General features: G+C 38.9%; 2 protein-coding genes across 5 annotated transcripts; one reads left to right on the top strand and one right to left on the bottom strand.

Moving 5' to 3' along the window:
* Positions 1-196136: 196136 nt before the first annotated feature.
* Positions 196137-1149156, bottom strand: CTNNA2 (catenin alpha 2). 4 transcript variants are annotated; one of them, XM_044379734.1, is made up of 19 exons: positions 1149055-1149156; positions 1053723-1053918; positions 946778-946944; positions 930307-930426; positions 926538-926804; positions 895084-895291; positions 888016-888055; positions 468488-468560; positions 441318-441470; positions 323464-323556; positions 322722-322878; positions 316192-316392; positions 288499-288650; positions 279145-279258; positions 271256-271437; positions 240242-240347; positions 236413-236547; positions 225611-225754; positions 196137-196424 (listed from the first exon to the last, which is right to left on the bottom strand). In XM_044379734.1, exons 1-19 carry the CDS (start codon positions 1149154-1149156, stop codon positions 196137-196139), a joined length of 2898 nt encoding a protein of 965 aa, XP_044235669.1. The 4 variants fall into 4 exon arrangements, with proteins under 4 accessions (XP_044235669.1, XP_044235675.1, XP_026337674.2 ...); XM_044379740.1 differs by lacking the exon at positions 888016-888055 and having other exon boundaries at positions 468488-468568; positions 895088-895291; XM_026481889.2 differs by lacking the exons at positions 225611-225754; positions 888016-888055 and having other exon boundaries at positions 468488-468568; positions 895088-895291.
* Positions 555662-557478, top strand: LRRTM1 (leucine rich repeat transmembrane neuronal 1). Its single transcript, XM_026481877.4, has one exon. It carries the CDS (start codon positions 555705-555707, stop codon positions 557271-557273), a length of 1569 nt encoding a protein of 522 aa, XP_026337662.1. The 5' UTR covers positions 555662-555704; the 3' UTR covers positions 557274-557478.
* Positions 1149157-1153433: the final 4277 nt, after the last annotated feature.

The following is a 1153433-nucleotide window of genomic DNA, read 5'->3' as shown; positions in this document are numbered from 1 at the left end:
AGAAAACAGAAAGAAGTATGGTGGATGAGAGATTCCATTGGAAATGGAGGAATAAGGCAAAGAGGAAGAAGATGAAGAGAAGAACAACCATGATAAATTTATGAGGAACTAATTTCTAATCTGGGACTAGAAAGATGAGTATTTGGGTGGGAATTTAGGAAAGTAAGTATGCTCTAGGGAGTCGGAAGGAAGGTTTTTTAAAGCCCCAAAGTAACTGAAAGTATGGAACTGATAGGGGAACTTGTATAATATAGCCAAAAAATGGGAAGATATAAGGAAATAATCCCCCCAAAACACGCATAGTCAGAACATCATTTCTATTTATAATTTAATTGGTATTCTCTCTAATATACAGGGCTGATATATCTTTTTTCTTGTTTTTTTTTTGTTTTGTTTAGTTTTTAGTTTTTAGGACTTTACTTTTTTAGAACAGTTTTTGAGAAAGAAATACAGAGATTTTTCATATACTCCCTGCCATAACACATGCATAGCCTTCCCTGTTATCAATGTCACTCACCAGAGTGGTACATTTTTTACCAAGGATGAATCTACATTGACATGTTATAATTACCGAAACTCAACAGGATTCATTCTTGGTGTTATAGATTCTATGGGTTTGGGAAAATGTACAGTGATGTATATCTATGATTATAGTATCATACAGAGTATTTTCACATCCTAAAAATCCTCTGTGTACTGCCTATTTGTATCCCCTTGCCCACCCCAGAAACCATTGATTTTTTTAAAAAGATTTTATTTATTTATTTGAGAGAGAGAGAGAGAGAGCATGAGCAGGGGGAAGGATAGAGGGAGAAGGAGAAGCAGGCTCCCCGCTGAGCAGGGAGACCAACATGGGGCTGGGTCCCAGGACGCTGGGGTCATGACCTGAGCCAAAGGCAGACACTTTATAGACTGAGCCACCCAGGAGCCTCAACCATTGATTTTTTATTATCTTTGTACTTTTGCCTTTTCCAGAATGTTATATAGTTGTAATCATATGGCGTCCTTTGCTTAATAATCATTTAAGATTCCTCTGTGTCTTTCCATGACTTAGTAGTTCATTTTATTTTCATGCTGAATAACATTCCATTATCTGGATATACCACATTTTTTATCCACTTACCTAATAAGGATATTTTGGTTCATCAAAGTTTTGGCAATATGAATAAAGTTTCCATAAACATCCATGTGCAGTTTTTTTTTTTTTTTTTTGTGGACGTAAGTTTTCCACACCATTAGGTAAGTACCCAGGGTTCCTGGATCTCATGGTAAGAATATGTTTAATTTTGTAGGAAACTTCCAAATTGTCTTCCAAAATGGCTATACCAATTTTGCATTTCCAACAGCAATGTATGAGATTCGTGTTTCCCCATATCCTTGCCAGCATTTGGTGTTCCAGATTTGGGCCATTGTAATAGGTGTGTAGTCGTATCTCATTGTTGTTTTAATTTGCATTTTCTTGATAACATATGATGGGGAACATCTTCCATATGCTATTTACACTTTATATATCTTCTTTGGTGAGGTGTCTGTTAAGGTCTTTGGCTCACTTTTAATTTTTTTTTTTATTGTTGAATTTTAAGAGTTTTTTGTGTATTTTGGATAATAGTCCTGTATAAGTGGTTTCTTTTGTGAATATTTTCTCCCAGTCAGTGGCTTGTCTTCTAATTCTCTTGACTTTGTCTTTCATGAGCAGAAGTCATTTTAATTTTAATGAGGCCTAGCTTATCAATGATTTCTATCATGGTTTATATCTTTGATGTTATTTCTACAAATGTATCACCATACCCAAAGTCATTTAGATTAGGCTTGATATTAAGAGACATCTTTGTGGGGGAAGAATTATGAAGAGATGAAGGGAATCACTGTCATTGAGCTTCTAAGTGATCCAAAAATAAGCAGTTAATGTTGCAATTCAATAATACCATTGGACAACTGACAAACAGAACTTGGCTTGTTATGTTTGTAGTAGAATGAAACCCTTAAGTATTTGCCTGGAATTTAAGTAAAGATTTAAAAAATCATGTTTAGACTTAATATTTTTCTGCAGTCAACAATTGTAAGATTTTTTTTTATAAAAAAGAAAACTGAAGTCCTTAGGGGAACTAATTTATGCAAAGTCATATACCTGGATGGTAGGATAATAGTTACTGACTAGGCCTATAATCTGAAACACCCATTATAAACCATCTCTGCTTTCTGAGAAAACACTGCACCAAAGAAGTTTGATGTTTTTGTAGGGGATCTCATAGTTTTTGTTATGTTCATGTGACTGTATATTTCTAAATCAAGAAGTGCTGTGAAGTATTTCCTCAGTGCTTTTCCTATTGAGCAAATAGAGTGCCTAACTCTATTTGATTGTTGAACACACGAAGGAAAATGTTTTGTGCCATGTTGCCTTCCTTATGCAATCATATTTGTCCTTAATCTCTTTCCTTGTGTACACTTAATACAAGTTATCGTCTACAAAGATCGTAAGAAGTACTAATTAATAAACGAGCAGTAGTGGTGGTAGACTAGTATTCCAAAGAATATAGAAAATAGTAGTAGTATACAAATCAGCAGGGCTTTTTTTGTGAGTTAATCCAAGCTAAGCAAACAGATAGGCCTGAGTCCTGAGCAATGGCTGATTAAAGATAAAGAACAGAGATTATGGCAAAGGAACATAGGATGCTTCCCCCTCGTCAATTTGTAAAATCAACACATGTCTATCCACATCTTCATTCTGATTGCTTTGTGCTCTTTAACAATAAGAACATTGAACATAACTGAAATTATGAAGAATTTATTACGTGCCTGGCAAAATTTAGAGCACTTTCCCTGCAATAGAACAACTTTATGAATTTAAGTGCATATGTTATCATCTGTATTATATAAATGAGGAACCTGAGGCTGAAGTAAATTGTCAGCTATGGACACAAGATTTAAAGACTGAGCCTTGTCCCTATGTCTAATAGTCTTGTTCCCAATGAAGCCGTTTCCAAACATGTTTTCCCTATCAAGCCTCCAGAAGAGCAAGCTAAATCTCATTTACATTGAAGCTTAGGGGATTGTCAATGACATGAGGTTGGAGGTCAAAACCTTAAAGCCATGACAGAGTGAGAAGGCAAAATCAGTCCTCAGAAACACAAAACAAAGAAAGGGTTTTCTCATTGTGGGGAGGTCTGGTGGTCTGCAAAACTAAGATGCTGGGTTGGAGAGGAGTTAGAGGGGAATTTTGCCCTTTAAATAAAATTGTAAATAACGGAGTTAGAATAAAGGTCCTTTGCCCGTTAAAAAGAAGGATACAAGTTTTACAGGAATTCCGGCTCTCTTTAACACCACTAAGCTAACCAAAAAACTCGGTTTCACTGTTTTGTTGTAACAGGAAAGCCGAGACACTGCCCTCTTCCCAAAGCCAGCAGGAAATGAGAGCTCAGCGTTTCCACTTTCCACACCTAATCACAATGCTGAGGCTGACAGCCAAAGTGCCAGGTTCTGTCAGTTGTGATCACAGTCACCAGGACTGGAGGAAGGGATCTGAGACCCCTGACACTGACCAAACTTGAGACAGCAGCTGCTTCACATCTTTACCATGTGGACATGGTTGCAAAGCAGTGCTTGCGAGCAAAAGGCAGTCATGCTCCTCTGGTTCATGTCCAATCCTATGTTGTCCAGATTGAACCCCTGTCCCTTCCCATTTATCACGCCAGTCTTGACAAAGCTCAGTGCTGTTTTCGTCTTGCTTAACCTGTTTCAGAAATGCTGACCTTGTTAAAGCAAGTCCTTCTCACATCTTTTTTTGACATTTAATTTTTTTATTCCAGTTGACAGAGCAAAGTGTTAGGTACAGACTTATTAGATACTCAAATTAGTCATTCCCAAAATAATTTCTTTCTAATTGGGCAATTATTTTATTTTATACTGATGGGGGAGAAGGGATAAATGCACTTCAATTACAGGGTGAAAGAAAAAAAAAAGTCGGGTCAATTAATACCTGACTTCACTATTCATTGATGAAATAACCAGGGCTGAGTGGCCCCTTCATCCCTCATTCATACCTACTAGGCAATGGAAAAGAGGTGAAAGGGGGATGTGTTCAGTCTCTGGTAAGGATGTACAACTGGGGGCTAGAATCGGAAATCAATGATCTTGGAAAGAGTATATCTATGATGGATGGAACAGGCAAACTCTCACTTGGTTAAAGTGTATTCTTTCCCCTAGATTGCAAACACATTTTTTCTTTGCCTTTGTTTTCTAGGATTTTTAAAAATAACTTTTATACTATTACTAAATGTATTGGTTTTCCATTGCTGCTGTAACAGATTACCACACAGCATGTGGCTCAAAACAACACAAATTCTTAAATGGGTCTTATAAGCTAAAATCAAGGTATCAGCAGAGCTACATTCCCTCAAGAGGATCTAGGGGAAAATCTGTTTCTTTTTCTCTTCCAGTTTCTAGAGGTCACTTACATCCCTTTGACTGTGGTTCTTTCCTCTGTCTCTAAACCCCATCACACCAATCTTTGCCTCCATCCTCAGATCGCTTCTCTGACTCAAATCTCATGCCTTCCTCTGAAAAGGACACTTGTGATTCCATTGAGCCCACCTAGATAATCCAGGGTAATCTCGCCATCTCAAAATCCTTAATTTACTCACATCTGCAAAGTCCCTTTTGCCATTTTAAGGTGGCAAGTTGACAGGTTCTGGGGAGTAGGACATAGACATCTTTGGGGGACCATTATTTTGTTTACCACAGTGACCTTCTTCCAATTTTCACCAAGAAATTGCTCACTTACTTTATACGTTGTGCCAGTATGCTCTTCTAGCTATCCCTCCATCCCCCTGCTCAGCTCTGTCACAGGAAATTATACTTCAAACCCCTTACCCTTCTAGTTTCTCAGTAGATTTAATTATGGAATGGGAGGCAAGGGTGCAAGATTAAAGGGCTTGGGAAAGGGAGAAGCCAGGGTATTTCTCCCCACCCTCTGTTTTGTGTGATGTGTTCTGGTATTGACTACATCTCCTCCGTCTGCGGTGACTGTAGTCAGATTACCTCATCACACTTCAGCCCTTACCAGATAACCCTGTTGTCCCTCACTTTAGGATTATTGGCAATTTCTTGACAACTGATAATGTTTGAGTTTTATCCCATCCCCAGGACAGTTTCTTAGCTCTGTTGTATTTACAGTAAGCTTGAGTTAAATTCCGATCTGTCTAAAAGATCTAGAGTGGTTTCTGTCTTACTAACCAAACCCTAACATATATGCCAACCTACGGAGAGGCTAAATTGGTGAATTTACTCAGGGATTAATCAGCCCTGAGAATGGGGAGCCATGGAGCCTCTATACTCCAAGCTGGGAAGCACCACTCTGCCATGCACAGAAGCAGCATGTGGCGAGACTCAGATTCCATTGCATTTATACTTAGTCTTTCCTTGCTTATCTCCACAGTGATGCTTATGGACAACCCATGAAATAAAAATGCTGTATTTTGATCTTTATGCCACGGTCTCTGAATTCTGCAAGGTGGCTCTGAATAACCTGGTTTGGCAGTTTAAATGAGAGCACTTGGTCTGGTGGTCATATGGAAGGAGCTGGTTTCCTTGTTCATATCCCTGAGATCTGAATGGGTCCATCTACTTTCCCAGCATTGCTTCAATTGTAAAGGACACTGCAATTATTTTGAAGGAGGGAAAAAAGGCCCACTGGAAGCTAAAGGCATCTTTTTCATTAGAATTAATGCCAAAGTTCTCCAAGGAAGGCTAAAGTAACCACTGAGGAACATGATTAGATAACATTCTCAACATGAAGAGAGAGACATCTCTAAATTAATTGTGACTTTTTGGCCCAATTTCCCTTTCTTCTGGCACACAAACTGCTACTTTGAAGCCCTGTAATAAGATATTTTATAGAGCTAGACTTTAAGGAGAATGGATTTCTCCAGTAAATGAATCTTGCTGCAGCCAGACAGTCAGATGTGGCACATGCTAGGATTAGGAGGTCTGAGCTTTCCACAACCCCTTCTACATTGTTGGCATAATTAAGGACCGTGGTAGAAATACCCCTGTCTCCCAAAGTACCATCTAAGGATGTTATCCTTCCACTAGGAAGTTGAAAACCTGCCTAAAATTTTCATTTGCCAAATGCACTTTGGTAAGTAGCATAAATATCTCCTGTCAAAATAGTAAAACCCTCAGTGAGTATATCACATGAATTATAAGCAAGATATTTCAGAGACAAAGACTCACACCACTTGCAAGTTCTTAGAAACATGGCCAGAGTGGAGGAGAAAGATGAGGAAGATGAGGAGGAGTGAGGTACACTTTAACAAAAGTGGTCACCCACTTGGGATTCATAAAATTGCTTTACTCTTCTCCCTGCCCCACAGCATATAAATAATAATTATGGTAGAATTTTTTTCCTCTCTCTGAAGGATCACACTTTATATTTAGGATTAAAAAGCCTTTTTAATGATTTTTAAAAATTAAAAATGAACAAACCAGAAATAACCAGAAATTGGCTTTATTTACAGAACTTTATTAATATTAGTATTAGTGGTGGAAATGATCGTAAAGATTTCTCTTTGAACACTTTCATCCTAGAGATGAGGAAACTGGACCCAGCAAAGTGCTCTGAATGGCTCAGGGTTACCTAATACACACTGCAGAGCTTGGACTCATACTGCACTCATCTGAGTCCTCTTGCTATAGCCCCTTCACTGTATGAGCCTTACAGTACAATCCTGTATACAAATTTCAACTTTCAAATAAGAGAAGTAGAAAAACTTTGTTGTAGCTGTCCCAGATAAAATAGACAACCTGGATGGATTTGGGAGGCACAAAAGAAAACCAAGTTACCTGTGAATTTGTGACAGATTAAACTTCATTTCCTCTAGTCACAGTAATGAATCCTCCAACTTAACTTCACACTTGGGCAATTACCTACCAGCATCACAATTTTGAACAGAATAGTGTTAAGGAAACTTGAGCAGAGAATATTGCCTTTGCTGATTGATTTAAAGTGGAGCCATACAACTGGAGCTGAGGGACTAAAGGGCCCCTGCGCTGCCAGAACACTGTAAACCATTCTCAGCCAGGTGTTTTCAAAACTGACTCAAGCATGTAGCAACTGGAGAAATATTGATCTTATATTTGAGAATAAGAAGCTAGAGAGTTACTGTGTGTCTAGAACATAGCAGACACTTAAAAATTCTGTTGAATTAATTTACAAAACTGCTTATCATCTTATGACAATTTATTAGAACTTTTCATTGCTATGGAAATCATTTTATTTCATTGGTCTATATATTTTTCATTTCTATCATTTGTACTAAATAAAACATTTTGATTGCAGAAATATTGTAATGATATAACTAAATAAAAGGAAAAAGGAAATGACTCATAAACCTACTATCCTAACTATCTTGTTAACATTTTGTTATATTACCTTTCTAGGTTCTGTTCTCTTTTGGTACCACTATTTCTTTTAGTTGTATATTAAATGTATATTATATTTGAAGGTCTCATAGGAAATCAATTAGACAATCAAAGCAAATTCTTTCACATTGTTTCTCTTCTTCAAGAATTCCTAATTATTCTTATTATTTGGTTTTTCAGTCAAATTTGTAATAATTTATCCAAGTTCCAAAATAACATTAGGATGTAGCTGAGAATTGTGCTTGACTTATAAATTAATTTATAAATTAACAAATGAAGTTTTATAATATGGAACACTCCTTGAGGGAATGTGTTATGGAAGCAAAAGATGCAGCTTTTGGTTTGTCCATATTTCTAGTGTTTCTTAGAAAAAAGGCAAAGATGGCATGTATTTTGTATGTCACTCATACATTGATTTATTTATATACTTGATTTATAGTAATTCATATACATATAAAACCATATGTACTTATATATATATAAATATTCATATATATATATATATATATATATATATATATATATATATATAAATTTTGCTTCTCAGCAACCTTGTTTGTGTAATGACCAAGAGCCCAGCCTGGTTGGTCCTACTCTGACAGACCAACAGAAGAATTGTCCATGTTGGACTTGCTGCCCCCCACAGAGCATATGCCATGACAATATTCCGCTTAATATTCAGCCCTTTTTTGCCACCATGTTGATTAAGAAGCACCAAGTCATTCATTAAAGACACATGCTAGCTATTAGGTTACCCAAAACTCCTATCACCACAAAAGTGATGAGAGACTCAGTATCTTCTGGTTTTTCAGTCTATAATGTTTAATGATGCATCTATTGGACATGTAATGTAAACTAGAAAGTCACATTTTGTCAATCAGTGGTTGAAAGAAAGCAGAAGCAGCATCAAAGGTTATCAAGATAATGAAAAACTGTGAACTGTGTACTTTGGGACATGGGTATGTAAATCCTGTTAACCTTCAAAATAAAGCTTCCAGTTATTTTACCAGCAAAACTAGGTTTATTCAGGAATAGTAGGGAATTGCAGTCCAGGACGAGCAAGCTGCACCAAAACCATAGGCAAGTCCACAGAGCAAATGAGAGAAATGCTCTTTTATAGAGGAAATGGGGGGCATTGGGAAGGCAGTTATTAAAAAAAAAAAAAAAAAAAAAAGTTTGTTGGAGTAAACCAGGAGTATGAAGTATAGTGCCTTTTCATCATGTATGTTGTGAATGTCTCTCATTGGCTAGGCTGTTGCCAGGGGAGGAGGAAGCCTTCTTTCCTCCTGCTGCTGTATTAAAGTAGTATCCACATACAAGGTCTGTCTCTTCCTCTTGGGTCGGCATTTGATGAGGAGTGGTAGGGAGTGAGAGCTCCCCCTGCTGGCCTCTCAACTCCATTCTAAATGGGGTTTCCTTCTATCGTCAAAATCTCACACCCAGACCATCATCACAGTAATATGCCCATTATACATCTGTCCTTGCTTGGGTCAGAGCCTGACTACTAGGGAATCCAGTCCAAATTAAGTATTTTGTCAATTATTTTTTTTCACATCATATTTTTATTCCTCCTCTTATATGTTTTTGAAAAGAGTAATAATCCAAAGCCTGTATACATAACTAAATAAGAATGTAATATTTGTAACCAAAAAAAGTTTGTTATTCCCAAAATGTGACAGTTTTTGACTGTTTACCCTTATAGCACCCTCTTCCCGCCATTTGCCCTATAGTTGTAGATAAATCATGCATCTGGCCCAGAATGCACTCAAAAGTGTGTTATTGCTTAACTCATGCTGTGATAAGGACAAAATACTTGAATCTATGATTCCCGACTCGGATGACTCAAACAGTTTCTTTGTTTAGGTCAGCAATACATGGAACTAGAAAAATGTCGTTTGAAAAGAAATCTGGCTTGGGGTGTGTGTGTGTCTGTGTGTGTGTCTGTGTGTGTGTCTGTGTGTGTGTCTGTGTGTGCGTGTGTTTAAATAAGTAGTTGAAATACGCCTCTAATTACTTGGAAACGAGGAAGATGAGATCAGGTCAATTGGTTGAATTTCAAACTGTAGGAAAATTCTAGAATTGTCTGTTGGCTTTTCAATAATGATGGGCATCCAAAGAGAGTATGGCGGTCTATGAGTTAAAATCATCAAATAATGCAGAAATTTTAGGATAAAAATAGATCTAGTTTCTTCTTGCTAAGCCATTTGTCCTACATATCCTTAGACTGGGGACCAACCGAGACATTTTTCTAATTAGAAAAGTAGGGTGGAAGTACGAAGGAAGCCTATTTTTCCTTCCAGTTTCCATAAGGGTCCTCCCAAATATATCTCTGTTCACTTACATGTGTTGCCACTGAGAAGGTGGGGGATATTTCTGAGTGGTAAAATTGGTGAGTATACTGGGCATTCTTGAGTCAGTTCAGCCCTTCCTGTTGGGAAGAGTCGCCCTCAGAAAGGGAATATTTTGGCTGCTTCTCCAGGGGCAGGCTCTTCTGTAGGCTTTGGGTGCCTATGTCTCCTTCTATAAATCCGCCTACCCCGGACTTCAGGTTCAAGTAAATGGCCCATTTGGCTTCCACACCAAGAGGTTTCTTAGCATTTTTAAAAGAGTAAAACCAATATTTAATCTCTTAGCTGCTTTACTTTTCTCAACATGTTCAGAACCCAGAAAGGGAAGGGGAAAAGGAACCCAGGTTATTTTTGAACTCCAACAATAGATGTGCTATACCAGTCATTTACAAAGCTAATATCAAGGATTACTATGAGGAGGACATTAAATCTTGTGCCCCTGGGCAAGTGAGCATGCATATGCTGAGTGTATGAAATAAGTATTGCCAAGAGCTAAATACACAAACCCCATAATTTCCTCTGGTGCTTATATAGTCTCATTTCTCAACATCTCAACAGTTAGAAAATTTCTTTGTCACCCTCCATACAGTATGACTCCAAGGGAGAATAAAGAGTTTAGACAACTTATTTTCTAACCAGCTTATCTATCAGCTAATGACCAGATCAATGCTTGAGAATGCCAGAAAGCTATTTAGAACCATTGCCAAATATTAGAGTTTAGCTCTAATTTGAGATGAGCAGATTATATAAATCATTATTTTATTTAGAGGTGTTTCTACTCTCTGTGCCATCCATGCTCAAATAGCATTAATCCAAGCTAAAAAAAGCCAACAGAAATCCTCAAACATGTTCTTTTTTAGGGATTCACAATTTTACAAGTCCAGTGTCTAAGATGATCAACCATCCCTTGATTGTTTTGTTTTTAATGATTTAATTTGACCTTTATACATGAATTTTTCAGAATTGGGTTTTTTATTATAGATAAGTCTTTCTGTATAAGTGAGTTTCTACCCATATTCTACCCCTAGAAAATAATTTATTGGTTAAGTAGCTGGCATATAAGGGTAAAAAAGAAACCATGAAGGGTGCCAGGATGGCGCAGTCAGTTAAGCCTCTAACTCTTAATCTCAGATCAGGTTTTGATCTCAGGGTCATGAGTTTAAGACGCATGTTGGGCTCCACACAGGGCATGGAGCTTACAAAAAAAAATTAAAAACATGAAAACAAGACCAGAGGGAACCTGGGTGGCTTAGTCGGTTAAGCATCTGACTCTTGATTTCAGCTCTGGTCAATCTCAGGCTCATGAGATCAAGCCCCAGGTGAGGCTCTGCACTCAGTGTGGTGTCTGCTTGGTATTCTCTCCCTCTCCCCCCCCCACACTCCCTAAATAAATAAATAAATAAATAAATAAATAAATAAATAAAATCTTAAAAAAAAAAAAAGAAAGATAAAGAAAACAGTACCTGGGTTAAAAACAAACTCTAATCGAAGAAATAATGATAGACAAAATAACTCCACTATAATAATTGTTAGTACAAACACTTACACAATCATGTTATAGGTCAGGCTTATAAAGATTTATGCAAAATCCAAATGATGCTTATATTTTTCATAATTTGCTGTTTAGGAGATTATGAAAATTTCATTACCTGACATTCTATGTTCTTGGATAAAAAGACTCAACAACCCAAATGTGTCAGTCATCACTAAATTCTAGAAATTTACGTAATTCAAACAAATACTAATACATTTTTTGTAACTGGAAAGCAATCCTGAAGTTCATATGAAAATATGCAAACATAACTTAGAAAATTAACATATGAATATATATAATTCAGATCTAAAATAATCAAGACAGTATAATACTTGTGCAAAAATAGACCTACTAATCAATGCAACTAGCAAATCTAGAAGTAATGCCTCCAAATATGTTGGATTTTAGTGAAGAAGATTTGGATAATTTCTTATTTCTTTTTGAGAAAATTTGGTAGCCATCTGGAAAAATGTATTATTACCTCACATCAAAAACCAAAATAAATTCCAGGTAAATTTTTGAGTTTAACAAATAAAAACACCAAAAACAAAACAACACAAAATACAATAATAAAGGAAACAATATATATAGTTTATATAGCAAATAAGCTATAAATGAAAGATGTTTAATCTCTTAATAAAAGTAATGAGAAAACTATCATGAGATTTTTTTAATACCTATTACATTGACAAAATTCAAAATTATCATTCATGGTGAAGGTATAAAAAACACTCCTAAAATGAAGACGGAGATGTGGGACTATAACTTGATCCATGTTAGTCTGTCATGCTAATGGAGAACAATTCAGCAATATATTGATATTTACAATGCACATCTTCTTTGATCTATAATTATTTTATGCTACATCCTACAAACAGAGAATATAACAAATAACATTTGAATCAGATCATTTATTATCTTGTTTATAATATCAAAAGACAACATATGCTAAAGGTTGGGCGCTGTGGTATTTTTATGGTGCGACTAAGTTCTATAAACCTGGTTTGCCAAGGAATAAGTACATTATGTTTTTGAGCATTGGTAAAGGAATAATGTGCTTTAATATTTTAAACTTTTACCTTGGTGCAGAAACATATTATTTCATAATATCATGTGATACTTAAGATACTCAGAACTTCTTGATGCTCTTAAACTAATTTTTACCTCACGGACTGCTCTTTTGCATGAAAAGTCATCATTACCTATTCCCACCATCTAAAGAAACTTAGCATCCATTTAATTATGTGTTCTTGAATACGCTGAGCTATTTACATGCTGGTAACCTAAAGGTTCCAAAATACATTCTATGGAATTTTATTTTTTTAAATTTATACATGCTTCTTTTTTTTATTATTATTTCATTTATTTGAGAGAGAGGGAGAGCACAGGGGGAGAGTGAGAGGGAGAAGCAGACTCCCCGTTGAGCAGAGAGCCCAATGTGGGACTGGGTCCCAGGACCCTGAGATCATGACCTGAGCCAAAGGCAGACACTAAACTAACTGAGCCAGCCAGGTACCCTATTCTATGGAATTTTAGTACTATAGGATATTATGAGAAAAGAAGACTTCAAAGTAAAATAAAATATGAGGTCTATTGCACAAACCTCCTCCCAAAATTTAATTGAACACATTTACACATAAAGACTCTGAGTAGTTCTATAATAAAGAAACTAATGCAATCGTGTTTTATTTAGTCCTGGCTAAAGTTATCTGGTGAAAGAACCCTGTGTTCTTGGTAAAAACAATCTTAACAATAATTAACAATCTGTATGACATACTATTTGGAAAACCTGATTAATCTATCAGATTTTGTTTCAGAGTCCTGAGGGAATAATAGATGAGATGAACGTGTAGATTCAGAAGCATTGGTGTTTAGGCCATTGGTAAGCAGGAGAGGTGAAGCACCTGGGGTAAAATCTAGGCATCAGTGACATTGGACTGGGGATGGAGTGGGAAAAGGAGCACCCAGAGCATGAAAAGGATATCAGAGAACCATGGGATATTCAGAGAGGAGAGAGAAAGTGCAAAGGAAAACAAAAACTAATTCCTATCTTCACATTTTATCTATGTAGCTAGTTCAGTAATAAACTGATGGGGACAAGAGCCACACAGAAACAGTAGGCAAAATTCTTTAAGGTAGTCGAAGGGTTTCCAAACAGTTCTTTACAACTCTCCCATACCACTGTGGAGGTGCTAACCAGATGCTGAGTTTGTGCTGGACACGGTGCTTACCTGGCCTTGACCCCAGCTGTGGGTGGAACACTGCATTCCTTTTATCTACTTCTTAATGATCACATAATCACAGACTGTCAGGGCTGGAAGGAGCAGTAAAGATCATCAAATTCAGGGCCACATTTTTATAAAAGCAGGGAAACCAAAAAGGGAAAATAAGGAGCATTTTGTCCAAGAGCACCCAGTGAGTTAATGTTGGAGCCACAACTGGTTAAGAATGCAAAATTTGAAATCAGAAGATGATAGATTCAAATATAAGGTTTGCCTTTTATTAGTCATGTAAGCTTAGGCAAGTTATTATTCACTCACCTTTGGTTTTTTTCCTCAAAAGTTTTTCAAAAACAATGAATGATATAAAGTGCATAAAATGGATAGTACATCGTTGGCAGATAGCGAATAATAAATGGCAGCTAGTAGTAGTGGTAATTATTATAATAGTGGTATCAAAGAAGAAAGGAAGCATACAAATTGCAAGTTCAAGTTGAAAAGCCAGGAGATGCTCTATCTCTATTTGTCTCCTCGCTTCATTTATTTGAGTCACTATCTTTATTAGAGTTCTGCAGAGAAACAGAACCGATAGATATGTGCAATATAATGTGTGTACATGTAAATACACACACACACACAGAAAGACAGACAGAGGCAGAGAGACAGAGAGAGAGAGACAGATAATAAAGAATTATCACACAAGATAATGGAGGCTAATAAATCCCATGGTCTGCAGAGTGAATTGGCAAGATAGAGACCCAGGAGTATCAATGGTGTAGTTCCAGGCTGAGTTTGAAAGCCTGAGAAACAGCCAACCAATGGTATAGTTACCATCCAAAGGTCAGCAGCCTCGACACACAGGAGAGCCAGTATTCCGTTCAAGTCCAAAAGAAGGAAAAAAACCGATGTCCCAGTTCTAAAGCAGTCAGGCAGAAGGAATTCTTTCTTACTTGGGGAAGGGTTGGCATTTTGTTCTATTCAAATCTTCAACTGATTGGATGAGGCCCACCCACTTAGGGGAAGGCAATCTGTTTTACTCAGTCTAATGATTTAAATGTTAATCTCATGCAAAAACACCCTCCCAGAAATGATCAGAGTAATGTTTAATTAAATATCTGGGCACTCTATCTGTGCCCCAGTCAAGTTGATACATAAGATTAACCATCACAAAATCTCTCAATTTATAAGTGAAAAATAGTAGCAGTTCTCATATGCTTCACAAAGAATCATGAAAAGTGCTTTATACTTATTCATTCTTTCATCCACCTCATCCTTCCATCCAGCCACTATCCATTCATGCATGCACTCACACATCAGTTAACAAAATTTACTGACCGTCTATCAATTTTAGGTATTGTTCTGTCCCCTTGATTCAGAAACAACCATCAAAATAGTGAAATGGGTTTTTCAAGAATAGAGGTAACCAGGGAGAGGAACTGCTTGGGAGCATTTCTGATATGCCATAAGGTATAGAAAACAATTACTGGATTTGACGAAAGCCTAAAAAGTCACTTCATCTCTACTCCTCTCGCCAAGGCAGCTTATATCACAAATCCAAAGAAATTCAATATAACACTATGTGTGAAAGCAAACCTATGCAGAATGTCTTTGAAATCAGCCCTGACTTCCATATTCTCTCCCAGGTATTTTCCTGAACATTTATACCATGGCAAAATTAATAAATGCAATTTTAGTGTTGCAGGACTTACTATAAACTATGCAAATTTTAATCTTTTGTGCATATGGATGGCTATTTCTTGAGTTCACCTTGAATCTCAAGCAGATCTGTGAATAATATTTTATTTTGAAAAACAAATGAGAGTATGGAAACCTGATGTTAACAATCTAAAAACCTATGCCTTAATTAGGGTCCTATCATTTTTATATCCTGCTATGTATTTCATCAGGTCTTGGTCAACTGAACTGTGGGAACGGAGGAAGCTCTGGCATCAATTCCTGTAAGTCAATTATGGTAAGAGATGGCCTTTGTTATCTGTGACCACATCTCTGCTTTGACAGAGATGCTTTTCTCTGTTACGCTTTCCCAACAGTGGAGATAGAAAGAGGCTCAGGGCTGAAAAGGTAGAACGAATTTGCTTCTTCCCACTTCTCTTTCTTTGTTTTCTGTCCCTCCCAGTTCAACCCAGCAATGCTTCTTCACCCAGACAGCAGCAGTTCCTTCCCATTACAACAAATGACCTCAGTCTCAGGGGTTTTTAAAACTTTTTTTCATTTATTTATATATTTTTAATAAAAATATTATATATTTAAGTTGTACAAAATGATGATTTGCTATACATATATATAGCGAAATGATTACTACAGTCAAGCTAATTAACATATCATCACCTTCTATAGATACTGCTTTTTGTTGATAAGTGCACCTGAAATTATTCTCATACATTTCCAGTGTTCGATACAGTATTATTAAATAGAGTCATCAATCTGGAAAATTATATCTCTAGGGTTATTCATCCTACATAACTGCAACTTTGTTTCCTTTGACCAACATCTCCCCATACCCACACCCCTAGATCTTGGTTACCACCATTCTATTTTCTCCTTCTATGAATCAACTGATTGAGTTAGTTAGATTCTGCATATAATGATACCATGTGGCATTTGTCTTTCTCTGTTTGGCATAGTGTCCTCTAGATTCATCCATGTTGTCACAGAAGGAAAAATTTCCTTCTTTCTCATAGCTGAATAATATTCCATTGTATATGTGTGTATGTGCATAAAAGTATATGTGTGTGTATATACATATATTTTATATATACACATATAAAGCATCTTTATCCATTCATCTGTCAACAGACACCTGGATTGTTTCCACATGTTGGCTGTTATGAATAACACTGTAATGAATATGAGAGTGTAGATATCTTTTCAAGATCCTGATTTCATTTTCCTTGGGTGTATACCCAGAAGTGGGATCGCTGGATCATATGGTAGTTCTATTTTTAATTTTTTGAGGAAACTTCATATTGTTTTCCACAATGGCTGTACCAATTTACATCCCTTCCAACAATGTACAAGGGTTTCTTTTACTCCACATCCTTACCAAAACTTACCTTTTATCTTTTTGATACTAGCCATTTGAATAGTTGTGAGGTAAAACAAACAAACAAACAAACAAAAAAACAGGTGTGAAGTGATTTCTCATTGTAGTTTTAAAAGATTTGCATTTCTGTGATAATTAGTGATGTTGAACACCTTCCATGTACCTGTGGGTCATTTGTATGTCTTCGGAAAAATGTCTATTCAGGTCCTTTGCCCACTTTTTAGTTGGGTTATTTGTTTTCTTGCTGTTGAGTTGTTTGAGTTCCTTTTATATTTTGGATATTATCTCATTATCAGATGTATGGTTTGCAGATATGTTCTTCCATTGCACAGGGTGTCTCTTCAATCTGTTGATTGCTTCCTTTTCTGTGCAGAAGCTTTTTAGTTTGATGCAATTCTATTTGTCTGTTTTTGCTTTTGTTGCCTATACTTTTGGGGTTAGCAAAAAGATCATTGCTGAGACCAATGTCAAGAAACTTCCTACATTTCCTTCAAATAATTTTGTAGTTTCAGGTCTTACATTTAAGCCTTTAATCCATTTTGAGTTGATTTTTATATATGGAGTGATATAAGGGTTCAATTTCATTCTTCTGCATAAGGTAGACCAGTTTTCCCAGTAACATTTATTGAAAAGGTTGTCTTTTTCCCATTATATGTTCTTGACTCCTCTGTCAAAGACCAATTGACCATAAATTCATGGATTTATTTCTGGGCCCTTGATTCTGTTCCATTGGTATATATGTCTGTTTTAATGCCAGTGCCATGCTGTTTTGATTACTCTATATTTTGTAGCATATTTTGTAGCATATGTTGGAATCAGGTGCTGTGATACCTCCAATTTTGTTCTTTTTGCTCAAGATATTTTTGGCTATTCAGGTCTCATAAGCATTTCAGTATTGTTTTTCTATTTCTGTGAAAAATGCCATTAGCATTTTGGTAAGCATCACATTTAATATATTGATTGCTTTGGGTACTATGAACATTTTAATAATATTAAATCTTCTAATCCGTGAGTATGGAAGATCTTTCCGTTTATTTGTGTCTTCTTCAGTTTCTTCCACTAATATCCTATAGTTTTCAGTGTGCAAACTATTTATTCTTAAGGTTTTGTTTTGTTGTTGCTATTTTAAGTAGGCTAGTTTTTATCTCTTTTTCAGATAGTTTGTTGTTAGTGCATAGAAATGTAGGGGCACCTGGGTGGCACAGCGGTTAAGCGTCTGCCTTCGGCTCAGGGCGTGATCCCAGCATTCTGGGATCGAGCCCCACATCAGGCTCCTCTGCTGTGAGCCTGCTTCTTCCTCTCCCACTCCCCCTGCTTCTGTTCCCTCTCTCACTGGCTGTCTCTCTTTCTGTCAAATAAATAAATAAAGTCTTTAAAAAAAAAAAAAAGAAATGCAAATGATTTTTGAATGTTGATTTCATATCCTGCAGTTTTACTGAATTGGATTATTAGTTCTAACAGTTTTTTGGTCAAATCTTTAGAGTTTTCTCTGTAAAAGAGCATGTCATCTGCAAACAGAGACAGTTGTCCATTTCTTTTCTTTAATTTTCTTTAAGTTTCTTTCTTTCCTTCATTCCTTCCTTCCTTTTTTTTTTTTTTACTTCTTCTTTTCTTATTCAGATGGCTTTTATTGCTTATTCTTGCCTAATCACTCTCATTAGGACTTCTAGTACTATAATGAATAGAAGTAGCAAGAGTGGGCATCCTTGTTTTGTACCTGATCTTTGAGAAAAAGTTTTCAGCTTTTCATTGTCAAGTATAACGTTAGCTCTGGGCTTCTCATATATGGCCTTTATTATGTTGAGATATATTCTTTATAACTAATTTTTGAAAGTTTTTATCATAAAAGGGTGTTCAATTTTTTCATCTGACATATTTAGATCATAGATTTTTTTTTTTTTACCATTCATTCTGTCACTGTGGTGAATTATATTTATTGATTTGCATATTTTGAACATTCTTGCATTGAGGGATAAAACCCACTTGATTATGGTATATGATGCTTTTAATTAGCTGTTAAATTCGGTTTCCTAGTATTTTGTTGAGGGTTTTTGCATCTATGTTCATTAGGGTTATTGGCCTGTAATTTTCTTTTCTTGTAGTATACTTGGTTTGGCTTTGGTATGGTGATAATGTTGGTCCCATATAATTACTTTGAGAGTGTTCCTTTCTCTTACTTTTTTCTAAGAATTTGAGAAAGTCTTCTTTACATGTTTGGTAGACCATTTGACAAAATACAACATCCATTCCTGATTAAAACTCTTCAGGGTTATAGCGGTAGAGGGAACATTCCTCAATATCATAAAAACCATCAATGAAAAGCCCACAGCAAATATCATTATCAGTGGGGAAAAGCTGTAGGTTTTCCCTTAAGGTCAGGAACATAACAGGGATGCCCACTCTCAGCACTATTGTTCAACATACTAGAAGTCCTAGCTTCAGCAATCGGACAATGCAAAGAAATAAAATGCAACCAAATTGGCAAAAAAGAAGTCAAACTCTCCCTCTCCGCAGATGACATGATACTTTATGTGGAAAACCCAAAAGACTCCACCTGCAAATTACTAGAACTCATACAGCAATTCAGCAACATGGCAGGATATAAAATCAATGCACAGAAATCACTTGCTTTTCTATACACTAACAATGTAACTGTAGAAAGAGAAATTAAGGGATCGATTCCATTTACAATAGCAACAAAAACCATAGGTTACCTAGGAATAAACCTAACCAAAGAGGTAAAGGATCTATACTCTAGAAACTACAGAACACTTATGAAAGAAATTGAGGAAGACACAAAAAGATGGAAAAACATTCCATGCTCATGGACTGGAAGAATAAACATTGTTAAAATGTCTGTCCTGCCCAGAGCAATCTACACTTTCAATGCCATCCCTATCAAAATATCATTGACATTTTTCAAGGAGCTGGAACAAACCATCCTAAAATTTGTATGGAACCAGAAAAGACCCCAAATTAACAAGGAAATGTTGAAAAAGAAAAACAAAGCTGGGGGCATCACATTGCCTGATTTCATGCTATATTACAAAGCTGTGATCACCAAGACAGCATGGTACCAGCACAAAAACAGACACTTAGATCAATGGAACAGAATAGAGAGCCCAGAAATGGACCCTCATTTCTATGGTCAACTAATCTTTGACAAAGCAGGAAAAAACATCCAGTGGAAAAAAGACAGTCTCTTCAATAAATGGTGCTGGGAAAATTGGACAGCTATATACAGAAGAATAAAACTCGACCATTCTCTTATACCATACACAAAGATAAACTCAAAATGGATGAAAGACCTCAGTGTGAGACAGGAATCCATCAAAATTCTGGAGGAGAACATAGGCAGTAACCTCTTCAGCATCAGCTACAGCAATTTCTTTCAAGACATGTCTCCAAAGGCAAGGGAAACAAAGGCATAAATGAAATTTTGGGACTTCATCAAGATAAAAAGCTTCTGCACAGCAAAGGAAACAGTCAACAAAACTAAGAGGCAGCCCACGGAATGGGAGAAGATATTTGCAAATGACATTACAGATAAAGGGCTGATATCCAAGATCTATAAAGAACTTCTCAAACTCAACACTCAAAACACAAATAACCCAGTCAAAAAATGGGCAAAACATGAACAGACACTTCTCCAAAGAAGATGCACAAATGGCTAACAGACACATGAAAAAAATGCTCAACATCACTAGCCGTCAACTGAAATACAAATCAAAACCACAATGAGATACCACCTTATACCAGTTAGAATGGCAAAAATTAACAAAACAGGAAACAACAAATATTGGCGAGGTTGTGGAGAAAGGGGAACCCTCTTACAGTGTTGGTGAGAGTGCAAGCTGGTACAGCCACTCTGGAAAACAGTATGGAAGTTCCTCAAGATGTTAAAAATAGAGCTACCCTATGACCCAGCAATTGCACTACTAGGTATTTACCCCAAAGATACAGAGGTAGTAAAAAGAAGGGGCATGTGCACCCCAGTGTTCATAGCAGCAATGTCTTCAATAGTCAAACTGTGAAAGGAGCCAAGGCGCCCTTCAACAGATGAATGGATAAAGAAGATGTGGTACATGTATACAATGAAATATTATTCAGACATTGGAAAGGATGAATACCCACCATTTTCGTCAACATGGATGGAACTGGAGGGGATTATGTTAAGTGAAGTAAGTCAAACAGAGAAAGACAATTATCATATGGTTTCACTCATATGTGGGACAAAAGCAATAGTACGGAGGAATATAGGGGAAGGGAGGAAAATCTGAAGGGGGAGAAATCAGAGACGGAGACGAACCATGAAAGACTATGAACACCAGGAAACAAACTGAGGGTTTCAGAGGGGATGGGGTAACAGGGTGATAGGTATTAAGGAGAGCATGTGTTGTGATGAGCACTGGGTGTTATATGCAACTAATGAATCATTGAACTCTACATCAAAAACTAAGGATGTACTATACAGTGGCTAACTGAACATAATTAAAAAAAAAAAAGGAAAAAAAAAAAGTTGGGTGGAATTCACCAGCAAAGCCATCAGGTCCTGGGCTTTTATTTGTTGAAACGTCAGTTTGCATTTTTTGCAACACCTTTAGAACCAGCCATTGTGCTCACCTCAGAGACACTACTAGTACCAACAGGCCAATAACCCTTACTCGGAAATCTGGATCTCAGGCTTATGAGGGTTCCTTTTCCAAGATGTGAGATGCCAGCCCCAGCTGAATAGCACTCCCTCCTCAATGGTCTGAGTTTCAGCTATTTTAAGCTTCTGAGTTTAAATAATTCTAGGATTTCCCCTTTTTATCTCACCCTTAGTGATGGAAGCTGTTTCCTATAGCTACTATCTCCTTAATACTTTAAGTGTCTTCTTGTTGCCTTTTCAGTTACCTAGTTAATAACTATCTACCTAGTTAGTAATTCCTGTCATTAAATCCTCTCACTTAAAATAATATTTGTGGTTTCTTTCTCCTGAATGGATTCTGACTAATGTTCGAATCATTTGGCAGAACTAAACCTGGCATTAGAACTCAAAATGATCAGTCTTGATTCTTAAATGGAAAAAGTCAGGAACCTGTATAGCTCTACCAGAGGGGCATCCACAGGGAAGCATCGAGTCAACAAAAGAAAGGAGAGTAAGAATACTTTGGTGAATATTTTGGCATCTTTACTGAGATGGTGCCAGTCAGTAGTACTGCCATAAACTCTCCCTTACTCGCATTAGAGTTTCTCTAACTTAATAAGTCCCCAACTTGGCACATGGGTAAATAGTGCCATTTTCCCTTGGACTATGAAGACAATTTGACCATCCAAATGATGAAATAGGCCCAGTTTATCTTCAGCAGTCCCATTCCTTCCTGCCCTAGTAACCTTTCTGCTCATATAAGATGTCCAACATTCTTATGCTCTTTTCTCCCTGCCTATCTTTACCTGCTTTCAACTAGACATGAGATAGGAGAGCACAGGAGCAATTTGTTCACAGACCAGAAAGAGATGCTAATGGTATAAACATTATGCTACTCCTTTCAGTATTATATGAAATCTGAAAGGAAGAAAGCCTTTATTGGAAGAAATATATTCCAAGAAATTAATTTGATATATAAATAATAGATCTATGATCAAGTGGAGTAGGGTGTATATTTTAGATAGGAGTATGGGGAAAGGGCCTTCTAGCCTTCTGAAATCACATCACAATGGAGAGAAATTCTTCGACCTATAGCTAACATTAGCCTTGGGTGCCATTCCCTCTTAAATAGTTTTCATTTATCTAATCTTTGACACTCTTTGATAGTGCCTTAGCTACTGGAACAGGCTGTCAAAGCACTGAATATTTAATAAATATTTATTCTGGACAATGATCAACAGCTAGGTCACAAAATAATTGTTTTCTCATTATGAGTAGAAACTATCACCTCACTTTCTGTTCTGTTCTCATCTATATAAGGTCTACTCCAGGAGCACCTGGGTGGCTCAGTAGGTTAAGTCTGCCTTTGGCTGCCTTCGGCTCAGGTCATGATCTAGGCTCCTGGGATCAAGCCCTGTGTCGGGCTTCCTGCTCAGTAGGGGGTCTGCTTCTCCTTCTCCTCTGCCCCTACTCTCAACTCGTGTTCTCTCTCTTATGTTCTCTCTCTCTCAAATAAAGAAATAAAATCATAAAAAAATAAAATAAAATACAAGATCTACCCTGAATTTTCCAAAACTTTGGAAGAAATTGTGGAATAGAGACTGCTTAGGAAGCCACTAGCAAATAAGGCATTAAACAACCTGATTTCTTGCCTTGGGTTTCATCCATCACACCCATATTGAACCAGTCAACATTGAGAAGGAAGGTCTATGGATTTTAATCTAGATGCAGAATAAAACTAGCTGGGCATGTGCCAAGAAAGATGAAAATCTTGGTCCTGAAGACTGTCAGTGAAGGTGAAAGAGCTAATGAATTTAAGTCAGATATTATTTTTTCCTCCGGTTGAGGTACACTGTTCTATTCTGAAGAAAGAGGAGAAGTCCTAAAGAAGCCAGGAGACCCTGGATTGCTACAGAATTATCTCACAGTCCAGGAGCAGTCCATAAGTGGTATATAGCTACAGAACAGCATGACTATGGAAAGACCATGAGCCATCCCACATGATGAATAAAGTGGCTAGGCTGGTACACAGGTGAGAGAACAAAAAACAAAGGACAATATGAAGAAAAAAGTGTGTGGGTATAAATTATGGGATGAAGCTGATGTCAGAATCCAAAGCAACTAACCAAACTTGAAGGCATAAAAACTAGTATCCAATCAGGCTGGCCAAACTAGGTATCAAGGACTCCCAGCTAAGCAGGACAATGAGTTTTAGAACCTGAAAGTAAAAGTTTCAGAATAAGCACTTTAAAATTTAGGCCTGAAAAGAAGAAATTGGTAAAAAGTAAAGAAAAAAAAAGTATATGCAAAAACACAGCTCTAACATAGTATTAGTAATAAGACTAGTCAGGTGTCATAAAATACAGTCTCATTTGAAGACAACAACCTTATAAGATCAGCACTGATTTATTCAAGTAATTTTCCCAAAATTAAACTTTTATTAAGTGGCATAGCATAAAAGTGAAACCTGGGCCTGTTTAATACTAAAGATCACATGTTTAACCACTATACTGTAGTGTCCCCAAAACACAGTTGGAGTACGACTATGATTACCACGCCAGTTATTAGCTATCCTCTGTTATGCACAAAGCTTATCTTTCAGGTGGACAGTGTCAAATGCTGTACTTTGTGTTGATTTCCTGATTACTGTCTATGGCAAGGGTTTCTAGAAGAGCCCACCAAATTCTCATACTTGAGAAGGCCCACCAATGCGCAGAGAAGCACAGTCCGAATTAAACAGGTTGCACTTAGAAAATAAACACTGTTTTAATTCAGAACTTTGAAAGTAGAGCTCATCTGAAAAATGGAAGAAAATAGGCAAAGAATAAGAGAATACACTTTTTCTGTTCATCTCAGCATCCCAAGTGATGGGAAGTGGTTTCTAGACAATATTAACATAAAGGAACATCGTCAAAAAATAATAGTAAATCCTTGTAAAGGTGGTTTGAAATGGATAGAATGGTATAACTTGATATTATAAGAGAACTAAGCCGAATTTCCAACATTGACTTTCTGGAGGATTGAGCCACTGAAGACACCTTCAGAATTTGAGAAAGGATAATTACAGGCACCCAAAAAGAATGTCTTATAATACCGGTCACAAATGGATGAGAAGGCTTGACCCAACTTGACCAGGATGATGTGTACAGTGGTTTATTATATCTCTATATGGAGTCCACAACCCTTAACCCATGATCCCAAATCCACTACTAATTAACCTGTATGTTCTCACTGTTCCACACTATTCAACTCAAGGAACCACATATTAACATGGCCTTCAGACGACTGGAGGGAGCAAATCTAAACTGAATACTCATAGGCCTAATAATCAGATAGTTGACTAAAACAGGGATTCTCAAGTTCTTCCAACAAATAATTCATAAGAGGAGCAGAGAGTTGATTTGTCACCTAAGATTCCTAGGAAGAAAGATGAAACAGCCAGTACAAATATACAATTTCTATGTACTCTGATATTTTGTTTCAAAATACATACTATTTTAACTTTTTACTCCATATTGTATCTGGACTTTAATGAAAAATGAATATTTAAAATTACCTAACATTTAGAAAAGTATGCTTGTCCTTTGGATTAACATTTTACTCTGGTACTTCTTTATATACCCCCAGGGGTATATGTACCTGGGCATAGAGCCAAGAATTAAGGTTCCCTTTTTAATGCAAAGAGAATGTTAGAAATAAGACAGAGATTAGGGTTTGCTTCTGAGTTCAGGGATAATACAAAATTCATGGCCATATAGATGAGATTCACCACCCTAATCAGGTGATGTACAAACATGCTGACTTAATCTCCAGAAAGAGGTGAGAGAATGTGAATGGTTTGGTACAAATCCTCTTCCACTATAAGAAAAAAAGTCATATCACATAAGCCTCTTTAAAACAGATCATACATCTTTCACAACTTTATGTACTAACTTCCTGTAAGTGCCTTGCTCATAGCAGATAGTGTTTATGCAATGATTGGTAGTGATGAATGCTTATTTGTAATGGATTATCAGCATTATTCCCTCATTTCCCATTTTAAAAAGCCAGATTTTGTTCAACTCACGACCCTGAGATCAAGACCTGAGCTGAGACAAGAGTCAGACATTTAGCTGACTGAGCCACTCAGGTGTCCCAGAACCAGATTATTTTTAATATCACCTCTTGGTTCTTTCTATTCTTGTTACATCCATATCTTCCACCTAAATAACTCTTATCCTTCAAAAGTCAACTCAGGTCAACTCAAGTTCCACAAACTCAAGGAAATATCTTGGTGAGAACTCTAAAACTTATTTTGTACTTTAGAAAATAAAAAGCAGTCTAAAAACTTATTTTTCACTTTAGAAAATAAAAAACAGTCTAAAAATAACTCTAATTCAAGCTAAGAAATGAGAATATCCCCAGTGTTAACAAATAAAATGTCAATGGTAAACAGTGGATGGCGAGTTCAGATGAGAGAATCTGGGAAGGCTTGAAGGGTGAGGTGGCTGAAGTGGTTTCCGAGAATGACAGGTAGAATAGATTTGTGGTAAACTTTGAAATGTGAAATGAGATCACTCTAGGAGAAGAAAACAGCAAGGGCAAAACACAGAGGCAAGAAAAACTCAAAATTTTAGTCTAAAAGAGAGAAATAGAGCCATTACTTTCTTGACTTTCTTTATGTGTCAAGCTCTATACATGCAGAATTCAGTTATTTCTTAAAACGGACCAGAGTGGTAGGTATTAGTGACATATTTTAAGTATTCTTGTGATTAGAATACTAATATTTAGAATAAATAAACAATGTATGTATTGTATCACAGTAAGAAAATTTTAAAAATCTGTTCGACTAAAATATTGATAAATGTCCATTTTATACATTATTTTGTATATCCTGAATCTTTAAAGCTTCTCATCAGGAATTAGGAAAATCTTTTCTGGACCATTCATTCTGCTGGTTAACACTAGTCTCAATAACCCCATACCCATTCCACAAAGGTTTAACTTTCTGGGCAAAAGGGATTGGAATGGACTGCTGACCAATGACCTCTTAAAATTTTTTCAGTGATCATAACTAAGAAGATAGCTATCCACAAAAATTCATCCTGATTTTTTTCTTGGCTACATGGCTGAACTTCATTTCTTTGTCCCCTTGAAGTTTGCACTGGCTTTATTGGTAAGTTCTAGCCCAAGTAATGAAAATTGAAGTGATACGTGTCTCTTGTGGGACAACCACCTGTTAAACAAGCTGGATATTAAAGATGTCAGAGCTTCCATCGGGGCTATCCATTGACTAAGTAGAAATATCTGCTAATTTGCAACACATACCCTATGCTGTTAAATGAACAAGAAATTAACTCTATTTCTTAGGCCAATGAGTTTTTAAGTCTTTCATTACCATATATTGGCCTTTAACTAATAAAACCATAGTACTTGAAGACAGACAAAAACATTCTGCCACTTTTTTTTTCTAAATGTTTTTTTCTAAACCCATTTTTAGACTAGTCAAGGAGAAGTAAAGTAGCAAATTGTGATGCTTTCCTGTATAGCCATATCTACCTTATTTCCAAGTTAAGTATTGGGTAGATACAAATTATCAACCTAAAGTTTCAATTTCTCCCCACTGTAATCTGGGATATGGGCACTATTAAGTACTACCTTGCTTTCAGTAAAGAAAAAATGACATAAAATAATTTTATAGAAACAGATTGACAGTATTGAAAGGGGCTTTAAAGTTGTTTTAATCTTCTCATGCTTTTAATTTGGCATCATCTCTTCAAATATTCCTGGCTGGAAATTTTTTAGCTACTGTTTACTCTCCACTGGTGATTCTTCAGTGATCAGCGAAGACTTACCATTAAAAAGTATTATATGTTTCCCTGGTCTGTTGAATTGTCTTCTGGAAAGCTACATCACATGCTTTTAGAGACATCATTTTAAGAAATATTCTTAGGTATATTTAAGGATAATTTTTTTCCCTTGAAATATATAATCATCACCCTCTCTCCCAGCATTTGGATGATCTTCATTAATAAATCTATTCCGAGAATCATCTCAGAAATAACTGTTCTAATTTCCTATCATTTCAGCTTACATTACAATAAGTAATATCTCCCTTTCTTTGTACCTTTCAAATTTGCTAAGGTGGGGTAGTCTATCTTTCTTCCTCTTTTTAAATACCGTTTCACTTGAAAAAATTGCTTAAATTTATTTATTTATTTTATAAATCAAGCGTGTGTCTCTAATTATTGTGATCTGTTTTCCTGTCACTTCCCTCATTAGAGCTGATCCCCAATGGAACAGTGACAAAGTTGGTCAATAGAGCTCTGCTTCCTCTCTAGTTTTTTGTTTCCCTTTGTAGCTTCCTGGAATATTTCTGAACCTGTCCCTTACAGTAGGGGTGAAAGATGAGTTGAGCTTTTAAAGAATACCACATTTGGGACACCTGAGTGGCTCGGTCGGTTAAGTATCTGCCTTTGGTTCAGGTCATGATCCCGGGGTCCTGGAATTGAGCCCTGCTTCAGGCTCCTTGCTTGGTGGGAAGCCTGCTTCTTCCTCTCTGCCTGCTGTTCCCCCAGCTTGGTGCAGTCTCTCTCTGTCAAATACATAAATTTTTAAAAATAAAGAAAGAATACCATATTGGAGTTATTCAGTGCCGGGAACGGCCAGCAATCCCTGTACTGACGGATACTGACGGATGAAAGATTACTCCAAATTTTGCTGTGAAAGAGAGGAGAAGGCAAGGGGCACAATGCTCAGAGGTGAAGACCCTTTGCTCTTCTTTGCTCCTGCTTTTATTGGTCCTTCAGGATAATTACAAATCCTTATCACTGTTTCTCAAGCGTAGGATATTGACAAGGGGTCTCACTGAAAACTGGAAGGATCTGTTTACAGGAAAGATAGGATATGCTAATTTGGGCGTGTTCTACGAGTATTGCTAAACATAGCCTAAGGAACAATGCCTGCATCTCTTAGATCACAGGGTGACTGGGCTAGGAAAGTTTCAGAAGGCAACTCCCTGCGGCATTCCAAAGGCAGTGTGGTCATGTAGGCCTTGGCATTCCAAAGGCCTGCGCCCTTCTCCGAAATGTTCCCTGCCCTCAGCGGCCTCTGTTACGTTTTAGCAAGCCAGATATTAGGGCTAATTTCATGCTCTATATTAACCCCAACAATTCAGGAGCCGTGATGCTACGAAGCAGGCAAGATCTGGATCAAAGTTAGATATTTAGAGGAGAGTTTTAAAAGGTACTGTTATAGGTAACTAATGAATCATCGAACACTTCAACAATAACTAATGATGTACTATATAGTGGCTAACTGAACATAATTAAAAAAAAGAAAAGGTACCATTTAGGGGAACCTGAGTGGCTTAGTTAAAGCTCTGACTCTTAGTTTTAGCTCAGGTCATGATGAGATGGAGCGCTGCAGGGGGCTCAGCACGGAGTCTGTTTGAGGGTTCTCTCCATCTGCCCCTCCCCCAACTCACCCGCTCCCACATGTACTTGTGTACTCTATCGCTCTCTCTCTCAAATATATAAATTTTCAAAAAAATAAAGTCAAAGGTACTGTTAAAAAAATATGGGCAAGATTTAAAATGATAACATTGAGAAGACATAGTTCAGTATTCCAGCTACTCACTGTAACCTGTCAAGGAAGGAGCTAAGGAAAATACCCTGACCTCATTCATCCCAATCTCCAGTCTCCTACTAGAGACTCCCACTGAACAAACTCAACATATAGTAAAAGGGTAAAGTGACTCAGTAATGAACACCCCAGGGCTGGTGGGAGAAGCAGGTGGGATAAGTGTAGAAATTGGTCTGGAAAAGCAAATACAAGATGATTAGGAGAAGGTATAGAAGCACAGCACCAGAAACACAAAGATGGTCTATGAATATAAAAAGATCCGGGGCGCCTGGTTGGCGCAGTCCTTAAGTGTCTGCCTTCGGCTCAGGGCGTGATCCCGGCGTTATGGGATCGAGCCCCACATCAATCTCCTCCGCTATAAGCCTGCTTCTTCCTCTCCCACTCCCCCTGCTTGTGTTCCCTCTCTCACAGGCTGTCTCTCTCTCTGTCAAATAAATAAATAAAATCTTTAAAAAAAAAAGATCCAAGACGAGGAGCCAGAGAGAAGCATCTAGAGGGCCTACTCTGTGTCAGCAGATGGCATCCTTATTTAAGTAAACCTTCAAGGAAACTTTATGAAATATTACTATCCTATTTTATACTATTTCAATAACATATATATATGTTCAATATTATATAAGTTATTGAAATAAATCTAATCCAAGTTTATAACAGCTATGCCACAATTTGAACCAAGGTTTATCAGACTTTGAAGTCACCCTGTCTTCAAATTGAAGGGAGTGAGCCAGGCTCACAGAGAGCCAAGAAGCTGGCAGTTAAGACAAGATTGAAAATCAGATATCCGTAGGACAGCTTAGATGCGTAGAACACACAGACTCTGGACAAAAAACAAAAGTAGATAAGACAACAGAAATTATATAGCATTATCCTCCTGTAAGAAAGCAACTAGCAATATTGAATGAAAACTTATTCACAGACAGTTCTCAGGAGTACAGAGGTTGTACTGCTATTTAGAAGACAAGGTTATGGCAATAGGCTATCGCCCTTTTTTCAAATCCCCATATGTAAATGGCGGACTATCTTTTCTATGCCTGATGAAGGTCACTTGGAGTTCAATGTGCTAGAGTATTCCATACTTTATAAGGTAAAATCTGCACTTTCTACTGACAGTGTGTAAGCTGTAGTGATTTTAGCTAAGAAATCTATTAAAATCTGCATTTATAATGCTAATTATACTAAAGTGTGTTAGAAGCATAACTAGAGCATTGCTGTTTCCTAAGAGGGTTTCTTAGGCGCATCAGCATTAGAATTAAAATGTAGCATTCCTGAAGTGGTAGGTGGCAAATACAAGACCAGAAAGAAATACTAGGGTGCAATGACACCACCATGATTTACAGGCCTTTGATTTTAAATTTAGCTACTTCATGACAGAGAGACAGGAATTTGAAGGCAGAATCTCAGCTCCAGCTCCCCACTCATATTATACACTAGGGAAATTATTTCACCTCTCCAGGACTCACTTTCCTCGCTTGTAAAATAAATTATTTGGATTGCGTAATCCCTAATAATAGTTTCTTGATTATGGCTACATTGCCTATATTATGGTTAAGTGCAATTAAAGGAGTTTAATTATAGTAAGATTATCCCTAAGCACTCTCTACATCACCTATATATAGTCTCCATTAAATAATGCCAAGCTCTCATATTAATCCCATAAATTTGTAAAGATTGAATTCAAATTCTACCACTTCCATGAAGCCATTTTTTTCTTCCGTTTTTCCGTTTGCATCCTTAGTTTTTTAAAGGTATAATTTACGCACAGTAATGTTTACCCTTTTTAGTGCACAATTCTACAAGTTTGACAAGTGCATACAGCCATGCAGTCACCACCATAGTTAATACATATACCAGTTCCATTACTCAACACAAATTCCCTACTGCCCTTCTCCAGTCAATACCATTGCACCTGGAAACCACTGTTATGTTTTCGGTACTTGCAATAGTTGCATAGATTTGAAAATGCCATATAAATAGAATTACACAGTATGTAGCCATTTGAGTCTGGCTTCTTTCACTTGGAAAAATGCATTTGAAACCCATCTAAATTACAGAATGGATTCATAATTCATTCTTATTTTCTCTGACTTTATCTTTAATTTTCATCAATTTGAATATTATGTGACGGATGTGAGTTTTTCTGGGTTTTATTCAGTTTGATGTTGTCAGATCTCGGATATGTGGTTTAGAGTGTCTCTGTAGTTTTGGAAAATTCATTGCTATTATTTCTTCACATATTTATTCTGCACCCCCCTCCCCTTTTTTTCTCTTTCTCATAAGGGAGTCAAAGTACATGTATCTTAGGTAATTTTATATTATTTCATGGCTCTGGAACGCTCTGATCTCTTCCCTCCCTAATGTTTTGTTCTCTTCAAGTTTTAGTTTTATATAATTTCTATTGACATATTTTCAAGTTCATTGATTCCTTCTTCATCTGTGTCAAGTCTACTGATAGATCTTGAAAAGATTTTTCTGTTCTTTTTTTTTCTGCTCTTTTTAATTGAGGTATAATTGGTGCATAGTATTTTATTAGTTTCAGATGTACAATATAATGATTCGATATTTGGATTACCACAAAGTGATTACATGTCTAGTTTTTCCATATAAAGTTATGTAATTTGCAATACAACATTATTGACTATAGTCACCAATACTATATATTAAATCCTCATGACTTATTTATTTTTTTTATTTTAAAGATTTATTTATTTATTTTAGAGAGAGAGTGCGCATGTGCACATGAGTGGGGGAGGGTCAGCAGGAGAGGGAGAGAAGCCTCAGGCAGACTCCCTGCTGAGTGCAGAGCCTGACATGGGACCCTGAGATCATAACCTGAGCCAAAATCAAGAACTGGATGCTTAACCAACTGAGCCACCCAGGCGCCCCATGACTTATTTATTTTTTAACTGGCAGTTTGTAACTCTTGACTCCATTCTCCCATTTTGCCAATCCCCCATGTCCCTCCCATCTGACAACCACCAATCTGTTCTCTGTATCTATGAGTTTTGTTTGTTTTGTTTTTTAGATTTATAAGTGAGGTCATGTGGTATTTGTGTTTTTCCATTGGACTTATTTTACTTAAAATAATACTTTCAAGGTCTGTCCATGGTGTTGCAAATGGCAAGATTTCATTTGTAGTGGCTGAATAGTACTCCATTGTGTGTGTGTATATATATTCACATTTACCATATATATAAATATAATATGTATATAATATATACCATCTACCATATAGGTAAATATATAAAAATCACATTTTCATTTATCAGTGGTTCTTAGGTTTTTTCCATATCTAGGCTATAATGTTGCAATGAACATGAGGGTGCATATATCTTTTTGAATTAGTGTTTTCATTTTCTTCAGATACTCAGAAGTGGAATTGCTGGATCATATGGGTAGTTCTATTTTTAATTTTTTGACAAACTTCCATACTGTTTTCCATAGTGACTGTACCAGTTTACATTCCTACAGTGCACAAGTGTTCCCTTTTCTCTACATCCTCACCAACACTTGTTATTTTGTCTTTTTGATAATAGCCGATTTTGACAGGTGTAAGATGATATCTCATTGTGGTTTTGATTTTCATTGCCCTGTTGACTAGTGATGTTGAGCACTTTTTTATTTTCCTGTTGGCCGTCTGTATGGCTTCTTTAAAAAAAAATTCTGTTCAGATCATCTGTCCATTTTTTTAATTGGATGGTTTGTTTTCATGTTATCAAGTTGCATGGGTTTTTTTAGTAGATTTTGTATATTAACCCCTATTGGATATACAACTTGCAAGTATCTTTTCACATTCAGTAGGTTGCCTTTTTGTTTTGTTGACCATTTCCTTTGGTGTGTAGAACCTTTTTAATGACATAATCACTTTTGTTTATATTTTCTTATTGCCTTGTCTTTGGAGTCAGAGCCAAAAAAATATTGCCAAAAGCAATGTCAAGGAACTTATTGCCTATGTTTTCTTCTAGGAGTTTTATGGTTTCTGATTTTATATTCAAGTTTTTAATCCATTTTTACTTAATTTTTTGTGTGTGGCATAAGATGTGAGTGTTTCATTCTTTTGCATGTGGCTGTCAAGTTTTTCTAACACCATTTATTGTGAAGAGACTGTCCTTTCCCCATTGTATATTATTGCCTCCCTTGTTGTAAATTAATTGACCATATATGTGTGGGTTTATTTCTGGGCTATTTGGTTACATTGATATGTGTCTGTTTTTATGCCAGTACCATACTGTTTTGATTACTATAGCTTTATAGTGTAGTTTGAAATCAGGGATTGTGATACTTCTGCCTTTGTTGTTTCTCAAGATTGCTCTGGCTTTTCAGGGTTTTTTGTAGTTCCATACCAATTTTAGAATTATTTGTTCTCCTTCTGTGAAAAATGCCACTGAAATTTTTAATAAGGATTATGTTGAATCTGTAGATTGCTTTGGGTAGTGGGGACATTTTAACAATATTAATTCTTCCAATCCATGAGCTTGGGATATTTTTCTGTTTGTGTCATTCTCAGTTTCTTTCATCATCTCCTTATAGTTTTCAGCTTACAGGTTTTTCACCTCCTTGATTAAGTTTATTCCTAGGTATTTTACTCTGTTTGATGCAATAATAAATGGGATTGTTTTCTGAATTTGTCCTTCTAACATCTTGGCATTAGTGTACAGAAATGCAATACATTTCTGTATGTGAATTTTTATCCTGTGACTTTATTGAATTCATTTGTTAGTTCTAATAGTTTTTTTGGTTGAGTCTTAAGGGTTTTCAATGTACAATATAATGTCATCTGCAAATAATGACAGTTTTACTTCTTCCTTACCAATTTAGATGCCCTTTATTTCTGTTTCTTGTCTGATTGCTGTGGCTAGGACTTCCAGTATTATGTTGAATAAAAGTGGGAAGAGTGGGTATCCTTGTCTTATTTCTGATCTTAGATGAAAGCTTTCCTTTTTTCAACATTGAGTATAATACTAGCTGGAGGTTTGTCTTTTATGGTCTTTATTATGTTGAGGTACAGTCCCTCTAAACCCAGTATATTAAGAGTTTTTATCATAAATGGGTATTATGTTTTGTCATGCTCATTCATTGAGATGATCATATGATTATTATCTTTAATTTTGTTAATGTGGTGTATTTATAATTTAATACATATTTAAAACTTCTTATTTTACTTTCATTGGGCAAATGATATCCATATCCCTCTCTTCCATGCTTTTTCCCTGCGTTGGATTTCTTTTGTGATTTTTATTTTATGGATATGAATAGATTCCATTAAAGTACATCTACGTCAATCCCTGCTTTCTTAATGGAAAAGGGAGAATTGAACTTGGAATTACAGACAACCTTGGGAATGTAACAGAGTGGCCCAGATCCCATGAGTGTCATCAGTCATGTGTGACAAAGAGGGACAGAGGTTGGAAACCATTGCTCTAATCAAAGTAATTTGAGGAAGTTATCTTGTATTCAGTCTTATTGCTAAAGCACAGTAGATGATGAGGCAGATAGAAAAAAAGCAAAACCCTTATTGTTCCATGCCTTGGAAGACTTGCCAGCACACAGGCGTCCGTCCAGCTAGACATGCCAACATCCATAACTTCAAACAGAGATAACCAAATAATCTCTCTAGCAATTCTTGTTCTAGGTAATTTCCTTCATTAGTTCTAATCTTACTCAGTGCTAACCTGGTAATCCATAAACAGGAACCAAACATATATATCTCTCCTGACATTGCCCTTCGTCATAGGAAAGAGAAATGCCTCTTTGATTAACATTATGTTGCTGAATTTCATCACAAAGCAATCTCATCGTTCACAGACTCTATCGAGCCAAAATAAAGGGCTTGAATTTTTTTCTTTGGTACTCTATTACATCAATGGATAAAGGTGTAGAGGAAGGAAAGGAAGTTTCTAATGTGAAGCCAAAGAAACAATGAATGTAAAGAAAAAGAAACAATATCTAAATAGTGGGGCAATTTCATGCTGAAGAAAAATTCTAGAATTTCCACATACATGTTAGTAAAAGCTTTATAATAGCGTGTGAGTACATTTAGGTCAGTAAGGAAACACTTAAGGGAGAAAATTAGTGAGGAAATAACTGTTTAGTGCACTAAACATTGCCCTGCTGACCTGAAAGAGTTAATGCTAACTTTACAATCTTAAATTATTCCCAGGGAGATTATTTTAAGCAAATATTCTCTGAAAATGCAATACCATATACTCTCCACCTTCATTTCTGATGCAGTTTATGTAGAGTAATTTTAAAATGAACTCCACAAGACAACCAAATTGTTTGGTTGCATCATAATTTTGTGATAATGTATTTGCTCCTAGACATTACATTTTCAGTATTCTAGAACTATAGATAAAATCCAGCTAATGCAAGTGCTTCTATAGTGAATATTCAAGCTAAAAGAAGTGTTTAAAGGAGAAACAGAAATGTGACAGGCACAAGCCACTGTCACCCATTGTCTAGATTTCTCGAGTTCTTTGACTTGGTTATTTTATTCAGAGTTTTATTCAGGTTAGTGACTAGGCTGCTGGAAGGTTAGAAATGTATAATGGAGAGGAAAGTTTAATAATAAGTGCAGTTTAATAATAAGTGCAACCTGGTGCCAGGGAAAAGCTGTGAAAGAGCTCGTTCTCCCCCCCTGCTCACACTGAGATCCACACAAACAATATTGTTTATAGTACTCTATTACATAGGCGAGGACAAGAGAAAGTACTTACATTATGGGGAATTTACCATGTGTAAGGCACTGTAACTAGATATCATTACCATATATTGCCAACGGAAAATTTTCTAACATAATCTGCCTATAAAATGAAAACATAGTGGCTATAACTAATATTCTAAAAAGCAAAACGTCCTAATGCAGATTAAAAGGAGCTGTCATTAAGACTCTTATGGGTCTGGTGAAACAAATATATTTTAACTGCAGTTTAATTGCTGCAGTGAGTTTCATTTTAGATAGATGCTGATCTCCTAGTCACCTCTTAATGTGAACATTCCCATACCGCCACCCCCACCCCTTCTACACTCCGTGCACTAAATTACTTCCCCTATTTTCCTGTTTTACTGTGTTCCTATGTATTCATATAGCTACTATTGCATTTGCCCAATTCTATTACTTTTTTATGTATACGTATCTCAGCGTTGTGAGCAAGTGGACTACAAATATTAGTTTTATAAATTATTGCATTTCCCATCAGCCTAAATGATGTCAAGGGTTAAACCAAACTCTGAATGGAGACAAGGAGCTTGCAGCCTATTGAAGGAGAAACATAAAGGACATAAAAAGAAGTGCTAAAGGAAATGAGAATGATAACTTTGGGTATTATGGGATAAGCAACATCAGCTTGCCTCCGAGAGTCAAAGAAGTTTTCCTGGAGAAGAGAATTATTTGCCTATAAACTAGTAGGTAAGTCTAACTAGATTGCTAGTTAGTGAGATGAAGAGATAGAGAAAATTATTCTGGACAGAAGAGAAAGCACAACAATGTGTACACCATGAGATAAAAATTTCAATAATTCTAGATTATACTGAAGACCAAATGACAAGAAAGGAAGCCATGAATCATCAGATAGGAGGCATGGAATGGAAGTTGCTGTAGAAGTTGTTAAAAGAACTTAGACTTTATTCTTTCTCGATGGGTAGTCAGGGAGAGATTTTTTTTTTTTTTTAAAGGTAGAGAAAGGGCAGATATCTATCGCTACTGTGCAGTTGTGGAAAGGATAAATTTGAAATGAATAATATTGGAAACCAGGAAACTAACTGGTCTTAATGGTTCTAGTAATCCATGTGAGAAATTGCGGCAACCTGAAGTAAGGTGATAATGGAAGTGAAGAGATGGACGGGACAGTGCTTGGTTCTCCACTTTGGCTTCACATTAGAACACCTAAGGATCTTGTAAAAGTCCTGATGTCTAGTGCACCTCCCTCACCCTGCCCCAAACCATTTAAATCAAAATTTAAACTGAAGCATCAGTATTTTTAAAAGCTGTGCAACCAAGGTTGTCAATTCCTGGACTAGCAGGTATTGGTAAAACTAGGAGGTAAAATTAGCAGGTCTTGGTGATGGATTGATAAAGGAATGAAAAAAGAGATAGGTGTTAAGTATAAAACCCAGATTTCTAGTTGGGGAGACTAGGTAGATGCTAGTACTGGATAGCCCAATCTATTTTTTCTAGCCTAGGCCGTGGCCACATATTAAGTGGAGATAGAAGTTAGGAACCCCAAGACAGGAACAGTCCTACAAGAAACCTCCAGAGTTCTAGAAACTTGTCCCTATTGACCGCTGCTGTGCCAAAAAAAACAAAAACAAAAACAAAAAAAGATCAAACCCTGAACTACCCATGGCTCCATAGCTTATCTTGCTAGCTGTAGGAGAATCCTTGCTACCAACACCAAATATCTATTTATCTTTATCGTTACTTAATTTTTTTTTCTCATTGAAACAAAGATTTTCAAGCTGTATTCAGTGAAATAAAGGTTGGTGGGCTGCTGAGAGTGGTGTTTGAATAAGGGAGTTTGAGCAGATGGACTGGTGGGCCTCTACCTCACTTAAGCAGAACAGCTTCATTTTATTTATATAGATATTAAGATGCCGCACAATGTTTTATTTTAAAAGAAGGTATGCTAAAATTAGTTTGAAAACATCTGTGCCAGTAGATGGTGAGTGGGAACGGATTAATCAGATACAGTAAATGCTATTGATTTTATTGCTTGAAGGTTTAAGGGGATTATTAAAATGATTTTCAAATTGCCAAGGCAGGCTGAGTCACACCCTGGAGACAGCCATATATGTTGCCTAAAATAAGGTTGGCTGATGCTGGAGCAGACAGTTGGTATTTTTTGATTTAGCTCTTAAACTTCCTTTTTGTTCAGTTCTCTGGCTCTACTCGTGATTGGTGGTTACCTAAGCTAGATACCCTGTTTCTCTAGACTTCAAATCCCCATCTTTCCTTTGGCATCTTATTTCCATGAGAGAAAGTCTGATGAATCTGCACATATTCTTTTGAAATATTTAAAATAAGTTTTAATTTTCTTTGGATAGATATATAATAAGAGCAAAAGGTACAAGAAGGTATAAAATAAAAAGTAAATCTTTCCTCAAATGAATCTTCTGGCAAATGAGTTTCCTTCTCCAGGAGCCAGTAGATTCTTATGTCCATGTTCAAAGACATTCACTGCATGTAGACAAGTGTTCATATGTGTTCTATTTTTTTCCCTTTTAACAAATAAACAACATGCTTTGCTTTTGTCTGTACTTTGCTTTTGTCACTTAGCATATATTCTGGGGATGATTCTATATCCATACATGATGATCTCCTTTGTTTTTTAAAGCAAATTCTTCTATTATGTAGATATACAATAACTGAGTTAATCAGAGGTAGTATTTAGTATGTTTTTTATATTGTGCTATTATAAACAATGTTGCAGTGAATATATGCATATACTTATACAAGCAGGCCTATGGAACAAATTCCTGGAAGTGGAATTGCTGCTTCTGCATCAAATTTCCATAGATATTGCCAAATAATTTCCATAAATATAGCACCATTTTACATTCCCGGCAAAATATACAAAAGTGCCTTTTTCCCTACCCTCATCAACACAGTGTATGTGTAAACATTTTAATCTTTCCTAATTTAAGAAATTATCTTATAATTTTAACTTATATTTATCTCATGAATAAGTTTGAGCATATTTTCACATGCTTAGGGGCCTGTTTGTATTTGCATTTCTCAGACCTGTCTAAATCTTTTGCCCCTTTTAACTTGAGTTGCTGTTATTTGTTCTTATTGCTTTATGGAAAACTTTTAACTATTAAGAAAATCAATTTCCTTTTGGAAACTGGAATTGGAAATTTTTTTCTTACTTTTTTGTGGTTTTGCTATATAGGATAGTTTTAGAATTACATAGTCAAAATCATAATTTTTTTCTTTTGTGATCTCTTTTATTCCATAATTAAAAATAACTTTCCCATTCCAACATCAAACTTTTCCAAAGTTTCTTCTTCTATTTTAAGTTTATTTTTCACATTTAATTTCTTACTGTACTTGGAATTTATTTTTGTATAAATTGGTAAGAAAGGATACATCTACTTAGTTAACCAGCTGTCCCAATTAAATTTATTAATCATCTATTTTTCCACCTATGATTTCAAATATTAAGTTTATCATATACAAAAATTCCTTCTCTATTTCTATTTCTATTTCTATTTCTAAACTTTCAGGTCATTCCATTGATCTGTCTATTAATGTGGTAATACATCACTGTTTCATTTATAAGATAGAGTTAAATATCTAATAGGACTATCCCCCATTATACTTCTTTATGAAAATTTTTCTGGATTTATTTTTTTTCTTTTTTAAATATAATGATTAAAATCATCTTGTCTAAATGCCATTGGTATGTTTATTGAAATCGTAATTATTTCATAGGTTGATTTCATGATATTTAACATTCCTAATCAAGAACAAGATACACTTTTAAGTCTCCTTGTAAATCCTTCAGCAACATTTAAAGTTTTTCTTTATCTAGAACTTGTCTGCTTCTTAACAAGTAAATTCTTGGGCAGTGTGTTCATTTTAATTTTAGTTTTTTAAATTGGTTGGTAAATGGGGTCTTTTCTTCTATTACACATAGTCTGTCTAGCTGTTCATATCTATCTCTCATATGGTTATTTGATAATTTTCCTTTAGTGTATTCAAGTAGAAACAGTGTGATGCACTTGGGTGTGTGTATGTGTGTGTGTTTGTGCATTTGGTGTATGTTAATTTTTATCTCTATCCTATGACAGTTTTATAGCATTTATAGTATGATTATCACAAATATATACCAAAGGTATTACTTGATCACTTCAAATATTGTTATGGAAATGGCCAAAAAATTTATTGATTAGTAAAAGAGATATCAGAAATATATATTACCTACTTAAACAAATGGTATTTAAGGTATGTGATAAGGCTGAAAAGCTTTAAGGAACCCCAGTGCCTTAGCATGAATGAGGTAAGAGAATCCCAAGGAAAAGAAGCCCAGCTTTGTAGCAGCACATGAGATGTAGAGTCTTGTTCACTTTGTATTCCTTAATGGAGCTCCCCGTGGAATGACCCAACTGACTGGCCCTTCCACCAGAATGCCATTATGTCCAATTCAGAGTGGGCCTTTTGAGTGAGATATTGTTCAGAGTGTATCTTGCTTTGAGAATTGTCATGTAACTGACCATTCTTTGAGTGATCGCTGGTAACTGCTTTTACCTTTGTCAGAACTTCTTTTGAGATATAATTTCCTTGTGATATACCATGGGGCGATAGAAATTGATCCAGGCTGGTGCCCTGATGATTTTGCACAAATCGACAGAGACTACACGAGGAAGGCTTAACCATAGCAAATCTTGGCAGAATTTGGTCCTCCCGGAACATGAGAGCATACGAGTCTTTTGAGGTGTTGCTACAAGGCCCTTATCATGGATGGATAGGTATATCCATCTCACAGAAACAATCTTTGAGATAGTTTCTCATCCTCTCCCAGATTCTGACAAGGCATGGGTATTTTGGCCTTGCTCTCATCCTTCTGTTACAGCGGCAAACCATACAATGTGCTAGCTACTGCCTTCAACCAGTTCCTCAGCAACAAGGTGTCCAACCCTCATGTTGAATTGTCATCTGTCCACTTTTGTTTTGGTGTTGTCCTGTGGAAGAAGAGATGTAGTGAGATGTGATCCGTGTTATTCTTGTTTTGATTGTCCAGGTAAATAATACAATATCTGAATCTGAAAAGTTTGAGGGGAGTGAAGGTCTAACTTCCAAATAACTTTAATGATTGGAGGCTACTGCTATTTCCTGAAATAATCTAACAATTGTTGAATCAATAAAATAGTTTTAGAACATAACATTGATAAACACGAAAAGTATTGGTTTTTTATACACTATTTTTTTTTTTTATTCAGCCACCTTACTGAATTCTCTTAACATCGATAATAGATTTAAGTTTTTATCTTGGGTTTTCTAGTCTGTATTGCTCTGAGAGATAAAGGACTGTCTGTTAAAAATTGCCTGTATTGGTTTTGATTGGACTCAGCCTCTATACAGTTGATTCTCATTGTTTGTGGTGGTCATGTTCTGTAAAATTACTGTGAACAAAGAAGTAGTGAATGCTAAACCACTGTTCACAAAGGGAATCTCTATCATTTTATCATATTTTATGGATTCTACAAAAGAGAAAATAAGTCTCAGGAGTGTTAAGTGAGTTACCTAAAGCCACCCCCCAACAGGCACCAGAGTGGGAATTCAAACCCTATTCAACTGGCCCAGAGGTAGAATTGCGTAAACTACACTGCAGTGCTTCCTACTATCTCCACAGTTGGTTATCTCTGTATGAGGAAGGACTGAAAAAAAAAGGCAATGTTGCCTTGTTCAACCTCAGTTGGGAATGTGTGGGTCAGGCAACTTAATTTTTTTGCTATTTTGTGCATGTCTGCAAATGACTAGGGAAGTGCCGGTCATATTCATTTTGTGGTTATGAATAAATTTTAGTGAGTAGGCCCATTCACAAATATACACATGCGTTCTAATTCCAAGTAACGTGTTAGTCTTCATATTTGGGGAGGAGATTAAGGGCTAAAGGCTATCGGAAGGAGAGACCCAATTCTGAATTTGGTCAGACATTCTTGGATATAGGGTCTGGGAAAACTTTAGCTCCAGAATATTAGTAGCTGATTGCTGAACTAATAAGATAAAAGTCTGGAACCAAAGAAAAGTGGTCCACTAAGTAGTGTTATGACTTACAGAAATTAACCAGGGAAAAGAAAAGGTATTCTATAGGACAAAGACCAGATATTGTGCAGTAATGTGATTCATACTAGAAAAATATCTAAATTAATATGGACATGAAAAGAATGTTAAAATTCAAGGGGAGGAAACAAAATGATAAATGTGTATTGTCAATAAAACAGATTTAAAAACTCAGAACATTTTCATTCAGTATTTCAAATGAATAAAAGTAACTAAGTAGGAAAATTGTAATTATCAACTTCTGATAAAGATTTCCAGTTGCCCAACTCCCCAATCCAAACATGGTGGGATTCAGTCTGCCATTCACAAGCAGCAAAATAATCTCCCATGAGTTATCAAGTTTATGCTTATAGGCCTCCTATGGGGCATTGAGATAATATTTTTAATGGTTTAAACCCTGTACTTTCTTGGAGGGGTAACTCCATAGCAAGCAGTAATATGAATTTATTTGACTAATTTATTTAGTCCCCATTTTATGTTACAGAGAGTACAATCTTATGTTGGAGGAATATAATTAGTATGAGTGGGTTTAGTGCAATTGAGAAGATAGTATTTAGCCATAATCAACAACTCAGCTGAAGCTTTAGTGACCAAAAGGTCACACGAAAATACTTTGACAATATTATGACAAATTCAAGAAATTTTTTTCCTTACTTCATAATATTCCCTAGGACTATATTATGGTAAATGGTATCAGAAATGCCGTAGTTTCTAGGCTCCCAGGTGGTTCACCTTTGGCAATTATTCTCTATTCAGGTCCTAAGAGAAACCCTGCATCCTTGCATTTTAGGATTTTAAAATAGTGATGAAGACACATAAAGATAATAAGATGACCAACAGTATGCTTTAAGGCCTAATAAGAGATACAGGTATAACGCTTTCAAATTGAAGACAAAATCTTGTACAGAAATGTTGTAGGGTTGGGATGGGAATTATTTCCTGGAAAAACAAGAAGTTGGGTTTTAAAATGGATCTTAAAGGATTCAGCTTTAGCATAATAACCACCCATTACTACTAGCCAAATCTGCAGTTATAGGTAAATTCAGACTTCCTTTAAGAAGTTCCCATTATCCTCTCTTCCTCAGGTTCACCTTCTTAGAGTCTACTTTTATAGCCAGAAAATGCTTCTCTCTGGCTAAACAAATAAAAATAAGATCTACTCTGATTGCAGAAGGCACTACATCATTACTGGGGGCATGTTTTTGTATTTAAACACAAAATGTAAGTTAGCACTGCCTTCCAAGAAGAACTCTAGATCAGATGAACTGGATTGTACTGATGGTGTGGTTGAAAGCAACAGTAAATCACAGGTAGCATAAATCCAAAATGGAAGTACTGACTAGTCTGTCAAATGTCTGGAGACCAACATTGGTGCTTCTGTGGTTCACGTAAGGACCCAAAAGAATCAGAAGATGAGTTAGAGAAAGCTCCAAGGAGCAAGCTATCCTGGCTTCCAAGGAGACAATATGGAATATTTAATCATTAAAAATTAAAGACTAAGGAAACACTAAACATAGTATCCCTGTCTATTGCCAACAAAATATTTTGAAGTCCCTGAAATTCTGTTTCCTAGATAAAGAAATGACAACTCAGATGTTTCTATATAGGTCAGACAAATTTATTAAGAAACACTGCCTAACTTAAAATTTGAAATATTACACAAGCAGAAGAAACCATGTTAACATAAAATAAAATGGGGAATAAAGTTTCTATCTTGAATATGATCTTGATCTTTCTCTCTCTCCCTCCCAGCCCACTACCTCTCTCTTCTCCAGTTGTTTTCTCCAGAAAGCAATCTGGAATTCACTACATTCAGGCAAACCAGAATTCCTCTGTGACTGTGATGATTTGGTTCTCCTAAAAAGATTTCTAAAAATAGAGAAATCTGAGAAGGAAGCTTGGTGGATTCTTAAATAGGTTTTAAGAAAAAGTATATAAAACTTGGAAATAAGCAAAAAAGAATATTAGATGTTCTTTCAGTGCAGTGTGGGCTTGTATTTGATTGACCCTCTCTTGACTGCATTTTTATACAACTGTAAAGGCCAAGCTAAAATTGCAGTTTTTAGCTCAGTAAAGCTGCAGATAATTTCTGTCTTGTGGAAAACAAAACCTCAACTGTTGCAGTTTATTATTTTCTAGGTCTTAAACTATGTCCAATTGTCTTTCCTAACATTTCTTTATTAAACTGCTTATGAATATCAAGTTCCTCAAGTTCTCATTTAACTGGTCTCAGTAGCCTACTGATTATCTCTTTCATTTCATGTGTTCATCTTATATTTGCATGAGGGTCATAATTTTACATTTTTGAAAGTTATACTTTAACAAGATCCTTATAGGTGTTTATTAAGTTGGTGAAACCACCTCACTCAGGGATCGTGTCTTTAGTTTAAAAACAGTACCCGGAGGTGACCAAGCTCTTTAGAAGTGATTCATGCTCACCAGTCTTCAAAAACAGGCTAACAAATGAGCCAGTTACAAATATATTTATTGACAACAGGAGATAGGTTTTACTTGTGACTAAAAGACTGGGATTGGGTAAATAGACTCCTTACCCCTGGCTATCAAGAAGCCAAGAATAATATTAAAATATTGCTTGGGGAGAAAAAAATTAGAACAGTAGGAATTGAGAGATCTTGAATGAAATATCTTTTGTTCTGTTGAAAAGCCAGCCAGTATTTTTTTCTCAGTCTGTTGTGCTTGCTAATCTCCATTTGCCATTGAGCCTATACCTTCGCTAATTTGTTCTATGCCCCAGGAGGCTGATCCCTATGGGAGATCAGCCCTTCCAGTTAGTTTCAAGTTGCATTCAGCCAATGAAAGTCACCAACAGGAAACTGGAGTATGGGAAGAGAGAAAGGTTGGGGCATTTTTCTCCTGTTCCCTCCCTGCTACTGTGCCAAATCTCACCATCACTACCACTGCTACCATAAAATCTTCCCTCTTTGGCTTCCTCATTCATTAAGGTCCTATAATTATTTTTTTCCTCTTTCCACTTCCTGTGTGCAGTAAATGATAGTCTTCGGGTGCCTCAACATCTCTTGTCCATTCCTTTAATCTGGGAATGGTTCTAAACACTATGTAAAATTTTGCTGCATTAAAGTCTCTTTATTTGAACCATCTCCTCCTTAACCAGCCCACCACAGAGATGCCAGAGTCAGTTCTTCATTCACCATCTGCTTCTATTAGTTCTCTCTTTATAACATTTGCAACCCACCTTAGTTCTATTTTTGCTGCATGCATTGTCTCCTGCCATCCCAAATTACGAAGCAGTATTTCAAATCACATACTCAATTGAAATAGGTATCTCCAAAAACATTCCATATTCTCTCATACACATTCTATTCTGTGTTCCTTAAATACCCCTTTCCCTATTTTTCCCACCTGTAAAAAAGACTAATTATCATTTCATATCAATCTGCCAAACCCTGATTTTCAAAGACTGTCATGGTTTATAATGCAATAAATTTGGAGGGGAGGAATATTAATATCCTATATACCTCTTTGCACCACAGGAACCCCTAAATATCAATTCATAAAATTCAACAGCAAATTATATAGCTCTCAGCACAGTACTATGGATATCTCTTACCCCTTTCCACACATTGATTGTTCCCTGATCAATGATACTTCTAGTACACCTGCTACATTTCGTTTGCATTATGCAAAAATAGCACTTTTATATTCAAACTAGGCCTGTTTTGCCATGGCAACCTTCTTTGTAGTTCTTTAACCTTAATCTTGTGCCACATGTCCCAGCATACCCAAGTATTCCTCAGACCCAGATTAGAACTCACCTTTCTGTGGTTACTTTTGATTAAATGTATTTTTCCTACCTAATCAATACCTCTGAGGCCTCTCACCTGCTTGAAGAACAGTACCTGCTCTTAATTATTCATATCCTGTTAAAAATGAGTAAGGTCTAGAAATTTAGTGTTATAAGCCATTTTCAATATCCCTGACCATTACGGTGGGACTCCTGTTAGAGATCCTGACCACATTAAGTGTTGAAGAACCAGCTCAGACTGAACCCCGTCTGTAAGTCCCATCTTGACTACCTTTGGTTCTGGACAGTGTTTGTTTCCTTTTCTGTGTTACACACACTTTTTAAATGCCTCTGTTATGACACTTCTCACATGGCACTGTCTTTGTATGTTGATGTATAAGTATCTCTTACTGTTGTGAATCCTTAAAGCCTAGACCATTTCTGAGTCATCTCTATATCACCAGCCCCTAATATTGCAATGCCTGTTGCTTAAAATGTGATCAATAATAAATTTGAATTAATGAAGGAAGTAAAGGCTTCAATGGTATTGATTAGGTTAGCACTTGCTTCAGTGGGATTCAGTTTGAATATATATCCTAATAACATTAATTGGACTTGGATATGTTCCCTGTCTCCTAGCCACAGGGATACTTCCATCTGATTGATTTTTCCCCATTTGGAGCTTATACTTGGTTGTTTCACTCTTAGAGAGTAATTTAATCATTTGCTTTGAGGGCATATATTTGTATCCACTAAGACTTAGCTTGTCAGTGGGGCTGACAAGGAGCTGAGCATGTTGATAGCTTAACTTTGTGAAGTGGGAATCCTCAGTGAATCAAACATCACATTACAACCACTTGTCACCATAGGCCAACTCAGTTCTCAGTTGAGGGACACAGCTGATAAGTCTTATTTGTCTAAACCAGACCTACATTCCCAAGTCCTTGACTGGGAGACCCTATACCTGAATCCACAGAGATCATAGAAGTATTTCCTTATGATGACCATTAGTAGCATCTATAGTGCTTTGTAAACTATGAAGTACTATGTCAAGACAAAAATCAATATTATCATTCCGCATGATACATGTGTTACTTGAATTATTTAAAAAGGCCATCTAAAGATTGTACATCAGTGTGATACTCTTCAGAATAAGGTTGCATGCCTTCTGGGCTGCATGCATCCCTCTTAGTTTATACAGATCATCTCACTGGCGTTTTGTGGATAACTATTAATAAAATGGTCTTGCCTTCCAGTGAAGATGTGAAAAAAATAACTAATCAAGGAAAAATGTAGAAAAATGTGAAGAACAACAAAATTATTACTTGTGGACATTGTTGAAGTGTCAAAGAAAATGCTGTGTTAACAGCTTCCAATTCTCCCCCAGGAAACAGCCAAACTTACTTCTATATATTAGGTTCTAGCATTTTATCTCTTGGATAGGCAATATATATATATATATATACACACATATATATACGTATATATATATATTTATATTCTTTTTTAAAATTATTTGAGAGAGAGAGAAAGTGGGGTGGGGGGAGTTGGAAGAGGGAGAGAGAGTCTTAAGCAGACTCTTGCACTGAACGTGGAGCCTGACATGGGGCTAAATCTCAGGACCCTGAAATCACAACCTGAGTCAAAACCAAGAGTCAGATTCTTAACCAACTGTGACACCCAGGCACCCCTATATTTATATTTTTTATATTATTTAGAATCACTTGTCTTGTTTTGCTTCCACTGGACTTGTTAATTCTTTTTTTTTTTTTTTTTAATTCTTATCAAAGTCAACACAGAGTACTGGCACCCAACTCTCCCTCATATCTGACATGTTGAGGTAATTTGAAATTCCTCTAACCAGAAACCCCGGTACTGTACTAGGCTCTGCCATACACCATTGAGTATGACATGAAGTCTGTCGTTAGTCAGTATACAGTCCAGTATAAAATTACAAGTTTTTTTTAAGGAATGCTAATAATATATGGGCTGCTTATGATTATAAATCAATTTTTAGGTCTATATAAGTATTTGAGGGGGAAAATCCATGAGTACTCTTTATTATGTAGCCAGAACTGAGCTAGATTTCTTCCCTTTCTCCCTCCCTCCCTCTTTTCCTCCTTCCCTCCTCTTCCTCCTCTCCCTCCTCTCCCTCTCTCTCTTTTTCTTTCTCCTGACTCTCTACTCCAGCTGATGCAATCAACTTACTGCACTCCCTAAATGATCACTAGTTCCAACTTGGAGGAATTGGTCAGGTCTGATGCTAGAAGTGATTCTTCTAAGAAATGAGTGTCATGAAATCTCAGGATAAGAGGTATTCCTAAGATTTACTTGACCATCCCTCTCACACAGTGTAATCGAAAGCAGGTATTGATTGAACAACCTGAATCATCCAAAAGGCAGTAGCCTTCTTATCAGTTAGATTGCTAGGGTAAATAAAATTTAAAAAATAAAACAGTGCAAAAGCAGATGTAGCTTCAACTTTTTTTTTCATCTTTAAATCTTGGCTCAACATTTGCTCAACACAGAATCCATTCTCAGGCAGAGTTATGAAATTGAGGATATAGCCCTGCATTTCAAGTATTAGTCCTAAAGTTCACTCAAGTTAAATGTTCTAGCTCACCTGATCAATGAGCCATGAAGACATAGACTGGTTTTTCACGGTTATATACCCATAACTACAGATGGAAAGATTAAGAGAGGAATGGATGCTTCTAAAACAACAAAGATACAGAGACACAAAGTGCCCGATTGTAGTGGCTACTTATCAGGCCTCAGTGGAGGCAGTTATTATTGTCTTTACACATAAAGAACTCTCCTCTAAATTTTAAGGGCTTCTTTGACAATATATCTGGTTTTACTGTTCTTCATGCTACATTACTTTGCCATTTTGCCTTCCTGATTAAGTTACCCCTATCCATTCCACAAGACTTTGAGTTCCATAGCAGAATATGTTCCTTTGTATTCTCCTAAATGCATTGTATGGGGCTAGATACACAATAAATAGGTGGTAAATAGACAGTGAATTGGTGTAAATTACTATCCATTAGATTATTTTCCTCTATCAGGAGGCAGTATATCTTTTTCAGTTTATTCTTCCTGTACTAAGCAGAGATATCCAAGATCTGTGATGATTTAGAGCCTGTTCCAACTGCTTGACTTCGAATTTATCATTTAGTTTTGGATTTTTGCTTTTTTAAGGGGAAAAAAATCACATTTGGAACACATTTTTGTTCTGCATGCATAATTAAAATTTAAGTAGTAGTCATTTTCATTTGGACTATGTCAACTCAATTAAAATATTAATTTGTGTGATTCTGTTTGTATGCCTAATGCAGACTGAATTTGCAGGTAAGATCATAGATTCCATTAATGATGTAGAAGCCATCAGAGTAATAACATTAGGAATTATAGATGCTCAGGAAGGGAAAATGAACTTGTTTTAGAAAAATAAGTTCCTGAATCTCTATCTTTGAAATATTTTTCTTCCCTTCCTGCCCACACACACCTGTCGGTGGCTATGGGAACACACTTAACAAAAAGGAAGAAACTGCAGAATCTCTTTGAGCATTTGTATATTGCCAGCAACATTAAGCCACACCATAATTCTGTTGCATGGATACAACCTTTGAGTGAACTTTCAATATTTGGATGAAATGGGGAATATTCACACAATAATAACAATGTTGCCCAGCCTGACTCTCCGAGATCTTCCATAGTTCATACTCCCTGGACCCCTATGCTCCAGCTACATTGAACACATCATGGGGTTACCCCATGTGCTGTTGCCTCTGTCTGGAATGTTCTTTCCTTTTCTTTTTAGATGGCTAACTTCAACCCAGACTTCAGCTCCCAACACAAATATCACTTGCTCAGATGCTTTTCCTGACCCATCATACCCAGTTAAGCCATTGTGCTTTAGCGTACTGTAGTTTTCCTGCATAACACTTGCCCAGGTTTATAATTAAATGTTTACCTGCATATCTATTTAGTTGATGATCTCATTTTCATACTACCATAAGTCAGAAAACAACATCTATTTTGTTTACAACTGTATACCCATAGCATAGAGCAGTTCTTCTCTAACAGCTGCCTAAAAACATGTAAATTTCAGTTTCTTACTGAGTAATCACAGTAGCCATCTAAGGCTAAGTGTGGTATAGTTTCCGAAGATGAGTGCCATAATATCTTCCCTTCCTGTATGTGCCTCCTACTCCACCCATCAAGAGATGGAATCAATTTTCTCTTCCTTTAAATCTGGGCTGACCTGGAGACTTGGCTTGACCAATACAATTGGTCAATACAATATATAGGAAGTTACGTGTGCCCATTTTAGGCCTAGCTTTTAAGAAGTCTGACATCTTCCTCTTCCTCTCCCTTGGAAACTAACCACATGATGAAAGAGAGACCAGTAAAGACTATCAGATTATGAGACATTACACAGAGAAAGACTAAGAGACAGAGAGAGACAGAGGCAAAGACTGCATGAAGGAGTATTAAGGTGCCAGACATGTTCGGGAAACTTTCTTGGACCTTCTAGTCCAACCCAGCTGCTAACTCAATGCAGCCAAGATAATGTCCACAGCCATGCCAAGTGTGACAGAAAACCTCCCTGCTGAACTCTCCTTGAATCCCTAACAGCAGAATCATAAGAAAATAATAAATTGTTCTTTTAAGTTCGAAGTGTTCTGTTATTATCAATAGAAAACTGAAACTGTGGTCCACCAGGAATCTTCAGCATCTCTTTTAAAGAAGAGAAAAGCAAATTTCTGAAAAGTTTAGTCAACCTTCCCAAGGTCATGTAGTTAGTAGAAGGTAGAACCAGATAGTATTGTGCACTTAAAAAAATTATTAATCTAGGGCTGTATCGTTAATATCACATGCACTTCGTGGCCAGTCAAATATATTCTCCCATGTTCCTAAACAACTGCAGTGTTGTAAATATGTATAGTATTTTGTAGCATACAGACCATAATAGCAGGATGATTGAGTGATTTGTGAAATGGCAAAATCAATAGGCTAGGAGGCAGAACGCCTGGTTAAGGACCAAAGTTACTGTCCTCAGCTTTGAGCACAGTTACTTCATCTGTAAAATAAAGGTGCTAGCACTCATCTCCAAGGACTGTGATATACTTTAAATAAGATCATGACTTTAAAGCTCTTTGCAATTTGTAAAGAGCCATAGGGATGTTAGCAAATAATTATCCTGAAATTTTATATTTTTGTTAAAAATTTTTTAATTATTTAAATTCAATTAGCCAACATATAGTGCATCATTAGTTTCAGATGTAGTGTTCAATAATTTATCAGTTGTGTGTAACACCCAATGCTCATCATGTCACGTGCCCTCCTTTATGCCCATCACCCAGTTACCCCAAACCCCCGCCCACCTCCCCTCCAATAACCTTGTTTGTAGACTATAGTTAAGAGTCTCTCATGGTTTTTCTCCCTCTTTGATGACTTCCCATTCAGTTTCCTGTCCCTTCCCCAACGATCCTCTGTGCCTTTTCTTATACTCCACGTATGAATGAAATCATATGCTAATTGTCTTTCTATGATTGACTTATTTTGCTCAGCATATTACCCTCCAGTTCCATCCATGTTGATGTAAATGGTAAGTATTCATCCTTTCTGATCACTGAGTAATATTCTATTGTGTATATATATATATATATATATATATATATATATATATATATATAACACATCTTCTTTATCGATTCATCTGTTGATGGACATCTTGGCTCTTTCCACAGTTTGGCTATTGTGGACATTGCTCCTATGAACACTGGGATACAGGTGCCCCTTTGGATCACTATATTTGTATCTATGGGGTAAATACCTAGTAGTGCAGTTGCTGGGTCATAAGGTAGCTCTATTTTTACCTTCTTGAGGAACCTCCATACTATTTTCCAAAGTGGCTGTACCAGCTTGCATTCCCACCAACACTGTAAGAGGGTTCCCCTTTCTCTGCATCCTTGCCAACAATTTGTTGTTTCCTGTCTCGTTAATTTTAGCTGTTCTGACTGGTGTGATGTGGTATCTCATTGTGGTTTTGATTTGTATTTCCCTGATGCCAAGGGATGTGGAACATTTTCTTTTTCATGTGTTTGTTGGCCATTTGTATGTCTTCTTGGGAGAAATGTCTGTTCATGTCTTCTGCCCATTTCTTGACTGGATTGTTTGTTTTTTGGGTGTTGAGTTTAATAAGTTCTTTATAGATCTTGGATACCAGCACTTTATCTGTAATGTCATTTGCACATATCTTCTCCCATTCCGTAGGTTGCCTTTTAGTTTTACTGATGGTTTCCTTTGCTCTGCAGAAGATTTTTATCTTAATGAAGTCCCAGTAGTTCATTTTTGCTTTTGTTTCCCTTGCCTTTGAAGATGTGTCTAGCAAGAAGTTGCTGCAGCCAAGGTTGAAGAGGTTGCTGCCTGTGTTCTCCTCTAGGACTTACCTGAAATTTTAGAATCTGATTCAGAAGCATTGAGTTATTTAAAGGGTTACCCATTTTGCAATTACCATTAACCTTTGGGGTATGATGTTTATGCAGATTCATTAGAATGAGAATAACACTGTTTCAGTTGTGATTCTGGAGGGAATTTTATACTCCAAAGAAGAAACAAATTATTTGTCTGAATTTTAGTAATAATTAAACAAAATAGCCTGAATTTTGATAAGGCACAGTCCAACTGACAGAATTCTGAAAGTTGCCCAGCACTAGGACAGTCTTCCATTCTCTAAATGCCATAGGCTCAGGGATGAAATTCATAGAAAATGTTAGGAAACACTCATATTTAGAATTATATTCTGCTAACTGATTGATATTAAGGTACAGGGCCACCCATTAACCAACAGCTGATAATGGAGATTTTTGCTTACAATTAAAGTAAGAAGAGCAAGTTCGAAGTACTAGACATTTAAAAAAAAGGACCAATCTCCCAGTCCTTGGTTGTTAGGAGGAAATGAAGAGAAAACAAAGATAGTTGGAAGGAGAAACATTTTTTTTAACCAATATTATATTTGGACCAGGCATCAGAGTATCTCAAATGTCAATTATGTGAAAATAATCAGTGTTATATTTTCTCTAGTCACTGGCTTCACCTCACTTAGTTTGACTCCTCAAATACTTCTGCATAATCATTCGATTATCTCTGCTTCCCTTAAATATACCACCCAAGGTGGAAAGCAGTACTAATCATTTTTGCTGATAAAAAAAACAACCAGAGAATTCAAAAATAGTTGTAGTTGACCTTGATGCTTTTCCTGTAGATTTGTAGACTGGAAAATAATGGCAGCAGCCATGATAGACTAACTAGTCTTCCAGGATATGAATCTCTGTAGATTTTATACCCTGCAGCCATATATCATTTCCAAAACCAAACTAATCCTACTACTCTTCACCTGTCAACTCAATGAGTAGTTCATCTTCCTCTATAGCATTAAGGGAGAGAAATCTTCTAGATGGGCAGAAAACAATTTAAACTCAGTGACACCTAAAAAAAGAAAAACAAATTGACTCTAAGCCATCCAGACTGCAACCCAGAGATGAGGATGGAGTAGAAATTAAAAGAAACCTCTAGCCATCATTTATTTTATAAATAAGAAGTTTCAAAGAAGGTTTGCAGAAAGGAATGGGATCTTTGAAGACAGGATCAAACCTAAGCCCAGATTTTGTTTATTCTACTCTGCTATGGATTGAAACATAATCGAATACTGTCCTCTTGCCAATGAGGCCATTCAGGTACCTGAAAAGTAAGACCAACTCATTGGTTTCCAAAACTATCTATTCACCAAAACCACCAAAGGGCTTTTTGAAAAATATGGAGTTATGGTCTTGGACCTAGGTATTTTAATTTGTAGCCAGGTAAGCCACTATACTAGAAGATCTTGAAGTTCCCTGGGTAGTCCCAAGGTCTGTGAGTTATACTCATCGTCTACAGAGCCTATACTCCTACACAGAAAACCAAAATTTTATAAAATCTAGGGGTAAGATCAGAAAAAAAAAATCTCATCACCCTTTTCTTTTATACCTTCCATTCTCTCTGGGAGAGAGGCAGTAATTAAGAGTCACAGTGGCTTTTTAAAATTCAGTATTTATTAATATATTGTCTTCTGTCTTTTCACAGTATGGTTTATACTTGAAAAGCACTGCCTGCAGATTGTGAATCCAAGATCTGCTAGGTCCATATTCCTTTTCAGCAAAGGACTGTCTTGCTTTGAAGCAGTCCTATAACACTAAACATCTTAAGATGTTAAGAGAACATTGATTAGAATTTTTCTGCTTCCAAATACAACTTTTATTTAAATGTCATTTTCCCATATACTACTGCCCTGACGAATCTTCAAAAGGTCATTACTACTGCCATTTCTATGGCTACTGCTTTTTATAGCTAGACATCTGTTTGAGGAAACAATGTGAAAGAATAGTTTCCATTTTCTACTCAAAACTATGGGGGAGAGGGGCACCTGGGTGGCATAGTCAGCTAAGCATCTGGCTCTTACTTTCGGCTCAGGTCATGATCTTGGGGTCCTGGATTGAGCCCCGCATCAGGTTCCATGCACAGCATAGAGTCCGCTTAGGATTCTCTCTCCCCTCTTCTCCTGCCCTTCCCCTCTGTGTGCTCTCTTTCTCTCTCTCAAATCAATCAATCAATCAATCAATAAATCAATCTTTTAAAAAAACTATGGGGGAGAGGAAGCAGAACGGAAGGGGAGAGAGTAGCCCCAAATACAGTATAATTGGCCTTGGGTGTGCTTGCTGTTTTTGTTCATGTGTTTGTGTCTTATAAACTGCCACCAGTGTATTTGTATATTGCTCTTCTTCCTCACCCCCACTTCAGTTCTGCCTGCATCTACTCCCACCCATGAAACCCCACTGCTTTTAGGTTCTCTTGATTTAGATTAAAGCATTATGGAGTTAAAGTCAGCCAAATTCTTGAAGTAATTTCTGTTGAAAAAAGAAGCCAGTGGGCAAAGTGCTTAACCCAAAGGAAAAGTATCGACTGATCAATTTTAGGCTTCAGTAGATGAGATATTTTGGGAAGGGTTGCCACACAATATGGGTAAATATGTTGTTGGTTTTTTTTACTATGTACCATGCAAGGAAAGTCTTCCATGGTTCATCTGAGATAATATATGTAGCAGAGTTGTAAATTTTTAATCTCATATGCAAACAATGTCAATCTCATACACAGAAAAATGTCTTGCAGAATACAATTCCTAATTTGCCTCTTAGAAACTTCCTGAAATGGTCAATGGAAAAAAAAATAGGAAAAAAAACCCACTTTGAGTTATCAAATTAGATGATAATGAACTATATATTGTAAAATGGGCATTTATACAAGCCATATATCTGATGAACAAATTGACGAGGAAGTCACAAAGGACCAACTTAAAAGATTGTACTAATGGCTATACAAATGGCAAACAAATCAGAAAAACTATTTCTATTTTTCTTCAACTGGTGCCCTTGATTTCTCCTATTACCTTACCTTTCTCTGTCCCTTGGTAATACCACAAGGAATTCTGATTTCTGACTGATACTGTCAGGTTTAAAACAAATTAAAGTGCAACAAAGTTAAAATGGCTAGCTCTCATAAAGATAATTTCTTTTCAGCCCCATTAGTAACTTACACAGGGATAAGGGTATTTCTGTGGAGAAGAAAGCCACGACCTATTTGCCTTTCCTTCATCTTGTCCTGCTGCTGGATCTCCCAGGGTCAAATTGGTGGAAGAAGTTTTCATAGGAAAAGACAGAAAGTCCTTTAATAACTGGCACTGTGATATTATGATTTACAATAAGAAATATATATGTGGTCTTGGCCCCATTTCTGGCACAGAGCTCCTAAAACCGTTGGAATTTCCTAAGTGATGAGAGCAATAAAGGTGTCTTTTGCTACATTAATGAGTGATTTTTGGAGGCACCTAAGAATGGGGGCTGGTAGCCAGGAGAATAAAACTCTTGGGAGGGAGGAGGACAGAGCAGCTGGAGATTGAGATCAATTGCCAGTGGCTAATGATTTAATCAACCAACCCTGCCTGTTTGACCCTCCATAGAAACCAAAGAACACAGGATTTGGAGAGCCTCCGGGTCGGTTAACACATGTAGGTGCTGGGAAAGTGGCATTCCTGGAGAAGGCATGGAAGGTCTGTGTCCTTCCCTCGTACCTGGCCCTATGCATCTTTTCTATCTGGCTGTTTCTGAGTTCTATCCTTTCATAATAAGTCAGTAATCTCATCAGTAAATGGGTTTCCTGAGTTCTGTGAGCCACTCTAGAAAATTAATTGAACCCAAGGAGGGGGTTGTTGGAACCTGATTTATAGCCAGTTGGTCAGAAGTACAGGCAGCAACATGGACATTTAATCCCTCAATCTATAGCCAGTCTATCAGAAGCAGAGATAATCTAGGTGTATTACTGGCATCTGAAGTAGGGGAGTAGGGGTCAGCCTTTTAGGATTAAACCTTTAACCTGAGTCCATAGTCTCTCATGGTTCAGGAAACGAACAGGGTTTTAGAGGCGAGGGGTGTGGGGGTGGGGGTGGGCTAGCCCGGTGAAGGGTATTTAAAGAGCGCACGTATTGCATGGAGCACTGGGTGTTATACACAAACAGTGAGTCATGGAACACTACATCAAAAGCTCATGATGTACTAACATATCATAATAAAAAGACAAAGCAAACAAACAAACAAAAAAAAAACCTTTAACCTGTGGAATCTGATGCTATCTCCAGGTAAATAGTGTCAGAATTGAGTTAAATTGCAGGACATCCAGCTGGTGTCCAGAGAATTGCTTGTTGGTGTGGGCGAAAACCCTTCCCCACATCAGAATTGGGTCCAAGAACCCAAAAGAAGTATTGATGTAATATTGTCAGTGTCCTCAGTGGCAGCCACTCAATTCCTGGCTGAGACTCTTTTGTGTGATGCATTTATGGGCTTATTTGGAAGCACCATATGGATTTCTATACTGTAGAGTTTCCTAACTCGGGGGATAAGTTTTCTGAGTCACCCTTCACAGTCCTCATATTAGTTCCGCTCCTAATAGTGTAACCTACAACCTTTTGCCATTCAGTATCTTTCATCCTGGTCCATCACCATCTTGGGTTGGGTAATCCTCAAGATGACTAATAATGGATAGCCTCTGTGGAAAACTTAAGAGATTTTTGCTTTGCCAAGTGGTTGGCAAGCAGTGTGGTGCTGCTGCCTCCTCTTTCAAATCCCTTCTTCCTGAGCTGTTGTAGCCAGAAGCCAGACTTTTACAAGCAAGGACAAGAACAGTATCTTCATTCATATATCTCTCCAAATTCCAGGAACACATGAAAGGCTATTCTAAAATGTCTCTTACCTCAGAATGGGTCAGTTAGCTTCAGCTTTTCAGCAAGTGTGTAGGCAAGAGATGCCAGTACTCCATTATTCCAGAAATCCTCAATTTCTATAAGTAACTTTCTTGGATCACTTGATTTGGTTGGGGTTGCAACAATTCTTCTCCCTTCCACCATAATGAGGGGAAAGATAAAACCAAAATTTACTCCCACTAACTAGGGCTATATCATACTATGTCAATATCTTTTTGTAGTGTTTAGTCTCTCCTTTAGATGAATAATTGGGTAACTGACATAAAACTATTAATAGCTGTATTATTTTTGTATTACTGAGTAACAAATCACCACAAATGTAACAGCTTAAAACAATATGTTTTTGTTATCTCACAATTTTCTGTGGATCAGGTATCCAGTTATGGCTTGACAAGGTGCTTGGCTCAGGGATTACAAAGCTAAAATCAAGGTATTCGGTTGTGTTCTACTCTGGAGGTTCAACTAGAAAACAGTCTTCCGTGTTCACACAGACAGTTGGAAGAATTCATTTCCTTCTGGCTGTGGGATCCAGGGCCCCAGCTTCTTACTGGCTATAGATTAGAGGCTGTTATTAGGTACTAGAGACTACACACATTTCCCTGCCACGTGGTCCTCAATATAGCAATTTCCCTCTTTAACACCAGCAGAAGAGTCACTGTAGTTGGCTAACATGGAGACTTAGAAATAGAGTCTTATGGACTTATATATATATATATATATGAGTGACATTCAGCCACTTTGATATACAGCATAACCTAATTGATGGAGTGATATCTCATCACCTCTGCCATATCGTACTGATAAGAAGCAAGTCACAGGTTCCACCCAAACTTAAGGGCAGGGAAATATACAAGGATGTAACACATTAGGGATCACCTTAAGCTATGTCTGCCAAAATAGTTAAACCAACCCTGTAGAGATGTATCTAGAAACCCCATTTAGAATGTGCTAGTGCTTATCTATTTAAGGCAGCTTTGAAGTTATATCTATAATTCAAAGCAAAAGGAAAAGTCTCAGCCAACATTCTGTTACAAAAAAAAAAAATCAAAACTTAAGATTCTATGAAATGAAAGAAAGATTTAAACAAGGCATGGAAGAGATATGGGAATTGCATGTGTTTGAAAAAAGATTTAGTCCATGTATCAGAAGTACATTTTAGACATCAATTTTTGTAATCATAGAGAAATTAAAATGCAGCTAATGTAAAGCAAGGAAAAATAGGAGATAAGAGGGTACACTACAATAACAAATAAAAATGACCTAGTTAAAGACTTTAAGGACAGAAAAAATGCCACAGCAAAATTTCAATGTTATTAGTAATAAAAGGGAAATCAACTTTGTAAAAAATATAACAAGTGAAGTGGAGGGCAAGCTTATTAATGGCAATTAAAAGAAAATAAAAGTGTGCATAATATGTTCATCATTTCCATGTAATCAGATGATAATTTCATTCTCAATGTTGATAAGTTGAGAAATATAGACTTAAATGTTTTATAAAGAATTGAACATAACCATAAGAAGAATGAAAATCCATCTATATCACTTTACCAGAGGAACAATATTCCTGATTTATACAATACATAGTAAGGAAATTGAAGTAAAAAATAGAAAATAAAATAATATCACTGAAATAAGAGTAATAAGCCTACTATGTTAATAAGTTTAGCATGATTAACTTTCCTATTTAAAGAAAAAAATATTCCTTAGATAGTGCTAAAGCTAATCATGACTAAACATGGATCCAAAACGTTTAATGATATTAATAAGGCTGTCCCTTTTCAAGGCTAAATTAGATGCCCTTTTTTGGTAGGAGGAATGTGAAATAATTTGCAGATATGTTTTAATACTGCCACAACTTTCTCATGTTCCCATTGTTGTTTCTTTCAGGATCATATCACAGAGGGGAGGAATTAGAATAAATAGAAAGTCATTATAATCTGGCTATTGGTGTCATGAGGCAACCATCTATCATGAGAGCATTTGTTTATCTTGGAAATTTCTTCTGAAAATTTCTTCTGAAGCCACCTTCCACACTACCCTAGTTCCTTGAAGAAGTATTGCAGTTTTTGGCTAAACTCTTAAAAGCTTCGTCTCCAAGTTCTGACTATATTTGTACCACCGCCTACAGGGTCGTACTATAAATCTCTACCCATACAGGCAAGCCACTATGTTGGTAGGCACACTAGTGCTCTACAGTAATTACTTCCCCACCGGTAAAAAAAAATGCCTGTCTGCCTGGCAAATGGTAGAACTGATGCTTGCCCAATGCTATCTGGTCTTTCCGTGTCCTGCCATACCAGGCAGCAACAGCCTTATTCTTGGCTTTAGTATTCTGTGTGTGTGAAGTGGATGTTGGTTTCTTTGTTCAGGTATACACTCAAAATTCGAAGGACACATAGACGTTTTTTCCAAATCTCTTTCACCATGCTTTACTCTCTCTCTTGTGTCTGCTTGGGGTGGGGAATACAGCAGGAAGCCAAATATATCTATACTTGTACAAACTCCTTTCAAACAATCTTCTTTAACATTTTTAGTGTTTTACATAGTCCAGAGATACATGATCATGACGCAGCAAAGAGAAAAGTTCTGGTATCTTTTTATGTTCTGCGTAGATGAATCTAGTACTTATCTTTAAAATACATAAGAATTTCTCGGCTTACAAAACTAATCCTGAGTTTTATGGATTTAGCCAAAAGCCTGTGTATTTTTTAATATCTTTTTATACATCTTATTATATATCTTTTTAAACATCTTATTGTAAAATAATGACTAGCATTTATTAAGTGTTTATGTTATAAATGCTGTATATCTAAAACCTCATTGTATGTTCACAACAGCTGTAAGAGGTAGGTGTTATTATGCCAGTTTTACTGTTTATTTTTTGGGGGGTGAGGGGTGGTGGGAGGTAAGCCAGGAAACCTATTCTGAGAAGATTTGCCTGCAAGAAGCTTGCTGGTATGTGCTCTTAGGAACTTTGCCCATGCGAGAGTGAAGGTCACAAGACTGGTCAGAGGGAGAGGCTGAACGTCAAGGCATTTGCAACATAAGCCTCAGCTGATCCTAGAGGATGCTCCAAGCTAGAGTTACTCTTCAGATTTGACCTGAATTAAGTTAATTAAGCCTGGACTTTTTATGTGCATACTGATCACTCCCTGGGCCAGGGATTTCCCTGGCTTGAAGGCAATTTCTGCAAGGTACTCAGCTATGAGTCATCATCATACAGGGAAAGGAATGCCTAAGTCCAAAAAGCATGGTCTGGGTGCTAATCCACTAATGACAAAATTGAGATAGATTATAGTTTCCATTTTTACACAGCCCAGTTTGTAAATAGATAATTATGCCCATTCTAAAATCTGGTTATGAGGAAGAAGGAGAAATCATGAAGACATACATAATAAAGTAGTATAGAACATGAAAATGAAAAAAAAAAAAAAGGAACAGAACAAGAAATTTTATCCTAGAAAAAAATTAAATAGACCACTGCCATTGAAGATAATTGAGAAGTGACTAAAGATTTCTTATGGAAAAAAGCACAATGACCAGATGGGTTTAAAGATGAAGTTTACCTAACTTTAAAGACTAGATAATTTGGGGGCGCCTGGGTGGCTCAGTCCTTAAGCGTCTGCCTTCAGCTGAGGGCGTGATCCCAGCGTTCTGGGATCGAGCCCCCCATCAGGCTCCTCCAATGGGAGCCTGCTTCTTCCTCTCCCACTCCCCCTGCCTGTGTTCCCTCTCTCGCTGGCTGTCTCTCTCTGTCAAATAAATAAATAAAATCTTTAAAAAAATAAATAAAAATAAAGACTAGATAATTTCAAATTTATTTAAAATCTACCAGAACATTGAGGGGCCTGTGTTTTTCAGTCGGTTAAGCATCTGACTCTTGATTTTGGCTCAGGTCATGATCTCAGGGTCATAGATCAGGCCCCATATCAGGCTCTGCACTCCATGGGGAGTCTTCTCAGGATTCTCTCCCTCTCTCCCTCCTTCTGTCCCGCCCCCCACTCATGCTCTAAATAAATAAATAAATAAATAAATAAATAAATAAATAAATAAATTTTAAAAGGTAAAATCTACTAGAATGTTGTAAAGTTGAAGAGCTTAATTCATATTTTGAAACCAACATAATTTTAATACCAAAACCTAACAAAACAGCAATACAAAAAAGAAAACTATAAATCAGTTGCACTAATAAATATATATGTAAATAAGTCCAATTACATTTTCAAAAATACAATCTAATAATTCATAAGGAGTAAAATACATTATAGACAAGTATAGCTTATTTCACAGATTCAAGAATAGTTAAAATATCAGGAAGGTATTATTGTTGAGACTTGAGACCATCTGTGTCAGAATGACTTAGATAAAACTAGACCAACTATGCCAACATCACTTCACTGTGTGATGCAAGAGGAAACTTTGCCCAGTGGAAAGAAAGCTATAAACCAGTAAATTATTTGCCTCAGAAAATTTCATCAGAATTACTTAGTGAAGACAGGGTCTGCTAACCTGGGCAGTTTACCTTTAAATATTTTACTTATCAGACTTGCCTCAAAGCCCTTAATTTGCTGTCTACCAATCCAAAATGATCATGTCTAAAACGTGCCTGATCCCAATCAGCTCTCTAGCTTGAAAGATCTACCTTAAACTAATTGAGCCCAGATATCAACACCTTATAATTTGGCACTTCTGACTTCCTCTTTCTGAGGCATTGCTCAATCTCTGTTAAGTGATTTTCCCCCTTACTACAGTGAGCTTAAATAGTTTTGCTTTCTTAACAAGTTGTCTTGTGATACTTTGGCAACTTCAACAATATAAACAGATAGTGTAAGTTACAACAATATACATGAAAATGTAACATCTTTTGCCATTAAAGGAATACAAATTTGAAATCATAATGATGTATCGCCACACACCTTTTAAAAGAGGTAAAATAGAAAATGTTGATAGTGTCAAGTGCTGGGGAGGATGTAGAGAGACTGGATCTTTCATATATTCTTTATGGGAATGTAAAACGGTACTGCTACTCTGGAATGTAAAACGGTACTGCTACTCTGGAAAGTGATTTGGAAATTTCTTATAAAACAAAACATGTATTTCTCATCTACCTTAGCAATCATACTCCTGGGGCATTTATTACAGGATAATGAAAATTTATGGCCACACAAAAACCTGTAAACATACCAACTTAGTTGTAAAGCCTTATATGTAAAATTGTCAAAACTTGGAAACAATCCAAATGCCCTCGGTAGGGAAATAGTTAAAAAAAAAAAAAACAACAACTGTGGCAAATCTGTACAATGGAATGCTACTCAACAAAATAAAAGAATAAACTATTGATATACTATAACTACTTGGATGGAACTCAAGGGCATTATTCTGCATGAAAAGAAAAAGCCAATCTCAAAAGATTACATATTGTCTGCTTCCATTTATATAATATTCTTGAAATGACAAAATTATACAGATGGAGAACAGATTAGTAATCACCAGGGAGACAGGAGTAGGGGTGGGTGCAACTATACAGGAGTAGCACAAGAGAGATCTTTGTGGTGACAGAACAGTTCTGTATCTTGATTGTGGTGATGATTTCATGAATCTGAGTCCACATATGTGATAAAATTATTTAAACACATGCAAACACAGACATGCACACACACACTCCATTGATAGACACTTAAAGGGCATTTGATAAATGCAACAGTAGTAATTCCTAAGAAAAACTCTGAGCAAGTACAATGTAAAAAAAATACCTAATACTATCCAGTGAAAACCAGTAACAAATCTTACTCAAAATGACAAAATAGACTATTTCCATTAAACGAATTTTTGCAAAATTTAGTAGTAATTAGACAATATATAACTTTCTGTTAAAATTGTTTTTATTACAATGATATATTTTGGTACACAAGAACATTGATTTAATGAAAATGATGGATTAGTGGCTAAAAATAAAACAATTGCTAATTTGAAAAGTAACAATAATAATAATGAAGATAGTTTAATTGCTGGTCCACTATGCTCTAAATCCAAATAGTCAAGTAAGTCCCAAGTGAAACATAGGATATGCAAATACATTTCTATTAGTAAATTAAAGATTGCCAATTTAGTTTTAGGAAAATAATTTCATCCATCATATTAATACAGTTTATTTAAATTTTAATGCATTTGAAATGTTATTTTGAATTTTATCATTTGCTTTGATTTTGTGGTCATGGGGATGCATACTTAAGACTTTTCTGGAATTACATATTTAAGTGAAATTATTATGAATAATATTTGCATCCATGAGGATTTTCTAAAAGTTCCCTTTTCTATACAAGTTTGATGAATATTATTTTTCTGGCATATACTCCTGGGAACTTTCCATCACACAACCAGAAAGGGTTGAAACTTTCATGTAGGATTATGGTGTAATAAATCATTATAGGTCCAATTTTGCATCATAAAACTACAACAAATATTTAAATGCTAATTTGATAAGCATGCCATAAACACACCACAAAATAATTTTATATCAAATGATTGCAGCCAAGAAATAAAATTAGTTACCAATAGATTTGCAAAAGGAAGGAGACACATAATCAGCATAATTTATTGTAGGACTGTGAAACTCCATGGTTATAAAAGCTCTAAAGTGGGAAGCAGTATACTGAATGATATTTTTTTTGTAACAATGCCATTAAAATACAAGCTTTTGTAAATTGAGTCCTTTTCTGCTTTTTTTTATGAGATTACTGAGACTAAGAATTAAATTACACAGCTTTTAGTTTAAAGCTACATCAAAAAAGAGTAAATTTAAAATAAACATTGCTTCTGGGAGGCAAGAGGGATTCAAGGTCCATAATAGGCCATGAAATAGAAAGGAAGTGTTATCCATTTTCATTTAATTTACATTTCCAAAGCAGAAAAGTTATGTTTGGTTACTGAAGTAATTGCCAAGCCTAAAATCACTATAGATAATCTTCAAGCTATCATGCATATTGGGGAAGGTAAAAAGAAAAAAAAAATTAATGTGAAAAATTTATATCCTGATTTTGATAGAATAAATTTAGTTTCTGGAAACCACAATTTAGTAAACTTGACATTAATTAACAGCAAAATTATGAATTTTGAAGAGAGAAATTGACAATATTAAAAATATCGATATAGTACACACACATACACATCCGTATTATATTCCTAGAACTCCTTAACAAATTACCACAAACTTGGGGGCTTAAAATAACAGAAATTTATTCTTTCTTAGTTCTGGAGGCCAAAAGTCTGCAGTTGAGGTATTGGCAGGGCTTTTCCTTGTGGGGTCTCTGGGGAAATATCTGTTCCATAACTTTCTTTTAGCTTCTGGAAGTGGTTAGCAATTCTAGGCATTCTTTGCTTTGTAGACCCATGACTCCAAACTCTGACTGAGATGAGCTTCTTTTTTCTGTATCTGTCTCAAATCTCCCTCTCCTTTCTCTTATAAGGATACAAAGCATTGGATTTGTAGACCCTAAGTCCAGGATGATGTCATCTCAAAATCTTTAGTTAATTACATCTGAAAAGACCATATTTCCAAATAAGTTCACATTCACTAGTACAGGGAGTTAAGACTTGGACTTACCATTTTCCGGGACACAATTCAACCCACAGCAATTTCCATTAAGAACCTTGATGGTTTGGGGTCACTCAATGAAATGAAAACTTGAAGAAACCAAGAATATCAATCTGAAAAAGAAATGCTAGTCCGAGATCACACATTGATGTTTGAAGCACATTTGTCCTTCCTGTCAGCTGACCTTGGGTGTATCTGTTTTTGATGAGATGACTATATGTTAATATTTCTAGTGTCCCTCCTGAGTTTAAGATTTCATAATACAGTCTAATCCAGTGCCAGATTTATATGAACTTTTGCTCACTCCTCAGTCCTGCTCATCAGAATTGTAAGTTAAAGTAGGCAAAACCTTTTAGGACTCAATTTTTTACAGTTCCTGAGAGGTCTTGGAAAGGGATAGAAAGTAGGATCCTGTGCCTGTTACCATAGAACAGTTTTCCAGGCCACCCAAGTTAAAACACTGTCCTTCTATATGATAAACTACTGGAGAGCTGACATCATATAAAACAGTGCAGGAGAATGAGGAAGGTCATATGAATGAGTTCCCTGGTCCCTTGTCCAGATTGGGAGCATAATTATCTCCAGTGGAAAATATTAGATATTGCAGGGCTAAAGTTGGTCTGGATAAAGTTCCAGGGAGGTAGTGTGGGAGGACAGAGTATAAGAAACACTATGTGAAGAACGCTGGAGGAAATTCACGAGAGTGAATTTAAGTTCCAATTCTTAAGATTATTTCATTCTCATTGGAATAAGGAAACCAAGAAACATGTAACTTTTAAAGATTTATTTTATTCCTTATCCCCACAATATACTGCTTAGTGGTTTAAACATCATATAAAGCCAAAAAATTATTGTGAAGACCCAAGACAGGGTTCAAAATTAACATACCAACCAATACAAAATAATAGATTGATTTTTCAATCTAATATACCCTACCAGGTACCTCCCCCATATTTCTTTGCTTTCATAGTCAACACTCAGGAGAGCTATTTCATAGTTTCTGTTTTCATTTCTTTATATTCTATAAACTCTTCAACTAACTCTTACCTGAATTCTGTATTATCATTCTAAAACAGTTGTTGTCGTCAGGATCATTAATGATCTTTACATGATTAAATCCAACAGGTACTTTTCATCCTTATATTTGCTTAACAATATTTGACATTATGCACCATGTCATCTTTCTAGAAAAACTCTCCTCCCTCTGGTTCTGACACCCACTACTCCTGATTTTCTTCCTACCTCTATAAATGCACATTTAATCCAGTTAGTGAGTTTTTCTCTTCCACTCAATCTCACTGAGGCCCTATCTTAGAAATTCTGTAATATTCCACTCGTTTCATCTCTCTCCTGGCCTCAGTTACCATCTATTTTCTGAAGACTGAAGAGTTTCATATCAACATAGTTCAGACGTCTGTCCTGTGAACCAAACCCACATAATATCAACTATCTACATGACATCTCAGATGCATAGTAGGCATCTTACATATGTTCAAGCTGAACTTATCATCCCCCCACTCCCAAAATGTATTTCCCTCTGGTGGTTTATAATTTGAATGATTTATAATCAAATTTATAATTTGATTTATAATTTGATAATTTGATATAATTTGATAAATAGTGCAAACCACTCTCAGGTTGCTTGAGCTAGAAACTCAAAAATCATATTTGATCTCTCTCCCTTATTCTTTTTACCCCACATGTGTTTTCTCAACTCCAATCGCCTGGACATATTGTGTGTGTGCGTGTGTGTGTATGTAGTGAATAAATGAAACTTTGATATATATCTCAAGAGACTAGTTGATACAGTTTCACAAGTTCAGAGATCTTTCATATTTAGATAAAACCAGATTAGCCAACATGAGGATGTATATTACACATGTTTGTGTGTTGAAAGACTGTGTTGAAGCTTAGAATTCCACCATTACAGAAGCCCCTATAATCTAGGATAAGAACAGTTTTAGAGTACTCATTTGAATGTAGTGTTAACAAGGCCTACAAGTTCAGTTTGTGCTCCCTTGTCATAGACTTGTAGGCTTGAGTCCAAACCAATTTTTAAGAAATACATGTGGAAACAGAATGAGAAATGTACGGACAGCTGGATGAATTTCTTCTCTATTGTTTGAGAACAGGTAGAGACTGTTTTCTATATAGTGTGAGTATAGGCTGTACAAATGTGTCAGGGTCAATTTATTTTCCCTGTCAGTTATATTGTAATATATTTGTAAAGAGCAATGGCTGAATAGGTGAATTGTTTTTTGTATGGTGCTAAGCCATTTGCTTAAAGACAGCTATATGGGTGGTGGCATTTTCTTCCCATGGGTGTCTCTACTTTGCCTGATGGCTGGTGACAGCATGCATTCACAAATTACAGTTATCCTCAGCACGTTCCTGTTACCTTCAAAAGAGCACTTCCCATTAAAAAAATGAAGAATAAAAATTATATGATCATCTCAATAGATGCAGAAAAAGCCTTCAATAAAATTTAACATCAGTTCATGATAAAAACTTCCAAAAAAGTTGATTAAGAGAGAACAGATCTGATGGCATAACAAAGGCCGTAGATGACAATCCCACACTAACTTCATACTCAACGGTGAAAATAACAAAGTAGCAGAAAGAGAAACAAAGAAAATAATTGCATTTACAATCCATCCCAAAAGAATAAATACCTAGAAATAAACTTAACCAATGATATAAAAATCTGTATTCTGAAAACTATAAAACTATAAAACACTGATGAAGAGACACAAACATATGGAAAGATATTCTATCCTCATGGATTGTAAGAACAAATATTGTTAAAATATCCATACTATTCAAAGTAATCTAAAGATTCAATGTAATCTCTTTCAATTGTACCAATACCATTTTTCACGGAAATAAAGCAAATAACACTAAAATTTGTACAGAACCACAAAAGACCCTGAATAGCCAAAGTAATCTTGAGAAAGAACAAAGCTGAAGGTGTTGCAATTTTAGATTTCAAGATATACTACAAAGCTGTAGTAATCAAAACAGTATGGTACTGGCACAAAAATAGAAACACATATCAATGAAACAAGAGAGCCCCCCAAATAAACATATGCTTATATGGTCAATTAATCTACAAAAAATGAGGCAAGAATACATAATGGGGAAAATATAGTCTCTTCAATATATGGTGCTGGTGCAGGGAAAACTGGATAGTTACATGCAAAAGAATGAAACTGGACTACGTTTCCACACCATACACAAAAATAAACTCAAAATGAATTTAAGACCTAAATGTGACACCTGAATCCATAAAACTCCTAGAAGAAAATACAGGCAGTACTTTCTTGGATGTCAGCTATACCAACATTTTCTCTAGCTATGTCTCCTCAGGCAAGGGAAACAAAAGCAAAAATAAGCTCTTGGTGCTACAACAAAATAAAAACCTTCTGCACAGCAAAGGAAACCATCAACAAAACAAAAAGGCAACCTACTGAATGGGAGAAGATATTTGCAAATAATATATCCAATAAGGAGTTACTATCCAAAATAAAAAAAGAGCTTATATAACTCAATACCAGGAAAACAAATAATCCAATTGGAAGATGGGTAGAAGGCCTGAATAGACATTTTTTTTTTCCCAAATAAGACATACAAAAGGCCAATAGACACATGAAAAGATGTTGAACACTACTTATCATTAGGGAAATGCAAATCAAAACCACAATGAGATATTTCCTTATACCTGTCAGAATGGATAAAATAAAATAAAAATAATAATAACAAGTGCTAACAAGGACATGAAGAAAAAGGAACCCTTGTGTACCATTGATAGGAATGTAAATTGGTGCAGCCACTGTGGTGAGCATAGCATAACATATAGAGTTTTTGGATCGGTATGTTGTACACTTGAAACTAATGTAACATTACGTGTCAACTGTACTTCAATTACAAAAACAAAAAGCAAGCACTTCACAGCAATACCACACAGCAATACCACACAATTTTATTTGTGCAGCTATAAAATTTGTGAGAAAATCTAAAGGAAAATATAAAAGAAAATATGGAGGCTTCAGAATACCCTTTAAATACACACAAAAAATTTGTAGGATATATCTTAGAATCTGGTTTCATCGAAGTAACATAAATGATTTTCGAATTTGTGAAACTACATCATCTGTTCCCTTGAGAAATAGTTCGTTTCCATTTATTCATTACATATACACATATAAATATATACGCTATTATGCTCAGGCATGAGATTTGAATACTTTGTGGGCAGTAAGGATGAGGAAGGGGTCAAGCATGGTTCTCGTGTTTCTGGATTAAGCAACATGAAGATTATTTGTACTGTCTATTGAATTACTTTTTATTACGGCTCAAAGTCTAGGGTTGATGAGCTCATCAGGAGGATTCTCACTTGGTGTCCTTCATATGTTCGTAGTCACATGGTGGCTGAGACTGGAGTCACCTGAAATGTTCTTCAGTCGTATGTGTGGCATCTGGGCTAGTATGGCTGCAATAGCTGGAGTTTCATATAGCATTTCTACACATGGCTAGCTTGAGCTTCTTCACAAATCAGAATCTCAATTCAGTTTTCTTACAGGTCAGCTTCTCCTGTATCAAGGATTCCAAGAGACAAAGAGGAAGCTGCCAGTCACTTAAGCTCTAGATCTAACGCTCGACACAGGACCACATCCGTAATATTTTATAGGTAAGAGCATCACAGGGATCACCAGACTCAAAAGGAGAAACTGTGGATCCCATATCTCAGTGGGAGGAGGGTTAAAAATTTGTGGCCTTTACTCTGCCACAGTTTCCAATAATACAAACCATTTGTAAAGTATATCAAAATGGGTTCAACTTGGTTTTTAAATTTTCTACTCTGTCCTTAGTTAGGCATGCAAATTTCCACACATAAATCTCTAACCATTTGTCAGAAAATTCTATTCCTTACCCAAAATTCTTGATTTTGTTCTATGATCCATCATCTTCTCCTAAAAGTACATTTCCTCTAGTTTAAGCCACCCAGTCTGAGATAAATCCTTAGAAGCTCCAGCAAGACAATTCAGAGTGGAATTTGGTGCTCCAAGTCCTCTAAAACAAGATGATTTCAAAATGTCCTCACCATCATAACTTGCTGATTGATCAAGAAAGATACTTTCAGTTCAGGCCCCTTACCCCACCCCTCCCCTCCATACATACACCTCCCATCACCCAAGAGAAAACATTTTTAAAACTAGTAAAATCAAACTTTGGTTGATAAATTTAATGACATTAGAGTCAGGAATGAAACAAAGGATTATGATGGCCCAGTCTAGGAAATAGGGAAGGTATATTATAGAAAATAAGATAGTTCATTTCTCTTCTAAAAGAAAGTCTTTGAAGGGCACCTGGGTGACTCCGTCAGTTAGGCGTCGAACTTGGGTCATGATCTCAGGGTTGTGAGATAGAGCCCCACGTCAGATTCTGTGCTGGGCATGGAGCTTGCTTGAGATTCTCTCTCCCTCTTCCTCTGCACTGCCCCCACTCCCCCGCCAACCTCTCTCTCTCAAAAAAAAAAAAAAAATTTTAAAAGAAGGTATTTGATAGGACCAATTGTGGCATGGTGAAATACAGGACTAGCATCATCAAAGATTCCATGTTGCTAAGAATAGAAGATTGTCCTTAATGAGTCATGTACTATTTCTCTTAGATAAAATATGGCCCCCAATATTTGTTTATTTTCCTACATAAAACTTTTTTGTCCATTATTTTCATCCATGTCTCTTACAGTTTATATACTCAAGGTGGTAAAGAGTGGTTAAAAATCTTAGACATGGATGAAAATATGTACTGTCAATGAAAGTCTATGCCAGTGTCTATAATGATTAATTTATTAATATAGTTATGTATACTATTTAAAATCACACATTACGTACAAGAATATATGAATTTAGAAATAGTTTTTACTCACATTTCATGAAAAATATTCTATTTCTTACACATGTATCTTCAACATTAGTATAGAGTCAATTTTTGAATCATCCAATGCAGATTTTCAAATTATAACATATTCTCTGCTTTCTAAGTTGTTTGAGATGTAGAATTTTTTTGTAATCTGAGCTGGGTTTATTTTACACTAAAAAATGTTCTAAGTGAGAAGTAACTGCTTAATGATATACAATTGTTGCTATTTATCTCTTTAATTTTGTGGGTGTATCTTCTTAATTTTTGCAAAATTATCAATAGTATATTGCTGTTTATAGTAGTCTTTAAAATCTTCCAGAACACCAGTTTACAATGATATCTAACATCTACAATAGTGACTTCACATCCCTAGGAACAATTGCTAAGTTTATGTTAATTTTATGTGCCTCCTTTTAAATCAATTCCCTGAAGAGAAACTTCAGGACATCCCAAATTAGCCTTGTTTGATTAAATAAATTTTTAACACTAAATAGTAGCTGTTCTTTCAAATTGAGTAATTAAAGCAGCACTCTGTAAATGAGAACATTGATAAACACTTGTATATAGGGTAATTTTGTATCAGTCAATTTTTCCTAGGTTTTGCTGCAGTGACAAACAACATTATAATCCCAATGGTTTACAACAACAGGGTGTATTTCTTATTCACATTATATGTCAGTTACATGCAATTCTGTTCCATGTTTTTTTTCTTTATTCTGACATTCAGGCAGGAGGCGTAGTCCCTGCCAATGACCTGCCTTTCCATGGATGATTTGTTCGATAGCCCTTAGAGCTTTCGCTTAGATGTTGAACAATCGCATTACTTATATTCTGTGGATCAAAGAAAGTCACGTTGCCGTGCCCAACATCATTGGGGTAGGATGTGTACTCATCCCATAGTGAAGCACTGAAAATCACACAGCAACTGCTGGAGATATATATTCTTTCCCTGGAAGGGTACTGGGTAACTGGGAACAAAAAATCTAACACAAACTTTTCTTAGAAATAATTTGAGGGGCAACCTTGACTTGTATTGGGGCATTTATGCAGTCTCTTAATGTCTGCTTTTAAGAATTCAGCTAAAAAACTGATCTCAGCTGGTTTAGCAATTACCTACATTCTCAGTCAAAATGCTATACTCTTCCCTAATCTGGCTGGAGGTGGGAGAGTGTGTTGATGAGGGCACAGCAGCTTAGGTTTCCCAGATATAAACACAAAGAACACTATGCTATCATTTCTATAGCTATAAACTTATTTCTCCACTCCCAAACTTGCCATTCTCAATTGAATCCTATGCTTACTGATGTTAGAAATTAATTACATTTATTATCTTTTGGGAGTTTAGTTGCAATTTTGCCAGAGTAAAAGATTGCAAAGTCTACTCTTGGGAAATGTTTTTACTATTTTCTTATGATTAATTCTATGTCGATCCCATAACATTTATTATTTAACCATAACAATCATAGAAAACAATGTAATTGCTTAGGTGCTGGTCATCAATCTTTTATGGAACTTTAAATGAGAAAACATAAAAAGGCATAGAACTTAAGTGGTGGTTCACAGCATTTTTTTCCTCATTAACACAACCCTTAAGGTTTAGCTCTAGTATGGTAATTTAAAATACTAGTTTTGTTTTACACCGTCTGGATTGGGATCACTAATCAGGTGATATTGGGACATCCATTTAACTTTTATGCCTCAGTTTCATCATGGCAAAAATAGTTTATTTCATTCATTTATTATAGGATTAAAAGAAGCACTGCGGGTAGAAAACCACAAAATAAATATCTGATAATTGATAGCAATTTCTGTAGTTGCAATTATTACTAATACTATATGAATGATTTTGAAGATTAAATGAGTTCATATATATGTGTAAATCACTTAGAGCAGTGTCTTGTACGTAAAGTAAATACTATTAAAGTGTTAGCTATATCATCACATATTATTACCATCAAGATGTACACTCCTCTTTCCTGGAATTTTCCACCTCATTGGTTACTAAAGATAGCTGGGAAAAGATACAATCACCATCACATTTTACCTCTAACATATTAAGATATAAAATATTAATGTACTCAATGTTTGCTTTCCCAAACTTATTTACCATTTTCTTTTTGTCTTTTTCCAGTACTTTTTAGTCTGGCATAGTGAGAATGAGATTGTTTGTATATTTATTTTAGTATTAGATAATATTAGGTCAAATCCCATCCCTACCATTTAAAACTTGTAAAATCTTGAAAAGTGACTTAACTTTTTGTAACCTCAACTTGCTCATATGTAAAATAAATCTGTTATTTATATCACAGGGGTTGTTGCATGATTCAGAGAAAATTATGAACTAAAGGGAACTAACATCTCTTGAACACATACTATTTGGGAAGCAATGCCAATGCCTATTCATAAATGTTATTCAATTAAAAAAAATAATATCACCTACATTCACTCGATACTCCCACTTCCCAAAGTTTTGTAAACTAAAAATAGCACTTTATATATTTAAGGGATATTTTGGCCCTTGCTATTTTTCATGGTAGCCTAGTCCACAAACTGATGTATAGACTGTGACTAAGAATAGGTTTCCCAAAGCTTTTCCCCAGTCTCCTTGTCCTTTAAGGCATGTTATGGATAAAGATTCCCTGGTCATTCAAGTTTGAAAAAGTGTACACTATATACACCTTATCACAATTCAAAATAGTGTTTTAAAAGCTCTGAGAAATCCTGCCAGAGAAATTTGTTACATGTAGGAAAAATCAGGTAATAATTTCATTATGACTCTAAAGACATTTTACATGTAACAATTATTAACATTCTGGAGTTCTGCAAAATACAATTGGTTATAGGCCTTTTCTCCCAATATTACTTGAAGTCATTAGTGTACAATGAAAGAGAAATGAGACTGGGAAACACAGGAGATAAAAGTTGTCTCTCCTTACTCAGGAGAAATGGCACAAGAGAAATTCCTGTTTTTTAAAGTATCAAAAATTATGCAAAAAACATATGAGAATATGCTAAAAAGCCAGAGTATTTCAGCTTGTAATTGAAAGACATACCCTTGGTTACAGTAATTGGACACCTGAGAAATGAGCACTTGTTTCTTACCTCCTTTTGAAAACCATATTTCCAAATTTCATGAGGAGGTTTCTGTGTTGGCTATAATGCAGAAGCTTACAGCAAGCCAATTATCCACTCAAAATCAACCAGATAAGCCAAATTAAATTGGAGAGAAATTTGTTCGGAGGCCTCAGAGAGTTTCTAAGGCGGCCAGGACTTGAGGGACTGGAACTTGGGGAGAAGGAAATGTTATCAAAGTGGACCTAACTTTCTGGGTGTTGTTCTTTTTCTTAGTCCCTAAAAGGGCCTTTTCCATCCTTGGCATAAGGAAAAAGGCTTAAGAGCCAGGCAGAAAGCAGCTATTAATCAAATATATAAATAAAATCTTAAAAAAAAAAAAAAAGAAAGAAAGAAAGCAGCTACTGAGATACAAAGAAGTCCTCAGAGCTTTAGGAAGCTATGCAGGGCTAAGGAGTATATACTGGAGTTCAAGGTTGCTAATGCAGGCAGGACTGAGGGATTCAAGTCCTCGGAAAAGGGAGACACAAAGAAGTGAGCCTGACACTAGGCACTGGTTTCTACAAGCACAAGGCATTTGCTTGTAGGATTATGCAGAGTAAGAGGATATGAATCTAAGGAGAAAGTGGCTGACTATCAGAGCAGAGATTTTATTGTTTTTTAGTCCTAAGGAGATAAAAAAGGAAGCTCAGGACTTGCAAAGAAGGAGAACCCTGGATAACAATGAAGGCTTTTAGTTCACATCTCTGCAGGGCTGTCCCTGAGGAATGCCATTGAACAAATATTATAACAAGTCTTACAACAACTACAAAGCTGCCTCATGTCCCTGACTACATTGAGGTAGTCCGTCTCTTAGCTGCCTGCCAGAGAATGGGATGAATTCCTTTTGGGGAGACAAATATCATTTTGAGGTGTTACAGTTTTTCAAATACATAATTCAACATTCCATAAAATTCATTACCAAAATTAGGACCAGGAGAGGAAAACAAAAATAAACAATAGAAACAGAGCCATAGATGATGCAGATATTAATGTTATTAGACATGGACTTTAAATTGTGATTAAATTGTGATTAATATGTTGAAAATAATAGAGGACCAAATGGAGGCTTTCTTCTAAGAACTGAAATCTATAAAAAATAATGGGATGGAAATTGATTCTATTCCATAAATGAAAAACAATAACTTTAAGAACTCAATAGATGGGCTTAATAACAGATTGGATAAAGCTGAAGAGAGCATGAGTTAACCAGAAGATAAGTATGTTGAAACTGAGAAGGATGGAGAGAGTCTCATGAGGTAAACATTTACTGTGAGGAGAAACTCAGATCCTTGGGCCTTAAAACACTATGATACAGAAGATGGGTTATCCTACAAGTCTTTAAATGCAGCTTGAGAGCATTTACTTTCCAGAATGCATCCCAGTGTGTCACATCGTTTTTGTGCATGTGTATTTGCTTCTACCTTCTCCTATTGTTCCTTCCTTTGGAGTTGCAAGTAATTTGGGGTTGTAAAAGGATCCCCTTCCCAAAGCATTGAAAATTGCCTAGAGTCACCAATTATACTAAAAAGATAAGATAAACATGGTTAGACAAAATGGGTTACAACTGGTTATAGATAAACTCTATGGTTACTGCTTAACACTAGTAAACAATTAGTGGGAAATGAAGCTAACTCACTTATGTATTATATTTCTCAATGTTCTTTATTCAGTTCTAGGAATGAAGATTATAAAGAGTGACACTCTTGCTTTTTCAAGTTATTCTTGACTTAAGTAAAACTAACCTCTGTTGTAACACCCCCTTAAAGTCAGGAGGAATTTCTCCCAATTATTACTTTATTTTTACAGGTGAAATATAAACTCAATGAAATATAAACTCAATTATTACTTTCTTTTTACAGGTGAAATATAAACTCAATGAAATATAAACTCAATTATTACTTTCTTTTTACAGGTGAAATATAAACTCAATGGCATTACATATACCCTCCTCTAGGTCTCCATATGTTTTTCATCCCCTTCACTCTATCTTCTTTTTTTTTTTTTTTTAAGATTTTATTTTATTTATTTGACAGAGATAGAGACAGCCAGCGAGAGAGGGAACACAAGCAGGGGGAGTTGGAGAGGAAGAAGCAGGCTCATAGCAGAGGAGCCTGATGTGGGGCTCGATCCCATAACGCCAGGATCACGCCCTGAGCCGAAGGCAGACGCTTAACTGCTGTGCCACCCAGGTGCCCCACCTTTCAATCTATCTTCTAATTGGGAAAAGTGGGTAAATAATACGATTTACTATAGTTCTCATATCCGTGGAAAACTACTGTCTAAAGTAATCCAGGAGTTTTACTCTGTTTATTTCCAAGCAATTAAAATTCTTTCATAGAGTTGGATTGTAGAATGTAATTTGGGAGAAGTGGGGAGAAATAAGACCAAGAGATTTGGTAAGGTGTTCTCCAAAAGAAACATTAAATTAGGGGCAACTGGGTGGCTCAGTTGGTCAAGTGTCTGCCTTTGGCTCAGGTCCTGATCCTGGGGTGGTCAGATTGAGCCCCATATCAGGCCCCCTGTTCAGTGGGGAGCCTGCTTCTCCCTCTCTCCCTGCCCCCCCCGCCCCACTTGTGCTTGCTCTCTCTCAAATAAATAAATAAAATCTTTAAAAAAAAGAAACATTAAATTAGTTAATTACCTAATTCCCAGGTATGGATAGGTAATATTCTTTCATTGGAGAACAAAAGGTCTGCCCTGTTATGAATTCCCGGGATTTTGGATTAAGATGAATTAATAGATAGGTAAAGGATCCCAATAGGATATTTGAGTCAAAGAAGCAATAGTCAAGAGGAGTGGAGTATATATGACTTCCATATTATGAACTGAAATAGTAACCACATGTATCCTTTTTAACCTGCAACTCTGTGCCCTAAGACTGGCACAGATTGTGTCCTGGAAGCCTCACTTGGCCAAGCAACTGGGAAATAAGATAAAGTAACTGGAGAGGAAACTGGAGTGGAGCCTGGAGGCAAAAACTCCAAATGGCAGTAAGCAGTGATGTACCCAGAAAGTGACTGGGCATTTACTCACCCAGTGAACTGAAAAGAACAAAAATTACTTTTCTTATGGTCATGGAACCAGGGAATTAGAAAATCTGATTAAATAGTTCATAATCAACAGAATGCAGCTGGTCAGTTCAAAAGAAATCATTGGAATTGAAAGAAAAACATCTTTTTAAGATTCATGACTCAGAATAGAACTGAAACATTCAAGATGTATAAGGTCTGTTTTCATTCCTGTGATCTGAGTTCAAGACAAAGTCCCATCAGTGTATTAGTGTTATTCAAACAATTCATAAAGGTATATTCACTCAGTTACAGAAAAACTGCTGGAGAAATTAGTTATTTATGTTCAGGGAATATCTATAGTCTATATTCTAGGGGATAGAATAAAGTTTATTTATAGCTCTACACATTTTTCCCCAAGAATTTCAAGCACTTTATGAGCTCTAAAGTTGGAGTCGAGTAGCTCCCAGTCCTTAGTGTCTGTCATTTCTAGATGCCGTTTGACTGAGCCCCTGTGGCCTAATGAGCACTGCTAAAGGGCAGGTTCACCACAGGTGTATGGGTGCCTTACCAACATCAAGCTTCCCAAAGAAACTCCCACCACTGCTGTTAAGATGCAGGGGTCTTGCCATAATTCCTTATTTGGAAGAGAAACTGTATTTAAGAAGGATTTTTATCCTGTCTTGTACAGAAAATCCATTTTAGCATTGTAATTATCCAAGTAATCCTCCTCACTCATCTGAAACAACAACTGTTCCTCCCTAGAGATGGGGTATGAGGACTGTCAGGTCTTCCCTCGGTAGGAGCAGAACCAGCTGTGCTACAAACTTCTATGGTTGGGTTGTGAGTGTTGGTTTGTTTCTTCCTTGGCCCATTATTCCTTCCTTGGGAGTTGCAAGTAGTTTGTGGTTGAAGTTTGTATGTTTGCAGATCAGCATGACTGGGAAAAGCAGGGAACAGGGTCATTGGAAAACAGAGGAGCTGTGAATGAAGCTTAAGAACTTACCAGTGTATAACCAGCACCCTCAGGGAAAAGCTTAGCCTGCTTCAGCAATTTTGGGGTCAACTTAGAGCACACAGGGTGGGGAAGGCAATTCAGGTGTCCGTTGCTAACAGATTACTCTCAGTGCCTTTGAGGCAGGCAAAGTCCCAAACAAATCTATGTTGTCAAGCAGAGGACCACAAACATTCTCAAGAAATCTGTCTCAGTCCTGGAGATTTCAATTTGAAAATGCTGCCTTTTCTAACCCAGAGAGAAACAGCAGCTTTTTCCCATCAAAGATTAGCTTTTTCTCCTATTGGAATCCTTCCCTCAGGCCTTATGTTAGCCAATTATTCTTCTCATCCTTTCACTACAGACCAGCACCCAAACAATCCTACACAGCTGGGAGCACAACCAAATGCACTTTTTGAAAAGAGGAGAATACATAAGGGAGGAAGAAATGATTGCAAGGAATCCTTGTTTAAAATATTGCAACTACTGCTGGAAAGCTAACAAGGACCATTGGGGTGTGGGGAAAAGGCTGCAGCCTCTTCCATTTGTAAGAGCAGAAAGACAGGGGAGAGATTATTGCATTTATCGAATGAGAGATGGATTTTTAAGAAATTGCAAAGTATACTTTAGACTTCTTCCCTAGCAATATGAGTGAGTATGAGATCAGAGGTGTCAAAGGACTTACAGGAGGTAATTAACTCAGCTGTAGGTTAAGGAAGATCACTAATAGGTGACAAAGAGGAAATTTTTGTAGAGGAGGATGAGAAAGAAGATCCAAACACAGGTTTGTATAAGAATGCAGAAGACTTTGGGATGCCTGGGTGGCTCAGTTGTTAAGCGTCTGCCTTTGGCTCAGGGCGTGATCCCAGAGTCCTGGGATCGAGCCCCACATCAGGCTCCTCCGCTAGGAGCCTGCTTCTTCCTCTCCCACTCCCCCTGCTGTGTTCCGTCTCTCGCTGGCTGTCTCTGTCTCTTAAATAAATAAATAAAATCTTTAAAAAATTTATATTAAAAAAAAAGAATGCAGAAGACTTTGAATGAAAGGTTTATACATTTGGGCAGTAACTTCAGCAGGTGAAGAGCAGGGTCTGGGCTAACACTGGGACCCTGGAAAAGACAGAGAGCACATTTGTTGTGCAGTTGAATTACTTAGGACTCCTTTGGGTACTAGTGGCAAAATCCCAGCTCAAACTGCCCTAAGCCGAAAAAGAAATTATATTGGCTCACATAACTGAAAAGTATAGAGGATCCAGAATCTGAAATATCTCTTGAAAAGACAGTGTAGTATACTGGTTAAAGGCAAGGACTTTGAAGCCAGATAGTCTGGGATTAAATCCGGTACTGGGAGGTACCCACTGGCTGTGTAACTTGGAGCAAGTTATTACCCCTTTCAGTGAATGACTCCATTTCCTTTTCTCTAAAATGGAGATATTAATAATAACTCTCTCATAGAATTTTTGAAAGGATTAAGTAAAGTTGATATCCAAAGCACTTAGAACAGTGCCTGGCACAGTTGCTGTATTCATATCAGGACTCTCTCTCTCCTCTAGCAGGTTCTTCTCATTAATTAGCAGCTCAGCTTTCTCCCTGTCTTCACAGCAACCCCAGCAGAAAGATAGCTTCTTTTCTCTTGGTAGTTGTAAGACATTTGACATGCTCTAAGTGGACTGATTGGTGAGTCACATTCCAGTCCCTGGGGTGGGGAGTGGTGTGGAGGAATGGCCATGAGGATGGACAATTCTGACTTGTTATGCCTGAATCAACTGCCCACCCTGCTGCGAAGAGTTACGTTCAATGCCACACAAATTCTGTGCATTCGGAATAGAGTGGGATGCTTCCTCCAAGGATAGTTGAAGTGCAGTTACCAGAAAAAGAGGAAATGGACTCTAGGTGGATGAAAAACAACAGATGTATCCCATAGCTACAAGAAGGACATCCTGATACGATTCCATACTGGTTGGGAGGCATTGGGTGAAGAACAAGAAGAGATTTTTAATAATTTCTCAACTAAACCTCAATTCTTCTTTTATCAGCACTGAAGTTGTCAGAATTGTCAAGTTGCTAAAGTTCCTCTGTGATTTTCCCATATTTTTCTTTAAATTAATAATTATTACGATTTATTCAGTGCCTGCTGCAGCCAGGCATTGTGCCAGATGTTTTACTTACACGCTCTCTGATTCTCTTACGTAAATTTTGCCATCTTTATTTGAAAGCTGAGCTCTTGCTCCTCCCCAAAAGTTGGCAGTCAGGATTTAAAGTCAAGTGTATTTAAACCTCATAGGCTTGCTCTTTCTACCACATTGTGAGGCCTGTATTTGTGTGCCATTTCTTACTGTACACCCCTCCCATCTCGAAAATGTGTCACTTCTTCTGTCATTTCCAGCCAGTCCCACCACTGACCAAACTGTCTTCTCGGTAAAACCTTGGCCATCAGTCACTTACCATTCAGTAATTGTCTGTCTGCATCCCCTCTTCTAAGGTTCTTGGCACTTGAATCATTCCTCACACTGGAAGGGAAGACTTTGTTTCTGGCCAAATAACCTCAAGAGGTCATCAGGCAGATGAAGGGACAGATTAGGGCCAAGTATTCTACCCAGCTGGTTTCCTACTTCAGCCAGGTCATAAGCCCTATTTCCTCTAGCCGAGAGAGGGATATTATGCTTATTGTTAAGTCAGGCTAAAGACCTTCAGAAAGCCTGTAGCCGCTGTGTCTTTGCGTGACTAGCATTTGTGGCCATCTACTACCAACATTTTAATGCAGACCTCCCGCTTTAGGCTAATGGGTCTCCTGAGTGACCCTTCCATTGTTCCTGCCCAGCTATGTCATACTGGCCTCATTTCCTGAGACCTCACCCCTTCCCCACTTCTCTCCATTTTCTGAGGTTTCCTCTCAATATCTATCTTGAGCAAAAAACTTCCCCAGATTCCTCTAACCCATGGCCTTTCCCTTCTTCACAGTCCTGTAATCCATTTGAGCCACACAGCCTAGTCTTTGATTCTAAACATCTTTCCTGTTTTCCAAACTAAATTACACATAATACAGAACCAATCCTTTTCTGTTTAATTGTCATTTTTATTTAATGACCCAAAGCACCTTGCCCGGGGATGGGCACATGGCTGACAGTGAATGGATGAAAATCCTGTTGATTTTTCTAACACATAAAATGCTAGTTTCCTTCTCTTTTGTTTTTCTGTAACTAAGTTGGTTTGGGGCTGTAACACCATCATTCCACTTTTCCTCTATGCTTTGCTGTTGCTTTCCACCAGCAGAAAATCAATTAAGTCTCAGTACTGAGTCTTATCTAAAATATTCTGGTGTCATAAAGCAAGGACCTCTTTTATTGCCCTGTCATTTTTCTATAGAGAACAAACTAAACCTACTATTAGAAAGAAAATGCAATCTGTTCTAGAAGTTTTCCTGGTATATATATTTTAAAAATCATAAATTCTTAGCTTTCAGATCACAATGCAATTGCAGGAGTCCTAAATTTATGCCTCTGAACAGAAGTACAATTCCCATTCTCATTGCCGCCTGCCTTCTCTGTTGCCCTGCTTAATTTACAGTTATTCAATAACAATTAAAACAATACTCTCATCCCAGTCAGTTGCAACTGGAAATCATTATGAGCTGACAGCTTCTGGGTGATGATGTTGGGAGGAAGAGTAGCTGTAATCTCTAGGCCACAGAAGGGTGATTACCCAGACATGGAGACTGAAGAGCACATGGGACCTAAGTCCTCAGAGTTGAAGAGGCCAGGACAAGGAATTCAGTACAGGGGTAGAGGAGAAGGAACAGATTTGAATGGCCATCACTACCCAGGCCACTTCTCTTCGGTGGAGATGAAACTGTCATTGATTTTTGGAGCAGTCCTTTTACGTTTGCCCCAAACATTCCAAAGCCTGCCTGAGATTGCTTCATTGTCTCACTCACCTGGGAAAAGGGGAAAAGCAGCAGAAGCAGTGGGAGGGGTGCCAACGACTAGAGCAATAGACTAGACTCATTCTGAAAATGTCATTCTGAATAACCCAAGAGAGCTGTCTGGGAATTGACTCACTCTCCATCATGATACAGGCAGGTGCTAACAGCCCTGATGTGAGTGTGCTGCACTGAGGGAAAGGGATCTCTGGAGCTGGTCCTGCCTGTGCTCCTATTCAGCAGTGAAACAGGTAAATCCCTTAACCTCTTATCCTGTTTCTCCATCTGTAAAACCAGGAAATGTGCAGGAGTTGCAAACCGGAAGGCTTTCAGGAAAGCATTTCAGGAAACTCAATGGCTCAAGAATACAAGCAGTGCTTAGAACAAGGGCAGCTGGAGTGTGCATACCTGGTCTAAAGGCTTTTAGCATTCAAATTCAAGTTTTATAAATAAACAGTGCGTATCTCAGAACTTCAGTTTTTTGCCTCTAGACTGGATAATTTCTTAATCCCTTCCCACTAGATATTCTTTGAACTTGAATTCCTGGAAAAGCAGGATATCATGGTCTGATCAACTCTCACCATGTTCATTCCATCATCTGACCAAGTGCCTGGGACATAGTCATCTCAAGTTAACAATTTGTTGTTGAGTGGCTGGCCATTCTCTTTTAACCTTTGCCTTTACAGAGTGAAGTCTTGCCTTGTTATTTTTAGGCTGTTCCCTCATTTGATAGTTCTTGGCTTCCATCTATTGACTTATTTTACCATCAATCTAGCTGGCCCTCAGCTAAACCTTTCCTGAGCTGTGAAGGGTGCCATTGCTTGTGGTTTTATGTGGAATGTCTGAGACAATCTCAATGACAACAATCCTTCCCTAAGCAAAGACAGCACAGCAAAGAAGCCTGCAGTGACACAGCAGCCTCGGTGGAAGGAGCATCTTTACCCTTGCTGCGAGATGTCCTGTTCCTTCTTTTAAGAAACAACTGTTCTGTCTTGTCCCCTCTCTTTTTGAATTCCTTCTTCAATAATCCTTTCAGCACAGTGGTTGTTTCTCTTTCTGTCTGCCCTCCCTACAGAGCTGACCCAAACTCTGAACTGCTTCCAAGTTATTTCGAGATAGCTCTCTAGATCAGCTCCTTGGAGATGCTGCACAGCAGAGCGGGAGTTCTCCTAAAATTGGGCCAGACTCACATCCTAAACAGCTCTGGGGAAATTTCCCTTATTTACACTCCAACTACACAAAATGCTCACTCTCTCCTTTGGCCTCAAATGCTTGCGAGACAATTACAATATCCTTTTCCTATAAAGCCACGAATGTCTTCTATAGAATCCATCTCAATGGAAAATCTCAAACTCAATCCCAGAAATGTACAGGTGACTCTCACACTGCAGGTGAAGAATAGATATTATGTACTTTGGGGGTGAGTTCTCAAATTTTTCTGTGGTTGAAATACATAGTACATTTTAAATTGGGGTCACTGGAGGAATTTTTTTAGCACTTTCATTCACTTAAGGCCCAGAGTGAGGAACAGAGTTGGTTAATCATCTGCTAGATAAAGAAACAAAGTCTCAGAATTATAAGGTTGTTCCTCCACTTTGGAGCTTCTCCTCATTGTTTTGCCTATCAATAACAGGTGTATTTTGTGCAATCACATAGTGTTTAGGATGCTGTTAAGGATTTGGGAAACCTTGTTGCTGTCCGTAAATTGATTGAAAACCAAAATATATGGGAAACATTTTAGGAAAGGAAGGTGGTTCTGAGGGTGGGAGCAGTGGGAATCTTTTGGTGCAGAGCAAAGGGAATGTCAGGGGGACCATCAAGAGTGGGTAGGAATTGAATGAAGGAGGCAAGCACTGGTTGAGCAGAAAGAAGGGTTTTCATTTTGACAGTAAGAGAATTAGTCCGAGTCTAGGAAGGATGTGTGTTGAAACTAAGTGGCAATACAGTAAGTTCTAACAGGCAGAAGGAAGTATGTTTAAGATAACTTCGAAGGCCAGGCAAAGCAGTTAAGATCTGATGCAGTAGACAGACTGTGATGAGATATCCTGAAGACAGCAGTAATGTGAGGAGAGAAGAGTTGTTTACAGTTGGAAATGGGTCTACTTTTGATACTTAAAACATGAACAATTAGATCCACATTAAGGTCCTTCCCCTCCTTTCCCCAACCCTTGCTTTTTAAAATAGAGGAGAAGGGAGATTATATAATCACCACTCTATTGAAACTCAGAAAAAAAATTGTTAATTTTTTTTCTTAAGACAGGATGACATAAAGCAGTCATCATACTAACGAAAATAAGGTGTCCCCTGGGATTTTCACTTTTTAGGTAACCACGTCTTATTTTGAATAGTGTCCAGTACTGTCCACTGACTTTGAAGTTAGAGGGACCCTTACTGATATGGCTTTCCATAGTCCATGTCATAGTTGGGTTTTTATAGTCCTTTAATCTGGGTCTTAATATTTACATCTATAAATTGGATTAAATATGCTAACCTTCCAAAGTATTATGAAGAATCAATGAGATAAGCATATGAACATATTCCGCCCAATGCAAAAGATCATACTATTAGGTAATTTCCAACCTTGCCTCAGAAAGCTAAAGAGAAGTCTCCCTTGTATGTATCTCTATGTCTTGTACAGTGAGAAATGTAAGAAGGCAAGTAAACAGCTGAATCATAGTCTAGTGCTCTCCGGGATGACATTCAGCTCTGTAGTGTAAGTGCACAGAATCAGGTAAGCACAGATGGTGTTCCCCCCACCCCATGCCTATCCTGATAAATTGACAGGTGTGCTAGGTGGTTTATTTGTGATATGATCCCAAGAAGCACAAGTGAGGTAGTAGGGAACGAAAATCAAGAGAAAAAAAAAATCAATAAAATGTATGCTAATGAGCAAGTCCCCATTGTGGACAGGTAAGGTTCTTTCTTCCTGGGCTCCTCTCAAGGTGTCTTTAAATGTGTTTCAGTATTACCATATGACAGATGGGAACCTGGGACATTTATTCAATAACTCTAGTCCCTCATTTGTTGACAGTTAGTCCTGGAGATGTTGGATATCTAGTCATTCTGGGTAGCTGCGATTGCTGACCATCTCTCATTCATAGTTCGAGAGCAAAGCCCTCAAAAAGACACAGGCCTTGTAGGGGAAGCTGTCCACATATATAGACATTGTCAGCTCAGGTGTAGGTGAAATTTAGAGATGGGATGAGGGAACATGAGCCATCAATAGCTTCTGCTACAGAAAGTATGTTTTGTTTAAGCATAGGAGACAGCATTATCATAGAAAATAAAAAAGTTAATTAAATTTAATTCATAAAGAAGTTAATTAAAGGAAGGTTCTCACAAGCGATGGGAATGGATGGTGAGATTAAGAAATAATATTTTGACTATGGAACCTGGGAACTACTGACATATTGACTTCAGCTTGTTTAGGGTCCCACTGGGAACAAGGACAGGATAAAGAACACTCTTTAATGCTAAAAGTTTAAGTTTCTGTCAAAAACAAAACAGATTAACTCTGAAAATTAGAGTTTAGCAATTCCTATCAGCTAGAATTTATAATCTCACACAGTAAGAGACTTGTGCATATTCCAAATTGTATTAAAACCTTAAACAGACTCCTTATAGATGATCAGCAGTAAGACAAGGGGGAAAGCCAGAATGGTTCCCAAATATTTCACATATGTTTTTCAAAGACCTGGGAGAAAGGTCAAAGTATTTACATTTTCAAGGGCATGAAAACCAAAAGTGCCTCATATCTGGAGGAAAAATCAGAAGAATTCTTTCACAAAGTCATAGGGCACAATAACTCATCAGATTGTGGACTCCTTTACATAATAACCAAAGACGATGTGTGAACCTTAATTACATCCTGGATTATAAACGATACGGGACATTCAGAAGGAAGGAAGAAGGAAGGACGGGAGGAAGAGAGCCAAACAGATAATAAGAGAAAGCTCTTAGAGGGCAGTGACTACATTTTTTTATGACTATGTCATCCTTAGGAGCATCTCTGTTTCACATTTTTAAGCATCAAGTTAATTAAATGACTTGAGGAGTGATAGAATGTCTGATTAATTAGTTAATTACTTGACCTAACCATCCATTCAGACAAAATAATCATGGTAACAGTTCTGTCTAAACTGCCTGATTTTGTCAAGGTCATTGTCTAGAAGTCATCTCAAATCAAATTCCCAAGTGCACATTGCAGAGTTCACAGTGGCCCTGAAGATAAAAGAATCACTTGGACATTTCTCAGTTCGCATTCTTTCCCAGTAGACATTGGGCTTGCTTCGTGGCCACAGTTTTCCAAAGTCATGTTGAACTTACAACACTGGGAAAGAACTTTCCTGTTAATAATTTGCTGATGCATCTGGAACTAACTCTAATAAGCATGTGTGCCCATGCATCCACACCTTCACTGGGGGCATGATGAAAATGTCAAAGTCTGTCTTCAAGCCAGAACATGAAGAAGTCCATGCTTACAGACGATATACTGATTTCAAAGTCCACTGTAGTTTGTGTCTGCTCTCCTCCCACCCTTCTAGTTAGAACGATTTGTGAATCTAGGAAGGCCTGCTTTTGTCACATCTTTTGGATGCTAAAACTAAAGTGATAAGAAAGAGGATGTGCTATGGTGTAAATATTCTTTATAGGAAGCTCTTATAAAAAGGAAGTAAAATATACTAAAATGTTCTATTTTTTCCCTTAATATCATGACTACATTAATATTTTAAGTACTCTAAATGATCTGTTTATCAGTGAATCTCTTCAGACTTTGTGAACTTTTGATCTATTTGATATTCAACAAAAAGAGGTAAAGCTGACAGAATTCCATTGGCATTTGAAAGGATACTCTTCAGGACAAACAAATTTAAAGAAATGCAAAAGCTGCCTTTTATTTTTTTTTAAGATCTTGTTTATTTGTTTGAGAGAGAGAGAAAGAAAGAGATTGCGCCTGTGCATGGGAGCAAGAGTGGGGGGAGAGGCAGAGGGAGACAGAGAAATAGACTGCCCACTGAGCAGGGACCCCAATGTGGGACTCAATCCCAGGACCCTAGGACGATGACCGAGCCGAAGGCAGACGCTTAAGGGACTGAGCCACCCAGGTGCCCAAGAGCTGTCTTTAATCATAGTATTATGGAGCCAGAAAATTTCTTCAATTCTTTTATAGTATGGGTTGACAAATAATAGCTGACTAGACAAATCTGATTTTATAACTAAAGTTTTATTGGAAGATAGCCACACCCATTTGTTTATATATTGCCTATGGCTGCTTCTTGGTTATAGCAATAAAGTGGAGTAGTTGCAGCAGAAATCATATCAAGTAGAAAGCCTAAAATATTTAAGAAATTGACCCTTTACCGAAAAAGTTTGCCAATACTTGCTCTAAATTATTATGATAACCACTAACCACCTGTGACTACTGAGCACTTAAAATGTAGTTGGGGCACCTAAGGAACTGAAAGAGTTAATTGCATTGAGATGTGCTGAAAGTATAAAATGTAAAGGTTCTCCAGGAGAAACAGAATCAACAGTAGATAGATTAGATAGATAGATAGATAGATAGATAGATAATAGATATAGATAGACAATTGATTCTGCTTTCTGAAGAACCTTTATATTTAAGATTCATTTTATATTGAATTTATATAGATATAGATAGATCTATCTATATATGTATGTATGTGTATATGTGTGTATATACATATATATATTTAAATCTCAATCTATATCTGCTACCTATGTATATCTATAAAGAGAGAGAGATTAAGAGAAAGATTTATTATAAGGAATTAGCTCACATGATTATGTAGCTGGCAGGCTGAAGACCCAGAGAGCCAATGCAATACCAGTATGAAGACTGGTAACCTGGAGACAGGAGAACTAATGACGTAGATAAAGTTCAAAGGCAGTCTGCTGAAGAATGCCCTCTTGAGAAGCCTCATTTTCTTTTCTTCTATCCGGGCCTTGAACCAGTGGAATGAGGCCCACCCACAATATGAAGATTAATCATCATGCTTACTTTTTAAATTTTATTTTATTTAAATTTATTTAATTAACATACAGAGTGTTATTAGTTTCAGAGGTACGGTTCAGTGATTCATCAGTTTCATGTAACACCCAGTGCTCATTACATCACGTGCCCTCTTTAATGTCCATCACCCAGTTACCCCTTTTCCCTACCTACCTCCCCTCCAGCAACCCTCAGTTTGTTTCCTGGAGTTAAGAGTCTCTATGGTTTGTCTCCCTTTCTGATTCTGTGTATTATAAAGACATAGAATTGCAAATACTTATTTTTTAAATGTAAAATACATTGGTTACATGTTGAAATTATAATATTTTGGATATATTAAATAAAAAAACATTAAAATTAATTTCGTCTGTCTTTTCTAACTTTATAACGTGGCTATAAATGTTTAAAATCATTTATGTAACTTACGTTATGTATCTATTGAACAGTACTGCTCTAGAAACTATTCTGAGCCTGTGAAAAGCCTTGTTCCCCCCCCCCCCCACCGTATTTCAAAAGGACTGATCTAGTCAGTTTGAATGGCATCTGTATTTATTTATACAAGCTTATGAAGAACTGGCATAAATTACTCAAGAAGGATGTGAGATACAGTTTGTTTCTAATCTGGCTATTCTTGCTGCTTTTGTGTGTGTGTGTGTGTCTTTCTCAAATCAGGTAAAAGTTTTCTAAGAGTCATCTGAGAAACAACTGAATTAACATCTTAATCAGTTAATTGAATGTAAATGTGTATGTGCACATGTGTGTGTCTTAAATGCACCACACTTTATTAAAGACATATAAATATGGTCTTTCATTTTTTCTAAAGCATAGCACATGCCTTTCTTCTATATTTCCATTCACCACAATAAATGTTCTGTAGATTTTTTTTATATTTTAAATCAAATTTACTAAGGTCTGTCATATGTAATGAAATGAATCCATTTTAAGTGAACAGTCTGAAGCACATTGGCAAATGAATACACCTGTATAACCACTACCCCAATCAAGATGTGTGTTAGGCAGAATTCTAAAGAGTCCCTCCACCCCAAGATTCTAGCTCCTGGTTATTCAGTCAAACACTAGGGAGATACTTCTGTGAAGGGACTTGGCCGAGAGTATGTAATTAAGGTTACCAGTCAGCTGAGGGAGATTATCCCGGATTATCAGGTGCGCCCAGTCGCGTCACCCAAGCCCTTAAAAGCGTAAGAGGAAGGCGGAAGAGTAAGAGACGTGAGGCACAAGGGAAAGTCAGAGAGACTCGAAGTATGAGAAGGACTCAACTTGCATTTGTTGTTTTTAAGTTGGAGGAAAGGGGCCATGAGGCAAGGAATGCTTTTAGAAGCTGAGAATGACCTTTGCTGACAGCCAGAAAGGACATGGGACTTCATTCCTACAGATGCATGGGAGTGAATTTTTCTGAAAGCTTAAATGAGCTTGAAAGTGAATTCATCCTCAGAGCCTCCAGAAAAGAACACATCACTGATGAAAACTTGATTTCAACCTTGTGAAACCTGGAATAGAAAACCAGTAAGCCTTTTTGTACCTGGACCCAAGACCTACGATTGTGGGATCAGAAGTAAGTGTTGCTTTACTGCTATATTTGTGCAGGTATGTTGTCAGCAGTTGGGACAAACTAATACAATATAGAAAGCGGCTTTCTCCCTCTTGCCAGGTGTTAATGATTACAATTCACCCCTCCCTGAGAAAACCACTGTTTTTGCCTTTTGTCACTTTAGGTTAGTTTTCATTTTAATAGAATTTTATATAGATGAAGTTAAATAGTATGCATCCTTCACTGTGTGTCTTCTATTGCTCAGCATTTAAAAATAATTCATCCATTTATCACACAACAGTAAATAATTTATTTTTATTGCTGAGTAGTATCTTATGGTATTATCACAATTTGTATACCTATTGCACCTACTGCTGAATATCTGGGTTGTTTTCAGTTTTTGATTCTTTTGAATGAGTTATAATGAGCATTCACGTATAAATCTTTCTGTGGACATGGGCTATGTATCTCTTGGGGAAATTAACTGCGGGTAGAAGTGCTCTGTCATATACTTAACTTTTAAGTGCCAACCTGATTTTCACAAGGGTGGTTTCATTTTACACTCCCACCAGCAATGTATTGAGAGTTCCATTTGTTCTATATCCTTGCCAACACCTGGTATATTTGATATTATTTTTAGTTTTAGCTGTCTAGTGGGAATTATAAAAATATAAATATGATTATAATTTGCATTTTCTTGATGATTAATGATGTTAAGTAGCTCTTTTGTGCACATTAGCCTCTGTTATATGTTCTTTTACAAAATGTCTTTCAAATCTTGTGCCACTTGGCAATGGTTTCTCATTATTGAGGTTAGGAGTTCCTGATATTTTTGAAACAGTCTTTCGCTGGTTATATCTATTACAAGTATTTTCTTCCAGTCTGTTTTGTTGCCTTATTTTTCATAACGATGTTCTTGATGAGCAGATTTCTTAGAAAATTGGTGCCATTTATTGTGTTTCTTTGTTTATTGTTAATGCTTTTTGTGACTAAGAAATGTTTGTACTAAGAAATGCCAATTTTGCAAAGATTTTCAACTATATTTACTTACAGAGATTGGATAACTTTAGATTGTACATTTAGTTCCATGATCTATTTCTATATTAATTTTGTGATTGGGGGAGATTAATGTCAAGGTTCATTTGTTCTCCCCCCCTCCCTGTGGGACCACTTGTTCCTTCTCCTCTTGTTGAAAAGACTATCTTTTTCCCATTTAAGTGACGTGGCATATTTGTTAAAAATCACCATATAAGTGCGATTTTATTTCTGCGTTCTCTATTTGTTCCATTGATTTGCATGTCTATCCTTATAATAGTCCAACATTGCTTTGATTACTGTACCATTACATAAATCTTGAAGCTAAGTATTGTAAGTCCTACTTTTTTCACCTTTGCAAGATTATTTTGTCCACTTTACATCCCTTTTTCCATATGTATTTTATAATCCTACTTCTAATTTCTACAAAAAACATGCTGGGATTTTGATGGGGATAGTGCTGAATCTATAGATTAATTGGGGAAGATTTAATATTTTTAAAACCTCGGGTCTAATCCATGAATGTGTCTATTTATTTAGAACTTTAATTTTGTTCAGTATTTTGAAGGATTTTTTTTTTGTACAGGTATTGCACATATTTTAATTCATCCATAAAAGTATATTTTGGGACTTTTTAATCCAGTTTTCCAAATAATCATTTATGGCACATAGAAAGTTAATTTCTTTTTGTGTATAAGCCAAATATCCTTTTAATTTATTAAATTTACTTATATCTAGTACCTTTTGGAGGTTGCTTAGAATTTCCTATATACATAATCATGTTAACTGCAAACAGAGAACATTTAATTACTTCCATTCAAAAATGATTGTATGGCTGTAATTTCTTTTGGCACTGACCAGGACATAGAGTATAATGTTGAATAAAAGTGGTGACATAGAAATCCTTGCATTTTTCCCGATTGTAGAGGAAAGCATTTAGGTTTGTTTGTTTGTTTGTTTGTTTTTTTTTTTTTTTTTTTTTTTTGCCATTGGCTATGATGGTAGCTGTAAATTCTTACAGATAAGCTTTATCAGAGGAATTTTTCTTTTGTTCCCAGGTTTCAGAAAGATTGTGTCATGAGCAGAAACTAATTTTTTGTCAAATGCCTCTCAGTCACATGGGCTTTTTTCTCCTTTGTTGTATTTTATGGTGAATTGCATTAATGGAATTTCCAAATATTAACCAGACTTTGCATTCCTGAGGTAAACCCTGGCTTACAATGTATCCTCCTTTCTTAGATATTTGCTGGTTTTGATTGTTACTGAAGATTTTTGTGTTCATGTTGAAGATACTGGTTTGCAGTTTTCTTTGTTATTTATAGTTTTCATTACGCATGTAATGCTGGCCTCCTAAAATGATTTAGAAAGTATTCTCTTCTATTTCCTTAAAGAATGTGTGTAGGATTGGTAATGTTTTATCCTTAACTGTTCATTGGAATTCATCAGTGAAGCTTTCTGAACTTGGTGTATTCTTTGTGGAAAGTGTTTGTTTACTTACAAATTTAGGTTCTTTAGGTAATGCAGTAGCTTCTGACTTTTGTAATTATTTTTCCTATGTTAGCTTCAGTAACTGGTCTTTTTCAGGAAATCTTTGTTAGCGAAATTGGTGATCGAATAGCATAAAAATGTTTATAATGACATATCATTTTAATATTTGTGAGATCCGTAATGGTGCCTCTCTTTTGTTACAGCCAGTAGTCATTTGTTTTTTATTTGCTTTAGAAGTCTAGCTACAGTGTTATATTAGGGTTTTTTTTCCCTAAATAACCAGTTTTGGGGTTTCTTTTTTTTACTGTTATTTGTGTGTGTGCTAAATTTCATTGATACCTGATTTTTTTTTTTACTCCTGCTTACTTTGAGTTTAATCTACTCTTTTTCTACCACCTTAAAATGGATACATTTTCTTCTGTGAATGGTTTGAACAGCATCACACAAAATTTTATATTTAGCATTCAATAGAAAAATATTTTTATTTCCTTTTAATTTTTTTCTATAGCCCATAAGTTATTTGGAAATACATTGTTTAGTTTCCTATTTGTTAGTTTTCCACGTAGCTTCTTGTCACTCATTTTTAGTTTACTTTGCGTGTGGTAAGTAATCATACTACATGTAATTTCTTTTAACTTTATGGACTTTTTTTTATAACCCTAACTATGCTCTACTTTGGTAAAAATACTCCATGTGCACTTGAAAAGAATGAAAGTTCTACAGATTTTTAGTGGGATGTTCCATAAATGTCAATTAGGTCAAGTTGGCTGTTAGTGTTGTTCAAAACTTCTGTATTCTTACTGACTTTCCACTTATTTTTTCTATCAATTACTGAAAGAAGTATTGAATTATCTACAGTGGTGGGTTTCCCAGTTTCTTGTTTTTGTTCCATGTATTTGAAAGTTCTTTAAGAACGTATACATTAGGTTTTTTGTTTTGGGGTTTTTGTTTTTGTTTTTTGGGGGTTATTTTTTGTTTTTTGTTTTTGTTTTGCTGAATTAATTCTTCGGTTATTACGAAATGTTCTTTTTTTAAATCCTTGGTAACATTCTTTATACCGAAATCTACTTTTTCTCATATTAATAGAGCCTGTTTGGCTTTCTTTTTATTAGGGTTAGCATAATATATAAATATTTGTCTTAATCCTTTTACTTTTCACCTATCTGCAAATTTATATCTAAAAGTGGATTTAGTTGTGTTTTCCTCTTTTTTCTGGTCTGGTTTGTCACTTACTTGGAATATGTAGACTGCATTTAATGTAATTGATAAGCTTTCATCTAAGCCTGCCATCTTTGGTATTTTTATTCTATTTGTCTCCTCTGTTTTTTGTTACATTCTGTCTTACCTTTTTTTTTAAATTAAGCATTTTTATATTCCATTTTGTCTCCTTTTTAAGATTTTTCAGTGATTGCTCTGGATTTACAAAATTAACCTTTAACTTATTACAGTCTTCCATGACTGTTACTCCACTTTTCACGTAGTTTGAGAAACACATTAAGTATACTTTTACTTTTTACTACTTAGTCCTATTACATATATAATAAACCCCCAATACATTATTTTTGCTTTACAGTCAGTTATATTTCACTATTTATTGAATGATAGAAAAAAGTATCCTAGAATTAACTCGCACTTAACCACTTAATGATGTTCTTCCTTCCTTAGTTAGGATCTGAATTGCTGTTGTCTAACATTTTCTTCAATGTGGGTAAAACATTTTTTAGCATTCTTAACAGTCCAGAATTACTGGTAATAGATTCTCTCAGATTTTTTTGGTGCATTATTCAGCAAAGATGCAATGTGAAATCTTTTTTTATCTGTGTAGTCCTATTTTTCAATACTGTACCTTGTGAAAACTAGTTGCTTCAGGAACCCCAAACTTGGACCTTTTTCTCCTAAATTCAACAAAATCACTATGCTCTAATTGGCTTACCCCTCCCTGTACTAAAAACGAAGAAGTCCCTCCAGGCATAAAACCAGGGCTCACCTCTTTTGTTTTCCTTTACTCAAGGATTAGGATACTGAGCTGCCTATTGTCCAATATCTACGTTTATTTGTCCAGTTTTATACTCGTTTCCCGTAGGTGGGCAAGTTCTATACAAGTAACTCTACCACCGACAGAAATGGAAATTTCTGTAGATCACTTTCAATATTCTGGGAAACAAACTGAGGGCTTCAGGGGGGAGGGGGGAGGGGAATGGGATAGGCTGGTGATTGGTATTAAGGAGGGCACGTATTGCATGGTGCACTGGGTGTTATACACAAGTAATGAATCATGGAATTTAACATCAAAAACCAGGGATGTACTATATGGTGACTAACATAATATAATAAAAAATAGTTCTTATTTTTTTTTTCATTTTTAATAATATCTTAAGTAAGTGTCATGGGATACACAAAATAATACAGAATAAACTAAACAGATTATTAGTATCCATATTCCCAGTCATGGTACTTGATGGAGATCACTTAAGCTTCATTTCCATCACTGACTTTCCTCAAGTGTCACAGTCACTTTAACCTCCAATATATCCATGGATATATTTCTTCAGCTCAAGAAAATACCTTACCTGATATTTGATTCAGCAACTGTAACTACCTGTGATGATCTTCCTCAACTCCATACATTTGCATTTGCTAATTTACACATACAATCTTAGAATAACACTTACTTCTCATTTACATTGGAAGTTGGATTGGGGTTCTAGCTATTCCAAGTCAGTATCTATTCTGGCGTGCAAAATCCCAAAACCTTACATTTCCTTTAGGATTATTGCACATCCATCTTTACCTTAGTTCTAATCCTCAGGCTTCTTACCTACTAACTATAAATTATGTCCAAGTTTTTCCTTCATAAAAACCTTCCTTCCTGTTGACCAATCTTGTACTCTCATTCTGCTCTGATTGTGAAGTCTCGGAAAAGTTGTCCATACTTATTTACTCCCCTCATATTCACCCTTCAATCCCCTGTTGCCTGGCTTTCATTTTCAATACTCTAATAGATAATGCTACCTGAGTATTATTAGTATGTTGAAAAGAATAGAGGTCCAAGAGCCATGCATAAGATAATTTCAAGATGGTGCAATTTCTAAAGTGATTACTAGATTTGAAAACTAGAAGATAATTAGTAATTACATTTACACATTCTTCTTAACACTAAAAAATATTCTCTTCTTAAAGATGGAAAGAAATCCATCAATTTTGGACATCATCAAGATAAGCTATTGTCAAAAACATATTAGGACTTCTACTTCTGAGAAGATGGAGTAGGTCTGTTTTTCTCTATTCTTTACAGTAAGTATAAATAAAAACCCTGGTCATTATATGTAAACTTTATAAATATGGCTCTAAAAGAGGAGAAGGCAGGCTAAGACGTGGGACCAGAGAAATTGAGGAGACCAATTCCCTGGGTTTTCCTTTTGCCTTATATAGCCCACATTTGGAGTTGAAGTAGCTGCCAAGCTATAAATGCCAATAAGCACAGACAAAACAAACAAAACTAACACAAGCTTTATTCCCCCTAGCCAAAGGACCAGGGAAGGGCAGCATAGAAAGACAGAAAATCAATAGATAATTAACACTGTACTTCAGCCAAACACCACAGAAAATAGTTGCAGCCACTGTACATCAACAAAGGTCAAGTGGGGAGCATAGTTTTCTACCCTTGAGAGAGTAAAAAAGTGTACCCAAACAACAATACTGAAGTGGTATAAGGGAAGTATGAGTAGGGAACCAAGACCTTCATTCACCACAGCTAATTACAAGTACCCCTTTTCCACCAGCAGTGTCAGTGGAACCATGTGAGAAGCCTGGACATTCACCTCCACTTGGTAGTAGAGAAGCATCTCCTCTTGTACCACAAAAGTGGTATGAGGGGAAGTCTAGAGAGCTAGGACTTTATACCATCACTGAGTGGCAATGAAGCTATCCACACTGTACTACCACTAGAGACTGTATGCAGAACCTGAGGTCCCATCCCCTTCTAGAAGTAATGAGGAGCCTCCTCCTTCAGGTGTCAACAGTAGCCAAGTGTGAACCCTAGACTAACATCTACACATGGCCATTACAGGGAAATGCTCTATCTTCTTGTTTCTGCCAGGGTGAAAAGAGAAAACTGGCAAAAAAAAAAAATGTGTAGAGTCATATATAATACAAAAATGCCCAATTTTCAATAAAAAATTTTTGCCATGCCAGTTACCAGGAAGATCTCAAACTGAAGGGGGAGGAGGGAGGAATAGACAAATAATAGATGCCAACATCAAAAGGAAAACAGCTCAGAACTATTTGATAACAATTTTAAAGTTGCTATTATAAAAATACTTGGAATAATTACAAGTTGGCTTAACAAATGGAAAAGTAGAAAGTCTCAGAAAAGAGGACGTACAAAGACCAAATTGAAAGTTTAGAGCTAAAAATTCTATCAAAATTAAAAGCTCAGCAAATATATACCAACCTAGACCATATTTTAAGTCATAAAATAAATTTCAACAAGTATAAAGTACTTTAAAGCTTGCAGTGTGTTCTGTAACCACAATGGAAGCAAACCAGAAATAAGAAGAGAAAAATCTCGAAATACTTAAAAACTAAACACACTAAATCCATAGATCAAAAAAAGCTCTCAAGGGAAATTAAAAAATTACATTGAAATGAATTAAAATGAATAGAGATCATAATAGAATCTGTATAGCAAAACAAAAGGCTGTGTTGAGAGGGAGATTTATAGCACTAAATGCACACATTAGAAAAGCGTAAAGATTTTTAAATCAATAATCTAGGACCCTACCTCAAAACCCTAGACAAATCCAAAATAACTCCAAAGCAAGCAGAAAGAATAAATAATAAAGAGCGGAAATTAATGAAATTAAAAATAGAATCATTTCTCACCATCTGCAAATCACTGAGGAGCCGGAACCTTGATTGGATTATTTTAGACTATGATGAGTGGGTGGGGGATTATGTAAAGCTTTGAGCCCTCTGTGCCGTGCAGAAGTTCAGGCTGGACAAATCTGTATTTGATAAGGAAACTCAGGTGCTGCTGACTGTGGTGGAAGAGAAAATTTCTCACCTGATCATTTCACGTCAACCTTGCGTTGACAGTAAGTACAAGAGCAAGGGTGTGCTCATCTGATGGGGAGCACCCTAACGTAATCTTCTGACAAAGGCTTTTTCTTGGTCACAATGGGATTTTCTCCTCCTGGCACACTCTGTCTTGTAAATTGTACATCATGACAATGGGGGCTGTGATTTTAGAGCTACTCCACAGTTCTAGCAATATGGTTTTAGAATGTGTGTAGTGTGTTTGTGCTTGTTGGTGCTTCAGTCCTCTATTCCTGTCATTAAAATTTCCATCCTATCTTGGAATATTTAGAAGAACAAATACATTAAATGGGTAGTCTTGGCAAAAAAGGGGGAGGGGTAAGTACAGAAAAATCAATGATACCAAAAAGCTAGTTCTTTGAAACCATCAATAATTTCAAAATCTCTAGGATGACTGACCAAAAAAATGAGAAAATATAAAAACTACCAATTTTATTGAGATATTACCATAGACCCTGCAGACATCAAATGAATGATAAGGAAATAAATCAGGAAAATCCCTACAGATATAGTTGACAACTTAAGACAACTAACTAGAAAACCAAAAAATACAAGTCACTCAATGTGCAGTAAATAATTTGCATAGTTATGTAACTATTTAGGAAATCAAATTAATAATTTAGAAATTTTCAAAAAAGAAATTTCCAGGCCCAGTTAGAATCACTGGAGAAAACTAAATGTTTAAAGATGTATTAACACCAATTTTAAGCACTTTTCAGAAAATGGGAGAAGTACTTCCCAATTCATTTTATTAATCTGAGATAGCCTTGATACCAAAATAGAAAAGACAGTACCAAAACAAAACACTCCCCCACACAAAACCAAAGAACAATATCACTCATAAATGAGGCAGATATTCTGAAAAATATATTAGCAAATAGAATCCAGCAATATATAAAAATATTTTAAAACTATGATCAAGTTGTATTTGTTGCAGGGTGCAAGGCTGGCTAAATGTTCAAAAAATCAATCCGTACAAACCACTATATTAACAAGTTAAAGAGAAAATATTATATTTTCATATCAATTGTTGAAAAATAAGAATTTAACAGAATTCACTACCCATTCATTATACTAACTTGACAGAAATAGAGGAAAATTCAGCTTGATAAAGGGCATCTACAAAATACCTACAGCTAATGTTATACTTATTCCTGAATGACTAAATGCTTTCCCCTAAGATAGTGAACAAAATGAGGATTTTTGCTCTCACCACTCTTATTTAATATAGTGCTAAGAGTTTTAATACAATAAGTAAGGAAAGGAAATAAAAGATATCCAGGTCAGAAAGGAGGAAATAAACCTGTTGTCATATGCAGTTGGCATACTTGTCTTCATAAAAAATCCCAAGTAATCTATGAAACTATTTCTGGAGATAATAAGTTAGTTTACCAGGGTTGCAGGATAAAGAATAAAAAAGAAAAGATAAAAGGAACAGATTTGAAAAATCATATTTCTACATACTAGCAAAAAACCCCACAGACAATAAAATTCAAAATATAATACCATTTAAAGTAGCTCCCCAAAATGAAATTCTTTGGTATAAATCTAAAAACAAAACAAAACACTTGTAAAGGATTTGTATGCTGAAAATTATCTAAGGCTGATGAAAAAAAAAATCAAAGAAGGTATATAAATAAATGGAGAGACATGCCATGTTCACAGATTGGGGAAAATCAACATAGTAAATATGTGAATTCTCCCCCAATACTGATTTGACACAATTCCTATAAAAATTCCAGAAAGTTTCCTCTTTTTCTTTCCTCTTATCTCCTCTCCCCCTCTCCTTCTTTCTTTTTGGAGAGTAGGTTATCTTAAAATTTATATGGAAAAGCCACAAAACTTAAAGCTAAAATAATTTTGAAAAACAGTCTACCCATTGCAAAACTTGCTTTACAGCTATTATGATCAAGAATACATGGAATTGGCAGAGAGATGGATCAATGGAAAAGAATAGAGAACTCAGAAATAGACCCATACAAATACGTCTGACTGACATTCGACGAAAGTGCAAAAACTAAAAAGAGCAAAAACTAGTGATAGTCTTTTCACAAATGGTACTGGAGCAAGTGGACATTGATAGGCCAAACAAATAATAAAATATGACCCAAATCTATAAAAATTAAAAATGTATTATGGACTTAAATATAAAAGTTAAAGCTGTAAAACTTTTAGAGAAAGAACAGGAGAAAATCTTTGAGATATTGGTGTAGAGTTTATAGACTTGGCACCATATAAGCATGGTCTATAAGAGGAAAAACTGATTAACTGGACTTCATTAAAATTTAAAAAAATCTTCTCTGAAAGATTCTATTACGGGATTAAAAAGACAACTAACTAGAGTGGGAGAAAATATTTGTAAACCACATAGCTAGCAAAGAAGGAATATCAAGAATGTATAATTCAGATCTAATCAGCAAAAAATGGGATTATAAAATTGGGCAAAAGACAGGAAGATAAATTCTATCCAGCAGGACTTACAGATGGCACCTAAGCACATGAAAATTTACTCAACATCATTAGGTACAAGGGAAACACAAATGAAAACCTCAATAAGGTGTCACTATATGTCTATCAGAATGGCTAAAGTAAAAAATAGTGACAACACCAAATGCCAGCAAGGATTCGCAGAAACTGGATCATATACTGCATTGCTGAGGGGACTGTGAAATTGTATACGCACTCTCAAAAACCACTGTGGCAGTCAAAGAAACTAAACATGTAACTACCATAGAACTCCGCGGTTGTACTCCTGATCATTTATCCCCCAAAATTAAAACCTATATTCACACAAAAAGCTATATACATACATTTGTAGGAGCTTTATTTCGACTAGTGAGGAGGAAAAAAGCCCCTCAAAGGGTGACTAGTTAAACCAACCTTAGTACATCCATACCAGGGAGTACTACTCTGCAGTAAAAAGAAATAAAGTAATGATACTCGTAACAACCTGGATCTGGAATCTCCAGAAAATTTCATCGTGTGAAATAAGCCAAGCCCAAAGTTATGTATTGTGTGATTCTATTTACATAACATCCTTGAAATGATAAAATCCTAAAGAGAACCTGTTGGTACTTGCCAACAGTTAAGGAGGGGTTGAAGGCTAAGGAAAAGAGGATTTGGTTGCAAAAGGCCATGAGGAATCCTTGTAGTAAAGGCAGTGTTGTGTAACTTGACTGTTATCAATGCCAATATCCTTTCTGTCATAGTCTGCAAAATTTTACCAATAGGGGTAACTTGGTAAAGAGCACACAGGGGTTTTGTATTATTTCATTCACCTGCAAGTGAATCCATAATTATCTCTAAATGGAAAGTCTAATTAAAAAAAACAAAAAGGGAGTTGGGAGGCAGAGGCCAGTTTGCAGTGGGTTATAGAGTTAAGAGGTGGTAGGGATTTGAATGTGGGGAAATATTATGTTGTCACCTAAGAAACGTCTGATAATGATCGGTTAAATTGATAGGCTTTTCTTCCCTTCCACTACTTAAATATACTTATTCATCCTGATTCAGTCCTCAGTTTTGTGTTCTCCAGACATTCTCCCTGAGCAAGCTCATATATTCTCATGGTTTTAACTACCTATATGCTAATGATTTCCAAATTGACATTGTCAGCTTTTTCTCCTCAAATTTCAAATTCATGCAGTCCATTACCTAGTGCACAGATTTATGTGGATATTCTGCAGACACCTTACTCAGAGCAGAATTCCTCACTTTCCCTCTCTTGCAGGTTCTTTTTCAATTAGTGTCACCACCATCCAACTGTTCAGCCTAATTAGTAACCTGGGAATTATTCTTGACTCCAGTATAACTTTCAGACCCTTTGCCATTCAAGCACCAAGTTTAGACACTTCATTTTCACATCTATTTTTGCCTTGTTCAGGTTTTCCTATCTTCCTCCTCTAGATTACTGGCTTGTTTTTCTAACTGGTTTCCCTGCCTTGGGAATTGCCCATATCAACTAATCATTTGCACATCTTCCAGAGTTTTCTAAGTTGCTAATTACCTATGTCCTTCCTCACTGCCCATAGAACAACATTTAGGATCCTTATCAGAATGTAAAGCCCTCTGTGATCTGGTCCTTTTCACCTCTCCTGTCCCATTCAGGTCTTCTCTGTCTGGAACTTTATGCGCCAGTAACAGATAAATTGCAAGTAATTGTCCTCTATCATACTTCTTGACTTTTATTGTAATAACCCTCTGTTAGAAAGGCTCTATATCTTTCCATACCCCCTTCTCCCACAGAAACCAATCCCCATTCTTCTTCATTTGCTTACTTACTGCTCAGTATTTAAAGATCACATTAGATAGCCTTTCCTTTTCTTCACCCTAACGGATTGCACAGTTGTTCCCTCATCTTCCTACAGGATCTGTATAAATCTTCACCAGCCCCTCATAGATACCATGTGTGTATCTGTTTTCCCCACTAGACGGGAAGATTTTGAAGGGCAAGAAACGTCCACAACTCCAGGATAAAGATGCAAAGTGGAACTTTGAACTTTGAAAAGCTATTACAGCTTTCATTTTATAAAGACAAATTCTTATAAACTCTTGTTTAAGGCAGATGTGATCTTGTCATTCATTCATTCAACCAACATGTACTGACTACTGACTACTGTGTCAAGGACTGGGAATAAAATGATGAGAAATCATGCCTTCTGTTCTCAAGCTTTATAGCTAAGTGTAATGTTACTCTGCAAGAGATGGTGCAATGGAAAAGATAATTCTAGAATAAGTTTTATAAAATCAGTACAATGATTGAAGGTACTACAGAAAGCCAAAGACTCAAAAATCATAGTTAGGCCCAGAGTCAGAACCACCAAGAGAATGATCCTGATGTAGATACAATAATTAAGTTTAGAAGAAAGTGTCTGAGACCAGTGTGATGGTATGAATTGAAAAAGGTGAGTTCAGAGCAAAGGGAAACAGGGTGAATAGCTAAAAAATAAGTTTGACATATATGGCTTGATTTTATGAATGAGCTGAAATGTTGGACGTAGGTGGTGCTAATTCCAAAGAACCAGCAAAGGACTTGCCACTGTGTCCTCAGACAATCTTACCTGCACCCGACATCAGTTAGACTTTGTGCCACTGAGTATAGGAGAGTGTGGTCCAAATTGTTTGAAGTATTTTTTCCTCTGGAATGTAGCTTTCCTTCAAATACCAGATGACCATACTCTAGACGCTGACAATCATGACTCTCTACATTGTTAAAAAAAAAATCTTTGGTCATTTTATTCTAGTACTGAGCCACCAGCAGGTTATATAGTTCTTTCTATAGAATTTCAGGAACCTCCTCTTTCCTAGGCTGAGGTACTATTGAGTCTCCTGGTTAGGAGTGGGACTGGTTGCACCAAGAGGGTAGAGTGGAGGAATCACGTTCAAGGTACCTGAGTTTCCTCAAGAAAGATACACACTCACCCACTCAAGTCCTTTCCTGTTTCAGTATAGTTAGGAATTCTTGTAGTGACTCCTGTCTCACCCTAGCCCCCAAGTAAACTCTAACTCTCTTTACAAGACTTTTTACATTCTGTTCTTGTCTTATTGTCTTTGGAGAAGCTATTCTTTCCCAGAATTCATAATGTTTCCCTGCCTCTGTTGGAGCTAGCAAGTTTGAGCCTCATGAGATATATATTTACTATAACACAATAAAGTGGTAAGAAAAAGAATCAGGAAATAATAAAGAACCAGCCAATGAATCATAAATCCTGACCCCACTCCTATATTTAGAGAGCTTGGGAATTCTACAATTGACAGAATTCACTAGCAGTCATTTTATTAATTAGTCCATTCATTTTTATTCAACAAATATGCAAGAAACCCTCACTATGTGGCAAACCGTGTTAGGTTCTTGGCCTTCCTTTGTAGACCTTTTAATCTAATGGTTTCTAACTGTCTGGCTATGAACTGCCTCTTATTTCCAAGTCATTCACACTGACAAGGGTGCACAAAGAGGGCCACAGTGTAACCTACCATTATCTAAGGAATCTACAATTATCTATGTGCACTTCTGAGTTTATTGCTTCTGACTCTTGCCTTGATGCCCCAAATTTATGCTTTTCCTATTAAGACCCTCAACACCTGCCTCAATCCAAACATTCAGTATATGAGATAATTCAAATTGAGACAAATCGTGTGGCAATAGCATTACCTACCAATATACTATATAAGTAGAGTTGATCATTGCACTGCTAGGATCCCAGTATCTGTTATGTTTCAGGGTGAAATAGAACACCAAAATATCCAAAAGGTCTTAACTCTTCCCTAACACCTACCTATATTGGGCTAGCACATTTCCTCTTGGTTTTCTGCCTTATACTTCAGTTCATCCTTAAAGCAGGAGTGCTTTCCTGAATTCCCTCCCATTTGTTTGGGGCCCTAATACTCTTTCGAGCTCTTGTCAACTTCATCCCCAAGAGAGCTATTGACCTTTCCTCACTTCTGTCACTTACTAGAGCTCTCCTTTCAGTGGGCCAGTCCCCTGAAACACCACTATTATGCTCACCACCTGCTTTCACCCACTTGATTTCAGGTACTCCCACCATCTGTAGCCCTGCTGTTATGCCCAGCCATGAGCTCTGTATTTTGCCAAGCCCCGGCATATCTCCAATAACAATTATGATGCACAGATGGTTCAAGGGTGGGTTGAGACTGCCATTTTGTTTGTGATACTACTTTCCATAGGACAGCAGAAAAATTCACAATTAAGCGGTGGTACAATGAATTGAAATAATTTACAGATATTTTTAATGCTGGAGAAAAAAATGATCCGATTAAGTCTTCCCCTAAGAAATCATTATTCTATTGAGTTCATCCAAATAGCAGGGTGTGATTTTAATTATTATAATGGAACATAATTGTCACTAAACTGAGGAGTTAATTATTCTGAAAATAATTGTGCCATTCTTCTACAAATAAAATGATACAAAAAAATGTATTTTGTGGCTCTGAGTGTTGAATAATACCAACACAGCCAATATATTTACTCATGTGAAACTTAAGCAATACTCACTTGTGATTCACCCAATTTTCTCCCAAGAGTTGGATTTGCAATTTTAAACTTGCAAATTAGATGGAGGCTGCATTATTTCTCTAATGGGAAACACAAAATCCTTACAGAAGGGCCTCAGCATTGGCATTTGCCATCTATCTTAAATGCCACCATCCGGTTGGAGCATTGTTATGGGTCTCATTGAAGCTGTCTAGTTGTTTATCTTTTCTATTTCATAACTCTTGATCCATGGTATGATTTTGAGACAATTAACTAGAGATCGAGTGAAATTATTAGATAATCAATTACCCTCAAACAAAGGCCAAATTTGTATTTCTAGAGAAAAAAAATGATGTGTATTTCCTAGGGTTAAGATTGAATTAATGGCTCTCAAAATAATCTAAGAGTCTAGGAAAAAATAATGGAGTAGAAAAATTTGGTAGCTTAACTCTACCTTTCTCTCTGGGACTTATTTCAATTTAAGCATCATTTCATAAGTTATTTCTAGGTTTCTTTGCATTGTTACATTTTCTCTGCCACAACCACCACCACAAAACCACCCTTCCCACAGCCCGTATGCTGAGGGCCTTGGACCCCTTTGCATCCAAAATTAATAGTTAAATAAGAGTCCTATTCTCTCATTGGACCTCATCTCTGAACACTTGAAGCCACTGGCATGACTTGATCATGAAAGTCTTTGACTTAAAATTATTCTTCAATTGTCAGTTAAGTGTCATAAAGAAATGATAAGGGGAAGGGAGCTGTATAATGTGGAACTAGTCCCAATAAATGTGTCAGAAGCCAGAGGGACAGATGAACCGAGTGAGATTCAAGCTTTAGGTGAGGAAAGAGTCAGGTAAATATTAAGTGAATGTAAAGTTCTCATTGGACTCCACTGATACCAGTATTTTACTATTACTGAAAAAAAGACTCAATTTTAAAACAAGATGCTGGTTTGTTTTGTTTTTTTTAAGATTTATTTAGTTTAGAGACAGAGACAGAGCGAGCGAGCATGTGGTGGGAAGGGAGAGAGGGAGAAAGAATTCAAAGCAGACTCCGCGCTGAGCATGGAGCTTGACACAAGTCTCAATTTCACGACACTGAGATCAGGGTCTGAGCTGAAACTAAGAGTCAGATGCTTAACCTACAGTGTTGCCCAGGCGCCCCGATGCTACTGTTATTAAGAACTGCAGTGCAGGAAGGAATAGGGGCTTGGGACTATTACATACCACTTGTTTAACATATCACAGTTAGACATTTCTTTTATACCTGATTATATTCTAAGATTTGCCTGGCGGTTAGCATGAAGTAGGAACCTCATGACACTGACCTGGTAAAGATGAGAAAACACAGCACTGAACAGGACAGTGCAAGTGGCCAGAGAGAGGAGCAAAATCAGGAAGAGGTTTGTCATGGAAGCCTGGAAAGTAGTGTATTTTAAGGAAGAGGGAGAGGTCAACTTAATCAAATGTTCAGATTCAAGGTAACTGAGGAGAGAAAAATGCTCATTGAATTCAACAATCATTAAGTCAGGGATGTTCTTTAACAAGACTTGATTTAGTAGAAAGATGAGGCTAGAAACCAGTTTAGAAGGGCTGAGGGGAAAGTGGCATGAAATGGAGACAACTGGTATAGATAAAAAGAATAAAAGCTATGGAAAAAAGAGACGAAAAGTTTGTTTGTTTTGGTTTTTGTTATTACTTGGGAGAAATTTAGATGTGTTTAAAAATAACAATTCATCTGAGAGAAAGTGGTTGGACGTATGAGAGAGAGAAGCAGCATTAAGCTATAGGGCAGGGTCTCTGAACAGGTTAACATTCATGGTACCAGAGCAGAGATAAAAGGATTGGTGGTGATTAGAGGAGTGGCACTTCCTGGCTCTGTTACTAACTCTTAAGAAGAGCCCCAGAGGTCAGTAATTGTCTCAGTTATGACCAGCTTCTCTTTTCCTGAAATACCAGCAGCATATTCAAGGTTTATTCCTGGGAGCCCTTTTCCAATTTGAGATGGGGATTACATTATTTTTATGGTGATGAGAAACCTGAGACTCCACCTGCTGCCAGATTGAAAGGCAAACTTGAGTAAACCCTGCAAGTGTGCAGCACACTCCCTGCAGGGTGTCCCTAACCACCAGTGACAGCTTGTGGTTAAGTTGTTTACATATCCTTATCCTGGGAGCAGGAGCCTGACTTATTAATGAAGAATGGATAAAAACAAGGTGGAGATACATTCTAAATGTTGCTTTTGAGATTCATGGCAAAAAAAGATAAAAGGTAGAAATGAAATGGTCCATGTTGCACCTTTGGCAAAATTATTGTCCCTGGGTGGGTTACCCTAGAGATTGTTAGAGTCCCACAAGATTAAGCTAAAAGAAGTGCCTGCTAAGGGCCTAGAGCAGAGGTCCAGAAATAAAACTAAGAACATAAGCAAATCCTGCATACCCCTTTTTTGTAAATCAAGTTTTATTGGAATGCAACCAAGCCCATACATTCGTGTATTCTTCATGGCTGCATTTGTGATACAGTGGCAGAGTTGAGCAGTTATGATAGAGACCATATGACTCTCCTAAACTAGAATAGTTATCCAACCCTTTCCAGAAGAGAATGGGAGACCCTGGCCTTGAGGGAGGAGGAAACTATGCAACACCCAAGGCTATTAACAGAAAACAAGAAACAGACTCTGAGTGTTCAAATAGCTAATGCTTCTCTCTTCTCTTAGAGGACTCAGTTTCTGAGAAGGATCTGGATTATGGGAACAAGGCAAATCCAAGACTTAATAAAGAATTGCAGGGCTAAATTAGAAGCAACATAAGGTTGCAGTAGAGTCACTTAGAGAAAAGAGTCTGGTGGCACTGAAGCTAAGACAGAAGAGGCTGGACAAAGGGAAATGGTCACTATGTTGAACCAGAGGCACGCATCCAAAACCTTAGGAGCTGTAAGCTCTTCACATATAAAAAATGATAAAACAAGGTCTTGGCTTGATTAAAGTCAGTGATAATAATAGTTAACATTTGTTACCATGGGAGTACAAATATTTCTTCAAGATTGTGATTTCATTTCCTCTAGATAATTACCCAGAAGTGGGATTGCTGGATCATATATAGTAGTTGAGTTTTTATTTTCCTGAGGAAACCTTATACTATTTTCCATAGTGGCTATCTCAGCTTATATTACCATTAAGAGTGTAAAAGAATTTCCTTTTCTTCACATCCTCCTGAGCACTTACTCTCTTTTCTTCTTGATAATTGGCATCCTAACAAATGTGTCATGGTATCTCATTGTGATATCATTGCATCCCAGTATTATTCTCCTTTCATTTCCCTGATGATTAGTAATGTTGAGCACCTTCTCATGCCTGTCTCTTCTTTGGAAAAAATGTTTTTTCAGGTCTTCTGTTCATATTTTACCTGGGTTGTTTGTTTGTTTGCTATTGAGTTTTGCTCATATTTTAACTGGGTTGTTTGTTTTTTGCTATGAGTTATTTTGAATTTGTATTGTGTATTTGGAATCTTTAATTTCAACATTATTTATTGAAAAGACTGTTCTTTCTGCATTATATATTCTTGGCTCCTTCAAAAATTAATTCTAATTTATTCCATTGTTCTATGTGTCTTTTTTTTTTTTTTTATGCCAGCAGCACACTATTTTGATTACTGCAGGTTTGCAATACAGCTTAAAATTAGGAAGTGTGATGTCTCCAGTTTTGTTCTCCTTTCTTAAGATTGTTTTGACTATTTACAGTCTTTTGTGATTATGAATTTTAGGATTATTTATGACTGTGAAAGATGCAGTTGCATTTTTGACAGGGTTTTCTGTATATCGCTTTGGGCAATATGGACATTCTAACAGTACCACTTCTTCCAGTCTATGAATATGGAATACCCTTACATTTATTTCTATTTTCCTCAATTCCTTTCATCAGTGTTTCATAGTTTTCAGTGTACAGATCTCTTACCTCCTTGGTTAAGTATAGTCTGAAGTATTTTATTCTTTTTGATGCTATTGTAATCAGGATTGTTTCCTTCATTTCTCTTTCCAGTGTTTTCCTGTTAGTATGCATAAATACCACTCTTACGTACTGATTTTGTATCCTGCAATTTTACTTAATTTGTTTATTCTAACACTGGTAGAATCTTTAGGATTTTCTATATGTAAAATCATGTCATCTGCAAATGGAGATAATTTAACTTTAAATTTAGATTACTTCTATTTCTTTTTCTTGACCAATTGCTCTGGCTAAGACTTCGAGTATTATTTTGAATAAAAGTGGAGAGAGTAGGCATCCTTGTCTTGTTCCTGATCTCTGAAAGCTTTTCCTTTAAGTTTGATGTTAGCCCTGGACTTGTCATATAAGGCTTTTATTATGTTGAGATATGTTCTTTTTATACCCAGGTTGTGGAGAGTTTTTATCCTGAAAGGATGTTGAATTTCGTCAAATTCTGTTTGTATGTATTGAGGTAATTGCATGATCTTTATCCTTCATTTTATTAAGATTTGTTTTGTGGACTAACATATGATCTGTCCCAGATAATGTTCCACGTGTACTTGAGAAAAATGTATATTCTGCTGCTGTTGAATGGAACGTTCTGTAAATGTCTATTAGATCCGTCTGGTCTAATGTATAATTAAGTCCAGTGTTTCCATATTTATTTTCCATCAAAATGTTGTAACTTGTTGAAGATGGGATATTGAACTCCTTTACTATTACTGTATTGTTATTTCTCCCTTAAAATCTGTTAATATTTGCTTTATATACTTAGGTGCTCCAATGTTGGGTGCAGAAGTATTTATAATTGTTATATCCTCTTGTCGGATTGACCCCTTTATTGTTATATAATGACTTTGTCTCTTGTTACAGTTTTGGCTTAATGTCTATTTTATCCGATATAAGTATAATTACTCCTTTATTTTATTTTACTTTATTTTATTTTATTTTTTATTTTATTTTATTATTATTATTTTTTTTTTTTGGCTTCCATCTTTTTCCTTCCCTCCATTTGATATGTGTTCCTAAAGCTCAAGTAAGCCTCTTGTAAACTGCATATAGTTGGGTCTTGGTCTTGGTTTGGTTTTTTTAATCTTTTCAGGTCCTCGCCCCCCCCTTTTTTACTTTTGCAGATTTCACTTATGCCTTTACACAATATCAAATACGTTGAGTAGCTGTAATCCCAATTCCATACAAACTCATAATCCACTGCTTTAACTGACTTTTAGAATGTAGTTTCCCATGCTTCTAAATGATTATCATAGTCACTCAATTGAAAGCTGAATAATTTTCCATTAAGTTGATGTAACATAATTTACCTTTATGTTGTGAAAACTAAGCCTATTTCTGTTTTTTGCTACTAAATACAATGCTTCAATGAACATTTGGCACATGGAGCTTTAGCCTATTTTTTAATTATTTCTGTAGAATTCAGTATCAGTTTAGTAAAGCATTTCAGACAAACATATGGACATTTTTATATCTCTCAATTATTATCATTTTCTCCTATTATATATACTTTCCAAAATTCTTATGGCAATTATAATAATTTAAACCATTTTTTAATATTATATTTGACATACAATGCCATGTTAATTCAGGAGTATGACATAGTAATTAGACAGTTCAATACGTTACTCAGTGCTCACCATGATAAATGTAGTCATCATCTGTTACCATACAACAATTTTACAATATTATTAACTATATTCCCTATGCTGTACTTTCCATATCTGTGACTTCTTTTTTTACTGAAAGCTGTACCTCTTAATCCCTTTCCCTTTCACCTATTTTGCCCATCCCATCCACCCTCCTCCCCTCTGGCAACCACCAGTTCTCCGTATTAATGACTCTTTCTGTTTGATTGTTTTGTTTTTTAGATTCCATATGTAAGTGAAATCACACGGTATTTGTCTCTCTCCATCCGATTTCTTTCATCTCTGGGTCCATCCATGTTGTTACAAATGGCATGAACTCATCTTTTTATCCATTCATTTATCAATGGGCACTTAGGTTGCTTCCGTATCTTGGCTATTATAAATAATGCTACAGTAGTAAGCATGGGGTGCATATATCTTTTCAAATTAGTGTTTTTGTTTTCTTCGTGTAAATACCCAGAAGTGAATTACTAGATCATATATTTATATTTTTAATTTTTTTGAGGAAACTCCATACTGTTTTCTGTAACCATTGCACCAATTTATATCCCACCAAAGTGTGCACAAAGATTCTCTTTTTTTTCCATATCCTTGCCAACACTTGTTATTTCTTATATTTTTGATATTAGACATTCTGACTGCTGTGAGATGATATTTCATTGGTTTTGATTTGAATTTTGATTTGCATTTGATTTGGAGTCACTCTGTCTTTTGATTGAAGAATTCAGTCCATTTACATTTAAAATAATTATTGACAGGTATGGATTCATTTCCGGCCATTTTATAATTCCTGTTCTCTCTTCCTCTCTTCTTTTGTGATTTGATGATCTTCTGTTGTGGTATGCTAGGAGTCCCTTTCTTTTGTGTATCTACTATAGGTTTTGGTTTATGGTTACCATGAGGCTTATGTAAAACATCTTATACAAAATAGTAGTCTGTTTTATGCTGATAACAACACCAAATACATAGGAAGGTTCTACATTTTAACATTCCCACATTTTGTTTTTGATGTCACCATTTACATCTTTTTAGTGTTTCCATTAAGAAATTATTGTACTTATACTTTTTTATGTTTTTTTAGTTCGCTTTTATACTAGAGTCACAAATGATTTACCTACCACCAGTACAATATTAAAGTATTCTGAATTCAATAAAGATATTTACCTTTGCAGTAAGTTTTATATATTTTGATATGTTTTCCTGCTACTAGTTAACATTCTTTTGTTTCAGTTTAAAGAACTTTTTTCTATTCTTTTCTTTTCTTTTCTTTTCTTTTCTTTTCTTTTAAGGTGTCTTATAAAGCCAATCTAGTGGTGATTAACGTCTTCAGCTTTTGCTATCTGGAAAACTATCTTTCAGTTCTGAATAATATCTTTGCCAGATAGCGTATTCTTGAGTGGCATTTTTCCCCCCAACACTTTGAATATAGTATTCTATTCCTTTTGCTTGAAGTACCTGCTGAAAAAACTACTGATAGTCTCATTGGGCATTCCCTGTACATAATAAGGTATTTTTCTCTTGCTGCTTTTAACATTCTTTCCTTACCTTTAACTTTTGGAAATTACAATATATCTCCTTATGGGCCTCATTGAATTTATCTTCTTTGCAACTCTCTGGGATTTCTGGATCTGGATGTCTGTTTCTTTCCCAGGTGGGAAAGTTTTCAGTCATTCCTTTGAATAAGCTCCCTTATCCTTTTCTTTCTTTTTTTCTGGGACCCTAATAATGTATACATTGGTCTGCTTGATGGTATCCCATAAGTTCCTTAAATTATCTTCACTCTTTTATAAATTAAATTAAATTATTTTTATTTTATTTTATTCTGTTTATTTTTGCTGATTAGATGAATTCCACTGCCCTATCTTTAGGTTCACTAATCTTTTTTCTATTTGATCTAGTCTGTTGTTGACCCCCTCTATTGAGTGTTTGTTTGTTTAGTTCAACTGTTCTTCAGCTCTGTGATTTCTCTTTGGTACATATTTTTTGTTGTCTGTGTCTGTTAAAATTCTCATTTTCTTCATTAATTGCCTGTGGTGAACTTTGTTATGACAATTTCGCATTCTCTATTGGGTAAATTGCTTATCTTTTTTTTCACTGGGATCAGTTTGTGGAGATTTGTGTCATTCTTTTTCTTGGAACATATTTACCTGTTTCACTTTCTTTGACTCTCTGGTTGGTTTCTGCATGTTAGGTAAAACAGCCACCTTTTCCAGTCCTGACAGATTGATCTTGTATAGATGAATCTTGGCAATCAACCTGTGCTAAACACTGGTTGTTTTTCAAAACTTTGTGATTGTCCAAGCCACCATATTTGTTCTTAGTGGCTTCCAGTAGTTGAACTTTCAAGACAGACCCACCAAAGTCCCAAACTGGAGGATCATAGTCAGCACCCAGAAGCAGGCTGATTAGAAGCCAGACTCTCAGGCAGCAGCTGAGAAAGTATGTAGTTAAGCCTCTTCCAGGAAAAAATTGGAAGATGGGCATTTTTGCCTGTTTCCTCTGTGCTAATCCTAAGTGTATAGCCCATGGGGAGTGCTGTTGCACCTGTTTAAAAACTGTTTCTTTGTTTTTCTATAGTCCTATGGCACTTGTGAATGTAAACTCAATTGGAACCAGAGCCAGGCAATCCAGGGGCCATCCTTTGGGTAGCAGTCACAAAAACTGTGGTGCCATACACGTGTACAAGCTCCTTCCAGAAAGATGCTGGTTTTACTGCTGAAGTGAGCATCAGTGGAGGGAGAAGGCAGTAGAAGTGCTCATCAACTTCCCCTGGTTCTGGAAGGAATTGCAGCCAGTCCCTAGATGTGTGTTAAGTTAGAAGCCAGACACTTAGGAAACAGTGTGTAAAGTATGCAGTCAAACCCCTTTCAGGGAAAGATTTGAAGATTGGTGTTTTTGTCTGTTTTCTTTGTTCTGAGCCCTGGGGGATAGCCACAGCAAGTGCTCATTCATGTGCTTATTAAGTTTGCTATAGTGCAGTGGGCCTCATGGACACAAACCATTTTGGCTTTCAGAACTAGGTGTTTTGGGGGCCCATCCCTTGGGTGGGAGTGTTACAAGTTGAGGCACTATGTGTGATCCAAACTCTTCACTCCTCAGGGAGAAGCCTGGAGTTGGAGATTGCCTCTTGATTATATGCTGCTGTGTTAGAGGTAGCGTTTATGGAGAGGATGTCAGCCTTTTCTCTCATTTCCATCTAGGTATTTTCTTACCCAGTGTGTAGGAGTCACTCACCTAGTTGCTGGATTTCTTTCAGAGAGAACTGCTCTATGTGTAGCTGTATGTTTGTAGCATCTTTGGGAGGAAGAAAGATCAGGAGCCTCCTCTATTGATGTCTCGACCTCTCCCTCCTGAAGATAATTTTATACTTTACTTTTGAACAATCATCAATGCACTGACTTCCAAATACCCTCCTTAAAAATATGAATTCCTGGAGTGCTGGGGTGGCCACAACTCTTGATTTTGGCTCAAGTCATGATCTCAGGGTCCTGAGATTGAGCCCAGAGTCAGGCTCTGCGCTCGGCAGGGAGTGTGCTTCAGGATTCTTTCTCCGCCCCCCCCCAACTTGCTTGCCCTCCCTTTCTCTAAAATAAATAAATCTTAAAAGAAATACAAATTCCTCTCCTGGCTTTTAATACCATATCCCAAAATACCTCATTTTTTTTTTAAATGAGCTACATTATTCTTTACTTCTTATGATTCAAACATAAATCTCTCCCTTTTCGTATTTTCTGTGTTCTCTCTCCCCTGGACAGTCATTTTTCTCTTCACATCTTTGTAGGCATATTACACCCAGTGGAATTCTCCATGAAAACCTTCCTGACCCCTTTTTCTTAGTGTTCAAAATTACTAATGTAAGTATGATTATTTGACCAATACATTTTCCCCTAAATTATACTCTGTTGAGTTTTTTAAAAACATAAGTACTGTTTTATTAGTGAGATTATTATTTCCATCAGATTACAGAATTTTCTATTTTCCGCCATATTTTGCCCCTAACCACATCCTGAATAACAGGCTTATCTCTAACTTTATATCAAATGATCATGAGTTTGAATTATGGCATGTTTAAATTCAGCTATGTGAGTCTTAGATTAAGTTTTTAACTGTTGTAATCCTTAATCATCATTTGTAGTAGAATGGTAAACGTATTTTTTATAGGGTTGTTATAGGCATCCTCAAAGTAAAAACATTGTCCATCTAGCTCATGGCTGCATATCAGCATGCACAAAGAATAGTACTTGGTAAATAGATATCAGCAAATACTTTTAAAAAGGTCAATATAGTATAAGATGTTTATCAAATTTATAGCTGGTACATAGTAGGAACGCAATAAATGCCCAATCTTAGAACTATTCATTTGTCATTTATTCCTTTTAAGTGAAAAAAAAAACTATCATTAATTTAGCTGAGATTCAGTGATTTAGCTCTCTTTCACTGCAAAAGGAATAACAACAGCTTCCTCACTGAGCATCACAAGGCAAATGGAAAGTGAGAGCAATGATGGGACTCATAATAGAGGTGCTAGATTGGGCCTAGTGGCATTCTACAAAAAGATATGTGACTCTTGTCTTATCTATAAATATAAAGATGATGTGGATTACGATGTCATGTGTCACTTCACCCCCAGGAACTCATGATTTATGGAGTTCTCACATTTAAGAAGAGTATTTAACAACTTCTTTTTAAATCAATGGAGTTTTGTCTTGATTTCTGCTTTTTTCAGTTTAAAAGTTTTACAATGTTCTCATTGGCCTCGGTGCCATGGTGGAATCCTAGCTAGTCCTCTGGAGTGCAGAAAGCAGCATAACCAGACTTCCTGGACTTTGTCCAAGGGAAGTTATTAATAAAGTTTAGGGAAATATTTTTCCCTAAGATATTTTTCTCATTATCCTTTGATCCTTAAATGCTTTACTGACACCACAGGCCATAAATGGTCCCCCAGAAGTTTCATGTTCATTGTAGGTTGAGAAAGAGATTGTTGGGAGTAGCGATAATATTGTAGGCTCTTTAGAGGTCCTGAAACATGTTTGTTTGTTTTTTTTTTTTTAAGTGACATAATATAAAAAGCCTGAGCTTTGGCACTAGATCAGATTGTATTTGAATACTGGTCTTTCATTCATTAACTATGTAATTTTGAAAAACCACTTAACTTTTTTATCCTCCTTGTCTTCATCTGTAGATTAAAGATAAACAGTAACTGCGTTTCAGGTTTGTTGTCAAAATTACATAGAATGAAAGTGATTGCAATATTTCACTGCTTTGTATTTCAAAATCTCTCTCAATTGAGGTCAAGTGGCTCCAACTAGAAAAAGAAGAGGGTTACAGAAGAGGGAACAATGAAATCATAGAAAGCATCCTGGAGAGTAATGGGTAATAGTGTTAAGTGGTATATAAATTAGGGTAACGCCAGCTGCTGTAACAGACCAATCTCTAGAAATCTTAATAAATAATAAATAACGTTCAATTTCTTGCTCATTGCTAGTGTCTGCAAGGGTTGAGCCAACTCAGAGCTGCAAGTTCACAAAAATGAGCCTTCCATGTGGTGATTTAGGGACCCAATTTCCTTCCATTTCATGATCTCACCATCTTTCAGGGCATCTAAGTCCTTGGGCAGGAAAGATTAAGGATAATATGGGAGATCTCTATAGACCAGATTTGAAAGGGACACCCATCATTCCCACCGCTTTTCACTGGTTTCTGTCATATGTTTGCACTAAACAGGGAGTGACTGGGAAATGCAGCCTACCTCTATACCCAGGAAAGAAGAGCAATAGGTGTGGTAAGCGGTGAATTTCCACCCACAGTGGTAAATACTGGTGCACAAAGGAATTTGGTGCATGTAAGAATGGTGCCAAATTAAATACTTATTGAATTAAGGGAAAACTGTGCTGGTAATTGGGATCTTAAGAGAAAGACTTTGTGAAGGAAAAGAGAAAATGGGATAAAACTTGAAATGTGCATTCTTTGAACCACAAGAGTGAAAGTAACCAAGAATCTAGAAGACATTTGATCAATTAGGATCAATTAGAATTTAAGGTTTTATTCAAAGCTTTAATTTATATTAGCATTCTAATAAAAATGCACCCATGCAACTAAAAATTAACTAGTTGCAAGGCCTAATGTTACCTAGTTAATTCCACCTGAAAGGAGTTCTGAATAGAAAGATAGGAATTTAGAAAGAGTTTATTCCACAAATAAAAAAAAAAAAAAGATTGTCATAATGAGGAAAACTAAAATGCAAGGTTTAAAGATTATTAAAGGTTAAATGACTATCAGATGCCTCAGGGAATTTTTGGTACTGCTGACTTTGAGCCTGACAAATGTTCAGTGATGAGACATATGACCTGCATATCCACCTTGTTTTACCTGGTCTACTCTGGCATAGCTCTTGGAAAGGAAAGGCATTATAACAAGAATTTTGACCCAGAGGACTCATGTTCAATCTCCTTGTGTTTCCAAGCAGTCTAGGCAGTCCGCCTATTGAATTGCTTTTCCTACCTTACTGCTGTCCCCGAAGGTCAGGCCAGCTCAGAGCAGCAAGTGCACAAAAATGAGAAGGAAATTACATGTTATCACCTCTTCCTCAGCTGACTTCCTTCTTGCTCAGAGGGTTTTACTTTTCCCCTGATGTTAAAAGTTCAGGGGGCATTGAATTGGCTCTTTTGCTTATTTCTTTTTTATGTCAGTGGTTATTTTGTCCATAATGAATAAGAAAGTTTGCATTGTGTTAGAAAGTACCTGGGTTTCGCCCAAGTCTCTCTGCATCCCAAAGAAAGAATTAGAAGATTTTATTTGGTAGATGCACCCCCCTTCCTCGGTATCCCATTTCTCTCGTCACAGTGCCCTGAATCAAACATCCCATTTTGTTCCTCTTTTTTAGACTCCAATCTCTCTCCCCTGCCTCTTTCAGTGTTAATATCAAATAAGTCTATACCTTTGCCAAGGGAAAAAAATTCAGTGAGGAATTCAAGTAAGATAGAGACAAATATGGAAGAATTCCTGGATGGAGAAAGCTTTGGAGTCTGCAAATAATCTAGATCAGCAAAGAGCCAATTCTAGCCCGTTTTGTGTTTTATACACCTGTGAACACAGCCACACCCATCCATCTATGTAGTGTCCGTGGCTGCTTTCCCACTACAATGACAGGGTTGAGTAGTTCTAATAGAGACCATATGTGGCCTCCTGGACAAAATATTTACTGTCTAGCCCTTTGGAGAAAAACATTGCTGGTGCTGACCTAGATTGTCATAAATTGATGAATATCCAGGTATAAAGAGATAAAAGCTCTATGGCAGAGAGGCCCATAGAAGTATGTCATGAACAGTAAACAGCAAGTAGACTACAAACTGTTGTAAGTAAGCAATAAAAATACACATATGTGTAATATACACATGTATATATGTATATGTTTGTGCTTCCCTTCACTTATTTCATGTATATATGCCTATATAAAATATACATATTTTTAAAATATGTATTCATATATTTAAACATATTCATACATATTTTTATTTCCTATATTTACACATGTATATGTATGTATATGCATGTATACATATATATATATACATATATACATATCTGCTCTTTAAGAATAGTAATCGTATGTTTGACTTTTTTTTTTTTTTTTTACCCTTTCCAATACTTAAAGCAGGTCTTGGAATATAGGACGTAACGTTTTCTGGCTAGTCAACTGCATATAACTTTTAAAAACTTCATGACTCCCTATGTCTCTATCTCTAGGCACTTATCTCTGTTTTCAGTTTGGGCAAATATTGACTGTTTTAAAATGGAAATTCCTAGAGGAACTTGCATTAATCCCTGTTCAGTTAATGAATAGAGGACATTCTCTATTCTTCTTCAGGGTCACTAAACTGGAACTTGTCTTGAGAATTAAATGTACTTTAATTAAAGCTTAAATATAACAAGAATGTTTGCCACTTTTCATATTTTTCTTGTGGCCAGGCTTCAGTGATAATGAGACTAAGGTCATGGACTTGATCCCCACGTGGGCCACTTAGCTCTCATCTATTCCAAGTTAAAGAAACATCTTGAAGTTTCTACAATGTGCCAGGCACTGTGCAAGTCATTAAGACTGTAAAATTCAATAAGGCACAGCTACTTTCTTCAAGGACCCTAGAGCCTGGTGGAAAAGATTGAGTAATCTGGTGCATAAATGACTGAAGTTGCAAGTAATGTTACAAGAGATAGAGACAAACTGCTATAAATATTCAAAAAGGAGAGAGTAGGAAGGATTATGAAAATTTTTATGAAAGCGCCTGTATTTGCAGTGTGCCTCAAAGGTATATATTACTTTTTTCTTTTTTTAGGTAGGAAGATGGAGGCAGGGAATTTTGTACGTGGAGAGAAGAGCAAAAACACAGAACTGAAAAAAAAATACGTGATGTAGTTAATAACACCACCAGATTCCAATTTGCTCAGAATACAGGGTACACATACGGGAGTAATGAGATTAAATGTTTATGGAAGGCCTGGAAAGTCAAATTGAAAATGTGGGTTTCACTTGGTAAACCAAGAAGAGCCCTGGTGGATTTTAAGCAGTGAATAATTGGAGAGTGGCTAAGAAGAGCTGTCTGGCAGTTTTCATGGACTCATTTGGAGTTTGAAAATGCAGGAGGCAGAGAGAAAAGTTAAATGTCTTGCAGCAGTCCTAGGAGAGAAGTACATGAGCCTTAACTGGGGTGCTGGAGGTGAAAATGGAAGAGAGAGATTTGAACAATGCTGAGATGAATTCTGGACTTGGATTATGACTTGCATGTTAATAGGTAGAGAGAACGCTCACAAAAAGCAAGCTGTTCTATTACATGGAAAATAAAGAAGTCAAAGGAAAGCTTTGTGGGGATGTTTGGGGAATTGTGGGGAATTCCATATTTGGCATGTTGATTTTTAAGATGCAGGTAACATCTCCAATAAAGTTACCTAGCAGGATTGAAATTGGGGGAGAGATAAAGGATGGATAGACAGACCTGAAAGCCTTCTACACAAAAGTTGTTAACACAGATGTTACTGTGAGGGGTGCAATTTCAGAAGATACATGTATGAAAAGAAAAGTGTCAAAACTTTGCAAATAGAACCTTGAGTCATAAATGTGTCTAAGAAAAAGTGAAGTCATCTATGGGGAAAAAAGTGAAGGGGCCCAAGAAATACATGGATTACTAGGGTAGTTCAGTATCCAGACTGGAAAGCCACATTTCAGGCAATCTTATCGCAAATAACAATCAAGAAGTCTGGGAAAATGCATGAAAGCTTCTATTGTAAGACATGCATCCAAGATAACAAGGTAAATGATAGTAAAATTAGGGTGTAAAGGTGCGTAACAAAAATGTGGAAATGTCACCCTACAGACTAGCCAGAAATCAAACGGGGGAATTTTAGGAGCATCCAGAGCCATTTCAGTGTTCTTGGTTTTGTTTCAAGAGAACATATTTGTATCAATCATTCTAATGCAGTCATAGCAAATGGGAAAAGCTAACCTAATCATAATTAGTTGTTGAACACCCTGTCTGGAAAAAGACTGTTAACTAAAGGTAGTGGGCAGCATAAAACCTTGAGAAAGAGATCAGATGGCTTGATTTTCTTAATGCATGTTCAGCACTGTCCAGAAACAGAAAGGGTTTTCATAGAAGTTGGTATGTATATTCTCCCTTCCTTATCAGGCTTATCCTACTTAGGAGCCTCAGATTATCCTGGTTTTGTGATTTCTGCCATTAAGAGCATAGGGCTACCTCTTCCTATTGGGTTCCATGCTCACCATGCAACGTTTTGATCATAAACTGACCGTTCACCTAGCTTGTGAACAGACAATGAATGTGCTGACTAGAATATTCCCATTCACTCAGTATAACATATTATTAAATTGCCATTCTGATTTATGCAGACTATTAATCTCTGGATATATTGACAAATTTGAGTGTCTAGATCTGCCTTCATGAGAACCGTACATGAAATATAAGACCCTTCTGTTTTCCTGTTTTCCATCTCATCTCACCTCTTAGCTGTATCTTATCTGTAGCACTCGTTATGAAGCCTGAGAACTTCATGACTAGAGACATTACTCTTGTGCTACTGATGCTGAGGTAATAGCATTGTTTCAGTTACCCGCTGTTGTTTAACAAACCACCCCTAAACTTATGTAGCTTTAAACAATTTATGATTTGTCACAAATCTGCAATCTGGGCTGGACTTAGCTGGGCAGTTTTAGGCAGCCGAAGGGTTAGCAATGTAGGATTGCTTCTTCTTTCACATGTCTGGGATGGTTAGTACTAGTAGGGACTGGATGAGCCTATCTCTGTTCTTCATGTAGCTTCTCTGCATGTCTGGCTTAGGCTTTTTCAGAGTACACTGAGTCTCAGCTTAGCTCAACATCTTACATAGAAGCGGGCTCCCGAAAGAGAGGAAGCAGAAGCTGCCAGTTGCTTTAAAAGCTAAGAGAAACTGGTGCAACATATCTTCTGCATTTTATTTGTGAGAGCGATATCAGTCAGATTCAAAGAGAGGGAAGAGTAGACTCCAGCTTTTGATGTGAGGAGTGATGTACAGAGAGGGAGAGAAGCAATTGACGGCTGTCATATATACAGGGTAACAGGCATAATAGACAATAAATGTTGAATAAATATGAATAAATGAGTGAATGGATTGCAACAGAAGAACTCTTCTACTTAGAAGAAGTTCCAATATTATTACCTTGAATTAATACTTGTCTCAAAGAGCTTTATTTTGGTATTAAATAGAGTTAAAAATCTAATTTTTCTTGATGCCAGTGTATGTTTGGCTATTTATGAAGAAAAAAATTCAAGACAGACCTTCAGAATAATTCAGAAAATAATAATATATCTAGGATTTTCTATATGCTAGCGGTTATTATAACTCTTTTACATTTAAGAATCTCAAAATCCTATTTTATGGATGGGGAAATTAAGGCACAGAACAGTTAAGTATCTTGTCAAAAATCACATTGCTGGTAAGTTGCAGAGCCTACACATTCAAACCTAAGTCTTAACCACTACCTTGCACCACCTCTTCTGCCTAAAGGAAATAATAGGCCTTAAGTTGGAATAAATTGTTTTCCTTTCCATTCATCCTCATTATCTTTCTATCCTTGCCTTCTATCTTCTCTGTCCCCAGTAAAAGTAGAATTTAATTATTGTAGTGAGAGTAGTGATACATTTTTTTCACATGGTACTTTCAAATATATGAATAAATGCTTACTAATCATATCTCTCAATATACCTGAGAGTATTTAATTAGGGAATAGGACCCAATTGGTTGATTAGCATATGCCAGCCCTCATCACACCCACCTTAGGGAGAAAAAAGGAAGACCGGAACAGTTTAATAAGAAACAGGAATTAGGTAGTAAAATAAGTTTACAGTGAGATTGGTGTTAATATATTTCATTTAGATCTTCTGATGCTCATTTCAACAAGCAACACACAGGAAATCTAAAGAGACTCATGCCCAGAAAACCCCTGGGAACCTTTTAATTTGTTAGATTTCTTCCTCAATTTTGAACTCCGTTCATAATTATACAGGTATTTATTTTAACTAACATGTCCAGTTAAATCAAGGAGCTCCTTTGCTAGATTTCTTGTTTGTACATGTAAGGAAACTTTAGGAAACAAATGTTCAGATTTGATTATGAAACATGGATATTAACTTCATAACATAGCTTTGAATCCTCACTTCTCTCTAACCCTTTAAGTGAATTTGAGAGTACTAGTAAATATTGCAAAGACTTTCTCCCCATCTATAAAATGAATGAGCAAAACTATATTTACCTCATCATATACTTACCTTCTTACAGAAGATGAAGTAAGATAATTCATTTAAATATATATTCCTCTGCCAGGCATATGGTGTCAGTATTTCATAAATGGCTATTTTCTTAATTTAATTTCAAATTGTTACTCATAAAATTTTTGCTACTAAAATTTTTAAAATATCTTTTGAAATCTTTTGTATTAGATTTTTAAAGAAATTACATAGCTAATTATAATGACGGTAATCTATTTTAAATAGGTTTTGAAGTTTAAAATATCTTATATTTCTGGGAATTTTTACAACATACATTTAAAAAGCAGTAATTGGTATCCTGATTTTCAAATGACAAATATAGAAGCCACCAAGGTTTAGTTATTTGTGCAGAATTCAGGTCTTTCTCCAGGATACAACCATGTATAAGGCACACATAGCCTTTAAGAATGCTTTGAAAGGAAAACAGTGTTTTAAATCTTCAAAATAGTCTTTATTCTACATTTTTAGTATAAGAATTCCACAGTTTAAGTGCAACACAGTGTAGAGAGAGACATATAATGCTGAATTCCCATAACAGTCAATGGTACAGTCAAACATCACATGCAGAGAATGCAAAATTTAGATGAACTGAAATTATAAGAAAATAAAATCAATTTCAGAAAACAAAAATCAAAATATTAAGGATCCCTGAAATATTCTTAACCCTAATGAGATTTCACTGGACTCAAGTCATTTTGTAGTGTGGGATTCCTAACATGACCCCATTAACCCAGCTTAGGAATTCTTGGGAGCCATGAGTGCCTGCATCAGATACTCAGAACAATAAATGGTAACCAATTTTTGGATAGAAAGCTTCCCCTAATTTGCACTAAAGTCATCAGGCTTTTGAAATTCATCTTCCTCCTTGAACCCACATTTTGAACAAACTTGTTTACAGTACACATTGCATTGATACCCTTTGTTCGAATAGACTGCTCAATTTTTCTGGCAGTGATGCAAATTTGGATTTGGTTCATGGATGAAGAGAGTCTGAGATGCACCATCCACTTTTGACTGAGGAGATGCAAAAGAAGAAGTAACGGGGGTCTGTGTTTGGGGCACAGAGGGGGTTTCAGAGGATCCTTGTGAAAGACTGGTTAAAAGATGGCAAGTGGGGAGAAGTGCAAAGAGAGAAGGAAGTTTGGCTAGCTGGCTTTCTGTCCTGAACCATTGATTCAATGGAAATTGGCAGGAAGGAATTGGAAGGCTAGGGTTGAGGGTGGGATGTGGGACAAATGATAGAAAGGGAAAGGCAGACAACTAACTAATGCATTTCATTTAAAACAAATAATAGAAATCAAAGACTTAAAGGAGATTAAAGACCAATCAGAATAATTTCGCAACTTTAAGTCTTAGGAAGATCAAAGTTCCCTCCAAACCTAATTTGATGTTTTATTTCAAAGAACAAAGACCGGTAGAGTACTGCTTTAAAGAGGTACTGTTGCTACCATTAAATGGTTCCTTATTGAAAGGAAAACGATGTATGATGACTATTACTGAGAAATTTTACCAAAGGAGTGGTATGAATCCCAGATCAGCCTTCAAGCTATTGTCCCATCTGTTTCCTTTTTGCAAATACTAAAATTCTCAAGAATTCTCTCTACTCAGCTACCTCCCCTGCTTCCTTCTCATTCTCTCCTCACTTTATGTGACTCTGATCCTATCTCCACCATGGTAACAAGCCTCTGATACAAAATTTAATTTCCAATTATTCCACTCCAGCAGGAATTTCCTCACTCTCAATGTTCCTTGATTTTTCTATTGTACTTAACACATATGATCACCCGCATTTTAAAACTTTCTCCCTGTGCTTACTTTCTTTGTGACTACTCTTTCCCTGCTTTAATTTTCCTTTCTGGTGAAAGACATATGGATAGTTCTGATAGCTTTTTCTCCACTTACTATATTCTCTCTTGACTGAACTCATGCATGCTTTGCTTCTACTCTGACTCTTATGTTGATGACACAAAAAGTTACGTCTTTAGTCCAAACTGTTCTGTGTACATTTATTTTCATAGTTTCAAGTATTTCTTGCTCACCTCTACCAGGATAGTCAACTGAGAGACTTAAAAACTATTCAGAAACTTTTAGGGATTCTGTAAGGACAGTACTTGAGGCCTAAGGAGATGTGAGCATGTGTGAAAGGCACAGTAGTACATGACCTATTTTGGCTGGAGAATGAACATCATGAAGGCAAGAATTTACAGATAAACTTGCCAGGGTAGCTGGAGTGAGATTATGATGCCAATCTAAAAACTTTGGACTCATTTCTACAGGAAACCAATAGAACCTTCCCTTTTCCCTTTCTGTCCTACTTTCTAATCTGGATCTATGCTTTTAAATTCATCAAATTAGCTCTATCTGTGGTGGCAGTACCCGATGAGTCTGTAACACCTTACTTTTGTTCTTTAATTACATTCCAAATTTTAGAATTTAGAATTATTCTACATTATACCACATAGTCTGATCTCATCTCTTTTCCTGCAGTACTTTGCCTCTAGCATTGGCGTTGGACAAGACGTGCTCAGACACAAATTGTTATTAGGCCATTAGATCACAATTTATTGACCTCTGTGTACATAAAAACTAAATATCACCTATGTTTCCCCTAATTCCTGTGAACAAATGCCTTTGGGTCATGTGAATATGACAATCCAAAGCATCTTGCTGAACTAAAAAGGTTCTGTTTCCTACATAAGTGAGCACAATATCTCATGAAAATCACTTCTTGAATAAGGCCAAAGAACATTTCACTTGCAAATCTATCAGGTCTCTAGTCAAAAATGTGTGCTGTGCATATTCTGGAATCAGCCTCTGTGAGATTCTGCGTTTGACCAGACTTTAGCTTCATCTCATTCAGATGCAAACAAACAAAAAACCTGTAATGAGAGAACTCATTTGCAAGGAGCTCTGTGATCCAGAGGTGTCAGGGCAAGGGGAGAACTGAATGTTATTACTGATTCTAAACCCAATCCTTTCTCCCTCCCAATCCTTTGAATCCAGTGCTAATCTGCAGCAGCAAACTTAGAACTTTAAGCCTCATTATCTATGCAGGCAAACTTTTCACCTGGCTATCATCCATTTGAGGTCCTGACATGCCTTTATTGAATGAGATATTTTGCTTTGGGCAAATAAAAATACCTGAACGATTTAAATAGAACATTAAATTAGTTTCACCTGCTTTCTTCAATGCCACTGGAGTCTTGGAGAAAACAGAGTGAAACGACAGATCTATTTCTGCCTTTTGCAAAATGCATCTGTGTATACAGACCATTCTGATTATCATCCTGATGAATTAACCATCTAGGTTACTAAGCTTCCTTGTTCTAAAGCTGAACAGAAGCAGTTCTTGCCTCTTGTTGCCCTCCTATCAATTCTCCTCATTAATAGGAAAAGTTAGTACTGTAACAAGTATTTGCTGAACAATTATTCGGGAAATGGCCACTACCATATAGCTATCACTCTGCTAGGCTTGAGGGAAGATGCTCTGTTGAAAAAGATAATTTGTGATCAGAGAGAAATGCTAAATATTGCGGAGACAAAAAATACAGAGAAACCATCAGCTTACATCCAAGGCCAAAAGAGGCTGATGTTAAACAGAGATGCAGCTGGGTGTTGTGCTAAGTACTTAGGAAGGAATAATCAGTTCTGCATAGGGGCCATGGAAAGCCTTCATGGAGGAAGAGCATTTGAGTTCATCTATGAAGGCCAAATGGAATCTCGATGGTAGGCAGATGGGATAAGTGTCCTGATTGAGGAAAGAAAAATCTAGAAGCCTGAAAAAACCCATCATGTTCAAGAATTCCCCCACTGTGTCCAGAATATCATTCACTGAGGGAAGCAGAGAGGAATTAAGCAGCAAAGATGGACTCCCAGACTGATCTGTTCCTGTAGATGATGAATAGGTGCAGATCAGGGACTTAAATATCAGACAGAGCAACTCTGAAACTTTTATCTGCCAAAATCCTGACAATGGCTGATTTCACTGGAGATGAGAGAAAACAAAAATAATGCCATCCCATTTGATATTCTTCCCAAAGGGAGTGCGTATTCATTGGGAGTCAAATTACTGGCCTGAATTAAAGTCTGTTAGGGCATGCACATATTTTGGCTGGCCTCACTTCTGGTTTGAAATCCAGAACAACTTGAGTCACTATAATAGTTGTTATATATGGTGCTATATGTACATATTTTTAGAAAGTACTTCCAAAGTGGTAATAATAATAGTATCATTTATTGAAGTGTTACTGTGTGCCAGGTATATTGTTCTTATTTGAATACTAATGATCACTCTGCAAATTAAAGATTATTATCCCAATTTACAGGAAAGAACTCTGAGTTAGTGTTGAGAAAGGTTAAGTATGTTGCCCAGGACACATAGCCCTTTTGTGATAGAGATACAGTTTAAACAAGAATGCTTGTGATAAGGAAGTCTTTCTGTTACAACATGCTGCTTGAGGGTATAAGCAGTGCTGAATAGTTCAGATGTTCGGGATGCTAAGTTGTAAGTCTGTAAATGTCAGAGCTTTCTAAATTTTTAATATTCTCAAGAAAATTCTTTGAAATACACTATGATTTTGAGTTCTATAGCAGAGTTCTGAACAAAAAAAATTTTTTTTCATGAACTCTCAGGAAACTTTTAATAGATAAGTAAGTCAAACAATAGCTACTCTTCTTTGACATCTTTAAAGAATCAGCACCCTTGACTACATTTTCTTTCTCAAAAACCTCTCCTCCTTTGGTCTTGTGTATAGTTATGCCCTGATCTCATGGTTCCCTCCAACCTTCCTTAGTGCTCTTTCATATGATCCTCTAATTAAGGCCTCTTTCTTCTGTTGCTCATTAAAGACCATTGTTGCTCGTGTCATTGTCTTCTTTGTATTTTCTTATTAGTCTACGCATACTCCTTGTTCAGTCTAATAGTTCCATAGTTTCAATTCCCTGCTATGATAGACTGAATAATGGCCTCCCAAAGATGGCCATATGCTAATGTCCAGAACCTGTTCATATGTTACCTTACAGAGCAAAAGGACTTTTCAGGATGAGTGAGTTAAAGATCTTGAAATGAAGATATTATCCGGCATTCTCTGAGCAGGACCAATGTAATCACAAGTGCCTTATGGGAGGTAGGAGGGTCAGAGAAAGGAAGAATGTAAGGACAGAATCAGAGATTGGAAAGGAGAGTAGATGTCACGCTGCTGGCTTTGCAGATGATGAAAGGGGCCACAAGCTGAGGAATGCGGGAGCCCCTAGAAGCTGGAAAATGGGAGGAAACTGATTCTCCTCCAGAAAGGATGGAGGCCTGCCAATACCTTGATTTTAGCCCAGCGAAACTGATCTCCAACTTCTGACCTCCAGAACTAGAAAATAATAAATTCACATTATTTTCATCCCTTAAGTCAGTGGTGATTTGTTACAGCAGCAATAGGAAATGAATATATCTCTTATCCACTGACAGCTTTCAAGTTTGAGTCTGATAGTTTACATTTCTCCTGAACTTCAGAATTAAATATAATCTCAACCCAAACATCTCACAATATACAGTTACATTACGCAGAGTCCAACCGTCACTATCACCCACCCACTGAATTAGCAAGAAACCCTAGGAATCATCTTTGACATCTCCTTTGCCAATTCTCAGAGCCAGGCTTTGACCCAAAAGATGGTCCTGATCTACCTCAACATGAACAAATGACAGACTAAGCCAAACTTTGCATTACAGAATATATCATAATTTTAACATGACATTCATTCAAAGCTTGTCTTGCCATTTATCTACCAAAATGTTAAAATATCTCAATAAGGCACAGATAGTCTCTAGCTGTAAGACATGTAACTTATTGGTGAACTTTGAAATATGAGCTGGCTCCCATGGGAAAAACTTAGAGATACAGACCAAATGTACAGAAAGGGAAAATAAAAACGTGGCAAATGTGATTTTCTAAAAGAGTTCTAACACATGGTGAATAAAGGAATGTAGATTCAAGAAATGTCAGTCAAATCCACACATCACTGTTCATCTCATACCTTGGGAATTATAGTCAGTTCTTGACGACACGTTTTTTTCAAGTGATATTAACTGGGACTGATTCAGAATGGAAAGACCAGAAAGGATGAGGAAAAAGATCAAAAAGTTTTATATGAGGAAGGAGAGAAAAAGTAAAAAGATTCAGTGAACCTGAAGTATTAAAGTGCTGACAACCTGGTATGAACTCAGAATTTTAACTCACCAGTAGTTGAGGAAAGAAGAATGACAAATAGTAAGTTAATACTGAATATATTATCATCCACATGGAATGACTTATCTGAAAAAACAGGAAGCCAGTCATTTTTATTAGCAGTTAAGAATAAGCTGAGTAAACATCTGGTACCAAAGCTGTAGGGAGGAAATACCATGCAAGAGGAACAAATGATCTCTGAAGTGTTAAAAAAAAAAAAAAAAAAAAAAGTCTTGATTTGCATTCTGATTTAGCAGTTCCTTCCTTGGCATATGTAAACATGTGCAAGTTATTTTACCTCTCAGAGCCTCATTTTTCCTATGAATTATAAATAATTTTTTTAAAATTCTTGAGTTTTTTTGTTATAATAAGTGAAATAATGCATGAAAACACTTAGCAAACTGCCTAGAACACACCAAGTTTCAACAAATGGTGGTATTACTAGAAGTTGGAGAATCCAAACACTGTATATGGGTCTAGTTGACCTTTAAGACATTTCTAAAAATCTGTTTCCAACAAAATAACAAAATAGATCATTAGAAAAAAAATTTTTGCTCTAATAATAATTGCAAACTGCTGAAGAAATATAAATTTTACATACTTCAAAATGTGGATATGAGGAAATTGAAAAACTAGGGTAATCTCCAAGGGAAATTTAAAGGAGAATGGAAACCAAAATAGTTAAGCTAAGGCTTTGGCTGCCCTAAAAGCACATGCCCATCTCATTAATCAAGAGGTTTAGTTTAAATGGCCTCAAAATGACAGAAGATAAATATTGGGCCCATGTAGAATGGCGAAATAGAAATAGGATTCTGACAGAAAGCCAGAGTCCTTGATGCTCAGAATGAAAAATAGAGTCTGAACGTAGACTTTTTCTCCAGAGAATTTATAAACTCAGGCCTGACCTCACTCAGGCAAGTTTATGATTCAGGACCCACCATGCTGAGTAGTCACATGAAAAGAGGCCTAAGCAACCTAAGCAGAAACAAAGACAAGTATCAGGCGACGTTTAGTCTAGAACACTTAAAATTGTCCCAGGCAGATACCACCAGAGGTCAAAGCACAAAATTAACCCGTAAACAAATCACCATAAATGAGTAGACAGAAACTATAGTGAGTAAACTTAATTATGTTATCAGTGATTTTTTTTTCAAATTTGTCAGATACAAAATATAAAATAATTGGGTTTGCAATGCTTTAATACATGAAAGAAGGAAATAAAATATGCTTTAATAAATGAAAGAAGGAAATAAAATATGAGGGAAGAAATCTATTGAATAGATAGAAATACTGAAAAAATACTAGAATTTCTAGAAATAAAAACTAAAGTCTTTGAAATTTTAAATTAACAGTGGATTCTTTAAATATTGCGATAACACAGCTGAAGATAGATTTAGTAAACTGGATATTAAATTTTAAAAATGTACCCAGAATAAGTCACAGAAAGTTAAAAGTGATGAAAATAAACAATATTAAGAGATACAGAGACAATAAAGAAAGGTGTAAAAAGGCTAACTTTCAGAAAGAAAGAGTAAGGATAAATTCATAGAGGAAAGAATAAGAATGAATTCATTTTCCTATAGAAAAATTTTCAGAATTTATGGAAAATAAAAATCAGGTTCAGGAAGCACAATATGTTTCCAATAAAATAAATATAACACATTTAGGTACATGGTGATGAAACTGCAGAACATCATGGAACATGCATGAATCATGGAACATTACATTAAAAACTAAGGATATACTGTATGGTGACATAACATAATAAAAAATTATTATAAAAAAATTTTTATAGAGATTTTCAGGGGCACCTGGGTGTCTCAGTTGGTTAAGCGTCTGACTCTTGATTTTGGCTCAGGTCATAATCTCAGGGTCCTGAGATAGCCCTACATGAGGAGCCTGCTTAAGAATCTTTCTATCCCTCTCCCTTTTCTCCTTCCCCACCTGCTTGAGTGAGTGCCCGCTCTCTCTCTCTCTCTCTCTCTCTCTCTCTCTCTCAGGAAAAAAAAAATCAAAGGTAGAAGAAAGAAAATGCAATGTATTATTATTATTTTTTTTTTTTTTTGCTGTGTAACAAATGATCAGAAACTTAATGACTTAAGAGAAGACACTATCTCACAGTTTCCAATTTCTAGACAAAGAATAACTGTATCCTTTGGTCAGATCTCAGAAGGATGCATTAAGTTGTCAGCCAGCCATTTTTCTCACTTGGATCTTGGGGTCCTCTTTCAAGCTCATTCATGTTGTTGGGAGAATTCAGTTCCATACCATTGTAGGACAGAAGCCCTCATCTCCTAGAGGACTGTCCTCACCATAGGCAGTTCCTAAGTGGCTTTTTGCTTCTTCAAGGATAACAGAGTATCTCTCTCTTCAGAAAGGTCCCAGTACCTCTTACGAGTTTTTGCCTCATTAGATCTCTCACACAGGGTACTATCCCTTTTGTTTACCTTAAAATCAGCACACTTGACACCTTGTCATACTTGTGAAATCCCTTCAACTTTGCCTTATAATATATCCTAATCATCAGAGTATTACCCCATCATATTCATAGAATGTCCCTGCTCAAGGGGAAGGGATTATATGAGATTCATATATCACAGTTGGAAATCTTGGAGGACATCTTAGAATTCTGTCTACTGCATATAGAATTTTCTGGAATGGAGTTAAATTATACTGATAGTGGCTCAGCAAACCACTGAACCCATAAGACAATGAAATATTATTTCAAAATAATGAGAGAAATAACTCTCAAATTTACCAGGGAGAAAACTAGCCTAATAATTTTTACTAAAGTAACTTATAAAAACTGTGTTTTGAGAAGGAAATTAAACACTGAAGGAAGACTAAAGTACTAGAATTGAAGAGGAGCAATGGAATTATAAAATGTATGGATAAACCTTAAAAAACCCTGTTGATTAGACAGTAACACATAAGATAGGTTGTAGATTATTAATATAAAATCCAGATTTCTGAGTTCAGAGCAAAAGAAGTTGTATTGATTAACTTTTATATCCTTAAAACTACTTATGCATGTTAAAACTGTATTCACCAAAATAATAGAATTTGATTGCAATACTTGTAAATAAGTAAAGAGCAAAAATAAGTGAGAGAACATAAATAATCCTAATGATGGCATTAAATTGAAGGTATAGGAAAAAAATGTCCTGGAAAAAGCCATGTAAGCAGAACCTACAAAATAATATCTAAGGCTTAGGAGCAGCTTACTGACTGATACAGGAGCTCTATAAAAAACAAAGGTAAGCAGATGTAGATTCTTAGACAGGTGCGGGTCTAAATGTTTTGGTAAAGCTCTATCCTGTAAGAATAATCATCAGATGCTTGAGGGGAAAAAAGCAGTAACAAAGAGAAAAGTGAGCTTGGGAGTCCACTGAGATCATGAGACCTTGATAATACATGAGGGGGATTTTCCTTCAGCGGGACTACCCAAAGAGTCCTAAAATCAAACATGTATGAGGAATTGGTTTCTCTACTGTAGGACTTCTTAATACCTCTAGTGAGATAGAGGACATTTTAAATCCTCAAGAGTGAGGGAGAATAATAATAATATGCAGTGCTTCCCACTATTACTTGCACATGTATTTCATTTTTGGTGGGTTTTTTGTGTGTATTTCTGCCAAGCATGCCATGAGCTTATTACACCATTAAACACTTGTCTAGATACATTCAAGGACCAGTCAGAAACTGAGTTATCTTTGGAAATGCACTGACACTTTTATGAGATGAAACCAGAGAAGGAATTCATGTCATTTGTAGCCCCAGGAAAACATAATCCTGAAGAAGCCCTTCAGAAGCAAAGAACTGTTTGGGTACCATATAGTTTTCGTTCACCAGTAATGACCTTTTTTTTTTTTTTTAAGATTTTATTTATTTATTTGAGAGAGAGTGAGAGAGAGAGCTTGAAATAGGGGAGGGCCAGAGGGAGAAGCAGCCTCCCTGCTGAGCAAGGAGCCCAACGTGGGACTCGATCCTGAGACTCTGGGATCATGACCTGAGCCGAAGGCAAACGCTTAACCAAATGAGCCACCCAGGCACCCCAGTAATGGCCTTCTATGAATACATACACTGAACAACTAACTGAAGATTCATAATTATTTGTTGGTTTTTTAAAAAATAAGCAATCAAACTTACCTGTTAATTTTATATTTCTTTCTTTTTATCTTGGAATGATTGCATCTTAGTTTACTTCTCCTTCAATCAAACATGTGTGTCCCATATGGCCCTCCCCTCCGGTAGACATTTTGGGAAACTGATCACGGCTAATGATGTATTAGCAAGGATTTTTTTTTTTCCATGAATAAAATACATGCATTTCCACATGGGCCTTCAGAGAACAATGCTTTAATCTACTTACCAGAGCTGGCTCTGGTATCATCCCTCTCATGGTTTGATAATACGAAGTTAGCATCGGGTCTAGCATATAGCCTTCACAAAGTATTTGCTTTCATTTATATTCATCTCACCATCTGAATTAATGTGGAGACTCTGGACCTTCACTCCTACATCTATAAAAGGGGGTTAATAGCAACTCCCTGACTTGGCTGCTGTGATGATTAAATAAGATATGTAAAAGCTCCTAGTGTGCTGTATGCACAGAGATTATCCCTTCCTCTCTGTGCAGAGGCTTAGCTTAACTTCAGCTACACTTGATGAGTAGTCTTGGGATCAGCCTGTGATCACAGAATCTGTTTGAAAGGAAATAGAGAAAAGAAAAGTCATGGACTTGGAAATTAACAGACTTGGGTTCAAATGTTAGTTATAACATTCTTAGGGTGACCCTGGACAATCACTAATCCTCAGGATCTTCACCTGTAAAATCAGATAATGCAACTCATTATTCAAGGTTTTTCTGAAGATTGGAATTATATATATGTATGTATACACACAGATGTGTACATATAAAGTATTTAATAAGTGAGAATTATAATTATCATTACTGTTACTATGAGTATATCCTCAGGAATTATTCCATTTGGATGTCTCTCTGTCACCTGTGGCCAGGGCTTCTTTCAATGATGTTATTGACTGAAATTTCAACTCTTGTAGACCACTTTCTAAAAAGAACAAGTGGGACAGATTATCCTTCCCTATGTAGTCAATCCTAAACCACATCACCTTTAAGATAGGGGCCATGTCTCCTGTTTCTCTCTTTTGCCCAAGAACTAACATGGTGTGGAGCACAGTGCAGAAGTGTAGGGGAGATGGGGGCCTGGGTGGCACAGCAGTTAAGTGTCTGCCTTCGGCTCAGGGTGTGATCCCGGCGTTCTGGGATCAAGCCCCACATCAGGCTCCTCCGCTGTGAGCCTGCTTCTTCCTCTCCCACTCCCCCTGCTTGTGTTCCCTCTCTCACTGGCTGTCTCTATCTCTGTCGAATAAATAAATAAAATCTTTAAAAAAAAAAAAAGTGTAGGGGAGGTGCCTATGGCTGACAGGGAGCAGTCCCATGTCCTTGATCTTAGGCAGTTCTCTTGTCTGTGTGACTATGGACAAGCCACTCTTTTACCTAAGTGGTGGGAGTTAATGTGCAGGGGTCACTCCTTTCTCCTACTCATTTTGTCCTCCTGAGGACCTCCTCCAATACTGGTTATCTTGTTCCTTTGTGCCACTTTTTAGAGAAGAAGAAAGAGACTAGGCCAGCCCTTGGTGCAGACAGAGAAAGTGCTGTAATCATATTGCAATGAAGAGGGCTCTAAACGTCCACCAGTCATATATGCCACCCTTGTACTCTGCCAGGAAGTGGATATGAAGGCAGGTAAGCATAGACATTGTTTATTTAAGGTACATGAGGAAGGTAAATGAACATGGTACATATCATCAAAATTGGTATGATTTATAGGGTTCTTAAAAGTCTCTTACCTGAAAGTATCTCCTTTACCAGAAATAAATGCTGCCTAAAATTCCATAAAGGGTCAGTCCTTTGGCTTAAAATAAGTAGCATGCAAGTTCCCAGGTGGGGTGCAGATAGGGGAGAGAAAGCATATTACAATTAGCATTCACTAATGTTCTAAGCATATTAGATATTAAACCTATTTTGAAGTTACAGATAAACTTCAGAATCAGAACACTAATTGTAAAATAATGCATTTGAGGGAGAAATAGAGTGTGGCAAGAGAATCATAACCATGAGACCTTGGATATGCCAGTCAGATGAGAGAATGCTAGAAGGATAGATGCCATGATCAATCAGTTATATTTATAAAAACTGGTCTTGGAAAGAAAGGAAAGTGAAGAAGAGCCTCAAGTGTTTGTAATCACTGGGAAATTGGAGGTGAAAAGAACCATGAAAAACAAAGCCAGGTGAAGATGAACTGGAGCCCTCTGGGGTATGATTGTAGTATTCTCCCCACAGCTGTGACCTTCCTAGAACACTATTATGCACATCAATTTTAACAACCATACTATGTTTTCTATACCTTCTTCTAAGCTACAGGCCCTAAGACAAATTCCAGAAAGAAAGAAGTGATGGTATGTCATACCAGGTGTGTCCACACACCCCCCTCTCTGCTTAGAAGTCAGATAGCGATTATCACCAATAATAGCAGTAAGGACGACATTCTAGACATTTAGAAGTTCTCCCACCTTGCACTACTGACTCTGCTCTACTAGGGAAAGCCATGGAAGGAATACTCACCACTGATACGAAGTGGGTGACTTTACTGGGCTAAAAGTATGTTCTGAAGTCTTTGAACTTTTTTTAGGTATAGCTCTGTGGGTGGCCTTCTATTCTTTCTTGAGTAGACAGATTATGGTAGATTATTGGTTTAGTGGTTAGACCACTAATGATGGTATATGACCATTTCTCACCTCTCTGGGCACTGATTTCTATATCTTTCAAGCAATTGTTATATAATTCACCTACTACAACTTACTCTTAAAATTCCTCAAATAAAACGCATACCCTACCCTCAGAACACAGATAAACCTGCCCCAGACCAATACCTGGGATCTTACTTCTTTCTCTAGTTCTGGATAAATTTATATTTGTATTTATATCTATATCCATATTTATATATCCATATATATACCTATATTCATATTTATATATGTATATAAATTCTTTCTCTTCCTATTTTTGCACTCAAACCAGAATCATTGATTTGCTTGCAGGGCCCATTTAACTAAATATCTTTCTGTTTTGTCTGTTTGCAACCTTTTGTCCCTTCCTTAAAGGCAGGACAGTGTTTGCCCAAGGCTTAAACTGATAATTTTCTCTTTAGCAGAGGAACCTGGAGAGTCAGTTGTCTCACAATGTGATTAGCTATTAAAGGGTTAGGTGTCCCCTTTTGATCACAGGAGTTTATATCTTGGTACCTGACACCTCCAAGGGACCATTAGATAAGTTTCCTCAGTAATTGCTATAGGGGCTATAGGATTTCAAGGGAGATGAAACTATTTACCTGATGATAAATCAATACCCTTCTCAAAAGGGTTTCTTAGAATCAGCAAAGCAAAGGTGACTTTTTCTTTCATGTTTCTATTTTCTTTTCAAATCTTTGCTCACAGCTAACTTGATTTTTAAAAATACATAGAGGTGTATATCTGAACATGTGTATGTGTGTGTGTGTATGACTGTGTGCATATGTATAATTGTGTGTGAATGAGGGATACTGTGTATGCTGTTGTGTTTCTGAACATGTGAATATATTTTCTGGCTCAGAAATATATCCCAGATGTGCCATTGCTTCCTTACTCTCTACACAGCCAGCTGAAGTTTTTTCAAATATTTTTGCATGTCATCAGCCCCCAGTGTACATATGCAAAGCAAATCTTTGCCTTCCAACAGATTGTTGGCAAAGGCAAGTCATGAGTGGGTAGTGTAGGTTTCTGTGCTTATATGGCATCACAATGCAAGGTCATGTCATGAAAGATCATAAAAGCCTCACTCTGTGTCTCTAAGCTGACCTGCCTGTCAAATAACCTGAACTTGGAGGGCATTATATAATGATGCTTACCTACCCCAATTGAATCCCCCCAACCTTTTTTAGAATAAAAAGGAAAAGAGAGTCCACATTTTGTTTCCCATTTTTTGTGTAAGATCTTTAACTCTTCCGTTTTTGAAGATGTTCAAATTCCCACCACCACACTAATTTAGGTCCACTTTATTTGTCTGATTCTTAATAACCTCCCTTTCCTCTAATCCATCATTCCTGGGTTGACCATGTAATAACATCATGTTCTAAAATACACATAAAACAACATACAGATTCCTTTGCCTGAAGTTCAAGGGCCTCTACAATCTAGCGCCAAGACTGCTTATTTAGATTTATCAGTACAGCAGTGACCCTCAGCTCTGGCTGCCCGTTAGAGTCACTGGTGTATGTGTGGAGGGATGGGTAGTCCCAAACAAGTAGATTAGAGTTTTTGCGGGAGATAAGGGAACGGATATCCCTCTCTTCCAAGGACTGAAGGTCTTCCTGGGATGTGGGATTTTTGGTGCTAAAATCAGGAAAGCCTTGGGAAAACTGATGAGTTGATCAAAATGTTTCCCTGTTATTTCTGAGACTCCTTAAAAGGATGCTAACATGAAGCCTGTGTTCAGCTAGTCTCTTGTTACCTTCATCCGTTGACTCTACCCTAAATTACTATTTTCTCAAGTCTGCTGCACATTGTTCATCTTCCCATGACTTGGCTATTACAGTGTTATCTCTCTACATGGCTTACTTGCAAGGTTTCTACACAGTTAATGACAGAGCACACAGGCCCTCAACTTCATGTTTGAGGCCTCTGGTTTGCTATCATATTGCCTCCATAGGAGAGATAAAAGCCCTGTTTTCCAGCACCCATGTAGAGAATCAAAAATCCTCCCCATATGCAGGGGTTCAGCGTTCGTCATTGAGAAGTCCTTTACAAAAAGAATAGTTAATATTCCAGTTAAAGTATTTACACTTGGTATCAATCTACCATGTAGAGCCTTCACTGTGAACAATGAATAAAATATTTTCCCTATACTTGAATAACTATACAGTTATCCTGGTGACTGTTCCAAAATAAAACATAACAAAAGAGATATGTCAAAATGACTTGCTTTCTTCATCCATAGAAACTATTAGAAGCATTTAAATTTAGTCATTTTTTTAAATTTAGTCATCTTGAAAAGTCTATTTCTAGGTACCTCCCTGCAAATACTTACTGTATATGGATATATATTTCTATTTATGCATTCACGTTTTGACATCTATCTACATATCATGGAAATAATGGATATTTTATGAGTATGTGTATTTGTATGCGTGTTTTCTCCCCATTTTTTCTTATTCTACCTTTCCCCATTTTTCTTGTCAGTTTTCCAACTAAATGTCTAAGCTAAGAGAGGACACAAAGCAAGAGAACAAAATTAATTTTTTACTTTCGAAGTTTCAAAACAGATACTTGAAACTCACAAAATGTAAAGCATTTGAAGTGTCTAGACTTTTTGAATTTGAAGAGTTTAACACTTGAAGGGGCACTGAAGTCTTGTATTATGCTGTTAGAGCAAAAAGAAAAAAAAACAATGAAATATAAATTAGTACTAATGATGTAACTTCATTGGTATTCATAACATGATGAAACTTTTCGGTTCCACAAATACATATTATGTACAAGAAGGGAGTGAGAATAAAGAGAAGAAATCTATATACTGGACCAAATTTACAGAGTTTATTTTTCAGTTTGTGGATAAAAATCACAATGCATCAAATGAATTAAGCGCTTAATTAATATGTGTGGACAATAAAAGCAATAATGAGACCCATATAGAAAAAAATCTCTGCAGTTTCTAGAATATTAAGAGGGTGAACACTTTTAACTTGTTCTGTTTTAAATTACTAAAAATTACCTCTATTGTTAAAACTTAAGACCTGTATTTTATTTAACTCTCACAACAATCCTGTGACTTATTATTTACGTATCTTCAGAGAGGCAGCCTCAAGCCTGCAGGGGTTCTGTAATTTGTAAGTATCAAAGACTAAGAAAATTACAGAAATATGACACGTACTCACATTCTTGGGCTCTGGGACTCAGGTTTTTTTCTACCACACCACACTATCTCTTCCAACCCTTCTTAGACTCCTAGATCTCCAGCTCTGTCTTCTCCAGATTCCAGTAAGAGCAGATCTCAAAATCCCTGATAGGTTGTAAAATGGTTTGTTGGTTAGAAACAGTATTGTGGGGAATTCCATGACTCTGAATAGAGCACCTGGTAAATCCACAGGGGAAACCAATACATAAAGCATGCAAGGAAGGCAAATCCATATTCTTGTGTAGTGCAAAATTTAATATCTATTCTAGTGAAAATAAATCACTTTCTTGTCCATGAAAAAAAGAGGTCTCATATAATTGACCTGCCGTGAGTTGCCAGTTAGTGCCTTGGGATATGAGACTCTATTGTGATATAACATTAATTTTTGCTGCAAGCTGATAAAATACTCAGCAGTGGCAGTTACCTGATCAGCCTAGTGAGAAATTCATGTTTTTGAGGCTATGCTTAACTTTCCTCACTGTCACCATAGTCACCTTTATTCATGAGTCCATTGATTAAATGTGGAGTGACAGAGAATAGAGGCTGAATAATATTAACAGAGACAATTATCTTGTTCACGATTATTGAAAGCCATGATAATCATGGGAAGCATCCACCTGAGGCAAAAATATCCTTTCATTCTGGACAACTTTAAGAAACCCATCCATGAATCAATCTCTTAGCAAAAACTTATCAGCAGTCTTCCAATATTTTCTTGAATTCCAAGTCTCTGACCATCTTTCCGAACCATTGTCCACCCCTACCTACAGAAATGATGTATGTCCATATCACAACATTCTCTTCTTTCAAAGAAAGGTGATAATCATGATTAGCTCTTAGGTTTATATGCAGAAATATCATATCTACAATAGTTCAAGGGTATTTCCGAGAGTGAAACATTTGGGGACTATAAGGGTGACACAGTTGGTTAAGCATCTGCCTTTGACTCAGGTCATGGTCTCAAGGTCCTGGGATCCAGCCCTGTGTCAAGCTCCCTGCTCAACAGGGTGTCTGCTTCTTCCTCTCCCTTTGCTCCTCCCCTCTGCTCATGCTTTCTGTCGCTCTCAAATAAATTTTTTTTAAAAAAAGTGAAACAGTCCACCTTTGGCTCATACCAACATATTAGACTGAATCATCTGTAAATTTTATCAGCCAGGGCAGGGAAAGTGGCTGCTAATGCTGTCTGGGGACACTAAGTAAAGTTTGAGAGTTCAGAATATTCAAACTAAATCATCTCATGTACTCACATTAAAATTTCTTAGGCTGGTATTCCCTATCAATACTCATTACTCAAGACCTAGCAAAGCCCTGAATTCTGCCTAGGTTAGTTACATCATCACTTCTCACCACCTTTGGAATCGAATTTTAATTGTTATACCCAGTCCCTAAAAGGAATAGAAGATATTTTTGAGGTAGTTGAAGAAATTTCCTGATTATTTGGCCAGGACTTGAATCAAGATTTTATAATTTGCCTCTTTCATTTTCTTGTTTTATGCTTTCCAGTTCAGTTGGAAGTAGCAGCCCATCTCATTGTCATTATATTCTTCATACGCTTCAACATGGCCCATCTAAGCATGGTCTTTGCCTTCAATAGATATCTTTCCCAGTAACAAAGGCCATCATTTAATAACTCTTAAACCATTAACTGTTACAGAATACGAGCATTCCAGACTCTTCTGCCAAGTAAACCATTCCTACCTTCCACTCGACCAAGTCACATAAATAACCCCAATTCCTATTACCTGGCTTTAAACCATTCTGGTATCAGTGTTGTACCTTGAAAAGGTACAGCAGATGCCATAATCTCCTGTATCTCTACTAGGCAGAAGGGGGTTTATTACAGAAATCTTACAGAATTTCTAGTACAGATGCTATGTAATAAAGGCAGGAAAAAAAAAGACTGAGCAAAATAGGACTCTTAACAAAAACCCATAGTCATTTCTGTTCTATGATGACACCCATGCCACCTAATTGACTCAAAAGAGGCAGTCTCCATGATTATGACTGCCCCTTCATATAGACAACTTCCTCTTTCCACGTCTTATGTGGTGCATTTGCTTGGTGGAATTTAGGTCACACACAGAAGCCATGTTGAAAATTTTTAACTTTCTAGCCTTTAAAGGATAGGAAGATCACTGGGAGCGATTGGGGGGGGGTAGTTAAAGTTAGCATTGATTAAACCAATCTGCCATGTAAAATGCTTTGCAGGCAGAATTCTTTTAGTCAATCATACTATATTAATACAATATTGAGTTGAATTGACTTTTATGAAGCCCTCCCAACATCTTAGACCCTTAGTTAAATTTAATTTATTATCGTTCTATGTGCTGTCCTTCATTATTTTCTAACACCTTTATATTTTTAAGTCTGGCAATTTCCTTACCATTAATGCAGACTCTTTAAAGACTCTTTACATACTTTTATCCCCAATGGCACTCTTGAGGGCACATTCAGTAACATGATAGGAAAAGCATAGCAATGACCTTTAAGCTGTGACCTCTAAATTGAAATCCTGATTCATCCATGTTACTAAATGAGTCATTTTGAGTAAGTACTCCTTTGATTTTATTTTATTTTATTTTTTAAAGTTTTTTTATTATATTATGTTAGTCACCATACAGTTAATCCCTGGTTTTCGATGTAAAGTTCGATGATTCATTAGTTGCGTATAACACCCAGTGCACCATGCAATACGTGACCTCCTTACTACCCATCTCCAAGCTATCCCATTCCCCCACCCCTCTCCCCTCTGAAGCCCTCAGTTTGTTTCTCATAGCCCATAGTCTCTCATGGTTCATTCCCCCTTCTGATTACTCCCTCTTTCTTTATCCCTTTCTTTCCCTACCAATCTTCCTAGTTCTTATGTTCCAATAGATGAGAGAAATCATATAATAATTGTCTTTCTCTGCTTCACTTATTTCACTTAGCATTATCTCCTCCAGTGCCATCCATGTTGCAGCAAATGTTGAGAACTCGTTCTTTCTGATAGCTGAGTAATATTCCATTGTATATATGGACCACAACTTCTTAATCCAGTCATCTGTTGAAGGGCATCTCAGCTCCTTCCACGATTTAGCTATTGTGGACAGAGCTGCTATGAACATTGGGGTGCATATGGCCCTTCTCTTCACTACGTCTGTATCTTTGGGGTTAATACCCAGTAGTGCAATGGCTGGATCATAGGGTAGCTCAATTATTAACTTTTTAAGGGACCTCCACACTTTTCCAGAGTGGCTGTACCAACTTGCATTCCCACCAACAATGTAGGAGGGACCCCCTTTCTCCACATCCTCTCCAGCAATTGTTGTTTCTTGCCTTGTCTATTTTTGCCATTCTAACTGGCGTAAGGTGGTATCTCAGTGTGGTTTTGATTTGAATTTCCCTGATGGCTAATGATTTTGAACATTTTTTCATGTGTCTGTTAGCCATTTGTATGTCATCATTGGAAAAGTGTCTGTTCGTATCTTCTGCCCATTTTATGATTTATTTGTTTCTCACGTATTGAGTTTGAGAAGTTCTTTGTAGATCTTGGATACCAGTCTTTTATCTGTAGCATCATTTGCAAATATATTCTACCATTCCATGGGCTGCCTCTTCGTTTGTTTGACTGTTTCCTTGGCTGTGCAGAAGCTTTTTATCTTGATAAAGTCCCACAAGTGCATTTTATCTTTTGTTTCTCTTGCCTTTGGGAATGTGTCATGAAAAATGTTGCTTTGGCCGATGTCGTAGAGGTTGCTGCCTATGTTCTCCTCTAGGATTTAGATGGATTCCTGTCTCACATCGAGGTCTTTCATCCATTTGGAGTTTATCTTTGTGTATGGTGTGAGAGAGTGGCCAAGTTTCATTCTTTTGCATGTAGCTGTCCAATTTTCCTAGCACCATTTATTGAAGAGACTGTCTTTTTTCCACCGGATGTTTTTTCCTGCTTTATCAAAGATTAGTTGCCCAAAGAGCCGAGGGTCCATATCTGGGTTCTCTATTCTGTTCCATTGTTCTATGTGTCTGTTTTTGTGCCAGTACCATGCTGTCTTTGTGATCACAGCTTTGTAGTACAGCTCGAAATCTGATATTGTGATGCCCCCAGCTTTGTTTTTCCTTTTCAACAGTTCTTCAGCGATTCGGGGCCTTTTCTGGTTCCATACAAATTTAAGGACTATTTGTTCCAGTTCTTTGAAAAATGTCATTGGTATTTTGATCAGGATAGCTTTGAAAGTGTAGATTGCTCTGGGTAGCATGGACATTTTAACTATGTTAATTCTTCCGATCCATGAGCATGGAATATTTTCCCATCTTTTTGTGTCTTCCTCAATGTCTTTCAAGAGTGATTTATAGTTTCTAGAATATAGATCCTTTATGTCTCTAGTTAAGTTGATTCCAAGGTAACGTATGGTTTTTGGTGCTATTGTAAATGGGATAGATTCCCTAATTTGTCTTTCTTCAGTCTCATTATTCGTGTATAGAAATGCAACTGATTTCTGAGCGTTGATTTTGTATCCTGCCAAATTACTGAATTGCTCTATAACTTCTAATAGTTTGGGAGTGGATTCTTTTGGGTTTTCCATATAGAGTATCATGTCATCTGCGAAGAGAGACAGTTTGACTTCTTCTTTGACGATTTAGATACCTTTTATCCCTTTTTGTTGTCTGATTGCTGTTGCAAGGACATCTAGTACTATGTTGAATAATAGTGACGAGAGTGGGCATCCTTGTCGTGTTCCTGATCTTAAGGGAAAGGATTCCAGCTTTTCCCCATTGAGAATGATATTTGCTGTAGGGTTTTCATAGATGGTTTTTATGAGATTGAGGACTGTACCCTCTATCCCTACACTCTGAAGGGTTTTAATCAGGAAAGGATGCTGTATTTTGTCAAATGCTTTTTCTGCATCTGTTGAGAGAATTATATGATTTTTGAATTTTTCTTTCTGGATAAAATCTATGACATTGATTGAATTGCGAATGTTGAACCACCCTTGCATCCCAGGGATGAATCCCACTTGATCATGATGGATAATCCTTTTAATGTACTGTTGTTTTCTATTAGCCAGGATCTTGTTGAGGATTTTGGCATCCATATTCATTAGGGAAATCGGTCTGTAATTCTCCTTTTTGATGGGGTCTTTGCCTGGTTTGGGGATCAAGGTAATATTGGCCTCATAGAATGAGTTTGGTAGCTTTCCTTCTGTTTCTATTTTTTGAAATAGCTTTAGGAGAATAGGTATTATTTCTTCTTTGAATGTTTAAAAAATCAGTTTCTTCCTGTTTCAGCCTTGGTAGTTTATAGGTTTCCAGGAAGTCCTCCATCTCTTCCAGATTGCTTAATTTATTGGCATAAAGCTGCTGATAAAAGTTTCTAATAATCCTTCCAATTTCATTGGTGTTGGTTGTGACCTCTTCTTTTTCATTCATAATTTTATTAATTTGGGTCCTTTCTCTATTCTTTTGGATAAGTCTTGCCAGTGGTCTGTCAATTTTATTGATTCTTTCAAAGAACCAGTTTCTAGTTCTGTTGATCTGCTCTACTGTACTCCTGGTTTCTAATTCATTGATTTCTGCTCTAATCTTGATCAACTGCTTTCTCGTGCATGGATTAGGCCTGTCCCTCTGTTGCTGTTCCAGCTTCTTCAGGTGAGAATATAAAAACTGCAATTAGAATTTTCTATTCTTTTGAGTGAGGCTTGGATGGCTATGTATTTTCCCCTTAGGACTGCCTTTGCAGTTTCCCATAGGTTTTGGACCATTGTGTTTTCATTCTCGTTGGTCTCCATAAATTGTTTAAATTGATTTTTGATTTCCTGGTTTATCGAATCATTCCTGAGCAGGATGGTTCTTAGTCTCCAAGTGTTTGAGTTTCTTCCAAATTTTTCCTTGTGGTTGAGTTTCAATTTCAAAGTGTTGTGGTCTGAGAATATGCAGGGAATAATTTCAGTCTTCTGGTATCGGCTGAGACCTATTTTGTGACCCAGAACATGGTCTATTCTTGAGAATGTTCCATGGGCATTAGAATAGAATGAGTATTCTTTGGTTCTGGGGTCTAGTGTTCTATATATATCTATGATGTCCAACTCGTCGAGTATAGCTTTCAAAGCCCTTGTTTCTTTGTCAGTTTTCTGCATGGGTGCTCTATTTCTGATAGTGGAGTGTTGAGGTCCCCTACTATTAACGTAGTTTTATCTATATGTCTCTTTATTCTGGTTAAGAGTTGGCTTGTGTATCTTGCTGCTCCCCTGTTGGGGGCATAGATATTTATAATTGTCATATCCACTTGTTGGATACAGCCTTTAAGAATAATATAGTGCCCTTCTGTGTCTCTAACTATAGTCTTTAGCTGAAAATCCAATCTGTCTGATATGAGAATTGTTACCCCAGCTTTCTTTTGAGGTCCATTGGTGTGAAAGATGGTATTCCATCCCTTTACTTTCAGTCTGAATGTATCTTTAGGTTCAAAATGAGTCTCTTGTAGACAGCAAATGAATGGGTCATGTCTTTTTATCCAATCTGCAACCCTGTGTCATTTTATGGGAGCATTTAGGCCATTTATGTTGAGACTGATTATTGAGAGATATGATTTTAATGATGCCATGTTGCCAGTAATGTCTTTGTTTCTATAGATTGTGACTTTCTGTTCTGTATCACTCTTGGGGCCTTTTTACCTTTATAGAACCCCCCTTAATATCTCCTGTAGGGCTTGTTTCGTGGTTACAAAATTGGTCAATGACTGGCGATTCTGGAATGTCTTTATTTCTCCATCAATTCTGAATGACAGCCTTGCTGGATAAAGGATCCTTGTCTGCATGTTTTTCTCTGAAAGAGCTTTAAAAATGCCCCCCCCCCCAACCCTTTCTCTTATTCCAGGTCTGTGTAGACAGGTCTGACGTAATTCTGATAACTTTGCCTTGGTACATGAGAAATTTATTTGCCCTGGATGCTTTCAATACTGTATCCTTGGATCTAATATTTTCGAATTGCACTATGACGTGACGTGGCATAGGTTTGTCGTGGTTGAGCTTGGGAGGGATCCTCTCTGCCTCTTGTACACAAATGCTTGTTTCCTTTGCTAGATTAGGGAAGTTTTCAGCTACAATTTGTTCAAATATCTCTTCTAGACCTCTGTTTTTCTCCACCCCCTCAGGGATGCCGATGATTCTGACATTGGAACGTTTCATTGAGTCAGTAATCTCCCATAACCTACATTCTTGAGATTGGATTTTTTTGAGCCCAGTTTCTATTTTAGCTTTCTTTTCTACTAAACCATCCTCCAATTTGCCGATACGTTCTTCTGCCTCATTCACCCTGCCGTCAGAGCCTCTAGTTTTGACTGCATTTGGTTCATAGAATTTTTAATTTCTGCCAGATTCACTCTCATTTCCGCCCTTAGAGATTCCATATTCTCATTAACATTTTCGTTAATACTTTTTTCAAGTCTACACATCATCTTGACCATTGTTACTCTGAATTCCATTTCTGATAATTTGGTTATATCCATATCCATTAGTTCTGTGGCAGAGGCCACAGACTCATTGTCTTTTCTTTGCTGGGGGGGATTTCTCCTTCTCGTCATTCCGATGAGGAGAGGTTGCAGGGTTGTCCAGAGCCGAAATTATTGACCGGGACCCAGGCAGTGCACCTTGTTTTATAGGGATCTTAGGGATGTGGGCTTCTTGATTTTTCAGCCTGCCTTCTGGGGGAGGGGCCTGCCGCACCGATACTCAGGCAACCCTGTTTGGGTAGAGTCTCCGTGTCCCCTGTGAGGGGGGATGGGGATGGGCACGCTGTGAGCCGATATTTCCAGGCTTTTGTTCTCTGGTGGCTTTCCCTGGCAGTTTGCTGTGCCTCTTCTGAGAGTCAGAGCAGCAGTGGCCGAATCTCAGCCTCTGTCTCAGAGCAGAGGGATCGTGGACCGTTCTCCACTGATGTTCTGGCCACTTTAACTCTGTTACTGTTGGTGCTGCTCAAACCTGCAGCTTCCCGGGATGTGCGCCCCACAGCTGGCATCCCAGCCCTCACTTCCAGGGCCGGTGCGTCTCTGTCCTTTGTGTTTCTAACACCACTAGCCACCAGCTGCCCCCGCGTGCTCCCGGAGCTCCCGGTCTCAGTCTGGTTCCAGTGAGCACACCAGAGCTCGGAGCTCCGTTTCAGTCTGGTCCCGTGGGTCCTGGGCTCCCGGTCTCAGTCTGCTCTCTCGCGGGTGCTGACTGCGAGTCCGCTCGCTCCCCCGTGCAGGTGGCTACTGCTTCCTGGTGCCCTAATGCGGTGGCTCCCTCCCCCTTCCGTTTATCTTCCGATATCTGTGCACGGTTTCACGGCTCCCTGCTTCGTACCTCGATACTCAGTGCTGGAGATGTTCATTTGTAGAGACCCAGATGTATCTTCCTGTGTCTCAGGCTGGTTCCGTGGATGTTCAGGATGGTCTGGTACTTATGCAGCTCGACTCAGGGGACCGGCTGAAAAAGGGGTCCCCTACTCCTCCGCCATCTTAACTCCTCCCTCCTTTGATTTTAGATTTTGTTCCTTATAAAGTGGCAACTTTTAAATAAGATAATATTTCTAAAGCAATTAATACTGTCAAATTACAATATGTTACATGATTAGCTGCCTTACCAGAAAATGTATTGTTAAAGAAAAACATTTTGCTTTAGGTTGTTATTCCTTTTCCCCTCTTCTCTTTCTAGAGAAATGCCATATTTTTCATATTATAATCTTATATATATTACTTGGAACTTTTGAGAGGTGTCCCCCTAAACTGATAGATTTTGTTTGAGTAAACCCTAAATAGTCCCATTGTTCATAGACAGAAATGTAACAAAACCCTTTGGTATGTGAGAATTTAAAGAATACAGACCATAACCCTGGGAGACTTAGTCACTAGAGGAAAAGCAGATGCTTTTTTCCAGGTATTAAGGGATGCAGACACAGGTATGAGTCCTGATCCAGTAGTTTGAGGCTGGGGCTGGGTATATGAACTTAAATGACTGATTGTTATAAGTTGTGACCCAGGAACCCACAGAAAGATGACCCTTACCCAGGGGATGGGTGGATCCTCCTCCTTTAAATTCTGTGGCCTCCACAGACAGTAAGATGCAGTAACACCACTGGAGCAGTGGGTTGACATAATCCATCAGACTAAATTAACACTCATCAGTTGTGACACAATATAGCATGAGAAACTGGCAACCTGGACTCGACTGTGCTAAAACTCCCTTAGACTGAAAAATTTGCTAGGATTCTTGGACAATTAAGTAGAAAAGGTGGAAGATACTGAAATTCCTGATATTAAACAGGTGGGAGATTGAGCAGTGTATATGAAAAATTAGAGATGTGGCTAATACTGATACTCTTAAGCCTGTGGTGCAATTCAGCTCATTCACTTATTTATTTTTTTTAGATTTTATTTACTTATTGAGAGAGAGAGAGAACAGGGGGAGGGACAGAGGGAGAGGGAGAGAGAAAATCTCAAGCAGATCCCTGCTGAGCACAGAGCCCAATGCAGGGCTTGATCTCAGGACCTGGAGATCATGACCTGAGCCAAAATTAAGAGTCGGACTCTCAACAGACTGGGCCACTCAGGCACCCCCACTTACATTCAATATGCCTTTCTTTCTGTTCGAGGTTTTCTGTCTTAACTTTTCCAATAAATACCTGAGCTTCAGAAGTGTCATCAAAATTGAGGGGTAGTGCTGAGGAATATGTTACAATTCTCCAACGTCTGCAATGCTTTCTGCCTTTTTTTTTTTCCTTTGGGGGGATTTGGGATAAATTCACTTATATTGGGAAAAGCCATTTATTTTGCAATTGTTCTTTAACATCTTCGTAGCTCAAGCCTATGGTTATTTCTCTGTGTATTACAGGTATTTGAAACATTTTAGAAATATCAGCAAAATAAAAACACCATGGACTTTCAAGGCTGATTGTATTTTACCTCATATTGTGCTCAGCATCTAGCACTTTGGGGTTATTGATGGAATTGGGTGGTTAAAAAAAAAAAAGGCTCTTGGCAGTTTTCATAGTCTATATAAGCAAGCCAGGGGAGCCTTCAAACCAAGAGAGATCAGAAGACCTTAATGAATTTTATGTACAAAATTAGGACATTGTCTCCTTCTCAGACTAAATGGATTGTCCAGTGGATTTACATATATAGATAAGTCATTTATAAATGCCTATTTGTTCAGTGATCTCTCTCCCCTGTCTGATCTTATAGAGCTTATTGCTTGCACTGTTCATTAGGTGAAAAAGTATTCCAAGTGCCTTGAGACACTGTGTTATAAAACCTTGATTGTTTCTCTCCTAATATAGTAAATTCTGCAAAGACTGGTCTCTGAATAAGAAGGCTTAATTTGGGGAAAACAATAAACAGTGTATTGTCCACTGCAATAGCCCACCACAATGGTAGTGTCTTAAAGGTGATGCCAAAATTCTGCAGTAGTCAAACCGCAGATGCAATTAATATCCCCTGCCTTGCCCAGTGATCTATCCATCTCTAGTTCTTTCCTCTTGTGTGACTCATCTTCTAGCTAGGACTAACTCCAGCCCTCTTCCTGCTTAGGTTTATTGCATGGCAGCTTTCTTTATTGCCATTCCATGGCTTCACATTGATTCCAAACCATGACCATACAGTGACCTTTATCATTTAGATACTGCTATTAGAGCAATTAGAGCCGATATGCTAGAATCACTCTCTGGATCCTATATACAAAACAAGAATTGTGACTCCCCTCTTCTATCTCCCACATGTGGCAATTAAGGGAGGTTAGAGTTAGATGTGAGAATTAGCCAAACCGTGGGATTTGTGAAAGGCCCACTACACAGATGCTTCTTTTATTCTAATTAACCTACTTACTTAGAGGAAGTGTCCTCGTCTCAATATATAAAAATCATCCTGTCTCTCCATCCTAAATATTTTCTTTCCATTTTGGCCCCTATTCAAATTAAAACCTTCTTTTCCTTCATTTTCTTTCACAGCTAAATATCTCAAGTGAGTAGCCTGTATTTGCTATCCCTACTCTCTATGTCCCACTGACTCCTAAAATCCTTCTTCCTCTCTGATTTCCAGTAAGAAACAGAGGCACTCTCAAGTTAGGATTATTTAAGAAAATGTTATTTACAAAGGGAATTTACAAGAGACGGTGGAATAACTTAGGGATGGTATTAGAGGAGCAACAAGGAGTCACCAGTAATTCCAAGGAAGGGACAGTTAATAGAACCCAGGAGGAGAGAGTCATGTAGAGAGACCACCTTGAGAAAGTGATGATTTCAGGTCCATGGCTGCCCACAGTGGCCTCATACTGGGGAAGCAGGGAAACAAATACCCTCACCTCTCTCTCTCCCCTCTTTCCAGTTTCCTGTTGGTCTCTCATTGGACAAACCCAACAGAAGCCAGACAGCAAGATAACACATTGATGACATACACAGGTCATTTTTTGAGGTAAAGAAGTGTGGTAGAAAGTGAAGATGAAGGTGGGAAGATGCTAGGCATACATACCTCAACATTGCATGGAACTACACCCACAACAAGTCAACTCCTCTAATTTTCAAACTCAGTGACCTACTTTCATTACCTATTTGCCTCTTTTCACCTGGACCCCATGAAACTCTCACTTCTGATCTTTCTTTAAATCTTGGTTGATTTTTATTTTCATGTAACTATGTGTCCTTTCCCTGGCACTGTTGCCCACCATCCATTTTCCACATGCCCCTTAGTTCTTCATCTCCGTTTCCATGTCATGCTCTCTGACATGCCTCTTGAGCAATACTCCATCCACCAAGTCTTCCACTACACTAAGACCAGGCTCATTGTACTAAGATACAACCCTTACCATGGCATTTTTCCTCCCCAAATAATTCAGTAGCTCCTTTTTGCCTATAGGATAAACTCCAAACAGAGACCTTCCTTAGTCCAGTTCCTGCTGAGTTTCCCACGCTTATCTTCTGCTCTCTTCTCCCACACACTGTGTTCAGTCAGACTGTTTCAAATTCTCTAAGCATGTTCACGCCATTAAGATTTGAAAATACTGCCCACTCTGTTGAATTACATTTGCCCTCTTACTGCCTAATGCACTATTTTATCCTTCCAGACCCAACTCAAATGTGTTGTGATCTGTTAATTCTTTGCCTCTCCCCAGGAAGAATTGATCCTTCTTTTGAGCTCCAGGAGAATTTCTGTAGCCCTTTGCCCTAATTTCTATTTTGGCACTGAACATTTAAGTTATAATCATTTCTTCCACACAGCCCGAGGTGGGAACACTGCTTCACTTATCTTTGTATCACCAAAGCATATCAGAGTGTATGGCACGTGAAAAGTTTCCCAAAATACTTGCTAAATGAATGTCAGGTGGCTGGTTTGGTACACTATCCTCTGCCTGGTGCCTGAAGATCTTTCCTTCTGTGGGTCAGTAGGTATTTTCTCTTGTGATGCAAACTGCGGCCAGAGTCCTGGAAGAGCTGTGTGACCGAGCTAGGCAGTCCTCCTAGATAACAGATAAGGTGCAAATTTTCAGTTACATTGAGAAGAGTACCTGCTGTGTCAGGCTGGTGGACTGAACACGGGAAGTTCTTTTCCCTCCCTCCCTCCATCTTTCTCTCTCCCTCCCTCCCTCTTTCTCTCTCCCTCCCTCCCTTCCCCTTTCCTTTTTCCTTCCCCTTCCTTCCTTCCTTCCTTCCTTCCTTCCTTCCTTCCTTCCCTCCCTCCCTCCCTCCCTCCCTCCCCCTTTTTAATAAAAGCTGGCCAACCAACTGACAGAGACTTCTTTCTTTATAAAGCTTCTAGAAATTAAGCCAGTCCCCCACCCCATGCCTGTCAACAGGTCTACTCACCTCTCGCTTACATAGGAAGGGACTCTTTTCCCTTGGACTCATACCAGCAGCCTGTCTGCTTTCTGGGCCCCCTCTGGTGACCCCACTGAATTATTACTCTACCCTCCCAGGTGTCTATCCTTCTTTCTCCTTTTATTCCCTCTCTTCTTCCCAATTCCCAAATACAATTTTCCTTTTTTTCTTTCACGATAAACTTTGGAAGTCCATTAAACACAGCACTGAAAAAAACAGCAAATGGAAAACTGATTCCATTTTCCTCTACATTATATCTAGATGACTTATTTTCAAAAAAGTACCAATGGGAATAATTTTCCTTCTTTTTAACGGAGCAAGTACAAGGAATAAAACCAAAGGTTTGTGTGGGGTTTTTTTATGATTATTATTGAACTTGTTGAATGGTTTTTATCATAATATGACAGTGTTACCTAAGGTGAGTCATGAATGCAGAGTTCCTTTCTGAACTCCTGTCATTGAGCTACCCTCTGCACACCTACAAAACTGAGTTTCCTTTCAAACAAATGAAACTCAATATATACCATTATAGAGTCCTTATTTAAGTCTTAAAAACTCTCCAAAGCCCAAGATTATATGCAAATACTTCTAGAGTGACAGTGACCTTATTTGGGTAATACCTTAATGGGTAGTTGACACTTTAATTCACAGCCCTCCGAATGTGAAATCTATTTTTAAAAATGGCATCTACTGGGCATTTGGACCTGGGAAAGAGTGCTGTTAAGTTGGGTTAAACAGTTTTAGAAAATTTGACAGCTTCACTATTTTACTAAAGGACATGATCAGACATAAATTTATTCTTTTGTTAAGTCATAATTGCTAAATGTGTTTTTCTCTTCTCCTTCCCCTTTCCCTACATTTCCCATTTGATGAAAACTTAGAAGTCCAAGAAATCTTATTTATGTTGCTCCAAGCATTGGATGATTATTTGGGCCAATTCTGTTCATGAGGGGATTAAAATACTCTAGGCAGTGACACAGATTCTGGTTAGTGTATAAATGCTGGAAAAATTTCTCATTATTTCAAAATAGCTAGTATTTTCTGTTTCTCAATTCCAAACTAATTTGAACATGTATCAATTAGGAAGTTCCCATGGGTATAGCAGGGAAGGTCTCAATTGAACAGAATGGTTGTCCTAATTCTTTATATTTTTGTAGGTCAGCTGTAGACTGCCAGGCTCTCTGAGTCTGGATATATTACAGAAAATAAACAATCTACCAAAGGAAAAAATTTCTTGAGAGACTGTAGAATGATTCTTCCCCTATTTGTCTTAAGCCAGGACAAAAAGCACATCATCCAAATAATGTCTCAGTTCTCTTTTTCTCTAAAAACATAGCTGCCACAACCTCATCTTTTTGAGAACACACTGGACACCGAGACATATTAGACTATTTATAGAGGAAATCAACAAAATGGTCAATATTAACATGTCAGAAGGATAGGGTAGTCCATTTTGTTTCTAACTACATTTCAAAAATGCTGAAAGTAGAAAGGAAAATGTCTCACTGATGAATTATGTGCATTTACTCAAATTTCACAAAACATCCAAGAAGAGCAATAAACTTGGAGGAAACCTAAACCCAGTTCTATCACTTACTAGAATTTAAATGTAAAGAATTAAATAGATATTTGAACCTGAGTTTTCTGAGTTGCATTGTGTGATACTAATAGTGTGGCCGGTTCGTGAAAAGTAACTGCAGGGAATTTCTCAGAGCTTGGAGATGAGTAAATCCAATGAGAATCTAACAAGGAAGTAGCAAAAGCGAGACCCAAATAATAATTAACTGATTGATTGTAGGGATCGCACTAAATCTTTCTTATACATATTTATAAAAATGGCAGTATAACACTAAATGGTTTTGTGTGAGTTAAAGCACTTGATTCCTCACAGAGCCTGATTTTCTAGATGCTCAACAAAGTTTAGTTTCATTCTCTTTCCTTCCTGTGTGGTGGTCCTAGGAAATCATGACAGCATTAAGACATCAACAGTGCACTGGCATTTGAGTATGAAAAGATAGAGAAGAGAAAGTGGTGAGTGGTTTTGGCAACAGTCCTGAAGAGGAAATCCCCAGTGCCTTACCAGCCTCAGGCAATTGTAGCCAAAGTATTTGACAAACATTCTACCATGCCTGACTGTATATTTACGGCACAAAGTTTTTATTATAATTTTGCTTTCTGTGTAGATCTTCTCTAAAGGAATGATAGCATCGATCTTCAATATTCTAAGCTTTTTGGCAGTTGTATTTCATATGCGAAAATAATAGTTTGGATTTCAAGCCAGTTCTTTAGACTTTTTGATTTTGGTTAACATGGGACAAACCACAAAACAATAATCACTTGTGTATATTCTTATAGTATGAAGCATTGGAAATTACTCCCCTCAAGACTAAACCTGTACCGTGGTCTCCTAATTAAAACACTTCTTGTCACCTCAATATCATGACTTTCAAAGTATAGCAGCTATGCCTCATCAAGATTTTTTAGTTAAAAGTTTTATTTTTAGGGGCACCTGGGTGGCTCAGTAGGTTAAGCATCTGCCTTCAGCTTGGGTCATGATCCCGGGGTCCTGGGATGAAACCCCATGTCAGTTTCCCTGCTCAGCAGGGAGTCTGCTTCTCCCTCTCCCTCTGTTGTTCCCCCTGCTTGTGCTCTCAATCTCTCTCTGTCAAATGAATAAATAAAATCTTTTTTAAAAAGTTTTATTTTTTTAGATAATTATAGATTCACATGTAGTTATAAGAAATAATAGAGATCTGGTATACCCTTTAAACAGTGCGCCCCAGTGGTAATATTTTAAAAATTACTATATATTGGGGTGCCTGGGTAGCTCAGTTGGTTAAGCATCTTGACTCTCAATTTCAGCTCAGGTCATGACTGAAGGGTTGTGAGATCAAGACCCATGTAGGGCTCTGTGCTAAGCATGGAGCCTGCTTAAGATTCTCTCTCTCCCTCTGCCCTTTCCCTGCCTCAAAAACAAAACCAAGTATAATATATCAAATGGGATACTGACATTGATACAATCAAGATATGAAATATTCCCATTAACACAAGAATCCCTATTGTCCTTTTATAGTCATGCATACTATCATCTTCACTCCTTCTTTAACCCTTGGCAACTATGAATCTACTCTCCATTTCTATAGTTTTGGCATTTTAACTATGTTATATAAATGGAATCATATAGACCTATGACATCCACTGACAAGGAAGGGGATCCTCATTACTGCTCAGGTGGGGTGGGAGTTCTGGATCCTTACTAGATCTCTACTCTTATCTCCTTGGTGGAGAAAGGATGGAATGTCCCTTAATTGCTCCCCTCATGGCCTCTACTGACACTGTAGCAGGAGGGTGATGGTGGTATACCTGAATACCACTGGCAGTGGTGGAAGCCCTGACTCTCCCCTAGGGCTCCTCTCATCCTCTGACACCACTCCAGAGGAGTAGAGAGGTGTTGCCTTATTACTGATGTTTAGAGGTGAAAGTCCTGGCTCACTATGTGGTCTCCACTGACATCATCAGGAGTGCCTTACTTTTACCCAGTGATGATGAAAGTTCTGAGTCCCTATTCTACTTCTTTGCCAGCAATTGAGTGGAAGTTCTGAGGTGCCTCATTATAGTCTCACAGAAGTGGAAGTCTAGGCTCCCTACTTTGCCTTTTCTGGTGTGGATGTGACCACAGTTTTATCTGTGGTGTTTGATTGGAGTAAAGTAATTATTGTCTATAAGGTTTATATGTGCTAGGCTGCCATACTCCTGGATCAGCCTTTGTTTGGGCTTTTTTTTTTTTTTTTTTGGTCAATGCCAATGAACATTTCTGGGTTGCCAGCTTCATCAGCTCCAGTTTGGGATATAAGAGACAAAAAGAAAACCCATCAACTCAACACCATGTTCTTCCTTGGATCCTGAGGTCTTGAGCTTGTCATTTTTCTTCTTCTCTCCGTCTCTTATAGTTGCCTTAAATGTAAGAAAACAAACGTGTTTTATAAATAATCACTGGTGTCTTGTCTCATCAAGTATTTTGTTTGCTTGTTTTAATAAGTGTGTGAGAATATCCAGCACAATTCTCCCACCGCAGAGTAAAGCACCAGTGAACATTAGTATAGTTAGTATTTGGATATAGGTAAATCCTACAACTATATATCCCGATACTTTTCTAGGCACAGTTCAGTTCCCACAATTGAATAAAGGCTTTCCTACATACTCAAAACCACTGTAATTTATCGCTTCTCAAGTTCACAACACATAATTCCTATTCTCCTTGTTCAGCAATACCTGTATTTGTTGAGGTATAACATGCTATGGTAGAAATAAACCACCACTTACTTACCAACTATGTTATTTTGGGTAAGCTGTTGAAACTTCACAGGCCTCAGGTTCTTCATCTATAAATTATTGATAACAACTACTAGTCAGTAACAGGAATAAGACTCTACCCCTGCCTGAGTGTAAAACTCTATTATAAAACATCTCAGAGAATTGATAGGTTGGACCCAAAGTAGGAGGTTAGTTCTTTTCGTATGGCTAATTTAGTATATAGATAGTTTTAGAATGTACTTTTTTATTGTAGCTATTGATGATGTTGTTTGTAAGCATTACGTGTTACGGTAGAGTTGTTCTAAGGTCATTATCCCCTTGAGAGGCAGTAGAGCATAGTGACTAACAATACAGATGTTGGAGCTGTGGTAGATAGAATGATGGCTACCCAAAAGATGTCCACATCCTAATGTCTGGAATGTGTGAATATGTTACCTTACAGAGCAAAAGGGATATTGCAGATATAATTAAGAATCCTGAGATGGGGATTATTCTGGATTATATAACAGGCCCAATGTAATCATAAGGGTCCCTATAAGTAGAGGAGTGAGAAAGAAGAGTGACAAATTTGAGGATGTTTTCCTGGCTGGGTTTGAAGATAGAGGAACAGCCCACAAGCCAAGGAATACAAATGGCTTCTAAAACCTGCAAAAGACAAGGAAATGGATTCTCCCTGAGAAAATCTAAGAAAGAATTCAGCCCTACTGACACTTTGATTTTAGCCCAGTAAGACCCATTTTGAACTTGTGATCTCCTGACCTGTAAGATAACAAATTTCTGTTGTTTGAAGCCACCAAGTTTGTGGTAATTTTTTTTTTTTATGGTTGCCTTAGGAATCTAATACAGGAGCCAAATGTTCACAGTCCATATTCCAGCTTGGCTATTTATAATATATCTCACATTGGATAAAGAATTTAATTTCTGTGCCTTAGTTTCATGGGAGTAAGCATAGTTCCTACCTCATAGAAGAAACTAATACATATAAAGCTATTAAAACAATATTAGGCAAATAGTAAGTGTTCAGTGTCAGCTGTTAGTAGTATATAGTAGTAACCATTTATACAAAGAGTGTGATTTAAAAGGCAATGAGTACTTTACAGAAATGATATCATCTATATCTGCATCTTGTTTTGCTGTTATATATATAAATATACATATGTGTATATGTGTATAAATTTATGTATGTGAGATATATATATCTATCTCAAGAATCTGGGCAATAGTAAACAAAGAATAATGCAGGACAGTAGTTATATCTAGGGAGGAGGCTAGATGTTGGGATGTAGGAGGAAGATAAGGTTTCCATCAATATAAGAATGTTCTAGTGGTAAATGTTCTTGAGTGGTAAATTCTTGGGTGTTTGCTTGAATTTTATGCTTAGTAATACACAATTCATGTATATGTCTTTTGTATCAAATACTAAGTAATGTATTTTTAAGGTTATGAATAAAATTTGGAAAACTTCTCAAATCTTTGCTCACTGTAATTCAGTTAGGATAGTTCTATTATGCTGTGGGAACAAACAACTCCAAAAACTTGACAAAGGAGATATTTTTATTCATACTGTATGTTCAACATACATCAGTGGGCAGCTCTGCTCATGTCAGTTCCTCACTTCCCCAAACTGACCAAGGTTTCATCTCGCCAAGTTTTTCTGAATCACTGAAGCTGTGGGAGAAAGAAGAGGCAAATTGTACACTGGCTTTTCGTGCTCACTACAGAAATAATACATGTCACTTCTGCTGTCTCATTGGCCAAAGCAAATAATGTGGCCACATCCACAATAAAAGAAAGTACAGATGTATAATCATTGCGTGTGACTATAAAGTAAAGAACAACAAATATTATGTGAAGAGCAAAATATTATGTGAAGTTCTAATAATCATCCCTTCCAGGCACCAAATATTGGACACTTTCTGCATCAGTACATAGACTTAAACACAAACCCTAATACATACTGTATGTGGATGTTTTTCTGTATAGACAAGCAACCAGAATTCCCATGAAATTCAAGTAACAATTCTATGAAATATACTATGAGATGTTAAATTTATGCTTAATAACCCTACCTTGAAAATTAAGATCGTTGGGAGGAGAGGTATGGCTTCTTGTATCAAAGGTGAAAAAAAGGGTAATATGTTATCTTTATGGGGCCTGAAAAAGATATTTATGAAAATTCTATGGTGAAGAACTATTTGATAGAGTAAATGTGTAAATTGGTACGAGGGGAAAAAAAAGAAACTTGATTCAGTTCAAAACTGATAAAATTATACATCATTTATGCCCAAGAGCCTCTATTCTAAATTATATTCAATTAAGTTTGTACATGGAAGTAGAATTTGTCACTGCAAATACCATACAACAGGACAAAGGCCCACATTTTAAAATATTTTCTAACTTAAAATGATTCATGCCCCCTTCAGTAGACAGTTACAATATTAAAAGAAGAATATTTATAACAATATGTAATACAATGCAACTATCTGGAAACCTAGCCTGACAAATTCCTGTAGTTGAGGATACCCAGCCATAGAGATTTTCTCCCTGTCCTTACTCCTCTGCTGGCAGCTTTGTACATGTTTTGATACATCACAATACAAAACTGCTCTAAAAGCTAGACAGAGGTGTCCTTCCTGGCATTTCTCCCCGATATAACTGATTAGTCTCAGGTGGTTCTTGTGAAGCTACATATTAGCTTGCTGTATGGAGCAGAGGGGATGACAGAAAATTTAACTATGTGCAAAGCTACGTGAGTCAGTATTGAAGTCATGAAAGAAATTTGTGGTAGACTTGTCACCCTCATACCCTTTTACTATCGCTCTCTCTCATCTTTTTGTCCACACTCTTTGGTTGAACTACCATCTTAGGCTTCTGGAAAATGCCCTGTATAATGTGAATCAAGAAAGGTAGTACGTCTCTCATCTAGGTTGTCTTGATTTCATGGGACTACTATGCTTCAAGACAATCTGATTGCTTTATTTATTATAATTCTTTTCATATGCACAGTATTTGTGTTGTAAAAACAATGTAACATTAGAGAACATTTTGAAGGGAAGAAATAATCCATAATTCTATCACACTGAAACAACTATTTTGATTTTCATGTATTCTCATGCATACTTTGTCCAAATGTATACCTACTTTTTATAGCTAGAATTCTAGCATAGAATTTTGCTTACTGTTTTTTCTTGATGCTATATCCTAAACAAAGTTTTGCATTGTTCTATATCTTTCATATGTATTTTAACAGCTGCATAAATTTCCATCAACTCGATGTACTATAATTTATCTTTCCTTAGATTGAGGATTTTGCTTGACGTTTGTTTTCCCTACTGTACGTAACAGAAATGAACATTTGTACATTGTTAACTTTTTCTAAACATTGCTACATTTTCTCATTATCTTGTTTAATATAACACTGCAAGAGAACAGGAACTTGGTTGACCACATACAAATACATATTCTCTTATTACGCAAACACTTCCTTTATCAGCAAGCTTTCCTAGAGCTAGAATTTGCATTAGAGACCATCAGCTCCTGTTTAGCAACATCCATGAAGCCATTGGTGTTAACTGCTGTCATCTGGTATGACTAACCTCATTTAAGAGTGAGGAAAATGAAATACAGAAGTCATTTGGTATACACGAGACACATCAATAAATTAGAAGAAAAACTGGTTTTGCCCTATCTTTAAACTCTTTGACCCTTTAGCCTTCTATTTCTAGGTCATTAGTAACCAAATTATTGTTTTAAAGTCTAAAACTATGAATTATTAATGAATATTCATTGTATTTGGGGATGAAAGCTACTTAATGAATGCTCTTATTAGCTAGGTAAATATGTTCCCTGGATCTAGGCATCTTAGCCAATTCTTTTCCAGATAATACCCCCAAACATAATGACATGGAACTATGGTTGATTAATTTGATATGTGAGTTGAATTATTGATTTGCCGGTACATCTTTTTTGAGCACCAAACAGATATCATGTTCAACAGAAAGGGGATGCCAAATATGCATTTGATTTCACACAAATCACATGCTGCTATGCACTGAGAGAAGGGTCAAACGGTTGCTGTGGGAGAAAACCACGTACTTCATCACAAGGTACGAGACAGTCACACACTTTCTAGGAACTTACATTCTACCTGTAGATACCCCAGAGGGAACAGTAAAAAGAAGATACAGAAATAAGGGTGTCACGGACTAAATGCCTTTAGAATAGTGCAAGTGATAAAAAACGAGTGAAGCTGATGAGTACAAGACAATATGGAGTAGTGGGATTCATCATGAACTGGATCATACATATCACAGTTAAATAATTTAAATCTGAAATTTCATAAAATTATATTCAAGCAAATAAAAGCAAATTTGAGGGCCAAATGCACCTGGCAGGCCATGGGTATGCAACCTTGAAATATATATTAAATGATATTCTAAGGACAACTATTATCATAGAAGGTAAAATGTGAACTGGGCGGAGTCATGCAAGATGACTCAGGAAATTCAGGACTTAAACTGGGTTTTGCTGAAGGCTAGGTTCCCCAAAAGCCAACTTTGAGATGGGGGTTAGCATTCAAGAATTTTATTATGAAGTGTTTTGGGATTAATGCCTAAGGAATCAAGGTAGGAGAAGCAGGATTAGACAGAGGGAGAAGTTCAGCTGTAAAGATTCTCCATCAACCCTTAGGGCACTATGGAGCTGGGATGGCCCTTTAGAGTTGTCATAAGTTGAGGTAAGAAAGCTGTACTTTATAGCCACAAGTCAGTCCCTGGATGTAAGCCATCCCAGGAAGAGGGCATGACCTTGGGTGACATGGCTTTCTTCAGCTGAGATAATCCATGAGGGGCATAACACCTGAGAACTGTCTTAGTGGAGTGCTGACCTTCTAGAATACTAATGTCTTTATTCCTGAAAGGAGATCCTGACAGCATATCATAGCAACTGCAACTCTTCAGGAAAAATAAAATCCCAAGCTACTAATCACTTGGTCCAATGCAATGTACTGCTTTATTAGTTATGATTCTCCAGAGACACAGATCCAAGAGGAGATAGAGAGATGATAGATATATAGATAGATAGACAGACTATATACATATGGTACATACATATATATAGTACATTACATATGTATGTATATATGTGCATACACACACACACATACATACACACAGAGCAAGAGAGCATAAGAAGTCAACTTTTTTTTTTTAAGATTTTATTTATTTCTTTGACAGAGAGACAGCCAGCAAGAGGGAGCACAAGCAGGGGGAGTGGGAGAGGAAGAAGCAGGCTCCCAGCAGAGGAGCCTGATGTGGGGCTCAATCCCAGGACTCTGGAATCACGCCCTGAGCCGAAGGCAGACGCTTAACGACTGAGCCACCCAGGCGCCCCCATAAGAAATCAACTTATGCAATTATGGAGGCTGAGAAGTCCCAAGACCTGCAGTTGGCATGGTGGAAACCCAAGATAGCCAACAGTGTAGTTCTAATCTGGGTCCAAGGGCCTGAGAATGAGGAGAGCCAATGCTATATGTTACAGTCTAAAATCTAGCAGACTCAGGGCCCAAGAAGAGCCAATACGTTAGTCTAAGTCTGAAGGTCAGAATAAGATCAATGTCCCTGCTCAAGAAGTCAGGCAAGAGGAGTTCCCCCTTACTCAGCCTTTTTGTTCCATTCAGGTCATCAATTGTTTGTATGGGGCCCACCCATGTGGGGGAGGGCAATCTGCTTTAGTTGGTCTACTGATTCAAATTTTAATCTTATCCAGAAACACCCTCACAGACATTGCCAGAACAATGTTTGTCCAAATATCTGAGTACCCCATGGCTCAGGTGACACAGAAAATTAAAAATCACAGCTATGCACCTTTCCATGAACTAGGAGATTCAAGACAATGATGATTATCCAAGGAATTATATTTATAGACCCAGTCCCAGTGTTATTTGAGATGGTGAACTTCTCAATTTCATTTGGGAAACAGAGAGACAGCTTTTAGAATTATTTTGCCCAAGATACTTACCATATCATCCCATGCAAACTTGATTTTTTTAAGGCCTGAATTCTTAGTTATGCCAGCTTGTATTGATCACAAATATCATACTCATAACCTTTTGCACTTCAAAGCATGAAGCCCAGTTAAAAGGTCTTATATTTCTGGGCTATTTTTCTAAATGGAATCACATTTTCACATCCTAATTATAGCCATTGACCCCCTAATCTCAGTCTCAGTCTGACTCATTTAGCTTCAGATTGACCCCCTAAATATCAACCATGGACTAATCCTATAAAATGAATAGGTTAATGGCTTTTTTCCAACTTTTTCACAAATTTATCTCATGAGCATATTCATTCCTTCCCCATTGTTTGAAACAAGACTCAGCTCCTACTAAGAAGCCTATTTTGATTAGAGAAGAACAAAATATATGCTTTTTAATTAACCTGTGATAATAGCCAGTTCCTACACATAATCTCAAACCACCTATCCATTCCCCGCTGCCCATTTCCATCCCAGCATTGTGGAAAACATGATATCTAATATGGTTCATTCCAGGATACCTGAAATGGGAGGGAAAGAAAAACACTGAACTCAATGTGCCCTCATATCAGACATTTTCCATGTATGTTATTTCAAATCCTGCAAAGGTGGTGTTATGTTAATAACTTTAGAAATAAGGCAGCTTGTGTGCAGAGAAGGTACGTAACTTCCCTGAGGATACTCAGCTAATTAGTAGCACAAACTTGCTCTAAATTTAGATCTCTGTGACAGCAAAGCCTGTGTTCTTACTGAGCTCTAATTTCTATACCTCATTAAGCCTTAAGACATTTGGAATGTTAAAGTGTAATTGAGTATATTAGAATGGCCCTAACTGCCAGGAATCCCTTTACTTCCAGGTTATATGTGAATTTCCTTTCCCCAATGGACCATTTTCCAAAAGTGGATAAATGGAGAATTCCCAGATCTAAGACATGATACAAATATCAAATGAAAATAGATGCCATTTAAAGTTACCATCAATCCTCATTATTCACTGATTCTGTATCTGCCAATTTGCCTACTTGCTAAAATTTATTTGTAATCCTTAATACTTGTGCACTTTTTTAGTCATTCACAGACATGCACAGACATGCACAGACATGCACTTTTTTAGTCATTCACAGACATGCACATTTACAAAGCGGTGAAAAATGTGAGTTACCAAAGGCGTGTTCCCAGCTGAGGTTCAATAAGTCAACCCTCTGTTGTCTTGTTTCAGCTTGCATACTGTAAACAAATGTTATTTTCACAATCTAGTGCCTCGTTTTTCACATTTTTGTGCCTCTTTGAGTGATTTTGCTGTTTAACATGACCCCCAAGTGTAGTGCTCAAGTGATACGCACTGATCCTAAGCACAAGAAGGCTTGGATGTGCTTTATGGAGAAAATACATGCATTAGATGAACTTCACTCAGGCATGATTACACTGCCGTTGGCCATGAATTCAATGCTAATGAATCAACTGTATAAAATAAGGCATCTAAAAAGAAATACCCATTAAACAACGTTGTATATTAATCAGTTGAAGAAAATGTTGTGACTAGCAGCTCTCAGGAACCTAACTTTATATCTCCTCTAGGAGCAGTCATCAGTATTCACTAATTAAATGTTTCTATTGAATTTATGGAATTTATATAACTACCATGAATAATGTATACTGTATCTTTCAGTATGCTGCCAGATAAAACATTTGATTTCTAGGCTATATCTAGGAATAAGAAAAGATGGTATAGAAAATTGTAGTTAGCAGCATTATCAGGGAAGGTAGGTAGTGGCAGATGGTGTCTATCCATGAGCTCACAGACTCTGTGGCATTGGCTGAGGATATATAGCCTGATCATTAGGGTCCCTATATTGTAACAATTGCTACAATCTTCTCTAATGACTGACCAATTAAAAGCTAAGTGATTTTTCTGTGGAGCTAAAACCACCGGCATTTTTCACAGAACTAGAACAAATAATATTAAAATCTGTATGTAACCCCAAAAGACCTGACTAACCAAAGCAATCTTGAAGAAGATAAGCAAAGTCAGAGGCTTCACAATTGTGAATTTCAAGCTGTATTACAAAGGTGTGATCATCAATACAGTATGGTACTGGCACAAAAACAGACACATATATCAGTGGAACAGAATAGAAAACAATAGAATCAATTGATTGGATGGGGCCTACCCACATGAGGAAGGGTAACCTGCTTTACTTGGTCTGATTCAGATTTTAATCTTATCAAGAAACACCCTCACAGGCATTTCCAGAATAATATTTGTTGAAATGTGCATCCAGACATGGATCCATAACTGTATGGTCAACTAATCCTCAACAAAGTAGGGAAAAATATCCAATGGAAAAAAAGACATTTCTCTTCAACAAATGGTGTTAGGAAAACTGGACAGCAACATGCAGAAGAATGAAACTGGGCCACTTTCTTACACCATACACGAAAATAAATTCAAAATGGATGAAAGATCTAAATGTGAGACAGGAAATAATCAAAATCCTAGAGGAAAACACAGGCAGCAACCTCATTGACCTTGGCTGCAGCAACTTCTTACTAGACACGTCTATGGAGGCAAGGGAAACAAAAGCAAAAATGAACTATTGGGACTTCCTCAAAATAAAGAAGTTCTGCACAGTGAAGGAAACAGTCAACAAAACTGAAAGACAACCTACAGAATGGGAGAAGATATTTGCAAATGACAATTTGGTAAAGTGTTAGTATCCAAAATCTATAAAGTCATTGTCTTCATATTGTTCTGAAGGGTTTTGACAGGTGGGATGGGTAGGCAGGGGCATAAATGTTTTATATCTAGGAGTTTTCTAGCTAGGGGTCCTAGCTTCACTGTCAGCCAACCTGCTTGCTACCAACCGCAATAGAGAAGGTAGAACTAAAAGTGTTCTGAAAAGTTAAAAGCAACTCACAACTGTACTTAGAAAGCTAGAGCTATTCTCATTCCTACAAATATCTCCTTTCTGATCTATTGCCCAGCATTTCCCTTCCCAGCTTCCTTCACCCTGTTTAGGCTGGAGCTGTAATAAGTAAGATTTGAAAGCACAAATGTGAAGGAGCAAAGCTCTCAGTATGGTGGAATTTAATAATGCAGCAAGTCCTTTTTGAATAGGAAATAGCTCTTAAAAGATTTCTTTTCATGTAATTCCAGGCTCAGTTCAGTGAGATCCTCTTATAATCTCTTGAATTCATAGCCTGCTAGGCTTGTGTTATTTGGGCTCCCGCAGCATGGCTGGGAAAATTCAATCCTCCATGTCCCCACAAAATATATATGGCCAGTAGATAACCTGAAGAGCAGAGAGAATACATTTAACAACAACAATGAAACTATATACTTAATGGCTTATTTACTTAGTGGCTATATTTTAATAGCTAAGTTAATTCAGTATTTTGGGCCAGATACTAATTACATAAATTACCCATTTAATTCTGTTTTACCATGAGAAAGCTATTACCCTAATTTTACAGATGAGGAAACTGAGGCTTATAGTGGTTTAACAACTTGCTCATTTTCTTACGGTGGTAAATGGTGGAGCAATGATTAAAGCAAAGCCAGAGTCAAAGGCATACTCTGTTCCCTCCCTTAAGTGGGAGCAAAAGGAGCCTCCTACATAGGTGTTTGGCAGAAGAAAATCTTATTTTTATTACATATTTTTACTCAAATAGGGGATTACTTACAGTTACTGCGGAAAGGAACTGCACTGGACTTCTGTCCCATGTGTCACCTCTGAGTAAATAACAAACCAGATTCTATCCAGATGCCAAGTTTTATTATAAGAATAGTAGGGAATTAAAACAAAAAAACAAACCATAGCCTATGGCTTTGTGGATGGGGAAAGGAATAGTGCCAGATATCCCCTGGGAGTACAAAAATTGGTTTTTTGATAACATTTACCAGGAGCAAATCCTAATGTTAAACATGACCATGGAATATTGTAAGGCTAAGCATTCATTTCTTCATATCCCTGTAGCATTTTTGGCATACCCCCATTTAAACATATCAAACCATGTTTTACTGAACTAATAAATAAAGGATGAGCAAGATCTCTCCAGGTCATCTGTGAGAGGCGTACTGGCTGAGGGCCCAAAGAACCATAGCTCACCATAGCTCAAAGGGCAATTCCTGCATGGGAAAGGAAACTAGATCAAACATGTTCTAAAGCTCCCTGTGATTAAGATAGTTTACCCTTCTATAAATGCCTTGGTCTAGAAATAAGCCAACCCTCTAGGTAATATAGATGGACTGTAGATCCAGGGTATTTTGCTGGAAATTGTGCTTGAATCCCATTCCTCTTGTTCTTTATATTTAGCTGAGATAATCCTACCTTTGCTTAGCCTGTGTAATCTACATTTCTCATACTGTCAAAATAAGAGTAAGCATCATACAGTGGACACCTGCTTTGTTCCAGATCATTTTCATACCCTAATCCTCACAATACTCCTTCATTAATCCTATTTTTCAGATGAAGAAACCAAGGCACATAACCTTATGGTGGAAATCATTTTGCAATACATACATGTATCAAATCGTCACATATATACCTTAAACTTACACAGTGTTATATGTCACTTAAATCTCAACAAGTTGGAAGGAAAATTAAAAGTCACTTAAAACATTAAAAAAACCTGAGGCACAAAAATAATTATTGTAGTAATGTTTTGCATAACACTGGCAGTGGTTCTCAACTTCTGGTGTACGTGTGTACGTGTGTGTATATGTGTATCACTTAGGAATCTTTTCCTGCAGGACATTTTTTTAAGTGTGGCAATGGTTCTTAAGCTTTGAAATATGTGTGTGTGATACTCACACACACACACACACACATCTACATATATATACACACATTTATAGCCTAGAGATAGTTTTTAAAATATACATATATAAGTCCCTTGACTAATATATCCTGGGGTGAGGAAGAAGTAGAAAAGTATGCATATTTTGAAAACAACAACAAATAGCACAAATTAATGCTGATCAAGAGCAGAGATGAGATTCCCTGTACTCTGCCATGACATCTCTAACTGAATAGATGTGAAGGAGATTTTCTTTTTCAGAGATGAAATTGTAGGTAGTCATAAAAGATGGCTGTGAGAGATGTGGTAAGTGTTTTGGGGTAGGCTCTAACTGAGGATTCAGTGACAGGTTAGATCACTGAACACTGCATGGAGGAAGCATGCATTGAATGACTGTCTAAAGGTGGGATCCTTAGGCCACTATGTAGCTTGAGGGTTGTTCACTCTTGAAATGAGAGAAGAAAACTGGATCACTTTGGAGGGCCTGAGGATTGTCCCCAAGCTCACTGATAGACCCTTATCCCTAAGTAGAGACTGATGCAAAATTCTAGCCATAGACTCTCAACCTCAAAAATCTACCTTATAAACTTAAACCAAATCACAAGAGAAACCTGGCTGAGGAGCGCAAACCCAACCACACTTGCTCATCCCCCGAACAAAGATCCTGGTGGTTCATACCTTACTCTATGGTCTGTTTGTTAGTGAATCTCACAAATGATTTTATTTAAATGTTCACAGTTTCCCATGTTTAAAGGAAGTCATAAAATGTACAACAATGCAAATTGTTTTCTTCCACAAATAGTTCTGCTATCTTTAAAATGTTTTTACTTAGAGGTATGGAGCTGGAGGGAAATCCATGGATTCTTATCTAGATGCTTCCACACAGGACCAGGGGTTCTGTGTCTAGCTGTCCCTTTATTCCCCTCTCTTTAAACCATTCACTAGACAGGAATAGGAAGGCTGGACCAGCATCTTTACAGCAATTCAACCAGCCTTGCATGTCCAAGAAATCCTACAGCTCCTTACTGTGCTTAAAAGCTTACATGACATTCTCCATATCTCATCTACTGGCCCCCCTCAGAATCCACATACTATTACTGAATGTCTGCTGTGCTGAAATTTCTAACAAACATTATATAATTGAATTTTTCACAGCAATACTCTAAGGTACCTATTATTATTCCCATATTTTATGAGAAAAGACGTTTGAGGGTGAAATGCCTTCCCCCTAATTGCAGTGCTCATTTGAGGCAGAAACAAGAATTCAAACCAGGCTGTTGGTCATTACCTCCTACCTAAAAAATTATTTCTCTTCCCTACTCTATCTGAATTTCTGATGTTAACAGTTTATCTTCACAAGAACACAATTATTCAGTACGTCTGCTGAGAAAAGTAGTAAGAGATCACAAGAAAAACAGGCATTTTGTTAAAATGCTTAAGAAAAGATTTTCTCCCTGAGTTTTGGGGCACTCTAGAAAGAGTCTGGAGCTCTTTAAGCCCTGAAGCTCCACAGGGTTTGTGTTCATCAATACATCTTCTCCTTTCCCATGACTGATGAGTGGAAAGAGTGTATAAAATCACCATATATGAATGGCTAGAAGGGATTTAAAAATAATCTGGAGAAGAAAATTGAAACCCAGGGATATATGTGACATGCCTTCTGGGAAACAGGGTTAATGTAGACTAACTAGAGGACCTTAACAGTGAACTTATTTTTCAGTCAAAATCCATCATCTCAGCTTGTTTGGACATCTTTTGTTCTTTCTTCATCAGAAGGGTACCAGGGGAAATGGAGAGTGAAGTCAACTCTATTATAATTTCTAGTAATTGAAATTTTATCATAGATAAAATGTTCCTTCCACAAGTGTGTCTCTTAGTGTATGGTTGACTGATTCTGGCCATACCTGTTATTTCATCTCAAGTGTAAATAACATATGATATCCTTTTTATATGTCCTTGTGGGGATTTCAAATATATCCAGAAGTTATAATGAAAGAATGCTCTGATTTACTAAATTTAAATGAGTTAAAGGCAAGGATATATTTGGGGCTTTGAAGGATAGGCTTAAAATTTCTACATACCAAGCTATTTGAAGAAGAAATTTCTTGCAGTCATCCAGAGTATAGCCTGACTAAAGAAGAACTTCCTTCTCCTTTAACAACTGCCTAATGTATGATACTAAGTGATAATAAAATTAGAAATTTTTCACTTAGTCTACTATTTATGGTTATCTAGTATCTAGTGTTATTTCAGGCATTACAAATATATCATACAATTTAAAAAACTTATTTCCCCCTTTTGCTTCTTATTAGAAAAAAAAATTGTTTACTAAGGATCTACAAAGTTTCATAGTTGGTGGACCAAATCCTTCTGAACACACTTGTTGGAAGAGACAACAGTTCACTTAGGCTTTGTCAGGGACAACTCCATCACAGTTTGTCTAATTTTAAAGATACTAGTTAAGAGTGAGTGAAATATACTACAGTGAAAACAAAGTGTATCTACAAGAAACCACGTGGATGAACCATAGTTATATGGTACTATGTGAAAACAGTAGGCTCTGGGAACTACATAAGGCATTGTGCCCTTTTCATGGAGTTCAAGATTAAGAAAATTAACATTATTTTATTTAGAATATATATATATATATATATATTATTTTGGATAGAATATATATATATATTATTTTGGATAGAATTAACATAAAATTAAGCATGGTAGGGTGAGAAGAGAAGGAGAGGAGCATATAGATCTATTTAGGGTATTGTCAATATTTTTATTAGATTGGGGAATAGGTTCACTGTGTTAAGTATATTATTGAAGATAAACCAATGAATAAAAGGAAAGAAAATTATAAGCAGAGAACCATGATGAGAATCTGTCATAAACTGAGGATTATGATTTATTTAATATCATGTACTAGAGGTCCACTTAGAAATGAGAGTGAGTGGGGGAGGAAAGAAGAAAAGGGTGAGGAGGGAGAAAAGGAGTTGAGAACAGTGAAAATCAGGTAATAGGTTGAGGTGGTTGGGGAGAAAAAGGATTCTCAATAAGGAAGAATGAGAGTTGCAAAATTTTATTTTGCTAACTTTACATTCAATATCTGGCCTTTGTTAAGCAACCCCAGATCATCTCACCTGCCCTTCCTTGACCTTTACTCATTCAATAAATATTTATTGAGTACCTGCTTACTTCCAGACACCATGTTGGAGATATTTCCTGCATTTGTGGAGATGTCAGATCATCTGTGGCAAAAAATAGTTACTTAAACAAATACTTAGGAATATTTAATTACAGTAATAAAAAATAGCTATGTGGGAGTAGAAGACAACAAAAATCATAAATACCTAACCACTGATTGCACCTTTAGAGGGCTTCATGGGGGATTTCTATTTTAGATTCTTTCTCTCTTTTAGACATGTTTAGCATACAACCTCTTTGTATAAAATTTGGAAAATATTTTTTTTAAAAAGGTGGGGAAATGTAAGTACCCCAAATTCTATGCTAGATAAACACTATTAGAATTTTGATATATTTTCTTCCAATCTTTTCTTTTTCCTATGGATATGTGTTAGAAAATTGTGAACATAGTGCATATTCAGTTCTGTGTCCTAAATGCAAGAGGCCTTGTAATGTACATTGAGTTGACCTGTATCCTTGACATATGTTGGCAATGTCTTTCACTGCCAGCACTGAGGATGGAATGCAGTGATCCTTCTGTATCCCCATGTCCTCAGAACTCCTGGATGATTTTATTGTTCTCCTGATGCCTAGCCAGTAGCACTGTGATAGGCAGGCTTTATCCTGACAGAATTTTACTCAGAGAAAGAAAGATTCATAAAAATGTTACGATCAAGACCTTGCCCAGTCTCCTTCTGATTTTTCCCCCTCAATTGTACTAACACGAAGTTCCATATCTCATAAAGACTTTATTTAGTCAGAAGGGAGGGTGTCTGAGGGTGGATAAAATAGGTGAAGGGGAGTGGAGTTACAGGTTTCCAATTATGGAATGAATAAGTCACGGGAATGAAAAGTAGAGCAGAGAGAATATAGTCAGTGGTATTGTAATAGCATTATACAATGACAGATGGTAGCCACACTTGTGGTGAGCATAGTATAATATATAGAATTGTTGAATCACTATGTTGTACACCTAAAATGAATTTAACATTGTGTCCCAACTGTACTTCAATAAAAAAAAGATTATATCTAAAGAGCCTGAATAGAAAAGTCCTAGTGTTTATTTTGAATTTGAATTTTTATGTTCCGTAGACATGACTTATTATTGGACCATTCCTATATTTCACATACCAGATTGATGTCTTGCTAAGCACTAAGTAAATGATATCTAGTTGTCTTAGTCTGCGTGGGCTGTTATAATAAAAATAGCATGAACTATGTGTCTTATAAACAACAGAAATATATTTTTCACCATTCTGGAGGCTGGATGTCCAAGATCAAGGTACCTGCAGGTTGGGTGTTTGGTGAAAGCCCACTTTCTGCTTCATAGATGTCCATCCTGCTGTGCGCTCCTCAAATGGAAGGGATGAATAGGAAATTCTGTGGGTCTCTGTAAAAAAGGCACTAATCCTTTTCATGAGGACTCCATCCTGAGGGCCTAATCACCTTCCATCACACTGAATGAATGAATTCTGGGGCAGAAAAAGCATTCAATCTACAGCACCAGTCAACTAGAACTGAGAAAAGATGCTATGCTCAGAGAGAAAATTGACTTCACCTCTCTGGAAGAGAGTCAGGCCAGGGATAACCTCAAAGGTTTGTCTTGTTTTGTCAAGTTGATATTCTACTCAGCCCTTTCCTGACCAAGCTTCAGTGGCATGCTAGCACTAACTCAGATCAACTCACAAGGGCCAATCGTTTCTTTGTCTTCTCAAACTGCATTCAATGATGTTAATGTAGTAACTTGAAATCAACCCTGATGAAAGTATTTGTGCCAAAAACTGGGCAAACACTATAAACTATATTTTTGTCTTTTCCAGACAATTAGTTGCTATACTAGCATACCACTTCCCAGTTTCACTTCCTTTCACTCATCAGCAGAAGCCATGAGTTCTTTGCCTCCTCAGTGCAAGCCATTGCCATTACCAAACCCAGATCCAGTGATGTTGGGCATATAGACTCATCTTCTAAGAATAAAACAGTAGATCACTGTTCACGACACACGTGTCTAAACATACTCCAATGCCCAATCTAATAATCTGAAGAATATCTTGCTCTGCGTAGAATTCTTTTTTAAATTTTTCGCTGTAATATTTTCCTTCCAAAGTATCAGAATTTTCTCAGGTTCCATTTCTTTCCTCAGATAGTAAATGCATGAGATATCTTCATGGCTTGACAGTTGTATGGAGGTGGGAGTGGGACGAATTATGGTACTTTCTGCCCTAAGATTCAAGCCTAATATGAACAAGCTTTTTAAACTTTGTTTTAGGAAATAGATGTATTGACTTAAAAATTCTTCTTTTTGCTGATTTGGAAGCTATCAAGGGTATGATAAGGAGTTCTTTTGTTTGATAGAGGGTGGTGAATTCCACATAGGAAAGTTATAGATACAAAAACCCAAAGTGTGAAAGGACTTTTATATTTTTAAATTCAAGAAACTTACCTATGCATCATTTTACACACACACACACACACACACACACACACACACTCAATTTTAAGGTATAGTTTTACCATGGGCTGCATGGTACGGCTGATGTAGCTACATAGATTTCTTCCATCGGCAAGATAATTGGGGATTAAGAGAGAGTGTGTGTGTGCATGCGTGCGTGTGTGTGTAAATATATCAGTATACATGTGTGTGTATATATGTGTGTATGTTATGCTTTTGTATGGTTGTGTAGATGTGTAGCATATAGTTTTGTTTTTTGTTACTGTGGTTTTACCCAAAAAATTTCAATCAGGGCAGAATTTCCCACTTGGTTTTTGTCAAGGCAAAAGAGACTAAGTGAAATAGTGTTCTATTTTTTTTTTCTGCCTGACTACTTTATTTCAAGCACTGGCAATGTTGCAGCTTCTTTTTCCCCCGTAGGGTCTGTGCAGAAAAAAGGAAAAAAATTACCTGTTGACCGACACGGAGGCAGAAATTGACTTACAAATGGAAACAAGTTCAGAAACCCACATTGTTGTGAGGCCACAATGAAAAGGCCACTAATGATCAGGCATTGATGCTGGCAGGATCCCTGAGCTGAGCAAACACGACTTCAAACGATACTTTAAGGGCCAAATTAAATAAAAATCTAGTGAAGGATACCAGAGTAGCAGTTTCTGGATCAAAATGAACAGAGCATATTCTCTGCCAGGGGCATTCCTTCTGTTTTTGAAACTTTGGGTTTTTAGAGGTAGAATCTTTATAGTTCTTGAGAAAGTTCACATTTGGAATGCATCATGTCTGTGGTCTGTACTCTGTACAGATAGGAAGTAATGCTGCTTACAGTGACAAAGCTTTGATAACTGCTGTCTTGGTGTGGCTGTTAGGCAGCAATAGAAACCTTGACCGTGACAACCGTACAAATGATTATATATTGGAGGCATTCTGCCTGCATTAGAGCATATTTTATTAGCATATAGAATACCCAGAAAGATGAAAAATCTATAGAAAAGGAGAAACCAAAAAGTATGAGTATTACTCACAAAATTTGAGTAAGTGGGAATTTTGTGTTTTTCAACGAAAAAAAAATTCCTAATATTGTAAATAATATCCAAAAAAAAATTCTTTCAAGGAACGGTGAGGAAAGAAGAAAGAAAAAGGAAAATTAACGTTCTATCATCCAACTGGCTATTTCTTCCTGACTTTCCATTTCCTACAAAAGGACTTTTTTGTTGTCCACTTTCCCTGATTCTCCACACCAGGAACAAAGTACTGTTGTACATACTTGAGTAATATTGTCATCATAGGAACAATTTCAATCACATTCTAATTACACAGCTTCTTCAGAGGAAGGACTATCTTAGGTCAAACTTTTCTTAATTAAACATTACAACTTGTTCCATAACTAACAAATAAATGTCAATAGATGATTGTACCTGAGTAGTACACCCTTCTCAGTAATTTACGTCCTCTCTCCAAAACACCAAGAGCAGGTTTAATGATTCCGGAGCAGCTTTGGCTATGTCACTTACCTCTCAAACTCTCAGTAGTTCTTCATTACCCTTAAAGTGATTACTAATGTTTGGGGAGTCTGATCAGTTTGAAAATGTGAGCAAACCCATAAATTCACCAGAAAAAGTCATGAAATTACCATTCGACATTATTACCACCACAAATGTGGCATCATCATTATTACCACATGAGCATTATGGGTTGTGACTATTGACACATTTGGTACTATAGCAACCTAATAAGGTGAACGTCTTACATTTTACGAAAGGAATATCTAAGCCCTCGAAAGAAAAAGATCAAGTTGGAAGTCACAAAACTAGACATATGGGTAATCAGAATTTGAAAACATGTCTATGTGAGAGCTGATATTTTTAAAGTGGAAAAAAGTCCATTTTATAAAATAATCATTTTATCAGTTTATAAATATCATATTTATTCATTACATATAAGGTTCAAGCCCTATGTCGAGCTCCAGTGTGGAATCTACTTAAAACATACACACACACACACACACACACACACACACGTGCACACACACACACACAAACACATATATATATACAGTTTCCTTACTGATTTTCTGCTTGGGTGATCTATCCATTGATTTTAGTGTTGTATTAAAGTCCCCTACTATTGTATTATTTTTGATTCCTCTCTTTATGTCTGTTAATATTTGCTTTATTTATTTGGATGCTCCTATGTTGGGTTCATAGGTATTTACAATTATTATATCCTCTTGTTGGATTGACCCTTATTCATCATTATTGAAAGCCTTTCTTTGTCTCCTGTTGCAGTTTTGTTTTAAAGCCTATCCTATCTGATACAAGTATTGATACCCAGACTTTTTAATTTTTTTTTTTTTTTTCATTTGCGTGGAACACCTTTTTCCATCTCTTAACTTTCAGTCTGTGTGTTTAGATTTGAATTAAGTCTCTGGTAGGCAACATATACATAGATCTTATTATTTTTTATTCAGTCACCATGTTTTTTTATTAGAGCATTTAGTTCATTTACATTTACAGTGATTATTGATAGGTATGTATTCATCACCATTTTGTTAATTTTTTATGTTTTTATAGTACTTCTCTGTTCCTTCTTTTCTTGCTCTCCTTCTGATTGATGATTTTCTTTACTGTTATACTTGGCTTTCTTTCTCTTTATTTTTTTGCGTATCTATTACAGGATTTTTGTTTGTGGTTACCATGAGGTTCATAAATAGCATCCTAACTATATAGCAGTCTATATTAAGTTGATGGTCACTTAAGTCCGAACACATTCTAAAAAAACCTCCCTTTTCTCCACTCTAGACATATTATGTATATGTTGTCGTAATTTACGTCTTTGTGTGCATGATTTCTGTTTATGTCCTTTTCTTTTCCACTGAAAGAAGTCCCTTTAACATTTGTTGTGAGGCTAATTTAGTGACAATGCAGTCCTTTAACTTTTGTTTGTTTAGGAAAGTATTTACCCGTTCTTCAGTTCTGAATGATATTTTTGCCAGGTAGAGTATTCTTGTTTGTAGGTTACTTGTTTTTGCTTTTGTTTTTTGTTTTTTCTGGCTCTTAGAATACATCATACCACCCTCTTCCGGCCTGCAAAGTTTCTGCTAAAAAATCAGCCTTATGGGGTTTCCCTTGTTTGTAACTTTTTGCCTCTCTCTTGCAGCTTGAAAAATTCTCTCATTATCTTTAAACTTCGACACTTTAATGTGTTATATTGTGGACATCTTTGGGTTCATCTTGTTTGGAACTCTTTATGGAACTCTTTATGGAACTCTTTATGATTCTTAAATCTAAATGTCTGTTTCCCTTCCCAGGTTAAGGAATTTTTCAGCTGTAATTTCTTCAAGTAAGTTTTCTGTTGCTTTCTCTTTCTTTCTCCTTCTGGGGCCCTATAATGTTAATGTTGATTCACTTGATGTCCAAGAGATCCTTTAACCTATCCTCATTTTTTAAAATTCTTTTTTTTTCTTTTCATTCTTCAGCTTGGGTGCTTCCCATTACCCTGTCTTGCAGATTGCTGGTACATTCTTCTGCATCCACTAATCTGTTGATTTCCTCTAATGTATTTTTCATTTCTTTTATTACTCAACTCTGGTTCTTTTCTATATTTTCTGCCTCTTTGTTGAAATTCTGAGTTCTTCCACTCTTGTCTCCAGTCCAGTAAGCATCTTTGTTGTCATTACTTTAAAATTCTTTATCAGACATATTGTTTATCTCCTTTTTTTAAAGTCCTTTTTCTGGGGTTGTCTTGTTTTTTATATTGGAGCATATTCTTTGTCTCCCATTTTGCTTGACATCTGTGTGTGCTTCTGCAATTTGGGGTGAACCACTACTTCACCTAAACTTGAAGGAATGGTCTTGTTTATGGTCATCCTCTGTGTAGACCTTGTGTGCCTGGTACTTTGGCTGGCTTGCTTGAGCTTTTCTGGTATGAGCTGTGTCTCCTGGTATGCTCTGTGCTGGGGTTGCCCCGGTGGAATGGCTGGATCTGAACTTGGGCATGAGCCTGGATAGTCCCAGGGCTCTCCATGCAAAGGGAACCTTGGAATGAAAGCTAAAGTTGACATGGGTTCAAAAATTCGACTGTTGCAGGTCTCTCCATGCAGAAGGTGCCCTGACAGGACAGTTGTAGCTGAAGTGGCCATAGGCAGGGGCAGGCCCAGGATTAAGCACTGATATTCTTTTTTTTTTTTTTTTTTTAAAGATTTTATTTATTTATTTGACAGAGATAGAGATAGCCAGCGAGAGAGGGAACACAAGCAGGGGGAGTGGGAGAGGAAGAAACAGGCTCATAGCGGAAGAGCCTGACGTGGGGCTCGATCCCATAACGCCGGGACCACGCCCTGAGCCAAAGGCAGACGCTTAACTGCTGTGCCACCCAGGCGCCCCATAAGCACTGATATTCTTAATCAGTATGTCCAGTATAAATCACATCCATAGATTTTACATTATAATAAACTTCACAATATATTATACATTATACAATACATTATTATACAATATACAATACATTATAATAAACCTTACAATAAACTCTAATAAATAACTTATTTAAAGTTTAAACTTGTTAATTACTCAATGATTGTTGCTTAGCCCCATACCAACCTTTCTACACTCTGCTCTGAATAAGTAGGACTGAGGTATTGAAAACTACATTTCCCAGACTCTTTTAACTCCAAGCTTCTTGTTAAGTTCTGCCAATTGGAAGCACTGTTAGGATATTAGAAGGGAAAAGGAATGGAGAAATCCTCTGTTTTTGACTCCCACAGTCTTATTATATTACAGCAGGAGGGACAAAGTGACTACACATTCCAGAAATGATGAGCTCGTCAGCAGCATTTCCGTAACTCTTGAAAGTACAGAGTAATAGAACCTCCAAAAATGCAGACCTATAGGCAACAACCCAGGCATGAACTGTATCACTTGATCTAGGGGTGACACACAGAAATTTTTTCTCCTAATGTTTCATCATTTTGCATCTCCAGTCCTTCCAACATAGTTGTAAACAGTTATTTATATAAATGAGTCTCTTTGTAATAACCAATTTGTATGTTTTCCTGATTGGATCCAAATTGAAACAGGACTGATTCCAGATCACTGGCTATGAAATATTGGAAAATTGGATATTTATCTCATCTCATTGATTTGTATGTAGAGGTAACCTCGTTGACATTGCTGAATGAGTTTTTGATGATCTGTGGAAAGTAGTGGCATTCTAAGTATTTGAGTTATCATCAATGGTGGCTTGAAATAAAGCACATTTTAAAAGTAAGAGTGAGGTGATAGATGTGTGAATTAATTTGATTGTGGTAATCATTTCACAGTGTATATGTATATCAGACTATAATGTTGTACATTATACATTACATTTAATGTACGTTGTACATTGTACATTATACATTACATTTAATGTACGTTGTACATTAAACATATACGTTTTGTCAAGTTTACCTCAATAAAACTAGACAGAATTTAAAATAATAAAGGTATTCAGAAATTAAGTGCTAATGCACTTGGCCGTTATAATAATAATGATTACAATAAGAGCCATGTGACTAACTGGCTTTTTCTTACCACATTGGAGACATTATGGGAAGAACAGGCTCAGGGCCCTATATTTTCAACTCAAGACATAGAATTGGATATAATTTATGAAGGATCCAAAATAACAATTTTTCTTTTATAGGCATAGGACAAATATAGTTGAAAGTAAGAACCAAATTTGATGCTGCAGTTGAAGTTGAATTGACATCTTTACCAAGACTCTTATTTTTAGTTCAGGGCATTGAATGACCATGAATGGGACCTGACATTTTGGGTGGAGACATTTAGTTGCACTTAGATTAACATAATAACCTTGAATTCTGAAATCCCCTTGAATCTCTCCTTCCAGGGCAGTTCACACCTTTTCTTTCTGAGACTACCATCCTCCCTTTTTTAAAGACCTGTAATTACTTCACCTGAAACAATTGTCTCTTAAGGGAATGCTGAGTCCCTTCAAAAGGACTCCTTATCATATTTAGACTGAATATTAAAGTCAGAATCCATTGTGCTTCGAGATGAAAAAGACAAAGTCTGATCCAAGAAGAAATGGTTCATATGCTTAAAGAATTGCAGGGTTTTAGTAAGTTATGTGAAGAAAAATGAATGGTATATATGTGGAAATTAATTCTAAGAACAGTATCCAGAGAGGACAGAAATAATGTTAGATTCGAGCTTGTAATGTTGATACGGGCTCAGATGCTTACTGTAGGTTGTGGGTCCAATATATTAGATGGACAGTTGGAAGTAGTTCTAACACTTGTCTTGATTGGTTGAAAGAAGCATAAAGTCAAAGGCTATTTACAGACTATGAAATTTAGTTGCCAGAACTTCCCTCATAGAAGGAAGGAATCCCAAAATTTAAGGAGTCAGAAATATTGGAGTTGGAATTTCATGGAGCAACCTACTCACTCTCTCCCCATTCTCCAGTATGTCTCCTCATAGACCGAAAAGGGTATGCATTTTGATAGGGACACTGAAAAGTATATTAATGAGAAAAATACACCAGCATCCTTACAAAGCCTAGTAGTGGCTTCTCTCTTTAGGCTGGGATGATGGTAGGAGATGGTGATACTGAAATGGGCTTTGTGATTTAGATTGGAATAATGGAATCTTACATGGCAGAGACCATGGCTCCTTGCTTAACTGTCTGATATAAGATTAAGGCAATTATTGTAAGGTAGAACAGGACCTTTTAAATAATCGTCACTTTTAGTGATATTTTGTGTTAACTAACTTAATATGGTGTAATTAGGAATAAAATACATAAACATCCTACCAAAGAGTTATCCCATCTATAAAACTAAAAAAAAAAAAAAATGAATTTGGTGAGTAGACACAAGACTTGAAGTCTACAACGGAGTGTCACACCTCTTATCTAGCTCCCAATGCTAAGTTATTTCAGCCTTGACTCCCTCAATGAAGATGAAGCTGAGCCCCTTAATAAGTGAACTTGTGACACAGCCACAATTATATACTGTAAGTCATCCTCAAAAGTCTCTTTAAAGGGACCTGTGTCATAAGCAGGATGTCTGAGCACTGGCTAAAGAGAAATTACCAGATATTTTAAGAATTATCAGACATGGGATTTGGTTGATGCTAATCCTGGAGATCTGAAATGACAATATGCTCCTCTGGTCAGAGTGGAAGCTAATGAAGGTCTTAGTAAAGAATAGATATTGTCCAAAAACTAATTCTCAGTGGGTCCAGTCGTTCTGCAGACCTAGCCTATTATTTTTTCCCTCCGGTTGCTTAATGCATATTTGGAGTAAACACATCCTGAAATTGACTAAATTCTCACATATATTCACTGACCCATGGGTATGGGACATATTGGAGTAGGAAAAAAGACCAAGTAGGAACTCTAGGAACTTTGTTCATTCCAAAACGGTAAATCAAAGGCAATAGTGCAACCCTGGGAAAATAAAAGAAAATAGTAACACCATTAAAAACAAAAGATGCAGGGATGGACTTTTTTAACTTACCTATTTGACGTTTGCAGAAGGTGTTTCGGCCTTGGAGAATGATATTAAGTTGTAAATTGAATCAGGTGATGACTCCAGTTTTATAGAGGTGGAAACATGCTCAAAAAGGATGGAACTCATAGTGAATAATGTCGTGAGGATTGAAACACACATCTGTCTAAATGAGAGACTATGTTTCCAGTCAGAATAGTATGTCTGTATCCCACTCATGGATTCCGAGGAATCCCCAAAATACATTCTAACTCATTATACCTCATATTTAAGACCCGGTGAAAACAGAGTTACAGAATGATATCTCTTCGTGTGTGTGTGTGTGTGTGTGTGTGTGTGTGTGTGTGTGTGTGTACACATGCATACACTCAAACCACTCTTCTATGACACAGTTTAAATCCACCCTCTCTTGTGTTTTCCTACCTTCCGGGAATGGCCAGCAATCCCTGTACCAACGGATGAAAGGTTACTCCAAACTTTTCTGTGAAAGAGAGGAGAAGGCAAGGGGGCCAATGCTCAGAGGTGAAGACCCTTTGCTCTTCTTTGCTCCCGCTTTTACTGGTCCTTCAAGATAATCACAACTCTTTCATCACTGTTCCTCTGTTTAGGGGGAAGATACGATGTGCTAATTTGGGTGTATTCTGTGAGGTCTGCTAAACATGGCCTACATCTCTTAGATCACAAGGCGACTGTTTGGGCTAGGAAAGCTTCCAGAAGGTGACTCCCTGCGGCACTCCAGTGGCAGAGTGGTCACGTAGGCCTCGGCATTCCAAAGGCCTACGCCCTTTTCCGAAAGCTTCCCTGCCCTTAGTGGCCTCCGTGTTACATTTTAGCGAGCCAGGTGTTATGGCTGATTTCGCGGTCTGCATTAACCCCAGCACCTCCAAACAGCCCGCTGATATCTCACCTCCTTTGTTTTCTGTAATGTTTTTTTCCCAGTTAAATGTGAACATCTTTGTGACATCTTTTGCATTATTATTTAGTTCTTATTATTTATTCATAAATTTATGACTTAGACTCTGAACACAGTATATGTCTGGATGTTACGAACCTGAGGGGATAAGAGGCATGTGGGAAGAAGGTAGGGTTCCAAAATATCACAGACCTAAATTTGAATCTTGGCTGACAGTTATTAGCGAAATTGTTTAATCTCAGAGACTTGGCTTCATCTTCTGTAAAATGGATTTACTAATAATTCCTCTTAGGGTTGTGGTGGAGTTTGTGTGTGACGTTGGAAGCAAAAGTGCCTCATGTGTGGAATGCATTTCATAAAATTCTGTTCCTATCTGGCTCTTTCTCCTAATCTGCAAATCCTTTCTTTGTGTACCCCTTTAGCTTTCAAAAGTTGTCTTTTCAAAGTGTCAAATAACAAAGCTCAAAGAGATTTAGAGACTTATCTCAGGTTATGTGGCACAGGAAAATAGGATTCCAGGTAACCTGATACTAACCGTCACTTGAAACTTCAAAGAGAAATCCATCTCCAAGATTGCGATTCCCTTGAACAGAGCCAGAGAAGGAATCTGGAGGATTCTAAGAGCAAGCATCCTTCCAAAATGCACCACAATTGCTCCCCCACAAGTGAAAGGAGCAGGTACCAGATTTAGAGCCATTCTTGGGCCTTCTGAAAGATTGGAAATATGGCTCTCCATAGCACACGTGAACCTCCACCCCATCCTGTCATCCAACTAACTCCTCCAGCACAGGATTTCTGCAGGGCTTTGCTAGAAGCGTACTGTCACTATTGAATCCTGAGCAATTCTCTCTCATGAGCACATTGTAATTTAATTTTCTGTGTACCTGTCTGTCATCAAACAACTATGAGTTTCTAGAGAACCAGCAGTGAATGTTTAATCTCTATTTTGCCAGTGCTTAGACTAGTTCTTGGCACAAATGTGGCACTTGATAAATAATTGCTCAATTAATTAACGGTGCTAAGTTTAGAATAGAATACATTTGTTTCCTTTCAGGAGTTACTTCATATTACTAATGGGACATCAGAGGAGAGAAAACTCCCAAATTAAAAAAATAATAATAACAATAAAATCACTAATTGTGGAGTGTCAAATCAGAAGAGTTTGTGAGAGGAAGAAAGAAAGCAGGGTTGGCAGACTATGGCCTGTATACCAAATCTAGCCTGCTAACTGTTTTTGTAAATAAAGTTTTACTGGAAAACATCTGTGCTTATTTGTTTATGTATTGCCTATTGGCTTCTTTTGAGCCACAGTGGAGTTGAACAGTTTAGACAGAATTTATAAGGCCAAGAAAGCTGGAAATATTGAATACCTGGCTTTTACAGAAAAAGTTTGCTAGCTTCTGCTTTAGATCATGTAAGCTGACTTCATGTATTTTTATCTCATATGAGGTATTAAAATCCCTACATTCTCTTTGAGGTAATTATAGAATATAATTGTTTGTCGAAGCTGTGCCTGAAAATTATTGCTGGAACACATGAGATTCTAAATAAATATTTCAGGAAGAACAAAAGTTTCTAAGTACTGTTAATAAATTGAGGGATGATATATTCTAGTCTGATATGAATAATGGATTCAGGCTAAAAAGATAATAACATCCTGTTAAATCTTACTTCCATGTCTTGAGAATAAATGTTAATATGGTGATGGATAATCTCTTTCCCACCCACTCCTATGTACAATCATTGCAGGGGGCCCTTGGCTTGTTCTTCCCACATGCACATCACTCCTTTTCTGTATCACACAACATGGTAAACACTTAACCAGTCACCTTCTCGCTGCTCAACACAGAACCATGATGGTATCCCAGATTCAGATACATTTTATTTTAGTAGCTATTTTGTCCTTTATGTTCATCTCTGGGATAAGGCTGACCTTCTTTTGCATCTTCTCAGTGCATCATCAATGCTGGATTGATTTGTGATGCTAGGTGGTCTTAAATACTTTTTAAACCTTTTTATTGAGGTATAATTAACATGCAAAAAGTTGCACATATTTAATGTACAAAACTAAGTGACGTTGGAGTGAGTATGTATATATCTGTGAAACATCACCATCAAAGCCATAAACATATCTGTCACCACCCAGTTTCCTTCTGGTCTCTGTTATAATTTATATATTAAGTGTGTGTGTGTTAAGAACACGTAACATAAGATTTACTCTCTTAGGAAATTTTATGTATATAGTTTAGTATTGGTAGCTAAGGCACTATGCCATATAAAGGATCTCCAGAACTTATTTATCTTGTATACTGAAATTTTGTAACCATTTATCACCTCCCCAATTCTGGATCTCCCTAGCTTCTGGCAACCACCATTCTACTCTCTGCTTCTATGAGTTTGACTCTTTTTAATTCCACATATAAGTGAGATTATGCACTACTTGTCTTTCTGTGTCTGGTTTATTTCATTTAGCATAATGTTCTCCAGGTCCCTGGCTGCACCTTACATTTCCCTAAAATCTATTACATAAACACAAGTTTAATGTTCCTTTCCACAAGTACTCCACATAATTAGTTTTTTAGGATTACTGTCTTTGCTAGCGTAATCCCATCTTCTGGCCCTCTTGGGATGATCACTAATCAAGAAGAGGCATGGTCTGTCCCACCTTCTTGGTAGGACTCTTAAAACAAGCATTTGGAAAGCATGCTTATAAAAATGCCTGACAATACTGTATATTTCCTGTGAGCTCATGACTGTGTATAAATGTAAAGAAAAATCCATCACTTAAAAACTCACATGACTGGGGTACCTCTGTGGATGAAAGGAGCAGACATGGACCAGATCAGGAGTGAAAGAAACAGGAACTTGAGCTTTATTTGTAATGGTCTGGTTATGGTGTTGTTTTTTTTTTTTTAATAAAAAAGAATTATATACGACTTGCATAACTGACAGCTATTTAACCATCTCCACCGAAGAATTCTAATGAACACTAAGCAACACGTGAGAAATATTTAATCAGGTGCATAGGAAGTTAGACAAGGTTACCTTCCCTGTGCCACCAGATCCCAAACTCTGGGGTGCCTTTTACCTCATTCTCCATGACAGGCAAAGCTGTGTATGCGGTAGTAGTATAGGGGGTAACTTCATTTCTGAACTCCCACATGAGCCTGAGCTCCTTACGTTCTTTCTTATACTTGAGATCTTAAATTTAGTCCTTGAACAAGACCCACAGTTGATTCTACCACTTCATCCATGTTCTTGTGCAGATGCTCAGGCACCCATAAATTTTAGTTGTTTGGAAAAAGAGAGTATCAGTTAAACCACTTTTCTATCTCTGACCACATTCTCTGAGGACAAACATTTACCCAGCTGTGATTCTGTGACCTTGTAAGTTTTCTCTACCTCCCTTAAGTATCCAGACTCCTTTATATGTCATTGCCCTTTTCAATAGCACTGTGTCTACTCCTATGACAGAGCCTCCAGAGTAGGCATCTTTAAACCCCATAGCATATTCATTCAGCCTTTGTCTGAGTTAATCCACAGCTTGATGGATGGTTTTATACAAGTTGAGACTCAGTTCCTGCTGACAAATCCATTTCAAGTGTGTGCCATGCATTTATCTTCTTTCTCTTTAGGATCTTCCCCAATTCCTCTGAAACCCTGTTAGCTTAACATACAAGCTAAGCCCAGAAGTGTGGGACAGTTAATGTCCCTGGGGATTATTCCAGTCTGCTGTCCTTCTGGTAGAGAATTGTAAGAGGAATACTGATTTTTTGTTGTTAGAATGGAGTCTAACACTGTTAACATTATATTTACTAAGGTAATAAATGGAGGTGTGGGAGCAGGATACCTTTAGCTCAGTCAGTGATGACTTACCTCTGTAGGTAAGATTTGATGGAAGGAGATGCTACTATGTAACCAGGCTCCCTAAAGTCAATGGTGATGATAAGATTCCAGAATGGCACAAGCCAGGTGGGAACACATAACAGCCAGAGACAAGATGAATTCAATTATAATAATGAGCAGCTGGAATGGTAATTAGAGAATTCCAGCTACAGGGATCTGTGGCAATGCCTAAAAATGTGTTAGTAGAGACAAGATAGATGGGGTGAAAACAAATGTATTGTTTGACTTCTATATTCAACAGGATTAAGAACAGATAAACAGAACATTGAGGTCAGCACCATAATGGAAAATCGTGATTCTTCATCGAGTTTCTAGACATAATCAGTTCTCATTCCCAGATACATTGTACACTAGTTAAGAGAAATGATCAAGACTTATTGTACTGACACTGATACCCAGGAATCACATGGCATCATTCTCCCATCCCCATTCTCATCTTTGAGTGGAGATACATGAAGGCAGGTCAAGACATGGAATCCTGGCTCAAGTTTAGTCAGTGTGTCTAGTGGGTCTGTTGAACACCAGATGTTATTTCCTTAGTCCTTTGGTGCATAATTAGGGTGAATATTTTTAGTAGCTGACAGAAACCAGTTGAAATCCCTGAATTTGCAACTTGATCTGTGATAGTAAAATGGAAGAAACATCCCATCCCAAGTGGAATCATGGAGTAATTTAGCACAACCCTCCAAGTCTTAAAAGATGCAGAGGAAGTCATCTTTATTTTATCCCCAGTCAATTAATAAATACGTTCCCTGAAAAATCCCTAGTTGGATATTCTAATTTTAATGAATAAGATTACCAGAATCTGACACTTGATATAAGGCTTTTTATCTAGGTATGAAATTATTTTCATTCCAGTATAGTTAACATACAGTGTTACATTAGATATAAAATTATTTTCAATCTTCATGAAGAGGGTGGAAGGCAAGTTGCATTTATGTTGTTATAGTGGCAATTTATAACTATTCATTTAGGGCTGTAATTCATCTCTTAATATTTGAGAAAATATAGCATAGAGAGACCTTAATTGTTTTGACATCCACAGAACATAGTTTTGGTGCACCATATTAATCATTTCATGGCCTGGTAACCAGGAAATGAGAAGTACATTAGATGTTCTAATAAAACACATGAGTGTCAGAATTGTGAGGTAAATCCTACAAACATTCAGAAGATGGCCTTATGGTGAAGTGTTGAGGGGTTCAGTGGTCTGAGCATGCCAGAACATCCCCTCTTAGTGTACCCCTTGACACTAAGAAAGTTGCACAGTGCTCAGTGGGCATCTTGGAATTTTGAAGGCAGCATGTACTCCATTTGGGAATAATATGCAGATCAATTTATGGGGTGACTCAGAAGACTGCCCAGTTTCAAACAGGATCCAAAAGGGGGCTCTAAAACAGGTGAAGGCTGTGGCACAAATTTCTCTACCACTATCAAATATAATGGTGGTAGAGAATCTGTGGCAGATATGGATGCTTGGCTTAGACTTTGGCAAGACCAAATTGGGGAGTTTCAATAGAGACCCCTAATATTCTAGAGCAAGTTCATTCCTACTGTAGCAAAGAACAGCTTGCCATTTGAAAAATCGTTCTCGGCATGCAACTGGGCTCTGGTAGAAAGTGAGCAGAACTGCTCATTACAAACTGGGTATGTCAGATCCACTAACTCTTAGGATCAGTAGGTGCAGCAGCAATCCAAGGCACAATGAAAATTCTTCATAGGGGTCAGAGAAGCGTTTCCACTAGTCACCAGCTACAGCTCACATGTAATCACTTTGGGTTCTGTATGCAGGTTGAACAGAAGGCAAAGAAAGGGGTTCTCCACTGACTTAACCCCAACTATAATTAGGAGATTGGATTGCTGCTACATATTGGGTATAGGGAGGCATTTGTGTAAAGTCAAGATATTCATTTTGGTATCTGTTGGTGCATCCATTCCTGGAGATAAGATGACTGGGCAATTGCAGCAACCATGGCTTAATAAAGCTGTCAGGGTTTAGATCCTTCAGGGATGAAGATCTGGGCCATACACTGGGCAATGAAAGACAGAAATAATAAATATCAGTGTGGAATTGACAATGTTACAGCAATTGAGATTGTAGCTATTATTATGTTAAATTATATTAATTATGTTAAATTATATTAAATTTTTGTAAATATTTTGGGATCACTTCAAATGATTCCCGGGTAATAAAATGTATTTTTTTTTTAATTTTTAAAGATTTGTATTTGAGAGAAAGACAGAGATAGCGACAGAGATAGCAGCAGAGAGCATGAGTGGGGAGAGGGAAAACTGCCCCCCCCAGCAGGGAGCCTGAGGCGGGGCTCGATCCCAAGACCCCAGGATCGTGACCTGAGCCGAAGGCAGATGCTAAACCGAATGAGCCACCCAGGTGCCCTGGTAATGAAATGTATTTAAGAGTCATAAGTTTCTCTAAGCTGTGTAAAGGGTGGACTATAGTAAAAGCTCTGGTGCTTATTTTCACATCTTCTTGGACTGCTTATGCTTTAGCCACAAAGCTGGGGCTTTTTATTAGTTCATATTCCTTTTATGCTGATTGAGTCCTGCTTTAAGCACACATACCTTTCCCTTGATCCAAGGCCTTCCCTGACACGATGGGAGATCGATTAGTTCAAGTAGAAATGCTGTATAGGAGGTCTCAGCAGAATAGAATTCCCCTGCCCACATGAGTGTGAATGAGGAAGCACCCTATGTTTAATTTTTATTTTTCCTTGATCCTATTTTACCTTTCCTCCTCTCGCTCCTAATTCTTGAGACCACTACCCAAGTAAATTATGTGCATCCAAATCTTTTGTCTCAGATTCTGTTTTCAGGGTTATCCAAACTAAGAGAGCTTCTGATCTAAAACTCTGGGTCTGTTCTTTCATGCCTCAAATGCTCATTGCTATTGTACTTCTTGACCTCATTTGATGTTTCTTACTTCACTGTTTACAAATCAGACCATTTCAGATCTTCAAATAATTAACTGGATACCTAGTTGATGATTTTTATTTAGGCTTGATTTGGTAAACTATTTTGTGTTCTGGTTTCTGCCTGTTTTTGATTCCTGGCTCTGAATATAATTTTTCATATACATTTCTGAATATGATGAAGCAGTAAACTTAATATAGGTTTGAATATTCTCCCATAATATGCTCATTTACTAAAGAAGAGTTACAGTTAATTACTCTGAAATGACCTTCATTTCCTAATCCCTCCACAAATTTATGAGATTTGACTTAGGCCACTACTTCTTTGAAGTGTTTCTTCCATAAGTACCAGCATAAGTAGTTTTGTTTGTTACCTCATTTGAAAATTATGAACAATTTATAAAACACAGATTTAATCCTTATGGTCTTCTGAATTTTACTGCTCTGATTTGATAGGTATGAATCCAAACTAGAGATGAGAAATGGTTCTTATGAGAGAGGGCATAAGACTTCAAACATCTGGCACTGCTAGGAGCACCAAAAACAGTAGTATTTTTTTTAATGGTGGTAAAATATATATAGCATAAATTTTACCCTTTTAACAATTTTTTAGTTTTGTTATTTTTAATGAATTATAATTAACAAAAAATGTGTGTTTCAGGTGTGCAATATATTGATTTAACAGTTCCGCACTTTGCACAGTGCTCACCATGCTAAGTGTAGTCACCATCTGTCACCGTGTGACTTATTTATTTTATAACTAGAAGTTTGTACCTCTAATCCCTGTAACTGTTTCACCCATCCCCCCACCCATCTTTCCTCTGGCATCCACCAGGTTGTTCTCTCTTTTTAAGACTTTTTGTTTGTTCATTTTATTTTTTAGATTCCATGTATAAGTGAAATCATATAGTACTAGTCTTTCTGTGACTTATTTTGCTTAGCATAACATGCTCTAGTTCCATCCATGTTGTCACAAATGGCAAGATCTCATTCTTCTTTATGGCTGAGTAATACTCCAATACATATCTATCACTCCTATATATACACAGACATACACACACACACACACGTATCTAAACATATATATATGTGTATATATATATATATGTATGTATGTATGTATATATATCTCACATCATCTTCTTTTTTAAAGATTTTATTTATTTATTTGAGAGAGACAGAAAGAGCACAAGCAGGGGGAGAGGCAGAGGGAAAGGGAGAAGCAGACTCCCTGCTGAGCTGGGAACCTGACATGGTGCTCGATCCGAGGACTTGAAGATCATGACTTGAACTGAAGGCAGATGCTTAACCATCTGAGCCACCCAGGCACCCCATATATACCACATCATCTTTATCCACTCATCTACCGATGGACATTTGGGCTGCTTCCATATCTTGTCTATTGTAAATAATGCTGCTATAAACATAGGGGTGCATGTATTTTTTCAAATTTGAGTTTTTGTTTTCTTTGGGTAAATGCCAGTAGTAGGATTACTGAATCATGGTATTTCTATTTTGAATTTTTGAGGAACCTGCGTACTCTTTTCCACAGTGGCTGCACCAGTTTACATTTCCTACCTTCTTCATTGTGGCCTCTTCTCTACTTTTAGTTGTGGAGTTAATTCTGCTAGTCTTCAGATTGTTTTCTGGGTTGTTTATGCTGATGTGAGTGTTACCTAGTTGTATCCATGGGACAAGGCAGGTTTAGGGTCCTTCTAATCTGCCATCTTCCCAGCCAATCTTCTGGGCTTTTTCTTGTAATTGATTTCTAGTTTCATGTCATTGTGGTTGTAAAAAAATGGTTGATATGAGCTCGGTCTTCATAAATTTATTAAGACTTGTTTTGTGGCCTAAAATGCAGTCTGTTCTGGAAAATGTTCCATGTGCAGTGGGAAGAATGTGTATTCCACGGTTTCTGGATGGAATGTTCTGAATATATGTAAGGTCCATCAGGTCTAATGTGTCATTCAAAGATACTGTTTTCTTGTTGATTTTCTGCCTGAATAATCTATCCATTCATTTAAATGGGATGGTAAAGTCCCTTGCTATTATTGTATTACTCTTGATTTCCACCTTTATGTCTGTTAATGCTTACTTTATGTATTACAGTGCTTCCATGCTGGGTGTGTAGATATTTACAATTGTTACATTCTCTTGTTGAATTGTTTGCCTTATCATTATGTAGTGTCCTTCTTTGTCTCTTGTTACAGTCTTTGTTTTAAAGTCTATTTTGTCTGATATAAGTATTGCAACCCCAGCTTTCTTTTCTCTTCCATTTGCATGGTAAATGTTTTTGTATCCCTTCACTTTCAGTCGGCATGTGTTTTTAGATTTGAAGTGAGTCTCTTGTAGGCAGGATAAAGATGGTTCTTGCTGTTCCATTCAGTCACCCTATGTCTTTTGGTTGGATATATAAATAGGTATATATTTATTACCATTTGGTTACTTGTTTTATGATTAGTTTTGTAGTTCTCTGTTCCTTTTTTTGTCTCTTGTTTTCTTCCTTTGGGTTTAACGGGTTTCTTTAGTGTTATGCTTATATTCCTTTCTCTTTATTTTTTTGTGTACCTATTATAGTTTTTGTTTAAAATTTGCAATTATCATTAGGTTCATATATAACATCTTATTCATATAGCAGTCTGTATAAATTGATAGCCACTTAAGTTTGAACCCGTTCTATAAGCACTAAATTTTTACCCACCCCCCCCAACACACACACATACACACACACACATATTTTATGTTGAATATCTTTTCCTGTGTTGAGTGACCATTGTATCACATCTTTGGATAAATGTTTATTCAAGTTTTTTGCCCATTCTTTAATCAAGTTGATTGATTTTTAGTGTTGAGTTGAAAGAGTTTTGTGTAGTCTATTTTTTTTAATTTAAATTCAGTTAGCCAACATATAGTACATCATTAGTTTTTGATGTAGTGTTCAATGATTCATCAGTTGCATATAACACCCATTGCTCATCAGATTATTAACCACTTATTAGATATATAATTTGCAAATATTTTCTCCCATTGCGTGGGGTGCCCTTTTAGTTTGTGTCCTTTAATGCACGCAATTTTTTGGGTGCTTTTTTTTTTTTTAAGTTTGATGTCCAACTTATCTGTTTTCTTTTGCTTCCTGTGCTCTTGGTGTCAGATTCACAAAGTCATTGTAAAAGGTAATGTCATTAAAATTTTCCCATATGCTTTCTTCTAAGATTTTATAGTTTAGCTTTTATGTTAAGATCTTCAATCCATTTAATTTTTATATATGGTATATGACAAAATTCCCACTTCATTCTTTTCATAGGAATATCCATTTTTTTTCCAGCACCATTTGTTGGAAAAACTACCTTTCTCCCACTTAATAATCTTGGCACTCTTGTCAAAAATCATTTAACCATATGTGTGAGGGTTTATATCTGAGCTCTGTGTTCTATTCCATTGGTTTATGTGTCTGTCTTTATGCCGGTATGACACTGTTTTTGTTGCTATAGCTTTGTAATAACTTTAAAAATCAGGGAGTGTGAAGCCTCTAACTTTGTTCTTTTCAAAAATATTTTGGCTACTTGAGGGTCCTTTGAGATTCTATATAAATTTTAGGGAGGGTTTCTCTCTTTCTGCAAAAAGGCTGTTGGGATTTTGCATTGAATCTGTAGATCACCTTTGGTAGTATCAACATCTTAACAACAGTAAGTCCTCTAAGCCATGAACATTAGATGTCTTTCCAGGTATTTATGTCTTCTTTGATTACTTTCAGTGATATGTAGTTTTCTCTGTACAGTCCTTTGTCTCCTTGGTTAAATTTATTCATAAACAGTTTATTCTTTTTTGATATCATTGTAAATGAGATTATTTTTAATTTCCTTTTTTAAAATTGTTCTTCTCTAGTATCTATAAAAGCAACTAAATTTTGTTGATTTTGTATTATGCAACTTTGCTAAGTTTATTTAATAGTTGCAAAAGATTTGTAGTATTTAGGACTTTCTACATATAAGAACATGTCATCTGCAAAAACAGGTAATTTTACTGTTTCATTTCTAATTTGGATGCTTTTTATTTTTCTTTCCTAATTGCTCTGGCTAAGACCTCAAGTACTATGTTTAAAAGAAATGGTTAAAATGGACATCCTTGTCGTTTTTCCTGATCTTAGAGGAAAAGCTTTCAGTCTTTCATTATTGGTAAGATGTTAGCTATGGGCTTTTCATACCAGCTGTTTAATAATTTGAGGTGATTTCCTTCTATTCCTAGTTCTTTTATTGTTTCTATTATGAAAGAGTATTGAATTTTGTCAGCTGCTTTTTTTCCCCCATTAACTGAGATAATTGATTTTTTTCCCCTTCATTCTGTTAATGTAGTATATCACGATCATTATTTTTGTATGCCGAAACATCCTTGCATTCGTAGAATAAATTATACTTGGTCATCGTATGTAACCCTTTTAGTGTGCTATTGAACTCCCTTTCGTGGAATTGTTGATAATTTTGGCATCAACGTTCATCAAGGATATTGGTCTGTAGTTTTCTTGTAGTATCTTTGTGTGGCTTTGGTATCAGGACAATTCTGGCCTCATAGAAGGAGTATGAAAGTGTTCCCTCCTTTTAAATTTTTTTGGTAAGAGTTTGAAGAGGATTGGTTTTACATCTTTGAATGTTTGTTAGAATTCACCGGTGAAGCCATCTGACTCTGAGCTTTACTTTGTTGGGAGAGTTTTGATTATTGATTCAATCTCCTTACTAGTTATGGGTCTGTTCATATTATTTTTTTCTTCATGATTCAGTATTTTTAGGTTGTGTGTTTCTATGAACTCAACCATTTCATCTAGGTTATGCATTTTGTTGGTGAACAGTTCTTAGTACTTCCTTATAATTCTTTTTATTTCTGTAAAATCAGTAGAAATGATCCCTCTTTCACTTATGATTTAGTTATTTTTTTTTGTCAACCTAGCTAAAAGTTTAACAATTTGATTTTTTGTTTTGAAGAACGGACTCTTGGTTTTCATTTTTCTCCTTATATCTGATCTAGTCTTTAGTATTTCCTTTCTTCTATTAGCTTTGGGTTTAGCTCTCCCCACCCCAGTTCCTTGAGATGTAAATTTAGGTTGTTGATATAAGACTTTCTTATTTTACTGAAATTATTTTCAACTATAAATTTGTACTTTAGCACTATATTCACTTCATGCCATAAGTTTTGGTAAGTTACTTTTTTATCTCAAGATGCTTTTGAATTTCCCTTGTGATATTTTTTCTTTGAGAAATTGGTTGTTTTTTAATTTCCACATATTTGAGGATTTTTTGTTTTCTTGCTGCCATTCTAGTTTCATTCCATTGTGATCAGAAAAGCTATTTTGTATAATTTCAGTCTTTTAAAATTGATTAAAACTTATTTGCCAAACATATGGTCTATCCTGGAGAATGTTCCATGTGCATTTGAGAAAAACATGTATTCTGGGGTTGGGTGGGTGTTCTGCAAATGTCTGTTAGGTCCAAGTGGTCTATAGTGTTCTCCTAGTTGTCTATTTCCTTATTGATCTTCTCTCTGTTCTACCCATTCTTAACTGAGGTTTCCTATTATTCTAAAGCTATTTCTTCAATCTAGTCAATTCTTGCTATTTAGGACCTTTGATGTTTGGTGCATAGGTGTTTGTAATTATATCTCTCTGGTACATTGACCTTTTCATTATCATGTAGTGTCTTTTGTATCTAGTAATAGCTTTGACTTAATGTATATTTTGTTTGATATTAGAATGGCCATCCTGTAGTCTTTGGGTTATTACTTATGTGTATTTTCCCCCCGTCTTTTCACTTTCAACCTATGTGTTTGCTTAGATCTAATGTGAATCATTCATAGACAATATATAGATGGTAATTTGAAAAAAAAAAAAAACATATAAACAGGGCCTTTGCCAACCTTTATTGACTGGCTCTGTGAAGGAAAACACCTTCACTAATTAACCTGGAATGACAGCTTGTGGTCTTCTCAAGCCTATCTAAGCATACCTGTTCCCTGGGCCTGTGTGTGTGCTTTCCCCACAACCCATCTCCAATCCCTCCCTCTACATGGCTGCCCTCAAGGTCTTAGATGTCTGTTGTATTCCTCTGTCCATAATCTCTCACCTCCAGGAACCCACAGGTCTACAGCCTCCCTGCAGCTCTTAAATGCAATAGTGACTGCCATTGCATTCAGTGGCCTCCAGCCTAATATCCAAACTATGACACCATTTCCACCAGAGCTCCAAGTGAGGCAAAACAGAAATCAGTCCTTCAGGAAGACCCAAATGGGCCAGAACACTTCAAAGGAGTTTCAGTCTTTCCCTTCCATTGTATAGGGAGAACCAAGACCTGCACAGCTTTCTGCTGATCATGCTGTGCCTGGGAAGAGGCAGGGCATGGGTGAGCAATAAGACCCCAAAATTTCTTTCCATACTGAGTATGACTTCATCTTGTTTAGACATTTGCTTATTGCTACAAATCTGTAACTTGTTTCTAGGGTTCCCATAAAGATACTGTGGTCAGTGTGTTATTTACTTTGTGTTTCCATGGGGGAACAAGGGCCTGGAGTATCCTAGTCTGCCATCTTGCTAATGGCACTCCTTAGCACTATTTTTTAAAATGTTATTATTAACAGCCTTCTGTAGTTAATTCACTTCCTCTCATTACCTTTAAAAATCTTCAAATGAAGGGTAAGTTACCAACCCCTTTGACTTGGTTAATATGTAATGACACAGCAATAAAAATCAAATGACTTATTACCAGCAAATTTAGGGACTACAATTTATCAAGCACAATATTTCTGAATGCATCTTTTTGCTGGATGATTCAGCTATAGACAGTATTTTATAGATCTTTATAACTTAAGTGTCTGGAAGTTGCCATATTACTGAAGCTCAAAAATTGATGACCATCATGATGACACTTATATAAAGAATTTCTCCATGAGCTAAAACTATGACCCAAAAGTTGACTTATAAAAGTTGACTTCTAAAACTAAAGTTGACTTCATATTCTTGAATATTTAATGAGGAAACTACAGATCTGTAGATAACTATGTTTCCCTGGATAGTTTAGGTCCTTAGAGAATATAAAGATTTTGTCTTTTGAACCATCAATCTTAGCACAGAGAGTCAAAGGAAATTGAGATTTATTTAGTTTCCTCCCATCAGGAACATTCGTCCTCATGCAACCCAAAATTCTACTGCTGTAGGAAATAACCCAGATAACTCCATTTGCTTGAGATTAATTACCAACTGTGTTTTCTCAAATATACCATATATTCAGTTTTTTGTGCTAACCCATGTTTATCCTTTGTAGATAATTTTCAGTTTTCTCTTTAATCTTCCTGAATAAATGATATACTTTAATCATCTCTTACCTCACATCTAGTTATTCAAGAAGTAACTGCAAGTCCTACTTATAGTTCTACCACATTTGTCCCATCTAACTAACCTCAATCCCTTTCAGCCTTCATATTCCCACATAATATCAGCTGTATCTTATGAAGGCACTGCTTTGTCTGTATCACCATCCTATTTAAAACTCCGTATTACCTACTGGATAATGGTCACATTCTTTCGTGACCCTCTACAGTTTAGCCTCATACCACATCGCCACATTGATTTCCCACTAGTTTCCATCATGAAACTCATGTTCCCTGCAACTGCACTTGTTGCCAGATCTTGAAGTACGCTGTTCTTTTTCCTTGAATGCCCACCTTAGTCATCCCCCTTACCAAATTTATTCATATATATCTTTCACTCATTTAGAATATATTTATTGTTTACTCATTTCCAAATCCTATCTCTTCTATTAATCCTCCCCCAAATATTCAGTCCTTAATGTGTTCTGACTTCTTTAGTCTTTCAGGGTAGTTATCACCTTATCCCATTCATTTGGCACATTGTGCTTTCTTGGCATATTTACTTATCTCTTTTCTGTCTATATCATCTCAACTAGACTTATGTTATGTTTCTTAAGGAGAGGAAACAAACAATAAGCCTTTTCATTGCTGTAGTGCTCTCAGCAGAGTGTATTTTTAATTATCTTTCTGAGTTGTTTGTTATTCTCTTTGAGCACAAGAATAATAGTGGATAGTGATAAAAAGCAAGGACTGATTTCCAGAAAACACACACATAAACGTTGTTCATAAGCATGTACTAAAACATTTTAAATTTATAGAGCAAAGTCAAAGGCATTCTCTACATGCTCCTCTGATGCCTGCTGAATATGTTTTAGGATTTGTCAAGGAGTTTTTAAAATTCTTGGCTGGGCTGAAGAATACTTCATTCCTTCAACCCATTAAATCATAGAATAATGCACAAAGCCAGAGATTTATGCCATACTCAAGTGTTAAGAAGGAAGGTTGCCAATAAGTTCAGTGGGTGGTATGTTCAGCTTAGGACCTGGCTCCAAGAGGTCATTCCATAAATATCTGAAAGAATAATGAGTGTCAGTGAATGCTTCTCTCAATGTGTATGCAAATTAAGGGGGGCAGTCTAATTGAAATAGTTGTATAATAGTGTTGAAAATTCATCTACAGCATTGATGGTGAGTGAGTCCTCTATTGATCATTCTGACTCCAGATGAGGAGTAGAACCATATCTAAATACAATGTTGACTAGGCTTCTCTCCTTCCTTGACTCCTAGGTCTCTTCTCTTTGGGACCTTTCACCTAAACTAACATAGCCTCAGGGTCCATTGACTCCTAATGCATTATCATTTGCTAAGAAACACACCTTATTTTACCAGAAGTCTTTTGGAGACATACTACATAACATGCTAACCTGTAGGGATAAATCAAATGATAGAGTTTGGGGCACACAGATGAACATTTGTGGACTTCTCCTTAAGCCATAGCTGAAAGACTACAGTCCACTTCTTCTGAGAAAGGCTGAGTAAGGAATAGAGGCCTTCTTTTCACAATTTGAAGAGAAAATATTTTGAAATTAATGAGCCTCCTCAGAAATTTTTTTATTCAGTTTCTGAAAACACATTATCGTTCTTAAGTCTAGCCCAGGGCATGGCCCACTTAAGTCTAACACATAACTTCATTTTAGATTGTTTGAAAGTGAGTAAAAACAAATGGAAAACCATGAAATAAATCAAAACCAACATTTCTAGACTCCAAAGATGACCTAGAGACCTATCACAAATTTTGTCTCCAATTTCTAAAAACAGAAGGTATTTTTAACCAGTTTTCAAGATGCTCTAATCTTTTATTAAGTATGCATTTAAAAAAAAGAAGCATTTGTCAGATTTTCAGATTATATGTGTTTATTTTGAGTTAGTGGATACAATGGCATACTAGATACCAGCACTCCGAGCTACACCTATGTATTTGCCTCTAAACCTTCACACACCATCAGTTTCCATTCTTCTATCATTCCACCACTGGGTCTCCTATTTATTTCTAGCAAAATCATAGTTCAGATTTTTTTAAAGTAAAATATGGATCACCATATTGTGCTTCCAGTGCCCCCAGAAGGATTATAATTGTCTCAAATAAGTGTTTATTTTCAGCAAAGGGGGAAGAATTGAAAATATGAGCACTAGTAATGGCACTACTACAAGAGAAAGAATAGAATACAGATTAAAAGGAACATTTTGGCTGGACGAGTTAGTTTCTCCTTAGTAAAAAATCTACTTAATATCATGGATAGGACTTCCAAGTTAAATTGTTCAATTTGTGGGCCACACACTTCAGCGTATTGGCTAGTACATTTTTGCACTGAAACAGAAGCAATACAAGCTTTATGTTCTACCATTACACTTCCAGATTTTTCACTTAAGATACCTGCCAACCTAATGATTCTTGCATGCATTAGAGTTTGCTTTTGTAGAATTGAGTTTATTTTCCCCATCCCTCCCACTCCCATAAACATTGCGATGCGAACTCTTTGCCCAATTTTATGAGAATGTTGCAAAGGACAGTTCTGTGCCACCTCAGGACAGGAACTCCCTGTTCCCTCCCCAGCTACTGATGAATCAGTAGTATTGATCACATCTCATCTCACATGCAAACAGACACTGCTCCCTTAAGTTCCCCATGCCAGAGGCATACGAGTCGGCAGGTATGCATACAAAAATGGAATTAAAAAGAAAAGGAAAACGGGAAAAAAAGCTTTCTTATTAAAGCCTATCGTCCTAGAATGAATCCATTGCTTTGAATTCACTTAAAGCCTGTACAGGCGAAATGTGTTTCTTCTGGGAACCTCGTCTAACTCGTGTCTGGAATTCTTCAGGCTTTTCTCTCTTCACAAGGGGCTTCTTCTCCGGAGCCTTCATCTTCCAAGACACAACCGGCGAGTTGACAGCCGCCGTCCCATAGACCTTCTGGTATTTGGTTGAGGCCACATAGGATGCTTTCACCGTGAGGACAACAGCATTCATCAGGTTTTTAGCTGCCTGGATGAGTGACGTGGCACTGTCCAGCTAGAGCAGAAGGAGGAGAGAGAGACAGCTGGGTTAGTTGCGGCACAGCATTCACAAGATGGTGGTGTAACTTCACAGTTCAACAGTGTTGTGCCTGTGCATGTATACAATATTGACAAAAAGCAAATTATTACATGATAAAGTAAACAATTTACATAGCAGTCACTCTCTTCTATCCTTAATCCCAAGGTAAAAGTAAAAAAAGAGAGGGTACTCTGTAAGGCATAGCTTTCTAAAACTCCAATACCTCTAAAGACCAAGCTCTTTTTAGCATGTAAGAATTCCAATGTAACACAAGTTTTCCAAAGTGGAACATCTCATGTTATTACATTAGGCTGTTTGTTGAGGGTGAGAATTACTCAAATGCTTAAAAGGCATTTGGCAGGCACTGTACAATAAAAAGGTACACAGAGTTATATCTCAATTTTACAGCTCTACCCATGGAAATATAGACTATTTATCCATCCTGAGCTCAGGTATGTAGGAATGCAGGCAGCTAAGCAGAGAAACACACCCATGGTGCACTGCCTTTTATCGAGGTGTTTATTGGACTTGAATATCTATTCTCAGGTCTTGAATATACCTCTTACAAAAATAATTATATAGGCCTTGTAGGTGAGAGAGCATTCAGTGAGACCCCCATATTCACATGTTAATGAAATATTGATTTCTTACTCTGTGGCAAACACTATTTAAGAGCTTTGTATTTCCCCATTTAACTCACAAGCACCCTAGGAGATAGATAGCTATTATTGTCACTGCATTTTATGATGCGAGAGCTGGTGCTTTACACAGCTTAGGTGATGAAGTCCTTAAAGACTGTATCATACTGCCACACTGTTGGGTAGGATAGCTAAAATACTGGAACAAGTCACAACTTAGAGTAAGTTTAGAAGCTCATCCTTAGGCTCTAAAGCCAGGGATGTTTTTAGTTCACTTCTTTTCTGCTTTTAACCAGTTTGACACTGTGGTATATGTTGTATATGAAACCATTCAGTATCTGTTTCAACCTGCTTCACTTCCTGGACTACACATGCTGGAAAAGTTCAAAACTGCTGCATTTCCCAGACTCCCTTTCAGCCAGGATTCTGCAAGTGACCTAGTAAAAGGGAAGAATTAACAGCTGACTGCAAATATTATTCTAGCCTCTTGGGTACTTGAGCATAGTTTGATTATTCATCAAACTTTTTATAATATCAGCAAAGGAAATACATTCATTGCAGTTAAATGAGGAATCCAAGAATGTTTCTCATTGTTGACATTGGGCTCTAGCTGCATTAGTGAATGGGAATTAGATATACACCCCCTGGGTGCAAGGTGATTAGCAAACTTTTTAAACTAAGGGACCCCAAAGACTGTGGCTGCCCTCTGTGATGTGACTTGCCCTCACTTTGTGACCAAAGCAAGTCCCAAGGAGTGACTGGGGACATCAGAAGTTACATCTAAGGTCTCAGTGATGCTGTTGTTCAGGCTGGTCTCTGTTCCATATACTTCATTAGAGCTAAGTAAATGTGATGTTAAATTAAAATTATGACAAATGAGCTCTCAGTTCTCCCACCATCAGAAAAGCTCATAAAGTCAGGTTATTGGGGAAACAATGGACGATGCTTTCTATGTATGAATTCTTTGCAATACCATAAAATCGAGGCCTCACTGTTTAAAATATAGACTGAAGGCCAGTATTACATTGACCCCACAATAACACCGAAGCAAAGAGATTTGTGGATTAGAGCCATGATTCAGCTAATAGATAATTAACTGCTTTGTGAGTTAAATCAACCAAATGTATAGAGTAAGTACTTTACCACTTCTATTACACTGTACAGGGTGCACATATACCAAAATAACTGCCTAAACCATAATGTTTAATTTATAGAGCATACATTTTGAAAGCTAGCTAAGGAAAAGCAAATTCTAGATTATTCATGTTAATAGAAGAAAAGCCAAGCATGGATTAGTGCAGTGATTTTCAGAGTCTGTGAACCAGCAGTATCAGTATCACCTGGGAACCTGTCAGAAATGCAATTTCATAGGCTACTCTCAAACTTTCTGAATCAAAAATTTGCAATCCAGGGGATGCTGATGCATGCTAGAGATTGAGAACCACTGGATTAATGAAACCCAAGGACTATCTCACAGTTTATTTCATCTAATGAAAGATTTCAGAACTTTGATCATACATGTGTTTGGTGACATCAGGGCCAGTTATTTGGCTGAATTTCACTTTTACGTCTTTTCTGTTCTACTCCCAGGTAGAAGTGTAAATGATGAAAGAGATAGCAAATGTTGGGACAATTGGATCAGTCATGGTTTCTTTAGAAGCTAGCTACCATAGCCCGTGGCCAATCGACAGCTCCCTGTAAGTCTGTCAGGTTTCAAAAATGAGCAGTATTTATTCATAAAGTGAGTTAATTCTGTTGTTTATCATGGGTAAAGAGAGGGGAGAATGGTATCAGGGACAGTTCTGTGGATTTGCTTCTGGGCAATAGAATTAGTAGAGTAAGACAAGATGCATCTATTGCATTATTAAATGGTTCTCTTGGGAGAATTGAGTGGATCCAAAGAGAAGAATTATAAGTAATTTGGAAATTTTTACCACAGATTCCATTTTCAGATAGATGGTGTCTAATTCTGCAGCAAAAATATGATAGCCTGTCTCTTCTTCAGAACCCCTTTGCTCTCCCAGACTGATGCAGGAATCCTGTGAATAAACCTAATACATTGGTTGAGAGTGAGACAGCTCTGAAATATAAAGCCAGTGATTTCATTCAAGGCACCTGGTAAGGCAGATATGAATTTGTGGCAAGGTGTGAAGCTAGTAGGTGAGGAACCTGGCCAACTAAACCTGAACAAGTATACTACTAGACAATATGCCCAATCTAAAATTAAAAGAAATTTGACTTTTTCTTAAAACTTGAACTCCCAAAGGATAACTTTTGCCATTCCCCTATATCCAATGATTTAGGTCACTGATGCCACAAGCAGAATTTCTTTTATTTAAAAATGACTCTCCTTTATGCTTGTCCAAAATAGCACAAAGACCTGGCATGTTTCATTAAAAATTCACTCCTAAAGAAAATACACTAAAAAGACTAAGGCTACATGGCAAGAAGATCTTTTAATACAAGGTCTAGGAAAACCTATTTAATAGAATTGTATTCTGTTTTGCAATTTATACTGTAACTATGGCATTTTCAGACAAGATATGTAAATGAATACATACAAATGAATAACCAGTATTAATTGAGCACTTAGGAGTTGCTTAGACATTGCCTTTGTCCTTTTAATTAAACTGCATGGCTTAAGTTCCAAAAATCCTTGAACTTAGGTAATAGAACTTGCCTCTGAAATAATGGGCAACAGTAGGGATCAAGATCTGTACTGTTTTTCTCCAAAGACTACCACATGAACCACATTTTAATCTCTGGGGCCTTGTTTTTCAGTGACTAGCATCATTCAGAATGAACCTATCTCAGTGTTTAACTCTGTTGGGGTAGACACCTGTTCTTAAACTTGGTACCATTCTATACACATCATGACTGAGTTTGGTGAAAGCCATCATCTCACCTCTGACTCAGTGTCATCCATGGAGCCTGAATTCTTTGTACCGAGATCTCCTGGCCTCAGGTGTGTTCCTGCCCAGTGCACAAGCCCTTCCTGGCTTGGATTTACCTTCATTGCAGCAGTGACTGGAATATCCCTGCAGATTTCTCTTGTACTTGTTCAGCTTCTCTGAAGCACTAATGACTGCTTGTGCCCTTATGTGGGGCTCAGCTACTTTAGTGCTCTAAACTTTTATCAGGGCTGGTGTTCCTAGCTTTATAACAACCTTAAAGTGGACTGTATCTCCGCCATTCCTCCAGCTAGCCTGTGTATGTACTGATTAAACTGGGAGTAGAAAGAGAATTGTATCTTTCCCTGCTTAAGAGCCTTTCTGTTCCTATTGGACATTCCGTTCAGTCCCTATATCTACTCTAAGAGAAGTGACCCAATTTTCAGTTAATTGGAAAAAAAAAAAAAAGCCTACATTTAGCAAATGCTACCATGTGCCGGTCTCTGCATTAACTCCCCAAGTTTTGTTTCTTTCATTCAGTCTCACAACCATGCCTGAGGCAGGTAACACAATTATGCCCACTTGGGACAAAGAAGGGCTATGCAGCTTGCTAAATATCACAGTGCAGGTAGGTGGTGAAGCCAAGACTTAAACCCAGGCAGCCTAACTCCAGAGCCCCTGGACTAACCGTTAAGTTGGTGCTGTTTCCCAGAGCCATGCATGGCAGATGAAGCCACAGCGCACCAATCTATCAACTTATGCTAGACTAATTAATTCTCCCTATTTCATTCCATAGGTGTCTGCTGTCCCTAACTACAGAAATCAGGCTTCTCCTAATTCTGTCACTATTTTTTTTTAAATATCAAAGTACTATTTTAAAAAGGTAGCAGATGTTTCCTCACGTCTTGTTCTGTTACGATCCATGAAAAGCAAATAAGGGTGGGAGAGCTGTTTCATAGTCATTTCTATAGGACTTTTCTAGCTCTTTTTCTGCCTCTGTACTAGTTTCTTAATCTCAAATCCCAATAGACAGATTTCTCTTTTCCTATACCATCCTTATTTTGTGTTTTGAATGGAGAGAAATATTAGAGGGTTGATGTTCCTTAATTTGATTCTTCCATTAATTGATATTTGTGCTAATTCCTTATGTTAAAGATGAAGATTGTCATGAAAAGTGCTTAAAATGACTCTTAAAATTTACAGAATCTGAAGAATTCAGAAACCTCATGTCGTAAATTTTATGCTATTTAATGAACATGGGGGTTACCTTGCAAGAGGTGTTCAGTTTCAATAGAAACAGACTTTGACACAAATATAACTGCATGACTCAATCAAATTCTCAAATGAAAAGTGCACCTACATTTCTGGAAATGCTCAATTCTCATATACTATTTCAGTCTATCCATCCTTCTACTTACAGTGATTCATCCAGGTATTTCTTCAGATATTTACTATACAAATACTGGTAAGTTGTTTAGTAGGATGGAAGGTACTAAGGAAACAGAAACAATACAGGACCTACCTTGAGTCGGGTAGGGTAGGAAAATAAAGCATCATGGTGGGAGTGATAGTCTAAACTCACTTTAATGGATGAAGTAGTTGGTTATTGCTGACTAAGTGGTTGAGTGATAAAAAAGGACAAATCTGGAGTTCCCAGCTAGTATAGCTGGGTATAAGTTGATGCTTTTAACCCAGATGATGGCAAGAAGAGGTGCTACAATATTGAGTTTAACTCTGGACATTCTGAATTTGAGGTATCTGTGTTACATGTCAGTGAAGTTATCATCAAAGGGTCGGTTGAAATGATGGGACTGAAAGTCTGGGGGCCAGTTTTAAGAAACCACGTGTTTTGCTTATATTGGTTTTGCCAGTTACTTCATGAACAGTGCTCTGCATACTAAGTCAATTTCTGATTTCTCTTCCCTTCATATTCCTTATTTAGTGTTTTCACAAAGAGAATAAAAGTCTGAATGCATATTTTCTTTGGTCAAAAAGTTCAATAGATCTACTAAAATTTTTCTCAGCATTATACTTTCAGGATCAAAATCAATATTTTAATAATCTAAGGCATAACATCATCAAGAAATATCTTAACTATTCCCTTGACAACCAAGGCTACTTCCTGTTAAGTAATTAGCAATCCTTCACCCTTGAAAATAATGGTGAACTTCCTGGAATCCCCCAGCAATAAAACGAATGCAGTTTAACAGCTGCCTTTAAATATGCACACCATTGTCAGTAGTGCAAAGTAATGTAAAAGAGGTGGAGGGAAACACACTGGGTTAAACATCTGGGACAGTAAATGTCTTAGGTTGTTAATTTGTAAGAGCCCGGTATATAATTATAGAAGAAAATTAGGGTTTCACTATGTGTTCTACATTAATCCTCTTTCAGATTGCAGAGACAGACAGAAATATGACCTGGAAACAAATCTATTTTCAAAACTGATTTTTACTGAAAAATAATAAACCATAAATGGTAGTTCATGGAAATCCCCAGTACAAAGCTATCTGTCCTTGGATTAATAATAATGCAAATGGCATTGGACTACTAGCTAAACTAAACAGATTAAATTAACGAAATTTATTTCAAGGTAATTTTGATGTATAAAACAGGAGTTTTAGTTGCCTCAAAAAACTTAGAAATGCCTGGGGGAGGGAACCCAGTCCCATTTGGGTGTAGGCTATTTAATTTTCTCAAGTCAGAGCTGATAGTGCTAATGATTTTGAGAATACTAAAAGGGCTCTACAAATACATAGAGTCCAATTTAGCCTCTTGCAAGATCTTTTAGTGGGAATAACTTAGTCTTTCACATCTAAGAAATATTTTAATGCTACTATTCTATACATATTCAGGTCTGGGTTAGTGTTTTACAGGGAGTTAGTTGTAATGGGAGAACTGACAATAAGTTGAAAGTAAACACCTCGAGAAAACTGGAATCCTTCCACTGGAGCTGGTCATTTAAACAGTTACCTCCCCAAAAGGAGTCACAAATTGCTTGCAGGAGGAAAAAAAAAAAACAAAACCTTGCTACAAGTTAGCTTTGCTGTTAATGAATGGGAGGTTAGAAACCCAGAGCATTGGAGCCTATTATCCACCAAGAAGAACATTTCATGTTTTAAAAATCCTTAAGGCTTTGAAAAGAAAGATATTTGATATCCTTAGAAACTGCGATACATTTGAAATATCTGCCTACTTCTTCCATAGTCTGTATCAATAGCACTTTTTAAAAGCTCTAGCAAGTCCAGGGTAATAAATAAGCAAACCAAGACATGGTGAAAAGGTTCAGCCTAACTGAATCTTTCCCTACTTTATGGATGTTTACACATTTGCAAATAAGACCATTCCTTTGCGGTAAGCCCTCATTTCAGTGTTCTAGTCCACTCATTCTTCATCAAACAACAATGTAGTGAGTTAGGAAAACTGCATTCCTTCTGGATAATAGGGCAGGAATTTGCCACTCCTCTTTATGGTGGCCCTGGCTGGCATTATTAATCAGTCATGGCACTTTGCTCCCTCAAAAGCTGCTGAGGGGCATGGAAACGGAAACATCTTTACTTCCTTTGTCACATTTTGACAGATTCATCATCTACTGTACCTCTACTTCTATATTTAAATTGACTTAATACCTTACGTTTCTACCGGTCAGATTGTTGACAAGTATGACGCTGTATTTACCCTTGTTCCTATAGCTGATAGGAAGTTGTTTAATTAATGAACTCATTAAACAGAAGACGTAAGTATTAAAGGAAATTCAAAGTACTTGGGGGATTATTTTAAATCAGGTGATAAAAATTAGCTGAATATATTAATGAGTAGGATGTCTGACGTGAAATGACCATCACAGGTATGCTGCAATTATTGTTACCAAAAAAAAAAAAAAAAAACCTGCATAAACTCTGGTACCATTAGAACATGTAATAATCCTTCATAAATGACAGCTGAAGTACTGTGGGACAACTCCTGAAGGGTTGGCTTAATCCCAGGCGGATTCCCATTTTGTTTTGGTATCTTGAAGAGCAAATGTTTTGTATCTTTAGTGGATCCATCCCAACATAAGGGAGGATAAGAGGTCTGTTATTTTTTCCTGCAGGGCTACCTTGAGCGATGCCAGGGAGGCAGCTGGTGCTCTACCAACGCTGAAGGCCAGTTGTGAGGAAATCTGTATGTAATGGCTCAAGATTAAGTTGGCAAAGGCCTCAGCAGAAAAGCACTGCCATCTAAGAAAAAAATCTCCACAGCATTGCTGAGAAATTTACCAATTGGCTCTCAGGTAACTTTTTCAACTGGACAAATTCGTGCCTTTGTTTTTAATTCATTTGGGTAGGTAGTAGCGCTTCAGAGTCAGCCAGTCCACTGATTAACTGTCTTCATTTGCATTTTTTCAATTATAGGTAAGTAAACCTTGGGGACTCCCATGAAGGCTTAATTACAGTCAACAAATTTCCGAAATAATGGCTTAGAGCCAATTTTTCTCACTATTAAAGGCAGAACAGTTTTTGCTCAACCCAAAACAAGGCATTCTTGGTAAACTTGGGAATGTCAAGGGGTGTTGGAAGGTTAGGAACAGACATGTGTGTTCATCTAGAACTCCCTAGCTCCTTTTTAAATACTTCAACATTTCCTGACCCAGAGGCCTTCTCTGGATTGTTCTCACATAACAGAACCAGACGCAACAGTGGTACCAATGGATTTTTAGGCACCCACCATGACTGAGAGATACTCCTGGAAAAAACAATCTTTACATCACATAAATATAGCATGCGTTGACTGTTGATCTTGTCATCTGTAATAATGAGCATGTCCTCACCATCCACGGTTCATACCATGTTATAACTCTTTAAAGCTCCTTTTTACTTTCCTTATAGGAGAGAGAGCCAGCTAGCAGAAGATCACTACTCTTGACCGATATTCCCAGTATCATCATTACTGGGAGACGAATCTCAAACAAGCCTTTGTCTAAGATTCCAAGAACACTGTCTTTTTAAAATGTATGAGTCACCAAAGGACTCCATACTATCAGAAATGCCTAACTTTGTATGGATGTGGGATCTGCTGATACATGAGGAAGGCTACTTAACACCTTATAAAATATCTCCAAGGCTCCAGCATGCAATGTGCAACCATTAAGAAAGGAGTAGAGAAGAGTCAAGGACCTCAAAGTTTGGATGCAGAGGATTGTTCCTGGCAAGTGAGCATAATCAGAAGGCCCTGGATTATTATTTTCTTTCACTTCTTCACATTCAACCACTAGGAATTGTGTTACAGGGCATTCTTCATATATTGGAGAAAGGAAACTCTTATCCAGTTCCTGACCCTCTCCTTATCAGGTGGGTGGAAAGAACTGGTTGAAGCCTCTGTTGCTACCTGAATTGTGGTGGAGGCTCCTCTCCCAGGTCTCAGGACCCTAGACCCTTTTTCAATACATTCTTACATATCATGCTCTACCCACCTGCCTGCCCCCTTTCTATTTTTTCTTCCTTATAGTAAATGAAAGCTTGTGCTCTACAATTCCAACCCTGCTTGGGCTAATCAATCACTGACTACATGATTTTGAGAGAGCTACTTAACCTAGATCTACCTCAAAATCTTTAAAGTAAAAATGAAATGAGCACTTCCTAGTATTGTATTAAATGAGATAGTGTCCTCAAAGCTGAATGCCTGGCAAATGATAGGCCCTTAACAAATTTTAAGCTTTTATTATTACTTGACCCATGTTTCCCTAAATCACCATTTGAGTCCAAAAGGGTCTTTATATTTTAGATTCTACCTCTTCCCCTTTCTCCATCCCTCTTCTTACTGAAGATACTTGCTCTCAATGTCTGTATATCGTAGTTTTTTTGTTTTTTAAATAGGCCCCATGACCATCACAGAGCAGAACATGGGGCCTGAACTCACAACCCTGAGAGAGATCAAGAGTTGAATGCTTAACTAACTGAGCTACCCAGGTACCCCAATGCCTGTGTATCATAGTTTTAATGTGATAGGGACAAAGGCATGGAGAAATTCACAAGGGCCATAGAAAAGCATCAAAAGATGAGTATCTTTTCTAACACTACTGAAATCTTTCTTTGGAAGAAGGAAATTCGAGATGATTCACTACAAGAAAGCGTGGGGATTTTACGTAGATGTATGATACCCATAATATCTATGAACATTTGGGGCTAAATTGGAGATGGAGTAACTGACACAAGAAAATAAAAATGGCCACGGTAAGAGCTAGAGGGAAGACGATCTAGTCTCTGAAAGTGAGGTTTAAACCTCTAATGTGAGAGGCAGGAAAATAAATAGTATAAAATATTTTACCCGACCACTTATAGGACCTAAATCCCAGTTCTTCATTTGAGTTAATATATTCTAAATATTCCTTACTAAAACACAAATTATGCTACCTTGAAAGTGTAACTTCTAAAATTCATTCACCTAAAAAATGGAACCCCTTCCCTAAAATCAAAATACAAGAAATAACAATTATTGGTGAAGGTGTGGAGAAAAAGTAACCATCATCCACTATGTAAAAATAGAAGTACCAAATGATCCAGTAATTCCACTATTGGGTATTAATCCAAATAAGAACACCAATTTAAGAAACAAAGCAAGTGATCAAAGAAAAAAAGGCAAACAAAAAAAACAGATTCTTAGAGAACAAACTGGTGAGTGCCAGAAGGCCACTGAGTGGAAGGATGAGTGAAACAGATGAAGGGGATTGAGGCATACACTTATTGTGGGGAGCACTGAGTAACATATAGAATTGTTAATTCATTATATTGTACACCTAAAATCTAATAACACTGTTAATGGAGCCCCTTCTGGCCTAGTGAACATCTACCTCCCAATCCTGGTGCTTCATCTCCATCAAAACACAAATAATGGGGTTCCCTAGACTTGTTTTCTAAACTTTTAAATCTCTTTTCCTACAGAATGGGCTATTTTTTAGTCCATTGAACCTAGCACCTGCCATCTCAAAAGTGGCCTATCTCATCATCTAAATCCAGCAAAACTCTCATACTGTTGGATCTATGCATTCTTTAGGGGTACTTTAAAGTCCCATCCAACAAGCTTCCAAGAACATGAGCAAACAAACCTACCTTTGGTTGGACTGCTCCCATTTATCAGACAAATAAATTAGCAAAGGGCAGATTTTGAGACTAGAGCTTCTTATGAAAAAAATCTGGGATGATTAAAAGTCAAAATCTAAGAGAAGGACAGTGTCAGGGCTGTGGCCTGGAAATAGCAAGTAGTAGTACAGGTACAAAACAACACAATGGGAAACCTCACGATTGGCCCTATTTGTCAATGCTCCAAGCCTCTTTCAAAACCAATAAAGCAAGGAGGGCTGATGTGTATCACACTTGCTGCCACTTCTTTCTTCATTGGTACATGTAGTAGGCATGGCCAGTCAATAATAGTCCTTTGTCTTAGACATGGTCTCAGAATTCTCAAAGCATAGCCCAATTAATCACTAACAATTGATGACAGTAATCAAGATGGAACCCATTTAAAGAAAAGGGCATAATTAGAAGAAAACTTATGAAAGAAAAACATTTTATGAGTAAAAGCAAACACACACTAAAGGCAGTAGGCAAACACTCATATCCTAAATTAGTTAAGGGGACTCACAAAAACATGTAAAATGTGCATAGGGGAGTAAAAACAAAGTGTTTTTAGAAGGTGTATGAACTTTAGTGACCATCAACTTAATCTAGGCTGCTATATATTTATATATGAACCTCATTTAAAACCTATAATAAAGTCAAACAGAACACTAGAGAAAATCATCAATTACAAGGAAAGTAATAGAGAACTACAAAAACAGCCAAAAAACAATGGCAATCAGTACATGACTATCAATAATTCTTCAAATGTAAATGATCTAAATTCTCCAATCAAGACATAAGGTGATGGAATACATCCAAAAAAAAAAAAAAAAGCACCCACCTATATACTGCCTAGATATAACTGGCTGCAGACCTAAAGACACACACAAAATGTAAAGAAGAGATGGGAAAAGATACTCCATGCAAATGGAACAACAAAAACCCAGGATAGCAATATTTATCAGACAAAATAGACTAAAACAAGAGACAAAGAGGGCATTCCATACTGATAAAGGGTCAATCCACCAAGGGAATATAACAAACATCTATGCACCCAACATTGGAACACCTAAATACATAAGGCAGATATTAACAGACATAAACAATAACTGTAGCGGATGTGAACACTCTAGTTACATCAATGGATAGATCATCCAGGAAGAAAATCAATAAGGAAGCAGTGTCTTTGACACACCACACCAGTTTAATTTTACAGATATGTACAGAACATTCCATCCAAAAATAATACACATTGTTCTCAAGTACACATGGAACACTCTCCAGGATAGATCACATATTATTCCCCAAAACAAGTATCAATAAATTCAAGAAGACTGAAGTCCTAGCCTGCATCTTTTACAAGAAAAATTGAAAAAACAGAAATGTGGAGGCTAAACAACATGGTACTAACAACCAACATATTGACAAATTTATTAAATATGAAAGAAAAAATAGATGGAGAAAAATGAAAACAGGCCAGAGTCATTGGGACACAGCAAAAGCAGTTCAAAGAGGAAATTTATAGCAATGCAGGACTACCTTGAGGAACAAGAGCAATCTCATAGAACAAAGACCAAACTTAGTAGAAGGAAGGAAATAATAAGGGTGACTGGGTGCCTCAGTCGGTTAAGCGTCTAAGGACCTTCTGCTCCGGTCATGATCCCGGGATCGAGCCCCACATCAGGCTCCCTGCTCAGGGGGGATCCTGCTTCTCCCTCTTCCTTTGCTGCTCCCTCTGCTTGTGCCCTCTCTCTCTCTCAAATAAATATATATTTAAAAAAAGGAAGAAAGGATAAAAGAAAGATCAGAGCAGAAATAGAGACCAAAAAAAACCCAAAAGATCAATGGAATCAAGAGCTAGTTCTTTGAAAAGATAAAGTTGATAAACATGTAGACAGTCTCATCCAGCAAAAAAAGAGAGGACCCAAATAAGATCAGAAATGAAAGCGAAGTACCAACCAACACCACAGTAATACAAATGATTATAAAAGACTACTACAAAAAAATTATATGCCAACAAATTGGACAACACAGAAGAAATGGATAAATTCCTAGATACATATAATCTTCCAAAATTGAGCCAGGAGGAAAGAGATAATCTGAACAGTAATAAAATTGGATTGGCAATCAAAAAATTCCTACTAAGCAAAAGTCCAGGAACAGATGAATTCTACCAAAAATTTAAGGTATTATTACATATTCCCAAAAAACAGAAGAGGAAGGAAAGCTTCCAAACAAGGTCAGCATTTCCTAATACCAAAACCAAAGACACAACAAAACAACAACAAAAAACTACAGGATGATGACCATAGATGCAAAAATCCTCAATAAAATGTTAGTAAACTGCATTTAATAATGCATTAAAAAGATCATTCACCACCATCAAATTGGATTTATGCGAGAGAAGCAAGGATGGTTCAATATTCACAGATCAATGAGCCTGATAACACATCAACACAATAAAACACTTGACAAAATTCAACATCCACTCATGATAAAAGCTCTCAAAAAGTGGGTTTAGTGGGAACATACCTGAACATAATAAATGACATATATCACAAACTCACAACTAACATCATACTCAATGGTGAAAAACCGAGAGCTTTTCATCTGCAATCAGGAACACAACAAGGATGTCCACTCTTGCCACTTTTATTCAGCATAATACTGGAAGTCCTAGCCACAACAATCAGATAAGTAATTTAAAAAAAATTGGCAAGGAAGAAGTAAAACTGTCACTATTACAGACGTACTGTTGATGGTATTATATGTAGAAAACACTGAAGATTTCAGCAAAAAAACTATTAGAATAAATGACTTCAGTAAAGTCACAGGATACAAAAGTCGAGAAATCCGTTGCATTTCTATACACTAATAAAGAGAAGAGAATTAAGAAAACAGTTGCATTTATAATTATACCAAAAAGAATAAAATAACTAGAAATAAACCTAACCAAGGGGGTGAAAGACCTGTACACTGAAAACTATAAAACAGGGGTGAAAGAAATTGAAGAGGACACATACAAATGCAAAGCTATATCATGCTCATGCATCAGAAGAATATTGTTAAAATGTCCCTACTACCCAAAATGTTCATACTACCCAAGGCAATCTACAGATTCAATGTAATACTTACATTAGCATTGTCACAGAACTAGAATAAATAATTTTAAAATTTGTGTGGAATCACAAAAGACCCTGAACAGCCAAAGCAGTATTGAGAAAGAACAAAACTAGAGGTACCAAAATTCCAGACTTCAAGGATTACTACAAAGCTTTAGGAATCAAAACAGTATGATACTGACATAATAATAGACACGCAGATCAATGGAAAAGAATAGAGAGTCCAGAAATAAACCCACACTTATATGGTCAATTAATGACAAAGGAGACAAGAATATATTAGGAAACATATCGGGGAATATATTGGGGAAAAGATGATCTCAATAAATGGTACTGGGAAAACTGGACAGATATATACAAAAAGAATGTAACTGGGCCACTTTCTTACACCATACAGAAAAATAAACTCAAAATGGATTAAGGGACTAAATGTGAGACATGAAGCCATAAAAAGCATAGAAATATAAGGGGTAATCTCTTTGACATCGCCTTAGCAACATTTTTCTAGATAGGTCTCCTCAGGCAAAAGAAACAAAAGCAAAATTAAACTATTGAGACTACACCAAAATAGAAAACTTTTGCACAGCAAAAGAAACCATCAAAAAAAAAAAAAAAAAAAAGGTAACTTACTGAATGAGAGAATTTGCAAATATAGATTTTCAATATTAACCCCTTATCAGATATATTAAAGAACTTATACAAGTCCACACCAAAAAAACAAAAACATTGATTTAAAAATGGGCAGAGGACCTAAACAGACATTTTTCCACAGAAGACATACCGATGGCCAACAGACATGAAAAGATGTTTAATGTCACTTATCAGGGAAATGCAAATCAAAACCACAATGAGATATTAGCTTACGCATGTCAAAATAGCTCAAATCAAAGAGACAAGAAATAACAAGTATTAGCAAGGATGTTGGAGAAAAGGGAAACTTCATGTACTGTTGATGGAAATGTAAATCAGTGCGGCCAATTTGGAAACAGCATGGAGATTCCTCAAAAAATATACAAATATGATTTGATATTTCTACTATAGGGCATTTATCCCCCCCAAAAAAACGCCCCCGAAACACTAATTCATATGTTTATCACAGCATTATTTACAACAGACCTAAGATATGGAAGCAACCAGAGTGTCCATGGATTAATGGATTAAGATGATATATATACATACAATGGAATATTAGTCATAACAATGGATGGGATTTTGCATTTGCAACAACATCCACAGAGCTAGAGAGCATTAGGTGAAGTGAAATTAGTTGGAGGACAAACACGATATGACTTCACTTACAAATGAATACATAAAAAAAGTAGGAGCAGACCCAAAAATACAGAGAAAAATCTGGTATTTTCCAGAGGGGCATAGTTAGGAGGAAGGATGGGTGAAATGGGTGAAGGGGGGTGGGAGGTACAGGCTTCTAGTTATGGAGTGAATAAGTCATTTGGATGAATGGTACAGCATAGGGAATATAGTCAGTGATATGATAATACCATTTTTGTATGGTGATAGATGGTGGCTATACTTGTAATAAGCATAGTATAACAGAGTTGTCCAATCACTATGTTGTACCCCTGAAACTAATGTAACAGTACGCATCAATTATTCATCAATTGAAATAAATAAATCAATTTTAAAAAACAGATTAAACACACTTACCATACCAACTATGGGCCTTCTAAACCACGCCCTCCCATAAAAGGCTGTGTTTTAAGAACAGTATATTAATATCACTTCTCTCTTATTATCATAATTTCTCCTCACATAATTCATAAAGGATGATAAATATAATGCAGAAAACTGTTAGACACATATGTAACTGGATAAAATAATTCACTATACAACCTAAAATTAACTCTTCTTTCATTAGAGAAATGAGAATTACAAGAAGAAGAAATGGATATCATTATTCAAGAGCTCATAAAAGGTCTTCAGTATAATGCGTAGTAAAACCAGTAATTTTAATTAAACTAGTTTTAAATTTGAGCAGTTATTCCCTAGCTTTTTATAATTGAATACATTTTTCTGCCTACTCTGAAGCATTTTTTGAGTAGACATAGAGCAATACCCTCCAAATCTTTTTCTTTCTTCCTGGTCACTTATTTTCCCATTGTGAGATGTAAACCCACTACAATTTTATCACATATTCAAATAATTTCCAACACTGTCACAGATTTAGGTAGAGGTTTCCTATCTTTAGTTCAGAACACAACTCAGTTAGTTGTAACCATTAAATCTTTAACTTTCACCTAGATACCACTTCGGGTTCTTGCAAGAGTTGTTACTTTCACAAAGATGATTCGTGACATTTAGAGAATGATCTAAGCTGATCTGCAGTTTTCTTATTGACTCTTCCCAACATTCCGAGATAGCAAGGGCTCTATGATTAACTCCACCTCTCCCTAAAACCTGCTCCTCCTATAGTCATTGGCAACACAGTTTTTCCACCTGTTGAGGTTAAAAACCCAGAATCTTACGTTCCATATCTTATTCTCTTAGATCTAGCCTCCAATCTGCCATCATATCTTGGCAACAGCATTTTTGAAATCTATCCTTTTGACCTCACCTACTCTACTGTTACCACAAGGCCCAGTCATCAGGATCTCTTGCTGCATTGTTGCAGTATCTTCCTCTAACTAACTTTCTTGCTTCTCATTCCCTTTCACTTCTTTGGTCGTGTGTGTGTGTGTGCATGCACAGTTTGCCAACATAGAGGAGCACATCATCAGTTTTTGCTGTAGTGTTCAACGATTCACTAGTTGAGTATAACACCCAGTGCTCATCACAACACGTGCTGCTTGGGCTATTCTTAGAAGCCAGAATGATCCTATTAAATGAACTCAAATAATGTCCCTTTTCTTCTTAACACTGTCCTGCAGTCCCCCATTTCAATACGGGTAGAATCCACAGCTAGTAAAGTGGTCTTCAAGGTCATATAATCCTATCCCCAATTGTTCTGATTTTTCCTTTGTTCACTCCACTCCTAAATACTGATCCCTTGCCCGTTGCTTAGACAGACCAGTCATGCCCAGACTTGATATTGTCTCTGCCTAAATGCTCTTCCCACAGACACTACAAGGCTTGGTCCCTCATCTCCATCAGATCTTTGATGAAATACCTACATCTTACTGAAAACTTTCCTTTTCAAATTGCATCTCCATTCCCACCCTATTCTCTTACTTTGCTATTCTTTCCCTGTTTTATTATTTTTTCATATAGTCATCACCATCTAACAAATATTTTCTTCTGGGTTTGCTATCCCCCACCCCATGCTACATCCCAAACACCTGCAACTGTGTCTGCCAAATGGGTATTCCCTAAATATTCGCTAAATATTATTGAATAATTGCAACTTTACAGATGAGGAAATAAGAGATGACAAAGCTTGTCGTAAGACAAACTAGGGCACAGTGTCTATTATAGTACAGCCAACTCTCCATACCTTCCACTTATTCATTCTTCCATGGAAGAGTACCCAAATAATGATATTGGCAGGAGAGTGGAATTTAGGGACATAATGGACCTTAGCTAAACTGCTACACAAATCTTAAGACCTCTTCCTCTTACTGTGCTTCACTGGTACAATCAGGATCATCCTTTGCTCAGAAAACATCCACAATCTAATTCTTTGTGTTTATTGCTTTCTGTGTGCAAAGTACTGAGTTTTCATTAAAGATCATCTCCCTCATTAATAGTACCAGCATCTGTGAGGCATGACTTGTGTTTGGTACATATAACCCTGGTGTTTTAATACATAATCTCTAAGCCACAAAAAAATATGAATGTATATGGTACAAACCACCATCCATTATGTATGAGGAAACAAATACAGAAAATTATTTTGTGACCTTGGGTTCACAAAATTCATATCTGATAGAAACGGGCTTCAGTCCATGTGACATACAACATCCAGTCTTCTTTGACCAGGTGAATCTACCATAGTGTGTTCCTGCTCTGAACTCTGTTCCTGGCTATTGGTGACATCATAGGGCTAAGCATGAGTTATGATGTGTTCTAATTATTTTCAAGTGTGAGTCATGTGACCAAGCAGTAATGAGGTGAATTTCCCTAAGCCAAAAAGGGAAAAAAAAAATCACACTAACTTCTAATCTTGCAATTATGATTCACATGAGATATGAACTAGGCAAGAAGCAGGGACATCATCCAGTTACTCATTTTCTTGCCAGCTTCTAAAGTCATCTACATGTTCAAAGAAAACTTGATTAAATACAACCTATAATTCTCCTTTCCCCTAGCCACCATATATACCACTTGCTATTTATTCATAGAATATGAAAAGACTTTATTCAAAAGTTCTACAACTTAGCTTTTTACTTCACCATATCATGAGTACTGATATGATGTCCGTCTGACTGATACAAATTTTAAGAACCTAATATGTGTTAGTTGCTACCATCATCTACACCACCTGACACACACTATTTCCTGTTATCTCCTGCTCAACAACTAGTTCAACTACTAGAAGCAGCAACATCTTACGTTGCAAAAAGCACAAGACTGCCCATCAGAGAAACTGGCTCCAACCTTGCCTGTGCTAACCACTGACTGTCAAAGTTTTGGACACTACAGTAACCTCTCTGAGCTTCTATTTCTTCAGCTATAGAGATATAATACTTTCGCCAGTCATTGAGGTCCAAGTGAGAAAATAAACTTACAACACTTTTTTAAATTTTAAAAAATGTCAGTATAAAGTATTACTAATAACATGATACCTTTTGGGAATCCTTTTAGAGTATTTATCATAAGTTATTGGATCACCTGGGTAACTTAGGCCTAAGGAACTCTGCACAGGTAAAAGTATTTTAATAAATGCCCACGGTAGTGTGAGAGCATCATAAGCCCAAGGGAGACAAGAACAAAGTACTTCCAAAAGGAGGTAAGCTTTCTTCTTCCATCTGACAGTGGACATTGCTAGGGATAAAGCATGGCTGGGGCAGTCTAGTTAAAATTCCACTTTTCCCATGTGTGGGGAATGGTCAGGGAATAGGATTCTCAAAAGAAATATAACACAGGGACCTTCTGTTTGGGATCCAAAAACTGGCTGTGGAATGCAGTCCAAAAAGATATACAGATTAGCCAAAAAATAAAGGTAAACTATTCTTGCAATAGGACGGCTAACTCATTCCTAGAGCCGTCCTTAGTGATTCCAGCTCAATTTTGGTTACATTCCTTGCTAGCATCAGATAGTTAGTTACTTATTTGCTACTTTGTCTTCAAAAGCTTTGTATTATGTGTGAAAGTATTATCTCCAGAGCTAGGCTTCTGGATATATATAAACAAGTACTTCCTGGCCCTTTACTGGTCATGTCCTCCACAGAGCTAGTACTACATAAGCCGTATTGGGATTTGGTATACATATCCCAGTGTTTAGTCAGTTGAATGACAGATTCGTAGTTCAGGCTGCCTCTTAAATTGACCTATAAAAGGCCAGCCTACTGATAAAAGTTGATTGATAACTTCTGTTTACTGGGTTAATATAATCTGGATATTTTCCAGATTCAATACATATTGAGCATCCAAACCAATTAGATCTTTCCTGTATGTTACACCACTTAATCCTCACGCACACAAAAAGATTTTTATTACTTTATTCCCACTACCTAATAGATGAGGGAACTGAGGCTTAAATGCTAGCTAATAAGACAGTTACCGGAAATACAAGGGCGTGACTTCTGCTCCCGGTGGATTTAGGAATATACTACAGCTCCAACGGCTTTCGAATAAGAATAAAAGCCATTTAAAGTAGTTCCCCTGAGAAGCCGGGATGCTTCCCCTTACATACGCCTGCCAGGGAGTGGCCTGCTTTGGAACCTTATCATCTGTTTCTCCTGGAATGACTGTACTTTAGGGGAAATGCAGCAAAAGCACCAGAGGATTCCCCTTCAATCTAAAACTGGAAATATGATTTGGTTAAAAAAGAACATCTATGGATGGACAACATATTGTATGTTTCCTTGCAAAAGAGGTTGAACTATGCAAGAAACTTTCAAAAACCACAGATTAAAGAACAAAGCATCCTCAAAAGACTGGAAATGCATAACAGTATTGCCAAAAATCACAGAAAAATATTAGTGGTTCCTTTGAAAGAAAGCTTCAAATCTATGAAATTGGAAAACTTCTCGGAAAAAAAAAGGACTCCACAAACTTTCACGAAAATGACAACTTTTAACCACTGAACAAAGATAAACCTTAAAGGGTTAGAGAGAGTCTGATACAGTATCTTGCCCCTACCAAAAACCATACTTAATATTAAGATGAAAGCTTCCTCAAGGCACAATCCCTATCTTAGAGTCCCTGTGAATCTAGCCTTTGACAAAGTTAAATCACCTCCATATTTATTATAAGATGTAAAGGCTACCTCATTATTTCTTTACCTGATAGACTAAAAACTGCCAAGGCAAATTCTTCAAATGCACCACAGCTACACCTTTGAAAGAAGGAGTGATCTCTGTTATATCTGGAGTCGCCACCTATTAGAGCTCTCCAAACTTCTTTTAAAAAAATTAATGCTAAGCTATGAAACTGTTTCTACCTACAACTTGCTTGGTTTCAAAGGCTCACCCGCTAATTTCAGCATTGCCAGATTTACTCATTATAAATATTACCTCAAAAACACCTGCATAAGTCATTTGAATTTCAAGACCATTGGCCTGATGCACATCTTAATACTATTTTGTTAAGGAAAAAATACAAACTATTGCTTTTTTTCATATTTTAAAAAATGCACTTGTTATAAGGATTAAAAATATATATAAAGAATGGCTAAATATATAATGATATGTGAAAAGGATTTGTTAAAAAAGTGCTGTAAAAACAACTGAATTATTTTAACCTCAAGACCCTTGTTTATAAAAAGCAAAAAACTGAAGAAATTTTGCCTTGTTTAAAATTTCTTTCGAGCAACATTCTCATCAAAGCCCTTAATTGCCTTTCATAATAGAAATGCCTGCATCTCTAAGACAGGAAGGTTTGGGGTAAACAAAAAGAGAGGTGGATAGAGACCTTTAAAACGTGTATGAAGGCTATGGCCAGAGGAGGATTGTGATGGATTCTCAGGAATCTTGTCTCTAGGAAAGTGCATATCCACACCCTGCTGCCATGCTGGGAATGGGCATTTGGCAGATGAGGCTGGACCATGTTATCGGTCATCTTCTACCCTTCCAGAAAGGAAGAAATAAAAGACTCCATTTCAAATAGTATGTACACTCTAGGTGAAAGGTCAAGATCAACTAGATCTAGAGTTCTCATCCAGGGGCAATTGTCCCTGTACCCCAGGATACATTTGGCAAGGTCTGGAGACATTTGATCGTCACTATTGGAGAAGGAAAGTTGCTACAAGAATCTATAGAGGAGATGCCAGAGATGTTGCTGAATATCCTGCAATGGACAACTGCAACCAGCTCTCCACAGCTGGGAATTAGCCAGGCTAGGCTAGACTAAAACAGCTAATGCAGCAAGCCAAAAAGGGTTTTCTAGGCAAGGGTCCAAACAGACGTCAAGTACCGGAAATGTTTCACCATAGCTCATAAGGATCTCTTCCCTCCACTTCCTAGACCAGTATTTTTCAAGGTGTGATCCGTGAGTCCTCTGCATCAGAAACATTTAGGAATAGAATTACATGTTCCTGATCTCAGATGTGGTATCAGAACTGTGGAGGTAGAGCCCAGAATTCTCAGAAAATTTTTATTTGCTTCCCATGTGATTCTTCTATAGATTGTAACGTAAGACTCACTACTTCATTTCTCTTTAAGGTCATTCCCTTCTGTACTGTGAATTATCACCCCTCTGTGAGTGATTTCTCCAGGACTCCCAATGACAAACTAATGGAATCTCAATGAGGGTACAGACCTTGGCTGGTTATTCACTACTGTACATCCAGCTGTTAACTGGAGTAGACATGATGAAATAAAACAGGTAGCACCTACATCATCAAAAAGAATATCATCTTTTGGCAGAGACAAGATAAGGAAAAATTAAGTTAGCTACCTATTTATTCAGTACTTCTCCATTCTGTACACCGCGCTAAATGTGTGACACACATCAACGTATTTAACCCTAACAACAACACACTGAAGTAGATACTAATATCATTCTCACTTTGCAACTAAGAAAAATGGGGCTCAGTGAAGTCAAATAACTTGCCCAAGATCACAAAGCAATGGTGGAAGTCAGAATTCTATGTGTTCCATTTAATGGAGGGTATACATGGGCAAGAACGACCACTCCATGCCTAACTCTCCCATTTTTTCAGGTTCCTCGTATGATGTAAACAGAAACTGTTGGGGTAGGGGGACAGATGTTCCTGGGAAGTCCCCCTGAAGGGTGCTAACACAGCTTGGAAGCACACCATTTTGCCCTTACATTTATTTTCTTCTTCCTGTATGGAAAACAGGAGCACAAGCAGTCATCTTGGACCGAAAGATGCACTTGAGAGTAGAGGCCTCACACTAAGTAGAGCAGACCATAAATCAGAGGTACTCTGAGTCCCTGATGATTCTGAGCTGCCTATATTGGCCCTGAACCACATATAGACTTAGTCTATATGACAGAGAAATAACTCTCTCTTTGGAGGTTTTATCATATGAAGCTGAATCTATATCTAATTAAAACATGTGAAAGACTGTACAGATTGTTAATACTATTATTGGGCGTTAATAATTTAAGATAATTAAAACACAATATTTCACATCTAGATATAATTAACATTTTAATGTATCATAACCTTTATGTGGGAAAGCAAATGAAATGAAATCTGTCACTGAGGCCCTTACTCTCAAATTCCTTTTTTAAAATACATTATTAATTTAATTCAGCTATTCTGTAAGAAATTTTGTATGTTTCTATGCCATAATCTTAAAGAACGGTCTATGTAATGTACTAGAAAATTTAACAAAGTTACAAAGGAATTAAGTAAGCTAGAAAAAAAAATCAGGAAGCTGATTTATTAAGCACACATTATGTGCTTATTGCGCAAGGAAACAGGGAAAAAGTCAACATTCAGACACATTCCCCACCCTTACGGAGTTTGCAGAGAAGTTGGGAGAGATATAATTAGATAAGTTCTTACATTGCAGAGTCCTACTAGGAATAACAGAACACATCATGCTGTGGGAGAATGTCAAGGGAGGCTTCTTGGAAAGAACTATAGTATGTCAGCCACTAACTTTGTGACCTCCAGGAAGTTACTTCAATTCTCTGAAATTCATTTTCCTAATATCTTTAATGGGGATGACAGTGTTTCCTCCAAAGGATAACTGTTAAAAACATTGCATACTGCACTTAAAATACTTAGCACAGCGCCTGGGACATACTGAGCCCTCACTGCATCTTAGCTAGTATAATAATGTCATTTACTACAGGCGGTTGTCCTATTGTCCCTCTAAATGTATTGCTATTCTAATTTATAAAGCAAAAACAAAAGCCCAGAGATTAGGAATGTTGCCTAATATCACCCAAATTGTAAAAGAGTTAGTTTCCAACTTCACATCTAACAGCAATACATTGCTTATAATTTTACCATCTACCTTAAGAGAACACAGTGTACTCTACCTTATTTTTCACATATCTGACATCAAAACCATGTGGCTGTTACTGTTCTAAGCTTGACTTTTATTCATGTAAAATGGAAGGCCTTATTCAGGTAAATAATTTTGCCTGGCACATCTTCTAAGAACCACTCAAGATTATGTTTGCCTGGGTTGGTGTGATACGGGCAGTAACAGAGCTACACATCCTTAGTAAAAAAATACCTAAGAATTTTTTAAAAAAAGATCTTTAGGTCACCGTGCCAAAATCAATTTGCCCAATCAATGGCAGGCACTGGCATTCTACCAGTCAACTGCTTCTAGTATGTGACAGGATCACCATCTCTGCCACAGCAATCACTGCAATTATATGCACAGAGGTGAGTATGGGGAGAAAAGCAAGGTTCCCTATCACTGCTTGACTTCTAAACAAAGTTCTCAAAAAACAAATACAGGAGATTCTGGCAATCTGAAACAGGAGAACTGCGTGCAAAACAGTTAGTTAGAGGGTTGAATCCAAAATGGACTTTCCTTGCTGTGATCTGAGGGCTACCTTCTTCCAGATCAGGGTTCATTCTCATGTCTTAGTCAAATGTAAAATAACTCTCTAGTGCCTTTCTCTTCTGGCATCTTTGAACACTTGTGTAACTTTTACATAGACTGATGGGTAGAAGCTAATAGTTGTTGTCCCTGAAGAAAAGGAGAGGAAAAAAGTCACTTCCAAATGATTGTTGATTTAGACATATAGTTAGATAATTCATATTTTTCAACATAGACCATCTAGATCAGGCTCTATATTGGCATGAATGTTTGATTTTTCCAGTCATGATGGTAATGCTAATATATACATTTATTTCTCTTTCAAAAAGTTCCCCTAATTAAAATGTAAAAGTAGCCAAATAGTTCTACCAAAAATACACCCAGGAATAAATACTGCTCTGGACTGTTGGAAAACAACTTAGTCCTGAACTTCATTAACTCCTTGTATTGGAGCATAAAAATTAAAGATGCAAGACGGTCCCTTAAATGTTTGTAGTCTCATGCCTTTCCTTCAAGGAGATGTTAATAACATCACTTGGCAATTCTTTACACATAATAATCACCATTCTTATAAAGGTTTTTATGCTTAGTCAAAATTTAAGCCAATTTTCTCAAGAACGTTCTTATATTACCTTTAAATCCCATTTTTCCCAAGCCTTTTATTCTTAATATTTAATTCTTTTTTTTCCTGAAGCTTTTTCTAAGAACACAGAAACATAATGAGTCAGTTTTGTTGCCTTGTAGAGATTCTAAAGCCTGGGGGTAGGATGGGGTAGTGAGTTACAGATTTTAAGAACGTACTCTCCACAATCCTGATTTTAACAGGTCTGCATTTTAGCCACAGTTCTGCATTTTAGCCACAGTCTCCTCCCACCACTTGATGGGTTTGGCATGCAGATGATCCTTCGATCATTTTGAGAAACACTCATTAAAAATCAGAATGGGTCAGAAAAATTTCTTTAATATCCAGACCCCACTTTTTACTTGTCAAACTTCCAACTCCACTTTTTACTTTTCTCCATCTTTCCACGCATCTCTGACATTTTCAGGTCCAACCAGCACAGTACACATCTACACCTCAAAATTATGGGCATTCTGTTCCTCTCCTGAGCTAATCCTTTCTCTCCTCTTCTACCTGGAAAACTCTCATCTACTTATTCATGAAGGTTTAAAAAAATATCACCCCCTTTATGAAGTTTCCCCTTCCCCCTTCTCTTCAGGAATGCCCATATCACCTTGTATATGTTTCTGTTACAGTGATTATTATAACTTATAATTACTGTTATAGTTATTGATCATGGGTCTGTTTTCCATGCTAATTCCATGTCCATTCAGAGGACAGTGAATATCACATATTATTTACCCAACAAACACTTGTTGAATTATAATCTGATACTAGAGTCACCCCTAGAAGTGCCAGCATTTGTCATTGTTCTTTGGAGACAGACATGATTCTAATATCTCCAACTTCCTTTAATAATTTATACTGTTTGACAAAATTTTATCTAAGTTCTACTTGAACTTTTTTGGGAAAAATTATTTCTAAGAGAACACAGACTGATCATGCTATTTCATCATTCCCATATATACAAATTTTGCTTTTTGAAAGTGATTTCCTGAGATGGTATATTCTATATTTCCTGAGATGGTATATTCAGGTATATCCTGAGCAGGAGCGAGGCCCTGAGATGGTATTTCCTGAGATGGTATATTCCTGAGATGGTCATGATAGGAAATTAAGAAACATTTTGCTGGATGATGTAAACTAAGTCTTTAGAATCTGGGATTCTAACGGTGAAAAAGCAGTTCGACTCATGGAATTCCAGTCTATTAGAAAAGCCAAAGTAATAACTTAGAAGGAATATAGATGGCAAGAAATACAACAAATAGTGCTGTCTAAGTGATGCAAAGTATATACTGCAAATCATCTATGAACCTACAGCACCAAAGCAGCTTTCAATCATAAGTGTGCTTTGTTGTCAATGTGGGCAAATCATGCCCAAATGAATACCCTCTTCCCAAGTGCACTGGGGAAGGAGACTTACATAATCATGTGAGCTTTTAGTGTTTAAACCTTCTCAACATTGGCTGTTTGAGAGCAAAGTCTGACGTTATTCCTGCTCAGTACACAAAGAACCTTCCATTTGCTTTGGAAAATTGTCCTGCTTACATGGATTCTCTAGCTTATGTACATTTCTTCACAGTCATCAATATTTCTAAATATGTCAGTGGTAACATAATCCCTTTCCACTTTTGTCAGAAAATCAGAATGTCTCACAGCTAGAGTCTCCTGTCCCTAATTCCTTCCCTTTATTTCTCTTCTGCTGTTGTGGTTGCAAGTGATGATATGACCTTTTGTATGACTGAGAAAATGGCTGCCTGATTACATCTTAATAAATAATCTTTGAATTTCACTCACTTGCAGCAGGCTCCTCAACTCTTGTAAACAGGAATATCATCTATTGTAGTCAGCAAATGATTAAAGGGAAGGGCTCAGGAAAGGTATGGGGCTGGATTATACGCAAATATTTTGATGTGTGGCTTTGACACATGGCATATCTAAACACAAGAGCTCCTCTGCAAGATTTACAGTTCCATGATCTTGATGACCTGAAATGCTCCCCTGCTCTCCTTATGTGCAATGACACAAATTTAAACCACTGTATTCCAAGTGAGCTGAAGCTCTCAGATTCTCAAAAAGCCTTCCCAGAGCAATCCAATGTACCCAACACCACAGGGATATATCTCAGTTCTTAGACATGTACTGTCTTCACCCTTAAGTTGACACCTGGCATGTGTCTAGACACCCAAAAAGGTTGCATACTCCCCAAGAGCAGGAGCGAGGCCCTATATGTGTTCTATTCCCTGTAACACATACCTTAATACCCACCAAGTCCCTATTTATCAACTCTTACCAACACCACAAAAGAATTCCTATAATACTGCAAAGTAGTTTTTAATTTTTCATTCCCAGTGATATCCAGATCCATCCATTACCTAGTAGTTAAGGATTTCTTTTAATCTCAAAATATTAGAACAACAAAATTACAGAGTTAAAAAAGCAAATCAATCTTCCAAATCAACACGCAGCTAACTATCACAGGTTTGATACTGTCCATTTAAAAGAACAGAGCCCACTTGTTAACCAAATAACACTACATCAAATACAGGGTACATTCTAAAACCTACTTTGGACTGAAATTTTCTTTCCAGTCTATAGAATGCTATGTCTCATACAAAAACAACGCCTCATCAACTATTCAGTCTTTTTCCCATAAACAATTTCTTAAAAAATATATTATAAAACCATACAATTTCAGAGCAGGGTACCTTAGGATTTCTCTTGTATATCATCAATCACCATTTTACAATGAGAAAACTGAGGCCCAAGAGATCTAATTTTCTTTCAGTTACCTAATTAGTCAATGACAGAAATGGAACTACTATTACCAATGTGGAGACCCCAAATTAATTCAACTTCTATTACACTTCATGGTTTTATTTATAGCACAATATAGAGTACTTTTAAATTAGAATTTTAATACATACAAATGAATTAAAAAAATGAACGCCACTATAAATGAAACATGCACATGAAGATAAACAAGTGCATGCACAATGCATTCCATGATAGACTCTCTGAATTTGCACAAGTGCACAACACAGCTGTTCTTAACTCACGAAGTTAAAGATGATTGTATTCCAAGGGTTTGTAAAATATGAGCATTTCTTACCTGGCAGCTGTATGAGAGGTTGATAAAAGACATTAAACACTTGAGCTATAGTTAGACATCAGAGTTTTCAGGCACTCAAGGTTTCCTTCTATCTGGGTTTGAGGGGTCTAGAATTTTTAAAAGAAGGTAGGCCAAAGACTTGAGAGAGATCACCCAATACGTAAGACTTTGGCATTGTTACCCACATTGTAATATTAAGTCGACTATAGGTGATTTTCACCTAAGTCTTCCTATTGGCCAGTTATGGCTCTATTTTTCATTATTGTACTTGAAATCTCTACCATTACAGTCACTTCTTAAATTAGAAAGTGTAGGTGGGAAAGTCACTTCAGAACTTGCCATGCTGCTCCACCAGGTAATGAAAAGAACAGGATTAGCTCTAGCGCTTTTGAGCTCATAAGAATGGGTAACTTGGCAGGGCAGGAGGGAGAGAGGTTTCCACAAGTAATAGAAAAGCTAATGATTAGAAAGGACTCTTCCTTTCAAACTGCCTCTGATTTTCCAACACCAGTATCCACACATAGTTAGTTAAATAGGAATGCACACTTTGAAGAAAATGAATGATATTTTCTTAACATATTTCCTAATACCCATGATCCACACCAAGAAGCTTGTTTTCCTACCCTATGAAAACTAACAGGGCCTCACATTCTGATGGTCAAACCCTTTTAAAAACATCCACCCTGATGGTTCAACATCCTTTAAAGATTTAACCACCTCCATGAACTTCCTTTGCCCTTTTATATAAAAGCTGACATCTTGACAGTTTTAATAGGTACCCTGGAGAGAATAAGGAAAGTGGAGGAAAAATGCTCACTCCAGTAGATTTTTTCTTTCTAAATACTAAGGCATACAAAAGAATTAATCAGTATTATAGAAACCCAAATGAAACAAAGAACAGTGACATCTCACAGCTCTTAACTACGAAGAAATCCTACAAAACAGCATCAGTGTTATGACATACAACATCAACAAAAAAGTTAGCATATTTGGTTGCGACATTTTGAAATGGCTGCACCCTTAATCTTGCAAGAGTGGTGACTCCTTTGTTTTAAATATTTTTTTCTTTACGTTAGAATGTTTTCATTTGTTTACATCAAAACCAAGTTTATTAATTCTTTATGTATCAGTTTCTTCACAATTTTACCCCACAGTTTTAAAAGAGCAGACCGATTCTCTGGGCCAACACCAGTAAAGGATATTTTGTGACCCTGTAATCTTTCTAATGAAGAAGAACACATTCTCTTAACTAGCCTTCCTTAAAGAAGCTCATCAAAGGACTACAGAATGGGTTCATTCCACATATGCAATGACTTTCAGTCCCAATGGGAAGAAAGACTAAGAAATAAAGGAATGAAATACCATTTCTACATCTCAAGTTCAGATCATGCTTGAAGAATATATCTGTGCTCTGGAATTCTCAAATCATACTAAGAATAAATAAGTAGATCCTTTGCCCAAAGTTGGTTAATAGTAAGTAAAGAAGACTTTGAATGGTCACATCTTTACTTCTTTGAATCCCCATACACCTGCTTTCAAAATTAATGTTTACAATGAGACAGATTACATTAGAAAGCAAAGTTACTCACCATGGAGGAATCACTGCTTCCACTCCCGATCGGAGCTCCCTCAGCACAGGTTGGGAGGTGGGTAGAAAGTTGACTAGCCCTGCCCCCATCTATGACATCACAATCTACCTCATAAAAGGTAGTGAAAGTGCTCTGAACTCCTGTCTGATTTCCGAGAGATACAGAAAAGAGTGAGTGAGAGAGAGAGCAAGAGAAAAAAAAAAAAAAAAACGTACCCTATTGGGAAGGGATTAGGGAAGTGGAAGAGGGAGTGGGTCATTGGGAGAAAGAGGCATATGAAGGAATTAGGTGCTGAAAGAGATATGGGTGGGCATCAGTGATATTAAGCAGCCCGGCCATATGAAATCCTCATTGGCTCTCTTGAACAGATAAATGGACCATCTGGGAGAAGCAGAATGAAGAAGCACCCTGCCTTGTCAGGCATTGTCAGGGACAATCATAGTGGGGTTCAAAGGGGATGAAACCCCTATTTAAATCTTTGAAGATCACCAAGAGAGAAAGCAAGGGCTGCAGCTCTTAAAGCCTGGAACAGTATGTGGGGAATCTCAGATGTCTTTCTTGGAAGTTCCATTGCCCTGCTGTGTGACCTTCATCAAGTTCTTGGCCTCTGCATCTCCAGCCAGTACATGGTACTAAAAGGATACGTACCTCTTTTATTGGAACCACTGAAGAACTAATGCATTCATTGTTGCTACAACTGCAACTCTTTTTACTCTTCCTTTTTGTACCCAAGGAGGGGCTGTGTGACAGGCACATTTTAAAAAGATAAGCCAATAACCAATGCCTATTTCTACTTCTTATAATGTTACCTTCAGCATAAAATATGTCAATCGTGACTAGGTTTTCTGTGTGTACTGAATATAACATATATCTAAATGGGGTTATTAAACCCCACTTTCAAAACTGGAGAAAAATCAAATGGGAAGATTTCTATAACCTTATGGTACCTACACTGCCACTGTCAGAGGTCAAGTTTAAGTGACCCAGTGATGCTAACTGACCAAACATTTGTGTCACATGCAGTAAAGCTATAAAGCTATAGTCATATAGCTTTATTTAACCTCTGAGTCCATTTGGGGGATGGGGGTGTAAAACAGACAAGATGGGAGAATAATATGGAGAACACAAAGGTCTTTTTTTTAAATGGAGATTTAGAAGTTAAAAACTATGAACTACTCAAAGTTGTTGAGTGGGTAGTATGACAAAACAAAAAAGGGTGATATTGAAGAGCAGGGAGATCCTGAAACCATCCACACAGAAGCCAGATTTTTATCTGCCTGGTGGGATATATGAGAAGTGAAACCCACTCTTTCCACAGAAAATATTTTAGTAAAAGTAACAGCTTATAATTCATGGCACCATAAATGGGTAAAGCCCAAAGCTTGTAGAAACAAGCAAATAAACCATATTATTTATTGAAAAATTTCTTTCTTATGTTTCAAGCAAATATTATTCTATTTTTAGTCCTGCCATTCTTAGCTCACTACATATGTAAGTGTATTAAATAATCACAATTTAAAAATTAAGCAAAATAGTCAGGTTAGGGAGCATTTTGAAACACAGATGCTACTAAATTCAAACTGATAATGGATTTGGCAACATTACTCCCATCCTTTACTCAAAATAAATGTTAGAGACATTTAAAGAACGTCTTTGGAGAATTAGACAATGGAAAAGAAAAAAAATCTGGCATTTATGAAGAAAAAATAGAATTTTTTATACTTGATGTTTTCTGTACTTATTATAGGAAGCAGTGATACTCTGCATGTTTCCCTGTCTGTATTATTGTATTTCTATTTTCAGTAATTCCAAATCTAAATTCAAATTCTGTATTCAACAGCTTTTTTTCTGTGAGTTTTCACAATTAATGGGTCTATGAAGCCTAATTTTCTTCCTATTTTTACTTTTTGGATCATTGACTCGTTGGCTTATCCTTGCTTTTTTATGCTTTATCATGATCCCATTTGTTTTAGAAATTAGGCATCTCCTGACTTTCCCATTATAGGGAATGTGCTATTCATTTACCATAATTTCTCAGTTTCAAAAATGATTCTTATGTATAGGAAACTTATTTGTGTCATCTCACCTTTCATACAAAATTTAAAGGTCATTATTTTAAGATTACTGATGGCAACTGTCCATTCTTCCAATAAACACCTTAAAAATTTTACTACCCAACAAAGAATGTACACATTTGCCAATGTTAAGGTATCAGAATAAAAATGGAGTTAAACACTTTTTAAATGTTTGAATAAAACTAACTTATAATCTATTGATATTTCTTATTATCTACTGCTTATTTGGAAATGGAGCATGACTTCAGGAACCCAATGCAAAACTAGGCTGCATCGAAAGGATGCAGAATGGTGAACTGTGCTGACTTTTTAGGTGAATTTAGTACGATTGATTGCAATAATGTCTTTAGTTATATTAGTTAAAAAAAATTTCTTTGACACAGAATGCAATGCCAGGATCAGATAATTTACAACTCTTCTTAGGATCTAGCCTCTTGACATTTTTATGAAAACTGTCACTACAATTATGGAGTTGATGCATACTTTCTATGATATCACATAAATGGATGAGTTAGCCTTTCAAGACAAGATATGAAGTGATTGTAAGATTTCACTCAAGAGACCCCATTATTGAAGTCATGGTTATAACTTTATTGTGATCGGAGATGTAGGATTGGTTTCAAAATTTTGCTTGTTGAAAAAAATGTTATTTGACTTAGTGTAAAAGATAAAGAAAAGTTAGGTGGAATAATCTGTACATTCCAAAAGAATAATCTGGAGGTGTATCTATAAAGTAATTAATCGTGGAAGATGTGATCAGGCAGTTGGCAGGCTGACCACAATGTTATTATTGAAGAGAAACATCTCAGCAAGACAGAATCCAAATAATTCTGATAGCAACTGATTTGAACTGGGAATTCCTAGATAAAGAGATTCTATTTTGAGTTTGTTTTATGATAGTGTCTCACATACAGAACACTGGACTTAAAAGAGTACGTGATTCTCATAAGATGATGCTGACTGGAACTTCTCCAGGAACTTCTCTAAGTTGAGAAATAGATATTCAGAAGGATATGGATGAAAGAGGTCAAGATACAGATTGTGCAGATTTGACAGAAGAGCTAGCCAGAGTTCCAGTCAAGTTCATTATCAGCAAGGCATCTGCACAGATGAAGGTATTCAGAGAAAAGCAATAAAATAAGATATGGCATTGATGATGAAAGAAAAGATTAAAGTCTAAGTTAAGTAAGCTTGCCTTCAAGAAAATTGGATTAGGATGAAATATTTGAAATATATTTATTGCCCACGAAGAAAATGACTGTTCGAGATAGAGTAAGACAATATGTTCTGAAGCAGTACAAGAAATCTGAACTAAGAAAACTACACACCGCCCATCCAGAAGTCTTTCCTATTTGTAATATACATGGGCCAGAACATGGAACATATTTCTCTCCTAAGGGCTACAATAAAAGCCATATTTTATAAATCATTTAAATTAAGCTGGAGAAAGCATTCGACAAAATAATCTGTAGGAACAGAATGCAGAAGAAAGTTAAACGCACTTTTATTTCTAGAATATAGTAAACCAAGAACAACAGTGAATACACAGAGATAGCCATCAACAGACACCCTGCTATTCTTGCTGAGAATGCTAAACAGGAAGATGAGAAACTAAATGGAAAAAAGAAAACCCAATGGACTACACAATCTAACAAAAGCACAATGGACAGAAAAATTTATCCTCTTCATGGACATTATTTGCTATTAGAGATAAAGGACTTTGAATACCCTCACCCAACCAATATTCATCACCGTGCCTTTTAAGTAGTTGGAACACCCTAAAAATGTTCAGTGAATGAGAAAATATCCTGATGTGAACAGGAAGCATAACTCTTTGAAGCTCTGATTGCTGGTTTGTCATTAGAAATTAGGAACAACATAAAGAAATGCTAATCTTTTTCTAGAAAAATAGGATTGTCAAAATTTTATTAAATCTAGTACCAAACATAAAATCCTGTCTCAGTTTTGCTATGGAGTCTCTTAATTTCCTTTATTTTGAGTCATCAGAGGTAATGGAAAATTGTGCGAAATCAGTGATGAGATTCCCCAGATAATATTTAGTATGAGATTTTAATATTCATCTTCTCTTATTTATTTTTGTATTTTTGTATCAACTTATTCACATTTTAGCTTCTTTTTCTTCCAACTGCCTTCAGTCCAGGAATTCTTGAGGTATATCCATGTAGGAACAAGAAAAAAAATCACAATGGATTTAGGTAATCAATTCAAAGTAATGTATTTCTTGACTAGAGCTCACAAATCCAAGTGTACACAGGAAAACCAGAAAGCATAAACTAAATGACAGACACTGTAATAAAGGTATTCTATCCAACACTGTGGCTTCCCATAATTATTCAGTTCAATTTAAGGGAACAGTTATTATCTGGATTTGTTCTCACATATTCAAAACTAGTTAAAAATGAGGAGACTGCTCCTACGACACTACTATAGGCATTAGTTATTTAAAATATATTAACAAAGAAAGAACATCTCAGAATGAAATCAGTTATAATAGACAGTATCTCAAAATCAGAATATATCTCATGGGAAAATGTAAGAAACCAGTACTTCTTCCATAGGTTTGCCTGTGTTGCACAGATATCACAAGATATGTATAATTGGTATCCCTCATCCAGGTACCTCCCATGTGTATAATTTCCAAGTTTTCATAAAATATTACTCATCATTGGCTGCCAAACAGTGGTCTGAATATTAACTAAAGTCTAAAACGTTACTTGCTAATAGATTAAGGTATGAATTATTTGCCTTCTTTTTAATTTGAGGCTTTCAAAACTTGAATAGTTTCTAAAACCTAAAGGAATGAAAGTTCACTGACTGAAGAACAAAGTAATGGCACTGACATTTCTGAGGCAGAGACATTCTTCATAAAGCCACTAGCCCCTTCTACTCTGATAAGCAGTCATGAATGCCCTCAAACCAAAATAGAAATGTCTCCGTTTACAAGCTCAGGTGATGCAATCAAATCAATCCATTGAGTAGATACAAGTTAGGTCAACCCATGTCTCCACTTAAGGTAAAAACATTTCTTTGCTTGGTTCATGTTCCAGCTTTGCCACAAAAGAGTCTGTCTTCTTTAAAATGAGACCATTAGAATATAAAGTATTTTTTTCTATGCATAAAGCAAATTGGATAACCAACTGGTTTAATTTCATCAGTGAAAAACTGCTTTTTTTAATGAATAGCTGAATTGATAAGTTTAGGGTCACAGTCACCGAGTATGTAACTAAAGAGCTACTTTTTATAGCAGAGCAATATACCGTCCTCCTTTGCACAAGACTATTTAAATTCAGGGAGACACCTGACAGGTGTGGTACACTAGACTCAAAACTTCCTATGATGCCTGGCACTCAAGGAGATTTTCACTTTTCTTATAAAAATCCCCATTTCCCATTTCTTCCACATGCAATACCTTGAGTTTTTTAAATGTCACTTTTCTAACACTGGGAGAATGAATGTGCACTGAAAAATCACTTCAGGGTTATTTTTCCCTGAAGGTTTGCATAATTAGGGTTGTATAAAAATCAATGACCATGTACACTGATGTAAATGTAACTAAGGAAAACATAATGCAGGAATCTGAACTTAAATGGTTATAGTTTTACTATCATGACAGATTGGGAGGGTTAGGCTTTTTGGAGAAAGACTGAATTATTCAGCAACTCATCTTACTAGTAAAGTATATGCAAAGAACTATGGCCATTCTGCCAATGAAAAATACTTGTTTAATTTTCTTACTGCTACAGATTATTTCCACCATCCTTCCATCCAGATTTATAATCTGAAATTTGTTTTACTCTTACTCTCTTCAGATGTGGACTCTCCTACTGTTCCATAGTTCAGGAAAAGTCTGTTAAACCCAAATACTTAATGGTCTCCCCTCCGGAAAATCTGGAGAAAATTATTTGGAACTGCTATTAATTTCCTGAATACATATCCTTTTTTTTCTTTTTTCTTTTTTTTCAAATGAAGCATAGAAATGCATTTCAGACCCCAAACTGAAATAGCTAGCAATTTAGATCTGTTTCCATTACTACTATACTCTGATCAGTAGAGATAATCAAGAATTGACAACAGACAGAATCGGAATATATATAAAAAAAGACTCTTTCCCCAAATAAGGGTACAAGTTGTACAAAAGTACAAGGCTACACAAATAAGTACAATGCTTGTTCCAATGACTGCTTGAGCCCATTACAAAATACTGACACTATTTTTTATAGATGAAATACAGAATTTTTCAAATAAAATGCAGTTCTCATCTCAATAAATCACATTTTTAAAATATGGAATATAAGTGTATAAAAGTACAATCTATAATATATATTTTAAAATATATAATACATATAGCATTGCACAAATAATTCCCATGTTTTCTTTTCTCTAAACTGTCTTGGATCAGATATGTCACAGTTGTCAACCACTAGTTCAGTTCCTGATTACTGCTTACTCAGGGGGTAAGGGAGTAAATATCAAATCATGAGTATTTGTTGCATGTGTATGTTTGTGCACATGCACATATGTATCTTTGATTATATGCCACAGTCAGGTAGGACTGATTTGACCATTATCAGTTTCTAGTATTGTATGAATGGTTTTCATTTATTACCATGAATACTCATGTTGATTTTAATTGAGTCCAATTTTTTTAATGATGTGAAACATAGGCAATAAAGACTATAACTGACTGCTTATTCTCTAATTTCTTCTTTACCAGTTCAAATCCTACCAGTATCACAAATTATATTGCTCATCTTGTCAAGCTTCTCTCCATAACCCAATTGAGAGGGATTCAGATTTGGAAGGAAAGATTTAAATGGCAAAGAACAATAGTGCCCATTAAGGCAAGTCACTCAATCCCTCAGGAATAGGGTAGGGCTCCATTCCATCAGGCCGAGGACATAGGAAATTAACATTACTCGCCTCCAAACTCTGCTCCTATACTTTGTTAGGTATAAGAAAAAGACATTTATATGCAATATAATCTATTAAAATTGGTAGCATTTTCATATGGAGTCAACAAGAACTTATAATCTGTGTCCTTCTATCTCTAACCTAAACACTGAATTCCTGTCCAAAGTAGGGTTAGTTCCTCTTGCATTCTGGCTTCATTGTTATAGTGATGTATTTGAACTTCAAAAAAAAAAAAATTAGGTGAAACTTTTCAGATTGATCAGAATGCTTGATGTTTACCATCCTACATTCTAAAATTCCACATTAGTGTTTCCAGTCTCATTCAGAAAAATTCAGAAATACAAATGTTAGGGTAGCTAAAGATATCAATGGTTATGGAATGGTTTTTATTTCTCCAGATCCATATGTACATCTTCGTTTTAAAATTTAAAAGAACCCATTAAATCCTCTGAAACCTAGTGAATAAAAATTAAAAACATAACAGATATACAGGTAATATCCACATCATAGCATTGGAATGAACTTGTATTCAAAATATGTTTACATACTTGAAAAAAAGATTGGCTCAACCTCTTTGCCATGACGAATATAATGCTGTCACGTTTAATGGATATTACCTGCACTAAAAATAGTACGCTATGGTTAAGTTTCTCTTTCCTTTGTTTTTTTCCTTCTTTCATGACTCTCCCCTCCTTCCCTTCCCTCCTTTCCTTTCTTTCTTTCCCTTTCCTCCCTCCCTTCTTTTCTCTTCTCTTTTTCTTTTCCTTCCGTCTTTCCTTCCTCTCTTTCTTTCTCTCCTCCTTCCTTCCTTTTTTCTTTTCTTCTTTGAACATTTCTTTTTCCAAAAAGCATGTAAACTAACTTAAGAGATAAACAAACACTAAGCAAATAAAGCCAGTTCATAAACTAATGGATGTTTAATCTTATGGACTTTGGTTTCCTCCACTTTCCCCTTAGCATTTAGCACTGTTAGTTTTTGTTTTTTAATTTTCTCTTCCCCGTTGACCCCCTTAGTAACCATACGAGTGGCATAAGCTGAACTGGCTCACAAACGCATCTTCTACTTTGAGATTTAGTAAGAACAGCACTTTTTTGGCTGGTGAGAAAGACTGAAGCCAGTAACTTTAAAAACAGATCTCCAGCCAGAAAATTAACGGTGCTTCTTAGCAGTTGTGTGAATGAGCACATCACGTATCCGGGATTGCATTATTTTTCTAGCTTGCCCTCAGGATTCAAGGGCTTTTGTACCCACTGTCCTCTTGCCCACGACCTACTGAATTTCCTGCCCCACCCACTCAAGCCAAATGCGATACAACGGAAGCCTTTCCCAGCTTGTACACACAGAATCACATAAAACATACACATGCTAACATGGTACATAACTGTGCACATGTGCGTTTTGCTCCTCATGCTAGCATAAGGCTCTAAAAACACGGTTTTCAGCAATGAAATTCAAATATTTTTTTCTTGGAAAAAATGGGATCTATCCAAATCCCTTATTTTAGGGGAAATTTTGACTACTAACACATATACCTTCCTGGGGGCTTTCATATGTTTCAAAGAAGAAGGCACAACCTTGAATCCCAAGTACATAAGCACATAGGGAAAAAGGAAGGAACATTCAAACATTTTTCTTTTTTTTATTGAATGGTATATTCTAGTAGTTTTTCCTTAAAAATAGCAACTTTGTCATGCCAGACAATAAAATAAATGGGGCCCAAAGCATGGGCACATTTTCTTGGCAAAATCATTGAAAAGTTTGTGTGTATGGGGGTCTTACATTCTTGACTCTTTCAGAACTTTGAAGGCAGTCATTTGTGGCTATTTTGCAAAACGCTGATTTTTTTTTTCTCCGTTGGCCATCAGTGAAGCAGAATGAAGAATAAGATGGAGGCAGAAGTGGCAAAGACAGCAGACTACAGATGCAGGTATGGCACCAAATAGCAATCAAGCTTTGAAAAAATGAGGAGGCCAAGAGCAGGTCCATAACTGAGCAATATATAGCAAACCTTTATAATGCATTTGACTCAGAATTATTATAAAGTTGTATAACATTCCTCTAAAAGAAGCCTTCTCCCATGCAAGGATTTTTGAACTTTGCCAGTAAGACTCAAAGAAGGAAACAGGCTTCTTGATGGTGTTCTCAATCTCAAACACCTCTACAAATGCCAACAGTGCAAGTGATAAAAGCCAGTGATGGTTTGGACTACATCTAAATGAGGAAAGGCAATGGAAATGAGGCTCTGGAAGCAGTGATGAACAATGGGTACTGGGAGGATAATGGAGAGCAACTCTGCCAATCAAATATCGCCTAGATGAGGTTGTGGAGTCTGAGATCCACAAAGATGCTTTGCGCATCCACGTAAATAATAAGATTTGGAAAGTGACAAATGAAAGCACACAAGGCAAGCTAAACAAAAAGCACTCAGTTCCACAGGTGCTATATACAGATGGACATGAAAGCTGAATGGTATGGGAGACTATACCATCGGAGTCTGAAGATAAGAAAGGAAGCAAGGGATATGCAATGTTTTGATCACTTCTTGGCAGAGAGAATCTTGGTAATTACCAACTCAGCAGAAAGGACACATTGCAAGACAGATTGCTCTTGGCTGTTGAAGAATGTTGAAGCAGGATCATTTTGGAAATGCAAAGAGGTGACTATGCTTTGGGAAGAGGCACAAAATAGCCAATTTACTGGACTCTAGGTGAGACTGCATGGAACAGGCTTTCCAGATGGCATCTCCATGCAAGCCAGATCAGCTCTTTTCCCAGCTGTTTTCTGCAAGCCAAACAACATAGAACCTGAAACCTTTGGGTTCAAGAATGATTTTTCCATATATTTTTATCAAATGGTCAAACTGCTGAATTTCTGAAAGGGTCTCAGTAAAGAACTGAGCTTCATGGCTAGTCTGATTCTCATAAGGCATTCACCATGTTGATCACGTTATGTTCCTGGTAATGCCACGCTTAAGAGGCAGCATCATGGTTGACTGGGAAAAGAACTAAAGGTGGCAGAGCCACACTTTGGAATTCGCAAATAGTTTACAATAGATGGCACCTCATGTTCAAAGAAAGGGACAGAGGGAGGAGAAGCCAAGGTGAAGAACCTCAACACATACATTTGGAAATCTTGCCAAGAAATCATAATGCTTCTGTTAATCGAACTTATTTCTTTACATTTGATGAAAGTGGACCAGATACTAAAGGAAACACTGGAGTGACTAAGCAAAGAATACATAATTGTTAGTGTTTGACAACTATGTTAGTTTTTGGCAACAGCACATCAACCTGTATTAAATTTGAATATTTTCTGGCTTTCAAGGGTTACTGATGACCTAGTATGCATTGGAACCTGATGAATGAATTCCTATTGTTTTCATCATCTCTAACATGTGAACACAATCCACACATAGAGAGGCTGGCTCCTGAACAGAAAGTGAAAATTACTAGGACTAACAAAGGGAAATAAACTCACAATGAGTAAATGTACAAAAGCTCCAAATAATTATAATAGTCACAGCTTGGCAATGAGTTTCCAGACTATGAAATTAGTTTTCTTGTGAAGAATGGAGATTTTACAAGGCTAGTATAAACACGGGGTAATTGGAAAATCAAATTGCTCTTTGCGAGTTATTGTAAGGTCTGGAATAATGGTGATAACATTTATTTAAAAAAAAAACCTCCCTATGAATCACTGTAGTTTGGTGTTTTTAGCAGTACTGTTGCCAAGAATGTTTGCCTTGGAAGTACAACAGTGGGAACTTTAATTGTGAAGCCCAAGCCCCGGCTTACCCCTGACACAATGAGCTCTCCTCCCAGATTCTGTACTTCTGCCTTCACCTTGCTGCAGATATTAAGCTGATGGCAATACAAGGCAATTCGTTGAAGGTAGGCTAATAAATCCTGCTTACATGCTGAATCAGGACACTATAAAACATTAAAAAAAAAGTGATCTCAATTAGTAAGTACCCTTCAGTTTCTAATACTTACTATATAAAAGCTGTGAGAAGAAAAGGTTTTAGTGTCATATACCTTCATTACATCCATTTAACTGCACTTCTCTATAGCACATTTTAGGAAGGCCACAGCCAGTAGTTTAGAGTGGTCAGCTCTACTTTGATATAATTCTGTAAAAAGAATACTGAAGATCTTCCAGAAAGTCTTATTGGAACTTCTGTACATGTTTATGAGTAATTTTACCAGTTATCTTCTGAACTGTTAAGGAAACTAAATATTCTCCAGGTTTTTTCCTAGTAGCCCATCCAACATTCACCATGTGTAGTTATTTTAATATGGACAACCAAAGCAATGGAAGCTAGAACGAAATCACTCTGGGTAGCAGTCTCTCTGACACAGCATAGGATAAAATTTCAATTCAATTAGTTGGGGGGAAAATCACTTGTTTCCTTTGGCTTTTTCAGAAAAGTATCATTCACTAAAGGAAGCCTATTTCACTTTTTGGACTTGTATATTTATCAAAACTTTAGCAACATTATAAACTTTCTTTAAATAAGAGACTCCGAGAAGGATAATGACCACTGTTAGAACAATAGATTTAAGTAAAATGAGTTTGAAGCCAATTGAAACAAACTCCTAAGAGTAAAAAGAGAACTCTTCGAGGTTGTTCCAGAGTCAACTAGGACCAAGATTTTGAACTCTCTTCTTTTAGTGGGTAGATGTCTATCGAATACAGCTGAGCTTAGCTGAACACTTCCACAGACATTTACATGACTCCCTAAAGCATTTCTGAGGCTTCAATACTAATGGCTATTCAGTCATTGAAATATATTTCTACTGCTATCAAAAGTTCAGTTCAAGATTCTGCAGGCCATCCCATTGTTCTGCCTCAGTTTGGCACCTGTAAGGGACATATACTCACCAGATCCTTGAGATGAAACACTGTAAGAAATAAGTACCTAGAGCCCAAACTGAAGTATCTTATTTAGAATAAGAGTATGAAAAAAAGATTCCAGCTAGGTTTCCTTCAAGCTGAAGAAAGGCAATTCTGAAGGAAGGAAGGAAGGAAGGAAGGAAGGAAGGAAGGAAGGAAGGAAGGAAGGAAGGGAAAGAAAGAAAAAAGGAAAGGAAAGAAGAAAGAAAAGAAAGGAAGGGAGAGAGGGAAGGAAGGAAGGGGAAGGAGAGAGGAAGGAAGAAAAGGAAAAAGAGGAAAGGAAAGGAAGGAAGAAAGAAAAAGAAAGAAAAGGAAAGAAAGAAAAAAGAAAGAGAAAGAAAGGCAGTTGTTTCATTAATAATGTGAAGGTGGTTGTGACATAACCATTTCTTTAATAAATGACATAGGGGTCTCTTTTATATATAACACAATTATGGTAATTTTTCCACTAACTGCATTTATCAAGAAAGAATCCCACAGAGACTGTTTTTAGCTTTCTACAAGTACTTAATACTGTAATATTTATCCTACTCCAGAGACTCATATACTGAAAGGAATTAACTTTAAAATGATATCTCCCTAGAGGGCTGACAAGGCTTTCGATACAAATACCTTGCAGCAAATTAAACTGGAAGTTCTATCTCAATGCAACAGTAATTAAAAATGCAACAGTCCGTAAAAAGTTTATATTGCTTGTGTATCTCAAATCTTCATAAAAATATTTTCAGGCAAAATAAAGACAACAAATCCACTCCTTACTAATGCTCATTCTATTCTATTATTTAAAACACACATAAAAGCATGATGGACCAAGAAAAATAATTCTCGTATCACGGAAAGAGGTGCAGATTTTGAGAAAGAAATGTCCTATTCAGACAAAACATTAGCAAAATTGCAAGGTGCTTCACAGCTGCTGACAGTGAGAATGCCACAAAGAGAGGGTTATATTTAACCCTCATCTGTTTATTTTAAAAGTCATCATAGAATAGCATTTAAATACTTTGTCATTTAATTTCAAAATACATCTAGAATCCTGGGATTTGTTTGCATGCACGTGTGGTGTGCTTTCCAGATAGCAAAACTGTTTTAGGGCTAGGATTCAAGTTGCATAATTATTGGAAATAAGGGACTAAAAATGCAAACGCAAAAAACAAAAATCACAATAAAAAATATTGAACTCAAGGAACCTAAACATACTAAGAAACAGTTTCAGTGACTGAGATTCAGAGTTTAATGGAAAAAGCCATTCAAACTCCGTCCACTTTCCCTTCTGGGAAGAAGTCCTTCCTCACAAAACTCTTTTCAGGACCACCATCAATCTCTTCTCACTCCACTCGTCCCAAGTGCCCTCAACATTTGCAGGGGAAAAAATGTGGCATTCTTTCCTGGCTGGTGTATTTTTGTTTGTTTGCATACATGCATGCGTATTTCGAAGTACATTCACTGTCTCCGTGAACTTTCTGGGATATATATGGAGCTCTGTATAAAGCAGTTCAGTTTATGCTGCAAACTGCAGGAAGCCTGGCACTTGATAGTGCCCCGAAGTTAGCAACTTAGTAATTAATGATTCGGTCTTCAACCTGCACAAATTTTAGGGGATAGTCAAATGACAGTAATATTTAATGAATTATCTTTACTATTGTTTCTCAAACATTTTAAAGCAAGCAAAATATATTCTCTTGGATTAGTCATTGCATATGTAAAAAAATTAAAACGAGAGAATCTGTTGGCTTATTTTAAATGTAGACTTAATAGTTGAATCATGTGTTTTTCTTTTCAGTGTTTAGAAGATGAGCGAATTTGGTATTGACCCAAAGGACTCTAGAATCTGGGAGGTTGAAGACAGCAAGTATTTATGGCAACAGCCAAATATTAAGGAATGAAGGAAGAAAATGATGAGAAGCAAGTCAAAAATCATAGGAGATCAGGGTCATCAATGGAGAATGAACAATCCTGTCTCTTAGTGTCTCCAGAGAGCATTGCTGCATTGCAGTCTAGTAAGCAAATTCATGCTTGTAATAAGAATAAGATAAGAATTAGTTACCTGTAAAAGTCTACTGCTTAAAGTACCCTTATAAGGCATGGGACATTATTGCAACGAGACATATTTAGAACAGGTTTTTAGAGTTCCAATTTAAGCCACGTAACATGAAAAGTGTGGAGATAAACTCAAACATTCAAGGTGAGATTGAGAACTACATTAACATGTATCCAATTTCAGTCTGAAAAGATACTCCGCGAATTTCATTCATCTGGGATACCTTTAAATCCAGATGAAAACGAGATCTGGAGGTTCTCTCTCATGTGCATTAATCCCATTTATGCTACCGCATTAATTATTATGAATTATAAAGAGCCTCAATACAGTAAGATCAATATGAAATAACCAAAGTTAAAGTTCTTCTTTCTCTTCCTCCTTTTGTAGTGCACTCGGCTTGCTGAATGAGGGCAGCCAGCATAACCCATGCTTTGGGAGTTACGTCTCTTAAGTAGCGGGTACTCTTCTTTCTCAAGAAGTTGTGGTCATGGGCTTTAATGAGTCCCTCCCGAACTGAACCTACCTTTGCCATCAGCTCAGTCTCAGCAGCGTTAGAGGCCTGTTTGTAAAATGTTAGTGATTACAATTCATCCTTCGGAAGCATTTTGTAGGGTACCTAAAATCCATTACAGAACCCAAGCGCTAATTAATGATACCGCGCAGCCTGTGCTCGCTCTTCCCTCTAATATTACCTGATCAGCCACAGCGCGCGCTAATTTGTCCATTCGAGAACCTGCTTCGGCAATTTTCTTGGCGGCATTAATAACATCAGATGTATTTTTCAATGGGCCTTTGCCTCTGAAACAAGATAACAACATAATTAGAAGTTCACTATTGAGAAGAAATAAACAAACCCACCATATTGTTTGTCCAGGACTTTGCTTTTATATTTGATTTTGCTCTGGCCACATGAGAGGACTTTTGAATGTATTCTGGGTTCATTTCAATTTCCGTGTTAGTGGTCCACTTACTTCCATTCACTTTTAGGGAAAATTTTCCCCTAGTTTGATGTGCATGCTTATATTTTATTCTTTACATTATTTTTAAACATTGGTTCATTAAAAAAAGATGATCACCACAGGGCAATAGGAATTTAATATTTAAATACTTATGTGTGCCTGTGCTATTCTATATACTACCTCATTTGTGTTTATTACAACCCTAGCAAGTAAGCATCATTATTCCCATTTTAGAGTAGAGGAAAGCGAATGAAAAATTATTAACTCATCGAAGCTTTATAAGGGTCATAGTGTAAATTCTACATTTAAATCAGAATCTAACCAAAATAAGTGCACATGCACTGTCTTTCATACCATGTCCAGCACTATATTATATGAATTATATTTTTAAGTCTACTTCCACACTTTGAAAAGGAATGGTCTCTTGTACATAACTGGGAGCTGTTTGGCCAGAATTTCAGAAATCTTTTGAGCTCTCACTCTCATTGGCTTGTATGTTTCTGGCACTGACTTGTGAAGGAACACACAAAACATGGTGTGACAGCAGATGTCTTTATGCTTCCAAACCATTGTCCCATATTTTCATGTTGAGGTTTTCAATTTGGTGGAATGTTTAATATTATATGTATTTTAAATATTTATTATAAAAGAAAAGGAAACTATGCTGCATCATAAATCCTTAAACAAAATGTAGCATGTATCTTTTCTTTCTCTTTTCTTGAGAGGTAAATAAAACAATAAATTTATTCTTTTTTTTAAGCATGGTTACTTATTCTGCTCTCTGTATGTCCACCTAAAAATCAATGTGTTTTTTTAAGGCTACAAAATTACATTCCCATAGTTAGAGATGTGGTGAGATGTGGAGAAAAACTACTCAGAAGCCATTTATTTAGAACATGAAGGGAGATATAGAGTGGGCAATGACTGCCATTGTTATATAATAACATTTTATAAAATGGGAGACTTCAAATGGCTTCAGAAAATAAATGTAAATGAAGGGCATTTTGTTCAGTTTCTCTCCCAATTTTCCTTCTGGCATTTTTTACATTCATAGCAAAAACAAAAATATATTGTGTGCATGTCAATGCTTAAATTACACACACCCTGGTAAATTCAAAACTTAAGATATTTCATTTTGCTAGGGTAACATCAATTCTTCCACAAAGGACATTGATTTTTTTAAATTACTGCTTAGATTTTTAAATATGACAGGGATTTTACATGAGAATATTATGTAATATGGGTAAGATTCTGTGACAATCTGGCTTCCATTTTCTAACATTTTTTTTGTTGTTGTTACTATCCCTAAATAAATTTTTCCTTGTTTTTGCTTTATATTTCTTAAGGAAGGTTTAGATGAAGAGTCTGTCAATGTTTAATACTGTTGTCATTATTACACATTTTTCCATAACTTTCAGACCTTAGAATCTCTCTTTTTTTTTTTTTACAGTTTTACTCTGTTATCTGTTACTTTTTGCCTCGTCTTAACCCATTCACAAAGAGGTACATGCTGCTTATTTTTTTATTAGAAACAATCATGTGTGTTTATTTCAAGAATTTCAAAGGATTTGGGAAAACAATTCCTCATCAACTTTATATAACTTGCAACAATTGATTGACTATGACAAAATACGCTAAATTAGTAAGGAACACTTAACAGAGTGATTTGCCTGAGGCTCAGACTCCCATTTTGCAGCCAAAGAATGATTAGAAGTGTGCCTTTTGTGATTACACAGAAGACTAGAGTTTTTGGACAAACCAGAATATCGTTATTTAAGAAGTTTGAGACTTAGTTCATTCTGTAGACTCAGTTTAAATTCCTGAAGTGGCAAGCTGGTGATAGGAACATATTTCATTAAATGAAACAGCAAGATAGAAGTTTTGAGATCATCAACTATTTCCTTATTTTCTAGTTGAGAAACTAGAAACTGAAGGAGGAAGGCTAAGTGACATGCCTAAGATGACTCTGGCAGAGAGACTGACACACAAGAAGAGAATTAGGTTCGGGACCTGTGTGTCCTGAATCACAATTCAGTACTCTTTACTCTTTTTACTATATATGTTTCATTCTTATAGGAATGCTAAAGTAGTGATCTCAGAGGAAAACTAATAGCCTTCATCACAAACATGAATGTACTAGAAATAAGGAAAACAATAATGATCTGACTCAGGAATTTAGAAAGAAGTAGGAAAAACTAATGATTTGGAGAATAATGAAACACTGGAAACAAATCTAGAGCAGGCTCAAAAAAAAAAAAAAAGACAAAACTGATATAAAGAAATATACCTAGATTGCTATCAAGAAAAAAACAGGAGAAAACAAATATTTAAACGTGAAAATGGAAGAGCAAAATAACCTTAGAAAGCAGAAAATTAAAAGTATTGTAAAACTACTTTCCTCCATACATGTGAATAAATTTGTGGACCTGGAAGATGTAACTTTCTAGGAAAATATAATTTACCAATGCTGACCAGAAAGGAGATTTTGAAAAACCTATAGAGTCTGATTTCCATGGAAGAAATAAGGCTGTTAAAGAGAAAGCTGGTAAAAAAAACAATCAGTAAATCCAGGCAGTATCTCAGAGGAAATCACTAAACCTTTAAAAAGAAGATAATCCCAATGCTATTTAAACTCTTCCAGAATACAGGAAGCCTTCAAAAACAATTAAGTAAAATAATATTGATGTTATGAGAAGTTGCTAATACAAACTATTTGAGGATGCTTATTTAGGTAGTAAAACTTTTTTTAGAAAAAGGAAGAAAAAGGAGAAAAAGCAAAGAAGTAAAGGTTTAAGTGGCACTTGAATGCTAGAGTGGGTTTGCACATGCTCGTAAGAGCTACTGTTAAATTTTCAAGAATTTGGTGAGTCAGTTGACTTGCTGGTTGCTTGAAATCTGCCATGATAAGAGTACTTATTCCGTGGAAATCAGCAAATGCTGCGTAAATGAGGGTTACCGCCCCCCCCATCCACCCACCCCCGCCCAGAAAATCAGCACACCACTGCCAAAACTCAAAGTAGTAGTTACAACCAGTGGAAAGCAAGGTTACTGTGATCTGTGAGAGGTATATGGGGGCATCTGGAGCTGGGTGATGGTTATACAGGTTACTTTTACAACAATGTTCAGGTTGTACAGTCATATTTCATGAATTTTTCTGTACATATGTCAATTTAAATAATATTTACTTGCTTATGTTTCCATCAATCTGATGGGATATGAAAATATTTAATTTCCATTACCTTGATGACAGAGGAGACTGGGTCTGTTTTTATCATTTATTGATCATTATTATCTCTGAGTTGTTAATACAAGCTTTTGCATATTTTTCGAATGACTTGCTTGTTTTTACCTAAACTGGTATCTAAGCTCCTTAGGTATTTTGGATTCTAATCTTTTGTTATTTATTCATGTTTCAAATTACTTCTAGTCTTAGCCTGTATATTTACTTTCATTACAGTTTAACATAAATTGTAATTTTATTGGACCAGATATATAAATCATTTCTACTAGAGTTTGTGCTTCGCATATGGTGTTTAAGAAGTTCTTCCTTGCTGGAGGTATTAACACTATGGTAGTAATAATTTTGCAATATATATGTGTATCAAATCAATACATTGGACACCTTAAACTTACACAACGATGTATATCAATTATATCTCAATAAAGTTGGAAAATAAAAGTTCATCCTTACCCCAAGATCATACATATAGTCTCCCATTTTATTCTAAAGTTTTAAAGTTTCCTTTTCATATTTAGATATTAAATCCACATGCAGTTTCTTTTTTGTGTATAAGATGAGATAGGAATCACACTCCTAATTTTTCATACCAGTAACCAAATGTACCTGGATCATTGATTGAAAAGTGAATTTTTTCTTCTGTAGTCTTTGTTATGATTAAATTATGTGCCCTCTTTATTTTTAAATTCTGCATGAGTAAATGTATTACTTTAAAATGTAAATATAAACCCACATATACACGGTCAGTTCACTTATAACAAAGCAGTCAATACTATCCAGTGGGGAACAGTCTCTTCAATAAATGGCATTGGAAAAACTGGGCTATTATCTTACACTGTACATAAAAATCAACTCAAAATTGATCAAAGACTTGAACATAAGACATAAAACCATAAAAACCCTAAAAGAAAACACGGCAATAAGCAACTCGACACTGGTCTTGAAGATTTTTTGGATTTGACACCAAAAGCAAAGACAACAAAAGAAAAAACAAACAGGTGGGATGACCTCAAACTAAAAAGCTTCTGTACAATAAAGGAAATCATTAACAAAATGAAAAGATAACCTACCAAATGGGAGAAAATTTTTGCAAATCATTTATCTGATTAAAATAGTTATATCCAAAATATATAAAGAACTCATACAACTCAATAGCAATAAAGGCAAATAATCCAATTTAAAAATGAGCAAAGCACCTGAATAGACATTTTTCCAGAGAAGATATACACATAGCCAACAAGAGCCTGAAAAGGTGCTCAACATCACCAATCATCAGGGAAATGTAAATCAAAACCACAATGAGAGATAAGCTTACACCTGTTAGAATTGCTTTTATCAAAAAGAAAGGAAATAACAGTGTTGGTGAAGAGGTGAAGAAAAGGCAACTCTGATGCACTGTAGGTGGGAATGTAAATTGGTATATAGCCATTATGGAAAACAGTATGAAGGCTCCTTAAAAAATTAAAAATAGAACTATCATATGATCCAGCAATACCACTTATGGGTATTTATCCAAAGAAAATGAAAACACTGACTCAAAGAGATACATGCACCTTCATGTTCACTGCATGCTTATTTACAATAGCCAAGATATGAAAATCTAAATGTCTTTGATGGAATAATGGATAAAGTGATATGTCTATATATCTGTAGGCATATGTCTATATATCTGTATATCTATATCTATATGTGCTGTGCGTACATGTTGAGTTCAGGGTCTGTTCCTTTAAAAATACTGGTTATTACCCCAGTGTGTGTGTATACATATACAGACTTCATTCTTTTGGGGATGAGTAAAATTCCATATATATATTTGTGACAATGTGGATGGACCTTGAGGGTATTATGCTAAGTGAAATAAGTCAGACAGAGAAAGACATATACCATATGAGCTCACTTATGAGTAATCTAAACCAAAACAAAACAAAAAAACCCCAAACAAAACCAACCAACCTCACAGAAATACTCAAATTCATGGATACTCGAGAACAAATTAGTGGTTACCAGATGCCTGGAGTGGAAGGGATGGTGGAGGCTGTAAGAGGAGGGCAGGCAGTAAAATGGGAGAAGGAAATTAAAAAGTACAAACTCCCAGCAGTAAAATAAGTAAGTCGTGGGGATATAATAATAATAATAATAATTAATAATAATAATAATAATAATAAATTGTATACTTGAAAGTTACTAAGAGTAGATCTTAAAAGTTTTCTTCATCAAAGGAAAAAAAATTGTAACTATGTATGGTGATGGATGTTAACAAGACTTACTGTGATCATTTCACCATATATATGAATATCAAATTTTAAAATGTAAATATAAAAACAGAAAGCATTACTATTATCCAGAAAAAATAGCACAAGAAAAACATTCAGCTACTAAATGAATGTCTAGATATTCGTAAGTACTTTAGGTACTAAAGTGAAGTTAAAGCCATGTTCATCCTCATTACTTCATGAAAATGAATTAAGAAAATTCTCTGAAACATCTGGAAAACCCTGACTATCTGGTATAGGATTCTGAACATCATGCAAGTTTCAAGAAAGCTTCAAAGTACAGATTTCTTTGAGTACAGAATCAGTGACATGACCCACTTTCCCCACATCATAAACAGAAGAGGAAGGGGATTGAAAAGATAGTTGTGTCACTTGAGGGGCTTAGGGGAATAAAAGTTACTAGCTTCTTTATGCTATTTGCATGGTTGTGTGGCTGCTCTTACTGGAAGCCGGGTAGTAACTGTGGGGTAATAACCAGTATCTTTAAAAGAAGAGACACTGAACTCAACATATGTACAAGGGTAGCATTTTCTTTTAATGTTATCATTACATAGGCTGGGAGCGAATTCTGAAACTCCTTCAAACATCAAAGTATCTCTCTAGCAGTGCTGTCCAAGAGAGTTTTGTAATGATGGACATGTTCTATAATTCTACACTGTCCAATACAGCAGCACCTAGACACATGTGACTATAAAACACTTCAAGTGTGGCTAGTATGACTGAGGGACTGAGTTTAATTCGATTTAATTATTTCTTCTATTTTTAACTTTTCATTTTGAAGTAATTATAGATTCCCAGGAACTTACAAGGATATATATGAGGATATTCTATGCACCCTTAATCCAGCCTCCCCCAGTGTTAACATCTGGCAAAACTATATAATACAATAATAAAAGCAGGACTCTGATATTAATAAGATTCATAGAGATTATTCAGATTTCAGCAGTTACACATGCAGTTGTGTGTATATAAGTTATAGGCCATTTTATCATATGTGTAACTTCATGTAACTATTACCACAATTGAGGCACAGAAATGTACTATTAACACAAGGTTCTCTTATACTAACTCTGTATCACCTGCCCTCCGTTCCTAATTGTAATCACCCATAGTTGACCCATAGATGATAATAATCTGTTCTCCATCTCTTTGTTTTTATTTCAAGAATGTTATCTTAGGGGTGTCTGGGTGGCTCAGTGGTTAAAGCACCTGCCTTTGGCTCAGATCATGATCCGAGGGTCCTGGGATTAAGTCCTGCATTGGGCTCCCTGCTCCACGGGGAGCCTGCTTCTTCTCTCCCACTCCCCCCACTTGTGTTCCCTCTCTCACTGTCTCTCTCTGTCAAATAAAAATTAAAAAAAAATAATGTTATCTTAATGGAATCTTATAGTATCCATCATTTGACATAGGTATTTTTCACTCTGTGTAAGGTCCATGAAATTCATCCAATTTGCGACATCTATGTATTGCTAAGTAGTCTTCTGTTGTATGAATGCACCAGAGTTTATTTGACCATTATCCAAATGAAATACATATGGGTGGTTTTCATTTTTAGGCTATCACAAATATATCTGGTATAAATATTTGTGTACAGGTTTTTGGGTACAGATGTTCGAACTTTGTGATAAATGCCCAAGAGCAAAATTACTGAGGTCTATGATTACTCCATTTTCAGTTTTAAAATTAAATGTCAAATTGTTTTCCAATTTTATCTCATCTTAAATAAAATGTAAAAACCTAGAGCTTACATCCTTCACTTAATGGTGAAAGAATGAAAGCTTTTACTCTGAAAGCAGAAACAGAGGTGCCCCTTTAGCCACTTCTACTCAACAAAATACTAGAAGTCCTAGCCAGGGCAATTAAGCAAGAAAAGGAAATGAAAGGTATCCAGACTGGAAAGGAAGAAGTAAAGTTATCTTTGTTCACAGACACATGATCTTTTATGTAGGAAACCCTAAATATTCTAAAACAAACAAACAAACTTGGAATAAATGAATTCAGCAAAATTGTGAGATATAAAACCAACACACAAAAATCTATGAGGCAACATACAAAAATCTATCAGCATTACCCTGATACCAAAATCAGATAAAGACTTCACTGAAAAAGAGAACTGCAGACCAATATCCCTGCAAACATGGATGCAAGAATTCCCAATAAAATACTAGCAACCTGAATCCAACAATACATTTAAAAAAATCATTTACCACAATCAAGTGGGATTTATTCCTGGGTTGCAAGCGTGGTTCAATATTCACAAAACAATCAATGTGATACACCACATTAATAAAGTAAAGGATAAGAACTATATGATCATTTCAATAGAAGCAGAAAAAGCATTTGACAAAGTACAACATCCACTCATGATAAAAACCCTCAGAAAAGTAGATTTAGAGGGAACATATCTCAACATAATAAAGGGTATATGTGAAAAACCCACAGCTAATATCATCCTCAATGGGGAAAAACAGAGACCTTTTTCTCTACAGTCAGGAATAAGACATGGATGTCCACTCTCACTACTGTTATTTATCATAGTCTGGAAGTCCTAGCCACAGCAAAAAGAAATAAATGGCATTCAAAACAGCAAGGGAGAAGTAAAACTTCTATTTGCAGATGACATGATGCTGTATATAGAAAATCTGAAAGACTCCACCAAGAAGCTACTAGAACTGTTAAACAAATTCAGTAAAGTCACAGGCTACATCAACATAGAGAAATCCATTGCATTTCTATACACCAATGATGCAGCAGCAGAAAGGGAAATTAAGGAATCAGGACCATTTACAACTGCGGCAAAAATAATAAGATACCTAGGAATAAACCTTACCAAAGAGATGAAAGACCTATACTCTGAAAACTATAAAACACTGATGAAAGAAATTAGAGATGACATAAAGAAATGCAAACACATTCAATGCTCATCAGTTGGAAGAACAAATACTGTTGAAATGTCTAAACTACTCACAGCAATCTACACATTTAATGCAATCCCTATTGAAATGTCAACAGCATTTTTCACAGAGCTAGAACCAACAATCCTAAAATTTGTATGGAATCACAAAAAATACAGAATAGCCAAAGCATCCTTGAAAAAGAAAAGCAAAGCTGGAGGCATCACAGTTCTGGACTTCAAGTTATATAACAAAACTGCAGTAATCAAAACAGTATGGTACCGGCACAGAAATAGACACATAAATCAATACAACAGAACAGAAAACCCATAAATGAATCCATAGCTATATGGTCAAGGAATCTTTCATAAAGCAGGAAAGAATATCTAATGGGGAAAAGACAGTCTTTTCAACAAATGGTGTTGGGGAAACTGGACAGGAACATGCAAAAGAATAAAAGTGGACCACTTTCTTACTCCATACACAAAAATAAATTAAAAATGGATTAAAGACCTAAATGTGAGACCTTAAACCATAAAAATCCTAGAGGAGTGGGGTGCTTGGGTGGCTCAGTTGGTGAAGCGTCTGCCTTTGGCTCAGGTCATGATCTCAGGGTCCTAGGATTGAGCCTTTCATCAAGCTCTCAGTTCAGCAGGGTGTCTGCTTCTTCTTCTGCCCCTTTCCCCACTCATTGTACTCTCTCTCTCCCCCCTTTCTTCTCTAATATATATATATATATATATATATATATATATATATATATATATATATTTTTTTTTTAATCCTAAAGGAGAACATAGAAGTAACCTTTTTGACATGGGCCATAGCAACTTCTTGCTAGATATGTCTCTTGAGGCAAGGGAAACAAAAGCAAAAATAAACTATTGGGACTTCAACAAAATAAAAAGCTTCTGCCCAGTGAACAATCAACAAAACAATCAACGAAACTAGAAAGCAACCTATGGAATGGGAGAAGATATTTGCAAATGACATATCTGATAAAGGGTTAGTATCCAAAATATAAAAAGACCTTATCAAACTGAACACCCCAAAATCAAATAATCCAATTAATAAATGGGCAGAAGACATGAATAGACATTTTCTTCCAAAGAAGACATACAGATGGCCAACAGATGCATAAAAAGGTACTCAACAGCACTCATCATCAGGGAAATGCAAATCAAAACTACAGTGAGATAGCACCTCGCACCTGTTAGAAAGACTAAAATAAAAAAACACAAGAAGCAGGTGTTGGTGAGGATGTAGAGAAAGGGGAACCTTCTGGCACTGCTGGTGGGAATGCAAACTGGTGCAGCCACTCTGGAAAACAGTATGGAGTGTCCTCAAAAAGTTAAAAAGAGAATTACTCTATGATTCAGCAATTGCACTACTAGGTATTTACCCAAAGAATACAAAAATACTATCAAAGGGATACATATATCCCAATGTCTATAGCAACATTATCTACAAAAGCCAAGTTATGGAAACAGCCCAAGTGTCCAACTGATGCAAAGATAAAGAAGATGTGGTACACACACACACACACACACACACACACACACACAGAGGAATATTACTCAGCCATAAAAAAGAATGAAATCTTGCCATTTATAATGACACGGATGGACCTAGACAGTATTATGCTAAGCAAAATAACATAAAAAATAAATTAAAAATGGGCAGAGGGTCTAAATAAACATTTTTCCAAAGGAGACATACAGATGGCCAACAGACACATGAAAAGATACTCAACATCACTAATCATCAAGGAAATGCAAATCAAAACCACAATGAGATATCAGCTTCCCCTGTCAGAATGACCAAAATAAAAAAGACAAGAAATAACAAGTGTTGGCAAAGATGTGGAACAAAAGGAACCCTTATGCACTGTTGTTGGGAACGCAAACTGGTACAGTTACTGTGGAAAAGAATATGGTCCCTCAAAAAATTAAAACAAAAAATCAACAACGAAAAAGACATAGGATCCACTAATTCCAGTACTGGAATTACCCAAAGAAAATGAAAACATTAATTGGAAAAGATACATGCACCCATATGTTTATTGCATTATTTATAATAGCTGAGATATAGAAGCAATGTAACTGTTTATCAATAGATGAATGAATAAAGAAGATGTGGTGTACACACATACATACACACACACACACACACACACACACACACACACACACATGATGGACTGTTATTCATCCATAAAAAATGAGATCTTGCTATTTGCAACAACCTGGAGGGACTCGAGGGTACTATGCTAAGTGAAATAAGTCAGAGAGAGAAAGATAAATACCATATGATTTCACTTATATGTGTAATCTAACAAACAAAACAAGCAAGCAAAACAAAACGCAGACTCATAGAATCCGGAAACAAACTGTTGATTATCAGAGTGGGGATGTCTTGGCAGGGTTTGGGGGTGGGGGACGGGGGCATGAGTGAAGGGGATTAAGAGTCGCAAACTTCCAGTTAAGTCAAAGGGATGCAATAATATTGCAATAACTTCGTATAGTGACAAGTAGTAACTACCCTCAACATGGTAAGAATTTTGTAACATATATAGTCGTCAAATCACCATGTTGTACACCTGAAACTATGTTATTATATGTCAACTATACTTCAATTAAAAATAAACTTCTTTTTCAAAAAAGTGTAATGCTGGTGTAAAGACAGACCAATAGAACAGAACAGAGACTAGAGAGGAGAGAAATAAACCCTCATGCATATGGCAAAATGATTTTTCAACAGGGGTGTCACAAGACCATTTAACAGGAAAAGGACAGTGTTTTCAACAAATAGTGTTTAGAAAACTTGATATCCACATGCAAAAAAAAAAAAAAGGATGTGGGACCCTTATCCTATACTATATACAAAAATTAACTCAAAATTGATCAAAGACCTTAAATAAGAGCTAAACTATAAAAATATTACAAGAAAACACAGAAACTTCCTGATATCGGATTTGGCAATGATTTCTTATATATGATACCAAGAACACAGGTAACAAAAGAAAAACTGATAAATCTGACTACAGCAAAATTTTAAAAACTTTTGTGCATAAAAGGACATGACAGAGTAAGAAGGAAACCCTCAGAATCAGGAAAAAGATTTACAAATTATACACCTAACAAGGAGTAAATATCTGTAATACATAAAAAAAAAATCTTACAACTCAACATTAAAAATAAATGAACCTGATTAAAAAAGGAGCAAAGGCCTTGAATATACATACCTGTAAAAAAAAAAAATATATATATATATATATATATATATACAATGACTAATCAATACATGAAAAGATGTTCAACGTCACCAATTATAAGGGAATGCAAATCAAAACCAATGCGATACCATCTCACACTCATTAAGATGGCTATTAGAAAAACAAAACAAAGGCAGAAAATAAGAAGTGTGGCCAAGAATGTAGAGAAGTTAGAACATTTGCGCACTGCTGATGGGAATGTAAATGGTGCAGCTGCTATGCAAAACAGTGGTTCCTCAAAAAATTAAAATCAAACATCATATTATCCGGCAATTCTACTCCTTAGTATGTACTCCAAAGAACTAAAAAGCAGGGTCTCAAGAAGATATCTGTACACCCATGTTTATAGCATTATTCACAATAGCCAAAAGGTGGAATCAATCCAAGTGTCTGACATGGATGAATGGATAAACAAAATATGATATATACATACAATAGGATATTATTTAGTCTTAAAAAGGAATGAAAGTCTGACATAAGCTACAACATGGATAAACCCCGAGAACATTATGCCAAGTGAAACAAGGCAGTCACAAAAAGACAAATGCACTGTTTCCACTTATCTGAGATACTTAAGAGTAGAAAAATTCATACAGACAGGAAGGAGAATGGTGGTTGCCAGAGGTGGAGATGAGAGAGGAATGGGGAGTTAGTGTTCCATGGTACAGAGTTTCTGTTGGAGAAAATGAAAAATTTCTTGAGATTGATGGTGGTGATGGTTACACAATATAAATGTATTTAATGCCACAGAACTGTATACTTAAAAATGGTTAAAATGGTGAATTTTATTATATATATATTTTATACAATAAAAAGTAATTAAATAGCCACATGGCTACTGTATTTGACAGCACAGGTCTAAATGAACCACAGCCATCTGAATAATGCAAAGTGGGACAGAAACCATAAACAAACAGCCAACAGAAAAAAAAAAAAAAAAAAAAACAACAAAAAAACAACCAAAACTCAGGCCTGGAAAAGAGAAGATAATGTTTGAGTCTTGTGTCAGTGAAAGGAAATGTTGACAAAGGAATTGATCCCATTGGCTGTCTACCTTCTAGTCTCAAAATGATGTGTTTCCCTATCTTAAACCAGATTCACTATTTTAGGCATGTTAAAAGGTGCTTTGAGGAATCTTGTGATCTTAAAGATAGAAACCATAATATTGTTCCACCTGGAATGTGTTTTTAGTTGTTTTTTTCTTCTTTTTGAAAGAACATCAAATCATAGAATTGGCTCTATTATAAAGGCTCACATAACCATTTCTCTTTTGGTAATAGGTCATTCTTATATAAGGCTCAATATTTGGAAACTTTCCCAGGAAGTAATCACTCAAAAAAAGAAAGTCATGGAAAACTATAACTATATATGCTATCCACATTTAACAATGAATTCACATTTATTTCATGGAAAGGTAATAAGTATTAATGGGACAAATTAATGTATGAGTACATTCTGTTATTGTACTCAGTACCCAGAATTCTGAAATTCTGAGTTATTCCAAATTAAAAGGTTTATTTGCTATAGCATTCTCAATACCTCTAACTTGTCAATACACTGTGACTCTCCAGTAATGATATAAAGTATATAGGAATGTATCTGCAAATGTACTGAATCATAGAAGCTTCTTTTCAGAAACAGATTTCCATAAAACATGCTTGGAAAATACCACTTTCACCAGTTAGCTGATGCAGTATGATGTACAAAAACACCACAGTAGAAAGTATGGGGAATAATAACGAGTCTATGGGACTGCAAGACCATGACTTCAACCATTCAAGGAAGTCACATTTCTGTTATGGCCTTGAAGTTAAAGTAAAAATATGTACAAAGCTGAGAAATAAGCCTAAGGGTAAATAAAGGCAGGGCCTGAGTTCTGGTCCAAGATCACATTGAGGAAAAACCTTGAACTCACCTCCTCCATGGAGATACCAAATCTACCCCTATTTATAGAGCAGTTTCTCCTAAAGAAGAACTGAGGTCTGAGTGAACAGGTTCTGCACACTACAAGATGAGAGCCCACAGAAAGAACAGCAAGAGAGGCAGAGACACAGTAACAAAGGTAACCCCTACCCTCGACACTGGGAACTACAGTGGATAGAAACAGCACTGCAGGACTATGAGCAGATTCATCTGCCCTGGGGCACCAAGAAAAAAGCCATGGTTTCAAAGAGCAACTAGAATATAACAGAACCCTGCCAAATGGTGAGAGAGTGGCTGGAACTCTCTTCAGGTTGGAGGCACTGACAAACACCATGGTTTATGTCCCCCGTCCACCTTAATAACAGAGATGGAGCAGGGTCTAGGCACCATAGCTGGCCTGCCACTTCAGGGAGCCCTGAGTCCCTTGGCCTACACAAGCCTGGGATGATCTGGGGCACCATAAAAAGCTGTAGTTTAAAAGAGCAACTAGAATATAAAAGATCCAGCCCTAGACCTCTGTCAAATGGTGGAGGAGCTGCTGAGACTTTCTGGCTCAGATGGCCTAATGAGTGCCATGGTTTACATTTCCCCTCCACTCTTCCATAGCATGGATGGGAGCAGTGTCTGCGTGCTCTGGCTGGCTTATGACCTCAGAGAACTTTGGGCCCTTAGCTCACACTGGTCCAAGGTGTCTCACCAAGGTGGCCCTAGTGTGGTGCATACCAAGACACCCTTGGTAAGTGTGCACTATTTGCCAATGTGACACAGGTGCAAGTACCCTGGAACACTACAGTCTTGCACTACTTCATCTCCAGATAACTTGTCAGGACACCCTTGACACAGAACACTCTGGGGCCTCACAGCTCAAGACCACTTCAGCTCCAGCTACTCCACCAGGGAACCACCCTACAAAGATAATCCTGGGAACCCCTGGCCCATGCACACCTCAGCAATAGCTGCCCTATCAGGGCACCCCCTGCACCAAGCACCCTGAGATACCTCAGCTGCATCCACTTTAGTGTCAGTTGTCCTACTTGGATGCTCTCTACACAGAGAGCCCCAGGACCTTCCAGCTTGCACCCACTTCAGCTCCAGCTCTCCTGCCTGTATGCCTTCTCTGTGGAGAGTCCTAGGGCCACCGAAACCCACACCTACTTCCACTCTGGCTATTAAACCAGGGGAGCCCCAGCATGGAGTTCCCCAAGACCCTCATCCCTCACCAGCCACAGCTTCAGCCTAACAGCCAGAGTCACCAGGCACACACTGTGAACATAGGGGACAACCATACACAATATCATTCCTTAAAGTTTGGGAGAAGTAGCTACTCTGTCAAATTCATAGAAACAAACACAGACAGTTAAGCGAAATGAGGAGACAGAAGACTCTCCAAATGAAAGAATAAGGAAAATGCAAAAAAGTCTAAATGAAAAGGAGATAACCAAAGTAATGGTCATAAAGATGCTCACTGGACTGGAGAGAAGAGTGAAGGAACTTAGTGAGAACTTAAAAAAATATTATATATATAAAAGAACCAGAGTTGAAGAATACAAAATGAAAAATACACTAGAGGGAATCAAGAGTAGATCAGAGGATACAGAAGAATGGACGAGCAACCTGAAAGACAGAGTAGTGGAAAGCACTTAAGCTGAACAGGAAAAAAATAAAATTAAAATTAAAAAATCTGAAATTATGTTAAGGGATCTCTTAAATAGTACCAAGTGAACAAACATTTGCATTATAGAGGTCCCAGAAAGAGAAGAGAGAAACCAAAAGGGGCAGAAAACTTATTTGAAGACCTACAACTGAAAACTTTTCTAACCTTGAGAAAGAAACAGACATCCCAGGTTCAGAAAGCACAGAGCATTGCTAACAAGATGAACCCAAGGTGGCCCACACCATGACATATAGTAATTAAAATACTGAAGAATAAAGATAAAAATAAAATTTTAAATGCAGCAAGAGAGAAGAAACTAATAACATACAAGGGAAACCCCTGAAGACTATCAGCTGATTTTCAGCAGAAACTTTGCAGGCCAGAAGGCTGTGTCATGATTTATTCAAAGTGCTGAAAGGAAAAAAAAACCTACAACCAAGAATACTCTAACAGGCAAGGTTATTATTCAGAATTGAAAGAGAGATAAAAAAATGTCCCACACAAAAGTTAAAAGAATCCATCACCACGAAACCAGCCTTACAAGAAATGTTAAAGAAACTTCTTTAAATGGAAAAGAAAAAGCCATAATTGGAATTATGAAAAAAAAAATCATGAGCAAAAGCAAACATACAGTAGAGATAGTAGATCAATCACTTATAAGGCTAGTATGAAGGTTAAAAGATAAAAGTAGTGAAATCAATTTCATGTTAAAAATTACTTAAGGGTATGTCAAGCACAAGAAAAAAAATCTGGAAAGACCACAAATACATGGAGGTTAAGTAACATACTACTAAACAATGAATGGGCCAACCAGAAACTAAAAGAAGAAATTTTAAAAAGTACATGGAAACAAATGAAAATGAAAACACAGTCGTCCAAAACCTCTGGAATGCAGCAAAAGCAGTGTTAAGAGGGAAGTTTATAGCAGTACAGGCTGACCTCAAGAAACAGGAAAAATATCAAATAAACAACTTAACCTTACACCTAAAGGAGCTAGAAAAAGAACAAATAGAACCTAAAACCAGCACAAGGAAGCAAATAATAAAGATTAGAGCAAGAAAAAAAAAAAAAAGATATAGAAACTAAAACAATAGAACAGATCAATGAAACCAAGAGCTGGTTCCTTGAAAAAAACAGTAAAATTTATCTCTAGCCAGACTTATCAAGAAAAAAATAGAATGGACAGATGCATGAAAAAATAAAATCACAAATGAGAGAGGACAAATAACAACCAACACCACAGAAATACATACAATTATAAGAGAATATTATGAAATATTATATGTCAACAAATTGGACAACCTACAAGAAATGGATAAATACATAGAAACATATAAACTACCAAACCTGAAACAGGAAGAAAAGGAAAATTTGAACAAACTGATAACCAGGAAAGATGTTGAATCAATAATCAAAAAACTCCCCCCAAAAACAAAAGTCCAGGAGCAGAGAGCTTCCCAGGCAAATTCTACAGAACATTCAAAGAAGAGTTAATACCTCTTCTTCTCAAACTATACCAAAAATAGAATGTGAAGGAAAGCTTCCAAATTCATTCTAAGAGGCCAGCATTACCCTGATACAAAAACCAGATAAAGCCACCACTAAAAAATAAAACCACCGGCCAATATCCCTGAAGAACACAGATTTAAAAATCCTGAACATAATACTGCAAACTGAATCCAACAATACATTAAAAAAATCATTCACCACAGTCAAGTGGGATTTTTTTTTAATTAACATATAATGTATTATTTGTTTCAGGGGTACAAATCTGTGATTCATGAATCTTACACAACACCCAGTGCTCACCACAACACATACCCTCTCCAATGTCCATCAGCCAACGACCCCATCCCCCTGCCCCCAGCAACCCTCAGTTTGTCTCCTAACATTAAGAGTCTCTTACAGTTTGTCTCCCTCTCTGGTTTCATCTTGTTTCATTTTTTCCTCTCTTCCCCTGTGATCCTCTGCCTTGTTCCTTAAATTCTGCATATCAGTGAGATCATATGACAAGACAGTCAAGTGGGATTTTTCCTAAGTTACAAGGGTAGATCAATATTAGTAAGTCAATCAGTGTGATACAACACATCAATAAGAGAAAGGGTAAGAACCATACTATCATTTCAATAGGTGCAGAAAAAGCATTTGACAAAGTACAATATCCATTCATGAAAAAACCCCTCAACAAAGTAGGTTTAGAGGGAACATACCTCAACATAATAAAGGCCATATATGAAGAAGCCACAGCTAACCTCATCCTCAATGGGGAAAAACTGAGAGTATTTTCCCTAAGGTCAGAACAGGACAAGAATGTCCAGTCTCACCACTTTTATTCAACAAAGTACTAGAAGTCCTAGCCACAGCAATCAGACAAGAAAAAGAAATAAAAGGCATTCAAATCAGCAAGGAAGAAGTAGGACTTTCACTATTTTCAGAAAACACGATACTCTATATAGAAAACCCAAAAGAGTTCACCAGAAAACTACTAGAACCAATGAATGAACTCAATAAGGTCACAGGATATATTGACATAGAAAAAAACTGTTGCATTTCCATTCATCAATAATGAAGCAGCAGAAAGTGAAATTAAGAGAATAAATCCATTTACAATTGCATCAAAAAATAGTAAGATACCTAGGAATAAACCTAACCAAAGAAGTGAAAGGTCTGTACTCTGAAAACTAAAACACTGATAAAAGAAAAAGAAGACAGCAAAAAGAAGTGGAAAGATATTCCATGGTCATGGGTTGGAGAACAAATATTGTTAAAATGTCTATACTACCCAAAGCAATCTACGTATTTAATGCAATCCCTATCAGAATACCAACAGTATTTTTCACAGAGCTAGAACTAACAATCCTAAAACTTCTGTGGAATCACAAAAGACCCCCAAATAGCCAAAGCAACCTTGAAAAAGACAACGCTGGAGGCATCACAATTGTGGACTGCAAGTTATATTACAAGACTGTAGTAATCAAAACAGTATGGTACTGGCATAAAAATAGACGCGTAAATCAATGAAACAGAAGAGAAAACCCAGAAATAAACCCACATTATATGGTCAATTAATCTTCCACAAAGCAGGAAAGAATGGGAAAAAGAGTCTCTTCAACAAATGGTGTTGGGAAAACTGGACAGCCATACACAAAGGAATGAAACTACCACTTTCTTACACCATACACAAAAATTATTTCAAAATGGATTAAAGACCTAAATGTGAGACAAGAAGTCATCAAAATCCTGGAAGAGAACACAGGCAGTAACTTCTCTGATATTGGCCATAACAACTTTTTTCTAGATAGGATCCCTAAAGCAAGGGAAACAAAAGCAAAAATAAACTACTGGGACTTCACCAAAATACAAAGCTTCTGCACAGCAAAGGGAACCGTCAACAAAACTAAAAGGAAACCTACAGAATAGGAGAACATATTTGTAAATGACATATCTGACAAACAGTTAGTATCTAAAATATATTAAGTACTTATCAAACTCAACACCCAAAAAACAAATAATCCAATTTTAAACATGGGCAGAAGACATGAATAAACATTTTTCCGAAGAAGACATACAGATGGCCAACAGACACATGAAAAGATGCTTATCAGTCTTCATCAAAGATATGCAAATCAAAATGAGATTATCACCTCACACTTGTCACAACGGCTAAAATCAACAAAACAACAGGTGTTGGCAAGGATGTAAAGAAAGGGGAACCCTCTTGCACTGTTGATGGCAATGCAAACTGGTGCAGCTACTGTGCAAGACAGTATGAAGATTCCTCAAAAGTCAAAAATAGAACTACCATACAATGCACCAATCACAGTACTGGGTATTTACCCAAAGAACAGAAAAACACTAATCAAAAGTGATACATGCACCCCTACGTTTATGCAAGAAACAAAACAAATGAGCAAAGGCAAGAGAGAGAGAGAGAGAAGAGAGAGAGAAACCAAGAATCAGACTCTTAAGAACAAACTGATGGTTACCAGAGAGGAGGTTGGTGGGGGGATAGGTTAAATCAGTGTTGGGGATTAAGGAGTACACTTGTGATGAGCACCAGGTGATGTATGGAATTGTTTCATCAGTATATTGTATACCTGACACTAACACAACAATGTATGTTAACTAACTGGAATTAAAATAAAATATTAAGGAAAATTAGTCAAGGGGACTTCCAAAATAAATAAAAATGTAAAATATAACATACACACAAAATATGGAAAGGGGAATAAAAATGAAGTTGTTCAGAAAGTGTTTGAACTTAAGTAACTATCAACTTAATATGGGCTGTTAAATACTTAGGATATTATATATGAAACTCATGGTAACCAAACATCAAAACCTAGACTAGATACACAAAAAATAAAGAGAAAGAAAGCCAATCGTAACACTACAGAAAGTCACCAATCACAAGGAAAGAAAACAAGAAGGAACAGAGAATTATAAAAACAACCAGAAAACAATGAACAAAATAGCAATAAGTACATACCAATCGATAATTACTTTAAGTGTAAATGGTCTACATGTTCCAATCAAAAAACATAAGGTGATGGTATGGACAAGAAAACAAGACCCATCTATATGCTGCCTACAAGAGAGTCACTTCAGATCTAAAAAAACATGCATACTGAAAGTAAAGGGATGGAAAAAGGTGTACCATGCAAATGGAAGGAAAAGAAAAGCTGTGATAGGAATACTTCTATCAGACAAAGACTTTTAAAACAAAGAGTGTAACAAGAGACAAATAAAGGCATTACTAATGATAAAGGGACCAATCAAACAAGAGGGTATAAAAATTATAAATATCTATACACCCAAAGTGGTGCACCTAAATACATAAAACAAATATTAATAACATAACAAAATAAATGGACAGTAATATACTAATGATAGGAGACTTTAACATCCTACTTACATCACTGGATAGATCACCAAGGCAGAAAATCAATAAGGAAATAGTGCCTTGGAATAGCAAACTACACCAAATGGCCTTAACAGATATATACAAAACATTCTATCTAAAAACAAGAGAACACCCATTCTTTTCAAGGGTACATGGGACATTCTCTAAGGAAGATTACATGTTAGCTCATAAAACAAGTCTCAGTAAATTTAGTAAGACTGATATCATATCCTGCATCTTTTCCAAACACAACAAAATCAATTATAACAACAAACACAAATACGTGGAGGCTAAACAACATGCTACTAAAAACTCAATGGGTCAAAAAATCAAAAAGGCAATTAAAAAAAATACATGGAGACAAATGAAAATGAAAACACAATAGTCCAAAATATTTCCAATGCAGCTAAAGCAGTTTTAGGAGGTAAGTTTTTAGCACTACAGGACCACCTCAAGAAATTAGAAAAACATCAGTCTAAACTAAAGGAACTAGACAAAGAAGAACAAACAAAGCTCAAAATTAATAGAAGAAAGAAGTAATAAAGATCAAAGAAAAAATAAATGAAAAGAAACTAAAAATAATAGAAAAATATCAATGAAACCAAGAGCTGCTTCTTCAAAAGATAAACAAAATCAGTAAGCCTTTGGCTAGACTGGAGGGAAAAAGAGGACCCAAATGAATAAAATCAGAATTGAAGGGGAAGTAACAACTGACACCACAGAAATACAAATGATTTTAAGAGTGTAGTACAAGAAATTATATGCCAACAAATTGGATAACACAAAAGAATGAGATAAATTCCTAGAAAACATACAATCTTCCAAAACGGAATCAGGAAGACATAGAAAATCTGAATGGTAATGAAAATGGATTTGTAATAAAAAAATCTCCCAACAAACAAAAGTCCAGGATTGGATTCACAGATGGATTCTGTCAAACATTTAAGGAAGAATTAACACGTATTCTCTGCAAACTATTGCAAAAATAAAGAGAAAGGAAAACTTCCAAATACATTCTACAAGGCCAGCATTACCCTGATACCAAAACCAGATGAAGATACCACAGGTAAAGAAAGCTATTGGCCAATATCCCTGATGAATGCAGGTGCAAAAATCCCCAACAAATATTATCAAACCACACTGAACAATACATTAAACCGATCATTCGCCACCATCAAGTGGGATTTATTCCAGGGATGCAAGGATGGTTCGATATTTGCAAATTAATCAGTGTGATACATCACATTAATGTAATGAAAGATAAAAATCACATGATCATCTCAAGACATACAGAAAAATTATTTGACAAAATTCAACATCTGTTCATGATTAAAAAAAAAAAACTCTCAACAAAGTGAGTTTAGAGGGAACGTATCTCAACGTAATTAAGGTCATACAGGAGAAATGCACAGCTAACCTCATACTCAATGGTGAAAAAGCGAGAGCTTTTCTTCTAAGATCAGGAACATGACAAAGTTATCCATTCTCTTTTATTCAACATAGTATTGGAAGTCATAGCCACAGCAATCAGACAAGAAATAAAAGGCATCTAAATTGGTAAGGAAGAAGTAAAACTTTCGTTATTTGTAGATGATGTGATACTATACATAGAAAACACTAAAGACTACCAAAAAACTACTAGATGTAATAAATGAATTCAGTAAAGTTTCAGGATACAAAATTAATATACAGAGAACTATTGCATTTCTATACACTAATAATGAAGTAGGAGAAAGAAACACTAAGAAAACAATTCTATTTGTAATTGTACCGAAAAGCATAAAATATCTAGAAATAAAAATAACCAAGTTGCTGAAAGATTTGTACTTTGAAAACTAGAAAAGAAAATGAAGATGACACATACAGATGGAAACACAGACCGTGCTCATGGATTGCAAGGATTAATGTGTTAAAATGTCCCCACTAGCCAAAGCAATAGGCAGATTCAATGCAATCACTATAAAAACACCAATATTATTTTTCACAGAACTAGAACAAATAATTCTAAAATTTTTAGGTGACCAAAAAGGACACTGAATATCCAAGCTATGTTGAGAAAGACAAACAATGCTAGAGGTGACACAAAGATTTCCAGCTATACTACAAAGGTATAGTAACCAAAACAGTATGGTATTGGCACAAAAATGGACTCATAGATCAACTGAACAGAGGGTCCAGAAATAGACCCATGCTTATATGGTCAATTAATATGACAAAGGTGGCAAGAATATATTGGGGAATATACTGGAGAGAACACTGTCTTCAGTACATGGTGCTGGGAAAAGTGGATATCTATGTACAAAAATTATGAAACTGGACCACTTTCATACACCACACACAAAAATAAACTTAAAATGGATTAAGAGCTAAATGTGAGACCTGAAACCATAAAACTCCTAGATGAGAATATAGACAGCAATTTCTCTGAAAGGCAAACATAAAGTACTGGGACCACACACACACACACACACACACACACACACACTCTTTTGCACAGTGAAGGAAACCATCAACAAAACAAAAAGACAACCTACTGAATAGGAGTATGTATTTGCAGATGATATAACCAATAAGGGGTTACTATCCAATATATATAAAGAACTTATACAATTCAACACTAAAACAAACAATCCAATTCAATATTGGGCAGAAGACCTGAACAGACATTTTAAAAAGAAATGACCCATTCATTTGCTGTCTACAAGAGACTCATTTTGAACCTAAAGATACATTCAGACTGAAAGTAAAGGGATGGAATATCATCTTTCATGCCAATGGACCTCAAAAGAAAGCTGGGGTAGCAATTCTCTTATCAGATTGGATTTTAAACTGAAGACTATAGTTAGAGACACAGAAGGGCACTATATTATTCTTAAAGGATGTATCCAACAAGTGGATATGACAATTATAAATATATATGCCCCCAACAGGGGAGCAGCAAGATACACAAGCCAACTCTTAACCAGAATAAAGAGACATATAGATAAAAATACGTTAATAGTAGGGGACCTCAACACTCCACTATCAGAAATAGACAGAGCACCCATGCAGAAAACTGACAAAGAAACAAGGGCTTTGAATACCATACTCGATGAGTTGGACATCATAGACATATATAGAACACTACACCCCAGAACTTAAGAAAAATCATTCTATTCTAATGCCCATGGAACATTCTCAAGAATAGACCATGTTCTGGGACACAAAACAGGTCTCAACTGATACCAAAAGACTGAAATTATTCCCTGCATATTCTCAGACCACAACACTTTGAAATTGGAACTCAACCACAAGGAAAAATTTGGAAGAAACTCAAACACTTGGAGACTAAGAACCATACTGCTCAGGAATGATTCGATAAACCAGGAAATCAAAAATCAATTTAAACAATTTATGGAGACCAACGAGAATGAAAACACAACGGTCCAAAACCTATGGGATACTGCAAAGGCAGTCCTAAGGGGAAAATACATAGCCATCCAAGCCTCACTCAAAAGAATAGAAAAATCTAAAAGGCAGTTTTTATATTCTCACCTCAAGAAGCTGGGACAGCAACAAAGGGACAGGCCTAATCCATGCATGAGAAAGCAGTTGATCAAGATTAGAGCAGAAATCAATGAATTAGAAACCAGGAGTACAGTAGAGCAGATCAACAGAACTAGAAGCTGGTTCTTTGAAAGAATCAATAAAATTGACAGACCACTGGCAAGACTTATCCAAAAGAATAGAGAAAGGACCCAAATTAATAAAATTATGAATGAAAAAGAAGAGATCACAACCAACACCAATGAAATTGGAAGGATTATTAGAAACTTTTATCAGCAGCTTTATGCCAATAAATTAAGCAATCTGGAAGAGATGGAGGACTTCCTGGAAACCTATAAACTACCGAGACTGAAACAGGAAGAAATTGATTATTTAAACAGACCAATTAATTATGGAGAGATTGAAACAGTGATAAAAAACCTTCCAAAAAACAAAACTCCAGGACAGGATGGTTTTCGTGGGGAATTCTACCAAACATTCAAAGAAGAAATAATACCTATTCTCCTAAAGCTATTTCAAAAAATAGAAACAGAAGGAAAGCTACCAAACTCATTCTATGAGGCCAATATTACCTTGATCCCCAAACCAGGCAAAGACCCCCTCAAAAAGGAGAATTACAGACCGATTTCCCTAATGAATATGGATGCCAAAATCCTCAACAAGATCCTGGCTAATAGAATCCAACAGTACATTAAAAGCCTAATCCATCATGACCAAGTGGGATTCATCCCTGGGATGCAAGCGTGGTTCAACATTCGCAAATCGATCAGCGTGACATATCATATCAACAAGCAAAGACTCAGGAACCATATGATCCTCTCAATTGATGCAGAAAAAGCATTTGACAAAAACAGCATCCTTTCCTGATTAAAACCCTTCAGAGTGTAGGGATAGAGGGTACATTCCTCAATCTCATAAAAACCATCTATGAAAAGCCTACAGCAAATATCATTCTCAATGGGGAAAAGCTGGAAGCCTTTCCCTTAAGATCAGGAACATGACAAGGATGCCCACTCTCGCCACTATTATTCAACATAGTACTAGAAGTCCTTGCAACAGCAATCAGATAACAAGAAGGGATAAAAGGTATCCAAATCGGCAAAGAAGTCGTCAAACTGTCTCTCTTCACAGATGACATGATACTCTATATGGAAAACCCAAAAGAATCCACTCCCAAATTATTAGAAGTTATAGAGCAATTCAGTAATGTGGCAGGATACAAAATCAATGCTCAGAAATCAGTTGCATTTCTATACACAAATAATAAGACTGAAGAAAGACAAATTAGGGAAACCATCCCATTTACAATAGCACCAAAAATCATACGTTACCTTGGAATTAACTTAACCAGAGATGTAAAGGATCTATATTCTAGAAACTATAAATCACTCTTGAAGGACATTGAAGAAGACACAAAAAGATGGAAAAATATTCCATGCTCATGGATCGGAAGAATTAACATAGTTAAAATGTCCATGCTACCCAGAGCGATCTACACTTTCAATGCTATCCCGATCAAAATACCAATGACATTTTTCAAAAAACTGGAACAAATAGTCCTTAAATTTGTATGGAACCAGAAAAGGCCCCGAATCGCCAAGGAACTGTTGAAAAGGAAAAACAAAGCCGGGGGCATCACAATGCCGGATTTCGAGCTGTACTACAAAGCTGTGATCACAAAGACAGCATGGTACTGGCACAAAAATAGACACATAGACCAATGGAACAGAATAGAGAACCCAGAAATGGACCCTCGGCTCTTTGGGCAACTAATCTTTGATAAAACAGGAAAAAACATCCGGTGGAAAAAAGACAGTCTCTTCAATAAATGGTGCTGGGAAAATTGGACTGCTACAGGCAAAAGAATGAAACTTGACCACTCTCTCACACCATATACAAAGATAAACTCCAAATGGATGAAAGACCTCGATGTGAGACAGGAATCCACCAAAATCCTAGAGGAGAACATAGGCAGCAACCTCTACGACATCGGCCAAAGTAACCTTTTTCATGACACATCTCCAAAGGCAAGAGAAACAAAAGATAAAATGCACTTGTGGGACTTTATCAAGATAAAAAGCTTCTGCATAGCCAAGGAAACAGTCAAAAAAACTAAGAGGCAGCCCACAGAATGGGAGAAAATATTTGCAAATGATACTACAGATAAAAGACTGGTATCCAAGATCTAAAAAGAACTTCTCAAACTCAATACGCGAGAAACAAATAAACAAATCATAAAATGGGCAGAAGATATGAACAGACACTTTTCCAATGATGACATACCAATGGCTAACAGACACATGAAAAAATGTTCAAAATCATTAGCCATCAGGGAAATTCAAATCAAAACCACACTAAGATACCACCTTACGCCAGTTAGAATGGCAAAAATTGACAAGGCAAGAAACAACAATTGTTGGAGAGGATGTGGAGAAAGGGGATCCCTCCTACATTGTTGGTGGGAATGCAAGTTGGCCACTTGCATTTCCAGCCACTCTGGAAAACAGTGTGGAGGTCCCTTAAAAAGTTAAGAATTGAGATACCCTATGACCCAGCCATTGCACTACTGGGTATTTACCCCAAAGATACAGACGTAGTGAAGAGAAGGGCCATATGCACCCCAATGTTCATAGCAGCATTGTCCACAATAGCTAAATCGTGGAAGGAACTGAGATGCCCTTCAACAGATGACTGGATTAAGAAGTTGTGGTCCATATATACAATGGAATATTACTCAGCTATCGAACGATTTCTCAACATTTGCTGCAACATGGACGGCCCTGGAGGAGATAATGCTAAGTGAAATAAGTCAAGCAGAGAAAGAAAATTATCATATGGTTTTTCTCATCTATGGAACATAAGAACTAGGAAGATCGGTAGGGGAAGAAAGGGATAAAGAAAGGGGGGATAATCAGAAGGGGGAATGAAGCATGAGAGACTATGGACTCTGAGAAACAAACTGAGGGCTTCAGAGGGGAGGAAGGTGGGGGAATGGGATAGGCTGGTGATTGGTATTAAGGAGGGCACGTATTGCATGGTGCTCTGGGTGTTATATGCAACTAATGAATCATTGAACTTTACATCAAAAACCAGGGATGTACTGTATGGTGACTAACATAATAAAAAAACATTAAAAAAAATAAAATAAAAAGACATACAAATGGCCAACAGACATATGAATACATGCTCTATATTGCTAATCATCACAATAATGGAAACCAAAACCACAGTAAGATATAACCTTACACTTACCAGAAGGCTTGAATCAAAAACACTAGAAATAACTAGTGCTGGTTTGGATGTGCACTGTTGGTGGGAATGTAAATTGGTGCAGCCACTACAGAAAACAGTATGGAAGCTTCTAAAAAAAAATTAAAAATATAAATACCCTATAGTCCTATAATTTTCCTACTGGGTATTTACTCAAAGAAAAATGAAAATACTTATTCAAAAAGATATATGCACCCCTATATTTATTGCAACATTATACACAATAGCCAAGATATGGAAGCAAACCAAGTGTCCATCAATAGATGAATGAATAATGTCTCTTTCTCTCTCTCTGTCTCACACACACACACACACACACACACACACACACACACTGAAGTACTACTGAGTCATAAAAATGAATGAGATCTTGCCATTTGCTAGAGCATGGATGGACCTTGAGGGTATCATGCTATGTGAAGTCAGAGAAAGCCAAACATCTTATGATTTTCCTTATAGATGGAATCTAAACACACACACACACACACACACACACACACACACACACACACACACACACACATCAGAAGGAGATACATAAATAATATAGTGATGGTTGCCAGAGAGGAGAGGGGATGGGGGTACCGGTAAAATGGATGAAGATGAGATGGAGATACAGGCTTCCAGTTACGGAATAAATAAAGCATGGGGATGAAAGGCACAGTATAGGGAATAGAGACAGTGGTACCGTAACACCATCGTACGGTGATAGATGGTAGCTACACTTGTGGTGAGCATAACAGTATATAGAATTGTCAAATCATCATGTTGTACAATTGAAACTAATGTAGTACGATGTGTCAACTATATTTCAATAAAGAATTTTTTAAAAGGTAGGCATTGTATAGCAAACTCAATATTTTTATTTTTTTCTATGAACAGAAGAACTAATGAGGGTGTTGGTGTAAAGGGAGGCAGATGGTTGCCCTTTAATGACCAGACATGACTTGGAATGAACAGAAAGTGTCAAGAACTGGAACTGAAAGGCCAGTCAGATGACGCCTTGGCTGAGGTACCGAGCATCAGCACTAAGGCAGAAACTAAGTTTGGGAAGAGTGGGGTGATTACGTGTTTTTTGAGCCCAGTGCTCAGTATTTTACATCAACTGTACCCTGAAAAGTCACTTTTCTTAGCCTAAATCCCTTTCCTTAAAGATCAGAAGTTACAGTTGGTCTCAAAAGACAGCTTTGTTCCTCGCTATACAATTAAACTTGGATTTCTTTTCTGAGCTGTGGCCATCTGCACACCTTATGTTATTGGGACGGAAGACTGGTACATGCTATTTCTTCCCAAGAATGACATCAGAAACATGGATTCACCCTCTGCAGGACAGTGCTTCTGCCCCTGCCCATGAGATAGAAGTCAAGAACTGAAGAGGAAAGAGACATGAGGCATAATCAACTTTATCCTCCATGAAGAAGTTATTTCACAAATAATGAGGCAGAACCTCTCCAATTTTAATAATAATGGAGTGCATATCATTGAGATTACTGAATCAAATTAATGAGTTAGCTACTGATAAGAATGAAACAACAAGATAATAAATGCAAGGGTATTTTTTTGCCCCCAGATGCCATTTAAACACATGATTTGAGAAGAAGAATCAAGTTTCGATTCCTAACCAGCTATCTCCTTTCCTTTAAATAGAGAATATAGTACATAGGGCTCCTTAGAGGTGTACAGCTGAAATTATTCCTCCTTGAAGCAGAAAATGCAAGAGCAATAATAATGCATATGGTTAAATGGAGGGAACTCATATGACAGTCCACAAAAAAAAAAAAAAAAAAAAAAGGCTGAAGTTGACTTCCTCTTTGCCAAGGAAGAGGCTCTGCAGATATAGGCAGTAGGGCAGCAGCACAAGCTCAGCCTCCCGTGTTCTATTTCCAATGCATGCCCTCTTCTGTTTCTCTCGTCATTAATTACTGTGCTCCTCCCTTTGCCCTCGCAAAGAGGCACGAAACTACTCATGAGGCTGTGGGAAAAAATGATAACCAGTAGCGTTCTAGACATTTCATTTCTCAAATCAGCATAAAGTGATTATACAAAATCCCTAGGAAATTGAAGTGGCCTTCTTTTCACTTTTAAAACTGTACTTTGACTAATAGAAAGTCTGTTTTATTTAACATCATCTAACAAGACCCCCGCATATCTATCTCTCTTCCTTGACCACAGTTATATATAATCTGGAGCATTATAAAACGTCCTTTTGATCTAAACTAGCAACTTGACTAGATTCATTATTCACTTTAAACTAATGAGATTATTTGTTCAAGTGATGTTATTAATGGATTGCATAATATCCATCAGATAAAATACTAATACAATGTTGAAAGCAAGCAAATTAAGTCATCACAGGCCTAGAAAAAAGCAATGACTGAGGCTGCCAGGATAGTCTGATTCGTGGTAAGTTCAGACTTAAATAATGGCTCAGGCTGTTTTTTCCTACTATTATTTTTTGTGTGTGAAATAAATCTGTGAAGCCAACAAAGACTAACCAAATGTATAAATTTGAACTTCTAATGAATACAATGACATTTAAAAGTCTCAAAGGTCACCCTCATAACACTAAAGTAATTCTGCTGAAGTCAAAAACAATTTAAAAATATTTAGAGAAAGGGCCCAGCAATGTCATTAGTATATATTGGCCAGAGGCAAAGGATAAGGGGGATGAAGCAGAAATATTCTATATTTTATTATAGCCTAAAATCAATTGTAGCCTTCTCTTATTATAAGCATTCAATAATCATTAACACTACTGTCACCCATGAGGTGATATTCTGACATTGCCATATATCTTACATAGTCTTATTAACCAATATCATGTTTAATCATTAAAACATTTCTGCTCATGTGTATTTGTGTTTGGGGAGGATTACAGTAAAGTGATAGCTTACATCTGTATAGCAACATAATTTACAACTGCATTACCCCTTTGGATTTCAGTACTTTCCTGTGAAGTTGATAAGAAAAGTATTATTTCCCTGTTTTGCAAAATAAACAAAGACAGTAAGAGGCTGGTCCAAAATCACCTGGCATTCAGCTTCAAAATCCAGGGATTTTTTTTTCATTGAGCTTTGCTCTCCCTTGATTTGCCCTTTGTGTAGTAGGAAGGGCAGAAATGTCACCTCCCTTTAAGAAGGAGATTAAAATTGCAGTGGCAGAAACAGAAATGACCCCTGGTAAAGAAAAGGCTCCTGATAAAATCCTGACTGGTCTCTTGATTTATTAAAAGCAGCGCTTAGAGCAAAAGGGAATAAAAATTATACAATTTTTAATTTGCCTGTCAAAATTATGGAATCAGATTATTGAACCTGATTCTTTATATGCAAAGGTAAAACATGAGTTGAAATTAATGCTAGATCATGACCTATCATTCAGACTATTACATGTATAGATGCACACACACACACATGTCTCGACACACTGTTTTCCCAAAGGGATACGAACAAATCCTTCCCCCTATCTTCAAAACGGTATTTAAATACATTGCAAAACAGCACAGAACAGAAATGAGTCACTAAACCCCCAGGGGTTAGATTTTGTGACTGACTTCGGATAATTAAAACAATAATAATCACAAAAATGAATCTGTCCTCCTCGACGATCTGCTAATTAGGTCCAGATCGTTTTGACTTACACATGTAAATTTTATAATACCACCACCTTGCTTTGACGTAGCATTTCAATTTTTCAGCAGGCTTTCACAGGCTAACATACACTGTTACACTTCTGGGTTTAATGAGAAAATCATCTTCCTGTCCCTGGGCCTCACCTGGTGAAGTCTGTCATTTCCATCATGATCATACACATCTGCTTGGCCAGCACAATGATATCATTGCCGCTGTCATCCCATTTGGCCACTTCGGCATCCAGCTTGCTTTTCTCTTGGTGGAATATCTCCACCTGCTCAGCTATTTTTGCCTTCTCCTCCTGCGGTAGCTGCGCCATGATGGCCTGTGTGGGTTACAGAAACAGTGTGACTAACGGTGACAAAGTAAATACAGTCAGTAGGTTGACTCTGCCTCAAGCTAATAGCAAAGCCAGACCCTGGCAAGGTTTACAGGCTGCCCACCATTCCAGAAAGTACGTTTTCTCCATTCCTAGGAAGGCAAAAGCGCAGCCTGGTAAAGTCCCCTAAATCCCTGTCCCTATTCCTATACACAGAAAATAGAGAGATCCAAAAGGTACGTGCACACTGACAGTAACAGAACTTCTGTGTCGCTTTGATGACATATGTTTGTTCAAAAGAATCTATTCTTGACAATTTTTATATTTGGTCTCAGGAAACTTTTACCAGATGAAAGAATGCACCTCTTTCAACACTGAAATCTGTTCAGAGAAGGAAAAAAAATAAAAAATAAAAAAGGCTTTCTGTCTCTGGGAAGAAGAGGAATTTTAAATAATATCTGAGCATCCAAGTGGGGTGGGGTGGGGAGACTTTCCATGAGTACTAATGAAGGAATCCATGGTTAGACACCAAACAATCCCGTGACCCAGGGCATTTCAGGGATGGCATACCTATTCTCAGCCCTCTTCCACCTCCTCTGTGGAAATCCTGAGATAACCATAGCTCCCCGCAGAGCCTAGAAGTACGTAGAAGAAGTTGTGTTGGGATAAAATGTAGGCTTAGGAAGCAAATGTTGACTTTCAACAGTTGCCAGGTAAGGGAATGTAGAAAAGCAAGAACTACAGCTGATTCTTGTCATTCATGGACTCTTTATTTACAAATTCTCCTACTCTCTAAAATTTATTGGCAACCCTAACATCGATACTGGTGGTGCTTTTGGTCATTCACAGACAGGCACAGAGTTGCAGAAAAACAGAGTCACCGGACAAGCCTGTTCCCAGATGTGGTTGAACAATGAATTCCCTGCCTTCTTGTTTCAGCACTAAACAAGTGTCCTTTCTGTGGTCTGTTTGGTGCCACATTTTCCACATCTTTGTGCTCTTTATTGGTAATTTTGCTGTTTAACCTAGCCCCCAACCAAAGTGCTCAAGCGCTGCCTAGTGTCCCTAAGCAGAGAGGCTGTGATGGGCCTTATGGAAAAACATACATGCATAAGCTTCATGCAGGCAGGAGCTATAGTGCTCTTGGCCATGAGTTCAACAATAATGAATCAAAACTATAAAATAAAGTATCTGTAAAGAAATATTCATTAAGCAAGATTATTTATTGATTGGTTGAAACAAAATGTTGAGACTAGCAGCTCTCAGGAACCTAACCCTCTATTTCCTCTGGAAGCAATGACTCCACAGTTGCTAATTAAGTGTTCATGGTGACTTTACAGAATGTAAGTACCACAAATAAAGACAATCAATTGTATTTGTTAAACACCAGGTATGTAGCAAGCCCTGAATGCCATGTTTGGCGTCACATCATTGCATCGTCTTAGAACCATGTGCAACCTGATTCAGAGAGAGGAGCATGTGGATAAATATGACAGCACTAGTAGCCCTCTGGTTCTGGGATATGTGTACTCACCAAAGAGAGCATGATTTGGGGAACTTACAGCTTTTGCAAAGGACAAGTAAAGTGACTCATACAAGAAAACTCTGCTTTCTTAATTAGAAAGCTCCTCCCAATGTAAATGAATTGTTGGAAGGAAAGGTAGTTGATTTCCTTTTTTTTTGTTTTGTTTTTTTTTTTAAATTCAAGTTAGTTAACATATAGTTTTGGGGTAGAATTTAGTGATTCATCAGTTGCATATTACACCCAGTGCTCATTACATCAAGTGCCCTCCTTAATGCCCATCACCCAATTACTCCATCCCCCTACCCAAGATAGTTGATTTCTAATAAAAATATCAATGGACATAAGCTCGAAAAAACTGGGCTCAATGGGCTCTGTCACTGACTTAGGGTAAGACCTACTTGCTACTGGATCATATTCTTAACTTCTTCAGATGTAAAAATAGTAAGCAATTACCTCTAAGTGTTTTGGTGGACATCAAATGAAATAATGAATGTGTTTTGTCAAAAAAAATGAAAGCATATATGGGATTACTGCTAATATATTATCATTATGTCTGTATTAGTTTTCCTTTCCAGCTACCTCTCTAGCTTATTACCTAGTTGCCCAGGTCTGTGTAGGCCCAGAGTCTATGTGCCAATGCATAAACAGAAGATTGACAGAGTACAGAAATATATACCAGGTAGTGTGCTAAGAGGCTTATGTATATAAAAAACTTAATTAATCACTCTACAAGAGGAATACTATTATAACCCCTATCTTATTAAGGATGATACTAAGGCCCAGAGAAATTACATTCTCAATATTACACAACTAATAAGTTGTAGGAATAAGATTCAAACCCAGGTCAGCTAACACCGTAATTAACTATCGAGCACAACTAGATCACCATCACAACCGCACAGGTTAGACACTGCACAATGATCCCATCCCAGTGGGGCAAGGGTTGCTGAAATCACAAGCATTGTTCACCAGGCTGAGCAACCCAGAGATGAGGCTTTATCTGCCAGAGTAAGGGGTGTCTTTGATTTGTATGAAGGTGTCCCTGAGCTATTAACTGCACGGATACATCTTACTACTACACAGCCATGTTTACTAACTTCCATGCATGTATGTGTGTGACTTTGTATAACTAGCTCGTGAGTCTCTGTGTATGTGTATGTATATGTATGTGTGTGAATGTGTATATACAGAAATTACGATCCATATTTAAAAAGCCAGACTGGTACAAACACTATAGTTTAAGCATTTAAAACACAGTAGAGTGGAAAATATTTTAAAGTATTTTAAAAACTACATCAAAAAAGGTGGTTAATATGTAACCAAAGAGTTGGTTACAAACTCACCTGTACAATATTGTACTAATAACTAGACAGCTATTCCAATGCATTTGAGATAGGTTTGGATTTGCAGAAGTTAAATATGGACTTTTTTCCTGAAGCATCCTTGTCTGATAATCTTATGCTATCCTACATTAATCTGTCCTCCTCACGAAAAGCTGATGATCATGTTTTACTTAGACCTCACAAGTCCTCACCACCATCATTTAAGCCATTCACTAGGTACTTCTCTGTAGAAGAATCTGGGAAACTACCTTGCAGACCTCCAGACTCTACATTCAATACCCAGTCGGAAAGCAATAAGCTTTCATTGTCTCAAAAGAGTTAATTTGTGCATTGAAGGGTGTACACTTATCTTTCAACTAGATCACGTTGAGCTTCAACTGTATAATTTAGGATTTGAGTACTAATTGCCTTGCTCTACTCTCTAATTCCTACCAATGCCCTACTTCTGACTTCTGAGCTTCCTTAGGGTGGAGGCTTCAGCATCCTGCAAAGAATAGAAGCTCAATAAATATCTTTTGATTGACTGTGTAACCATTTTTCCACTCACTGCATCAACACAGTTCAAGAGAATTTACCAGAACTGACAAACATTTTCTAAGGGCACAATTCTGAAGAAAAAAATGGCCCTTTCAAAGCAGATTTGCAAAAGAAGATGTTATTTTGACTCTAGGGGTGCTCGACCCGCGTAATGCACTTAATGGTGTGTGACTTGGGTGCAAGTGTCATTACATTTGTTTCTGCTTATGTAGCTATCGATGAGCCAAAGTCTTTTCCTAAAAATTCTTAAAATGCTCCTGACTTTTAAAAATTCATAATTGACCTTATCTGAAACTGGAATTTTTAAAAAAAAGGTTATCTATAAACAGCAGATCACAAACTGAGAAATTTGCAAGTTAATCAAATTAAAATTCAACACATGAGTTTTAATTAGGTCTTATCAATGTAACTCAGCAGTTTGAAATGTTAACACATTAAAGTCGTTCTAGCTAGAAAAAAAAATAGAGGCTGGCTACATTCACATCAAGTTAAATACAAAATATGTAACATGCAATCGTTCCTTCCCTCAAACTAAGCGAACATGAGAAAAGTGATTTTCATGGCCAAGAGGAAAGGGAACAAATCAGCTTTTCTGTTTCTCTGATGATGATCACCTGGGGTGGTCTGAGAGTTTCTGCTGCTTCTATGCACAGTAGTCAAGCACAGCTCTACAGATTGTTGATCTGGCTGATCTGGGGCCCCAAATTGTTGCATCAGAGACTTGAATCCACAAAATTTCCTGCGCCCCACCCCAGGCTCCCAGCCTTTCCTCTGAACAGCCAACCATTCTTGTGTGTGTGTGATTGAAGTTATAAACTCTGCTCATTAAATGAAAGTATAAATCACTGAAACAAGCCAATAATTTCTTAGTCTGGAATCTTTTCTTCAATCTAAATCTCAGGAGCTTTTGATATGATTATTTTTCCAATCTCAAAGAGAAAAATGACATTTGAAGTCTACAGGCTTCCAAACTGACAAGTGTTAGTTCCTTAAACTAGAGCAAGAGTCTAACATTTAGGCTTCAAGTACATGAATGTTTATAAATAATGATTAAAAGGGCTCAAACTCACAGTGTCCATTTCTATTCACTTGGTTTTAAAGCAGAATAATAAATGTAAGTAGTTAAAGTGTGGGTATTTTGACTTTTACCAGTCTCAGAACATGAAGTAAATAGGAAACTTGAGGTAATTGTTCCATTAAGCCAAGTAAAAACTACCATGGTTTCCTAAATTGTCCATGCTCTTGCAGGTTAAATTATTTGACCGGCCTTGTAATGAAGAACTACCTTATGCTATAAGCCTCATCATCATCTTCTTTGTCAACTTGACAGTATGTTATACATCTTGTGATACGTTTCACCATGTAGCTCTCCTAACGACATCATGAGGTAGAATGTTGTGCATACACACACACACACACACACACACACACACAAACACACACACACGGGATAAGGCATGGGGAGGTTAAGAAGGTTGCCCAAAATCATACTGCCTGGCCAAGCCCATATTTAAAATCAGGTCTGTGTGACTCCAAATAACATATTCTATCACCAAGGTTAAGTGTCCAAGAGCTGTCGCTGACCAATTTTAACGACATCAACCTGTGAAGGAACAGTTTATAAAATGTCATGTCTAGGATCATAAGGTCTGATTACTTCTATGTTTTATCAGATCAGGGTATGACCACTCTCTGCCTCTCCCTCTCCCATAAAGCGCTGTAGAGAAGCAGCAGATAGGGACACAGAAAGGAAATAAGCACTCTAATTTCAGAGTTTGGGAGAAATGCTGGAGTGGATACTAAAAGCTTTTGTCCTACTTTAACCTCCTTTTAGATTAATTTACCCTTTTCAGAGAGGAAGAATTTATCTGAATGAGAACACAAAGTGAGTCCATTAACATAAGGGAAGGACTGGCTGCTGCAAAGAGCGACCACCTCTGTCAAAGACAACTTTCGCCTCCTTCACAATTTTGACCAAGTTAACATACTTCTCTGGTCAAAAGTTCGACCATCTGTCATCTCAGCAATTCAATGCACCCTCTTATTTCCAACTTACAGCCATAATTCTAGGTCTCTGATTTGTCATCATATAATTACAGGCTAAAATAGGCTGACTCAATAACTAATGCTGTCTGCTGCAAGTTAATCACACTGACCACATGATGGATCTCAAAGACAAATCAGCAAGTGCTGGATTATAGGGGTACTGTGTTCTTACTATCCTGGACCATGTGCATAATTCATGCTGAAAAATCTTTCCAAAAAGACTATAGTCTTTTCACCTATCGGGTGAAAAAATAATAGATGATATAGCCAGGTTCTACCTGATTTTTGTTCCCACCCATATTAATTGACTTCATATCTATCGTAAGATGCATGGAATGGAAGTACAATGGGACTGCATTCTTCCTGGTAAGAGGTGGGACTGATCATGCCATTCTGACAAGATGGTGATTATAAAGTACGATAAGGATTGTACAATACGTCTTGGTCTTTGAGAAAACAAGTCAACGGATACTGGGCTGTATCAATACCGAGTTGCAGTCAGTCAATCAAATTGACTTTGAAATGATTAATGTTTGGGTGAAGTACTCAAATTTGCCCGTTATCATTGACATAAAAATGCTGGTTTTACTTAATTTTGAAGATGAACTGACTTGATGGATGAATTGATTTAGTGTTATGCCAATACAGGCTCAAAAGCCTCTCAACTTAATGAACTTCTTAGTTTTCAATGGCGGGGGGGGGTGGTAGAGTCTACGAAAGATTTTCCAAGTGGGGGGCTTCATATTCTTTTGTGTACTTTTCTACTGTGACCAATCTGTGATCCAAAATAATTAATCTTCCAAGGGATGACAATTTTCAGTCACCCTTTATTGAGCATTTAATGTATGTCAGGTATTGTGTTCATTATTTTACAAATATTAAGTAATTAAACCTCAAAAGAATCCTATCAAGTAAGTCTATTATTCACATTTTACAGATAATAGGACTGAAGCCCAGAGAAATTAAGCAACATGTAATGGAGCATGGTCCTCACTCCACTCCTGACAATTCAAAACCAAGTCTGTCTGAAATCAAAGCCGGTGCATCTTTAATATTCTGGCTTTTACCCTCACATTTTCCCTATCAACGTCCACCTGTATCTTGTGAATCATTTCATTGTTGCATGAGACTATCAGGACATAAAGCATGAAAGATAAATTAGGTTTTAGCACAAAGATTTTCTTGACTCAACATAAGGCTTAGTCTTTGAGTTCTCTTTATTTTAACCTCTGACTGGCTCTTCCTACTCTTCTTTCACAATTCCTAAACCAGTAGGAGTTTTCTGGGGTTTCCTAGCCACTATTCTAAATTACCATCTCTTTCTCAAATTCATGCTTCCTCTACATTATTTTCTCTTAAGTAAAACTTAATAGAGAATTAGAAAGTAATTCTAATGAGAATATAATAAGACCACAATCTATAATGGGATTGTTTTTACCCTATAAAAACTGAAACTTTAAAGGGAGGAGAATCTCACCTCCTTTTGTAATCCCCAGGGATTTAATCTCCCGACACCTACCTTGATTACCTGCATCTACCCTCAAGGAGATACAGTTAATAGAACTGGTCAGAATCCTCTTTGAAACACTTGTGTTGGCAGAGTGTGTCATGGAGTGTTCTGCTGCTTCCTGCTCCATGCCTTAAGCTGGCATATTTCTAGTATATCTCAATAATTTCTTTTTCTATCATATGGCAGACAGATCTAGGGCTACTGCCCTTGCCATAGTAGGCATTGTGGAGGGGGTGGGGGAGTTCTGCTTCTATTTTGAAGTCCTTGAACCAATTTCAAAGATGTGGTCTTATTCATCAGAGTATGGAATAGTAACTGCCCAGCTATTAACAAAGTAGTACTCTAAGTTTCCACTTGTCATTGCCTCTTGTGTTAACAAGCTTGGTGACTTCAAGCGGCACTATGGTGTCTGTGCCAAAGCAAGATCTGAGCATTCCTGTGCCCTCTAGCTGTTGAACCATCTAGTCATGATCCCAAACCAAACAAAATCCACTATACTCCTAAGCTGTTTGCATTATGTGGCTGCTAAGTTTCAAGTGATGGAGAGAGAATGGAGTTAACAGAAATCATTAGCAGTGGTGGTTATTTCCACTGTATAAAATATGAATTGCTAAGAACAACCACAAATGAAAGCACAGATTTCTGAGCTATAAATCTCTGGGATTCCAAGACCCTGGATCAGAAATCCCCTCAAACCAATCTGGTGTACATAGCCCCAGTGCATGAAACCCAAGTCCTAGATGTCCACTCACCCGCGCACTCTGCCCCGCAATGAGCTGGTCGTCCTCAGTCTGAACACTTGTCCGGCTACGCACATCATAATCTTCCTGCTCAAAGTCAGAATCATCTTCTAGTTCTTCTGGGGTCTAAAGGTATAAAGGAAAAGAGAAGAATCAGCATATTTTAAATTGATAATCTTCAACCCCACCCATACACTTTGTGGCTGCAAAAGCTAAGTAGGTCCCAGGAAAGAGAGCTTGTGGGCAGTTACATGAAGGATGGTATTGGCTGTAATGGAGTCAGAAAAACCAAGCTACTCCAATTTATCTTTTAAAAAAATACACTCTATTACTTCCTCCTGTAGGTATAAAAAGTCTGTTTAGCTCTTGACATGACACGCTAATTTTAAGAAAAATATATTTGTGTGTTTTTCCACCCAAAGAAATCTATTGTAAGATAGAAAATCACCATTAACAACAGAAGTTGTACCTATACTTGGTCCATAATACCCTTTTTGCTCTATTCCCAGTCTTTTCTGGTCTTAATAAGCAAAAAGAATTGATCATCTCCAAGTCAATGTTTAGTCCAGATGAAATATCTGATGTGGTCACCAAACCGTATAGTGTACAGGTTGCGACTACAGGCTCCAGAGTCAGGACTGCCTGAATATGAATCCCTGTGTGACCACTAGCAAAATCCTCTTAGCTCTGGTTTCCTCCCCTGTGAACTGGTGTTCATAAAAGTTCCTCTATGATTTTTGTGAAGAAGTAACGTACTTTGTGTCAAGTGTCTGGCAAATAATCGGCATTTAAGAAATGTTTGCCATCATCATTACTTAGGATTTTGAAATCAACTCATTCAAACACTTTTAAAGAGTGAAGCTACCAATCACTACACAACCACCAAGGATTAAATAGCTCTTCATACATAGTATCAATTTAGCTAAAACCAGCACAGTGAAATAAAGATCATTCTCTTTTTAGAGATAAGAAAACCAAGGTTCTGAGAAACAGCATGCCCAGTGTCTCTAAACTAGTTAATGACAGAATTAGAATTTAGATCCAAATACCCAAACGTGTATATCTTTTTCACATTATAAGTCAGGTAAGAACTGGAGCTACGGAACGGCTTTCAAGTGAGTAGTTACATGAAGATCCTGTCCCTTCTGTGTCAGAGAAAATATGTGAATTAGTCCATAAACCCAGAAATAAAAGTACTCCCTATCTTTAATGACTATAGTAAGTAACACACATTAAGTGCTTCTCATGTGCCAATCACAGTTTTCTCAAGGACTTTACAAATACTAATTCATACAGTTTTCTTCACAGTTCTATGATGTAGACACCATTTTCTCCACTTAACAGATAAGAAAACAGGCACAAGAGGGTACACCTTGCTCAAAGCCTTCCAAATCACACAGCATGTACTGCAGACTATCATCCTCTGTTAATTCTAAGAAGATGAATCAGAGTTGGTGAGGATGGTGCATGAAGGGGAGGCCATGCACTAGTGTGACCTTCTCAGATCAATGGTCATTAGACTGAAAGCTGACAGTCACCCACAAACTGCCCCTTGATACAAGGAGCACCACCTCCCAGGGCTCTGTATTTCAAAAAAGCAAGAAGACGACCACAGCAATACTGATGATGCAGTTGCCCATTCCCCATTCCCCATCCAAAAGGGCACACATTTATTCTCCTGGTTCCTTTGGCTACCTCCATGTAATTAATCAGGTGTGGTTATTGATGAAGCCTTGAGATTGGTCAGACAGGCATAAAATGGGGTCTTCATGCCAATATCACATTACACATAGTAATTTCCAAGCTTTGGCATATCCTTCTTGTTTCCCTTCTCTCTCTCCATCAACCTTATTAATATTCGCTCAGTCATCTACAGATGTTCAATTTTCTTTCACAGAATTATTAAAAGAAAGAGGGAAGAAAGAGGTTTTGTTCCCATACTTTATTAACTAAAGCAGGGGTGGGGTGGGCAGAACCTGGTTCAAATAACTGCTTGTATTTTCATTGTGGACAGAGACAATAATCTCTGCTCATTTTTCACTCCTCTGGAATGTACTGCCGAACAATTACAGCAAGTTGGTAAATTCTGCTGACAGATGAGATGACAAGATTGCAAGCGCTTTTCATCATTAGTTTTTGAAAAGAAGAAAGAAAAGTAAAATGAAAAACCTCACTCAATAGAAAAAAGGAAAATATGACAGTGCCTATAGTACTGTGTCCAAACATTTCAATGATCTGTGGGTTGAGCGGATGAGTCAATGACAGACACAACCCGGTAACATAAGGTTAATGATGATGAGCTTTCATTCAAGTGACTAGGGCTCAGAAACCAAAACAAAGTTTAAAAATGAAAAAAATAAATAAATAACCTGGATGTGGACCCGGGGAATCTGAGTGTTTTTGGCCTAACGCTGTCATTCATAAAATGTGTGTCTTTAGTAAGTTGCTTACAGTTTTTCTGCTTCTCTCTCACCTCACTCATAAAATGGAAATAATTCCTATTTGCCCTGTCTGAGGATTCTAGGATAAAATATATATGGAAATGCTTTGTAAATGATAAAAGTGAACTCAATAGTAAGTAATATATACCTCATAACAACTGCAATAATCATAATAATAGAAATAATTTTTACCAACCACATTGGGCCAGGCATTCAGCTAAAGGATTTAATCCTTGTAACAACCTAATGAAATGAATATAATGCCTAGGGTGCCTGGGTGGCCCAGCCAGTTAAGTGTCCAACTCTTGATTTCAGCTCAGGTTATGATCTCGGGGTTGTGGGATCAAGCCCCACGTCAGGCTCCACGCTGGGCACGGAGCCTGCTTAACATTCTCTCTCTCCCTCTCCCTTTGCCCCTCCCCCCCAAAAAAATTTAATGCCCATTTTACAGTTGTATAAACAGGCTCAGAGTTGTTAAGTCAGTTTTCCAGGGTGTTACACCTAGCAAGCTGAGGGAGTTTCCAGAGCCTATGCTTTCAACCATCACAAGTAACACCAGGCAAATGCATGAGCTTAAAATATTTTCTTGTGCCTTAATCATTCAGCAAACCCATCCAAGCCACCCATATAAATAGTTCTGTGCATGTGCAGTTTGCTAATTGCATGTAAATGTGTCTACTTCTCATGCTGTTATTTTTTGAATTATTCATTTTAACAAGTAGCAGTGTTATGTTTTGGTTGGTCAAGTCAAGGACCTCCATACATTAAAGGAGGCATGGAAAAATACTGAAGGTCCGCAAATGGGCCCAGAGATAATAAGACCTGTATCATTAGGTAATGTTTATAGAGTAAAAAAGAATCACCAAAATGTATAATTCACTGGATTGGAAGCTGGAAACTGAGGGTCAAGCCTCAATTCTGCCTTTCTGTGCTCCCAGGGAAGGCCTTTTTACAACCATCAAAAACCACTTTGGGTCTATTCTTGGTTCCCTGGGTCTATTATCTAACTGTTAGGTTGCAAAAGTAGGTTTTATTTGTAAAATGGCACAATTAAAGTATTTGGCTTCTAAAAATCTCCCCCTGTATGAGATTAACTTGTGCCTATTACAGAGGCCCAAGAACATCATGTGCTTGTCCAGGGTCACACCACACATCAGTGACAGAACAGGAACAATCTCCCTCCTCTGGCTCCCAGTCAAATGCTCAGTCTTCTCTACAACAGTTTCTGGAAGGAAGCAAAATGAGAAAAGACTGAAGGATTTAGAGTTGTTTCACTAGGACACCTGAAAAATATATTAATGACCATTTAAAAGAAAGGCTCAAACGTATATGACAGTTTCATTGGGAACAGAAAGATGAGGACATGGAGAGGCAACAGGAGAGTTTGGGTGATGCATGAAGAAGGATTTCCCAAACAGGAAGCTATACCACTGCAATTACATTTTCCTAAAGTCAACATAGAAGAAAATCCCCTCACAGTCAGGACCGATTGGCCACTGGCCAATAGAGATGCTATCCTGGATTATTCTGGAAGCCTCCTGATTGATCTCCTTACTTCTGTTTTTCTCCCCATACATTCTACTCTCTCCAGCAGAGCCAGGGTAACGATCCCTGTACAAGCTAAGTCAGCTTAGAACACAGCAATGGCTACCATCTCATTCAATGAGATCCTTAGACTGCACCTGCCATTCCCTCTGCCTGGAACACATTTTTCCTCATATTTTTATGGCTTCTTTCCTCCTCCTTCTCCAAGTCTGTTCTCAAATACCATCTAATCAATGACCATCCTTCATGAAACTCATACCCACCTTATGATCTATCCCCTTATACTGCCTCGATTTTCTCCATGGCACAATAACTGGCATGTTCTATCTCCTTGTGTATTATATTTTCTGTCTCCTACCACAGGAATATAAATTTCTTGAAGATAGGATGCTATATTTTGTTTATCCTTCCATTCAGGGCCCTCCAACTGTGTGGGGAATCTAGTAAGCATTCAACAAATACTTAATAAATGAATGACTAAGACTAAATTACTGAATTTTTCTGAAAAATCATATGAAGTTATTTCTAATTACTTGAGTTACAGGAAAACAAAACTAGGAACCTTATAGGACCTTGTTAATTAACTGGATAATAGCAATCTATAAGAGGAAAATCAGTTTTGTCACAAAAGTCTTTTCAACTCTTCATTTTCCAGCCCTGATGAGTAACTGCAATCCCTGCAGTTTTAATAATATTATTAATGTATTTAACAAATTATATTTCATTAATTGATCGTAATAAGAAATTTCATCTCAGCAGGATAAGAAAAGAAAAATACTTCTTGGGAACCTACCAAATGCCAGGTCTAGGCTAGTACTTTATAGCTAAGGCAGTATCTGTCCTCACTTGCAGATACGGAAACTGAAACACGGAGATAAAAACAAGCATGCCAATGGCCAAAACACCCTTAAGCCATAGGTTCCCAAACGCTATTGCTTCAAATGCACCTCAGCAATTATTTCAAGGTGCCTCTTAGCTAAAAACAAAACAAAAGAAAAACGAACAAAACATCCACAAACCTAAAAGTTGTGTTGATTAAGCAGTTAGATCACAAAAATGGATAAAGTTGATTAAACTTAACAACCAAGTGCCTGGTGCCTGTTGCACATTGCATGACTTCTCAGATCTTGGAATACAACCAAACATCCATTGAGCTTTCTTTTTATCATGGCAACCACCAAAAACCCAGCTTCACAACTATAGGATGTTATTAAAGGAATACACCAACCTAATATTTAAAGCGTGGCTGCTTTCAGCTATTATTTCACATAATATCTGAGAGACATCTGTGTGTTTCCCTTGAAATTTTAAAACATCTTGCAATGCTCCAAGGAATCTTTCAGGCACAGTTTGGGATTTATGAAGTTAAACTTTAGACTTTTATCAGGCCTTAACTCTTTCCACGACCTGCTTTCAAAAGTATCATGTGCAACTAAATTAATGCGTTCCAATTATATTATAAAAGAATATAGATATCATAGATTGTCTTCAAGGTTATTCTTATGAGAAGCAACTATTGTTTTTTTTTTATGTTTTTTTTTTAATATAAATATCCTAACACCAAGACATTACCTCCTTCTACCCTACCCAGTTTTCTTAATTTCCAATATTAAATGTCTAACTTTGTGTCCTAAATGTACACTTGGCCCTCATTATTTGCAGATACCTTATTTGCAGATACCCATGCCCAAAAGCTTCTTTGTAATACCCAAATCAATGCTTGTGTAGTTTTTTGCAGACATGTACAATGTGGCAAAAAATTTGAGTCACCTAACCTGTGTGTTTCCTCCTAAGGTCAAACAGCACAATGTTCTTCCCTTTTGTTTCAGCTCTTATACTGTATGTAAGTAAAATTCTGCATTCATTCAGTGCCACGTATTTTGCCTTTTTGTGCCCTTTTTTGGTGATTTCTCTGTTTGCAATGGCTTCCGATACAGTGCTGAAGTACTGTTTAGTGGTCCTAAGTGTAAGAAAGCTGTGATGTGCCTTATAGAGAAAAGGCATGTGATAGATGAGCTTCCTTCAGGAATGAGTTATAGTGAGGTTGGTTGTGAGTTCGATGTTAATGAGTCAATAATATATACTAAATAAAGTGTCTTTAAACAAAAACATGCATAAAACATAGTTATATATTGATCAGTGGATGAAAATGTAGCCAGAGGCTCGCAGGAACCTAAGGATGTTCCCCCGGGAACAGTGTTTCAGTACTCTCTAACTCAATGTTCACAGCAACTTGAGAGGCTATAACTACTGCAAATAATGAGATTCAATGGTATGGTGGTGTGCCAAATTTGTCTGTTTATTTTTTAAATTACCATGCTGGTGTAATTAGAAAATTCCTTCATAGCTGATAGATTACCAAGGACAAGTCTCACCAAGAAGCAAACAAAAAACAGTCTCATGGCAGAGGGGCAGAGTAGACCTGGTCCAAGGGAGAAGTGGGGTTCTGAAAGGTGAGGATAGGATACAGGAAAGATAATTTTGTCTACTTCAGAGGGTTGCCTGGAGCTGCCCTAAAATGCCTGGATACCAACAGCACATTAAATATGTATTGATCACTGGGAGGCAAGGTGGTGGAAAACTTAACCCTTCAGGGTCTGTTCTGCATTTATTTTTTGGGGGAAAAAGATATCTTATTTTTACAAAGTATAATCAACACTTTGGAGGGAAGGAGGCATGGCCAGGTTTGCTGGGAAAGAAACAGCTCTACTTGTCTGTCTTTCTTTTGAACTTAGCGCAGTGGATTTTTTTTTAAGTAGACTTAATCATTATACTCAAAAAGCAAACCAAGAAATTAAGTACAAAATGAAGCCATGGGGGTGCTGAATGGAGAAGGATTTTAAAAATAACAATTTGTACATACTGTACATTTCTTTCTTAAGTTTTAAGTGGTGTGAAATCCATCTGATCAAATCATTTGAAATGTCGAGATGTAGGAATGACACTTCATGCAACAAGGATATGGCATTTTATCTAAAATTATGTTTTTTTACAGCTCATGAATGAATAAAGGAATGATGGCTATAAACTTCCTCAGCCTCCCAGATGAATGGTTGTCACAAAAATGTGAAGGCTAACAAAGCAGAAAAATGGCAAAAGAGGGAATACGTCTTGAGGATGATAGTGGGATTTAGTGTCAAATGCTTTGAAAACATAATTCTCATGGTCTATTACCTTATTTCACAAGTTAGTATGTAATGGAAAAAAAATGATCTAGTTTGTTACAGGTTTAAAAGCCTGACTCTCTTTCTTTTCCTTCTCCTCCAATTCTCATCCCTTTACGGTCACCTTCCTTATCTCCCCACGTATCTGTTTACACCACCACACACACACACACTATTAACCACTGTGCCAGACAATGCACCACAGTGAAGGGAAAATAAAAACACAGCCTTTGCTTTCCAAAATTTCAGTCTAAAGAAGGTAATAGACACAAAAGGGAATAATGTAATAAATACTATCATAAGCAGAAACAGTTACACATAAAGGAGAGGGTCAATATTTTTGATGGAGAAAATCTGAAGGTTTCAGCCAAGTCTTGCAAGGTGGCAAGAGTTTGACAGATCTAAAATGGGCAAGTTAGAAGAACAGGAAATACATCTGATAGCCTCCAAATTCCAAATATGACCTCCACATTTGAAGTATAATGAGAATCGTCTGATATTACTTATGCAATGATCTGAACACTGTGAATTGATCATGAAATTATGATGAAAGACAGACATATTTAACGAGAAAACAATCAAGCTCAATTTAAAGACAAGAAAATTCGAAGATGCTTTTTGCGCTCCCAAGTGAAGGAGTTTAGTAATGTTTCAGGGGAAGCATGGATACCAACAAAGAGGGAAGAGAGACTCTTCCTGGTCATACTCTACTCCACCTGCTCAGATCACCATGGAAGCATCATGTTGCACTCTGGATACCACAGTCGAAGAGGATCACTCATGAATTTAATGACCTCAAAGATACCAAGATTCGGGGGAGAATTAATGCCATAGATGAAATACTCAAAGGACTACATATATATTGTCCAGAGAGAATAAAATATGACAGATATTATTTGGTTATTATTGTTTTGCTGTATTTGAGGGTATATTGGTTTAGATGTTCCATGGTCACCCTGAGAGAAAGTTTTTCAGAATGCAGTCAGCAGATACTTTGTGGTTTTACTGAGCAGCCTCGGAGACAACTGTGGAGGATGAAGGTGGGAATGCACTCCAGTGCTATCTCATCCAATATGGTAGACATAAGCTACAATGAACTATTGGGAACTTTAAAAGTAGCTAATGCCACATTTCAAAAATGACAACATTTTGAATACATCTAAGTTAAATGTATTATTAAAAATAGTTTCACCTGTTTTTTTTCCAATGTGTCTACTATAAAATTTGAAATTACGATTGTGGCTCACATTATATTGCTATCAGACAACATGTTCTCATGTTCTTATAATTGTCACTGCAAAAGCCCTATCTCTGCTTCAGTCGTAATAGACACAAACGTATTTGTGTCATCAATTATTCCTTTGAATATTTAAATTTACTCTAAAAAAGAGTTCTATGGGTAAGAAAATTATTTGAAAACCATGCCAAACTGGTAAGAAAAGAAAAAAAAAATCTCATCTTACAAAGAAATATTATGTAGCAGTTAAATGGAACCGGGGAAGCTATGTGTCTTAATATAAATAAATGAAGGTATGTTGTGGGTGAACAAATCAAGTTGCAAATGATACTTATGTTGAGTTTTAAAACCTACTGCATTATACGTTTTTCTAGCATATGTCTCTATATAATCACTTGGACAATCATTTGGAAGGCTCACAGCTGACAACAGAAGACTGAGGATGGGAAGATAGTAGGGTGAGTGATGGAAAGAGGTTTGCTGCAAAGTTATACAGCCTTATTTATAAGATTGTAATTATTTGTTATAAAGATAATGTAACTATGTATCAGATCATTATTATCGTTATTATTATTAGTAGTAGTAGTAGTAGTAATAGTAGCAGTAGTAGTAGTAATGCTACTAAGCTGGGTACTCTTCCTTTCCTTCCATCTCATGGCTTTCTGATCCTGATGGGAAAATAATGTTAGCCAGAAGAGCACATGGATAATAGCAGGGGCACCCGGAAGTTAGTATCAAATTGAGACAACAATTCATGCAAGAAATAGGCAGAGCATCACTCTTCAGGTTATTCAGTGTGAATCTAGGCTTGTTGGGATCACTTGTCCCTTTTGTATGAATAAACAGTTCCCCTTATCTGACTAAATGATGAGCCAAACAGTGTAACAAGCTAACTAAGTAATTAAAAGAACAAAAGTAAATTATTTGGGGTCCGTTCCAGAAGCTCTGATCAGCTCCAAACTAGAGAGGCCTTACATACCCTGATCATCAGCACAGCTTTTCTGATGTCTCGAACACCATCATACACCAGGCGAGAGGCATCAATGAACTCATTCTCTTCGAATGGTTGAGGGACGTTGGCACTCAGGGCTTCAATAGCAACCTCTACTTGCTCGGCAAAGCGTGGCATCACTGCATTAAACAAAGTGAGAAACAATGGATTAGGCGACCTTTCTTTCATGCTCCCTGTTCCAGCCCTTGGGGAAGGCGGCATGCTGCACGTATTCCAACAGCTCAGTGGAGCTGTGTGCCTACCTGTCCAGTTTGGGGTGGATCTTCAGTGGTCTTTGTACCATTTACTTTCAGCAGAGGAAGTAAACCATTACTCCATGAATGGTGATGGTATGCAACGGCAAGTTTTTGAAACCTGCTCAGGATTGTGTGGTATAGTGCATATGCATACGTATTTTGTGTTATTCTAATCTGAGTTGAATTTCATTTCTGCTATTACTAGCTATGAAAACCTTAGCAAAGTTTTCTTAACTCCTTTTAAAGCTGCTTCTTTGTCTATAAAATAAAAGATCCACACACCGCTCCTGTTCGTGCTCTCACTCTCTCAAACAAAAATCTTTAAAAAGTCATTAAAAAAAGATCCTATCATAAGTTTCAATGAAATAATGCATACACATTTATTGGATGGTATTTGGCCCACAAAAAGCCTTGGTAAATATTTAACTAATATCACATGCTAAAGTCATACGTAATGAGTAATAGATCTTAACCTCTATGACTTCATAGTAACTTGTGAATGAAGTGATCCAATGTATTCCACTTCTGTTGAGACAGGACTTGAGATTGAAGGTAGGGGGATGGCAGTGGAGAGAGGCTCATAGAAGGACCTTACAAGAAGGGAGAGGGAATCCCAGGGCGCTCCAGCACAAAGCCTAGGGTTAGAGACCAGTAGGCTCAAAGCTGAATTCAGTTTTGTTTCATTTTACCAAGACCACTTTGATGTGAAAGAAGATACACATATAAATTCCTAAAATGTTAGTACCTCTTTCTTAAAACATAAAGACACCTACATACATAGAGGAGGTTTGTGGAAAGTAAATTCAGGGGAATGTCTGGAACACTTCCACTGGCTACTTAAAAAATGCTGATTCACTGATTCTTGAAAATTATAATTCAATTTTTTCAGGTTTTATCTTGTAACAATCAATTCATATGGCAAATGAAAGCCAAAAGCACAATTCATTTTATTTACAAGGACAATAAAATAGAAACATCATTCATCTATTTTCCATTTCTGAACTTTCATGCCTGATTCATCTTTATACTCATTTTCATCCTCTGTGGATACTTAAACATCCATTTTAATCCCTAGTGTGAGAAACTCTGCTAAATTACTTTACCGTCTAGGGTCAAAGTATTCAAGATAAAACCTTCCTAGAAAAATGTATTTCTACTAGGAAAAGTCCAACATTAAAAAGTATATTAAAAAAGAGAGAGAGAGAGAGAGAGAGAGAAGAGGGTTACGGGAAAACAGAGTAGCCATTCTTTCAATAGAAATGATCAAAACCAAAGCATGCATGGGGTGAATTTCCTTCTGTGAGTGAATTACTAGGATTGGTTCTCTATACCATTTGAATTTTTCATTTGTGCCTTTGAAATACTTTTACATAAAAGGAATTTGGTGGACATTGAATTGTACTGCTGCAAAAATCAAACAAAAATATACTTCTAAAAACCACCACATTAAACTAAGGCCATTCCTGCTATTCATTTGTGTTGGGAATAAACTGTTTTGCACGACTAAATAATCTAGATCATTGAAACTGACCTCCCTAGGCATGAAAATATTGCTACATGTATTTGTCATTTTCCATGAGTATCTTTCTTAAATGAAATTACAAATTCCCTTCCCTTCCTAAACTGAAAATTCTGAATATTAATTTCATTCTATTTGATGTCTAAGCTGCCATCATGACCATCAACAATATTACAAATTTGTATGGTACCATCAGTAGCAGTTAGCGGTCTGAAGTTTTGTCCCTATTGTTTCATTGAAAATTAGTAGTCCTACATGTACATAAAATAACTATTCCTACAAATGAAAGGTGAAAAACAGAAAAATAGACCAAGGATTAGAACAGGTAATTTACAAAATGCTAAATCCCATATTATTGATAAATACATGATGCTTTACTTCACTAATAATTGGAAAACTTACAGTGTAAACAATGAGAGATCATTTCATACCTCTTGGAATGGGCAAACAAACTAAAGCTTAATAACACCCATCTTACTGAGCATGTGGAAAAAAGGGAACCCTTCTACTGTATATGGGAGTCGAATTGGCACACATCACTCTGGAGAACACTTTGACAAAATCTAATAAAATGAAGCCTTCTAGTTCTGACCAGTGAGCTGAGAGATTGTTTTTAGGGCATGGCCAAATATTGACCTCTAAAGAGGTACTGTTAGGAGGGCTGAGTACACTGGAGTCATAGGAACATCTTTTTGTCTCTAGGGTTATAGCTGTTGCTTATTAGGTTGAATATCCCAATGTTAATAAGAAGAGTTATATTAAACCTAGGAATAAAAGAGCTTTAAGGGATCCCTTCCATCAGGTGCTATTCCAGGGCTGTTGAGCCCACTAAGTGGTACGTTGGGGAAACAGGGAGCTGTTCACTCCAGGTTCATAGGCAGTACATCAGGACGGAACAAAATGGACTTCGGGATAGAAGTCAGGAGACAGACAATACAGTCAAGTGAGTAAGTCCTAAGGTCAAAGTGTTGACTGGGAAAAGCAAACTGAAAAGAGATATCATTTGTGAGAAATTTAAAAAATTCACAAACGAGTACTGTGCATAATTTAAAAATATATACATTTTATTACACATGTTTTGAAAGGATGTATACCACCTTAAGTATAATGGTTGCCTTTGAGGGGGAAAGAGGGGCATGGGATGAGGCAGAGGTCTTAAGGAGGCTTCAAGTATATCTTAATTCTTAAGAAAATAATAATGTGAATCAGATATTGCAAAATGTTAATATTTGTTACACCTCAGAGTAGAAGCAGGGTCTCAGTTATATTACTCTCTATTCCTTCTTTACTTTAAATCTTCTCATGATTCAAATATTTAAAAGATCAACACATTATCCTCATGGCTGTACTTTTTACAGAATAAGGCTCTGAAAAAATAAAGTTCTAGCTTTTGGACCAGAATATAAAAGAAACCACTTTGATCAACAGTATTATGTGAGGAAGTCACTCAGAAATTATGACCGTGATCAAATGTCTAATATTCGACCTTAATTAATAACTTCCCACTGCAGAGTTGAGTTAGGTAGGGATGCCCAGGGGGAGCTCAGCCAGTTGAGCATCCCACTCTTGATTTCGGCTCAGGTCATGATCTCAGGGTTGTGAGATCGAGTCCCCCTTCAGGCTCCACGCTCAGTGGGGAGTCTGCTTGGGATTCTCTCTCCTCTTCCCCCTCCCCTCACCACCTATCTCTCTCTCTCTCTCTCTCTCAAATCAAACAATCAATGACTCTTTGAAAAAAAAAAAGTTGTTAGTTAGTACCCACCCACTGGACCCTGGCTCTTGGGCACACACCTCTATTTTCATAAAGACCTTTGATGGAATATAAAAGGGTGATCAGTTTTGTTGTGTGGCTTTGTTCTGTTTGTGCAAGATTGCCCTGAAGGAGAGCTGAGGAAGAGGAGAACGCAGAAGGTGACCTGTTATCTTTGTCCACCAGCTTCCAGGTCTGATTCTGTGGCCAAGGGAGAGAGAGGAAGGCGAAAACCTAAAAAGGGACCACTTTCATAAGGGATACTCTGGGTCCTAAAAAATGCCTAGGGCTCTGAAACCCCAAGTTTGGAGAAAGGCATTCTGTTTGCTCCAACACGGAGTACAGAATCTTTCTGGGGAGACTGAGGGGGTGACATGTTGATATGAACAACACTGTTGTGGATGTGGCATTGTCAGGAGAGGCAGAAAAAACAAAGTTATTTAATAAAAAGTTTGGAACAGAACATAACATCAACCTTCTAAAGGGGAAAAATGGTGGGAGAGGAGGTACAGAATCCTCAGTACAAATGGGGGCTCAGAGTTCAATTTATCCTTAATATTCCAATGATTTTATTATATTCCTCAACTTGATAAAACCCACAACTTGAACTAATTCAATTTTATTTACTTTAACTGAGAAGACATTCATTTCTGTTACCTTAAGTCAGTGTTTCTCTGGGTCTGACCCTTAAGAACATCCTTCTCCATGCTCTGCTCTTAAGCACATTCAATACTTATTTATTTAGGGCTTGGTCAACTGCTAGCACTCTTTAACCAATATACCTTTGCTCTCCATGCTGCTGTACTCTTTCCTGTTTTAGTTTTATCCTGTTTTGTTTTTTAAAGTGATAAGACAGAAAAACAAAAGCTCATAGAACAATGATCCATCTTGACAGAACCTAAGATGTTAAAGTATGAATTCTTCTAATGCCTCTGGTAATGTCTGAATAATTAAATATCCCCAAAGTAATACTGAGATAGAAAAAGTCTGAAACTACTTCAAATATGATGCTGCTTCTGCTTCCCACTAATTAGGACAGAACACAGCATTGCCTTTGTGATTCACACATTATATATTAACAGAGTTTTTGATATAGGATTATATAAATAGAAGTTTCCTTCTCATTTCTGAATTACATCCAAAAATGTAGATACCACTTTACTGTTATTTATCAGAAATACTGAATTGCTCTTAAAAGCTTATATCCTGAAAGGGTGATCAAAGTTGGAAATAAACTTGTAAGTTCTTGTTATACTTTTGTATGCTAAGTGCACAGTAGGCCACAGAATGATGACATTCCAGGAGTAATGAAATCAGAGTTCAGCATGCATTATAAAAATCAAGGTCACCTCATTCTAGTGTCTATTGAGATCCTAAAACAGAGGTAAGGAAGATCTAGACTGAATCCTCCAGAGAGACATCTGAGGTGATGTTTCAGAGCACAGGGTGAATCAGTAAAATGAACAAGAAGTCGCACTAAAGATGCAAATAGGACTGCTGACAACCATTAAGAGCAAAATCCAAGGTTAACTGGAGGTAGCGGAAATGAATGGCCAACCAACTCCACTGCCCCTGAGTAAACATCTAAAAGTTCCACATCTAGCTTTAAACACTCCAATGATTCCCTTTAATACAGAGGGACTCTAAAATCTTTACAAGATACAAACACAAACACCAGACACCTGCCATTATTTTTTATCTATGTCTCTCCACCTATTTCTACATATATTTAAATGTTCCAATTAGACTGAATTATTTAATGTCTTCCAAGATGACATGAAAACATGCCATGTCATACCACCATGTCCATGATGAATTTATTCTCATACTTCAATATACCTCTTTCTCTTAGGCCCAGGTGAATTCTTCCTCAATCTCTGGTATCTTATTTAGAATAAACTGCCATTGTTAAACCTTCCTTAATTCACAAAGTTGTCAATTCTCTATAATTTTATAGCATCCTAATTATGCATGTACTCATTATAGTGCTTAGTATAATGTATTAAAATTGTTTGACATTTCTATATGTCAACTGTTTTACATTAGGAGTCACTTTTACAAAGAGACTGGCTCTTGTCTTCTTTGCATCTTAAGCCCTTATCATGCTTCTGGCACAGGTAATCTATCCAAGCGGGAGAAGGATGAGAAGTGAAAGCATAGAGTGTAGAAGAGAACTCCCTTGTCATTCAGTATTTCAGGGACCAAATGAGCAATACCACATTTCACTTACCAAGTCTCTTTCTGCCCATCATTTCATATTAGTTCAATAATTTTATTAGTTTCATGAGTCATTAACCAAGTTACTAGTGGGCATTCTAGGTTTGATCACTAGGGACCTTTCAGCAACCTGAGTTCAGAATCCTTTCAGGGCTGCTTGAGTAGGAGTATCACCACTGAGCAAGGAGAAAAATTCATTACTGTATCCTTGACTAGCTCACCAGGGCCAAACTAGGATATCTGCATGAATATAGATTGCTCAATTGCGGTGGTGTAGTCAACCACACACCTCATGAGTGTGTTCCTTGCACAAACTTCAGTACCAAGAGAAGAGAAAATGGACAAGGATCATCTGCTTTAGAGAAAGAACCAGTCTAATAAGCGTTAACATAAAATAAAAATAAGAATGAGAACATTTGAAAAAATCTAGAAAGAGAATAAAATCTCAAAAGTGGGATGAAATTGTGGCCAATTGCAGTGGAGGAATACATTATACTGTCCCATTGTCCCACCAATCAAAAATAGTTATTATGCCTCCATTTTAACAGTTGGAGTTAGAGAATTAGATATGATCAGAATAACTGGAGCCAGAAGGTATTATTTTGGGGAAACTCTGTGGGGGCAATATCAGCATCCCCTTATAGCAGAAAAGTACTGCTTCATTTGCTTTCTGTAGGTAATACATTCTTTCCCCAAAATGGTTTTTATCAAGGGATTTTATTCAAGTGGCGCCCAATTAGATGTTAAGAGGAGAAGAGAGTATATAGGAGAGTAGATCTAAACAACTAGGGGCCCAAATTTGCCCAAAGAAAAGACTTATTGGCATTTAAAAGGCTCTGGGTGTACCTTGACAGTTCAGCACATACATGAAGCATGATCATTTAGTGAGGAGACCATCAGAGTCTGAAGCTCCAAGTCATACTTACTGTAGGAGGAGGGTCCAATGCAAACTGAAGCTGATACTTTTGTAGCTTTGGCACCACTCAAAAATAATGAACGACAACCAAAGAAGCCAGCCATCATTATATACCAGTTTTAGTAAAGAATATCATAATTATTAATTATTAATTATTAATTAAGTTATTAGAGGATGTTCTAGGTTCTCCCCATCCAAACAGGGATCTTTCAAAAATCTGAACTTAGGATCTTTTTTTTTTTGAGCTGCTTGCCAAATAGATCTGTATGTGCACCTCATGAATACTCGCTATTTCATTTCTGTAAGTATTTATAGAAGCATATACTACCACTAGACACAGATGCTTTCCTTTAAGATACAAGAATGGCCAGAATCTTGAAGCACTTGGCTAGGATTTCCTGCATTATCCAGACCTTTCACTTCTGACTCTGATTTTGTATCCTCTCACTAATCCTGGTTACGACCTTAGTCACTACTGGCAACACAGCTTGAGATTCTGAGATTAATGTTTGAATATCAGAGCCTAAGTCAAATGGAATTTTCCCTAATGAGGTAACTTTTTTCTTGTGTTTGACATGCACATTGTTATCTTTCAATTATATACTAGCTTCATCTTGTTTCTCTGTAGTTTCTCAGATCTGTCCTCTGCTCCAAATCCCTTCTCCAATCACCTTGAGCCAGTCTTGGCCTTCCTTTCCCCACTGTTTGGTTCCATTAGTCTCCTGTCCTATTCTCCTGCCCTCCTGGCCATATACTGCATAGCTCTATCTCGATTCAGTGGAACTTTTGTGTTCTGGAAGCCACTGTATAAGCAAGTGGTGGGATCTGTCTACATGTCCTAATATTCTATCCTAATTATGCTAGTCATCACCCATAATTATGCTAGTCATCACCCATATTGTCTGTTCCATCTTGATGCATTTGCAAATATGTATATGGGATAGTCTCTGAGATGGGCCCCAACGATCCCTCTTTTGGTATTTATGCTACTGTGTGATCCTCTCACTCTGAACGTGAGCTGAGACTAGCGACTTGCTTCTAACCAATAAAATATAGCAAGGAGGATGGGATGTCATTTCTGAGATTAGGTTACAAGAAGATGCTGGCTTCCCATTTTGCTTCCCGTTTGTTTTCTCACTTGCTAACTCTGATGATAGACAATTGATCTATGGAAAAGTCTCTATGGAAAGTAAGAGAGAAACCTCTATACAATAGCCAGTAAGGAATTGAGGCCCTAAGTCCAACAACAAATGAGGAACTGAGGCTTTCCAACAACCACATGGGTGAGTTTAGAGATGGCTCTTTCACCAATTGATCCTTAAGATGACTGCATCCTTGTGAGAGATCTGGAGGCAATTGCACACAGCTAAACAGTACCCAGCCTCCTGGCCCATGGAAACTATGAGATAGTAAAATGTTTATAATGTTAATCCAACAAGCCTTGGGGTGATTTTTTACATAGCAATAGTTAGCTAATAAAGTGTGCTATGCCAGAAGTAGAAATACCAGTAAAAAGAGATAGCAGGACATATTAAATTTCTGTTCAATTGCAGCAACTATGCTTGGTCTAGGTTTCTGGATATTTATTGGGTCCAAGAAGATGCATAAATGAATCTTGATATTTGATTTTTCACAAGTTAACCAATTTGAGCCTCAGTTTACTCAAGTTTAAACAGGGATAATAGCTGCCCTTCAGGTTTTATATAAGATTTTAAAATAATACAGTCAACAAATTTTGTACAGTTTTATATATAAACATAGACAGTACTTAGCCACTGGGAATAAAGTGACAAATAAAACAAGTATGATCTTGCCTTCAAGGCACAAAAAAAGTGGAATATATGCAAGATACCATCATACCTGGCACATAAGATTCATAGTAAACGGCTCTTACCGTTATCATCTTCACACTATGAGCCTCTGTATCAACAAAGACACACACCTTTTTCTTTATTTATAAACAGGCAAAATCATCCGGTCTCCTTTGAATAGAGGTACAACTAACTAATTCATCACCAAAAAGTGGGCTTTGTGAGAGCAAAGTAAACTGAAAATAATACTCAAATTAGTGCTAAAATCTCTAATTGGGAAGTTTGTACAACTTATCTTGAAAACTTAGTTTCCCTTCTTCTATGCCCTTCTCTCTCCTTGGCAGGACATCATCTTTCTGATGGTTTTACAATTTTAATAGTGAATTTCCTATGAAATCTGCCCTCAGAATAAGATTTGACAGAAGATTTAACAGAAGGGGGAATGAGCCATGAGAGACTATGGACTCTGGGAAACAAACTGAGGGTTTCAGAGAGGAGGGGAGGTGGGGGAATGGGATAGGCTGGTGATTGGTATTAAGGAGGGCACGTATTGCATGGTGCACTGGGTGTTATACGCAACTAATGAATCATCGAACTTTACATCAGAAACCAGGGATGTACTGTATGGTGACTAACATAATATAATAAAAAATATTATATAAAAAAATAAAAAAATAAAGTCACCCAACTTCATCAATGTTACCCATTTCATAGGGCTATTATGGGGCAAAATTGAGAAAAATGCATGTGTAGCACTTAATACAGTGCCTAGTATAGAAAAAGAAATCAACAAACATTAATAACTACATTGAAATCATACTGTTTTATAATCTGTTTTATATTCACTTAATAGATAATAAACATTTTTTGTGCCATTAAAAAAAAAAGAATAAGATTTGATACACTCACTCCTAGAACTTTCCGTTTTATCTTGATTGCCAAGGAGGCCAGTGTTAAACATTGTATCCATTATGACTTCATCAGATCTATGAGGAAAGGGAATCTTTAAAAGTTATGAGACTTAATCAAAAAGTTCATAACTGGAAAAAAATCAAAACCAGCTTCTCTACCTCATTTTTTCCCCCAAAAATCTCTGAATCTAATATTCTTGTGAAAGTGTTTTTCTTCTATCTCAAACTTATGTCACTATTTTATGTTAGTTGATTAAATGAATTTGAATTTTGAGTGAAGTATCCTTCAATGCCTTTCGAAATGAGGTACAGGGAATAGTAGCAATATACAAGTACTCTCTAAATTTAAATCTTACCCTGTCCAGACCAGTGATACACTTACTAGCTTTTAACATGTTTTATCTTGATAACTCATAATCAAGTTAGAAGATGTTGAACACTGGAAACTAGAAGCAAAGACAAAAGTAGCCTAGTTTAATCTGCTCCTTATTCCCTGGTGACTATTGGTCACCTGTTTCTACTCTCCAGACAACCATAAGCATCACCCTGGTTAGTCCTAATTCTTCCATTCTATGTGTATTCTGTCCCCCATCCTGTGTGTATTCCTGGACTTTCTTTCGTCAGAGTCAGTCATCTGTTCCTTCTGTGGGAGTTCCTAAAGGCTTCCATTTTCATAAATTCATGTTTGGAAAATTATAATGTACATTTCAAACATCAAAATCAAATTCGAGTTCCAGAAGGCCATACATAACCCATGAGCTGAATTGTTTGATGAAAGATGAAAAAGGACTGCCTAGAAGGAGGAGGGAAAAAAAAAAAAAAACACCCTCTAAATTTCATTCATGATAACTACCCTAAGAGAATCAGGGAGCATCCATCTGCTCTTGTCTAGACACAAGTTCCTTTCCCTAGGGAAAGAAAATGCTTGCTTGGAAAGTTCTTATATTTTAAAATAAGCATTTCAAAAATAATCACAAATGGTTTATAAGTTAAAAGGATGGCACATATTGAATGCTGAAACTTAAGGAATGAATAAAGACTTGAACATGATGCTTATTGAGCTTATAGTGTTTGTGAAAACCAAACTTGATAACTACAGTTAAATTTGGCGTTAGTGAGCTTTAAAGGATTAAGATGTTATAAAATAATTGCTAAGATTCTGACCTTGATCATTAAGCATGTAATTTTTAAAAAAGGTACAACACCCAAAATAAGATAGTATACAGTGTTTTTTTTTTTTAATAATGATTTTTTATTATATTATGTTAGTCACCATACAGTACATCCCCGGTTTTCGATGTAAGGCTTGATGATTCATTAGTTGTGTATAACACCCAGTGCACCATGCAATATGTGCCCTCCTTACTACCCATCACCGGTCTATCCCATTCCCCCAACCCCTCCCCTCTGTAGCCCTCAGTTTGTTTCTCATAGTCCATAGTCTCTCATGTTTCATTCCCCCTTCTGATTACCCCCCCCTTTCTTTATCCCTTTCTTCCCCTACTGATCATTCTAGTTCTTATGTTCCATAGATGAGAGAAATCATATGATAGTTGTCTTTCTCTGCTTGACTTATTTCACTAAGCATTATCTCCTCCAGTGCCGTCCATGTTGTAGCAAATGTTGAGAACTCATTCTTTCTGATTGCTGAGTAATATTCCATTGTATATATGGACCACAACTTCTTAATCCAGTCATCTGTTGAAGGGCATCTCGGCTCCTTCCACGATTTAGCTATTGTGGACATTGCTGCTATGAACATTGGGGTGCATATGGCCCTTCTCTTCACTACGTCTGTATCTTTGGGGTAAATACCCAGTAGTGCAATGGCTGGATCATAGGGTAGCTCAATTTTTAACTTTTTAAGGGACCTCCACACTGCTTTCCAGAGTGGCTGTACCAACTTGCAATCCCACCAACAATGTAGGAGGGATCCCCTTTCTCCACATCCTCTCCAACAATTGTTGTTTCTTGCCTTGTCTATTTTTGCCATTCTAACTGGCGTAAGGTGGTATCTCAGTGTGGTTTTGATTTGAATTTCCTTGATGGCTAATGATTTTGAACATTTTTTCATGTGTCTGTTAGTCATTTGTATGTCTTCATTGGAAAAGTGTCTGTTCATATCTTCTGCCCATTTTTTGATTTGTTTATTTGTTTCTCGTGTATTGAGTTTGAGAAGTTCTTTGTAGATCTTGGATACCAGTCCTTTATCTGTAGTGTCATTTGCAAATATCTTCTCCCATTCCGTGGGCTGCCTCTTAGTTTTTCTGACTGTTTCCTTGGCTGTGCAGAAACTTTTAATCTTGATGAAGTCCCATAAATTCATTTTATCTTTTGTTTCTCTTGCCTTTGGGGATGTATCATGAAAAAGGTTGCTTTGGCCGATGTCGTAGAGGTTGCTGCCTATGTTCTCCTCTAGAATTCTGATGGATTCCTGTCTCACATCAAGGTCTTTCATCCATTTGGAGTTCATTTTTGTGTATGGTGTGAGAGAGTGGTCAAGTTTCATTCTTTTGCATGTAGCTGTCCAATTTTCCCAGCACCATTTATTGAAGAGACTGTCTTTTTCCCACCGGATGTTTTTTCCTGCTTTATCAAATATTAGTTGCCCAAAGAGCTGAGGGTCCATTTCTGGGCTCTCTATTCTGTTCCATTGGTCTATGTGTCTGTTTTTGTGCCAGTACCATGCTGTCTTTGTGATCACAGCTTTGTAGTACAGCTCGAAATCCGGCATTGTGATGCCCCCAGCTTTGTTTTTCCTTTTCAACAGTTCCTTGGAGATTCGGGGTCTTTTCTGGTTCCATACAAATTTAAGGACTATTTGTTCCAGTTCTTTGAAAAACGTTCTCGGTATTTTGATCGGGATAGCATTGAAAGTGTAGATTGCTCTGGGTAGCATGGACATTTTAACTATGTTAATTCTTCCGATCCATGAGCATGGAATATCTTTCCATCTTTTTATGTCTTCCTCAATGTCTTTTAAGAGTGATTTATAGTTTCTAGAATAAAGGTCCTTTACGTCTCTGGTTAATTCCAAGGTAACATATGGTTTTTGGTGCTATTGTAAATGGGATGGATTCCCTAATTTCTCTTTCTTCGTTCTCGTTATTCGTGTACAGAAATGCAACTGATTTCTGAGCATTGATTTTGTATCCCGCCACGTTACTGAATTGCTCTATAACTTCTAATAGTTTGGGAGTGGTTTCTTTTGGGTTTTCCATATAGAGTATCATGTCATCTGCGAAGAGAGACATTTTGACTTCTTCTTTGCCGATTTGAATACCTTTGATCCCTTTTTGTTGTCTGATTGCTGTTGCAAGGACTTCTAGTACTATGTTGAATAATAGTGGCGAGAGTGGGCATCCTTGTCGTGTTCCTGATCTTAAGGGAAAGGCTTCCAGCTTTTCCCCATTGAGAATAATATTTGCAGTAGGCTTTTCATAAATGGCTTTTATGAGATTGAGAAATGTACCTTCTATTCCTACACTCTGAAGGGTTTTAATCAGGAAAGGATGCTGTATTTTGTCAAATGCTTTTTCGGCATCGATTGAGAGGATCATATGGTTCTTGAGTCTTTTCTTGTTGATATGATGTATCACGCTGATTGATTTGCGAATATTGAACCACGCTTGCATCCCAGGTATGAATCCCACTTGATCGTGGTGGATAATCCTTTTAATGAACTGTTGGATTCTATTAGCAAGTATCTTGTTGAGGATTTTGGCGTCCATATTCATTAGGGAAATCGGTCTGTAATTCTCCTTTTTGAGGGGGTCTTTGCCTGGTTTGGGGATCAAGGTTATATTGGCCTCATAGAATGAGTTTGGTAGCTTTCCTTCTGTTTCTATTTTTTGAAATAGCTTTAGGAGAATAGGTATTATTTCTTCTTTGAATGTTTGGTAGAATTCCCCAGGAAAACCGTCCGGGCCTGGAGTTTTGTTAATTGGAAGGTTGTTTATCACTGACTCAATTTCTTCATAATTAATTGGCCTGTTTAAGAAATCAATTTCTTCCTGTTTCAATCTTGGTAGTTTATAGGTTTCCAGGAAGGATTCCATCTCTTCCAGATTGCTTAGTTTATTGGCATATAGCTGTTGATAAAAATTTCTAATAATCCTTCCAATTTCAATGGTGTTCATCGTGACCTCTCCTTTTTCATTCATAATTTTAATAATCTGGGTCCTTTCTCTTTTCTTTTGGATAAGTCTTGCCAGTGGTCTGTCAATTTTATTGATTCTCTCCAAGAACCAGCTTCTAGTCCTGTTGATCTGCTCTACTGTACTTCTGGTTTCTGCTTGATTGATTTCAGCTTTAATTTTGGTCAACTGCTTCCTTGTGCGTGGATTAGGCCTGTCCCTCTGTTGCTGTTCCAGCTTCTTGAGGTGAGAATATAAAAACTGAATTTTAGATTTTTCTATTCTTTTGAGTGAGGCTTGGATGGCTATGTATTTCCCCCTTAGGACTGCCTTTGCAGTATCCCATAGGTTTTGGACTGTTGTATTTTCATTCTCATTGGTCTCCATAAATTGTTTAATTTGATTTTTGATTTCCTGGTTTATCGAGTCATTCCTGAGCAGGATGGTTCTTAGTCTCCAAGTGTTTGAGTTTCTTCCAAATTTTTCCTTGTGGTTGAGTTCCAATTTCAGAGCGTTGTGGTCTGAGAATATGCAGGGGATAATTTCAATCTTTTGGTATAGGCTGAGACCTGTTTTGTGACCCAGAACATGGTCTATTCTTGAAAATGTTCCATGGGCATTAGAATAGAATGAGTATTCTTTGGTTCTGGGGTGTAGTGTTCTATATATATCTAAGAGGTCCAACTCGTCGAGTATGGCATTCAAAGCCTTTGATTCTTTGCTTAGTTTTTGCCAGGGTGTTCTATTTCTGAGAGTGGAGTGTTGAGGTCCCCTACTATTAATGTATTTTTATCTATATGTCTCTTTATTCTGGTTAAGAGTTGGCTTGTGTATCTTGCTGCTCCCCTGTTGGGGGCCTATGTATTTATAATTGTCATATCCACTTGTTGAATACTTCCTTTAAGAATAATATAGTGCCCTTCTGCATCTCTAACTATAGTCTGTAGTTTAAAATCCAGTTTATCTGATATGAGAATTGCTACCCCAGCTTTCTTTTGAGGTCCATTTGCGTGAAAGATGGTACTCCATCCCCTTACTCTCAGTCTGAATGCATCTTTGGGTTCGAAATGAGTCTCTTGTAGACAGCAAATGGATGGGTCATTTCTTTTTATCCAATCTGCAACCCTGTGGCGTTTAAAGCAAGAATTTAAGCCATTAATGTTAAGGCTGAGTACTGAGAGATATGCTTTTAATTCTGCCATGTTGTCAGTAAAGTCTTTGTTTGTATTGGCTGTGACTTTCTGTTTTGTATCACTCTTGGGGCCTTTTTACTTTTATAGAACCCCCCGTAATACCTCCTGTAGGGCTGGTTTCGTGGTTACGAAATTGGCTAGTGACTGTCGATTCTGAAATGTCTTTATTTCTCCATCAATTCTGAATGACAGCCTTGCTGGATAAAGGATCCTTGGCTGCATGTTTTTCTCTGAAAGAGCTTTAAAAATGCTCCCCCAACCCTTTCTCTCATTCCAGGTCCGTGTAGACAGGTCTGACGTAATTCTGATGCCTTTGCCTTGGTACGTGAGAAATTTCTTTGCCCTGGCCGCTTTCCATACTGTATCCTTGGATCTCATATTTGCGAGTTGCACTATGACGTGACGTGGTGTAGGTCTGTCATGGTTGAGCTTGGGAGGGGTCCTCTCTGCCTCTTGGACACGAATGTTTGTTTCCCTTGCTAGATTAGGGAAGTTTTCAGCTACAATTTGTTCAAATATCTCTTCTAGACCTCTGTTTTTCTCCACCCCCTCGGGGATGCCGATGATTCTAACATTGGATCGTTTCGTTGAGTCAGTAATCTCCCGTAGCCAACATTCGTGGGCGTGGATTTTTTTAAGACCATCTTCTATTTTTATTTTTTCCTCTATTAACCCATCCTCCAATTCACTAACCCTTTCCTCCGCTTCCGTGACCCTGGCCGTCAGAGCCTCTAGTTTTGCCTGCATTTGGCTCATAGAATTTTTAATTTCTGTCAAATTCGCTCTCATTTCCGCCCTTAGGGATTCTATATTCTCAGTAACATTTTCCTGAATACTTTTTTCAAGTCTACTCATTATCTTGACCATTGTTACTCTGAATTCCATTTCTGATAATTTGGTTACATCCATATCCGTTACTTCTGTGGCAGAGACCACTGACTCACTGTCTTTTCTTTGCTGGGGGGGGGCTTCTCCTTCTTGTCATTCTGATGAGGGGAGGTTGCGGGGTTGTCCAGAGCCCAAAATTATTGACTGGGTCCCAGGCCGTGCCCCTTGTTTTATAGGGATCTTAGAGATGTGGGCTTCTTCTTTAAAGATTTTATTTATTTACTTATCTGAGAGAAGGAGACAGACAGTCAGCAAGAATGGAACAGAAGCAGGGGAGTGAGAGAGGAAGAAGCAGGCTCCCAGCTGAGGAGCCCGATGAGGGACTCCTTTCCGGAATGCTGGGATCACGCCCTAAGCCGGAGACAGGCGCTCAATGACTGCGCCACCAAGGCGCCTCCGGTTGTGGGCTTCTTGATTTTTCAGCCTGCCTTCTGGGGGGGGGGGGCCTTCCGCGCCGATACTCAGGCAGCCCTGTTTGGGTAGAGTCTCCGAGTCCCCTGCGAGGGAGGATGGGGATGGTCACTCTCTGGGCCAGTATTTCCAGGCTTTTGTTCTCTGGCGGCTTTCCCTGGCGGCCGGCTATGCCTCTTCTGAGAGTCAGAGCAGCAGAGGCTGCATTGTCACAGAACAGAGGGATTGCGGCCCGTTCTCCACTGATGTTCTGGCCACTTTAACTCTATTACTGTTGGTGCTGCTCAACCCTGCAGCGTCCCGGGATGTGCACCCCACACCCGGCGTCCCAGCCCTCACTTCCAGGGCCGGCGCGTCTCTGTCCTTTGTGTTTCTAATGCCGCCAGCCGCCCCGCGTGCTCCCGGGTCTCCCGGTCTCAGTCTATGCCCGGTGAGCACACCTCGATTCCGGAGTTTCGTGAGAAGCCTGGTGGCGCGCGCACCCGGTTCAGGGTCTCAGTCTGCTGTTTCGCGGGTGCCGACCGCGAGTCCGCCCGCTCCCCCGTGCAGGTGGCCCGCCAGCCGCCAGCCGCCCCGTGCGCGCTCCGGGAGTTCCCGGTCTCAGTCTGGATCCCGTGAGCACACCGGGATTCCGGTGTTCCGGGAGATGCCTGGTGGCTCACTGGTCTCAGTCCGCTCTCTCGCGGGTGTCCTCCGTGAGTCCGCCTGCTCCCCCGTGCAGGTGGCTGCCGCTTCCCGGCGCCCAAACGCGGCGGCTCCCTCCCCCTTCCGTTTATCTTCCGATATCTGTGCACGGTTTACAGCTCCCTCTTCGTACCTCAATACTCAGGGCTGGAGATGTTCATTTGTAGAGATCCAGATGCATCATCCTGCGTCTCAGGCTGATTCCGTGGTTATTTAGGCTGGTCTGGTACCTATCCAGCTCGACTCAGGGGACGGGCTGAAAAAGGGGTCCCCTACTCCTCCGCCATCTTAACTCTCAGATAGTATACAGTGTTAATTATATTTTTCATTTACGTTAAAAAACATTTTGGAGCTTCAACTCTAATCAGCCTGGAGGAAATGAAGAGGTGGTCTCAGTTCTCAAGGGCTTAAAATTTAATTCGGAAGCAATACACACATACATTTATCTAGATAGAAAGGCAGACAGAGGGGAGATAGTAACATTAAGAGACAAATGGGGAAACAGAGTTTGCAACACAGGGTGGTAAGGGGTAGATGCCTAATAAGTGATACAGATAATATCAGCAATGAGAGCACAGAGAGGTAGGATTTGCTGGTATGGTTAGAGAGAAGAATTCACTGACAAGGAAGAATCCAGCTAGTGCTAGAGAATAGGTAAAACATAGAGCTTTGGTTCTTGTGTCCTTCTGTTACTTCCTGTCCTCCAGCCACAAGCAAAGCTTCCCATTTTTCAAATCAAACTATTTCTTGGATATTCCAATGATATATCATGTGTGCTCCCAAACAAGTGACTGTCAGCATATTCCTCTTTTCTAAGATTCAAACAACTATTACTGATGTGGCAGAGAATCTTGGTGAAGCGAACTTCCTACTGCCTCAGTTGTGCACAATAAACATATCCTGGCCACCAATCCCTATGAACACCAACCCTAGCCCTGCTAGACAATGTACACAGGCCCCCTGCCACCCCACTGCTCCTACCATGGATACCCCTGATGCCCTTCAAGTGACAAGTACCATGCTGTTGGTAGTTTCTAGGATTCTAAACCCATAATGTGAGTCATACAGAATTAAATAAAGATCTTTCCTTTTGGTTTCACCTTGACACACAAGCACTGGAATAGTGCTATTTGTTCCACTATGCTGCTCCACACTTACGGCACATGAATGTGTATTCACTGGCCTTTCTACAACCACCCTACCCCATTTCCACTTCCATATTAGAGGCTTATGATCAGCCTCAAATTGTATCTCTTATTTTCTTAAGTTGTATCCTCTCCGATGGCTCTTCAGCCCCTCATGCTAAGAGAGCTGGACATGTTTGGATTCTAGCAGAACACATTATTTACCAACAAGCCAGTGAGGGGTAGGTATTCTCATGTGTCTGCTTGGCTCAGGATTTTCTGAGCTAAAATGACTGGTAACCTGGTTCAAAGCATGACTCAGTGGCAGTTCTAAAATAGTTAAACGACTGGTAGAGAGATTTACATGTTTATCTCCCCAGAAATGTGTGTTTACATTTCAAAGGGGAATAAAACCAGGCAACATTCATTTATATCCCAAAGGGTTATAATAAGTAGGTGACCTTTCCTGGAGGGAATTTATTAACATTAAAGAGCAAAGGTTTCTCTCCTCTTTTCAGGAGGGGAATGAGGCTGCTGAACAATTCCTAGATGAGTTCCCAGAGGCATAATTTTGTGGTTCCTCTCCTCTACCATGGACCTCCTTTGCGTGCGTGGAATTCACCTGCCTTCATCACATCGCCTTAAGAGGGACAATGAGGCATGGGAAACTGGCATGGTAAGTACTAAGTTTGTCCTCTCAGCCAGAAACTTTGCATTTGCTTTCAGGATAAAGTAAATATAGATATTAAAACACATCAGCCAGATTCCCTAAAACATCTACAGTATGTAGGTTTCAGTCATACAGAAAAGGCACTGAGACAAACTATACACTGGCTACTGAAGGACTATTAAGTAGATGAGATTTCCTTCTCATTTCTCCTATACTTCTGATTTCCCACCACGATGAATACCACAACCACCAAATAAGTTATTTCCTGCATATCCTAATCACTTTGACCTTTCAGAGAGAAATAAGATACTTTATACCAATAGTCAGGGTTATCTTAAAATGCATTTAAAAGATATTAAGATGTCTAGGGTGAATAGTTTTGGTCATTATAGCTTCTGCTGAAATTCATTACTTTCATAATCTAATTGCAAAGTCAGTCATGGAGAAGTGACTTAGACTATAATGGCCTTTCCTATCCATAATATCTAATATTTTGTCTTCCCAAGAAGCTGTCTCTACCACCTCATTCTGATGTTGATGTTACCTCTCTCTACACCCTCCACAATGCAGCCAATGGGATAAGCAGGTCCTCCAGACCTGTCCAGTCATAAAACCTAATCCCAGTAGCATACCAGAGATCAGTCCAAGTAGAGTAAGCATACCCCCAGATGGCCAAGCAGATTGCTCTCTTTTGCTATATACAAAGTGGGGGAAAAGGAAGTCTCTCTTTGTTATAGAATCTTGAGCTGAAAGCTGGAGGCTGCTAGTGGAATTATTCTCTACCGAAAATTAATGAAACGTAATGTCCCTTTTTATATTCATTTTATAATGCATGTATATTAAATGCTAATTATGTGGTAACACTGCTCTAGATCCTAGATAGTTGGAGAAACACCTGGCTCTAGGAACAGACAACCTAGTTGTGGACAACTGAGGCAGACATTGAAGATGACACACTAAACATCGAAAGACTGATATGGTTCCCTGTTGTCTTCGACTGAGAATAAGCCATGTCCTAAAGTATAAGGTCAATACACAAAGGGGGAGGAAGACATGGAGAATATCATGGTTTTGATTTGTATTTCTTTGATGCTGAGTGATATTGCACACTTTTTCACATGTCTGTTGGCCATTTGGATGTCTTCTTTGCAGAAATGTCTGTTCATATCTTCTGCCCTTTTCTTGACTGGATTATTTGTTCTTTGGGTGTTGAGTTTGAAAAGTTCTTTATAGATTTTGGATATTAGCCCTTTCTCTGATATGTCATTTGCAAATATCTGCTCCTATTCTGTCCATTGTCTTTTGGTTTTGTTGACTATGTCCTTTGCTGTGCAAAAGCTTTTTATCTTGATGAAGTCCCAATAGTTCATTTTTTCCTTTGCTTCCCTTGCCTTTGGAGAAGTTTCTAGCAGGAAGTTGCTGTGGCTGAGGTCACAGAGGTTGCTGCCTGGGCTCTCCTCTGGAATTTTGATGGAGTCCTGTCTCACATTCAGGTCTTTCATCCATTTCGAGTCTGTTTTTGTGTGTGGTGTAAGGAAATGGTCCAGTTTCATCCTTCTGCGTGTGGCTGTCCAATTTCCCTAACACCATTTGTTGAAGAGACTTTTATCCCCCCACTGGATATTCTTTCCTCCTTTGTTGAAGATTAGTTGACCACAGAGTCGAGGGTCTATTTCTGGGTTCTCTATTCTGTTCCATTGATCTAGGTGTCTGGGTTTGTGCCACTACCATACTGTCTTGATGATGAAAGCTTTGTAATAGAGCTTGAAGTACAGAATTGTGATGCCACCAGCTCTGGTTTTCTTTTCCAACATTCCTTTGGCTATTCAGGGTCTTCTCTGGTTCCATACAAATTTTAAGATTATTTGTTATAGTTCTGTGAAAAAAGTTGATGCTATTTTGATAGGGATTGCATTGAATGTGTACATTGCTCTAGGTAGCATAGACATTTTAACAATATTTGTTTTTGCAATCTATGAGCATGGAATGTTTTTCCATTTTCTTTGTGTCTTCCTCAGTTTCTTTCATGAGTATTCTATAGTTTTCTAAGTACAGATCCTTTGCCTCTTTGGTTAGATTTATTCCTAGGTATCTTATCATTTTGGGTGCAGTTGTAAAACAGTATGGAGGTTCCTCAAAATGTTGAAAATAGAGCTACACTATGGCCCAGCAATTGCACTACTGGGTATTTACCCCAAAGATACAAATGTAGTGATCCGAAGGGGCACCTGCACCCCAGTATTTATAGCAACAATATCCACAATAGCCAAGCTATGGATAGAGCCCAGATGTCCATCAACAGATGAATGGATAAAGAAGATGTGGTATACACACACATACACACACACACACACACACACACACACACACACACAGGAATATTATGCAGCCATCAAAAAAGAAATTTTGCCATTTGCAATGACATGGATGGAACTAGAAGGTATTATGCTAAGCAAAATAAGTCAATCAGAGAAAGACAATTATCATATGATCTCACTGATATGCGGAATTTAAGAAATAAGGCATAGGATCATAGGGAAGAGAGGAAAAAATGAAACGATTAAACCAGAGAGGGAGATAAAACATAAGAGACTCTTAATCTTAGGAAATCTTAGAGAAGGGGGGTAGGGGTATGGAGTGGCTGGGTGATGGAAATTGGGGAGGGTATGCCTTGTAGTGGGTATTGTTTAAAACTGATGAATTGTGGACCTATACCTCTGGAACAAATAATACATTATACGTTAAAAAAAAAAAAAAAAGAAATGGAGAACATCATAGGAAGGACAGTGGAGGCAGCAAGGATGTATTTTGCCTGGAAAATAATAACCATGCCTCTCTGTATAAAGCAAAGGGTTCAGACAGAGGATTCATGGGCAACAACTATCCATGTTAGGTGCAGTCACCAGAAAGCCAGGAAACGGTGACACATTTATTCCAAAATCAATGATATTGACCATCCTTGGATGACAAAACATCAGGCCACATAGGAGAAGCTGTGGCCCAGAGGCATCAACTAGTTTAAAGTTATAGTTAGTTGCCAGAAGTCAAAAAATGGAGTTCTAATTCCAAATCTGGATTTGTTCAACTACATTGTACCGACACAGCTTTACCGCTCATTATTCCAATTTTGGTACTTTCTATTTGATGATCCTCTTATATTTTCTAGGCAAAATATATAGAAATGGTGTAAAAAGTTCTCCTTCATTCTTATGAAAACTTTACAAAAGCACAGAAGTAAAAATTATACCATCTCTACTTAGTGAAGGAAGGAAACTAAGAAGGTGATATACTATATAATTCCAACTATATGACGGTCTGGAATTGATAATACTGCGGAAGCAGTAAAAAGATCAGTGGCGCCAGGGGTGAGGGGTTGTGGGGGGGATAAATAGGTGGAGGACAGATGACTTTTAGGGCATTGAAAATATACTGTATGATACCATAGTGATGGATACAGGTTATTATACATTAGTCTAAAACCACAGAAAGTATAACATGAGTGAACAGTAAACTATGGACGTTGGGCCATTATGATGGGTCAGTGCAGCTTCTTTAATTGTAACAAATGTACTACTCTGGTAGGGCATCTTGATTATAGGGGAGTCTATGCATGTGTGGGGTCAAGGGCTGCATGGGAAATCTCTGTACCTTCCCCTCAGTTTTGCTGTGGACATTAAAGTGCTCTAAAAGTCTCAATTTAAAAAATAAAAGAGGAAGGAAAGGAAAGGAAAGGAAAGGAAAGGAAAGGAAAGGAAAGGAAAGGAAACATCCCATCTGTTTGGACCACACATTTTCCAAAATACTGGAATTTTAATCCCCACGTATATAGTGCCCAATAACATGGAGTCCTCATTTAAAATACTTTTCCCCCCTACTTCCTCTTTTTTCGCCCTCTTTTTATTTGTGCCCTCTGAAGAGGGAGCTACTGGCAGAATCTCAAAGATCTCTCAACCCAACCACATTCACATTGCCACAAACTTGTATCATATCAGATTTATAAAAATGACATTTCAATATCACCCATTCAGTGAAGATGAGCTACTCTTTATACAACTAAATACGCTATGACTGAATGCACTTCCACCCCCCTCAACCTCCTGCAGCAATCTGAGTTTGTAAACGAGATCTCTGAAGATGGGTCTGGTCAACCACGCATGTGCTTACTACCAAGTTGTTGGTAATTTGTTATAATTCAGGTTTTCTTGAAGAGCCTATCAAATATGCTATGTAAGTATTTAATGGGTCTGATGTAGACCAGGTTTGTGTTTTCATTACCCTAGATAGTTTTATTTAAAAAAAAAAAAAAAAGGTAAATTTTTATATAATGTTGCCCTAGAGTTTTAGCATACTAATAATCCACAAAACCATTTTCTCAAATTTAATTCAGCATTCATAAAAAAACAAAAAGCACTCTTCAACAAAACACTGTCTTTACTGACAAAGTAAAGTAATTCATGGAAAGTCAGCTACAGACTGTTATGTCACTCTTTGGATCCCTTTCAATTTCTAGCCACTCAGAGAAGGCAGCCAGGTGGTAAAATGGGAGTCCTTCTGCAGAGGCCCTCCCTGGCAACATTTCCATGTCTAAATGGGGGCTGGCCTGTGTTTGCAAACCCCTTCAGCAGCAAAGTCTGGTCTAGTCAAGACTTGGAATGTTCAGCCCTTTTTTAGATTCTTCTTTGTAATATACATGTAATTCTTTTTTAAAAAATATATTTGCTCCTTTAATGTTATCTTTATAACAATAATTTCGATAGAATATTCCAAGAGAGGTCTACACTTAGAACTTAAACTTTTTCTATACATTTTAATTTGGTTTCTAGGCTGTTTCTTTTATTCTGTCCTGCTCCTCAGCATTAAGCCATGTGATCAAACTTGTTCAACCACCTCACAGTGGTCTCTCTGTAAGTTGCTTTTTTTTATTATTATTATGTTAGTCACCATACAGTACATCCCTGGTTTTTGATGTAAAGTTCGATGATTCATTAGTTGCGTATAACACCCAGTGCACCATGCAACACGTGCCCTCCTTACTACCCATCACCAGCCTATCCCATTCCCCCACCTCCCTCCCCTCTGAAGCCCTCAGTTTGCTTCTCAGAGTCCATAGTCTCTCATGCTTCATTTCCCCTTCTGATTACCCCCCTTTCTTTATCCCTTTCTTCTCCTGCCGATCTTCCTAGTTCTCATGTTCCATAGATGAGAGAAACCATATGATAATTATCTTTCTCTGCTTGACTTATTTCACTTAGCATTATCTCCTCCAGGGCCGTCCATGTTGCAGCAAATGTTGAGAAATCGTTCGATAGCTGAGTAATATTCCATTGTATATATGGACCACAATTTCTTAATCCAGTCATCTGTTGAAGGGCATCTTGGCTCCTTCCACGATTTAGCTATTGTGGACAGAGCTGCTATGAACATTGGGGTGCATATGGCCCTTCTCTTCACTACGTCTCTATCTTTGGGGTAAATACCCAGTAGTGCAATGGCTGGGTCATAGGGTAGCTCAATTTTTAACTTTTTAAGGGACCACCACACTGTTTTCCAGAGTGGCTGTACCAACTTGCATTCCCACCAACAATGTAGGAGGGATCCCCTTTCTCCATATCCTCTCCAACAATTGTTGTTTCTTGCCTTGTCAATTTTTGCCATTCTAACTGGCGTAAGGTGGTATCTTAGTGTGGTTTTGATTTGAATTTCCCTGATGGCTAATGATTTTGAACATTTTTTCATGTGTCTGTTAGCCATTGGCATGTCATCATTGGAAAAGTGTCTGTTCATATCTTCTGCCCATTTTCTGATTTATTTGTTTCTCGCGTATTGAGTTTGAGAAGTTCTTTGTAGATCTTGGATACCAGTCTTTTATCTTTAGTATCATTTGCAAATATATTCTCCCATTCCATGGGCTGCCTCTTAGTTTTTCTCTTACCCCACCCTCTTCACTTCTTTTATCCTATGGTCACAGTACATAAGCTCCATTTTACCTTGTTTAAATTTGTCACTATTTGGGGATATTTCTTCTCCTTAGAGCAGCTATCCTCAATGGAAGTTATTTTGCCCACCCTTCAAGCACATCTGGCAATGTCTAGAGATACTTTTGATGAAGATAACTAGGAATGGAGAAAGAAAAGAGGTCCTCTAAGCACCTAATGGGTAGAGTCCAGGGGTGCTAGGTATCCAATAATGCATAGGACAGTTTCCCTCCCTCAAGAAATAATTACCTCGACTAAAATGTCAGTGGTACAGAGACTGATAACTTCTACTTTAAGGTCTTGGAGGTATCAACTCAGGCATGAAACTGGATAGAATCCTAGGTGGTGGTAGGCAGAAGAAAACATGACATTTTGTCTTCTGGATTCTGGACTCTTCTTCTTTTTCTTCACCCTTCCTATTGACAGCTCTTCCTCCTTGCCCACTACCCCTGTGTTCTACTCCCAAAATAAAATGTATTCTCAGAACAAAGTTTGATAAGCTCATATATATAAAGAAGAAGAAGAAGAAGAAGAACAACAACAACAACAACAACAACAACTCAATGTGTCTCTCATTTAAAAAAAAAAAATCAGAGACAAAGCAGTAGCCCAAAGGTAGAAATCTGGGTATTAATGATAGGCATAACAATTTTTATTTTGAGGACATAGGTCTCCATAGCACAGCCAGACAGTGACAAAAAGACTAATTCAACAAAACTGCACAACTATAATTGCAGAACTGCTCCTACTGTCATCCTCCAACTCCAAGGGTCTACAATAGTCCTAACAATTCTCATTAGCACGAGTGAGTTAACAGCTCAAGCTTTTGCATTAATTTCTTTGACAACATCTCTAGCTACTCATAAGAAGCAATATGGTTTCTGTTTAGGAAAGAGAAAACTGAGAAAAGAAGCAAAAGAATGAATATAAATTGTATAGTCTAGTTCTGAGCCCATCAACATCTACTTTTCCTTGACACATATTCCTGTATTTTCAATTACAGTTGTGTAGAAACTATTTCAATCTCTTCTACCTGATGACTTTCCCCGTTATCATCAATAGTTCTCGAAAAATATAAAGAGCCTTGCGCATCTTCTCCGTTCAATTAAGAAACATATGTGAGCATCAGAATCACGGAGGTATCTTTACCTAAGTCCCCAGAGTATTCAGTCACTGCAAGGAAAGCTCTAACAGTGAACAAATAAGAGCAAAATTTTGATGAGCAAAAAAAATCCTGGATGGGTTGCTCTGTTTCATATTTCATTGATTTTGTTGTTTAAAAAAAAAAAAACAAAGAAGCAACCAGAAAATTATTTACACTTCAAGAGTTGAGTGAAAATTAGGTAAAAATAGTTCAATCAACTAAGCATGCTGCCCTTGCCTTTAAGCAGATTTTGACCTAATGGGCATTGTACCTTTTGTTCATTAAAGCAGTCCAAAATACAATATGAAAACAACTCCAGAATGTCTCTTGAACAATGCCTGAGTTCTTGGTGTGCACAAAGTCACATGTAAATTGGCAATATGCTCTGTGTCTTTCATCTGTCACAATGAGCATTCCACCCAGTCATGAGCAGGCATGCCCTAAGAGCCCTGTCTTCATGCCTTCCACCCTTCTCTGCTACTCTTTCCCCAGTGTCAGACCCAAGCGAGTGCTGCTATGTGGCCAATACACCATGTAAAGTGGAGACATTGTAACAGAATACAGTTATCGGGCCAGAAAATGAAAGCCACAGAAATGTGAAAGGGTCCTCTAAAAGGTGAAGAAAATATATTGGAGAGTAAAATGTCTGTTTCTAATTCTTCCAAATGATGGAAGAAACTGTAGGGCTTGCTTTGTGCTGCTTTATTGAATGCAAAGGACAAGCCTATTTGAAAGAAAACCGTGCTAAATTTCAACTAGTTAAATGCAGATATATCTTATTATCATTATTGTGATTATTTCTAACTCTCAGTCTGTGATGATTCGCAAGAGCAACAATGCCTGGGTGTGCTCTTTGTGATGTGATGTTACCCTATTTCCTTTCTGCTTATATTTCAAAGAGAACAACCAAGGTCCATGTCTATTGCTGTCTTTCCTTGCTATTTCAGACTAACAAACATCTACAGAAGACTTTGTAAATAACCTTTTCCCTGTAGAAGGAAACTTGTTTCAACTAATATGTTGTATCACATAGAACTTGGAACACTGCTTTATCTGACCTTTCAGAAACACATTTTTTTTTTTTTTAAATCCTAATAGCTTCCACCATCCATCTTCAGACCAGGAAAGGCCCCTACTGAAGATTGAAGAGAGGTCTTTGTGTGCCTACATAGGACTCAGTTCATTACCTATTCACAACCCTGTCCAAAATAAGCTTAAATTCTCTTTTTCTATCCCTTTGTGTTCCCTCCTTCCCTGAAATTTCTAAACACTGCTCCCCCCACACACGCACACAATATTAGGGAGTTGAGAAAGGGTCTGAAGCCCAGTGACGCTAGTCAAGAGCAAACATTACTATAAATCAGTCTTTGACACAACTATTCAAAGGGATGGGTTTTCTGCTAACTCAAAGTAAGCCTTTTTTCTCCATCCCAATGCACCAGAGAGCTAGGACAGACTCCCATGAGTAACCGAGTCTTACCGCAGCAGTGATCCCCTAGTGGGCAGCATATGCTCTAGAAGAGGGCACGGAAGGCTTTCCTAGAGGGGCAAGGCACATATTCAAACTCTGACCCTTTGTTGCAGCTACCATCCCCTTTCTGTGTGCATTTCATCTCCAGATACTATGTAGAGCCTTTACACTTTATCCTTCCTCAAGGTCCTATCTTCTCAAGAAATAGACGGAGAAATGGTTTCAAGTTCAAGATTCCAAGTCCCCATCACATCTCCACTGTTTTCTAGACTTGTGACCTTTTTCCAGTCTCTTGAGTCATTTAAACCTCCACTTTCACACACATAGTTGGAGATAATAAAAAGCTGCCTACTTCATAAGGCCCTTGTGAGAATCAAGGGAGATTATAGGTGAAAACTATAAAGTAATATATACATGCAAAGCAATAAAGTTGTTATTTTTAAAGTTATTCAAATTCAAACTCAAGAAACCAAGAGTATCCCTGTTGGGATCAGATGTAACTTAGAAGCACAGAGGCCTATAAAAGACAATGAAAAAGATTAATTCAAATATGGAAATTAATCATGGCATTGACATTTTGGTTGAATCTAATATCCATATTTACCTGTCTCAGACAGCAATTTTGTAGCTTCCAGAACCTTCTCAGTATAAACACCAGCTTCATAGTTCTCCATCTCAGCATTAATGATGTGTATCACTCGAGCTGCCCGGCCCCTGATGGCTCCTGCAGTCCGGTCCAAGGTGTCCACGTCCCCTTCTTGGAGGGCTATCACACACTTATTCACATCCTCCAAGATGTGATTCTCTGAGGAGAAAACACATACACATATCTTTTTATACCACTCACACATTTAATAAGCAACCTAAGAGAGATTCATCAACTTCATGAGCCATCGCCTCGGACATCTCAATACATACCTTGTAACACTGAAATAACATTTAAAGGAGAGAGTTCATAATTACAATAGCAGCTCTCAAACTTGAGCACCAGCCACAGGGCTCACAGCATCATACAGAATGCCAAGGTGTCACTCCTACGGGAGTTTCTGACTCAGCAGGTCTGGGGTGAGCCCAAGAAACTGCATTTCAGGTGATGCAAATGCTGTGGGTTTGGGGACCATGCTTTCAACACCATACTTTGAGCATCCCTTTCAATATTTGAGATTTATTGCATTTTAAGAGTGGTTGTGGCAGGAGCGCCTTGGTGGCTCAGTCAGTTAAGCATCTGACTCTTGGTTTCAGCTCAGGTCATGATCTCGGGGTCCTGCGATCCAGCTCTGTGTCAGGCTCCCTACTCAGCCCCTCCTCCTCACCCCCTCCCCCTGCTCTCACTCACACTTGCATTCTCACTCTTTCTCTCTTAAATAAGTAAATAAATCTTAAAAAAAAAAAAAAAAAGAAAGAGTGGTGTGGCAGGGAACTTGAAGCCAACCTATCAGGCAGAAACATTTCCAAACACGACCAGAATCAAGCTCAGGGTGCATGTTTGTTTGATCATGTTTTTATTAAGGAGACATTTAAGGGAAACTCTAAAATGACCAATACCACCTAAACAGTTTTTTAATGTCATGTTATGCACCAGGTATATACAATAGGAAAACTGACCAGATGAAGAGGATAACAGTATTCTCCATAGTTAAAATATAATCCAATCTTGTGGCTGGTTCCCTCAGATTAGAGTCAAGGTCAGTGATCACTCTCCCTCATTGCCCAAAGTAGAATCCAGGTAGGCAGGCCGGGGAGTTTCACTCTCTAGTAGCATAGAGAAAACACGTGATTTGGTCCCTTATGGTCTTGCACGTATGCAATTTTGTATTTCTTATTCCCAAAGTGAGGTCTGTAATTATGTCCCTTGAACAGTCTTTAGAAACAGAATTCTAAGGAAATGTTGAAAAAGTTTAGTGCTGTGTGGACAGAAAAGAACTTAAGCCAAAAATACACACACATACACACACACACACACACACACACTCACTATAAATAAAGAGAACAAGTGAGAAATAATCATAAGTAATCTGGTAACTTCTAAAAAATTACAACTGCCAAATTCAATAAATAGTTAATAAAGGATTAAAATTAATTATTACCTCCTTGAGAATTTTCTCACGCTAACTCTGAATTAAAAATCCCTAAATAGGGAAAGAGGGGAAGGTACTGGGCCAACACCAGTCTCCCCCAGGGATCTCTCCTTTCATTAAGCCTGTCACTCAGAAGGAATATCTGTTCCTTCAGAACCCTAGGCAGAAACTTGCGAAGTATAACTTACTTTTCATAATGGAACCTCTGTTTTGACCTCATACAATAGGATTTCCTCATTCAAACCATTACGAATTTCTGATTTTTACATTCTCTAGTTCTTGAATTTCAAATAGAAATTAAAATAGAAAAAAGACATTTTAATATTTTTTAAACTCACAAAAAGTAGTACTTCCTGAATGCTGACACTTTCCTGAGTAAAAGAGAAACAACTGTGAAAATACAGATTTTAAGAAGTTTTCAGTTTGGTTAACTTTCTAAGATCCTGGTTTGTGTCATGCAAACTCACTTAAAAGGACACCTGAGAAAGAAGTCTACTCAAATGAAACTTGGTACAGAGTTTCAAATACAAAAGTTTGATTTTAAAAGGCCTCTCTTACTGCCCAGCTTAGCACCCTGCTAGATCTCTCCAGACTATTCAAATGTACCCTTGCCCCCAAAAGTAAGCAACTGGCAGGGGCTGCATGTCAAAAACAAGCGTCCATCTGCTATTTTCTTTGACTGAAACAACAGAAGAACAGTAACACTACTGCTTTTCCATACGTAGTTTAGATTGAACTTTAGATTTTATCTCTATTCTGAAAGCAGAACAGAGATGGAATGTGTTAATTATATTAGACTCTAATAATCTCTCTGGAGTTGATTACAAAATTTTTAATTCTAAGAAGCCCACTCATAACCTAATATCTTAAAATGAAATGATATTTTTTTTTCTTTAAAACCTATTTCCCAAACTAGAAATGTACAACTAATTTAATTAGGACACCAGAAAAAAAATACGCTTTAATAGATCTAAACGATACATATTTGAAGGAGGCTAGCAGAAGCTGGAAATCCAAGATACCAAAAGCATTGCTTTTAATTAGTCAAATCATCAACTAATATTTTCAACGGTTAGTTTAGTTAATCATGCTGTATGAATAAAATGTAAATTTTATAATTTATTGACTAATTTTTCTTAATCAGCTTTTTTTTTTTTTTTTAATGCTAAGATAGTTTACTCAGCATTTCCCAGCATTTTCTATCTAGGGGAAACCCTTTTATGGAAAAATGAATCACAATTCCCTCCTGATAGTAGTTTTATCGGCACATGGTGTACATGTAAAAGCTAGGATTTGGAATGTTTCAAAATAGATTTGCATTTTATTAAGCTCAGTACGAACAATGTATTTGAGAAAGAATAGGACCTGTTCATATAGACAATTGACCAAGAGATCCTACACAGTGTATATATGGAGTCCCAAACCCCTTGTAATAACTTCTCCCCTCCTTTCCTCCTCCTCCACCCTCAGGTCTGGGGCCCACAAGTCTGGAAGCAGACCGGTCTAGGATCTATCAAGAGAGACAGTGAATTATTTGAAGGCGGACTGCATACTTCATTCATATTTGCATTCCTGACAGTGCCTTACACACAGCAGGTAATCAAAGAAAAAGCACTGAATACATATGTCCTTTGAAAGGAGACCATTATGTATTTTTATCCTAAGGTATTTTCAAGAGAAAGAACTCAAGAAGTAAACACAGGAATGCTGTCCCAACTAGAAAAGAATACAGTAGAAAAAGTAATAATAAAAAGTGTAGGTATTCCAGAGAGGGCTCCATGGCTGGGAAAAACCCCTCAGGTTCTTTGGATGTTACACCTGGATAGGAAGTATGGTTTTTAAACATATCATAAAGTACTTGACTGCAATCTACTTTGCAATAAACTTGCTTGAATTTTTGCAAACTTACTATTTCAGAAAAGATGTAATTTTGTTACAAAAAATCACTGATTACCAAAATATTATAAGCCTCCAAGGTATAGATTCTAAATCCAAAACCAAAGTTCACTGTTTCCTTTTACAAATTCACACAAACTCAAGACCCTGGAGCCAAAAGAAAAATAAGAACAGGCAAATACAAGATACTTGGACATTACAGGATTGCGTTAATCTCTTCTTCAGATCTTAGATGCCTGCTATTATGTGAGCCAAACCCAAGAATTAAACTGCCACATAGTTAATGCTAAGACACTCATTTTAAAACACTATTAAAAATTGTAGTTTTTACCCAGTGGGAAAAACTTAAGTGTTCTAACACAGCTATTTCACTTTTTTACGAGCCCAGGCCACATCTGAAAATTGGTTTTGCTCCTGTAATGTTAATAGCTAACATCATTGCTCCTCAAACTTGTTGCATTTCATATGGACAAATTAAGCACTCAGGTACACAGCTTCAGGTAGTATGAACAAAACAAAACTGTAGTCTTTAAAAAAAGAAAAAAAAAAACTTTTTGTTTTTTTTAAATAGAGTTTCCTGCCAGAACAGATATTCCCTTAAGAAGAAACTGATACATAAAATGTCATTAATGCCATTCCAAAAGATCTCCTGGGCCAAGCTTGAAATTTACTGATGCAAATGTTTTGGATTCAGCTCTGAGTGGAGAGGAGAAGTAGTTTCCCCAACAATTGGGCTGTATCCATAGCCTACCAGCAGGACAGAGTAGGCTGTGTCATTATTTGTCAAGCCCGGCTGTGGAAAGGTACCTGCCACCTCCAATTGTCAACTCCAAAGGCATGCTCCAGCAGGCTCTGCCAAAGCTGGCTCCCTGACAGCGCCTGCTCATTTTCCTGTCATGGCAGGCCGCGGCACTTGTACCACTGGGGTTGGACTGCACAGTGTTATCAGAAGCCTTTTCTTGTTGCTGGTAATAATGAGATGCACAAAGGAATGGCAGGGAGAAAGGTGGCGAAGAGGCAGGGCTGGGGGAAGAAAATTAAGAAAAAGCTTTGCAGAATTGAAACAGTCTGAGATAAGACCTCCTCACCTTGCTTTTCCCTACCTTCAGAAAAATTTTTACATGTATTTAAAGAGAAGGAGAATTTGGGAAGTTTTTAAGTTCTGAAACGATTCCTCTTTGAAAAAGGTAGTCCACGCATATTTTCTACTCATTTGCAGGCAAAAGGGGATACAGAAGCACATTTCCAGGGGCTATGAGGATTGCTGTGAGATCTGAGGCTGGTGAGGGAGAGCCCCTGCCCTGTCTGGGGGCTACTAGAGTCATCCTGGCAAAGACTGACTAGATACAAGCCTGAGGTGGCCACCTGTTTATTCCACAGCACCCAAATCCCCAACATGCCTATCTCAACAATTTCTAAGCATTGTACAAAAGATGTATTTTTCAGATATCTTTTACATGGTTAGGACTCAGCCATCACCAAAGCCAATCTCAGAAATGGCAACATATTGCATTTTTTATCAGCTAGCCCCCAGATACGGGTATATTTAAATGAATAGCTGCTTTGGGAAGTCACTGAAACATAGCACCCTGGGAACGAAAAACAAGAAAGGTTTCTGAAAGGAATGAGAGAGTGGAATGAAGGTACCAGAAGTGGGGAGAGGAGAACTGCAATGAAAGCTGGACTGGCCATACGAAATTTCCTGCTATCTTGACTTACTGAGAACTACAGAGCTTCTGAAAAAGAGGATTGTCTGGATTTTCATACAGTCTCTGCCCAGTTACCTACCCCTCAGTGACTTAGTTTACTCAAAGGAAGACTTGGAATACTAATACCCATCTTACAGAATTTTGGTGAGAATTAAAGCAAACAGCACAGACTCAGGTAAATTACAGACACTGAACACATGTTCACTTGTTTTTTTTCCCTTCTGCCTACTCTTGCTTTCCATGGTTTCAAAGTTGGGTTTTTGCTGACCCATCAGACCTACAGATTTGACTCTGCTTCTCTCAGACAAGATTCAAACACAAGCCACCAGTAGGAACCCATTGTCTGTTTCTTCCAGAAAAGCAAAGACTGCACCTAGACAAAAATCTCCAAATGTGATAAGACTCCCCCAGAAATTCCATCTAAATTATCGCAGCCAGAAGCCCCTTTTTCCCAGATCCCATCAGCACAGCTGAGACCTCTTCTGTCTCCAGCCTCAGGTGGCCAACGACAGACAGGCCCTGGTCAAGGTTAGGTCTACCTGTGGGTAGAGTCAACATTTGGTCAATATGAATTTTCAAGGGTCACTTGATTATTTTGATGCCTCACAAAGGAGGCTGATGTTTTCAGCAACCTCCTCTTCCATTCCTCCCACAGAGACTCTTCTAGGTGAACTGTGCCAAATGTGTTTGGACAAATGTGTTTGGAAAAAGGCCCATTTGCTGGCTGGTAGCCCAATTTTGAAACAGCATTGATGAGTACCATTAAAGGTCAAATCGACTACATGGTTATTCAAATATACTAACATCCTTCAGTCTGGCTTCATCTACAAAGAAAAAAGTTACAATTTCAAGTGATGACTGGTTCTATTTGCTTTCTCTCACTTCCTTACACATCCTTATAGGTAAGTATTCAAAACCTCCATGGCTCCCAAGCATCTCCTAATGGGTACATTCGGTGACTAGTATTTCTACCTGCCTTATCGCAAACCTGCGGGACTTCATTGATTGGAAGAAGTGACCCCCTTAAACATGGCCAAATTGGGCTAGCTGATTCCTTTTCTGATTTTTAAATATAAACCACAAGGATTAACCAATCTCATATACCATACCCTTCTCTAAGATGAGTAATCCAGATGTATGCAAGGCCAACGTGCTTTAAAAATTCTAGGACCTAAAAAGGAATGCATGTCTCCTTAAATACTCTTTTCGGGTTTCTGATCTCTTTATCAGAAAGTTGTGTTTTCCCCTCAAATGCTTTGACTCAGTGTTTTGAAATAATGTGCACACAAAAGAAGAATTTCCAAGAGGGTGTTCCAATCACATTTGCAGAGATGAGTGAAAGCTCAAAGGGCCAAGAAGAGCACTCGAAACAGAGACCCATGACCTTTGTAAGATACTCCTATCCTGTTCTTCTCCTCCAGCTGCCTTGGAAGGGGCCTATTTGTGATTACCTGAGACAGAAAGGAAGTCATCCACTGAGGTGATGTCATCCACGGCCTCTGTCAGCACTCGGACCTGCTTCTCCCACTGGTCTTTGAAGACATCCATGTTGTCCTGAGCAACTTTGCTCTGTGGTCGGGCAGCCAGTGTAAGAGCAGCATTGATGACCTATTTGTTAGAAACAATCCAGAAACATACTGACTACACTATTCAAAAAAGAAACAAGATGGTCAAAGGCCACATTGAAACCCTGGACCCTGTAGCTTCTACAGGTAAGTGGGTTCTCAGTGTTCAAAAGACAATTAAAAACATGAAAGATAAAGTACATTATCACTCCCATTAGTTTTTGTTTGGTGTGTGTGTGTGTGTTTTAAGATATAGTCATCAGACTCAAGTTTCAAAAAGTGGTTCTTGGACAAGCTGTATTTACTTAGCACAGATGTAGTAGAAAGCTAACTCCTGTCCTACATGCACAAGGTTAGAATTTAGTTGAGACAAGGTAAATAGATACGGAGCATTTAAATAACAGCCCCAAACAAACAGAACAAAGTCAATAGGAGTGGAAAACATAATAATTACCACAGTAATTTCAAAGACTGTGGAAGTTAGAATTTATTTTTGAGAAAGACAGACCTTGAAACAGCCCAGGAATGATGGCACGGCAAGGCAGGGAGAGACAGGAATGCCTGACTGGACAGGACCCTGAGTGTTAGGCCACCGATGGGCTTTTGAAACAAAGTGAATGAGGCTTACCTGGGGACACAGGCTGTCAATCTGGGTGGCTGCCATCCGGACTAATTTTACCCCTTCCTCATTGTTGGAAATGGAACAGGCCAAGTTGGCAACCTGGATGGAAGAGGATTGGAGTGAAAGTCATGTTGGGGCAAAGGGGAAGTAAACTGTTGCATGACCTTGCACCTTCTCTGGAGTCCTGATTCCAGGGGAATCCTGTCACGAATAAAGGCACCTATCAGTGATTTACCAAATATTACTAGTTCTTATGTTACATTAGACATGTATGCCAGAAAAGCAGAGTGCTAATAGCAAATCATTGCTTCAAGCACACACAATAATGCATTTTAACTGGGTTGCTTTGATTCATTTTCCCCTATGGACTGCTCTCATGACCTACACTCTCACTTGAGCCCTCTGACACTCCCCATGGAGTGTGGAACACTATGATTTTGGCCACATGAGTGCTAAACTCTGACCAATGAGGGAGACACTACAGTGCACTTTGGATTTAAAAGAGACTCACAGGAAACTGAAAATGAGAGAGTTCTCCCCAAAGGAACTGTTATCTGCCTGTCGGAGTCTGTCAGGAAAATGCTAGTCCACCAGTAGCCCACTCAAGGCCTTTCAGGGGCCAAGCAGTTCTGAGAAACCCATAGAAAAGGCCAATTTAATCCAGGAGGCAATGACAGAGTGTACAACAAATTGGACTATGTGGGTCTAATATAAAGGCATTCAATTTTGATTTTTAAAAACACTATACAAGCCAAAACAGCTGCACTGAATTCAAGCTCCCTGGTCGGACATTTCAATTTGTGTCATTCCTCCTCTTCAAGGAGGGAGAGCTGGTAATACAAGGTCAGATTGATTGGCCAAGGTCAACAGCACACAAGCCACCATCAAAACACTGATCAGTCCCATCAGGCTAGTGCCAAGAGGACAAGAGGATGGGGATTAGAAAGGGCAAAGGAGAAGAGAAGGGCCACCAGGGCTAGGAGCAGTAGGGCAAGTAGGGCAAGTAGAACAAGTGATTAGCAGAGCAAGAGTCCCCTGAGCCTTGTGGCCACCTGCCCTTTTGTATCCTGCCACCTCGGCTCTCTAAAACCGGGCTGCCTCCCTACCATGCCTTAATGCTCTGGGAGATCAAAATGCACTACACATGCGGGTAGTTTCAAATGCAAAAGAAAGCTTTGTCAGACAGTGTGGAGAACACAGAACTGGAGGTCAGGAGACTTAACCACTAGCTAGTGATATCGTCACTTCACTTCTGGAGGACTGTTTTCTTATCAGCAAAAGAAGATGATAGATGGTGATACTAGGAATACTTTCAAAGATTATTTTAATAAATCATTAGTGTTAAGATTCCCATTTTGAAGCTTTTAAGGAAGAACACTTGAAGTCTGTTGTAGTGAGAATATGTACTACGAGAAACCACAGGTAGAATTCCAAACATTATCAATTCCTTACATTTTATAGTTTACTTCTTATTCTTCAGATATTTTGAAAACTAAGTAAAATGGTGAAAATTAAGTCTATGTTTAAAGACAAATTTTCCTTGCTGTACCCATTTATAGGATACTAAATGCCCAGAGGCATGAGGCTTCTTGGAGGCAGAGCAAGAATAACGCCGGTTCTCGCTTTCTTGTTCTATTGTCTCCACATCACATTTTTATTAGTCTTTGCTCTATTTGTATCCAGGTGCATTTTATATTCCAAGAGCCACATTAAATATGTGATATAGAATTGGTGCTCAATATGTGTGTATTGAATTAAAGAAGAGGTTTTTTTTTATTATATTATGTTAGTCACCATACAGTATATCCCCGGTTTCCGATATAAAGTTCGATGATTCATTAGTTGCGTATAACACCCAGTGCACCATGCAATATGTGCCCTCCATACTACCCATGACCAGCCTATCCCATTCCCCCACCCCCCTCCCCTCTGAGGCCCTCAGTTTGTTTCTCAGAGTCCAGAGTCTCTCATGTTTCATTCCCCCTTCTGATTACCCCCCCTTTCTTTGTCCCTTTCTTCCCCTACTGATCTTCCTAGTTCTTATGTTCCATAGATGAGAGAAATCATATAATATTTGTCTTTCTCTGCTTGACTTATTTCACTTAGCATTATCTCCTCCAGTGCTGTCCATGTTGCAGCAAATGTTGAGAATTCGTTCTTTCTGATAGCCGAGTAATATTCCATTGTATATATGGACCACAACGTCTTAACCCAGTCATCTGTTGAAGGGCATCTCGGCTCCTTCCACGATTTAGCTATTGTGGACAATGCTGCTATGAACATTGGGGTGCATATGGCCCTTCTCTTCACTACGTCTGTATCTTTGGAGTAAACACCCAGTAGTGCAATGGCTGGGTCATAGGGTAGCTCAATTTTTAACTTTTTAAGGGACCTCCACACTGTTTTCCCAGAGTGGCTGTACCAACTTGCATTCCCACCAACAATGTAGGAGGGATCCCCTTTAAAGAAGAGCTTTTAATAGCTTTTTTATTACATATATTATGTGGAATACATCATAAAGATACTCTCAAAGATTTAGCTGAGCTACCCCTTTAATCCGGCTAAACAAAGTTTGTATTACCTTCCAGCAGATATTTACACTCTGGTACTAAACAATGATTCCTATGTTTTGGTCCATTGTCTGAGTCCAGAATGTAGTGTTCCTGTTCACAGTGGCATGAAAAGAGTCAGGATGCGGGTCAATTTTCTAGAAAGATATATGTATTTAATTTATAGTTCTTTTAATCTTCAATTAAATTCTTCCTGTTTCTGCTGTTGGACAGCTTTCCATTTTATGAATTTCAGATGGTTTTGCTTGCTCTCTATCATCCTTGCTTGGTGTGCGAGACGTAAGGTCATACTTCTGCACAGCCCTGGACTTAAGCTCAAGACTTTGGCATGGAGCTCTGTATATGACAACAAGGGAGGCTGAGGGCTGAGAAAAAGGGGATCGGATCCTGAGTGAAGGTGATGCCAACCAGTAATTTCTGCATGGTGATAATGAACTTTTTTTCATGTATCTTTTGAAATGTGTCTTCATTCTTTGTTTAAATAAACTCTATTATGGCTTAGATCTAATGTGGGAACCTCATTGCCCAGTAGAATCTAATTAGGGGGAAACAGTGCTAATAACACCTAGAAAAAATTAAGAGCTGGCGACTCCTGATAGCCCTTTAATCATTCTCTTTAATTTACTGATCCATAGATCCTCAAGTCTGGCAGCCTCCACTCTGCAATGTACTCCTGCTGTTTAAATCCACTTAAAATCAGAATTTTATTTACCTTGTATTGTATTCTGAAACACTCTGAAAATATTTCCAACATGACGCTCAGGATTTCAATATCTCCAACGGCAGTCAGGTTTACATATCTTAAAATTGCCATGGACTCCATCCAAATTCCTATCTTCCTTAAGCTTGCCTTTCTGCTTCTCACTGGCCCCTTTGCATCATGGTGACTCTGAACATGGTTTTAATATATTGTGATTTCTACAATTCTGGCATCAAATGCTAAGTTTTGGTCTTTGAGGCAGTTCTCAATCATTATTGTAGCTTGAAATGCCAACTAATATTCCAGCACCATTCCAAGACTACCGCACATAGTAAGTACTTTATGATTTATTTTACAATTCTGATGCTAGGATACTAGAAACTTGGATAAAATAAAATGTCCTATTTTTCAAGTCACATTATTCCCTCCGTACACCTTGTTTTTTAACCAATTTAGCATGATGATCTATGAGGGAGGTAGGGGGGCAGGTAGAAGTCGGTGGACTAGAATCATGAGACATTTGTAAAAGATTCATGTGAGTAAAAAAATGGACAATAGATCATTAATTGATTTGCAGCCTAGTAACACTACCCAAAAGATGTTGACCAGTATGATTAAATTTAATGAAACTTTGAAACCTGTTTGAGTCAACCAAGCAGGTAACATTCATGGGCTGCCTGTGGCCTCTGCTTTCTCTGTTCTTGATTTGTTTACAACTTAGCTGAGGCAACAAGAGTCATCTCCCATCCCGGAAGCTTAGACAACAATAAAGCATATCAGTAACGATTAGATGTTAGGCTACTTAGATTGATTTGGGATTTCTGAAAGAGACTCGGTCAAGAGTAAAAGTGGCATTGCTCCTTGGTTTCACTAACCATACTAAATTCCCAGCAATCTCTTAGGAAAGGAAATCCTCCTCTATACCTTCTGAGAACAATAGATTTGGGGAAGCAAAAGCTAGGAAGACTGAGCCAAGTCTTCTATCTCTCACTCAGTGTCTCAAAACCAGTCATCTTGAGGAAAAGGAGGAAGCTTAGCAGCGAACTGCAAGAGCTTTAGGAGTCCTGGGAAAGGAACAATCAGTACTCCCCGGTGGGAGTCAGTCAACACATCATGGAGAGATAGGGTATCCATCTTACAATGCCTTTTTTCTGATGGTCTGATTAACACAATTGTCAGGAGGCTCAAAGATGATGACGTTTTGCTCTTCTGAAGGCATACTGTGTAAAGAGGGGAAACAAAGGACAAGATCACCAGCAAGATTCGAAAGACAATAAGCCATCAAGAATGGATACAGAGTCTGTGAAGAAAGTAACCTGCTCCTTGAACTGAATCTGTACAATTGGCATCCATTCCCTAACCTTTCAATAATCACCACACTGCAGATATTCCAGAGACCGTGATGGCAGAGTTAAAACTGACAAAATCACAAATGCATGGAGCCCTCACGAAAATATACTGTGATCATTTAAAATGCAAGATGTTTTTAATCACCAGACAACAAAACAAAACAAAACCCACACAGTTCAAAGCTCCAGATGAACAGCCTCTCCTGGCCGTGAAATTTGGTTTTTGTGGACATCACTACTGAAAGTAGCTCTGTCTTAAAAATGCCATAGACCTGTTTGAACACTTACAAGAAAAGCCAAAATGCCTGGAAGGCTGAGCTTTAATTAAACATTAAAAACCTCTGCTAATAAAGTATTTAGGCATTTAACTCCAAAGTGATATAAGGTGCATCAGAAAAACAAGAACATTTTCTTCTGTTCTGGTAATCAAATTAGATTTTTTAATATTCGCAATTCTGTTCAATTCCAAACACCAGCACATATTCAGTGCATTCAACCCCCCAAACACTTCATCATTTCATTAATTTTTACAGCTTCAGGTATCATAGTGGTGTTTTAAGAAGAGCATACTATTGAAGTAAAGCAGGATAACAGTTTGGAGGTTTATAAAGCACTTGTTTCTTGTGTTAATAGTGTATCATTATCATAAACTTGAGAATAGAATGAACTTATTTACTATTAAAAGGAAATTTATGGAATGTCTAGCCACCACAGTCACCTAGCCATATAAAACCATAAAGAGAAGAGATGGCGGCACAAATTCCACACCGACTGCTGTTCTAACAATCAGGCCAATGAAGTGTGCTACGGTCTCCATCTGCCGATTTACTCAGTTGTCTGCACCGATAAGAGCAGCATATAAATGGCATGAATACGTACGTGCCTATCTTGTGTAGAATCTGTAGACGTCTACAGAACATGCCTATGTTACAGATGGGATTTTTTAATTCAGTAAGAGACCAAATGATACACTTCCCTGAAATCTCTGAGAGGCAAAACAGAGGGGCTGACGTTAAGACAGAGGGATGTGACCTTAAGATGATGATGGCCTGCCACGGAAATGGACGTTTGGGTAGACTTCATGGCCACCTTCACAACTTGGTTTGAGAAGAGCCTGAATGGTCTGGATGTCCCAGAACGTGTTTGTAGCCATGTGTCTCACACGGAGATATTATGGAATCCTTTTAAAATGCAGCTGCCTCAAACTGAGAGGAATTTATCAACCTGACTGCTAGTAACTGAAGTTCTGAAGGCTACAGGACACAGACAAGAGGTATCATTTAATTGGGGAAGGATGGCTCAGCAGAGGTTGGCAGCTGGGGGCAGTAAGAAGACACTGGCTGGGGCGAGGGGCGGCAGGGGGGCGGGGAGAGGGAATTGAGAAACACTTTTATGCTCTTGTTTTAAACGACTTCTCTAAAGCATCTGAAACTCTTCATTTATTCTATATATTTTAATTTTCAAAAATCACAAAATGGTCAGGATCTTGGGTATGGAGTTCAGTAGCCTGAGGTTTACATCTTGACTCTTACTCTCTCTAGCTGAGCAGGGTACTTTGCCTCTGTAAAGCCTCAATTTCCTCGACGATAAAATAGAACTATAAAATAAGAACAAAGTGGTGAAAAGGTTGAAATGCAACATGACTAGAGTACTTAACCTAGAACTCAGTAAGGAGTTGACAAATGTTATTCTCATAGTGTGCGTTTCATTGAAAAGTCACTATAAAAGTAAAGAAATATTTTAATAACAATATCCAATCCCTGATGTATTCAACCAAATATTGAGTGCCTAATATGTACCATACATTGAAGACACAGAGGTGAACTAGTTAAGTATGATTCATATTTCCTAGAGAAGCTTGTATTTTGGTAGCATTAAACATGCACTTTTAAAGTTCATATTGTGGATATTACTTCAAAGGAAGTCAAAAGAGGCAGTGATAGAAAATAAAGGGCGGTCCATGCTCTATATAATCGTTCATATCATTTATCCTTCAATCATGTATAATTTTTATAAAGATGCAATTTCAGTTTGCATCTTTGTCACCGCCTATTATATCACAAATATTTTCCAGATTCTCTATATAGATGTAATCATTTTTTAATGATTAAGATCCCTGAGTGTTGTTGCTTCATTATTTGATAAGCCAATTCCTTATTGTCATACATTTAAAGGAGATTCCAATATTTGCTATTATCAAAAACAAAGTAGCATACATCTTTAGGCATCCAGGTTTGCTTGTGTCAGAAGTGGGCTTTCTGATCGGAAACCGGGGATGTACTGTATGGTGACTAACATAATATAATAAAAAATCATTAAAAAAAAAAAAAAAAGAAGTGGGCTTTCTGGGACAGGGAAACTGTTACAGCACTTGCTTACATACGGCCACAGTGCTGGCCGAAAGCCCCCAGCAACAAATGAATTGCTAATTCTCCAATGTCACTAGCATCAAATCCCAGAGTCTGACACCGTTTCTCCTTGCCTTCTCGGCCATAACCACATCATCTGAATGCCTTTCCAACCTTCATTCTGGAAACCAATTACACTGTACAAATGTAAATCAGAACTGCTTAAAAAGTCACTTCACGTTTCCCCAGCGAGACTGTGAATTCTTGCAGGACAGAAGTCTTCACTACACCTAGCACATAGCTGGGATCACAGATACTCAATTCCAATTTTTTAATTTACTAAATCCCACAAGTTCCCTCCACTCTGTATAAAGCAGGGCACCATTCAACTTGTTATGGCCAGTCATACCTAGGAGGGCCCTGAGTTCTAGGATGTGAAATTGGGAGTGGGTGCACGTTCTCTGTGCCATCCCTTTTGCAGTTTATCATCCAATCAGCATTGAGAAGTTAATACTTAATGAAATTTATACAAAATCCTGCCACACGATGCTAGGCAGCAATTTCTTCCTGATCCCACCGCGCTTCACACCCTGGCCTATACTTACAACCTATCAGAACACAAATCTGCATTCCTAGGGCTCCTCAGGGATGCAGAACAGCTCTTTTGCCTGTGTTCTTAGGTACATATGCCACTAGCAAATGCTGTTTGCATGCCTCTGCCCAAATTAAAGTGATCAGTCTGCCCTGTTGACTTTAATGGAGGTAATCACCAGTTCACATTCATGAACAAATTGATGTGCTTGCTTCATAGCTGAATCATCAGCATAAATCTATACCCTTCATATATAAAAACCTCTGTGGCTTAAAATAATGCAATAAAATATCACCTAATGCTTTCTTGATGCCTGTTCATCAATAATGTGTGGTTATGTGAAAAGGATAGGAGAGACTTAGAATATGTTATCTAGAATCATGCAGTGAATATAATGCCATTTTAATTACTGAAGGCCTCCTGAGATTCTGTTTTCTCCAACCTTTCATTGAGGAAATGAATTATTATGGTCCACTATTATTTGGTTTCTCAGAGTCCCATGTAATAAACGTAATTTTCACTGACTTTCAGTGAATAGAATCCGTTCACCTTCATATATGTGAGATGAATGTCTCACTGTGTACCAGGGGGCCTGGAGCTCCAGGATCTAGATCTGGTGGTGGAGAAGGCTGCACTGGAAGCATCCAGTGCTTGGCTTTTAGCAGAAGTCAAGGAACTTTCACAGAAGATGCAGATGAATAAATGAGTGCATCTACTCTGCGTAGTTTGGTCATCAGTCAAGATGACAGGTGGACATGTGGAATCAAGGCCATAACCAGAGTGCAGAGGGATCTAACTATCTAAACCAATACTGAATCTGTGACTTCAGCCACCTGTGCACAGAATTCCATCTTGATATGAGGGAAGTCCCTATTTCCTCTACTTTATGGCTCTGGGTTTTTTTGCGGGGGGTGGGGGGCAGTGAAGTTGCCTCCATCAATTAAATCGTTAGTAACTGGCCAAGGTTTAATTTAGGGTGCACAAGTTCCTGAGGACCTCGCATTCACACTGGCCAATAGGAATAGATCTCTCTTCTAAATCTCTTCAGGCTTACCGCCTATACCACTAGTGACTACTTACCACATGCTGCTATTTGTGATGTGTGCAGACAGATGAATACATACCTGCACAATTAGATATACAGAAAAATAGTTATCATGCATCTTCAATTAAATTTCAACCTTCTTGAGAATGGTTGTGTTTTATTCATCCTTATGGCTCCTACAGCTTCCTGTACAAGATCTTGTATTCCCAGGTAGCCTCCCTATCCTGTTTTCCTACCTTCGGCCCCACCTGCATTTATCTCTAATGAGTCCTACTCCCTTAGTGCAGTTTACCCAGAAAAAGGACGCTAATTGATTAATCAAAGTAACTATCCACAAAGGTAGTTATTTTCTTCTCCTAGAAAAAATGTAATATTCTCTAATATATTCCTCCTACTATAAGACCTTAACCCAATTAAGATGTTCTAGTCCTTAAGAATTTTAAGGAAAAATGTACACTGTAGAAACTTCAGGCCCCCCACGCAAGCTATTGGAGAAATACGTAAGGACAAGGGGCTTTCTTTAAGCTCTGTCATCTTATCTAAAATTTCTTCTTTCCTTTCTCTGGCCACCTGTTTTGGTGAATAAAGTAGTATGGGAGCACATCTTTGCCCATTCACTTGCATGTTGCCTGTGACTGCTTTTGCACTATAAGGGCAGACTGGAGTAGCTGCAACAGGGTTCACACACCCACAGACTATGAATATTTCCTATCTAGCCCTTTACAGAAGAAGATTGCAAACTCCTGACTTAGATGAAAACTTGGGTAGAATCAACCAGTCAATTTTGTCAGACTGGTTGAATATGCCAAGGCATCTCCGTAGCAGGAAATAGGAAAGGTATTGTATTTATGACACAAGTGCAATCAACAAAATCAAGTAGATCAGAGAGGGACTCACATTCTTAGCCTACAAAAACATGTGCCCCTCCCAGGTCTACTTAACAGTAAGTTCTGAAACCAAAAAAAAAAAAAAAAAAGAAGAAGAAGAAGTTGGCCTAGGGGGAGACAGGAGAGCTGAGAGAGGGACAGTGATGGGACACCTGGAAGGGCCTCAAGGATGTTCTCCACTGCCCCAAGCATTTACAAGAGACGTTTGCTGGTGAATAGGGTCAAGAGAAGCAAAGAGAAGTCAATAATGCCCTGTGGCTAATCTCACAGTATAGCCCCATCAACCACCCCTTCCTGAAACAGAAGGGTCACTCTCCACTCTCTGGGCTTCTTTGGATAAGCCGACATGGTCAATTTTTGCAGCCTTCCATTTGTACTCATGTCCTTTCTGGATATACACTTTATCTTTCATTACTCCCTACTCTATACCTAACCCACCTGAAACTCTATCTCCCCTGGCCTTTAGCAATCCGCACAGGGAGCTCAAGACAAAGACCTAGAGTATAACTCACAGAAGGTACTGGTCCCCCAATGGCTCTTTGGCAGAAGTGTGTGCCTAGTCACTGCAATGGGCATTGTTCTGAGGAAGAATCCTGGAAACCTGTCTCATTACAGCTTTGGAGGGCTCTAAGTAGACCAGAGCAAGGGGGTATGGGAGGCAACTCAACTTTGGTCCTAGGACACACAAGGGAAGAAACTGAAGAAATGACCTTCAAACAAGCTCCATCCCTTAACACCCACCTTCCCAGCCCTCAGGCACCTATACGTTCTTTCTTTCTCTTCACTACCTCTTGGAATCTTTCCAGGCTTGGTCCCTCAGACCTGCTTGCTCCATCTCATCTGTACTTGATTGTTAGCTATTCCTTTGTTTATTTCAGATGTCTCATTTAATTCTTCCCCCAGGTCTCTCATCAAATTTCAGTTCTCCCCTTAGTCTGAATCCAACCTTGTGTGAGTGCGGAGCACAGCCCCTTCTCTAGGGCTTTCCCCTAGGGGCAAACCCACCCATTCCCACACTCAGAGGGGGCGGTAGTCCAGGTCCCTCAGTGACAAGGAAGGGGACGGAGCTGTCAGTATCTGCTGCATCACAGGCTTATGAAACAATGCCAACAAAGCCATCCACGTGTAGCAACATCAATACTCTCCAATTCTCTGTCACATGTGTTCATTCTCAGCCCAGTTCTGCTCTGGACCTGCCTTGATATTCTCACTCCTGCTTCAAGTTCTCCTTTGTTTAATACATAGGATGGCTTTTGCCTAGCTATCTAGCATCATCATACTAGTGGGCACCGTCTCCCTCACTTCTATCATTTCCTGTGGCTATTATAGCCCTTTTCAGAAAGAACACAGCCAGCCAAAGCCTCCTGATTTCACTGATAACTAATGCTTTTACAAACCTCTCCCAAGCTAGAAACTCCCTTGTTAACTTCCCCTCCTCCCTTCCCACTATGGGCCACAAGCCCCTAGTGATGCCTGCAAATGTACCAGAGCCTTGCTCATCTCTGAAATCTGACACATTTCTATGCTGCTCAAAGAGCAGGGCAGAGCTCTGCCAGAGAGTATGCAGCAGAGTTAGTCCAAGTCACCTGGGAGCCATGTCAAAATGGGCTCTGTCACTTGGAACTCCTGTTCTTCTTAGGTGACCTTCAAGTAGCCACTTCCACCCTGTTGGGCAACAGATGTGGCCATCACAGTCCAGAGCCATGACCACGTCTGGACCCAGATGCATCCTGGTTTCATCAACAGGCCCTCAGGAGACCATGGCCAGGTCTAGACAGAAGGAACAGCTGTGCCTGCAAAAACTCATGTCAACTCCCCACCACTATTACGTTCATAACCGATGCTCATAGGAATAGGCCGAGCCCCACAATGCCCTTCAAATGTGCCTCAGCTTAGCAACTGTCTACAACAGAACCTTTCTGGGGTCATTCTCAGTGGGTCATTTTTTCCCTCCTAGCTGAATCAGTCGTCTGAGTGAATGGCCAGTCAGCTTGACCTTTCAATCTGCTATGTGAAATAAAGCTAAAGACGGTGTTCTAATAGTCCCAGAGAGAAGCATGTAATGAGAAATTCTATACATCTTGCTTCTGTTTAGCTTTGTGCTCTCCAGACTAGCTGTTTAACTGTGGCCTTTTGCCTGGAATAAGCTCTGCATTTTTTTTTCCTCCATGGGACCCAGGCGTAGCAAGTACACTTGTTGTGGGAACACCAGTAATATTGTGTGTACACAGAGAGGAGGGGAGAGAAAGAGGCCTATAAAGATATTCAAGGGTCTCTGTCAACATAAATGCTCTTAGCTAAAAAAGACAGAATTACAATTATCAACATTCCCCTGAAGCCTGAGTAAACTAACTTTCATGGGGCTTCATACCTATTATTTCACAACAGAATATTATGCAGACACAGAGGTCTCTTTTTTGGTTGGCACCGTTTACTGATGAAATAGGGGTAACAAACTATGTCCACGAGCCCAGTGTAACTAGTGGCTTGTTTCTGTATGACCTTCAATCTAAGAATGGTTTTAACATTTACAAAGGATAGTTAAAACGTACACATACACCTCAACACCAAACAATCTGATTAAAAAACTAGGCAGAGAACTTGGACATTTTCCAAAGCAGACATACAGATGGCCAACAGACACATGAAAAGATGGTCAACATCACTCTTCATCAGGGTAATGCAATCAAAACAATGAGATATCACCTCACACCAGTCAGAACGGCTAGTATCAAGAAGACAAAAAATAGGTTTTCGCAAGAATGTGGAGTAAAGGGAACCCTCACGCACTGTTTGTGGGAATGCAAACTTGTGCAGCCTCTCCAGAAAACAGTAAGGAGGTTCCTCAAAATATTAAAAATAGAAATGCCATATAACCCAGTAATCCCACTACTGGGTATTTACCCTACGAAAATGAAAATACCATTTCAGAAAGATGTATGTACCCTATGTTCATTGCAACATTATTTATAATAGCCAAATATGGAAGCAACCAAAGTGTCCACCAATAGATGAATGGATAGTGATTAGATAGATAGATCTAATAGTAATTATATTATATAATCACTATCCATTCGTCTATTGTGTATATATCACATCTTTACATGCACATGCACACACACACAATCACATACAACAAAATATTAGTCAGCCATAAAAAAAAAAAAAAGAGATCTTGCCATTTGTGATATGGACAGACCTAGAGGGAAATAAGTCAGCCAGAGAAAGACATATACTGTATGATTTCACACGTATGTGGAATCGAAAAAACAAAACGAATGGACAGACACTTAAATACAGAGAGCTGCTGTTTGTCAGAGGTGGGTGGGCGATGGGTAAAATAGATAAAGGAGATTAAGAGGTACAAACTTCCAGTTACAAAATAAGTAAGTCATGGAGATGAAAAGTACAGCATAGGAAATATAGTCAGTAATATTGTAATAACATTGTGTGGTGACAGATGGTGACTATACTTATCGTGGTGAACATTGACTAATGTGCAAAATTGTTGAATCACTATGTTGTACACCTGAAACTAAAATAACATTGTATGTCAATTATACTTCAATAAAACACATACAGAAAAAATATGCGAGACCCTATGTGACCCACAAAGCCTAAAATATTTAGTACTTTGAACAATAAAAGTCTGGTAACCTGTTGAGTATGGTATGCTTATAAATATGAAGACTTCTCTGTTGGCTGTCTGCATATAGACCAGGGTAGGAATTGTTCCAAATGCTTCAGTCCTGGATGTCCTTTGCCTCTGTTCAATGAAGCCCTCTGTGCTTATGCCATACCAGAAAAGAGCTTGGGGAAATGTTCTTCAAAGGCAAAGATCTTTTTATTCCTCATTCCTTTATATTTATTATCTAAACCCTATTACATCATTCATCAATTCACCAGATTTAGGTTCCCTAAAAATCTGATATATCCTCAGGGACTAAAAGCTGCCAAGTTTAAGAATGTTGTGAAGAGGGGAGTCTGGGCTCAGCTGGTTAAGCGTCTTACTTCGGCTCAGGTCATAATCTCAGGGTCCTGGGATTGAGCCTGGCATCTAGCTCTCTGCTCAGTTGGAAGTCCCCTTTTCCCTCTGCCCCTCCACCTGTTCATGCTCTCTTGTGCTCCCCTGTGCATTCTCTAGTAAACAAAATCTGAAAGAAAGAAAGAAAGAAAGAAAGAAAGAAAGAAAGAAAGAAAGAAAGAAAGAAAGAAAGAAAGAAAGAAAGAAAGAAAGAAAAGAAAAGAAATGTTGCAAAGAGTCTAAGACTTCTAAGAGAAATCACAAAGATTCAGTACAAAAATCATGTTGGAGGGAGTATCTCTAGAAAATGGGCAAAACTTACAAAGTGCTTGGGTGGCTCAGTCAGTGAAGTGTCTACTTTTAGCTCAGGTCATGATCTCAGGGTCCTGGAAGAGAACACCACGTGGGGCTCCCTGCTCAGTGGGGAGTCTGCTTCTCCCTCTCCCTTTGCCTCTGCCCCTTCCCCCCTACCCTGCTCTCTCTCAAGTAAATAAATAAAATCTTTAAAAAAAAAATTACAATTTACAAAGGGTCCACTTTGAAGAAAACAGCACTCATTTGGATGAATATGTTGTATGTAGAGGCTGTTCCTTGTAGACACCAGACACATTAGATCCATAATAATGCCAAAGACGGGAGTCTGGCTCACTGTTTCACAGCAATAATATATGGAGAAGAACTTTGCTACTCAAAGTATTGTCCACAGGCTAGTAGAAGAGCCATATTCTGTAGGATAGTTAGAAACCCAGAATTTTGAGTCTGTCCTAGATCAGCTGAATCACAGTCCAAATTTTATAAACTCCTCAGGTAATCCCCAGGCACACGGTAGCTCAAAGTATCGGCATATAATCTAACCAGCATCAGATGTGAAACTGGAGAGCTCTTCCGGGTGGGCAAGTCAGTTGTTCTCTTTAAGTTGGCATGTCCTCCTCTACAAAATAGATAGAATGCCGAACTTCCATCACAAGGCTAAAGGTTACCAAGGTGTCAAACAGTGTTCCACAAAAGGGTAAACCCTGTTAAATGATTAAGTGAGCTACTACAAGGCAGTAAATATGAAAGCGTGGTGGGAAGAGTGACTCCATAGAAGATGTTGAACTCAGAAATTGAGCCTCTACTCTCTTCGCGGCAAGAGACTGGACACTGGCTAGAGGAAGTCAATGACCAACTCACATAGGAATATATGATGTAAGACTCAGAAGGGACTTAACGAATCTTCTAATCCAAGGTTCTAGCCTTAGATGGACATTCTAATCATCTAGAGTTAAAAAAAAAAAAATTCCAACGCACAGGCCTTACCACAGAGGTTCTGGAGTGGAGCTTACACATCAGGTTTTCATTTTTAATCCCCTAGATGATTCAAGTGTACAGCTAAGGTTGAAAATTACTGATTTGGCCAAACAAACTCTTATTCCCTTTCCCACGTGCCCCGCCTCCAGCCATTTTACCAAAAAGAAAATTTATTCTAAAGGTCTTAGAAAACTTTGCCCTGGTCATGCACCTGGTTTGCTGTCAAACGGACGCCAGGATTCAGGTCGTTTGATTTCTGTCATTTTTAACTTTGGATGCACATTGAAAACTCCCAAGAAGCATTAACAACAACAAAAAAATGTGATGCCTGGGATTTACTCTCACAGATTCGGATATACTTCTTGGGTGTGGACTAAACATTTCATCAAAGGAGATTCTGATTCTGGAGGTCTGTAAGGGGCCTGACAGTTCCTGCTTCTAAAAGACTCCCAAGGCAGTGCCTAAGATAAGGCAAATTTCAGATAAAGCTGATCTAAACCAGGGCTCCTATCAGTACCCCTGGGAATTCATTAGAAATGCAAATTCTCAATGCCTCCTATCCCCCAGACCTGCTAACTCAGAAACTCAGAGGGGGGCCCAGCTATGACCAGTCTTCTCATCTCTAGACAGTAGGAGTTTCCTCCCCACTGTACCTGTTCTACTTTATGAAAAAAAAAATTTATATATATATATATAAAATATCCAAATCATTTTTTAATCTATAAAAGGAAGCTATTTGAGAGTTTTTTTTTAACACTTTTAATTAGAGAGGCCTAATTATTAGGCCTCTAATTATTCATGAATATTCTGGGTAGGAGTGAAACCCTGTGATGTGACACAAAGCACTGTCCTGGCATTCAGGGTGGTGAAGTCAACTGGGTCATATTGCTTAGATTTTTTTCCACTGAAATGTAGATGTGTGCACACACAAAGACCACCTTTTGTTACCCACGCCCCACACCCCTCCCCCAATGTTATAAGAATGGCAAGAGCAGGATAAAAATCCATGTAGTTCTTTATCTCCAGGATTCTTAGAGAAGTTTAAGTTCAAGGGATTCCTGGATACATATACCCCGTGCTTAAGACTCTCAGACTCGCTTTTTCACTCAATGCTCACAACACTTGAAATAAGAAGACTTGGAATGTGTAGTAATTATGCACTTTCTGAGGAAGCTTCATGTATATTTTCTCATTATATAAAACTCTATGAGGTAAGTACTATTATCATCATTCCCATATTGTAGATGAGCAAATTGAGGCAAAGTGGTTAGTAGCTTCTCAAGGTCACACAACAATAAGCAGAAAGGTTAGGTTTGAACTGCACACTAACTCCAAAGCATATTCTCCAAATTCCTACGTGATCCTCATTTATTACTCACCACAACCTTGAAAACAGGCTGTAATTTATATTTTACAGATAACAAAGTAGAAGCTAAGAGAGGGTATGTAGCTTGCCGGGAATCATACAAGGTAGTAAGGGGCAGAGCCAGGATTTGAACCCAGAGTCTGTTTCCAGGCCCCCTGTGTGTATGTAATACATATACATGTAATGTATCTATTACTGTATATAGCACTCTTGCACCTCCTGTAATCCTGCCAGTGGGGAAGGCAGTCATTGTCTTTATAGATAGTTAAGAGCCAATGAGGCTGCCTCTCGCCTTTAACTTAAAGTCACTTTCTTAAGAAGAATTTAGGAAGAGCTGATATGGTAAGGAAGATGAATGCCCCTCTAGAGTAAGACCTTTGACAGAAAATACAGTTTCCAAGGAACAGGCTAGAATAGGAGAGCGAACGCAAAGGCATGAAGGAGGCAATCTGATATTGACAGTGGAGAGCAGATTAGAGAAAGAGATTGGAGAGTTAGGCTTAGTTGCTACAGTTGTTTTGTTTTAGTTTTTAACTTGACGCTAGTCTTGCTCCCGAGGTTTACCCAGACACAAGGGCTGTCAGATTCAGATTGCCCTAACCTGACCATTTATTATTTTCCCCTTATCTCAGAAACATGAGGGAAGGGGTTTCCATCGAATGGAGGGGTTGCCATGAATGCAGCTCATTCAGAATCGAAATGGCATTGACCAATCCGGTCCTCAAAAGAAGGCTGCAGGCACCAGCCTTACTGGATTCCCACTCCCAGGCAAGGACAGTCTTGTGGCACACTGAGCTCATCTTACCAAGACAGCAGGAGAGGGTTCCTGAGTGGGGGTTCCAAAGTAAAATGCAGCCTAAGACCATGTCTTGGGCTAGCTTCCTGCCTCCTGCCTCTCTAAGCGACAAGAAAGAAGATAGCAAAAGTTGCCCTAAAAGAAGATCCAGCTGTGTAATTCTATCCCAGGCTAACCAGGGGCCACCAGAGAAGGAGAGTTCATGAGAGGACACTGCTTGGTTTGGGCTTCATTCATTCACTCACTCACTCAACACAATCTCCATGGTAGGCTCTGTGAGGTCAAGCAAAAGAAAGCAACATCATCTCTGCTTTCACAGAGTCTCCGATGCCATTGGGTGAGCCAGCGCAGAAAGGAGCGAATGCAGGGAGACCTAAAATAATGCTGCAGTAGAAGTCTACGTTGGCTTGAGTGGAAGGGAGCAGGAGGCTTGTAGGGCAGGGGTTATTCAAGGGTTACTTCAATGATATAAGTCCCAAGGCAGGCATATGGCAGACCCTAAGGTGGGGAAGAAGGTTAAGGTCAAGAGTGGAGGCTGGGAGCATAGGGAGGGCATTTGAGGGAGAAAAAAAATTATGTGAGCCAGGTCCAAAGAGCCTAGGGTATCTGGAGATTGGAAGCAGGCCTTTAAGACTGAGTGTGTAGGAAAGGACAGCAGGTAATACTACTGGGGATAGAAGTCAGCGCTAAAGGGGCGCCTGGGTGGCACAGCAGTTAAGCGTCTGCCTTCGGCTCAGGGCGTGATCCTAGCGTTCTGGGATCGAGCCCCCACATCAGGCTCTTCTGCTATGAGCCTGCTTCTTCCTCTCCCACTTCCCCTGCTTGTGTTCCCTCTCTCGCTGGCTGTCTCTCTCTCTGTCAAATAAATAAAATCTTAAAAAAAAAAAAAAAAAAAAAAAAAAAAAAGTCAGCGCTAAAGATGGTAGAACTCTCACTTTCCACATAGGCAATGGTGAGAGATTTAAGCAGGTGAGTGACGATTGGACAGATGTATTAGGAAAAGCACTTGGGCACCTGTTTGGAAGTGGAAGAGAATGAGATAGAGCAGGGTCATGCCTATAAAGTCAGATTCCCATGGAAAGAAACATGCACCTACTGCAGAGGAGAAAACAAGGTGCATGGAGGCCAACTCACAGGATAGTTTTCAGAAGGTACCCCTTCTGACCCCTATTATACAGATGAGGACATTGTGACTCAGAGTTTACGTACATCTCGCATAATCACACAGTTGGTCAGATTCAGAGCCAGGGCTAATCCATGGTCTGTCTCCCAGACCTGTGCTCGCCCCACTGTGTACCCCTTCTCCACAGCTGTTCCCCTGCAGTTCCATCTCCCCAGCTGAGACAGGGATTGGCAACTCCTGGGGGGCCAAGACCAAAAGGTTCTATGCTTTTGCTTACTCCTATCCCCAGCCAGAGGTCAAGTCCAAGCCCCACATAATCCAGAAAGTCTTCCCTGACCAACCCCACAGAGGCTAATACATACAATCTTCCTGGGACTCTGAAATCTTACCATATTAGTTTAAAAATTCTCAGATTTGATTATCTTAAAGCTGTTCTTCTCTGTGAAGAGCTTGCCTTCCCAATTAGATCACCTGCTTCTGAAAGGCAGGGACTGTCCCCCTCCACTAATCTCAGCATGACATATGTTGAGAACACAACAGATACCAAACCCGCCTGCACGCAAGCTTCCACCGTGGATACCTGTGCCTCTCACTCCTCACGACAGGGGAGAGAAATTCACCTTGGAGCCTAGCCCCCTTCACATGCTCACAACTGCAATATAAAAAGCCCCGCTGTGACATAAATACTGTCATTGAAGTTTAATTTCAGCAATAGGAATTGACATAGCCTATCTTCCTCGCTCCATCTTCTACCTTATAACTTTCTCTTCACACAGGCCTGCCATTATCAGCAAATCACTAACATTTTCCTCCTTTTGCTTCCCTTTCCCATGCTCCAGTCATTCACATTGAGTTTCTTCTCTCAATTTACAGCTCAGATTTATACATCTTTTTTGATTCTGTTAAAAGTTGCTTCTCTCCACTCACCGGGACCAACCTAATATTTACTCAGCCTTTGTCACGTTTACACCTCAGCTTTCATTTCTGCTCACCAATTTCTCTCAATTCTGTTCTCCTATTCAGCCTGCTTGAGATGTTCAAGATTGCTATAAATGGTTTTTTCATTAAAAAGCTCTTCCTGCTTCTGCACTGGTATGCTATCCAGATGATTCTCAACACTCTCTTAGGTGATCTCATTCACTCCTGTGACCTTCACTATTTTCACCTTTGAGTTGAAAATACCCAAATCATCATCGCAATCTTTGAATTCCTTCTTACACTCTTGATGTTATTTTCTGAGTTGGTTGGATTCCTCCAAAAAGGTGACCCACATTCACCCCAAAGGTATGATTCCACCAAAAACTATGCTCCCCTCCCATTTTATCCTGCTTAGTTTCAGTAAGGACATGCCTGGTGTCTTAATTACACAGGATAGAAAACTAAGAGTCTTATTCAATTTAAATGCAGACGCTATCACCATTTTTTAAAAATTATTTTTAAGACCTTATTTGAAAGAGAGCCCACGCGTGCATGAGCGGGGGTGGGGGGGAGGGGTGGGTGGGCAGAGGAAGAAAGAGAAGCAGACTCCCCACTGAGCAGGGAGCCCGATACAGGGCTCAATCCCAGGGCCCCAGGATCATGACCTGAGCTGAAGGCAGACGCTTAACCGACTGAGCCACCTAGGAGCCCCCAAACACTGTCACCTTTATCTGCAAACTGTCTACAGTCCGCTTCCTTCGTAATCCCCTTGACACTGCCCTAGTTCAAATCTTCATCAACTCTCACTCTGATTACTGGGATAAAAATGCAATCTATATTTTATAGTATCTGAAGCCTTTCAAGCTGGCCCCAACCTGCCAGCTTGATCTCCAGCTTCAACCCTCACTACATCCATTTGCAGCTCAATTCTCTCACCACAGAGAATACAGCCTTCATTGAGACCTGGCCTTCTCAGCCCTCTGTTTCAAGGACGCCTGCAAAATAGCAGAGGCTCACATTAACAACCAAATCACCTGATGGAACTATTTTTGCAATTGAAGAAATCCCCACAAAAAAACATCTCCGGATTTGGACTTTAGACATGACCTCCATTCAGAGCCAGAGTCTGCATGGCTCCCTTGACAGAAACACAGGACCCAGGTTCCAGGTCTGCCTCGTAGGGAACTTCCAGAAAGACCAACAGATAACACAACTTAGTAATGTAATTGTTATGGCAAGTGATCACGTTGTGGGGCATATATTTTTAAAGCAACTTTATTTTTTGGTTTCCCTCTCTTCATTTAATTTATTTCCTAGGGCTAGTTCTGCCCTCTCCATGACTTCTCTAGCCATTCTGAAGCAATACAGTCACAATTCAGTTATTCAGTATATTACTTTTCTACAGCTGCTATAGCTAATTACCACAAAATTAGTGGCTTAAAACAGCACAAATTGATTATCTTACATTTCTGAAGGTCAAAAGTCTGAAGTGGGTCTCGCTGGGCTCAAATCAAGGAGTCAGCAGGGCTGTGTTCTTTTCTGGGGGTTCCAAGGGAGAATCCCCTTCCTTGCCTTCTCTACCCTCTAGAGTCTGTGCGTCCACCGGCTCGTGCTTCCTTTCCATCCTTAAAACCAGCACCGTCCAGCGGGGTCTTCCTCCTGGTGCCTCACTCCGCCTCTCCCGCCTGCCTCTTCCACTGGTAAAGACGCTTGTGATTACATTGGGCCCACCTGGACTCTCCAGGAGACTCTCCTTACCTTAGAGTCAGCTGATGAGCAACCTCTTTTCCAGCCACAACCTTAAGGGCCTTTTGCCATGGAAACTAATGTTCACAGGTGCCTGGGATTAGGATGTTGTCCTCTTTGCAGGGTGGGGGCAGGAGTCTGCCTACCACATACAATCGTGGGTAAAAGTTAAGGCTTAAATCTTGCTTTAAAGTTCCTCTCCTTCCCCTGACGGTACTGCAATAAGTATCAGGAGGCACTCGGTTAGCTTCTCTTCTGTTTCCTCACTTGGCAGCTTCAACTCCTGCTCCTCCAACCCGCAAGAGTTTTCAAGGGCTCCGGGGTGGGGCAGGTGATGGGAGAAGAGAAAGGGGAAACAGGAATGCCTTTTCTCACTGCACAGTAATGCTGCCCCAACACAGGTTCTGTCTGGGCTTGGCAGGCATTCACAACGGCTCTGTCATCGTGGCTTCCCTTGCTAAGGGCTAATGCATCTTCTCTCCGCTGGCCCTTTACCTGGCCTCAGTCCCTAGGAATCTAGAATACCTTCTGTATTCCCACTGACGTTTATCCCCTCTCCAAGTGGCCATCTTGAATAGGAGCTTGGATCACTCCACACCAAATCTCAAACCCACAGGAAATACCAGTTCTTTTCATGGACAAACTCTGGGAGTGTAGGCCAATTTCAGTGCAACTGACCTTTTATTGCTTCACTGCAGAAGCAGCTGCAGCCTGATTCTTACTCTTTAGAGTCTCCCAACTTGACGAGACCCCATTCACCTGTGTTCTCCACTGGCACATGCAGGACTTATCAGGCTCTCCAGTGCTTTTGTCCAAATCCATTTTCCTTTGCTAAAGATAGGGACTGACACAGCATACCAACAGACCTCTCCGAAAGTATCTTCCCTCTAATATCTAGTATGCATCCCTTTATACCTCTAGAGTGGGTGAGGGTACTAGGAGTTTGCTAACTAGCTTTCAGCAAGGTGCTCAGAAAAACACACCTCTCGATCTTACACCTCAATTTGGAAAGTGACAGTTGGAATTTCTATTCCATTAGCATTGCTGGTGGAGGAGGAATAAGGGAATCAGGGAAACACAGGAGACAGTCCCCCTCTGTGGGGTGAAAGAGAAAGGGCCTCTAAGCAATAGTAGATCAATAATGAGACTCCACCCTAGAGACAATGTGGTCAGTGAAAGACATGGCCAATATCCTGGAGTGGTCTAGTATGTGTTATTCCATAGGGTGGGCTCATGGGTGTCACCTGTCCTTTATGTGACTGGTCTGATGAGCAGCTGGGCCTTTTGGGACTCAGTTATTTCAACAAATCCATGAGAACTATTCTGAGACTACTGTGCCATGGGACTACTGTGCTATTTCGGCAGGGCAGGAAATATACCAGCATGTAGTTGTTTCCTATAATTTAAAGGAAACATTACCAAACAGACATGTCACCCTTTGAATACGTATAAAAATTTCTGGGACACAGAATCCAGAGGAGGTCAGAACAGACCAGGTCAAGAGATCAGTTCCAACCTATTATTATCTATGGCTCAGAGCTGTGGTCAGGCCACATGCTGGGGAGTGACAATGCTGTTCCCAATACTTGTGCAATATGGAAACACTTTTTAAATGACTCATGATGTTAAAGCTAGAATGGGATTTAGAGAGCATCTAATCCCTACCTCTTGTGTTAAGATGAAGAAACAGAGTCCTAGAGAGAGTGTGATTTTCTCAAAGATGCTCTATTAGTTAGTGACCAAGCCAGGACTTAAAAGCAGGCACCCCAACTACTAATCTAATGATCTTGCTACTCTTTTAGTCTGGATTTGGCAATGGGTTTCTGTGTTTCACTGTTTCATCAGCACAAAGCATGATGCATGGCAGTGTTCAAAAAGTGTTTCTAGAACTTGCCAATGCTAATTTGTTTTCCTTCTGCATGTTTCTTTCCTGAGCCTTCTCAGCTACACATTCTTTTCCATCTTGGGTGCTCCCCAATTTTGTAAATGTTGTAATGTGCACACAAACATATTGCTATTTTTTAAATCCCTCCTTGACTCAACCTTCAGACATTTCTTTCATATTTTCCACTGCTCCAGTTGAACCTAATAATTATGAGTTCCCTTCTTTCTCTGTGACAATAATGCTTATGGGTTCAAGAGGAAAAAAAAAATTCCTATGTATACTAGTAAGTAAATTATCTTACTCTCTCAATTACCTAGGGCCAGAAAGAAACAAAAACCCAGATGAGCAAGTTCACACATAAGTCTATCACCTATATTGGGTACCAAATTCAGATGTAGTTTCTTGAGAACTAAGGCCAAACAGACAAACATTGGGTTGCATAAGTTCTGAATTTTTTTTAAGATTTATTTATTTGAGAGAGAGTGTGTGTGTGCATGAGTAGGGGGCAAGAGCAGAGGCAGAGAAAATCCTCAAGAAACTCCCTGCTGAGTGTGGAGCCCAACGAGGGGCTTGAGCCCAGGACCCTGAAATCATGACCTGAGCCAAAATCAAGAGTCGGATGCTTAACCACAGAGCTACCCAGGAACCACAGTTTTGGGGTTTTTAATCAACAAAAAGATGCTTACAGATTCAGCTTTGGAAAACAAATTTTTTCTGAAATTAAATGGCATTTATTCACTTTGATAGTCAAGGCAAGGATGTTTAAGAATCTAATAGAAAAACCCCACTGTGTTTTTATGATTGATTAAAACATTCCACTCCAGATAATTACTACTGTTATTATTATCACCAACAATAAGAACAAAAGGCTTGGCACTTTATACCATCCAAAGACTAAGGAGTAATTACAACCAGGAAGTAGAATTAACAGAGGCCCAGGTTTAGACAGAAACTCAACTGAGAATAGTTTCCATATATTTCAATATGCCTAATATTTGGGGCACCTGACTGCCTCAGTCAGTAGAGCATGCAACTCTTGATCTCAGCGTTGCAAGTTCAAGCTCCACATTGGGTGTAGAGATTACTTAAAAATAAAATCTTTAGATTATATATATATGCGCCCAATATTCATGGTGTGTGTGTGTGTGTTAGGGCAGGAGTATTATTCTCTATCCAGAGAGACAAGAAGGCATGGAATGTTCTTGGACAGTTGAAGACTTCCCTGTGTCATAACCAAAATCTGTGTTTCTGTGGGTGTAGGAAGAGGGGGGAATTTGACAGATTGGGCAAATGATGTTCCAAAACCAGAAGACCAGACTGATCCAATTATTCCATCATGACATTCCACACCTACCGAGAGATCACCAGCTCACTCTGCTTTTAACTAAAAAATATTTCATCATTAAAGTAAATGTACAAGATATTCTTCAAGAGTCACTACAGTAATCCACTGGGATCTTAAACTATCAAACCATAGGTCAGAATCAATGCTTTTAATACAAACAGCTTTAAGCAAAGTGTAGCACTTTAAGTCCCACTGTCTCAACCATTCTCTAATGCCTTGCTTTAGAACCAATTCACTCATTGACTACGTGTCACCTGACGGTATTTTACATGTAATCCCTAGAAATGACCTACTTTAGGGAAGTGAATTCTGGCAAATATCTGGTTAGCATGATCCATATAGACAGGCCAAATTTTGAAATACACACTGATCATAAAATAGTTCAGTTTTCTGCATCAGTAGAGTAGCAATCCAGAACCAATTTAAGGCAACAAAGAATAAACAAAATATTGTCCAGAAAGTGACTCCATTAACGCAATGCATAAAACTTTAAGTGGTATGAATGATTTGGGGTTATATGGCCCAAGGCTTAACTTGAGCACCCTTTTGTGGTAGAATTCCCCAATGCTACCTTCAGCTTTAGAAATTTTCTCAACATAACTTAACTTGACATTACTCATCCCCTAGGAGTCTTTTCTTTGCCTGGTGATTGAGCAGTTAGAGAATGGATAGGTGCCTGGGTGGTCCTGTCATTCTTTAACTCAAAGAAGTAACTCCTACTGAAATTCCAAGGACTAGGGTGGCAGGCTAGCAAGCAGGTGGGCCTCGGGGCATTTTACCCACTCTCACCTGGCAGCAGTGGATGACTGTGATTAAAGACAAAGCAAATCCATGGTGGGAATGTGAAAAAAACAATGTGCCCTGCCGAGCCATCACTGGTGAGCAAATCCAAAGGTGGGTCCCCACCTTTCCCAATCATTGCAAGTTAACTGCTCCTTTGCCTGATGTGGCTGATGGGAAATGAGCCTCCAGGGCTGACAGCTAGAAATTAATTTGATTGATTGATTTTGTGTGTTTCACATTTCGGGTGCAAATGCTTTCTCCATCCTGGTGGAGCACATTTATGCTCTCCCATTTTTAGAAAACAAATTTATAGTGCCTAACTAACAGAATTCTTCTGCTGAAGGTCAGAAACAAATGTTCCCATCCATCTCCCTTTACCATTCTGAGCAGCACCAAATGGTTTTCCTTTTTAATTTCAGACTAAAGGGAGGATTGGTTTCTGGGGAGGGGCTAGAGTGACAGAGAGCCACTGGAAGTTAAGAGTTTTCTACTGAAAACTAAACTTAGCATGCCCCCCAGGAGAGGGATGAAGCAAAGACCTAAGAATCTCTTCTGTTTTTACATGGAAGAGAAAATTTCAGTTATGCCTTAACTCAAGTAAAAAGAACACCATTAGGTAAGGACTATTAATTTACCATTTTTAGAAAAGTGGAATCTGGCACCTAATTTGTCTGTATTTCTTGCTCACTTGAGACTAAATTCTGTCCTTGGCAGGTAACTTCCAAAAACTGCAGAGGAGACTAAACATGCATGATCAGAACTAAAAATGGTTAATCCTATTTTCTGAGAGTATAAACAAACTCTTCATTAAAGATGAATATTTTTCAGCTTTTACTTCAACACTAAAAAAGTTCACACGTCCCTGAGAAAGAAAAGCTGATGTTCACTCAGTGCCCTCGACTTGCTCAACCGTGTGTGACAAACGACCAACTCCTGTCAGCTGGAGTTAATCACGGACGTAGCTAAGGAGCTATTAGGTCCAGAGGGGTGGCTTTAATAGGAAGGGGCAGATCTTTGTGGGGTGAGGCAAGCAGGCAGTTCATTGCAGAGAGCCACCCTGCCCTTGCCACAAGTGCAAAACCAAGACAACATCGCAATGGAAACCAAGTCTGTGTTTCGTTCACTGAGCGCTTGCTTCTTTTACCTAAATGGCATCTTTCAAACAGGTGTCCAACACCTTTCTGGTATCGTCCACTCTCTCTGCTCTTGCCCTGAGAAAATATTCTAATGTTGTCCAGATATTCATGGTATGAAGTGGCCCAAAGGGGCTCCATATTAGCCAATCAGCTGAATGTGGATTGAGCGGGCTCTGTCAGGGGAAGAAGGGCAGGCCCCCTCCTGCCCCAGGCAGGTTATACTCAGTGGCTCTGCACTCTGCCTTAGGGCGACACACTGTGCTTAATAATGAACTCCATTGGCTGTCTCCTATGAGAAAGTCATCTAAACACCTAAGGGGAAAGGCATAGAGTGAGAAAAAAGAGGGGAGAAAAGATACAGGAAAGTGGAAAGAGAGGCAACAAGGAAGAAAGCAGTCAGACCTTAGAAAAAACAAACAAACAAACGAAAAACACGTCAGACCTGGTTCCTTTCATCTGGACTTGGGGATGTTTTTGCACATAACTATAAAGATGAAATAGAGGTGCATTTCAGCAATACCAAGGCTTTTGCCATTCATACAGAATCTGAAGCCCCGATTGATTTCCGCGGAAGCCACAGACCTTGGCTATTATCCTTTTCTGTTTTGTTTTCCACAAAGCAGAACAAAGAGTAAATTAGGTCTTCGGTTTCTATGTTTCTTTACAAATCTGAGCTCATGTGGTGAATAATGGAAAACACATTTCAAATTTCTAGAATACATAACGGAAGTTTCTTTTAAGCATTAGAGAAGGATAAATGCTTTCTCATCCTAATGGAGCTCAAGAGAAAAGATTCCAAAGTCAGCCCCTGGCAATTGAAATAATCAATTTCTAGAGAAATGCAGAGGCAACAATATCATCGAGGTGTCAAAAAGTTATCTAAGGCCCCAGTACTTCTTTTTGAGTCTCAGCTTTAGCTTCTGAGTCAGAAGTACTATTATACTTTTCTGACCCATTCAAAGGTATAGAAGAGGCGACTGTCAAATCTTCCTTTTGTTCTGTCCCATTAGCAATTAATTTATCATCTTATCTCCTTTTTCACATTGGAAGCCCTGAGACACAGGAAGAGAAATTTCTATCAAAGTAGAACTGAGCATTCTCTTGCTGATGGGGAAGCAGTGGGTAGAACTCTGGGGAGGGTAAATCTTATGAAACTCATAAGAATGGGCCAGAAAATGAACAATTTCCAAGTGGAAACAGCAAAAAGAAGGCAGTTCACCTAGAAATGATAGGTACCATGAGATTCATTTCATATAGTTGAAGGCTTTTAGTTTCCCTAAGAATGTAGGCTACAAATCTCCCTGTGGAAGGAGAAACCAAAGGTCTTGAGGCACCTCTTCTTATAAACCAGCTTACCTTACGGAGTGTGGATACAGGCTAGAAATACACAAATCTAGCTGGAAAATCAAGTTTAAATTCACAAAAACAAACAAGGCAGAAATACAGATTATGAAAACAAGAGGCCAGGAGTTGATGAAAAAAAGAATGTGTGATTCAGAAGAGAAAGAAAAGGAGGCTTTGTGTTATGGAATAATTATAAATAATGTATAAATACTGAAGAGTGAGCACCTATCTATTTATGGAAGGGAAAATACAAAAAAGAGAGAGAGAGAGAGAATCCTAGTACTAGCCTAGGGTACTCATTAGTTCTGATCACTGAGATCTTCTGAGTCCCTCTTGTTTCAGGGCACACTAGGGTTGCATTTCCTTCTTCCTTATGGTTGGATGGAGCCATGTGACTAGTTCTAGCTAATGAGTTGTGAGTGGAAGTTATAAGTACCACTTCTGTGCTAAAAGTGAGACCCTCTAGAGCTTTCTTTCCCTCTGGGATATAACCAGCAATATTGGACATGATGGTGCTGAGTTTTTGGAGGGTGTTTTGTTAATGCAGCATAACTTAATTTATCCTGACTGATATACAACCACAACTTTCATTAAATAAATACAAAGCTGTACAGTGGCCCCAAAAAATCTTCCTTGAGGAAAATGAAAGAAATCATGTAAAACTGATACAGGAGTCCTTGTCTTCCTGGAGTATACACCTGAGGTGGTACGAAGACTCTGCCAAGAATGAGCTCACCAGCATTTGCGGAAACACAGCTAAGTAACTGTCATCATCAGAGAAATAAAGAAAGCTGGCTGTATCTCTAAGACTTAAGTCTTGAGAAGAAAACTGAAAGAAAAGAAGAAGCCAGGCAGTATTTTTTTTCCTCTCCAATTTACATTTATGTTTCTGAAAGAGGAGCAAAGGGGAATTTCATAGTTATGCAGATGGTATCACGGTTTCTGTTAAGAGAACCACAGGATCCTGTAAAGCAAGGGATGCATCTGCAACTGACTGAAAAAGGAGCACATGTCTCTTATGTAGACAAGGGAGTTACAAAGCAAAATGTTAAGGGAAAGAGAAAAATGTCAAAAAAAATATGCTGTCTACAGAAGAAAACAGTTGTAGCATAAACCATGCATTCTCAGAGGGACAAAAATTAGTTCCTGGAAGGTGGGAGCAAAACAATCTTAGATACTACAATGGTACGCGGCCTTCCAAAAGACCACAGTGCATGAACAGATATACAGTGTAAATGTGGTATTAACATTTTATGTAAAAGGTGATTAGAAAAAAAGTTTAAAAAAATTCCTTAGAGGGAGAGTAATAAAAAATAAGATTAAGAAACACTGGCATAGGTGCACAACTGTAATTTTTAGAGGAAAAACATATAAAGGGGAAAAGATGAAGATACATATTTATAGCCATTTATATACACAAAAACAGAAAATGTTTTTATAAGAAATCAGGTCACTCTGAAATGTTTTCCAGAATTAAGGATGACTTTAAAATGTACTCTGAGTCTTGGTGGAAAAGAACCAAGAGTCCCTTCTTCCATCTTCTGTACATGCCCTAGAAGCTCAGCAGAGAATGCCCACCCCATATCCCCACAAGGTCTTTGCAGCAATGCAGTCCAAACATTTATATTCTAAATCTACAGAGCCTCAGCCACAGATTTATTACCATTTTTTTCCTTTGAACTTTTATTTTTAAACTTGCTTTTGTGAACTCTCTGGTATGTATGGTTCTGTGCCCTATTTTCTTTTCCTTCACTATTATGAACTCTAAGAGGTTACGGTCAGATTTTTTCCAAGGCCCTTTATTTATATTTAATTTCCACATTATCTAACAGATGAGAATTAAATCCTTCCTACATATTCTCAACAAAGACATTTTGGCAAAATCATTCTAGACTGTGATAGATTCTATATCTCTGAAAGATATGGATATACAGTCAATATAGGAGAAGTTGAAATATCCTAACACTATTAAATTTAACCTTGGTTACAATTCTGTAACTTGTATTAGGAATACAGGGCTCTATCCTCTACCAGGTTTATCAAACTATAGACACCAACTGACTTCAACTCTCTTTTTAATCCTTACTCGGATTTTATTCAGTATGTTTCCATCTTGAGATTCAGGGAGTGTGACAATGATACATATTTTGTCAATATATAATGCCACAAGCTCATGTTATAAAATAGAGAGCCTTGACCCCTGAATGTGTTAAGAAAGTGGTAGGAGTACCATCTGTTTGAAGAAGTGCTCCCTGTACTGGAAAGAAGTTGTGTAAGAAACAGCAGGTGTGCTTTGCACTCACCTATGACTATGGCAGACAATGACATTTTGGCTAGGGTGCCTAGTCATGGCTTCACAATTATTCTGGACAAAAGACTTCAACTCCCTAAAGCTAATGTTAGTAGACAAGGTAAAATTTATCACGGAAGAGAGATCTCTAATATCTTTCCATCTCTGAAACTGTGATTATACATTACATTTTTGCCCTACACTGGCCCAAATAGATGCACACTGAGGATATACACAGCTCAGCAGGCATAAAAAGAGGAATGAATATGACAGGTGTTTATGAGTTTATTTCCTAGCAAATGTCTGGATAGCCAAAGCAAAAATGGTGGCTTTCCATATTAACTTCCATGCTTGCTCCCTGATTCTTTGCAATTTATTTTATGAGTAGCCACCAAAGCCTTTCTTTCCTTGAAGAGGGATGATACTAAAATGCAAATATCCTGGGAAAGACAACACAGTGGCTCTTTGCTAACAATAATACAACCAACTATGATAAGATTCATTTCTCTGAGTAGATCTGATAAAGAACACACAGTCCAGATTCCTCTGCTATGTAGTGAGGAACCAGGTGGCCTGCTCCAGACAACTGTTTTATTTTATAACTCTAATTCCATAATAACCCTATGCTCTTGCCCTGAACCCTAAAAGTTATGCCTTCTCACGTTTCTTGCCTGAAAGTTAATTTATTTTTTAATGATTTGAATGCCATTATAACTGGTGAACATCAATAAATTGAGAGTATATGACCAATTTTACAGCAGACATCCAGAAGCAAAAACTAAAGCCAGAACTCCTCCTGGGAGGTGACCTAGAAAACCACTCATAAGTGTGGTATACAACAAGGTGCTTTGATTGTTGAGTCTTGAGGAATGAATGGGAAGACTTCTTCAGATGTCTTTAGGGTCTGAGAGGTAGGTCATAAGGGTAGGATACAAGGTGGAAGATGGGGTCAGTTGGAACAGGGAGAAATAAATCAATAAGGAGACTTCAGATAGTAGTATAATATCTCAAAGGGCAGATGATGAGGTCTGAAGCAAGAGGGAATGTAGAGAAGAGAATAGCTTCCTGAGGTAATTGGAAGGGCATCTCAATAGGTCTTAATCATCAACAAGATGTATCCAGCTTGGTGTTTTGTAACGAAGATCAATGGGTAACTGGACACATGCAAAAAATTGAAGCATACCAAGAAATTTACTTTAAAAAGTTAACAAGGAGTTATTAAATTCATATGCCAGATAATCTTTTTCTTAAGCGTCTATTGTGTGCCATAAACTATAGTAAACTCTGCAGGCTAGTAAATTTAGTAGAACATAGACATTGCCCTATAGAGACCCACAATAGAGTCGTCAGGAATGAATGGGGGAAGAAGCACAGGTGGGTCAACAAATCTAATAAAGGATTAAGTGCAAGGAGCAAAACAGAGGAAGCCATTATTTGTGTCCTGAGAAACTGCACAAGGGATACTGCTTTTGATGGCTGCATTCCCCAGCCTTATAACCAAACCAATGTGATAGTGGAGAGAATCATAGATCTGAGGTCAGAAGGCCTAACTTCCAGTCCAGGCTCTGCAAGCCTATTACCCATATGTAGGACAAGAGGACTATCCACTAATTGACCTAGTATGTCCTTTGGTGTTGCCCTTCAATGAGCTAGCTGGGCCTGATGGCACTCATTTTCCCAGGAGAAAGGACCACATCTTCCCCGGGGCCTGGGTTCCACTTCCCCGCATTGGCAGTACTGTGAAAAACTTGACATCAAACACCTGGGGGGCCCGGGGTCTTTAGGTGCCAAGGAGCTGGCTGGCATTTCCTAGCACTTCTTAAACAGAAGAGACTTGTCTGCTGTTTTTCCTGAGCCCAATTTGGTGATGCCCTACAGAAGACTGTCCTCACACCTATCCCATAAAAGAAGCATCAGTAGGACGGTTTCTCACCCTGAGGGTACTTCTGCATGGTGTCAGTATTGCCCTGGCCTCAGCACACCTCTCTGAGCGACAATGAGGGAATAGGGGACTGTGACCCTCCTGTTGCTGAACCTTGGCTGGCAAATGTGCCCACTTAAGCTTGTTCCTAAATCCAGACCTCACACCCTTGCCAGATGGAGCATCATGCAGCAAATCACTTGACCTCACCAGGCCTCGGGTTTTACACCTAAAAATGAGGAAAATAAAGATCTTCCCCACCCACTTCACAGGTGATAATGAAAATTCAAGTGCTTTCTAAATTGGTAAGTGCTATACCCACGTGAGGGGTTACTTTTGTCATGGAAGAGTGAACAGTGTCCCCAGCCCAGACTCTGCTGTTGGTACCTGAAACTCCTGTTTACTATGTTGCTGCTTAGTTTGATTCACAGATAATTAAAGGTGGATTAGATGCATATACACAATAACATGGAAAAATAACAAAAGTAAAAATAAAAATCAGATAAATGAACGTAACCAGGAGCATTAAAATGGGGATGTAGCAGTCCCCAGACTGGCCCGGATCTTCCCGGCCTGCAAAGTCAAGGGGAAGGATGTCTGATACACACTTGCTATTGGCAGTAGGGAAGAAATGTATCAGTCCCTTAAGGGAAATGGGCTCTCATGGTGGGAACTCTGTGAACAGATCAATGGTTTCCTTCACCCAAATCCACCATAAATGTAACCTTGAGTTTCTCAGCATAACCCCCATAGCTCAGTTCATGGAACTCTATTCCATAGGGGACCTAGCAATCACGGTCTGATCAGAGTTGATCCAGAGCTAAAATACAGGACAAGGAAAGTTCATATTTTGTAGGGTGGAGATATGAATCCTCATACAGACACACAAACAAATCTTCACATCCTGAAGTCTTACTTCTTCAGAAATCTTCTAGAAAATTCCCAGCTCACACTTAACCAGCATGTGAAAAGCTGGGTATCATTTAGGGCCACCCCCATTTTACTGAAAATAAAACTGAAGCCACCACATGGGAAACGTCTTTTCTGAAGTGGCAAAAGCCTTCACTGCCAGGACTGATTACAGGGCCAGCCCTCTCGAGGGTACAGGAAACTGCTTGTCTCCCTCCCTCTGAGCAATCATAGCGCTTAGCCTCTCTGCCATCACTCACAGGACATAATGCCCATTCAGCACCCTGTCCCTGCCAGTTGGGTCTCCCGACCTAGAGAGCATATTCATTTCCATCTTCACACGAAGCTCAGAGCTGGCAACACAGTAGGTGCTTAATACTGCCTGAGTGATGGATATATATGAGTAGAAATAAATTGAGCACTTTCCATTAATATTTGAAGACCCAGCTCAAGTGCCAAATTCCAGTCTGTCCCTCAGTTCCTGGCAGTGAGCAACCCTACTGGAGAGCAGCAATGATATTTCCTACAAAATAGATTATGTAAATACCAGAGCCAGGTGATATTTTTCAATACACTTGCAGCCAGAATTAAGAAAACATTAGCACTTTAACTTTCACCTTCATCTCTTATGGGTCAAAGGTGCTGCCCAAATACAAAATTATAAGATTAGCAAACTTGGAATACATTTTTTTTTCTTTAAGCATTACAGTTAATTTAGCAGGCTAAGTAGTTTTATATTATGAGAAATTTAAATACATACAAAAAAATCAAAGTATGTGGGGAACATTTCATTTTACATATAACTAATAAACATCAATTCTCAATTTACCACCTGCAAAGAAAAATAAAAGGCAGAAATGAGTTACCCAGATGCTGCTGATGATGACGGTTTAAAAAAAAGTCATTGGCATTTATCACACGCTAGGAACTTGCTAAGTGCTTTACACTTATTTCCAAGTTTAAGCCTTACAGCAACCCAAGGAGGTAAACATTACTGTTATTTACGTTTGTAGAGGGAGAGACTGAGGCACGGAATGGTTAACCTAACAAGGATATGATCCAGGATGCCAACTCACGGAGTCTGACTGGAAACTATACGTTCCCAGGCTAATCTCTTTCATGACAACAATCACGAACATACACTGGACATGTAAAATGTGCCACTCTCAATTCTCAGTGTGTTTATGTGTATTAACAGGGGCGATTTGACATTCTCATCTCCGTTTACAGAGGAGGAAACTAAAGCACTGAGAGGGTGAGAAGTTTGCACAGGTCACACAGGAATGGAGCTAGGACGCACACTGAGCAGTCTGGTTTCTCATCCATCCTTGTAACTGGTATGTTCTAGTCTTCTCCAGGACAGAGCAACAAGTGAAAAAGCTGCGTTAACTCTTGTCCATCTCTTCTACTTTAGATCTCCCGAGGACTTCCTCCTCTCCAGTCTGAATTCCCTCAGCTGCCTCCTAACCGGCCTCCTGCTTCCAGCCTTGTCCCTCCCAAACCCTCCCCTTCCCCACAGGATACGCAAGCTGGACTCTGATCAGGACCCATCTTAAAAGCAGTTCTACTTTTAACACTACCCTGACTAAAACCCTTTAGTCATTTCCCACTGCCATGGCTAAGACCAAATTCCTAATGTTGCCCACTAGGCCGGTGAGGATCTATCCAGCCCCTTCCTTCTTTGGCTTCACTTCCCCACACTCTTTTCTCACCTCCTCACAGTTCTGCCTCCAACAACTCTGAACTGCTGGAAGTTCCCCCTAAGGCTCTACTTGCCTGGTCACCTGTGTTCACACTGGTCCTTCCTGTGTGGAATGAATTTCCCCAGGATCATCTTCCATTTTGCCTGGTTTCTACCCATCCTTTAAAGAATCAGCTCAAGCTCTGTCTCCTCCAGGAAGCCCCCACCCCACCCCAGCACTTTTAACCAGTCACTGTTGCTAATAGTTGTCTGATTGACTCCACTAGTCACTCAGGGGAGACAAAGTCCACGAGTGACCACTGGTGCTTTGATGCTAACTCTTCCACAGCAATGGTTCATGCATTGTGCCTATAAAATCCCACTGAAAGTCTTTCGATGGCTCTTTGTTTCCACAATGTTTTCAGTTGTGCACTAATAATAAGGCTGAAGCTGACGCTACTGTCACTTTTTTGGGAATACGTGACATCTAGCAGGAACCAAACAGAACTATAAATTACCTAGCTGATGAAAATCCTCCATATATCCCTTGAGACTGCTTTACAGATCTTTTATAACTGGCTCAAACAGCTGCAGCATTCTCAAAAAAGGTATAGCACTTACAGTTAACTTTTTAACTAACTTTAATAGCACAAACAACTAAAGAAAGAAAGCACCTGGAAATTCCCACATCCAGGAACATTTGTGGGGCAGGAAGTGAGTTAGCAGGATATCTGCAAAGTTGTGCAGTTGCATTTGGTGCAACAAATGGAAATGTACCTGACTCACCGGACTTCAGGAACAACGTGAATTGTCTTCCTCTACATTTGAAATATGCACATGCCCACCATTAAGTGGCTTCAGGGATCACGCCCCATTATTATCACCCTTCATTCTCTCTGCTGAATTAACCCACAGCCTTCGAATTAGTGTAAGACATATACCTTCAGTGTCAGGAAAGGAGGTGATAGTCATTGATATGCTTGGTCTCCATTTACACTTTAACTATGGTGCACACACATTAGAGACCATGGGAAGATTTAAAGGATATTCAAATTAGACAATCAGGTTTTAATTAATTTTAAAAGAATATTAGATCTTAACACAATATATGTTAGTTACTTTCTACCTTGGCATGAGAGGAAGAAAATAAGCCATGAGCAGTGCATGAGAGGCCAAGTGCTGGTACTTTTCATCAGTTATCAAGAAAACCTTCTGCCTGCCTCTCTGACAATCCAAATCCTACCCACCTTCAGGTCTCAACCCGAACCTCCTACCATCAGGAAACTCCAGCTAACTCTGATGTTCCCTTTTGGGCTTGGCGCTGAGACTTAATCTTTTGCTCTGCATCTAACCTCCATAAGGTATCCACTCAGGACGCCATCTGATGAGGACTCAGTGCATCCTGTCGAGAATTTGTTGGGAATTAGGAATGACAGTCCTGGCAGTCATATCCTCTCAGTTAGGTTCTGAGCTGCTTTGTGACCTCCTATTTCTGCCCTGATCCTGGACTGTTTAGCCAATACAGGCACCAGAGCACCAATGGCTCTCAGAAGGTGAGCCGTGGGCCACCTGTTTAAAAAGCTGGGATTCATTAAGCATTGGCCCTAGGCCAGGCACTGATCTAAGGGCTTTTGTGCATAATTCCACTGAATATGCACTATAATCCTCAGACATAAGCATGATTACTAGTCCTATCTTACTGGTACAAAATAAAGGAGATCTAGAGAGAGTTCCCTAAACAAGGCCTTATAGATTCTATTTTGACAGCCTGGATTTGAAGTAAAAATCTGCACTTAACTTTCCCTTGCTTCATTCTTGTTATGGGCAGAATTCTAAGATGGCCACACCCTGTATAATCCCATCCCCTTGAGAGTGGGAGAGATCTGTGAATATGATGAGTTTGCTACTCCCATGTTAATCAGTCCACTCTGATTTAATCAAAAAGAGACTTCCTAGGTGAGCCTGACCTAATCAGTGCAGTCTTTTCATAGAAGGTAGAACATCAAAGACCTGCTCCTCTGGTGACCTCAAGGAAGAAGAAAACTGTCATGTTGTAGAGAGGATCATGTGGCAGGAGGCAGCAAGTGACTTCTAGTAGCTGAGAGTGACCCGTGGAGATGGCTAGCAAGAAAGAAGAAACATCAATTCTACAACCACAAAGTACTGAATTCTTCCAGCAACCCATGGGCTAGGAAGAGAACCCTGAGCTCAAGAAAGTAGCTCAACCTGGGCAATGCCTGGATTTAAGCCTCATGAAGCCCTGAACAGAGAACCTAGCTCAACCATGCTTAGACTTTGTACCTACAGAAACTTTGATAGGATTAACTCATATCGTTTTAAGCCACGAAGATTATAGCAATTTGAATAATTATAGTAATTTCAACAAAAAACAGCACTGAAAACTAATACAATCCCTCTACTTTTCCTTCCATTCAGTTCCAACCCAGCTCCTCACCTTTGTTCCATCATCCTGATTTCAGGTCAGCCACCTCCACCTGGCCTTGTAAACTACTCCCTGGACTCCAACTTCTAGGTTTGGCAGAACTGGGCTCAAATCAGTCACTAGTTGGGTCTTTTTCCTGCTTCTTTTATCCTCCCAGCAGGCTCTGAACCCAACTCTGGCACTCACCTATGTGACCAGGGCTTCCCTTTCTGAAGGAACATTCCACGCTGGAAATGTGTTAAGTGCAGGGCGTTCTAAACAATATTAAGATATGTAGAGCTCTGGATAAGGTCTCTACAAGCCACCAAATGGTTTTGTTTGGAGGTGGGGTGGGCACAGAGCTGCAAAAAAGAGAAAACGATGCAGACAGGGTTCCAATCTCCCCCGTCCCCAACTTCATACATGTCAGCTCCCACAGTATATCAAGGTCTTGTTCCAAACAAAGGTTATAGTGCAAATAAATAAGCAAAAGTTTGGCAACCACTGGTGTCATGGGAGAGTGGTTCCAGTACTGTGTACTATGTGTTCATGGGAAAGACGTTTAGGCTCTATGGGCTTCAGGCCATTTCTCTCTGAAATGAGTAGATTGGGAAAGATAATATCTAAAGCCCCTTCCAGCTATAATATCTTACGAGTAAAGAGTGTTATGTTTAACATTTTGCAGTTGGCAGAATCTCTTGACCTGCTGACCTAATGTCTGACTCAGGAGTAAGAGTCTCAACCCATCCAAGACCAAGAAGGGCCATACCCTTCCACCTGGCTTCTGGTTCCCAGAGGGACATTTATCTTCCCTCTAAAACCACCAGGTTACGTATGGAGGGCTTTAGCAGAGAGGTCCAGGGCTTACCTGGATTCTGACCCAAATGGCCAGCTGACTAACTGCCAAATATCCTGGGATCAGGGAAAACAAATTCAGCTTCGTGGGAGGAGAAAAATAAAAATAACAATATTAATAATTGTAGGTCAGGAGCCTAATTAGAAAAACAATGAAAATAAATGCAATGTCTTCTTATAATTTGTCTTTGAGTTTAGGCGAATTTTCTTCCAAGGGGGTGTGAAAATGGGGCCAGCATTGTGGGCAGGCTGAGTGGGCAGATGCATCTGCAGAGAGGATTCTGGGAAGACGAAGGACATTCTGTTTCCACAAATAAGCATGCCGTAACCATTTCCCTGATGCCAGGAATCCTTTTAAATTGGGTTAAATCCCATCATTTTGCAATGAGAAATAAGTTTGAAAATTAAAACATGCCTGGAGGAGAGAAGTCAAAAACTAAGGTTTAAATGACTTCTGGTGGAAAAGTTCCAAATGTCAACCTTTAGTGGAAGCAGCTGTGCATGAGAAGGGGCATTATGCATTTGCCTGTGTGTGTATTTGGGGGCAGTGCAATTTCCTCGAGGCCAGGCATTTCCTCTTTGCTAGTAAATAACGGGGTTAGGATTAGAACCTAGGTGTCTCTGACGCCACAGACATATTTTCTTTTGTACTACTATCATAAAGGGCCCCAGAAAAAAAAAAGAGCTGTGACAAAAGTGGACAATTTCACAGGAACCAACCTCGAACAAAGCTCTCTAGTCTCGAGTTCAGTATTTGAGCGCAGTGGACACTGGTGATACCCTACCCAAGTCACCGCAGATCCCTTCCCAAGCTTGATGTGTTCGTCACCTATCTTCTGTATGCTTGGCACCTACAACTCTCTAGGGATGATCTGGTGGAACTTAGGCTTCAGAGGTTTCTTTCGGGGTCAGGCTCTTGGGGGCAAATTACACCCTTGCTTGGCCTTTTCCCCTTTCTTGTTTTGCTTTCCCCACTCCTTTAGGGGTTCCTCCTGAAAGCACTTTCAGAATAAATCCCTTACACCCAAACTCTTGACTTAGGGCTGCTTTCTTGGAGACACCAAGATACAACTTTTTGGGAGCATTTTAAATGAATGTTATTGCAGTTTCCCCTCCCCCACTATTTTACCTTATTTAATGAATTTCTCTTCCATCAACTCTTTGGGGAATTTCTAGCCCCAGTTCATATTGTTTATGTTCTTGAGCTGGCAGAGAGCTGAAGCAGTTCTCTAACCACGTCTTTCAATGTGTCATACTTAATTCTATAGCAAATGCCTAGGGGATTGGTTAATAATACAATGTCAGCTTTTCTCATTTCAGTTATCTGGTCAAAAGAATATGGCTCTATCTTTCAGAAGGGAAGAGTAACAATGACATATTTTTGATTGTGCAGAACCAAGTTATTCTCTTTCTGAGGTGGTGAAAGCATTCTGATTGCTTCAAATAATGGGACTGATATTGACCTAAGCAATCAAGTGTATAAGGGATATAATAATCAAGATGTAATTGATCTTTATATCGGCATTACTCCAAATAAAGCAGGAATTGCAATCTTTGGACCTATTCAGTTTTCCATTAAGTAGAAGACTAAACTGAAATGGAGGATGTGATATTTAACAAGAATCCCTGTCTGGCTTATGAGATTCATTACATTTGAATTCATCTTAGAAAGAAGGAATCGAAGTGACTCTGACTCAGAATAGAGACATTCACTCCTCTTATCTATAAATAAATAAATAAATAAGAGAAAGAGAGAAAAATTATCTAACCTTGTTAGAAAATGAGCCTCTTGGAGCAGAGAATAAACTAACTTTTTAATGGAAAATAGCTTATGAAGGGAAAAGAAACAAACAGAAATTTATATTTTAAGACAAAGCTCCTAAAGTCTGTAGGACTATCACACTGCATACCTTGAGGCTACAGCCTGTGCACTGTGCCCATGAGCACTGAGTCTGGGACCCTTTCAGTATTCTATGAGGAAATAAGGAGTGGGAGGCCCAATTGCAAAAGCTGTTTTCAAAGGTTCGGGTGGTATTCAGCTGCTTGTCAGTCTCCAATCTCTAAATGACAGACAATGGCCAAGTTTTAATAGTTCTCCTTCACTCTGTTCCACTTAGGTATTCTGTAAAGAAATTCACAATGGCTACTGAATCACTCATTAATGCTTGGCAAATGACAGACACTTAACCAGTGTTTGCTGAATCGATGGATATATACAGGAAGGGATGATTGGATAGTTGGGTGGGTGGATGGGCGAGTGGAGAGATTGTGGATGGATGATGAATGGATGGTTAAATAATGAATGGATGGATGGAAGAGTGGGTGGACAACGGTGGAAAGATGATGAATGAAGTAGGAGGAGAGAGAATTCTCAACAAATAGGTAAAGAAAGTAAACTTTTCTCTTCTTCCTATACCTTCTCCTGGAGTCCATACCAAGGTATCCTCTGTCATTTACATGTTTACACTCTTTCTGATCAAACATGTTCTCAAGAGATGAACTGATAAGATCATTTCCATGAAAACATAGATAGAACTCAGTTGAATTACATAATTTTTTTTTTAAACTAGAGTATTATGCAAGCTACTTTAAAGTGGAAAAAAAGCAGAATCTTGAGAATACATCCATTAATTTCATTGCAGCATAGATAGGGTACAGCACCAGGGGGCACTAGTCACATAGAATAATGTCAGAACTGTGCCCTTTATAGTTGTAAAATATGGTGACCTGGTTTACAGTTTCTCAAACTGGGTTTATATTGTTACACCTTTCCCAGGCTTACTTCCATTTTTATAGGGGTCAGAGGAATCATTATATAATTATGGAATACTGGGCACCAGTAAAGAGAGAGAGTTGGGGAATATTAGGGAGGCAGTTCTCAGCTCTCTTGAAAAATTGCCCCACATAGACCGGTCTCGATCTACAGAAAGGGCAATTAAGAAATCACATAACTTACTGCTTGATGGACACCTTTATTTTAAGAGCATTTGGCTTATGTCTGAATTTAAACTGACTGAGTGGCCTGAAAGACTGGAAAGTTGTTCTTTTAAGGTGTGAATTTATACACCTCACAGAGCTATAAATACAGGTCCATAAGTCATAAACCAACTCCCCCCACCTTCCGCCGCCCGGAGAAACAAAACAAAACGAAGCACACACACACACAAACACCAAAACAAACCAAAAAAATCAAAACAACAACAACAACCCTTGCTATTTAGCAAGAAAAATGTTAATATACATAAAACTCACACCCACAAACCTATCAGACATATCTGGAATGCTGTGGAAAACCTTAATTCAAATACGTTAAGAGAGGCACCTCGGTGGCTCAGTCAGTTAAGCATCGGACTCTTGGTTTTGGCTCAGGTCATGATCTCAGGGTTGTGAGATCAAGCCCTGCTTCAGACTCCATGCCCAGTATGCGGGTGTGCAGCCTATTAAGATTCCTCTCTCTTTTTCCCTCTGCCTCCCTGCCCCCTGTTCCCATGCTCTCTCTCTGTCTCCCTCTCAAAAAAACAAAACAAAACAAATACCCAAGAAACAACAAATATATTAAGAAATTAGTGAAAACATTTTCCCAATTAAGAGACAGATGAGGCATCGGGCATGGGATGCTGAAATGTCAGCAGACATCCAGAGTGTCCTCAGTGATGTCCATTTGTCTGAGTAAGATCCACTTAGGCTGGAAATCAAGAGGAAATTTCTACCAGATGATCTTCTCTTTCATTCCCCACACATACAAAAGCATCTTCACACATTCACTCCAAATAAGTAATATACTGAAAGAATCCTTTAGAATACACATTTCAGAGAAAGGTGGGAGCAGCATGAGAAAGGAGAAGCTTCAAGATCAAGATATTTTTTTGAGGGGGAAAAATATGAGATTGTCATTTGTTTTAAGAAAATAACTAATTTAGGACATATAAGTCGGGAACAATAGAGATTTAGTCAGTCACAAGTTACTACACAAAATAATTGCTCTGGTAAGTTAGCAAAAGCTCAGGTAGACTAATCTATAAAGTCACGTGGACCACAGCAACGTTCAACCTATAAAGGCTGCTACTGCTTTATGAATAGCTACGTTAATGGAAAGTGGAGGAACATTTTATGAATTAGCGGAACAAAGATAATTTGGTAATAGGGTTGTGTACAGAGCATTTTTCTTGCTTATCAGTTTGCTCAGAGACTGGATATCCCGTACCTGGAAATCAGAATTGTATTACTTTTTTATTGCTGCATAACAAAGAAACACAAACATGGTGGCTTAAAGCAACATATAATTATTATCTCAGTTTCCATAGGTTAGGAGTTCAGCATAGAGTAGGTGGGCTCTCTGCTCAGGGTTTCACCAGGCTGAAATTAGAGTATCAGTTGGGGTTTGATCCTATCTGAGGCCTCTTCCACACTCACTGATTTTTGGCAGAATTCCATTCCTTGCAGTTGTAAAGCTAAGCTTCTACACTTGAAAGAGTATACACTTTCTATTCTTTTTTTCACTTTTTTGTTGGCTGTCAGTCAGGGGCCATTCTTAGCTCTTAGAGGCCTCCCACTATTTTCTGTTCTATGGCCCTCTCCATACATGCTCCTTTAAGACCAGCAAGAGAGTCTCTCTTTGTCTTCCTTTCTCTCTCTTTTTCTCTGCTATGATGGAGTTTAATATGACATAGCATAACATAATCAAAGGAGTGACTATCCCATCATATTCATAAGTCCTGTCCACACACAATGGGAGGATATTATACAGGGTGTACATACCAGGGAACAGAAATTTTTCATGCCATCTCAGAATTCTGTCTACAACCAGCAGTTTCAGCCTATGACGAGTAAGCAGAAGAAGGCTCATCTTTTGCCATGGCTAATTCTACACGATCTCTTCCCATTAGCACAGCCGCACTGGTAGGTACAGAGCTGAAGAAAGAGGAAATATTGATCTTGACCATGAGAAAGATTCTCTTGGAGATTTCTGGAGCTAAGAAGGGAACTAGCTTCTTGTCTTCCTATCCTCATCACAGGTAGATTTCTCTCCCTTGCATAGCCACTCAGAAACGTGGCCAATACAGTATTTCAGAAAATCAGTCTCAAAGGAGAATTTCCTTACTATCCTCAACTCTCCTGTGCCTCACATAGTTTAGCTGCTCAGTGAGTGCCGGTGGAGTGATAAAGTCATGTTCCATAGTCCTCAGTACTGCACATGTACACACATGCATAAAAGAATACCTAAGTGGGTACATACATGTAAGTACACCCCCAGCCATGAATTCTCTTCATTTTGCTCTCTATGCACACGGTGAATCAGTAGTGAGTAATTCCCTGTGGCCTTCTGTCTTCCCACCCCACTCTTTAAGTGCTTAAAGAGAGAAATTACCTCTAGAGCTTACTACCCAGCCCCATTCTTTAGACTGCTCCAGCTCTAGAATTTGCTATCTGAAGGTATGGGTCAACTGTCAGCCCATGTCTGCCTTATGAGGGAATAAGATGGTGGAAAGGAGGTAGCAAATGACATTCCTGTGGATCCTCCTTAGTCCCTGTGGGCACTCTTATATAAGAGTGGGGCACAGGTAAGACGGATTGCATTCGCATGCATGTTTCTGATAATTAAAATTAACTGCTTTGGGTGTTCACATTTTAAAAGGAAAATAGCGTATTATTAAAATAATTCCTAAACTGCATTACCTCTTACAGAGTCTATAGAATGCATTGTTTTCTGGATGACCTGGGATCATCTTCATGCACTTAAGCAAATACATTTGGTTAGGATGGAGGTAAATAAGACTGCTTTCACTCCACGTGCCCATAGTCAGTGATTTTTTTCAAAATCTACTTTTTAAATTGCCCTTTTTGTAACTCCTGTCACTGGCTCAGAGGCTTTTGCCATGAATGCCTCTGTAATCTGGTAAAGTTCTCAGCTAGGCTAATTTCCAGAACTATTTGTACCATCTCTGATAGATACATATATAGGATTAACTGTTTAGATACAGATGGAAGGTAGAGAGAAAAGCTAAATCGAAAGCAATTAAGGCCAGGGCACTATTGTTTGGCATTCTTGCTGGTGGATCCTGTGATCGTAAAACAAGGAAAGGTTGCAAAACCAAGTTTAAAATACACTGAAAATTAATGAATCAAATTCCAAACACACGCACAAATATCTTTATCTTCAGCAAAACTGTTCAGCCTCCACTTCTCAGAAGAAAAATAAACCTAAACATTCTTCCTCCACCTCCAACACAATCATCTCCTCACCCCCAAGTGCTCTAAGGTGTTTGGTTCATGTTTCTCCTGAGTCACATATTGCTTTAAAAGGCATCGTGTTGATGATGAATTGGTGAGTCATAAACATGGGGGATTAATAGTCCTCTAAAATTAGTAACAATTTTAAAATAAAAGTGGAAAGTGCTAATTTTTCAAGTCTCAAAATGTCTAAGATATAAAGAGAATTTTAAAGGAAGTCAGATTTTTCTTTGTCATTTATATGCAACGATCATCAATTCAATTGTTTGAGCAAATATCACAATTAAAAACTCCGGCAGCAATGAAAGTCATGAAGAACTAATATAATAAGAATAATCACGCAAGAAGAATAAAATTATGAGTCACTAATAAATGATCTGTAGCTATGGTTTCTGATCTTTACTCTGAGCAGAAAGATGGTTTTATCATCCAGTCTGTACACGTGAAGATGAAAGCTCAGAGAGAAAAACTAGCTAGTAGTGGAAATGGGATTTAAACTCAGCTGTGAGTCCAATTCATGCTCTTCCATAATATGGTACTAGAGTCATTCATTTGTGAATTAAAGGTACTAAAATTAAAGAAAAGATGGCGAGGGGGAACTGATATTTATTGAGTGCCTTAGACTTGCCAGGTAACGTATGTGTACAACACATTATGCTGGGCTCTTTACATTTAGAAAGACGCACAAAGCCAGCCTATGGCAGGGGAGTTTGTCTGTCCCTGTATTCGTTTCCTGGGGCAGCTGTAGCAAAGCATCACAAACTGCATGGCTTAAAAAACCAGAAATCTGTTTTACAGTGCTGGAGGCTAGAAGTCCAACATCCTGTTCATAGGACCATGGTCTCCTGCAAGGGAATCCTTCTCCTGTGTTTCCGGTGGTTTGCCCACAGTCTTTGGTGATCCCTGGTGTGTAGCTGCATTACTCCAATCTCTGCCTTCATTTCCACATGGTATTCTCCTTGTGTGTCACTGTCTTCACGTGGCCATCTTCTTATACGAACATCAGTCATATCGGATTAGGTGCCCACCCTACTCCTCTACAACCTTGTGTAACTAATTACACATTATTTCCAAATAAGGTCATATTCTGAAGAACTGGGACATTTCTTTTTTTTTTCCCCTCAACTTTTCTTTTTCTGTGGGGGTGGGGTGGGGAAGATACATTACCCATAACAGTCCACATACCGTTATTTTCTACACTTGTTTTTTCTGGGTCAAAAATGCTAAGACAGGAAAAGATTTTAGTTGGTAAAAGTCAGACCAAAAATGATAGATCTAGAATCCAAAGCCCAGGTAGACAATCAAGGCATGGTGTGAAACACAGGAAAAATTGCATTAGTTGGGAAGAGCAGTTGGATTGTATTATAGAGAACTTGACTTTGTAAAAGGACCTAGCTGTATGATTCTGACTCAGGATCTGGCTCCCTAGGTGGTGAGGTAAAATCTTAGGAATTTAGGGTCCTTAGCTATCTTAACAGTCACCTGGACAAAGCAACTATCCTACGAATAAATGGTTTCTATTATATCCCCAGCGTGTAATCATTCAGGTACTCCTAGATCATCTCTAGTGGTAAACACTACCCATGACCAGGAAGCCCCACATTCCATGAGTGCTGATCAAGAATAAGCTTTCTTTGACATTATGTTTAATCAAAAAAGAAGACTCTAGGGAAAATTTTGTGGTTCAGGGGGAAATTACGCCTTACCAGATCCTGACTCTAAGGGAGCTATTTTACGAATCTAAATTTGTTTGTTCTTTGGATTTGCCTTTGAACTGGTTGTAACATCACACCAGTTCCCTCATTAATGCATTAAGATGATTTTAAACACATGTTCACTTTTACTGTGTGAGATTCACGAATTTGCCTTTTATTAGAAAGTATCTTTTAACACTACAGAACCATAATATACACTTACTATGAGCTAGAATGCATTTTCCTCTAGCTTTTCCTTAAGTGATCGTAACTAAGCCCTACAGAATAATTCTAATCTCTTTTCCACATCATGACCCAATAAATATTAGAGAAAAACTCTACCAACTGCTCCCCTACCCCTAAGTCGTCTTCACACAAGAATTCCCTGTTCTTTCTGTTTTTAATGAAGAGAAATAAGTCTATGCATAGTTTCCCCACCATACATCTAATGTTACATTGTTATTGGAGAATTTGAACAAACCATCAGGAAACATCTCCCATCATCAGGGATGGCTGCTGTTAACCTTTTGGTGGACGTCTTTGGAGTCAGTTTCCAGTTGGCACTCATTTGTTCTGCACTCCACAACCACCCCAGAGCTCCTGATATGGACTGTGTGCCTTCTGTTCCAGTGACTTCCCCTTTTGTTCTCACTTAATCTTGTTGGCGGCACTTTAAGTTGAACTCTCTGTAGACATCATTTGTTATCACTGCCCCAGTTTTTTAAATTGCACTTAGATTTTTCCAAGACGGTCACCCTCCCAGACATTCTTCTCTAAAAAACTTCCTACTTTTCAGTGTTCCTCTTAACATGTGATATGATGGATTCAATACAACCCTCCTGTTCTGGTCCTTTTGGGGCAGAATTAAATAGGTCTAAAGCCCCTCTGACTATAAACTTCACTTCTGTGAACATTGTCTTGGATCAGAAAACTTTTTTGATGGCCATATTCTACTTTCGACTCATTTTGACTTTTTTTTTCCCCTTCACACGTTCATCAGTCTATTCATTCAGCAACTTCTCTGTGATCACAATGTGCCAGATTCTGTGTTAGAAACCAAGAATTCAAATGTATATAAAACTATTTGCCTAATGGAGGCGACAGCTGTGTGAACAGACAATAAACTAGATGTTCTTTCTAAGGAGAGATTACACTACAAATAGATTTGCATGGTCCAAATGATTCCCATGAGAGAGGTGATCATGAAGAACTCAATGGATCCACTATACACTCACAAATAATCAACTCCATAATCCTTTTTAGAATCGTGATAGTTAGCATCTACCTCAAAAGCCCATAGGTTGGGAAATTCACCTTCTTACTATTTTTAAAATTCAGAACATCATTTAACTATATTAATTTTCCTGGACTACATAAGCCATCTACAATTAGTCAATGATCACTAATTTCTGTAAGTTTTCTAGGTACTCTGAGTTGTACTCAATTGGACTAAGAGGGTTCCTAGAGAAACCGGAGGTGCTGACCATTGTGGTAACACCTGTACTCAGAAAATGAGAAATGTCCATTGATGACAACAAGGTAAGAAACTTCTTTGCTGGCTAAAGAAAATCCTTCCTTCTTTTCACCATGGTGGAATACGCAGCTGTCACTGAAACATAAAGACTCACACTGATTTCTCCCCATATAAATTTAGGTAAAATTAGAATGTGTTCTATATAGTTTTCTATGTATTACTAAAATCCTGATTGCCATTATCTGCATGTTTATGTTTTTTTTTCTTCCAGCGATAACCCTCCTTTCTCATGTAAACTTATTTATCCATCCTACTACCACTTAGCTGCTATAGGCTATTCTACTTTTGCAGAGGTAATTATGGTCTCTGTCTCCAAGAAGCCAGTAACCTAGTGAGGGAGTCAGACAGAAAAGGTATTGAATAAAATTCAGGGACCTAAATTTTAGGATTGAAATGTATTTAGGGAATTAAAGGAGCAAGGTGAAAGAATAACTAACCTGGAAGAAAAAGGAGGGCTGGAGGAGGAAGCCAACCTATGCTCTGCTTCTGGAAGGAAAATTCAGCCCAATGCTGGTATAGCAAAACATTCTGGGCAGAGGAAACAGTACGTGCCCAGCCACAAAAGGGTGAGTGTCTGGCATAGCGGAAGGACTGCAAGTAGCTGAATCAACAGGAAGGGTACATGGGGGGCTGTGAGGAAAGATAAAGATAAAAAGACAGGAGCTAGGTCATTAAGGGTTTTGTATGCCAAGCTAAATTTTATTTTCCCTCTAACTAAATGGGCAGTCAAAGGGGACTTTAGAGAGAAACGTGTTTCAGAAAACCATCTCCAGTTACAGCATGGAGATTTAACCTAGGAAAGTAAACTCTGGAGAGTGAGAGACCAAGGAGTGTCAGGGATAGTGGCAAATGTTGAAATACTATGGAACTATCCTAACTGCCTTCCCAGACTAACAAGAGCATAATGACCTGAATGAGACCTGAAATCTCTTCACTCCTAGTGAATGGTTCAACCAGAACCTACGAGGTAGCTCTGGAACAATCTAGAATTGATACTGAAGTACAAGGATTGGTTTGGGACACAGTGGAAAACAAAACAAAACACGTTTTGAAGTGTTTAAGGAAGAGCAAGACCAACTATCAGCATAAGTGATATTAAACTGCTGCATCCTTTAAGGTGACAAATGTAATTTGCCTTGTAAACAAAGCCACTTTCAAGAGTGAAAAGGGAGCTTTGAATAACTATGTCAATACGGTGGGTAGGTGGGTATAAACCAGCTCTCTCCCAAGCAGATTGAGAATGGATGGCTCCTTATTCACAGCATCAGCCCTGGAATGGTGATTGCCCATCTATTTCTCTGGTTTCTGTCTTCCTTCAACCAGGTATTTTAATATTTCCTTTGTTTCTATATGCCTTCCAGTAGCCATCTACTATATCCTTTTTGGATTATATTAGCCATTGTCTCTGGCTTACAACCAAAGAACGATAAATGATCTCCCCTCATTTTTCAGACAAGGAAACTTAATTCAGTAATTAGCCCAACCATTAACAGTCAAAATTTAAACCCACGTCGTCTGTCTTCAAAGATGTTGATAATGCCATCCTACCACCTTGAGTTCCATAGAGTTGGATATGCAAGGGAATGCAGGCCATTCTGGTCACCATACAAGACAAGCCAGATTCTCAATGTACTTCTCCCTTCACGATTAGAAGCATGCTCAGAAGACCACGGTATCCAGACCGACATACAACCAGTTTGACTTCATGCTGCATTTCTCAGCCTGTGGTGCATCCAGACCTCCAGGGTATGCTGATGCAATGAGAAGTTCAGGAGTACTGGATAATTATTCAAAGGTTGTGGATAGAGGAAGTAAATTGGTTAGTTTGTGTACTTTAAAATAAACAGAGATATGTAGTGAAGTAGAATGCAGAAAAAACATCACATTTTAAGAGAAAACACTAGATTTCAGAGAAAATTTATCTGTCAGCCGCCAGTCTGAAGCTATGCCGCTAGATTCCCAAGGTGTATATTCTTTCTACTGTACCTTTAGTGGTAGTTCATTGGAAAACATAGTATCTGCATTTTAACATGAAACCAAATAAATATCTTTCTAGTACTAAAATTTCAAAAGAGAACATAGCACAGAGTAGTAGCATGTACTCCCTGACAAATCTGGCTGGTGGCAAGGAAAGAAAGACTTGTCAGTGGCCAATTATTTTGGGGGGATAACATCCTGTCCCCTAAAAACACACACACACTATTTTTTACAAATTATTTTTAGGGGGCACCTGGGTAGCGCAGTCGTTAAGCGTCTGCCTTCTGCTCAGGGTGTGATCCCAGCGTTCTGGGATCGAGCCCCGCATCAGGCTCCTCCGCTGGGAGCCTGCTTCTTCCTCTCCCACTCCCCCTGCTTCTGTTTCCTCTCTCACTGGCTGTCTCTCTGTCAAATAAATAAATAAAATCTTTAAAAAAAAAAAAGAAATTATTTTTAAAAGGAACTATAGGAAAACCTTTACACCAATGTGGAAAACAGCTTGAATTAGTAATTATCTTGAATTATCTAACACAATGCTCGGCAAATTACTGCTGGCTGATCAAAGTCTGTTTTTGTATGATCTTGAAAACTAAGAGCAGTTTTACATTCTTAAATAGTTGGAAAAAATCTAAAGAAGAAGAAGATTTTGTGACACATAAAAATTATATGAAATCTAAATTTCAGTGTCCACAAATAACGTGCTATTGGAACACGGCCACACTCAATAGTTTACATATTGTCTGTGGCTGTTTTTGTACTAAAACAGTGAAGTTGAGTACCCACGGCAGAGATCTGCACAGCCCACAAGGCTTAAAATATTTGTTATCTGATGCTTCATAGACGGCATTTGCCAGCCGCAAATCTAAAGATTCACTTTAATTACTTTCAAATAACTTACATAATTCCTCCATGGTCTGATCCCGTGAAAAGATGAGAATGATTTGTAATTGACATTTGAATTCTTATCTCTGGAAATGACTATGGCGTGAGGATCTCAAAGCAGTTGATTCACTTAGGTAAAGGCAGCATTTTATGTTGTTGTTCACATGATTGTTTTGCTTAGTAACTTCTCATAGGTATCAAAAAGGCTAACTTGAACCTGGGCCTCATTCATATTTTCTCTCCTGTCTCCCAGCACCTGTTCCCTGTCACTTGAAGTGAGTCATAAGTTCTACGAAGACATCAGGACTTGTGTGACCTCACATTTGGTCTCCACTGATACCCTATATTCCATTACTACTAATTTGTCTCCCAAAACAGATAACCTTTTTTAAATTTTTTAACATAAAAACACAGGATACACTTCTCTCACTGCCAGACCAAGCCCTTAGGTTGAATTCCTACACTGTCTTTCTACGATCAGCATGTTAGAACATTAAAATAAAATTCATTTCAATGGGAATACGTTCTGAACTGAGGCTACTGGGAAGGTTTACAACCAAGGAGTGGAACTGTGGCAACTACCGCAGAGATACTTTTATTTTCTCCTAGATAGAATCCAGCTCTATTAAAATATTCAAAACACATTCAAAACCAACCTACCAACATTCACTTTCAGAAACAAGAAGTGAAGTATTCATTTAAATATCAGAACATCCTTATATAACATGGTCCCTTAACAATCACCATGCCATTATTTTGATTTCCAGCAACCTGGGGCTAATATGTTCAGGATGATTGACTGAAAAAGAAAGAACCTACAATACATTATTCAGCTCGGCATCTATAAGGTAGTTTATGTAGACTTTTTTTTTCCAGACTCAATACACCAGGTCTTCTTAGAATTTAATGATGGTTTATCTTTTTTGATTGCCAATCATTAAAATGAACTGATTTTTATTTTCTCTCCAAAGATTTCTATCAAATGTAGTTTATAAACCCCCTGGATTATATCCCCTTTCCTTGAAAAAGCAGTAATTTTAAGCGTCATTGTGAACATGATTTAAAAGATCTCTGCAGGAAATGTACAGAAAAGAACTGCAGAAATGTTCATCTCAGGGACTTATAACTTGGTGGATGTTGCTACCTTATCCAGAGGGGAGATCGGACTCACATAAAATTACCAGATACTTGTCTTCAAGGCACATGCAAAGACATAAGTAAATGACATTCTCTGGGGTCCAGGGCTCCAAAACCCTACAACCAAGTCTGCATAAATGTCCCCCAAAGAAAAACAAACCCAAAACATGAATCCAGCAAAGAAAACGAATAATGTATCACTCCAACAGGGGGCGAGGAGGGGCAGAAGGTATGTGAGCTGGACTGTTCCCGTTCGTTCCTACTTTTATTCCACTAAGATATGGGGATTTCCCAGTTGAGTTATTTTGAATTCCTTGTACCCATCCTCGGCAGGCATTTGTATGGATACAAACTAGGACTTAGTTCTATGACTACAAACTGGGATTTATTTAGTTATCTGGGGTCAGTGGACATGTAACATGCTTTTATAAACTGATACTGAGCAGGGAAGAAACTGTATTAGAATGGAAGCTGAATGACAACAAGCCAAACGGAGAGGTGGCTATGTCAGCTTCCTGCTCTGTTTGTGTGTCCAAGGGGGAATGGTGCCGATTTTAACCCTTTGCCTACCCTCGACTTCACAGTGGATATCAGACACAGTCATAGCTCATGCAGAAATGTTTTCTTTCTCTCAGCTTTTAATCTAACTCATTGTATTGACAGCACCTGTCATAAAATGATTCCTAAAAGACTTCACAGATTGCAGCAAATTGAGAGACACGGGGAATCGTTCCTGTGCAGACACAGGTGCTAACAACCAGCCACACACCCAATTTCCAGGCCAGGCAGAAAAACAAAACAAAACAAATAAACAAAAAACCCATCATCGCTTTTGGAAATTTACGGATTTACATAATAAAATAGGCTTTGAGAAACAGCATCCTGATTTACGATCCTGTACTGTATTCATGGGAGGTAAAGCCATCTTCTGATGGCTCATTTTTCGACCCTCGTCCAAGAACAAGTTCAGTCATCAGTAGAGGGTCACTGCCATTTTTAGTCAACAACAGGAAAACCACAAATAAGGAACAGGATTCCACATGCGTGTGTTAGCCATTAAAACTGGGTTATTCAAATAATTCTCTCAGCTTAAAAGCAATAAAGGTGATCACAAATAAAAAGATCTACAGATTTGATTATTCAAAAAGTAAACACTTCAATGCAATGAAAACGAACACAACTAAAATTTGAAGAGATCCACTGTCAGAGGAAAAATACATCAAAAATAATTAATTGGCATTTATTATACAGGGAACAACGGAAGGATTGATGAAAGAACCTTAGTGCGGGATCCTGGAGATACGGATCATGGTAAGTCAGATAATACAGAGAGAGTCCTGACACATGTGAGTTCCATTTAAGATTCATATGAAAAACATCAACACTCAATGGCGGGGGTAAATAAATTACTGTATATGGACTATATTGATTAAAACTGTGCACTTACTGCAAACAATGTGGCAGAACACCCTGTACCGGCATGAAAAGATGTCAAAACACTTTGTTAGCTACAACCAGACCAGCACTAAATGCAAAATGAAATCCTGGATTGTATCCTCAATCACAAGAAAGACATTAGTGGAAGAACTGGTGAAATCCAAATAAAGTCTGGAATTTATTTAATACGAATGTACTAATGTTAAATTCTTTGCTTTGGTAAATGTACAAGGTGATACATGATGGTAATATTAGAAGAACTGGACAAAGGGTAAATGGGATTCTGCATAATTTTTGCAACTTTTATGTAAATCTAAAATCATACAGAAGTTTATTTTAAAAACAAGCATATTCCTCAATAGTATGAATAACAAAAAACTGAAATTTACTCAAAAATTAATAGTATATAACTATATACCTAGGAAAAATTTCTTGAAATATATATGCCAAACCTCACAGTGGTTATTTCAGGATTGGAGATAAGATAGCAGTGAACCTTCTCTTTTTATTTTATTATATTATTTTATTTTATATATTTCAGTCATAATTGAATTTTAAATAATGAACATGTATGGCTTTTATAATCTGAAATATATAGTATAATAATGTGTTTCTATGACTATTATTGTTCCCATTAGAGGAGAAGAATATTACATCTTACAGAAGTCACAGGGCTTGTAGGTAGTAAAACAAAACAAGATTTGAACATGAGCCCTAATTGCAGAGTCTGAACTATTAGTCATTACATAATACTGCCTTCTGGATCCTTAGCTCCCTGGGGGAGGATGGTATTTTATTTATTGCTGTATTCCCACAATGTCTAGTGCAGCACTTTGCATGTCCTAAGTAATCGATAGTGTCTATCAACTACAATTGAATTCCAGTATGAACATTCTGTTTCTAACACAAATGTAATAGACTTTCCATTTATAAGAGCTTAACTATGTACAGCTGATTTCTAATATGCTTCGTGATTGCACTTAGGAACAAATGCATCTTTACAGAGTCTGAGGGTGTAATTAGAAGCTGGAAAAAGAATAGGACTGAATTCAACATGAATAATACCACACAAACACAAAATATATTGAAATCAAATTTTAAACTCCTAAAGCTTAACTTGCTTTGCAAAATACCATCATGAAACTCAAGATAAAACACCATTAAAGCAAAACCCAAACCCACTGTTCTAAATAATAGATAGTGATTGAATGTACATTGACTGATGTATGTTTAAATTGCTTTTATCCAATTCTGTGAAACTAGAAAATGGCCTAGCTGATTTTTTCTTTTTAGTTGTTGTTTTCGGTTCATTGGTTAAAGTATCAAAATGTTTCTATTTTTTTACTGGAAAATATTTATTAAAATTAAAGGTTAAAACCTTGCTTTCATTCTTGCTCTCCTGAAACATATATGGATTCTGTCACAATACTATGGCATCTTGAAATTTGAAAAATGTTATTACTTAAATAGATCGTCTGACCTTTTCATTCATTATTCCCATTTACAAAATGCTTAACGGGGCTGTCAGGATAGAGGTCCTGGTCCAGGCTCCAGGGTGAATAAAATTTGGCCACTAAATAGAATCTCAAATTGTTAGGGATACAAATAAACAGAAAGGTTCAGAAAAACCCTGCATGGAACTATCAGAAGGGTAGTTCCTGGAAGAGTCAATGCAATGGTAAAGGTATTTTTGATTCCTTCCTGGCATGGAGGAGTGATTGTAGTTAGGTCAAAAAGATGAATGATGTCAGTTACTTTCCAAAAACATATATGCTAATAAAAGATTCCTAGGGTATTTTACAGAAGCTATGTTGACAGTGGATGAAAATAAAAACAGAATCTACATACACATTCTTTTTCTACTTTAAGAACTTGGGAAAGTACAAACACACACACACACACACACACAATTATACGATACCATCCAAAAAAAAATTTATAAAGCATTTTCAGGAATCATTCATGTATCTGTTCTTCTGTCAGCTTCTGTCTTTATAATATAGATTATTACAGAACAAGGAGATTCATGTTTATTATATAGTAGCAAAATAGTAATTCCTTAAATCTATCCTACAGCAATTCTCCAGGGTTCCATTTCTCTCCTACTCTCTCCCCTTCCTCCCATTCCTATGCAATGGACCAAAGTAAGCGGTGTTTTCTGATCCATAAGCATTAGGGTTTCACATATGTCATCCATACCTTATTTTAGCCTAACCACCTATGAGTCATGCATTATTCTTATTATTTTTACTACTAATTTTGCTTTTTTTTAAGATCTATTTATTTGGGGGGGGGACACAGGGAGAGAACCTCAAGCAGAGTCCCTGCTGAGCAAGGCGCCCAATGAGGGGCTTGATCCCATGACCTGAGCCAAAGTCAAAAGTCAGACGCTTAACCAACTGAGCCACCAGCTCCCCCTATTATTACTAATTTAAAAGAACTAGTAATGTCTCTTTGTTCTTGCTCTTCCCTGATGATTTTCAGTTCCATTCTGCTCATATTCATTTCTTCAACAGCTCTCAAATGTTCACCTACCATGTGTCACAAACTTACTCAACTGTTCTTTAGTGAGCATCTGATTATTACAGCTGTACTTATAAAGCAATATCACAAATTTTGCTTGAGGTGTATTGACAAGTACGTCAGAATTCCAAACTTAAGTGAGTATAATTTTAATGAAAATGAAAACCTTAAAAGCAAATATCTGTTTTTCTATAGATTTCTTTGGAACCTAATGGGCTAATGTCTTTCAATGAGCATGCCTCAGAGACTCTTTATATTGCATTACTGACAGCCTATTGGACACCTTCTCATAATGGTTTGTTTTTCCTTCAAGTAGCCACTTTCCATTGGCCTGTGTGATAAAGTTCATTTCTTGCCTTACATCTCCCATTAAGGTTTTTTTTTTTTTTTTTTTAGTCAATTTTTATCTCCTCAGCACCTGGCTATCCTGTATAAGCCTGCGTAGGACTTGAAAAGATACTGAAGTCTCATTATCCATTCTCAAGCATAGATTAGTTTTGCACATGTTAAATAAAACACCACTGGCTCCACTTATCAAACCATAGAATTTTCCACTTATCCCAAAGCTTTGTTTCCTAGACTAAAATAAACACTATTCATTTGAAAAAAAAGTTTTTGATAGCTCTTTGTGTTTTCCATTGTTCTTAGTTCATGTATGTCCAAAGATCTCTGTGAAATAAGATTCTCCATTTGGAAGTCATGCTTGCCTTCTCTCCTCCTCCATGACAGACACTGACATTTCAAAGCCTGGCACAGTGCCTGGTACATAGCAAGTACTAAATAATGGAATGAAATGAATTAAATCATGTAATCAATAATCCCACCTCCAGTGCAGATCTGAGCATTATTGATGCACAGTAAATAAGCTATTTTTATAAAAAAAAATAATACAGTACAATAAACAGGATTCTTAAGATGGACAAGGAGACTGAACACTCATGATCAAATGTGTAAAATACTGAAGGTCATGAATAGGGACGCATATACTCTTTCTGGTTCATTGCATGGGGATGAGAGAAAGAGGAGAGAAGAGAACCTTGAACCATAGGAGTTATTTTAGGAGGGAAATAAAAAATAAGCAGAAGTTTACTACTTCTGAATCTCAGGTCTGCTGCTTTCCCAGAGACACTCATCATGTTGTACATCCATGTATCAGTTTGCAAAGGTACCCTTGGCCCTCAGCCTTCGTGAGCCAAAATGAAAGTGCTTTCAGGAATGGAGAATAGGGTGCCTGGGTGGCTCAGCCGGTTAGGTGGCTGCCTTCGGCTCAGGTCATGACCACAGGGTCTTGGGATCAAGCCCTGCATCTGGCTCCCTGCTCAGCAGGGAGTCTGCTTCTCCCTCTGCCTCTGCTCTTCCCCATCCCACTTGCTTGTACTCAATCTCTCTCTCTCAAATAAATAAATAGAACTAAAAAAAAAAAAAAAAAGGAATGGAGAATAAAAGAGGAAGAGAGATAGGTCTATTAAATAAAGTGTTCACAGGATCCAGTTCTTCAAGGAGTAGAGAAAGGATAAGACACAGAAATTAAATAAGGGAAGCAAGCCTGACTTTCTGGAAGGCAACAGAGAATGGTGAGTACTGGGGTAAACAAGCAACAGAATGTCTGTTCTGAAGGGGGCGCTTCTACTGTTGCCAAGGTAGAAGACAGAAGAGTGTTATCAGATCTTTGTTTTTCAGATGTCAGGTTCCATATTTGTATATAAAAAAATCTCCTAATTTTTAAATATTGTTAACTAATAGAAAAGAAGGGCATCATGCAGACAAATACTGTGCTGTTAAAAAAAAAAGTCTTTTAGCTGAATTTGGCTAATGGCTGCCAATTGGTGGCCTCTGAACTAGCAACCATTCCTTCCTCTAAGTGAGGGGTCAGGAAATTATCACCCTTGGATTAAAGCCAGTCCACTGCCTCTTTTTATAAATACAGTTCTCTTGGAACATAGCCATTCTCATTCTTTTACATATTGTCTATAGTCGTTTTTGCATTACAATGGCAAAGTTGAGTAGTTGTGGCAGAGGCTGCCGGCCCACAAAGCCTGAAATATTTATGATATGCCCCTTTACAGAAAGTTGGCTGACCCCTGCTCTAAATATCCCTTTTCCAGCCACCACCTACCAGTGCCAGGAAGTGTTCTTCTGTAACTACCATACAGAGCAAAAGACCCTCTCTAAGTTAGAGATTCCTTATTGGAGGGATTATATGAAGCCCATACCCCGATATTTAGATTTCAGTGTGATCCTGAAATAATTCTGTTCCAGACTGATGTTCCATAGACCTGTGTGAGAAACAGTAGGATCTCATCCAACAAAATGATAGAAGACTATGGCCTTTATTTCTAAAAACATATTATTTGATTGAATTAAAGAAAATTAAGAAAAGATCTTGGCAAATGTAATTCTAAGTCTTAATAGTTTATATATGTTGTTATTAAATGTCCATAGTTCATAGCAAGTAAGGTCTACTGGTGAGGAGTGGATAATATTCCCCATATTGCTATTGCTATTGCTATCCAAAGTTGGTTCTCCATCTAGACATGTACCTTAGAATTTACAGTTGCTTTTCCAACAAGTAAACACCTCTTTGCCTCCTGGGTCTATGGAAGGCACAAAGTCCTTTAAGAGTATCATTTATTTCTTACCCCCCCCCCATATAACACATACTTAACAGGGGGCCTTTTAACCCAGGTCCTTAATTATAGTCCCTGGCCCACGGCATCTGTGAAGCAAAAGCTCAACAAGTATGTAGCAGTTAATAATAGGTCACTGCTGTGTGTCCGTCTGAAAGAGGATGTCCTCTCTACCAGGAAGGAGAACAAGAGGGAGAGCTCGGAGGGTCTTTGTTTGGTGGGGGCCAACAGGAAGGTCAACCTTAACAACCTTCTAGTTTCGACCCAGTCTATCTTTACCAAGTGATTGTACCACTCAGTATGAAGTGCTAGAATACGCTGAGTGGCCAGGCACTTCTGTTAAAATGAGCATTACTACTACTACTACTACTACTACTACTACTACTACTACTACTACTACCTGTCATTTATTGAGCCCTTATTTTGTGCCACACACTTTTAAGTGCCTAACTGAATTATCTAATTAATTCTTTAACAACAACCCTATGAAGCAGATATTATGATTATCCTTATGTTACAAACAAGGGACTCGAGGAAAGGGTGTTAAGTGAAAGCACATAATATACCAAAGAAATGAGAAGAGACAGCTTTGCCCCATGGCTTCTCCTCTACCAGGCATTGACCATGATTTGACTATAAGGAAGCATACAAGAATAGAGATGATTTCCACACCTTAACTGTTCCTTTGGTTTAACGCAGCCATCAGAGTTACTTTCATTCTTGCAGACTGCCAGAATACAATTTAGCATTTTAACTACATTAGTTATGAAAAGGAATATCTAGGCAACCCAATGAGGATCAGTTTTCAACTAATTAGTGGCTTGGATGAACACCGCATTTTTGCTTGAAAATCTCAGAGGTAGCTCAAAAGGCATTTAGGTTTAGAGCTAGGAAACATCTTGAACATAAATACATTCCTGAGTATAGGACTCATTCATATGTCATAACTACCTTATCAAAGTGCTTTCCTCTTCATGATAGCTCTAGGTATAAGAACCTTGTAAAGGAAGGATGGAAGATGCTTTTATGCCCATTTGGCAGATAGGAAAACTAGATACAGAAGGAATAAGTGAAAAGCTTGCTGTCATGTAATAACTAGGGTAAAAGCTAGCAGTGGAAGCGCAGATGTCTAATTCCAGCTCAAGCATCCTATTTTTAGATGGGAAAGGTTCTGAATTATTAAAGATAACACACACAAGCCCTGGATGGAAAATTCAAGATATCAATCTAAGATTATGGGATTTTTCATCAGTAGGTTGATGTTACTTAACAGTTCTGCCCTCAGTTTTCTTATGGGCAACAATAACCATTTCTCATGGTTATTTTTAAAAGTGCATTCAAACAGTGGCCTGCAGATGAGGGTCAGTCTGCAAACTGTCACCAATTAACAATGAGACAAACAGAAACTCAGAGTAAGTATTTAGAAACTCTTATAGAAACTTGGGAGGGTAATTTTATGTCTGGTAAAGTTAAAATTTGGACTTGTATTTTGTTTGTAGGTTTTTAAAAAATGTATTTTACTATTCATTTGAATTTTACAATGAATTGCATTTTTTTAAATTTGAAAAATAAAACAACGGTCCTTCACTTCTCAGAGGTGAGAAGCATTAACTTAGAGCCATTGGTTCAGTTCCATGTAGGAAAATATATAAAATTTTCCTTTTTACCATCTTTTAAAATTTCCATTTGTGATAAAATAAATTTTAAATTACATAAATATGCAAATTATGGGTAAGGATTAAAAAAACGACTGATTGATTATACAATCAATCAAATTTGGAGGTTGCTAATCTAGGAAATTATATAAGGCAAGACGTGAAAATGTTACATCTATTCCTAAAAACTTACAGAAGTAAAAGGTTTGTCGAAACAAGTCTATATATCTTTCTTAAATGCTACCTATGTACATTTATAATGCCGTATATGGAGCCAAGCTTTCTCCACAATTATCAAGAATGGACTCATTCAAGTTTTGCATTTGGAAATGGTAGCTTAGATTCTTTTTAAATTGCCTCTGTAATACTGGACTCTGAATCCCTAGTACATTATCTGGAATAAAATTATTTTCAATAAACTAATTTTGCATAATAATTAGATACTGGACATCTCTCTCTAGTGACAGGCAAATTTATGTTTTAGTTACCTATGGATGAGAAATTTACCAGTTCTCAAGGAGGTACATTCCAGCCTCACAGATAATCCATTAGAAGACTTTTCTCTGTATCTGCCTCTATCGTTTCCATCCATTGGCCCAAGTGCCTAACAAAGAATAGGCAAAGCAATTGTTACCCTTCTTACACACAATGCCCTCCATGAACTTGGAAGCAGCATCAGGTTTCTCCTTTATCTTTTCTCTCATGCTAAAGATCCCATCCTTTTAACTGTTCCCTGCATGGTTTGTCAGCCTAGGAATTATTGACATTTTAGGCCAGATAATTGTTTTGAGAGGCTGTCCTGTGCATCCAAGAGCACTTATCAACATCCTTGGCCTCTACTCAATTAACACCAGTAGCATCTCCTTCCATCCCTACTCACAACAACTAAATATTTCCCCCAGATATTTCAATTTTAAGGGGTTAAAATAGCTTCTGATTGATAACCATTGTTCTAAGGGATCCTAAGAGTACATACGATAAAATGGATTCTAATAATGGTCAGAAAAAGAATATCTTTTAATAAATAATAAAATGTTTCCCAAACTAAAAGTAACTTCTATTTACTAAGGATAGCAATCAAGCCTTATTCACAATTACTAAAACCACTTAAAAGAACCAGAATCAAAAACAAGCATCATGCATATAAGTTTCCTCCATATCTTTTCATGACTTGATAGCTCATTGTTTTTAGCACTGTTATTCCATTGTCAGGATGTACCACAGCTTATTGTCCATTCATCTACTGAAGGACATCTTGGTGGCTTCAACATTTTGGCAATTATGAAAAAGTTTCTATAAACATCCATATGCAGGTTTTTGGGTGGATATAAGTTTTAAACTCTTTTGGGTACCAACAAATGCAATTGCTGGATCGTATGGTAAGAGTATGTTTAGTTTTGAATCTGAAAAGTGTATGTACTGTATGATTCCAACTACATGATAGTTTGGAAAAGGCAAAACTATGGAGACAGTAAAAAGATTACTTGCCAGGAAATGGGGGAAGAGAGTGATGAATAGGCTGAGCATAGAGCATTTTTAGGGCAGTGAAAATACTCTATGATGCTGCAACAGTGGAATCATGTCATTATACAGCTGTCCAAATCCATGTAATGTACAACACTATGAGTTGAACCATAATGCAACCTATGGACTCTGGGCGATTGTGTGGGTCAATGCAGGTTCATCAGTTGTAACAAATATACCACTCTGGTGGGGCATGCAGTTAGTGGGGGAGGGTGTGCATGTGTGGGAGCATGGGTTTATGAGAAATCTCTGTACTTCCCTCTCATTTTGCCTGAACCTAAAATTTCTCTAAAGAAATGGTCTTAAAAAAAATGTTGTCTTTCCAAAGCCTGTTTTCTTCCTAAAAAGTATGTGTGCACATGCACATGAACGTAGGCTACATGGATACGGATATATTCTCTTCCTTATCAATATCATGACATCTACATATTCCTTATCTGGATTTTTCCACATTGGTAATGATATCTACAAACGCTAGAATAGTCATTTTACAAGCCCAACCTGATATGGTCTAAATAGTAATTATTCCATCAAAACAAAGAACTTTTTCTGTGTGTGAAAAATGCATGATTTCTGCTTCTTTTCTGCCTGGTGGCAAAAGGCCTCTTTACTCCAAAATTAACAGATAATCATCTTCCTCTTATGAATCCTGATAGCACGGCCACTGCTATCAAGCAATTTTCTTCTTGAACAAGCACAAATCACAAGTCCACCCTCTGAAGCTAAGCAGGTGAATAACATATAATTAGCTGACTTTCATTTTTGGAGCGCATTTTTTTTTCATTCCATGGTACCCCACTTGATTCCTGAAGAGGCTCTGTCCCTTATATGTGAGGCCAGAAAGTAAGAGGGAAAGAGGACTGTTGCAGGACTGTCAGTAAACCCATTTGCAGGTCTATCTGCCTGGTAGGCATCTAACTGAGTTTCCCTTCTTATTTATGGGAGAAATGCAAAGAATTGAGGCAAGGGGGAAGTACATTTAATAATTCCTAAACCCCTCAATACATGTAAATAATTTACTTGTAAAAACAATTAGCTGGAAAAATGGTCTTTTTACTTCCTGATGCAAAATTACTTCTTTGACTTTTTGTTTTCTTGGAATTGACTGATTATCACACTCAGAGTCAAAGCCCCGTTTCCTGATAGCTAGTGTATTCAATCATTATTTCACCTTTTTACCTAGAGGAGTAAGTTGAGGAAGGGAAGAAATTGGTAATTTCGTAAAGCTCACTCAATACCTAGGGCGTAAGGAGTGCATGAAATGTGTTTCTGACAAGACATATTCCAACTGACATGATTATGAGACAGCATTCTATTCCCAAGTGAAAAAGTTTCAGCCTGACTTCTCAGCTATTTCAACACATTTGCTTCTGCCTCCTTAGGGGTGAGTGGCCACTGGTTTGGTAATTAAAGGAGATAAGTACTAATCTCAAGAACAGCATTTAGCTCACTTCCCACATAGCAGGTAATGTACATCAGTGAAGAGGAAAGTGACAACCCACATGGCCTACAGTATCAGGAGGACTGGTGACTGGATATCAGAACTGGTGACTCAGTATCAGAAGGGCTGGTGACAAGAAGGACACATGTCCCATGCTTCCTAGAGGTGGCTCCATTTCTGCCCTAACAGTATTGTTTGGGTCTATAGGATTGCCAGGGCTGATTTTTTAAAGACAATTACAAAAAACGATTTTAACTATTAGTTACACTATTTCCAACAAGCTCCACTTTTTATTTTTTCCCCGTAATAGCATACAGGACAATACTTTGTAAACTAATATATTTCCTCAACAGGCCTCATGTAATCCATAGTTTGGCAGTTTGAGACCTCTCCCAGAAGGCTGACAATCAGTAAATTAGATTATTATCTTAAGCTTAAGCCAGATCTGTAAATACATATCTGGACAAAGTCATTACATCAGAGAATGGCAGAGCCTGAAATGATTTTGAAGATACCTCATCTCCCACCTTCACTTTACAAGGTTTCATAGGCATTTGGTTACAAAACAGAGAATTTCCTGACTCTCACACAGGAAGGCTTTATATTTCATCACTTTACCTTGAATTTGTAGGTAAGAGTTCCAGTCCTTTTCTTATGAAAAATAAGAAAATAAATAACTGTGTGACTACTATGCTTTTTAAAATAAATTAAAAATGTCTCTTAAATTTTCCCCTCTTTCTGCACTACCTCTTCACTTCTTAAGTCTGCAGCTGTCCACATATTTATATTACATGATCAAGAAATATTACCATAGAAGGAAGGAAGGAAGGAAGGAAGGAAGGAAGGAAGGAAGGAAGGAAGGCCAGCCAAAAAGAATTCCGACATGCACCAATTCTTGTTAGCTCAATATGCACTTAAAATTTAAACATCCCAGGGGAGGGAACAAAATTGTTAATTGATTTGAGAAAACATTCTATTTGCTTAGAAAATGGTGCTAATATTCCACAGTGACTTCACACAATAAAAAACTGAGAGCATCATTTCTAAAAACCTCAAAAAGAAAATAAAAACCAACATACTGAGTGAAAAATTTCTAACTGAGAGATACCTCATCTGCTTAGCCTTCTATGTCTCTGAGATTTGGGCCGCTCAGATGATTTTTGGTCTTTACAATGAACATCTTGCTAAGTCATCTGAGGTTTGGCCTTCTGATAAATGACAAACGCGCACTCTTCAATTCTACATCACTAGGGAAGAGTGATACAAAAATCTCAATATTCAATTTCCTTGTTTTTGTCTCTGTATACAGAAATTCTACCATGGTTTTACTCCTGTTTTGCAAATTTAATTTCCTGCTGATACTTCCAAGTAGCTATCTAACCAGTCTGTCTTCCATTGATATTTACCCTAATAACAGGGAATTCATGGTTCCTCAGAAAATTTCAATAAAGAGCACTGGGGAAGGCCCTCTGGTTTTCCACCCAGTCGCTGTCTAGAAAATACAAGGACTATGCATTTTACTGGCTTACATGAGCACTGGAAGGAAACAGCCCAATTTGGGCTGGAAAATGTAGGCACAGTACAAGCTAGGTCAGAATCAGTAGGCAATCTCAAACCTTATCTCTCAGCATTCCAAACCAGGAATTGCCCAGTTCTTATTTTATTGCTCTTTTGTTGTTTTGGAGGGGGGATGAGGCATGGTGGAAGTAGACGTGGTCTTCAAATGGAGAAATATGCTTTGAATATGGAACACCCACCCTCATTCTCTCTTTAAGGTGTTCTTTGTAAGCACTCTAGCCACAGCGAGGAAGATCTTAAGGCTTAAGGCAAGACTCAAAAACTCAAATGTCAACAGAAGCCAACCATGCCACATAGGTGTCTCTATGGTATCTGAATAGTTTTCGCTTCCAGGAAGAAATATGCTATCTCATTTTTTCTTGATATATATGGCCCTTCTGATATACCTTTTTATTTTTTACCTTTGATAGAAACATAGATAAATAAGACTTTGGCACTAAAAAAGAAAAAAAAAAACAAGATAAATGGTTTCAACTGCCTTTGGCTTGAGCATTGGGCAACAAGAGGGTGTTGTGGATTCCATAGAGAACTGATTACCCATGCCTATACTGGAGCTGAGCATAGCCATGGAAGAATGTGAGCGCAGTAGTATGAAATACCTAGGTTTTTAAAGAGAAGACAGGGATCCAAATATGTATATACAACCTCTTGATTTTTAACCTTAGCTTATTTTTTAAAAGTTTCACAATGGCCAGACACCAAAGCAAATAAAAACTTAAGTCCACATATGTGAACCACCGATCAGGGACCTCCAGATTAGAAGAATTGAAGGCACTTCCCTGCCGCATCTGACCTGCTATTTAGAAATATTTTTGATCACAGGATTTTCAGGCACCCATGGTCATGATTCTGAACATTTTCTGCTGTTGGAGTTCAGGAATGGAGATTGATAAGATTTAGTAAAAGTTTAAACTCACAGCTGAGCAGCCTTAGACATACCTGGCCTGCAGCTGACTTTCAGAAACAACTACCACATTTTTATACCCAAACCTCTATACTTATGATATTGCTGCCTTGATTTCTTATAATCGGCTTTATCTCCCCAAAGTGGAGAAATCACTCCCCCCTCAACCTACATATCGAAACATAATCCTTTATCCTCATACTGCTATATTCATTATAAAGTATGCTTTGGCTGGTTAAGTAGGTTCCAGAGAGTATGGCATTTATGACCTCTTTGAAATGCCCGGACTTTCACCTCAACAAGAGCGGATGAAGCGCCCGTATTTTGTAAAGCATATTACAAAATTATATATTCATTTTAGGAAAATTACAAAGGTAAGGATAAAGAAAAGGAAAAAAAAAACTAGAAATCACCATTAACTAAACACCCTAAAAAAACCAACACTTTGGAGAAAGTCCTTCCATATATGTTTCTTACAGACGTGAGCGCATACCGTTCCATACTGTAACTCACTCAGCAATGCACCAGTGACTGGGGGCACCATAACCTGATATCTAGTTTTTTGCTCCTGTGTTCCCACCATCTGGAATAATCTGCCACCCAGCTCAATAGCTGAGGAGCCTGAGGCCTGAGGAGTCATTGAATCTACGCTAAGTGTCCCCACTCTGAGCAGCGTAGCCTTCTCTAGAATTCAGATAAGGGCTCAGTTGCTTCCTATCTTTATTGTTCTCAAATAGTACTAAGTGCTTAAATTCTAACTACTTAAATTGAAAGCAGAAATTGTGTTCGTCAACTTGATGGCTATGTGGTGCCTTTAAGAGGTTCAGCAGAGGCATAGGCACTCAGTTGGCATTTAATACATTTTTACTGACATACTGAATAAGAAGATAGAGTGGAGTGAGTCAGATCTCATCCTCTCCTAGCCCAATAATATGCATATGTCAATAACCGGAGGCCTGCCCATTAAAAATATAAAACCTATGTTGAAAAATGTGTCCGCTAATCCCCTTCCCACTTAGCCCACAACCCTTCTTTTATTTTGACATACACTTGACTAGTCTTGCCTGGGCTCCATCCCTCCTCACCTTAGTTAGAGATGAAAAATGTGCCTTCTTGGCTCCCACCTCCCCTTGAGCATTCTAGCCCATGTCATAGCTCCTTCCTCCAAGAGGTATGGGATCCATCCCCAATAATGTACATAAGAAACTGGTATCTAAAGGACCACACTTCAGTTTGAATCAAAATCTAAACTAAAATTGTGGGAAATCATCCTTTCTTTCAAGAAATTTGGCACTAAATATTCGGAGAATGGGAACAGAAGTTGCTTTCTTAGCTCTCGTCTGTGGGTGCAGAGATTTCCTCTTCTCACTAGAATTGATTCAGATTGAATGCACTGCAACAATCAGGAGGAAGTGAAGTGGCATCCTTCTCTCTGGTCTCCCTCCAAATCAGTCTCCACTTAAGGGTGGTTTGACAGTGAGACATCGCTACTCCTTCTTTGGCCATGGCAGTCCATGGAATGTGTGATATTCCTAGAGCCACTGCAGCTGCTAGGGTCCTCATAATAATCCCATCCCCAGCCATTCATGGCCACTCTCTTTCCATCCATTCACCTCTCCCAAATCCCACTCTTATCTGCAGTTCCCCTAGCTTTCCAGTTCTGGATCTTTTCTCTCCATCTTGATATATTTTAAAATATACTTAAGGAGGAAGGAGTGCACTTCCCCCAAAGGAATGCTTCAGTTGTCATCTGCCCTCTCCTTTTCATCCATTCACTACAGGAGAGCTAAGTAAATAATTAACCTTTTAAAATCACTCACAGAGCAGCAATGCAGTAACTGGCTACTGTGAGGCCATATCACAGGGCCCTAGCCAGCTGGAAAATCAGATAAACCTTTGTTTTGATACCACTGTCCTCAGTAATAACTATCTCATCTTGGTTCCTTCCCTAACTCCTGCTGCCCTTCCCCTGCCCTTGACTCCTGCCTCGACAGCATGGGTCTCTCCAGGTATTCCAAAAGTAGGGACCATGCCTCTTTCACTTCCATATCCCCAGCCCTAAAGTGGCACTTAAAACATAGTCTGTGTTTAATAAGCATGTATGGGATGAGTGAATAAAGGGAGTATTAAAAGAATGCAGCTCTTCCTCCCAAACAGAGGTAAGAGTTCCAGCCTTTAAGATTTAATGAGTTCTATCTCAGGAAAAGGAAGATATCTTGGTGTGGGAGCATCTAGGCTTTCTAATGGATAGGACTCAGCACCATCATCTCTTGGCCTGAATTCTTACAAATCCCTCCCTATTTAGTCTTCCTGTTTCCATTCTTCCAGACATTTTCCACATAGGAGTCAGAATGATCTTTAAAATATGTAAATCACATTACACTTAAGACCTCCATGGCTTCCCCTGTAATTAGGATAAAATGCCAACTCTTTATCATAGGCTGCTTGCAAGGTCCTTTATGATCTGACTTTGCACATGATTCTAAGTTCTTTCCTGCCTCACAACTTTTCTACCTGTTGTCCCCTGGGCTGGAACCCTCCCCTCCACTCTACTCTTGCATGGCTGGATTCTTCTCTCCCATCAGGGCTCTGCTTAAATGTCACTTGCTCAGACAGACTCAACTTAAACAGCTCATCTCAATTAGTTCTTCCCTCATTTTTTCCCTACCCTCTGTTTCATGTTCTTATCATAATTGCAGAGTAGTTATTATTTTTCTTCTGTTTACTTGTAGATCTTGTATATTTACTCTATCGACATGTCTTATGAGATAGGGAATATGTCTGTCTGGGTCAGTGTCTCCCAATGTCCATTACAGAACCTGGTATACAGTAGGTATTCAATGGATGTTTGGTAAATGAATGAACCAACAGTGATTAACTGCTCTTCTACCTACCTATCCTCATTGGCAAGTTGTTCAGCTAGCTGTGTTATGGAGGGACACCCTGGGCAAGAGGAGAGCTAGGAGTAGGGGACATTCTTCCTTTCCCCAAGCCAATGTATAACATTTTAGGATCTGGAGCAAGACTCTTAATTTAGAATTCAATTTTGGAATTCTCTGACTCCTTGGAGTTCTGTGCCAGAATATGAGGGTAGGAAACACTTGGCCCATGGCCTCCAAATCTTGGTTGAGCCCTTTTCTCTCCCTTCCACCCTCAGCTCTATCTTGCCCAATAAAAGGACACCTCAAACCTCTTCCCAACAACCTCCCCTGACCACCCTTCTGCCTAGAGGTGTGTACATCAGCAGCTCAAGCTGCCCTCGAAAGAATGGACTAGGAAGCAGGCCCAACTAGGTCCTAGAACTGGGTCTGGGCTCTGTGGCAGGGATTTCTGTGTGGTCTAAATGGCAGGGGGCATGAGCACCTGCACAGGCATGCTCCTTTGTCTGCACTGACCCTTCTCCTTGTGGGTAGGGGAATGCTGGGGGAGGGCCACAGTGGAAGCTTCTAAGTGCAGACCTCAGGTTAGGTGCTGCTATTACCCATGTCTAAGGGTTGTATTGTCTCTTTCTAAAACTGTATTGACATGGCCATTGCCAAGGATATGATGAAAAGATATTTTGAATGCCAAAAATAAGGCACTGAGATATGTAGGAAAGTTAGAGAAAACATGATGTCTCTTTTTGATAAAAGTCTTCCCACAAAACAATGTCACAGGTCCCTCACCCACCTCCTACTTCTTTTTTTTTTTTTTTTAAAGATTTTATTTATTTATTCGACAGGATAGAGACAGCCAGCGAGAGAGGGAACACAAGCAGGGGGAGTGGGAGAGGAAGAAGCAGGCTCATAGCGGAGGAGCCTGATGTGGGGCTCGATCCTGTAACGCCAGGATCACGCCCTGAGCCGAAGGCAGACGCTTAACCGCTGTGCCACCCAGGCGCCCCCCACCTCCTACTTCTTCATCACCTCACACCTGCTCCTGTGTGTAAGCTTATACCCAATGAGGTACAAACTTATCTATGCCCATGTCTAAAGCTCCACTGGCAAACCTGCTGAATTCTGCAAAGAAACCCAGGCTCTGCCTTTAAAAGCTACATCTCAGAAGAACCTAGGAGCTAAATTCTATTAGCTCAGGGCTTGTCAGTCTTTCATTGTACACCAAGGAAGCTACTAGTGTAGACTTTCCAGACGCTGCTCTTTCCAGATGATATTTTTTTCAACTGAAGGATTAGTGTCAGATATCACCAACCAAATGCAATGAACTCTCTAATATCTGGACTTTTTTTTTTTTTTTTCCCAGCTGGAAAAGTCTGTCTATCTTTCAAGCAACTGATATTCAGCAGTCACTGGCCTGCCAAAAACATGGCAGTTACACTGGGAGACACAAGTCTATTTATCAAACAATTATCAATTACCTGGTGGTTCTGGCTGTTCAGGCACATAATGAACTCCTTGGATATTTTTTTCTACAATGTTTCTTAGTCAGAATATATGTCAGTGCAGCCTGGAGATGTTAGCAAAATGATCAAAACCCCAGAATCTAAAGAAAAGAAAAAAAGGTCTTGCTCTGAGATAAATCGAGGGGAAGAATCGAAACTCAGTGCCAGATACAGGACTCATCTTAGCTGTCACACCACCTCAAAAACAACAGATTTGCTCAGTCTCACCTGTACTCTCCAAACCTTCACCCTGCCTCCTGACACCTGACCCAGAGCGCAAGTCTCTAAGTCACTGAATGGCAAAGGTGCAAAATTTAGCTCTCATTTTGTTCAATCCATCTGTTTGTGGATGACAAAAAAAAAAAAAAAGGAAAGCTCAGAAAAGGAAAAGCATTTGTCTACGGGCAAGATTCATCATCATAATCATCATCATTCCCATTGTGATTAAAGCTGCTAAATTTTAACAGAGCACTTATTACCCATCAGGCATGTGCTGAGCACTTCACGCTCGTCATCACAACATGATGTTGAACTCTGAGTCTGCGGAGATGACTTCTCATCTTAAAATAGCGCATGAGGAGTAAAATCCATCCCTATAGCCTCAGTTTTCAGGCCTTCCATAGGGCTACTGCCATGTCTACAAGGGTGAATACTGTGGTCTTTAACATGGATTTCGTTGCTGTTGTTTTGTTTTTAAATGGACCCAAATTTTAAGTTATGTGGACACTAAATTCCACTTGGTTTATTTTACTTTATTTACAAGTAAAATTCACCTGTTTCAGATGGTTCCTTGGCTTTTCCCAGAGCCAAACTTGTATTCAAAGTATAAAATTGTATTTACTGGGAATATGGAAAAGAACAGGCTACAAGCTTTTCTGGCAATTCCTCACAGGAAGCCCCATGGACACTGGAAACAGTGGAACAGGGAATAGGAAAAGTGTCAACATTTCCATGGGGAATCTATAACACTTATTTGGATGAATATATTCGAGTATGTTTATCTTAAAATAAGGAAAAGGAACGTTAGCATTGCATTGTAGTTTCAACTTCTATATGTCAGGAAACTGATTACTTGGACATCAGAAAGAGTGCCCTAGATTACAGTTAAAAAAACAAAACCAAAACCAAACCACAAACTTTTGTTTTGAATTAATTATAGACCCACAGAAGTTGCAAAAATAGTTCATACAAGTCTTACGTAACTATCACTCAGCTTCCTTCAGCGGTGCCATCTTATAGGACTAACAGTATACGGGTACGATACAATCTGCTAACCTACAGATCTGACCTGGTTTTCATCAATTTTTGCATATACTCTTTCCTTCCTTATTTCCACCTCTTCTCTCCTTTCCTCTCCTTCCCTTCCTTCCTACCTTCCTTCCTTCCTTCCTTCCTTCCTTCCTTCCTTCCTTCCTTCCTTCCTTCCTTTTTCCCTTTTGAGCATGCCTCTGTGTAGGGAGGTAGAGGGTTTCAGAGTGGGAAAGTGTACTGGGTGTGAAGTAAGTAAGACTAAGTTTAGATCAAAGCTCTACCACTGACTTACTGTGGGACTTATAAACTCTCTGAGACTTTCCATTTCTCCCTGTAAGATGTTTCTTTGCGTTAGGTAGCATATTTGAAGGCATTAATGATGAGGTAATGAATGCACATGAAGTGCCTGGTCACAGGTGAAGCTCCTTAGCTAAATGGTGTTTTATGAGACCTAGAATTTTCCATCACATTGGCTTGCAGGTATAACTACATCTTGTGGTGCAGCCCCATGAATATCATTTACTTAAAAGATTTTTGCTGATGATACTAGGAGGAGAGAAGTGCAATATATCCATTACACCAATTGCAACCTTCTCCTTCTTACCTAAAATATGTCCTTCCTTGGGGAAACCCAAATTTATAATCTTATATTCATTGAGCTCTTTGATGGAAATCCTGCTGAGACCTAAGCAAGATAACATCAAATACAAATAACATCCTGGCTGAACTCTTAGACAAATGCTATGGGAACTGGGAGCACTTTTCATGTATCAATCAAATGCACTTTTTCCATCTTTATCTGAGTGTTGCAAGTCAAGTAAGACTTTCTGGAAAACTATGTGGTAGAACAAATAAAAAGGGAATGGTTTCTTTGAAAAAGTTTTCTTCCTTTCACAAAAAAATGTTGTTCCTGCCATTTTTAAGAGGATTTCCTAGTAAATTTTAAGTTATTTGACTGTTAAAGAAATGGACTTTGCCAGGTGTATACCATCCATAACTTTCTAGAACCCCGGATATGGTGCACATTTACTTACTTCATTAACATTACTCATACATAAAACTAAGGAAAGACGAAACAACAAAAAAGAGTAAATCTCTGTATTCTTGTTGCTGCTTAGGAGACAGTCATGATTTCCTTTCAGTACATCTCCCCTTTTTCTCTGAGCTTCTTATCTGGATGAAAAGCTCTCTATAAATCACCTCAATAAAGACTAAATGACTCCCTCCAGCAGGATTCAGATTTCTATTACTTTAGACACTGGAACGCCGATGAGTTTTCCAAATCAATATTACAACAGAAATGTGACAATTACAATAGAAGGTACAAAGGAAGAACACAGAAGAAGTTGCTTTCTTATTCTATTTTTGGAGGAAAAGGGCAGGCAGGAGTAACAAAGGAAAAATCCACAAATGAAGGCAGAAGAGCTACAGATGACCCCGTGGCTTACATGCCGATGATTAAAACATAGCACTAAATAACCACATGAGATGCATTATTAATATTTCATATTAGAAGGAAGATGTTTGCTTCATTTTTAGATAAAGAAAATAAAGGCCATCACACCATATTGGAAAAGAATATAACATTTAGGAAAACATTAGTGAAGGTTTGGGCTTTTTAAACAAATGAAGAGTTCATTTCAGCTGTACCATAAAATGAAAATTAAATTATAAAAATGAAATTATTTGGTTTAACAGTTTTTCTAATCCCTTTTTTTAAAAAGAAGTAAAGAAGTTAGGAGAGAAGGGAGAGAGACCCAGAGAGAGAGAAGGAGGGATGGAAAAAAGACACCTTTTGCTTCCTAGAATTGGCCTCTGCAAATAGCTGCTTTGACTTCCAAATACATCAGCTAATCTGAAAGCTTGGGAGCAATATCTGAAGGGAGTGGAGGACCCTCTGTGTCAGCCTTCTTCAAGATTCCAAGGTACCCAAAGAGATACTTGCTCCTGGCAGCATTTGCTAAACTTCCTCAATCTAGAGTAATTTATGTCTTTGTCATCCAATCCCCCATTTGTAATGGTTCTATAATTGAGGATACCATAGGAGGGAATTACACTCACTACGGAGTCATTAAATTCTGACAATGCAATAAATATTATTATAATTCATATTTGGGGATTATGTGAGAACACTGTGTCAAGATCGTAACCTTCCACCACCAAATTTATTTAACATCCATAGGGCCTATCACATGTGAGTCACTATGACTGGTGCTATGGCTGAAAAGATTAATTCATCCAACCAATATTTACTGAGAATCTATTTTTTTAAAGATTTATTTATTTATTTGTGAGAGAGAGAACATGTGCCATGGGAGAGGTAAAGGGAGAGGGAGAGGAACAAGCAGACTCCGAGCTGAGCCTAAAGCCGGACCCCACAACCCTGAGATCATGACCTGAGCCGAAATGACAAATCCTACACTTAACCATCTGAGCCCCCTTAATAAGCGTCCCTGCTGACAATCTATTTGATTGTAGGCACCAGATTTCAACAGTAAACAAGTCAAAACAAAGTTCCTTTGGGAGCATATGAATAACTCAAAACTGCTTTTAAGTAGTTCTCATCCCAGGGCGGCAGGGTGGAGGAAGACACACCTTTATACAAATAAAATGCAGTGAAATGCATTTTTAAGAAGGTCTATGCCATGAATGTAGGGGGAAAATACAGTAGTTAAGAGTGAAGATTCTGGCACCAGAATGCCTGAGTACTAACCTCAGCTCAGCTATTTACTAGAACAATGGCTCAGTGTCTTAATCTCTCTGTGTCTCAATTTCTTCATTTATACTAGTGCCTTTTTCACATGATTCAATGAACTAATGTTAGTAAAGTCCTTAAAACGGTGTCTGGAATGCTGGAAACACTGCATAAGTGTTTGCTCCATAAATAAGGTGTCATACTAAGGTGATTTAGGAGTACATGCCAGAGTAGGCATGGGTGTTTTTGAGGAAGGGGAAAAAAATCATAAAGTATAAATTTCTAGCAAAGATTGGAATTTTAGCCATCATTACAGACACCACTTGTTCTACCCATTTTTAAGTCCAGATCTACTTGTCCTCACTTTACAGCAAGAAAACAAGCACAGAGAGCTTAAAAGATGAGATTCAATCATCAGAGCAAGATAATCTCCCAGAAAAAGAGAATTACTTGAAACACCTTACCACAGCTTGAATTTATCCACCCCATTCTTTGAACCACTTTTAGCCCAGTGTCCAATACTCCAAGGATAACCTGTTGCCATGATGAAAAGTTCAAGAAGCTATCAATGCTTTAGATGTCACATTATTGTCAAAACACATTCTTGGGGCCCCAAATGTTGAAGATTCCTTCTTATGGTTCACATAAGACAGAACCTTCTCTCCTCGAGGTTCCAGCTGAAGCTGCTGGGGTGAGACGGACAGAAGTCTCAGAGGCTGCAGTGACGCATGAAGGCTTGGAGGAGGGAGGAAAGGCTCCAATGCCAGGCCAAGGACAGAACAAGAGTAAGCCCCCTGGCCTGGAAAGACAGACATACAAAGGAGGCTCCCAGAATTATGAAGGGGAGAGTCAGGGGGAGGAGAGAGGAATGAGGAAGAGGAAGAGGAAATGGGAGAACAGGGCTTGATCTCTAAACCCTGGAGTACATGAGTTTCCAGTCCCTAAACGTATGACTCAATGGCACTGGAAGGCAGTGGGAGAAACAACGAATTTCAGCTCCTCCCCTTACAAGCAATGTGTTTTGGGGCAAATCATTTATCTTTTAGGCAAAGTGCCTAGAAAATATATAGTGGATATATACTGTATATGCATTAATTTTCTTTCTTCTTTCTGAGCTTGGTTTATTGACTATAAAATAGGCATATTGAGATCTACTTCACAAGGCTATTAATGTAATGAAATTCAGTAACATATTGGAAAGCTCCATAACAAACTTCTTGTGTAGAATCAGAACTCATTCCTCTTATTATCCTAAGTTGTGAGTATCCACCTGCAGGGACTGTTGCTCCTAAGAGCAGCATGAACACGAAAAACCCCTAAAAATTCCAAGGAACCAGGCCTAGTAACTTTATATAAAATGAGAAAAAAGAAATTAGATTTAACTCTAGTCTAAAGGCTTCCCTGTACTCTGTAATCCATCTAAGAAATATTCAATCCCCACCTCAACTAGTAAACTAGTTGAAAAATTACCAACACCTCAGAATGCATAAAGCTCTATAATAACAATGGAATTTAGACCCGGTGCTGGTGAGTCTTAAGTGAGTTGTTTTATTTTTCTTTTCTCCAGCTCACAAGTCTATGTTTTCTTTACTCCTATACAAGTCTATATTTTTCTTTTCTCCAGCTCACAAGTCTATGTTTTCTTTACTCCTACACAAGTCTATATTTTTCTTTACTCCAGCTCACAAGTCATGTGAACATGAACATGAAAGGAACAGATGATAAAGCAAAAGTTGAGGGTACCATGAGAAAGATGGTGGACTGAATAGGAGGTTTGTCAGAGGGTCCTTAGTAAGTGGTGGTTTGAGAGGGCATCGGTAAGGTGCCAGGGATGGAAGTATAAACCATCAGGTAAGCATCACTTTACAGCACTAACTCACAGAGAGCCAGATAAAAGATGAGAAAGCCTGAGAGGCTCTGGAACAGAAGCCACAGAATTTGGAATAATTAGTATGCCAGTTAAGTGGGAAGGAAAAATAGAAAGATGATTTCAGAGCAGAGGTCAAACACTTTACCAGAAAATTAGCTATAAAAGATCAAAGGGAAACTAGGCTAGAGAGGGTGAGGTGGGGATTTATAAAACTGTGACTCCAGGACAAAAAAGGAAACAATATAAAAGAGATAATTTGAGGATAAAATCTAAATAATGTGTATGCTCTAATTCCTGGACTCTTGTCACTTGTGTCTACATGTCCTTTCAACCCGGAAAACTGCTTTCAAGATTAACAGTGAATTTAAGCTGAAAATTGATAACCCAGCAATTCTTTATTCAGAAAGAAATGGAGAAAGAGAGAGAGAGGGAGGGAGGGAAGGAAAGATAACTGTAGCTAGATGTAATCGGCATTAACTGGAAAACCAAACGACTAATCTAGTTATGATTATTCCCAAAAATTGAGTAAGAAATTGATGTTGACTATAACAGATATGATTCAAGAAACAAAGGCTTTAAAAAGAAGAATTTGAAATCTATCAATACCTCGACAATCTCCAACTCAATCGTTACGGCCAAATAGACACTCCGTTTGCAACTCCTAAGTCCTGCGGCACTGTTTCAAGAAAAGATAAATCTGAAGCCAGGAAGTTCTGAGTTCAAATCTCAAGTCGGGCACATAATAGCATGTGCAGGCTTAGAAAAGTAACTGTGCCAGCCTGAGACTCATTTTCCTCAATAACGAGACAAAACGAACTTGTGAAGATTCCGGCCTCCCAGTCTTGCTTGCGTAGTGCAATGAGATTTTATTTTTAAAGTGTCTGGGATGCATCAGGGGCTCAGTTAACAATGTTCACTCCTCAGACTTCTGAGGCTGGCCTCAAGGCACCGTAGTGAGTTGCAAATATAAAATCAGTTGACTGACTTTTAAACAACAATGAAACATAGCCAAACCTTTTATTGCTCAGTAGATGATGTTCTTGCAAAGCAGATCCCCAGGAAGGCTATGCACAAAACTCAACCAACCCGCCCTTGCTGACAACACGCGCTGCTGGAGCCCCCCTTCTGGAACTGTTGTAGGGGCTCATTCGTTTAATTATCCACAAAGGTGGAACATATCATTCTTCTGATGGGGGGAACTGATTTCCGGAAAAAGTCACTGTCACTTGGATGTAAGTCTGGCGAATAAGATCTAGCTGAAGTGTGACCACAAAGCAATGAGACCGATTTTCTCCTGTGACTCATAATGTAGTTCAGAAGACAGTTTCAAAAAGTTCTGGATCCTATCAAAATAAAAGTGCCAGTACATGACAATAGGGATTTAAGAACACTTATTGCAGCACTGAATGTGAACGCAAAAATTATTGCACGTGTGTCAACAGGGGAATGACTGAAAAGCTTGTGTTTTAACTCTATCTTTAAAGATTAGGTAGCTGCCAAACAGAATGATTTAGAGAAGTCTTTCTCAAACTGTGTCCCTGGAACAGTAGCATCAATATTGCCTGGGGACATGTTAGAAATGCAAATTACCTGGCCTCACCCCAGATCTACCCAGTCAAGACTTCAGGGGAATAAGGCTCCACAATCTGCATTTAACAAGTGTTTCATGTGATTCTAATGCATGCTAAAGTTTGAGACCCAGCGAGTTAAGGGATGCCCTGCATTTACCTACAATAGGAATGTTTGAGATATGTTACGTAAGAAAAGCTAGTTGCAAACCAGTAAGGAACCCTTATTGTTGAACTAGATCGTGTGTGCATATGTGTGCATGTGTGTAGAATAAATTACATGGTGGGTTTTTACCAGACTTTTTAAATGGATAGAACTGATGATGGTGGAGTGGAGGATAGATGGAGAAAGGTGATGTGGTGGGGGGGGGGTACATAGATATATACTTTGTATACAGCATATAGAGGGATAGGTTTATTAATTGCTCTTCTCATATTCTGGCTTTTATTTAAAGCCAACCTTGCATTCCTTTTATGTCTTTATTCTTCTGTGAAAGCTAACAGTTTCTTTTTCTTCTGGAAATCTCATGTTAGAATCTAAAAAGTACTGTCTGCGAGTGAACAGCATATAGGCATACTTAATATGTGTTATAATTCTCCAAAGACTCATGCAAATGTCTGTTGGCTAAATGGCTGTCACTCAAGATTAGTAAGACATAGGTTGGTTTCTACATTTTGAAAGAAAGGAAGGCTTTGGATTGACAGCAGTTTTCTAGGAGGACAAATTCACAAAGACAATTTTTTTTCTTCTATGGAGAAAATATAAAGAAGTTAACTAAGACCAAATTATCCTTCATGGGGAGATACCTGACTTTTGCATAGTCTTAACCAGATTAAGTTGTGGGGGGAAATGTAGTTTATTTTCAAAGCCTTCATATTTTCATAGATGTCTGAAAAGTTTAAGGATTTTCCAAGTAAGCTCTGGGTAAAGGGAATCCTTGTGAGTTTTGGAGCACCCTACAAGCTACCTAATCTTCCAGTGCATCGTGGCCCCATGAGAATGCCCCGAGTCTTTGCCTGATCAGCAGGTCTCACTCATTGACCCACCATGTTCAGTCCGATCTACAAAGACTCGAGTACCCTCATGTAGGACTGAGTGGTCTCTCTCATGGGAATCAAAGCAAAGTGGCAAAGGGAAGCATAACATACCCATGGCAGACTCTGTTGGTAAAAAAAAAAAAAAAAAAGAAAGGGATTGTCAAAAGCACAGGAAAGCAATCGGGAAAAGAAGCAAGTTCAAGTATATCTCTGACACAGACTGGGTACTTTCCTGGTTAGGATCTCAAGTACTAATCAAGGCAATAAGGAGAAGCTGCCACTTTCAACAAACTTCTCTGGCTCCTGCCTGGGCCCACATTCTCAGTGAGATCTACTTATGATATGCAAGGACTATCCCTTTCTTACTGAATTTAAAAATCTATTCTGGTTCCTTTAACACCTCAGATCTGAACATCTCATGCATGTCTTTTCAGATAATCAAATGTCAGAGGGGTCTGTGGTCCTTTTGGCTTGCCAGTCCTCTTCCATCAGCTCGTGATATGACAGGTCAGCTTGTACGCTGCTGCTTGGTCTGGTGTGGTGCCACATTGGAAGCACATAGGAAGCTTTTTTTTTTTAATGCCAGTGCCAGACCCCGCCTTAGACCAATTCCATCAAAACTGTTGGGAGGCAGGCAGAGGGGGCAGGTCTGGGCATTTGTAATTTTTTGAGTTTCCAGGAGTCTAATATAAACCTAAGGTAGACAACTACTGAACTAGCTGTTATCTAAGTTGCTAGAGGCAAGATTAGAGTTCTGGTGTGTGGTTGAAAGAGGCGAACTTCAAGGTCCTTTCCAAACAGAAGGGTCAGTAAGTTTCAGAAAGCAGTCTGCTACAGAAATGATTTTTCACAAATAGCAGTGGAAGGGCTTCTTCAAGGTTAAAGAGAAAGACTTTTGCAAAATGAATCGGAAAATCGAGCCCTCTAGCTAGACAATTCCAACCAACCAAACATAAACATAAATATGTATTTTGTAGTTGTGCCAATAATCTTCTAGAGAATCTTAATTTGTTTTTTTACATAATTTTTTATTGGTCTCAAGAGTCTAGAAGATCAACTTTATAATTCGACACAGTCCACTTCTTCTTAAACTTTACCTAACTCCTGTAACTATGAATAAATTAAGCGTCAGTAGTCTCCATCTGATTAATAGACACTGAGCCATATTAACTACAAAACAGATCAACTATATGAATAATTGAAACATCCAAGTTTTTCAGACAGTCCTTAAGTTCTAACAGAGGTAACTTATCAACTGGCCTAAATAGAATTACCCTAAATATTTCTAAGAAAAAAAAAATCGAAGCCTTATTTATTTCTTCAAAGAGCTGGAACGAAGTTAGACATAATGCACAGCTTCTTTCTGCAGCCGCAGTTACCGAGTCTCCTGGTGCTTATGCAAGGATACAAAAATAGACAGAGATTCCTTCTTACCCTCCTCACACGCAGCCTAACTTGAACTTTAGAAGGAAGTAGCAGGGGTGAGGGAGGCAGGAGAGGATAGGAACCGAAATTTCAAGGAAGTCACTTTTCACATTTTCAAAAGTAGATCACCCTTTAGATCTCTTTGGCAGGAGGCAAGGGAGTTTGGAGAGTGTCTGACTTTTAAACAAAATATTAAACAAAAAATCTTAAAGAGCAGAAAGACTAGCAGAGGGACACAAGGAGAGCAAGTGCGTGTTAAATGCTCTGAAAAAAGAAAACTCAGAGCATCATCATACGAAGGTTTATTCTCAAGAGAAAAGAACATGAAGAAGAATGCGAATCCATCCATCAATCCACTCTGAATCTATTATGTGCTGAGCCTTGAGAGGTGCAATGATGAATCTGGAAAGGGAATTCTGGGGGCAAATGACGGTCTTAGTTAGCCAAGGGAGTAGTTGGTATTTTTTTCTTGCATTGGTGACAGTCATACTAATGTTACTAGTAAATACAACGTGTTCCGTATTTACTATGTGCCAGTGCTGTACTAAAAAGCTTCTGCACACATTTTCTCACCAAATTCCTGCAGGCATACGGTCAGATTTATTCCCATTTTATAACTAAGGACACGGAGACTCAAAGTGTTTAAGTACTTTGTCCACGGCCATCGGCTAGAATTAATTACTGGGTTTTCAAAAGCAGATCTAACCTTCTCTAAACCCCGAGTCTTTAACATTTAGTGCATTTAATTGTAAGACACTGAGAAACACTGAGAAATTTTGTAGTGGTGACATCAATCCCTTTGATAAATCACACAATATATATTCTGGTGGAACATTACGCAAAGAGGCCTTGCATTGGGATTTAACTACCCCAGCCTGCTCCCTCGATGTTCTAAAAGCACTACTACCTCACCCCTCACGTACTGGGGCTACATGAGTCTGAGATTCCTGGTGACTCCCAGGATGTCATTAGGGCTGCTGCAGAGCACGAAGAATCCACAGCCACGCTGGACAATCCAAAGTGCGGGGGGGGGGGGGGGGGGGACGACGCCTGGGTGGCTCAGTTGGTTAAGCATCTGCCTTTGGCTCAGATCATGATCCCAGGGTCCTGGGATCGAGTCCCGAGTTGGGCTCCTTGCTCAGCGGGGAGTCGGCTTCTCCCTCTGCCTGCCACTCCCCCTGCTTGTGCGCACGCACTCTCTCTCTCTGACAAATAAATAAATAAAATCTTAAAAAAAAAAAAAAAAAAGTCAGGGGGTACTAAAGCCACCACAGCAAAAAGAGAGGCTTCAAAAAAAACAAAACATAACATAACAAAACCCCCAAAACTAATTAACTAAATGACTTATTCCATATAGAAACATTAGTCTACGACCCAGAGCAGGGCAGGGCAGAATGTCTCAATTGGCTCAGGTGTCCAGCTTCTGGCCAATGGTATAAATTAGAAACCCAGTCCCAATAACTGTCCTTAGACATAAGGAACTCTCTCTTCAAATCAAAATCTTCATGGCCCTCAGGAAAACTATGTTGTAAATAAGGAAAGAAAGTGACTGTTCACATATGTACTGTATGGTAAAAGGGCCAGTAAGAACTTCTTGAGCCAGCCTGTTTGGGTTTAGTTCCAAACTTCTCTTTCTAGGCATGTGACCTTCCTCACATCACACAGCCACTCTGTGCTTTAGATAATGACAGGCTTCGTGATAATAAAATGCATCAGTGCACTTAGAACAAAAATCAGCACGTAGTATGTGTCTAGCCACACAATTCCTCCTCCCCTTGTCCGATATTCTGCCCTTAGAGATTTGCTGCTCAATGGGAAGTACTGGCCTTTCCCTTAATCTCTATTTAAAATTCAAAGATCACATGGACAGCACACGTAGACACCACCACTTTAGTGTGAATTCATATGCCATATTCTTCCCCCACTTTAATGAAGACAGCATCGGCCAGAGTATACTTCTTCCCAGGAAGATATGGAAGAGGGGCTACAAGGCACGAAAGAGTGAGGGAGCTAAGGGCTTGCGGTTTTGCAGAGACACAATTCCCTACAAACTCAGATGCTGGTTTCCAATCGCCGTCTCCTAAGCTCCCCAGCAAAATAATTTTTGCTTAATCTGCTTCCTTGGCCTCTCACACTGGTTCCACAAAGTCCTTCCCAACCATCTTGATGGAGATGGCTCTTATATGACCCTGCAATTACTAACTGGCTAACACCTTCCCTTGATGTCTTTCTTACTGCCTTGACTTCAGGGGTCCCACCCCAGACTTACACGGTAAGTTTACCTTTTTGATGGAAGCATAGTGAATATACCAATCGTAGTACTCTGATTTCATCTACAGGTATAAGGCGGCTGCCTCGTAAAACCTCGCCACCTCAACACTCCACCTAACCGTTTTGACTGTCCGTTTGCCAGGCATGACAGCCAGTGAGCTGAAACAGAGCGATGGCTAATCTGGAAGAAAGCCTTGTCTTTTGGACCAGGCTCTCCGCTCACCAGGGATGCGGCCTCTGCCCATGCTCCCTGTTCTGAGCTTCTGGCTCCTCATCTGTGAAAAGAGGAAGCTGAGCTCCAATGGACCCCTTCCAGCATGAACATCCTCTGATTAGATTTCCCAGCTTCCCTCTTTTCCTTCTGACCTTTGGCTCCAGGCCGTCCAACAGCTAGCCCATCATCAGAGAGGAAAGTACCAACTGCCCGCCTACCAATTTGTGCTCGGGGCAAAGACTCTGCTGGGAGGCTGACAATGATCAAACGCCCAGGGCTGGCCTCATATCATATGTCAGCTCAGCACACTGTCTGAGAGGCTGCAGATGAGGACCTGGGGAGACCAACTGTGCCGCATGCTGCCCTGCACAACTCATAAGCGGGGGCCCCTGCCCGGGGAGCTCGCCCGCAGTCAGCCTCAGCGGTTCTGCTCATCTGTCTCCTCAGCTCCCCGGCAGAACTGAAAGACCCAATCTCTGAATTGAAGAGGGCTTTAAAAAACCCCAAACATTTGAACATCTCCAACGACAAGGTACTCGTGAATAATAATATTCAACAGCTGACTATTACCACGTGCCAGGCACAATATTGTCTCCTGCGATCTGCAAAGCCACACTTGAAGCGTGGCCCTGGTTTCCCTGCTCTGCACACACGGAAGATGTGGAGTGGTTCGGGACCTGCTAAGGGCCATCCTGACAGTCCGACCCCAGGGCTCCCCAAGGTGAGCTCTGCATGGTCTCTACTGCCTCTCAGGATGGCCAGAGCAGCTCCTACTCCCTTCCAAGGGAAGCTCTTCCCTACACTGAGGCAAAAATCTGTCTTCCTCTGGCAGCCTCCTCAGCTCCCCTTTTCGTTTATTTGATCCTCTCCCAACATGGATACAAATACTCGATCCAGTCAATTGTAATATTTTAAGATAAAGAACAATTAGACCAGATAACAGTAAACTACGTGGCTTCACCTTTGTTCTCACACAGCCTCCCTGGCCAATTCAAAGGTGGCTGGATATGTTTTTCTCTCTCCCTCCTTGCCCTTTCTTTTTTCTCCAGCAGCATGTTAATAGAAGCCAGCGCTTTGACAATTGTGCAGCTAATTTCTAAATGATTGAAATGATTTATTATTATTCCAGTCAAGGAAAGTTCCTACAGGAGCTAGGACAGCTGGTAACAGTGCCCACAGAATGGGTATTATTTCATTACACAAAAGCTCGGCATTCAGGGGAAATCACCGTCAAGGAAAATATGGGGGTGAAGAATAGAAACATATCTTTTGGTCAGAGGTCAGAGGATTAAACCGTTCTGACTGAAATTACATTCTGTTAAGTTACCCTGTCTGTCCTCACATTCTCCTACACAACTCCTGTTTTGTGAGACCTTGTGATGCCCCCCAACAGAGATATGTTCTGGAGTGCTTCTTATTTAAGCAAGTTGCTAGCTCTGTGATGGTTTTTCTTCTCTGTCTTGTTTTCCTGTTTTGTTTGTTTGTTTGTTTAACAACCTCTGTGTACCAAAACAGAATTAACTGAGCACAGCTCACACATAGGAAACTTGTTCACCCTGAAACCACTGCTACAGTCAGCAGAGAAGGCCTGTTTTAAAGGCACATATTAGAGCCACCCACTGACTGCCTCCACAGTGAAGACGTGCACCCATACTGCAAATCGATGCGCTGCTTTCTGACACACATTCCTGACCCGCCCTCCCGTCCCCACACCCCCCACGCTATGTCCCTCCAGGGGCTGGGATCAAGGTGGGAGGTTACTATCAAGCCCTACCGGCTTTGGACATATCTAACTAAGGCCAGTGATGACATGGGTTCGGCCTTCTCAACCTTGCACAGACCTTGAGCCAGGAAAAGCTGGGCGAAGGGTATGCTAGGAAATCCAACCTCACCAGTATTGGAATGGGAAATCCATTTGATACCCCTGTGCTTACTATCCTGTGAATGTAGCCCACAGGGCCCACAGGAACATTAGGCCACAACCCCTTTCTAATACTCATCGACTGTAGCCAGTCTGCCTTCTTGGCCTTTAAATAGATCCCCTGTGCTCAGTTTCAATTCCAGCTCTATAAGGAATAGGACCAACCTCGCACCTTCACGTCATCATTTCCTGGACTCTGATGCTCTGGTCTCATTCCAGCTTATGCATTCCCAAGAGATTGGATGGGCTTTTTTTTTATCCCAAGAACAAATCTCCCTGATCTGAAAGACAGATTCTTCCCATATTCCAGGATGTTGGGTTGCCACAACTCATTAATTCCACCATCCAGAGATAAATTCAAATCCCTTCAATGCAAACCCAAATCTGCTCTGATCAAACTTGATGGTTTGAACATTTGACCCTTTCAGAATCTTTTGCCTAAGTCAGTTTTCCCCAGCCCACTCTGCAAGGATGACCCAGTACCACCAGTGCCCTTCCTTTCTCTGTGCACTTGTGAGGAAGGCAGCCCAGATCCGAGGTAAAGTCTATGACTCAGGATGCTCTGCGTCAGTTTTGCCTGAGATGTTAATATGGTGAGAGCTGCCTAGAGAACCCCTCCCATTTTGGCAATCATCCCTATGAGACCTGAATGATTTGGGAAACAGATGGAATTTTATTGACCAGTGGGTTTAAAGCCATTGAGTGCATAGCTGACTGGATGATAGCCAGTACCTCAAAAGCAGGGATCATCTGTTTTACTCAGCAATGTTTATAGCACCTAGCACAAAGCCGGGCAAACAGGAGACACTTGACAGATACTTGCTGATTAAATGAATGGATGGATGAGCTGTGGTCCAGAGCACATCACAATGGCTGTGAGCAGGCTCCAAATTAAATAAACCTAGTTCTAAATCCTGATTGTATTATGTACTTGCTGCATGACAATGGGCAAGGAATATAACCAAAGTTTAGCTATATCAACTATAAAAATGGAAATAATGGCATTTGTTATGAGCAGGAGTGTATTGCCCCAAAATTTGTGTGTTGAATCTCTAACCTGCAAAACCTCAGAATGTAACTATTTTTAGAGATAGGGACATTGAAAAAGTAATTAATGTAAAATGGACTCTGATCTAATTTGACTGGTTTCCTCTGTTAGTAGGGGAGATTAGGACACCGACACACCCAGAGGGAAGACCATATGAAGATAAAACGAGAGGATGGCCATCTACAAGCCAAGGACAGAGGCCTAAGAATAAACCAGCTCTGTTGACACCTTGCCCTTAGAATCTAGCCTCCGGAACTGTGAGAAAATAAATTTCTGCTATTTAAGCCACCCATTCTGTGGTAATCGTTACAGTAGTCCTAGCAAACTAATACAAGTATCTGTGATATCTGATGGGATGGTTGTTGCATTCTTAACATAGTACCTGGAACATAGTAAGTACCAAATACAGTGTAAATATTGTTATAATTAGCCATATATTGAATATGCTTTGGTGTATAACTACCCTCATATTCTGGATCTTGGGAATTTGTCCATACCCGAATTCCATTTTTTGCCATCCTAATCTTTATGCTTAACTTAAATCTAATCTGGTACATGTTGATTTACATATACATGGAAACCTGTTTTTTTTTCCATCTAAGAATAATTGTTGGACTGAGGAAACTAACATTAGCATGAAGGAATACATAATTCCTAAATTTGAAAAAAAAAAACTGATTTTGTCTAGATTTTACTTAATTCACAAATAAGATCCCAAACATTTTCCCACACCCTGAAATTATATCAGATACTTTACTCCAATAGAATTTGGTACTGCCCAATCCAAGAGAGCAGGAGTTCCAAATTTAAGGGCTGGATCATATAGGAAGGGCTGGGATCATATATGAGTCCTGTGCAGTGATTCTCAGAACTCAGTGTCTTCAGAGGGAGCTAGGTCCAGGCAAATAAGACATGGGAGCAACTTCTGTGCATTGTGGGTGTGAGGTCAGGCCTTCTACACATCTATTCACAGTGACACTAAATAACACAGGAGGGTGAGAAGTCCATGCAAAGGACAATGCCCCAAATGTTTTCAGAGAAAGATAAGCAGGATGCGTATATTTCTTCCAGAGTGGGAAAGGGGAAAATACTTTTTTTTTTTTTTAAACATTGACACTTTAATGGTCAGGAGGCTATTAATGAAGACTTGGGTAGGACAAATAGACACAAAGACTATAAAACAGAAATAGAAATGCTCCTCTCAAGTTCCGTTGCTGCAAATTACCATCCAATCCTGTGATTCTATTGATTTACCTGTGCTATATCAAATTTTAATCACCATAAACCACAGACTAATACAGATCTGCCACCAACAAGTGCCCTGAGCAGAAGACTTTGATTACTTTGGACACCTCTGAAAATTTTTTAAGACTGTCTAGCCTGGAAATCTGGAGATACAAGGAAGCATCTGAAAAATGTCTCTTCTGTTGGCTTTTCAAAAAAAAGTAGGTATGACATCCTGCTTTTTAAAAGTTAGGACTTTCAGGAAAGATATGTATAAAATAAAAAGGATGCAGTTGGAGGGTTAAGAGGAGTAACTCCAAACAAGGATAATTACCCTAAGAAGAATCCCCTGAGAAGAAATGCTTTTGTTCCCTAAATTACTATACATTAACCCTATGGTACCAGCACATCTTAATCCTTTAGATGTTCTCTTGATGGTCCCTTGTTCCCAATATACAAAGCCTAACTACATGAAGCCAGCATGTTCTAAACTGTGCGCCATAATAGTAGTTTATCAAGATGTTAATACATGTGCCCTTAAGGAAAAAAAAAATGTTCTTGATACAACTAGGAAATTTGCTTACTCTGTCTCTCATAAAGATTTATAATACCCATAAAAATATTGAATAGATTCCTATAATTATGGAATCTGTTTAAAATGGTTTAATCCAGGGTTTTCTATAAAATATCTATTAATATCTCACAAAACAGTGCTCTGCAAATCAAGGTTTGTGACATGTTGGCTTAAATACTATTGTTTCTGTGACTAATGTCTATGTACATTTCCAACAGCAAAGCTCTGCATTAAGAGAAGATAAGACATAATACCTCATGCATACCTGAATAATCAATCTATTTTTCCTCCAAAATATCCAGGAAATTCAGCCACAGACACTTTATTTCTCAGCTCAAGCCAATAATTTAGTGAACCCTAAGCCATTTCTCCTACCACGTGTAGATACAATCATAAATACTTTTAGAAGCATCATTTACCATTAGCAGAACTGGATAAAACTGACGACCTTTTACTTAATTGCACATCAAGGTCATAGTGTGGGGTAGGGCACATGGCCCCTAGAACTGAGTGACCCTGGATTTTATATCTAGATCTGTCTCTGACCAGTCCTGTGTTAAGCTCCTAATCTCTCTGAGACAATCTTTACTGATCACCAGAGAAATTCTACAGTCATCCTAATGTCTGAAGTTCCAAGAAACTATGAGCTTTGAATGCAAAATACAAAGGTAGTCAAAAATCTTGTATGTTCCTGCCTTAGTTAGAGGCTTTAAGTATAGGAAGATATTTGGAAACAAAGAACAGAGATAAGGGAGGTCAGAGATAACTCCAAGTAAATGGCCACATGGAAGGATCACAGGTGATTTCTGGTTTGTTCTTTATAACTTATCTGTAGTTTCTAATGTTTTTGCAACGAACAGATATTACTGTTGCAATACAAAAAAGACCTGCAAGAGTGTTATTTTGTTTTTAAGTCTTCTGAGTCCTTAAGCAGGTTTGTAGTGACTTGAAAACCTTATTGTGGGTGGCTAATCAAACTTAATGTTCAAATGTTCGATTCCAGACTCAATGTTCAAACGAAAATCATCAATGTTGGGATAAGCAGGACTAAGCCTTAGAAAAGCATGAGGCCTAGCCTCAGCTCTATAGGTAGATGATCAAACACATGGTAGGAATTTGGGACTTTGAGTGTAAAGCCCTTAAGAATTGCTTTTAAAAATCAATGGAAGGAAAGAAGTCACAGAGGAAAAGAGGGAGGGAAGGAAAGAGGATGGGAAATGAAAGCACTGCTGCCTCATCAATTCACAATTTTAGCATCATTATTCAGGTTCTTGGTTTTTTGGAGACCCTCTTAATGCGAAGGCCCCTGGGACTCAATGATCCTTTTCAGCGCCTTGCCTACTAAGAGCATGACCCTACCAGAATTAGTCCCAGGACAGGCAAGTAGGGAAAAAAAAAAAAAAAAAAAGAGCAAAAAGGGGATATATGCAAATATTTCAGCTACGCTTCTCAATCCCGGCTGCGTTAGCATTACCTGGAGATCTATGACCTGGCTCATGTTCAGGCCCCATCCCAGAGCAGCTGAGTTAGAATCTCTAGATATGGGGCCGGGGCTTGGAATCTTTGAAGTTCTCTGGGTGATGGTGATGTGTAGTCAGGATTCAGTAACACACAGGCTAGGTGAAACATAGGAATTAGAAGCAAACCTTACTGACTTCAATTTTGCTGAAAGCTTCTCAGAAAGGGTAACAGTTTCGTTTTCTGGACTATTTGAAAAATTTCAGATTGTAGGTGAATGAGGGTGAAACTGAGAACAGAGTGAATTTACTCTTATTGCTGAATATCAACCTAAAACAATAAAATGGCACAAGGTACAGAAATAAGATACACCATTTAACTGGAAGAACACTTATCTTCTTCCTATTTTCAGCAAAGTCTTTGATTTTGATCGTGAACAAATTCATGATGGTCACAATTCTCATCATAATTAGGGGGGAAAAAGCCAGAGATTTCTGAGTGCATGTTAAGGAAGTTGGTGCAATTAGAATACATTTGCCTTTTTTTCTTAAATAACTGAAAAGAACCTCCCCTGAACGAATCCTGAGAAGGAAATCATTTACTATTCAAAAATTTTTATTTTCACCAAAAAAATAGGAATAAAGACAAAATGAAAATGTATATTGACAGGGCTTCAGAATTTCATATGACTGGATTCTTGCTTGTTAAGGAATCTGTGCTGCCTTTAGAATTTCTAAAAAATAATTTTCTCAAGTTCAAATACCAACTCGTTGGAATGTCCTGCTGGAAAGGCTTTACAGCTAGACAGTCTCCTTTCCAATGTGTCTTCTTCCTTCCCTTTTCAAAGTCCTCACATACTTTCTTTTCAGACCCCAATTAATTTGGTAAAAATTTCCAAGTAAATCAAAGAAAACTACAAAGAAAGGAATGCTTGGTAAGTATTAAAAGAAAACAAAACAAAAACCATACTATGTTTTGTAAACATGACTATATGAGGCATTCACTGGAAAACAGCCTTAAAGATTGTGTCTCCGAATATGTTCTATCACACCGAGTAGGTCAATGAAGTGAATAAGTCGAATTTGTACATAGTACAAACTATTCCCTCCAAGACAATGTGTTTGTTTCCAACTGGCCTTTGCGTTGGTTGCATCATACCTACCTGAATAGCTTTATAGAAATGCAGATTCCTACACCTCATTTAAAACCTACTGAATTAGACTGTCTTGGTTGGGGTAGGGGTGCCATGGAGCATGCATTTTGCAAACTTCCCAAGTGACTCTTAGGAGGTCTAAAGTTAGAAAATCCTGTTCTAAGTGCAACACAGATTCCAAGAAAAGGTCAAGAATGCCCTAGCAATGCTGCAATGGCATCATTCCACACTTCTTAGTTTTAATTAACCTTTGTCACTACCTCTAAACATTTATTGGACACTTTGTGCAGGAACAATTACAAGAGTCTTTTCATGTATCCACTCACATATAATGCCAACTTACAAGGCAGGTGCTAACAATATTCCCCATTTTACGATGAGGAAGCACAGGCACAGAAATGATGAGTGATTCATCCAAGGCTACCCATCCTGCAAGTTTGAGAAAGCCAGGCTTTGAAACCAGGGCATCCAACTTCACCAGATCACTATAAAATCCCAAGAAAATAAAGAAGTAAAGGTTTAAGTTTGCAATTACTGGTTCCTAAGGCTTTCTACCATACCAACAGGGACAAGGTTGACTCTGCTGATAACAACTGGGTCAGTGTTTTTCAAAATGGGGTCTCTGGACTAGATCAGATCACCTGGGGTAGAGACAAGTGTTGGTTAAAAATCAAATTCTTAGGTTCTAATGCAGAACTACTGCACCAAGTTTTCAACTGAGGGGGAAAAAATCCATAGTTTACCATGCTCCCCCAGGTGCTTCTTTTTTTTTTTTTTTTTAAGATTTTTTTAAAATTTTATTTATTTGACAGAGATAGAGACAGCCAGCGAGAGAGGGAACACAAGCAGGGGGAGTGGGAGAGGAAGAAGCAGGCTCTCAGTGGAGGAGCCTGATGTGGGGCTCGATCCCAGGACTCTGGGATCACGCCCTGAGCTAAAGGCAGACGCTTAACGACTGAGCCACCCAGGCACGCCCCCCCCCCCGGTGATTCTTATACACAGTAAAGTTTGAGAGCCACTGTATTAGGTAAATATAAGCACACAGTAGCAAATTAAACTCACAGATGATGGAAGTTAATTTCGTTCCTCTGATAATGACCTAAAGGATAAGGTTAAGGCAATGGTTCTCAATCAGGGGTGATTCCCCCCTCCCACAGACACTGGACACTGTCTAGATGCACTTTTGGTTGTCAAAACTGGGGCAGGGCAGAGTGCTACTGGTATCTAGTGAGTATAGGTTAGGGGTGCTGCTAAAGATCCCATAAAGGATAGCCTAAGATGGAGAACAGCCTTGTCTCCTATTTTTCCCAGTAGCAGCAAGTAGGGACAACTTTTTCATTGTCCCTTCCTATCACTGTTACCATTCCACCGCTGTTCCAGTATGTATGCCTCCCTAAAATACTCTCTCCTCTTTTCCACACAGCCAAATTTTACTGTTTCTTCAGGTACTACCACCTCCAAAAAATGTCTCTGTGAATTCTCCCATTCGAATCCCCCTTAACCTAAAATCAAGTTTCATTAAAAAGTCAGATGACTAGGAATCATAAAATTTAGAGCTGAACTCAGGGACCTTCTAATTCACTCAAAAGTTTTCTGACAAGGGGAAGCTGAGGCTCAGAATGGTTTTGGGGTGGTAGAAAGTGGATAGGCTTTGGGTTGAGACATCAGAGTTTGAACCCCAGCTTTGTCCTTCACCAAATAGGAGACCTTATGAAGTTATTTTAACATTTTCAAATCTCCCTTACCAACTTCACAAGGCGTTTGTGAGGATGTATAAAAACGCATATGTGATGTGCCCCCATGTGGTGTTGGAGGCACAGGAAGCACACAGCACATTTCAGGTCCCTTTCCTTTCCTAGAGACTTTCAAAGCTTTCAAATATCAAACTAATAATATCTCCTACTCAGCATGTCCTAAATGTGATGCTAGTCAAGTTTTAACTCTAAGGCCTCAACCACTCTTTGAGTTGGGCTCTACTATTAACTTCATTGTCACAGATGAGAAAACTAGTAAGAAGTGTGGAATTTTTCTAAGGTTCCACTGCTGGTTAATGACAATGCCTCATTTTATAGCTCTGAGAGCCCGATTTCAGGATACTCTCATTTAACCACATATTATACTACTCAACAAACTATGACAAGACCACAAGTCTGATACCAAGTTAAGAGTTCTTTCTATGACACAATGGATGCTGGCTTTGTTTCTCCAAGTAAATAGTAAATGGTAAAAGCAAGATCATCACTTATGCTTATTCTCTTCCCTTTTCAATGGGAAGCTCATAGATGGTGCTCAATAAATATTTGTTGATTGACTGATAGAGAAATGAATGGCAACCTGAAAAATTAATTTCCTCACACTGTCAGTTTGAATTAATCCTATTAAGCATAGAAAATTACACCTTGTGCTCCATTCTAAAACCAGCCTACACACTGGGCTGAAGGAGGCTTGTTCAGTTTCCATTGTTGTCTTGTGATCTTATAAAAGCAGGTGATGTTTCTCTGAATCGACACTAACAAACATGACTTATGTACACACGTGCCCAAGGCACGACTAAGTGAACTTTGTTTCCTTGGAAAGGCTGTCGTTATTCCATGTGTTTAATAATGTTTCTGGGCTACAAATTCATCTTTCCCCCAACTGCAGATCCCAAAGGAAGATTAAAACAGGTAAACAGGTAAAAGAAACAGTGTAAGTTTCAGTCCCTTACTGTGGGCCTCTCTCACTGCCAGCCTCAGGTGGCTATTACAGGAGGTGCCAGGGATCGAGAGAAATGGAAAATTTTAACTCTGTCAGAGCTAAGGTCACTCTTTTTTCTGTTCTGAGATTTCTGGAGACAAATTAATAGGAGAAAATAAGATGTGGATGATGGCAAAGATGATGTGAGCCCTTTTCTGGCTCTTTCTCTGAAGCCACTCACTGTTGTGTTTTATTTGGCAAGGGGATAGATTCAAAGACTTAAATTCATTAAATTCTTCTCTTGTCTTCCAGAGGAGTTGAAGGTGTTACGATCTCCATTTAACAGACAGAAAAGGGAGAGGAAAAAAAGAAAAGAGAGAGAGGATTCATGGCCTGAAATTCTAACACCAACCAATCATCCTTGTATCCCAAGACGATGGTACATATGAGCTCTTTGGAAACAGAAGTATAGATATTAAGACGCAAAAACAAGATGTAGTCAGGTTCCACAGTGTGGTGGGACTTAGTGTGTGTGCTGAAGGACAGCAAGTTATGAGAAGTCACTACATGGTTCATGGCTGGTTTGAAATATTTTGCATTTATACTATAGTCCTATAATTCTGACAGAGGCTTCCTGTGTGGTCAAATTGCTAGGTGAAAAAACAAACAAGACACTAAACTCTATTGCCCCAGCCCTCTGCCCTACTCCAGAAAAGTGCACATCAATTAATTGGGAGCTGTGATAGATGAGCTCATTAATACCCATGGACCACGTCACCATACTGTTCCCCAAAGGGGGCCTCCAGAAGCATGACAAGAGAGGCTAAGGCTTGGGATGTGGGTGCATGAAGGGAAGACATATGCAAGGATGGACCACATAGACATGTGTATTTATTTTAGAAAAGTAAACAAGTAACTTTTGTCATATTTGTAAATCTGTAACAAAGGTACACAAATTTCTTCTGCACGTTACTAGTCTCTCCCTATAGTCTGTTTGCTGAGGTCTTCAGGCAGAAGAATGCAGGAGAGGATAATGGCATCTTCCTACCTGAAGACTGCTGGCAAGACTGGTGTCCCTCTTTTATCTTTAATCAGCAACAGTATTTATGCTTGCTGGCCCTGGCTCATTCTCTGGCTGGTGATATAACTAAGACATACGTAACTCCAAGTTACAGCTTTGAGATTAACAACAATATTAAGAAGAATAAGAGAAATAGTAATAGCAATGATGATGGTGATGATGACAGTGGTAACATTTATAGCACAGTTACTACTCACCAAAAATAGTTCTGTGAATTTACATGATATTCTCCACTTACTCCTCACAAAAACCTATGAAACCAATATACTTATCCCCATATTTCAGGTAGGAACCAGAGGCACAAAGAGATAAAATAGCTTGCCCAAAGTCACACAACCAGTAAGAGATGGCTTTGATCATTGAATTCAGGCAGTTCAATGGTATTGCTCAGAAATTAAAATAGTGTCCACACGTCTCCTCACTAGGAAAATGTGTTTTCAGTTTCAACTCCACATAAGAGAAAACTTTGCCTGTCAAAGAGAGATGAAGTCCACCACTTGCCACACTGCCATGCAGAGAACACTGACTTCACAGCATGGTAGCTATCAGGGAAAACTTAGGATAGAGAATCAAGATGCTGGAGTAACATTCAACCATTTCCTTACTTTGTAAAGAAACACAAAGAGACATGTTGGAAGCAATTTCCAATTCAAGTATTTGGGTTTAAAATTTGGGGTGTCTGGGTGGTGCAGTCAGTTAAGTGTCCGACTCTTGGTTTTGGCTCAGGTCGTGATCTCAGGGTTGTGAGATCAAGTCCTGCTTTGGGCTCTGCGCTCCGCACAGAGACTGAGATTCTCTTTCCCTCTCCCTCTGCCCCTCCCACTTGTGCTCTCTCTCGTGCTCTCTCTCAAATAAATAAATGTTTAAAAATAAATAATAAAATAAAATAAAATCTGATTCCACTACTTAGTGGATATGTAACTTTAGATGAGTTACTTGACCTATCATGGTCTTGGTTTCCCTATTCCTGGGGAACTACTACCTATATCATAGGGTTTATTACAAAGATTAAGTGCAATAACTGTGTGAAAAACACCAAGCATAAGATCTACCATGTACTCAAAACTCAATAATTGACTGTTAATTATCATTAGCATCGTACTGAAAGGGAGCCAATGGTATATCAAATAAGGTAAAGAAAACTGATTGAGCACAAGTTTCGACTACAACTTCTCAATGATTATTAATTAGAACCCTGAATGAAGAATTGAGAATTCCAACATTGATAGGTGGCCTAAGGGAGATTTCATGGGCTTGTCAAAATCCTGGGTAGATAGAACGTTAGATACACTGAATGAGGCTATTAGTAGTTACACTTACTAGTTAAGAAGGAAATGTAAATTGGTCATATAGGTCACCAATTGCCTTTAGAGTGTACTGGATGTTTAATCGAGACAAAGCAAGACATTAAATATAGCTATTTACTGTCTTTCCCACTCCTCCATCTCCTAAGGAGGCAAGTTGCTTCAATATGGAGATGTACTGATAGGCAAAGATGAAGAATTGAAGAAGCCTTGGATAAGTAGAAGGTGGAAATAAAGATACAGAGGGTTAGAAGAGAGAAGGAGGGGAAGTGGGGAAGAAGGTTGTAAGGGCTAGGGTTCTGAATATAATAGGAGCTAATACTTCATGAGAACTTGGTATGTGCCAGGTCCTTCTCTATGTTTGTCACATATAAGCTACTCACCCTCACAAGCACTCCAATATTATTTTTATTCTACAGATGAGCAAACTGCTTTGCAGAGTTTAAGTAACTTAGGGACAGCCCAACTAACAAGTGTTAGAACCAATATTCAAACTAGGCAATTGGAATTCCACATCTGCCACTGGTCACTCAATATGCCATATTAGCAGAGACTGGAGTGGTAGCACAAAAGAAGGAAATGTGAGGAAAGCAAGAGTTTACTAAAGAGAATTTTTAAAGCAAATTTGGCTATATAAGCCCTTTTTCTCCCTTATATATCCTCAGTTAAAACTTCAGTATAGATCCATGCTTGTCTCCAAAGCTTTTTGAGCCAGACCTATGCTTCTTTTGGGGTATGTGACCCATATAGAGACTGGTCTTAGAGCTAGATCAAGACAGTTCACTCATATTCAGGTTACAAATACAAATATAAACCACTTGTCATTGTTTTTGCAGATTGAGGATTCAGTCATTTTCAAAAAATATTTATTTTTGGAACTTCCCTAACAGCCTGAGTTTATTTATTTTTAAAGATTTTATTTATTTATTGAGAGAGAGAGAGAGAGAGCACAAGCAGGGGGGAGGAGCAGAGATAGAGGGAGAAGCAGACTCCCTGTTGAGCAGGGAGCCCAATGTGGGGCTCCATCCCAGGAATCTGGGATCTTGACCTGAACCAAAGGCAGATGCTTAACTGAGTGAGCCACCCAGGTGCCCCCAAGGCCTGAATTTAAACATAGATATCTAGTACAGCCACTCTGGAAAAGAGTATGGAGGTTCCTCATAAAGTTAAAAATACAGCTACCTTATGACCCAGCAATTGCACTACTGGGTATTGATCCAAAGGATACAAATATAGTGATTCAAAGGGGCACATGCACCCCAATATTTATAGCAGCAAGGTCCACAATAGCCAAAATATGGAAAGAGCCCAGATGTCTATTGATGGATGAATCGATGAAAAAGATGTGGTATATATATGGAGTAATGGAACATTACTCAGCCATCAGAAAATTAAAACTTATCATTTGCAACAACGTGGATGGAACTAGAGGCTATTATGCCTAGGGAAATAAGTCAGTCAGAGAAAGACAAATATCATATGATTTCACTCATATGTGGAATTTGAGAAACAAAACATACGAACATAGGGAAGGGAGGGAAAATAATTATAATATAAATAATATAATATATAATATAATATAATATAATATAATATAATATATAATATAATAAGAATTTGTTTTATGACGAAATCAGAGAGGGAGACAAACCATAACAGACTCTTAACCACAAGAAACAAACTTAGGGTTGCTGGAGGGGATGTGGGTGGGGGGATGGGGTTACTGGATGATGGGCATTAAGGAGGGTACTTGATGTAATAAGCACTGGGTGCAACTGATGAATCACTAAACTCTACCTCTGGAACTATCAATTAATCAATCATCAATCAATCAAGGATCCCCCATCCCTACTGTGACTACAGACAGGTAAGCAGCCTCATTGTAAAAAAGGCAGAACTAGCTAAGTCCATGTCTGCCTGATCTACCATCCGCAAGGTCTGATCTTTAGTTTTTGCCCTAGGGAAAGAGCTCACATGGGCATCTCTAGCTCCTGACTGAGTTCTCTATCTCTTGCTTCTCCTCTTTCATCTTTTCCTTTCTTTTCTTTTCTTTTCTTTTTTTTTAGAGAGAGAGAGAGAATGAGCAGGGGGAGGGGGAGGGACAGAGGCAGAGAGAGAGGCAGGCTCCCTTATACATGGGGATCCCCATGCAGGGTTCGATCCCAGGACCCTGGGATCATGACCTGATCCAAGGGCAGATGCTTAACTAACTGAGCCACCTAGGGGCCCCCTCTTTCATCTTTTCTGATCCTTAGACTCAACTTATTTCTTGTGTGATCTTTGCCATCCATTTGGCCTTCCAGTTCTGTCTCCATTTCTTAACTAAGCTCATCACTCAGCTAACCTGTAGTATTTGTCAGATTTTTCTACCCACACGAGCCCTTCTTAGGAGCTACAGATCCCAATATCTTGGAATTACATCACAGAAGTCATGTAGACAAGGGAACAGAGTGTTGTCTATGGTACAGAATTGTAATTTTTTTAAAGTTTTATCACTGAAACATAAAACTCTTTTTTTTCAAACAAACATGAGCTTCTGAGAAAAATCAGTTCATCATTAATGCACATTCAGTGTACTCTCAACAAAACTGTCTTTCCCATCTGTGTCGACCTTCAATTTCATCTCTTAATTTCAAATCTTGGAACAAATTGGTCTTCCCTTCTCTTTCCTGAAAAATGGAGAACTTCACAAGAATGAGGTATCCAGCCAGAGCAGCCAAAAGAACACCTCACCAAAAAGCAAAAAAGCAACTTCTCCAATAGATTTTTTTTTAAGTCTCAGGATATATAGAAGTTTCAAAATGGTACCCATTGTGCTAATTCCTATACAAGTTACAAATATTCTGGCCCTTTCTCCTTCCAGTTACAGGAGAGGATTTAATTCTGTAAGTACTTAAAAATAGGTCAGTTCAGATAAACTTTCTCTAGTCAACAGACTGCTAGGGGAAGCAAGTGCTACTTCCAAGTGGAAGCATTACTTTCCCCTCAGCTACAAATACTGGCATGTATCAGCCACAAATATTGGCCACTCCATCAGTCTGAGTCCTGGAGTAAGTATGACAAGAAGGAACAAGGGTGGCCAAATAACCCTAGAACTCTTGATGGACATGTAGGAGGAAGGAAAATTAGACCTATGCTCTTCTAAGGCACTGACAATGAGGGTTATTTATTACCACAAGATTACCCAGCCTGTTCTACCCTACTGAACTAATTTGAGATCACAAGATAGAATGTGAAATCACAGGCTAAAAGGCTCTCCTCTAAGGGATATCAGATATGGTTTTCTAGCATTTAGGCCACAAATTCATCAAAATGTTCTTTTTGCTGCTCAGAGTAGACACCTAACTCCCCTTTTGAAGTTCTGTTTTCCCTTCTTTATCCTTCACCAACAGTAAGGAGCTAGGTGTTCAATGTATAATAAAGCCCTTAAGGAATAAACTTAGGGACAAAGAGAAGTACTAACTTTCTATCAGTATGTGAGCAGTCTTATGCCCAAATATTCATGTGGGCATCTTATAAGGAATGTCAATCAGGCCATGACGGCCATGATTTCAGTATTGATAGAAACATTCCTTATTTCTTTAAATCTAAGATCTCCATAAAAAGTTGGAAAGTGCCTATCCTAAAAAGGCAATGATAAAATGGAATTCATCCCTGGGATGCAAGGGAGGTTCAACATATGCGAATCAATAAATGTGATACACATTGACAGAATGAAGGATAAAATCATATGACTTTATAGCTTTTCAATAAAAGCAAAAAAAAAAGTGTCTTACAAAACTGAACACCTTTTCATGATAAAAACATTCTACAGATTAGGTATAAAAGGAATGTACCATCATGGTAAAGCCATATTTGACAAGCCCACAGCTAACATGATACTCAATGGTAAAGATTTAAAAGCCTTTCCTTTAAGATCAGGAACAAGAGAAATCTGCCTACTTATACCAGTTCTATTCAACATAGCACTGGACCTCCTAGCCATAGCAATTAGTCAAGAAAAGAAATGAAAGGCATACAGATTTGAAAGGAAGAAGTAAAATTGTCTGCAGATGATATGATCTTATATACAGAAAATCCTAAAGACTTCACACATACTCAAAACTGTTAGAACTACTAAATGAATTCAGTAAAGCTGCAGAATACAAAATCAACCTACAAAAATCAGTTGCATTTCTATATACTCTATCAGGGAGCTAACAGAAAATGAAATCAATAATCTCAATTACAAGAGCACCAAAAACAATAAAGTACTAAGAAATAAGTTTAACCAAGGAAGTGAAAAACCGATACACTGAAAACTATAACACATTGACAGAAAAAAACTGAAGACAAATAAATAGAAAGACATCCTGTGTTCATGGGCTGAAAGAGTTAATATTGTGAAGATGCCCATACTACCCAAAGCAATCTACAGAATCAAAACAATTTCTATCAAAATCCCAAAGGCATTTTTTCACATAAAAATATCCTAAAACTTGAACTATAAAAGACCCTAAATAGCCAAAGCAATCTTGAGATAGAAGAAAAATGGAGGCATCATACTTTCTGATTTCAAGCCACATTACAAAGCTATAGGAATCAAAACAGTCGGTATTAGCATAAAACAGACACATGGACCAGTGCAACAGAACAGAGAGCCCAGAAATAAACATCAATCCATGCATATAACATCAACTAATTTTTTACAAGGGTGCCAAAAACACACAATAGGAAAAGGATAGTCACTTTAATAAATGGTGTTGGGAAAACTAGATATCCACATGCAAAACAATGAAACTTGAACCCTTATCTTACAACGGTCACAAAAACTAACTTGAAGTGGATTGAAGACTTCATTGTGAGACCTGAAACCATATAACTCCCAGAAGAAAACAGGAAAAAGTTCCTTGACATTGGTCTTGGCAATGATTCCTTTAATAAGACACCAAATGTGCAGGCAACAAAGGCTGAAAGAAACAACTGGAACTGCATTAAGCTGAAAAGCTTTTGCACTGCAAAGGAAACAAACAGTAAATTGAAAAGGCAACCTATAGAATGGGAAAAAACATTTGTAACCATGGTGAGGGGTGAACATCCAAAATATATGAAGGAACTCATACAACTCAATAGAAGAAAACAAATAATCAAAAAAAATTTTTTTAATGAGTTAAGGACCTGAACAAATATTTTTCCAAAGAAAATATAAAGATGACCAACAGGTAAATGCAAAGGTGCTCAATATTACTCATCATCAGGGAAATGCAAATCAAATCCACAATGAGATATAATCCCTCACCTGTTAGAATGGTTATTATCAAAAAGGCAAGACATAAGTGCTGGAGAGGATGTGGAGAAAAGGGAACATTTGTACACTGCTAGTGTGAGTGTAAACTGATATAGCCACTATAGAAAACACTACTGAGCTTCCCCCAAAAGTTAAAAATATAACTAACATATGACCTAGTAATCCCACTCTGGGTATATCTGAGAGAAATGAAATCAGTATCTCAAAAGACATAGCTGCACCTCAATGTTCATTGCATCATTATTCATAATAGCCAAGGCATAGAAACAACTTAAGTGTCTTTTGATGAATGAATAAAGAAAATGTATGTATTTATAAGTGAATATATATATATATATATATATATACACATACACATAATATATAGAAAAATGTATATATGTGATTCAGCTACAAAAGAGAAGGGAATTCTCCCATTTGCAATAACATGGGTAAAACTAGAAGATATCATACTAAAAGAAAAAAAAACAATCAGGGAAAGACAAAAACTACATGGCATCACTTACCTGTGGAATCTAAAAAAGGCCAATTTCATAGAAACAGAGAATAGAATGGTAATTGCTAGTGACTGGGGGAGGGGAAGATGGGGCACAAAGTTTCAGTTACAGGATAAGTTCTGAGGATCTAATGTACAACATGATGACTATACTTAATAGTATATAGTATTGTATACTTGAAAGTTGCCGGGAGTAGGTTTTAAGGATTCTCGCCCCTCCCCCCCCCAAAAAGTTAACTGTGTGAGCTGATGGATGTGTTCATTATGTTGACCTTATCATTCCACAATGTGTATGTATATCCATTGCACTGTAGATTTTAAATACACTCAATTCCATTTGTCAATTATTCCTCAATAAAGTTGGACCAAAAAAAAAAAAAAAAAAGACATTGCCATTTCCTGTTTACCAGGACTCTGAGAGAAGAGGATTGGTTTTCTGCTAGCTCCATGTTGCCATGTTTTACAGGTACCGAGGCCCATTGTTCTTTTTAATCACTCTGTGATTATTAAGGTTTCTAAGAAAATATTTTCAGGCTGTTTGGGTTAGTATGATATGACCAATGTCCACATGGAAGGAAGGCACAGTGGATACATTACTAAACACCAAACTCACTCTTTTCCAGACTTTGCTCAACTGTCACTTTCTCACCTTAGTCTCTTTTGACAACTCAAATTAAAATTGCAACCCCCATCCCTAATCTCCATTAGTTCTCTACATCTGCTCCTTCCTTCCCTACATTGCCACCTTCTAATTAGTAAGTCAGTCACATATTTATTTTGTCAATCATTTATTGTCTGTCTTCTGTAGTTAGAATTAAGTTCCCCAAGGGTAGAGATTTCTGTTTTGTTCATGGACACATCTCACATGTTCAGAACAGTATCTGGTATGTTGTAGGTACTCAGTTAATACTGGCTGAGTGGAAATAAAATTGGGATGGTGGAAATTTGACTATACAATCACGTCTCTTACCAACTAGCAATATGGCATCTCTTGGGAAAGCAATTTGCCTTATCTTATCAGTGGACTGTTCCAAGAATTAAATGCATAGTGATGAAAGTGTTTTTGAAAAATATAAAAACATAAAATATTAAAATATTAAAATGCCATACAAACACTAGATGTTATTGTCAAGCACAGCTGCATACAATGCTTCATTTATTCACATAATTTCCACCTTTTTTGCAAATATCTTAACATTAAAATGCATTGGTAGAAAGAAAAATAAATTGATGATGAATTTTTCCTGACTGCCTTTGTTGCTAGGGTAAATCACTAGTTTATAATAAGATACCCTGGCTGCAGTTGATGCAGCTGGCAACAGGCTCTAAGTAGTCAAGGAATTATTTAGACTTGGAAGAGTCTAGCTTATAATTACATGATATATTCAATATCATTATTGTCCTCACTTCCCACCCCTACTGTGTTCACTCATATACTTTTCAGTGAATATTTTACTATCAAAAACAGAAAGGGATTTTTAAAAATACAAATCCTCAAACAGCAGTGGCAACAGGCTGGATCAGAGGATGGTAGTTGCTCAGGCTAGGAAGTGATCTTCCCAGACGGAGGACAGGAAGCTGTGGTCAGTACAACACCCACCCTTCACCCCTCTGTGAGCCCTTTCAGCTAACAGGGTCTTGTGTAGGTTTGTCGCTGTTTAGAACACACCTTCAGAGGGGATCTTTCAGATTGCAGGTTGAGTACCTTAGCATGGATGGGTAAGAAGTGTGTGATGGCAGGGGGAGCACATAGTGCCTTCATGGGTTAGCATTAGTGATGAATCCTGGGAGGAAAAGACACAGGTGTTGGCGAATAAATTATAGAAGAGTGAAGACCTCACACAAGTCTCTTTCCAATACATTGGAAATGGACAGTATGAAGAATACCAAGAATATGATGACAGACCATAGTAGTCCGAATCAGACTTAAGTGCTGCAGGAACTTCTTAAGGCAGTCAGGCATGCTCTAAAGGTTAAGGACTTTTTTTTTAATGTGTAAAAATATCTTTCAGAGAAAAAGAATTAGTGACAACTGAGAGCACTAGAAAATTCACCTTTGAGGTAGGCAATTATTGGCTTAAACAGCAAGTAAAACCTGAAACATAAATCCTTCAAAACACATCTGAAAGTAAATATTTCTGCCCATTTTTCTCATAAAGAAAGCCAAGTGGTATCTTTTATGCACTGAATTATGTCCCCCAAATTCATATGTTGAAGCCCTAACTTCTAGTACCTCAGACTGTGGCTGTATTGGGGGATAGGGCCCTTAAATACATGATTAAGTTACTGGCAGAGTGAGCCCTAAACCAATCTGACTGGTGTCCTTATAAGAAGAGGAAATTTAGACACACAAGGAAACACCAGGGATGTGCACACACAGAGGAAAGACTATCTGAGGACACGAACAGGTAGCCATCTGCAAGCCCAGGAGAGATGCCTCAGGAGAAACCAAACCTGCCAGCACCTTCCTCTTGGACCTCCAGCCCCCAGAACTGGGAGAAAATAAATTTCTGTTGTTTAAACCACTCAAGTTGTGGTATTTTATTATGGCGGCCCTAGCAAATGAATACAATGCCTACACCTTAGGATTGTCCATTTTATCAAACAGATTTGGAATAAATGCCAGGAAAAAAATTGCCAACTAAATAAATAGACTTGGCAAATAAGCACTGACTTATTACTAATTATGCACCTACTGGACTGCCTTTGACAGGGTAATTTGGAGGCAAATAGTTTTTAGGAAGTTGAATGCCGTGACATTTGAAACTTTATCCATATTTTAGCATTAAAAAAGAATAAAGTTGATTCACAGTAACCACCCAAAACATTACTTTCATCATGTCAGCCCCTTTGGTTGTTTTCTATAACCAAATATTTGCCTGAGCAAATAGCAGGAGTGACGGCTCAGAGATAGCAAATTTGTGATACGTCAGAGCACTAAGGAAAGCTATTAATTGCGCTAGAGCTTGTGGAGGGTTTTCTTTCCCTTTTAAAGAAAGTAATAGAAAGACAATAAAGACCAGGCCAGTCTGGGGAATTCCAACCCAAATTTAACTCTCAAATAACAAGCGTTTATTGAGCATGTGTGATGTCTGCCCCATAGTCTTATTTAATAACTGGTCCTGAAGCTTACTGGTGACGTGAAAGAGGGTGGCCCTTGTCATCTCCCATAATCTTCTCTGTGGGCGTCTCTCCAAGCATGTTACCATCTACCCACCTTCTCCTCTAATACCAGTACCTGTCCTTTTTCATTAGAGCCTTAGTTTTTAGCCAGCTGCCTTAGTGAAAAGAAATCGGTGAGAGAATCCTAATGTGGTATTTCTATTTGAACAACAGTTAAGTGTCCTCTTCTGGAAGTAGTTTCAGGCTATTAAGACATTCTTTAGGTGGTGAGATTTTCGGAAACATTGAATATCATAGGGAAATCGTCTGGGGACAATTATGGGGAGAGAAATTAGTGAGAGTTTTGAGTAACAGCGATTTCAGAGGTAATCTTAATTAAGAAATAGACCTTCAACCTATTCTGTCATCCAGTCATTTTATCCAGATAAAATAATGTGTATTACAAAGTAACCAGTGCAGGTAAGGAGCACTGAATGTGCACAATTATATTTACGATATACATATTTATTTTACTTCAAGATGATAGAGAAGTGATCTTGACTAGGGACTATTTTGTCCCTCAGGGGATGTATGGTGATTTCTGTAGCATTTTTGGTGGTCAGAACTGGAGGACAAGGTACCAGATGCCCACCTGGCATCTGGTGGGCAGAGTCCAGGGTTGCTGCTGAGCATCCTACCAGGCACAGGACAGCCTCTCACAACAAAGATTTATGAGCATAAAATGTCAATACTGAAGAAGTTGAGAAACCCTACTGGAATTATATTTTCTTCACCAAACACTTTGATTTTCATAATCTCTACTCATGTATAACATTTCACTCAGAGGAGATTAGCTCTTTTAAAATCATGATCACCCACGTGTTAGTCCAGAATGTTATGCAATCCCAAGTATACCACTGTAACAGCTACTAATGCATGAAGTTTCTGCAAAATCGTAAATTCCTTTGAACAAAGAGTTGAGTCCTTTGAAAGCTATTGTGGGAGATAACTTAATAAGTTACTGTGGCTAGGAGATGACAAGCGACTTTGTGAAAATGAAAACCTCACTTAACTGACTTCCTCCTTTGAGAAAAACTTGTGATGGAAATAGTCACTTCACAGGGAAGTTCTCCAAGACAGGCTGAAGAAATTAAGTTTCAATACTCTCCTTGTGAATTTATACTTGGACTTTTCAGGGCTAGAAAATCACTTGTACAAACGTCATCGGTACTTGTTGACCGTGAGAAACTATTCAGAATTCTGCGGCAGCCATTTATGGATGGTATTTGAGCAAAAGCTCTTCTTCCAAAACTCTAGTGAAGCAACTGGGACAAAGACTGAATTGTTCTCATTTTGAGAAAAGCAATTGTTACTCTCCAAATTCCAGGCAAAAATCAAACAAAGAGAATTCACTGGATATTAGATTCCTCCCTCCCTCAAAAAAAGAAAAAAAAATCGGGGGAAGTAATGGGCAATAATATAACCAGTATTTGTAGAAATGCAAGGCACTAAAATCTACAGATATATTTAATGCCTATTTAAAGGGTTTCTGGTGATAGGAGGACCATGGGGATAAATAACAGAGGTCAAACAGAGTGTATGAAGTCAAAGAGAGGGGGAAATGATCCTCAAGGCAAAATTCAAGGGCAAAGAAATAGCAAGACTCCAATTTATGAATCTGAGCTGCGTCTGGTAGAGCAGTTAGTGGAGGCAACCAGATTCCCTGTCTTCCTGCCCATTAAATCTTCCTCTTCCCAATTTCCTCCAATATAAACGCTTCCAGTCTCCCTTCTGCCTCCCTGAGCTTCTGACCTTGCCATGGCAGCCTGAACCTCACCTCTTGCACTGTCCCTAACTGTATTCCCAGTTTCCTCTGCAAGAACATGACTTGTCCCCAATCCCTGACTGCCCCTTAAATGAGAGTCTGGCTACGTCTTTGTCAGCTCTGTTTAGGAACAGGGATGATTAGGAATGATTCACCCTCCATAGGGGGCCCACCCAAGCTTCTTCCCCAGATGGGTATAAGGCTAACATGGTAGAGGTCCTCTGATGGGGACAAAGGCCTGCCTGGAGTCATGTTTCTAGAATGGGCATGTGAAAAGTATACCAATTTGAATGTAAATTGCAATTTTTTTTTTTTTTTTAAGCTCCATGTAACAGATACTTGAAGGTGCCTACTTGAAAAGACTTGACTTTTTGAGCTACTTGATTATGGGATCAAAACAGTCTCCTTAGCTGGGTGTTGCAGTGGGGTAGGTCAAATCACTGCCTATTTTTAGCTTGCAAAACTACTGATCCATAGGAAATTCTGCTGCTCCCCTGCCATTAACAACCTTCAAGCTTCTGTCTCCACGTGGAAACCGTCATAACATTTTACAGAAAATCTGCAACGCCATTCCTCATACAGGCAGTCTGCAGTGCATTTTTGCCCATACATACAGGCTTCAACATCAAAGCATCTTGTGTTTTGAAATTAAGTTACAAACCAGCCTTTTTAGGAAATTTAAAATAAGAAAACAAAAAATAAGAAAAACTACGTGGGTGGGTGAGGGGAGCTGGTGGGACTGATGCCTTGGATCCTTCCACATAAACCTGGTAAGGGAATCATTCGCTCAGGACATTTTAGAGATTTGGAAAAATGTTTGTGTTTTCAGTCTTCCAAGAAAACATTTAGGAAAGATAAATCATGGGCTCCTATTGCTTTAGCATAGGAAAGAGCAACTTGTCAGTCTAAGTAAGAAACTATATTTTGGTGGCAACTGGCATCAAATGAAAATATTGACTCAATTCCCAGGTACTTTGGATATGTGAAATTCACACTCTGTGGCAACTCTAGAATATCTAAATAGGAGGGCAGCAATCTGGTTGGAAAAAGCAGTGGGCATGTTTCTGGAAGGTACATTTGTATTACAGGCAGTTTTTACTTTGCTTTTGTATTAAAGGTCAATTAAAACATCTTTTTTTCCCCTAAAGATGTTCATATTCTATCTTGCATATGATGGGAAAAAATATTTGTTCTTTAGATCAAAGAATGCATGTCTATGTCTAATATGCATACCCACATACTCATACATGATAGAGTGGCTCTGCAGGGCAGAGAATACCTTTTGGAGATTGGAGTGGGATATGCTATAGAATGCCATACCACCTGGTATTCCTTGGCACCATTCACGACTATTGGCTTTCACCAGCAGGCACTAATAAGCTTGCAGAAGGAGAAAAAAAAAATACAAGCTTTTAATTCATATAAATAACTTATCTCATAAACAATTTAGCTAATATGTAGATTTTTCTCTGTGGCAGGAATTGACCTGCAGCCTCTCTTTGGTCCCTGCCTATATAACCACCAAGTTGATTAATAGCCTTTCAAACCTATCTTTCAGACACTGGGTCAGTCACAGATAAAAGCCATGGGAGTATGATAAGTAGTGATGGAATCCATATTTTTGGTTACTTTATGCTCCAAGACAGCTTAGTCACCTACTACACCCCAAGCTTCAGTGGTGTGTTTGAGTCAAGAGGGCACCAGTAAACTATTGCAGTGACGTGGTCTTCTCGTAATCCCCAAATTTCAGTTTCAATCACGAATGCATTCTAGAACAGGACACTTATTTGGGTCTTCCTTTTTCTTAGAATCTGAAATCACGAAAGGTCCTTAGAATACAGAATGTTAGAGATGGACAGGATCTAAATGATGAGGTGCCAGATTCAGTGCAAGGGTCAGAGGATTACAGTGATTTGATCATTCTCACAGCCATAGGGTAGATCAGTACACTGTCAGAGAAATCCCAGTCAGCAGATGCAAAGGACCCAGTGTTGATTTTTAAGGTAAATGTTGAAAGTACATATATGCTGAGCCTCAGGCTGGCCACAGGGCTCTGTAAAGTTAAACTCCACAACCTTCTAAAGCTAATGGAGTAACAGTAATCTGAAAACTTTTTAGTTCAAAAGAGCAATGCCCCAACATACCATCCCTCTCAAACTATGGCTCCAGGCTGGCCAGGGGGCATTGTGATATAAAAAGCCCTTAGAGCTAACAAAGACTGAACACATGAGCATTGAAGTGTTTTTTTCCTGGGCAATTAAAAACTTTTGTATTAAAAAAACCACATCATTTTTAATGGGGCTCAATTTTTCATTTTTTGCACTGAAGGGGTCTGACCTTAATAATGTAAGGTTATACTGCACAGCGAAGTCTCTGAGTTAGCTGGACTAAATAGACATACCTTTAAACAGCTGCAGAAAACACAGCTAAGGAGAATACACAAATACTTACAGAGAACAGTCACTCCCTACATGGATGATGAAACAAGAAAACTCATTATTTAGTAGAACAAAAGACCAAATATCTCCAACCCATCTGCAGCAGTGACACCGAAGGTCACCCTCCAAAGCCTGATTCGGCAGCATCACCATCACAGCCCAGACCCAGGTTCTTCAGAATCTTTCTGATATACAATATTACTACTCTTTCTCAACTTTGGAGAGTAGACGAAAAGAATACTAATATGGTGCTGGGTTATGATTTTATTGTGGTGAGGACAAACCCTTAACAAATGTAAAAGGCTAATGACTATAACTACGAATACATACGCATGTACAGAAAAGGAGAGGGGTGGGAGGACGGAATTCTGTCTCTGTCACTCACTCATCAGCTGGTGATTTGGGTGACTTTGGTCGGGCTGCTTTAAGTTTCCTTGGGCCTCAGTTTTCTAATCTGCAAAACTGTGATATCGATGATTAAAGCACCCACTTGTTAAGAGGACTACAGAGATAATGTGTGGAAATTATAATAATACCTAGCATAGAGAAGCTAAGTGTTGATTATTTTTCCTCTTCTCCTTAGGTAAGGGCAATATAGTTAACCGGCCTCTCTTTTCTGGACATTTCTTCTAAGTGTACTTAACTCACCTTTTGGATGAATTTTAAGGGTAGGTCATGGTGGAACAAGTTTCTACCTAGATGCCAGGAAACCAAGTTTTGGTGGAAATGAACAGTTCATCTTAGATCTGAAAAATAACTGACTTCCAAATATGGCCTTGCACTTTGCATATTGACTGTGTTGTAAAGATAGAAATGTAACCTGGAAGTGTTTACGTTATGTGCGTAGTTAACCCAAGCAACGCAGTAGACCTTTGCCGTGAAATATTTAAAATCTTTAGAATCTACGATTTGGAAGCAACCTTGAAAGTCCATGGCATTTAGTAATTTAAGCAGGCATAAATGATGCATGCTGTGGAGACGAAGATTCATGAAGCTAGTAAGTAAGCTTAACTTATGCCCAATACCAGTACCAAAAAGCAGCTTGGATGATCCTCTACACTAGGGTGTAGAGGAATCCACTTGTAGTAGTATGTGTTACCCCCAGGAATGTGGGCAGTCAAGTGCGGCTCCTCTCTGCAATGTGATTGGAGAGATATGGAACCTATACAGAAGTAGCTAACATCTCCAAGCGATTACTTTGGGGCCAGGCACTGTACTAAATATTTACCTGAAGGACTGGACTCTATTCTGTATGTACACCTTGGACAAAAGCCTAGGGGCAGTGCTGCACAGTGGTTAACAGCATGGTCTCTGGAGTCTGGGGTACCTGGACTGGTGCATGAATTCTGCCTCTATCTGTATGACATTGGTCAAGTTATTAAGCTTCTTGAAATCTCAGTTATCTCATCTGTAAAATGGAGTGGAAAAATAGCAGCTTTTTCATTAGGTTGTCGAAAGCATTAAATAAGGTAATGAGAGCTTACAAAGGAAACCCTAGCCCTATATTTAAATAATTATTAAGAGTTTAAGGTGAATGCTTGAACTTTTTGGTAATGCTTTACTGTGTGCTATAGGAAAAATTATATAATATGGCAGAGTTTAGGAATCAGGGAATTTGGAAAGGGATGGAATTAACTACACACTTCTTCGAAGACAGAAAAAAAACACTAAGTTTAACATGTGCTTAAGCTGAACAAAATAGCTCTTCATAAAGTATTATGATTTGCAGATTTGTTATGGCTCAATTATTTGAGAAATTCCACTAATTCAGTTCAAACGTACTAATTGGATTGGGGAGGGCAGCATTGAGAAAAAGATGAGAATACTCAGTTTGTACTTTAAAAAAAACATGGACATCCAGTTCTATCAATGTAGTTTCTGATGCAGCTTTTCTTTATTTTCTTTTTGGTTCACAGTTTGAATGAAGACCCTATACTTTGCAAAGCTCTACTGTATTTATTTAAACCCAAGATATTTGTGTAGGGTTTTCGGGATCACGCCTGTCAAGAAGCTGCAGGCAGAGCCAATCAAGAACCAGTCCGAGAGTGTAGGCTGTGTTTTTTAAGAGTTCCAGGTGATTTCACTGCTGCAGCATGTCCAAAGGTCACCCCAGACTCCTGTGTGTCTCGCAGCCTCACACCCAATACATTGGCTCAACCTTGTAAATATAACCCAAATCTAAGCACTTCTGCCCACACCTCCACGGCCTCTCCTCTAGTCAGAGCACCAACCCCTTGCTGGATGATTGGATCCTTTTATCTATTCTCCCTTCTACTTTTGTCACTCTGCTGTATATTTCCCAGATAGGAGCACAATAATTCTCAAAATGGAAGTCAGATCATGTCATACCTTTGTTCAAAGCCTTCAAGAGATTAAAATATCTGAGCAAAGACAGTCTTTACACCCAGCCCTCAATCTCATCTCTGAAATGTCTCCCTTCCGTCTGAGCTGCAAGCACACTGGTCTCTTTGTTCTTGATCAAACATGCCAAGCACACTGCTGCCTTGGGGGTCTTGGCCCTTTCTGTTGCCACAATCCGGAATGGTCTTCCACTTCCTTCAGGTCCCTGCTCAATAGCCATCTTAGGAGACAAGGCTCTCCTGCCCTCACATGCCCTCCTTCGTCATTCTCTATCCCTCCACTCGGTGTTATTTTGATCTTCGGCACTGAGTTCCACCTTACTTATTGTACATTTATCTCACTTGTTCTCTGTCTTCACCGGAAGAACGTATGCCCCATGAAAGTGGGAAGTTTAGCTGGTTTGTTCACGGTTAGACGGCCAGCAACTGTCAGCACACGGGGGCCACTCCGTACATTTGTTGCTGAATGAATTTTTCTGAATGAAGTGGAAAGACTGATTGAGAAAAGCAATTTACTCAGGGCTGAAACAGGCAGTCTGTGCTTTCCTGATGATCACATTAGTGATACTAGGATTTGTCCCTTGTTTCAAACCTTCCACTTGCTACAGATACAAGTCTTGCCCTGCAGGGGGTGCTGCCATCAGTTGTAACTAAGAGAACGAAGCGAAGACTTGAGATTCCCTTGTGTAACTCATCACTGTTATGGCCCCAATTGTGTTTTACTGGCCAGAACTCGCTCCTTCTCCCACATCCTCAGGAACCAAGCATCAGGACAACTGCATGCTTGTGAGGTGGTGAGCAGGAGAGAAATGACAGCAGAGTTAGGGGCCTACCTCAGGAGAATCATGACAGAGTCCGTTCAACTCCTCCCAAGCCTGCAAACAGCAAGGCCTTTGTACTCAGTAGAAATGGGAGTTCTCCACATTATTCCTTCTAGATTTGAAATTCCTCCTTTGTAGTAAATTAGGGAACTAAATAAGCACAATGCCTCTTTAGTAACCCCAGAGGCACCTGTTTAGGGACCTGCAGCCGTGCTATTAAAATATATTACCTCAGGGGCCAAAAAGTTGGCAGTATCCCTGGCTGCATTTATTATTTTATTCATTCTTTAGGCAACATCCGTTTGCTGAATACCTGCTATGTGCTAGCCGCGCAGCCACGTGCTGCAGCGCGGTTAGGAATCAATTAGACATGGCCCCTTCCAAAGGAATTGCTAATCTAGCAGGAGAAATACCATACAGTCGTACAGCTGGATGTGCGCAGATCAAAAGTAACTAAAGTGCCACAAGAGCGAAAAACACAGGGAACTGATCCCATTTAGGGATATGATGTTCCAGCTGAAAGCTGAAAAATGATTAGAAATGAGGGGAAGAGGAAGAATGGGGGAGGGGGGTCTGTCAGGAAAGAGACAACACAAACCCAGGCCTGGGGAGGAGGGAGCACCGCCCACCTGACAAGTGAAAGATGGCTCGTGTCAGGCTGATACGTTTTGGGGAGCGGGACAGGACAGCAAGACTAGCCTGGAGACTGAAGAAGGGGCCAGATCATGCAAGCCTTGCACAGATCTTTAATAGGTTGGTCTTTTGCCTGAGAATAGGAGGAAGTCTCTGAATGGTCTCAGGCAGGGACACTGAATGACTGATTTACATTTTTAAAAGTTCAGCCTGGCTGCTGCTGTGTGCAGAAGGGACTGAAGGAGGGCCAGGCAGATGAGAGAGGACTGCCGGGAGGACACTGCAGTCCATCAGACAATAGCATGTGTAGCCTGCATACATAATTTTTTGGTGCTTATGGTCGAGATGTAGGAGGAGAAAGAAGAGAGGCACATTGTATAGGAAAGCAATGGAAAGGATAAAACCAGTTTGGAGGTTCTGAAAACAGCTGTATTGATTCTGTATCTCATTTTCCAGATTAGTCTTTATTTCCTTTGCAACAATGCTTCTTTTGCCCTCATTTGCTACTGCTACCCAGACCACATTACTTTGATATAAAGTTGCCATACTTTGCATTCCATTTCTCCAAAGATCTTGGAAAGGAGGTACAACAGGGGTCCTCTGATCAGCTCCACACACCCTCAGAGTCAGCTCTGCCTTGAAGCCCTTAGCCAAACCTCAGAGGGGATGAGTTAGCTGGCTTCTGGAGATGAGGGAAAAGAGCTACATTTAAAAAAATATTCATTTCTACTGGTCATACTTCCTATAGTGGCTGATACTATAGGACACGAAGCATCACAGCAGACCTGTTAAATTCTCTTAATCAACAAACTCTAGTGTAAGTTCACCTCGTCTTTATGAAATGTTACCAACACTGTGGGAAAGAAAACCGTACAATTTTACTTGTTAAGGCAATCACGAAAAGCTAAATTAAGTTTTTCTGATTCATATTTTGCTAATATTTTATTTGCACTAAAACTGTCCTTGTTACAGATTTTCTAAGGACTACAACATTGTGTTATAGGTTGTGACACCCTCCATTCGTTTCATCGCATCAATCTCTGTGAACAACAAATACTGAACTGGGAGAAACTGGCCCACAGATATGAGAAAAAAAACATAAAAACTGATGGAAAGTTGAATATACTATCATGAAACTCAATAACAAAAAAAATGTTGAAGAGCTAAAATTGTCACCATTGATTCATAGATTATCTCATGTATTCATTCATTCTCCATTCAAAATGATCTGATATATAATTCTTACATAATTTTCATTAATGGCAACTCAGAGCTCCATCAGAAGTTCTCCAACAGGGATCCAATGTGCCTGGGGAGGATTGTGAGGTGGGGCTTGGCAGAAGAAGGCACTAAGTGAAGGAACTGCAGGAAGTGGACGAGGCACAAAGATCGTTACTTCAATTCAGTAAGAACTGTTCTTATTGATTAACGTATTTCTTTGAAGTACGGAAGCTCAATATTTCCATTGAAAAAGAGATCTCGGACCAAAAATATTAATGAAACAAACAAATAAAAAGTCCCCACAAACCTATCTAAACCAGCTCTCTCGGGGATTTCTACTTCTAGCCCCGAAGGAATAGCCAGTAAGAGACCCACTCTCCTACTAGTACAACTAGAAATGCAGAATAAAAGTCATTTCCTTGAAAGTATGGAACAGCTGCCAAAGGGCTCAAAACCTAGACTAGCTCAAAGAAGAAATGCTCATTTAGGGGAGCCCAACTTTGTGCATTTCACTTTTCTTCCCAGGAATTTGCTAATTCTTAGTGTTGAAAGAGAAACTGAGACACCAGATAGAAGGCAGCTGCTAAGAAGAAGAGAATTTAGAGTTTCCAGCAATCTCATAGGGCTGGAGAGGCAAAAACTGGAGTCTGGGACAGCCAAGGAACCAAAGGTCTCATGGAGAAGGGGTGTTAAGGCACTTGATCACGGGATTTTTCTATCAAGGTCTTTTCCATTAAGTTACACATACCAACAAATTAGGCACATCTGGGTGGCTCAGTTGCTTAAGCGTCTGACTCTTGATTTCAACTCAGATCATGACCTCAGGGTTGTGAAATCCAGCTCTGCATAAGCTCTGAGCTGGACTGCTTACGACTCTCTTTCTCTCTCTGCCCCCCTCCCACTCCCTGTCCCTACCTCCCCGGGTTGGGGGGTTGGCACGGAGAGAGAAGCAAATTAAAAGAATCCAAAAAGCCAAACAAAATTTTCAACCATATCATGATGGTGGGAAAACAAAAACTGGAGAAACTGCTTCATAAATGAGGTAAGATACTTAGTAACAATCCGGTTCTCCAGTTGCACTCCTGGAAGACTATCCCATAGGGCTAAGGTAAAAGAAAGGTAGATTCACCTGTCAAAGACTACAAACTAGCCTCAAGTCATTTCGGTCTTTGGATTGAAATGGTCTATGTCTCTGCTGCCCTTTATTTTTTTAATTTTTATTTAAATTCCAGTTAGTTAACATACAGTGTAATATTAGTTTCAGGTGTATAATTTAGTGATTCAACACCCGATGCTCATCACAACTGCTGCCCTTTGGAGAACAGTGAATCCTTTCTGGAAAGAGAAAATACTATCCAGACCCTATCGTCTAAATGTGGTGTCTGTCCTCCAAAATTCATATGTTGAAATCCTAATATCCAATATGATGGTACTAGGAGGTGGAGCCATGGAGGCTCTAAGGTCATAAGGATGGTGCCCTCATGAATGGGATTAATGTTCTCAGAAAAGAGACTCCACAGAGATCCCTTACACCTTCCACTACATAAGGACACAGTGAGAAGGCACCGGCTATCAACCAGGAAGAGAGCCTTCACCCGAATTCACCCATTCTGGTGCCTTGATCTTGGACCTCCCAGCCTCCAGAATGGTAAGAAATAAATTTCCGTTGTTTATAAACTACCCAGTCTGTGGTGTTTTCTTACAGCAGCCCAAACAGACTACAACACAGACCCTTTTTACTTCTCCATACAAATGTTGGCCATTTAATAAAAAATTAGCTGACATATAAAAAGTCCATAATCAAGATAAAAATCAAGTACCAAAAACAGATGCCATAATAAATCTGTCTCCATTTTGGAAGCCTCACAGAGCTCCATAATAGCTTGCTTAAACAAATTCAAATTCAATTAAATGAAACATGGCATATTCCAGTCATCAATCAAATACCAGGGGTGAATCATAATGAAGATTTTTACTCCATTTTGAATGTTTGATGGCAGACAGCTTTTAAGACCCAGGCTTCCCCTCTTTCCATCTTGCCCCACAACTGAGCAAGCAGGTAAGAAAGCCCACGTTTTTTTCCAATACCAGTAGGGAAGTTTGAACCATTCAAATCCCAGCTCCCACATGGAGGTCTCAACTCCAACATGATAAAAACCAAACCTACTTTTTCTTCTTTGTGTTGAAGCTACTATGGACTATCTTGGGTGCCTGCTCTGTTCTTCCTCAAAAGTCCCTTTTTGTGACTAATCAATCTGTTCATACCCAATTCACAGATGTGTTACATCACCAGTCTCAAAATACAAACCATTTTTTGTGTGTGGCTGGGGAAGAGTTGCCCTCTCTGGGGCAACCACAAAATGGAAACAAAACTGACCCAAATATTGGAGTTTTTTGATTTGGACTTTAAAAATAACTATGATTAACATATCTCTTTAAAAGAGAGGACCTAATAATGAATTTACTAGAGAACCAGACTCAATGAAAAAAAAATTAACTAGAGATTAAAAAAATAATTGAATCCAATAGATCAGTTTCAAGCATATTGGACACAGATGGAAGCAGGATGAGTGAGCTGAAAACTAGGTCAATAGAAAATAACCAGATAAAAGCATAGCTTAGGGAAAAATTAAGCCTTAAATGCATACATTACTAAATTAAGAAAGGCTAAAAATCAATGATGTGATTATTTATTTTAGAAAGTCAGAAAAATAGTAATATATACCAGAAAAAAGCAGAAAAAGTATAAAGATAACAGCATAAATAGATAAAATAGAGAACAAAGAAAATCTGCAAGCCTTAAAGCTGTGTTATTGAATATATTATTAAATTTATAAATCTCTTGCAAAAGTAATTGAGAAAAAAGAGAGAAGGTACCAGTTAGCACTATAAGGAATAAAAACTTTTTGTTAAATACTAGTGCAGATACAGATTATTTTTAAAAGGAGAATATTACGGATAATTTTATGTCAAACAATTAGAAAATTAAATAAAAATAACAAAATCCCAAAATGCAACTTATGAAAGCTGACCCAAAAAGAAATAGAAAATTTAAATGGTCTTATGTTTAGTAAAAATAATTGAAAATGCAATTTGAAACCTTTCCTCAAATAAACACCTAGGCTTAGGTTGCTGTTTTGGTGAATTCCTCCAACTATTAAAAAGAAATAATAATAAGTAATGGCAATTTACCCATTCACTTCCAAAAACTAAAAAGAAATAATAATTTCCTATTCATTTTTTCAGAGAAAGCATAATTTAGATGCCAACACTTCTGAAGGAGATTAAAGGAGACAAAAGACATATACTTGTCTCAAAATGCGCAGAAAAAATTGTTTGAAACAATTCTATACTCTCAGTGAATGAGTAACAAGAGAACTAAATTAAGCAAATAAAAATATCTGTAAGAAGCCCGTAACAAACAATAGAATAAATGGTAACATATCAAAATGTTCCCATAGAGATCTAGAAGTAACAAAATCAATTTCCACAATATTGTACTGAAGGTCCTTGCTAGTGTAATAATGAGAGGAAAAAAACAAGGTAAAAGAATTGGAAAAGAACTACAACTGTCATAATTTGCAGACAGCATGATTGTATATACTGAACAGCCAAAAGTAAACCGTCAAACTCCTGGAATTAGTAGGTGAATTATCAAGGTCAATGGACATAAAATCAATATATTAACCAAATATTTCACATTACAGACACAAACACTAAGGCCCAGAAAGATGCCCACTTCTATACAAATACTTTCAAAATGGTGACTCTCAGCCCAGTGCTCCACCTTTTTTTTACATGTATGCATCAGTAGTCTAGCACTTGTTTGAAGGACATAAGCTACAGAAATTTTTTGATTCCAGTCCTCTCCAATCAAACAGAGGCCAATTCCACATCTCAGTCCCTATATCTCCTAGGCACCAAGATATTCCAAAATGCTGCTGGCTGCAGTGGCCACCCAGGGGTAATGAAGGGAGTAACTGAGGGAAGCAAAACAATGATTTTCTGAAACATGGAGTTCTGACTGACCTGAGCTTCTGCTTCTGCCACAAGTTTAGGGTCAAGATCATTCACAGTGACTGGATACCCCCACAGTGAATCCTATAGATGGGATGAGGGGATATGGTAAATGGGTCCAGGGTCTATCACAGGAGAAGGGAGAATGAGTAGACATGAGGGCTATCTGGACTCACACTTACACAGGGCATCAAGTTTGAACCATAACTATTATCTCAAATGAGGTTAGGTACAGGATTACAGAATGACACAAACAAGACTGGAAGTAGGGTATGTTTATCACGGAACTTTAAACACATGTCCCTTTTTCTGTTCACCATGCCTACAACACACCATTAATTAATGCTTTTTTCATAAATTCTGGAATTATCTTATAAACATTGAAGTTACATAAATGCCATGATCTATCTCAATGTTAATACTACTATTTTGTTACATATGAATATTTAAAACTTTTGTAGCATTCATTCAGCATTATTTCTTTTCTTCTTTCTTCTCCCCTTCCCCTTCCAACCTTACCCCTCCCCTTTTTATACCTTCTCTTTCTCAAAACAAGGAAGTAGCCAGGGCTTCCAAGATCAATCTTGGGAAGACTCTGGATTCCTCAATGGCCAAGTGAACTGGAACATGTAGGTGGAATGTGAGGAGTGATGCAGGGCTTGCCGTGTAGGTGGAGACAGAGCAAGAGACTGCCTTTAAGTAGGTCTTAAGAGACTGTCTTAATTAAGTAGGTCTATTTTTAGCTCCAGACTGGTGTTGCCTCAAGACATTGGGGTTATGAAGGGAAGTTCAAAGGTTCCATTATTGTGGCCTAGGGTTCTGCACACTCAACTGGATGACTGCTGTCATTAGTGACAATGGCTCAGCTGTGTCCTAGAGGACCAGGGGTTCCCCCTGGGCTTGATGGAGGACTTCCTGCTGGCCTGGTGTTTTTAGCCCCAGAGGCAACAACAGTGTTGGAGTAGCCAAAGAGCAAGCTAAGTCGGTGCTTAGGTCTCAGTTAAATCGCCAACACAGCCCTATCACTCACTCCAAGAAAAATGGAGAGGATTTCACATTTGATGAACTTATTCAGTGTTTAATTGTGCTATCTGAAGAAAACGAGAAATAATCTATTTTACTCTTAGCTGCATTTAAGTTGCCTGTCATTTTGAGTAATTTCTTTCATCCTAAATTAAAGTGGGGATATACCAGAGTTTTGTTGTTGTGTTTAAGCACTCAGAGCCTAGCCCTGATAACTACTCCCTAAATTTGCCGGGATCTTTTCCCCTTCTAGACTCTTCTTCCGGCACACACACAAACACTTCCTATTTAACATCTCTAAGTTTCTGTTCAGTCCCACATCACTAAATCCAACCTTTGCCAAGCTGTTGGTTTTCAGCTCCTAGCTTATAAGCAGTTTGGTTACCATTTCACTTTTATTTTCTTTGCCTTAAATAAATATTTTTTCAATATTACATAGCACAATTCTGCATTTATAAAACAACTCCCACAGGTTTATCTAACGCATAGAATATACTTAGGACTCTGAACTTGGACTGATCCTATTGTCCCAAAATCCTTCACCAGGAATCCCAGTATCTCTTTGGGAAAAGTGAGATGCTTTTTTCACTAATTCATAACGTGGCCAGCTAATCTAGGTTCGAGGGAATGGAGTGGAGAGGGGGATAAGGAAGAAGAAAAGGGAAGAGTGTTTAAACCTCCATTTAGCAATTTTAATTCTATTCCCTCAAAACAAAGCTGGCATTTAGCACTTTGGAGCATCCCTTCTACCTCTCCTTTCTCAGCCTCTACCTATTGTCCAGGAAAATAACCACACATGTTCCAGAACACGTTTAGAATTGTGGGATAGAGAAAGGAGAGAATACTGATAACCTGCCTCCTCTGCAAGTGATAGAAGCATCAGCAGGTAAACGAAAGATAGGTTCCAAGACTTTATCTCTTCAGAGAACCAGAGAACGTTATCTACTGAAATTCCAAGAGCCATTTGTGGAGATTAAACCCAACAACAAATTCTACTCTTCAGGCTTCTCCTGACTCACCTCCACCAGCTTGTTGGCGTGCTCACGGAAAACCTGGGCATACTCCTTCACTTCCTTTTCATTCCCACTCTTCGCGGCCTCAATGAGAACTAGCAAAGGGACATTGGTTTCCAAGAAAGAGTCAGATATATGATCCATCACTGCTTTCCGAAGCTGCAATAAAAACAAAAACAAAACACACACAATTAAGGAAGAGAAGAATGGTACATTTATGACTCTATTACTCATTTAGCAATATGGATTAAATTACTGCCTGGGAATAAAAAATTTTTCTAAACTATGCCCAGTTCTCATTATCCATGGAAATAATGTTTCAACTCTTTAATTTTCCCAGTGCTTATCATATCAAGGGAAAACAAAGAGAGATGACTGATAGATGCTTCTGAATTAACTGTATTATATGCCAATTTCAAAGTTACATATATGCCCTCTAGCTTAATACATTATAGGCCCTCTCCTATCAAAAGTCTATTTTTCCTCCTTCACTGGCTCAAATGTCCCCCTTCAGGAAGTTTTGAATCACAATACAGCTCAAGGACGCAGGACTCAGTTCAAGGTTCTTTAGAAAAAGGAGAAATCTAGGTATCAACCAGCAAGTACGGAGAGCTTTAGATGAAGAGATGGGCCTTGAAGTCACCCCTAAAACCTCACCTTTTTGCAATAGCCTGCCCTTTCTACACCCACTGTTTGAATCTGATGGAGGTAGAAACATGAAACCTCTCATAATCTCAAAGTGCTATGATGATATGCTTGCAGTGCTCCAGAAAGAAGTACTTAGAATTAGTCTTTAAGGTAAGTAAAAATAAACATACCCAAACATCTAACAATGCATAATTACACATCACTTCCACATTGTTAAAATGGGAAGCAGGGAAACAGCTGCATGAAGAAAAAATGAAACTGTACCTGGAAAATCACCTCAGGGCTGCTTCACTCATAATTGTTAGGATGTATACAGGGAGAAAACACCCAAATAAATGCAAGAGAAGATGGTAAATACTGTGTATGTTTTCCAAACAAGTATACCTGATAATCAGAAGTATGCAGGCAAATCTTTTGGTAGGGTGATACATACATATCTATTATTGGTCAGAAGAAGGAAAACTTAGAACAAATCTCAGTTCCTTTTTGTGTTAATTACCATAAGGCATGGATGTGTGTATATGTAACTTAGTTTGGTTTACCTCTGCATTGGGCTTGATATTTCACGAGATCAAATAGATAAAGCCTATGCAAAGTTAGCATTAATCAGCTACTTATTCGGCAGGGTGTGTTAAACTACAGCTCGGGAATAATGTGGGCTATTGGCGAGCTCATCTATTTCAAATACACACAATGCACCAGATACCCATGTAAGATCTTTACATATGATTATCATTTAACCCCCAAAACAACATCATAAAATAGGCACAATTCTTATGCCAGTTTTTCAAATAAAGAAAATGGGACTGAGAAATGTTAAATAACTTGTCTGCAATCATAAGGTAGCAAGTGGCAGTGCCCATGGTAAGAAGGTCTGAAGGGGACAGTGTGTAAACACTTGAAAGTGATCTGCCATGGCTGTCTCCCAGGACAGAGTCCCACATGAAGGAGAAACTATTGGGAATATAATCCAAATTGAATTTGACAAGGACAATAGGGGTAAAAGAAAAAGAAGGCCCAGATGAAGTGGGGGAGATGAGCAGAGAGCCAGGCTATCTCACCAATCAAGCCACCATATTTCTTAACATCACACAAAATAACAGAAGTGAGAGCTCTGTGAAGCTAGAATAGCTGAGTGCATCAAGCCTCTTTCTAAACTTTCAAGGAGAGTGAGTTCATATAAAAATGAGCAACTTAAAATTATCACGGTCAAAACTCATATAAAGTTATTACAAGAAAAATGAGAATAAGGAATATAGTATCAACCCTACACACACTGAAATCATGCCAGAAACATATACCTATAAAACAGATTAAAATTGTAAACTACTATCTCAAATAAATTAAAATACACTAAAAATGATATAAGATATGAAAAAAGACATAAATTAGAAAAAGAAAAGATTATAGAATGAGGTCATGAAACTTTTTTTTAAAGACTTTATTTATTCATATGAGATTGAGAGAGAGAAAGAGTAAGCATGAGTGGGTGAGGAGGATGGGACAGAGGGAAAGAGTAGACACCCCACTGAGCAGGAACCCTGACCTGGGGCTGGATCTCAGGACCCCTAGATCATGACCTGAGCCGAAGTCAGACGCTTAACCAACTGAGCAACCCAGGTGCCCCTAGATCATGAAACTTAAGAAAGAGTTATAAATAAAAGTAAAATCCTTCAAGAAAAAAGACTAAAGAATGAATAAACACAATAGCAAATGCCTTAAGAGAAATAGAAAGAGAAAAGAAGGAAAACATTTTAAAATCCAAAAGAGGTGTGTCTGGGTGGCGCTGTCAGTTAGGCATCAGACTCCTCCTTTCTGCTCAGGTCCTGGGCTCAGGTTGTGATCTCCCGGTCATGAGACCCAGCTCTGAGTCAGACTCCACTTGAGTTTCTCTCTCCCTCCCTCTCTGCCCCGCCCCTGCTCTCTCTCTCTCTCTCTCTCTCTCTATCTCTAAAATAAATAAATAAATAAATAAATAAATAAATAAATAAATATTTAAAATAAATAAAATCCAAAAGAAATTCTTTAAAAGATTTTTAAAAATTTGAGAATAAGTGACAAATATTGAAGATAGATTAAAAAAAAAAACTAATATATGGGTACCAGAGGTCCCTAAAGAAGAAAATCAAAACAAGAAAACAGGAAAGATACTAAGAACTATAACTCATAAAAACTTTCATATACATATAAACTACATTCTGAAAGGACATATCATGTACCTGAAAAGACTGATGCATAATGTCAAGCAAAATAACTGGATTCCATAAAATAAACAGGAGAGGAAATTCTTGTGCATTTAGGCAAATAGAACACATGACTTATAAAGGAAAGAAAATTAGATGATCTTCAGGTTTTTCAATAGCAAAGCTTTATGCCAGAAGAAAATGAAATACTATAATTTAAGATACTCAAGGAAAGAAAATGTGAGCTAAGAATTTTATAGCCAGCAAAACTGACTTTGAAGAATAGAAGGCACAGACAAAATTTGATCAATGTGCAAGAACTCAGAAAATATTGTTCCCATGAGACTTTGTCAGGGAATCTCTTGAGAAGGAACTTTAACAATCAAAATAACTCAAAAAATATCAATATGAAACTGACAGTGAGCAGTCAGTGATGGCTGAATGAGAGAGATTATCATGTGAAGTAGTTACATGCTCTGGCAGTGAAGACATAATACAACACTGTAAAAATGAGAAAAAAAAGGGAAGATGATATACAAAAATATTTTAAACGTTTTATGTAATTTTAATTATAGTGGTAATATAAATATTATTGTTCCTACACTATTATATTGAAAGGTAGAATAAAGCAAATGATTAGTCATGAGAATTTATCTCTTATCTCCTTTGTCCTTGTTAATAAGGAGTATTGGTGTAGAAGAAAGAAGATAAATACAGAAGAGGTTTAGGAAAAACCCTATAATCCTAGATCTGAAGAAGAAATATCAATATGAACGCAAGATTTTAAACTAAACACACACTATTTCCCAGTTCTGTCCAATGAAAAGGCCTAAAAACAATGGCCAGCCCAGTAACAATGGACATTTTGAAATACAGTTTTCCACTAAAACAGACCAGGGCTTCTTGGAGAAATGGTTAGTAGTTTGAGGCTGAAATACAGCAAGAGGCCTGAAATATCCTGTTATGCCAAATAGCAAAGAGCTATTAAAGATTACTAGGATCATGTAAAAATAACTCAGGAGCCACCCACTTGGCCAAAGATTAGAAAATTTGAACTTCACAAAAAATTAAAAATCCAGTGGACTGAAACCCATCAAGTATATTTAAATATATGAGTTTATAATGACTAAAAAAAAAAAAGAAAGAAAAATTATCTGGTCACCTTTAGAGGATGACAAGGAACCAAATTCATTTCTCTTGAAAGAATCAAGACTGTATCTTGCCTTTCCTATATACACTGAAATTCTTTAAGAAGAAACTGCTTATAAACTTCTTCCACTTAAATGAAAACAAAATGATAGAATACCACCATTTTGCAACTTTTAATGAATAAAAAAAATCTAGGCAACGAATACCAGTGGTTGAAAATGTTACACACACACAAAAGACACCCAGACACTATGCACCTTCTGAAGAAATGGCACAATCCCAACTACCGTGTTGCCAAAGGGATCAAACCTGAAATGGGTAGAGGCTCTGGATCCCCCTAGTAATTTCTAGAAAATACAGAACAGCATATGAAACTGCACCACACGTATCTTACAGTACAAGCCATCCGGGTTCTTCAACAGATGGATTATAAACAAAAGAAAGGGATGAAAGGCGATGCAATAGATGAAGAGACTAAAGAGATATATCCCCAAATGGGGGAAAAACTAAACTGTATCATCTGATGATATGCATAAGGTGATTAAACCGCAAAGAAATATAAGGAAGTCAACACTCCAAAAGTCAGGATAATAGGTTACTTTTGGAGGGAGACAGGAGGCATAGAAAGGAGTTTTAAGGAGGCTGGCAGAATTCTACTTCTTGACCTGAGTAGTGGTCGTAAGAGTGTTTGCATAATAATAATTTAATAAATTATATATTCGTAGTGTGTGGATTTCTATATCTCTGTCTTATTTTATAACAAAAAAGAAAAAAAGAGAAACAAACATTTCTAACGTATACTCCTTCATGTTCTTTTCCATTTCTATCAGATGTGACACCCAAGGTGGCCTGGAAAGCCATAACTGAAGAAGATGGACAATCCCCCCTCCAACAATCAATCTGACCCCCTGAATGCATGAAGGACAGTTTCCCACTGTCCTGTCACTGGCCCAGTATTGTTACGTGATCAAGAATCCAATTCTATTGCGGTCGAGCCTTTGCACATTTTGAAGTTTATTAGTTTGTCTGCCCTAACTTAACTAGAACACATTTTAAAAGATTTCCCTTTTTTTTCCCCCTTTTCTTCTTTCCTGCCCACTCTGCCTTCTTTAAGGCTGCCTTTCCTTCCTCAGATCCTTCCTACTTAAAGGGTGAACCACAGGCCCGCATAACTGCCAATTCCTGGGAGAAATGCAAACCTCACGCCCCATCCCAGACATGCATTTCAATCCGAATCTGCATTTTAATAAGATGCGTAGGTGACTGCACAATAAAGTTTGAGGAGCACTGCCTTAGAAGACCTATTGCATCAGTCAAGTTCTTAGTTGCAAACATTAGAAACTAATTCTGGCACATTTTAGTGGAAAGCCTATTCTGCCAGTTCAAAGAAGGGACAGAATTCAGAAATGTTAGAACACCTTGTGCTTTTGTGACATTAGCTTTTGATTCAAAGTCTTAGGCAAATGCACTTGATTTTTATCTGGGTGAAAGAGAGACTCAAATCCTGGATCATGTGCCAACAATGCCAGTTGCAAGGGTGAAGAAAGAAGGTATTGGGGGAAAGCATTTGTGAAAACAAATACACTGGCCATTCGACTTCTTACACCAAAATTCATATAATGAGGAGTTCCCCAAACACAGGAAGGGAATTCAGAGGCTGACTCAAAAACAAAAGGATGGCCACTAAAGAATAGATCTGGTAGAAAAATGATTCAGTTACTCAAGCACAGGCAGAAGGTGGACAAAATAGATACTGGAAATAATTAAAGATGAAGCATTGTTTATAAGGAACGAGATCAGAAATTATGAACTAGGACAGGAATGGAAAGTAAGCTACATTTCCCTTCTATGCCTACGCCAGACATGATTAATCAATCACAGCATTCTTTTATGCTGAGCTCAAATACTATTTCACAATCCTTCTCTGCACAGGTAGCTAATACTAATCAATCCTATTTTTCCTGCAATGTGAAAGCTTTCCTTGTTGAAACTTCCCTGAGAGTTAAGTCTTTTTGCATTCCAGTCTTTAGGCAGACTCATCTGCGTATGTCTGAGCAATCCACTGCCATCCTGACTTTTAGAAATAAAAGTTAACACCCAAGTGTCTAGGCTGGGCTGATGACATTTAACAAATGTCTGACTGTTTAACATCTGTCTTGTCATTTACACAGATGTTTAGAAAAATTCTGTTAACTGTATTAACTTCTTTACTAGAATTTCGTAAGCCATACCAACCAAGGTCAAATTTGGGGTAGAGGGTGGTTTTAAATGGGTTCAAAACTTTGAAACCTTAAATCTTTCCATGGATGTGGCTACTTCAGTGCTCTTCACAATTACTGACATATTTTACCATATTTCCTCAAGCTTTGGGGTGTATTGTTATTAAAAATGAAAAATCAAAGCAACAAAGTGTCTGGGCCAGGAGCCATCCAGCCTAGGGGGCTTGAGAAAAATTGAGCCTCATTAAGTCAGGCAAATTTTAGCCAGGCTGAAGGTCAATTAAGGTAATCAGTCAGTGCAATAATCCGCAGAAAGCCGCTTTACTAAGCTAAGGTGCCATCCGTGCACACAGTCCGCTGGTAATGATGCCACTGTTCATTGTTTGGGCTGAGGGAGGGGGCAGATAGAACAGAAGAGGCATATCTATGATGCTGTGGAAGAGCACTTAGAGAATAATCACTGGTTTTGCTTGATTTTGTTTCCGTTATAAGAGAAACACAAAATTCTTTGGTCATTCTATTCATTATCCTGATGGCACTATCTTCTATGAAGCAAAATCATTTTAATTGGGATACTAGCTTCTTTACTTAATGGAACCAATTACTTCTAAAAAGAAAAAAACAAAACAGTTATCAGGCTTCATGCTTTTCTCCATGCCCCCCTCTCCCATTCGGGCTCTAGGGGATTAATTCAAAATGCAGCTGTCATCATCAGCAATACCTATGTGTGTGGCCCCAATGGCAAACGTGATGGTTTAGTTTAGCCTGATAAACAGTCCTTGCCCTCTAGATTTTTCCTCTAGAAGTGCTAATACAGCCAGGATAAAAGTTGGAACATGTCTTGATGGAATAAGAAGCACTGAGGCCAACTTATAAAATTGTAGTGGATTTGTTGTATTGATGACCCCAGTTCTTCACTTCTCCTCATATGCATGCCCATTGCCCCATATAACTCTGCAGTGCCCGCCCTCTCTGGCTCTGGGCTGGGCCATGTGACATGCTTAGGGCCACCACATGCTGGTCATCATGATGCATACAGGGGGCTGGAAAGCCCATTCACCAAGGGGCTTGCTTGGTCTTGTTCGCTGCCATGTCCTTGAGAAGGACATGCCCGGGCTAGACACCTGTCTCCCAAGAAAGAAAACAAAAGTGTTGACTTGAACTGAGTCACCTTGATCATCCCCGTGAAGGCCATCTTACGTCAGTCAAGAGCAACTGAGCCCAGACACATGAGAGGGCCCAACCAAGGTGACCATCCCAGACTAGTGAGAAACAAATGTTATTGTTGTGTGCCACTGAAATATTACATGGCACTATCGTGACAATAGATAACTGATAAAATAATATACATGTTTAATTAGAATACGTTTTTGTGGTCACTTAATCATCTTTTTGGTCAGACATCATCAAAATACATTTCTGATCAATCAGTTAACCAGTTTGGTGTCATTCTAATTCAGTTATTTTACCAAAATCACTGGATTAACATTAGTCTGCTCTACATGTTCCATTATACAGCCATGGGCCATGTTTAAAATAGCACAGCTGCAATTTCTTATTTGTATAGATTTAACAAATCCCTTAATCCAAAAGTTGTACTTAAGAGAAAAGTCATAGGAACTGAGATAAGGAAGGGTTGGTCGGGGCTCATCCTGAAGAATAGTAGCAGGCACTTGGCTCCTTCTGTTGGTTCCATTTTCTGCCCAGGACACACAGGACTGTGTCAGGGTCCGCTTCTCCCGCCATGTTAGGCAAGGGCAATTGCTTTCATTGGAAGAAGCAGTGAAATGTTGCTTTAGGATCCAAGGGAGTGCTGGGATTATTGTGGATCTTCAGGGGGTCTCAAGCCAGCATGTACACAACTTGCCTTGGGGCTGGTAAAAATGTTGGGGGAACATGGAGCCCGCAGTTGCTGAGTGGTACAAGGAAGCAAAGGAGAGGCTGGCAGAATGGAGGGTGTACAGAGAAGGCAGAAGTAAACTGCAGCAGTGAGGCATGGAGGAAAGGTGGTGAGGAGAAGAGCAGTAAAGGATTGGGGAAAATTAATATTTCATATTAACAAACTTTATTTAATGCTTACTTTGTGCTAGACACTGTTCTGAATGCTTAGAATAACTTGTTTATTTCTCTGAAAAGAGCTGGCAATGATTTTCTCCATTTTACAGGTGAGGAAATTGAGGCAATAGAATTCAGTCACTTGCCCACATTCACACGGCCAATAAATAGTGGCAGTGGCAGAATTTGAACCTAGGCTGGCCCCAAAATCTATGCTCTAAATTAATACACACAGTGTGTGTCTACATTGTGCCAGCTTTGGATACGTTATTAACCAAAAGCAATGGTATATATGATAGTGGTGCAAAAAATCGCAGGCACATACGTGATCCAGCTTCCTGATTAATGAAGGAAGTGCATAAAGAATTCTGGAAGCCTTCCCCAACATAATAAGACCACAAAGAAGAAAACCACAGTGGAGAGAACGAAAGGACAGACCCAGTGGCAGATGGACACCACAAGAGGGAATCAGTGGTCCCTCCAGAGGCAGATGTGATGTTGAGTCCTAACGAATCCCCACTCCAGGAGCTGAAAGGGACCTGCTGGATACTCACTATGAGACTCTGTGACTTCCTGGGGCTTTAGGAGTCTGTAAAAAAAAAAAAAAAATGGAGGACTCATGGTTCAAGATATATCTACCGCAAAAACATATTGATGGGTTATACTTGCTCTTATGTAGCTATCTTAACATAACTTACTGGCCAAAGTGTTTTAAAATGGTAAATTGTAAGATTCTCATCAAAGGCTCAAGCCAAGGGAAGCAAGACTCCTCCCAGAAATGACTGGGATCCACTTTGCATGCTTGGAGATGGTAATCATGGTACGTATGAACATCTATAAGAAAGGTGGCATCAGAGGTTAGCGGAGATCTGCCTTATTACTGAGAGATTGCTGAGATCTTCAGATGAAATTTAGTACTGTAACAATCTAGCGTTCTACTCTTTATTCTCATTCTTAAGAGTTTTAGAATTAAACCCTATTTATGCCAAATCTATCTATTTATTGCATAGTCCATAAGCAAAGGGACACCCAAAATTGGGAGCCCTCAGCAGCCAAAACCAGGGGCACCTTGAGCTTGGTATCACACGGCAAATGCAGGGACTCATAAATACTGCCTTCATTAGCTCATGGGCCCTGTGATTTGTGTCCCTGATGAACAGGGCACATTTTTTGACCCCTCCAGTAAACAGGCAATGTAATTCCTCTGTAAATTGACTATTAGAATGGTTTAAATGCCCTTGCCTACAAGCTGAAAGGCATAGTTAACACTTTTTACATAAGCTAGAAGACCAAAATTTAGCTATCGATCAACCGGGGCAGAAAGGAATGACTTGACAAAATCATTTAAGTCTGACAGGAGTCAAGAACACAAGGCTTTCTTCCAACTGTTTAAATGTATGTGTGACAAGGGAATATTAATTGCATAAGACAAGACATTTAAAGGTATTAGCTCAGCACTACCAGTCTATTTTACCCAATTAAGGCTATTCATCAATGTAAATAACTGCATTTTCCTCAGCAAACCAAAAGAACGCAGTCGATGGGTGGTACCTGACCTAACAGTCCACTTCCTTATTTCACAGGAGGGTACGGTGATGAAAGGGTAGACACAGTTTAACTCACAAACTTAAAAAGAAAAATAGACTGTCTCAAATGACCAGAAATTGTCTGCCTACAGGGTGGGACATGAGGAGTGTATGATGTATATTGAGCCACCTTCAAATAGATACTGCAAAGTGTTTTGCACAAAGTCTAAAAACCCACAACCATTTGATGAATATGAAACAGTTCCCTGAAAAAGACAGAACAAGAAAAAATGGCTCTCCCCAGCCAACTAGAATCATAGAAGCTTAAACTTAGATGAGACTTTGAAGACTACATGTCCAACTTTAATCTCCAATGACAGGATATCTCTGTGATTCTTTTTAATGGATACATGTTAAATCTTTTTTTCAGCTTTACTGAGGTATAGCTGACAAATACAATTGTAAGAAAGTGTACAGCATGGTGATTTGATATACATATGCATAGTGAAAGGACTCTCTCCCATCTAGTTTATTAACTAAATCCCACCCATTACAGTGCTTTTTTTTTTTTTTTTTGGTGAGAACATTTAAGTTCTACTCTCTTAGCAAATTTCAATTTTACAATACAGTGTTATCCACTATAGTCATGTTTTACATTAGATCCTTAGACCTTATTCATCTTATAGTGAAAGTTTGTACACTTTTTCACCAATCGTTCCCTATATCCCCCAACCCCCAGCCCCTTGCAACCACTTTTCTATTTTGTTTTTATGAGTTTCTTTTTTTTTAAGATTCCACATATAATTGATAACATGAAGTATTTGTCTTTCTCTGTTCAGCTTACTTCACTTAGTATAGTGCCCTCAAAGCCCATCCATGTCCCAAATGGCAGGATTTCCTTTTTTCTCATGTCTGAATAATATTTCATCATATATGAAATTTTATATATATACATATATATGTATATATATATGTATATATCAACTAATTCATCAGTTGATAAACACTTAGGTTGTTTCCACATCTTGGCTACTATGAATAATGCTGCAATGAACATGGGAGTGCAGATATCTCCCATGAACAATGTGGGGAGTTAGCGGTGCCAACACTCCACACAGTCAAAAATCCACATATAACTTATCAATGGAATATTATTCAGCCATAAAAAAGAATGAAATCTTGCCATTTGCAATGACATGGATGGAGCGAGAGGGTATTATGCTAAGTGAAATAAGACAGCCTGAGAAGGATAAATACCATATGATTTCACTCATAAGTGGAATTTAAGAAACAAAACAAACAAGCAAAGAGAAAAAGAGAGAGGCAAACCAAGAAACAGACTCTTAACTACAGAGAATAAACATGGTTACCAGAAGGAAGGAGTGGGGGGCGGGGAGGGAGAAATAGGTGATGGAGATTAAGGAGTGCGCTTGTCGTGATGAGCAAGGGTGATGTATGGAAGTGTTGAATGATTATATTGTACACGTGAAACTAATATAACACTGTATGTTAACTAATTAGAATTAAAACAAAAACTTCAAAAAAATCGAGTATAATTTTTGACTCCCACAAAACTTAATCACTAATAACCTACTATACCTGGGAGCCTTTAATACAACAGTTGATTAACACATATTTTGTACATTATATGCATTATATTCTGTATTTTCACAATCAAGTAAGGTAAAAAAAAAGAAAATGTTATTAAGAAAAAAGACTGGTATCCAAGATCTACAAAGAACTTCTCAAACTCAATACGCGAGAAACAAATAAACAAATCATAAAATGGGCAGATGATACGAACGGACACTTTTCTAATGAAGACATACAAATGGCTAACAGACGCATGAAAAAATGTTCAAAATCATTAGCCATCAGGGAAATTCAAATCAAAACCACACTAAGATACCACCTTACGCCAGTTAGAATGGCAAAAATTGACAAGGCAAGAAACAACAATTGTTGGAGAGGATATGGAGAAAGGGGATCCCTCCTACATTGTTGGTGGGAATGCAAGTTGGTACAGCCACTCTGGAAAACAGTGTGGAGGTCCCTTAAAAAGTTAAAAATTGAGCTACCCTATGACCCAGCCATTGCGCTACTGGGTATTTACTCCAAAGATACAGACGTAGTGAAGAGAAGGGCCATATGCACCCCAATGTTCATAGCAGCTTTGTCCACAATAGCTAAATCGTGGAAGGAGCCAAGATGCCCTTCAACAGATGACTGGATTAAGAAGTTGTGGTCCATATATACAATGGAATATTACTCAGCTATCAAAAAGAACGGGTTCTCAACATTTGCTGCAACGTGGACGGCACTGGAGGAGACAATGCTAAGTGAAATAAGTCAAGCAGAGAAAGATAATTATCATATGGTTTCTCTCATCTATGGAACATAAGAACTAGGAAGATCGGTAGGAGAAGAAAGGGATAAAGAAAGGGGGGTAGTCAGAAGGGGGAATGAAGCATGAGAGACTATAGACTCTGAGAAACAAACTGAGGGCTTCAGAGGGGAGGGGGGTGGGGGAACAGGATAGGCTGGTGATGGGTAGTAAGGAGGGCACATATTGCATGGTGCACTGGGTGTTATACGCAACTAATGAATCATCGAACTTTACATCAAAAACCAGGGATGTACTGTATGGTGACTAACATAATATAATAAAAAAATATTTAAAAAAACAAAAATAAAAACAAAAAACATAAGGATGAGAAAATACATTTACAGTATGGTGCTGTACTGTATTATTTAAAAAAATTCACATATAAGTAGACCTGTACAGTTCAAACCCATGTTGGTCAAGGGTCAATAATGTCCGGAAGTGAAATTGCTAGATCATATGGCGATTCTGTCTTTAATTTTTTGAGGAAGCTCCAAACTGTTTTCCGAAGTGGGCACACTAATTTTATATTCCCACCAACAGCGTACAAGGGTTCCTTTTTCTCCCTATACTCACCAGCATTTGCCATCTCTTATCTTATTGATGATAGCCATCCTAACAGGTGTGAAGTTGTATCTTACTGTGGCTTTCGTTTGCATTTCCCTGGTGATTAGTGATGTTGAGCACGTTTTCATGTACTTGTTTGTCATTTGCATGTTTTCTTTTGAAAAATGACTATTCAGGTCCTCTGCCCATTTAAACAAAGTTTTGTATATGTGCTATTGAGTTGTATTCATTCTTTATATATTTTGGCTATTAACCCATTATCAGATATATGATTCGCAAATATTTTCTCCCAGTCAGTAGATTGCCTTTTCATTTCGTTGATGGTTTCCTTTGCTGTGTAGAAGCTTTTTAGTTTGATGTAGCCCCACTTTTTTTATTTTTGCTTTTGCTGTCTTTGTTCGTGGTGTCTTATCTAAGGAATCATTGCCAAGACTGATTTCAGATCTCATGTTCAAGTCTTTACTTCATTTTGAGTTGTTTTTTGTAGAGGTGTAAGATAGGAGTCTAGTTTCATTTCTTCTGCATGTGGCTGTCCACTTTTCCTAACACTGAAAACTATCCTTTATTGAAGATGCTATCCTTTCCCATTGCGTATTGTTGGCTCTAAATGCTTATTTTTGAAAAACTAATAAAAATGACTTAATTATTTGTCTTCAATTGTGCATTTCAAATCTCATGTTATACCAACTCAAAAGGAGTAAGACAATTTCTGATCTCAAAGAAGGAAGAAAATGGATCCATAAAGAAAAATCTACATAAATGTTACACTATTATTAAAGATATTTAAATGTTATGCCAAAGGGGGGAAAATGAAAATAAATTCACAAAAATATAATGGGGTAGATAGTAATACAATTAGCTCTAGGAGGCAGAAATGCTACTATAAGAGTAATAAGTTCACAGAAAGGAAAAACATGCTTTATCTCTTTCTTACTTTATTCCACTCTCTCTACTCAGTGATTGATGTTAACTCATCCATTCCTGCTCCTAGCATTGGAGGAGCTCCTGGTTTACCAAGCACGATGTATGACCGGGGACCCAGAGAAAAATAAGAAAAGCCACCTACTCTCACTACTGAAAACTTCTCTACTGTCTCAATTCCCATTTACTAATAAAGCTACAATGATCAACTTGACCATATATATACTTGACTGGCCTCATAAATGATGCTGCTTAGGGGTAAGCATGAGTTCTTTTGATTAAATGTGTTGGAGGCTGGCCTAAGAAACACTTTTTAAAGGTCCAAATTTGTTACATTTCCTTCACATCATATTAAGATTTTTTTTCTCTCAGGTTTCTCTCCAATTTTTTTTCTCTCGGGATTTCTCCACACCTCCAACATGACAGACATACTTTCAAATACCCAGTTTGTTAGCCCAGGAGATTTGGCATTTGTCAAAAGGGTGGAATTTTAGGTAACACAGGTAAAGGTGGAAAAGACATTTCTGGTATAACTATTTTGCTCAGATCCCTTAGCCCACACTAAAAAGCAGAATGATTCTCCTGTATATTTGGAAGTCTACTCAGTTTCTGGGTGCTCATTACCTTTAATAATAATCTTGTGCATGTTTGTTTTTATAGTTTGCTGAGAACTTTTCTAGACATTATTTCATTTGCTCTTCCTTACAATGTCATGGTGAGGGTGAGAGGTATGGTTTGCAGGGAGAATATAATTTTATTTGTTGTATAGATGAGGAAAGGAAATGGTCCACTGATTGTACACAGTAAATGCCAGAGTCAGGTCTTCAGATTCCAAGGCTAGTGCTCTTTTACTTAAGGCCCATGTGCTTATGAACCTGGCTATTCAAATTCACAAATCCCAACTGGACAAAGGTCATCTTTTTTTCTATCCTTTACTCCCACACCTATTCAACCACCTTCCATCATTTTCACCCCCTCATTCACTGCTTACCCCAAATTTGGATCTAAATTTAGATGCCTGGCTATTTCATTCTGAGCATGTAATATCTGTCATTGATTAGCTGGCATTGAATGGGCGTAAGCTGCTTGAATCCAATGTGAGACCGTCAACAGTTGCATCAGGTAAGCTCATCCGGCAAGCACCCTTAGGAGGCTTATAAAAGGCTGCTTAATCCCCCACAACTGCCTTGCAGAAACAATCACTGACTGGGTGGATCTGATGGCAAATTAACAGCAGAAGCCTATAAAAGGTATGTGGTTAACGAGTTTGAAGGGAGGTACAGAAAACGACTCTCCAAAACCATATTTCCCTCTGATGGGGTCGATCCTACATACCTGCCACAGTGGAGCAGAATTTGTACCAGGTAAGATCATCTGGCCCCACACTTCCAGATGTCCTGCCATTCTACCTTACAGCAGAAGTTCTGTGGGTGTCAGAGAATCCCCATTGTAACTACAAGAGCCCCTGGGAGGAACCCCGCCAAAACACACCATTTCCCACTCCAGGTATCAGATGGCTGCCACTTCAGTTCACTTGAGCAGGATGGGAAACGAGGGGAAATAAGATGCTGTTGGGTAAAGGAAGAGGAATGATAGGCCCTTACTTGTTGGTTCAGACGTTACTTATAAATGAACCTCTGAAGCTTCTGACCATTTGTGGTCATTAAGGAGCCCATGACATTTTCTAAAACGGAAAACCATTCACCATGCTCCTTTGCTCTGTTCCAATTATAGATAACTGTGTGCCTCTGAGCTAACTTCGCTCTCCAGAGTTCTGCCACCATATGCTATACTTCTTTGCTTCTTGTCTTTAACTATTGCACAGCATTGCATTTCCAACAGCTGCTGAATTTTTCCCTAGAGGGACTTCATTTCAGACAGAGCCCAATGATTACTCCACATTTCCAAGTGTGTAGAAATCCTATAAAATGACGCTGGTGCTAAAGATGTTTCAGGGAAAGGCAGGAGACTGAGTTATACTTAAGGTCCCTCAGTTTTTCAGGAGGATCTGGGCTCTTACACCATATTTGTCTTATCTCAACTTCTAGAGCAAAGGTTGGCCTGCTTTCCTGTGAAGGGGCAGGTAGTATATATTTTAGTCTTTGCAGCCAGTTGATCTCTTCTGTGGCTACTCAACTCTGCCATTGCAACACAAGAGCTGACAATACAACTTGATTTACATAAAGTCTGGCAGAGAGCCAGATCGCGGCCACAGGTAGTAGTTTGCAGGCACCTGTTGTATATGGTTTCATCAGGATTTTAGTCTGATATTATTCCACTCAATGTCACTCTGTTGCAGTGCTACTGCAATTCCCCGGCTGTTTCAGGCTCCATTCACGCATTGCTTCCTTATGGCTGAGCATCTGCTGGACCCACCTGCTTAAGAAACTGAGGAAGTTAGAGATGGCCACAAAGAGCTCCCAAGTGGCCAGTATGACTGGTATTATTTGACCAAGCTGACTTCTCCCTTTGCCTCTTGCTCTGCTAGAAAACACAGGTTATCTCAATGGTCTCTAAGCAATTCCTTTTGTAGCAGAAGCTTTGAGGCAGGGAGTTAAGAGGAAAGGTTAGATGGAAGTGTAAAAGTTGTTGGCTTTTCTCCCAAATTTTGGGAATTAGGAGGATATCTGGCTAGGTTGCCTGACCTGTTTGACATAGGTGCTCTAAACTAAACCCCAAATCTTGGTATTTCTCCCTAATTTGGCAAAAACAAACAAACAAGCAAACAACAACAAAAAACAAAACAGAAAAACAAAACAAAAACAAACAAAAAAATTGAGGGTACTTCCACCGACAGCTAAACACACAGAGAATGTACCCAAAGAGCACCAGGCAAGCACGTTGCTATGGTGATATGCAGACACAATGACTAGTTGATCAGTCACAAGCGATCCACTTTCAACCCATAGTTATTATGGCATCTATGGATACAGCCTCAGGGCCACATTGATCTAAGCCTGCAGATTTCAAAGGAGGGGCTGAGGGAAATCTGCTCAGTGAGGCGTGCTTCATTAGTGCTGACTTCTTCCTGCCCCTGCAGCTCTTTGCCCCCCCACCCCCAGCTCAACTGCCCAGCCCTCCTGGCTTGCCATGACCAGAGGTGCTTTTCAGCTTTTCAGTCACCCTCTTTACACAGTTGTAATTTAGAGCACAGCTATTTAAGGCAGCCTAATCCTTGCTAAAATTAAAGGAATCTTAAAAATATAGAAGTCCCGCCCTTAACAGTTAAGGTGACAAACTAGGGAACTGTGGAATGCTGAAGGAGGGGCTGAGAGCGGTTATCCACCCAAACTTCTCACAAGCACCTGCGTTTGGGTCAGATGGAAAATCCCCTCTGAACACCAAAGTCTTCAGGGCAAATAGTTCTCCTTTAAACCTGGAACACTCCGGCATAATCCATTCAACTGTTTCCCACTGAATATTCCAGGCAGGTCTGCTAGTCTCCTGATATGCACTTAATCAGATATCCCCAAGCTAAAATGAAAGTCCTTTACTTTTTTGCCCCTTATAATTAATTAGGAAAATAATTATCAGAATCTCATGCATGGTTCAGTGTCTTGCATTTGCCTGGACACAAATATAGATGGCTAAAGGAAGGAATAAAATGGTGATTATATTAAACAGGAAGCCTATTATTATGATTATTATTGAGAATCTCAAGACTCATTATTAATTAATATTTACCTGACACTTGTCCTATTAGGGGAATTTTAATAAAAGCTATAAACTAAGACCGAAGTGTATCAACTTCAACAACGGCAGTCATTAAAAGGACAGGCTTCAGAGTCAGCCCACTTAGGTTTTCTAACTTAGGAATTCTGTATCAGTAAGAAATTTAATTTTAATGCTGGGACTTCAATACGCTACTCCGAAGGAAAAAAAATATTTTGCTAGTGATGCCCCCTCCACAGAACTGTTGTAGGAACAGCAGGTTAAGTGTTAAGGAAAGAATGGACACTAAACAAATAAACAGTTTCAGTGGGCAGCTTTGGTTTTTTTATCTCTGTACATAACCATGTACAAATGAGAGCAATGGCTCAGTTGACCACGAGAGTTGGTAATTTCAGGTATCTCAGTGACAACACAGCATCAGCTGCTCAGGTCCTAAGCCTCTCCACGCAGCACGCAGAGCTATGGGAAGGCAAGCCAACTGACAGTGAAGCTAGGAATTCATACGCAGTAATATTCACTCTGTAAATCTTTGGAACTCTAAATAGAGTTCTTTCCTGAACTTTTATCTGGGTCTTAAACATAGGCAAAGTAAAAACAAACAAAACAAAACCTATCAGTTTTGCCAAAAAAACAAAAACAAAAACAAAAAAACCCCACCAATATCAATAATCGATAATTACAAAATCACTGATCTTAATTTCTTTTTTTTTTTTTTTTTTTTTAAAGATTTTATTTATTTATTCAACAGAGAGAGAGAGACAGCCAGCGAGAGAGGGAACACAAGCAGGGGGAGTGGGAGAGGAAGAAGCAGGCTCACAGCGGAAGAGCCTGATGTGGGGCTCGATCCCGGATCGCCGGGATCACGCCCTGAGCTGAAGGCAGACGCTTAACCGCTGTGCCACCCAGGCGCCCCACTGATCTTAATTTCTAACAACTAAAATTACTGGGTGAAGGGATGAGTTCCAATCTCTAAATTGGAGGCTGATGGAGGGGTCTTAAGGAAGTTGAGTAAAAACCTTTTGCCCTGGGGTAAAAATCTCTGAGGTACCTTTTACCTCTAAGAGTCTATGAACCATAACTACTGAATCCATATTTCCTTTTTCAGAGATAGTTAAGAAGCAAGTTCATAAAATATTACTGCTTTTCTTTCCAGTCTCTCCTTCTCCCCAATTCCTACCTCACAATTTTTGGGGTAACTGGCAATCTTTGTACACATGTAATATAAAATCATTATTCAACTTTTAAAATAAACATTTAAAGATACTGTATCTTTTTTCATGAAGTTAAAGATGTGACTTTTTTCTCCCTGTGTTTGGGGGACATTCCTTGTTGAGACGATTACATTTCTTAGCATTTTTTTTTTTTCCTGTATATGAAAGAAATTTTCCATTCCCCAGCCTGACAAAAATACCTGTTCTGGGTACAGTTTCCTGAAATGTGGCACCATATGTGCATCAGTAAACATTATGTGTAGAGTAAATTAAACTGAGCCTTATAATTAGGCAGTAAGGAAATTACCGTAGACCTGAAAGAGTAAATCAGCAGTATTAAAATGCTCTCCATTTTCTCTGAAGCACTTCAGAGTGCCATAAAAAGCCCATGTCACTGTGATAAATATTGCGAAGAAACGCATTTGGAGCAAGACAACCTAAAAGACACCACAATTCAAATAGGTCTTCAAATCTGGAGTCTAAGGTGTCATCTCATAAAATTTAAAAGTCAGCCCTTTTGCCACTAATGCAGGGGGAAAAAAAGAAAGCCACCTGACGTTGAGACTTTCGGGGGGAACTTTCTCATACAGCAGGTGCAGTAAGACTTTAATAGATAGAAACTCTGGAGCAGAGCCAAGACTGAGGAAAGACTCACCCATCATAAACAAAATAGCAACACTGTAAATAAAGACAGGATCGGTGCTGCTGTTTTCTTCCAGCTTCTGGTAACTGCCCTGTTACTGATCCCATTTTTATTTACAGTATTGATAATTTGCTCATAATGGATTTTTTTTGCATTAATTTCTATTTTCTAAAATACTATAAGAATAATATTTATCTTGATTACCAAGTTTTTTGGTGTTCCCTAAAATTTTGTACCTGAGGCTAGTGCCTCACTTGCCCTGGCTTTGTCTTGGCCCTGCGCATGGCACAGTGAGCAATCGGACGGACCATCCATCTCTAATCTTGGTCCATGAGGAGAGGGCTCAAGCATGGATTCTCTTTCTCTCTTAACAGGTATTGTATCTGTGAAGTGGGGAGGTCTAGCAGAGGCTCTAGTAGAGGATTAGAAAGAAGTTGGAGGGCTTCACAGTCCTCAGCTACATCCCCCAACAGACTGCAATGAGGTCTGAAAGTTATCACTCTCAGAAACAAAGGCAGTGGAATTCAAACCTGCTAGAACATCACGGATTATCTGGAAAGCTTATTACGATGCAGACTTTAACGTGCCACCAGATGTACGTGAAATCAAAATCTCCGAAGACGGAGCCCTATATCTGCCTTTCAGCCAGTTCTTGAGCTGGCTTTTCTACAGCCAGCCCAGCAACAGGAAACTTCTGGACTGAGGCATAAATGCAAATAGCTACTTTATTACAGTTTAAGTGGACTTTTTAAATAAATCTAGTTGTAAAAACAATGGAACCAGAGACATGAGAATTTAGAATGGAGGGAAATTGATGACTGTGACATTTCTTGGGTGCCAAGGCTGCATACGGGGGATTCTTCCTTCTTTCAACCCCTAGTGGTATAGGCTTACTTCATTTTGGCAACTAGGATAAGTCCTGAAGAAACAAAAAATAATAACACTTGGCAATAGGCAAAGTCACATAAATAACTTAAATCTACTGCACAAAGTGTCATAATAAGGGTATTTTAAAATGCTCCAGAGCCTACTGGATAAACCCTGTTTATAGGAATTGGATAAGGTCGTGATGATAAGGTGACATTTAAACTAAGCCTTGTAGGAAAAATTGTGAATTTTCCTGGGGGGAAAAAAAGAGGGAGAGAGAGCATTCGGAAAAATTGTGAATTTTCTTGGTGAAAAAAAAAAAGAAGAAGGGAGATAGGGCATTCTAGGCAGAAGCAAGTGCAAAAGCATAAGGATGTGTGAATGCTGACTTAAATTGCTGGAGCTAGAGTGAGCTGAAAGCAGGAAGGCTGGGGTAGAGGAGAGTGGTTGTGAGACTGTGACCACCATTTTTTATGAAAAGCAATTAAGCAGTGCCAATGGGAGTGGAGAGGAAGGAAGGGACTGGACACACCTGTAGGAGTTGAAATCCCCTGGACTGAATGACTGATGGGGATTTAAACGATGATAATGGGAGGAGCTGTACAGGGCTGCAATCCTCTTGGAAAGTTAATTACAGTGGGAAGCACACAACTGTTTAGGGTGGGGGTGGGGTAAGGATTTGGCTTTCAGGTATACTGGAAATTTCATTCAGCCAAAAAAGACAAAGATTGGTCAAGGGCATAGAAAGTAAATAGATGGACATTATAAGCAGCATCCTCTTCTTCACAATCTTCTACCCAAGCAAAGAGCACTGTTGAATTCCCTCAGCCATCTTTAGTGACATTCACCGGAGCCAGGAAGGCACACAGTGATGAGATCCTAGGGCCAACGGACTGCCACCAGGGCTGGTGGCCACAGCAGGAAAGGCAGAGCCTGTAGGAAAATGACTCACTTTCTAAATTTCAGATGTATCCAGCCTCCTTGGGAAATGCGGAGATAAAGAAATATCAGCTGCCCTGATGGAAATTTCCCCTGGGAAAACTGATGGCAGCAGCCATTTCAGGTAATAAAAGATAACCTCGGCAAGGAGGGGTCAAATGGAACAGATATATTTGACCACAAGCTGGCTTCAATGATCCACTGAGTATGTTCAGTCAGAATCAAGGCAATTAGCTGCTATCATCAACTCCAGAAATACTTCAATTCAGGCCATAGTGGCGAACTCTTGTACGACACACTTTAAAATTATCTCCCTTGCAGTGACAGGTTTGGAGAAGAAATCCCAGCCTAAACATAGCCTCCAACAATGAATATGGGCCAACTTCATTTAATCAAGATAAGTGTTCTGAAATGAGTGTACTGGTAAGCTAAAACAGCATTCTTTAAAAAAAAAAAAAAATCCTTGTTTTTTAAATCATCATTGTTGAAAATCTTCCAAAATTTCCCGCTGAGGAATTTCATCCTAGACAATATGACAGAATTTTTTTTTTTTATAATCCTATAGTGGATTGTCCAGTGTCAGGGTCAAGACTCTTAATAGTATTCTCATTGCCTAGAACAGGAGAAGGTGTCAGAGATTAGACCAAATACAGATATTCTCTTCAATGTGTTTTGGGACTCAGTCATTGCTATTTATCCTTCCCCTTCCCACTTTTCCTTGACTTCCAGGGCCTGGAGAAATTAGCAGAAGAGAACAAATCAGTAGCTAAACTGCCTGATTGAGCATTTTCCTATTCACACATATGTTATAGACCCCTCAGCTCCATATAATGTGTTATTTGATCATTCAATGTTGATCAAGTAGGACTGTGATCTAGACCTGCTAGTGAGGGAGAGGTCAAGCTTGGTGGCCTACACAAGACTGTGTTAATGTGTGAGTAATCAACTATATGCTGGCTCGTAGGAATAAATTAAATCACTTCATGACTTGAACAGGTCTACTTAAGGGAGGAGCTTGTCCATGGTGATATTTTAAGAACTGTTTCCAACTGATGAAATTGTGTACTTTGAACTTCTCCTAATGAGTATTTTGCAGGAGATAAGTAAGTATGTGGTGCTCTGACATTCAGGGCAGTCATATCAGGATTTTCCTAAGGTAGGGATGGCTTGGATATATAACCCATTTTCAAGAGGCATGTCCAAAGGATGGCCTTTCACAGTGCTCTTGAGCCCTCTGCTAACTCTGTCCTTCTCCTCCTTGTCTTTTTGATTCTGATCTCTGGTGCTTCTGACACAATTTGTCTCTGTCTCTGAGTTGTCTCTGAGTCTGTATTTCAAATCCCAATTGCTGTATGATCATTCCCTGGTCTCCATATTTCTACAGCAGCAAGGCAATCTGACCTAGGGAACAACCTCTAGGGATTATGATTAGCTCTGACATAGGTTTTCAGTGTGAAGCACACAAACCTTAATACTTGGAAGAAATCAATATTTTATTTTATTTTATTTTTATTGTAGCCATATAGATAGATTCATGTCCTTATGAGGAAGAGCAGATTTAAGTCTGGAAATAAATGATTTTAAAATGTTATCTTACAATGACTCTAAAAATAATTGGCCCTGTCATGAGCAGATGTGAGAAAAAGAGTTGAATGCCTTAAAATTCCTTTTTTCTGTAAATGTTTTTGCAAAATCTATAATTCACACTTTGAGAAGCCAGCTACCTAAACATAATAGCACTTTTTAAAAAGAGGACCCAGTGAACCATAACAGCTGGAAACCTGAGAGACAATATCATAACACAACTAAGAACCATTTTTCTGATATTCACTACAGACTTTATTTTCTGTCTGTAGTATGTACATGTCACCCATCCCAAACCGTGAAGTAGTAAAAGTGCTGTTGGAAATCATAAAGCACCTCTGTGTATTTATGTGAACCTTCCTTCTTTCCCAACTGCATCCCCCAGAGTAGATTGGTATATGGGTGACCCAGTTGCATACGCTGGTTCGATGGAGGGGCAGGATGGGGAAGAGTTATGAGCAAAGACCCTATAGCCAGACTGCCTGGGTTGAAACCGTTATGTAGCCATACTCTATGTGGCCATGGGTGCGTTACTTCACTTCATATCCTCATCTGTAAAATGGGCATGATGACACCTCTTCTATCTCTTAGAGCTGGTATGAGGATTAAATGTGGTCCATTCATGGAGAGAACTTAGAAAAGTGCCTGGCATGTTTTAAAGACTCAATACATGTCACCTATAATTTAGTTTTCATTTTGTGCACAGTGATTTCAGGAGCTGCTGCTGATTACTGCCCACCTTTAGTCATATTCCTTATGTAAGTTGTCTATGGACACAGAGTCTTGATAAATACACCTTTAAACATACCATCCAACAACATTTTTTGCTTGTTTGTTTTTAAATCCTTTGTTACATAATCTATTCTATTAAGTGTTTATCCCAATGTAAAAGCATTCCATACATGATTTTTGTTGTTAGTTGAAAGTGTTTTGATTGTAATAGCAAAATTGACACTTTTGTCGAGTTGACACTTACTGAATCTCATTGCTGGAATTATTGTGATGGCTATTAAGGGTGAAGGGATAAGAATTAGCCCCTTGATTAGTCTGGGGAATGAGAGAGTTGCTAAGTTTAGCAACACCCTAACATGTTATGATTATTATTTATTAGCTTCTCATAGGGAAACATTTGGGTCCCCATTTGCTTATCAACTTGGGGAAAAAAAGACTAATAACAGGACCAAAATAATAACCAGGATAGACCAGCATCCCTATAAGCTTAGAGAAAGTCAAGAGGCCATCCCAGAATAGTTCACAGGTGGCGCACAGAAGGAGGACATTGAAGAGCAGCTGGAAGACACAGACTGGGTCCTCTCTAAGGGATGGGTAGACCATGTGGGCTACTAGGTACCCAGGCGGGAAGCAGCCAAAAGCTTTTGTTTTTATAATGGTATGATTCCTGAATCACAGCAGTGACAATAGCTCAGACATGGGCATACTGTGCCTGCAGCTCTAAAATTAAAACATAATGCTTAAAGCTGGCAGTTATGTTCCCCTAAATCCATTTTTAATTCCAAACAAAATACTCTTAAGAGGATTCTGCTCTACCACTGCCCACTCTCATGGGTTTAATTGGTAAGATGGTTCCAAGCCAATCAATTTTAAATAACACCCTGGGGTTGCTGCAACCTTTTTCATAATTTATGGCTCCCCATTTCTTTGGGATATACTGTCTAAAGAGAGGGGATCCACTTACTTGAAAATCCTACTTAAACAGAAATCCTTTTTATTCAATTACTCTTGATTTTTTTCAAGTACCTACAAATTTAAGTCTACTTTTTTTTTTCAATTAGAGAAATCCAGGATAATGGTCACGATTGACTATTTCTTTTTAATTTGGTGACTAGAACTTCACAAGACTCCAGGGTCACCCTTCTGAAGGACACTCCCCAACCTTAGGGCTACGAGGAAGAAACAAGAAACTGAGAGTGGAAACTTACGGAAAGTCACTAGAAATGTTTTTCTTGGCTTTCAGCTTTTTTTTTCCCATTGTGATTTGATTGCTCTAAATATTGTGTATAGGATTACATGGGTACAGGGAAGTGGACATGGACACTGGAGGGTTCCCAATTAAAATCTCTTCCAATAAGGCTTGTCAGTAATGGAAAGAACAGAAAGTGTTTCAGCCACAGGAAAACATTCACATTCATATTTCAGCCACAGGAAAGCGTTCACGGGGCCACATTACCTTGCTGCTATCAGATACTCAGACAAAACTTTCTTAATCCAATTAACTAGCTACCCAAACCTAAGATGAAGGTCGACCTGAGCCAAGTTCATCAGAGTTGTTGCTTGTTCCATTTGCATAAGTGCTAGGTAGCTTCTGTTTAGATCAGAGAAGCTTTTGTACCACTACAGGTGTACATGGAGAAACAGAAGAGATGGAAAGAAAGACAAAAATATCCCAACATATGGATAGGGATGGAACTGACAGATGGGAACCATCTTAGTTCTAGAAAGGCAAATTGGGAAAGAGAAAGATGTTTGAACCAAATTTGGGGATGTGGTGTGAAATTATGCCATAACTTTTGGATCTTAATATCATGAAACAATTCTCTTTTTCCTTATTCCTCTCAATCTTTGGGAAAGGTGAGCAGAAAAATAATTCTTTTATGCATGGAAAGATTTCAAAGGATGACATACTCCTTCCACTGCCATCCTAAAAGAAGCTCTCCAAGGAACTTGTCACCAAAACATTTCAACTTTTACCATAAATTCCATCTACAAATTTCACCACTATCCTCAGTTAAAAAGAGTAAACCCTTTTCTGAGAATTTTAACACCAGAGTAAAAGTAACTTTATCCATTCCTTCTTAGTAAGACATAAAAAGTTGCTATGATAGGTCCATAAGCTCAGAGAGCTGAGGTTGCCGGCTCCTAAATGTAACAGAATGGTCTCTACTAAAACCAAGAGATTGAGGAGGTGAGAAGACTCAGTTCACAAATTTTGCCTGGTTGACAATCTAGCCAAAGAAAGGGCCTAAAGAAGATGTACTCCCGTTCCTTCAAAATCTGCAATTATCAAGCGTTAGAACCTGTGGCGTAGGAAATAAATGCAGATTTCTTTTGCACTCATTCAATCTTCTACAGCTTACAGATAGCTTACAGATTTGATTTGGCTCCCTACTGTTATATATAAGAAATGAAGACCAAGAGATGGCAGATTCATAGTTAGTCACACAGCCAGTTCAGTGGCAAAGCTGGAATTAAAACCCTGGACTCCGGACACCTGATTCAATGTTTCCCATTAACCCCAGTCCCAGTTCCTACTACCCATATTATTTCGTATCAGATGGGGATTTGAATGAAGAGATGGTCTAAGAGGGCAAAGAGCTAGATCTGGCCAAATATCTGTTTAGTATAGGAGAATGTTTTATTCTCCCTCATTTTAAGGTAAGATAAAAAGCAAATGCTTCCCCCACAAAGACTTGTTAGCTATGTAAACTTGAGTCTTCATATTCCAGAACTAACTGCGATTTTTCTGGAGGACATTAGCTCAAACATGCCTACAACCTACAGGTGATAGCCTGAAGGAAGCCCAGAAGCTTCCCAGTAGTAATTAGAAGGGGTGTCTTCCTCTCATTCAAACTACTTCTAACATGCTCCTTGGTCATTCTTCCCTAGGCACCTTGCTAGTCCTGTCTGTATTTGACATGTAAGAGTAGCGAGTGCTAGATGCAGTCATGCCAGTCTAGCTGTTCCAGCTGCACAAAGTAAGGCTGTTTCTGCCTCAGAGAAGTGGTCGGTTCTAGCTGACTAACGTAATCAACACTTAATGAATGAGATGGATATATGCAAAAGCTACCGGTAGGAGACAGGATGCCTCTCAGGCAGAAATCAAGAGGGGATTTTATTGTAACTTAATGGATGGTATAACTCTTCTAGAAAGAACACTACCAAAGAAAGTGGAGCTCACCACGGAAACAAATAAAATAAGGGTTACAAGACAATAGGGTTACCAGTGTTGATATAGCACTTTCAAGATAAAATGGCGCCCCGGCCGGAGATTTATTTTTCATCCCCAAGAATAGACCTGTCAAACTAATGATACCATGAGCCATTCAAATCATCCAACTAACTTGCCTTGTTTCGGTCCCCAGTTTCTCAAAGAACCATCTGATAAGCAAACATTCCCCTGGTGACTTGGATCCCCAAAAGGAATACACAGGGTCAGAGACATCAATTAGCCCATCAGATTAAGAGTTGTGTTTCTCATTAGCCATCAGCATTCTCATTTATTCATTTCAGGCCTTTGGAGTTGTGGTAAGTAAGAACCAGCAGAAATCAGAGATTGGTTCTTTGTATACCTGGATCTGGAAAACCGAAAAACAGGTACAGAAGGTAGTGAATTCATCAAGTCTCTATCTGGGCAGATTGTTTCTGGGCAGTGAGCGTGCTGCCTCTTCACAGGGTGTTACCACACCCCCTGAGGCTGGCGCAACTGTCTGCTCAGCAGACTCTCCCTTGTTGATGAAATGCTTCTGTGTATTTGCAGACGCTCTGAGGAACAGCAATCTGAACGTCAGCTCTTAGAAGGCACCCTGCGAAAGGACATTCTTCGAAACCACCACTCAGTACCATGCACTTAAAACAGAAACAAAAACAGTACCTGTCTCCTTAGGTCTCTTGTTTTCTTGGTCATCTTATCAATTGCAATGTTTAAAGGATCTCCTTTTTCTTTTCTTCCAGTCTATTAAGAGAAGAGAAACAATCTCTGGTTTAGAAAATTCAATGTTAGAGACATTAAAATTAAAAAAAAAAAAATTCAGAAACACACTTGACTGGTAGAATCCAAGCAAGAGAGAAAGAGAGAGGGAGAGAGAGGAAATTCTTTTTAATACACAGCTATTATGTGTTGGTTTTCTAAACTCTAAAGTTGGTTTTCTCTGAAATAAAAATTTAAATTGCTGAAAAACAATACATTCTCAGGATAGTTTACACATATGTCCATACTCAACTTCATGCAAGTATGTTTTCTTCCCGCTCCAGACATTCGCCAATTAAGTAACCACAGGATGTTTGCTTTTGCCTTCAAATACAAATGTTTTTTGCTGTTCTCTCATGTAAGCACAGTTCTAAATAGAAAATGATTGAGATGATAAAAACTAAATTAGAAAAAAAAATTAAAATAAATCACCAGAATTCAAAATTTCATACCAATATATCCTAGGCCATATTGTAACTTCTATATCAAAGTCAAAAGAGATGCTTTACTACAAAATACAGCGTTTGTAATCTCTGTTCTGGCATGCACTGGGATGTTAAACATGATAATAAGGAACCCACAGCTTGAAATCATAAGGAAAATGTCTCTTATGACTCTAAGAGGCAGAGGTAAAGGCAAAACAAACAAACAAATCTCTTCTTTAATAAATTATTCGCTTAGAAGTTTGGAAGTTTCATTGAATAGTTTCTTTTTCTCTTTTCCTTGTTTTTTCCTTCTTTTCTTCCTTCCTTCCTTTTTTTTTTAAGGTTATAGTAAAACAATTAAACCAAATAAAATAGAATCTCCATTATCTTTTTAAAACTACAACAGGAACAACAAAATTCCCATGGATGGAAAGCTCTACATAACTTTATGGATGGCATTATCTTCCCTTTAAGAGAAAATTCTTTCCAAAGGCTTTGTCAAATCTATTAAATTATCTATCCTTTAGTGAAACACCCTACAGATTTATTATTTATGGTCCCAGTGGCAAGTCAATTCTTGTTCCATACTCAAATCTCTGTAGAGTCATACAGATCTCTATAGCAATTTGTGTATATGATGAAATGATAACAAGATAGTGTGTTTTGAGGATCCATAGAAATTGCCATTCAAGAGATTTCTAAATATTCTCTTCCAATGACAAAATCCTGTATACGTAAAGCTGATATATACACATCAGGTCCACTTACAACTAGATTTAAAGCAGTCATTTTTTCTGCAACTTGCTTAATTATTTTTTTTTCTGAACAAATGTCAGATGTATAACCCTATACAGTTTTTATTAAAAAGCCAAAACCAGAGTATATGTCTGTATATTTTTAACCATCTAAAATCTTATAAATCCCCACATCTTCTCTACTCTCTAAACTCATATTCTGACCCTTTCACATGTATATACTGACGTTTATAAATAGAAGGAGCTTAAAATAAAGTGGTACATTTTACAAAGTTAAAGTATCAGTGTACAAATAGCTCCAAGAAAAGAAAACTGTATGGAGAAGAACAATGTGCTGCATTATCTGTGGAGGGAAGCTGGTTACACAGCAAGTGTGACTTGGGTGCCCTGTCTCCATATTCAGGTATGCCGTAAGTGTAGCAGCCAAAACTGCTGCTTTTCTCTTTAGCTTTCTCCTTGCAAACAGGATGTCTGCCATTAAAATATGAGAAGGTCTAGGCTATGATCATTCTGAGAACCAGATTTCCTATGTCCTTTCCATTTATGACAGTAATAAAACCTTACTTTGAAAAAACTAACAGTTACGAGTTTGGTTTAAAATGTGGCTATGAGAGAAGGAAACTGGATCACTGAACTTTTCAATGTAAAAAAACAAAAAAATCAAGACAGTGTGAATACACAAAATGATTACTAAAAAAAGAAAAAAAACAAAAAACTAAGTGTTAGACACTGGGATCTTTTCTTCCTGCCAGTGGCATCTCATTATTGCCATTTGAGAAATGAAAAAATAAAACCAGAACAGGCCTGTGATTAGGGAGAGGGCTATAAGGCACTGGCCTCAGATATGACATTTATGGGGGTACCAAAGAACTCAGTAATCAAGATATATATTATTTTAATGCAGTATTTTCAAAAATCAAATTAATGCAAATAAATCCATGTTCAACAAGATACCAACATTTTAAACAAAAACAGGATGCCACAGGGCAAGGATTAGGGTAAGGCAAGTGAAGTGACTCATGTAGGTCAGATATTTCTTAATTTTAAATTTAAGAAAATCGGGGATGGGGATGAAGGAGCGCACTTGTCATCAGGTATTGTATGGAAGTGCTGAATCACTACATTGTACACTTGAAACTAATATTACAGTGTATGCTAACTACCTGGTATTTAAATAAAAACTAAAAAAAAAAGAAAACTGAGGAATGCATGTATACTAAAAAGAGATTAAATCACGGTTTACCTACAATTCAAATTTAACTGAGTTCCTGTATTATCCTGCGCTAGATCAGGCAACTTTACCCGCAGGGGTAATAGTGACGCTCAAGATTGTAACTGGGGCTGTTAACGGACACAGGTGGGAAGGCTCCATTGTCTCATTCTGTGAAAAGAAGGGCAACATGGGATTCTTTATCCCATTTGGGATCAATAATCTGTAACTGCAAAGCATATGTTCATTAGATGGGAAGCATAATTTTGGTCACTTTGAGAAGCTCACAAAAAGTGAGATCTATGACCCTCATGCTCAAGGAGCTCCTAATTCAGGTGAGTAAACCAGAACATGAAATTAAGACCACTAACAACTATGCAGAGAGACTAACACTCTAACAGGCTAAATTAGTTGCTCAGAAGAGGGAGATGTTGCATTTGGGAAGTCAAGTAATCTCACAGAAGAGTGGGCGAATTTAGCGACACAGGAAGTCCTGGGTAAGATCTGAATAGGAAAGAGGGAGGTACTTGAAGGGCGGGCAGGGTGGAAAAAGGAAGACACCCAGGCAAGAAGCAGCAAGGCGGGTTCTAGGAGGACAGTGAGTGGAACGGTACAGGCTTTTCTCTAGGATGTGAAGGGACAGGTTTGACAAATTGGAGAGACAAGCTACTGTTATAAGAGCTTCTCTATTGTGTGGTTACTGCCGACTATATTTTGATCTGCAAACTCAGAGGATCTTTGGTGACATTAGCATTCCATGTCACTGTGTTGTCAGGATTCTGCTTATGTAATATTTGCAATCCTGGGTTTCTTCAGCTTCTCAGTTTTTGGCTAAAGACAACCAAAAAAATGCAGATGACTTAGGTGCCATATTTGTTCTATTTAGAAAGGCTGGATAATGGTAAAGCAAGGACTAGAACTTTGGAAATTTTGGCTACCAGCTGAAGTTGTTAATGCATTGGCCCTTTGTTGGCTCTAATTTCTTTAAATAAGGTATGTATGCAGGAATAATGGTGGTAGATCCTTAATGCTCAGATTAACACAGCAAATGGGGACTAGCAAACCATCACTTCATGCTTTTCTGGGCTCTAATTAGGTTGGCATTTGGACATACTTTTAAAATTATCAGCTTAAATTGAACAGGAAGCCAATCACTGAGACAAAAAAAAAAAAAAAAAAAAGTATCGCCTCCTAGTGGCAATCATCCATTAGTAGGCTCTGTGATCTTGGACTACCAATTTGCCCATTTTTTATGTCTGAGTTTTCTCATGAACACAATGGATAGTATAATATATGCCCTGTCTTTTCACCAGGGACAATCAATCGTGATGTCAATGTGCTGGAAAAAAAAAACACATTAACAGTATTCAGAGTAATTAGGAAAGCATTTTTGCAGTGGAAAAAAATGAGAGAATTGATTTGGAAGCTATGTAGAAACTATTTTTGGGTTACCCGGAGTTCTGCTTTCTCTACTCATGCAGACAATATATGAATGAAAATTTTGCTAAAAACGAGAAGCCCTACAGGAAAAGTTCTCTTTAAGGAAGGAATATTTGGGACAGTTCATTTTAAATAGAGAACTAATATGAGATATTTCTAAGAGATGAAATAAGGGGCAGAAACTCCAGATAAATGTCTTTTCCATAACAGGTTCTTAGATATATTTGTTAAATAACTAAGGATTTGATCGTCTAAAGCAAATTCTAGTTCGTAGGGAATCAACTAGAAGCCTCACCCAGCTCTCCCTCCCTCACCCTCCAAGCTCTATAAACTAAAAATAGTTTAACAAACTGAAGTGAAAGGAGACCTAAGTGTTCATTTTGACAGCATCGCCTAATAATAAAACAAAAGTGTGTTGTCTTAAGTCAGTCATTCACTTACTCCCTGCCTTTGCTAAAGAGAAGAAAACAAAACCAATCATAACCACTCTCTGCCAATAGCTATCTAAATAATCTGGCAAGTTCTCTAGACCCTTCACCTATCATCTGTCCAACAGAGGGGCCAGAGACAAGTTACAGAACCAGGAAATGTGAGAGCCCGAGAAACCATAAAGAATATATCCCTCGTTACTGGGAAGCTCTCATTGCCCTGCAGAGGGCTGGAGCGGGGGGGGGGGGGGGGGGGGGTGACAAGCAGCTGGGGCTTTCTGATCTCTAAAATGTGACTAATGCTTTCTCTGTGGTATTGCCGTGAACAGTAAGAGAAATAGAATTTTTTAGAGTTAGCACAGCCCCTAACCCAGCAGAGGTAACTCGATCAGTGTTAGTTTCCTCTCCTCCCTCACCCCATGGGTCCCCTCAAAGCTGAGGACAACAACGTCCAAAGAGATGAACTGATTCCAATCACCTCACTACTTAGTGTCTGACTAGAACCTCTCTCCTCCAAGTCCAGGGATTTTCCATTCCATGTCTAAACCATCTTCCATCTCTAAAATTCTAGGATTCTGTGATTCTATAGAGTTTCACATGTTTCCGTTCAAAGGTTATCAAAAACACTAAAAATAGAAAAATCACAGTTTGAGTTATATTTCCTTTGTCACGTTTTGTCCACGGATCTTGTGTGCCTTTCTCAGACATGCTCCCCACTTGCCTTCTTTATCTTCACAGAGAGATGTGAGTGAGTCTGCAACAGAGATAGCCGTTTAATAAATATTGTTATTAAAAAAAAAGAAGACGACAGGCGGGAGTCTTCTTTCACATTGCTGCAGGCGACTTTCCTAGTTGCCATCTGTTATGCTAGGGAGGTGCATGATTATTAAACTTTGTTTTAGAATTTGGGCTCTATTTTACAAAACACATTTGGAGTAGATCCAGGGTTTGAACTGATGGGAGGAAAAGAGAATGAATTTCCTGATTTGGATTTTTATAGGGAATCCTTTATTCTCCCATTCTCTGGCTCTGAACTCAAGTCCAGTTTGCCAAGTATCAGATGCTGTCAAGGAGATGTTCATGTTTCCATTTAATCCTACATAAAAGGATTGGGGACATTAATAGAAATTTTGATTTTTCACAATTAGTCTTCAGGAACAAGTCAATATTTTAGTTCAATAACTTGTTTATATTTGCACCTTTGGGAAATAAAAGCCTCTCTCTTTTAGATAAGGATCCTCTTTTTCCTTCTTTCTCTCTTTTTTACTATATTAATATCCATCACCACTTCTGAAATACTGAAAAGGTATGCAATATATTTATATTATATGCCAAATATTATACAACTGATACCAGCTCCCTAATTTATAAAACAAACAAACAAAAAAAAAGGAATATTGATTTAAAATGTCTGAAATTGAATATTTACTTAAAGGCCCTTTCTGATCCCACCCTAAACACATAATTCAGCACAAGTGTCCCTCATGGAGGCCCTGGGAATATAAATCATTTCAGTGCTACCATTTCAGTGCTTCCCCCAGACCCATGGTTTTCTGTGAGTTTCGGGACACGATATTAATGTGGGAAAGGCTGTGAGGAGCCAGATGTCGATCACTCTTTTCCTTTTTCTAAAGGTATCTGCCAACTTGATTGAATGTATGAGAAATCTTCAAAATATCATATAGCTGTGATTCTAATATATTGAATGTGTAGGGAGCTAATCAAATGCCCAGTCTTCAAGTTGTTGTTATTTGAAAGAAGTGGCAGTCAAAATCATCAGAATGGCAGAAAGCAATAATGTGCCACGCACTTTATCTCCAACACATTTTCCTGTCATTTAAACCTATAATTTAGACAACAGGAGGGAGGAGAAAAAATTATCTATTGATCCAGCAGTCATCCCATCATATTTGGAAGGTTGCCCATATACCCTCAAACCCTGAATATAGGAATCATATTCTTATTTCGAATGGTACCATTATTTATGGAACCTTGAACATTTCATAATACCTTCATATTATGTGTAAATAACAGTCTTGAGAATGTGGATCTTTCTAAACATTTCCTTTTCACTAGCTATGGACATTTCTCTTGGAAAAGAAATGGGTGATATCTCTCTAAAATGGATAAAAATTTAGCAGTGGCCACAAATCAAACCCATGATCAGGATACTTTGACCATGTCACAATCCAGCTTTCCTGGAACCTGGGATGAATGGGGTTGGGTGGAGGGGTAGATACAGGTAGAAAGAGAAAAAACGAATGACAACATGTCAGGGCAAAAATGTATCTGACACTTCTCTGAGATCTTGTCAATACTCAAGGAAAGAATCATCAATATATAAGATAAGAGGGGTGCCTGGGTGATTCAGTCAGTTAAGTGTCTGCCTTTGGCTCAGGTCATGATCCTGGGGTCCTGGGATCGAGCCCCACATCAGGCTCTCTGCTTAGCAGGGAGCCTGCTTCTCCCTCTCCCTCCTGCTCTACCTGCTTGTGTGTTCTCTCTGTCAAATAAGAAATAAAATCTTTATATATATAATACATATATGTGTGTGTGTGTGTGTGTGTGTGTGTGTGTGTGTGTATAAGAACATCAAGGGGGCATTATTGGTAAGGCTCCCAGACCCTATTTATTGGCCCAGCATTATCAGTACACGCATTGGACATATTCTCCATTACATACATTTATACTTTCCATTATACACTAAGTTGTAAAGTAACACTTCATGAGGATGGTCTTTACTTTGTTTATCATTATATCCTTGGCACCTATGCCTGGCACATAATTGGCATCTGATAAACCATATTAAATCCACGAATGAAACACACGGGCTTCTGAATCCAGGTGCACCTAAAGCCAAAGTATCTATCAATGGATTTCCTGCTGAGATGAGTGAATCAATTCCCCTTATGCTTCTTTATGTTGGGTTTCTCTCAGACAACAAACAAAAAAGTCCTGACTAAATCAGAGACCTTAAAATACCAGACCAAAATAATTTGAAGGCAGGATGGTAGAAGGGGGTAAGACCCTGGCAAGGTCTGCTATGGACATAGCCCACAGCACTATCTGCGACCTCAGGCCTTTGCTTCACTCATAGGATTTTCCCTAGCACTAATTCCTGCCCAAGCTCTAAATCCTAATAAAAACCAATTAGTCACTAGACTTGAGAATTTTTCCATCAATAAATCTCCAAGACTTCTGCTTTCCTTCAAATCCTTCTGCTCATGGAACCACCTATCCCAGTGTAGCTCTCTAACACCACATTAACACCTTTGTTGATTGCCCTCCCTCATAATCCTCAGTACGGACTGCCAAAACCAAGCTTTTACTTCTCAGGCTCAATCCCTCAGTTTCTACTTAATTTTTACTGGATCCTTAATTTCTACTAAACTATTGGGCCTGTAGTTTAAATTTTCATAGTCAGATTTCCTTTTTGTAATTGCCCGCCTCTCTAATTAATTTGTTTTTTTCAACAATTTACAAACTTTTTGTCTTGTGTTAGTGCCTGGAAGAAAGGGGCCATTCTCTCTTCAACCATTTGCCTAATTAAATGTTACCCATTCTTCCAGAAACAGCTCAAAATCCTCCTCCTCTAGGAAGTATTTTTAAATTGATCTAGCCCTTAAAGATCTTTCCCTCTTTTGACCGTATTTTCCAACCAGGTACTGTGCCAAAGGATGCAGACGTTAACAATTTACCATCCTGCATTATTTATTAAGTTTTCATGTGGCTGTAGAGTAGAATCTGAGCTTTTTGTCAGTGGTGAATGTCTGAGTTTTCTCCCAGAAAACTTAGTATGAAACTCCTAAGAAGTGCCCCGGAAATACCTGCTCATATATAGAGAAACGGACGCTCCAAGTAGCACCTGTGGCTAGGAAGAAGGTGTGCGAGGGATGAATGATTTGGAAAATGTCGGGTCCTAAAAATAAATGTCACCTATTTCACAATTTTCTGCTCAAAACCATAGGAAGTGGTTGGCACCTGTGTAATGTTACAATTCTTGCTCCTTTACTTACTTTATCAACACAGGTGTAGTCCTCAATGATTATCTGCCAGACAACCCTGCACAGAAGTTATTTTTCATGAAAGCCCCACTCTACCCCCCAGCTCCCAACCTTGGTTTAATTAACCACACATTCCTTCAAAGCCTGAGAGGGACCATGAACTGGGAAAACTGCTAAAAAATGCCATTTTATCTTTACAGTTGAGATGAAAGTAGCGAAGGCAAAGTGCAAATTTCCATTGATTTTATAGACACACAAAAACACATACATACCCACACTAAATAAATCATTTAAATTTCAGTGGAATTTAAACTTCCACTTCGGTTTTAAGTGCATATCCCCCCAACCACTCAGTTACAGTTAAAGCTATCAGCACCCAAAGGATCCCTAGAGTCTGGCGTTTTTTAACTTCTCAAAAAGAGGTCAGTAACTGCATCCATGTTGTTGAGAGTTCACAGAAATCAGAAAACACTGAGGAAGAGGGTTACCTTAGTTTATGTAAAGTCTATCTGTACAGCCCCCTTGCCTTAGCCTCCCTGTGCCTCATCTAACAATCTATCAGGGGCCGGTTCATGTTGTAATTCCTTCATCACACATTCCTGACCTCTCAGTTCACAGGAGCCCGTCCTCCTCTGAGTGCTTGCAACCATCTATATCATTATCTTTATCATCAAAATAGCTATTTATTTGGTGTTTTATGAACAATTTCCACTCAGGTAACACTCATATATTATGCAAGTCTCTTACATTGTTAATTAAATTTCAGATATCTAAAGCAAATCCCTTGCATTAATTGAATTTCAGATATCACACTCTGAAGGTAAAATACAAATATACAGATGCATCATTATGATATTGTCTTGTTCAGAAACTTGTCATGATATAATCATATATCTGTTCCTTCTTCCCAGTTGGAGGCACAGGAGCTTAAGGGCAGTGTATGAGTCAACTCAGGCTGCCATAACAAAATACTATGGACTGGGCGGTTAAGGAACAAATTTTTTTTTTTTTTTCTCACAGTTCTGGAAGCTGAGGAGTCCAAGACCAATTTTCAGTAGGTTTGGTTTCTTTGAGGGCTCTCCCCATGGATCATAGACATCTACCTTTTCACTATGTCCTCACGTGGTAGAGAGAGATCAAGCAAGCTCTCTGGTGTCTCTATTTTTAATCTTCTCATGAAGTCCTTACTCTAATACCTCACTTAAACCTAATTACTTCCCAAAAGCCCCATTTCCAAATACCATCACACTGGGGTATTCATCAACATATGAATTTTGGAGAGACATAATAGTCCATAGCAGACAGGAAGTTGTCAGCCAATTATATATCCTTGAAACCCTAAAACTTCTTACACAGTGCCTTATGCAGAATGGGTGTTGAGCAAATTAGAAATATGTATAGATATGTACATACAAATATGTATTGAATATAAATGAAGTAATTTATATTCTGGCTGCTTGTCATAACTTCATGATATGGATCTTTGGCAGTAAGGCTACTTCTGGGCAGAGGTAGAGTGAAAAGGAAGTTGTATTGGTAGCTTCACCAATGGCAGAGTAATATTGCTGCCAACTCTCTTTCCACACTCATTCTCCTCCTTCCCTGTTCAAAAATCTCACGTAACCAGGAAGAAGATGGAAATCGAAGCCTATAATCACATGTACAGAATTAAGATACATGACAAGAAACATACAAAGAGTAAATACCTTTTATCAAATCCTTCTCTCAGAATAGTGCGAGGTGAGGGTAGATAAGCTTGAGGACACTAGATACCAAAAGAGAATAGGTTTAATGAAATGGTGCTTCTAAGAGAGGAGCAGAACCCTGACTGGGACAAATAAGCAGGCCATGCTAGAGAACACCTGGGATCCTTCTGTTGGCCAACCCTACAGCAAAGGAAAGGGAAGAAGTTTCCTGGGGAACACTGGGAAGAGGAAACTCACAGTTTAGGAGTACTGAGCACTTTTTGCATACCCAGAAGACCCTCAAAGAGATTTCCCTGCACACTTCAGAACCAAGCCTATTTCCCCTGCCCAAATCAAATCTGACTTCTTTTGGTCTTTGCCAAAGCCCATGAAGACTGCTCCTCCTATTCTCTCCAGCATCACCACCAACCAATCTTGGCATAAGCCTTCCTCTCATGCTCTCTCGAAAAGCCCAGCACTATCTGGAAAGCAACCTCATAGATCCTGATACCTTTAAGCCTTAGCACTATGAGGGACTAAAAGAAAATAATACTTGGACAATCAAAATAACTGAAGAACTATTTTATTTATACATTAGCAAGCCCAAATCTAAAGCTATTCACTTCATTTTTAATCCTTTGGTGTCGTCTTTTATTTTCTAGGAGCAGAGCTTATGAAGCCTTGGGCTCTCTCTCCACTTCACAAATCCATCCCCAAGCCAGAATGGAAGTAGACTGCTCCCCACCTCCAGCCCCACCCAGGAGGCCACTGGCACGTGACCAAGGGGCAAGCAGGGGCATTTCCTGAGGCCTCTCTGATGCCCTTCTCCCTGAGAATGCTTGCAATCTGCCCCATAACATAATCATCTCTTGGGGCATTTGCTCACACTTGGAACTGATGAAAACTTTATGAGGCAAATAGCATGTTTGCTGCATGATAGTTAAAAACTAAACTAAGTAGAAAGCAGGCCGAAACCCTGGAACACATGTCTCACATCGTCCCAAATATTCCTCACTATGTGGCTCCTATAAACACCATCTGCTGTGTTAATTTGTAAAGAATTACAAGGTTCTTAAAATTACACTTTGCTCTCTGTAGCGTACACTGCGTCTATTAAGGGGGGGGGAGGGCATTGAGAATGTGTATCACATCTAGGCAGACGCTGAGATCTTTCTCCTTCTAGGCTGGGATCTTGCTGAAAGTTTGCTAGGGCTGCATAGAATTTTAAGAAGTGTATCATATTCTCCCCAACCAGCTGTAGGAAAATAAAATAAAATAAAAAAATAAAATAAAATAAAATAAATACAACAAAGCCTTTGCCCTAGATTATAATTCCAGCATCTTAAACATTTTCAAGTTGTGTGCACATCTCCCACTTCGTTGGATGCTCATGACAATACGAAATCCTTAGCTGTAAAGTCAAAGAGGGTGAATAACCAAAACTGAGAGAACTTCTTGGGTGAGACTTAATTCTCCATTGCTGACGCTTCACTTTCAGGGTCTCCTCAGAGCCCTCAGCTGGTAAATGGGAGTGTTTCTCAATTGCTTATCCCTGTCTTCTCACAAAGCCAGAAGAGGAACATCTTTGTTCCCAAACACACATCTCTGAGAGCACAGGGTTATGGTAGCAGGCTGCTAAATGTACATTGTAGGTAAATTAAGTCCCCAGAGGAGGTGCTGGTTAAACGGTAATACATGGTGGCTAGAAATGAGAAGGTAAATAGGAGAGTTTGGGGCTCAATAATCTTTCAGCTAGAAACTGTCAACGTGACAAAGCTGTTGCAAACACAGGTTCCTAGGCTCCTCTATTCAGTACCCCTGGAGTAGGCTGCAAATCTTCATTTTTTAATAAGTATTTAATAATTATGGACAAGCTCTGGAAACACAGGGATAGTTCAGAGGGTACCAACCTGAATAATCATTTGTTTAGTCAAAATCTTTCCAATTGTGGCCCAGGAATCTGCATTTTCAGATTTCCATGAAGTTCTACTGATCAGTCAATTTTGGAAGCCAAGAGGTTTGGTAAACCTAAAATAGGTGGTAAACCTAAACAGGACCAAGGATTACAATTACAAGGCAATTCTGCTTAATTCTTGATCAATTAGTTACTCTAGCTCGAAAGCATACGTTTCTGAACCAAAACAAAACTGTACTGCCTGAGAAATCAAAACTAGACACAGCCTGCCACATCATTTCATAAAAAGTCCCCACATAAAGACATAGAAAGTTAAATCAGCTTCCCAAATTCCTTGTCTGTCATTATTACATCTATGCATAGACATCAAAATAAGACTAGCTAGATGCAATGAACATAGAAATAAAGAAGGATGCTGATCTCACCAAAACATAGAGTGTTTAAGAAAATTTTGCAACTTCACACACAAACTATAAAACAGGATCCTGATCCAGGCTGATCCTGATTTCAGAGCTTCTACTGGTAAACCCAAGTCTACACTCCGCTAATTTCCCAACATTTTCTGAAAATGTACTCCCAATCTTTTCTTTCCATGGTCACAATCTCTGTAATCCCTTAAAAGAACATCCTGGTCCTCAGAGAAGAGTTCCTTTGAGCACCCCATAATAACCTTCTATCTGCCATCTTTACCTTCTTTTCTCCAGCCTGAAGCAACATCCTTAGGCCAGATCAGGCCCTGCCGCTCCCTGACCACACAGCCCACATAGAATTCTCCTTTCTCTCAACCACAATAGCAATTAGCATAGTCCTTTTCCGATGTTCAGCCATAGCATCCCCTCAGACAAATCCCTGCATAGCCTTCTTTGGGCAAGCTGGCACTGAGTGGTCTCACCCCACATCCCTCATAGTCAGACATCTGGCTATAGATACCTCCTGACTTCCAAGCTCTGGTGAAAAAGGCAGGGCTCAGGCTAAAGGTTGTTGCTTGAATTTTCTCTGTTCACTCTAAGCAAGCTGAACTGAATGAACTACTGATGTTTCCAATTAAATCATCAATCCCATGACAAACTGGATTCTTAACACTGATTGTAAGAAAATAAATTATTTGAACAGGTTGGTAATAACCCCCGAATTGTTCGGTGATACAACTACCAATTGCATTTATAATGCAGTAGAGTAAAATAAAAATATTGTAATCATATTTTGCATTTCAATGTATGTCTATATGAATGTGTGTGTGTTAGTAGTTCAACTGCCATTATCACTTAACTGTATGGGTACCCTCTCCACTAGCAAAGTGTAAGCTGTATGAGAGAAAGATCAGGGGCGCCTGGGTGGCTTAGTCGTTAAGCGTCTGCCTTCGGCTCAGGGCGTGATCCCAGTGTTCTGGGATCGAGCCCCGAATCGGGCTCCACGCTCCACTGGGAGTCTGCTTCTTCCTCTCCCACTCCCCCTGCTTGTGTTCCCTCTCTCGCTGGCTGTCTCTCACTCTGTGTCAAATAAATAAATAAAATCTTAAAAAAAAAAAAAAAAGAAAGATCACATTTCCCTGTATTAGGTACAATGTCCACAAAAGGAGTTTCTTTTGTACACAATAAAGCCTTGTACAGTTGACCTGTGAACAATGTGGGGGTTAAAGGCATTAAACCCCCACACAGTTGAAAATCCATATACAACTTCTGATTCTCTAAAAATTTAACTACTAATAGCCCCTACTCCTGACCAGAAGCCTCACTGGTAACATAAACAGCCAATCAACACATATTTTGTATGTTATATATAAAAATACTGTATTCTTACAATAGAGTAAGCTAGAGAAAAGAAAACATTAGGAAAATCACAAGGAAGATAAAATATATTTACAGTACTGTATGTATTCATCAAAAAAATCCACATATAAGTGGACCCATATAGTTCAAACTGTATTTTTCAAAGGTCAACTGCAGTTAGTGACAAGATAACTCACTCCTACAGGGTAGAGAGAATCAAAGTACTTTCTTGCCAAGCTTTCTGGGTGAATGAACTGAGAAAGGTAAATCCCAAATCTTAGTCTTTCCAGAATCTAATCCTAACCTGTTCATTTGCATCCATGACTATCTATTTGGCCATGTTCAGCCATGGAAATACACATGCCAGCTCCAAGGGTCATCTTAGTCTCCCCACTGCTTGTGACATTAACACTTAGAGCAAGGAGAGATGGATCCTCTGATAAAGAAATCAGTGTTATCTCATTCTTACGTAAAATTGAAATGCTAATGTAATTGCCAGTCTGAACCACCATCTGCCCTTCCTTCATGCCCTCCCCCATGCCTTCCCTTCCTTGAAAGAATTTATGAAGTAGACAGAAATAGTATTAAGTTATACCTTGGCTCTGATACCTATGAGCTGTGTAACCCTTGGCGATTTACCTAAACTCAGTGAATCTCAGTTTTCATCTGTAAAGTAGTGGAAATGATACCTAACCCAAGATTGCTATGAGATAATGCATGCAAAATATCAGTCTCTGAGTTTAGCATGGAAATGGTATTGCTGGTAATGGAAATGGTCAAAAACAAAACAAAACAAAACAAAACCAAAAAACCTGATTTTTTTCCCTCTCTTGATAGCAAACTTAGGGAAAACACAGTGCTCAGCATCTGAACCATGAAAAGATGCAAGATAGATGGATTGACTGTCTAGGGAAAATAAGTTGATTTATAGGCTGGATCTGAGTTTACCACAACTTGCCATTTGAAAATCTTTTAACATCTGAGTGGTATTTAACATTCATGAAATTTTTACCATTTTAAAGTCCATATGACACAATTCAAGTATAAGGCAAATGAAAAAGGATAACCAGACACGGACCCTGAAATTTCACTAAAAACATAATGAAGAATATAAAATTTGATGGCTGTTGTTTCTTGTGCTAGTGAGGGACGGGGAACAAATGTTGGGGACTGATTCCTCCTTTTCAGTCCTATGCAGAGGTAAGAAATGAGCAATGAACACACTTTAGTGATGATTTTAGTCACACTGAGCACCTGTACCTAGCTGCCAGCAGGAGGGAGATTCTCCAAGCAGCATGAGTGGACTCTATCTCAGTCACCCTCTTTGGCACAAGGAAGGGAGGGCCTTGCTGAAATGATGCCACAGGCCTATCATGTCTGCCCCTGTTGATGCGGAGTCAGTGAGAAGAACTACTAACAACTTACATATACCACAGTAAGTGGGGGCTGCCAGAGATGGATCTGAGCAGCGAGGACACACTTCTTTTTCAAGTATGGCTTTCACCAGGATGCAAAGTCTAGAGATCTACCATTACAGAATGATTTTACTTTGTTTATAAGGACTCTTGTAGTTCCCTGGTAAAATACTAACAAAATTGAGAAAGAATTTACTTAAGTAGATAATTTGCTTACTGGCTTTTCACCTGTTTCTCCCATTAGACTATAAACTTCATGGGATTAATGACATCATCTGTCTAGTTTACCTATATGTGTATTTCACTAAGTCCAGTCCCTGGCACAAAGGTTCTCATTGGATCAGTGACATAAAATAGTTATCATTTTGGGAAATAGAAAGATGATCTCTAAAGAGAACAGAAGAGTAGAAGGCAAGAAACTCCTGTGTGGGGGCTGGGTGAGGGAAGTCTAAAATACATTCTGGTTCTGTAGGAAAGGTGCTGATCAAGGTATTTAGGTTTTAAAAATTAGACATATCCACAACACTAACCAAAACAACCACAAAACACTAATGGGAAAAAAGAAATCAAATAATTGTAGGGATATGAGGAACACAATAATAAGAAGGAGGAAGAAGAGGAGGAGGAGAAAAAGAAGAAAAATAAGATAGTTATGGAGATTAAGGCAAAAGGTGGCTGAGACTTTACCCTGAAGCTGGGGAACTCCAGTATTGTGGTGAATCCAAAGTAGGAACTACAAAGAAAGGAAAAGAAAAGGAAAGGAAAGGAAAGGAAAGGAAAGGAAAGGAAAGGAAAGGAAAGAAAAGAAAAGAAAAAAGAAAAGAAAAGAAAAAGGAAGGAAGGAAGGAAGGAAGGAAGGAAGGAAGGAAGGAAGGAAGGAAAGAAGAAAGAAAGAAAGAAAGAAAGAAAGAAAGAAAGAAAGAAAGAAAGAAAGAAAGAAAGAAAGAAAGAAAAAGGAAAAAGGAGGAACTACCAGGAGAACAGCCAGTTACTATTACTGAGACAGAAAGCACTAAAAGGTAGTCAAAAAAGAAGTTAGAAATCAGGAACTAGAAGGGATGCTCAAGTCTGGAGTAAAATCAGCATTAAGTCTGACTTGAGAAGGAATCACCATGTTATGGGTACAAGTTCTTTCATTCCCTGTGCAGAAGCCAGACTGGTCCAAACTCAAAATGCCTGGGCAATCTACCTTCTCTCCCCAACCTACATGTGAACAAGCACAAGCCCAGGCTTACCACCACCCCGCTATGCACCTTCCTACCCCCTTCCCTTCTTCCCTATCCAGAGAGCTCTACAGAAAGCCTCATCCACAGAAGAGCCCTCCCACCTGAGTCCCTTCTCCAGGACTATCCCAACCCAGTCATTGCCTTCTTTCCCTTGTAATAAATCCTGCTAAGTGGAAAATATACAAACAGAAGAACTCCCAAACCAATCCACATTAAATATAGTCTCAGTATCCCAACTTTGGGTTCCAAACTCAGTGACTCCGGGGATAGGACCATCAAGCACTGGAGCAGGTTTCCATCTGCAGTGGTCTGGGCCAGTATAGACTTTGTATGCTGTGAATCACACCAGTTAGGTTGACCTCTGTCTCTATGTGGCCTGTGTGCTCTATGTGGTCAGCCACCACATTCTACTTCAAATAAAATATAACTCTGGCAAAGAATTAAGTATTTATTGAGCATTTACTTGATATCGAGCCCTGTGGGGTGTGATATGGGCTGAACTATGTCTCCCCAGAATTCATGAGTTGAGGTTCTATCCCAACCCTTCACCTCCCCTTACCTCAGAATGGGATTGCATTTGGAGATAGGTCACTAAAGAGATAATTAAGGTTACATGAGATCATTAGAGTGGCCCTAATATAATAGGATTTGTGTCTTTAAAGTGGAGGAGATTAAACACATAAAAACACAGGAAAAGACTATGAGGTAGAGGATGGTCAGTTACAAGCCAAGGAGAGAAGCCTCAGAACAAGCCCACCCTGCAGAAACCTTGATCTCGGACTTCTAATTTCCAGAACTGTGAGAAAATAAATTTCCAGGGCTACAAATCCCAGGCTGTGGTACTTTGTTATGGTAGCCATAGCAAACTAATGCAGTGTGTGACAGGAAACACTAGAGTAACAATTTGCTGAGGTTTTGCTTCCTGTTAAAATACATTACTGACTCAGGCTAGTAAGGAGTCTAAGAGGGCTGAGGTGGGGTCAGGGAGGGAAGGTGTGACTGTCTCCAGCAATCCTAACTGATTTCTCAGAAAGCTCTTCAGTTTTTCACAGCATGAGGGCTATATCAATCAATTTGTCCAATTAAGGAAGAAGCCCCATCTCATCCAACAATTGGAAAATGGGTTTCTCAAGTCCCAGAACACATTTCTTGCTCCAAATGCCAGAAGGCTTCCTCAGTCTTTCTCAAGCACCTCTAAGAGTCCTGCAGCTCTTATTGAAAACCCGTAGCTATCAGATACAAGATAGATAAATAGAGGATAGATGATAGACAGAGCCATTTAAAGTAATTTTCCTAAAAGACCCTCAGATATTTCTCATCGCACAGAACAGCCAAAAACAATTTAATCTCATGTTTCCTCACAATTTAATTGCAATGAAAACGTGACTGCTGTTCCCTGTGTGTAAGCTTGCAAGTGCTTTTGATTAAGAAACCTGAATGGGGGGGGGTGCACATGGGTGATTCAGTCCATTAATCCTCCAACGCTTGATTTCTGCTCAGGTCTTAAGATCGACCCCGCATCAGGCTCCATGCCCAGCCTGCAGTCTGCTGGAGATTCTCTCTCCCTCTGCCCCTCCCCCAGCTTGCTCACACACACTCTCTCTCTCTTGCTCTCTCTCAAAATAAATAAGTAAAATCTTTAAAAAAGAAAGAAAGAAAGAAAGAAAGAAAGAAAGAAAGAAAGAAAGAAAGAAAGAAAAGAAAGAAAGAAAGAGGAAGAAAGAAAGAAACCTGAATGCAGTATTAAGTAGCAATATGATGCCTATTTTCCTTATTGGTGACTTTTTGCTCTGCTGTCCCTTTCAGAATTTCAGTTTAACATACCTGGTACTTCAGGCTTATAGCTGATAGCAGAGTACTTGAGACACCACAGCAACCACATATTGACTAAAAGGAGTGATGAAATCTTTGGGAAGCTGGATCATGGCTAAATTTTTGGTCCCGATTCACTCATTCTACCTAATGAGATTCATCACAGTGCTAGGTAGGGGGTACATAGCAAGACAGTCACAGCTTCTACCAGCACAGAGTTAGTCTAAAGCATGGTTTGCTACCCTCAACACTACTGACATTTTGGGCCAGATAATTATTTATCGTGGGGGCTGCCCTGTGCAATGTAGTATATGTAACAGCACCTCTGGCCTCTACCAACTAGATGCCAGCAGCACTCCTTCCCTCAGGACAACCAAAAGTATTTCTAGATGTACCCTGGGGAGGGGACAAAATTACCCCCGCTTGAGAACCACTGGCCTAATGAATGAGAAAGATAATTTCTTTTTTTTTTTTTTAAGATTTTATTTATTTATTTGACACAGAGAGAGACAGCCAGCGAGAGAGGGAACACAAGCAGGGGGAGTGGCAGAGGAAGAAGCAGACTCCCAGCAGAGGAGCCTGATGTGGGGCTCAATCCTAGGACTCCGGGATCACGCCCCGAGCCGAAGGCAGAAGCTTAATGACTGAGCCACCCAGGTGCCCTGAGAAAGATAATTTAAACAACAATTATAATGCAGTAAGATAAGTAATGTGATACAGATACAAGGCACATAAAGGGAATGAAATAAACTGAGAGTTGTGGTGGTGGTTAAAAAAAAAAAAAAAGCTGCTTCCCTATGAAGAGATATAAAATAAAAACACACAATAGCTACTTATTGGGTATTTACTGCGTGTTAAACACTAGACTTTGATTGCTTATTTAATCTTTACAAAATGCCCATATGTTAATCACTTTACAGGTGTGCTCAAAGACAGAAATAAGCTTGTTCAACATTCAAAGAGTGAGGGATGAACCCAGGATCTAAGCTGGGTTCTAAACTCAAGTTTGGCTAATTCTTTAGGAATAGAGAAATTTTAAGAAAGAGAAACTTTTGCTACATGAGAATTAAAGTAGCTCACAGATTAAAGAAAAAAAAACTTCTCTAAATACAGGGTTTTCTTTGGAGTTTGAGACACTAAATAAACGTATCATTGAAAGAATTTAAATTGAAAATTGATTTATTTTATTTTAGAGAGAAAGAGAGAGAGAGCGTGCGCACAAGCACACAGGAGCAAGGCAGAGGGAGGAGAGAATCTCAGGCAGAGTCTGATGCAGAGCTCCTCTCATGACCCTGAGATCATGATTGAAGCCAAAATCAAGAGTCCGACACCAACTGAGCTTCCCAGGTGCCCCAAATTGCAATGAGTAGAGGTTACACTGAAGATGCTCTGGGGTTCCATATCATCCATCCCATGTCCATGAGAGTTCATGGATTGGTCTTAGTCTCCAGGAGTCCCCAAACACCCACCTGTCAACAAATTACCATCCAGGGGTGCCTGGGTGGCACAGTGGTTAAGCGTCTGCCTTCGGCTCAGGGCGTGATCCTGGCATTATGGGATCGAGCCCCACATCAGGCTCCTCCGCTATGAGCCTGCTTCTTCCTCTCCCACTCCCCCTGCTTGTGTTCCCTCTCTCGCTGGCTGTCTCTATCTCTGTCAAATAAATAAATAAAATCTTTAAAAAAAAAACAACAACAACAAATTACCAGCCGTAGAATCAATCATCTCTCATAGGTAGGGCAATAATACCTTCCAATTTGCTTCCATTGTTCCAGCATAATAAGTAAAAATGCCTCCCTTCAATCTCAAAGGTGTCCCAATTTGGATGACAAGTTTTATGATTACCTTATCATTTGTCTAATTAAGTCTTAAGCTAAAAAATTACTAGATTGGATTCATTGTTTGAGAATCCAATCCATTATTTGATTTATATCTTTACTACAAACACATACATTACTTCACTCACCTGCCTAAAATCCTCTAATGCCAACCGAACACCTCCAAGAAGGTCCTGGCCAATTTGGCTTCAGTTTGCCCCCCCCCATCTTACCTCCCAGTCATACCCCAACCCCATGTATTACTTACTATTCCTTGAACAGATGGTACTTTCATGCCTCTAGGCTCTTCCAAATGGATTCTGAATGCCTGTATTCCCTCCACATGTTGTTCAATAATATTGACCACTGTGTTAGATCCTGCAGTGTCCTCCCCTTCACTCCTCACCTGCCTATTGAAGATCTCATTCAAATGTCATCTCTGTAAAGAATCCCTGATTTCCTCAGACATTAGTTGCTCCTTTCTGTGTGTACGTGCACTATACTTCACCCATCCTTCCATTATGGGTCTTCTCATCCTCTAATCACAGGTTCATGGGTCTGTGCCATTCACATTACTAGAATGCACTGTGATCTAGTCGCTGATGACTTGAATGTCACCGTTGTCTTTGTATCATTAATACCTTGCACTACCAGGTACTCAATTGATATTTGATACATGTTTGCTGATTAATGATTGCCACGTGGCTGTTAAGATCAGAATAGGGGTGCCTGGTGGCTCAGTCATTTCTTGGTTTCAGCTTGGGTCTTGATCTCAGGGTCATGAGACAGAGCCCTGTGTCAGGCTCTGTGCTCATCATGGAGTCTGCTTCAGGTTGTTTCCCCCTGCCTCTGCCCCTCCCCCTGCTCACTTGCTCTCCTTCTCTAAAATAAATAAAATCTTTAATTAACTAAATAACTAAAAAAATAAATAGAATAAAAAATGGCCAAATTTGGACAATAACTAGAAATTTACTGAGTGCCTACCATGTGGTAGGCATGTGGCTTTTGCTTTGTAATACACATAACTAAGGGGCTATGAGGTGTAGTGAAGAGCCAGAATCTCTGCATCTTATTTCCCATTTTGCTTCTTCATCTTTCTGCAAGACTAGGCAAGTCACTGAATATGAATATATATATATATATATATATATCATCCCCTAAATCTGGCAAACCTATCAGACAGTCACAAATTCAAAATAGGCTAAGTAAAGTTCATGATATTTGGAATATGCCCCTAAATTTGGAGTTAGGTGTCACAAAGGGAGAATCTGACATCTCCCAAACCATCTGTATCATGTAAGTGCCTTAAGAATAAATCCGTGCCTGAAATAGACCATCAGGCTAACCGGATACTGTCAAAAGCCTTTTCAAGTTTACTTTTTGTACCTCAATTAGCCTACTTTCTAAATTGAAACAAAATGGTTGAAGATGTATAATCTGTGAATAGTGTTGTTAATTCTTCAATCTTAACACATTTATCTGAAATTTTATAGGAAGGTTATATGCTATGGATTAGCCTTACAGTGCAAACCTCCTGTCCTCTAAATGTACCCTATTGCTAATACTGATTTAAAATCATACTAGCTGTGTACAGCATTTCAGTTTATGAAGTATTTTTACATGCTTTATTTTAATCCTCATAACAAACTGTAACTTTGGTACTATTTATAATCTCTATTTGCAGATGCTAGAGGTCCCAACAGGTAAAGAGTATGCAGACAGGATGATGTGGGACATGCAAGGTTGAAATACAAATATATGCCAAAACAGCCCATGACATTGGCATGGTCTCTGAGGTTGAATCAAACTCTATACTGGTATTATGTGGTATCTGTCCACTCGAATGTGGCTTTCTATGAATGTGTCAAGTCTTTAGAAGCCAAATTTGCTGGCAGTTATTTGGGAACATGGATTTCCAAGCTATGATGATGACAGTCTGTGCAAATTGATAAATACCTTGGATCTCAACTCCTAAAAGTCACATCTAAATACAATCCCCACTCAAATTAACACGTTGTTAAGAGGCTCAACAGAACAGACACGAGTTTCCGATATCTTACTCAGCTGAATGATGAAAAACATCACAGAGAGGAAGAGAACATGATTCCCATTAGTTGAAAGAGCTGATTGACACTGAATATTTACATATTTAAAAAAAAAAACTGTATCATTCCAACATCCTAAAACCTTTTTCACACTATGCCAAGTGGGATACGACAGTGAGAAAAAAAATCCAGTTAATCATGCTGGTTTTTACCAAGCATAAAGCTATTTGCAAACAGCTGAATGCTCAACCAACTTTTTCAATTTGAATCTAGATATTGGTCAGAGTGGAGTAGCTGGAAAAAGAAATCTAAATGAAGTTTTAAAAGTCTTCAGATAATAATATCTGCTACTATTAAATGTGTCTGCTACAGTCCACGTGACATGTGAGCTATCCACCAGCTCCATAAAAACTCTGAACCAGAGTACTTTCAGTTCCTTTTATTGATGCACAAAATGGAGGTTAAGACGTTTGCCAACATTCATAAAACTAGTCAGTTGAAGGTTCTAAACCCAGGTGAACTTATGCACTCTCCCATTCAACACGGTGGCATTCTCTAGCACAGCAACGCCGGGAACAGAAAGGAAGACTAATGTGACAATGAAGTGATTCTCTACCTTTTTGTTTTTCCATGTAACATACCTGAGGGATATGACTCCACCAGCAATAGTGGAGAAAGAAAGAAGGGACAATGAAAGAAACTTGAGGAGGTGTTTTTAGATAAAGTGGTCCAACATTATATGGATGCACCACCACCCACCACCAGGTTGAGAGCCCCTTCACCAAATAACCATACAATGGTCCTCACTGGCTAGATCCACAAGTCTCAAAAAGTCATCTGCAGGATACCAAGCCTTGCATTCGCCTCCAAAAATTTTTTCTAATATGTTCATGAAATATTGCACACTATCCACCCCCCCATACATACACATATACCACATGGCACCTTTGTTTGAAGTCCACAATCCAAGTATGACGTCACTGATGGTTACAAAGAAAAGAAACCTGTTTAACTTGATTTAACCCTGCTTTTCCAACATCTACTGAGCCATAAAAACATTTTCCCCCCAGCACATCCATTAAAATTTTGAGAAACAGCTGTTCAGGGGAGCACACTGGAACCCATCCATGAACAGGATATTTCCTGTGACCTTTCTAACTCGGGCATTCCATTGCCCAGGAGATGGAGCCAGAAATACAGAAGTCCTTGGGCCTTCCCTGCAGGGCTAACAGTCTTCTGGGCAATGGGGTATTTGGGGTGTTAAGTGCTCTGTGCACAAAATACTACAGTCTGACCCTGTCACCTTTCAGATAAATGAGGTAAGTGACAGCAATTCCAGTTCCCTGTCAGCTTAATTGGAGGAAGTGAAACACTATTATAGGCATTAGTGCAAGACTGGTGCAGAGCAGCAGAAGACCCTAAGGGGCAGGCCGTCACAGCCGACCACAGGGAACAGAACACTCCTCTCCGTTGACAATTTCATTGAAAGTCTTAATTACAATGCTACTGTAGGGGGGAAATTGTTTTATAAATGCCATTACAAACACAGTCTGATTGCAGAAGTCTTTTCATCTAAAAACTAATTAAACCATTATTTCCTCCCAGATTACAATAGTAAACGTAAGTTTTTCACTTAGGAAAATAGTTACTCAATCTTGTGTTCCCTATATTTAGGAAGCATCTTTTTTTAAAAAGTATTTGCAGGCCGAAAGGTTCTTAGAAATTAGAAATGCTCTGAAGAAGAAAACAGAGATTTCTTTAAAAACATTCTATCGTGATGCAGCCAAATGATTCAATGAAATGTTTTTACCCACTCAATCATTTTGATTGAGCAAACTTTTTATAAATCATGTAAAAAACTCATGAAAAGAAAAACCACTACTGCCAAATTTGACAAAAATGAGATTATCTTGTGACCACTGAAATGTAAGCTGTAAGACGGCGAGGGGTCCTACTTCATTCACAGACATGTTCGCAGCACGGGAACAGTGGGTGCTTACTACCTACATGTTGATGGAAAGAAAACTGCTCTCCAACTGGCTGCAAAGGGATCCCTTAAATTTCCTATGTTAAATGTTGAAAAGAAAACCACAGGCCCAAAATGGGATCACTTAGGCCAAGTCACAAAGTGGAGCTTAACATCGAATTTAGTTCCAAACTCCCACAGATAGGTAGTCTAAACCAGTCCGGAATTTTCTGATCAGTATGAATAATCTGTCACCCTGGTCCTCTCCATCCCCCAAAGCAAAGTGAGGTAATACAAAGGATAAGACCTCCTGCCCTTTCCCCTAAGGGAAGGTGACCTTGCCAGAACCAATTCTTTTGTTTCTTTTGCTAATCACTTCTTGCCCCACCCTCCTTCCTATAAGAAAGCTCCCATTTTGTACAATTCCTCCAAACATCTCTCTACTTGCTAGAGCGGATACTGCCCAATTTTTGGATCTCCTCATAAAGCCAATTAGATCTTCAAATTCACTTGGTTGAATTTTGTTTTTTAACATCAGAAACAATGGGATAGTTGACTGTGTTGAAATTTCATAGGTTTTCCTCAAACTGCTTTCTGTCTGTAGATAAAACAGAGTATTAGCTCTTGAAAACAAATGGTAAAGATAAGAACAACCCAAAGGGCCGTCCTTTCCAACTGTAGGGGAACGGGAAGAGACAAAAGGCTAAGTATGCAGATCAAAGGGAGGAGAGGATGCCAAAAGGAGGCTAAAACCCACAATGAGGCGGGATCACTGTGTGTTAGCGCCTGCTCAAGCCAACCCCTTGAAATCAAACCAGAACTATTGCACTTAACCCCATGACTAATCACAAACCCAAGTTCTTCCCAGCTCTCCCTTCGGAGCCCCTCTTTATTACATCAGGGGAGTCTTTCACTTGCTTCCAAAGAAAACACTTTCTGCTTTAAGAAAAGGCTGAGAGAATAAAATCTGAGTTGATGAAACAGAGGTAATTATAAAAGGATTATTTGCTTCACAAAAGGATTCTCTATGGGCTTATTTTAAATAGTGAGCTCCTGCTAACAAGTGTAAGTGTTTATTTATAGATCATCAATTATGTTAAGGTGGGGGAGGGTGGAATGGGTAGGAAATGTCAGGGAGAGGATACTTAATCAAGTAAATTATTAGAAGCTACTGACAGTCATAGGATCAATCAGAAAACAGAAGATTGGTTTCTTTTCTCTCAATAAGATAGAAGTTCAAGGGAAGTTAAGGGTTCAGATACAAACGCTGAATTTACACCTGTTTCTTCAGGGTACAACCGAAACAAGGCAGAGTTTATATTTAATATTTGTAGGCTTTACCATCTCCTTTTTCGCAAATTGTTTAAAAAAAGAGAAAAAGAAAAAGAAGAGAGGGGAGCATCATGTAACAAGCTTCAATTAAAAAAAATTAAATTGATTCTCCCTATTGAACTCGAAGTAATCAGGTAGGTACAACTTATAAAACACGCCATCAAAAGTTGAGTTTTCCAAAGCTGCTTCTCCCAGAGAGTCATAGGTAAAACAGCAAGCCAGGACGACCGTTATTTTTAGCGATCTCAGTGGTACAGCTTTCTCCTGAGGCAAAACTTAAATCAGATAAGGGTCTCAAAGGACCTGAAAGGAAGGAAATCAGCCACTTAACTGTATCCAACTCAATCCGCCCCCACCCCCAATTCAGTTTTAGAAACAGAACGAGAAAACATGTTACAGAATATTTAAGGATGACACACTGCAATAAGTGCTAGGAACCACATTTCAACAACTGTTAGAGGCTATTACCACTCCCGTTGCACGCAAGAAAATTAGCTGTAATTGGGTAAGCGACACAAGCAGAGCACAGGAATGGGAATTGAGCAGACACTTAATTAATGGTGTTGGGAGAAGGGAAATGGGATTAATGAAGGGTTGATATAAATTCCATTTTGCTATTGGGTTAATCACTGGTCTCATGAAAATTTATTTCCTGGCTAAGATTTATAACAGGGTTTTTAAATATTTTATTCCGTTCTGAATAATTTCTAACTTGCATTGTAATTGCCAGAATCATACCAGCCACATAATTTATTGGTGGGCGTACCTACCCATTTGGCTGCACCACCGTAAGAAATGTGGCAGTACAGAACTCCCCAAATAAATGGGAGAAGGTAACTTTGATCTGGCATAGCTTTTCTTTATATAATTTTGGTCTCGCCAATGATTAAATAACCAGATGATGAGTTTGGTGTCAGAAGAAATTCCCATCCAAAGTGCTGTGTTTGTTGGAGTATTTCCCCAGCCTGACTTCACTTGAGAGCCAGAGAGTAAATAAAAGCCCGTGACCTGCCTGAGACTCTGACAATCCAACATAATTCTTTACTTAGCATGATCGCGGAGCTATTGTTAGGCATTTTGCTTTGCTCGTATTTGATCCCATGATATGTCAAATATGTCAAACTGAAGTAACTCCGGGTTCAAGTAATGGCATGAGGGTTTTTTTTTTTATGTTTTTTAAAAGCACTTACCAAGAAATAAAACATATCTTTGCTTGCTCTTCATCATATCTAACTCTTTTCTTCTACTTTTATTAAATGTTGTATTGAAATGTATCTTGCGGTGTTTTTAAAGCAAACATAATTATTTGGGGTATGTATTTTTAAACATATTTCCTTAGAAATATACATTTATCTTAGTGACTAGCTTAATAGAGGTTAAACCAGCTTTGGATTTACTGGGACATTTATTTTTAACAATAAAATGGAACCTGAACACACTGGTAACGGGAACTGGTAGACAAAATTTATAAAAACTCATTTTATGGGTAAGACACAAAGAGAGAGATTAAATGCTCAAAACCACCGATAAATGTGGAGCTGGCATATTTTTGTTACAAAAGGAGAGACTCTTTTAAAAATGTATGCTCCCATTTAAATATTAGATAAACCGCTTGCATGTCGATCTAATACTATAATTTCTACTAATTTTGGCATTGAAAATGACAAATTTTGTACAGTTCCTTCATGGAAGCCAATTGGTGTTGGTGTTATTACTCCCCTCTTCTAGATAGGTTACAGACACAGGGAGGTTGAGTTACCCCTAAAGTGTGTAAATGTAAACACAATCTGAAATGGAAAAAAAAAAAATCTCCCTGTTGAAAATAAGAAAGAGACTCCTCCTCACCACCTTCCTTTTTTTAATTAGAGCATTTACTTTAGAAAACCCATAATTGCGATTTCTTTTTCTGTGTTTTTGAAATGTATATAAATCTTTTTAAAAGTTAAAAGAGCCTCCCTGTCAGCTTTATAGTTCAGGAGGCCATCCTCACCGACCTGGGAACTACCTTTTGGTATCGTAATCATCACAAAAGATTCAGGCTTTCCCTCCCAGTTTCTGTGACATAGGAGCCTTGCTGCAGCTGGCTCCTCTCTCCAAACTGCAAGACTACCTCATGTCATAAAGATATGACTTTATTTTCTCTTTGGTAAAAGCCAGTGTGTTAACACAGATGGTTATCCCAATTACCAGGTGACTCCAGGATGAACCATGTGTGACAAATGGGGCTGTCCAGTCGTCTTACTGGAGAACTAGTCTTGCTTATCCTGAGAACATGGATGGACTGGGTGGTACGAGCATGGACACAGGAAAGGGTGAGAGTTCTTTCTGTTTCAGCAAGCTCTTGGAGGAATGCCTACCACGAGCAGCATGGTAGATTTAATGCGTATTCAATAATAAAACTATTTTATTTCTCTTCTACCTTCTTGGAGAGATTTTCTGGGTTGGGAGAAGATCTGGTTTTTAATTATGTTTCCCCAACAAGTGACACATATAATAAATAAGAGTTGGGATTCAGGCCAGCCCTCCCGAATCTATCGGCTGCATTTCCCTGTACCTCACAGCTACTTATCCTGGGGTATCCTTCTGGTTGTGCCCATGCCATGTCATTACTTTAAAAATGACTTTCTTTGAGCACTGGCGGTCTCGAGTCAACTGAATGGAAGTCAAACACTTAGTGTGTGTGTGTGTGTGTGTGTGTGTGTGTGTGTGTGTGTGCGTGCGCACGCGCGCCTTTGGAATAAGAATAAACCTTTCAGAAATTGCATTTAGTTTATGAACCTTTAATCATACTCCTCCTCCTTGTGTTATGAAGCTGAACTACCTCCACTTGTAGGTACATATTCAGAAATGAGTGAGCCATAATCTCTTGTGAATCCATGCTAAATTCCAAGATAATGAAACAGCCCAAATTAGGAACAAGCAGAACCACGATTCCTGCTATTGTATATTTCAACCACTTATTACTATTAAGAAATACACTTCTGTTTCTTCACAGAGACTCAGATAATACTCAGGAGTTACTGGGAAGGCCTAGATATCGGCCCCAATTTTCATTAATAAACACTCATTAATTCCTCAGGTTGATATCCCATCTGGTAGAAAATCAATTCGGAGCCCACACAAATTGGTATCACACAAGTCTTAATAGGGGTACAAAATAAAGGGCATTGATGTAATGTGAGCCAGCTGGGATACATGATATCCATGTGCACCATCCATTTCAAGGTATGCTCAACTTTTGGCAAGCCACCTATTTTTTAAAATCACTACAAGAAGTTCAATAGTTAATAAAAAACAATAAATATCAATTAATAATAATCAATAGCAATATATCAATAGAATATTAACATGTACTGGTGGCATATTACAATAGTGACTCAGATAGATAGACAGGAAGTTATGCATAGATCCCCGACATAAATAATCACATCAGAAAACAAATAAGTGGGAATGCCATTATTATAGAGAAACTCTTAACCTCATTTTTTAAAGCAAAGCATTTGCAAACATTGGCACTTTAATTCACTGTCCTAGAGAAGAGGTTTTTCAAGCAGGGACAAGAACATGGGTCCCTAACATACAGAGCCGATCAAGGAGTACACAAACAGGACAATTTTAAAGGAAAAACTTCCAGATACCTTGTCCTCCATATATATCCTTATTTAAACTTAGTCTGTTAGAGATGTTCCCATGGTTTAAATTCTCCTTTTTCTCCTTCACGTGCACGCTTAAACCATTTCCTCATTTTAGAAAATAAAGGCACAATTCTCACCCATTCTGAATCTTAGTAAAGTACATTGTTCTGAGGTGTAAAAACTTTTGGTGTGTTATAAAAAGGGGATATTTATTTCAAACAAACTGTCATAATTGCCACCTCCTTCTCTCTATTATATATATTTTCAAGAAATATATTTTGTGTCATGATTATTCATCAAAAGTTATGCTTTTCTTATCCTTTCTTTTATTAATGGGGTGTATCACATGGATTGATTTGTGAATATTGAACCCCCCTGGCAACCCAGAATAAATCCACATGACCGTGGTGAATGATTTTTTTTTAATGTATTGTTGGATTCAGTTTGCTAGTATTTTATTGAGAATTTTTGCATCCATATTCATCAAGGATACTGGCCTGTCATTCTCTTTTTTAGTGGAGGTTTTATCTGGTTTTGGTATCAGGGTAATGTTGGCCTTATAGAATGAATTTGAAAGTTATCCTACCTTTACTGTTTTTTGAAATAGTTTGAGAAGAATAGGTATTAATTCTTTAAGTGTTTGGTAGAATTTGCCTGTGAAGCCATCTGGTACTAGAGTTCTGTTTTTTGGGAGTTTTTGTGATTACCGATTCAATTTCTTTCCTGGTTATCAGTCTGTTCAAGTTTTCTATTTCTTCCTATTTCAGTTTTGGTAGTGTATATGTTTTTAGGAATTTATCCATTTCTTCTAGGCTGTCCAATTTGTTGGCATATATTTTTGCATAATATTCTCTTATAATTGTTTGTATTTCTGTGGTGTTGGTTGTTATTTCTCCTCTCTCATTGGTGATTTATTTGGGTCCTTCCTCTTTTTCCTTTTGATAAGTCTGGGTAGGCGTTTATCAGTCTTATTAATTTTTTTTCAAAGAACAAGTTGCTGGATTCCTTGACCTGTCCTTTTGCTGTTTTTTTTTTCTTAATTTCTATATCATTTATTTCTGCTCTAATCTTTATTATTTCCTTCCTTCTGCTGGCTTTAGGCTTCCTTTGTTGTTCTTTTCCTAGTGCCTTTAGGTGTAAGGTTAGGCTGTTTATTTGAGATTTTTCTTGCTTCTTAAGGTAGGTCTGCATTGCTTTCCCCTTAGGACTGCTAATCTGCATCTCAAAGGTTTTGGACCTTTGTGTTTTCATTTTCATTTATTTCCATGTTTTGTTTTGTTTTTTTAATTTATTCTTAGATTTCCTGGTTGACCCATTCATTGCTCAGTAGCATGTTGTTTAACCTCCATGTATTTGTGGTCTTTCCAATTTTTTTCTTGTGATTGACTTCTAGTTTCAGAGCGTTGTGGTCAGAAAAGGTGCATTTTATGATTTCAGTCTTTTTGTATTTGTTGAAGCCTGACTTGTGACCTAATATGTGATCTGTTCTGGAGAATATCCCAGATGCACTTGAAAACAATATGTTTGATCATTTCAATAGATGCAGAAAAAGCATCTGACAAAGTACAATATCCATTCATGATAAAAACCCTCAACAAAGTAGGTTTAGAGGGAACATACCTCAACATAATAAAGGTCATCTATGAAAAACCCACAGCTAGCATCATCCTCAAAAGGGAACAACTGTGAGTTTTCCCTCTATGGTCAGGAATAAGACAGGGATGTCCACTCACACCACTGTTATTTAACATAGTACTGGAAGTCCTAGCCACAGCAATCAGACAACAAAAAGAAATAAAAGGCATCTGAGTTGGCAAGGAAGAAGTAAAACTTTCACTATTTGCAGATGACATGACACTATAGAAAACCCAAAACACTCTACCAAAAAACTGCTAGGACTGATAAACAAATTCAGTGAAGTCACAGGATATAAGATCAATGTACAGAAATCTGTTGCATTTCTACATACCAATGATGAAGGAGCAGAAAGAGAAATTAAGCAATCATTCCCATTTATAACTATACCAAAAACAATAAGATACCTAGGAATAAACCTAACCAAAGAGGAGAAAGACCTGTACTCTGAAGACTATAAAACATTTATGAAAAACAAACTGGAGAATGACATAAAGAAATGGAAAGACATTCTGTGCTCATGGATTAGAAAAACAAATTATGTTAACATGTCTACACTACCCAAAGCAATCTACACATTTAATGCAATCCCTATCAAAATACCGACAGCATTTTTCACAGTGCTGGAACAAACAATCCTAAAATGTTTATGGAACCACAGAAGACTCCAAATAGCCAAAGTATCCTTGAAAAAGAAAAGCAAAGCTGGAGACATCACAATTCTGGACTTCAAGTTATATTACAAAGCTATAGTGATCGAAACAGTATGGTACTGGCATAAAAATAGACACATAGATCAATGGAACAGAACAGAAAACCCAGAAATGAACCAGCTATATGGTCAACGAATCGTCGACAAAGCAGGAAAGAATATCCAGTGGGAAAAAGTCTCTTCCCAACAAATGATGTTGGGAAAACTGGACAGCCATAGGCAAAATAATGAAACTGGACCACTGTCTTACACTATACACAAAAATAAATTCAACATAGATGGAAAACCTAAATGTGAGACAGGAAACCATCAAAATCCTAGATGAGAGCACAGGCAGTAACCTCTTTGACATCATCCCTCGCAACTTCTTGCTAGGTATATCTCCTGAGGCAAGGGAAACTAAAGCAAAAAGAAACTATTGGAACTTCAAAATAAAAAGCTTCTGCACAGTGAAGGAAACAATCAACAAAACTAAAAGGCAACCTATGGAATGGAAAAATATATTTGCAAAGGACATATCTGATAAGGGGTCAGTATCCAAAATATATAAAGAACTTATAAACCTCAACACCCAAAACCCAAATAATCTAATTAAAAATGGGCAGAAGACACAAATAGACATTTTTCCAAAGAAGGCCAACAGGCACATGGAAAGATGTTCAACATTACTGATCATCAAGGAAATGCAAATCAAAAGTATAATAAGATATCACCTCACCCCTGTCAGAATGGCTCAAATCAACAATACAAGAAACAACAGGTATTGGCGAGGAAGTGAAAATAGGGGAACCCTCATGCACTGTTGGTGGGAATGCAAACTGTGTAGCCACTAGAAAATAGTATGGAGGTTTCTCAAAAAGTTAAAAATAGAACTACCCTACAATCCAGCAATTTCACTATTAGGTATTTACCCAAAGAATATAAAAATACTAATTTAAAGGGGTACATGTACTCCTATGTTTATAGCAGCATTATCTACAATAGCCGAATTATGGAAATAGCCCAAGTGTCCATTGACTGATGAATGGATAAAGATGTGGGGTGTGTGTGTGTGTGTGTGTGTGTGTGTGTGTGTGTAATATTACTCAGCCATAAAAAGAATGAAATCTTGCCATTTGCCATGACATGTATGGAGGTAGAGAGTATTAAGTGAAATAAGTCAGAGAAAGACAAATAACATACGATTTCACTCATATGTGGAATTTAAGAGACAAAACAATTGAGCAAATGTTTAAAAAAAAAAGAGAGAGATGGAGTGAGAGAGAGGCAAACCAAGAAAGAAATTCTTAACAACAAAGAACAAATTGATGGTTACCAGAGGGGATGTGGGTAGGGGTATGGGTAAAATAGGTGATGGGGATTGATGAAGACACTTGTTGTGATGAGCACTGTGTGTTGTATGGAATTGCTGAATCACTATATTGTACACCTGAAACTAATATTACATTGTATGTTAACAAACTGGAATTTAAATAAAAACTTTAAAAAGTTATTCTATTTGTTGTTTTGATAAATTATGTGTTAATAACTGTTGTAATAATAACTCCATCTGGGATAAGTATTTTAGAAAAAAAAGTAAGTATATTTTATTCTACTACCTTTTGCAATAGCTTCAAAAACATCAAATACTTAGGAATAAATTTAATGAAAAACATTTAAGACTATTACATTAATAACTACAAAACTTGTAGAGATAAATGACTTCATAGATGTCAGTTCTCCCTAATTTACCTACAGATGGAATGCGATCCCAGTCAAATCACAGCTGCTTTTTTTTTGCAGAAATTGATCATCTGATTCTAAACTTATATGCCAATACAAAAAAATGGAAGAGCCAAGATTATCCTAAAGAATAAAGTATACTCTATCAGATTTAAAACTTACTGTAGAGCTATACTAATCAAGATAGTGTGATATTGGCATAAATATAGATAAAAAGATCAATAAAACCAAGTAGAGTGTAGAAATCAACTTTCACATATATGGTCACTTTATTTTTAATACTGATATCAAAGCAATTTTACACAGAAAGAAAGGTCTTTTCAGTAAGTGGTCCTAGAGTAACTGTGGGTTAAAAAAATCAGTAAAAAATTGTCATGCCTAAATATAAAATGTTTTTGTATGAATTTCTATGCGAGGAGAGAATAGGAATCCCAATCCAAAGAGGAAAAGAAATGACCCAGCATGTGAAAATGTAATAAAATAGCCTATTCATATTTTTAACAGATGATAGTATTATTTCTGTTCCATTAGATAATTTAAAAAATGATGTAAGAGTTTTATTTTAAAATGTCAACATGTACAAAATACTAGAAGCTGCATCCTTTGCAGTTGATTAGACTTAGGACGAAAACAATTTAGATATATACTTAAAGATGTATAAGGAAACACATGCTTTTCCAAAAATGTTTTAAGGGATCACAAACTAAACAAAAATATTTTTGCATATCTAATATGTGGCAGACACAGTATAAGCCTGAAATAATAGTTAATGATAACAGCAAACAATGGTTAATGTTTATTGAATACTTACTATGTACCAGGCACTGTATTACATATTTTGTAAGCATTAACTGAATTCCTTCTCATCTCACCTCTGTGAAATAGGTGCTAATCGTGTCCACATTTCATGGATGATAAAAGTTAGACATGGAAAAGTTTAAGGATGTTGCCTCAGTTCACACAGCTAAGGAATGAACAAGGACACAGTTTCTGCTCTCACAGAGCCTACATCCATAAAGACTAGGGATTAGGCAGCCCTATTTATCAGTGGGTGTCACGTACAAAGAAAAGTTTCACTTCTGGCCTCTCATGTCCTAAAAGTACCCTGTATTACCACGTGTCAATAAGAAAATCAACTTTAGTGATGGCATCTCTTAGCAGAGTCCTGGGTTAGGCAGTAGCTGTCGGCAATCTGTGAAGGCATTTAATGGCATTATCCATATGAATCTAATAAATTAAGAACTGGTCCCAAGGTTTGGAGCCAGGAGTTGCTGAATCCTGCCTTTTGTTCTCATTGCTTGAGTACAAAATGGGTGGATTTGACTAGAAGAATCATACTGGCTGTTCTGTCTTCGGTATATAAGCATCAAGAAATAAAACCCTGAGACCCTCCTTTTCCCTATATTCTGCCACCTCATCTTCTGGTTCCACTTGGAGTCTGGGAGACAGGAAGAGGCATTGGTTCGATTCCTCTGTCAGTTCAGTCCTAGTCATGCCTCTATGACATGACATGCCAAAACAGTCCTGTTTGTGCCCAGCTCTATAATAGGTACTATGAGAAGTAAAGATAGAAGTAATAGAAGTAAGACTTCCTGCCCTCTGAAGACTCACAAAGAGGGGTCAACGTGAACATAAATATCAATTACAGAAAGACTGTGATATTGTCAAAACCTATCTACAGAATATCATGCTATCTTCATCCATCCCTTCCCTTCCCCTTTCTTACTCTTTTCCTTCCTTTCTTGTCAAAAACTAGCTACTCCAAATGCCCTCTTTGTAAAGCAACTTTAAGGTGAATCTTCTGTGATCTGTGGAGAAAATGCATGCTGTGGATTAAGTAAATGAAAACCACTGTTTCCAGATAGCCCTTAATTGACCTTTCACGTTGCCACAATTTGGACTCCCCAAGGGGTTCACATAACTTCTGGTGGTTTCGGGTAGTTAGCCTGTCTGACGTTAACACTCCTAGCTAACTTTCATCATTCCTACCTTCCTGTGATCTCTACTCATTCCATAAATATTAAATACCTTTTGTGACTTCTTGCTGTGCCTCTAGCTTTTTGAAGAGCTCCAAAGCACTTGCCTGGTTTATTTAATACTTTATCCACAAAAGTACTTTGATGCAGCTTTACAGAAGTATGTGATCTGTAAGTGTTCTCAACCTAGTTGAGAAGACAAGAAAATGCTCAGAAAGAGATTTCCTAATACATTGACTGATAAGTGCTGAAAAATGATGCTGACAGAAATGCTTCGGGATTCTCTGGAAGGTAAGCTCAGTGAAGAGTGCGGTGGTCCAAGAAGTCTTCATTGAAGGCATGGAAGCTAGGCACATTTTAATAACACTTCTATTTTCCCTTTTGTTCTCCTCCTTTCCCCTCATGACAGTCTGCTTTCTGTTCTCTCCTATTCCCTGGACTCTTTAAACTTTGGTGCCTTCTTCTTTCTGTACTATTCACTGTTTCATCTCTATCATTAGGATAATCCTTGACCCATCATGGGGGTACAAAAAGTGTTTATGGAAAGAGAATAGTGCAGGATGTCTGAGCTAGAAGAAATCTTAGAGGCCATTCCTTTTATGAATGAGGCCCACAGAGACTAAGAAATTGGCCCAGGACCACATCACTTAATAGGGTTAACATGTGGAGTCAGCAGGCTGGAGTCCCTGGTCATCTGACTCTGGGTATAGTGATGTCTTCACCAAGTCCTGCTGCCCCCTGTTTATACTCAAACCAAATACAGACTCGACTTTCTGTGCAAAAGTCACCTTTGCACCAATGTGGGGCTAAATCCACTTACCTGGCTTTTAGCTTCTGCAATGAGCCGACTCCTTTTATCACTACCCAGTGGCCAAAGCTATTTTAGAGAAGAAAATCAGGCCCAGCAGGCATGTTCCCTATCTTATTGCTCTGCAGGCGCTTTGCGGAGGGAAAAGAAACAAAGAGAAACAAAAGCCAAAAAGGGCCAAACTATTACATAATTGACATAAGAGAGTTACTAGGGATAAAGAGGGCTCCAGTGGAGGACAGTGATTATTTTGAAGAGTGAAATGGATAGACTAAGAAATGAAATCCTTTTGGTGAACAATGTGACTGTACTATTTACCCAGTATTATAGACCATGGAAGGCAAATATTCACTTTTCATGGATGTCATTTTTTTTTTTTTTAACTTCAGGACAGTACCGATTGTTCGGCCTAATTAGAAATGTCAGTTTAATGCTCATTGAAAACAAGACTTTTTTAAAAAATCATAGAAGAGTTCAAAGAAGAAAGAAAAATAAGTCCAATGTGAAAAAAATTAAAAATGAGTCTATCATCATATGTAACAGAGTATCTCTGCTGCTGATAACTTAGGACGTTGAGTTGTTCAAACTCAAATGACAGTAAGTTACCTGCCTGGAGCACGGCAATTGCAAGGCTATCAGACAGGAGGACATATGGCAGCATGCAGCGGAAATCCACCAAAGAGCGGCTTAAACGGTATGATGTTTATTCTTCTCACATAGCAAGAAGTTGTTTAGGAGACTGTTCAGCGTTAGTACAGAAGCTCACAGAAGTCAGAGTTTCCAAAATTCTCCGAAAGTAGCTCCAGTCCTCATCATCACCAGGGAGATGCTGAACTTCCAGACACGGTGTCCATATTCCAGGCATGAAAGGGACAAGAAAAGAGCAAGACGAACATGCTGGCTTTTGAATGAGAAAAGCAGTATCTCTCCCAGAAGCTTCCGCTTACTTTTCATTGGCCAGAACACGATCATGGGGCCATTCCTAGCAGCAAAGAAATCTAGAAAGTCAACATTTTTTTGAGCCAAGCAGATTGACAACCTGGATAGTGTTATCAGTAAGGACAAAAAAGAGAATGAACTTGCGGTAGGCAAATAGGAGTGTCCACTACAATTAAGAAGGGCCTTAGCGAAATGTAGAAGCCAGAATGTCCTAAACCAAATAGCACAGGTCTTCTCTCACAACTTAAACGAGTCCTTACACTGTCCATATCTGTGCCCTGGACACCTGGATATAGACAAAGAAACGACAAACAACACCAACCTTCCCACTAAATGTACTCCTTGTGTACTAAGGAAAATTAGGACCACCATCAACAGGAAAGACTTGCTGAGGATTTAGGTAACATAGGGAGTGGCCAACTGATCAATATACAGAAAGCTTCAGGTTAATAGAGCTAGAGAGGTTTCATGTTGAAACAGACACCTGAGCCTCTCTGTGTACCTTCCCATCCAGTGCAGCAATGCCTGACTCCTATCCTTGGCAGCTCATCCTCATGCATGTAACTAGGTCCTCTCGTGAGTAACAAGGACTATCCAGACCCTCAAGGCCATCTTCAGACCAGCAGCATCAGTTCCTGACTTTGAGAAACACTGATCTAGACTTTATCACTTCCAGAGAACAGCTCTGTTCATTAGAAAAAATCAACCACATGTTGCCTCGGAAACGTATTTCCCTATACTTGTACCCATGCTCAAACGATGAGTTCAAATATTTGAACTATGGAAATTCTATCTTCCCTAAGACTTCTCTTCTAAAATTTCCTCCAAATACTCCTTTTTCCATTTACTTTCACAGCCCTCACAACACTGGTGATTCTGTTTGTACTTTGTTATACCTTTGCCCTCTCAAAAGTCTGCCCCCGGAAATCCATACGCACTGCAGATGCATCTATTTACAACAGTGGACGAGGGAGTCATGTGACTCACTGCTTTTTCTAGTTCTGCACACAGTGGATGTGTGCTTTGGTCATGATAACAATGGTCAAAAAGCTTTTCAAATCAAGTACCATAATTATATCTTCTCCTCTCCTCTGTAATGTACCTCTATCTTCACTCATCCCTCTCTCGTCCCTCCTCCGTATACCCTCCATACATAATTCTATCCACTACATACTCCAGTCATGGCATTTTCATTTCCCTTTCTTTCAGTGAAGTGTTTTGGTATAAATACTTCTGAAGCTAGGTTGCCACAACTGAAGAGGTGCGAAAGACTCATTCATCAAAGGTTAAGAAGACGAAGCTCCAAATGTGGCCCAGGTGTGGTTAACTGCTCTAACCAAATTCTCCGGGGCTGCTCTTGGCAAAAGAAACCCTTTCTCTCATTTGCCTCCATTTACCCTGCCAACCAGCTCCCTCCTTTCTTGCTATGAAGATATCTCCTGGAGCACAGAAAGACAGTCAGTGAACACTGCGTGGGGAATGAAATTCTCTCATGTTTAAGCAATTTCCTAAATTAGGCTCTTTTGGAAACTGTATTAATTCAAGCCACTGAGATATTATTTAGTACCTTGCTGCTCCAGGACACTAAATAACGTCACATTTTCAAAGCACAATGCCATTAGAGTTTATAAAGCACTTTCATCGAGGTTATCTCATTCAATCTTGACAACAGCTCAGTGCACTAGGTAGAACTGGTGCGTAATCGTTTTGTAATGATATGGATGCCTCTCTTCTGAGGTCACCTGGTAACTATGTTAGGCAGAGGTAGGCCTGGAAAATTGTCCCCTAACTTACTTATTCAGAATTTTTCCCACAGTGACACAAAGGAATAAAGAGCTCGAATCAGGAGGACCTGTGGTCTTCGATTGCATTGTAGGTATTTTCATTTAAATCCATTCAGTGTAACTGGGCAAACTATAGCCCAGGACATAGCTAGGCTATACAAGAAAGGAGAGAAGAGTTAACAAGGCTCTAACCCAGGTGGTACGTCAAATTTTTGAAAAAGGAAGATGGTTGTACTTTTATCACACCTATGGCAAATTATCCCATAATTCCCTTAAGACAGAAAACAGTAATAGCTTTCTGGGTGTTCTGTTCAGTCTTACACTGTCATGACTAAATTTTGTCCTTTACTGCTTAAAAATAAAACCACCTCCCCCAACTTCTTATTTTGCTATTTATCAGAGGCTTGGAGAATCTAAATGGAGAATGAGGGAAATGCTACTGATTGATGAGGAAGATAATTCTGGCTATGATAAAGATACTTCAGGACCTCAGCATTTTGGTAGGGCAAGATTAAGTAGATTCCTTTGGGAAAGACATAATCACATTTAAACCTCTTGAACACTCACTTAGTAGAGACTGTCTTCTGAAGCACTGATGCACGTACAATCCTAATAGAAGTAATGAACTTACCTTTCCAAAGGGAACACATCTGCTGAAATCTTAAAAAAAAAAAAAAATCAGCTCTAGATCTGATATCATTTGTGGTGAATTATAGTGGGGTAACATATATGGTAAGGAAGAAGTTAAAAATATCCCTGTTGCCTGATATTCTGGGCAATAAAATCAACCGAAGATACATGTCTCATAATAAACTCAAAACAGCTTAATTAGATGAAGCACATAGCTCTCCTGAGGTTCTTTACAGTACTTACTATCATCTCAAGAAATGGCATATTTCCATAAGCTATTAAATAATAAATCATGCCAGCATCCACTAAACATGCAAAGTGATAAACTAAGAGGATCTTTGGGGGGCCAAGCAAGCATCCCTTTACAATTATTATAAGAAAAGTATCTACTGAAAGATCCCAGTGAAGGAATATCTACCATTGAAGGAGTGGCCTATTAAAACATTTACTGCAAGCACAATTACATTTAATTCAAGTTTTCAAAGCCTGGAATTACCCAACATCAAACCCACTGTATAAATCAACTGCTACTGGTCGGCGTTCCAATGGCCAAATAGAGGTGAGTTTACAATGAGATGTAAACCCTGACCAGTGGAAATTATTTGGGCACTTACAGATTACTGAGCAGGGAAGACCTCTAGCTTAGACATCTTCAATATTCATTACATTTCACTAGCCTCAAGCATATAAAATGGCTTATTCATTCAGCTCTCTATGTAGGTTCAAGACATTGATTCATCGGCAACACTTTATTGTTGTGGTTGTTGCTATCAGCCTACACATTTTCAGCTTAGCTCAGCCTTAATTTATAAATAACTGTAAAGGGACAGGACTCTGAGGACCAACATAATATCTTGAAAGCTGGATCCCTACATTGCAAAAATTTTCAAAAACAGTCCCTGATCCTAAAATTCTCCCTTGCAACTAGGCTTATTCTACCTGCATCAGGATTCGAATCAAGGGTAATTTGGAAGGCAGACAGGAGAGAAAAAGATGAAGAACCCTGATAGAGGAGCTGTCCCCCATAACCCTGCAAATAGAGGAAAGGTAAGGAGGGAAGGACCAGGAGATGTCCACTTTCCTCAAATATAAAACTAGAAGCTAAAAGTGCTGAATATTAATTAGATGATGAATTAAATAAGTGCCTAGCATGTGGTAAGTACTCAAGTAATATTAATATCGAGGTGAGAAAAAATGGGAATCACAGAGAAAAGAAAAATTTGCTCAGACAAGTAGACTAGAGAACTGAGTTTGGATAGAGAATCATACTTGTTTTGAAGAAGGAAAATGAAAGTAAACTCTTACACCAAGACCATAGTTACTTTATACAACAACTCTCAAATGTGAAATTCATGCCCCTCTGCTTACCCCCATGCATGTTAAAGCAAATTAAATTTCATGCCAAATCACCCAGGCAGTCAGTAAGCAGCACAATTTCAATCTCTAGGATTTAAGCTGATTGCTCTAAAAATATAATTCACCAATTGGGCAGCATTGAAGTCAAGCATGGCTCTCTAATAATTTTTCTTGACAAGTTGTTTTCCCAGGAATGTGGCCACTGTGAACTATAGGTTAACTCATCTCATGGAAGTGAGGGGGTTTATTCCCACCTGCAACCCAGACACACAGCAGGGAATCAAAAGTTGACCTGGTGAGGGCATGGATGCCTTCCCCTGGTTAGAGGCAAGCATCACATTTAGGCTCTATTCACCTGACAACAAAATGCTTCCTAGTTCAGAGCCAATCTCATCTACATAGAGAAAGAAAACAAATTGGTTCCTGTTTTCATCATATTTAACCACATTTACAGCCGGATTGTGTGTGTGTGTGTGTGTGTGTGTTTCATTTTTAATCTGAATCCTACTTGCTATAATAAGAATCAATTTCGTTTCATTCTTTTAGTCTCTTTTATTCTTTTAATTCTCTTATATAACGGTTGTATAAGTTCTAACAAAATGCATATAAATAATTGTTGGAGTTCATCACAAGAAAGGCTAATGATCAGACTCATGCATTTCTTCAGGTTAGGCTTCAGGTCATCTGAAATATGAGTTTAAATCCTGCATTATGCCTTATTTGGAGATGTTTCCAGAAGCACTGCCACAAGTGAGTTCTGACTGAATTTAAGTCCCTGTTTTGGAATGCAAAGTGTTGCAATCCAACATCTACAAGAACTTTGTCATGCTTGAGGCTGACACTGATGTTCGGAGGGTCCCAAATTCCTACAGGCATGAATGTAGTCATTGAGACGTGGTTGCTGGTGTGCTGGGAATGGGGTAGACAGTTCTCTTCTATACCATTGAGACAACTCCAGTAGTCAAATTGTTCTCAAGTTCTTTAACTCATTCATGTACTTAATTGTCATTAAAACTATAAAGCAGAAAAATATTCTTCACATTGTATATTACTCCAGGGTAGGAACTACTGGGCTTGCTTAGAGGATTGGATGGAAAATGGGAGGATAACATCTAAGTAATCAAGACAACTTCTTTTGCTTTTAAGTAGAATGTTTTATATGCCATTTCTTGAAGCAACAGCCTGGCACTTGATCTTCAACACTGACATGTTCATATATATGCATACATGTATAATTATTTTATAGTGACTAAGAAATATGAACGAATTATATGGGATATCTATCTAAACACTGGTACAGTTTTAAAGAACTTAATGAATATGAATGCTACAATATAATAAGCCTTTCCATTACATTTGGAAATCTGTGTGAATGTCTTTGGTTGCCAAATGACTCAGTTGGCACCACTGGCATTTAGTGGGTAGGGCCAAAGATTCAAAACTTCCCTCAAAGCCTCAGCAGTCCTTCATACTGAAAATTTACCCACTTAAAATGCCAAAAGCACATTCCCACTCCCAAAGCACTGCTAGTTCAAGGAGTACCCTCCTCTTACTCTGCAATTATATTTATATCCAAAGGATGCTTCTGTGGAACTGAAGATCCATCTATGATACTTTAAATATCCTCCTGGAATTCATTGTTGTTAATTAAGTATCCTAGCAGATCTTTTATAAATATAGACTGTATGAAAATAAACTTCTATTTAGCCCCTGGCCTCGTCATCACAGTTTTAAATATATAAAGTTGAAAGAAAACTTTTTTTTTTTTTTTTTTTTTTTTTGTGAGAGAGAGAGAACACAAAGGGGGCCAGGAGGTGGCCCAAAGGAAATAGAGAGAATCCCAAGCAAACTCTATGCCCAACAAGGGGCCTGATGTGGGATTCAATCTCATGACCCTGAGATCACGATCTGAGCCAAAATCAAGAGTCAGACACAAGCTACTGAGCCACCCAGGCACCCCTGAAAGAAAACTTCTTAATCAAAAAACAAAATGAGGACTAGGGGCAAGTCACAGGAAGGAGAAATGGGAGAAGAAAAAATGACCAGGAGAAAGTATAGTATTTACGGATTTAATTAAGATAAACAATGCGGATAAAGTAGAAGGCAATGGGCATTAGGGAGATAAAGGAATATTGAAGGGGGACATGGGAAGCCAGAGGATGTGGAGAGGTAGGGAGATCGCTGCTTCTGTAGATTTTAGGTAATCATAGTGATTGAGAAGAGAAATGGTGATTAGAACATGGGGCAAGAACTCACCTGCCAGGATCCCCCCCCCCTTTTTTTTTCTTTTTCAGGATTTCTGTACAATGTTTAGAATCCTATATGATGCCAGAAGATACCCTTTCTCTATAAAGGAATGAATCAACAAATCCACAAAGCTGCCTCTTTGCTAACAATCTCTCTATGATGCTGTGGAGACATATGAAACCATTGAGAGCAGAAATGTTTTGAAGACAAGGTCCTTCTCAGATATACACAAATTCCATCTCTGAAAATAATTCAAAGGAATAAGAAAAACAACCAGATGAAAGAATTTGCTTTTTCAGGCAGAGCAATTCCAGTCTTCATCAGGCAATAAGAACAGGCAGAAACCACAGATGGCATGTTCTGGAAGCTATCATTTAACAAAGTCGATGCTTTCCCAATTGATCCAAGTGCCTTTTACTGTTGGCCATGAAGTGGACACCAAACATCGCAGCAAGTTAATCCATTTGTCCTTTACATTGTGCCATCTGCTGCTCTATGTAATCTGAAAGAATTTTAGTGTTTTCCATAGCCGCCCTATTCCCTTTCTTTTCTTAGGGCTCGTCTTTCCTCTCTCCCTTCCTTCCATCTGACCAGAGCAACAGCTTTGGGTGAAGCATCTGCCTCTTGCAAATTTTCCCAAGCTACTATACCCAGCAAGCATCTCAAAACCCTGTGCTCTTCAAATCATCCTCAGTTCCCCTAACTTGTTTGTTTGCTTATTACTATTTTAAATCAGCACCCTAGGACATACGCTATCTTTACTCAGTGATGGTTAGTGGAATGGCTTACACGAATTTTTAAACATTACATAGAAAAAAGAGTACACGAAAACAAATCATAATTGTTTTTTTTTAAAGTTGCTATTAATTATATACAGCTAAGTTTTTTGGGAAACAATGTGGGGGAGTGGGAAAGTGTGAGCTTTAAGAATCAAAGAAAGCCTATTCAAGTGCCAAATCCAAACACTGGCTTTTCCCGTAGCCAGCTGTGCAACTTGGGCTATTATTTACCCTTTTGGAATCTTCGCTTTTGCTGCTTTAAGAGAGGTAGGAACAAGCACTGCATAGCACGGGGGGTAGCTTAGATGGCAATCTTTTCAACTATACCTTTCTCTTTAAAAGCATATTAGAAAATGAGATTCCAATTAAACAAATCTTTTGACTCTTCTAGAATACCCATATGAAGTAAAAGTAATCTGCCCATTTTTGAATAGGTAGATAAGATAGATACGGTGGCAACTAAAGCGATCATAACTTCCCTTTCGTGATTCAGAAGTCAGCTAATACCATACAGATAGATAAAACTCAAAGGGAAACTTGCGGCTGACAGAATGCCAGGTAAGCAACTGAGAGTCTGTTGTAAATCTCACCAACTCTGAAATGCGCTCTAGTTCTGTTCTAAACCAGGGGCTCTCCAACTGCTACACATTACAGTTACCCAGAGGGCTCGGAATCACCCTATCATACCGAATTGAACCCTATATCAATAGAATCGGGTTCTCTGACAGTAGCACCCAGGAGATTCCAAAGTATAGCCATGTTTGGAAACCAGAGCTTTAACCAAGACTTCTCAGAAAAGTCAACGTGAAAATGAATCACCTGAAGATCTTGTTAAAATGTAGATTCTGATTCATTAGGTGTGGGGCAGGATTCTAGAATCAACCTCCCAAAAAGCTCTTAGGGAATGCTGATGCTACTACTCCAGGACCCCACAGTGAGTAGCAAGATCTAAATTGAACAGCGGTTACTGCTCAGCATCCACATGGATTGTTCAGACACAGTTAATTTATATCCATTATGCAATATGAGCCCAAAGAACATATATCTCTCTTACAATTAGCCTTCACACATTCCCCAAAAAATTTACCATAAAAAATTAGCAAGAATCTGAAGCACATGATGCATTTCAAAGTCAAATATAAGTGAATTAGGTTGGATTATTCCTGTGACTGCCCCTCTCCTGTGGTGCTGGCATTTGCAGGTACATACATTGAACTCAAACACTCTCTTTGCCAGGGCAAAGTTTCTGCCAAGCTAGTTTTCTTAGGGATCTGCACACTTCTCCCGGAACTTTAGCTGGATTTCCAGATAAATGGCATTGATGAGGGCTCAGAGAAATAAAACCGTACAAGTTTGTTTTATACTGGGATATGGGGAAAGTGACCAGGTGTTTACATGAAGGAACTAATCCAACTTCGATTCAACTCCTCCCATGTCCTGCATCTTCAAAGTGAACAACATTTATGATCTTGAGGCCATTTCCAATAGAAGGTGCCAGCACAGTAGAGGGCAGAGTGCTGAATCAGCCACTGCAATGCTCACTGATTGCTTTATAGTACAAGGCTTGGTTTATCTCTAGCAGGAAATATGAGTCCACCGATAGCAGACTATTTACTGTATCAGCTTCTCCACAGCTTTTAATCAAGCCAGGATCCCAGCATGTAAGTCTAGATCTTCAAATCTTGCTAGTGGAAACATGGTCATCCATAAATCCTTAATTCATAGAGGCCGTTTTCCTTGGGAAGTGCTGAGGGCAAGATTCTGCTCTTACAGAACTTCTCGGCCACAAAGGCATCATTTGCTGTTTAATCCATGAGGGCACCTACTTGAGGATGAATGTGGAGCTTAAAATGGGAAAGGCAGGAAGTAAAATTGGTTCACTCCTGGCCCATTTACCTAAGCCTCCTGCAATTATGATCTTGCAGTCATTTCCTCTTTAAGGTTTATGAAAGTTAAGAGAAATGCCTTGGGAAGAGAAGAGAGAAAGGGAAATGAGCTCTTAGGGTGGGTGGGGAGGGGTGGTACAGGGAAAAAGCTGCATAGGTTTCTCAAAAACATGATTTCCACCTTTCTAAAACTCAATATTAAGGGCATAATAGCAAAATGAACAACAACAACAAAAACCTCGTGTAGTAGGAATCGCATCAAACCGACAATAGTAAAGTTGGTTTTGCATTTTACCCCCTTTTCTGGGCCAGAGATGATTAACTGGGAGCTCCTGGGCAGGGAAAGGGTCCCTGGATGGATTTCAAGGAATATATTGACCTCAGAATGTAGGTACCAAATTATGTACATATAGCATTTATTTTTCCTGGGGAAGTTTCCATAAGTTTCATCGAATCTTCAAATAGTTCACAGATCTATGAACCAGAAAAGGTTAAGAACTATACATTCATTCATCCAGAAAGTTTTTACTTACTCCCTAATCTATTTCACTCCCTGTTCCAGGCACTGAGAATATAGCAGTAAACAAAACAAATATCCCTATCTCCTAGAAGCTTACATTCTTCTGGGAGGGTAGGAACAATTAATAAAATAAGTAAAAGAGACAGCATATTTGATGGCAATGAGTGCTACAGAGAAGAATAAAGCAGAGAGGAGGAGCAGCAGAAGCCAGCACTTGTAAGTGGTAACTTAAAATCATACAGGTAGGGTGGGTCTTACCTAGTAGGTGCCATTTGAGCAAAGACCCAAGGGATCAGGGGAATAAGCCATGAACATGGCTTTCCAGACAAAGATAACTGCTGATATCAAAGGCCCTGAGACAGGAGCATACCTGACAAGTTCTAAGAGTGGCAAAGAGGCCAGTGTTCCTTGAGCTCAGGGAGGGAGACAGCGGGGAATAATATCAGGGAAATAAGGAGAAGGGGCCACAGGTGTGGCAGCTATAGGCCATTGTAATGACTTTGGCTTTTACTGTGGATAAGACAGAAAATCGGGGCGCCTGGGTGGCACAGAGGTTAGGCGTCTGCCTTTGGCTCAGGGCGTGATCCCGGCGTTACGGGATCGAGCCCCACATCAGGCTCTTCCGCTATGAGCCTGCTTCTTCCTTTCCCACTCCCCCTGCTTGTGTTCCCTCTCTCGCTGGCTGTCTCTATCTCTGTCGAATAAATAAATAAAATCTTTTAAAAAAAAAAAAGACAGAAAATCATTGGAGGGGTTACTCTGACTTATACTTTTTAAGGATCCCTGTGGCTTCTGTGTTGAGACTAGCTCTGGAGAAGAGACAGCAAAAGCAGAAGCAGGGAGAGCCATTTGGAAGTTTAGATGAGAAATGATGGAAACAATAGTGATGGGAGATGGTGGGAAACAGTTACATCCTACATATATTTTCAGTTTGGAGCCATCAGGATTTGCTAACAGATCACATATGGAATGTAAGAGGGGCAAAAACTCCAAGATTTTTGAAATAAAGCACTAAATGGGATGGAGTTGCCTGTGCTGGATGTGGACACATTAGGAAGGAAGAACTGGTTGAGATTTCAGTTTGGGCTATGTTAAGCTTGAGATGCCAATGAAATATCTAAGTGTTGACGTTCAGTAGGTAGTTGGACATAGGTGTATGGCATTCAAGGGAAGGTCTAGGCTGAAGATATAAATTTGGGAGTTGACAGCACACAGGTAATATTTTAGGCCTGATCCTGGATAAGATCATTCGGGGAGTGGGTGTAGACACAAGTCAAATTCAAAGACTGAGGCTTGGAACACTTCAGAGTTGAGAGGTCAGGGAGATGAGGAGGACCCCACAAAGACTGGAAGGAGTGATCAGTGAAGAAAGAGAATACCAGGAACTAGTGGAGTTCTGGAAGCCAAGCAAAGAAAGGGTTTTGAGGAAGGGAAAGTGATCACATGTGCCCAAGTTCTGACGAGTAAGAGGTGAACTAGCAGGGTCTGCTGAATTTGGGAATGTGGCAGTTGTTGCTGACCTTCACAAAAGTGGGTTGGGGTAGAAGCCTGCTGGAGAGGCTTCAAGAGAAAATGAGGGAGGGAAAAACCAACCAACCAACCAAACACAAAACTAAACTGGAAATAATTTCTCCTTTAGGGAATTTTGGCAGCAAAAGGACAAAGAAATGGGAGAATAGCTAGAGGATAACTAAGGTCGAGTTATATGTACGTATCACATGTTTGCATGTGTATGTGAGAGAGAATGGAGAACGTGTTAATGCACTAATGGGAATGATCCAGTCCAACAAAGAATATCTTTTAGATTTCTTCACAGACCTTACTTACCTTCTTCTCTTTCTGATTTTTGACTGATTTATTTTTAGCCAAAGTACCAACTGCTAAAGAAAAACATCACTGCCTACACTTTCAGTAATTCATTTCACTGGTTCAAAACACTTGTGATCAGAAGTGGCTTGAAGTTCTCTCTCTCTTTTAAGTAAGTATGTGAATATGGTAAATTTGCTTTATCCTTGTACTCTTTATCTTCAATCTACATGCTGAGTAGATCTAATAAATAGTAACATACACATATTTCTTGGCAATCCATAAAAGCAACATTCTGGAGACAAGTGACACAGAACCAGAGGATGATCAAACTTCCTAATTATATAATCATTTTCATCATTTTTCTCGGCAGACTTAGAACACTGAGGATTTTTCATGTGGTTTTTATTGAAAGTCACCATATGTAAAATGACAATGTCAATCAAAGGGTAAACACAAAGTTCACTTAATACATGGATGATCCTAAGAGAGCATCCCTCTTGCCCCATTCCAGTGGATATCATTCACGAAAATTATAAATTCAGCTAGGCCAAAAGGATATAAAAAAATATAAATCCTAGGACATGACTTAGTGTTATGGGTTGAATTGTGCTCCCACAAAAGATGATGAAGTCCTGACCCTCAGTACTTGTGAATGTGACTTTATCTGGAAATAGAGTCTTTTCAGATGACCAATTGAAGATCATTAGAATGGGACCTAATGAATATGATTGTGCCCTTATAAGAAGGGTGAAATTGGACACAGAGGCAAACATGCATAGATGGAAGATGCTGTGGAGACACAGAGAGAAGGCCATCTATATGCCAAGGAACATTGAGGCTATCAGAAGCTATAAGAGAAAAATAGAACGCAAAATAGAAGCTATAAGAGAAATAGAAGCTATAAGAGAAATAGAAGCTATAAGAGAAAAACAGAACTTACATCCCTCAGAAGGAGCCAGCTGTCGTGCCAACAGCTTGATCTCCTATGTCTAGCCTTCAGAACAGTGAGACAATAAACTTCTGTTATTCAGACCATACAGTTTGTAGTACTTTTTCATGGCAGCCCTAGAAACCTAATATACTAGGAAATAGGATTTATTATGTTTTTATTAATGTTAAGCATTAAACAGGTAAACAAAAACGTACAAACAAAATCATGGTGCTCTGCATTTTCTTTTCTTCTTTTTTTTTTTTTTAAAGATTTTATTTATTTATTCGACAGAGATAGAGACAGCCAGCGAGAGAGGGAACACAAGCAGGGGGAGTGGGAGAGGAAGAAGCAGGCTCATAGCAGAAGAGCCTGATGTGGGGCTCGATCCCGTAATGCCGGGATCACGTCCTGAGCCGAAGGCAGACGCTTAACCGCTGTGCCACCCAGGCGCCCCTCTGCATTTTTTTTCTTAATTTGAAATTTTGTACAAAAGGCAAAAGTTGCAGTTGTCTTTTCCAGGTGTATTAAGCATTTTATTTGCTTGCAAATAAGCTACGTATACAAGCAGAAGGGGGGGGGGAACCTCAAATAAAATTTTTCAATATATTTTGGCTGTTAATTTCAGAATCACCATGACTTCTTGTTTCCTGGCAAAGCCAATAATGGCAATACTGCCAATTAGCTCTTAGAGAAGCAGTTTTGTTTATTTATAAGGGGAGCTGACTTCACGTTCTAGTTGACCAAATTCATCAGAAGGAATTACAGTGCTTGGAGACTTAATTCTATATCCCTAATCTTTGTAGGGATGGCCCAACTCTGGAAGGTACCATTTGTTGATTTTTTTAAAAATATTTTTATAGAGAGGTAATTCACATATCATAAAATTTATCCAAAGTGTACAATTCAATGGTTTTTAGTATTTTCACAGAGTTGTGCACCATCCTTACAATCTTAAATTTAGAATATTTTATCATCCCAGGAGGAAACCTCTTACCCAAAAACAGTCACTCACCATTTCTCCCCTGGCCCCAGCCACAGACAATTGCTCATCTACTTTCTGTCTATAGACATTACTCTTCTGGATATTTCATTTAAGTGGAGTCATACCACATGTGGTCCTTTCTGATCAGCTTATTTCATCTACCATAATGTTTTTAAGATTTGTCTATGTTATAGCATGCATCAGTTCATTCTGTTTTATTGCCAAATAATAATCCATTGCATGAATATATAACATTTATTTACCTATTCATCAGGTTATGGACATCTGTGTTCTTTTCATATTTTGGTTATTGTTAATAATGCCATTTTGTACATCTGTGTAGAAGTCTTTTGCGTGGACATATGTTTTTATTTCTCTTGGATTATACCTAGGAATGGAATTACTGGGTCATATGGAAACTATATTTAGCAATTTGAGGAACTACCAAACTGTTTTCCGAAGTATCTGCACCATTTTACATTCCCATCAGCAATGAATGAGGGTCCCAATTTCTTCACATCCTTTCCAACACTGATTATTGTCAATCATTTTATTATAGCCATTCTAATGGGTATGAAGTAGTATCTCATTCTGGTTTATATTTACATTTTCCTAAAGACTAGTGATGTTGAGCATCTTTCATGCACCTATTTGTCATTTGCAAGTCTTCTTGGACAAACATCTATTTAAATTTGCAGTCTTAAAAAAAAAAAAAGTCTTCATCCTTGCTCTTGGCACAAGCTACTAAAACCCTTGGAAATGCCAAAGTGATAAGTATCTTTTATATGCTAATGAGAAGACTGGTAGCTGGGAGCCCCTAAATAGCCTGAGGATCAGAACTGATCCCTAGAAAGACCAAGGCATGATTAGAAGGTTGGAATTTTCAGCCTCATTCCATTCCTGACCTCCCAGGAGGGTAGAGAGGCTAGAGGTTGAATTACCAATGATTTAACTAATCATATCTATGTTATGTAGCCTCCATAAAAAGCCCTAAACGGTGGAGTTCAGAGAGCTCCTGAGTTGGTGAACCCAGTCATGTGCTAGGAGGATGGTGTACCCCAATTCCACAAAAAGAGAGAAGCTGCTTTTTTCAGGACCCTTTGGGATCTTTTCCTGTGAACCTCTTCATCTGGCTGTTCCTTTATATCCTTCATAATAAACCAGTAAACGTAAGTAAAGTGCCTTCTTAAATTCTAAGCCAACATTCTACCAAATTATCAAATCTCGGGGGGGGGGGGGTTGTGGGAATCCCCAATTTATAGCTGATTGGTCAGAAACATGGGTAACTTGAGACTCACAATTGGTGTGTGAAGTGGAGGCAGTCTTGTGGGACTGAGTCCTTTAACTTGTGGGTTCTGATGCTATCTCCAGGAAGACAGTGTCAAAATTGAATTAAGTTGGTGGATACCCAGTTGGTGTCAGGGAGTGGAGAACTGGTTGTCGGTGTTGGAAAAGACCCCAAAGTCTTTGCCAATTTTACAACTGTGTTATTTATCTTGTCATGGTTAAGTTTGTAACAGTTCTTTATATATGCTACATATAAGCCTATTATCAGATATATGGCATGATATGTAAATTTTTCTCCCATCGTGTGGGTTGTCTTCACTGTCTTGATGGCATCATTTGAAGCTTAGAAGCTTTTAATTTTGATGAAGTCCAATTTATGTAATTTTTGTCACCTATGCTTTTGGTATATCCAAGAAACCATTTCTTAACCCAAAGTCACAAAAGTTTATTGCTGTGCTTTTTTCTATGAGTTCTATAGTTTTAACTCCTACTTTGAAGCCTATGATTCATTTTGACTTAATTTTGCATATAATGTAAGGTAAAGGTCTATTGATCATTTTTAAAATATTCCATTTAGCTTCTAAATCATTGCTAACCAAAAAGACAAATATGTGTGACTTGGCCCCCAAATCCTATATGCAATTGTCAGCAAGAGCAATCACATAAGCCAGTTTTACGTCTTGTACCAGAGATAGCATGAGAATCTAAGCTTGAGGTCAGGAAATTGTGAGTGATCACCATTGCATGGCTAAAGGTCTATACATCACCTTGATACATTCAACTGTTCTTGTTGGTTCTCTTTTATGAGATGTAAAATGGGAAAAGATCTAGTTCTCCATCCCCCTTCCAGTGGAGAATTAGGAAAATCAAAGAAAATTATGAATAGGAAAGCCCTTTGAAAGGTGGACTATTCTAAGAGGGTATTCACAACAATCATAATGCTGTAGACAACAAAAGGCCACACACAGGAGGCCCAACTGAAAATTGTTCATTCACTGATCCTTCTCTACATGGCCTACACCGACAGGGAGGTTCAAGAAATTCCTTCCCTAGGAAATGCTGATGAAGAACCAGGCTTGGGAATTACAGGTTGTATTGACCTAACAACAGGACTGCTCTGTGAATTGCAGTTATTATTTACATCCCAAAAGAATAGCAAAACACTGACAGGTGTAGCCTGGCTTTAAATGATAAAGATTGCGTGAAACAGATTAACCTTGTCAGTCAAAAGACAGAAGAAAAGAAAGAAGAAAAAGACAAAACAAACAAACAAAAAAACTTGCTCACCTTCCCTTAAATTACCTGTGTGTTTGATGAAAAAACATCATACACTTTGTAAACACAATAGCTGACACTGACAAGAAGCTATATTAATAGGGGCGCCTGGGTAGCTCAGTCGTTAAGTGTCTGCCTTTGGCTCAGGGAGTGATCCCCGCATTATGAGATTGAGCCCCACATCAGGCTCCTCCGCTGGGAGTCTGCTTCTTCCTCTCCCACTCCCCCTGCTTGTGTTCCCTCTCTCGCTGACTGTCTCTCTCTCTGTCAAATAAATAAATAAAATCTTAAAAAAAAAAAGAAGCTATATTAATAAACTGGTGGTACCCCAATGTAAAGATATCATCCTTAATTAATAATGTCTTGGAAATTAGCACCCCAAGGATACTAAAGAGTCACCAAAGATCATGGTGATAGAAAGCATCAAGCTCAAACATCTAAGAACTGTTCTAACACAAATAATCCCTGGGGTCAAATTCATACCTTGTCTCATTATTGATTCTTATTGAATGGTTTGTTTCTTATCCTTTCTTCTGATATCTTTATTAAGATTGTCAACCCCTTGAAGACAGAATCTAGCTTTACTCTTCTTTTGTGTTTCCAGTAGCACCTAGCCCATGGCAGGCATTTGATCAGCAGGACCCAACTAGCTGAAGCAGCAGGTACAAATGTAGCTCATTGTCCAGCCCACCAGGTTATAAAGGGGACTATACAACTTATTTTGGGGGGAAATTATGACTTCTAAGTATATATTGGAAGAGGAAATTCCAGTTTTTGCTGCGGAGGGGGGGTAAAACTTGCCAAAGTATCCAGGTCACCTGATGTAGAATACATCTACAGAGCTGGGTTATGGTATTTTGTTTTTTCGTAATTACATGATTGAGTCTGTAAAGATACCCCTGCGCCATGCAAATCCATTCCAATAAAAATCAAATGTTCTGTCTTTTGAAACCTGTGACATAGGCCCTATTCATTAATACACAAGCTAGCTCAGTGTCATAATCCATCCAGCTGCACCTCAGTTTCTAAACCATGATTTGGGGATTGCTATCTAGCCATAAAACGTTCTATTCCTTGCATTTGGAAAACAGAGTTGATTAGCACACGCAAGCACACACACACACACACACACAAACACACATATTATTAGTGAAAGTGGTTTGTTTTTCGTAGATGTGGGAGAATCTACCATAGGTCAGCCTCAGCACTCCCTGTATACACACTTCCATGGAAGTGTACCTCTTCAGCTACTGGCCAATAGAGAACAAATACCACTCACTGTACCATTCTGGTATAAAGGACAGTGAAGCAGACTCATCAGAAATACACTAAAAATAGCCAGCTCTGATTGTAATCAGGGATAGACTGTTCATATTAATGTTCTGTTTCACTCTGAAATTTTTCCCTCAGTTTTTCTTATGCCTTTGGACCCTGCTCTTGCCAAAAACTATGGAGTTCCCTATCCTGCCCGGTGATTTGAATTCTAACCACAAGCTTAGCTCTCTCAAGTCATTAGGCAAACCACCAAGACTGCAGTAAGTTGGCACCACTCACTTTCTTCTGTATGTTGATCATTTAGAGTTTTCATTAGGGCATTTGGACCTCTTCGGCAAAAAAAGAGCAGCTTCCATGCCAGCCCGTGGTACATGCAGGTCTCTGGAGCTGGCCAGGCTCAGATGCCAAGAGAGAAGACCTAAATGTGTGCTTTTTAAATGCAGGGTCAGCACTGATAGACTTGCACCCAACACAACCACGGCACATTCATTCGGCGCTGCCATAGCCAGCAACTTGATTTTATTTGCACTGCTCTCCCATTCCTCATTTTGGACCATCTGCCTTGGCTGAAGGCCCAGCTGTTTGAAATGTTCTGTTTTCTCTAAAATGGTTTTCTGGATCACCCACAGAAAGACTTCCAGAATATTCCTGTTCCATTCTTTCTCCCTTCCCCTGCTCTGCTTTAAAAACAAGCTATCATACCATTCCAATTTTATTGCTGCCCATAAATTCTGCTCTAGGAAGCCAGCTGAGGTGTGGGCCTTTGACTGCCTTGGGCCTGCTACTGTCCCCTGCTCTGACCAACAGACCTCCCATGGTGGGGCGAATCTGGTTACTAGAAGGGGCTGCACCAAGTGCTCCTGTGATTTATCTTTACCTTCTGGCATGAGGGATTGGCAGTTAAAATGCTTCAAGGTTCTCACTGCTATTGGTACAGAGTTCCCCATCATACCTGGACAGTGATGAGCCACTAGCTACCCACAGCTTCAGTCACCAAAACTTCCCAATCATCTTTGTCTCCTTGGTACAAGCAGGTGTGTGTGTGTGTGTGTACACGTGCAGACGCGCATGTGTGTACTTGCACGTGTGGGAGCAGGAGCTCCTCATAGACTCTGCAGGATGTGGGAAGGAAGCTGGGGAAGAGAGTATGGAATATCATTTTTTAGCATCTGTCTCTCAAAACTGCTCTAGTTTTTTTTTTTTTTTTTTTTTTTATAATTTGTTTCCATAGAAGCAAAAGGGGTGTGTGTGGGGGGGGGGCAGGGAGACTGTAGTCAAATAGAATATTCCTACAGGAGAAGCAAAGAACTTGTGACTTTTCTGTCCCTTTTTCTTATGTCACTCCCCACTCGGTTTGAAATTTCCAGGTAATTTGCCTTTTTGAGATGCAGAGTGGGGTTGAGGAGAGGCAGGCGGGGTGCTGTGCACCGGTAGGTATACACTGAGCTGGGAAGGACACTAAAATTTCTACAAGACTCTGACCTTTGTGTATTCCATTGGAGTATCTCTATTCCTCTCCCACTCCAGTGCATTTTCTTGACTTCAAGACTTCATCTGTCATGAAATTAAAGAATGTGCATAGAATCTCCTCTTAGCAACCACTTGAACACAGCGCCTTATAAAAGCTACTTTCAAAACTATAGCTTGATGTTATGCAAATCCATTTCCTGTAAAAAATGTTTCTAAATAAGCAAGTACACCTCCTAGCATGAATGATTTAAAAATGATTATTTAAGCAAAATGTAATATGTTTTACAGTCTTTGAAATGGAAAAAGCAAAGCACTATAGGGGTTTAAGATACACAGGTGTACATATTTATAAAACTCGTGTTCATTTCACTGTGTATAAATTTTACATTAAAAATAATGATAAACAAATATCAAACTCTAGGTAAAGATCTGCATGCAGAAGTAGTCAGGGGTGAGGTGCATTGATGTCTGCAACTTACTTTGAAATACTTCAAAAATAGGATGGATAGATATGTGATACAGCAAATATAGTAAAATAGCTCATTGTAAAATTAAGGTAGTGGGTATATGGGCGATCACTGTACAATTTCTTCAACTTTTCTGTATGTCAATAAGTTTTCATAATAAAGTGCAGGTGTGGCGTTAGGGCGGCACAACACTTAGAATTAGGAGATTTGGATCCAACTCCCAGTGTGGTATGAATGTGCCATAAAATGTGGTCAAGACCTTAACTACGATGAACCTCAGTTTCCCCATCTACAAAATGAGAATCTCAGATGTGGTTTTTTTTGTGCCTAATAACCTATTATTTTATGAAACAAGCACGGATTGAATGGTCAGAAGCCTTCAATTCATAGGTATCTTGGGCTCTCATTTATTGAATTTATGTTGTCCAAAGGAAACACTGAAAATCCTATTATCCAACATTTTACCAATTGGAAAGCTCTACTGTGCCTTTCTGATCATCTCATCTCTCCCAGTGCAAACTTCTCATCGGCTGCCAAGTGCAGATGCCAAAAACACGGTGGGTGGGAATAACCTCTCCAAAACTGGGGATAGGAAAGATTGGTCTGGATAATTTGAGAGAAAACAATTAGACCGCTGGCCCATGGTGCGCTACCTAAACTATTTTGATGTGATTGTAGCTCATTGCCCTTTCAGAGCCCATAGGCCTGGAGTCTAACATCCAGGCAGAGCAGGCAGCCCCCTACAGGGTGTATTTGGGGCGGGCCGTCTGAAGGTGGTCTTCCTCCACACTCCCGTTTGTAACCCCCAAACCTCATCCTGTATTCCCAGGTCAAAATAGCTGTCATTATGAGTTAATAATATGAATGAAGGTTGGGTTTCTTATTAAAAATACAATTGCTCCTAGAGTGGGTAACACATTAAACTACAGTAGCCAGTCATACCGTATTATTAATGACTATCTCAGCCCATTTGAGCTGCTACAGCAGAACAACATAGACTGGGTGGCCTATAAACAACAGAAATTTATTTCTCACAATTCTGAAATCTGGGAAGTCCAAGATCAAGGCACTGGTATATTCAATGTCTAGTGAGACCTGCTTCCTGGTTCATAGATGGTCATCTTTTCCCAGTTTCCTCACAGTATGGAAGTGATAAGGGAGCTCTCTGGGGTCTCTTTTAGAAGAGCACTAATCTCATTCCTGAGGGCTCCATCCTCATGACCTAGTCACCTCCCAGAGGCCCTACCACTGAATACCATCACATTAGACATCACGATTTAACATATGAATTTTGGGGCCATACAAACATTCATTCATAGCAATAACCTTAAAATCCTTTCCAGATATTACTTAATAGTGGAAAGAGAGCAAGTGCTATTATGAGAGTTTTCCCACCTCCTGCACTACTCTTGTAACCTCAGACCACAGCCAGAACTTGCCTTGCAGCCTGAAATGGAACCAATATACCAGGCATCCTTAATAAGCCCACCTGGAAGGCATTTCACTTATCTTTGATTTTATTCCCTTCTTCCTTAATTCATTCAACCACCTGAAGGTTATTAAACATCTCTAACTTACAAGGAACTACGCTAGCTTCAGAAGATACAGTGGGGAACAAGACAAATACGGCCCTTGCCATTGAGGAAATGACATTCGCACATGGTGACCTGGAACCTACCTGGTTTCAGCACTGAAAATCTCATGTCCTGGGAACCCCTCAGTCCTGGGCAGATCAAGACGGTTGGTCACCTTACTCTTCTGTATCAACTATACTATGAGTTATAATGCAATTATGACTGAGGGTTGCAAAGGTGCTCTGAGTGTCTATTCCTTAACCTGTGGAGTCCTAGAAAGCTCCTCGGAGCTGTGGGCATGTGAGCTATGATGTAAAGAATGAGACTCTGAGAGAATTCCAGGTAAAGAAAAGTCAACCTCAAAAGCTTGAGGTCAAAAGGAGTGTGGCACGTTAAGAAACATAGGGTGACTTTATGCCTTCGTTTGTCCGGGCCTGCCCTGGTTATAGCCTGTTGCCCCAGCCTAATTCTAAACAATGCCCCCTGTTCACTTTCACAAGTGTCTTGGTTTGGAAAATGACTACAGGTTCACCCCAGAGAAATTGCAAGACGTCCACATGACCAGAACAAAGAGATTGAGGGGAGCAAATAAGGCCGCTGAGCTGGCAGAAAACCAATTGTTCAGAGTCTCAGGGGAGACCTGAAAGGTTTGGGACACGACTGTAAGAAATACGAGAACAGTGTGAAGAGTCATACACAGAGAAGTAGCAATGATCACGAGTGAATGTGAATTTTATTTTATTTTATTTTTTTAAAGATTTTTATTTATTTATTTGACAGAGATAGAGAGACAGCCAGCAAGAGAGGGAACACAAGCAGGGGGAGTGGGAGAGGAAGAAGCAGGCTCTCAGCGGAAGAGCCTGATGTGGGGCTCGATCCCACAACGCTGGGATCACGCCCTGAGCCGAAGGCAGACGCTCAACCGCTGTGCCACCCAGGCGCCCCTGAATGTGAATTTTAAACCGAGCAAATGCAAGAGTGGATGCGAGAGATCCATTCGGCAGAGCTTCTGCTGTGATCCAGGCCCAGGATGACGGTGGCCTGGATGAAGGTGGAAGCATCAAAAAGGGAGCTAAGTAGATAATTCACAAAGATATTTAGAAGGACTAACTGATAGAATTCAGCCTGAAGGCCATAAGGTCCAGGCAGTGGGCCAGCTACGATTGGCCACTCAGGGTGGACAGGTGGGAAGACAGGTAAGGGGATTAGCTTCTGCAAAGAGAACACTAGACACAGAAGAGCCAGAAGGGTTTAAAGACCATATAAATGAATTACCAGTTGGTCTGAATGCACACACCAGTACAAAGTTCTGCCAACTGTTTCTATAAAGGGCCGATAGTAAAGACGAGGCTTTGTAGGCCATACACTATCTATAGCAACTTGTCTTCTCCATCATTTTAATGAATAAGCAACCACAGACAATGTGTAAACATATGGGTGTGGCTGAATGCCAAGGAAACTTTATTTATGGACACTGAAATTTGAATTTCATGTAATTTTCACATGTCACAAAATATTTTTCTTTTGATTTTTTTTTTTTCAACCCTTTTAAGACATAAAATCATTCTGGGCGCCTGGGTAGTGCAGTCGTTAAGCGTCTGCCTTTGGCTCAGGGCGTGATCCCGGCATTCCGGGATCGAGTCCCATATCGGGCTCCTCTGCTGGGAGCCTGCTTCTTCCTCTCCCACTCCCCCTGCTTGTGTTCCCTCTCTCGCTGGCTGTCTCTCTGTCACATAAATAAATAAAATCTTAAAAAAAAAAAAAAGACATAAAATCATTCTTACTTGCAGGCTCTATAAAAACAGGCAGTGCCTAAATTTGGCTTTGGATTGTGGTTGACTAAACCCTGGCCCAATATCTCCATTTCCCTAACATGGAATATAGCATTGCTTCCCTCCTTTCTCCTTGTCTAGAACAAGGAAGACATTTACAGTCCCATCATGCCTAATCTCTAATTCATCTTTTTAAAAAGGCTTTGATTTTTTCTTAATGTTTTCTCTTTCTTCAGTCTTTTTTGGGGGACTTCCTTCTCTCTCTGCTTTCCCCACTAAAGCCTCCTTTTTTTATTGGGCAAATTTGTTTTCTTACTAATAAATTTTGCTTTTACTACCAGAAGCATGACCGGGTTTACATTTTGTGAGGATGCTGAGATTGCTCCTGTTTTTGTGTATCATTTGCCTTTTCATACTCATAGACAGCCTCAGACCTTCCTAAATGAAGGATTGATGCCTACACAGCATGACCTACGCCTGGCAATCTATTAGCAATTAACAGCCGGTACAAATACACAACCCAAGATCCAGAGGCTGCCAGCTTCATGGGAGGTAGGGACCACCTCACATTGTTAATGATACGCATAGCATTTTTTTTTTTATTATTGACGAATAATTGACATACACTATTGTATTAGTTTCAGTACAACCTCGTGATTCAATATTTATATACATTACGGATGGTGGCCACGATAAGTCTAATTACCATCTGTCACTATACAAAGTCATTCCTTGCAGGCAGCTGGGCCAGGCCCGCGCTGCCCCCGCCCACCAGTGCGTCTGCAGCACCGATTTACTATCTCAGTGCCTGTCCAGTGGCATCTGAAACTCTGCACTAGTCGTAAATACTGTTTGTTTAAAGAGAAATACTGTGCTATATGCATGGTAACTTCTAAAACTCGACTAAGACACATCTTGAGAAGGACAGTGACTGTCATTCCTGTTTGTTTCATCATAGAGCAGTTAGACCCAGGCTGGAAGTCCTCTCTCAATAAAGTGCACCTCACCAAAAATGTGTGTGTGCAGAACAGGCTGGTGCCCAGCAGCGCCCTCACTCCTGTCCGGTGCATCTCTGTACGGGACTACACCTCCGATCAAGGCCAACATCTGCCCAAACGCGCAGCTTACTAAGTGAAAGAAAATTTGACTCAGCAAGAAGAACTGGAATAGTATCAATAGAACCTTTTTTTTTTTTTTGTCCTCCCAGAGCTAGACTAGGTGTAACTTACGACAACTTGGCCAAGATTTGAGAGGCAAGCAAAATATTGATGCTATGAATGTAACGGAGTAGGAGGCAAAGGAGGGACATTCACGCAATGGTCAAGCCAGTTTCGATGCAGCCTGTCATAGGGTAGGGATGTCCCCGCCCTTTCCGTCTTTCACGTCAAAATAACAGTCACCCTTCCTCTAGAATACAATCTTTTATCTGGGAGGCAGCAGAAGCGGTGTGGGGCGCTGAGAGGGCATGTGGGCATAGCGATCATCAAGCAGGACGCTTCCCCCCGCCTTTCCACCACAGGCAACACCTGTGAGGATAACCAGCCACTGAGGTCCTATCCAACAATCTAGAACTTCTGGGATCTTGACTATCTGAAAACTAGTGCTTTGATGTGCCGCCATGTTTCCTCATAGACCCATCTCTGCAATTGGCTTCTTTGCAACATTGCAGGACCAATTGGAGAGTATTTAAATCCACAAGTCTCAATGGGATTAAAATAAGTCCTGGCAAAGACTGAGGCATGAAGATTTAAAAGACAGCAAGCGCACTTCCTGCCACAGGAGTGTGTCTGGAGAGGTACTGGTGCCCGGGTGGGGATGCATGCCTCCTGGGTGGTGCATTCCGGGCAGTTCTGCATTTGGTTCACTGCCGTTGTCACAGGTCAGCCTTGCCAGATAAAAGGGCTGCCCTTCTTTGGTGCGCCCTTCACTGGCCGGTGGAAATGGACCGCGTTCACAAACTGCTAATTCCAAAGCCTTCAGTGGATGGAGCCAGGGGAAGAAAAAAAAGTACAGTTTAAAGCATGCTCTGAATTTGCTAATAGGCATGCACGGTCCTTTCGGAACCAAAATAGAATTTCTGATGAAGTACCTTGTGGCAAATTTGAAATATTAGCCCGGGGGCCCCAACAAGACATAATTCACTCCACTGGTGAGAACAAATCTCATTTCCACAGCCATTCCTCTAAACTCATTACTGACCCGAGGGAAAACGCTAGCCTGGAGCAAGTTTTAATAAAGACACTGGTGGAGTCGTTGCTATAGAACTAAATGCAATAATGAGCAACAAGCCACTGGCGGCAATGGACCCCTGGACCTGGAGAGACCCCAGAAGGCAGCTCTGAAGCAGCTGAAAACTCCATCCAGAGCAGAACATGACATCTCAAAAAGATTTCCTTACTTTAGGTGATAATTTGTCATAGAAGATTCACTCTGGCTTAAATGGTCTGATCGTCTGCTTGCCTTCAAATGAAAAATTGCTGAGAATAATTGATTTCAAATTAATTTTGATTTAAAATATAAAAAAAGAACCAGGCAGTTGCAGTCGGGGAATTAAAAATAATAATAACTTTGGGGACAGAAAGACCTAGATTCACATTTAAATCCAGGACAAATTTTATTCCCTCCTCTGGACTCAATCTCTGCCACTAAAGTATGGGTTTAGCCAAACATTAAGTTATCTGTGGGCAGAGTCCATGTCTTTACTCACTGCTTGCTGGTACATTCCTGCAGGCCTTGTCATGCAACATGCTCAATAAACATACATTAAACGATTCTGCTTTCAACGACCGTTACAGAAGTTAGGAGAGCTCAGATTTCTACCACTTTTGGCACCTGGCTTGGCACAAGGTGGTTCCACAACAAATTCAGAACAATTCACTGCTGCTGTGAGACCGCTGGTGGAAAGGCCACGAGAACCGCTTCTAATGAGAAACCCAACCAAACTGAAGAAGTCTGCCAGCCACTACGGTGCTGGCAGGAAGGGGCCAGGTGCGGGGAGGTCTAGGCAGCGTAACGCTGTAGAACATGGGCGGGAAAGGGGAGGCAGGACACCTTGCAAATGCAAGGGGGTATTTTAAAAGGACCAGAGCCGGTAATGACAATTAAGGAGCCAAGCTTGCTAATCAATCCTCAACTTTAACAAGCAGAGTGGAAGGTCTCTCTGGGTTGCCAGAGTATGTCTATGTCTAGGCAGGTATAGTCAAAGAGAAAATCAAAGCAGGTGTCTAGAGAATCCACTTTATCAGCTCTTAGGAAAGAGGCGCGCAGTGCCTGGAGAGGCAACCTACCTTACCTCTCCTTCCGTCTCACCACATCCTAACACATGCACTCTTTTTGGTCCGGCCAATCTGTCCCCAACCATATGATGACTTCCCATTCTCTTGGGCCTGCTCTGCAAGCTCGTCTTTGCCAAGCAAATTTCTATAGAAAGAATCGATACAACTCTCCCATCATTATGAGGGGCTGGGGAAAGAGAACGGAGGAGATGAGCACATTCTAGCACAATGGGACCACTCTGCATCTCCTCTCAATCTTTACCACAGCCTTTCATTTGTTTCTATTATGTAAGCACTTTTCCCTTATTGTTTATAATGCATATATTTTGTTTCCTCAAACAAAACATTCATTCTCCAAAGCAGGAACCGTGGGCTGGTTATTCACCCTGTATGACCCAAAGAAGACCTATCAAATAAAGGGTGACAGGATGTCAGCAGGTACATGCTTCACATGGTATAGACGGGAGCAAATGGTCTTTCGCAATCCTCAGTAACTTTCTGCAAACATTTATAGTAACTATGATATGCAAGGTAATCTGAAGGAATATCAACAACATTGCACAAACATACGCGTAAGCAGGTAACATTCAACACACACACACACACACACACACACATTATGAGGGGTATCTCCACTTAGCCAGTCTCAGATATGGGATTTCTAAGCAGGCTCTGGTTCAAATTCTGGCTACAAGCAACTCTTGAGAGCCAGGGCCGCCCACGCCAGAAAAGCATGGGAAAGAGCCTAGAGCTCAGCACTAGGATCTTGGCTGAGCCACTGTGGCCACTAATGCTGATTCTCTGGGCTACGTGCCTCTCCAGTTGATAGCTCCAACCCATCCCCTTCTGCCCTGTCCTTCCTGCTCAGTGAGTCTTTCATTTTGGCCCCTCAACTCGGCCAACTCCCACCAACAGGCACATCCCTGCAATACAACCCATCCACCCTCCTTTAACATCACACAACTTGAAGTCAGCACATTAAAGTTTCCAACATGGCCTCCTCTTTCAAAAGGAAGAAAAGACAGAATCATTATTAGTGCTTTAATAAAAAACTGATCGTCCTTCCCTGAGAAAAGGGAGAGTGAAAGCAATCTCTCTGCTTTCTGACTGCTGGGATGGTAATGTAGGTGAGCCAGGGCACAGGGACAGCTGAGAGTCTGCTGTTACAAAGAGCAAAATGGAGAGCCCAGGGAGTTCTACTCATAACTGCAGAATTACCAATCGATCACTTCCCATTTCATAGTAACTGTGAAATACTTCCAACAGTGGACGCCAGATAAGCTATCCATACCAATAAGTAAACATTTCCAGGCATCAGAATTGGCAGAAAACAGAGGAAGTAACAAAAGAATGAAACCATATATACACATAAGAGGGAGGGAGACTTCCGGGGCAGACGGCTGCCCGCACTGAGCACATGGATAAGTGATTATCACAAAGCGGAAAGAAGCAAGTCTTGTGCATATGTTATAGCTAAAGTCGAAGCAGGGGTGCAGATGATAGAGCAGGACAGACAATTAGGGAATTAATTAATTAAGGCTCTGTTTATACTTCTATTGTCAGTGCTAATTATTTGTTGGTTTGAAGTAAGCTCCCCTGTCTTCATTAGTGGCTGTCAGTCAATGATAACATACTTGGATTTCAACAAGTATCGGTTGTTTCCAAGGACTGTATTTACAGCATCAGTTTATATTTTCACATGATGACAGTAATAACCAAAGAACCCATACTCGATGGAGCTAAAAATGCTTTGTGTTTTTTTTCTCCCAACAAGAGGTATGTTACTATTACTATTACTATGTTATTACTCTTACTTCCTTTAGACTTTAGTCTCTGTCTCCTCTTTAGTGTATCAAGGTAGCAGTTTTCCTTCAACTTTGAAGGGAAAAAAATGATTAGGTTCTTTGGAAGAGGATGAGTTAGCAAAAGTTCCCTCCACGAAGCATTTATAGACCACTGAATCCAGTTTACAAATGATTCCACTCCTGTATCCCTTCTCTGCCCCCTCTCAGGCATTCTTAATGTAAGCAAGCATGTCTAGGACACCTGGTTTAGAAAACTGTAGACAGCTTTTCAATGAGGAATTGGCGACAGGCTTGACTTGCTCATGCCTGTGATCATTAATTTCTACCTTTCAAAAAAAGAGTAGCTGCTATTCTTTTTGGTGATTTCTGACGGCTGCGCTCAGACTTAGAGTGAGACCCCAGCCTGTGTTCTAACTTCTGCAATCCTGTATGAGTCCTCAGGGGCTAGGTGATAGGGGCAGCACTTGGGGGAAGACACTGGAAGGAGACAAATGAAGGTCTTTATCACCACTGGTTTAGGAATACACCTGGAGAGAGAAACGGGGTTTCTAAAAAAGGAAAGAAAGAAGGATGCTAGATTCAGGAGTTTTTAATCACTGAGAGCAAGGGTTTGTGTAAACGGGAGGGGAAAATGGAAGAGAGGAGACTACAGGAGACCAAAAAATGTAGTCATGACAAATTTGACATGATTTCACTCTGGGATGTTATTTTGGAGACATTTATGACTTTTTAACCAATAACTAAGGAGTATCTAATCAAACCTATTCTCCTTTAAAAGCTAGACCTGAAGACATTGACTTTTTATTTCTTTTCAAGAAACTACTTTGTTGCCTTAAATGGAAAGTTCCCTGTGGTACGTCTTATTTTAGAATCTCTAACTTTACTTTCCCTTTTTCCTATTTTTTAAAAATTAGAATCGTTGGCTTATTTGTGATTTTGTTATTTCTGGGCACATTTAGAGTGGCCGTTCCTGTCAGATGCTAAAGGTGGTGATTCCAAAGGCAAAGGAATGGAGTCACATGTGCGTATAACCCTTAGTAGTGCAGAAAGACACACTTCTGAAAGAGAGGCAAGGGGGCGGGGGTGGAGGACAAAATCTGAGCGTAGAAATAGATACAATGACAAGAAGACTAGAGTTGCCATCTGCTGGAGGATGGCAAGAATGACATTTGACACTCACTATTTGCAAGAGCAAAGCTAAACTCATCAGTCAAAATAATACATCTCCACGTACTGTGTACTACCAGTTAAAGGATAAAAAACTGGGAAGGGGTGTTATTATTTCAGCATGCAGCTTTTGGATAACACAGAAAATATATGGGGGAGGTAAAACAATGGCATCCTCTTTCCCTAACTTGCACCCTGCATACTCTTCAAAGAGATGATAAAAACTGCTTTATACCCTTTCAAATGCCAGCGTGTTCCCTCAACATGTATTTCTCACTTTCACCACTGCGACTTTGAAACTGAAATTGATGATGGGGCTTCTTCTATAAGTATGCCTAGTCATTGCTCACAGATTTTCTTTCGGCTTATGTAACATGGGCAAGTACATGAGGCTCACTGAGGTTTGATATAGAAAGCACTGGGCTCAGGGTCAGGAAAGCCAGGTGAATAATCTCAGTTTGCTTGCCAGCTCCTAATGTAACCATAAGCCAATCACTTTGTTACTCTGGGCCTCTGTATTTTAAGTTTTAAAATTATAAATGACATGGAGGAGGGGCTGCAGAGTTTAAATGATCTCTAAGGTCCTTTTTAGCTCTCAAATTCTGTGAATCTATAAGCATTCCGAACTCATGTAGCACTTATAACGTGAATACTCAAGCTAAATTCTCATCATTGGCTTCTACTGAATGCAGCAAAACAATATCTAATGGCTTGATTAATCAGCCACAACCATCTCCTTTGCCAATGAAGGGAAAACATGTTTTCCCCCTTCTCATACTGTAGAGAAAGAGCCAGTTATTTAAACCTGATTTCTCTGATGTTGTTCCTATGGCAGCAACTGCCATCCCAAAGTTCCCTGATGAGGAAAACAAAACAAAACAAAACAAAACAAAACAACAGCTTTAAGAATCACAGAGTTATAACAGCAAGCAACCTTGAAGATTAGAAGTGGAAACTAAGGTTAAGACACTCATCCACACTCAAATAACTTGTTTGGGGCAAAAATGGACTAGATCATTTAATCGGCAAATTCCTCCTTACCTGAAGCAAACCCATCTTTCTTTCTGTAGCTCTAAACCCTGCGTGCCTACAGCATCCAAGTCAGGGGTCCCTTCTTTTCTAATCAATTTTTGTCTAGCCCAGAGTGATACCTTCCTCCTCTGAAAACACTAATGTTTAATATCGGAACCCTCACTTTGCAATTAACACAGACAGCCTATCATTCATTTATTCACTCAACAAATATTTAATAAACACCGTTTTGATTCCTTGTATTCCTATAGGTGGAACCAAACAGTTAAGACACTTGTTCTCATGTAGGTTATATTTTAATGGGAGAGGAAGGGAAACATAAACTGAAAAATGTCCAGTAGTAGCAAGTGCCATGGCAGAACATTAAAACAGGGTGGCAAGAAGAAGATGGCTACTCCTAAAAGGAACAGATTGGCAAATGGGGGGGGGGGCACATCAAAAGTAGAAGTGAGGCTGGAAAACAATCAACAAGTGGGGTAGTGACGAAAGATGAGGTAAGGAAGGAAGGCAAAATGATTTGGGCCTCATGGTCATGCTAAGAAATGTGCTTTTCTTTCAAGCCTTCTGAGAAATTAAGCAAAGAATTTAGTTCTCTTTTCAAGGAATCAGTCTTCCAGATCTCCAAAGGTTAACATCATACTTTTTTGTCCTTAAATTTCTCTCAACTCCTACACCGCCCAAATTTTTGTACATAGAAGACTTTTTAATAAATAGCTGCTGATTAGCTGACTGAGTAGTGCCTGACACCTTTAAGTGAGTCAAGATTTTAAGGAGGGGCTTCACCCCAGGGCAGTCATAGGTCATAATGACCGCTGCCTTCAACCTAAAATCCACATGAAGACTGAGGGAATGAGCTCAGCGTGGAGGCAGCATGCCCTCCAGCCTATGACTCTCAGCTGAGATGTGGGACAGTGCCTCATGCCTAGCGGCAACTCTTAACAAACAAAAGGAGCAAAGTGAATCTCCTAACTTTGGAGAGAGGTTCTCATGGCCTTTGTACTCAGGTGTCACACAGATATAATGGAAACTTTGGAACAGGTGAATCTGTAACAATGCATGGCGTTCCTGCTCAAAAGAGTATAACAGCCTGAAGAACGGCCAGAATTAATTCAGAGAGGTTATTCTGTATTTCTCCTTAGTGCCCGTTCCATTTTTACATGTTTTTCTTTTGACTGGAGAGCAATCTTTAATTGCAGCTGTAAGAGAAGCAAGTATAATGAAGAAGTTGTTAAACATTATGAAAACTATAATGTTTCCAATGTTAGCTGAGAGTAACCTGACTTATTTTTCACCCTGAGTTTTAGAAAAGGCAAATTCCATGTAATTAGCAAAGAATTGGATGTGTGTATCATCTTCTTTCTTCTGCCTGGCTCCTTTTGGTCTAAAGAGGTACCCTAAGCTCCTATGGGAGGAGCCTGCACCTTCCTGGAAACCCAGGTAGATGCCAGCACCTTTTTAATCTTACATAATATCTGGGGTGCTCAGTGATACACATGGATTTACTAATAGCAAAAAGGAAGGAAGGAAGGAAGGAAGGAAGGAAGGAAGGAAGGAAGGAAGGAAGGAAGGAAGGAAGAGAAAGATCCGGGGGGAAAAACAGGATAAGAGTATAGAGAGAAAGAGAAGAGGAGCCAGCAAGGTATGGAGAAAGTAAAGAGAGAAGGTCAATGATGAGAGAACACCAACGCTATATGGAAGCAGAGATCAAAACCTACCAAGCATCTAGAACAATGCCTGGAACACAACAGATGCTGTAGAGATAGCTGATAGACAGACAGGAGTTGGATGGGAGGGGGGAGGGACAGGACGGTGGAGGGAGGGAGAGAGGAGGAGGGAGGGACAGAAGGAAGAACGTGGGAAGAGAAAAGAGGAGTTGAATCTGAGAGATAGCAGGCAAGCAAGAAGGAAGGAGAGATCAGAGGAAAAGCTGGAAATGAAGAGGAAGAAAGGAAGGAGATTATTTTCAAATTTGGATCAGAATCACCCAGGGGAATCTGCCTCATGCAGATTCCCAGGTCTGTTCCCAGCCGTGTTAAATCAAAAGCTGCGGGTGGGGGTGGGTTGTAGCCTAGGAATCTAACAAAAGTCAAAACCAGAAGCTTTCCCCACATGATGTTGCTGTGCAGTCAGATTTGAGAACCCGTGAGCTACATGCAAAGGAGAAGAAAGGAAAGATGGGACTAGTGGGCAGTAACAGGGCTGATGCCTGCACTGAGCCTGGAGGCGGCAGCTGTGGTGCTGCCCCAGGGCTCCTATTTTTCTTCAAGAAGATGGCTCATCTTCAAGAACGAGAGCTCTTCCGTCAGAAGCCGTCCGCAATTTTGCCTGTTCCCAAACTACATGCCTTTCAGCGGCATCAGGAATGGCAGGTGGCAGACTGTAGGGAACTACGTTGGAAGGCAGCGCTCTCCTTTGTCTGTGGCTCCGGCGCGCGGCAGGGAAATAGACTTGGCTCGCCCGCACTCCCTTGGATTGCGAGGCGGCCCAGGCTGGTTTTGGAGTTTGGCCCCCGATTGGCACCGAGTGGTAAGAGAATCTCTCCCACATGCTGAGGAACTAGCAAAAGTGACTCGGTTTCCGAAAACCGACAAGGCGGCGCTGGCACCCATCTAGCCTGACACGCGTTTCCCATCGCCATGGCAACACAGGCAGCGCCGGGCGCAGCCGGGGGAAGCGCGTGTGCGCCTGGGCCAGGCGGGCGCGTGGGGCCACCCGAGCTGCGGGAGCCTGGGGGCGGCAGCCAGCCCTGCCGGGAGCGCAGCCGCCCAGGCAAGGGAACAGTTGCCTCTCGGGATTAAGTCTCCGTGGGCCCAAATTGTGTGTTACTATGACAATGGTAAATAGGTTCACTGGCTTTCAGGGAAGTGGTGACGTGCTGAGTGTGAGCTGCAGAAGGCACAGTCTCTCTCCAGTTTCAGAACACACGTACCCATTCATGGGTCTGCTTTTACACCGCATAAAATGAGGGGCTTAGGGAAGCCACTGCATTGCTTAGTTTTTGTCACTGAGCATTTTACTGACAATGACCTATACTGAGTTTCATTTAGTGGCTCTAAAAAAAAAAAAAAAAAAAAAACTGGTGGTAGAAAGAAGAGAATGAAGCATGCTTATCAGATGGTAATTAATTTGATCTCTAGAAAGAAAGAAAAAAAAAATAAATGAGCTAAGTGTTCTGATGAAGTACTTCTGTGAAATTCTGCACACACCAAGACTGTCTTGAATATCATCTTTAAAAATACAACCATATATAAAATCATGTTTTGTTCTGTTGTTGCTTCCTGAGCAAGAGGAATATCCACTGTTCTCTGAAGCTTATTACACCTTTTAAAAAATAAAATACAGAGCACCTTCAGAAAGGCTATAGCTTTTCCTAGAGTATAGATTACATACCATGCCAGAGACAGCCTTGAAAAACATGTTAGCAGAAATAAAGTATCGATTAAATACAGTCACAGTAAACACTGAACTTACATTAATATTTCCCACCACTGGTAATTTAGCATTTTATTATCCGTCAGAACCTGTGAGTATAGACGCATTCATAAAAACTAAACCTTGCCACAATTAACAGAATTTAGAATATATAGCCTTTTTTATATATTAGAAAAGACATATATTTACAGCCCACTCTTCTATGCTTTAAAAAAGATATACTCTGGGGCGCTTGGGTGGCGCAGTCCTTAAGCGTCTGCCTTCGGCTCAGGGCGTGATCCCAGCGTTCTGGGATGGAGCCCCTCATCAGGCTCCTCCGCTAGGAGCCTGCTTCTTCCTCTCCCACTCCCCCTGCTTGTGCTCCCTCTCTCGCTGGCTGTTTCTCTCTCTCTCTGTCAAATACATAAATAAAATCTTTAAAAAAAATAAATAAAATAAATAAAAAAGATATACTCCACAATTATTCTTCGCTATAGTTGCATACAATTTATGAATTCATTATATGTCACAAATTATTTTAAAAAATGCCATTCAATAAAGAAATGACACACATAAGACAAATCACTGGTTGGTTCTAACACACTTCTGTCATATGAGTTCTATGTGCACTTTCCCCAGCATCTGTACTTTGTCCAGTGAATACTCCCCTGAGAGAATGTCTGTTCCCACCAGTCAGTCTTGGTCCAGGACCTCATCACCTCCAGTCCTGCTTGAAAAACCATCATGATATGTTTTCCATAGTGCCATCTTTTCCCAACCCCATGTGAAAACACAAAACCCTCTCAAAGTCAAGTTTCCTTGTTTCTTCAGGAGGCCTTTCCATTTTACTCTAACCATGGTAAATATCTACTTGGTAGGTTATCAAGTTTTTCCATGTTATTTCAGTCTATGGACTTTTCTTATATTCTTTTTAGTCATTTTTATATGTGAGCATGTCACACTTATCTTTATACCTGCCACAGTGTCTAATACATAAAACAAATAAATACTTGAGTGAGTGAATGAACGATGGCTGATGTTGGCATACTCTGGTGGCCACAGCTGCCTAGGGGAATTCTGGGAGTTATTCTCCCCCCTCTGTCCCCTTGTAGATATCACCTCCCTAATAAAATGAAATATGGAGACATGGTTTGGATCCTGATTCAAACATAACTTCAAAACAAGAAAAAGAAAAAGAAAACAAACTCGAGGGATAATGGGAGACATCTGAATATCGACTGTACACTAGATAATATTAAGGAATTGTCAGTAATTTGCTAAAGTATGATAATGATATTGTGTTTATGTAAATAATACAGTATTTTTTACAGAGCACTGGTGGTTGCCAGAGGATAGGGGGTTGGGAGAGGATGGGCTAAATAGGTTGAAGGGGATTAAGAGTTACAGACTTTAGTTATAAAATAAATAAGTCACAGGGATGCAAAGTACAGCATAGGGAATAGAGTCAATAATATTGTAATAACTCTGCATGGTCACAGATGGTACACTTTATCATAGTGAACACTGCATAATGTGTGGAGTTGTCGAATCACTATGTTATACACCTGAAACTAATATAACATTGTATGTCCACTATACTTCAACAAAAAATTTTAGAGATATACACTAAATATTTAGGAGTAAAATGTTACGAGATCTATAATTTACTTTGAAATGTAAAATATTAATGATACAAAAGTTGCAAGGTTTTAATAACTAAGTTTAATATTAATAATTAAGTCTAAGCTTCATCAAGTAAATTCTTCATCACCTCTCTTCATACCACAGTTGATAAAGGATAAAATAATAATAAAGAAAAAAAGTAAGAACTATACCTCCACATGGCAATCACCTGGGAGTGATTTCAAATATTCTCTCTACTCCTTAGTTAACCATGCTGGAGACAAGTGGCTGCCTGCATCATAATTCAGAAAAGGTAAACCCTGGTTCAATCCTAGAGGTAGGTACAAGGGCTGCTGGACCCAAACGAGAAAAACAACTAGGAAAACAAAGCTTTCTTCGAATACAGATCCCCACTTTGCTGGAAAATGTAGCTACTTGGCCAAAGAGAAAGGAAATGACAAAGCTAAATGTAGGTCTACTATTTTAGTAGACCTACGAAAATGGCAATAATAATGAAAATACCCCACAGCTGTAGAATGCAACATGAAAACCTACTGTATGTGTATCAGCTCATGTTTATTTTTTTTAAAGTTGTTCTATAAAGCAAGAACATTTCATAGATATAGATCCCATTTTATAGATGAAGAAAGTTAGGTCTTGATAGTTAACTTCACACTTATCCTTAAGTTGTTTGAAATTACTAAATGGGTGAAAAGTAATTCCCAAGATTAAGGCAGTAGCTGAATCTCAGAATCGGAGCAGAACTATTCCCTGACATTCTGATTATTACTTTATAACACGCAATTCTCCCTTATCTGCTCCCAAAATAGTTGGGTGGAAAACCTTGCCTCATTTCCTACCAGCAGGCTACAGGAAGAGACTCTCCTTTGTGCAGAAGAGCTCCAGTTTATGAGTTGTTACTGTCTTCATACAGAACATCAAATATTTCTGGAGAGCTTTTGAATGTGTCTCATTTTAACCCTCCTGACATCACTGCAGTGAGGTGGGTGGTAAATGCCATTTAGTTTACTTTATACATCAAGAATTCTTATGACAGCTGGAATGGTGTTCTATGTGGCAATGGCATCAGAGTAGAAAGAATTCTGGAACCGGAGACCCAGATACAGTCTTACTATATCCACATCACCAAAGTTATACAGTATTGCTTTTCTTTTTCAGCTCTCAGGGATTCTGAAAGAGCAAAACCATCAAAGTAAACAGTACTTTCCCTTCCACAGTGGTTGAATAATAACCTAAGTGGTAGGGACACTCGGATTTCAGAAAGATTTCTGAAGCCTTTGCAATGTTCGCAAATGAGAGAGGTACTATACACCACATTATGTAATGAAACCAACTTTGTTTAGGTTTGAAGAGATGTGGCCAGTTAGGCAACATGCCAATTTCATTTTGTCAAACAACTATTTAGTTTTGTACAACAAAAATACTGGTTGGTATCCATCAGCCCTTGTTAGGCAATCATTGAAAGGAAGTAGCTGATTCCATTAAACAATATTCTGAATTTATAGACATATTGAAATCAAATAGATGGATTTAAGTCCTTTTAGAGAACTATTTATTTTTAAAATGAGTACTTATAGATTATTACTATCTGAACATAGTTAACCTATGCATATGGATGGCCAAGGGAACTCAAGGTGACCATTTGAGTAGAGAGGGCTGCAACCAAGCCAGGCTACCATCTGTGACAGTTTGATAAAGGATGGGATTCTCCCTATCCAAATGCCTAGCTTCACAAGAAAGGTCCAATCTGATTTTTTATACTGTTTTTATATTTACTGTGTTTCATTATATAAGGCATTAGCAAATTTACATTACAGGTAGAAAACAATCCAAGCTCTCAGCACTGTTACAGTGAGCGTCCCCTTCCACTCTCCCGCCCCTGTTGGGTACTTCAGAATGTCAAAATCGAAAGAGATCTTAGAAATCCTCCCATCCAACTTCCATTCTCTATATAAAGAAGGAAGGTATCCAAAACAATCACAGAGCTAGTAAGTGGCAAAATCAGAATTTAAACATGGATATCCCAACTCTATGTTCAGGTTACTCCACTACACCAGAAATATGATCGGGATTTTGCTCTTGAGAAACTTCAACCTAGCAGATATAAGGGGTGGAGGGAGGAGGAGAGAGGAAGTTCAGAAGCAACTAGAGAGCAATTTAAGACAGTATTTAACAAAACACTTAATTTTTAGAGGAGTAAGCATTCAAAGAAGGGATGGATTAATATGGACTTCTGGGAGTATGATTCCCCACTAGGAAACAGACTCTCTGAAGAATGGAATACTACCTCAAATATTTTGTATGCCCTAGCACTTAGTATAAGTAATGAAACAGAGTAAGTATCCACTATATGGTTTTTGAACAGATGGGTGACTATATGGATTGTGGATGGGTAAGCGAACAGTCTAGAGAATGAAAGCCCTTGTAAAGGAAGTGGAATGTACTAGGGGCCAGAATCAGGAGGACAGTGTGGAGGTTATAGAACAGTAAAATGAGCACCATTTACTTAGAGGCTGTTGAAAACACAACCCGCCTGAAGCAGAAGCCATTTACTAGGACGTAGCTGATGATGTATTTGAACATTGACATCTCAGCAAAATGCAGCTGATCATTGCCTATTCCCATGACTTCACTAGGTTATGTTTAGATTGGTGTTGTAAATGCAGGGAGAGTTTGAGGAACTTGTTAATGAATCCAGACTCCCACATACAAAATGAGATTTCTGAATGTGTGTGGTCGTTGGTACTCTGTTCTGTTCTTTTTCTATGCAAACAGCAACAGATGGAAGGAATGGGGCGGGAGGAGTGGGAATCCAGGAGGAAAGTTTAAGTTGCCCCATCTTCTCTCTTGCTGGGTCTACTATGGATGAACTCTGGGGAGAAAGAAGACTGTCAAAAACTCAGGTTTGGTGTTTACAGTCAAAAGGCTTAATGACATCCAGCTCTTTTAGTGGCCCCAACAGGGAATCTAAGGAATATAGAAAAAATTACTGGTGACCAATACCAGCTGTGTTAATGTTAGTGGCTTAGGTTTTCTGTGCCCTGATTTCCTCACATATGCTGGGAAAATGGTACAATCCCAGAGAACTTTAACAAATGAATGGAATTAATATATTAATGTGCTTTACTTTAGCGCCTGAGATAGAACTGTCACTCTATAAGATTTGGTGGAGCTATGAGGATGCTGTTGAACATTTGTGCAGATTTATAAAAAGTGCATTGACCTTTGAAGAAAGCATAGTTTATGTTCAAAATCCTCCTCATATTTTCAACCCCACCTCACTCAATGCAGCATAATAGCCATTTACAATCCGTTGAAAATAGGCTTGCTTTGGCTTTAGGACCTTGACACCTGTTGTTCCCTCAGCTTGGAATGCATATCTCATGGAATTTGAAATGGCTGACTGTTATCATTCAGGTTTCAACTCAAATGTCACCTCCTCAAAGAAGCCTTGCCTACCTTAGATGAAAGCAGGCCCCTTCCCTCAATTTCTCTCTTCCACCTGGTTCCATTTTAATTTTCCCTAGGGTATTAGTACCTGAAAATTGTCTGATTTGTCTGTTTGCTTACAAGGTTACTCACTTGGTCATTCACCACTGTAGCCCTATACTTAGAATATGCCTATAGGTTCAGTGCTCAACAGATATTTAACTAGTGACTGGTGGACTGATAGACAAGAACAGGACCCCAAAGCGCACATATATATATATATATATATATATATATATATATATATACACACACACACACACATATATACGTATACATATATATGTATATGTGTGTGTGTGTATATATATATATATATATATATATATTTGAGACAGCATTAATCACAGCTTCAAAGAAAATGTTATCCCATTCCAAAAAGAGAATGCTCAAAGCAAATTTCACATAGAATGACAGCATTATGCCTTCATGCAAAATGTCTTCTTGTTGTTGCTTTCCTCCCCCCCCTTTTTTTTTCTTTTTCTTTTTTTCCCCAGTCTTGAGGTGAAAGTAAACCAGAAGAGGGCACCGGAAGTTGCAACCAGGTTCTTCCTCTTAGAAGAAAGTTAACAGTTGAGAAAAGCTAAAAGTCTTTTAGATGTTACTTGTTTGTCCTCAGCCTGGTAAAATACACTTTTATCGTTGAAAGTTTAGGCTCTCCTTCTCCTGTCCCCCCTCACTTCTGGGGCTGAAGTGAACAGAACCCAACAAGCTATGGTATACTTGTATTTTCTGTAAGTTGAGACCAGTGGTCTGCACATGCTAGATGTTTCGTAAGTTCTGCTGGTCTCATTACTTGTATAAAGGCTGAAAGAGGACCTAAGGACTCACGCACATTCTAGAGATATTCAGCTTGTGGTGTAATGGTTGGAAAGTCAATCTTTCAACCTTTAGAAAACCAACGGTTAGTTAGCAACTGTTCAGGAATGTAGAAGTTTGGCATAAGTAAGTATGTGGCTTGCAGTTTCTACTTTACAACTTGTTGTAACATCTAAATGGTGCTTCTTAGTTAAATACAATATTCTTTAATATTTATGTACTGTTATTTTAATTTTAAATTTCTATTTTTATAGGCAAAGGACAATTGAGCAGAAAAAATGTTATACCCCCTCTCTAGCTATTCATGCTGTGAAGCAACCTGTTTTACTGTTTAAACCTATGTTTGTTCTGTTTCAATTGTGCAGAACGAAACCGTTCTGCACCTTTAAAAATCAAAGATCTATCACTCAACGGGAGAACCTAGCAACTAGCAAAGGGAATTATGAGGAATAGTGAACAGATACCATGCTCCTAAAACCCTATCAGACTTATGACTCACCTGGGGTTCTTGCAAAATTGTCAGTTCTGAATCAGCATATCTAAGGTGGAACCTGCAATTCTGCATTTCTAACAAGCTCTATGTGATGTCTATGCTTCTGGTCCTTGGTGCTTATGGACCGTAGTGTTTGGGCCACATGGCTTGAGAAAGAAAAATTGTTTTAGAGCATTTCATACTTACAGACAGAGTAAACATTAATCCACTGATGCTTTATTTAACCTGAGAAAGCCATCATAAGTTCTTCCCCTGCTATCCAGAAATGGAGCCGGATCCCCCCCTCCTTGAGTCAGGCTGACCATGCGATGAGCTTTAGTCAACAGACAACAGCAATTTGCCAGAAGGCGAGACTTGAAGGGTGGGGGTCCCATGGCATAGTGGTTAGCACCCTGGACTCTGAAACATACTTGCACACTGGGACTTGCTCTTTCTTGCCCCTCCTGAAATCCTGTAGTTACCACATAACTGCACCTGAGCTAGCCTCCTGGAGCACGAAAGGCCACGTGGAAGAGAACTGAGGGGTCCCTGCTTCAGTGAGTGAGTGAGTGAGTGAGTGAGTGAGTGAGTCAGTGGGGCCCCAGCCAACAGCCTGCCAATCGCCATCCCTGTGACTGAAGCCATCCTAGATTGCCTAGTCTCCAGCTAATTCTCCATCTGATCATGGACATTGGAGTGAGCACCGTCAAGCTGTCCCATACAGAAGGTCTCCGGAGCCAACACACAGAACCAGGAACTAAATAAAATAATTGTTGGTTTAACCACCAAGCTTTTTGTTTGTTGTTTCTGTTTTTATGCAGCCTCTGAATCAGGAACAGGTATTTAAAGAAGGAGCAGTAAGAGTTTAAGTTAGAGATGCATGATACAATTGTGCTTAAGATTCTTTTTCCTTCTTGTCTTCAATCTCAGTGATATAACTTTGGCCTTATATAACAGAAACTGAGATAAGTAATTATTGTAATAGGATTTGTACTACTTCTCTATTTTTATAATTCAATTTTTTATTTTCTGAATTGTACTATGTCAAATACTTCTACGTAGAAGTTAAGTCACTTGATACAGGTCATATCGCTTATAAATGGCAGAATACTTTTCAGCCTAACATAACATCAGAAATTTCAAGTTTTTTCACTAAATTATTCAGTGTCTCAGATTCTTCTCCTAAAATGCAAATATAGGACTGCATGCTGAAGGACATGATCTCCAGTCATCACCCTGTTTCATGTTTGCGAAGGTAATATAAGGTCTATCCACAAAGGAACAATCTTACACTGATGTGAGATGTCAATGACAAACTCTCTTGGGAGAAGGGTACACTCCACGTCAGCCAGTCATTGACACAGTCCCTAGACAGACAGCCCACGGCTGCACTTTTCCTTTGCAGGTTTACTCATCGTTGGGCACTCTCCCCTAGCGTCAGTAATCCTTGACCATCTGGGCTCCTCTCAAAACCTGTCAGTGTCAGCCATATTTTTTTCTTTTTCATAGCCACGTGAAATACATATTAATGACACTGTCATGGCCATGCCTGTATATCAAAGGCTGCATACTATGGACTATATAGCATTTCTCAATTTTTTAAACTATCCCTCCTGTTAGAGAAATGTCTACCTCTTCTGCTCCCTCTCATTCTTTTATGTCAAGAACATCATTTTAAAAGAAGCTTTGCAAACTGGTATTCCACAAGCTGAATACAGTCTGCAATATCACTAGCTTACTAATGTAATCTCATTTTTAAAAATTAGAATTTGATAGCCTTAAAGCAAAACATGCACTTTGCAGGTAGCCTGGGCCCTGCCATTCCCTGTCATCCAGCTGCTTCCCACATTCACATTGCCTTTCTAGATGGCAAAGACGTCTCATGGTGCACCAGCTGTAGGCTAATCTCTCTCCCTGGGGATATGTACCTACTACCGCCACTCTACCGCCACGCAACTCCCAGAGATGCCGTGATCTCTATGTCCAGCTGTAACCTCTGTTTCTATTTTCAACTGCTTACTCTTAGCTCCAAATGTTAGTTTGTGTCCACATCTTACTCTTCCTTGCTTTCCACTTACCCTAGATTAACCCATTCTATTGAAATCATCTTAAATTAATTGTCTGAAAAAGTACCATTTACACAATTACCAATCCCACTACAAAACTATTATTGTACCTGGCCTGCCCCAACCATCTCTAATGTTAGCAGAGTAAGTCCCACTTGGGCTCGCAACATCTCACTTGGGCAGATGTGGGAGCCTCCCAACTGTTCTCCTTCCTTGCAGTATCCGTTTCCCTGTCCTTCACATTCAAGGCCATCACTTACTGTACCCGCATTCTGGAAATCATAATCAGGTTTAAAGTCTTCCCAGTCTGGCTCTAAGCTAACACTCCAGTCTCATTTCTGCTCATTCGTGTGCTCCCGATACCCTATGCATCTCAGAAGCCCTTGTGGTTTTTGATACATTTTTGCCTACTAACTGGAGTGGCCTCCATCCTTCTATCTAGTCAACTCCTCCTCCTTTTCTCCCAGCTCCTCTGATCTTGCTCAACTAGCTGGAGAAATCTCTCCAACCACAGCTCTTGTTTACATCTCTGCCACAGCACGAACCAAATTGCTTCACTAACCATCACCTGCAATCCAGATCTGAGAACACTGGAGGCAGGGACTACATTTTATCAACTTCTGTATCTCATCAGCTAGACCTCCATTGGACTTAAAAGAAAAACAAATAAGAACAGCAATAGACATTTATGTTAAATAATTAAAAGGCATTCTCAAGGTGTCTGTGGGAGATTAAGAGGTAGTTTCAGAGAATGGGAGATGATTTAAATAAAGACATAAAAGCATCCAACTGAGCAGGTAAATTTAGCACAGGAAGCTCACCACTTACGGAGGGTGGGGATTTCCTGCACAAAATAGATCTTTGTAAGGATGCCATGTGTAAACGGCATTAATTAATCTGTGTGAATTCAGTACAAAAGTTGGGTTATTATTTTGTGCCTATATGTCAGTGTACTATAGAGGCTAGCTATATTTAGCTCAGATTTCATCAGCTATTGATTAGGCAAGAACTTCGACCAGTTAATAAACTCTTTTCACCAAGAATCTCTACGAACCCAGAACTGTGCCAGACTATATTCAGAAGAGAATGTGCATGTGTACCAGTGCAAGGTGGTATTTCTCTGCTCTTTACATATTGTCTCTCATATCTGATCTTCTTCTGTTCCTTTGGAGATAGATACTAGAGAGTCCTAAAAGCAGGAACATAACAAGTCTGTTCTTAGGAAGTTTCATTTTATCTGCAAGGACAAAATTAGAAACATCTGGAAAATTCTATAAAACAAGATAATTAAATGTCAAGATGCATCAGAGACAGAACTTACTACAGAATTAAATTGGTTTCATTATTTGTGGCCAGGATGAGGAGGTAAGACTTGCTAATACCAAGCAGAAGAACTGTGTTGTCCAGCTATCTTCATAAATTCCGGGGACTAGGAAAAAAAAACAAAAACAAAAACACAACAACAAGTTCTTGCACCAGTGTCCTACCATAGGGCTTGAAATCCAAACCTTAGAATCACTCTTTTGTAGGGTGAGAGCCAAGTTAGAGTCAGATGGTCTGTGGACTGCAATTAAATAGATGTTTCCAAAGCTGTCCTGGCACATACGTTTGGTGTTAATAGGTGTCCTAAATAATTGGGTGAAACCAAGAAAAACAAGATTTCTTGTGATTGAAATAAAGAGTGCATTCTGAATCTCCCAGAACAGAGCACAGTCTGGTGCATTTCAAAAATACATTTAAACATTCTTATCCCAACAGAGCGTTTTAAGTAACATTGCAGTAAACTATTTTCAGACATTAACACCTTTATGAAAATAATTTGGCTGGCCTGCTACTTAATGAGATATGAGAATGAAATGCTCATGAACTCGCAAAAGAAACGCCCAAGCCCCCAAAGCCCAACCCTCCATGTGAAGTGGGAATAGACTCTACAGGAAGGAATGGAGAAATGAGAATGGGGAGGAAGGATAGTTCCAAGGCAGGGAGAACATTCAGGTAGGGATCTCAGTCGGTGCCTGAGCAAGATGAAGGAGAGGGGACTAAAAGATGTTTCTGTTTGTGGTTTGTGGAGTTTCTCAAGGAGAAAAGAAAGCAGCAAAAGAGCTATTGAGGATGAAATGTGTACAGACTTTCAGGGAGACAATTTGGCATTATGTATGGGAAGTCTTTTAAAAGTCTCTGCTCTTTGAACACCAATTTTAGAATTAAAATTTAAGGACACAGTTGTCCAAACAAGCAAAGGAATACGTCCTAGTTTGTTCAGGCCGCTATATAACAAACTACCTTAGACCAGGTGGCTTAAACAATGAACATTTATTTCTCACAGTTTGGAGGTTTGGAAGTCTAAAATCAAGGTGCGTGCAGATTCAGTTTCTGGCGAGAGCCTGCTTTCTAGTTCAGAGATAATCTTCTTGCTGTCCTCATTCGGCAGAAGAGGCCAGAGAACTCTCTGGGGTCTCTTTGATCAGGGCTCTAATCCCATTCATGAGGGCTCCACCCTCGTGACCTAGTCTCCCCCCCACAGATCTACCTCCAAATAGCATTACCTCTGGGATTGGGTTTCAACATATGAATTTTAGGGGGATATAAGCATTCAATCTATAGCAGTATATGTATGAGAATGTTCATCAGGGCCATTTTACAATAGCTAAAAACCAAAAATACCAAGTAATTGGTAAACGAGAGGGGATGGATAAGAGAAATAAAATGGAATGTTTTATAGCATTGAAGATGATCCTATTGATTTGTATTCTTGACATAGAAAAAAAAATCACAGTGAAAAAAACAGTTATAAGGAATATGTATAATGTTATCAGATTATTAGAAAATATACATGAAATAATTCCAAAAGCTTACATATCCAAAACTTATTAGTTGATTTCTGGGTGTTGAAATTTAGGTGACAATCTTTGTTTTAATTTTCAGTTTTTCTTGTGGGTTTTTTTTTTTTTTGATTTTCAGTTTTCTATAATAAAAAGATAAAACTAAAATGTCCATGAGAAATACATGCAGACTGGCAGTGACCAGAAAACTGAGGAGTCAAGCAAGCTGGAAGATGCCTAAAGCTAGCACATACAAGGGCTCTATACTTCCTATTGTACTGATGATAAAACCAAACCTTAATAAGAACCTACTAAGTACCAGGTATGATAGACTTTGCATTCTATGTGTTTGAAATCTAACATGACAGAGAATGAGATTCAGAAGGGGGTTTTTGTCCAAATTCCACCAACAGTCATGGGCAATCAGTTAACATTGCTGACCCTTCAATTCCGCAGTTCTAAAACTAGGGAACTGGTGACCCCTGGGTTCCTTTTTCAGGTTGGAATTTGTGAGTGCTTCAATAGAATGCTTCTCAAAATTTAATTTTAATCTACAGCCTATGGTAAAATGCAGATGTGATTCAGTGGCCTCGGAAGACATCTGATTCCACCTGTCTAACAGGCTCCAAGGCTGCAAGTCCCAGGTTCACACTTTTGAGTTGCAAGACACTAATATACATGATCTCTCAGAATTTCCCCAAGATGCCTTTAAAATAGCCATCCTTAGTTCTATTTCACTGATAATGGAGTGACCTATGTGGGATCAAATGGATAGAAAATGGCAAAGCAGAGACACCAATCAAGATCCTTTTACTCTAGTCTCCAAGATCTTTAATGCCCCATTTAGTTCTAAAATACTATAATTAGAAATCACTGCCACATTCATACCAAGGGAAGAGGACCAGGCACAGGACTAGTAAAGACAAGCTGCTAATGGAGTTCAGAAGAATGAAAAGATCACTTTACAGGGGAATCTGTTAAGAACTCATAGAAGAAATTTCACATCAACCTTGAAGGATGGTTAGAATGAAGGTAGGCAGAGATTGAGAGAGGATACAACAGTTAGGTATAATAAGACACGATCAGAACATATGGCAGTGCAGAGGAAACCTGCAGAGAAGGGCCCCACATAGCAGAACAGGCCTCTTGAACTAAGGCAGATATTTATTGCAAGATTCAAAGATGACTCTAAAGTGTTGGACCTTAGAGACTAAAAGAATAGAGCAAACTCAAATTTTCAGTATGGCATTGGAAGCCCTTTACCAACTTCCTTCCTCTTCCCAACACAGAGGTTCCACCTGTCCCTGTTTACCTTTTTCCCCTCCCCCCCCCAAGAAACTGAGCCACTCAAAAAGATTTAAGCATTCTTGTTACCATACTTGCACTTATGCCTTTATGATGCCTACCCCTCCTGTTGGTGCACCTATATCTTGAGTCCATAAACTCCTTTCATAAGCTTTACTTCCATCAATGAAGTCTTCAGGCACTGGTCCCATTTGATCTCTCAGTTCTCATTTGTATGTTCTAGAGACATTTACTCTCAAGCAGTGGGCAATATATAAATATTATTGGCAAAGTCCCTCAGTGTCTGCTTTTCCTTCCTACCTAAAGTTCCTGGAGGAAAGCACTGAGTCACTGCATTTCTTGGGTTTACCCCATAACTCACATCATGCACTGAACATGGTAGGTACTTCCTCAGTTCTATCTGTACTACTATAGGTTTAAGAGGAAGACGGAGTTTGATAAGAAAAAAAAGTTACCTCCCCTCTTTAATTTGTTTCTCCTAAGTAGAACTCCTGAGAGAAGCCTTAATACCCTCACCTTTGGCCCCATACGCATCTTCAGAGGTATTCTGTAAAATGCCAGCTGTACGCTGTGTGCCCACAGAAACAACAGAGTTAATTCTCTCCTTTTGAAATTGTGACTCCCACCCTCCTCCCCTTCCTCTAAATGTTTCCTTTTAAAGAAAGCCATGGTTCACTGCTACTGAAAATTAAAGACAACAGCATAAAGATCAAGGTCCAAGCTGGTCCCGGCGATGACAGAACATTAAAATCACCTCTCAAAGTTCTCTTTCCTTGAACACTGCCAAAGACTACTAATGGAAAGCCGATCCCCAGAACTCATGCTCATTTCAGATGTTCTTCACTGGCACCTCTTGTTTCACAAACTATTTTGACTACAATGAACAAATTGGAGGTGACCTCCAGTTGAGATGAAACCGGAAAGATATAGCCCTTCAAAATTGTATGTGACTACCTCCCACCGCCATCATAGCATGAAGTACCAAGAAAAAGCAGGGGGGTTTATTATGCAAAGGTTAGTTTGTAAGGTTTAGAAGAGGAGAAATAAATCACCTCTTCCTCCTCCAAGCTATACTTGGGCCTCTCTCCAGCTGTCTCAAGCTTCCTCTTCTACCTCTTAATTCCAGATTGTGTTTTGGCAATCAGATTGGACCCCAGAGTTCCTTCCATTTTCTGAATCCACATTTTCAAGATCCTCATCCTTTCTTACTTCAGTTCCCAATCACACATTGGCGTGATGGCTTGGGGTGATTTTCTTGATGTCTGACTACTGCACTCTCGTGGTTCAGCAAAACAGGGTAAGCTCATTCCCCATATAAACATGGAAAATGCTAAGGTGTTTTCAGAGCATGTAAAGTATCTCTCATCAGCATCCATCACTGAGGGAGATGACATTTGCCAACAGAAACCTGTGGTTCGCCCAAAAGAAGAGACTGACCAAGTATACACATATAGCCACATTATAACCAGAATCAGATGTTCTTACCAGACAGGTAAAGAGAGAGAAAAGATCAAACATGAGGAAAGAGAGAACTTTAGGGGAGTTCTTTTCATTTTTACTTTTTAGTGTGTTGGACCCTGAGAAGCATGAAATTAAAACTCGTGAAAAACAGCCTATATCAACTTGCTGTGGTGACTCAAAAGTTGTCGTTTCTCAACTCAACTTTGCTGAAACACTTGATTCATGTTGTTCTTATTTAACCTAATTTGCATTGATTTAATCAGTGCTGGTATGCTTTAAATACATAATAAATTGGGATTCTGCAACTTAGATGACTTAGAATAGCTAAATTTCAATAAAGCTCATTTCAATCTGTTAATGTATACAGTTCTGCCAAGGGGTTTAAAAGCGTAGAAAAGATGCAAACTTGCCACATTAGAGGTGGGAAAGGTTTAAAGATACCATCCAGATGAAATGATTTGCAGGATAATAATGTGAAAAGCAATATATATATATATATATATATATATATATATATATATATACACACACACACACATATTTATCTTAATTACAACCTAGACACATCTTCTACATTTTGAGTAGCATACTTAGAAGAAAACTCACATATAAATGCAGTGAATTTAATTTTATTCTCTTTCCTCCTTGCCAACACTCAACTCTTTTCTGCCTCTCTGTACCAGCTCTACAAATCAAGTGACATCCAAAGTGGGACCTCTTCTTGCCCATTTGGCAGGCTCCATCACCACTTTGCCAAGCCGCCTGCATTAGGAGGATTTTCTTCCTAGCAGCCGTGGGGACTGGGTGGCTTAGACTCACAGTGCTTGCTGAATGGTTGGCCAATGTTTACTCCTGCCTGCCCCCACCTCCCCCACCACCCTTTAGAGTTTATGGCTCAATCAGCCAGCCTGCTGTCAGGAATAATTGTGTTGGCAAGAGGTGAAAACACTTGATGGTGAGATTGTTTGTCTGTTAAAGTGTTCTGCAGCACCTTGCAGGTGCCAGGATGAAAACTGCAGGTGTCCAGTCCAGAGTCTGGAGTAGGAGGCTAGAATGACAACAAGGCAACCGTCAGGAATGGCAAGGGAAGAACACCACTTGGGTGTGGGACAGCAAAAAAACCCATCTGTGGGGTAGTGAGCTGTAAGACCTTGGGTAATGGCCCAATGTCTCTGTACCTCAGTCTCATCGTGTGCAAAATTAAAGGGGTTGATTTTCTAACGTCTCTTCTAGTTCCTAAGACGACATGTGATATCTAGGATGTCTCGCATTTGTTTTTCTTCCAATTAAATAAGACATCTCGGAGATAAATAACCAGGGCAGAGCTCGGATGAATAAAAAATGTAATGATTGATGGCCCTGTTCATAGGACTTTTCCTGAAAAGTACCACCAGTCTTTGGTGACTTTGACTCAACCGTCTGACGCCTTCAGCTTGGATGCTAAGGACCAACCCACTACTTGTCCAAAGCCAATCCAGCCTGGGAGCTTTGGTAATCCGCCTCATTGTTATCAAAGTGAGTACCACCTCAGATAATGCCTACTTACTTTCAATTCCTGGGAGGCAGAGATGATGGGAATTCAAAGAGAGGAGCTGGAGATTCACACTTGATTCCTCCATCACCTCCTTGGGCATCTCTGTCAAGAAGCTAGGCTTGCCCACACTCACTTCCAGAAGGGTTTCCCTCTGCCATTTCTGAGGATTTTTTTTTTTTTTTTTTTAACAAATGACCAACAGGTTCCTGATAATAGCTGTACAGACCCTCTCCAAGCTGGTTGGTTGGAACAAGAGAGAGAGAAAGAGACAGCTCATTATAAGAACCCCATCTACAGATGATTGTGAATGAAAATGATCAGGCAAAGACTTCATACTTAGAAGACACAATTTATCGACAGTCTCAAAGTTTAATTAGGGTTATCTGTATGGAAGGGAGTAGGCTTCATTATAGTTTAAACTACCCCTTCTCTGCTTATTCTCTAGCATATTCTCCTAGAGGGTAACACAGGGTGCTGTAATCACCATATTCAGCATGTTGGGGTCAGCCCTCCTGGGTGTCATACAGCAGAATCTTTCTTTAATTCACCTGGGACCTTATAGACATCTCCGGGGAATGGTCAAGTCCCTGCAGGATCTCAGGCAAGACTCCCTGTACACAGACATACATTTCTGCCACACTGGGTCTCATACCACCAAATCCCGATGGCTTTCCAAACCCACTGGGTTTAGAAACCATTTCCTCATCTACCACTAAAAAGGTCTGGCTGACTGCAGAACTCCAGTGCCTGCAAGGAAAGGGGAAAAAAAATCTTAGCCAAGCCCCCACAATCATTGCTTTACTCTATCTTCTCTCAAGTTGCTTTTCTAAAGCAAAGGACCAAATGTTGATTTCTCTACAGATTCCTACGTGTCCCTTACACGTAGACAGCTTTAAAGGGGGAGGGGGAACATCCCCAAAAGGAAAGGGGGAGAGAACAGAATCTTTCAGTTTCCTGCTTGAAAATATCTTGTCGTTGATGATGCTAGCCCATATCTCCATCCCCTTTCCCACCTTTTTGAAATATGTACAAAAAAGCTGAAAGTGTTTTCCGTTTCATCAAAGAACATATATTACTTTAGTGGCTCGGTAAAATGTTGGTTTTATGCCCACCCCTTTTCAATCTGCCCATGTCTGAGGTGCTCCGGGAAGACGCACAATCGTGAGCAGCTTACGACACTCAGTGAGCAGTAGGTGCCTGTGCAAGCTCGCGCCGCACACTGCCTGGCGGAGGGAAGGAGCCCGGGCGCCGCTCCCCGCTCCCCGCGCCGCCGCCCGCGCCGCCCGCCACCCGCCGCCCGCACTTCCCCGCCGCCCGCAAAGCATGAGCGAGCCCGCTCTCTGCAGCCGCCCCGGGCGCGAATGGCAGGCGGTCTCCGCGGAGTAAAAGGTGGCGCCGGTCAGTGGTCCTTTCCAATGACGGACATTAACCAGACTGTCAAATCCAGGGGAGTCGTGAGCCCCGAGTTTGGAGTTTTTTTCCCCACAACGTCACAGTCCGAACTGCAGAGGGAAAGGACAGCGGCAGGAAGGCGAAGCCCGGCGCCGGCACGTAGTTGGGAAACTTGCGGGTCCTAGAAGTCGCCTCCCCGCCTCACCAGCCGCCCTTGCAGCCCAGAGCCGAGCAGCAAAGTGAGACATTGTGCGCCTGCCAGATCCGCCGGCCGCGGACCGGGGCTGCCTCGGAAACACAGAGGGGTCTTCTCTCGCCCTGCATATAATTAGCCTGCACACAAAGGGAGCAGCTGAATGGAGGTTGTCACTCTCTGGAAAAGGGTGGGTAAGACACTTTTTAATTAAATTCTTTCCCGAAGATTTTTTTTTTCCTCCCTTTTCTTTGCTGCAGCATCTAACATGGACCAAATCACCATCTCTTTGATCTTTCCGTGGCTGTGAACTTTCTATGCTGCCCAGCTTTCTGCATGCTTAGAGGTGAATGTGTGGCTTTGGGGAGGGGGGTCCTTCTTTATTTCAATATATTTATTTGATTTTGCCCTTTTCTCCCCCTCCCCCGCTCCCCCTCCCTTGGAATAAAATATGATGTAGATTTCTGACCGAGCGCTTCCAATGGACATTCTCCAGCCTCTCTGGAAAGATTCTCGCTAATGGATTTCCTGCTGCTCGGTCTCTGTCTATACTGGCTGCTGAGGAGGCCCTCGGGGGTGGTCTTGTGTCTGCTGGGGGCCTGCTTTCAGATGCTGCCCGCCGCCCCCAGCGGGTGCCCGCAGCTGTGCCGGTGCGAGGGGCGGCTGCTGTACTGCGAGGCGCTCAACCTCACCGAGGCGCCCCACAACCTGTCCGGCCTGCTGGGCTTGTCCCTGCGCTACAACAGCCTCTCGGAGCTGCGCGCCGGCCAGTTCACGGGGTTAATGCAGCTCACGTGGCTCTATCTGGATCACAATCACATCTGCTCGGTGCAGGGGGACGCCTTTCAGAAACTGCGCCGAGTTAAGGAACTCACACTGAGTTCCAACCAGATCACCCAACTGGCCAACACCACCTTCCGGCCCATGCCCAACCTGCGCAGCGTGGACCTCTCGTACAACAAGCTGCAGGCGCTGGCGCCCGACCTCTTCCATGGGCTGCGGAAGCTCACCACGCTGCACATGCGATCCAACGCTATCCAGTTCGTGCCGGTGCGCATCTTCCAGGACTGCCGCAGCCTCAAGTTTCTTGACATCGGATACAATCAGCTCAAGAGTCTGGCGCGCAACTCTTTCGCCGGCTTGTTCAAGCTCACCGAGCTGCACCTGGAGCACAACGACTTGGTCAAGGTGAACTTCGCCCACTTCCCGCGCCTCATCTCCCTGCACTCTCTCTGTCTGAAGAGGAACAAGGTGGCCATTGTGGTTAGCTCGCTGGACTGGGTTTGGAATCTGGAGAAAATGGACCTGTCGGGCAACGAGATCGAGTACATGGAGCCCCATGTGTTTGAGACCGTGCCGCACCTGCAGTCTCTGCAGCTGGACTCTAACCGCCTCACCTACATTGAGCCCCGGATCCTCAACTCCTGGAAATCGCTGACGAGCATCACCCTGGCCGGGAACCTATGGGACTGTGGGCGCAACGTGTGCGCCCTCGCCTCATGGCTCAGCAGCTTCCAGGGGCGCTACGATGGCAACTTGCAGTGCGCCAGCCCGGAGTACGCGCAGGGCGAGGACGTCCTAGACGCCGTGTACGCCTTTCACCTGTGCGAGGATGGGGCCGAGCCCACCAGCGGCCACCTGCTCTCAGCTGTCACCAACCACAGTGACCTGGGGCTCCCGGCCAGCCCAGCCACCACGCTCGCTGACGGCGGGGAGGGGCAGCTCGACGGCACCCGCGAGCCAGCTACCGTGGCTCTCCCCGGCGGCGAGCACGCCGAGAACGCCGTGCAGATCCACAAGGTGGTCACAGGCACCATGGCCCTCATCTTCTCCTTCCTCATCGTGGTCCTGGTGCTCTATGTCTCCTGGAAGTGTTTCCCAGCCAGCCTCAGGCAGCTCAGACAGTGCTTTGTCACGCAGCGCAGGAAGCAAAAGCAGAAACAGACCATGCATCAGATGGCTGCCATGTCTGCCCAGGAATACTACGTTGATTACAAACCGAACCACATTGAGGGAGCCCTGGTGATCATCAACGAGTATGGATCCTGTACCTGCCACCAGCAGCCCGCAAGGGAATGCGAGGTGTGATTGTCCCAGTGGCTCTCAACCCGTGCGCTACCAAAAACGCCTGGGCAGCTGGGGCGGCCGGCCAGCGCCAGGCTGGGGTCTCCTTGTCTGTGCTCTGATATGCTCCTTGACTGAAACTGTAAGGGGATATCTCCCAGAGACTTGACATTTTAGCTTTATTGTGTCTTAAAAACAAAAAACGAAATAAAACACAACAAAAACCCCGCCCCACAACCTTCAGGACAGTCTATCTTAAATTTCATACGAGAATTCCTTCCTTCCTTTGAAGATCTGTCCATATTCAGGAATCTGAGAGTGTAAAAAGGTACCAATCATTGATTTTTTTTTTTGTAAACTAAAATGTTTAAAATAAAATAGCATTTACAGTTTTTACAGACTGGTGTAACCTAAATGAATTGTTACCTGTGTTAAAAGAGAAGCAACAGTTAAAATGTCCTTCCCTGTGTATGTGTTTGGGGGGAGTGGGAGGGTGCAGTGGCCAGAGGGAAAATCCAGAAATTCAGGAGCACGGTAGTCAGACTCAATTTGAAATATTAAGAAGGACACATAAAGCTCAGCAGGTTGACTAGACTGGGGGGAAAAGCAAGACCTTTCATATTATTTTTAGGGGAGTGCAGTGCAATCACAGTAGTGCAAGTGAAAGGGGAACTGAGGACTGAGCATCACTGCCTAGCCTTGGAGGCAGAGATCATTACAAACAGCTTTTAAAAGGCAGTGTCAGACAGTTTGTTCTATGAACAAGAAACATTTTTGCACTTAATACAACCATCTTTCAAATGAATTCAAAATCTCACCCCCAAATGCCACTGGCTCATAATTCTCCTATGCCTTTGATTCAGCAGAGTGGTAGCATTTGTGCCCTTTTCTGTACTCTGCCAAGTGAAAGAGAGACCCTCAGCTCCTGTTCACTGAGATCTGACTGAGGGGAAGAAGGGGAAGAAGGCCGACTCCAAAGGTTGGCAGATGAAAGCTGCGCTTTCTGGAGCACATTGCTAAGACTGCGGCGAGCTTAGGCTCTCAGCAGGGATAGCACACTCCTAGTTCCTTTGGGGAACAGTGAGAAAAATCCTACCTCAGGTTGAATGCCTACTGGGTAATGACTGATAGCAGGAGACTTTAGGGGCAGACTTGATACAGAAGCAATGAGGGTGGGGTGGGATAGGGGAAAATCACCATTTGATTCTGTGTTCAGATATTACTGAAATGGGAATAATTTGTTAGCCCGGAATAGAAAAGCTGCCTCTTTTCAGATTGCCCTTTTGTATAATGCCTGCTTTCCCTGTGTTTTACTTTTTTCTGTGTTGGGATCAATGATTGCTTCTTCCCACCCTTCACAGGTTTCCAGGTCCATCATTGAGATTTAGGTTGTTACTGAACTAGAACTAAATTAAAGAGTAGTAGCAGTTGGTGGGTGCGGGGAAGGGAAAGAGGGAGGAGTACTGTGTGTTGGATGGGAGGGGTCCTTCACTCACTAACACTTTAAGCAAATGTATGATGGAAATAAATGGAGATGGAGAGCAGATGGTGAATACTGAACCAATACCCATGGCCAGAAGTCTTTTTCAAACTCAGGTGCTCACCCTTCTGAAAGATCCTACAACCTGGCATCTATCTTTTCTTTTCTTTTCTTTTCTTTTCTTTTCTTTTCTTTTCTTTTCTTTTCTTTTCTTTTCCTTTTTCTTTTTTTTAAGAGAGACATTCAAATAATAGGAGAGGGAAGGGGAAAACACACACACCCCACTATCTCCCAAATTCAAATGCCTCTAGCCACCTACCTAAAAAGGAAAAATCGGCTGTCTGAAATGCAGAATGTCATCACCAGGAGGTTTACTTAGGCTGAGGACTGGTAGTAGGTTTCTCTTCCACCTATGGAGAAACCCATTTGCCTAATAATACTGCATGTTAAGGGGCCCTTTCAAGAGAAATACTTTGCAAATGTCTCTAAGATGTTAAACCTTGAGAGCAGAGTTTAACATTTCTCTCTCTCTCTCTCTCTCTCTCTCTCTCACACACACACACACACACACACACACACGCACGCACACACATGCACCCCAGCTCATTTTTCCTGACCAGAAAACTTCATCTTCTTTGTTCCTAATTAAAACATGACGTTATGACATACACCGTGCTCATATCACCTATTTAGGCAGGAAGAGATGTGCTTTACTTGATAACTTTGAGAAGGTTTTGGATTCAGCCTGTGAATGATAATTCAGTGCTGCCGTTTTAAATAGCATTATCACTCAGGGGGCAGGGGCAGTAGGAACGAGGTTGGCTTAGGGGTGTGCCATCTGTAATTAAACTCCAATAATGAGATCTCCTCTAGAAGACAACATACCCTTTTTTGGAAAAAAAAAATTCCCAAATTGTGGCAATTGAAGGAAAGTTCCTTGGATTCCATTGATTTAATCTCACAGGAAGGCTACTGGAATCCAGTACCAAAGGCTACTTCTAGCTTGGTGCATTAAGGACTGTGTTGGTGTACTTATAAGGAAAGCTTCCAGAAGCAAATCCTTTCTGGTAGACATGAGAACCACAGGACCCCTTACCCCCAGAAATATAGATAATTGGAGACTGTAGAGTTTATCTCCTATACCCAAGACCTCTTTTTTTCATTCTTCTTTTTTCAGTGTGGTCATGAGAGAAAGCCAGAGAATAACTGTGCTTTGTTTTATGCTGCTGGTACACCCCCGCCCTCACCAAATGATTACATATCACATATGCAGAACCTAAGTCTCCGTACATCTAATGAAAGATCATTGTAAAGAGGAACCTGCAATCCAGTTAACTGGAGCGCAAATGCTGGCCATAGAAAACTTGTTCTTACTTTGTGTGTCTGTGTATCTCTGCATTGTGTGTCTTTGTAGCAAATATGTTTTCTACACCAACAGGAATGTAGCTCACACCTTTTGATGCTCATGCACGTCTTGCTTTCCAGAAGGACAGGAGGCGGGGAAAGGCAAGAATGAGGGAAATCAGTAGTTCTAACTAAGGTTTTATGACACTGGAAATCTTTTCTTTCACCAATCAATTAATCTTTAAGCTTCAAGAAACTTGCTCTGACCCCTCTAAGCAAACTACTGAGCATTTAAAAGAGAATCTAATTTTTAAAGGTGTAGCACCTTTTTTTATGTGTTCTCCCCACAGAGGGTGCTAGCATCATTATCCTGTGCTATCTGAAAAGAATTTAAGGCCACAATTCAAGTCTCTTCCTGGGCATTGTGATGGATTAACCCCCCATCTGCAGTACCTTCCCGGATGATTAAAGTTCAGCCATGGCATAGAGGTTTTTCGAATATTTATATAGAAAAAAGTCCTTTCCGATGACAAATGACACTCTCACACCAGTCTTAGCCCCGGTAGTTTTTTAGGTTGTGCCAGAGGGAACAGGTTAAATAATACCCATCCTTTGGCCTTCATTTAGAGAAAAAGCAGCCCCTGATGCTCAGACTCCAGCCATGATGGTTGAGAACGCCAGTCACAAGCACAACCCACGCTCCCAAGACTGCAAGTTGCCATCACAAAGAAAAGATGATTCCAGTAAAAGGAAACCTTTTTTAAGATCTGTTTTTTATATTCTCCCAAGCTCCTCAAAGTATGAGAGTGCCTTACCTTTCCTCCCTGACTGCAGGAAGGCAGACATGTGGTATGACTTAGCATCAACAACACATTTATGACTATGTGTAAGTAATCAGAGGGGCAAACGCCACTTGTTATTCCTCTCCAGTTTCATAGGCAACTGTGCACAGATCATGGGAGGGTTCAGGGGCCGCCTGTGTTTTGGGGTTACGTTAATCAACTTGTCATCAAGTTTGGTGCCTAGTCTATCTGGCATAGCCACACAGAAGGGGACACTGGTGGGTCACATATTCGGGTAAAATAAAAGGCATCAGATACCTCTCTCACAGAGAACATTATCAAAAGACCAGAATGCATATATTTTTTTGGAGAATAGGTATTATAATGTTTCACAGTAGTCAAAATAGGCATCAATTATCTCCTCTAGATAGGCCATTATGTTGGTTGATTTGGGTTTTGTCATCAATGGAATGACAAATAACAAGGAGTTCACAGGAATATGACTATTAAACAGGTGTCTGAAATATATTTTAAGATAAGTTTAGGGACATGCACACACATTTTACATACATAATACAGATACAACCATACACACATGCATATAGTGCTATATTCATATAACCACATATGAAGCCACACACACAATTACATTACATAACTACTTTCCAGCATTAATTACCCTCCTACGTTCTTCCTCCATGATCAAATTGTTACTCAAGAAAGGATGAAATCAATCACAAATAAAGTGTGAAGGTGGCTGATGGTATTTTCAGGCATCAGTTAATGAACTGATAGATGCGTTGCAGACTGGGGGAACTTTCGAGCTCCTCATGCTCTAGGAGAGCGTAAGCCTGCTACCTACTGGTAAGAGCCAGCAAATGACAATGCACTCTTTGGAGAGTACCTTCCTAACTAATGAGTTCCATCTCAAGGTTAGGAAACATATTTCTCATTAAAAATATTATACTCTGATTTTTTTCCAGCAGCAAAATTCTTAACTTGTGACTGGGCACCATCTTCTGGCCTTCCTCAGTAGACCCAGTTTCTGAAGGTCTTTGGTGTTTTGCTCACAGGCTAAGTCCTGGCCACTATATCCTCAAGGTTTAGTCAGAGATACAAATGAGATGGAGGGAATAAAATGTATTGAGTATGGTAGCTTTTCCTAGATTTTAATATTGAGAGATACAGGAGGAACCTGAGGTGTAGAGACATTCAGTGCTCTGTGGGAAATCACCCAGCTCGTAAAGGGGAGCACTGGTATTCAGGTCCGGTGGCCTTTTCACTATACCCTATTTCTTGGTTCCTTGAACAGTTGCCCCCTCCACCGCTCCACCCAGCAAAGCCTTGGACGAGCCTGGGCACAGGGCACACGGTCACATGTTCTTGTTGGATGAGGTAGACACAATGTTTGCATGTAGGAATTTTCACAATGACCTCACTTGCCGTGGCCTCTATTAGCCAGCTCTGCAGGACTCTGCCAACAGAGGGTACCTCTCATACACTTCCAGAAAGAGAACTGTCCAGTTAATCATCCAGTCCAACCTCTATCCAGAGGATTTTAGACCCAGAGAGAATAAGGTATAGGCATCCATCCATATATTTTTGTTGAGGATGTGTTCACCTTTCTTTCTTGGTCATTAAAAGGACTATGTCTCTATGGTTATCAACCAGGGGCAGATCTCACTCAACAAATGCTAATGTCTGGAAACTTTTTTTTTTTTTTTTTTTTCATGCATGGTGGTGGGGCCTACTGCCATCTAGTGGGTAGAGGTCACGCGTCCTGCTGCACATCCTACAATGACGAAGAAAGCCCCCTCACAATTAATGATTTGTTCCAAACTGACAAGAGTGCTGACGTTAAGAATCTCAGCTCCATGGTACAAAGTAAGGAGGTTGTCTAAACCAACATATTATGCTCTAGCTTTGCTTGGAGTAGCCTTTCTGATGAGTTAAGTTCACCCAGATCTATCCTCTTTTAATCCTCCTCTCTTTTGCCAGAAAACTGAAAGTCTAAATTAAAAACCCTCAGGTTGGTTGCTAATCAGCAAGAGGACCTGTAGTTAGCACATGCTTCTCAGAGAACATATGGCAAAACTTAAATTAACTGGGACAAAACTTGTCAGAACCCTCAATTGACCCACTTTTTCTTAGCAATACCTCATTTAAGAAACAGAAAAAAAAAATCAAGTTAACCGTGGATATTTACTTAACAAGAAGGAAAATGAGAAACATGATATTCCTTCCAGAAGGTGCTCTGAAGTCTGAACAAATTCAGCCGACCTGCCCGTACCTTCTCCTTCTCCAACCAAGCTCGGAATGTTTCTGAGGTGGGAATGGGTTTCCCTATTAAAAAAAAAAAATCAATGTCCTCTGTCTAGTAAGTAGGGTGGACATATTCTTAATCAGGGAAATGATCACAGACCTTAGAAACAGGATGGTCTAGAGATGCAGGCATCACAAACTGAAATGCATTTGGGGGCCAGGCAAAGCAACACAGGTAAATGAAGTTATAGGCATATGACATTATGAGGGAATTGAAGAGTTCCCTTAAAAACAAGGCAATTCACACTTGACGGGCCCTGGTTAATCACAGCATTTCTGCAGGCCAGGTCAAGCGACTGCTCTCGAAGTTCAGGGTCCAGAACTCAGGAGCTGTGCTCTTTAAACCTGGTGTTGTTACTCACATGCCCTGGGCTCATCTGGTGATCATCTTACTGTGCTAAGCCTCTGTCTCTTTGCCTTGAGGTGGATTCATCCAGGTATTCGCTAAGAACCCTTCCAGTTCTGGGCTTCTAGGCTACCACATTCCCCAACATAAAACATGAAACAAAAGTTGCTCTCAAGCTTGTGTCACTTAATCAGAAAATGAAAATTCCCCCAAACTCCCATTTCCCAGATATTTTGATTCAGCAGGCTTGCCTACATATGAATGGGAAAAGGTAGATAAAAAAATCACAGAGACAAGGGCTTCAGAGAGGAGGTGGGGATGCTGGAAAACAGATGAGAAAGCACAAGCATGTGTGGGTGGGAAAATAGGGTTTTCAGAATGTGCAGTAAGAGATAAAAGGAAATCCTAGCAAGGACTCGCTCACACTCACCCACACGTGAGACCAGAGGCATAGGGATGTACTCTGAAGCAGGCCCAATAAAAAAAAAAAAAAAGATGATGAATGCCACTGGGTAGGGGTGGGGTGAAGTGGGGTGGCGTGGGGGCGGGTAGGGAAGAAGCACAGAAAAATATTTGTACAGGACTCCTAAAATAACTTACTATATTATATGCAGTTATAATGAATGTTGGAGTTCAGAGCCCTTTTCTAACAAGGAAAGAGGCGGGAGGGAAAGAAGGAGAGAAGGGAATAAAGTAAAGGCCAGGTGAGCAGAGGTGGGGGAGGGGAGTGAGGGGAGAAAGAGAGCAAGAGGGAATTATATTGCTCAAATAATGATCCTAAGTAGCTGTAATGTACCAACTCATCTCCTTAGTCATTTCTTTATGCTGGTCTACACATTGACTATTCTCTTCTTCCTAATGTAATGTGGGGAAGCCATTTCTCCCCTACTTGATGAGAAAAAATAAGTCACTGCCTAGCTGTGTCCTCCTTTCTCTTGCGCAGCCAGGAGAAAGCTGCACACTGGAATCACCAGGGAGCTTGAATGAACTCAGATGCCTTGGGTCCCTCCCCAAGAGATTCTGATTTAATTGATCTGCAGTGTGGCTTTGGTGAGGAGATTTTTTAAAGCTTCCCAGGTGATTCCAAAGTTCAGCCAAGGTTGACAAGCACCAAGCTAGACAGTCACAAGACTCACAACAGGTGCAGCCCAGTGACCGACCCTACCCACAGGTCTGACTGCAGCTCCACACACGGTAGCTGGGGGCGGGGCTGGACAGGGTCAATGCCCAGGGAGGAGTCCATGCCTGACTCCACCTGGTGGGGCTGATGTTAGGAGGAAGATGTGTAAGCATAGATGGGCTTGTAATTTGTCCCGGAGCACTCCACAATTTACAAAGTGCCATTTATAATTAATTATTTTATTTGCTTACTTCCCCCAACAATCTCACAAGGCAGATACAAACATGTCCTGTTTTTTGTTTTGTTTTAAGACAAGAAGACTCCAATGGGAAGAGGTTAAGTCGCTTGCACAAGGTCAAGGCTACTGCTAGGCCTGACACCCAGAATCGCCTCTTCTAAATTCTGTACCCTTCCCCTTCCAACGCTTCCCTTTCGTTCCCTGATTATCAGTCAGTAAGTCTTCCAGGAAGAGTCCTGGAGAACATAATTGCACGCATGCTTCTGCAACCACTTCTCGTACTGGAGTCTGGCAATGATAAGGTTTGGCATCATAGTCGCACCACTGCCCCTTTGGTGTCCCCACCCCTGCCCCATGCCTGACATTCTTTTCTTTGCCCTAGGAGCCTCTATGATCCCTCAGAGACATCCAAATAGATGCCAACAACTCTTTCCAAATACCCCAACACTAGAAGTTCCCTTTCCACTCGACCCCTGCTGTCTACTCCTTTGCTACCAACTATTTACAGAATGTGAAAACTAAGTCCCAGTAGAAATTTGATGGGTGGATGGATGGTGATAATTGTGTGCGTGCGTGTGCACATGCTTAAAAATAGGATCTTTGGGGGCAATAACAAAGAAATTGTTCCAATGCTAGAACTTCAGGTACTAAAGCCACTGGGTGATGTATATTTGGACAAGAGATCCTCCCTTGTTCCCCTCCAATGAAACAACACAGACCATCGCTCATGTTGTAGGACCAGATCTGCCAATAGTTTAAGGGCTTAAAATAAAGCCAGGATAAAGATTGAATCTTGCAGCATACTTTATCTCCTTAAAACAGTGTTTTCTTTAAAAATCATGTATTATTAGGTGTTCACCATCAGTGTGTTTATCTTCAGTGAAGAATTCTCAGTATTGCAAACTACGTGTGGCAGGGACCGCTATCTCAGAGATACTGTAGGCAGCCCTGGAGAAAAGGGAGAAGGCTCAGTCAGTGGCACATGAGAGCTGCATTAATCTGCCACAGAAAGGTCCGAAAACGTCAAGTTATACACAATTAATGGAACAGTGCAACAATGTGTCCCCAAATGGCCAAGGCAATCCTGTCACTTGTCTCTCAGCTGCAGAACAACCACGTACTGTATGATTTTGTCTCTCTGTCTTTGCTCCACAGTGATTGCATTTGTGGTAAAATCCATATTCCCCTGCAATTGAGTGTGTGTGTGTGAGTGTGTGTGTGTGTGTGTGTGTGTGTGTGTGTGTGTTTTATTCTAAAAATAATGGTCCTTTTTGGAATTCAGCCTCTCTCCTTTGCTTGCCGTCCAGGTCATTTTTATCTGAGTTTCTCATATTGATCCTATTTTGCACTCTATTTCAAAAATCATAAAGGTACAAAAAGAAAAGAATAAACATGCTCTAGGGGAAAAGAGTCTTGAGAAACCACACTGTAACTGAGATGGAACTAAAGGTAACATATCACTCAGATTTTTAAATTCTAACTATATTGGTCAACTCATTCAATCAAAGGAGCACCATGTTCCTTGTTTAGTGATTAAGTAAATATATATTGAGTGAACAACAGAACAATTTAACTTGAAGAAGGGGCCTTAGCAAGAGGACTGTGCTAGGAGTTTAGACCCACCAAACGCACCATGAATGTGTGCAGAAGAGACCTCCACTTCATCCTGTTCCATATATAGGAAAGGCGACCACCCCCCTGGGAAGTGCTTATTAAATGTTGTCCTTACTAGGTGCCTGGCAACCTGCTACACCCTTAACTAACATCTTCTCAGTTAAATCCTGAAATAAACCTTCACCCCTCCTTGTCCAGAGAAGTATTAATATCCTCATTTTACAGATGGATAAACTGAGGTTTAGAGAGGGTCGATGACTTGCCCAAGGTCACTTACCATAGCAGGGCGTGTCAAGCACTTGATTCTGGACACAAAATGCTTTGGGTTCAAATTCGACTGAGTTTAGCAAGTTACTTAACCTTTCTGATCCTCAGTTCCTTCATCTAGAAAATGGAAATAGGATTATTATGGGAATTAAGTAAATTCGTATCGAGAATTAAATGAGTTATTCTTTGTAAAGTGCTTAGAACAGTGCCTGGTAGGTGCTAGATAAGGATTGTTTTGTTTTCTGTGTGTGTAGGTTTTTTTTTTTTTGTTTTTTTTTTTGCTTTATATTATTTTATACTGTTAATAAAAGATAAAGAAAACAAGGTGACATGGCCAGGGAGGACTGTTATACTCCAAAGCCATGCTACCCACTTTTTCTTCTGTGATAAGATGATATATAAAAATATGAGTTCCTGAAAGCATTGGATTTGAAAGGAAAAGATAAGGAGGCAGAAGATGGAGTCCGAAAGCCTTCTTTCATAGCTTTGCAACTGGCTCAGGCCTTGGCCTCTAGACTCATGTTTGACTTTGTTCTGGTTGTGAACTGGCTTCGCTTTACCACTGGGGTTAGGCAGCCTGGTGAACATACCCGCCTCTGCAAGATGTGCGTGCCCCTCTGTGTACCCGTGCAGGCGTGGTAACATCTTCCAGTTCCTACAGGAGCTGAAGGCCGAGGGCCCCCATTGTTCTTAGGAGTCTTTGACGATACAGCAAAACTCATTTCTACATCAGAGCTATTTGTTCTGTATACTCAATTCCGGAAGGTGGAAAGCTACTACACAGCTTGCAATTGTTATCCAGCTCCCCAACTCTTATTCAATACCAGCAATATTAAATCATACTGGCCCCCGGGACACTAAGCATACATCTTCAGCGGTAACAGATTTGCTGGTGTTTATTTAAAGATGTTTTTTCTCTGTGTACTAACAGCTACAGTTTGCTGTTGCTCAAGCAAATATAACGAAAGGAGACACATCGGAGGTGGACTCTCTCTTCGGGGAGAGGAGCTCATGTGCCAAGAGGCTGAATGTAAGTTCAGTTTTGATCACTGGCTGCTGGCCCCGGGGAAAGTCCGTGCTACCTGTCCAGGCCTTTCTTTTCGCAAGGGTAGTAGTGATTTTTTTTTGGCTTTCCTTTTAGTTGTTCCATTTCGTTAAGGAGAGGGAGGAAAGTAGGAGTCGTCTCCAATACATTCTCCTTTCCTGTTGCTTGTCAGCAGGTGAAACTGTGAATTCATCAGACGTCCCCCCCTCCTCCCCAAGGAAAGGTTCCACCCTTCTTAGAGACCTACTCTGTCACTGACACAGCCTAGGTTTGGTCCGAGGGGGTGTGCTATCTTGTACCTTGGGAATTTATACCGAGAGGTGACTCTGTTCTAAACCACTGCCTGCCTGTTGCTTGTGTTTCATTCACAGAATGGTTCAAGAATGCTCTGCCCCTGCTTTGGACAGGCATATTGGGGATACTTTGGCCAAAGTGAAACCCCAACACATGAATCTATGTTCCCAAGGAAAGGGATAGCTACTGGGAAACTGAGGACCACCTTCTGTTTGCTGACTTGTTTTCTTTCTTCTCATCTCCCTCCCTCCCTGCCAGTCTCCCTTCCTTCCTTCCCTTCCTTCTTCTTTTCCTTCTCCACATTCACTTCTTTCTTTTCCATCTTCTTCTTCTGTTTTTGTTTTTTTTTAAACTGAATTCATAGTTATGAGTTACACTATGCATTCCCAATGGGGGCAATATTGACCCAAGGTGGTAAAGACTGGTTCTTGAGAGGGTTAAAAAAATCCTACCTGTATTTATAGAACACAGGTGTGTATATCATACAGAGAACATAAACAGATACACGATATGCATGTGGTATTAAAATTTCAGAGAGGGCAACAGGGAAAAAAATGTGTAAAAAATCTCTTTAGTGGAAGATAATGAAAAAAAAAGTTTAAGAAACACTGAGACAGACAATGATTAATGTGGGGAAGAGACAACAGTAAAAGGTTAAAGCATTTTGGCGGGTCACCATTTGAAGACTTTGAGACGGTCAAAGGAGGTCTGGGTTCTTTGACAGTAAAAACTAGAAATCAGCAATTATTTGAACAGCAGCATTTAATTTGGGGAAGTTGGTCTTATCAGCCCCTCCTGCACTCAACACCTCCCAGAGTTATCTTTATTTGGAGGCTTTATAATATATTAGGGGGAAAAAATGGGTATGGAATTAACAGAATCCTGGGCCTGGCTCTACCATTCACTGACGTAGATAAATCACCATATTTTCTGAACTTCAATTCCCTTGTCTATAAAATTCAGAAAATAATCCATGCTCAGCCTGTTTCACCAGGATCTGGTAAGGATTAAAGGAGATAATGTAAGTAACAACTTCAAACGTTTTGAGGTACTATGCAAAGATAAAAGCAGTGGACAGAGGAGAGGGGTGGTGACATGTGGGTGGCCACCCACACAGCGTGACTTTAGAGGGCCACGTTTCAAACTCTCCTCCAGAGACACCAACATGCCTGCTAGTCACTGCTCTGCATTACATCCCTCCTGACTCCTCTGTCCAGAGCCTATGCAGCAGGGAGGCAACTACACTGTTTACTCCTTGAGGGACGGGCCCTCGTTTTCCTTGACCGTGTCCCTCCTCATGTGGCACAGAGTCTGACAAAATGGCCTTTGGGCAGGTCATTTGTTTCCCCTCTGTGAACCTTGGTGTCTACACCAATGGTGTCTACATTTGGTTACCGTGCAGGTTTTTGGGAAGAGTGTCAGGGATCATGTGTGTTGTCTGCACCACATGCTGGCAGATAGTGAATTCTCAAGTACTGTTCGTTCCCACTCTATGTCACCGACATACAGTTACACATGGGGTTTATGCAAATAGACTTGGGGAGGACTGAAAGGCATTAGGAACAACTAGTTTCTGTAAATGGATTCTGAACAGTGGTTATACGAGGTTAATTTAAAGAGGACATTACCTTAGTAATTGTAAAAATTTTCTCCATAGAGGGGAAGCCTGGGGTATAAATTAGCAACTATAATAAGCAGGCAGAAGGAGAGACAACACCTTCTCTATTAAAATCAGCTGGAATACTTAAGAAGGAGGTTACAAAGATCCCTGTCACAGTGGTGCTCCAAGACTTGTCTCAGGGGATTTCCTTTTGTGTGTGTGTGCGCGTGTGTTTCTATACAATGGTTCTTCCCAGATCTGTCAACAGATTGAATCCCCAGTCCTCTTTTTCTGAGCGTGCCTCTCCTCAGCAGCATAAACCTGCTCCATCTCCGGAGAGCTTAGATTGAGACTTCCGCTAGAAGGTGGAGGCGAAGTCCACCCTGGTTCAGTTCTAATCACTTCCTGCCTCCTATGACTGGCATCAAAAGAGCACGTGCTGCTTCTCCCAGCCCTCATGCACAGGCCACATGCATGGTCCCGTATCTGCGGGCTGGGGAGACTCAGGGTTCCTGGACCCCAGGCCAAGCAGCCCTGAACTGCAGAAAATTCCAGCAACACATTCAGCAGCCAGCAGCCTGCTGGGCTCTGCCGGTTCACCCAGGGCTACCAACCCTGAAGAACTGGGATGAAAGCAGATGGGAAAGAGGGAAAGGGTCTGTTTGTGTTTTTATTTTTTACCAGGCTCAGCTCTTTGGGAAAAAGAAAAGAAGAATCGTGCTCGGAGCTGGTGCCCTGCCAAGCTCCCTCCCCTCCCTTGCTGGTCCAAGCACTCCACCGTCTGTGCAGACGGCATAACAGCAATTTCTCGAAACAGTGAAAAGTCTGGACCAGTCCAGAGCCTGTGGATTCCTTATATCTGTTTGGTGGCATTTTAGGGCTTTTATTTTTTCACCTTAATTCTTTTAAAAACTGCCAGCTTTTTGAAGCACATCTGTTATCAACAGCTTCTGTTTGTAAAATGAGACTGAGGTATCCTCTCTAGAGAAATTTCTGAATCTTCTCTGTAGTTCAGTGCTTCCACTGACAGTTTGGCTCACAGAGTACGACTGTGGTAAATATTACAGAATGTTAATAAAAATGAGATAAAACACCTAGGGATCTTTTTTCCCCCAAATTTTGCTTTGCTTACTACTAAAGTTTATCTTGACAGAAAATTTACTTCTCTGATCCACATCATTTCCCAAAGCAATTTTCCAACAGCAAACATAAATTTCTGGGGATCGCTAAGAGGTTTTCAATCCCTATGCTAAGGAGGCCACGAGGTTTCAACTATTTGTCTCACCTTCAGGTAAATACCCCTCATTCCTGACCCTGTCACGGGGGTACCCTGGGCAACAACTAGGGGCAAAAGCCTGAAGAGGGGCTTGTAGGTTTCCAATGTAAACAGGTGTGGTGGAGGAGATGCTTTGAGTATCAAGATTGAATCCTGAGAAGGTGATTAAGTCATTAACTAAGAAAATAATTGCCGAAACCCACACAGCAGTGTTCTCAAATGGGCTGATGCATTAAGTAAATGCAATGAATGCCTTTATGGTGCACTGAACTTTGACCCGGTTAACACAGATTACATTTATACCTTATCAAAGGTGTGAGTTGAGCATACATCACAAGATAGAATTTGTGCCCTTCTTTAAGCAGCATTTGTGCCATCTTCAGCCTTCAGGACTCTGGGGATCAGTCTCCTCCTCCTTCTCCACTCCCTCCTCCTCCTCCGCATTACTTTCAGGTACACAGATGCAGTACCACTGGAGTGGGTTTTCACTGTGTACACCATGAGTCTCCTTCGCAATGCTGTTCACAAAAAAGTAGAATTCGGTCTCTGGACCTTACTAGACGGAATCACCTAAAATAATATAGGTGACAGCAATTTATAAGTTGTAAGCTTTGGTGAAAACATAAGGCACTGTTAGGGGGTCTTCCTGGTTTGTCTGAACCAGTCCGAACCAGTCCACAGGGGACTGAAGTCGTTTCTGTCTTCCTCCCTATGCCCCTGCCTTCTCTCTCCTCTCCTTCCTCTTCTACCTTTTCAAATTTTCACCATGATGTAACGTCCAATTCAAATTCTAAAGACATCTCTGAAGCCTTTCCCAAGGGCTTCAGCTCACTGTGGTCCTTCCTCTTGCCACCAGAAGGTGTTAGAACACTCATTGACCTTAGCACCCACGTTTGCCGGTGGGGACTGCCCCAGGATATCTTCTTTTCATTGTGTATATTAAGTTACTTATGTACCAGGCATACATTTCTTCCCTTATGCACCATTCTTGGTCAGGGGACAACTCACCTGCATCAGTTCCTTTCAGTTAGTTTCTAGGCAACATCAGTGAAGCAAACACAGCAAGACATGGCCCTGCTCTCAAAGAGTTTACAGACCAATAGCACAGGTACCACGTCCACACATATGATGACGACCAAAGGCAGAAAAGGATGCATACTGCAGCACAGGCATACAAAAGTCCTCTGAGGACACAGCAAAAAGGAAGGGCTTTCTAGATTCAGGGAAATGGGGAGAGGGCTTGAAAAAGGAGGTGAACTATGTACTCGGTATAGGTAGGTGGGTGGGATTTGACAGGCAGAATGGAAAGAGTCTCTCAAGAGAACAATACACAACATGCAATAGCACAGAGGCAGACAAGTGAACGGGAAGCATTAGCCAAATGCACTGGCAAGGTGCTCAACAGCCTGTCATGATTTGATTTGTTATAAGTAGATACTTAATCAGCAAAACAATCTAGGATGCAATTTTGTAATGTTGTGATGTTCCATTTCAATAAGGAACGTACCCTATTTAAAAACAGGATGGGTTAGTGAGAAAACAACTAAGGACTCTTCTATTCTTCCTTTCTACTAATTGTTAGAAGGAGAAGAGAGTGCAAGGGAGTGTTTTCTAAGGCCTCCTGAGGGGAGGTTTTGCACAATCAAGTCGTCTCATAGGTTATTAAAGAGAAGGAAGTACTTGAAAGGGGTCACCTGGCAGCATTGTACCATTTAAAGTTAGGCCTCCCTAACTCTCTAATAAGACAGCTCATTATTTTTCACTCAATTGTTAATTCTCTACTCTCGTCTCCTAAAAAAAAAAAAAAAAAAACACCAGAATTCTTTATTTTTTATTTTTTTAAGATTTCATTTATTTATTTGACAGAGCACAAGCAGGGGGAGCAGCAGACAGAGGGAGAGGGAGAAGCAGGCCTACCAATGAGCAGGGAGCCCTACCATGCAGGACTCAATCCCAGGACCCACGATCATGACCTGAGCCGAAGGCAGACGCTTAACCAACTGAGCCACCCAGGTGCCCCAGAACTCTTTATGAAGACATTAAAATCATGGAACGAGGGTAGTCCCACTGAATTTACAACGCCCCTTGCTATGACTGCTGTGGAAGCAGGAAGGCAGAATGTGTTGTCATGAATAAAATTATTCTGCTCACACTAACTGTGCCATGGGCAGGGAAACTGAGATAATGCAAGCACAAATACCTGGCATGATGCCTGGAATCAATCACTCCACGGTTATTAATGGCCCACCATTTTTCCTCCCCTACCTTGTCCCCTTCTCTTTCGTTCTTAATCCTTCCTTTCCCTCCCCTCTCCTTTGCCTTCCCTCTTCTGTTCTTTCTTCTCACTAAATATTCAGCATATGCAGTGGCTAGAGAAATGGCTAGCTGCTTCTCCAGCTCTAAGAGGGCACAAGGACACAGTTCCCAGCTTCCCCCAGCTGCAGCGGAGGGGGTGGTCAAGGGGACCACCTGTCATCATCTGCTGTAACTTGCGCCATTCCCATGGCGCAATTAATGCCATAAAAGTGAGTACTTCCCTAGCCTATCAAACAATATTCAGTGAAAACAACTCAAATACTTACAAGTTTCACTTCTCAGATTACATTTGTAAGGTTATTCCCTTTGCCAAGTCTATCTCATACTTGCTCTTTGATTCTTTATGCCCACAGACACTAATGTACACTCCTTAGACAATGACTTCTTAAAACCCTTTAAGGACACATTTCAGTAATTTCACCCCTACTCTCAAGCTCTCCTGCTTAAAGCTAACCTGTGTATTTCAGATTAAAACCATTTGTAAGATGCTTATTCCTGCTCTCTCTCATCCTTTATATGCCCAAAGACTGATTTGGAAGATCACTTAGGCTTGATTCCCATAGGTTCAGAAGCTACCCTTATTATGAGCTCCAATGACTTCACTTCCAGAAGTGAATCACTTAATAGTCTTGCATCCAACATGCTGGATGGACTTAGTCTTTGAATTTCTGATGAGCTCATAACCCTGGCCTGAGCCTTAACAAAGTACTGTCTTAACAATGCAGATCCCGCGCAAGCACCCAGGGACATTTCTGAATATAGCTTGTGTATAACTAATCTCTGGTCACCCTGGGGATCCCACATCCCTTCAGATCAATGGAGCCAAGAGGCAGCATTTCAGCTAATAGCCAACAGCATTTTACGGCTCTCTTGAGAAGGCAAAGAGAAGTGACGGTACTTCCATGCAGCATAACAAAGGGAACCCTTTCAAGAGGGAAAATCAACTTCGCCAAAGGAAATAAACAACATTTGGTGTTCACCGGATGCCTTTCAGATATATATGAGAATCCTTTGCCAATAGCCAATAAAAAACTTGCTCTCTGTTTCAAAGGGTAAAAGATAAAAGAAAGGGAGAAGGTCAGCACGAAATTATGCAAGACCCAGGGTTAGGTACTCCACTGGTAGGTGAAGTAACCCTGCCCTGAAATATTTTATCCGAATGTATGCATCCCTGCAGGGCTCAAATCAAGGGCAGGTCGTTATGTTTTGGTTGTGTTACCTAAGGCTCTAGAACTTAAGGTGATATGTATACCCCCACCTACACGCTGACCTCCCCAGGGTGCTGGGTAGATGACTGAGCAGCAGAAAGTCGCAGTGGACAAGGCTCTTCACTGCAGGCGAAGACCTAGGACTATCCCCAGTGCTGCCTCTAACACGGCTGGGTATCTCTGAGCAGTGAAAAAACCTGGTACTTCCAGCTTCCTGGAGCACAGACTGGTGCCAGTGATCATAACCCACGATTTGTTTTGTACTTTAGAGTTACAAAGTGCTGCAGCTAGCACATATGATCCCATTTGATCAGCTCAGCAAAGATGTGAAGAGAGGAAAAGAAAACAAATATTGTTTGAAATCATACAAGGAGACAGGTCCTAATCTTGGCATTTATAGATCCTTATGTCATTTACTCCTTATAGCAACACCACTTAGGGAGGTATTGTTGAATTGGTGAGAAAACTGAGGTGTAGAGAGGGTAAGTAACGCCCAATACCCAGAGCTAATGCCGTTCTTCTATTCCAAATCTAACAAACGTCTCCACTGTAGAACGGGAACAGGTAGAAAAGAAAGCTTGATCCCTACCTTAAAGTGGAACCACCTCGCATTTTCTTCAGGTGGCCGCTCAGGAGGTCTGGTCATGACAGAAGTCTCAGGGCATTGACCACGATATCTCATTTGGGCAAAGAAAAGTAAAAGGGTACAAGGCTCCCTTTGTGATAGGATATAAAGGATCATGAAAAGCCTTCTGCCCATAGATATCAATTCTATTGGTCCAGTTTTTGTTTTTGTCAGTATTCCACTCCACCCATTGGTGGGTGCCATCAAAACAAGCTAAGAGCTAAAAAGCCAGGGCAGAAGATGCATATATTTAATAAAAATAACTAGTATTGTCAAGTTGTATAGTATCCCAGCTGGAAGATACCTTCAAAATCCCAAAGTCTAACCTTCTCATTAAATAGATGAAAAAGCTGAAGATAGGCAAGATGGTTTGTCTATGATGACTGGGGGAAAGAGTAACTGTGCCAGCACGGGACTGTACTCAAGCCGATACCTTTCTTAGAGAGAGTAGTCAACACACTTTTGCAGCATGAAGAGACAAATGGAAGAAACCTAACTCTCAGGGAAAAGTCTGGTACCCTTGATCTCCATTACATCATCAGGACATGGAATGCTATAGAGGTGGCTGCCTGAGCTAGAGAGTGTTCTCTGTTCCTCTTGCCCAGATGGGGCATGAGGCTACCAAGGCTGTTTGACTCCGTAATCTCTTCTCTGAGTTAACCATCTTAGTCACTCATCAATCTGCCATCTCCTTCCTCTCTTCATCTTGTTCTCTCTCTCTCTCTCTCTCTCTCTCTCTCATACACACAAATACACCACACACCCCCAACATGCACATATATATGCATAGGGAAGTACAAAATGACATATGTCATGGGAGAGAAATGCAAATTCAGACTCCAACAGAGTAATCTATCCTTTACTATTGCCTGTAAAATACTTTTTTTAGAAAAAAAAATCAGGCTGGGGTAAATTAGAAGATTAGCCATAATTCTTCCCTCTCCCTGCATCAGTGACATTTGGTGTTGCTGTGCTATACCACTTCTGGACTTTGTTTGGCCAATGGGAAAGTAGTGGAATACGACATCAGTGGAGATTTAGAAAATGCGTACAATAGAACACGTCCTTCTGCTGCCCCTGGGGACCCTGAGCCCTGCACCATATGAACTAGCCTAAGCAACCTGATGGATGATGCCAACATCTGGCCAGAACCACAGCCTGCATGCAGCCACCCAACTACCAGACACATGAGACCTTCGACCACCCACAGATGGCAAACACATGAAAGATCCATCCAAGATCATCAGAACTTTCAAGCTGAGCACAGCCCAAGTGAGCACACAGAATCATGAGCTATTCATTTTTTTTTGTTTTAAATTATTAAATTTAAGTCTGTTTTTTATAGCATTTATATAAATGCTAACGGATATAGTTCCTAATAATACATCACATAAAGTGAATACTTACTCTATTTGCAGCACTGTCTTATTTCACATAATTTTCACTATTTCCAAGGCAGTTATAGAGGAAGAAACTGAGGTTTAAGGCAGTTACACTTACACACCTGGTAAATGGCAGGTAGCACTTCAAATCCCAATCTCTCTGATGTCACAATAGACTTAAGTTTGTTTTTGTTTTTTTTTTTTTAACGTAATCTCTACACTGAACATGGGGCTTGAACTCACAATCCCAAGATCAAGTCAGGTTCTCCATCAACTGAGCCAGTCAGACACCCCACAACAGACTTCATTAAGTACCATCCAACCCAGGAAGACAATTTCAGTGACAGATGATCTCAGAATCATGTGGTCTAAGAATGTGGTCAAGGACTGGGTTGGTTTAACCTGCAGGAAGCAGACTTTTGGGCCAGTAGAAAAATTTTCACTGTCCTGGTAACTGTCTTATAAAGGACAGAACTGAGAGCTCTGAGGAGAAGCTGTCTGATAGCTGAGATGGCTTGTGGCAAGGAGGAATCTTCTGTTAAAGTGTGATGCAGAATGGAACAGAGGCACTCAAGGGAAAGTGAGTTCCCTACAACTGGAGATACTCAAGGAAAGAAATTTAATCCATCCATGAATACCTCATATTGATTTCTGCCTCACATGTACTCATTTTGTTCATCTCATAGGAAGGGCCTTCTCTTTTCTCCTCTTAGGGTCCATTTTCTACACAGTCTTCAAGTTCCAAAGTCCAATCATCTCCACAAGGCCTTCCCAGATTCTCCCAACCACCACCAAACTTCCCTTCTCTGAACTTGTACCAACAATACCAGGGCCCCTCTACCTCTCAGTGTAACTCAATTCCATTCTATATTACCATGTAGACTAGTGGAAAAGTGTAGCTTTGGAAGTGCACAGACCTACATTTGAGTCTAATAGTGTGTTTTACTTATCTTTCTGGACTACTTCATGAGGCGGTTATGAAGATACATTGAAAACATAAATAGAAAGTGCTTGGTTGGCATGGGCGGCTCTTAGTGTTACCGTGGTCCACACGTTCATCTGGTCTCCCGAAATAAACCTCTAGGCAGGAAACATAACTTATACTTTCAGACTCTACCGCCTCCCAAAACAGGTAATCAGCACACAGAAAATACCTTAAAACTATTACTTGAACTGATTTAATAACTCCTCAAAAAGCCAAATCCAAAACCTTTTTATAAAAGAAGTCTGTGGTAAAATTAAAAAAAAAAAAAATCTGGTCTTTGTCCCTGGTTCCTGGCAAAGAGCTTCAGAAACCCCTGGAATTTCCTGAGTGACAGGAGGGTCTTTATTTTGTTAACAGACCACTCCTGGTGGGGCTCTGAGGTAGCTTCAGGATGGAGGCTGGCAATCAGAAAGACAAATTGCAGTGGGTTGGAACTTTGGGTCAGCCTGACTTCTAAGGAAGGAAGGGGGACTGGAGATTAAGTTCAATCACATGGTCAATGACTCAATAAATCATATCTGTATAATAAAATCACAATAAAATCTCTGGACACCAAGAGCTTCCTGACTGGTGAACACATTGAACGTGTTGGGAAAGTTACGTGCCAGATTCCATAAGAAGGCATCGAAGCTCTGTGTCCAGACGCCCCCTCTACCCACAGACCTTGTCCTATATGTTTTTTCCATTTTGTTGCTCCTGAGAAGCATCGTTTAAAATAAAACTGTAATCTTAAGTAGAGCCCTTTCAGTGAATTCTGTGAGCTCTAGAAAATTACTGAACCTGAGGGGTTCAGATGACCCTGAGATTTGCAGCTTGTGTCTGAAAGTGGGGGCAGTCTTGGGAAGGACTTGGTCCTTAACTTGTAGACTTTCAGGTAGTGTCAGAATTGAACTGAATTGTAGGATACTACGTTCAGAGAATTGGTGTCAGAACCTAAAGTCAAATAACCGAGCCTTTCTTGGTTTTTAGACTATCTCTTCCTGAATCAGAAAAACAAAAAAATCCAATAAGCTGTATTAAAAATATACACACTTAGAATATTTTATTTTTAAAAAAATATTTTATCTATCTATCTATCTATCTATCTATCTATCTATCTATCTATCTATCATCTATCTGAATGAGAGAGAGAACACACAAGCAGGGCGAGCAGCAGGCAGACGGAGAAGCAGGCTCCCCGCTGAACAAGGAGCCCAGTGCAGGACTGACGATCCCAGGACCCTGGGATCATGACCTGAGCCAAAGGCAGATGCTTAACCGCCTGAGCCACCCAGGCTTCCCTGGAATACTTTTCTTTAAAAAAGAATCCCATTATTAATTGTCTAAAATTTTTTCCTCTATTACCAAGTTAGTATTTAGCAACCCAAAGGATGTCACTGATGGGAATGGAAAAGAAATCTCCTAATGAAATTCACAAGTAAGAAAATATTATGACATACAACTTAAAGTATCAATTCTTAACTTAAAAAAAGAGAGAAAATATATGCTATTAAGTAAATTCTGATATTTCTAAAACATGCAGTTATGTAGACCATGTATTTTCTTTAACCAATTAGTTTTGCTTGAGTGCTAAACTACAATTTAAAATTTTTACTTTAAAAGCTTACCCATTTTTATTCCTCCCTCCCCCTCCCCCCATCTCTTGCTCTCTCAAGGAAAAATTTTGTAAAGAGTGACAGACTAATATTCTCTGTAATTTCCCAGGGGGTAGTGTTACTGGGGTAAATGAGGTGTCAGGTTACACTAATTCATCACTTATTAATTAACAATATCAACAACTCCTTTTTCATTCCTGATAACACATTTTATTGACTACCAGAAGGATTTTTTATTACAAAACTTATCTCAAAGGCTCTGTCCTGTTATCTACTGCAATAATTTAAAAAAAAAATCATTCAATCATCATTTTAATGACTGATTATTTTTCCCCCTCACTAAAATTATATCATAAAAGCCACTTAATTAAATTGAATGGTAATTGAATGACTTTAATCATGCAAAGAATTAGAATGAAGGACGCTTTCTCTCAGTCTGACAACATGTAATGATGTGTTTTGACCAATGTGGTAAATTCTAAGAGCAAGCAGAAGGTCGATGATTATCTTGCCTTTTGGTATTAAAAACAAAAGAGCTACCATAGAAAAAACTTTTGCTCCTTACAAGCTGTGGGACCGGTTCAACCAACACATCTGTAGATGAAGTTGTAGGGTCTGACTTGAGGAAGGTTCTTATGAAGGACCAAGAAAAGCAAAGCAAGTAGCTAGAGAGAACTTCATGTTCAGGAGCAAGACCAGATTTCTCTGAAGTTTCCGAAACAGTCTTTCGAAGAAGCACTTATTATACACCTTCTATATATATACCACACTTTGTGGAAGAGATACAAAGATGCCCTCCCAGGTATGTGCAAGGGGCTGGGAGATCCTAAGTGAAAAAGGAATGGATGCTTTCAGGAGAAATTTTAAAAATTCACCGAGGAAGTGATATATGAATTCTGAAAGCTGAGGAGTTCTGCAGGCAACAAAGGTCACTCTCGAATCAAAAAAGAATATGCCAACTGAGCAGAAGCTCAGTGCAGCTCACCTACAGGCAGGACCGAAGGGAAATAAGGATGGGGAAGCAGGGTGAGGCCAACTTTATGCCCAATAGGGAAAGAGACGTAACTGAACTAATGAGAGTTTGCTCCTTGGTGAGTTCCAGACAGAGACTACCCCAGGTGGAACTGTCACACAAAGTAACCTTACAGCAAATAAGGAGATCACCGGGAATTAACTTCCAAACCCTCCTCCACCCAAAGCCACGGTTGCCCAAGCAGCAGTGCACCAGTTCTTTTTATTTAGGATTTGGGATGAATATTCAGGTGGAAGAACTTTATCGACACATGTAAAGGTAGGCTCTGGTGGACATAGAAAACATGCCCACATGCCCCCTACTTATGTTATGAAGCTTGTGCTCTTGCTAGGACAGAAACTAACATGATAAAGAAAGCAGAGGTAACTGACAAGGGGCAGGGGTTATGGGCGTGTTCTGGGAGACAGTAGAAACTGGATGGGGTCTTGGGCTCTCTCTCACGTAAGGAAACAAGGCCTTGCTTGTTCCTCGGCTGGAACCCTGTCAGTTAACCTTGAGTCAAGACTTCTACAGAAATAGTTAGTGGGTTTGTTAGTGTGGTTTGAAGAGAAACAATAGCTGATTAGGGAGAAACAGTTTGCTGAAAAAATAAGCTTTACATTTTCTGCTAGTTTTAGCTTCATTAACCCAACCCTATGGGGCATGGTTTCAATCCTGCAAAAACAATTCAAGAATGTGAGTTAGGTCAATCTTTGCTTTTGAAACAGCACTAGGAGTTTCTCCATTGATTTAGTGTCTCTGATATGGTTAGGTGGTTTCCTCGCCCGGTAGAGACTGCTCATTTTTGCATTCCCTTTGTTCCCATACAATCCTTAACTACTGAGGTTTTTGCATTTCTTTGTAATTTTAATACTTCCTAGAAAGTTCAGCAGGAAGCATCCAAGGAGAAGGAGAGCTGGTGGGGCAGAGATCACCAAAAATAGCTGGGGTCCTAAAATGACTTCTTTTGTGTCACACAAGCTCTGTTTCTTCTTCCTTTTGGGGGGAACCCTAATTCTTTCTGCTTATAATGTCAATTTCAAAGCTGGACAAGGACATGGCTTGATTTGTTTCTTAGGCGGATATTCCTTGAAGCAATGTTGTAAGGGACTTGGGAATTGGAAATTAAGGAGCACAGAGAACAGAAGATCTTCAAGAGACTGGTCGCCATAGCACAATGCAGAAAGGACCCCCATAAACCCAGAGAAAGTTCGCCTTTTAATGCTCTTACTGATAGCTGTGAGACAAATGTGTACTTTGTAATCTGAGCTCGTGGAAGGTCATTCCTTGACCAAATTGTAAGGTGCGCCTAATGCTTCCTCAGGCATCCGAAGTCCTCATATTGACCTGCATATCCAACTGTCCCCTTACTGTCCTGGCCCTTTCCATCTCCTGCCACCATGCTTTAGATTTTCTGCGGAACGTGACCTGCCAACATAACGTAAGAGTCCCACATCTCATTCTCCCATGATTCTGTTAATGTGCAGACAGTTATCTAATACATAAAACAAATTTGTTAAAAACTGTTAATGGTCCATTCATTCATTCAACAAATATTGATGGGGCACTTTCCACGTGCCAGGCATTATGCCCTGGGATATGGCAATAGCAGAAATAAATAAGAGCAAAAACACAAAATCTAGCATTTTCACGGAGCTTACATTCTAGTGGGAAAAACACGCAATTAGAGACAAACAAGGAAAAGATGGAGGACAGGCAATGGTCCATACTGTGAAGAAAAGTGTAAATAAGGAAAGTGGGGTAGAGAAGAGTTGCAATCATTGAGAACAAGACATTTGAATGAAACCTTGAAGGAGCCAAGGGAACAAACCATGCAGACACCTGCTGCAAGAAGACACACAACTGCAAAGTTTCTTGGCAGGGGTGTGTGATACGGTGGACAACTAGCAAGGGGACCAGTGTGGCAGGAAAAGAGTGATGGGGAGGCATTACATAAGAGCTCAGAGAGGTACAGCGGAGGGGCATGGGGCTGGTCTTACAGGCTACTGTTAGGACTTCCCTTGAGTGAGATGGAAGCCATGGAAGGGTTCGAAGTGACATCTCAGATTTGGATTTTTTTTTTTTTTTTTTTTTTTTTTTTTTAGATTTTATTTATTTATTTGACAGAGCTAGAGAAGGCCAGTGAGAGAGGGAACACAAGCAGGGAGAGTGGGAGAGGAGAAGAAGAAGCAGGCTCCCAGCGGAGGAGCCTGATGCGGGGCTCGATCCCAGGAATCCGGGATCATGCTCTGAGCCGAAGGCAGCTGCTTAACAACTGAGCCACCCAGGCGCCCCTCAGATTTGGGTTTCAACAAGATCAGTTATGATTATGGGTGTGACTAAACAGAAAAGGGCAATGGTGGAAGGAGAGAAGAGCCAAGGCTGGAGGCTGTTGCAATAATTCAGGTGAGAAATGATGGCATCCTGGACCAGGCTGTTAGCAGCAGATGTTGTAGGAAGTGGGCACATGGTAGCTCTGTTTTGAAGGTAGAATTGACAACCTTTATTGTTGGGTTGGATTTGGGATGTGAGAGAAAGAGAGGAGTCAAGTGAATTTTGGGTTGTGTAACGGAAAAGATGAATTGGAAAGTTCACCTTCTTCCCTCTCCACCCATATTTAATAATTATAATTAAAAATAGGAAATAAAATAAAATGCAACAGTTACTGTGTCTTAGTCTTACTCCCTCCTTCTTTCCCTCTACTAGGCTTGTGAATGCAATGAATTGATGCCTCTGACATATTCTAAACTTAGGTACAACAGAAAGGCTTTTCCAACTGAACTCTTTCTAAATCACCTTTCAAATGTGCCCAGAATTCCACCAAAAGAGATTCCTTTTTGGAGATCCTGAAAAGTTTGGTCATTAGGACTTCCCAATAAAAGCAGCTATGCCTTTGCAGAGAATAACTGTGATACTATTTTTTTAAACAAACAAGTTGACAAAATAGTTGTCTTGTGGGTTGGGTTGCTGGATTGAGTAAATGTAAATACAAAAACAACCAGTTAAATGTGAGTTTCAGATATAGAATAAATTATTTTTAGTTGTCTCAAGTATCGCTTTTTTTCTTACCTGAAATTCACATTTAACTGAATGTCCTGTATTCTGCCTGATAGTCTATTTGTACATGAACATATGTGGAGTTGTTCATTCCTAGTCCAGGACAGAAGAAAGAATATAGAAAAGGCGGGGGGAAGAGGGAGACCACAGTTTTTTCCACTTCTCTCTTTACCCTGGATTTACTCTTAACCCTTGGGTCTTTAACAGCCAGCGGTTTTGAAACTGCAATTTGCAACCACCAGTGATGATCCTTGGAGAAAATAAACATGGAGAGATTTAAATAAAACTTATAGCCTTTGGAAATCACATTTTGAAAATGTAGCCAACTCTGTAATTAAGTTCCAAATTATTTGGTGCAGTTGGTTTGGCTAACAGATGGAATGGTATTTTTGTTCATCCTTCATCCCCCGAGTTAGTTTCCAGAAATCCTGTGGTGTGTTTCAAGATTATTGCCTGAGTGACAGTTACATGTGTCTAATAATTTACTAGAATCAATGGATTTCTTTAAATGAATTCAGTGAACTGTTATTTATATAGATATGAATAATACATTTATAAGGGGGAAAAGAAGCAGTTGGGAAATACTTTCCAAAATGATGTATTGCGGTAATGATAAGTAATTATACACCAACATACTAGTTTCTGATAAGATGTAACCAGTGCTATTTCAAACAGTCTTTTCCCCAGTGGTCCTCTGTGATTCGTATTACAGTGGGAAGTGATCTAAAGGGGGTAGCCTTCCATCTAACAGGCAGAGGCATTCACAAAAAGACTCTCTTACAGATCAACCTGATATAAAACCTCGCCAGATGAGACCCTCCAAGTCTTTAAACTGTTAATCTGATCCTTATATGGGATTTTCTCCCAGATATTTAGTATTTACTGTATACACCTGTGTTGTGTACCACTCAAAACAACCTTCCAAGTTAGTTATTCCTCATATCTTCATTTTATGAAAAAGGAAAGTGATACTTTGAGGATAAAGAAACTTGCCCAATGTCATATAATTTATGCTTGGAAGAACTTTCTCATCACTACATTACATGGATCGATTTAACTGCCTGGGGATATTTCCCAATCTCAGTGTAGACATACACACGCATATACCCCATCAATACCATCACCACTGCGTACTCTACAAATGTATTTCTCAATTTTACATGGGCAAAGAAGGAAGACAGAGAGGCTCGCTTTCTTGCTTTCCCTAGATTTATATCTTCCCATCATACTGAAGCCTCTGCCTTTCACTAATAGCCAACCTGGTCCATGTCTACTAAAAGGGCATCTCACATTTGGGGGGGGGGTTATATTTTCAGAGAGTACTCTTCTTGGCAGGCGCTTCCAAACACACTTTTTTGCCCTACGCTTACCCACTCACTCTAATTCTCAAACTGCCAAATTCTCATAAAACAATCATCTAAAAATCCCAGGGTAGCTAGCATCTAATTAGTAAATCCTTGGGTAAGGTGAAGTTAACTGTTATCATGTAAATATCCCCTCCATACTTTGTTTGATTTTGTGTGTGTGTGTGTGTGTGTGTGTGTGTGTATTTTCTTAAGAAGCTCCTCTTTGAAGGGACACCTGGGCAGCTCAGTTGGTTAAGCATCTGCCTTCCGCTCAGGTCATGATCCCCGGGCCCTGGGATCAAGCCCCATGTCAGGTTCCCTGCTCAGTGGGGAGTCTGCTTCTCCCCCTCCCTCTCCCTCTGTTGCTTCCCCTGCTTGTGCTCTGTCAAATAAACAAAATCTTAAAAAAAAAGAAAAAAAACTCCTCTTTGAAGCCTCCATATTTATCTGATAGGCTATGTAAAATTGTCTATGACTGGAATTATTTGAGTTAAAAAGTTTATTACCCAAGGCAATGATAGTACTACCTCTGGTATGCTAATTCTTTCCAGACTCAAAAAGAGTGGTTTGAAGAGACTGTTACACAAGTCAGCCCAAGCCATCAAGAGCTCTATGAAAACATTAGCTGAAGTACAAATTCTGTCCAAACAATTTCTTCACTAAGAGACTGTGGTTTGGGTTTGAACCAGTTATTTTACATGCTGTAAGTCCATAGTCCATTATACATAGGGCAATCACTTCCTTGCTGGAATAAGAGAAATGTTAAGTTCTGCACTTTACCGATGGCAAGGAAAGGCTTGTAGTACTGGAAGAAATCTCTAAGTCTTCCTGTTTCTATCTCCCTAGGCAGTTTTTAAGTTATAGAATGTTGGAAAGAAATTTTATTTTTTTATTTTTTAAAGATTTTACTTATTTGAGAGAGAGAGAGCACAAGAGTGAGATTGAGAGAATGAGTGGGGGGAGAGGCAGAGGGAGAAAAAAGCAGACTTCCTACTGAACAGGGAGCTCGACGTGGGACTGGATCCCAGGACCCTGTGATCATGACTTGAGCCAAAGGCATCTGCTTAACAAACTGAGCCACCCAGGCACCCCTGTTGGAAAGAAATTTAAATAAATAAATAAATAAATAAATAAATAAATAAATAAATAAAACAAAACCACCACAGGATTTAATATAGTCTGGAGTGAGGAAAAAAAAAAAAAAAAAAAAGCACCAACTTGGTTGCTCATCAGGGCTGGCAGGAAGCATAAATGAATGAAAAGGGCCAAGTGAACAATAGAGAAGAGTGGAGCCTGTGGCAAAACATAATATTTTTCTCCATCTGAAATAATTCACCTTCATATTTAAATGAAAATTATGTTAGCCAAATAAACACACCTGGATTTGACCTGCTTACAGTCAGTTTTACAACCTCTGCCTATGGCCCCAGTTCCAGCCTATTGTTCACAACCCCAGATTTCTTAGGTGGGGACCCTTGTTAAGATGTTCAGAGCTGCCTTGGTTGTTGGCAAGTTTGACTCAGATGAAGCTCACAGCACTCTAAGGAAATTCCAGGGGAATCCTGATTCTAAGTTGATAATTTATAAAGAACATTGTAATTAAAGTACCTTACTTATAATAAATGAATACATAGAAGAATGGGTGGGAAAAACTACCCATATGTGCCACATTGCTCGATGAGAGAGTACTCAGAATTTTCAGTTCAAAGTAGAAGGACCATTTAATAGTCAGATTGTATGATTCTTATAAATAAACTTATTTCTGATATTGAAAAAAATAAATTTCAAGTTAAATCTGCTGGGCTTGGGTATGATGGAAACATACCACTTTATTTATATGAATGATACAGAATAATACTCACACTGTCTCAAGAAATAACTCAATTGTAGGAGCAGTGATGAAATTAAAATTCAGATAGCCCTTTGATATAAAAATTCAAGTTCTAACAGCAAACAAGATGATACAATCTAAACCTTTATTGTAGATTAGAGTCATAAAAACTTGCATGCTGTCGTTAGGAGACAGCTATTTCTCTCACTGTTGCATGGAAATACATAGACCTCTCACTTGTGTATACGTTCCTACTCAAACACGTTCTCGAATAAGTTTCAGCAGAGGGCTGCAGGCTCATCAAGGAGCCCCCAGCCTGTCCAACATCCAGACTGTGTGTGGATGTGTTGATCACTTTCTGGTGCTGGACTAGTAGAGTGGTCACCAGTTTATACAAAAGAGCTGAAAAATGAATTTTTCTTGTTATTGTGATAGTCTAGCCTCCTAAGAGTTGTCATATGTATCCCATACCAATGATTCAGAGTACAATAAAATACACTTAATGGGACTGAACTAAATTAAATCTTTCTTCGATGATTTATAAGACAGTGCCGGATTATTCCTGAGAATATAAATTTTCACTACATAGGAGCTGAGGTGGTAGAGTACAGGTAAGAAATTAGACCAAGTCTTGTCCTAGATTTGTCTTTCTAGATATTCTGATTTCAATTTTCTCGCCATATTTCTCTAAATGGAAGATCTGGATCCTAACTAGAGGATTACCAAGGAAGAAACAATGAGGAAGACTAGAAGGAATACAGTCTGTGAACTTGGTTAAGTCATTTAATCTCTCTGTTACATGGTTTTGTCATCGGTACAAGGGATATGGCATGTGGATATCAAATAAAATAAAAATAGATGCAGAACAGTTTTGCCAATTTAAAAACACTGCAAAAGGAAGCAGAGATCTCTCTAGAACTGACAGATAGCTTTCTACACCTGTATACTGCTTTCCATCATCAGGCGCTAGTTTTGCTTTAAAGCTGTGCCAGTCTGTGCTTGCATTTGGGGCTCAAGACTATGAGTAAAACTATGCCTTGGCCATGGGCACAATCTTTAGGGCAGCAGCTGCCACTCCAACTCTCAGTATGGTACACACTTCCAGAAAAGCAAGAGCTGAGCTCTGTGGGCTTCCAGCTTCCGCACAGACCCTCGCCTGCTGCCCATTTTGTGGAGCAGACGGCAGCCACTTCAAAGCGCAAGCAGTTCCACATCTGCCTGGCTTTCCGAGGAAGTCCTGAGGCAGCCCACTTTGGTCAATTCCTTCTGGCCACAAAAGAAAACACAGGATGAAGCAATCCTGCCCTCCCTCCTACTCCGCTCGGACTCTCACTGAAAACATCCACTTATGCAGGCTTCTGCTCACTCCCCTGGGAACACTCTGGCATCCCTCTTGGCCCTCATTGCTTAGTGCATACCTACTCATCCTTCAATTCTCTCCTCAAATGCACCTTCCTCAGGGAAGCTTCTCCAGGTTCCCCAGACTGACCCAATTCCCTCGTTTAGCACATAATGTCATTTGTAATTATGCCCTCGGGTGGTAATTTGATTCAGTCTGTTTCCCTAGGTGACTGTAAGCTCCCTGAGGGCGTGGACAGTGTCTGTCTGCCCCTTTCTTATAGCCTCAGATCCCAGCCGTGCCTCCAGCATGAGCGTGGTGCGAGGCAAAATCCAATTAGGTTTTCGGTTAGGAGGCATGTCATGTACTGGGGTCCAAAATTTAGCTCCCTGTCAGCATAAGCCAGATTTATTTGCCACTCTTCCCAATCCCTTCTCTCAGTTTTTTGTCCTTCTTTCTACTCTCCACCTGCTATATTTACCTTTGACTATGACTGCTGTTGATAGAGTTTAACATATTTGTTAAAGGTCTTCCCCTCCTCACACTGCACATCTCTGAGAACTTGTGGGAAGGTGTTGTGAGTTCAGTGAGAATGTGGGGAGAAGGGAGAAAGAAGGGAGAGGGCGCCACCAGGAGGACCAGCCCGTAAGTGTGAAAGAGGGCATGAAGATAGCCCTCAGGAAATAATGACCTACGGTGGTGTCCTCAGGGCACTGGGAGCCAGACAGTGGCCTTCCTCAGGAGGTTCCTCCTTGATCCTTAGAACACATAAAATGATTTGAGTGATTTTTTCAATTCTCCCAGGGAAGGTACATAACTAATGCCATTCTAAGATTTATAAGAAAGAAGTTAATCCTTACATATTATGGATGCCCAAGGCAGTAGGGCTTAACCTGCTTGCAGAATCCCAGGTGAGAGCCACCACTCAGGAGATAGGACATCCAGAGGGAAGTAGGAAGATGCTCTATGCTGGGAGCAGGTGGTAGGCACTGATCAGGAAGTTTGGCCTCTGGGTCCATCATTCTGGAAAAGTGGCTTACCCTTGGTTCACTTTGCAGTCCAGTTTAGCATTGATGGATCCATAAGCAATTTCTTCCCAGGAAGTACAGCCAGGAAAGTAAAATAGAAAAAATGTAGACATATTTTTTTTAAATACTGGGCATCAATTATTCTTAATCCATAGTGGTTCAGTGAGAAGAAGCTGGCTGTCAAGCTAGCATAGGAAAATTCCTACTAGCTCCCCGGTGAGAAGAAGGCAGAGCAAAATGTGTAACAAATCACCAAGCTTGCAGCACACCTGAGGTGTGGCTCAAGAACCAAGGAAGATTCGTAGGCGAAAAGCTGGCAAGACGCAGGGGCACAGCTGACAGTGGCCCACGGGCTTCTGAAGAGAGCCCCCCCCACACACCCTTAGCCACCTACCACCATCTGTGCTCCACATACGACTCTCAACCACGCTCGCCCACATAGCACTGTCAACCACGCTTGTCTGTGGGCGATGGCATCAGCCATTAGTTCTCTCTGATTGTGTGCCCACCCACCCCCCTCACAGGGAGAATCCCCAGGCAAAAGGACCCCTCTGGGAGGAGTGACGAGTATGAGGGACTGCAAGGCAATACATTCAGGGAAAAATAATACACACTCTACTCCCAGGATGAGGAATTAATTAAGACACAGGAAGCAGCCTCATCTAGGCGAATCCCATGAGTGAAGCGATCCCAGTACCATCTACTCCAACACTGTAATTCCTCAAATGGGGCAATTTGAGACCATGCAAGTTCAGCGCCTTAAGACCACAGAGTCAAACAAGATCCAAGGGAGAGTTAGAAACCCTGCCCATCGTTTAACACACCTAGCTGGCCATCAGAATCCGCTTTAAAAAAAAAAAAAAAAAGTTAAACATCTGGATCTCACCCTAGAGCTACTTAGTCTGAAGTTCCACAGCTGGGACCAGAGTCTTCACTTCTCAAAAGCTCCCAGGTGATTTGGCAGATTTGGGAAACACCCTCTCAGCTTCCTCTCATCCCAGTTGTTACTTGTGTCCATTGAGGATGATAAAGGAGGGTAAGAAAGGTCTCCTCCGACTTCCAGAAGCTCATGCGTTAGCTGAGGAGATGAGGCACATGAAGGAGATACGTGAGGGAGGACACAGATTGCTATGAGATGCCTGGGCCATCGAGGGAGGCGGAGTAGCAGTAAATCAAGTGCTGGAAGCAGAGTGGGGGTGCTCGGTGTCACTTCTCAGGTTTGGGAAAGCTCTCGAGAACTGGACTCTGACTTCTCTATATTGTAATAGGTGAAGGAGGGAAGCTTGGGTAATTTCTAAATGTCTCCTGAATCCTGGGCACTTTTCTATTCCCAGGGCCACTGTCACCACCTTTGTCCTGACAGCTGAATTCCCTTGCTTTAGTTTCACCCACAAATGCCTAACTGGTATGCCTTCTTCAAGTACCCCTCTTCTCCCATCTATCCTTCATATCATTGTTGGAGAAACTTTTCACAAGTACAAAGCTTTTGTGGTGTTCTGCCAAAAACTCTTCCTAAGCCCTTCCCGTTTATAAAGTCCAAAAGCCTTCTAAATGCCACCAAGACCCTTCTTAATTTGGGTTTTGGTTATATCTTTAACTTCATTTTCAATGCTGTCCTTTACACAACTTGAGCTCCATGTAAAAAAAAAAAAAAAAAATGTTGTCCCTCAAAGATATCACTACGTCTTTGCACATGTTTTTCTTCTATAACAAACGTTCTCATCACACCTCTGTCCTCTCTTCCCAATTTCTTTTTTTTTTTTTTTTAAAGATTTTATTTTATTCGACAGAGATAGAGACAGCCAGCGAGAGAGGGAACACAAGCAGGGGGAGTGGGAAAGGAAGAAACAGGCTCATAGCGGAAGAGCCTGATGTGGGGCTCGATCCCACAACGCCAGGATCACGCCCTGAGCCGAAGGCAGACGCTTAACCGCTGTGCCACCCAGGCGCCCCTCTCTTCCCAATTTCTACTTAGAAAATCAGCACATATCCTTCAAGTCCTAGCTGAACTCTCATCTCCGATTAATAATATTACCTTACCCCAGAGATATTTTCATTTTAATAGGAAGAAAAGTTAAAGAAGTTGAACTCTTAACAATGGAATTCCAGGCATCAACCGATAACGATGGCACTGATGGGCATTCAAGGCCCTGAAATCACAATCTCTAGACAAATGTCTCCTTTGCCAATGCATAAAGTCAAAATCAAATGGAAAAAGATGTGAATCTCAGGGCATGAAACAACTTCTGATACATTTTTACCTGAAACAAAGGCAAACACCTTCTTGTGAGACTGGTAAAGATACAAATATATTGTTGGGGCTGATATCCAAATCCAGATTAAATTTTTGGACTCATTTATGGAAATAGGTAAGCCGGGAAATGCAATTACTATTTGTAAATCATTTTGCTATAACCTTCTCCTCCAATATCGTTAAATAGCAAAATGCAACTGATGCTATTTTAGCTACGAGCAGAAGAAAATAAATCCTTGTAGCAACAAGCATCTGTCAAGGGATTTGACGTTCTCCAAAATACTCCTTGGTATTAAGCAAGCAATCTTTCACTTCTAAAAGGGATTCTCATTGATATGTATGAGCTAAGCACGCTATTATTTATGGTTAAGTGCAAATTGATATGTTTAAGAAAAATGCAAAATTAAGAGACGTGTATATTAAAAGACCTAAGGTGGTAATTATGCATCCAGTGTGGATAATTTAAATATAGTGACATTACAATATGCTTTAATAAACCTAGGGATGGCTCTGGAATGTAATAATGAACCACTTTTAAAAGGTCTGCACACAAAGTTACAAATAAGCAGGGCTGCTCTAGAATGCATTCTGTGGCTGTGAAAAATGTTTCAATAGAGAGTGCAGTGGAACAGTGGAACCAGTATTAGACTGGAGGTTAATAAGCAGGGCTGTTCGGTACTGCTGGTAGAATTTTCTGGGATAATACAGAAATGTTCTACATTTCTGTAGCAGTTCCTTTAACAATATAGTAGCCGTTAGCCATATCTACTTATCAAACACTTATGCTGTAGCTACAGTGATTTAAGAACTGAATTTTAAATTTCATTTAATTTAAATTATAAATTTAAATCTAGTCTCCTATGACTAGTGGATACCACACCGAAGACTGAACTTGAGGCACAATCCTTCCTGTGAAATTCACCACACAAAAGTCTCCTAACCCTTGCAGTTCTTAGGTTTTTTTGTGCACAAAACAGTTTTAACAAAATAATATCTAACATTCTGTGGATTTATAGACTTTTAATTCTTCTTGCCACTGCCCCCACCTCATCAAGTGAAACAGAAAACAAATGAAAATCAATAAGGACATCCTACTGGGACCAAGAACCCAATTAAGCAATTATGTACCCCCACTCCACCCCCAGTCAAAGAGTGTTCTGAAATCAATTTCTAAGGAAACTTCTTTTCTGGGGTTATGTTAGACAATGCAAGTTTGGCACAGCAGAGTTTTTGTAGCTATTATTATGTTTGTTATTTTTAACAACAGAACAGACAGTCTTTTTGTTGGGATTTGAAAATTTTGTAGATGGTCCTGACTTTTAGCTCTTAAGAACGAATCTTTTGAAGGTTTGAGCTGAGGGCATGCTGATAATTAGTAGGGATAACATATAAACTAGCTAACAAGAGAGAAGGTATGACACTGATATTTCTATGATTAAGACACGACTAATTCTACCTGTTAAACTATCCAGAGTCCTCCCTCACAAAGAAAGAAGCAGCCCAAGGCAATGGGACATGCGATGAGGATGTGTAGATGGTGGAAGAAAAGGTAAAGAGAGGCCAGAAGGACCACACTGTAGGTCTCAGGCGCTGACACGGAGCAGTCACACAGGCAATCCTCAGAGAGTCAGGATCGAAAGAAGCACCAGAATTGCACCCAGCAATTCCATTTTTAAGAAATTCCCATTAGGAAACACTGCAAAACTAGTGTGGAAAATATATACACAAAGTTGCATATAACACAAGCATTGTTATAATCAATGAAAGCCTGGAAAGTATCTATATGCCCAACAGTAGGGAACGATGGGTAGTTAATCTACAGAACACCCTTGCCAATACAATGTATATTTAGGAAGAATAAAAAGTGGAAATATTCTCAAATTTACTCTAAACTTAGTGTAAAATAAGTGGAAATACGTATTGAGGAATAGGATATCTCTGTCCGTATTTGTCTATGTATTCTAAAGCTAGAAAAAAAATTTAAAAAAAAATTGAATCATTCATGTTCCTATCACCTGGAGAGTACCATTATTAATGTATCTTCCTAGTCATAGATACACCTTCATGCATATTTTTCAAAATTACCATGTATTTATAATTAAAAGAAAAACTATAAATCCTATTTTAAACCACCTTTTAAAATGTTAAAGACTCTAATGCATTAACAGAAGAGTAAGCAGTTAGCTCAGTAGATGTCACCATATTATGTACAGTTCATTAGTTATGTATAATAACATGTCTTAGGGAACCATAAAAGGGTTAATAGTCTTTCTAAAACACCCTATTTAGGCATAGGGAGAAAAATCGAGCTCATTTGATGATAGATACATACTAATAAATGGCTATAAATATTCATCAACATCTATTGCCTTTGGTTTTATGTAAACCATAAATATAATTTTCAAATGGCTATGAGCAATCGCTATTTATTCGCCCTTAGAAAAAGCAATGACTAATACACTGATCTCTTTATAGCACTAGAGTTAGCTGCTACAGTATTCAAATTATTATCTCTAACCATATTACCAGCAAAGGTCCCCAACCACCTGGACACTACAGAGGAAACCCATTTAAGGGACTTTTTTTTTTTTTTTTAATCTTGGCCATTTAAATGAGACAATCCGCCTCCCCTACTACACAGAAATAGCTCATGATAGCTACAAACCGGTGTTAAAAAATATATTAGGAAGTGCTTGAGAGCACGCAAACTGCTCTGTAATGAAGTCATTAAACTGGGTGAAGCTAATTTCTGAGGTACATTCTAACCTACAACCTAAGCCAGCACGCAGGAGTCAATAAACTTTTATGGGGTTCTGTAACCACACCATTCCTAGGAGTTAAATTACCAAAGCCCATTACAAGGTGTGTTTGACCAGCAAAACCTGAACTGACACTCGGAGCACGTACACAAATAATCTGAGCAAATGGACATCTACGTTTTCTCCTAACTCTACAGGCGCGTGTGCATCTGAGGAGAGCTGCATTTAAGTGTGACCTCGGAGGCAAATACTGCATCCTGCTTTGAACAATTACCCTAAAGTCAAGCAATTCCAACAAGGTTTAGAAAGCAAACACTGCAAATGTCCAGAACGGTGCACAGTCTGACCGCGGCCGTGGTGCTACCAGGGGCATGGGTGGGCCACCAGTTAGCACGCTGTTAAGAGTAGAGACAGCGTCTGTTCTTCAGCAGTTGGTCCCCCGCACCTGCCCCGGGCCATAAGGTAACAAATGTCACCTAAACATTTTGGAAGGGATGCGTGAACAGACATCAGGAAAAGGTGCAACTCAAAAAAGTGAACTGCGTCTTTAAATGCTTAATTTAGTCACCAGTTCAATGAAGACTTTTTTTCTCAACCACTGGGATTCCCACTAAACAGACAAAATGGAGCTTATCAATTGTGATGTAGGCTGGCTCTGCTTTTTACTGCCCTTCACACTTAACTTACTGCCTTTCCTGCTCGGAGAACCTCATAATGATTTCCCAACCTCTGGACTATCTCTGTCTGAGTCTTGGTTTCCTTGAGGTGCTCCATTGGCGGATGTGAGGGAGGTCACAGCTATAATTTTAAAATGCCATCCCGAAAACAAAACAAAACAACCAACCAAAGAAGCGAAGATCTTCATTAACAAACAGATGAAGCTTCTGCTTTGTGCAAAAACACCTACCAGGAATCACAAGACTAGGAAAGATGTAATAGCGTCCGCCAATCTGTTCTAGAGCTTCCAGACAGAGACAGAGCAGTGGACACCACTAAATGAGATAATCTTTGGATAGAACAGCCGTGAGAAACAGTGCCACCATTCCATGAACAACTTCTACAAAATATGCCCTGACAGCTGACCCTCCATCATTTTCCCTCATTGCCACAATAACAGAGGCACACCCATCCTTCAGATAGTTGTTTTGTTATTAATTGTAACATTGTTGCAAAATAGCTTAGTGTGATCATTGAGAGGGTGGGTTTAGGAGGGTGCCAAGATTTGAATACTGGCTCTGTCAGAGGATTTTAAGACTAGGAAAAAGTTTAACTATTGGAAGTCTGTATAATAATGTGGGATAATAACGTAATAATAATAGCTTCTGAATAAAGCTTCTGATGTGCAGAAATAACTGGAAGATTCTCCCCGGAAAATTTTTACAACAAGTTTTGCTTACTTCAGTCTAAAAGGATGGACTGTCACTTTGTTCAAGGTAGGAAGAGCTCACATACAAGGCTCACATGAAGAGCAATAAAACTCTTTAAGAGAAATGTGTTCCTTTAGCTATCCCATTCAACACCTTACTTTATTTCCATCTATTAGAAACATATTGTAAAATGCTGGACTGTTCGAGAAAGCCACTTTAGGAAAGTTGTCACAATAAATAAATACATCTGTGATGTTTATGGTGTACACGATGCACGCTAACCTTGTGCAGTGTGCAACCTCTACAACTGTATGTGGCAATGGTGAATTTAACCATGGATAGAATTACTGACTCTAGGGACTCCACTCTTACCTTCTGGGTGCAAATAAATTTTAAAATGCAAGTTGCAGTTTAATTGACTGCACTGGAAATTGCCAGAATGAGAACTTCACCATAATCATCTCTGTATTCATCGACACAAACCCTCTGGTCTCCTTGTTAGTTAATTGCTTATCCTTGACAGAATGCCAAAGGCAGAGTTGTAACACACCTAGGAGAATGAATGCTAGAGGAAAAGATAGCTCTATATACGATTCATTCAGGACCAAGTTGCACAATAACTCACTGTCCAGAAACTGGATGGCTGGGTTAGGGTAGACATGGGCTTCACACTGGATCCTCTCCATACATTCAAATCTGGGGATGTTCCCTGGCAGCTGGTGGAGATGCCTCATATACTCATTGGAACTCCTCTCCGAAGATCTATGGCTCAGCATCCTCAGGTACTGCATTCATCAGGTGGCTACATCCAGGCCTCAAATTGTGATGAATGGCCCTCTTTTCTTTCTGCCCCCTCCTTCAGCAACAAGGCAATCATTAACATTTGCAAGGTTCTTTATAATTTAAAAAGTCCTTTCATCATGTGTATCATCTCCAAACTGGCTCCCCATGGTGATGCTCTGAGGTAGGTTTCACGATTATTCCCACTTTAAAAATTAGTTAATGACTTGCTGACAATAATGTAGCTAATACAGGAGAGCTTTAGGTACAACAATTAAGAGTCTCACTCCAAATTATCGTATGTGCGTGTGTGCACGTGCGTGTGCATATCTTTAGGTATTTTACATATATATGTGTATATATATATATATATATATATATATTTGTTGTTTTGGCTTTTTTTCCAGTTATAATATATATACATACATATATATAGGTATTTTACATATATATATTGTATATATATTTTGTATATACAATATATATACATACATATATACATATATATAGGTATTTTACATACCTATATATATTTGTATATACAATATATACATATACATATATATACATATATATAGGTATTTTACATACATATGTGTGTGTGTGTGTGTGTATATATATATATATATGTTGTTTTGGCTTTTTTTCCAGTTATAACCACCCATCTCTGAAGAGGCAGAAAGTTTAGGTAAGAGGGAAGTAGATGCATAGAGTCAAGACAAGGCTGTGATGATGAATCAAATGCCCTCTTACTGGAACACAGGACTCCTTAGGACTTTCCAGAACGCATAAATGTCTCTAAATATGATATGCCTTAGGAAATACTGGGTCATATTCATAGGGTTATTTAAGTGAGGTCATCCTTGGCACAAAAAGCCTCAATAAAATGATTGTTGACAGAACCCTTCTTGAACAAACTGGGCATTCTAGAAAAATCTCTTCTCCTAAGCATCCAGGAGAGACCAACCAATGGTGCTATTAATTCGGAGGCTGGTTTCCTACAGTTATGTTGTTCAACTCATAGAACACCCACAACGATGCAGCAACTATCCTACATCTGGCTGCAGCAAAGTTTTAAGTTTCTGCTTAACAGAGGAGCATGCTTATAACATTTGGAGCTCCCCAGTGATGGACTTCCTTCCTCAGGATCAGGGTGATTTGCTTTGTTGAAGTTGTTTAAGTCAGAGGCTGAATGGCCACTTCGTAGGGATGACTTAAAGGAGTCACTTCCTCACCTGAAAGTTAAACGGATACTTGAACAGGTAGCCAGTTTCTATCTAGAAGTAGGGGTTTCTGGTAGTTGGAGTAACAATACACCAAAAACAAAGTTCCAAGGAGTTCCTTGAAGGACCCTGAATGCTTTCTGGGAAAGAGTCTCTATTTCTTGCTATGTTCTCTTAGTTTTCTAATGATTTTGGATATGCCATAGCTGTCTCAACTTGTGGGGAGATGAAAAGCAGACTATAGGAGCCATTAGAACATCCAGAAGCAAATGGACTTGGGTGCAAGATTTAAAATACAGAGTGTGTGAGGGAGTGGTGCTGGCTAGATAGAACCCACACATGTATTCCTGAGAAGAATCTCCCTCGACACAGAAGATGAAAACTGAATTCACACCCTATGGCTGGAGGCAGCGACAATAGGCTGTGCCTTTTAATGGGTTTCTGAAAACACTGTATTCCATCCATTGGCAAAGGAAGCCTATTAATAAAGGGAGAGTGGCTGGTAACCAGCCACAGATAGTGGGGCTGTGCCGGCTCGCTGTGATTAGAAAGCTTGCTGAACTTAATATATCCCCTATCCACACTGAAATGGCTTCATTTGATAAAGCAGTATTACTGCTGACACAAATGTATTAAAAAGTGGGCGCAAGCAGGAGTCTAAAGCTCCTGGGAACATTCCTCTTGCTGTGACCTTTGCCAAGTCAATTTCTTCCTTTGAAAAACAAAGGGATTTTCCCAAACCTAGTAATTTGTATAACACCATCATGATTTTTGCTCAATCTGTAGACTACATCCTATGATTTAATTAATACATTTTAAAATTTAATAAGAAAACTCTATTTTTTCTGTAAATGGGAAATCAGTACTTCTCTAACACAATTAAAATACACAAAAACATTTCCTACACATAATAATATACCCAGCCATTACAATGAAAAGGTCTATCACTTTGGCTCCCCATTTTGGGAAACATTGGGAAACACATTAAAATGATCACTCGCTCAACTCTGGAGATCTGGATTGTACTCTGGAGTCAAGGGGCCAGATCAGTGTAGGTCCCCGCTACCTCATACCTTGGCTTCTTTCTTACAGTGGCTTCTTAATCTGTTTCAAATACCTTTTTCTCCATTCTCTCCTTATTTTTCTCCAGTCTTCTCAACTCTTAACTTAGCCATCTTCAATGCAAATTTTTACTGAGAATCAATGTGGGCAGAAACATGTGGTAGGTGTTATCAGGGCTTATAAAATGAATAATGCATGCCCATAATATATATGAGTCAAGAGTCAAGATAGATGAAGCAGTTCAAAACTTACAAAGAAACATAATAGCACACATACAATAATACATTCTAGCAGAGACACACACAGTTAGAATTGAACAGATATTCAAAGACCTACTCTTAGAATTGAAAGGCACCACAGAGGCCACTTAATTCAGAGCCTGCATACTGGTGGCCTGGTGCTTGAATTCAACTGTCAAGCATGTTTGGTTTGGCCCACAAATTACTTAAAAAAGGAAATAATGCAACACCTGTCCTACTGACCTCAGTCTTCAGCTCTTTCTGCAATCTTACCCTAGGCCTGCTTCACGGATTTACATTCTCTATCTGCTCACAAAGATGTTTGTAAGTATATTCTCTGATGTATTTCAACCCCCACCCTATCAAAAAGCATTATACAAAAGTAGACGAGAGAGGCTCAAGGTGGCTAGTACCCTTGCCTTGATAGCAGGGCAAGAACTAGAATCCTAAGCTCTCGATTATCAGCAAAGTTTTTTATGAAGTTCAATCTACAGTGGTGCTTCTGGAATGTATCACTCTTATGTAGGGTCTTTTTTTTTTAAGATTTTATTTATCTATTTGATAGAGAGAGCGACAGAGAGAGAGAGAGAGCATGAGTGGGCAGGAGGCACAGTGAATGAGAAGGAGACTCCCTGCTGAGCAGGGAGCTGAGCAGGGAGCCTGATGTGGGGCTCGACCCCAGGACCCTGAGATCATGGCCTGAGCTGAAACCAAGAGTCAGACACTTAACCAACTGAGCCACCCAGGCTCCCCTCTTACATATGGTCTTGAAAGAAATGTTCAATGAATCAAATTTTGAGAAGAGATATTAGTTGAGGAAGGTTGCAAAGAAAAGAGGCTGAGGAAAGAGGATTGATTGAGAAATCTGCAATATGGGGAAGGTGACACATTAAAATCAAGCAAGTGTGAAACAACAGCAAAGAGGTGAATATACAGACTCAACGTTTTCCCAGGGCCTAGAAGGTAACGAAGATGAGGGACGTGCAAGGTGAAAGAGTGTGGAACGGACTCTACCCAAAAGGATTCACAAGTTAGTTAAAGAGGTATCAGGCAGGTACAAAATGATCTGTACACACTCTCTTTAGAACTAACAGGAAACCAGGCTAGAAAAGCAGGGTGGTCAAGAGGAATAGCAGTGCTTGAAAACTAATCGAGGTGTCTTGAGTGAATTTTAGAGGTGGAAGTGATCTTAAGGATCATGTATAAACCTTTTTCTTTTCAAGGGGAGAAAATGGCCCAAGAATAGCTGTGTAACTTGCTCAAGTTCATGTGCCCAGATAGACACAGAGGGAAACCAGCCTTTTCATTTCCAATTTGGTGAAATATGCCAGAAGCTCTTGCTTTCAGGTATTATTTGAAGGCCGGGCTTCTTTAGAGTTACCGATAATCACTATCCCTCTCCCAAGAACCTGGTAAATAAAACTTAAAATCAAGTCTCTTCTTTGCAAAAGTTACCAACTTACCTTCCCCACCCACCCTACCCATTATGCCTCCTGCAGATACATCACTTTGCAAACAAGGTGCCTCCTACAAGGCCTCTTGTAACCTCGGGAGCTTGCATAAGTTCTATTAAAATATCATAGAGTGAAGGCAAAGTCAACCACGAGTCATAATAAAAAGTACCTAGGACATAATTCTGAGCAACTTCAGAGCAATTTATTTTCTATCTGCCCAGATATGTGTCAACAGTTCACTTTCTGACTTTTGAAATCAGAAAGAGTTTCTGTTGACCAGAATTTATCGAGCTCTTTTAGAAAACACCTAATGTCAGCAAAGGGAACTATTTTTATCACTGTATGTTGTTTAACAGCCCTTGATGGTGATCAAATTTATAGTGCCTATAAAAGGCAGAACAACCCAAGAGGCTGAGCCAGGAACTTTGATTTCCAAAGAACAAAGCATTACAAAGCAAGGATTCTAGCTCACACCTCACAAACCAGGGGGACAGGGGTCCCACTAAATGGAAAAGTAAAGGCACAAAGAATTAGGAATATAGCCAAATGGGCATTTAAATCATCATCTTCATTTCTTCTTCAGAGTTTAGTCATCTAGCAAATATTTACTGAGCGGTTCCAATATACAAGCTTCTATTGTAGATATTAAGAGGGTCAAAAAATAAATAAGTCTTAGTACTTTATCTTTAAGAGTTCCCAAGATAGGAGAAGATAGAGAGGTGTAAATAAATTACTGTCATGGACAATGGGATATTTTAAGTATTGCAGTGACTCAAACAGCATACTGAAGGTGCCCAAAGGAACTGATTCAAGAAAGTTTAAATCTGATTGTTCTATAAATAAAATCTTATGAATTGTAAGCAATGATGTGGACTAAATAAACTTCTTCTGACTGAAAATTAAAAGGATAAAACTGGAGTCGTTTATAACTTTGGCATTTTATCTATATGTTTGTTAAGAGAATAGCACTTGAAAAATGTGGAGGTGATTTTTTTTGGTGAATATTGGCTATTCTCAACCAGAAAGAGAAAAAGCTATTGTCTTTAATGACTTGTAAATGTCGCCTGGTAACGTGGACTTTCCCAGGTGAATTGATGCAGGACCCAAGGCAGATTTTGCTACCTGGCATTTCCTTTTTTTCTTAGCCTTCTAAGCATTCAGAAATAAACAGTCATTCAGTAACATAAGAGAGAGCCAACTGGATTTGAAGATCTTAGGGAACTCGGGGAAAGTGCATCACCTGTAGAAAATTGGCTTTGGTTTGGTTGGCTTTCTTTAGAATCTAATGGGGTGAGTAGTTCATCTATTTGCTTCAACAAGATCCATTTGAGTGTTCCCAGTTTTTTATGACACAGTCTTGTGGGGTTCACTTGAGATTCTTTTCTCTGCATGGATTGCTATACCTCAAACTGGGGAAGTTGCAGTGCTTCTGAAAGAGTAACAGTGACTGGAGTGGTAGCACACCAAATAAAAATGGGGTCAAGGCTTTGAACTCTGTCAGTGAACTTTGCCTGAGTTACCAACTGGACTATTGTTACAATCATTTATAGTTAACAAATTGCATTGGAAAGATGAATAAACCAAGATACAGAGTTTAAGGAATGTGTCGGGTGTCATGAATAATTGGTACCTAATCAAGATGGATACCAAGTTGTAGGTTCTAATAACCCTTACATCAATTCTTCTGAGAACTTGCTTAAATGTTTCCATAAATGGCTGGGAAGAAACTTTGGATGAGATATTAAAAGACTATATCACATAGACCATTTACTAATCTTTCATGACCAAGATTAAGGCATAAACATTGTCAGGATATCAACAGCAATATTCAGAAGCCCAGCTATGACTTCCCTTAAGGTTTGATTGGCTCACAAGGTGAGAATCACTTTAGGGTTAATGTTTCCCCTTGAAGTATTTGTCTTGGGTAGTGGGAGAAAAGATTAATACTTACTAGTATCATAGTACACACACTATTAGAATTGGAGTGCATTTTAGACATTACGTATAAACTGCACAGCTTAGAAAATGGAGGCTCAGAAAGATTAAGTGCTAGCCAAGATCACTTGCTGGAACCAGTACCAGAAGCCCAGCCTACTGGATGTCACAGAGAGGAGCAGGCTGCCTCTAAACCTTTATTTGGTCTCTAGCTACAATCCTGTCCTGTAGGCTAATTACCCCTATGCAATTGCACTTCCAAAAGTCCCCACTGGCCTACAACATCAGATCCAAGGGGAAACTCTCCAGGCACATTCTCCAAAGTACTCCACCTTCCTGAAACTCTGCTCTACTGAATGGCGTGACTCCTTTTCCTTAATCTGCCTCCAATTCTTCAATCACTTTTTCTCATTCTCTGTCACTGCCATTTAAAATATCCATGTTAACTAGAATCCCATCCTCAGTCAGCTTCTCTTCTATCTTCATAGTCACTCCCTGGAAAATCTCCACAATCCCCACAGCCTTCCACTGTGGGTTATGTGCTAATGATTGTCAAAGGAATATCTACAAGCTAGACTTGACTCCTAAGCTGCTAGTCTCTCTATCCTGCACTTCCTAGGCATCCCTACATGGATTCCCTACAGTCATTTAACATTTCACAAACTTTTTATAAGACACACACACACACACAAACACACACATTTGTAGGTAGATACATAGATGGAGGAGGGGAGAGGAAGGGACACAGAGATTGGGAGGGACAAGGAGAGACAGGGAGGGAGGGAGAGAGAGAGGTTGAATTGTAGGATGTAAATGATAGTTGTTTAAAAAAAAATTAAGCCTCAGGTTAAATACATAAGAGGCTAAGAACGGGAAAAGATATAAGGAAGCAGACTATTCATTTTACATACCAGGGAAGTGGGACTGGAACACTGTTCAATTTCTACCACTGATAATTATATATGTTTAAGGAGGCCTTTGAAAAATCCTAAGTTAACAACTAGTAATGATAAAACCAAGATGTCTAATTGCAAATAGCTTCAGAAAAGAAATAGAATATGTAGAGAAAAAAAAAAAAAGAATAGAAGGAAAAGATTAAGGAAATAGGAAAAAAGGCAACATGAAGCAAGATGACAGAAGGTTATAAAGCTATTAATAGGGTGATTATGAAAATTTTTTAATAACAAGGATGCTTAAGGGGTTTAATAACAAGGAATGTTTAGTTTAAAAAGCAGGACACAAAACTGCACGTAAAAATGATCACAGCTATGTACAGGATGAAAGGATTTTTACAGGCAGCAGAGTACAATAGTTAAGAATAAATATTTTAGAATCCATAGACCCAGATTTGAATTCCTAATCCGTAACTTACCAGGCGACCTTGAGCCAGCTATCAAACTCACCAAACTTCAATTTCCTCTACTGTTTGTGGTTCTTCTTTTTTGTTTTTAATCAGGCTGATAATAACACCTACCTAAGAGTTTGTGGGTGAGGATTAAATGCAAGCTTTAGGCAAGTGCCAGGCACATAAGGCACGCTCAGTAAGTGGTAACAATGATTATACTATTAACTCCTTGATAAAGAATATTCTAGTGACTTTGTCTCAATCCCCAAGAGCTTTCTTTGCTTAGCCATATGGAGGGAGCTTGGATAGAAATCAGGAGGCCTGAATTCTGGCCCTGAACTTGCCCATAATTAGCTGTGATCTTGAGTAATGCACATGGATGCCCCCCATGCAAAGAAGAGTTAGCCTCAGTGCTTTTTTAGGTTCTTTAAAACTCTATATGGTGGTCAGAGGAAGGACACATGAACAAAGAGAACTGTCACGCCAAGTGTGGACTTTGACACGTTCTCTGTGGGTGTATGTAGGTTTGCCTCACAGGCCATGTGTAGCAAAAAGAACATGCCATGGAAATGAAACCCACGTCATCACCATTTCTGCCCAAGAAGCTTACCAACGATATAGAAGAAAAAGGTAGTGGAAGTGCTTCCTATTAAGATCCTGATCAGAAAAGAAAATCAGGCCCTGCCCCTTGATGGAGCAATCACAATGTTGAGCATGGTAAACTAGATGGACTTCTACTTTATCCAACAATCTCCTTGCATCTCTGTTACTTCTTCAAGTATCAATGCTAGTAAGATACAAAATTCAGACTTTTTAGTTATTTAACAAATTTTAAAGTACTTAAATATAACTCGTTGCTTTACTACAGAAACTGGGCCCAATATAGCTTTTAGTCATCTTTCTTCATTGGGGCGGGGGGTTAATATCCTATGCTAGAGGCATATTCACCACCATTGGAAGTGTGATGAGAGAGCCAATTACAACCACCTCCACCCAAAAACATGGTACCTTCCCTGGGACAAGTCATCAAGGGTCCAACCAGTAGCTGGTGAGGGACACCCCACCCCGACCTGGCCACCTTGCCCAGGGAAGCACACAGTGTTTAGACACTAACTAGGTTACAATGTGGCTGTGTTTGTTTTTGAAACATATGGCTAAATGGGACAGTCATGGAATAAAAAATTGTTAAGGCAAAAGTCTTAAGAAATGAAAGAATAATCTGCAAACCCTTAGTCGGATTTTGGATGCAAACACAAAGAAAGAGGAGCAATTAGGGGTCTGACCTCCAGAACTTTTCCTACTCCAAAAATCAAATAACAATTCTTAATTTCCTCCAGCAGGAGATTGATGATCACATCTGAAACAAGAAGAATTTGTGAGCTGTTTCCAAAGCAGATGGAGAAGGGCGCATTTCAGAACAAGTCTAAAATTCCATCTACCTTGACAAGAACTTGCTAACTGAGTGAAGAATGAACCTTTGCTCATGAGACCTGGCAACGGCAGGAACAGTGAGATGCTCTGAAATAATAAAGGCAGACAGAGACACCAACTAGTTAGCGCACACTCTAAGAGATAAAGAGGCCACAGGCACAGCCACAATTCCCAATGCAACATTTAAAGTGCAGAAAAAATCAACCAAAAAAAATTACATGAGTGTCAGTTTTAAGGGACTTTCACAATTCTAACAACATGTAGATTGCTTCAGCAAGAAATCCCAGATTTCAATAACCTGGAGAGTAAGACCGCTTGGGATATTTATTCTGAGCTTCTGGTATCCAACCAATATAGGAATCAATTTAGTTCCTCTAATTTTATTTTCCTCTAGACTTCAGGCCTTATTAAATCTTGGATATCCCCCTCCATAATATGTCAGAAGTCTATGGGTGAGTGCTTTGTACATGCCAAAGAAAAGCCTGCCAGATGGATTAGAAAGATGGACATAACTCAGGAAAGATGGCACAGAGAACTCGGAAAAGGAGGGGTGGGGGTAGGTAGGGCTCGAGAAGCCAGTAAGTATGATTAGGAAAAGTGAATTTGAGAACAGTCAAAAGACACTGAGCTATCTCCCTAGTCACATGAAGGTAGATTTGCTCAAGATAGGTTGCTGGACACACTAACCAGCATAGTCCAAGGTATGGAAGGGAGGGACAGATCCACAATCAGTCAGATAGGGGAAGTTTGCAGGAGGAGCTCTAGGACATGACTGAGTACAGAGAATGGTGGGGTTTCAAGGTGTCTGAGATGTCGAGTCACTAGTCTTCCCATTTAATAGGTGAGAAAACTGAGGTCCCGATACATTGGCCAATGTTACATAGCAAACACAGTTACTACAATTGCTAAAGACGACAGAGAATGCACACTTTAACAATTTAATGCTCTGTTTCCTACTGAAGATGCCGGACATCAGCATCTGTACCTCGGTCTCATCCTCATATAATTTGAGCTGTCTGCAGCTTGTAACAGTTTTATAACCTCATGGATATCTTAAAGCTTTCTCCATCCTTCCCTTTCAATGGGCTCCTCCACTTGCTGGTCGTCCTGCTAACTTTGACCTCTTCTTCTTCACTGCCTCCTTCTCCTCCTAAACCTATCCCTTAAAACGTGCATGTTTTCTAGGCTCCCATTCTTGGTCTTCCACCTTGAAATACATACCATATATAACCTAATAATTTTAAAAATCTGTATTTCTTGCCCACAGAGCACAGATAGATTTCACATTCCAAATCTAGACAGCAGTAGTGGGCATCTAGGTGGTTGTGTGGCCTGGCTGACATCACTTTTCACTTCCTAATGTTATTTCCCTTGTGGTAATTCTTCATCCCATTCACAGATTCACACACCTGTAGACAAGTGACATTCTGTCTACAGAAAATATAAATATAAATAAATAAATAAACACATTAACCTGCTTACTTATATTTTTTTGATATTATGATGTTTTGATGACTTAAAAAATCCCTTCTAGTTGGGGAAAGACTTCTCCATGGAGAGTCAGTCAATTCCTAGAGATAGCAAAAGATTCAGCTGGGAGCATTCCTTTGATATGCAAACTAACCATTTCAGAGCCATACCTCTTTTATCTGGCCCATGCACCCTGGGTGGCAATGTTCCTCTGCTATAATCATTCCAGGACCAGATACTGGTCAATTAGAGACCATTCCTATAGCTCGAAGCCACTCCAAATTATTCAAACTAGCAATCCTAAACTGCCCTGCCTTGCCTTTCCCAAAGAAAGTGCCACCCCAACCCTGCAAAAAGTTCTGGCCTAAACCTTTCCCTTGGTCCTGTCCTCTGCCTCCTCACCACCCTCGTGGCTCTCCCACATGGTCCTATGGCCCATGCAGTGCCTTCTGGTTCTAAGATCTGTGAGTCTAATAAACTTTGTTTACCTCAGCCTTTCCATCTGTCTCCTCTTGTGGACACACTTGACTAACCATCTTATAAAAGAATACAAAATACAGTCAATATGTTTTGTGTTTTCTCCTGTCCTTTATTAAACTGATAACGCTTATTAGAGTAGTTCTCACACTAGTTTTGTAAGAATCATTGAGATTCTCGGTTAAAATATAGATTCCGGATCTCTAACTTCTCCACCTCCAGAGACTGTACTGATTCGATAGAGTGGGGAGGTGCCGAAGCCTGTATTCTAATATGCACTTCCAGGAGATTCACATTTGGGAGGATTTATAGATTTCAGTAGAAGGTATATTTTAAGCACCATGTGGAGTATGAATGTGCCATGGGTAAAGGCTCTGCCTTAGGTTTCTTTGCCCCTCCTGGTACGGGAGCCCCACACAGTGTAGAGCACAGTAAGAGATGCTCAAAGAAGACATGCTCACCAAAGCATCTGATATCCAATGAAATATTTTCCATTTGGAATGTAAGATCCTGTGTAGAAGTAAATAGAATTGTGCTTCAAAGCCTATACTAAGGTTCCAGAAGCCTTGGTTGCTAGCTTAGATAACTTGGTATCTTAGAGTCTCAGAGCTCCTATCATGAACCAGTTAGTGTCAGTGGTCTGGTGGTAAGGCTGGAAAATATGTTCACATGCCCAGAAATAGTACCTGAGCAACCCTTGTCTTTACATGGTGCTTCCTGTGTGTAAAGGGATGCCGCATGTAGCATCATGCCTAGCGCACCCAAGCGGATTCCTCACGGCTCGAGATCAATAGGTTCATGCTTAGCCTTTGTAGTGAGTTTACAAGGGCCTTACAGCCAATGCTCTGTTTATCTGCTATTTTAAAATTATACTCAATTCATTTGTTCAGTCTTTATTAAACAAGTTATTTCTGTACTGGCAAAAGGTCAATTTAATTGCACCGATAACTTTGAAAAAGACAGTCCAATCAATACAATTGTATTATATATGTGCACTAAAATTTACCTTGCTACTTCCAGTAGCAAACTGCAAACAACAGCAGTTAACAGCGATTTATTCCTGCTTTTCAGGAACTCCCTCACTTCCTGGCTCCACTAAATGAACTCTTGTGAAACTATTCATAAACCAGGGCTTGGAATCAGCCCTCTGGCCACCATCTCCTTTCAGTTGTGAAAAAGCTGCTGAGAAAAGAAAATACATGAGTTCAAGTGTATTCCTCACCTTCAGCCATTGATTATTCAATAGCACATTTTTATCAATTAATTGATTCATCAACTCAAGAAATCCTTTCATGAAGTCCATCTAGTAGGAAGGGAAGTGCTTGGTGCTGTGACAAATAGCACACAGGAGAATATATAACCCCTCAATTAAAGAAGTGCCTGGTCTACTCAGAGAGGCAAGGTATAAATAGGAAAAAAGGTAAATAATTATAACCATTTTTTAAGATTTATTTATTTATTTGAGAGAGAGAGCACGCAAGAGAGTGGGATAGGAGGGGCTGAGACGGAGAGGGAGAGAGAATCCCAAGCAGACTCCCCACTGAGTGTGGACCCCGAGGTGGGGGGGGGCTCAATTCCAGGATCCCCAGACCACAACCTGAGCCAAAACCAAGAGTCTCCATCGCTTAACTGACTGAGCCACCCAGGTGCCCCAATGGTAACAATTTTAAATTGTTATTCAAGATTTAAAAAAAAAAAAAAAGAAGAAGCGATTTCTAAAGCATCTGATTAGCTGTCAGATACACAGAACAGAAAGTAACTGACGAGAGTTAGAGGAAAGAGAGGAGGACAGGGATTTAAATGCTGAATAACAAGTAGGATCGGGATAGAGAAAAGAAAGAATATGTGAGTAAAGGCACAGGAGCTCGAAGGGACATGACATGCTCGTGGGACTATGAGGCAAATAACCCAATAGAACAATGGTCATGCATGAATTCTTTGTGGGTGTGATCTAGATATTCACCCATGATTCAGCCTTCAAATTAAAGAACATACAAAATGCAAGTGACGCAAGTATAGGAAAAGTACTAATAAACACTTTCAGATAAAGTGAGCTTTCCAAATACACAAGATACTAAAACAAGTGGTCAAGACTGGGCCCTAAATTAATATCTTATATAGAGCTGCACATTCAGAATAAGAGGCAGAGTATGTTGACCAAGAATTTGCAGAGAGCAAAGCTGGCTCCAAACACCGCAGACTTTGCAGGCTATCCCCACCAACCTCAAGTAATAAGAAGACACATTTTCAGCTCAGCTGCCCTGACTTTCCAAGCCTAATGCTGCCTGAGATAATGAATTCAAAAAGAGGAATTCAAGTGTGAACACTTTGCAAAGCTCAGCAATGTGGAAAATCCTTTTGTGCACTGTATAATTTTCTGTTTGTTTTAGTCCTGCACAGTAAAAACACCCACTTTGTCACGTGCACATGAGCTGGTTTTTGGCCCAGGTCAAATCTCCCACCTGGCTCCCACCTGTACGGAACAAGATTCTCCATGAAGATTTCCTCATTTTTCTTCTGAGATGTATGATATGGTGAGGAAGTGACAAGAACTCTGTGACCACTATGCTGAAAGTAGTTGGCTCTTCATTTTCTGGAATAAGTAAGGCACAGAGCTAAGAACCCAACAGCCCTTGGGCCTTCTTGGGTCCAACTCCCTTTACAACCACCAATACCCCATCTGGTCTAGCCCTGAAGATTCAGGACAACAAGTTCAAGGACGGTTCTCATGGGGACAGCTCACCAAAGAGCCAGAATCAGTGTTTTACATATAGAACTCTGACCTCCCCATTCTGTCATGAGTTCCCCAAACATTAATACCAAATATCTAAAATTGTTATCATGGGTCCAAGAAAGAGTACGCACCTTGAAGTTAGACCTAGGTCAAAATCTTAATCTAAGTTTGAGACCTTGGGAAAGTTATTTATTTGTCTGCAGAATGGAGATAATCATACATATGGCACAGAATTGAGCAAATTAAACGAGATAAGTTACAAAATAAATTTATCTAGTTGAGTGCTGACAAAAAAATATTTAATCCTTCTCTCTATTCCCTTCCCTGCAGATATTTATTTAAAGTGAGTTTGTATGCCTGTTGTCTGAACTTCATCTTAGAACTTTAAAAGACATATAATTGTAACGATGACCTCACTTAATAGTTAATAAGATATGCACATTAAATAATATATAAATATCTTAATGCTTGGTTAGAGTTAGAAATTCTGCAAAAAGTTATACCTAGTGTTTTGCTCATATCTTGGCCAAACTTGTTCAAAGAAATGTAGGAGTGATAGTAAATAAATCACTGGGGAATAAATGAGGAGGTGCCCATGGGACGCCTATAGGGCTATTTCTATTCTCTGAAGTCACTGGCAAATCCTTTGGCACTACATCTTGGCTATGGTGCATGCTCTAGAGGCAGCCGAAGGGCTCAGATGTCTCACCAGTTACAGCCCACTTAGCTTCTGTGCCATTTAAAGGCTATGTCCTGCTCTGCCTCTGTACCATGATATTCCAACTTAAGTGGAATGATGGTTTGTCAACTATATCATTCTGATCTTTCAAAGATCTTTTCCACACTCCCTGCAGGGAACAAACAGAAGACCTCCAAGCACCCTAAAATCACACACACACACACACACACACACACACACACACACACTCTCTCTCTCTCTCTCTCTCTCTCTCTCTCTCTTTCTCTCTCTCTCCTTGAACTGCTCTAATCACCACAGAGCACAGAGGGCCTGGTCGTAAGTCTCACTATTTATTCTGATTTGGGTTTCTCTACTCAGCAAGAGACATCAGAAGAAAGCATAGATAGATAGACAAAAATGACATAAATATCTCAGAGCAGATGGTTTGGATTAGTGCTCTGGTGTTATATTTGTTTTTGTTTTATATAGATATTTTTCTGTTGTGGTGACTTTGAAGGTCTGGAGAGGGACTAATGCATATCACAGAAGTGACAGAATAGCACATGTTTTAGATTTAACCGTGCATGGTCTTCTCCACCTAGTTTTCTAACCTTGACATTAATAAGACAAAGTATGGTCATATGAAGGTAGCACCAACCTCGATTCTAGAAGCTCTGTGTTTCAGCCCCAGCTCTATTACAAATAGTATGACCCCAAGCAGGAGCAAAGCATATCTGCTCTTGAGGTTTCATTCTTCCCACCTGATATATGAGAGTTAGATGCAATCAATGGTTTTCTTTCTTTTTCTTTTCTTCTCCTTCCTTCCTTCCTTCCTTCCTTCCTTCTTCTCTTTTGAAATGGTGGGATCCTTACAAACTCCTACATATAAGTTCTACTTGTAAAACATATGGACAAAGAACAACACTGTTTTCTCCACTTTCTCATTTTCTCCCTTCTTATTCTAAACCTGGTTGCCAGGAACATAATTTGAGAGTTACTGGACCAGATGATCTCTAAGATACTACCTGGCTGTATGAGTCTAAGATGTGTAAAATAAGAGAAGTAGAAGGAATGCTATTTTCTGAAACCTAATTTGGCTTCCTCACACTTCACCATCAACCTACTTTAACTGAGCAGTACTATGTGGACTGTGATTCTCAATCATTTCACGTGCCCAGGCCAGTAGTCACTAATACCTTAGGTAAAAAATCTGCTCCATGAACAAAACTTTTGACTACAGAAATAGGAATCCCTGGCAGGTAGTAAGCTTGTGGTCACTTGTGTTCAAAAAGGATATAAGAGGGATTTCTGTTCAGGGCATTTAGGCTAATACACAGAAACATGTTTCTCTTAGTGAATAATAATCTAAAGTACATTTTTCTATCTCTGGGCATCATGTTCTAGTCAATATGTGAGCAACGCTTACTGGATTCCATAAAATAAAAGTCAAAATATATTTCCTTTCCTTCCTTTTTATGGAATAATGACCAGAACTTTTAATCCATAATAATCTATTATTCCATGATTATGACTAGTGTCATAGAACAAAAGTTCTTTAGTTATCTGGAATCTCACAAAATAGTTTCTGTCTATGTTAGGTCACAAATATCCCTGTCTAGTGTCTTCCTTCTTTGTCCAGCTCAACCCTTGACTCTTTCATGTGTGGCCAAGACAGGTGGTCATGTTTGAGGCAGATGGGCATGCAAGCTAGAAAGCCACCTCACAGAAGGGATTACAACAACAGGTCAACCAGGATACGGAGGAACTGGGACTCTCGGCTGGTGGGAATATAAATGGTACAGCGTCTGTAGAAAAGAGTTTGGCAGTTTCTTAAAAAGTTATACATATACCTTTAAATGACCCAGTTACTCTATCCCTAGATATTTTCCCAAGAGAAATGAAAGCATAGAAAAACTTGTATGCAAATGTTCAGCTTTATTAATAATAGTCCCAAACTGGAAACAACCCAAATGTCCATCCACAGGTGAATGGATAAATGGACTGTGGCATACCCACACAATGAATGCTCTTCAGCAACAAAACAGAATGGACTGTGGATCCATGATCCATATGGATGAATCTCAAAATACTTATGCTGAGGGAAAGGCATTAAATGGAAAGAGCACATAGCGTTTGATGCCACTTATATAGAAGTCTAGAAAATAAAGACTAATTTGTAGTGACAGCAAACAGGCTAGTAGCTGCCCAGAGACTGGGGCAGGGGGTAGGAAAGAGGAAGTATAAAGGGCACAAGGAAACGGAAGGGGAAATGGATGTACTCCTTAGCTTGGTCACGGTGATAGTTTCCGTGGGTGAATACCTATGACAAACTTAAGCTGTATACTTTAAACATGCAGTCTATTGGATGTCAATTATACCTCAATAAAGCTGGTTTTATAAACCATCAGGTCAAGAGCTTAGAAGAAAACAGAAGAGAGGCAGAAGTCCCGCACAATATCCGCAGGATGACTACCATAAAGCTTTTCTCTAATCACCGCTGAAATAAAAATCCAAACAAAACCCTATTCTCATGTTAGAAGAAACCCATTAGAATCCATTGCTCTTTGCTCTCAACAACCTGGCGAATATGCGTGGGGTCACTCTCTAGTTTAGAGTCCAGTTGTGCTCTGCTCTTGGGCCTCTCCTGAAACTGTTTCTCTTCTGCACCTTCAGAAACTATTCCCTGCTCTTTGTGCTTGCTCGGCCTCTCTCCCTAGGTCCGGGTGAAAGCCCTGTGCCCAGGTTTGGTGACAGCACAGTGAGTCTGCTCCATCTAGTGGGATCCCTGCAGAATGAGGAAGACACACCAACCTGAAGTCATCATGGAGAGAAGGGAACAGATGCAGGCTGGCACAGGGACAGCTCAGCCCAGGCTGCCACTCAGTTTCGAGATCCAGATAAGGGAGGCATCTGGGGAGAGGAAGCCAAACTCTGAATGGGAAATACTGTCGTTGGACTTGACACTCAAGACAGGGAGTGCCAGGACAGATGTAAATGTTCCCTGCTGCAGCGTGACATGGAAAGGCCACGGGAGGCTGGCACCTTTGATTTGGCTCTCATGGCACTAGGAGAAAAGCCAGCAATGCTGGGCTATTTTTAATGTTCAAAGAGCCTAGCAAAAGATTTATGACTACAAATATGTAGTATGGGAGAGATAAATTGGAGCAGGGCTCCCCAGCTCCAACAGAAGAGTCAGCCTGCCAGCCTGGTCAATAAAGTATTTAAGCCCTGAGTGCTATGTGGGTTGTCATAGATTAAAGTTTGAAAATCTTTTACGGTGTAACAAGGTCCTTAATTATAACTCTGGGCTTTGGAACATTTGCAGGTTGTGCAAACAGCAAGAGTTATGCCATGGAGAACATCCTTGGATACAATAGCCTTTAAATCCAACGTCCAAGAGAGAAAATACTCCATTCTCAAGTTCAGAATTTTGTCCCAGGATAAAGGAGTCTGATGGATTTCTACCATAAAACCCTATCTTGTCTCAACTACACTTCATATTATTTCTCTCTCACACGGAATTCATAGAAACTAATGAGATGGCTGAAGTTCCAAGGTGATTTTGCTTTCAAACCTTTTTTTTCTTTTGTCACTCAGTGTTGCTAAAACATTCTCACGCTTTCTGAAATTGAAGATGCACGATAATTTCACTTGCTGTGAATTCAGCTGCTGATGAACCTCTTTGACTGGCGGTTACTAGATCAACAACCTCTCCTGGAACAAAGGAGTCTTGAATCTGCAGCTAATAGGACTTGATTAACAAAATATTTATCATCAATAAATCATGTTAAAGTCATTTTGATTCCTGAAGAACTGACGTTAATCTAGAGCAAAGTTCACCTTATCTTTAGGCGCCATGCTTGGGACTCACTTTTAATTCCAACTGCCTCATAATCAAGTAAACTCAGAACATCACTAACCACTAACCCAGTACTTTAGGCCTGCATAAATGGATCTGACTTTATAAAATAGAAACTAGATAGGAAGTCCTTAATGATTACACAGCCCCACACGAGCTCATCTGGCATCTGTATCTATAAATTACACAACAGTGGTAAGGACATTAGTAATAATGATGAGGGAACAGGAAGAAATAAAATCATGGGTGTAATATGGAGAAGACATGTTTTTCGTGAGATATTATGCTGTGTGGGAGAGAAAGAGGAACAAGGATCTGGGCATGGAATGAGTAAGAATATATGTTCATGGGCTGTGTGAGCCAGAGAGAGTACTAGCTTGTACAGGACCACACTCAAGAGATAAGCTGAACAGGTAATGTGGGAAGGAGTTGGACCGGGATACACACATCTGTGGGGATGGCTAGAGGCAGGAATGGTAAGCAGTGTGAGTGGAAAACATCAATGACAGAGTGCTGCTGGGGAGAAGCAAAGCATTGGTACTGACAATACCTATGTTCTCTTTCTTTAATTTAAATTCGATTATTTAACATACAGTGCATTAGTGGTTTCAGAGCCAGAGTTTAGTGATTCATCAGTAGCATATAACACCCAATGTTCATTACATCAAGTGCTCTCCTTAATGCCCATGGTACATATGTTCTTACATATGGTTTAGATTCAAGTCATTTTGTGTATTCTCTAAGATATCCTAAAAACCAAGGCCATTTGATGATTTCTATTTTTGATCATTATCTCATATGTGACTTAGATTCCCCATTTAGATTGGACAGGGGCTTTGTTTATCCTTCTCTAATAACCCTCATTGAGATGGACCAGAACTCAGTTCACTGAGGGTGTTCAATAAATACTTATTATCAGGTACCCTCAATACATCCTGAGAGATACTTAAGAATGTTCATAATTGGTTTAATTTCAGATACATATTTAGGCATATGCCCACACACTACATACACACAAACATCCCTGCACAATAAATAAATCACTTTCTGATAACCACCTAGTTTTTGCATTAACTAAGCTGGATGGTTGGTCACCCAAGTCTTAATTCCTAGCTGTAATTTATTTTCAGTACACTGATAATCTTCCTGGCATGAGAGCACTCTTTTCAGATTACATCAAAAGCAGATCTCATGGAAGAGCCATTATCCCGAACAGGCATTTGAAAGACAGCATAATACTTGTAATCTCCGTATATACATGGACTGAAGATGTAGGAGTTAATTGTATTCAATTATGCTCATCGTCAAGATCATCTAATCCTGAGATGGCTGAGTTTTTAAGTGCAAAATTATATTTCTCTTATGCAAAAATCTTCCTCTGATGTGATACATCTTAAGCCCCCTCTTACACATTTTTATAACAATTAGCTTCTATTGTAAATATGACTTTATTACAGAAAACAGGGCCCATAAATTAGTATGCTGCTCCTCCTTCTGCCACTAGGTGGCCAAAACTAATTAACAGCTTTGATTCATCACGGAGAGGTGAATTCCACTGAGGGGGCCTTGGAGATTTTGGATATTTCTTCTGTTTGATGTTTTATGGTCTCGGAGGCTAGTTTTACTTACCCTGATGACTGTGTTCCTTCCCCCAATTCCAGCTCTCTACTTCTCTTTCAGAGCAAAGTACTTCTTAATCCAAATGCCAGTCCCTGGACATGTTTCATAAATCAAGAGGCTCATTTTCTTAAAGCTAAACCAAGTGACTTGTCAGGAAGTTCTTATTTCTCAAGAGCTCAGGACTCATGGGAGTCTTGGAATTTTCCCTTAGTGAGCTATCATTATGCAGGGATTTCTCTCCCCACACTGCCTACAAAGTCTCTTCTGCATCTGCCTGTAAAACATTCTCCATGCTTTCCCTCCTCAGTCCTTTCCCCAGCATCATAATGAAAAGGCACAGCAGCCTGTAACGAATGCTTATCGAGACTCAAGGACTTCTAATTAATTCACTGTAATGCTATTTCTTATATCAATTAAGTCCTGGGGAACCCGCAGCTCCCTGTCAAGGCCAGCTCTTTGCATCTGCAGAGTGGGAGACTTCCATGCAGGAAGTGGTTATATATAGGGTCTTGACTGCTCAGACCTCAATCAGCCCCTGCCTTGCCTAGCATGTGGCCATTATCCCTTGCTCTGGGGCCTTAAATGATCTTGAGTAAAGTGATTCCCTGAGGTCACACAATCAAGAATGGGATTTTGTTTCCAGACGCTCTTTGTGAGAATGTACTATCATACCCCACATCTCTGGATGTGGCTACGCTGATCAGATGCAGTACGTCCTTGAGAGGCACACACACCCAGATGTGGGTTTAAGAGACCAGGCAAGTAGTCAAAGAGGAGCAAGAATGAGAGTCAAATTAGAAAGAAGGCAATGGGGGCGCCTGGGTGGCTCAGTCAGTTAAGTGTCCAACTCTTTGATTTCTGCTCAGGTCATGATCCAGGGTTGTGAGATCAAACCCCATGTTGGGCTCTGCAGTCAGCGTGGAGCCTGCTTAAGATTCTCTCTCTCCCTCTGTCCCCTCAACCACTCTGTCAAGGGAGGGAGGGAAGGAGGGAGGGAGGAAGGAAGGAAGGAAGGAAACAAACAAACAAGCCCAGAGAAGTCATAATAGATACTGAGAACAGGCTCCTAGGGAGAAGGGCAAGCTAATCCTATAAGGGGCACATAAGGGACCAACTCAATCCACTACCATTTTGCCCAGGATACAGAAGCTTCACAAGACTATTCCTTCTTTATCTCACTTCATTTCCCAATCCCCAGTTCCATATTCAGAACAGCATTCTAAGAACTCATCCCCCCTATGATAAATCCACACAGATACTTAGGACCTCTTGGCTGGAAGTGCTTCTCAAAATCTTCATGCTTAGGGCTGGGCTGTGTAGGTGCAAAGTCCACCCAGTCTAACTTTACCCCTAAAAAAACATCCACTGTGAAGGGCAGGCCTAATTTGGAGTTGACAACCACAACAGCAAAAAGGAAGAAAGGTATCCCTCCCTCTAGTATCACTCAGCACTGCCAGGGAGAAAACACAACCACTGGCCTTTAGGTTTCTCTAAATGATATATTTTAAACAATCACACTCAAATTCAAGGCAAAAATGCAGACATAAACATATGCAAGATTACCAAACTGGATAATAGCAAGGCTAGGATCGGGTTCTCCATGCTCTTGACTCAATCATATAGGATGTTAATTATCTCCTATGAATTGTAAGAAACTTATTCAGAACTCACATTTTTGTGGCCATATTTTTTGATTCAAGGATTAGGATACATGGGCAGAAAATGGGATGGGGTCCTTGAAAATCCAAGACAATTTTAGCTGTTGGGATGACAGAAAAGCAAACTGTCATTTCTTTCTATATGCTCCTGCTGTTACTCTTAAAACAGGTTCAAGAAAAGTTCCTTTCCCCTGTGTAGTGATAAACATTTCAGGGTATACAACTGGTGCTGGCTCACATCTGGTAGTGGGAAGAATCCTACCATTTTGGATTTCCCATCTCTGATTAGCAACAAATTTTTTTTTTTTTTTAGGAATGAGCCCAGGAAAACTATATTTCACTTTTCCTAGGGATTTTACAGACCTAAGGCTCTTTGAAAACAAATTCAAGCAAGTTCAGAGGCACTTGTGCAAATAGAGACAGTAATCTTTGGGCTTGCTTTCTGTGTTTTAAAGACCAACTAGTTCATCTAATTCATTTCCCTTTCTTCCTGCACATGCAGGTAGATTGCATTTCCCAGTATCCCTTGCAATTAAGTGCAGCCAAGTAGCTGAGTTTTCATTTGCAAGCAAGACAGAGAGGACTATAAAATGCTAAGGAGTGAGAAGACACAAGATGGGAGAAAAGGCTGTCTAACAGTATGGCTGTGTGGGAGAGACCACCCACCATCCACACTGTAGTCCACCACTGATTAGACTACTCACGGTAACTTCCTTGAGAATTTGAAAGAAAGGTACAGAAAAGGTATTTGTTATTTAGCAATGAGAGTAAAAGCAGAGACACAGGAAACCACTGCTTAGCATTTATGGTACAACTCTAAGACAGGAGGAGTGACCAAGAGACCACCCATCCAGGTGTCTTGATCCTTGACTGTGGTTCTAGTTCTTTCCTGAGGTAGTCCGGACTCCTTCTGTGTTCTCACAAAGTTCAGGCAAATGGTAGTGATCCCAATATTCTTACAATAAGCCTCCATTAACCTGAGTTAACCTGAGTGAGTATCTGCTTCCTACAACCAAAGGACTCTGATGAACGCAAATAAGCTAGCAGCCACCTGCTGCTGTGTCTGCTCCACTCATTGGCCACAGGGCTGCACATTTGTCTTTGGCAGGCGTCCACTGTGTTAATAGGAATGGACAGTTCCTCAAGAGCAGACATATCAGCCCCAGCACTTTGAAAAATCTCCTATAGTGGTTAATACAGTGTTGGGTTCTCCACTTACAGAGAACTGCATTGTTGTTTTCAGGGTTAACGATTTCCAGGGTTAATTATTACAATCCTTCTTTTATAGGAAAAAGTGTGCTGAGCTTAATTCTATGTACCAAACAAATTTGTTTCCACATGTGCAGATTTGGACACTTATAATATTGTTAAAATGACCAGAGCACATATGAACTTTGAAAAATATTGCTAAACTCAAAAGGGAGTTAATAATCTTCAGAATCCTAGGGCTCCTTGAATTTTAATAAAACTAAGAACTGAATTTAGAATCCAACATACCATGTAGCAACTAATCTAGTATTTTATTTTTAACAACAGATTATTATAAACAAGTAACTACATGGACCTTGGGCCAAATAAATTACCATCTTTTTATAATTAAAGTTTTACTAGAACACAGCCATACCCACTTATATATCATTGTCTATTTTTATGTTTATGGAAGAGTAGTTGTGGCAGAAAGTGTCTGGCCCCCAAAGCTTGAAGCTATTTACTATTTAACCCTTTCCAGAAAAAAAAAATCTGCCAACTCTTGAATGGAAAGAAATTATATTAACCATTTTCCCTATCTTCATCATGTTTTCCATCACTGTGTCCTCTTCTTTCATTCCTGGTGTGCCCACTACGGTCCAGATACTCAGTCCCCATCCTCTAGCCTGTGGCGGCAGCCCTCAACACATCTCTTATCATCCATTTTTCAACCCCTTGTCTGAGCCACTGCTATAAGAATCTCCTCCATAAGACTAATCAGCTAAGATACCCTCAATAGCATCAACCCAAGTTTCAAAATGACATAATCTCTGCCTTTAACTTTGAGAGGTCATGAGAAAAAGAAAGAACCCTTCCCAGGGGAAGATTACAAAAGTATAATGGAAGATAGGTTAGTGACATATTGACTAAAGCATTTTCTGTGGAAGCTTGAAGCGAAAGGATGAAGGTGGAGGGGTGGGGGAAGGAAGGTAGTGCAGAAAACTGATGCCTTCTGACATTTATGCTTCCTCTATATGCAATATTTCCTTCGCAGCACAGTCAGACATTTAATATCCTTTGTTTGGGCATGGAGGTGGAGGAAGATTGCAAAAATCCACTTATTCAGGGTAGTGGTACTATGCAACAAATGTTTTATTACTTCTATAGCAACTTAAAAGCCCAAAAGGACTAGATGCAGCCTTCTGTAAGCACAGTACTATTATTAGAAATCTTTCCTTGTTCTAACATGCAATCAAACACTTCTTAAAGCCATTAACCCAAAGTCTAGTTGTGATTACCTGGGTGAATGAGGATGATAGTCAGTCCCTGACCAGATGGGTGTCCTAAAGGTATGGGTGCCATTTGGCTGCACAGATATTTCTCCATGGCTGCATTTCCCCAGTCTGACTGCTAATTGTAATCACTCCTAAAGAGATGCCTTTTCTAGCAAAATATGATAGCATTAGCTCAAATCCATGTCAATATAATTAAGTTTCAGTCTGTCATATCACAGATAATGGCTGAGTGGATTTTCATTAAACTTGAAGGCTATGTGTCATATGATAAAATTAATTTGAGGGACTAGTTGGGGGGTGTCACTGCAAAAATGAAATGCAGTTTTTCTCCAGAGCAGCTGCATTAAAATGGGAGGTCTAGAAACTTCTTGGTCAGAAGAGACAGGCCACAAGTACTGTGAAAACAAGGAGTGGCTTCAAATAAGTCTCACATTGAAACTCGCAGCAACAGACACTCTTATGGGCAGCAGCTGCTTTTCAATGGGGTTGCTTCTCACAGGGGCAACTCTATGCACGAGTGTCCTGGCATGCAAATCAGCAGATATTTATTTAAAGGTAATTAACAATTGTAGCAACACTGCCAAGGTTGGTGAGTTCTTGATCACTTAAGAAAGAAATTGTGTGGATCAATATTGAAGTAAAAGGGCCTATAGTGATTGTGACCCAGTTTTTTACTGAGTTTTTAGTTTGGCAGTTTGCAACCCATTCAATTTTTTCAAGGACATTCCAGAGCAGCTGAACAGTGATTCTCTTTTCTATGATATATGATGGGCAATGGTCACAAAATGTTTTAGATGAATTGGTCTCTCCTGGTCACTTAACCAGCAAGTGAAATGGAAAAAACAAAAAACAAAAAACACAAAGGTTATAATGTTAGGAAAGTGAGGCTGACACCCAGCTTGCTACAAAACAGCTTTGGTTAACTTTCTCACCTTCAGTCACATCATCGATTAATTGAGGTGAAAACAACCATTTCTTCTCTTAGCCAAGGCTCTCTGGTCACTGGAAAAAGAAGTCCTTCAGAGCTATTCAAGGAAGAAGGAAGATTTGAACTCAAGGGCAGGACCTGAACCAGGCATGGGAAGGCCTGTCTTCCTGGGATGCTTCTTTCCACGTCTGTTTCTTTACCACCTCGCTTCTTCCAACCAGCTTTCTTTGCTTCACTTTGCTATGCACATGGTGTGAGAATAGCCACTCCATGTTTGTGATCCATGCCATTCCCCAGTTCAAGTACTTGATAACAATAAGCAATTTCTATATTGGGTTCACAAGACAGAACACTTGATTGCTCAGCCCAGCTTACTTCTTTTTTTTTTTTTAAAGATTTTATTTATTTATTTGACAGAGATAGAGACAGCCAGTGAGAGAGGGAACACAAGCAGGGAGAGTGGGAGAGGAAGAAGCAGGCTCATAGCGGAGGAGCCTGATGTGGGGCTCGATCCCAGAACGCCGGGATCACGCCCTGAGCCGAAGGCAGGCGCTTAACCGCTGTGCCACCCAGGCGCCCCAGCCCAGCTTACTTCTGAATCAGCCACTCACTCCTGGCGCAGTGAGGCTCGGGTGTAGGGGATGAAGGGGAGGTAGGAGGCTGGGGAAGGGGCTTCTCATTATATAAGCAGAAGAGCCAAGACTGGACAGGATGGACCGCCTGGTCAGGGGAGATATGAGGCCTATTCGGATGGGTGCTGTACCAGCAGAGGCAGTCACAGAGGTCAGGCTCCTGTGAGCCAGCTGGTGCTCAGAGTAGACCCAAACACCAGGGATACACTCATTTCATGCCTATTTCCGCAATCTGTTAGCTGAGAGGAATTTGGCTTAAGGTAAGAAAAAGTCCAATTCAACTTGGCTTAAAGAATAAGGATTTTTATTGGCTCTAGAACTGGAAGTGCAAAGGTACATAAACTCTATGCGTGGCTCTAGTTCTGTGTCCCTGTAATTCTCTGCTACCTCCATGTGTAAGCTTCATTTTCAGGCTAACAACAAAATACCACATTTGGCAATATCCAGCAAAAGACAGAAACATCTTTTCTTCTTTGTCCTAAGAGGGAGAACATTTTACCTAAGCACTAGAAAACTATCCCTTCTCTGTGTGATTTTCCTGATTAGAACAGGTGCTCATTCATGAATCATTCCTTATGATCAGAAACTGATGAATGCCAGAAACTGATTAGCTTATACTTGGATTTCTAGACCAATCCAGGGCACAAGAGCATGGGAATGGATGAGGAAACACCCACAGTGCCCATGACATCCACATGGTGGGGAGAAACCACCCACGATCCTCATCCTTCTGACTCCTCTCATAACTGTGATACAGAAAAATCCATTTAAGAAAGAATGGAGTTGTCTTTTGGGGCGCCTGGGTGGCTTGGCTGGTTAAGCACCCAAGCCCTTGATTTCAGCTCAGGTCATGATCTCAGGTCATGGGATTGGGCCCTACCTTGGGGGCTCCTTGCTCAGTAGGGAGTCTACTTGTCCCTCTCCCTCTGCTCCTCCCCACTGCTAGCTTGTATGTTCTCTCTCTCTCTTAAATAAAATCTTTTTCAAAATTGAAAAAAAAAAAAAAGAAAGAAAGAAGAGAGCTATCTGTTAAAAATAATCCTTTTCTGGGACACCTGGGTGGCTCAGTGGGTTAAGTGTCTGCCTTTGGCTCAGGTCATGATCCTGGCATTGGGCTCCCTGGCTCAGGGGGAGCCTGCTTCTCCCTCTGCCCCTCCCTGCTGCTCATATTCACTCTCTCTCTCTCAATTAAATAAATAAAATCTTAAAAAAATAAAATTAAAAAATAAAAATAATCCTTTCCCATCATTTATATGTCTGAAATTCCTTTAGCATGGAATAATATTCCACTTTCAGTAAACAGGGGATTTCCATTTAAAATGTGTACACATAAGATATGAATGGGGGCGTGTGGGTGGCTTAGTCAATTAAGCACCTGCCTTCAGCTTAGGTCATGATCCTGGAGTCCCAGGACTGAGCCCCATATCCGGTCAGGCTCCCTGTTCTGCTCAGCGGGGAGCTTGCTTCTCCCTCTCCTGCCGCCCTTCCCCCTGCTCCTTCTCTCTCTCTCTCAAATAAATAAAAAATCTTAAAAAAAAAAAAAAGATACGAATGACTAACATAAAATTTAGGCATTTAGATTTGCTTTGACATCATGAGAAAGAACATGAAAGAGGAATAAAATACTGTATTTACGACCAATCCAATCACAAGTGACTAAGCAGTATACAAGCCTTCAATAGTAACATTATCTAAGCAATCTAGCTCTTGTCTTCCATATGTTCTTGCTGCCACCAGCTTTGTCCCTATATTTTGGCTCATGGGTCCACTTCTCCTAACAGTCATTGAGGTGCAGTGAACAATGATTCTGTCAGTGACTGACTTCAGAATCCCTGTAATGAGTCTTCCCCAACTTGGGGAATCTGCTTCTTGGGACACCAAAGCAAGGCAACACCTCAATGCAAGTTAAAAGGGTAATAGGAGAGGGGTCAGGCCCACTGGACCAAGACCTGAGGGATATAATGGACAATTTTACCAATGACATCATCTCACTGAACACTGGTCCTGACCATGTGCATTCATGGAAAGATCGGCCTACTTTAGTTCTGAATGGCAGGAAAGCTCGTTTAAGCCTACTCTGGACTCAAATGCATGATGCTCTGTGCACTATTCGCTGAACCACCAGCTACATATCAAAGAGTGTATTTGGGGAAAAAAAAAAAAACCTGAGCAGGGGCGCCTAGGTGGCACAGCGGTTAAGTGTCTGCCTTCGGCTCAGGGCGTGATCCCGGCGTTCTGGGATCGAGCCCCACGTCAGGCTCCTCCGCTATGAGTCTGCTTCTTCCTCTCCCACTCCCCCTGCTTGTGTTCCCTCTCTCGCTGGCTGTCTCTATCTCTATCAAGTAAATAAATAAATAAATCTTAAAAAAAAACAAAAACAAAAACAAAAACAAAAAAACAAAACCTGAGCAACTTCTCTTTCTCAAAGTTTTCCAAGATCACCAATATCCAGAGCACACGATAACAAAGCTTGCAGTCATTCTCCATGGGGGTTCTGGAATAGATGTGATATCGTTGGGATTTTGTCTTTATACATCAGTAAACTGCCAAACACCCAAGTTTTTTCTGGGTTTCTCAGACAAGTCATAAATGTCATCTTCACTATGTTTCTTCATCAATCAATCCTGTCCACATCTGTAGCCCAGTGAAGCGGAAGCACAGTGGGAGAGCTGGAAGCCGGAGAGGCTGCCCTGAGCATGCGAGGACTGCCCAAGCCCCTTTCAAGGATAATCAGCACTGAAGGCACAACTTGAGCTCATGGCCATGGGCAGGAAGAGCCACCAGCAAAGGCAAGAATCAGCTCCTGCACGTGTTTTTGCTGTGAAGGATAATTATCTGATAGTGTGAATCAATGCCTGGGAATGTCATTTTAGGGGAGTGTCTCCACATGAGAGGAAATCTCATAAACTCAGGAGTCAGACCAAATTCAGACAAGCTTCCAGTGTTTTGTTTATAAAATGAAGACAATATCATTCCCCTGATAGTAGTGTGCGAGGAAAAAAAAATAAGTCAGAAAATAAATAGAAAATTCATCATTCAGCCCAACACCTGGTAAGCCATCAGAAAAGCAGCCGTACTTACTATTTTGGTAAATAATGCCTAACATGTTCCTTCTTGGAAACACAGGCCCATGAAAATTCGTTCATACTTGTGGAATTAAACTAACACACCAATAAGCAGTAAGAAATAACAGATCCTTAAGAGTAGGCTTCGGGTGGAGGATTCCCATCTGCAAATGCTTGATGTCTTCCCAAAAAGGGGGTGACCCAGGACAACACCTGTGCCCATGTAACCCTGTGGATGAATATTATATGTATATCTTAAAGCTGTTCGTGACCCAGGTTTGCATCCGTGATAATATATACACTTCTATAAGCAAGTTTCCAGGGCTGATTTTATAGACATGAAATAAAGGTGAAGTGGTGGGGTATGTGGCATAGAGCAGATCGAACGCACTTCATCCCGGAGATGAACCGGGAAGTGACACATCCAGAGTATAGCTGTGAGGTGGGAGGAGAGAGTGAATTACACATTTCACATCAAATATTTTAGTCCCTTACCTGAATTTCAAGTCACTGTGGTCACTAGTGTCACAATATCTCTTTGGGGAATTTGTCCCTCAGGACTGGACACCAAACCTTCCTATCCACACAGCTTCCAAATTCAACCCCAAGAAAGCAGAGTGAAGACATGAAGAAAAATGAGGCAGGGGAAGGCATGGCTGCTGTTTGCAGGTGCCCAGGCTGTGCACTGCATCATGCCAGGAGGACCATTCTAATCAGAGCATATGTGAACAGCACCTCCACTGAGTTGGATCTGGCAGGATACACAAAATTACAACCAGAGGTCCTGTAAATTTTAACATCGCAAGTCACCCGTGCCAACCCGCCACCTGCCACTAACGAACACATCTGAACAGCCAGCACCTCAAGCTTCAGGCCTGCTATGTGACTTTGAACCTCTAGGAAGTACTCTCAAGATCCAGCCAGCATAAGGAAGGGCCTCCAGCCCCTCACACGAGTTCTGATCTAACCAGGCCCTTATCCCTTTGCCATGAAGTTACAGCTTTGTATATATCTAACTGGACACTGAGTGAAGTCACAGACCCATCAAGAGAGACCAGCTGTAATTACCCAAGGGAGCTGTTTGTCTTAAACCCCAATATCTAGGCATGTTCCATGAAACAGATAGTCCCATTAGCTGAAGCCACTGAAGGTCATTACAAGGATGGAATATCTCGATCTTCATCTGATAATGGATGCCAAAGGAAAAAAAAAAATTAAACTTTTTTTTTTTTTTTTTTTTTTTTTTTTTTTTGAGAGAGAGAGAGAGAGAGAAGGTGAAGGGGGAAAGGGAGAGAGAGAATCTTAAGCAGCCTCCATGACCAGTCTGGACCGTGACATGGGGCCTTGATCTTATGACCCTGATGATCTTCACCAAAATCAAGAGTCGGACGCTTTACTTAACTGACTGAGACACCCACATTCCCCCTAGCATATATTAAACTTTTTGAGGGACTCAATGTTGGGAATGATCAATTAAAAACCAGGACACAGAAAAAATTCATTATTCAGGAAAAGGATAATGTACACACTTTCTGAATTGACATCAAGAAAGATTCTTAGAATCTCATCAGTATTTTTTTTTTTTTTTGGTTGTTGTTATAGCTATCACTTAAAAACAAAAGGAATCCACCATCAGATAAACACTAATAGTACAACCAAAGGAAATTGAAATTGATTCTGCCCTAGCTTGCACTAGGATCAACAAATTTCATTTATATAGAATCCCATCGCTTTGACTCAAGGCTGGATGGGATACAAAGTAACTATTTTAATAAAATGTAATTCTGCAGGGAAAAAAATCATCATCCTAGATTTATGCCTCAGTTAGTGTGAGAATAAGTCTGACAGAGCCATTATATGTTATTCTATATACATAGCTGTTTTCACTGAAGTTACTTCAAGATGTTTCCCTACCATAGCAATGGAATTTTTTTTTCAAAAAAAATTTAAAATAGGGAATTGCTGCTATAAAACATACACATCGCAAAGGACTCATATTCTGCATTTTTCTTAAACCACTTACCATAAAACCTTCATTTTTTACGGCCAACTCGGTGCTGATTTCATGATTTGCAGCCAGAAACAACTGATTTCACAACATCAGTCAGTCATCAATCTTAAGAACCTAAGTTCCGAATCCCAAAGCAGTGCCCTGAGACACAAATGAGATTTCTTCCCACAAAGCGTGACTTTTGTTTGCCTCTTTGATTAAAAGGAACAAAGTTGAGAAAAATGGCAAGCGTGTCCCGCTTTTCAAATATTTAGGAAAACCTTTAAACATTTTTTTCCAAATGTAAATCATGACTAGGGTGGAGCTCTGGGAGTGGACCTGCTCAAAGGCTGTCACCGGGGACAGTGACACATATTCCAAAGGAGGAGGGTAGCTATGCCCTCTGTGGTGTCTGTCAAGCCCCTCATGGGAGCCAATACTTATTTTATCTTGTGGCTCCCTTTAAGAAAGACACTAACATCTGGCTGGCTCGGTCGGTAAGCACACGCGACCCTTGATTTTAGGGTGGTGAGTTTGAGCCCCATAATGGGCACAGAGATTACTTAAAAAAAAAAAAAAAGTCAGACAGCGATATGCCAGAAAGGGTCCACATGAGAGTGATCAGGACCATGAAGGGTGTGGGGATTATGGTGCAGGGAGATGGCTGAGTTAACTTAGGCCTCTTGCCCTGTGTTAGAGTGGGTGGGTGGGGGTAGCCGGGTAGGGTGTTGGGAGATAAGAATGATCTGTGTTAAAAGTTCTCACTTTAAAAGGAGGATTAGGTTTCATCTGTGGCAGCCAGAAAAGTGTGGGGAAGAGGAAAGAGCTTTATAATTGAGGATATGATGATAGAGAGTCTAGGAGTTCAGCAATTAAGAGATAGGTCACTGGTAGTGTTAGTAATACACACATGGTGGACTGAATGGGGAGAGGACAGATGTGAGTACAGGGGGAAACGCGAGAACCTGCGAGTATGCAAATATTGTTCCAGACTCTCAGACTGAAGTGGAGAGAGTCTTGCCAGAGGAAGAGAACAAGGGTGAGCATAAATGCAAACAATGTGGTTGGTATAAACTGGGCGGTGATGAGGAGGGTGGGGTCTCTGAGGCAGCAGGAAGTAGAGCCTGCCATCTATATTATTCACTATGCAGGCACAGGGACACAGACATGTCATCTATATTCTTCACTATGCAGACATAGGCAGACCTCTAAGAACACAAGACACAGAAATTTTATAGTAAGAGCATTGGGACAAATCATAGGACGTGAGAAGGATATGTTGGTACTCTGACTCGAGGGCTGGGGCTACCAAGGGGCTGGCCGTCTAAGGCACTGGGTGCCTACAGTAGACCAGGAACTGCGCTAGCAGATTTTGTTCTGCTTAGTTCTTTTGAGTCCACTTTCTCATCCAGTAATGCCAATGAGCAGGTGCAATATCTATGATTACCTTGAGTCTGGAAAACCACAGAACTAGGAAAGCTAGGATAATGTCTCTTTCTAAGATTATCAGTCACCTCTGAATCCACAGGGATGGGCACTGATTCAAAGTCCTAATTGTTTACAATGAGATCAGATTCCCCAAACCAGATGCGGGTTCAGCTCATTCTTTGGAAAGCAGATTTGCTCACAGGAGAGATCCTAAGTAAAGGACACTTTTTCCTTCCAACCGACAGCTTGAACAGTTATTAGTTTACTTGGAGCATTCTGTAACATGGCTGTTCAAGGAAGGGCTGTACGTGAGAAAAGTATGCATGTAAATAACAGATGGCAAGTCATCTCACCAATATTTCTCTCACCATCCTTCCTCTCTTGACTTTCTGATGCTTTCTTCTATCCTGTGTCTTGACCAGTGCCCTTCCCCCAAACCAACCAACCAAAAACACACAAATTTAGAAATAGAGACCCCTCAAAAAAAACCCCTCAGTTATATCTTGAGAAGCACTTCAAACCAACCTGCCCGATCTTCCCACTGAAGAGAAAACAGAACTAATAAATTCAAGGGCCAGAGAGTAAAATGGCTATGGGGAATATCTGAAACCTGGGATTTGGAAAAACAGAAATTAAGAATAGCTGCATGATTTTTCAGCCTACCTTCTGGGGGAGGGGCATGCCACACTGATACTGGGGCAACCCTGTTTGGATAGAATTGCCCTGTCGCCTGCCGGGGGGAATGGGGATGGGTCCAATGTGAACCGGTATTTGCGGGCTTTTGTTCTCTGGCAGCTTTCCCTGGCGGTTTTCTGTGACTCTTCTGAGTCAGAGCAGCAGTGGCCGAATCTCAGCCTCTGTCTCAGAACAGAGAGATCACAGAAGGGGGAATGAAGCATGAGAGACTGTGGACTCTGGGAAACAAACTGAGGGCTTCAGAAGGGAGGGGGGTGGGAGACTGGGATAGGCTGGTGATGGGTAGTAAGGAGGGCACATATTGCATGGTGCACTGGGTGTTATATGCAAATAATGAATCATGGAACATTACATCAAAAACTAAGGATACACTGTATGGTGACTAACATAACATAATAAAAAATATTATAAAAAAAAAAAAAAAGAATGGCTGCATGAGTATGAAAAACCACTGGGTCTTTTTCTGAATACAGTTCCACATTTAAGCCAGGCTAAAATAACCCGAAAGTATTGAGAGGAGTCAGTTTAGATGGAATCACCAAAGAAATACAATCCCATTCTCTTTTTTTCAAATGTCAGTATCCTTTGACTTCCCAAACAAGGACAACAAAAACCCCCCACTGAGACATGATACTTTGTTACTTGATAAGATTTGAGATTCTGGTCATAGTTACCTAGGCATAGAGTCACCATGGCCTGATAGAGAATACAGCAGAGGTACTAAGGAATGGCATACACTCTCTCTTGAGTTTTTGCACACACTTAATCTAGCTAGCTTCCTAGGGCTTACCCTCCAGATAAAGAATTTACTCATTGTGACAGCAGAGTGAAGCAGTAGGAAGAGTTTAGGCCTGGGTTTTGGAAGACTGAGCTCTAGTTCCTTCTCTACCACTAATGGCGGGGGGGGGGGGGGGGGGGGTGTTGTGTTACTTACTGCATTCCCTTGGGGTTTAGGTTGCTTAATCTTAATATTTAGGATCTGAGTCTCCAGAAGTAAGATCCAAGTTATGACCTTGTCTTTGTATTTAGAGATAAGATTTGCAAATATAATAACACATTTATATTTAAATAATATAGAAAGAAACTATGTTTGGTACAGGACAATATAAATGACTAATGAATGGTAAAGATATAATTTGAAGGCAGAGAGACTAAGATCACTATGAGTTATATTTCTTGTCAAGGTGAGATTTGCTTTGCATATGAATAGAATTTGAGGCCCTGGAAGGTGGAAGTGAAATTAATGGAGGAAGAGGGGGGAGGAGGAGGGCAGAGGAGGGTGAAGGGTGGAGGGGGGAGTGGGGGGAGGAGGAGAAGAAAGCCAGGTCAAGATGATAAGATGACGGATCGGGGAGGTTGCACCTGTGGGTGATTTTCTAATCTGGCTTTTGTCATCAAAGCTTTTTTCCTGCCTCATTTCTCACCATATATTGTCCAAGTGGCAAACGTTCCTAGTGTTTGGATTTATGCAAAAGGGGTTGCCACTGGTTTGCTCTCCAGGATCATGGAGGCTGGCTGACAATGAAGGGAATGGCAAAGACTTCCAGGAGTCTGAGCACTGCAGAGAGAAGTAAGCCTTCTCAAAAGCACTGATTTTATTATAAGGCAATTTGGATAAAAAGCAAACTGTCTTCAATTTAAAGCCATACAAGTGGAGGTGATTAAACCTGCATGATTAAATTTCAGAAATTAAAAACCTATAAAAGCAGTCTAGCAAAAGGATCAGTTTTGCACACCTTTTGGCCATTAATCTGAATGCTCTTGAGCTATCCAATACCACTTCGCTCTTTACTTCATCTTTTTGGTTGCTCAGGAGGTTTAGATATCGAGGACAAGGAGAATCAAACCAGAGCAGTGTAGTATCTGATCCATTTCTCCTCTTCTTTCATGAAATTTTTTAATGATTCAGGAGAAGAGGTACAGATGGAAGAAAGGAAGCTGAATGTCAGGAGACTAGCCTAGCAGGAATGAGTCGCTTATGGGAGAGACCCACACTCAGACTGCGTTTTCTAACTCAGTCACTGAACTGGTAAACAGTCATCTCTAAATCATCCAGCCCTGTGATATAGTGAGCCCATGAGGGTGAGCAGAATTTTAAGTCCCAACTTGGGAGGAGCACTGTGAGAAATTCCTTTTCAACCTGTAAGCTGGCCTGCGGTCACCAGAGCAGCTCTGCTACACAAGCCTCAGTGGCAGAAGAAAGCGGACTGGAGCCTTGGGGCAAACAGCCCAAAGTCCGTCAGTTCCTCCTACAGGATGAGAGATGGGAAAGTGTGCATGGTAGACCAAACCTCTGATGGACCACCCAAGAGCAACCCATTCCTACAGGTCACAAAGCCTTAAAACATGAAAAGTAAGGGAGAAAACTCAATTGTGGGAGAGAATAAAGAGAAATTACTCTATAGTCGTTTGTGTCTTACAATAATAATAGGCAATATTTTAGTCTTTTTTCATAATAATAAAAAAAACACAGCATTTTACAATTGGTGTCCTCTTATATTGGATGAAATGCAGTATAATTCTATGTTTGAAGCCATCAAGGTATCTTGTTTGTTTTTAAGGCTGAGGAAACTCCAGATTTTCCCCTATAGGGCTTATAGGTACCAGTTGAGCTGGAGGGGTGGAAGTTTGGGAGGGGGTGGTTTCCAAGTAATCTGTCCTGAAACAATGTTTGCACAGCAAGCTCACAGTTTTAACTTAGATTTTCCATTTGAGGAGCTTTGTGGGAAGACAAATGCTATCAGCAGCCTTGTCTTGAAAGTGCACTGGCACAGCAAAGCTGCTAATATTTTACTTTATGTTTGTCTGGGGGAGTTGAGGCATCAAGGGGCCTTTGTTTCCCTAAGTATTCCTTCCATGAAGGGGTTACAGGGAGTGGTAAGAGAGGAAGGCTTGGATCTAGAAATGTCATGCCTAGTTTGAAAAACCATTTCCAACAAGAAGACTCAACCTCACTATTAAGATGGTCATAATATTAAATTGTATTAAAGGGAAAGGACATATTTACTTTTATTTTACTTTCAATAAAAAAGAGGTGTTAAAAAATAAGTAAGAAAACACAGGCTGATAGAATACAGTTCAAACTCTGTGGCCACTGAGGGCTTTCAGGATGTACGTCCTACCCAAGTGACCAACTTTTCTTTGATCTCTCTTTTTTCAGGACCCAGAATGGCATTCAAACATAACTTTTTGTTAATGCTACTCTCTTTAACAGGGATATTCATCTCTTCATCAAACCCTACCGATCTTTTAAAGTCCACTTTGCCTGTCACCTTCTCAATGACAATCCCTCTGCTCCTCCAAGATGGCCAGATCTCTGTCTGCCACCTTTCAAAATCAACAGAGAAATGACACACCTCTCCAACTCTCCTATAGCATTTGTTATCTATTTCGTGTGTAAAAACTTACAGACCTATTCTTTCCCCTACTAGACTGTAACAGCCTGAGACAAAGGATATTTTTATGACTTCTTGTAAGGAAGTCATTACAATCTAGTGAAAGTTGGTAGAATTCAATCATACCTGCACATTTCTGATAGAGTGGTGGGGCAGGGTCCTCCAGCAGTCTTTCTGCAAAATGAGCTGAGAAGAGACTCCTTAGAGAGAACTCAGTCGGAGGGAAAAACTTCCAGTAGAGTAACGTGTCCCAAAAAGCAAGACTTAGTCCTTGAAAAGAGCAGTTCTATACTTGGTAAGCTTTCGGACCCATGAACTTGATTCATGGTCACATGGACCTGGTGGGCTTTTATAAAAACAGAAAGAAAGACTGCTGCTAATACGCCTTAACGTCCCAGTATTTAGATCATCATATGGAAAATGTATGACCTAAAAGCCTCGAAAAGCATTCTCCATTCTTCCAACTTCTTTTTTTTTTAATTTTTTAAAAAATAATTTTTATTGTATTATATTAGTCATTCTTCCAACTTCTGATGTGAGAACGCACAGCTGGGTTTTAGCACACAGTAGTTTCCAACAATTAGTAGCAAGAGGACCAAGACACATAGCAAACGTGGTAGAAAGCACCAGAAGTTGTGCCAGCACCACCCAGAACCCTGGGTCACATTCCAAGGAGGGGAAAAAAGGTGGGTGCCATGTGAATGCTGATGAATCTTTTACTATTTGTGAGCCTCTGTGGTAAACCTCTTGAGTGTGTCAAAAGTATTTAATATGATGATTCCAGGAGGTTGGAGAGGCAGGAACATTGTGAATCTTCCTTTCTGGTCAGGCATAGACTGATGCCTCAGTATCCTGATGCTAAAATAAGAGGGCAAAGGAATTTATCTAAATGGTTAAATCTTACAAATATTTTAACCAGAAGGACTGCAGCACGTACCCTCAGCATCACTGCAGTCTAAGCAAAGGCAAAGCAGTAGACCGATGCAATTTGGGAGGCTGGTTTTGTTTGTTTGGGGCTCTCTCTCTCTCTCTCTCTCTTTTTTTTTTTTTTTGGTTTCTACTTAATGTACTGTGAGGCAAGGGATAAACATACATCTGTTATGTCATAAAAATGTAAACAGATGATATAAAACACAGAGTAATTAAAAATAAAGTTGCAAAGAGAAACTTATTTGGTGTGGTTCAGTTAAATGGAGAGAAAATGGAGGGGTTTAATGAACACAGTGCTGAGTAAGAAAGTAGAGGGCCAGAAGTAAGATCTAGGGTGAGACACACTTAAAAGATTGAGGTTTTGTTGTAAACTTGATGTTTATTATTATGCATAGATATTTTCTGTTAATCAAACCTCGTTCTAAATCCAGGCATTACAAACACAGGGTGCGAGGGTTAAGAAAGTATAGGCCAATGCCTAGAATCTTCTGTGTAATAGGCATTACCAAGAACATGGGTGGGTAGGTGGGTGAGTCGATTGACTCAGACTAGTACCTCGGACTTCACGTTAAGTGGTACATGCTTAAAATGAAAGTAACATAAAAGAGAAATGCTGATCCTTGCCTTACTAACTCACAGAGATTAACTGAGGTTGCATCAATGATAAAACTTCTTTAAAAATTACTAAATGCCATAGGCCTATTTTATATTAAGACATTAGTAATACCTAAAAGTGCCTCAAACCCAGGAAGTTCTCAATAATTTGGCTGCATTCAGTGGATATAGCTAAATCTTTTCTCACTGTGCAGAATCCTGGGGACATTGAACAAAGTTTATTGCACAGAATTATTACAATCAAAGATGGCATTGTAGAAAATATATACTCAAAATTCTATCATAGCAAAAGACAATGGGATAGGTTGCTTTGTCAATCACTCAAGGCCCAGTCTGGTGATAGGTATTTTTTAGCTCCTGGAAATGGATTTCACCATCTCCACTCCTAATTACCACCATAGCCAAGTAAGCTAAATGCAGTATACATCGGTGATCGTATTTCTGATTGTGGATCCTTAGCATATGAATCTACATAATATTAAATTGAGGTTTTAATATGTGTAATCATCCATTATGAAATGATACAATTAAATAGTTCTTCTACTAAGTATTATCCTATACCTCAGATGATTCTAAGCATTAAAGAAATTGTAGTATTAATTCAATAACACTAAGTACTCTTAAATATATTTTTACCTTTTCGAAAGGACAGAAAGTTGAGTATATAAAGAGGCCACAAAGAATACTAACAGCTATATTTATTGAGTCCTTACTATGTGTCAGGCTCTGCACTAAGGGCTTTGCATACATTATGTCTTTTAAATCTCACAACAACCCTGTGAGTAAATACTATTACCCTCATTTTACAGTCCAGAGGACTGAGCCTAATAGAGGGTAAGGAGTATGCTTAAGGTAACACAACTAATGATACCAGAGCTCAGTTCTAAGCCCTTCTGCTTCCAGAGCTCTTGCCCTCAACTATTTTGTTATATTGCCTATCTACTCAACTTTTAACACCTTGGTTCATAAATGCTGTGTACTCCAGGTGGACCCCTTTAAATACAGATTACCTGGTCTTCACATTAATCCCCAAACTACTGTCAATGAACACAGAATGTCCTGAAGTCCCACCCACTTCCAGGACCTGTAACAGCTTTCTTGCCTTATTGACAGAACCTCCTTTAGCATCTTCCCATAAGATCTGGCACAGGTAGAGACCTTCAGCCTTTTTCTTTTCTTCTTTCCTTTGAAGCCCAAAGCAGCTCACCATTCTCTGGTAGAGCCAAATGGACGGGTGGACAGAACACAGGGTTTTCCACAGTTGGTGAAAGGAATGATCCTGGGAAGTACTCAAAGCCTCAACCTCCCCGGACCTTTCCAAGTCCATCCCAAGATCAGTAACAAGAAATAATCTCTAGCTGACTGGTGCTGTCCATATGTGAACATCCCTATCGCATTTTTTTTTCTGAATTTGTCATTTTTACAGGGCAAATTCAAACACTTGGAGAGGATAGGTTATAATGGGTTATTAACCTCTTTTATGGCCTCATTAATAAATGAGATCTTTTTGCATTTATTCTATAAGAAGCTCAATGTCCTGTGCAGAGGTTTTCTGACTGTTCTCAGAACTGTTGTGCTTGGCAGAAGGGGCTCAGGTATGCAGGAGGTCAAGCGGTCAGCTCTCATCACTTCCCCATTTCAGCCACACCCGCTTTTTGTCTGCTCATAGCTTAAGCTGTGTATTTCATTTCGGCAAAAACAGACAACAACAAAAGTATTTCACAGTTTAAAAACATGAAATCACAAGTTTAGTGGAAGAGTGTGAAATGTGTATTCAGCAAGGTCTAGTACAGTGTCTAAATTAAAAAACAGTCATTATTTCTCCCTCAGAAGAGGTTTGGACGTGGGAAGTTAGAAAGTAACTTTTTTTTTAAAAGATTTTATTTACTTATTTATTTGTGAGAGAGAGAGAGCATGAGCCAGGGGGAGGGGCAGAGGGAGAGAGAGGAGCAGATTCCCAGCTGAGTGGGGAGCCCCATGAGGGGCTCGATGTGGGGCTCGGGACCCTGGGATCACGACCCAAGCTGAAGGCAGACACTTAACCAACTGAGCCACCCAGGGGCCCCAAAAGTAACAATTCTTAAAATCTAGTAGGGCTCAGGCTCTGGGCAAGGTCTTTTATTTTTAGTACTTCATTTAATCCTCTCTGAGGTAGGCATTAGACCCATTTTACAGATGACAAAGAAGCTCAGGGAGGTTAAATAACTTACACACAGTTACAAAGCTGATGAGTGGCCAACTGGGAACCAACCTAAGGTATCCCTGGTCCCTGGGACACTGATCTCATGAGGATTTGGACGCAGTTACTGGGTTGGAGACTAAGACATATGTGGGTACGTGAGGGTAGTAATCTAAGTGTTGCCTTCTTGGCAATGTATATGACAAATAGCCCTGTTGTGTTTCCTTAAAAAATCCACACAGAAACTGTTTATCTGGGTCATTATCATTTGGTGGGGTCAGTAAACAGTGGAAAGAGCTCAGGCTAAGCCAGGCCTCCTAGAATTGTTTCTTCTATGATGCATGTGAAGGTTTTCACTATTACTGTTATTTTCCTCATTATTTAAACTGCTCTGCCTGCCACAGAGAATGTGTTCAGAACAGCAATGAAGAGGATGGCTTTAATTTGACACTGGAAATGGAAAACTCTATGGTTACTTTAAAAATGATCTCCACATACTGATGAGAAGATACGTCCAGGATGTACTGTTTAAAAAACTGTAAAGCCAATTATGTGGTTAAGATCCTACTGAAAAATATTTATTTACATATGTTTATTCTTACATGGGGAAAAATACTGCCAAAAACCATACCAAGTAGTCAGCAGAAACTATCTCTGGAGATAGGTTTACTGGGGAATATTTATTTCCTGGGTTACACTTTTCTGTAATGTTTTAATTCTTTATAATATGTATACTGATATTTTTGTGACCAGAAACACAACAAAGACATAAATATTAAACATCCATGCTAACATTCTGATTTTTCAGTGTTTTTCTTTATCATGTGGGTTGTTATCAAGCTTCATCTGGGTTGTTAGCTGAGGAAACTAACAGATTAAAATAATTTGCAGGTGCACCAGAGCATTAGAACATTTCTCTTTGTGCAACCATGGATGTGAAATATTTTGATGGTATACTACAGGCAATTTGACAATCACACTCTTTTTATATTGGTGGGTGGACTGTGATAAAATGGCTCATATGAGAATGAGATCTGAATACTGGCTACAGAGTGGGTTCTAAAAAATTGTGGGCACAATAAATATACCCAGACAGGCTAGTTTTCATTAAACAGCTAGTATTTCCAAATGGTATTTTCATTCATCACAAAGATGTTGTTGGTGTTTCATGATGATGTCTCAGGCTTCCTTACTCTTTGTTATAATGTTTGCCACTGACTTTAAAGTTCTCTTCAGCAAAGATCATGAGATTTTGCATGCATCCTTTAGTTAAAGCTGCAGTCATGGGGCAGTGTTGACTTATTCAGGAACCCAACTGATCAGGGTGGCCATGAGTGCTCCCAAAAGAAGTCACACACCAGAGGTGGCCTTGGCAAGTGCTTTTCCTAGTCATATTTCAGTCAGCATCAGGGGCTTTACATAATAAATATGTAAAATGGGCTTTCACTGGTGAAATTTTTGTTAGTTAACATGAACAATTCATTCATGAAAATACTGGGGTTCAACCCCGTGGACTGGCTAACATGGTTTATGGACATGGTCCACAGCTGTAAGAACAACAAAGCCAGGCCCTGGGCCTGGATCTGTAGGAACGGCACCAGAGGCTAGAGCCCTAAAGGCTTTTGGGCCCAGAAAGGGGGATGCAGAATTTTTATTTGCCTGAAGACTTCTACAAGGTCACAACCCTGACTCTCAAAGGTTGTTATGTTTACCTCAAGTGAACCCTTCAGGCAAGGTGTTGTTTAGAGTATCTACCTGGATAGGAAACTGGGAACTCATCAATAGATTTATTCTGAGAAATGCTTTCATTGAAATCGTTAGCAGTATGGGGTGTGGGGTAGCTAAAGCCCCTCCTCAATAGTTTGGTCGATACTGTTCATCTATCTAACGATCTATGTATTTATGTATCTACCCACCCACCCATCTATCCATTTATCTATCTATAAAACTCAACAGTTTTTACACAATCAAATTGCCTTATTAGGTTAATTTTCAATGTTCCTATTAAAAAAATAAAGTGGATTAGAATAGAGGTCATAATGATTTTGGCAGAGAGAGGAATGGATTGGCTGACATGTGTGTGTTTGTAGAGGTATAATCTTTCTCAGGCTCCCTTTCTTCTTTGCTCCCTAAATTCTGCCGCTTCCCAGAGGTCTACCCTCCGCTTCTTCTTTTCCTTCCTCGGACAGTCTCGTTAATCCAGTGGCCCAAGCATCCTTACTTCTATCCAGTGTGTTACTGAGTTCCAGGTCTACAGCTACACCCCTAAACCCTCTCTCATGCTTCCAGCACTTAAACAAAATTGTTCACTCTGCCAGTGTGCTCTCAAACTCAACTTGTCTCAGACAGAAATTAGCATCTTTTCTTGGCTTCTTCACCTCCCACATCAATTGGCAAGGCACACCAATTCTACACTTCAGTTATTCCTTATACGTCCCCTTGCCGCCTCCTCCTTAATGCCATAGCCCTAGTTCAGGCACGTACTGTCTCTTCACTGGATTATTATGGAGTGTCCCACCAGAATTCCCCGATTCCATTTCTCCTTTCTCTACTCCATTCTCTGCACTGCCTCAGTTAAACCCTTAAAGCATGTAAGTTCTGACCTTCCTACTGCCTTTAGCATCAATTCCAAACTTCTTCATAAAGAGGCTATTGTCACCTGCATTTTCTTTCATCTGAAATTCCTCCCCATTCTAATAAATCTCTCATAAATCTTTCTTCAGTGAAAAAATGAATAATAAAAACTTACTCGAGAGAATTAAAAAATATATTAAAATTCCCCTTTGGGATTTTCCCCATTGATTTTCCACAGCCATTTCAGAAATACTCCTGGGGTTGGGGTGGGGGGAGGTTACTCACTTAACAAGTGATAAAACTGAGTCTCCGAAACAATAAATGGCTTGGCCACACATGCACGTGACGGGTGAGCAGCAGATTTCCAAATCTCCAACCCAGACCACGGAGGCCTCCGTGGCAGACACTGCCTCTTTGGGTGGTTCATCAAATTGTACTAGAAAAACACTTCAGGAGGAAGCCCCGACCTTTCCCCAGGCCACCTTCTGTATCAGATGGCAAAGAAAGAATGAGTTCTGCATTTAAAGTAATCTATCATGACCAAATAAGTCTTTAGTGATTAATAAAAAACAAATTGGTCTATCGATTCCAATGTTTTCAGGCAAAAATCATATCAAGTAAATGTGACAGACTCTTACGGTCATTCAAAGACACCACCTCGGGGTGGGAGATGTGGGGGAGGGAGGGACAACTAAAATCAAAATGAGTATAAGGTGCATGTAACGCAGATGATTTTAAACGTGGACTTAAAAGGTGTTTGCTTGTCCCTGCCCCTCACTGTATACAGATTCCTCTTCTCTCTCTTCACCATGCAAAACTGCACACTTTTGCTCCCTCTCCATGGAAGCATATCAAACATTTGAATTTCAAAACTGATGTTTTATTAAAAAAAAACAAACATTGAATGGCATGTGATAGCATTTTACAAATCCAGAGATCTCCCCTCCATGTTCAATATGGCATAGTCTGTTTAGCCCATACTAATGCACAGGCTTCAAACTGTTCTAAATCCCAGTGTGGGACTATCTCTCCGTAGTAAGGCCGTGAATGAAATCAAAGATTCCTTGGGGTCTATAATAATGATACTTAGATCAGGATTGAGAACACAGTAAATTCCTAAGAATACACATTCTATTATGAAGAATCCATCTCTACATCTGTAATGATATGGTTGGAAGTCTTCAGATCCTTACGCCTCTACATTCTGTAATGCTGTGAGCACAAAAATAATAGATTTCAGTATTACTAAGAAGAGTATGCTGATAATTTTTGGAAAAGGCAATAGTGAGTCAGATTATTATGGTAATTATGAAAAGGAAACACTTAAATGGATTACCATGACAAAAAAATAAACAAAATACATTTCATTGTGATGTGAAAGGCTATACTAAAGCCCCTTGATGATCTATATAAAGTACTTTATAACATATTTTAAATTCATCCTCTTGAATCAATGATAAAACCTCCTAGTGCTTGCTGTTATTCATAATCAAGATGTCAGAACTTTGGATTTTGAAAATAAGCATTTCTCCTTTCTTAAAATGATGCATATATATATATATATAAGCTTTAATGTTAAGGAAATACTACTGACACAGGAAACTGCCTTTTGAAACAATCAGGGTCACCTTGCATTTGAGAAGTTCCTTAAGAAATCTAGGAGGATCTCAGGTGTGAAGGTTTGTCTTTCTGGGAAAATTTAAGAGTACAGTTAACACACACACACACACACACACACACACACACGCACGCACACACACCAAAGAAAATCATGAGCATCCAGTGTCCAACAGTGGGATATATATTGTTGAACCTGTGTGTTCATTTGCTGATTGAAATTTATTTGTGCTAAGAGAAGAATTATGTTCCAGTTTTTGTGAAAATTTTTCCGCCATGAATTATCCAACTTTCTCACATTCTGAAATGCAGCTCCTTGGATGTAAATAAACCTTTATTTGCTGACTTGGGTCCATCACTATTAACACCAATTATTGTGCTCTTTAGCATTCAGGGATAACACTGGGAGTCACTGAGCTAAATATCTGCTTCTATTTTTATTCTCTGTGTGTGTCGGTTTTCACAGACTTTGTTAATTTGTTTTATAGTTTTCGTTTGTTTTCTTTTTCATCATTCAAGTACTGGGGATCACTTAACCCTGGGGTAAAGCTATGTTCCTTCAAAGAATTCTCAACCCTTCAGGTTTGGTTATTTTTAATTTGATGGTAGTCTAAGATATCAGAAAGACAAGAATATCAGAATTGCATGTAAAAAGCTCTAAGAAGAGAGGTTTTAAAAACTCTTTAAAAACCAATACAATAGGCTTAGGGCTTGAAACTACCCTTGCTACCCACCCCCCTTTTTTTTTCGAAGTCACTTAGCAGCCAAGTTCTTTGCTTTAGAGCTTATGTCTGGGTTCATTAATTGTGCCTTGCTCTATCTTAATTAATACGCTAATTTTAATATGGGTATTTCAAAGTACCTTATAACATTTTCTTAATAGAAATCTTACTGAGTTGTAGAAAGGAGATGTAAGGGAAGTCAATATCACTAATTATCAGGTTCGCTATGAATGCAAATGAACGATGGGATTCTTTCCATTCGTTCACCTATCAGATATCCAGTCATTTCAAACGTCAACCATTCCAAGAAGCCTCTGGGCCCCCCAGGCTGGAGTGGGAGCGCCTCCTTTGCTTTCCCACACACCTTTTTCTAATCTATATTGTTACGTGTATTGCATTTTATTTTTTGTACTGTTTCTGTTTTTTGTTTTTTTGTTTTGTTTTTGTAGGTCTCCCCTTTCAGACTGAGTTCCTAGAGATCAAGACTGATGTTTCAATGTCTTTATCTCAGGGTAGACCTTATGTCTGGCTGATTAATCTGTCAATTGATCCCAGGCATGTAGAGGATTAGAGATGGGGAGAAGGAAGTAGTAGAGAACAGATCAGGTAGGGACGGAGGGGAGAAGGCTATTAAAGCAATATGCATATCTTGCTGATGGTGAAAACTAAACAACGCTATGCAGAATCAGTTGTGGGAGGGAAAATAAAATACAAAAAGGCAGCAGAGTTGATGAGCAGGGTGAAAGGGATGAGAATATTTTTTTCACTTAGTTGGGATAGCGAAAGCAGTAGATAATAGGGATAAATTAGGCCCATTAAAATGTAGAGAGGGCAGGAGATTAATGTTGTCTCCAAAAAGGTGGCAGTCCTGGGCTCATTCTTTAATTAGTGTTTAACAGAGAAAAGAAAATTGGGCAATTAGAAAAACAACAATGACTAGGCAAAAACATCTCCTGAAGAAAAGCTCAAGAAGAGAATGAATATCCATTAACCACAAGATTGGTCTTGCTGGTTGGGATATTAGGAAACTTGGCATGTTTGCTGAATACTTTTCTATGATTAGGAAAAGGCATATAGTGGGCCTGGTAAAACATGCCCAAATAGTCTTAAATGCAAAGGCCGAACAATTCTATGTTTGAGGTGGAAATACCTCCCTTCTTTTTCTTCTCTGGGAGAATAATCTTTGTCATTTCTTCAGGTGTCATGGCTCCCATTCAAGAGTACACTGGGGAAGGTACAGGAGAGAAAGCCAAGACTGGTGAAAACAATCACTCACGTCAGTGTGTCCATGTGTAGGTTTACAACAACACATGTGTACACATACACGCTATCCCCATACTAAGTGCAAATTAGCTATGATCTTTCATGAAATACAGATATCAATATGGAATGGCATAATGTTAATGGGGGGGGCATAGATTTAGGAATTAAATAGCTTGGATTCACATTTGGCTTCACCCCTTTTGAGCCTCATCAACTTGCATTAGTCATCATATACCAATTTGGAGACTCCATTTCTCATCTGCAGAAAGGGAGGAACAGCCGGCTGTAACGGTGTTGAGAGAGATTGTGGATAAAGTACCTGGCACACTGTCTGGCACATGGCAGACTGCTCAATAACTGCAGATTCCCTTTCTTTCTCAAAGGTCAAAATGGGAAAGTAGTGCTGAATGAATTTTCTTCTGGAGCATTTTTATCTCTCAAAACAGTGGTAGCCAGGGATAACAAATTGGCACTCTCTTTGCTTAAAACATTCAAACTGTCCTCAAGATAGGGACTTCACTTTCTGGATATATCTAAGGAAAGTCAGAAATGCTAGAGTTTGGCTGAGTTACTGACCAGGGGAGAGGTCAGGCGAGTTCCTGGTGAAATCTCCTGCCTTCTGCTTAGAGTGAAATGAAAGATCTGCTCAGATTTCACCTTTGCCTTGGTTCCACTTTGGCTATACTTGTTTTTAGAGAGAGAGAGCACACATGGATGGGGGGCGTGGCAGAGGGGAGAGGGAGAGAGAGAATCTTAAGCAGGTTCCACACTCAATATGCAGAGCCTGACCTGATCTCAGGACCCTGAGACCATGACCTGAGCCAAAATCAAGAGCTGGATGTTTAACTGTCTGAGCCACCCAGGTGTCCCTGGTTATACCTTTTCTTTTCCCTTTCTTTCTTTCTTTCTTTCTTTCTTTCTTTCTTTCTTTCTTTCTCTTCCCTCCTTCCTTCAAGATTTTATTTATTTATTTGACACAGAGAGAGAGAGTGAGAGAGGGAACACAAGCAGGGGGAGTGGGAGAGGAAGAAGCAGGCTCCCAGCGGAGGAGCCCAATATGGGTCTCTATCCCAGGACTCTGGGACCACGCCGAGCTGAAGGCAGATGCTTAACGACTGAGCCATCCAGGCACCCTTTTTTGGTTTTACCTTTTCTAAGTAAGTTGAAGAGTCAATAGCCCTCTCTCCTTCTGTTGATGGACCTGTTTAAATGAACCATATCTAACCACATTCAACCTCCCATTACTATCCTGACAAGCACACTGTTTCAGGAAGGGCCAAGGCTAAATAAATCTCCAACTTGAGATTCCAAAGACCCAATCATAATACCTAAGATTGGCCAGTGAAGTGTTCCAAGTTGTATCTCATTCTTCAGATGTTTTCCTTTGCCCTTCTCCTTATTCCACTCTCACTTTCCAAGTGCAACTACTGCTGATACACTTATCTGGAAAGTTCTATGATCACTGATGTATTAACAGGTTACTGTTCTCAAAATCTTTGCATTTCTTGAAATGTTCCAGATAGAGATGATCTTAGAATTGGCAGCAAAATTGTCTTAATAATGAGGATGTTTCATGGAGCAGACAACCATGTAGTCCCTCCACATTCTCTTAGTCCTAACTCTTGCCAAATTCAAGGATCATCTTTCCACATTGCTAATCACATGGCTAGCTTAGACAGTTGAAAACACACAGCAGCAATGCCTTGACTTCTCCAAATTAAAGAGTTTAGCACTGTTCTTGTGAACCATGTAGCTCTAAAGGACAGATTCACTCACTGAAGGGAAAAAAAAAAAAACAACAACTGATGTTGGGCATACAAGAAATAAATCAGTAAACATAATAATGAGCAATGACATCATGGGCAATAAGCCTCATGGATATAGTCAACATAAATCTTCTTCCAAGCACTTTAGGATGGGGTCATAAAATTAGTGATTTCGGCAATGAAAGATGTTTCATTTTTCAACTTCAGGAGAGAATATACTGCTCTATCTTGTGGCATTTCACTTGCAAATTTGATTCTAATTTGATTGGTTAAAAACAGTTTCACACATTGGAAATTGAAAAATGCAATGTTAAAAAAAGTGGAAATCTCATAAAATGAAGAGAGGTGAACATTATGGCTTATTAAGCACAGGTTCGATCTACCCAACAAAGACATATTCTCTAGATAATAAAGAGTATTTTATCAGAGCTCAGCTTTCATTCATTTCACTAAATTAGCCTCATTGATACTAACTTCTTTCACCTCCTCTTGGACATTATTGTCCAGAATTTAATCAGTTTGAAAGCAATCCCCTTTCTGAAGTCCCCATGTTCCTATAAATCTGAAAGAGCAAAGACCTCAAGCAAGGGTATAAGCAGAACATGGCCATGATGTAACTGGCGAGCTCACTTCCTGAGGTGTCGTAGATGCTCTGGTGTCATGATTGAATTTTAACGATGGTGATTCTATCATGGACTCACACCAGCAACGCTTTCATTAGCTTGTTTTTACACAGCTTATTCCATGCACACGAGTGGTGGTAAGAGGGCAGAGAAATTACTCTACAAAATCCCAAATTGTGTAGTATGAAATATCACTATTCTCTAAATGTTTTCTCATAGGGTGAGATCTGCTAGTATTTCAGAGTGACTATTGCCATAGTCATAACTGTTCATCAGGTAAAATGAATGTAGGGGTGGCTTGGCCTTAAGCCCAGTCACATTACAGACTGGAAACTTATTTTCCCTCAGACCCCACACCAAATAATTTAGGTAGGAGCTACCACCAGAATAGGAAAGGCCTAACCAAACAAAATGGTGGCACGTCCCTGGGTTGCAAAAAGTATACTACCTTCTGATTCAATTACGGAGAATTTATCCAGAAAAAGATTATTCCATGTCAGAGTGAGACACTGGGGGGGGGGGGCAGATTGGACCCAGAAAGGCTAATAAACATATCAAGGGTCAGGCAAATAATTATAATGGTTTAGTAAAAGACATCTGTTAAGAGGATAAAGTATGGGCAATAAATGATGAATTTTCTAAGGGGAAGCCAGTTGTCATGGGGAGAAGAGCAACTCAGAGTAGAATTCTGATTTCATCATAACTATTTTTGTAATATAAGAAGGAATTACTATCTGTTTCCAGAGTCAATTCGCATTTTCTAATATGAGAATCATAAACTCTACCTTATCCTGGGACTGTGAACATTCAAGGTAATACTGAATGCTGATTTCTTGGTACATAAGAAACTCACTGCAACAAATTAACAGAAGAGGAAAGAACAGGAGCCAGACATTATGATCCAAGCAGATAATCTGTTCATTTAATCATTTAACATGAAGTCTACAAACTAAGCTACTCCATAGGTGAAGTAATTTGCCAAGATTAGGGTATCTGGTAGTGAAGCAAGTTGGCTTGGGCCCTGCCTTCACACATTCTACAATCTGGATGGCCATTAAGCAAGAAACATACATCTAAACAATTAATTACAGGTTGTGCTAAGTGCCGTGAATAGAAAGCTCAGAGAGACAATAACAGTGTATACCAAGGAAATCATATGTTCACAGAGACGTGAAAGATGAGTAGGCATTAACTCAAAGTGTTCAGAAGGGAGAGCTCTTCAGAGATGGGAAGTCATATGTGCGAGGGATATACAGCAAGGCAAAGGCCAGTGAGTGTGAGGACTGAAAGCAGTCAAGGAGTAAGGGAGAGAAGGACCTGGGAGAATTAGTCACCGGAGAGACTGTGTAGGCCTTAAGCAGCATATTAAAGAACTGTTAACTGCACCAGGAAGCCAAAGGAGTGGTTTTGAGTACAGAAGTCACTTGATGCAACGTACTGTTCTAAGTGATCTTTCTACAAGCTGGAGAATGTATTGGGCAGATGCAAACAGACAAAGCAGGGAGAGATGACTGTAGTAGTTCAGAGAGACATCATGGTGACTTGGCCTGAGGTGATGGCAGGTGGTTTCCAAGAAGTTCGGGAAGGAAGGCGTAGTCAGTGGCTGTTCCAGCAGCTGGGTGAAACTTTTCGACAGGAAGCTCCAAAGTCAGGCAATAAAAAAGGAAATCAAAGTGAGATAGTAGGCATAGAGGGTGTTGGAAAATTGATATTAGTGCCAAAGCCGAGTTAGTGTGGGGAAGGGCAGAGTGGGGTTCCATTTCAACTAAGTCTGTGGTAGCGCCAAGAGATCAAAATAGGGACTCACTTGTGAAGTGCAAGTTGCTGGAATTACGTGTAAGGTGATGCACAGTCTGGAAGGTACTAGAGTGGGACACAAGTTCAAAGGAAATAGCATGGCTACCTTATGCTGAGCTGCCTGAAATGATGGCTTAGACTTCATTTAATATCCTGTCACAAGGAATAGGATTAGTCTCAGACACCAGGAAGAGCTAAACCAGCAGATGAAAGCTATGAGACCCAACTCCAGGAAAACAGAGGACCCAACTGACCCAAGGCAGACACAAGGGCACATAATTATTCTTCATTAACTTAATCTGGGTGTATGTTTTTAATACTCTCTCGGGAAGATTTATAATTACACACATCTTACAAAAAAGGATGCAAGATCAGGTCAAATAAACAGAAAGACATGCACAAAGATGTAATTTCATTATCTTGCCAAGCAGACCAAAATAATATATCTATTAGTATTCAATATAATGTTTTTTCATCCACTGTTTTATAATGAAGCAAATCCAATTTCTCAAAACTGTAGAGAGCTCTGGGTATTAAAATGTCTGGACCTTGTCTTCTACACAGTTTCAAGGCAGCTTATTCTCAACACAGTGTTACTCCTAAGCATCTAGCAAAATAATGAGCAATATCTTTCTTTTTTTTAATAATTTTTTATTATGTCATGTTAGTCACCATACAGTACATCTCAAGTTTTTGATGTAAAGTTCGATGATTCATTACTTGCGTATAATACCCAGTGCACCATGCAATACGTGCCCTCCTTAATACCCATCACTGGCCTATCCCATTCCCTCACCCCCCTCCCCTCTAAAGCCTTCAGTTTGTGTCATTATATTGATGTCCAGGGAAAAGAAAAATACTTAGGTTTCCTTTTTTTGTCTGCTTTCAAAAGCAGTGAACTTCTTTCTTATCTGTTTTGTATTTTTGATTTTCTAAGTTATATTCTGATTCTAAGAAGAGATATTTTTCTGGCTTTCCACTATGGACTTAGATGAGCCATTACACTTAATTATCTCTAGAAGTCATTGATGGCTAATCAGAAGGACTAAGGCTGTACATTTTAACTTGATTTATTAGAATTAACAAATTCTATCCTTGTTCAAATGGAATCTTTAAGTTTACCTTTCAAATTTGTTAGATCAAATTTCACAAACTGAAATATCACATGAATATATTTATACTGTTAGATTTTCCCCCCCTAGGGCATAAAAGTCAAATTTACAATGCTAATATTTCTGTAAGAAAGTTCTAAGTGGTACACTTATCTTCAAATAGGCAACAGATTTGTCTGTCTGTAAATATGCTTATACTCCTATTGGAGTAGTGAAAAGCAGCAGACATACCAAATTCAATATACAGACTATACAACTGGGAGAACATTCATACATTAGAAAGCTATTGTCAAGAATAGTCAACTGTTCCTTTACATAGTTGAGTTCAACAAACATTTACTAAGAATCTGTAAGTCTGCTAGTTACCACAAGGCATGCAAAGATGGTAAAGACTGGGATATCAAGATAACCCAGATAACTGATAAAGACTGGGTTATCAAGAAACGTAAAATATAAAAAGTAAGATAAAATGTAGATTTCTTCATTGAAGCCATTAGTAAGTACCATGAAAGAGAAATAGTTTTGAATTTATGTTTGATTTTGAATATAGCTCACTCTTCAAAGCAGGAATCTGAAGCTAAACACACACACATACACACACACACACACACACACACTGATATGTCAGTTATAAGTATACATCATTAATCTACATGATTAATATTAATAAAATGTGTGTGTATATGTGTGTATGTGTATGTATGTGTATATGTGTATGTATGTGTGCGTGTGTATTTATATTCATATATATATATATATATATATATGAGTTTTTTCATCACCTCAAATAAACAAAAGGTTACCTGTCATCTCAATAGTATAAATAGAACCTTACCACGTGAATTTCCTAATCTTTTTTTTTTTTAAACCACCTGCAAATATTTGCCTGGCTCTGATTTTAAGCTATAATATGAACGTATACAGACATGCAGGCACACACCCACCCATCACCCCCTCCACCATCACAACCTGCATACTTTAGTGTGAAAACGACATCTGTCATATAATAAGAAATATGATTTTTAAATCAAATTATGCTAAACTTGTCTCCAATTAAAAATACTTTAAAGCACTGCTAAACTTAGCATATTTGCTATAACAACAACATTTCAAGTTAATTTTTCTCTGTATAAAAACAGTGAGAGTCCACATTGGCCATACATGGTACCAATACTCCCTTGGACATGAGGATGGAAGGCCTCCGAATCTGAAGCATCAGCATGCACAGGGAGTATCTGTTGATGTATGCCACCTTTAATAATTTAGTATGTTGACTTATACTTTCCACACGAGTAGTCTTGTCTTAAACAGCAGTAAATACAGCTACAAAGCGGTGAGGAATGGCAATTGGCTGAGGGCACTAATTACACTGTCTTGACTTGAATTAAAATTGCTAAACAGCAAACGAGATTACCAGCCTAAAGATAACCTTAATTTAAATGCGAGGCTGCATTTATCTCATCTACAATGTAATTTTCTAGAGGTGTAGAAAAATACAATTTTAATGAAAATCCATTGTTTAAAAATATAATGAAAGTCCCTGGTCCCTCCCTCAGTCCCTCCCCCTGCCCCACACCCCACCCTTTGATTTTGTTCTACAGGCAAGATGTGCAGACTGATTTAGAGGTCAGAATGAAAACATTCAGATCATGTTCTCATGGCCAGACATTACTTTCAGTACCATCTTCATTTTTAATGATTAAGCGCTGGCGATGGGACAGATACTTGCCAAAAGAGTGGAGGAGTAGGGGGAGAAAAGGGAAAATGACCTTATCCAATCCCTGGGGCTAAAAGGAACCTTAGAAATGAAAAGAACTCAATTCTACCATTTGATTAATGAGGTAGTCCAAGTCCCAGAAAAGCCGAGTGATTTTTCCAAGAACACAGAGCAAGAAGTCAGTGCTATCCAGGGGGGATATGTCGGCCTGGCATTTGGAGTCAGAAAATCTATGTTTGAATTCTGTCTTCTTTACTTACTAGTTCTGTGACAGGCCACTTCTTACACTGAGGCTCAATTTGTGCATTTCTAAAATGCAGACTGAAAGAATTTTGACCTGACAGGTCAATGAGAATACATGCACAGCTACCTGCTTTATACAAGAGTTCAATAAAGATGTTTTTCTCAGGGACTTTTCAAGACCAGAACCCAGCGGTCCAGATTCCAGCCCAAATATACTCTATTATAATACTTTCCCTTTTCACCAACCCTGAGGTTATAACCATGTTCTAATTAATCACTCTGGATGTTTGGTGTATATGTGAGCAGAAGGGGAAAAAAGAACATGTGAATTGATATTACTTGTGAATCGATATTTCTTATTGGTTGAATTGAATCAAAACTCAGTTTGCTACCTACCAATGTACTATTACTACTAACAACATTAAGACTTATAGGATAAAGGTCAAATCGTTTTGTTTTTTTGATTTTTAAATGAATTCTAAAGCACTCACAACAAAACAAAGCTGAAGATTGATCCCTGAGAATTGAGGAAGACAGTAATTTTGAGATGAAGTTTGTCCTCATCAAGGACTTAAAGTCCTAGGTACACTTTAGACACTGCAAACACACTCACATATCACTGTATACATACTCCCTCCTACAAACATATCCATAGTAGTTCAGTCATTCCCATCACTATAGGACATGGAAGTAGCAAGTAGAGGTGGATTCCTAGAAAAGTTCTACACATGAGCCAATTAAAATTTTTTTTTCTATTCTTCTCATTAATGAGACAGAAGAGAAATAAATAACAAAAGGAAAGAAAGAAAAATAAAAAGGAAGAAAAACAGAAAGAAATTAAATCATGACGATCATTTGGCAAGAGGATCGCTTTTACAGATGAAAATAAGGTAGCCTTGGTTAACGTAGAGCTTGTGCTCGAGTGGAAATAACCTTGAATTAGGAGTCCAAGTTTTTAACTTCCATGTTTCCAGTGTATAGTTGTATGACCTTTGATAGACATTTAAAATTTCAAATACTTATCTGTAAAATGAGGTCATTTCTTTATCTGGGTGAAAATGAGACAGATCAGATTACCTGCAAAGTACCTTTTGAAATTCCTTGAATTCCGTGAGTATTCGCAATTGTAGGCAACAGAGATAAATTTCTTCTGAAAATAAGAAAGCCCATGTTCTCAAGGTATAAGTTTAGGAAAGATTCACTAATCAAACTGAATTATGGTAGAGACTTACAGGTCCTAATGCTCTGTATAGTTCTACTTTCTAGAAGGGGTCTTGACTAGCCAATTAATCTTGTTTTCCTCGTGCCTTGACTTTATTCTTAGTTCTAGAGAAATAAAAGATGTTCATATTTAGTTTTATTTAACCTCATTCTGAAGTCTGAGTTGTTCTCAAGAAAACAAACAAGGTATTGTTTGTAGTTGAAATACCCAATCAGAGTGCCATCTCGTCACCATATCGTACGTTACAATGGTGAAATGTATAGGTAATAGCTCCCCTTCCCCCAAAGAGATGTATTAATGAGGCACTTTTAGCTTTAAAAGAATATTTCTGTTACTCTCCACATTCTCAGCTATCTTCAAATAGTCCTTAGTGTCTAGTCTTACCTCTAGGATGAATCAAAAAGATATGTCTGAAGCTGAGTATATAGCAATATTACTTCTTTTCCTATTTGGAAACAATGAGGAGAGAGGGAGAAGATGAAGGAGGGTTTAAGAAGGACAACTGACTTGGTAGATGTGCAACTCAGTCCGTCATACAAATTGAACTCAGTCTCTTCAAAGGATGTGCAGGGACCATCTCTTACCTGCCCAGAGCACCATTCCTGGTACATGGTGAGTAGTGAATAAATGCTTTCTGGGGGAATGAGAGCTACTCAATCCAGAAATTTAGCCAAAAGGGCAGAAAGGATCTAATAGGTGCTAGGATTTTTTGGAATATTGATATAAAATGTCAGTAAAATAGTATCAAGGTTTATTTTTCCCCCCTAAACTAGTTGCTTAGCTCCCACTTTTCTCTTTTATGGCTTTGTCTGCCCTTTGAAAGTAATGGCAATCTGCATATTCCTTCATAGAGTGAAAGCACAATAGTGCTCCTCTCCTAGCACAGCAGTCTAGGAAAACACTATCGAGTTAACATCTTGAACAGTGTAAACTATGACTATGAAAAAAGGATGTTTCACTAGAGGAAGTCTAGGTGCATTTGAACACCTAGCAGTCAATACACCAAAGGAGTTGTAGCCTGTATTAAATGCGTTCAGACAAGTTGAATTTCAGGTCACGGAAACAGGCCATCTCCTCTGTTTCCTCCCTGGTCAGCTCATATATGAAAGAATAATCAACAGGAACAATTGAACAACCAGATTTCTCAGAAACACACATCGCAGTTGCAAAAGAAACCTGTACAACTTAGATATTAAGGGACCACAGTCCCTTTAAGAGAAATGGACTTCACAAAACACTTGAATATGGCACTTCCTATGAAACTATATTCAGACCCAAATCTCTGGTAGTCTGCATATTATCTTTAGTCACTGACCTCACCAGTTAAAGTAAGGAGCCGCATGGAAACTGGATCTCTATGGCCAGAACTTAAAAGCATTTGTAATGAGATTTTTTCCCATGGATTTCTCCATATGATTCCTCCTCCCTCCAAATCTTAGCTAAGGTATATACCTTGCATAAGTGCATGTTCCTATTATAACATCTTCTGATTAATTAAGGATTATTTTTTAAAAAGAAAAAAAAAAGCACCCTCTGATTTGGTTTTTGTTAGCATAAATGTTCCCTATTTGCATTACATTCCTATCTGGAAAATTCGCTTATGAGTGCTTTCTTAAACGACTGAGGCCCATGTTGAGTCATCTCTACTTAGGTATTGTGTGGCAGAAGTACTCCACAGAGGCCCAAGCCTGGGCATCTGCAGATCTAAGTTTGTATGATCTTTGCTAATTTCTTTTTGTTCTCTGAGTCCTAGTCTGTTCCTCTGTAAAAGGGAGAGGCCTGGAAGAGTTGCATCTGAAGGTCTCCAGAATGCTACTGTCCCCCAGAGGGCAAGCCATGATGATGGCTGACAAAATTTAAGAGTCTTATGGGGGATGGATAGGTAGGAATCAAGAATTTATAAGCATTAGGAAGGAATCAAAGATTTGACTTAGATTTCTCTTGTGGCTAGCTCAGCTAGAGTTTGGAAGGGATGCTCATGAGGCAACTGGTTCCCATTGATCACAGCAGAGAAACAGCATTAAGCGTTGGTAGAAATATATGACCAGGACTGAGAGTGTTGTTAACTGAGGCCGTTTAATAAAAAGCAACTCCCAGCACAAGATACAGTCAGAAATAGGTTTTGTTTTTTGTATTTTTTTTTTCTAGTTAGTCTGCCTGTGGTAGACAGAATAACTGCCATCTTTCTCCCAAACACGGCCACATCCTAATCCCTGAAACCTGTGAACGTTACCTCACATGGCAAAAAGGACTTAGAGATGTGATGCAAGATTTTGAGAATAGGGCCATTACCTGGATTATTCAGGTAGGCCCATCTTAAATCACATGAGTCCTTAAAAGTAGAAAATCTTTTCCAGCTGCAGAAAACAAGAAAGAGAGCCCACTGCTGCTGACTTTGAAGATGGAGAGAGGGAGCATGTGGCAAGGAATGTGGGCGGTCTCATGAAGCTGGAAAAGGCAAGAAAATGGATTCTCCCTTAAACACTTGAGAAGAAAAAAGCAGCCCTGTTAAAACCTTGATTTTAGCTCAGTAAGATGCACTCTAGACATCTAAACCTCCAGAAATGTACGCTAATAAATTTGTGTTGTTACTAAGCTTGTGGTAATTTGTTACGGTGGCAATAGGAATCTAATACAGTGCCACTGGATGAAAGTGTCCAGGGATACTCCAGGCCGGGCTGAGAACACTGCCAAGCAATTAGACGTCTCACCCACAAAACTTCTTATTTTGTCATTTTTCTCCCTTGCAGGGATCTTCACATCCACGTATTCTACTTCACACAATTCAGACTCATGAAACACTCCTGCACCTAAAACATTCCCCATACGCTACAAGTACATAAGGGACTGATGCCAGCCTCAAATATGCAATGAGCATTTCTATGGATCAAAGCCTTGGATTAAGAAATGAACTTCCAAAATTTTATCTTCAAAGAACAGCCAGCAAAAAAGGAAGAATGGAGTATGGACAGGGGCTCTTTCAGACATGGGTACAAACTTTCTCTGTCCTTAAGGCTACGTACATCTCAACATCCTGTAAACTTTTGCTGTTTCGTTATTTGGAGAACATACTCTGTCCAACCTAGCAGTCTTAGTCATACACTATATACTGATAATGAAGAACTAGGGAAGAAAATTTTAAAAAAGCATATTGGTAGTAGGATGAGAAGGACAAGGACTAAAAATAAAAGGAAAGGAAGAAAGGCACTTTTTAAAAGGTATATAAACTTCTCAAAGATGTAGGCATTCAAAATTTTAAGAATTGAGAGGCATCAATGGTAACTATAAGCATCATTTTCTCTATCATTTCCTACCATCTGCCTCCTCCTTTCTGCTCTTTCCCCTCTGCTTTTCTGCCTTATGACCTGCTTTTTGCCTTGCAAAGTTCACTGGTAGCCAGAAGCCTTATTTTATTCTATTACTGCACTCAAATCCTTGGATTGGCCCACAGAATCCTTAGACGTACACAAATGCTTTCTGTAAGACAAAAGGGAAAGGTCTCTATTTAGAAAAGTCCTCGGTTTCCACATGAAGTACAGATGTGCAGCATACATAGTTGATTTATAAACCAGACCAGAGTCTGTGACAGCACTTTGTTATAGGATATGAATAAAACTTAACAAATTACTATTTAGTCGACTATCTCCTACTGTGTACTATTTTTCCTTGCCATATCTTTCTTCACTCCCCTCCCATTATAAATTAGCATTATTTCCTGGCACTTTTCAGACACAACAGATGTAATGCTATCAACATTCTCATAATGCTAAAGTCACCATGAGCTCAGGCATACTGATTGCTGTCAGCAATCCTATGCTTTTATTGTAAGTTTCTCTCTGTCTTCAATGTATTGGACTATATGATGTATACATAACAGAAATATGCACACTGCAATACCAATTGCTGAATGGGCCATGAACGAAAATGAGCAAATGGAAACATCTGCTCACCTTCCAAACTCATTAATGAATAAATAAAGAATTGTCAAAAGCATCTGGAGAAAAACCATAATTCACTACAGTTTTTAATAACTTATGGAGCTAAAGAAAGTTCTAGATGCATCCACCACCCATAGATCAGTACTAAAACAATATTCCACCAAGAACCATCCTTTTCTAGATTTCTGGGGTCTTGTTTTGTAAGACTCATGCTGTGTCATGCTAAGTCTCATTTGCTAAAAGAATGGCTAATAAAATTACAGGCGTCATGAAGAGGAAAGAAACATAAACCTGTGGAGAAACAACACACCCAGACTTAACCTAATTCACAAAGAAGCAGGCCCAGCATCAAAGAAATAAGTACTGACTAAATATCCTCTCCTAAACCCCCCTTCCTTGCCCTCAGAGACAGAATAGTTTTCCCAAGTGGCAGAAAATGAGAAAAAGAGTAATTTTCAAACCAAAATATAAAATATCGTTCATGTGTTCAGACATGTAATTATAACCTAACCATAACTATACTTTTGCCCCAAACCCACTCCCACGATGTACTACTCAACCAGCCAATGATCAGAACCCATTTAGAAAGATTCACTGGACACTGCATCTCTAGCAATGGGGAGGGAGATGCAGCCACCCATGGTCAAGTCCGGGAGGTCGAGGCCTCTGTCTGAGAAGAACAAAGTACGCAGGACACTAAAAGTCCAAACAAAAAGTTAAATAGTACCGTAGTCTTTCCATACATGAAGTGTTGGAGCACAGTGGACGATGCATTTTTAAAGGAGCGATCTGGGCAAAATGTAAAAACACTGAGTCAACTTGTTTTCCAGCAGCAGTTGGCAACCTTTTTAAAAGTGAACTGTGAAGTTTCTAACATCTTTCTTTTTAGAGTAAAGTGGACCAGTGACTCTCCAACTCCTGCAGGGATGGGGGAGGAAGCCAAGGATAGAAGCGGCAGAATTAGCCTCAGTCTGGGTTTTGCCGTCCAGAAAGGCTGAAGAAAGGATCCTGACTGGGGGTTGATATATTTGATGGTTGGCTCACCACAGTTCCTCAAAACCTGTCCAACACCAAGTCATACACTCTCTTTTGCCTATAGAGCTTATGTTGCCAGCAGGTGATGCAGAAGATGAACCAAAAGAAGTTATAACGGTGGTGGCATAAGTAAACCTGTGGCAACTGAATAAGGCGGAAAGAGCTCAGAGCTTCAGGAGACCTGCACTGATTCTGTGTCTTGCAGCCAATGGCAAGGCGACTCCCTAGTCCTCAGCAACATCATGTGTATCAAGTGAGGATGTTGGACGGTGGTTCTCCAAATGCGCTGAGAAAAGGTTCAATATGCCCCTCTTCCAACAAAGGACTGTGCAAACAGGATTAAGGAAACATGACTACCACATTCTTTGTCCCCATCCCTTCCCACCTAGAGATTCAGAACCAAATTAGAATGCTCAAAACTTGGGGCGCCTGGGTGGCTCAGTCATTAAGCGTCTGCCTTTGGCTCAGGGCGTAATCCTGGAGTTCTGGGATTGAGCCCAGCATCAGGCTCCTCTGCGGGGACCCTGTTTCTTCCTCTCCCACTCCCCCTGCTTGTGTTCCCTCTCTCGCTGGCTGTCTGTCAAATAAATAAATAAAATCTTAAAAAAAAAAAAAAAAGAATGCTCAAAACTCTGAAAGTCCTGGACAAAACTTGGTCCAACTCTGGAATTTCACAATATTTTTTTGATCATTAAACTCTTACAACATTACTACCTGTGATAGTTTCTGAAATGTCTCCCAACAATTCCCACTTCCTGATTTTCATGCACTTGGATAACCTTCCCAACTTGAGTGTGGGCTAGACCAAGTGGTTAGCTTCAAGTGAATAGAATATGACAAAGGCAACTGGGGTGTCACTTCCAAGAACAGGTTATCAGTTTCTGTGACCTTCTTCTTCTCTTCTGCCTCTTGATTTGCTCAGCCTGATGAAGCCATGTACCATGTTGTGAACTGACCTATGGAACAACCCATTTGACGAGGGACTGAGGGTGGTCCCTAGACCATAGCCAGCAAGAAGCTAACTCCTTTTAACAACCACATGAATGAACTTGAAAGTGGGTCTTCCACTAGCCAAGCCTTAAGAACATTCTAGCCCAGGCTAACCCCTTGATTGCAGCTTTCTGAGATACCTTGAGCCATTGGATCCAGCGAAGCCATACCTAGATTCCTGACTCAGAGAAACTTTGAGATAATAAACATTGTTTTAAACCACTAAGTTTTAGGGTAATTTGTTATGCAGCAATTAGCAAATGCTAACATAATAACACATAGAACTACCCTATGGGAAACTCACTTTGGAGGCACTGACAGGATTTTTAAGGTTATTTCTTAGGTATCTTTTCAACATATGAAATAAAGCAAATCATTAGAAAATAGATTTTCCTTATCACAACAGAGAAAAAATACATAAGCTTTTAAATTATATGAACTCAATTGTCACTAATTAAAATAACTGAGCTGAGATTCACCTTTTCACTGGCAATGAGAAAGGATCTACAAAAATAAAGTATGAAAGAGACAGGTGCAAATTTTTCAAGCGCTTTGGATATACTCCAATCCCTCGGGGTGCTTTCTGCAAACTAAAATTTATGTATTAAGGCAGGATTGCAAAAGACCTCTTCTTGTCTACACATTTTTGGATCAGTTTCAGTTTTGATACAAAACTCACAATATTAAAATCACATTTCGTTAAGACTGCTCTTCCTTCGAATAGGCCCCTGAGACAAGCAGGCTTCACAAAGTAGCAAAACTTCTTTGCCACTAAGAAACTCTGGTCCCACATTTTGTGGTCTCATCAGAACTAAAAAAACCGCTAGAATAACTTCAAAGCACTGGGAAATGTGATGGCACATAATGCATGCTTAATGTTAGTATTCCCATTATCTTTATCACACTTAATGAATACATAAATGTATAAACAAAAATAAGTATTCATCTGTCTGTCAATGACATGATAAAATTAATGAGGCTGATTTCCTAATAAATACACAGAATGTACAAACACAGATGAGCATTATTATTTCCTTCAAAGAAAACACACTGAAGGTCTCTATGCTTTTCTCAAGAAGCTGTCATCATCTGTTGCTTTTTTGCCTAATTTCCTTTTGGGTTACTTTTTAAAAATAAGCTTTTTTTGCGGATATTATTATTATTATTAAACTCTTATATGGCAAGATCCAATTTTCTTATTCATTTCATTTGACATAATTTGTTTTAAATGATGCTTGGTTGCTTCAAAAAATAAGGGACAAGTTCACAAATTGGTGATTTTCTACGATTAAGGATCTCTAAAGAGACCACATACCATTCTTACACTCACAAACACATACACACACAGCACGCATTTCTCTTATTTCTTAATTGCAAAGTTAATCTAAAATAAATATGAAATTGAAGTTGTACTGACATTTAAAAAGTTAAGCAAAGTAAAAAATTAAACAACAATCATATCCTCTTATAAAGATCAAGTGATTTACTCATGTAAATGCACAGGGAGTTATAGCCATAAATTATTTTGCATCCGAATGATAATATACAATGCGCGTTGGCAGATTAAATATTACCAACAGCATCAGGCTGCGGTGAGCAACTGAAGAATGTTTATTGCATTAAATTAAACTTACTTGTCTGAAGCAGCATTGAACAGAAGGTAGGCTTTCAAGTTTACCTTCCCTCAAAGCACAGATAAGGACCATTAAAAGAAAATGCCATGCATAGAAATCTGAATTTATCGAAGAGGAAAATTAGGAGAAAATTCTTTTTTTACACAGTATTTTTATGGTTTTGGTTTGCTTGTTTTTCACTTGCCAAAAACAACTGTGACTAGGGAGGGGAAAAAAAAGGATGATAGCTCTGCTTTTGTAAAAGAACAGTAGGCACAGAATCAGAAAGACCGAGTCCTGCCACATATTTGCTTCTCTTTATAAGGCCTCAGTTTCCACATCTGTAAAATTGGAAAGTCCCAGTCCTTCTAATCAAGACCAATGCCACTCCTTACTGACATGTATGTGTGTGACACGGGACAATGCTGGCATTTTGGGATCAGCAAAGTCTGGGCATATCTGCAGGCAGATCCTCTACCTGTCCAATGTCCAGAATGGCATCTGATCTATTCGATGTAAAAGGTGCCCCTGGGGTTAGGAGAGGTGGCACAGCAGTGAAGCTAGAAATGGTACACAGTTTGTACTGTGATAACAGACTGCACAAAAAATTGTCCCAACAAAGTATAAATGCTCCCCCTTTGAAAAATAGGGTTTTCTAAGGCACCCTCCAATCCCACATTCAGCGATGCTGAGATATATGCCTCTGGGTCAAAGCCTTGCCCTTGTTAATCCTAGGAGTGATAACACATTCATTTTTCCCTTACTTCTTCATCATACCAAACCCATTTCCATCCTAGCTAGGGGTTTTCACTTGCTGTGTCTTCTGCGTGGCACTCACTGCTACCATCTTCAGGAGCTGACTCCCTCTCAATATAAAAGTCCAGCTCAGATGCATCTCCTCAGAGAGCCTGCTCACTCAATGCAACTCTTCCCACAATGCCATTTTTCTGTCTAATACTCATTTCTTTTTTATCACACCACCCTATTCTGTTTTCTTCATTGAACTTATTGCAATCTCTTTTCTATGGCTGTAAGTGTTTTGTGTCCTTTCCAAGAACAATCACACCAAGAGGGCTAGATTCTTGTCTATTTTCTTCAGCTCTGAAAGGACAATCCTGAACACAATGGGAAACTCATATAGTTGCTCAATAAATATTTGTTGAAGGGATAAATGAGCGGGTGAATGAACTTTAGCAAGAATTTTTAGCACATGAATTTCAATATTTAGATCCATTAATTTGCTTAAAAGGAAGGCACAGGACTAGGCACTGAGAATACTGAGAAAAAAAATGAACGTGTATCTTGCCCAAGTAGATTTTTATAGTGCAGGAACAGATCAACATTATCAATCAAATAATCAAATGAGTAAATACAACGTTTAATTCTGAAAAGTGCTGTCAGGTAGAAGTAGCTCCCACAGCGTTAAGAAGCTCAGAATGGGGATGTTTGCAACAGATACAGTAACCAGGGAACGCTTAGAACAAGATCCAAAGAGCATCCCAGGCACAGAGAGCAGCATTTGCAAAGGCCATTTAGCCTGAAAGAGGGGACTGAGCCCTGGTAAAAAGCCAGTGTAGCTGATGCAGAAATGGCAAGGGAAAGCTCGAGATGAAGTCAGGCTTAGAGGTGAAGGGGAACCATGCAGGGTTTTGAGTCACGGCAAGGGCTTTTGTCTTTATCCTAAGAGCAATGAGAAGCCCCTGCTAAATGTAAGCAGTGAGGATGAACGGAAGTGGAGGGTGATATAATGAGGTTCATATTAAAAGGCCAGAGTGGTTGCTTACAGAGTAGTGGGGGGCTATTTCAGTGATCTACGTCATATGGGATATAACCTGCATTTTGTGGTGCTGCTGTAGATGCAGAGAAGTGAACAAATTTCAGAGATGTTTAGGGGAGAAGATCCAGGGACTGGATAGTAGAAATCCTACAGAAGAGAGAAAAGAGAGAAAGATATGGCAGACAGAACTTGCCATTCTTTGAGAGAGCAGGACAGCTAGTGACAGAAATGAATTTGGTTTGGGGACATTGAATTTCAGGTCCCTTTGAGACATTCAAGATCAGCCTCAAGATGACTTCTGTATAGGTGCTCAGAAGGGAGCCTCGCTAGAGGAATATGCCTGTGAGTCATTTGCATGGAGCTGGTAGTTAAAGGACAGTGATAAGATGGCCTAGGATCGTGTAGCTGAGCTCAGCTATGGCAGAAACGGCCTCAAACCCAGGGAGAACAGCCTAAGGAAGAGAACCCAGAGGAAGGCGTCCCAAATAACGAGGGAGCGGTGTGAGTCCCTAGAGATGTTTGGGCATCACAGCACATGTATATGGACAGGTGGGTGCCATCATCGATATTTGCTCTATTTACAATTCTTTTTAGCAACCTCTCCCTTCAAAATTCATGCCACCCCCGCCCCCTCCAACAAGTCACATGAGGTGTTGTGGGTGGACAAAGCAGGGTCTATGTGTGTGGAACTAGAGAAAAGCTGGGAGACTAAAGTCCTAATGTATTTGATGAAGCATTAATCATTCCACATTTTTTCCCTTATTCTCTGCAACCATAGCTGATGTAAATACTGGGGAAAAGACTTGATATTTGCATAGTGTGTGTGTGCGCCAGTTATCAGTCTGTTGCCTCTCAGCTCCAAAATGTATCCTTCAGTACTTGTGCAGGAGGGGGCTAGAACCTTCCACATTTCTCCTTTGCAACCGGCATGATGTTCAATGATGCCAGTAGAGGGTGCTGGAGGGGCACTGCAGAAGGAAGGGTCTTTTCTTCCTAGTGATGGTGTGCTTCCGGTTCTCTCTTCGCCTCCTTTCTACCGCAGGGCTACCATTGGTGTTGTATGGCGGCGTCCGGTGGTGCACACATTCCCTTGGTGCTCCCGGCTGCCTCCAGGTCAGTGATCGCTTCATTGCAGCCCTCCTGATTAAGACACCACTGGAAACTGGCTCCCAGAACCTCAACCTTTTCTGTGGTCCCACTCACCGGCATCCACCTGCCCGTGCTAAGGAGGATATATTCTGCCCAGGGACTGCTGACCAACTCCAGCCCAGGGCAACCCATGAAAGCTCTCTGCCATCCAATGGGCGCCAACCACACCTTCTCCAATGAAGTCTGAACACGAGATTTGAGAATAAGGTTCTGAATTTATTCCTTCCTTGCATATTCTCTCTCACCCTTCAAGTCTTCTTTAGAGTTTTCTTTATGCTTTTGTAGTTACTCCCCACTCATAGATAATAATTAATTATATAAAACATACCCTGTTTAGACGAACTGTATTTTAGTCTCCTGACTGGACCCTGACAGATACAGTCATGCTTTCTACTTTTTAAAATCTATCTAATGAATGATACAACCTTTACGATATTTCTATGAAGTGGGTATCTCTATTTTAGACATGAAAGCCCATTGGGCAAGTTTTTTCTTTAATTCAACAAGTATTTACTGAGTGCTGAATATGGGCCTGATGCAAGGCTGAGCACTCACTCAAAGTCTCTAACGTAGAGCCAAAATCCAAGGATCCAAGTTGAGAGTGTTTTCCTCTCACACATTTAGGGTAGCAGGAAGTGTGTTGGTAGTGTACCAGTTTTTGAAGAACTTTAGGGTATTTCTTCTTAAATTCAATATGCTTACAACTTACCTATCTATGCAAGCACAGATTCTGATTCAGTGGTTGTTGTGGACTGAATTGCCCCCTCCCCCTCATTCATATGTTGCAGTATTAATTCCTAGTACTTAAGACTGTGACATTACCTGGTTGTCGATGTAATTAGTAGAGTTACAATGAAGTCCTACTGAATCGGGTGGGACCCAATCCCATATGACTGATGTTCTAAAAAGAACGCCATGAGAAAACACACCTGCACACAGGGAGAATGCCATGCCGTGTGAATATGAAGGCGGGGATCTGGATGATGCATCTGGAATGCCAAAGATTGCCAGCAAAACACCGGAAGCGAGGAGAACGGCATGCGACAGACTCTCCCTCACAGACAACAGAAGAAACCAACCCTGCCAACACCTTGATCTCAAACTTCTAGCCTCTAGCCCTGCGAGATGACACATTATGATAGTGATGTCACCTGGTTCGTGGTACTTGGTTAAGGCAGCCCTAGGAAACCAATACAGTGGTTCTGAGGTGTAGCCTGGGCTTCTGCATCTCGAACAACTTCCCAGGTGATGCTGAGGCACTGGTCTTTGGATAACACTTTGAGTAGCTAGGGGTTAATGTGTTAGAGATGGTGCTATCCCTGCTGCCTCCTCTTTTTCCTAATGCTACCTTTTCTATAGCACCATCATCTGAAAGGACTAACCTCTTAGTCTGGCCGGTGCCCCAGAACCCATGTGACCTGACTCAAAACAACAAAAAAATCTTCTAGTTAACCACGGAAGAAAAAATTACAGTGCTGTTAAAAGTAAGGTCAAGGCCCAAGGCAGTTCATCTACAAGTGTAAATTAAAAGGACTAAGCAGAGAAATCCAGTTATTGGGAGGGCTGAATGAACATACATACAGATGTAGCCAAGTGACTTCAGTGCAAAAGGTGAAAGATTTCCCAACTCCAACCACAGGAGGCCCTTGAGTGGGTTTAAACCTGGAAACACTTCCCACCACCACCTTTGCAAAGTCCAATCCAGCCATGACTGACTTTCACCTTCTATGGTTTCTCCCTCTCTGCTTTGCAGGTACTCTGACAATACCTCTTTTTTTTTTTTTTTGAAGTTTTTTTTATTTTAATTTCAGTTAGTTAACATACAGTGTTATATTAGTTTCAGGTGTACAATATAGTGTTTCAACAATCCCATACATCACCCAGTGCTCATCACAATGACAATACCTCCTTTTTTCTTTCCTTCATTACTTGTAATCAGAGTGTTCTATTAGAATATACACATATTTAAAAAAAATAGTAAAATTGAACACATCTGCTTCCTACCATTGATCTCCTCTGGCAGAGACGCTAAACTGTTTCCTATTGACCATATCTTCCTTTTTATGAATTTTACCAGGGCATAAGGCCTCCTAGCTGGAGATTGTATTTCACAGCATCCTCTGCATTTGTGGCCACGTGGCCAAGTTTGGGGTAATGGAATAGGAGTTGAGGTGATGTGTACAAATTCAAGGCCATGTTCCTAAACGGAGCACTTGCCCTGGACTTTCTTGCCATTCCCAAAGCCAGGAAACAGAATCAAGAGCAGCAGCAGCTGGACTTATGAGCGGAAGGCACACTCAGGAAGGCATCTCACACCTGCCACCCCAGACTGCTCACTTAGCTTTTCCCTGTCCCATATTTAGGGGTTTCTTTGTTATAGCATCTTACACATATCCTAACTACTATTCTCCAAAAAGCTTTCCACTGATGCTTTACTTTTATATGAACTTGCTCTCCATTTCCAATTCTAAGCCATGGCCTGACAGTTCCATTCTGCTTTATTTGAGGTTCATGAGGCTTGGTGGTGATGAAGTATGTCTATGCCTAGTCCAGAACATCAGCAGCCTCATTTTTTGTCAGGGCTGTAGGGAAACTTCCAGTCACTGCACCCGCCTTAGGACCTGGTTCCCCATTAAGCACTACAGTGTCTGAACTGAGAGGGGCCCCTGTCCTCATTTAGAGCCAGTATTATTCCACCCATGTATATCCACAGACTGAAAAAGCCCTAGACAAAGACAAACACAAGTTGGATGACAAAGGAGAATTTCAAACAATGATAATAATAATAAAATAATTAATAAATAAAATAAAATAAAAAATAAATATAAAATAATATAATAATATTAAAATCTCTCCTTTTTAAGAACTAGTATATGCACAGCCAAGCCTTCTGATAATCAATATCTTATATTGAGAGCAACCCCCAAGAATTCACAGCATGAAGGCAGAGCACCTAGTTTTATTAAACAGTTACCCCTGTTTGAGCGATACCATGGACCCACTTTATAGACGGGGAAACTGACAGATGAGAAGGTTAAATTCTGTCATGCACACAATGGTTATTAATAAGTCACCTCAGTGTAGCATCCTGCCCACTCAGGACACATTTTTTCACCATTCATTTCATTTATTCTTAGAGCTTGTTCAAATATTCAACAAAGACAGTAACAGCTCAACTGTTACTGAATGTAAAATGGGCTGCAACTCCTACTTGCATTATTTATCCTTTATTTAATTTTCATCTGACAAGCAATTACTAAACACTTACAACATGTGGCCCAGTACACGCAGGAGGGTACTGAACAAGGGGCTTTCGGCCTCATTGTTTTGAAGTACTAAATGTAGGTTATGATAGGGCCTGGTTAACATCAGTAGACTGGAGTTGACCTTGCCTCAATTTACCAGCATGTCCTGAGTGCCACCGACTGAGTATACCCAGCCCAATGACCAAGCTCCATCCACATACCAATTCTACCACTGTCACTTCAGAAAAACTACACACGGTGGTAATTGTGTGGGGGGAAAAGATACTGGCAGAGGGAGAAATATGAATACCCTACTTCTCATAAAAAACTCAAGTGTTCAGACTTCCGATGGCAGGTTAGCGGTCACTCTGATATATGAAGGACACAGTACGCATGCATGCGTGCACGCGTGCTCACACACACACAGAGGCATAACTCAGTTGGAAAATGAATCATAAGAAGAGAAGTGGCAATAACTCAGTTATTTAGTCCAGAAAATATGAATGAAGGAGGTAAAGGAGAACTGTTATTTTTAAATGAATTGGCTTTGAGAAAGGGAGGCAATTATTTACTGAATTCTTGCTACCTCTAGGCACTGTGCTAAGAGCCGTCACAGGTTTCTGTGTTTTCTCATTTAATCCTTTCTACCCCTGAGCCAGGTGGGTACTGCTAACTCTGATTTACAGACAAAGAAGTCAAGATTTAGAAAGGTCAAGAATGTCACCTAAAGTCACACAAGTGGCAAGTGGCAGAGCCAGGACCAGAAATCATAACTGTCACCAAACCCCATGTATTTGGTATTTATTAGACCACCATATATGAGCCCATGCGAGAGCAGAAACCACTACAATCAGGCTGGTGGGAAGCTAGAGAGAGGAATCAAGGGGCTAAATGCCAGCTGGGCAGAGACCCTGTGAATAACGGGAAAAGGTATCAGACGGTCACAAAGCATTTTTCAGGCCAGCACCTTCTGGCCATAGAACACAGGCCCACAGAAATAGAACAGGGTAGGAGCAGTTATATGCCAGACCCTCACGTTTTCAGATCCCTGCAAAGAGTGAATGTGGAAACACAAATACCATATTTTAAAGTATTTAAATGCTATAAATCAAGCAAACAAACTTAAATAAGGTATATTCCATCCTCCTTTCTTATCAAGCATAGCTTTGTAGCAACTGGGAAGGCCAGGTTCCGATTTGGATTTTCCCAACATCTCAAAGTGTCATACTTGGCAGCACCTAGAGAGTTAGCCTGTGACCTCATTCACTACCCACCACCTCAAGGCCTGCCCCCTTTTCTTCCTACCCCCAGCTTCAGAGCATAGCCCATTGTAAGGGGCTGTGTACTCATGACTGTGGACACCTAGTCCCAGTGTCCAAAGCCATCCACATGCTCTTCCCTACAAGTAAGCACATTTTGGGAAGCCACGGAGGGACACAGCACTGCTGCTTGTCTGCCCCAGGCAAGAAGCCCCACAGACCCCACAAGGAGGCTCAGAGTTGTTGGACAGTCAACTCAAAGGCTTTGGTACCTAGAGGGTGGTATAGGATGGAGGCATGGGGCCCCAAAAATCACATCTCCTGAGTACATGGATGCTTTATCCCATGGTGAGGGGCACAGCTAGAGGAGGGCCAGAGCAGGGGCCTCTAAATCACATGGCTTAGGGCAGGGGCACCCCTTTTTAGAGTCACGATCCATCTTGGGGAGTCACAGATATCTCTCTGTAAAGGGAGAAGATTTGGTTTGTGGGGTTCAACTAGATGGAAATGTTCTAGTTCATCAGTTCTCACCCCCACTGTACATGCGAACCACCTAAGAGGGCATAAAAAATGTACATACATGGCCCTATCCATAGAGAATCTGCTTTAATTGGTATGAAGAAGGGCCTGCACTTTGGGAATTTACAAAACTGCCCAAAGGATTTAAATGTGCAACCAAGGTAGCAGATCACTATTAATGAGATAAAAGAATGCCCTACAGCCTGGAAACAACTCACCCTACCCCCACCATGCTCATGTCTGCAAAACTCTGATGGTTACTAAGGGGTAACAGCGAGGATGGGAGGAAGACGATCAGCGGGACAGGAGGAGGAAGACAAGGCCAGAGGAGGCGAAACACTGGGGCAAGGCTGTGCCTGTTCATGTGATGGAAGAACATTTCTCCAGGAGTAAAGTTATGTGATTTGGGGGGTCAGGTTAGGAACTGAATTAGTTTATTTGATTTTCATGGATGTTTTCTTTCTTTCAAACTGTTCTGCATACAGGCACCTCAATGCCTGTCACCTGTTTCAAGCTATTGGTTTTGATAAAAGTCTTTATTCCTACATATAGCAAGAGACTTTTTGTTCATTTCATAGCCTTGACCTTTCTTTCTTGAGAACTGAGTGGCCACAGTGACATAGGAGAGGACAGACACCTCTGTCCCCTTCCTCTCATAGAATACCAAGCCACAACCCTTCTGTTATAGACTGAATGTTTGCATCTCTCAAAATTCCTATGTTGAAACCTAATCCTCAATGTGAAGGTATCTGGAAGTGAGGGTTTTGGAAGAAAATTAGATCTTCGGAGTGGAGTCCTCATGAATGGGATTCATACTCATTAAAGAGGCCCCAATGAGAATCCTTGCCCTTTTCCACCCTTCAAGGATACAGCAAAAAAAATGGCTGTCTATGAACCAAGAAGTGAGCTCTCATCAGAAATGGAATCTTCTGGCATCTTGATCTTGGATTTCCTAGCCCTCAGAAGTGTGAGATCAAAGTATCTGCTGCTTATAAGCCACCAGTCGATGTCCTTCTGTTAAACAGCAGCCTGAAAGGATTAAGATACCTCTCGGGTTGCACCTCTCTGATGTCCATCCAGGAGATGAGATAAACACAAACATGTCAACTCCCTGCTTCCCGCCCAGGCACTGATTTTGTTTCATTAGGGGTACACTGTAACCAGTGTACTAAGTGTATTTACTAAGAATAAAAAGTGGGCAAGAGTGTTTTGGCACTATGAGCACATAAATGCACACGGATTACACACTTTCCTCACAACCAACCACAGACCCCCTAGTTCACCTCCATCTGTGTTATCAAAGCATAAGATTTTGCTGCAATTTTCGGTTATAATCACATATTAGCTATCTTCTTTTCAGGCATTTTTTAAAAATCTAGCAGATGCATATAAAATTTAAGCTGTACGCATAAATAAAATTATAAAACAAATTTCCTGCATTACAAATTATTCCCAATTACCACTCAAGACAAATTCTTTTTTTTTTTTCAAAGATTTTATTTATTTATTTGACAGAGACAGCCAGCGAGAGAGGGAACACAAGCAGGGGGAGTGGGAGAGGAAGAAGCAGGCTCCCAGCGGGGGAACCTGATGTGGGGCTCGAGCCCAGAACGCCGGGATCACGCCCTGAGCCGAAGGCAGACGCTTAACGACTACGCCACCCAGGCGCCCCTCAAGACAAATTCTAAATACGGTCAGCAAAAGAGATCTGCCTTTTGTTAGCTTCTAGGCTGAAAGTCTAGAAAGACAGATGTTTCGCTTAAGCAAACTTTGTTTAGAACAATGATTTTCACAGTCAAAGGTAACTGTAAGGAAAATGAATCCCACATTCTCGTTGTCCATTTTTACCCTTTCACAAATTGGTTAGCCTGAGAATGTACAGCGTATCTCTTCATAATAGTACCTCTTCAGTTACAAAGAATGCATACCTTTGAACCAACCTATCACTATTGTTTTGCCCTGAGAAGGGAAATACCTGCAGGCACCACAGGGATAAACCTAAATATTATTTTTTAGGAAGTCTCTGAAGCTTTGTTAATAACAAATCAAGATACACTCCTTTCTTTTTCTGCCTTCCACACATTTTTTTTGAAGCACCTGGCTTGGGATCACAAAGAGGTATTTTGTACCGTGGTTAAAATGCCAAAACAATTACGGTGATGGATATCCTTTTAAATATAATGAACATTTGCAGGACTCCCATATGTATTCATATATTTAATAACATTGGATGAAACTTATGGATAAAAAAAGTATATGCTTCCTTTCAGATTTGGTAGATTATGTTATAAATGAAGATGTACTGGTCAAGTAATAACATTAAATGTTCATTCCAATAATCCCTTTAATTTCACTCTTTAAGATATTTCATGTTTTCAAGCTTCTAATAACAAGAAAAATATATTTAAACTTTGATTAAAATGCTTAGGTATTTACTTAAAAATGTAAGACACACTTCTGCTTCTTGGAAGATACAGCATATACCATTTTTGCTAATCCTCCTACTATGTACGACTCAAATCTGTGAATGTTATATATAAAATATACGACAGAATACTCTGAACGGTTGAAAGAAGGCATATTGGCTAAGGACTATAAGACCAGAAGAAATACAGTGGTAATTCCCCCGGGTCTTCTTTATGTCTCATGTTTCAGACTTGGATCGGAAGAAACTGGCACCTGAGAAACACCAATGGCACAAAAATAAAAGTCCCAACCAAAGCTTGCTTTCTCTAGCCAGAAGATCAGAAAACGGGAAGCCTTGTAACATGGAAAATTTTGGACAGAACCCACTTTACTCCAGGCAAACACTATTAAAAAAACAACAACAACAAACGAAACTTTGACTCTACCCTCGCCTGCCCACCTTGGCCAGCAAAAGTAAGGATAACTGAGACTTACAGCTTCATGAAGCTGTAATGAGGTGCCCCAACACCCATACCAGAATATCAGAGAAGACCACAGAGGGAGCTAGGACTTTGACCCACAGAGTAACAAGACCTGCTCCCCACTCCCAGTGGTCTTAGTGAGGAGTTTGGACTACCACTCTACCTGGCAATAATCAAGTGCCCCTCATCTTCTTTCCAGAAGTGGTATCAGAGGAGTCCTATAGAGACACAGGTCTTTTCCTATCACTTATTGGTAATGATGTCCTCCCCAATAAAATGTCAGTGCAGACCCTGTGGGGAGCCCGAATTCTCAAGCCTGTGCAGCAGTACTGAGATATCTCCCCCCACTCAGGTATCAACAGAGGCAAAATGGGAAAGAAATCTGAATTTCTAATTCCATGTGGCCATAACAACTGGAATCCCCACTTCTCCTCCTGGAGTGGTATCAGGAAAAGCCAGCTAAAACAGAGAATTTAAACAAGATGCAGAATCTCATAGTACAATAATAAAAATGAATGTTTAAGTTTCAATAGAAAATCACTCATCATATCAAGAACCTGGGACATCTCAAACTGACTGAACAAGACAATCAATAGATGGCAACAATGAGATGAGATAAACATCATAATTTTGATGTTCAAATAATTTTTTGATAAAGTTCTTTTAAACAGCCATGATAAAAATACTTCAAAAAGTGATTATAAACATGCGTGAAACAAATGGAAAGACAGAGAGCCTTATCAAAAAAGTAAAGTTTCAGCAAAAAAAAAAAAAAAAGAAAAAGAAAAAGGAAGAAAAGAAAGAAAGAAGAGTCAAATGCATTTTTTTTAACAACAACAAAATACAATAACCAAAACGAAATGCTCAGTGGATGGGCTTAATAGCAGAATGGGGGAGGATGGGAGAAGAGAGAATCTGTAAACTAGAAGATAGAAAAAAAAGTGGAGGGTTAGCCACTTTGAACAATAGAGAAAAAAAAGAGTGAAAAAAAATTAACAGAGGCTCAGTACTCTTAGGGTTGCAACTGACTAAGTCTGTCTGTCTGTCTATCTCTATCTACCTAACGGTTGTGTCATTGGAGTTTCTGAAGGAGGGAAGTAAGAGGGTGAGGTTGAACAAGTACTCCAAGAGGAAGTAGCTGAAACTTCCAAAATTTGTCCAAAGATATAAACCCACAGGAGGTTCAAGAAGCTGCAAACATGATAAGCCCAAAGAAATCCACAAGACACATTACTATACTTCTGAAAATTAAGGAAAAAAAAAAGTTTTGAAAGCAGCCAGAGAGAAACAATACTTTATCAATATGGGAAAAAAAAATCTATTCAAATAACAGATCTCTCTATTTCTTTTTTTAAATTTTTATTTAAATTCTAGTTAATTAATATACCATGTAATATTGGTTTTAGGAGTAGAAATCAGTGATTCATCACTTACAAATAATACCCAGTGTTCATCACAAAAAGTGTCCTCCTTAATACCCAAAACCCATCTAGCTAGTCCATCCCCCACCAACCTACCTCCATCACCCCTCAGTTTTTCTCTGTTTAGAGTCTCTTATGGTTTGTTCTCCCCCCACTCCTCCCCCAACCATATGTTCGCCTGTTTTCTTTCTTAAATTCCACATATGAGTGAGATCATATGGTATTTGTCTTTCTCTGACTGACTTATTTCACATAGCGTAATACACTTTAGCTCCATCCACATCGTCACAAATGGCAAGATTTCATTCTTTTGGTGGCCGAGTAATATTCCACTGTGTGTGCACACACATGCGTGTGCGTGTGTGTGTGTGTGTGTGTGTGTGTATACACATACCACTTCTTTATCCATTCATCAGTTGAATTGATGGACATTTGGGCTCTCTCCATAGTTTGGCTATTGCTGATAACGCTCCTGTAAACATCAGGGTTCATGTACCCTTTCAAATCTATGTATTTTGTATCCTTCGGGTAAATACCTATAATGCAATTGCTGGATCATAGGGTAGTTCTATTTTTAACTTTTTGAGGAACCTCCATATTGTTCTCGAGAGTAGCTGCACCAGTTTGCATTCCCACCAGCAGTCCAAGAGGGTTCCCCTTTCTTTGCATCTTCACTAACACCTGCTGTTGTTTGTGTTGTTAATTTTAGCTATTCTGACAGGTGTGGGGTGATATCTCATTGTGGTTTTGATTTGTATTTCCCTGATGATGAGTGATGTTGAGCATCTTTTCATGTCTGTTAGCCATTTGGATGCCCTCGTTGGAAAATTACTTATTCATGTCTTCCGCCCATTTTTTAACTGGATTGGTTTTTTTGGGGGTGTTGAGTTTGATAAGTTCTTCATAGATTTTGGATACTAACCCTTTATCAGATATATAATTTTCAAATATCTTCTCCCATTCTATAGGCTGCCTTTTAGTTTTGTTGATTGTTTCTTTTGCTGTGCAGAAGATTTTTATCTTGATGAAGCCCCAATAGTTCCTTTTTGCTTTTGTTTCCCTTGCCTCCAGTGACATGTCTAAGTAGCAGGATATAAAATCAACATACAGAAATCTATTGCACTCCTATATACCAATAATGAAGCAGCAGAAAAAGAAATCAAGGAATTGATCCCATTTGCAATTACACTAAAAACAATAAGATACCTAGGAATAAACCTAACCAAAGAGGTAAAAGATCTGAACTATGAAAACTATGGAACGCTTATAAAAGAAATTGAAGAGGACACAAAGAAATGGAAAAACATTCCATGCTCATGGATTGGAAGAACAAACATTGTTAAAATGTCTATACTACCCGAAGCAATCTATACATCTAAAGCAATTGCTATCAAAATACCACCAGTATTTTTCACAGACACAGAACAAACTATCCTAAAACATGTATGGGACCACAAAAGACCCCAAATAGCCAAAACAATTCTGAAAAAGAAAAGCAAAGCTGAAGGCATCACAATTCCAGATTTCAAGGTATATTACAAAGCTGTGTCATCAAGACAGTATGGTACTGGCACAAAAACAGATACATGGATCAATGGAACAGAGTAGAAAACCTAGAAATGGACCCAGGACTACATGGTCAACAGCAGATTTCTCATCAGAAACCACGGAGACCATAAGTAAGTGTCACATTGTTTCAAGTGTAAATACAAAAACAAAGCAAAACAAAAAACAACTGTCAACTAGAATCCTATACCCAGAGAAAATATCCTTTAAGAATGAAGAAACAATCAAAACATGCTCAGTTGGAGGCAAAGAAAGAGAGTTTACCATCAATAAACCTACCCTAAAAGAAGGGCTAAAGATCTTGGAATGTTAGGAAGGAAGAAAGAACATAGTAAGCAAAAATATGGGTAAATATCCTCTTGGACATTCTAAATTACATTTGTAATTGAAGCAAACATAATACTCTCTGATGTGATTCTAAGTGTATGTATAGGAAATACTGAAGATAATTTTAACAGTGCGGCAGTTAAGGGACAAAAAGAGAGGTAAGGATTCTACAATTCACTCAAACTGTAAAACAGCATTATCAGTAGACATCATACACTAATTCATACGTAAATAATGTAATGTTAGGTTAATTACAAAAAATGTCACAGAAAGAGATATAAATAAAAATGGAATTTTAAAAAAGGTTTTATTTATTTTTGTGAAAGAGAGAGAGCGTGTGTGCACGTGAGCATGAGTGGGGAGGAGGGGCAGAGGGAAAAGCAGACTCCCCACTGAGTGGGGAGCCTGCTGTGGGACTCAATCCCAGGATCCCAGGATCATGACCTAAGCTGAAGCAAGATGCTTAACCGACTGAGCCACCCAGGCACCCAATAAAAACTGCATTTTATAAAAAGTTCAAGTAACACACACAAAAGAAAACAGAAATAAAAAGCAGAGGAAATGAACAGAAAAGAAAAACTGAAATGCAGACTTAAGTTTTAATATACCAATAATTACATTAAATGTAATTTTTCTAAGTATACCAATTAAAAGGCAGAAAGTAGCAGAGTAGATTAAAAAAATATTATCCAACTATTTCTGTCTATGAGAAGCTCGCTTCAAATGTGACAATATAGGCAGTTTTGAAGTAATTATGTGTGTGTGTGTGTGTAAAAGGAAAAGTAATTATATTAATATTAAATAAAGTAGACTTGAGAAAAAAGAATGTACCAAAAACAGAGACAGAAACATTATCTATAATAGTTAATCTGCCAGAAAGATATAGGAATCCTAAGTCCTAAAAATCAGAGTAACAAAATATGTGAATTGACAGAACTGAAAGAAGAAATGGACAAATCCACAATTATTTCTGGAGATGTCAACACTCTTTTCTCAACAACTGACAGAACTACTAAACAGAAAGTAAGCAGGAATAGAGGACAACTAAACAATACCAGCAATCAGCAGGATCAAATCAACCCTTTCAGAACATTCCACCCAGTAATAGCAGAATACACATTCTTTTCAAGTATGCACAGAACATACACCAAGATAGATCATATCCTGGGTCACAAAACAAACTTCAAAGAAGAATGTAAAAGAACTGGAATTATACAGAATATGTCTCTGACTTCAGTGGAATCGAACTAAAAATCAGTCACAGAGTGATAACAGGAAAATCTCCAAACATTTAAAAACTAAACAACATATTTTTAATCTAACGGATGAAAGGGAAATCTCTTGTCCCAGGTGGTTTTCCTAGAGAATTCCACCAAACATTTGAAGAAGAATTAAAGCCAACAATCTCACCCAGAAAACAGAAGGGAAGGGAACACTTCTCAAGGCATTTTACAAAACTAATATTATTCTGATGCTAAGAGAAGACAAGGAAGTAGAAGAAAACTACACACTATTATCCATCATAAATATATGCAAAGTCTTTAATGAAAAAGGAAATGCAGTTCAGCAATATATATTTATATACAAAATGTTTATTAAGTTCAGCAATATATAATACACATATAAAGTATATACTGTAATCAAGTAGAGTCTATTCTAGGGATGCAGGCTGACTTAATATCTAAAAATCAATCAATATAATCCATCATAATAACGAGCTAAAGAAGAAAAATCACAAGATTATATCAGTTGATGCAGAAAAAGCAATTAACACAACTCAACACCCATTCATGATAAAAACTTTCAGAAAAATAAGAATAGAGGGGAACATCCTCAATCTGATAGAGTATCTACTAAAAAAAAAATCCCTACAACAAACATTATACTTAATATTGAAAGACTGAATGCTTTCCTCATAAGACTATGGGGTAAGGATATCTATTCTCATCACTCTTATTTAATATAGTGCTAGAAGTTCTAGCCAGTGCATAAAACAAGAAAAGGAAATGAAAGGTATACAGATTGGGGGAAAAAAGAAATAAGTCTGTGTTTGAAGATGGAATGATGTCTATATATAAAATTCTAAAGTATCTACAAAAAGCATTGGAATTGATAAGTGAGTTTAGCAATGTTGTAGGATATAAGATATACAAAACACAATTCTATTTCTCATACGAGTAATGAACATTTGACACTAAAATTAAAACATTCCATATATAATTACTTACAAAAATACTTCAACGTGAAACTACCAACACAGATGCAGGATTTGTATGCTGAAAACTATACAATGTTGTTGAAAAAAAATTTAATGATCTAATAGAAAGACGTACTGTGTTCATGGGTTAGAAGATTCAGCATGATAAAAATGTCAATTCTCCCCAAATTGATAATTGTGGCTAAGACAATTCCTATCAAAATTCCAGCAAAATTTCTTGTAAATACAGACAATATTATTCTGAAATGTATATGAGAAGAAAAGGGAACTAAAAAACCTAAAATAATTTTGAAAAAGAAGAATAAAGTGGGAAGAATCCATTTACCCAATGTCACAACTTATTTTATAGTTATGGCAATTAAGATCATGTGATATTGGTGGTGAGACAGAAACATAGATCAGTGGAACATAACAGAGAACCTTAATATACACAAACATGCCTATATGATTTTTGACAAAGGTAGAAAAGCAATTCAACAGGAAGGGTTGCCTTTTCAGCAAATGGTGATGGAGCGACTTAATATCCACGAAGAAAAGTGAACTTTGACCTATCTTACACCTTATACAAAAAATTAACATAAAATGGATCATAACTTAAACAGAAAATGGAAAAAAATAGGGGCAAATCTTCAGGATCTAGGGTTAGGTAAAGAGTTATTAGACTTGACACCAGAAGAATAATCTAAAAAAGAAAAAAAATTAAATTGGAGTTCATCACATTAAGAACTTTTGTTCTGGGGCGCCTGGGTGGCTCAGTCAGTTGAGCGTTTGACTCTTGGTTTTGGCTCAGGTCATGACCTCCTGGGTCATGAGATAGTGAGATGGAGCCCCAGGTCGTGCTCTGCACTCAGCAAGGAGTCTGCTTCTCTCCCTCTCTCTCTCTCTCTGCCTCTCCCTCCGCCCATCCTTCTGCTCACACTCTCTCTCTGAAACATAAATCTCTTAAACAAATAAAAATAAAAACTTCTGTTCTGCAAAAGGCTCTGTTAAGAGGATTAAAAGAGAACCTATAAAGTGACAGAAAATATTGAAAACTATATATTCAACACAGGATTAATATCTGGAATATACAAAGACCTCTCAAAACTCAACAGTAAAAACAACAAATGATCCAATTAGAAATAGGCAAAAGACATGAAGGAACATTTCAACCAAGCAGACCTACAGATAACAAATAAGAACATGAAAAGATGTTCAGTATCATTAGCCATTATGAAAATACAAAATAAAACCACTTTGAGATATCACTACATATCTACCAGAATGGTTTATTTTATTTTATTTTATTTTATTTTATTTTATTTTATTTTGAGAGAGAGAGAGAGAAGCAGGGGAAGAACAGAGGGAGAGGGAGAGAGACAGAATATTAAGCAGGCTCCGCACTCAGCACGGAGCCTGACATGAGGCTCCGTCTCACAACCCTGAGATCGTGACCTGAGCTGAAATCAAGAGTTGGATGCTTACCTGACTGAGTCATCCAGGCACCACTGTTTGTTTGTTTGTTTTTAAGAGAAAATAAACCAAATTCTGGTGAGGATGAGGGGAAACTGAATCACTCTAAACACTGTGGTGAGAATGTAAAATGTTGCTGCCAATCTGAAAAGCAGTCTGGCAATCGTTTAAAAAACTAAACATGTGAATTGTACTCCTGGGCATTTATCCCAGAGAAATGAAGTCTTGTCTTCACACAAAAACCTGGACACCATGCTTTCAGGAACTTTATTCATAATAGCCCAAACCGAGAAATAGCCTACATATTTTTCAATGGGTAAATGGTCAAACTGTTGACAGAACAATCTGGATGAGTCTTCAGAGAATTATGCTAAGTGAAAAGAGCCAATTTGCAACTGTTATACAGCATATGATTCCATTTATATAATATTCTTGAGATGACAAAATTATAGAAATGGAGAAATTAGTGGTTGCCAAGGGTTAAGGAGGGAGCGGGGTTGAGAGGGAGGTAGGTATCCTTATAAAAAGGCAACATGATGGATCCTTAGGGTGATAGGCTCTGTATCTCGACTTATCAATGTCAACATCTTGGTTGCAATATTGTACTATAGTTTTGTTAAGATGTTTCCACTGAGGGAACCTGGGTACAATATATTAAAAGACCTCTCTGTACTACTACTTACATGTGAATCTACAATTATTTTGAAATTAAAAAGAAATACAGTGTTTGAAATAGTACACAGTATTTCAAAACTCTTTCAGGGGTATGCCTGAGTCAAAATGTTTAAAGGCCACTGATCCAGAAAATTGGTGGATGGAGGCATAGAAGGAGCTCAGCCCTCGAGGCGATCCTGCTCTCTGATGATCTCTCTGTTCATAATTAAGCAGGAGGAATGGGCTATTTCTGACATTTGTATTCAAAAGCACATCAATTGAAGAGATGTCAGATGAAATGGTTATGTTAAAAAAAAAATGAGCTGCTTTTCACCTATTCGACTGATGGGTCAATTTCATATTGAAATCTCATGAGAGCCTTAACAAACTACACAGTAGAGAAAGAAAAAAAAAATGATTATAAGGGAGCTTGAATTCCAATGGATGTAGAAGAGGAATGTGAAACTTTCTGCCTAGTCTCTGACCTTCAGTTAGGGAACACCGCCCCCAGCTGAGGCACGCACAGCCTCTATACTCGTCCTCTTCTTCAGAACTGAGGTAGAGGGTAGCAGCAAATTATGGGGATCTGCATCTGTGAATGCAAATGTATAAAAGAAGAGCAAATGTCACAGACACACCGTACCCTTTTTAACGTGTCTGTTTCTCCCTATGGTTGTATCACACATTCTCAAGACACAGCAGGTGTTAGCAAATTAGAAAAACTGTATTCCCTTGGCCTGATTCTGGTGTACACAGTACTAGAACATCTGAGAAAAAAAACAGACACCATTCATTTGCCCAAGTTCTGCTTGATGTGGTTTTGATAAACAAACAAACAAAAAAATGGTCACGAATCTTCCCTTGACTGATGGTCAATCAGATCTGATGCAATACATAGACCTACCCAACAGGCCATCGACTGGGATCTTTCCATTTGTCTTGCTATTGCGTTTAAGTCCCAATGTTAAGAATAAAGGCACTGAGTGCCTCACAGTTGACGTTCAGGGACTTCTCACATCACATGTGGGACTGTCCCATTCCCACGAGGCTTCCTGTGAATTGCTGCAGAACTGTTCCTCACACAGACTACCCCCCCCACCTTTCTGCTCAAGGTAGGAGCATTTTTGGAAACTGTAGTTTTCATTAGAAGCAGCCCTTTGTTTCACTTGTCTTCTCTTGCAGAGGATGGAAGAATATCTTTTCCTAACCTGAGACCAAGAGGCCAACCTGGAAATACTGGGAGAGTTTGCAACAAGGAAAGATTTACATTTCATTCCTTTGTGATACACGCATTCACCATACACATACACGTGTGTGCGCGCACACACACACACACACTTAGCCAGTGTACTATCTGACCTGCAGACAGACACACATGGGGAAGTGCAGACAAAGAAGGCTTTTCCTCCCTCTCCCTTCCCTGGAGTTCCCCATTCTGGAGAAGCAGGAACATCAGACAGTGCCTGGATCCACAGTACTGAGGAGGTAAATTTGGGGATCTCACTGTTTCCACTACAGCTCCAGTTCAACGGTTAAGAGGGGTGCTTTCAACTGGACGATGTGGCCTAAGGGATCACTGTAATCAGGCATCTGCTCAGAGCAGCACCTCCCACCAGCAAGGCACGTGGTAGCTCTCCCCTCGCTTGGCTGAGTCCTCAGACAGTGAGCCTGTCCAGCATCACGGCTAACCAAAGAGAGTGCAACTTGGGCAGGTCAAGTGAGGAGACTCTGGTCTATCCTGTCTCCCTTTGCTCTAGGCCACTAGCATCAGTGTTAAAAGGAGGCATGATATGTGAAAGCCAGACCAAGCTGCCCTTTACCCCTTTCCTTTCAAACCTCACTCGACAGCCACAGTGGAGAGATGACCAGCTCTGAAGTACACGTGATAGAAACTTAGAACCTTAGAAACCAAAAGTTTTATTCAAAAGTGAATAAAAGCAACTGAAAAATGATAGACTCTGTAGACATTTTGTTAAGAGAGTTACTGCAAATTAGGAGCGGGGAATTCGCCCTAACCGATCCTGGGCAGTTGTAAGAGAAACTGAAAACCACCACATATATATCTTGGACTGTTGAACATCTTCCAATATGCTGGTGATACAGTTCATAGTGGATGGGATTTACAGTGATTTTTGAATAGTTGGCTCTCAATGGAAGAGTAGCTAAAGTCTCTTCTGGAATCAGAGGTAAACCATCAAGGGAAATGGCCCCCCGGGGATATAAGTTAGATTGGGTTTAGAGCCGTACAATTCAAAGTGTGGTTCCAGGACCAGCAGCAACTGCATCTCCTTAGAAATGCAAAATCTCAGCCCACCCCAGAACCACCAAATCCGAATCGCCATCTACGGGAACCCCAGCTGACTGCACAGGAAAATCTGGGCAGTGGCGTCCTCCTCCCCCCACACAGAGCGTGACTACATGTGACTCACAAACTGCTGTAATCTCATCTGACACATAGTTTGTCCATCCCCAGCAGGGGCGATCGGAACACAAGAATCCCTTCTCACCAATGGGTAATTAGAACACTCTTTTTAAATAAACATACATTTATTTATTTATTTTTAAAAAGGTTTTTATTTATTTTTGAGAGAGAGAGAGAGAGACAGCATGCTCACGAGCTGGGAGGAGGGGTAGAGGGAGAAGCAGACTCCCAGCTGAGCAGGGAGCCCATGATCCCAGCATCCTGGAATCCTGGGGCTTGATTCCAGGACTCTGGGAATATGACCTGAGCCTAAGGCAGATGTGTAACCAACTGAGCACCCAGGCCTAAGGCAGATGCTTTAAACTTAATTTTTTAAAATCTCAGTTTTAATTTACGGTGTAGTAAATATCTACGGATAGAGCCCACATAAACAAAGGTGCCTTGGGATCGTCAAGGTTTTTTTTTAAGAATATGAAAGAGCTCAAAATATCACAAAGTTTTAGAATGGCTGTTGTTAACAAATGGAAGCTGCATCAGCCTGAGCTAATCTATGCAGGAGAGAGCCCATGGCCCATCCCCCCCGGTGTCTCCCACTTGACAAGTATCTGGAATAGAAATAACTCTTTCTGGTACTAAGTCACTGGAACTGAAGGTTTGTTGGTCTATCCAGAAAAACACACAAAACACCCATGGAGGCCTAAAATGATTACGTAACCAGAGGAGCTAACAGAACAGAACTTTCTGTCCCTAAGAAAATCACTTTAATGTCAGAAGTTTTCAGGTTCTCTTCCTCTCATAATCACACTCAATGCTCAGGATATTTCCTAGTTCAGTTTATTCCTGGAACGTGGCTCCCTGCATTGTGGAAACCACACCTTGATAAGATATCTCCCTGTTAGCAGTATCTCTTCAAAAACATCATCTCATTTTTCCGGGTAACACCTGAAAATATTCCTTCTAATTAAAACAATGGGCGATTCACCTTTCCAATAGCTAGAGGCTCTTCTGAGATGTCATTTCATATCTTTCTAAAATACCACCAGAAAAAAAAAATGCTTCATAGCTCAAGAGCTATAGGCTTTGTCTATGGAAAAATAATCAAACCAAATAAGCTGCAAAACTAAGTGTGGGTGTCAGTGTCTAATAATAATTATAATAGCAAATTTCAGAGTCATAGCTAATATTTAATGAGCACTAATTATGTGCCAGGTACAATTCTAGGCTCTCCTTCATTTATATGCTCCTTATAAGTGTCCTATGAGACAGGCACTAGCATTATCTCCATATCACAGGTGAAAGAAGTGAGGCACAGAGAGGCTGTGTAACGTGTCCAAGGTTGTACAGCGAGGAAATGGACAGGCAAGGTGAGAATCTGTGTTCTTATCATTGCACTGTATTTGTTCTCATATTTCAGGGAGAACCATGCAATTTGAACATACTACTACTATCCCCACAGCGCTCCCTAAATCTAAAGCAACTTCACATAAAGATTCAATGTTTTCTCTCGAGAAGCAAAACGGAGGTTTCTTCTTCTCCTTCTCTGAAATTACCATGCCCCTCTGCACATTGCCTACCTCATCTGCTCTTTTTACCTTGGCGATCATATGGCTTTGGTTCCGGTGGTCTGGTTGTGTTCCTTACCTAGTCTGCAGCAATGGAAGGCAGGGAGAAAGGAAGCCCCGTAGGAAGAGGGGGAAACGGAGGAGAAAGCTGCACAGATGAACTGGGCAGTCACTTTTTCCAGAAAGGCCAGAGCCCTCCTGCCACACTAGGCCAACAGCAGGCACAGTCATGATGGCCTCTTAAAGACCACTGGGTGCCTCTGAGTCAATGGGACAAATTATCTTACTTAGGAGGGTAACATTCCAGGAAGGATCATTTTAATCTAATTAAAACCACTGATCATGTTTTGCCCTGAAGAAATGGCACTCAGGAGAGACTGGATGACAAATATTGGAAAGGACAGTAATAGAGGCTACTCTCAGGAGGAAAAGACCCTGCAGTGAGCCCCAAGGGACACTGACAGATACAGATAACAGCACCTTCAGCCTTGGGCATGCGCACACTTAGCATGGACACTGAAGCACAGAAGTGGTGGCTTTTCTGGGCACAAGCATCGGAGGCAGCGCCTTCAGTGGGCACCAGTGGCCTGGCTGCCAAGTGCGGTGCTGGATGTTGCTGGAGACCGTATCTCAGTGATCTGGGAAGGAGAGCCTTTCAAAGGCCCATTAGTTGTCACAATGGCTAGTTTTAGAAACAAAGCCCAGATCCCCTGGAGATTTCTAGAGCAATTTGGAAAGAATATAAGGGGCTGGAGCTCTTAAAGGAAAGGCAGGATAAGAAAGGACAATCCAATTATTAAGGGTTTATTATTTTCCAATTCTTAAAGTCATGCGTAAAGATTCCTGAATTCTGGAAGGAAAGTAGGTAAGACCTGAGCTGGGACTTGGGTAAATACAAATGTCCCAGTGTCCTCCTCACCTTACCAGTATTTCGAGAACAAAACACATTTGTGTCAATGGGAAATTTCTTCTTTTTTTTTTAAGCACAATAAAGGCAAGGTGGTGACATCATATTAATTTGCATTTCTTTGATTTCTCTTGTCTTTTTTTGGTAACTTTTGATGTGCTGATTGGGTGGAGCTGCTGTAGAATATTAAGCACTTTGTTTCTCATCATTTGGAGCTTTTAATAATGAAAAGTACTCTGATGGAAAACTTTGTTTAAAATTTTTCTTCATCAAACATTTATGGAATCGCACAGCTTGGCATCAGGGTCTATGCTTGTGGGTTCACGGAATTATAATCAGTACTAGCCCATGCTCGGAGAAGCCTGTAGTACTACGACAAGATACAGAAACCGTGTACGTACACAAACACATGTACACATGCACACACATGACTGTCCATGCCAGCATACACAGGCTCACACACAGAACACAGAATGCCCTGGATCAGAATGTCAGAAGCCCTGGTTCTCCTCTGGATCTGCCACAAGCTTATGCCACCTGCCTTATGCCACCTACTCAGAGGTTCTGGGTCTCTGCTAAAGAGACTTATAGACTATGCAGTTTGGAAGGGATCATGGGGATCTGCTAGACTTAATTAATCTTATAAAACCACAGTCTAAAAGAGCAAAAAATAAAGTACCCCAATTCTTTGGACCCACTGCTCACAGCCTATTAAAGAGCTTTATCCTGTGCCTCCTGCCCCTTATTGCATAGCCTGAATTTTCCAGGGAAGGAGAAACACAAGTGGTCAGAGGGCCCCATGGACACAGCGCTGATGCCCTGGGCAGTGCCGCAGGGGCATCAGTGACTTTGGTGGTGGCAGCAGCAATGTTGGTGGAAGCAGCAGAGGATGAAAGGCTTGGAGTTGGCAACAGAAAAGGCAGCTCTGGCAGGAGCAACTGTACCCTAGATATGAGGCACAACAACCCTTGCCAAAAACACCGGGTGCTGTTAGCCGTCACGCAGAAATTGGGACTGGCAGGAACCTCGGGGACTCAAGCAAAGTTTAGCCAATAGTGGTAATGCACACCAAGGATGCTGGTGGCAGAGCTGCCACTCTGGGCATTAGCTAGGGCCTCAAAAAAAGGAGCCAAAAGGTATAAGACAATAGCAGAGATTCTATGTTGCCAAGATGAATATTTTCCATAGCATGTGTAAGAAACATCTGGAAATGCTCAGAGAAATCTGGGAAGGAACTTGCAGGTCACTGTTACAGTCCTGAAAGGTGGCATGTAAATGGATTCTATTTCGTAGCTCCTGCTGTATATTTCACAGTCATTTCATGCTAGAACTCCTAGTCCATAGCTCTCGACTCTACACCACACACCAGGCTGCAGCCCAAGAGAAATTATGCCCCTCCAGTTGGGAGACTGAATCCCATTTCTAGACGTGCGCCTAGGTTTGGTGTGCACTTGAATCCACATGGATCAGGTGGGGGGATATCTCAGCATCACTGTCGCAGAGGAAGAGGGACAGCATATTGGCATGGAAGGGAAATACAAGTGGCCCCCCAAAAATGAAACATGGGCTTCTGTGCAGATTAAAGGCACAGAACCTAGGAGGAAACCATCCAGCGTGGTGGTATGGAGAGAAGGGCATGGGCAGAGGGAGAGGAAAACAGACCTAAAGAGAAAGGCTCTACCTTTCCTCATTTTTGCCCAGGACTGGCCCTCTGTTGATTCTAGATGCCTAACTATGTGGGAAATAGGCTGGGCTTTCAGCTTACCTTTTAGAGACTAGTTCCCTCTCTGTGTCCCACTAGACCACCCACCTGCTGTCAGATCGAACATTAAATAGCAAATAGTTCCGTGATCTGCATGGAAATGAAAGGGTGGCATATTTTTCCAAGGTGAGTAAAAAGGTACTGTGTCAGTCTAAATATCCTTTTTCAGAAGCCACAAAGGGAAAAAGGGCAAAATTTTTAGTGCAGCGCTGCATTGTGCTTTAAGTAGGCAATAATAAGGTATAATACTCTGAACCAACAGCAGCGTTCGTTTAAATGAAATAGTTATACCTTGTGGGTTTTTTTCTCCCAAATGGCACCCTGAGATGGCAAATCCTTTTCCAGTGTACATGGGTTTCAAGGTCTGAGAATCTTCAAAGTTGCAGCTTGGAATGGAAAACACATGAGTAACAGAGACTCTAAAGAGGCCTGGACTCCTTGGTGTGGCATTCGGGACTTTTCCTGATCTGAGTCCAAAGGTCTGACCCAGGAACCTCAGTTTCTATCACTTCCTGAGTGGAAAGATGTGAGGTTGAGTGTCAGCAACTGGGTAGACAGCATGGTCCTCAGGGCTGAAGAAGGGCCATGGGGCCAATGAGAATGTGACCCTGACAACAGTGACCCAAAATAGAAATCTCAGGGAGGATTGAGGTTTGAGATGAAACTTAGAAAGAGGTGCCTTGAAAGGAGATAATGAGAGGAGGAGGTCAGGGAGTGGGAAGGGGGACAGGCAGACTGAGCTCAACCCAGGGCAATAAGCAGTTCCTTGGTGTTCAAGCCAAATGAAGGTACATCACAGCAGGATCAGTGGGGGCAGCAGCAATGCTTTGCAGCCATCTCAGGAAGAGCTTTCCATGGTGTGGCCAGAAATCACTTTGCCATATTAATCAGACTCTGAGCAGATATTCTTAGAGCCTCGGGAGCCTGGTGATGACCTGCACGAGACTCAAGAAGCCAACGGGACAGGTGAGGATGGAGATGATGAACAGGCTTGGGGTGGACACTGTGGCTGTCCTACTTATCCTTCAGCCATGGTTTTTATGTTTAAATGAGATCGTGATTGTGCCTTAAAATTATAATTGATCATCTCTAGCTTAGGTCATTGTCTAATAAATCTTCAGAAAGTGAATACACTGTTTTCCTTTTATTTTTAATCCTGGTTTTTCAATCTCATTGATTATTCCCTGAATCCAGAGGTGAAGATCTTCAAGGCAAAGCTAACCAATATGACTTGGAAAGGAATTAGCTGCTTGAAATTCTAGTGGCTACCCAGGCAATCTCTTTGATTAACTCTGTCAGGCCTGTGGGTACATGGGTATGTTATACAAATGGTGCATTTTAAGGGGTATTCCCCTTGCTTAATGCCTAGAGAAGTACAGAGTCTGGGAATACAGAAAAGTCCTGGCATACAAGGAGGAGGACCCATCACTGGCCGGGGGAACAGCGAAGGTGACATTGGAGCTTTGAGCTGAGTCTCAATGAATGGCTATGGTGCGTGTGTATGTGGGTCCATACCCATCAACAGAGATAAATGTCTTACTGAGAATGTGAATAGCACATTTTCTAGGGGCAATGAGTCCTAGAACAAGGTCAAATAAGTAAAAAGAAAAAAAATCTCTGAACATATTAAAAGATTCTACCAACTGAACTGAAAATAGAGACATTTAGACATTGGTAATGGAAGAAAGACAGGAGGAAAGAAGAAAGCCTGTATTATAAATTGTAACAGGATCAGAAACTTTTGGTAAGTCAGAATGTCAAGATTTTTCAAGTTTTACTTCTTTTAATTTGGTAAATTCTAGCTTGCTTAGTAGTGCTAGTTACTAATCATCAAGTGATGAGATTTTTCACTCACCAGAGGGGGAGAGGGTGAATGCGGCAGCAACAGAGAGGAAGGGCAAAGTCGAATCAGGGCACAGATGAGGCCACTGGTGAACTTCTCCTCTTCATCTGGAAACACTCTTTCCAAAGCCACACCTGGGAGATTCTGGGTTGTATTTTGAAAAGGAAGACAGTTTTCCCCAATGGAACCACTGGAAAACCACAGTCTATACCTTCACAAACTTTCAAAGCTTTGGAGAAACATTTCAAATTTAGCCAAGATCTTGGGTAAACCATGCTCTCCAAAAATTAACTTTCACAAAATAAAAGCCTGTGGCTGCAACAAGTTGCCTTGGTGGTAAGACCCACACTTGGCTTCCAGGGCCTCCTCAGCTCCCCCATCTGCACTGCCCCATTCCAGGACTGGTTGCCTGGATAGGTGAGCACCTGCTGCACTGTGCCCCTCTAGCCCTAAAAGGCCTCCTGGCAGCTGATTCGGTGCAAGGGTTGAATCATGCCACCGGATCAGGGACAGTCTGGCATTTGTGTTCTCTAGGTGTCTCTTGTCTGCCTGACTGCTGACTTGTGTTTCACAATATGACTCTCCCTTCCCAACTGTCCTCTATAGTCTTTGCTGCTGGTGGTGGTGGTAATGCCACCTTTTGCAGCCCCCTGTATGCAGACAAGAAATCCGCACAGAAAGCAAGCCACCAATGTCCTTTAAAAAATCTGTGCAGAAAGAAGGCCACCAATGTCCTTTAAAAAATCTCCAAATATCTCAAGAGAAAAAGATTCCACCAACTAAGCTGAAAATAGAGATAGTTAGACATTAGCGAAGGAAGAAAGAGGAGAGAAAGCAAGCAAGCCTATATTATAAATTGAACTATGTACATTAACCAAAAAAAAAAAAAAAAAAAAATTCAGTCCTTGGCTCTGAAGAATGACATTAAAAAGTTAAGCAGTACTTACTCTTATTTAAAATGTCATTCTTGTTCAGTGCAACTGTTATACATTTAATACAGACAGATGAGCCACAGTGACTCCATGAAGACAAAACTTCCCCCTGTACATCCGCCCTAAAAGCTTTTAAAACCACTCTGTCAAGAGCAATTTGATGGCATATCAATTGTGTTTCTCTATTGAACCACAGTACTACATGTGACAAATGAACATCATAACAGGATTGGGTGGGTGGGTGGGTGGGGGGAGGTAGGGGCCGAGAAGTCCACCCCATGGTATAAATGACTCTAACACAAAACACTGCCAATAAAACAGGAGAGGGAATGCATTAGCCTGCTACAAGGCACTCGGGTTGACCATTAAATATTTTATATAAGAAAAGCATATAGGGCATCTCAGCAAGACTTTACTGAAAGCTAGGGATTCGGAGGCTCCTAAAAATGATTTACAAGGGGAATTTTGAGAGGAAGTCTGAAAGGGAGTCCTGTAAGAGTTCACTGTGATGGCTGAGTGGTCATTTCCTGACCCTGATGCCCTCAGTTAGGACCACAGTTCCCAACTGGAGCGTTTGTATCCACTCGCCATTTTTATCTTGAGCCTTTACCCCATAATGACAACATCCCTACGATTTAAAAAAATTATTACAAATTGGTTCTATAACTAGAAAAATTAATCTTTTTGGTTAACTAGTTAAAATGACAGTTTAGTAGCCCATATTTTGCCTCAAGTGAAAGCGAGGAGGAGTGAGCTGGAGAGTATTAAAGACTGGTCCATTCCCTTCCTAAAGGCAAGAAAATTCATTAAGGATAGAGAAAAACTTGATTTGAGAAGCAAAATTTAAACCCCTATAGCTGGGACAGTCAACAGAGCCAATAGGCATTTTACTTTCTAATGAGCAGAAAGTAGAGTTTAGCGGAAAGAAATTTTCATGAGCAACTGTCTTGGTTATCTTCTGAATCTACTGATGAGTAATAACCTACTCCATAGTTTTGTGGCTTACACCAAAAATCATTATTAATTTGTTCACAATTCTGCAATTTGGGCAGAGCTCAACAAGAACATTTCCCCTGTGTTCCCTGTGATTTTGACTGGGGCTCCAGGACAACCAGAAGATCCCAGACAGCCTCAGTAACACAGCTGCTGGGTGGGGCTCACTGATGTCTGGGAATGGGGCTAGGGCTGTAAGTCAGAGAGCCTTGCTTATCCTCTGTGTGGCTAAGTTTTTCACAGCATGGAAGCTGGATTCAGAAAGGAAGTATCCCAAAGGGCTAAAAGTAGCAGCTGCAGACCTCTGAAGACTTGGGCTTGGAAATTACACAGCTTGCTTCTGCTTCATTCTATCAGTCAAAACCAACAGATTCAAGAGGAGGGGAGAGACTCCACTTCTCAATGGGAGAAGTGGTAAAGAAATTACATCTCTCTTTGTTCCACTGCAGCAACCAAGATCAAGCCAAAGGTGTATGAGTTGCAAATGAAGAATTGTGAAAGGAGGAGGAGGAGGAGAAGAAGAAAACCCTTTCTCTAAAGTCATACACACATTACATCACTGGCAATGAGTCTTTGTGGCATCCACCAAGAACTCTACTCTCTTTTAGACTTTGATCTGCTGGGAAATGCTTTCTGTACTTCTGGGAAACAAAATGCCCTAACTTCCAAAGTATCTTATGGTCAAGTGAAAGGTGCATCCCATTATTCTCCTTTGTGTACCTCACAAGAGAATAGACACAAATTTATTTAATTGGATCATAAGTTTCTAGATCTTTTGTATATATATATATATATATATATATTTTTTAAGATTTTATTTATTTGACAGAGATAGAGACAGCCAGCGAGAGAGGGAACACAAGCAGGGGGAGTGGGAGAGGAAGAAGCAGGCTCATAGCAGAAGAGCCTGATGTGGGGCTCGATCCCAGATCGCTGGGATCACGCCCTGAGCCGAAGGCAGACGCTTAACCGCTGTGCCACCCAGGCGCCCCGATCTTTTGTATATTCTATATGGAGTAGGCACATGGCAGTTCAACAGAAATGCTCTGGAGAGGTAGCATGGTGCTGTAAATGAATAGCTTTTAATCTCTCCCAACAGCGGCTAGTGGCTAGTGATGGAAGTTATGGATAAAGCTAGTTAAAGTCAGAAAAGGAAACAACCTTAATAACATGCTTGGGACCCAGTGGGCTTTGTTGGGTGAACGGATGAATGACTACAGAGGAAAAGTGCTTTGAAGGTAGATGAGAAGGGTATTCTAGGGGGAACTTAACTCAGAAAATGCCTTTCACGAATGCCATCTACAGCCTTGTGACTATCTTCCTGTGTCCTCCCAGCATGCAGTAGACTTTACATAGATCATTCATCTCAAGCAGAGTAATCAAGGAGATTTTTTACACCAACATTTTATAATGTATGCATTTGTACAATTTTCAGGTTCTGTTCACTTCTACATCCACAGGGTCTAGAACAGTGATTGACATAAAGCAGTGGTTTTCCACCAGGAGTGATTTTTGTCTCCCAGGGATACTTGGCAATGTCTAGAGATGGCTGTCACAGCTGGGGGAGAGGTGTTATAACATCAACAAGTAAGGGCAAGTGAAGCTGTTACACATCCTACAATGTGCAGGACAGTCTTTCACAACAAAGAGTTATTCAGTTCAAAATGTTAATAGTGTTGGACAGAAAACAAACAAACAAACAAAACCCTAACATGGAGTAAGCATTCGATAAATATTTTTAGGATGAGTGAATGAAAAAAAAAAAAAGAAACAAAAAAATAGTAATACAGTTAATGAAGACTGTGGTTAAGGCAAAGTATCTCGGGACTATTGATCAACTACAGATAGAGAGACAAACCCACCTAGAATAATAAAAAGTGATTTGAGTTAAACTTAGAAATAACAATGGAAGTCAGATAAAAAGGATCAGGACAAATCAAGAATAAGAGATTGATCAGGTCCAGGATAAGAAGAAGACTCTCAACACTGTTCTGTAAGTACTCAGTGATGATTTAGGAAGGAATCGTTGGTGAACACCTCCAGAATTATACAGTTATGAAACTGCATTATTGATAAGTAGTTGTGGTTTTGCATTTGTACTTAAGTTGGTCATTAGGAACTTACGTAAAATTCATCTCACAGTACGGATTTGAAATCTTGAATGATTTTTATAAATTATTCATAAACTAGCAAGTTCTATGGATCCCTTCTGTTATTATTAAGGAGGAGGCTATATCTTATCCAGGTGAATCTAAGGGACATCTCTGATGCCTCCCCTGGGAGCCCAGTTAGAAACCTTTTGTCTCTTGCAAGTTCATGTTGTCAACTTATCACTTAGACTTCAAATTTTTGTTATTTGTTTAGTGGCTAGATCCGTAAGCTGCTGGGTTAACAATGCTACAGCTTCCTTTTGTCTATATACATCAAGATTTCTAATATTTTGACAAGTATGAAACACCTGAGTTAGAGCTAAAAAAAAATTGCATGGTGCAAACATGACAGAAAATGAAAGAGGCAGCATCATCACATGGAAAGAACATAGGGAAAAGAAGACTTTGTCCTCAGTCTCCACATCTTTTAGATGGGAGGCAAGACTCCTGGCCCTAAGTATTTCATACAACTGTTAATGACAACCAAACTCAAGGACAGATGTGACTGCTTTAAGTACCATGCCCATATATGTTTAAATCAAAATTCTCATTGTCAAGCAAAATATGAAATAATATATTAACAAGTAAGTTCCCAGGTCTTTGAAACTGATTTTTCTCCCACTCCAGTATTTGGCAAAACAGAACTTCTCACTGCAATTACGTGATCCCTCCCTCAAGCAGTGCCAAGTTACACTTAGGGCTGCCTTAGCTTTGATGTTTCTACTTCTCATTTGTATGGCCTGCTTCTTATTAAAAGGGGAACAGAAGAATATATTTTATGTGATATGAAATCTATCTTATATCCCAAGTCACTCAAGACAACATTCCATTCCATTAATTTCTAATGTTCACTTTGCTTGTGAATAAATACAGTAAAGCTATAGGAAACATTCACTGAGGAAGGACATCTGTGTGCTAAGTCAGTGTGCACAGAGACCTTTCATCCATTCAGCCTTGGCACATGGAATCAAAGACTGGGCCACTGGAAAATGACGTAATGTTAACTGTAGTTAATCCTGATGAATCACGTGAGGGATCATCCAAAGGCACTTTGTTACTCTATGGCTTTTGCGATACTTCAGGACACAATCTCATTACAGGGGTTTCCAGGGACTTGGAACTGGTTTTCTTTTCTCTAGAGCATCCTCATATTCTCTTGCCGGTAGAATTCAGCCCACAGAAATTGCTCTTCCTGGTAGTTTATGCCACCAGCCTGAACCCCTGCTTGCTCTCTCAGCAAGACCTATTAAGTCTGGTCAGAGGCAGATTTCTGAAGGAGCCCATTTTCTCTTTGAGCTCTCTCTCTCTCTCTCTCCTCCCTAGAACACCTTTCCCTCCCGTACAACATGCCCTGAGGTTTCCCCACTGTGTGGCTCGTCTCAGCCTTACTGGCCTTACTCCCTCCCTTGAAACTTTAGTTTCTTTTTTAATTTATTTTTTATTTTTTATAATTTTTATTATGTTATGTTAGTCACCATACAGTACATCCTTAGTTTTTGATGTAATGTTCCATGATTCATTATTTGCGTATAACACCCAGTGCACCATGCAATATGTGCCCTCCTTACTACCCATCACCTAACCCTAACCTTTAGTTTCTACTTGCTAAGTCTACTAAACAGGTAATGGAACATAACAGCCCTGACATTCCCTCTAAGGAAACAGAGTTATGTGTTGAAATGTGGCTTCTAGGAGACAAAGATTCATAATTCTTGGGGAGTTCTCTCTCACAGTAGAGATTTCAAGAAGGGAGAGCTCCAGAAGGCCACCCCTCCTCTCAAATATGTTCTCCCCTATAGAGGCAGGCTCCTGATTATGAAGTGGTCCTAGGAATAGGCACGTGGATATCTATGCACTTGTACTCCACATCCTAAAATAGTGACAAGGGATCACAGGGTAAAAAAACAAAACACAACAACAGCAGGGGAGCAGAGACCACAGAACAGCATCTCTGAAACTCTCCAATAGCAGATATTGTATCGTTAAAACCAAATACCAACCTATGGCCATTTTTCATCAGGTGGCTTTTGACGGCTCCTCCCTATGAAGAGGTTTAATGATTTCATTGAGTAAGAGGCGGTGGACTCAAGATGTGTGCATTCACTGGGAGATAATTGCATTTAACGAAAGGCACATCCATAGGTTTGAGGAGGCAAGTGATAAACCTTCTTCCCGAGCCCGTGGATCAGTCATATTCTAACTGATGAGTGGTTGGGGGATCAATTAATAATCATGATGAGAACAATACTTTTCACTTGCAATTTTCCTCAGGTCGCTCAGAGCAACTCTCTAAACATGGACATCTATCTTCTTGGCCCTCCTGCGAAGTCAGCGTTTGGTTGCATTATCCCTAGATAGGAGGTGTGGAAACTGAGGTGCAGAGAACTGACTGGCCACCATGGCAGGGTGGGAGGGAGAGGGGCAAAAAGAAAGTGGACACATTCTGGTATTCTCTGTCAGCATTTTTAATATTCGTTCTACAAGCATTTATTGATCTCAAATGACAATGTTAGCTAATGATTTTAGTGCCAGGCTCTGTCCTTAATTAAGTGCTTTGCACATATTATCTCACTTATTCCCCTCATGTCACAGATGAGAAAGCCAAGGATTAGGAAGTTACACACTGCAGACGCTCCTGTGATAAAATCAGAATGCGAACTCAAGAACTCCAGAGCTTACGCTCTTCAACCTCACGTATATCATGTGCCAGGCCTCCACTGGGATGGGTACTGAGCATGCCCACTCAAAGCACATGATCGCCGCTCCGAAGAAGCCCACAGTGAGTGGGGGCTTAGAAATCCAGTAATGATAACACTTGTGTGCCAGAGACTATTTTACATGTTTGATACATATGTCAACACATTTAGTCCCCATAAAAATTTACTGATCTGGGAGCTATTACAACCACCACTGTTTAGCAGATGAGGAAACTGAGGCACAGAGAAATTATGTAGCTGGCCTAAGATCAGCATTTGTCCCCAAACAACAGGACTCTAGAGCCAATGCGGGTAGCCATTAACTGTCTCATCTTCCACACTAAGGAGGAGTTCAGGGTTCATAGTGAAGGTAATCGAGGAAAAATGAAAGATTTTAAGCAAAAGAGTCATTCAGATTCAGGTCTCTCTAAGGCCACTCTGATGACACTGGGGTGAGTTGATCATTTAGCCCCTCTTCTGCAGTGTAAGATAACTGTGCATTTAAGTAGACTGCAAAAGACAGAAGATCTTCACTTCCAGGATGCTGGGTGGAATTCCATATGAATTTCTCTGTATTTTCCATATGTAACCCTCTCCCCTAGAAGGCTGACACAAAGCTAAGTGTGAACCTGCCCATATGCCACCAGAAATGGGCCCTGGCTCTAACAGCTCACTGCTCCTCCTTACCAAGCCATTCTGAAGTGCAGCATGTGTTTCTCAGCAAAACAGTATGCACTGGATTGTTCAAGTATCAGAAAATAAATGGAAGTCCCAACAGGAATGCCCGAGTTGATTTAAATTGCTAGAGAACTTAGAATGGATGAAGACAGATCTGCGTGTGCCAAAATCCATGCTGGGGAGCCCATGTGCCTGTTCCTAGACCTGAGTATTGGTCAGAGTCTAAGCTCCCAACTCCTTCTTCCCCATTGCCTGTAAGCAACTCCCCACTGCTCTTGGCTTAAATGGCATCTTGTTAGTATCAGGGACCTCAATGTCCCATTTTCTCAAGGACCTTTTCCATTAGTGCTAGGAATCTCAGTGTCTCAAGAATTCAAGGAGATTTTACAGATTGCCTTGATAATTCACTTTTAGTTCATAAGTCCTCTTAAAATAGGAGTAAAAATACTCCTATCAAATAGTTTGCTACCTCCTTTGACAGGTAACTCACCACTTCATGAAACAGCTTATTCTATACTGGAGTGACTTGGACAGTTTTAAAGTTCATCCTTATACTTTGTTAACATTTAGTTGGCTGTGACTTCTCTTATGGAAGGGTTTCAGAACAAAGCTCTTCCCTCTCAATCAGACTCAGCACAGAGTGAAAGAAGTCTTCCTTTACCCCCTTGGGCTATGGTAAGTTTCTCGAAATACCTATATTCAGCCTTATCAGAAAACAGATCAGATTAGACGTCATTCCTCACTATAAACTAAATGTGTGTTGCTCCTGAAAACTCATATGATGAAATCTAATCCTTGATATGATGATATTTGGAGGTGGGGTTTTGGGGAGGTGATTAGACAAGGATGGAGCCCTCATGAATAGGATTAATGCCCTGAGAAGAAGAGGCCAGAGAGCTCCCTAGACTCTTCTCCCACCATGTGAGGTTACAGCAAAAAGACTGCTGTGTCTGGACCAGGAAGCGAGCCTCAGTAGACACAGAATCTGTCAGCATCTTGATCTTGGATTCCCCAGCCTCCAGAATGGTAAGAAATAGATTTCTGTTATTTAGAAGCCCCCAAGCCTGGCATTCTGTGATAGCAGCCCAAGCAAACTAAGACCGTCTCCATGTGCTTTTTGGTCTCCCTCAGTAAACCATAAACTCAAGGACAAGGAACATCTTTTATTCAAAACCTCCGCAGCTAGCACAATTCCTGGCATACAGTACACATTCGTGATGTGCTCACAAATGGCCTTCCAGGAAGGAAGATCTGTTCGAGAGAAAATAGACACGGTGTAAGGGAAGCCATGAAAAAGCCGAAGGGGTATGCCACCATATTAGTGAAAGAAGCATGTGCCTATTCATTTGACTGACCTTCTGTCCAGTGAAGAGGCTGAGCAGAAGCAATAAAGCCAATTACACTAGACTTTATTACCACTTAACCAGTAGCCTCATTAACAAACATAGTATGTGGCCAATGTACAATTTAATCAACAGAGTGAAGGAAAATAAAATCAGAAGGGTATAAAGATCACTGGCTCCACCTTTCCCTTGGAGTTACAGGGAATGCCTAAGGAGAAGAGGAGAATAATCTTAATAGTCCACGAGCAATAATATCCACTGCTTCTGACTTTGAGGCAGGCCAAGAGTGTACCCCTTCCAGGCAGCCAGGTGATTTGTTACGGCCAGAGCAGCCTCCCTATGAAGTTTCTAGAGTCTGTACGCTAAACTCCTGGAAGGCAGAAGTGTGGTCCCAGCATCTGGAGCCACGGGTGACACATCATGGGAGGTCCACGATCAGTTGTTAACTGCATGGTATTCAAATGCTTATCTGAGGTCAGGCCATAACTCTCCCTTGGTAAAGGGTGAAAGGGCATAGTGATGCTGCCCTGCACCCAGAAAGGGCAGAGATGGAGACCTGGCACTTCTGTCAAGGCAGTTTCTCTGGAGACTTCTGAACTCTGGCTGTGACAACACCTGTGATTTCTGACTGCTCACCTCAAAGACTCTAGGACGGAGCCAGAAGAGACTGTCCTGAGCTCTATTTCTTTTGTTTCTGTGCTACCCTCCCAGAGTGTCTGACTTGCTGGCCTTTTAACCCCTGAGGCCTGCTTCCTTGCCAGTTCTCTGATCGGTCCTCCTGGCTGGAGTTCACGGCCTGTTGGCAGCTTGGAGGGCTGAGGTTTGGATCTACTGACTAGGCCCCTTGGCCCAGGCCTCTCTCTGTAGGCCCTGAACTGCATCGGCCAGGCCCGAAACCCCCACCAGATCACAAATCCTCAGGCTGCCTGTGAAATCCTTCCAGACTCTTTAAAGCAGAGCATTTTATTTAACTTTCTGCTCTTGTACAGATAAGCAGTACATGAAAAGAGAAAAATATGCAGATCACACTTTAATAAATATGGAATACTGCACCTGGCATCTATCTAAAAAAATATTATTACCTGTGCCGTGAGAGCAGCAGTAACACCGCCATAACAATAACATTGTCAGAATGCAGGAAACCACGATGTTTTGAATTGTGTTATAATTAGAAAGCAGATAAATAGGAACATCATTTATTCATTAAAACTGTGCAAATGGAAAATCTACTTAATTAATTTCTTTGTACAATGTCTGTAAACTCCTTCAGGGAGGGGATCTGAGGAACAATTTCAGACCCAGAGCAAACGACACAAACACGACTTTGAAGCACAACAGGAAAGGCAGGTTGGCGGGGACTGGTTTTGGTCCAAAGTGCTCTTCTGAATGAGGTCCACCAGCACGGCCACACAAATGGGATGGCACAGGCAACCAATCATGAGTGTGCCTTCATTCCATTTGTCCCGTGCATCTGAACAGTACCTCCCACCCCCCGCCCTGTCTGCTCCCCGCAGACGTGAGGTCTCAGGGTGAAGTGAATGGACTTGGAGTTGATTAAGGGACTTACAGAATCCTTAGGAAGGTTTTAAAAACTGGGTCGTCAACGGGTTTCACATCTACTATAGCAGTCAGTGTACCAGCAGAGCATTTGGAGGAAGATCTGCACTTAGCACACGGCCTGGATCTCTCTTCCTTGCCTCCTCCCTCCGTGTCCTGCCTCTCACCCACTTTTTCTCCTCAGTCCCAGGCCACCCTTCCAGCCTTTCCCAGACATGCTCTTACTCTAACCTGCCATCTCTGCATGTGACTCTCATCTGAAAACAAGTCCAACCTGAGAACTGGTAATAAGATGGTGGAGTTAGGCTGAGTTTACACAACACTTGACAATGCACGAAGCTCCCACGGAGTCTCCTAGTTCACTCTCCCACCACTTTCTAAACCAGTAACAGCAATAATAATGGGAATTACCTTTCGAACACTTTGAGTCAGTCATTGCCAAGTACTTCCCATATAATATCTCATTTAACTCTCATTACAATGGCCCAACTTGGGTGATGAGTATTATTCCCATCTTACAAACGAGGAAAGGGAGGCACAGAGTGGTTGATTCACTTACTGAAATATCACACATTTGGTTAAGAATAGTGTGTCTGAAATCTGATTTTCTAGTATTTTTTCTTCTTTTTTAATGAAAATTTATATTCAAAGAGTTTTTTTTTTTTTTTTAATTTGGGGGGGCATTTGTTTTGTTTTGACTTTTTGTTTGTGGTTCATTGAAAATCAACCCATGGTCCAGAGGACACTCTTCCAGGTTATTTGATTCTGATGACACAGGAGCTATTTTGCAACTCTTTGTAAATTATAGATGAAATGATAGCAATACAAAATATTTGGTCTATATACATGCAAAGTAGGCTCTTACAGTAAAGGTTCAGTTGACTTCTCTGTTCCTCTGTAAAAGACGTTTTTTTTCTACAATTGTACATTCATTTTTTTTATTAAGTTCGATTAAACAACATACCGTATACATTCATTTCAACATTCCTTTACTCCATATAAATTTTGCATTCTGACTTCTCCTTTCAATTGGTTGTTACACCTCATTCCTAATTAATGAGTTAAATAAAATCTTTACATGTGTATTAGTTTCCTAGGGTTGCCTTTACAAAGTACCACAAAATGAGCAGCTATAACAACAGAAATTTATTCTCTCAAGTTCTGGAGGTTAGAAGTCCTACATCAAGGTGTTGGCAGGACCATCGTCCCTGGGAATCATCAAGTGGAGGATCCTCTCTTACCCCTTCGAGCTCTAGTTGTCCCACGTGTTCCTTGCTGTAGCTAATCTCTGCCTCCATAATCATTTGGCTAACTTCCCTCCGTGTCTGTGTCTCTGTGCCTTCACATGGCATTCTTCCTATGTGTCTGTGTCTAAAATTTCCTTTTATAAGGATACTACTTGTATTGGATTAGGGCCCACTCTAATAACCTCATCTTAACTTGATTATACCTATCAGCAAAGATCCTGTTTCTAAACAAGGTCACATTCACAGGTACTGGGTATTAAGACTTCAACATATTTTTTCAGGACACAACTCAACCTATAACATGTGTTCATTTTTATAACTGTATGGGAGTTATGATTTTAGTTTTCTTGAAAATTATTATAATATCTAATTATCTAATGACAATATAGCGAGATAGAGATTTTAATTCTTTAAGATTTTTTTCTGTCAAAAATGTCAAATGCTTATAAACAAATTAGCATAACAGTGCAGTAGATCCCCATAGACCTATCACCCAAACTCGATAATTACCAAAATTCGATCAATCTTACCTCTACTCCCACCAAAGCCTGGATTTACAGGAGTTCTGATCTCAACTCTCATATTCTCTCTCTCATTCCAGATAACTGCTGGACATCTTGCACTGCCAACAGTACCTTGTTATTTTAAATAGGGTTTTAAAATTAATTCATTCAATGTCAAGATCTTAACATTGTCCATCCCAGGAGGGAAGTTATATTGCTTCCAGACTTTGCTCCTGGCTAGTACACCATAAACACATACTAACAAATCAACATATTTTTCTCCCTTGGTACCACTTATAATTTAATGGAGGCTTATCTGGAAGGAAGACCCATGAGAGGAGCCTTGAAACAGGTGGGGCCAGTCTCATCCCTAACAGTCCTCAAAGCCCTGCTTAGGAGAGACCCTCCTCACCCCCCCCCCCCCCGCCATCTACACGCAGGGACAACCCTAGGTTCTCATTTAAGGCTGGTGGCACGTAGCCATCAGTAGCAATATATCCATTTCTTTGCTCCAATTCGCTCCAGCTAACACAGCAACTGCTGAAACTTCTTCTATTCCACAAACATCATGATAGCAGGCATAGCAATCAGAAAATTAAAATAAACTGCACAAGACTTTTTTTTTTATAAGCTGCATAAGACACCTGTTGGAAGGACTACTTGAGAAGATTCAAAGATATATAAGAACAAGTGAGACAATATATATGTAAGTGCTTTAATAAATTAATAAACATTATGAGGCCTAGAATTTAGAGATGGGTGGATCAAATCCATGCTATGATATCCATGGGCTGTCCTGGAGGACCCTGTTCCATGCCTGGCTTGTTACTAATAGAGATCCTTCCCTGTGCCTATGCTCTTTAAAGAAAAGTGCTGTGATGACAAAAATCCTCCATGAAAACTGGAATACCTTGTCAATGGGTAGCAAATGTATCCTATCATTACCATTCTAATCTTTTTACCTTGAAATAATATGAGACCCACAAGTCACAAAAACAGTGTAGTGACTTCTTGTGTATGCTTCACGCAGCTCCCCTCAACAAGAACATCTTACAAGACCACAGTCCCTTCTTAAAACCAGGAAATTGACAATACAATACACTGTATACCTTCAGATTTATAATTCAGATCTACACTATATACCTTCTTCAGATACCAATGGTTTTTAATTGCTCTCATTTTTTTGTGTGGAAGCATGAAATTTTATCTTATGAACAGATTATTTTAAATCACAGGTCTAATGGGACCATTTACCCAGAGTTGGCCCAGTTTTGTAAACCTCATTTCTATCCCCTTTCATGTGGACTTCATGCATTTTCATTGATAATTTTCAAAGGAATTTTATATCGGAAAATATGCCAAATGATGAAGAATCCATGAAATAACACGACAAACATGGATCCCAAATCAGAACAGCTATTTGTTAATATACTTATTTAGAGTTAAAGTCCTTTCCATACCCACTGCAGGCCCTTGTCCCTTTCTCCCTCATTCAGGGACAACCACCAGGAGTTGATTGTGTTCCCAACCACTTTAACCATTTTCTGCTTTTACGTGCATGTTTTTTGGATACACGGCTTTTATCTCTCTACTACAACTGATTTTCAACCATCTTCTGTTTATATATGCATGGCAGAGGACATTTGAGTAGGAGACACTTTCAACGGTGACTTCTAGAACACTCCTTGTTATCCCTTGTTCTTCCACTCATGAAAAATAGTTGGAATATATGACAGCTACTCTAGAATGGGAATCACCTTGCATGTGTTCCAATTTATAGAAATAGTAAAGCCTTCAGAAATTCCAGGACTTTACTTGTAGTAATTACTTGAAGTATACCTTGCAACTGATCTCCATGCAACATTATGGTTTTAAACAGCTGTTTTAATAAACAAAAGGTTTCTAGGCAACCAGATCTTATCTTAAAACTTCAGAGCTTGAATGGCAAAAAGTCTAAGCAAATGAAAGGGCCATGGGTTCTCTCTGGCACTTCTGGGACTTGGCCAGTGATCTTTGGTATATGTAGATTTCTCTCCTGTGATCAGATTGGTTATCTCCTCTCACCCCTCAAGACTGAGCTCTTGTTTATCTCAGTGCCCTGGGTACTTCCCAAACTGAGCTGTACACCATAATTTTGGGGTTAGATTTCAGTTCTTCTTCCCGAATGAGTTCCTTGAGAGCAATGGTCCACTTGCGAACCACAAAAACCCCAGCACCTAGTGTAACTACTGAACTACTAGAGCCCTCAGGAGATGTGCACTAAATGGGTGGAGGTATGGTATTCAGGTGACCAGGCTGGCCAGGTTTGAATGGAAATACCACCACTTACAGCTATGTGACTTTGAACAAGTTATCTATCTTGTGAGATTCATCTGCAAAACGGAGATTTTTATGATCGTTTCATCAGAGCACTGTGGTGAGGATGAGATGATATTACACATAGAGCAATGGTGTTTGATACCTAGAGTATTTGGTGAGTGTTGGGTTGGTTGGGTAACTGAAATTGCAGCAGGTAGCCTAGGCACATTTCAAGGGCACCTGCTGAGGTGTGTGGAGGTGTGGAGGTGTGTGGAGGTGATAACACAGGGCCCAGGATGAGAGGTGCCAGTAATATCTATGGTGACCATGGAGATGCCCTACTCAGATCTTCCTTTAAGAGAACCTGCTGTAAGGCACAGTGTTGACTGACAACCTCTACTCCCATTCCTTTGAAGCCATCAGGGTATTTACAAAGAGGCCACTAAGCATGGCAAAGTATTAGATCCAGGTCATTTCTGCCCAATACAGGACTCCTCTAAATTGACTTTTCCAGGGACTCCCCATGAGCCTGAATGAGGCTTCCTCAGAACTGCACTGAAAGTCGTGGCTTTTCCTTTATAATCCTCCGTTCTTCTTTATGTCCATCCGTAGATATCACACCTGCATCACAGCTGATGCTTTCATAAACTTCACCTGGTCCTTGTGTCTGAGACTGATCCACCCATGGATCAGCAGTTTTGAACAATCCTTTCTGGAGCCGTATAGATAGAAAAAAGTATCAAAAGGCAAAACCTCAAAACTGTTTGAGCCTATACAAAAAAGAAAATATGAACAGGAAACTATTTGTACTTGGAAGATCGCTCCTGGTACTTGGAACTTCTGATCTTTGTGGGTTTCACTGTCACTATGTTCTGTAACATTTCTGATACTCAGAATTGGCTACAAGTTATACAAGCTATGTGTGGAACTTTAAATTTGGTCCATTATTTCTCCATCTCTTAACTTACAATGTTTTCAAAACACCGTTGTATAGCAGAGGGATAGACATCATTACCTCAATTTTATTCATTTGAAAGCCACGGCACTGAGATTTGGGGGGAGGTGGGGAGGCTAGACTGAGCTCAGAGGCAATCGTGTCAATCTTGTAGACCTCAGCCTTGCTGACTCCCAGTGCTGAGCTTCTTTCCACTGTACCAAGCTAAGAACTGTCTAACACCACTCACTCAAATGAGTAGACACACCTTTGCAGCAACTGTGATTAAATCCCTTTCCACCACAGAAGCACCACTGTTTTCAGGCTTCTGTTTTCACAGCCTAACTGACCCTAGCCTTTGCACTGCCAAACACACTTCCAACTCAACCATAATGTCTGCCAGCGGCTGATACCTCGAGGTTTAATCTATTTCTGTAGCTTCCCAAATTTCTTCCTTCTCCTAAAAGCCTATCTTCTTGATCATTGCCCTAGAGAAGAATCTGGCTGCTTTCATCAGCATATTTTATCAAAACCACTGAGCAGAGAAAGCTATGACGGTTGCTTGATTCCAAAAGTTTACAAAACATATCACCAAATATAATTAACACTTCAGGAAATCAATAACTTTAGAGATTTTTGACCAATAAGAACTCTCCCACAGAGATCACAGGAAGCCAAAAATAGCTGCCCCCTTACTCCCAATAAAAATGTCTCTCTCTTAGGTTAATGGCCCCTGCAAATCCCACACTAATTGATAGCCCAGAGTTCCAGAGTGTTGCATTTCAGTAAATGGTCAAAATGACACATTTGGCATTAATGTCTTGACTCTGTCTCCCTCAAGTGCAATCTCCTTTAAAATCACTCAGGCAACAGAACCATCTCAACTGCTAATTTGCAGTCACAGACATCTACCCTATTGTCTATTCTTGTTCTTCTGGGGCAGGAAGGAAATGGAAGACAGAGTCTAATACTTAAATATTCTGTGTTGGATCTCTTCCAAACAACTATTCATGCATATAAGCCTGGGTATAATCTAGTTTTTGGCTGCACACCTGGCTACGCAGTTTTGCATATCTATTATGCTGGGTAGTTGGAAGGTAGGGATAATCATTTCAAAACTAGTAAAGTCAGCCCATACTGTTAGCCATCCCATGTCAGCTTCCATACCTATTCCTGATGGTATCTTTCCTTATTCCAAAAGGCATAGCTCAAGTTCCTCTGTCTCTCAACAGTTTAGTCAATAACAAAATAAATGCAGCTAAGATTTAACAATCTGTTATTGGCAGCTTCCTATGGAGACCAAAAAAGAGCTTTCTGATCTAAAGTAGTATATAGGGATAATAAAAAGATGGGCTAGAATATTGAATTTAGGGACTGATACACCTGTCCAGGGCTCCCTAAATTATTATGTAAACACCTGTTTACCTGGTTAACTTCCAAGGTAAGTCTTGTCAAGGAATGGAATCTAGTCCTCATTTTTCTCTAAGAATGTCTGCTGCCCATTGTCAGAAGAGGCCATTGAAAACAATGCCAATGGATCATAGCAACAACCTACACTTGTGATTAGGAGCTATATTTAAAGGAGCTGAAGGAAACACTGAACAGAGGTCCCATTCCGACATTTCACTTCTTCAAACGGTCCATTCTCTCTTTCCAAGTGTCTCTCTCGCTGTTTAGATATTATTGCTGTACTATAAGGGAAAGAACAGAACATGAGAAAAATTTATGCCTTGAATTAATCAAGCACTGGTGGAAATGGTAGTACTAAGGCACAGACCTTGAGGCGGTAGACAGGGGGAAGGTTGAAGAAGAAGAAGGAAAAACAAAGAAGAGAGAGCAAAATGGAATTGAAGGCAGAGAGAGGAAGAGAAACTATCAAGATTCCTCCTTAACTTTGCTTTATGCACTTGTGTGGGGAAGATCATAAGAGTGAAGAAGGAGTCGAACAATAATAATGCTTTTAAAAAGTCCTTTAAAACCTCTATATAAACATTCAAATAAAAACCACATTGAGATACCACCTTATACAAGTTAGAATGGCAAAAATTAACAAGGCAGGAAACAACAAATGTTAGAGAGGATGTGGAGAAAGGTGAGCCCTCTTACACTGTTGGTGGGAATGCAAGCTGGTGCAGCCGCTCTGGAAAACAGTATGCAGGTTCCTCAAAAAGTTGAAAATAGAGCTACCCTATGACCCAGCAATTGCACTACTGGATATTTACTGCAAAGACACAGATGTAGTGAAAAGAAGGGGCACATGCACCCCATTGTTCATAGCAGCAAAGTCTACAATAGCCAAACTGTGGAAGGAGCCGAGATGCTCTTCAACAGACGAATGGATAAAGAAAATGTGATCCATATATACAATGGAATATTACTCAGCTATCAGAAAGGATGAATACCCCATTTGCATTGACACAGATGGAACTGGAGGGGATTATACTAAATGAAATAAGTCAAGCAGAGAAAGATAATTATCATATGGTTTGACTTATATGTGGAACATAATGAATAGCATGGAGCACATCAGGAGAAGAAACGGAAAAATGAAGGCAGGTAAATCAGAGGGGGAGACAAACCATGAGAGACTATGGACTCCAGGAAACAAACTGAGGGTTCCAAAGGAGAGGAGGGTTGGGGGATGGGTTAGCCCAGTGATAGGTATTAAGGAGGGCATGTATTGAAATGAGCACTGGGTGTTATACACAAACAATGAATCATGGAACATTACATCAAAAACTAATGAAGTACTGTAAGGTGAATAACGTAACATAAAAAAAAAAAAAAAACCCAAAAAACAAAAAACCTCTATATAAGCATCCACCCAAATATTCATGAAATGTTGAACTTGCACTACTGACCAGACACCATGATTTACATTTAAGTTTTTGCAAATTTTATAATGACTTGGATTACATTTTTCAGTTTGAAAGAGAGAGAGAGAGAGAGAGAGAGAGAGAGAGAGAGAGAGAGAGAAAGAAAGAAAGAAAGAAAGAAAGAAAGAAAGAAAGAAAGAAAGAAAGAAAAAGAAAAAACACCAGAAAGCAAAGAGGGGGAAAAAAGAACACAGAAGGTAAAAATGTAAGCAAAGAAGCACTAGCAGAACCACCACAATTCCACACAACCTAAGTGTAAATAGGAAAATGAGAAAATCTCTGTGGCAGGCAAGAGAAGAGTGAGGTTGCTACAGACCAGCTATGCTACTAAGCACTTCTGAACGTCACTGCTTTTATTTTTTACAAAAGTGAGGCAGGTGTTCTGGTATTTCTATTTTGTAGGTGTACAATAGCCTTCACCTTTCTGCTTTCTGTCACGTGCAGTATTACGGGCCTGTGTATGGATTTCACTTTGCCATTCACGAAGATTTCCTGTGTGGCAGGTTTTAGATCTCAGGGATGGTGACACAACAAGAAGAATTTGTATGAACAATATCAGATAACGGCAACCTGGGTGGCTCAGTCTGTTAAGTGTCTGACTCTTGGTTTCAGCTCAGGTCAAGACCTCAGGGTCATGAGATCGAGCCCCATGTTGAGTTCCACACTCAGCAAGGAGTCTGGTTGAGATTCTTTCCCTTCCTCTCCATCTGCCCCTCGCCCTTCTCCTGCACTTTCCCTTTCTCTTTCTCTCTCTCTTTCCCGCTCAAATAAATTAAATCATTTTTTTAAAAATAATATCAGATAGGTATTTCCAACTTCAGCACCAAGCAACAGAACAGAAATGGCAAATGAGTTTCATCTCACCACACCAACTCCATTTGATTGAAGCCGACTTCTTGGAGAGCTCTAATTGGAAGCCTTCTTTCACCACTGGGACCAGCAGTGAAAGCTGAGGTGTCTAGATAGTAACATGTGTTCTACACACAGGAAGACAGGCTGCACGTCTGCCCTAGAGTTGCCTCTCCTGCAACAGACCGAATGGCCAGCCCCATGAGTTACTAACCTCCTTGTAGGATGTGAAATGATCTGGGAAAACTGATCTCCCTTTACGTACAGACTTGTTTAAATCTTTGCAACGGTGATGTTCCTAGCCGTCTATCATCTTTGTGGGGTCTCAAGCCAAGGACACTATCAATGGAAGGAAGGCCCTGTGGTGGAGTGAAGTTAGCAGTGGAGCCTGGGATTTAGCTCAGCCTTGTCACCCTGAATGACACAGAGAAGCTCATTTCCCTCTTGACACTTCAGCTTCCTCTACTATAGAATGTCATTTGAGCCAAACAACAGCAGATCTAAAATTCTAAAATTTTGATGCCCCAGATTTGTTCAGTTCAATCATTTCAGACAAAACCTAGATTTGGTTCTCATCCAAACTGGTTCACTGATGTTCTTTCCAAAATCATTTTGTTAAATGTATGAAATGGTACTGGTATTCTCTTCAGAGCTTGCAAATCAGCACTGATTGTCCTTTGAATAAGACCATGCTAATTCCACCTCTGCCTTGGCCACTGCTCCTCCCCTAGCTCCTCCATTTGCCTCCTGAGTCTATTCATTCTCCTCCTCAACTTCCTCCACAAAGCTACCAGTGACCTTGACATCCTCCTAATCTTGTTTTGCACATGTCCAAAGCCTGACAAGGTCTTTGAGGGACCCTTGAAAACAGCACATTTACTAAGTGGAAGAGAAGAAGTGCACATTAATGATACCTTGGGAGAATACATAGGAGTAATGTACATTTAAGTACTGAGCTTGAATATTCACAATTTGACTGTGTCTCTTAGATTCAACAGAATTTGGTTCTCAGGAACTTTGGGTAGAGAAGCAAGAACCAATGTCTTCAGAAAACCTCATTCTTTATACCATGCATGAGAAAATATTTGGTGTATTAAGTAATGAGGAGAAAAATGGGAAGATATTTTAGTGGAGCATATATAGTATAAGTAACATAAAATCATATTTGGGTCATATTTGGGTATAGACCAAAGACTTTCTTTCTTGACTTTCAAGACTATCTCTTTCTTGATACATAAGCTTGGGAAGTTGGCTTCAGGCCTCAGCAATTCAAAGTCTTCACTGGTAAAATGATGACAATAATATCTTTGGACTGTGATGAGGATTCAATGAGACAAGGTGCATGAACACCTAGCATAGTCCCTAGAACATGGTTATGAGTCAAAAACGGCTCCTGGGACTGGATGCTCTGGACAATTTTAATCGAAGTAGAAGGCAGAGACTGGGAAATGTGGTGACAGAATCTAGACACAGATGTGGGGCATGAGGCTCAAAAAGGAACATGATATTTCACCAAGACTTCTCACAGTGACATATTTCCTGCTAAGGGCAAGGCTTATTCTCACATTATGGCTGGCTCTAAACCAAAACCTAAACAATCCGGATGGAAATGGGAGGCAGAGGACAGAGGAGCCTCTGAAAAGCACTAAGCCTGCTTCTTTACCCTTTAATTCATCTTAAGCCTATCTTAAGACCACCTATACCAGTGTGTAAAAAGGGATCAGAGCTACTACTGGTCTGGCCTAGGGCCTTGGTCGGGGCCCAAATGTAAATGAATGTGGCCAATCTGAGCCCCACTTTTGCTTACTTCAAGTACTCAGTTCCACTAATCAGCCTACTAAGATTCTATACTCATCTATTTCTCCCTCTGATGATCTTTTTTTTTTTTTTTTTATTTCACTAGAGTGATGAGAGAGCTATCCACCATCACAAGCCCCCTACTGCTATGGGACCTGTGGGACATAACAAAAAAAGGAGTTCAATAACATCCTTGTGAAATCTTATTTTTCCTCCTTTGGGTGATGATTTCACAAGTGCTATTTCACTGTTAGGCTTCAAAGCTCTTTGCAAGGTCTATTAGGAGTACTTTTGTCATAAAAATAGGAAGGAAAACAGGGCAAGGCCAATACATTCTGAACAAGAAATGAGAAAATCAGATTTGAGGAGTCATTGTTCACTAGCAAATTCTATAGACATTCAGAGGTACCAGTTTCATTCAACTATGTCCAGATCAGTTTCCAAAAAACCCCTACTGAATATCAAGTCTTCTTAATGTCTCTAGGCCTTCTTTCAAATTTTGCTTCTACTTGGAGTACTTTTTCCTATGCCTCTAACTACTCAAATGCTACCCCTCCTCTTCAAAGAAAGCTCTCCTTGCTTTTTCACTACTTCCATGTCCCATTTTGATAGTCTCTGAACTCATAACATGTCTTTCTCCATTTTGTTTAGCACTGGCCTGTTCCATTATATTGTTTTCCTTCATGAAGGTTATAGGGATAACTTGGTTCCTCGATATTCTACAGAAAATAGTACACAGAGAAAGCAATGTCTGAGAACTGGAGCAGGGGGTGGGGAAGCCCAATGGTAGGCTCCTAATAGCAGTTAAAGGTAATTGCAGATTGTAATTACACAGGAAGTAGAAAGCAGTCATGGGGCAAATGCTTCCCTGTTCTTTTCACAGGTGAGGGCTGACTGAAGAATGTACGAGAGCAACCTGACCTTGTCCCTAGAAGGGAGAAAGTGGTGGGACACTCACCATTCCACCCTTGGAAGTGACAGAATTCAGACCATCCCATTTAAAGCTGACTAGCTTTAGTTCAGTTTCCATAAGCACAGTGCAGAGCTTTGCTTTCTTGGGTGATGGAAAGCACCAGTTGGTAAGATGACTCTAGCCTCTGCTTAGGAAGTTAGTAGAAATGTTCTGCCTGCATCTTCCAAATTGCTCTTAGAGTGTGAGTCTTCATTCTTCAGTGTCATTGTAAGCCACCAAAGGGCGGGGACTGTACTGTCTTTTCACACACACAAACAGAGCACTAATTTTTACATGAATATCTATGGCTATCCCTATAACTAATCATCTCCATGTAACTATCTATCTATCATTCACTCACTCACAGAGCAGACATTTATTGAGTGCAAGTTATATCCACAGCCCTCTGCCAACCATGGAGGGTAAAGCTTTGGGCCACATTCCACAAAAAAGGGCATATGTGGAAAACCAATATGTAAAACAGATCAACTCTGAAAACAACTTGAAAATTACTGCTGTCTACTTCAACACTCCAATTTTTACGAAGAAAAAAACAGGCCCAGTTAGATTATATCCGTTAAATATTCATTTCCTAAACATGCCTGCAAGTAAGAATTACATACTAAGTTTGAGGGGGAGGAAGGAGAGACTGATGGAGATTCTCAGCTCCCAACTCAGACGCAACGAATTTAATAAACAAGTCAGTAATGTGTGAATTTATCAAGTGTCCTGGATAATTCTTACCAGTCCAACTAGAGGATTAAGTCATTTGCTCAAAGTTAAGAGTTTGTGTTTGAGCCCAGAGAATGGAGTGTTCCTGCTTTAGCTCTGTCATCACTTCTTTCTTAGGGGCATGTCTGATCTTCTTCATGGACTAACAGCAACTCCAGGGCAGAGGAAAACTTATTTCCTACCAGGCCGACCATACACCGGACATTCAGTAAACCTCTAGAGGGTGGTTCATCGCGATTAGATTTTCACTTTAGAAAAATAGCACTCACCTTCCCTTGAGGTTATCTTTGATACATGCAACCTGGTGATCAAGAAGGAAGAAGTCATAAAAAGTTGGAGGCCCCAGATTTTCGCTTTGTCACTGGGATAATCAATAAACTCCACTGGACATCAGTTCAAAATGAGGCAGCTAGGATAGGTTTGTTTTTCTTAGATTCCCTCCTACTACGGAAAGTAGCCACCCAATATAACCAATACTTTTTTTTTTTTTTACACTGCTGTGTGGTTCTGTAGGTATTGATAGTAATTCCTGAGATTTTTACATAGTATTATACTATTTTCAAATTTTTCACCTATCTTGTTTCATTCCTCAAAATCCATGTCAAGAGGTTAAAATCAATAATGATGAATTATTCCCATTATACATGTCAATAAATTGAGGCATAGAGAAGATATGTGACTTATTCAAGGTCATACAAGTAATAAATGGTAGAGCCAAAATTCTAATGCAAGAGTCTTTGAGGTCTTGCTGCAGTGTTCAATGGCTTGCCCTTTCCTTTAACAGACCATTGTTTTCATTTAAGAGATGAAGATTTCCTGAAAGTTGCTTTTGAAGCAGAGTTTAGCTTTTAAACTAAATCAGAATGTGAAATGGTTTCACTCAGCATTTTCTGTAAATCTGAGCCATACCTTTTGGATCTCCACATGCCCCAGAGAATAGATAAGTTCATTAGCCATGTTGGACCATGTGGAAAAAATCTAAAGCTGGCATTTGATTCACACTGCATTCTCAACTTATTTATTAGTTTTATCCAAGATGCCCATCATTAAGGCACATGGGACATAACTGTTCCAAGGCAATTAAACCAAATGTCAATGGTTCCTCTTCTGAAGGAACCATTTCACCAATCAGTTACAAACAACCTGATTAAATAGATAAGTCTAGGTATATGCCCTTAAGATTGCCTCAGAACAATAAAAACTGAAGCCCTGAAATACAGGGTCATTGATGGGGGTTATATTGTCCTACTTGCCATCATGATTCAGGCCCAATATGACTCCTTAAACATTGCCCTAAACTTCCTAGCATCTAGAGAAAAGAAAATACAAATACCTTTAAACAATCTGTTTACCAAACAACAAATATTTATTGAGTGACTGCCATGTCCATAGCGCTATGCCAGGCATGGAAGTTAATTAGAAAGGGCTGGTTAAAAGGCATCTGCCTAATCTCCATGGAAGTCTTAATCTTGGAACAAAATCTCCTGTGAATCTCAGTTTCATTAGTTCTAAAAAGAGAGAACAGGATCCAATGAGAACTAAGTTTCCTTCTATTTCTATTTATCCACATCCTTGTTAGACCACAGGGTATCCCAAAGGTGTTTTCCATGGTATGTTAGGAAAATCTGAACATCACTCTCCAGAAATGATATTTATTTCTTAAAACAGAAATAAAACAGTGGACTTCTACATACTCACAAAATTTATACTGAGAATTATTTACAAGTGTTTAGCTAAGCAAACTTATATGAGGCTATTACTCTTAATGAATGAAAGCCTATTGACTGTAATCAGTCAATTTAGTTGTGAAAGGAAGTAAAAATTATCAGACAAATGAAAATGACTATTAAAAAAGCACTGAGGAACACGGGTCTGGTTCAAAAAAGAGAGCGGGATTAAAAATGGTCCTCCTCAGCAATGCAGGGCCCTTAGCAATTATCCATTGTGTTATCAGCACAGTGATTGACTAAACCTTTTGTGGGTAATGGGCACTTCAGTCAAAACCAAAGGCTAGTGTTTTATAGAGTGCCAGAGGCTTTTAATTTCCTCATAGCACATTAAAACATAGTCCATCTTTGCCACATTTTAACTTTGTTTAGCATAAATTGTTGCACTTTAAATTCATTGACTTATATGGTCCACTGGAGATATCATTAAGAATTGTCATCACGGTACTCCCATGACTCAAACCTCAATCCCTCCTCCTGTTACAGCTGTTAAAAATTTAGTTATAGATGACTACCTGTCTCCAATTCTTTTAAACATTATTCTGAATCATTTCACATTGAGTATTAGAAAATATAAAGGCTTAAGGAATCCCTGATAGAAGCAAACATAGTTATATTGCATGAACTTCATGTGCCCTTATTTATGAATATTAGCTGAGCAATGCATTTCTAAAGTCAATGAGATCAATGATTTTGGTCTACACGTTCATTTTCCAAATAGTTCCATGCCTACAGGAACATATTAAAACTGACGATGGATTTTGAGTGATATGGCAGACAGGGGTGTTGGCTTATTTAATAACCATTCTCTAGCCACCTCATCTTCCGCCTCCAGATGCTTTCGTTGATGTAACAACCTGCCAGCTCTTTGCCTCTGCCACCCCACCCATCTGCATGTCTTCTTGCTATATCATAGGCATGTGACCCAATCCAGGCAATGGCATGCATAAGGGTAGTAGCCAGAGATTCTAGGAGAGGATTTCTTCCCTAATAGATGTGTGGCAGAGATATTCCTCTTTGCCAAACATTCTTGGCTTCTATAAGATGCCTGCAACCACAACAGCAGCCGTTATGCCACCATGAGGAGCCAAAGCTGAGACCAGAGCCTGTGAATGGAGTCTGAATAAAGGCTGGGTCTTGAAGGACAGCACCAACACAACCCCAACCCTGCCTACTTTCAGGCTTCAGGTCACTTGCCCCCTGAAGCATCTGATCCCATAAAAATGAAAGTAGTGTATTGTGTGTACATGTAACTCAGTCCTTACATTTGATCTAGCCTGGGGAGTAGACAACTCAAAAAGATAGGTGAAGAGACGGTGAGATGGTTGGTGGTGAGGAACTGCAGATAAAGACAACCAATGGAGATGCCCTCACTGGGCCCTTGAATCAAGCTTTGCCGGAGCTTTGATGCAGACAAGCTGGCTTGGCAGGGCTCCTGCATGCTTCTCCACTGGGGATGAAGACCTTTGCCCTGATACTTTCTTAAATAGCTACTAAAGAGTAACCATGCTCTGAGTTAATATTCAAAAGAAAAATAGTGAATTTCCTTCTTGCGTTTTCTACATCCTTTGTTAAAGAGGACCATGAATCTGCTTCATTGAAATATGATCTACTTTAATTAAAGCCAGTGGCATTGAGTAAATTAGAACGTAATTGCATTTTCCATGAATTTCACACAGCTTGCATTTTACCAAAAGGAACCCAGTTTCAGTCAACGCTTGTGTGCTGATACCTGCAATCAAGGTCTTATTAAACTAAACAAATCATGTCTTCATGCAAGTTAAGGAAGCATAAATGTAAGGCCAATTCATAAAGTTTCTAATTTCCGCTATTTAGAAAAGCAGAGTTTGGAAAGAGCTATTTGGGAAGGGAAACTTTCTTTCCAGGCCATTGTAAACCATCTCAGAAAGCCTAGATTTTCTCCATGTCAGTGATGAGTTCCCCTAGAAGGCTTTGGTCTCCCTATATAATGACTGATTCTCCACATTTATTTTGAATGAAGACATACAAATTGCAAGATAGAGAATGTTTTAGGAAAAAATGGTTATTGTCAGGTAAAAGAAAATACCTCTAGTCAGAGTTTGGTCAGCAAACATTTAAAATGATGTATTCTCAAAATAAGGAACAATAAACAATATCTTGTATAAGATATAATTTTAAGTGAGAAGAGAAGAAACCAGTCTTATTGGTTAAGAAAGAGTTCATGTTCTCAACTTCTATCTATATCCTGCCTTTCCACTTAGGAGCTATGTAACAACTTTTCTATATGTCCCCTTTCTCAAAAATGAGGGTGGACAAAAATAACACCAACTTCACAGGGTTATTGCTAGGATTAGACACGAGACATAAATATATAAATAATAGTAATTACGGTCAGTCCTTGTTTACAGAGTCAGAAGCAAGGTGACAGATATGCACTTACATAAGACACATGAACTCTGAGGTTCTGAGCTGAAGTCTCATTTGGAACCTTGCCTTCTACTTGGTTCTTGGGAGAGTGAAACGGACTACCAGCACAATCAATGTTACCTATTCAATCCCCCCAGTGGACCAGTCAGACTCTCAATTTTTCCAAGGCCCCAGATGGTACCCTTACCTCCAGCCAACTGGCCTGGAAAAGCCAGCTGTGATTTCACAGGGGCTTGGGGCATGAAGCTTTCTAAAAATCAGCAGAAATCCACCTACATCAAAGATCAGTGCCAGCTCAGCCAGAACTGTGCAGCTCAGCAAGTCATTTTTGGAATCAGTTGCTGGGGGCACATTACGCACCTGTGCACGTGTATACACAGACACACACACACGTAGGAGCCATTTATACTGGATGAAATACACCAAATGAGAACTTATAAAGAACCAGGGGAAATCCTAGGTGGATTTGTCAGTGAGACTATCCATATACAGATGGTATTTATGTAAAATATGTACTCTCCAGGGGGACATAAAGCTACCTTACAGAAGTTCTTCATTAAAGAAATACAGTCTATGTATTGTGTAGCTTGTTTTCTATTTCCTACTCCCTATTTGTTCACACAAAGTAGGTCCTTCTCTCTGGCTTAAGGGTCCAGCATAAAGATACCTTCTTGGCAATCTTTAGCTTCTACCAGACTCTTCCAGACAAGGGACTAAACAACTTGTGGCTAACTAAACGTTGACACTTTCCGAGTGGAAATGCACTCTCGCATTTAAAAAATACTGTTTAAGAGTCTTTGACGCTGATAGATTTGAACAAAAATTTTAAAATTTCTTTCTCCCAATCTCCAGAACTTCCAGGGATATTATGTTAATACATGAATAAATGAGCTAAAGTATGTTTGCACACATATTACTCTATCATCCCCCTCCGGATTGGATTAGTCGTTCATTAATGCGTTCTACATTTGTATCTACAGACTTTGTCTCCTCTGAACCTCAAGATGCCTATGAGAAAACTTATTTGATAGGTCCACCAAATCACCCCATCCTCACATGAATACAGCATCTTCCCCAAGTCTCTTCCTTTTTCTTTTTATCACCCAAGAAGACAGTCGACTACCATCTAAACACATGGTCTCCAGAGTGTTCTTTCTTCTCTACTTCCAATGCCCAATCTCTTCCCAAGTCCTCACAGTTTCTAAACTATGTCAGTAGCCTTTAGATTCATCTCACTTCCATGAATACTAACATATACTACACCCCTGCACACCCACAGTCACACCCTTTGATAACTCCTCCACTCTGTTCAGAGAGCTTTCTTTTTAAGCTCTGAAGTCGAATTGTGCGACTCGCTTCCTCAGCTATTACAGTAAGAGCTGTTAATGAATTCCCCACACGCTATCCTGTAACACCTATGAACACATAACATTCAGAACAAATTCCACATTCTCAAACAGGGGTCAGTAAACTGTGGTCCATACGCCAAATTCACCCACAACCTCATTTTGTAAACAAAGTTTTGCTGGAACACAGTTACGCTCTTTTATTTACGCGTTGTATTTGGCTGCTTTCATGCTGGAACAACAAAGTATTTGTAACAGAGACTGTAGCTAGCCCACAGCCTAAAATATTTACTATCTGGCCCTTTACAGACAATGTTTCCTAAACTCTGTTCTTGAACAGGACAGAGTTTCCTAACTCTGTTTCCTAACAGAACTCTGTTTCCTAAACACTTGTGGTATGGATTTTTATGATCTGTCCAAACATCATCACCATAAACACATATTGAGTCCCTAATATGTGTTAGCCACTGCAGGCAGACTGATATCCTATTTCATATCCCTACTGAAGGGAGAAACGGAGGCACAGAGAGATTAAGTTACCTGTTCGAAGAGGTTCTATGGCAATTAAGTTGTGGAGTCATTGACCAAACTCTGGTCACTGGGTTCCAGAAGTCTTTCTGGGGTACTATTATCCCCTTCACTTTTTCTCATTTCCTCCAACAATCCAGAACCATTTCCCATTCCCAGAATCATGCCTCTTCACATGGCTGTGCACTGCACCTGCTGTTCCTTCTCTAGGAATGGGGTCCTCTGCAGGATTCAACAACCCAGTGAGCTACCCGTGTCTTCCATTAAACCCAAATGTTTAGTGTGTGCCATGTTATTCACGAGAAGTTGCTTTTCTCTGTCTTCTTTCTCTCCCAGTATTTCAGATTGTCCTCTGGCCTTCACTAGTTCAGTTAATTTTGGTGTTTTCTGTTTCAGCCTTTAGGGAATGAAAACAATGGTCATAGAATCTTGCAACTTCTCAGTTCCTTGACAGCTCAATCTTCAGAAAATGGAGCTCACTGTCTACATCTATTTCTTCAAGTTTCAGGCAAATAATGTCTATGAGTAGATACCACCCTCTCAACCAATTATCCTAAGTACACATAGCATCTCACCACACACCCAATCATGCCTTGAAAATACGTTTACTTATTTGTTGAATAAATGAATGAAAGGATCCTCAGGCCAATAAGGGCCAGCTGACACAGAGAGGTAAGGTCTTGAGAGAAACAGAAACAGCACTGAAACTGGCAGCTCACCAAGCATGAATCCTGAGTAAGGCCTCAGGTCTCACGGCATTATCTAACAAATCATGCATAAGTATCAATGCCCCCCGGACACCCACTACTACCTCAAACACTCATTATATTCACTGCTTATTGCCTTCATTTTTGCAGGCTGCTCTGGAAGAAAATACTGAGGTGTAAACACGGTTTCCAGCAATGGCCAACCTTTTAGATGAGTCAGCTCTCCGAAGCATATGGGGTCAACCACTAAGTTCAGTTAGACATTTCTTCAGCAAGGCTTCTCTTAGTAAGATAAAGATGTGAACTGACAGTCTTGATAGAAACCACAATGCAAAAACCAACGGTGAGGATACCTTCAGGCACCTTCCCAAACTTAAGACAGCAGAGTGGTGTTTGGGTCTGCCCCCAAGTATTAGCCATCCCTTGACCAGGCAGGTTAGAAGTGTCAATCCTATGAGAAGTATGGCTGATGGGAACAGGAGCCCAGTGCATTGCAAACTCTTGCAGAACACCTCAATTTTTGGTGTTAGTGCCCACCCTCATCTCTCAGAAATGGTGTTACTCTAACTGGATACTGTACTGAGAATGTTTACAGTTTTTTTGTCTTTTCTGTTTCACTTTAAATGCGCAAAGTTTTTTGGTGACAGTAGGTATGACCACAATATATACTGCATGAAAAGTTTAGAATAAAGAAAATCTACTTTATGCAAACAAAATCTAGCAGAATCTATATATTTGAGGCTGCAATTTCAGCTTAAAAAAAGGAATATAAAAAAGAATTTGTCCCAGGTATGTACACATGTGCACACACACAAATGGATAAAACTCCAGATCTAATTTCCTGAAATCAACATTGTTTTACCATTCAGGAACCTAACTATTTCTTATTGCATTAAAGAATATATCCAAAATAGTTTCAAGCAAAACACATTACCAGATATTTTCCACCTTCTCTGAGAAATGAGGAGGAAAAGACAGATATACCTAAGGGACAGAAGAGCAATTTAGGTTATTTAGAGGAGAGTATTTTCTGTATGTTCAAAGTATGAAGCTCTTGGATACTTGCCCAGTGCCTGTCAGAGCAGGATTACTCAAAAACATCTGATGATGCAAATAATAAAAAAGTGATAAACACTCAAAGAGTTAGCCCTAAAAAAAAAAAAAAAAAAAAAACAATAACTAGGTTAAAATAACTGATGCCCTTCGAGGCTAAAAAATAGTGTATAAATAACGAAATATTCTCCAACTCTGTTATTCCGGAATTTTACACAATAGCAGAATTAATACACCATAATCCCATGGATATCTTTCTCATATTTTCCTACTTCTCATCAAGATACTACTTATATGTCCATGATACACTCAGCTTTAAATACCTGAACATACAATCCCTATCCTTGCAGAAACAGTAATCTGCAGCAGGGGTCAGTATCCTTTTCTCAGGCTTGTGATGGTTTTTGGCTTGCAGGCCAGATGGTTTGTTTTGCAACCACTCCACTCTGCTATTGTAGTGCAAAAGCAGCCATAGCCAATAAATAAACAATTGAGTGTGGCTGTGTTCCAATAAAACTTTATTTACCAAAACAGGCAGAGGGCCAGATTTGGCCCTCTGGCTGTAGTTTGTCAACTCCTGATCCAGATGTATGACTCCTAATCCTTTGACTACACAGGCCTGGGGGATCTGCAATTTATTGAAGTAAGTATTCCAATCCATATGTGAGGTAAGAATGATTTACTGAATGAAAATAGCTCTTGCCATGTCTGTATTGCTATTTTCCCAATGCATGTCAATACTACTGTGATTAACACTTTAACGAACAGCTTTGTTTGCCATTAATTATCACTCATTAGAAGTTGAAAATACAATTGTACCTGTGTGATGATTTTTAAGAGTATAAAATCAGATTTGTATCCCAAAGGCAGAGATTTGCACATGAAATTCATATACTTCCTGCCTTTTTAAGTGATTTTCTGACTTTCAGCATTTTTCCTATTGGATAAACTGTGGTATATTCCTTGCCCTGAGCATCTGCCTGAAGAAGGCTCCAACATCTGTGTGAAGCACACCTCAATCTTGGGGGGAGGGGGTGACAGCCGCATAGGACTGCCCCTCTGATGGATGGCATCAGACTAAACATTCCGCCAGCCAGCCTTTACCAAACTCACATGTAAGACACTGCTCCAGTCCCAGGCACAGCCGGCTCCTGATTAGCTCTCTAATGGGGGAGCACTGAGGCAGAAAATCCCAAACAATAGGTGATCCAAATTTAATTTATATTTGGTTCAGCAAATAACCTTATTTTGTAACGGTTTTACCTTCATAATTATGTTTTCCTTTAGACTGATACCTCTGTTGGCACACACCATCTGACCACAGAGTGAAGGATGCAAAAACATAGGTAGGCGGCAAAGGGAATCTGGGTAGGATACAAACTTTTCTGTGCTTGAACAAATATAACTGACAGAGAGAAACCTGATGATATACCGTACCAAAGGTCACAGAACCCAGCAACAATGGCCTTTAAGGCTGATGCAGTTCAAATGAGACAAGGATGAGTTAAGTAGTTGATCAGGGGTTACACAGCTAGAAGATATAAAATAATAATGATGATGACAACAATAATGATGATCCACTCTAGTCAAATTATACCCCCACCGCTTTCTGCCATAACAATCAGCAAACTTTCTGTATAGGGCCAAACAGTAAATATTTTATGATCTCTCTTGCAACTACCCAACTCTGCCTTTGACTGAGCATGGCCATGTTCCAGCACAACTTTATTACAGACACCAAAATTCGAATTTAATATAATTTCATGTGCCATGAAATTTTCCTCTTCTTCTATTTTAATTTCAATCATTTAAAAATGTAAAGACCAATCTTGGTTACGGGCAATACAAAAACAGGAGGCAGGCCAGATGTGGCCCCACAAGTTTGCCAATCCCTGTTCTATCACATTACCCTATTAACCTTCTTGCCTCAAATGCTCATCATTATTTGAAATTATATGGTCTATTTCTTCCTTGTGAAAAGTATATCTGCCCTCATTCTAATGTAAATTCTTCAAGAGTGGGGGCCATATTTACCCTTTTCAGCTCTCTCTCAGCTTGATAACCTCAGTGCCTACAACAGCACCTGGGACAGGACAGATGTTAATAAAGAGTCCTTGAAGGATGGACTGAATGGTTAAATGTTCTTAGTAACAGTACAGGTGCTAGGGTTAATGCAATTATACAACCTTCAAAACACTGCTACATAAAAATATCTCTTTTGATAGATGTAGGGAAGAAATTACTATCTCCATTTAATGTTTGAATAAATGTGGACAGATGATGACATGACTCTCCCTGGAGCACACAGCTAAGTAGGGGGTAGGCTTGCTCCAGAATGTGAGTCTGCTGCCTCATTCACACCTCCATTCACTGCAGCCTGCTGACTGCTTATGTCACTAACACAGGAAGACCCCGGATGCCCACGGCTCCATACTGCTTAGGTATTTTAAATGTGAGATGCTAAATTTTAAAAGGGTTTAGAAGATCTCTCTGTGCCTTCCCTCCATGTAGTTTCAACCCCAGTTTCATCTCAGTGGGCTCTGGACTCCCAGGGAGTTTCTGAGATGGTGGAGTCAATGTTCACTAAGCTCCCATCGACCATCACATAGCTACAGTGGAGCCCCTCGCACAGGAGCAGATAGAAAATTCTGAAGATGTATGAATGGATAGCAAGTCCTGAACTGATGTTCTAGCCAGCACTGGATGGTCTGTGTTAGTGCTTTTTCCCTTGCCCACACCCTGGGAAAGGGCTGCACTCCACAGACAATACAACAAAGCCCCAAATAACCCCACAGACTGCTTTCTGCTATTCTCTTTTACCACTTAATTCTAATAACATTTATTGAGCATCTTCGGAGGGATGAGCCCTGAGCCATGTGTACTGGGGACTAGTGGGCTATATAAGGAAGAAGATGGACTTTGAAATCAGGCAGACCAGTGGCCAGATCACTGATCTGCCGTTATCAACCACATGACCTTGAACAAATTACTTAATAGTTTAATCCCTAAAATGACTAGATGATTCCTATGCTTTGTGATGATTATGAGAATTAAGTGAGATAATGTATTGCCCAGCCTAGCTTCTGGCAACCTAACAGATAAGCAGTCAATGATTGTTTCCTTCTAGACCTCAAGGTGTATGTTCTGCAATGGAGAATGAGACAATTGTTAGTGCCTGTCTAGGCAAATGGCATCGGTGGGTAGCTCTGCTACTATTCAGCCTTGTATGATTTAGCAAAAACTGCCCCTGCTTCAAGGCACTTTACTAACATATCCTGGAACAATGAAGTAAAGATGATAAAAATCTATGATGACAACAATGTGAATGGCACCCCTAGAGTAATGCAGGATACACACACCCAACCATAAGCAGCAGCCCTTGTCAAAATGCATACTGTATTAATTTAAAGAAGGGAGGGTTAATGCAAGTGAGGCTGGACAGGGACAAAGCAGGGATAAGCAAACAGGGCTGGAGTTAGATTGTAAGCTGACGACAAGTGGAGACGTGGTGAGGGAAGTAAAGAAAGCATTCAGCGGACATCATGGCGGATAGCCAGGATTGCCCTGGGAAGTTGGCCACCCTTTGAATACCAACCCAGTTCTCAGAAGAGCTCCCCTGAATGAATACTCCTACATTGGGTTATTTGGTTGAAAAGCCATCAGCAGACCAACTTGACATCCGGAGCAGAGAACATATTTCCATGCCAAACAGAATGTTTTGGAGGAACAGAGAATATTATGCTACACTTGGCCACTTCCTGGAATTCAGAATACCAAACATTTTGGAAGTATACCCTGCCCCCTCACCCCACAGTCACAATGCAGCGGTGGTCTGAGGACCAGAGGCCCTACACAAGAGAAAACTCGCAGGCAGTAAGTCTGGCCATGAATCTCCTTTCAGTATGGCAGGCCATATGAAATGCCCTTTCATGCAACAATCCTAAAACGGGGGCTCACTTGGACCCTGCCATCACTGAGACCAGTACGTTTATTTCATTGAACAGGGTCCCCCATAAGTTAAAGGCAGCTTTTCAAAGCAAGGATATGATGAGGTATTTCACATAAGTCCTACTTTTGCTGAGGTCACACGAGAACACTACCTCTAAGCCCTCTACTAAATAAAGAATTTTTAGGTGAAAGAGGCTATGCCCTAGCAATACTACCTTTGCCTTTACATATACTTAAGTATGTGCAAAACAAAACAGAGCTATGTTTCAGGGAGGCAGCTTGATACAGTAGAAAAGCACAAGATTTGGAAAAGTCAGATTCCATTTTAAGTTGTCCTTCTGCAGTGTACCATCTGGATAACCTTGGTGAAGCTGCATCACCTCTCTCAAGTGAGTTTTCTCATCAATAAAATGCAAGACATTACGGTTTCCTCAGACTACTCTATTGAGGATCTGCAAAGCGTCGCCAGAGGAGGGCACATAGAGTTCATCACAGTGGTAAAATCTGGTGGACTAAAATAGCTGCCTGGGAAGCTGGGGTGAGAAGGATTCTGGGTCTATGCATGCACTCAGCAGGAAAGCAGAAGATGATGCAGGAGTGGCATCTGCCAGGTGAGGGACAGAGGTGAGTGGCAGAACAAACTATGCACCACCATCGACAATGAGCGTGGACTTCTCCGGAATCAGTCTGCTAAAGGAACAGGGGGGTGGGCAGAGAGGTGATTTCACTGAATATTCTGGTTAATGTAGGTTGTGATCCCTAAATGCGAGTCTTTACCCACATATTTGCCAGGTAAGGAACACAGCTGATTCCATAGGACAATCTCCCTAGCCAGGTCAGAGGAGACGACCTTCCTCAGGATCCAGAAGCCTCAGCTACTCAACTGCAGCTCTAGTGGCATAATATTTGCTAGTCCACCAGTAGGCATTTCCTTCCTCTGGCTTTTCATCCTGCTTCATCCTCACTAAAATGAAAAGTCCTCTGGGAGAAGCAACACAATCAACCAACTTGCATCAAGCTCACGAAATGTCCCTTTTCTTCTAACAGAATTTGTTAGGGGCATAGGCAAGGCACTGGCCAGCTAGATAACAGGGCACCGTTGGCGGTGCTGTTGGTCAGAAAAGATAAACACTAATGATTCACAGTTTAGCTGAAGAGGAGTCCTGTAGGCTGGTGCTAAGTATTATGCTCAGTGCAGCTACCAAATCAACATTCTCCAAACCAGGGAACAGGAAGTGACTTTTCCCTACCAGAACCCACACAGGACAAGCTTCACGTGTCTCACTTTGGTACTGGGACTCCTATCAAAATGCTTCTAACAACCTGACAGAGAATATTCTGGCTTCATTTTACTCCTGGCTCTTCTGAAGCCCCTATCAATATGTTGCAAGCATCTGCCAGTTAAAGGCAGGTCCCTGAGAATTATTAATCTGAGAAAATAGGGACTAATGGTGGAGGCTCTTTGGAAAGCACAGGACCTAGGCATGAGCAGTCAGACCAGGGTTGGGGGGTACCCATTACAGAGAAAGAGGGTAGCAAGATACCAGGAAAGAATACTATTTGTGGATCACTTTCTGCTTCACCCCCACAACCTTCCTTCTTGGCAGGGATAACCATCCCTCCTTCAGAAAACCAAGATTCAGAAAGGCGAGCTAATTCCCTCCAGGCCACAGAGATAGCAAGTGAGAACACACATGGGTCTTCTCTGCACAGTACTGGCTCAGACTGCATGGTCAACTTTGGGGTAGAATGCACATATGATCCTAGCATGGAGAAGCAGAAAAGAGAGGCATAATAAATGGATTTGTTGATTAGAGTTCTGGGTTTCTAGATGCATCTCAAATTCGACCTTTAACAGTTAGAGTTTCTTAACACCTGCTAAATCATTGACTCAGGCAATTCTTAACTTCTGGTGCCAAATTAGGAGAACAGTGGCATAAATAATTCAAAAGAGCATTTGGTTTTAGGCCTTCTCATCTTCTAATTGGGACTTCCACAGGTAGTATAACAGAGGGACATGAAACGCCCTACCCTGTGTAGGCCGGGAGAGCGGATACCTTACTGTTCTGTATGTACGTTGGATTCAACATGTGATCATAATTCCGTTGGTGTGTTTTCCCAGGAAAGAATTCCACACAGAATAGCAAGGAGCTGACCGACATTATTTCATTCAGGCAGCTCGTGCCCTCATAGCACCATTACAACCGGCTTCCTTTCATTTTTAAGCAGCACTAAACTCTCAAGAACAGCGGCAAAGCTGTAAAACTGTTGACAATCAGCAAATCTCCAAGCAAGTTTACCATCATCCATTCTGATTCATTATAATCATTGAAATTTTAGGTCACACAAGAGCCATCTGTGAAGCAGCCTCCCCAGATGATTAAAGCACTCCTGTACAATGTACGTTTACAAATTGAAAATTAATGAGGAAACATGTTTAAAAATTGACTATAGCTACCCAAGGGTTTAAAAACACTTTAAAATGCATAAAGAAATCACTTGGCTATGCAGTCCTCCTTAGTGACAAATAAGTTGCATTACTTCTCAGAATTACTCCTGCTGAATTAACTTTTCAATGTGTTGGTTATTATGGCTGCATACCAATATCATATCTCAAAAAATACTAATACAAATCATATCCCCCCACTCCTGTCCTCCGGGCTAATTCATTTTGCATCTTACCAACTCAAGGTAAATGATCCAGAAAAAAGCAAAGATATTCCTCATGAATGACTGGTATTACAACAAACAAAACTGTATTCCGCCAGTGGGAATGGTCTATTCCTGGTTAAAAGTTTCTCTAGTGCTCCTGGCTACAGACATGAAACAGAGACTCTCTGCAGCACTTTCTAGGCAATAAAGGATTCCTTTCATGCCACTCTATTTTTTCTTTTTTTCTTTTGACTTGGTCTTTCTCCTCTACCATCCCACTTTGCCTTCAGTCAGGCATTCTATCTGGCAGCCTTTGGGACAGGAGTCTTTACCGGGGAGACAGAGAGGAAGGAGAAGGCATAATTCTCATGCTCCAGGAGCTTAGCTCAAGAAGGGCAGTGAAGACAGGGGTTTGAGTGGAGAAACAACCTTTGACCAGTGCCAAGAATGTGCTTGAACAGGGCCAAGTGTTTTGCGTCTGATATTGCATTCAAGCCTTCCAATGGGCCTGGAGGATGGTTAGGAGTACCGCTGTTTACAGGTGAGAAAAGCAAGGCTTAGAAAGGTCATGTAGATTGCCCAGTGTCACGATCAATGCTGTGACCATGAGTAGACCTCACTCAGGTGTGTGCATACGTGATGAAAACACCACCCATACAATAGCAGCAAACATATGGAATTACACACACAAAAGCCAAAGGCTGCTAGGTTGGCCAGATGAGCAGACTAGCTTGCAGCGAGTCACAGCAGATGCATATAGTAAGTCCAGTCCACAGAGACTGCAATGGACTAAAGTGTGTTTGCTTAAAATTCTTATGTTGAAGCTCTAATCCCCAGAGTGTGTTTGGAGGCAGGGCTTGTAAGGAGGCAATAAAGTTTCAATGAGGTCATAAGGGTGGGACCTTAATCCAATAGATCTGGTGTCTTAGAAGAAAAAGAAAGAACACCAGAGGGTCCCATGCACACAGAGGAAAGGCCACTTGAGAACATAGTGAGAAGATAGCCACCTGTAAGCCAGGGAAAGAATGCTCACCATAAACCAAGCTCTCTGACGCTCCCTCATTCACCTTTTTATCCCTTGGACTTCTAGCCTCCAAACCTGTAAGAAAATAAATTTCTGTTGCCTAAGCAACCCAGTCTGTGGTGTTGTATTATTGTAGCCTGAGAAGACTAGTGCAGAGGTACTGAGAATCAAGGATGGGAAACTCAGTCAAGTGTGACTGGAGGTCAATGCCAGGGTTGGATAGCAAGCCCCCCCACCCCCGACATACACACAAGCACTGAGCTACTGAAGCACGAGTGACACTGATTACATCCCTGGACTAGAACTTGTATTATATTGTAGCATGACTATTTGTTCTAGGTCTGCCTCCCCTGCCCTCAACTGTGAGTGTACGTGCAGACGGGACCGTGCTTCATTCACCCATTTATCCCTCACACTGTCCCTCACACACAGCAGCTGCTTTTTCTATCCTGGATATTTGAGGAAATGGGCAGGTCTGTGCCTGCAGGAGGAGTCAAAGTAAGAACATCTGTGGGCACCCGGGATTTGTAGGGGTGAAGCACCAGCCCCACCACCCCAAGGAGTGACACGACCGAAAGAGTTGAGAAGATGACTCTGGAAGCAATACACAGGACAAGGCAAACGTGGGGGACACTCTCAGATATGTGGCCTTCTGGAGGCTACTGCAAAACTAGTTGGGGCATACTCATAGGGTAAAGGGGAAAAGGCTACAGGAAGAAGAAAATGTGAGAAAGACTGTGAAGGAAACATCAGAGGTAAATGCTGAATGGCTGCCTTTATTTATTCAACCAATATTTATCAACTGCCAACCTCCTAGCAGGCACTAGGCGCTGTCGGAGATGCTGCAGCTCAGGAGTGAACAGAACCATCCACATTGCACCTGCCCTCAGTCACATGACTAGTCAAGACAGAAACAAATCAAATAGCCACAGACATAATTTTTTAATTAGCAACTGTGCATAATAACATGTGGAAATGCTGTGTGGTTCTATAAGAACCCACTACAACAGTGGGGCTTTCCTAGCCTTGGAAGTTCAGCCATACTCAGAACTGTCTGATGGGACTCCCTCCCTCACCAATGAGGTGAAGAAGAGGTAGACAAAATGCCTGTCTACACCCACAGTACAGAGGCCTATTAATTCTGTGCTTGAAACTCTCCAAGAACACAGTGGATTCCATTCTCTACCGCATTCCTAACCCAACTGTCTCTGAAACACAGCATTGGTCACAGGAGGAACCAGAGAGGAGATGTGGATGCCTGCCATAATACACTCCTGCTGCAAATGGCAGAGTGCAGAGTATGCATCCCACCGATAATGCACTTCCGTACATGAAGGATGGCACCTGAATTGCCACCCAAGCCCTTCTTACTTCAATGGTGCCTCCTTTCGCTGTTAGGATGAGAGATGGGAGTAGGCTACGGACAGACACCCTGTTGAACAAATGTATTCATTTCAGGTTTCTGAATGAAAGTTTCAGGAGATAATAAAAAGAAAGAATCAGTTCAAGTGAAAATTGCCATAGGTGTGATATTTATTTTTAATTTCATGAGTCAATGTGAGACGGTTTGGCAGATTAAAATCATAATGTATATTGTCAATGTTCAGTTCAATGTTATCAATTCAGCATTTACAGAACTTATTTTGATAATATGGGGCTGTCATCTGGCAATCACAAAGTACTTTAGAATGCTAACTATGAATATGTTCATATATATATATATATATATATATATATATTCTAAAAGGGAAATGCATCAAAATCAGCATTTTCAAAACCTTTTTTGGTGGTGGTTAATATGCTAAGGGGTGATATCAGAACTATTTAAAATCCTCTAGGATATTCATCAGATATTTCTAAAAAAAATTCACTTGGATATTTTATTTCCTATCAAATGCTACTCTCCTTTCTAATCAGACTTATTGCAGCAAGAGGTTCCATAAACACATCAGGAGAGCAAATTTAATGAGGCTTGGGAGAAACAAAGGGATATGAGAATGCATGTGTTTTTATAGCAGGTATTTATTAGGTTTGTTCTATGAAGAGTTAAGAAGAATCCATACTGACAAATGGAAGCTAGAGAAAGATATTCACTCAAAATCACAAAGAAATGTCTCAAGTCAAACTTGCCCAAAGATGGAGGTGGAAAAGGTGTGCTCACCAATGGTGGTAGGGAGGCGGGACTTTGATTAACCACTTGATAAAAGAGATTCAAGCCTCAGATGGTGGGTTGATCTAAATGGCCTAAATTGTCCTTCAAGTAAGACACACCTGGAATACCTTGGCCTTGGGCACTATGCCAGATTCTTCAGACACTCCTCTTATCTGCTGGGAAGAGAAGACCCATATGCCACAAGTGACAGTGAAACATACAATGTGCAATAGAGTAATTCTGTGATATCAACTAGAATGATTTCCAGAATGTGATGAAAAGCTAATACAGTCAACTGAAGAGCCAGGAGAAGATATTGAGACTAGAGGACAGGCAAGATGGTGACTGGAGAGAACATCTTAAGTAAGTTGGGAAAGATTACCAATCGAGGGTTTTAACACTATTGGTGAGGAATGCAGACTTTAGAAAACCAACAAAGAAGTTCTTTGACCAGGGATGAAAGTGGTATTTGTAGAAAGATCTGCTTGTTAGATTCCAGATGGGTTGGCTCTCGTGTCTGAAAACTTTAGTAAGCATCAGTAAAGGCTGTTCACGACGAAGATTGAAGGTTGGCAAGCCCTATGACTCTGATTCAATAGGTCTGGGGTTTGACCCAGGGATAGGAATGTCTACCTTCCCTCTCACCCTCTACGGTGATCTATGACAGGTGGTCCCCAGATGGCAGTTGCACTAAACCAGTTTTTTGAAGAACAGAGTGCAAACCCAAGTTAAGCTTGGCAACTGTTACTCTAGTGGATGCACCAGTAGATGAAGTCTGGATGACCCCACTGAAAGTTGTTTACATTTATCTGAGTCTGTACTTAGGGCACCACACACCACACTGTAACTTTTTCTGCCCTTTGAGATCTTATAAAATATGCTCAATCTCTTGTCCACATGCTAGTCTTTTAAATGTCCAAAGGTGTTTAACACAGTTCTCTCAAATAAACTCACCTCCAGGATGAAAGATTTGAGTTGCTTCAACCGATTCTCGAAAGAGATGATTTCTAACTAGTTCTCACCTCTTCTCACTCTCTTCCCATAATCTCCCAGTTTCTCGGTTTCTTTCTTTAATAGCTGCACTCAAATGTGAATACAGTATTTCCATTTACTGCTACTAGGCAGAATAGGACTTCCTCTCCCCTGTGCTGACCACCTTGTTTTTATTAATGCAATCCGAGATCTCATGAGCTTTTTCTGGACTTCAAATCGGCTAGTGAATAGTAAAACTGGTAGAAAAAAAATTAACTTGTCAGAATTTTTTCTTAGTGTTTGTGTGGTTTCTGACAACCATTAGTATTGGCATTATTCCTTTAAAAATAACATACAACATATGCATATATTCTTATCTTTAATGTTAGCTTTTTTTTTTTATAAGTAGGCTCCATATGCAGTATAGAGCCCAGTGTGGGGCCCAAACTCAGCATCATGAGATTGAGAGCTGACCTGAGATCAAGAGTCAGACGCTTAACCTACTGAGTTACTCAGGTGCCCCAAAGTTAGCATTTTAAATCAGGGTTTATAAAATTTAGATGTGCATAACTCAATGAAGATTTAATTTTAAAAATAGGTTCTCTGGCCCTTACTGCCTGCTCTTCAAAACCTCTAAATTAACCTTGTCCCCTGCAAGAGAATCTCTGGATGGGATAGCAGCTGTCATGACAATAGGAGGTAGAGAAGACGAGACACTCTCCTTAAAAAGACAGACCCTGTCAACAGCTAGGCCAGTAAGGAGTGGCTGCTATTGTTTCCTTGACTATTGATTAAGCAATTTGTAACCATGGCAATGATCTTATATTCCTGGAAAGGTTAGTAGGGTGGAATGGACAGTCCTCCATGCTAAAAAAAAATAAATGCTAAAAAAAAATAAATGTTGAAATGAAAGAGAGCTCTTAACAGTTCTTTCCTCATTTCACTAAATATTTAGTCACTAAATTGTCCATGCCAGTTTCTCACCTGAAGCATTTAATCTCTAAAGAAAATCCACCCGGAATCCTAGATTAAACATGCAAGTCAAACAGTATGAGAAAGCCTCAGGATCAAGGGGAGGAGGAGCTTGGGGGTGATGGGTGCATGCCTGATTTTCTTCTACTGAACATTGTTTTCACTTGTTCCTCTAACAGAGGGAGGTAACTCTTGCACTTCTGTTGAGAAATACAAGGTCTTTCCTCCAACAAGTCTTTGCCATGCAAAGACTTTGCTATCTGTGCCTATGTAGTCTTGTGAGTGCTGAACTGCCTGGTTGTAAGAAGCCAGTGTTTAATTGTCTCCAGTGATCAGAAGCCTGAGGGAGAAAGGTTCTGGGGACTTGACTAAAAGGGATTCCAGGCAATAGGACAGTCATTCCGAATGTAGGATGAACGATAATCTGTGCGCATGTTTCCGCACACACACCCCTACTACTACTAAGGATTCACAGTGGTTGCTAGAAATGCAAAAATGAATCAGACACATTTCTGAATGTCGAGTACTTCTTGGTTCATTAAAAATAAGGTAACAAACATTGGCGTATTTCTAACTCCACATTATTATAACAAAAATTCAACACAAAACAACAATTTGGATAGTAACAGGATCCTGTTTCAGAGAGGTTTTGTGAAAATTGATTAGAGTATGTTTTGCGTGTGTGTGTGTAATTTATTTGAGAGAGAAAGAAAGAGAGAGAGAGAGAAAAGGGGGTTGGGCAGAGGGAGAGGGAGAGAAGCCTCAAGCAAACTCCCTGCCCAAGTGCAGAGCCCAATGTGGGGCTTGATCCCTGAGATCATGACCTGAGCCGAAATCAAGAGTCAGCCACTTCACTGACTGTGCCACCCAGGTGTCCCTCACATGGGCTTCTTTAAACTAGATGACTACTTCTGCTCCACAGGTCCATTACTTTATGGTGACCATCAAGCACATCTTAAACCCTGGACTTTAAACTATTTTGCTCTCTATTTTTCTACTACCCCTGACACCTGCTACCCTTAGCTCCTTTCCTGTTCTTACCCCATCTCCTCATAGCTGATGTAAGGCTAAGGAGGTTCTTACTGTTCCTTTGGCATCTCCTTCTAATGTGCCTGGTATAACCCCCCTCCCTAATCCCACATGAGTCCCAGAGCCGTGTCCTAGCACTAGCCCAGGTGTCCAGTTGCAGCCTGGTTTACCCCAGATTATTGACAGGGAGTAGTGTGCTGACTCTAGCCCAAACCCCTGCAGCTATCACCAGGTCCTCCAATTATTTTTGCAGCCTCCCTCTGCTTCACGCATCTTAGTGTTTTTGACAGATAGGGTAGGGTGCAAACCATTATACCAGCTAGTTTTCCAAAACTGAATCTGGTCCTGCAGACCTTGGAAAAATAATTATTTCTTTTCATAATAGCCTGTGACTAAATCTGATGTGTGGGTGGACAATGGCCCTTAAACCTTCAAAGGAAGCTAGAAAACAAGTCTAATAGTAACAAGTCCTATTGATAAATTGAAGCTCTAAGCTACAAAAGTGCTTATTCACTGACCAAGAGCCTTGCAATTTATTTTACTTTATTAGGTGCTGAATCCTTCAAAAAAAAAAAAAAACCTGCTGGAATTCCAAAAGCTTTGAATTTAATTATTATAAGTATGTTTAAACAAACCTTTGAAGGTACTCGGAGTGTAATGCTAAAGTTTAGATGAGATTATACCTCTCTGCCACTCATACATGTTAATAGAATTTCTGAGCTCTGTGAACATACAAAATATACCCAACATTTAAAACAAGGCAATACTTTTGATTTTAAAATATTCTCTGCACATAACTTTCCCCTGACCAATACCAATATCCTATTCATCTAATCCTGGAAACCCAATGTAAAGGAGTTGATTGAGAGAGATCACCTCAAGAAGAGAATTAGAAGTAAAAGATCTCAGCTTTGGAAAAGACCTTAAAGGGTCAATTTATTATCTGATGTTTGGATTAGCTCTATTATATTCATGTCAAGGAATCACCCATCCTATGCATGGATATTAGCCTTATAGGGCTGCCAATTCCATCTTTTCATATTCCTGGCAATAAAGAAGCCTACCCCTAAATAACCTTGTTTTATAACAACTTTGAGCTTATACTGACACACAAATACATACCACATAGGATAAGTTTCAAGAACTGAACATGCAGCTTCATTCAGTTTGGAGAGAGCCCTGTAAGCCACACATAATATGTTTCACAAGAATCATCATGGTCTGGATCTAAGAACAAATTCACAAAAGCTAGCTTTCAAGTTATTACCAAAAGCATTGCTTCCCAGACTCGTTCAGTCCTAGACACCCTTGTGATCCCTGTATAATACTCCTTTGATGGTAATGGTGGTAGCAGGAGGCAGAGAGTCTGTTCATTTGTTACTATCCAGCTAATTCCTCTCTCCTTGGCCATATGGCCTACACAAGCACACACTGAGCATGTGTAAATGCACACCAAGTGTGGGTTCAACAAGCAAAATGTACATATTCGCATGCAGAAAATTCCTTTCTTTCTTCACCATGATCACCAGCATCTCCAAACTTTAACCTCTAAGTTACAATTTGACAAACCTCTCTTGAAGACTTCCTGAAGGTCCCTGCAGATTAGCAGCACTAAAATGTGCTCTGAATGAGTAATAGAAAATAACTGAGAGCATTATTCCTGGATAAGGCAGGGATCTAGGGAAATCAAAGTCCCCAGTTTGGAGTGTCCTGAAGATCCATGTATCTTACCTGACAAAAAGGGACCTCCTTGCTCATGTGGTGAAGAACATAGCTTCTGGGACACCTGTGTGGCTCAGTTGGTTAGATGTCTGTGTTGGGCTTGGGTTATGATCTCAGGGTTCTGGGATCAAGCCCCAGAATCAGGCTCCCTGCTCACTGGAAGGTCTGCTTCTCCCTTTCCCTCTGCCCCTGCCCCTCACCCCTGCTCTTGCTCTCTCTCTCTCAAGTAAATAAATTATATATATATATATATATATATTTATTTATTTATTTATTATTTTTTTTTAAAGAACATAGCTTTTTTTAAAGAACATAGCTTCAGGCTGAGAAGATGAGGATTTGGGGAAGGTGTTCCTTAGATCTTCTCTAAGGCAAGGTCTCACGAGAAGGAAGAAAAGAAGGGTGGTTGGTTGTTGGCAATACACTCATAATAAAAGCAATGGAGCTTTCTCTACAAATAGAGTCAGAAATTTCAGATCAGGGCACCTCTAGAGGAATTTTCCAATATACATATATATATATTTTTTCATTTCATTATTTCTTCTCTGTTTTACCATGGTCAAAAGAAATGAAGTTGTTAAAATGATGAGTGTCTGTAGGCATATCTTGGTAGTAGCAAAGAAAGGTTAGCATGGGAGGCCAAGTTTAGTGTGCAGGTCCAAGAACTCCAAGAAATTCAAAGGGAGCTGCTGGGATGGGGACACTAAAGAGGAGATGCGGCACCAGGTGGCCTTTGGCCAAGGTATTGGCTTTGTTGGCATCAATCTCACTTGACACTCAGGGAAGCCTACTGTGAAACTGAAAAAGCATGGTCTTTGGTGTCCAGCTCTTCCTTTTCAGACTATGTTCCCAAAACTCTAGGAGAGAAAAGTTTAAAACTGGTCCATACTATGAGGTCCTGATTTCAGAGGACCCCAACACCAGGAAGATCAAGTTTGGAAAAAAACAACTAAGAGAGAATATACCTACTCCAAAACCATGTTTCCCAAAGAACATTTCATGGGCCTCCTGGGGAGGGTAAGCTGTCTTCCTTGGAAGAATGTTTCCATGGTCAGATCAGGCTGGGGAAAGCTGGATTAATACAGCAATTTTTGTTTGTTTGTTTGTTTGTTGTTGCTCTTACTGCTCTACATCTCAGAATTTGCTGTTGCCCATTATAAATCTCCAAGCAGAAGTAGGGATATCATATGCAGAGAAACTGTGTCCAAAAGGAAAAGAGCATTGACAGAATTGCAGGTGCTAGCTAAGAACTATGTAAGGCAGGCAATGTTTCTGGATGCTTCCAACATGTTTGGTTTTTGCTTTTTTTTTCTCAAGATGAACCAAATGACAGCTCTTGCTTTGCTCCAATACTTCACTTTTTAGTCTTTCTTTATTTTCTCCCACAATTGAGGAAACACCAATTGTGTATCTATGTGCAAATAACACCACTCCTGATTTAAAACAAAATCCAAATAAGAGCCCAAATAACTGCCTAAGGCAAACATACCTTTTTCCTCAAAAACAAAACAAAACAAAAGAGCCAAAAACTATATTCTATGTATTCCAAGTACAATGGCTTATATTTAAACATATTATTATGGTCTGAAAGTCTGTGTCCCTTCAAAATTCATATGTTGAAATGCCAACCCCCAAAGGTGGAGCCCTAGGGTATATGATTAGTGCTATTTATCCAAGGGATTCCACAAAGCACCCCAGCCCCTTCTGCCATGTGAGGACAGAGCAAGAAGATACCAGAAAGAGGGCCCTTGCTTGGCCATGCTGTTGCCATGATTTTGGACTTCCAGCCTCCACAACAGTAAGCAATAAATTGCTGTTGTTTATAAGATCTGCAGTCTGTGGTATTATGTAACAGCGGCTGGGGGATGCAGATAGAGTACAGACTTGTTGAATGAATAACTTCTATTCCCACTAATTCTACAAATACATTCCGACCCCTTCATTTGAGCTCCTGTAAATAACCAGTAAGAGACAAAACATCCATAGGTTAAAACGTGGCTTGGCTGTTCCCAAGAGGGAGGTCAGCAACATGGTTCAGAGGCTGGGTTTTGGCATAAGCTTAAATCCTTGTCTATAAACTATTGATAGCTGTAGTACCTACCTTTTAGGATTAATACACAGATTCAATAGAATGATATCAGTGCAACATATAATATATAGGGAGCCTGCAGAAATGACAAACATTATTCTTGGTTATGCAATCAACTTTAGCTTAAACAGGAATTTCATTTCTTTTCCAAGAAAGTGGTATTAAGATGATGACATTGTGAACAGTGAGCTTTTCCGAACTCAGCAGTATATTGTTAGGTTTAAAAGTTATAATGCTGCTGGAATACCAGAGCAAGAGACCAAGAACTTCCATGAACAAAATGGTCTTGGAACAGGTAACCCATGGCCCCTGAGAACTGGTGGTCAGTGGGTCTGAAGTGATTAATATTTGCTTCATCCCACTCATATTATTTCTTATTGAAACTTCATAATTATTTTCAGTTGTATCAAAATGGCTATGGAAACAGAGAAGAAGAGAGACACAGAGAAACTATCTCATACCCTTATGGTAGGACGGGAAATATGGGGGGCTCCCTTGCTACTTCAAGTGGGGATTATGAACCAGTCTTATGGGCATTACCTTGGAGCTTCTTACAAATGAGATATCAGGTCTCAGCCCAGACCTAATGAAAAAAATCTGTATTTTAATAAGACCCTCAGGCAATTTATACACATATTAATATTTAAGAAGTGCTATCTTAGGTCACCTCCATTTTCCCTGCGGTTGCCAACCCTGATCATTCCAGACAGCAGCCCATACGTGGCTGGGGAACCTGCCGACACCGGAAAGACTACTCCCAACAAGAAGGAAGGATGGATAGCTTCAGACTTGCCTGCACAGAGATTTTCACTGGGTGCTTAAGGAGGTCTGCCTACCTACTTATGAATTAGGATTCTGTTTAACTTCCAGATTTGACCTGTTTCCTTGTAACTAGCATCACCGGGGCTTCTTACTGGAAACAGGCATATATTGTATTCCCAGCCTTTTCTGCCTGTTTTCTCAGTACCCAATATGCAATCTGACATGTGTCATTCATTGGTGTTCCGTGCCCCACAAGAAGCACCCAGTACCCACATCCTTATATCATATTGCTTTCAGTTTTATTATTTCCACACTTACTTTGGGATACACATAATAAGCCAGCCACGAATTTGTCTACACTCTGAAGGGAGTTTGCAGGGCTGTGGTTGCTGACTTGCTATGAAATGCCTTCACGAATGTTCAGAGTGTCTTTTATAACAGGCCTAACAGTTGTTGGTATCAGCCAAAGGAAGGTTGATGTAGCAAAAGAAGTAGTGTCCGTTCTGCCTTAAAATAGGATTAGGGCACGGGCTGGTGGGTCTGATGGCTCTGTAATAGCTGCTCTGTTAGTAATCCTCAAAGCATCATCTGGAAACACATTGAGTCACTGCATTTATTTTGAAAAGTCTCTGATAGAAACGCTGGTAATCCTGGCCTCCAAGTAGTGGGTTTATACTACACAACCAAATGAGTTTCTTGAGGCCATGTGGAAAATGTTACCACAAGGCTTCCTATCTTTACCCAATGCTTCATGGTTTACCCAACTCTTCCGTGTATGTTCTTTCACATGGCTTCCACCACAGCGTTGTGAGGCTGGCAGGACAAGCTTCACCCAACCCACACTTTCCAAGATTTTACCTATAGATGAAGAAACGTCATCATCTGAGGAGGCTGGGTTTAGGTGAGTTATTCACCTTCGAGGGGTAAGATGATTTGCCCGGGTCTGAAGGCTCATAAATGGCAGGGCCAGAGCCAAAGCCTAATTACTTGATTCCTAAGTCAGATTCCTTTTGCCCACACTGTGCTGTTGTCTCCCAGTGATGACCCCACACACAATACGGAGATGTCTCAGTAGTTGAGATTCTGCCCAGAATTTCTAGATCAAATTAATTGGGTCTTATAATGACCTTCGGTTCACCATCTCATTAGCCTGCTTATTATCTCTGAGCATTTTGCTTTTTTAGAAAGTTCAAATCAGCACAAATGGAAATTCATGTGTCTTTGTCAGGTTTTGGGTTATTTAGAACAAACATAGGTCCCTCCTACAGCAGGAGGGAATTTTGGCCTTATCCAAGTATGTGTGCTACTTTTGGAAAGCCAGGAAACACTTATCTTTCTTTAAATTCATTCATTCATTTGTTTGACAGATGTTTTTGAACATCCACTAATGCCAGAATCTGTGTGCCATCTGGGTCAAATTCATTTATCAAGTGAGTATTGCTTTTTTAGGAAGCCAGATCACACTATTGGCTTATATCACTTGCAACAAACCAAGAGCTCTGGGAAGGATTTAGAATCATTGATTTCAAGTCAGATATTCACAAACCTCTTCATGTATAGGTGATTTAAAAAACATCTACATAAAGGGCTATTTTTTCCTCTTACGTTTAACTGTAGGCTTGTATTTCCCATCAAGATCATTTTGACTTCTATGTTTATTGAGTTCTATATCTCTCCCAGCTCTCTGCCTCATGTAGATTTATTCAACACTGCTTCTTTCCCACCTCTTTTTTTTTTTCTCTCTTTAATCCAAGTCATTAATAAAAATACTGAGCAAAACTAACACAAGGAGGGAGCCCTAGGCCTATTCACCAGAGACTCCTCTCCACCACGTACCTCCCAGGTAATTCATCAAGTTACAAGTGTAACCTGAGAGCTTGAAGAAAGATCCACGGATAAACAAGATGCAAAAAAAAAAAAAAAAAAGAAGGCATGAAATAATGCCTTTAGTAAATACTCTAAAAGTTTAAACAGATTGTGTCTTTTCAAAATCGCCTGGCCTTTAGAACTCAGCCATGATACATGACTCAGGAAAGTTCCCTGCACACCACTACTGGCCTTATTTTTTAATCACCATTTCTCTCTTGTGCTCTGGAATGAAAGCTATTAGAGCTGTTCTGAATTATTCATGTTCTCTTTTTACACACATGGTAAGATCAGATGTTCCTGCCCCTTTTAAGTTGGGCATGGCAATGTGACCTGCTTTGGCCAATAAAATGTGAATACAAGTGCTGTTTGCCACTTTCAGAAGGAAGTTCTAAAAGCCAGTGAATCATTTGCCATATTCCCTTCTCCCACTGATTACAGGAAACACATGTCAAGAAGCACATGTAACTACCCTGGGCCCCTGAGTGACCAGGGTGAATACAGTACCTGCCAAACTATATTCATCATGGATACGAATGAGAAGAAAACTTACGGGGCGCCTGGGTGGCGCAGCAGTTAAGTGTCTGCCTTCGGCTCAGGGCGTGATCCCAGCGTTCTGGGATCGAGCCCCACATCAGGCTCCTCTGCTATGAGCCTGCTTCTTCCTCTCCCACTCCCCCTGCTTGTGTTCCCTCTCTCGCTGGCTGTCTCTTTCTCTGTCAAATAAATAAATAAAAATCTTAAAAAAAAAAAAAAAAAAACTTGCACTGTATCAAGATGCTGAGATTTGGGAGATGTTGGTTAACTCGGACTAATCTGGCCTATCCTCACTGATGCATTTGGAAAGAGCAATGGCTTCTCCTTGCTCATAAAAATAGATCAGAATTCCTCTTACAGTATTTAAGGTCTTCTATAATTTGACCACGATTTATCCCTCAAATATGTTTACAACCATTGCTCAGATATTACTATCTGCTTCCTCCAGGAACCCAACTCTTCTGAAAACTCCACCTGGACATGTCACTTTTGTTGGTCATACAGTTGACTATTGTAGATTGGGAGCCACACTTCAGGTTCTTCATCTTCACTCTTGTACCCAAAACATCCCAGAAAATGACAAGTGGATTAAAAATATGGGCAATTCTTCCCCTGATCATCTCTTTTGGGTCATTTAATTAAATGTCTCAGGAACCAATAAGTAAGCAAAATAAACCAAATCAGCTAGAAAGTTTCTTGAATAGTTAATTGATGTGCTCCATTCAGCATTGTCCTATACTGACTCAGAAGTGTGTGAAAAGCATGACTTCTCTAAAAGTTCTTATGTCTTCAACTAACTCAATAAGCAATATAATAAGTACTCATTATAATCCCGGAAGCTGTCTTTGACAAATTCAACATGAGTTGTGATTCTATTCCAGTTCTTAGAAAGGGTTGTCATGTATAATGAACCAGACCCAGTGGGTTGGACATTTCTAAAAGAGTGATTTGGAGTCAATTAAAGATAAAAAAAGGACTTTCTAGCAGTTAAAGATCCCCTACAAAGAAATGTACTGCCCACATGAAAACACTGTATGCACTCTGGGTCAGTGAAAATGTCTAACAGAGGACACATCCATCGGGATGTCAGAGAAACAATCCCAGCCCTGAGTGCTTATTTCTACCAGATGTATAGCATGCCTTCCTGCCTTCTAGTTCTGTGATTTTATTTCTCCCATTTTCCTGTGTCTACCTATCAGTATTTCCTGCTGTTCCCTTCTGGCTTGCTCCTAAAGCCCATTACAAACCATAGATTAAGGGTAAAGAAAGAGGCCTTCATCTTGTCCTTAGGTCCAGCTGAGGAGGTATTTACAGATGTGATCCAAGGAGAACCCAGGAGATTGGACTGGTATAGAGAAGAGCACCAGTAGAAATCTGCACATAAACTCTCTTCTACAATTGCTCTCTTGACTCACCAAGACACATTACCTCTCTGCAGGAAAGCCACAGAGCTAGCATTTACTATTTTGAGATTATGATCCACTTCTCATCCTACTGCTAACATCTCTACATACCTCACAAAGTAATTTCTTCTTGTAATATCTTGACAGGAATATTAAAAATCCATAAGCTTATTGTCTTTTACCACAATGAAAAAATATAGTGCAGATTTTGGTGAAGAAGTTTGGTATAATATAGGAAGTGAGAAGGAGCAAGGTCCCTGACTTTAATGACACCAGATTGAGTTATATACATATAGAACTAAAAACTTTCTAGCAAGGCTGGTGACTCTGACAGTGCTTCCAAGAATGACTCTTCCATTTCTTCTATTTTCTCACCAGAAATGTAGAGAATTCGAGTACCATTTCTTCATCAGTGGTTCTCAGACCATGCCTTTCCCCCGAGACATTCAGCCAATACATTTGAATTGGCTTCAGATACTTGGAATTTCCAGCCCCCATATTCTGTCTCATCCTAAGCCATGTAGGTAACTACTAAAAGTTCATTAGTTCTATTTCTCTTCCATACACATCTGTGATCCAGAACCTCGAAGACTCATTCTCAGCTTGCTAGTGTGGGGGTGAAGCAACCTGAAATAGTTAATAGAACCTAGTATGTTAAATCAATCATGTATTAACCAAATTCCTCTGTCCAGATCCAACCTGATTTGAGAATTTCAAAATACCAATGAAACTAGTTTTAAAACTACCAATGGGTACTTGCAAGAGAAAACATTTTGTTATAGATGGGACCTTAGGGTATACATCAAATCAAATTTTATCAATGACTGCATAGCCCTCATCTATTAATACTCAAGAAGTCCAAAGAATCAAGGCAAATCATGTCTTAAAAGGTCAAGCCCCAAGTGTGTTTCCCACATGAGATCAAAAAGAAGTATGGGATTGAAAATCTGGACATTTCTGCAGTCGCAAAGAAATCAAAACACTTCTCCAAACAGAGATGCTATCCCACCTCTTCTCTATAAGGTAGGAATAACCCCATAATAATACTGTTTTTTAAAATTTTATTTTATTTACATTCAATTAACATAGTGTTTATTAGTTTCAGAGGTAGAGTTCAGCAATTCATCAGTTGCATATAACCCCCAGTGCTCATTACATCACGTGCCCTCCTTAATGCCCATCACCCAGTTACCCCATCCCCTCACCTACCTCCCCTCAAGCAACCCTCAGTTTGCTTCTTGTAGTTAAGATTCTCTTATGGTTTGTCTCCCTCTCTGATTTCATCTTATTTTATTTTTCCCTCCCTTCCCCATGATCCTCTGTTTTGTTTCTTAAATTCCACATATGAATGAAATCACATGATAATTGTCTTTCTCTGATTGACTTTTTCATTTAGCATAATACCCTCTAGTTCCATCCACATCGTTGCAAAGGGTAATATTTCATTTTTTTAATGGCCGAGTAATATTATATTATATTGTGTGTGTGTGTGTGTGTGTGTGTGTGTGTGTGTGTGTGTAATACCACATCTTCCTTATCCATTCATCCATCAATGGACATCTGGGATCTTTCCATAGTTTGGTTATTGTGGACATTGTTAGCCCTATAGTAATTATAATTCAATTAATTGGAAGCATGGGAAATTAGCTTCTTAGTGCAAAAAACCACAGTGCATCATCTATTGCAGCCCTCCACATCCTATGCTGGAACCAATCTAATTAGGATATTGGTTAGACCATCCAATTGTCTCCCAGGTGACACAGTAGAAATTCCATTGCTTAAAAGTGATTTAAAACTAGAAGATACAGAGAAGTAAAGAGAATAATTTGATGCTGGCAGAAAGACTATATTTTGGTCATCTAATAAAGTTATTTTTGATCTCTTTTTTTTCCCATTCGAAATAGAAATATTAAAAAAAATAAAATGCATCTACCATTTTTGAATTTTAAAACACTCCTGGACCTAATTCAAATAGACTACCATCTTATATGGAGTCACTGGCTCAGTGAACTCCCCTGCCCAATGCTGACCATCAGATGACAATGTTTGAGTGGTCAGAGTTTTTGTTTTTTCCTCCTTAACCATTTTCCACAAGGCTAGTTGACTTGTGATTTAGCAGGGGCCTAAAGAGATTTTCTAATGTGGAATTATTTATTTCCTTTGCCTGCAAAAGTTTAACTTGGCTATGCTGATGGTCTACGAAGGCTTTGTGTATGTGTGTTCGTTTGTCTGCCTATCTGAGGGCAGCAATGGCCTGCATGAAGAAGAGAAAAAAGAGCAAAGTGGCAACAAGAAATAAAGGGAAGTGGGAAAGAGATCTGAGAGTGAATAAAGTATCTCTGGTTCAAATCAATTCTTTTTCTTTTTCAAATCTTTTAAAACAATTTATATCCTGTCTTTTGCAAAGGTGAAATTCGTCGGAGTTTGATATTTTACAGAAAAGGAACGAAGTGAGAAAGGAAAGAGGGATGGAAGGTAGAAGGGAGGAGAGAATTTTCTTACGACAAGTATCTGAAGGGAGCCATCCCCAGTGTATATAGATTGCCACTTATCGTTGGAGATACATACCATCAGATAATGAAAACAGCCCCCACATGTTTTAAAATCTCCCATTTAAAATTTAAATTCATTAGTTTATGAGCTGCTGGGAATTGACAGTTTTACACCCCAATCCTCCTCGCAATTTATGTAAAGCATGCCATAAAACGGAATAGGGGAGCATCTCCAAGAGAAAACACCAAACACAAATTGCTAAATAAAAACGCAGCTGAAGCCGATTTGCTGTGGGTCATATAACCAAGAATGTCATTTTTATTAAGGGGAAGTTCTTAGGCATTTGCTCCTCACCCGGCCATGCTTTTTTACCAACATTTAAAATATTAATGTACTGTTTTTATTGCTTCCCTCCTCTAACAGCATTTCTGTTACTGGGCCCACACGTATAAAATACGTCCCATGTATCTGCAACATGACAGGTGTGTCTTTCTTTTCGTGTAGCAGGAGGGGGTGTGTGCCTGTGAGTGGTTTCTTTCTGACAGTGCATACCACAACTAGAGTGCAGTGTCCTGATTTTAGAAATTTTCATTATAATGCATCTTGATATTCACCAGAAAGGAGACTTTAGAAAAATATGGAGCTTTGCATCTAATTTGTCTTCAAGGTTGACATTTAGTCCTTGCTTTTAGAACAAAGTTTCCTGGGCTAGGCCAGGTGAGTTTCGTAAGTTGTGAACAGGAGGGGTAGAAGATGAATGAAGGAACCAGGTTTCCAAAGAAAAGATGTATCTGCCAGTGTCTCACCACAAGCTCTCTCCAAATGGGGAAGCCTTGAACACCTTTTACGGTTCCTGCTTTCTGAGTTATCTCTAAGCAATCTTTGCTGATTCCAGTGTCACCTTTCACAACGCTACCATGCTCAACACATTGGAGATGGGGCCTGTAAGAAGCTGGGTAAACAGGCCTCCACACCTGAACCTTCAATCTAGCGTAGAGCACTAACTTATAATGGCTCAATGACATGTAGGGCTCCTCTGAAATCATGATTTTAATTAAACTCTGATTCTACAATCAGAGGAATTTCTGGAGGCAGGGCCTGCTCTTCTTCAACTTGGTATTATTCCCAGCACATGACAGAGTTTCCAGCCCATTGTAGGTGCTCCCATGGCAACCAGGGTTGTTTTTTTTTTTTTTTTTTTTTCTTTTCTTTTTTTTTTCTTTTTTCTGTGCATGAAATAGCCATACCACCCTAGCCTGGATGAGCATTCTCCTTAGAATACTTAACCTACCTCCTCCTACCTCTTTTATATTGTTTGCCAATTTTGCCTTACCTTGTAGCCATGTTTTCTTCCCTTCAGAATTACATGTCAGGTGAGGGCAGATGCTACCTGTTATATTTCCAAGAATCTCCATAGACCTTTGTACAAAAAGAATGAACACCATGTGGTGGGGAATAGGAAGTGGCTGGGCAGAGGTGTTGGGGAGTCCATCAAGCCAACTAGCAAACTCACCAGCACCTCACAGAGCCTGGGACACAGAGCAGACACTCAGTAAATATTAGTTAATTGAGAAAGTAGGTATACTTTCAGAGCTCCTGGGTGACTCAGTTGGTTAAAGCATCTGCCTTCGGCTCAGGTCATGATCCCTGGGTCCTGGGATCAAGCCCCATGTCAGTCTCCCTGCTTAGACTCCCTGCTTCTCCCTTTCCCTCTGCCCTCTCTCTAACTCATACTCCCTCTCTCTCTTTCAGATAAATAAATAAAATTTTTAAAAAATTAAAAAAAAAAAAAAGGGGGCACCTGGGTGGCACAGCGGTTAAGCGTCTGCCTTCGGCTCAGGACGTGATCCCGGCGTTCTGGGATCGAGCCCCACATCAGGCTCTTCCGCTATGAGCCTGCTTCTTCCTCTCCCACTCCCTCTGCTTGTGTTCCCTCTCTCTCTGGCTGTCTCTATCTCTGTCAAATAAATAAATAAAATCTTTAAAAAAAAAAAAAAAGAAGAAAGTAAGTATACTTTGTATTGTAAATGTTCTCAAGGCAGTAACTGAATCTTGGTTTCTTTGCACTGATGAGGGAAATCATCTCTGGCAGCATTCCTTTCAGAGGAGAAATCAAATAGAATTCACAGTTCTAGAAAGATCTAAAAGAAAACCATGTCATTCACCTCGTTCATGTTTAGGACAAGATAAAAGGGGAGAGAGAAGCATGGAAGACAGGGCGTACTTCACAAAGTACAGGAGAGACGGGTAAGTACCAAATGCCCTTGGCAATACAAAACACACACTAAAAGCAAAAATAAAAATAAAAAGGCAACACCACATGGAGCTGGATGATGTTTATTAGATATCACAAAGAGTGCCATAGGGGAATTTCTGGAGGCAGCCCCCAAATGTCTCATCGCTTTATCCCTACCACCACTACTCCATTACTTTAGCAATTCCCTAACTCGTCTCCCTGCTCATTCTTGACCCTTTCAATTGATACACCATACTGAGGCTAGCATGACTGTTCTAAATCATAATTAATGCATGTCATTCTCCTGCCTAAAATCCTTCATATTCACCCAACAGAAAATAGTCCAAAACCCAAAGTCCTTCATCACATGACCCATATTCATTTTTTTGCTCCTCACTGGTGATCTCACACACATTCTGCCACAGGAACCACCATGTCATGGCTCTGCGCCTTCTGTTCCCTCTACCTACAGCATTTACACTCCTTCTCTTCCCAGGATTCAGATCAAACCTCATCTCATCCCAGGGACCTTCAATGATCCTCCCCATTGAGCCCCTTGATGGCAACCATTTTCCAGCTGGACTACTTGTCAAAACTGTAAATGTGTTGTGGTTACCAAGTTGCCTTTGATCTCTGTAGTCTATGTACCCAACACTTAACCTAGCATCTAGTCAGTGTTTAATAAATGGCTGAATAAATGATTGAGTGAATGCATAAGTGTACCCATTTAACACTGAATAGATTCATCTGCAGTACAGTTATATTCCTGGATATCTTTGTTGTGTGACAATTGAAATCTCCCCCTGCCTTTTATTTCAATCACCATTTTTGATGTATATTTTACATACTATATAATGTAAGACATATGCTATGCTAAGCAAGTACCCATTTTAAGTGTACAAAGAGTTTTGAAAATTTTACCTGCCTTTGTAACTACCATGATGATCAGGATATAGTAATTTCCATCACCCCAAAAAGTCCCCTTGTGCCCCACCTCAATGCTCCTCCCCTTCCCGCTGCCAGGGAAACCCTAATTTACTTTCTGATACTCTAATTCAGTTTGGATTAAAAAAAAAAAAGAATTCTATATACATAGAATCATACAGTACGTATTATTTTGAGACTCGCTTCTGTAGCTCAGCTAAAATGTTGGGATTCATCTGTTTAGTTGTTTGTATCAGTATGTTTTTTATTGTCGAATAGTATTCCATCTGATGCATATACCATAATTTGTTTATCCATTCATACTTGTTGATAGGCAAATGGGTTGTTTCCAGTTTGGAGCTATTATATACAAAGATGCTATGAAAATTAGTGTATATATCTTTGTATAAACATAGTTTTCATATCACTTGAGTAAAATCCTAGAAATATTGTTGGGTTGTATGGTAAATGTATGTTAACAAAGAAACTGCCAAACTGTTTTCCAAGGTGGTTATACCATTCTACATTCCTTCCAGAAATATATGAGAGTTACAGTTGTTCTATGTCCTTTTGAACACTCGGCATCATCAAGTTTTTTTAATTCTAGCCATTTTACTGGGTGTCTAACTTTTTAAAGCCTCCCTTCCTTATCTTTCTAGCACCTGTTTCCTTGTTGTGAATTCTAGAACCTAGAGGAGTTGTACACTTGCTTTAGGAAGAGAATGTGTAGTTGGTCGTGAGACCCTTTTACTATCTAGCAGGATGCCAAGATAAATAGGACTCAAGACACAAGTAAGGAGAGGAAGGGGCAGAGTGAGATGCAGGTGGACAAGTCCACGGGAGCGTGATTTAGAGAAAAAATAAATTAAAGAACATGAACTAGAATTCAGTTTAAGGCTGAAAAGCTCACAGTTAAGTTGAAGAGCAGAAAACTCATGCTTTCCTGGGAGTATACCTCTATTCCCTAGACGGGAACAGGCCCGAGCACTGAAGGGTCCTTAATAAATACTGGCTGATTTCTTTTTAAGGGTGAGAGTACTCTGCAGCACGGATGCCATTTTCAATGAAGCCAGACATAGTAAGGAAACAGAGAAACTCTTATATCTACCTCTTATTGTTACTAAGTAAGTCATAAGCTAATGGGAAGCAAAGTCCTTAAACTACCTTTCCTTTTTGTGTCTCTGGCCAAAAAACGTACATAACTGGTGCTGAGTAAACGCTAATAGTCAATGAAGAATGCTAGAGAGTCGGCCTAATATACAGGTACATTCAGCAGCAAATAATTGGTACATATTATTTTTATAGCAGTTAATTTTTTGAGAGCTATGTGCTATACACTTTGCTAAGCAAGTTATATGCAGTATGTCATTTAATCCTTATACAAGCCTAGGGGGTACATCACCTATTATCACCTTCATTTTGCAATGGAGGAAAATGAGACAGAAAGAGTAAATTGCCAAAAGCGAAAAAAGAATTTGGGAAGTCCAGACCGAATTTAAATCCAAGTGACTAAAACTTGCTCTTGACTGCTATATTTTGAATTGAGATTAAGTGTCTATCAAAGGCTACCCTGCCTTACCAACCTGCACATTATTGAGATATTTACCATTAGACATTACTCCTTTGGTGGAAACTGAATGGTGTTAGTATCAATCATTAACACCTAGCCATAGGTAACTCTTGTCATTAACACTAGTTACTATCTTAGATGGTACAAAATGGACAGCTTAGGAACCGAGACATGGAAAACGCAGGAAAGAACATATATATGTTTATATACCTACCTCAGTAACCTCCTAGGGAAGGCAAGGGGCAGAATGAAGGGGCTGGACATCACACAGGGATAAGAGTACAAAACCCAAAGGAGAAAGAAAATTGTAAGGAAAGGTATATAGATGGGGTGGTGGAAAAGAATCAAGACACAGTTGTTTTAGTGGACTCTCCTGGATAACTGAAACTCTGTATGGTCTTGCAGAAATAGCACAGAATTTTGCAAGGGCTTCAGATCTAGGTTCATGTATGGATCAGCCAGGATCTAGAAGAAGTCATTAAAATATCTGTGAGGCTTGATTGCACTCCTGGGTGTTTACCCCAAAGATACAGACGTAGTGAAGAGAAGGGCCATATGCACCCCAATGTTCATAGCAGCAATGTCCACAATAGCTAAATTGTGGAAGGAGCCGAGATGCCCTTCAACAGATGACTGGATTAAGAAGTTGTGGTCCATATATTCAATGGAATATTACTCAACTATCAGAAAGAACGAGTTCTCAACATTTGCTACAACATGGACGGCACTTATTTCACAATGCTAAGTGAAATAAGTCAAGCAGAGAAAGACAACTATCATATGATTTCTCTCATCTATGGAACATAAGAACTAGGATGATCAGTAGGGGAAGAAAGGGATAAAGAAAGGGGGGGGTAATCAGAAGGGGGAATGAAACATGAGAGACTATGGACTATGAGAAACAAACTGAGGGCCTCAGAGGGGAGGGGGGTGGGGAATGGGATAGACTGGTGATGGGTAGTAAGGAGGGCACGTATTGCATGGTGCACTGGGTGTTATACACAACTAATGAATCATCGAGCCTTACATCGGAAACCGGGGATGTACTGTATGGTGACTAACATAATATAATAAAAAATCATTGAAAAAAAAAAATATCTGTGAGGCTTGATATCCTAATGCGAACATTGGAGACACACAATTTGCAAGAGTATTTTGGGAATTCCATGTGAGGAAATAACTCATAAATTGCTTGCCACTGATTAGTCAATAAATCTCATCTTGTTTCCTTTCTCCTTTTTTTTCCACTTTAGGATTCAGCAGTATTTATTGCATAAGTGATCACAGAGGGGGAAGAAGCCTGAGAACACGTCCTCCACACTGCAACAGCCTCAGAAGTGCAGGAGGCAGGTTGTTTGATTTGACTTCGTTCTTAGAGCACATGGTCCCATTCAAAGGCCCCCCTGCCACAGTCCACACATGCACACGGACACACAATGAGGAAAGTGGGAGTCACACTGTCATTGTGCCACCTTCTGTAGCTCATCCACTCTTGGCAAACAAAATTCACAATTTTAAATAGCATTTTACTTACATCATTGAAAATGGGGAAATGCCATTCCCAATCAAGCTACTATCTGTTTAAATGTTTTGGGTCATTGTGATTTGGTACAGGTGGTATTTGTAATGAGATGGTTTCTGTTCTCTACCTCAAAACTAGTTTTCTTCAGGGGCCCGATATGATGGAGTGCTCTTTTCATACTTGAAGAGCACAACTGTTTTTTGACTAAAATATTATCTGCAAGCTGAGGCCATTAATCATATTGTTAAATAAATATATTTCAAATAGATAATTAGTATAAATAAATATTTTAAAATCTGAATGAAATCTCTTCCTCCTGACATTATTTTCAAGAATCATTTGATGATTCCCCAGTTTAACCATTGAGTCAGTAGACCTAAGAATTCAAACCAGGTTTGGAGGCAAAAACCTCTGGGTTCCATCACTAAAGATCTGTAGGGTGATATTAGAATCATTAGGGTACCTGTGGAAAAATATTAGAACTAGGGGATTTGGTAGATCATAGAGAAAGCTCGTGATGAAATAAAAATTAGCCATTAAATATAATGTTTTAGAAGAAATTTTATTGACATTGAAAAATGCTGAATATATTATTGTGAAAGCTACAAAACACCATATATGGTATGACTCCGATTCTGTAAGAGAGTGTGTGTGTGAGATGCCTGTTATATAAATGAACCAAAGATGCCCTCTGTGTATTGGCTCCTAGCATGTATATTTCTTGAATGTAGACTGAGACATGTTTTGACATGCAAAATTACTTTAAATAAGTAGATTTTTAGCCACTTTGAGACTGCCTATTTTGCATCCCCCGAAGCTATATTCAATATCTTAAGCCCAGGGCTATAAAGACCCCAAGCCACTGCTGTCCTTCAGAGTTCTCTCTCTTGCTCTCTTGCTTTCTTTCTGTTTTCTTTTTTTTTTAAGTAATCTCTACACCCAACAGGGTTCTCGAACTCACAACCTGGAGATCAAGAGTCCCACGAATTTCCGGCTGAGCCAGCCAAGTACCTCAAGCCTATCAGAGGTTTCTGACTCAGAGACTCCCCGATGCTATTAAGCCACATCACTTAGATCCGTCTTTTCCTCAGGAGTTCCCTGCCCTCCTCCCCTTCTGAGTTGCTGCCTCCAGGCACTCACCTCCAGATGCCTGCCCCCAGGGACTCCTCAGCCTGTCCTCAGAATGTCCGACAAGGTTTGTGTGTGCTACTGCCACCTTGTGGTCGTATCTTTTTACTTTGCTTAGCCCCCAAATCCCTTGGATCTCTTAAAATGTCACCTTAGGTCTCCTATCCCCAGGAGATCTAGAAAAGATTGGCTGCAATACCATATCACCAACCCACATTTCTACAAATATTGTCAGTGCTTACGATGTCATTTTTACCTTTGTAGGAAGCTTCTGGCTTCTACTCATGATTGCTTCACTTCAATTGATTCAAATATGAAAATCAGTCTTCTTGCCTTAATTTCTACACAAAAATACACTCATACAACACATTTGTGAGACAGACTTAACTGGAGGCTTGAAGCTGAGTTGGAGGAAGTTTCATTTCACAAGATTATCCAATTGAACATCAAGCACTGCTGTTCTTGGAAGTATTTTCTAGACACTCTACCGCCACAGGTGGCCCTTTACCCTTCCTATTCCTTCACAGATTCCCTCTCTTCACTCTGTCTCCTCTCTCCGACTGGCCCCCAATAACGTGTTGATCACAAGCAGTTTTAGCAGGAAGTGGTGGGGCCAGCATTGTGCCGGAGTTTTAGAATGACAGATAAGAGATAAGCAGGGTCCAGGGAGCATCCATCAGCATAGGGCTGGTTTTGCCGACTTTCAAAGAGGGAAATGGGGATACTTTCTCTTTATCGACAGTAAGCATTCTGTTTTTTTGAGGGATATGTGATAGGAGAAAAGAGACACATCATCTTAGAGCCAAGAATGCTTGTCCAAAAGAACAGATAAAAAATAATAAGCAAGACAGAGCAGCAGGGTACCCAAGAAGGCACTTTTTGAAGCTTAAATGCTGCAGAAATTGTGGGGAAGAGTGAGCACCGAGAGCTCTAGCGTCTAGGGACCTGACGCCCAGCAGAACTGGAGCAAAGCTTGGAATTCTTGGCTGGGGGTATGCTGTGGGGGAGGGCCTTAGGGAGAGAAGGGAAAGGTAGGGTGACATTTTAGAGGAGGAATGTGCAAAGTCACAAATGTGAGAAGTCTAGGGAATTCTGAGTAGCCCAATCTGACTGGAAAAACAGTGGGAGGAATGAAAAGTAGGTTAGAGAGGCAGATGGAGCTAGATCAGGGAGAGATTAAGGTATCAGGCTCAGGTTTTGCACTACACTTTAAGCCAGAGTTTCTCCAATTGAGAAACTGTGAAGCCCTCCGTGTCTCTATAGACTCCAGTTTAAGAAGCACTGCCTGACTCGGAAAAGGGTCAAAATCTGTCAATATGTAAGATTCCCTTGCCAGGGCATTTGGAACTAGTCCTCTGCTCCTAAGTCTTAGTCTTAGCTTCTCTTTGTCTCTCTCTGTCTCTGTCTCTGTCTCTGTCTCTGTCTCTGTCTCTCTCTCTCTCTCTCTCACACACACACACAAACTCGAAAACCTTGCAGGAACCTCCCTCCCTTCGTGATTTTCATCTGTAAGTTTTGTCTAAACCCGAGAACCCCCCTGCGCTATATCCCTAGCTCACAGATCATATGTACTACTGCCTTGGAGACCAAGTGTGCAATCACTTCAAGTGGTTTTCATCTCAGGTCCACACACCATGGCGGGGACCCCACAGCAGGAGTAGAGCAATAAATTCTCTCCAGGGTTAATAAAACTTTGTAGTGGGCAATAATGACAGACAAGGTCTTGATTACAACATGTGAGATGACAATTTCTGAATGGGTAACCAAATCTATATTTCAAGGTAAAAACTTAGAGAAGCTTTCAAAGGAAGGCATTCAACAGAGCAGGACTCTACAACGGAAAGCACAGAATTGGGGGTGGTAGCTTTTAGCAGAGCCTTATTTGCCATCTCTCTGTCCTTCCTTGCTACAATTCTTCCACCTGATGTGTTTGGTCCTACAGTTTTTCAAAGAAGGTGGGGGCCATTTGTCCTTTCGGTGATTCACTACCAACGGGGTGACAACAGCAATGAGGAAAATACAGAGGTGCTATAGAGAAAGGCTCAAAACTGGGGATGAAATGATGTGAAGCTCCTTGTAGTAAGCTGAATAATGGCCTCCAAAGCTATCAGACCCTAATCCCTGGAACCTGAAAATATCACATTATTTGGAAAAAGAGTCTTTGCAGATATGATTAAGTTAAGGATCTTGACATAGGGAGCTTATCCTGGATTATCTGGTTGGGCCCTAAAAGCAATCACATGTATCCTTATGAGGAAGGCAGAGGAAGATCTGACACAGACAGAAGAGGAGAAAGTAATGTGACCATGGGCACAGAGACTGGAGTGATATGGCCAAGGAATGCCAGCAGCCACCAGAGCTGGAAGACACAAGGAACAAACTGCTCCTTAGAGCATTCAAAGAGAGTGTGCCCAGGCCAACATCTAAATTTTGGCACAGTGAAAATGATTTTGGACTTCTGGACTCTAGGACTATAAAAGAATAAATTCCTGTTGTTTTAAGGAACCAAGTTTACGGTAATTTGTTACGGAAACACAGGAAACACATACATTTCTTAGGCACAATCCCCTTATATAGGATATTTTTGGAAACTATCCAGGGAGTATTTCTGCCTGGGCATCACACCACTGGTTGTAGAGTAGACTTAAATGCAAAACTGCCTTGTTTGGAAGACTGGAGTACCCATCTCAATTTCACTGGAAAGTCAGAGCAAATCAGAATCAGTGTACTCATAGCTCTGGAGGGTTACACAAGCCTGTGGCTAAACCATCAATCACTCCATGAACCCAGGATCATTCTACCTGCCAGTAGTTAAGGACAAAGGGAACAAGTCTCACAGAAGAACATGTGAAATGCTTGTGGTGATGCTTGGACGAGAACTGCCAGAATCATGAACCCAGGAGAGGGTTCCAACTGGCCATTTGCCATCTCCTATGGTCTCCTTTCCCCAACTCCCACTCTCCAACTCCAAAGTTAAAAAAAAAAAAAAAAAAAAGTTAAAAATGAATAGTCAAACACCTCAGTATCAAATAAAAATGAATTGTAATTTGGCAATAGCCTCCAATCATATACTTGTGCTTTCAGCATCAAAGAAGACGTGGGCTATTTTAATAAACAGTAAGATGAAAAGCAGGGAGCCAACAAAGCGTGACAGGATTAGAAAAAAAATCATAGCGATGTGCAAGGAGTTGCAATTATATTTCCAGTTAAAGAGAGATGGAGGAAGTTCAACTCCATTTTCAGCAATTTGCATGTTTCCCACAAAGAGCTTTGCTCTAGTTAATGGCCGAGATGATAAAGAGGAAAAGCACGACCTCCCAGTTACCTAGTGCCATTCCCTGCGGGGGCTCTAGGCACTTCAAAGCACTTAGCACACTCAACTCTGCTGCTTCTCTTGCAGAAAATGGCCTCCAGGACTGTGCCTACAAGCAGCATTGTGAGGCTCTCTTTGGTGATCCTCAGTCCTACCTTCTAAATCTTTCTCCTGTCTCCCTCTCTCTCTCTCTCTCTCTCTCTCTTTCCATCAAGCCAGGGCATCTATGCCCTCTCTCCCTCCCCATATTGAAACAGCTGTATTAGCTGTCTATTGTTGCATAACAAATCACCCCAGAACTTAGAGGCTTGGACCAACAACAAACATTTACTATCTCTCACGGTTTCTGTGGATCAAAAACTGGAGAGCAGCTTAGCAAAATGCTTGTGGCTTGAGGTCCCTCATGAGGCTGTAGTCATTTCAAGGCTTGAGTGGAGCTGGAATGTCCACTTCCAAGTTGGCTGGCTCACTCACGTGGTTGGCAGGTTTGTACTTGCTGTCAGTAAGAGGCCTCGGGTTCTTAACGCACGGAAGTCTCCATAGGTTTGCTTGAGTACCTCAAGACAAGGCAGCTGGCTTTCCCCAGGGCGAATGATGCAAGAGAGTAAGGTGGAAGCTGCAAGGGCTTTTATGTCTTAGCCTCAGAAGTCACGCTTCATTTCTATTCTATCTTTTGGTTACACATATCAGCCCTACTGGTGTGAGAGGAGTATTACACAAGAATATGGCTATCATAAGGCAAGAGTTATGAGAGGCCATCCTGGAGACTGGCTTCAGTAGCTTTTCCCTTAAATCACAGTGCGGATACTAGTCACAGGAAAAAGAGAACAGGAAAAAGTTTGGGCGTAGTCATTCTCTCCCATCTTCATGGAATAAAAGGCCTGAGGCAATCTTCAAGTTATTTGGGAGATCTGGAAGTTATTTGGGGGAGGGAGTTTTATGAATGCAAATTTGATAGGCAACTGCCCATTCCTCAGGTGGGTAAAGAGAGCTATGATGAGTTGGCAACATTTTGGTCTGGAATGATAATGAAGACGAGGATGACAGCTAACAATCTGTGAGCTCTATGGCATACATCATTTTATCTAAATCTTACCCTATCATGCCCCATTAAGTATGGAAAGATGAGTTAATTTATCTACCCAAGGTAAACAGTTCAAGAATGGCAGTCAATACTGGGACCTGGGTGGGCAGATACTATGATCTTTACCACTATATTATCCACTCCCCAAAGAAAAGCTGTGAAGCAAAAGATCGTCTTCTTCCTCACCTTACCTAATTTTCCCCAGATTTCTAAAGGGTCTTATTTTTTTTTTCCCACCAGGTCATTCATGGCAGATAACATTAACAAGGACTACAAATTTCCATGGGTCTATCCAAGATTATGACAATTCCCATAACATCTTATATCAATCTACTGATCTCTTGCCCAAAAATATTTGGGGATGCAAGTCAGTAGGAGGAGTTTTAGTTGGGACTCAGACTTGCATTTGTATTAATTTATATTTTTAAATATATAAACTTTGCTTCTTCAACCATTATTTAACTTTGCTTTATAAACTTTGCTTCTTCAACCATTATTTAACATACTAGTTACTGAAATATAAGCATGGCAGATTGTTGACAACAATGGCCTTGGTAATTCTTCCCACCCCTTGCAATGTGACTTTGCCAGGCTTCCTATCCAGAGGCGGTGGAGTTTACTTCTCTTCTCCTCAAAGCTAGATGTGGCCACGTGACTTTCTCTGGCAAATGGCACATTAGAAAATATGATATAAACAGAGGCTTGAAAAATGCTTGCACGTTGGGGCTTTCCCTCTCTTGCTGTTGGGAATCTTGAGACCACTCTACGAAGAAGTTGAAGCTAGGCTGCCGCAGACCACATGGAGGAGAAATGAGGTGCCTTTGGCTGATAGCCGGCCAAACACTAGTCATGTGCAGAGGCCAACTTTGACTATCGAGCTCCAGCTGAGCCACCAGCTGACGAGAGCCTTTTGAGTGAGCCCAGGCAACATGAGTGAAAAAGATGATGTAGCTGAGCCCAAAGCAATCTGCCAATAGGCAATAAAAAATGAGCTAACACATGAGTATTGTTTTAGCAGAAATTCTAACTAATAGAGTAATAAGGCTAGTGAAACTAAATCAGAAATTGAGGTGGCCAAGAATCTATCATTTTAGTTTTTCATCTTATAACTGAAAATTTACATCCTTTTACCAATCTTTCTGTTTCCCCCCACCCACCAGTCCCTGGCAACCACAATTCTACTCTTTATTTCTATGATTTCCATTTTTTTTTTTTTGATTCCTCATATAAATGATACCATGCAACATTTGTCTTTCTCTGTCTGGCTTCTTTCACTTAGCACAATGCCCTCCAGGTTCATCCATTGTGCTGCAAATGGCAGGATTTCCTTCTTTTCAAAAGCTGAATAATATTTCAGTGTGTGTATATCATGTCTTATCTACTGTTTCATAGATGAACACTTAGGTTGGTTTCCATAACTAGGTTATCATGAATAATGCTGCAATGAACATGGGAGTACAGATAGGTCTTCAAGATAATGATTTTGTTTCAGGAATCTATCAATTTAAACAAATCCCCAGGTGACTATTATGAACATGAACACTGGTAACCCAATCTTCATGTCTCATTAGAGAGGTCAGTGCATATTCCAGCATAGAGTGGGGAAGGTTCTGCTTGGTAGATTGGGACAAGGAGTTTGGACATGAAGACAATTATAGTTTTACTAGGTTTCTTCCTCTCCTACCTCCCCCCTTTCTTCTCTCTCCTGATCCCTCCCTAATTCCACACATTTTATTATTGCTTTCTGTTTCCAATAATCATAACATCTCTCTCTTTATTTGTAGTTTAAATACTGGTTTGATAGCCCTTGGCCTTGGTCATATAGTCTAGACCACAAGACGATTCCTGGAGAGCCCTCAGAAGAGATCCGTATCAAATAACTAGAAGTAGGTAGAGTGTGAATTCCCATATTTTGAGAATGATGAAATGCTAAACAGTCTATTATCTTGGGATGGAAACAGCAGGTGTTACACAATACAAATTCCAGTGTTGAAGCTCAAGAGAAACAAGAATAAAACAGGCTGGAATGAGTCTTCAGGTTTATCAATGCTGTAAAATACATATTGTCATGATACATATCTAGTTAATAGTTTGCATCTTTCTCCAAGGAACTTCAGAAAATTTCTGGTGGTGTAAGCATTCTGGCTTCCTACTCCTCTCATGACTTCAAAGCAAATCCTGCCCATCAGGTACAGTCCTAACTGTGGACATCCACATGATGGGTGCACAAAGGCACATTCCACCAAAGTTCTTTACCTGTTGCCAGAGATTCGTAAGTATTATTAGTTTTTTTTTTTTTTTTGCAATCAATAACTACGTTTAAGCATCTACTGTATTTCAAGATCATTGAACAGTAGAGATAAGTAAACAGCTCCTATGTTCAAAGCATTCACAGTCTTATTAGGAAATAACAATGGAATTGAAGGTTGCAAACAGATACGGAAAATGTTGAACTGAGGGCATGTGAAGTTGCCTAAAGAATGGGGCGGGGGGGGGGGGTTGCCTGGGTGACTCAGCTGGTTAAGTGACTGCCTTCAGCTCAGGTCATGATCCCAGAGTCCTGGGACTGAGCCCCACAGGAGCCCCACCTCCAGTCCCACACCAAGGCCCCTGCTCAGCAGGGAGCCTACTTCTTCCTTTCCCTCTTCCCTTGCTTGCTCATGCTTTCTATCTCAAATAAATAAAATCTTTAATAATAAGAAGAAGAACAGAAGAGAGAAAGAAGGCAGAGGAGGAGAAGAAGATAGAGGGAGAAGAGTGCTGCCTCTCAACTCTGCTTTGGGAGGATGGAGAAGGCTTCACAAGTATCCTAAGGCCTGGACTTTGTCTCAAGGGAAGATGTATAGTGGCAGATGCCAAGTGAAGAAAGAAAGATACAAAAGCATGAGAGAATGGCTCACGGGAGGAAATACAAATATTTGAGTATGCCTTGGCTCACAGTGCACACGAGGAAGGAAGCTGGGAAAAGCTGAATACGCAGGGATGGGTCCAAGAAGATTTTTCTGTATACCACTAACAAATTTGATCCATATTCTGTAGTAACAGGAGGCCAAGGAAACATGGAGTTAGTTCTTTGAATTAAGGTATCAATTACCCAATTATTGCAAGGTCAGCTCAATGGAACCACCTAGTACCTTTGCAAAGACCAGTTAATTGCCACTTTAAGAGAGAAGCGAAACTCGGGGTAAAAAGGCAATATTCACTGAACTGTACACTTTAAAATAAAGTGGTGAATTTTATGTAAGTAAATGTTACATCAATTAAGAAAAAAAAAAAGACAGTGCTTTTTAGTAAGTACTCAAGGGAGAAGACAGAAGGGGCAGAAGATATTGCCAGAAAGTTTCAAATGAAACTTTCCAAAATTTAACATGAAGAAATGCAAAAATATTCCAGAAAGAACACTGGCTTTATTTATTTTTTTAAAGAATGATTTTTTTTAAGCATTGTAAAGTTGAAAATAACATTCATCATTTTCTTTCTGAAACCAAGCTGATGCTTGTCTTAAAATCCTCAAAGACACAATGGCAAAGTCAGCATTTTCCAAAGTTTCTTTGCAAACCACAGGGAAGCCCAGGCAGGATGAAGACTACCCATTTCACAGTTTTCTCTTCTGACACAATCTGAAAACATTAATTAGGCTTTCAGTGCTTCTCTCTACATCCTGTCCCTGTCTTCAGTATTTTGTCCCCGTACCAAATTCTTGACCCTCCAAGTCTCGTCTTCCAACACTGGTCCCTTTACTCATTTATTCACTCAGGACAATATACTATTTTCAATGTAGAGGTCATGTCTGAGACATGGGGACATGACCTGCCCTCATGCAAGTCTCAATATAATACAAGAGATAAATTTAAATATTTATGGTACCCTGTGATTAAGGGTAAGGACAGATGTGTACATATAGGGACAGAGTTGCATAAAAAGAAAGAAGTCAGCTCCATGGACCGGGGAGGGGTCAGGGATAAGAGAACACAGAGAGAGACAAGAGGACACTGAAGGTTTTCATTTGTCCTCCGAAGGTGGGTTAAGAAGACTTTTGTTTTTGTGTGTTGTATTCCACGGAGTTGTTTGATAATATCACTTCATTTGACTATTAAATGAATTCACTCGGTTTCCTAATAATTACTTGCTCATTGTAGAACACTTAAAACACACAGAAAACAGAAACAAAATTCCAGAGATGGACACTGTTTTATTTCTATTTTGGGAGGAATTCTTTCTGAAAAGACTTTTTTCTTTTCTTTTCTGCTTTCATTCTCTCTTTCCTTCATGCATATTCTTAAACAGGAATATAATGCATGCACAGTTTTGCCTCTTATTTTTGTATTTACTTAGTTAACTTGAATAGTTTATGTCATTAAATATTCTCTAATACATAATTCTAAATTTTTAATGATTACATTTTATTTCATCCTAGATTTGCCATGTCTTAGGCTCACCTGGGAAGCAGACTCTGAGATGGAGGTCTGCAGGCTGGAGTTCTGCTGGGGAAGGACTCTCAGCAGGTGGCCTGTGGGAGAGTGAGAGATGCAGGACTGGGCAGAGGGAGAGCCAGCGCTGTGATGCAGCTGCCCCCGCTCATCCCATCAGGAGTTCTCAGATAGGATGGCCCTTCACAGTAGTCCCAGATGGAGGCAAAAGGGCCAAGCCACTGTATCTGTGCATGAACTGATCATTAAACGTGACCTTGGGCAAGGCAGATTCCTTCAGCCAAAGCTATTCTAGCAGAGGGCCTCAGCTGTGAATGGTCAGCAGCCAACACTCCAGACAGCTGGGGGGATATGTGCCTTGACCCTGAAGGGGAGAAGAGTGCCATGCCACAGCACCTATCCCATATTAAAATTCATTTATCCATTATCCTATTTAGGGGCATTTAGGATATGTTTTGAGCATGTATAGGAAGAGAAAAGGGGAGAGCATTTCAGATCAATGGGACTATGAAAACAAAGGCATGAAAAAGAAAGAAAGAAAAACAACTAAGAAAGCAACATATCACTCCTTACAGCCAAGACAGAGGATTCTAAGCAGACAGTGATAAGGAGATGAGTGGGAGAGATAGGCAGCTGGGGAGCCAGGCCATGAGGTTTGTAAGAAACAGAAAATACTGAGTTCTTTGCCCTGTTTGCCCCGGGGAAGTTGAATCGGGCTGCTGCTGCCTGGAGGGGTACAGCATTCTCTTCCAGTTCTGGGCTGGGAGACCTGGAGGTGGCAAACTCGCTACCAGATCCTCTGACCTCTCAGCCATAATTTGCAGGGACCCTTCCAGTAGTGTCTGCCTTTATCCAACTATGGTGAGAGCCCAGCCCAAGGCTCCAAGATCTTGACCTTGCAAGGAGCCTCCTGGTCTTGATCCACCTCTCTTCCCAGTGTCCAATTAGATAGTCTCTGAAGAGGTATAACTGAGTTCAGGGAGGTTATGGAAGAGGCCTGTGCAGGGGAGTCCCGGGCAAGAGGCCAGCAGCCAGAAGTAAATACACAGTGTGCTCCAACTGGAGGCAGTGAGGCACCTCGCCCTTTCCCTGGCATGGTTCTTCCTTGATCACCCCTCCCCCACACAACCGCGAGGACTGGCTAAGACTGAGAAATCCTGGTATAGACAGACAAAACATTACTTTTCTGTTGAGTATTTAAATAGTTTAATTTCTTCCCTTAATTGATCAGCTGACTGGCTGATCGATTTTTGAAAGAGATGAGCTGAGCATAGGTAGTAGAAATAAATCATGGCGGTTTCATCCTAAATGCCTAGCGGTGTCGGTGAGACAGGAACCCATAGTTCTGGCCACTATGAATTAATAAAGATCTTGGCTTTAAGGTAAGACATCCCCATTGTTTAAGTTTGTCAGTTCTTATTAAGCCAGTGGCTCTGTGCTGATTGCAAACAGGGTGGGGTGGGCAAGAGAGCAAGTGTGTTGCCATGGTGACAAGAAGAGAAGTAATTTGCGTGGGCACAGCGATTGTCTTGATTCTAGGAAGTTTAGAGATAGGCTCACACGCTGATGGGCGGAAATGGCTCTGAATCTCTCGGAATCATTAGGAATCAGTGATACGGACCCACCATCCTAACAGCATACTGGTATCCAAGCGACTAAAATATTCCTTGACACGCTAAGAGAATCCAGGAGACTCCCTAGCACTTGAAAAGAAGCAAAGTGCTAATGGCTTAGTCAAGGGGGCTCAGATGCTATTGACTCAAATTCAGAGATTCAAAACCTCACAAAAGCAAGGTTTTAATGTTCATTTATTCAATGCACAATATATACTGGGCAACAGGTGCCAGATTGTTCTAAATCCAGGATGCTGTAAGCCCTTCTTTTCATCCGTCATGCCAGGTGGGGCAGGTTTGCTCACAGACCCTGCCCTGCATGAGGAATTTGCTGCAATATGTGAGAGGGGAGCCTGGCAAGGCAGCCCGTCTATATGCCACGAAATACAGAGCATGCTGAAGAGTGATGAGCCTTGCATGGGTGGCAATGAGCTGGTCTAACAGGAATGCGTTCCTAATGCAAGAGTCTGGCCTGTAATTTTGCACAAATGCAGTGTCATGATGCTTCTCAGCAGATTCTTTAAAAGCAGTATCATAATACTTTAGAGGCAGTTTAAAGACAAAGAGCAAAAAGCTGAAGAGGAAAAGAAGAGGTCTGTTGCATGAATTATGACAATTATAGTGCTGTTTAGCTGTTAAGTGAAGGATCTTTGGAGGTATTATGTAAAAGGGGCAGGTAAAAAACCTGCCTGAAATGCAATTCCCAGTTGACATGCCTGCCGGTATTCCTTTACACAGGGCAACAGCTTAAAATGAAGCATAAGAAGGAATCCCAGAACTGGGCTTGGTGTAGTGCTTGGCAGTGGGGCCTGGGGTGGGCCACTCTCTCTCTGTGGGGTGGTTTCATTTGTGAAATGAAGGTGTTAGTAGGGGGATATCCACTTCTAGTTGTAATATTCGTAAGGTTCTATGGCACTTAACATCTTCTACCTGAAGAGCTCCCAAGGACCTAATTCCCTTACAAAGCAGCTGGATGGTCATTAGCGTGTAGTTAAAAGGTAAGTTTGCTTCTATGCTTGGAAGTAACACATCTTGCTGAATTGGCAGTCATACGGACTCTTTTGGAACAAAAATAATTTTTAATGTTTCTCTTTTCCGCTTCACTGTTTGTAGCTGACTCCCAGAGAATAACTAGAAATACCAAAACAGGAGAGCAGCATTGTCCGCCTGGAACAGCACAAAGCCCTGAGTCAGAAATGAGGAGATCTGCCCTGTCACCACCTACAACGCAGCCTTCAACCAGCTATCAAAACCCACTAGCTCTCAGTTTTCTCTTCTGCAAATTGGGAATAATGCATACTGTCTGGCATTTTAAAACTCTGAAAATAAAAACTATGCTAGTATTACAGTATTTTATATGGAGTCTCCTTAATCTTCTTCCTTCAAAATAACTTTTTTACAGAATGACAAGGAGACCCAGCCTTCTATTACAGCTCTCAGGAGAATCCACAGAACAGGTGTTAAATACAACAAGGTTACCCTTGCAGATGCTGGGAAACAGGGAGGAAATTAAACCACTGCTTTTAGAGACCACTGACTATACGTTCTTAATCACTTTTCTTTCTTTTTATAAATGGATGAATAAATGTCTGCCTGGGAATGACTGTGGATTGTTATTTTTTCCCCAGCTAGTCTTTTTATTTCTCCTTTCATTTTTAGTATGAAAGGTGTTGTTGTTGTGTTCTTTTATTTCCTTATAATCAAGAATGGTATGAGCTCTTGTAGCAAGGTGATTCTCAGATCACATTTTTTTTTTCTGATTTGGGGACTTGCAGCATAAAATTATCTCAGCTTCTCCAAAACTCACAAAACAAATCCACAGTGGTTTTGTTGAAATGTAATTTTCTTGGGAGTTGAAGGCTAGTTCTTAGTGTTGGTCCTTTGCTCTGTCTGTTCATGGGGAGATGCCAATGAACACGGAAATGATAGAGGAAGGGCAGGGCCCCAGTGCACAGGCTACATCACTTGCCCCTAATCCAGACACTAACAGGTAGCCCGTGGATGTGTGCTCACACTTCAAAGGAGGGATGGACTCACAGCCCACAGATGCCAAATGGGAATGTTCCACATTATCATCAAAGCCCGGACGACCCACAGAGCCAAGGCCACCCTCAGGTCTCTGTTCCCCAGAGGGTGAAAGACCTTCCTTAATTAGCATTCAGGCCCTAAGTATGTGTTTTTGTCATTCAAAGAGCCAAAAACATACATGTTACATCTTAATAGTATATTTGAGAATGTTAATTCAGGGCAAATCACATGATACTTTCATTCAAGAACCAGATGATGATTGCATCCTTTGTCCCCATTTGGCAAACAACCAAGCAGGGGCATTTTCAATAGTGAGAATAGTGTAACTATTAGGAGAAAAGATCGAAAGAGTTATGGTTCAGTTTTCCTTAACAGAAACTATAAAAACTAGGAAGATCGGTAGGAGAAGAAAGGGATAAGGAAAGGGGGGGGTAATCAGAAGGGGGAATGAAGCATGAGAGACTATGGACTCTGAGAAACAAACTGAGGGCTTCAGAGGGGAGGGAGGGGGAATGGAATAGGCTGGTGATGGGTAGTAAGGAGGGCACGTATTGCATGGTGCACTGGGTGTTATACGCAACTAATGAATTATCGAACTTTACATCAAAAACCAGGGATGTACTATATGGTGACTAACATAATATAATAAAAAATATATTAAAAAAAAGAAACTATTAACAGGCATCTTTTTATCTTATAGATTTACTTTTTAAAGTAAAAGTTTAAAAAGCTTCAAGTGTAAAAAGTTTTATATAAATCCAACTTTCATAAACTAATTCACATAGAATGGGACCTTACATTTATTCTTTTGGGAAAAATGAGAATTTGCTTTCTAAAACGAGTGAGTTCCACCTCTTTCTGGGGGGGGGGTTTGAATTCATATTTTCATACAACAGTTCGCTGCAGGGAACCTGTTTCTGTTCTCCCTGGTTAGAAGGACACCACGTCCCCAGAAAGGGTTGTGCTGATGGTACCATGATGCCTCCAAAGGTGCCAAGACCGAGTTTGCTTCTTAGGTTAATGCAGATATTGTAAGAAGTGGTGAAATTTTAGCATCAGTCTTGCTGGGAAATTGCACTTCCTGTGTGGGAAAAAGTCATGGTGAGACATTTGCCTTTTTACCCGGGAAGGGGACACATTGTCTCCTGATTCTCCACAGTACCTTGCATAGGATTTAAATACTTGGTTAATTTCCTAGTGGGTGGTAAAGCAAAGCAAAAGCCACAGGAATAAGGCATGAGGGAAATATATAAAGGAACAAGAGAAGTACATACAGTTCATGACAATTTATGGATAATCAGGAATTGAATATAGAAAAGGGGCTGTTGAGGCTCCATAATTTTCTTCTCTTTATGATATTTACCTAATGTCCACTATGTGCAATTCTCTGGTAAATTTTAAAACCATGTAGCCCCTGCGGATATTGCCAGGGGCACCCTAATTTCTCTTCTCTCCTTGCTGAGCCTTTGCTGGCAACAAGGTCACCCCGAGTAAATATTCTTTTCCAGCCTTCCTTACAGCTAGATACCACCATGTGAGCCATTCTGGCCAGCAGGATGTACACAGAAATGATGCCAACAATTTCTTCAAGGTTTCCTTTGAAGGCGAAGGCATGCCTTCTTCTTGCTCTTTCTCTCCTTTGCCTACTAGAATGTGGATGTAGAGGCGAGAGATGGAGCGCATCTCAGTTCCTAACGCAAAAGCCTCATGTTGAAAATCCTGGGTCTCTGATGGTTGTGAGATCCGCATACCAACGGTGAACCACCCACCTAGACTTTCATGACAGTCAAAAATACACTACTCTATTGTTTAAAATCACTATTATTTTGGATTTCCAGCCACCTACAGCTAAACATCATTTCTCTTACTAAACTGTTCCTTCCAGAGAACTTAAATTTAAACCTGCAATTCTCTGGCTTAGATGTTTGAGATTGGAAGCCAGAAACCTGTGCACGCAGGAGGTACCAGTTTGGGGCACCCTCTGCACTGAAAGTCATCAGCTATGCTGGACTCCATGCAGGGACACTCACATGGTCTCAAACTTTTGTAAAGGCTGTTCTGCCTCAAAGTCACAAATTCAATGCTGTTGGCAGGCAGGGAATGCTGGGAAGACCAGAGGATGGCCCTATAAGTGGCCAGGTCTGCAGCAAACTGTACGGTCCATCCCCAGCCTCAAGCTGCCCTGCAGTTCCTGTCGCTGTGACTACAACTCAGACCCCAAAATGACAAGTCTTCCAGTTCTCAAGAATCACTAGAAATCTGGATTTTCAGGTGAAATTGCTTGAATCTTAAATTTTAACAAAAAAAAGTTCAAAAATAATTTTGATGTGTTGGGGGCACACTAAAACATGGTTTCAGTTAAGATTCGGCCCACTAGCCAGCTGTTCATAACTGGTTATAAGCATGAGGGAGAAGTGGAGGTTGTTAGTTGCAAGTCTGGAATGCATATGCACCAGGTAAGTAAAAGGCTCCTTAGAGGCTTAGAGCTTAAGACCCAACCACTAAGGGCAGAGCCTGGGAGGGTGTGCCCTCAGAACAGACCAAGCCCCGATTTGGTTGCTTCAACTGAGCAAAAGCACACAATGTAAAGAGTGAATGGGCACTTTTAATTTTCTTTGTATCTCTGGTTTTCAGTCACATGGGATGCAAGGGTTTTGCAGAACACTGCTTGCCAGTGGTCCACTTAACTCAATACATTTTTTTTTTATTTTTCAATAAAATAAAAGATTTATAGATTTATAGATTTACTTTTTAAAGTAAATCTATTTTTTATTTTTCAAATTTTTAATTTTTTAAAAAAGATTTTATCTATTTATTTGAGAGAGAGAGAGGATGAGTGGAGGGGCAGAGGGAGAGGGAGAAGCAGACTCCTGGCTGATCAGGGAGCCCAGATGGATGCGGGGCTGGAACCCAGGATCCCAGGGCCCCAGGATCATGACCCAAGCTGAAGGCAGATCCTTAACCCACTGAGCCACCCAGGACCCCCCTGCAGTGCTACTTTTAGAATGAATATTTGTAAACAACAATTTCTGTCCATTGATATCCACTATAATTTTAGATGTACTCATCTTAAGATTTAAGATGTGTGTGTAAGGATATATGCATTCCTACCTACACACGTATTTTCTGAGGAGAGGCAGTTAATTGAAGCAGTGAACGTAGAGAAACATTATGAGGTTGGGGTAGATGTGCCGTGCGACACCTCTGTGCCGGCAGAAGACGGCTAAGGGCGCTCCTAGTCAATGTGTGCTGGTGGCTCACGAGTCAGGGAGCCGGTAAGTAGTGTGCAATTGTAGGCAGCAAGGAATGAGAGTATGTTACAAGTACAGAATCTCAGACTTCCATCAGAATCAGAATTGCATTTTAACAAGATCCATAGGTGACTCCTAGGCACTGATCACAGTTCGAAACGTTGCATTACAAAGAAGGCCACAGGTAGTATTGGGGGATACACAACCCCTGTCCTGGAGAGGCTCTCAGTCTGGAGAGAACAACTGGCCTTGAGTCCTATTTATACCAACTAAGAGAATGTCCTGACTTCTGTTTTCCTCACCTGTAATGTGGGAGTAATAACAGGTCTCACAGAACGGAGATATTTACTTAGTAAATGTTAAAGGACTGTTCAACTGTAAGTTGTCTAAGTGTCACCCGCTTGCTCCCTCATTTTGCAAGCATGCACATCTTGGGGTCACTTTTTAAAAATTACCCTGAAGGAATTCACCTTGAAAACGCCCAAATGTTAGCTAGAACTAAGGACAGAAGACCACTTGCCTAAACCTCAAAAGCTAGCGTAAGTGTGGGTAAGTAAGAAATAGTCTGCTTTTGAGTATAAAAACAGGCTATGGAGAAAAGTCCTAACTTTGGCCCAAGTCCACAGTAACAACCTGAATGCAGTACATGTCGATGCAAATGCTAAAAAATTTTCTAAAAATCATCTTAGATAAGCATAATCCTGAAATATTAACTCCTCACCCTACACCCGTAGACGGAAGCCAATTTTAACCCACCGTGACTTAGGTCAATTCTGGTGCACACACTCAGAAACAAGGGAGACCCTCTATCCCATCTGGACTTTTCGTGCACACTCACACCGTCTCCTTGAGTGCAGATTATAAGAAAGGAAGCGTCTCTCAAACGTTCCAAACAACAAACTGTTCACTTATTTTATGCAAACTGCTTCTACCCATTTCAAATCCTCTCCACCTGATGAGGCAGATCAACAAAGACTCCTGATGAGCATTCACGGTTATACTTCTTAAGTTATTAAATGTGCCTGGATTTAAGGAAATTAAAGAAATATCTATACTGTGTGTGTGTGTGTGTATACATATACACACACACACACACATATACACACGTATACACACTCACATACATACGTGTATATATACCTAAGTTCTACTGTATTTGATGTAGGAACAGCTTCACTGACATATCCTTTATAACAAATTCATTTTATAGAAGCTTTTCAAATGCATGCATTGCAATTTGCAGCTTCAACTGGCAAGTGAACTCAGGTCTTCTACTAAACAGATGAATCGGCTGCAGGGGGGTCGTATTGTGCATGGTGGGGTGTTCTGTTTGACACAGGAACTCAATATGGCTTGATTTAATACCTACATGGCATCAAAGACGCATCATATGCATATGAGCCACACACCTGTGTGTGGCCTAGAGGACACCTGGGCAAATATACGTGGTGGTTTTTAATACCTGGTCTATTTATTCTTGTGTCATAGACAGGATAACAAGTTTTGGACAAATTGTCACAAGTGTCACAATCTCAGTTTCTTCATCTAAAAATGTTAGTATTTGAGATGATATTTAAAGTCCTGAACAAGTCAAACACTTATGATCCTATGTGTTTAAAGGTCACATACACCTTTGATGTATCGTTATTGCTCTTAAAATCAATGATACATAAACTACTTAAAATACCTACTTCTCGGGGCGCCTGGATAGCTCAGTGTCTGCCTTCAGCCCAGGTCGTGCTCTCAGGGTCCTGGGACCGAGCCCCACATCAAGCTCTCTGCTCAGCAGCAACTCTGCTTCACCGTCTCCTTCTGCCCCCTGCTCCCCACTGGTGTTCTCTCATGTGAGCTCACTCTCTCTCAAATACATAAAATCTGAAAAAAATACCTCCTCCTCTTAGAAATAGAATTAGTTGAACACAGGTCTGATTAGGGAAAAAAATACACTGCAACAAATGAAATTTTTAATAAACAAAAAATGACGAGAATGTTTTTCTATCTCTGAGCTGGGGAAAATCAGACACATTGAGATGCTTCTATGGAGGGGCGTTTTCCTGCACCTCACTCTTCCTGAGTGACCCCGCCAGTCTTCAATTTCCTCAGAAGATCATCAGAAAAAGACAGTGGCAGGGACTGAGTGGTGGCCTCTGAGTTCTCTCTCTTCCTGTCTACTCAGCTCCGCTGCTTTATTACTTTAGCCAGCCCTCGGTTTTTGTTTTTGTTGTTCAAATTGATTTCTGGATCTATTTTGTTATCCCCTGCAATTTTGCTAATATCCAAAAATGTAAATTTATAGACAAATGTGCAGGTGTAGCATTTTGCAGTGAAAGTTAATTGCTTGCTTTTCTAGAGGATAAACAGCAAGCTTTCACATTTATAATATGAATGATCTATTGAGCAGAATAGGATTTACCTAAATCCCTGTTGCTATTACTTGCTTGAATCTATGTGTGTTTACAAACCATAGAAAACATGTCCCAACCATTTTTTTCCCTTTGAGATTACACAATACATCAGAATTCAGAGACTGACTCGTTGCTCAAAGTTGTAGTAATAAGTGTGGAATAACACATTTGACCTGAAAATCGAGATGTTCCCACAACTAAAGAAGTAACTGTCAGTGACAATCCCATGAGATCCTAGAAGTCTCTTAAAATTTCCAAACCTTGTTAATTGGTGATCTTTACAAACTCCCTTTGCTACTAGAATAATTGTAACCAATATTTCCCATAACACTATATATTCTGAGAAAATAATTACTAATGAGTCAGATTTTCTTTAAGGAGTTTTTATCAAGTTTTCTATTTAGTAAGGGCTCGGGTCCACAGCCTGTGCTCATCAGAGCTGTTGTGATGGGTGAACCTATCTGGCGTCCCCCCTCCAAGGGCTCTGTTTATCCTTGCTCAGGATGCAGGCCTCTCTTTGTTAACTTCTCCTCTACCCAGAACTGTGAAGCTAGGACCGGATAGCTCAGCAGATGGCACCTTGGGGCCTGGTAGCAAGGAACACAGCGCGAAGGCCATGTGGCGGGCTGACTTTGTAAACAGACTGCCAGAGAAAAATGATGAGCCACCTATGGCTATGATTTACCGGTCAGCTGGACGGAAGGCACACCGAGCCCATGGGCTCCCTAAGGCAGAGGGAGTCAGCCCTGCCTAGATGAGGGAGGGAAACAGAGCAACCCTGTTCATACTCTGACTTGGTGTCACTTCACCTTGCCGTGAATATTTTACGACTTCCTGGCTTAGGAAGGCACAGGTTTGGAGGTTTAAATCAGATTGTAAAGACTGTATTCAGAGTCCCTCCATCCCCACATGCCCTTTGTGGTAATAGCACATCGCTATAGTAATTCAAATGGGCAGCATCAACTTACAAAGAAAAATCTTGTTTTATTCATAACCCCTACTCAATTTTATAGTTTGGGCAGGACAGGGAGGAGGGCACAACAGGGGTGACTGGGGAGCCTCGTGGGACATGTCAGGTTGAGGCAACAAGCCTAAACCCAGTCTAGCAGTGGTCTTTGGTGGGGAGGGGTGATATAAAGATGGCATGTTTTGTTTTGTTTTTTTCTGCCAAACTCTCTAATGGACACATAGCAGGGTTGTACAGAGAACAGAAAAGGGGAAAAATATTCAAGAAGAGCAACTTCATAAAACTCTGGAACACACTAAGGACAGGACAACTACAAAGAAAATGGTGTAGCCCTTAGGGAGCGAGGACTACAGCAGTGTCCTCAGTGGGAGCCAGCAAGTCTCCAGAATGTCAAAGAAAGGGCATTCCAGCACCTACTGCTTGGGAAGCAGCGCTGCCCGCATGAGGGCTCCAGATGGGAACATGTGTGCCCGGGCCCCAGGACTTCTAGAAACAGCTGTGAGTTTGGAATTTCCAAGGGGGCTAGAAAAAGTACTAAGTTAGTTAGGCAAAAGAGCTACAGGTAAAAATGTTAAAAAAAAAAAAAAAAAAAAAAAAAATATATATATATATATATATATATATATAATTTCTATCAAAACTTGGGACAATTTGTTATTGTTTGAGCACTATGAGGCATTTTATGCTAAGCATTTGATATGCATATCACTTTCTTTAAAACTCCTAAATCCTCATGAGGTGTGCCCCTCTGCCCTCAGCTTTCAGATGCAGACTGATGTGAATGGACTTTGTCAGGGCAGAAGAGCCAGGGTTCTATCCCAGCACCATCTGGCCTCAGGCCCATGCTCTTCTCTGCTATTCTCGATAGTTCCCCTTCTGAATGACCCATAAACTGCCCCAAAATGAGATCATTTGAAAGAAAAACCAAGAAACTATTTACCAACTTTAATCCTCTATTTTCTAATGTATTTTTAAATTGATTGCTATTTAAATTTCTATTACCATTTCCTAAATTACAGATTAGATCTTGCTTCTCCCCCGTTGGATTGTCTCCCCATAACCTTCAGACGACAGCCGTCATGGCATGATTCCAGACCATCTTTTAACCTGATCTCAAGCTACTTTCCCGGCTATATGCATCCCAGATTCCCACCACAGCTGACTACTGGCCAAGCTCTCGATCACACGTGCTCCTTCATAAACTGTTCTGTGCTTTCTAATTTTCATTCCTCAGAATCCAACTTCGGTATCACTTCCCCTACAAGTGTTCTCCCTGAACTCACAGGCAGAACTAATGACTCCCTCCTCCGTCTCAGTACTGCACATTACTTTAGATTTTGCTTCTAACATTTTCTTTCTAATATCAATTTGCATATCTGATTCTTCCACAAAGAACAATTTACTCTGGGGCAGTGACTCTGTCTTCTTAATCCCAGGTTCTCGGTGTACGGCATCATATATCTGGTACACAAGAGGCACTTAATCAATTGGTTGGACTGAGTGTCCTGGCTTGGGTTGTAACCACGTCTTCCCCAGAATTGTGTTAACCTAATTCATTTATATCAACAAGGTTAAATGTATCTTCTTTTTCATCGTCATTTCCCCTTCCTTCCTACTGTCCCAAGATGTACCTTCCGTTACTAGCAAATCTTCCACTTGCTTCTAAGGTCGTCATATAAAATACCAGGTCTCCCAGTTAAATCTGAGATTCAGCTAAAAAGCAAATAAATATTTTAGTATATATCAAATATTGCATGGTACATTATACTAAAAATTATAGTTTATATGAAATTCAAAATTTAACTGAGTCCTTTTTTTTTTTTTAATTTGCTAAATCTGACCTCCCTATTTTCTTTATAACCCTCCTTAAACCATTATTTGCTACAAGTGACTCACAGTAGGCCCTTCCTCAGTCATAACATAGAGCCTTGCTCACAGTGGAATATATTCGCTTCACAGGGGTGACATAAAACACAACCACAAAGGCCCCCAAATCCTCCGTGGCTCACTTACACTGGTGGCGTAAGATGAAAGTAGGGGAAAATGTCTCTGTAACGAACTGACAGGACTGCATGACTGCTCATGCTCACTTGCGGCTGTCCCTACCCTTCAGATTTGACCGTGAGTATGGTCTTCTAGTTGTGCTCATGTACCCTTTCAACCACCTTTCAGGGTCTCCCTCTTGATAAACTTCCCCGGTTCCAGATGGGTGCAGGATTCCCTACCCTGAATGCGTCCCTTGTGGGTAGCAAATCTGCTTATCACTGACTTCTAAGGGGAAATGGATGGGTCTGGGGATTTCTTTCAAGAAGTCTCGTCTGCATTTTTCCTTCACTCTGGAAGGCCATGGGGCAGACACTGAGCCAGTGGCTGCTCCCTGTCTGCACGCACCGAAGAACATTCAATGAGGAAAGGCTTGCTGATTGCCAACAGAGTCAGCAAACTGAGCATTCCAGGGACTGTCTTCTCTCTTAATAACTAAAGAATCACAGTGATGAGTCTCTCATTCCCAAAGACTAGAAATTCACTTGTTAGAAAGGTTTTGTCTATAGCAGTGATCGCCTACCTAAATTTCCGTCATAATGGAAATGTTCTATTCTGTGCTAATACAGGAGCCACTAGACACGTGTGGCTATGGAACACATGTTGACATGTAGTCAGTGTGACTGCAGAACAGATTTTTAAATTTGATTTTATTTTAAATTTATTTTTTAGGATTTTATTTATTTATTTGAGAGAGAGCGCGTGTGCACGTGCACGAGCGCTACTGCAAGCCCATGAGTAGGGAGAGGAGCAGAGGGAGAGGGACAAGAGATCATGACCTGAGCTGAAATCAAGAGTCCGCTGTTCAACTGACTGAGCCACCCAGGTGCCTCTGATGTCACTTTAAATTTTAAATTTGAGTAGTTACGTGTATCTAGAGGCTACTATATTGGATAGTGTCAGCTTATAGCACCTCCCCCCAGGGCCTCCATTTCCTTGAATATCCAGACCTCATTACTAGCCTTTCTCATAACCCTTATTTTTATTAACCTGATTACTATCATTGTCCTAATGAGCTATCATTTCTTAGACTTATTATTTGCTGATTATTATGTTAATGTTCTTTATGTAAACGACCTTTACAACAATCTTTATCCCCATTTTATAGATGGGAAATAGAGGTGAAGAAGTACAATACGCTAAGCGAAAGAAGCTCAACCTCAAAGGCCACATAGCGAATGATTCCAGTTATACGATATGTCCAGAGAAGGCGAAGGCATGGGGCCTAATCTACAGAAAGCAGATTAGTGATTGTCAGAGGTCGGGGGAAGGGAAGAATAAGGTGTAACTATGAGTAGCTATGGAGTTCCTTTTAGGGGAATGAAACGTTATAAAACTGGACAGTGGTTGTGGTTGCACCACTCTGATATACTTAAGAAAAAACACTGATTTGTACACTGTCAAAGGGTGAATTTTATGGTATGCAACTTCTATCTTTTTACAATTATTAAAAATGTAGTCGCCTTTAAAATATAAAACATTAAGGGGCGCCTGGGTGGCTCAGTCAGTGGAGCAGCTGACTCTTGATGTCAGCTCAGGTCACCATCTCAGGGCCATGAGATTGAGCCCCATATAGGGCTCCAAACTCAGAAAGCCGTCTGCTTGAGATTTTCTCTCCCTCTGCCTCTGCCCCCTCCCCTCACTCCCACATACACGTGTGTTCTCTCTCTCTCTCTCAGATAAATAAATCTTTAAAAAGATACCTACAACATTGAAATACAGTTTCATTAAATACGTAAATTGAAGTAAAGGTAAAAGATTAAAAATTGAAACAAAACCAGAGGTGAAGTGGCTTATGTGCCTCACACAGCTGGGAGTGCTGGAGACAGGACTGGAAGCAGGCCATCTGCTGGCACCGTCAAATGACTGACATGTGTCTTCCCTTCATTCCTCCCCGGAGTTCAGGGGTGGACACTTCAAAGCCAGGAAGACCTAGATTTAAATCCCTGCTTTACCTCCTAACCTGAGCAAATTATCACTCACTCTTTCTTTTTAATTTTATTTTATTGTGGTAAGAACATTGACCATGAGGTCTACCCTCTTAGCGGATGTTTAAGCATGCAAGATTTTTGACTATGGGTACAATGTTTCACAGAAAATCTCTAGAATTTATCTTACTTAACTGAAACTTTATGCCCATTGATAAACAACTGGCCATTTCCTGCTTGGCACCAGCCCTTGAAAACTACCATTCCACTCTCTGAATCAATGAATCTGATTATTTCAGATTCCTCATATGAGGGGAATCATGTAGCCTTTGTCTTTCTGTGACTGGCCTCTTTCACTTAGCACCTCAGGGTTCATCCATGTTGTCACATACTGCAAAGTTTTCTTTTTAAAGGCTGAATAGTATTCCACTGTATTTATATACGACAATTTTTTTTATAAAATGGTATTGAGAACAGTAGTACCATTGGTCATATGATTGGTCATAAGGACTGGAAATTACACAAAGTGTCTGAAAGAAAACGTTCATTCGGTAAAAAGTACAACTGCTATGGAACTTCTCCACTGATAAAACTATGAGAGCATCTTCTTTGGGATTTTTGGAAGACAGATCCTAGACCCTGGTTGCTGAGGCGTGGATGCCTGGGGCATGGATGGGTCTGAACAGTTTCCCGTCCTCTGTTAAAGCAACTCTTTAAGCTGCTTTGTAGGATTTTGTCTCAACACAGGGCAAAAAGTAAAAAGTTTGCATTCCTTATCTCTAGCCCACTTGTGATTCTAATGCGGAAAACTGGACTTAGGCAGGAAAAGCGGGCTCTTTGGGGGTATTTATCCTTTATCTCCTCTCCAATTGTACTGTGTAGTAGGTTTCATCTGGCCAAGAACCTAGAGAGTCCTTGTGACTTCTTTTTCCTGTGGGTAAAGACATATATATCTTGAGAGTCTGAGTGACTTGCTTAAGGCATTTTGGGACATTTAACTTCTTCTGGGCAAGGAACCAGAAAATTTTCCAGAAACAAGCGATAGAGTCAAGGCTAATCCAAAAATCATAGAGGAGGCAGGGGAGGCATGGCACAGTTTCTCAGCAACTTCCCCAGTGGCTCCCAAGTGTTCCATTTGTTACCACTGTCTTTATACTTGTGGATGAGAGCCCTCTTTGGAAACCACCCTACACTGTAAAACTCTTCTGCAAACAAGAATGGGGAGGAAGGGGCAGATTCAACCTGCTGCCTGGGGAAGCAGCAGAACACTGGTCTTTGTACAACTGTCCTTAATGATATTTGCAATGGTTTAATTTCTCTCTTTAAAGCAAACATCATCTGTCTGCTTCTCTGAGTGATCTACTCTCACTTTTCGGGATGCAGGCTCATTTAACAACTGGCAATCAAACCCGCTCCCGCAGCCACAATGGAAACTGTCGAGGTTCATTACACTGAAAAAATATGCCATCTTTATTTCCGTTCTATTGTTTCCTCAAAGATTAACAATACATATTTTTTTTTCAATGGCCCATTTTCATGAAATTTCACTAGGATATATTCCTAAACCCCTGATCCAGATGGCGCAACTCAGAGTGAGATCCGTAGTGTGCCTCTTCATCGCTATTCTAGAGCATGGCAGTACTATTCTGGACAAATTCAGAAAAAAAAAAATAGTATCACAGATTCAGGAGATGAAAACAATTTGAGATTGAAGAGTTTATGATGGGGGAACTGGGAAAAAGTGCTCTTGACTGAGGTAGTGATTACTGAGGACCTGACAGGAGCTTGCAGGTTTGTTCAAGTATTTAATTGGGTGTGGTGGGTTTCTTGCAAAATCCTGATGGACACTTAATTTACATTTGTTAAAGAAGGCATTAATAGAGTTACCCCTTCAGGTATTTTGGGGAAGCTTCAGAAAAATACGGAGAAACAAACAAATCAAAAAAACAAAACAAAACAAAAAACCAGCAAAAATCTATTACAACTAAAAAAAAATAGTAGGATTAACAGATTAAGGGAGATTGTGGTAGTTTTAAAACATGGCTCCTACTTAAAAAAAAAAAAAAAGTTTTCCTATTGACAGGGTCCCCTTGGGTACCCTTATGACAGCTCTGACTAATAGATATGGCAGAAGGGGTTCTGCTCTATGTGCAAGGCTAAGTCATTAAAGGCCATGCAGCTTCTGCCTGGCCCCCTTGGGGTGCCTGCTCTGGTGGAAGCCAGCCACAGTTGACAAAGTCCAAGTACCCTGACACCATTGGGTGCCCTGGAGAGACCATGTAGGTGCTCTGGTGGACAGTCTGGCTGAACTCCCAGCTGACAGATGGATCAACCAGAGGAAAGGGTCATCTTGGGTATCCAGCCTTCAGATGGCTATGGTGTCAGGTGGCATCTGCCAGCAACCTCAGGAGAAATCCCAAATGAGAAATGCCCAGTTGAGCCCTTTTCAAACCCACCTTCAAAACTGTGAGCCAAATAAAATGGCTGTAGTTCTATACCACTAGGTGTTGGGGGTAATTCATTAAGCAGAAAGAGTAAGCAGAATAAGTATTAAATCTGCACAGAACTGGGCCCATTTTCTTCTAAATGTTTGTACAATGAGTTCCTTTAGGAAGCTTAGGGAAAAAAAAAAAAAAAAGAGTTACAAATGTAAAAGAACTCAGAGGATGGGCAGTAGAATGCTTAAGCCAGCACCAGGAGCGTTTGTAACTAGAGCATAAAATCCAAACTTACTGCAGGTTCAAAGTTAGCCGAGATTCAGAGGTCAGCCAAAACTTTCAAAAGTCTAGATTAAATGATAACTACAATTGAGTGATGGTGATATACAATTTGTTTCACTCAATAGCTGTCTTCCTCCTGATTGCTGATTCAGCCTGAGAAGGATGCCCCCACTCCACACCCTGCCCTACCACAAGGTGCCTTTCCAATAGCGTGACTGTGTTGTAATTAGCATCTGCACCCCCTCCCCCAGTACCAGAGATCCTCCAACAGAGGCTAGATCAAGCTATGGGCAGAGCCTTCTGCGGCCCTGACATAGAGCAAAGATGCTTGATCTCTTTACACATGTGACAAAACTTATTATCTATCAAGATTATATAGACACGTTTATTATGTTATACACATGCACACACACTTTCCTCTTTTTCTGAAGCTGAAGAAAAAAAGATGAGCAAGAATCAGTTTTTATCTTCAAAGAGCTCATAGTCTTGTGGGGTAGACATTCAGGAAATGTTATGGCCCAGTGCTGGGACCTCCATAACAGAGGCTGTGAAGAGTCTGAGGGGATCCCAGAATGGCAGGGGGAGGCACCTCAGTCTGCAGGGCAGCCGGGGAGGGGAAAACCTAGGATGTTGCCCTTTCCATGTCTCAAGCCCAAACTGGCTGACTTTTGTAATCAGTAGACAATGAAATGATTTTAACATCTGTATTTTTTTTTAGAATGGTATATATTTTAGATGGTTATTTCCTTCATAAAATCGTGAATATCTTTACTAATCAGCATGCATTTAGCATTTGATTTTCTTTGCAAAAGCACCATTTGTATACCCATAAATGCAAATATTTTGCAAAGTGATGCCCTTTGCATTACACAGCAAAGCATGTAGTTCAAAAAACAAAACTAAACAATTTTGGGCATCTAATGTGTGGTTACTTTCTTTTCCTATCTTATTAGAAAACACCATACTTTTTCCAAAAATGGTTTAAATTATCTACTAACATATCAGTCTTTCCTTTACTACCTATCTTTTTAAATTATCAATAATAAATGTCCTCTTCACAGGTTTTAAATGGGACCAGTAATTCTGTTCCTTCTGAACAGGCCTATGGGATTAATGTCAGAGGCACGGCTATTTAAAGTATTTTTATGACTGGGGCAGTAGGTCCTCTTATCTGTTACCTTTATCCTCCCACTCACCTCCATTATGGGAGTGCACTTGTGCTTGCTCATGCGCTCTCTCTCTCTCTCTCTCTCACACACACACACACACACACACACACACACACACTAGTTGGTATATGAAAATCTTCTGCTCAGCACTTAAGAAAACACTGTGACTTTGAGAGTCATGTAAATGAACAAATTATTACTGCTCTTTAAATATTGGGAGTAACTTATTTTATCTTCTTTCCCATCAGTGTCAGAATAGGGAATGGGGAAAAGACATGAGTTTGCATCTGGATTCTGTGATTGACTGCCTATGTGACCTCATTCATTTCTTCAGGCTTCCATTCCTCTGTATAATGGGAAGTCCACCTCAATCATCTAAGGGTGCCATGAGGATTAGATGAGATAATATGGTATGTTATGTTTACTAATATTAAAGCACCAACAAAGCCATCAGCTTATCTTTCAGAGAAGCCTTAGGAAATTAGTTCCACTGCTTGTGGGGAGCTCTGCATTCAGCCCAAGAAGACTCTAGTTTCAAGCTATATTCAGAGAACAGGACTACTCACCCAGAGTGAGTTTCTTGGGCTTCCACAGAAGAAACCACAGATTTCAAAGCCTCAAGCTCAGTACCAAACTGATCCAGATTTATCTAAAGCTATTGGACATTTCACTGTCCTTAAAGTTCTGTAAATGAAGATTTTAGTCAAAGAGAAGATTAGGTCAATGAAGTCAAGAGCTTATGCCGGGAACATTCAAAAACTCATATAACATGACCCAAATTCCTCTAACCCCATTAAGCTATTATTTATAAAGTGAGTTTTCTTTGATCTAAGTTGATGAATAGGTCATATGGGCATTGTGGCTCTCCCACACTGGACTATGACAGATATCACTAATTTTCCCACAGAGACTAAAATTGACCTCAGGACCCTTCCAACACATTGTATAAATGATTAGAATGGACCCTTTAGAAGTCTTGCCAGCCTTCCTTTAAGGAGAAAAGATACCAGATGAAAGTGGTCAGAAAGGCTCAGTGCAATGTGCCTTCACCTTACTGATGTTTTTTTAACATAAGTAAATTTCCTTTGTCAGTAAAATAACTCTCAATAAGATAAATATCATTAGATTTGGTCCTCAGTAAATTCAGCAGACTAGTTTAGGCCTTGAGACGATTCTCCTTTCCTATACTAGATCAGTAAGTATGACTTTAAAGGAAAAACACATAGATTATCAAAGAACTTACTGCTATTACTTCCAATCCATGAGAGAATTGGGGAATGGCTTTCCTCACACCTGTCCCAGAGACCACCTTTCTGCTAATCTCTCAAATTTCTCCTTATCTGTCCCAGAGACCACCTTGCTGTTAATCTCTCAAATCCACATTTCTAAGAGTAATGCCTCAGGTATAAATATTTTCCAGGGGGTTGAAACTGTCTTATTAAAGATGAAAATAGTGCTTGGAGTACAGTGTTTCATCCTCTAATTTGTTTTATGTACTATTCATTCTATAAATATGCACTATTACTATGGGAACTCATTCCTCTTCAAAGACAAGAATGTACTGAAAATATTTCACAATTATTCTATCCCTCCAAACAAGTCACTTAATTAACAGCAATAACATTAGTCATGTCAGGGGAAAAGTCATTTCGAATTTTTGCTAGGTAATGTCTTTATATACAAGCAGGCACATTACCATAATGTGGCACTTATGTTGGGTGCCCCCTATCCCAAGTCTCATGAATAGAACAAAGTAAATGGATCTTTGTATACACAGGAGTCAATTAAACAGCCTTATTCCTTAACACTTTAAGAATACCAAATATCCTTTTTTCACACCACTCCCATTAAGAGAATTGGAAATACACCATGCAGCTGTTCAAAGTAAAACAAAAAACAAACAAAAAACATTCTGCCTCATTTCTTGCCCTTCTCCATGATCATGAAGAACCAGATATAAGTATCATTAATACTTGCAAATTTTATATATTCTAATTGTATCATATTGTTAATGGCTTTTTTTTTTCATTTTACAAAATATTATGGAGATCTTTCCCTGTAGATAAACCAAACTCTACAGACCATGTTAAAGAACTGTACTACATTACATTGTGTGGACTGACTATAATTCACCCAACCAATTTCCTGTGATGGACCTTTAGTTAATTTCCAATTATTTTTTATCATAAATATCCTTGTCAATGTACCTTTTTTGGTACATATATCTTTGACTCATTATCTGTATTATTTCCTTAAGGTAAATTCCTAGAAATCGAATTGCTGGGTCAAATGGTATATATGTTAAATATTAAGACATTTAATTGAATTGTGCCACACAAAACTGTTAAGATCATAAAATCCTGGCAATATATGAAAAAGCGCTAACTCATTCACAGAAATTTGGGAGTGATTCTCAACCCCGCCACTGGCCAATGGGGCTTCTATGGCAGCCTTTGGGATGCACCCATATGGTATTACACAATCTGCTGTTTTTCAAAAAGAAGGACCACCAACCTGGGTCCAACACTGTAAATAGTAGAGTTGATCTGAACAATGGTGAAGGTGGCAAGGGGGTTTACATGAGCACCTTATCAAAAAATCACATAACCAGATGACCAAGTGACCAAGAAAAACAGGCAGGACCTGAGAGATGTCTCTGCCATCATCACGCTGTGTAGCTTTCAGAGTCATTGAACCTCTCTGTGCCTTAGTTGATTCATTTGTCAAATATGAATTAGATCTGCCCACAGTGTTTTCAGAGTATTGAAGAGAGAAAGAATAGAAAAATGCTTTTTGGAAAATATGAATTTTTTTTTTAAAGATTTTATTTATTTATTTGACAGAGATAGAGACAGCCAGCAAGAGAGGGAACACAAGCAGGGGGAGTGGGAGAGGAAGAAGCAGGCTCATAGCGGAGGAGCCTGACGTGGGGCTCGATCCCGGAACACCGGGATCACGCCCTGAGCCGAAGGCAGGCGCTTAACCGCTGTGCCACCCAGGCGCCCCATGGAAAATATGAAATTTTTTGAATGATATTTAGGAGTCCAGAGAGGGTGATATTTGGCATTAAAAATATTAAAGTTAGTAGATAAAAAAGTATAAAATGATGTAAGATGTGACAGTTTGGAATCAACCTGACATGCTAGAAGCCTGAAACTTGCCAAAAAGATCCAACAAAATGCTATCAGTTTCAAAAGTTCAGTTCCATCAATGCTTAAGCAAGTGAATTGAAAAGCTTTGACATGAGAAAAGATCAACAAGCATCCCACATCTAGATAATTTTTATATATTTTATTGTTTCTTTAATTTTATTGTTCATACCAAGTTTTCAACATATGACAATTATGATTAAGGGTCTGACATGAAGTTAAAATAATCTCACTTTTACTATGTTTTTTTAATTTTTTAGTTACCGCTGGATATGTGAAATTACCAAACAAGTGAACTCTTTGTTTTCTTGGCCACTTCAGGCTAAGAAGCATGCTAACACATTTTATTGAACTGAGAAGAAAAGAAGCTTCTGTCTTTCTGGTGCCTTTCCGTTTTCAAACTCCAAGTATAATGCAGAGGAAAATACATCTTCTCAGCAATGAAGTGACAGAAGACAATGAACACAGGAATAAAAAACCAAAAGGAAGATCAAGAGAGCTGTTGGGAGATCCCATTAGAGGCTAAAGCAGGAGTGTGAAAGTTTAAGGACCAACATCTCAGATTTATCCCCATTTGAGTCAGATCAAAGAGGGGTAATAGGTCAGCTGTCTCTCCCAGGTCCTTGGTTTCTTTAGACAAAGCTTTTGTCTCTGTGTTGTTCAGGTGGAAGTCAGGAGAGGGTCTGACTGGAATTCTATCCCTTTTGTCTGAGGTCACCTAGTGAGCCACACCCTCCCACAGAACCATACGCGGAGTGACAAATAAAAAAGAAAGTCTACTGGAAACTGCCTGCGGGATTTAACACTCCCCAGCCATTCCTGTTTCAGCCAAAGTAAAGTCACTCTAGTCTAGACTGTCCAGCCATGTGGCCACCTCATCTCTCACTGGTGCCTTGGGAACCTGTCATGCTTCCAAAACAACAGTTGCAGGAAGGGGGTTGAGGGGAGCATTCTGCTTATCTCCCTCACTGAACAATGGATAACCTTTATTCCTCAGTGCCTGTCTACCCTGGGCTTTGGAGAGGAGATGGTTATGAACACTAGGGGTTTAAAATGTAACACATGCCTAATCCATTTCCTAGAATCCTATTCTCCAAAACTGCTCAGGTAGGCATCTGGCACTCCTTTCCTGCCACTTCCCTCCTGCATCATCCATTGTCTCTGGTCCCTCTATAGCCCTAGACAGCCCCATGCACACTATTCCCATCCCCATTCTGGCTCAGCTACCCTGATGTCTCTCACAGCATCTTCTCCCTGCACTTCCCAGACTTGAGGTTATCTCTTCACACTATGGAAACTTTGGCTTGAATATGTTGATACAATAATACCAAATCTCCCATGATAGGCACTTTTGATTCAACCTAAAAATGTCCTATCAGCTAGAGCGCTATAATTCTTCAGATTCACCAATGATACTAGAATCCTCAGAGCAACAGGAAGCTTGGGGTAAGAATGAAACAAGTCTTGTGTTTGTTTTTATTTTTCAAATTATAAAAAGCCCTTCCCCCTCTCCTTTTTCATCTTCTCTTTAAGAAGAATACTATAATGATGGTAATGTGTTTGCTTCTAAAGGGCAGACATACTATGCTGGCCTCAGACTAGCAGAGTCTTGACCCTCTGAAAACTCTCCATCAGAGCTGCCCAAGGCAGCACCAGATGCAGTCCAACCCCCTCCGCCCCCCCATTCAGGTTTCTTGGGGGCAGGGGCTGGGGGCAGGATCCAAATTTTGCAGTCTGAGCAGAGTCAGGAGTTAGTTTTTATTTGGATTGTTCAAGATAAAGTTGCATGAGTGAAGAGGAGTCAATGTCATATACTTATTCATGTCATATGTTTATTCATGCCATCCCAAAATTATCTTTTCCTCAACTCTTCTAATAATATCAACAAATATTTAATAAAAATGCATTATTTTCCAGACACTGCTGTAAGTCATCAAAAAGGCTTATTCTATTATAATGAAAACTCTTAATTGATTCTGATTTCACTAGTACCAAGAATGAATTTGTCAAGTTCTTCATGTCCAGTGTTTCATAAGAAAAATCTTTTATTTCCTTAGTCACCAAAAAGCAATATGTATAAAGAAGATAGTAAGCCCAAATTTAAGTTAAAGTAGAAAAAAAAACCCCAATATTATTAAGCCATTAATACATGCCCAGCCCATGTGTGTGTGTGTGTGTGTGTGTGTGTGTGCACACGTTATCTCATTTAATCTTCATAGCAACCTCAGGGGTGAGTGTCAGGGCATCCCATAAAACCATGGAGCTGTTGTTTCCTCCTAGCAACTGTACTTGCTTCTCCAGAAAAACCACAGAGACTAGACATTACTCAGAGTTCTGTGTCACATTATCATCCTATTAACGTCATTAACAATTTCCTCCTCAGTAGTCAACAAAAGAAGGATCGCTTGCCTTAGAGTAGTAATAAAATTACCAAGCTATTATGATGATGCAGTAACCAAGAATGAGTTCAGAAAGGGGGATCGTTTTTTGTTTGTTTGTTTTGTTTTTGTAATTTTAGTGAACTGACAACACAATTAAAAGGACATGGTTACTGACATGACAAATGAACAACTTTCTAATAAGAAAATTTACCTTATTGTGTTAAGAACAAGATCATGATTTCTGATACCACTGTCTTCATGCTCGAAGTTTCCCCTGACAGGATTACTGTGTTAGGGTCCAAACTAAAATCAAAGCTAATGTGTGACCCATCTTCCTCCACCCTTCCATATTTCTATAGTAAGTACAAAATCTGAGCTAGGAGAGTTACCAAAAGAGAAATTAGTCCATCCAGCTTACGCCTTCATATTCAAATCTTTGACTTCACAGTAACATGCATTCCCCCTTTTCCAGTTCCGTACTCATTGTACACGTTCCACCAATGTCTAAAACGAAACTTTTCTATGTCTCCATGCTCCTAAAATAGACTCCCCAGTTTAAGCCCTCGCCCTTCCCATCTTTCTAACTCATTGGTTTGTCACACAAAGGCCCTAAGATTTTTCTCCCCTTCCCCAAACACTCCTAAAAACACACCTTCTAAAGGAATGAGTAAGTAAGACCGCATGCCATTCTCCTTTGTGCATGTCTCTGTGTATCACAGATGTCACAGTGGTACTTATTTGCTCCTCCATCGGGATCTAACCATGAAAAGCTCCTTGCCATCAACAATGTTGCCCTGGCTTGTGTTGATCTCCTTGGGTGTTTGTACATATATAGTGTCCTAATCCTAGAAACATACATCTATTCTCTCTGTCCCTCTCACTCTGTCTCTGGGTCTGCATTCATTTCCCCCACCCACCATTCCCTCTGTATTCTCTTCCATCCCTGCCATGTCCCAGGCTCCTAGCAGACTGTTGCACGAGTTCTATCAAGCACTCTGCTAGGGTTGGGTGACCCAAGGCTGGTGGGAGGGGTCATCAGTCCCTCAGACTCTGATTTAGACCCAGCCTTCAAAGCACGTTGATGAGACTGTCATGTGGGAGGGAATCAAAAGACTTGCTGTGGCTCATGTAGATTACATCTATTGCTTTTCTCCTATCTCTGTGACCTGTCATTCTGTCATAGGAGGAAATTGAATTGGCCCACACGATTTTCTCTTTACAATACCATGCTGGTTTGTACCCAGTTCCTCAGGTTTCAATGAGAGATGGAAAATTGATTGCTAGATGCTGTGTTTTGGTGTCTTCCTAGGCACTGAAGGTGACTGATGATTTGATACAGGTGGAATTCACTTTATCCAGTGGCTGTTTCTCTGAGCACCTGTGCAAATTAAATTTTATACAAATTGGATTTTACTTCTTTGTTGTTCTGTTTTTGTTTTTTTAAACATTTGATTTCCGATTAAGTCTTAATGGTCTGTATCTCTTAATGTTTGAGATGTAATGTTACCCTCTTTCAATCCTCAGGCAGTTCGGCCCCTTTGTTAATGAGCTATTAAAATATATATATAAATAAGTACATTGGGCGAGCTATAATAAATAAGAAATATTAGTAGGTGCTAGGCTGTCAACATTATTTCCTAAAGTTTATATAGAGAAGGCAGAGCCCCTTCTAATAACTACTATTTTGTGAACACTTATTATGAACCAAATGTCTTGCTAAGTGCTTTACGTGCATTTTTTCTCGTTTAATACTTCTAATGCCATTTTAGGTGCTAGCGATTATCTCTATTTTTAGGTGATGCCACTGAAGCCCAGACATAATATATAACTTGCCCAGATTCATCCAGACGTAAGTGGTAGAGACAGGCTTGGAAACCTGTAAATATGAACATGTGTTATTTTCCTTTTTTTAACACAAAAGGAGGCCTATTAGACACATTCCTCATCTTGTGTTTTCTCAGAACAGTATATTTTGGAGATCTATCCAAAACAGCTCATAGAGAATAGCCACATTGTTTTATGTTTTTGTTTTTCAGTTACACAATATTCATTTGTACAGATGGACTATATCTCAACCATTCCCCTAATTACAGACACTGTGTTTCCCCCAATCCTTAATATTGGGGAGAAAAAGAGATAACAATAATAAACTTATATTCTCAGAGTGGTATAGGCATTTGAAATTTTACAATTTTTCCAGTTTTTTTACAAATAGATTTTCACAGAGTTTGTACAAATTTATGCCCCTCCAGCATTGTATGAGAATGTCCATTTCCTTATGTTCTTGCCAACCGAGTGGGTCATCAAACTGAATTTCTGCTAATCTGATAGGTGGAGGGGGGTGGGGATAGTATCTCAATGTAGTTTTAACTTTTGTTACTTTTATTAACATGAGATTGAACAATTTTCATATGTATTTCCTTGTCAATGACTGTTTATATTCTTTATCACTTTTACTGGTTAGGTCAAAGCTCTTTTCCTTTAAAATTTCCAGACACCCTTCTTATATGAGGGAAATTAGCCCTTTGTCTATTATAGGAGTTGGAAATACTTCTCCCAGTTTATCATTGGTCTTTTGACCTTTCCTTCCATGCAGAAGGTTTTTATTTTCATATAGTTAGATTTATCTTTTTCTTTAATAACTGATTGATCTTAAGTCATAGCTTTAAAAAAGGCTTTCCATTCCAAAGTTAGAAAGGAATTTGATGTTTTCTTTCTTTTTTTTTTTTTTTTAAAGATTTTATTTATTTATGTGACAGAGAGACAACCAGCGAGAGAGGGAACACAGCAGGCGAGTGAGAGAGGAAGAAGCAGGCTCCCAGCAGAGGAGCCCGATGCGGGACTCGATCCCAGAATGCCGGGATCACGCCCTGAGCCGAAGGCAGACGCTTTAACGACTGAGCCACCCAGGCGCCCCTTGATGTTTTCTTTCAGTCTTATTTGTGGTTTCATTTTTTTTTAAATTCCAAACTTTGCTTTGTTTGCACTTTTTATTGGTGTATGGTTTGAGATATCAATCCAACTCTAATTTTATCTATTTTTTTTTTTTTTAGACTACTACCCTATTTATTGAACGATCTCTTTTTCGTCACTGATTTGAGATGGTACCTTTTTCACACATTGAACTTCCAAATGTATTTGGATCTATTGTCTGTAATTTCCATTCTTTTTCAGAAATCTGTTCATTTATTCATATGTCCACAGCAAACTCTTAATTCCTACACACCTTCCCTGATCTTCTTTTTGGTGCGTGTACATTTTCTAATTTTTCTTGCACATGAACTCTTTCTTTCTTTCTTCTTTCTTTCGTGCATGAACTTTGGAATAGACATGTCTGATTCTACAAATCTGGTGATCTTCTTGTGGGTATCAAATTGCATATATAAACTGACTTTGTGACATCTGCCATCTTTATGCTACTGTGTCATCTTATTCAATCATGTGGTGGTCCTTCCATTAGTTTCAGATGTCCTGTGTGGCTTTCAGGAATGGTGAAAAGTTTCTTTATAGGGGTGATAAGAAATGTTTATTTTCGGGTATTTCAATTTTTTGTATGTTGCCATTTTAAATTTATGTTTTTCGACAATTATGTCTTCTAACCAGCTATTTCGTGGAAGGTACTGATTTTTGCAGATGAATTTCATACACTGGTACTTCACTGAATTTTGTTTGTACTAATTGTTCAGGTATTAAAGTTTTGACTCAAGATTGATACATTTAATCACATCAGAAAAGTATCCACGTATTCTTAGGCTGACCATTTTTTTTTTAAATCAAGAATGATTGCCGAGGGGTGCCTGGGTGGCTCAGCCGTTAAGCGTCTGCTGTAGGCTCAGGTCATGATCCCAGAGTACTGGGATCAAGCCCCACATCTGGCTCCCTGCTCAGCAGGAAGCCTGCTTCTCCCTCTCCCACTCCCCCTGCTTGTGTTCCCTCTCTTGCTGTGTCTCTCTGTCAAATAAATAAAATCTTTAAAAAAAAAATGCCAAATTTTGACAAATTTTCATTTTAGATAACTGATATGGTTTTTTTTCACCTTTATATAAGTACGACAATCTGTATCAATATAGTCCTTTGTATTGTTTCAAAAAAATCCCACCTCATCAAAGAGTATCATTATTTTAATAGGTGGCTCCTTTTTGTTCAGTCATATTTTATGTACGATTTTCTTAATGGTATTCGCACGTAAGAATGTGGTCAGCACGAGTTACAGGCTGCCATGTGAGGGTGAGACCCCAGCTGCAGAGCATGTACTGTTGCTGGTGCCCTCTGAGATCTGCTGCCACACGATCCCTCTGAAATCATTCTCACGCCTTCCTTCTTCTCCCAGGCAACTCTAGCTCCATTTCAGCTCTGACCTTCCTTCCAAATGCCTACGAAGTCTATGAAGTTTAGAGACTGTCAAGGAAAAAGAGGTTAACATTTTTCTTTCTTCTTGTGGTTGTGTGATTTCTAAGAGAAGAGACACGTTGTCATCCACAGGCACCTTCAAACCAAATATCCTCAAGGTTCACTTTCTACCTTTAGAAGAAATGCGGTCTATTTTTATGTCCCACTACCACAATTACATATAAAATCACTGTTGTTATTCACGTATTTGCTTAAATCCCTTCTATTCCAGAACGCCCTTAGTTACCATCTGTAAATAGCTGCAACTGTACCAGTCAGAATTATTCAAATCTAACAATTTTCTAAATGGATTTTTTAAAGTACATTTATGGCTACATGTGTTGAGTTATACAGTAATGCATGTAAATGTTTTCATTATAAAATATTTAAACAATATGAAAATCTATAAAATAAAAAGTGAAAATCTCCCTTAGCTGCCATATTTGCTTTCCTCTCCAGAGACAAAACTGTTAACAATATGTCATATATACATATATATTTTTGAGGCTCTGCTGTTTTGCACTGTTATATATTTGTAACATATACAATTTTTTTTAACAGACGTGGAATCCAATGAACATTTTAAAGTATGCATTATTGTGCACATTTGTATGTTTGTGGGATAGATGTCTACAAATGGCATTATTGGGGCAAAAATATACACATTTAAAAATTTTTATAGATATTGTTGTATTGCTATCCAAAAAAGCTACAATAAACTTCCTATAATTAAAATAGCTACCCTTCCACATTCTTGCCATCATTAGATATTATAAATTTGTTTAATTTTTGTTATTTTCAGTTTGCATTTCCCCTATTACTGAGGTTGAATACATCTTTTTATGTCCATATTTCTTCTCTAGATATTCTTTCACACTTCTATCCATTTTTCAAATTTTTATTGAATACATCTTTTTATGGCCATATTTCTTCTCTAGATATTCTTTCACACTTCTATCCATTTTTCAAATTTTTATTGATTGGTAGTTCTTTAAATATACTTGAAATTAATCATTTGTCTGTTACATAGGTTATAGATAATTCCTTCCAGTACATTACTCAGTTTTTCACTTTAAATTCAGGAAACTGAAAGTTTTCACTTTTATGAAGTCAAATCTCTCCATTTTCAATTTCTGGCTTCTGGTTTAGTGTGTTTATTTGATTCTTGTCTAATTAAGAGAACAAAATAGAACTATACCTGCTAAACACTTCTGCCAAATTCTGTATCCAGCTTTGCCTTCCTGGCTTTGAGGACTGAGGATGGTGAAGGAAGTCTTGACACCCAGAATCCCTACAGTGGTGAGAGCATTACTACCCACAAACCCTTTGTTGTTAACTGAAAATCTTGTTCAAGGGCTTCTAACTTCCACTCATGTACATATCCTCCATCACTGCATCATCAAATTTGAGTCTGACTAAAGATTGTGTGGGGTCATTATGCAGAACACAAACATTCAGTGTCTAAAATTAAGGAGAATTTGAAATGGAAGCTAGTCCTAGTACATTCTGCAACACAGGATTTCTTTTCTTTCTTCTTAACAAAAATTATCATTTCAAAAATGCGTGTTTGTGGATGGAAAACAGCACCTGGGTTATGAACTGAAGATGTTAAGTGAATTACAATTATATCATTAATCTGAGTTTTACTTCACTCCTTGTCTTCCACTTATGTGTCTTTATTGGTTTTCTAAGCTCCTTTTATCAAAAAGCATGCTGTCTCCAGCTTGTGGTTTCCAATCTTGTTTGCCCAAGACTGGGCAGTTTCTCTGTGCATGCCTTGGGGACTTAGCCCAATTATTGTCTTTTCTTATGAGCTTCCCATCGGCCAAAGCCAACACTGGTGTGACGGGCTTACATCATGCTAACACAATGGCCCATTGCCTTCTTTCCTTTGTGGAAGATATTTTTGCTAAGTTAGCCTGTGGCCCAGGTCTTTATGTTGAGAGAAATCTACATTCCTTCGAGTTCTTCATTATTAACAAGTTCTTTCCTTTAACACCTGTTGTATACTGTAATGTGTTGTTACGCTCTGCCATGTGTACATGGGTAACACTATTCTATAAACAGAGCACAGACCATGATGCACTTATGTATTCAGTATCTCACACCTTCTCTCAGAACACTGACCTAGGTAAAAATACTTAGAATCTTAACAAATCTTAGTTTTTGAATTGGAAAAATATGCCACGCTGTCTTAAGTTTTTTCTTCCTATCTTTCTGCCTTGTGTTAACTTACAACTCAGTAAGCCCTTCATCAAGAAATGTACATCTAAACCAGACCCTTGGTTCTAAATGTTAATTAACTTTTTTTAACTCTGAAGAAATGCCCTAAAGTTCTTTTTCTGTCATGAAGCTACGAGACCCCTGAGAGGAGAGTCAGTGCAAGGTCTCCAGAGATGTAAATTTGTAATTGAGGCTACTGAACTCATGCACGGACACTAGTTCCAGCCTTCCCTTCCACCCTCCCTGCACCTGCCGGGTGCTAACCACAGAGACCATCGTGGAGAAAGAAGCAAGTTGCACATTTAAAATCTAGTGTCAAACTACCTGGGCCAGAGGCCCAGTCTAGGATATGGGCATGTCTGAGGGGTCATGTCTGTCTCTCACAGCCAGCATGGCTTCTGGGAATGAATAAGAAAAAAAAAATAATAATAAGACATATTCACAAAGAATGGGAGTATGAAAACTTAGAAAAAAATGTACCGATGCTCTGAAAGTTCTCCATGTTTGAAGTTTACATAGTAGTAATTTCCCTGACATGATGAACTCAAAAAGAAAGGTCCTGGTAGCCTACATTTGAAGGCCCCAAGGAAGGAAGGAGCTGTGGGAAATGCTATACTACTTGATATCCAGGTTTGCTGGAAAAGCAACCCATACAAATAAGCAAAGGTACATACCAGTTGGCAATAAGGCATAAGGAACAAGGGAGGAATAAAGACCAGCTTAGTACCAGAGCAAGAGGGAAGGCAGATGAGTGATGGCTGAGCTTTAACTGGCAGGGGCCATCTCCACCCAGGCTCACTTCAGGTACCAATCTTAAAGTCTAGGCTTTTCAGGATATTGTTTCATTGTTTGGGGAAAAGCCATACATGACTGACAGAGCCTTACATCATCTCACATGAGGTGACCAAAGAAATCTATATTTCTTCTTGTATCTTCTCCTGTTGGTTTACATGGCTAATAAGACTCCAAAGAGATAGGAGAAATCCAATCTGTTCCCTGACCCCTCCACATCCAATGCCACTCAAGTCCAAGCTCCCACCCTCTCTTACCTAACTGGGTCAAACAGCCTCCTCTCCGGTCCCCTTGATTTCCTCTCCTGCCCCAAGCACATTCTGTTCCCCACACAGAAACCAAATGATTTTCTAAAAACTTAAGCCAGAGCACATATCCCTGTCCAAAGCTTTCTGACATTTTCTGAGAATACCGAAAGACTCTAACCACAGTCTCTAAAAGGCCCCATGTGAGCTGGCCCCCATGCACCTGTCCACCCTCATCGTTCACTCCCTCACATTGTGTTCCAACCACATGGTTTTCTGTCTGGTTTTTGAACACACCAAGCTCAGGCCTTTGCACTGGCTGCACCCTCTGCCTGGAAAACCTGCTCCTTCATCTCCAGAGGGCTGATTCCTGCATATCCACATGGTCTCAGTACAAAGTTTACATCCTCAGAGCAGCAGGCACTGACCACTTACTCTAAAGTAGGTTCCCACCTCACCTCTGGCACTTTCTAACTCAACCTACCGTTATTGTCTTTATATCATTTACATTTTCCTGAAATTACATGGTCCATTTGTTAGCTTACTGGTTTGTTGTCTGCACCTCCCACTCCCAACCTGCCTCCTGACAAGCACAATTTTTGATCAAGCAGGGATCAAACTGGTCTGATTTGTGGCATACCAGAATAGCGTCAAATACATAGTAGGGGCTTCACAAATGTTCTTGAATGGACATTTCTGAACACATATACCAAGGGGGTGTATTTATTTTACAAAAGAATTGTCCCCAGAATAGTGTTTTCAATTGTAAACAGATGCCTTTAAAACAGCATTACATTTATACTTTGTACTTCAGCTTCCTCGTCTATAAAATAAGAATGGGATTAGATGACAAATAAGGCTTTTATAAATAATTACAGTTCCGTGATTGTGACTCAAAGCAAAGAGATTAAAGCAAATTTTCAAAAGGATGGTTACTAAGTAAAGTAGTGTCCACCTCTATAATTTAAAAAATGATTCATCCCTGTCTGATTCATTCTTAGGGAAAGTTCTCCCTTAACTCTTTATCGGCAGGTTTCTCTGTTTAGCAAAACGGACTCCACAGCCAGCAGCAGTGAACCTCAGGTCAGCCAAAATCGCCCAGGAGTACAAATAATCACATATTTTCCACAAGACCAAAAGGTTAAGTCAGAGCTCTACAGAACGTTTTACCTGTCACTGCACTTTCTACCTAAGAATACCCGGGTCAATGAATCTTTGGGTCAATGAATCTTTGCTATCCATTTCACTTCCCTGCAACTGAATCCATCCTATTCCATTCTCCTCGTTTCTCAGTCCAGCTACACCGGCCTCCCTGTTATTCTGGAAAAACATCCAAATGCTCCTCACTTCAGGTTTTGCACTCGCCTTTCTTCTTCTGCCCAGAATGCTCTTTCCCTGGTGGGTCCTCATGGCTCATTCCATCATCCCCTCAGGTCTTCACTCAATATCCCCTCCTCAGTGAGACCTTTCCTAGACACCTTATCTAAATTGCAAACATACCCCCAACTCACTAACAACAACAACAATAAAAAGATGGCTCCAAAGTCACCTTTATGAACCTTTCTCTGGCAGAAGAGGAGGTAGCTATTCCTTCCTCTATGTTTCTACATACACTTGCTTACATGCAACATGTTCTCTCCTTCCAACATGCATGCTTCTGCTTCTGTGGCCTGAAGCCCCTTGCCCCTTCTCTACATGACTAACCTCACCTCTGGCAAGACTTAAAGCAGGTGTAACCTTTCCTAAGAAGCCCTTTCCAAACCCCTATGTTGAGTAAAGCTCCTCCACATGCAGACTCAGATCTGGGTGTTGTCTGACTTTATTTAAAGGGCCTCTTTAGGTACCCAACACTCCTAGGAAGCAGCATTCTCCTTTATTCATATTTGTACTGCCTATCCCAATCAATCAGTATTAACTGAGTTAAATTATATGTCTATGGCATCAAGCAATATATTCTATTTTAATTATTTGTAAAATATATCCCATCACATCCTAGAAAACTCTAAGACCTCTGGGGACAGGGACTATGACTTATAACTTTGTAACTCTGAAATGTCTGGCATACAGTAGGAGATCAATACACATTTCTGTGGTAGTGGATTGCAGTCCTGGGTTTCTTGGTATAGTAATTTGCACAAAAGTGTGTCATATACTATTAGGAAGTACTTTATCTGCAAACATGCACACACAAAATCTGAAGCAATTGAGAAATATAGTGAGAGAGAGGGAGAGAGAGAGAGAGAGGGAAAGAGAGGGACAACCGCACCAATCACTCTGCATTTCAGTTCTAACCATGGCTACAGATGGCATAACTTAAAAAATGGCCTTCAAGAGGGCAGCTCCTCAATAGATATTGTGCCTGTGGTATGGAACTAAAGAGGAATGAAATTTCAGCATTAGGGACTGAGGGCAATCTGGTTGCTCACAGAACAGAAAAGGACAGTCTACTCTCAGAAGCCCTGAAATAAACAGTCTGAATCCACAGTTCAAGGGAGTAATCGCCTGCCCCTTGGCCAGTAGAAACTTTAATTAAGAAGTGATTAGAGAAATAACGGATACACATACACACAATTTACAGAATGTAACTTACAGAACATTTCGAGTGCTTACTAAGTTCGTTAACTAGTAACATTCACCAACAATTGCCTAAGTAAAGCAGTTAGCCAACACTACTGTTCACTTTAGATATTAGAAATAGCAAAATTTTACCATAGAAACAATAAAACAATAGAAAATGGTAGGAGATGCAGAATGTCAATCCAGATTAAATTTGTGAGTTTACCTGCCAATGGTTCTAATTTTTTTTTTTTACCCTCTTGAGAATCCATGGTCCAAAACTATTTCTGCCCAAAAGATGCCCATGTTGCCACATATCTTATAATTCCATGATCTGGATTATGGATAGAGCCTGTTACTGCCTTTGGTGCCTACCAATGGATGAGATCTAGTGGTCACTGGGTTATTATCAAGATTCCAGAATTGTCTTTCCATTTCAGGGGGTTCACAGACTCCTTAAAGGTCCCAACGACCCCAAATCTGGATGATGCCACTGTAAAACCTTTAAGACTTTAAGACTATAATGAATATCAAAATTGGTTAAAAGGCTTGTGAATACATACTCTCTGGACCTTGTCTGTTTTGTTTATCTTCTGATGAGAGGTCTTCTTTCTGTCTACACTCCAATCACATTACTAATTGTCCATTTCCAAGAAAGTAGTCATCCTCATGTTGTCTCTTTACTAGGATTTTCCCCTTACTCTCCCTTCTGCATTTCCATTCAACTAGTCAATTCTTTTTTTTTTTTTTAAGATTTTATTTATTTATTCGACAGAGATAGAGACAGCCAGCGAGAGAGGGAACACTAGCAGGGGGAGTGGGAGAGGAAGAAGCAGGCTCAAAGCAGAAGAGCCTGATGTGGGGCTTGATCCCATAACGCCGGGATCACGCCCTGAGCCGAAGGCAGACGCTTAACCGCTGTGCCACCCAGGTGTCCCTCAACTAGTCAATTCTTATTTGTCCTCCATTACTCAGAACAAATCCTCTCCTGTGCTGGCTTGTGCGTGAATAATCTTTAATTTCCTTCATAGTACTTATTACCATTATGTATTTACATGAGGTTATTTGAGTGCAGGCTGCTTCTGCAGCACTTGACATTAAGCTCCAGGAGGAAAGGACCATGTCTGTTTTACTCAGCCTTGTGTCTCCAGCTTTGTATCTGCACCAGACATATCAATAAATATTGAATAAATGATATACACAGCATCAGCAAGGTCATATGAACCCACATGACTAATTGTCAGTACCCAAGGGTTCTTACACTGATTTCTCTATATTTAATAAGAGATTTACACTTTGAAACTTCACACTTTATTAAACTTTTTGGCCAGTTTTAATTTCATAAGATAAAGGATAGAAGAGACAGATCTGAAGAGAGAGAACTGCAGAGCTTTGTCTGCTGGGAAAATAGGTGTGGAATATTTTGTTCACCATTGTGAACTGGATAGTACTACCCTCAAATTTTAATAAATACTTTATTATTTTAACATAATGTGAACACTTTTGTGCATGTATGGCACAGATTCAGTAATTAGTTATTTAGATCATGTGACTGTGAAAATTAATAAAGGAAAATCTTACTAAAGTGGACCTGGGATGCTAGAAGGAGAAGCTGGTAGTGGGAGCTGTACCACTTAATGTCAATGACAGAAAGAACTGTCAACTACAGACCCAAGAGAAGACCCAACAGAAGAATCCTCCACAGGAAAGAATCATCCATTACAGGCCCAAACAGGAAAAGATGTATGTTGCGTCTTCTACAAGAAATCAACCACCCCTGCAACTCAGCCCATTAGGAACTGTCATCACCTTGGACTCTTACATCTCTCCAATGGACTTCTGCTCAAAACACCCCTCCCAATTTCCTCCTCCTTCTCTATAAAATAATGTTCCTCTCTTTTGTTTGCTGGACCTGCTTGTGGTTTTGCTGTAGCTTGCTTATCCCTGATTGCAATTCTCTGCTCTTCCTGTAAAATAACTGGCAGTTTTAATTTTAAGGTTAACATTACCACAGTCATTTCCATGGGGAGCTACTAGAGTGTGGAATGAGGAGATCTTTAGGGAAGAAGTTTAGTAAGACTCCAAATCCTCTAAAACTGCATCCAACCGCATACCACTGACCATCTAACCGTCTATCAGCAAGTAATTCAGTAAAAGATCATTGATCAAGTGATTTCAGTTCCAGTATAAAAGCTCTTGTATTATATCAATATGCTCTTAAAGAGTGGAGATTGGGCATTCCCACACTTTGACCAAAGGAAAGTGTTGTTTTTTTTGTTTTGTTTTGCTTTTGTTTTTGTTTTTAGTGAGCTCTGTAAGGACTTTCTCACATGTCACAGGGACGCTGCCTCACTTTGATCGGTTCACAGGATACCAAGGCAAGTAGCAAGCAGATACAAAACTCACAGACCTATGTAAATGCTGTTTGTGCTTTCCACATTCTTTTTTCTCTATTTGTTTTAAAAGGTTGATAATCCGTATGATTAGTCAGAACACAGCAAATTCAGAATAAAAATAAGTTGAGATGAAGAAATAGAAAAATAGAAATGAAAGAAACTTTTTTTTTTTTTAAAGATTTATTTTTCAGAGAGAGACAGCACAAGCAGGGGGCGCGGCAGGCAGAGGGAGAAGCAGCCTCCCCACCGAACAAGGAGCCTGACATGGCACTCAGGGACCCCGGGATCATGACCTGAGCCCAAGGCAGACGGTTAACTGACTGAGCCACCCAAGCATCCCCAAAAGAAACCTTTTATTTAGAAATTAGTTGTTTTTATCTTACTATCTAAAAAGGGGTTCCCTACCTAGTAGAGACAGCCTAATTAGTGGAATAGTGAATATCACCTATCAACTACTTAAATATTGGCAATCATTTAAAAATCAGTCTCCTAGGATCTTGGTAATCATGCTTCTGTCCTTCCCATCTGACCATTTCTGGGTGCAAAATTAGGATGTGCAAAAGGAAAACTCTGTATTCAAAGTTACCTGCCAACAGGCATGTTTTTCTACCTTCCCTATCCCTTCCTAGACCATAGCCTATGAATGTTGCTGACCTATAACAACATTCTGGGAGACCTAAGTCAGCCGGACACCTCCACAAGCCCCACCCCCTTGTGCACAATAGGCCTTTGATTGGCATAGCAAGACAAGACTCCAGAAAAACTCCTTCCAGTGTCCTTACTCACTTTCCTTTGAGCTGCTGCAAATCACTTAACATTACCACTTGATTGTGTGGTTTGTACAATACTACAAATGAAAATATCATATTTGCAAAGTATTGCATAAGATATCATTTCATTGTGATTTTAATTACCGTGCTCTCTAGCTTGAGCTCCTTGCATAATGGTGCACCTGGCTAATTTCTAGCAGGGAAAGCAGTATCTCTTCTTTTTCAACTTGCTTTTATAACAGTGCATGCCCCATGCCCCAATGATCCACTTGTAACAACTAAATTTTCAGCAAACAGTGAAGGCCTTAAGGAATAAGAAGACGGAACTACAGAGGGTTAAATGTCTGATCCTACAGAGACTATAGTTAGTCTCTAAAATTTCCTGCATTTGGACCCAATTAGACATACCACTTGGTTAGATCAGAACAAGGAAGAGAGAACAGAAGTGAGATCAGCCTTTGATGCAGCAGGGTTTGTTCAGATGTGCCACCCCACTGTGTTGATGACAAGGACACTACTTTTGGAATCTCTGAGCTGGTTCGAAGGGACAAGAGATGCCCAACTGTCATCAGGGTGACGATTGACAAAGATTGCAGTCAGTCAGCCACAAACAAAAATAAATGGCCTGTCAAAAAAATAAGAACTTCTATAGGGCAGAAAAAATTTTCTAAAAAGGAAACAAATCTTATTTAGCCTTGAATAATCCAAACTGACTTTTGGCTTCAGTGAAATGACGAGCTGGGTGATCCTCAGTTTTACACTAGCAAATGGTACATGTGTTTGTGATGCCTGAATAGGTCAGAGAAAAAGGCTGAGGTTTTGGCTTTTGTTTGCTTTCACTCTAGGTTAAGTAGATACAGTTTCTTCTCAATGAACAGATACTTGGTATATCGAGTTAGACATTCACCACTGCTGTTTTTCTTGGTTCCAAACAGACCCCAATTTAACCTACTCAAATCACCCAATATAAACCAAGTACAAACTTTTTTTACTGTCATAATGCCACATATCTTTAGCTAGAGGCAGCAGGGTGCTGGTAAACTCATTGCAAAAGAGAAAAGAAAATGAAAGGGAAAAAAAAAAAAAAAGAAAAGAAACAGAAAAGAAAGCCCTAATCAGTACCATTTGCTGATTTCCCTGGTATAAATACTCCCACCATTACTGATTTCAAGTCACTGAATTAGGAGTCAGGAAGAGCTGCACAAAATCAACTGTCTTGAGCTAATGGAAGCCAGCTTCGTGAGCAGGAGAAATAATTACAACAGCAACAAAAACAAACTAACATTTATGCAGTGTTTTAGGGCTCACAAAGTACTTTCTCACACGTGTTCACCCAATTCTCACAGCTTCCTGAGACAGGTGGTATTTTTGAAACTGAAGTTCAAAGAGTTTAAATGGTTATATCCACTACAAATAGTGGGTAACAAATCCGGGACACACCTCTCATTTTCTGAAATGAAAGTCCATGCTATTCTAAAGTATTTTCAAATCTATGTCCTCAAAATTACAAATTAATTAGCAAGGTATCCCTATTCTTCTATTACAAATAACAATCATTGCCTACTCTTCTATTATAAAAAAAATCATTTTTTAACACTTTACGGTTTTTGAGACATTTTCACATCTGTTATCTTAACTGAACTTCACAAACACATGGTGAGGTAGGCAATGCAGAGATATTCATTCTACAGATCCAAATTCTGAGGTTCCAGTGGGTTAAGTGACTTATAGAAGATCTCATAGTAGGCAGCACTATTTTACCATGTGGATAGTACAGCTGCTTGGCCTATAATGATGGGGGAATAAAAAATTAAAGCAGAACTGGTACTTATCAAGTGTTGAGGCCCAGTGGGATGACAGGGACTGGGATGAAAATAAACAGAAACAGAAGTCCCAGGCCTTCTGAAAGAGAGCTACCATCTCGATTCTACCTATACCTGCATATCAGTACCACCTGGAAAAATTTTTAAATCTCAATGCCTGGGCCACACCCAAGACCAATTCAATAAGAATGTTTAGAAGTGGGATGCGGGCATCAGCATTGTTCGACTCTGCCCCAGTTGAGTCACAGAGGTAAATTAATATGTACAGGGAGAACAATCCATTAATTGTTTCACTTGTTTATTACATTCACACTCCTTTCACACAACAGATATTGTTGCACACCTGCCAGTTCTAAGCACTATTTTAGATGCTGAGGCTTCAATATGGACAGAGACAGGGCCTCACTTCCTCCAGCATCCATTCCTTTGAGCTGACACTCTAGCAAAGAGTTTACCTACTAGTAGGGGCAACTATGTGCATTGGGGGTTGGGAGGGGAGTATAAGGAAGAATAGAACCAGTGAGCCCCTGGTTCTCTTCTGGTTGACTCAAGGTGAATTCCTTGCAGACTTTTAAAGGAAATCACTTTCAAATAGGATCAGGGATCCTGTTCCTTATTATGATATTTTATCCTGCACATCAAATTAAGTGAGGGGCTTTAGTAGTTGGGGTTTAATCATAGAGATACCTTAATTTATGCACTCAAAAGCCTCCTAAATTGCTCTGTGTAAATCATTTTAAAGGTAATACTGATTTCCTAATAACTCAGATTATCATTTATCTTCATTACAAATGAACTTTAATTAGAAGTGGCTCCTAACAAATTTAGCTACAAATGTCTCACTGGGCCCTCTATTAAGCACCAATCAATTAAAAAAAAAAAAAAAAACCAACCAAAAGACAAAAAAATTACTGGTAAATGCAGAAGAGGAGTTACTTATTCTTTCAATTTAATTTCTACCAAGAGACAGAGACTTTCTTAACTACCTGATCCCCTAATTCAACCATGTGGAAAAATGTTTGTAAATATAATAAATCTCTATTTATTCCTCTTGGTCAGGAAGGAAACTCTTTTCAGTAATGATTTGTTCAAATAGTTAACACAGCGCTTAGAGCGCCACTGATTAAACAGATAACGGCACGGGAGAAATCAGCCTCATTCCCTGACACTTGGCCCTGCTCTCTTTCACTTTCTCACTGACTCACTTGGCATGCTCAGAATGCTCCCAACCAAGGGACTTGACATAGTATGTCCCTCCTTACTTCTGAGAGCAAAATACTCCATTCCGACTCTGAGGCCGCACTGTCACACTGCCTTCGGAATCCACCTCTCTGCCTAGACTCCATAGGGTACCGAGAGAACCTTAAGTCCAAGACCACAGTACTTAATTGTTGTCCACAAAGAATCAATGAATAAATTAATGATTTATTTAACATTTAATGCAAACTATGCTTTTTCTATAATGCAGAAATCTTCCATGGCCACAGAATGCTCAGACGTTCTTTCTTAACCAATCTTTTTATCTAAAAAGATTGGGGTAGTACATGGCAAAGGCAAGAAATTCCCAGTTTGGTGGCCCATCTAAAGGCTTCCCAATGCTGAAATGACTCAAAATTGCTGAAAGGTGCCATCTTGAATTTTCTTAAAGTGAAGGCAGTCCAATGAAACAAACAGAGATTCTACAGACACCAACCATCAATTCTGTAGATTAGTCTTTCCTTTTGCTTCTCTCTTTCTTCCTTACATTTTCCTTTTGGTGATTTGTTGACACTAGGAGGTGGGTATGAAAATTACATGGAACTCAAATTAAAGACATGTTTCCACTTAGCTAAGGAAGCAAGTTGGATGGCAAAGTAGAGAAGCAGGACAATCCTCAATGCTGCAGTACCTGAGTGTTTAAAAAAAACTGTTCATCTAGGCATGACATGGATCATCTATGCTTTGGAGACAAGAACATCAGGAAAGAGAGGGTTATTTATCTAGTATCACACAGCCAGTGAAGAGCTAGTAAGCAAATTCAAGTCTCCCAATTTGACATTACCTTTTTGACCACACGACATTCTGTGGAAGCTACTGAGGTATACTATCCTCTCATCCCTCCCCTCAACTATGAATAATGGAGAAATAGCTATGATTCAAGACAGTGAGTGCCCCCATCAGAGAGCACTTCAGGTTGATGGTTTTCCAGGTGTCAGGATCAGTGACCTGTTGACTCCATTGCTTGATGTAATGGCTGTGAATGAGCCCTGCTTATTGTCATATCTATTACTGAGAGTAATTAAAGCCAAAGCTCTTTCTCTTTCAATTATAGCATCAGGCTGGTTTAATTTCAAATGCCAAGAGAACAGATATACAAGCAGACCAAAAAAAAAAAAAAAAAAAAGAGAGAGAAAGAGAAAGAAAGAGAAGGAAAGAAAAAAAAAGATATTATGTGATTATCAGGCAGCACCAAATGAGGTTCATTCAGAGAACATACGGAAGAAAATGTGGGCATTATAAAGAAATGACAATGAAAAAATGAATGCAGCATTTGTTATTAATCAGCCAGAAAACATGCTATTAGTGTCCATCCATTTCACAACTATTCATAAAAATTAAATATATATCCCAAATGGGGGGGTAGTTGATTTATTCTTTGAATAACTTTCGTTCTGTTTCGGTTGAAAATAGTAAAAACTCCTTTCTAGAAATATTTTGACTACCTCACACTGTGGAAACATGTAAATGCAGATTCCTTCTGTAACCATTGTATCCGTGTCTCAGGGGACAGGAAGAAAGAGATTCTCAACATAAAGAGAATGTTCATTTTAGCTGGATAATTTAATGTTTAGTAGGACAATTCCAAAGCTATTATCTTACTCAGTGTATCCATTTTCAGAAAGGATCATGCCGAAGTTAGGTAGAGTCTGCAAGTTCCTCTCCTTATGAGAGAGAGGGATAGAGAAAGGGTCAAGAAAGGAGGGAGACCTACCTATGTCTTTGTGTTTGTGCATTATTGAAGTTAGAAAGAATACAAAGGGGACAGTCTGGATGTCACTGGAAAAGCTGGCTGGCATGTAGTCTTTTATGGTGACTTACAGCTTGGCATATTCACTGTGGTTCAAGGTCTTTGGTAAGGATCAAATAATATATAAGGATATATGACAGCACTTTGAAAAACATAAAGAGTTACATAAGCATAAGGCTTTATTGTAGGAAATATGTCTCAAGAGATGAGGAAAGCTTTAAAAACAGAAGAGATCACAGAATGAAGTACTTTTATGAGACCTCTTCACTTTTCCCATTTACATCACCCCCTCTGGAACCAGGCCCTTTGCTAATCCAGGAAGAAAACCATCCCCCTAGTTCTCTTCCTCCTGCAGTTTCTCTTTATACTAATTTTAATGTCCCATTTTAGGAACTATTACAGAATGATCACAGAAAGAATTATTGATAAAGGGGCGCCTGGGTGGCACAGCGGTTAGGCATCTGCCTTCGGCTCAGGGCGTGATCCCGGCGTTATGGGATCGAGCCCCACATCGGGCTCCTACGCTGGGAGCCTGCTTCTTCCTCTCCCACTCCCCTGCTGTGTTCCCTCTCTCACTGGCTGTCTCTCTCTGTCAAATAAATAAATAAAATCTTTAAAAAAAATTATTGATAAAAATAATGAGTACAGTGATTTACTAAAAGTAGCAATCAAGAAGCAATGAACTGTATTTTTAAAAAATAATAATGGTATCTAGTGATTCTATAGATCTGAAAACTGACAGACATGGTTCTCTTCCGTGGTAAAAACTTTTTTTTTTTTTTTTTAAGATTTATTTTATTTTATTTATTTGACAGAGAGAGAGACAGACAGCGAGAGAGGGAACACAAGCAGGGGGAATGGGAGAGGAAGAAGCAGGCTCCCAGTAGAGCAGAGAGCCTGAGGTGGGGCTCGATCCCAGGACTCTGGGATCACACCCTGAGCTGAAGGCAGACGCTTAACCACTAAGCCACCCAGGCACCCCACGTGGTAAAAACTTTTAGACTTGAGTTCTAGTCCTGTATCTTAAATAGGAATTGGGTTTTAAGCAGTCATTTGTCCTTACTGAGCTTCAGGTATCTCTTCTGGAAATAAAGACACTGCATTGGACAAGTTCCTACAAGCCCTCCTAGACCTGGTGAGCTTTGAACTGTACTCAGATGCCACTTGAGAAAGAGCCAACAGAATAAATTCATTTCTAGAGACAAATCGTATAAAGTCCTTATCCCTTTGGCCTTTGCTTTCATGAGTAAATGGGATGTTGGATATAGTATTTGAACAACAGCATGTGGTGACTACAATGTGGGAGAAAATACTGGACCCATCACTCCCATACTCCACTGTGGGAGGGACTGTTCTGGCTTAGTGAATGCCTGGGTAAGTGACACAGGTTGGAAGAGGAGAACATTGGAGCATGGAAGTTCCAAGAGCCAAGGTCACCCAAACGGCCACACAGGAGGCAGAGGGAGGTTTTGGTTTTACATTTGAACAGTTGAGGAAGAAACATGGAGAAAGCAGGCTGGTGTAAGTTTATGGTTATGTTGGAGAAATAATCAAAGGATACCTGCTACTTTGGGGATAGCTGAAAAACATTTAAAAATTGGGATTGTTCAACGTTCAGTTAGAAGATATCTGCATTTTGACAATGTAACCTCCTTTCTTCTTCACTAAATCTTCAGTATAGAGTGCTCTATTCATGCTACAAGTAAGTTTGAAAGCTTGGATTGTCCATTTATGGAAATCACAAAGGGGGCTTAAATGCAAATCTAGATATGAATGTGTAGGCACAGAAAACCTTGAAAATGTAAAGTACCAGGGGATTTAAGGATCTCCTGGACAGTGCTTTAGACCTCAGGGAGCATGGAACTGGAAGATCATCCAATCCTACAGGGCCAAGAAATTTCCAGTGATCATTTATCTAGACTAAGTTGGAATTTGTAAGAACTCTGTGGGACTTCTGCATCATAAGCTCGGATAGAGGTCAACCAACTACAACCTGTGGGCCAAATCTGGCCCTGTCTGATTTTAAAAATAAAGTTTTATTGGAACACATCCATGCTCATTCACTTACATATTATCTGTGGCTGCTTTTCTTCTGTAACAGTAGCACTGAGTAGTTATGGCAAAGACCATATGGTCCACAAAGCTTAAAATGTTTACTGCTAGCACTTTATAGAACGTATTTGCTGACCCCCAGGAATAGGAAGCTACTTTGGTGGAAAAATGCCTTGATAGGCTAACTTAAGAGTGTCAGGAAAAGGAGCGTCCTCCTTCCAAGAGGCAACAAGACACTACTTAATAAGATTTGCCTCAAGAATTGGCATAGTCTTCCTTCATGTGCCCCTGGTGGACCATTATCTTGACAGAACACATTCCAAATAAGAGACCACATATGGCAATGACAAGGAGCTTTTGAATGGAAAGCTCTAACTGCCGGGCTTCTTCCCATCACAACCATTGCACACGCATCTGTTCATCAAACATAAATGAAGCACCTTCTTTCTGCCTGGCACCACGCTAGGCAACGAGAGCCAAGAGATCGATAAGACACTCCTGGCCCTCAAAAAGCACACCAAGGGAAGGAGACAGGACCCAAATCATCAGAATGCAGCAGAGTGGTTAAAATAACAGAGGCATGGGGCGCCTGGGTGGCACAGCGGTTAAGCGTCTGCCTTCGGCTCAGGGCGTGATCCCGGCGTTATGGGATCGAGCCCCACGTCAGGCTCCTCCGCTATGAGCCTGCTTCTTCCTCTCCCACTCCCCCTGCTGTGTTCCCTCTCTCGCTGGCTGTCTCTATCTCTGTCAAGTAAATAAATAAATAAATCTTAAAAAAAAAAATAACAGAGGCATGTACAAGGTACCCCTGTTCTACACATTTCTTCAGCTTTCAGGTATTGCCCCAGTGGTGGAAAGCAGCGTGTGCCTGTTTTGCTTAGACTGAAATACCACATCATTTGTGTTCAACACGATGGTCAGTCTTATCTGAACACCGCACTTCTGCATGAAGCGGGTAAAGGTAATGCTTTGATGGAAACCAATCACTTCAAACAAGAGAACATCAGAACAGGAGGACCGTGAAGATCATTTGTTTCGTTCCCTCACGGGACAGGAGGAGACAGGCCTGGAGAGGTATGGTGATTGCCTCTCAAGACACGCAGCAAGGTGTTGGCTGAACTAGCACTAGAACCAGGTGTTCTGGTGCACAGCTGGCTCTCTTTCCACTAGACCAGCCGTTCCCCAGTGATCTGGGCAGCCCTTGTATTCTGAAGTGCTGGCTTGGGTGTGGATGGTGAAGGAGATGCAGGCAGCAAAGAGGAGGCCAAGCAGATGGGGATCCAAGCTCCCAGCCTTGATAAGAACAACTCTTAATTAACTGTTATGCATCTGGGTGTTGTGAGTTCTGCCAATTGTATTTGAAATAGGATGACACAGCAAAAAAGTTTGGAACAATAGCATTGTACCAAGCTCTGCCTTTAGTTGAAAATCTAAATCAAATGTTCTTATTATTAGCTTTGATAGGAAAGTTTCTGTAATGCATTAGATTTAGTAAGGTTTCTAGGTTTTTAAAACAATAGTAAGCACATATTCTTTCCTCTTGCGAGGTGGAGAAAGCAATCTGTAGGCGGTGTATTTCCTCTGCATGGGATGCGGAGACTCCCCTTGTAAAAAGGAGTAAATTCCATATTCTTGATGTTGGCAATCTGATTTATGGCAAGGATGAAGGTGGTAACATTCCACTTAAGCCTTAACCCCAATGAAGCCATTGATTCTACACTTGAAAATCTATACATGGAGAGCCTCAATCATACAGAGCACTTGATGCTCTTCAATTCCTGTACAAATTCTGGGTAAGAGCAAAGATTCTTTGAACAATTGCAAAAATGTATTCTTGCAACTCCTATTCCAAGAGGGCATACTCAAAACAAAGTATAAGAATTTTCTTCATAAGACTGTTTTATAAGACTGTCCTCACCACGTGTGACAATTTCAAAATCATTGGAAATTACTGCATTTTAAAACCTCACCTAATGCAACTGGCATACAAGCTGATTGATGAGAGTGGCTGAGGGGTAAGTTTGAACTCTGTTTCATTCTCCTAAGAGGTGTGTCCTGGGAGATGCTAGTCAGATTAAAATCAGAAAACCCTATGGCTTTCTAAAAGAAAATGTGTGAGAAGGGTGAGGAGAATTTCATTACCTGCTTATATAAATCCCAACGGATAGAAGAGAAGGGGTAGGGAAATATTACTTCTCAATGTTTGTCAGACACAGTGCAAAGCACATTTTATTCATATGATCACGTTTAATTCCGACAAAGGTTATTGGAGGTAGGTAGCATTTTTTAGACATGGGGTAGTATACCTTGGTAAGCCTAACTAATTCACTCAGGTTCATACAACTTCTATAGTGACAAAGCCAACACTTAATCTGGGATTCTGTTTCCAAAGTCTTTTATAAAGAGCTTCCATTTACCCCGTGTAGAGATTATGGCTCAAGAAGTTAGACTGTTACTAATTTTCTTGGATGAGAATATAACTCCTTCTTTCCCTCTTTTGTTCTCTTTGTCTGTCTCTCTCTCTTTCTCTCTCTCTCTCTCTCTCTCACACACACACACACACACACACACACACACACCCCGTGTGGGACCCAGATCCTTATTGGCAATGGTATCTTCTAAATTGGTCAGGGGTGCCTGGGTGGCTCAGTCGGTTGGGCATCCAACTCTTGGTTTCAGCTCAGATCATGATCTGGGGTCCTGGGACTGGGACCCACATTGGGCTCTGCACTCAGTGTGGAGTCTGCTAGTGCCTCTCCCTCTGTTCCTCCCCCTGTTCTCCCTCTCTTTCTCCCTCTCATAAATAAAAATAAAATAAAATCTTAAATTGTTCAGGATGAATAATACCTGTAAGACAGAATCCCTTATTATATACTTTATAATAAACATACTGCTTTTCCAATTTTTTCATCTTTAACCTGTGTATGTGTGCATGCACGCCAGGCATACTGCTCAGTGCGAACACACAAGACAGCTGCATTTCACAGTTGAGTCTTCAGGCAGCAATATTTTAGCAGAATGAGCATCAAATCTTCCCAATGACTTGCGAGCTGTGAAAGACACTGCAGCTAACTCCAACTGTAAAAACTATATTGGCTTAAGGAGAGGAATGGCATTTGGAAGGCTATGCTTTAAAAGAATGTTAGGGGAGAGGAAAATAGAAGGCTGCAGTTCTCAGAGTGAAAGGACCACATTGAGGGCCCAGGTGCGGAGCTAGAGGTGTGGGGAGAAGCTCCCACTTTCCTTTTCTGTTAATCAGATTTACAGCAGCTCCTGCAGGGAAGGGTGGTTCCCTCAGCCATATACTGGGACAAGAATGCCACCACGAGATTCACCCTGCCTTCTTCTTCCTTCACTTGGCTGGGTTCTAGCACTCTGCAAGTGGAAGAAGATGTCTTCCATCCCACCCAGCACGTCTTCTCCAACACCCCAGCTTGGAGACGTGTCTTCTGCTTTGATTTAAACAGAGAGCTCCCCCTGGCACTGGAGTGTCCCTGAAAACCTGGAATACTATCTGCAAGATCCCCCACATGAACACCTCATCCTGCACAAAGTAGACGGTCAAGAATTATTTGCTCAATGAGGGACTGATTAAAAGAGCCACAGAGGCCAGTCATTGAGAAGTAATTTTGCACTAAGCATTATATGATTTACAAATATTCAAACGAGCCCCACTGAGGGAGCTACTGCTCTTTCCATTTCACAGGTAATGAACCTTCATATGAAAGAGGGTAAGTAACGTGTGCAAACACACACAGTTAGATAGTAGCAGGGCTGGGATTCAAACTCATGCAGTGTGACCAGAGATCGCACCTAACAGTATGTCCCCCAGATACAGGGCCATGTCCACAAGTCTGGGTCTACAGTCCCCCAGGCTCTTCCTGTGCATGACTCCTTCCAGAGTGAAGAAGAAAAAGAGAGTTGATGTGCAAGTGATGGAAAACACTGCGAGAACTGCTTCAGTAGACTTCCACCAGCACCACCAGCCTCCTCTTAATTAGTAGTGAGTACCTGGGGAGAAGGTTAGCTTTCCAAAGAGCCGGTTCACAGAAAAGCTAGGGAAACTCATTACTCCTCACCATGGGGGTTCAGCTCTCCCTCCCCAACCCTCCTTAAAAGCACAGTGGGGTGACTGCGGGAGAGATAAGGAAACACAAATAACAACTGTGCTTTCTAAATGGCCTGGTCTGTGCCACACTTCTTCTTCCAGACAGGTATCTGAAAACATACAGAAGCTTCATTTCCAGACCGGGCAGTCAAAATAAAAAGTCAGAAGAACTCTAGTGTTCTATCTGCTCCTGGGACGGCAAGAAGGGAAGCAGAAACCTGATATAAAGCTCTGGATCTGGATCACAGAGTCCCATGATCATAAATGTCTCTTAAAATTCTATAGAATTTTACAGTTCATTAAGTGTTTTCAATGGATTTTCCTCTTTTCAGCTTTGTACATTGGTGAAGTGGGTATAAGGCTCTTTTTCTTTGATTTGAAGCATGGCTCTCTTATGTATTAGCTGTAGAGTCCTACACTTGACCTCTCTGTGCCTCAGCTTCGCCCTGTGTACCTATCTCAGAGGGATGTTATGACTCCGAAAGGACATGTGTAGAACTTAGATGTAGCCCATCTTAAGCACTTAACAAATATTATCATCGCTGAGATGATTTGAAACACTTCCTGAAAACAGTATATTGCTGTAGTCGGAATGCTTGTGTCCCCTCAAAATTTGTATTTTGAAATCCTAACTCCCAAAGATGATAGTATTAGGAGGTGGGTCTTTGGGAGGTGTTTTAGCCATAAAGGTGGAACCCTCATGAATGGGGTTAGTGCCTTACAAAGTAGGCTCCAGAGACATCCCTTTGCTCCCTATGCTATATGAGAACATACCTAGAAGGTGTCAGGTATGAGCCAGGAGAGGTCCCGCACCAGAAGGCAACCATGATGGCTCCCTGATCTTACTTCCCACCTTCCAGAACTCTGAGTAATAAATTTCTGTTGTTTATTAGCCACACTGCCTGTGCTATTTCATTATAGGAACGCAAATGGACTAAGACACATCTAGAAGCATGGTTCTCAAAGTTTGTACAGATTAAACATCCAAGTTATACTGCCAACATATATTTGATTTCCCTCCAAATCACAGCAATTGAATATCGTCAGAAATTGTGTTTTTGTCCATAAATTTTCCTTTAAACATTAAGCACTTTCTAAATCAAATCTAAAGCAACTTAATTTAAAAAGTGATAAGTAACAAATACCAAAATAGCCACTGATTATGGAAGCTTGTTCTTTAGTGGACATGGATGTTTATGGGTGAGATTTTATATTAATCTATACAATGTAATCATAGTCCCAGTGTAACACATAACCTTAGTTTATTGAGTTAAATATTTAAAAAAATAATTAAATACTACAATGTATCACACTTCAGATGTTCTACTACCTGAATTAGTTTGATAACCACTAATCTAAGAATTGCCTCATTCTTTAGTTGCCCTTGCTAAAATAAAACAAATATATTGATAAACATGACTTAATTGGATTATTTCTAAATGCATATGAACAAATTAATTGAGCATGCAGCTAACCTGGTAGTTTTTTTGATGTTGTTTTTTTGGTTTTTGGGGTTTTTTTAAGTTCATAAGTAGAATAACTCTCCTTTTCTCCAAAGCTACTCTGTGCATATAGGGTTTCCAGGACTTTCTTTTCCCATGGCACCCAACCTGATGTTTTCCATACCATCAATACTGTGCTAATACTGTGATTTCTACCATAGCAGGTGAGTGAAACAAATAAAGCACAGACATTGCTAGCTGCCAGTAAGTACTGTTTTCTACTCATGCATTTCTCTTTTGAGTGACAAATGTCCACGACATAAGCTCACTGGAAGGGATGACAGACTTAAAAGGCTTTGTCTTACTCAACATCATTTGGGCCACTCCTAACCCTTATGGCATTTTTATGCAGATTTTTTAAAATGTGCCCCTTCTTCTGGATTCCCTACCTGCCCCTTACAAGGTGTCTTGAACCATGTACAACTATACAACTACATGCATACACAACCATATCCAGTGGCATTGAGTACATGTGAGGGGTCCGAACTCCATGGCAGAGTCTCAGGGTTCTCTGCAATCCAGTACTGTCCAGTCTTCCCAGCACTACTGCCAAATGGCACCACTCACACCTACCACTCCTGCCCCCTCCATCTCCTTGGACAGGGATCTTCCAATAAAGAGCAAAGATTCTGGAGTCAGGCAGCCTGAGTTAAATATTGAGTGTACTTAGTAGCTATATGATTTTGAACAGCTTCTCCAACCTCTCTTCTCCTCTTCTATAACATGGAGATGATGGTAGACCCCATCTCAAGAAGATAAAGTAGGAAAATGCAGGTAAAGCACTGATCCCTCTGCCTGGACTAGAATAATAACTAAGTAGGTATTCACTACTAATAGTCTTAGCATCTTTTTTTTTTTTTTTTTTTGTCACAACTGTCTCTGACTAGCTTACAGGCTCTTTCTTTTTTCCACCTTTCCAAACTCCTTAGGGTCCCTTGAAAACCAGCCTCTTTCTTCACAAACCCTACTTTTGACTTCCTGTCACTTATAACATGTACCTGTAAATGATTCTGAACCCAACTCCATCATTTGGAGGGGGGCATCCTCCCCCGCCCACACCACTGAGCAATTCTTGGATACCACCTGGGTGTGCTAATGATTCAACTTAATTCTGACACTATCTATCCAAAGATTGTGTCAGATCTGGCTATGGATCAGAGGTTCTGACAACCTCTTCCTTTGGTTCTATTAATTTGCTAGAGTAGATCACAGAACTCAGAGAAATATTTTAGTTACTAGGTTACCAGATTATTATTAAAGGATATAATTCAGGAACAGCCACGTGGAAGGATATAATTCAGGAAGAGCCATAAGGCAATCTATAGACAAAGGGTTGGAACTTCCATGCCCTCTACAAGCCCACCAACTCTGCCCAAATCTCCATGTGTTCACTAACCTGGAAGTTCTTCAAACCCTGTCCTTTGGGGATTTTGTGGAGGCTTCAATTAACATAGGCATGCTCAATTAAGTCATTGGCCATTGGCTACACATTAAACGTCCAGCCCCTCTCCTCCATTCTTGGGAGGTCAAGGGTGGGACTGAAAGTTTCAACCCTCTAATCACATGGTTCTCCTGGCAATCAGCCCCTATTCTTAGGTGGGGTCCAAAAGTCACCTGATTACCATAAAAAGGGACTCCTTTGTCTCTCTTACCACTTAGGAAATTCCCAGGTTTCAGAAGCTCTGTGCTAGCACAGAAATGAAGACCAAATATATATTTCTTATTACAAATCACAGTATCACAGCCCTATACAATTAGCACTGAACTATGTCCTGTCTTTATCTCCTAGCAACAAAGTCTGCAAAACATATTAGTCCTTTGAAATTCTCCCCCAAAATACTCAGCTAAGTCTGGGAGGATTGCACACTGTCTCTCCTCTTGGAAATCACAAACATTCAAGCATAGAAAGACTATGAAAAGTCCTGCAGTTAAAAAAAAAAAAAATCTAGTATTTTAACTTCTATTTTCTCATCAGTTTGAGTAAAGGAACCTGCCTTAATGTAACATCTATTAAGAGTCCAAAGATCTAGTGTGTCTCAGATCACACTTTGGAAAATTCTGTGCCATTGCTGAATCCAATGGAGCTGCTGGGTTCTGTGTGGGGAGATGGGGTGATGCCTAAGCCTCACACACTCATCCTTCCCCTCAAACGTTGGTCTCCTTTCACTGGGCCTTTCAGAGTTCCTTAAGTATGCAATAAACATACAGAATTCTACCTATTTCCTTGCACTTAGGGACAGCTAAGAGGTAAGAAAAGGTGCAAAAAGGAATCATAGCTTCATTTTCCCCTCTGCTGATAAAAAATGGTGTCCTGATTATGACCCCATATTTTCAAGGCACAATGTCCACTGCTGTGACTCAAGGGAACCTGTATGTGGGGAACTTACATTCTTTATATGGCTGTGAATTGGAGTCTGCGTGAGTGGCATCAATCCCAGCTCCCGGTGGTGTTGGCAGATATTTCTATTTGGTCTTGACACCTCACAGAGTTCAGTCTCGGCTTTAAGATCACAAATGGATTGAGAACAGGCAGAAGTGACAATGCAATGGTAAGAGAGGGGATCAAATGAAACGGACACAACACAGATGACTCTGTGTCCAGCACAACTCTGTCCTTATGTCAACCCCAATATGGCCCTGTCAAGGTACAAACCTGACCTGGTCGCATAAGAGTAAGAAAGCAGATACCCCTGCCTCCAGTAGCACCACCACTCTGACCATCACTAACGGCCAGGAGAAGCTTTGAAAACATGTTTCACCACTTAGAGGGAGTGCAGAACATGTCACAAATGTCGAGATATTTTCGATGAGATAAATTTTCCACAGAGGGATGAGTATTCCAGTGTGTACAGAAAGACACAGACAGGAGAGGTGAGGAGTTTTATGTAGCTGGATGAAGGAGTGAAGGGAAAGGAGGCTAGACGCATGGTCACACTGGTTTGACAGGGCCTGAGGCTCTCCTGGCCACAGTAGCTCAACAGTGAGGAGGGCGGAAGGCACAGCTCTGAGGAGACTGATGGCTACATGCACACTTGAAGGGACCAGGGAAAGGGGAGCAGAGCTGTGATCACATGGACACGGCATAGCTCATGGAGCCCAGCATTTGAGTAAGAACACAGTTTTCCCTGTTCTCAGTGTGGAATTTTCTCCACTGAAGCCTCCGGTGTCCACTGCAGACTGCTCTTCCATCCTCCTTTCCTTTTTATTACACAGCCTGAGATTACCTCCCTCCTAGGATTTCACCAAGAGTGGTCATCTACATGTTTGATCTAGAGGTCAGAGAAATACTGTAGACAATGATTCAGAGCATCTATTTTCCACTTGACCAAACTTAACTTTGATGGAACTTCTTTCAGACCTGACTGAGCCCAAGCCTCTCTTGACTCCAGCCATTGGCTTTAGTGAAATCAAAACTAATTCTATGGCTGTGTCATTATTCCTCTTAGCCTAAGAGTACTCCATGTAGCACTGCCCCACTCCTGCCCCTAAACTAATACTCAGACATTAAAAGTTTGCTCTAAAGAGCCTTCTGGCTAGACTGTGTGTCTTTAACATAGGAAGTGAACCTACCAGGAATATCTCAAATTCAAAGACACAATCATGGCACTTCTCAAAGAACATTGAAAAGTCTATCTGAACCTTGGAACCATTTGGAATAGTTTAAGGTTGTCATGAAACATGCTTAAAATCAACACTGTTTAAAGCCTCAAAAGCTTAGAAGTAAAGAGAGATATCTGCAGAAATGAGTAAATTCTGAGTTATTTGGCAAAGCAGAATCTGATGTTCAGAGATACAGAAAGTAAAAAATGAACAGTATCCTAAACCAGTGCCATGGTTTTTAAACTGTTTGAAAGCTGTAACAGTACATTTTAGATTTTCAAAATGAAACTGCACGTGGACTCACACTCTGTGAGACAAATGGCCATAAAACTGCCCTGGGGTCACAGAGGGGAGGGGAGGGTAGGAACCTGAGGCTGTGCCCATTAGACATCATCCTCATCCTTCGTCCTCAAGGTAACTTCTGGAAACATCAGTGACCTATAGAACTCAGTTTGCAAACTGCTGAGCTAGTTCACTTCTCTCCCTTTACTATAGACAGGCAAGTTCCCTGGGTTAAGTATGCATGGCCCTAGCCTCCATTCCTGTCTCTGCCAATTATTAGCCTGGTGCCCAGGAGAAAAGTCCCTTAAACACTCAGGTTCTGTTTCTTCTACTACAAAGTGTAATTGGAAAAAATATATATATACACACACACACACACACACACACATACACACACATTCACACTTCAAAGATTTGTTCAGGATCAAATTAAATTTAAAATATCATTTTTCACACTTTAACATTTAGATAGATGCACATTATTGGCCACACAGTTAATTCATAGCCACCTTCAAAAGAATATAATAGAATGGTAAGCCTGAGTATGATAATATAAGAGCAAAGACAGGAAAGAAAAACAATGCTGAGTTTGGCCATAACCTTAGAGAAATATTTTACTTAGGAAATCTTCCCTGAATATTTGACCTTAGGGGGCGATAATGGCTAATGCAGAGTTCTGTGTAACAGAGACTCTGGGGAGAAAGCACTGTCAATAATGGGTCATCTAAGTCTTTTACACACGTAAACATCTACACAAAAAAGCTGTGTCAAATGGGGGGAAAATTAAAACCAAAACAAGGAACGCATGCCAATGTGTAAAAGTAACGTAATAGCTCAGCTACAGTCCTCTGGGATACCTTTATTTAGGTCCTTCCCAGAAATGCTCTACCCTTAGTGGTAGGAAGTGTCTGTGACGAGCCCAGGATGGCAGCCTGCTTCCACCTGGATGGGAGCATTTGGGGTGAATGTTGAAATCTCAACTGGCAGATAGGGAAATCGGTTGCTGACTCACCACTTCTCCCCTGCCTGCCTCTTCACTTCAACCTCTGCTCAGGCTCCCTGTCAACCTTGTGCCACAAATGCCTCAGCAGGAAAGGAAAAACAGCCCAGCAGGGGCCCTGTTACCTCAGGGCACTGAGAATGTGCACTTTTCCCTTCCTTGGACAATCCAAGGTCATCACTGTGCTCTCCTTCCCCAAGGACTTGTGACCTTGAGGCTTTAGGAAAACGGAAAATCTTATGTCTGGTACTCTACCCATTGTAGGAAGTACAATATCAATTACCGATTTGGAGGGAATGTTAATTGGGATGGGGTGGCCGGCAGTGGCAGGCCAAATATGAAAACAAAGCAAATACTATCAGAAATTGTAAACAGAAAGAGTTTTTAAAAATGCTGTCCCTAAATAATAAAAGGGTGAGCTCTGTTAATCCCAGATTTCTGCCGTGATTGCTGTTTTGTTTGCTTATTTGTTTTTCATCCTTTCCACTACCCCACAGCAGAAATTAATTCACCTTTGCATCAAAGGCTCTCTTTGCATTGTCAGAAACTGCAAACTCATTTAATGCCTTCAAACAATGCTATAGGCCAGTGCGCAATGATAGAGCTGTGTTTCTCTAATTGTGTGATGCTTGTAAGTCAACATGATAGCAAAGAAATCTTCCTTTTCCATCTCCCACAATTTTCCAAATATGCTCTTGAAGGGAACTCCAGACATCCAGTTCTCTACATTTAAATCTGCAGTCATTTCTGAGTTCCGTCCAACTTTGCTCTCCACATACCTCCAATGGTCAAGAACCAGGGTCTTCATCCATAAATAATCTACTATCCATCCTTCTCGTAATTCCACTCCCAGTGCCCTTTCCAGGCCCACATTGTTCTTTGCCTGAATTATGGCAATGTGCCCCCAACAGGTCCCCCTCCCTTGGCTCATCCTATTTCGTTCTATTCCGTACACTCTGCTGAGTCAAAATTTCCTAAGCACAACTGTGAACACACTGGTGTGTGACCACAAATGCCCTGTGGCTTCCCCCTGCTTATAGGAGGCTTCATGATCAACTGCAGACAACAAGAGTTACTAAGTGCTCATTGCCCGACTAAAATGTACGTTACACGAAAGCGGAGGCTTTGATTTTGAACTGTGCTGGGCACAGTTTGTTGAATGAATACAAGAACTTAAAAATGGATGAATGGTTGGATGGATGGAAGACAACTAGATGCATAAACAATACCTCCTTAAATGGTTTACAGGAATAAATAATATACATAAAAGTGTCAAGCACAGAGTCAAGTCTTGCTAAATGTTAGTTTCCATCCCTATATTCTCTGTGGCTCTTCTTGTACCATTCCATCTCTCTCTCCCAACCATGAAAGGTTGAGACCATACCATGGAAGGATCATATTTTCTACACTGTTGAATTTGTACCTGATACTACAGGCAAGGGGAAAATATGCAACTTTGGGTTTAGGGGAGATGCCCCTGGCTGATCTGCTAGGATTCAGCTACAGTGGGGAGACAGAATATGAGCAGCTGTTTGCAGAGCTGGGATGGGCAGTAATGTGTTTACAACAGGACAATGGCAAGGATGCCCTGGGTCTGCACCAGGACCACATAAAGATGATGACATGTTTGAGAGGGGATTCAGAGGCAGCACTGGTAGGCTTACTGGGGAGTGAGAGACAGTCTCTACAGCTTGGCTTCAGACTCTTGAACTCTGCCTAAGGCCAAGGCTCAGGTGTCCCTTATGTCTATTTTTTGTTTGTTTGTTTAAATTGAAGGTAGAAATCATTTGACTCTGGACAGCTGAAAGCTAGCAACAATAAATCCTGGTGTAGCAGGATTCTACCCCCTTTAATCACTAATATCCTGGTGACTGTATACCCTACGGACGAGGCTGAAATGCCAAGGACCAGCTCTCCCCATAAGGAGAGTGTTATGAAAGGCACATTTTTTAAAAACCCATTTTGTGGAAGAAACCAGCTGTCTCTTAATTGCTGTCTGCACTGTGGTTTCTCCTGGGGGTTGCGGAGGGGAGTGGATTAAAGAAAAAGTTTAGAAGGCCATAGGCATGAATATCCAAATGATATGAATTTTAATATATACTTTTAAAAGGTTTAGGCAATGATGGAAAGATAAGACTGTTTTCCTTTTATTTCGCTGTTAAATTAAAATTCCTATGAAAGTGCAGTGGCTACCTCTTTGAAAACACTGCAGAATTTTAAACTTCAGAAAGACTTATCTTTCACAGTCACATATCTATGCAAAAGCCTTTGGCTAGAGAAAGCCCAGGATTCAAGCCAGTGGTATGGCAAAGGTTTAGCACATGTTTTTCAAAGGTAGCTGGCTTGGAAAAGGTACCCCTCCATTGATGAGGGAAGCCACCTAGTTATCAAAATGAAACAGAAAGATGCATGAAATATTCCCTTCACCCCAACTCAGGAAGAAAGCTGAACTCTCAAAATGTTATTCATAGTCTATAATTTATGAATTTTCAGATTATTAACTATAGCATTTCAAAAAAAAAAGTTCATTCCAAATAACATTGTAAATCTCATTCCCTACTCTACCCATGCTTCTGAAAAGAACAGGCAACAGGCATGCGTTTAAATAGAGTGTCAAAGAAATGAATCCACAGTTTATTTCTACTATTCATCTTGGCTAGTAAATGGCCTCCATACTATTCTTCATTCATTAAAAATGGTTCATTTCCTTTGGCCTTTATTCATTGCCTAATATTCCTAATGAACTTAATGTAGCAAGTGATGTAATCAGACAAAAGAACTGTAAGAACCCTTTTCTGCCACTATAAGCAGAATTAAATCATATTTAATTAGGATTTTAGCACTCACCAAAAGTCTTGGTTAACTATTCATCACCCATACTACTGTCAATGTCAAGCGTTACTCCTTCCTCTCACTGAGGAAGGAGAACAATACTAGCTCCCATGTTCAGTTCTCAATGTCACACACAAGAATCTACAAGGCAGGGACCTAACTAGTCCCAGCTATGGATTAGTCACTGCACTGAGGTGACCCCTGATCTCCACGCCCAAGAGTGCCCAAAGTGGTGTCCGCGACAGAGAAATGAGGTGACATCAACAGCGCCTGATTCATAAGCAGGGCAGGGGAGACAGTCTAGCAAAGGTGGGAAGAGTTGAGAGGGAGAGGCTTCTAGATAGATTTTTCCAGAAACAGTCACTGCATTTTGGTGTGGATGAGAAAATTTTGTTTGCTGAGAGGGAAATTAAGAATACAAAAAGGTTGGGGCACCTGGGTGGCACAGCGGTTAAGCGTCTGCCTTCGGCTCAGGGCATGAGCCCAGCGTTCTGGGATGGAGCCCCACATCAGGGTCCTCTGCTGGGAACCTGCTTCTTCCTCTCCCACTCCCCCTGCTTGTGTTCCCTCCCTCGCTGGCTGTCTCTCTCTTTGTCAAATGAATAAATAAAATCTAAAAAAAAAAAAAAAAAAAATACAAAAAGGTAGGGAATAAGAAACCTGTGCCAAGAAAGTGTCCAGGAATTCAAGAGAAGCCAACCACAGCTGGAGAACCTGCTTGGAAGGCACATCAGGTTCACGAGTCTGTGCCAGACCCCAGAGGAGCAGGAAAGGCCTGCAGGTCTGTTTTGCTTTTGTTTGGCTTTGCTTTCTTCACAGAAATAAATGTGGTGGCAGAGGTGTTTTTGCAAAATACGATTTGGTACTAAATACTGCAGCTATCTGAATAAACAAGGAAGATTTTGTCGTCAGGAGGTAATATGGTCTTTGACCGGGTGGTAGCAGTGAGGCAGCAAAAGGGCCCATTTTCTAGACACTATGTGAAGGAAGAGTTGGTGATGAACTGGACAATCATTATGAAGAGCTAAAGGAGAAAGGTGGGTAAAAATTGCTGGATGCATTTCATACTGACTCTGACTCTGGCCCCCACTGTGTCTGTACTTCCTTCCCAGGTTTCAGGGTGCAGCTCCACAGCCCCTCTCCTGCACAGTCACCTCAGAGCCACTCGGCTGAGTGTGACTCCCCCCACTGAGCTCATGCAGCACAAATGGCCCATGAGGGCCAAAGGGTAGCCGTCCTGCCCTGTCTTGGGCAGTTTGGGAGCAGGTTTCCTGCTGCTCTAAGCTCCCTGGGTCAGCGAGCTGTGGGTGGCGTATCTGTAATCACCACACTCCAGGGCCCGGCACACACTGCACTTCGGTGCCAGGTCAGTATTCACAGAAAGAATAGCGGGGCTGGGTCACCAGAACGTATTTTCAGTAGGGGTTGATGTCCTGACTAACTAAAACAAAAACAAACACAAACAAACCCTTTGCTTTATATAAGTGCTCTACAGTGACTCAAAATGATCATTTTCTGCCCAGAGTTGCTTTCTGATAAAGGTCAAACAAGCTTAAAACAAAACAACCCCCCCAAAAAAAATCTCCATTTGATGTGACATTTCAAAACAGAGCTGAGACTCTCGGTGGAAGATAACCTGTATCTTCTCTGTTCTGCTTCTTCATCAGACCACCAGGCTGGTCTAACAAGACTTCCCACAGATCTCAAATACACATTCTGTTGAGTTTCTCATTTATTCATCGGTGAAGGTAATTCCTCATAAGGAAGGGGCCAAATATCAACCATCAATTTTCACAAAGGACAAGCTCACTAGGGTGCTGTTGATACTATGTATCCGATAACATAATCAGTCTCATGCTCCACGGGGATATTTGCAGAAATAATTTTATGTTGTGCTCACATATTAGTAAGTTAGTGGGAGCCCAATATATAGTACATTCCTCTGACTTAGGCAAATGATATTTTAAGGCTTGTTCAGGGACAATAATAACATGACAATTGTGGCACGACTGTGCACTTCAGATACCAGGTTGACATCTCAATGCCCTCTAGGTATCTCAGAAGCCGAGAGACCTGTAGACTTCAAAAAACGCTGCTTATGCCCTCTCCAAAATAAGCCTGCCAAAGAGAAACCTTGAACAGGTAACAAAGGGGTTAAGTGTGGGAAATGAACAGTAAAAATCCCAGAGTCCTGGATTAATCAAGTTTTCACCAGAGAGTGTCATTACTGCATATGAAGTAAATTTATCTAATCAAATAGCGGGTACATCCATGTTTGAATATAGCACGCATTCCAAAGCAAAACAAACTTTTAAAAAATCGTGAATCACGCTGGATTACCCATGAGTTGGATTTCATTCATCTGTGCAGAGAGTGTGGATCTGACTACCATTGGGGGAAATGACTGTAGAATATGGATGCTAGATGACTGCAAAGGGCTAGTCTCCTTCCTCACAGATGCCAAACCTCAGGAGGGAAGGAATAAAGAAATAAGCCCCAAGGAGCTGATTAATGGACATCCCTTCCAGAATGATTCATACACCACCCCTGTCTGCGTGACCAGTACGGATTTATTAACATTAAAGCAATGCTATTCAAACAGGTATCAAAACATTTTAATGCGATGGAACGCTGGATGAAATATCATTGCTACCTCTCAGCAGACTGAAACCGGCTGAGATAATTGCATTGCCAAGGCGAAATGATTCAGCCTCCACATGCCATTTAAGGCTCCATGTTTTGTTTTCTAAAACTGCATTATTTGGTGGTAATAATGGCTAATGGTATGCTTGGAATCAGCTCCTCCCACATTGTGGTGCCTGATAGATACCACTGGTTGCATCCCTCTGCTCCAATTACATCTCCTGAGGCTTAGTGCCAGAGTCAATGAGAAAGCCTGGGCTGAGGAACTCCCATCAACAGCCCGCATTTACTGGGCACTTCTGGTACAGCCCTGGTTCTTTGAGGATGGGTGGCGCAGTGCAGAGTGGCAGAGCGAAGACCAGGGCCTCTCTCTCCAAAGACTCAAGAACTGGAACATGAAATTATTTGAGAAAAGATGTTAATGAGCACAAGAACAACAGTACAGACGGCCAAACGCAAGTGAAGGCATGTTTAGAAAATATACCAAAAACGTTCTTTTGTACCCCTCTTCAGAGCTATTTTTTATTCCTGAAAATAAAAATCATTTCATATTTTCTGTATTTAGCTATCTTCTCTTTATATTCTACTCCCTATCTCCCCTAAGCCCTCAGATTTCTTTTTATGTGACAGAAAGAAACACAGCAGTGCCTGCCTTCAGCGAACTCACCGCCATGTTGGGAATCCAATGACTGTTTATGTGAAAAGTGAGCTAGCTGTTCAAGGCAGCATGTGGTCACCACAAAGTTGTTTTTAGAAAGCCACCCTTTGAACGTGATAGTGTATACAAGAACGTGTGTGAACTGGGGGAACAGAGGAACGGAGTGGCAGAGTCCGGTAGGTAAATTCAGAATACAGTCACACTATTTTACCATGTTTAGTACCAGGACCACCTACTCTATGTTCCCCAGATAGATCTGTGACCTCGAGGAGGACACCAGGTTATTTTAAGCCATGGTAAGCTCTCTCCTCCTGCTCATTTAGCTCCGCATGCTGTAGGAGCTTGGTGGGTGGCAAAGTCATCATACCAAGCCTCTTATTTTTATTCCAACCCCTTGGTTTCCCAAATTCCTGAGCATTTCCACCCTCAGACCTTTCTTTGCTCAGTCTGTCCCCAGGGATCAGAATGCCCTACTCCTCTCTCTTCTCTCTTTACACACACTTCTTGGTCTGCAGACATTTGCTCGAGCCCGCCACCCATAGCACAGCCTTCCTATTCTGGTTTCCTAAAACACTTGTCATTTTGTCACTTAATCATTTACTACCTTTGTTGTTATTCTACTTCTTCATGCAATTGTATACTGCATTTTTGATGAGATCTTAAGATGCCCAAGGGCAGCAAACTGAAAACTCCTGGCCAGGTTTCAGACCTTGGTAATGGACCAAACAACATCTCAAGATGTGCCAAGAGCGATGGCTCACCTTAGAACCCAAGTGGGATCCTAAGGAATGGGGGAAAGAACATTACACGGAGAGGGAATAGGCCAATTAGCAGCAAAGCAATTTTAGTGCAAGCTCTATACCTTGAAAAGTGGCTGGAGTTCCAGGGCAAGTTTAAAGACAACTTAACCATAATTAAGGAATAATTGAAGAGCAGATTTCTTAAGTGACATGAACAAACTTCTGTGGGTCTAAAGCTGCATAAGTTAGAAGGTAACCACTCTGCTACATTATATATGAGTTTAATCCTTTTTCCTGTTCTTTCTCCTTAAATAAACTTAAAAAAAGGCTTGGGTATCTATTCAAGAGAAGAGAAAGAAAGCAAAGAACCCAGAAAGAGGGGACTGAGGAGGAGAGGTAAGAAATGGGAAATTTTGCTGATTTTACAATTTGGCCACAATTTGGCTATGTTCCATGAAAGGGAAGGTCCTTAAAGGGGAAGGGCCAAGAGAGAATACTCAGTTCTGGTCCTACTTTCCATCTTCAAGAGATCCAAATCCAAAGAGCTTCTTCATGAATTTAAACTAGGTGGAAGTTTCCATTAGCCCAGTTCTGTATGTCCCTACTATATATTTGAGAAAAAAGCAAATCACAAACATAGAAGCTTTAAGGAGAATAATACAAAATAAGGCCAAGTGTCATCCACCACAACCATGGTAATAAAACTCTCAGAGGCAAAATTGCAGCATAGTCTCTATTCAGCTCTACACCTTCTCCATATCTTACTCAGATGATGACCCCGACAGATCTTATCAAATTAAGACAGGAGGTTAGATTCACACGCATTTTTGAAAGATTCTTGTACCTATAATTGTAAAAGCATCATTTGCTTAACTACAACCACCAGAAAATTCAATTAACCAGAATACCTCATTCCTCACACATCTTGGTTCCTTGGGGTTTTATTGCCTCCACTTCACCATATGCAACATTAAGTATGTCTAATTTTCAAAGCAGAAAATATAATTATTCCTTTTGTCAATGAAAATCTTGAGTAGAAATAATCACTAATGTGAACTTTGCCATTCCAGGTTGTTAAATTCAAATGAATATAAATGATGCTCTCTCTAAATTATCTTTCTAATTTGAGGCATAAATGGGCTTTTTGCCCTCACCTTCAAGGCTTGCCTTTAATATTCTCTGAAAGATAAATTACATTATTATCTTATGAAAGTCTGCTGAAAATCATTGAATTCTTAGTTTTAGAAGCTGAAGATATTTCTTGTTTGACAAAGTATATCAATACTTGTCACTGACACAGAGATTGGATTTTTAAGGCACTTATGGAGCAAAAGAAACAAAACAAATTTTACCCTGACATTCATTTTAAAGCAAAACATCTAAATAAATCAGATCTGGCTAAGGATATACCTGGGGCCTTGGCTGGATTTAATTACATATAGAGTTGGCAAATCTACAGTCATAATCAACAAGCAGACAGCAGTACTCCTCAAATCATTTTGACAATGACATGTCACAGGTAGTTGACTTTCAAACACACAGGAGGCTGGAGCCATGTTGGAGCCAGAGCTAATGAAAAAGTATAGCAGCCACCAGAGCATTTCATTGATCATGGGTGTTTAAAGCAACTCTCTCTATTCTAGGTTTTGTCGTCCTATGTTTGTTGTTTTTTAATGGTAGAGTAGGAAATAAGATGACCACACACACACACACACACACACACACACACACACAATGATAATAGAAACACATTTATGGTTTATGGTATGCAGATTTCATGCTGACCACAATGTTTACTACGGTATATGGGTTTCATGGATTCATTTGTTTAGAACTCACAACAACCCTCTGAGCTTGCTTTGTTGCTCATTTCAAAGATGAGGAAACTGAGACCTACAGGAATTAATCCACTTGCCTAAGGTCATGAGGATAGTGCATTTGTCGGAAATATATGAACCAGTAAATTTAAAAAAGGCTCATAAAAAAAAAAAAAAGTATATGTTGGGGGTGGGGATCTACTGAAATTCAGAAGAATGCTTAAATTCCATTAACTGTGACTTCTTCCTTTCCTTCAAATTTGAGTATCAGTAGACTCTAGGTAGTAATCTCCGGTCCCCAAATTCAGATGCATGAAAAATGTACTTTTCCTTCTTTTCTTAAAACTTGGGAGTAACGGGTCACGTGGGTGGCTCAGTCCTTTAAGCATCTGCCTTCAGCTCAGGTCATGATCTTGGGGTCCTGGGATCGAGTTCCGCATTGGGCTCCCAGCTCAGTGGGGAATCTGATTCTCCTTCTCCCTCTGCCCCACCTGCTTGCTTGTGCTTGTGCTCGCTCTCTCTCTTAAATAAATAAAATCTTAAAGAAAACAACTCAGCAGTCACAATAACAGCAAATACTTACAAAGCTCTTACTCTGTGCCAGGTTTCATTTTCAACACTTTATTATTATTATCTCCACTTTACAAGGGAGGAAACTGAGGCACAAGGAGGTGAATTTGCCCACTGTTTCATAGTCAGTAAGCAGAGGAATGGGGATTGTGACAGGGAATGATATGGCTTCAAAGTCTGTTTTCTTTCTTTCTTATTTTTTTTTACCTTTTTAAAAAAAATTTTTAAATTTTAAACACAGGGCTTGATCTCAGGACCCTGAGATCAAGACCTGAGTCAGACACTTCACTGACTCAGTCATCCACGCACCCCCCAGAGTCTGTTTTCTTAATCACCGTTTATCAGTACAGCTCCTCTGACCCAACTTTCTCCAATCTCTGTGTTTAAGGTATCCCTCCTCCCCTCAGCAGGACCACAGGGAGCCTGGTAAAGACTATGCAGGATCTTGCATCACCGTCATACTCCTCATGGGTGCACACAAATCACAATACTCTGCTGCACCTGTGGGAGCTCCGGAAGCCTCCTGGAGGTCCACCTTGAGGATGTCCTTGAAGTTGCTGCTCCCTAAAGAATGAGGCAGGTGTTTTCCCAAATCTACCTCAGGTCCTTCTGTTGTCCCATTCCTGATTCTTAGCCTGGCTGCAAGAAGGGCACAGAGCCTCTTCTCAGGGACACATGAGCATCTAATCTTTGTTTCTGCCCTCACCTAGTAGGATCTTATTCTCAGGGGCTATATAGCATAAATTTAAGTTCAAGTCTGTGTCAGAGGCTGGGGATACAAATTGGAAAACAAAACCTAGAAGTTTCCCTGCTTTGATTAACATTTTAACAAAGGCAGATAGGTCTCTTCTTCCCATCCAATTTCCTTAGCTGCAGAATTACCAAGAGATCTGGTATGGTACCATGCTGTCACTGACCCATCTCCATCACACCCTTGGAGTCTAGGACAGAACTCTAATTTGATTCCAGCTTTCACAGAAAACAGAAGAACGAAGAAAGATATAAGGAGAAACCAGGCGCAGAGGGGTTAATCACTCAAAGACTCTCAAATGCAGGCACATCTCAGTCACTAACACTCCAATTCTGAAGTGCTTTCCATGGAAGAGAGAGCAATACTTCCATCTCAAAGCCAAGAGCAGGCTAAGAGACTATAAACGTGCATTGGGAATAGACCCAACATTATTATTTCCTTTGAAGCATTCTTTTTTTTTTTTTTTTTTTTTTTGCATATTTGAACTATAAAATCCTCAGTTTTCAAGGGTTTCCTTGAGGAATCCTTCCCCAACAGTTCATACTTTCATTTCCAGGTATCACAATCACTTCTAGAGGCCTATCTTCTCTGGCACAAAGTAATAATATAATTCTTGAAGTATCACGATTATTCAACATGCTGGAAAAATGTCCATCCATTAGACACTAGCCAACAATGATCTGTAGTTAGAGGCAAAAGTATTCCTGTACCTAAATGCTTGGTAAGAGTTACACAGATCAAGAACTTGAACATTCCACACAATACACCTTACAATAACATTTTTCTGAAATGTGTATTTAATGTTTTATTTTCTCATCCTGATTCATGAGCCTCAGATATGCAACATTTTATACAAAGCAACCTCCTTCACTGAACCTATCACTTTATCCTAGGCCTAGGCTCAGGAACTGATTTTTTGTTCCTTAGAGTCACAGACATAAGCAGACCAATTACATATATCTTCAAAAAAACAAAACAAACAAACAAACAAAAAACCCACCTCACTAAATGCATGAATCCTACAATCCCAATCCTGGCAACAGCGGGAAAGTTACTTGCCTTAGTGTCCTCATTTGTAAAATGAACTATTATTGAATGTACTCAAAATTATCACAGAATTATTTCAGGTTTATTCATTTATTTTTTTAAAGATTTATTTATTTCTTTGAGGGGGGAAAGGGCAGAGGGAGAGGAGAGAATCTCAAGCAGACTCCCCCTGAGCAGAGCTCATAGAGGGGCTTGATCTCATGACCCTGAGATAATGACCTGAGCCAAAATCAAGTTGGACACTTAACCAACTAGCCATCCAGGTGCCCCTATTTCAGGTTTAATAAAAATACAGATCCACAGTTCTCAGTATAGCGCCTAACATATAGTATGGCTCGCCAAATAGAGAGCCAACACACACACTCTCATGTGTACAATTCATATAGAATAGTAACACAAAGAAAGCTCAACGTACTATTTTCCCCCCCTGATGCAGCCACTTAATGATTTGCCTCTGGGTATGTAGAGCTTAAAAGTCAACTGCTATATATTCAAAAAGACACTTCCCAGTGGCTTTTGGGAGGTCGCAATGGTGATGGTGTTGATGTCAGCACCATCTAAGCTCTTGCCTGTATCCTATGATGGAAGTACCAAAATTCACCCTATTTTGCAAATAAGGGAACAGAGGCATCAAGTGTTCAAATAACTTTCCATAGTCATGCAGCTAGAGTATGGAGCAGCCAGGATTAGAACCCAGACAGTCTGATTTCACAGCTCATGCTCCCAAACTTCACAAAATGAAATGTTCCTTCTGGCCTGCCCATAGTCCAGTTCCCTGGGTGATGTAGGCACAAGCTGAGTGAAACGAAAAGTAAGTCTGCCCTTTTATCAACTCTAAGAGGTCAGGAAGTGATGAGCCCCACTCAGCAAGCCTTCCTTATTTTCCCTCAAACCGCATGGGGTTGTTCTGAGAACTGAATGGGATACCCGTATGCTGTAATAGAACATAATGTATCTTATATACACAGAAGTTATTTGTTGACTCTGACTCTGAACTAACTTGAAAAACAACTGAAGAGGGGCGCCTGGGTGGCTTAGTCGGTTGAGCATCTGCCTTCGGCTCAGGTTGTGATCCCAGGGTTCTGGGGTGGGGCCCCACATCAGGCTCCCTGCTCAGCAGGGGAGCCTTCTTCTCCCTCTCCCTCTGACCCTCCCTTCATGCTCTCTCTCTGTCAAATAAATAAAACCTTAAAAAAAAAAAAAAAAGAAAACTGAAAAATGACTGGCATCATTGTATGTTCTGCGTTTTCCACTTACCACCACTCACATCCAAGTGTTTTCAAGTGGGTACCTACTGCTTTCTCCCTGGATGTGGTTATGGTAGAAGTATTATTTTTCAAAAATGTTAAAAAGAATGAATATTGAAATAAGCATCTTAAACGTCTCTATTGTCATGTGTAGAGAAGGACCTAAAGTTTTGTTTTTGTGTGTGTGTTTTTTTTTTTTTTGTACCATTAATAGCCTTAAACCAGGCAAACTAGTGAGAACCATTCCTGCAATCTGTAGCCTCCATTTATTGAGGCTGTGCTGTGTATGAAGGTTATTTTTAATCCTCAGGCCAAAGGTTTTTTTGCTTTTTTTTTTTTAATTCCTCACAGCCATTTTAGGAATTAATTACCTTTCCTTCTACAGAAGAAAAAGAGACTCGAGAAGATTAAGTGACTTGCCCAAGATCACAGAGCTTGTTAACTTGAGCCCCGTTCTGCCTGAATTCAAAACCTTCACACTGTCCTTCCATCACATCAAGCTGCTTCAGTGAAGGGATAGAAAATTAAGACAGTGAGCAAGCCTGAGACAACTGGAGATTTGCATAAAATAAGGAAGTGTGATTCTCATGTGTGAAACTTGTAGGTTTCAGAGAAATGTACCACATTGACACACTGCTCACATTGAAGACAAGGGCGAAGGACACAGTGGTTCACACCCAGACTGGGAGCAGAGGCCAGAGGCTTGATCTTCTTGGGGAAACATGATCTCAAGTTTTGGAAGAGAAACAGCTTACAGTAGAGAAAGAAGTGGGTTCTATGAGACACGAAATGCCACCTAGCACTCTGGTCCTGGGGCTGACAGTCAGGGAAAGTGCCCACAGGCCCACTCCTGCCCCTGACAACTTCTACCTGACTCAGCAAGATCCAATCTTGTGTTTTCATTTCATATGCATTCATCCCTGTGAGAATTTAGGGCAGACCAGAGTATCTGTTATAGCCTAAATTAAATAAATCCTTAAAGACACTATGTGGACCGAAGGCCTGAAGACAGCTTCTTTGAGGAGCAGTTTGGGTTACTTTCCATGCAGAGATGAGAGGCTCAGTCCCCACCTCATCCATCTAACTTCCTCTCCCTTTAATTCTTGTTTATCTTCTTCCTCCTCTCTCAAACATTCCCAAAAACAGCTTGGGGGAAGAGGTATGGAGCAGTATCACGCAGGCTGTTGGTAAGTGGGACTATCACTAGGCACAGGCAGAGGAGAGCAGAGCAGTGGATTTACAAGTCTAAGTGGTGAGTTTGCCTCTCCATCCCAAACCCACCTGGCATGTGACTTTCTGGAAAAGCACTATTTGGGGGCACACACAGGGCAAAAGGACGGAAAAAATAGATTATATAGTGATATGCAATGGGTTATTTATCCCATCACAACCTCGGAAAGTCACAACAGAGGTCCCACCTCCAACACTGCATTGGACCAAAGTCAAAGCACTCCACACAGGAAGCTGCAGGTAGGTGCAGGGGCCAAAGGTTCATAGCCACGGTGGGCAGCAAGCAGTGGTTATAAAGTACAGAGGAAACCCTGCAGGCCGTGAGGATGTACAGCAAGTGCTGAAGAATCTCTGTTCTCAGAGGAAGAAGCCGAGGCGATAATATTTCCACCTTTTAGTTGTGAGCTCACTGAGTGTATCTTCACAGCAATAGTGTCTGAGCTGACACTGGTGTTTGCTGAAAATTTAAAGGGGGTCTTGGAAGTTTTTATCAACACAGGCCATGGCAAATTAAAATGAGGTGTTGAAATTTCGGCAAAAGGTTTTGACGTCAGTGGAGTCAAAATGTATCCTTCAAAGAACACCCGTCCACTCTATGTATATCCATAGACATATGATAAAACAGAGGTTGGGCAATGGGACAGGGATAATCAGAAAGCAAATGTCTATTTCTACTTTCTCCTGGGGTATGTGAAACTGATTCCCAAGAGAGAATAAGGACAGACATTTGTTTTCCAGTGGACACCTGGCACCCACACGTCTGTTTGCACCTGTCCTGGTGTGCAATACAGCAGTTGCTCCCTCTTGCCTGGTCCCGGGTCTTCCAGGAAATGCCTAGGAAAGCTGGATGCTGGCTGCTGGCACATTCAAGACCAGGAAAGATGAGGCTCAGACTTTCCTGCTGTTGAGCCTGCCGCTTGCTGCTTCTGTTTCTGGTGTTGACTGACTCCACTGAAGTTAACGTACACAGTAGATTAGCTTGCTTAACGAGCAACATTAATACACTGATTAATGTGACAATGTGACAGCACTTGCTTTACCCCCTACATATCCTTTGTTCAACTTATACACAGGATGGGTACTTTACTTCCTTACTATCAAATAAATGCCTACTTACTGAGCACCTACTGTGTGCTTAGTTCCAGACTGGGCTCTGGGGAAAGCATACAAGACACTCACAAGGCTTCCACTCTGACTGCAGAGGAGGGTTCGCACACAGGAGGAGGAGGCTACTGATGATGGGAGTAAGGGGTCCTGACGGAAATCAATCAGAAGGCAAGAAGGTGAGGTGTCAGTGTGAACAAGTTTGGTTCAGAGCCGCTGGGGCTGAGGGAGTGCAGGTAAAAGAATTCTAAACAGTGAAGGCAGATGAACAGCATGCTTTAGGCACAAGGAGTTATCCACAGTGGCTCAGAGTAAGGTTAAGCCAGAGCAGCTGGGTGCAGGCAATCCTGTAAGACAAGCTGAAGCTGAAGGCAGCTTGGGAAGTGCTATGCTTGTGGGTTTGAACTTGATCATTCAGGTTAAGGGTAGGCAAACAGTTTCTGGACAGAGCCAGATAGTAAATATTTTTAGCCAGACAATCTCTGCTTCAACCACTCCACTCTGCCCTTACAGGGCAAAAGCAGCCATTGACCATATGTAAATGAATGCGCATGGCTGTGTTCCCTTAAAACTTTACTGACAGAGAGCTGATGGATTTGCTCTGTGGCTGTAGTTTGCTAATCCCTGCTGTAAGCAGTGGGAGACCCCGTAAGATTTAGAAGCAAGGCGGTTATGAGTATACACAGTGAGTTTATTACACAGGTCACAGTGCTGCTGGTCAGAGGATATAGTAGAGGGAAAGGAGATGGGAGGCAGAGGAACCAGTCGGGAAATTTTTATTTCTGATAGATCACTTTGCAAGTCTAACTCTCAAGTGCACATCATCTGAAGAGTGACCCTCTCCTCTCAGGGTACTGACTCATAGTCACACTCCCCTCTCAAGATCTACAAACTAAGGCATCATTCTCAAGCCGGATGCATTTCTTAAAGCACGCATTGACAAAAATGTCTCTTAAATGAAGTATAGATCAGCACAAAGATAACTTGTAAGCTTGACAGTGTATGGGAGATGGAAAGAACAGTTTGTAAAGCAAAATATGGACAACAAAGGTTTGATTAAGGTAAAACAGGGACCAGCATGATAAATGATCACCAGCAGCCCTTTTTTCCTCTTAATATTAAAGTGAGAAGGAACAAAGACTTGGATCAATGCCCCCATCAATGACTAAGTCTTCTCAGAACAAAACCAACTTGCTAAATGACAAGACAAAGAAAACAACAAACCACTCTTCCTTGGGCATCCTTCTGAAGATGGTTTCCAAACAGAGGGTCTTGCCAGTCACACTTTAATGAACACAGAAAAATTCCACGGTAATTGACAAAATCCACCAGCATTAACGTGTAAAAGTTTCTGCAAACCAGAACTAAATTGAATGTGCCAACTCTAAATCTGTTAGGGGGAATTTTGTAGCAAGTCTTCGTAACAGGACAAATGTAATCTTCAATATAGCCGAAGTGAAAATCAAGAGTTTAGAGTAATGACGTTTTCTCTTAAGATGAGGACCTGCTTTAGGACACTCAAATGCAGACTGTCCCCATCTTAAAAGGAACTGTGGTCCAAAATTTTCTCTACAATTTGAGCTGTTTTCTCTCAGAAACATGGTATAAATGTGGGTTAGTTCTCAGGCTAGCCCTTCCAAAGCTTATGTAAACTAAAAGAAAAATAAAATGGAAAAAATAGGAAGCAATGGCTTTGCAGTACTAGTGATTAAGCATATCAAAAGCAATTAAAATTATGTAATCATTTAAAACTTTCTCTTAAAAACAGGGAGTTTAGGTTTAAAACAAAGTCGGGATTCATTTTGAGATTCTCCATCAGTTATAGCCCCCACCTCCCTCTTTGTACATCAGATCTTAGACTCACCAGCTTCCTCACTGTTCTTTAAAGACTGAGTTTGTTCTTGCCTCTGGGCCTTACTGATTCCTCTTCCATCAGTTAGGAACACATTTCCAAGAGCTTTTTGAACATCTAAATCCTTCTCATTATCAAGGCCTCTTAGGCCTCCTATATGAGTATCTAAAAAGAGACCCTCCCTGTGCAGTCATCATCTGTACTATCATCCTGGGTCAAGTTCTTCAGTTTTTATGAAGAATTATATTATTTACTTTTCACTTGATTTACTTAATTTCTTCCTGTCTCCTCCATTAATATAAATTGCATGCCAGTAAGAATTCATCTTCTTTAACCCAATGTTTGATTTTTTTGTTTTTTTCCTACTGAATGGTCCCTGAAGAGGTTACTGTATAGATGCTTTCCAGAGTTTCTTAATTTAATGATTTTTATGATTTCTTTATTTTCCCTAATATAATTTCTATTATTCTCTTATTCTTTAATTCCAAAACCAACAGCCATCCATTACTTTATAGACAGACACAGGTTAAGAACAATTCTCAATATTTATTGATCGATACTAACTTGGTTCCTTATAAATGTAATAATTGTGGTCAAGAAGTAAGAGAGGCAGAGGAAAGTAGGTTTAAAAAGACCAAAACCTTATGCATGGGGCTCCTGGGTGGCTCATTCGGTTAAGCATCCAACTCTTTTTTTTTTTTTTTTTTTAAAGATTTTATTTATTCGACAGAGAGAGAGACAGCCAGCGAGAGAGGGAACACAAGCAGGGGGAGTGGGAGAGGAAGAAGCAGGCTCATAGCAGAGGAGCCTGATGTGGGGCTCGATCCCAGAACTCCGGGATCACGCCCTGAGCCGAAGGCAGACGCTTAACCGCTGTGCCACCCAGGCGCCCCTAGCATCCAACTCTTGATTTTGGCTCAGGTCATGATCTTAGGGTCATGGGATGAACCTCTCTGCCTCTGCACTCAGTGGTGAGTTTGCTTGTCCCTTTCCCTCTGCTCCTCCCCCTTGCTCGAGCTCTCTCCCTCTCTCAAATAAATAAATAAATAAAATCTTTAAAAAAAAAGGGCTTATGCAAGTATCAACGAAAAAGAGTACAATTTGATTCAACTAACTGCATGTTTACGAAATGCATAAAAATGGGGTTGATCAGGGTGGGGTAGGAGGGTCGTAGCAAACTCTCCCAAAGAGGAAAGAGAATTACAGACCCAAATACTGTCAGAGGCCTCTGCGGGGGTACCACCAGCACAGAGCGGAGTTGCTATTCAAAGTATATTTTACACTGTGTAGGGAAAACTGTGCTAATAGGAAGCAAAAAACAATAAGAGTAACATTTACTGAAAATTTACCATGAGCCAAAAACTTTGTTAAGTGTTTTTATATTTAATCCTTACAACAACCTCTTGAGGTTCATATTATCCTTATTTTTTCAAATGAAGAAAGAGAAACTCAAAGTTAAATAATTTAAATCAGAAAATCATTCTGAGTTACAGATTTAGACTTGAATCAAAGTGTATCTGGAATTTTTCCCCCTATGCCATTTCCTGAGAAAGATATATATTAGTTATATGTTTATGCTCACAGTGATGGTGATAGGTAGTTCTCGACTTCTCTCCCTCTCATAAGAACAACAACTAACTATTCATTAAGAAGACACCACTGAGAGAATCCTAGATGTTTATACTCATAAACATGAACCTTAAATTTTACAAATTAAATAATGAGCAAGTTTGGATATTTTCTTTTTTTTAAGTAAACTTTTGCTTAATAAAATTGCTTTAAATGATAATAGCCTGTTATTCTAGGGCCTGTGAGAACGATTTTAAACACAAACAGATTTTTCATTATGCTTCTGTTCTCCCATTGTCTTCTGTGACAACTGTCAGAATTGGAGGTTTTGTAATAAGTAGATTATGCTAGCAAGTTACAGGTACCAAATCCCTGGACTTTCCTACATTCATGACAAGCAAACAAATAAAACAGTTAAAACTACATCCATAGGACCCAAAGCAGGAAAAACAAAGATCAACCAGGCAATTTTCCTATATTAACTTAGAGGTTTCCAGCATTGAAGCTCTGCCTGAGTTTACACGTACCATTGAGTAAGGAAAAGGTTAAGATACAGGCAGGGAGAGGTAGGGCCACCCTGATTAGGCTCTGAAGCTACTCCTGGCCAGTGGGCAAAAGCTCTAAGCCAAAGTGAGCAAGAGATAAGGGAACAGACCAGACCACCTGGCCCCGGCTGTTAGGAAGTATTTCTCTTTGGCAGCTATAGTGTGATTACAGAAAATAACCAAACGTCAAAGAAGTAAGTCATTAAGGGTGTTATCAATTGTCCTTGCTCAAACCAAGATGGTACAAGAATCTCAAGGCCACAAGCTCCCTGGTCTAGTTTTCAATAAAAGACGGGCCTAAAAGGCCTCAGTGGCAACCCATTTGGGACCATTCTCACTCTAGAGAGCTTTTCCTTTCCTTTCTATTCTCACATTCACTTAATAAACTTTCACTTCACTTCACCCTCTTGTGTCCATGAGATTCTGACTCCGTGAGACAAGAACCCTGGCATTCTGCCCTCTTATGAATAGGGCCTGAATGGGTCAATGAAGAAAAAGGAAGCCACACCTTTATCTCTCTCCCTGTCTACTAGAATTATAGCACATGGTGTAATAGTTAGAATGCAAGCAGGTGATAGATTGAACCTAAAAAAAGTAGCCATGGGCATTTTATCTGAGCTCCTCTCACTCTAAAATGTATACGTGTAAATGAAGCCCCCTGACATTTGGTTTTCTGAGCTCTGCTTTTTTTTTTTTTTTCTTTCTCTGTTTACTTAGTTTTGTATCATTTATACTCATGCTTTACCCTGCAAAATAAGTGCAACTCAAGCTCTTTCAAAGAAACCAGGACATAAACGAATGCATCATTTTGACAGTGGAAAATGACAAAACATCTTTCAGAATCTCTCCATACTTGGCTGATAAATGAAGCACATCAGCTACAAATTCTAATACCGAGCAGACTAGTGAAAACAAGTGAGCCCATTCAGAATATAGTGAGGAAGACAGCACACAGTGTTTGACGGTTAGAAAAGGAAAAAGATTGATTCCTTGTTGATTTGTAAAAAATGAGCGAAATGGAAGATGAGTTCTATCACAGTTCAACCTCTCAGTTATTTATTTACCAAAGCACCACTACAAGATGAGGATTATGCAGGCTTTATTTCTAAATTAATTTCTAATTGCTTATTTTTTTCCCAAAATAGTGTGAAAAATTTATTATCTACAGAAATTTGCAAAACGTACATATGACGCATATAAAACAAATTTAGAATACCCCCTCTGCTCTTAACATTATATTTTACCTAAAAAAAATCTTAAAAATAACTTTAAGGGACATCTGCATAATTATAATAATGTTTATAAATATAAATACAAACATTATAAATAAGTTTTAAAAGTTTAATTATAAAATTGATAAAAATATCAGGAATCTCAGTAATAACCCCTATAATTTCAGAGAGAATGAGTCACTGGAAGTCTAATTTGTGCTCTTAGAGGGTTTTGGGGCTAAAAATATTTAGATCAACAAGGCAGACATTGCTGGTTCCAACCGGTATCATACTCCCCCCCCCTTTCTTTTCTGGGCATTCAAAAAATAAAATAGATGGGGCCACAAAACCAGTTCTGGTCTATGAGATAGGAATAAAAACACTGCTGATGTCCTTTCATTATCAAGGCAGCGCACAGTCTCTGTGTGATTCTCCAAGCTCTCATTTCCTGCAAGGGGAATGTGGAGACCTAACTTTCAGATGATAGAGTCACCATATTGAATCAGTCTGGTAAGCAGCTACCCAGAGGGTCTCCAGGATCTACAGAAAGCTTTTATTAATCCATTCAGATTTTGGCTGTTTGTGACCACAGCACAAATCTAGCCTTTCCAACTGTTACACACATTCGTAGTTTGTTAAGTTTCTCAGACAAGGGACTTACCTTTGAAGGATATCTAGAGTTCCAAAAGTTGCAGATAAAACGTCTGAATAAATTGAATAAAGATGTCTGACTTATTACTTTATTCTGTTTGAGATGCTTGAATCCTGCTTTCTGATAGATCTTCAGTTTGTCTAATGAATGAATCCTAGGATTTTATCTTACTCCATGAAAAACAGTCCATTGCATTTTTTTGTAATCTGATTCTTTATTGAGCTGAATGGCCATCAACAGATAGTTTACTTAGTCATAAAACAACAAGACTTATGGGGTCTAAAAGGTGAAGAAGTTAAGAAGATAAAGAAGGAAGTACAAATCTAAGAAAATACAGGTAATTTCCCTTTTAGAAACTGAAAGGTATACATTAAGTTTGAATAAGGCATAAGTCCTAGACACTCAGATGTGGAGAAGAACTTAGAGGTCATCACACATAACATCTCTAGCTGCAGATGAGTACAGAAGGCTCAGGTTCAGTTACATGGCGTTTGCAATTTCCAAAATAAGTTCCTACTGAGCATGAGGTGGGGGCGGTAGCAGGGGTGCTTTTATATTGTTGGCCAGCATCAGGCTAAGCTCCCTACTTGGCATCAGTTGCTAGTGACTGATATTTAAATACGTGGTCTAGAACTCGGATGTGTGCAGGGTCTTAATGCATGACATCTCTGGCTTTCCCTTAGCTTTCTTCAAATACCTGTTTTCTCTTTCGTGGCTTTTCTCACTGCCTTTTTGTCTTATCATACTTTAGTTTCATTATAAACCACTTCAGATGTTTCCTGTAACTAACTAGTTGTAAATATATTAAATAAAATTAAATTATTTCAAAGCCCCCTTCCAATTATAAGACTGTTTTTCTAGGGAATCAGGGAGCTAAAGAGTTCGGGTATTAAGTTTGACTATGACTAATTTGCTCCAGCATAGGAGTTGCTGCAAAGCAAGCACCCAATCAGAAAGTGTTCAGTCTGGTATTAGGACACCATGATGATGACCTAAAATCCTAGATCCCATATAACCACTCCATCAAAGTATTGTTTTATTTTGTTTTGATACACTGCTTTCATCCAAGGCACATCCCTCAGGAATGTATTATAGAATAATCAATAAGTAACAAGAATCTAAAGATAGACTCCCTGGGTTCAAACTTATGAGCTCTGCCACTTACAAAATTTTTGACCTTGAACAGTTTACTTAACTTCTTTGAGTCTCAGTTTCTTCATGTGTCAAATGAGCATAATTATGAGAATTCCTACTTGGGGAATATTAAATACGATTACAGCCAAACTATTTAGCATGGTGCCTGGCATTGTTCAAAGAAATGTTAGCTTTTATTGTTAGTAGAAGATTATGAGGCACCATAAAAAAAAAATCAATGAATGGCACCAAAATTACTAGTACTTTTCTACAGAAAAAACCTAGAGGCATTTCTCTAACTGTTCAACAGTAGCTTCTGGCTCTTCCAACACTTGTGATCAACTAGGCAGGCAAGACCCAGAAGCAAATGCCCAGACTCAAAACTAACTCTTGTCTTCCATAACATCTTGTTTAAGGGTTACTAGACCGGTATCAAATTGTCTGTTGCTGCTAGGCCATAGGTTAAAGGCACTTAGAAAGGCTTTAGATGGCTTGTGCTTCACAACTACTGGTGGGGAGGAGGGTTATAGATACCACTATATAGAACCCACTGTCAGAGAACAATTCAGTCCTCCTAACACTTGTCAGATGCAAACTTCTGACTGTCAGAGATGGAAATAGGTTCATCTCACTGACGGGGAACAAGTCCCCTACAAAGGAAATGGGAAAAATCACAGACGTCCAATAGTAAGGGATACCCTGATAAATAGTTGTGGCAGGGCTCCTTCTTCCAACTTTGACTCAAGAAATCTATGTAATATAAATACAAGTCCAAAATGTATGGTCTGGCTACTTTAGAATCATCATTAAGAAATGAATACGAATGAATTCCCTGCAATAAAACCAATCCTCTTCCAGAAGGGAAAAAAAAAAAAAAAAAAGAGTCCCAATGGTATAAACCTTAACCTACACAAACTTCAATGAAGACCTGTTCAAATGGAAGACGGAATCAAAGGGAATTTTGCATTACTCAATGTGGGGCCTGAATCACCCTCTGCTGCCTTACACTATTATTTCAGCTGGAGACTCCCTGCATGAACCCCTTCTCCCCCCCCCCCCCCCCGCCCCCGCACTCACCTAAGGCTGAATACCCAACAGGTACTCAGTCAAGACCCGTAGATGAATTGAATCAGGGCGGGGAAGGACACAATTCCCTCTGGCCATGTCATTTTTTACAACACAGAGTAGCAAAGCTTACAGAGTCTTAAAGTGCAGAAAATTAAAAAGAAAAAACAAAATAAGTCTAGAAAAATACAAGTAATTTTAGTATCTTCAAAGTTGGGTTATATTTTAGGTTTCGGATAGAGAAAAACTTTCATTTTCTTCCCAAAAGTATTAATATGTTTGTACTATTAGTAATATACATAGTTAAAAAAATTTGATATTAGAACAAAAATATGTTCTCTAATGATAGATTGGTTCCAAATCCAAGTTTCTAATAAATATGGTAATGTTAAAAATAGAGAAGTCTAGGTGGCACTACTGATATTTGGGCTGAACAATCCTTGTGGGGCTGCCCTATTCATTGTAGGATGTGAAGCAGCATCCCTGGTTTCCACCCACTAAATGCTTGGAGTACTCCCCCTCCTTCTGTTTTGAGAACCAAAATGCTTCCAAATTTTGCCAAATGCCCCCTAGGGTGTAAAATCATCCCTACATCTAGATGATAAGTCCATCTATCGTATCAAAGGAAAAGTGAGAGGTGGAGTACGTGTGTGTGAATGCATGCACATCATTCATGCATTCATAGGTCAAATAAATTAGGGAGAAGCTATCTCCAATTATCTAATAAGAGGCTTCTAGTAATAAAAATTCTGTGAAATACTGCTTTAAATGGATCTAGAGCATTTAAGTGCCAACAGCTCTGCTGTGTGCATTAGAAAGCCAAAACCACAGGGCAGACAGAAAAACTGGCAACTCTACAGATCAGCATAGGATTCAGCGCATAATTATGAGAACAAGTCTCATATTTAAGAAACAGTGGATCACAGTGCAAGAGAGGAAGGGACAGTGTACCAAAAGCACCACAGAACGGTAAGGCTTTCCCGTTGTCCCTTCAAGGGGGCAGGTGTGGCTCTTCTCTGTGCTGCCCTTGCTTTCTATAAGGGTGGGATGAACCAGCCAAACACTCTCCACCTACACGAGAACATCTTCCCCACAGCAAAAGAATAGCTGGCTCTTTTACACCTCACCTTTCGGAATAATTTACTAAACCTCAAAACTGTATTATCTATGAACAGAAGATGATACACTTCTCAGGGTCAATGTGAGGTTAAAATGTAAAGCATGTTGAAACTGCCTGATACAAAAGCACTTAATAAATGCTTATAAAATCTCAAATCTGTATTAGAATTAACAAAAATAAATAAATAAAAGTGTCAATCCACTGGCAAAGCAATTCTCGGACTTGCATGGATGAACGGTCCTGAAAAAGGCACTTCTGCTACCAGCCAGAGAAGGTGCAAACTCTCCTGAGTGGAAGACAAAAGCTATTCGCATCTCAGCAATGAGGAAGGGAATCAGCGACACCAAGTTCTGTGCACATGACAGCGATTGAACTCTAAGGTAGAGATGTCTGTGGTTTAATCCCTATTCATACACCATCCATCTCTTGTTCAACTGGCCTGGATTTCTTCTTGTAACTAGTGAGGAGCAATGAGCAAATGGCTTCGTTATACCAGAGACAGGTGGCATTTATATAAGAATTATCACAGAAACATGCTCACAATTGAAAAAGGCTTACAAAGTTTTCCTCTCATACATCTGAATAGTGAACAATGACATTATGACTCAATGATTCATTCTAATTATGAAGAAAAGCTGAAGGCCAGACTCCAGTGGAATGATATCGGGGCTGGTTCAAAGTCAGGATCTAACTCACACTCACTTCATTACCTTATTTATTGACTTTTGTTTATTTCTTTATGTCATGAAGGGTGTTGTAAGGATAAGAAATAAGACATTCCTACAACCCTTCTCATTTACTCTGCTCCAAGCTCACTAGCCTTCTTGCTGTTCCTGAACACATTGGGCTTTGGGACCTTTGTACTTGTAATTCCCTCTGCCTGGCCTGATATCCTTCCTCCATATATCTGCATACAAAGTCACCCCAGTGATTACTTTTGGAGCTGACCTAAAATCTTAACCTCAGGCCTAATGGCTGTATGCTCAGTCTGACTCCCCAAACCACTGCCCCAGCCCCTTCCCTGGATTAGTTTCTTCTCCTTATCATTTTTACTATATAACGTTCTGTATGTTTGCTCCTTATATTTTTTATTATCTGTCTTCCACACTAAAACAGAAGGTCCCCAATGAGTGCCATTTTTTTCAGCTTTTGCCTGAAAGAGTGTCTGACACATGGTAGGCTTTCAGTTAAAGTCTGCTGAAAAATATACATAGGGGGTCCTGGGTGGCTCAGTCGGTTAAGTGTCTGACTCTTGATTTTGGCTCAGGTCATGATCTTAGGGTCGGGAGACTGAGCCCCACATTGGACTCCGTTCTGGGTGTGGAGCCTGCTGAAGATTTTCTCTCTCCCTCTCCCCACTCACTCTCTCTCTCTAAAAAAATAAAAAAATATATATATATCGAATATGAATATGAGTCTAATAACATTAAGCAGAAAAAAATCATAATGCCATCCAACTTCAAACCGTCATTTGGTTATGAACTGTGCAGAGAAATAATGTTGAAGTTTGAAGATCAAGAATTTTATTTAAGACCAGTCGGGTTCAGATTTGGTTCGAGACAAGTTATTTTGGATTAGGACTAGAGATGCCGCAGTCCAGCATTACAGTCAGGTTCTTAATCTGCAGTCACAAAGCACATGGTGCCTGAAACAAGAATGTATCGATCCTTCTCTCTAATCTCTGAGAATTCCTGTAAATCTTTCACTTCTTCAGGGACAGCATTTCTTGATCCTCTTCCTGCAAGCACTGCGTTCTATCCTCAGCTCCTGTTCTCATATTTTATCTTCACAGCAGGTTTACACTATTACCCCCCACTTTACAGATTGTTAAACTGAGGCTAAAATAAAGAAACCAGGTTAAATGAGTTTCCAAAGGTGATACAGCTTTATCTTTTCCACTGATTTTCACCTAAGTAAATCCCACTTCTCTTGTAAACAGGTTCAGATGTATATTTTTCCCCAAAAAAATCTCTTCTGCCATGTTGTCACTGTCCAGCCTGAAGCAACTTACTTCATCTGTGTGACCATTCGGTTTGCTCCTCTACACTGAAGTGATAATAACACCCATGGCTAGCAAATACTCAAAACACAGTAGCTCTTAGTATTCCCCTGACCTCTCTGCTAACTCTCAACATTTCCTCAAGGTCACCTTCACTTCAGGAGACACCTGCAAATTCCAGAAGACATGCCTGCCGGGCTTTTCATGTGCAGCCTAAAGAGAATGCTAGCATCAACCACTGATTTCAATTAGAATAGGAGAAAAAAAAAAATGGAGAGAGATTAAAATATCTGAATTTGAAAAAAATGCCAAAAAAAACCATCAGAAGGACAGTAATCTTTTTAGCATTACACGGAAAGGAAAACAGAGAATTTATTTCAGGACAATTTAGGAGGAAAAAAAAAAAGATTTTTTTTTTTTCTCTTTTGAATGAAGCTGCCACGTGGCCTTCTCATTCCCCTCTCTCAATGGAAATTTGAAATGGGAAAGTTTCCCAAATAATTTTAGATCAATCATGAGTTCATACGGTTTTGACATCATAACTCTTGTCATGTTACCATGCCAACAGGCAGTGAGGAGCTAAAAGCTCTCCAAAGATATGGAAATTATGGGCTTAGATGTGATTCGGTTCTCCGTGGGGTGAACGCTAACAATATCGCCAACTATAAATAACGAGGATTGCCATGACACCCTCTCACCCACTCCCCTTGGTTCCTTCAATAAGCACTGAAAATACGTGATCTATTTTAGAAACAAAACCTGAAGATCCATTCCCTAAATGGACGCCCTGCGTGTAATAAAAAGTTACATGATTCTTGATTGTTGCTCTCAGAACAAACTCCCACGTTAATCTAGACACCCCACATCTCTTACTCCACATACCACCTAATCCCAGCATATTCAATTCCTACTCCTTCATGTGTACCGAGAGGCAAGGGTAGGTGCGTGCTTGGGTACTGTCTCCCTAAATTGTATGAAGCTGGCAAGCTCAAGTGCCCAAAATAAAGGGGCACTTGTCCCAGAAATTACAATGGAGTGTCCTTTGGTCATCGTCGCTTTTAAAAATACCCACAGAATGAACGCACCCGATTGTCCAATGTGTTTATGCTCACCACTCTTGCTTGCCAGTTTAATTGCTTTTGTTTGGTTTGGTTTCTGATTGAATTTCTGGCCTATCAGGTATTACTACAGACCAGAAGCATAAGCTGTATCTTCTCTGTCTCAATTGCAGTGGTGAATAGATAGAAATAAAATGTGTACTTCATGGATTCTCTGATGATAGCACAAAACAAGAAATGTTGTGTTGCCATTGTATGATAGACTACTAAGTCTGAACCAGTGGTGTGACACGTGCCTGCTAGTATCCATGCCCTTTGAGGGGCCCCTCACTTGAATCTGGCCAGCCCTGTGACCTGTTTTAACCAAAGAAAGCTTTGCAAATAGTGCTGGACAAGCCTGGAACTTAAGCCTTACAAAGATATGGCATCTTCTGCCTTTGTGCTGGGAGAAGCCCAACCTAACCCTGAAGAGAGGCCACATGGAGGACCACTGAGGTCTCCAACCAACAGCCCCAGCTGAGAAGCCAGGAGGCACAAGCAACTTGCTAGCCATGGAAGTGAGGCCACTATGGAATTGACCTCGGGGCCCCATAGAGCTGCCCCAGCTGTTATGGAAATGAGCTGTCTTAATCATAGGAAACAGTTGATAGTTGCTGGAAGGGAGGTGGGATGGGGTAACTGGGTGATGGGCATTAAGGAGGGCACATGATGTCATGAGCACTGGGTGTTATATTAGACTGATGAATCACTGATCTATACCTATGAAACTAATAATACATTATATTTAATTGAATTTAAAATTTTTAAAAAATGAGGGGCGCCTGGGTGGCACAGCGGTTAAGCATCTGCCTTCGGCTCAGGGCGTGATCCCGGCGTTACGGGATCGAGCCCCACATCAGGCTCCTCTGCTATGAGCCTGCTTCTTCCTCTCCCACTCCCCCTGCTTGTGTTCCCTCTCTCGCTGGCTGTCTCTATCTCTGTCAAATAAATAAATAAAATCTTTAAAAAAAAAAAAAATAAAAAATAAATAAATAAATAAAAAATAAAATTTTTAAAAAATGAGCTATCTCTGCCAAGCCCTGTCCAAAATATGGAACTGTGATCGAAGACACAAAATGTTGGTTGTTTTAAAGCACAAGGTTTTAGGAAAGCTTGCTCCATAGCACTATGGGATCATAAATACCACATATTTAGTAAGGCAGAAGTATAAGACAGCCTTTCAGGCAGGCAAACTTGAGTTCAAATCCCTCTAACTACCCTTTGGTGTGATTCAAGACAGAATATAAAAGCCCCATTTCCACATGTGAAAATGAGGGGAAAATAAAATGTCAAGTTCACTGAGGCTGAAAGGAGAAAAAGGGGTCATCCATGTACTTTACACAGCACCTACTAGGATAAGCATGACACTAATACTAGCTGCTATTAATGTTATTTTTCTAGGCATGGTGGAGATCAAGATTCACTCTTGAGAAAAATGCCATTTCATCCAGAAAATAAAACATACATGTAAAACAATTAACAAACAATATAGGGAAAGATGATAATGTTAATGATGATACTATGTTATGTGTCTTGGGGAAAGAAGAGGAGGTGAGACCGATGAAAATGTATTTTGGAGTAAAAGGTTAAGAGGAGGAGATCTCTGACTGTGCCTGAACATTTGCTTTTGAGTTTACAAAACGCGCTCGACAGAGGAGAAAAAGTCCTATTTGTCATCCTTATTTAGTCAGTCCTAAACCAATATCCACTGGTATTATGATATGATAATAATGGATCAAGGAACTCAAAATGGCACTGCCCGAACTCCCTGGCATTGTATGTCTTTCTGAATAGAAGAAAGCCAGTGTTTCCAGCCCCAATATCCATGAGACTACAGAAGTACAGAAATCATTTGCGTATATGTCCTTGCTACATTGATAGGATCCAGGAATAAGGCCAACAAGTTCCACGAATGCATTAATCTTGGAAAGAAATAGTGTTGTTAAATCACCACACCCCCTCGAGTCTTCCCCCTTTCTGAATAGAGATTTCCGCCACACTCCCAGGTCTCCCCCTCCATGTGTGACTTTCAATTTTTTTCGATGTTTACACCTAGATATCACATTTAGCTTTCATCAAAGGATGAAAGGATGTCAAATTGCTTTCCTCACAGTAATTTCCTGGAGCCCTCAATCCTCTGGTATGGCCTGCCACCTATTATTATTATATCTATTACCTGATAGAATAGAATTCCTAGGGAAACCCTCCCAGTTGCAAATGTAAGGTGGTGAGGTACTTAACACAGATACTGTAAATCCAATGATCAGCTTGGAAACACGTTTTCCTTTCCTCCACCTGGAGCAAAACACGCAGCCCAGTAGATGGTAGCAGTGTGGGCACCCCGCCCCACCCCCCCGTCCATTCCAGGGTATGGCAGAGGAGATTAAGGGGCTGAGTTTATTGACTAAATTACAATAAGTACCCTAGAAGTCCAGGAATATTTGGAATTACGTTCCGAAGAAAGACAGACACTTGAATACAATAAGCATAGGTACAATTTCTTCCCTAACGCATTTTTTAAAAGACCGAGGTCTCAAGCAGTCTCCTATCAGTGGAATGGAAACACACCCAGAATCTAGAAGGACATCGGCATGTTTGTGAAGCCTTTGGGTTTGTCTGGAGAGCGCTTCCTCTTGCTTTCCCTCACTGCCTTCCTCCCGTTTCCTGCGGTCACCTTTTCCACATGAATTCTCTTATTTCTAAGCTGCTCTTCTCAGAAGCTGTTCATTCCCCACACCCCAAGAAAGGACCTAGTTCATGACGCCCTAACCTCTTGCTGCTCCTAGGAATATGCACCTATCTGCTATAGAAACCCAAACCTTTTAAAACCTCCACTGAAGGAATACAGTATCAGTCACTTTCACAGGTGGTGGGACTATGCTTTGGTCTCTTTCAAATCATACCATCTAGTAAGTTATTTCTACCATGACACTAATTCCTGCTCATGCCAGATAAATGCACTCATTTGTCAATAAAACCACATTTTTGGCATGCTGTATAATCTTAGAAACCACAAAGCCAGACAATATCTTGCACTGAATTTTAAAATGTGAAAAGCTATTCCATTTTAGTTGATTGTACACAGAGATGAATATTGTACTTTCAAAATCACTGGCCAAGAGTGAAAGGAAAAGCAACCAGGGAGGCAGAGGGGGAAAGAGAGCACAGACAGGTGGGCTCCTGAGAGCTCTGAGTCCTTCCATCAGAGGGCTGAGGCTCTTAGCTAGAGAATGAACAAGAATGTCCTTCTCTGCCCCTGGGTGGGCACCCAGGTGGGCTCCTTAAGCTTCCATCTCCAGGTAATTTACTTACGGTCTTCTCTCAATTAATTTGGAAGCATTTCTGTCAGAAAAAGCATTGATAAAGAGGATGAAAGAAACGTGCCATTTATTTCTGACCCCCTTCTTTTGATAGTGTAATTCAAAGGGAGTGGATGGAAGGTCATTCCTCTCTTCAGCCACTTTCTCATGCAAAGTGCTTAGTGAATTAGTTTAATAAGGAAAAAACTGCATATAATTTGCTGTTCTTGAATTTTTTTTTTTTTTAATTATTTATCTATTTGAGAGAGAGAAAGAGCACAAATGGGGGAGAGGGGCAAAGGGAGAAGGAGAAGCCCAACACAGGGCTCCAGGAAGGGCTGATCCCAGGACCTAATCCAAAGTCAGACACTCAACGAATTGCTGAGCCACCAGGGTGCCCCAACTGTCCTTGGGGAATTTCAAAAGAGTTATCTTAGGAGCATGGGGCTCACAAAACAGGCATGAGGGTTGGCTTAGTTTGTTGACCCAAAATACTGAGCTCCCATCATGGCCAGTTGCCTAATAAATGTACGTCCTTCCTGTTCACATCAGAATTTTGCCTTTTTGTTAATTTAGTGGTTTAAATTAGTGGCTTAAACTGAATTTAGCATTTATCAGTGATGTATAAGGAAAGCCAGTATAATGAAGTCATTAGGCTTGGTCCATGAAGTCAACAGTCTGAACTCTGCAAGCAGTTCTGTCACTTAATAGATAGTGCGACCATGGGCAGACTACTTAACCTCCCTGAGCCTACTTCATCATCAGTAAAATAAGGATAATCACAGTACCTGTCTCCAAAGGCTATTAAGAGTATAAATTTGATTATGCTCAACCCTTTCTCTAACACATAAAAAGCACCTAAAAATGTTAGTTATTATTATTACATAAAACACCGACAAATGTAAACTCAGAAGAGCATTCTTTTTTTTTCAGAAAGAGTTTTTATCTTAAAAGTTTTGGGTTTTTTGGGGGGGGTGTTTTTTTGTTGTTGTTTTTTAAGAAAGAAAGGTTACCTTCTGCTGCTTAATAAGGAACTTGTTTCAGGAAGACAAAGGCAGAAAAGGATTTTTTTCAGAAGTAAGAGAGAATCAGATCAGGACATTAAGATATATGGCTCTTAGTGGCCAGTCAGCAGACACGTCCCCTGGGAAGGGTTCAATACCATAGCGTACCTGCACCTGCCAGCCTGCCAGGGAAGAGGAAGTCGTCCTCCGGCAGGAACAAACGACTTGAAAAGGACTAACTAGGACAGAAGTATGGACCCCAACTATTTTCAAGGGAAAAGACAATGCAGTGCAAATAAATCCCAGGCAGGGAAGAAACATCCAGGTCCATTCAGACTGTGTATCAATGATGCAAGGAGGGGAAATTCAAGGGAGTTAGAGTAGGGGAGTGAGAAATGGCTACTTTGGGAGATCCAGGCAGGAACAAGGCTTGGTGATAAATGTAGGTCCCACTTGCCTTGGGAAGGCTCACTGGAAGCAAAGTTGCCAGGATCTCTGTGTCACCAGAAGGATCTAGACAAGTGAAAAGCACCCAGGATCTGGGAGGATAGGGAAGCATGAGACCTAGGGAGAATTCAACCGGACATGCAGAACTGATTCCATATGCTCCAACCCCAACGTGTGGGATATTTGGAAAGCTGCTGTTCAGTTATGTCCAATAAAGCTGACAGGTCCATAGTCTTCTGCCCTCACCTCTCTGGGTTAGAGCTGGTAGTTGTTGTTGTTGTTGTTGTTTTCCCCCAAATCCCAGCCACAGGTAAGGCAGGGAAATGTGGTATGCTGTGCGGCAGGGCTGTCAGCGGTCCCAAGGACACATGGGGCACACAGAAGATGACTAACGAGATTGGGAAGAAGGCTGAGACAAGGAAAGGATTCAAATCCTAGAAAAGAATGAATATGCCATGTAAACACTGGCATTTCAAGTCCCTAAAAAGGCAAATACAAACATGTGATAGGACTAAGGTAAAGATAGTACATCAGCAGATAAAATGGGATTTTTGCCATTTAGACTTTTTTGGGAGTAGATCTTTATTTTGTATTATTTTCATGTAAAACTGTTGTATTCTTTTTGTTGTTGTTGTTGTTCTCTCACTCAACACATAGCCACTATTGCAGTGTGTTTGGTGTTGTGTTCTGTTTCCTGGGGATCCAGCAGTGGACAAATTCACTGTCCTAATGAATCCTGTGTTTACCCACATGTTCTGCTGCTCTGTCCGCCTGTGTTCTGAAACTGAAACTGACCAGTACGTGGAACAGAAGCTCCAGCTGGCTCCGGCTGGGCACGTGATACAAATAAACTGTCATGTTTTTGTGTGTTTGTTTTTAATTAAGGTGAAATTCCCATAACATAAAATTGGCTATTTTAAAATGGCATTCAGTGCATTCACTGTGTTGTACAACTGAGATAAGAAAGCTGAAGACACTTCATGTTAGAACGGCTTTGTGTCCGCTGTTTTTCTGTGAGGCTCCATTTATCAATGATCCCTATTTGCCTCTGAATAAGCCAAGGGGGAAGCAAGAAAGTTAATCACTCTCTGAGTTTCGTCCTAGGCCCCAAACACCTCATAACATCTAAGAAGAGCCAGATCCCAAACGTGTTCCAGAATATTACCTTCAAATAAACCTCGGCTGACACTGGCAGCAAGAACCTTACCTTCAGTGATTTGTGAAGTCACCTGCTACCTCTCATTGGACCCTACCCTGCAGTCCTAAAGAACACGTCCCCTAGACCCCTTTCTAATCTAAACCCCTAACCCCAAGTGATGAAGATACCCATTTCCTTTTTGAATCTCCCAGAGATGCCATTCTGCTATTCTCTGCCACTCATGCTATTCACTCAACTCTGCTCTCACATTCCCCAGCTTGAACTGGATTTCTCTCCTGCATGATGCCAACAACCCTCTTGGCTGGTCCTGCAGAACGCCCTCTGCGTCCTTAGACCCAGCCTGCCTGCATCACAACCACCATGTCTAGCTGGTTCCAAAACATTTGCATCACTCCAGAAGGAAATGCCATCCTCACTGAGAGGATTCTCCCTGTTGTCCCCTGTCCCCAGCACCTGGTAATCATTGCCCAGCATTCTATGATTTCACCTACTCTGGGTATTTCCTATCAACAGAATCACAGAATAATATTGCTTTTTATACCTCACTTCTTTCATTTAGCATGTTTTCAACATTGCAGCATATACCAGCTTTTCATTTCTTTTCAATGGCTCAATAATATTCTAATGCATAGATATACCACAATTTATCCATTCGTCTGTTGATGGGCTTTGTGTTGTTTCCACCTTTTGGCTACTGTGAATAGTGCTGCTATGAACATGCGTGTACATGTATTTGAGTGCCTGTTTTCAATTCTTTTAGGCATGTCCTTAGGAGTGAAACTGCTGGGTCATACAGTAATTCTACATTTAATTTTTAGGGTAACTCTGTCGTTTTAAGCCACTGACATTTTCGTCATGGTGGGATAAACTAGCTCATCTTGACTGATCCACCATGGTAAGGCCCTGGAATTCTTTGTTTCTGACAGAAAAATGACACACTTTTATGTGCATCTGTTACAGGTCATCTTAGCTGCTATTTAGAGAACTGACCACCATGGGGCAAGAGAGGAACCAGAAAGACCAGGGAGAAGCTCTTCGAGTACTCTAGAGGGTGACTGGTGAACATGTTCAGATTGGTTGGAATATCTTGAGGGAAGAGTCTAAAGGACCTACAGATGGACTGGATACAAGGTGTGAGGCAAAGGGAGACAAACATGAACTCGTAGGTTTGGTGTCTAAGAAACTGGGTGGTTGTTAGTACAGGCACTGAGATGGGAATGACCAGGGCAGAACAGCTTGAGAGGGAGCAGGCTTGACTAAACAGTGACGGGGTTCTAGACATGTACACTTGAAGCTGCCTATCAGACACCTCCACCCCGAGAGATATAAAATGGGCAGTTATACACACACACACACACACACACACACACACACTTGAGCTCAGAGGTAAAATCAGGGCTGGATTTATAAGCTTGAGAGTCATTGGTAGACATGAGGCATTTAAAGCCTTGGGGATAAATACAAGGGACTTGCTAAGGAAGGAGCAAGAAGAGCCTGGGCACTCCAAAATTCAGAAGTCAGAAGAAGCTCCAGGAAAGTGATTATTAGGAATGCCTGGAATGGTAGGCAAACAAAACACAACACAACACACAGGCGGTGTGGTGTCTCATGAGGGAGGGATGGGGGAGGGGAGGGAGATTTAATAAAGGCTTAGATAAGGTCACCTGGCTTGCAAGCCGCTAAAAGTCAACAAGCTATGACAAGGATCTGGGGCAAGGGAGATTTCATAGATGCTTTGAAAAGAGCAATTTCCATGGAGTTGCAAGGACTAAAATAATTTTGCTTTCTTTCTCCCTTTCATTCCTCCTTTCTTTCCATGAACACAGGTATGTTATTTTTCTAGGGGCTGTTGGGGTTAGTGATGTCAGTGTAAAGATTCCAATTACACTATGTCGGTAAGGTATAAGTAAGGAGGACATAACTACCAAGTACTAGGAAAATAAATATATACCCAGTCTAGAAAAGGAAATGAAATACATGTCCTTTTGAACATGGCCTCAAACCTTAATACATGATCTGAAAATAATTCACTACAGAAAAATTAATGGGCTATTAATATCTCTTTTGGATATGAAAAATAATAAATAGCAGTATGCCCAGAATTCCTTGGGGAAGAAAAAAAGTATATGCTTATATCATTCTATTACCTATCATCCCTAATTCTTAGTTCTAGATGTTTCAAGAAACCAAGATCTTCATTATTTAAACTTGTAAGTCAGTTTCAATAGACAGCATGTATTAGGAACATTCACCATAAATTACTCTCCCAAAAGTGCAAAGCCATTACTTAAGACTACAGTGAGGTTCAACGTGTCAAATCCATATGGCATAGTTCAGGTAAAATATTGATTTGAAATTGTGGAAAACATTTTAGACTTTTAATCATGGGTGAATTCTTACCCACACAGTCCATGTAACATTCCCAAGGGATTTCTGATTATTTTCAAATTCTGTAGTTTAGCATATGTCAAGGCATGCTAAATATCACACAGACTGGCAGAAAAAGGTTGCATTTCACGTCCAATGTCATTCAGTTTGAGCTCTCTTTTAGCGGGTGCCCTCCCGCCATGCGTTACAGGGGATGCTTGTCACTTACATGCCATAAAATCTTGAACAGACAGGCAAATGAAAATGACTCCTCAAAGAGTGACTTGAACAGAGGCGAAAAAAAAATCTTAGAATTAACAATGCTTCAAAATGCCATTCAAGCTCAGAGATTTGATTCTGTCAATTTCTAAGAAGTCATACTTAAATGAAGTTTTATTTATAGTCAAGTATCCTTCGCCACTTAGTGTGGCCTGAAGGTCAAAGGCCGTTCTCCCACCACCACGTGGGATGGGTTAGACCATGTCACTCATGTTAGATTAGAGAGACTGGGAAAAAGAGCTCCTTAGGTCATTATACAGGTTTCACACATGGAGGACTCACCTTTCTTAAGACTGGTCAGGTACAATGAAGGGGAGAGACAAGGCTGGTGGGCGGAGGGTGCTGACAGATGGCCCAGTGCAAACAGGATGATCTTGCACCAAATCCGTCTGTATAGCAACACTATTTGTTACCATCTCCGTGTTTCCCCAGAAACCTGAATAGTTTATCTCGTTGCCTCATCCGGAAAATTACCTTAACATTCTCAAATTTATTCTTTAGTAGAAAGTCATGGAATAAGTCACGTCTTCTCTCATAAACCAGAACCCACGAAGATCTGGATTATTAGAGCAAAAGGAAGATTCTGATGACATTTTCAAACAAAAACTTTGTAAAGGATTTTTTTTTTTCTCATGAGTTGTTAAAAGGCGGAAGGTAATGTATTTTATTTAATATATTTTTTCAAACCTGAATTTGAATGTTGGCTCTGCCATTAATACAGTTGAGCAATAATGTAAAGACCATAGGTAAATGCCTTCTACCCCATGAGACTTAGCTGTCTCATCTGAAAAATGAGCTAACAATACCCATACGTCAGGGCTATTGTATGGACTGGATGAAAGAACTGTGAAGATGCTAGCACATGGCGGAGGGTCGGGATATGTTCATTTCCTCTTCCTCTTCAGGAAGATCGAGCTCATTTAAATGAGGAAAGAACAGAATCTAAGGGAAAATCAGGTAGTGGGATTTCTGAAATTAATCAACTGGCCCTGAAGGGTTCTAGGCTCTATTCTGCCTGCAGCCTGTACAATCTTAATCTGATGGCCCCTAGAACACTGAGGATACTTTTCATTGGTTTGATGCTAAATTCTACTCCATTCAAAGGCTGTTCCCACCTTCCTGGAATCACCAGCAATAACAAAGGTTTAAATAGGCATAGCTTTAGACAGATACAAAAATAGAAACATGGCTAGACATCAGTCAGGAATATTAGTGCTACGTGCTTGCTGATCAAATTTCCAACGGTCCTCCTGGCAGGGGTTTGCTGTGCTTTGTTATACCATTTAGGTCATTTCTATGGGCTGAGGTAAGATTCATTTAGCACTGACTCAATCACAAGGGAAACGGACATTTTGTGACAAGGTAATTTGTTTCCCTACTTTTTCTGTTGGGACAATGTGTTTGGGCTGGCAGGTGTCCTATGTAGTCTGTGGGCCACCTCACAGCCATGGCTATATCCTCTGGCAGCACAGAGAGCACTGCCAAATGGCCATTAAAATGACCTTTAAAAAAAAAAAAAGATTTTATTTATTTATTTGAGAGAGAGTGAGTGAATGAGCACAAGCAGGGGGGGAAGGGACAGAGGGAGAGGGAGAAGCAGACTCCCCGCTGAGCAGGGAACCCACCTTGGGGTCTGATCCAGGACTCTGAAATCGTGACATGAGCTGAAGGTGGATGCTTAACCAAGTCACCCAGGTGACCATAAAATGACCTTCTAAGGTAAGGATGACAAAAGACAGCTGCGTTCCCAGTAGCAAGACAGCCATGAGCAACTGACAGAGGCTACCGAGAACTCAGTGCTGACCCACAGTCTTTGTTTCGACAAAGAAAGCTGTAATCATTGAATGATGTCTGGCAGGGGTGCTTCCGTGGGAGGGAACAGCCCAAGTGCATCACATTCGTCCTCCCTGGTTTAGGGACCCTCTGGTCCAAGAGCTGACCAGACTGTGATCCTTGAATTAGCCCTCCAACAGCACCACCCTAGCCTAACGAGAGAATGTTCACAGCTGATCAGCTCCATGTGGACCCGTCCCCACTTCACTTGCATAAGAATGGAGGTCATATGATATAAACAAACACATCTATGCTTTAGGAGAAATGTGGGACTATGGGACATCTTATTTCCAAATTAAATTGGACACTGTCAAATATTCATATAGAACATAAACTTTTAGGCACTATGTGAAATAGAAAACCCGTACACCATTTAATTCACTGCAAGAGCAGGCAGCGGTCTACAAGCGGCCCCTGTGTGTACCAGCACAACCCACATCACAGCTCTCAGACCACAAGAGGGTCTTAGCAAATGTAACTTCATCACTCTTTCACTGGACTCCTCGCCAGTACAGCTGTTTCTTTAACTATGGTGTGCATTAACAAGGCAGTTAACACGCAACATGAAAGACCTAAAACAAAACAGAAAAACAACGGAGTCTCTGGTTATTAACCAGTTAATGCACCTTGGTGTTTGAAAAGCAGGAAAAAAAAAAATGACAAAAATGCAGACAATTTGAATCTAAATTCTAAACAATAAAAAAAAAAAAAAATCAAGAAAGAAAGATAGATGCAGCTATGGAAGAAAGCTCCTGGTCTAGGATCTGGCTTTGCTCTAAGGCCTCAGTGGCTTCAGAATTGACATTTTTGACAGAAACACACCAAGAGCTAATTACTGTAAGTTTACGTCCACTCTAATCTCTGCAGAGAAAGCACTCACAGGTACCTTTAAATCACAGCTGCTGAGACTCTGGGTTAGTTATCTAATTAAATTCAAAAATTTTCTAACTGGCCAGGGTTCCTCCTATTGTAATGCCTTCTGTGTTGACCCAAAAGAACAGAAATGGGGCAGCTTTAAGGTAGACCTTGCCTACCTGTTCCCTGACTTGCATATTGTCCTCAAGCTCTTGCTACTGAAATTAGTAATCTTTGCCTGTGTGGGTCACCAGGATCTTGATGTTCATCCATTATACTTGACTGGTAATGGGGGAGCCATGCCCCAGGCCTTGACTGACACAGTGCTGGGGGCTCCAAAGAGCAGGGCTGGGCTGGAGACAGAACGAGGTAATATGAACTGATGGTTCACATGCCAAGGGTTTGCTCGGGTCAGTGCCCAACAGAGTTCAGAAAATTCCAGTCTGGAACAGAATAGCACAGAATACGATGGTGAGCCTGCCACTCCCCACTTAAAAATAAATAAATAAATAAAAAAGAAAGAAAGAAAGAAAAAGTGTGCTATTCTAAAGATAACAGATCTTAAAATTTGCAAACAGAAATTCTTATTTTTCTATTCTCCTTACTCCGTATTTGAAATCTTCCATCCACAACTTAATTCATACAAGGAAAAATCTAAGTTCTATAAAAAAGGCATGGTGTTGATTTTCCATTACTAAAGATGCTCTTTTTGAGGCCACGGTGGCCACGTAAAGGTCAGGGCATCACCCAGTGATTACTGCACTGGGAGCTCCTGCAAATATATGTTTGTCCTTTAGTGCACAGCAGGCTGTGATTCACCCTCATGGGCCAGCAGAAAGACTTATACTGCTCAGAGTTCAAAGCCAAGCCCTTGCTTATCGCTCCAGTCAAACAATTTCATTTCTATCAGTTGGTGGTTGTACTTCAGATTTTATGGATCCAATGGGTCTAGTGAAATTTTATTACCCTGCAATACAACAAGAAGAAAAAAGCTCTGGGGGAAAAAAATCGATATAATGTTTAAGGTCTTTGTTACCTTTATAACCTCCAGTGTTCTTTTACATATAAACTAATAAATCAACCTTTTAACGGAAGATGCATTCTTCAGTGCCTGCTCAATACTAGGTGCTAAGTCCTATCATAAAAACTATCAAAAAGTAGCTAATGGTTTTGCTACCTGAACAAGCACAGTTAAAGCAGAATCAATAGCAGGACAAGAATACCATTTGCAGGTGTATTCTCCGACTTAACACATGGTAATCAGTTGTTACCAAATGAAGGTAACAACTTTTAAAACATTAGAGGACTTTCATAACCTATATTAAGTTCACCTGAATTTGCAAACGTGTGCAATTTAAACAGTTCAAACATCAAATTCCTTAGTATTGGCCTTCTCAGCTGCATGGGATGTACTCACTGTAACTTTACAGTTGAGTCAGCAGAACAGTGAGACCATCTTTCCCCCAACCTTCAAGGGAACGGCTTATTCTGATGTCAGGATCTTGGAAATAAGACTCGAGTAGATTTTCTCTAGTGGATTTTAAGTAGCAGCTATGAAGATGTTAAGTATTAGAATAAAACTAAAATTAAATTCTACTCATTTCAGTGTTTCAATGATGAATATATCTTTTCTCATAAACCCCTTTGGCCTGGAACACTCTGAGGACTGGTAATCTAAACTCAGAACCTTTTCAACATGAATTAGCACACGTAGCCAGTTTGAATATTCTGCATTAAATTAAATTAAATGAGAAACAGGTTTGGGAAAGCAGTTCACCTATTTATTATGAACAGAACTTTATAGCTCACTATATAACACAGTAAGTACCATTCAGTGGCTAAGACAAATTGATACGGATTCCATTTCAACCCAGTGCCTAGAAGAAAATACAAGGCTTTCTCTGCAAGAAGAAAATATGATCCAGTGAAAAGAGCAAATCTCAATGCTCCTGCTTGTGTAAATGGCTTAGAAGAGGCCACAAGACCCTTGATGTCCAAAATGATGAAGCAAAGTCAACGGTTATCCTTACTTTACTATTAACAAGGTAGCTAATTGTTTACTTCATGGCCACTAATGAATGGGATTGTTTCATCAAGCTCCCAGAGGACTGCAGGAGTCCTGCATTTCCACACAGAGACGAAGCATAAAAAGTGGCTTAAGACAAATCCACTTGAGTCACGGAAATAGAAGATGTAAAAGAACAATAATTTCATGACAATGTTTCTTTTTCCTCTCTATGTGATACTGCTCTCCAGCATGGTCGTAATGACGAGATTGACGCTTTGATTTCAAAATATTCTCACTTGTGTTCCAAAGTTCTCTTTGGCCTATTTTGTTATCAATTTTGGTAGAATTACTAGAATGGTAGATGTCGAGGGAGGTGTGTGTGCCAATTTTTCTAAGTACGCTTCTGATTTTTTTTTTTTTTTAAGTGAACAAATCTGGCCTGATCGTCTGTCCAGCGAACAAGATAGACGAAGAGTAGCTAGATGATGGTACAGTTGGGTAGTCACAAATGGTGCTCATTAATATATAACTATTAATTGGGAGAAAACTACCAAATGTCAAATCTCTGAACTTTTACCAGGATCCTGACACGGTCAATATCTGCACTGGCAACATAGTTACAGGGCTGAACAAATTCACCTGTCAATGAATCTCATGCCCATAGGCAACACACTAGCTCATGGAAACATGATTGAACATATTCTCAACATCTCGAAATGATAAGACAAATCCTACGAAAAGAAAGAGAAAAACATCAACATTCCACTCAAAGAGTATTCATTTTCTATATAACAAATTACCACAAACTCAGTGGCTTAAGACAACCTAAATTTATTATCTTATAGTCTACAGGTCAAACGTTTAACAAGGGTGTCACCAAGACTAACCTCATGGTGTCAGCGACCGTCATTCCCTTCTGGAGGCTCTAGGGGAGAATTTATTTGTTGCCTTTTATCACATCACTCTGACCCCTCTTCTGCCTCCCTCATCCACTTTGAAGGATCATTGTGATTAAGTTGAGCCCATCCAGACAATCTCCCCTCTCCAGGTCCTTAACTGAAACCCACCTGTGAAGTCTCTTGTAAGAAGTAAGGGGACATACTCACAGGTTCTGGGGAGCAGCAGATAGACATCTTTGGGGAGAGTCATTATTCTGCCTACCAACACAAGGTTAAAAAGGAAAAAAAAAAGCTGCAGAGAAAAGGTGGATGGAAAAGAGAAAAGGAGAAAACGTTGGTGGGTAACAAAACAAACAAACAAACAAAACAAGTTATCTACTATGTGTTGAGATGGTACCTGGAATCTTAAGTTCTGAACATTACAGTGAAAAAGGAACAATCTTGAGCCAGAATGTGTTCAAAAGAGTGACCAGAGTGGAGGAGACATTTACCACCAAGGAGTATGAATAACATTTAAAGCAATTCACACTGATTAATTCAGAGAAAAGAAGGTCTGAGTGCAAATGCCACTGATTTCAAGGCTCAGAGAAGCTGTCAGAGGTTGTACTTACTCCTTAACACGAGGGGACAGATCATCTTTAACAGAAGTTATGAATGTGCAAACGTAAGCTAAAAATAATAACAAAGGAAGCCAAATGAAAAACAAATGGGTCCTCTGGGGCAGTTCAACTGAAAACTGATGTTTGTATTAATCCTTTGAATTTATAAAATGCTTTCATGCATTATTGCATTTGAACTTCTCAACACACCTGAGAGAGAACTAGGACAGGAACTTGGATGAGACAGGGTCCCGGCAGGTGCAAGAAATCCAGTGCAGTGGTTCATACACTCCGATAAAGGGTGGTGGACAGAGAGGCAAGAGCATGATGAAGGGAACTGTGAAGGGACACGGAGATTCTCAGAGACTGCAATAGCAGGAAGGCCATGTCCTCTTACTTCAAGGCCGAAGAAGCAGGAGAAGAACTAATTCTATACAGAACCCAGGTAAGAGCCAGAGCTGTTGACAGGGAAGGACTCAGCCACAACAGGCACCCCAGAGCAGTGGGAGAACAGTAAAGGAGGATGCTGCGCTCTTTCCTGCGTTCTCTTCCACGGGCCCAACCCAACAGGATGCTGGTAAGCAGGAGGCCCAGAAGATCCTTTGTGAAGGAGTCAGCCTTCTAGGGCACAGGGTAGGACAGATAAAGGTAGAGAATGAAGAAGGTCCAAGGAAAGATGCTGAATGACACGTGCAGCACTACGGAACTTCTTTTTACAAATGAAAATATCTAGACTTAGGCAAAAGTATTTCCTCATGGTCTCACAGTAGAAGGCATCCTCCAGGGTCACCACTCAGATCTGGGCTGGTGATCACAAGTGCTAAGCATTCCCATGATGGCGGACCAGCTCCCGCTCAGGGGCGTCCCTCTCACTGGCAGTTTGGGAGGAGGGACTGGAGATGTTGAGAGGGGATGCATATTTGCAATGAGGGTTTGGACGCTATGTTGCCATTTTTCCATACAGAATTCTCTGATTCTGTAATTCCACACTCATCGCCTCCCACTCTATCTACCTTAATTTTCCACTTCCTTCCAAACCTAACTGCCCTAAATAGCTTCAAACACAGAGGAAAACACATGTAAATGACAACTATTCAAGATTCTGCAGACTCTCTGGATAAGGCAATGCATTACTCACTCTGTCTTTATAACATCTACCTTTATCTGGCTGTCCTGCCATGCATTAGGGTGGCCGGGGAATATTCTGAGGGACGCACTGAGAAGAGAGGTGATTTCCAAAGTAGTTTTGTTGTTTCGGAAAAATGGGCTTAACAAATGCTTTACCATTTTTAAAACGTACTGCTAATGAATTTTATGTTCAATAATCAATCCCTAGAAGTTGGCAATAATTATAAAATACCCTTTCCTGTCTTTTTTTCCCAAACCTTCAAAAAAAGTACTTTATCTTGCATAAGATACGGCTCTTAAAAATTGCATGAAAGTACTTCTCTCTTCTCAAAGTCCATTTTCCCATCACTTTCAATATACAATTATAGGGTGTTGTCTTTAAACACAAAGTCCCAAGGTATAATAAGATCACGTTCAATAGCAGTGCCAATTCCTAAGTACTCTGTCGAAAGGAAATATTTTGTATGAGACTAAAACACATGCCATGAAATATAAATGTAAAGTAACTGATTAGGGCAGAAGCGACATCAAAAGCAAAATTTTCTGGAGTCTCGGTGCTTAAAACAGATAAAGGTCAACCTCTCTGGATGAGTAGGAATGGAAGGAATAGAGAGTCACTCATTCAACCTGTCTCTGGCCCCTTGCGACAGGTCCTTTGATTCACAGGTTGAAACCATCATGCCCAGTTCTTTATTCGGTCACCTAGCCTGCAGCTATCTAGCAGTGTGAATGTAAATAGGAACTGTGTATCTCCTGTTATCTTGGCAAAATGGTGAGGGTATCTAAGAACATGTGATCCAAAGGGGGGAGAGACATCCTCTCTATCTTCCCAACAGAAGCCTGGTGCATAAGCATCAGCCAGAGACCTCCACTCTCTCAGATGGCTGATAGACTCATCGACTCCTAACAGAGGGCAGCCTTGTGTGAGAGAGCACAGGAGACATCCCCTGGGACCTCCAGAAGCCGTTGCAGGCATAGAGCAGAGAGTTGAAATGCTGAGAGGGAAGGTATGTGCAGAATCAACTGTATTTCACTTGTTCCTATTACAGCTGCCTTCTCTACACTCTGACTGGCAAGATCAGGATACAAGTACCATTAAGCAAACAGAACTAAATAAAAACCCATCTCCTCCCTCTCTTTCAAGATCTTTCCTAGAGAACAAAAGCATTGTATGAAACTCCTCTTGGTTGCTCTGACTTTATCTGGCATCTAAAGTTTAACATATTAAACTATGTTAGGGAGGTCTTGAAACACAATGGAGGGAAGGTAGCAAAATTCGAACTAAATTTACCAGGGTACTGAGATATAAACACAAAGAGATGCAAATATATAATGTTGCTCCCTACCTTGCAAACTCTGCCAGAGTAAAACCTCTCAAATATCCATGGGAAAAAGTGCCCTTTAAACTGAAAGTCTAAGATTAAGGGCAACTTCTACTTTGGAATGAAATGATGTCCAAGAAATTATGACTAATATAGGTGTGAAGCAGCATTCAAGGAAACAACCAGACACCATTTTTATTTTGGTTTTGTTTGAAGAGAAGGACATTTCTTCTCAAGTTGATAAACCAACTCCGAAACAGATTTCAGGTTAAATATATCAGTGTTCACTCTCATGAGTCATGTATGTTCCCTGAATGCCAGTGAGAGTGAATAAAGAAAACTTACAGGTTCAAATCAAATCCAAAGATGGTTGAAAACTTGGTTTATTCTTTGCATTTCTGCATAATCATCACAGACCTTTAGACACTGGTACTCAGAATTTACAGGACAAATACGCACAACGTAGTTGATCCAAAAGTTTTTTGTTCCAATTGAATTGCTTCTTGAAACTTGCAGTGAAATAACACAAAAAGGTAAAGTTTACAGAGTCTAGTTATGTTCTTTGAAGAGTTTAGATAATTACGTAGTAGAAAATTGTAACAATCAGGTGAGGTTGATAGCTTTACAAATTGGAAGACCTTTACAAGACAGCTGTGTCTGTGACATACAAGAATAAAAGAGAGGGATGCCAGGAGCGAGTCAAGAGAAGAATAGATTTGGGATCAGTAGTCTGGCGTGGGAGCATTGAATTCATTCCTTCTTAATCACAGGACTTTAGGTAAGTCATGTCCCTTTCCTGGCTCAATTATGAATTGGTCCACACTCTACAGACTTCATAAGATTCCAGGAGAATAAAAATGGATATTTAGGGGCACCTGGGTGGCTCAGTCCTTAAGCTTCTGCCTTCGGCTCAGGGCGTGATCCCAGCATTCTGGGATTGAGCCCCGCATCGGGCTCCTCCACTGGGAGCCTGCTCCTTCCTCTACCACTCCCCCTGCTTGTGTTCCCTCTTCGCTGGCTGTCTCTCTCTCTATGTCAAATAAATAAATAAAATCTTAAAAAAAACAAACAAACGGATATTTAAAACATATGATACTAGACCTCAGTCTAACTACCTGAATCAAAAAATTAATGAGCACTGCATTAGTAAGCAAATGTGAAATAGCAATGGGTAACATGTTTTTGACAGTTCCATTTACACCAGACAACCCAAAAAATCAGTTTCTATTATTTTCTCATTTTACAGATAGGAAATCTGAGGCTAAGTTCACACAGCAAGCAGGTGGGAGAAGGCACGATCCTAAAGCAGGCATCAGATCACAGGACCCACAATCCTTCCTACCCAATAACTGGTTCTGCCCTAGAAATTGCACTTCCTCAGCTGATTGAACAAAGGAGGTTGCAAAGGCATAGTTTTGGCAACATCCTCTGTGTGGGCTTTGCTTGTTGCTAGAAGGAGGGGAACAGTGGTGTCAATCAAGGGCAGGTAGCTTGGGGATGAGAGAGGAAGCGGGGGAGGTGAAGAAAGCTGGCCGTGGCTTCCTAGGGACAGGCCTGTGAACTCAAAGTCACAAACCGTCATATTCATCTTTGTGCCTCTCTTGTCAGGAACTGTGAAGAGGCAGAGTGTTCAGGTTATGTTCTTGGAGAGAAAATGATTCAAATTATTTTCAATCAAAAGGCGGTGAAGGACACGGTTTCAGGGAGAGGCACCAAAGCTGCCAGTGAAAAGTGAGAGCCTTCTTTTTCGGCAGAGGGTGAGGATAAGCCTGTGAGGAGAGTGACATGTGAGAAGGGCTTTGAAGGACAGAAAGAATCCAAGTGGGCACTAAATGTCAGAAGGGCCCAGCATGCCTAAAAGCCAAACGCTGTGTCCTGTATTAATAGAAACTCTGAAGAAAAGGGACATCTTCATTTTTCTTAGGACTTTAATTTCATAGGGCTACATCCTGAGTCATCACAAAAAACCTTACCATCATCAGAAAGACTTTAATAAGAACTTTCGGTTTCATGAGTATGCAGTAGAAATGATAAAAGAAAGGATACAGATGATACCTAGCTTCCAACATAAATGCTAAAGCAGGGGCCAGCAAACTCTTCCTGTGTAGGACCAGACAATAAATACTTTAATCTTAGTGGAACATACAGTCTCTGTCGCTGCTACTCAATTCTGCTTTTGTAGTGAGAAAGCAGCCGTAGACAATATAGAAAATTTCATTTACAAAAACAGGCGCAGGGCCATAGTTTACTGGCCATGTTCTCAAGTTTCATATAATAAGAAGCAACACAAACTACCATTCTCAGAACACTCCCAGGGTAGGATTCAATTTTGCTGTTCTACAGATGCTCTTTTGTTTCTACCTAGAAAAACAGAGTTGACACAAAAATGTCTCTCAAATAACCTTTCCCTCATTTTTTATAACAGCTTTATTGTGATATAATTTATACAACATAAAATTCACTATGTTAAAGTGTTTGATTCAGGGTTTTGTTTTTGTTTTTTTTGGTATATGCAGAGTTGTACAATCCTCAGCACTCCTTTTCACTCTTTTGATGATAATCATGCAACAGGTACTTACAGAGCATCTATTACCTGCTCGTCCCCGTGCAAGGTTATTGTTCTTGTTGGTGTTTCATTTTGCTTTGCTTTCTCTTTGTTCAGCCTGGTGTGGTAGAGTTGGGTTAGTGAAGAGCGAGTAATGGGAGAAATACAAGAGGTAGGACAAGTCTGAAGCAACCAGCTGAGGACATAAGAAAACCAGCAACAGGAAAGCTAAGTTAGGCACAGCAGGGACCACAAACAGAGTAATATTTTACTTGTAGAAGAGTGGGGTGGAGGGTCTTATGGATCTGGTACCTGACCTAGAGGGAGAACTTGGATTTGGATGGATGATATGCAGGGGCAATGAGGAATGGATTCCAGGGAAAAGGCAGAGTGATGAGCAAGGGCCAAGAGATGAGAACAGGGGTGGCCTCTGAAATGAGCTGCTATGTTCCATCTCCAATTGGGGATGTATGCAGAACTGCAAATCCAGTTGTCCAAGGCAGGTGCCCCAAAAGTCATAGGAGTTCAGGAAACTGAGTTTAGAGCTGATAGAGTTGAAATCAATAATCCTAGGGACTAAGGTTCCTGAGGCTCCTGGGAAGGTAAAAGATTCCATTCAAAGACTGCTATGGGAAGACTGTCCCACAGTTGTGGGTTAAAAAAAAAAAAAAAAAAAAAAAAAGTTTGGACAAAGAAACCTGGAAGCCTTCTGGGCACTGATTTTTACTGTGAGGGTAAACGTAATTATTGCACACAGATTGTTAATAGGCTGTACGCTGGAATCATCTGCCCACTTTGGAGGGTAGGGTCCCCACATTTGTATTTTTAATAAGCTCCATAGAGGATTCTAATATGCAGCTAAGAACAATTATTTCAAGGGAACGAGGAGGAGACATTACATTGTTTTTAAAATAATAGCAACATCCAGGATTTTCTGCCTCTTTTTCTAGAAAACACCCATTAATTAAATCAAAATCCCTTACAGATTCTCTGATGGTTTGGATTTCATGGAGTGGCAAACAAAGAATGATGATTTTAAAGGCGAAGGAGTTGAATCAAATATAGAGTATATTTTGGCAACCTCTCCGAGTATCTCCATAAAATAAATCCTGAGACCCGGGCATGTTTTAGAGATTTCCAACTTCAGACTCAGGCTACAAATGACACTTGCCCGCACTGTGCCGCATGCAGTGCGCAGCCCAAACACCTGTGTCTGTCGGGTAAATGTTAATATATTCTGTCAACAACAGATTACCTTACATGGCTAAATTACTCACTGCCATTATCTGCACCAGCCATCTGTAAACCTAATCCCCTCTGTGTTCTAAAATCCCAAGTGCCTGCTACACTATTTTTATTTTACATTCCTGCATAAATCTGTTAAGCTCAATATGTTACCGCAAATTCTCAAAAATCAAAGGCAATCTGCTGGCCTATAAAACACTGGTTACTGAAAATCGAAGGGTCTAATATGGTAGCAATTCAAGTAAGCAATCTTTACAGGGATGGGGCTGAACCACAAGCTAACTGAAGCCCTTAGCCACAGCCTGCCGTAAAATCAGATATATTCTTTCAATACACATCATGGGCTTGAACCCATTCATGTATTTCATATCTAATAAAAATCTGAACAGTTGGCCTGATTAGATTTTAAGTGATGCAAATTTGAAAATCAAATAGGCAAACTCCCTTTAGACTTCATCTATTTAGACCATAATTGTAAAGAACTACAAATTACATTTACCACCCTATTGAATTCCCCAAAGATTCAATGTGGAATTTACAGAAAGGGACAAATATTTGCAGGTGTGTTTTTTTGTTCATAATGAACACAATTTTCTCTCACATTAGATGCCTTCTCCTGATGTTGCTACATTTTCCTTAATACGACCAGTAAATCATGTTTTCTTTCACAAAATCTTTATTGATCTTAAGTAATAATGCTAATGCTTATATGTAATGCTAAGTTACAGTTTTGCTGAAATTAAATTTTCCTTTACTCGGTAATTATGAAGCACACATTTGCTTTTCTATTTACATTTTCAGTCATATATCGCTTTCAAGATATACCTAGAGACCTATCTTCTGAAAATATTTCTGTAAAAGTTCAGAAAAATCAGTCCTCTTAAACAATATAGTTATTATATTTTAAAAATCTGGCTTATAATATTCAAATAACCACACATAATATGGGAAAAAATTGACAATTCAGCATCCGGAAGTCCTATTTTTTGTTGTTTTTTTAAACCATTATCAGGTATTTTAGAAGTTAATGTGTCTTCTCAATTTTTATAATGAATCCTATAATCCTGAAATATGAATAAAGATCAGTTCTGAAAGTTAAAATGGTCTTCCATATAACTCACACACAAAATTAACATTTCCACAGAAAGCAATCAGCCTAGAACTTTCCTATTTCATTTGAAATATTCTCAAATATGAAAAAAGTTTACACAATCACAAAGGCAATAAACCCACCCCTATTATCTCCTTATCAAATCTAAACAAGGCCTTGGGGGTCGAAATATATTTGCAGCCTACAATATGGAGTATAAATGGTATCCTATTGTGAAGTGAAATGCAAAGCAACCATTCTTTAATTATATCTATTGTATATGTTTTTTTTTTTAAGTAGGCTCCACGCCCAGTGTGGAGCCCAACCTGGGGCTTGAACTCATGACCCTGAGATCAAGACCCGAACTGAGATAAAAACTCAGACATTAACCAACTGAGCCACCCAGGTGCCCCAATATATTGTTTCTTTCAAATGCATCTGTATTTTCAAGGTTCCATTATATCTTTCTTATTCAGTTAGAAATCTCCAACTTCCATGCCTCATATTTATAAACAACCCAGTAGGGATTATCAGATTGATAGGTTAATTAAATATGCTAAACAGACCTCTAATATTTTCTTGGAATAGACATATGGGTTAGTTTGCACCTGGATACACGGCCTCCGGTTTCTTCTAACTGCCATAGCTTGACTCTCTCACCTCAATATCCTTTTTTCTTTAAGTCTTATTATCATTACTATTTATTAAGTAAACTCTATCCCCAACATGGGGCTCGAACTCACGATCCCAAGATCAAGTGTCTCATGCTCTACCAAGCGAGCCAGCCAGGGGCTGCCATCAATAGCCTCCTTCACAAAAGAAATAATACTATGTGCCAGGAACTGTTTGTAGCACTTTAATGATCACAACTACAGAGTAAGTACTGTCATTATCCCCATTTTACAGATGAATAAAGCTCATACCTGGTAAGGCCAAGATTTGAACCTGAGCAATCTACTTTCAGAGTATCTATTGTTAACCATCAGGTTATATGACCATTTTAATGGCATGGCGTTCCTCTTATTCATGTTTCAATACAAGAGCTGTCAAAATGTTAATGTCATTAACCAGGTAATCTTGCTGGGATGCACAGAGACGCCAGCTGGTGTAGGTGGGTGCTCTGCGAGCATCCTTTGTGCATAGCTCTGTGCCAGGAAAGGTGAATGAAATTCAGGGTTAAGTCCTCGGCCTGCTTTTGGTTGCAACTCCTGAACTATTATGAATTTGATTACAAACATCTCTTCCTTTTATTTATCCAGCAAACACTTACTAAGCCCCCAGCGTGCATAAGACATGGTGCTGTAGGATGAGGAGACTTCAGAAGCCACTGGCAGACCCTTCCCACAGGTGAGAGACGGGAACTCTGGGTGCCTCACTCAACCAGGTAACCCCAAGTCCCAACCACCACACCAATCCTTATTGCGGCCTTCTTTCCAAATGCCCTCCTATTTGCCACCTCCGCCTTATACAGCTTTATCAAAGCTGCCTCTTCAAGTTTGCAGCGAATTCTGCTTCCTTCTTGAAGTCCTTCTAGGTCCCCTTACCTCTATTTTTTCACCTCCCTTGGGACAATTATACCACCTCATGATATGGCCTCTGTGTACTACTCATCTTCTGGATGCTGATTTATAAACAGTGTGGGCAGAGCAGTACACTGTAATGCCTTTATACCCTTCCACCTATCCCTAAGCCCCCAGCACCCAGCAAACACCTGATAAATACTCATTGCATTAACTTACCTTTGTTAGAAGAAATGTACCCTTGAAACCAATCTAATGACTTACCAATTCCATAGCAAAGCAAATCAGACATGCCTTTGCTTTCTGAGGCTATTGCTTTACAAGGGGGGGGGGGGGGGCATTGTTTTTTATAAAAACGTCTGGTTATATCAGTGCTTCTTGCATCATTACAATTGTAGGATGTTGTTCTTAAATACCTAAAAGTAAATGAGAACACCAAAAACAGGGGGAAATATCCTAGACACAACAGGATACAAAATCTATTAGAACCTCACTAAAAAATGTGACCTATCTATGTGTAAGAGAAACCTCTCTAATCACCATCAATGAAGAGCTTCAGTGAAAAAAAATACTACTAATGAGTTAGATTCTCCACTGGAATTGATGATAAATCTTTTCGTGATTGACTACAATTTACTTTTGAAATACTATCGCAGAAATCTGAAAGTGACTGCTGCTTATGTAGGATTTAAAACACAACAAGGTAGTATGTTAAGCCCTGGATAATATAACCAAGGTAAAAATACAACTTACCCGTGCTAGAACGCTGACACATCAGCATTCTTAGGGCATGGGTTCTGGTACTTTACCACTGATAACTAAACTAGTCCCTTTCCCACTGGATCAGCTGAAGCTAGCTCTATGTGCCTCTGAAGGGTGGTATCTTCCATGCATCTGGGCCATTGTTGTAAATATTAGTTCTGGGTTTTCTGCAGAACAATAGAAGTGTTGACTCATTATGTGTTGACCCTGGTAGTGACTTTCTGAAATAAATCTACATTGATTCACTTCAACTATAAGCCCCCATGGGGTACCCTTCATGGTGAAAGCAAAAAAGAGTCCTGAACACAGTGGGGAGCCCATGGTGGGGGCTCAGAACACAGTGTGTGGCATATTACCAGCTTGCTGTCTGATAATGCACCTCGATCTTATCATCTCCTATCCAAAAGGAAAAGCAAGAGTAAATTATAAGGGAGGACTATGGGGTTATGGCTAATTGAAGTTTTGCTCTATTTGATATTGGACTATACCAGGCATTTATCTTGATGTTGTTATGTATTTTGATATATAAGTTTAAGAAAAATACTATTGGAAAAACAATCTCCTTTCTTGGCCAAAGTAATAGCTCAGTTTCCAGTTCAAAGTAATAGACTCCCAGTTCAGGTCTCAGTATAATTAATACAGTGAATCAAAGGTCTCAAAATACTTCTATTACTGGGAAGTGGTGTTGATCGTCTCCCTCATTTGATGTTAAATATGAAACGGAGTAGGAAGGCTAAACTTAGTAGCCTTTACCTTGGGCAACCGCTCCCACTCTGTTAAAGTAAAGAACCATGGCTCTGGTTCCTATTTTGGCTTTAATCAGTTATGTGAATTCCAGCACATTTAGTTCCCTATGCTTCTGCGTTCTCCCACTTGGGAGAAGAGGACACTAGACTGGATGGAAGCAGAGGGTTCTGACCATTCTACTGACAGTGTTTCCTGCCTTTGTCATGGACTTCCCTCTGTCTAGAATATCCTTTCCTACCTTCTCACCTAACTCCTCAAAATTCATTCCAAACATCACTTTGTCCCTGCAACTTTTCACCCCTAATTCCCTAGGTCCAATTTAGTAGCCCCCCCCCTTTTTTCTACTTCCATAGGGCTGTGTGTGCAGCTCTGTCCTATGACAGAGTCACCCGTGGATCACTGTAGAGTCTTCCCTAACAGCGCGTCCTGACCACCAGTGCCCAGCACTGTTCAGCCACATAATTGGCACTCATCTAAATATCTGCTGAAAAAATGACGTTCTCTACAACCCCAGACGGCCAGACTTCTGACTTACTTTATTCATTTCCAGCATACTCAGTATATAACAGTATATAAGAAAGAAACTGATGTAATTTGATAAGCAAATCAAAACGTCTGATTGCTGATATGAAGAGCTAAATTGTCATATGAAAAAAAAATGGAACACACTGAACACGTAAGATGCTATCTATGTTGAAAAAGAACATCAAAATCTTCACATGGAAAAATACTGCAAAGATTTACACCAAATGTTCAAAGCAGTTGTGACTGGGCGACAAAAAAATACATAATATTTTTTCTGCCCTGTTTAATTTTGTATTTTCCAATGCAGGGAATATGTACTACTTCTAAAATTCAAATGATGGAAAAAAAATAAACTTTTTTTTCTAAAGAAAGGCAATAGTATTAATTGATGTCAGGCAACCTTTGCTCTTCTGAGAATGGTGATATATATGCCTGAAAGCAGGGAACACTGATGCCATCAGGGACATGTCTGTCTCCGGGCTTCTTTTTATATGCAATACAAATGAACATCTATCCTTCTGAAGCCACTGTGATTTATGCCACTCTTATTAGCAACTGAATATAATTCCTGAGTCCTGTCTTGCAGGGTGTTTTTGCTAGAGAATCCAGACTCCTTTTTAAATTCCTCCTCTGAAAAAGTATTTTATGTTCCCTTATGTGGGAGCTATGTGTTCCCAATGACTTCTCCTAAGTCAGGCTTCAAGGATGCCATATGTCCATAAACGGAACTTCAAGTTCTCAATATCCAATGGGGCAGTCCACATAGAGTTTTTCATTTCCACCTTGTGTCTCATGTGATTTTCCTCCATGCCTGAATAGAATGTGGAACACAAATGGGATCTGTAGCCAGACAGATAGGGATCCTAATTAATCCTGACTCCACCACTTACTGGAGATAATAACTGCCTCTCTGGTTTGGCGACTCCAGCAAAATGTAGCTCAGTGTGTGAGAACAATAAACGATACACATAATCAGGTACACTAGTGCCTGGACACCCTCCTTTGGCATTCTATTCCTACCATCAGGGTAGTTGGACTGGCAGAATCAATCTATTTTAGGACTCGGGGTTCACTATATTTTATTTCAACTTTCAGTACTACTACAATAATGTTTTCCCTATGGTTTTGTTTGTAAAAACTGAGAACAATTCCCTAACAAAATAACACCTAGAAATTTAGTGGGGGGAGCCCAGATGGATGGTCATGCCCTGGCCTTAGGAGTCATGTGCCTAGAGACTTAGTTCAGCTCTGCCTGACTAGCTGTGTGACCCTGGGCAAACCAACACCTTCTTGGTTCTAAGTTTCCCAGTTTGTCAGTCGGCAGTCAGGTTCCTGTTAGAGTCTAGAGTCTGTCTGCACAGATCCGGATCCTAGCACAGACAGCTGCCGCCTGCATGAAACGGAGCAAGGTAGTCACACTCTCTAATGCTCGATGTCCTCAAACACGAGATTCAATTAATAACAGTCCCTCCTCAAACTTTTGGGGCGCTGATGACATAAGGCAATCAATATTAAGAATTTACACCTGAAACAAAAGTGCTAAATAATGATGTTGTGTGTGTTTATTATTAATTCCAGTACGACAAATTAGACCGTACAATCTCTAAGAACTACTACAGTTCTTTTCAAAAAGTACTTTTTTCTCCTCGTACTAAACACCGGCTTGGTTTAGAAACGGATACCGTCCCGCACTCGGCACCTGTATACCCATGGAATTCTGACTACTTGTGGAGCAGTCTCATTAGTGAGATTTCCACGTGGCTTCTTATGAAATAGCAGCTTCAGTGCCCCATAACAGGTCCAATGAATGCAGTCAACTACCCAGAACCGAAGTCATGACTGCTGCTGGATGACTCGGCCAGCTAGAGCAAAGCAGAAATCAGAGCTAGTGGCCAGATGCAAGGCTGATGTAACCTCTTCTGAGACAGCAATAATGAGAACAAGGCAGTCAAAATAAATGAGTGCAGGACCACAGTGAAAGGCCAACTTTCAAATTATAGGCTATGGAGAAACAAAGGCTGTTACTGAGAAACAAACTAACCAAGTTGAGGATGTTCGTTTTTGAGTAATGGTGCAAAAAACATGGGTCTAAAAGTTAAACCTAGTAACGATGCTGGGATCTGCAGATCTGTGTAAGGTGGACCCACAGCTGCTCAGCTGGCTTAGAAACGCAGAAGCTAAAGCCTGCTGGTCCGAGTCGATGTCCTTCGGTTGGCTTGCTGCGGTGTCTGAAGTTCTTACTACAAGGATCACTCCTTCGGGAGAAAGCACCCCTTCTCAAACCCTTTTTGAAATGCACATGTGTACCTTCAAAGGAATAGCCATGAACACATACTAAACTAACACACATTTATCTCTTCATCAGATGTCACCTCAAATGGAAGAGTTCTGAAGGTAGGGCAGGGAAGCCTAGATTTTCAGCAGAGAAATTACAGTGAAGATGGAGGAAGAGGCTTAAGTCATCCTAAGTGGACAGGGTAGGCGCTAGATGGCACAAAGGATGTCTAAATAGGCAGGGAAGAGTGAAAGTGTTTGGAATTCCTATATAAATACCATAGGAATAGTTAGAACCCATTACAAATACATGTGATCTGCACATTTGTATGCATCAGACTCTTTATAGACCATTGAGTGTTACTCTATTTCAATTCTTACTCTTATCCATGTAACCCCATGCAAATAGTTGCAATGGGAACTCTGTAAAAAGTTGGGGATTGCACCACAGAAAACTCTCGTTGTTACTGGAGAGAAAAAAAATCATAAACATTACATTGTTAGTAGGCCAATAACATTAACATGGTTAAAAGATTAAGTTTGCATATTAAGACATTTGTGCAGCCATAACCGATGTTTCAACCCTTTGCAAAGTGTACATATCCCTAAACTGTAAGGCTTTCAAAGGTAGCATACTCTTTGGGAGCTCAGCTGAAATAAAAGATTCCACCAAATGTTGCTAATCAATGACCTTATTTCTTTGGTAACTAATTTGCCTGAAGATCAAAGTTGTGGGAGTAGACTAGTTGAAGGCTAACTATCTGGTTTAGGGGCTGACTAGTAAAGAAGTCAATTCATTGCATGAAAAACAGCTGAGTCATTCCTAATTAATGAGCCTTCTCTGTGCATTATCTGTACATCCAGGACTGCGTAGGTATGGGTTTCTTATCAGCCTACACATTTCATATGAAAATAACAGGGTATTCAATTGGAGTCCCAGGGCTTGGAATTAATAAATATTTATCATGTTGCTAAGATTAATAAGAGTCACCATAAGCACGGAATGAAATATTCTTGCATGCAGAGACCTATGTATGCTTGATACTAAGTCCTCTGAGCGCTACAGAAAGAATCCCCTAGATTAGACATTATTCTTTTCTTCTTAAATATCTTAATGGTCTATCTTGACTTCTTCAATACTCTTCTCGAGATCCTCTAAAAATTGGTAGCTTGGGGGCCAATGTTTGGTGCCTTGCAAAAAGTTCATGCTCAGTGAATGTTCACGGGATGAGTGCTCAAGAAGCTCACATAACAGCTGGCATGTTTCTTGGAGATGAACTTTGTTTCTTTGTTTCCAGGACTAGAACCTGCGGGTCACAGCCTACCAACTTGTTCACTGAGCCAAACTGGGATTCACCCTGGAAACTTGACCTAATTGGCAAGGTGCTCTAAAGAAACACATTTGCCATATAGACCACATGAACAGACTATTAACATAAATGTCCCAGAGAAAGGGAGCACGACGCTGGGCAGAGAGAGCATCCTGACAAACCCACTTTCGCCATGGATACCCATGCCCCGACTGACTCTGTTCTCCCAGCAGCCTTCACCTGCTACCTGCTGTCACTCTAGAGACGGCTGGCTGATTGCGACCTTTTTTCAAATTACTAGGCTAAGGCAAAGCTTGAATGGAAGAAATGGGGATGGGGTGAGGGATTATAATAAGAATAAGGAGTAGTGCCAAGCAGAAGTTATTCCCAAATGGTAGGACTATTTACCTGCAATTTTACATTTGTAATAAGCACTTTACAAGTATCTTAGGACAAATAAAACTATCAGAAATTTCTAGAAGTGTTCTAGAACATTTCTTTAAAACTTTCTCATTTTCTTATTTTTAATTTCTTTGCAGATAAATTTGCTCTTATATTTTGTAAGTTCATGCTCCTATATACTGAAATAACATGATGCGATTTCCAACTGTACCTAATTTATGAGGAGAAAAAGACAGTATTAACCTCTGTTCAGATAAGTTCTACAAATCGGTAATGTGTATGTGCTCATAAGAAAATTACTTCAAAATTCTGTAAAATTTATCTTTATATTTTGTAACTGATCATTGCTGACATAAAACAACCCTTCGTTTCTCTCTACCTATATCTAGACTTCTCACTTAACTTTTAGTTCTAATAGCTTTCTAATTGGGTTTAGTGACAAGTGACTAATCATAAAATACGTAATAAAGATATTTTTAAAAACCCAGCAAAACAAACAAGCCAAATAAAAACTCCCAAAGCCAACACTATTTTTTAGGGGGAAAGTAATTAATGTGCTTAAAAAAGAAACCAAGAATGTCAGGAAAAAAAATATTTTTTAAAAGTTTACAGAACACAAAATTATTTCAGTGGATATATTGAGAACAATTACTTGAATATATTTATTCTGATGTAGACAGATGGGTGCGATAATGTGGGAATGAGAGAGAGAATGGCCATAGAAAGTCAAACCTTAAAGAGCCCCGATTTACAATCAGTTGATACAAGCTACTTCAACTATCTATCCCCTGCACAATCAGCCACTCAGGAGACTCAGACACAAACAACTTCGTGCTGTGCCTTGAAATTTTGTTTTAAAAAAACACAAAAAATAAATTCTGTGTTTGAGGCGTCCTATCAGCTTGATAAAACTAGATTTCATTCTGTGTTCAAAAATTCCGCAAGTAAGAGCTCAGGTCAGGCCTCCAGCTTTCCACTGCTCCAGGTAATATGATTATGTTGGATCCTAGTGCCCCCACCTATCAAAGTCCATCTCCCCAGACTGCTCCAGGACATCATTTATCAGTGATAGCTGCCTGGTCTCTAGCGCGAGAGCTTCCGGAGAACGAAAGGTTTTATTACATTAATATGTTTCTGACTAATTCTACCTTATCTACTTATTCACCTTAGCTTTAAAACCCAATTAAAATCTCATTTATCTGATCTCTGGATTCTGAACACTATTTGGCAATGAATCTAACAGCCCTGCAGTAACTACATTACTACACATTGAGCCTTAAGGTGTTCTAGATAATACTTTTAAAAAAATTGGCAAGTGCCACTTAGAGCTGCAGCAGTCTCTTGAAGGCTCCCTCCATCTCATTTGAAGAACAAATGCTTTGTCCTTATTCAAAAAGTGCATACTTTGATTTTATACCTGTGATGTTAGGTATAACTTACATGCATAAATGTGAATAGAGCATTTGTGTTTCTTAAATTTTGATTCGCTTTTTTACAACGTCAGATAACAAAATCTTCTGACAGCTACAAATTCCTCCAACACACACGTGTCCTACAATTTTCCAAATTATGAATATACTTGTATGTATGAATGTTACACTGAGAAATCTCTATTTAGAATGTCAGCCCAAGTAAATCCTCACTACTATATTTCTGATACTCCATTTTCTGAAACTGGAAAAAAAAAAGTCATATGATGTAGATACTAATTCACTTGAAACTCAAGCTCTAAAACATACCTTTCATTCAAATCATTACATAGGTATTAGAAAAAGAGGCTTGTATGCCTTTCAAATAGCGATGGCAATGAGCAGATCTTCCCCTCCCTATCTTACTTCCCCAGTCTTCCTTGGGTAGGAAGAGGGCGAAGTGAGGGCACTGCTGTTTTTGAGGGCCAAGCCCTCAAAAATGCAAGACAGCATTTTTCACTTCTGTTGATCTTATTTAACACTACAATAGGGGTGCCTGGGTGGCTCAGTCTCTTAGGCCTCCTACTCCTGAGTTCCGCTCAGGTCATGATCCCAGGATCTCAGGTTGCTGGGATCAAGTTTTGCTTTGTGCTGGATGTGGAGCCTGCTTAAGATTCTCTCTCTCCCTCTCCCTCTGCCCCTCCCCCAATCTAAAATAAATAAATCTTAAAAACAAAATCAAAACACCATAATAATTCTGGGAAGGAGTTACTACACCAATAAAATCTGAGCAAAACAACATGTAAAATAAAAACAACAACAAAAATCCAGGGTATAACCATGTTCCTCAACATACTGCGACTTACAATTCCATCCCATAGTAGGTTAATGGAAAGAATCTCATAAAACATGAGCAATGACTATAAAAGTAAATGCAAGGGCCTTCTCCGTCAGAGTTTCCCAAACATGATCTTCGATAGAACCTGGATGGAACATTAAGTACCACTGGATCACTTGGAAATGCAGTCCCCTTTTCTCTTTGAAGGCCCCTGATTAGGTCTAGAATAAAGTCTTAGCTTCTAACTTGATACTTCAAGCCTCTCCAGCATTTTCTAATCTTCCTTTTGAACAGAGGGAGTAGGCCCCAGGCAGACTTCGGTATCTCCCTAGTATTTAATTTCATTGCATTTATTTTTGTGGTTGTCTCGTGCTTCATGACAAACGATATTGAAGTTCTGTGGAAGGCACAGTAACATATGACTAACTTACAAAGACATATGATTTTAAAGCAAGGAAATGTGGAGAAATACAGAGTAGTGGGAGAGGTGTGTAGATATGGTAAGCCGTCATCAGAGCGAAGACATGTGCCTGAAAACTGGCGGCACGACGCAGAGAACATTGAGTAAAACCAGACTGCCTTCCAGCTCATGAAGACTGGCCCAAGCTTATAAGCAGGTTGTTTTCTCAAATTTCATTTCTAAGCTTGTTATTCGGAACACTGGTATCAGTTTCCTTAATAAAGATGTGATACGTGGTTGTTAATTTTGCAGCCAGGCCAGAATGCCCTAGAGTATAGCTGAACTGGCATATATTAGAAATAAAAATTGATTTTTAAGATAAAATGCAACCTAATGTTGTAATAACGCTGATAATTAAGCAGAATTGATAAACAGAATAAGAAACACCCTTGTACTTATTCTGACTGCTTGTTTGTGGGGTGAGATCTGATTGAATAGAGAGTGAGGGGAGGAGATTAGGAAAAGGCCTCTAGAGGTCACCAGCATTATTCACTGTATCTAATTTCATCTCAAAATGAAATTGACTCTTCAGGTCAATACTTAGCAACTAGGATAACCAGAAAGGCTTTTTGGTAGGGTTTTTCCTTTGTTTTCTTTACGTTTTTGTGTTTCTAAGCTCATGTAAGGAACAAATGGACAGAAGAGGGGGAAAAGGGTGAGCACAGTAAGGGGGGGAATAAAGAAATAAAAGTTAATAAATTTTAGTCTTCACCTGCACAAGCCCCCCCCACTCCAAAGGCCTATATCTAATAGTAATTCATAATTTTGTATATATTTTTTAAAGGATGACTTCCAAATTGCATAAGCTTCAGACCACCCTCTACCCTAGGAGATACGGTGAGATTTCTCCAACGTATCAAGGCACAAGCAAGATGAAGAATATGGATTAAGAGTTGGAAAATGGTTACATCCGTATCCAAAAGAAAGAAGTTTCCCTGCACAAAATTAAAAGATGTTTAGAAATGAGATGGGGGGAAAGATGCAGGGAGAGATGAGTCCTTGGAGTTCCTGGAAACAGCCACTAGGTGGTGTTATTAGAAGGGTCCCGGAGGGTGGCCAGGTGGCACAGGGATGGGGGGGAGGGGTGGTGGTGCTTAAGTCCCAAGGAGGGGAAAGGGGGCAGGCTGTATAAAATTCTGCTCTGACAGGGCACAGTCAAGAATTTGGCTCTCAACTAGTAGATTCTCACTATCTCCCCCTTCTAGCAGCAGAGCAAATTAAGTAATGCTGCAAACTCTAGATAAAACTTTTTACCTTTACAAGTTCTCTGCCTTCAAAAGCAGTCACCACTCAAATTGACTTGGTAACTTTCCAACAGGAGGGAAAACACACCCAGCATGGAAAAACTTTTTTTTTTTTTTTTTAACACCCTTGGAAATACTGAGGAAAGTAGTGTTTTCCTGGAAAGAAAAATAGATTCAAACAAATGTTTTCTTTGAATTTAGGATACACTGAATAGAGTATACTGTTCTTGTAAACCTTTTGAATCTGATGTCTTATTAGAAATCCTGTACCAAATAAAAATAAGCCTTCCGCTTTATTTATTATTAAATCTCTCTTCATTGCCATTGTACACTGCAGGCATGCAGATCGCTTAATTACACAGGGAAGAGTTAGAGCGTGCAAGTCTGCCCTCTTCTGGGCATATCCTTGGAAAGCCTAAAGAACTGCGAATTGCATTTAATTTTTATCTCAACAATTCTGCAAATAAACTCACTTAAAAAGAAAAAAAAAAAGTCACTCAAAAAGGAAATCCAGTAGGGCAAAAAGAACAGAAGATGCATTATTTATCACCACCAGTCTTTTGTCAATATCCTTTGGAAAATACTCAGCAGAACCGAAAACATTAGAAGAGCAATTTTCAAAAGGCAGTCTTTTCCCACCCCAGAAAGACTTATGTATTAGACTCATGTATAGTCTTTATATAACCACAGTGTGACACAGAGCCTTCTATTTCAGAGATATTTAAAGCTTAGAATTTCACTAGGGCACCAAACTAGGTGGGACACACGGGGCTGACCATGAGATCAACTAAATCCAGGACTCTAAAAATAAATGGTGTACTCTTTGTGGGGAGGCAGTATAATAGGAGTGTGTGGGCTCTAAAATGGGACGAAATGGTAACAGGCATATCTGAGTATAACCAGTTCTTTGTACATTTCTTTTTTTCTTTTTCCTTTTTTTCAGCTTTTTGTAATTTTGAAATTATTTCCAAATACAGAGTGAAAAAAAAAAAAAGAAAAGAAAAAAAAAAGAAAGAGATGATACTCTGGGTGGACCCAGAGTCTAAATAGTGGTTCTGTGTCCATGTGACTTTGGACAAGATGCTGAACTTTCCTGGCCCTCTGCCTTCTCATCTGTAAAATAGAAATAATGCTTTCTGCCTAATATGGCTGTTGGTAGAATTAAAAAAAATAGGGGCACCTGGGTGGCTCAGTGGGTTAAAGAGTCTGACTTTGGCTCAGGTCATGATCTCAGGTTCCTGAGATCTAGCCCCCTTTGGGCTACCTGCTCAGTGGGGAGTCAGCTGCTCCCTCTCTCTTTCCCTCTGCCTCTCCCCTGCTCATGCTCCGTCTCTCTTGCTCTAGTAAATAAATAAATAAATAAAATCTTTTTTAAAAAAGAAATAATAAATGTAAAGTCCTCAATTCCATGTCTGGCACAGAGTAGCCTATCGTTAATGTGGTAGTTGTTACTGTTAGTTTCATTACTGCTACTAGTTGGGGAAGAAGGTCAGTTTCCATCAAGGAGATGCGCTAACTCTGGCAAACACACAAAACATCGATTCATGACTTGTTAATGACCTATGCCATCCATAATCTTATCCAAATAATTTTGGAACCTATTTATACAAATCATCCTAAAACACCTCTTAGGAAAACTGCTTGAAATTTTCTACTCATCTTTTAAGATGAAATCTTGTATCTATTCAAAATTTCTCTCTTTTCAGCAATGGTAAATATATTTAGAATATAGGATAGGACTTAAACCAGTGGGCTGGACCCTTCCATTCCACCAAAAGGCCCCATGTCTTTCTTTGGGGGGAACAAGGAAGAGCTCCCCTTGTTCCTCTACACAATGTCACATCTGCTAGTGTCTAACACTGAGCTGCAGAGCCAAGGCACAGTTTTCACCAGGGAGGCAGCAGCCAGCCTCCGGAGCCACTGTCTGACTTGGGAAGCTCAAGGACTGTTGGGGACGAGGCCTTCCTCTGGAATGATATTAGGAAAATGGGTCTGGAATTCATACAAACCTATGTTTAAATTCAAGTCCCACTTGTAATAGATCTTGTCACCCCCATCAAATCAACTTATCTGAGCATCAATTTTATACTCTCTTAAACTGGGGACAATGTCTTTGTCTGTTCAGGTTACTATAATAGAAATACCATAAACTGGATGTATTATAAGAAACAGAAATTTATTTTTTACAGTTCTGGAGGCTGGAAGTCTGAAATCAGGATGACAGCATGGCTGAGTTCTGGTGAGAACCCTCTTCCCAGTTGCCAACTGCCCACCACTCATGGTGTCCTCATGTGGCAGAGAGAGGAACCAAACTCTCCCCTGCCTCTTATAAGGGCACTCAAGCCATTCATGAGGGCTTTAACCCTCATGACCTCACTGAACCCAAACCACCTTCCAAATTATTCACCTCCTGATACCACCATATTGGGTGGGGAAGGTTTCAACACATGAATTTTTGGTGGACATAAACATTCAGTCCATCCCCGTCCACTCAACAATTTTGCAGAGTTGCAGGGTTAAAGATAATGTATGCTTTTAAAAAGAGGAACGGTACTGTTATTAGTGTTGTTGACATTGCTATTATTATGAAGTCTTGAAATCAGGCCAAGTTTATTTTCATCTTCATTCAAAACTATTCAAAGTCAGAAAAATAAAATTTCTTTTAAAATGTTCATTTTGATAATACATAAAATTAAAATAGGTCAAAAATATTTTTAAGGTTTTTGGTATAGATTTATATAATTTTCAATTTAGACCTAAGAATTTATGTAGCCTTGCTTTCTCATTTTACAAATATTGCCAAAACTTACAGTCATTTTATTGTAGGCCTGAACCTAAAACACAGACCTCCTTTTTTTTCATTGTGGTATGGTTTCTACTACTTCCTGTGTCTTTAAAAAAAAAATTATACTATTGATCTTTAAATAATATACAATGTTATCTAGAAATGGACTCAAGCTCTCATAATTACTTATAAAATACTAAAGAACTAAAACCACATTAACATATAGAAATAAATGGAGAAAAAAACATTTTAAATACATTTAAAAGTCAATGGGTGGTGGAGTCATGTAAAGAAAAGGGGTTCCAAAATCCCAAAGACCTGAGTTTGAATTTAGCCTCATTGTTTAGGCTTGTGGCTTAAGCTCCATGAGATTCAATTTTCTCATTCAGAAAACGAAGATAAAAGTTCCAGCCTAGCAGCATTCCCAGGAAGGTGGCGTGTGTGCACATGCAGCATTCCTGGCATATAATATGTCAGTTCCCTCCCCCCAGCCCTATTTTATACGAGCCTTTGAATCTATGATGTATGGGGTAATGTCTACCCACCTCCCATGGAGGTTATTCAATAAATACTAATGTGATGATGGTCCTGTTGGCACTGATGCTAATACAGAAATCAAAAGCCCTATAAAGTGAGACAAGAGAACTATAATTACTTAAGACATCCAGAAGCAAAAATCTCAAAGTCAGGCTAGCCAAAAGTACATGCATGAAATGCTCTTTGGTAGCAGAGAACCAATCCAAAACAATTTGTCTACATAAAAAATTGCAGGGGAATGATCTGTGAAATGCTCCTTCCCCGAGATCCCAGGAATCAGTGCCCACCAGGACAGTGGGTTCATTCCACTAAAGATGCCTCTGTTTGGGCATCAACAGAGGCGTTTCATGTCCACAGCACGAAAGATGAAGTGAGATGGTAAAGATAACAGGATGAAGATAAAGTGACTCACCTTGTCTGTAATTCAATGTGTCTAATGAAAAGTGTGAGGGTCTAGTTTTTTAACTATTCTATTAAAAATGGACCTGGTTCAAACTTACATAGCCTCGTGTAATCTTAAACCAGCAATCAAGTGAAATGCACTCCATTTACAGCCAGTATTGAGATTATTTTAATATTGTAAATTGTGTGGTCCGGAGTGTCCATAGATCGAGTGTAATTCAGTAAGTGACCCATTTATACCAACCACTCAGGATGGAACAATATTTTAAAATCAAGTATCAAAACTCAAGGTTGAATTCAATTGCTCTAGAGTTAAGAAAACATGGAGAAGTAAAGAATCTCACACACAAATGCTTCAGCATAAGCGGCTGAGAGGTGTCCGTGGCTAAAAGACAAAATCTTAAAGTTTTTAACCTAACATTTCACATATTCTTGAATACCAAGTTCACTCAGGGTTCCCTCTTCCATAACCTACACTAGCTTTCTCCCCCTGCTTCTTTTTCCCTTCCATCCATTTCTTCTCCTTTCTTTGTCCTCTCCCTTCACTCTAAAACCATCAGAAGGCAGCACCTTTTCAAAGAAGGGAAGGAGGCAGGAACTAGAAAGTGGGCAGGAAGGCCAGTCCCAGACAGCCTCCGTTGCCAGCACTTTGCAATCTGGGTGTGCAGTAGCGAGACTTTCTTTCCTTTGACCCTAAGTGGCTGGTGCTCATCACCACAGGACCTGCTGGATCTGAATGCACCCCAAGATCCTCAGCTCTGTGAACTAACCTCATAAAAGAATCACATGTGTGAGGGAGGGGAAATGGGCAATTACAGACAGCATGCATATTAAATAGTGACTTCCAGACACAACTGTTCTTGCTAAAAGATGAGCAGTAGGGATTTTTGGCACCATGACAGGGTAAGGAGAGAGAGATTCTATACGAGATCCTCAAGTCATATCCATTAGGAACCTGGAAAGCATTAAGCTGACCTTGTTTACCTATATTGCTTTGGGAATATTTGCTGGTCTTTCTGAAGTTGTTTACCCATTTTTTCCTCTTCCGGTACTATCACCTGAAAGGTATAACCAGTACTTCTCCAACTATCTGGGGTGAGAAGCACTTTTTTTCCCCTCTAATTCCAATCCTTTGCAGACTGGTTACCTTTTATACAATTCAATGAAATTGTTATGACAAAGTAAAAATGCTACAATAAGTTTGTAATTCTGGTAATTTTTGTACTTATTTTGTTGTGAACTAGTAATAATTTATAAACTAGTACTGGTTCTCAGATCACATTCTGAGGAACACTGGCACAAACTAATTAAGAAATATATTCTTCACAACTTATGGTGAGATGGGGACATACAAGGTCTTCTAAAGGGTTGCATGGTGCAGGACATTAAAATTACCAGCTCAATTTCATAATTAAAAAAATATATGACCAAAATCACCAGAAATTTTAAAAACCATATATTGTTTTTGTAGATAACAAACTACCCGAAGGTGGACTACAGAGGCAAATTTCCAGGTCTAACTGCTCTGTCAGAAAACAGGAGTTAAAATTTGCTTTAAGTGGTATTTACTGCTGTGGGATTCCTGACAGGTCAGGGATGTTCCAAAGACCTGTCTAGTTTGGCCTTCAATGAGAACATGGGACATACATATTTTTTTTTTAAAAAACAAAGTATTAGTTGATTGGATGCTTGAAAAAGAATCATACTAGAGTTGATCCTCGTAAGTCAAATGACCCACATAAGGAGGGTCTTGACAGGATCGAATTCTTTTTCTGGTGGCATTCCCAGAAAATATAATTGCCAGTGTAGCCTCTGGAGAAAACTTGCGCTGAATCTTTACCACTGATTAATAGTCAAATACCCTTTGGCCTCTAGAAAGTCCACAGTAGTGGCCAAACTAACAAGTACATAGATGTCCAGGCATGAAGGCTTTATAATAATGAAATCCTTATTTGTCAAGAGTTCCATGTTCCTCCAGATGCACCAACATCTAGTAGTCTTTACTATTTCCAGGAACAGAGGCACATCTAGGAGAAGCTAAAGTTATGTTAGCAAAGACTAAGCCAGAGAGTCTTCCCTGGGAAGGAAGATGTGGCTAGCAATCATATTATTTCTCATGGCAAGGAAGAATTATTCTCTTCTTGGCTAAATCTAAGCCAGGTTCCTTCTACCTAAGCCCTTAACTCAGCCAGATGCTAGATAAGCGGCAAAATTGTTCTGTCAAGAACTGATGAATAAGGAATGTGGAACTGAATATCATTTCCATTCTGATTATTTCAGAGCCCAAAGTTTCCTCTCATTTTTCAAACTAGTCTCATATATAAGAAACACTAGACAAGTGGCAATCAAGGGACAAATACTTTGCCTTGATGATGGTGGAGCCAACCTCAGTCCCACAGATGCATTTCCACAAAATCAAGGAAGTGCTAACTTCAGGGTTGGAAGAAACCTTAAAGGTCAGCCTCCCGTTTGAATCTCTTGTTACGGTGTCCCTGCTAAAGGGCCACGTGTTCTCGCACAGTGCACCATCTAGTGAAAGAATATACTAGTCTTGGAGGCAGCTCATGGTGCTTCAGACCACAGAATTTGTTGGCAAGCTCTGGCTACTCAAAAGCTTTTGTGTTATGTTGAGCCTAAATACTTCTTCGCTATCTTAACATACACTTTCAGACTCATATAGAATAAATTTCTTTTTCATTGAATAGTTCTCCAAATATTTGAAGACCACGATCTTCTTCTCACTATCTTTCCTAATCAAAACATCCCCGGGTCCCCAGGTGTCACTGTTCTGAGCCTCTACCACCTCTTTACTTTGTGAAGATTACTACCATAAATTTTTCTCTGGAATCAATTTACTAGTCATTCAAAGATTTAACCAGTTTCTAATATACCAAAAAATGCCCAGAAGGACATTGAAAATGTTTTAAAGAATTTGCTGGCCTCCCAACGCCCATCACATCTCCTTGTCAAAACAAGAATGAGGTTACCCTTGTAGTCAATAAATCCATGTAAGGTTGTAGTAACTACAGATTTTTCATCTATGAACTTATAAGTCATCCCTTCAATAATGTGTTCTATGATTTTGTCTGTTATTATTATGAAAGAGACAATAGATACCCCAAGGTCAGGAATGTGCTAACTACCACCATGATGTCTTTCAGCACTGGTTGGACTGTATCACTTGATAATAAATCAAGGGAAGAAGAGCTTTTCCCAGTGAGATCTCAAACCATACTGAGGGGCTGACCCTATGAAATATGCCTGCATATACAGGAAGCTCATATCTATCACCTAAGCTGAATGAAACTGGCCTCAGGGTGACTGGAAATTGGGTCCATCTATCAGTTTTCCTGTGGTAGGTAATACTCCCTTTCTTGGATAATAATGTATCAAATTTCATTTGAATCAGATTCATCTTAATCAACATAATACTTTATTTCTCACATCATGAATAACCACAATGTTCAAAATGTAGCTATTTGAAATCAGAGATAATGAATAGTGTATTTCTGGACATTACCAAGTATAATTTCCTTGAAGTTATACACAGTGGCTCTTCTATTCAACTTTGCAATCCTCACAGTATCTAGAAGAGTGATTTGTTCATAGTGGATACCAAATAAATATCTTAACACTGTTGACTAATAGAAATATCACCTTGCCTAAGTCAACTGCATGACAATTCAAACCACAGCTGTTACTGGGGAGAGACAACCAAAAGGAGGACTCCAAGTACCACATCATCCTTAGAGGAGATCCCTGAATTTCTTAAGGGGTGTGTCTGAGATCTTTGTAAAATCCCACACTCACAATCCTTTTCTAACACACAATTTTAGATGTACAATTAAAATATATCTGAAGAAGTTAAATAACCCATTCTGATTCAATAACCCCAAGACAAAGCTAAGTATATTTTTTTAAGGTCACTTTTTTCCAAAGAAATTATGTTTTTCATTTTTAATCTAACATTTCGAAAATCATGCCCCACATGTTGCACCAAGAGTGACCAACTGAGAGGCAGATACTGGGTCATTTGCCAGGCCTGCTCTCCAGATTAGCCCTTGGCCAAGAAACCTAGCCTATAAGTGGACCACAAGGCATGAGATGCAAAGCCGGGACTCGGAGGGACTGCAACACACTTGATACCATGAGCTTTTGGCAGCTGTAAATGCTAAATCAAAGACACTAATGGTGTCTGCTGTGTGAATATAATAAGGAGCAAAAGAAAACACTTATTTACACAATAACATCATATGATCAAATTGAGTATCTGGCAGACTTATAAACACCGTTAAATGTTTTGTTTTTGGTTTTTTGTGGAGGGAATAATACGGTCAATGAATTTGATCATCCCCAATTTAGAGACATGCTAGTTAAATGAACAATAAATATGTCTCATAAGAACATAAAAGCTACAGTTTTGTTTCCTCCGCCATTCTTCACTCAAAAAACAAAACAAAACAAAACAAAAAACCCAAAAAACAAACACACAAAAAAATTCGAAAAACAAAGAGCAAAACAAAAGTAGCCATCGAGTTACTTCTAGCCCTTCTCCTTGGATCTGTTTTTCTCCTTTTCATCCCCCCCCCCCATCTTCTCCCTAGTTCAGACTCTCTCATTTTCTGGCTGGACTTCCTTAAGAGTCCACTCATGTGTCTCCAGGCCTCCAATCTCCAGTGCACACTCTCAGAAGCTACTCTGTGCCGGAGGCAGGGTGGCTGTTCCCCAACACTGCACAGGTGACCCAGTATCACTCCCAAATCAAACAGAAATCAGTGAACAACCGCCTACCACAATAAAGCATGCATTTCTCAATTTGGAATTCTCATCGTCTGCAATCTAAGGTCAACCTTCCTTTGCAAACTCTTTTTTCCTCTATTTAAAGTCCTTTTATCTAATCAAGCTGACTTACAGTGGTCAGAAGGTACCATACACATTTGTACAACAAATTTTACTTTATATCATTCCTCACACTTAAAGTACCCTTTCTCTGACTTCTCTTATTTGTGCACACCTTCCAAACAGCTCACGTGCCTCCTCTGCCGTAAATACCTCAGGATCTTAACCCAGTTGTCCTTCTCCAAACCTATCTACCTATTTCTGTCTTGCTATCTAATTATTATTGTTAGCTGGAAGGGACCTCATGGTCTTAAAACACTAAAGAGCTCCAAAGTAAGTCACCAGTTCTACTGCCCAACACTCTAAACTCTTGTATCAAGTAGCTCCTAAAAGATAACAGATACTCAATAAATTGTTAATATTCTTTCCAGTTTTAGATGCTCAATTCTAAATTTTAGTTTTTAAATTTTTAAAGAAATAAAATGTCCCTCACCCTACCAGTGAGTAGCCCTACAGCAAGTATTTTCTGTTACTGTGATAACTTTATATAAATTTAAGACATTATCCCCAAGTTTATTATTTCCTTTATGTGTTACAGAAAATGAACAGATTGATTTACCCAGCAAGTGAGTAAGCATTAGTTCTGCTAAACTGCATTGGTATAATTCAATATATCATTACAGTGTAGGAAAAGGCCTCCAATTCATCTGCAGCTATCAGGGAAGAAAATGATACACTATAAAGAAAATAAAATGTTTTATGGAGATATTTTAGAACATTCTAACTTATTTCTGCTGCAAATATTATGTTTATGTTATTCTAAAAACTGCAAATCATGACAATTTCTAAAGAAAATAATGAAAATGATGAGTGCCAAGAGACTTGGCATCACACCTTGTAATCGGCGTGCTGTTCTTGGCCTGAAGGCCACGGCATAGAGTCTGTGGGGAATGATGAGAGAGGCTCCGTGGAGCAGCGGGTTGGGCCAGGGGCTGCTAGGAACCTCAGAGCAGAGACAGATAGGTGGTCAAACCCAGTCTCACTTGTTTGGGTAGGATGTATACAACCAAACTTATAGCTAGAATGCAGTAAAAAGCTCATCCTTTGTACTCATCTGGATATTTCAGGGTAGGTCTGCCTATCTGCAAAGAGCTGAGCCTCTCTGTATTATCATAATTTTCTGATCTATGAGTAATCACAGACTGGTCAGACACCTAAATAATTGATGCCTTACAATTAACTTTCCTGTCAACTATCTGGTTACTTCAGACAAAAGTCTTAGGGGTATATAGTACCTAATTAATTTTCAGAATCTGTCTTGCCAAGAGGATCTGTTTTTTTCCAAGTGAATTTTATATGAAAACCAAATATTTAATTCAATTAGCATCAGGGCTGCTAAGGAAGAGGTAGATATGAAGGCAGGTGGAGGGGAGGGAATGAGAGTCACACTTGTTCCTATGTCCACCTCACTCACTACTGGGGACCCTAAAGAATCTAGGTCTCCAGGAAATGCAGTCTCAAAACTAATAAGCCAGCTTTTTTTTTTCTTACTCTTTAAACATATAGACATATGTCAAGCTACATATGATTTCCCAGCAAACAGACTTTGGTTTAGTGAGAATTATGTGGTGGATGTACTTATTTTGTAAGGAAAATTTAATCAGGTGCCATGCTAATAATCACAGTGTATTAGGGATAAATCACAAGAGCTTCCCTAATGGCTGTCTGGAATGTTAAATATCCCATGTCTCTTCTTATCACTGTCTTTGGCAACTGGGTATAAATTTTTATAACGATATGAATTGATAGAAATACCAATGTGGCTGTCTATAAATCAAATAAAACAGTCATATGCCTGATAAAAGTTCTAAGGATATAAAAATATAAGTGCCAGAGTCAGATATAAAATAACACCACAGGGGGAGAGCAGCTAATAATTCACAAGATAAACTTCACTGACTTAAAGTAACCTTTAGAAAACAAAGGAATTTACAAGAATGCTCCATTTACAAAGACATTTCAATGAATCAGGTTTGTGGCTCTCAATATTTTGTGAGAGACACTAATAATTACCAAATCCTAAGAAAATGGTGGAGATAATAACATCAATCCCCATTCTCCCTTAACACGGTGGTAATGGATTATAGTATGGTGTCAACTGTACCACTGTTATCAGTCAGTAACTAAGAGGAAGACAGCATCAAGTAGACTTAAAAATAATCCGTTTCTGAAGAACTTTTGGCTATCATGTGATACACGTTCTGCTTCTGTAATTATCCTACATGAACAACAAGATCAGTATTCGCAACCACACCTTCTTCAAGATCTAAATGGAACCGTATCCATTATGCTTTTGTTAGAAATAGTATGGACACGGAAACACAAAAGAGTACCTCAATCAAACAGATTCTGCCATTTTAGGCTTTATTCCAACAGACTATGCTTCCCTTCCACTTTTATCGAAAATTCTCAGCTCACTTTGAAAATGTTTTGATCAGCTCAGCTTTATTCATCTCCTTGGTCAAGTTACAGTGCAAAATGAAAGGGACCCTGGACATAGATACGGAAAGAACCTGTAATCTTACTTAAAATAAAAAGTATGACTCAAGATGGCAGATTAACCCACCAATTTATAACTCGTCTTTTCTGAAACCCCACTAAAAGGACCATACAGCAATTTTCTTTTAAAGGCATGAATCCTTCAGGACAAAGACAACAGGAGAAAACAGCATGGCAGTATTTTGAAACTAGATGTCAGAGGGAGATGTACTAACTCATTCAGCAGGTCTGAGAAAGCTGAATCCTAGGCCAGCAATGGGGAAATCTCAGAACAACCCAATTCACACTGCAAAACCCTCAAAGATGCATGCACTTGAGGCACCAGTCTTCTTCTGGAGGCAAGGGGGGCAAAGGTGAGCTTGAAAACAAGATGACTACTTGAAATTCCATTTAAAAGCAGTTAGAACCCCAGATCCTCTCCCCTAATCCAGGCTGCGGGCAACTAGAGGCTTATTTTCAGAAAAGAGTAAAAGGCAGTTCTCTGGATAGGCATGGCTTCGTGAGAACACAGTCATGGCACTGAACACCTGGGAAATTATGGGACAGTTGACACACCAGGGCTGGCTGTTACAGTTACCGCCTCTACTGTTGTCTTCTAAAAGGTCTAGAGCCTCCAACTAGTGACTGAAGCCAGAAGGGTCTGCATTGTTGGGGGCGGGGGATCAGATTTAATTGCTCCATGAACACCTACTCCTGCCAACAAAGGTCCTTTTGGCCCCTCTACGACTGATTCTAGTGGCTGTCCCACAAGGCAGCTGGTGTCTGCTTTCTGTTTGAGGTTTTGGCAGGGTTGTACTAGGATCTACAGACGCTTGCAAAAAGCAGAATTGTCCAGAGTCTACCATATGACTAACCCTGAGAGATCTAAAGGAGTAATTGTCCAGAGTCTACCATATGACTAACCCTGAGAGATCTAAAGGAGTATTTGGGGAAAGATAAGTAATACACGGTTTAGGACTTCAAATAGAGGAAAAAGAATATTAAAAATCCGATATTATTTCTCAGTCCATTAAAATAGAGATCATGAGGCAATAGAAATAATCAAAGAGTGGAAATGAAGAAGCCAGAAGACCTGAATTTGTTCTATTTGTGTTACTTTGAAAATGTCCTTAACCATTTGATGTTTTGCAAATATCTTTCTGTTTTCATCTAAATAGCCTGAAATCAGAAAACAGGCGCTTTAGGAAATGGATGGTGATCCTTTCAGAATCCTTAAAAACAACAACAACAACAAACCAACAACAACAAAACAAAATTTAAAGAGAGATCTGGTTTTATAGGTTTTACAAATGGAGAAGGAACACTAACAGATGAGGGGAAAAGAGCAAACAGAAGAGATAAGAAGCATAAAAGTAGGCCAAAGCTGATAAAAGAAACAATATCTGTGATAAGATGAAATTTACAGAATTTTATTTCTAAACATTTCATGGATCCAAAGAAAAACACCTCTCCCAAAAGATGTTAATGTCTTTTTTTGGCAGGGATCAAAAGTATGAAATTAGCCACCACACTGCAGGCCACTTAAGGGATTCCCTCTAACCCCAAGTGTGCAGAATGAATAATAAAAAGGCCAATGTTGTCTTCTTTTTCCCCGTTGAGATGAAATTTCTATAACATGCCGACGTTGTGTTCTGGAGGCACCTCAGGAGGAAAAGGGGAAAGAAATGCAAATACCTGCTTGCAGAGGTGTTCACTGGGCCATGGCAGGGGGTGGGGGTGGGCGATGTGGAGGGTAAATAATACTTTGAAAATGTTACTGAGAAAACTCAGGAAGGGGAAAATCATGGTACCTGTCTCTGAGTCTAATGACGTTGAATAAGTTGGGTGATTCCCTAGTGCTGGCTTACTCCAAGGCCGGGACAGCTCTGGAGGCATGAGAATCTCCTGGAAAACTTGGCCTGCCAGGGCCCTAGCCTAGGTGTTTTTCTGGTATGTGGCTCTGGTACAAAGGTCGATATAAGAATCCCAAGAGCAGTCAGGTGAAACGTTACTTCCTCTCGCAAACAGTTCCCTAGAATAGTCACCACAAGACACTAAAAGTTCAATTCAAAGGATTGCAATGGCAAAGGCAAAGCTCTGGGTTGATGCTACAAATCTGTCCGCTGCAGCCCAACCTGGAGAGTTAGTAGAAACTGAAATCAGCAATTAAGCTGTTAAGAAAGAGGATTTTGAATCATCTGTGCGACTGGATATTTTAGTTCTGACACTTGCTGAGAGCAGAGTCCTTCCGAGGATCATAAATTGACTTGCTACGAATGGCGGAATAGATGTGTTGGAAGACGTGCATTTGAGGGAGGTGAGGTTCGAGAACAAAAAACAACAACAACAACAACCCCACCACAGCTGGCCTTTAATTGATAGCTCACAGGTGAGATAACTGTTCAGATCCGCTTGTCTATTTGTAAGGAATCCAGAGAAGGGATTAGCTCTCCAGCTTCGCAAGTCTCCTCTGAAACCCTCAATGTCCAGGCTGAGTAAAATGTAGCTCAGTAAGACCTCCCAGGCAATATTCACTTATGCCTTCTTACAAAAAGTACTTCTTGCCATTCACAGAAAAGAAAACCCATTTTAAGCCCATGCTGTATTAAATCAACTCTTATCTGATCCACTGTTACATCAGGGGTTCCCTGGCTCACCTGCTCATAGAAATCACTTGGGGTACTTGCTAAAGTTAAGAGATTATCGACCCCCTTTTTGGAAGACTGCGATTCCACAGGCTGAGGCTAGGCCTCTGAAGACACCACCTAAGTAAGGTTCAAGAGCTGAACTGTGACCCTGTTCTTATGTTGATCTCTTTCTTAGATTATATATATACAAACTCTTTTGTGCCTCTCAGGAAGCAATGAGTGAAGTATTTTCCCAAGTCCTCAGTCCAGCCTGTGGAATTCTGTACAGCTACAAATGGCCCAGCTCCTCCCAGCCCCTCACACGCATGCCCAAACAGGTCACCAGGGACTCATGCCCAAACAGGTCACCCTGGAGGAAACATTTCAAATGGCAGAATTAAAAGTGAGGGGCTTGGTGGGACTCTTTGAATTGAAAAGCAAGCAAGTGGCATGCTTTGTATCATTTTTGTCTCTTACAGTCACTGGGATCATTTTAGGCCTCTGCCAGGGCCTTAAATATAGCTTTCACTATTGGGAAATGTCTGGGCACTTTAAAATAAGCCGTGAAGAAACCCAGTATAGTTAACTTTAGCTGATTAACTTTTAGTTTGATATAGGTAGAAGAGGAGACAGAAAACATGAACCATTTTGCTCCAAAACACAGGACTTGGCAGACTCAAAACATATTGGTTCTGTTGCTACCTATCTTTTTCTTTCTTTCTCTATCCTCCCTCCCTTCCTTCCTTCCTTCCTCCTCCTCCTCCTCATTATTATTAGAGAAGGATGAAAGAGAATTCATTTATTCATTTCAAAAATATTTACTCTTGCAAACCGGACACTCGCGATCCTGGGGATTGTGAACAAGACAGCGTTCCTCTCGTGGGAGCTTAAAATCCAGTGGAGGAGCGACAGCAGCAACACAAAGAGATTCTGTCATTTTGTAGGCTGGCAGGTCCTCTCACAGAAATACACTAATGTGATTAAGAGCAATGTATCCAAGCTGAGACAAGGAGTCATCCATTAGAAGTCTGAGAAAGGATGTTCCAGTCAGAAGGGTGCTATGTGCAAAGTCCGTGAAGCAGCAAAGAACCCAGGGTGTTTGACATAGAGGGAGGCATCACCACCAGTGAAATGCTCAGTGCTCAGAGTGTAACAATTTCCTGAACGGATCAAGAGAAACTTTGCAGGATGGGCTTGAGGCAGTCTTAGACCCAAGAAAAGAGGCCCTTGTGAGCTTATCTTTGGAACAACTCATACGGGAACAAGAAATCCAGGGTTATGGGCTCCCATATCTTTTGAAAACACAAAGGAAAGGTTTATCCAGGCTCATGGGTCTGGGTGGTGGAGTACAGCCTGCTGCTCTCCCTGACAGTTTTGAGAGATCCTCCTTGAAATACCAGAAAGGCTCTCCCAAGAAGATCAATTGATGGATTGTGCTGTCCAGGCTGTCTTAACTAGGATGGCCAAATCTGATGACTCAGTAGTCAACTCCATCAACAATCTCTGCTCATTGACTAAATCAAAGACAGCCTCTCACTGTCTCCCAACATTACTTGCTCTTCCTCATCATATTGATTGACCTTGTATGATTCAGAACCAACTTTCAAGGACTCAGTAGAGGGATGTGTTTGATAAGGAGAGAAGCCAGCTAGAATTTTAAGTATGGGACTTAATTTTGCCAGTAAGGTAGATTGTTATTTTCATCTCCTGTTTCATTTGATAGTTTTTTTCTTTGTGATTTGAACTTTTCTGTTCCTTATACAAGTCCACTGTGAATAATGGGACTGATATCCAACCAAAGGGTTGCTAAAAAGATAACCAGCTTCTCTGTTCAAGAGGTTACTGCCAGCACTGCTCTAGATATTTTGAATTATCCTCTCTCTTCCTTCCCCGTGATCCCAGGCTTGTGGCAACCAAGACCCTCCTGTGACACCCTTTCAAATAAGCCGATGTTCCTCTACCATGCAACTCCCAGTCCTGCCTTCTAAGACTTCCAATCAATTTTGATAGTCTCTTGTTCCTTCATCATATCTGCAACTCCAACTCTCTTCAATTTCTTTAGAGACAGTTTATAATGTGTATCTATTAACTGCCAACCTTTAGCCCTTGTAGGTCTGAACTGTAATTGGTTGTTTTTGCCAGCTCTCACTCATGATGACTTGTTCCATTTTATCTTTAGAGATTCTGGAATCTCAGCTTCTGCTCCCTGTAACTTTATGTGTAGAAATTCTTTGACGTGTGGGCTTAAAGCATGTTCCTCTAGAGAGAATTAGTATTTGCTTCTGCTAGGTACCTGGCAACCTACCACCCAGAATGCCTTTAAATGAAATTTTAGATAAGCCTTATGTCACCCTAGAATATAGATTCTGACCCCAAAACTGAGTGATGGTGAGATTGTGGTTATAAATTCTTGGTGGTGTGAAAAGATTTTTTGTTTTTTTTTTTGTTTTGTTTTGTTTTTGTTTTTTACAATGCTCTTGAAAGACCAAGACAGCATGCATTTCCATTGTTTCTCTCTGTAGGGAAGTTTTCTGTTCTTTGATCATGGCCTAATAGTGTCATCATCTGAGAATCCAGGCTTTATACTGAGGTCCCTAATCTGGCTATCCAGCTGGGTCTTAGATCTTTGTCTCCTGCTCTCCTGACACACAGTCTCATTTAAAACCCATCTAGACTAGAAGGAATATGCAGACCTGTCTCTAGTTTATTGTTTCTTGCCACTTATTGCCTCTGAATAACTCCCTTATATTCCTGTGAGACCATCCATGCATTAAAAAGAAAGTTTAAAAAATTCTACCAGGCCCACAGGTGGTAGAAGAAAGAAAAGGAGAGAAGGAAAAGTTAGAGATGGAAGGGACGGGGAGAGGACAGGAGAGGGAGAGAGAGAGGGGGGAGGGAGAGAGAGAGAGATTGATTGATTGGTTGTGATTGCTTAGTACCTCTTTTCCTCTATAGAGAAGTCAACACTGAGCATCTAGAGTTGTTGTGACGTTCACTGCTCAGACTTAACTCATTATAGAACCAATACTGGGAATCTAATTTTTTTTTTTAAATATTTTATTTATTTATTTGAGAGAGAGCACAAGCAGGGGAAGCAGCAGGCAGAGGGAGAGGGAATAGCAGGTTTCCTGCTGAGCAGAGAGCCTGATGTGGGGCTCGATCCCACGTCCTTGGGGTCATGACCTGAGCTGAAGGCAGACCCTTAACTGACTGAGCCATCCAGGTACCCCTGGGAACCCCATTTTGATGACAAGGCAAACTTTTCCCAAAATCTTCCAACTCAAGAGATTGCCAGGCAGCGGGCTTCGCCTTTGCTGGTTGGGTATATCTCAAAACCAGGTAATAAGTTTATTGGTGGACTGCAGCCAACATTTAGGAGCTCCCAGAAGAAGTAAATGCCCTAAGGAGATCCCTCAGCCTGCCAGGGTATCAGTCAATCTCCTAAAATTTATGCCCCGGGTGACTACTTTGAACTCTTTCAAGCAAATCAAGTTTCCATGAAAACACTAACAAAAGTTTCTTACCCCTAATCACTAGTCCAAATTCTAACTCTAAGACCCAAGAATCACAGAATCATATTTTAGAGCTAAAGAAGAGGGCCATATTTGTACGATGTACCACTAATTTTTCTCATGTTTATACTCTTGGAATTTTAATCCATCTCTCTGATCCGCAGGAACTAGAGATACTCCCATGTTCAAGGGAGAACCTTGGTCCTTCTCTCTTAGAAGCCTACAGGACCAGGAAAAGGCAGGCACCCCATCTACTAACTCAGACAAGCTGCACTGCATGCAACCTTGTCCAGCTCAGAGGCCTGGTCCTCCTGTTGTTTACCCTTTGGTTTCCCAGGACTGCCAGTCTTAGTCATTTTTCTCCAAGGTCTCTAATAATCAGCTCATTTTATAAGGACTGTCATTTGTTTCTGAGCCTTGGCAACAGTGTTGTCCACAGTATTCACCTAAACAGTACCACAAAGCCGAACGTATCTCTAGCCATTCAGCCCCCATCCAGACACACCCAGTGATGCTTTCCTTTATCTGTTATACTCCTTATCTCCAAAAAGCCCTCAATGAATTTTACAGAATAGGGTTTTTGTTTGAGGTTAATAAAACAGGGAAATAAGAACACTGGGGAGAAAAAGAAAGCAAACATAACTTTCCTTTGACACTGAACGTTCTGGCTGCCACTGTCTTATCTGATCTCTGAATATTTGCATAGGTATATTCTATTAACCACTTGATAGCCAACAAAGTTGAGGCTCAGTGTCTATCTACCTTGCCTAAGTTCATGTCATACATAAGGAACAAAACTGGGATTGGAACCTGGGTGTATAGATGGTTACAAAGCACAGACTTGTAAACTCTGCTGAAATATCCATAGTGGGGAACAGGGGAGAGTTTCACGTAGGAAAGACCTTTCCTGGCCAAGAAATGGCATGTAGGACTGCATTAAGAACTGACCTTGATGATCCAAAGGAAACACATCTAGTCAGACCCATCTCTCCCGGGATCCTGTAAGTCATTTAATTGTATGTCATGAGCTGATAATAACAGCAAACATGCATACAACATGATGTACTTTTCAAAGGGCCTAATTCCCCTACCAGGATAATTGTCCCATACTCTGGATCCTTTAGGACCAAGGAGACCTGCCACGTTCCCGTAAGGACTAGATGTTACCCATACCTGTGCTCTGTGCTAATCAACCACCTGCCCGTCTCAATCTCCTCCTGCAGCCACTCAGAGTACTCTCATGCTCTGTGGGACATCTGATCATGCCACAATTTCTCACCCCCTCATTGTTCCCCCTGGGCAGTTATGTCCCACCAACACAGCTGGACATTCTCCCACCACTGGTGCTTGAGCCAGTGTGGCCCAGCACACCCCTCCTTAACACTCCCTTGGCTTTGGAGATTCCCCTGCAGCAAACTTGGTGGAACACCATTAGAAAAGGAATATGGTAAAAAAATAAAAAGAAAAAAAAAATTGTGTTACTCTTTACAAGTGCCAGGGTACCTCTGGGAGTCACAGTGAAACTGTCTGGCAATGTAGGCAAATGGGATTGCAATGTAATTCCAAGATCAAGTCTAATGCATTACCCAAAAGACTTCTCTTCCCAACCATGTTTCTTAGGAAGAGTAGATTCGAAGAACAGTTTTAAACCTCAGAAAAAGGGTTTGGTAACCTAATTGTACCTTTTCAATGTCTGAGCAGGGAGTACAACTAGAAAGGAATTTAAGAATTATCTCTTCATGGAGCAAAAGTTTTACAGAAGCAGCATACTTACACAGATGAATCTGAAGCTCAACATTCACAGAGGTGAGAGCAGTGAACACATTTGAAGGCACAGAGCATAAAGAGAAGAAAACATGCAAATAAGGAAAAGAAGGAAAACTTTCTCACCAAAGGCATTGAACAAAGATATTAGAAATCCTTCTCTTGAATGGAGCTACCACTTCCACTAAGACAGCTCTACATATCCTCTTAAAATGGAGGCCTTTTATGGAGAGGTATGAGAAACTCCGGGTCAACAAGGGCCCACAAGTATTTTCAAGCATTACTTTCTATTTTTTTTTTTTTTTAAAGATTTTACTCATTATTTGAGAGACAGAAACAGAGCATGAGCAGGGAGGTGGAGGCAGAGGGAGAAGCAGATTCTCTGCTGAGCAGGGAGCCCAACATGGGGCCCAATCCCAGGACCCTGAGATCATGACCTGAGCCAAAGGCAGACACTTAACCGACTGAGCCACCCAGGCGCTCCTCTATTCTATTTTAAGCCAAACATTCTGGTAGAGACACCTGTAATCAGCCAAACTGACTTTAGTGAATTTCAACCCTCTTCTACAAAGTAACGGAGAAGAGAGAAATGAGAAGGCATAGATGCTACTAGAAACAATATTTATGTTTAATTAACAATTAGCCTTATTAAGTGGTAACGGCTACTTGGTCTTTCTTCTATCTTCCCATCTGGGAGAAATTTGGCAGCATAACAATTTCTATGACAAAGTTATCTTTCTGATGGCACTCCCTTTAGAAGCTTCCAGGGGCTTCTTTGGGACTGTAGATCAAATTCAACTATTGAACCCCTTCCCTGGTTGTCCTGGACCCCTCTCTGCAGTACTACATACAGCAACTTAGGGAAACTCTGACAAATGAAAATCAAATTTATACAGAAAAAAAAATCAATAAGATACAGAAAAAATACACCTATGATAATTTAAAATAGAACCTCAGAGGCATTTAAATGTCTTCACATACAAAAGTTTCATGGCACAAAATTCTCAGGGATCCCTTTAAAGCACATAAACTGTAAAGCTGTGCTTCTCCACTTGCTCACTGTTTCCTCGGTCATTTTTGGGGTCTAAAAAATACTCTATATGGCCAGCATGAAAAGGCTTCCCTCCTTATCTTCCCCAACACTTTTCTGTAAAAACAATCCTCTCAAAATGAATTGCTTCTCAATGAATTATTGCATGTTTATATAATAAAATGCTAAGCAGCCAGTAAACCTAAGGTTAGAGAATGTTTATTGACATGGTAACATATTCACAATACATTAAGAAAATAGATTACAAAATGCCATATACAATGAGTCTATTTTTTAAAACTCAAGGTATAACATGCCTGTGTGTTTCTGTGTACAAATGTATCACTATGTAAGTGTAAAAACATTAGAAAGACATATACGAAATTGCTAACAATGATTATCTTTAGGGGTGATATTATGAATATTTTTTTCGTATCTATCATCGACAATAAACATACATTTTTCTTGCACCATTAAAAAACAAAACAACAACAATTAACAGCGTACAAGGCCACTAATTTCAGAGTTCCCTCGGCTCTGGATATCACTTCACGAGTTACTAATACAGTGTTGAATTCTAGAGCCTTGGTATAGTATGGGACCTACAATTGAGCTGAACATGACCTTTTAAGACCTCATTTCAGACCTCACCCTACATAAACTGGATCCATTAGGACCCCTCTTTATAATAAATTACACTCTATAGCAAAGGCTAGGACAATGATCCTTCAGGCACTTGTAACATGTATAAATTCTCCTATATTAATTTGTCCTCATGTGTTTTAACATGTCCATCACTTTAGTGGTTTACAAAATGTCCCCAGGAATCCACTTAGGTGCTGCAAGAGGTTTGAAAAAAAATTGGATTCAAATCTTTTGTAAAAATAGATTACTTTAACTACTTAGAAAAATACATTTAAAAAATAACCTGCCACGTTTTCACATAGCAGAGACCAGCAAGTCATTACTTTATGCCACCTGGTTCTCTGCCACCATTGTGCAGTTAAACTTTGTATGATGGTTTTAAAAAATGGTCATTCTGCATCAGTCTTGAAAAAAAAAATAGGGCAACACAGACTATCTGTTTATGTAAGAATGAACCAGTCCACACAGCACAACACACAAGGTCCAGGCATATCTGATTATCACATATTCCCCTCAAGGCCTAACAGGGAATTGTGCACAAAGAAGGAATGGTTTAACACATCTCTTTACTGTTCTGCATTTCGGGTTAGTACTTAGAGTATTATATTTTTCTAGCCTTTTATATTTATAAGCATGTGAGCCATAGTTGGGTATTTTGGGTGATACAACTTTGAAACAAAATTTTTCTACTTAACTCCCTTTTCACATGCAATCTGTCTAGCAGAGTATCCAGGCATTGCAAAGTGAGCTCTTCACAAATCATTACATCTGAGTAAATCAGAATTTTCCACGCAAGCAAAGCCAGTAGAAGATACCAACTGAAGACACCATAGAAGGGGCTGTTACAACCTTAACGGCCATTCACACTGATCACTGTCCATTTTGTGTTCGTGAACAGACATATTCTTCTCACCAGCTGCTTTCTAAGCAAATTTTGTTTGAAATACAGTTAGAATTGGAGCCCTTCACGTCTACTGCTACCACTTGAGCCACACCACCATTCTCTCACAAATTATTTCAGCGCCCCCTCTCCTGTCCCCCTACTTTTTTTCTTTTTCTTCCACACCCCTTGCGCTCCTATGGCCTATCCAAGGACCTTAGTCATGGCACTTTCTTCCCAACACTCTCCAATGATCTCCCACGCCATTAAAGAGAAAAGCAAATTCCATACAACACTGCATAAGGCCCTGGGTAGTCTGCCACCTTGTACCCTTGCAGACCTCATCTTCTGTTGGCCCCCTTTCACTCCCAACAGCCTTGATCGCCTCCCCATGAAGATCCAATGGGCCCTGGGCACCCGCTCACAGCAAGGCGCTTAACCTCCGTGCTTATTCCACCTCAAGCACTCTTTGCTCCCTCATCTCCAAAAGGTCTTTAACTAAAAGTATTTTCTCAATGAACACTTTCCAGGCCACCCTTATTTACAGCTCTACCCCATGCTTCCTGTCTCCCAGGCTTTCTATTTCCCTGTGCCACTCGTCATCTTCTGAGACAACTCTTGCTCAAATTATTGTCTCCCCCAACTAGAGTGTAAGCTCCTTGAGAACAGAGAATTTATCTATTTGTTCCCTTCTATATTCCAGAAGCCTAGAACAGTGCCTGGCACAGAGTAACCAGGCACACAGCACATATTTGTGGAATGAATATGATATTCTAAATTCAAATCTGTCATAAAATCCTTATCAATAAAATACCATGTTTAGTTGTTGCCTCTCATGGGGTCACTTCTAAGGTTTTTGTTTTGTTTTGTTTTTTTCTTGATAAAAGTTTTACTGTCACGGGGGGGGGGGGGTGTTTAAAATTGTAAATTATAGAGAAAAGTTTATGTCTTCATTATAATTTGGAACTATTTATAGTACTCGGCATAATATTCCAACCACCACCCTGATGGCACTCATCCAAAGGCCACACATCCTTCAGAAAAAGAGTCTCTCTACACGTTATTAGTCTTCACATATGCACAACAGTGATGGTCTATTTAAAGGGGGAGGTTTTTTTTTTTTTAAAGAATCTTCTCACTTGGGCTTACATCAACTTGAAAAAACGACGTCATCCAGGGCTTTTCTTTTCTACCACTGCCACACCGTGATCATAATTTTTGCCACATGCCTCTGTTCACCCAGCACTTTTCTCTCATACCAGTTTCTTTGGGGTACCCAATTTCTGTTACACACACATCAATTTGTATATACTTCTGTGGAAATATCCAACACACCATGGATATCCTACTAAGCTCAGTGCAATTCATATGGCCAACCCATGGCTCATGGCCCATGCAGACACTTTTTCCTAATGACTTAGCATAAAGCTCTTCTTCCTAATCTCCATCTCCCTGCAGTGGATACCACTTGGGATTTATATGATTTTAGAACAGCTCTGGTTACAAGTGAGCTTTGTAAGTCAAATCTTCATCAGGGAAAGATCAGGAAATTTTCAGAATCCACAAGTGTCAGTTATGCCCATTTTTAAATCTTTTCTTCTCAATCTAATAATTCTTCACCCTAATATTGCTTAGCTTACTAAGAGGAAAATCTGCAGAGTGATAGTTTGATAATACATTTACTCCCAGAGCTTACAGACTTTAAAAAGAAGTATCTTCTAACAAACATCCTAGGCACAACTGACTAATTTATTGGTTGCTGTGAAATACAACAGACTTTTCAGTCAAGGCAGAGATGCGTATGTGGGTTTTATATTGATATATGCTATATCAAAATAAACACATTGACATTTTGACAGTAGAAATTAGGCCACTGGAAAGAGACGATGGAGCTGATACGGCTGCATCCAATTCTACCTTGAAATCACCAAAGAAGTGTGAAGTTATACAGTTTACATAAAAGTCAATAGGAGGTGTTTTATTTCAAGACTTTGATCCTGTTGGTTCAAAGTGAATAGCATTTGCACACTTTGAAATTTAAGCACGAAGCCCACCTATGTATTATCTGCAACCATATCAAAGTAGAAACCAAGTTTTCATAATACAAAATACAAAACATTCCTGTATCACAAAGTTGTGAACAGAAAAATAAGCACACAGAGTCAATAAAATATAAAACTCCATCAGCTCTGCTGATGTATAAGTTTGCACTGAAAGAAAAAACTTCTGCTTGACAGGATTCTAGATACCAAACTAAAAATTACATATCTCTATCAACTCTTGTTTAATCACGTTCTGTGATTACTATTCACAGGAACATACTTTTTTTCTGAAATATTTATATTGACATCTGAACCATCACTAGGATCTCTGCTGTTTCTACTTCCTTCTTTGGCAATAATTCATTGATAGAACTACCAGCATGCCTTAATATAAAACCATATTCACATATAAGTAAGTAGCCTGTTGCTCTTCTGTTAAAAACAACAAACACACAGAATCCCAGATTTTATAAGCATTAGTTTTGTTAAATCTGTTATTCAAAAGATTCACTCAGCGTGGGAGACAATGGCAGTCAACATTTCTAGTTTTACCCAGCATAGCACCCACAGACCAAAATCACAGAAAGCATGAACCGTCCAGGGTCCTACGAAGGAATCCCCATAAGCAGCTGGATACCATGTTAGACATCCACACCTTACTCTTTGTGTGCTGAAAATGGGCAAATCTTCTCAAATCAAAGAATCTGAAGGTTGATATAAAGGAGACAGATTTTTCGTTTTCAGTTTGTAGGACACTCTACATTTTTTGTTTTCTAAATCAACATTCTCTGAAGAGTCAGGCAGGAGCAGCACTGTTCCTGTCAATGCTGACTCCTGGCTTGACCCGTGGGCTGCATGTCTTTCAGGGCTGGGTCCAGGGATGGGGGTGGGGTAAGAAGAATTGGGCTGGAGGGAGGACATGGGTCAACTGCATTGTTTCAGTGTTGTCTCATGGTGTTCTAAAAGGACCCAGCATGGGCTTCAAAAGCCGTGAGATTTTTCAGTGTTCTGCTCCCTACTTGACCACTACACAGAGCACTCCTTCAACATGTAATGCCAAGACCTCACTTTACCTACATTTTACCACTTTGTGCTGATTTCTCTCAAACCCAGGAGTCCAGGACAGGAGAAACTCCAGATCATTCAAGGTTGCAAGCACTGGGCACCACCAACATCACTTCAGCTGAATGAATTTAGCAAATCAATACAAACATAATTCAGTGCCTTTCAAAACAAAGAGTATGGATTTCATCTTCTTTGTGTAGTTTTCAGGTATATAACAATTGTCACACTTTATAACCGTAGGAAAAGACAGCTATTGTCTGTGCTGCAGTATCACTAGATACCACTAATACACTTTTGAAAACCTGGAGATTAATTCTCATAAGAACTTCCAACTGCACAATGAATCAATACTTCCTCCAAGTTTTACAGCCGTTGGAACGGTTCCACCTTAACCAAGCCTGCACAAACATTTGAAAACCTGTTATGCTTATTAATACCTCTTAAGGATGAAGATTAGCATCTATAGCCATCCTTAGTTTGCAAAGTGCTCTGTGTAAGAGGACTTCATTATATCCTCATTTCCATTCACCATCCAACTTTCACCGACTGCAATCTTACCTCAGTCTAAGGCCAGCCATCAGAATGACCACAAAATCATTCAAGTCAACGGCCCAAGTGTTCCTAACCAGGCTCTTCCACCACTCTCTTCCACGCTAACAATTCATTCTGGGCCAAGCACAGGACACCATTCTCCCAAAGCGGTTCGTCCATTCCCCCCCCCTCCCCCCGGACTGACTCTCTCCAGGAACACCTGTCCTCTCTTCCTGGTACGCACGCTTTCCTGAAAGCCACGAGCCGGCGCCCAAACCCACCGAACGCGAGCCCCGAGGGCCCAGGACTTACGTTGTTCATGTACTCGCTGAGCAGGTCCTGGAGCGCCTGCCGGACGGCGTTGCACTCGGCCACGATCCTCTCGCGCCGGTCGTCGCGCGTGCACGACGAGTCTGCCATGAGCGCCGCGCCGCTGATGATGCTCTCCAGCCTCTCCTCGAGCGACGGCCGGAACCTGGCCTCGCTGAACGTCATGGGGTCCAGGATTATCTTATTCTGAAAGCAGCACCATGAAAGAATTAGGGGAGAAGACACGACTGCCTTTGCGCCCTGTTTTCTGAACCAGAAATATCTGCGGCGAGGGCAAGACTCCCCATGGAGAGGCAGCTGGTTGCTTAGACCAATACCAAAGTGGCCTTGACCAAGTAGCAATTGTCTGTAAGACACTTTCCCCTAAATCTAATCTTCAGGGAGAAAACAGCACATCTTGTTTCAAGAATGTGTTCTTGGAATAGGCTGCATCAACCAAAGAGGTTTCTAACGAGATTGTGACACTGGCTTTGTTTTTTATTCTTGGGTTTTTTTTTTGTTTTTATTTTTTACGGTTTTTGTTTTTTTTCTTTTTACATTTGTAGCCTTCAAGGAAAGCACATTTCAGGGTAGCACTTTGAAGGATTATGAGAAGATTTTAGAGCCCCAGAGCAAGAACATGATATGTAATCATCAACTTAAAGATCCATTCCTGACTCATGTACACATTATATCTATTTCATGAGAAGTGGAGAGTCCCATGGCAGGATGCCTTTTGAAACCTTGGCAAATAACATCCAACAGAAATATACTTTACAGGTTACTTCCCACTAGAAACTAATATCTTTTGTATAAAAGAACTAGTGTATTAGAAAAGGATTCATTGTGTGTGTGGGCGGGGGATTTGTTACAATAAACTGACAGTGTCACGATAAAGATACTGCATGGTCTGAAGGAGCCTAGATAAGGGGAAAAACAGAGATGTTTCCTTAAAGGAAGGTGTTGCAGAGAAGTAGGCTTCAATTTGCCCTGCTAAGTCTGAAACATGGAGGTGAGGATGTCCAGAGGTGGGGGATGTCCAGATACAGAAATAGGCATCCAGATTTCAAGAGATAAATCAGCCTCTATGAGGACCTGGGGACCATCAGGGTTATCTGGACACAACACAGTGACTAGTATATTAATAATGTCAATAGAACAAGAAGACCAAATAAGACCTAATTAATACCAATTCCTAGGGTGTGCAGAAGGATGAGAATCAAAAAATGAGATCAAAGATATAGTGAGACAGGATAGGAGCAGAACCTGGAGAGTATTATTCCCAGCAAGTCAAGGGAATGGAGAGACACAAATTGTGTGACAAATGCATGAAAGAGGCAAAACTGACTTTCATCAATGGTTGGATTCCACTGGGGCCCCCTTTTCTGCTCAAAACAAGGAAGATCATTCCAACAATGCTAACTAGAGTGGAAAGACCTGCTGCAGGCAATGGTCTGGTCATCTTCATTGGAGGTGCATACTCAGAGGTCCGAGGACTGGAGTGGCAGTAATGGAGTAAACGGTCTTCCAACCCTATGATCCTATGGTAGGATTGCCATTTCATGGCAACTTCCTTTGATTTCATAATTCCTTAAATGTTCATCAGATTTTAAAAACTGACATTACCTACTAGACTGCTTAGTACTGAAAGACAGTGGAGACTATGAAAGATATGATTTTTTTTCTAAGGGGATATAAAATAACTGCTTAGTTATTACAAAACAGTTCGGACTATCTGCTCTGGCAAAGTTTGCCCTAACCCTCCAAAGCATCCTAAGGTAGTTGCTGAAAGTTGTGCTCCAAGAATCAGTGGCTCTGACTAGGATTGTCCTATTATAATGCACACATCTCCACAGCAGACATCCTGTCAGCACAAGGGCTATGAGGTCCTGAGGAATGAGTGCAAGCAGGTGGCAACTTAGAGAGAAGCATCCACTAAATACAGACCAGGTCTGAGGTCCACTGGAATTTTGGACTTCCTAGGAAATTACTCATTGGTCAAAGCTCCCTCTTCAAGTTTAGAGGGCAAATGCATGAGCTCATGTACAGAAGATAAAGCTTTTCTGTGGCAGGTTTTGGCATAAAGACCAGCCTCACATTTTTGCTTAGATCTTAAAAAGAAGATGATTTGTTACTTCGCTCAGAACAGTATGACTCAGACCCTGTGCTCTGTGCACTAGTAACCCTCCAAACAGTGTCAAAAAATCATGAAGAGGCCTCAGTAGAGTGGAAGGCTTTGCAGCATGTATTGTTACAGGGAAAATTCACAAAGGCAGGCTGAGAGGGGAACATTGGCATTCCCACCACACAGGCTGTCTGTAGCGGAGCTGGGGATCCCTTCAAATTCTTTCTCACTCTCTTTCCACTGCTGTTGGTTGATGCGTCTATGATAATCTTATGGAACATGCATGAAGGACTGATACTCTAATTAAAGAAACACCTGATCAAAATAGAATTAGACTATTTTCCCTTATAAAGATTATAGATTTTCAAAGACCTCTTTTACAGAAACTCAGATTCACATAAAACATAATGAGAATCATTCGTTCTGCTTTGAGGTTTCGGGAGACTCTTCAGAATCATATATTGGCTCTGGCATAGATTTTTTATTATACATTGTACTAAAAATATAAAGAAGTGCCAATGTGATGGAGATATACTGAGGTAAGTTTGAACTCTTCAATAAGGGCAATTGTAAAACAGTTTCTTTGCAGAACAGAGGAAAATGTACTGCTGTCATTAGAACATTACTTCCTAAATTATTTTCCACGGAACACTGAGCTTAGAGATGTAATGTTTTGATGAAAAAAAAAAATAATAAGTTTCCCTGGCCAATATGTTTTGGAAATACTGCATGGCCCATAGCAAATTATCACATGAAATGCTTTAGGGGAGCTCTGCCTTAAAGGAGTCAGTTTACAGTAACATTCCTCAAACCTATTTGAGCAAAGAGAGGGTTCCCTTTAAAATGCACGCATTACCTATGAGAACTCAGGAACACACTTTAGGAACTGTGGCAATGTCAGCTGAGTGAGCTTCCCACCTGCCATGGCCCTAGGCTGTCATGAAAGTAAATGCACTGAAACATTGAGCGTGAAAAACTCTGAATAAAAGTTACACTGTTCATCACATTTCTAATGGAATTATTCATTATTTATAGATTACAGGGGGGAAACTTTTTAAAAATCTCCCTGGAAAGAAACAATAAATTTACAATATTCTCATCTCTATCTGCGGTGGAGATGGGAAGCATTGCAATGATGGATGTCAAAGGCTGGCGGGGAGAAGCCACGTGGGAGAGAAAAGGCATAAAGGTAAAGGGCAGTGCACACGTGTCCACATGTGTCTGTGTGTGTGTGTGTATGTGTGTTTGTGTGTGTGTAGAGTATGCATTGCCTATGTGTGTTTAGGTTGTGTGTAATGGGTGGAGGGGGATGAGTGCATGGTATATAGCAGGGGGTATGGGTTTTTTGTATGTATGTGTGTGTCTGTGTGTGTTCAGAAAACTGGCCAGATCTCAAACAATCTTTAAAAAGAAAACACACACACACACACACACACACACACACACACACACACAGAGCCAAATGAAGCCAGTGGCTCAAGGGCTAGAAGACAGACTCTATTTTACAGTTGCTAAAGTTGAAAGAAAAAACAAACTCCTGGAGCTGAATCCTGATCAAGAAATACAGAGAATGAATATCAAAGCTGACAGAGGGAGGGGTATTTGCTTCTGCATTATTTGGGAGCGACTTAAGAAACACCTAGCCAGGTGTCTTTGGTAGCACACTTCAGGGTCATTTCAGATCAGCAGCAGCTTCTTTCCTGCGTCAGCGCAGCCTGTGCTCACCTCTCTGTGCGGCTGCCCTCTACTGTCGGGAAGGGGCGAAGCAGCATCCTGGATCAAAACTCTCCTCCCTGGTCACTGAGGGAGTATTTTAAGTGGGTAACACGACAGCACCAGAGAAAGGGCAAAGCCAAGGCCTCCTGTCTTTCCCTTTAGACAAAGGTGCACCCCTGCGTGAGGATTTTATGCTGTTTCCTACTATTTGTCATATTTTAATCCCCTGAGATTTTACATTTTAAATACGTAAGTCTCTGTTTGTATTCTTAAAGCTCATTTAATCTTTTTATCCTTTTGATCTTTCAGTTCCATCTTGTATTGTCATTTTTGTTCATTTTAAAATTGCCTACATTTCTTACTTTATCTGTTTCTTTTTAAAATGAGACTTTAATTTCTTTTTATCTCGCCTATTTTCGTTCTGCTTATTTGACTTGAATAACATTGTATGTTTTGCTATTTCTACTTATCATATTCCTTATTAACATCCCTAATTTTACAAAATGATGTTTCATTCTTACATTTTAAGGAGTGGCAGCTGGAAAGCATGGCCTTAAAGACAGCAGCCACAATAATTCATCCCTAAGCATAAGAGGTTAGGATTCTATTCTTCCATCAAGTCAGTGCTTAATGGTCTCTTCTAGTTCTACATAATTGATCTCCCATTACTTCCAATGTTGAATTCTATAAAAATTTTAACTTGAAATAATTCAGGAGTCCATATAGTTCAAAACTACTTCCTAGACTAATACATTTACCTTCCTCCTTGCACATACAATTGTTAGAAGAGCCCTGCTTTTAAATCACAGCTACCATCCATTCTCTCTACCAGGAGTTCTCTGATCTAAATTTCAGTACCATCATGGGACATTGAGTCATGCTTGATGCAGGCCGATACAGTAGGAGGCAGGAAAGAGACCTCTACAAAGCAAGAGGCTGAATACATTACAGATGGTTTGACAGGTTGACAATTCTGAGCCCTTAATATTACTTTCTCCATCTTACTGAAGAGAAAAAAGTAATGCCAGGGATGTTGAGACATGGTCCTTCAGCTAGGAAAGGACACCAGGATTGGAGACAGGTCTTTTGATTTTAAGCAGTGTTCCTATATCAGATTGCTCACATTCAGTTGAAATGAGCCTAATTAATCACGATGAGAAAAATATATCTCATAGTTAAGCTATGGAACTCTCCTAAACTAAATACAATGGCCTAAGTATCATCTCTCATACTGTTTTCTTTTATGTCATCTGGGTCAGCTTGCCCTTCCAATAAATAGAGTACAGTCATTCATTCAAGAATGGGTGCCCGTTGCTGTGGGTGTCTGAGGGCACGGACCAAATAGTCCTTTATCTCAAGAGGTTTACAGTCTAGTCAAAAATAAAACCAAAAACATGTACAACCAATCCTAATTTGGAAAACATACCAATGATGTTAAGGAATGGTTGAGTGATGGCAATTTGGGAGCTGGGAGTTAAATGTTTCTGGAGATTATTCCTCAGCTGAGACCTCAAGAGTGACAAATAGTTGACCAAGCAAAGTCAGGGGCAGGAAGAGTTCATGCAGACAGAACAGGAATTGGGAACAAATGCATGGAGGTGAAGGATATCATGGTATATGAAGAATATTACGCAAGGTTTATTGAAGCTGAAGTGTGAAGTCACAGGTTTGGTGCCATGGACCCCATCAATTCTCCCTTAAGAGAAACTTCTCTGTGAGCACAGTTAAGGGACTACCTCCATCTGCTACAGCTAGAGATCCACCACAGTTTCATCCAAAGCCACACTTGACCCCAGGCAGCCCTTGTCAATTACTGAGCACCATCAGGCCACTCTTGTACGATGGGGACGTGCCCGACAGGCAACCTCTGCTCCTGCTCTGGATTTCCCACTGGCCTGAGACTTTCTCAGAACTGTGCTGAGACTCCTCCTACAAAATCCCTTTCTTTCTTGCTCTCCTTGCACAGGTGTTTGACCTGCATTTCAGTCAAAAATCTCTCTAGCTGATTCTGCAGGTCCTCTCCCACGTTATCCTTTACAGGAATTCCTCCTTACATATTTAATCCCGCCTACCTTGGCATTTGCTCCTCCAAGGACATGAATGGACCCAAATAGGAACAGGAGACAGAATTGGTGAAGAGAGGCCAGCCACATCCTGAGAGACTTCTATTCCATGTTAACAAGCTTTCATTTTGTGAACATTGCTTTGGACAATGAAGAGTCATCAAGAGTTTGAAACACAGCAGTAGTAAAATGCTGTTTGGTTTTAGAAAATTTCCTCTGGCAATTAGGGAAGTTAGCTTTGGCAGGACTAAAAGTAGAAGACTGAAGACCAATTGCCAAGCCTCCAGAAGCCAAAAGAAAAATGGGGAGAGTACAAGATCGTGTTTGTGTAAAGAGTACATATTGTGGGACATATTTAGAATGTCAATTTGCAAAATTTGGAGATATACACCCTATGAGAATAAAATCATCAAAGATAAAACCTAAACTTATAGCATGGGCAACATGCACAACGCAGGAGTCAGCAAGCTCTATCCTGGGTGTCAGCCTCCTATTTTGTAAATACAGTTTTAGTAGAACACAGGCCCATTCATTTACATACTGGCCATTTTCACGCTACAATGGCAGAGCTGAAAAGTTTGGACAGAGATTATGTGGCTCACAAAGCTTGGAATATTTAGAGTTGTCACTTTAAGAAAACATTTGCTGACTCAACAGGTTTAAGGTGCCTATGATACATTTAAGTGGAAAAGTCTGGTGGAAGTTGATTTTAAGTGTATGAAGATGGGCAATCTATACAGATGCAGGATCATCAGAATACAGGCAGGAGTGGAAACCATGAAAATGGATATGAAATCCCAAGGGAAAGTAACAGAATGAAGAGTTGAGTCCAAGACACAACATCAGAAGCTCACAAATGATATAATAAAGAATGGTCAGAGATCTAACTAGATCCTGGAGATTGCATGACCATAGTTGAAAAGGGAGAACAGTAGGGAATTCTACAAAGAGTGTAAATGAGATCAAGACTGAAAATGTCCATTGAGTTTGGAAGCTAAGAAGTTACTGGTGATAAATTGTGCTTATGTGCCTATGTGTATCTGTGTGTGCTGTATTTATTTACAAATATCTTAATCCAAAAGCCACATCAGGGGCGCCTGGGTGGCGTAGTCCTTAAGCGTCTGCCTTCAGCTCAGGGTGTGATTCCGGTGCTCTGGGATCGAGCCCCACATCAGGCTCCTCCGCTAGGAGCCTGCTTCTTCCTCTCCCACTCCCCCTGCTTGTGTTCCCTCTCTCGCTGGCTGTCTCTCTCCGTCAAATAAATAAAATCTTAAAAAAAAAATCAGATTTGATGCAAAGTAATAGAAGCAATGTAATGCTGAAACAGAACAAAAAAAAATTCTCAAACTCATAAAAATATTTAATATATTTTTTAAAGATTTATTTATTCATTTGAGAAAGAGAGAGCATGACCAGTGGGAGGGGCAGAAGGAGAGGAGAATCTCAAGCAAACTCCCCACTGAGCTCAGAACTCAACATAGGGCTCGATCATGACCTGAGCTAAAACTAAGAGTCTGATGTTTAACTGAGTGAGCCACTTAGGTGTCCCTTAAATTATTTAATATTATTCTGAAGTTTCTAGAACACACAACTCGAAAAGACAAAGAACTAAATGGTATGAAAAGTAGAAAGATGAAGATAAAATCAGTTTTGGAGACATTATACCTATTAAGTTGGGAAAAAAATGACAATCTACCAAAAAATTACAGAAATTTTTTCATGCAGTCACTTGTATCAATATGCAAAATTCATTGTCCTCATATATAGAAGGAGTATCCGACTGGAAGACCAAATTTACAGTAACAAGAACTGCAGAGAAAAACACAGGAAGAAAACAACATTTAGATGTCAATTAGACGAAACAAGAAATGTGCTCAGAGAGATAAGCAACTGGGCACACACTAAGAGCAAAGTGCAAAGCAAAGTGGAACGCATGCCCTACAGCTCCAGGGTCCAGGATGTAGCCACTACACTACCTTGTTTCCCTCACGTATCTGTTGGCAGGTGTGACGCCCATAGCCATGAGGAAATTAATGGACCAGCCACTTCTCCATCTCAGATATTAAATGGCGGTAGTACACAATTGTTTTACACGCTTTAAGGAAGTATGGAAAACAGTGAACAATTACTAGGGATAAAAGCTCTAAAATGTTACTTTATCCTACTCTTAACTTCTCATCTGTTTCAAACTGGTCTGTAAGTATTCTAAAACACTTTTCTACCAAGAGGGAAAACACAAATATATCTTAGTTTTTCTTTGGCCAGGAATTAACTATCTTAAAACTGAATTTGTATCTAATTGCACTCAAGGCAGTAATTGAGCAAGAATGGCATACCAGGTATAATTTGGAGCATTAAAGTGTTTAACTACAGCTATGCCAGTAGAAAGGCTCTAGCACACACCTAACACTAATGGAGTGGTTTTATACCCGCATATTAAGTTCTCAAGATTCTTAATGCACAGATAAGGAAGGTAAAGTTTTTTCTTTCGTAACTAAGAAACTGCTTGTTACAGTGGGATGAATTTCATTTGTGATCTTTAGATTTTCTGGCTTTCGATGTGAAACTCTTTAGAGAATTAGTCATCTCAAATGTATGCAGAATTTTCAAAATGCCAAAAAAAGACACCAACAAAAACAATTTTATAATATAAACTATGTACTGATTTAATAATTTGTTGTCCCAAATCTAATCTTATAAACATGGAAAAGGCAAAAAGCAAATGCTAGTGGTATGAGAAAGTTCTATGGTTTTCTTTGTTGTTTGTGACAACCCCGCAAGATAAATGTGTCCTGGGATTTTTACTACCTTCATGGTTGAAGGTAGCAATTAGGAAGAATAATAACTTGTACTGTTCTACCTCATAAACATCAGACCCTCACCAGCTCCTGTCCAACATAACTATTTTGAATCTAACAAATAGGAAAAAAAAGTGTCAACAGGACCTTCTGCAGTCATTCACTTTTCTCTTCAGAAGGTCTTAAAAGAATTCTCTAGGAGGAAGGTAACATCGGCCAGATGCCTTCTTCTAAAGGAAAAAAGTCATTCTGATATGGAATAATTAAAGCAATGACAATCAGAAAACCAAAGGACAATGTATGTTTAAGTGAGATACTATTTCTCCTTTAATTATTCTAAGCTTTTGCCAGGAAAAGAGAACAATGTAGAGATGATTTCACTTCCTCTCCCAGTACCTTCATCCCCACCTCGCTCTCTTCTTTACCTCTGCATATTTCATTTGTTTGCTTGGTCTCTGTGGTGTGTAGCTGGGTAGGTCATGTTTCACTTCTACCACAGCCCTTCCTTCCTCCTTTCCTTCCTCTTTCTCCCTAGTTTAAAATTTGAAAGTGCCTATGTTTTCCTGCTACTTGAAGGAGTACACGGCCATGTTGGCTGCTAGCAGCAGCACCTTCGCCTCAGTGAAATTTGAAGAGACTGAGCATGCCTAGGGAAAGCCGTTTTGGTTCAGTTTAGCACTTGATGCTACCCACACATTTTGGAAATGGTCTAGATCACAGAAGGTCACAGAGAGCCCTAGTGGGACCAACATGTGTTAACACATTTAATTTTATTCCTGCATGATTCTGAAGCACTGATACAATGCAAAACAAATGAGCAAATCCTGGCAATACCTATTAACTATTTACTCCAGTGTTATTTAAACAATGTCTGTTATTCCAGTTAAAAATATCTGACTAGTAACCCCTGAAGCAGTCTCTCCCAGTTGCCCATTAAAATGCCTACAGACAGAGGGGAGATAATGGAATTTTATAGCACTGAAAATTGAGAACGAAAGCCATCTACAGACAACGAGGCATGATCGTAATTCTGACTCCGAGTGCTTTAAATACTTCCTTTAAAGACTGAAGTCTAAGATAAAAGCATAAATCAAGACCAGTTTAATAAATTAACCAGGGTTTCTAAATCAAAAGCATGTTATTTGTTCGGTTTTGAACACTCCGTCTCCCTGTAGTGTATCAATAATTAATACAGAAACATTTTCATCTTTTTCATTCTGTGCCAAGCTCTCCCAATGAGAATCTTTCTATCTTTACATGAAAAGTTTCTCTTGGCCTAATTGAGGTAACATTTGGAATGGAAAATATTAAGGATATGGAATTTTAATCATCTATTTTTTATTAAGCTACAAAGACCCCTCTAACCTCCATTTTAGATTTGCCTTAATTTAAAAATTGCATAATACCTTATTGATTTCTTCTTTCTCAGGCATATACTTAAAAATAAACTAATTATTCCATTTATCTACTTAAGATATTATTTGCAATTAAACAGCTCAGTTTAATCGGAAATAAACGACAATGATAATGACTTGATAATTATACAGCACTTCTTATTCTTACATATTTAAGGGTTTTGTTTTGTTTTTTGAAGAGAAATCAAAGCCTACATGAATTTCATTTGAGAGGAGAAACTATTTAGGAAGACAGAGTTATTTACCAAAGTTAATGCATAAAAACCAGTGAGCAAGCAAGTCCAGCTCTGGGATGTTCCTACTGGATGTCGTAAGCCAGTGGAAGCTGGTTCCATTTTCCCTAATTCCATCATCTGTGGATGTTGCTGAGATGCTGCGGACATTTTATGAGCCCAGTTTCAAGTTCTGATAAGAACAGTAGTTAACAATCACAGCAAAGTAGGGCAAAGGTAATCAGACTAAGCTTCACATTATGGACTGATTAGAAAGCAAGTATCCAAAATGCATTTAATCAAATCAAATCTTTAGAGGGTCAAAGAAAGAAAACATTTTAGTCTTGCTGAAATCTCTCTTCTCCCCCTTGAACTCTCTATGTTGTCTACCACCTTTTTAACTCGTCCTCATCAATTTACCATCCACTCCTTAGTTGACTCACCTATGCTTAATAGGCCCCTGCTTTACTGTGGTTCCCCCTATCCCTATGACGGCTCCTTCTCTCATTTCCTCGCAGTTCTTCGTCCTTGATCTACCCCAGTAGCTGGTAAACCTCAAGGTCCCACTCCTTGTCCTCCGATAGCTCAACTCCTCCTATGCCTTAGCCATAACCTGCTCATGAATGAGAACTTAAGTTCGGACCCTCTCAAGGCCTAGGCCCTTACCTATAACTACAGCTGCACACTGAACATTGCCATCTGGATGTCCATCACTTCAAGCATAACATGTGTAAGAACACATCATTCTCATCCTAACTTCATCCTCAGCCTAACACCCTGATGTCTACGGAGGAAAAGCAGAAGAAGGAAACAGAAACGCATAATCTCACTCTAATCTCCTGGTGCACTTATGAGAACCTAGACCAATGAGGAATCCTCACTTTACAAAAATGAAGGGAATGTTGCTCACACGGGGTAAGTGACTTGCTCAAGGCCACGCAGTAAACAACCCGAGTCTCTGACTCCAAAGCCCATGCACTTGCAGCCTCCTCCTCCCAGGTACTTGTGTTGAAACAGCAAGCATCAGGGCAATCTACGGCCAGGTGTAAAATGAGACAGAGTTAGATGGCGTGGATTAGAATCCTGACTCCAACTCCTTCTGGCTGTAACTTCTAGCTGACCAGGTTGCTGAAATGATGTGTTTCCTCATTTGAAAAATAGGGATACCAGCAGTATCTATACTATTGGAGTGTTAATTAAATAAGATAATACATGTAAAAAGCTTAGAATAATATATGACACATAGAAATAATAAATATCAGCAACTAAGTCATTTGAAATAGGTTTTTAAATGTAAGAGTCGATATTTCCACTGTCATTCCATCCTCCACCCCTTATTCAGGCTACTCTCACCTCCTATTTATTCTACCATCAAGACTCTCCATTGATCTCTTTTCTTGTACAACTTATTTTTCCCCAACCATTTTCAAAATTTTGTTGAATTCTATTACCCGACTGTCCCAAAACCTTCAATGGTTCCCCCACTACCTATAATCACCAACTACTTGCCAATTTACAGATGCTGCAATCTTATCTGGTGGCTTTCCAATTCTATTTCTATCCTTTTTTTTTAAAATATGTCAAAATCCCCAGTGTAACTAAGCAATGGGTTGCATTTTTCACCCAACCCTCAGAATCGGGATGTCATTTTCAGCAAGTACAGCCTAAAATACAAGCTCACAATCATCACTTCCTGTTCAAGGTCCCCAGCCTTCAAGATTCTCTGCAATCTGACACCAGTCTCTGTTTCTCTAACTTCACCTCCCAGGACTCCCCTCATGAACCTCTGGTATCTTTTGCACCCAGCTGAGTGCGTCACACAAAATTGTTGATAAATGCTTGCTGATTTGTAGATTTAGGGGTCATAAACAAAAATGTCCCTTTTCCTACTTTAAAAGAAGGCTTCCGGAGCATTGTAGGGCACCTACATAGTGAACCCACATGGGTGGCCCTTCAGCCGCGTATGCACGTGGTCTACACTGGTCTTTGATGTGCCTCGGTGAGCTCGAGATTCAGAATTACTGGGATGCGGCACATCACCTATCGTGATGACAAACGTCAGTTCTGCTCTCAGTGTGAGGCAGACTCGCCAAGGCAGCCAAGTCCTCTGGCTGGTGAGCCACCACTGTAAAATCCTTGATCCTGACCCATCTAAAAAAAGAGCAGTTTTGAATTTCCATATATCGTAAGCTACACCAATAAGCCTTCATAATGTGTGCACCCAAGTACAGAGTGTGTATGTGAAGAGGGGAGTGTCACTGCAAGCAGCGATGTCACAAATAAAGATTATACAACTGAAAGTCTCACATGAAGGTTTGATTACACTGGGGTCAGTTAACAATGGCTTCTGTGCCAAAGTAGGCCTGCTATCCATTTTTGTGTGTTTTACAAGCTAAGAATGTCTTTTACATTTTTAAATAGTTGAAAAAACCATGGGCCAACCAACATGTTACATTTCTATCTAAAATTATCTCCCTTATCTTTAAATATTAAAAAGATTAGCGATGAGGGAAAAAAATAGATATAACATGAGCCCAAGAATTCAGCAACTGAGTAATTAGTTACTGGATTATCAAAGGTTGATTTTTTTTTAAGTTTAATAATAGGAGAAACCAACTTCTCATCCCAGAAATTAGTTACACTATAGGTCTGTGGTTTGGAATGTTAAATTATCCATTTAAAACAGAAAGTCAATTTATATTTCTCAGAAGCAATTATGACTTAATTGCTGTTATCAACCTAATAAATTACTAGGTGATTTCCACAAACTGGTTATACACTCAAATTTTATGTCTGATGAAAGAATAATTGTATCAATATTCTGCAAATATGAAAAGGAAATTGGTTCATTGGCCACAAGGGAAACGCATACACCTTAAGTATAAACTCATCTATCTTTTTCTGTCTATCTTTAAGCAGGCAAATTAAAATGGGAAAGAAACAGTTTGTGTCTCACAGGAATAATGTGCAATATGTTAATTGCTTTTCAAATAACACAGCATGGCTTGAAAAATATTCTTTGTGCCTAATGAGAATGTCATGTTCTCTTGTGAACCCTGGGTTTTGGTGTACATCTGTTGGCAACAATTTAAAGTACACAGATTCTTTTCATGACACTAGAAAACAGATACCTCAGAAGGGTTAACACAACCAAGATAAAGAATGCCCACTGGAACTTAACAATGTTCATGAAGACATGGAATATCTATTGTAAAACATACAGCATATGGCAACAGTCGAGAAAGCTGAGAAGAAATTATAAGTGGATAAATCATAGCCACTAAGATCAAAACACTGAGTATATTCATTTATGTATCCATTCAGCAAACTTTTATTTCAGGTTTATGTGCTCACCTGGGCTAACTGCTGCAGAGGAGAATATAAATGAGACTTGGTCTCTAATCTCCTGGTGCTTACATCTGGAGACACAGCAACTAGAGACACAGTAATGTGTTTAATATTAATATACACAAAGTATAATAGTAACACAGAAGTAATAGTGGTTTGTTATTTGGAGAATTAAGGAAAGTTTCAAAATAAACTATCCGGGTAAGGATGAATATAAATATATTGGGTTAAAAAAAAGGGGGAAGGAAGTTCAGACAGAGAAAACACCATGAAAGGCACCATCTGAGTTAAACAACAATTGTCCAGCTGAAGAACAATTATGACAGAACATAGAATGGAAGGCAAGGAAAAGGAGGATCGGAAATTAGAGAGGGAGTCAGGGGCTGACTGAAATGATTTGATGCCATGCTAAGAACTTTAAAGTTCATCCCAAAGATGGAATTTTGCTGGTAAATAATGCAGAATAGCTTATTTGCATTTTGGAAAAGCTAGACAGGCAGAGATGATAGGATATAGGGGGAAGAAGTTGGGAGGGGGCAGGGCAACCAGTTAGGAAATTACTGCAATTATCCAGGCAAAACACATGGGCCTAGAGAAACCCACACTCATCAAGATGAAGATGAGGGGCTGAGGCAAGAGTTGTAAAAGGAACTGAATTGAGAGGCTCTCAAGATTAACCAGGGAGGAGAGTGGATAAGACTCAGTTTTCAGGATTGAATGACCACACTCAAAAAGATAGTACCTTTCGCTAAAAAAAATACAAGAAGAAAATACAGGCTTGATGGAGGAAAAAACTAGATTGAGTCTGAGAATTTTTTTTAGATGCTTAGAAGTCATCCAAATTAATATGTCACATTATGTGTCTGGACATAGGTGTGGAGCTCAGGAGAGGATGGCACTAGAGAAACAGGTGTAAGGTACATAGGATTCCAGCAAAAGAGGCCCTTTAGTGAGAATCGGATGGGATAAAGGGCAGAACTCTACAGAAAAGCCATATTTAAGTGGCAGGAAAGAAGAGCAAGCCAAGGAGACTGAGAGGTTAAAGAGGCAAGAAAAAAGTGAAACAAAAAGAAGTTATTCATAAAAGTCAGAGGGAATATCCCCTTGAAGGAAGTAGTAGTTTGAAGAAAGGGATGCTTTAGGATGACCAGGGTTACCTCAGAAGTTAACCCTACAGAAGTGGCAGCTTTGTAAGGAAGATGGTTTGATGACTTCAAGTTCTCCAAAATCCAAGATAAAAGATATACTGATTTTAACCTAGGGCTAAAGCACACAGCAAGGTCAAAGATATTTGTTACATAATTATTATGTTTCATTTTACATCATTATCAACAATTTTGCACTGTAATACTTTTGTTTCCCTTCCTTAGAGTAAATAAGTTCTGACAGTAATTACAACCCTTTGGCTAAAATGACTGACTCATTTGGCCTCATCTGCTATTCTGCAGATATGGCCACTCATTTATTCATTTAACAAATGTTTATTGAGAGCTTACTAAGTACCAGACAATGTTAGCTACCAGAAGTAAAATTGCTACCATAAAGTAACTGTAATGGGACACAATCCAAAAGGATATGAATTATTAAAGGTTTTATTTAAGTAATCTCTATATTCCCACGTGGGGCTCAAACCTATAACCCCGAGATCAAGAATTGCATACTCCACTGAATGCCCCAAAAGGATATGAATTGTTAAAACACATTAAAAACTTGGCCATCTGCTACTGATTTTAACTGTTCATGAAAAACTCTATGTGGAAAGTCATGGGTTGGGGTTGCTTGAAAGACAGGAAAATTCTTGTTACTTTTGAGCAATCTGCTAAGAAAATGCAGCTCTGTTAGCTGGATAAATTCTATTTACCTAAGTGTGTGTATTAATTGTCCGTTGGTTCCTCTTGGTCTCTGTTCCTTCAGGCTTTTTCAATTTAGCAATATTGTTATGTTCCCTCTACCACTGAGCCTCCTCTTGCTTTACCTACAGCCTTCATCCTCCACTCTCTCCAAAATCTCAATGGAAGAATTAATGGCTCCACTCTCCCACCACTTATCTGTTCTGCACGTGGCACCCGGATAAGGCCTGAATTACACGAGTTTAAACTATTAACAATGTACGTGGTTTTGCCACAGCTATTAATCTACTAGAATGTTCTGCTCCAGCCTGGCAGCAGTTAACCGATGAGAAAATTAGCCTTTCCTTACTTTAATGTACAAGGCTGTGCAAAGATTAATTAAGTAGGGCACACAGATGGAAAGTTGCTTAGGAATTACAAACGATCTCTCCACTTCCCCCCCAGTCCATTTCTTTACATAGACACCCCCCAAGTGTTGATTTTAAATTAATCACTCCTTACATAGGAATGTAAACAGTGGTCACTAAGGGATGACTATTTTATAATATATAGTAATTATTCTCAGATAAATTTAATCTAGGCACAACTGATATTTGCATAATTATAAAAGCAAAATCAAACAAAAACACAATGGACTAAAGAGGACAACAAAAAACAAACTGCAGAATTAGGATTATTGACATTAAAAAAAGAAATATATGGTAAATCAAAGTTACTGGCAATGATTTGAGAAACAATTCATTTGAAGGTTTTGGGTCTAAGACAGAGACATAAGAGTTTATACCTTATTTTCTAGCAGAGTTTTCACCAATCATAAAACTCTAATTTGCTTTTTTTAAGTGTGTGGCAATCTGACTGCTGTGTGTTACTTGTCTTTGATTGTAAGTATCTAATATTGTAGAGTCTATGCTAAGAGATTGGTCAATATCAACCGAATCTGCAGCATAAGCTTTGTTAAAGCAGCAAATCTTGAAATTTAGTATCTTACTTTTAACCAAAGAAATGAATGTAGATCATTTTCCAAAAAGAAAGAAATCAATGATAAAAAAAAGTTCCTAATGCAAAAACTGAATAAAAACTATTTCTCACCAGCACCGGGGCTAACGCTTATCTAGTGTTTGCATCAACCACTCTACAAAGTGTTTTTGTGTATGATTTCATTAATTCTCCTAACAAAGCTCTAATGGCCACATTAGGCCCACATTATCTACGGAGACATGAGAACTCACAGACCCGCTCAAGCACCAGGAAAGGCAGAGAGGAAACCAAGTTAGTCCCATTTGAAACACAAAGACTAATGGCTTCCTCTGCTTCCAGACCCATGAATAACAGCTGATCCACCTGTACTACCCGGGGACACCAGAAAGAACCTCAAATTTTCTTGTTAAGCAGAGCAGAAGAGAGGAATGGACACTTCTGGTTTTGAGAAAGACAGCTTCAGTAGCAATGTGAGGAAGTGGGCTGAAGGATGGAAAGAAAACCACCTACTAGGTCATTGTCAAGAGGAGACACGAAGGTCTGGCAGAACCAAATATTCCAAAATATTAATTATGATATTATGATTAATTAATCAATCATAGATGAAAAATGATCAAGGGGGGAGATTGCAATGGAATTTTCTCCTGACCATAATAAAACGTGATGAAAGCTAACAAATGGGGACAGCTAAGGTGATTTGGAAATTTCAGTGTAAGAAGGAAATTTATTTTTTGTTAAACATTAAAGCTTCCCTAAAACAGAACAAGTGATTTCCTTAAATGGTTTCCTCCCAATAATTTCTTGCAAAGGCAGAAGATCCACCTACTGAGGATGCTGGAATGCGGACTTCCATCTTATGGTATGTGAACCAGATGGCCTCAACAATCTTGACCAACTTTGAAGTTTTATAGAACTATGAAGAAAAAAAGGTCTTAGTAGTAAATTAGCTTCAGAAATGAATGGATTATGCATGTTTCTCTCACTCGCTTACTCTTCAAGAGTATCTAGTGCCTTATCATAAAAACGTCCCGAGTTTTCTTTGTTCACGATACCTAATTGAAAATCACTTCTTTTCACATTTTAAATGTCTCTTAAACTCTAAAAATGCTTGAAAAGAAGTACTCTATACCATGACCAACCAGGAACAAACTTTTTTTTTAAACACTAAAATTGAGAATATGTGAGCATGGATTAGTCCAACTTAGGTAACTGATTACTTTAACCACCTAGTTGCAAAGACAATTTTTTTTTTTTTAATGGCTGTTACTGTATAAAGACAGTATTTGGAAAGATTTTGTTGTACCAATACCCTTCATTAAATAACCCTTTGAACCATGCAAAACTAGCAAATTTATAGGTGTTTTTTGTGTCAACCCTTTTATAAATCTAATTCTTAGTAAAAATTATAAGGGAAAGAGTAGGTGTTATTTGTATAAGTATATATAATAAAGTTGATCTTACCCATTTAACAATTAAGGAGTCTGTGTACCTGAAGGAGAAAGAGTGGGAGAACGTACAGATAGCAAATAGGGTAAAACATTAATAGGTGAAGCTAGAAGAATATATAGGTATTCTTTATTTTTATATTTACAGTATATCTGTAAATAGTTTTAAATTTTCTCAAATAAAATATACTTTCTCCATTAAGGAATATTTGTAAAAGAAAATTTGAGAAGAAATATTGGTGAAAAATACTTATAATCACCCCAACCCAAAGAAAAATCATAAACATCTGGCATGTGTGTATATATACACATTATGACTTATACTCCTATATATTCATATACTTTCAGGTTTATTGGGTATTTTCACTACAATTTCTTCTTCATATTTACTTACTACAGGATAAGTAATTTCTTAGGGGCTAGAATGTTAATATTATGTCTGCCTTTGCCTGGTGCCACTTGAGGTTTATTTTGCTGCTCTGTGTTTTAAAAGTGATTCTGGTATGTAGGCTTGAGAGAATCTGAAAACCAGCACGCATCCACAGGCCAAAGGGCTGCCACACTCTGGAGATTGGTGACAGATCAAGTACATTGCCTCTTCCATCCTAAAAAATCTACTTCAGATCTCACAAATGTCACCTTTCTTCACATCTGTCACAGGACTTGGTTTAAAAAAAAAAAAAAAAATTAGAAAAAAAAAAAGGAAAACTTTTTTTCCAGTTCATGTTTCTGTGCTTAGGTGCTATGCCAAACGCAAGACTATTTTGAGAAAATGTAGGATTTAAAAATCTTTGGATCATTCATTCAAATCAATACAGGCAAATGTCTTCACAGTAATATTTATTTTCAGGTACAAAAGATTCTTAACTTTTGTGCAAATCTAGTCAGTTTTGCTAGGTTTGGAAAGTATCCTAGGGATCACTGCAGGCAGTTCAAACTTCCCTACTAAGAATTCATTTGGCCTCTCAAGCAGCATGCATAAGCATCTCCTGGAAAAAAGGAAGCCGTAAAATATATGTAGAACACAAGAGAAACAAGAGAAGGAAAGATCAAAGGCTTTTTCTTATATAGAAAGAATTACGTACATTATATAAAATACGTGATTATGAAAGCTTATTTGTAGAATTTCTAAACACATGCCAAAACTGAGAAAGAAAACGGAAAAGAAAATAATAGCAAGATGGGGTTACCAGCTTAGTAGCCCTCAGCAATCAGAATAAACATGAGTGTGATGGAGGCTATAGAAGCTGACAGGAAGGCATTTCAAAGACAGACACATGTATGTGTCTCATCCTCTCAGAGGATCGACTAAAGCACAAGCCTGGGAGACAAGCAGGTCAGCTCCAGAATTTCTTCACAGAATAGCCGTAGGAGAGGCAAACTAGTAAGGGAGGAAGAAAGGACCGGTCTCGAAGCGGCATCTGCAGAGCAAGCACGGTCTTCTTAGATTGCACTGTTATTAGGGGTATCTTTAGGGACTTAATAGAGATGGAGAGGCCAGCACTTCCTGTACCATTCTTGGCCAATACCAGTGAGATGGAAAGACTCGTATCCACACTTTGGTTATGAGAATCATTATTTGTGTCACTTTGAACTAAGTGTTTGGGTCCCTGGAAATCACTTTCTGCATTCATGAATTGGGTTATATGAACTTGACAATAAAAGGAGACTATCGGTAATCTTTGATTCTGCATCGTCCAGGTAGAACTTCCCTCTGACTTAGAAGTGTATGTTCTACTCTAGGGATATAGATCCATCCTGCTCCTCATCACAAATGAGGGGTTTAATCCTGGAGGTTTTCAAGAGATTAGTGACAGAAGGCTGAATATTAAATGTAAGAATTAACAATGTCTTTTCACACTGTTTTTTTCCTTATCTTTTGTATTAGGCCTTTTGAAACAACTGTCATGTCTTGCTAATTAACTGTGGTAGAAAGATATCACTTGGGTAGAACATGTTGCTAAAAAGTAATTATACATTCCTCTACACTGTGGTTCTTGGATGAAGGAGGCACATGAATCTATGTCATTTCATCCCCGTCCCTACCGCTTTCTGTCAGCCACTCCTTTTCCTTCTCACTGTCCCAGGAGAACCTTCAGAGACTGCCAAACCTGAGTAAGTCTGCTATTTAACAGGAAGCTAAAGGTGTCTTTCACCACATCAGAAGCGATGAGAATTCCCAAATAAACACAATGGAGAGGCTTCTTAGTGTTAGCACTGGACTTATGATTTCTCTCTTAAAAATTCATCCTTGGAGAAAAGAGAACCCTTGTGCACTGTTGGTGGGAATGTAAATTAGTGCAACCACTACAGAAAACAGTATGGAACTTCCTCAAAAAATTAAACATAGAAATATCGTATGATCCAATAATTCTACTACTGAGTCTTTAGCCAAAGAAAACAAGAACACTCATCCGAAATGATATATGCACCCCTACGTTCACTATAGCATTATATACAATGGCCAAAATATGGAAGCAACCTAAATGTCCATCAATAGATGGATAAAGATGCAGTGTGTATGTATATGTTCACACAAACACACACACACACACACACACACACACACACACACACACTGGAATATTACTCAGCCATAAAAAAGAATGAGATCCTCGGCTATCATAGAGGATGAACATAGAGGGAGTTATGCTAAGTGAAATAAGTCAGGCAGAGGGAGACAAATACCATATGATTTCACTTATATGTGTTATCTAAACAAACAAACAAACAAACAAACCTTAAACAGACTCCTAACTGGAGAGTACTGGTGCTTGCCAGAGGCAGGGGGTGGGGAATGGGCCAAATAGGTAAAGGGCCTCGAAAGGTTCCAACTCCCAGCTTTAAGTCACAAGCATGAGAAGCAGAGCAACAGGGAGTTCAGTCAATGAGACTGTAATAATGTATGGTGACAGATGGTGACCACACTTATGGTGGTGAGCATGGTATAATGCATAGAACTGTTGCATCACTATGTTGTACACTTGAAACTAATATAACATTTTTTGTCAACTATACTTCAATAAAAAATTTCAAGAAATTCATTCTTGGGCCAGTTGGCAATTTAATCTATGCTTGGAATTTTCTCCTGGGATGTAGGATTGCTTTTTTCTCATGATTGCTTATGCTTTGGCCAGACCCTCCTTGGAGGCTACCATATATTAGGGTGTGGATGTGGCCAAGGGTAGAGCAAATGGCATTACTGTATCTGTAGCTACTGTCAAGGCATATTAACAACTTTTCAGTCAGGAACTGTTCCCTAAGCCTTTCCTAGGGAATAGTTTCAACACTAACTTTGGATGGGAGACATCTGTTTGACACTTTTGTTAAGAGAGGTAGGAGAAAAAGACAACTAGCATTTATGAGTGCCTACAAAGGCTGAGGCACCTAGGAATGTTCATCTAACTATTATCACCAGCTTGATGAGTCAACATTATTACCCCATTTTATAGATGAAGAAACAGAGACATAGAGGGAAGAGGTGTATGGTCAGATTCAAACACAAGCTTGTTCTGTTTGTCCTACACTGTGCTGTCCCATTGTCCACAAGTATGACCGCTGTAACTGAGACGACCAGCATGGGACCCAGTCATGCCCTCATTGAGGTTAGCTGCCTGACAATTTTACTGACACACATGCATCCGTGGCTAACCATTTCCCTTCAGCCTCAGCTCAATGGATGTGTGCAAAAAGACTAAAACAGAGCACTAGAGAGCATTTGAAAGAAATGAACAACGGGACTCAACAGGTTATAGTAAAGTTTCCAGAAAATACTGCTGGAGAAGTTCGGGATGTAGATTAAGAAGTTTGGTTAATAAGAAATCAAAATCAGCGTTTTTTTGGGGGGGGGGGGCAGGAACTGTTTGTGCGCGTGTGCATGAGTGGACGTGTTTACTTCACCATGGAATCAAATCTTATAAATAAGTACTGAATACATCCTAGTACTGTAACTTGGGGAGCACATGAAAGAGAAAGGATAATGCTAAAGGGCTAAGAAAGGGACCTCTAATGTAAGAAATCATTAGTTTCTTCTAAGACTAAGCAGATCAAGATTTTACTTTAACTTTTTAAATATTTTGTTTGAGAGAGCACGCAGGCAGGGAGAGGGGCAGAGTAAGAGAGAGAGAATCTCAAGCAGGCTCTGCGCTTGACCACTAAGATCGTGACCCAAGCTGAAATCAAGAGTCGGACCCTCAACCAACTGAGCCAGTCAGGTGCTCCAGGAGAGCAGTATTTTTTTTTTTTTTAAGATTTTTTATTTATTTGACAGAGATAGAGACAGCCAGCGAGAGAGGGAACACAAGCAGGGGGAGTGGGAGAGGAAGAAGCAGGCTCATAGCGGAGCAGCCTGATGTGGGGCTTGATCCCATAACGCCGGGATCATGCCCTGAGCCGAAGGCAGACGCTTAACCGCTGTGCCACCCAGGCGCCCCAGGACAGCAGTATTTTAAACTATATTTTTCAGCACTAAATAGTTCGCTAGATAGAAGAATGCATTTGGTTCCCAAATTTTTAAGTATGACTAATAATTAAATGATAAAATATTTGCCATCGCATGTTTAGACTATGATCTAGAATTTAGAATATGATGATCCATTTCATCAATAACCAGTTACAATTAGTACTAATTATTTGAAATAAAGGTGAGCTCAGATGCACAAAATCTGCCAATATTCTCAATATTCTCAGGGTGAAAAATACAGATTCTGACATTTTCTCTTGTGAAAAGAAAACAAGATTGAAAATATAATGATTTTAATTAAAGACAACAGGGAGGCAAATAAAGATTTGAATTGCAACTTTTAAATATTTCAAATCCTATTTTTTTTTTTTTTTGCTCAACGATTTGTTTTTATAGCTCCATATTTGCTAATTGAAATGTAGAAGAGAAAATTAAATAGTCTTGGGATATTTCCTTGAAGTAAATATTCCAAAAAATAATAAAAAGCTAAATGATACTATCAAAAAAATTCCTAGGTTTATAACACCTTAAACTAAAGCTGCTTGTTGGGATGTGTGGGTGGCTCGGTCAGTTAAGCATCTGCCTTCGGCTCAGGTCACGATCTCAGAGTCCTGGGATCGAGTCCTGCATCGGGCTCCTTAATCAGCCAGAGCCTGCTTCTCCCTCTGCCTGCTGCTCCCCCTGCTTGTAGGCATGCACATTTTCTGACAAATAAAATCTTAAAAGCAAAACAAAACAAAAAACAAACAAACAAACAAAAACTAAAGCCACTTGTAGACATGAAGCAATTGGGGTATAGTAAGATTTTGGGGACAGTAAATGAGGATACTGGATAAATGGATCCTGGGGAGGGATGTGGTATGGCTCAGGAAGCAGAGGATATGTTGTTGGTTGATGTTGGCTGACCTGGTCCCACACTCAGCCAGTTGAATTACCCTCAGCTCTACACCCAGCCTAGAGCTTCTATCTGCCTCTCTATCCACTTTCACCACTTTCCCAGGGCTGTCATTTTTCCAAAAAGGATTAATGCAACTTCCATTGCACAAATTTAGTGTACAAAAGGGTGCCTTGAACCTGGGTGGCTCAGTCAGTTAAGCGTCTGCCTTCGGCTCAGGTCATGATCTCAGGGTCCTGGGATCTAGCCCCCTGTTGGGACTCCCTGTTTCTCTCTCTCTCCCCCTCTGCCCCTCCTCCCTACTCTCTCTCTAAGTAAATAAAAAATCTTTAATTAAAAAAAAAAAAAAAAGAGTGCCTTACGCTGACAAAATTCTGTGAAGGCAGACTATACCCTCTCCACATTAAATCCTGAGTCCAGGCCCATAGTTTGGATTGAGGCTGTGCTAGTTTACAGGCATACAGAAACCCACTGGACTGTTCTTAATGTTCTCTTTGGCCACCAGATGTCAGTGTATGATAAAGAATGCTGTAATACCACCGTTGGTTTCAAGCTAGAAAGGCTTAAAAGGCCATTTCCCTGAGTTTAATTTGCCTGAGTAGAAAAGAGCAGAAAAATTTAAAGGCAGTCCATTGGGATTATACATGGAGAAAAGCTGAGACTCACTGGACCCTACTAACCCCTAGTTATTGACACTATGTCCTATCAGATGGGAAAATCTGTCTCCGATTTTTTTTAGAAAAGCATGTCTAAGAGTGTTTTTAAGAAGTAAAATGTGAGTTAGTAAGCACACACTAGTGAAAGCTCAATTACACATAAATAAATTAAATTAGGAAAATCCTAGATGTAGAATTTAGATTCAGATATTCAAAACATGTATCTACGTGAAGTACTAGGCTTTTAATAATCATAATGTTGGGTATATACGTGAATTAAGAGCTAGGAAAAAAAAAACAGTGCAAGTAAGTTAGATCATGCAGAAAGTAAATATTCACACATATCCCACGAACAACTGAAACTTTTTAAGCCTCAATAATTGGAATTAGAAAAATGTTTGGTCTTCGTAATTAATGCTCACTGTACAAAACATTCACTTTTGATACTTGAAAATAAAAGTACAGGCCTCAAGGACTGTTGACTCTCTTCCCTCAACTTGACTCTGAACCAGCCACTCGTCCTGTGCCTACTCCAACAATGGACTTAGGACCCTGATAACCTCTCACCTTAACTACTCCCATTGCACTTCAGCTTTGCACCTTCAGACTCTATTCTCCACCCTGCCCCCAGAGGGAACTTTACCAACACGAATTTCACCATGCATTCCCCTGCCTAGAGCACGAGCAACTTCTTAATGCCTTTAGGCTGAAGCTCAGCCCCTTGTAAGGCCTACAGCGCTCTCCAGGATCTGCCTCCAGCTTACCCACTTAGCCAAATTTCTCCTCGTTCCCTGGGTTCCAGAACGGGGTATTTTACTGAAGATTGCGTGTGCCTGAAATGGTGTTCTTCCAAACACCTTCGTTCTCCCTTGAGCACGTTAATTCCTACTCACGCACCACCTCCTCCCTGAACTCTTCTAGGATTTCACTGTCCCTAATCTTACCCGCGCACCTAACAGACACACACTCAGGTTAGGTGCATACCATATATGTGGGTGCCTACCACATCACTTACGCATCACAATGACTACAGCCGTTTACTAAGCATTTCTCCTTTATACCTTGTAGTCCTTCATTCTTTTATCTCACTTGGCACACAGTAGGCTCTTACTGATCTTAAGTATCCCATAGTTAAACCATTTTCCACAGACCTAAAGATACTATCTCAGCAACCCAAGGTCACACATTTTTAGAAATTTACAGAGCTTGGAGTAGTACCATATGCCACAATCCAAGTCCTGGGCTCTTCCCAAGGTCCTGGGCTACTTCTAAAAGGCCATTAAATGGGAACCATTTCATAGGAACATGGTGGAGATTATTAAGGAGTACTAATAGGGGCACTTGTGACTCGATCTTGGGGTTGAGTTCCAGCCCCATGTTGGGCACTGAGCTTACTTAAAAAAAAAAAAACCTAATACAGTATTAAAGAACAGATATAACAATTGTACAGATGTTAAGCCTTAAAAAATATTGGCATGAACTCAGGCAGAAAGTTATTGAATTTGTCGGCTCCATCTTTTTAGTACCTGAATTAGGAATCCAAAATTGCTTTCCTGAAGCTATATGGTTCTGCTTACTGGCTTTCATTTTTATGCATTTGGCCTCCTGCTTGCTAATTGCTTTAGGACATAAGTTACATCTTGCATTTTCCTCATCAGTGTGTTTACAGTATTCTGTCAGGGCTTTCTCCTCTCTTTTCTGTCCTCATTCTAATGTAATACACAGGAAACTTACCCTTTCCGTAACCTAATATGGGTGCTCCCAGATGTCTGCAGTCAGAATGACTCTGCAGAATGTCAAAAAAGGAGAGGAGATCTGGTAAATAACTATGTTGATTTCCACAGCAAAAGGGAGGGTTAGAACTGGGAAGGAACTCAACTAGATGCTCTGTGAAAATGTACTTCTCCAAGCAGGCATTCCTTCTTGCCTGTTGTTGGAGAGATCATAAAACTCCTAAGAATCCCTGAGCCAGCCAGAATTCTCGCTCGTGGCTCCTTAAGGGATGAGAGCTTCAACAGGAGCACCTAAGAATTAATCTCACTATTCAAAGGTGTAAGAGTGGTGTTTAGAGGAGGGTGTCAATTGAAAATCTCTACTTCTTAAGACGCCTGCAGCATAGATCTGAGGTCATGCATTTGGGCTTCATACCTAAGATACCTGTAAAGCACTCCAGCTCTCCACTGGGCCTCTCTTCCAACCCTGGATCCTAAATCCTAGGCCCAGGTTGTTCCTCTTGGGTGTCCAGAAACCTCCATGCCCTAGAAATGGGCTGGAGTCTTGCTATGAAATGAGTTACCACCTGAACTCCTGTTTCTTAACCAGATTCTCCAACTAGAGCTTCCAGAATACCTGTGTACACCTGAGACAAACACACCCTTGGAATAACCTTAAGGCAGTGGTCACTGTAGCGTGGAGATGCTGTCCAGGGGACAAATCTCCCCCTGCTGCAGCTGGCCTAGGTCCCCTAACCTTGTCAGATGGATGCAAAGTCTTACTACCCCTGTTGGCCTGTGTTGCAGATGCCCCAGCATGCCTAATACTCACCTTCCAACACTTCTACACTGAATACTAGATCAGTACAAGAAATACAATTAGATCAAGGAAATCTATTTAAAGAGAAAGACGCAGGGTGGGGTGGGAGAGGAAGAAAACATAAGCAACTACAGGAAGGAGGGTATGAAAAATCAGGTAGAAACAGGAAGGACAGGGGCGCCTGGGTGGCACAGCGGTTAAGCGCCTGCCTTGAGCTCAGGGCGTGATCCTGGCGTTATGGGATCGAGCCCCACATCAGGCTCTTCCGCTATGAGCCTGCTTCTTCCTCTCCCACTCCCCCTGCTTGTGTTCCCTCTCTCGCTGGCTGTCTCTATCTCTGTCGAATAAATAAATAAAATCTTAAAAAAAAAAAAAGAAAGAAACAGGAAGGACAATTTATGCAGTTGGTAAGTCATGGTGACATTTCAGCTCAATGTAGTTGAGGCCGGACTGTCCTACTCTTCAAGTACAGATGTTTAAATCTTGCAAATAATCTCGCAAGTAATACAAAGAAGAAAAGTATGGTCAGTACTATTAAGATTTGCCCCGCCCCCATTCCAAAGTTGAAGCAGTTGAGAACTAGAAAATAAGGGCACAAGGATTTAGGGGTCCTTAAAGACTCAGACACAGTGTTACGGCGGCGTGGGGGGGGGGGGGCAGGAGTAGAGATTAGAGGAGAAGGCTCAAAGAGGTAAGAGCTAGTGGCAGCCAAGACATGCAAGCAAGGACTGGAATCTTCTTAAAGAACTCTGTAAGGAAAACAGTAAAATATGAGAAAATGGTAAATATACTAGCCTTATGCCTTATTTTCTTTCTAGGCTGTAGAACAGAAATACTTTTTCTACAGGCTGAGGGGATGGAACAAGTGGAGAAAGAGAAACAATGTACAAAAAAAAAAAAAAAAAAGAATTACTAATTAACCAAATGCCCAGGGGGCAAGTGGGAAAAGAAGTTACACATAGAAAGCTTAAAGTTAGAGGAATTTGAGATAATGTTTATTATCTAAGAGAAAACAAAAGGGAGGTTTAAGCGTCTGCCTTCAGCTCAGGTCATGATCCCAGGGTCCTGGGATTGAGTTCTGCATCTGGCTCCTTGCTCAGTAGGGAGCCTGCTTTTCCCTCTCCTGCTCACCCTGCATCTCTCTCTCTCTCTCTCTCTCTCTCTCCTTCCTTCCCTCCCTCTCCCCCCCCCACACAAATAAAATCTTCAAAACAAAATTGTCAAGGGGAAATAGTTATCAATTATAAAGACTGGGTCATGAATGGTGGCAATTTCCATTTTTCTAAAGTATCTTGATCTACAAAAGAAGGTTCAAAAAACAAGATACAGTGTATGTTCTCTTTAAACAGAAATTCCATAGGAATAATTTTTAATGTTCCTCTCTCCTACTCTTAAGTTTTCTGGCAGGCAAAATTGACATTATAATAGGATTTACTTCTGAGTAGTCATTATATTTTTAAAAATTCTTTTTAGTATTCCTTGGTAGTTTCACCAGATAAAATTAACCACCTCAAGCTGCCACATTTTAAACGGAGGCTGATTTTTCCATTGATTAGCAATCATTTTCTTTTTGCTGTTTTATCATTAGAGACTCTCTTGACAGTTTCAAGTTGTTAAAAATACTGGGTTTTTTCCTTCATTCTCTTGTTTCATAAATTACTACATCAACTATTCACGTAGGCAGAAGAATAGTGCTAGAAAATAGGTCACCATGCTTGAGCCAGAATTCTAACTACCCAGATAGAAAAATCAGTTCTGTAATTTTAGATAAATTAATGTAAAAATACTAATCTTTACCTTGTTCTTAGTCAACCATCACACTTCTGCATCCTACCTCCCATAAAACTGAGTTTGGCACACTGATGACTAATATGAAATGTGTTTCAAATTCAACATTAGAGCATGCTAGCCGTGTGGACGACGAAATTGTGTACTTCAACAGTTCCTTTCACTTCAGGATCTCAAACATACTTTACTTTTTAAAATCTCCATCACATTGACAAGCCATTAAACCAAGCATCGGGAAGGGATATTGCCAGAAAAATAAGCCACAGGAAATTTGAATGAGTTTCTCACCCAGTGTGGTATCGATTTGTTTAATATCTGAGAATAGCACTTAGGATTCAAGACAGATGTCTGAATTCTAAACCAATTTCAAGTCAATATACCCGGGGAATAAAAAAAATAATAATACCAAAGTTTTCATTATGCAACCACAGAACAGAAATGTATAATTCTGTTACAAAGAGAAGAACATTATTTTTTAGTGAGAGAATTTCAGGTATCATTAAGCACTATATAGGTTTGTTGGTGTCAGGTGATAGAAAATCTACAATTGGTTAATTACCTTGTATCTTGTCATATTCAGTAATACTTTATTAGCATTACTATGTTCGAGAAAGTACAGAAATTTCGTTAACTAGATTTTTAGGGAATCACACCAAATGCAATTACTATCTATAAATTATCAATTTACATGGCTCCACTCGTTGATTTTTGTCAACCTCTGAGAAATAAAATTTTAAACATTAATGTTTTATGCAATTTGCATAGCTTGAGAACCTGTATACATTTAATAATGAAATATTACTTAATACTGTTAGCTAATATATAATTAGTTAATATGCTTAATGTAAGAAAGATTAAGTTAATAAAGTATAGTGAGAAGTTAATATGCCAGGTTCCATATAAAAAAAGTTATATTCATGTATTAACTTCCCAAAGACATATTGGTCCAGCACATTGCTACAGTTAAAAAAAAACAAAAACAAAAACAAAAATACCAGTTGAAAGTTTCATATATGTCAACATACTTTGTTAATAGATTTTCCCCACATGCCCTCAAGTTTTAGGAGTCCAAAGCCTTTTGTATTACTACAATGATGCCTCAATTGTTAAATTCATTTTGAGCAAAAGCTCCTTTCAATGAAAAGGTTCTGGATACGAAGAGATAGGGAAGCTATCACACTCCGGCAGAAGGTGGCAGCAGCTGCAGGGTCTGACTATCTTTCACGGGAGTTCTCTGTATGCTATGCTTCTACTCTACTACTAGGTCCTTACAGGTTTTATTTACTTTTGATTATAAAATAGGATTATAAAAATGCAGTTGTGTCAAAATCTGACTAAATAATCCACCTATTAATGAATTTTTAAAAGTACCATTTCATAAAGTAATTCTGTATTTGAGACTGTTTTGCAATTTTCTATTCTGTTTAACTGATTAGGCATTTTGTGGTCTAATGCACACTTTTAAAATTAATGTAGCGTTATAATGTTTTAATATCTGAGTACATCACCTGCTCATTTTCATTTCTTTAAAATGTGAGCTTCTTCACTCTTATTCCAGAAAGAAACTTTTATCATCACTCTGTCAAGTTGCAAAGGAACTCAAAATTTTTATCGGAATTGTCTGAACTTAGTAAAAATTAACAGTCAATAGTTTTCCTATCCAGGATCATGACCTCATTTACCAAAAAGTCCAACTTTGTTGTACAACCTAAGCACAAAACAAACTAAAAACCAAAAGTACAAAAAGTAGCGCTCAGTGATTTTTTAATTTCTTTTGGTCCTCCACATCTGTATCATGATTATTTCTATCATTTATAAGAAAATAAAGAATAAAATAAAGTCAACAAATTATTGTTTATGCTTGTCAACAGGATCTGTTTTTCCATTATTCTACACCTTTGCACCTGGGAAATCTATTGACTTCTGTTATGTGTATTTTAGACTGATAATCCATTGGAACTAACAGAGTTCAGTAAGGTTTTCAGTTGCCTCCTGAAACTTTGTGAATTATGTATGAAACCCCAATTTCTGTGGTATATTTAATCCTTACAAGAAAAAAAAAAAAAACTAGGAAACAGTATATAGTCTAAGCTATGGATATTTTGACTAACAAAAAAATAAAAGAGGAGAGACCCCTGTGAAAACTGCAAACGGCTATCTGAAGTGTTATAATTATTCCTCCATTGTATCTCACAGCTTAATGTCTTTAGCAATCACTGCTTTGTTCCTAATCCTCTTTCCCAGCCGGTCATTCCCTGCCAAAAATTCATGTCAACAGATCCAAAAGCAAGCTCATCATCTTTCTCCACAGCTGTTAAGTAACCTATTTTTCTTTTATGAATTCCTATAATACTGTGTTTTATCACTTAAAAGGTTTTTAATACATTCTACTTCTCCCATCTCCCTACAGGAAAATAGAACCCTTGAAAACAGATACAGATAATTTTAAATCTTGGTAGCTCTCCAACACATGCAGGCTCTCACACTGAACACAGGATGAACTCCGATGAATTCCAGTTTCCCCTAGTTGCGCCCATATCCTGACCCAAGGGAAGTGAGGGCTGTCATCCTGGGGGCCTTGATTACATGCAACCCTCTCATTCACTTTGATGCCATCCTCCCATTGCTTCCCTCATTGGGACACACCCCCAGAAATAGCAGGTGCAGAAGATGGGTCATTCATGGGTACGACACAGGTGCTACCCAGAGGAGACGATTCAAGGAAGACAAGGATCCCTTGTGGGGCCCGAGGGTAACAGAGTTTGTCACTGATTTAAAATGAAGACATGGAAGGCAGTTCTCCACCTGGGCATGACACAGAGGCAATAAATACCTATACTGCCTATGACATTTGCCCCTTTAAAAATAAAGAATCACCCAAATGAACTGTCCCTAAAATAGCCAGTAGGATAGGAAACTAACAGTTTACAGGGTTTCTGCTTGCATTAGATCAGGTCCTCTTAAACATCATTATTAGATCCTTTAGATAGAGGAAACCTGGGCTCTGCCACTATGCTGGATTCTTAACAACGCACACAGTGTGTGGTTTACCTTACTATCACAAGCCTCCAAGAGGGGTAAATCCAGGCATACTATGCGGCTCTTCGTCCCCCGATCACTTCTCTCAGTGGAAGTGTATACCCCTCTGTGTGCATCACCGAGATACTTACATCAAACTCATTCAGAGCTGCCGCCAGCTCGCCGATGCCTGTGTGGCCTTTGGCTTCATCGGTGGGCGAGGTAGCTTGAGCAGCATTGGAGATGCCAGCAATGGCCTCCTGGACTTGTTTAAACACATAGTCTCGGTTGGCTCTTGTGGCAGCAACATCCGGGTGGCGGAGAAACGCTTGGGAGGCTGTGTACAGCATTGTGGCGTTCTTCTTCAGAGCCCCTCGGGCAGCTGCCATCTCATCCCGACAGTGAGGGTCCTTCAACTCCTGTGTACACGAAACAGGAAATGTGGCACATCCACGAAGTTTGCCACAGAAGCATTTGTTCTAGAACTTAGAGTCACAAACTCAATGTTATAAACTGAATTTTAGAAACCATCTATTCTCCCTTGTGCTCACTCTAGCTGCCAGGACTTTGCACGTAATGTTCTTTCTGTATGACATACCTGAGCACTCCTCCTCCATCCACCCTTTCACCCGACATGGCCGATCCTTCTGGAACATACTCCATCCTGCTCTCTAAGCTATGCCCCCTTCTATCTGCTCCCACAAGCCCCATCCCTGCCTATCAACACTTATTAAACTTTATTTACTTCAATGTGTTTCCCTCATGTGTTTTGTCTAGTGAGAGCATAAAGCCTTGTCTATTTGTTTAGTGGCTCTTTACTCATTAGCAGTGTTTGGCCCATAAGAGGCACTCAAATATTGCTGGGAAAAATGTAAAAACCAAGCTACTGACAGTCAGTAGCTTGCATGGATCAGAGTTCGTTAGCAGCAGGTGGAAACCCCAAACTTCAGTCTTCTGATAACGGTTGCCTCCACATTTAATTACAATTACAGACATGGGCAATCAGCCTCTTCTGATTTTTGCTCAGTCCATCACTGCCACTGCATTTCTGGAATAGGGTTTTTTTTTTTTTTTTTTTTTTTTTTTTTGAAGCTACCTTTAATGGCAGCTCAATCATTGTGTTTAGGGAATAAAAATAGATCAAAGATGATTTGCCTTCCTAGTTTGGGCTGTCAAAATACCACCACTGGGGAGTCTCTTGATCTTCAGCTTTAAAGAGTATTGTTAAGAAAATGTTCACATCATTTACAGAAATGTTAAAAGCAGTGCTGCTGAGACCATGTAGGGTTGACAGCTGAGGATCTCAGAGAGATTTTTTTTTTTTTTCCAGCTTCAAAACATCATTAAAGGTTACTTGAACCACTTGGGTTCAATTTCTATTTGTTCATTTGGTATGTCATATATAAATGACTTGGTAACAATGACATCTTCTCTTTTATTGGTCAAAATAATTCTGAGACAAGCACATATTTTATCTAGGACTGCCAAGACAAATTGACAGTAAGTGATAATTAACTGAACCATTTATCCTCTTTTGCTTATGTACTGATAAATTTATGCCCACAAACAGGATTTCTAATATGGGGTTATTTTTAGCCCTCAACATGAACACAAATAGGTAACCAACACCGAGTATATTCTCTATGCCAGGCAATAATCTAGGCATTGAAAGGAGAAGGTTTCTCCTGACTAGTCATGAAGGGCCTTTTTAACTTTTGGAACATGGTCCAGAAATTGTGTATTACTTTATATTAATAAAAGAAAAATCTAAATGTGGAAATGAGAGATGGAGGAGGGATTCTCTCCATAAAAATATTTGAGGAAACATTCTTTAATTACATTTTAAAAACCCTGCAAACAATCTAAATGTTGAATTACCAATTGGGTAAGTAAATGACTAAAGCATTTGATAGACTATGTGGATATTATAATTAGTTGTCAACAAGCAACATGGATAATAGTTACAAGATAAATGAAAAAGCAGAGCACAATATGCATACTTGTATGCAAAGTAGGATTATAAATATGTTAAAATATGAAGAAAAATAACTGAAAGGCAATTTACCAAAATTGCACCATTTTTTTCTTGGATGGTAAGGTGTTATGTGTGTTTTTCCTTCTTCCCATTCTACTTTTTTTCTAAATTTTCTTGGAAGAGTCTGGCAGTTAGTTAAAAACAAGATATTAATGAAATAAATGATACGTATGAGTATTCTCATAAATATCTCCTATACTCCTATCGATTTTTATATCCAACTATATATACCAATGACTGGTGTTTTCATCTGCAATCCACATCACTCTTCTATTTGACATTTTTACATGAAGAGCTCACAAGCAACTCAAAAATCAATGTATCTAAATATGAAATCTTAGTTTCTATACCCAACTGACTCAGTCTTCTCCATCTCTATAAACTTACCACTATCTACCCATTTGCTCAAACCAGAACCTTAGAACTCAACTGGTTGTTGTCACTCCCTAACCTGACACATCCAATTTAACATCAGGTCTTCAGAGCTCTATTTTTCAAAATAAACTTTGATTCTTTGTAATCTTCTCTATTTCTACCACTACCAACTCATCAAGACCATATCTCACCTAGACATCAGCCCCTCGCAAGAAGAGCTTGTCCCTCCCACTCCACTCCCTTTTGTTCAACATGTCAAAAATACTAAAACGTAAATTTGAGACCCTGATACCAAATTCTGAACTATTCAAATACTCCCCACCCACTTACAATAAAATCCAAAAATGTTCCAAGACTCTGAATGCCCTGGCCCCTACATTTCTTATCAACTGCCCCCTTTGGCTCACTAGGATCAAGATTCAATGTCTTTTTTTCTTTCTTTTCTTTTTCTTTTCAGTTGTTTAAATAAACTAGGTAGCTTTTCGGTCTCACATTTGTTCTTCAGAGTAACTTCACTCCTACCCATCTTACATTTTGGACGATTACACAAAATCCCAGTTGAATTTTGCTAATTACAAAATATTTAAATATCATCATGTGATCTAAAATCACATGTGTGTGCCTCTCACACAAAGAATACTGTAAACATTTTAGGGGAAGAAACTAGATCTTGACCAAGTTTATAGTACCAGCGTTCCTTCAGCGTGGCACAGATGAACACTCCACACATGTCTGTTGAATGAACTTCTTTGTTGGTCATAGACAATCTTAAGACACTAGGAATCGCCCCAAATGTTGAATTCTAGGAACAGTCAAGAGGATAGGTGGAAAGGATTTTAACAGACCCCCTCCACATTTAGAGAGGTTGTTCTAGGGAAACCCCTGGAGAACAAAATTCTAACAGTACTTAATGAGTAGACCTGGCTAAAATTGGGGGTGCTGTCTCTAGACAAAGGAAGACACAAGATCCCCTGTGAGCCACCTTCATCAAAGTGACCCCCTCATCTGTGTTATCCCATACTCTACCCCTTTATCTCTCTGCCTTTCCTTGACCATCTTTGCATCATCTTCCTGTCTTTCATAAAGGTTTCACTCAACACGCTGCACATTTTGGCTCTGCATATGCATGGTGGTGTCTTTAGGGCTAGGAAATAAAAAGTGAGGGCAAGTAAAGGGGTGGTGTCCAGACAGCATCCACAGCACCACACCAAAGTTTGATACTTTAACCGGGAGCTTTCCCTACAGTGGAAAAAAAGGTTAGAATAGTTCCCACCAGTCAAGCAGGAGGCCTGTGACCTACTCTAGGTAGACAGGGGCCAGAGAGTACCCTGGGGCCCACAGTGGTATGAAAACTGCCCACGTAGGAGGCAGCCTTTGTTGATCACAGGTTTTGACGGCATTTGTTACTTTGATCACCAGCAGATGAGGCTGATCTGTTGTTCAGGCCTATCAAGCTGGAAGGTTACTTAAACGCACAATTTCTCCCCTAGCATTTCCAGAACTTCTCCCACCTGTTGTCTTCTTGCTGCTACGTAGTTAAGTTTCACCATTTCTTTCCCAAACTCTTTAAAGCGATTTGCAAGATCTTGCTCATTTGTGGCATTTTTCACAGCTTCCAAGGCCTCTTCAACCTGAGGTAATAAGAAACAACATTCATAAATGGATAGAATGGACATATTAAACATGTTAGCAATGGTAATTTGTAAAAAAAAAAAAAAAAACACAAAACAAAAATAATTAACCAAATATAAAAAAAAATACTCCTAAAACACATTTATAATCAGAATATTTGTTCACAGTACACAGAATATTTTGTATCTGAGAGATAACTGCAGAACTCTCGGAGCATTAGAACTATACTGACTGTATTTTACTGGGTTATGATTCTGATAAGAAATACAGACATCAGGGATACCTAGGGGCTCAGTTAAGTGTCTGCTTTCGGCGCAGGTCATGATCTCAGGGTCCTGGGATGGAGCCCCATGTAAGGCTCCCTGCTCAGTGGGGAGTCTGCTTCTCCCTCTGCCTGCTGTTCCCCCTGCTTGTGCTCTGGCGCTCTCTCACAAATAAAAAAAACCTTAAAAAAAAAAAAAAAAAGGAATACAGACTTCCAACTTCAAGTAGAAACATACAGGAAAATAGATCTAAGAAGAAAATATGGAATTTGAAAATGAATTCTAGAAATCTTCAGAGGAGAAGTGCATTAACAAAAACTGAAGGAACTCCTGGAAGTTTGAGCACACTTGAATCTGCAACCACGCTTCTTATCAACACCTCTAAAGCCGGAACTAAACGGACTGTAATCATTGTAAGCCGAGTCTACACCTTGCCAACCACTAGAAAGAGGAGCTATTGAGTCTGGACAAGCAAGCACATTTGAAGTTTTGTTGCAGCTGAAGGTGGCATCAGCTGGGGTAGAATGGGGGTGGGCAGAAGGACATCAAACACCTTCCTAATGATGTGCCCTGATTCCAAATTGCTGCCACCTGCGTCACGGAATTTTTGCAGGGTGACCCTGGACTTGAATTATGAATTTCACTAAGAACTCCTTTATAAATGATCTGAAGATTTGAAAGATACTGAAGCCTCCTCTCCAGAATGATTTTAACTTTAGTATGGTGTGAAGATTTCCACAACTGGTCACACCTCAAGACTATAACATCTGTGGCCTCGATTAAAATTATTATGAAGTAACCCACTACATCATTGTCAGTTACATCACATCATTGTAGGAACATTTTTATCAGAGGAAATAACCAGGAATAAAATGCTGAGTGAATAAAGCACAAGACAGATATGTGTTTGCAAAATCAAATTTCTTCCGTATAAAAAGGGAGCCTAGTAGAGAGGCCTTCACTAGTACAGGCTATTGATAGAATAGAAAAAGAACACGCAGCTCAGAAATGTGAAATGCAGAAAATGCAGGGCCTACTGCAGAATTCTGATTAGCTCTTGTAGTCTGAAGCAAATCAAAAGACAACATATGGGGAGTTCACTTGGACAATGCAGAAATACGGAGGACCACTGAAATGGCTAGAAAAAGCCAGAGATGAACGCAGTGCTGGGCTGTGGAGATATACCTTTGTTTAAGCTTGACACAATCACTAATTCAATATCCTTATCAAATTTCACCGAGTGGAGGAAGAGAATAGTGTATATAAACCAGTGATAATAGGTATCATCAAACCTTTTACTCCATAGATATGATAATGTCATTCAATTTACTAAATAAGCTAACCCATTCTATTAAGGAAAGAGTTGTTGCAAGCAAGGGTAATTATTTAGAATGGTCATAATCCAGACTCCTCATAAAATTAAGTTTCCATTCACATCTTCTATGGAAATTCTCAATCTCTTCTTCCTAATTATAAAAATATAAAATGATAATTTAAATTCTCAATGTTGGTCTTTTCCAATTCCTAGCCAGGCTCTAATAATGTTCAAGGGAAAGCAACAAGTATCATTGAAGAAAAAAAAAAAAAAAAACCTTAAAACAGTTCTTAAGACTCGAATCAAGTTATGTTTTATGATATGGAATGGGCCACATAAAGCATTTTCATAGTTTAATTAGAATCTCATACCTCAAACCTTTAAAACAACAAATCAGTGATGTCTCACTTTCTAATAGATTTGTAATTATCTTAACATGGCCATCAACAGCATCACTGAAAGGACAGCTCTTGGCAGTTAATTTATTCCTGCTGCTTATTTGAGCTGTAAATCTTTCCTGAGGACATAAAAACTGGTTCCAGGGAAGAGCAAAATAATTATCTTGGAGGGAGCTAAATCTTGGATTTGTTTTCTAATATATATATAAAACAGCCTTCTTACCGATTATTAATCAGACCAATTTGGAGTAATTATCTTGTTGTGTTACACCTAACATTTTGTCATTGGTTTTCTCTGAAGAATCCAGATACTGGTTTGAATTAGGTTTCTAATTCAATCAAGTTTTTTCAAAAAGAAACACCAATGATGGGGTCTATCTGTATAAAGGTAGACTTAGCCTACTTAGAGCTTTAATAAAGAAGGCTCAGAGAGGTCACTTAGGGGAAAGTTCTCACATAGAAACATGGTTCAGAATCAGTCCAAGGTCCCCAAAAAATGGAAGAAATGGGGACTAAAGTTGCGGGGGGTGTTGGGGGGAGACAAATGGAGGGATTGAAGGGACATGAAAGGAGAAAATAAAAGGAGAAAGGGAGTAACCAGGCACTTTTGAGAAGTCAAAATGAATATAAAAATCAAATTTTTATTTTTGAACAGAGCCAAGAATATTTCCTTTCTGGGTGTCTGGGTTAAAAGAAGTGGACTCCCTGGAAGCCAAACAAACACCTTAAAAGGCAGTTCTTATACAGAAGAGCCTGGGACACTTTTTCCAAAAACTTTCTCTACCTCCTTGTGCACCCCAGTGTCAGAAATAAGTCAGTATGTGAGGAGCTGCAGGTCAGGCTGCTCTGTGTTTGAACCCCAGCGAGGTCATTTGTCTGCCTTGTGATCCAGGTAAGCCACTTAACCTTTTGGACCCTCACTGTCTTCATTAATAAAATGAAGGTAATAATGTCTACATCTTACACAAGGTTGTTTTAAGAATTATAGGAGATATGCTATAAAAATGGAAAATATAAAGATGGCCAACTAAGTCCAATTACAAAATAAATCTAAATGGGCTAAATGCTCTAATTAGGATACCGACTCTCAGATGGAACTTTTAAAAACAGACCCATATGTTACCAAGAGATCATTTAAATAAGATACAAAAAGTTGAAAATAAAACCTCTCACACTAATGAATTCTAAAGGTATCTGCAATAAGTTCTAAATATATAAAACACCACTACCAACACAAAAAACGAGAACTTGACTAAAGTATATAATAGAAATGGAAGCCAAAGACTTCCTCTCTTTTCTGAAACAAATCAGGCATACTGGATATGAAGTAAAGAAAAGAAAAAGAAATACAAAACAACAAATAGAGTACCTGGCAAAAATTAGGAGCTCCTTAAACAGAGATACTGACCTGATGCATAGAGTTTAGCTAAGGGAAAAATATTTTCCCAAGTAAGTTCAAAGAGGAAAGGCTTCATCTTACTCCGGGAATGTCTGCAGACCGGGCACTTGGGAAGAGGGGAAGCAATGCAGTGAAGACAACACAGCAGCTGCTGGTAAGGGCTCTGAGGAGCGTGGTACTCCCGGGGAAGAGTTATGGGGGCGGGGGAGGGGGTGGAGCATGGGAGCCTCAGTGTCCCGGATTGGGAAGTTGTTTTCAATGAGCTGATAAAGGGAGCCCTGAGGGGCAGCTGCCATAGATTGCCTCGTTGTAAACTCCCGGGCAATCCTGGACATGGCAGCCAGCTGATCTCCTCCCACAGTAGGCTGGGCTTAGGAACACCAAAGGGAGAACACTTTGCTCAACCACATACTCCTGTCCTTAATATTGGTAGCTTGTGCTTGGGTATAGCTGAAAAGACTCAAACACAGGAGGGAAAAGATGGAGGAGGAGTGAGGGGTTCCCCTTTTTCAGCTGGTCCCCTGAGTCGAGCTGGATATGTACCAGACCATCCTGAAAACCCACGGAATCAGCCTGAGACGCAGGAAGATACATTTGGATCTCTACAAATGAACATCTCCAGCGCTAAGTATTGAGGTACGAAGCGGGGAGCCATGAAACCTCGCACAGATATCAGAAGATAAACGGAAGGGGGAGGGAGCCGCCGCGCTCAGGTGCCAGGAAGCAGTAGCCACCTGCACTGGGGAGCGGCCGGACTCCCGGACCGGCACCCACGAGAGAGTGGACTGAGACCGGGAGCCCAGGAACACAGGCAACCAGACTGAAAACCAGAGCTCCAGAGCGCACACCAGAACTACACTGAAACTGAGAGCTCGGGAGCATGCGCGCGAAAACCAGCACTCCGGAGCACGTGAACCACACTGAAACAGAGAGCTCGGGAGTGCACGGGAACCGGGGGCGGCTGGCAGTGTTAGAAACACAAAGGACAGAGACATGCGGGCCCTGGAAGTGAGGGCTGGGATACCGGCTGTACGGTGCACAACCCGGGACGCTGCAGGGTTTTTAGCAGCACCAACAGAAACAGAGTTAAAGAGGCCAAGAGAGCTCACTGGAGAGCAGACTGTGATCTCTCTGTTCTGAGAGAGAGGCTAGGATTAGGCCACTGCTGCTCTGACTCTCAGAAGAGCCACAGAAAACCTCCAGGGAAAGCTGCCAGAGAACAAAAGCCCGGAAATATCAGCTCACATTGTGCCCATCCCCATCCCCCCTCCCAGGGGACAGGGAGACTCTACCCAAACAGCTTTGCCTGAATATCAGTGAGGCAGGCCCCTCCCCCAGAAGGCAGGCTAAAAAAATCAAGAAGCTTACATTCCTAAGGTCCCTATAAAACAAGTGCACACTGCCTGGATCTTGGTCAATAATTTGGGCTCTGGGCAACCCTGCAACCTCTCCTCATCAGAATGACCAGAAGGAGAAATCCCCCCCAGCAATGAAAAAATAATGAGTCTGTGGCCTCTGCCACAGAACTGATGGATATGGATATAACCAAATTATCAGAAATGGAGTTCAGAGTAACAATGGTCAAGATGATGTATAGATTTGAAAAAAGTATTAACGAAAATGTTAATGAGAATATGGAATCTCTAAGGGCGGAAATGAGAGCGAATCTGGCAGAAACTAAAAATTCTTGAAAATTTTGTAGACTTGAAAAAAATATTAACGAAATATTAACGAGAATATAGAATCTCTAAAGGCGGAAATGAGAGTGAATCTGGGAGAAATTAAAAATGCTATGAATCGAATGCAGTCAAAACTAGATGCTCTGACGGCCAGGGTGAATGAGGCAGAAGAACAAATTAGTGAAATGAAGGATGGGATGGTAGAAGACAACGTTGAAACAGAAACTTGGCTCAAAAAAATCCAATCTCAAGAATGTAGATTACGGGAGATTACTGACTCAATGAAACGTTCCAATGTCAGAATCATCGGCATCCCCGAGGGGGTGGAGAAAGGGAGAGGTCTAGAAGAGATATTTGAACAAATTGTAGCTGAAAACTTCCCTAATCTAGCAAAGGAAACAAGCATTCATGTCCAAGAGGCAGAGAGGACCCCTCCCAAGGTCAACCACATCATGACTTACTGCAATTCGCAAATATTAGATCCAAGGATACAGTATTGAAAGTGGCCAGGGCAAAAAAATTTCTCACGTACAGAGGCAAAAATATCAGAATAACGTCAGACCTGGAATGAGAGGAAGGGTTGGCAGGATATTTTTAAGGCTCTATCCAAGAAAAACATGCAGCCAAGGATCCTTTATCCAAGAAGGCTGTCATTCAGAATTGATGGAAAGATAAGGACCTTCCAGGATTGGCAGAAACTGACCAAATTCATAACCACGAAACCAGCCCTACAGGAGATATTAAGGGGGGGTTCTATAAAAGTAAAAAGGCCCCAAGAGTGATACAGAACAGAAATTTACAATCTATACAAAGACTTTACAGGCAACATGACATCATTAAAATCATATCTCTCAATAATCATTCTCAATGTGAATGGCCTAAATACTCCCACAAAACACCACAGGGTTGAAGATTGGATAAAAAGACATGACCCATCCATTTGCTGTCTACAAGAGACTCATCTTGAACCTAAAGATACATCCAGACTGAAAGTGAAGGGATGGAAAATCATTTTTCATGCCAATGGACCTCAAAATAAAGCTGGGGTAGCAATCTCTTATCAGACTGATTAGATTATAAACTAACAACTGTAGTTACAGATACAGAAGGACACTATATTATTCTTAAAGGATGTATCCAACAAGTGGATATGACAATTATAAATATATATGCCCCCAACAGGGAAGCAGCAAGATACACAAGCCAACTCTTAACCAGAATAAAGAGACATATAGATTAAAATACGTTAATAGTAGGGGACCTCAACACTCCACTATCAGCAATAGACAGATCACCTAAGCAGAAAATCAACAAAGAAACAAGAACTTTTTTTTTTTAAATGATTTTTTATTATATTATGTTAGTCACCATACAGTACATCCCCGGTTTCCGATGTAAGGCTCAATGATTCATTAGTTGTGTATAACACCCAGTGCACCATGCAATACGTGCCCTCCTTACTACCCATCACCGGTCTCTCCCATTCCCCCACCCCCCTCCCCTCTGAGGCCCTCAGTTTGTTTCTCATAGTCCATAGTCTCTCATGTTTCATTCCCCCTTCTGATTACCCCCCCTTTCTTTATCCCTTTCTTCCCCTACTGATCATCCTAGTTCTTATGTTCCATAGATGAGAGAAATCATATGATAGTTGTCTTTCTCTGCTTGACTTATTTCACTTAGCATTATCTCCTCCAGTGCCGTCCATGTTGTAGCAAATGTTGAGAACTCGTTCTTTCTGATAGCTGAGTAATATTCCATTGTATATATGGACCACAACTTCTTAATCCAGTCATCTGTTGAAGGGCATCTCGGCTCCTTCCACAATTTAGCTATTGTGGACATTGCTGCTATGAACATTGGGGTGCATATGGCCCGTCTCTTCACTACGTCTGTATCTTTGGGGTAAACACCCAGTAGCACAACGGCTGGATCATAGGGTAGCTCAATTTTTAACTTTTTAAGGGACCTCCACACTGTTTTCCAGAGTGGCTGTACCGACTTGCATTCCCACCAACAATGTAGGAGGGATCCCCTTTCTCCACATCCTCTCCAACAATTGTTGTTTCTTGTGGGACTTCATCAAGATAAAAAGCTTCTGCACAGCCAAAGAAACAGTCAAAAAAACTAAGAGGCAGCCCACAGAATAGGAGAAGATATTTGCAAATGACACTACAGATAAAAGACTGGTATCCAAGATCTACAAAGAACTTTTCAAACTCAAAACACGAGAAACAAATAATCAAATCAAAAAATGGTCAGAAGATATGAACAGACACTTTTCCAATGAAGACATACAAATGGCTAACAGACACTTGAAAAAATGTTCAAAATCATTAGCCATCAGGGAATTCAAATCAAAACCACACTGAGATACCACCTTACACCAATTAGAATGGCAAAAATGGACAAGGCAGGAAACAACAAATGTTGGAGAGGATGTGGAGAAAGGGGATCCCTCTTACATTTTTAGTAGGAATGCAAGTCAGTACAGCCACCTTGGAAAACAGTGTGGAGGTCCCTTAAATAGCTAAAAATTGAGCTACCCTATGATCCAGCAATTGTACTACTGGGTATTTACCCCAAAGATAGAGACGTAGTGAAGAGAAGGGCCATATGCACCCCAATGTTCATAGTAGCATTATCCACAATAGCTAAATCATGGGAGGAACCGAGATGCCCTTCAACAGATGACTGGATTAAGAAGTTGTGGTCCATATATACAATGGAATATTACTCAGCCATCAAAAAGAACAAGTTCTCAACATTTGCTGCAACATGGACAGCACTGGACGAGATAATGCTAAGTGAAATAAGTCAAGCAGAGAAAGACAATTATCATATGGTTTCACTCATTCATGGAACATAAGAAGTAGGAAGATCATTAGGAGAAGAAAGGGAAGAAGAAAGGGGGGGGGTAAACAGAAGGGGGAATGAACCATGAGAGACTATGGACTCTGGGAAACAAACTGAGGGCTTCAGAGGGGAGGGGGTTGAGGGAATGGGATGGGTATTAAGGAGGGCATGTATTGCATGGTGCACTGGGTGTTATACACAAGTAATGAATCATGGAACTTTACATCATAAACTAGGGATGTACTGTATGGTGACTGACATAATAAAAAATTATTATAACAAAATAAAAATAAATTGCTAAAAAAAAGAGTCAAAGAGCTAGAAAAGAGATTAAAGCTTCTTCCTTCATTAGTGGATTTAGATATTATTTTCAGAGCTTGTCACTTAAAACTCTTAAAATCTTGGTCTTACAGAGCTTGTTCAAAATAGCCTCGACCCCCATTCCTAAAGCAGGCCTGCCTGCCAGCCTCCAGCTGTGTCAAATCGTTTGAGATCAACTCTTTAAATCTGTCTCCAGTTCTCTGGATTGGAATTTCACTTATTTACTTCCATACACAAAAAATTAGTCTGTGAATTCATTCAGTCATTCCGTACTTGTTAAGCAGCTACTAGGAGCCAGGCACGCATATGGGGATGGGGGTAGTGCTGCACTGAGAGTCTGATCCCTCCCCTCCCAGACTGTGTGATCTGGTTCTCCCTCTAACATTTACCGTCCATACCAGGGCTATAAATCGTTGGCATAACAATCCTAAATTCCACTGGGGCAGACTGACCTCATTCCAGGGTCCTACCAGGCATATCGAGTTCATTGGATTTTAAGTGACATCGATGAAACTATTTAGTAAGTCATATATAACTCTATTATTAGTATCTGGTTTTATGGCTAAATTAAAAATTTTATCTTGGGGGCACCTGGGTGGCTCAGTTGGTTAAGCACCCTCTGACTCTTGATCTCAGCTCAGGTCTTGATCTCAGGGTAGTGAGTTCAAGCCCCACAATGGGCTCCATGCTGGGCATGGAGCCTCCCTAAAAAAATTATTTTTTTTCAAATATCTTGGAAATAGTAGTTGGCCAAGTAAATACATGAGTGGATGTAAAATTGTACTTCTCATTACTTTACTTGTTTAGCCATGTACTCTGGTTTGACCACTGTTATCCCAGCATCATTATATTTTACGTCTCTGCCTTCTAAAGCTGGCCTTCTTGATTAAATATTCTCTTTCCTTGATAAGCTGCCCCTCCTGATTAAATTTTGTTTTCTTGTTAACAAGAAAATGATTTCATCAGAAAGCAAGAATGATTAAATGCTAGTGTCATGTATTCTTTAGGTGTCATGTTTTATGAAGCACAACAGTAATATAGCTTATATTTCCGAAGTTATTTTCAGCTGGTGCAAGAAAAATGACACTATTCAGTGTCACCGAGTACTTATGAGATGTAGCAGACACTGTTCTAAATGGCTTACATATAACTAATTTTGTCCCAGAAAACAGCCCTTTGCAGTTGATAGTTTTCCTATTTTTACTTTACAGAGGAGACACTGAGGTCAAAGCAGTTACGCAAGCTTCCAAAAAGGCCTCACAGCAAGTGAGTGTGAGAGCCTGGGTCTAAACTAAGGTAGTTTGCTCCGGAGTTCATGCTTTCAACTCCGCAGCTCTGCTGCATCAGCTTCCCAGAAAAAGATAGGTTTATAAAGGTTTTGGATTATATTGATCAGCTGATTATGAATATCCACTAGGAACCTGTCCCATCTGATCAGTCTCTGGGTTCTAGCCATTCCACCTTTTTAAAATCTTTAAAACTAACCTCCTTTTCACAGTACACACTGCCATTGCCTTTGCCCAGCCTCTTTTATTCATTGGCCTGGATAATCTCAATGGTCTCTTCATCTGTCTCCTTATTTAGACTCACCCCTCTTCCAATTCTTTCTCCACATCACTAGCAGAATTATTTATCTAAATCTTGAATCTGACTCCAATGCTTAGACGTACTCGATGGCTCCCCACAATCCACAGGTAGAGTCCAACCGAATCATCACGTTCTCTGGGGAACATGTGTCTCCCTGTCCAACTCTGTTAGCGCCTTTCTCCACCTTGCCCTCTACGCTCCAACAACACAGAATCAATTATTACATTGAGGACACCCCAAGTCCCTCCTCTTACTCTCATGCCTTTGTTCTTTCCCTTGGTTTGTGAAGTTCTCTGTAGCTGAAGTCTGTTGTCTGACCTGAATCCATCTCCTTTCTTAAGGCAATGAGCATCCCTTTTGCTATTCAGTAAATTCTCTTTCACTGAGCTAGTTATCAAATCCAAATTCACACACTGGCCTACTCTGTCTAAACATGGCTAGGCCCTTGAAATATTATTCCTTTCCCATTTGGCCTGATGTTAAGCCTCATTACTAGAGAGTGCTGGGTGGCAACCAAGGTGGAAAAGGTCTTGTTTCTTGGTTCGGGTATGCTCCCTCCACAGGTTCTGCAGCAGAGGTAGCCTCTCCAGCACCAGGTGGCCAGCAGCTACCCTTAGCATGGTCTGCCCTGGATGATGCTATAGTGGAATGCCCCCAGTGAGACCCCTCTTGATGAGCATTTTTCTTTGACACCCTAAGGGCAGATTTCCAGCAAGTTCCATTAGCTTGGGTGGCACCTCAGTGACTTGTTATAAAGCAAAGTACGAAAATCTATCTTGGCCCTGGCTCAGGGTGGTGGTAGGGGGTCTCCCTGAAGTGCTCTGAGTCCTTGGGGTAGCAGCTGCTCCTAATATTTGCCATGGTCCTTAGAGCTCTCTTCTTGTTACCCAGTCCCTTATGACTCTAATGTGCTATTGCAGTTAAAATTTTTCCATATTAAACTCTCCCTGCTGTAATTAATGTGTAGTTTCAATCTCATTATTGCACAGAATGATACATCCCCCAACTCTTCTGATGGGACTAACTTCTTTCCAGTCACCCTCAACTTTTAGGCCCTAGCTTAGGCTTGAACTTGTGACCCCAGCCTCTCAAATCTGATCCAAGATATTGGTTTTGGGAAAGGCAAATCTCATTCAATATAATGAGACCCAATCCTGAGACCTCCTTCTCCCAGCCACATCACCCTTCCTCATATTATCCTTACATGACCAACACTGATCCCATCATTGGCTTGGGGAATGGTGAGGGAAAGGAGTTAAGTGCTGACCAAATTTTAAAAATCAGCATATCCCATTCCCCATCTAAATAATTAACTCAGAGGTAAGCACCTAACTCATAAGCCAACAGGACTAACAAGACTGTGGAACTTTTATCTGAGCTATTAGGGAAGAGAATTTCCTTTGCTTGCCATCTTTAGTCTAGAAGTGTATAAACTTGAGAATGGTTAGCAGCTATCTTGAGACTGTGAGAAAAGGGCTTACAGAGAAGAATGTCCTTCATGAAGAAAAGGAGATAGGAACCTGGTTCTTGTCACATTTTTTGTGCCTTGATCAAGCCTTGCCTAAAGCTAATTTCCTCTAGACTTCTTAGTTTGGTGAGCCAATATATTCCCTTTTTAAAATACCAAGTTGAGTTGGGTTTCTGTTATTTAAAGTGGAAAACATCCTAATTATATTTTTATTGTAGGTGAGATCAGAGCAATATGCACATTTTCCCAACATGTAGTGCTTTCTTTCTTAATGTCTCCCCCAGTAGCCTATAAAGTTTCGAAGGCAGGAGCTGAGACTTACTCACCTTCAAAGTTATCTAAGCACAGTGCCTTGTATAGAGTAGGCATCCAATAAGTACTTCTTAAAAGGATAACTGAATACATAAATAAATTCCAAACAACCCAGCTATATGAAGTTAATGCCACGATAGCTCTGACAGAAAAGATATGCTGAGGGGCACCTGAGTGGCTCAGTCGGTTAAGTGTCTGACTCTTGATCTCGGCTCAGGTCATGATCTCGGGTCTCGGGATTGAGCCCCGCATCTGGCTCCATGCTCAGTGGGGAGTCTGATTGAGGATTTCTCTTCCCTTCCCTCTGCCCTTCCCCCGCACACACTCTCTTTCTTTCTCAAACAAATAAATCTTTAAGAAAAAAGACATGCTAAGAACGTGGGCAATACTTTCTATCTTTATAATCAGAGACAAGGCTATTTTACATCAATTAACTGCTGTTCTCCAAACACCAGAGCTACATTAGAGCTGTAGGACTAAACAGGCAACTATTGAGAAATAATCCATTACTGAGGACACACAACACTATTTTAGGCTAATGTCACAAAAAGCACAGGTAATATTAAAGTCAGCCTCATCAATGCCTCCCAAGCAAGGGGATAGCAGCATTAGATCTGGCCCCTGATGGCTCTGAAAGTAATCTGACTTCTCTGGGAAACTGCTTATGGGGTTGTTGTTTTTCTATTTTGCCATTCCACTTTCTAGAGAGAAATTCTGAGATGATCAAGAATATCGTAATTCCAGGACCTACACTGAGGATAGAAAAAAGGGGGTGGTTTTCTCTAACAAATACATGTCAAGATGAGTTTGTGTGTGTAATGCCATCGCCAATGCTAAGAATTGACAATACATTCTGATTACATTAACTCAGAGTCTAAGGAAAATAAATATCCCTCTTCATGATAATCGATTGCAATGCAGGATTCCTTGAAAAGTCTAAAATGCCACATATCAACCTAACATACTGACAATGTCAACTGATTGCAGGATATATCAGATGACTGGCTAGGGAATCACTCACCAGCAACTTCAACAAGGAAAGTGGTTATAATTCAGTATTTTTTAATGATGTCTGATGTGCAAATGATTACTTTAGCTCTGCTCAGGAACATCAAATTTCCACCTGGGTGATAACCCACCTTTGAACTATATGTCACCCACAATTCCATCATTATCATCCTGAATTCAAAACAAGTACAGTAGCAAAAACCTTTGGCAGTCATGAGAATCCTTAACATGTTTAAAAAAGAGCTCAACATTAAAGCCCACACAAATACTTACATAACCAAACAAGGAGCTTCATATGGGCAACTAGAATATTTGTATGTCACGTGAAAAGACAGCTCTTTAGCAGTCATGTAAACATAAGTTTCCGAAAATAATTTCAAGGTAGCAGATGCAATGACCTATACCATGCCAATTCACACCATCTCCACAGATACCCTAATTCTTTACTCATTTTTACAGTGTGAATTATATTTGCTCCTGACTACTTGATTTGCTGGCAATTACTCATTGGGGTGCAGGGCAGAGAACGAAAGCAGGTATTTCAGGAGAATAAACTCACTATCCTTCATCTATTCAGTGAATTATTGATGGAAAAACATGAATATAAGTTTCTGATAAGGCAATTCCATCTGTGTTCCTGTATGTTATTCAGAAATGAGAAAAAAATCATGATCTGGAAAGAAGAGCAATAAAAATTTGGCATATGGCCTAAGAGATAAAAACTAAAATGCATAATGCTTAAACATAAAAAGGTTACCACGGCAGGACGCTGCAGACTCATGGAGGGTATTACTCAAGCATCTGAACCAAAAGAACACGGAACAACTACTTTTATGGAAAATCACCTGTCACTCTTTTTTCTTACCAATTTTTGTTTGTGGTAAGGAAACCACCATTTTTTATCTGGAAAAAGCCCTAAAAAAGGTGTAGATGACCATTTCTAACCCGCCCCATCCAAACACATAAGGATAATTTCTGCATATGAGTTAAAGACAAACAGATGCTTGCAGACGACACTTGCTTGTTCATGAGAGAATGCACTTCAACGGAAAAGAACGGAAAGCTAAAGCAGAATTATATACCATGTTCATTTGTAATGTCTTGTTGACACATTGTGGGCGTTTTTTTCTGAGGGGGTGCGCGGAGCAATAGCCCCATGATATGAAAGCCTGACTGACCTGAACCCACAGTGTGAGACCGGCCACAGCCTGAGCGCAGTGGCCGCCCGGGCACTGCAGTTCCTACTCGCTCCACAAGAGGGCAACATCCCACCGCTGCTGCTCTCCACAGAGCCTGCGCCCCAGGCAGAACAAATGTGTTATTTAGTCTACGATCATTTTTAATTCTACTACTGACAGTCTGACAGGACTACTTAATATTGCTGGGTTGACCTTTCCGTGATTTTGTGCTAAACCCTTTTTTTTTTTTTAAACTTCCCTTAATCTGCTGTGTCGGGAAGAGAATACAATTGACTCCCCAGGACGGCAGGCCGCGGTGATATGATCAGCTGACAGGACTGGTCAAAACAAGTGGGTAGAAAGGCAGGATTAAAGGCGGGAACGGTGTTGCACCTCACATGGCATCCTGGACTCACGGGGAGCCCTCTCTGCTCGTGGGCAGCTCGGGGAGAAGAGTCAGCCTGTCATCACTAAATAGGAATGGCTGAAAGGGGCCTTCCGTGGCACCACACAATAACATATGGGATGTAAAGTTAATTTCTTTAGGTTCAGTCCTTTCTCCCCTGGGAAAGGAAGATTGTCCATCTGGGGAAAGATCTTTCTGAGAATGTGGCCTTTGAAGACTAAGCATGATGTAAGGGAAAGATAACAAAACTACTTCTCCCACACACTAGAGAACAAAGTAATTTGTTTGCTTAAAAGATGCATATAGAACACTTGAAACCTCGGGAATGACAGCCACCAGTGCAGTCAACGGGTTCCAGGGATCTGAAAATAGCAACATGGCTGTCATTTACCACACACTTACTTTGCACCAAACTCTGTGAGAAATGCTGCATAGGAATTGCACCCATTTTAAATCTCTCACAACCCTGAGGGCTATACTGCCATTAGTCCCATATTAACAGATAAAGCATCTGATATGTAAGGAGGTTATGTGGTGGATGACGACACAGGTTGGCAAGTGGACATCAAACCAATATTAAAGTTAATCTTATTCCAGTAGCTAAATCCTGGAATCATATATGTGTCATGTATGAGTCAATACTATAGCAAATCATAACGTTTTACTATTTCCCTTGATAACCTCTGAAATAGGTAAAGTCTCTCCCATACTGCTCACCTCATCCAAACCGCAAGAGCCTTTCCTGGATTTTCCAGGCCTGTTCTCAGAAAAATCTGAGAGGAAACTCCCAAGCAGGTTCTGCTTTGTGCCCTTGGCTCCTCACGTGCCCTTACAGAAACCAAGAAGAGCTGCACCCTGCTCTGTGGCATCTGACCATGGAACTCACGCTGCATGTGTTGGAAGTGGAGAGGTTTAATAATATCAAGGAGTTTATACACAACTTAGAATCATGGCTTTTTTATTGGGGCCAGCTCAGGTGCTACCCAAGCCTTTTTGACAGAGAACCACTTGTTGTTTTATAAATTTCTTGAATTCCCCAATAGAACAAATCGAGATGGAAGGTGAGGTGAGAGTGGGCACTCATTACTCATTTCCTTATCTCACTTGCCCCCTGACTGTTCATTTCACTGACAAAGAAAGTAAGACCTCGAGGGTTGCATAATAGGGAAAATAAGCCAGTAATGGCCACAGCTAGGGGAACGAAACCAGCAATAGGTTGATTCCCAAAAAAAAGAAAACCCATGGTTCACATTCCTCATCTAAGGACCCTGAGATCAGTCCGAGATTGGTGTCAAATGTCCAGGAATGAAATTCACTGAGGGCATGGAATAGAAACTCTCTAGGCAGAAGCCATATTCTTAAGCAATTGAGTTACATCATAGCTCAGAGGACTTAGTTCAGAGGACTGATGCCAGTCAGCAACTAGAAAAACAGAGAGAGGCCTAGTTGTCAAGAACTGCAAAGGGTGCCTTGGCCCCTGGTCCAGTAAAATTTGTGACTTAGGGTAGGGATCCAATTCCATTAGGAAACAAAAGAGCTGAAAGAAACCAAGGAACTAGGACAAGTGAGGTACTTATAATAGGAGTCTATGGGTTAGTGGGACATGTAAGTGCCCAGTTATGTTAGATGCCAGGGTTGGTGCAACAAGATTGTCCTTAGCCATGAGATGGGTATATAGGGCTCTTTATTGCAAGCCTAAGGTACGTTCAAAGTCCATAATTCTATGAAAGTGCAAGTCTGGAGCAGGTAACGAAATGTAATTTAGCACATGATCCTTATTAAGGTGGGCATAGGTGGTCATTTGGCCAGCTAACCAGAAGAGCTGACCTCCTCTGAATTACCACATGGACCAGCTCTAATCTGAATCTCAAGATAGGACTAAGGCAGGTACACCATGCCCAGCCTCTGCAGGCTAAAAGAATATACTGTTTTGCACTCCAAGAAGTAAGGGGGGGGGATCCAAACTCAAGTGAATCCACTACAACTTTCTGAGTAAATTATTGAATATAATTTTAGTATTAGAAAAATTGGGGGTAATACCATTTCGGTGAGTAAGCGAGCCGGTGAGCAGTGAAACATCATTAGTGCAGGTCCGAGCTCCAGAATACAGGGTCAGTATTGCAACCCCTATAAAGCAAGTTTTGATAACTTCCACATACGTACAATTTTCAGATGAGATAAAAGTCTCATGACATCCGCCATGTCCGCCAGGATGAGTAAGCGTGTTACAGCTGAAAGCAAAGCCCTTGCCGCCCGCACCATGGTGCCACGCTTCACCGATGAGCACGGGTCATCAGCAAACTCTGAAGAGGCGATGCGCATTGTCTCACCTGCAAGACAAAGACAGGCGTGTGGGTAGACAGGAAGCTCAGAGGCTAGCAATCATAAAGATCTGTGGATGGATGATGATTGTTCCTATTGCAAAACCCGCCATGAACAGGAGGTCCTCCTGCCACCTCCATCACAGCCCACCTTTCAAGTCAAATGCATCAGTGCACATTAGACAGGGGCTGTGGACAAAATAAGGTGTTCATTTCACACAGAAGTGTGAAATTGTGCTTTAAACATCAATAAGGAATATATTCAATTCAATTTGTCTGATAGTTGAGATGAATTTGCCCTGACCTTAATCGTTCTCACTCTCCATCTCCCTTGGAACCAATGGGATTTACTAGGCAGCTAGTTGAGCTTACTGACAGTTGAGGTACAATGTTAACTGCTCCACAGAGGAATGAAACTAAAACCCTGGCCCCATTAACACTGTATTCTTAATTGAACTAATCAGACAATAATAGACCATAGAGATACCCCAAATGCAGAGTTTTGATACTTTGCTAAGAAGATATTCTCTAATATAGAATTGAACCAATTCAACAAACCCATACTATGTCAGATATTATTAAGCTCCGGAATTACAAAGGTGACTGAGGGCACCCTGGTCTCAAGGAGTTCACAATCTAACAAGGAAACATGATGTAAATACGTACTCATAATATGTATGACTATATACCACAATACACATACGATTCAGGATGTAGACAAAGAAGGGGGAGTGATTTACTTATTTAGTGTGAGGCTGGGAGAAGCCGTCAACTTTGATGGGCGTTGAAGAACGAAGAGGTGTTCACCAGAAAGACGGTGGCAGGAAGAGCACCCTTGGCAGCATGAGCACCGTGCAAGGCTCTGAACGCTGGAGAAGGATACTGAGTGGGAGGAACCATAGTCACATGGGAGGCACAGTGAGGAAGGGGTACAAAGGAGAGGTGGTGGTGTTTGGGAAGCCATGAAAGAGATCTGAACTGGCTCCTCAGCAGGGAGAGAAGTAACATTAATAGATTTTTATTTTGGCTACATTGCATAAAATAAACTGAAGGAGACAAGCTTAGGGCAGAGACAGTAGTTATTAGGGCAAATGCATGAGAGTCTGAGAGAAGCAATAATGAGGGCCTGGATGGACCAGGGAAATAGAAACAGGATACAGAAAGGAAGGGAATATTAGTGAGATCTGTATTAGAGAAAGACTGGATTTAGGGACTGATAAGAGGTGAAGACCGGAGAGAAGGTGAGTGGTTGGTGAATATTAAGTATTAGTACAAAAAAAACCAGAAGTGGGAAGCAAAGGGGATTGCTGACTAGGATGACACAGGTCCCCTTTCAGGGGACTGGGTAGCTCCTGGGGGTAGAAGGGCCTGGGAAGCAGCGTAATGAAGCCTCACACAGCAGAGCATATACAGAAGCAATAAAAGCTTTGTCAGTAAACTTGCAGAATAGAAGTTAATATGACCAATTATTTAATTTAGGGTAAAACAATTCATTCAATATTTTATTTATAGAAATGATTATTTCTCATCTGTTAATCAAAACCTAGCCCATTTAAATAACGTCAATTATATCATTGAAAGACTGTGCTTCCTCTAATTTATCCTAAGCTACAAGAGGAAAAAAAAAAAATACCTCTTAGCATTTCACAAGCAGATCAGAATATAATGTAATTCACTCAATGTTACAGTTATTTAAACCCTCGGAGAGATATTTTTCATGCTTGGAAAATGAAGGTGTGTCAGGAAATGTATTGCACTGTTAGATTTTTAAAAGAAGCTACCATCTACAATAAGCATATTGTATAGCCGACCAGCTTAGTCCCAATGCCTAGACACAAACAAATAGCTTGATATACAACAACATGGGAGAAATATATAACAATTCATAACCATACTGGCACATAGGTGAATCTCCAAGATGTCTGGCCCTTCAGGACTATATAAAGTTTAGGGTAGAGGTTGGCAATTAGGAAATACATATTTAATCCAGGTGTCCCACCCTTGCTACAGGATTACATAAATCTCTTCCCCATCCCCCGAGCTCTGGAAAAAAAGGACTCGTTGTCAGATATCCGTGCTGTGGGGAGAAGACGATCTCATTCTCACTCTGCATAGTGCAATGGGAAAGAACATTCACAATGGTAGGTGAATTAAATGAAATATTGAGAAGGTCACCACAGCTAAAGATGGACATATCTGCATATGGTATTAATGGGTGGAGCAGCTGCTGCTGGAATGAATCTACTTAGTCAAGGAAAGGGGAGATTTACTCTACATATAAACCCAGTGAGCTACATGGTTGATCCCAAATTCTGCAAGTTAAATTGGTATACGAGCCATAGTAACAGTAGGTCACTCAGGTAGGGCTACTCTGTAAGCAAAGGGCCTTAGGAGGTGAGCTCAGTTGCACCCCTCAGCACATGGAGGAACCATACCATGCCTAATCAAACTAATATTCAAGGTCAGGTTTTTATATAAAAGGTCAGTATAACGCCACTTAATCCAGATGCTGGCCATTCAGGCAGCAATACTGCTTTAAAGTTAGGAGTAACACACAGCAGCATAGAACTGTCAGGTGGAGCTCATCAACCTGGGGCCCCCACACAGGCACCCCAGAAAGGAACTCTGGAGATGTTTGTGAGAGGGGAGGGGCGGGGAGGAGGATAGAGATTGAGAAAAGGAGAGAGACCCACATGAGAAAATGTGACTCTCAAATGGAAATCTCATGCTAAATTCTGAGATTATTTTTAGATAAATAGAAGATGATTTAATTCAATTTAAATTACAACTAAAAACTCATTTTAAGCAGGTACAAATGATTTCATGTTGTTAAAGATTTTAAAGGAAAAGCAATCTGAAGTCAACTACAACTTTAATGCATTTTATATCCCTGTAGTTTTAAGATTACTGAATTAAAATGGAAATCTATATTATGCAATGATAAGCGAGTTTATCAGGATAAAATTAGCTATTTTCCCAGGGAACTGCTTTTTCTGTAAGAGTAAAATATTTAGCTAAGAAACAGCATGCATGTGTAGGAGATGGAAGGGATCAATGAAGAGGGGATAATAGATCTTCCTGTTTCTTTTATATATACACCATTGTGTTCAATCTCAATTACTTGATATGGACCTAAGCTCAGAGCAGGTCATCCATAGTAAAGTTTTGGGTCTCCTCAAGGCACTTACCACCTTCTGGAAAGAAGAAGAATTAATATCTCCAAATAAGTGACCAAAGGGAAATAATAGCAATTAATATGCACACAGTGCTTTTATATAAAGGTTTATTATATAAGTACTGTTCTAAAAACTATATAGAGGTATATAAGTCATAGATTAAAAGATAAGTAATCTTCAAAATCACAAAGATCTAGGATCATTACCCTGACTCCACCCCAACCATTACCAAAAATTAGACTCAGTGATTATTCAAGTTTTGTGTTTCAGTCACCTCAACTGCAAAACAGGGGCCAAAATAATGAGGACTGCCATTAGGGTTAAAGGTTAGAGGTGATGCAGTCAAAGCACCCAGCACAAGGCTTTACCCCTACTGGAGGCTTACTCATTACTGTCATTAATATTACTGCTACCACCATCACTGTGGTCCTCTCCATGACAAGATAGCTCATGAACTCTTGGTTAAAGGTTTGGAAGTGCTTTTTGTTGGTTGATTCCACTCCTGCATACACAATAATTTAGAAGCAAGAAAACAGCTGCCCAATAAAAATATTTATTGTTTTAAGGCAGAAAATGACTCCCCTCCCAAACGGTTCCAGTGCTTGGCTTTCAGACTGGTGCTTGTTCTGGTTCTTGTGCTACCGAGGCGGCACTGGGGGATGGACAGATAATTGTGCAAAAGCTTGAGGTAATATCAACTCAAATGCGGAATAACGCAGGATGGTAATAATACATAGAAGAGAGGGATAACATGCAGAGGACAGAGTATCAGGAGTAGAAAAGTCATTTCAGAAGCAGATTATGAACCAAAATAGCATGAATACCATGTGGTACATCCTTTGAAGGGCGAGCCTGCATGCAACAGAAGCTGTGTTTCAATACTTGAGAAACAAACTATGGGAAAACTTTGAGAAGTGGCGGAAAAGGGAATGATGAAAAGCTAGGTTCAGAGAGTGTTAAGCTGTCTTCCAGAAAGTTCTCTATGTCTATGTGTTTAACCAGCAGTTATCCTATATAATATATAAAACTGCATATTCTCTTTTGTCTAGTTATTTAAATTCTCCTTAACTACGTAGATTTTTGTCTAATTGCATAAAGTACCTGGCACATAGTGATGGTTCAGTTCTTGATATTTTCCCATTGTAGACTTCCTAGAGAAAACGAGAGATAAAGAGCAAAAAGTTCTAACCCTCTTAGCTATGACTTGTTCCCTTTTCACAATAACCTAGGCTGCCTCAGAACATTTTTCACACATATTTTCCTTGAGGTACAAATCTTAAAAGATCCTGAGAAATGGATCCTCTACAGCAGTGAAGAAAATGCAATATATTTTAAGAGAAGATTAGTGAGGTCTAGTACCTGACCACTGCTTCAAAAATTCTTGGCTACTTCTGTCCCCCAAACTGTACATCCCCATTGAGCCACACACAGAGACAGCGAAAGAAGAGACACAACAGAATTTTTAAATAATTGAGTGGACGGTGCACATCTTCTGAATGTTTTATCATTTTGATTACATTGTAGAATTTGTAAAGAAATGCAATGGTAAAAAACCACTTACTGCTGTGGTTAGCTCATTTTTGAAGCATGGTGGGAAATATATATCTTCATTTGAGATAAAGCAAATGAAATGCTAAATTGAATGGTCAATGTGAGGAGCATTTCTCTATTTGCTAAATGGGATGCTGCCCAATTCATGAATTGCTTAATAAAGCCAATTAGATCTTCCAATTTAAAAAACAAACAAAACAAACGAACAAATACAAACACCAGGAACAGTCAGTGTAGAGAACACCATGGAAGTTACAAGGTTACCAGAGGAGATCCTGACACTTTACACTATGTCTCTTGGCTCCTTTTTTGAAGACAAAAGTGAGCACTCCCTTGATAAAATTATCCAGAGTTGGCTGGTGTACAGGAAAGGATGAGCTGAACTAACTGCATGAGTAAACACTGAGGAATAGTCTCTTCTGGGCTTATTCCAGCAGCAAGTAGATGGTGCCCACAAGGTGACTCAGGATTCCTTCCATTTTAAGATTTTATCAGGTTGTGTCTATTCAGACTTAATATCATAACATGTGCTGTCTTCTCTCTTTCCTACTAAGAACAGTCTATTTAGAGCTCATGGTGTGCCACGTTCTGTTTGAAGAGCTTTATACATTATAACTCAATTACTGCTCAAGAGAACCTGATGAAGTAAATACTTGCATTGTCACCATTTACACCTGAGGGAACTGAAGAGAGCAAAGGAAGATTACTTGCCTCAGGTCAAACAGCTGGTGAATGGTGGAGCCAGCATTCAAAGCCATGGTGGCTCTAGGGTCTGTGCTATTAACAACTGTGATTCAGAAGTAACTTTTAAACTGAGGGCCTCAGAGGGGAGGGGGGTGGGGGAATGGGATAGACCGGTGATGGGTAGTAAGGAGGGAACGTATTGCATGGTGCACTGGGTGTTATACGCAAGTAATGAATCATGGAACTTTATATCAAAAACTAGGGATGTACTGTGTGGTGACTAACATAATATAATAAAAAATCATTTAAAAAAAAAGGAGTAACTTTTAAGATTCTACTTACTGTATTAAAATTATTTGTTTACATATTTCCTCTGGATCTGTATTAGGAGTTGAGGATTAGTACACTATTTTATTTAGTTAGCAGAGTATTATGAAGAAGAAAGGAAGGAAAAGGATGGAGGGAGGAGGAGAGGAAGAACTAAATAAAGACATTCCTCCAATTATTTCCAGGCTCTACCACTCCCTATTGTCTCTTCTTGGGACTGATTTTTGACTGCCTATGCTGCACACATTTGAGTCTTCAGCCCTTTGCCAAGACTATAAGCTTAGGATACAAAACATAATTGTAGCAAATTTATTTCTTTATTCCTAGCACTTAACCTATATTTGACAGGGTAGAGTTACTCAATGAATGTTGGGCAAAGGACAGCAGGCCTGGCACTTTATGTTTTAAAAAATATCCTGGGGGCCCTGGGTAGCTCAGTCGGTTAAACACCTGACTCTTGATTTTGGCTCAGGTCATGATCTCAGGGTCTTGAGATCAAGCTCTGAGTTGGGCTCTGTGCTCAGCAGGAAGTTGGCTTGAGGTTCTCTCTCTTCCTCCCTCAGCTCACATGCCCACTCTTTTTCCCTGTCTCTCTCTCTCTCAAATAAATAAATAAGTCTTTAAATAAATAAACAAAACATATCCAACTGCTGCTGAAGCAAGAAGAAAGGACAAAATCCTGAATGCTGTGAATTTATCAGGGACATAATATGAATATTTTCTTCCACTTTCCCCCCAAGTCGGTCTTGTGAGCTCAGCCCGCAGCAGGGAAGCTGTAAGGTTTGAGAGAGGCAGGGGAGAGTGGAGGTTGCAACACCTTTGCTTCTCCTTTGTTTTGCCCACGTGAGCATTTGCTATCAACAGGGAAAAAAGTCTTAAAACTTTTTTGGAAACAATCAAGAACTTGAGAGAGGAATGTGTGCATTTCACCCCAGGGTGGTTATGACTCAAATCCGTGATTAGGAGGAAAGGTCGACAATCAGAATTTTTCACTGAGACTCAGAGATGATGAAATCATGTATCTTCTCAAGCAAATTCTGCATTAAAATAAGCTACCTCCTGCAGATCCTGTCACTTCCAGCACCGAGCATCTATAGAAGTGCTGGCACAGTTCATGTCCTTCTGTTACCAGAAGCAAAATAATTTTTGGCCTAAATATGCAAACAAAGCCTTATATGCATCTAAATATAGAATATATTTAGATGCTATATGATGCTATATGCTACAATCACATATAATTAATAATAATTATACAGTATATTAATAACTAATATATAATTAATTACAATATTAAACACAATATATGCATACATGTTATATTATTATGCATGTAATGTATATTAATACAGTTAATTATAATATTAAATAATTAAAATTAACATGAATAATATTTATATACATAAAAAGTAGGTACCGTGCAAACTACATTAAAACCATGTAATTACTATAAAATGGGAATTCTGCTTGTTCCTTTATCATTCTACCAAAGGTAGTGGACTCTGGGCTTTTTATCTTTCTTTGTTTTTCCAAGCAACTCTGAGCAAACAAGAAATTACATGGAAAATGACAGAAGGCTGATGGTTCCATTGTCCCTGAACTGATTGTGAGACTGGAGGATTTCTGATCTGGGTAGGACCTCTTTATCCTTGTCTAGCACCTCACTCTTACTTTCCATATAAAGACACAAAAACTAAGTGGCGATTGACCTGTGGGAGGTCAGGTGGCTGGGTGGGGCCAGCTTCCCAGCTAAGTGACATTCTAATCAGGGATAACCCCAAAGTGGTTGGGAGACCAAGAAAGGGTAGTGTGACCCAAGCAAACTGAAACTTCTTTCTCACCTAACAAAATCTGAAATAACCACATGGCCTTGTTACAGTCCTGCCTCAGTGGCCAGAACAGCTCCAAAGACAACCATGCATCCGCATTCCGTCTGGCCCAGCGTTTTTTTTTTTCATGGTGGGGAACTGAGTCTGTTTCAAAGCAATTTTCCCCCATCAAGATATGTTCTGTATGCAAAAGTACTACAAATGCTAGTAATTCATGATTAAGTGTATTGAATGCTATGAGCTATTAAACATTGTTAGAGACAGTAATGTGCCACCCTGCAGAAGGCACAGATCATTAAGCATATAGATTTTAATTATTTCAGCTGTAGCCTTTTCCTGGGTTGGGAGGAGAGGGTATAGGGTAATTTTGCATTGTTGTAGCCAGAAAGATTATCATGCTACAATATGGCACACTTCACAAATGAGACCTTTGCAAGGACCTGTTAAGTATAGCAAGAGCCATATTCCACAAAAATGCGATTAATGTCTTGGGCTCAAAGGCAGTGAAAGACCATAAACTTGGAAACATTAAACAGTGATGTGTTAAGCTTAAGAGAAAAATGGAGTATGGAGGATCAGTATTGAACCCAGTATCACCTGATATTTTTATAAAACAAAGGGAAAAGAAATTGATGAACATGTAAATTTCACTGTACAATGTTTCTAAAATAAGTGTACTATATCAAATATACAATTAAAGAGCCCCTCTTGTAAGTTGGTTGGTAAAGCAAATAAGCAGCTAATAAATTATTTTTTGTGTAAGACCAAAATTTCAATAACCCTGTATATGTAATGCAAGTGTCTGTATAAAAAGCATATTGTGGACTTATTTATATTCTTAAGTCAATAAATGGTTCTATTGATCAGTGTCTTTATTCTCTTACAACCATGACCACAAATCAAAACCCACTGAAATGTCAATAGGCTGATATAGTACCGGGTAGTTGAACTGTGATTTCAAAAGCCTTCAGTGTGATAGGGAAAGAAGGAATACCATAACTGGCATCTAGACTGGACAGCAGAGATATCATGATCATCAAAAATGCCAGCATGCTCCACATTTCAACATGCAAATGTAGAGGACATTTCTGTTTCTTCTTGCTAATTAAGATGCTGTGTAAGGAACTGTAGACTGAGGAGGTGAAGGGAAGGATTTAATGTCCAAATACCAGATTTTAAGAATACCTTAGAGGACATGATGCAGTTTAAATCTCAGCAGATGCAAAATCCAGGTGTGACCTCTAGGACAGAAACCCCTCTGCTTCCCTAAGAAGACATCCAATTTGAGAACCACTCTAATTATTAAAATTATTTTTCAACTACTTGGTCTTTGATACGTTCTTCTGAACTGCACATAAAAATATAACCCCCTCCTCAGTAGGAGAGAGCTTAAGAAAAAAATTTTTAAATGTCCTTTAAAGAGAAAGGAAATGTCAAAACAAACATTCATCAGCCCTTGCCCAAGAACTAATGCTGCATTCAGATTACGAAAAGAACAACTAACATAAATAAATGAACAAACAACTCCCCACAGTTTTCCAAATGTTAAATACCTACTAACTAGTCATTCAAGTCAGGATAATTTGTTTGTACATGACCTTTTAAGCAAATTAATAATGTAAGCATGAAAGGTGTTGCCAATCAGCTTTGGAGGAGATAAACCTGGTTTTTGGCAAGTTGTAAAAACAGTAAGAAAGATAATAATTGATAACTAGTCACTCTGACATATTTCGGGATCTGAATTACTACATATATTTGAAAGATACTGAATATAAGTTCATTGGTGGAGCCCAACTCATCAATTTCAGAGGGAAGAAGACAAGCCTCGAGAAACTTAATGGCTTGCTCAAGGTCACACAGTGCTCTCGGGGCAGAGTCCAGACCAGTAGCTGGATCTCTTGACTCTGAGTTTGGATTCACTGCAATTTACTACTGTGGTATATTTCTTTAGAAGCATTCTGTTTTTCATAGGGTTTCAAAAATTCACATCCTCAGGTTAGTCCATATAATTTAAGCCTTTTTATACCACTTTGGATGTCTTGATACTATGCTTATGTGCAAATATATCTTTAAGTTTCCAGTTTCAATTTTGAGGTACCTCAAAATTGTCATTAGTACAATTAAATAATACTTGCATCACTGATTTCATATCAGCTAAAATATAAACACAAAGAAAAGCAAATGGGAAGTATAAAAAAGGCACATTATATAATTTGTATCTTACAGGCTACGGAAAAATAAACTATGCTTAAATTGCTGTACTGTCAAATAACAAACCAACTTCACTTTTCTAAAGTAGTCTCTGGCTAAACAAAGCACGGGAACAATCCTCATAATGAGAAAAGTAGATTAAGGATAGAAAACTAGCACGCATTTCCAAATTAGAAGCCAAACAAACAAGGTTCCAAGTAGCTGGTATTATGAATCTGGTAAAAAATAAAAACTATAAATTTTAAATCTGCTATAAAATTAAAGCTCAATTAAAATATATTTTAAAATACAACACGAAGAAAACTGATTGTCTTCACTGGTTTGCAGATGAAAAAACAGAATAATCAGATTCTAGGATTTAAACAGCAGTCTTTGCTTTAATTGCTGAACTGCCATTGATTCTCCAGTCATCACAGAGACATGGCAGTCTGTCAAATGTGGTTGTAGCCATGAGTCTTCTTTACTAAACTGACAGGAGGCACCCATGTCACCATCATTCTGGTTCCTATATTAAGAGGGCTCAAGGAAGAAGCCACATCTAAATCAACATCAGTCTATCAATGGTAATAAAACACCCTTAACAAAAATATATTTGTTCAGCAGGATCCAGCAATAGGTAATGAACAAAATTTATTTAAAGTAACTCAAAATCTTAAATCCAAAAAAAAAAAAAAAAACCCCAAAACCCCCAAACAAAACAAAAAACAAATTGCCAAAATGTGCTAATCAAAGCTTTCTTCACTTCTGTGATCAATAGCTTGTCACTAAGGTCATAGCGGTCTCAGACAGACTTCTCTCTTTCCAACTCAAAAGTACTTTTTTAAAGTAAGTGAAATAAGGTTATAACACATCCAACAGGGTGGCATGCAGCCTTAAGGGTGAGGGAAGTTTGGGGGACTAGCTAGAGGAATGTGACAGTCCTGTCCATACTGCCTTAGTTGGCAGGGTTGATTATATGATTATACCTGTAAATGTGTGTTTGTGTACAAAGTATACAAAGAATTATATATCATTTCATTCATCTTTTTTATTCATTTAACAAACATTTATTCAGTACCTGCTCTGTGGTAGGCACTTGCCAGGTTTCTAGATATTCAAGATGAAATCACAATTCCTGCCCTCTACTTACTTGCAATCTGATTTTTTTCTGAACTAACGAGGATCATCTGTATAACATCTGCAGAAAAATGCCCACTGAGTGGGCATTTGAAAATACAAGAAAGAAGAAGCTTCATTTTAGGGAGTTGGGAAACGTGAGTGTATAGAGGATGCTTAGTCAACTATAATAATAAGTAAAGATGGCCAAAAAGTACTTGTGTATGTGCATATATATCGATGCTTCTGTATGTCTGTCTACCTGTCTCTCCATCCATCCACCCATCTACCCATCCATGTATCTATCTATATGTGTGAGAGAGAAATTAAGTTTTTCTTTCTCTATCCCTCCAATGCGTAGCTTTTAGCCCTAAAATCTAAGAGCTGGCAGAGACCAGCCACTCACTGCCAGTGTCCTCCCCCAAATCCCTGCTAGAGCACTAAAGAACAAAGAGTGTAGATGAGAATGACTCGGATAAATGCATTCGTCATCATTAATTAATTCACTGTCCCCAGATTGAGCAGGCTGGGTCAACAGTAAGATTTCAGGGCCTTTTTAACTCTTAACATCAAGCCCTAAACGAAAAGTGGGCTTGAGGGGTTTAAAACTCCTTTCTCCTGGGCTGATTCAGTTTTCGACTAAGATTTGCAAAGGAAAGAAACCCCATCTTATCATATCAGTTTCATGAAACTGGAGGATATAGTAGAGAGAGAAATGAAAGAATGAAGATTATAGGAAGTCAGTGAAATTTTAATCTTTTCTCTCCTTCCACTGGAAACAAGATCCACCAACTTAGTCAAAATAATGTAGGGTATGCAAAACGAAAGGAAATATAGGGCATTTTTTTAAAATGATTTTTTATTTATAGGGCATTTTTTTAAGTATGCTAGTTATATTTTTCAAATAATATGCTCAATACTTTTTCTTCAACCTCCAGCCACTATTTTTTTTAACATTTATTTATTTGAGAGAGAAAGAGGGTGCATGTACACTTGAGTAGGGGGAGGGGCAGAGGGGGAGAGAGAGAGAGAATCTCAAGCAGACTCTCCACTGAGCATGGAGGCCAATGCGGGGCTCAATCCCAGGACTCTGAGATCATGACTTGAGCCAAAATTAAGAGTCAGATGCTTAACCAACTGAACCACCCAGGTGCCCCTCCAGACACTATTTCTTATGAAGTATATAAAATTTAAAGCAAGAATTCAATTGTTAAACTGGAAAAAAAAAAACGTAGAATAAATATACTTTTCACTGCATTTCCAGACTTTTTGGACACTCTCTGGTGTGTTAATAACTGGAGCCATTCTCAGATGCTCTTGCCAATCTCAAAATTTTTCTGCCTTGTGAAGGCTGCTTCTGGGCAAAGTGGGGGGGGGGGCATTCTGAGCTTCTTAGTGTTAATTTCTTTTAAAGTAAAAGCAGAAGAATCATGATAAATGTCTTGAAAATTGCACTGTACACACTCGCCAGTGAATGAAGATGCAGAGTCCCTCAGGAAAATATTTCTCACTACAAATTAGTGAACTCATACTGGGAGTATAATTCAACCTCCCATGGAGGTCTACCTGTAGGGAGAGACTATTCTGTTCATGCTGAGGTTAGTATTCTACTCTGTGTGACAGCATAATAAGGATTAATACACTAACATGGACTTTTAAAGCAAATGCACATGGTTGGTTAATTCTTGCATCACTTACATATTACTAGATGGAAAGACTAAGCAGTAATTGCCTTGGGGCACTGCTGAGAGTTGTCAACGGATATATGGGAACTGGTTTTGAACAATGAAGGAAAGTTCATTTTCAATCCCTATACTGAAGAGCAATCGGCTCTTCTCACCAAAAGGAGTTTAAAGGAAAAGTTGGAGAAGAAAATGCAGATGTCAAAAAATCTGTAGATGCAGTAAACTCATTTCAGAGACAGAGAATCACTACTGAACAATACCTGGGCTTAACAAGCACAACTCTGAACCAGCTTCAGAGAGTACTCAAGACATGAAGAGGTAGGCATCCTGGCACACTGGGCAAGGGACAATGGCAGCCTAGGCTGATTGGTCCGTGCCCGCAGAGAGGTCACCACCCAGTCACACTTGTCCAAGGCTGTTACTAAGGTGGAAAATAGGTCATTATAAATCCACCTGCATCCTTTACAGGATGCCCTATATAAACAAGGGGTAGTCAATGTAACTCCCAGGACAGAGTGCTTATCTCATGACTTTTAATAGATCCAATTGTTTTCTTCACACAGTTTCAAGTTAAAGAATCTTTTCAGGTATAAATGCATGAGCATATACACACATACTTCATAAATTTAAATACTCCAGTCAAGGCTTTGGCATGGAGAGCTGGCAAACCAGTAAATGAAACTATTTATAGAATTTAGCCTTAAGCCTTCTTTTTGCTTCATATGCTACACATTATAATTACATTTGAGAATCCCCAAACCTAATATTTTCGATAATCAACAGATGCAGCTAGAAATCATTGCCAAAGATGGCACCGTTGCAAAAATCTATTTTGCCCCACTCTGTGTGGATCTCTTCAATGTTAAGTAATGTTACTTCCTCACTTCTAATTACCTTTAACTCACTTTCCTCTCCCCCCAGAGACTTCAGAATAGATGGCTAAATAATCTCAAAGACACTTTCCAATTCTGGATACTAAAATGCAAAAAAAAAAAAAAAAAAACCCACAAAAAACCCACTAATAGCTGTTATTTATAAAATACTACATATCATGCACAGTGATAAGCACTCTAAATATATGATCTCACAAGGAGGTGGACAACAGCTCCATTTCAAAGATAAAAGAGACCATGGCTTAGTTTAGAAAAGTGTATTAAATTTGTCCAAAGTGACACACCTACCTAGTCAGCCTCAGCCCTAGAATTTGATAAGACTGCTGGACTTAAAAGTATGGGATCTCAGTAACCCTGAAACTCTAAGCCAAGGGTCTACTGGTATAAACTTTTGCATTGTGATGCCCCTGTCAATGTTTCCTAAGACTGTAGACATATTTAAATGATTGTAGTCATTGAGAATGCAAATATGACATATTGCTTTCAAAAGCAAGCACATCTTATAGCAGAATAAGAAACCAATCATTGCCTACAAACGTTAGTTTGCTTTGCACCTATTATGCACACTGTGTCCAATAATTATAGATAAAAAGCAACAAAAAGAAGTAATATACCATCACATGACAGATGTGATTAATCATTTTGAATTGTCACAATCTCAAAAATACAGATTTAGCATTTCTCAGTATTAACTGGATATCATCTACAAGATCTTTTTAGTAAGAACTTGGGACTCCATTGAAGTTTAGGCTCATCAACTTTTACATACAGAAACTAAGAATAAAAAAATGTTAATAGTATTAATATTATTTTAGCAAAAAAATAAGTGGCAAAATTATCAGTATGACAAGTTCTTAAAATCCTCTTTCTTTCCTCTGAGAACATACCAGTGAAGAACCTGGGCTCAGACTTCTTGAGCGTCAGTCCCAGTTCTGACAATTTTTACTTTGTGTTACCTTGTGCAAGTTATTTAACCTTTCTAAGACTCATCACTAAAATGAAAATAGTACCCCATGTCACAGATGTGGTACTATTATATAAAAGATTAAACAAGAGGCTGTGAGAGACTGCATAGCATGAAATATTTCTCCAAGACACCTGGAAATGCATGTAACACAGCAAACATCTGCATAAAGGGAAGGGCAACCCCTGAACCAAAGAAAGACAGAAAGAAGGAAAGAAAGACAGGAAGAAAGGAAAAGGACAAAAGGAAGGAAGGAAGGAAGGAAGGAAGGAAGGAAGGAAGGAAGGAAGGAAGGAAGGAAAGAAAGAAAGAAAGAAAGAAAGAAAGAAAGAAAGAAAGAAAGAAAGAAAGAAAGAAAAGAAAAGAAAGAAAGAAAAGAGAGAGAAAGAGAGACACAGAGAGAAAACTTAGCAACCTGGAAATAAAAATGGTAAACTGATTCTGAAGCATCAACAATCTTAGAGGTATTTACAATCTCAGTAACTAAGAAGACAGACTTTTAATGACCACATATGGGACAGGAGATCTTAACCTTCACAAGGAGTGGAGCTGTAGCTGCAATATAAAATTTATATTCTTAAAGTGCTACTTTAAGAATCAGTGAAAATATTAACTGGAAAAAAAATTATCTTCCAACAAAGAGAAATGGTAAAAAAAAAATTTGTCTCACCCCAGAAAAAAAATCAGATGGTTTCATTTATAATTGATAATGATAGCTTATAACCAGAGAATTTTCCTCATATATTTGCAGGAAAGCCATGTATATTACCTACATAGACTAGAAAATCCAGAGCAATTATTTTAAAAAACTGAGGTTGGTGGTGTTTTGGGGTCCCCATCAGCAAAATCAAATGCTTTTTGGAAGGAAGCATAAAACTCTCTCAATAAGGCTTCATTAAAAATGAACATATAGTTTAAAATTATAGAACACTGTCGATGTGCTAAGTGGCAGAATTAATGATCTTAAAGAACTTAATAATTAAGTTCAAGAAATTAATAATTAAAGAACTTCAGATTATAGTTTTAAAGAATTCTACCAATTGTTCTTCTTTTACTCATTATTCAGGCCTATAGCCTCTGAGTACTTTAGCTTATACCACACTCTGGCATTAACAACCTAGCTTTGACTAAAAAATTACATTCTCCTTTCTGCCTTTCAACTCCTACTATGCTTTCTTTACCTAACACACCCCTACATTCTTTCTTCCAGGGACAGTATATGCTCTTTTTTTAAAAAGATGTATTTATTTATTTGAGGGAAAGAGTGTGCGCACAAGCTGGGGGAGGGGCAGAGGGAGAGGGAGAGAGGCAGACTCCCCACTGAGCACAGAGCCTATACAGGGCTCCACCCCAGGACCCTGAGATATGTCCTGAGCAGAAATCAAGTGTCAGATGCTTAACTATTGAGCCACCCAGGCACCCCATTATATGCTCTTCTGATCTCAACTGGTTTTGCATCTCCCTGAGCTATATATAGAAAGCTAGCCTATGTAATTCTAGTTATTCTAAATAATATACAGTCTTTTAAATTCTCAATGAAATATTAAACTGAGCTCCATGAGTATAATCTTAATATTAAATGCATTTTCTTCTTTTCTAATCTTTTAAAAGTAATGACCTACTTAATGAATATAGTTTAACTCTTAAATGGAATCTCATTTTTTCACCATTCTGGACAGCAGAGAAAGGACCAATCAATATTAAGGACATGGTTCAGTGTTATCATCATGAATATTCAAAATCATCCCTAATCACAAACATCTTGGAATAACACTTTGCATAACATTATTTTTTCTTGTTGTTGTTGTTTAAACTTGGCAACTTTCTAAAAATAAAATCAACCACCTACAGAAATTGCAAAGGTCTAAACACTAAAAGCATTGATCTCTTGGAAGAGTTGCGTTACTTCCCCATAGACTAAAACTATTTATAAACTGTACTTCCAAACAATGATTTTTAAACACCTCTTCCCATTTTCTAACAATAAATTATGAAGGGTGAGTGTGTGGGGGACTAGGGAATAAGAAGATAATGGACTAGGAGAAGAGAGAGAGAAAATTTTTCCCTGACATCCCCCCACATACATCTAAAAAAAAAATCACAGAATGCATCTCCAACCTACATCCCTAAGCCATCATGCTCAATTGAGAATCCACTGGCAAATGGTGCTGTGGGTCGAATTGTGCCTCATCCCTCTAAAAATATGTCAAACTTATGCCTAACCTCCAGTACCTATGATTGTGACCTTGTGTGGAAAGACTCCTTGCAGATGTAATCAAGTTAAGATGAGGTCATATTGAATTAGAGTATGCCCTGATCCAATATGACCGGTGTCATAAGAAGAGACCAGATATAGACACACAAGGGGACAACACTATATGAGGATGGAACACAGATGGAAATACTGAAACTGCAAGTCAAGGAACACCAAAGTTTGCCAGCAAACCACCAGAAGCTAGGAAGGGGCAAGGAAGGATTCTCCCCTTCAGGTTTCAGAGGGAACATGGCCCTGCCAACACGCTGAACTTCTAGCCTCCAGATCTGTGGGAGAATAAATTCCTGTTGTTTGAAGCTACCCAGTTTGTGGTACCTTATTACAATAGCTCTAGGAGACATATGTACCTCCTTCATGAGAAATATTACATTTAAAAAATATGTTTAATGTATAGTACATCTCAACTTTGGTTCGAGCAGGAAAAAAATTATTCAACCACCAAGATGCCCCACAAGAATTTAAGCAGATGCCACTAAAATTCACACTCCAAGTAAAATTTTAGTCATCAAGGGATCAGCCTTCCAGAATCTCAAGTTTCTCTAATGACTGCTGACCCCAAAATAGGCAGGTTTATTACGTAACCAATTTTAGGGCCAAAAAGAAGCTTCCCCAAGTGCCAAAAAAGAGACAGACATTGATTGCCAAGAGCATCTGATACTTCCAAGATTAAACCAAATGGGCTTTGAATTGGCCATCATGCTCTGATCGACAGGGGCAATCTGATCCCTTCCATGAAAGACTGAGAAGTGAGCCATAAGTGGTAGAGAGTAGAAGAAACTAGAAATAGTAAAAGTGGAGATCAAGAATGGCAGCAGTTAGAAATGGCAGCAGGGCAGTGAGCAGTGGATACTGCACAGCGCGAGTCAGTGATGAGAGGAGAGAGTCAGTGAGGCTAAGAGGCAGTTCTGCAGCAAGGAAAGTATCAAAGATGCTTTAAGTTTCTCCTCGAACAGCCTCACTATCCGAGGACACACAGAAAATGTGGGGAACCTCTGTGGCATACGCAGGCAGACATGCAGGGAGGTGTTGCCCCAAAACTAGTAAAATCTCCATTGCCTACATGAGCAAGCCAAGCCAATTCTTTAAAATATCCTGGAGCTCATTATACTCAGTAATGCTGGTGGTCACCCTGAGGAAGACCGAATAATGACGGAAACGTTTGGTCATTTTCCTACCTACACTAGCTGATTGCTTCTATCAATAAATTCTATTGCTATTCTAAATATGAAATCATATTAAATATCTGACATAATGGAAAAAACAAAACCAAACCATCATGGATTCAGTGTATAAGATTTTTAAACAAATCACTTAAAGATGGAATTTTTAACGTTATTCTGCCTAGAATTCCAGTAAACATCAAATGCTAAAATGTTCTTTATAAATAGAACAGGGCCTATCATGATGTCTGTACCTTACTTTTAATATTCCGATACCACCACTGGTATTTGTTGAATGATAGTCTTACTGAACATCCATTTTACGTCAGGCCCTACGCTAAGTGATAATGATAGTGTCAATGGTATTTAAAGTATGCCTATCTCTAAATACCCTAAGGCCTGATAACTACTTAATCAAAATTGTCCATGGGTACACTGGTAAAATTGAAATGACAAATAATATTTATTATTAAAAAGATGTTATAGAGAAATGTATAGAGAAAGATGTTAAATCAAAGGCAGATGATTATAAATGTGACCAAGTGCTGATTTTCTAAAAACAAAAAATATCGCTTAGAAAAAAGGGTTTCTTCAGTATTTAGTCACTGTCCAGGAAATACACATGATACTTGCAGCCCACCTCTATGGGGAAAAAAAAAAAAAAAAGACCATGATCTCAAAGCTAATTCTGTCCGTCGCTGTCGCAGGAAAACAAATTTCAGGGCAATCGCCAGAACTATTAGATTATGTATTTTTTAGATATGTAACCAAATTCCAGTTGTATCATGACCGCTCATTGTTTATGATGACGTCCCCAGTGCATTAAGAAAATATTTAGGACACAGATGAACACTAAAGATTTATTTATTTATTTATTTTTGGTCACAAATTTACCTTTTTTTTAATAATAATTTTTTATTATGTTATGTTAGTCACCATACAGCATATCCTTAGTTTTTGATGTAATGTTCCATGATTCATTATTTGCGTATAACACCCAGTGCACCATGCAATATGTGCCCTCCTTAATACCCAACACCGGCCTATCCCAGTCCCCCACTCCCCTCCCCTCTGAAGCCCTCAGTTTGTTTCCCAGAGTCCATAGTGTCCCCATGGTTCATTCCCCCTTCTGATTAACCCCCTTCATTCTTCCCTTCCTTCTCCTACCGATCTCCCTGCTATTTCTTATGTTCCATAAATGAGTGAAACCATATGATAATTGTCTTTCTCTGCTTGACTTATTTCACTTAGCGTAATCTCCTCCAGTCCCATCCATGTTGCTGCAAATGTTGGGTAATCGTTCTTTCTGATGGCTGAGTAATATTCCATTGTATATATGGACCACATCTTCTTAATCCAGTCATCTGTTGAAGGGCATCTCAGTTCCTTCCACAATTTAGCTATTGTGGACAATGCTGCTATGGACATTGGGGTGCATATGGCCCTTCTCTTCACTACATCTGTGTCTTTGAGGTAAATACCCAGTGAACACTGAAGATTTTTAATCATAATAGCATTTAAAAAGAAGACAACAAACTCTAGAAATTCCTAGGAATAAAAGTAAGAAAGGAGGAAGACCTTTATGATGGAAATTATAAAACTATTGAAATATAAAAAACAAAACATGGTGAAATGGAGAGACAACTCTAATGATGATTAAGATTCAATATTTAAAAATGGAAATTCTTTCCAAATTCATCTATAAATGCAATGCAACTATAATCAAAATCCCAACAGAGTTCTCTTGTAGAGAAATTAGCAACATGTAGTAAGATTTAGATTGAGGAACAAAGGGCCAATCAAGAATAGTCACAATGATTCTGAAGAACAACAAAAAAGAAACAAGGTCTTGCCCTGCCAGATATCAGTATTTATTAACACTCTATGATAATTAAATGGTATGCATATAGAAATTAACCAATGGACTACAATAGAGAGCCTTGCAACAGCCCAATTTATATATGTAAATATGACATTTGACAAATGGGAGATGGATAAACTGTTCAATAAATGGTGCCAAATACTGACTAGGAGTAAGGAAAATAATAAAACTAGATCTTAATTCACAAAATAAAAATCAAAGAAAACAAAAAATATAAAAGCAAAACTCTTAAAGGTTTACAAAAATATTTAGAAATATGTATGATGATGTAGGGGTAGAAAATAATCTCTTAAAAAATACTCAATAAAAAATAGTAAATTTACATATTTTTTTTACAGTCCATACCAGACTTCATTTTTTATGCATGTTACCAATACTTTTCTCCCAAGGCTGTCATTTTCTTCTTTGTTGAAGGCATGTTTCACCATACTAGAGTCCTATATTTTTACTTAGGCAGAACTAACCTTTCATGATTTTTTTAAATTTAAATTCATTTTAATTAACATATAGTGTATTATTAGTTTCAGGGGTAGAACTTAGTGATTCATCGGTTGCATATAACACGCAGTGCTCATTCCATCACGTGCCCTCCTTAATGCCAATCACCCAGTTATCCCATTCCCCCACCCACCTCTCCTCCAGCAAACCTCAGTTTGTTTCTTATAGTTAAGAGTCTCTTATGGTTTGTCTCTCTCCTGTTTTCATCTTATTTTTCCTTCCCTTCCCCTGTGTTCATCTGTTTTGTTTCTTAAAGTCCACATATGAGTAAAATCATATGACATTTGTCTTTCTCTGACTGACTTATTTTGCTTAGCATAATACCCTCTAGTTGCATCCGGTCATTGCAAATGGCAAGATTTCATTCTTTTTGATCATTGAGTAATATTCCATTGTGGATGTATGTATGTATTTCATTTCGTTCTTTTTGATCATTGAGTAATATTCCATTGTGGATGTATGTATATTCATACACACACACACACACACACACACACACACACACACACGCACTACATCTTCTTTAACCATTCATCTGTTGACGGACATCTGGGTTCTTTCCATATTTTGGCTATTGTGGACACTGATGCCCCTTCAAATCACTATATTTGTATCCTTTAGATAAATACCTAATAGTGCAATTGTGGGGTTATAGGGTAGCTTTATTTTTAACTTTTTGAGGAATCTCCATACTGTCTTCCAGAGTGGCTGCACCAGTTTGTATTCCAGCAACAATGTAAGAGGGTTCCCCTTTCTCCACATCCTTGCCAACATCTGTTGTTTCCCGAGTTGTTCATTTTAGCCATTCTGACCGGTGTGAGGTGGTATCTTGTTGTGGTTTTGATATGTGTTTCCCTGATAACAAGTGATGTTGAGCATTTTTTCATGTGTCTGTTTGCCATTTGAATGTCTTCTTTGGAGAAATATCTGTGTATGTCTTCTTCCCATTTCTTGACTGGATTTTTTGTTTTTTTGGGTGTTGAGTTTGATAAGTTCTTTATCGATTTTGGATACTAGCCCTTTATCTGGTAAGATATTTGCAGATATCTTCTCCCATTTGGTAGGTTGCCTTTTAGTTTTGTTGACTGTTTTCTTTGCTGTGTGAAAGCTTTTTATCTTGATGAGGTCTTAATTGTTCATTTTTGCTTTTGTTTTCCCTTGCTTCTGGAAACATGTCTAACAAGAAGTTGCTGCAGCTGAGGTTGAAGAGGTTGTTGCCTGTGTTCTCCTCTAGGATTTTGATGGATTCCTGTCTCACATTTAGGTCTTGCATCCATTTTGAGTTTATTTTAGCATATGGTGTAAGAAAGTGGTCCAGTTTCATTCTTCTGCATGTGGCTGTCCAAATTTTCCAATACCATTTTTTAAAGAGACTGCCTTTTTTCCATTGGATATTCTTTCCTGCTTTGTCAGACTAGTTGACCATAGAGTTGGAGCCCATTTTTGGGTTCTCTGTTCTGTTCCATTGATCTATGTATTTGTTTTTGTGCCAGTACCATACTGTCTTGATGACTACAGCCTTGTAATACAGTTTGAAGTGCAGAATTGTGATGCCTCTGGCTTCAGTCTTCTTTTTCCACATTCCTTTGGCTACTCAGGGTCTTTTCTCGTTCCACATAAATTTTAGGGTTGTTTGTTCCAGCTCTGTGAAAATGTTGGTGGTATTTTGATAGAGATTTCACTGAATGTATAGATTTCTTTGGGTAGCATAGGCATTTTTAACAATATTTGTTCTTCCAATCCATGAGCATGAAATGTTTTTCCATTTATTTGTGTCTTCTTCCATTTCTTTCATAAGTGTTCTATAGTTTTCAGAGTACAGATCCTTTACCTCTGTGGTTAGGTTTTCTGGAGTATGTTATGGTTTTTGGTGCAATTATAATGGGATCGACTCTTTGATTTCTCTTTCTTCAGCCTTATTGTTAGTGTATAGAAATGTGACTGACTACCGTGCATTGATTTTATAACCTGCCGCTTTGCTGAATTCCTGTATCAGTTCTAGCAATTTTTGGTGGTGTCTTTTGAGTTTGCTACATAATCATGTCAGATGCAAAGCATGAGAATTTGACTTCTTCTTTGCCAATTTGGATGTCTTTTATTTCTTTTTATTGCCCAATTGCTGAGGCTAGAACTTCCAGTACTATGTTGAACAACAATGGTGAGAGTGAACATCCCTGTCATGTTCCCAACCTTAGGGGAAAAGCTCTTAGTTTTTCCTCATTGGGGTTGATATTCACTGTGTGTTTTTTTGTAAAAGGCTTTTATGATATTGAGGTATGTTCCTTCTATCCCTACACTACAGAGAGTTTTTATTAAGAAAGGATGCTGTATTTTGCCATATGCTTTTTCTGCATCTATCAAGAGGATCATATGGTTCTTGTCCTTTCTTTTATTTATGTGGTTTATCACACTGATTGATTTGTGGATGTTGAACCACTCTTACAGTCCAGTAATAAATTCCACTTGGTTGTACTGAATAATCCTTTTAAGGTATTGTTGGAACCTATTACCCAGTATCTTGGTGAGAATTTTTGCGTCCATGTTCATAAGGGATATTGGCCTGTAATCTCCTTTTTGGTGGAAACTTTGTCTGGTTTGGGGATCAAGGTAATGCTGAAAACTACATTATATTTTTAAAAAATTGGGGGGGAAGGCATGAACAAAATTAAAATACTAGTCACAAACTAGGAGCGAATATTTGCGTATATATATATATATATATATATATATATATATAAAATACAAAGTTTGAGTATCCAAAATATAAGTACAGCTATTTGAGATGAAGAACAACCCAATGGAAAGGTAGGCAAAGAAAATGAAAGAGTAGGTCCAAATGGATGAAAATATATGAAAAAGCCCAACAATCAAAAAAATGGAAATTAAAATTAAGATACAATTTTCACCCATAAAATTGGGGAAAAAAACACTAAAAATTCTGATAAAATTTAGCAAGAATGTTAGAAATAGGAAATCTCATTTACCACTGTAATTGTTTCAACTATTTTAGAGAATATTTTCACATTATCTAGTAAAGGTGAATGGTAGCTATCCCAGGACCACAATTCTAGTTTTAGTCCACCTATAAGAGAAAAAAATACAGACTTAAGAACAAATCACCATCAGCTACTGTCTTGGGAAAGCAAGTTCCAGAACAACTGTTAGAACTTACACCTATGTATGACCTGCATTATTTAACAATTCTACTTCTAGAATTCTATGTTCCCTCTATATTCTATATTCCCTCCAGACATTCTTGTACTTATCCACAAGAAGCACACAGTGATTTGTGTACCGTAGCTCTGTGTATTATAGGGAGACACTGCAAACACTCCAAATGCCAAACGGTAAGAAAATAAGTTGTGCATCCAATGGAGGAATATAGGGTAAAATTACAAAGAATGAGCTAGGTTCATTTAGTTAAATTTAGTTAAATTAGAAAAATACAAACTGGTAAACGGTATTTCCAATGGACTATAAAAAATATAAATATTAAAGAAATTCCAAGTAATTATATGATTTATGAATGGATACATATATCACAAGAAGTAATCAAAAGATTCTTCATGGCAAGCCTATTCTATGATAGAGGTTAAGAAAGAGAAATAGATCTCCTCCAAGAATATTTGTACTGTTTTATTGGTTCATACTTGGCAATAAAAAATGATATAGGGCTCACCAATTTGAGTATACTGGCTTTTCAGGATGCCATACAATGAAAACTAAGAAATCAAGACTTACTAAGTGGAAGGATTTCCCCCATTGTAATCCCCACTGGTTTGTCTGAAGGGTGTATTGTCTGGAAAAGGTAATGATTATTGGAATCAGTTCTTAACTGACAATTTTCACTAAAATCTGTCTCTCTGTAAAGAGAGGTGTTGAAAGCATCACTTTTGATGGGGCAGGGAGTCTGACAAAGGTAGGCATTCCTTTGTAGTTCAGGAAAAGAAAAAAGACACTGAGTTCCTAGGCTAGTTCCCAAAGGGAACAGAGGGCAGGAGTGGCCAGAAAGGCTGTGACCCTAGAAGACAAACATATCCTGCTTCACTATTTTGCCCAGGGCCAGTGTGTATTTCCAACATAACACCGTCTTCGGACACAGTATAAACTCTCTTAGATCCAGGGAACTAGGTTCTACTTAAGTACCTTTTGACTATATTCTCAAAATCTAATGCCAAGAAGACAGTCCAGGTACCCACAGGCCCTAGATACTTAGTTTGTGTTTGGTGAGCTTTCTAATTTATACATGTATTAATATGCTTACAAATTTACTTTTTCTGAGGGTTTAATGTTGGCTAACATTTAAATCAATTTCATTTCCTGAGAACAAAACAAGCGAAAAGGGATAACTACAATCAGTAACAGTGGAAGACAAATAAGATTTAGAACTTACAAGAACAGTAAAAAGACAGTGGTTGATGGAGAAATGGCCGGATATGCGGCTGACACTGTCACATCTGGTACTGGCACTGCTGAATAGCCACCTCGAGGCCTTGTGCAGGAATACAGAAGCTTTCAACAAATGCTCATCTCATTTAATATTCATTGATTCAGGAACGCATGTACTGTGACTGAATGCTGAAATGAAATCAGGGACAGGCCTGCTTTTGTTTGGATGCACATGAAGACAAAGGGTGATGCTCAGTCTCTCTCAAGATGTCTTTCAGCAAAACAGAGCAGGATATAATCAATGACTGAATGATCTGTATAAAGATAATGGTCAGAAACTGCCTATCAGGAAACTGCCAAGTCCACGGAAGGTAAGCAAAGACAAAAACCAGGCCATGTTCATGTCAATGGAATAATATGAATGAGAGAAAGCATATTCATAATTTAGCTGCCATAGAAATAACTTTTAGGTGGAAGTTAAGGGAAAAGCATAGGCAACCCTTCGTTAATGCAACAAATTTACCAGGCAATGGAAAGCACTGGATTACTAAATGCTTCAGAAAAATCAGGGAGGCCAACCTGAGTCAGAACTTCCCTGCAGGGGATTAATCATGTATTGTTTCAGATAATAGCAATAGAACACTTTCAAGTCTCCTCCAGGTAGTTTGGGAGTGTTTCCTTTCACAGTGAGTATACCGAACATGGCCATAGGCAACACAGACCGTCCATCTTAGAAATGCGCCCAGTGTGATAAATGAGATTGAAATTGGGGAAGTATCACAGAGCTAGCTGGCACATACTGAACAGAAAAGCTTAACAGGAAAATAAGTATAGGCACTTTATTTTTGAGCCAAAACTTGAGGAAAAGCCAAATGCTTTAAGGAATAAGGGAACTAAAATTTGGTTTCATATTTCTGAGACAATTATTGGAGAAAACTGGAAATGCCAAAGATAAAAAAAGAAAACAAAAGCCTACAAAATGAGGAAGTTGTTACTCGTCTGCATGAAATTTACTGGATTATTTGTAGTGATTTAGAGGCCATAATAAGTAAGTAAAGAATGGGAAAAAAATTTTGGAGCGCAATTTTTTTTTTTTTTTAATTGAAGGGTAGAAGACTGAAATTGCTCTGGTAACGATCAAAAAAAAAAAAAAAGTGTACTCTTGGTGAATAAACAGTGAGAACAAAAGAATCCCTCTACTAAAATGACAGTGGGAATTGGAAATGAGGCAGGAGGAAATAGCTGAATTACCAATTACCTTGCAACAACCTTTATAGAGGAAAAGCTGGAGTGCCACCCAAATGAGATATCCAATTTCCCAATATTATTTTAGAGTCAAATTGTATTAAGAGAAAATGTGGGAAGAATTCGATGCTTTTTAAGAATGCAAAGGAATATAGACCAAAAAACAAAACAAAACAAAACAATAACAACAACAAAAAAACCTTGCTTATCTAAAAACACTAAAAAAAGGGATATTTGTAAAGGAATACTGGGCTGTTAGCATTAAGGAGCTGAATGATGCAAGCAAGGTCTTAAAAAGAAAATGGAAATATGATTACACTGGAGATAGCTTTAGGGAAGAAAAAATGAAAAACAATTTAAAAGTAACTATGATATACTTCAGGGAGGAAAAAAAATGTTTTCCTTATTTCCAAATTTATTTAAATATTTTTTAGTCTAAAGACTAAAACCAAAGTTTAACAGCTGCTATAAAAAAAAAAATCTAATTCACTATGGGAATCTTATAAATTTATCAGGAAAAAACAAAATTAATTTTTTTTTTCAAAAATTGTTTAAGCAGGAGCGCCTGGGTAGCGCAGTCCTTAAGTGTCTGCCTTCGGCTCAGGGCGTGATCCCCGCATTCTGGGATAGAGTCCCACATCGGGCTCCTCTGCTGGGAGCCTGCTTCTTCCTCTCCCACTCCCCTGCTGTGTTCCCTCTCTCGCTGGCTGTCTCTCTGTCACATAAATAAATAAAATCTTAAAAAAAAAAATTTGTTTAAGCAATGTATAGTAATTTGGCCTGTTGGATTCATATCAATCCAAAAGGAGTAATACATGGCTTTCAAAACTGTGTGTTTAAAAAAGAAAAAGAAAGGGGTGGGGATGAGGAGTGGTGATATGTCACGTTTGCCATTAAAAGCATTCAAAGATAAGCTAGTTATCACTAGTACATTTTTTCAATTATCATGAATTAATAACTGGCATTTCATAAAATACACATCTTAGGATATACCAAGCTTGGTATTCTGTCAGGGGCAGAATAGAATAGTAAAGTATCTTTGGAAATTCACAGCGTAACTTCCCGGGAAGTGTCAGTACACACTAGTATGAATGGGCATCAGATCAAACCCAGGCAGGCTGCATTTAATTTGTAGCCTCCATAAACACCAGGGCCATCCTTTTTACAGCCTGCATTTGTCATTTTGAATGCAAGCCTAGAGCTCTAGTTTTCTGCTTCCTGCTTCTAGAGCAGCTTGTCAAACACCTCAGGCGAGGAGCCATATTGCTTTCATTATCTTCCTGGGGTAGATCACAATGTCAAGTGCAGGTGAACGTTAAATAAATGCTCCTGGATGATGAGAGCCAGGATTACGCCTCAGTGACACTGTGAAGCAGACAAAGTTTCCCTTTGGGAGTCCCAGGATTCTTCTTTTGCTTTTCATTTTGTTTTTGTTTTTGAGCCCACTCCACTTCCCCTGTAGGTATCCACTGGCCTACAACTCTCTACCACCTACCTACTCTCTCACCCACTCCATGTGTAGCAGATGCTGCTGTGCCCACCTTGTCCACAAAGAACCTCCCTTTGCCCAATGTGTCGCTTCCATGTCAGTACCAAGGCTCTTTGCCTGGAGCTTTCTCTGGACTCCAGAGTGAAAATGGCAAAGAAATAATGCCAACTGTATACCCTCTCCCAGCCCATAATCAATGACAGACAGGAGTTGACAATAGCGTGGATAAATACCCGATTTACCTAAGAGCTTTCAGTAGGATAACTGAGACAGGTTTTACACAGCATCCCAGGGGTTCCCAATTACAACAGACACAATTTCTGGCTTCTTGCCCATGTCTACCTTTGCCTCCAGTCCCCTGTCAACATTTCTGGATCATCTTTTAAACGAATCACCTGAACTGGAATCCTGTACTCAAAGTCAACCTCTGAGGGCACTGCAACAGCCATACTCCGATCAAAATTTGGTTTCACTAAAAAATGGAACAGGTTTGCTTATACCATATGTGCATTTCAACCAACGTGTTTTACCTACTATTGAATAATTTTGTATCTTAAAACATCTACCTTCAAGGGAATACAAACTGCCCTTTTTAAAAACAGACATGAGTAAACAGGTGAATATGAGGCATTTTATAGCAGCAGATTTTGCCATAACGAATAAGCAGTTTTCCACTGTATTCTTCCTACAGAGCTATTTCCGATCATCACCAAATGTAAGATTCAGTTACTTGAACTACGGATAATATGTAACTTTTGAAGTGGTCAGATCTCAACTGTCCTCATCTTCAAGCAGAAACTGGCCCATCTCAAAGAACTCCTAGGATCTGGATGAGGTTAGGGAGGGTCCTAAACATTTCACTTCAGTATATCAGTAAGTCAACCAAGGAAATATGCCAACTCAGCCTGAGGTTACGCAGTTCACTCATCAATCTAATCGATGTGGGTATTTAATCTGGCCAATTCAGACAAATATCCCAGTTCAAACCAGTGGTTTTCAGTCTTGAGTGTTATCACTAGGAGGTCTTGTCAAAACAGATGGTTTTTTTTTTTGTTTTTTTTTTTTTTGTTTTTTTTTAAGATTTTATTTCTTCATTTGACAGAGAGAGACAGCCAGCAAGAGAGGGAACACAGGCAGGGGGAGTGGGAGAGGAAGAAGCAGGCTCCCAGTGGAGGAGCCTGATGTGGGGCTCGATCCCAGGACTCCAGGATCATGCCTTGTGCTGAAGGCAGACTTTTAATGACTGAGCCACCCAGGCGCCCCAAAACAGATGTACTGATTCAACAGGTCTGGTGTAAAGAAGAGAATTTGCATTTCTAACAAGTTCTCAGGTGATACAGGTGTCCTCAGGTGAGGAACTGATATTGAAAACTATATTGAAATCCACAACTGTAGACAATTTTTATATTCTACTTTCCAATATTATTTCTTTAAATTCAACAGACTTTTCTGCACTTCCTTCAGTAAACACAGTCCAACATCAGGCATTTCTTTCCCCTAGGATTTTCCTTCCTTTTGCATTAGTGGCTGGCCAAAAGGCAATGCCATTACTTTGCAATTCATCCTTAATATAGTTTTCCAGTATTCTTTCTTGCCTGCTAAACTCACCTTCTCCTTCAAGCAATCATTCTATACAGTAAAAGTAAATTCTCTATATTCACTCAACACTGAAGGTAATTTTCTGCCATGCAGTGCATATGACAGTAATGGTCCCCACACTGAGTTGTTTTTGCATTCTTTCCCACAGCTCTAGGTTATAAATGGCCAAAAATAAAATACCATAGTAATCATAATGATTACATCTCAAAAATGTTTCATCTTAGATTTAGTTGGCAAAGACCACATTTAGCAATATGTTGAAAGAGTTATCTTATATGTGGAAATAAAATATCAAAAAGAAAATACTTTCAAGTTATAGTAATATAGTATCTAGAAGGAAGAATTAGCAAATGCACAAGATCTTTACTAGAAAGAATTGATGCAGAAGGTTACTACCTTCTCATAGCTTCCTTTTAACTGTGTATGTGGGTTATTGCTTATACTCTGGAATATAACTCAATAGGTAAACAAAAACCACTCTATCAGGGATATCTTACATAGGGTTGTTGGTATTTACCATGCAATGCATCTGGCATGACTGCATGACACTGTGATCATCACTGTCACTCATTCCAGACTTTTCTTTTTTTTTTTAAACAATTATTCGTTTGCTTCTACAAAGTATTGTTTCTCTCAATGAAGCATAAGACCAAAAAATCATACAGTTATGCCAAAGGGCATAGAACAATACATCTTTCTCAGGTATCAACAGAGTTGCTTCTATCTACAGAAATGTATATGTTGGCGGTTATAAAGTCCATTTCTAATTCTAGCTATGTCCTCAGGTACACGATGCAGCCTTCCATCTGGCACACTTCTTGGTCATTACCCATATGCAGGTTCACTGATTCTTGGACAAAAGGTTTGTTAGTTTGTATTATGGTATCAAAGAAATAGCTCTCTGTGGCCCACCAGTATCTTGGATGACTCCTTGGTGGTTTTCCATCTGCAAACCAATTACACTTTGCCAACTTTCAGCTGAGTTCAATAAAATATCCCAATTATTTGCCTTTTTAAACAATTACAATCTAACTATTGTATGGGTTATGATGTTTACTAAATGTTACTACCAGAACAATATGAACTTCAAACATTTCTTCTATGCTCAAAAGACATATAATTTCCTTGAACAAATGTCATGTGGCTTTATGCCATAAGCTTGGAGGTCTTTAATAAAGTGACCAGTGTCTCTGAAGCCAATTTAATGACTCCTCATTGTCTTCATGAGTCTGGATGTGATCTGATTATCTCCTTCATTGAATTATGCTACTCTCTAAGCAAGCTTGTCCCAGTGAGCCTCTATTATTTCTCCCTGATGATTGTGTTTGGAGGTGATCACACTAGTGAACTCAGAAAGGAGCTGTACACAGAGCCCTCACTGAAAAGAATAAAGAAGGTCAAATCCAATTGAAGAAATAGACATTTGATTTAATAGACTTCTCATATATGCACGCGTGTGTACACACACGCACAGACTTTCCTGTCTCTTGGCATTATGACTTATGACAGCAAGGAACACTCTAAGCTCCATTCCTTTCTGGGTACCAGAAGCCACCTGGAGACAAAGATGATTGTGGCCACAGATGCTCCAGGAGTCCTTGAACATTTAGTTTGGTTGAGGCCAAACAAATCCCTAGAGCTGCCAGGATGGTAGAACTGAGGGGGAAGCTAAGTCATAAAGAATGACAAACACCCTCCAGTCATATTGCCTCTGATAATGTCCAGACACTTGTCTCTGATCCAAATCCTTTCTCTTTTTGTAACCAGATAATTTGATCTCACCATTATCAAATTTTCCTATGGGTATATATGTCTCTTAGTTTCAACACTCTTTCTCAAAATAGTACTTATAAAAGAAAAATACACTAAGTGGTCACCTATAAAATGATTCAACTAATTACCATGTTTTTTCCCCCTTTTTACTTTGTATTGGGTAATACATATATTTGGAAATAATATGTGGATTAGCATTTTTAACAAAAATTTATTTGCTGCCATATAAATCACTTTGTATCTAGGATATATTTCATAACAACTTATTTATTTTTTTTATTATGGGAAAGGGGATTCCAGAGACCCAAAGCAAACAATAGCAAAGAGAGAGAATATAGCATTTAAAATATATATATATATATATATACTTTTTTTTTTTTTTTTTTTTGAGAGAGAGAGAAAGAGCATGCGCACACGGGGGAAAGGGCAAAGAGAGAGGGAGAGAGAGAATCCTTAAACTGACTGCCCACTGAGTGCAAAGACCGAAGCATAGCTCCATCCCAGGATCCTGAGATCATGACCTGAATTGAAATCAAGAGTCAGATGCTTAACTGACTGAGCCACCCAGGAACCCCAAGAATACAGCATTTATAGTTCTTCCATCTCTGCATAATATCATACAATATATAGCATTACTATATTGTATAAGGAGAGAGTGATTACACATTATATTATGATAAAGCAATCACTCATTTATCCAGAGTAATAAGAAATGGATATTTGTGTCTTCCTCTAAATGTTGGAGATTCTTAGGGCTTGGTCCAAAATTCTTCATTTCTCGCTCTATTCTTTTCCTAGATTAACTCTGCTGTTCTTATGTCTTTAAATATCATCTATATAATATCTCCTAAATTTCTACCTCTAATCCTTACCTTGTCGATGAATTCCAAATTCGTATTTTCAATTATTTATACCACTATTTTTGTGGAATGTAACCATCTTAATCTTAATCCCATACTGAATTCATTTCATCCTCTGTCCTACTGCTTAATCTTAATTCACATTTTGTATTCCCTCCTTCAGTAATAGCACCACTATCTTCCCCCAGTTGCTCAAGGCAGATAATTGGGAGTCATCTTTTATTTTTTTTCCCCTCTCAACTTTCATATTCCATGTATACCACACTTCCCTTGATCAACACTGCCACCATTTTAGATCATCTCACCTCTTATCTAGACTGTTAAAAAAAAAATTGCAACTGGTGCTTCACCATTTCTCCTCCAATTCATTTTCCAATATGGCAGACAGAATAATTTTCTAAATTTTAAAGCATCATCACTTTAAAGTCCTGTTATGGCTTCTACTGAATTTAGACTGAACCCCTGCCACGACGAATGCATGATTCTGTTCCTGGTTCCTCCTTTCTACCTCACAATATTTCTAACTCCAGACACAATAGCCTTACTTCATTTACCAGAGGTCAACACGTGCTTTTCTCTTCAAGACTCTTACTTGCTCACATTGTTTTCTCTACCTGAAAAGCCACTCTGTCCCTGTGGTCATAATCAGCTCTCTTTCAATCTTGAGGTAGCATATGAAAATGTATTTCAGGAGCATCTGGGTGCTTCAGTCGGTTAAGGGTTCAACTCTTGATTTAGGTTCAGGTGATGATATCAGGGTCGTGAGATTGAGCCCCATGTTGGGCTCTGCACTGGACCTGGAGCCTGCTTAGGATTCTCCCTCCCTCTCCCAGTCTCTCTGCCCCTCCCTGTCCTTCAGGCAAGCTCTCTAGCTCTCAAAAACAAAACAAAACAAAACATGTCAGACCAGTTTTCCTTGGCCATCCTCTCTGAAGCAGTACTGCTTTATGTAGTAATAAGTAGGATGTGATAATTATGATATCAGTATATTAGTTTTCACTAAGATACAAATATTGTTCTATTCTGTGTGAATTAAATAATTTAAAGAGAGAAGTACTATGATCATCCCCATTTTTTACAGCAAAAAACTGAAGCACACAGAGATTAAGTAACAGTCCAAGTGGTAAAACTAGCAAGTACCAGAGCAGAGATTCAAATCTTTGTTTTCTGGCCCCCACCACCCAAAATCATAACAATAAGATTGAACAAAGATTAAGGTATTCAAGGACAATAAGATATACTTAATAAAAAATACATAAAAACAAAACACACTGATTAAGAAAGGCCAAGGCATTTGCAGACAAAATATATTTAATATAAAGACTGAACCAAAACAAGATAACCATTTTGATGATTTAAAAGATTTACCTGGGTCTTGAAACATCTCAACACATCATGAGTATCTGGCATCTGTAGTAGCTACATAATGTACAATATAAATCCAATCTCACTTGACACTGTGGAATATCCTGTTTCTTAAAATATCTTGTATAAGACCATTCAAATTGACTTTCGCCTTCACATAAGTTCAAAAGACAGTTGAAAAAACTAGGCTAGATTTTGAGAAAATGGAGATCTTAATAATACTGGGTAGCTTTCACACTCATAAGCATTGAAACAGTGGGCCTGCTCCTTGAGAAAGGCAATATGGAAATATAAGATATGTTTGCACTGTTCTCAAACTGATGTCTCATCCTAAGATTGTGATGCTCTTGAAAATCACCAAACAACCTCAAAGCAGCCCATGGATACATTCATTTGTTGGCTCATGCAGCTACTAAAAGTTATTTCCAACCATAGTGACCCGTGCTTGAGGCATGATAACTACAAAATAAATTGGAAAAAAAAGGAGAAAGGTGGATGATGTTTGGCCTCTGGGTAATTCAAAGAAACCATATCTGGCAACAACAAGGTGTAAAAACAACATTTATCAGCATCAAAATCGGACTCCAGGGGCAATCTGAGATAGTGGCCATTATTTGGGCTTTCAGACTTTCAAAGTTGAAGCACAGTAGATTGTTTGAAAAGATAAGGACTGGGCTCTCTCTTCATTTCTTCCTACAAGATTTTCAAGATCTTATCTCATTTTCTTTCCCTCTTTAAGTGTGATTTCTGTCTTCTTTCCTATATAGTCACAGCTCCCTGGATTTACTACTATTTTGGCTTCTTGCAAAGTCTTTATGGTTACCCCAGGGGTAAACAAACTTCTTCAATCTATGTAAAACTAAAATCAGACAGTAGGGTTGTTATCTATCTAGAGCATTTGGTGACATTTGAGAGGTGGGGTGGCGAAGAAGATTTGGAAATGATAAGCAACTTGATTTTCTATGTCATTTTATATAATTGATAATATATACAACATCTCGATATTATTACAACACTGAAGACATGATTAATTTGTACTTAAATGATGAAATTATGGTTACAGCTGAATCTACAGGAGTTTGATCATATAACCTATGAACTTTCAAACTTCCATCCCTGTTTCTCTGACTGTTTAAGAGATACACCCTACATATACATCTCATATGCCATGAGATGTGTTGGTTCTGTCTCTCTTTTTTTGGCTCTGTCTCTTAAATATTACACATTCATAAGATTTTAAAATATAAAGCCTTTTTTATGATTCATGGACTTAATAGATATTTTTTGATTACCTGTTATTCTTCTAACTATGTCCTGTACCCAGGCCATAAAATAATAAGACAGGCATGGCTTCGGTTGCAGCGAGAACAAGTTACATGGCTATGATGCTATAATGGAAGGATTTGAGTGGGGTAAAGTTTTCAAGGCACTCTTCTCTAGGGAAATGATATGTTATTGACATTTAAAAGACAAGGAGGATAATATTGGATCAGGCAAAAGACCAGCATATGACAGAAGGGAGCCTGTCAAAGTCAAGGGACTGAAGATGTGTATGGTTATAATTTGAGTAGGACAGTGATGTGCAGAGCAGGGAGGGAGGTTAAAACGTGACCTAAGGAAACACAAGGAGACAGATCACACATAGCCTTATAGGCAACCCTCACAAATTTTGTCTTTAACCTGAAAGTCCAGAGAGACTCCCGATATGTTTTAAATCGGAAAGCCTGGCAATGAAGAATGTCTTCTGGAAAGAGCCCCCCACAGCGTAAAGACTATAGGGGCACAAGTAGATGTGGGTAGTCCTGTGAGAAGGCCACTGCAATGTTCAGAGAATAAATAATGATTTGGACTAGGAGGTGTTGAGGGCAAACAAATGCATAAAGATTTGAGGGTTATTTAGGAGGCAAAATAAGCCAGACTTGGGGGCAAACTGGAAATCAGGATAGAGGGAAAGGAAGGTGTGAAGAACGATGCCTATGTTATTATATCCTTCATATCATTCTATATGAATTTCACTTCAGTAATAGATAAAGATGGTAAAGGGTATTCTTTAATTTTTATGTATCTCATGTTCAACTAGCTGTACCCACTCAAGATAACTGTTTTTCCCTCATTATTTGATGGTGTTTGGCATTTAAAACAATTAAAGCATAATAGGTGAATGAATGATTGAATGAATGAATGAATGAATTCTCTTTATCTTTCAGGAGAGTTAGCTCACACTAAGTTGTATTTGTTTTTCTTTTTAATTTTAACAAGCTAAAATAAAGTTTTAGTATCCTTAAAATGTTCAGTTATCAACTTTAATGTCATTACTATGCGATTTTTTTCACTCATGTTATATTAGTTTTATGAAAACACGGTGAAGAGATAAGCATATTAACTGACATGGAACCAACCAATCTAGGAAATACATAAAAGAAAACAATACCATGAACATTTTTCTACAGAATTTCCATTTGGAAAACCCTTTCTCATGTAATATTTCAATTAGTAACTGTACAATAAAGAGGAATAAATATTGAATGAAAGAACAGGGATTCTATGTTCCAATTTGAGATTTACTGAAGTTAAGAGTTTAAATAAACTCTTCAGACATGTTTCATAATAAATATGGAGAATTTCAAACCTTTCCTTTCTCTCTCCTCTTTCCCTTTATAATAAAATTATGTGAACAATAGCTATTATTTATTGACTGTATATGCAAATATACACAAAATAAAAGTAAACACAACACTGTGACTCCAGGAAAGCCAAGCCTAAAAGATTCCCTATTTTTTTCAACTATTATGAGTAAACTGAAAGACATTCCAAAGACAAGGACTTCAGCCAAGTGGGAAATCTGCCACTTCTATTTGTCATTTATGGGTTTAATGCTTGCTATTGTCATAGTGTTTCCTGGTAATTGAACTTCCACTTCCGAAAATAAAACCTGCTTTGTGTGCTACGTGTGAATTGTGATGAAAATTTCAGATTCGCTGAGAAAAAGACAAAATGTACACAATAATATGTGAATCAAATTTCCCAGAGAAGACGCACTAACATGGACATTATGCATGCAAGAAAGAATATAATAAAATAACGATGGACTAACAATGTCAGCCTTCCTTGTTGCAAGCAATAAATGTCCCTTGAAAAACTGTGTAGCCATTTCAATCATTTTCCAACTGACTTCTGTTTTAATTTTGGAAACGTTTAATCTTCTGATTGAAGTTATCTTAAAACATCAATGGAAGCTGTCATTTTTTGTGATGTTCTCAACCTACATGTAGGCATTCAAGTCCTTAGAAGACTCACAACATAGAATGAACTCCAGACATTCATTTGTTCTCTTTTCAAGTGCCTGTCATTCTTGTGCATGGTCCTAAGGACACACAAAAATGCAAGTATATTCTAAGAATTTATCAAAGTTTGAAAGATACAGAGAAGTAAACAATTATGTATATAATCATAGGAGACTATATATATTGGCCTAAGAATCCTACCAAGAGGAAGCCATAAAATACAGAGGGAATTCTGTGCAGTTCTGAAGATACAGGATGAATAGTAGATAGGGTCAAAACAATACTCTGATGTTGTTTTTGCAATTAGTGCTTTCTTTATTGAGTTTGCAATGATTATCATATCTCTATCTTTATCTGTCAATACATTTAAAAGCCTCAAGTATGTGATGCAAGATTTGCAACAAAGCTGTTAGCAAAACCTAAAAAGAAAACAAACAAAAGACCTTTTATATAACTTGACTAAGAACTTAGGCAATTAAAGTAATAACATTTCAAGATTCTAAGGTTTGAGGGTTCATGGTCTTACCTAAAATCACCTCATTAACAGTCTTTTAGAGAGAATTAACAATATCCATTCAAGAGAAACACAGAATATACTAAATTTGAAATTTAGACTTTATTCTAAGTAATACTAAATTATGAAAAACGAGTAATATGAAAGTGAACAAAAAGTAAACTTCTTAATGTTGTCATTTCCTTTGGTTATATAGTTGTAGGCATTATTTTTAAGGCAAAGAGCACTCAGAAAAATAAATACTTAGGAACAATTAAAAACTATATAAATAACCTGGGGCTAATGAAACTTAGTGAAAAGAGCAAATTAAAAACTGAAGCCAAATATGCAAAAGGGTAAAAGTGATACTAACACAACAACATAAAGTTCTTTATCACATATCTACAAAAGGTCCCTTCTTAAGAGAGGCGGTGATTTCCACGAATGGTGTAATATGATTTTGAGTGAGTGGACCTCCAGATGGATACGAATCTTCCTTCTTTGAAATTCTGGAACTACCTATTGTCAGCATCATTCTGTCATTTTCATTCTCTCCTTAATTCAAGTTAATTGTATGTCTCCTGTGGCTTTCACATCCTCAGACCTCAATAAAATCAAGTGTATGTTTGAAGGCAAAGCTCGTGTCTTCCTCATTTTAGTTTTGCCTTTGGTGATTCACACAAGGCCTCATAAAAGATCTCCTAAGAGGTGACTGTGAGTTGGGTGCTGAAATCTGAAAAGGGGTCAGCAGTTGCCAGAGGAAAACCTATCTGAGACAGAGCAAAAGGAAAGGGTGAGACACAGGATGGAGTTCAGTATGGTTGGAGTGCTGCCAAAGGAGGGGTGAACAGCAGGAGATGAGGTGCGTACAAGAGCCTCATCACAGCCCTCTTACCCAATGGGCAATGCAAAACCACCCGCAGATTTTAAACAAGAGATTGATAACATTTGGTCACCGAGTTAACCTGAAAAGGGGCAGAAATGGGTGAAATAGATCACTATAAATCTTCTGGTTTGATCAAAAAACCGAATCCATGTAATCCATGAAAGGAGAAAAGATGAGTAGATTGGATTTGAAACACAAAACGTCAATCACTTGAGGATTTACCTAATGGCCGAAATGGTGAAGAATGGAGATGTGCAGACAAGGAGAGCCAAAAGCTAGGATTTAAACACGTTAAGGTTTAAGATGGCTTTCACCTAAGATGTCACTGTAAGGAGGCTATTTTAACTCTATAGTTTCCTCATTTATAAAATGAGGATAGTAATAGAGTCATTGTAGGGATTAAAGGATATCATACATGGAAAGTGCTTAGAATAACACCAGCATCCAAAAAAGCCAAAAAAAAAAAAAAAAAAAATTAACACTCACTGCTAGTACCACCAGCCGCACTGTGTGGAGCTGCTGGTGGGCAACAAGAGAAACTTTTGTTTTCCAGGGCTCTCTTAGTGCTTTCCATGCATGGCCTCTGTATCGATCTCTTTTCACATGGCCTTTCTGAAAGGCAACACAAGTCCCAGTTCTATTTCTTCTCGTTCTCTTTAACATTGTCTCTTCCCATGCCCATCCTCCAAATATGGAAGAGTTCTGCATTATGTCTCTGGAGATTAGACTTAGAGGGATTTTTTGAAACCTTAAAATAGTATGAAATTGTTATGGGTTGTGCCCTGCAGAAAGGTATGTTGATGTCCTAACCACCTGTACCTTAAAAGAAAGTTACTACAGATGTAATAAGGTAAGATGAGGTCATACTGGAGTAGGGTGGGCCCTTAAATAATATGACCAGTGTCTTTAGAAGGGGTAGCTCTGCAGAGAGCAGAGTACCACATGACAACTAAAGCAGAACTTGGAGTGATGTAGCTGCCAGCCAAAGAATGCTAAGGACTGACAGCCACCACAAGAAGGGAGAAAGAGTCAATGAAGGATTTTCCCCTACATGTTTCAGGGGGAGAATGGTGCCTGCCAACACCCTGATTTTTGTCTCCTAGCCTCTAGAAACATGAGACAATAAATTTCTGTTGTTTTAAGTCCCCCACTTTGTGGTACTTTGTTATAGAAGCCCAAGGAAACCAACATAGAAATATTTACAAGAATGTACTTAAAAAAAAAAAAAAAAGAATATTCTCAGCTTTCATCAAATTCTCAAAAGGACTTGAAATCCAGGAAAGTTTCAGATCCACTCTTCCTTGCACTCGCTTCAGGTGAACTTATTTACTCCTATGGCTTTAACTAGAATCTGGAGGTCTCTGTTTCTCAACTCTGCACATCAATGTATACCTCCCCAGAGCTCTAGATCTTTATGGCTACTTGAAATCTCTGTTCACTTATCCCATACTAAATGGAGGACATAATGAATTACTATTCCCTTCCCTATTTTGGTACATAATGCCACAATTCACAATTCATTTAGCCTCTCAACCTCAATACTGAGCAGCAACCTCCCCTCCATCCATAATCCAATCCAGCGGTAAGACATGTTAGCCGAACCTCTAAAATAAGTCATGAATCTGTCTACTTCTCTTCCCTCTTTACTTCCATCATCTTGGGTCTGCCATTCCCTTACTTCTCATGGAGGAATGCAATTGTCTGCCTAGCTGGCCTCCCTGCTTCCCCTTTTGTCCTTCTCTCTTTCATTATTGCAGTGAGGTGCCTGGACAAACATCCGCATAAAGGCAGTTAAGCACCAAGCTGCCTCAGAATCAGCATCTACTGGAGAAAGCAATGGAAAAGGATTTTGGAGAAAGGAGTTGTGCTATAAAATTAGGGTGTCTGAGTCATCTTATTTTGCCCAAGATTTTCCCACTTCTAGCACTGAAAGTTTTGGGTCCTGGGAATCTCTCGGTTGTGGGCAAACTGAAACTTTTTCCAGTTTTTGCTCACCTTAACTGTGATGAATTCAAAACAAAATCTCAGCTGAACCCATGGGGACCTGCAATGTTGGGATAGTCCTTCAGAATTGGGCGTGTCGTGTTACTGCCCGACTTTAGGATGAGAGAGTTGACTCTTAATGACCCTGCTTTAGACATTCTAGGGAAGGTGACATGGTCTTGTATAAGGCATCTTTCTGCATCAGGAGATAAATCCTAGGATGCCTGACAGCTGAGGTCTGTCTTCTAGCAGCACTCTCAGGTGAGGGAATAGATCTTGCAGGCCTCACAGAAGTCTTGGTGGCTTAGCACAGTGCTCATTATAAATATTGCTAAATATAAACATGATTTATTCAGAAAAATACAAGTAATTCCTTGTTCTAGAACAATTGAAGGTGCAGGTGGGGAATGACAAGAGATGATATTAAAGGGGCATAGGTAAGAGTCAGATCATGAGGTTTCTTATATATTAGGGTAAAAAAAATAAGCTTGACCATGAAATCTGTATGGGACCATTTTTTTTTCCTTTTGATTTTACTGTGATCATCGTGATTACTGCAATAAACGCAACAAAATGCATTTTAAAAAAATAACATGCTTTCATGCTAGTGATTCAGAAAACTAGCAATAGGAACTTCCAAAACCTGACAAAGGCATCTATAGTAAATCCATAGCTAACATCTTACTTAAAGGCAATAGGCTAAGTGCTCTCCCCTTAACATCAGGAACAAGACAAGGATCACTGCACTCATCACTCCTATTCACTGTCATAATAGATGTCCTAGCTAGTGCAATAAGGCAAGAAAAAGAAAGTTAATAATACAGAATGAAAAAACATTAATAAAATTATTTCTATTCAAATAAACGTACTTGTCTATTAGAACTAATAAATGAGTTTGATAGGTCACAGGATACAAGGCCAATTCACACACACACACACACACACACACTATTGTATTTCTATACAATAACAATGAATTTTTTAAAAGTACCACTTAAAATAGCACCAAAATAAAATACCTAGGTATGAATCTAACAAAATGCATACAAGATATGCATGTTGAAAACTAATGAAAAATTTAAAAAGATCGAAATACATTGAGAGATACACTGTGTTCATGGACTGGAAGTCTCAATGATGTTAAGATGCAAGTTGTCCCCATTTGGATCTGTAGGTTCAACACAACCCCAATCTGAATTCCAGCAAAAATATTTTTAAATAAAAAAGCTGATTCAAAAAAATTATATAGGAAGCAAAGGAACTCAAATATGTAAAACAATTTAGAAAAAAATGGAATAGTCACACTATCTAATTTCAAGATTTATTACAAAGAGAAAAATCAATACAGTGTGGTATCAAAAAATCAGTACAGTGTGGGATCAATAAAAGTACAGACACAGAGATCAACAGAGAATGTATTCTACAAATGGGCCCTCGTTTATATAATCAATTGAATTTTGTCTAAGGTACAAAACCAATTCATTAGTAAAAGGGTATCTTTTAAGAAAGGATACAGGCACAAAGGGGCATCCATATGCAAAAAGGATAACCTTGATCCCTACACATTGCCCATATACAAAATCAGTTCAACATAAACCAAGGACCTACATGTAAAATCTAAACCTGTAAAACTTCTGGAAATACAGAGGATAAGATTGATGTGTCCTTGGATTAGGCAAAGCATTTCTTAAATACAAAACCCAAATTATGATCCATAAAAGAATCAGAATCAAAAGAGAACTTCATCAAAATTAAAAAAAAAATCCCTTTGAAAGATATTATAAGGAAAATGAAAACATGAGCAGAAATAGGGGACATCTTCCATCTGTGGAGGCTTTGGGATCCACCACAGCTTTCAGGCCAAAGACATGTTTCCCCCAAGCAGTGTCACCAATAACTGGGACCGAGCATTTCTGCTCGAAGAATAACTCCTCCAAAGGGGAATTTGGGCCTTAGAAGTCCCCACTGGGTAGGCTAAAAGGTTCTCAGACCCACACCACATTCTGAGGCTGTTCCCAATCCTCCATCTTTCCTTCTATTACTACTCTTGTTCTCTCTCGCCTTTATCTTTCATACATGTAACCCCTGATAACTCCTTTTTTTTTTTTTCCATTGCTAATTCCAGAGGACCCAAACTGCTGCAGTAAGTTAGGCCCCAGTTATACAGGGCATTACAAACCATGGCAAGAATTTGAAGATGTATCCCCTAAAGAGAAAGTGTTCTGATATACTTTAAATTACACCCATCAGCGTTTCAATTACGAACAGTACACTTTACATGTTACATGCTATGTAAAAAGTAATTTTTTTATAGGCAGATTTGATGTCATAGATCACAGTGAACCCTTAAAGGAAGAGGAGAGTAGCAATTAGTTACTTGAAAAATCTGAAAAGTGATGCTATTTTACAAGTTATCTCCTCATAATCTCTTGATAGCAAAGTAAGAAGTTTCATCCGTGCAAAAAAAAAAAAAATACAAAAAATAGGAAATCCAATTACCATACTATAAAAGTACAATTTTCTACTAACCTTCTTAGCTTTTCTTTTTCTAGAACAATATCTTGGTATTTACAATCCACATAATAACACTGTGCTTCTTTAAAGCCAAGAGGGGCAGCTATAACTTCAATAAAAGATTTTAAATACATCAGCACTTTTCTTCCTTAAATGTGTAATGTAACTGCTGTTCATTCACTGTAAGCACTTCAATTCATATATTGAAAAGAAAATTTAAGAACTTTCAAGGAACTAATACATTGTTTGAACACTGAATGAAATAAAATAAATGTAGTAAGTCTGGGAGAATTAACATTGCATTAAGTCAAGTGAAATTTAATACAGCATGTTTGCAGTTACTAGGAACAATTTAAATAATTTCTAAGCAGAAAAAAATGCTTAAAATTAAGATGAGAATATAGTTTTGAATAGTCAAAATGCAGATTATGACAAAAGGCTAATTTAGCAACCATCCAAAGAAACCATACACTTGATTTTAACCTTGTGCAAACATCACTTTTGAACATTATAGAAGTAAAAGCCAGAGAATAAAGAGAGACTTCGTGAGTTGTCTTTTTGGAAAGAGGGTAGTAAGAACACCGAAGGGTAAAAACCACATACCTGCAGAAAAGAGGAACATGAGGAAATACAGGAGGGAAAGAATCCCAAGTTTAGCAGAATGAATAAGCAGAATGGATAAGTAAAAATATGGTGATCAAATAAAAAATATGGCAATCAAAGTGGGAGCAATTTTCATTGGAATAATGGTAAAGGAAGATGGCCAGGAGGGTTGAGGAGTGAAGGCAGCTGAGTGGAGAGGATAAATGCCTGCTGCTGTAAGAGGCCATTTGGTCCTGAAGAGAAACAGAGAGAGTTGGAGTGAACTAGGTAGGACTCAGCAAAGGAGTTTTGTTTTAGGATAATGAATGCTTGAGCATGCTGGTTGCTAGAAGCAAGGATACAGATGAGAAGGATACTTGGCAGTCACCTTGATTCAGACCTTGATATGTATCTATTATGTAGTGAACAAGGGAGAAAAATGAAAATGTGACATAAGCTCTCCTAGAGATACTATAATTTTCAAGCAAGAGGAAGGGGATGGTTTTAGAGAAGAGTCACCTCCATGAGACCAACTAGGTTTTCAGATAAAGGCCCAATCTAGGAAAAGCAGAAAAGCAGAAAGCAAGCACAGGAGGCTGGGGTGGTCAGGAGTCCTGGGACACAGAGGACTTGGGATGATGCCTTCTGTTTGCTCAGGAGGGCAGGAAAGTCAAAGTCACCTGTGCACAGTTAGGGGATAAGGGGTTCAGACAGCTCTCCCTACACCCAGTGTGCTACATTGGCATGTGGATTATTTTGAGCTGAAGGTACTTGAAACCCTGTAGGCTCAAAAGAAACTTTTGTCCCCTTAACCAACAGAAAAATGCAAATTGGGTTTTTTCCCCAGAATAAGGTTTATTACCAGAGATATATTTTCTCTGACTGACCCATCTGTATGGTAAGTCAAACATCTAAGTACAAAACATCTGCTCCTCTTACCACCCTGTGAAGTGCATTCCTTTCCTCTGATGTCCCAGACCCCTACCCCCTATTCCTTAGGTCAGAATGACATGTAGACCTCATTTTGCCTGTCTTTGGATTTTCCATATCTATGTGGACTCACCATACATACACTCCTATTAAATTAGATTTTCTCCTGTTAATGTGTCTCATGTCAATTTGATTCCCAGTCCAGCTAGGAGGACCTTTGAGAGGACAGGAATTCTTATTCCCCAACAGGGACACAAATGACACAGAACAGGGGATAGAAGGGTTCCAATCACCTTCCTCTTGTTAGCAAGGATGCTACAGGAAGTTACTCAAACCAGAAGACTGAAAGCTACCAGAAGGGAGGAAGTGGAAGGCAAGAAACATGGAAGGAATGAGCTTTGTTTTGCAGAACAAGCAGTTCCCACCAAGGAGACACTCAGGTAGGCATTTTACCTGATAGACCCTCACGTGAACTGGTTTGAACCAGTATGGAGCTCAGGATCTCATTGACCCCCCAAGTTGTCCTAACATTACCCTTAGCTCATCATAATACTAAGATCTCCTCCTACGAGAGGAGTTTTCTGCCATATTTTGAATTTAGTAAGTATGCACTAGGATGCTGGGCACCACACAGCTGAACCAAAGTGCTTCATAGAATATGCATAAGTTCTTTAATGCATACACAAGCTCTCTGCCCCCACCCTCGAATACACTTTATAAAAGCTTCCTGTACTAACCCCATGGGGAGACAGTGTTTTGAGAGCTATCTCCCTGTCTCCTTATTTGTAATAAATAATACAAAATTCTTTGCTTTGATCACTTCCTTGGGTTGTGTTCATTTAATGTACCCCAAGTGGTGAAGCCCTTGAGTTCAGTCATACTAGTAACTACTCCAATCTATCACCTCCCTCCTCAACCTTTCACCAAAGTAGATAACTTCATTCTCTATACTATTAAGAACACCACAGCAGTCACTTCTTCTCTTACCTAGATGCCTGCACAAGCCCTTTAAAACTTGCATGACTCCCACACCCTACAAATTGTTCTCTACATTGCCCCCAAAGCCATCTATCTGAAAGGCAAAGCTGCTCCCTTCATTTCCTCATATAAAAGCCTCAATAACGTTAAGAAGTCAATATTATTAAAAAAAAATAATAATGTCCAAAGGGGGAGCGAGTAATGTATAACCAACTAAAAATTTTGAGAGAAGCAGGAAAGAGAATTTATACTGATTCCACATGGAACATGGATAAGGAAAAGACATGCCTGAATGATAATTTTTAACCTACTATTCTCTGAAAATTATGGGCTATTCCATCTTTTCTTACCACCTTATCACCTCTGAATATTCTTCATTGGAAAATACAGCACTCTGCCCAGAAGTCTTACCAAAATTAATCTCACAAAAATGCTCATTACTGTGCTGTTACTCAGGTGTGCTACTTGGTGGGAAGGGGATCTCATTCTCAGGCTTATCAATCATCCCAACAAAAAAGGACTCTTCCTGACTGCAACTGATCCTTCTAGCTCCTCCCACACCATATTACAGAATGCATTTTATGCTCAATTAATAGGGTACTTGTGAAACATCTTCCTCAGCCCCTTTGCTCATGTTGCTCTCACTCCTCTTTTCCAATTGCTCAGCTCATTCTGACTCTCTCAGACTCCACAAGGTCCTTTCCCCTTATGTGGTTTCCCAACATCTCTGCTGCTTTAAACTAAGACTTTTGAGGCATTCTTGGAATTTCCTTAAATCGGCTTTAAAAATTATCCTTTCCCTATCACCCAAAAACTTGCATTTTAATTTTTTGGCATCTTTAAAGAAGGTATTTCTCAATCCCTAATCGCGTGTCCAAATTTTTTACAATGATGTCTTTAATATCCAGTCTTAACATATGCACACATTTTTATTTTATTCTTTAAATAGGTAGAAAAATAACTGGCTGCCATCCTTCTTAGAATAATCCACTCCCATGTTTCATGGCATGGATTAAAGTCAAACTATAAATTCCATTGAATTTGCCCCACTCTGGCTCTTACCATCAAGATACGCTTCAACCTTGAAGTACAGAGAAATGTTGGTCAATGCTGCCAGAGACAATTCAACTACTCCAAATGAGAAATATATGTTTTCTGTTAGTATGTTTCTACTGCTATAAGTGTTTTCATTTTGCTCAACCCCACCCCTCCAAAAAACAAACAAGCAAAGAAAAAAAAAATCACTGTACAAAAATAATAAAGAATGCCTGTGTAACTATAATTCTGGTCAAAATAGAATAAAATCAGCTAATTTTTTTCTCATCTAGATTTTTTTTCTAGCAATTCAGTACATATTTAAAAAAGTAAACATACTTTCTTAGGATTTAAAAAAACTGGCAATTTATGAAGCAGTTTCTGTGAGGACTGAATAGTCACTATATGATAAGAGGAAGAAATACACTGAAAACTTCAGGTATGTAAAGACATTTTTTGTCCTAAATATGGAAACACTATTGCAATTTTTAACCAGTTTCTGGGAAGAAATAAGCATTTCTGATAATTTTTTAAACACCTTTTTGAGGATAATAGATTTAAAACTTGTTTTGGTTAAGTGGTGATCCAGTTACCATATGGCCAGTTGCCCCTTAGTCAAGAGTCTAGTAATCTTTACCCAGATTTCCTTTTTCTTTTTGCATCAGTCTAACAATTATTATATACTCATTTCCCTATTCTATAAAATATTCCTACCAAGAATGGTTCTTTGAATTAGCCTACTAGAGTGTTTTCTCTGGTATTAAAATTATAATAAAACTTAGGCACATGATCACAACCAAATTGTCTGATGTCTTCTCAAGCAAGAACAAGTGAATTCTAAGGGACCATAGTCTAAGGCATCTAAGGCATTCATCTAACACACCATTTTTTATCATTGCAAAAAAAAAAAAAAGTGTAAATGAAGAAGAACATAAAATCAACTGTGGGTGAGGGAAATAATTCAAGGGAGATTCAACTCTTTGAAAATAACGTTAACAGTATATTTAAAAAAATCCCGTAAGAAGATAGTGTAAATATATTTCTATCATTACATTATATGCAATATTAAATTCTTACAGAACCTACTTTGGTATAGCTTTTAACTTTTCAAATGTTTCAAAGCTATTACCCCATTTATCTCATCTCATCTAGTTGGTGTTCAAACATAATTATTTTCTTATTCACACACATTAAGAACAGAAAGAGGAAAGAAAAGATAATATATTAAAAAATATTTTAAAAACCACTTTGTCACCCAAAATGACAAGTCATAAATAAGAATACATAAAAAGGCATGTAACCAAGATATTTTATCAAACAAGTGATTGTCCAGCTCTGTCTTTCCTGCCACCATTTGAGACTCCCTCCTTCGCCCTCTATCCCCACCTACTTCTCTAATAACCATCTTTGTCAGCATTTTCTTCAAAGACCCTCTGAGGGTAGTAAAAGACCCGTAATCCAGCTGCTGAACGCCAACAGTGTCAGCCAGAAGCAGCTCCATCACTCAATAACCCTATGTGTTCCTCAGTCCAAGAATATGAGTGGCCAGGGCTCCAGGAAGGATAAAAAAAAATGAGCAAAAGTAAAATTTGGTGGGGCTCAGTTGGTAGAATATGTAAATCTTGACCTCGGGGCCACAAATTCAAGCCCCACATTGGGCACAGAGTTTACTTAAAAAAAAAAAAAAAAAAAAAAAAAGTAAAATGTGGCATAATAGACTAAAAGCATTCAATGATCTGACAACATTACCCATTTTGTAACATCACTATTTTCCTGAATTAATTAATTCCTGTAGTTCCACTCTTGGAATAGAGGAAGAAATAATCTATGTGAGAAAATGACTGGTGTTTCAGTAACTTCTGTTTAAGTTGTTATCCCTTTGCACCTGGAAAGAAAGGTCTCTTAGGAAATCTGTGACCTATTTCCAAGCTATGTACTATGATCTCTGCTGCCAAATATGACCATTTAAAACAGAACTTGTTCTAACATTTTATTAGCATTTACTATGAAACATAGTCAATCTAATTAGTCATCAATGATAAGAATAATACAAATATTTAATGAAAACCAGGCACATTATTGTTCTTTCTATAGAATGTCATATTATAATCTATATTAATGAAGAAATAGAAATTTAAGTCTCTTGCCTTCACAGATTTAGAATTTTTCTTTTTTTCAGGCAGATAGGCTAGTTTCCCCCTGATAGCGTGCCTTCAGTGCTTCGGCCCTTGCTACTGCATCCATTTCCTTCTTTCTCCGTTATTGCCCTTCTGTGACTACCTCCCTATCTTGGCTCAGGTATGGAGTATGCTGTAAAAGGCACTGGCATACACCAGAACCATAGGCTGTGCATCTACAATGCAGTTTGCCTCTTGGAGCTTGTCAACAAACCAACACAGCATGCTTAAAACCAGCACACGTTTCATGGCACAGTTGGATCTGCTGGGTTACATGGCCCAAGTGACAGATGTGTCATGATTCCTCTGGTTGTTTCAAGGGTGATACAGATTAAATAAATGGTAAAATAAATGGGAATCATAACCACTATGTGTCTTAGGTCTTTGTTGGTTGCATTAATCTATGCAATTCCTCCTGGGATACAGTATTAGTCTATATTAGTCAGTATTAGTATTAGTCTGATTTGTCCTGTTCTGGTAGGCAGAGCCAAAGGCTTCTCTTTGTTCTTTCCTACCATAATGGCTTTTGTTTCCACAGATCACAGAATTAACAGGAGGGTCGCACCACTACTCAGAGTATCTACTCCAATTTTGTAGTCAAGAACCAAGGAAATTAGTACAGGGTGGATCTATGATTCCCTGGATAAACTGTGAGATAATAAAAGTAAGTATGATGCTACCAAATGCCTAGAATTACCACTTCCCTATTTAACATACTAGTGGAGTCATCTCTTCCATATTATTTCAGAATCTCATTCTGAGAGTTTACTTCCTTGGGCTACTTCTAGTACCAAGTATCCTCGTCTGAATGTCTGCAAAGAACAGATTCTAAGAAAGGGCTTCTGTGTAGTTAATTTATTTTGGAAAGAAATCCCTAAAAGAATTAGAAGAAGTGAAGGTTAAGGAAAAGAGAAACATGGTAGAAGAGGAAACCAACACAATGGTGTATTTTCAAGCCGATTCCCACAGTGGGGATTTGGGACTTGATACTGTTGGGAAACTTTGCACATACACTCATCTCATCATTGTAGAATGCACCTCATCATTGACTGCCAAAGGAAGAGAAAAAGGAGCACTTATCCATTGACTCTAGTGCCTCCATTTGTCAAAGGGAATCGGTGACTTGAAACCAAAGGTTTGTACATGACCAAAAATGTCCAGAGGGTTTCTCCCAAGAGTTCTGAAAGTCTGTGGCAGAAATGTCCCCTATAGAAGAAGGCAAGAGGAAGTAGATGCAGCTGAGCCACCTACTCTTAGGTGACATACGTAGGAAGCTGTTCCCCACAATGGCTGAAGAATATTCGTTTAGGGACAAGAGATATTATCCAATATACTCCTATCCTGTTTGGAACAATTTGCCCCTTCTAATAAGTTAAAGCGCAGAAAAACCATTCTCAAACCCTTTCCAACTTCTCTAAAAAACTCGTAATTAGCAAGTATTATCTGTCCACTCTTACCTTTCCTTGGACAAAAAGCACAAATTTGGATGTCAGGTATTACTGGGTTAAAATGTCTTTATAGGTCCCCTGATATATTAATCTAGAAGCAACAACTGAATATTTTTCAAGGTTCCAGGGATCATTTTTAAAGACCATTTCCATAACCCTTTTCTACTGTTTCTGAATGATGTGAGCTTTTCTGACCAGATGCAAACAATCAATGGTCAGCATCACATTATAACCAAATAATAATTAGCCACATCTGCTAAATCTCCCAAACAAGCATGCATCAGACTGCAATTTGATTTCAGCGAGCAAGTTATCAAAAAATATACCGACCACTCAATACTTCTTCTCTTCCTGCCTAACCTTCACTGTGCTCTTGCCCAAACTCCCACCAATATGCCTTCCTAGAACAGAAGCCCCCTCCTCCTTGCCATCTACCTTGCCTGTTGTTCCTTTCACCAGGTAGAAATGATCTCTTTGGCCCCTGATGGATGGGTCCCCTAAATTCCACAAGACCCCAGTCAGTCCTCTACAAGAGAAAAGGCATTGTTAATCTGAGATCTTGATGGCATTCCCTTTATTTTTCAATATTGGAGATGTATTGTGAAGATTCTGACAAGGAGAGGTAAAACTAATTGCAGAACAGAATCAACTGGGGAGTCAATTTTCACTCAAAGAGGGAATCAGAATGCAATCATAGGTGAAAGTGAACGTATCTAAATGCAGTGACCTCCCAAAAAGAAGGGAACATTTAATCCTGAGTATCTAGCGTAAGTATGGCATGTGATAAGCAGCAAAAGCCCGGCTTTCTTTTCTTTTCCTTTTTTCCCTAATATACAATTCAAGTTTCCCCAGAATTCTTAAAGTTCTCTAACTTTCCAAAGTACTTTAAAATCTCTTCTAAAAAGTTTCCTTCCAAATTTGAGTTCCAATCACTATACAAGTTCTCTCTTGCATTTGACAAAGTAATGACATTTAGCAAAATCTGAAATGTTGACATAAATCAGAGTTTAATCCACATATGGATGTGAAGTTCCATAGGAAACAATCCTGTGCAACGTCTGGAAAACGTTATCAGTCATTTGGCCTTTCCGATCCTGTGATTGTTTCTCCTTTACTACTCAGTTCCACATCCCTGAACTTTTCCCTTCTCAGAAAAACTGGCATTATTCTATCATTCCATAGAGTAAGTTATTACCATGACTACTGACCTACATCTGTGTCTGAGATGTTGCTTTCTTTATGACAGATGAAAAAAAAAAAGTTTTCATAATGATCACTACCTTAACCCTGTGGAAAAAGAAATTAAATGTAGTTTATAAAATGAAAAGAATATGCTAATGTGACATTAAGACTGTGAATTTGAGGCTCCTTTCAGTCCAATGATGCTAAACAATTTTAAGAAAAAATTTAAAAGCTACGGGAATATTTCTCTGCTCTCTCCTTTTCTAAGCTTCACTATTTGTTCCAGAGACATATCAGCCCAACTAATGCCTCCAAATCTTTGCTATGTACAGTAAAACAGTGGGAGCTTTAAATTTCTGCAGCTTTATAAGTTGTACAAATTGAGATTATTATACAGTATCTTCTGCATGACTTATTTCTACATGCCTCTCTGGGTGCTAAGGCAAGGAGAGCTCTTGGAGGAACAACCCTCAAGCTATACAACGAAGGTCCCTTTTCAGTCTGCCTTTGTGGAGACCAACTCTATAGAAGGTCAATATTGCAGGAAGGGGTTGGTTATGGGATTAAGGGAAGCGTGGCAGGAGACAGGATTAAAGCACCTAGACCCGCATTTAGGAAGATATTTATATAGTATTTAGATATATATATGAACATATATCAGAAAAGGGGAAATGAGGTTGGCAGGTTAAAAATAAGGTCTGAGGTTATCCTGGAACTGTAACGGAAAGCTGAGACTCTCCAAAATAGCTGTACTTAGCCATAAACCACATGTGGGAGCTGCCCAGAAGTGTTCCTTGCTTCCTCCAATCTCAAATGACTAGACTGCAAATACGGGCTGTGGCTCACCAGAGGGAACAAGCGGAGAGCATGCAAATTGGATACTGTAACTGACATTCATCCACCTTCCTTCAAGAATAAATCATATTGTCTCTTTTTAATCCTGTCAAGCCAACTCCCCCCCCCCCACACACACACCTTGGAAGATTCAGAGATTCACTGAGGACTCCAATCCATTGGTTTTATGTTTCTGAGCATGAAAACAAAATTCCTGGGAAGAATCTGTGTAATCAAACACTTTGCTTTGTAAGGACATCCTGAAAGTTTTATTCAGAAGTCCCATCTCCAGGAATTCTTGTTGGTTGCTTTCAAATTTGCTTTCATTTTTAGATATTCAAGTGTCTGTCTCTTCTCTTCAATCAATTGGTGATACAGAGTTCTTTTGAGACATTTTCAAAGTCTCAGCTTGGTCACATCATCATTTCTAGATACCTCATGTTAACTTGCTATTGTTCCAAGCATCACTTTATTTTCATTAAAAAAAAGTTTGCCTTATTTTATGAATTAATTGATTTTTACTAGATCCTGTTTCACCCCCATGCCTCAGCTACTATGCTGCTGCTTGTGATGGCAAAGATTTTAGATTTTCAAATAAAAATGGTAAGAAATCTAACTGACTAAAAAGAGAAAACATTGTCCTGTTATACTATGAGAAGTTTCTGATAGCTTTGGAATGTCTATGGAAGATTGGAAAGTCCAGGATCCACCAGAACATAACAACTGTGTTCTTGACATGAAGCTCAGCACAGTGATAAAGTGGGAGTCTGAAAACTAGGGGGATAGCACCATCTTGCTTGGAGCCTGTTTCCTGACCTGGAACCGTAAGAGTTCAGAATCCTTTGGAAGTTTAGTGAAAACACAGATTGCTGGGCCCAACCCCAGAATGTCTGGTTCAGCAGGCCTTGGGTAGGGTAGAGAATATGGCTTCCTAATCAAGTTCCCACGTAATACTGATGCTGTAGGTCTTGGGAGCCACCAGAGTAATTAATGACAAAGATCTCCTTTTTTTTCAGGGATATAAATCAATATCAGAAAAAGGATATATTAGTGTCACTGAGACAGAATGCAAAACCCCTCTACGTAAACAGTGTTAACATAAAGAAAAATAAATGATTAAGGAGGTTTCATTTAATGAAGTCCACACCAGAAAACAAAGCAATCCTAAAGCATCTCTTCATTTTTGAGGAAAGCAGAACATATCTAAACTTTTAGAAATGTTTAACTCCTCATCGCAATGTCATTTTGTAAATCAAGAAATTTCAATGTATAGGGGTACTTGGGTGGCTCAGTTGGTTAAGCGTCTGTCTTCGGCTTGTCCCAGGATCCTGGGATCAACCCCCACATCGGGCTCTCTGTTTAGCAGGAGCCTGCTTCTCCCTCTCCCTGTGGCTCCCCCTGCTTGTACTCTCTCTCTCTGTCAAATAAATAAATAAAATCTTAAAAAAAAAAAAAAAGAGACCTTCCAAAAAAAGAAATTTCAATGTATAACACAAGAAAAACAGGCAATTTCTCTGTTGGATTAAGCTACTTTTTCTTAGTTAAGTCTCCCATTTAAACAAGAGAAACAAGAACACTATTACCTCCTTTTAATAGACTATTTTTTTAAAATTTATTTATTTATTTATTTGAGAAAGAGAGAGAGCACAAGCAGGGTGAGCAGCAGGCAGAGGGAGAGCAGGCTCCCTGCTGAGCAAGGAGTGTGATGCGGGACTCGGTTCCAGGACCCTGAGATCATGACCTGAGCCGAAGGCAGATGCTTAATCGACTGAGCCACCCAGGCACCCTATTACCTCCTTTTAGACAACCACTTGGGCCTGGCATGCTCGAGCTTCTGCGGGCCTCCCCATATTCCATCACATCCTATCTATCCTCTACCTGAGTTTAGGCTAGATGACTACTAGTTACTTCCTCATTTTAGTTCCTCAAATATTTTGTGGTATAAAACCAGAAAGTCCCTTTCATACCACTCTGGCATTAATAGATTACATCGATAATGTTTTACACTTCTCATACACTGTTTGCATTTTGAGAGGTATCTTTTAAAGACATAATATGTAAACCTAATGAGAATTTTGGCAACAGAGCTGGAAATAGAGGAGGACAAAGGCCCTTCTTTAGAGGCAAATCACATGGAAAGTAATAGATTTAACACATATAACTAGACTGTGAGCCTCACAAGTCACATCCATCTCGGCCTCCACTTTTACTATCCCAGACAGCTAACTCAGTACTCCAGGCCATGCTGGAAATAAAAGAAAACCTGGGTGGATTGCATGGGTTTTGTTTTGTTTTTATTTAGCATATACAGGCAAGAAGCTTGCATTTGCATTCTTAGTAGCCCATTTGGATCATAATAATGCCACTACATGCACTTTTCTTCCCAACATGATTTCCTTACTTGACTTGAAACCCTGGGCTTGCCAAAGGCCATCCAGCTCTGACCACATGTCCAGCAGGTCCATATGCTGCTTCCCAGTGGGCTCCACCTCTTCCTTGTTGGTCCCTGCTCTCCCTCTTGCCTTAAAGAGGTTATCACTATGTGTATGTGTTGGTTTTCTTTTTTGTTTTCGCTTCTTGGTGTTTTGTTTTATTTTTTGCCAGGATAAGAGAAGCATTTCTCTATAAATTTATCACCAATCGGGGCATAATTTAAACCATTTTTAAATAGCTGCTGATGGGATTATAATGTCAAAATCTTTCTTAAGTTCCAGAAAGATCCCATACCTAATTTTCTTCATATTTTCAAGGTCTGTTTCTGTCCTTACCGGGGGTGGGGGGGTGGGGAGGGCTTGTCCAGGATCCCTTTAGAGGGCCTCGAAAATCACAAACGAAAATATATAAATGTAATAAAGAACAGATGGTCATCCTTGTCACTTGAGATTTGGTGTTCACTGCTGACATAGTGGAACCAATAATCCTAAGTATTCATTCTCAAGACTAAGACTGTTTTAGGGCCCAGGAAAACCCTTTCCCCCTCTATTTTTGCCCAATGCCCTTGAAATGAAAGGCAACTATGCCTACATGCTAAGAACTCTTGTGTGTGGTTAGAAACAAATATTTCTCCTGAGAACAAGGAGATTTGAAGGAAAGCACTTATTTCACTAAAAAGACAAATTTGTTAATTATAACATATCCTTCTTCTAACATAGCATTAATACAAAAGATTCTTGCAGAAAGCAGCATTCTTTCAAAACTATGTTGAACACCTATTTTTTGCTTCTCTTTCTGTTTCAAATTGTGGTTCTGAGTCACACACAAAATATCACAGTATTCACATCAGCTGCATATGGGAGAGAGAAATAGAATCCTGAACAATTCATATCAAAAAGAAATAACAAGTGTCGGCAAGGATGTAGAGAAAAAGGAACCCTCGTGCACTGCTGATAGGAATGTAAACTGGTGCAACCACTGTAGAAAACAGCATGGAGATTCCTCAAAAAATTAAAAATAGAACTACAATCCAAGATTTCTGGATAGTAATTCCACTACTGGGTACTTACCCAAGGAAAACAAAAACACTCATTCAAAAAGACATGTGCACTCGAATGCTTAGTGCAGCATTATTTACGATAGCCAAGATATAGAAGTAACCCAAGTATCCTGCAATAGATGAATGGATAAAGAAGATGTGGGATATATACATATACACACAATAGCATATTACTTAGCCATAAAAAAGAATGAAATTCTGTAATTTGTGATAACATGAATGTGACTAGAGGGTCTTATGCTAAGTGAAATAAGTCAGACAGAGAAAGACAAATACTTTATGATTTCACTTATAGGTGGAATCTAAAAAAAAAAAAAACAGATTATTGAATATAGAAAACCAATTGGTGGTTGTCAGAGGGAACACGGGGGCGGGGATAGGCAAAATAGGTGAAGGGGATTAAGAAGTACAGACTTCCAGTTATACTGGACATTTGGCATGCATGCCCTTAGCTCTGAAACACTATCTCTGCTTTCTAAGGATGCAAACAAACTTGCCCTTTGGTCCAGAGGGAGACACTATCTCTATTTCCAAGGCCATTTACCATATAATGGTCCTTGAAAAGATAGTCTTGTACAAAGGGCACTTAGTGCTTCTGCTCACAAAATGTGGAGAAATGTGAGAAAGTCATAGAGAACTGTCATTACAAGGCCTATGAGAGTCGAGAACATGTCAGTCATCTACAAGGCTACATTTCTGGTGCTGAGAAAGAATAGACCGAATACAAAAATTTTTTTTTGATAAATAAAAGAATTATAATAGTTGGTATAAATTTACATCCACGACTGCATTGTGTAAAAATGTGGCCTTATTTTATTTAAATTGGGCTTTTCAGAAATTTAATGGTGAATTCAGGAGACCACTCCTCCCTCCTTCCTCTTTAGAATTACAAATAATACTGATGTCTTTACCGCACCTGAGGGGCTTCTGGTATAAGGTCAAGAATGACCACAGTTCATTGCTTACATTACACATGAACCTTTGCTTGACATGGGCCTACATCTTTACAAATGCTGGGAATCTGAAGCAGTGAGGAGCATCTATAGGACATTTCCCTTTGTGGTCCTACTAGGGCATGGTCTTTGGTTTGGTCTTTGTAGGAAGCACATTCCTCCATCTCCTCTCCAGAAGAATACTTCTACTTCTCTCTACTTCCTCTTCTCAAAAGTATTAGTCGTCTTCTTTTTTTTTTCCTCCCCATCAGCTTGATTCCATAAAGGAGTATAGGTTTTCATAAAAAAAAAAAAAAGAAAAAGAAAAAAATCCTCTATCACTAAGCAATCACACCACCCCTGAAGCAGCCACACATAGACGCCTAATCACTTCATGAGAGATGACACAAGCAGAATGAAACAAATATTAATATCTCAAAATATTATCCTGACCCACTATCATTATTGGTATAGCACTATAACCAAGTACCATTTCTTTATTGTATAAACCTTTGGGAATTCAGAAGAGGAAAGCAGAGGTAAAAAGAACCATTGAGGAAATTTTAGGACAGGAATAGGAAAAAAAAAAAAAAAACAGATTTAACTCGGGGGTCTCAATGACCTCATGAGATTCCTATGGTCCTGCAGCTCAAACTATGACCTCCTACACTTAATATCCCAATACCCAGTGAAAACCAATTAACAGATCTCTGATAGCCTCTTGTATGTCTAATGATTAAGTTGGAGGTGAAAATTACATTTAAATAGTTTTCAATTTCACCAATAATTATATTGGGCTAATTTTATGTCTCCACCCATGGTTTTGTAAACCATGAATTAAAGTATGATTTTTGCAGATCTGAATTAATCCAAAATAAAACACTCATTCCATTTTTAGAAAAAAAAATATATATAAAAGGCTTAATCAATCAGGTCCAACCAATATTCATTCTCTGAGTTTTAAGTGATCTGAAGAATATTTCACAATTTCTACTTCTTAGAAACAAGTCAGATAAAAATAATTCTTTAACCCTTTTTTTATGGCTTATATAAAGTGGCTAATATGTCTTATTATGCATGTTAACAGGTCTGAGTAATAATCTGTATTAGGGGCATTAAAAGTTATCATAAGAATGATCGGAACAATGGACTCCTATTTCAGTCAAAATTGGAGGTTGAAGAAGTAACACGAGACCTGATGATGGGTATAGAGGTTGCTAATAGATAGTTCTATTTACAATTTACTTGGCTCCAAGAATAAATCTCTGGCCTTACAAACTGATTCCTAAATAATTTCATTAAAAAGTCACAACCCCACTGTGTTTCTAGCATCACAATGAAGTGACTTTCAAAAGATGCTGAAGGTCATTTATTTAATCAACAGTTATTATGCCTCAGTTTACTACTCTCCTACAAAGTCTCCTGAAGATATCACGTCCACTATTGATTTCAGCTAATGACTGCAAAATCACTACTTACGATTCTCATTGTACTCTCTGCTCCAGAAGTACATTTTTCCAAATGTAGATATTCCCTGAGGTGTACTTTTTTGGCCTTTTCTCTTCTCGGGTGATCTGCTCTCCCCAACCGGCTTGCTTACTCCCAGATATTTAATTTCCACCTTTTCAGCACAGATTGCCAAATCTGCATGTCTAGTCTGAATGCCTTCTGAGCTCCAGCGCCCTGTGTCCAGCTGCCTATTGGGGCATCCCTGTCCAGATGTCCGGGAAGCACATCAAATGCAACATCTGCAAATATGCAACCTTCCCAGAAGCCCTCTCTCTCATAATGAAAATCTTGGTAAGTGGCCTCAGAATGCACAGGCTGGCTAAGACAGAAGCCTCTGTTCCCCAATCTTCCTCACTCTGCACTTCCACTCACCACATGCTTTTAATTCTACCATAAGCAGGTGCATGTTTGCCCTTTTCTTCACTGCCAGTACTGCCATAGGTGCGACACTTATCACTTTTTACCTGGACTACTGAAATTGGCCCCTCAGTGTTTATCATGCCTCCTGGCTTCCTCACCTTCCCCTAAGCCCCCCAGGGATGCATCCTTCATTAGGATGCAAGAAAGGCTCTGCTAACAGGCAAACCAGATCGTTATCCTGCTCAACATGATTCAAGTCTTCTCATAAGCACATGATAGAAAGTAAACTCCTTACCTATGGCTACAACATCCTTTGTGATTTTACCGTCATGTTTCTGACAAGCCTCATCTGTTGTCATTCTCCCTCTGGCACTTGAAAATCTGGCACACTCCTCTTTCCCTGACACTTTGTGCCTGCTCAAATTTCTCAGCTTTTTAAAATGTTTTTCTTCCTTTGAATGCCTTTCACATTTATAGACCTGTAAGAGTTCAGCCATGAAGTCTCATTTCAAGGGTTGTCTCCTCTATGAACATTTCCCTGACTCGCTCAGGTTATACTAGAAATGTGCTGTCAACATTTTCTCTGCTAGGTGTTTTACACACAATGCTTACCTCTTATGATGTCTGTGAAATTTAATCAATTAACACATTCAAAAGGCTGAGTAGTGCTGAGCTTATAAGATTAAAACTCAAATATTAGGTATTTTTAACAAGTAACATAATGTATCATTTTTGCTTGGATTTGTCTCACCATTAGACATTACACTCCTTAAAAGAACCACATCTTCTCAATTTTGTAATGTGGGTCGATTTGTTGTTGTTTTTTCCAAATGCTTTGTGCTTGTTTTGTTTTGTTTGTTTGTTTACATTTAGATAAGATCAGATATGGAATGTCAGCAAAGCAAGGCTATAAAACGAGTAAGTCCACATGGGCTGGGATGCAAGCAATGTCTGTATTCAAAAGAGCATTGATAGATGGAAATTTTGATCAGTTACACTGTTCTACCCTGGTCAATGAAGTGTGTGCATGTATGTTTACACACATACATTAAAGCCCTAGTATAGCAGTGATTATTTTGAAGCTGAGAGGATCTAGGGAGGGTTTTAAGGAGGTCATCTAATTTACTATTTGTTTTGGCCATCTAATTTATTGTCGGTATTATTGGTTGCTTATCATTAGGAATCACAATGAGATTTCAGTAAGAGTGAAGAACATAGAAGCAGGAATAGAGTAAGTTTGTATAGGAGATAATGCCAAAGCATGTTAAGGGATTAGGTTTGACAGATAATTCCGTGTCTTGAAGAAAAAGCTGCGCTATGACAGAAAGGAACAAAACAAAATTCCACAATGGATACAGGGTTCAGAAGCAGGAATGATCAAATTTCTTTCGTGATGATGGGTTTTGGGATTGAAGAACAGTGAGAAATTAAAATTAACAGGTAATGGGAAGTGAGCAAAAAGGGGCTAGTTGGAGAGTGTTTGAAGAAACTGTTGCTGAATGACATATGTTGATAAGAATCACAATCAAACATCCATAGGACGTTATCCCTCTTGGAAGTTCTCTGGCATTGTGTAAGACAGGTACGTCTTGGCTGGCGACCTTAGTATATTCTAAGTTAGCAGAGGAGAGTCTCTCAATATTATAACTAAAGTGTGGTCCTCACTTCACCTCTGCCCACCTTTTTGGGGAACAAATATTTAGTCCTCCCATGCCTCCAAGAAAAAAAAAGATTCTTAATTTATTAGCTCTACAAAGTGAAAACAAGCTGGACATATCAACAGTAAATCTTATAGTAGGGTGTGTTTAATTAGTGACCTAACATTTTATGTTATGTGGGTAAAATGTTTTAAAAATTATTTTTCCAGATGAAAATATGTCAACTAAGGCCCCATATTTAGGATCAAAAATAAAACTTACACCAATTAAATTATACTGTATACCTCTGCTAATCTCAATGAATAAAATTAGAAGATCACAATCCATGCTTACTTATTGTTCTCTGTTCTGCTTTTCTACTTAAATACGGCTTCATGCTAACACGGTCATTTGTTTTTCATATGTGATAAATCACACATAAACACTTGCTAGTGCTTTTCAGATATTTTCATATTTCGACATGGTGCAATAAGACACCTTTCAATCAGTAGCAATGTATTTCCTTATAGAACGTGCAGAGAAACACTCCTCACGATGGGGTTAAGATGGCGGAGGAGTAGGGGACCCCTTTTTCAGCCGGTCCCCCGAGTCGAGCTGGATAGGTACCAGACCAGCCTGAACATCCACGAAATCAGCCTGAGATGCAGGAAGATACATCTGGATCTCTACAAATGAACATCTCCAGCGCTGAGTATTGAGGTACGAAGTGGGAAGCCGTGAAACCGCGCACAGATATCGGAAGATAAATGGAAGGGGGAGGGAGCCACCGCATTCGGGCGCCGGGAAGCAGTAGCCACCTGCAGGGGGGAGCAGACAGACTCGAGGACTGGCACCGGCGAGAGAAGAGACTGGGGCCGTGAGCAGGGAGCGCGTGCCACCAGACTTCTCACGGAGCTCCGGTGCTCACTGGATTCAGACTGAGACCGGGAGCTCTGGGAGCGCGCGGGGGCAGCTGGCGGTGTTAGAAACACAAAGGACAGAGACACGCAGGCCCTGGAAGTGAGGGCTGGGACTCCAGGTGTGGGGCACACATCCCGGGATGCTGCAGAGTTGAGCAGCACCAATAGTAACTGAGTTAAAGTGGCCAGAACATCAGTGGAGAACGGCCCGCGATCCCCTCTGTTCTGTGAAAGAGGCTGAGATTCAGCCACTGCTGCTCTGTCTCTCAGAAAAGCCACAGCAAACCGCAAGGGAAAGCCACCAGAGAACAAAAGCCTGGAAACACCGGCTCACAGGGTGCGCATCCCCAACCCCCCTCACAGGAGACACAGAGACCCTACCCAAACAGGGTTGCCTGAGTATTGGCGCGGCAGACCCCTGCCCCAGAAGGCAGGCTGAAAAATCAAGAAGCCCACATCCCTAAGATCCCTATAAAACAAGGGCGCAAGGCCTGGGTCCTGGTCAATAATTTGGGCTCTGGACAACCCCGCAACCTCTCCTCATCAGAATGATGAGAAGGAGAAATCCCCCCCCAGCAAAGAAAAGACAATGAGTCTGTGGCCTCTGCCACAGAACTAATGGATATGGATATAACCAAATTATCAGAAATGGAATTCAGACTAACAATGGTCAAGATGATGTGTAGACTTGAAAAAAGTATTAACGAAAATGTTAATGAGAATATAGGACCTCTAAGGGCGGAAATGAGAGCGAATCTGGCAGGAATTAAAAATTCTATGAGCCAAATGCAGTCAAAACTAGAGGATCTGACGGCCAGGGTAAATGAGGCAGAGGAACGTATTAGCGAATTGGAGGACGGGTTAGTAGAAGAAATAGCGAAAATAGAAGCTGGACTTAGAAAAATCCACGCCCACAAATGTAGGTTACGGGAGATTACTGACTCAACGAAACGATCCAATGTCAGAACAATCGGCATGCCCGAGGGGGTAGAGAAAAACAGAGGTCTAGAAGAGATATTTGAACAAACTGTAGCTGAAAACTTCCCTAATCTAGCAAAGGAAACAAACATTCGTGTCCAAGAGGCAGAGAGGGCCCCTCCCAAGCTCAACCACGACAAACCTACGCCACGTCATGTCATAGTGCAATTCACAAATATTAGATCCAAGGACACAGTATTGAAAGCGGCCAGGACAAAGAAATTTCTCACATACAGAGGCAAAGGTATCAGAATTACGTCAGACCTGTCTACACAGACCTGGAATGAGAGAAAGGGTTGGGGGGGGGGGGCATTTTTAAAACTCTTCCAGAGAAAAACATGCAGCCAAGGATCCGTTATCCAGCAAGGCTGTCATTCAGAATTGATGGAGAAATAAAGACCTTCCAGAATCGCCAGTCATTGACCAATTTCATAACCACGAAACCAGCCCTACAGGAGATATTAAGGGGGGTTCTATAAAAGTAAAAAGGGCCCAAGAGTGATACAGAACAGAAAGTCACAATCAATAGAAACAAAGACTTTACTGGCAACATGGCATCATTAAAATCATATCTCTCAATAATCAGTCTCAATGTGAATGGCTAAAATGCTCCCATAAAACACCACAGGGTTGCAGATTGGATAAAAAGAAATGACCCATCCATTTGCTGTCTCTTGTAAGAGACTCATTTTGAACCTAAAGATACATTCAGACTGAAAGTAAAGGGATGGAATACCATCTTTCACGCCAATGGACCTCAAAAGAAAGCTGGGGTAGCAATTCTCATATCAGACAGGTTGGATTTTAAACTAAAGACTATAGTTAGAGACACAGAAAGGCACTATATTATTCTTAAATGATGTATCCAACAAGTGGATATGACAATTATAAGTATATATGCCCCCAACAGGGGAGCAGCAACATACACAAGCCAACTCTTAACCAGAATAAAGAGACATATAGATAAAACTATGTTAATAGTAGGGGACCTCAACACTCCACTATCAGAAATAGACAGAGCACCCATGCAGAAAATTGACAAAGAAACAGGGCTTTGAATGCCATACTCGACGAGCTGGACCACATAGATATATATAGAACACTACATCCCAGAACCAAAGAATACTCATTCTATTCTAATGCCCATGGAACATTCTCAAGAATAGACCATGTTCTGGGACACAAAACAGGTCTCAACCAATACCAGAAGACTGAAATTATTCCCTGCATATTCTCAGACCACAACACTTTGAAAGTGGAACTCAACCACAAGGAAAATTTTGGAAGAAACTCAAAAACTTGGAGACTAAGAACCATCCTGCTCAGGAATGACTCGATAAACCAGGAAATCAAAAATCAAATTAAACAATTTATGGAGACCAACGAGAAAGAAAACACAACGTTCCAAAACCTATGGGATACTGCAAAGGCAGTCCTAAGGGGGAAATACATAGCCATCCAAGCCTCACTCAAAAGAATAGAAAATTCTAAAATGCAGTTTTTATATTCTCATCTCAAGAAGCTGGAACAGCAACAGAGGGGCAGGCCTAATCCACACACGAGAAAGCAGTTGATCAAGATTAGAGCAGAAATCAACGAATTAGAAACCAGGAGTACAGTAGAGCAGATCAACAGAAATAGAAGCTGGTTCTTTGAAAGAATTAACTGACAGACCTCTGGCAAGACTTATCCAAAAGAACAGAGGAAGGACCCAAATTAATAAAATTATGAATGAAAAAGGAGAGGTCACAACCAACACCAATGAAATTGGAAGGATTATTAGAAACTTTTATCAACAGCTTTATGCCAATAAATAAAGCAATCTGGAAGAGATGGAGGACTTCCTGGAAACCTATAAACTACCAAGACTGAAACAGGAAGAAAGTGATTTTTTAAACAGGCCAATTAATTATGAAGAGATTGACTCAGTGATAAACAATCTTCCAAAAAATAAAACTCCAGGCCCGGATGGTTTTCCTGGGAAATTCTACCAAACATTCAAAGAAGAAATAATACCTATTCTCCTAAAGCTATTTCAAAAAATAGAAACAGAAGGAAAGCTACCAAACTCATTCTATGAGGCCAATAGTACCTTGATCCCCAAACCAGGCAAAGACCCCAACAAAAAGGAGAATTACAGACCGATTTCCCTAATGAATATGGATGCCAAAATCCTCAACAAGATCCTGGCAAATAGAATCCAACTCTACATTAAAAGGATTATCCATCATGACCAAGTGGGATTCATCCCTGGGATGCAGGGGTGGTTCAACATTCGCAAATCGATCGGGGTCTTAGATTTTATCCAGAAAGAAAAATTCAAAAATCATATGATTCTCTCAATAGATGCAGAAAAAGCATTTGACAAAAAACAGCATCCTTTTCTGATTAAAACCCTTCAGAGTATAGGAATAGAGGGTACATTTCTCAATCTCATAAAAGCCATCTATGAAAAGCCTACTGCTTTTCATATTATTCTCAGTGGGGAAAAGCTGGAAGCCTTTCCCTTAAAATCAGGAACATGACAAGGATGCCCACTCTCTCCACTATTATTCAACATAGTACTAGAAGTCCTTGCAACAGCAATCAGACAACAAAAATGTATAAAAGGTATCCAAATCGGCAAACAAGAAGTCAAACTGCCTCTCTTCACAGATGACATGATACTCTATATGGAAAACCCAAAAGAATCTACTCCCAAATTATTAGAAGTTATAGAGCAATTCAGTAATGTGGCAGGATACAAAATCAATGCTCAGAAATCAGTTGCATTTCTATACACGAATAATGAGACTGAAGAAAGAGAAATTAGGGAATCCATCCCATTTACAATAGCACCAAAAACCATATGTTACCTTGGAATTAACTTAACCAGAGACGTAAAGGACCTATATTCTAGAAACTATAAATCACTCTTGAAAGACATTGAAGAAGACACAAAAAGATGGAAAAATATTCCATGCTCATGGATCGGAAGAATCAACATAGTTAATTCGCATAGTTAATTCCATGGTGCCCAGAGCAATCTACACTTTCAATGCTATCCCGATCAAAATACCGAGGACATTTTTCAAAGAACTGGAACAAATAGTCCTTAAATTTGTATGGAAACAGAAAAGGCCCCGAATCGCCAAGGAACTGTTGAAAAGGAAAAACAAAGCTGGGGGCATCACAATGCCGGATTTCGAGCTGTACTACAAAGCTGTGATCACAAAGACAGCATGGTACTGGCACAAAAACAGACACATAGACCAATGGAACAGAATAGAGAACCCAGAAATGGACCCTCGGCTCTTTGGGCAACTAATCTTTGATAAAGCAGGAAAAAAACATCCAGTGGAAAAAAGACAGTCTCTTCAATAAATGGTGCTGGGAAAATTGGACAGCTCCATGCAAAAGAATGAAACTTGACCACTCTCTCACACCATACACAAAGATAAACTCCAAATGGATGGAAGACCTCGATGTGAGACAGGAATCCATCAAAATCCTAGAGAACATAGGCTGCAACCTCTTTGACACTGGCCACAGCAACTTTTTTCATGACACATCTCCAAAGGCAAGAGAAACAAAAGATAAAATGAACATGTGGGACTTCATCAAAATAAAAAGCTTCTGCACAGCCAAGGAAACAATCAAAAAAACTAAGAGGCAGCCCATGGAATGGGAGAATATATTTGCAAATGATGCTACAGATAAAAGACTGGTATCCAAGATCTACAAAGAACTTCTCAAACTCAATACGTGAGAAACAAACAAATCATAAAATGGGCAGAAGATATGAACACTTTTCCAATGAGGACATACAAATGGCTAACAGACACATGAAAAAATGTTCAAAATCCTTAGCCATCAGGGAAATTCAAATCAAAACCACACTAAGATACCACCTTACGCCAGTTAGAATGGCAAAAATCAACAAGGCAGGAAACAGCAATTGCTGGACGTGGAGAAAGGTGACCCCTCCTACATTGTTGGTGGGAATGCAGGTTGGTGCAGCCACTCTGGAAAACAGTGTGGAGGTCCCTTAAAAAGTTAAAAATTGAGCTACCCTATGACCCAGCCATTGCAATACCTGGTATTTACCCCAAAGATACAGACGTATTGAAGAGAAGGGCCATATGCACCCCAATGTTCATAGCAGCATTATCCACAATAGCTAAATCGTGGAAGGAACCGAGATGCCCTTCAACAGATGACTGGATTAAGAAGTTGTGGTCCATATATACAATGGAATATTACTCAGCTATCAGAAAGAACGAGTTCTCAACATTTGCTACAACATGGACGGCACTGGAGGAGATAATGCTAAGTGAAATAAGTCAAGCAGAGAAAGACAACTATCATATGATTTGTCTCATCTATGGAACATAAGAACTAGGAAGATCGGTAGGGGAAGAAAGGGATAAAGAAAGGGGGGTAATCAGAAGGGGGAGTGAAGCATGGGAGACTATGGACTCTGAGAAACAAACTGAGGGCTTCAGAGGGGAGGGGCGTGGGGGAATGGGATAGACTGGTGATGGGTAGTAGGGAGGGCATGTTGCATTGGCGCACTGGGTGTTATACGCAACTAATGAATCATCGAACCTTGCATCAGAAACCAGGGATGTACTGTATGGTGACTAACATAATGTAATAAAAAAAATTAAAAAAAAAAAAAAGAAACACTCCTCACAGGTGTTGGGGATCTTCTCTCCCCAGCCCCCCCATTTAGAATCATCTGTGTTCTTCCTTTGCTTATGCATTTGTGTAACACAGATGAGAAAAGCATGTGAACAGTATCATGAAAGTTGCTATTTTAATTTTCTTCCCTTTGTGATATACTCACAAAGTTAGCAATACCAGGTCTGGGATCTATGAAGTATTGTAGCTCTTGCCACATTGAGTATCTATTCCACATTTGCTTTCATTTATTCAACAAATATTCACTGAGGTCCAGCTATGTGTCAGGTCCTGCTCCAGACACTAAAGATACACCTGCTAGGTGAACACACACCATCAATCCTTAAACACACACCATAAATCATTGCCCTCATGGATTAAACATTTTAGAAAAGATACAAACATAATAAACAAATTGAAAATGTAATTTGTCATATGGTACTATTTCTGTGAGAACAAAATAAGTAGATTAAGGTGGCTGGGAAGTGGCAGGGATGTTATTTTATATCAGATGGCCACAGAAGGCCTCAATGGTGGGGAAACACTGGAGCAGAGAACAGAAAAAGTGGGAATAAACCCTGAATATGTACAGGGATGGATGCTTCAGGTAAGGAGATAAGACAGCTGAAATGTCTTAAAGCCCAGGTAGGTCAGGATCAAGGAATGCTGGCCAGTGTGGCTGGGACCTATGAGAAAAGGAATAAGAGAAGGGGCCCCTAAGAGAGTTGACGGCAATGGATCATGTGGGGTCTTGTAAGGCTTTCTATTTGGTTTTTATTCAAGAAAAACGGAAAGCCCCTGGAGGCTTCTGAGCAAAAAACGATATACACAGAAAAGAGCACTCTGGCTACACAATGTAGGAGAGCAGGAGTGGAAGCAAGGGAGTCAGGTAGGACGCCATCTCTAGGATCTATGTTTGGATCAGAGAGGTGGCAGTGCCTACCCATATTATTTTTACAGAAATATCACATTGAAGGGATTTAGAACAAGTCTCCCCAAAATGTGCCACTTTGGCATGTGGGTTATTTTGAGCTAAAGACAATAAAGGTCCAAAGGATTTAGGAGTTTTTTAACCTTCCTTTAGTTGCCTCTAAGAATTGAGAGAGAGGGCCTGGTCCAGGAAGAGAGCTATTACCAGAGATAACCACAAAGAAGTATAGGCCAGGTATGGTAAACTCTTCCGGGAGCTCTGCAGAGCCTGTTGTCAAGTTCCTTTTTGTATCCCTGGCATGACAAACATTTGTGTACCAAACATTTGCTCTTCCCATCTTCCTGTGAGTTATTTTTCTTCCTTTTGAAGCCCCAGACCCTTTACTACCTCTGCTCTTTAACTTAGGATGGCATGTCAGTTTCAATTGCCTGTCTTGGCGACTTGCATACATATGAAATTAAATTTGTTTCCTCTGTTAATCTGTCTTATGTCAGTTTAATTAATAGCTAAAAGAACCTAGAAGGGAAAAAGGGAACACTTTCCCACCCCTACAATGTATTGAAGTATCATATAGAGAAGTGTACATATCACAAATATGTAGCTTGGTAAATTTTCACAAACTAAACATCTGGAAACTCCTTCACAACCCCTCCCAGTCATGAACCTTCAAGGGCAACCTGATTTCTAATAGCGTAGGTTAGTTTTGCCTGGTTTTGTCCTTTATATAAATAAAATCGCAGATTAGGTACTTATGCATCTGGCTTCTTTCAACGTTGTATTTTGTGAGATTCATCCATAGTGTTACTGTAGCTGCAGTACTTCATTCTCATTGCTACATAAATGCCAAGTGCGAATACATCACATTTTGCTTCTAAATTCTGGATATATTTCGAAAGCAGAGCCAACAGAGTCTGAAGACAGAAGGGATGTGGGGTATTAGAAGAACGGAATATAACTCCGAATATGATCTGAGAAATTGGAACTAAGGTAAAGAAAATTGGGGAAGAGCAGGTTTAGGAGGGAAATCTTGCATTTGGTTTTGCGCATATTAAGCTTGAGATGTCTATTAGTCATGACAACAGAGTTCTCTAGTAAACTGTTGAATATATCAGTCTGTAGTTCTGGGGACAGATATAGGCCAAAGATGCAAATAGGAGAGTTGGTGTGTACATCTGGTACTTAAAGCCATGTGATCAAATCAATTACCTGGGGAGTGAATTAACTAGAAAAGCCTGTGTGGTCATGACCCTTCTGGAACACTAGAGCCCTTAAGATTGAGGGGATAAATCAACTTTAACTTAGAGACATTCGAATATCTAGGTCTTAAGAACCAGCCTATGGAATATGAACATTTAGTAGCATAAAGCTAGCTCCAGTTTTAAGTATATTTTTCTTAGACTCAGCCACTGGGAGGGAGGAAGAGATGGGGAGATGTAGGTGCTACCATCAATCAGCAGGCCCTGTTTGCTAAGTGACATTCTTGTCCACATAAACGCTGATCTATTCCTTTCACTTCAATATGTGTAGATGAAAAATTGCATCTCCACTTTAATGTAATCATAGAGCTAAAATACAGTTGCTTAACATTATTAGAACTTTAAAATATGTTTCTTTTTGACAATATCTGCCATTAAATGCACAAAGCCTCAATAAATGTTGAAAGAATAATTCCATATACAATTCATGAGTATTTAGTGACTACTGTATGAGTTTCACTGTTAGAGATCTGTGAAAGTTAAAAAATCATCATCTGTATAATCTGGCTTGGAGAATAAACACATTCTATTAAAAGCATCAAGAAAAATTTCTTCTGTGTGTGTATGTGTTTGTTAGGTAGGGGCAGGAAGATACATGTTCTTACCTGGGGAAGTGGGATGTAATCACAAAACAATAACATGGTAAATCCTAAAAAAAGCTGAGGGTAGAAATCATGCTCTCCTGTGTCCATCACAGGACAGTTCATTATCTCTAAGAGGGTGCTTGTGCTCCATACTGCTGTCTATCTCTGTTTGCAGGTTAGAAAGCAAGGGACTTGGACCGGGTAACTATAAAGTTGAGGCTTTTTTTCTCTCTCTTTTTTTTTTTGTTACTGTATGAGTGGCTCAAATTTTGTAAAAAGTCTTTTTGTTTCCTCCTAGTATTATCTAGCTGTTCTCCATTAGCACTTAATTCACTGTGTGAAAGAAAGAAAAAAAGGAAGATGAAAAGAAGGAAGCAAGGAAGGAAGGAGAGAAGAAAGGAAGGAAGGAAAGGGGGAAAATGTTGCTTATGGTTGGTAGAGGAAGAAATGGAGGGAAATAGCAGAGGGGTGGGAGTACAGGGAGTGAAGTCCTATAGACAACCACGAAAAGGACAGCAATCAGCAAATTTAAAAAAAGGAAGGGGGCACACAATCTGTCTCTTACTTCAACCGTGTTTGCACTGAACAGATGCAGGGACACCCTTTCTTCCAGCCTCCAACCTCTTTTCCGGTCTCGACCTTTGGAACTTACTTTTCAACCATCCTCCACCTTGGGGACCAGCCAACACCATATTTTGAGCTTAGCTCCTTGTCGCCAATTACCACGAGCTCCCAGATTCATTAGAATTATTCCACAGAGATGGAAGCCACCATCAGCCACCTGGTCAACAGGTATCTACGAGCCTCCTGCACCTACCTCTTTCTGGGCTTCCATGTCAACCACCAGGACGCCTCTGTGGAGGGTGTGGGCCACTTTGAGGAGAGCGCCCAGCATCTTTTAAAGATGGAAAAGCAGTGACGGCAGCCCACCCTCTTCCAGGACACACGAAGCTGTGGGAAAAACCCTGGAAGCCAACATGGATCTAGAGAAGAACCTGAACCACGTCCTTTGGATCCGCAGGCCCGGGTTCTGCCCGTGCAGGTCCCCGACTGCCTGGTGAACCATTTCCTGGAGAAGGCAGGGAAGTTCATCAAGAAGATGGCGACCACCTGACTCACCTCCCAGGCTGGCTGCCCCAGGCTGGGCTGGGCAAGGATTTCTCTGAAAGGCTCACACACAAGCAGGACTAGGAGCCTTAGAGGGGCCCCTCTAGCATTCTCTTGTCCTGGCTTCTGCCTGAGCCTCTCCCTGCAGCCACCAGGCAGCCTTAACCACCCTGGAGCTCTCACCCAAGCTGTGGATCAAATGGAAACAATAAAGCTCTTTGCAAAGAAGGGGGGGAAAAAGATGTAAGTGAAATTTAGGAGATAAGAGGGTAAGCCATTCTTCACACTCAGGCTTCTCCTGCAGGGCAAAATAGAAGGAATGCCACAGGATTACAAGATTGTGTGTGATGAGTTGCCAAGTATAAAGAATAAAATCCACACATGTGCTGAGAAAAGAGATAAAAATTTATATTGGGGAGGTGTAAGAGGGGTTTCTGAAAAAGGTGAATTTAAGAGGAGCCCTGCAATCTTACTCCCAGTAGAGATTTCATTGCGGTTAACTGGACACACCAGTAAAAGGCCCCCAACCCGGGAATGTGCAGCTAATTTTTCCTTCAATTGGCTGAGTCACAAAGGTCATATGACTAAATCAAATTAACTAGAAAGCTCTGTGAGCCTCAGACTCTGTCACTGGCCTCCGTTGGCACAGGGTTGCCAGCCCTAGGCAGCCCAGTGGTTTCCCTCAGCATCTCTTTCTTCCCTCAGCATATTAAAGAACTTCCCTCAGCGTGCACACAGGGACCAAAACGTCAAGATTAATTCCAGGGATTCAACAGAAAACTCCGGTTGACAGCTGACTTGAAATCGCAAATTACTCAACACAATAGCAGACAATTACAGGAATTAACTAGAAAAGAGGGAGGGAAACTGGCAGGAGAGAGAAAGACTAACCCTTTGAAGATCAGAAGAAAAAACATAGGGAAGTAAGGACAGGGGTGACGTGAGCTGAGCAGGAATGGCGGTGAGGGCAAAGCCAGGTTTGCTAGAGCTATGAACCCACCACCGGTAGACCACCAATCCCTTCTCCTCTTTGCAAATAAGTTTGCAGTTTTTCCTGCCAAGCCCCAAACTGGTGCATAGTTGAGCTTCTGCCTCTCAACAGCTGCTGCATTTTACCCTAGAGGTAGTTGCATTTCATTGTTAGGCAAAGTGATTCTTACGTAGAGAATGAACAATTAAGTACTTAGGCATCCTGCGGGTGAAGGAAGACAGCCAGTATCACCACACAGCAATTGTGGGGGAAGAGAAGAAATTTTCTCTGCTGCAAAATTCAATGAAGAAAGAAAATCTTCCAGCTGAGAGTACATTTAAAGGAAGGCATGCAACAGGGCATTAAGTGAGCTAACCTCTTCGAAAAGTTCCTTGTTATTTTTATTTTACATATAAAATTAAGTGTAGAAAATTATTTTCAATGTATCCTGAGAACATTTAGAAATTTGGCAAGCAGCTAACGCTGAACACTGACATGAGTGCCACTAAACTAGAAAATAATTTATTATCTCATTTCCAGCACTACAAATCCCAAAGAAAGTCTTTTCCTTTTAAATTAAATAGAGGAATTTTATAAGGAAAAGGATTTGGTGACATAGTTCTAATTAATTTTAGGTTCTCATTAAAATAACAATAAAGAAGAGAAAACATTTTGCAGTTCTTATTGTACAGTTTAAATTGTTTAATTTGGGTCTTCCAACTCCACTGGGTATCATAAATTTGGGAATGTATCATTTCAGACTAAATAATGTCTGTTTTGCCTTGACATGTAGCCATTTCAGAACTGTTACTGATGCCATGCAGGCACGGACATGCGTGTGCAGACACACACACACACACACACACACACACCTGTCCAAGTTTCCTTAAATTTGAATTCTGTGGAAGGCTGTTTCCTTTTATTTTTTCTTTGCTTAACTACAATTCAGATACTTTTACACACTGAACCTTTTAGATCTTCCATTAAGAAACCATTAATTAGTGTTACCACATATGAGCATTTCTTTTATTGCTTTTGGGAAATGTAATGTATACTAAAGCTGCTAGGACATCTCTGTTATTTTTCTGTTTAAAATTTGTTTTTATAAGTCGGTGCTTGAAAAAAGAGAAAATGCGACCTTCAAGTGTTCTCTCCTGAGTTGCCTGAAACTGTATGTCGAATGCTGTGCTATAGGTATGCACACAAATAAAAACTCAAATGTGGGTAAGTATAAGGTGTATACATTTACGAAGCAAAAAGACACTTCCTGAGTTAATACTAAGTGCAGAAATTAAAAAAATAATTCATTTTGGACAGCATTATCTCCCTATCTGAACTGGGCAAAGGGCTTGCCTGGGTATATGTCCTAACCTCCTCAGGCCATTTAGGGAACTAAACCAGACCAGGTATACCTAACCTGAGTTCCAAAAATGAGAGTTCACAGGAAGTCCGTGAAACCCTGAAACTGTATTCAATATGTCTGAAGGTGTGCTGTGGTTTTATAAACGTTTGTCTGAAGAAGACAGTCCTCAGGGTTTATCAGTACCTCAGAGGGATTTGTGTTCCCATGTAGGATTTCGAAAACTGCTGAAACTCTCCAAGGTTCCTTGAAATCTCCCAAGTTAATCAGATGTCTAAGAGTCAAACTGATCTATCAGGTCAATGTGGGCTTTGAAACTCATCATTCGACTGCTCTTCTCTGAGTGACCGCCATCTGGTAACTTCCTATGCTGGAAATACAGCAGCCACGGTGATAATGAGTAGCATGGACACTACAAGAAAGTCCAGAATATTAACACTGTCTGTCTGCCACACACACACAAAGCCCATCTCAATTTCTGTCTTTTCACCTTGGTTTATGCAGGGAAGGGAAGAAGAAAACACCAAAGTCACAGTTAATGAAGGCGGGACAAGAGAATGAAACATGCCCATTTGCCCATCTGTTCCTTTCATACTCTAGTCAGGCATTGTATTTGTCTCGGCCATCCCCGCTTTCCCTGGACACCTGCTACCACATTCAGTCCTGCCCTCACTCCCCTCCCTGGCAGAAACAGCTAAGGGAGATGAGCCCTTGTGAAATTCCTGCGGCCAGTCACCCTTAAATACTCTGGGAGGCTTCAGTCTACTCTTCAGGTGTCAAAATCATTTGAGGGCATTTCATCCCAAAAGACAGCACCAACCTCAAGATTATTTTTTTCCCATTGAAAATATCTTTCAAATTTCAAGTCAGTCAGTTAGAAACAGTATATATTTTCACATTTAATATCCATTTCTCTCACGCTTCAAAACATGGTATATGAGTAAAGTGACGTTACTTAACTTTCTTTGTAAAGGGAATGCCGTATCCCTTGGCCTCAAGAGGACTTTCCAGGGGCAATGATGAGTTAATGAAAATGGCTAGATCCATTTCACTCAGCAAATACCAGCATTCACACAAACAAAATAGGTCACTTGCCATTTCTAAATGCCTAGCTTGGCCCATCAGCCTGCACTTGGCTGGAATTAACTGATTTTTCTAACCAATGGCCCTATAACTTAGGGCCAATCCCCTAAAACATGAATTGGCAAAATACGTATGGCCCATGGGCCAAATCCTTTCCTTCCTGCCACTGGTTTTTATAGCGCCCACAAGGTAGGAATATTTTTCACCTTTTTTAAAAATGGTTGTTATATAATGGTTGATTTTTCCCTCTTAGCCCACAAACCTTCAATTATTTCTGGCTCTTTATAGAAAAATAAGTTTTCCTACCCCTTGTCTGAGAAATATAAATCACAGAAAAGAGAGAAAAAAAAAAAAGAGAGAGAGGTACAAGAAAATAAATTTATTTTAATTTACATATCAATATAGAAGCAGACATCTTAAATAAAATATTAACAAGTAAAATGTCTCAAAGTTTTTAAAAATATATATTCATCATGACCAAGTAGGTTTTATCCCCCAGGAATTCAAATATGGTTCAACATCAGACTTTTAGCAATGTAATTACCATACTAAGGGATTAAATGAGAAAAAATAGAGGAATGCAGAAAAACACTTAATGATATAATGGAATATAAAACTGATAAATACAACCCTAAGGTGAACAATGAGACACAACTGTTTTTTACACAGATCTGATGATCACATATATCATTTGGTTTACTTGGGTTTAAAAAAAAAAAAAAAATCATCTCCTTTTATTTTTGTCTTTTGTGCTAGCAAAACAAGCACAAAAACAAATTAGTTTATGACTTGTAGACACTAGCTACCTGGACATTTCCTCTTTGCAAATATCTATCTTCATTTTTGTTATGTTTCCACCAACTCATTTGGAGAGGTATTATGGGTTAGAAATGAGGTCATAAATTTAATTTTTCCCTTGATATGGGAAAAATCAGCTTGGCATCAGAGAAGTCATTAAATAAAATAAGGTCTGATTCCCATACTTCTTTTTTTTTCAGCTTTATTCAGTATAACTGACAAAATTAGAAGTATTTAAAACCTACATCACGGTGATTTATCTATACATTGTAAAGGGATTCCCCTAGTCAACTAATATGTCCATCACTTTATCCTTTTTTTTTTTTTTTTTTTGGTAAGAACATTTAAGTTCTATGTTCTCACCAAATTTCAATGATATAGTGTTACTGACTACAGTCACCATGTTTTACATTAGATCCTTAGACCTTATTTATTTTATAGTTGAAATTTTGTACCGCTGTACCAACCTCTCCCTATTACTCCCACCACACACACTTCTTTTTGGGATACTGGGTCTTAATCACACACTTCCTGCTCACCCCTTATGTGTCCTGCACAGACAATGAAGCAGCCCCTCTACTGGACCCAGAATGGTGTAATGATTAGGTAAGGGACCCTGGAAGCACGCTGCCTGCCTCAGAATCCTTTTTCTAGTAACCTTTAAACTTGCTAAGTCACTCTGCTCCTATAAGATCTACTTTTCCCGTTTATGAACTATGGGTAATGACGGTACCTTACTCATAATATGGTAGGGAATACAAATGAATGTGTGCATGCATATAAATACATGTGTACATATGTGCATATACACGCATGCATGTACACACATATACACACACAAATTGCCTGGTGTAGGAGAAGAGCTCAGTAAATACTGGCTATTCTTACAGTAGATAAATTATTCAGTTCTTAACAGACTGCCTTTATTGTAGACCATTTTCTAGGTAGGGGCCCATGAGACACAGATACATAGTAAGTGGTTTATGGTTTTAGATTTTTATGAATTCCATCCTAGAATTAAGATAAATTCCCTCCCCAACAGCTGGTTTGTGTGTGGCTGGTGTATCTGCAACAAAGATCTGGTTGGAATGCTGGGCCATTGGCTGCAAGACGTATTTTACCCCAGCTGATGCCCAAGCAGGTCTCGCATATATAAATAAGACAGGCCAACCTGCATAAATCAAGTTGTGAACTAGTTCCAAGGGAACATTTTCATTATTTGTAAAAGGCCACTCACAGAATATGCTCTTAGCTTTTCATAAAGAAACAATTAGAAATTGTAGCAGTGTGACTGGGCTCTTTAACAAACTCCACGAGGCTTTGGCTCAAATAACTAAAAGAATTGGAGATTAAGCTAATTCTTTTATCTCCTAGGCTACATAATGAGGAAATGTATTATCTGCAGCATAGAAGAACAGCCATCTGTCCTCAATTAAAAGATATATAATATAATTACAGAAATATGATGTCATTGTTTCGTTGTTTTTGAAATATGAGTAACAAACTGGTGAATGATAAGATATTCAGTTGGAATTTTAGAATTATTTTATGATTTTATGGATTTAAATTCCTGGATATACAGATATATTTGGCAATGATTCTATTCCAATTGACCTGATGATGGTTCCTAATCATCTGAGTGATTGCTTTTTTAGTTATATAGTGGGTTTTTCCCGGGCTCTTACATATTAGCCTTAGTATTTCAATGTAGCTTTCAAAATACATATGTTTGGGAAGCCTTTAGTTATAATGAAGATAACTGTTACCATGGTAAGTTTTTTGGTGGTTCCCAGACATCCTCATGACATGAAGAATCACAGAGTACCTTTCCGTTTTTGTATATTGGTCATTCACAATTTATTTTTTTTAAATTACCAAAGTTTAACCAATTAGCAGAATTTGTTAGGTACTCAACTCAGACATATACATACAAAACAAAATAAAACAAAACCCTCCCTCACTCTTTTTTTTTTTTTAAGATTTTATTTTATTTATTTATGTGACAGAGAGACAGCCAGCGAGAGAGGGAACACAGCAGGGGAGTGGGAGAGGAAGAAGCAGGCTCCTAGCTGAGGAGCCTGATGTGGGACTGGATTCCGGAACGCCAGGATCACGCCCTGAGCTGAAGGCAGACGCTTAACGACTGCGCTACCCAGGCGCCCAAAACCCTCCCTCACTCTTAAGAAACCTAGTGTATAGCAAGAACTGTTCTACCAGGGAGGTGACTGGGTAGAGAGGGCAGTGGTAGTAGGTAAGCAAGTTTTAAGTATTTGAGGATTCCTTTAAAAATTCCAGTTAAATGAAAATTTATTGGCCTTCATTAGTCTGTGCCTGAATACCTCTCTTCCTGCTCAAACTTTTTGTCTTTTATCCAAAGCTGCAGCTCATAGGACAGGAATATAATCATATGACTCTTGCCTATTTATAACTAATGAGTGACTCCCAGCAAAAACATTTTGATGACTTTTCTCTTACTCATACCCTTACCAAGGCTTGAGAGTATTTTGAGGTAAGAGTTCAAGTACTTCCTAATCTCCACAGTTAGAAGGAGAATTTATGAGATTTACCTAGCAAATTTAGAAACTTCCCCAAGAAATAAAGGTCTCATTACCATTCTAGAGTGGCATAGGCCTGGTGGTGGAAATAGTGGTGATGGGAGCGATGCAGTATGAGACACCAAGCAAGAAACTCAAAGGTAAAGATAAAGAACAACAGAAAATGATGCTTCTGTTTGTTTTTAAAATATGAAAAATGTCCCACAGTTCCTATGTTCCACATGCCTTCTGCTTCACTGTTGTATCTTCATGGGCTTCAGTTCTCATTTTTAAAAATGCTGGAACCGGGGCGCCTGGGTGGCACAGCGGTTAAGCGTCTGCCTTCGGCTCAGGGCGTGATCCTGGCGTTATGGGATCAAGCCCCACATCAGGCTCCTCTGCTGTGAGCCTGCTTCTTCCTCTCCCACTCCCCCTGCTTGTGTTCCCTCTCTCTCTGGCTGTCTCTATCTCTGTCAAATAAATAAATAACATCTTAAAAAAAAATAAAAAATAAATAAAAATGCTAGAACCCATTTGAGTTCCTCCAAAATTCTCATATTCTTTCATCTTTTTCTCTAGGATGCTTAGCTGTAGCCTTTTGAGAAACGTAAATACCAATGGTGAAACATATTTTAAATAAATCATTGTATATGGTAGCATGGCTAAAAGAAACCTTTTTAAATAGAAATAAAATTTAAAAAAATTGAAATAGACGTTAACAGTCTGCATCCTCCACAACCATACAAATGCAGAATCTCTAAAACAGAATATAAAAAGATCAGAGCTTTAGCTGCTTCTACCAGAACGGCTTCCTAAACTGTCATTCATGCCTTGTCGACCATACCAAATGGCAGAAACCCAGCACTGCCCATCTGTCAGCAGCTGCTGCCATTGTTAAGTCTTTCCTATGAGCATTACCCCCTTCCCAAGCAGTGCTCTAACTATATGAGCTCAGCAGTATCAAAGATGCAGTCCAATCACAAATGGATGGCTTTAAAATATTCATTAATGATAGACATCACCTCTAATGTTCTTGATCCAAGCAGAATTACAGGAATAATTCATCATTTAAAGTTATAAATGTCCAAGGTAAGAGGAAATGTTTCCCCATGCCACTAAAGCTTAGGAATCTATCCCTTTGCTAGTAAGTAGAATGGAAATGAAGGAGAGACTAAGACTCAGAATACCTGACACTGGGCCAGAGACTTTACACAAATTGACTTATTTTTGTTTGGTACATTCCAAAAAAAATAATAATAATGTAATGGTGCTATTTTGTGGATATTCAATGATTTAATATATAATTTTAATTCACTCTTATTACCTTGTTTGCTTATAACCAAGCCTTCTTCTCAGAGCTGTTTCCCAAAGCTTAAGAATGGTGTCTTCAGGGGAGCCTGGGAGGTTCATTCGGTTAAGCATCCAATTCTTGATTTCAGTTCAGGTCATGACCTTAGGGACTTGAGTTAAAGCCTGGTGTGGGGCTCCATGCTTAAGATTCTCTCTCTTTCTCTCCTTTTGCCCCTCCCCCCTCCCACCTGCTCTCTCCTGCGCGCACTCTCTCTCTCTCTCAAAAAAAGAAGAAAAAAAAATAATAATCTTGTCTTCGACCAATACTATTCACATGTGATTGTCCAGGGAGTTGTCATATTTCTCTGTACTCTATCCCTGCACACACGAGTAGAAGAAAGGTGTCATGTCACCGACTGCTGCATTAGAAAACAAACAAACAAACAAACAAACAAAGAACACTTCCAAACTTCAGGACTTGCAATCACCATTTATTACTTGCCATAAGTTGGCAGCAGGGAGTCCTCTGAACTTACCCATATGAGCACATTCAACTGCACGGTCAGCTGGGCTAGGTTGAAAATGCCATTACTCACATTTAGTAACTGGCACGGGCTCTTGCCTGGGGGCTAGGATCAGCTATGATGGCTGCACTTCTTATTCTATTTAGTTTTTTACCTTGGGATCTTCCTGCCCTGGTTCTCTTGGGGTTAGCATTATAACAGGACAGTATCAAAAGCTACAAACTTCTTGAGACCTGGATGCAAAACTCACTCTGTCATTTATGCCACAATCTGTTAGTCAAAGCAAGTCATAGGTAAGCCAAGATTCAAGGGGTGGAGAAAAAGATTCCACCTCTATCTGCTCTTGATGAGAGGAGGAGTGGAACCACACTGCAACGCAGCATGGGAGGACTTGTGGCAGCCATCTTTGAAAACAATCTACCATGAAGGGTTGAAGCTTTACCCAAGATGCTCTTTATGATGCAGTTCAGATTTGAACCTAACTCACACTAAGAAGTGAATTGACTCTGGCTTTCTCTGGTTGAAACACAGATTGCATTGGTATCCATCTAGTGCTTTAAAGACCCAAATACAAAAGATGGTTATCAGCATGAAAAAAGTTTGGCACACAGGAAGGGGCAGAGCTGAGATATATAGAGAAACTCATGACATTTCAGTCCTTGTTTCCAGCTTTCCCTGAGACTTCTCAGTGGGTGCCTTAAGATATTCCTTATCTATAAGATACCTTCCCCTCTTGTGTAAGCTAATTTGAGGTAGATTTCTGTCACCTGTACCTTAAAAAAAGTCTTAACTCACACAGATGTATGTGTGTATGATCATTACATTCATGTGGTTTCCAGTTTATGCTTTGGTGTTGTTGACTCACTCTCTCTATATATACATATGTTTTAATTTTTATGGCTGTTTCCACATTATTGGATGCTTTTTAAAATGTTCCACTTTATTTTCTGGAAGTAAAGGGACTTGGAATGCTTATGGGAAATAAAATTATAAACAAGCAAGCTCTAAACCTACCTAATCCCAGAGTGAGATAAAATTCCTACAGAGTGAAATGAAGTTCCTAAAATAGTACTTTATGTTTGATAGGCCAACTAAAAAATGTTACATTTAGATTTTTGAACATTTAAAAAAATTCATTGTATTATTACTGACAGCCTAATATGAGTCAAGTATGGTACTATTTACTTGGTACATAAAAATGAGCAAATATTCCCTGTCCCCATGATCTTACAGTGAAGGCAGGGAAGATAGGTATAAGCATCAAAAAATTACTTGCCAAAACAAAATATTACTTGCCAAAAAATTACTATGCAGGAGGTTGGTACAGCTCATAAGATCCACTCTCTACTTCCTGCAGCAGCTTGGTAGGTCCCATAAGATCCATTCTCTTCCTTCCTTTGAGAGAATATTACCTGGACACACAGCCAACTAGCCAGTGACTTCATCCCCCAGCCTCTGTTGTTCATTAGTGTAACCATGTGATTAGGTTCTGAACAATGGGATGTGAGTGGTAGTGATATATGCCTCTAAGACTAACAGGTCTGTGTTCTCCTGGTTACTGTATGTCATTCCACTGGTTGAAATATGGTAAAAAAAAAATTAAAAAAAAAATGGAGCAGCCACCTTGGACCAATAAGTATAAGCCATGTGCTAGGGATGGCAGAACTATCCACCAGATCTCGACCACTCATCCAGCTCTGGACTGTTACTTGAGACAAAAAGAAGCTATCTTGCTTCTTGTTTCAGGCACTGAATTTTTGCATCTTCTTGTTACAGCAACTACACACACACACACACACACACACTGCATTGATACGAATTAACAATTAACTAGCTGTGGGAATGAGACATCTGAGGTTTGATTCTTTGGGGAAGGGATTTAGGGTATAATGGGACCCAGCAAATGTAGGTTCTTTAACATCAAACTAATTAAGTTCCTACCTTTTCCCTTTGTATCCCCAGGGCTTAGCTCAGCATCTGAAATCTTCTAGGTAGTTATTAAATATTAGTGAAAGGAAAGAAGGAAGGAAGCCAGGGAAGGAAGGAGAATGGACAGGAGGAAAGAAAAACAGATAGAAATGAATCCAGCGTCTCGTACTATAGCAAGTCTCCTCCGACCCTACCCTACCGCCACCATGAAAAAAATTAATAATAATAATAATTACTAACTCAGGCAAAAGCTCACTGTAACACAAAACATGAAATTGTTACCTCTTCTAGCATAAGATTTTTGTAAGGATGTGATCATGTTCATAAAACTTTTTTTTTCCATGAAACTCTTATTATACATAATTAGTTTATGTAAAAAAGACTCAGAGAATTGTCAGTTTAGAAGAGCACTGTGCATCAACAAGTAAGATAATGACTTCCAGAATACATAATACTTTTATGCTTTACAGTTCTACTATCAGCTTAATGAATTCTGACTTTTTAGTATATAGTTCTAATTTTGATGCCATATATAAGGAATAAGTTTACATAAAAAGATAAGTTTTAAAACTAAGCACAACTGCACAGCCCTTGGTATTTACCCACAGGATCTAAAAACTTATATCCACACAAAAACCTGCACAAAGGTGTTTATAGCAGCTTTACTCATAATTAATAAAACCTGGAAGCAACCAAGATTTCCTTCAGTAGGTGAATGAATGAATAACTGTGGTATATCTAGATAATGTAATATTACTCAGGACTAAAAATAAATGAGCTATCAAGGCATGAAAAGACATAGAGAAACCTTAAGTGAAAGAAACCAACCTGCAAAGTCTACATACTATGTGATTCCAACTATATGATATTCTGGAAAAGGAAAAACTATGGAGACAGTAACAAGATCAGTGGTTTTGGAGGGTAAAGAGAACAGACAAATAGAGTATAGAGAATTTTTAGGGCACTTAAATACATAATATGATATTATAATGATGGATATATATCATCGTACATTTGTCCAAACATATAGAATGTACAACACCAAGGAAACCTAATAGAAACTGTGGACTTTGGGTGACTATGATGTGTCAATGTAGGTTTATCTTTGGTAAAAATAATGCACCACTCTGGTGAGTGATATCAACAAGAGGGTAGGGAGGATATGCATGTACAAGGACAGAAAGTAAGTCTATTTGAAATGACTGTACCTTCCCCTCGATTTTGTTGTAAATCGAAAACTGCTTTCAAGAAAAAGCCTCATAAAAAATAAGTCCAACCCACAAATTTTCCCACCATGATTCACCACATAATAGTTTGATTTGGAAAAACAAACCCAAACAAATCAGTCTTGTCTTTCAATGACAAGAAATAGGTTATAATTAGAAAATTCATGGGGTTAGCCATTCAGCTTGGATTCTAATTTCTGCTCTGTCCACTAACTAATGTGTTGCTTGGTAATTCTCTTAAATTTTCTGCAGTGGTTTCTTCCTATATAACAAGGGAAAGTTGTACACAAGGTTGGGGTATATTTCACCTACTGTGGAGTTAGAACTGTATTTGAAACTGGGTTTGCTGATGACTAGCTATCATAACTCAGGCTAGTTACTTTAAATTCTCTGAGACTTGCCACTCTGCACTATAAAATGAGGAAAACATTACTTAACCAAGTGTAGAGAAGAGCAAATATATTTGTCTTGGTAATCAGAAATGCAAGGAGTCATGTTTTCTATTTCTTGTTCCCCATAGATTTAAACATAGATTTCTCATGTTTTAAAAATTCTAAATATTAATATTTTCTTTAATAATATAAAGTCATATTATGAACACTGAATATGTTTCACTATGTGCAAACAGTGTGTGGATGGTACGCCTTCCCATCTCAGTGTTATCTTTTCCCTGTTGTAGCTTACTGCTTTAATGAGCTTACAAAGGCCATTACTTTCATTGCACATGTCTCCTAAGTACTCGAGTGTGTATTTTTGTTTAAAAATGAATCACTTCCAGTGCCTTTGGTGTTGGCCAGTTGGTCTCTTACTCTAGTTGTTTTTTCCTGCAGTTTCGAGGCCACTAGACAAACAAACAAAAAAACATACATTGGTGTTGGCACTGAGAGGAGGAAGCCACCCATCTCCGAAAAATCTTCAAACCTAGACCGGGTTTCTCAGACTCGGCCCTACTGATGTTTGGGGCCAGATTACTCTCTACGGTAAGAGGCTGCCCTCTGCATCGTAGGATGTTCGGCAACATCCTGGATCTCTACCCACTGGATGACAGTTGCACACCCTTCTAATTAGGATGATCCAAAATGTCTCCAAACATTGTCAAATGCCCCCTGGGGAGAAGGGGCAAAACTGTCTACCTTCTAGATCTATGCTGTCCAAAAAGCTATTTAAAATTAAGTATAACTAAATGAAATTTAAAATTTCTTTCCTTATCACACTAGTCACATTGTAATTGTTCAATGGCCACATGTGGCTAAGCGGCTAACATATTGGCACAGATATAGAATATTTCCATTGTCGCAGACGGTTCTATTGGACAGAACTGCTGAAAACCAAAGGATATGACAAAAATGTAATAAAGCAACGAACATAATGGCAGCAGTCCAGGTTGTGGAACTCCTAATTATCCAAATGATCGGTTCAAATTTGATTTCTTCTGTAAAGACTATCCCAAGACATCTGCTATGCGTTTCTAAGAATTTCTAGGGAGGGGCGCCTGGGTGGCGCAGTCATTAAGCGTCTGCCTTCGGCTCAGGGCGTGATCCTGGCGTTCTGGGATCGAGTCCCACATCAGGCTCCTCGGCTGGGAGCCTGCTTCTTCCTCTCCCACTCCCCCTGCTGTGTTCCCTCTCTCGCTGGCTGTCTCTCTGTCACATAAATAAATAAAATATTAAAAAAAAAATAATTTCTAGGGAGCTTATTCCTAATAGTTCAGAATGTAACTAATGCTTAAGGATAATTGCAAAACAAGTAATTATTGAATAGGCATAATGATAGAGCTGGGGTGTTAATCTCCACTGATAGCTAAATTAAAAAGGAGTGTGAAAAGAATCTTAAACAGGTATACAATTCAGGAGGTCTGGAGACGTGATCTGGTTGAAGGCCCTGTGGTTAAAACCACCACAATTTGAAAATCCAATTGACCTAGGAGGGTTTCACTTCAACAAAACCAGAAGTGGCCTGCAGAGCCATCTAGCTTTGAGCATATTAGTCCTTTGAGGATTGTAGCCATCTGGTCCAAGGGAAGTATATCAATTGAGGACCCTCCTTGTTTCAAGATCAAATATGCCCTCAACTTGGTAAGGTGTCAACATGAGTCCACATTTAAGAATCAAGAGGACCAGGCAAACCAGAGTCAAGATTTTTGTATTTTTACTAAAGGAAAAAATCAGGATCCTATGAAAGAAAGTTTAGGAAATTTCATATAACCTGCTTTTAGCTTCACGAAAGCAGGGCTACAAATGTGAGTGTGTGTGTGTGTGTGTGTGTGTGTGTGTGTCAGAGGGAGCACCTTTGTGTGTATAAAGCTTCATATTTAATAAATCTCTTGAAAACACCACTAATGCTCTCTCTCAAATCTTAATCTGCAAACGGAATAAACAATACTTCTACTAATTTGACAGTATTAGGCATGTGATGCTATTGTGGACACATTGATTCAGATGGTGGTTTTTTAATATCTACTATATTCCGTTTTAAGAGAAGAAGGCTGGATAAGATTCCAGTAATGAATTCACTTAAAAAAATACGTTCCTATTAAATGCAACACCTATACCGAGCCCTGAAAATGTACACAAATAAGAACATTCTCAGAGTAATTATAATCTGGGTAATGACAGAAGGGCAAAATGAGAAAGTATTCAAGCAACACCAACACCAAACAGGATAGAATGTAAAGACTACACAAAAAGAGAAAGATCACATCTCACTGTGGAAACTCAGAAGCCTTTAAACTACATGTTGAGGATTAGGTAGGATTTTGCCATTTTCCTGTGGGAAGAAATGCTATTTCCAGCTAAAGCCAACCTTTAATGCAGAGGAGATGGGTGTATGTTCTGAAGGGCATGGCACATCCCAGGATGCAGACATAGATCTCACTGACAGGCAACAGTTTTAAGCATCTGTCTCAGTCTCTGTCTCTGTCTCTCTTTGAAATAAAATAATCTTACTCAATGTGCTTAGGAAATTTATATTGTAACAAGCTCCCCAGGCAATTTTAATATATACTGCAGTTTGAAACCCACTTAAGCCAAAGAATATTTGAAAATATGAAGTCAGGGAATGCAACTAATTTGAATGGGTTTTGGGGAAATAAATAAAGTATTAGTGATTTATACCTCTGGAAATGTCTAACAAATAAAGGAGATATTCTTTTCTTCTCCTATAATTTTTAAAGAAAATCATCATTTCAACAAATGGTCAACAAATGTTTATTGGAACAAACATTGAGCTTGGTACTGCTACATACATTACATCATTTCACCTTAACCACACTGGGCACAAACATTTTTGAGGATAAACTAAAAACCTGCTAGGTCTTCTTGTTAAAAGATAATGAAAGCAAGAGCTCTGATCCTTAATTTTGAATTCTTTTTTCCTAACCCCTACCAAAGCCTCTAATTATTCCTGCTGTTTGTAACCTATATGCCTACTGTGTACTATCGATATCATAAGAGGCGCTTCAAGCAAAACTGCCTTTGCATCACCTGGGTTTTGCACATCTGTTCTTAGCTTGGTGGATCGTAGGTAAGAAACTATCCAAAACCTCTCTTGTCCCTGTAGCTTAGACAGATGCTGTGGTCCGCTCATGCCCTTCCTCCCTGGAAGCACATTCTGGTGTAATCTGTACACTGCTGAAAACAGTGTATAGGAAGTTAACAGGGAAGAGGAAGTTAAAAAAAAAAAAAAGTTAAGATTCTAGTCCTAAAGTTCCAGGAAGGAGTTATCTAAGCCATCTGCTTCTTTCTGCCTTTTCTGGACCACTCTCTGATTTCAAAGCCTTCTCTGTGGCCTTCAGAGAACCAATAAGGTTTTTTCTGAGGGGCTCTCAGACTTAAAAAAGAATGAAAATCCTGTCTTTCTTTCTTATAGATGAATTCTTTTAGTTTCGTACAGATGGGATTTGATGATCTTTCATTTTTATGTTCAATTCATCAGGGCTGAGGGCTCTAAGAAACTATCCAAAACCTCAGTAATTCAATTCATTAAAGTTTATTTCACTTTCTTGCCACAGTCCAATGAGGGACAAATGTGAAGATGAGGAGACCTGATTATTTAAGGACCCAGACTGTTGCACGCTTGGGCCTCTGAGCCTTGCTCTGGATTCTCTTCATCATTCAACAGGAAAGATAAAGGGCAGAGGATGGCATGGGTGTCTTAGAGGCTGAGAGTGGAAATGTTACACAGCATATTTGTCAATATTCTGGGGCTAGAGCCCAGTCACATGGTCTCAGTTGACTGCAGAGGAGGGTGGTGACTATAGCTTACTTTCATGCCAGGAGGAAAGTGAAACAGTTTGGTGAGCAGAGTTTGTCACCGTACGCCATCAGCAATGATAGCTGCTGTTACGCATTTTCATGATAAATCACTATTTTTTGTACCCACTTCATCAATTTCGTCTGTTGCGGGTTGTTTAAATAATGTTAGTGATGCATAACTTTTCAAAGGTATTTTTGGCCGAAAAATTTCAGTTGCTAGATTTCAATGTATGTATATGGATATGCCACAATTCAAATATAGCTCTCTGCATACTATTGCTATTGCAGACACAAAGCATATTTTTATTGGTCGAACGATACTTCATTAGCAAAATGTTGCCTGTAGCTCTGTACCATTGAAATAACTGGAAACTTATGGCTAAATAAATAAAAGTAAATTACTAGGTTATCTTTAAGTTTAGAAAATAGTATTTTAAACATGAAATTCTGCTTATTAAATACAAAGTGATTCATAAATGTCACCATGCAAAATTTGTTATAAATTGTTCAATTAATTCCTCTCTAATTTTTTTATAATAGTGAACTTATCTTTCCCCACGGGAAAGTAGGAGTTGATAGTGTAAATTAAAGGATGCTTTGTCCCTCCTATGTGGACCCACTAGGACAGTAACTTAACTCTGTAACTGTGTATCCCTGAGGATGCCACTGTCCATTTTGTCTTTGACCCATTTCACTATTCTTATTCTTTAAAGGGACAACGGAGTTGCCAGAGTGGGATAATACCTTAATATGAGCCCTAAAGCATCACAAGCACCACACGGCCAATAAAAGCTTTTAAATACAACTTCTATCTATTTGATTACTTCATATTCAATAGTACAGAAAAAAGAGTAGCATACCTGAAAACCCATGTCCTTTCTAGCCCCGAACTTCCTCTAATGGGTTAGTGGAATCTAATGCGTCTAATGAGCAATTTCTAGAAGTCTGATTTCTCATCTTTAGAATATCAGAAAACAATGCAGCCTTCAAGTTCCTTCTCAGATCAAAAATTATATGACTCTATGACTGGCTTTATTATAAAAAAGATGGACGGTATTATTAGATCATATTAAGTTTGATGATGAATAGCACAGGGGTGGGAAAATGATGCTGGCATGCAGACAGAGAGGGTAGAAAACTGCATAAGAAATAATAAGTGGTTTAGTACTTCCGATGCAAACGGACTTTTTACCTTGCAATGTCCTTTGAAATAAAAGAAAAAGGTAGGATATAAACAGATAATATTGATAGTTAAGGTGAAAAAAAAGCATACAAGTCATAAACAACAAAATAGTTATTTTCTGGATGGAAAAGGCAGGGAGGAAGACCACACGGAAAGAAGCTGGGGATCAAATGTGCAATAAATTCAAACCAATTTCTGCCGCATGAAAGAAAAATACCAGGGTCTGAGCAAGATGAAAATAAAGTTGAATTATTCAACAAAACCAGGAAGAAACATAGCAACATCAATCTTATTCTATACCTAGAAGAATTGGCTTGAGCCTATAACCTTATTTTACTATAGAGAAATGCAATTTGAAAATCGTAAAGGAAACGGATAAAAAATATTAGTGGTATAGGATTGATTAAGAAAGAAAAAAAAAGGAGGAGAAGACCAAATTATTATCTAAATCGACAATCACAAACTGTTAAATAACAGGACTGTTTCTATATATCCGAAGGACATAAAAACTTACTAGAATAAGATTCCAAATTACTGGGACAGGGCACTTGGGTTAAAGTTACAGTTAACTAATCGCTAATACTGAAAAAAAGTTTGTTCCAATCCTTGAAAGTGTTACTAAAAAACCCAGGCACTCTTGGAGTAGGAGACACTCATTTAGAATCAAAATTAACAACATAAAATTGTGTAAATGTATCAGTTATGGATAACCAAACTTCATTAGAACTAGATTTAAGATCATTATTATTAAGTTCACATAACTGCATGTTTCAGGATTTATTGTTTTCTTGAAGGCTAAAATTGGGGGTAGAAAGATCAGAATAGAAAGATTCTCAATTATTTTTTGATTATGTTAATTTTAGTTGAGAGAGAACATTATAAGTGAAGTGTAAATATGAGTTAAAGATGCTGATTTTTTAGCCAGGTCCTGCCTGAAAGCTGGAAGAAGTAGGTCAACTGTCTTCAAACTGTTTCTAATACTTCTTTTTATCTTTGTTGTTTAAATTACAGAACACTCTATGCAAAGCATATCTTATCCAGAATTGAAAACAAAACTAATAAAAATGAAATCTACTCATTGTCCTCAGATTACAACCCCTAAATGTAATGATCCTTTTCCAATGCTGAATTAAAGAGTCAAAAGGGACCTCTGCAAGGGGCTGTATTTTTGTTGAAAATGCTTATATCTTGACATTTTTTCCTGATGTCTTCCCTCTCACTTTTCTTGGTTTTACCATTAGAATGGAAGCTCCTCAGGGGCCACTATGTCTTAGTTGACTAATCAAAATCCAATACAGGCCTTCAGTAAAATGAAAAGGTACCCTACATACAAAATGGGAGAAAATATTTTCAAACTATATATCTGTTAAAGGGTTAATATCCAAAATATACAAGAAACTCCTATAACTCAATGGAAAATAAAACAAATAATTCAATTAAAAAATGGGCAGAGGATATGAATAGACATTTTCCAAAGAAGACATACAAATGGCCAACAAGTACTTGAAAAGGTGCTCAAAGTCACTAATCATCAGAGAAATGCAAATTAAAACCACAATAAGCTATCATGTCACACCTGTCAGGATGTCTTTTACCAAAAAGATAAGAGATAACAAATGTTGGCATGATGTGGAGAAAAAGGAATCCTTGTGCACTACTGGTGGACAGCGTACAATGTAAATTGGTATTGCTACTACGGAAAACAGCACTGCAGTTCCTCAAAAAAATTAAAATAGAACTACCATATGATGCAGTAATCCCACTTCTGGATATTTATCCTAAGGAAATAAAATCACTATCTCAGAGGTATCTGCAACCCCATATTCATTACAGCACTATTCACAATAGCCAAGGCATGGAAACAACCTAAGTGTCCCATCAATGCATGAATGGATAAAGAAAAGGTGGTATGTGTGGATGTGTGTGTATTACTTTTAGCCTTAAGAGAAAAAGAAATCCTGTCATTTGCAGTCACGTGGATGGCCCCTGAGGGCACTACGCTAGATGAAATAAGTCAGACAGAGGAAGATAAATAGTGTATGGCTTCAGTGATATGTACATTCTAAAAAAGCCAAACTCCCCATAGAAGCAGAAAGTAGAGTGATGGTTGCCAGGGGCTGGGGGAGGGGAGGTGGGAGAATGAGGAGATGTTGCTTAAAGGGTATAAACTTCCAGCTATAAGAGGATTAAGTTCTGGGGATGCCATGTGCAGCATGGTGACTACAGGTAACATTGCTGTGTTGTATATTTGACAGTTGCTAAGAGAGTAGATCTTACATAGTCTCATCACCACAACAACAATAACAACAAAATGATAATTATGTGAGGTGAAGGATGTGTTAACTAACTCCACTGTGGTAAGCATTCCACAATGTATATGTATATCAAATCTTCCCTTTGTATACCTTATACTTCTGCAGTGTTAAATGTCAATTGTATCTCCATAAAGTTGGAAAAAAAAAATTTTAAGAAACACAACACAGGGCTGAACACATTCAATCTTAATTCTTCTTCCTCTAAAAAAAAAGACAAAAAAATATATTTTAAACACATACTAGAGAATATCTAATTTGAAGATTTTGTTTCTGACTTGAGATATTAAGACCACAGATAAAAGTAGGCTGGCTCACAGAAAAAAGGCTTAATTAATGATGAAACCAGCCTGCTTCCCTTCTCTTGAGGAAAACAAACATAATACATTGGCGCTCTCAGGAGATTATTATACCAAGAAGAGCAACCACTTGTTATTTGGAGGTTTTGGCATGAAAGGAAGAAATATTAGTTATAATAGTCACATTTACATTCTCAATGTCATATTTTAAAATTTGTTAGGTATTATCACAGGTAACTCCTACCATTTCAATGGAAGCATACAGAGAAATAGGTCAATTTTTTTGGTTGTGACATTTCAGAAATCACCAAAGCAGTAAATTCATAAGTCTACAATCGGATGTAAACCAATTAGTTTTTCCTTTCTACCTATGCTAAAAGATCATTCTGATGAATGTAAATATTTAGTACTTTCGAGCTTTCATCCCTTAAATACTCCCAGATGAGTCTACATCAGTGAACTGTAATATAATTATTATAGGAAGCAACAAACTACAGCCTATTCAAATACAGTGCACGTTTTAAGAGCTTTTAAAAAGACAATGTTATTAAATGCTTTTATGTTCTAAAAAGATAATCATACTTGAGCTTAAATTTCATTCCATCTGTGACAGCACGAAAAGTACAAGTAAAAATGGTATCAACACTGAAAATACATCATTTCAACAATATGCATCAACTTACATAGCATTAATTATTTTTAGAAACGCTAAATAGAAGGCCAGATTGGCTTAATAGCACCAACAAATTTGAGTTGTTTTTTGGTTGTTAAAAAAGTATTTTTAAAAAGTATAACTTCAAATGAATCATGCCAACAGTTCATTAAATCCTCACGATCATCCAAACTGAAATGACAAGAAATGTGAACCTAAAACATAGACTTGACCAAAAATGGAAAAATTATCTAGACATTTGCTTAAAATATACAGCCTGTGAGATTATCGTCTAGTTTCATGCTTTAAAAAAAAACTGAATAGGTGCATATTCAGTTTGAAAGGTCGTTCATGTTTTCTCAAACTCTTTCATTCTGGTATTATCTAATTCTTAAAATTTTACGGATTAGATGGGACTGGCATTATTATTTGACAAACAAGAATTCTGACAGAAAATGGCTGGTTTTCAGCACGTATTACAGGTGGCTTTTGGCTGAGCTGAACCTCCACTGTCTCCAAGAAATACAAATGAAAACCACAAGAAACTTCCCTCTTTGGAGTCTATATCTCCACAACCCTCACCTGGTAGGTTAAGGGTTTTCCGAGAGAAATTCAGCAACAAGTGGCAACCTATTTCCAAAAGCAAGCTCATGAACACTGCATGATAGGGAGGTTTAGAAAAAGAAAAGATGCACTCTCATCTTTATATAATTGTTTCAAATTCACAAAGAGTGATTTATCAATTCCTACCCAATGTGGTGGTTAGTTTAAGTGTGTCAACTTGGCTAGACTATTATTAAATAAGAGTACCCAGTTATTTAATCAAGCACTAATCTAGATATGTTGTCAAGGTATTTTGTAGATGTGATTAAAATCTATAATCAGTTTACTTTAAGTAAAGGAGATCACCCTTGATAATGTGGGTGGGCCTCATCTCATCATCTGGAAAGCCTTAAAAGCAAAACCTGAGAATCAATGCAGAACAAGTTGTGCCTCAAGACCACAGCATTAACTTCTGAGTTTCCAGCCTACCAGCCTCCCTGAGAGATTTTGGACTTGCTAGTCCTCACAACCTCATGAATCAATCCCTTAAAATAAATCTCGACATATATGTACATACATCTTATTGTCCGTTTCTCTGGAGAATACTGACTGATGTATCTACCTTCTCTTTCAATTGGCTTGTAGATCAAAAAGAAAAACAAAAAAAAGAATATAGTTCCTACTTTGTTTTTTATGGAGGGGTTAGGAAAGGCCTTTCTGAGCAGGTGTTTTAAATTAGCATTTATATAATTATAAGTATTAATTTATGGGGTGCCTGGGTGGCTCAGTTGTTAAGCGTCTGCCTTCGGCTCAGGGCGTGATCCTGGCATTCTGGGATCGAGCCCCACATCAGGCTCCTCCGCTGGGAGCCTGCTTCTTCCTCTCCCACTCCCCCTGCTGTGTTCCCTCTCTCGCTGGCTGTCTCTGTCAAATAAATAAATAAAATCTTTAAAAAAAAATAAGTACTAATTTATATATGACTATGTGTCAGTCACTGATTTAAGAGCCTTGCCGATATTAAGAACTGTCTCATGAGATGAGTACTATTATTATTCCCACCTTACAGATGATGAAACAGAGGTCGATGGGAGATTATATGAATTATCTAAAATTACATGGTTAGAAATGTGTGAGTCAGGTTTCAAATGAAGGCCGTCGAGTTCCATAACTTGTGCTTTAATGATTATGCTGTACTGCTTTAAAATGGATAGATTTAGGATATATTTTAGAGCAAGGCTGATAAAATTAAATTATTGCTTTGGATGTAAGGAATAAGGGACAAAAAGGAACACAGTACAATTCTTATGCTATTAAGTGACTGGGTCATTCCCATTCCCAAATGGGGCGGGGTGGAGGGGGGAGAGGAAAGGTATAACTGGATTTGAGTGGGGACAAAATTACACAGACCTATCTAAGGCCCAGAGGTAAAAACATTTTAAATCTTTGGTATATAGAATGAGATGACTCATAGAAAAGAAAGCCCAGGCCCAAGCCCTAGGACATTCCAATATTTAGAATTCTAAGATGTAGGACTAGAAAGAGTTAGGAGGAAAAGGAGGTCTTACAGAAACCAAGAGAAGTGAGAAAAAAGGGTGACCGGGGGTGATGGGTGGTTGTCAACTCCATGTAATGTTACTGAGAGGCTGAGTTAGATGCAGAGGAAGAAATGGCCATATATGACCAAAGCTGAGCCCAATGACTCAGACCAGAGCAGGTTCCAAGGAGTGGTCAGCCTGAAAGCCAGAATGGTGTGGGTGAAAAAGGAACCTTTCACGGGTAGCAAATTTATTTTAAAAACTCATGGGAGGGGCTCTTGGGTGGTTAAGTGTCTGACTCTTGATTTCAGGTCAAGTCATGATCTCAGAGTCATGAGATCCAGCGCCATGTCGGGCTCCGGGCTGGGAGGGGAGCCTACGTAAGACTCTCTCTCTCCCTCTCCCTCTGGCCCTGTCCCCTGTCCCCCACCCCAACTCATGCTCTCTCTCTCTCTCACTCGCGCGCTCTCTCTCTCCAAAAAACAAAAACAAAAACACAGTTTAAAAACTCATGGGAAATAGATTTGTGACAGAGTAAGCACAGCACAACGTGAATGGTGGTTTTAGGTGGTCGTTTTGCAGATACAGGAATTTCCTGTAAAAACTGTTTTTACTTTGCTGTACGTTTGAACATTTTCATAATAAAATGATGGAGATATTTCCCCATATTTCCCATGCATAATAAAAATTCAGGCTTACAGTTCCCTAGCCAAGGCTGGACAGTGGGTTCAGGGAGGGAAGGAAATACAGACCAATGCTGAGGAGTTAGCAGCTTCCAAGGGTGAGTTCTTAAGCAGAGGGATCTGCATACTAATATTCTAGTTACTCCTCATGTTGTTCTGTACATATTATATTGACAATAAAAGGGGAAAAAAGTAACCGTGGGGTAAGAAAATTGAAGGAGTGAATGTGAATTATCCTTTGAAAAGTTTTGTTTAAAAGAAGCAGAAAAAGAGGGCAGCTGTTGGAGGGGGTTGCAATTAGGTAAGGTTTTCTGTTGGTTTGAACATATCACACATTCACATGCTGTCTGGACTAGACCAGCAGAAAGGAAGAAACAGATGATTTCAGAGCGAGATGATCACCCATGTCAAGTCCTCCAAAAGCTGATGGGAGAAGGGACCAAGAACTGCAGTGGAGGGACTTTGAGAAAGGGTTTCTTCATTCTTTTTTGACCCATGGGTACACGAGAATAGGTATACAGCATCAAGCATCGGCTCTTGGTTTAAAGAAGTCATTCATCTCCCGCCTTTCCTATCTGTCCTTTTCTCTCTATCTTAACGTGAAGTCTGTTATCAGCTTCTAAATACTGACATGTCTATCTGGTTGGCCTTTCAGTGCTTGGGCGGCATCTCCATAATTTGTTGAGAGGTCTGATTTTTCCATATTGCCTGTATGTCACTCCACAGGGCCGTTCCTCTGGGACCTCATATTAACATGCATTTAGCAAGAGTCAGCATTTTTAAAAGCTTTTTGTCTTGCCCATTTATTTTCTTTTCAAAAATAGAATTCCAGGGCACCTGGGTGGCTCAGTCGGTTGAGCAGCCAACTCCTAATTTCAGCTCAGGTCATGATCTCAGTGTCCTGCGATCACGCCCTGCAGTGTGCTCCTTGCTCAGCAGGGAGTCTGCTTGAGATTCTCTCTCCTTCTCCCTCCTGCTGCTCATGTTCTTTCTCTCTCTTCCTCTCTCTCAACTAAATAAATAAATCTTTCATTAAAGGAAAAAAAAAAAGGTAGAACTCCATCTAAAAGCATGCTCACTCGGTCTCAGTTTTAGAGGGATCTGCTGCCAGTGCAGATGGCCCGGCTGCAACAGGCCACTGGCAGAGATCACAGTCAGGGACGATGCATGAGTGAATCAGCTTCATCTTGGACGGTCTTATCCTATGGTTACTCAAGATGTTTATGTCAGTTGCATTTTTTATTGAATTGCAGACTTAGCTATTAGAAAGGAAGTGCTTGATGAGCAGGTTATCATTATGTGGAAATGGAGAATATTTCTATTTATGCATGATTGGGATCAGACGCTTTGTTTAAGGAATTTCCCTTAAAATAAGTGGAATTCAAATGAAATGGAGGTGACTCAGCGATTCACCTGAAAGATTTTTTTTTTAATTTTGTAATTAAAAATATCGAAGTACTTGACCTTTACAGCTGGTCAGTTAGAAAGCCTAAGAGCCTCCTTTGTTGCCTAGTTGTAGCAAGTATAGTAACAGTAATGATTCATGGTAAAGGCAATGCGGGTTTTAGAGCCTGCGGTGTGCTGGGTCTGGTGCTAAGCACTTTACGTGTGTCCTGTCATCTGTGCTCCACAACGGTCCTCAAAGTGTACGTATGATTACCCCTACTTAACTCTTGTGAACACTGGTGCAGGGAGGATAAGGAACTTGCCCAAGTCACACAGCACAGGCAGCATGAAAACTGCAGAGCTGGAATCTGGCTCTGGGTCCGCTACAAAACTGCCCCCCACACCCCTTCATGCTCCTCCTGCCATCTTGCCCACTCCAGGGCAGATGCGTCCACCCAGCGCAGCACGCCTGGGCACTGATTCATATGTGCATTAGCCACTTTCCTGGCTTCTCGCGAGTCTCTGACCTCACCCTTCTTTCTTCTTTTCCATGGATTTCTTTTTCCTTTCTTACTGTGTTTTGTATATCCTGTAAGCCTCTTTAACGGTACCCTCTTTAAAGGCAAGAACAGTTTTACTTAGGCTGACAAATCAGAATCTCGATAAAGGGTATTAAAAGAAATAGTCCTGGATTGGCAATCTTCTAAACTAGATTCCACATTTTATTCATACAGATGTATAATTTATCACTCTTTGCAAGTCAGTGTAAGAACAAGAATATTTCAGCATCCACACTATGTTTGCTCTTGCCATTTTCACTAAGTACATCAGCAGAAGGGCTCATTTTTAGGGAGTTTTGGGGGATTGTTTTAGGTGTTTTTCTTTTTTTGTTTTGTTTTTTTTACTATTATGCTCAGTTCCATTAATAATGTATCAATATTGGTTCATTAGTTGTTACAAATGTAACATAATGATGCTAGATGTTAATAACAGGTAAAATTGGGTGTAGGGTATATGGTAATGTTCTGTACTGACTTTGCAAATTTTCTGTAAATTTAAAATTATTCTAAAATAACAGATTTTTTTTTAATACAATACAGTTGGGTGATTTTGTACAGACATGATTTTTCACAACAGTGGGGTGAACACCAAAGACTGAGATTGTTAGGTTGTATGGTAACTCTATTTTTAGTTTTATTAGAAAAAAAAATTACCAAACTGTCTTCCAAAGCGGCTGTATGATTTTGCAACTGAATGAATAAGAGTTCTTGTTTCTCATCCTCACCAACATTTGGTATTGTCAACTTGGGGAATTTTACTGATTCTAGTAGGTATACAGCAAAATCTCTTTGTTTTAATTTGCACTTCCCTAATGATAAATGATGCTGAATACTTTTTCCATATGCTTATTTGCCATCTATGTTTCTTCTTTGGCGATATATCTATTCAGGTCTTTTGCCATTTTTGAATCCAGTGATTCCTTTTCTTATTGTTGAATTTTAGGAGTTCTTGGTATATTTTTGATATAAGTCCTTTAACAGATATGTGACTTACAAATATTTTCTCCCTGTCTATGGCTTGTCTTCATTCTCTTAGCATTGTCTTTCACAGAGCTAAAGTTTTTAATTTTAAGTTCAACTTACCAATTTATCTTTCATTCATCATACCTTTGGTTGTTCCATTTTTAAATTGCACTTCTATAGCCTGTTAAATTTTTTAATTATTGTCTGTCTTTTATCAGAATGTTGTATTCTATAGGCAGAGAATGTCTGTTTTCTTTCTTCAGTATACTATATTCCCAGCCCCCAAAATAGGGCAGGTACATAGTACTTAAATATTTGTTGCATTGGTCTAGTCAATTAATGTACATGGAGATCTTTCAGCATCGCTATCATCTTATGTAAAATATGGATAATAAGACTTCCAAAAACCAACAAAATAATATTGAAAGAATATATGCAAAGTGTCTTACAAATGGAGTGGCAACCAATAAATGGAAGCTATTGCTTTTATTATTCTTCCTGAAAGATTATGACATTTTCAAAAGCCAAGAGCTCCAGAAAGAGGGGTTGGATGAAAGAGTAATCTGTCATTATCTCCCAATATGTTGAAACGAGAGCCATACACGGGGCCTCAAGTTGACAAGGGACATTCCTGGGCACTCCACTAGTGCAAACTATGGCATACAAATATGTTTTATTTAACCAAATATGCAACGGTTAAAACTACTGCAAATGTTAAAATATCCACTAAGAGGAATCTTAAATTGTATAGCATTTTCACATTTATGTGTTTTTCTTCATGATATTTTCACATCAAATGTCTTTTTATTTTTTTGTCATTATATGCATCTCTAGGTTTTTTTTCTATTTTTTTTAACTTTTGATATTAAAGCTTCTGAAAATTAATTACATTCCTGGATAACATCCTTTTCAATGAAAGAAAAAAGACTTAAACTAATTAAAGATGACATGCATAAAGACGTATAAAGCTTAGACTGTTAGTGATTCTCAAACTTTGGAAGCATAAGATTGGGGTACTAGCTGGAAATAAAGATTTTTAGGGGTAGCTCAGCTATATTGAATCTGGGTTTGTGGCTAGGTTCAGGAATTCCAATTTTTATAGGCATTACCCATCTTCACACAGGTGATTCTGAAACAAGTGGTCTGTGAACTTCATTTTGAGAAGCACTTGAGAAAGAAGCCTCTATGAAGAAAGGGAGGAGATGCCGTGTGAGGGCCGGTGAGCAGCATGGCACAGCAGGGCATCATTGGAGCCCCGACTCAGCTGTACTGAGTCTGCAACTGAAGAGATACTTCCCATTCCAACTTCAAGGTCTGCTTTTGCTTCATCTAATAAACATGCACTTTATTATATTACTTGATATTATTATTATTATTGAGAGAGAGTGAGCGAGAGAGTGAGTATGTAAGCTGGGGGAGGGGCAGAGGGAGATAGAGAGAAAGAATCTTAAGCAGACTGCACACCCAGCATGGAGCCTGACATGGGGCTCGATCTCACGATCCCAAGATCATGACCTGAGCCAAACTCATGAATCGGTTGCTTAACCGACTGAGCCACCCAAGCTTCCCGATAATATTATTTTTTAAAGCAGCAGATCTACACTCAGCAAAGTCCAAGCTCAAGGAAGCAAGACCCAAAGAGAGAAATGAGTGCTCTTTCTCGTTCTGTTGCTCTTCCCTAGGATTTGCCTCTCGAGTCTCCATTTTCTGTCCTGAAGTTCTCTTCTTCTCTGAAGGTGCATCCCTTCAGTGGAGACCTGTTCCCTTAACCCTCCAGTCATACAAGAGTGAAATCTCACCCATGACTAATAGGATGCTACATTAGAACACAGTAACATACCACTCATACAAGCATAGTCAAGCATCAGTGGAGAGTCAGCACACAGCACAGAAAAGCAAGTTCAGTATCTCTAGGAGACCAAAAATTCAGAGTACCAAGAGTAGAGGCATAAAGCAAGAGGTATTTGGGAGATACTCCTCCTGAGAAAAAGGACAAGCAAAGCAGTAGCAGAATCCTTCTTAGAGAGCTGACCTCTGTGGACAGCGCTCCCAGAGAGAACATTCCTTCACCCCTCCCCACACTGTGTTGTTTTACATATTAATAGGGCAGGTGGAGGATGAGGGAGGGGACTATCTGACAATAGGAGCTTTTTGGCCAGGGAAATGGCCTTGGACCAGATCTTAGCTAGAGAGTTCACAAAGTTGACAACAACTACAGTTTCAGCTGAACCAGCTCATTCCACCAACATCACACCCTAATAACAAAGGAGGTGGGGAAAGAGAAAGTCTAAGTCATCAGGGGACAAAAGGTTTCTCTCCTCAGAGATGTGAGGGACACCTTTCTCTCTCCCTTTACTATTTCTTTTCAGTCTCGTTCTGTCTGTGTCAGTCCATTGCTCATTTTCTCAATAAATATTTTTTTAAAGATTTTATTTATTTGAGAGAGAGAGAGAGAGAGAGAGAGAGAGAGAATGGGGGAAGGGGCAGAGGGACAAGCAGACTCCCTGCTGAGTAGGGAGCCTGATGTGGGGCTGTATCCCAGGACCCAGAGATCAGGACCTGAGCTGAAGTCAGATGCCTAACTAACTGAGCCACCTAGGGGCCTAGTTACTCAATAAATATTGATTGGGTAAAAAAAAATTAATGATGGAACTAGTTGATATCACCATACATCACTTAATAGTTGAGGCTGTATCCAAACAAAGAAACAAAAACCCTGTATGAGCAATGAATGGTTTGACCATATCTGACTTCAAAAAAAAAAAAAAAAAAAAAAAAAAAGGTTCCATGAAGAAACTACCTCTTTTCTCTATACTTTCTTGTCTCCACGCGATCTCTCTTAAAGTTGGAAGAGGGCCATGTACATGTCTGTCTCTACTCTGGCCTGGCATATCTTGGTGGCCGGATCATGTCTTAATTGTTTTTATTTGTTGTAACTTCCTAGACAGAGAATGGGCAATCAGAGAATGCTGTTGACTGAAGATAGAAAACCCAAGCAACTGATCCGTAGCTCAAGAGGGTGTGGAGTTATAAAAATGGGATGGCATAGAAGCAACTGCTGTGTTACCTCTTAAATGGAGCTGCTTATTGGACAAATATGAAGAAGACTGCCTATCACCCAAAGCACAGCTTTGGGATCTATTTCAAATCAAGGACGATTCATAAAGGCAATATGTGAGCATCCCATTGCTAGCAGATGCTAGTACATACCAAATAAACAAATTAAATTTAAAAATTCTTAGCCAATTAAGCCTGTTATAAATTGGTCTTTTCAACTGCAGTAACAATCAGTTGTATTCAATAAATAAATCCCTTGGAAACATATGAGAGACCCACAGACATTCTGGTAACAGCCATTTTTTTTTTTTTAAATCTACGACAGTAGTCAAATATTAGTTATACACGATCCATTAAAACCACCTCCTCTTTTGTTCAAAATAATTGAGATACTTTCATCCAATCTACTTTGGTTCTAATCTTTTCTATAAAACCCATTGTTGGGTATATCTCTCCTCCTTCCTACCTTTTTCCTTTCCTTTTTTCTCTATAAAGAAACATACCTTCTGCATTATCTCAAGCAACCAACCTGAGCCTTTCTCCTTTGTATCTACAAACGCTCTCACCAGTGGCTCCCTCTCATAGTATATGCTCTGATACTTCTGATTTGGGCTCAACAAAATAAGCAAATACGCAAAAAATCATATTCTTTGCTTGCCTTTAATATTTCCTCCAATCACTCTTTCATTTTTCTCCTTCCATACTGTGTCAATCTTTGGAATCATGCCATAAGTGCTCACTATGTGCCAGGCTCCAGAGATACATAAAATCGTGATAACATATGGTCCCTCAATTGAGTACCAGACTATTTGCAGAAGCAAGAGCATAATGTTGTATATAGTGCAATGATGGCCAAAGAAGACTATGGTGAACTTTCTTGCCTATATCCACTACTTCACCCTCTACTCTCTTCCTTCAGCTTCCTGAAAATAAACTAGCAAAATCTAAGGCATTTTCTTATTATTTGTCCTCCATGATCTCAGAAGAAGACCTAATTGCAAGAGCATTCCAGAGTCTAGACTGATCATTGTCTCCTTTGCAAAATATTCTATTCCCTTGGATTTCAGGATTCTGTACTCTCTTTGTTCTCTGGTCATATTTCAGGGCATGCCACTCCTCTCTATCTCTATCCCATCTTGTAATCCTAATTGAGCCTTTCATCCAAAACTAAACCTACATCCCTCTATTCTTCCCTATAAATCTATCTGCAAGTACTCAAAAAAAAAAAAAAGGGTCTGTTTCTGAAAGCTTCATTTATCAACTCAAAAGATGTCAAATTTCTCTGTTTCTCCAAAGTCCCATTCCCATAGCATTAACCATCTGCTAGGAAGTTCCTCTCATTCATTAGTGTTTAAAATAAAATCAGTCATTTCTGCCCATCCCTGTCACTCCTTAGGTATCCCAATTAAGTTGTCTACAGCCAAAAATTTAGAAAATTGACTCTTGTTTCTTCCTTTCAACAAATGGCAAATATTTTATTCTTTTTCACAATGTTTGTAATTATCTAGTTTCTTATTTCTCTTCTTATCGCCACCACCTGAATCCTAGAACCTCAAAGTATTTTTGTTTTGTTTTCTCTTCAGTATTACAATAACACATAAGCAGTCTGAGTCCAATATTTCAACTTTCCATGAAGTTGCCAAAATAATCTCTAAAATACCACTTAAATAGGTAGGAGCCAATCAGCTAGCTTCCTTCTTTTCTTCCTATCCTTATTCCATCATGTTGTCTATAAGAAGCCCAGTTCCTAAACTCTTCCCACGGTGGTCCCTTCTTATCATCTTACCAGATTTCTAACTATGCCTGAATATGAAACTTCTCATCAAATCAAGGCTTTTCTATCCATCCCCCAATTGTCAATGTCACTTTTACCTCTTCGCCTTTAAAAATCAGGTTGCTTCAACTTTTTTTTTTTTTTTAAGATTATATTTATTTATTTGACAGAGAGAGACAGCCAGCGAAAGAGGGAACACAAGCAGGGGGAGTGGGAGAGTTCTGAAGAAGCAGGCTCCTAGCAGAGGAGCCTGATGTGGGGCTCAATCCCAGAACGCTGGGATCACAACCTGAGCCGAAGGCAGACGCTTAACGACTGCGCCACTCAGGTGCCCCAGGTTGCTTCAAGCTTAAATGCTTACCCCACTACCCTTGACAGATTTTTAATCCATGCTCAGCTTAAACATACTTTCTTCCTTGCTAATTCCAGCTTCATACCTTTCTTTTCCAACAGCAATTTAAATATTAACTGTCCTATAGATTTGGTTCCCTAGTGTATACTTAAAGCATGTTCTCAGAGTGCCTACAGAAGGTCAGGCATTATAAAACATCATTTAGCACAGAATATATCTATCCACAATATATTAATTTAGAATACCAGGCTGTTTCTCCTATGTAAATCTCACCTCTCTAACTCTATGTAAACTCTCAGCTTATAGGCCTGCTAAAATGAGTGACTGCCATCTGCTACCTAATGTGAAATGCTAGCTGACTAACAGGGATTGATGAGTCATCAAAGTGGAGATAATGGACAAGAAGTGGGACAAGAATGGACAAGAAGTTAATCACCTGGGGAACTTTAAAAACCTTGATGCCTGGGTCCTACTCCACAGTTTCTAACTTAATTGATAAGGGTTAAGGCTTGAACATCAGGAGTTTCAAAAGCTTCCCAGGCGATATTAATATTCACTGAAATTTAAGAAACCCAGACTAGTCATAGTTCAGAAAGAGTTTCCAATCCAGAAAGATCTTGATGGTAAACATTAAAAATGTTTTGGCATTCTCTGTCCCACGGTTTGTTTGGCCCAGAGCTTCAATATAAAGACATGATTGGAATAATTTCCTTTGCATTCCTTACTAGGAGCTCCTCTACGTATGGTTCACTGGCTGCACAACTATTAAATCACAGTTTTCTAGGACCACACACAACTATCACCAACTCCAAGCCACACTAAGCTACTCAGTACCCTTCTGGGAGACTACTAAAGGCTGATTCAGCTCTCCAGCACCCTGCCTGGAAGGCCCAGGACTGCTCAGTGATTGGAAAGACAGCTACTGCCGTAGGTAGGTTGTCAGATAGATTTGATAAATTATAATTAATAAATATACTCTCTTCTATATAACATTTTTAACAACTTTTACTTTAGCTATGATAGACACACACACACATACACACACACACACACACACACACACACACCCCTGACCAAATACCCCATCTTTACCTAAGTCTAAATATCAGAGCTCTAAATTTTAAGTACAATGATTTATCTTCTTAAATATATATTTTGATGATTTGTTTTTGTTACTTGTTTTTAACAGAAATTCTATTATATTTGTACTCAAAAACTTCTTTTTGCAGGTTAGTATTTAAAAGCACAGGAAGATCTTCTACTGGAATATTCTAGGTTAAAAATATTGTCACCCTTCTTACTGAGCACTTTTAAGAATCTGGCATACAGCCTAGATTTAAAAGAGATAATACATTTTTCAAATGAAAAAGAAATTCAAACAACACTAAGCCTAGCCTAGAAACAATAATAGCATAAATAGATAATTTCATATATAATCTTGCCATATTATAGTGATTATAATCATGAATGCTGTGAAAACTCAAAAAAACCCCAATAAGAAATGGTTTTGTATTAAAAGTCTGAAAATGGAGTTGTACAATATTAAAACTTCAGGCATTGACTCTGAAAATTATTTAGGAATAGCAGGGATATTGGTAAGAGAAGGAAGGGAAAAATGAAGGGGGGGGTAAACAGAGGGGGAAATGAACCACGAGAGACTATGGACTCCGGGAAACAATCTGAGGGTTTTAGAGGCAAGGGGCTGAGGGGATGGGCTAGCCCAGTGATGGGTATTAAGGAGGGCATGTATTGTGTAGAGCACTGGGTGTTATATGCAAACAATGAATCATGGACCACTACATCAAAAACTAATGATGTACTGTATGGTCACTAACATACCATAATAAAAAAAAAAAAGTGGCAACACTTCTGATCATTTGATTTAAAAAAGCAAAAACAACTCAATAGTAAAAGATCATCTCTCATAGATTCAGTTCTAAACTACACATTATTTGATAAGTGAGCATATATAGATACTAGGGCCACTTTATAGGAGGATATTTCTTGATGGTAGCATTCCCATAATTTCTGAATATCATCTTACAGGTAAGAAAGTAGATCTCTATGATGGAAGGAAAGATACTAAGTTTCAAAGTTTCCAATAACTAAATAATCCTGTTCTAATCTTTAAGTGTTCCCCTCACTCTCCCAAACTCTCTCCAAAAATCAACCCAGGCTCTCATGTGTTAATAAAATCTGGGTATGGGCCAATAGAAAAATTGGGCAAAACTGGATGGGCTAAGAAGAGCCCATTGGCACAGATGCAAAGGAGAGCCTGAGGGCTTTGTTGTCAGGGACAAGAGGCATCTCTCACATATGACAGACATCTGAACTCTATTTGAGAGTGAAAGATATTTGACAATGAGAGAAACAGACAAGGAAAATTTCCAAAGCTTTTGCCCATAGAATGTTTGTTACTCTGCAGACTATAGCCATGTTTCCTTAAATTAGACAATGTTCAGCAAAAGGGACATGTGATAGTTGAGCTTTTATTTTATTTTGTTTAAAGATTTTATTTATTTATTTGAGAGAGAGAGAGAGAGTGGCAGAGGGAGAGGGAAAAGCAGACTCCCTGCTGAGCAGGGAGCCCGAGGCGATGCAGGGCTTGATCCCAGGACCATGGGATCATGACCTGAGCAGAAAGCAGACACTTAACTGACTGAGCTACCCAGGCGCCCCCGCTAGTTGAGCATGTATACAGTTTACACATAGGCATCATTTCTGATGCACAATTTTTCTATAATAAGAAGTGGATAATATAGAGAAAGTTTAAAATATCCTCCATAAGAGTGACCTTTGTAAGCTGTCCTAAGCTAGCATCTTTAAAAAATCTCACTCTTGGGGCACCTGGGTGGCTCAGATGTTTGAGCATCTGCCTTCAGCTCAGGTCATGATCTTGGGGTCCTGGGATCGATCGAGCCCCGTGTCAGGCTCCCAGCTCAGCGGAGAGCCTGCTTCTTCCTCTCCTTCTCCCTATGCTTGTGCTCTCTCTGTCTCTCTCTCTCTCTCAAATGAATAAATAAAATCTTTAAAAAAAAAATAATCTCACTCTCATGTCCCTGGACAGGCTGGCCAAGAACTATGTTGGTTATTATATCATGTCCAAAAAAAATAGCATTCCTTATGTAAGCTTTAAAAACTGAAATATTAATTTCTACATAATGTGTGAAAACTAAATTGTGAGGAAAAAGTAAGGGAAAGCTAAAAGATTGCTGAAAAAATCAAAAGGGAAAATATATCACCGTAAAAGAGAAATGCTTTGAGAAAGCATCCTAGGGGCCAATCAAAGCCCTCTTCACTAGGGATAGGTTCACTACCCTGAGTGTGGTGATGGTTTTAGAGTGTATACATTTGTCAAAGCTTATAAAATTGTGTGCTTTAAATGTATGCAATTTATTATATGGCAGTCACCCTAAAAAAGAAAAAAAAAAACTACATATGCATGAAAACAAACAGTGTACATTTGCAATTCAGAAGGAATAGCAGTCTTCAAGAGCACTTGAAAATTTGGAAGATTTCATGTTGTTAAAACACGTATACAAATATACTCCATCCACATTAGATGAAATATGTAAAATTTAGCATTTCAAATTACATAACAATTTATATTAGGGTAATATAAGTGAAATTAACTTTCAGGGGAGAGAAGATGGGGGAGAAGATGGCAGCATGAAGCATGATGGTTGTTGGTGGAGAAGGAGGGTTGGTACTTCCAGGGACAAATATCCATCTGTGAATTTAAAAAGTGGTAGGTTTGTAAGAAGAAAAGTGATAGAACACTTATTCCTCTATTCCTTCATTTATTCAACAAATATTCATTGAAGTTTTATGACTGCTAAGAACTGCAAATCACGGATCAGCAAAAGAGACATGGTCTGGTCTCTATCTTTACTAATTTATAGTGCGGCAGGGTAGAAAGTTATCAATCAGGTTACCCCACAAATATTAAAGTCTCCTATGCAAAGTGTTAAGGGAAAAAGCCATGAAAAAGTATGACAGGAGTGTCAGGAAAGGCTTCTCTGGGAAGGTTTTCTCTGAGCTGGGATGCACAGAATGAGTCATCCTTAACTATGTGAAAGAAGACAGTGTGAACTGAAGCTCAGGGGCAGGAAAAATGTGGGACTTTCAAATAAAGACAGGAATTGGTCCACTTAAGAGATATTTTGGAGTTAAAAATCTATGGAACTTTGTAATAGACTGTATTTGGAAGGAGAGAAAAATAACAAGAACGATACCAAGATTTCTGCAATGTGCAACTGGATACACAGGTGCTGCTTTTACTGAAATAGGAAATGCAGAGGGGAGGCCAGGCTGGGGGTAATCTGTCCTGATTTCATAGTGCCTTAGCATTTTCAACCAAAAATTCTGAATAGAACTACACCAAAATTAAAAACTTCTGTGTATCAAAGGACACAATCAACAGAGTGAAAAGGAAACCTACAGAAAAGGAGAACATGTTTGCAAAACAATATCACGTAAGGGGTTTATACCCAAAGTATATAAAGGATGCTCACAACTCAACAACACAACCCGATTTAAAAATGGGCAAAGGACATGAATACACATTTCTCCAAAGAAGACACAAATGGCCAAAAAGCATGTGAAAAGATGCTGAATATAACTAATCATTAGAGAAATGCTAATTGACAGCACAATGAGCTATCACCCTACACCCATTATGATGACTATGATAACAAGGAAAAGAAAACAAGTGTTGGCAAGGATATGGATCAATTGGAACCCTTGTGCACTGTTGGTGGAAGTGTAAAATGGTACAGTTGCTATGGAAAACAGTATGGAGGTTCCTCAAAAAATTAAAAATAGAATTCCCATATAATCCAGTAATTCCACCTCTAGGTATATACCCAAAGGAACTGAAATAAAGAGATATTTGTATATTCATGTTCATAGCAGAATTATTCACAATAGCCAAAAGGTGTAGAAACACGTGTCCATCGATGGATGAAGGGACAAAGAAAATGTGGTATATACATATGCTAGAATAGTTTCAGTCCTAAAAATGAAGGAAATTCTGACCCATGCTCCGGCACGGATGAACCATGAGGACATTACGCTAAGTGAAATAAGCCAGCCACAAAGGAATACTATATGACCCCACTTACATAAGGTATCCAGGCTAGTTAAATTCACAGAAAAGAAAAAAGTACAAGAGTGGTTGCCAGGGGCTAGGGAAATGGGAAAATGAGGAATTGTTTTGTAGGTATAGAGTTTCAGTATTACAGGGTGAAAAAGTTCTGGAGATTGGCTACTCGTCAATGTGAATATACTTAACTCTACTGAATTATACACTTAGAAAAAGGTTAAAATGATACATTTTATGTAACGTGTATTTTACCACAATTAAAAATTTTAAGTATGCTGAAAAGTTACATTATAGCTAACTAGCTAGCTATATAATTAACTGATCCATAGATAGCTAACTAGCTGTGAACTGAAGATATAAATTTGAAAATCATGCAGAGCAACAATAATTTCATTACACTGCTTTACAATCATCTCCTCCCTCCTCTTTAAAAGCCTGGGTGTTCAGTGACTCTGTAAGTATGAGGTACTCTCATGCTGTCCTCCCTGGAGCCTCAGTTTGACACAAGAGTCTGCATTCAACGACCAAGAGAAAACAACTTGCAATTTTGGAAGTAAGAGCAGCCATAAAGCTTTCGGAGCTGTGCTGTACTGTCACAACTACAAATATCTCTATTTGTCTATGCACCTAATTCCAGCAAATATTAAAAATGACAAGCGCAGATACTGAGGAAAAAATAAGACGACTTCTTTGAGCAAATATGCATTGATTCTAGAGATAAATCCACTGTTTGCACATCAATATATACCCTCTTGAACAATATTATTCCTCCTACCTTGTTTGCGTACATCCTCTACCGCAGCGACCAGTTCTTCTTTGAGATCTTGACTCTCCTTAGCGATCTGTTCACCCTTATCCAGGAAGTTTTGAGTGGCTTGCTCTACGGATGCAGCCAGTACATGGGCTTTCTTTGACCTCCCTTTCTTTTTACCAGATGGGCCTTTGTTGCTTGTGTTGACAAGGGTCGTCACCTTGAAAATGAAAGAAAAACTGTCAAGCTGATCTGCACAATTGTCTAGAAAAAAAACACATTATCAACTCATCATTTTAAAACAGCCCTTGTTTATTAAATCATGAATGCACATCCCATAACCTAATCTTGAGGAAAATGGGGAATTATATAGGTTAGCATATACATAAACAGCCATTTATTTCATAGAGGAAAAAAAAAATACGTAAATGAGTTGAAGGAGCAGAGACCCACTGGTAGCTTAGTTTCCAGTTCACTGGAGGTTGTGCTTTCATGGATGGATAAAGACAGTGCACACTGGAGTAACCAGCTTTGGGGAGGAAAGGAAAGGAAAACCAACGTGGAATTGCCTCTGAGCACTGACTCAGGAGAACCAACAGCCTGTCCTGGGTCCCCAGAGTCAGGACAGAGGTGAAACAACAGTTAATAAAGGATGGGCCATCAATACCCATGCTTTACAGGTCACTTTCCAAGGGCTTCTGAAGAGCGTTGCTATTTCTGATTACATCTTATAAAAACAAAATGGTAAATTTGATCTGAGGGAACCGAATGATTCAGTCTCAACATTTGGTTAACCAGCTAAAATTTCCAGACTTGAAATTAGATTTTCATCGCCACTTCTCTTCCAAGTATCATAATTTGTGTACACATCTCAACTGCCAAACTCCGTTTAGCACCATAACTAGAGCTATTTAATTTGCTAACAAAGCTGTTAGGATCTTTCAAACAACTTATCTCCTATAGATTTCTGATCCCTTATTTTCTACCAGTGAGAAGTTTGAGAGTGAAATGAAAAAAAACTGGTTTCGTATTCTGATCAGCAAAAGTTGCGAGTCATCGTGGCCTCCATATTTTTTACCGGCTTCATAAGAATATGGCTGCTGTGGTTTATTTTCACTGACATTTGCCCTGATTAGCAGACTCAGGATTTCATTGGAGATTATCAAGAAAGCTAGTCCACAGGAAAGTTCCAAATGCTGTTGTTTCTGCTATTTTACTCTAAATCCAAGAGCAAACAAAGGGATTGGTCAAAGTCACAATTGATGTCCAGTCAGTTTATAGGGCAAGCGATAACACCAGAAGGAAAAAAGTATTGAATAAATGTGAACTAAGATGATGAATTCAAGCAGAACCAATACTTAAGAGGTAGGGAATGTAACACTGGGAGCTGTCATACTTAGCTCTCTTTGATTGCTAAATAATTAGATACAGTGAATTAAAGAATGACTCTGTAAGGACATTTAAGTACAAACACTAGACCAAAAAAAAAAAAAAAAAAAGGTAACATCATTAAGACTAAGACTGTCGGATAACGGTAGTTAGCTGTGAAATTTGTATGTAGCCCATAACACATTAGTCTTTTCAGTTCCACCCACAATGAAGCAACCATCAGAAGAAAGACAGCCTGTCATAAAAGTAACTTTCTTAAAGTAAAAGAGTGTTCTCTCTCTTTTTTTTTTTTTTAAGATTTTATTTATTTGACAGAGAGAGAGAGTATAAGCAGAGGGAGCGAAAGGCAGAAGAAGAGGGAGAAGCAGTCTGTGATTACAGGACCCTGGGATCATGACCTGAGCCCAAGGCAGACACTTCACCATCTGAGCCACCCAGGCGCCCCAGGAGTGTTCTCCATAATAAGGATATACTGTAACACATTAACACACTACTCTTCCAGGAACCTCAACTCCCCCAAACAGCCAATACCTGGAAATAAGCACAAAAGCCCCCTAAGCAAATACTGCAAACACCTTAAAAATCTTGATTTATGCTAGGCTCATTATCAGAGGCAAATACTCTATTTTCACTGATATCTCATTTATTCTCATTTTATATGCAATTCTGAAAAGTTTTGTGATCTATTTTTTTAGTCTTCTCAAATTAGAAACAACAGAGAGGGGAAGGAGCTGTTAACTTTGGGTATATTGACAACTTGGGGGATTAGAAGCTGATAGTGAAGCTGTCAAAATAGCAAAATGACTGTATCATCCACTCATTTTCTGTAATGGTAAACACATTTCAATTTTTCTGCTATCTCATGCTGCATTACTGTATAAACAGAGTTTAGGTATGCTCACAATAACAAGTATAAAGTGTTACTTATATGGAAAAAAGAAAAAGCCATGGACTATTAACAGGAAGTTCCTAAGAAAAATGTGTTTACATACAAATGAAGCAAATCAGTTCAGTCCTCTTTTAGTTGAAGCGCTCGTTTTTCATGAGTGGAAGACCATGATGGGATGAAAGAGAAAAATAGAGGGTAAGTGGTAGGGCTCCATAAATGCTCATGTCTTTTTTTTTTTTTTTTTTTTTTTTAAAGATTTTATTTATTTATGTGACAGAGAGACAGCCAGCGAGAGAGGGAACACAGCAGGGGGAGTGGGAGAGGAAGAAGCAGGCTCCCAGCGGAGGAGCCCGACGTGGGACTCGAGCCCCACGTGGGACTCGATCCCGGATCGCCAGGATCACGCCCTGAGCCGAAGGCAGACGCCTCAACGACTGCGCCACCCAGGCGCCCCCATAAATGCTCATGTCTTAATCAGTTTAGAATAAAGAAACAATTGTCAACCCTCACCGTTGTTATTCAGTGTTTTATTAGAAGACAGTGTCAACAAATTGGATAAAAAAAAGAGATATAAATGTTAGACAGGAAAACAGTAAATTACGCTATTACCTCTACAGAATATGACCACACCAATAAAATGCAAAAGAATTCAAAAACAGACTAATAGAATTACTATAAGAGCAAAGAACAAGGTGGCTAAATACTGGATAAACAATAAAAAATCTAACATAACAGAACTAACCAGTAAAAAAAAATGTAGTTTTAGAGGCACCTGGTTGGCTTAGTTAAGTGTCTGACCCTTGGTTGTGGGGCCTGACTCAAGTCATGGCTTCATTGGTGGTAGGATAGAACTGTGTGGGCTCTGCACTCAGCGGGAGTTGGCTTGAATATTTTCTCTCTCTTCTCTCCCCCCCACTTGCACAAGCACTCTCTCTCAAATAAATAAATAAATAAATAAATAAATAAATCTTTTTTTAAATGTAGTTTTAAATACCCTATTTACAATAACCATAAATTGATATTATCAGAGATAACCATAACATAAAAAGTAGATGGAGAAAAAGATACAAATTTTAATGAAGAACATAAAAGGTAACTTGAATAATAGTGAGACATACCATATTCTTGGATGGGAAGACAAAAATCTTAAAATGTCATTTCTTCCCATATTATTCTACAAGTAGCATTCCAGATAGTTAGTTACACAGTAAATCAGCAAGAAAGCCAAGACAATTTCTCTTCATTCAGTTCATTTCCCTTTCCAATTGCAAAGTTAAAAAGCTTTTAGTAAATTAGAGAAAGGTCATTTAGGGTGCAGGACTCTTGCTGCTCACTTCTTGGCCAGTGTATCACATGTTTAGAATGGAAACAACAAAAGTAGTTTAAGTTTAACAGTACATGAGAAGGTGGAGGCTATCCTTTTAAGGATAAACTACTCTTGGGAATTCTCAGGCTAGCCACACTATGTAACTCCCTGATTCAGTTCCCCTCTGCTAGATGAGCACATTCTCCTTCCTCCCGGAAGAATCTACAGCACTCTACACTATTACACATTTTCCTTTTCTCCCACTTGAAGCTGTCGTTTTCACCTTGATGTTACATATTTTTATTCTTCTTGACCTATACCTATATTTACACTTAAAATTGTGAAAGGTAATGCCCATTTACATCGGTTCTATTCTGGTATTTTACAGATGAAGAAATTAGGCTTAGAGATGCATCATAGGTAGGAAAAATAACTTCCTTAAATTCATATGGCTCAAGAAAAACTAAAGGCTAAATTATTCCTGTGCCCGATGCTATATCTTGAGAACTTTAGAACTTAGTAGTTTCTTCTAGGTTTACTGTCTAACTGAATGAGAGGCTGTTAAAGGATAAAATAATCTTAAAATATGTTTATTCTTCATATTTGTCTCCCTATTTTCTACATGTGTTATCTGTATCCTACTGTTATCTTTACATTCAATGCCATTATTTAGATATCTTAATGTAATAATGTACTTATCAATGTTAGGGAAACATTAACCAGTGGTTTTTTCCTACCTTTCTGCAATGAGTTATAACATCTGATGTATTCAAGGGTCTCAAGCTGAATAAACATATCAGGGATCTTTGTATCAGTTGAGTGTGAAGGATGGACAAAAGTGTCCTAAATTTATTATAACTAACAAAATGAGAGAGCTTAGGGTTTCCATAAAACTATATTCTCCTATGAATAAAATAAAGAAGAATAAAGGAATTTGTTGCTTAGTCATGAAGAACTGAGATATGCTAAAGAGCAAGAATCAGAAAGTTTTTAATGAAGACAACCAATACTTAGCCTCACAGATACATCTACCACCTCTCCAGTAAGTTAGGGAGTATCCAAACTATCAATGCCAGGCAACAATGCATGGGGCTTCCATGTAAGAATGTAATAGAATCCATGACTGGATGCGTTGGAGAGGTCAGAGCAGCAGGGACACATTCTGATCAAAAGGTGGTAGTCAAAGAGGCAGCTCAGTGATCTCTGAGGCTACAGGTATCTATGCCTAAGGTTCAATATTCAGACTGGCACTAGGTCTTGGGTAGACAGTACTTACAGACTATTAAGTGTCTAGGGCAGTCTTTTAAGAGATGGCTATTCTGTGGAAATTCCTGGTTGAATGTTATGTTTCCTCCTACCCTAACTAGCCACTCTTTAATGCCTGCACCAACTTGCACCCAAGCCTAGAGTCATATAAGATCCAAATCTCTTCTTTCCTTTCTAACAATTTGTGAGTACATCTTTTGTGCAGAGGAAGGAAGGAAGGAAGGAAGGAAGGAAGGAAGGAAGGAAGGAAGGAAGGAAAAGGAAAGGGAAGGGAAGGGAAGAGAAGAGAAGAGAAGAGAAGAGAAGAGAAGAGAAGAGAAAAAAGAAAAGAAAAGAAAAGAAAAGAAAAGAAAAGAAAAGAAAAAAAGAAAAGAAAAGAAAAGAAAAGAAAAGAAAAGAAAAGAGTTCCATCCAGCAACAGAGACTAGGCGTAATAGCATGAATATTGACATATATAGAATTGAAATGATGTTTCCAAGGCAGTAAGGAGACCAGACCTACTTGAGAAAAGGCTGTATATGAATGATACAGGAAGTAAAGTTAGAAAGATGTGGTGGAACAAACTTTGATGGAAGCCAAGCCAAAGAGTTTAGATTGTATTAGTCACTGCCAATTTTTTTAGCATATATTTAAAGTGTTCATTTTTCTCTTTCTATTCATTTCTCAGCCCACTAAATTTTGCTTTTATTCCCACACCTTCTGTAGCAAAGTCCTCTTAAAACTGATCTCTCACTAAAGTAATCAATAAGTTGCCAAAATCTAATTATTTTTTATCACATCATACCACTCTGCCACATTTAGTGCTATTGACTCAATTTTCCTTCCTTCGGGAAATGTCTCTTGGCTAATTCTCTTAGCAATAATCTTCTCCAAACTCCTATAGCTTTAAAAAGGACATTATCATCTAACTTACCTCTCTCTGTACCTATCTTCACCTCCCTCCCTCCTATGCTAGGAAAGGCACTCTGCTACCATCACTACTTTAGCTGGTCTTCTGAACACATCCTCCAGAACTCTGTTTCATTAACCATGCCAGCTTCTCTCTTAATCTTTCATATGCCCCTTTCTGTAGGCTCTTCAACCTTAGCTTAGAAGGATACTAACAATTCTCTAGTTCTACCTCCAATATTTCTTCAATGTCCCTGCCTCTCATTAGAGAAGAGAAGAATATTTCAGCGCATAGATGAAGGTATGGTGGTCAAAGGTCCTAAAATCTTAACATAATGATGGTCCCAATGGACCCTGGCCAATGGAAAACATTAGCAATAGCCAGAGGATGGTGCACCATTGTTTTCAGGTGCATTGAAGGTATAATCTGAGTATAAAACCATGAAAGCCAGGCTGGTATAGACTGGCTAATCTAATGGTATAGACAGGCTAATCAACATCTAATGTCCTCAAAGTTGACCCTCCATTTCTGAGTAATAGCAATAATGCAGTGGCCAATATCATTTCATTCTTTACTTTTTCTTGCAATATGTTCGATTGTAAGACAATTTGTTTATCTAACCATGCATCTTCATGATCTCTACTTGATCAGTTCTATGCTTCCATGATCTAAAAGCTCAATAGACATGGAATACTTCCTTCTTTCCAAAACAACAGACCATAGTCAGGGCACCAAGACACTTTATATCATCAACTCTGTCACATCTGCCAAGAACCAGCAAGAGTAGTTTGTCTAAGCCTTAACCAATTGAAAGAGAACTCTGGAGACGTCACTGCCACCTCAGGCTAGTTAGAAATGTAGAATTTTAGGTCCCACTCCAGACCTACTAAAAGAGAATCTGCATTTTAACAAGATCCCTAAATAATTTATATGCACATTAAAATTTGAGAAACACTGAATTTTAGGACAACAATTCTTAGGCTTGATCATGTCTAAAAATCACCAACATGACTGATAGAAGACAAATTTATAGATCTTACAATGTTTCTGCTCAGGTAGGTCTGGGCTAGGGAATTCTACATTTATCACACAAAATTATGATATACATAAGGTTATGGACCTTACTTTCAGAAACAGTAGTCTAGTTGAAGTGAAAAAAAAAAAGTGAGAGAGGTGAAACAATGACAGGTGGGCACTTTCTCCTATTTTGAATGCCATGCCATAGTACTAGTCTTCAAAAATAGCTTATTGATGAAGTAAGCACCTGACTCTTGGCTAGAAGACAATCTCCTCTATTGTGCAATCACAAAGAACTTAGAAAAGTAAGATTATACAGATGTGGATGCTATGAATCAATCATTGGAGCTCTCCAGAAAAGCAATAAAACTGAACCAAGAGCTGGCAATAAAAATGGCAACTTGAGCCTTGTTTTGCTGGGTTTGTGCACCTTGCAGATGTGAGTAGTATAGTCTTTGTGAATTCTACCACTACATCTCTCTGAAGTCCTTCATTCATCATAAGTTTTCAGCTACAGTAAGAGACGGCTGTGATGACTGCTGTAACTTAAAAAAACAAGAGTTTTCTGAGACAAAATATTTGAAAACAAAATTATCAAAAACAAGTTATTTATTCCAGGAGCAACTGAAAATAAATGAAAAATTCCTAAAAGAAGAAAACCTGTCTAACTTAAGATAGAAGAAAGTTATATGCTCAAATGGTAATATATTTGATAACATGAAGCTTCTCCAGAGAAATCTTACATTAGGTTTTAAGAACTGCCAACTAGTCATAATGACATTTTCTTGAATTATTCCTTGATAACCTCGTTTATTCATTTAACAGTTATAGAGTAAGCATAAATATGGCTTATGTGTTTTCTTATAAAATATATGAAAAGACATATGCTCACCTTGTGGTATATGCTATTAGAAGTTATTTCCTATCACAGAATCTCCATGACATTTAAAGTATATGGATGTTGAAGAGGAAAAAAGATGGCGGAGGAGTAGGGGACCCTTTTTCAGCTGATCCCCCGAATCGACCTGGATATCTCCCAGGCCATCCTGAACACCAACGAAATCAGTCTGAGATGTAGGAGGATACATCTGGATCTCTACAAATGAACATCTCCAGCACTGAGTATTGAGGTACGAAGTGGGGAGCCATGAATCCGCGCACAGATATCAGAAGATAAATGGAAGAGGGAGGGAGCCGCTGCACTGGGGTGCCGGGAAGCAGTAGCCACTTGCACTGGGGAGCAGGCCAGACTCACGGACCAGTAGCAGCCAGGAAACCAGACTGAAACCGGGAGCTCAGGAGCGTGCACGCAACCAGACGGAAAACTGTAGCTCCAGAGTGTGCGCGAACCACACTGAAACCGGGAGCTCGGGAGCGTGCGTGGGAACCGGGCCACTGGTGGTGTTAGAAGCACAAAGGGCAGAGACCTGCTGGCCCTGGGAGCGAGGGCTGGGAGAGTGGCAGTGGGGCGTACAACCCAGGACACTGCAGAGTTTTTAGCAGCACCAACAGAAACAGAGATAAAGTGGCCAGGAGCGCTCAGTGGAGAGCAGACTGAGACCTCTCTGTTCTGAAACAGAGGCTTGGATATGGCCACTGTTGCTATAACTCTCAGAAGAGTCACAAAAACCTGCCAGGGAAAGCCGCCAGAGAACAAAAGCCCGGAAATAATGGTTCACATTGTGCCCATCCCCATCCCCCCTCGTAGGGGACAGGGTAACTCTACCCAAAGAGGGTTGCCTGAGTATCAGTGCGGCAGGCCCCTCCCCCAGAAGGCAGGCTGAAAAAACAAGAAGCCCACATCCCTAAGGTCCCTATAAAACAAATGCACATTGCTTGGGTCCTGGTCAATAATTTGGGCTCTGGGCATCCCCACCACCACTCCTCATCAGAATGTCAAGGAGGAGGAACCCCAACAAAGGAAAGAAACAGAGACTGTGGCCTTTACTGCAGAACTAATGGATATGGATATAATCAAATTGTCAGAAATGAAGTTCAGAGTAACAATGATCAAGATGATGTGTAGGCTTGAAAAAAATATTATCAAAAATACTAACAAGAATATAGAATCTCTAAGGGTGGAAATGAGAGCAAATCTGGCAGAAATTAAGAATGCTATGAATCAAATGCAGTCTAAACTGGATGCTCTGATGGCCAGGGTAAATGAGGCGGAAGAATGAATTAGTGAGATGGAAGATGAGATAATAGAAAAGAAGGAAAAAGTGGGAACTTGCCTTAAAAAAATCCAATTTCAAGAATGTAGAATATGGGAGATTACTGACTCAATGAAACATTCCAGTGTCAGAATCACCAGCATCCCCAAAGGGGTGGAGAAAGACAGAGGTCTAGAAGAGATATTTGAACAAATTGTAGCTGAGAACTTCCCTAATCTGGTGACGGAAACAAGCATTCATGTCCAAGAGGCAGAGAGGACCCCTCCCAAGATCAATGAGAACAGACCAACACCACGTCACATAATAGTACAATTCACAAATTTTAGATCCAAGGATAAAATCTTGAAAGTGGCAAGGGGGAAGAGAATCCTCACATATAGAGGGAGGAACATCAGAATAACATCAGACCTGTCTACAGAGACCTGGGAAGCCAGAAAAAGCTAGCAAGACATATTCAGAAAACTAAGTGAGAAGAACATACAGCCAAGCATCCTTTCTCCAGCAAGGCTGTCATTCAGATGGATGGAGAGACAAGGACCTTCCAAGACCGGCAGAAACTGAAAGAATATGTGACCACCAAGCCACCCCTACAAAAAATATTAAGGAGGGTTCTATAGAAGTAAAAAGACCCCAAGAGTGATACAGAACAGAAATTTACAATCTGTAGAAACAAAGACTTACAAAGACTTCACAGGTAGCATGACATCATTAAAATCATATCTCTCAATAATCACTCTCAATGTGAATGGCCTAAATGCTCCCATAAACCCCACAGGGTCGCAGATTGGATACAAAAACATGACCCATCCATATGCTGTCTACAAGAGACTCATCTTGAACCTAAAGATACATCCAGACTGAAAGTGAAGGGATGGAGAACCATTTTTCATGCCAAAGGACCTCAAAAGAAAGCTGGGGTAGCAATTCTTATATCAGACAGATTAGATTTTTAACTAACGACTGTAGTTAGAGATACAGAAGGGCACTATATTATTCTTAAAGGGTGTATCCAGCAAAAGGATCTAACAATTATAAATATCTATGCCCCCAACAGGGTACAGCTAGAAACACAAGCCAACTCTTAACCAGAATAAAGCGACATATAGATAATAATACGATAACAGTAGGGGAACTCAATACTCCGCTCTCAGCAACAGACAGATCACCTAAGCAGAAAATCAACAAAGAAACAAGAGTGTTGAATGACATACTGGACCAGATGGACCTCATAGATATATATAGAACACTACACCCTAGAACAACAGAATACTCATTCTTTTTGAATGCACATGGAACTTTCTCCAGAATACACCATATACTGGGTCACAAAACAGGTCTCAACCGATACCAAAAGACTGAGATTATTCCCTGCATTCTCAGACCACAATGCTTTGAAACTGGAACTCAATCGCAAGGAAATATATGGAAGAAACTCAAACACTTGGAAACTAAGAACTATCCTGCTCAAGAATGATTGGGTAAACCAGGGAATTAAAGAAGAACTTAAGCAATTTATGGAAACCAATGAGAACGAAAACACATCGGTCCAAAACCTATGGGAAACTGTAAAGGCGGTCCCAAGGGGAAAATACATAGCCATCCAAGACTCACTCAATGGATTAGAAAAAATCTAAAATGAAGTCTTTATTTTCTCACCTTAAGAAGCTGGAGCTGGAACAGAAGAACAGGCCTAACCCAGCACGAGAAGGCAGGTGATCAAGATTAGAGTGGAAATCAATGAATTAGAAACCAGGACCACAGTAGAGCAGATCAACAAAACTAGAAGCTGGTTCTTTGAAAGAATAAATAAGATCGATAAGCCACTGGCCCGACTTAGTCAAAAGAATAGAGAAAGGACCCAAATTGATAAAATTATGAAAGAAAGGGGAGAGATCAAGACCAACACCAAAGAAATAGAAACAATCATTAGAAACTATTATCAACAACTATATGCCAATAAATTAAACAACCTGGAAGAAATGGATGCCTTCCTGGAAACCTATAAACTACCAAGACTGAAACAGGAAGAAATTGATTATTTAAACAGACTGATTAATCATGAAGAGATTGAAGGAGTGATCAAAAGCCTTCCCAAAAACAAGACTTCAGGGCCCGATGGATTCCCTGGGGAATTCTACCAAACATTCAAAGAAGAAATAATACCTGTTCTCATGAAGCTGTTTCAAAAAATAGAAACAGAAGGAAAACTACCAAACTCATTCTATGAGGCCAGTATTACCTTGATCCCCACACCAGGCAAAGACCCCATCAAAAAGGAGAATTACAGACCGATATCCCTGATGAATATGGATGCCAAAATTCTCAACAAGATCCTAGCTAATAGGATCCAACAGTACATTAAAAGGATTATCCATCACAACTATGTGGGATTCATCCCTGGGATGCAAGGGTGGTTTAACATTCGCAAATTGATCAGTGTGATAGATCACATTAATAAGAGAAGAGAGAAGAACCATATGATCCTTTCAATTGATGCAGAAAAATCATTTGGCAAAATACAGCATCCTTTCCTGATTAAAACCCTTCAGATTGTAGGGATGGGGGTACATTCCTCAATTTCATAAAAACTATCTATGAAAAGCCTACAGCAAATATCATTTTCAATGGGGAAAAGCTGAAAGCCTTTCCCTTAAGATCAGGAACACAACAAGGATGCCCACTCTCGCCATTATTTTTCAACATAGTACTAGAAGTCTTTGGAATAGCAATCAGACAACAAAAAAGAATAAAAGGTATTCAAATTGGCAAAGAAGAAGTCAAACTCTCTCTCTTCGCAGATGACATGATATTTTATATGGAAAACCCAAACACTCCACCCTCAAATTACTAGAACTCATAGAACAATTCAGCGATGTGGCAGGATACAAAATCGATGCCCAGAAATCAGCTGCATTTCTATACACGAACAATGAGACTGAAGAAAGAGAAATTAGGGAATCCATTCCATTTACAATAGCACCAAAAATCATACACTATCTCGGAATTAACTTAACCAGACAGGTAAAGGATCTCTACTCTAGAAACTACAGAACACTGATGAAAGACATTGAAGAAGACACAAAAAGATGGAAAAACATTCTATGCACATGGATCAGAAGAATAAACATAGTTAAAACGTCTATTCTATCCAGAGCAATCTACATGTTCAACACCATCCTGATCAAAATACCAACGACATTTTTCAAAGAACTGGATCAAACAATCCTAAAATTTGTGTGGAACCAGAAAAGACCCCGAATCACCAATGAAATGTTGAAAAAGAAAAACAAAGCTGGGGGCATCATGTTGCCTAATTTCAAGCTATACTACAAAGCTGTGATCACAAAGACAGCATGGTACTGGCACAAAAAAAACAGACACATAGACCAATGGAACAGAATAGAGAACCCAGAAATGGACCCTCAGCTCTATGGTCACTAATCATTGACAAAGCAGGAAAAAACATCTAGTGGAAAAAGGACAGTCCCTTCAATAAATGATGCTGGAAAAATTGGACAGCTATATACAAAAGAATGAAACTTGACCACTCTCTCACACCATACACAAAAATAAACTCCAAATGCATGAAAGACCTCGATGTAAGACAAGAATCCATTAAAATCATAGAGGAGAACATAGGCTGTAACCTCTTCAACATCGACCACAGCAACTTCTTTCATGACATGTCTCCAAAGGCAAGAGAAACAAAAGAAAAAATGAACTTGTGGGACTTCATCAAGAAAAAGTTTCTGCACCGCAAAGGAAACAGTCATCAAAACAAAGAGGCAACCCACAGAATGGGAGAAGATATTTGCAAATGAAACTATAAATAAAAGGCTGGTATTCAAGATCTATAAAGAACTTCTCAAACTCAATACATGAGAAACAATCAAATGAAAAAAATGGGCAGAAGATATGAACAGACACTTTTCCAATGAAGACATATAAATGGCTAACAGACACATGGAAAAATGTTCAAAATCATTAGCCATCAAGGAAATTCAAATCAAAACCACACTGAGATATCACCTTGTGCCAGTTAGAATGGCAAAAATGGACAAGGCAAGAAACAACAAATATTGTAGAGGATGTGGAGAAAGGAGAACCCTCTTAGTCTCTTGGTGGGAATGCAAGTTGGTACAGCCACTTTGGAAAACAGTGTGGAGGTCACTCAAAAAGTTAAAAATAGAGCTACCCTATGACCCAGCAATTGCACTACTGGGGATTTACCCCAAAGACACAGACGTAGTAAAGAGAAGGGCCATATGCACCCCAATGTCCATAGAAGCATCGTCCACAATAGCTAAATTGTGGAAGGAGCCACAATCTGTTGAGATGCCCTTCAACAGATGACTGGATAAAGAAGATGTGGTCCATATATAAAATGGAATATTACTCAGCCATCAGAAAGAATGATTACCCAACATTTGCAGCAACATGGACGGTACTGGAGGAGATTATGCTAAGTGAAATAAGTCAAGCAGAGAAAGACAATTATCATATGGTTTCACTCACGTATGGAACATAAGAAATAGCAGGGAGATTGATAGGAGAAGGAAGGGAAGAATGAAGGGGGTGTAAACAGAAGAGGGAATGAAGCATGAGAGACTGTGGACTCTGGGAAATGAACTGAGGGTTTCAGAGAGGAGGGGGTGGGGGAATGGGATAGGCTGGTGATGGGTATTAAGGAGGGCACGTATTGCAGGGAGCACTGGATGTTATATGCAAACAATGAATCATGGAACACTACATCAAAAACTAATGATGTACTGTATGGTGACTAACATAACATAATAAAAAATTAAAAGAAATAAAATAAAATTTAAAAAAAAATTAATAAAATAAAGTATATGGATGTTGTGCACATTGGACAGAAAGGAAGCTCAGCAAGGTGAGACTAGCTCTGGAGGAAAAGACATTGATAATACAAACTTATATTATAACTTCATAATGACTAAAGTAAGATTTCCATGTGTTAGAAACTATTACACTAGAATTTCTTGTTGAACTGATCTTTCTTCCCCAACACAACTCCATACCTCATTTTAGACAAAAAGAATTAAATCATAAAATGCACACAGTTACTGATAATTCCACAGCTTCAAAAGTCAGAATCAGAAATGACAGTCTTTTAATAATACACTAGCAACTTATAGAGGAATAAAATAGAGAATTATTCTGTCACTTTGCCTTTGAAATTTCCTCACGTTATCTGCTACTGACAATGTAGAATTCAGATACCTTTCCACTGATCCTGAGACCTGGAAACAAGCACTCTTAAACTTTGAAATAAGGATTTATTATTTAATCTGAAATAGATCTGAACTACTAGTAGTTAATTATTTCTATAAAGAAAGCCTATGTATAATGTATTCCCTTTAAATTATTATTTTTTTGTAGATTCACCACCAACTTTGTTTTTTTTTTTTTGAGAGAGAGAGAGAGCATGCACATGCAGCAGGGGAGGGACAAAGGGAGTGGGAGAGAGAGAATCTCAAGTAGGTTCCACGCCCAGCGTGGAGCCTGACACAGGGCTGGATCTCACAACCCTGAGATCAAGGCCTGAGCCAAATCAACATTTGGATGCGCAACCAACTGAGCCACCCAGGCACCTGACTCACCCTCAGCTTTTTTTTTTTTTTTAAGATTTTATTTATTTATTTGACAGAGAGAGAGAGAGAGAGAGAGAGCTCACAACCAGGGGGAGTAGCAGGCACAGACTCCCCACTAAGTAGGGAACCCAATGCGGGGCTTGATCCCAGGACTCTGGGATCATGACCTGTGCCGAAGGCAGATGCTTAACCAACTGAGCCACCCAGGCTTCCCAACACCCTCAACTTTCAAATAAAACTACAAGGCAAACCTTCGCTCAGTTGCTTTGATACACAGTTTCCAGAATCCAGAAATAAACCCCAAAACGGATATTCTATAATAAATATATGTAATATACATAAAGTATTATATATAAATATAATAATTTTTTTTCTAGGCTTAAGTGGCTGCAATTTATGAAGAGGTACAATTGAGTGCTGGATTATCTATTCATCTTACAGGAAAGAAGTGATTCAAACTTATTTCCTAGTAAGTATCTCAGTCGTCTCTGTAAGCCAAGATGAAACAGGGTAGCCTTCTCTTTAGATACATGTTCTTCATAAGAAACTCAATTTTCTTTCAAGGACATAAAGCTAACATTCTCCCCACTCTCTATTAAGACATGCTGCTTCATATTTAAGTAGGAGCTCCAAGGAGTTCTATTTCTCATAATCTCTGGGGAGTACGGTCTAGATTCACTGCCTCCCAAAACTTGTCTGAGAGAAACAGCACTTAGTTTGCTTGAAGGAAGTCCTGCCCATTCTCTCTCCACCAATAATAAAATCACAACCATTCTAGATTAAAGCTGAAAAGCAAAGGGAGAAATGGTATTACTCTGGAGACTGGTAGAAATGTTTTTACTACCTTAGGGTGGTATCACTTACCTCAGTGGAGTGACAGCACCAGGAGAGTTTAGGAAATCACTGTGTATACTGCAGGGTTTTTGATGTCATTCTCCATACTGTACAGAGAAATTTCTGTATGACTTTAGTACCAAGAATATTGCAGTTTCTCCTTACAAACTGGTTTGACCTTATGTTATGGACATTGATTGCATAATAAATTAATGCTTCCTTTTTGCATTGACTTCAAAAAGTTGAACTAAACTTGTTGTCCCTGCTAGAAGGCATATGATTTGATAATACTATTACCATATTAGTCTCAATCTTTGGTCTTATTTGTGCTTATATCTACCTTCCTTTTTTAAAAAAATCACTTTCCTTTAAGCTATATTAACCTTCTAGTATTTTATATATCCTGTAAAGTCTCCTTATATTTTTGCTTAAATATTGTATTCTGTCGATTATAAGATATGCATTTTCCCCCATACTTTTCTATACCTGAAATAAGGATGAGTTCTACAATTTATGTCATTTAAAAGATATATTTGATAGTATTTTATCTTTTTTATCTTAGAGGCACTTAAATATGTATCTTTTAATTTATGCCATCTTAGATTTGATAAAACATGATAAATCAAATAATCACAAGATCAAATTTATTAAAGGATCTACTTACAACCTCGGTTTTCCTAGAATCTGCACAACTTTCAATGTCTACTTACAGCCAATGAAAAATGAAGTTCAAAATTAAGACACTGAACAATGCCAGACATTCACTGAAAGAGCATCGCTTAGAGTTGGCGATTTAGTGAGTAAGAAGGCATTTCTGTTTTTAAACGCCCTAAATGTTTTAACCATCATTGTCCATCTGAGGAAATCCCATGTTTTGAATATCACTAAAAATAAAAAAAAAAAAATGACTAAACTATGTCCATGATTCACTACTTTGCATTTATGAAGGTTAAAATAAAATGAAACAAAATAAAACTAGCCTGTTCTAAGACAGTGTAGAAACAAATCTGAAACCAAAAGAAACAAAAAATATTTTTCAGTCCATGCTGTTAGTTAACAGATTCACCTGACTCAAACTTCCATTCTCTCTAAATCCATCAAGTCTTTTTACGGCAGTCTTTGATTGACAAAGGCCCTTGATTCTGGGGCACCTGGGTGGCTCACCTGGCTAAGCATCCAAATCTTGGTTTTGGCTCAGGTCATGATCTCATGGGTCATGGACTGAGCCCCCATCATGCTCCCCACTCAGCAGGGGAGTCTGTTGAAGATTCTCTCTCTCTGCCCCTCCCCCCACCCATTCTCACTCTCTCTCTCTCTCTCTCTCCAATAAAATAAATCTTTAAAAAACGAAAAACAAAGGCACTTGATTACATATTTTCCTTCTTTAAGATAGTAGACTCCAACAACGTACACACTCTACAGGGAATAATGGACAATCAGTGGGATGCAAGAAAAATATCAGAACTTTATATTTTTTTAAAGATTTTATTTATTTATTTGTCAGAGAGAGAGCGAGAGAACACAAGCAGGGAGAGTGGCAGGCAGAGCAGGCAGAGGGAGAAGCAGGCTGAGCAGGGAGCCCGATGCAGGACTCCATCCCAGGATCCTGGGATCGTGACCTGAGCCAAAGGCAGACACTTAACCGACTGAGCCACCCAGGAAACCTCTCCTCCTGCTCTTAATACTAGCTCTTTGTCCGCTACATATGAGGCTGAAGAAAAGACAATTTCCTTAGAGCTGCAAGTTCAATTATGTATTTACATCCATCATTACTAGTAATGAATCTCACCCCAGGTTTCCTGAGATATTAGCTAACGATGGTCTAAAGCAACTATGATTTGCAAAACTTTAAAAAAGTTAAGCCTACAGAATATTTAGCCATTTAGTTATATATATTTTTTTATTTATTTTTTTTATTATGGTTAATAGGGAAGACTGTTGGGTGCTACCAAGCCTATTTCTTTTTCCTCTGGTCACAAGATAACACTATTTCACAGCTTCCCTTGGAGTTGATATGGTCAGCTGAATTCTAGCCAACGGAATATGAGAACCAGCAGTGTGTGCTCTTCTCAGTCTGCTCTGCTAAAATTCTCCTCCATGTTTGTTCCCCCAAGAGGGCAATTTTGCAAACCAGGTTTTGAAGAAGATAAAGCCATAAGATAGAAGGAGCCAAAGTATCTTAAGTTTTCCCTTGGAGGAGAGTGACCCATGAAATAGAAAGACTCACTTGGAAATTATGTAATAAGATGAAAACTTCTACTATATTAAGTCTCTGAGATTTTGAGGTTTATCTGTTATAGCAGCTAATATTAACTACATCACTATAATACTTATAGTTCAAATAAAATATTGTTTTAACAGTTTATATCACTATTTAAAAATATCTATGATTATGTATATTTTATAATGTATTTAATATGTTAGTTCAGGAATGTGCACTTATTTAGAAAAGTAAATAGCATACACTATAAATATATGCATACACAGATACATACAAATATGTACATATATATTTTACTGTTTTTGGGTCTTATAACATTTCTACTATAACATTTGGTAGATAAAACTTTGGGTGCCAGTCTTCTGCTTCTCATGCAGTTTTTTACATACTTCTTTCTATGGATTGTGGGATACAAATTCCCATTTTCCATATAAGAAAGTTTAAAAGAGCCAAGCTCTTTTTTTTACAGTTCTGAGAAGCCACTCTTCCTATCAATTCAATGACCTAGGAATAATATGATTGCCACTTAATGGTATATTTCTCACTGCAGAAAACAATCAATATAGAAATTAAAATCACAAATCTAAAGTGTTACAAGTCAGCTTACAAAGAATTCTCAGGTTAAGATCCAAATACTGAATCAAAGAATTATTAAATATGAAATAAGAAGGGAGCCAATTAATGCCTTTAAAAAACTGTGACATTAGCATAGATATTGTTAAATAAGTCTATAGATACAGGTACATATAATCCTTAGTTATGTAACCTGCTGTGTTTGCAAAGACTCTCCTTAAATGCTCTTTGTTGACTTTACAAACTTTATTCTTACCTGATTTAAGGAGGAGGCAGGTATGATTCTGTGACCTGGGAGAACTTCACCTGATTATTTCTTTGAGCTCTTATTTAAAGAGATAAACTGCATTTGGTGGTGAATAACTGGAATACAGTTTTAAGACAAATATTTTTCCTCCTCCTTTTCAATTTGAAATCACTTTAAGGAATTACTGTCTAATGCTTGAAGATACCCCAAATGTAGGATATTTCCCTCAATACTTCCTGCCCCAATGCACCTTGTGGACTAGCAGCCAGATTTTCTACCTACTAAAATGCTCCCGCAAATGACACATCTTCTATTTCTGTCACTCACATACATCGTAAATTATCTCCTTTCTTCAGACCAAAATGATAAGTAAAACGCATGGTATAACTCACACAACACTCCCGCACAGACAGGTCTGGTGGTTAGACACAGCCACTACATCTCCCACTGTCACTGAACCCACACAATGGGTGTTTTGGGGGAGTATCGATCAGCTTGAATACTAGATACAGAAACACACATTAATGCGTTTAAGGAATCAGAAAAAGTTATTCAGAAATAGACCAACCAGGCACAGAAAACACTGGAGATGACAAGAAAGATAACAGGACTCCTGGGCTCAACACTTCTAATAAGGAAGTCTAAAAGCATCAACGAAAATCAAAGTTCCACACAGGTGATTTGATTACATTGTCAACATATTCTGTCTATTCTTATTTCATTTGCTAAAGTTAATATTTGTTCCTGAAGCAACTTTCAAAATTAATAATACCGAAACAAAGAAATCTTACAGTAACCTAAAAAAAACAAAACAAAACATGGACCAAGAGATTTTAGCATAAATCATGTTGATCTTCAGTTAGCAATAAAAAGAGGAGAATCAAATGATCAGCTATTCAGAAGCAATCAAACATGGTATTAATTTCTTTATTTTCACCTAATACTTTTAATGCATTTAAAGAAATTTCTCCAGCAGGAAAGTAGGAATATAAACCTCATCTCATGAAATAAAAATGATTTGTACATTTTCTCAAACTTCTTGTAGTAGCTATTAAATTTACATTCTCTTTCTCTCCTCCCCCTTTTTCTTGTGTGTGTGCATGTACACACACACACAAAGAAAATAAAATATGGGCTAGAATTCCTACCATGTTACCTTGACTTTTATAGTTTTATCATGTGACATATATTTTTTAAATACTGTATCAAATTCCAAGTCCTGGTAACTTCAGTATATTTAAAACATAAATTTCAAGCCATCTTTTGTAAACACTGATAAGGAGTTTCAGATTCTTGGAAAACCAAAAAATATAATAATTGGAATCAATACTAAAATGAACAAATACATAAAGCCATTAGTTTTTCTTGGAACAGAACCAACTTTAATAGTCTCATATAAAGGGAACAATATACCCAGGGCACTGGGGGATACATTTAACACAAAACCTACTGAGTTCTAGGGAAAAAAAAAAAAAAAAAAGTGTTTCCCCACTAGTACATTCAAAAAGTTTCTTCAAAAAACAAAAAGCAAAATAATCCCACCAAAATCTCATTTTTTCTGTTGTTGATTAGTTTCTAGAATCACAACAAATCATGATTAAGAATGCCACCTTGTTCTTTCTCAACAGAGCCCTAAATAAGTGCTCTCTAGATATGCCCAGCTTATTACTCACATAGCATATGTCAGGGAAAATGAGGAAATGAAAGTATCGTCCCTATGATTCAGAAAAGGGCACTTAAGTACTGAGAAATGTGCCTGCCAGAGGTCATAAAGCCCATTGAAGAAGAATAATTCTAGTTTTAATTTGTCTGACACTAGCAGTTATTCCCCTAAAATAATGCTTAACATATATTTGCCTCATTTTATATACAGTATAAATTTCTAAAAGCAAAATCCACTGTATTTAATCGCTGGAAAATAAATGCAGCTACACAATTTTATTATGGCATGCATGACATACCCTTTTTAAAAACGTTCTCTGGGTTTTCAAAGAAATAATTATATCATCTAATGACATTTTTTTGTATTTCCACATGTAAGTATTTGTTATTATTCTCCCATTAAACTAAAAATCACTAGTAAAATGCCAATGGCTTGAAAAAAAGCCACATTGACATTTCACTGTAGGGTCATCTCTTTATGGATAGAATGCCAGCCTTCCACTTGAATGCACTGCCATATTGTCTAGCTACATTTCTTAAGCATCACTTCTAAAAGGCTTCAAGGTTCTAGGGAATTGTTGATTAAATAAAGGGGAAAAGGAGCAGGCTGTAATTATCCTGTCAAGATTCTTCTTGTAAACCTTTATTTGGACAATTCACAAAACAGAAAGTAGCTCATTTCTCTTTAAAGACTGTATTAGCATTTTTGAAATTGCAGAATGGGGTCTACACAGTCAGTACTAAAACAATATTACAGAATGAAATGTCATCAAAAGACAGTGGCATGGGGTAGTGGAAAGAATACAGTTTTGGAGCATGCCATTTCTTTTTCAGGTAAGAAGTCACTGAATCTGAGACTCAGTTTCCTATTTTTAAAATTGAGGGTAATGACGTAGACCTCATAAGAATGAGGTGAGAGTTAAATATGATAGTTTATTTAACGTACTTATTAACAAAGGAGACGCTGCAAAAATATAATACTGAACACACAGCCATGTGGGGAAAGTCTTGGATGTGATGTCAGAACACTTGAACTTGAGCCCCAGACCAATCACTTATTAGCTTGTAATACTGAGGTCAATTAATTTCTTTGGACCTCTTTTTTTAGCTCTAAATTAAAAATTATCTCTAAGCTATTTTAAACTCACATTCCATATCCTAATAAAATAAAGTTCTTCACTTGTGTTTGATAAGCTTTATACATAAATATTTGAAATTTATTCCCTGTATCCACTGAGATAGACTAAATAAATGGGAGAATATTAATTTAACATTAATGCTGATCCTCAGGTGACCATTCCAGTCTTTTACCCAAGTATCCCAAGTATTGTATGAAATTTCTCATAACTTTCTTTAGCTATGCACCTTATTTTCTCATAAAATGTTTTTCTAAACTTCCAAACTGAATATACCTGTGGAATACCATTAAATGAGCTTAATTTCAGTCTAATTTTTCATTTTAAGCAATGCATAATTCACATTTTTCTTTACTTTTTTCACACAATGTAGAGAATAGTTCAACAATGTTTTAAATTAAATATTTACATTTCAAAAAATATATTTTTAGTAATGTGCTAGTGATTTTGAGGAGCCGAAGCTTTGCTGAGCCAGAAAGTCTTAAGCAGGTGTTTAATTGGACTAATTAAGCAACATGTAGTCACTTCCGGTTTTCCATTTGCTCTTTGTGAATGTAGATAAGCAACACAACTGATTGCCTAATTAGACTATTTAAAACCATCTCACTTTTTATAGCCAAGGAACTTTTTTAACCACAATTATAAACTCAAAACATAAAATGTGATCTGAAGTCTTACATATTTTTCTTCTTGTTCTCACCACTATTTTTTAATTTAATGTTTTTTCATATTACTTTAACAACATTAGTATAGGAGGTAAGAATAATAAAACGTTCCCATATATAAAGGACATAAAACACTATATGGTTACTGCTCTTACCATTTTTCTTAGCAAGAATAAGATGTATCTCTTGCCTGACTCACTCTGAAGAAAAATCAATATATTTAGTTGGCTGAAGGATCAAATCTGAAAGACGGGCCTCATTAGTACTATAACCACTTAAATCGACTAGCTATACACCTCTTGTGGTTATCAAACTTCAGATGGAGACGGGTAAAACATATTTTTCTTTTTCTCATCCTTCTCCTCATACCTGTAGACAAGAAGGATGTCCCAAAAGTTCAATTATAAATCACTAGACTACACAACAAATCCAAGTCCATTTTGGGTTCCTCAAGGTACCGTTTATATGTTCTTGAGTAATGTGTGTACAAATTCGGGAGAAATATACATATATATTTTCTCACTGTAATCTTCTGGCTAAATTTTATATGGCTTGTGTGCCTAAGCCCAGTCTCACTGTCCTATACTTGAAGACCCGCAGACTCAACGTCACCCGGAACATGGTGAAATCCCCAGGCAGCTGGATTCATATGCACTTTCTTAGCAATATCAGTGGCCTCTCATTATTCACTTACTGTGTTGCAACTGCTTCCTTCTGGACTAAAAGAGCATCTCCCAGGCAGCACAGTAGAAAGAGGAATGGTAAATGATGTGCTGTAAATCTATGGGTCGTAGAGACTTCGTAGAAAAGAACAGGAGAGAATCTCTATTAAGGAGAGGAGGTGTTTCATGATACAGTGCATTGACAAAAATAAAGAAAAAGGGAAGAAAGATGAAAAAAGAAATGAGAGAAGACAGTCTTTTATAGTAATTAAATGATTAGATTTTCTTAGATATCTAAAAAAGTATAGCTATGAGGTCCTAGGAGAAGGTCCTTGCCCAATGCCAAGTTTATGTTATCTATTTACTACTAACATAAGGATATTAGGAAAATATATATGAACAATCACCAACTGACCTTTCTGCCAGTAAGGAAAGGAATGTACATTCTTGGGGAACTTGCTCTGAAAAGCTTTGGGTATTTACAATGCCTTCTCAATCAATCTGCACAACCACACCGAAAAATCGTAGCAATCACACGCCAAAGAGACGTAACACCAGATGGATTCTTGCTAAAACATCACATGGAGGTCAGCAGCACAGCCAGGCGCTGCAGCCAGACCTGTCTCGGCTCATCATTCTAGCCTGATCATCCTTTATTTTACCTTTGAATAGCAAGATGGATTTTGACAATTTAGATAGAGATGTTTTCTTTTATGATATGAACGCAGATAAAATTCATATAAAGTGAGCATTATGGCATGCTAAATATGAAAGACATGCATCATTGTGGAAGTAGAATGGTAACTTCTAATTATAATGAAAGCCTATACAACTCACATTCTGGGCCTAACTTCCATAAAATATAAAATGTAAACAATGACATTTGGACAAAGGCTTCTCTATGGTCCCTTCTAGCTATGATGTGCTATTTATCTGTGCCATATAGCAGGAGAAAGCCAGACAGGGGAGCAAAATGACCAGAGAGTGGGTACTGCGGGGTAGTTGTGTTGCAAAGACAAGCTACTCACTCATGACTGACTCTTTAATTCTTTTAAGTGGTGCTAGCATTAAACATGAATATCTTCAGTAAACAACACTAAGTCCACTTCATCCCTTTAAAATGTGAGAAATGAAGAAGTTCCCCTTTCCCAAAAAAGGTTTCTCAAGGAACCACCAACTGAAGCAGGGAAAGGGGAACATCTCCTGTGATTCTTAAAGCACCACGCCCTAACACAAACATGAGGATCCCTAGCCTCCCCTCCTTGTGTCTTTTTCCCTTAAGAGGTGTCACTTGTCACAAAAGGGTCAGGCATGCTAGATGGAACCCATAGTTAACTAAGAAGAGAAAGGGCAAGAGAACTAGGAAAGCCATTTGGAGAAAGAGGCCATTAGGTGCAACTGTGCTCTGTGTTGGGCTGGTGATACTAATTTCATAAGATCAACGTACGTAGCATCCAGCAGGGCAGTCTAGGGCTCGGGAGGGTGGAATGATGGAGGAGTTCCAGGCTGCTGCTGCTCTAAGCTAGGCAATTGGTGCTGATGCCATGATGGGTCAGAGCAAGCTTTACATTCAAGGCAAGACTGAGGCAGTAGCAGAGGGATCTGGAGGCAGGATTCAGGCTTTCTAACCCAGGCAGGGGACAGAGGAACTGGGAGCTCAGTAGGGAGTCAGGACTGAGCTCTGGGCTTTAGTACAGAGAAGGACTTTAGCACCAAGAGAAAAGAGGCAGGGAAAATGAGTCAGAAGATCAGTCCCCAAAATGGAACCAATCTGGAAGGGGTGGGAAATGCTAGAATTCACATATATTCATTTCCTGGACCTTAGCAGTAAGGCTCCATTGTACAAACCACATGGTCGAGGTTTTGCTTCAGGAATGCTTCCAGCTCCTATTATCACTGACTGGACGCTGGACAGGCCTGCAGTTCTCATAACATACCCTTTTAACCAAAGCAGGTATCTTCCCATTATAAACAGCCCCAGACTTCTGCGGGGAGCACATCCATGTGCCGCTTGTGAAGCACTAGCTTCTTAACTGAGTGACACAGTAAGTCCTGAGAACAACTCACACCGTCTACTTAGCTGATGCTGGAAGCTCATTTAATATATTTGGATGACAAAGTCATTTATACAAGGAGTAAGATCCTAAAATTCTAATCTGGGGTACAGAGTCTAAATACTTGATCTCCTCACTTCAGTTTCTCTTCCTGCAACACAACACCCATTTTAACTCTCAACAGCTACGCTGATGTCAGTGAGGGGAAAGCAATCTATGTTTAGAAATGACTTTTGATAATCAGTGCAACTGAAAAGATTCTCTTCACAAGAGAGGAGAAAGTGTTGCCAAAGAAATCAGCAGGGCTGCAAGAGAGCCCCACTCTAAATTTGGTTTAAAAAAAAAAAAAAAGCCATCCACTCTTTACAAAACTAATAGGACTCGTGAAGGAGCAAGTGAGATAACCATGTAAGTCTTCAGGGAGTGAGAAAGACAGTCATCTAACTCTGCTTGTCTTTTTGGCAGAAAACTTTCCTTATGGAAATATCACAGCAATTTTTTTTCAAGGAACTTTATAAATGTTACAATATCCCATCCATTTACTTTATTCTTTGGCTTTTTTATTTTATCACATTTACTTACCTTCATTTCTCTTTATACGAATGTGTAATTCCTTTCTTCAAAATAAAAATAAAAGGCAGTTTCAACTTTGTAGAAATATTAAAGTTCACAGAGGAAAAAACAGCATCATAATTCAGAATAACATTACTCTCAACTACGTAATCAAGACCAGCCACAAACTGGATGCTTAATTTAACGACTCACCTTCCAGACCCTACAAACATTGACTGAGCCCCTACTACGTCTGCGTGCCACTCAGGATAATGAGCAATGGGTATACCCAGGTGAATGACACAGACATTGTCCCTGTACTCATGGCATTAGAATCTAGCCACGGGGGAGAAAACATTCAGAGTAAATGTAATTAATATGTAATATAAATCTTCATTGGTGAGACAAAGGAAACAGCATGCTCTGAGACAGAAGGGAAGAGAGGTGGTGGACTCACTTAGTTGGAAAGTCAGGAAAGACTGTGGAGTCAGGTTAGATGATTTCAGGGAACAGAGATACTGTGAAATCTGTAAGTACCACTCCATGCTGACACACTAGTCAGGATAATTGTGGAAAACTTCCATACTCTAATTATTAACCACTCTAGACGCTCAATCAACACTTCAGCGAACCGCCTGTTTATGTTAACTCCATGCACATTTTCCAGAGCATGACGATCCTATCTCACACTCCCACTCTCCAACAAAACAAATTCAACCATAGCTTCCACCTCAGACAATAAAATACAGCCCAGCTCACCCACTCACACATGTGGCTGGCCCATTTCAGTATTTGGCTTACCAAACATATTCTGCCTTTTACTGGTGATATGCCCATGCCTATATTGCTGTTCATTTCATGCCCAGGGCCTCACAGAGAGTGTGGTTCATGGTAAGTGTTCAAAAAATGGAAGTTGAATAAATGAATAAATGACCACATGTACCCCCCTAAATACTTATGTAAATTACTTTTTAGAAAATCACATTGAATACTAATGTAAAAAACTACCACAGAAAGTCCACTGGAAAAGTGATGAAATCTTAAGAAATATTACTATAAACACTCTATTTCCACTTTTTCTGATTTCTTTTTTCTAATTTAGTTGAATTTGGACCCCTCTGCAGCATATTTACGGTGCTATTATAAAAACAGAAAACATTTTCCATCCTATTACATAATAACTGCTCAACAAAGTTGGTATTATTTTACCTCCTCATCCAAATATATTAATTTGAAAACTAAAACATACAGTGGAGACAGCATATCTTCTAATAAGAATTTTCTGTGATTTGAGTACCAAATTCGAATATATTCAATAGAACTTCTCTATTAAAAGGGTCTGATATTTTCTGTTCACAGTCAAAATTATTTAGTACCTATTATTACAAATAAAGTTATTTTGCCAGGTAATATTTAGGAATACAATACATGTGTTTGTGTATAGATAATACCATTCCTACCTACAGGCAATTTATTAAGCAGTAAGGCAAAGCAGGTACAAAATATGATCTGAAGCTCACATGCAGAGCAGAAGTCTCTAGACATAGAATGAAGAAAGTACCAGACGGCAGAATACATGTGCTGAGCTCAGTGATTGAGATCTTGGCCCCAACTAGGAGCATAATGTGGTATAAATCATACTTTTGTAGACCAACGGCAAGTTAGATTATATGCTTCATCTCTTAAGTCACCTATTAGCTTATAGATGCTTTTCCCATTATAGAACACATGTAGGTATTCTATTTTATTTGGCCTTTCCTTCCCTAGGTTTTGTACAGTATTAAAAGAAGTGGGGGGAAAGTTGCCCTAAAAATGTGATGCCCATTCAGAAACTTTCCCATTGAAAGCATCAGACATTTCAAACAAAAACCTTTTTGATACACTGGTATTATCACTTAAAGTACAATAATCAGAGCTACTTTTAGATGTGCACGCATTACCTTATATGTTTTTCATAAACCAAAAAAGAAGGCAACTAAAGTAATTTCCAAGAGGTAACGTCTTTTGTATAAGTGAGGTCTAATGTTTAGGTGCAATGCATCCCCAGAGGCTTCATCTTTAAATCACAGCCTGAATTATGTGTGTTCTCTTTTTACATCAAGCTAATAGATAAAGGCAGCAAGAATTCTAAGACAGGAGAAAGCAGGGGCTGATCATTTTTTATCATTGTTAACTACCTGACTCAGGGGAAATTTGAAATTTTCAGAATTAATGTACTAATTTCATTGATAATTTATTAATAATGTCAAATTTTACGGTAGGCATATGTAAGTCTCTCATTTACCCACAGTTATACTGAATATGATTCCTCCAATCTCTATAAGGTTTTACTATTAAGAAAGAAGATAATTCTTCTATCATGAAACACTTGTTAATAAATGTACTTGTTAAATGCATCTGAAAAGCAAGACACACAGTGTCACAGAATAAAACCAAAGCATGTAGTTATCTGCAAGGAAGATACAATTTCTACTACATCTACATCTGCTGTCTTGTATTTTTCCTTTTATATGGACAAAATTATTCCCCAAGCATCAAAACTGACCCAGGAAATTATCCAGAAGTTCTAAAGCCAAATGGCCCTCAAAGAGATTCCAGATGACTTCAGTGCTGGGGGAGCTAAGACACCTAATAGGGATACCCACATCCATCCTAGACTTTCTGGAGGTACCAAAATCCCATTCCAACCTTGAGGACTTTGCTGTCAGGCCAGATAATAAACTTCTTTTGACTCAGGTCCACCAGTATGTGTATTCTAGAGTGGAAGGTGGATTCTAGTTCAATATTTACTCTCTAGGCTTTGCCACTTCTATGTCCCATATAATCTCTGAAGTTGATCCCACCTCCTGAACTGCTATCCCTAGATACCTTGATATGAATTTTGACTCTTCAACTGACTTGCCAACTCACACTTTACCTTGACCTTGGGGTCACCTTGACCACATTTACTCCTAATTTTCTCCCATAATGTGACCAATGGAATCAGTCATACCTATAAATACACATTATAGAATATGAGACATTGCTACTTATATATCTCAGACTCAAGGTATCTTAGCAATGATCTAGTCAAGCTTCCAGCTACCCAGGAATCTCTCAGTAAGTTCTCTTGGTCATGCTGTTGCTGCTTCTCCTTTAGCATGGTATAGCCATGCCTTCATTATGCAGCCTAAACCACACTTCTCTTAGGAACCCCCTAGGCAGAGGTCATGGTGCCATGAGTTGCCTGGAGAAGACAGTACCAAGAGAAGTGCCATGTCTTCTGCTATCTCTTCACTAACAAAAGTTGAAGGAAGCATGGTGGAACTGAGCAAAAGAATCAGAAGGAAACGCCACTTGAATCTTTCTAAATCAAGAAACTCACTTATTCCCAAGGCAGCCTGGAGGGGTTTTTTTCTCCCCTAAATAATGTTTAGCTTCATCAAATAAGTTACTTATACAGTTAAAAAATATACATAGTGTTGGGGCGCCTGGGTGGCACAGCGGTTAGGCGTCTGCCTTCGGCTCAGGGCGTGATCCCGGCATTATGGGATCGAGCCCCACATCAGGCTCCTCCGCTATGAGCCTGCTTCTTCTTCTCCCACTCCCCCTGCTTGTGTTCCCTCTCTCGCTGGCTGTCTCTATCTCTGTCAAATAAATAAATAAAATCTTTAAAAACAAAACAAAACAAAACAAAAAATATACATAGTGTTAAAAGGCTTTTACCAAAACAGTAGTCTTTGGTGTAACTCTCTCTTCCCCTCTGGAGCACTCATATACAAATAGAAGTGACTTTCATGCCTTAAAAACTATTCTTCTGGTATTCACAACAACAATTATATTACCATATAACGTGTATTCATTGGGCCTAGATCGACCATCTAAAGGAAGACATGCTTTCCCATGGTAGTCCTTCAGATATGTGCAGATGCTAGCAGGGCCCTTCTCTGCCTTCTTTCTTCATGCTAAATACCTTCATGCTAAACAACTCCTACTCTCTGGTTTTTAAGATCTTTACCTAAGCATTCACCCTCGTGAGGATGCATTCTACTGGATTAACATCCCTTTTAATTTATATATAAAATAAACCTGTAAGTAATTCCAGAAGTACACTAACTAGTGGAGAATTCAGTGAGTTTATTTGTTGTCATGAATGACACACCACGCTTCCATGACTGGAATAATGAAAGCTTTCTCTCCACCTTATCTCATTCCCCTGCATAGGTATGTTGGAAGGTGATAATCAATGTCTAAGAAGGTAATTATACCCCTAAAGATGGTGGTTTTTCAAGTTCAGCTGGGTCAACGAGTGACTGTTGAGAGATATATGGAATGCACACTTGTCTGCATATTGATGGGGAAGGGGACAGAAGGTTATTTCTTTTTCCTTATGGGTTGAACCAGCACTACCTATGGTAATCACGTTATGGGTTTTAGAAGTTAGCACGTGTTTAATACAATTGATATCAGCAAGACAACTGGAAGGTCAAGAGGATGTCTGCAATTCTCTAATGAGGAGGGACCATCTGATAACCACACTTGACCTGGACAGGTTTCTTTTAAGTATTGTAAAAAACACCTAACATGAAATTTGTCATCTTAATTATTTTAAGTGTACAGTACAATAGTGTCGACTATATGCACACTTTTGTGCAACAAATCACTAGAGTTTCCTTGGACAGCTTTTTATGTGTGTCTGGCCAAAGGTCACTATGGACTGTCCTGCTGAAATCCTGGAGCACTATATCAGATTGTGTAACTACATTTGAAAACATGCACCATTGGAGGAAGAACAAGTCTGCAATCTAGGCTGAAGCAGGCTGTGTTGGACACAAAGGTCCCCGATGGAGGTACAAGCAAGATTGAATCCAGCCCTGATTCTGCTTTTTAAACCCCACTCCAAGCCACGTATCAACCACAGGAAGGAGCAGCTTTTTTTTTGCTCATACACAGGCCATATGAAAAGTACTGATCCTCTTCGAGGATGGGGATAAGGAAACAAGGCTAATAAGGAGGAACATCAATGAAGGTCTTTTCCTTGGATGCTTTTCATATCAACTTAGCAGTCGTATTTAGCGTACTGTTTGAAAGTTTTTCTATCCTGTACGCTAATTTTCTTTAGTTAAGCCAGTACTTCGTCAAGGCTGATAAGTCTGCCCATGGCAAAAGATCTAAATCAACAGGGCAGCAAATGAAAACTGCATCTGCCTCCCATTCACCTTTGTATGGTGCCGTGTGCAAAGTACTATCAAGGACACTGTGTCCCAGGTAGTGACTAGCAACAAAGGCAGTGGGAGCCCCTGGCCATGCTGGGAGCCCAGGATCCACTACTTGAGTGATATAAGCTCCATAAGGGTCGGATCTCGGTCAGTTTTATCAATATATTCTAAGTAATGAGAACAGTTGCCAAGACTGAGTAGGTCCTGAACAAATATTTATAGAATAAATGATTCAGGGGGAATGTGATAACATGTGGATTTCTATGTTTTAAAAGCCCATTTAAAAAAGAGAAATAATTGTGACCTGGATTGATTTCTTTTTTTTTCTTCCTTTTTATTTTTTATTTTATTATTATTATTATTATTATTATTTTGGTAAGGAAACCTTGGCAGGATACCCGTGTTTTCTAAGGACTCACATACCTGCTGCTTAAGAATCTGTTGTTGAATGTTGCTAGGCATCTTAATTAGGCTTATCAATCTGAGTTTCTAGAATCAACATACTCTTTTTTTGTGAAAACTATGGCAAAAATGGAGATTTTGGTTTATGCGTAATTTACCTATGATTTCTTAAACATTAGCTTTGAGATTTCTTTCCCAAATTCTTTAAAATTTCAAAAAAAGTATGTTGATTAATGATTCAATTTGCATGGCAATGTTGGAAACTTGCATTAATAAATGTTATTCTTAAATATCTATTAATACCACTTGGCAAAGCCCTGTTACTCTTTAAAAACTAGCTCCTGTCTCCCCTGATTAGGGCATTCTTCCCTGATCTGTGCCATTTCTACTGTCTCTTCCTTTACCAACTGTGTCTTATGATCTGCAAGCTAAGAACGATATTTGCACTTCCAAATGGTTAAAAAAAATCTAAAAATAATGTCTCATGATACATGAAAATAAAGTTCAAATTTAATTTTCAATAAAGAAATGTTAAAGAGGGGCGCCTGGGTGGTGCAGTCGTTAAGCGTCTGCCTTCGGCTCAGGGCGTGATCCCGGCGTTCTGGAATCGAGCCCCACATCAGGCTCCTCTGCTGGGAGCCTGCTTCTTCCTCTCCCACTCCCCCTGCTTGTGTTCCCTCTCTCGCTGGCTGTCTCTCTCTGTCAAATAAATAAAATCTTAAAAAAAAAAAATGTTAAAGAAACACAGACACACCCATTTGTTTACATTTTGTCTATGGCCAATTTCTCTCTACAAGGGCATAGCTGAATAGCTGCAACATAAACCATGGGACCCATAATGCTGAAAATATTTATTCTCCGGCCCTTTAGAGAAAATGGGTCCCACCTCCTATTCTTAACTATCAAGCTAAAGTTTTCTGATGAGCTATCCAGGAGTCACGGTCTCTTTTCTGACTTATTTGTAAATACCCACTTTACCTCTTAATTGTAAGAAAATAAGAAGGAAGACAAGCATAGGAAGACTGACAATTCACTATTATTAGGAACAGTTTAGACGGCCTGTGATACATCCTTTGTCTTTTGTTTTTATCTCAACCCCACCTTCCTTTTGTCTCAGAGAACAAAGCAGGGGGAGAATCAGAGAGAGAAAAAGAAATTAGGCCAGCTACAGTTTGAGTGTCATTAATCAGAAGACAGCACAGCGATCTGACGAGCTTTCCTTCTGCAACATATCTGGAATCCAAGAAAAGTAATAGCAGAAGGAACGAGGAGGCAACACAGTGCAGTAAATGCGATGTCAACAATAGTCTTTGAACCACTCTATCTTCAGTCTGTTCTCATTGCCCATGAGACAAAGAAATAAAGAATAAATCAAGTAATATCAGTGGAAAGACTGCCATAGGTTTTCTTGCTTCAAACAAAGGTAAAACTGAGCTAGACTTACCATTCCACTTTACAGCTAAACGCAGTCCAAAGTAAGTATCTTGAGAGCCTACTTGCGCTTACACTGTTTTAGAAATTATAACTAGCCTTTCAAATAAAAAAGGAGAAAATAAGAGTATTTCACTAATAATCCAAGATCTTCTTTTCCCTCCTGTCCTGCTAGCAGTGGTGTATGTGATCGTGTTTGATGACAAAGGTAATTCTTTGATGAAAATGCCTCAAGGTACATTCAGCCCATAAGGAATGTGGATAAATGATAGCTGAAACTAGAAGGCAAAACAAAACAAAACAGAATAATGGAACTACTGATGTGGAGTTTTAAGGCCTTGTAGACGTTTCTCTGAAAATACAGGATGTGGACATTACTAAGTGAGAATAGGTGTGTACTCACACACAGACGTAAGGCACACAACACAAATGCAAATGCACACACAAGTACGCTTCTCGTAGGGCTGTCATATTTGAAAGCTGATTGGCTTATGGCTGAAATTAACTTACAGGTGCAAATACCTCTGTAGCACATCTTCAGTAAAAGGAACAAAGATAATAAAGACAGAATTGTGAATGTTCTCACTGCATTTAATGTGTCTCCCATGGATCAAAACATGCTCCACCGACAGACACATCCGTTCACATTTTCTTTCTCATGGCCAACAAATATAATGATGTTTCCTGCGTAAGATCCATCCGTCATATACATCCCTCAGTAGGTTCTCAATGTCAGTTTTGAGCATTTTTTTCAAAAACCATTTGAGCCAACAACTCGTTGAAAGCACAATAGAAATATAGTATTTTAAGATAATACATAAATCAGATAATCAATAGCTATAATAATATGGATAAAAGCAACAGCATCATTAAGGAAGGTTGTAATTTGTTTTTCTTTATGGAATCAGGCAACCCTGAGGTGTCATCCACTGTTCCAGGACAATGCTTTAGGAGAAACACAACTTCTCAGAACTAATCACGCAGAAGAAGCTGCCAGGCTCAGACACAGAGTTCCTACCATGTTCCTACCAAGTCTGCAGAGTGACTCAAAAAATATCATGCCTCTTGATATGCACAGACTTTCTGAATTCATGAAAGACAAATATAGGAATTCATTCCTGATAATGCTCTACCCTGGGGAGGAAATGGTTGGTAGCAGCCAATGAGTGCCATTATTATTTTTTAATAATTTTGTTCGTTTGTTTGTTTGAGAGAGAGAGAGCACAACTGGGGGGGGTTGGAAGAGGGAGAGAGAAAATCTCAGGCAGACTCCACGCTGAGCCTGACATGGGGCTTGATCTCACAACCCTGAGATTATGACCTGAGCTGAAATCAAGAGTCAGACGCTTAACTGAATGAGCCATCCAGTTGCCCTCGATGACTGCCATTACTGAGCTCTAAGCCTGGTGTGTGCAAATCAGACTCATTCATTTTTCTCCTTTTTTCTGAATGCCCACTCCTGACATGGTGTTTTCTGTTCCTGTGAATGTTTTTGCCATCCTTTCAATCTCCCCCTTGGCCCTGCAAAAGTAACCACAATACCTTTGATCCCATGACCTTAATATTTCTCCCATCCTTCCTATCTTTAGTCCAATTCTGTAATCCCTCCCCCACATCCTAAGTCATCTTAGTGCACTTGTCTTCCACATCTCATTTCTAACTTCTGGAAAGCTATTCCCATGGCTTTTGAGTTTCAGCCCAAGTAGGTACAGTAGTTACTCCTGCTCAAAACCTTCAGTGGAACCTCACTGCCTACAGAAAAAGTGAAAACTCCTTGTTCTATATTCATTATTGTTGACAGTAATAACAGCCACAGTGGCCTTTTTTTTTAATGCCAAATATTTTTAAATATATTACCCCTAGTACCCATAGTTACCCTAGAAGATATGCATCTTCTCCCTATTTTACTGGCAAAAAGAATGAAGCTCAGAAAAGTGCTGTGACTTTCCCACTGCCCTATTTTTAGCAGAATACCTTTTATATACTCAATATTCTATACATAATTATTAAATAAGTAATTGTTTCCCCTTCTCCTCTATATTTTTTGTTAATAACCTTAAGGCAGATGATATTATAACTTGTTTTTGTTGCTATTGTTAAATTTTCATCTTCAGATAAAATGGTCCTCATTTTGTTTTTTATTAACTAGGCTCTGCACCTAGCATGTAGCCCAATGTGGGGCTTGAACTTACGACCCTGAGATCACGACCTGAGCTGAGATCTAGAGTTGGACACTTAACTGACTGAGACACCTAGGCGCCCTTAAATTGGTCTCTGATTAACTATTAGAACTCATCCTGTGCCAGGTTCAAATGTAAGAGTTGCCATCTTTCCTGAGGTCAAAATCCTCTTGATTCAAAACATAGATGGTACTTCACTTGCCCATATGGTAATTAAAAGCCCTGTTCTAATGTATAAAAATCAGTGAAGGAAGTATAATTCATTTTGCTTTTCAATTTTATTCCACTTGAGCTGCCTGATTGAAATGTAAATCCTTAGACTAAATATTTAAAACTATAATATGTAATAGGTCAAGAATATCAAGGACTGTCTCCCAATCTTCACACAATTTGAAAAGGAAAAAGATCATTTTATACAATGTTAAGTAGTATATTATTACCTCTGGCCAGGAAGACTGGAATAATTTATAAACCAGTTCTGCCATATCTTAGTGAGAAGGAGAACTAATCTCAAACAATAGTCTTTATACATAAAGATACTTTGATCAAGATGAATTCCATAAATATTAATTTATAAAAGTTAACCACTGAAAGGGCATGTAGGTTTTAAGTGTTTACAAAAACAATATGATTTTCTGAATATTTGCATTCTTATTCTTTGCAAAGCTATCCTTATTATCCTTATAATATCTACATATGTAAAGTTACACTTAAATCATAGTTTGAATTTAATATATTACATTAAAATATATAAAAATGTATGAACTTGTTTACTTCTTGAAGAATTTTATATCCTTTGATTTTTTAATCATTTTGAATGTTTATTTTTGTAAGCAAAAATTAAAAGTTTTAAGACATTTAAATGTCTGAACAGGGTATTAAAACTGAGAGACCCAAACACGTCTTATAAAACATTAAAGGAGAAATCAAATAAAGTAAAAACAGAAATAAAGTTCTTACTCAACATCAGAGAAAGAGAAGAGTAAATGTAAATCAGAAGAAGGGGAAAATAATCAGACAGAGGTTTCTACCTATCTATTCGGTGTGACTAATCAGTATGCTGTAACCGAGAAGGTAAAGCTTAACAGAGGAACTATTTATTAGAGCTTTCAGACGAGCAATGTAAAGGACTGGGGCAAGTGTGAAACCTGGAAATAAGTATAATGCGTTACCTACACACGCGGCAAGAGGCGGAATGGCATAACGCCACTCCCCGCACAGCCACAGGATCTAACAACAGTGGGCATTACTGCAATGCCTTGGCGTTTTGATTTTTTAATGTTGTTTTATTATAAAATTGCACAAAAGAGAAAGATCTATAATTTACTTGTTAACTCTGAGATCAAGGCAGACCGGTGATATGATTTCTTGAATGTGAATGAAAAACCTTATTTTTATTCCATCTGTCTGTTCTGAGGAACTACACAAGACACGTAGGGGAAAGGCAGACCTTAGGGACACTAGCTCAGGACTTGGCACATAGTAAACTTTCAGATACTTCTTGCATGTTAATTGACACAGTAAATTTCCAAGTGGCTTGAGAAAGAGCAGTGTGTTTAGAGAAAGAGCAGGGTCTACAGAGTTCGATGTCATTGCGACAATATGAGCAGCTGTCCCCAGAGCCCACTCAAGCTGGAAAGTCTTCACCAGTCAAAAGGAGTTGGATGCAATATATCTAATCCCACGACCTCAGTGAATGATAGCAGAAAGAGTCTGGTGTGGAGGAGGACAGCGCTGAAGCCCAGGCAGACATACAGAGAGAATGGGTATGCAAAGAATGGGCATCTTAAAGAGAATGCTTAAGGAGAAGAACCAATTTCAGCGCTGTGGTTAAGCCGAGATTTGTAATTGACAAAAATACCCTACATAGAATGTGATTGAAGAATCAGAGGAATTCCTCGGGGTGGTAATAAAGGCCCTCAGTTAACTCAGCAACGAAGCTTGCCAAGGCGGATGGTACACAGACCAGGGTGGAGACCAGAGCTACACCTGCTGAGATGTTTTCCACCTTCTGAGTGAGGTGGGATGAGAGGTAACAGCAGCCGCAGCTCTACACACACACGAACACGCGCAAACATACCTACCGACACAGACACATCTGATCTCTCTCAGCACACGCGATTGTGCTGATGGGACAGAACTCATCTACTGGATGGCTTAAGCCTCGCAGTTCATCCTGTCCAGCGTCCCTGCACGCACTAACACAGTTTATGTTCTGCACAAAAGCATGTGGTAGAAGGGACGCAAGCTGGGCTGAAATCCAGGTCGTGTTCCTTTCACCCAGCCAGTGGCCGTGGCCCGTTGCCCTGGCAGGCGTTACCAGAGCAAGGAGAAAGGAGTGCCTCTCTAACTGGCCTTCTAGAGGGGCCCTTTGTGTGATTCATAAAAATGCCCCAGATGTGCTAATGGTGGCTCTGATCCTTTCTGTATTTTACAAAAGAAAAGTTAGGGAATGCCTGCAGTGTCATATGTTAAGTGTACATTTGAACCAAACTACCAGACAGACAGACAGACAGGGTCTGTGCAGCCAGGATTCTGTGGCTGAGGGACCAGACCAGGTAAGCAGCACCCCTTAACATACTGTAAAATGTGTTAATGCCTGCTTAGCCAATTAACTTGGAAAAATATACTGATAATAGAATTAAATACACAACTCCAAAATTATAAAAATTTCGGTCACGAAAACACCACAAGAGTACCCGCTCAGAGCTACTCACACCACTAGGAGTTAGGCACGCTGACCTGCTGCCGTCCACCACCCAAATTTTCTTATTCTTTCGAGTCCCTGCTGCTGCCATTTCCTTCTTCAACCCCCTGGGACTCTTAATACCTAGTGAGTCAGTTTTATTTTCAGAGAGAAAAGCAGTTGAATATATTTTGTCCCTTGAAGGTCCCCTGGAGACACAATGTGTCTGGACACATTTCCTCCTCAGAGATGATGGCAGGGAAACGGTAATATTTAATCCAAAAGGAAAGAACCTCCCACAGTGAAATTTCAACTATGGCACACAAGTGGAAATCTTTGCAAATGAAAGCCTTGTTCTCCCCTCACTCATCCTTCACTCTCAAATAACCTCAAGTGGGCAAATTGCTAATTCACTCATGCTAATTTTTAATCAGAATACACTAATGGACTTCAGTCCCTCCGTGCCTTTTACCATACTGTTTTTTCTACCCAGAATCCCCTTCTCTCCCTTCTTTTTCCTGCCTGTTTACTCTTCGGGACCCTGATTACATGTTGCCTCTTCTCTGTAGCTTATCCTGCTTCTCCTCACACCACTTAATGCTCCAGGCTTACTGCTTCCTCCCTCATTTGTACTCACATAGCACTGTACAAATATTTTAGTATATTACTTATTGACTCACAATTATCAAGACTTGAACTCAGGCATATTTGAAATAACCTGTGTGACAGAACAAATCTCCTCACTTCACTGTACAGTTTCCTTATCAGTGAAATCAGGTATTGGTCTAGAGCAGGGTTTCTCAATCTTGGCACTATCGACATTGTGGTCCAGATAATTCTATTCGCAGGGAGGAGTGAGAGGGGACTGTTCAGTGCCTCATAGGATGTTTAGAGCATCCGTGGCCCTTACCCACCAGATGCTAATAGCACTCCCTACCTGTGACAGTCAAAAATATGTCCAGACATCGACAAATGTCCATAGGGAAGAGAGGGGGCATTAAGATCGTCTACACCAGAGGTTTTCCACACTTTTGAGCATGAGAATCTTTTTTCCTAAAGAAATTTCACCCATTGCGTAAACAAATGCAGGGCTCTGCTGAAAGGGGTAGAGAAGCCCTTTGATTTCCTTAAACGTGTTTTAACTTTTTATTAAGAAACTAAAGCAAAACAAGACAATTTCAAAAAAAAAAATAAAATATAGAATTCTAATTCTAAACAAACATGAAATCTACACCTAGAACTAAGAATCAGAATTAACTAGGATTTATGAATAAAGGGGAATGGCTAAAATGCTTTCAGGCATTCTTTCTCGCTTATTAGCCTCAGATTTGCATCACTTTCCTTCCTGCTTCAGTTGGACAGGATACAGAAAGACTATCTTTCTCATTTAGCTTTTAAAAACCCTCTAATTTCTATGATTTTCTGATTTTAAAGAAGTGGATATACCTAAAACATATGCCAGATACCTGTTTCCAGTTTCTCCAAGATATTTACCAGTGAACATTGAGATTTGGAAAGATCAAGTTGAATCTATGTGCCAGAATTTAATATCAGGCACACAATAGTAGATGGGGAAGTCAAAATATTTTTTCTTTTATCCACAGAGGGGAATCCTCTCCTATTGTCACAGTACAGTAACAAAAGTAGTCAAATGACTCAGGCATTAAGAAAAAGTTATTAATTCATACATATAAGATCCATCACACAATGCACCTTTTAAACACAGACCCAAGTAAGGGTTTCACATCTCCAAAAGTTATGTTGCCCTTAAGAACTGGTTTTTATTCATGCAACAAATAATGAATCGATGCCTATTACATAATAGTTCCTTGAAGCTAAGGATATAATGATGACTATATATGTATGTATGTATATGTATGTATGTGTACATATTCCTATGTATACATATGTATGCACACATATGTATATATATTTTTTACCAAATATATATTAACTTTATCTTAATTATAAATTTAATTATAAAAATGTGATCTAAAATTTAAAAACAAATTTATATATGTAAATGTATGATGAAATTATTACTATGTATACATATATTCATTCATTCACTAGAGTATAAAGTAACTTATCTAAATTGTTAAAAGCTTTAATCATTGGTTCTTTCTCTGTGTCACCAGAATATGAAAGATTTTAATGCAAATTCTTACAAATTTTTGCTAATATTTAAAAGTTCTAAATTAAAAACTTAGACCATATTCAAATCAATATAAATATTCAGTTCAAAATCACTCCATGTTTAATAGTTCTAAAGAAGAAGAATTTAAAAAATGACACAGCAAGATTGGCAGATATACCTAATCTGTAGTCAGACGATAAAGAGTCCTGAAAGGAGAGTTCAATTTAAAATTTAACAGTAAAATTCTAAGAAAGGAAATGCCAACACTGGCACCCACATTTATATTCTCTCTATTTTATGACGACCCAGAGCAAATGAGTAGATACTGGGAGGAAGCATTTCACTTTTGAAAGGCAAGTGATAAGACGAAATTCAGCAATGTTAACACATAAGAGGAAATTGAACGGCCCATCTCTCTGATTGCAATCACCTTATTCCAACTTTGAAAACAACTAATACTCTTTTAAACTACTGATATCAGGTAATAGGTTTTTGAACCACTGCCTGTCTGTGTTTTCAACCAGATGTTTAATCCTTGGGTAAGCAATGTTTCAAAATAGACATGCAGATTAGAACTCACCCACCTGTCAAATGTAGCAGAAAATAGTCTCTCCGCTAAATTGGAGAAAGACAAATGGTCCCGATGGAGCTATGACAAGTTCTCCAGATTTCTCCTCAATGTTTAGAATCTATATGTCTGGACACAACTGTTCTCAGTCTGTTTCTCTGCTTTTATTTCCCCAATGCTTCCTTCGAATGGAGTGTTTTCTCGAAAGGTAACCACTTGACCAGTGTTGCCAACTGACTTCTGCTGTGTGTGTGTGTGTGCCTGTGCAAAGGAGAGAAAAAAGGACCCTATTTCTTTAGGATTCATCAGTTAACATTGCAATTGAGCTCATGGTTTAGAGGCAGAGGTAAAGGGAGGGTCTAAAATGGATCCACTTGAAAATGGAAACCACTTATTTTAGACAAGTCCAACATAGTTAAGAGAGCAATCTATGGATGTTATGATTAGACTACTAACTTACAAAACTCCAGAAATAGCGTAAGAGATACCAAAATGATTGTAGGAAAAGTGCTTCTCCAGAAATCCAAGACAAGAAAACAAGAAAGGAAGCAAATTAACTAAGATCCAAGTTCAGAAACTGGGAGGTACTTAAAACCTTTGTTGTTGTTCTTCACTGCCTTTCAGAATAAAATAGAAATCCCTTAATAAGCTACGGGAATCTTCATGATCTGACTCCATATCAACCTCTCATCACTCACCTGACATCTCACCCTCCACAGCAGGATTCAGAGAACACTGTCTGTAAAAGACTAGATAGTAAATATTTTAGTTTCCATAGGCCATATGGTCTTTCATATGCAACTACTCAGCTCTGCTGTTGTAGCATGAAAGTGGTCCTAGACAACATGCAAAACAAAAAGAAAAATTAGTATGGCTGTGTTCTAATAAAACTGCATTTATGGGCACTGAAATTGAAGTTTCATATGATTTTTACATGTCACAGAATATGGTTGTTCCTCTTTGATCTTTAAAAATCATTTGAAAATATCAAAACGCAGGAGGCATATAAAAAACTGAAGGTGGTCTACATTTGGTCCACAGCCACACTTTGACCATCTCGGCCACCACAGCCTCCAATTCACTCAGACAATCATCTATGATTCCATAGAATAATATACTTTGAGTACTCCACACATGCTATATTCTTTTTGGCATCAAAGGCTTTGTACTTGTTCTTTCTCTGGCAATACCCTTTCCACATCCTTCTTTGACAAACTAATTTCTGCTCACCTTTCACCTTTTAATTTCTCCGAGATCCTTCTTGAATCCCTCATGGTACCAAAGTATTCTAAGTGGCTGACTAAAGGTTCATGACTGATGATACAGTCAGACAGCCTTACCAATAAGAAGCAGACTTCCTTGGGGCATCTGGGTGGCTCAGTCAGTTAAGTGTCTGCCTTTGGCTGAAGTCATGATCCCAGGGTCCTGGTATCGAGACCCACATTGGGCTCCCTACTCTGTGGGGAGCCTGCTTCTCCCTCTTCCTGCTTCTCTCCCTACTTGTGCTCTGTCAAATAAATAAAATCTTAAAGAAAGAAAGAAAGAAAGAAAGAAGCAGCCCTCCTTCTTATCTTACAGATAAGGAGGGTTGCTTTCTCTGTATCACAACCTAAACTTCCCTTCCCTGTCTCTGTCAGTCACCGCAATTCTCTGAGAGGTGGCAACAGACATTGGCTGTGACAAACATGGGGTGCTTTGGATTAAAGGTGTCCTTAATATTTTACCACGGTGTTTTACAGGCCTTACTTTTATTCATTTTTGTGGTATCCTAATCTCACTACCTTTGCTTTCCATTTTAAGAAGGGCATACAGCAAGGCTGTCTAGAGGCCACTTGCCCCCAGAAGGGTGAAGACCCCATTACCGATACTAGGCAGAAAGGGACTGCAGATGGCCAGTTCTATAAGATGATTGACTACTGACACCTGGTTTTCATGGCAGCCCCACTGTCTTACAAGCATCATCCCTCTCTTCCTCTTGGGCTATGGCTGTGGCTGAACAGAACGGCATCATCATCAGAAAGAAGTGCTATAAGGTTAAATCTTATTACTCCTGTAGGCCAAAGGAATGAACAACGCAATTCTTACTGTTAGAATTTCAAAAGTGATTTTATGATGAGTACAATACTACCTACAATATTATGATGAACAATTACTACACAGATATGTTACATACACAACCAGCTACACTGACATTCTTACCAGCAAGATTGTTACCCTTGAAAGTAAATATAAATTGGTTACTGATTCACATATATGTGGATAAAAAAAGAACTTTGCAAAATTGGCTCAGTATGGAAATATGTCAGTGCCTCAGCCCTTTAAAGTCAAAAATACTAGTATGCTATTAGGGATCTTTATATATATTTTTGTATATAGACCTTTGGTCTTGGAATTTAAAAATTCAATTCTATATAATCATAAGCTCTCATTTATTCAACCCCAACTATGTGCCATCACCTATCATCTATCTGTTGGTCTACCTATAATTTATTAATTTGGACAAAACAATGAGATAGTTTTTTTTTTTTTAATTTATTTATTTGAGAGAGGGAGAGGAAGAGTGACAGAGGGGTAAGGAACAGAAGGTGAAGCACACTCCCCACTGAGCAAGGAGCCCAGTGTGGGGCTCAATCCCAAGACTCCGGGATCATGACCTGAGCCAAAGGCAGATGCTTAACCAATTGATCCTCCCAGGTGCCCCACAATGAGGTGTTTTTATTATCTTCACCTTACAGATAAGGAAACAAGAACAGAAAAGTGAAATGACTTACCCAAAGTCATACAGCAGGTAAATGGCAGATCTCATTAATGTTCAAGGGTCTGTAAATTTTCCTGCTTGGATTTACTAACTTTATTCATTATTTATTATTATTTTAATCAGGAAATCTTATAAATATTACCTCGTCACTATGTCCTATAGGCATATTGGAAAGGTGGCTTCTTAAAGGTTTTCTGATAGTAGCATATTTTTTGGTACAAATTTTATTTAAAGTGCTGAGCCAAATCACAGTCTTACAAATAAGTGTGGACAATGTATCAGTTGTCCCAAAATTCTGTTTACTACTCAATTTATTCACATAGGAGGATCGAATAGAATTAGATGTTTTCAACTCACTTTTTAAAAAAGATTTATTTATTTTAGAGAGAGAAAGCACAGGGGGAGGGCAAAAGGAGAGGGAGAGAGAGAATCCCCAAGCAGACTCCCTGCTGAGCACAGAGCCCCACAGGGGGCCGGATCCCAGGACCCTGAGATCATGACCTGAGCCGAAATCAAAGGCCGGCTGCTTAACTGATTGAATCACCCAGGTGAACCTTCTACTCATTTTTTACAAACTTCTGCAAATGGGTACTCAGCAAATGTGACAGACCAATAGAAAATTGCTCTTTACCACTGTCTTACTAAGATAAATATCCGCAGGCAAGTTTTAGCCAGTCTCTTTTTAGCTTCCTTCCCCAAAATGAGGATTACGGTTATCAGGACAAAGTATAAAATAAGCTATATGTACCTCAAGACCACATACACACCACACATGCACACTCACGCACATGCGCACCCACGTGTGTACCCTTGTGCATACATCCCTTTTTAGCATCATGCCCTTTGCTTCTGTCTCCTGCCTCACAACCACGTACTCAGTGAACTCTTAAATAACTCTTAGTAACATGATAGTAATGTCATGTAAATATATAGTAAAATATTCTTCCAAAGAGAAGCAAACTTAGTTTGACACATGCAGCAGACACCCCTTCTGTACCAAACAATTATATTTCATGTATGACCAATTAAAAATTCACTCTTACCAAATGGAAAATATTATATCTTACAATTCATACTGTGTTGCCATTTAAAACTTAAACACAAATAAAACTCCAAGTGGTAACATACAGTGAAATAATTGAAGTGACTCAATTTCTATTTTTTCATATTTACAGTCCCTGTACTTTCCAATTTACTGTTTAAAGGCAAGAATATGTAGTACCACAAGTTCTGAGGAAACAAACTGTATCCTAAGAGAATCTAAATAGTTCTCAACTGTTAAGAACTTAAACCGACTCTTCAACAGTCTACGAGCCAACTGCACAATTGGGAATTATCCAAATTCACTTCCATATGAAATATAAGGTCTAAGATATAAAATATGTCCATTTGAAGTTTACATATGTGTGATTATAATTCAATAAACATAGCATCTTTTTAGAACGTCCACCAAAGGAAAGGTTTTCTAAGAGGAATATTTTATCACAAAGACTGTTGACAATTGATATCACATGGTAACAGGGAAATGTAGGCCAATTTTATATGGTTTTATCACCGTTTTGAAATTCCCTAGATCACACTCCCTTATTGGTGGTACTTCAGGTAGATTCCTAACCACCATCCTCTTGGAAAACCACTGAGTCTAAAGTGGTTTGAGTTTGGTGAGTTTCAACTAAAATACCATGAGGAAGTGCTATATAACTTGTAAATCAGTATAACAATGTAAAGTATTAATTTGTTTTAACAGTGTACTCTACAAGATTGGAAATGTCTACTTTAGGAACCAAAGGAACACTTCTCTCTTGACAAAGTTTCATATGCTTTCAAGGAGGAAGAGGTGTGCTTGAGAATGAGGTCATGCCTGGAACTACCGGCTTTATGCCACAAAAAAGATACCAACCATAAAAGCAGGCGAGAAGGTCTGCAACACGATCAAATACCTAAATCACACACTTGAAGATTATCCTAGTATTCTCTTTGCAACATATTTGAAAAGGTAACTCAAAGATGTAATTTCTAGTGACATATGCTTGATATCCAGGAAACTGTAAGGAACTGAACTTGACTGGTTGTGTTGACAGAGTGTCAGAACTGCAGGCAGAGTTTCCAGAAGACGATGTGGGAGTATAATACACAAGAAATGGAGATGCATCAGAGATTCTGTTTTTAATGCATGGAAGTTTAAAGTAGCAGTGATTGACTTCAAACTGTAGCTCTACAAAGTTTGTCAGGAGTGACATTGTATAACTGTGGGGAAACTATTTTCACACTCCAATTAAACTAACATCTTGGTGAGTCTAGATTTTTAAAATTAGGTTTCAGATGAAACTCACTAAGTTCTATTTAAACTGTTAAGACTCATGTTGATACATCCCTCTGCTCTAAAAATAACTAAGAATTCACTAATTGGCTATGTGACCTTGGGCAAACTAGTTTTCTCTGGCCCCAAATTTCTTCATTTATAAAATGAGGGTTTAGACTTGACCATCTCTGACTCTCCAACTCTGTAATTTTAAGATCCATGATCTTATATATGAAATGGCTTAGAAGAGATAGCAATTAATGTCTCTTGGGTCCCTGTCTTACTTCAAAGAAATTGGAGCTGTGTTAAAACCCGCTTTTCTTAGTTCAAAGACTATACGGACTTGTCAAAATTAAGTTAACAGAAGAAGAAAGAGTCTTCCTTCAAAAGGTGAGTCTCAGGATTTAAGTTTGGTTCTAGGAGTATTTTACATTATTCAGTCAGTAGTTGCATATACTAAAGTGAGGTCAAGATGACAACTCTGCCCTTGCCCCGAGTACTTCTAAAGGAATGTGAAAGAATCCACGACCTTCAAAACAGCAGAGTTGAGTTTAGCCTTTGTTAAAATCTAAATGTATTTAGTGCTTTGTCAAAGGCAGTATTTCCTTAAAAAAAAAAAAAAAAAAAAAAAAAAAAAGACAATGTAGGAAAAGCATGTAGGAAAAGCCCCGCCAAGTTACCGAAGAAGTAAGGCATGATTTAATATGGCCCTGGAGATCCTACTAAATGATGCTGCTTTAGGCTGATATAAAATGGGTAATTTTCCTTTAACAACAACAGATGTCTTGTGCCTTATTTCTTGAGTTTGCCGTGAATCACTAGAGAATCCACAACAAAGTAAATGAGAATTGTTTCTTTCTTGACTCCCTGCCATTGTGAATTTACTAGTTCTTAAAGGTAGAATGAATTTTAAGAAAGCCATTTGTTATCAATGGTACTTTGTAATAAAATTCTTTCTAGTTCTTTATGTGGGGACACGATAAAATTCGGAACAATGACTGATTTAAATTGACACAGCAGAAAAACAAAGTTGTCCCCAAAAGTCCTCACGACATCCAGCAGTCATAGAATCGCTAGATATGCTTTGAGGTGCATAATTTGTTATTTCTCTGACATCTACTATGCACATGTGAAATCCTTTTCTGATGTAAAAGAATAAAAATGAGGCTTACATACCCAGTTTTATAGAATACACAGAGTTATTCTGAGGGTTGACCATCCCCTTCCCCCCAAAAAGTGCAATACACTCCTCATCCTACCTTAGTTAAAAATAAATGCTTCTAAACTATAAAGCTGGAGATCTGTTGCAGTGATAATGCTGCGTCCAATCAATGCCAGAAAATTCAATGGTTGAATATTTTCTTTCATAACTTATTTTTCCTTGTTGGGTACTCTAAATATTTTTTTTCTGAACTTTACTTAGCATAAAAATGATTATGAATAGTTTTTGTGATTCACAGACAATGTCTTCTTTAAAATTGAGTCTTTAAAACTGAAGTTTTAAGTGTAACATTTCTAAGTTAAGCTAAGGACTTTGACAGCACTATAAAAAAAAACATTAAGTTTGTGATTGCTGTGAGGTTGCCTGAGTGGTGAGAAGAGGCTCCTGTCTATGTCTTTGAATAATGTTCACTAAAATTTATTGCTATTAGGCTACTCATAGTGGTACATGAAAACTCTATATGAATAATATGATAACATCTGGAAAAACCACTGCCTTCAATCTTTCCTAGCCCCTCCACTTTGATACCATCAAAGAATATTCATGATCACAAAGATCAAGTAGGCCCTTAGGGATGCCCAAATATCTGACACTCACTTATCCCAATGATTACTTCATATCCTTTCCTCAATCCTCAATCCTCAATCCAATTCTGTTTTCTCCAACTTCATTCTCAGCTGAAAACCTCTTTGCATCTTGTTTAATATTTCTGGGAAAAAAAAGAAATGATAAGAAGAGAACTTATACATGTCACACTATCATCTCTATCTACTATTTGCTCCTGTGCCTTATACTCTGAACTGCTCTCCTGAGAAAATTCCCATGTTTCCACTAATGTTAATAAACACCTTTGCTTTTTCACTTGATCCCAACTCATCTTGACTATTGGAGGCCACTGTCCCAGCAATTACCTCATTCTCTCTTAAAATCATCAACTTTTTTCTTTCTTCTAATTCACTCTCATTGGTCTAAAAACATACTGTATTCACTGATATTGGAGCCTAATTTTGAATTATGTAATGAAAAATTAGATGAAATGATGAATAGATAAATGAACAGATATGCAACAAAGCAAATGGAGAAAAATGCATAGAATCTAGGTGGTAGGGCTTGAACATTCAAGTGGTAACATCCTTTCAACTTGTCTCTATATTGGAAAAATTCTATAATGAAATATTATAACACATCATAGTCTAGTTTCTCCCAACTTGAAAATAAAAACAAACCTCACCCACTCTTAGTACTACCCTCCCTGCTCCTACAAAGCATTCCCTACATATGTTGACTTTAACTCCCTTTCCTCTTTCCTCGTTGTAGGAAGTTTACATCAGGGAATAGCATGTCCCTCCATATTTTTATGTCTAAACTTTGTGTATATTTATAGTCAAGTCATGCCTCATAAATAGCATATAGGCTTTTTAAAAATCAAGCCTGAAAAATCTCTGTCTTTTAATTGGAGTAGTCGTTTACATTAAATTACTATTGTTGTGCCATTACTAATATATATCTTAGTATTTGCTCTATATAGTAGACTACATGTAATAATCTCTATGGTATACACTGTCTTAGTGCGTACCATAAAAGAGTACTGAAACAACGTATAACTAACAAGCTAACATAGGAATAACTGACTGATAATAATTAAGTCATACAAAAGAAAGCCTAAAGGCGGGGGGGGGGGGGGGGGGGGGCAAAGAGGAACACAGAACGAAAGGCTACTTTCATCACAGCCTGAACAATCTATCTCAGACTCGTTAACTTCTATTTATTGCTGATTCCATCCTCGGGTGTGTGTATTCTGTTACTGTCATATATTTTAATTCATTACATATCTCACCTCAGAACATATTATTGTTATTATAGTTTTACATAGTTAATACTCATTTGGATTTACCGACATATTTACTCTTTGCTCTGTGCTCTTTATCTTATGTCTGTGCTTCCATTCAGGATTATTTTCCTTCTGCATTAAGAACACTCAAGCATTTCCTTTAGTATGGACCTGCTGCTGACAAATTCTCAGTTTTCATTTATATGAAAATGCCTTTATTTCAACTTTATTTTTTAGTAACACATTCCTGATATCAAAATTATAAGATAGCAATTACTTTCTTTCAGTATAGTAGTGCCCCTACCTCATCCAGAAGAGATACATTCCAAGATCACCAGCGGATTCATGGAACCATAAATAGTACCAAATACTAAATATACTGTATTTTTTCCTGTACATATGTACCTATGATAAAGCTTAAATTATAAATTTGGCACAGCAAGAGATTAACAATAGCTCATAATAAAATAGAAGAGTTATAAAAATTGTGTGAATGTGGTCTCGCTCTCAAAATATCTTATTGTACCGTACTTGACCATCTTCGTGTGATGATGTGAGATTGTAAGATGCCTATGTGATGAGATGAACAAGGTAAATGCATAGGCGTTGTGGGGTAGCGTTAGGCTATGACTACTCTTCTATGATAGGTCAGAAGAACAATCATCTACTTCCAGACCGCAGCTGACTGCAGGCAAGTGCAACAGCAGAAAGCAAAACTGTGGCTGAGGGGTGGGGGGGGTGGGGGGGCACTGTACTCTGATTAGTTCATTCCATTGATTTTTGGCTTTCATGTTATGAATGAATAGTCAGTTGTCTCTCATTCTGCCACCTTGAAGGGAACATTTCTTTTATCTCTGAGTGCTCTGAAAATTTCCTCTTTTCCTTTGACTTTTGATGTTTTACTACAAAATAACTACATGCAATTTTCCTGGAGTACATAGCACTTCTTGAATCTGTGCCTTAATCTGTTTCATCAATCTTGGAAAATGCTTAACATTTATAGATCAACTTGGTCGTTTTCTTACCTTTTCAACTTCTAAGATCTTAGGTATGTGTATGTTATGTCTTTTTTACTATGCCCCATCTCTCACACTTTTTTCCTGTGTTTTTTTATCCTTTGCCTCTGTATGTTTTAGTATGGATATTAATTTTGACTTATCTTTCAGTTCACGAATTCTTTGTTCAGGTTTGTCTAGTCTGCTACTGAAGCTATTTATTAAATTCATTTCACTTATTGTGACTTTCAATCCCAGAATTTCTACTTTATTATTTTTATAGCTCCCACCCCTGCTATTATTCTCCATCTTGTCATTTAATTCCCTACACATATTAACCTGCACCATTTTAATATTCCTGTCTGACAACTCTAATATTTACTTCTCTTGTGGATCATTTTTTTGTTAATGTTTTTCTCTTTGTTTTAGCCAATATTTTTTTCATGCGTTATCATTTTATATTTAATGTCATAACCTGTGCATTAACTGTAGCATATTATAGGAAGTTATAGATATCTTCTTCCAGAGAGAAATTAGTTTGGTTGTGAGCAGAATATTATGGTAGAGACAGATCAAATTTAGCTTTAGTCTTTATAAGATCTGCTCCCTCACCCATTCCAGAGTCCCAAATAAAAATGTGGATTATTGTGGAAGATCGTATTTTCCAAAGATGGTTTTAATAATCTTTATCCTTTTCTCTTGATCCTGGGCTTAGCTCTGTGACCACCTTATCAATATCGTAGGAACGAAAGCCTAGCATGTGATTTTTGAGTATAGATCACAAAAATGTCTTCTACTTTTGCCTCTTACTCCTTGGGATTCTCATTCTTGAAACCTAGCCACAAAGCTGTGAGGAAGCCCAAACTAGACAATGTGGAAATACTAAATGAACAGACTACTTCTTGTGTTTGGGATGGCATTCTTAGCTCAGCTACCAGCTGACAGTCAGCATCAAGTCCTACACATGTGTGTGAAGTCTCCTCCAGATGAATCCAGTTCCCAGGCATCATGTTACCCCCTGCCTTTGAATCTCCCCAGTTGAAGCTTCAAACATTGTGAGACAGAGATAAGGAACCCTGCTGTAACCTCACTAGATTCATGAATCACAGAATCTCTGAGCATAATAAAATGGTTGTTCCACAACACTACATTTGGGGCGATTTGTATGCAGCAATAGTAACTGGAGCAGGTGCCTTCCAGATCTTTTTTGCCTGAACTTCAGTTTCTGTCCCTCAGGACTAGTGAAACTGACAAAAGCTCTTAGTTTCTGATCATCTTATTCATTGCTTTGTAATTGGCAGACATCCATATTTCTGGATTTCTCCTCTTTCCAAAACCCTGACCCTTCAAGAGCTTGCTCATTTAGTATTTTTCTAGTGCTTTTAATATTTTAGTTTGGGAGGGTTCATCTGAAAACATTTAATTCTCCCTTTTGGGAGGATATGTCAACTTATTACATTGAATTTTTAATTTGAATCATTACACACACACACACACACACACACACACATTTTTAATTTCTAAAAGTCCTATTTGGGTCATTTTAAATTGTGTTGTTTTAGTATTTTTTTCATCACTAACTTTTTAAAGCCTCTCTTAATTCTTAAAACACATTACACAAAATTATTATTATTATTTTATTTTATTTTTAGAGAAGGAGAGGTAGAGAGAGAAAGAGAAAGAGGAGGGACAGCGAGAACCTCAACAGGCTCCATGCCCACCACAAAGCCCAATGTTGGGCTTGATTTCACAACCTTAAGACCATGACCAGAGCTGAAATCATGAGTCAGATGTCTAAACAACTGAGGCATCCAGGTACCCTACAAAATTATTTTTTATATTTATGTCTGATAATTCCAATATCTGTAGCTTTTATAAATGTAATTCTCCTGTGTCTTTGTTTACTGGTTTTTGCTTATGGTATATATTCATATTTTTGCCTTAAGCACATTATTTCTTAAAATACATCTTGAAAAATATCTTAGAAATTATTTATAACTTATATGAAAACTTTCATACTTCTAAAAAAAAATCTGTTTCTGCCAATTGTTTAGTTCACTTTCATCCTGGGACTACCTTACATTAAAGTCTTTATCTGGAGTTTGACCACACAGCATGAATTCTGGCTGCAATACTAGTTGAAGGATAACTCAAATATTCAAGGAAAATTTTCTTCCTCCACTCAAACCCAGGTTAACAAAAACAAGATGGTTTCATTCGTTGCGGATTGAGTTTATCAATAGTTTGCTGTTGTCTCTTGCTATTCCCACTGTATGAGGGGAATCTCCTACTCACCTCTCGATCTAGATTTTATATCTTGTCTACTTTGGGCTATGCACCCTTCAAAAAAAACTGAATCAGACCTACTTAGATTAATATAAGAGTGAAATCCAGTTTGGGCACTTATCTTTCAAGCTTGCCATTTTCTCTTCTTTTTAGCATTTTTGCATTTGTTATTGTTTTCCAGGTCACAATATTTATATTTTATCTAGCTTTTTAGTTATTTTCATTAAAAGAGTCACTAAGATACCCAGTATACCCTACATACTTTTTCAAGATGGCAGCCAGAAATCCAAATTTTATGTAATCTTCATGTGATAGACCCAGTTTAAAAATGCATGGCAAATTGAGCAAAACAAGGTAGATTTAGTCCTGAGGGATGCCAGTCTGTGCCCTCTGGCCAGTGCACATAAAAGTGAGGGGAAAAAAAATCTGTAAATAACAGGGCCCAAATTACCTGTTACAGCTTCTTGCTGCTGCTTAATACTATAATGATTTATAAGATATCTTTGTTATTAACTCAAATTATCTTTTGTACACTTATAAGCACTGGAGAGCAACCATGCCCCTAAATCTTAGAAATGAAAGATAAAAGATGACTTTTTGAAAGTTAAAATAAAATTTAACACAGCAAAGCTTTCCTAGGTTATAACATAATCCAGGGACATCACATTATCTCAGCAGAGTGTCCTTATATTTTATTTACCTAACACTTGATTCCATGTCCACAAAGAAACCTCCTGATTCCCACATGAGCCTGTCTAAGGGCAAAGAATATAGTGATCATACTGAGAGGCCTATTTATAGCCTGGATGACAGTAATTTCTCTCAGGAAATCAATAAAGTGTTGTCTGACAATGACTTGACTTCCCTAACACCTTAACTAAAGAGCAGCATAAGCTGATTATGCTGACAGGTACATTTCCACTGGTTGTAACCATTCCATTTTGCACTTTAAACTAATGAGTGGCATTTTAAGTGTCTCCTTAGCTACTTCATGAATTTTAATTATCTCTCAGTCCTCTTACATCCTAGGCATTGACCAGACCAGTATTTTTCTAATCGGGATATCCATATCATCCATATCCATATCAGTAACATATTGTACAGTACCAGGGTACTCAAAAAGCCTTAAAAATAATATAAGGCATCCTCCTGGAACAATATCTAACAGAAACCTAGAGGAAAAAACACAATTTTTAATTTAAAAAAGCACAAATACATTCTATAAAATTTATTTTCATCTTAACCAAAATTGAGATTTCTAAGAAATTTGCCACTTGCTACCAACCACATGAGGCTAATTATTAGATGCCCAGGGCCATGACGGTGGCAAAGTTGGTGATCCAATGCTTGGATGTTACTGTCAAGTACCACCTCCACATTTATGTCTTCTATCATGTTTGGTTGGGTTTTTTTTAATGACTACTATACTTCTTTTCTGGGCCCTTCCTTCTCTTTCCCATTCTGTTCATCAAAATGTTTATAATGCTGAGGAATTCTATTTTGTGGTCATTGTAGAATGATTTTTTTGTTTGCTTGTTTCTCAGAGTATATGTATTACCTAGTTCAATCAATGAGTAAAAAATAGGGTAGAAACTCAATGATCATTACTTAAATAAAGTATTTTGCAGCTAAACAGTCTAAGCCACATTAAGCTATATTGTAAACATTTATATTACCTTTATTCTAAAGGATTAAATGAAAGTTTTCATATTTCACACCTTAGTCCTTTGGCTCTAGGAATTAGTGTAACAACTGTAATTCAGGCTTGGTTTGGAATAATGAATACCATTCATCCATCTCCTTACCTGAATTCTTCCACAGTTTTCCCTTTTCCTTAAAGTTTGATCGCTTTTGCATGGAGTAAAGCATAATTTGCCTCCAACTCATTTCTTAGCATTGCCCTTCAGTACGCCCACCTGCCAGACTGAAATTCTTTCAGCTTCTTAATTATTCCATACTCATTCTCCTGTCAAGGCCTTTGAATTTCATGTTTCCTCTCCCTTGAACACCCCCTCCAACTATCATCTGATAGTCAACCTCACTCTTCAGATCTCCAGGTAGGCAGGAAAGCCTCTCACTGATCTCTGCCTTCCAAGCTTGGCTTAAATGTGCCTCATATGCAGTACTTCGGTGGTCAGTGCTCTGTGCATGCCCTCTCACTGCATTTTCTGTATTTCATTACAAAATCACCTGTTTACTTATCCATATCCTTTTATGAACTGTAAGTTAGCTAAAACACTAATTCCTACTCCCTGCAATCTTCAGCTGATCAATTATTATTTACTCCTTCAGATGTTTGGCAAAGAACACTAACTTCCTTCCTTCACCCAATCTGCCTTGGAGTACTCACAGTTTAGCTGGATATCTGGTTGTCCAACACAGAATATACTTCCCAGCCTCTCTTACAACTAAGTGTGGCCATGAGATATGAGCAGAAGGCCGTGTGCAACTTGCACATCATGTCTACAAGGACACTTGTCCTGAACTCTCTGTGTATATCTTCTTGATGGCTAGGAAAAGGTGATGACTAGCACTATACTTGCAAGCCACATGCTGAAGTTGGTAGAAACACCCCACTAGGCCTATACTACCCATTACAAACCGCTATGCAGGAGAGAAATAAATTGTGTCTCTTATTTGAGTCAAATAAGTCTTAACTTATTTGAGTTAAGACAATAAAATCTCTGTGTTATAGTGGTCTAGCCTCATTAATACAGAGGTCATTTTAGATGTCATTTCTTCAAAGACATTGGCATGTATCTATTACCAGACTATAAATTCCATAAGACCCTTCAATCCATACTTGTTTAATGCCACATAAATTCATAAATGAATGAATGAACCCAGGAATCTATATTATATACTAACTTATGAATATAATTTCAAGGATTCCAAATAAAATGGTAGCAAAATGAATCAAGTAGAATCTTTAAGGAATAAATTAACAGGAATAAATAAACTTAATTACAGAGTATAAGAACATTTAATATCAGCATATCTATAAATATTATTCCACTGATCAAAATGTAAGGAAAACGTAATGACCGTAAAACTGAAAACTTGGAGCAAAGGGAGAAGGTAATCTTTTCTCATGAAGTAATGGACTCTTTCTTCCATTAGCATTAATTTCAGCTTTCTCCAGCTCATGAGGCACTGGGCAGGAAGGATGCACTTACAGAACCCAGAAAAAGGCTAGGAAAAGAGGTCAGCTCAAGAGGGAGAAATAAAGCAAAACATCTGAAGGAAACTTTGACAAACCTTCAGCCTTATCTATTGGCATAAAGGAAAGGGAATGTATCTTCATTTCATGACAAATAAAGCAGTACCTCCCAATCACTGGGCCATGGAGCAAATTCCTCATGCAATTTATCCAAAATAATTATTGTACTTGTCACAGGTACTGCTATAGTTGTTTTTGTTTTCAAATAATTCAATAAAGTATTGGAAACTTTCATGCAATAACTGTCTCGGCTTACATATAAAAATAATAGCCAATAATAAATGACTTTGTATTGTACGTCAGGATATTTACAAGCACTTTACTATATTCCCTCTGAAATATTTAAAAACAATCTAGTAGACCCCTATCTTCAATGTTAATTTACATTATTTTTATTTGACTATTATATAAGTATGTCAAAATTAAATTACAGTTTTTTAAACTACAAGTCATGACCCATTAGTGGAATGCAAAACCAAATTAATGATTTGAAGTCAGATTTTTTTTTTTTTTAAGTTATATAGAATAGGGTGCCTGGGTGGCTCAGTAGGTTGTGTCTGCCTTTGGCTCAGGTCATGATCTCAGGGTCCTGGGACTGAGTCCTGCATCAGGCTCCCTGCTCAGCGGGGAGTCTGCTTCTCCCTCTCCCCTTCCCCCCTCCTCATGATCTCTCTCTTACTCTCTCTCAAATAAATAATAAATAAAATTGAAAAAGATTTTTTTAAAAAAAGCTAAATAGAATAAATCACACTACAACAGGGGAGGGGAAAAAAAAAAGAGAGAGAGAGAGAGAAAATACCAGAAAACAATGACTAGAGTATGCATACATGATATTCCATGGAAAGTTCTATTTTGGTTGAGTGTATCTACATGTAGATCACTCCCCAAAAAAGTTGGAAATGCATCATTGTAAGGTACCCTTGCTCTTAGATGCACAGCCAAAGGCCTGATGACATCAGAGTTGCAAAGTCATTATCTTGACTTTAGTTCTTCACTCCATTGAGCCCCAGCAGATTGTCACACCCCAGATTTAGGTTACCTCATATTCTTGAATGGTTTGAAGTAGGAAAGATTGGCTTTGGGGAAGAATGCTATGAAGGAGACTCTCCTTCAGTGACTGCAAGTTTCATTTCTCTGGGGCCACATACTCTCCCCCCCCCCCATACAGAAATAAGAATTCAAGTTGTATGTCTGGGAACATAAAGACTCAAATTGCTTTTTAAACCATTATTCTGGCTTTCCCACCCACTAAGCCATATAAGAGGTGCCCTTTGACTATATTTGGCTGGGCTGTAGGTACATTTCCCCTAGCACCTGCAGCACCTGCAACTAGTGGGAAGTCTCTCCAGGTGTATGAATTTCAACTCCAAAAGTCAGCCATCAGAGGGGAGGTAGATGGGGGGATGGGTTAAATAGATAATAGGGATTAAGGAGTGCATTTGTTGTCATGAATACTCAGTGCTATATGAAACTGTTGAAACGCTACGTTGTACTAATATTTACTGTAGGTAATATTACACTGTAGGTTGACTAACTGGAATTTAAATAAAAACTCTTAAAAATAAATTTTAAAAAAGTCAGCCACACACTGGGAGTGATGGATGTGAATGACAGAAACTGACTAGGCAAAGTTAGGGCCCCCAAAGAGTGGAGACACTTAGCAATCTGAAAGGGAGCCTTCTTTGGCTAATATGTGCCAATGATCTACTTATAAAGAGGAAAACTCATCACATATCCCTTCCTCCACAGATTATGGCTGGAGAATAGTCATATTTGATACAAATACTACTTCTAAGCACAAGGGGCCAGTGGATATCTTGGTGCTTACACCAACCTGGTTTCACAATTTACTATATCTTTGGCTCCCAAAGACTCATTGCTTTAGGGAAATTGAAGCAGGACAAAGAATATTGTTATCGATTTGTAGATTTAAGTTAGATAACTATAATTCTAAATAACCAATTCTACAAGTGGGAGAACCAAGAAGAACCCAAGGAGATGGATAAATGGATCTAATTTCTTGAACTAGAGTTCCTCAAAGAGGGTCCTTGATCACCAATACTAGAGTTACCTGGGGTGTGGGTGTTGGACCCAATGTTAGGCAGGCAGGGAGTGCCTTAGAGGTCAGACTTCCACAGTGGATGCTTAGTTTCAGGGCTACAGATTTTCCACCAAAATGTAATTAAGTAATGACACAATAACCTAATTATGAAGCACCTACAGTGTCATTCCAAAAATCACCAACGTGCACATAAAGACTTTAACACTTCTATGTTCATTAATGTTATTTCACTTTTTATAATTTCTACAGCAACTTCTTTTGAAACTATATGGATAGTTATAAAAAATATATAATATTTATATTGTCATAAGTAAGACAAGTAATATTTTTCTTACTAGTGAACCCAAAGCTGGTTAGTTTTTCTTTAATAGAAGGTTTAGGCACATATTCACAGACAATTTATGACAATTTACGGAGACATAATGAATAATCAAAAATCATAAAATGCATATGTATATCTAATTTTTCCTACCCCCCAAACAAAAAACACAGAAGCACAAACTTTATAAGCTCTGTTTTAAATTGTTTAACTCATCTCTGTAAGACGGCTCAACTCTAAATCTCTCTATGAATTTTCCCCCTTATACTTCATGACTCATTTATGATTCTAGATTGTTAGAACATTTTTACATGTTTTATTTATGTTATGGGGTTTTCCGAGCATTTTTAAAATTGTGAAAGCAGCAGTGCCTTTTGTTCAGGCTTTAAATCTGAGTCTTGCCAAAAGAATGGAACAAGATTACTTCAATCCAAACCAATTTAGGCTTGGATTTTATATGCAAATTTTTAGCTACAAACATTTAGCCTAAAAAGTTTAAAGGAAAAAATGTTTCACTCAACAACAAAAAAAAGTGGATGTTAATCTAGAGTGCTCCAATCCTCAAATATCTTTGCTAATCTGAATTTATTAATCCGAATCTTGTAAAATAAAATACAGGAGTAATACCATTTCTTAGAAAGAAAAATCAGATTAAAAGTATAATTTCTTACTAACAAAGACCTCCTGTTGTGCCTCAGAAATGCCTTTTGGAATCCCCTGAGGGGGATTTCAAGAATTTTTCTTTCAACACTGCCATAGTCAATGCCATTTGGGATCTCTAGAACAAACAGTCCAAAGAAATAGCCTGACAATTATCCAATAATTACATGGTCAAGCTGGATATACTTCCGGGAAAATTTTCTTTTTTCCATGTGAAATAATTAATTTTACCATGTTACCTGTACATAGAGAGCCTACTCATCTGCATGCAAGCCATATCTACAGTAATGAAGTGAAGTAGAAAATGAAGGTTCAGAACCGTATAATTATGTCCTAAGAAACGCTTTCATCTAAAATAACAAGAAATTTGAGGCCAAGGATTTTGATACACGTGAGCATCTGGCATGTCTGAATGGGTCAGTTCAATGTTTCATTTTGCTAATAATACAGTAACAATGCTTGAAGACATTTATGGATAGTTCTTGTCTTATTTATCTCTCTTAAAAACCACTGATGTCTGTACCATTACTACCACCGCCCCCATACTGCAGGCACGGAAAGAGAGACTTAGAAAGATCAAGTAGCTGGTGCAAAACTTCAAGGCTTGGAAGTGGCAGAGATTGGATTGAACACATTATGTGTCAAGGTGACACGAAAAGCTATACATCTAACAGCTCTACTGACCTGGTCTAGGGGTAGCTCCCTCTAATAAAAGAAAGGAAGGCTTTGCAAAAATGGGAAAATCTTAAAGAAAGAAATACCTCCAAGGACTGCATTATGGGGCGGGGGGGAGGCAGAAGAGAATAATACCATGTACAAAATTGGGAAAAAAAAGTGTTAGGATGATACAAAAATTGCACTTGCTTCTTAAGAAAAAAACAAAAACCAAAAAAACAAAAAAACAAAAACAAAACTTCTCTGGTTAGTTATTTCCAATTCCCATTGCTGTCCCGAAGTCCTGAGATGCCTACATTTCAGCTCTGCTGGGCAGCAGCCCCTCAGAACAGGCGATGAGTGGGTGATTACATGTGCAAAGCTTTGCCCTGATCAAAAAGCCAGTTTCTCTTTTTTTGAGAATATTACAACGATCCCCTGTCAATAGCAGCAGCAGCGATAATCCTTCACACTTATGTTGACTTTTCACATTTCTGAAAACACCTTTAGAGGAAATACTGACATCAAGAATGTCCAAATATTAAGTTTTCCTGGAACTCTCTCAAATCAATAACACATAGTTGATGAAATTTCTGGATCAGCAGCCTCCGTGGTGCCTAATGACATTCCTGGGGCGACAAGAATTCAAAAGGCTCCAGCGACAAGGTCCTGCCTCCCAGTAACTTACAATCCCAATATGCTACATTCAAGAACAAGTTTTCATTTTATGTATACAGCCCATTTTTTGTGTGTCTTTTACAAAAAAAAATTTTTTTTGTACTTTCGTGAACTCTTTTCAATGTGGAAAATAAGACACAGAATTTAAACACATAGTAAGACAGCCCCCTCCCCTCCTGCGGGGTCACTGGCAGAGCAGGAGCTAATTTACAGTAGCAAGTGTCCTTTGCTGATTGGCCTCAAGCTAAAAATAACATTCAAATAACCTATCTCTTCAGTATAAAAGAAATAGCTGGATCTGTAGCATTACTATTCATGAAAGGAAAGAGAGGTCCTAAGGGAAGGTAAATCTCTAAATCCCTGACACTTTCTGTTTCCTTCATTCGCTGCCTAGTTTAGAACAATACCCAAACCAAGAACTTTCATGGTAAAGCTCACTGCCAAGGGGCAATAAGGGTCAGCCCAAAAATAAGAATAAAAACAAAATGTCCAAAATAGTAATGTTTTAGCATTGCTTTCTCTTCTATTCTTGCTGCTCATCTCCCTCTCTCAATTTGTTACAAAACATTTCTAGTTCCTGAGATGAAACCCGGAGCAATCTTCAAGTTTTAATAGTGTAGAAAGAGCCAGTCTGGCTGTGAAAGCTGCAAAGTGAGCCTGGGAGTGCCATGCCATGGGGGCAGTCTCTGTGTTCTGAAAGGCACGCGGTAGAAGACGTAGACGTCTCTTCACACTCTGTCACCTGACCGGGAGCTCACCCCCGAGCTAGAAGAGATTACACACTTGCTGTCCCCTCCCATCTTCCCACCACATGCCTGAAAGGGGAGGTTTTGTAAATCTACAGTCAAGTTGGAGGGAAGAGGCTGAAAGACATTGAAAGAGTTAAGGCATTAGGAAAATCAGAAGATATTAATGAAGCACATGCTCGCCCTCACTGGCCTGGATAGGGTCAGCTGCCACAGAGCGGAAACAAAATCCACTGGAGGGTACAGCAGCAGGAAGGCATGCCGCAGACCACACAGATGGGGAAGGGGATCCGGCATGCTGAGGTTTACAGCTGTGTTCAGGGGGAGAGGAAGAATGGATCGAGGGCCAGAACGGGATGTTTTTAGTGACCGCCATGGTGAATGTGTTCATCAGCTGGGATCTGCTAAGGAAAGGGCCTGGGGACATGGCTGGGGAGAGGCAGGATCTAGGGGAGTGAGGAGCAAGGAGGGATGTCAACTCACTCATCAACGGGGGCTTTACTGTCAACATACATCTTTCGTTCTATCTCTAGGCGACTATGGTCTAGGGACTATGTGCCCATCTGAAAAAAAATTCATTATATTAATTCAATATATTGTTTTCCAGGTATAAAACAAATCATTTAAAGAAAGATCAGCTAAAAAAATAAAAAATAATACAGAAAGCTAAACTATATTTTAAATACACCAGGGAAACCCAGTGTTAAAATTAATTACAACAAATGCAGTGGGAAGCAAAAAACAGTCTTTCATAATGCTGATAATCATTTCCTAAATTATCTATTTTGTAAGTATGCATTTCTGTGTCTTAATTTTTCTGCAAAGTAGGCTACACAGGTATAGGGTATTTTATATATGCATATACAGGGGTGTGTGTGTGTGTGTGTGTGTGTGTGTGTGTGTGTATGTGTGTATACAAATACAAATACAACTGAATTTAAAAAAAAAAAAAAATTAAAACCTGAACAGCAAAGGGAGAGACATGAAGGCAGCATGGCACATGCAGCTCTCATAGAACCAGAAAGTGTTGGGTGATATCTGCAATTTTTAATAAGCTGTACATTGTGATTTATATGTTGTCTTTATGAGAAAGACTTTTGCATTTACAGTGGACGAGAGTGCAAGTGGGTATTTTCAAGAAGACTCAAAGGTCTAAGAAAAATACAGTTTTCCCTGGGTCTAATTTAGAAAATGCAATGCAACGAAACACCAAAGACCACTGAGGATGCAATTCTGACCTGAAAGACGCAAAGAATGATGTACCTACAAAGCTATTCAGAGTTGCTCACACATCTGCACCCCAGAATGGCTGAGTATATTTTATATTTTATCAGTTCTTAAAATTATACTTTATATGTTTTATACTTTATACTGTGGGCTTTCCTTAAATTTTTTTTTATTCTTGACTGTGTGCACATATTTATAGTTGAAATCCCCTCTTGTGCTGTCCACCTGTGGGGCAGAGGCCTAGGCTGGCATTTGGAAAGAGTATCCAGTGACAGAGGTGGAGCATTGCTGTCAGCAGACACTTCCAGAGCTGATCCCCTGGGTTTGGGGTACCATATTTCTCCAAGCTACGTTTGCCCACCCTGGATTCCCAGTCGGCACCCTGAAACCAAGCTCTTGCACTTGTTGCTCTCAACTAGACACAGAAACCACAGTGAGTAAGCCAGGCCCTGGGAGGAGTGTGGGGTCTGGAATGGGAACTGGCTGCCAATTCCTACGAAATCAGCTGTTACTGCCCCTGGCCCAGGCCTACACTCCTGCTCTCAGTTTCACGTACTTCTGAACATGAACTTAGCACTGCCCCATATTCTCCAGCAGCAGGAACCCATGGAAGTCCTGAGCTATATACTTTCCTCCTTTAGTTAGCCCTAGATTCTGAAGATTCTTCATAATTCTTGCTCTACCAAAAGTTTTCAAAGATGCTTTTGAGCTGAGCTATTTAATTATCTCTGTTATTTGTCTAAAATATCTTTCTATCACCCAGGATTTTGATGCAGGAGAGGGAGGCTACAGCATGAATGCAACCTCCCGTTGTGAAATGAAAGCCAGAGGGCCAATTCAGCAAGAACCTGCCTGTACAGAGAGCTGGAGAGCAGGTGGCTCAATGCGCATCGCTCAGCCCTCACATACAGATGACCGTGAAGGGAACGTAGATCACCCAATACCTTTACACTCCAAATACTCCCAAGAACTTCGGTATGACTCCAGCAGAATGCATGAGGAACTCAGAAGTGGACTGAGAATATGCTGAGAATATGCCTCTTCTTCCCCAACAGAATAAGGGCTTGAAATAGAAGTTAAATTTAGTTATAGAAAAATGAAGCTGTATTTTTTATATTCTTTTTTTAAACACTTTATTTACTTGAGAGAAAGTGTGAGAGTGAGAGAGACAGTACAGAGGGAGAAGGGAAGCAGACTCTCCACCAAGCAGAGAACCTGATGTGGGGCTGGATCCCAGGACCCCAAGATCGTGACCTGAGCTGAAGGCAGACGCTTAAACGATGGAGCCACCCAGGCGCCCCTATTTTTTATATTCTTATAAAGGTAACAGAGTCAGAAATACTCATTCATTTATTCATTCTAGATATGTTTATTGAGTAACTACCATACGCCAAACACTGTTCCAGGCCCTAAAGACAGCATGATGAAACAGACATCCATGTCTCCTGACTTCCGTCTATTTTCTTTATTAATGGAGCCCAAAAGTACCTTGTCTTTCATAATGTAACTGGATATTTTGATAAAGAAGAAATACTTGATGTTTAAAAATAATTTGAAAATAAAATTTTATCTAGTTAAAGTTACATGTTATACATATGTTTTAGCAATCAGATAAAGCCACATAGCTATTTTTATGAGCTACCAGCAATGACATAATTCTTAAGCTCCAGTGTTTCAAGTCATGTCTAGAATATGTCTTTAATAGAAGACTAAATGCTTTATTTCACTTTACCCAGATGCTTTATCCAGCTCTTGACCAGAATTCTAAATCCTTTAATACTCTAAGAAGAAATATGGATTATCCACAGCCATAAAATTAGGTGATATTGGTTTCTTACAGTTTAAATCAATATCAATTATACACCTCCAGTTCTCTCCATTATTGCAATGGCTTCTATTCAAGCTTCAGGTAACTATTTTTCCCATTTTTCTTCAGCTAAAAGCAAATTGTGAAGAAATCGATTCATTTTGGATACTAAAATTCATGACATTTACTGTATTCCTACACTTGACATCACAGAACAGGTGCTCATTATTTCAGCTAATCCAAAAGGCATACAACTGAAAACAATTCACTAATATCTCAGCTTGTTATTTTTTAAGCATACAACTACTGTCCTGTACAAGACACTTAAAAGTAAGAAAACTAATGTCAACGTATTTTGTGAACAACTACAATCACCCAAAGTAGCATTCGGAAAAGGCACCTGAAAAACATTTCCTATATTAATTCTAGATGAAACTTAAACTCAACTGACAATAAGATACTGAAATTTTGGAAAACAGCTCCCGGAAGCAAATGCTTTTAGAGACTGAGGATTGTTTCCTGAATCTCAGTTGTAGTTGCCAACAACAAAAAATGTCAAATGAAAATAGTTTAGTGTACTTAACAGATATTTTGGTGCAACTGACCACTTTCAAGTCATGGGAAAACCCAACAGCCACGTCCCTTCTGTGCCTTTATATGTCCTATTTAAAAGTAAGCAGAAGCTCACAGTAAGATCAGAAATGGGTACAATCATAGGCTAGAGAGCCTACAGAAATTCTTAAAACGAATCCCTATTTATCCAATATGATATTCTCAGTTGTATGATGATTTACTCTGTGCCATGCCACTTAGCAATTCCCTATCTATTCTTTTCTGTCCCGTGAGTTCTTTGAGAAGCGGGACATTCATGGACCAGAGCACAGCAAAGACAGTCACTATGTCACACATGAACTGAAGTTGCACAGGTGGAACCACACCGTGAAGAGGGAAGATGAGTGGGGTCTGGAACACAGTCTATATTTCTCCTTGAAATTAACTGTTGCCTTCTCTCAAACCAAATTCTACCCTCAAGGCCCTGCTCAATATACACTTGCCACAAGAGGCTTTCTCCAAAACAGGACACTGCCATTCTAACAATGACCTGGAAGTCAAGGTACCCTATCCATTTAAATACACCATTTGTCAGAGTGTGATTCTGGAACCATACGCACCAGATCGCCCAGGGTAGGTCTGAAAATCACAGATTCCCAGGTATCATCCTGGACTTACCAAATCTGAGACTCAGGAAATGGTGCCCTGCACCCTGCATGTAAATGAGCTCCCAGAGTGATTCCCCTGCGAACTGAAGCTTGAGAACCACTGCCCACAACTCCCAGCACCGATCTACGTAGTTCAATAAATAGTGGCTGGATTAGAATTTAGAGCCACAGAAGAGAAGAACGTATTCAGAAGAGGAAAACATGAGCATAAAGTTTACATGTGGCCTATTAGGAAATGAGACACAGAATAGAGATAGAGGCGGTCTACGGGAGCAGAGACCACAGACACATATAAACAAAAGGAATTGTAACCACACAACAAAAGGACCACAGAAGTAAATAAATACCCCAGAAAAATGCTGAAACACACACATACACACTCTCACAGTAGCACACACACAGAAAGGGAAAAACTATTAAGATAAATAATGAGTGTTTTCTATTATATAAGGCAAATAGTCATTCCTTTATCTACAGATTCACAAAACTGTATTACTTTGACTAAAAATGTTGCAAAAGGCAGTTGAAGAAAATATTTCCTTACTTTATATTCACAGGGGAAAACAAGCAAAACAGTTCTTTCTAGCCAAGGTCAACTTTTGTTTTTTTAATATTTTATTTATTTATTTATTTATTTATTTATTTGAGAGAGAGAGAGAGAGAGCGCAAGCAGGGGGTAGAGGCAAAGGGAGAGAGAGAAGCAGGCTTCCAGCTGAAAAGGGAGGCCAACGTGGGGCTCGATCCCAGGACCCTGGGATCATGACTTGAGCCAAAGGCAGACGCTTAACCAACTGAGTCACCCAGGTGCCCTGCAAGGTCAACTTTTTAAAAACCAACAAAATCACTGGAATATTTTCCCCTGATGTCCTATATTCTTCTGAAAAAAAAATATATATATATTCAAGGTGTACAACATGATGCTTGGAATAATCATAATGAAATGATTATTAGAGCTGATTAACATATCCATTTCCTCACATACTTTTTGTGTGTTATGTGGTGAGAGTACCTGAAATCTACTTTTGGCAAATTTCCAGTATATTGTAGTATTAATATAATCACCACGCTATAAGTTAGATCTCTAGGCTTATTCATCCAATGTAACTGCAGCTTAATACCCTTTGAATAACATCTCCCCATTTCCCCCACCTCCCTGCCCCTGGGACCATTCTTACCCCCTCTGCTTCCATGTATTTGACTTTTTTAGATTTCACATGTAAGTGAAATCATGCAGTATTTTTCTTCCTATGTCCTGCTTATTTCACTATGCATAATGTCCTCTAGGTTCATACAGGTTGTTAAAAATGACAAGCTTTTTTTAAGGCCCCAAAATATCCCACTGTAGGTATGTACCATATCTGCCGTATACATTCATCCACTAGTGGGCACTTCCATTGTTTCCATACCTTGGCTATTGTCCATAATACTGCAGCGAACATAGACGGGCAGGTATCTCTTCAAGATAATGATTTCATGCCCGTTAGATATATACCCCATAGAAGGAGTGCTAGATCGTATGGTCGGTCTATTTTCTTATTTTTAAAGGAACATCCATACTATTAGCAATGTGATTGTACCAGTTTACAGTCCCACCAGCAGTGCACAAGGGTTCCTTTTCTCCATACCCTCGCCAACACTTTACCTTTTATCTTTTTAATAATAGCCGTCCTAACAGGTGTGAGGTGACATCTCTTTGTAGTTTTGATTTGCATTTCCCTGACATCCTCTACACTCTTTCTGCAGTACATATAACTAGATCCCCCTTAAGAGCTGTAATTTATTTTTATACTTTTAATAATACAAATTCATGGAAATCTAGGTTTATATAAAAAAAAGATAAAAGATAAAGGTGACCCTTTACTTTAAAAGTTATTGTTTTAAAATACTGGTATTTTTACCCCCAAAAGGAAACTAGCAACATTTAAGGGATACAAAGAAAAAAATAACAAGGTGGTAGCATGCTGCAAGGTCAACCAACCAGGACACGAAACAGTATGTTGTTAAAAGTATAATTTGTAGTAGACAGAAACTGAGGAAAACCTAAATATCCAAGCAATAAAAAAACTGGATAAGCAAAATCTATAAAGACCAACCCAATATATTAACACATGCATCCATGATAAATAACAAAAAAAAAATTTAATACCATGGATTCATGATATAAAGCAAATTAATTTTTTGCCTCAATCATTTTGAAAATTTTACACAGAAAGATATTAAGATGAATCAACATTTCAGGAGGTCATCTTATTTTCTAATTATCTTCTTAGTGAATATTTTTGGATTTTCAACTTTTCTAAAATGTGTATTTCCTATGTGATGACAAAAACAGATACAAAAAGAGCACAGGATGATCATATTCTGTTTATATTTTTCCATGAGTTTATTTTCCATTGTGAGATTTTTTCTTTCTTTATATTTCTGTAAAAATGGCAGTTTTCTTAGAATTAATTAAGATAAAGTGAACAGTTGGACTTTTCTACTCCTGTTCTATTCTACTTAATTAAATGTTCTTTAATGTTGGTGATTATTGTTAATGATCATGAGTGAGTGATATCCGAAACTCTGCTTTTTTTCTCGAGAAATTTATTTCTAACTAACTTTTCATGGTATCAAGAATAAATGCATACTTTAAGAACTCAAGTAGGGGACAGGGATTTTGTTAACCTTCAAGGTATATCTTCTTAGTCATGAAGGTTTGGATACCCATCAGCTTGCAAAACATTTTTAAAAAGACCCTTTCATTATAAAAAATAAATATTTGTGATAGGTCGTAAAGTGTGTGCATGTGTTCAGAAAACTGAATACTGTCTTAAGCAGTATATTAGCTCACCAGCCTTTTGCTCATTTTTCCTTCAAGATTTATTTATTTATTTTGAGAGAGAGAGCATGAGTGGGAGAGGCAGAGAAAGAGAATCCCAAGCAGACTCCATGCTGAGCGGGGTGGGGCTCCATGCGGGCTCAGGACCCCGAGATTAGAACCTCAGCCCAAATCAAGAGTTGGATACTTAACCTACTGCACCACCCTAGAGCCCCAGCCTTTCGCTCATTTATCTTCCACTGTACATGCACTGATGGTTAGTTTGCCTACAAAAAAGAAAGTGGCTAAAAGGGCAGTAATCCTGCAAACAGATTTGTGAAAACTTGGTGGCTCTCGCATTGTCTTTGCATCACAGTGATCCTAACTGTATACTAGAAAACACATGGCACTTCCTCTTGTAATAGCAGCAAACACATGTACTAAGCTTTTACATATATGTGCCAAGCACTAGAGGCTCCCAGCATTATCTCGTTTGTTTCTCATTGCTTCTTCTAGCACTTATAAAAGTTGAAAATGCATTCCTTTTTTAAAGATAACTCATAAAATTTAACGTTGATCTCTTGCCTTCTTCAGAATTTTGTCTCTCGCTTTCTTCTCTGTGAAAATATTTTGCTCGAAGCTATATGGTTTATTGCTCAGAGCTTCTTCTCATCTCCTGAGACCTTTTTCAAGACAGACGAATGAAAAGGAGGTATTAGGCAGTTTCCATGAACAGAGTGTATAGGGAAATAAGTACCCAGGACTTGAATGTGGGACTAGTGTGAAAGCACAGAATGCTTTCATGCTATCACTCATCTGAGCGATGTGAAACAGAAGGGAATCAAAATGCTGGCATGTGGGGCGCCTGGGTGGCCCAGTCTGTTAAGCATCTGCCTTTTGGCTCAGGTCATGATCCCAGAGTCCCGGGATCTAGCCCAGCCTGGAGCCCCTGCAGAGCATCAGGCTCCCTGCTCAGTCAGGAGTCTGCTTCTTTCTCTCCCTCTGCCCCTTCCCCTTTCATGCTCATGTGCTCTCTCTCTCTCGTTCTCAAATAAAATAAATCAAATCTTAAAAAAAAAAAAAAAATGCTGGCATGTAATCCAGGCTTGGCCTACAGGGGGACAGACTTCACTCCCATTCTGCTTCCTGCTCCTTGTGGCATTTTAAAATAGTAAATGCAAAGGAGAGGTTATCAATGAGCCAGGCAGCGACTCTCAAAGGAGAGACCCAGCAGGGCAGCGTCTCTTGAGGCATCATCTCGTCCGCGTGCTCTTGATCGCCCTGTGCATTCACCACCTCAGCCTGTGCTCCTAGCAGTTGGCCGTGAAGTTCTTGCTTCTTAGGGGTGTGAGCAGGGGGAGGCAGATTTCACTAACATATATTCCAATTTTCAGCTTTATCTACTGATATGTCTTTTAACATGTTGGCAAAAAATGTGAGAAAACTTGTTTACAGTCTTGATTTTGAGGGTAGAACAGGAAATATGAATTACAAAGTAAGGCAGGAAGTAAAAAATGAAACATCTTGAAATCAAAATTAACCTCCAAAATGTAAGCAAACAGAACATGATGGAGACAGAAATAAATACAGGATTCAAAGCCAAAAGCATTAACCATGGAACTTGGTTTCAATTAACCAAACTCAAATTGTCAAAAACCATTATGTCAAAGTATAATTTTTACTGAAAAAGAAAGAGATCGATATAAGGGGTGCCTGGGTGGCTCCATCGGTTGAGGGTCCAACTCTTGATTTCAGCTCAGGTCATGATCTCAGGGTTGTGAGATCAGCCCTGCATCAGGCTCTGTGCTGGGCATGGAGCCTGCTAAAGAGTCTCTCTCTCCCTCTCCTTCTCCCTCTGCCCCGCCCCCTCCCTCTCTTAAAAAAAAAAAAAAAGAGAGAGAGAGAGAGAGAGAAAGAAATAGATATAACTATTTTAAAAATTAACATTATATATGTACAGAGAAAAAAGTTTAAATCCAGTAAGGAACTCACAAGTGGGAAGAGCAAGGCACTAAAATTGGTAAGCCACAATTACTATAAAGGGGCTATATTTTTTTATACATTTGTTCAGGCTGTTATGAGATGATATTAACTCAAAAGATCAAATTTTATTTTCTTTCAGCATGCTAATTTAGAATAGTAGATGGCAGTGGAGGGGAACTTAAAACATTTGCATCTGGTGGTCTCAATTACCATATAGTTGACTGATCCTGTGTTAGCAACAATTCTCCTGTTATTTTAAAATAGTCCCACTCAATAAACTTAAGAATTACTATCATACTGGTCTGTCTCATGCCAGATTCCAGAAATGGGGATATATCTAAGATAAAATAAAATTATTAAATATATTAAAACTTATCAAGATTTCTAAATAGAATCAGGACCTGTCAGTAGATCTCAAGGTCTTACCTACAAGATCTCTACATCAGATACTACCTCCAAATCTCATCTAGTAGACTGGGATTAGCAGGTAGAGGGTGAAGGCAGGGGTTGCAAACAGTTACATTCCCATTCCCAATCTATGTGATGATCTAGTCCTCGTGGTTAGACCTTCTGCATCCCTTCCTCCACTTCACTGGGGATTTTTGGCTTAAATGATCATATGATACTGAGTACTTACAAATCTAGAATAGCACAGCAAGTAATGATACCAAACTGCTACATTTTATGCTCCAAAAACAAATCCACAATCTACAGAGTATGGCTGTATCTATATTCTGAAACACTAGGTATTTTTTCACCACTGTTTCTGTTACTTGGTCATAATATGTTGTTTATTTTCACTGGCAAAATTTTTTTAATTTATTTTTTAATAGGAAGGTAAAATCATGGGACAGTTAACACAGTAATAATCAAAAGGCTCAGTGCATGAGAAAAGTTAAGTGGAACACATTCTAGAGAAAAGAAAGAAATACTCAAGGAGCTGATTCTCATTCCCTGGGACCTGGATTCAAAACCATGCTGACTGTTAGCAAGAAATTTGACACTGTTATTCACTGATGTTGGATGCATCAAGAGAAAAGTTAGAGATCAAAAATTAACAGAGTTTGAAAACATGTGAGGGAAAGGAATTAACTAATGCACTCATTTGAAATGTTTAAATCACTAAACTATAAAAGTCCACCTGGCTAGAAAAAACGAGGGAAAGAAACTCCATGATTTTCCAAAATGACAGAAAAGAGAAAGATGTTCAAGCTTTCACTATTATGAATTTAGTTAGTGAGGGATTTCAGAATAATGTATAGTTAATTAAAATACTACAAATCGTGCATTAACATTTAATCACTCCTTTCTATAGTTTCCATAGATGTGCTTAATTTGCTGTGCAAACCTTAATACATTAATATATGTCTTCTCGAAATAACTCAATATCCAGTAACCACTCAGTATGCCAAGATTTATTATGCTTCTACATGAATAGCTAGTAATAAAAGAACTTGCTATTAGCATGCAAAGGTGCAATTCATTTTCATGTTATGGAATAATATGGCATGAATGGTAAACTGTAAATCCATTTTGAGAATTTACCTCTTGTGTGCCTCCCACCATAAATGTTTTGGACTTAACCCATTCCTGCCATATTGCATTAGGTACTGAATTACAGATTTTCACCTACTTAAAAACGAACAATTCAACCAGTTCCTAATGTTTAAATTAGAAGACTATTCATTCCAAAAACATCCAAATAAATGCTACATGGCAAAGAAAGAGCCCTCTAGGAAAAGGGAAACAACTGGAAATTCATTTGAAATATAAAGTCTATCTAATTCTCTGAGCATGAATACAAAAGGAAAGAAGTGAAAGAAAATATCAAATGTTCTTGCCTTCGTGATTGCCCGTAAGTGTACAGAAAGCCAAACTTTTATAAAGGCCCAAACTAAAACATGAAAGCAGCCACCACAGCTAGCCCATTTTGAGCTACTCTATTGTATAAATCATCAGATTTATAAGAGATGGTTACCTTATCTTCACGAGCATTCTAGATACTAAATCTAGGCAAAGTTTGTTTTAGTTGTTGTCTAAGTAATTTAATCTACATTTGAAGACCTCTGCTTGAGGGTCAGTATGGCAAAGGAGTGGAAACATGACCTTGTCAGTCTTAAAAGTCTGTGTCTTCCCTCGGAATCCTTGTGCTTCCTTTCTGTTTAAAAAGTTGAGGTCTAGGTCCTTTCCTCCATGTCTGGAGGCTTCTGTAGAATATCATTCTAGAGAGGAAACCATTCTGTGACCCCGAGAATTAGGCTAGTCAAATGGGGGATGACCCTGAGCCCTGACCTTGCTCAGCTGCTAAACCAACCCAAAGTCACAGAAGGAACACAAACCCTCCTTGTGAAAGCCACTTTCATTTGGGTATTATGTCACTTCCAGCCAAAGATCTTCACTAATATAACAATGGAAACTGTTTTGTACTCTTCAGCCCCCGTGACCTGGCTTATCCATTACGATGAAAGCACCACACAAACATCAAACGAATTTATAGAGTTAAAAAGAGCAAATTCCATTGATAAACACGTCCATTTTTTTTTAATATTTGTGGGGTATTTTGTTTGTTTTACTTTGTTTTAAGATCCTATTTATTTATTTGACAGAGAGTGAGAGAGGGAACACAAGCAGGGGGAGTTGGAGAGGGAGAAGCAGGCTCCCAGCTGATGAGGGAGCCCGATGTGGGGTCCGATCCCAGGACCCTGAGATCATGACCTGAGCCGAAGGCAGTCGCTTAATGACTCAGCCACCCAGGCACCCTAATAAACACTTCTGAAGATGACTAGAAGATAGAAAAAAAGACAGAAACGAAGTTTCTTTGGCAATATGGCTTCAATGGAAAGCCTTCTCAGTGCAAATTTTCTAATATCAGAAATACTCTATTCTTCTCTCCTGCCTTCTCTACACCCTAAAAAAAACCCTATCATCACAAAAGGCTTGTCTTAGTAAGAAAGGCATCACTCAAAGGCATGCATCAGAGATCTCATTCACAGTAACCATGGCCCATACAACCCAGGAAGATGAAATACATGTCTTTCTGGCTAAGACTGTCTTTTATTTTTTCTTCCTTTATGACCAGTTTTTAGTTAGGGTCCTCACCATCTTTTAAGTTTCAAAGAAGAAAAAACATGAACTACTTACTTTCATTTATAAGTTTGCCCTGTGCAGGCTTTTTTCTCCACACATAATGGTTCTTTACAAATTTTCCAAAACATTTTATTACCTTTTCCACTTACTCTTTACTAAAAACTTTAATTTGTAATTGTTTCATATGCTCTGGTGTTCCCCTAACAAGGCTAACATCTCAACCATTCCACTCTCTTTCCCCACATTCATCTGTATTTCTTCTCACAGGTCTATTATTTAAATTGCTATCCAATTTATTTTTCCACTTTGTTCTCTCTTCATAACAAACTATCTTGAGGATGGTTTTCTGCAGCTGAGGGTGACTGAAAATACAGAGACTTCTTATGTCCTACATATGCCAAACCCACAATACACCAGGAGTCTGTTTTGTTAAAAATGTTAGTGTTGGTATCTTCTGTGTTTGACCACCTGATGTCATGGTGCAAGATGAGCCCTCCTGTTTCTGATTACCGAATGCTGGGTTGTTCTAAGTTGATTTTGCTCCCTAGAAATCTGAAGAACTACCAGATTGGGCGGCATTCTAATTATGTGCCAGAATCATAGAACTGAGAATCTGAAAGTCTTTAGTGCAACCCAGGCTGGACAAAGATACAATCTGTCCATTCCAGTCTCAGGGGACTGGGAGGTATATCTTTAGCTTATACTGGTAACAGTGTCCCTACGAATCGGTTTCCTCATCTGAAATCCACAGACAGAGAATAAATCTGGAAGTGGAAAACTTAAGTAACAGAATTTGGGAATATGAGATTAAGTGTGGGGCCCACCAAATCACACAGTCTAGAAAATACCTGTGGTAAGAGTTCGCTTGGTTTCTTAACCCACCTACATTGATGGTCTCTTAGATCTGTGGTATCTTTATTTCTTTTCTTTTTTTTCTTTCTTTCTTTCATTCTTTCTTTCTTTTCTTGAGATCTAGGGTATTTTAAGGAATAATTTTGCTTCACATAGGAAGGAGTTGCAGGATGATATATGGAAAATATATTCTCATTTTATTTAAAAAAAAAACTGAATAATTGGGCACCTGGATGGTTGAGTCAGTTGAACGTCAGACTCTTGATTGTGGCTCAGGTCATGATCTCAGGGTCCTGAGATGGAGCGCCACATTGGGCTCCATGCTCAGAATGGAGTAGGTTTCTCTCCCACTGCCCCTCCCCCTGCTCTCTCTCTCTCTCTCCAATAAGTAAATAATTCTTAAAAAACAAAAAACAGTAATTACCCAAAGTCACAAGTTTATTAGCAAAAAGGGAAAACAAAGAATATCTGATGTGCGTACCTCCTACAGAACACCTCTCCAGAACTTCCTGGGTCCTGCCTTATGATGTCTCCAATTCATGAGCCATGTTTTATACCCAATTCATCGCCTTATCCATACAACTAGGTTTTATTTAAAAAAAAATGTATTTCCCATAAACAGCCTCACTGAATCCTAGTATCTCCCCATGCCCGTTTATGGAACACCAAATGGGACTGTAATGAGAAGAGAAGCTTGTGCTTCAGGAAGCTTAGAGCAGTGTTGAGCGTCAGGATTGGGACCATAGTTTAGAACCCATCTCTACAGGTGGTGTTCTAAAATACAAGGAGTTATAAGACTTACCTGTGGAGAGGAAAAGCAGATTAAATGGAAAGAAGCAAGCCTGGCCCGACATGAACCAACAATAGGAATTGAGTGATCACACAGACTTTAATAAAGATGGCTCTTCTAAAAATAGAGTTATAATTCCAATTCATACTACCTACTTCAAATATAACCTACTTCAACTATCATTCTTAAACTGTGATAAAATAACAATTCCTGCTCAAAAGGATGAGGCCCATCAAGGCATGACACAACACTAGAGAAAAGCTATCCATAAAATGCTTTCTTTTGCTAAATCCGGAAAGAGTCTAGAACAAATGTCCACCTTCCCTGATTGAATATAATGCCTGTCCTTTCTGGGAAACATGTTCCTATGAAGGATAAAGTTTAGAAACCATTTAAAAATGTACAACTCACCAAAATATTCTGAAATCTTTAATAATCGGGTAAAAATCATTTTTACCATGCTTGAATAAATCACCTAAAGGGATTTTGTCTCATCTCTTTATAAAATTCCCCTTGGGGATGAAAACAAGCTTGAAAAGTTTCAGTCAACAGTATAAATTGGGAGTTCGTGTTAAATAAGCCATTGAAAACTGCAGTTTAGAATGAAATTACCACCTCAGCCATTACCACAGGGCTCCATAGTACATTTACAATAATAGCTATATTTTGTAATAATATCATATTCAAGTAATTTATACATTGTTTGCATTTTTAAATTTAACTAACATGCTGCAGGAGATCTTAAAAAATCAAGCATACATCCTACTCTCCCTTTCCTTTTTCCAAGCCCAAGTAATAATATGGCAACAATTATCAATACTTTTGGGATGATAAAACACAAAATTATTAGTAAAAAGACTGACCAGTAGATATGACATTCTCCTAAGGCTATTAACTTTTTAAAATACACTTTTAAAAAAGACGTATAACGTAATAATTATAGTTGAGTTGCTCCAAAAAACGTATCTTAGCTCTGTTAAGCTTTGAGCCTTACATTAGTGAAAAGCAAAAGAGCAAAAGGAAGAGAGAGAGAGAAAGAAAGATTCTTATTAAGTAAGGAGGGCACAAAAAAAAATTAAGGAGGGCACTTACTGTGTCGGCAAAGAGATCATCATTCTTCTACTCATGTGACAGAAATTTACCAAATAATTACTGCATGTCAGGCCAAGACAAGAATACAAAGAGAAAAGAATTTCTGGTCTTGTGGATAATATAAACGACGTTTACAAGCACGCATGCATGCTAAAACCCACAGACACACACGCACACACACATTTAAAACAAGGAATAATAACACTGCAGGATGAAACATAATGAGGGGAAATACAGGATGCTCTGAGACAGTGGAGACCAAGCCAGGTTTGTGGGTGTTAAAAAAAAACTGAAGAAAGCAACATCTAGGATAAGAACTGAAGAATGTGTAGGTGCTAGCCAGTCTAGCCAGTCTAAGGCAAAAGAAAGAGAAGAGAATTTCCAAGCATATGTAAAATGAGACGCCAGGGAGTTTCAGAAATTGAAAGCAGTTCTTTCTGGATTGAGAATAGAAATCGAAGCAGGAGTGACAAGAAAGGGAGTAAAAAGAAACACAAATGAGGAAGTTCTGTTTAATTTAAAGTGAAGGGGTCAAAAATTTCTCTAAAAAACAGTGTTGACAATCTTTGCTTATTCTTTCCTGCATTGCTAACATACTCATTTTCGATATTAATTTTGGCATTATCTAGAACTTACAAATTCATAATGAAATCAATTCTTGTTCCAGAGCTTACACAATAATTACAACAAATACTCTTAGTGTATCTCAAATATTGCATGGGCCATATTACATTACACAATGATTTGTTGTTTATCTGAAGTTCAAATGTGCCTGGGTGTCCTGAATTTTTATTAATTAAATCTAGCAATCATGGTCAGGTAGCAATCAAGGAAGGATATTTGGGTAGTCAACTGAGTGTCAGAAGAGTAATAATAGCTATGTGTGGTACCAATAATCCAATGACAGTTCAACAAATAGGAAGTTCATAATGTTTTGAGAAACTTTAATGAAGATCCTTTTGCCCAACATTATATTAAAGCTCATAAATTCCTTTGAACACTGGTAATTGAGAATAGTTTCATTGAACACGGGTCAAGCAAAATTATTTTTCTAAAGAAAATACAGATTATTTTTAGCAATGTGAAAAGACACTAATTTTCTCTACATGTACATATACAAATATACATATGCAATGTATATACTGTGTATGTATACTATGCCTTTTATTATGAATATGAAATATTACAGATTTCAGCATATGAAAACAAAAAATTATTTTTTATTGGGCACTATGCATCAAAACACTGTTACACACTTTCAGAAAACTAATACATATTTTGATCCCTGAAATCCCATAAAAACAATTGTCATTTGACACCATTTTCATAAAAAAACTATTGCAACATATAATTACTACTTATTACTAACTAATTTTGGAAGAATGAGTCAGGCAAAAAGGAAATATACAAACTGGACTTTTTTTAAAGGAGGAGTATTTATTTAATCATTCAACAAATATTTAAATGCCCAAGATACTGGGAATATATTTGTGAACAAGACTGGCATCATCCCTATCCTCATGGAGTTTTTGACCTATTGGAGGAATCAGACAAAATGCACAGAAATATACATATACAATTACAAATGGTGATAAGTGCTCCAAAAGAAAGAAACAGGTAAAGCATGGAGAAGGTGGGGCAAAGGGCATTTACTTTAAAAAAAAAAAAAAAAAAAAAGAGTAGTCAGGAAAGTGATAACATAGGAGCTGAAAGATGCAATGGAGCCAGTAATAGCATTAAAAGAGCAGCACCATCCTATGCAGAAAAAGAAGCATGTGAGAAGGCCCTGAGGTCAGGGAGAACCCAGTTCATCCAAGAAACTGAAAGAAAAGCTCTGTGGCTTGAATATGGTGCTTAAAGGGACCCAGCACTAGATGACAATATTAGCAGACAAATCAGGATATGGTTAAGAGTTTCAATTTTATCCTAAAATGAAATAAAAACAATTAGTCTTTTTTTAAATTAATTTCTTTATTTTTAGAATTCCAGTATACTTAACATACAGTGTTAGATTACTTTCAAGTGTACAGTATAGTATTTTGACAATTCTATACATTACCCACGTTCATCATGATTAACTGTACTCTCAATTCCATTCATGTATTTCATCCATCCCTCTACCCACCTTCCTTCAGATAACCATCAGTTTGTTATCTATATTTAAGAGTCTGATTTCTGTTTGTCTCTTTTTGCTGTTTGTTTCGTTTCTTAAATTCTACCTATGAATGGAATTATATGACATTTCTCTTTCTCTGACTTATTTCACTTATTATATTCTCTAGCTCCATCCATGTTGTTACAAATGGCAAAATTTCACTCTTTTTTATGGATGAGTGATATTCCATGAATATATATACTGCTTCTTCTTTATCCATTTATCTATTGATGAACACATGGGTTGCTGCCAGATTTTGCCATATTTTGGCTACTATAAATAATGCTGCAATAAATATATATCTTTTCAAATTAGTTTTTGTATTCTTTGAGTAAATATGGATCATATGGTAATTCTATTTTAAATTATTTGAGAAATCTCCATACTGTTTTCTACAGTAGTTTCCCCAGTCTGCATTCCTACCAATAGTACGCAAGGGTTACTTTTTCTACACATCCTCAACAACACTTGTTTCATGTGTTATTGATTTTAGCTATTCTGACAGGTGAGAGATGATACCTCATTGTGGTTTTGATTTGCATTTCCCTGATGATTAGTGGTGATTAGCATCCTTTATTGTGTCTGTTGGCCATTTAAATGTCTTCTTTGAAGAAATGAAATGAAATGTCTTCCATTTTTGTAATTGGATTATTTGTGGGGGCGGTTGCTGTTGAGTTGTATTAGTTCTTTATATATTTTAGATATTTGATATTTGAAAATATCTTCTCCCATTCAGTAGGTTGTCGTTTAGTTTTGTTAATTGTCTCCTTCAATGTGCAGAAGCTTTTTATTTTGATGTAGTCCCAATAGTTTATTTTTGCTTTTGCTTCCCTTGTCTCAGGAGACATATCTAGAAAAATGTTATTATGGTCAATGTCAGAGAAATTACTGTGTTCTCTTCTAGGATTTTTATGGTTTCAGGTCCACATTTAAGTCTTTAAACCATGTTCAGTCCATTTTCACGTATGCTGTGAGAAAGTGGTCCAGTTGCATTCTTTTACACATAGCCATGCAGGTTTCCCAGCACCATTTGTTGAAGAGACTGTTTTTTTCCCATTGCATATTCTTGCCTCCTTTGTTGTAAATTAATTGACCATATAATCATGGGTTTATTTCTGGGCTCTATACTCTATTCCATTGATTTATGGGTCTATTTTTGTGCCAGTGACATACTGTTTTGATTATTATAGCTTTGTAGTATATCCTGAAAACTAGGATTGTGAAACCACCACCTTTGTTCTTTTTCAAGATTGCTTTGACTATTGGGGATCTTTTGTTCCGTATAAATTTTAGGATTATTTGTTCTAGTTCCGTGAAAAATGCTGCTGGTATTTTGACAGAGATTGCACTGAACATGTAGATTGCTTTGTGTAGTACAGACTTTTTTTTTTTCTTTTTAAGATTTCATTTGTGTATTTGATAGAGAGAGGCAGCGAGAGAGGGAACACAGCAGGGGGAGTGGGAGAGGGAGAAGCAGGCTTCCTGCCGAGCCCGGAGCCCAATGCAGGGCTTGATCCCAGAACGCAAGGATCGTGACCTGAGCCCAAGGCAGATGCTTAAAGACTGAGCCACCCACGTGCCCCTGTAGTACGGACATTTTAACAGTATTTCTTCTTCCAAACCATGAGCATGGAATACCTTTCCATTTGTTTGTGTCACCTTCAATTTCTTTCATTAGTGTTTTATAGCTTTCAGAGTACAGATCTTTCACCACCATAGTTAAGTTTATTTCTAGGTATTTTATGATTTTTGGTGCAACTACAAATGGGATATTTTTTTAAATTTCTCTTTCTGCTACTTTATTATTAGTGCATAGAAATGCAACCGATTTCTGTATATTGATTTTATGTCCTGTGACTCTACTGAATTTATTAGTTCTAGTAGTTTCTTTGTGGAGTCCTTAGAGTTTTTTACCTATAGTATCATGTCATCTGCAAACAGTGAAAATTTTACTTCTTCCTTACCAATTTTGATGCCTTACAGTTCTTTCTGTCATCCAATTGCTGTGACTAGGACTTCTACTACTATTGAATTAAAGTGGTAAAGTAGACATCCTTGTCTTGTTTCTGAACTAAGAGGAAAAGCTCTCACTTATTCACCATTGAGTATGATGCTAACTTGGGTTTTTCATACATGACCTTTATTGTGTTGAGTTATGTTTCCTCAAACACAACTTTGTTTTATGATGCATGGATGTTGTACTTTGTCAAATACTTTTTCTTCATCTACTGAAATTATCATGTGGTTTTTATCCTTTCTATTGCTGATGTGATGTATCATGTTGATTGATTTGCAACTTTTTTAAAGATTTTATTCATTTATTTGAGAGAGAGAGCATAAGCAGGGGGAAGGGGTAAAGGGAGAGGGAGAAGCAGACTCCCCACTGAGGAGGGAGCCCAAGGCAGGACTCGATCCCAGGATGCTGGAGTCACAACCTGAACCAAAGGTAGACACTTAACTGACTGAGCCACTCAGGAACCCCTGATTTGCAAATATTAAACCACACTTGTATCCCAGGAATAAATCCCACTTGATTGTGGTGAATGATTTTTTTAATGTATTGTTGGATTCAGTTTCTTAATATTCTGTTGAGAATTTTTGTATCTATGTTCATCAAAGATATTGGCCTGGAATTCTCTTTTTTTGTAATGTCTTGATCTGGTTTTTGTATCAGGGTAATGCTGGTATAGTAGAATGAATTTGGAAGCATTCCTTCCTCTTCTATTTTTTAGAATAGTTTGAAAAAACAGGTATTAACTCTTTTTTAAATGTTCAGTAGAATTCACCTGTAAAGCTGTCTGAACTTTTGTTTTTTGGGAGTTTCTTGATTACTGATTCAATTTCATTGTTGGTAATCAATCTGTTTAAATTTTCTATTTCTTCCTGATTCAGTTTTGGGAGGTTATATGTTTCTACAAATTTATCCATTTCTTTTAGGTTGTCCAATTTGTTGGCATAAAATCTTTAATAAAATCTCATAATCCTTTGTATTTCTGTGGTATCAGTTATTTCTCTTCTTTAGTTTCTGGTTTTGTTTATTTGAGTTTTCTCTCTCTCTCTCTCTCTCTCTCTCTTTTTAGTGAATCTGGCTAAAGGCTGATCAATTTTGTTGATCTTTTCAACGAAACAACTCCTGGTTTCATTGATCTGTTCTATTGATGCTTTTGTTTCTATTTTTTTTTATTTCTGCTCTAATCATTATTTTCTTCCTTTTACTAGCTTTGGGTTTTGTTTGTTCTTTTTCTTTCTCCTTTAGTTGTAATGTTAGGTTGTTTGAGATTTTTCTTGTTTCTTGAGGTAGGCCTGTATTGTTATAAACTTCCCTCTATAGAGAAGCTTTTGCTGTATCTGAAAGATCTTGGACCACTGTGTTTTCATTTTCCTTTGTCTCCATGTATTTTTTTTTATTTCCTCTTTGATGTCTTGGCTGACCCACTCATTGTTTAGTAGCATGTTATTTAACCTCTGTGTATTTGTGTTCCTTCCAGATTTTTTCTTGTGGCTGTTTTCTAGATTTATAGCATTGTGATCAGAGATGATGTATAGTATGATTTCAATGTTTTTGAATTTTTTGAGATCTATTTTATGGCCGTATATGTGATCTGTTCTGAAGAGTGTTCCATGTACACTTCAAAAGAAAGTGCATTCTGCTGTTTTAGGATGGAATGCTCTGAAGGTATCTGTTAGATCCATCTGGTCCAATGTGTCATTCAGAGCCACTGTTTCCTTTTGATTTTTTGTTTGGGTGATCTATCCATTGATGTAAGTGGGGTGTTGAAGTCTCCTACTATTATTGTATTACTATTGATTACTTCCTTTAGGTTTGTTACTAGCTGCTTTATGTATTTGGGTGTTCCCATTTTGGCTGCATAAATATTTACAATTGTTATATCTTCTTGTTGGACTATGTCCTTTATGATTATGTAGTGCTCTTCTTTGTCTCTCGTTACAGTATCTGTTTTAAAGTCTATTTTGTCCAATGTAAGTATTGCTATTATGGAATTCTTTTGCAAATTCCATTTGCACGATAAATGTTTTCCATTTCTTCACTTTCTTTTTTTCTTTAAAGATTTTATTTATTTTGTTTTAGAGAAAGAGAGTGCATGAGTAGGGGGAGGAGAAAAGGGAGAGGGAGAGAATCTCAAGTGACTCTGCGCTGAGTGCAAAGCCCAATGAAGGGCTTGATCTCATTACCCTGAGATCAAGACCTGAGCTGAAACCAAGAGTCAGATGCTTAACCAACTGAGCCACCCAGGTGCCCCCATTTCTTCACTTTCAACCTGCATGTCTTTAGGTCTGACATGAGCCTCTTGTAGGCAGCATATTGATGGGTCTTTTTTTTTTTTTTAATCCATTCCATCACCCTATGTGTTTTGGTTGGAGCATTTAGTCTAATTACATTCACAGTAATTATTGATAGTTATGTACTTATAGCCATTTGTTACTTATTTTACAGTTGTTTTTGTAGTTCTCCTCTGTTCCTTTCTTCTCTTGCTCTCTCTCCTTTATGGTTTGCTGGCTTTCTTTAATAATGGACTGGGATTTCTTTTCTTTATTTTTTGCATATCTATTACTTGTTTTTTGATTTGTGAGTACCATTAGGTTTCTATATAAAATCTTAGGCATATAACAGTCTACATTGACAGTCACTTAAGTTTGAACCCAATCTAAAAACACTAAATTTTTACCCCTGTCCCCCTCACACACATTTGAGGTATATACTGTCATACTTTACATCCTTTTATTTTATAAATCTCTAGACTGACTTTTTTAGATATACTTAATTTTACCACTTTTGTGCTTCTACTTTTCTTAGTCCTGTTTATGGTCTTTCCATTCCATTCAAAGAGTCCTATTTAAGATTTCTTGTAAGACTGGTTTAGTGGTTATGGATTCTTTTAACTTTTCATTGTCTGGGAAACTCTTTATCTCTCTTTCTATTCTGAATCATAATTTTGCTGGATAGAGTATTCTTGGCTGCAGGTTTTTTGTTTTTTGTTTTTTTTTTTCTTTCAGCACTCTGAGTCTATCATGCCACTTTCTTGTGGCCTGCAAAGTTTCTGCTGAAAAATCAGCTGATAGCCTAATGAGGTTTACCTTGTATGTACAGTTTTCTCTTGCTGCTTTTAAGATTCTCTCTTTATTGGTACTTTTTGCCATGTAAAAACTATATGTCTTGGTGTAGACCTCCTTAGGCTGATTTTGTTGGGGACTCTCTGTATCTCCTGGATCTGGGTTTCTGTTTACTTCTCTAGATTAGGGAAGTTTTTACCTATCACTTACTGGCAAATAAATTTTCTGCCCCCTTTCTCTCTCCTGTCCATCTGGGATCCCTATAAGGTGAATGTTGTTCATTTGATGTTGTCACCAAGTTCCCTTTATCTATTTTCATTTTTTATTAAACTTTTTTTTTCTTTCTCCTGTTCAGCTTGATTGCTTTCCATTATTCTGTCTGCCAGGTTGCTTATTTGTTCTTCTGCTTCTTCTAGTCTACTGCTTATTCCCTTTAGTATATTTTTTTTAAAGATTTATTTATTTATTTATTTATTTATTTATTTATTTATTTGACAGAGAGAGAAAGAGAGCCAGTGGAGAGAGGGAACACAAGCAGGGGGAGTGGGAGAGGAAGAAGCAGGCTCCCAACGGAGGAGCCTGGTGTGGGGCTTGATCCCAGAATGTCAGGATCACGCCCTGAGTCAAAGGCAGATGCTTAACAACTGAGCCACCCAGGCGCTCCTCCCTTTAGTATATTTTTAATTTCAGTTATTGAGTTCTTCATCTCTGATTGGTTCTTTTTATGTTCTCTCTTCGTTGAAGGTCTCACTGAGAACCTCCACTCTTTCTTCAAGTCCAATGAGTATTTTTATGATCATTACTTTGAATTCTCTACAATCATATTACTTATGTCCATTTTGCTTAGTTCTCTTGCTGTGATTTTGTTTTGTTCTTTCATTTGGGATATAGCCCTCTGTCTCCTCATTTTGTGTAACTCTGTGTCTGTTTCTGTGTGTTAGGAAAGTCAGCTACTGTCCTGCTCTTGAAAGTAGTGGCCTTATGAAGAAGAGGTCCTGTAGTGTCCTGTAGTGCAATGTCCCCAGTTCACCAGAACCTGGTGTTTCAGGGATGTCTCCTATGTCTGTTGCATGTGCCACATGCTGTTGTGATTCAGCCACATTTGCCTTCTGTCTAGTTGTCTGCAGTGGCTTTCTTTGCCTGTTGTGGGCAGGGTATGGCCCCTGTGCTGTTAGTAAGCCAGTCTGGGGCTATCTTGGGCTTGAGTTAGGTCAGACCATGCAGGTGCTAGAGCTGCACTGAACTGTGCAGTGCTCTCCCTATGTTGTCCCCTGGGAAGTGTTTGTTGGTGGGCAGCGCCTGTAGTCAGACCAGATGTCTGCCCTCAACACACTGCTGGGGCTGCAGTCAAACTGATGTGTATGTGATGGTAGGAGTCACTTTGGGGTAGTGCTGGCATCTGTCAGGGCTTCTTGCACAATGCCAAGGTTATGGCTCTGCTTTGGAGAACTCGTGTGGAGGCTGGGTTGGAGGGGCAGGGTGGGTTCACAGGAGAGTGCAGGGGCAGGGCACACTGTTAGCAAGCTACGTGGAGAGTGTTTGTGCTGCAGTGATTCCTGCAGCTGGTTCTGTATCTAGGCTGGGGGATGAGGGAGGGAAATGTTAACTGCCAGCTCTTTTGTTCTTGGAGAAGACTCCTAAAGATCCCTACTTTTCCAGCACATGTTCTGAGATTAGTCAATAAATCTTCTTTCCATATAACCCAGGCATTTTTCAAACTGTTGCTTTATTCCGTGTCTCAGCAGCACTCTTTGTTAAGCTGTCTCTTTAAAGGCAGGCACTTAGTTTCCTAATGTCCTCTGGCTTTCCCAGAGCCAAGCCCCTGATTTTAAAAGTTCCACATGTTAAGGCCAATGAATGCTAAGCCCCTCTGGCTTTCAAAGCCAAATGTTACGGGGATTTGCCTTCCCAGTGTGGGTCCCCCATGCCTGGGGTGCTTGGTATAGTGTCTGCTCCTCTCCCTTCTCTGTGCTTGCACCGGCCCTCCCTCCTGTGGACAGTTTCATGGGTCAGCTTGGTTCTGGATGGTCTTTGTCCTTCCTACCCTCTCTGATGTGGCTTCTTCTCTGTGTTTAGCTGTGGAAAGTCTGTTCTGCCAGTCACTTTCTGGGTTATTTACACTGATGCAGGTGTTGCCTAAGTGTACCTATGAGGTGAGTTTAGGATCCTGCCATGTTCTGTAGGAGTCCTGTACCACTCATCATAGCTTGCATGGTCCAGCAAGAAGGAAGATTTCCTCTGCTTGGCAACAGCAAGCTTCCAAATTGCACAGTCTTAAACAGGAAAATGATATGATAAAATTATACATTGTTTCCAATGATCATTCTGATTGCTATTTAGAGAATGTATAGGAAGTGAGCAAAAGTGGGATTGGTGGATTATTTAGTAAGTGCCCATGTTGGTTATTGGTGTGAAAGGACTTAGAAAGGTTTAGAACCAGGACTTCAGCAGCAGAGATGGAGAGAGGAGAGGATATCAGAGAAAAGAGAAACCAAGGAGAATTCTTAAGTGTGAGATGAGGGCTCAGTGAAGAGATGTAGGGTGAAGATACAAATTTGAGTGTTGTCAGTATATTGACAATATTTAAGGTCATAAGGATGGGTAGAATCAACTGGATGAAAAATGCAGAAAAAAAGAAAAGAGGAGTCCTAAGTCTAAGCCCTGAAAAACACGAACGTTAAAAGCTGAGGTAGGAAAACAAGATAAAGCACAGACTGAGAGGGCATAGCCATGCAGCCAGGACAGCCGAGTTACAGAAAGACTCAGAGTTATGTCAAAATGAAAGAAAAATAGCTGGTTAGATTTCCTATGACTTTTCCTGGCCTTCCATCCTTCTTAATTATGTGAAATCAAAGCATATCTTTTGTACTTTTAAAAGGATGACAAGAAACAGAAAAGCAGGTGTGTTGCCATGCTCCAAACCTTAATCTCAGATCTCTGACAAGCTTTAATTAGTTTGCTAGTTCAGGGCTTCCTGAGTAAATGTACTTCTGTCACTTTGTAGGCATTCTCATGCCTGTTGGAGTGGATTTTTTGGTCACCAGCTCAGATAAGTATTCTATATTGTCCAAGGTAGTTATGAGAAATTTTGTTAGCTAACTTCCTACAATTTCTTGCTTGAAATTTTTGAATTAGTATGCATAAGATTTTGTTAATTGTCTAGTATCTAGCTCATAAAAAAACATTATTTTTTTCTGACATTAATTTTTAAATTTAGTTTTAAATAACATTTTCCCATTTAAAATAGTTGCTGTTCACTGAAATGGAAAGTGCAAGAGGAAAAATATTCTAAGGTTTGAGTTTACTGCCAAACAGAATAAAAGAAAAGTTACTGCTAAGTTTGAGAATTCACATGCATTAACCACTTAATAAGGAAAACAGGTTTTTAGTTTAACTTACTCATTTGAATGTTAAGGAATTTGTTTACCTCGTGTTTGCATTTCAGCAAATATCTGGTGTGGGCAAGAATTAGGTGATGCAAACAAGAAAAGAAACTAAGTCCTGACAGTGCGAATATATTCAGTTCTCTTTGCCTTGCTTCTTTTCCTCTTTTTTGTTCATTTGTTTATTTCAAGATTTTACTTAAATTCCAGTTAGTTAACATACGGTGTAATGATTGATCACTTACATATAACACCCAATGCTCATCACAAGTACCCTTCTTAATCCCCACCACCCATTTAGCCATTTAACTCATCCCCCCACCTATCTCCCCTCCAGCAACCCTCAGCTTGTACTTAATAGTTAAAAGTCTTTTATGGGCACCTGGATGGCTGAGTTGGTTAAGCAACTGCCTTCAGCTCAAGTCATGATCCTGGAGTACTGAGATTGAGTCCCATATCAGGCTCCCTGCTCAGCGGGGAGTCTACTCCTCCCTCTGACCCTCCCCCTCTCATGCTCTCTCTCTTGCTCTCTCTCTCTCTCTCAAATAAATAAATAAACAAAATCTTAAAAAAAAATAAAGAATTTGTTTTATGGTTTACCTCTCTTTTTCTACCCCGTTCCTCTGTTTTAATGTTGGGAGTAGCTGGGAGTTCATTCCTTCCCCACCTTCATTTTAATCCTTTACTCTCTTCCCATTTTACTCTGTTAGTTCTCTGTGGTTGATGTACTAGCAACTTGCCAATTCAGTATTTTCAGCCTATGATTACCTTGGGAGCAGCAGATATATTCAGTCTAATTCACCTTAGGCCTTTTATTATGTGGTCTAAGTCTCTCTCTTTTTCATCTATAAAATGGGGGAAATAATATTGATTCCAACAAGCTGACCCAAGGAGTAATGAAAACTTCTGGAAATAGCTAAGATAGTATCAGATAGTAACTACTCAAGAAACATTAGGATTTCCCTCCCTTTTCTCCTTAGAGGCTCTAGATTATCTATGGTTAGTTCTGCGCTAATGGAGAAGAGCTCCAACTAAAACAAGAGCAGTAAAAACTGTCCAAAGCAATGACAAAACTCTAATAAAAGTAATTTAGAAAATTTAGTTCAGCAGCTTGAACCATTCCTATAAGCAGGGCCCAAGAAATCAGGATTGGTGAGTTTAATAAAGTGTGAGGGAAAATCTCCAAAACCCCCTTTCTCATGGAGAGTAAGAAATTAATAACCTGAGGTAGCATGTAGAGCACTCATGTCATCACACCTTAGGACTTCTCTTTTATCCTCTATTAAATAAAATTTCTCTTACTAGCATTCATAAAATAATAACTGTGTTCAAGTCAGAAATTATTGAAAGGAAATATTTGGATAGAAGAGAAGTTAGTTGCATCATTGTTAGTATATAGTTTGCTTGTATTCTAAAACCATATACTATCATATTACTTAACTTCTGTTGTCCTAGGCTAATGAGAAGGAAATAGAGGCAGATGTTGTGCGTTAACTGTGACTATGTTTATGCTAAACAGAGGTGAAATGATTCCAAGGTGCACAGAATAATTTTGATTTGCAGTAGTTGATTCTAAAGGTAGGGGTAGAATTGACACATCACATGGTACATGGTAGTGAGTGTCTACCAAATACAAAAGACCCAGAGCTAGAGTAGTCACATAATCATTTACATCATATGCAACAATGTAACATCACCCATCAAATTAATGTTAATTTCAATTTTTGTTTTTGTGGTTTGGCACTTATTTTGTAATTTTCTTTATGAATAAACATATGTGCATACATAATTTTACATTTTACTACTTTAAGGCCATTCTACGATTTGGGAAAATTTTGTCTTTTTTTTGTTTTTTGTTTGAAAGGGCTCCATACATTACTCAAGTTTCAAAACATGGCCAACACAGCTGGCCATAAAACAAAAAGAGCATCATTCCCATCTGGTAGCAGACATCAAAATTTTGAACATAATCCCAAAACAGAAATTAATCTAATCCCAGACAATATACTAGTCGATTAAACTCCTATTTTAGAAGTGGCAAACACAATAACTACCAAGCAATCTACCATAAAAACTCAACTTAAAGAATTATTTCCCATAAAATAACTACTTTAGGTATATGTATCTAAAACAAACAAACAGAACAAAACAAAAATGCAGCAATTTAAAAAATGGTAATATTAGGGGATGAAACAATATTTGCAAAACAACAAAAATAATTTATAGTCTTTCAATTAAGTATTTATATGTGTGATAAGTAACCTTCTAAATCATAACCATATTATTTCTTTTCAAATCCTATTTTTAGTATAAAATAAAGAGATTTTTAAATAAAAAGTTATGGTATTTTATGTAGTTCATTCATTCACAGAAACTTCTATTATAGACAGATAAACAAAAACATGTTTTCAGACAAGGAAAACAGCATTCAAAAATTAAAATGGGATTGGTATGAAAATATTAAACAATAAAAATAGGAAAAATACTTGGAGACAGAGTAACCAAGCTATATATAACATTGATCAAAGAAATAAACCAGCTTAACGGAGTTGACATCATTTGCTTTTAGCACATCCTTTACTTTTTATACAATTTCAACCCTTTGACAAAGGTACACAATTTATTTAACATTGTAGTGTCACCATGGAAACCACCCATGTTAATCTTTGAATCTCATGAATGAACCATTAATTAAGGTAGTTCTCAATAATGATATTTTCTAGACAGATGGGTACCATGAGATCTCATTTTATACGTCCATTCTTTTGGTGAATTCATACAGAAAATACTCTATCTTGTAAACTGTAAGACAGAGTATGGGATAGCATAAACAGGCACACACTGGCTTAAGCCTTAGAAGTTACTTCATTTCCGAGTATCGGTTTATTTCTAGAATAATTCAGTTTAAATCACCTGATTTTAAATTTAAACCTCATGATTTCCTAATTTTAAATGCACCAAGGAAATTAACTACAGTTGTGAGTCACACAGATGACTCCTTTAAGAGGTCTTAATATCAAAAGAAGGAGAAAATCAAGTATTTTTTTAAAGTATAAAATTAAATTTAAATTTTTAACAATATTTAAGTGTATGAAGTTCTAATTATTTAGCTTTTGAAATAATTAATTTTTGAGTACAATTTTAAAGGACCTAACTGTAGAAGTCACTAAAGCCTAACCTAAAAGAGGCCCATAGACATTACTCAAAATAATACTGGAAATGATTAAAGGTCCTCTTATTAGTAAGGTCTTTCCCCATTACACCTATTTAGAACAGCTCATTAAACATCAGTGGTATTCTTTTTTTCAGACACTTATTGTTATTTAAGTTGCAGATTTATCTTTCTAAAAGGAAATAAGGAACTAAATTCCAGCAAATTCCGTTCTATCCTATTGTGATGGGCTGAGTTTCATTAGCTTGCTGAAGTTGAATTCCCAATAACTTTAGAGGTTCCTGTTTTAGTAATCTTTGATTAAATGTAACACACAATTTATTCTTTTCTAAACCTGCATTAAATATTTTTCTAAAGAAAATATATAATGAATCTTATTTTATACATGGCACCCATTCTCTAATAACTGGAAAGCCATTACTACCAGGTAGTGAAGAGCACAGCATTAAGAGCAAACCTGTATCAGAATAACATCAGACATTTCATCAATCACTTTAATGAACCATCTCATGTATCCCTTCAATAATCCTATGGGGTACAAATCATTATTATCTATAATTTACATTTCATGACACATTAAGTAACATATTCAAGTTATCACTGGGAATACTGTATTTATAATCAAGCCTCCTTGACTTCAAAGCTTGTGCATATATATCCTCTACTTCAATGATGTAAAAGTAATTATAAATTTTCACATTAAATAACTATAAAATTAATATGCATTTTATATAGGAAAAATAATTTTTCTTATATATTTTTCAGTTAAAGAGAATATTTTCCTGTTTTGATTTCTAACTGCTTAAAACAAATGGGAACTTTATTTTTTTATATTTATCTTCTATCTAGCCACCTAACCCCATTCTCATATTAATTTTAATTATAATATCATAAAAAGTGTTTTTCTCTGTCCCATTCCTGTGTTTACATGATGCATTCCTTTATTTTAAAAGTTTGATTCCATTCCTATTTAGACTTTTTAGTAGAAATAAGTGCAAAACTCTATCAAATGTCTTTTTAGCATCTAATGGTATAATCAATTGAGCTACTGAAATACTTTTATTTATTTCCTCATAATAGACTATCATTATATTTCTTAAGTGTTTCCTATTTTGTTATATATATACTGATCTTTGAATATACTGCTGCATGGTATACTGAATATACCGCTGCAATACTAGATTTTATTATTTTTTTTTTGTTTTTGGTGTTTTTGTTGCATTTAAACTCAGAAATGATATAGAACCATCATTGTCTTTTTGTAAAAAAAAAAAAATGTTATTTTAAAATATCGAACTTTTAATAATAAAATTATGATTCTTCAAAAAATGATTGAGGAGTTATTTATCTTTTTCTATAGTTGAAATGGTAGTTTAAATAACTCTGTGATTATCAGTTCTTTAAATATCTAATAATATTTAGCTATGCATCCATTTGTTCTGGTGCTTTTTGATAACAGATCTTTAAACAGCCTTCTAATATTTATGTGGCTTATTCCAGTTTTCCATTTCCTTCTGGATATACTGTGGTAATTTAAATTTTTCTAGGAACTTATTCCCTTCCTGTAGATTTGCATGTTTCATCAGAGTGGAGTTGCATGTAATAGTCTACTATGCTTCTTTTAACCTCTCTGTTCCTGGAATTATTTGTGCTTTCTCATTCATAATACTATATATTTTTTCTTTATATATTTTCCATAATTTGTGTGTTGAGGGATTTTTATTGGCCATTTCAGAGAAGAATCAAATTTGGAATTTATTTAATCACTCTAACTTTTGTATTCTATTTTACTGATTCCAGTCTCCATTGTTAATTAAATTCTGTTTTAGTTTCTTTTGATGTTCTTTTTCTAATTTCTTGGGATGAACACTTACTTTATTTTTCTTTTTTATTTTTTGTTAATAAAAAAGGCATTTAAGCAAAAATTTTGTACTGAGCATAGCTTTTATTGGGTGTGTATATTTTGTTAAGAAGACACCATCTTTTTTATTAGCTCATGCATACTTCACATTTCCTTTTGGTTCTAAGAGTTATCTAAGAGTGTTTCTTAATTTCGAGTATATTATGTTTTAGTTTTCTAATAAAATTGCCTAGTCATTTTAATTTTCTAATAAAACTTAATATCACAGGATGCAGCCTATTAAAAATTTTTACTTTTTGGAATTTATAAAAAATTGGGGCATCTTGTTCAAGGACTAAACTTTCTAAGATAAATCCTTTCACCTTTGAAAATTCATGATTTCCATAATGTAAAAATTCTAAAAGGATCTTGTCATTTCGACATTGTAAGATAAATATGCAACCTCATATACATTATGATAGAAATGAGATCGTTTTGTGAGATATTTTAAATACTTATCAACAGTAAATTCCTAATGTCACTTTTCTTATGACAGCAAATGAATTTTACTGAGAACCCTTAATTTCTGGTAGTTGTTTTATTACTTATCTATCCTTATCAGAAAAACTAGGATGGTTACAGGCATATTGCATCACTCAATACCACTATGAGTGGTATTCATAATGGGGTGTGTGTGTGCGTGTGTGTGTGTGTGTGTGTATGTGACACAAATAGGCCTTGATTTAGTTTTCTTTCTCAGTTCCATCTTTTTAAAAAAATGTTGAACATGGAGTTTATATTCAGTATTTTCTTATCTCTCCTTTCTGATTCATATGCCCTTCAAAGGTCAACAATCACATCAGTCCAGTCATTAAGGCTTTATTCTAGGGGAGGGAATGCTTAGTCTTGATAGCAGAGCCATAATATTAGGAAATAATAGAGAAGCTTGTCTGAAAAGTCACATTTTTGAAAGCATCTCTCTAAGTCAGAGTAGGAACACTGAAAAGAAAGATAAGCCATATAGATACCAGAAGATATTAAAGGGATGCTAAGACTCGTTACAGTGTTAAGTCACAGTATGAAATTCAAGAAGAGTTTTACATATTCTACTGTATTAAATTAATAAATATGAATTAGACATTTAACTGCCCCAACTTTTCATAAAAGTTTTTAATGCATTGCCTTTATCTGATAGAATTTAGGTAATTGAACTGAAAGATATGGAAAAGAATAATTTTTAATTGTCATCTTAGATATGCTATTCTTTAGATAAGACAAACATAAGGGCAAAATATAAATACATGAAAATTTTAAAAAATAAAAGACAGTTTATGCGTCATATTTTGTTTTCCCATGACAGATTCATTTATATCCTTCTCCTTGACTTATACAGTGTTGGATAATGGCTAACACAAGCCTGAATATAAAGTCATCAAAAACAGAAAAATGGAAGCTATATTTAATCAACATTTACTTTATACCAGTTTTTGTGTTTTAATTATTGTGTTTCATTTAATCTGTAAGATAAGGATTAAATATATTGATATGTAATCTGAAGGTAAAATTCTGAGGCTAGAAAAAGGCAATCTGCTTTTAACTAGGCTGAAGGAACTACATTTCAGACCAGATTGACCTGACTCCAAGATATCTCCTAAGCCAGTCTTTCTCAAGCTAAGATGAAAAGCCATATTTTTGTTATTCCAATACGTCATAAACCAAAGCACTGTAAAATACAACAAAATGAATGATTCAAAAATTTAAAAAGATAAAAAACACAAGTCTAAAATTATTCAACAGACATAAAATTATTCTGTAAAATGGTCATAAAAATTTAAAAGCACTTACTCTCAATTTCTGTGCTTACTACAGACCAATAACAAACAATTCATGCAGAGGCCTTGGTCTACAGACCATAATCTGAGTAGTCAACATACTCCCATATCTAAGAGCCTATCAGTAATAAGTGTTTTTGGAAGAAATTTTCATAGGGCTAACACGAATCATGATCAACTGAAAAATGTGCATAAACCTAATGAAATGTTTCAACGATTACACACAAAGATATTTACTTCCTACACCCGAAAACTTATGACTGTGTTATCTTCAGAAACAAAGGGACTTTGCAGATGTGATTAAAGATCTCAAGACAGAGAGATTATCTTAGAACATCTGGGTGGCTCCAATGTCATCACAAGGGTCCTCACAAGAGAGAAGCCGGAGAGTTTGAGTAAGAGGAGGAGGTGTGATGGTGGAAACTGAAGTCAGAGAGAGAGACGTGTGAAGGCGGGATGCTGCCGGCTTTAAACAAGGATGAAAGCACCACAACCAAGAAATGCAGGTGCACACCAGATGCTGAAAAAGGAAAGGAATGTCCTCCTTAAGAAACATAGCCCTACCAACACCTTGATTTTTAGGAGTTCTGACCTCTGAAACTATAGAATAATAAATCTGCATAGTTTAAAAGCTACTCCGGTTATGGTAATTTGTGATAGTGGCTTTTGGAAACATACAGATTTTATTTTTTTTTTTTTAAAGATTTTATTTATCTATTTGACAGAGATAGAGACAGCCAGTGAGAAAGGGAACACAAGCACGGGGAGTGGGAGAGGAAGAAGCAGGCTCATAGCGGAGGAGCCTGATGTGGGGCTCGATCCCGTAACGCCGGGATCACGCCCTGAGCCGAAGGCAGGCGCTTAACCACTGTGCCACCCAGGCGCCCCAACATACAGATTTTAGTTCTGGGGAGTAGGATGCTGCTATACCACCTAAAAATGTGGAAGTGGCTTTGGAATTGGTAAGAGACAGATGTTAGAAAAATTTAAAGAATTTTAATAGAAAAATTCACGATTGCCTTGAGCTGACTGTTAGTAAACACAGGGATAATAAAGGCCTTGCCTGCAAGGACTCAGAAGGAAGTGAGGAGCGTGGTAGAGAAAGCCTCTGTCATCTGAGAGGATATCTAATCTTTATAAAAAGACTGCAGAAACACAGGTGTTAAAGGAGATGCTAGGGAAGGCTGAGAAAAAAATGAAGAACATGTTACTGGGAAATGGAAGAAAGAGTGACAGAAAGTTTGGATGAATAATTGTCTTACAGCCATATAGAAATCAGAATTGTACAGGATGAACTTGAATATTTAGTCAAGGAGTGTTCTAAGCACAGCGTTAAAGGAGTGCCCTGGTTTCTTCTTCCTGCTTATAGTAAAATGTGAGAAGAAAGAAATAAATTGAGAGGAGAACTGTGAAGCTAAAAGAAACCAGGACTTGATGATTTGGAAAATTCTCAGCCTATGTAAATTGCAAAGGCACTAAAATTGGAAAACTCACTTTCAGGAAAGCATGCTCTGGAGAGAAAGCCAATTGTATGTCTAGATAACCTTTGGCTGTGCCTTGGAAGGACTGAAAGCTCAGAGTATTCAGTCATACAGAGTGCTTCTTTTAAGAGATTAGGCATGTGTTTCACGGATGGCTTTGACTATTTCGGCAGAGGCCAAAAACGGAGATGGGATTATCTGGGAATGTTCTGTAAAGTAGCCTCTTCTCTAATAGAGTGAATCCCAGAGACATACAGGGGAAAACCACAAATTTCTTAGGAATGAGTCTGCGTGGCTCAGTCAGTTAAGCGTCTGCCCTCAGCTCAGGTCATGATCCCGGGGTCCTGGGATGGAGCCCTGCGTCAGACTCCCTGATGAGCAGGGAGACTGCTTCTCCCTCTTTCCTGCTTGTGCTCTCTCTCACTATCTCTGTCTCTCTCTCTCAAATAAATAAATAAAATCTTAAAAAAAAAAAAAAAAAAAAGAATGTCAAATCAGTAGAAACACTGCCAGTTGTTCCCAAGCTTTCAAGTCTAAGGGAATTTGCCCAGCTGGATTTCTAAATTGCTTGAGGTTGATAATCCTTTTTTTCCTTCCACTTTCTCTCTTTTCAAGGGGAATATCTGTACCCATTTTCTTATGCCTGTGCCACCAATGCATTTTGGGAGCATATACATATTGTTTTCTAGTTTCACAGGTAACAGATGGAGAGGAATTTTATTCAAGAATGGATTATAACCAGAACCTTACCCATACCTACTATAGATGATTTAGATGATGAGATTTGGAATTTTTAAGCTGATGAAATTTTGATGAGATTTTGGACTTGAAATGATTCTATAATAGGTTGAGATGTTGGGGAATCTGGGGATGTGGTGAATGGGTTTTCCATGTAGGAAGGATATGAATTTGGGGGGTGGGGGCAGAGGGCAGACTATGCTGAACTGAATAATAACCCCCAAAGTTGTCCATGTCCTCCTAATCCCTGGAACTGTGACTATGTTATCTAAAATGGCTGTGATTTGGTTAAGAATCTTGAGATGAGATTATTTTGGAGTATTTCAGTGGGCCCAATGTAATCATACGGTCCTTCTAAGAGGAAGCTATGAGATGTGAGGACAGGAGCAACAGTCAGAATCAGAGAGAGAATGGAAGCTGCTACATCGCTGGCTTTGAATATGGGGGAAGGGGGAAAGAAGGCAAGTGGACTTCAGAAGACGCAAAAGACAAGGACACGCACTTACTGCCAGAGCCTCCACAAGGAACGCAGCTCTGTCAACACCTTGACCTTAGGACTTATGACCCCAGAACCATAAGATAATAAATTTGTGACGCTGTAAGACACTAAGTTTGTAGTGATTTGTTATACCAGCTATAGGAAACCAGTATGAAAAACCAAAATTGAATTTAAATAATATAATACTAATAATAATGAAAAAAAGAAGCTTCTACTTAATTTTGCATAATATTTCCCTAAAAAATATACTATAGAAATCTTTAATTTTCATATTCCATGTATTTCTGAGTTTAATATAGCAAAGAATATGCTTCATAAGATACAAAAATTACCTTTTAAAACTTAAATTCTGATAATTTTTTTTCCTATTGGCAGTCACCTGTGGAGATGTGGCAACTATGACAACAAAAAAAATGGAACATTTCATTTTCCCAACATGAAATGTTCTCCACTGTAAACTAAAGAAAAGTCACATACTTTGCTCTTAAATAGTCAATAGAGTTCTTCCCAACTGTGCATTAGCATCTGAAAGTGAGCTAGGAATGGTTTATCTAGACTTTGAATTCATTAGGAGGAATGACGGCGCCCTTCACCAAGTCCCCCTCTTTAATTATCTCATCAACCTAATTTCAAAAATCATATGATGAGTTTTTAACAAGGCACTTCAACTGTTACTGGGCAATAAAACCGTCCATGGTTCAGGCAATAACATATCTTCAGTGTTTAGCATTACGGCATGATATATTATTCACTTTTAGAGATTTCTAAGTTTTTTGAAGAGTCATGATACAATCACAATAGAAACATATACAAGTAATGAAGCATTTCAAATCATCCCTTACCTGTGTAACAAGTGGCTCCAAAAGCCTCTCCACTGTTAGTGTCCGGATTTCCAAACTTTTGGGGTCCCATTTTAAAATGATAGGTGAAGTTGCCGAAGTCATGCTCCCTATAGGAACACACATTAGTGGTAAGAAATAATGATTACTGAAATAATCAGTTACCTTGGGGGTTCAAAATGAATAAATCACCAAAACTCAGAACATACTTGAAGATTATCTACCTCGTTGAAACTCATCAAATTAAAGATGGGGAAATGTGAACCAGAATTATGTGAGGCAGTGATGTTGGAATCACATTAAAAACTGGGAGCTCCTGAGGGCACCTATATACATTAAGCAAACCCTTGGGACTGAACTGGCATGACAATATTTCACTCACTCAATATTTAGTACATATATCCATCTGCCAAATGCTGAGAAAGAATTGGACCTTGACCCCAAGTAGTTTATGTTTTCAAGGTAGAGAGAGCCAAGGTAGGCAACAATTATGCCTCAGTGTGACCCATTCTGTGACCAAGGAACGTAGAGTTCTACGGAAAAACTGAGAAAGGACACCAAAGTCAGTCTAGGAGACCAACCAAGATTTTCAGGAAGCACAGTAGATCTACCATTATCACCACATGAGGGACCTAAGTCATAACAAAATCCTACTTTGTTTTCTTCACATAACTGACCCCTGAGGATATTATAGCCCTGTGGCAGCTGAGTTTCATTCTCTTACATAGGAAGGACATTTTGCAAACTGAGTGGTGATGGTTCTGAAAATTAGCTTGCTGCTATTTACATGCTCTCTGATTACTCACTGCATTTACATTCTTGTCCCATAAAATTAGTGTCTGATAAGGTTATTTATTTCATTCTAAAGCAATCCTCTCCTACCTAAGAACCCCTGATGTGCGGGTAGCAGCCTCCCACATATCAAGCGCAAAATACAGCCCTGGCCTCAACAGAAAAATTATACATTCTATCAGGGGTGTGTTACTCAGTGAGAAATTGACTGCTCTTTGCTGAATATATTTCGACAACTAACCACTGGACAAGCAACCTTAGAATGTACAAACTAAGTCTGAATCATTTGCTTGAATACCACTGTAAATCAAACTGTTCATAGCTGTTCCCTTCTTGTGAATCAATGTCCCCACTCCATTCCATCCTTATAAATCAATGTAGATGATTATTTCTATTAGAATTAACAGTACAAAGAAGGTCTGTCACAATAGGCGCATGCCTCTTCACTGCACTGCTACAGCAAATAGACCCAACAAATTTGCTTTGGGGAAAAAAAAAAAGGCGAAGGCACACTGTGCTGGTATTTTACCTCTCTCCAAATGCCATGTTTTAAATAAACCAAGCACAGCGATCCAACCGTATAGACAGATTTAGATTTGTGTTCCTTCACAACAACAATAGCTGGCACAGATAAGCTGCCTGTCCTCCAAAAACCTAAAAACACTTTACACATTTCCCATTCACACTACCAACTGCCAAATGGTAGCTCTGACATGCACGGAATTCTGCGGCTGGGCGGCACACCTTCTTGTGCTGCGGAAGGACGAAAATGCCAGATGCGTTCTGCATGCACACAGTACCACTGTCCCTACTGAGGCCAGATCTACCGAAGTGATCTTGGTCCAGTACCTATGACACAGTTATTGCAAATTTCTGGGGAGGTTCTCTGAAAGCCTTTTTCAAGTTGTGATGGAATAATGAGTAGCAAAATAAATGATGATGCACAAGGAAGTCCTATAGGGAAGCTGGATATCTAGCAGCGAAGTCATTTTAACACAATAATGAAAGAAGGGTACTAGGTGAGACTGTGCAGAGAACCACCATTGTTATATGAACATGCTTGTGCATATAAGCTGGGAGACCAAGGAAAGCACATAAAATCTTTTATGGATGTTCCAGTGCAAAACTGTAAAGAAATGAGATTCAAAACATGCTGAGGTGAGAAACAAAAATGCTAGGACAATCACATCAGAGACACTAGCTTGCATCAGGCAGAAATGGGAGACAATGAACAAAGACCTCTAGCCAAGTGTAAGCCAAGAAGTAGAGTTAGAGCCTTGAGTCCTGAAGGTCGCAGAGCCCGTATAAATCTAGACATGAAAGGATAAGAGTTGCTGGGCAAAACACCTGACTTAATTTATTCTTTTGGGGATTAATCATTTCAGCCATTTCTCGTAACACAGGTAAGATTCAAAAGCAAAAGGCAAGGAAAAGTTATATGGTATTAATTTGTTGAAGAGGAAAATCTAGTCATAGAAACTTTCAATGGTCTTTTTCCAGCCATTAAGTTTTTGATATGGTTTGGACTGAAACTAGGAATTCCGCCTCTACCCTACAATATTTTCATAATTTGGTTTAATACCCAAATTAGCAAGCATGAGGGATAAGTACTGAAAAATCTCTACCTCATAACCCAGGATGTTGATAGGTAAGATTCTCATTACATTGCCTCTGAGGAGCACCCTAGCTTCAAGCTAGCTACTGAGCATGAGGCAGAAAAGGGTAAGAAGCTCTTCTGGCTGCACTATCTGAGCTGGTATAATCCTTGCAATCTGTTGTTTCTAGAAGAAGAGTTTGTGTGTCCTGCTATTTGGGTCACACACTTGATTGCTTTCTACTATGTGTACTAGAACTTGTATTAGAAACATCCTCCCCATCAAAGCATAGACCATATTGCATAAACCAGAAAAAAATTATTCTATTTTACATTAACGATCATAACCTTAGTCTTCTAGATTCAACTATTGATGATCTTCCTCTTCAGTGCTAGTAAGGACAGATGGTGGCAAAGAAGAGAAAAACAGTCAAATATCCTCTAGAGCACAGGACTGGGGCAACTGCAGTCAGTAGAAATGACAGTGTGTGACCCCCATGACGAGCATACGCAAGATGGCTAACTCCCAACTGAGGGTGTCATCCCACCTGTGCTTTCAATATTTATAAATTCAGAAGGGTTAAGAGTACATGGGCTTTGAAGGTAGATCAAGTGACTATTCAGTAAATAGTCACTTCCCCCTCCATCCCTCACCTTCATGAAAAGAGAATACTTTCCCACTTCACTGATATTGGGCTTTGGGTAGGGGAACGTTAGGAAATATGATCTGAACAGACCTTGGAAATATGCTCGTGTGGTTAGACTCGTCCTCCTGTGCTACCGTCTCCTGTACATGATGAGAGTCACATATAGCCCACTGGTCCAAAAAAGAAGAAAGACCTATGGAGCAAACCTGAATTCAAGCTGCATCTGGAGCCCAAACCAGCTCAGCCAAGACTGGCCAGCCAGCTCCCAATCAAACCACAGAAACAGCATCAAGAATTAAATGCTTGCTATTGTATATCACTGAGATTTTGTCATTAACTGTTATTCAACAATAGCTAACAGAATGATGGCACATAGACTTTTGTTTGAACCGAAGCCCTATAATTTATCAACAATGTGATGTTGTCCAAATTAGGTGATTTGGTCATTCTTCCTGAGTCTCAGTTTCCTCAAATGAAAAACCAGGATGAGTGTTTTATAGGGTTATTGTGAGAATTAAATAACTTAGTAGACAGAAAACCCTTCTGGCAATATTATTATTTTTATTATTCTCCAAACTTGAAGTACATTCTTCTGGCATTTTTTTTAATCTCTAGGAGGAATAGGGAAGCACGCACTAAAAATAAATAACCAGATTGACACTCCTCTGAGTGAACAAACCAAATTGACTCAAATGAGAAGGCCAGAGAACAAATCAAGTGTTTAGTCACCCACACCTGCCTTTCATCTTTCCAAGGATGGGATGACACATTGTCTCAAATCCACACTACATATCTGTACAATTAATGTAGTCTGTTTTGCCCACAAACAAGATTCTATTTTTTTCAATACTTTAAACTTAAAGGAAAAAAAAAAAAAAACATTTATCTTACTTGCTTTTGGTAAGGAGACTTAGAACATTGACTGGACACAGTGAAAGAATAAAAAACAGGCATTGTAACAAAGATAGCAAGGTTGTCTTCTTCCATACATCATGAATTTATAAGCCCAAGGACAAGCTCTTAGCAATTTATTTAATCTCTGAGATTTTCTTCTTGAAAAGTATCAAAATATCAAATTGTATATCCATGAAAGGTGCCAACATGGTCTGTAGGGTAGTATCTTACATAATATCAGACTCTCTCCATGGGAGTAAAGAAGCAGCATGGACCAGGATGCTAGCAACCATTCGTCACTCATAACAGAAAAAGCAAAACCTAATGAAAAGAAAAGCCAGAGTAAAATGAGGTCACTTATAAACAGCCAAGGGTCAAGTGCCTTGTTTCTTTGGACAGTGTCCTGATAGAAAATTCCTCGAGGTGGCCTATTCCAGGGAATGCCTTCATATGAC

Source organism: Ursus arctos, unplaced genomic scaffold, assembly GCF_023065955.2.
Source record: "Ursus arctos isolate Adak ecotype North America unplaced genomic scaffold, UrsArc2.0 scaffold_8, whole genome shotgun sequence".
NCBI classification, from domain to species: domain Eukaryota; kingdom Metazoa; phylum Chordata; class Mammalia; order Carnivora; family Ursidae; genus Ursus; species Ursus arctos.
Note: the sequence above shows the minus strand (reverse complement) of the source record. Positions and strands in the feature narration are given on the sequence as shown.

Bases quoted from the DNA above. Each gene is read 5' to 3' on its own strand.
- LRRTM1 (XM_026481877.4), top strand. From the start codon at position 555,705: ATGGATTTCCTGCTGCTCGGTCTCTGTCTATACTGGCTGCTGAGGAGG.
- CTNNA2 (XM_044379734.1), bottom strand. From the start codon at position 1,149,156: ATGACTTCGGCAACTTCACCTATCATTTTAAAATGGGACCCCAAAAGT. The intron at 468,561-888,015 runs GTGGTTGATTAG...ATAGACTGGAAG, and splicing joins GAGGAGATTGAGACGGGCAG to AAAAGAAAAAGGAGATCCTT. The intron at 316,393-322,721 runs GTAATCACAAAT...TTTTCTCCTCAG, and splicing joins TGACTTCCTTTCTGTCTCAG to AGAATCACATCTTGGAGGAT.